This window comes from Pleurodeles waltl, chromosome 10 (genome assembly GCF_031143425.1).
Source record: "Pleurodeles waltl isolate 20211129_DDA chromosome 10, aPleWal1.hap1.20221129, whole genome shotgun sequence".
Classification (NCBI taxonomy): domain Eukaryota; kingdom Metazoa; phylum Chordata; class Amphibia; order Caudata; family Salamandridae; genus Pleurodeles; species Pleurodeles waltl.
The window spans coordinates 334793335-335946767 of record NC_090449.1 but is presented as its reverse complement, the minus strand read 5'-3'; the positions used below and the strand labels follow the sequence as shown (position 1 = coordinate 335946767).

General features: G+C 47.2%; 1 protein-coding gene across 2 annotated transcripts; it reads left to right on the top strand.

Annotated features, from left to right (window-relative positions):
* Nucleotides 1-427412: 427412 nt before the first annotated feature.
* On the top strand, nucleotides 427413-1045174 carry LOC138261519 (cell death-inducing p53-target protein 1 homolog). Of its 2 annotated transcripts, XM_069210529.1 has the most exons (10): nucleotides 427413-427562; nucleotides 539887-539960; nucleotides 608943-609011; nucleotides 646068-646136; nucleotides 665751-665813; nucleotides 804530-804592; nucleotides 829835-829897; nucleotides 879599-879652; nucleotides 1028224-1028440; nucleotides 1044730-1045174. In XM_069210529.1, the coding sequence occupies exons 2-10, from the start codon at nucleotides 539924-539926 to the stop codon at nucleotides 1044833-1044835; spliced, it is 741 nt and encodes a 246-aa protein (XP_069066630.1). In that variant the 5' UTR covers nucleotides 427413-427562; nucleotides 539887-539923; the 3' UTR covers nucleotides 1044836-1045174. The 2 variants fall into 2 exon arrangements, with proteins under 2 accessions (XP_069066630.1, XP_069066631.1); XM_069210530.1 differs by lacking the exon at nucleotides 608943-609011.
* The last annotated feature ends 108259 nt before the right edge of the window (nucleotides 1045175-1153433 follow it).

Here is a 1153433-nt window from a genome sequence, read left to right as displayed (position 1 = left end):
AGGATGTTGAGCTGACTGCAGGACGTGAACCTATTCCAACATCAGCAGCTCTGACCAAAACGCTACATCCATTTTTTTTCCTCTGGCAAAGGTGGCTTCACAGCGAGCCTAATGGAAGCACTCCTCACACCCTCCCAAACAGAGCCTGAAAAACACTGTGGCCGAGGTGACAAGATCTAGCCCTTAGGGAGGCCACTTCACTTACTCACCGTTCCTACTACAGCCTCAGGGGATGGCCTGGGAGGAGAGCGGTCAAGATCATGAAAAACACATAGCTTTTGCTTCTCAGGTGAGAATAACCCAAGGGCACAAAAAGCATCCCCGCTCTTCCCCAAACCCCACCATCTGCCCCAGCGAGGCCCCTGCATACTCACACGCTCCACACACCCATCGCGGCCTAAACATGATGGCCAAGTGGGCGGGTGGTTAGGGGGCACTATTTCTGGCAGGGGAGGCCACACGAACTGGTGTAGACTGGATTATGCAAGGAGGGCACCATCTGTGCCCTTCAAAGCATTTCCAGAGGCTCTGGGAGGATACCCCTCTCATGCCTGCAACATCTATTTCCAAAGGGAGAGGGTGTAACACCCCTCTCCCAAAGGAACTCCTTTGTTCTGCCTTCCTGGGCCTGAGATGCTCAAGCACCAGGAGGGCAGAAACCTGTCTGTGAGGTTTGCAGAAGCTGGGGCTGCCTAGAAAACCCAGAAGGCTGGTATGGCAGTGCTGGGGTCCATAGTGGAGCCCCCAGAGTGCATGGAATTGTGCAACCAATACTAAAATCAGTATTGGGGTACAATTCTAAGTTGTTAGGCACCTTACATGACCATATTCGGAGTTACCACTGTGAAGCTAGGTATAGGTATTGACCTATGACTAGTTCACGTGTAAAATGGCATCCCTGCACTCATGCAATCTTGGAAAATTGGCCTGGATGATGTGGGGGCACCTCTGCTAGTGCAGGGGTGCCATCACACACAGGTACTTTGCACTCAGCCTCCAGGGTCTGAAGGCCTGACATATAGTTGACTTATAAGTGACCTGGTGAAGTGAAAATGGCTGTGAAATAGTGCATGCTCTATTTCACACAGGCTGCAATGGCAGTCCTGTAGAAGCCTTTGCATGGGCTCCCTATGGGTGGCAAAAGAAATGCTGCAGCCCATGGTGATATCCTGTAAACCAAAAGCCCTGGGTACCTAGGTACCATATAGTAAGGACTTATAAGGGGGGTCCAGTATGCCAATTTGGAGTGAAATGCTGGGTTACGAGTATGTAAGGACAAATTTGGAACCAGAGAGAGCATAAGCACTGGAGTTCTGGTTAGCAGGACTCCAGTAACACACTTAAGCATACTGGCAAAAACAGTGAAACATACTTGCAAGTAGGCCACAAACCATAAGCACTGGGGTCCTGACTAGCAGGATCCCGGTGACACAGTCAAAACACACTGACAAACAGGCCAAAAATGGGGGTAACCATGCTAGAAAGAAGCTACTTTGCCACAAGTGGTACCGCACTTGTGTAGTGCCTAATGTCCGTAACATGAAATGGCCAAAAACGCAACATGAACATATCACATTTTTCCATCGAACACTGACCCTTTTTTCATTTTGGGTAACTCTAGATTTTCGGCCCTAGCTCAGCCGGCACCTATTCAAACACAACCAATATGTACATGTTTAAAAGTGAGACACCTAGGGGTATTCGGGGTGGGCTGACTTGCATCGATCTTACTGCCTTGTTTTACCCAGAATCATTTGCAAACCTCAAACTTTGACTAGAAAAACACATTTTCCTCAAAACATCTGTGATGAAAAGTTCTGGAATCTTCAAGCACCAAACACACTTTCTTCATCCCAGCATTCCCCCAAGTCTCTCAATAAAAATGGCACCTCATTTAAAGGGATAGACCCAGTGCTCTGGACAGGAAGCAGCTGAAAACACAACATGGACTCATCACATTTTTCCACCAAAAACTGACCTTTTTTCCCAATGTGAGTAGCTCTAGATTTTAGACCATAGCGCAGCCAGCACCTAGGGGAAACCTAGCCAACTTGTACATTTTGGAAATCTAGACACCTATGGGTATCCAAAGTGGGATGACTTGTATGTCTTTCACCAGGTTTTATTACCCGGAATCCCTTGCAAATCTCAAACTTTGACAAACAAAAAAAAAATTCCTCACATTTCTGTGATGGAAAGTTCTAGAATCTTCAGGAAGCCACACACTTTCTTCCACTCAGCATTCCCCAAGTCTTCTGATAAAAATGGTACCTCACTTGTGTGGCTGGGCCTGGTGCCTGTGACAGACCAAATCAAACCAAGGTCAATGATGGTCCCTCTGCGAGGACCCCCATTGATGTTAGTTTGCTAAGTATCTCTCTTGGGCACTATACCCAGCCACACAAGTGGGGCAGCATTTTTACTCGGACAAGTGGGGAAACTCTAAGTGGTAGGTATTGTGTGGTTTCCAGATTCTGGAAGATTATGTCATAGGAATGCAAGGAAAATGTGCGATTTTAGTCACATTTTGAGGTTTGCCGTTCATTGTGGATAAGACAACTTGATGGGATGCACAAGAGGCACACTAAACTGTACGGCTCTGGGTGTTTAGTTTTAAGAAAATATCTAGAATTGGTAGAGAAAGACAGAAAAGATAAGTATTTCTGCGCAACCATCTATTCCACAAGTTAACACACACATACTGGTTGGATTTGGCACCAGGGTGGGTGAAATATTCAAAAGGTAAATTTTATTAACAATAGATTTCACAAAAGTGAAATACATTGTTAATAATTAAAAGGTCAAAAAACAGAACCAATGACTCACAGCTTGTGAGCTGTAAAGCTGTGGCAAGGCACCAAATGCTTTTGAGGCCAATCACTCATCTTTCATGTGTGACACACACAAGACCATTCATACCGCCAGCCACGGGCCCAGCACATTTACAACACTCACATCAATAGACAGCGCCATCCAGGGGCCCATCAGTTTCATACACCCACATAACTGACACAGCAATCACACCGGCTGAAGGCTGATGAGGAGGGTGGACTGACGTTTGGCTAGCAGAGGTGGTTCCTTGGGGTGTCCTTGGGGTGTTGAGGTCGCAAGGGGTGGGGGACCCTTAGGGCACAGCAGGTTCTTCATTGCAGGGCACATGGCAGCGGGTGCAGAGCGAATCGCTGAGCCAGGAGCTGTGCGCAAGGATGCCCTATAGAGCTGGAGGTAAGTCATTTAAAGGGTCGTTTGCAGGACAACAGGGGCACTCTGGTGGGAAGTACAGGGTGATCCTAATGCCCCTCAATAGGGGCTTCTCCCTGGTCCTTTTTCAGCCCCAGGTCGGCTGGTTTTCCTGCTGTGCGATATTGGCTGACCAATACCGAGGGTATTGATGTGGTTTGACCCCTGGAGGGTGCAGTGCCACCAAACTTGGCACACTTGCAGTGTTTGTACTTGCAGTCATCAGTATGTTGTCAGGTCCAGCTGGAACGTCTGGTTCTGGAGTTAGCAACAGGTCAGTGAAAATACCCTCACTAGTTTGCTGGTTTCTTGTGGTTGCAGAGTGGTACCTCCAATCCGGAGGGAGTTCTAGGGCGATTATCAAAGCCTGGAGGTCTTCTGGGGTTCTTTAGAGTTCTTACAGTTGTTCAGCAGCTCCTCAGCGGCGATTGTAGGGTCCTTGGTGCAGCAGGCAGGGTTTGGCGAAACTTTGTTTGTTGCAGCTGGACACAGTTCTCGTGCATTGTATCTTCTTGGTGCTGCTGGTATTCTTTTGCCCATTGAATCTGAGTACCTGGTCTAGGGATGCCCACTAAATACTGAATATTGTTGATGTTTTAGGGGGAACCTGGACCTGGTAGTGACCAATGGGACACCTACCTTTGGGTGGCTACACACACTACAGTGACTACTTCCTGTGAGAAGGGTCACTTCCCTATCCCTGATTGGCTATTTTCTTTTCATCTAAGATGGAGGAAAATTAAATGGAGTGCCCACCTCACAGTCAACACCTTAGGGGTGGTGCATGTCAGGTGGGGCCACTCATCCTACTCTTTGTGTAATTTCCTGCCAAGAGTGGGGCTTTGCAAATGGGGTGACCATCTGCTGCTAGCAGCAAGCCTGGGGTGAGTCAAGTTTCAAAGGCGGTAAGCACTTTGAAGCTCACTGCCAGGGCAGTGCACATTCCTGAGGGAGGGGGTGTTAGCACCTCCACCCAGGAAGGGCATTGTTCCACAAACCAGAAAGATGGATCTCTCCCCCAAGGTTTCTAGATTGGGTGTCTGGAGGTGGTAGGCTGGGTAGAAACAGTGAGCAACCATGCCATGGTAGTTAGCTTTTGCAGGGGACACTTGTAAGGTGAGCCCTAGGTACATTTAGGGATAAATCAAATACTGGGATCAGTTTGGATTTATTATTCTGAATTGTTTGATACCAAACAACCAAGGGTTCAGAGTGGACATCATGTAGCTGGGAAACTCATGTTGACCAGTGTCCAGCACATATATTAGAATGGCTGCTCTGTTCACTCACTATGTCCCAGGTTTTCACAAGGAAACAGTAGGGGCAAATGGCTCATGCAGCTATGCCCTCACATGTAATATGGTGAACCCTGCTTTAGGGCTGGAAGAGCTGCCAGAGGGCTGTCTTATCCATAGTGTATGCAGTGTATGGTGGACAGGGCACACAGGCAGTGTGCCATGTCGAGTTTGTGTTTTAGGTTTGTACCAGGACACCCAGTGCTGAGTGCATCTGGATGCATGGCCCTAGAGGGTGCACGATTAGTGCTGCTGCTGTCAGGGGCCTACCCAAAGTACCCCATGCCCTGGGTACCTAAGTACCTTTTACTAGGGACTTGTAGTGGTAGCTAAAGGTGTATCCAATTGTGCCAATGCATCACAACAGTTTCTACAGAAAGAGCTCTGGCCATGGAACCTGGTTAGCAGGGGCCCTGGTGTGAGAAGATAGCCTCTTTCTAGTATTGTTACCCCCACTTTTGGCCTGTTTGTGAGTATATGTCAGTGTGTTTTTACCATCTGTAGGAAAGTACCATCTTGCCTGGCATGTTACCCTCATTTTTTACTTGTATGTAAGTTTGTTATTGCCTTTGTCACTGGGATCCTGCCAGCCAGCACCTCAGTGCTCATAAAGTGTGCCCTGTTTGTGTTCCCTGTGTGGTGCCTAACTGTATCACTGAGGCTCTGCTAACCAGAACCTCAGTGTTTATGCTCTCTCTGCTTTTAAAATTGTCACTCGAGGCTAGTGACTAATTTTACTAATTCTTATTGGCACACTGGAATACCCTTATAATTCCCTAGTATATGGTACATTGGTACCCATGGTATTGGGGTTCCAGGAGATGCCTATGGGCTGCACGATTTCTTTTGCCACCCATAGGGAGCTCAGACAATTCTTACACAGGACTGGCACTGCAGCCTGAATGAAATAACGTCGACGTTATTTCACAGCCATTTTACACTGCACTTAAGTAACTTCTAAGTCACCTATATGTCTAACCCTCACTTAGTGAAGGTTAGGTGCAAAGTTACTTAGTGTGAGGGTACCCTGGCACTAGTCAAGGTGCCCCCACATTGTCCAGGGCAAATTCCCCGGACTTTGTGAGTGCGGGGACACCATTACAGGCGTGAACTACATATAGGTCAAAACCTATATGTAGTGTCACCATGGTAACTCCGAACATGGCCATGTAACATGTCTAGGATCATGGAATTGTCACCCCAATACATTCTGGTTTTGGGGGGACAATTCCATGCATCCCTGGGGCTCCAGCATAGATCCCAGGTACTGCCAAACTAAATCTCTGGGGTTTTCTCTGCAGCTACCGCTGCAGCCATCCATCAGACAGGTTTCTGTCCCTTGAGGCCTGGACAGCCCAGTCCCAGGAAGGCAGAACAAAGGATTTCCTCTGAGAGAGAGTCTTACATCCGCTCCCTTTGGAAATAGGTGTTAGGGGCCGGAGAGGAGTAGCCTCTACTGGCCTCTGAAAATGCTTTGAAGGGCACAGATGGTGCCCTCCTTGCAAAAGCCAGTCTACACCGGTTCAGGGATCCCCCCAGCCCTGCTCTGGCACGAAACTGGACAAATGAAAGGCAAGTGATCACTCCCCTGACCAGCACCTCCCAAGGGGAGGTGCCCAGAGCTCCTCCAGTGTGTCCCAGACCTCTGCCATCTTGAATGCAGAGGTGTGAGGGCACAATGGAGACCTCTGAGTGGCCAGTGCCAACAGGTGACATCAGAGACCCCTCCTGATAGGTGCTTACCTCTCTCTGCAGCCAATCCTCCTCTGAGGGCTACTTAGGGTCTCTCCTGTGGGTTCCTCACCAGATAACAAATGCAAGAGCTCACCAGAGTTCCTCTGCACTTCTCTCTTTGACTTCTGCCAAGGATCGACCACTGACTGCCCCAGGACGCCTGCTAAACCGCAACAAAGTAGCAAGAAAATTACCAGCAACATTGTTGCGCCTCATCCTGCCGGCTTTCTCTGCTGTTTCCTGGTGGTGCATGCTCTGAGGGCTGTCTGCCTTCACCCTGCACTGGAAGCCAAGAAGAAATCTCCTGTAGGACGAGGGAATCTTCCTCCTGCCAACACAGGCACCAAACTTCTGCATCACCGGTCCTCTGGGTTCCCTCTTATCTTGACGAGCGTGGTCCCTGGAACACAGGAGCTGGACCCAAGTGTCCCCGACAGTCCAGCGGCCCTTCTGTCCAAATTTGCTGGAGGTAAGTCCTTGCCTCCCTACACTAAACAGTAATCCTGCGTACTGCATGAACTGCAGCTGCTAGGGCTTCTGTGCACTTTTGCAAGACTTCCTTTGTCCACAGCACATCCCACATCCCCAGCACTCCGTCCTGCATTGCCCAACTCGCTGAGTTGACCTCCTACTTCATGGGACTCCCTTTTGTTGTGCTGAGATGACTGCCGTGCTCAGATCTTCTGAATGCCTGTTCAGGTGCTTCTGTGAGTGCTGCCTGCTCCTGCATGGGCTCTCTGTGTTGATCAGCACCCCCTCTGTCTCCTCCTCCAAGGGGCGACATCCTGGTCCTTCCTGGGCCCTAGCAGCACCCAAAATCCTCAACTGCAGCTAGCAAGACTTGTTTGCGGTCTTTCTGTGTGGAAACAACTCTGCATCTCCAGCACGCCGTGTGACATCTTCCAAACAAAGGAGAAGTTCCTGGCACCTTCCGTCGTTGCAGAATCTTTGGCTTCTTCCACCCATAGGCAGCCCTTTTGCACCTTCATCCGGGGTTTAGTGGGCTCCTGCCCCCCTGGACACTTGCGTGACTCTTGGACTTGGTCCTCTTCCTTTGCAGGTCCTCAGGTTCAGGAATCCGTCTTCAGTGCTTTGCAGTCAGTTGTTGTCTTTGCAGAATCCCCTATCTCGACTTTACTGTCTTTCTGGGGTAGTAGGGTAACTTTACTCCTACTTTTCAGGGTCTTGGGGTGGGGTATCTTGGACACCCTTAATGTTTTCTTACATTCCCAGCGACCTTCTACACACTGCACTAGGCCTGGGGTCCATTCGTGGTTCGCATTCGACTTTTGGAGTATATAGTTTGTGTTGCCCCTAGGCCTATTTTCTTCTATTGCATTCTATTGTGTTCTACAGTGTTTGCACTACTTTTCTAAGTGTTTTACTTACCTGATTTTGGTTTGTGTCTATATTTTGTGTATATTACTTACCTCCTAAGGGAGTATATCCTCTGAGATACTTTTGGCAAATTGTCACTAAAATAAAGTACCTTTAATTTTAGTAACTCTGAGTATTGTGTTTTCTTGTGATATAGTACTATATGATATAAGTGGTATAGTAGCAGCTTTGCATGTCTCCTAGTTCAGCCTAAGCTGCTCTGCTATCGCTACCTCTATCAGCCTAAGCTGCTAGAACACTTCTAATCTACTAATAAGGGATAACTGGACCTGGCACAAGGTGTAAGTACCACAAGGTACCCACTTTAAGCCAGGCTAGCCTCCTACACTGTCTCACTGGGATCCTGCTAGCCAGGGCCCCATTGCTCATAGTGAAAACTCTATTTGTCAATGTGTTTCCCTGTCTCACTGGTATCCTGCTAGCCAGGACCCCAGTGCTCATAGTTTGTGGCCTAAATGTGTATGCTTATGTAGTGCCTAACTGTGTCACTGAGGCTTGGCTAATCAGAACCATGTTACAATAGGCTAGTGATCCTTTTTACAAATTCTAATTGGCACCCTGGAACACCCTTATAATTCCCTAGTATATGGTACCTAGGTACCCAGGGTATTGGTGTTCCAGGGTATCCATATGGGCTGCAGCATTTCTTTTGCCACTAATAGGGAGCTCAGACAAACCTTTACACAGGACTGTCATTGCAGCCTGAGTGAAATAACCCACTCGTTATTTCACAGCCATTTTCACTGTACTTAAGTAACTTATAAGTCACCTTCACTTGCTGAAGGTTAGGTGCAAAGTTACTAAGTGTGAGAGCCCCTTGCACCAGCAAAGGTGCCCCCACATAGTTCAGGGCAATTTCCCCGGACTTTGTGAGTGCGGGGACACCATTACACGTGTGCACTACATTTAGGTCAATACCTATATGTAGCTTCACAATGGTAACTCCGAATATGGCCATGTACCATGTCTAAGATCATGGAATTGTCACCCGATGCTAAATCTGGTATTGGGGTGCCAATTCAATGCATCCCGGGGCTCCACTATGGACCCCGGGTACTCCCAAACCACCTCTCTGGGGTTTTCTCTGCAGCTACTGCTGCTGCCACCCCACAGACAGGGTTCTGCCCTTCTGGGGTCTGGGCAGCCCAGTCCCAGGAAGGAATAACAAAGAATTTCCTCTGAGAGAGGGTGTTACACCCTCCCCCTTTGGGAATAGGTATTAGGGTCTGGGGAGGGGTAGCCTCTCCCACCCTCTGGAAATGCTTTGAAGGGCACAGATGGTGCTCTCCTTGCATAAGCCAGTCTACATCGGTTCAGGGAACCCCCATTCCCTGCTCTGGCGCGAAACTGGTCAAAGGAAAGGGGAGTGACCACTCCCCAGTCCATCACCAAACCAGGGGTGGTGCCCAGAGCTCCTCCAGTGTGTCCCAGAACTCTGCCAGCTTTAATCCAGAGGTGTGAGGGCACTCTGGAGGCATCTGAGTGGCTAGTGCCAGCAGGTGACGTCAAAGACCCCTCCTGATATGTGCGTACCTCACTAGGTGGCCAATCCTCCTCTGAGGGCTATTTAGGGTCTCTCCTGTGGACTTTTCCTCAGATAACGACTTCACCAGAATTCCTTTGCACCTCTCTCTTCGACTTCTGCCAAGGATCGACCGCTGACTGCTCCAGGACTCCTTCAAAACTGCAACAAAGTAGCAAGAAGAACACCAGTGACATTGTAGCGCCTAATCCTGCCGGTTTTCTCGACTGTTTCCTGGTGGTGCATGCTGTGGGGACTGTCTGCCTTCATCCTGCACTGGAAGCCACGAAGAAATCTCCTGTGGGTTGACAGAAACTTCCCCCTGCTCCAGCAGGCACCAAACTTCAGTGTCACTGGTACTCTGGGACCCCTCTCATCCTAATGAGCATGGCCCTGGAACACAGGTGGTGGACCCAAGTGACCCAGACTGTCCAGTGGTCCAACTGTCCACATTTGGAGGAGGTAAGTCCTTGCCTCCCCTCTCCAGACAGTAATCCTGTGCACCACATGAACTGCAGCTGCTAGGGCTTCTGGGCACATTTCCGAGGAATCTTTTGTGCACATCCAGGCCCAGGACCCCTCCACTCTTTCCTGCAGTGCTCAGCTCCCTGAGTTGATCTCCGGCTTCGTGGTTCCTCTTTTGCAGTGTTGAGATGACCACCATGTTGAGACATCTTGAACCCATGTTCAAGTATTTCTGTGGGTGCTACCTTCTTGTGCGTGAGCTCTCTACGTTGCTGAGGGCCCCCTTAGTCTCCTCTCCCAAGTGGCGACATCCTGGTCCTTCCTAGGGCCGGACAGCACCCTTTTTCTCTACTACAACTCTTGCACCTAGCAAGGCTTCTTTGTGGTCTTTTGCTAAAGATCCACCATCACTCCATGGGACATTGTCTGCACAAAGGAAAAGCTCCTAGCATCTTTCATTGTTGCAGAATCTTCAGCTTATTCGATCCGGAGGCAGCCATTTTGCACCTTCATCTGGGGTTTAGTGGGCTCCTGCCCCCTCGGGCACTTTCACGACTCTTGGACTTGGTCCCCTTCCTTTGCAGGTCCTCAGGTCCAGGAATCCGTCTTCAGTTCTTTGCAGTCTGTTGTGGTCTTCGCAAAAATCCCCTATCACAAGTTTAGTGTGTTTCTGGGGAAATAGTAGTACTTTACTCCTACTTTCCAGGGCCTTGGGGTGGGGTATCTTGGACACCCTTAGTGTTTTCTTACACTCCCAGCGACCCTCTACAAACTACACTAGCCTAGGGGTCCATTCGTGGTTCGCATTCCACATTCTTAGTATATGGTTTGTGTTGCCCCTAGGCCTAGCGCATCCTATTGTATTCTTCAGTGTTTGCACTACTTTCTGACTGTTTTGCTTACCTGATTTTGGTTTGTGTGTATATTTTGTATTTTTTACTTACCTCCTTAGGGGGTATATCCTCTGAGATATTTTGGCACATTGTAACCAAAATAAAGTAACGAGTATTTTCTTTCTTATGATATAGGGGGTCATTACGACCTCGGAGGTCTTTTTGCAAGACCGCCAAGGGACCGCCGTGCGGAAAACCGTCTGTGCAGGCGGTTTGCCACTTGGCATATTATGACTGTTGGCTGCTCTCCATCGTTATTTCGACGGAGAGCCGCCAACAGCCATAGTGACGGGCGGCGGGGAAGTGGAGGTTGCTCCACCTCCACCGCCACGTCAACAGAACACCGCCCACCGAATCACGTCCTGTGATTCGGCACGGCAGTGTTCTGTTGGCGGTGTGGTGTCGGCGGAGCTGCCTCCATGGCTCCCGTCACCTCCCGGAGGATCGACGGACTAGGTAAGTCGATCGTCCGTTAGGAGAGAGAGGTGGGGGGGTGTTGGGTGTTGTGTGTGTGCATGGGGGTGTGCATGTGTGTATGTAGAGGGGGGTGTGAGTGCGTGTATGCTTGCGGGGTTGTGTGTATGGAAATGAGTGCGTGTATGTCTGTGGGTATGTCTGTATGGATGTGTGCGTGTATGTTTGAATGTGGGTGTGCGTGTATGACTGCGTGTGTGGATGTAGGCATGTATGTCGGGGTGTGTGCGTGTATGTGTTGGTGGTGCCTGCATGCGTGTCGGGTGTGTGTGAGTAATGTTATGTTGGGGGTCAGGTGGGGAGGGGGGCCCTGCCACCTTTAGGGGGGGGGCAGGGGTGGTGGGAGGTGTAGGGGAGGGAGTCGGGGTGGGGATTGGGGGGTGGCGGAGACCCCTATCAGTGCCAGGGAAGGAATTCCCTGGCACTGATAGTGCTTACCGCCATGGATTTCATGGCGGTTGAAACCGCTGGAAATCCACGGCGGTAAGCCGGGTCCAAATACCGACGGCGGTATACTGATGGCCGCCGGACTGGAGACCAAGGTCTCCAGCCCGGAGGTCGTCTCCGCCCTGGCGGGCGGGACGGAAAACCGCAGATGACCATGGCGGTAACCGCCATGGTCATAATACACCAAGGTAAGACCGCCAGCCTGTTGGCGGTCTTACCGCCGGTTTTACGCCATCCGCCAGGGTTGTAATGACCCCCATAGTGTCTATATATATAAGTGGTATAGTAGGAGCTTTGCATGTCTTCTAGTTCAGCCTAAGCTGCTCTGCTATCGCTACCTCTATCAGCCTAAGCTGCTAGAACACTACTAATCTACTAATAAAGAATAACTGGATGTGGCACAAGGTGTAAGTACCATCAAGTACCCACTATAAGCCAGGCCAGTCTCCTACACCTGGGCACTGTAATGTCTCAGCTATATCATACATCAGGCAACAAGTGGGGGGCTAACTGTTAGACTTTTCATCCTTGGCGTGGTCTCCCTTAACTTTTTGCCTCTGTTTGATGTGTGCTGGACTCTGTTTTTGCTGTTCTTGTTACTCTGGGACCTTTACCACTGCTAACCAGTGCAAAAGCGCAAGTGCTCCTATACAAAATGTGTATGTAATTGGTTCATCCATGATTGGCATATTTGATTTACTAGTAAGTCCCTAGTACAGTGCACTAGAGGTGCCCAGGGCCTGTAAATCAAATGCCACTCATGGGCCTGCAGCACTGGTTGTGCCACCCACATTAGTAGCTCTGTAATCATGTCTCAGATCTGCCACTGCAGTGTCTGTGTGTGCAGTTTTAAACTGTAAATTTGACTTGGCAAGTGTACCCACTTGCCAGGCCTAAACCTTCCCTTTTCTTACATGTAAGACACCCCTATGATAGGCCCTAGGTAGCCCCAAGGGCAGGGTGCAGTGTATGGTTAAGGTAGGACATATAGTAATGTGTTTTATATGTTCTGACAGTGAAATACTGCTAAATTCGTTTTTCACTGTTGCAAGACCTGTCCCTCTCATAGGTTCACATGGGGGCTACCTTTAAATATGATTAAAGTGTAGATTCTCTTTGGGAGCAGATAGACATGTGGAGTTTGGGGTCTCTGAGATCACAATTTTAAAATACATCTTTTAGAAAGTGAGCATTTTCTTGCTTAAACCGTTTCTGTGACTCTGCCTGTTTGTGGATTCCCTGTCTGGATCAGTTTGACAGTAGGGCTGGTTGCACCTCTCACTAGACAGTGACACACAGGGAGCTGTGGTGTAGTCTGCATTTCCTGATGGGCCATCTTTGCTAGGAGGGAGGGGAGAAGTAGTCACTCACACCTGAATGGGCTGTGCCTGCTGTCACACAATGCAGTATCCAACTCCCTGGTGTGTGTCTGGGGCCTGGGCAAAGCAGGATTTCACAAACAGGAGAGACTTTCCTTTAAAGTAAGCCTACTTCAAAGGGCAAAATGGTTATAAGAAAGGCATCCAAAACCACAGACTTTAGAACACTTCTGGAAACCAAGAGGAACCTCTGCCTGGAGAAGAGCTGAAGAGTTGAAGAAGAGGAGCTGCCCTGCCTGTGACTGTGCTTTGTGGAGATATCCGGTAATTGCTGCTAGAGGACAAAAACTGGACTTTGTGTGCCTTCCATCTGGTGAAGAACTCTCCAAGGGATTGATTTAGAGCTTGCCTGATGTTGGAAGTCTCAGGGACAGCTAAGACTTCTCTCTGCCAGCTCCTGGAGCCTCTACTGAGACTCCTAGTCTGCCAAGTGGTGCCCATCCAGTTCCTGGGGCCCTGAAAGGAGAAGCTGGCAGGACAAAAGTGAGAAATCCACGCACAGACCGTCGTGCGGGGAAAAGATCGATGCAACTCCGAGACGCGGATGAAAAATAGACGCAATGCCGGCTTTGCTGCTGAAATCGACGCTCGCCTGTTGTGCGGATGGAAGATCGACTTACGCGGCTGGGGAAACGATGCGCAGCATCGTTGATGGAGGCTGGGGAGATCACAACCTGCGCTGCGTGGTTTTCAGATCATCGTGCAGCAAGATCTCTGATGCAAACACCTCTGGGTTGTAAAAATGATGCAATGCCTGCCCGGACCCAAGAGTGCTGACCGGATCGACTCATCGCTCTTCTGCGGAGAGAAGAAACAATGCACGCCGACCTGACTGAAGGAGAAACGACGCAAGGTCTTGCTCGTGAGTGATATTGACGCATCGCAAGCCCTTTTTGACGCACACTCGCCGGTGCGGGGTTATTTTTGACGCACCCAGGTACATTTTCACGCTAATAGCGTTAGCGTTGTGCTTAAAATGACATGAAGACACTTTTGGCATTTTTTATTGATAACTTGACTTGTGTATTGTGGATTTTTGTTGTTTTGGTCTTATTTTGTTTAGATGAATATTTCATATTTTTCTAAACCTGTGTTGTGTTATTTTGTGGTGTTTTAATTAAGTTACTGTGTGTGTTGGTACAAATACTTTACTCCTAGCACTCTGAAGTTAAGCCTGCCTGCTTGTGCCAAGCTACCAAGGGGATGAACGGGGGTTAGCTGAGGGTGATTCTCTTTTACTCTGACTAGAGTGAGGGTCCTTGCTTGGACAGGGAGCAACCTGACTGCCAACCAAAGACCCCATTTCTAACACTAACCATGTCAAAAAGAGGCTGTTTCTCACACCACCACCACCCCCCCCAACAAAAGAGGATGAGACTACCCTTTCCCTAGTGAGTCTTCATCTTCTAAGTGGTGAACCTGGAAAGGCCACCTGCAATGGCATGGGAAACCCAGGTCTGTGTTCCATTTTAAAGTCCATTCCCTGTAGGGAGATGGACCACCTAAGCAATTTGGGGTTTTCACTCTTCATCTGTTGAAGCCATCTGAGAGGTCTGTGGTCAGTCTTATCTATGAAGTGAGAGCCAAACAAGTATGGCCTCAGCATACACAGGAGAGGCTTCCCTCTCTATGGCACTCCGATTTTGTTCCCTAGGGAGTAGTTTCTTGTTTATAAAAGCAACTGGCTAGTCATGCCCATCATCATTTTTCTGGGAGAGGACGGCTCCTATCCCCATTTCAGAAGCATCTATTTGGACTATGAATTGCATGGAGTATTCTGGTGCTTGTAGGACTGGAACAGAGCACATAGCTTCCTTCAGAGTGTCAACAGCCTTTTGACAACTCAATGTCCAGTTAACCTTTGTGGGCATTTTCTTGTTGGTTAGTTCTGTGAGGGGGCACATATAGTTCCATACTCCTTCACAAATCTCCTCTAGTACCCAGTCAAACCAAGGAATGCCCGACTTCTGCCTGGGATGTGGGAGCTTCCCAAGCCAGAATGGTCTGAATCTTGGGTTGGAGGAGTTGTACTGGGCCTCTACCAACCAGGTGGCCCAAGTAAACAACTTCCCCCTGCCCTATCTGGCACTTAATGGCCTTGATAGTGAGACTCCTACTCTGCCAAGAGCCTCCAGGACCTTCCCTAGGTGGATTAGGAGATCCTTCTAGGTAGAACTATAGACAGCAATGTCATCCAGATAAGCTGCACTAAAAGTTTCCAGTCCAGCAAGGCCTTGGTTCCCCAACCTCAAGGTAGCTTGTGCATTCTTTAGTCGAAAGGGCATAACAGCAAACTGATAATGCCCACTAGAAGTAGAAAATACTGACCTCTCTTTTGCTCCTGGGGTCAAGCTGCTCTACCAATACCCATATGTTAAACCAACAGTACTCAGATATTTGGCTGCCCTTAGTCTGTGTATAAGCTCATCAGCTCTTGAAATTGGATGAGCATCAGTTTTTGTCACAGAATTGAGGCCCCTGTAGTCCAGACAAAACCTCATTTGCTTTTTCTCTCCTTTGGAAAGAGGTTTGGGGACTAAAATTACTGGGCTAGCCCAGGGACTCTCTGACATGGTCTGACTGCCTATAAATCTTTTTCTTGACAGGCAGGCTGTCACCAGTGTCCACATCATGGGTGTGCCAGTTTGTTTTCCAGGGGTGTGAGAAAGCAACCTCATTCTAGCATGGTTACCCCCATTTTTTATCTGTTTGTCAGTGAGTTTCACTGTTTCTGTCAGTATGCTTGACTGAGTCACTGGAGTCCTGCTAATCAGAACTCCAGTGCTTATGCTCTCTCTGATTCCAAATATGTTCTTACATACTGGTAGCCCAGTATTCCACTGCATATTGGCTTTCTGGACTCCCCTTATAAGTCACTAGTATATGGTACCGAAGTCGGTGCAACTCGCAATTTCCGAGTCGCAAAATCATATGCAGAATGGTGTCCATGACACCTTCTGCGAATCGCAAGGGGGTTGCAAAGACCCACCTCATTATTATTAATGAGGTGGGTCGCAATTTGCGACCCCCTTGCGATTCCCTGCACTCACAGGGATGGTGGCCTGCTGGAGACAGCAGACATCCATGTCTGTGACTGCTTTTTTAATAAAGCAGTTTTTTTTTTTTTGTATTGCAGCCCGTTTTCCTTAAAGGAAAACGAGTTGCAATACCAAAGAAAAAATGAAACCATTTGGTTTCATTTTTTCAGAGTAGGCAGTGGTCCATTGGACCACTGCCTGCTCTGAAAAAATATTTATGGTGTCATTCACAAAGGGGACCCCTTCTCTTTTGCGAATGAGTTAGCACCCACTTGACATGGGTGCTAACTGCGAATTGCTTTGCGACCGTGTTTGCGGTCACAAAGCAATTCTGCATCATAGTGTGAATCGTAAATAGGAAGGAAATACCCCTTCCAATATGCGAGTCGCATTCCCATTTTGCGAGTCGGTACCGACTCGCAAAATTGGAATGTGCATCGCGATGTGTGTTTTGCATGGCACAAACTGCAAATTTCGCAGTTTGCACAATGCAAAACGCTTCCTTCATCTGGCCCCAGGTCACTTATAAGTCACCTATATGTCTAACCTTCAGGCCCTGAAGGTTAGGTGCCTAGTACCTGTGTGTGAGGGCATGGCTGCACTAGCAGAGGTGCCCCCACATCATCCAGGGCCATTTTCCTGGACTTCGTGAGTGCGGGGATACCATTATGTCCAATACATATAGGTCAATACATATATGTAGCTTCACAATGGTAACTCCAAATATGGCCATGTGAAGTGTCTAACAACTGGGAATTGTACCCAAATACCGATTCTGGTATTGGGGAGCCAATTCCATGCACACTGGGGGCTCCACCATGGACCCCAGTACTGCCATACCAGCCTTCTGAGATTTTCACAGCAGATCTAGCTGCTGCCACCTCACAGACAGGTGTCTCAATCCCGGAAGGCAGAACAGTGCATTTCCTTTAGGAGAGGGGTGTTACACCCTCTCCCATTGGAAATAGGTGTTACAGGCATGGGAGGGGTATCCTCCCAGAGCGTCTGGAAATGCTTTGAAGGGCACAGATGGTGCCGTTCTAGCATAATCCAGGCTACACCAGTTCAGGGACCCCCAGTCCCTGCTCTGTCGTGACACTGGACAAAGGAAAGGGGAGTGACCATTCCCCTGTTCATCACTACCGCAGGGGTGGTGCTCTGAGCTTCTCCAGAGTATCCCTGGGTTCTGCCATCTTGATGTCGTTGTCAGGATGGTCAGGGAACTCTGGGAGCATCTGAGTGGCCAGTGCCTGCAGGTGACCCCCTCCTGGTGGGTTCTTACCTGCTTAGGTGACCAATACCCCTCTCAGGGCTATTTAGGGTCTCTCTTCTGGGTGTTTCCTCAGATTCAGATTACAAGACTCCAGCAGGACTCCTCTGCATCCTTCACTTAACCTTCTACCATTGGATCAGCCACAGAACTGCTCCAGGAACTCTACAACTTGCAACAAAGTGTCCACAACGACTACTGCAACTCTGTAACTCCAGCTACTGCCAGCAACTGCAACAGTTTCCAGGTCATGCACGCTCCAACGACTGCCTGTCTTCATCCTGCACCAGAAGGACCAAAGGAATCTAACGTGGAGTGACGGAGTCACTACCCTGCTTCAGCAGGCACCTCTCTGCAGCGACCAATGATACTCTGGGTCTGCTCTACTGACAAGGGGCATGGATCATGGAACACAGGTGATGGGCTAAAATGACCCTGACTACCCATAGGTCCAACTGTCCAAATTTGGTGGAGGTAAGAGCTTGCCTCCTCGTACCAGATAGTACCCCTGTGCATTGTGTGTTTTGCAGCTCCTAGGGCTTCTGTGCGCTTCTCCAAGAATTTCTTCATGCACAGTCTATCCCAGGTCCCCAGCACTCTATCCAGTAATGCTCAGCTCCCAGAGTTGTTCGCCAGTGGCGTAGGATCCCTTTCTGTAGTGCTACGACTACTGCCATTTGCAACTCATTTGTCCCCGTGTCCTGGGACTGCTGTGGGTGCTGCCTGGTCCTCTGAGGGCTCTCTGAACTGCTGAGAGCCCCATCTGCCTCCTCATCCTGAGTTGAGATCCCCAGGTCCCTCCTGGGCCCAGGTAAAGCCTTTTCCCATCAAACACGTCTCTTGCATGAGCCAAGGATTGTTTGGAGAATCCTATGACGAAAACCAGCCTGCATTCATCTACTCAATGTGGGACATCTTTCGCACCAAGGAGGAACCTGCAGCTGTCTTCTTTGGTGCATTTTCTGACTTTTTCTTCCAACCAGAGGTTTCACTTTTGCACCTTCATCCGGGTTAGCAGGGGCTCCTGTTCTTTCTGGACCTTTCTGCTGTTCTTGGACTCTCTCCGCAGGTCTTCAGGTCCAGGAATCCATTGTTGGTGTCCTGCAGTATTGATTGGTTTTTGCATTCTTCTTTATCACAACTGCTAGTGTGTCCTTAGGAAACTTGCTGTGCTTTACTCCTGCTTTCCTGGTCTCTGAGGTGGGGTGCTTTACTTACCTTTGGTGTTTTCTTACACTCCCAGCGCCCCTCTACACACTACTCTTGCCTAGGTGGGAATCCGACTTTCGCCTTCCACCATTTTATTTTATGGTTTGTGTTCCCCCTAGGCCCATTGTAACCTAAGGTGTTTTTCACTGTTTGCACTATTTTATGACTGTTTACTCACCTGATTTTGGTTACTAGTGTACATTTTATGTAAAATACTTACATCCTAAGGGAGTATAGCCTCTAAGATATATTTGGCATTATGTCACTAAAATAAAGTACCTTTATTTTTTGTTAACACTGAGTATTGTCATTCATGTGTGTGAGTACTGTGTGACTACAGTGGTATTGCAAGAGTGTTGCATGTCTCCTAGTTCAGCCTTGGCTGCTCCGCCTACAGATACCTCTAGACAGCCTGGCTTCTAGACACTGACTATATTTCACTAATAAGGGATAACTGGACCTGGTATAAGGTGTAAGTACCTGTGGTACCCTCTACAAACCAGGCCAGCCTCCTACATTGGTAGTCATGCAGTGGGATAAGTACTCGCAATTGCCTTATCACTCTGTCACCGGTGCTTTCCACAGGAAAGTGTACTCTCTACTTCGATCTATACATAAGTATACCTAGCAGCCCCACTTGCATTCTAAAAATTCAAAATATTTGAAAGTTAGACAAAGTAGGTCTGATTACTCTTTTCACTTTGCCCTAACTTTTCTATCACTATGTCTTCCTCTGAGGCCACCCCTAGGGTTGTCAAAACTACCTCTGAGAACCCTAACTTTAAAAGGTTGAGGGGGCTTTCCTTAGATAGAATCCTAGGGATTGGGGAGAATCCTAACAAAGAATGCCTTTTAAATCTCCTCCTGCAGGATGATCAGGGTCAATCTGATAACTAGGTAGAGCAGGTAGAGGAGGTAGAAGGGGATTCTGACCAGGTAGATTCAGGAGAGGGTACTGAAGATGCAGGGGAGGGTCCTTACAACAATCTTTCCACTAACAAACCACCTAGTGTAGCTAGTAGTGGGAAGGGGTCACACACAAGAAGGGCTCCCTTCAAACCTAGAAGCCAGGTCACTAGGGTTACACCAGTTAGGGAAAGATATGCCTCTGCTCATTCCCATGTCACTTCAGTCTCAGAAGTGTCCCACACATCCAACCCTGAGGACAACTCCATAGATAGGGAACTAAGAAAGCTGAGGTTGAAGGAGGCCAGAGTGAGGCTGCAACAGCAACAGTTGGCCTTAGATAGGGAAGCTCTAGCTGTGGAAAGGGAAAGACTTGGGTTGGGGTTAGTTCCCCATGGTGGCAACAGCATTAACAGTTTCAGAAGTTATGAGGTCAGGGAGGACAACATTAACTCCAGAAACTTACATAAGATTGTTCCCCCATACAAGGTGGGGGGTGACATTCAAAAGTGGTTTGCTGCACTTGAAAGGGCCAGTAAGGTTCATAGGGTCCCTTCCAAGCAGTGGGCTGCTATACTTCGGTTGTCCTTCTCTGACAAAGGGAGGGACAGACTCCTCACTGTTAGGGATGAGGACTCAGACAATTACTACATTCTTAAAAATGCACTCATTGATGGTTTTGGGCTCACCACAGAGCAATGCAAACTTAAGTTCAGGGAAACCAAGAAAGAATCTTCACAAGATTGGGTTGATTTTGTGGACTGTTCTGTCGTAGCTTTAGAAGGTTGGTTACATGGCAGTAAAGTGTCTGATTACCAGGGTCTGTATAATCTGATTTTTAGAGAGCATATATTGAATAGTTGTGTGGCTGATTTGTTACACCAGTATCTTGAACTGACCTCTCCCAAATTGGGAAAGAAGGTAGACAAATGGGTCAGAACAAGGGTGAGCAGAAAATCTCATGCAGGGGGTGACAAAGAAAAGAAGAAAGGTGGTGAAAAATCTCACGATGAGCATGGGGATAAGATCCTTCTTCAGGTCCACAACACTCCTCTGGGGGTGGGGATAAATCATCTTCCTCTTCTTCACACTCTACACACAATAAAAAGCCCTGGTGCTATGTGTGCAGAGGTAAAGGCCATAGGCCAGGGGATAAGTCCTGTACAGGTAAATCCCCTGAGCCTACCTCCACTAATACATCCACTTTAAACTCTAGTGCTCCTAGCAGTAGTAGTAATAGTGGTGGAACTGTGAGAAAGTAGCCTCTTTCTAGCATGGTTACCCCCATTTTTGCTTGTTTGTCAGTGTGTTTTTACCGTCTCTCTGGGATCCTGTAAGTCAGGACCCCAGTGCTCATAATCGTGGCCTATTTGTCAGTATGTGTTACTGTGTTGTCAGTATACTTGACTGTGTCACTGGAGTCCTTCTAACCAGAACTTCAGTGCTCATGCCATCTCTGTTGTCTAATTTGTCAATATAGTCTAGTGACTTCATATTCCAATCCAGATTGGCACATTGGACCCCCTTATATGGCACCTAGGTACCCAGGACATTGGGGTTCCAGGAGATCCTTATGTGCTGTAGCATATGTTTTACCACCCATAGGGAGCTCATACAAACATTCCTTCAGGAATGCCGCTGCATCCTGAGTGAAATAGTGCAAACACTATTTCACATCCATTTTCACTGCACCAGGCAACTTATAAGTCACCTATATGTCTAACATTTAGTTACTGAAGGCTAGGTGCAAAGTTACTGTGTGTGAGGGCACCCTTGCACTAGTAAAGGTGCCCCCACGTTGTCTAGGACCTATTTCCCAGACTTCGTGAGTGCGAGGACATCATTTTAAGCGTGCACTACATATATGTCAATACATATGTAGCTTCACAATGGTAACTCCGAATATGGCCATGTGAGGTGTCTAAGATTGGGAAATTGTACCTCCAATTCAATTCTGGTATTGGGGGCCAATTCCATGCATCCTGGGGGCTCCACCATGGACCCCCAGTACTGCCAAACCAGCTCTCTGAGGTTTCCACTGCAGCCCCAGCTGCTGCCACCTCACAGAGAGGTTTCTGCCCTCCTGGGGATTGAGCAGCTCAATCCCAGGAAGGCAGAACAATGCATTTCCTTTAGGAGAGGGGTGTTACACCCTTTCCCATTAGAAATAGGTGTTACAGGCATGGGAGGGGTATCCTCCCAGAGCCTCTGGAAATGCTTTGAAGGGCACAAATGGTGCCCTCCTTGCATAATCCATTCTACACTGGTTCAGGGACCCCCAGTCCCTGCTCTGGCACAAAACTGGACAAAGAAAAGAGGAGTGACCACTCCCCTGTCCATCACACCCCAGGGGTGGTGCCCAGAGCTCCTCCAGAGTGTCCCTGGCATTAGCCATCTTGGATTCCAAGGTGTGGGGACCCTCTGGGAGCATCTGAGTGGTTAGTGCCAGCAGGTGACGTCAGAGACCCCTCCTGATAGGTGCACACCTGGTTAGGTAAGCAATCCCTCTCTCAGGGCTATTTAGGGTCTCTCCTCTGGGTGTTTCATCAGATTCGGTTTGCAAGACTCCACCAGGATTCCTCTGTATCCTCTGCTTCAGCTTCTGACCGATGGATCAACCGCAGACTGCTCCAGGACCGCTGTAACTGCAACAAAGTATCCAGGAAGGCTAATGTGACCCTGCAACTTCAGCTCCAGCCTACAACTGCACCAGTTTCCAGGTTGTGCACGCTCTGAGGACTGTCTGTCTTCATTCTGCATCAGAAGGACCAAAGGAATCTCCCATGGAGTGACAGAGTCACTTCCGTGCTTCAGTGGGCACCTCTCTCCAATGACAAACGGTACTCTGGGACTCCCCTCCTGTCGACGAGCATGATCCCTGTGGTGGACCGAAGTGATCCTGACTGTGAAAGGTCCAGCTGTCCACATTTGGTGGAGGTAAGGGCTTGCCTCCCTGTGCCAGACAGTACCCCTGTGCACGGTGTGTTCTGCAGCTCCTGGGGCTTCTGTGCACTTCTTCCAAATGTCCTTCATGCACAGCGTAGCCCAGGTCCGCAGAACTCTGTCCTGTCTGCTCTGCTACAGCAACCCCTAGACAGCCTAGTTTGTGGCCTATATGTGTTGTCAGTATGCTTGACTGTGTCACTGGAGTTCTGCAAACCAGAACTCCAGGGCTTATGCTATCTCTACTTACCAAATTTGTCACTATAGTTTAGTGACTCCATATTCCAATTCAGATTAGCACACTGGATCCCCTTTATAAGTCCCTAGTATATGGTACCTAGGTACCCAGGGCATTGGAGTTCCAGGAGATCCTTCTGGGCTCCAACATTTCTTTTGCCACCCGTAAGGAGCTCATACAAACACACTTTCAGGACTGCCACTGAAGCCTGAGTGAAATAGTGCACACACTATTTCACAGCCATTGTCACTGCACCAGGTAACTCATAAGTCATCTATATGTCTAACCATCAGTTACTGAAGGCTAGGTGCAAAGTTACCGCGTGTGACGGCACCCTTGCGCTAGCAAAGGTGCCCCCACATTGTCCAGGAACAATTTCCCAGACTTCGTGAGAGCGGGGATACCATTATAAGCGTGCCCTACATATATGTCAATACATATATGTAGTTTCACAATGGTAACTCCAAATATGGCCATGTGAGGTATCTAAGATTGTGAAATTAAACCCCCAGCTCAAATCTGGTATTTGGGGGCCAATTCCATGCACCCTGGGGGCTCCACAATTGGCCCCCAGTAATGTCAAACCAGCTCTCTGAGGTTTTCACTGCAGCCCCAGTGGCTGCCACCTCACAGAGAGTCTTTTGCCCTCCTGGGGATTGAGCAGCTCAGTCCCAGGAAGGCAGAACAATGCCAATACAAACTTTGGAATCCACTTTACTGCCATGCAACCAACCCTCTAAAGCCTTCACGGAACAGTCCACAAAGTCTATCCAATCTTGTGAAGATTCTTTTCTGGTTTCTCTGAACTTAATCCTATATTGTTCAGTGGTTAAGCTAAATCTATCCAAGAGTACAGTATTCAGAACATTGTAGTTATCTGAGTCATTTTCTCTGACAGTAAGGAGTCTATCTCTCCCCTAGCCAGACAACCACAGAATAGCAGCCCGCTGTACCTGAGGAACCCTCTGAACTTTACAGGCCCTCTCAAGTGCAGCAAACCACTTGTAAATGTTATCCCCCTCCTTGTAAGGGGGGGGGGGGTCCTACACAGGTTCCTATAATCAAATGTATGCTCTTTAACATTGAAACTTCTAAAAGTGCTGTTGCTGTGGCCACCATGGGGAACTAACCCCAACCCCTGTCCTTCCCTTTCCACAGCTAGGGATTCATTACCTAAGGCCAACTGTTGCTGCTGTAGCCTCAGTATGGCCTCCTTCAAACTCAGCTTTCCCTATTTAGGGACTGCTCCTCAGGGTTTGAGGTGTGGGACACTTCTGACACAGAAGTGACATGGGAGTGAGCAAAGGTTGATCTTTCCCTAACTTGTGTAACACTAGTGACCTGGCCTCTAGGGGTCAAGGGTGCCCTACTTGTGTATGCCCCCTTCCCACTACCAGCTAAACTGGGTGGTTTGTTGAGAGAAAGATCTGTGGAAGAACCCTCCACTGCATCTTCAGGAAACTCTCCTGAATCTACCTGGTCAGAATCTCCCTCTACCCCCCCCCCCCCTTCTAGTTGTACATGACCATCAGGATGCTTCTGGTCATCTTGTAAGAGGAGATTCAAGAGGAAATCATTATTAGGGTTCTTCTCAATCCCTAAGCTTCTCTCTAAACATAGACCACTCAGTCTTTTGAAATTAAGATTTTCATAAGTGGTCTTAACAACCCTGGAGGTAGCCTCAATAGAAGACACAGTGATAGAAAAAGTTAGAGAAAAAAGTTAGAGAAAAGAGTAAGAAGTAAGCAAACTATTTCACCTAACTTTTTCGAGGAAAAGAAAAACTTTTCAGAACTTTGTAAAACTTTTAAAAAGTTTGGAAAATCTTTTTGGAAGTGAAAACATGACTGCTAGGTATAATTGTATATAGCTCTAAGTATTGGAGTACAATTTTCTTGTGAAAAGCACCAGTGACAAAGTGATAAGGCAATTGCTAATTATCCCACCACTGCATCACCAATGTAGGAGGCTGGCCTGGTTTGTAGTGGGTACCTAAGGTTCTTACACCTTATATTAGGTCCAGTTATCCCTTATTAGTGAAAAGTAGGTAGTGTCTAGCAGCTTAGTCTTCCTGGCGGTAGCTGCAGCAGAGCAGCTAAGGCTGAACTAGGAGACATGCAAAGTTCTTGCAGTACCACTATAGTCACACAGTACTTGTACACAATAAAAGACAATACTCAGTGTTACCAAAAATAAAGGTACTTTTATTTTGGTGACACAATGCCAAAAATATCTTAGAGGCAATACTCCTTCTGAAGGTATGTCTTATACACAATATATACACTAGTAACAAAAATCAGGTAAGTACACAGTCAGAAAATAGAGCAAACAGTGAAAAACAAAATAGTTTACAATGGGCCTAGGTGCAACAAAAAACATATACTAAAATTGTGGAATGCGAAAGTCGGATTCCCTCCTAGGCAAGTGTAGTGTGTAGGGGGGTGCTGGGAGAGAAGAAAACACCAAAGGTAAGCAAGTTTTCTCAGATCACACTAGAAGTCGTGATAGGAGATAATGCAAGAACACAGCAAGACTACAAGAAACCAACAATGGATTCCTGGACCTGAAGACCCGTGGAGAGAGGACCAAGTCCAGAAGACGAGGAAGAGTCCAGGAAGAAAAAGAGCCCCTGCCAACCTGGAAGAAGGTGCAAAAGTGGATTTTCCGGTTGGAAGAAAAGTACAGAAATGCACCAAAGAAGATACCTGTGGGTTCTTGCTTCGTGCAAGAAATGTCCCATGTCGAGTCGTTCGATGCAGGCAGTTTGCGTCGCTGGATTCTGCCAAGAAGCCTTGGTTCACGCAAATATGTGTTTTGCGTCAGAGAGATGTGGGGGTCTCAACTCGGACTGAGGAGACAGAGGGGCCTCTCAACACTTTAAAGAACCCTCAGAAGACCAGGCAGAGGAGTCCCAGGACATGGGGAAAAAGGAGTTGCAAATTGTGGTTGTTGCAGCACTACACAGAAGGGTCCCACACAGCCGGAGAACAACTCAGGGAGCTGAGTGTTACAGGATAGTGTACTGGGGACCTGAGCTGTGCTGTGCATGAAGAACGCTTGGAGGAAGTGCACAGAAGACCAAGGAGCTGCAGAAGACGCGACGCACAGGGGAACTGTGGTGGCATGGGGAAGCAAGATCTTACCTCCACCAAACTTGGACAGCTAGACCTTTGGACAGTCAGGATCACTTTGGTCCACCACCTGTGTTCCAAGGATCATGCTCGTCGACAGGAGAGGAGTCCCATAGTACCAGTCGTTATTGCAGAGAGGTGCCTGCTGAAGCAGGGAAGTGACTCTGTCACTCCATGGGAGATTCTTTCGGTTCTTCTGGTGCAGGATGAAGACAGGCAGTCCTCAGAGCGTGCACACCTTGGAAACTGTTGCAGTTGCTGGCTGGAGCTGAAGTTGCAGGTCACAGGAGCCTTCCTGGATACTTTGTTGCAGTTACAGCGGTTCCTGGAGCAGTCTACGATTAATCCGATGGTCAGAAGCTGAAGCAGAGGATGCAGAGGAGTTCTAGAGGAGTCTTGCAAAGGGAATCTGAGGAACAGCCAGAGGAGAGACCCTAAATAGCCCTGAAAGGGGGATTGGCTACCTACCCAGGTATGCACCTATCAGGAGGGGTCTCTGACGTCACCTGCTGGCACTGGCCACTCAGATGCTCTCAGAGGGTCCTCACACCTTGGAATCAAAGATGGCTACCATCAGGGACACTCTGGAGAAGCTGTGGGCACTTCCCCTGGGGTGGTGATGGACAGGGGAGTGGTCATTCCCCTTTCCTTTGTCCAGTTTCGCACCAGAGCAGGGACTGGGGGTCCCTGAACCGGTGTTGTAGGAAAGTACCATCTTGCCTGGCATGTTACCCCCATTTTTACTGTATGTATGTTTGTTTTTGCCTATGTGTCACTGGGATCCTGCTAGGCAGGACCCCAGTGCTCATAATGTATGCCCTGTATGTGTTCCCTGTGTGGTGCCTAACTGTATCACTGTGGCTAACCAGAACCTCAGTGTTTATGCTCTCTCTCTGCTTTAAAATTGTCACTGCAGGCTAGTGACTAATTTTACCAAGTCTCATTGGCACACTGGAACACCCTTATAATTCCCTTGTATGTGGTACCTAGGTACCCAGGGTATTGGGGTTCCAGGAGAACCCTATGGGCTACAGCATTTCTTTTGCCACTCATAGGGAGCTCAGACAATTCTTACACAGGACTGCCTCTGCAGCCTGAGTGAAATAACGTCCACATTATTTCACAGCCATTTTCACTGCACATAAGTAACTTATAAGTCAACTATATGTCTAACTCTCATTTGGTGAAGGTTGGGTGCCAAGTTTCTAGCCAAAGTGCCCCCACATTGTTCAGGGCAAATTCCCCGGACTTTGTGAGTGCGGGACACCATTACACGTGTGCACTACATATAGGTCAATACCTATATGTAGCGTCACCATGGTAACTCTGAACATGGCCATGTAACATGTCTAGGATCATGGAATTGTCCCCCCAATACTATTCTGGTATTGGGGGGACAATTCCATGCATCCCCGGGTCTCTAACACTGAACCCGGGTACTGCCAAACTTGCTTTCCGGGGTCCCCACTGCAGCTGCTGCCAACCCCTCAGACAGGTTTCTGTCCCCCTGGGGCCTGGGCAGCCTTGTCCCAGGAAGGCAGAACAGAGGATTTCCTCTGAGAAAGGGTGTTACACCCTCTCCATTTGGAAATAGGTGTGAAGGGCTGGGGAGGAGTAGCCTCCCCAGCTCTGGAAATGCTTTGATGGGCACAGATGGGGCCCATCTCTGCATAAGCCAGTCTACACCAGTTCAGGGATCCCCCAGCCCTGCTCTGGCACGGAACTAGACAAAGGAAAGGGGAGTGACCACTCCCCTGACCAGCACCTCCCAGGGGAGGTGCCCAGAGCTCCCCCAGTGTGTCCCACACCTCTGCCATCTTGGATTCAGAGGAGTTGGGGCACAATGGACAGCTCTGAGTGGCCAGTGCCAGCAAGTGACGTCAGAGAACCCTCCTGATAGGTGCTTACCTCTCTCAGTAGCCAAGCCTCCTTTTTCAGTAGCCAATCCTCCTTTTTTGGCTATTTAGGGTCTCTCTTCTGGGCTATTCGTCAGATAACGAATGCAAGAGCTCACCGGAGTTCCTCTGCACTTCCCTCTTCGACTTCTGCCAAGGATCGACTGCTGACTGCTCCAGGACGCCTGCAAAACCGCAACAAAGTAGCAAGATGACTAATAGCAACATTGTAGCGCCTCAATCTTCCGGCTTTTTCAAATGTTTCCCGGTGGTGCATGCTCTGAGGGCTGTCTGCCTTCACCCTGCACTGGAAGCCAAGAAGAAATCTCCTGTGGGTCGACGGAATCTTCCCCCTGCTAACGCAGGCACCAAACCTCTGTATCACTGGTCCTCTGGGTCCCCTCTCATCCTGACTATCATGGTCCCTGGAACACAGAAGCTGGGCCAAAATGTCTCCCACAGTCCAGTGGCCCTTCTGTCCAAATTTGGTGGAGGTAAGTCCTTGTCTCCTCACGCCAGACAGTAATCCTGTGTAATGCATGATCTGCAGCTGCTACGGCTTCTGTGCACTTTTCTAAGGATTCCTTTGTGCACAGCCCAGCCTGAGTCCCCAGCACTCCATCCTGCTTTGCCCAACTCGCTGAGTTGGGCTCCGACGTCGTGGGGCCCTCCTTTGTGACTGTGAGTCGACCGCTGTCCTCAGGTCTCCTAGGTGCTTGTTCCAATACTTCTGCAGGTGTTGCCTGCTTTTGTGGTGGCACTCTGAGTTGCTGAGTGCCCCCTCTGTCTCCTCCTCAAAGGGGCGACATCCTGGTCCTTCCTGGGCCCCAGCAGCACCCAAAATCCTTAATCGCAACTCTTGCAGCTAGCAAGGCTTGCTTTTGGTATTTCTGCATGGAAACATGCCTGCATCCTCCATCACGCCGTGGGACATCTTCTGACCAAAGGAGAAGTTCCTGGCACCTTCTGTTGTTGCTGAATCTTTGGCTTCTTCCACCCGGAGGCAGCCCTTTTACACCTTCATCCGGGGTTTAGTGGGCCCCTGCCCCCCCTGGACACTTGCGTGACTCTTGGACTTGGTTCCCTTCCTTTACCGGTCCTCAGGTCCAGGAATCCGTCTTCAGTGCTTTGGTGGCAGTTGTGGTTCTTGCAGAAGTTCCTAGTCGACTATACTGTCTTTCTAGGGTAGTAGGGTAACTTTACTCCTACTTTTCAGGGTCTTAGGGTGGGGTATTTTGGACACCCTTACTGTTTTCTCACAGTCCCAGTGGTCCTCTATAACCTACCATAGGCCTGGGGTCCATTTGTGATTCGCATTCCACTTTTGGAGTATATGGTTTGTGTTGCCCCTAGGCCTATTTCTACCTATTGCATCCTATTGTGATTCTACATTGTTTGCACTACTTTTCTTACTGTTACTTACCTGATTTTGGTTTGTGTAAATCTAATTTGTGCATATTACTTACCTCCTAAGTGCGTGTATCCTCTGAGATACCTTTGTCATATTGTCACTAAAATAAAGTACCTTTATTTTTAGTAACTCTGAGTATTGTGTTTTCTTGTGATATAGTGCTATATGATATAAGTGGTATAGTAGGAGCTTTGCATGTATCCTAGTTCAGTCTAAGCTGCTTTGCCATAGCTACCTCTATCAGCCTAAGCTGCTAGAAACACCTCTATTCTACTAATAAGGGATAACTGGGCCTGGCACAAGGTGTAAGTACCACAAAGTACCCAATATAAGCCAGGCCAGCCTCCTACAGTGCACAGAAGCCCTAGCAGCTGCAGTCCATGCAGTGCACAGGATTACTGTCTGGAGAGGGAAAGCAAGGACTTACCTCCTCCAAATTTGGACAGTTGGACCACTGGACAGTCTTGGTTACTTGGGTCCACCACATGTGTTCCAGGGGCCATGCTCGTCAGGATGAGAGGGGTCCCAGAGTACTGGTGATGCTGAAGTTTGGTGCCTGCTGGAGCAGGGTGACGATTCTGTCAACCCACAGGAGATTTCCTCATGGCTTCAAGTGCAGGATGAAGGCAGGCAGCCCCCAAAGCATCCATGTAAGGAAATGCCTCCTTGGCATGGTTACCCCCTGACTTTTTGCCTTTGCTGATGCTAAGTTTTGATTTGAAAGTGTTCTGAGGCCTGACCACTAGCTCTTGTGAAAGAAGGCTGGGAGAGACCTCTTCATGAGCCTAAGCAAGATATAGTGGACTATGTACTAGGCCTACGTTCAAGGATGGCGGAGTACATGGAAAAGGCAGGTAAAAACCTTGAGGCCAGCCAACAGCTCCAGAAGTTTTGGTATGACCAAAAGGCTGCAATGGTTGAATTTCAGCCAGGGCAGAAAGTCTGGGTTTTGGAGCCTGTGGCTCCCAGGGCACTTCAGGACAGATGGAGTGGCCCTTACCCAGTGCTAGAAAAGAAGATTCAGGTCACCTACCTGGTGGACCTAGGCACTAGCAGGACCCCCAAGAGGGTGATCCATGGGAACCTCCTCAAGCTCTTCCATGACAGGGCTGATGTGAATCTGTTAATGGTAACAGACGAGGACCAGGAAGCAGAGAGTGAACCTCTCCCTGATCTCCTCTCCACAGACCCTAAAGATGGCTCAGTTGATGGAGTGATCTATTCAGACACCCTCTCTGGCCAACAGCAATCTGACTGTAGGAAGGTCCTGCAACAGTTTGCTGAGCTCTTTTCCTTAACCCCTGGTCAGACACACCTGTGTACCCATGATGTGGGCACAGGAGACAGCATGCCGGTCAAAAACAAAATATTCAGACAGTCTGACCAAGTTAAGGAAAGGATCAAAGTGGAAGTCCACAAGATTCTGGAATTGGGAGTCATTGAGCACTCTGACAGCCCCTGGGCTAGCCCAGTGGTCTTAGTCCCCAAACCTCACACCAAAGATGGAAAGAGAGAGATGAGGTTTTGTATGGACTACAGAGGACTTAATTCTGTCACCAAGACAGATGCCCATCCCATTCCAAGAGCAGATGAACTCATTGACAAACTAGGTGCTGCCAAATTCTTAAGTACCTTTGACTCAACAGCAGCGTACTGGCAAATCAAAATGGCACCAGGAGCAAAAGAAAAGACAGCATTCTCCACACATGATGGGCATTATAAGTTTACTGTTATGCCCTTTGGTTTAAAGAATGCCCCTGCCACCTTCCAAAGGTTGGTGAATCAAGTCCTTGCTGGCTTGGAGTCCTTTAGAGCAGCTTATTTTGATGATATTGCTGTCTTTAGCTCCAGCTGGCAGGATTACCTGGTCCACCTGAAGAAGGTTTTGAAGGCTCTGCAATCAGCAGGCCTCTCTATCAAGGCATCCAAATGCCAGATAGGGCAGGGATCTGTGGTTTACTTGGGTCACCTTGTAGGTGGAGGCCAAGTTCAGCCACTCCAGCCTAAGATCCAGACTATTCTGGACTGGGCAGCTCCAAAAACCCAGACTCAAGTCAGGGCATTCCTTGGCTTGACTGGGTATTACAGGAGGTTTGTGAAGGGATATGGATCCATGGTGACAGCCTTCACAGAACATACCTCCAAGAAAATGCCCAAGAAAGTAAACTGGACTGTAGAATGCCAACAGGCCTTTGACACCCTGAAACAAGCAATGTGCACAGCACCAGTTCTTAAAGCTCCCAATTACTCCAAGCAGTTCATTGTGCAGACAGATGCCTCTGAACATGGGATAGGGGCAGTGTTGTCCCAAACAAATGATGATGGCCTTGACCAGCCTGTTGCTTTCATTAGCAGGAGGTTACTCCCCAGGGAGCAGCGTTGGAGTGCCATTGAGAGGGAGGCCTTTGCTGTGGTTTGGTCCCTGAAGAAGCTGAGACCATACCTCTTTGGTACTCACTTTGTAGTTCAAACTGACCACAGACCTCTCAGATGGCTGATACAAATGAAAGGTGAAGATCCAAAACTGTTGAGGTGGTCCATCCTTCTACAGGGAATGGACTTTATAGTGGAACACAGACCTGGGACTGCCCATGCCAATGCAGATGGCCTTTCCAGGTTCTTCCACTTAGAAAATGAAGACTCTCTTGGGAAAGGGTAGTCTCATCCTCTTTCGTTTGGGGGGTGGTTGTGGAAAGAAATGCCTCATTGGCATGGCTACCCCCTGACGTTTTGCCTTTGCTGATGCTAAGTTTTGATTTGAAAGTGTGCTGAGGCCTGCTAACCAGGCCCCAGCACCAGTGTTCTTTCCCTAACCTGTACTTTTGTTTCCACAATTGGCACACCCTGGCATCCAGGTAAGTCCATTGTAACTGGTACCCCTGGTACCAAGGGCCCTGATGCCAGAGAAGGTCTCTAAGGGCTGCAGCATGTCTTATGCCACCCTGGGGACCCCTCACTCAGCACAGAAACACTGCTTGCCAGCTTGTGTGTGCTAGTGAGGACAAAACGACTAAATCGACATGGCACTCCCCTCAGGGTACCATGCCAACCTCACACTGCCTATGAAGTATAGGTAAGTCACCCCTCTAGCAGGCCTTACAGCCCTAAGGCAGGGTGCACTATACCATAGGTGAGGGCACCAGTGCATGAGCACTGTGCCCCTACTGTGTCTAAGCAAAACCTTAGACGTTGTAAGTGCAGGGTAGCCATAAGAGTATATGGTCTGGGAGTCTGTCATGCACGAACTCCACAGCACCATAATGGCTACACTGAAAACTGTGAAGTTTGGTATCAAACTTCTCAGCACAGTAAATGCACACTGATGCTAGTGTACATTTTATTGTAACATACACCCCAGAGGGCACCTTAGAGGTGCCCCCTGAAACCTTAACCGACTACTCGTGTAGGCTGACTGGTTTTAACAGCCTGCCACACACCAGACATGTTGCTGGCCACATGGGGAGAGTGCCTTTGTCACTCTGTGGCTAGTAACAAAGCCTGTACTGGGTGGAGGTGCTTCTCACCTCCCCCTGCAGGAACTGTAACACCTGGCGGTGAGCCTCAAAGACTCACCCCCTTTGTTACAGCACCACAGGGCACTCCCGCTAGTGGAGTTGCCCGCCCCCTCCGGCCACAGCCCCACTTTTGGCGGCAAGGCCAGGGGAGATAATGAGAAAAACAAGGAGGAGTCACTGGCCAGTCAGGACAGTCCCTAAGGTGTACTGAGCTGAGGTGACTCTAACTTTTAGAAATCCTCCATCTTGCAGATGGAGGATTCCCCCAATAGGATTAGGGATGTGCCCCCCTCCCCTCAGGGAGGAGGCACAAAGAGGGTGTAGCCACCTTCAGGGCTAGTAGTCATTGGCTACTAACCCCCAGACCTAAACACACCCCTAAATTCAGTATTTAAGGGCTCCCCTGAACCTAGGAACTCAGATTCCTGCAACCTAAGAAGAAGAGGACTGCTGAACTGAAAAACCTGCAGAGAAGACGGAGACACCAACTGCTTTGGCCCCATCTCTACTGGCCTGTCTCCCCACTTCTAAAGATACTGCTCCAGCGACGCGTTCCCAGGGTCCAGCAACCTCTGAAGCCTCAGAGGACTACCCTGCATCTAGAAGGACCAAGAACTCCCGAGGACAGCGGCTCTGTTCCCCAAAGACTGCAACTTTGCAACAAAGAAGAAACTTTGAAACAACACACGTTTCCCGCCAGAAGCGTAAGACTTGACACTCTGCACCCGACGCCCCCGGCTCGACTTGTGGAGAACAATCACTTCAGGGAGGACTCCCCGGCGACTGCGAGACCGTGAGTAGCCAGAGTTGACCACCCTGAGCCCCCACAGCGACGCCTGCAGAGGGAATCCCGAGGCTCCCCCTGACCCCGACTGCCTGCTTCAAAGATCCGACGCCTGGTAAAGACTCTGCACCCGCAGCCCCCAGGGCCTGAAGGATCCGACCTCCAGTGCAGGAGCGACCCCCAGGTGGCCTGCTCCCTTGCCCAGGTGGTGGCTACCCCGAGGAGCCCCCCCCCTTGCCTGCCTGCATCGCTGAAGAGACCCCTTGGTCTCCCATTGATTCCTATTACGAACCCGACGCTTGTTTGCACACTGCACCCGGCCGCCCCCGTGCTGCTGAGGGTGTACTTTCTGTGTGGACTTGTGTCCCCCCCGGTGCCCTACAAAACCCCCCTGGTCTGCCCTCCAAAGACGTGGGTACTTACCTGCTGGCAGACTGGAACCGGGGCACCCCCTTCTCCATTGAAGCCTAAGCGTTTTGGGCACCACTTTGACCTCTGCACCTGACCGGCCCTGAGCTGCTGGTGTGGTAACTTTGGGGTTGCTCTGAACCCCCAACGGTGGGCTACCTTAGACCCAAACTTGAACCCCATAGGTGGTTTACTTACCTGCAAAAACTAACAAAAACTTACCTCCCCGAGGAACTGTTGGAAATTGCACTGTGTCTAGTTTTAAAATAGCTATGTGTCATTTATGTGAAAACTGTATATGCTATTTTGCTAATTCAAAGTTCCTAAAGTACCTACCTGTAATACCTTTCATTTGAAGTATTACATGTAAATCTTGAACCTGTGGTTCTTAAAATAAACTAAGAAAATATATTTTTCTATACAAAAACCTATTGGCTTGGGATTGTCTCTGAAGGGTGTGTTCCTCATTTATTGCCTGTGTGTGTACAACAAATGCTTAACACTACTCCTTTGATAAGCCTACTGCTCGACCACACTACCACAAAATAGAGCATTAGAATTATCTCTTTTTCCCACTATCTTACCTCTAAGGGGAACCCTTGGACTCTGTGCATACTATTCCTTAGTTTGAAATAGTGTATACAGAGCCAACTTCCTACATTGGTGGATCAACGGTGGGGTACAAGACTTTGCATTTGCTGGAATACTCAGCCAATACCTGATCACACAAATAAATTCCAAAAATTGTCATTAGAAACTGATTTTTGCAATTTGAGCTATTTTTCTAAATTTTTAAAAGTCCTGCTAGGGCCTTGTGTTAGTCCCTGTTAGCATTTCTTTTAGAGTTTAAAAAGTTTTGTGAAAGTTTGAATTAAGTTCTAGAGATAGTTTTAGATTCTTAAAAAGTATTCCAACTTTTAGAAACATAGGGGGTGATTATGACCTTGGCGGACGGCGGAGGCCGTCCGCCAAGGTACCGCCGCCAAATGACCGCACCGCGGTCAAAAGACCGCGGCGGCCATTCAGACATTTCCTCTGGGCCGGCGGGCGCTCTCCAAAAGAGCGCCCGCCGGCCCAGAGGAAATGCCCCTGCAACGAGGACACCGGCTCAGAATTGAGCCGGCGTAGTTGCAGGGGTGCGACGGGTGCAGTTTGCACCCGTCGCGTATTTCAGTGTCTGCATTGCAGACACTGAAATACACAGTGGGGCCCTCTTACGGGGGCCCCTGCAGTACCCATGCCATTGGCATGGGCACTGCAGGGGCCCCCAGGGGCCCCGCGGACCCCCTACCGCCATCCTGTTCCTGGCGGAGCAGGATGGCGGTAGGGGGTGTTAGAATCCCCATGGCGGCGGAGCGCCTTCCGCCGCCATGGAGGATTCCCCCGAGCAGCGGGAAGTCGGCAGGAGACCGCCGACTTTCCGCTTCTGACCGCGGCTGAACCGCCGCGGTCAGAATGCTCGTGGGAGCACCGCCAGCCTGTTGGCGGTGCTCCCGTGGTCGGTGGCCCTGGCGGCCACCGGCCGCCAGGGTCAGAATGACCCCCATAATGTCTACTGCAGAAGAGACAGTGATGGAACTCGACATCACCCCTTACCTCCATTTTAGGATGAGAGAGTTAAGGTCTCTCTGCAAACTAAAAAATATTAAAGCTGGTTTAAACCCTACCAAACTACAGATCCAGGAGTTGTTGGCAGAGTTTGCCAAAGCCAACCCCTCTGAGGATGACCTCCCAGAGGAGGAAGCTAGTGATGTGGAGAATTACCCCCCTCCATTCCTAGTTAGGGAAGTCAGGGATCCCCAAACCCTGACTCCAACTGTGATAGTCAGAGATGCTGCTTCCCTCAGAGGAGGGTCCAGCACCTCTGGAGTCACTGAGGATAGCCTCAGAGAAGATGACCTACTGCTAGCCAGGATGGCCAAAAGATTGGCTTTAAAGAGACAGCTCCTAGCCATAGAAAGGGAAAGACAAGAGATGGGTTTTTTGGTCCCATCCATGGTGGCAGCAACATAAATAGGGTCAGAGATTCTCCTGACATGTTGAAAATCCCAAAAGGGATTGTAACTAAATATGAAGATGGTGATGACATCACCAAATGGTTCACAGCTTTTGAGAGGGCTTGTGCAACCAGAAAAGTAAACAGATCTCACTGGGGTGCTCTCCTTTGGGAAATGTTCACCGGAAAGTGTAGGGATAGACTCTTCACACTCTCTGGAAAAGATGCAGAAATCTATGACCTCATGAAGGCTACCCTGGTTGAGGGCTTTGGATTCTCCACTGAAGAGTATAGAATTAGGTTCAGGGGGGCTCAAAAATTCTTGAGCCAGACCTGGGTTGATTTTGTTGACTACTCAGTGAAAACACTGGATGGTTGGATTCAAGGCAGTGGTGTAAATGATTATGATGGGCTGTACAATTTATTTGTGAAAGAACACCTATTAAGTAATTGTCCAAATGATAAACTGCATCAGCATCTGGTAGACCTAGGACCAATTTCTCCCCAAGAATTGGGAAAGAAGGCGGACCATTGGGTCAAGACTAGGGTGACCAAGACTTCCACAGGTGGTGACCAAAAGAAAGGGGTCACAAAGCCTCCCCAGGGGAAGAGTGTTGAGACATCCAAAGGGAAAAATAGTAAAGAGTCTTCTTCATGCCCCCAAAAACCTGCACAGGAGGGTAGGCCCAGAGCCTCTTCACAATCCAATTTTGGGTACAAGGGTAAAAACTTTGATCCCAAAAAGGCCTGGTGTCGTAGCTGTAATCAGCCTGGACACCAAACTGGAGACAAGGCCTGTCCCAAGAAAAATTCCACTTCTAACTCTACTCCAGCTAACACTGGAATGGCTAGTCTCCAAGTGGGATCAACATTGTGCCCAGAGCAAATCAGGTGTCACACTGAAGCTACATTAGTCTCTGAGGGTGGGGTGGATTTAGCCACACTGGCTGCCTGGCCCCCTAACATGCAAAAATACAGGCAGCAGCTCTTAATTAATGGCCTGAGGGATACAGGTGCCAGTGTCACCATGATGACAGAGAAACTGGTTTCCCCTGGTCAATACCTGGCTGGACAAACTTATCCAGTCACCAACGCTGACAATCAGACTAAAGTACATCCCATGGCTACGGTAACGTTAGAGTGGAGAGGGGTAAATGGCCAGAAACAGGTGGTGGTCTCCTCAAATATCCCTGTAGACTGTTTGCTTGGAAATGACCTGGAGTCCTCAGCATGGGCTGAAGTAGAACTGAAAACCCATGCAGCCATGCTGGGTATCCCTGAACTGGTGTGTGTCAAGACAAGGGGACAGTGCAAGGCTCAGGGTGAAAAAGTGGTGTTGGAGTCTGGAAAAAGGGCCCAACCTACCAAGAGAAAAGGAAAGACAACTGGGGAACCAGTTGTAACACAACAAGAAAAAGAGAACCCCTCTTCTCAGGAAGAAGTTCTGCCCTCTGAGGGAACTGAGCCTATGGAGTTAGGACATTATCAGGTTGAGCTCCTGGGCCCAGGGGGACCCTCAAGGGAACAGTTGTGTAAGGGGCAAGAAACATGTCCCTCTCTTGAAGGCCTTAGGCAGCAAGCTGCTGAAGAGTCCAATGGAAAGAAAACAGGAACACATAGGGTCTATTGGGAAGATGGACTCCTTTACACTGAGGCAAGAGATCCCAAACCTGGTGCCACTAGGAGAGTGGTAGTGCCTCAGGAGTTTAGGGAGTTCATTCTGACCTTAGCCCATGATATTCCTCTTGCTGGACATTTGGGACAGACCAAGATGTGGGAGAGACTAGTCAACCACTTCTATTGGCCCAACATGTCCCAGAAAGTCAAGGAGTTTTGTGTCTCCTGTACCACCTGTCAAACCAGTGGTAAGACAGGTGGACACCCAAAGGCCCCCCTCATTCCACTTCCAGTGGTGGGGGTCCCCTTTGAAATAGTGGGTGTGGACATAGTGGGTCCACTTGAACTTCCCACAGCCTCAGGGAACCTATACATACTAGTAGTAGTGGATCATGCTACTAGATACCCTGAAGCAATTCCCCTTATGTCGACTACTGCCCTTGCAGCAGCCAAGGCCCTCATTGGTATTTTCACCAGAGTGGGTTTTCCTAAGGAGGTGGTGTCTGACAGAGGTACCAACTTCATGTCAGCATACCTGAAACACATGTGGAATGAGAGTGGGGTGACTTGCGAATTCACAACACCATACCATCCACAAACCAATGGTCTTGTTGAGAGATTAAACAAAATATTGAAAGGCATGATCATGGGTCTCCCTGAAAAACTCAAAAGGAGATGGGATGTCCTCTTGCCATGTCTGCTTTTCGCTTACAGAGAGGTGCCTCGGAAGGGAGTAGGGTTTTCCCCCTTTGAACTTCTGTTTGGCCACCCTGTAAGGGGACAACTAGCTCTTGTGAAAGAAGGCTGGGAGAGACCTCTTCATGAGCCTAAGCAAGATATAGTGGACTATGTACTAGGCCTACGTTCAAGGATGGCGGAGTACATGGAAAAGGCAAGTAAAAACCTTGAGGCCAGCCAACAGCTCCAGAAGTTTTGGTATGACCAAAAGGCTGCAATGGTTGAATTTCAGCCAAGGGCAGAAAGTCTGGGTTTTGGAGCCTGTGGCTCCCAGGGCACTTCAGGACAGATGGAGCAGCCCTTCCCAGTGCTAGACAAGAAGAGTCAGGTCACCTACCTGGTGGACCTAGGCACTAGCAGGACCCCCAAGAGGGTGATCCATGTGAACCGACTCAAGCTCTTCCATGACAGGGCTGATGTGAATCTGTTAATGGTAACAGAAGAGGACCAGGAAGCTGAGAGTGAACCACTCCCTGATCTCCTCTCCACAGACCCTAAAGATGGCTCAGTTGATGGAGTGATCTATTCAGACACCCTCTCTTGCCAACAGCAATCTGACTGTAGGAAGGTCCTACAACAGTTTGCTGAGCTCTTTTCCTTAACCCCTGGTCAGACACACCTGTGTACCCATGATGTGGACACCGGAGACAGCATGCCTGTCAAAAACAAAATATTCAGACAGTCTGACCAAGTTAAGGAAAGGATCAAAGTGGAAGTCCACAAGATTCTGGAATTGGGAGTCATTGAGCACTCTGACAGCCCCTGGGCTAGCCCAGTGGTCTTAGTCCCCAAACCTCACACCAAAGATGGAAAGAGAGAGATGAGGTTTTGTATGGACTACAGAGGACTTAATTCAGTCACCAAGACAGATGCCCATCCCATTCCAAGAGCAGATGAACTCATTGACAAACTAGGTGCTGCCAAATTCTTAAGTACCTTTGACTCAACAGCAGGGTACTGGCAAATCAAAATGGCACCAGGAGCAAAAGAAAAGACAGCATTCTCCACACCTGATGGGCATTATCAGTTTACTGTTGTGCCATTTGGTTTAAAGAATGCCCCTGCCACCTTCCAAAGGTTGGTGAATCAAGTCCTTGCTGGCTTGGAGTCCTTTAGTGCAGCTTATCTTGACGATATTGCTGTCTTTAGCTCCAGCTGGCAGGATCACCTGGTCCACCTGAAGAAGGTTTTGAGGCTCTACAATCAGCAGGCCTCTCTATCAAGGCATCCAAAGGCCAGATAGGGCAGGGAACTGTGGTTTACTTGGGTCACCTTGTAGGTGGAGGTCAAGTTCAGCGACTCCAGCCTAAGATCCAGACTATTCTGGACTGGGCAGCTCCAAAAACCCAGACTCAAGTCAGGGCATTCCTTGGCTTGACTGGGTATTACAGGAGGTTTGTGAAGGGATATGGATCCATGGTGACAGCCCTCACAGAACATACCTCCAAGAAAATGCCCAAGAAAGTAAACTAGACTGTAGAATGCCAACAGGCCTTTGACACCCTGAAACAAGCAATATGCACAGCACCAGTTCTTAAATCTCCAAATTACTCCAAGCAGTTCATTGTGCAGACAGATGCCTCTGAACATGGGATAGGGGCAGTTTTGTCCCAAACAAATGATGATGGCCTTGACCAGCCTGTTGCTTTCATTAGCAGGAGGTTACTCCCCAGGGAGCAGCGTTGGAGTGCCATTGAGAGGGAGGCCTTTGCTGTGGTTTGGTCCCTGAAGAAGCTGAGACCATACCTCTTTGGTACTCACTTTGTAGTTCAAACTGACCACAGACCTCTCAGATGGCTGATGCAAATGAAAGGTGAAAATCCAAAAATGTTGAGGTGGTCCATCTCCCTACAGGGAATGGACTTTATAGTGGAAGACAGACCTGGGACTGCCCATGCCAATGCAGATGGCCTTTCCAGGTTCTTCCACTTAGAAAATGAAGACTCTCTTGGGAAAGGTTAGTCTCATCCTCTTTCGTTTTGGGGGTGGTTGTGTAAGGAAATGCCTCATTGGCATGGTTACCCCCTGACTTTTTGCCTTTGCTGATGCTAAGTTTTGATTTGAAAGTGTGCTGAGGCCTGCTAACCAGGCCCCAGCACCAGTGTTCTTTCCCTAACCTGTACTTTTGTCTCCACAATTGGCACACCCTGGCATCCAGGTAAGTCCCTTGTAACTGGTACCCCTGGTACCAAGGGCCCTGATGCCAGGGAAGGTCTCTAAGGGCTGCAGCATGTCTTATGCCACCCTGGGGACCCCTCACTCAGCACAGACACACTGCTTGCCAGCTTGTGTGTGCTAGTGAGGACAAAACTACTAAGTCGACATGGCACTCCCCTCAGGGTGCCATGCCAACCTCACACTGCCTATGAAGTATAGGTAAGTCACCCCTCTAGCAGGCCTTACAGCCCTAAGGCAGGGTGCACTATACCATAGGTGAGGGCACCAGTGCATGAGCACTGTGCCCCTACAGTGTCTAAGCAAAACCTTAGACATTGTAAGTGCAGGGTAGCCATAAGAGTATATGGTCTGGGAGTCTGTCATGCACGAACTCCACAGCACCATAATGGCTACACTGAAAACTGTGAAGTTTGGTATCAAACTTCTCAGCACAATAAATGCACACTGATGCCAGTGTACATTTTATTGTAACATACACCCCAGAGGGCACCTTAAAGGTGCCCCCTGAAACCTTAACCGACTACCCTTGTAGGCTGACTGGTTTTAACAGCCTGCCACACATCAGACATGTGTCTGGCCACATAGGGAGAGTGCCTTTGTCACTCTGTGGCTAGTAACAAAGCTTGTACTGGGTGGAGGTGCTTCTCACCTCCCCCTGCAGGAACTGTAAAACCTGGTGGTGAGCCTCAAAGACTCACCCCCTTTGTTACAGCACCACAGGGCACTCCAGCTAGTGGAGTTGCCGCCCCCTCCGGCCACGGCCCCACTTTTGGCGGCAAGGCCAGGGGAGATAATGAGAAAAACAAGGAGGAGTCACTGGCCAGTCAGGACAGCCCCTAAGGTGTCCTGAGCTGAGGTGACTCTAACTTTTAGAAATCCTCCATCTTGAAGATGGAGGATTTCCCCAATAGGATTAGGGATGTGCCCCCCTCCCCTCAGGCAGGAGGCACAAAGAGGGCGTAGCCACCCTCAGGGCTAGTAGCCATTGGCTACTAACCCCCCAGACCTAAATACACCCCTAAATTCAGTATTTAGGGGCTCCCCAGAACCTAGGAACTCATATTCCTGCAACCTAAGAAGAAGAGAACTGCTGAACTGAAAAACCTGCCGAGAAGATGGAGACACCAACTGCTTTGGCCCCAGCTCTACTGGCCTGTCTCCCCACTTCTAAAGATACTGCTCCAGCGACGCGTTCCCAGGGTCCAGCAACCTCTGAAGCCTCAGAGGACTACCCTGCATCTAGAAGGACCAAGAACTCCTGAGGACAGTGGCTCTGTTCCCCAAAGACTGCAACTTTGCAACAAAGAAGAAACTTTGAAACAACACACATTTCTCGGCGGAAGCGTGAGACTTGGCACTCTGCACCCGACGCCCCCGGCTCGACTTGTGGAGAACAATCACTTCAGGGAGGACTCCCCGGCGACTGCGAGACCGTGAGTAGCCAGAGTTGACCACCCTGAGCCCCCACAGCGACGTTTGCAGAGGGTATGCCGAGGCTCCCCTGACCGCGACTGCCTGCTTCAAAGATCCGACGCCTGGTAAAGACTCTGCACCCGCAGCCCCCAGGGCCTGAGGGATCCGACCTCCAGTGCAGGAGCGACCCCCAGGTGGCCCTCTCCATTGCCCAGGTGGTGGCTATCCCCGAGGAGCCCCCCCCCTTGCCTGCCTGCATCGCTGAAGAGACCCATTGGTCTCCCATTGATTCCTATTACGAACCCGACGCTTGTTTGCACACTGCACCCGGCCGCCCCCGTGTTGCTAAGGGTGTACTTTCTGTGTGGACTTGTGTCCCCCCCCGGTGCCCTACAAAACCCCCCTGGTCTGCCCTCCAAAGACGCGGGTACTTACCTGCTGGCAGACTGGAATCCGGGCACCCCCTTCTCCATTGAAGCCTATGCGTTTTGGGCACCACTTTGACCTCTGCACCTGACCGGCCCTGAGCTGCTGGTGTGGTAACTTTGGGGTTGCTCTGAACCCCCAACGGTGGGCTACCTTGGACCCAAACTTGAACCCCGTAGGTGGTTTACTTACCTGCAAAAACTAACAAACACTTACCTCCCCCAGGAACTGTTGAAAATTGCAGTGTCTAGTTTTAAAATAGCTATATGTCATTTATGTGAAAACTGTATATGCTATTTTGCTAATTCGAAGTTCCTAAAGTACCTACCTGCAATACCTTTCATTTGAAGTATTACATGTAAATCTTGAACCTGTGGTTCTTAAAATAAACTAAGAAAATATATTTTTCTATACAAAAACCTATTGGCTTGGGATTGTCTCTGAAGGGTGTGTTCCTCATTTATTGCCTGTGTGTGTACAACAAATGCTTAACACTACTCCTTTGATAAGCCTACTGCTCGACCACACTACCACAAAATAGAGCATTGGAATTATCTCTTTTTGCCACTATCTTACCTCTAAGGGGAACCCTTGGACTCTGTGCATACTATTCCTTACTTTGAAATAGTGCATACAGAGCCAACTTCCTACAATGCACCACCAGGAAACAGTCGAGAAAGCTGTAAGGTTAGGCACTACAATGTCGCTGGTAGTCTTCTTGCTACTTTGTTGCAGTTTTACAGGCGTCCTGGAGCAGTCAGCATTCGATCCTTGGCAGAAGTCGAAGAGAGAGGTGCAGAGGAACGCTGAAGAATTCTTGCAAGTCGTTATCTGAGACAAAGCCCACTGGAGAGACCCTAAATAACCCTCAGAGGAAGATTGGCCACTTAGTGAGGTAAGCACCTATCACGAGGGGTCTCTGACATCACCTGCTGGCACTGGCCACTCAGAGGCCGCCAGAGGGCCCTCACACCTCTGGATTCAAGATGGCAGAGGTCTGGGACACACTGGAGGAGCTCTGGGCACCACCCCTGGGGTGTTGATGGACAGGGGAGTGGTCACTCCCCTTTCCTTTGTCCAGTTTTGCACCAGAGCAGGGACTAGGGGTTCCCTAAACTGGTGTAGACTGGCTAATGCAAGGAGGCCACCATCTGTGCCCTTCAAGCATTTCAAGAGGCTTGGAGAGGCTACCCCTCCCCAGCCTTTAACACCTATTTACAACGGGAGAGGGTGTAACACCCTCTCTCAGAGGAAATCCTTTGTTCTGCCTTCCTGGGACTGGGCTGCCCAGACCCCAGGAGGGCAGAACCCTGTCTTTGGGGTGGCAGCAGCAGTAGCTGCAGAGAAAACCCCAGAGAACTGGTTTAGCCGTACCCAGGGTCCATGGTGGAGGTCCGGGGATGCATGGGATTGGCACCCCAATACCAGACTTGGCATGGGGGGACAATTCCATGATCTTAGACATGTTACATGGCCATGTATGGAGTTACCATTGTGAAGTTACATATTGCTATTGACCTAAATGTAGTGCTCATGTGTAATGGTGTCCCCGCAACTCACAAAGTCTGGGGAAATTACCCTGAGCTATGTGGGGCTCCTCTGCTAGTGCAAGGGTGCCCTCACACTTAGTAACTTTACACCTAACCTTCACCAAGTGAAGGTTAGACATATAGGTGACTTATAAGTTACTTAAGTGCAGTGTAAAATGGCTGTGAAATAATGTGTACGTTATTTCACTCAGGCTGCAGCAGCACTCCTAGGTAAGATTTGTCAGAGCTCCCTATGGCTGGCAAAAGAAATGCTGCAGCTCATAGGGGTCTACTGGAACCCCAATACCCTGGGTACCTAGGTACCATATACTAGTGAATCATAAGGGTTTTCCAGTGTGCTAATTAGAATTGGTAAAAATGGTCACTAGCCTATAGTGACAATTGTAAAGGCAGAGAGACCATAAGCCCTGAGGTTCTGGTTAGCAGAGCCTCAGTGACACAATTATTCACTACACAGATACACACATTCAGGCCACAAACTAGGAGCACTTGGGTCCTGGCTAGCAGGATCCTAGTGAGACAGGCAAAAACATACTTACATACATATAAAAATGGGGGTAACATGCCAGGCAAGATGGTACTTTCCTACACTCTGTTTCAGAGACTTCACATAATTCTAACCCTGAGGACCAGTCCCTAGATAAGGAACTCAGAAAGGTGTGGTTAGAGGAGGCCAGACTGAAGCTAATGCAGCAATAGTTGGCCTTAGACAGGGAATCCCTGGCTGCGAGGAAGAGTGGCAGGGTTTGGGGGTAGTTCCCCATGGTGGCAGCTGCAGTTTTAGAAATTCAAATGTTAGGGAACCTTCATTTGATTCTAGAAATCTGCACAAAGTTGTCCCTCCTTACAAGGATAGTGATGACATCTACAAGTGGTTTGCTGTACTTGAGAGGGACTGTAAAGTTCAGATGGTCCCTCATGTAGAGTGGGCTGCTATCCTTTGATTGACCTTCTCTGGCAAAGGGAGAGACAGACTTCTGATTGTCAGAGAGGATGATGCAGATAACTATCAAATTCTTAAAGGTGCACTCTTGGATGGTCTGGGCTTAACCACTGAGCAATACTGTCACAACTTACGTGCTGCTTTACCCTGGAGGCCGCGGAGCGAGTGGCGTGGATCCTGTTCTTGAATGTTCGGCCTTGGCCCAAGTAGGGGCGACTCTTTCTGGTAGCCACAGTGCTGCAGGCAATGGGTACGCCAAGAGCAGGCCGTGTCCCTCAGAAGTAGCGCCAAAGGAAAAAAAAACAGAAAAGGGGAAAAAACCTCCACAAAGATATGTTCCTAAAACAGGAACAAAAAGGAAGAGATATCAACAAGAGCAAATACAGGAAAAAGTATTCCGAACTGTCAAGAATCAGCACAAGAATACGAGGAAGCAGGAGCGAAGACACCATCCAAACAGAAAGTGTTGCAGCACAAGGAGAGAAAGAATCACAGCCCTTAAATACCAACAAACAGGAAACGACCAACAGGAAGTAAAAGGACACCATCTAGATAGGGAAAAGTACATAGAACAGAATGGACTAGGAACCATAGAGAATAGGGAACAAGGAATGCTGGGAAGAGAAAGGTAACATGGGAAGGGGGAAAAAACATAAAGGAAGGCACAACCAGATGTCCCAGAAAAGATGAACAGAAGAAAGAGAAGAAAAGAACAGGTGAGTGGGGGTCAGAAATGCCTGAAAACGCGGTGCACAACAGAAGAGTGAGGCCCCATGCCTAATTTGGGACCTCGGAAAGCACACAGTAGACTGGGGGTGCACCGCATCTGGAAAACGCGTATTGCGGCCCGAGCCGTGTTGTTTGGCTCATGCGGCGTGCAGCGGCGCGACAAATACAGGATAAGGTTCAGAGAGCCAGAAAGCAGTCATCACAGGACTGGACAGACTTTGTAGACTGTTCTGTGAAGGCCCTAGAAGGTTGGTTAAACTGCAGTTAAGTGACTGACTATGAAAACCTATGTAACCTGATTCTGGGAGAGCATATCTTGAATAATTGTGTGTCTGACTTGTTGCATCAGTATCTTGTGGACTCAGATCTGAAATCTCCCCAAGAATTGGGAAAGAAGACAGAAAAATGGGTCAGAACAAGGGTGAGCAGAAAAGCTCATACAGGGGGTGACAAGGATGGCAAGAAGAAGGATGGCCCTTTGAAAGAGTAGGTGTCGATATTGTTGGCCCGTTGACACTCCAACAGCTTCTGGCAATAGATTCCTCCTTGTGGTGGTGGACCACGCCACAAGGTATCCAGAAGCTATCCCCTTCAGGACCACTACATTACCTGCACTGGGAACGGCCCCCATGGGAAACTTTTCCAGGGTGGTTTTCCCTAAGGAAGTGGTGTCAGACAGAGGTAGTAAATTCCTGTCTGCATACCTAAAAGCCATGTGGAAGGAGTGTGTTGTTGTGGGAGGCTGGCTTGGTTTGTAGTGGGTACTTTGGGTACTTACACCTTACACCAGATCCAGTTATCACTTGTTAGTGAATGTAGTAGTGTTCTAGCAGCTTAGGTGTGGAGTGCCCCCACACCTTGCAAAGCAAGATGGCTGAAGTCTGGGACACACTGGAGTAGCTCTGGGTACCATCCCTGGGGTGGTGATGGACAGGGGAATGGTCACTCCCTTTTCCTTTGTCCAGTTTTCCACCACAGAAGGGGAGAAAGGGTCCCTGAACCGGTGTAGACTGGCTTATTCAAGGAGGGCACCATCTGTGCCCTTCAAAGCATTTCCAGAGGCTGGGGGAGGCTACCCCTCCCAGCCTGTAACACCTATTTCCAAAGGGAGAGGGTGTTACACCCGGCTCCCAGAGGAAATGCTTTGTTCTGCCTTCCTGGGACTGGGCTACCCAGACCCCAGGAGGGCAGAACCCTGTCTGTGAGGTGGCAGCAGCTGTAGCTGCAGTGCAAGCCTCAGAGAGCTGGTTTAGCAGTACTGGGGGTCCATGGTGGAGCCCCCAGGATACATGGAATTGGCTCCCCAATACCAGATTTGGAATGGGGGACAATTCCATGGTCTTAGACATGTTACATGGCCATATTTGGAATTACCATTGTGAAGCTAGTTATAGGCATTGACCTATATGTAGTGCAGGCGTGTAATGGGGTCCCCGCACTCACAAAGTCCGGGGAAATGGAGCTGAACTATGTGTTAATGTGGTGGTACATACCGCCACATTATGAGAATGGCGTGCTGACTGCAGCCAACCCACCACTTCTCCACTCATACCGCCATGGCAGTATCAGCCGCCGGGTCGGAGATGTCAATCTCAGGCCAGCGGCAGGTACACTACCGCCGGCGCAATTATGAGCTGCCTTCCACCATGGTTTTTGTGGCATTAGCAATGCCACAAAAACCATGGCGGTAGGCCCCACCGATGACAGGGAATTCCTTCCCTGTCACCAGTAGGCGGCTCTCCCACACCCAACACACACCAGATGCCCCCCAACCCCTCCAACCAAAGCCCCCACCACCCTCCAAACTTACACTAACCCCCACCCTGACATTCAAATACACCCCCCACCCCTGATTTTAACACACCCCCCCTCCACCTGATCCAAACAATCACACCCCACCCACTGAACCAAACACCCCCACCCCCTCCAATCCTCTCACTCACCCTCCACCCCCCATACACGCACACACCCACAGACACGCACCACTCATACACCCAATCACTCACACTGGCATACATGCATTCATACATGTATACTTTCAGACATGCTTGCACACATTCTTACACACAATCACACTGACATGCAGACACGCACTCACTTCACCATTCTTACATGCATTTACTCACATGCATACAACCACATAAACAACAGAACACACACAGACACATTCACACATGCACGCACACACTCAGACACCCACAACACCCCCCACCCTCCCAGCCCTCTCCCCTGTCAGAAGCACAACTTACTTTGGTCGAGGAGGTCTTCCGGGAAGGGACGGGAATGGGCTCTGCTACTGACAGCAACGCCCTACCAGTAGAACACAGCTAGACCGTATGAGTTGTCATGATACGGCTGGCGGTGTTCTACTGGCGTGGCGGTGCTGGTGGTAGCAGCGCAACCTTACCACCGTCTGCCACCATGAACACTGCCGGATTTCCACCTTACTGGTGGTGGAAGTCCGGTAGTGCTCATAATATGGCAGACAGATGGTAGCCGCCGTGGTGGTATTTTGTTGGCCGTCACCGCAATGACAAAAGAGCAATGTGGAAAGAGTGTGGTGGAACTTATAAATTCACCACACCTTACCATCCCCAGACAAATGGGTTGGTTGAGTGTTTTAATAAAACACTCAAAGACATGATTATGGGACTCTCTGAAAAACTCAGGAGGAGATGGGATGTCCTATTACCTTGCCTCCCTTTTGCTTACAGGGAGGTACCCCAAAAAGGAGTGGGCTACAGCCTATTTGAGCTCCTCTTTGGGCACCCTGCTAGGGGTCCACTGTGACTTGTCAAGGAGGGTTGAGAGCAACCTCTGAAGCCCTCTAAACAAGATGTGGTGGAATTATGTACATGGCTTAAGATCTAGAATGACTGAGTACATGAAAAAGGCCACTACGAACCTTCAGGCAAGCCAAGACTTGCAGATGTAATGGCATGACCAGAAGGGTGTCCTGACAGTGTACCAACCAGGGTAGAAAGTGTGGGTACTGGAGCCTGTGGCACCAAGGGCACTCCAAGACAAATGGAGTGGGCCACATTTCATAGTGGAAAAGAAGGGTGAGGTCACTTACTTAGTTGACCTTGGCACTCCTAGAAGTCCTCTTATGGTACTTCATGTGAACCGCCTAAAGCCCTACTATGACAGGGCTAACCTAACCCTGATCATGGCCACTGATGAGGGACAGGAGGAAGAGAGTGACCCTCTCCCTGACCTCCTCTCAAATACTGCAGCTGAGGGCTCAGTAGATGGAGTTGTCCTAGCAGACATATGGCAGGGTATTGGCCGATCAAATTATCAGAAGCTGCTAAACCTAAGACTGCTTTCTCAACCACTGGAGGGCATTCTCAGTTTACAGTTGTGCCCTTTGGTTTGAAGAATGCACCTTCCACTTTGCAGAGGTTAATGGATACAGTCCTCCAAGGTCTGGAAGCTTTTAGGGAAGCATATCTAGATGATATTGCTGTCTTTAGCTCCACCTGCCATGGCCACCTGGTCCACCTTTGGAAAGTTTTAGAGGCTCTGAAGAAGGCAGGCCTTACTATCAAGGCTTCAAAGTGCCAGCTAGGGCAGGGAAAGGTGATTTAAGTGGGACACCTGGTAGGTGGAGAACAGATTGAACCACTGCAGGGGAAGATCCAGGCTATATTAGACTGGACTCCCCCTACAACATAGACCCAGGTTAGAGTCTTACTTGGTCTCACTGGGTACCACAGGAGGTTCATTAAGAACTATGGCTCCATTGTTGCCCCTCTTAATGACCTCACCTCTCAGAAAATGCCTCAAAATGTATTATGGACAGCTAGTTGTCAGAAAGCTTTTGGAGAGCTAAAACAGGCCATGTGCTCTGCTCCTGACCTAAAAAGCCCAATCTACTCCAAGAAGTTCACAGTTTAGACTGATGCTTTAGAGGTAGGGGTTGGGGCAGTTTTATCACAGCTTAATACAGAGGGCCAGGTTCAACCAGTAGCTTTTATCAGCAGAAGGTTGACCCCTAGAGAAAACTGTTGGTCAGCTATAGAGCGGGAGGCCTTTGCTGCTGTCTGGGCCTTGAAGAAGTTAAGGCCCATTTTTTGCCTACAGGGTATGGACTTTACAGTGGAACATAGACCTGGGAGTAACCACTCCAATGCAGATGGACTCTCCAGAACAAAGAAGCAAAGACGACTTCTGCAACACTGTATCTTCACCTCCTGTCAGCAACTGCAACTGTTTCCCAGTCATGCATTCTCAGAGGACAGCCTGTACCAGAAGAGCGAAGGACTCTCCCTTGGGGTGAAGGAGTCACTCCCCTGCTTTAGCAGGCACCTACTGCAACGACGACCGGCTACGTGGATCCCCTCTCCTGACGAGCTGCGCGGATCCTGCATCACGGGTGATGGACTGAAGTGGTCCCAACGGTCCTGATGTCCTACTCTCAAACTTTGGTGGAGGTAAGAGCTTGCCTCCCCACGCAAGACAGTACAACCTTGCACCACATGTTTTGCAGTTGCCAAGGCTTGATGGCATCCTTCCACAAAGTTCTTCATACACCGTGCAGCTCCAGCCCCCAGCACTCTATCCTGCGATGCACATCTTCCTGAGTGGTTCTCCGTCGGCATGGGAGCCTTTGTCGTAGAGCTGCTTGGGCCTCCTTTTGCACCTTCTTTGTCCCCGTGCTGTGGGTCTCCTGTGCATGCTGCCTGGTCTTCTGTGGGCTCTCTGAGTTGGTGAGAGCCCCCCTCTGACTCACCCTCCATTTTCTGCTAACCTCGAGCTTTGTGTGTGCCAAGGCTTCTTGTTGGACTCCAGCAACGCAAACTAGACTGCAATCCTCCATCTGGCTTGGGACATCATCTTCACCAACCAGGCACCCGAATCCGTGTTGTTCTTCACCAGTGGTTCTTCTTTTGCACCTTCATCTGGGTTAGCAGGGGCATTTCTGCATACTAGTGTATATAATTTGTGTATTACTTACCTCCTAAGAGAGTATAGTCTCTATGGTATTTTTGGCATTTGTGTCACCAAAATAAAGCACCTTTATTTTTGGAACATTGAATGTTTTCTTTCATGTGTGTGAGTACTGTGTGACTACAGTGGTTTTGCATGAGCTTTGCATGTCTCCTAGATAAGCCTTGGCTGCTCAGCTACAGCTACCTCTAGAGACCCTGGCTTCTAGACACTGCCTACATTTCACTAATAAGGGAGAACTGGACCAGGTATAAGGTGTAAGTACCATAGATACCCACTACAAACCAGGCCAGCCTCCTACACTGGGAGATTATCTTTTTTGTGATTGGCCACCAGAGACATTTCTCCGCACTGGGGCTTTTTACAGCATGAATTTGGTACAGCCTGCAGAGTCTCCTTAATTGGTCATAGCTACATGCCTCATAATTTTCCAGGTTGAGCTCCTGGGTCTTGGTCTCTGCATCTGTCATTTTTATTTTACTCAAACTGGGACTTTTTTAAAGAATTTGGAATCCCCTTTTTAGATAGACCTACTAAAGTAAGGACTTTTAAAAATGTTTTGCAAAAGTTGTAGGGACCTAACTAGGGTCCTAACAATTATTTTTAAAGTGTGCAAAAATTGTGGTAAAAAAAAAATCAAAAATAATTAACGAAAGGCAATTTGGAGAGTTATCAGTATGCTCACAAAATTGACAAAGTGGTATCAGCAAATGTGAAGTCTATATCCCACTGCTGATCCACCAAATGAAGTAGCCTGGCCCTCTATGTAGTTTGCAAAGCTCGGCACACTGTGCAGTGGTCCAGGCAACCAGACGTTGTTTTACAGGTAGTGCTGTACAAGGGGCCCCTTCCAGAAGAATTGTGCAAGTCAGCCACCTTAGAGACTGTGACCTTGCTCTCCCCAGCAAAGAGAAATGGGCATTGAGCTCCCTCCAGAACCAGTGGGCATGTTCCCATATTCGTCTTAGGTGCCCCCCACCCCCATCCCCCTGAGGTGCCTGCCCTCTTGCAAACTTATGCCCCTGCAGAGTTCTATCTGGATGATGTCAGGATTCAAGTTGGGCCTTGGACTGTACCCTGCGGCCATGTGGGCCCTTAGTACTTTGGACTGGGCATTGACCCTTTGTGTACATTTGTACATATCTGTTTTTCATACAATTGGTTCATTTGGTAGCTGCTCACAATCAATACATTCTCATTACTGCATTCTTGTTGTCCTTGCATTATTCTGCCATGTGTTGTGTGCCATTGTTTTTCCTCTGCAGCTGGTTGTGTGTATGGTGTGTGTTGTACGTGTGTATGTCAGTCTTCTTTTCCTCCCTCCCTCGTGTGCTAGGCGGCTGTACTCACAGTCGTCGTCGGTATTGGTGTTCCAGGTGGAGCATGGCATAGATGAGCATGGGGAAGACTTGCAGTTCCAGTTCCATGGCGGCTTTGTCCTTCTCTGTGTCTCCGATGGTGAGTCTTTGGTCTTCTGTACTGTGTTTCCGCCAAGCTTTTGATGGCATTGGTACTGGCCCTGAAATCATGGTAATTTCCTGTGTCATGATATGGTAGGCGGTACTTTGTCTTCTGCCTGGCTGTAGGTGGCTACCACCTTGGTCGGTGGTGTTAACGCCCTGGCGGTTGGTGTGGTACATTGGCAGTCTATGGGAGTTATCTCCGCCATGGTCATGATTTGGCGGTAATTACCACCAGCCTGTTGGTGGTATTACTGCCACTTGATCACTCACCGGCAAAGTCATAATGAGGGCCTTTGTGTTTGCTGATAGCACTTTAACAATTGTGTTAGCACACGACTAATTCTCCAAATTGTCTTTTAGTTAATTGTTTTTGATTTTTCTAATTGACAAACTTTTTTTTACAAATTTCTAAAATATTTTGCAGGGCCCTGGTTAGGTCCCTACAACTTCAAAAATGTCTTAAAAGTCTTTGCTTTAGTGGTTATCGGAAAAGGGAAGTTCTAAATTCCAAAAAGGTCCCAATGTTAGTAAGATAAAAATGTCTGATTCAGAGTCCAGAAACCAGGATCTCAACCTGGAACCTTATGAAGCATATAGCTGTGACAAATTAAGGAAACTCTGCAGACTATACAAAATTAAAACTGAAAAAAGCCTCCAAACAGATAAACTTAGGTTTCTGGTGGCCCAGTATGAAAGAGATCATCCCCCAGTTGATGATGATGAGTCTGAGGTGGATGGTGAATGGGGATGAGGGGAGCTCCTCTTCTCACACAAGCTCTATAGCACCCACATATACAGACCTGGAACTTGCCAGGCTGACCAAAAGATTGGCTTTGGAAAGTCTGTGACGCCGCGGAGACCAGCACCACCCCACTTATGGCTGCAGTCAGGTCGGCGGTCCGCGTCTCAGATGTCGGTTCTTACATGGGCCTCTTTTTGGGCCATGACCTGTTTTTTGGACCGCAGCTTGATCTGGCAGTCTTCCTTTGGGCTCTGTTTCGTGCTGCGCCCGCTCTTTGCCCTCATAGTTTTGCTTACCTTTTTTTGCTGTTTTTCTTCTTTTCTTCTTTTTTCTTCCTTTTCTTTTTCCTCCTTGGCCATATCTTCTTCTTCCCAGGTGTCTATGTTTCCTTCCCTGCATGCCTTGCTCACTACTTTTATACTATGGCTATTTTCCCATTCACATTAATGTGGCTTTTCCCAATCCAAGATGTTGTCTTTAATACTTTCTGCATGTCACTTCCTGTTTGTCAGTATATAAGCACAGTTGGTCTTCTGTTCCTTGCGTTGTAAACACTTCCGTCCTGGTGGTGCTCCTTGCTCCCATATCTTGTGATTTTGGATATCTCCTGTTTTTTTTTTGTCTGCAGTTTTGTTGTTCCAGACTTTTCTTGCGCTTCACTTTTTTCTTTTATATCTTTTTCAGGAGTTCCTTGATCTGAGGTTTTTTCCAAGATTGGGTTTTTTCTCAGCAGCACCGTGGCTACTGGAAAGGGTCACCCTTAGCTTGGCCAATCCAGAACAAGCAAGAAACCAGGTGGTGCCCCAAGACGGATGGATTACAGAGGTAGGAAGTGTTCAGATCGTGACAGATTGCAACGCCAAAAGAGTCTGCATTGCTCTGGAACTATGGAAGGACCACCTGAAGATTTAGTGGATACTGCACAGTCTATGCTTCATACCATACAACAGGCACATGAATTACAACAATTGCATGCTGAAAATACGGCTCTGAGACAATCTCTGGTGTCTTGATCCATTGATGTACCTACTATCTCCGCTTCAATACCACATTGTTCTGGAGATCCAAACAAGTTAAAGGAATTTCTGGACTCTTTAACAGTATATTTTGCATTTGGACCCTCTCAGTTTACCCATGATAAGACCAAGGTTGGTTATTTGATAAGCGCCCTGTCTAGCCAGCCCTAGCCTGGGCAACCCACTTGGTAGCTGCCAATAACTTTTTATTATCCGATTATTCAGACTTTCTTCAAGCCTTTAAACAGATGGTCGAACGACCTGGACTACAAGCCGCTGCGGAAGAGGCTTTACGTAATTTACAACAAGGGAATCAGGATATCCTGACTTACATAACCTGTTTCAAATAACTAGAGGCTGAAACCACGTGTGTTGAACGCACCTTTGTGACACTCTTCTGTTGAGTGTTACAAGATGAAATAAAGGATGAACTGGTGCATTCCACACAGGTAGAGTCATTGAAAGAAATTATGGACCTGGCACTTAATATTGAGTACCGTTTACGAGAACATAAATTGGAGAAACGAAGGTCCAGGTCTCAGTCCCAGTCAGTAGCAATATGCCCTTCTGCACGTCGCCCTAAGGAAAATCGATCAGAGAACCCAACTTCTACAGAAGAAGAACCCTTACAAATAGATGTTGCTTGTGGACCATTTTCTGAAGCAGAGCAAGAAAACAGACGACGCAAAGGCTTGTGTCTTTATTTTGGCAGTGCAGGTCATTTAATTTGAATGTGTTCAATCAATCCCAACGCCAACTCCCAGCCCCTGTGAGAAGGAAGGGGACGGGAGGCATTGAGATATCTTCAATCTGCTCCTCCAGAGAAGATATCATAGCTCTTTTTATTTTCAATAAAGCCAGCGGAATGTTCCTAGATACAAAACGGGCTAAAGAAAAAGGAATACCTTGTGTTCCTAAAGAGATCCCAGAACATGTCCAAACAGTATATGGCTCTCCTTTAACTTCTGAACCAGTGGTTAATACCACTCCTACACTTTGCCTGCAATTCGAAAGACATACGGAATACGTAGATTTTGACTTGATATCTTCCCCTAACCATACTATGATTTTGGGTATTCGTTGGCTAACATGACATAATCCATATATAAATTGGGAGACATGGACTATATCACTTTCCTCCCACTTTTGCCAACTACATTGCTATTCGACAGACTCCTATTGGTCTCCGAAAGAGTCTGTTTTCTCTTCCAACGAAGCTAGCAGTACCATTAAAATTATTCAAGGAGTATCCAGATGTTACCAAGGATACTCTGATGTGTTCCAGAAACCTCAAAAACCCATTTTGCCTCCTTATCAGGAATATGACTGCACTATTCCTTTGATACCTGGGGAAGTGGTCCCATTTGGAAGAATGTATCATTATCAAAGCAGGAAAGGAAAGTACTTAAGGAATACATAGGTGAAAACATACAAAACAGATTGATTGTTCCCTCTTCATCACCTGCCCGGCCTCTTTTCTTTGTTCCAAAGAAGACTAAAGATCTCCGCCCCTGTATTGACTTTCGAGAGTTGAATAAGATTACCATCAAGGATAGGTATCCCCTACCCCTTATTAAGGATGCTTTGGAAGCAGTCCAAGGAGCCACAATATTCACTAAGCTAGATCTGCAGGGTGACTATCATCTTTTACGAATTAAGGAAGGTGATAAATGGAAGACCGCTTTTTGTACTCCGTTAGGCCATTTTGAATATTGCGTCCTGCCTTTTGGTCTGACCAATGCCACTTTCATATTCCAAAGATTTATGGATTCAGTTTTCTCTGATCTTTTGAACCAAAGTGTTGTAATCTGTCTAGATGACATTCTGGTATATTCTTGTTGTCCCGAACAACATACTAAGCATGTTCTTCAGGTTCTTGAAAGACTCCAACAAAACAATCTGTACTATAAGCCTGAAAAGTGTGAGTTCAACAAGACCAAGGTTCAATATCTTGGTTTCCATATCAATCAAGTTGGCATCGCCACAGACCCAGAAAAAGTACAAGCAATACTAGATGAGCCTTCTCCTGCTTCTGTTAAGGAGACACAGGGGGTCATTCTAACCCTGGCGGTCGGTGTGAAAGCGGCGGCTTACCCGCCAACAGGCTGGCGGTTAAAAAAATGGAATTCTGACCCTGGCGGAAACCGCCAACAGAGACCGCCACTTTAACACTCCGACCGCCACGGCGGGACAAACAAACAGCGCGGCGGACACCGCCAACAGACAGGCGGCAGACAATGTACCGCCCACCCTATCACAACCCACCAATCCGCCACCTTTTCCGGGGCGGTAGCCCCGCCGATAAAAACACGTCGGAAACAGCCATTTCAAACGGAAAACGCTCACCTCCATACACCCCACGAGGAACTGGACAGCATGGAACCGGAACTACACATCCTCCCAGCTATTGTATTCCTGCTCCTCTACCAGGAGCACGAACGCCGGCGCAGAAGACAACGGTGAGTACTACACCTACGACACAGGGGAGGGGGGAGGGAAAAATATTACGGGGACACACATACGCGACACCCCCACCCCCACCCTCACCCACTACAACACACACATCAATGCATAGCAATACATCACAGTTACACCCCCCAAACCCCCCAGAAGAATGCAAAGACAAAAGGAAATGATTATAAAATGTGAATAATATTGTAAGGCTGAGTATAAAATATATCACACATCTTTAACTATATACACATAAATTGTCCTGTCCGATATGTGTATCAGCCATTGTTCGTGGGCCACTGGGCCAAAACACATGGGCAAAGCCCACACAGGATACCTGCCTCCAACGGAGAGAACACTGCAGGGGCATCAGATAGGAAAACTACAGGCACCTCAGGGGGAAGGGAAGGGGGGGGCACCTCAGCCAGATGAGACCACGACGCCAGATCCACGAGGGGCCTCCATGGCCACTGTTCAATCCTGGGGAGTGCAAAGCCACAGTCTCTCAAGTCTCTACAGTGGGTGGTCTGCCCACTGTTCCATCCTCGGGAGTGCAAAGCCACAGTCTCTCAAGTCTCTACAGTGGGTGGGTTGCCCACTGTGCCATCCTGGGGAGTGCAAAGCCACAGTCTCACAAGTCTCTACAGTGGGTGGGTTGCCCACTGTGCCATCCTGGGGAGTGCCAAGCCACAGTCTCACAAGTGGATGACAGTCTCCACTGGTACTGGAGGGGGACTAGTGCCCAGAGTGCTTCGTGCAGCCCTGCCCAACACAGGTGCGGGCCTGCCCCTTCCGCCAATGGGCCAGCGGTTCATGAGATGAAGGGCCCAGTTCAGCGGTGCTTGAGACAGCGGTGCCCAGTGGAGTGGTGCTTGAGACGGCGGTGCCCAGTTCAGCGGTGCTTGAGACGGCGGTGCCCAGCGGAGCGGTGCTTGAGACGGCGGTGCCCAGTTCAGCGGTGCTTGACTTGAAGGGCCCAGTTCAGCGGTGCTTGACTTGAGGGGCCCAGTTCAGCTGTGCTTGACTTGAAGGGCCCAGTTCAGCGGTGCTTGAGACGGAGGTGCCCAGTTCAGCGGTGCTTGAGACGGCGATGCCCAGTTCAGCGGTGCTTGAGACGGCGGTGCCCAGTTCAGCAGTGCTTGACACGGCGGTGCCCAGTTCAGCGGTGCTTGAGACGGCGGTGCCCAGTTCAGCGGTGCTTGACTTGAAGGGCCCAGTTCAGCGGTGCTTGACTTGAGGGGCCCAGTTCAGCGGTGCTTGACTTGAGGGGCCCAGTTCAGCGGTGCTTGACTTGAAGAGCCCAGTTCAGCGGTGCTTGAGACGGCGGTGCCCTGTTCAGCGGTGCTTGAGACGGCGGTGCCCAGTTCAGCGGTGCTTGACTTGAGGGGCCCAGTTCAGCGGTGCTTGACTTGAAGGGCCCAGTTCAGCGGTGCTTGACTTGAGGGGCCCAGTTCAGCAGTGCTTGAGACGGCGGTGCCCTGTTCAGCGGTGCTTGAGACGGCGGTGCCCAGTTCAGCGGTGCTTGAGACGGCGGTGCCCAGTTCAGCGGTGCTTGACTTGAAGGGCCCAGTTCAGCGGTGCTTGACTTGAGGGGCCCAGTTCAGCGGTGCTTGAGACGGCGGTGCCCTGTTCAGCGGTGCTTGAGACGGCGGTGCCCTGTTCAGCGGTGCTTGAGACGGCGGTGCCCAGTTCAGCGGTGCTTGACTTGAAGGGCCCAGTTCAGCGGTGCTTGACTTGAAGGGCCCAGTTCAGCGGTGCTTGAGACGGCGGTGCCCAGTTCAGCGGTGCTTGAGACGGCGGTGCCCAGTTCAGCGGTGCTTGACTTGAGGGGCCCAGTTCAGCGGTGCTTGACTTGAAGGGCCCAATTCAGCGGTGCTTGAGACGGCGGGGCCCATTTCAGCGGTGCTTGAGACGGCGGTGCCCAGTTCAGCGGTGCTTGACTTGAGGGGCCCAGTTCAGCGGTGCTTGACTTGAAGGGCCCAGTTCAGCGGTGCTTGAGACGGCGGTGCCCAGTTCAGCGGTGCTTGAGACGGCGGTGCCCTGTTCAGCGGTGCTTGAGAGAAAGGGCCCAATGCAGCGGTGCTTGAGATGAGTGTCCAGGTCAGCAGTACCGGCCATGGCATGGATGTCACTCGCCACCTGACATGTGGCTGGCGGGGCCTTCCTGCCCATCTGTGGATTGGCTTGCGGGGCCCTCCTGGGCTGCAGTACCGGGCCTCTGGGTGTCCTCCTGCACACCTGGGATGGGGCTGGTGGGGCCCTCCTGGGCAGCTGGCCTGCTGCCGGACTTGTCGGGCCTGCTGCCCTTCCCACCCTTCCCTGCTCGTCTGTGGCCCTTTCCAAACTTTGGCGGTGTGCCAGGTGGCACCCCACTTCCTGACAGAGCCAGGGTAGGGCCTTTGGACCCTGCATTCTTTGGCCTCTCGCGCCGGGCACTGGCAATCCTTGCTTGCTTTTCCGGGGGTGGGCTGGCCGTGTCTTGGCTCCTAGAAGAACTAGCTGCCCTTGAGGCTGGGGTACTCCACAGTCCTTGGACAATTGTCTACATAGGTCCAGGTTTTGTGGTGGCTGAGGTGCTAATTGGAGTCCTATGAGATGGACGGGGTGGGGGAGTTGTTGGAAAGAGGTCAAGTTTGGAAAGGAAAAGCAATTTAGAAAGAGAGGGACTGGTAGGTGTAGTGGGTATGGGAGTGGAGGAAGAGGATGTGGTTGTAGGAGAGTGAAGTCTGATGTCTTTGGGTGCAGGTGCTTGGGCTGGAGGCTGTTGTGAGGTGGATGGCTGTTGGGTGGGTGGCTGCCTGCGTTTGTGTGGTTTGGAAGAGGGGGTGACAGACACACTGGGAGAGGACACAGGGGACGTGTAAATGGTAGTGGGGGTGGTGACTGCACGTGTGCGGAGTGTTCTGGTGAGTGTGCTGGTGATGGACGTAGTGGCTGAAGATGTTGTGCATGCAAGTGTGAGTGGAGACGTCACAGGGAAGGAGGAGGGAGACGAGGAGGAGGGGGACACAGAGGAGGCAGTGGATGTTGGTATGTCTGCATGTGGATGTTGCTTGTGTGAATGCTTGTGTGATGTGTGGTGCTTATGTCTGGATGAGCTTTCCTTGGGTGTTGAGGTGTGTGCAGGCTGGTCTGATGGTGTGGCTGGGATAGGCAGAGGTACAGGGGATTGGGTCTGGGTGGAGGAAGTTGGAGGGGGGAGACCAGAGACAGGGACAATGGCTGCCGTCAGTGCTGAGGCCAGAGCGTTGAACGATCGCTGATGGGCAGCCTGACCAGAATGAATGCCCTCCAGATATGCATTACTCCGGTGCACCTCTCTTTCTACACCCTGGATGGCATTCAAAAGGGTAGACTGCCCAACAATGATGGTCCTCAGGAGGTCAATGACCTCCTCACTGAGGGCAGCAGGGGTGACAGGGGCAGGGCCTGAGGTGCCTGGGGCGAAGGAGATGCCCACCTTCCTGGGTGAGCGGGCACGGGGTGAACGCTGAGGGGCTGCTGGGAGGGCGGTGCTGGTGCGCTGGGTGGCGGCTGTACCTGTTGTTGCGGGGGGCACGGATGTTGCCGCCACCACAAGGGAGCTCCCTTCTGAGGACGAGTCGCTGCCACTGACATCAGCACCAGTCCCCGCTGTGGAGCTCCTCTCGCCCTCCGTCCCACTGGTGTACTCTGAGTCCGTTGCATGGCCCTCCAGGGTCATGTGGGATGCAGCTCCCTCGTGCTCCGATGCCACTTCTCCTCCGCCTGATGATGCTAATGCACACATGAACAGGAAGACCACAAAAAAGGGGGGTGGGGAGAAGTAAAGACATGTTGAGTGCATGCATAGGCGACACCGTTGACGGAGAGGACAGACACAGAAGCCCCCTGCACTACGCCGCGCCCTTGGGGTCCACTACTCAATCCGTGGGACATGGCCTACAAGCCTATGGACGACAACTGCACACATAGATGACACAGGGCCATGGAAACCTGTACTTGGCACCCTACAGAGGTGGGGGGCGGGGGCACAGGGCCATGCCTTACGGAGGGGCCTAGCCTACAGAAATCGCCCTGGCCTAGGGATACCCACAGCCCTCCTCCCCCACCCAGACACCTCCACTGCTCGCAAAGTCAGCAGAATGAGAGTGTACTCACCCCCTTGTGTCTGCTGTGATGTCCTCACGCGCCCATCCAATTCGGGGTAGGCCACTGCCAAGATCCGGGACATCAGGGGGGTCAAAGTGTGACTGGCACCCCTCCTACGTTGGGAGGCCATCCCCAGCTGAGCCTCCGCCGTCTTCCTGCTCCAGCGGCGGATGTCCCCCCACCTCTTCCGGCAGTGGGTGCCCCGTCTGTTGTGGACCCCCAGGGTTCGGACGTCCTTGGCGATGGCACGCCAAATATCGACTTTCTGGTGGGCGCTGACCTATGTGACATGTACAGGGAGAGAAACATTGTCATCACCTTCTGCATACTCGATGTGAGTGGCCCCCCCATCCCCACCCTTGCCATGTGGCACATGCTCTCATCTGTCCTTTGATGCATGCCTCAATCGGTCCCCTCCCCCCCATCTTTCATCCACCCCACTCAACACAGGCATAGCCCATATAACATGCTCCCAGTGTACTTACCTGTTGGTCTGGAGGACCGTAGAGTAGCGCATACTGGGGGAGGACCCCATCCACAAGTTTCTCCAACACCTCCGTGCTGAAGGCAGGGGCCCTTTCCCCAGTTGCATGAGCCATTGTCGCTTCCAGACCGAGGTCACAGCAGCACTTGCAGTGTAGGTCCTCTCCTGTGGAAGGTCAGGTATCGAGTGATTAAGCAGATAGAAAATGGCGGTCACGCCCGCGGCGGTGCGTACCGCAGCAGTGCGTACCGCGACCGCCGTCGCACATCGTCATTGGCTCCTGAAACCCATAGGAATCAATGTTAACCAATGTGGCTTTGCGCCGCGGTCTTCGACCGCCTACCGCCACGGTGTGCCAGGCCAGCGTATTGACCTCACATCCCATTGTCGCACTTCACAGGTCAGGCAGCCGCCATTTCAAGGGCCCACATGGCTTATTTTCTACTGCGTCACACATACCTAGGCCTTGCATCGACACTCATACAAGCCATACAATGCATTGGGAATCGTGTTATGTACAAGCTGTGGGAACGTACCTGTGAGTTGATTGACTCTGTGGTCGTTGTTGTCCTTCATAGGCACCGTCCGCTGGGACATGCGAGGAGATGGAGGAATCTTCCCGTGTACAGACCGCTGGTGGACCTGTCGACAATGGAAGAAAGACATGTCATACTGACATACAGGCTTGACCGAGCCACTATACAGGAACTGTGTGCCCAGCTGGAGCCAGACCTGATGTCACCCATCCGCCAACCCACAGGGATCCCCCCTCTAGTGCAGGTTCTGTCAGTACTCCATTTTTTGGCAAGTGGGTCATTTCAAACAACAGTGGCCATTTCATCAGGGATGTCTCAGCCTATGTTTTCAAAGGTGTTGTCCAGAGTGTTGTCTGCCCTGCTGAAATACATGCAGAGCTACATAGTTTTCCCTGAGGTGGGGGATTTGGCTACCGTGAAGGGTGATTTCTATGCCCTTGGACATATTCCCAACATCATTGGTGCCATTGATGGGACCCATGTGGCTTTGGTCCCCCCCAGCACGAGTGAACAGGTGTACAGGAACAGAAAAAGTTATCATTCCATGAATGTCCAGATGGTCTGTTTGGCTGACCAGTACATCTCCCATGTAAATGCCAAGTTCCCTGGGTCAGTGCATGACGCGTACATCATGCGAAATAGCAGCATCCCTTACGTGATGGGTCAACTCCAGAGGCACCGTGTGTGGCTAATTGGTGACTCTGGTTACCCCAACCTGTCGTGGCTACTGTCCCCAGTGAGGAATCCCAGGACCAGGGCAGAGGAACGGTACAATGAGGCCCATGGGCGTACTAGGAGGGTGATCGAGCGGACCTTCGGCTTCCTGAAGGCCAGGTTTAGGTGCCTCCATATGACAGGTGGATCCCTAATGTACTCACCAAAGAAGGTGTGCCAGATCATCGTGGCCTGCTGTATGCTTCACAACCTGGCTTTGCGACGCCAGGTGCCTTTCCTGCAGGAGGATGATCCAGATGGTGGTATTGTAGCAGCTGTGGAGCCTGCGGAGAGTGAAGAGGAGGAAGACGAAGAGGACGACATAGACAACAGGAACACAGTAATACAGCAGTATTTTCAATGACACACAGGTAAGAATCAACACCGGCATTTTACATTTACTTAAAGACTACTGCCTCTCTACTGTCTGACCTTTTCCCCCAGTGTATGGTATCTGAGTTGTGACTTTCCCTTCCAATTTCAGAGATGTGGGCCCCACTGCGTGACCTCTGCTTTGTTTCCCCATGGACTACAGCTGTGTGACAGTGGTATGTTGTCATCACAATGTAACTGTACATTTTGGCACGGTTCTGTCTAATACATTTGTTCAAAATTACAGCCAGACTCCAGATTGTTTTGTGCAAAAAGTGTGTTTATTAAAGTGCTCAAATTTGGTAAGTGGTTGCAATTCGGTGAGGGGTGATGGTGGAGGAATGTCCATGGCAGAGTCCAGATTATCAGTCTCACAGGTGCATTGTCCATATGCCTGTGGAAAGTGGAGCAGGGGCAGTTTAAGGTTGGACAGGGTGACAATGTGGGACAGTGGGATGACAATCAGGGGGTATCCTTTCATGGCGGGGGTCTTGGCATCTTACTCTGTCTTCTTCCTAGATCTCAGGGCCCGCTTGCGGGGTGGTTCTCCTTCTGCAGGTGGTGGGGTTCTGGTGGCCTGTTGGTCTTGTGTCGGGGCCTCCTGTCCACTAGCGCCGGCGGAGGTAGTAGCCTGTTCTTAGTCCATGCTAGTGACAGGGGCCCTTTGTGGTGCCACATGGTCCCGCAATGTGGTGACTATCTGATTGAGAGCCACTACGATGGTGCCCATTGCGGAACTGATGTTTCTTAGTTCCTCCCTGAACCCCACAAACTGTTCCTCCTGCAGAACCTCGATCTCATGGAACCTGGCCAGGACCGTCGCCATCGTCTCCTGGGAGTGGTGGTATGCTCCCATGATGGAGGATAGGGCCTCGTGGGGAGTGGGTTCCCTGGGCCTGCCCCCCCCGTCACACAGCAGCCCTCTCAGTTCCCCTGTTTCCCTGGGCCTCTGTCCCCTGGACCGTGGGCCCACTACCACTGCCCCCAGGTCCCTGTTGTTGTTGGGGTGGTGGGTTAACCTGGGTGCCCTGTAGTGGTGGACACACCGCTGATTGACGTGTCCTGGGGACAGAGGTATGGGCCCGCTGGGTGGGTGCTGTGCTGGTGTTCCCAGAGGGGGGTAGGTCTGATGTGGCCTGTGGCTGTCTGAGGGGAACCGACTGTCCCGAGGTCCCCGATGGGCCGGGCTGGTCATCTGGGTCCAGGGAGACAGAGCTGCTGTCATCACTGTGGGCCTCTTCTGGGGGTGGAATGGACATTTCTGGACCCTCCTGGGCGGTGTCGTGGCGTTCGGGTCCTGCAGGGGTATAAGAGTATGGTTATTGCTTCTGTGTGTGCCATAGCGTGCAATGGGTGGGTGCCCGTGTACCCCAGTACTGGCATTCCCTTGTGGGGGCTGTTGTGACAGTGGTTTGGGGGTGGGATGGGTATGTGCATTGGGCATGCTTAGGAGATGGGTATCCATGGTTTGTGGTCGCATGCAGGGCTTGGTGTTGGGATGGGTGGGTTGTGATGGTGAGACATTAGCAAGGAGCATGTGTGATGGGGGTGGGGGTGAGGGTGGGGGTATGAGTTGGCATGCTGGTGGGGGGGGGTGATGAATTAGTTGAGATTTGACATACCAGAGTCCATTCCTCCGCCTACTCCTGCGAGGCCCTCAGGATGCAGGATTGCCAAGACCTGTTCCTCCCATGTTGTAAATTCTGGGGGTTGAGGTGGGGGTCCTCCGCCAGTCCGCTGCATTGCGATGTTGTGTCTCGATACCATGGAACGCCCCTTCCCCCGTAGGTCGTTCCACCGCTTCCTGATGTCGTCCCTATTTCTTGGATGCTGTCCCACAGCGTTGACCCTGTCCACTATTCTTTGCCATAGCTCCATCTTCCTGGCAATGGTGGTGTGCTGCACCTGTGTCCCGAAGAGCTGGGGCTCTACTCGAACTATTTCCTCCACCATGACCCTGAGTTCAGCGTCTGCAAACCTGGGGTGTCTTTGCGGTGCCATGGGGTGGTGTGGATGAGGTGTGGGGTGGTGTTTGTGGTGATGAGTGCGGTGAGTGTGGTGGTGTGCGGTGTTTTGTGCGTGGATGTTGTGTGGGTGATGGTGTTATGTGCCTGTGAATGCTTTTGTAGTAGCTGGTGGTGTCTCTCTCTGGCCTTCGTCAATAATTTTTGGTCGTAGGGGTTTGTGGGTGATGTGGGTGTGTGTTTTATATTGTATTGAGTGATGTGTGTATGTGTATCAGGTGTGTGTATTTCAAATTGTCCAATGTGGCTGTGTTTTGGAGCTGGGTGTGTATTTTGGCCGCGGCGGTGTGTACTGCCAATGGAATACCGCGGTTGAAAGACCGCCGTGTGGATTCGTGGGTCGGAATGGCATGGGCGTATTTCTGTTGCCGTGACGGTGGAGGTTTAGTCATCGCCAGTTTATCACTGGCCGTTGGTGTGGCGGACTTTTGTGGATGTCGGTTTTTTGGCGGTTTGACTGTTGCGGGTCAGAATGACCGTGGCGGTTTACCGCAGCGGTGTTCTGGCGGTCTTCTGACCTGCGCTAAGCGCCTTTTACCGCCGAGGTCAGAATGACCGCCACAGTGTTTTCTAGGGTTATCCAATTTCTATAGACAATTTATAAAGGACTTTGCCCAACTACAAGGTCATATAACCCAGACCATCTAAAAAGGAAGCCTAAAGAAGGGTTTCCTTTGGACAGAAGAAGTGGAAAGAGCTTTTCAGAATCTTAAACATGCCTTTACACAAGCCCTGACACTATGTCATCCTGACACTACACAGAAATTTATAGAGGTCACCAATGCATCAGATAGAGCCATTGGAGCCGTGTTGCTACAAAGACAAGACGATGATGTCCTAGAACATCCTGTCTTTTATCTATCCCATGTGTTGTCAGATGCAGAACAAAACTCTTCCGTGTTGGAGAGGGAATTACTAGCATTAAAAGCTGCCTGCAAGAAATGGAGGCATTTTCTAATGGGTTCACAGGGGACGTTTGAAGTTAGAACTGATCATCGCAATCTACAATGCCTCCGCAGCTTTCAATGCCGGAACAATCGTCAAGCCAGATGGGCTTTCTTTTTTAGTCAATACGATTTTGTAGTTACACACATACCTGGATCCCAAAATGTTGTGGCAGATGCTTTATCCCGCAGATATCTGGAGAGCACAATTACTACTTTTCCACACATCACAGAACCATGTAGAATCGTGGGAGTCGTTCAGTCCTTTCTCAACCATGTGAAGACAGAGTATCAGAATTTACCCATGGAAGAATGGAACGCTTTAAGTCCCCACTTACAGAAGCATCAGGAATATTACTATCATAAAAACACCTTATTTTTGCCTACTAAGAAAGTGCAAACAGAAGCCTTGCAAATGTGTCACAACTCCCCTATTGCTGGACATCTTGGAATTAGGAACACCCAGGAACTGCTCCTTTGACCCTTTTGGTGGCCGACGTTAAAATCTGATGTTTAAACATATGTTAGATCTTGCCCAATATGTGCTCAAATCAAGACACCTTGGACTAAGCCAGCATGTTTATTGATGGCCTTGCCTGTGCCATCAGTTCCATGGCATACGTTGACCACAGATTTTATATGTTCTTTGCCATCTTCTGCAGGTTATCAGGTCATAATGGTGACGTTGACTTCTTTACTAAGATGGCTCATTTCTCAGCCCTAAACAAATTACCCACCGCTAAGGAAATGAGTCAAGTCTTTCTACGAGATATATTTTGATTGCATGGCCTCGCTCAAGTAATCATTTCTGATCGAGAACCTGTGCCCTGTTTTTGGAGAGCTTTTTGTAAGTTTTTACATATTGATGTGGCTCTATCATCCGGATTCCATCCTCAGACCAAAGGTCAAACAGAACGCCTAAATCAAGGACTACAACAATATCTACGCTGTTTCTGTACTGCGACTCAAAATAATTGGTCTTCATATCTACCATTGGCTGAGTGTTCCTATAAAAATACAGTCCATAGTGCAACAAAGTCCACACCTTTTATATGTACTTATGGTTTCCATCCTACTGCTTTTCATAATGTCACTCATAAGGACTCCTCTGTTCCTGCAGTTACTTCCTTTGTTTGAAATCTCCGTCATGCAATCTCTTAGCTATAAAAATGTTATATGAACAAGGCAGCTGATACTAGGCATAGTCTTGCACCATCTTACCAGCCTGGGGACAAAGTATGGCTTTCCACTAAGTTTCTGCCTTTACGCTTATCCCAGAATAAGTTCAAACCCCATTACTATGGACCTTTTAGAGTTCTGCATGTGTTAAGTCCAGTGTCTGTTCGACTTCGTCTACCATCGGCTTGGAAAGTTCATCCTGTTTTTCATGTGTCTGACCTAAAACCTTTTGTTGCTGATTCCTACAAGAGAAATGCCCATTGTCCTCCTCCTCTTTTGGTTGATTGCCATCCTGAGTATGAAGTACAGGAGATATGCGATTCTTGCATTTTTCAGAATCGTCTCCAGTTCATGATTTACTGGAAGGGATATCCCATTGGTGATGGTTCGTGGGAGGATGCTTCCTCAGTCTATGCTCTTCACCTGGTCCGCACATTTTTTCAGCATTTTCAGGACAAACCTGGGGCTTCAGGGAGGGGACCTACTGTGACGCCATGGAGACCAGCAGCGCCCCACTTACAGGCCGCGGTCAGATCAGTGGTCCGTGTCTCGGATGGTCATTTCTGGCACGGGCCGCTTTTTGGGCTGTGGCGCAATCTGGCAGTCTTCCTTTGGGCTCTAGTTCACTCTTTGCCTTCATAGTTTTGCTTACCTGTTTTTTGCTGTTTTTCTTCTTTTTTCTTCATTTTCTTTTTCCTCCTTGGCCATATCTTCTTCTTCCCAGGTGTCTGTGTTTCCTTCCCTGCATGCCTTGTTCATACTTTTATACTATTGCTATTTTCCCATTCACATTAATGTGGCTTTTCCCAATCCAAGATGGTGTCTTTAATACTTTTTGCATGTCACTTCCTGTTTGTAAGTATATAAGCACAGTTGGTCTTCTGTTCCTTGCGTTGCAAACACTTCCATCCTGGTGGTGCTCCTCGCTCCAGTATCCTGTGATTTTGGACACCTCCTCTTTTGTCTTGCCTACAATTTTGTTGCTCCAGACTTCTCTTGTGTTTTTCTTTTTTCTTTTACACCTTTTTCAGGAGTTCCTTGATCTGAGGTTTATCCCAAGATTGGGTTTTTTCCTCTAGGACTCCTTCTGGAGGTTACGGCCTGCGTGGTGTTATACTATCAGCAGCACCATGGCTACTGGAAAGGGTCGCCCTTACCTTGGCCAATCCAGAACAAGTAAGAAACCAGGTGGTGCCCGAGACAGGCAGATTACAGCAGTAAGAAGCATTCAGATCGTGACAAAGTCAACATTTGGACATAGAACAAAAAGAAAAGAGTTGGGCTTGGCACCCATCTCTGGCGGCAGCATACGAGTGTTAAAAGAAAAGGCTTTTAACATCAAAATCCCAAAAGGAGTTGTTCTTCCCTTCACTGAAGGGGATGATATAGTGAAATGGTTTTATGCCTTTGAAAGAGCCTGTGTTGGGTGGAAAACTGAAAAGAAACACTGGGTACACTGATGTGGGAGTTATTCTCAGGAAAGTGCAGGGATAGGCTCCTGACACTGAATGAGGCAGATTCTAAATCATATGACGTCAAGAAGGGTACCCTAATTGAGTCCTTTGGATTTACAACTGAAAAGAACAAGATAAAGTTCAGGGAGGCTAGAAAATCCCAAAGACAAACCTGGGTTGACTTTGTGGACTATTCATGCTGGGTGGTTGGTTAGCTGGGAGCAACGTACAAGATTATGATGGGCTGTATAATTTATTTATGAAAGAGCATCTGTTGAGTAATTGTTCCAATGATAGACTACATCAAGAGTTGGGGAGCAATGCAGACCATTGGGTCAAAACAAGGGTTACCAAAACTACCACTGGTGGGGGAGACCAAAAGAAAGAGGCCAAAAAGCCCCCTCAAGGGAAAGATGGGAGCTAGGGTAAAAACAAAAAAGGCCCCCAAAAATCTTTACAGGAGGGTGGGCCCAGAGACTACTCACAGTCAAGGGGAGGGTACAAAAGGAAACACTTTGACCCCAGCAAGGCTTGTCGCCAAGACTGTAAGACAAAAGGGCACCAAACTGGAGACTCTGGCTGTAAAAACAAAAAGAATTCCTCTAGTGAACCTGCAGTAAATGCAGTTGCCAATATCCAGATGGGGTCAGAGGTGTGGCCTGACCATGTCAGTGTTCCCACGGAGGCAACATTATTCACTGAGGGTGGGGTAGATTTATCCTGTCCTGCCTGGCCAAGTAATATGACCAAATACTGGCAGCACCCTATGATTATTAGGAATAAATAGAAGCTCTGAGGGATACAGAGGCTGGCATCACTATAGTGTCTTAGCACCTGGTCCCCACAACTCAGTTCCTAGTAGGGAGGTCCTATCCTGTCAACAATGCTGACAATGAGACCAGGTTCCACCCCATGGCTATGGTAACCTTTGAATTGGGAGGAGTAGCAGGGCAGAAAGAAGTGGTTGTGTCCTCATCCATCAATGTAGATTGCCTACTTGGTAATGATCTGGAGCATTACCCCTGGGCCGAGGTATAGCTTAAGACCCATGTAGCAATGCTTGGAATCCCTGAGTAGGCTTGTGTCAAGACTAGGGCACAGAGCAAAGTTCAGAGAGAAAAAGGAGAGCTGGATCCTAAAATAATGGACCAGCCTCCCAAGAGAAAAGGCAAGAAGACTGGGGGACCAGCTTCAAACAGATCAAAAGAAAGGACCCCTCTCCTCAGGAGGAGTAGGAGTCACCCACCTTAGAGGGAACTGAGCCTGAGGAGCTTGGGCCTTACCACCCAGAGCTCCTGGGCCCAGGGGGCCGCTCTAGGGAAGATCTGTGCCAGGGACAAAGAGAGTGTCCCACTCTTGAAGGCCTGAGACAGCAAGCTGCTCAGGAGGAGCTAGGGAATGTCAGTGGTACCCACAGGGTCTATTGGGAGGAGGGGCTCCTGTTCACTGAGGCCAGAGACCTCAAGCCTAGTACAACTAGGAGGGTCGTAGTGCCCCAGAAGTTCAGAGACTTCCTTTTCACTTTAGCACATGACATCCCCTTAGCAGGGCATCTGAGCCAGAACAAGACATGGAGTAGGTTAGTTAAGCACTTGTACTGGCCAGGTATGTCTCAAAAAGTGGAGGACTTTGGCAGTCCTGTCCTTCCTGCCAAGCCATTGGCAAAGCAGGTGGGCACTTAAAGGTCCCTTTAATTCCATTGCCTGTAGTTGGGGTTCCCTTTGAGAGGGTAGGGGTTGACATTGTAGGCCGCCTTGACCCTCCAACAGCATCAGGACATAGATACATTCTAGTGGTGGTGGATCATGCCACTAGGTATCCTGAGGCTATTCCCCTTAGGACCATAACTGCACCTGCAGTGACCAAAGCCCTCTTGGATGTCTTTACCGGGGTGGGGTTCCCTAAGAAGTTAGTATCAGATAGGGGTGTCAAACTTCCTGTATGCATACTTAAAATATATGTAGCAGGAATGTGGAGTGACTGATAAATCCACTACACAACACCATTCACAGACCAATGGGCTGGTAGAAAGGGTCAACCAGACCCTAAAAGGCATGATTGGAGGACTCTCTGAAAAACTCAGATGGAGATGGGATATCCTACTTCCTTGCCTGTTATTTGCTTACAGAGAAGTGCCACAAAAGGGAGTAGGTTTTTCAACCTTTTAACTTTTGTTTGGGCATCCGGTTAGGGGACCGCTGAGGCTTGTAAGGGAAGGCTGGGCGAGACCTCTCAAAGAACCCAAACAGGACATTGTGGACTATGTGCTTGGCCTACATTCCAGAATGGCTGAGTACATGGAGAAAGCCAGCAAACATCTTCAGGCCAGCCAAGAGCTTCAAAAGCTTTGTTATGACCAAAAAGCTGCTATGATGGAGTTCCAACCATGGCAGAACGTTTGGGTGTTGGAGCCTGTTACTCCAAGGGCCTTCCAGGACAAATGGTCTGGGCCATATCCCATTCTTGAAAGAAAAGGGGAGGTCACTTATCTAGTGGACCTGGACAGTTGCAAACCCCCCAAAAGGACCATCCATGTCAACCACCTAAAACCCTTCTTTGATAGAGCTGAAGTGACCATGGTCACAGGTGAGAGGAAGGAAGACGAGAGTGAACCTCTCCCTGATCTCCTCTCCAGCAATCCCCAAGATGGTTCTGTGGGTAGAGTGATCGTGTCAGACATCCTGTCAGGACAAAAGCAGACTGATTGTAGGAAATTCCTCAACCAGTATGCTGTTTTATTTTCTCTGACCCCTGGGAAGACAAACTGGTGTACCTATGATGTGGACACTGGTGACAGCCTGCCTGTCAAAACAAAATTTACAGACAGTCTGACCATGTCAGAGAAAGCACAGAAGCTGAAGTCAAGAAAATGATGGATGTGGGTGTCATTGAACCCTCAGAGAGCCCCTGAGCTAACCCAGTGGTGTTAGTCCCCAAAACTCACTCCAAGGGAGACAAGAAAGAAATGAGGTTTTGTGTGGACTACAGGGGCCTCAACTCAGTAACCAAAACAGATGCATACCCAATTCCAAGAGCTGATGAGCTCATTCACATATTAGGGGCAGCCAAATATCTGAGTACTTTTGCTTTAACATCAGGGTACAGGCAGATTGGTCTGACCCTAGGAGCAAAAGAGAGGTCAGCATTTTCTACTCCTAATGGGCATTATCAGTTCACTGTTATGCCCTCTGGACTCATTAATGTACCTGCCACCTTCCAGAGGTTGGTGAACCAAGTCCTTGCTGGGCTGTAAGCTTTTAGTGCAGCATACTTAGGTGACATAGCTGTTAATGGCTCCACCTGGCAGGATCACCTGATCCACCTGGGAAAGGTCCTTTAGGTCCTGCAAAAGGCAGGCCTCACTATCAAGGCCAGTAAATGCCAGACAGGGCAGAGAAAAGTTGTGTACCTAGGCCACCTGGTTGGTGGTGGGCAAAGGCAACCTCTACAATCCAAGATTCAGACTATTCTGGCGTATGAAGCTCCTACAACCCAGACCTCTCAGTCCATTCCTTGGCTTGATTGGATATTACAGGAGATTTGTGAAGGATTATGGCACAATAGTTGCCCCCTTCACAGAGCTTACCTCCAAGAAGATGCCAAGAAAATCCACTGGACAGTGAGTTGTCAAGAGGCTTTTGACACTCTGAAGAAAGCAATGTGCTCTTCTCTAGTACTACAAGCAGCAGACTACTCTACGGAATTCATAGTCCAGACAGATGCTTCAGAGTTTAGTATAGGAGCAGTCCTCTCCCAAAGGAATGATGATGGACACGACCAGCCAGTTGCTTTTATTAGCAAAAAGCTACTCCCTAGGGAACAAAAATGGAGAGCCATAGAGAGAGAAGCCTTTGCTGTGGTTTGGGCCCTAAAAAAGTTGAGGCCATACTTGCTTGGCTCTCACTTTACTGTTCAGACTGACCACAGACCTCTCAGATGACTCCAACAAATGAAAGGTGAAAATCCCAAACTGCTTAGGTGGTCCATCTCCCTCCAGGGAATGGACTGTAAAGTGGAACATAGTCCTGGGACTGCCCATGACAATACAGATGGTCTCTCCAGGTTCTTCCACTTAGAAGATGAAGACTCAGTAGGGAAAGAGTAGTCCTATCCTCTTTCGTTCGGGGGAGTAGTGTGAGAGGAGTCCTCTTTTTGCATGGTTAGCCCCCACTTTTTGCCTGATGTTGATGTGTTCTAGAAGTTGGCAGTGCCCAGGGCTCCTGCTAATCAAGTTACCTGGGCCTGAGCTCTTTCCCAAAATCTGTTGTGATGCTTGGCACAATTGGATACACTTTTAAATACCCCTATAAGTCTCTAGTAAATGGGCAACCCAGTACCCAGTGCAAGAGATATTAAGAGTAGACCCCAGGGGGCAGCAGCACTGATTGTGCTACCCCCCAGGGCCCTGCACACAGATGCACCCAGCACTGCCATTGCAGACTGAGTGTACTGGGGCAAACCTAAAAAGTCAAATTCGACATGGCACACTCTCTGTGTGCCCTGTCCACCCTACACTCCACATATTATGGGTAAGTCACCCCTCTGGCAGGCCTTCCAGCCCTAAGACAGGGTGCACCATAGTATGGGTGAGGGCGTAGCTGCATGAGCAATATGCCCCCACTATTTTCTTGACAAACTCAAAACATAGTGAGCGAACAGAGCAGCCATTTTTCTTGCATGTACTGGGCACTGATCAAAAATGAGTTTCCCAGTTACAAGATGGCTACTCTGCACCCTGGGTTGTTTGGTATCAAACAACTCCGAATAATAAATCCAAACTGGTATCACAATTGGATTTATCCCTAAATGTACCCAGGGGTCACCGTAGAGGTGCCCCCTTCAAAAGCTAACCCTAACTGGCATAGTTGCTGACTGGTTCCATCCAGCCTGCCACTCCAGACCGGCAATATACAAACCTGGGGGAGAGCCATGGCTCTCTGGTTTGTAAGACAATGCCCTTCCTGGGTGGAGGAGCTAACTCCTCCTTCCTCAGAAATGTGCAACACCCTAGCGGTGAGCTTCAAAGGGCTACATGCCCTGAAACTTGAGCCCCCAGGCCTCCTGCTAGCAGCAGAGGGCTTCCCCCTTGCAAACCCTCACTTTGGGTGGGAGCAAAGGTGGGAAACCAGACAAAGGGTAAGAGGAGTGGCCTCACTGACCATGCACCACCCCTAAGGGTTGCATGCGAAGTGGACCCTCTATCTCATTTTTCTCCATCTTGGAATGGAGGAAAGTAGCCAACCAGGTTTAGGGAAGTGATCCTTCCCACAGGAAGTGGTCACTATAATGGGTGTAGCCACCCAAGAGTAAGTGCCCCATTGGACACTACCAGGTTCCCCCTAAAATGCCCACTAAATTCCGTATTTAGTGGGCTCCCCTAGACCAGGAATTTGGATTGAACAGAAAGAAAGAATGCAGCACCAAAGAATTCGCCAGGACAAGAACCGAGGACCTGCTGCACCAGAAGAGGCTAGAAGACCCCTGCCTGCTGCTCCAAAGTCCCAACACTCGCCGCTGTGGCGGAGCTGACCACTGGACCGATTTCAAAAGCCCCAGAGGACCTCCAGGCTTCACAAATAGCCTAAATCCTGCATCTGAGTGGAGGTACCACTCAAGACAAGCAAGAAACCTGCAAAGGACCAACAAACCAGTGAAAGTCACTTCACTGAATCACCAATATCTCAGTGAACGGAAGTCACAGCTAGACCCAATGACACCGACAACCACCTGGAAGTACCTCACATCTGTGCCAAGTTTGGTGGCACTGCGCCCCTATTGGTGGAGATACAGCAATACCCTGCGTACTGGTCAGCTGACATCGGACCAGCAGGAAACCAGCTCCCCCAGAGATGAAAAGGGATCAGGAGGAAGCTCCAGTCAAGGGACTTCAAGAGGACCCTGGACCTCTGACCAGAGTGCCCCCGTTGTTCTGAAAGCCGCCTTCAAAGAGACTCACCTCCAGCGGACTCCGTTGCGCACAGCATCCAAGACCTCCAAAACACCCAGCACCTGGCCCCCCTGGGCCTTGCATCACTGGATCTGCTGTGAGCCTTAGGTCCCCAATATCTTGCGAGCTCAATAGCCCAAGGGGACTCCAAGGCACCAACTTTAAATCTGTAAACCAGCCCCTTCTCCAAGTGGCCCCTTCAGGTGGCCCTGTGCCTGTGCAAAGAACCTCTCCAACGCTGCTCCTGCCTGCCCAAGACTCTCTAGCTGGCACAGTGTACCCACTGCCTACTGCTACCACCCTGCAAAAGAAGAGACTGGTAACTCAAACGTGCGATTTTTAATGCATTTTTAAAAGTGAGTGCCTATTGAATCCAATGCTGCGTAATTACACACAGAAAGACTAAGGGGGTTATTACAACTTTGGAGGAGGTGTTAATCTGTCCCAAAAGTGACGGTAAAGTAACGGGTATACCACCAGCCGTATTACGAGTCCATTATATCCTATGGAACTCGTAATACGGCTGGTGGTATATCCGTCACTTTACTGTCACTTTTGGGACGGATTAACACCTCCTCCAAAGTTGTAATAACCCCCTAACTTTGCTAAAACTTTAAAAAGTTCTAACAAGAAAAGTACTTAACGTATACTAAAGATTTTGGTCTTAAAAATATATAAAAGTCTGAAGTATTTTCATAAATTCTGGTCTCGAGTTATTCATTGAGTGTGTGTGGTGCATGATTGGATTTGTAAAGCAAATACTTAGCACATCTCCTGGATTAGCCTAATTGCTTGACCAGCTACCTCAAACATTAGAGCATCAGGTGGTCTGATTTTTACCCCTGGAAACCAAAGTGTGGTTGCCTGAACCCTCTACATAGTGTGCTTGGTTTTGCACACTCCATAGAGGGCCATCCTCCAACAGCCTTATCTGTAAATATTTGCATTTCCAATTTTGAGGTCGCTGTTCCCAATGTATTACAGTGGTTGGACCAAAGGTATGCTTCCTGGCATTCTTTCATTCTGGATTATGTTGGTGTGGGATTTCTCTGCAGATGGTTCTGGATGTGTGGTACGTGTGTATGATGTGTGTTGTGCGTGTGTGTGTTTGTCACTCTCCCCTCCCTCCCTTGTGTGCTAGGCGGCAGTACTCACCGTCGTCTTCATCGGCATTGGTGCTCCTGGACTGCTATGTCATAATATGGTGGGCAGGTCCATGTCTTCCACCTGCCTGGAGATTGCTACCGCCATGTTCAGTGGTCGTATCGCAATGGCGGTTCGGGTGGTACACTGGCTGTCTTTGGGAGGGATCAACGCCATGGTTATAATTTAGCGGTCATTACCACTGGCCTGGTGGCCGTACTACCGCCATCACCAGCGTGGCGGTCAGACGACCACTAATGTCATAATGACCACTAAAGTTCCTTGAAGTCGGTACCTCCACCTGGGGCTACCACGGCGTCGTGATCAACAAAACCAATAGTTCATGCCGGCTGTGGAGTCATGGGCCAACTACGGTGTTGGGAAGACCCGTAAACAATACCTTTGGATTTGCAGGGCATTGTGATCCTTGTGATGAGATCCAGAGAACAGCGCCGCTGGTGTCGGTTCCGGAGTCGGTGCAGCAGTTGTCGGGCCCTTGAAGTCACACGCGTCGCAGATCGAACTCCCGGCTGATGAAGTCAGAAGCGCTGGCGTGGATGGTGTCATCGCTTCTTTACGAAGCAGAACGATGCGACGTACGGTGACCACAGGTCACAGTACAGGCAGCGGAATGGTGACAGTGTCCAGCAGCGTCGGTGAGACAAGGGCCACAGTGTGAAGTGGGGCAGTGTGACGTGTGGTGTCACCACTTCACGGTGCAGGCAGCGGCATCATCGTTGCTGAAGCGCTGTTGTGTGTAGGCCCAAGCCGGTGTTACGGGACGGGACAGTGCTTCGTGACCCTCACGAGCGGTGCTCAGAGGCCACGGTGCAGGCAGGGATGCCTGGTGACAACACTGGAGTAGATGGTGCTGGCGTCGGTGGACCAGGGCTGCGCTGCTGGATGGGACGGTGCTTTGTGTACCCCACAAGGGGTGTCCACAGGCCAAGGTGCAGGCAGCGGCGCCAGTGTCAGCAGGAGCGGCATCGTTGGGGATGTCCAGGCTACGGTGTGAGCAGGTGATGCCGGAGTGCGGGGCCAACAAGTCGCGGTCCGAACAGAGGCTCGGTGAAGTCGTCCTGATGACAGCATCGGTGAGACCAGGGTTGTGGTGCAAAGCGGGGCATTGTGGCTCCGTGTGGTGTCAGCAGGTCATGGTGCAGGCCAGCGGGGTTGTTGGCGGTGTCGCAGTGGTTTCTCCTCTTGAATAGCACAAAACACACAGTTCCCAGTGCTGCAGGTGAAGGAAACTTTTTTTGGTGTCCCTGAGACTTCCAGCAGGAGGCAAGCTCTACTCCAAGCCCTTGGAGAACTTTCTCATGCAGGACACACAGCAAAGTTCACCCTTTGCACTCTTTTAAGGCAGAAGCAGCAACTGCAGGCCAATTCAGAAAAGCAACACAGCAAAGGGACAGTACTCCTCCTCCAGCTCTTCAGCTCTTCTCCTTTGCAGAGGTTCCTCTTGACCCCAGAAGGATTATAAACGTCTGGGGTTTTGGGTCCACTACTTATACCCAGTTCTGCCTTTGAAGTAGGCAAACTTCAAAGGAAAGTCTCAGTTGTTGACAAGATCCTGCCTTGCCCAGACCTGGACCCAGACACACTCCAGGGGGTGGAAGACTGCATTGTGTAGGGCAGGCACAGCCCTTTCAAGTGTAAATAACCACTCCTCCCTCCACTGTAGCCCAGATGGCTCATCAGGATATGCAGGCTACACCCCAGCACTCTTTGTATTACTGTCTAGAAAGAATGCACAAACAGCCCAACTGTCAAACTGACCCAGACAGGGAATCCATAAACAGGCAGAGTCACAGAATGGTTTAAGCAAGAAAATTCCTACTTTCTAAAAGTGGCATTTTCAAACACAATCTAAAAGCCAACTTCACTAGAAGATGTATTTTTAAATTGTGAGTTCAGAGACCCCAAACTCTATATTTCTATGTGCCCTCAAAGGCAATCTGTACTTTACAGGTATTTAAAGGCAGCCCCCAAGTGACCCTATGAGGGAGATAGACCTTGCAACAGTGAAACACAAATTTGGCAGTATTTCACTGTTAGGACCTGTAAAACACACCCGTACATGTCCTACCTTTTAAATACACTGCACCCTGCCCACGGGATTACCTAGTGCCTACCTTTGGGGTGCCTTAGATGTACCAAAAGGGAAGATTTGAGCCTGGCAAGTGGGTACACTTGCCAGGTCAAATTGGCAGTTTAAAACTGCACACACAGACACTGCAGTGGTAGGTTTGAGCCATGTTTATAGGGCTACTAATGTGGGTGGCACAGCCAGTGCTACAGGCCCACTAGTAGCATTTGATGTACAGGCCCTAGGCACCTCTAGTGCACTTTGCTTGGGACATACTAGTAAATCAAATATGCCAATCAGGAATAAACCTATCAACAATACAATTTACACAGAGAGCTTATGCACTTTAGCACTGGTTAGAAGTGGTAAAGTGCCCAGAGTCCTAAAGCCAACAAAAACTGTTCAGAAAAATTAGGAGGAAGAAGGCAAAAAGATTGGTGATGACCCTGCAAAAAGGTTCTGGTGCAACAGTGACCATCTGCTGCTAGCAGCAGGCCTGGGAGGTTGAAATTCAAAGGTGGTAAGCCGTTTGAAGCTCGCCGCCAGGGCAGTGCACATTCCTGAGGGAGAGGGTGTTAGCACCTCCACCCAGGAAGGGCATTGTTCCACAAACCAAAGAGACAGATCTCTCCCCCAAGGTTTATAGATTGGATGTCTGGAGGTGGTAGGCTGGATACAAAAAGTCAGCAACCATGCCAGGGTAGTTAGTGTTGGACCTGGCTTTTTGACAGGGACATCCCCAAACTTTTTGCCTCCTTCCTCCTATTTTTTCTGACCTGTTGTTGTTGGCTTTTGACCTCTGGGCACTTTACCACTGCTAACCAGTGCTAAAGTGCATATGCTCTCTGTGTAAATTGTACTACTGATTGGTTTATCCATGATTGACTATTTAATTTACTTGTAAGTCTCTGGTAGAGTGCACTACATGTGCCTAGGGCAGGTAGATTAAATGCTACTAGTGGGCCTGCAGCACTGGTTGTGCCACCCACCTCAGTAGCCCCTTAACCTTGTCTCAGGCCTGCCATTGCAAGGCCTGTGTGTGCAGTTTCACTGCCACTTCGACTTGGCATTTAAAGGTATTTGCCAAGCCTAGAACTCCCCTTTTTCTATACATAAGTCACCCCTAATGTGCGCCCTAGGTAACCCCTAGAGCAGGGTGCTGTGTGGGTAAAAGGCAGGACATGTACTTGTGTGGTTATATGTCCTGGTAGTGTAAAACCCCTAAATTAGTTTTCACACTACTGTGAGGCCTGCTCCCTTCATAGGCTAACATTGGGGCTGCTCTCATACATTGTTGAAGTGGCAGCTGCTGATCTGAAAGGAGCAGGAAGGTCATATTTAGTATGGCCAGAATGGTAATATAAAATCCTGCTGAATGGTGAAGTCGGATTTAATATTACTATTCTAGAAATGCCACTTTTAGAAAGTGAGCATTTCTTTGCACTAAAATCTTGTGCCCTTCAATCCACGTCTGGCTAGGTTTAGTTGACAGCTCCTTGTGCATTCACTCAGACACACCCCAAACACAGGGTACTCAGCCTCACTTGCATACATCTGCATTTTGAATGGGTCTTCCTGGGCTGGGAGGGTGGAGGGCCTGCCCTCACACAAAGGACTGCCACACCCCCTACTGGGACTCTGGCAGACAGGATTGAGCTGAAAGGGGGCTTGGTGCATTTCTTAGAGACTCTTTGAAGTCACCCCCACTTCAAAGGCACAGCTTAGTATAAAACAGGGCCTCTGCCCTACCTCATCAGACACTTGCTGGAGAAGAAACCTGAACCAGAAACTACATCCTGCCAAGAAGAACTGCCTGGCTGCTCAAAGGACTCACCTGTCTGCTTTCTACAAAGGACTGCTGCCTTGCTGTTGCCCTGCTGCCTTGCTGAACTCTTGTCTGGCTGTGAAAGTGCTCTCCAAGGGCTTGGATAGAGCTTGCCTCCTGTTCCTTGAAGTCTCAGGACCAAAAAGACTTCTCTCTTCCTCTTGGACGCTCCGTGCGCCGAACTTTTCGACGCACAGCTTGTTCCGCGGCAAGAAAAACACCGCACACCGACGCTGATCAACGCGACGTCTTCGGGACGACCGAAACTTTAACGCACGGCCTCGCAAGGACAACGCCGCCCGACTCCGCAGGAGAAATCGACGCGACGCCTGCCGTGAGATCGAAACTTTGACGCACGGCCTCGCAAGGACAACTGCGCCCGACTTTCCAGGAGAAATCGACGCGACGCCTGCCGTGAGATCAAAACTTTGAAGCACGGCCTCGCAAGGACAACGCCGCCCGACTCCGCCGGAGAAATCGACGCGACGCCTGCCGTGAGATCGAAACTTCGACGCGCAGCCCCGCAGAACGACGCACAGCCGAAAAACAAGCAGGAAAATCCACGCACAGACCCGGGACATCTGGTACTCCCCGCAAACCACAGTAAGAGACTGTCCGCGCGCCGGAAAACGACGCCCGACTCCCCGCGTGGAAAATAACGACGCAAGTCCGTGTGTGCTGAGGAGAAATCGACGCACACACCAGTTTTCCACGCACCTCTTCTCCTGTGGCCCTCTGAGGAGATTTTCCACCAGAAACCAGGTACTTTGTGTTTGAAAGAGACTTTGTTTACTTTCTAAAGACTTAAGACACTTTCTATCACTTTTCAGTGATATCTTTACAAATTCGTATTGCAACTTTGATCGTTTTGACCTGAAGATACCCAGATAAATATTATATATTTTTCTAAATACTGTGTGGTGTATTTTTGTGGTGTTATGCCATGGTGTTGTATGATTTATTGCACAAATCCTTTACACATCGCCTTCAAAGTTAAGCCTGACTGCTCGTGCCAAGCTACCGGAGGGTGAGCACAGGCTGATTTTGGATTGTGTGTGACTTACCCTGACTAGAGTGAGGGTTCTTGCTTGGACAGAGGGTAACCTGACTGCCAACCAAAAACCCCATTTCTAACATTGGTGATCAGCGGTGAGGATAGGACTTGTGTTTGTGCAGTGACATACAGTAGCTAAGTATTTCACTACCTACCCACAGTTGAAGGTCAACTTGATTTTTCATCTTTTTTGGCTTTTGGTTCTCTGATGTCCTCCTGGATATACTATTGATATTTTGGACTTTGGATTTTGGTTTTTGCTAGTAAGATCTTATCAGAATGGGATTGCTTACCTACTCATTCTTTGTTCGTACTGACCACCTCACTAAGGCTGACCTAAGGAAGCTTTGCAGACAATGGGGCCTTCCTGTAGCAAGGAGATCTACTAAAGCGTAGATGCTCCATCACTACATAGTCTGGGGGGAGGAAAGATGGGCAGAGAGAGAGGCAGCAAGAAACCAAATGACTAAGTACCCCTCAGATGGGGAGGAGGACTACGCACATGAGGAGGAAGACTACTCAGATGAGGAGGAAGACTACTCAGAGTTGGACAGTGACCCAGAAATAGATGAATGGCTCCGAAGTCAAAGGCGACAGGAGCAACAATTAGAGGAGTATCTTGCAGAGGTTGAGGCAAAAAGACTCTTAGCCCTGGAAGAAGAAAAGATTGCAGCTCAAGAGCTGAACTGTAAAGAGCTGAAACTGGAGGCCGGAAGGGCTGAGTCCAGTTCAGATGGTGGCAGCAAAAATCTTGCATCCAGTACTGCTGAAGAAGGGCACAAGCCCAGAGATGTGGTGCCCAACTTGAAGAAGGGAGTTGACACACCCCAGGCGGTTCAAGGGTATGAGGTAGTTCCCGTTATGCACAGGGTCCCTGAGAAGGATTGGGGAACTGGCACAGGGAGTCATATTCCTACTGGGGGGAGGGACACTTTACTGACTCTAGCAGAGAGTGACAGAGAAAAGGGTTCCCCCCTGGTGGACGTCCTGGATATAGAGTGTAGAGACATCCCAGAAGAGTATGGGTTGAGTGTCAGGGACAGACAGATACTGTCTCACCAGTCTCAGGAGGGTGAAGTAGAGTGCTTTTCCAAGGTTGAGTTACTGGGTGGTTGGGTGAAGGGTACTGTGGTTAATACATGTGAAGGGCAGAATGATGTAATTGCTGGAGAGCATATGTCTGGTCCTTATTTTCCAGAGCTACGCCAACACCAGGTGGAGTGTGAGTTCTCTGACCCCAGGGAACTTACAATGGAGGCAGACTTCTGGGTGAGTACCAGAGAGTCTGAAGAGGCATTTGGGGGTGCTCCTGAAGGGAGTGGTCTAGGTGGTTCCCAACCGAGTGTGGTGGGAAAGGATTGTAGTGTCCCAGGTAGGTCCCAGGTCCTAGAGGGTTCCATGAGGGAGCACCAGGAGGGACGCCTAGCCTGTACCGTAGGGCCGCCTCTTGAGGGAAGCCCCGCAGTGTCAGAAGAACTTGGGGGGTGACTGTAGCCAGCATCCCAACAGTTCTGGTGTCTGGCAGTACCCCTCCTAGTGAGGGGGTGCAGAAGTCCAGACATAGGGTTGAGAGGGGGTTGCAGACCCCAGTGGAGGACCTTGAGAGTCAGGGGACAGCTCTGAGAGCAGAGCCCCCCAGGAATGACCCAGGTGAAACCGTTTCTGGTTTGGGGGAAACCCAGACTCTGCCGGATGGGCAGAGGTCGGGAGACCTGCGCCAACCAGACTCTTGTGTGACCCTTGGGGACGGTATGTCCCTTGTGGGGGGTGAGAGTGCCCCCCAGGAAGTCCTGGCATGCCAGGCAAAGATTCAACCTCAGGGTGGTGACTCTAGGTTGGATACCCAGGTTCAGAAGTTAAACTCTGACCTGGTGGGAGGTAGATGTACCTCCCAAGAAGTCCTGCTGTGCCAGGCAATTGTCCAACCTCAGGGTGTTGACTCTGGGTTGGATGACCAGGTTCAGAGGTTAAACTCTGACCTGGTGGGGGGTAGGTGTGCCCCCCAGAAAGTCCTGGCGTGCCAGGCAATTGCCCAACCTCAGGGTGGTGACCCTGGGTTGGGGAACCAGGCTCAGAGGTTAAACTCTGACCTGGTGGGAGGTAGGTGTGCCTCCCTGGAAGTCCTGGCCTGCCAGGCAATGGTTCAACTCCAGGGTGGTGACTCTGGATTGGCTAACCAGGTTCAGGGGATAAACTCTGACCTGTTGGGGGGGTAGGTGTGCCCCCCAGAAAGTCCTGGTGTACCAGGCAGTGGTCCAACCTCAGAGTGCTGACTCTGGGTTGGATAACCAGGTTCAGAGGTTAAACTCTGACCTGGTGGGGGGTAGGTGTGCCCCCCAGAAAGTCCTGGCGTGCCAGGCAATTGTTCAACCTCAGGGTGGTGACCCTGGGTTGGAGAACCAGGTTCAGAGCTTAACCTCTGACCTGGTGGGAGGTAGGCGTGCCTCCCAGAAAGTCCTGGTGTGCCAGGCAGTTGGCCAACCTCAGGGTGGTGACTCTGGGTTGGATACCCAGGTTCAGAGGTTAAACTCTGACCTGTTGGGAGGTAGGTGTGCCTCCCAAGAAGTCCTGCTGTGCCAGGCAATTGTCCAACCTCAGGGTGTTGACTCTGGGTTGGATGACCAGGTTCAGAGGTTAAACTCTGACCCGGTGGGGGGTAGGTGTGCCCCCCAGAAAGTCCTGGCGTGCCAGGCAATTGCCCAACCTCAGGGTGGTGACCCTGGGTTGGGGCACCAGGTTCAGAGGTTAAACTCTGACCTGGTGGGAGGTAGGTGTGCCTCCCTGGAAGTCCTGGTGTACCAGTCAGTTGGCCAACCTCAGGGTGCTGACTCTGGGTTGGATAACCGGGTTCAGAGGTTAAACTCTGACCTGGTGGGGGGTAGGTGTGCCCTCCAGAAAGCCCTGGCGTGCCAGGAAGTTGCCCAACCTCAGGGTGGTGACCCTAGGTTGGAGAACCAGGTCCAAAGGTTAAACTCTGACCTGGTGGAGGGTCAGTGTGCCCTCCCGGAAGTCCTGGCGTGCCAGGCAATTGTTCAACTTCAGGGTGGTGACTCTGAGTTGAATGGTCAAGTTCAGAGGTTAAACTCTGACCTAGTGGGGAGTAGGTGTGCTCCCCAGGAAGTCCTGGTTTGCCAGGCAGTGATCCAGTCTGAGGGTACAGACCCTGGGCTGGAAGACCAGGTTCAGGGTGTCCCCCCGGACCTGGAGGGAGGGGCTACTGATAACAGTGCCCCTACCATGTTGTCTTCTGAGGAGGCCACTCCTAGTTGGAGGGTGCTGGACCCCAGAAGGGAGGGCAGGGGGAGGGAAGCCTCACCCCGGGCCCTAGTCCAACCTAAAGGTACAGGCCCCAGGTTGGAGGGCCAGTTGCAGGTTAACAGCCCTGCACTGGTGGAGGAATGGTACCGGGTGACTTCTGTAAGCACCCTGACCATGTTGGACTCTGGGGGTACCGCTCCAGGAGGGAGGGTACAGAGCCCCAGAGGGGAGGACCAGGTTCAGGCTGTCATCCCTGACCTGGTGGAAGGGAGAGTGGTGAAAGGGTGCCCAGCACCTGGGGCTACCGCCCCCCACTCTCCACAGCCACAGTGGTTGGAGAGCTTTGAGAGGCCTGGGGCCTGGCTCTCATCCCTGGCAGCTGTCAGTAATCACTGTGGCTTGCTGTCCGGGTGGACAGAGTTATCCCTGGGGAGGGGACAATTGTCACACCCCGGGGGTAGAGTGGGCAACACCACTGTGTTGGTCATGGTGGTACTATCCTGCTCCTGGGATACATCTGTGAGCAAAGTAAGGTTAGGTGCTGCACAGATGGGATCCGCAGGTAAGGAGAAAGGTTCCCCATGGGTTGGCTTAGTGGGCCCTGAGAGTATGGACAGAGTGATCCAATTGGAGTCAGGAAGGCGAAGAACTGGAGCATGCCCCTGCTGTTGTGGGCCTGGGTCCTTGTTCTGTCGCCTCAAACAGGGAAGTACATCAGGATAGTGATTGTTCTCCCCTGGCTTTAGGCTGGTAGGGGGTCATGTTGGACCTGGCTTTTTGACAGGAACATCCCCAAACTTTTTGCCTCCTTCCTCCTATTTTTTCTGACCTGTTGTTGTTGGCTTTTGACCTCTGGGCACTTTACCACTGCTAACCAGTGCTAAAGTGCATATGCTCTCTGTGTAAATTGTACTACTGATTGGTTTATCCATGATTGACTATTTAATTTACTTGTAAGTCTCTGGTAGAGTGCACTACATGTGCCTAGGGCAGGTAGATTAAATGCTACTAGTGGGCCTGCAGCACTGGTTGTGCCACCCACCTCAGTAGCCCCTTAACCTTGTCTCAGGCCTGCCATTGCAAGGCCTGTGTGTGCAGTTTCACTGCCACTTCGACTTGGCATTTAAAGGTATTTGCCAAGCCTAGAACTCCCCTTTTTCTATACATAAGTCACCCCTAATGTGCGCCCTAGGTAACCCCTAGAGCAGGGTGCTGTGTGGGTAAAAGGCAGGACATGTACTTGTGTGGTTATATGTCCTGGTAGTGTAAAACCCCTAAATTAGTTTTCACACTACTGTGAGGCCTGCTCCCTTCATAGGCTAACATTGGGGCTGCTCTCATACATTGTTGAAGTGGCAGCTGCTGATCTGAAAGGAGCAGGAAGGTCATATTTAGTATGGCCAGAATGGTAATATAAAATCCTGCTGAATGGTGAAGTCGGATTTAATATTACTATTCTAGAAATGCCACTTTTAGAAAGTGAGCATTTCTTTGCACTAAAATCTTGTGCCCTTCAATCCACGTCTGGCTAGGTTTAGTTGACAGCTCCTTGTGCATTCACTCAGACACACCCCAAACACAGGGTACTCAGCCTCACTTGCATACATCTGCATTTTGAATGGGTCTTCCTGGGCTGGGAGGGTGGAGGGCCTGCCCTCACACAAAGGACTGCCACACCCCCTACTGGGACTCTGGCAGACAGGATTGAGCTGAAAGGGGGCTTGGTGCATTTCTTAGAGACTCTTTGAAGTCACCCCCACTTCAAAGGCACAACTTAGTATAAAACAGGGCCTCTGCCCTACCTCATCAGACACTTGCTGGAGAAGAAACCTGAACCAGAAACTACATCCTGCCAAGAAGAACTGCCTGGCTGCTCAAAGGACTCACCTGTCTGCTTTCTACAAAGGACTGCTGCCTTGCTGTTGCCCTGCTGCCTTGCTGAACTCTTGTCTGGCTGTGAAAGTGCTCTCCAAGGGCTTGGATAGAGCTTGCCTCCTGTTCCTTGAAGTCTCAGGACCAAAATGACTTCTCTCTTCCTCTTGGACGCTTCGTGCGCCGAACTTTTCGACGCACAGCTTGTTCCGCGGCAAGAAAAACGCCGCACACCGACGCTGATCAACGCGACGTCTTCGGGACGACCGAAACTTTGACGCACGGCCTCGCAAGGACAACGCCGCCCGACTCCGCAGGAGAAATCGACGCGACGCCTGCCGTGAGATCGAAACTTTGACGCACGGCCTCGCAAGGACAACGCCGCCCGACTCCGCCGGAGAAATCGTCGCGACGCCTGCCGTGAGATCGAAACTTCGACGCGCAGCCCCGCAGAACGATGCGCAGCCGGAAAACAAGCAGGAAAATCCACGCACAGACTCGGGACATCTGGTACTCCCCGCAAACCACAGTAAGAGACTGTCCGCGCGCCAGAAAACGACGCCCGACTCCCAGCGTGGAAAATAACGACGCAAGTCCGTGTGTGCTGAGGAGAAATCGACGCACACACCAGTTTTCCACGCACCTCTTCTCCTGTGGCCCTCTGAGGAGATTTTCCACCAGAAACCAGGTACTTTGTGTTTGAAAGAGACTTTGTTTACTTTCTAAAGACTTAAGACACTTTCTATCACTTTTCAGTGATATCTTTACAAATTCGTATTGCAACTTTGATCGTTTTGACCTGAAGATACCCAGATAAATATTATATATTTTTCTAAATACTGTGCGGTGTATTTTTGTCGTGTTATGCTATGGTGTTGTATGATTTATTGCACAAATGCTTTACACATTGCCTTCTTAGTTAAGCCTGACTGCTCGTGCCAAGCTACCGGAGGGTGAGCACAGGCTGATTTTGGATTGTGTGTGACTTACCCTGACTAGAGTGAGGGTTCTTGCTTGGACAGAGGGTAACCTGACTGCCAACCAAAAACCCAATTTCTAACAGTTAGCATTTGCATGGGGAACCTCTAAGATGACTCCTGGGTACATTTAGGGATAAATCCAATCATGGCACCAATTTGGATGTATCATTCTGAATTGTTTGATACCAACCCAGGGTTCAGAGTGGCTATCACGTACCTGGGAAACTCGTGTTGACCAGTTTATAGCACATATATAAAATGGCTGCTCAGTTCACTCCCTAAGCCCCAGGTTTGACAAAGCCACAGTGGGGGCATATTGTTCTTGCAGCTATGCCCTCACATATAATATGATGCACCCTGCTTTAGGACTGGAAGGCCTGCCAGCGGGGTATGTTATCCATAGTGTATGCAGTGTATGGTGGACAGGGCACACAGGCAGTGTGCCATGTTGAGTTTGTGTGCTAGGTTTGCACCAGGACACCCAGCCTGCAATGGCAGTGCTGGGTGCATCTGGATGTATGGCCCTAGAGGGTGGCACAATCAGTGCTGCTGCCCTCAGGGGCTTCCCCTTTAGTACTCCAGGCCCTGGGTACCTAAGTACCTTTTGATAGGGTCTTGTAGTGGTAGCTAAAGGTGTATCCAATTGTGCCAATGCATCACAACAGTTTTAGGGAAATGTAGGAAAGTAACCTATTTCTAGCTTGGTTACTCCCACTTTTGGCCTGTTTGTCAGTGTGTTTGACTGTGTGTACTGGGATCCTGCTAATCATGACCCCTGTAGTTATGCTCTCTCTGTTAAATTATGGTTGTTGCATACTGTTAACTCAGTATTTCACCCATAATTGGCATACTGGTGCTCTCTTATAAGTCCCTAGTATGTGGTGCTGAGGTACCCAGGGCATTGGGTTTCAGGGGATCCCTATGGGCTGCAGCATATCTTTTGCCACCCATAGGGAGCCCATGCAAAAGCTGCTACAGGACTGCCATTGCAGTCTGTGTAAAAAGATGCGTGCACCCTTTCACTGCCATTTACACCTCACCAGGTCACTCACAAGTCACCTCTATTGCAGGCCCTCCAGCCCAGAGGGCAGGATGCAAAGTACCTGTGTGTGAGGGCACCCCTGTACCTGCAGAGGTGCCCCCATGACCTCCAGGACCATTTTCCCAGAATTCGTGAGTGCGGGGATGCCATTTTACGCAAGTACTGGTCATAGGTCACTACCTATGTCCAGCTACATAATGGTAACTCCGAACATAGGCATGTTTGATATCAAACATGTTGGAATCATACCCCAGGGGTTTTGCAAGCATTGGTTGTATGATTCCATGCATTCTGGGGGCTCCCTAGAGGACCCCCAATATTGTCATTCCAGCCTTCTGAGGTTTTCCAGGCAGCCCCAGCTGCTGCCATCTCTCAGACAGGTTTCTGCCCTCTTGTTGCTTGAGCAGCTCAAGCCCAGGAAGGCAGAACAAAGGATTTCCTTTCTGAAACAGGTGTTACAGGCTTGGGAGGGGTAGCCTGCCATACCCACTGGAAATGCTCTGGAGGGCACATTTGGTGCCCTCCTTGCATAATCCAGTCTACACTGGTTCAGGGACCCCCAGTCCCTGCTCTGGCATGAAACTGGACAAAGGAAAGAGGAGTGACCACTCGTCTGTCTATCACCACCACAGGGGTGGTACTCAGAGCTCCTCCAGAGGGTCCCTGGGTTTTGCCATCTTGGATTCCAAGTTGGCAGGGAACTCTGGGAGCATCTGAGTGGCCAGTGCCAGCAGGTGATGTCAGAGCCCTCCACTGATAGGTGCTTACCTGTTTAGGTGACCAATCCCCCTTTCAGGGTTATTTAGGGGCTCTCCTTTGGGTGGTTCTTCAAATTCGGATTGCAAGACTCCAGCAGGAATCCTCTGCACCCTTTACTTCACCTTCTCACTGAAGAAACTGCATCTGGACCCTCCAGGAACTCTACAAACTGCAATAAAGAAGCAAAGATAACTTCTGAACCATTGTATCTTCAGCTCCTGCCAGCAACTGCAACTGTTTCCTAGTCGTCCATCCTCAGAGGACAGCCTGTCTTCAGCCTGCCCCAGAAGAATGAACCAATGACCCTTGGAGTGAAGGAGTCACTCCCCTGCTTCAGCAGGCACCTCTCTGTATCGATGACCGGTGGCGTGGGTCCCCTCTCCTGACGACTTGCGTGGATCTTGCATCATAGGTGGTAGGCTGAAGTGGTCCTGATGGTCCTTGAGTCCTACAGCCCAACTTTGGTGGCGGTTAGAGCTTGTCTCCCCACGCAAGACAGTACACCTGTGCACCAAGTGTTTTGCAGTTGCTAAGACTTGTTGGCATCCTTACACAAAGTTCTTCGTGGACCATGCAGCTCCATCCGCCAGCACTCTATCCTATGACGCACATCTTCCTGAGTCGTTCTCTGGCGGCATGGGATCCTTTGTTGTAGTGCTGTGTGGGCCTCGTTTTTCACTTCCTTTGTCCCTGTGCTGTGGGACTCCTGGGCATGCTGCCTGGTCTTCTGTGGGTTCTCAGAGTTGCTGAGAGCCCCCTCTGACTCCCCCTTCTGGGTAGAGTCCACCATGTCCCTTTCTGGCCCAGGGTAGTGCCATTTTCTGCTAACTGCAAGCTTTGCGTGTGCCAAGGCTTGTTGGCGAAATCCAGCGATGCAAACCAGACTGCAATCTTCCATCCGGCGTGGGACATCATCTGCACCAACCAGGAACCCGCATCCGTCTTTTTGGGTGCAGTACTGACTGTTGTTCCTCACCGGTAGTTCTTCTTTTGCATCTTTATCCAGGTTAGTAGGGGCTCCTGATCTCCCTGGACTCTTCTGTGCTTCTTGGACTTGGTCCCCTTCTTCCACAGGTTTTCAGGTCCAGGAAGCATCTGTTGGTGTCTTGCAGTCTCTTCTGGTTCTTGCATAATCGTCTTTCTCATGTTCTTGTGTGTTCTAGAAAAGTCACTGTAATTTACTCCTGCTTTCCTGTGCTCTGGGGTGGGATCTATTACTTACATTTGGTGTTTTCTAATACTCTGAGTGCCCCTCTACACACTACACCTGCCTAGGTGGGAAACTACATTCACATTCCACTTTCTTAGTATATGGTTTGTGTTCCCCCAAGCCCATTTCTAACCATTGTGATTTTTCCTATTTGCACAGTTTTCTAACTGTTTTTACACCTGTTCTTGCATACCAGTGTATATAATTTGTTTACTACTTACCTTCTAAGGGAGTATAGTCTCTGTGGTATTTTTGACATTTATGTCACTAAATAAAGTACCTCTATTTTTGTAACACTGAGTATTTTCTTTCATGTATGTGAGTGCTGTGTGCCCACAGTGGTATTGCATGAGCTTTGCATGTCTCCTAGATAAGCCTTGGCTGCTCGGCTACAGCCACCCCTAGAAAGCCTGGCTTCTCAACACTGTCTACATTTCACTAATAAGGGATAACTGGACCTGGTATAAGGTGTAAGTGCCTACAAGCCAGGCCAGCCTCCTACAGGAAAGAGCTCTGGCCCAGGGAATCTGGTTAGTAGGTACCCTGGGTGTTACAATTTCTAGGCTACATCATACATCAGGCAAAAAGTGGGGGGCTAACCATGTCAAAAAGAGTCCTTTTCGCACACTACATTCCCCCAACCGAAAGAGAATGAGACTACCCTTACCCTAGTGAGTCTTCATCATCTAACTGGAAGAACCCGGAAAGGCCATCTGCATTGGCATGGGCAGTCCCAGGTCTGTATTCCACCTGAAAGTCTATTCCCTGTAGGGAGATGAACCACTTAAGGAGTTTGGGGTGTTCACCCATCATCTGTTGTAGCCATCTGAGAGGCCTCTGGACAGTCTTAACTATGAAGTGAGAGTCAAACAAGTATGGCCTCAGCTTCTTCAGGGCCCAAGTCACAGCAAAGGTTTCTCTCTCTATGGCAGTCCAATTTTGTTTCATAGGGAGTAGTTTCTTTCTTATAAAAGCAACTGGCTGGTCATGTCCATCATCATTTTTCTGGGAAAGGACCGCTCCTATCCCAAATTTAAGAAACATCTGTTAGGACTATGAGTTGCGTGGAGTAATCTGGTGCTTGTAGGACATGAGCAGAGTACATTGCTTCCTTCAGAAAGTCAAAGGCGGCTTTTTGACAACTCACTGTCCAGTTAATCTTTTTGGGAATTTTCTTGGAGGTTAGTTCTGTGAGGGGGGAACCTATAGTGCCTTAATCCTTCACAAAGCTCCTATAGTACCTATCCAAGCCAATGAATGCCCTGACTTGTGTCTGGGTCGTGGGAGCTTCCTAAGCCAGAATGGTCTGAAACTTGTGTTGGAGGGGTTGTACTTGGCTTCCACCAACCATGTGGCCCAAGTAAACAACTTTCCCCTGTCCTATCTGGCACTTACTAGCCTTGTTAGTGATGCCTGCCTTCTGTAGAGCCTCAAGGACCTTTTCTAGGCAGATCAGGTAATCCTGCCAAGTGGAACTATAGACAGCTGTGCCATCCAGATAAACTGCACTAAAAGTTTAAAATCTAGCAAGGACTTGGTTCACCAACCTCTGAATGGTGGCAGGTGCATTCTTTAGGCAAAAGGGCATAACAGTAAACTGATAATGCCCACTAGGAGTTGAAAATGCTGACCTCTCTTTTGCTCCCGGGGTCAGGCCGATCTGCCAGTACCCATATGTTTAATCAAAAGTACTCATATATTTGGCTGCCCCTAGTCCATCTATGAGCTCATCAGCTCTTGGAATTGGGTGAACATCAGTTTTCGTCACAGAAGTGAGGCCCCTGTAGTCCACACAAAACCTCATTTGTGTTTTCTCTATTTTGGAGTGAGGTTTGGGTACTAAAACTATTGGGCTAGCCAAGGGATTCTCTGAGGGTTCAATGACACCCAAATCCAATTTTCAACTTCTGCTTGAATACTCTTTCTGACATGGACTGACTGTCTATAAATCTTGTCTTTACAGGCAGGCTGTCACAAGTGTCCACATTATGGGTGTACCAGTTTGTTTTTCCAGGGGTCAGAGAGAATAAGCCAGCATGCTGATTGAGGACTTGCCTGCAGTCAGTTTGCTATTGTTCTGTGATTGTGTCTGACCACTCCATCCACAGAACCTTATTGGGGTTGCTAGAGAGGAGATCATGGAGAGGCTCACTCTCATCTTCCTGTCCCTCATTCGTAACCATGAGCATGTCACATCAACTCTCTCACAGGGTTTTACTGGCTTGATGTGTAAGATTCTTTTTGGCTTTCTGCAACTGCCTAGGTCAACTTGAAAATTGACCTTCGGTTTTCTTTCAAGTATGGGATAGGGCCCAGGCAATTTGTCTTGGTGGGCCCTTTGAGCAATAGGCACCAACACCCAAACTTTCTGCCCCTGGTTGGAACTCCACCACAGCAGCTTTCTGGTCGTACCAGAGCATTTGCAGCTCCTGGCTGGCCTGAAGATTTTTGATGGCTTTCTCCATGTACTCAGCAATTCTTGAACATAGACGAATCACATGGTCCACATTATCTTCCTTGTGCTCTTTGAGAGTCTTCTCCAAGACCTCCCTAACAGGACTTAGTGGTCCCCTAACAGGGTGCCCAGACAAAAGTTCAAATGGAGTGAAATCTTCTGCCTTTTGTGATGCTTCCCTGTAGGCAAACAGCAGGCAAGGAAACAGGACATCCTAACTCCTTCTGATCTTTTCAGGGAGTCCTCCAATCATGAAATGTTAGGGTCTGGTTAAATCTCTCAACTGGCCCATTTGTTTGAGGATGGTATGGAGAGGTGAACTCACAGGTCACCTCACATTCCTTCCACATGTGTTTTAGGTATGCAGAGATGAAGTTTGAACCTCTGCCTGATACTACCCCCTGAGGGAACTCTACCCTGGTGAAGATAACCAGGAGGGATTTGGCAACTGCAGATGCAGTAATGGTCCTAAGGGGTATAGCTTCAGGATACCTAGCGGCATGATCCACTACCACTAGTATGTATCTGTGTCCTGATGCTGTTTGAGGGTAAAGGGAGTCAACAATGTCGACCCCTACCCTTTCAAAGGGTACCCCAACCACAGGCAGTGTCATTAAGGGGGCCTTTAAGTGCCCACTTGCTTTGCCACTGGCCTGGCAGGTGGGGCAGGACTGACAAAATGCCCTTTCTTTTTGGGACATTTCTGACCAAAAAAAGTGGTTAACTAACCTACTCTAGGTATCATTTTGGCCCAGATGCCCAGCTAGGGGATTTCATGGGCTAGAGTGAGGAGAAATTATCTGAAATGCTGGGGCACTACCATCCTCCTGGTTGCACCAGATTTGAGGTCTCTGACCTCAGTGTATAGGAGACCCTCCTCCCAATAAACCCTGTGTGTACCACTGACCTTCCCTAACTCCTCCTGTGCAGCTTGCTAGAGGCATTCTTTTTTTTTTTTGCGACTAGAGTCTCCAGTATGGTGCCCTTTAGTTTTGCAAACGTGGCACCAAACCTTTCTTTGATCAAAGTGTTTACCTTTGTACCCAACCCCAGAGTGCGAGGCGTCTCTGGGGCCACCTGCCTGTGCAGATTTTAGGGAGTCTTGAGAAGTCTCTGTGTTATTTTTGCCTTGGCTCCCCCTTTCCCTTGGGAGAAGGGGGGCTTTTGTACCTCTTTTTCTTTTAGTCTCCCTCACCAGTGGTAGTTTTAGTCACCTTTGTCATGACCCAATGGTCTGCCTTCCTCCCCAGTTCTTGAGAGGAAAGTGGTCCCAGGTCTACCAGATGCTGATGTAGCCTATCAATGAAACAATTACTCAGCAGATGATCTTTCATGAACAGGTTAGACAGCCCATCATAATCTTGTACCTTGTTTCCAGCTAACCGACCAACCAGCATTTTTACTAAACAGTCCAGAAAGTCTACCCAGGTTTTGCTCTGTTTTTTTTAGCTTCTCTGAACTTTATTCTGTATTCTTCAGTTGTAAATCCAAAGCTCTCAATCAAGGTATGTAGGAGAATGGACTGGCTTATAGTGGGTACCTTGTGGTACTTACACCTTGTGCCAGGTCCAGTTATCCCTTATTAGTAGATTAGTAGTGTTCTAGCAGCTTCAGTTCGGGTAGCTATAGCAGAGAAGCTTAGGCTGAACTAGGAGACATGCAAAGCTCCTACTATACCACTTATATAACATAGCACTATATCATAAGAAACACAATACTCAGAGTTACTCAAAATAAAGGTACTTTATTTTAGTGACAATATGCCAAAAGTATCTCAGAGGATATACTCCCTTAGGAGGTAAGTAAAATACACAAAATATACACACAGACAAAATCAGGTAAGTAAACAGTTAGCAAAGTAGTGCAAATACTGTAAGACTCAATAGAATTCAATAGGAGACAATAGGCCTACGGGCAACACAAACCATATACTCCAAAAGTGGAATGCGAACCACGAATGGACCCCAGGCCTAGTGTAGTGTGTAGAGGGTCGCTGGGAGTGTAAGAAAACACTAAGGCCCAAATTTATACTTTTTTAGCTCCGAATTAGCATCGTTTTTTTATGCTAAATTGGTGCAAACTTTCAAAATACAATTGTATTTTGTAAGTTTGCGCTGTTTTTGCATCAAAAAACCTACGCAAATGTGGCGCTAAAAAAGTATACATATGGGCCTAAGGGTGTCCAAGATACCCACCCCAAGACCCTGAAAAGTAAGAGTAAAGTTACCCTACTACCACAGAAAGACAGTAAAGCCGAGATAGGGGATTCTGCAAAGACAACAACTGACTGCAAAGAACTGAAGACGGATTCCTAGAACTGAGGACCCGCAAAGGAAAAGGACCAAGTCCAAGAGTCATGCAAGTGTCCAGGGGGCGCAGGAGCCCACTAAACCCCGGATGAAGGTGCAAAATGGCTGCCTCCATGTGGAAGAATCCAAAGATTCTGCAACAACGGAAGGTGCCAGGAACTTCTCCTTTGGTCAGAAGAGGTCCCACGGCGTGCTGGAGGATGCAGAGTTGTTTCCATGCAGAAAGACCGCAAACAAGCCTTGCTAGCTGCAAAAGTCACGGTTGAAGGTTTGGGTGCTGCCAGGGCTCAGGAAGGACCAGGAGGTCGCCCCTTAGGGGAGGAGACAGAGGAGGCGGTCAGCAATACAGACAGCCCATGCAGAAGTAGGCAGCACCCGCAGAAGCATCTGAACAGGCATTCAGAAGATCTGAGTACGACGGTCGACTCAGCACAACAAAAGAGGGTCCCACGAAGTAGGAGTCCAACTCAGCGAGTTGGGCAATGCAGGACGGAGTGCTGGGGACCTGGGCTAGGCTGTGCACAGAGGAAGTCTTGCAAAAGTGCACAGAAGCTCTAGAAGCTGCAGTTCACGCAGTACACAGGATTACTGTTTGGCGTGGGGAGGCAAGGACTTACCTCCACCAAATTTGGACAGAAGGGCCACTGGACTGCCGTGGACACTAAGATCCAACTCTTGTGTTCCAGGGACCATGCTCGTCAAGATGAGAAGGGACCCAGAAGACCGGTGATGCAGAAGTTTGGTGCTTGCGTTGGCAGGGGGAAGATTCCTTTGACCCACCAGAGATTTCTTCTTGGCTTCCAGTGCAGGGTGAAGGCAGACAGCACTCAGAGCATGCACCACCAGAAAACAGTTGAGAAAGCCGGCAGGATGAGGTGCTACAATGTTTCTGGTAGTCTTCTTGCTACTTTGTTGCAGTTTTGCAGGCGTCCTGGAGCAGTCAGGGGTCTAGCCTTGGCAGAAGTCAAAAAGGGAAGTGCAGAGGAAATCTGGTGAGCTCTTGAATTCGTTATCTGATGAGAAACCCACAGAAGAGACCCTAAATAGCCCTCAGAGGAGGATTTGCTACAGAGAAAGGCAAGCACCTATCAAGAGGGGTCTCTGACGTCACCTGCTGGCACTGGCCATTCAGAGGTGTCCATTGTGCCCTCACACCTCTGCATCCAAGATGGCAGAGGTCTGGGACACACTGGAGGAGCTCTGGGCACCTCCCCTTGGGAGATGCTGGTCAGGGGAGTGGTCACTCCCCTTTCCTTTGTCCAGTTTCGTGCCAGAGCAGGGCTGGGGGGGATCCCTGAATTGGTGAAGACTGGCTTATGCCTGTGCCCTTCAAAGCATTTCCAGAGGCCAGGAGAGGCTACTCCTCTCAGGCCCTCAACACCTATATCCAAAGGGAGAAGGTGTAACACCCTCTATCAGAGGAAATCCTTTGTTCTGTCTTCCTGGGACTGGGCTGCCCAGGCCCCAGGGGGGCAGAAACCTGTCTGAGGGTTGGCAGCAGCGGTAGCTGCAGGGAAAACCCCAGAGAGTTAGTTTGGCAGTACCCGGGCTCTATGGTGGAGCCCCAGGGATGCATGGAACTGTTCCCCCAATGCCAGAATAGTATTGGGGTGACAGTTCCATGATCTTAGACATGTTACATGGCCATGTTCGGAGTTACCATTGTGATGCTACATATAGGTATTGACCTATATGTAGTGCACGCGTGTAATGGTGTCCCCGCACTCACAAGGTCCTGGGAATTTGCCCAGAACAATGTGGGGATACCTTGGCTAGTGCCAGGGTGCCCTCACACTAAGTAACTTTGCACCTAACCTTCACTAAGTGAAGGTTAGACATATAGGTGACTAATAAGTTACTTAAGTGCAGTGTAAAATGGCTGTGAAATACCATGAACGTTAATTCACTCAGACTGCAGTGGCAGTCCTGTGTAAGAATTGTCTGAGCTCCCCATGGGTGGCAAAGGAAATGCTGCAGCCCATAGGGATCTCCTGGAACCCCAAAACCTTGGGTTCCTAGGTACCATATACTGGGGAATTATAAGGGTGTTCCAGTGTGCCAATCAGAATTGGTAAAATTAGTCACTAGCCTGCAGTGACAATTTTAAAAGCAGAGAGAGCATAAACACCAAGGTTCTGGATAGCAGAGCATGAGTGAGGCAGTTAGGCACCACACAGGGAACACATAGAGGCCACATACTTATGAGAACTGGGGTCCTGGCTAGCAGGATCCCAGTGACACATATCAAACATAGTGACAATATAGGGTCTTCACTATGAGCACTGGGCCCTGGCTAGCAGGATCCCAGTGAGACAGTAAAAACACCCTGACATATACTCACAAACAGGACAAAAGTGGGGGGTCACAAGGCTAGATTTAGAATCTGCCTCATTCAGTGTCAGAGCCTATCTCTGCACTTTCCTGAGAATAGCTCCCACAACAGTGTGCCCCAATGTTTTCTCTCAATTTCGCACCCAATAAGGCTCTTTCAAAGGCAGATTTTTTTTTGACTATGTCATTCCCTTCAGTGATTGGAGGGACAATTCCTTTTGGGAGTTTAATGTTGAAAGATGTATCCCTCAACACTTGTATGCTGCCACCAGAGATAGGTCCTAAGCCCAACTCTTTTCTATGTTTCTCTATTTCCAAGAGCTGACCCTGTACAGCCACTCCCTTTGCCAGCCTGGCAATGTCCAGGTCTGTCTCAGTGGGCGCTCAAGAGCTTTGGTAGAAGAGGAACCACCCTTATCCCCATTATCTACAGGATCTTCTTCACCCACCACAGATGCATCCTCTCCTTCAACTGGTGGATTGTCTTTTTTCCTGCTGGGCCACCAGAAAAATAAGTTTCTCTGCACTGGGGCTTTTTCCAGTACGAATTTGGTACAGATTGCAGTGTCCCCCTCCTTATTTGGTCCCAGCTGTAAGCCTTCTAAGGTTCCAGGTCGAGCTCTTGGGTCTCGGTCTCTGCATCTGTCATGTTTATTTTACTAGAGGTGGGACCTTTTTAAGAATTTGGAATCTCCTTTTTGGATAGGCCAACTAAAGTAAGGACTTTTTAAAACCTTTTGCTGAAGTTGTAGGGATCTAACCAGGGCCCTAACAATTATTTTAAACATTTGCAAACATTTTTTAGTAAATTAAAAATCAAAAATAATGAACTAAAGGCCATTTGGAGAGTTATCCGTGTGCTCACAAAATTGACAAAGTGGCATCAACAAATGCAAAGTCTTTATCCCACTGCTTATCCACAAAATGTAGGAGTCTGGCCCCTCTATGTAGTGTCTAAAGCTAGGCACACTGTGTAGGGGTCCAGGCAACCATGCATTGGTTTGCAGGGGCAAAAACTAGATCACCTAATGCTTTAATTTTTAAGGTAGCTTTGTCGAGCAGTTAGGCCAATCTTGGAAAAGCGCAAAGCATTTGTTCTATTCACAGTATCAATCACGCCACTCTCCCACTCAAAGGAATAACTCAAGACTAATATATAAAAATACTTCAGATTTTTATGTAATTTTTAAGACCAAGATTATCAAATTTGGTTAAGTACTTTTTGAGATAGAATTTGTGAAGTTTTAATAAAAATAGTTTGACTGTGCGTAATTATGCACTATAGGAATCAATGGAAAGTCACCTTTAAAAATATATATTAAATCGTACAGTTGGTTTAACAAGTTTTTCTTTTGCAGGTTGGTTTAGGTAGTCAGTGGGCACACTGTGCTAGCTGGAGACTGACCATCTGCTGCTAGCAGCAGGCTTGGGAATCAAGTTTCAAAGGCAGTAAGCCCTTTGAAGCTTGCCAAAAGGGGAGTGTGCATTCCTGAGGGAGGGGGTGTTAGCACCTCCTCCCAGGAAGGGCATTGTTTCACAAACCAGAGAAACAGATCTCTCCCCCAACATTTGTCTGGAGGCGTCAGGCTGGATAGGACCAGCCATCAACCATACATTTGCAGGGGGCACCTCTAACGTGACACCTCGGTACATTTAGGGATACATCCAATACTGGTACCAGTTTGGATGTATCATCCTGAGTTGTTTGATACCAAACACCCAGGGTTCAGTGTGGCCATCATGTAGCTGGGAAACATGTGTTGACCAATGTCCAGCACATGTATTAAAATGGCTGCTGTGTTCACTCACTTTGTCCCAGGTTTGCAAGGACATAGTGGGGGCATATTACACATGCAGATATGCCCTCACATATAATATGGTGCACCCTGCCTTAGGGCTCGTAGGCCTGCCAGAGGGATGTCTTATCCATAGTGTATGCAGTGTATGGTGGACAGAGCACACAGGCAGAGTGCCATATCGAGTTTGTATTTTAGGTTTACAACAGGACACCCAACCTGCAATGGCAGTGCTGGGTGAATCTGGATGCATGGCCCTAGAGAGTGGGACAATCAGTGCTTCTGCCCCCAGGGGCCTACCCTTAGTACTCCATGCCATGAGTACCTAAGTACCTTTTACTAGTGATTTGTAGTGGTAGCAAAAGGTGTATCCAATTGTGCCAATGCATCACAGCAGTTTTAGGGAAAGACCTCTGACCCAGGGAACTTGGTTAGCAGGGCCCCTGGGCACAACAATTTCTAGGCTACATCATACATCAGGCAAAAAGTGTGGGGGGGGTGGGTAACTATGTCAAAAAGAGACCTTTTCTCACACCAGTCCACGCACCAAGCGCCATCCAGGCACACCACCATCACATTTTTTTTTAACAAAAAAAGAAAACACAAACCAATTAGAAGTAAACGAAAAACTACAAATGCAAACACAACAGATCTAACTAAATCAATCACTCTAATGCCAACAGTAAAATCTTTACAAGTAATATAAAACGATACAGACCAGTCAGTTCACTTTTATGCTCACGCCTGCCGCCAATAATTCTGTTGTGTGTGGTACAAATTAAAACATGCGGGCACACATAGGGGGTCATTCTGACCGCGAATGACGGAAGCACCGCCAACAGGCTGGCGGTGCTTCCAAGCCCATTCTGACCGCGGCGGTAAAGCCGCGGTCAGAAAACCGGGGCCGGCGGTTTACCGCCGTTTTTATCCCGGCTGGGCTAATCCGCCATGGCAGCGCTGCAAGCAGCGCTGCCATGGGGATTCTGACCCCCTTCACGCCAGCCTGTTTCTGGCGGTTTTCACCGCCAGGAAGAGGCTGGCCGGAACGGGTGTCCTGGGGCCCCTGGGGGCCCCTGCACTGCCCATGCCACTGGCATGGGTAGTGCAGGGGCCCCCTAACAGGGCCCCATTAAGCTTTTCACTGTCTGCTTAGCAGACAGTGAAAAGCGCGACGGATGCAACTGCACCCGTCGCACGCCCGCAACACCGCCGGCTCCATTTGGAGCCGGCTTCTGTGTTGCAGGCCTCCTTCCCGCTGGGCCGGCGGGCGCTAACATGGTTAGCGCCCGCCGGCCCAGCGGGAAGGTTGGAATGGCGGCAGCGGTCTTCTGACCGCGTAGGGTCCAAATGGCGGTTCCCGCCTGGCGGGCGGCGACCGCCGCCCGCCAGAGTAGGAATGACCGCCGTAGTCCAGCATCAGAAGCACACTGTGGGCAGTACATATGACTCTCCTTCTGCATGCCTCTTCGGACACACACGCTAAATCTCCTACAGGGAAAGTTTTTTTGGGGTGTGGGAACAATGTAATTAGGAATGTAGCAATCTTTCAATCTAGTCACTTTCTCCACCACTACAGCTCTAGGAACACTTGCCTGCTCCACTACAACAAGGCTGGCTATTACAGACTGTTGAAACTGAACAAAAGACATCTTTGAATCTGGAGAACAATCTTGAATACAAAAAAAGCATTGAAGGTTGCCAAATGAAAGAAATGGACAGACAACTTCATAGGTATGACTTATGAACAGCACTGTAAGGCTCAAGCCTCTAATTCTCTCTATCTACACCACTCATGTGCTTTTGTAGTCTAAAATGCACACAGGGTTGCATACTTCAGCAACCTGACCCCAAACAGTCACAAGTGAACTACTTTCATCATGAATGGTAGCCAACATGTAAACATCTCTCCTGTCTGAACATTTTACAGCTAGAATCTGATCCTTATGCAAGGCACTGCACTGCGCCCTCTCAAGTTTTTTGCAAACAAGCTCTTTAGGGTACCCTTTACGGTTAGAGCGGATTGTACCTCATGCAACAGTGTCCACTGTGAAAAATTCCTTCAAGAATTACACACCAATGTAGAAGTTATATCTGTATAAATGGTGCCCTTTGTTGATATGTCCTCTATCAAGTTCCTACATAATCTTCTCACTGACTCCAAAAGTGGATCGACAACCGGGGAGGTCAATAGTTTTATTACTACCAGTGTGCACCCTGAAATTATAGACATGTCCCATACTACACTCAGACACCATATACATCTTAATTCCATTAAATGCCCACTTGCTAGGAATGCACTCCCTGAAAACCGTGAGCAGAACCAAAGACTCATCTACAGCTATTTCTTTCCCTGGAACATGGATCTTTGCAAAGCGGTCTACAAAGTGATCAAGGACAGGCCGAATCTTGAAGAAATAGCCACAATCAAGGTAATCTCATGGCAATGCTGAATCATTTTCAACAATATGCAACACCGAAGCAGAAGCAAATACAGATCATGGCTCATGGTTGTAGGAAATATAGCCATTTGCCATCAAGGGACTAGTAGACCAATATGAAGAAAGAGGAGGCTTTCTTATCAAACCCATCAAATTAGTTAAACCCAAGAACTACTGCTTCTACCCATCTAGATTTGTAGGAGTCTATCTGATAGCTAGAGAGTGGGCTTATGTTTGGCACTGTTGCCCCTCAAATACTGTTCAGCATACGTATTAGTCTGTTTAACAATCTCATTTAAAAATACATTGTCCATAAAAAACTGACAGAAATTTGTAGGCAAAAGGTTTTCAGTATTTACTCTACACCCTGTATCACCACTAAAGGCAGGCATAATTGGCTGCATCATGTTTGGGGCAACCCAGAGTTCAGCACTTCCAATGGGAAGGCTTTCAGCCCCTGGCTGAAATCCAGATCCTGCACTATCGGTACAACAGTGTCCTCCTCTAAAAGAGCACTTTCTCTGCACTGAGAGTGGCTTCATCATCAGATGATTCCTCTTGGACAGAGAATTCACTTCCAGAATCTTGGAATTCCTTCTCTGTCCCAGATGCAGAGTCAGTCTCAGAACCATGGTCAGAGGAAGATTCAAAAAGGAAGATAACAACCTGCTGAGCAGTAATCCTACAGCAAGCCATAATCCTTACAAATAAAAGTAACTTGACGAATAAGTCAACAATAATCAGCACTGTGTAAAAAAAGTAATAAACAAAGTATGGCTTTCTCAAACAAAAAGTAAAACTACTAGTGTATAGTAATCTGGAAGGAAAAGTCAATTAATACAAAGCACACAAAGACCAAAGTACTCAAAAACAATACAACTCACTTGCCAGAGACAGCTCGACTCAGGATCACCTGCACCTACTCTGCACAGACACTGCAAGCACCAATGATATCCCACTAGGAAGAAAAAGCAAAAGAAAATTACACACAAAATAACACAATTAACAAGAAGCACAAATCCAAGAAGAATTTCACACCCAATAAAATGGAAGCTAAAAATGCTGCTATTATTACACCATTTACAAAAAACGCTTTAATGCAGGACAATGATACTCATTTGGAATAAACAGTACAAAAAATTGTTCTTACCAAACACATGCAACTACACAAACTGCAAATCTATCAGTGGCAAAACCACAAGCAGGAGTCACAGCAAAAGAAATTCAAAAGCTTTGCACTAAAATAAAACCGAGAAATAAAATATTGCGTTTGCAAATGCAAATGATGACAAGAAATAACACAGTGAAAATTATAAAACACTATGATGTCTTCTCATCACCAACCAAATGCCAGCCACATACATCGCCAACCAGAAGCCAGTTAACACATACCGCCAGCAAAATCCCCAGTTCAAACACACCATCAGCCGAACGTCAGTCCACAAACACCGCCGTCAAGTGCAAGTCCACATACACCGCCAGCCAAGTGCCAATACACACACACCACCAGCAAAAGCACCAGTGCACGTGCACCTCCAGCCAAGCACCAGTCGATGCACAATGCCAGCCGAGCACCTGTCCACATATACCATCAGCCAAGTGCCAGTCCAAACACACCGCCAGCCAAGCACCAGTCCACACATATTACCAGCCAAGTGCCAGTCCGCACACGCTGCCAGTCAAATGCCAGTCCCCAAATACTACCAGTCAAGTGTCTGTCCACACACACTGCCAGGCAAATGCCAGTCCACACACCACCAGCCGAGCACCAGTCTACACACACCGCCAGCCAAATGCCAGTACACACACAGCCAACCAAATGTCCGGACACACAGACTGTCAGCCGAACTCTAGTCTACAATTCACACACAAATTAAACAGAAATTGTCCCTGGTGTCTAGTGGTTTTCTGCCCCCTTCAGGTACCTGGGCCTACAATTATGGCCAATCTCCCAGCAGGGGGCACAGGAAAAGTGGCAAAATATTGTCCCCATTGTTGGGATTGACTGTTGCCCAAGAGGGTTCTCCCTGACATAAAAAAATATCCCTGATGTCTATTGGCTTTCTGCCCTCCTTGGGGGCAAATGAGCTTAAAAATATGGCTGATATTGGGTCTAAAAATATGCCCAATCTGCCCCGCAGGGGGGCAGAAAATGGTCTAAATATTGCCCACCTAATGGGAGCGACCCTTGTCCAAGGAGTCACTCCCCGACATATACAGAAATAAAAACCCTGGTGCCTAGTGGCTTTCTGCCCCCCTTGGGGGCAGGTGGGCCTAAAAATATGGCTGATCTGCCCCTGGGGGACAGAAAATGGCCAAATGTATGCTAAGAAATATGTCCCCACAATGGGAGCGACACTTACCCAAGGGGCCACTCTCCAACATATACTTAAATAAAATCCCTAGTGCCTAGTGGCTTTCTGCCCCCGATGGGTGCACATGGGCCTAAAGCTATGGCCAATCTCTCACCAGGAAGGCCGAAACAATGGCCAATGCATTTGGAGCGATCCTTGCCCAAGGGGCTGCTCCTCTAAAAAATAAATAGTTCTAGTAGACACATTCCTGCTGGACGATCATAACCCCACTCATAATTGTGCAGCAGAAATGCACTACAAAGAGACACAGAATGGAAGAGCACTTTCCTTGCTGGTCGGTAGTCTTTGTGGTCCCCCCACCTCTGACAGGAGAAAATCGTACTTACTTCCTACACCGGTGCTGGAAGCAAATGGCTTCCAGACCCTCCGGCCTGCTCGGATGATGCCAGCATGGTGCGTGCATGCTGATGTCATCAGATCTCTGAGGGAGGGGGCAAGGGTGGCAGCAGGAGTGATTCCGCTGCTGTCCCTAGGCAGGCCAAAGTGAGGGCTGGCCCACAGGGGGAGTGCCAGTGCTTCCCCTGTGGGTGGGTGCAATGGTTATTCAGAACCATCCTCCGTATCATGCCCACCAGGTGCGCAGATGGCTTCAAGCCGTCCAGTGCACAGAGGGGGTTATATGAATTAATTTTACACCCAGCATATAGCAAGTGCTCACTTCTATGTTGTGCCAGAAAACCCCTTCATGATATAACCCAAGGGGGCAGATTTTAAAACATGTCACTCAACACCAGTATCATTTTGTGGATTTTGTGGGGCCTCGGGCAAAATATATTTTGGAGGCCCAATGTACAGAATTTTGTTTTATTTCAGTACCCATTTGAAGCCCACATAATGTCAAACAATGCTAAATTAAATGTTAAAACTGGACAATTTGATCAAAAACATTTGAAATAGGTCTTGCCCAGGAGACCCCAAAATCCCCCTGGTTTTGAAAGAAAGAGTTAGCTGTAACAACCGGCAGAGAGGTTTGGAAAGACAAGTAAAATAAACAGTGGTTACATAGAGAGGTTCAGTGTCCCAGGGCGGCCTTGGAAAGTGGGGGCTCTGGGCAATTACCCTCTTTGCCCACACCTTAAATAGTCTCTGGAATACAGTGAAGTACTGCATTCTATGACAGGAGAGAGTTGGCAAGCGCCACATTTTCAAAGTTTAATACTTTTTCCACTTTGCATATGTGCTGCCATGTTCTATACACATTCACTGTTGGAAAAAATATGTGAAATATAAAAATTTCTCCTTTAAAACACCTTGTCTGCCCTTGGTAAATAGGGCTTTACATCAAAAACCATAGGTGGTTGTACGGGAATGTTAAGAATATTGGGGGTCATTACAACCCTGGCGGACGGTGTTAAAGCGGTGGTAATACCGCAAACAGGCCAGCGGAAAAAAAAGGGAATTATGACTGTGGCAGAAACCGCCAACATAGACAGCCACTTTAACACTCCGACCGCCACGGCGGTACAAACAAGCAGCGCGACGGTCACCGCCAACAGACAGGCGAAAGACAAAGTACCGCCCACAGTATTACAATAGGCCAATCTGCCACCTTTTCCGGGGTGGATACTCTGTGGATAAAAACACGGCGGAAACAGCTTTTGCAATGGGAAAACGCTCACCTTAACACACTCCACGAGGAAGGAGGGCAACATCAGCAACGGCGGCGCCGAAGACAACGGTGAGTACTGCACCTACGACATAGGGGAGGCAAAAGTCACGGACACACACACGCAACACCCCCACTCCCAACCCGACCCTCACCCACTACAACACACACACACCAATGCATTTCCAAACATCACAGTAACAACCCCCAACCCCCCCCGGAAGAATGCAAAGACAAAACGAAATGAGTACAACCATTGTAATGTATCAAAATACAGTAAGCTCATATATACATAAATATATACACATTCCAAATATATACATCACAATTAGTAGTGCAGGTATGCACATTTCAATGTCCGTGGACCACTGGGCCCAAAATGCATGGGTGAGACCCACACACGATACCTGTCCTGAAAAGCAGAGAACACTGCAGGGGCATCAGATAGAGATACAACAGGCACCTCAGGGGGAAGGGAAGGGGGGGCACCTCAGCCGGGTGACAGCACCACGCCAGATCCACAACAGGGCTCCATGCCCATTGATGTATCCTGGGGAGTGCAAAGCCACAGTCTCACAAGTCTTTGCAGTGGGTGGTTTGCCCACTGGACCACCCTGGGGAGTGCAAAGCCACAGTCTCACAAGTCTTTGCAGTAGGTGGTTTGCCCACTGTACCATCCTGGGGAGTGCAAAGCCACAGTCTCACAAGTCTTTGCAGTGGGTGGTTTGCCCACTGTACCATCCTGGGGAGTGCAAAGCCACAGTCTCCCAAGTGGATAACAGTCTCCACTGGTTCTGGAGGGGGACTGGTGCCCAGAGTGCATCACGCTCCCCGTGACGGTCCCAGTTCCGTCACTGCCCCTGCCGCTCATGGGCAAACGATGCTTGAGTTGGTGGTGCTTGCCCTGTTCAGCGGTGCTGTCCATGGCGGTCTTTGCCCTGTTCAGCGGTGCTTGCCCTGTTCAGCGCTGCTTGACTTTGCTGTCTCTGACCTGTGTAGCGGTGTGTGCCATGGCGGTCCCTCATTGCCCAGCGGGGCTGTGGCTGCCGGGATCCTCCTGGGCACAGACTCTGGCGGTGGTCTCCTGACCAGTGACGATAGTGCTGCCCTCCTGGGCACTGACTCCGGCGGTGGTCTCCTGACCAGTGACGATTGTGCTACCCTCCTGGGCACTGACTCTGGCGGTGGTCTCCTGACCAGTGACGATGGGGGTGGCGTCTTGGGCAGCGGGGAGGATGGCGGCCTTCTCCGCCGTGCTGCTCTTCCCAGACTTTGGAGACTTCTTCTGCCCCTTCACCACCTTGGGAGGAGTCACAGCTGACTCGACACACCCCCGGGACCCTTGTGGGCGGCTTTGCCGGCAGGTGTCTTCTCCCTCTCCCGTCGGGCACTGTTCAAATTCTGGTGCTTCACAGGGGGTGGACTGGCAGTGCTTTTGCTCCGTGTCACACTGGCTGCCCTGTTGCCCGGTGCACTCCACATACCTCTAACAGGGCCCACTGGTACCGAAATCTTTTTGGCCGAGGTGCTACTACGGGACCTATGAATTGGAGGGGGGGTGATGGGACAGAGGTCAAGGTTGCTCAGGAAAAGTTTCTGACGAACAATGGGACGGGTAGCTGGAGGGGGTCTGGGAGTGGAGGAAGAGGAGGTGGGTGTAGGAGGTGTAACTTTCTATGCTTTGGGTACAGGTGCATGTTCTGGAGGCTGTCGTGAGGTGGATGGATGTTGGGTGTGTGTGTGCCCGCGCTTGTGTACTTTGGAAGGGGGTGTCACAGACACACTGGGAGAGGACACAGGGGACGTGTAAATGGTAGTGGGGGTGGTGAGAGCGGGGTGTGGTGCTGGGTTTTCTGGTGCGAATCCTAGTGGCTGTAGTGGTAGTGCATGCAGGTGAGAGTGTAGACGACACTGGGAGGGAGGAGGGAGACTGCGAGGAGGGGGACATAGTGGAGGCAGTGGATGTTGCTGTGTCTGTATGGGGTGATGCTTGTGTGAGTGCCTGTGGGATGTGTAGTGCCTATGTTTGCCTGAGCTGCCCTTGTGTGTTGACGTGTGTGCAGGCTGGTCTGATGGTGTGCTTGGAATAGGCAGAGGTACAGGGGATTGGGCCTAGGTGGAGGAAGTAGGAGGGGGGAGGCTAGACACAGGGACAATGGCTGCCATCAGTGCTGAGGCCAGAGATTGCAGGGTTCGATGATGGGCAGCCTGACCAGAATGAATGCCCCCCAGGAATGCATTTGTGTGTTGCAACTCCCTCTCTACACCCTGGATGGCATTCACAATGGTAGACTGCCCAACAGTGAGTGACTTGAGGAGGTCAATGGCCTCCTCACTGAGGGCAGCAGGGGTGATAGGGGCAGGGGCTGAGGTGCCTGGGGCGAAGGTGATGCCCACCCTCCTGGATGAGCGGGCACGGGGCGAAGGCTGAGGGGCTGCTGGGAGGGCGGTGCTGGTGGGGGTGTCAGCTGTACCTGTAGAAGTAGGGGGCACAGATGGTGCCGCCACCACAAGGAAGCTCCCATCGGAGGACGAGTCCGTGTCGCTGTTTGCTGATCCGCTGACCGCCGTGAAGCTCCCCTCGCCCTCCGTCCCACTGGTGTATTCCGAGTCTGTGGTGTGGCCCTCCATGGCCATGTGGGACGCAGCCCCCTCGTGCTCTGGTGCCCCTGTACCTCCGCCTGATGATGCTGATGCACAAAAGAACAGGGAGAGCACAAAAAGGGGTGGGGCAACAGAAGAAAGACAGGTTGAGTGCATGGCTTACCGCTACCGTTGGCGGACAATACAGACACAGCAGCCCCCTGCACCACGCCATGCTCTTGGCCTCTACAGATGCAGTTCCTGGGATATGGCCTACATGGCTATGAGTGTCATCTGCCCACATAGATGACACAAGGGCATGCATACCTGTACTTGGCACTCTACAGAGGTGGGGTGGAGTGGCACATGGCCTGCATTACGGAGGGGCTTAGCCTACGGAACTCGCCCTGGCCTAAGGAAACCCACAGCCCTCCTCCTCCACCCAGACCCCTCCACTGCGTGCAAAGTCACGAGAATGTGAGTGTACTCAACCCCTTGTGTCTGCTGTGATGCCCTCATGCGCCCATCCAACTCAGGGTAGGCCACCGCCAGGATCCGGAACATCAGGGGGGTCATGGTGCGACGGGCACCCCTCCCACTTTGGGAGGCCATCCCCAGCTGAGCCTCCGCCGTCTTCTTACTCCAGCGGCGAATGTCCTCCCATCTTTTATGGCAGTGGGTGCTCCGTCTCTGGTGGACCCCCAGGGTCTGGATGTCCTTGGCGATGGCACGCCAAATATCCTTCTTCTGGTGGGCGCTGACCTACATGACATGTACAGGGGAAGAAGAGAAGTCATTACCAACTGCACCGTCGTAGTGAGTGGCCCACATCCCTGCCCTTGCCATGTGGCGCATGCATTCACACTCCTTAATGCTCGCATAACTCTGGCCCCTTCCTACTTACATCCAGCCCTCTCCACCCAGGCATAGCCCATACAACTTGCACCCTATGTACTCACCTGTTGGTCTGGAGGACCGTAGAGTAGCGTGTACTGGGGGAGGACCCCGTCCACAAGCTTCTCCAACTCCTGTGCAGTGAAGGCAGGGGCCCTTTCCCCAGACGCACGTGCCATTGTCTCTTCCAGACCGAGGTCACAGCAGCACTTGCAGTGTAGGTCCTCTCCTGTCGAAGATCAGGTATCGAGTGATTGAACTGAAAGAAAATGGCGGTCACGTCCGCGGCGGTGACGTCCGCGGCGGTGCGTATCATCACCGCCGGCGCACTTCGTCATTGGCTCCTGGGACCCATAGTGTCCAATGTTAACCAATGCAGCATTGCGCCGCGGTCTTCAACCGCCTACCGCGACGGTGTACAACGCCAGCGCAGTTACCTCACATCCCATTGTCCCACTTTAGAGGTCAGGCAGCCGCCATTTCAGGGGCCCACATGGCTTCATTTACAACTGCGTCACACATAGCTAGGCCTGGACTCAACACACTTACAGACAACTTTTTGGATTATGTTTCGTGTACTGTGTAGGTGTGGGTACATACCTCTGAGTTGCTTGACTCTGTATTCGCTGTTGTCCTTCCTAGGCACCGTCAGCTGGGACATGTAGGGAGATGGCGGAATCCTCCGGTGTACCGACCGTTGGTGGACCTGTTGACTATGGAGGAGCGACATTTAATCATCACCTACAGGTTTGACCGTGCCACAATCCAGGAACTGAGTACTCAGTTGGAGCCAGATCTGATATCACCAATCCGCCATCCCACAGGAATCCCCCCTCAAGTGCAGGTGCTGTCAGTACTTCATTTCCTTGCAAGTGGGTCATTTCAAACAACAGTGGCCATGGCATCAGGAATTCCCCCTCTAGTGCAGGTCCTGTCAGTGCTCCATTTCGTGGCCAGTGGTTCCTTTCAAACAACTGTGGCCATGGCATCAGGGATGTCAGAGCCAATGTTCTCTAACGTGTTGTCCAGAGTGTTGTCTGCCCTGCTGAAACACGTGAGGAGCTACATCGTTTTCCCTCAGATGGAGGATTTGGCTACAGTTAAAGGTGACTTCTATGCCCTGGGACATATCCCTAACATCATAGGTGCCATTGATGGGACCCATGTGGCTTTGGTCCACCCCCACAGGAGTGAATAGGTGTACAGGAACCGGAGAGTTATCATTTGATGAATGTACAGATGGTATGTTTGGCAGACCAGTACATCTCGCAGGTAAATGCTATGTTCCCTGGCTCAGTGCATGACGCCTACATCCTGTGAAATAGCAGCATCCCTTATGTGATGGGTCAACTCCAGAGGCAGCGTGTGTGGCTATTAGGGGACTCTGGTTACCCCAACCTGTCATGGCTATTGACCCCAGTGAGGAATCCCAGGACCAGGGCAGAGGAACACTACAATGAGGCCCATGGGCGGACTAGGAGGGTGATCGAATGCACCTTCGGCCTCCTGAAGGCCAGGTTCAGGTGCCTCCATATGACAGGAGGTTCCCTATTCTACTCACCAAAGAAGGTGTGCCAGATCATCATCGCCTGCTCAATGCTTCACAATCTTGCTTTGCGACGCCAGGTGCCTATTCTGCAGGAGGATGGTCCAGATGACGGTGTTGTGCCAGCGGTGGAGCCTGTGGACAGTGATGAGGAGGAAGCAGAGGAAGAAGACATTGATAACAGGGACTCTGTCATACAGCAATATTTCCAGTGACACACAGGTGAGATTTTTTTTTTTACTATTACATTTACTTTCACACTTCTACCTCTATCCTGTCTGTCAATTTGAAGCAGTATTTGCTAACTGAGTGGTATATTTCCATTACGGTTTCACAGGTGTGGTTACCAACGTGTGTCATCTGCTTGCATCCTTCATGGGCTTGTGATGTGTGACATAGGTATGTTGACATTACATTTTCAAACTGATTTTGTCATTGTCATAGATAATACACATTTATTTTCATAATCACAGACTGACTCCAGATTGTTTTGTGGTTCAAGGGTGTTTATTGAAGTGCTAATTATTGGAGGGGGTGGCAAAATGGTGATGGGTGATGGTGGAGGAATGTCTATGGCAGACTCCAGTCTATTAGTCTCACAGGTGCACTGCCCATATGGGCATAGGAAGTGGAGCTGGAACAGTTCCAATCTGGACAGGGTAACAAAGTAGGACAGTGGGATGACAATCAGGGTGGTCTCATTTCCTGGCAGGGATCTTGCCATCTTGCTCTGTCCTGTTCCTGGATCTCAGGGACCACTTGCGGGTGGTTCTCTGTCTGCAGGGGGTGGGGTGCTGGTGTGGTGGTCCTGTGGCGGGGCGTCCTGTCCACTAGCGCCGGCGGAGGTGGTGGACAGTTCATTGTCCAGGCTAGTGTCAGGGGCCCCTTGGAGATCCACGGTGTCCCTCATGGTCTTCTGTATGTCCTTCAGCACCCCTACGATGGTGCCCAGGGCAGAGTTGATGGTTCTGAGCTCCTCCCTGAACCCCAAATACAGTTCGTCCTGCATGCGCAGGGTCTCCTGAAACTTGGCCAGGAGCGTCGCCATCGTCTCCTGGGAGTGGTGGTATGCTCCCATGATGGAGGAGAGGGCCTCGTGGAGAGTGGGTTCCCTAGGCCTGTCCACCCCCTGTCGCACAGCAGCCCTCCCAGTTCCCCTGTGTTCCTGTGCCTCTGTCCCCTGGACCGTGTGCCCACTACCACTGCCCCCAGGTCCCTGTTGTTGTTGGGGTGGTGGGTTATCCTGGGTTCCCTGTAGTGGTGGACACACAGCTGATTGACATGTCCTGGGAACGGAGGTATGGGCCTGCTGGGTGGGTGCTGTGCTGGTGTTACCAGAGGGTGGAAGGTCAGTGTTGGGCTGTGCCTGTGCGAGGGGAACCGACTGTCCCGAGGCCCACGATGGTCTGGGCTGGTCATCTGGATCCAGTTGGCCAGAGCTGCTGTCATCACTGTGGGCCTCTTCTGTGGGTGGGGTAGAGATGTCTGGACCCTCCTGTCTGGTGACGTTAGGTAGTGGTCCTGCAGGGGTATAAAAGCATGATTATTGCATGTGTGTGTCTCATGGTGTGCAATGGGTGGGTGAGCGTGTACCCCAGTGCTAGCATACCTGTGTGGGGGCTTGTGTGATGATGGTTAGGGGGTGTTATGGGTATGTGCAGTGGGAATGCTTTAGTGATGGGTGTCCATGCTTTGTTATGTCATGCAGGGCTTGGTGTTGGGATGGGTGGTTTGTGTTATTAGTCCATTAGTGAGGAGTTGGAGTGATAGGGGAGGGGGTGAGGGTGGGGGTGTGATAGCATGCAGGTAGGGTGGGGGATCTGATAGTTAAGATTTGACTTACCAGTGTCCATTCCTCCACCGACTCCTCCGAGGCCCTCTGGATGCATAATGGTCAAGACCTGCTCCTCCCATGTTGTTAGTTGTGGGTGAGGAGGTGGGGGTCCGCCGCCAGTCCGCTGAACCGCCAGGTGGTGTCTTGAGACCACGGAACGCTCCTTCCCCCGTAGGTCGTTCCACCTCTTCCTGATGTCCTCCCGATTTCTTGGGTGCTGTCCCACTGCGTTGACCCTGTCGACGATTCTTTGCCATAGCTCCATCTTCTTAGCTGTAGAGGTGTGCTGTACCTGTGATCCAAATAGCTGCGGCTCTACCCGGAAGATTTCCTCCACCATAACCCTGAGCTCCTCCTCCGAAAACCTGGGTGTCTTTGGCGTGCCATGGGGTGGTGTAGGTGATGTGTGGGGTGGTGTATGTGGTGATGAGTGTGGTGATGTGTAGTGGTGTGTGGTGTTTTGTGCGTGGATGTTGTGTGGGTGATGGTGTTGTGTGCCTCTGTGTGGTGGGGTTGTCTATTGCTGTGCTCTCTCTGTCGCCTTTGTCTCTATTTTTTGGTCGTAGGGGTTTGTGGGTGATGTGGGTGTGTGTTTTATATTGTGTTGGGTGTGTGGGAGTAGTGTTTGTATGTGTATCAGGTGTGTGTATTTGGAATTGTCCAATGTGGCGGTGTTTTGGAGATGTGTGTGTATTTTGAGCGCGGCGGTGTGTTCCGCCAATGAAATACCGCGGTTGAAAGACCGCCGCGTGGATTCGTGGGTCGTAATAGCATGGGCGTGTTTCTGTTGGCGTGACGGTGGAGGATTTGTTATCGGCAGTTTATCACTGACCTTTGGTGTGGCGGACTTGTGTGGGTGTCTGAATTTCGGCGGATTCCGAGATATGGGTCATAATAGCTGTGGCGGAATTCCGCGGCCACAGTGGTGTATTGGCGGTCTTCTGCACGGCGGTAAGCGGCTTTTACCGCCAATGTTGTAATGACCCCCATTATGTTTTCTAGTATGAGAATCCCCCTGCTTGAGTTACATGTGCCGGTCTATCAATGAAATGTCAATATATGTGATTAGTAGAAAGCTGACTTAGTGAGTTAATGCAATGCTCATTTAGTTTATATTATTATATTCTGCCAGGTTGTAACCTAGCTTGCATGAATACATTTGCAGGATTTAATCTAAATGGTGACTTACTTATTTGTAAGTATTATGTAATTGAATTCTAAGTGTTTCTAAAAGGTTTACAACATTGTGCCTCATTTGTAACTGTTATTCAAAAGGAGCGAATGAAAATAAGTGAAAAGGCATCGGACCACTTTCTAATTATTGTGCATGCTATATGGCATGCTTTTTGACAACTTTCAAGCAAAAAACAAGATTTGCACCGCACCGGAAAAGTACATAATTTAGCAAGAGGTTGGGTTGTACTGGCTAGTGTCACTTTTGGTGACTTTCCACATGAAGCTTTGATAAACTTACCCACAGTTTTTCTTAACAGAAAGAGTTAGGGTGTGGGTTAATGAGCTGCTTGGAATTTAGTTCTAAAATTGTATGGCTAGATGATTAGTGTAACTGTAAGTCAGTTTCTTTCGATACACATATATATATATATATATATATATATATATATATATATATATATATATAGATAGATAGAATAAGTACTAGGCAGATTACTGTAGGAAATTGGGATCCTGGTTGAGGGTAGTGAAACTTTCTTCAAGTGGCAACCACAACTCCTGTCAGGGTGAAGTCACAAGCAAACCCCAAATTAACCTGTGCTTAATCCTTTTGTAGGCTGCTGGCACAAGCAGTCAGGAATAATGTAGGGGCAATGTGTAAAGTATGTATCATAAATCATAAAGCGAAAACACAACACAAGAAAAATCTCGCCCCAGTTTAGAAAATAGGGCATAATGTAAAAACATATTTGAGATCAAAACAACAAAAATCTATTCAGAGGAACTGATGATTTTAAAGATTTAAGTGAAAATAGTGCCTAGACGCACAAAGCACCAACTGTGCTAATCTGGTCACTTCAGACAGGAACAAAGTCACAAGTTCAGGTTGACTCTGATGGAGCCAGGATTGATACAGGGATCAAATTAGACCCACTCAACTGGCTGCAGAGTGGTATGCGACACCATGTCAAAGATGTATTGTGTAATGGCATTTCTGAGGAGCTGTGAGGAGGCAATGCAGAGTCCTGTGTCCTCGTCGAGAAGGTCATCAATGAAGGGTTTGCGATACAAAGTTCTGCATCGAAGTTGAGCCACGGACTGGTAGTTAGGAAGAAGCTGTGGGGCTGTGATAAGGAGCCCTACATCGTCATAGAGGATGCCGTGGATGAGGGGCCTGAGATGCAAAGGACTGCATCGAGGATGTGACATGCAGCATTGGTTCTGAGGAGACAGCAGACGTGATGCAAGGTTCAGTATCAGGATGCGTCGCACTGCGACAGTTCCAGAGCATGAATGTAGAGAGGTGCATTGCACTTTATCTATTCCGACCATAGGTGAGCTGACAGAGCACCTCCAGGCCCACTACACTTGGTGGGCAAGTAGGACTCACAGCAGGCTGGGCTCAAAGTGGTTGGAACCTTTTCTGTCCCTTCGGCTCTGATCAGGAGGCCAGCCAGCCAGCCCTTGTAGTCATTTTTGTTGGTTCTGGGATCAACATGTGGGTCCAGTCCTTTCACTCAGGCAGCAGGGCAGAAGGGCAGAAGAGTAGCAATCCTCCTTGCATCACGCCACAGCAGTCCTTCTGAGGCTTCTACAGGTTGAGAGGAGTACTGACGAGATGGGTCTTTTGGACCATTTGTTATACCTGGTACCCACTTCAGGGTAGGAGAGGGTTCTAGCGGTTGCCTCCCCCAGAGCTGCTTGGATTTTTTGTCTCCACGCATTGGTCCCAGGTTGTTTGGTGTCACAACAGAGTAGTGTCAAGCCCTTTTAAGTGTGCTTAGCCAGAGCGTTCGTGATGTGCAGGTTTCGTTGGTGACATCTCCTCCCTCTCATCAAGTGTAAGATCCTCCATCCTGTCAAAATCTAGTCTCCTTTGTCTCACTGTATGGAAGTCATAAACAAAGAACAATCATCAGCTACACCTAGTCACCCAGGGTGCAGGCTGCAGGCACCAAACGTTTGGGACTAGAAAATGCCAACTTTCGAAAAGGGCCATTATCAGAGAGTGACTTAAAATTGACTTTACTATTAAATTGGGTTTTAAATTACAATTCTTTACACACCAACATGAATTTCCTACTTGCTCCCTATAGAAAGTTAGCACTTATTATATATTTAAAGATAATCCAATGTTATCCTATGGGGAGGTAGGCCTTGCAGTGATGAAAAACGAATTGAAGATGTATTCACTTTTAGAACATCTAAACCTAAAAGTACATGTTTAACTTTATTAAATACAATACATCCTGCCCAATGGGCTATTTAAGACTACTCGAGGAGTGACATATACGTATTACAATGGAAGGTTAATGCCAGTCCCAAAGGACACTTTGCCCTATCACCAAGCCATGCCCGTGTCTCCCCCTCCCCACCCTCGCTGCTTCTAGGGATCGAGGCCCTCCTGACCCGATCCGCTAGAGTGTATCTTCTGGTCTGTGTCCTCTTGCTCTGACAGTCTCTTCTCTGCCTTTTTTCTGCATTCCTCTGCCGTTCTCGGCTTTCTACTCTATTGCCACTTTTTCTGCATTCTTCTGCCGCTCTTGGCTTTCTACTCTTTGCCACTCTTCTGCATTTCTCTGCCTTTCTCGCACTTTTGGGCCTTTTTTTGCCCTCTTTCACTTTTTTCACTTTTTACTTTTGCGCCGTTCCTGCTCCTTTTTTCCCCCTCCCTTCCCCCACGCACCCCCATTCGCCCACACCTCCGCCTCCCACCTGCTCCTCCCTCCCCCCTCCCTTCTTAATGGCGGTCGCTGCACGCTAAGGTGAGTGTCTCCTGACCTGATTTGGCCAGGTTAAACACTCCCCGCGCGCACAGCACCATCAAGCCGTGCCCGTGACTCCCCCACCCTCGCTGCTTCTAGGGATCGAGGCCATCCTGACCCCGATCCGCTAGAGTGTATCTTCTGGTCTGTGTCCTCTTGCTCTGACAGTCTCTTCTCTACTTTTGTTCTGCATTCCTCTGCCGTTCTCGGCTTTCCACTCTATTGCCACTCTTTCTGCATTCTTCTGCCGCTCTTGGCTTTCTACTCTTTGCCACTTTTCTGCATTTTTCTGCCTTTCCCGCACTTTTGGGCCTTTTTTGCCCTCTTTCACTTTATTCACTTTTTACTTTTGCGCCGTTCCCACCCCCGCGCCCCCATTCACCCACACCTCCCGTCTCCCATCTGCTCCTCCCTCCCCCTCCCTTCTTAATGGCGGTCGCTGCGCTGCCGTGCCACTGGCGCGCCGCTGGCGTGCCAGGGGCAAGCCCGTCCCCGCCTAGACTGCGCCCAGCGCCAGAACCCCTGGACCCCACAACAGCCACTTGTCCAGCCTCTGATACGACGCCAACACCCTCCGTGCACTCAACACCGGACGAGACTCCACCTGCTTCTTGGCGACTCCAAAGAGCACACACGGGCCTTTCACTTGCCACAACTGCAGCTTAACCTGCGTCAGAACCCACAAGCCGCCCTGGACTAAGGCCAACTACCTCCGCTGTATACTCCTCAACACCCGCTCCACACGCAAGCACGCCATCGAGCTCTAGGACCTGCTCGACTCCACTTCCCCAGACGTAGCCTTCCTAACCGAAACCTAGTGGAACGACTCCTCAGCACCTGACATCGCCATAGCCATTCCAGACGGGTACAAGATCTCCTGCAGAGACCGCTCCAACAGAACCGGAGGAGGCATAACTTTCATCCACAAGGCCACCCTCGAAGTAAAAACCCACATGGATGACTCCTTCAACTCCGCCGAACTCCTCCACTTTCTAATCCACACCGATCCCAACATCACCCTCAGAGGTTTGCTCATCTATAGACCTCCTGGACCCAGGGCACCATTCAGCAACGCCATCGCTGACCTTGCCAGTACCCACGCACTCGCCTCCGCGGACTACATCCTCCTTGGGGACCTGAACTATGACCTCAAAAACAACAACAACATCAACTCCACCACCCTGATCGACAACCTTGTCAACCTCGGCTTCAAACAGCTCGTCAACGCACCCACCCACCCACACAGCCGGTCACACCCTAGACCCCATCTTCTCCACAAACGACCATGTCGCCTTCAACCACACCACCGAACTCTACTGGACCGACCACCACTGCATCCATTTCACCTTCAAGAAACATACTCAACACCACCTCACTGAGCAAGCACCCAAGGACACTGGGGCAAAGTCACCGAAGACCAACTAATCAACGCCCTAGCCCAGAAACCACTGCCGTAAACTCAAGCAAAAAAGGCTCCTCGAACACACACCTAACAACCACACAGCCCTCAAGGACATCACAAGCTGCCATCACCAACTCATCAGACTAGCAAAAAGACCCTCCTTCAAAAGTCACCTAGAAGACAACGCTCACAACTGCAAAGAACTCTTCAAAATCGTAAAGGAGCTCTCAAACCCCAGCGCCGCTGCCAACGACATCACCCCCTCCCAAGAACTATGCGACGCCCTAGCTACCACCTTCCACCAAAAGATTGCCGACATTCACAACAGCTTCAACACCCCTCACACCGCGGACACACCAACCCCGCTCTCTACGAACCCCACCCGCTCCAACCGCCTGACCTCCTGGACCAGCATCAACAACGACGATACTCGCAAGACAATGAATTCCATCCACTCCGGATCACCATCAGACCCCTGCCCACACCACATTTTCAACAAAGCAGACGCAGCCATCGCACCGCACCTTCGAAAGGTCATCAACATCTCCTTCGAAACAGCAAGGTTCCCGGAAAGCTGGAAACACGCCGAAATCAACGCTCTGCTAAAAAAAACAAAGGCAGACCCCAAAGAACTGAAAAAATTCCGGCCCATCTCCCTGCTCCCTTTCCCAGCAAAGGTAATTGAAAAAATCTCCAACACACAACTCACCCGGTACCTCGAAGATAACAACGTTCTCGACCCCTCCCAGTCAGGCTTCAGACTAAACCACAGCACCGAGACCGCCCTCCTCACCACCACAGACGACATCAGAAGCCATCTTGATAATGGAGAAACATCAGCCCTCATCCTGCTAGACCTGCCAGCCGCTTTCGACACTGTCTGACACTGCACTCTGAAAACCCCCCTCCACGAAGCTGGGATCCAAGACCAGGCCCTCGACTGGATCACATCCTTCCTCTCCGGAAGAACCCAGTGAATCCGCCTCCCCGTTCCAGTATAAAGCCACCAACATCATCTGCGGTGTACCCCAGGGCTCATCCCTGAGCCCGACACTGTTCAATATCTACATGGCCCCCCTCGCACAAGTGGCCCGTCAACACAACCTCAACATCATCTCCTACGCTGATGACACCCAACTCATCCTCTCCCTCACTAAGGACCCACATACCGCCAAAACCAACCTCCACGAGGGCTTGAAAGCCTTCGCCAACTGGATGAGATGCAGCCGACTGAAACTGAACTCGGACAAAAGAGAGGTGCTCATCCTTGGGCCCACCCCCTCCGTCTGGGACGAGTCGAGGTGGCCAGCTTCGCTGGGCACCCCACTGACACCAACCGACCAAGTCCGAAATCTCGGCTTCATCCTCGACTCATCCCTCTCCATGTCAAAACAAGTCAACACCATCTCCTCTTCCTGTTACAACACTCTCTGCATGCTCCGCAGAATCTACAAATGGATCCCAACCGAAACAAGGAAAACGGTAACTCAGGCCCTCGTCAGCAGCAGGCTCGACTAAGGCAACGCACTCTACGCAGGCATCCCGTCCAAACATCTGCAACGCCTCCAGAACGCCTCCGCCCGACTCATCCTCAACATCCCTTGCCACAGCCACATCACCCCCCACCTAAGAGACCTACACTGGCTCCCCGTCAACAAGAGGATCACCTTTAAACTCCTCACCCACGCACACAAAGCACTTCACAACACCGGACCATCCTACCTGAACAACAGACTCAAATTCTACACACCCACCAGGCAACTCCGCTCCTCCAACCTCGCACTCGCCTCTACCCCCGCATCCAGCGCAAAACCTCTGGCGGAGATCTTTCTCCTACCTCCCCGCCAAGATCTGGAACACCCTTCCATCAAACCTAAGACAGACCCAGGACCTGCTCACCTTCAGAACCTGACTCTTCGAGCAATAGCAGCACCCCCTCCCCCCCAGCACCTTGAAACCCTCACAGGTGTATAGAGCGATTTATAAATATATTGATTGATTGATTGATTGATTGATTGAAAATGGCAGTTTAAAACTGCATACAAAGGCTGAAATGGCAGGACTGAGACATGTTTAAAAGGCCACATAGGTGGCTGGCACAATCAGTGCTGCAGACCTACTAACTAGTACCACTTAATTTTCAGGCTCTGGTTAGAGGTAGTACTACTTTACTAGGGACTTAGAATTAAATTACATGTGCCAGTTGGGTGTAAACCGATGTTACCATGCTTAAAGGAGAGAGCACAAGCATTTTAGGACTGATTAACAGGGTTAGAGTGTGCAGAGTTCTAAAGAGAGAAAAAAGGAAGACATCAAAAACAGGAGGATGGAAAGCAAACGGTTGAGGGAAAAGCATGCCAAGACTGGGCAGCACTACAGTCTGTGAAGTCTACACAGAACATACTTTGAGAGCAAGCAGAGGGCTGGACTCAGTGTGAACAAGGATTCACCAACAGAAGCAGTGGTGGTGTAGTCTGGAGATGGCAGGCAGCTCCACAAATGTTTGGCACTGGGGAGGTGAAGAGGTGGAGTGACAGCCAAGGTGGCAGGTGACTGGGATGAGGTGAAGCTGCTCTATATATTTGCATGCTGCATGGGTCCTGAAGAGAAGAGAGGCTGTTGGGTGTGACAGCCATGTTGCGTGTGACAGTCATGCTGTGTGTTGTGAGGTAGCTGGTACAGTGACACCAGGGCCCAGTGGGGCAAGGGGCCCCTTTTGCCCTGAACTGGTTACAATAATTTTTTGTCATTCACTCGCTTTGAGTTTTTTTAAGTGCTTGCCTGTGCCTCCCTTGTGCCCAGCTTGGTGTTTTACTCTTGGAGGTGAAGGTGGGACCAAAGGTGTAAATACACAATGATTACAGTGTAGCACTACATACTACTTGTTTGTGTGTTTCCACACACTTTTGTGTGTCAGGATTAACTGAGTCATCTGGTATGTGCGTGCTACTTATGCCTCAACCTGAGCTTTGATGACTGGTCTCTCCTGCAGAAGGTGCTTGCTTTTGGTGATGGCTAGAGGGCACTTTAGTTGACAACCAGAGGATCTGCCCAGGGATTTAATATTAGAAAGATCATTAAGAATTTAGAGGTGATTGTTGCTTTACTAATCATAATATGCAGATTGTGGAAATGAAACAGCAACACTTCATAATGTGAGTAAGAAAACCAGCTTTGACTGAAGACATCACAAATGATAGGCCTTTACACACAAGCCAGCTCTCTAGTGCCCCTAGTCATGCCTTGCAGCTTGGGAGCCCCCATTCGCAATGGCTGTGGCTGCTGGGAGACCCAGTGATGCAGAGCTTGCTATATGGCAGAGAGACAGACATATCTGGTTAGACTTTCCTTTGCGCTCTTGAGGGACCAGGCCAGCCTCTACATGTGACTCGGCTGTGGCGATGCCTTATTAGCATGGATAGCCCAGATTGTGGAGAGTAGTATTGGTGGGCAGCCTACCATTGGCCTGGGCTTGTGTGTGCCCCTTTTTCCCCTTAGCTCCTGAGCACCCCATGGGGAGGCTGAGGTCTGGACCCCCCTGCGGACCTTTTAGTTGACTGAGTGCACACACCAGAAATACGCAGAAGGTGGAACCAACATGTGAGGTTTTCTCTGGGTGACAGGAGAGGGGGTACCCTGACGGACCATCCCCCCATGGGGGCTCACTGAACGGCTGCATGCTGCGAAACCCCTAATGAGCCCAGGCGAGTGGAACGATGAAGTGCTCAGGGGTGCCTGAACAGCTGGCATGCTGGGATGTGGGCATACAACTGCATCCCTTTCTTGTCGGAGCATACAACTGGGAATGATGGGGCAAATCATGGTGCTCAACAAACCAAAATGGATCAGTTTACAGCCCTGGGCTGGTGCCACGGGGGGCCATCACAGACTGTGTGGGGGGGGGGGTACTCCAGGAGCCCTAGGGTCCCACTGGTGCTCAAATGCTTTCAGTCATTGAACGGTTGAGTGCGAATGTACAAGCCAAGATTGGGGCTGTTTCCCAGGATGTTGGGCTGCTGTGACTGGACCTTACCTTTGGAAGGTTGCAGAGAGATCCAAGGCCACTGAACAAACTGTTGCTAAGCTGTAAGAGAAAGTGGCTGCTCTTAAGACACAGATGACCGGTCTCTTGGCACGGACTGATGAACTGGAAACTCGAACGAGAGATGCAAGGGGCACTTGAGGCGATTCAATCTTTGATTTACTGGATTCCTGGAGGGGGCATAGGGCCAAATGCTGGAGCTCTTCTTGGAGAGAAGTGTTAAATAGACAATACTTACCACAAAGCTGTTGTAGTTCTTCAAGGTTCAGAGGGTACACAAGGCACTGACAGTGCCGCTGCCGGGAGTACCTCCCAGAACGGTGATCACAACAATTATCAAATACAGGAATAGAGATGTGATCCTGCACATGGTCAGGCAAATTAGTGATCACAAATTTTGAGAACCATGTGATCCGGATCTTCTATGACTACACACAGTAGGTGCTGTAACTGCTATAGACATTTGGGGGAGTTAGACTAAAATTGACGGCAATGGGATTGTGATACATGTTACTCTACCTGGCAAAGCTAAAAGTAATCCATGATGGCAGTACTCTGCTCTCCCCTACACCCAAGGCAGTGTGGGATTGGCTAGAAATACGGGTGGGACAGCCGAGTCCAACACCATTGCCTTGTGGATATGAGCACTGGACTCGAGGTCAGCACTCGTCTGGATCTTCTGAACGCCATCAGGGCCGTAGCAGCATGGTCTCCTGGTCTACATCCTAGGTGGTAGTATGTCAAGGTGGCACCAATGCCTTAGAGCACCCACAGACAGAGAGAACAGCTGCAAGAGCATTGGTGGACATGGTTGTAGGAAAGTACCATCTTGCCTGGCATGTTACCCCCATATTTCACTGTATATATGTTGTTTTAGTCTATGTGTCACTGGGACCCTGCCAGGCAGGGCCCCAGTGCTCATAAGTATGTGCCCTGTATGTGTTCCCTGTGTGATGCCTAACTGTCTCACTGAGGTAATGCTAACCAGAACCTCAGTGGTTATGCTCTCTCTGCTTTCCAAATTTTTCACTAATAGGCTAGTGACTAAATTTACCAATTCACATTGGCATACTGGTACACCCATATAATTCCCTAGTATATGGTACTGAAGTGCCCAGGGTATTGGGGTTCCAGAAGATCCCTATGGGCTGCACCATTTATTTTGCCACCCATAGGGAGCTCTGACAATTCTTACACAGGCCTGCCATTGCAGCCTGCGTGAAATAACGTCCACGTTATTTCACAGCCATTTACCACTGCACATAAGTAACTTATAAGTCACCTGTATATCTAACCTTCACCTGGTGAAGGTTCGGTGCAAAGTTACTTAGTGTGTGGGCACCCTGGCACTAGCCAAGGTGCCCCTACATCGTTCAGGGCAAATTCCCCGGACTTTGTGAGTGCGGGGACACCATTACACGCGTGCACTATACATAGGTCACTACCTATGTATAGCGTCACAATGGTAACTCCGAACATGGCCATGTAACATGTCTAAGATCATGGAATTGTCACCCCAATGCCATTCTGGCATTCTGGCATTGGGGTGACAATTCCATGATCCCCCTGGTCTCTAGCACAGAACCCGGGTATGCCAAACTGCCTTTTCGCGGTCTCAACTGCAGCTGCTGCTGCAGCCAACCCCTCAGGCAGGTTTCTGCCCTCCTGGGGTCCAGGCAGCCCTGGCCCAGGAAGGCAGAACAAAGGATTTCCTCTGAGAGAGGGTGTAACACCCTCTCCCTTTGGAAATAGATGTGAAGGGCTGGGGAGGAGTAGCCTCCCCCAGCCTCTGGAAATGCTTTGTCCGGGCACAGATGGTGCCCATCTCTGCATAAGCCAGTCTACACCGGTTTAGAGATCCCCCAGCCCTGCTCTGGCGCGAAACTGGACAAAGGAAAGGGGAGTGACCACTCCCCTGACCTGCACCTCCCAGTGGAGGTGTCCAGAGCTCCTCCAGTGTGTCCCACACCTCTGCCATCTTGGAAACAGAGGTGTTTGTGGCACACTGGACTGCTCGGAGTGGCCAGAGGCAGCAGGTGACGTCAGAGGCTCCTTCCTAATAGGCTCTTACCTCTCTTGGTAGCCAATCCTCCTTCCTAGGTAGCAAAACCTCCTTTTCTGGCTATTTAGGGTCTCTGCTTTGGGGATCTCACCAGATAACAAATGCAAGAGCTCATCAGAGTTTCTCTGCAGCTCCCTCTTCAACTTCTGCCAAAGGATCGACCGCTGACTGCTCAGGACGCCTGCAAAACCACAACAAAGTAGCAAGATGACTACTAGCAACCTTTTATCGCCTCATCCTGCCGGCTTTCTCAACTGTTTCCAGGTGGTGCATGCTCTGGGGATAGCCTGCCTCCTCCCTGCAACAGGAGCTCTGAAGAAATCTCCTGTGGGTCGAAGGAATCTTCCCCCTCCTAACGCAGGCACCAAAAGACTGCATCACTGGTCCGCTGGGTCCCCTCTCATCCCGACGAGCCTGGTCCCTGGAACTCAGCAACTCTGTCCAAGTGACTCCCACAGTCCAGTGACTCTTCAGTCCAAGTTTGGTGGAGGTAAGTCCATGCCCCCCCACGCTAGACTGCATTGCTGGGTACCGTGTGATTTGCAGCTGCTCCGGCTCCTGTGCACTCTTCCAGGATTTCCTTTGTGCACAGCCAAGCCTGGGTCCACGACACTCCTTCCTGCAGTGCACAACCTTCTGAGTTGTCCTCTGGCATCGTAGGACTCCCTTTTGTTACTTTGCATGGACTCCAGTTCATTCTTCTTCCAAGTGTCTGTTCAGGTACTTCTGTGGATGCTGTCTGCTTCTGTGAGAGCTCCCTCAGTTGCTGGGCGCCCCCTCTGTCTCCTCCTCCAAGTGGCGACATCCTGGTCCCTCCTGGGCCACAGCAGCACCCAAAAACCTTTACCACAATCCTTGCAGTTAGCAAGGCTTGTTTGCAGTCTTTCTGCGTGGGAACACCTCTACAAGCTTCATTGCGACGTGGGACATCCGTCTTCCAAAGGAGAAGTCCCTAGCTCTCTTCTTTCATGCAGAACTCCAAGCTTCTTCCATCCAGTGGCAGCTTCCTGCACCCTCAGCTGGCATTTCCTGGGCTCCTGCCCACTCTCGACACTGTTGTGACTATTGGACTTGGTCCCCTTGTCTTACAGGTACTCAGATGTGGAAATCCACTGTTGTTGTATTGTTGGTGTTTGTTCTTCCTACAGAAATCCCCTATCTCGACTTCTGTGCTCTCTGGGGGTAGTAGGTGCACTTTACACCTACCTTTCAGGGTCTTGGGGTGGGCTATTTTTCCAACCCTCACTGTTTTCTTACAGTCCCAGCAACCCTCTACAAGCTCACATAGGTTTGGTGTCCATTCGTGGTTCGCATTCCACTTTTGGAGTATATGGTTTGTGTGGCCCCTATACCTATGTGCTCCTATTGCAATCTACTGTAATTCTACACTGCTTGCATTACTTTTCTTGCTATTACTTACCTAATTTTGGTTTGTGTACATATATCTTGTGTATATATCTTATCCTCATACTGAGGGTACTCACTGATATACTTTTGGCATATTGTCATAAAAATAAAGTACCTTTATTTTTAGTAATTCTGTGTATTGTGTTTTCTTATGATATGGTGCATATGACACCAGTAGTATAGTAGGAGCATTACACGCCTCCTAGTTCAGCCTAAGCTGCTTTGCCAAAGCTACCTCTATCAGCCTAAGCTGCTAGAAACACCTCTTCTACACTAATAAGGGACAACTGGACCTGGCACAAGGTGTAATTACCTCTGGTACCCACTACAAGCCAGGCCAGCCTCCTACATTGGTTGTGCAGCGGTGGGATAACTACTTGTAACTACTTACCACTTTGCCATTGTGTACTTTTCATAAGAGAATAATATACAGAACAAGTTCAGTGTATGTACACCTAACCAAAAAGTTTTGCTTTTCTCCTCTTAAACTTTTTACAAAGTGTTGAAAAGTATTCTAAAGCTTCTATAAGTTTCTAAAAAGTTAGAAAAAGTTTTTTTTCTCTGTTCTTTAAAAGTTCTGAAACTTTTTCTTCCTTCTCACTATTTCTAAACCTTTTACTATCATGTCTACAGAAGGTTCTACTCTTAAAACGGGAAATACTACTTATGACAATTTGAATTATAAGAGCCTAAGGAGTCTCTTCTTAGATAGAGGTTTAGTAATAGGAAAGAACCCTACCAAAGAATTTCTATTTAACATGCTTATTGTGAATGATTAGTCCCAAGCAGGCACATCAAATGAGAGGTTAATAGAAGGTTCCCAATCTGACTCAGGGGATCTCCTTGAGGGAGGTAGGGAGGGTTCTGATCAGGATTTGCCCTCCAACAAGACACCCAGTAATGTTGGTAGTAATGGATGTGCCCATCACAGTAGGGAAGTCTTCATAGAGGCCAAGTTGCTAGGGTTCAGTCAGTTAAGGACAGATCCACCTCTGTTGTTTCCAATGTATCTTCTGTGTCCAAGCATCCCCAACCCACCCACCCTGAAGACAACATGTTAGAAAGGGAACTCGAAAAAGCTGAGGGTTGAAGAGACCAGACTGAAGCTTAAACAGCAACAGCTGGCCTTAGATAGGGAATCACTATACCTGGAGAAGGAGAGACAGAGATTGGGGTTTGGACCCCATGGTGGCAGCAACAGTATTATTGATAGTAATCCTGTTAGAGAGCATGATTCCAGGAATCTGCACAAGATAGTCCCCCCTTACAAGGAGGGGGATGACATCAACAAGTGGTTTGCTGCACTTGAGAGGGCCTGTATGGTACAGGGGGTCCCTCAAAGGCAGTGGGCTGCTATATTGTGGCTATCTTTCACTGGAAAGGGTAGGGATAGGCTCCTTACTGTTAGAGAAAGTGATGCTAACAATTTTGCAGTTTTGAAGGACGCACTCTTGGATGGATTTGGCTTAACCACTGAACAATACAGGATTAAGTTCAGAGACACCAGAAAAGAGTCCTCACAAGACTGGATAGACTTTGTTGACTGTTCAGTGAAGGCCTTGGAGGGGTTGTTACATGTCAGTAAAGTTTCTGACTATGAAAGCCTGTATAATCTTATTCTGAGAGAGCATATTCTGAATAACTGTGTGTCTGACTTGTTACACCAATATCTAGTGGACTCAGATCTGACCTCTCCCCAAGAATTGGGAAAGAAGGCAGACAAATGGGTCAGAACAAGAGTGAACAGAAACGTTCATACAGGGGGTGACAAGGATGGCAAGAAGAAGGATGGTAAGTCTTCTGACAAGGGTGGGGACAAAAGTAAAAATGAGTCTTCATCAGGCCCACAAAAATCCTCTGGTGGGGGTGGTGGGTCCAAATCATCTTCAAATCAACCTAAAAAGCCTTGGTGTTATTTGTGTAAAGTCAAAGGCCATTGGACAACTGATGCCAGTTGTCCAAAGAAAAACACCAAACATTCCACTACCGCAAACCCTACTGCAAATTCTAGTGCCCCTAGTAATAGCAGTGGTGGTGGGACCAAACCTACTAAAAGCCAATCCAAGGGAGTAGCTGGGCTCACTTTTGGTAACTTAGGGCCAGATGTAGCAAAGAACCAATTAGCGACTTGCAAACTGCGAGTCCCTGCGACTCGCAATTTGCAAGTCGCAAATTGGTATGCAGTACGGTCTCTCAGACACCGACTGCGACTCGCTATGGGGTCGCAATGACCCACCTCATTAATATTCATGAGGTGGGTCGCAAATTGCGGCCCCATAGCGAGTATAGGCACTCGCAAACATGGAGGCCTGCTGTCGTCAGCAGACCTCCATGTTCGTGACTGCTTTAAATAAAGCATTTTTTTTTTTTTTTTAAGTGTAGCCCGTTTTCCTTAAAGGAAAACGAGCTGCACTTAAAAAAAAAAGCGAAACCTTTAGTTTTGCGTTTTTTTCAGGGCAGGTATTGGTCCCTTGGACCACTACCTACCCTAAAAAAATATTTTTGGGTCCATTCACAAAGTGGAAGGGGTCCCATGGGGACCCCTTCCAATTTGCGAGTGGGTTACCATCCACTTGAAGTGGATGGTAACTGCGACACCATTTGCAAATGGTATTGCATACCACTCTGAATCGCAAATAGGAAGGGAACACCCCTTCCTATTTGCGATTCTGAAATGCATATTGCGAGTCGGTACCGACTCGCAATATGCATTTCTGCATTGGGAAACGCGTTTAGCGCGTCACAAACCGCAATTTTTGCCGTTTGCGACTCGCTAAACGTTTCCTGCATCTGGCCCTTAGTTGAGGTTGGTCTTGTTAGGGAGACCACAGAGGCTGTGTTAGTCTCTGAAGGTGCCATTGATTTGGCCACCTTGGTTGCTTGTCCCCTTAATATGGATAAGTACAAGCAACTTCCCCTAATAAATGGTGTTGAGGTTCAGGCCTACAGGGACACAAGTGCCAGTGTTATCATGGTGATAGAGAAACTGGTGCGCCCTGAACAACACCTACTTTGTCAGCAGTACCAAGTGACAGACGCTCATAACAACACTCTTAGCCACCCCATGGCTGTTGTGAATCTCAACTGGGGGGGGGGGTTACTGGTCCAAAGAAAGTAGTGGTTGCTTCAGATTTACCTGTAGACTGTCTACTAGGGAATGATTTAGAGACATCAGCTTGGGCAGAAGTGGAGTTGGAGGCTCATACAGCAATGCTGGGAATTCCTGGGCATATTTTTGCTTTGACAAGGGCTCAGGCCAAAAAGCAAAAAGGACAGGGTAACTTGGATCCTGGAACAATGGACCAAGTGCTCCCTAAAGCTAAGGGTAGCAAGGGTAAATCCCTCCCCACTATCTCTCCCTCTACAGATGATTCTCCTTCTGAGGAAGAAGAATTTCCTCCCTGTGCAGAACCTTCACCAGATGAGCTGGCAGCAGCCACTGCTGAGCTTTTGGGTGGAGGGGGGCGTGCCAGGGAAGAGCTGAGTGTGGCACAGCAAACCTATCCCACATTAGAGGGTCTCAGACAGTAAGCTGTCAAACAGCAAAATGGGGATGTCAGTGACTCACATAGAGTTTACTGGGAGGACAACCTCTTGTACACCGAGGCAAGGGACCCAATACCTGGAGCAGCCAGGAGATTGGTCATTCCCCTGCAGTATAGAGATTTCCTCCTAACTCTGGCACATAACATTCCTTTGGCTGGGCATTTGGGCCAGATCAAAACATGGGAAAGGCTTGTCCCCCTGTTTCACTGGCCTAGAATGTCAGAGGACACAAAAGACTTTTGCAGGTCTTGTGTGACCTGCAAAACCAGTGGAAAGACTGGTGGCACACCAAAGGCTCCCCTTATTCCACTACCTGTGGTTGGGGTCCCCTTTGAAAGGGTAGGGGTTGACATAGTTGGCCCCCTTGACCCTCCTACTGCTTCAAGCAATAGGTTTATCTTGGTGGTTGTGGACCATGCCACAAGATATCCTGAAGCAATTCCTCTAAGGACCACAACAGCTCCTGCAGTGGCAAAGGCCCTCCTGGGAATCTTTTCCAGAGTGGGTTTTCCTAAAGAGATCGTATCAGACAGGGGTAGCAACTTCATGTCTGCATACTTGAAAGCAATGTGGAAGGACTGTGGTGTAACCTACAAATTCACCACTCCTTATCATCCACAGACTAATGGACTCGTAGAGAGGTTTAATAAAACTCTCAAAGGTATGATAATGGGACTACCTGAAAAACTCAGGAGGAGATGGGATGTCCTGTTACCTTGCCTCTTTTTTGCTTACAGGGAGGTACCCCAGAAAGGAGTGGGCTTCAGCCACTTTGAACTCCTCTTTGGACACCCTGTAAGAGGTCCACTAACACTTGTGAAGGAGGGTTGGGAACAACCTTTAAAAGCTCCCAAACAGGACATAGTGGACTATGTACTTGGCCTAAGATCCAGAATGGCCGAGTACATGAAAAAGGCCAGTGAAAACGTTCAGGCCAGCCAAGAGCTCCAGAAGCAATGGCATGACCAGAAGGCTGTTCTGATCCAGTACCAACCAGGACAGAAGGTGTGGGTATTGGAGCCTGTGGCCCCAAGAGCACTCCAGGACAAATGGAGTGGACCCCATCTAATTGTTGAGAAAAAGGGTGAGGTTTGCTATCTGGTAGACCTGGGCACTGCCAGGAGCCCCCTTAGGGTGATTCATGTCAACCGCCTTATACCCTACTATGACAGGGCTTATCTCACACTGCTCATGGCAACAGATGAGGGACAGGAAGAAGAGAGTGACCCTCTCCCTGATCTCTTCTCCACCACTAAAAATGATGCTTTAGTGGAGGGAGTAGTCTTGGCAGATTGTCTGACAGAAATACAACTGCATAAATCTCCTTGGACAATTTTCTGAACTCTTTTCAACTGTGCCAGGCACCACATCCTGGTGTGAACAGACAATTGATACTGGAGGCAACTTGCCTGTCAAAAGCAAAATCTATAGGCAGCCTCACCATGTCTGTCAGGGACTGCATAAAACAAGAGGTTCAGAAAATGCTTTATCTAGGAGTGGTTGAACCTTCTGAAAGCCCATGGGCGAGTCCTGTGGTGCTTGTACCAAAGCCTCACTCAAAAGATGGAAAAAGGGAGATGAGGTTTTGTGTAGACTACAGAGGTCTCAATCAGGTAACAAAAACTGATACTCACCCATACCCACGGCAGATGAGCTCATAGATACACTTGCATCTGCCAAGTACCTAAGCACCTTTGATTTGACTGCAGGGTATTGGCAGATCAAATTGGCTGAGGATGTTAAACCTAAAACTGCATTTTCAACTATAGGAGGGCACGACCAATTTACAGTGATGGCCTTTGGTTTGGAAAATGCACCTGCCACTTTTCACAGGTTGGTGAACACAGCCCTGCAAGGGTTGGAGGCTTTTAGTGCAGCATATCTAGATGATATAGCTGTCTTTAGCTCCACCTGGGATGAGCACTTGGTCCACCTTTGGAAAGTTTTGGAGGCCCTGCAAAAGGCAGGCCTCACTATCAAGGCCTCAAAGTGCCAGATAGGGCAGGGAAAGGTGGTTTATCTGGGACACCTGGTAGGTGGAGAACAGATTGCACCACTTCAGGGGACAATCCAGACAATCATGGATTGGGTTCCCCCTACAACACAGACCCAGGTGAGAGCCTTCTTAGGCCTCACTGGGTATTACAAGAGATTCATTAAAAACTATGGCTCCATAACAGCCCCTCTTAATGATCTCACTAGTAAGAAGATGCCTAAAAAGGTATTGTGGACAGCTAGCTGTCAGAAAGCTTTTGAGGAGCTCAAACAGGCCATGTGCTCTGCACCTGTCCTAAAAAGCCCATGTTACTCCAAGAAATTAATTGTTCAAACTGATGCATCTGAATTAGGGGTAGGGGCAGTCTTATCACAACTGAATTCTGAGGGCCAGGGTCAACCAGTTGCTTTTATCAGCAGAAGGTTGACCCCAAGAGAAAAGTGTTGGTCTGCCATAGAGAGGGAGGCCTTTGCTGTGGTCTGGGTACTGAAATAGTTCAGGCCATACCAGTTTGGCACTCACTTTATTGTTCAGACAGACCACAAACCTCTACTTTGGCTAAAACAAATGAAAGGTGAAAATCCTAAATTGTTGAGGTGGTCCATATCTCTACAGGGAATGGACTATACAGTGGAACATAGACCCACTCCAATGCAGATGGACTCTCCAGATATTTCCACTTAGACAATGAAGACTCATCAGGTCATGGCCAGTCTTATTGCATATATGTTGTTTTGGTCTATGTGTCACTGGGACCCTGCCAGGCAGGATCCCAATGCTCATACGTATGTGCCCTGTATGTGTTCCCCGTGTGATGCCTAACTGTCTCACTGAGGCTCTGCTAACCAGAACCTCAGTGGTTATACTCTCTCTGCTTTCCAAATTTGTCACTAACAGGCTAGTGACTAAATTTACCAATTCACATTGGCATACCGGTACACCCATATAATTCCCTAGTATATGGTACTGAAGTGCCCAGGGTATTGGGGTTCCAGGAGATCCCTATGGGCTGCAGCATTTCTTCTGCCACCTATAGGGAGCTCTGACAATTCTTACACAGGCCTGCCATTGCAGCCTGCGTGAAATAACATCCACGTTATTTCACAGCCATTTACCACTGCACTTAAGTAACTTATAAGTCACCTATATGGCTAACCTTCACCTGGTGAAGGTTGGGTGCAAAGTTACTTAGTGTGTGGGCACCCTGGCACTAGCCAAGGTGCCCCCACATCGTTCAGGGCAAATTCCCCGGACTTTGTGAGTGCGGGGACACCATTACACGCGTGCACTATACATAGGTCACTACCTATGTAGCGCGTCACAATGGTAACTCCGAACATGGCCATGTAACATGTCTAAGATCATGGAATTGTCACCCCAATGCCATTCTGGCATTGGGGGAACAATTCCATAATCCCCCGGGTCTCTAGCACAGAACCCGAGTACTGCCAAACTGCCTTTCTGGGGTCTCCACTGCAGCTGCTGCCAACCCCTCAGACAGGGTTCTGCCCTCCTGGGGTCCGGGCAGCCCTGGCCCAGGAAGGCAGAAAAAAGGATTTGCTCTGAGAGAGGGTGTAACACCCTCTCCCTTTGGAAATAGGTGTCAGGGCTGGGGATGAGTAGCCTTCCCCAGCCTCTGGAAATGCTTTGATGGGCACAGATGGTGCCCATCTCGGCATAAGCCAGTCTACACCTGTTTAGGGATCCCCCAGCCCTGCTCTGGTGCAAAACTGGACAAAGGAAAGGGGAGTGACCACTCCCCTGACCTGCACCTCCCAGTGGAGGTGCCCTGAGCTCCTCCAGTTTGTCCCAGACATCTGCCATCTTGGAAACAGAGGTGTTTGTGGCATACTGGACTGCTCTGAGTGGCCAGTGCCAGCAGGTGACGTCAGAGGCTCCTTCTGATAGGCTCTTACCTCTCTTGGTAGCCAATCCTCCTTCCTAAGGTAGCCAAACCTCCTTTTCTGGCTATTTAGGGTCTCTGCTTTGGGGATCTCACCAGATAACGAATGCAAGAGATTATCAGAGTCCCTCTGCAACTCCCTCTTCACCTTCTGCCAAAGGATCGACCGCTGACTGCTCAGGACGCCTCCAAAACCGCAACAAAGTAGCTAGACGACTACTAGCAACCTTGTATCGCCTCATCCTGCCGGCTTTCTCAACTGTTTCCAGGTGGTGCATGCTCTGGGGGTAGCCTGCCTCCTCCCTGCACCAGGAGCTCTGAAGAAATCTCCCGTGGGTTGACGGAATCTTCCCCCTGCTAACGCAGGCACCAAAAGACTGCATCACTGGTCCTCTGGGTCCCCTCTCATCCCGACGAGCATGGTCCCTGAAACTCAGCAACTCTGTCCAAGTGACTCCCACAGTCCAGTGACTCTTCTGTCCAAGTTTGGTGGAGGTAAGTCATTGCCTCCCTACACTAGACTGCATTGCTGGGTACCGCGCGATTTGCAGCTGCTCCAGCTCCTGTGCACTCTTCCAGGATTTCCTTCATGCACACTCAAGCCTGGGTCCCCAACACTCCTTCCTGCAGTGCACAACCTTCTGAGTTGTCCTCCAGCGTCGTCGGACTCCCTTTTGTGACTTCATGTGGACTCTGGTTCACTCTTCTTCCAAGGGCCATTTCAGGTACTTCTGCGGGTGCTGCCTCCTTCTGTGAGGGCTCCCTGAGTTGCTGGGTGCCCCCTCTGTCTCCTCCTCCAAGTGACGACATCCTGGTCCCTCCTGGGCCACAGCAGCACCCACAAACCTCTACCGTGACCCTTGCAGCTAGAAAGGCTTCTTTGCAGTCTTTCTGTGTGGGAACACCTCTGCAAGCTTTGTCGCAACGTGGGACATCCGTCTTCCAAAGTAGAAGTCCCTAGCTCTCTTCTTTGTTGCAGAACTCCAAGCTTCTTCCATCGGTGGCAGCTTCCTTGTACCCTCAGCTGGCATTTCCTGGGCTCCTGCCCACTCTCGACACTGTCGCGACTATTAGACTTGGTCCCCTTGTCTTACAGGTACTCAGGTCTGGAAATCCACTGTTGTTGCATTGTTGGGGTTTGTTCTTCCTGCAGAAACCCCCTATCACAACCTCTGTGCTCTCTGGGGGTAGTAGGTGCACTTTACACCTGCCTTTCAGGGTCTTGGGATGGGCTATTTTTCTAACCCTCACTGTTTTCGTACAGTCTCAATGACCCTCTACAAGCTCACATATGTTTGGGGTCCATTCATGGTTCGCATTCCACTTTTGAAGTATATGGTTTGTGTTGTCCCTATACCTATGTGCTCCCATCGCAATCTACTGTAATTCCACACTGCTTGCATTACTTTTCTTGCTATTACTTCCCTAATTTTGGTTTGTGTACATATATCTTGTGTATATATCTTATCCTCATACTGAGGGTACTCACTGATATACTTTTGGCATATTGTCATAAAAATAAAGTACCTTTATTTTGAGTAATTCTGTGTAATGTGTTTTCTTATGATATTGTGCATATGACACCAGTGGTATAGTAGGAGCTTTACATGCCTCCTAGTTCAGCCTAAGCTGCTTTGCCATCGCTACCTTCTATCAGCCTAGCTGCTAGAAACACCTCTTCTACACTAATAAGGGATAACTGGACCTGGCACAAGGTGTAAGTACCTCTGGTACCCACTACAAGCCAGGCCAGCCTCCTACAATGGTGACTGGCAGTAACTCTGGAGAGAGTAGCCTGGAATTGGTGGACAAAGCTCCAGACCCGGGAGGGGTTTAATACAGATATATGTGTTGAAATTTATTTTTTGTTTCAGGTGCAGATGAACAGTGCATTCGCAAACTCTGTTTAATTGGCCCCTGGGCAGCAACTAAGGAAAACACAACTAATCCTTATGTGAGGTTCTCCCTCTGAATGTGTTGGAGCCTCGCTAATTGTGCTTTACAGGGTAAAATTACAGTTAAACTATTGGCAGTGTGGAGCGCACTGTATAGACGGGCCTTAGCTCCCAATTTGCTTTAATTTATTAGCTAGAGTTCGGGTATGTGAGATTGGGCATGATGCTTACTGTTTAGAGTCATGTGTGTATCGATAGTGTGAATAGTGTGCAGGCAGGGATAGGCTTGGGACAGGCTGAGTCCAGCAGCAGCTATGTTTGTGGTGGGCACATGGGGCCAGATGTACGTAGAAATGGTTTTGCGACTCGCAATTTGCGAGTCACAAAACCATATGCCGAATGGTGTCCCTAACACTATCTGCGAATCGCAAGGGGGTCGCAAAGACCCAACTCATTAATATTAATGAGGTGGGTCGCAATTTGCGACCCCCTTGCGATTCCCTGCACTCACAGGGATGGTGGCCTGCTAGAGACAGCAGACCACCATGTCTGTGACTGCTTTTTCAATAAAGCAGTTTTTTTTTTGTTTGGTATTGCAGCCCGTTTTCCTTAAAGGAAAACGAGTTGCAATACCCTCGGGAAAATGAAACCATTTGGTTTAATTTTTTCAGAGTAGGCAGTGGTCCATTGGACCACTGCCTGCTATGAAAAAATATTTTTGGCGACATTCACAAAGGGGAAGGGGTCCCATAGGGACCCCTTCCCTTTTGCGAATGAGTTAGCACCCACTTCACATGGGTGCTAACTTCGAATTGCTTTACGACCGCGTTCACAGTCACAAAGCAATTCTGCATCGCAGTGCGGATCGCAAATAGGAAGGGAACACCCCTTCTTATTTGCGAGTAGCATTCCCATTTTGCGAGTCGGTACCGACTCGCAATATAGGAATGTGCATCGCGATGCGCGTTTTGCATGGCACAAACTGCGAATTTCGCAGTTTGCGCCAATGAAAACGCATTTGTACATCTGGCCCTTGGTGAAGCTGTCCCCATGATACAATACAAGTTAATAGTTTGGGCCTGGGGACAGCTCTAGTACCTGCAGCTGACTGCAATTCTGCACATGTGGTGATACTAAGTTGAGGGGAGGGTTTTTTTCTCGGGGCAATGGTTAGGGTGGAACACCAGTTCATGTATGTGTTTACACCGTGGGTTGGTGGGTTATTTTATTAAGTTACAGTTCAAAGCAGTAGCGCAGTGGGGGGAGGTCTTCTACCCGGCTCTCATAATGGCAGACACGTAGCACATCAGCTCCGCATCAGCCCAAAATAAATCCTGCCTAAAGTACCTTCATTGGGCCCCATCCATCGCCTTTTTGAACTGCTGTAGAGTGCAGGGCATGGGAAGTGTTGGGCCTGGCCCATCAGCAGCATGGAGGACAGGGCTGGCCAAGTTTACATGCGGGGTCATCGGTGGAGCTGTGGTGCCGATAGAGAGGTCTTTTCCAGGTAGGCAGCAGGCAAACTGGGTGAATGGTGCAGGAAGGCACTGAGAGCCGGGGTACCTTGCGCGATAAGAGAACCTGCAGACCTCAGCATCAGAGGCATGACTACGGGCACAGCCCAGCGCCCCCCTGGGAGACGGAAAGGTCTGGCCAGAGGACAAGGCTGAAGTGGTGCCTTGGTGAAGTGCAAGTGACTTCCCACACCCTCATGAGACTGTGGTGAAGGACAGGTGGAGATGTGGGGTCCCTGTCCGGTAGCTGGTGCGGCCCGTGTGCAGCACTGGGGGCACTGCTGACCAAGTCTGCCCCGGCAGAGGCTGAGGGACTGTGGCAGCTTTGTTGCGGTCTTCGTGTGCTGAGGACTGGAGGAGACCCACGGATGCCGCCGACAGGCAGTGAGCCCCTCACGAGGAGGGACCCCTGACTAACTGCACAGCAGGGTTCGCATTATCGACACGGAGATGGAGGACTAGGTGTTGGACAATGGAGCAGCTGGGTGATGCCGAGGTCTCCTCAGCTGGGGGCATGTGGGCCTGGCAGGGGTGTACCCCCGTGGCAGTGACCCGAGTAAGTGTTGGTGCGCATCCCCCAACCAAACCATGAATAGAACAGGGGATCGTTGATCTGGAGCCCTGAACCCCCCCTCCATGGATCATATGGGGGAGTTGCAGTGGGCCGGCACTAGCTGAGACCAGAGGTGAGTCCCTGGGGAGAAGCGGGGATGTGTAGTGCCACCGCATTGCTGCCCTGGACCCAGTACGACTCGTTACTGGATCAGTCTGGTTGTCCACTCCTGAGACCCCAGCAGGGTCCTCTGACTTGGGAGCCTTAGCAGTAAGGAGGACAGAGCTAGCCGAGACCATGCCGGGCATCACTCGGCCCTGAGACTGGGCGGAGCTGCCTTTGACATGGCCTGTCTGCCCCTTACCTATGTATCAGTGGGGATCTAGTGCCCAGGGGCCCGCAAGTCTAAAGGTAGGGCAGCCAATATTGGTGGCAAGCAGCCGCCCCCCCCCTTGGTAGATGGGGTGGCAAACATTGGAGGCAAGAGGTCGCACCCCCTCCTGGCTAACTACTTACCTGCTCCTTACTGAGCACCGGACAATACGTACACTGGGCTTGGCACAGCATGCTGAAACCGTGACTGAAGAGGGTGGCTAATCCACCAAGACCTTATCCATTGAGTGCACCTGTTTTCCAGCTTGCCACCTCCCAGCAAGTGGCTCTTGGCAGAAGGGACGATCGTTGACCCCAGAGGAAGCCGGACTGGGGGACTTGCCGGGTGCTCCCCCTTACTTCACTGATGACTAATAAGGGTAAGCCAAGAACTAAAACCCAAGGATAGTGGCAGGTGAATGTGACAGACCAGCTCACCGTGATGGAGCAGGGACCCTGCTGAGGAGTTCCAGCAGATCTCCCTACAGAGTAACCAGGATAAGATCCTAGTGGCTATCGAAGACTCCAAAACTACACTCAAGCGCAAAATCAGCCAAGTATCCATCGAACTGGGCCTGCGGACCACCAGAAACTATCTGACAGGGTTCAGAACACCGAAAATGCTACAGTGACCTGAATTCCTCCCACCAAGCCATGAAAGCTCAGCTTACACAGCTAACTGAGTTCACCGATTGGAGAGCAGGGCAAAGAACGCAGAAGGATTTTGATATTGGGGGGGGCAATTCCATGCCCCCTGGGGGCTCCACCATGGTCCCCCAGTACTGCCAAACCAGCTCTCTGAGGTTTCCACTGCAGCCCCAGCTGTTGCCACCTCTCAGACAGGTGTCTGCCCTCCTGGGGCTTGAGCAGCTAAATCCCAGGTAGGAAGAACAATGCATTTCCTTTAGGAGAGGGGTGTTACACCCTCTCCCATTGGAAATGGGTGTTAAAGGTATGGGAGGGGTATCCTCCCAGAGCCTCTGGAAATGCTTTTAAGGGCACAAACGATGCTTTCCTTGCATAATCATGTCTACACCAGTTCAGGGACCCCCAGTCCCTGCTCTGACGTGAAACTAGACAAAGGAAAGGGGAGTGACCACTCCTCTGTCCATCACCCCCCAGCTGTTGTGCCCAGAGCTCCTCCAGGGGGTCCCTGACGTTAGCCATCTTGGATTCCAAGGTGTGGGGACCCTCTGAAGACCTCTGAGTGGCCAGTGCCAGGGCCAGCAGGTGACATCAGAGACCCCTGATAGGTGCATACCTGGGTAGGTAGGCAACCCCCCTCTCAGGACTATTTAGGGTCTGTCCTGTGGGTGTCTCTTCAGATTCAGCTTGCAAGATTCCTCCAGGACTCTTATGAATCCTCTGCTTCAGCTTCTGGCTGTCGGATCAACTGTAGACTGCTCCAGGAACCGCTGTAACTGCAACAAAGTATCCAGGAAGGCTCCTTTGACCTGCAACGTCAGCTCCAACCAGCAACTGCAACAGTTTCCAAGGTCCGCAGGTCTCTGCAGGAGAGCGATGCATTGATTCGAGCTGCACTCTCGGGTCCGGGCAGGCCTTGCGTAGTTTTTGCGCGCCCAGCGATGTTTGCATCGGAAATCCTGCTGCACGATGATCCGAAAACCACGCAGCACAGGTTACAATCTCACCAGCCTTCGTCAGCAATGCTGCGCATCGTTTCTCCAGCTGCGGGTGTCGATCTCCCTGTCGCGTTGCAGGCGAGCGTCGATTTTCAGCCACAAAGCCGGTGGTGCATCAATTTCTCAGCCGCAGATCGGAATCTCGTCGATCTTTTCCCCACACGGTGGTCGGTGCGTGGATTTCTCACTTTTGGGATGCCAGCTTCTCCTTTCAGGGTCCCAGGAACTGGAGTCTCAGCAGAGGCTCCAGGTGCTGGCAGAGAGAAGGCTTTGCTGTCCCTGAGACTTCAAACAACAGGAGACAAGCTCTAAGTCAAGCCCTTGGAGAGTTCTTCACAAGAAAGAAGGAGTCTTTGTCCTCTAGCACAGACAGAAGCAGCAACTGCAGGATAATTCCACAGAGCACAGTCACAGGCAGGGCAGCTCTTCTTCCTCAGCTCTTCTCCAGGCAGAGGTTCCTCTTGGTTTCCAGAAGTGTTCTAAAGTCTGTGGTTTTGGTTGCCCTTCTTATACCCGTTTGCCCTTTGAAGAAGGCTTACTTCAAAGAGAAGTCTCTCTTGTTTGTGAAATCCTGCCTTGACCAGGCCAGGCCCCAGACACACACCAGGGGGTTGGAGACTGCATTGTGTGAGGGCATGCACAGCCCTTTCCGGTGTAAGTGACCACTCCTCCCCTCCCTCCAAGCACAGATGGCTCATCAGGAAATGCAGGCTATACCCCAGCTCCCTTTGTTTGACTGTCTAGTGAGAGGTGCAACCATCCCAACTGTCAAACTGACCCAGACAGGGAATCCACAAACAGGCAGTCACAGAAATATTTTCAGCAAGAAAATGCTCACTTTCTAAAAGTGGCATTTTCAAACACTCTATCTTAAAATCAACTTTACTAAAAGATGTATTTTTAAATTGTGAGCTCAGAGATCCCAAACTCCACATGTCTACCCGCTCCCAAAGGGAATCTACACTTTAATCATATTTAAAGGTAGCCCAATATTAACCTATGAGAGGGACAGGCCTTGCAACTGTGAAAAACAAATTTAGCAGTATTTCACTGTCAGGACATATAAAACACCTTACTATGGCCCTCATTATAACCCTGGTGGTCAGTGGTAAAGCAGCGGTAATACCACCAACAGACCGGCGGTAAAAAAAATGGAATCAGGACCATGGTGGAAACCGGCAACACAGACAGCCACTTTAACACTCCGACCGGCACAACGGTAGAAACAAATACCGTGGCGGTAACCGCCAACAGACATGCGGAAGACAATGTACCACCCACATTATTACAAGGCACCAATCCACCAGAATTTATGGGTGGGTGCCAATGCTAACAAAAGCACGGTGGAAGCAGTCTGTGGAACGGAAACTACTCAACTCTCGACACCCAATGAGGAACCCGGACACCATGGAGCCCGAGTTACAGGTGTTACCAATGTTGGTTTACCTCCTCTTCTACCAGGAACATCAAAGACGGCGGCGACGACCTCGGTGAGTACTGCACCTAGCACACAGGGGAGGGGGGAGGAAAAAGAGAGTGACACACATATGCAACACCCCCCCACCCACAACAACAGACACACAAACACATTCAATCACATCACAGATACACCCCGCCACCCCCTGGAAGAACGCAAGGACCAAACGAAATGATTGTAACAAGTGTAATCATTGAAAATCCAGATAAGCCAAGATAACTGTAAAAGATCAGCATATACAAATACTTACAGCAAGTACACAAGTCCGTACACTGTTCCATTACATGTCTGTAAACCAGTGGTCCCAAAAAAGCATGGGCAAAGCCCACACATGACATCTGCCTCAAAACGGAGAGAACACAGCAGGGGCATCAGTTTGAAAAAACACACAGGCACCTCAGGGGGAAGGGGAGGGAGGGCACCTCAGCCAGATGACGGAATGACCCCACTGCTTGCTCCTGGGGAGTGCAAAGCCACAGTCTCTCAAGTCTCCAAGTGGGTGGGTTGCCCACTGCTTGGTCCTGGGGAGTATAAAGCCACAGTCTCTCAAGTCTCCAAGCGGGTGGTTTGCCCACTGCCTGGTCCTGGGGAGTGCAAAGCCACAGCCTCTCTAGTCTCTCAAGTGGGTGGTTTGCCCACTGCTTGGTCCTGGGGAGTACAAAGCCACAGTCTCTCTAGCTGATGCTTTTCTCCACTGGTTCTGGAGGGGGCTTTGTTCCCAGAGTGCTTCATCCTGCCAAGGACTGTGGTAGTGGATGATTTTCTCAACTGGCTCTAGAGGGGGCTTTGTGCCCAGAATATTTCTTCCTGCCAAGGACTGGGGTAGTGGATGCTGTTCTCACTGGTTCTGGAGGGGGCATTGTGCCCAGAGTGCTTCATCCTGCCAAGGACTGGGATAGTGGATGCTATTCTCCACTGGTTCTGGAGGGGGCTTTGTGCCCAGAGTGATGCATCCTGCCAAGGACTGAGGTAGTGGATGCTTTTCTCCACTGGTTCTGGAGGGGGCTTTGTGCCCTGTGATGCTGCACCTGGGGTGTGGCAGTTCCCATTCCCTCACCTGGGGGTCTGAGCCACGAGATTGTCAGGGAACAGGTAGCATGATACTCCATGGAGGCAGAGACACACTCCACCCTGCGGCGACTTCGCCTTCCAACTGCTGGTAGTGGCAGTGCTGGTTGTGGTGCCTCATGTAGTGTGTGCAGGGTCCAGGACGTCTCCTGCACTCTCAGAAGGGTGCCCACTGGGGATGATGCTGATGTCCGCTTTGGCAGCACTAGCTGGGCACGTCGCAGGGCAGGTGGCAGTGGCTGCGGCGGTGTCTGCGGCAGAGAGGCTGGAAGTGGTGCAGGTGTCAGCACCTGTGGAGGGAGACACCAGGCCGTCTCCTGCAGTCTCGGAAGGGTGCCCACTGGCGATGATGCTGGGGACTGTAGTAGAGGCAGCAGACGTGCAGATGGTGGTGCAGGTGGCGGTGCAGGAGGCGGTCATTTCGGCGGTGGCCACCGCCGTACAGGTTGCTGTTCTGTTTTGCAGAAGGGGTGACACCAGTCCCTCACACGGAGGCTCCGTGCCCTGAGCTGACTTCCCTTTGCACTTGTGGCCCTTACCCACCTTGTAAGTTGCTGCTGGGACCTTGGCACTGTCCTCTATGGTTCTGGAAGAGGCCTTGCTGGGTGGTTGGTGCGGCTTTTCCCTTCGGCATGTGGGTCCCTTCTTCACCTTGGCAGGTGGCGGAATAGGGTGGTCCTTGGCCTCACCAGGTGGCACACTGGCAGCCCTGATGGGTGCCACCTTCGCTTTTCCCGGACTTGCAGGGACCACAGTGCTCGAGGATTTTGTGGCTGAGGTGCTGGGCTGGGTTCTGGACATCCTGGCCCTAGGGGAAGGACGGGGGAGGTGTAGGGAAGAGGTCAATGGAAGCTAGAAAAAGTTTCTTAGACACACTGGGACAGGAAGATGGAGGGGGTTTGGAAGTGGAGGAAGAGGTAGTTGTTATAGGAGGTGTACGTCTGCTGAGTTTGGGTGAAGGTGCATGGGCTGGAGGCTGTTGTGAGATGGATGGCTGTTGAGTGGGTGTGTGCCTGCGTCTGTGTAAATTTGGGAGAAGGGCTCACAGACACACTTGGAGAGGACACAGGGGACGTGTGCATGGTAGTGGGGGTAGTGATTGCACGTGAGCGGTGTGTGGTGATGGGCATGCTGGTGATGGAGGTAGTGCCTGAGGATGTAATGCATGCAAGTGTGAGTGGAGACAAGACAGGGAGGGAGGTAGAGGACATAGAGGAGGGGGACACAGTGGAGGCAGAGGATGTTGGTTTGCCTGCATGGGTATGGTCCATGTGTGAGTGGGGCGAAGGGAGATGCCCACCCTCCTGGGTGAGCGGGCATGGGAAACATGCGGAGGGGCTGCAGGGAGGGCAGTGCTGGTAGGGGGGTGCAGCTGTACCTGTTGTTGCGGTTGGCACAGAGGTGCCCACCACTGCAAGGGAGGTCCCATCAGAGGAGGAGTTGCTGGTGTCTCCTCCTGTCCCAGTCGTGGAGCTCCACTCGTCCTCCGTCCCACGGGTGCCTTCAGACTCCGTATATTCACCCTCCTGGGCCATGTGGGTTGCAGCTCCCTCCTGCTCCGGTGCCACTGGTCCTCCGCCAGATGATGCTAATGCACACAAGGACAGGGTGAAAAAACAAAAAGGGGGGGAAGGACAGAGGAGACACATGGTCAATGCCAGCAACAACACTACCGTTGGCGGACACAACACACAGGGAGCAGCCCTATGCACTAGGCCAAGCACTAACAGTTCTTAGGAAAATCACATGCCCATGGGGGACTGTGGCTAAGCCCATTAGCTGCACACCTGTAACCCACAGGAGCCTGACTAGGTGTAGATGGCCACTACCACTATTGGGGTTGGAGTGCCACAGAACCTGCCTAACAAGGGACCTACCCTACTAAGTTCACCCTGGCCTAGGGGAATGCTGAGTCCACTTCCCCCACCCAGACACCTCGTAAAGGGTGCTGAGTCAGCTGAAGGACACTGTACTCATCCCCTTGTAGAAGCTGTGATGCCCTCAAGCGCCCATTCAACTCCGGATATGCCACCGCCAGGATCTGGTACATCAGGGGGGTCAGGGTGCGACGGGCACCCCTTCCACGTTGGGAGGCCAATCCCCAGCTGGGCCTCCGCCGTCTTCTTGCTCCAGCGGTGCAGATCCTCCCATCTTTTCGGCAGTGGGTGCTCCGTCTATGGTAGACCCCCAGGGTCCGCACTTTCTTGGCAATGGCACGCCAAATACCCTTCTTCTGGTGGGCGCTGACCTTGAGGAAAAGTAAAGTAAGAAGGGATTTTACACCTCCATCGGGTTATTCTTACTCATTGGCCACAACTTCCCAACCATGCCCTGAAACACATACACTGACCATCCTCACATGCTGGACACAGCCCCCCCACCCATGTATCTTCCATCCACGCCACTCCAACCATCCATGTCCCATCCATCATGCTCACAGTGTACCCACCTGTTTGTCTGGAGGACCCTAGAGTAGCGTTTACTGGGGGGGACCCAAGCCACCAGGTTGTCCAACTCTTTCGAGGTGAAGGCATTGGCCGTTTCCCCAGACACTGTAGCCATTGTCGTTCCAGACTCAGGTCACAGCAGCACTTGCAGTGTAGGTCCTCTCCTGTTGGTCAGTTATCAAGTGAGTGAACAGATAGAAAAGGGCGGTCACATCTGCGTGGTGCGTACCGTCACCACAGGCATACATCGTCATTGGCTCCTGGAACCCATAGGGCCCAATGATAACCAATGCTGAATTGCGCTCCGGTCTTCGTCCGCCTACCGCGACGCTGCACATCGCCAGCGCAGTTACCTTATTTCCCCTTGTCCCTCCTTACAGGTCAGGCAGCCGCCATTTTAGGGGGTCACATGGCAGGGCAACTAACTGCGTCACAGCACTTTTGGGCAGGAATATGGACAGACAGCGCCACACACCGATTACATCACAATAGTGCAAAACACCCTTGTGCAACCTATGTGGTATATGACCCTCTGCTCACCCTTCTCCTCCATAGGGCACATCCACTGGGGCAGATGATGAGATGGCATCATCCTCCGGTGTACAGACCCCTGGTGGACCTGGCGGCAATGGAAGACAGAAACATCATTATCACCTACAGACTTGATCGTGCCACAATCCATGAACTGTGTGCCCAGTTGGAGCCAGACCTGCTTTCAGCTATCTGCCATCCCACAGGAATCCCCCCTCTAGTGCAGGACCTGTCAGTGCTCCATTTCGTGGCCAGTGGTTCCTTTCAAACAACTGTGGCCATGGCATCAGGGATGTCAGAGCCAATGTTCTCTAACGTGTTGTCCAGAGTGTTGTCTGCCCTGCTGAAACACATACGCAGCTACATCGTTTTCCCCCATGTGGAGGATTTGCCCACAGTGAAAGGTAACTTCTATGTCCTGGGACATATCCCCAACATCATTGGTGCCATTGATGGTACACATGTGGCATTTGTCCCCCCCCACAGGAATGAACAGGTGTACAGAAACCGCAAAACCTACCATTCCATGAATGTGCAGATGATGTGTTTGGCAGACCAGTACATCTCCCATGTAAATGCCAAGTATCCTGGCTCAGTGCATGACGCTTACATTTTGAGGAATAGCGGCATCTCTTATGTGATGGGCCAACTGCAGAAGCACTGTGTGTGGCTAATAGGTGAGCCCAAGGTCCCAACACAGTTTGATTAGGTGTCTGGGTACGGGAGAGTCCCTAAGGGTTAGTGTGTGTCTAACAGTTGTCCCTCAATATTTGCAGGTGGCTCTGGTTACCCCAACATGTCATGGCTACTGACTCCAGTGAGGAATCCGAGGACAAGGGCAGAGGAACACTACAATGAGGCACATGGGCGAACTAGGAGGATTATAGAGTATACTTTCAACCTCCTGAAGGCCAGGTTCCGGTGCCTCCATCTGACAGGTGGCTCCCTATACTACTCACCGAAAATGGTGTGCCAGATGATTGTGGCATGCTGTATGTTGCACAACCTGGCTTTGCGATGCCAGGTGCCTTTTCTACAGGAGGATGGGCCTGATGTTGATCTTGTGGCTGCTGTGGAGCCTGTGGACAGTGAAGAAGAGGAGGCAGAAGAAGAAGATATAGACAACGAAACAACATCATCATGCAATACTTCCTGTGAGACACAGGTAAGAGACTGGCACTGCTCCTCCCATATCAGACTACTGTAAGACATTGCATGATTATGGGCCTGATTCTGACCCTGGCGGCCGGTGACCGCCAGGGTCACCGGCCACGGGAGCACCGCCGACAGGCTGGCGGTGCTCCGAAGGGCATTCTGACCGCGGCGGTTCAGCCGCGGTCAGAAAGGGTAAACCGGCGGTCACCCGCCGGTTTACCGCTGCCCTTCTGAATCCTCCATGGCGGCAGAGCGCGCTCCGCCGCCATGGGGATTCAGACACCCCCTACGGCCATCCTGTTCATGGCGGGAAACCCGCCATGAACAGGATGACGGTAGGGGGTGCCGAGGGGCCCCCGTAAGAGGGCCCCGCAAAGTATTTCAGTGTCTGCTATGCAGACACTGAAATACGCGACGGGTGCCATTGCACCCGTCGCACCTTCCCACTACGCCGGCTCAATTCTGAGCCGGCGTCCTCGTGGGAAGGTTGATTTGCCCTGGGCTGGCGGGCAGCCTTTTGGCAGCCGCCCGCCAGCCCAGGGCAAATCTCAGAATCACCGCAGCGGTCTTTCGACCGCGGTGCGGTGTTCTGACGGGGTTACTTTGGCGGGCGGCCTCCGCCGCCCGCCAAAGTAAGAATGACCCCCTATGTCTTTTTACCTCTGTGTATGGACCCTGACAGTTCACTTTGCCTTTCCTTTTCACAGATCTGAGTACCACATTCTGCCTTCTGCTATGTTTACTGCTGCCCAATAACTGTCATACATTGGTACGTGGAAATGAACATTAATATTTGTCAGAGAGGTTGCAACAACACACTTGTGAAAGTACAGACTTACTCCAGATCGTTTTGTGAATAAAGGGTGTTTATTTAAGTGCTATTCAGAGGAGGGGGGTGTGCAGTGGGCTGGGGTGATGGTAGAGGAATGTCCATGGTAGAGTCCAGTCTCTTTGTAGCACATCTGCATTGTCCAAGGAGGCATAGGAAGTGGAGTAATGGCAGTTCAAGGTGGTCAGGGTGACATAGTGGGACAGAAGGGTGACAATTAGGAGAGTCTTTTTTCCTGGCGGGGGTCTTGGCAGTGTTCTCTGTCTTGTGCCTGGATCGCAGGGACTGTTTGCGGGGTCATTCTCCTTCTGCTGGTGGCCTGTTGGTCCTGTGGCAGGACCTCCTGTCCACTAGTGGCGGCGGACGTGGAGGGCTGTTCATCATTCAGGCTAGTGTCAGGGGCCCATTGGTGTGCCACAGTCTCCCTCATGGTATTGGCCATGTCTGCCAGCACCCCTGCAATGGTGACCCTGATCCCTAGGTACTGTTCCTCCTGCAGCCGCTGGGTCTCCTGAACCTTGGCCAGTACCATGCCCATCGTCTCCTGGGAATGGTGGTATGCTCCCATGATGTTGGGGAGTGACTCATGGAGAGTGGGTTCCCTTGGCCTGTCCTCCCCCTGTCACACAGGTTCCCTGTTGTCCTGTGCCTCTGTCCCCTGAACCATGCACCCACTGCCACTGACCCCAGGCCCCTGATTGTCTTGGGTTAGTGGGTTTGCCTGGGGTCCCTGTAGTGGTAGACACACTGCTGATTAACGTGTCCTGGGGACAGTGGCATGGGCCCACTGGGTGGGTGCTGTGGTGGTGTTTCCTGAAGGGGGAGCTTCAGTGGTGGTTTGTGACTGTGGCATGGGAACCGACTGTCCAGAGGTCCCTGATGGGCCGGGCTGGTCATCTTGATCCAGGCGTGCAGAGTTGCTGTTGTCACTGTGGGCCTCTTCTGTGGGGGGGACTGGATATGGCTGGCACCTAATATCCGGTGACGTTGGGTAGGGGTCCTGTTGGGGTGTAAATGCATAGTTATTGTATCTGTGTGTGCCATCTTGTGCAAAGGGTGAGTTTCCCTCTACTCCTGTGCTTGCATTATTGCCTTGGCCCTTGTGTGATTGGTGATTTTGTGGCCTGGGTGAGTCTCTCTACTGGACATGCTTTGGTGATGGGTGTGCAGGCAGGTCTGCAATGGGTGTCCATGCATTGGTGTTACATGCAGGTCTTGGTTTTGGGATTTGTGGGTAGTGATAGTGGGGTATCTGCGAGGTGTTGGGGTGATGGGTGTGAGGGTAGGGGTAGGAGTTTGTGATGGCATGCAGGTAGGGTGGGGGGTATATAATAGTAAAGATTTGCCTTACCAGAGTCCAGTCCTCCTGCTGCTCCTGTGAGGCCCTCAGGATGCATGCTCGCCAAGACTTGCTCCTCCCATGTTGTTAGTTGTGGGGAGGAGGTGGGGGTCCACCGCCAGTCCTCTGTACGACTACCTGGTATCTGGATACCACGGAACGCACCTTCCCCCGTAGGTCTTTCCACCTCTTCCTGATGTCATCCCGTATTCTTGGGTGCTGTCCCACTGCGTTGACCCTGTCAACAATTCTCCGCTATAGCTCCATCTTCCTTGCAATGGATGTCTGCTGCACCTGTGATCCGAATGGCTGTGGCTCTACCCAGATGATTTCCTCCACCCTGACCCTGACCATGACCTTGAGCTCCTCCTCAGAAAACCTGGGGTGTCTTTGAGGTGCCATAATGTGGTGTGGGTGATGTGTGAGGTGATGTTTGTTGTGCTGTGTGAAGTTTTGTGTTGGTGTGCATTCTTTGGGGTGCGTGGATGTTGTATGAGTGATGGTGTTGTGTGCCTGTGGATGCTGGTGTTGTGTTTGCTATTCTCTCTCTCTGCGTATTCCAAAAAAGTAGTTGTAAGGGGTTGTGGGTAATGTGGGTGTGTGCTTTACAGTGATGTGAGTGTGTGGGCGTGGTGTGTGTATGTGTATCAGGTGTGTGTATTTTGAATTGTCCAATGTGGTTGTGTTTTGTAAATGTGTGTGTTTTTTGAGCGCAGCGTGTACCGTCAATGGATTACCACGGTTGAAAGACCGCTGCATTGATTCGTGGGTCGTGATACTGTGGGCGTATTCCTGTTGGTGTGACGATGTAGGTTTTGCTATCGCCAGTTTATCACTGACCTTTGGTGTGGCGGACTTGTGTGGGTGTCTGTATTGTGGCGGATTACGAGATGTGGGTCGTAATACCTGTAGCGGATTTCTGCCGCGGCCACGGTATCTTGGCGTCCGTCAGCACGGCGATAAGCGGGATTTACCGCTAGGGTTGTAATGAGGGCCTATATGTCCTACCTTAACCATACACTGCTCCCTGCCCTTAGGGGTGCCTTACATGTAAGAAAAGGGAAGGTGGGTACACTTGCCAAGTCGAATTTACAGTTTAAAACTGCACACACAGACACTGCAGTGGCAGGTCTGAGCCATGTTTACAGAGCTACTAATGTGGGGGGCACAACCAGTGCTGCATGCGTACTAGTAGCATTTGATTTACAGGCCCTGGGTACCTCTAGTGCACTCTTCTACGGACTTACCAGTAAATCAAATTTGCAACTCATGGATAAACCAATTACATAAATATTTTGTATAGGAGCACTTGCACTTTAGCACTGGTTAGCAGTGGTAAAGTGCCCGGAGTAATAAAAACAGCAAAAACTGAGTCCAGCACACACCAACAATCTGGGAAACAGAGGCAAAAAGTTAGGGGAAACCATGCAAAGGATGAAAAGTCTAACACAGCCCACTGCTTTTGAGGGGCCCTTTGAACTTTACAGGCCCTCTCAAGTGCAGCAAACCACTTTTGAATATCATCCCCCACCTTGTATAGGGGGAACAAGTTTGTGTAAGTTTCTGGAGCTAATGGTGTCCTCCCTGACCTCATAAGTCCTGAAACTTTCAATGCTGCTGCCACCATGGGGAACCAACCCCAACCCCTGTATTTCTCTTTCTACAGCTAAGGCTTCCATATCTAGGGCCAGCTGTTGCTGTCTCAGCCTCAGTCTAGCCTCCTCCAATCCCAGCTTTCTGAGTTCCCTATCTAGGGAGGTTTCCTCAGGATTGGATGTGTTAGACCCTTCAGAAACTTATGTGATGTGAGAATGAGCAGAAGTGGACCTTTCCCTAACTTGTGTAACCCTAGTGACCTGGACTCTATGTGTGAATGGGACCCTACTGGTGTATGACCCCCTCCCACTACCAGCTACACTAGGAGGTTTGTTAGTAGAACGATCTGTGGAAGAGTCCTCTCATGGATCTTCAGCACCCTCTCCTGAATCTACCTGGTTAGAATCTCCCTCCACCTCCCCTTCTACCTGGTGATCAGACTGTTCTTGGTCATCCTGGAGCAGGAGGTTCAAAAGGAAATCTTTGTTAGGGTTCTTCCCAATCCCTAGACTTCTCTCTCAGCAAAGCCCCCTCAAACATTAAAAGTTAAGGTTCTCATAGGTAGTTTGGACAACCCTAGGGGTGGCCTCAGAGGAAGACATAGTGATAGAAAAGTTAGGGTAAAGTTGGGAAAAAGAAAAAGAACTACTTTATCTAACTTTTTAGAAGTTTGAAAAACGTTTCAGAACTTTGTAAAAAACATTTTTAAAGTTTGAAAAATCTTTTTAGAAGTGAAAGTGTGACTGCTAGGTATACCTGTATAGAGCTCTGAGTATTGGAGTACACTTTTGTTGTGAAAAGCACCAGTAACAAAGTGGTAAAGCAATTGCAAGTACTTATCCCACCGCTGTACCACCAATGTACGAGGCTGGCCTGGTTTGTAGTGCATACCTAAGGTACTTACACCTTATACCAGGTTCAGTTATCCCTTATTAGTGAAATGTAGGCAGTGTTCTAGCAGCTTAGGCTCTCTAGATGTAGCTGTAGCAGAGCAGCTTAGGCTGAACTAGGAAACATGCAAAGCTCCTGCAAACCCACTATAGTTACACAGTACTTATACATAATAAAAGACAATACTCAGTATTACCAAAAGTAAAGGTACTTTATTTTAGTGACACAAGGCCAATACTCCTTGTGGAGGTAAGTATTATACACAATATATACACTAGAACCCCAAATCAGGTAAGTAAACAGTTAGAAAATAGTGCAAAACAGTGAAAAACTCAATAGATTGCAATGGGCCTAGGGAAAAACAAACCACATTCTAAAATATTGGAATGTGAAATTTGGTTTCCCACCTAGGCAAGTGTAGTGTGTAGAGGTTCGCTGGGAGTGTAAGAAACCCCCAAAGGTAAGTAAAATACCCCACCCCAGAGCCCAGGAAAGCAGGAGTAAAACACAGCAAGTTTCTTAAAACACACTAGACGTCGTGGTAGAAGACAATGCAAAACCCAGAAGAGACTGTAAGACACCAACAATGGATTCCCGGACCTGAAGACCTGTGGAAGAAGGGGATCAAGCCCAAGAAGCACAAAAGAGTCCAGGGAGAACAGGAACCCCTGCTAACCCAGATGAAGGTGCAAAAGGAGAACCACCAGTGAGAAGACAAAGTCAGTGTGGCACTAAAGAAGATAGATGTGGGTTCCTGGTTGGTTCAGAAGATATCCCATGCCGGATGGATGAATGCAGTCTGGTTTGCGTCGCTGGATTCCACCAACAAGCCATGGTAAATGCAAAATTTGCATTTCATAAAAAAACATTGCTGTCCAGGCCCAGAAAGGACCAAGTCCGCTCTACCCAGGATGGAGAGACAGAGGGGGCTTCAGCAACTCAAAGAGACCTCAAAAGACCAGGCAGCGTGTGCAGGAGTCCCACAGCATGGGGACAAAGGAGTTGCAAATGGCATTCATCGCAGCACTACACAAAGGAATCCCATGCCGCCAGAGAAAAATTCAGGGAGCTGAGCATCGCAGGATAGAGTGCTGGGGACTTGGCATAGGCTGTGCACAAAGGAATTCTTGGAAAAGTGCACAGAAGCCCTAGGAGCAGCAAAACACACAGGTGGTCATTACGACCCCGGTGGATTACTTCCGCCAGGGCCGCGGGACGCGGTGGCACCGCCGACAGGCCGGCGGTGCCCCGCGGGGCATTCTGACCGCGGCGGCTTAGCCGCGGTCAGAGAAGGGAAACCGGCGGTCTCCCGCCGGTTTCCCGCTGCCCCCAAGGAATCCTCCAAGCCGGTGCAGCTTGCTGCGCCGGCTTGGGGATTCCGACTCCCCCTCCCGCCATCCAGTTCCTGGCGGTTCTCCCGCCGGGAACCGGATGGCGGGAGGGGGAGTCGCGGGGCCCCAAAATGTATTTCACTGTCTGCCTTGCAGACAGTGAAATACGCGACGGGTGCAACAGCACCCGTCGCACCTTCCCACTCCGCCGGCTCTATTACGAGCCGGCATCCTCGTGGGAAGGGAGTTTTTCCCTGGGCTGGCGGGCGGTCTTTTGGAGACCGCCCGCCAGCCCAGGGAAAAACTCATAATACCCTCCGCGGTCTTCTGACCGCGGAGCGGTATTATGGAGGGCGGAATTGTAATCAGGCCCACAGTGCACAGGGTTACTGTCTGGCACGGGGATGCAAGCTCAGGGTCACTTTAGTTTATTCGATGTTCTGTGATATGTGCATCGGTGTAAACACGTTATTTTGCGTTATGTGTCACAGGGGTGTTTTCTTTTGATCCTTTGGGCTCAGTAGGACACACTCACTACATCACAGTGGAGAATTATTTGATGGCGTTTGTCAATATAAAGTATTACAAAGACACTTATGACAAAACAAGAGAGACCAATATCAGTGTGTTTTAACTTTTATTTTAATGTAGAGCGTTCTCTAGCTTGCTGACAGATTGGGATTTGAGGCCCTGATAAAGGTGGCATAAAGTATTGAACAATTTTGGAATCCACTGAAACGCCCGTTGGCATTTGAATTTGCGGCTGGACAGTTAAATTTGTGACTGACAAATACGGAACACCAAGGATGGGTGTCTGATGTGTACCTGATTATTTTAATGCATGTGTGAAAAAATTATTTGTTATTAGCCTGGATAAAAGAACAAGGCAGTTCAATTTTGTGGCTGGCAAATACTGAACACCAAGGATGGGTGTCTGATATGTACTTGACCATTGGCTATCGGTATTGTGGCTAGCACAAGGATCTTATGTACTACGATCAAGGCTGGTCATGAGAACAAAATGTATTGACATTTCAAATGTGATTTGATGTATTGTGAAAAAATTATTCGTTATCAGCTAGGACAAAACAACAAAGAGGAAACATATGTGATTTTGTCACACATTTGTTTAAAAGATTTTTGTGAAATGTGACATTCTTTAGTCATTGGTTGAATGTAAGTATGACTGAGTGAAGTTGTGTGTTTATTATTCATTGTTTGTCTCTGTGTCTTTATGCCAGTTCTATTATATTCTAGTTTTATATTTTATGAAAAAAACTTTTTTTCATGTACAATAAAAAATATTTATATATAACTGCAGTTCTGCAACGACATCACCGATGCCATCAGCTGCCAAGCCCTTGCCTCAACAGACTACATCCTCCTCGGTGAACTAAACTTCCACCTAGAAAATAACAACGATATCAACACCACCAACCTAATCGACAACCTCACCAACTTAGGCCTCAAGCAACTCGTCACTACACCCACCCAATCCGCAGGCCACACACTCGACCCCATCTTCTCAGCCAGCAACCATGTCTCTCTTTCAGCCACACCACCGAACTAAGCTGGACAGGCCACCGCTGCATCCACTTCTCCTACCAGAAACCAGTCACTCACCACCACCGCACACAACCCCCCCGACGCAACTGGAGCAAAATATCAAAGGATCAACTGATCTCCACTCTCGCCTGGGCCCCACCCCCTGGGACACCAGACCCCAACACAGCCACCACCAACCTGCATTGCTGGATAGAAGATTACGCCAACACCCTTGAACTGCTCAGAAAACCCCCAAACTCTTCCCACACAATCAAGGCCAGCTGGTTCACCCCAGAACTACAGGAATCCAAAAGGCTATGTCGCAGAATGGAAAAAAACTGGCACCTTGACCCGACCAACTCCAACCACATCGCTTACAAGGATGCCCTACGCAAACATCACCAACTGATCCACACCACCAAAAGGACCCACTTCAAAAACCGTATTGACACCAACGCTCACAACAGTAAAGAGCTCTTTGGCATCGTCAATGAGCTCTCCAACCCCAGGACCTGCTCCAATGAACCCCCGCCATCACAGGAGTTCTGCAAATCACTGGCAACCCACTTCCGTCGAAAGATAGAAGAAATCCACAATAGCTTCAAACCCCAGACCCACCAGCTGACTACAAACACCCAAGAACCCAACGCTCCAAGCAACACCCACCACCTCCACACCTGGACCCCCGTCAACATAGAGGACACCGCCACCACCATGGCCTCCATCCACTTCAGATTACCATCGGACCCCTGCCCACACCATGGCGGTCATTACAACATTAGCGGTAAAAGGCGCTTACCGCTGTGCAGAACACCGGCAACACACCACCGTGGCCGTGGAATTCCACCACAACTATTATGAACACATCTAGGAATCCGCCAAAAGTCAGACACCCACACAAATCCACCACACCAAAGGTCAGTGATTAACTGGCGAAAACGAAAACCTCCACCGTCACGCCAACAGAAATACGCCCACACTATCACGACACACGAATCCACGCGGCGGTCTTTCAACAGCGGTATTCCATTGGCGGTACACACACTCTTACAAAACACAGCCACATTGGACAATTCAAAATACACACACCTGATACACATATACACATCACTCCCACACACTCAATACAATATAAAACACACACCCACATCACCCACAAACCTCTACTACCAAAAATTCCGAAAGAAGGCCAGAGAGAGACACCACCAGCAAGAACAACAGCATCCACAGGCACACAACACCATCACCCACACAACTTCCACGCACCTCACACAATACACCACTACATATCACCACACTTATCACCACACAGTCCACCCCACACATCACCTACACCACCCCATGGCACGGCAAAGACACCCCAGGTTCTCGCAGGAGGAGCTCAGGGTCATGGTGGAGGAAATCGTCTGGGTAGAGCCACAGCTATTCGGAGCACAGGTGCAGCACACCTCCATAGCTAGGAAGATGGAGCTATGGCGCAGAATAGTGGACAGGGTCAACGCAGTGGGACAGCACCCAAGAAATCGGGAGGACATCAGGAAGAGGTGGAACGACATACGGGGGAAGGTGCATTCCATGGTCTCAAGACACCACCTGGCGGTTCAGGGGACTGGCGGTGGACCACCTCCTCACCCACAACTAACAACATGGGAGGAGCAGGTCATGGCGATTCTGCATCTTGAGGGCCTCGCAGGAGTAGGTGGAGGAATGGACTCTGGTAAGACAAAGCTTTACTATTACATCCCCCACCCTACCTGCATGCTATCACATACCCCCACCCTCACCCTCACCCCCAGCACCCCAACTCCTCACATATGTCCCAACATCACAACCCACACATCCCAACACCAATCCCTGCATGCAACAACAAAGCATGGACACCCATCACCAAAGCATGCCAACTGCACATACCCATACACCCCCCTAAACCATCATCACACAAGCTCCCACACAGCAACGCTAGCACTGGGGTACACGGTCACCCACCCATTGCACACCATTACACACACAGATTTAATAAACATCCTTTTATACCCCTGAAGGACTCCTACCCAACTTCACTGGACAGGAGGGTCCACACATGTCCACACCACCAACAGAAGAGGCCCAAAGTGATGATAGCACCTCTGTCCAACTGGATCTAGATGACCAGCCCGGACCATCGGATACCTCGGGACAGTCGGTTCCCCTCACACAGGCACAGGCCACCACAGACCTTCCACCCTCTGGAAACACCAGCACAGCACCCACCCAGCGGGCCCATACCTCCGTTCTCAGGACTCATCAATCAGCTGTGTGTCCACCACTACAGGGAACCCAGGATAACCCACCACCCCAACAACAACAGGGACCTGGAGTCAGTGGTAGTGGGCACACGGTCCAGGGGACGGAGGCCCAGGAACACAGGGGAACTGGGAGGGCTGCTGTGCGACAGGGGGCGGACAGGCCAAGGGAACCCACTCTCCATGAGGCCCTCTCCTCCATCATGGGAGCCTACCACCACTCCCAGGAGACCATGTCAACAGTACTGGCCAAGTTTCAGGAGACCCAGCGCATGCAGGAGGAACAGTAGTTGGGCTTCAGGGAGGAACTCAGAACCATCAGTTCCACCCTGGGCACCATCGTAGGGGTGCTGAAGGAAGTACTCAACACCAGGAGGGACACTGTGGCACTACAAGGGGCACCCAACACTAGCATGGACGATGAACTGCCCACCACCTCCGCCTGCGCTAGTGGACAGGACGCCCCGCCACAGGACCACCACACCAGCACCCCACCCCCGGCAGAGGGAGAACCACCTCGCAAACAGTCCCTGAGATCCAGGAACAAGACAGAGAACGATGCCAAGACCCCTGCCAAGAAATGAGACCATCCTGATTGTTATCCTACTGTCCCACTTTGTCACCCTGTCAATAATTAAACTGCCCCAGCTCCACTTCCTATGCCCATGTGGGCAATGCACCTCTGAGACTAATAGACTGGACTCTGCCATGGACACTCCTCTGCCATCACCCCTCACCATTTCACTACCCCCTCCAATATTGAGCATTTAAATAAACACACCTAAAGCACAAAATGATCAGGAGTCTGTCTGTGATTTCGAAATAGTGTATTAGCAATTACAGTGACAAAATGTTATTTAAATAGTAATGTCAACATACCTAAGTCACACAGCTTTAATCCATGAGGAATCTAAGCAGAAGTCACACAGTGGAACCCACATCTGTGAAATCGTAAGGGAAAGTGACAACTCAGTGACCATACACTGGATGAAAATGACAGACAGGAGAGAGGTAGTAGTGTCTAATTACATGTAGTAGGCAGGTTTGTATTCCTACCTGTGTCTCACTGGAAATATTGCAGGATCACTGAGTCCCTGTTGTGCATGTCTTCATCCCCTGCTTCTTCCTCATCACTGTCCACAGGCTCCACAGCTGCAACAACACCGCCATCTGGACCATCCTCCTGCAGAAAAGTCACCTGTCGTCGCAAAGCCAAGTTATGAAGCATACAGCAGGCCACGATGATCTGGCACACCTTCTTTGGTGAGTAGAATAGGGATCCACCTGTCATATGGAGGCACCTGAACCTGGCCTTCAGGAAGCCGAAGGTCCGCTCGATCACCCTCCTAGTTCGCCCATGGGCCTCATTGTAGCGTTCCTCTGCCCTTGTCCTGGGATTCCTCACTGGGGTCAGTAGCCATGACAGGTTGGCCTCCCAACTTGGGAGGGGTGCCCGTCGCACCATGACCCCCCTGATGTTCAGGATCCTGGCGGTGGCCTACCCTGAGTTGGATGGGCGCTTGAGGACATCACAGCAGACACAAGGGGGTGACTACACTCTTATTCTGCTGACTTTGCGCTCAGTGGAGGTGTCTGGGTGGGGGAGGAGTTCTGTGGTTTTCCCTAGGCCAGGGCGAGTTCCATTGGCAAGGGCCCTCCGTAAGGCAAGCCATGTGGCACCCCCACCTCACCTCTGTAGAGTGCCAAGTACAGCTATTCTTGCCCCTGTGTCATCTATGTGTGCAGATGTCGTCCATAGCTTTGTAGGCCATTTCCCAGGAATTGAACAGTGGAGCCCAAGAGCGCAGCGTAGTGCAGCGTAGTGCAGGGGGTTCTGTGTCTGTCGTGTCCGCCAACGGTAGCGGTAATCCATGCACTCAACATGTCTTTCTTCTGTCACCCCCCCCTTTTTGTGGTCTCCCTGTTCTTGTGTGCATTAGCATCATCAGGCGGAGGAGCAGTGGCACCGGAGCACGAGGGAGCTGCATCCCACATGGCCCTGGAGGGCGAGACTACGGACTCGGAATTCACCAGTGGGACGGAGGGCGAGGGGAGCTCCACGGTGGGGAAAGGAGCTGACACCAGCGACACGGACTCGTCCTCTGATGGGAGCTCCCTTGTGGTGGCGGCAACATCTGTGCCCCCGCATCTACAGGTACAGCCGCCACCCCCCCTACCAGCACCGCCCTCCCAGCAGCCCCTCAGCCTTCGCCCGTGCCCGCTCACCCAGGAGGGTGGGCATCACCTTCGCCCCAGGCACCTCAGGCCCTGCCCCAGTCACCCCTGCTGCCCTCAGTGAGGAGGCCTTTGACCTCCTCAGGTCCCTCACTGTTGGGCAGTCTACCATTTTGAATGCCATCCAGGGTGTAGAAAGGCAGTTGCAACAAACTAATGCATTCCTGGAGGGCATTCATTCTGGTCATGCGGCCCTTCACTGAGCTTTTGAAACTCTGGCCTCAGCACTGATGGCAACCATTGTCCCCATCTCTAGCCTCCCCCCTCCAACTTCCTCCACCCAGACCCAATCCCCTGTACCTCTGCCTATCCCAAGCACACCATCAGACCAGCCTGCACACACATCAACACACAACGGAAGCTCAGGTAAACATAAGCACCACACATCCCACAGGCACTCACGCAAGCAACACACACATGCAGACACACCAACATCCACTGCCTCCACTGTGTCCCCCTCGTCGTCTCCCTCCTCCCTCCCAGTCTCGTCTACACTCACACCTGCATGCAGTACTTCTACAGCCACTACGTCCCTCTCCACCACACCCTGCTCACGTGCAGTCACCGCCCCCACTACAATTCACATGTCCCCTCTGTCCTCTCCCAGTGTGTCTGTGACGCCCCCTCGCACGATACACAAACGCAGGCACACACCCACCCAACAACCATCCACCTCACAACAGCCTCCAGCGCATGCACCTTCACCCAAAGTCAGCAAACAAACACCTCCTACAACCACCACCTCTTCCTCCACTCCCAAACCCCCTCCAGCTACCCGTCCCAGTGTGTCCCAAAAACTTTTCCTGTCCACCCTTGACCTTTTTCCCACACCTCCCCCACCCCGTCCATCTCATAGGTCCTGAAGTAGCACCTCAGCCAAAACATCTCCGGGACCAGTGGTTCCTGTAGTCACAGGTATGTGGAGTGCACCGGCCACCTGGACAGCCAGTGTGGCACGGAGCCACAGCACAGACAGTCCCCCACCTGTGAAGAATCAGAAGTTGGCCAGTGCCCAGCAGGAGAGGGGGAAGACTCCAGCCACCATAGCCGCTCCCAGGGGTCCCGGTGGGAGTGTGGAGTCAGCTGTGACACCTTCCAAGGTGGGGAAGGGCCACAAGAAACCCGGCAAGTCTGGGAAGAGCTGCACGGCGGAGAAGACCGCCATCATCCCCGCTGCCCAGGAGGCCACCGCCAGCCCCAGCACAGATGCCCAGGAGGCCACCACCAGCCCCGGCACAGCTGGCCAGGAGGCCACCACCAGCCCAGCACAGCTGCCCAGGAGGCCACCGGCAGCCCCAGCACAGCTGCCCAGGAGGCCACCGCCAGCACCTGCCCCGCTGGGCCATGAAGGACCGCCAGCACCAGCCCCGCTGGGCCATGAAGGACTGCCAGCACCAGCCCCGCTGGGCCATGAAGGACAGCCAGCAAAAACCCCGCTAGGCAATGAAGGACCGCCAGCACCAGCCCCGCTGGGCCATGAAGGACCGCCAGCACCAGCCTCGCTGGGCCATGGAGGACCACCAGCACCAGCCCCGTTGGGCCATGAAGGACCGCCAGCACCAGCCCCGCTGGGCCATGGAGGACCGCCAGCAAAAGCCCCGCTGGGCCATGAAGGACCGCCAGCAAAAGCCCCGCTGGGCCATGAAGGACCGCCGTCTCAAACCCCGCTGAACAGGGCACCGCCAACTCAAGCCCCGCTGAACAGGGCACCGCCAACTCAAGCACCGCTGAACAGGGCACTGCCAACTCAAGCACCGCTGAACAGGGCACCGCCAACTCAAGCACCGCTAGCCCATGAGCGGCAGGGGCACTGACGCATCTGGGTCTGTCACAGGGTGAGTGATGCACTCTGGGCACAAGTCCCCCTCCAGAACCAGTGGAGACATCCATCCACTACCTCTGTCCTTCACATGATGAAGCACTCTGGGCACCATGCCCCCTCCAGAACCAGTGGAGACTGTTATCCACTTGAGAGACTGTGGCTTTGCACTCCCCAGGATTGAACAATGGGCAGCGCACCCACTGTAGAGACTTGGGAGACTGTGGTTTGCACTCCCCAGGATTGAACAGTGGGCAAGCCACCCACTGTAGAGACTTGAGAGACTGTGGCTTTGCACTCCCCAGGATATGGCAGTGGGCAACGCAATGTAGAGACTTGAGAGACTGTGGCTTTGCACTCCCCAGGATATGGCAGTAGGCAACGCACCCACTGTAGAGACTTGAGAGACTGTGGCTTTGCACTCCCCAGGATTGAACAGTGGGCAACCCACCCACTGTAGAAACTTGAGAGACTGTGGCTTTGCACTCCCCAGGATGGAACAGTGGGCATGTGGCCCCCTCGTGGATTTGGAGTCTTGCACTCAAGAGGCTGAGGTGCCCCCCCTTTCCCTAAGGTGCCTGTTTAGTTGCTATCTGATGCCCCTGCAGTGTTCTCTCCGTCATGGTCAGGGATCTTGTGTGGGCCTCGCCCATACCATGTGGTCCCAGTGTTCCACGGACTTTCTTTGTGCAGTACCTGTTCTACTATGCCTGGTATATATTTTGTACATGGTGTATATATATATATTTCTGCCTACTTGTTTGTAATATATTCCGATGGTTACACTCATTTTCTTTGGTCTTTGCATTCTTCCGGGGGGATTTGGGGGGTGTAACTGTGATGTATTGATATGCATTAGTGTGTGTGTGTTGTAGTAGGTGAGGGTGGGGGTGTTGCGTGTGTGTGTCCCTGTTTTTTGCCTCCCCCCTCCCCTGTGTCGTAGGTGCATTACTCACCGTGGTCTTCGCCTTCGGCGTTCGTGCTCCTGGTAGAGGAGCAGGAAGACTATCGCAGTTAGGATTTGGAGTTCCGCTTCCATGGTGTCCTCGTTCCTCGTGGAGTGTGTAGAGGTGAGCATTTTCCATTAGAAATTCCTGTTTCCACTGTGTTTTTTCCTCGGTGAATCCGCCCCGGAAAAGGTGGCGGATTGGCCTGTCATAATAGTGTGGGCGGTACTTTGTCCTCCGCCTGTCTGTTGGCGGTGTCCGCTGCGCTGTTTGTTTGTACCGCCGTGGCAGTCGGAGTGTTAAAGTGGCTGTCTTTGTTGGCGGTTTCCGCCACAGTCGTAATTGCAATTTTTTTACCGCCGGCCTGTTGGCGGTCTTACCGCCGCTTTAACACCGTCCGCCAGGGTTGTAATGACCACCCATATCTTCAATAAGGCAAACATCATCATCGCCCCCCACCTCTGCAAAGCCATCAATAGCTCCTTCGAGTCAGCCACCTTCCCAGAAAGATGGAAGCAACCAGAAATCAACGCCCTGCTGAAGAAACCAAAGGCAGACCCAGACGACCCCAAGAACTACCGGCCGATCTCCCTCCTCCCCCTTCCCAGCCAAGGTCATCGAAAAAATCGTAAACAGCCAACTATCCCGGTTCCTGGAAGACAGCAAGGTACTCAACACCTCCCAATCCGGATTCTGCAGAAACCACAGCACCGAGATTGTACTCATTGCTGCCACAGACGACATTAGGACCATGCTGGATGAAGGAGAAACAGCAGCACTCATCCTCCTGGACTTCACCGCAGCTTTCAACACGGTATGTCATCACACTCTCCGCACACGCCTCCACAAAGCTGGAATCCGCAACAAGGCACTTGACTGGATCTCGTCATTCCTCTCAGACAGAACCCAGAGAGTCCGCCTCCCACCGTTCCTGTCAGAAGCCTCCAGGATCATCTGTGGCGTTCCCCAAGGATCTTCGCTCAGCCCCACGCTCTTCAATGTTTACATGGCCCCCCTCTCCAACATCGCACAAACCTACCACATCAACATAGTTTCCTACGCAGACGACACTCAGCTCATCCTCTCCCTCACGAAAGACCCTAGAACTACAAAGAACAACCTCTACAACGGACTGCACGCCATCGCCAGCTGGATGGAATCAAGCCACCTCAAGTTAAACACAAACAAGACAGAAATCCTCATCTTTGCCACCAACCCCTTTACTTGGAATGACTCCTGTTGGCCCACCTCCCTAGGAACCGGGCACTCACCCACCACCCACGCACGCAACCTAGGCTTCATCTTGGACTCCACACTCAGCATGACTCAGCAGGTCAATGCCATCTCCTCTTCCTGCTACAACACTCTCCGCATGCTCCGCAAAATCTTCAAGTAGATTCCCGTCGAAACCAGGAAAACTGTCACCCACGCCATGGTCAGCAGCCGATTGGACTACTGAAATGCCCTACATGCAGGAATAACAACCAAACTCCTAACAAAGCTGTAAAGAATCCAGAACGCATCCACCCACCCTCATTCTGGACATCCCACGCCGTGACCACATTTCCCCCCACCTCAGAGACCTTCACTGTCTACCAGTATCTAAGAGGATCACCTTCAAACTCCTTATCCACGCACACAAGGCTCTCCACGACACAGGCCTAGCCTACCTCAACCACAGACTCACCTTCTACACCCCCACCCGCAATCTTCGCTCCGCCAGCCTCACCCTCGCCTCCATCCCCCGCATCCGCCGCACCACTGCCGGAGGAAGATCCTTCTCTCACCTAGCTGCCAAGACCTGGAACTCCCTACTGCTCCACCTTCGCCCGACCCAAGACCGTTTGACATTCAGGAAACACCTCAAGACATGACTACGACCAGTAGCTCCCCCCCAGCACCTTGAGACCCTAACGGGTGATTAGTGCGCTCTATAAATCCTTGATTGATTGATTGATTAATTAAGGAGCTCTGGGCACCACCCCTGGGTGGTGATGTACAGGGGAGTGGTCACTCCCCTTTCCTTTGACCAGTTTCGTGCGAGAAATGTCCCAGTGACCCTCTACACACTACACTAGGCCTGGGGTCCATTTGTGGTTCGCATTCCACGTTTGGAGTATATGGTTTGTGTTGACCCTAGGCCTATTGCATCCTATTGTATTCTACAGTGTTTGCACTACTTTTCTAACTGTTTACTTACCTGATTTTGGTTTGTGTATATATTTTGTGTATTTTACTTACCTCCTAAGGGAGCATATCCTCTGAGATATTTTTGGCACATTGTCACTAAACTAAAGTACCTTTATTTTTAGTATTTCTGAGTATTGTGTTTCTTATGATATAGTGCTATATGATATAAGTGGTATAGTAGGAGCTTTGCATGTCTCCTATTTCAGCCTAAGCTGCTCTGCTTTAGCTACCACTATCAGCCAAAGCTGCTAGAACACTACTAATCTACTAATAAAGGATAATTGGACCTGGCACAAGGTGTAAGTACCATCAGGTACCCACTATAAGCCAGGCCAGCCTCCTATGCTGAGTATTGTCTTTACTTGTGTATCAGTACTGTGTAACTATAAGTGTTATTGCATGCGCTTTGCATGTCTCCTAGTTCAGTCTAAGCTGCTCTGCTATAGCTACCTCTACCAGCCTAAGCTGCTAGAACACTACTACATTCACTAACAAGGGATAACTGGAGCTTGTGTAAGGTGTAAGTACCCAAGGTACCCATTACAAACCAGGCCAGCCTCCTACACACAGGACCCACGTCTAATTAAAACAAGGACCACATTGAGCTTTAACTGACACTGTTATTTGATGCAAACAGCCACCATATTGTCCATGCAAAAACAAAAGCATCCGTCGATAGTCAGAAAGGGCCAATGGCCAGTCCAAATTCCAAAAGGCCCACATGGCCACAGTCCAAGGCCGAACTTGACTCCTGACTATCCGGTCTCCACTGTGCAGGGGCATCATGTTGGAAATGGGCAGGCACCTCAGTGGGAAGGGAGGTGGGGCTGGAGGGCACCTCATCTGATGTGGGCAACATTCCCACTGGTTCTGGAGGTGGCTCCATGCCCAATTGTCCCTGGTGGGGAGTGCAAGGCCACAGTCTCTGAAGTGGGGAACATGCCCACTGGTTCCGGAGGGGGCTCCATGCCCAATCGGCCCTGGTGAGGAGTGCAAGACCACAGTCTCTGAAGTGGGGAACATACCCACTGGTTCTGGAGGGGGGTCCATGCCCAATTGTCCCCTGTGGTTCGCCTACATGCCCTCTGCTGGAGGTGAGGGCTCCTTGCTCACTGCTGGTGGACGTGTTACCCTGGCTGCCTCTGCTGGAGGTGAGGGCACCTTGCCCACTGGTGGTGGAGGGGGCTTCTTGCCTGTCTTTGCTGCTGGAGTGGGAACCTTCACTTTTTTGGGTTGTGGAGTGGTAACTTTCCCTTTCTTGCCTCCAGGACTAGGCCTGTCCCTTGGTTTTCACCACCCTAGTCCTCCCTTTGTGAGGAAGAGGTGTGCTCACAGTAGAAGTGGCAGCCATCACACTCTGGGGCCCCTTTGTGGGGGCAGCTGAGGATTTTATGGGAGCAGTGGCAGACTGTCTGGCAGAGGTGCTGTGCTGGGTTGTTGGGACCCTGCTCTTATGGACAGGACAGGGGGGTGAACGGGGAGGGAAGAGGTCAAGATGGACAAGGAAAAGCTTCTTAGGTATGTTGGGGCGGGATGTAGGAGGAAGGATGGGAGTGGAGTTTGAGGGAGTGGTATCGGAGGTGTACGCCTGCTGGACTTGGGTGCAGGTGCATGGACAGTGTGCGTGTGTGAGGTGGATGGCTTTTGGGAGTCTGAGTGCTTGCGTTTGTGTCTCTTAGGAGGGGGGCAGACAGGGTGATAGAGTACAAAGGTGACGCGTGGATGGATGTTGTGGAGGTGTCTGCAAGTGAGGTGTGTGTGCTGCATGATGTGGTGATGCGGGTGGCTGTTGATGCAATGAATGCAGGTGTGAGTGCAGATGTGACTGTGAGGGAGGAGGATTGTAGGAAAGTACAATCTTGCCTGATAACTGGACCTGGCGGGTGTAAGTACCATCAGGTACCCACAGCCTCCTACAGTACCTAGGTACCATATACTAGGGAATTATAAGGGTGTTCCAGTGTGCCAATAAAAACTGGTAAAAATAGTCACTAGCCTGCAGTGACAATTTTAAAAGCAGAGAGAGTATACGTTCTGGTTAGCAGAGCCTCAGTGACACAGTTAGGCACCACACAGGGAACACTTTTAGGCCACAAACTATGAGCACTGGGGTCCTGGCTAGCAGGATTCCAGTGAGACAGGCAAAAACAGACTGACACACAAGTAAAAATGGGGGTAACATGCCAGGCAAGATGATGCTTTCCTACACAAACCCTCCCAAACAAGGGACAATACGGCTAACCTTACCCAGATGAGTCTTCATTGTCTAAGTGGAAATATCTGGAGAGTCCATCTGCATTGGAATCAGTACTCCCAGGTCTATGTTCCACTGTATAGTCCATTCCCTGTAGGGAGATGGACCACCTCAACAATTTAGGGTTTTCGCCTTTCATTTGTTTTAGCCATAATAGAGGTTTGTGGTCTGTCTGAACAATAAAGTGAGCACAAAACAGGTATGGTCTCAACTCTTTTGGTGCCCAGACCACAGCAAAGGCCTCCCTCTCTATGGCAGACCAACGCTTTTCTCTAGGGGTCAACCTCCTGCTGATAAAAGCAACAAGTTGATCCTGGCCCTCAGTTTTAAGCTGTAATAGCACTGCCCCCACCCCTAATTCAGAAGCATCAGTCTGGACTATGAACTTCATGGACTAGCAAGGGCTTTTTAGGACAAGTGCAGAGCACATGGCCTGTTTGAGCTGATCAAAAGCCTTTTGACATCTAGCTGTCCACAATTCCTTTTTAAGCATCTTTGTACTAGTGAGGTCATTAGGAGGAGCTGCAATGGAGCCATAGTTCTTGATGAACCCCCTATGGTAATCTGTGAGGCCTAAGAAGGATCTCACCCGGGTTTGAGTTGTAGGGGGAGCCCATTCCATAATGGTCTGGATCTTCCCCTGCAGTGGTGCAATCTGTTCCCCACCTACTAGGTGCCCCAGATAAACCACTTTCCCCTGCCCTATCTGGCATTTTGAAGCCTTGATAGTGAGGCCTGCCTTTTGCAGAGCCTCCAAAACTTTCCAAAGGTGGACCAGCTGCTCATCCCAAGTGGAGCTAAAGACAGCTATATTATCTAGATATGCTACACTAAAAGATTCCAACCCTTGCAGGACTCTGTTCACCAAACTTTGAAAAGTGGCAGGTGCATTGTTCAGACCAAAGGGCATCACAGTGAACTGATAGTGCCCTCCAATGGTGGAAAATGACGTTTTAGGTTTTGCATCTTCTGCTAACTTAATCTGCCAATATCCTGCAGTTAAATCAAAAGTGCTTATATACTTGGCAGAAGCCAGTGTATATATTAGCTCATTTGCCCTGGGTGTACGGTGAGCATCAGTCTTGGTTACTTGATTGAGACCTCTATAGTCAACACAAAACCTCCTTTCTCTTTTACCATCTTTACTGTGAGGTTTTGGGACAAGCACCACTGGGCTAGCCCATGGGCTTTCTGAAGGCTCAATCACTCCTAAGTCCAGCATTTTTTGTACCTCTTGTTTTATGCAATCCCTGACATGGTCAGGCTGCCTATAAATCTTACTTTTGACAGGTAAACTGTCTCCAGTATTGATTGTGTGCTCACACCAAGTAGTGGTACCTGGTATCAGAGAGAAGAGTTCAGAAAATTGGCTTAGGAGATTTACACAGTTGTCCTTCTGCTCTGTAGTAAGGCAATCTGCAAGCACCACTCCCTCCACTAAGCCATCAGCTTCAGTGATGGAAAAGAGATCAGGGAGAGGGTCACTCTATTTTTCCTGTCCCTCATCAGTTGCTATGAGCAGGGTTAAATCAGCCCTGTCATGGTAGGGTTTTAGGCGATTGACATGGAGCACCCTAAGGGGACTCCTGGCAGTGCCTAGGTCTACCAAGTAGGTAACCTCACCCTTTTCTAAACAATGAGATGGGGTCCAATCCATTTGTCCTGGAGTGCTCTTGGGGCCACAGGCTCCAATACCCACACCTTCTGTCCTGGGTGGTACTGGGTCAGGACAGCCTTCTGGGCATGCCATTGCTTTTGCAGCTCTTGGTTTGCCTGAAGGTTTTTACTGGCCTTTTTCATGTATTCAGCCATTCTGGATCTTAGGCCAAGTACATAGTCCACAATGTCTTGTTTAGGAGCTTTTAAAGGTTGTTCCCAACCCTCCTTCACAAGTGCAAGGGGACCTCTCACAGGCTGCCCAAAGAGGAGTTCCAAGGGGCTAAAGCCCACTCCTTTCTAGAGTACCTCCCTGTAAGCAAAAAGGAGGCATGGCAACAGGAAATCCCACCTCCTTCTGAGTTTTTCAGGGAGTCCCATAATCATACATTTGAGAGTTTTTTTAAACCTCTCAACCAGACCATTTATTTGTGGATGATAAGGAGTAGTGAACTTGTAAGTTACACCACACTCCTTCCACATAGCTTTGAGGTATGCAGACGTGAAGTTACTACCTCTGTCTGATACCACTTCCTTAGGGAAACCCACCCTGGAAAAGATTCCCAGGAGGGCCTTTGCCACTGCAGGAGCTGTAGTGGTCCTTAAGGTAATTGCTTCAGGATACCTAGCGGCATGGTCCACTAGCACAAGGATAAACCTATTGCCTGAAGCTGTAGGAGGGTCAAGGGGGCCAACTATGTCAACCCCTACCCTTTCAAAGGACACCCCAACCACAGGAACTGAAATTAAGGGGGCCTCGGTGTGCCACCAGTCTTGCCACTGGCTTGGCAGGTCTTACAAGAGCAACCAAACTCTTCAGTTTCCTCTGACATGTGAGGCCAGTGAAACAATGGAACAAGTCTGTCCCAAGTTGTGCTCTGGCACAAATGCCCAGCCAAATGAACGTCATGTGCCAAGGTTAGAAGAAACTCCCTATACTGCAAAGGGATGACCAATCTCCTGGCAGCTCCAGGTTTAGTGTCCCTTGACTCAGTATATGGGAGGTTGTCTTCCCAATACACCTTATGGCTATCACTGACATCCCCATTCGGCTGTTTGACAGTTTGCTGTCTCAACCCGTCTAGTGTGGGACAGGTCTGCTGTGCCACACTCAGCTCTTCCCTAGCAAGCCCCCCTGCACTCAAAAGCTCAGCAGTGTCTGCTGCCAGCTCATCTGGTGTAGTTTCTGCACAGGGAGAGGATTTGTCTTCCTCAAAAGGGGAATCTTCTGGATAGGGAGTGATAGTGTGTAAGGATTTACCCTTACTACCCCTAGCTTTTGAGAGCACTTGGTCCATTGTTCCAGGATCCAAGTTTCCCTGTCCTTTTCACTTTTTGGCCTGAGCCCTTGTCAAAGCAAAAATATGCCCAGGAATGCCCAGCATTGTTGCATGAGCTCCAACTCCACTTCAGCCCAAGCTGATGTCTCCAAATCTTTGCCTAGTAAGCAATCTACAGGTAATTCAGTAGCTACCACAACTTTCTTTGGACCAGTACCCCCTTCCCCCCCCAGTTGAGATTCACACCAACCATGGGGTGGCTTAGTGTGTTATTGTGAGCATCAGTCACTTGGTACTGCTGACCAAGTAGGTGTTGATCAGGGTGAACCAGTTTCTCAATCAACATAGTGATACTGGCTCCTGTGTCCCTGTAGGCCTGAACCTCAACACCATTTATTAGGGGAAGTTGCTTGTATTTACCCATATTAAGGGGACAAGCAACCAAGGTGGCAAAGTCAATACCACCATCAGAGACTAAAACAGCCTCTGTGGTCTCTCTAACAAGACCAACCGCAACTACACTACCAAGGGTGAGCCAAGCTACACCCTTAGATTGACTATTTGTAGTAGACTTCCCACCAGCACTGCTATTACCAGGGGCACTAGAGGTTGGGGTTGTGCTAGTGGGAGCCTTGGTGCTTTTCTTTGGACAAGTGGGATCACTTGCCCAATGGCCTTTTACTTTACATAAATAACACCATGGCTTCCTTTGATTGTGAGAAGAGGATTTGGAGCCACCACCCCTAGAGAATTTTTGTGGGCCTGATGAAGACTCAGAATGTTTTAGCTTCAGCCTGGCCTCTTCAAGCATCAGCTTTCTGAGTTCCTTTCCCATAGTGTTATCCTCAGGGTGGGAGGCTTGGGAATTCTGAGACACAGAAGAAATGTGGGAATTGGCAAAGTGAGGCCTGTCCCTAACTGACTGGACTCTAGTAACCTGGCCTTTAGGAGTGAAAGGTGCCCTACTAGTGTGTGACCCCCTCCCACTACCAGTGTCACTAGATGGCCTTTTAGCTGGCAGGTCTATGGAAGAACCCTCCCCAGCATCCTCAGGGGACAACTCTGAGTCATGCTGGGTACCCACCTCCTCTGCCTCCTGATCCTGGGATGGGCCAGACTGGTTCTGGTCACTTTCTAGGAGAAGGCTAAGGAGAAGATCTTTGGTAGGATTCTTACCAATGCTTAAACCTCTTTCAATGCAGAGACCCCTCAAACGTTTAAAGTTTAAACTACCATATGTTGCCTGGACAACTGTCGGAGTAAGGTCTACTGCAGATATGATTGTTAGAAAGGGTTTAGGACAGAGAGAAAAAGTTTAAAAAGTTTTAAACAAAAGAGAAAAACTTTTTCAAACTTTTCAAAACTTTTGAAAACTTTTCAGAAACTTTTTAGAAAGTTTAAGGAAAGAAAAGTAAACTGTTTAGGTTAACTGTGTATATTCTGAAGTATTTGGTATATGTTTTTCTTATGAAAAGCACCAATGACAAAGTGGTAAAGCAATTACAAGTACTTATCCCACCGCTGCCACCATTGTAGGAGGCTGGCTTGGCTTATAGTGGGTACCTGACGGTACTTACACCTTGTGCCAGGTCCAGTTATCCCTTATTAGTAGATTAGTAGTATTCTAGCAGCTTAGGCTTATAGAGATAGCTACAGCAGAGCAGCTTAGGCTGAACTAGGAGACATGCAAAGTTCCTACCATACCACTTATATCATATAGCACTATATCATAAAAAACACAATACTCAGAGTTACTAAAAATAAAGGTTCTTTATTTTAGTGACAGTGTGCCAAAAATATCTCAGAGGATATACTCCCTTAGGAGGTAAGTAAATACACACAATATACACACAAACCAAAATCAGGTAAGTAAACAGTTAGAAAAATAGTGCAAACACTGTAGAATACAATAGGATGCAATAGGCCTAGGGGCAACACAAACCATATACTCCAAAAGTGGAATGCAAAACATGAATGGACCCCAGGCCTAGTATAGTGTGTAGAGGGTCACTGGGAGTGTAAGAAAGCACTAAGGGTGTCCCAGATACCCCACCCCAAGACCCTGAAAAGGAGGAGTAATGTTACCCTACTTCCCCAGAAACACACTAAAGTCATGATAGGGGATTCTGCAGAGGCAACAACTGACTGGAAAGCACTGAAGACGGATTCCTGGACCTGAGGACCTGTAAAGGTAGGGGACCAAGTCCAAGTGTAACCCAAGTGTCCAGGGGGATCAGGAGCCCACGAAACCCCGGATGAAGGTGCAAAACGGCTGCCTCTGAGTGGAAGAAGCTGAAGATTCTGCGAAGATGCAGGAACTTCTCCTTTGCACAGAAGATGTCCCATGGTGTGCTGGAGGATGCAGAGTTGTTTGCACACAGAAAGACTGCAAACAAGCCTTGCTAGCTGCAAAGGTCTTGGTTAAAGAAAATGGGTGCTGCTTGGGCCCAGGAAGAAGCAGGAGGTTGCTCCTTGGAGGAGGAGACAGAGGGGGCACTCAGCAGAACAGAGAGCCAACACAGAAGCAGGTAGCACCCGCAGAAGCACTTCAACAGGTGTTCAATAAATCTGAGCATGGCGGTCGTCTCAACACTACAAAAGAGGGTCCCATGAGGTCGGTGTTCAACTCAGCAAGTTGAGCAATGCAGGACGGAGTGCTGGGACCTGGGCTATGCTGTGCACAAAGGATTCCTTGCAAAAGTGCACAGAAGACCAACAGCTGCAGTTCACGCAGTACACAGGATTACTGTCTGACGTGGGAAGGCAAGGACTTACCTCCACCAAATTTGGACAGAAGGACCTCTGGACTGTCGGGGTCACTTGGATCCAGCTCCTGTGTTCCAGGGACCATGCTCGTCAAGATGAGAGGGGACCCAGAGGACCAGTGAAGCAGAAGTTTGGTGCCTGCGTTAGCAGGGGGAAGATTCCACTGACCCACGGGAGATTTCTTCTTGGCTTCCAGTGCAGGGTGAAGGCAGGCAGCACTCAGAACATGCCCCACCAGGAAACAGTTGAGAAAGCCAGGAGGATTAGGTGCTACAATGTTGCTGGTAGTCGTCTTGCTACTTTGTTGCGGTTTTGCAGGCGTCCTGGAGCATTCAGTGGTGGATCCTTGGCAGAAGTCTAAGAGAGAGATGCAGAGGAACTCTGGTGAGCTCTTGCATCCATTATCTAACGAGAAACCCGCAGGACAGACCCTAAATAGCCCTCAGAGGTGGATTGGCTACCTAACCAGGTAAGAACATATCAGGAGGGGTCTCTGACGTCACCTGCTGGCACTGGCCAATCAGAGGCCTCCATTGTACCCTCACACCTCTGCTTTCAAGATGGCAGAGGTCTGGGACACACCGGAGGAGCTCTGGGCACCACCCCTGTGGTGGTGATGGACAGGGGAGTGGTCACTCTACTTTCCTTTGTCCAGTTCCACGCCAGAGTAGGGGCTGGGGGATCCCTGAACTGGTGTAGACTGGTTTATGCAAGGAGGGCACCATCTGTGCCCTTCAAAGCATTCCTAGAGGCCAGGAGAGGCTACTCCTCTCAGGTCCTTCACTCCTTCACACCTATTTCCAAAGGGAGAGAGTGTAACACCCTTTCTCAGAGGAAATCCTTTGTTCTGCCTTCCTGGGACTGGGCTGCCCAGACCCCAGGAGGGCAAAAACCTGTCTGAGGGTTGGCAGCAGTGGTAGCTGCAGTGAAAACCCCAGAGAGCTAGTTTAGCAGTACCAGGGGTCCATGCTGGAGCCCCGGGGATGCATGGGATTGGCACCCCAATACCAGATTTGGCATGGGGGGACAATTCCATGATCTTAGACATGTTACATGGCCATATTCGAAGTTATCATTGTGAAGCTACATATAGGTATTGACCTATGTGTAGTGCACGCGTGTAATGGTGTCCCCTGCACTCACAAAGTCTGGGGAAATTGCCCTGAACAATGAGGGGGCACCTTGGCTAGTGCCAGGGTGCCCTCACACTTAGTAACTTTGCACCTAACCTTCAGCAAGTGAGGGTTAGACGTATAGGTGACTTATAAGTTACTTAAGTGCAGTGTAAAATGGCTATGAAATATCGGAGACGTTATTTCACTCAGGCTGCAGTGGCAGTCCTGTGTAAGAATTGTCTGAGCTTCCTATGGGTGGCAAAAGAAATGCTGCAGCCCATAGGGATCTCCTGGAACTCAGAGGTGCAGAGGTGTGAGGGCACAATGGAGGACTCTGAGTGGCCAGTGCCAGCAGGTGACGTCAGAGACCCCTCCTGATAGGTGCTTACCTGGCTAGGTGGCCAATCCTCCTCTGAGGGCTATTTAGGGTTTCTCCTGTGCGTTTCTCGTCAGATAACGAATGCAAGAGCTCACCAGAGTTCCTCTGCATCTCCCTCTTTGACTTCGACAGCTGACTGCTCCAGGATGCCTGAAAAACTGCAACAAAGTAGCAAGAAGACTACCAGCAACATTGTAGCACCTAATCCTGCCGGCTTTCTTGTCTGTTTCCTGGTGGTGCATGCTCTGAGGGCTGTCTGCCTTCACCCTGCACTGGAAGCGAAGAAGAAATCTCCTGTGGGTCAACGGAATCTTCCCCGTGCTAACGCAGGCACCAAACTTCTGCTTCACTGGTCCTCTGCGTCCCCTCTCATCTTGACAAGCGTGGACCCTGGAACACAAGAGCTGGACCCAAGTGACCCCGACAGTCCAGTGGTCCATCTGTCTAAATTTGGTGGAGGTAAGTCCTTGCCTCCCCACGCCAGACAGTAATCCTGTGTATTGCATGAACTGCAGCTGCTATGGCTTCTGTTCTCTTTTGCAAGGAATCCTTTGGGCACAGCATGGCCCAGGTCCCCAGCACTCCATCCTGCATTTCTCAACTCGCTGAGTTGACCACCAGCTTCGTGCGACTCTCCTTTGTAGTGTTGAGACAACCGCTATGCTCAGTTTTCTTGAACCCCAGTTCAAGTGCTTCTGCAGGTGCTGCCTGCTTCTGCGTGGGCTCTCTGTATTGCTGAGCGCCCCCTCTGTCTCCTCTTCCAAGGGGCGATCTCTTGGTCCTTTCTGGGCCCAGGCAGCACCCATTTTCTTCAACTATGACCTTTGCAGCTAGCAAGGCTTGTTTGCAGTCTTTCTGCATGGAAACAACTCTGCATCCGCCAGCACTCCGTGGGGCATCTTCTGTGCAAAGAAGAAGTTCCTGGCATCATCTGTTGTTGCAGAATCTTCAGCTTCTTCCACTCAGAGGCAGTCAGTTTGCACCTTCATCCGGGGTTTAGTGGGCTCCTGCCCCCCCCAGACTCTTTCGTGACTCTTGGACTTGGTTCCCTTCCTTTGCCGGTCCTCAGGTCCAGGAATCCATCTTCAGTGCTTTGCAGTCCATTGTGGTGTTTGCAGAATCTCCTATCACGACTTTAGTGTGTTTCTGGGGAAGTAGGGTAACTTTACTCTTACTTTTCAGGGTCTTAGGGTGGGGTATCTTGGACACCCTTAGTGTTTTCTTACACTCTCAGCGACCCTCTACACACTACACTAGGCCTGGGGTCCCTAAGTGGTTCACATTCCACTTTCTTAGTATACGGTTTATGTTGCCCCTAGGCCTATTGCTTCCTATTGTATTCTACAGTGTTTGCACTACTTTTCTAACTGTTTACTTACCTGATTTGTGGTTTGTATGTATTTTTTGTGTATTTTACTTACCAAGATATTTTTGGCACATTGTCACTAAAATAAAGTACCTTTATTTTTAGTAACTCTGAGTATAGTGATTCTTATGATATAATGCTATATGAAATAAGAAATATAGTAGAAGCTTTGCATGTCTCCTAGTTCAGCATAAGCTGCTCTTCTATAGCTACCTCTATCAGCCTAAGCTGCTAGAACACTACAAATCTACTATAAGGGATAACTGGACCTGGCACAAGGTGTAAGTACCATCAGGTACCCACTATAAGCCAGGCCAGCCTCCTACAAGGATGAGCAGGAGTAGCGGGAGTCAGTGGAGGCAGTGGATGTGGTTGTGTGTGCAACTGTCTTTTGTTTCTGTGAGTGCTTGTGACCTGAAGTGTGCTGCCTGTGTTTGACTGTGCTACTCTTGTCTGATGTTTTGTGTGCATGCTTGTCTCTATGTGTGCATGGGATGGGTTGGGGTTCAGGAGACTGGGACTGGGAAGTGGTAGTTGGAGGGGGGACGGTGGGAACAGGGACCCTGGATGTCATCATAGAGGAGGCCAGAGCCTGAAATGATCTCTGTAGGGCCATCAAGCCACCTAGTATGCCCTCCAGGAACACACTGCATTGCCACATCTGTGATGCCAGCCCCTGAATGGCATTCACTATGACTGAATGCCCTATAGAGATGGATCTCAGGAGGTCAAGAGCCTCCTCACTTAGGGCAGCAGGGCTGACTGGGGCAGGGCCTGAGGTGCCTGCGGTGAAGGAGATGCCCACCCTCCTGGGTGGGCGGGCATGGGCAACTCGGTGAGGGGCTACTGGGAGGGCAGTGCTGGTACGGTGGTGGCAATCTGTACCTGTAGCTGGGGTGGTTTCAGAATGTCCGCCTCCACTAGGGAGCTCCCATAGGAGGAGGTATCAGAGTTAGGGTTGTCCTGTCTCCTCTCTGATGCGTCGGTGGACTCTGCCTCCTGGGTCCTGGGGGATGCAGCTCCCTCAGTTGCCCGTGCCCCTGCTCCTACGCCAGATGATGCTAATGCACAAATGGACAGGATGACAGAAGAAAATATGATAGGGAGGGAGAAAGGGAGCACTGGGTCAATTACAGCACCAACACCACAGATGGCATACACGTTACCATCACACACAGGTACCACGATTGGGCACTATGCATCACACTGACATTCCATTGCTTAGGTACCACAGCAAGATGAGAGCCACCCACCCCCAACTGCATCCATCCTGGGATCCACTAAGCCCTGTCTGACCTCGAATGCCACCTAGCTGGAGTACAAGATTTTGCTATTCACCCATTTACCTTCTGCTGGACCATGCAGCAATGTCTGTGCTGGCATTAAGGGGCACCCATTTACTAAAACCTACAACCTGGATCCCATGCCAACCAAAAACAATGGTTGTCACGCTCACTGTACTCACCCCCTTGTGGCTGCTGTGCTGCCCTCAAGCGCCCATCCAGCTCTGGGTAGGCCACAGCCAGTATGCGGGCCATCAGGGGTGTCAGGTTTCGACGGGCACCCCACCCTCGTTTAGAGGCCATCCCCAGCTGGGCCTCCGCAGTCTTCCGGGCCCAGTGTCTCAGGTCCTCCCACCTTTTCCTGCAGTGGGTGCTCCGCCTGCTATACACCCCCAGGGTCCGCACGTCCTTGGTGATGGCATGCCACAATCCCTTCTGATGGGCTCTGACCTGCAGAGGTAATACAGACAGGAGGACACCACTAACTAGACAATCCAGCCTGTCACACTTATGGCCCACAAATTATATTTCCATCTCCATTGGCACACACATCACCCGGAGCCCTGCATGTAAACTACCAACAGACATACCCCACACCTTGTTGCATGCATCGTCCCCATGGTGTACTCACCTGTTGGTCTGGAGGCCCATACAGCTGTCCATACAGGGTTTTGACCCCATCCACCAGACGCACTAACTCCTCCGAAGTGAAGGCAGGGGCCCTTTTTCCAGTCACACGGGCCACAGTAGGATCCAGACACAGGTCACTGCAGTGTAGGTGTTGTCCTGTGGAAAGTCAGAAATCAAGTGAGGTTATAGATAGAAAATGGCGGTCAGGTCCACTGCGGTGTACACCGTCACCGCCGTCGGTGAACCTCATTGGATGCTGTACACCATAGAGCCCCATGTTAGCCAATGAGGAATAGCACAGCGGTGTAAGTCCATCTTCTGCCGTGATGCCGAACGCCGGCGGAGTTACATCACTTCCACCTGTCCATACTCACAGGACCGGCGGTCGCCATTTCATGGTGGTAGACAACAATCAGAAATTTGAAACTGCGTCATTGCTGTGAATTGTACACACATTGACATTCATATTGTTCAATTACATACATGCTCAGTTGCACTGGTGTGGTTGTTCCATTGTTCAGTTTGTGATACCCTTCACACTCTTGTGTCCCTGTGATATCTACCTCTGTGGAGGAATAGGAGGAGGAGGCAAGCCCCCGTGTACAGACCCCTTGTGGACTTGGCTACACTGGAGGAGAGGCATATAATACTGACCTATAGAATGGACAGGGCCACAATCACAGAGCTGTGTACTCAATAGGAGCATGATCTGATATCAGCTATCCGTCATCCCACTGGGATCCCCCCTCTTCTGCAAGTTCTATCTGTGCTCTATTTCCTGGCAACTGGTTCTTTACAAGTGACAGTAGGCTTGGCAGCAGGAATGTCACAGCCAATGTTATCAATAGTGCTGGTAAGGGTTTTGTCTGCCATGCTCAAACACATGTGCAGCTACATTACTTTCCCCCAAGTGGAAGATTTGGCCACTGTGAAGGCTGGATTCTATGCAATGGGAAATATTCCCAATATTATTGGGGCGTTTGATGGAACACATATTGCATTTGTCCCCCCTGCACAATGAACAGGTGTCCAAGAATCAGAAGAGTTTCCACTCACTCAATGTGCAAATGGTAGGCCTAGCTGACCAATACATCTCCCACGTCACTGCCAAGTATCCTGGGTCGGTGCATGATGCCTTCGTCCTGAGGAATAGCAGCATCCCAAATGTGATGGCACAATTACAGAGGCACCTGGTGTGGCTGATAGGTGAGTCTGAGTCCCCACCAAAGATATGTCAGTGTATGCCTTCTGGAGTAATCCCCCATTCCATTGCATAAGGCTAATGTTTGTCCCTCAATTCTTGCAGGTGACTGTGGCTACCCAAACCTGTTGTGGCTCCTGACCCCCGTGAGAAATGCCAGGACAGGGGCTGAGAATCGGTATAATAAAGCACATGGGCGAACCAGGCGAATCATAGAACGTACCATCGGCCTCCTGAAGGCCAGGTTCAGATGCCTCCATCTGACAGGTGAATCCCTGTGCTACTCCCCTGAGAAGGTCTTCCAATTACTTGTAGTATGCTGCATGTTGCACAACCTGGCCCTCAGACGACATGTGCCTTATCTGCAGTAGGAGGAGATTGGAAATGCCCCTGTGGCAGGTGTGGACCCTGAGGACAGTGAGGATGAGGAGGCAGAGAATGCAGATGTGGACAACAGAACATCAGTAATACAACAGTACTTCCAAAGACACACAGGTGACACAGTGGAAGTGACCATTCCTCTAATTATTTAAGTTTTCAGTGTGTCTGTAGCAGGATGGCAGTCACTTCCTTTGCATATCAACTGACTGTCATCTATGCCTTCTCAATTTGCAGATGTTGGTGTTATTACAACTGTGTACTGATGTGATGACTACAGACGGCTACAGATCATTATTTGTATGCTATCACAAAGTTCAAGTAAATTGCACAAGATGTAACTGTGAACATAATTACACATTTTCATCGCATGAACCACTATCACTTAAGTTGTGTTCAAGGGTGTTAATTGTAGTGAAATATATAGAAGGAATAGTGCAATGGAATGGGGTGATGGTAGAGGTAAGTCCAGGGTTTTGGTCGAGACTGTTTGTAGCACAGGTCCAGTGTCCAAGGGGCCATAGGAAGGGGAGCAATGGCAGTTCAAAGTGGACAAGGTGACACAGTGGAACTCAAGGGCGACATTCAGGAGGGTCTCATTTCCTGGCAGTGGTCTTGGTCTTGGCAACTGTCTCTGGCATCAGTCTGGGTCGCAGGGACTGTTTACGGGGTGGTTCACCTTCAGCAGGGGAGGGGTGCTGGTGGCCTCTGGGTCCTGTGGCAGGGCCTCCTGTCCACTAGCTGCAGCAGATGTGGTAGGCTGTTCAGTTGACTAGCTAGTGGAAGGTGCCCGCTAGTGTGCTGTATATTCCCTCATGATGTTGGCCATATCAGCCAGCGCCCCTGCTCTGGAGACCATAATGGTGTTGAAGGCCTGCAAATCTTTCATGATCTCCTGATGGTGTACCTCCTGCAGCCGCTGGTTATCCTGCATGTTGTTAAGAATCTGGCCCATCTTGTCCTGGGATTGTTGGTAAGCCTTTCTGGAGAGTCAGTTCCCTGGGCCTGTGTAGGAAAGTAGCCTTTTTCTAGCATGGTTACACCCACTTTTGGCCTGTTTGTGAGTGTGTGTCAGTGTGTTTTGCCTGTCTCACTGGGATCCTGCTAGCCAGGACTCCAGTGCTCATAGTTTGTGGCCTTATGTGTATGACTGTGTAGTGCCTAACTGTGTCGCTGAGGCTCTGCTAATCAGAACCTAAGTGCTTATGCTCTCTCTCCTTTTAAATTTGCCACTGTAGGCCAGTGACTACATTTACCAATTTCAATTGGCATACTGGACCCCCCTTATAAGTCCCTAGTATATGGTACCTAGGTACCCAGGGCATTGGGGTTCTGTAGGAGGCTGGACTGGCTTGTAGTGAGTACCAAGGGGTACTTACACCTTGCACCAGGCATCTCTTATTAGTGTAGAGGGGTGTCTAGCAGCTTAGGCTGATAGAAAAGGTAGCTTAGCAGAGCAGCTTAGGCTGAACTAGGAGACGAGTGAAGCTCCTACAGTACCACTAGTGTCACTTGCACAATATCATAAGAAAACACAATACACAGATATACTAAAAATAAAAGTACTTTATTTTTATGACAATATGCCAAAGTATCTCAGTGAGTACCCTCAGTATGAGGATAGCATATATACACAAGATATATGTACACAATACCAAAATATGCAGTAATAGCAATAGAAAACAGTGCAAACAATGTATAGTCACAATAGAATGCAATGGGGGCACATAGGGATAGGGGCAACACAAACCATATACTCTAGAAGTGGAATGCGAACCACGAATGGACCCCTAACCTATGTGACCTTGTAGAGGGTTGCTGGGACTGTAAGAAAACAGTGAGGGTTAGGAAAATAGCCCACCCTGAAAAGTGGGTGCAAAGTGCACCTTAGTTCCCCAAAGAGCACAGAAGTCGTGATAGGGGAATTCTGCAGGAAAGACCAACACCAGCAATGCAACAACGATGGATTTCCAGACAAAAGTACCTGTGGAACAAGGGGACCAAGACCAAAAGTCACAATCAAGTCGGGAGTGGGCAGATGCCCAGGAAATGCCAGCTGTGGGAGCAAAGAAGCTGCCACTGGGTGGTAGAAGCTATAGATTCTGCAAGAACGACAAGGGTTAGAAACTTCCCCTTTGGAGGATGGATGTCCCACATTGTGAAGAGTCGTGCAGAAGTGCTTTCCCGCGGAAAGACCGCAAACAAGCCTTGCTAGCTGCAAAACTTGCGGTTAGGGTTTTTGGATGCTGCTGTGGCCCAGGAGGAACTAGGATGTCACCAATTGCGTGAGGAGGCAGAGGGGGTGTCCAGCAAGACAAGGAGCCCACTCAAAAGCAAGCAGCACCCGCAGAAGTGCCGGAACAGGCACTACGAAGTGGAGTGAATCGGTGCTCACCCGAAGTTGCACAAGAGAGTCCCACGATGCCGGAGGACAACTCAGGAGGTGGTGCAATGCAGGTTAGAGTGCCGGGGACCCAGGCTTGGATGTGCACAAAGGAAATCCTGCAAGAATGCACAGGAGCCGGAGTAGCTGCAAAACACGTGGTTCCCAGCAATGCAGTCTAGCGTGGGGAGGCAAGGTCTTACCTCCACCAAACTTGAACTGAAGAGTCACTGGACTGTGGGAGTCACTTGGACAGAGTTGCTGAGTTCAAGGGACCTCGCTTGTTGTGCTGAGAGGAGACCCAGAGGACCGGTGATGCAGTTCTTTGGTGCCTGCGGTTGCAGGGGGAAGATTCCGTCGACCCACAGGAGATTTCTTCAGAGCTTCTAGTGCAGAGAGGAGGCAGACTACCCCCACAGCATGCACCACCAGGAAAACAGTCGAGAAGGCGGCAGGATCAGCGTTACAAGGTCGCAGTAGTCATCTTTGCTACTTTGTTGCAGTTTTGCAGGCTTCCAGCGCGGTCAGCAGTCGATTCCTTGGCAGAAGGTGAAGAGAGAGATGCAGAGGAACTCTGATGAGCTCTTGCATTCGTTATCTAAGGAATTCCCCAAAGCAGAGACCCTAAATAGCCAGAAAAGGAGGTTTGGCTACTTAGGAGAGAGGATAGGCTAGCAACACCTGAAGGAGCCTATCAGAAGGAGTCTCTGACGTCACCTGCTGGCACTGGCCACTCAGAGCAGTCCAGTGTGCCAGCAGCATCTCTGTTTCCAAGATGGCAGAGGTCTGGAGCACACTGGAGGAGCTCTGGGCACCTCCCAGGGGAGGTGCAGGTCAGGGGAGTGGTCACTCCCCTTTCCTTTGTCCAGTTTCGCACCAGAGCAGGACTGAGGGATCCCTGAACCGGTGCAGACTGGCTTATGCAGAAATGGGCACCATCTGTGCCCATCAAAGCATTTCCAGAGGCTGGGGGAGGCTACTCCTCCCAAGCCCTAACACCTTTTTCCAAAGGGAGAGGGTGTAACACCCTCTCTCTGAGGAAGTCCTTTATTCTGCCTTCCTGGGCCAAGCCTGGCTGGACCCCAGGAGGGCAGAAACCTGTCTGAGGGGTTGGCAGCAGCAGCAGCTGCAGTGAAACCCCGGGAAAGGTAGTTTGACAGTACCCGGGTCTGAGCTAGAGACTCAGGGGATCATGGAATTGTCTCCCCAGTGCCAGAATGGCATTGGGGTGACAATTCCATGATCTTAGACATGTTACATGGCCATGTTCGGAGTTACCATTGTGACGCTATACATATGTCGTGACATATGTATAGTGGACGCGTGTAATGGTGTCCCCGCACTCACAAAGTCCGGGGAATTTGCCCTGAACAATGTGGGAGCACCTTGGCTAGTGCCAGGGTACCCACACACTAAGTAAGTTAGCACCCAACCTTTACCAGGTAAAGGTTAGACATATAGGTGACTTATAAGTTACTTAAGTGCAGTGGTAAATGGCTGTGAAATAACGTGGACGTTATTTCACTCAGGCTGCACTGGCAGGCCTGTGTAAGAATTGTCAGATCTCCCTATGGGTGGCACAAGAAATGCTGCAGCCCATAGGGATCTCCTGGAACCCCAATACCCTGGGTACCTCAGTACCATATACTAGGGAATTATAAGGGTGTTCCAGTATGCTAATTTAAATTGGTGAAAATGGTCACTAGCCTGTTAGTGACAATTTGGAAAGAAATGAGAGAGCATAACCACTGAGGTTCTGGATAGCAGACCCTCAGTGAGACAGTTAGTCATAACACAGGTAACACATACAGGGCACACTTATGAGCACTGGGGCCCTGGCTGGCAGGGTCCCAGTGACACATACAACTAAAACAACATATATACAGTGAAATATGGGGGTAACATGCCAGGCAAGATGGTACTTTCCTACAGGTTCCAGGAGATCCATATGGGCTGCAGCATTTATTTTGCCACCCACAGGGAGCTCAGACAAACCCTTACACAGGCCAGCCTTTGCAGCCTACGTGAAATAGTGCACACACTATTTTCACTCCACTTAAGTAACTTATAAGTCACTTATATGTCTAACCTTCACTTGCTGAAGGTTAGGTGCAAAGTTACTAAGTGTGAGGGGACCATTGCACTAGCAAAGGTGCCCCTACATAGTTCAGGGCCATTTCTCCAGTCTTTGTGAGTGCGGGGACACCATTAAACGTGTGCCCTACATATAGGTCAATACCTATATGTAGCTTCACAATGGTAACTCCGAATATGGCCATTTAACATGTCTAAGGTCATGGAATTGTCCCCCATTCCAAATCTGGTATTGTGGAGCCAATTCCATACATCCTGGGGGCTCCACCATGGGCCCCCAGTACTGCCAAACCAGCTCTCTGAGGCTTGCACTGCTGCTACAGCTGCTGCCACCTCACAGACAGGGTTCTGCCCCCCTGGGGTCTGGGGAGGCCAGTCCCAGGAAGGCAGAACAAAGCATTTCCTCTGAGAGTACGGAGTAACACCCTCTCCCTTTGGAAATAGGTGTTACAGGCTGGGGAGGGGTTGCCTCCCCAGCCTCTGGAAATGCTTTGAAGGGCACAGATGGTGCCCTCCTTCTATAAACCAGTCTACAACGGTTCAGGAACCCCTTCTCCCCTGCTCTGGTGGGAAACTGGACAAAGGAAAGGGGAGTGACCACTCCCCTGCCCATCACCACCCCAGGGGTGGTGCCCAGAGCTCCTCCAGTGTGTCACAGACTTCAGCCATCTTGCTTTGCAAGGTGTGGGGCACTCTGGAGGGCTCTGAGTGGCCAGTGCCAGCAGATGATGTCAGAGACCCCTCTTGATAGGTCCATACCTGATAAGGTAGCCAATCCCCCTCCCAGGGCTACTTAGGGTCTCTCCTGTGGGTTCTCTTCAGATTCTGCTTGCAAGTTTCAGACTCCTCTGACCTCGAATCAACCGCAGCCTGCTCCAAGAAATGCTGTAACTGCAACAAAGTGTCTACAAGAGATACTTTTCTTCAGCAACCTCAGCTCCAAGTCAGCAACTGCAACAGTTTCCATTGTTTGCATGCTCTGGGGACTCCCTGTCTTCATCTTGCACCAGAAGGACCGGAGAAATCTCCAGTGGAGTGACGGAGTCATTCCCCTGCTCCAAGCAGGCACCTTCCAAGGCAATGACCGGTAACCTAGGACTCCTCTCATGGTGACGAGCATGCTCCTAAGGACACAGAGGGTGGACATCATTGACATAGACTGTCCTGAGGTCCTGCTAATGCAATTTGGAGGAGGTAAGACCTTGCCTTCCCCAAGAACGATGGTATCCCTGTGTATTGTGTCTGCTTCGCCTCCTGAGGCCTCTGTGCACTCTTTGCAAAATTCCTTCATGCACAGCCTGGCCCAGGTCCCCAGCTCTGCACCCTGCGATGCTCAACTCGCTGAGTTGTTCTCCAGCGGCGTGGGACCTTCTTTTGTTGTGCTGCATCAACTGCATTTTGCACCTCCTTTCAACCCGGATCCTGCAGCTTCTGGGGGTGCAGGGTGGCATCCTGAGGCCTCTCTAAAGTGCTGAGAGCCCCCTCTTCTTCCTCACACAGAGTTGAGGCCTCCAGGTCCCTCCTGGTTCCATCCTGTGGCATTTTGATGAAAAATGCACTTTTGCCGTGGCCAAGGCTTCTTGGTGCCTTCCATCACAAAATCTCATCTGCTACAATTTTCACACAGTGGGACATCTTTTGCATCATGCAGAAACCCGCTGGCATCTTCCTAGGCTAACTTCCTTGACTAACCAGGGACTCTTCTTTCGCATCCTCTTCTGGATTGGCAGGGGCTCCTGTCCTTCCTGGAACTTCTTTCAACTTCTGTACTTGGTCCCGTTCCTTTGCAGGTCTTCAGGTCCAATAATCCAGCAGTTGGTCTTTGCAGACTTGGTTGGCTGCTGCAAAATCCCAAACATGAGGTGTAGTGTGTCTTAAGGAAACTTGCAGTACTTTACTCCTGCTTTTCTGGGCTCTGGGGTGGAGTAATTCACTTACTTTTACTGTATTCTTACTCTCCCAGTTATTCTGCACACAGTACACTTGTCTAGGGGGGAATTTGTGATTCACATTCCACTTTTATTTATATGGTTTGTGTTGCCCCTAGACCTATTTTCTCGCATTGCATTCCATAGGATTTTCTACTGTTTGCATTGTTTTATGACTATTTACTAGTCTAATTTTGGTGTGTAGTGTATATATTGTGTATAATACTTACCTCCAGAAAGAGTATTGTCTCTAAGATATTTTTGGTACTGTGTCACCAAAATAAATACCTTTATTTTTGGTAACATTGAGTATTGTCTTTACTTGTGTATAAGTACTGTGTAACTATAAGGGGTGTTGCATGAGCTTTGCATGCTTCCTAGTTCAGCCTAAGCTGCTCTGCTATAGCTACCTCTATCGGCCTAAGCTGTTAGAACACTACTGCATTCACTAACAAGGGATACCTGGACCTGGTGTAAGGTGTAAGTACTCAAGGTACCCACTACAAACCAGGACAGCCTCCTACAGCCTGTTCTCCCCCTGGCGCACAGCTGTCCTTCGAGTGTCCCTGTCCCCTTGTGCCTGTGTCCCCTGAATGGTGTGCCCACTGCCACTGACCCCAGAACCGTGATTGTCTTGGCTGTGAGGTGTGGACTGGGGTCCCTGTACAGGTGGGCACACTGCTGATTGATGTGTCCTTGGGACAGAGGTGTGTGCTGTGGTGTTGGATACTGAGGGGGAGGCTCTGTGGTGGACTGGGAGTGGGCTGGGGTGGCCGACTGATCAGTGGTCCCTGATGGGCCAGGTAGGTCATCCAGATCCAAAAGTCCAGAGTTACTGTCATCACTGGGGGCATCTTCTGTTGGGGGACTGGGTACTCGTGGCACCTCCTCGAGCTGGTACCTTGCTGCCATGGAACGGACCTTCCCCCATAGGCCGTTCCACCTCTTCCTGATGTCGTCCCTTGTTCTTGGATTCTGTCCCATGGCATTCACCCTGTCCACGATTCTCCACCATAGCTCCATCTTCCTGGTAAAAACATCTTTTAAGTAACTGCTTCAATGACAGGTTACATCAATATCTGGTAGACCTAGGTCCAAATACTCCCCAAGAACTGGGAAAGAAGGCAAACATTGGGTCAATACTAGGATGGCCAAGACTTCCACTGGAGGTGACCGAAAGAAAGGGGTTACAAAGCATGCCCCAGGTGAAGCGTGGTGAGACACCTAATAAAAAAAAAACAAAGAGTCTTCACAAGGGCTCCAAAAACCTGCTCAGAAGGGTGGACCCGAACCTCTTCACAGTCCTCACATGGGTACAACAGTAAAAGCGTTGATCCCAAAAAAGTCAAGTGTCAAAACTGTAAACAGCATGGACACCAAACTGGAGACTTGGCCTGTCCCAAAAAGAATTCCCCTATCACTGCTCCTGTTAGTACTGGTATAGTCAGTCTCCATGGGGAATCAACAGTGTGCCCAGAGCAAATCAGGGTCCACACTGAAGCTATTTTAGTCTCTGAGGGTGGGGTAGATGTTGTCACACTTTCTTTCTGGCTCCCTAACATGAAAAAATACAGACAACACCTCTTGAATAATGAGACAAATATAGAAGCCCCGTGGGATATAGGTGCCGGTCTGACCATGGTGACAGAGAAACTGGTTTTCCCAGGAGAGTATTTGGTTGGACCAGTTGGTTACCAATTTGGTTACCAATGCTGACAATGTAACTAAGGTCCATCCCATGGCTATGGTAAACTTAGAATGGCCCCTCCTTCCAAGAGAAAGGGCAAGAAGACTGGGGGACCAGCTTCTGACAGCAAAAGAAACAAGACCTTCCTTCCCAGGAAGCAGTCTTATCCTCTGAGGGAACTCAGCCCATGGAGCTGGATCTTCATCAGTTAGAGCACTTGGGCCCAGGGGGCCCCTCAAGGGAAGAGCAGTGCCAAGGATAAAAGTCTTGTCCCACTCTTGAAGGCATGAGGCAGAAAGCATCTACACAGTAGAAAGGAGTTATCAGTGGCTCCAACAGGGTCTTTTGGAAGGAAGGACTCCTATGCACGGAGACCAGAGACCCCAAACCTGGTGCAACCAGGAGAGTGGTAGTGCCTCAGCAATTTAGGGAGTTTATCCTAACTTTGGCCCGTGACATCCCCATAGCTGGGCATCTGGGTCAGACAAAAACCTGGAATAGGCTTTTCAGCTATTTCTATTAGCCCAATATGTCCCAGAAGGTGAAGGAGTTGTGTAAACCCCCATAAGAGGAGGCCTCTTTTCGCATGGTTAGCCCCCAGTTCTTGCCTGATGTTGATGTGTTCTAGAAGTTGGTAGTGGCCAGGGCCCCTGCTAATCAGGTTCCCTGGGCCTGAGCTCTTTCCCAAAATCTGTTGTGATGCTTGGCACAATTGGATACACTCTTAAATACCCCTGTAAGTCCCTAGTAAATGGGTACCCCAGTACCCAGGGCAAGAGATATTAGGAGTAGACAACGGGAGGCAGCAGCACTGATTGTGCCATCCCCAAGGGCCCTGCACCCAGATACACCCAGCACTGCCATTACAGACTGAGTGTACTGGGGCAAACCTAAAAAGTCAAATTTGACATGGCACACTCTCTGTGTGCCCTGTCCACCCTATACTGCATATATTATTGGTAAGTCACCCCTCTGGCAGGCCTTCCAACCTTAAGGCAGGGTGCACCATAGTACGTGTGAGGGCATAGCTGCATGAGCAAAATGCCCCACTGTGTCCTTGACAAAAACAAGACATAGGGGGGCATTCCTACTTCGGCGGGCGGCGGAGGCTGCCCGCCAAAGATCCCCCGCCGAATGACCGCCCCGCGGTCAAAAGACCGCGGTGGCCATTCTAACTTTCCCGCTGGGCCGGCGGGAAAGACCCTGCAACAAGGAAGCCGGCTCCAGATGGAGCCGGCGGAGTTGCAGGGGTGCGACGGGTGCAGTGGCACCTGTCGCGATTTTCACTGTCTGCAAAGCAGACAGTAAAAATCTTAATGGGGCCCATGCCAGTGACATGGGCAGTGGAGGGGCCCCCAGGGGCCCCACGACACCCGTTCCCGCCATCCTGTTCCTGGCGGTAAAAACAGCCAGGAACAGGATGGCGGGAAGGGGGTCGGAATCCCCATAGAGGATTCCCTGGGCCAGGGGTAATCCGGCGGGAAACCGCCGGATCCCCTTTTCTGACCGCGGCTTTACCACCGCGGTCAGAATGGCCCTGGAAGCACCGCCAGCCTGTTGGCGGTGCTTCCGTCATTTTAGCCCTGGCGGTCGCCGACCGCCAGGGTTAGAATGACCCCCATAGTGAGTGAACAGAGCAGCCATTTTACATACATGTACTGGGCACTGGTCAAACACGAGTTTCCCAGTTACATGATGGCTACTCTGCACCCTGGGTTGTTTGGTACCAAACAACTCAGAATAATAAATCCAAAATAGTAACAGCGTTGGATTTAACCCTAAAAGTACCCAGGTGCCACATTAGAGGTGCCCCCTGCAAAAGCTAACCCTAAATGGCATAGTTGCTGACTGGTTCCATCCAGCCTGCCACTCCAGACAAACAATATATAAACCTGGGGGAGAGCCATGGCTCTCTGGTTTGTAAGACAATGCCCTTCCTGGGTGGAGGAGCTAACTCCCCCTCCCTCAGGAATGTGCAACACCCTGGCGGTGAGCTTCAAAGGGCTACAGCCCCTGAAACTCATGCCCCAGGCCTGCTTCTAGCAGGAGAGGGCTTCCCCCCTTGTACACCCTCACTTTGGGAGGGAGCAAAGGCGGGAAACCAGACAAAGGATAGGAGGAGTGGCCTCACTAAGCATGCACAAGCCCTAAGGGCTTGCATGCGAAGTGGACCCACTATCTCATTTTTCTCCATCTTGGAGTGGAGGAAAGTATCCAACCAGGTTTAGAGGAGTGACCCTTCCCACAGGAAGTGGTCACTTTAGTGGGTGTAGCCACCCAAGGGTAAGTGTCCCATTGGATACTACCAGGTCCCCCCTAAAATGCCCACTAAATTCAGTATTTAATGGGCTTCCCTAGACCATGAATTCAGATTGAACAGGAAGAAAGAAGACAGCACCAAAGAACCCGCCAGGACGAGAACCGAGGACCTGCTACACCAGAAGAGGCTCCAAGACCCCTACCTGCTGCTCCAGAGTCCCAACAATCACTGCTGTGGTGGAGCTGACCACTGGACCGACCTCAAAAGCCCCAGAGGACCAGGCTTTGCAAATAGCCTAAATCTCCCTTCTGAGTGGAGGCCCCACTCAAGACAAGCAAGAAACCTGCAAAGGACCAACAAACCAGTGAAAGTCACTTACCTGAATCACCAATATCTCCGCGACCGGAAGTCACAGCTAGACCCGACGACACACCAACAACCACCCGGAAGTACCCCACATCTGTGCCAAGTTTGGTGGCACTGCGCCCCCTAGTGGCCGAGATACAGCGATACCGTAGGTACTGGTCCGCTGACATCAGACCAGCAGAAACCTGCTCCCCCAGAGCTAAAAAAGGATCAGGAGGAAGCCCCAGTTGAGGGACTTCAGGAACACCCTGGACCTCTGACCAGAGTGCCTCCTTTGCCCTGCAAGCTGCCTTCAAAGAGACTCACCTCTGGCTCCAGCGGACTCTGTTGTGCTCTGCATCCAAGACCTCCAAAATGCCCTGCACCTGGCTGCCCTGGGCCTTGCATCGTGGGATCTGCTGTGTGCCCTGGGTCCCCAACCCCTTGCGACCTCATCAGCCCAAGAGAACCCCCCAGGCACCAACTTTAAATATGCAAACCAGTCCCTTTTCCAAGTGGCCCATCCAGGTGGCCCTGTGCCTGTGCGAAGAACCTCTCCAATGCTGCTCCCGCCGGACCCAGGAGCTGCCCGAGACCCACCAGCTGGCACAGTGTGCCCACCGACTGCTGCGACCACCCTGCAAAAGAAGAGAATGGTAACTCAAACGTGTGGTTTTTAATGCATGTTTAAAAGTGACTGCCTATTAATTCCGATGGTACTTAATTACGTACAGAAAGACTAACTTTGCTAAAACTTTAAAAGGTCATAATAAAAGTACTTAACGTATTCTAAATATTTGGCCTTAAAAATCATATAAAACTCTGAAGTATTTTTATAAATTCTGAGCTCGAGTTATTCATTGAGTGTGGGTGGTGCATGATTGGATTTGTGAGTACAGCAAATACTTAGCACATCTCCTGGATAAGCCTAACTGCTCGACCAACTACCTTAAAAATTAGAGCATTAGGTGGTCTGATTTTTACCTCTGGAAACCAACGTGTGGTTGCCTGAGCCCTCTGCATAGTGTGATTGGTTTTGCACACTGCATAGAGGGCCAACATCCAACATTTGGTGTATCAGCAGTGGGATAAAGGCTTTGGCCCTCATTGCTACCTTGGCGGTCGGTGATAAAGTGGCGGTAATACCGCCAACAGGCTGGCGGTAACTACAGCCAAATTATGACCATGGCGGAAAGATCTCTGAAATTCAGCCAATGTACCACACTGACTGCCAGGGCAGAAACAACAGGCACCACGGCGGTAGCCAGCTACAGCCAGGCGGAAGTCAAAGTTCTGCCCACCATATTATGACAAGACAATCCACCACCTTTTCCGGGGCAGTACCAACACCATCAAAAGCCTGGCAGAAACACTGAAAAGAAGTGAAAAGACTCACCATTGGAGATACAGGAAAGAATCATGGCGCCATGGAACCAGAACTGCAAGTGTTCCCGATGATATTCTACGTCCTACTCCACCACGAACACCAACGGCGGCGAAGACGACGACAGTGACTACATTGCCTAGCATACAAGGGAGTGGTGGAGGAAAACGAGAGTGACACACACACGCACCATACACACCCCAGACACACACACCATACACACAACCAGCTGCACAAGAAAGCAAGTTAATCCACGTAAATTGGCTGAATAATGCAAGAACAACAGGAATTGACTAAAGTGATAGTAATAAGATCAGCACAGTATAAATAATAATTTTGCTAATGTAACAGATATGTACAAAAAAGGGACACTGCCCAGTCCTCAGTTCGCGTGGGTCACATGGCCACAGGGCAAAGTCCAAGGCCCCACTTGTTACCTGCATCAATACAGAGAGAACACTGCAGGGGCATCAGTTGGCAAATAGGCAGGCACCTCAGGGGGAGGAGGTGGCACCTCAGCTGGTTGCGGAAACAAGACCTCTGGTTCTGGAGGTGGCAACATGCCCTGTGCTTTGTCCTGGAGAGTGCAAGGCCACAGTCTCTGGAGTAGGTGTCTTACCCACTGGTTCTGGAGGGGGCAACATGTCCTATGCTTCGTCCTGGGGAGTGATAGGCCACAGTCTCTGGAGTGGGTGTTTTCCCCACTGGTTCTGGAGGGGGCAACATGCCCTGTGCTTGGTCCTGGGGAGTAATAGGCCACAGTCTCTGGAGTGGGTGACTTCCCCACTGGTTCTGGAGGGGGCAATATGCCCCATGCTTTGTCCTGGGGAGTGATAGGCCACAGTCTCTGGAGTGGGTGTCTTCCCCACTGGTTCTGGAGGGAGGGGGAAACATGCCCTGTGCTCTGTCCTGGGGAGTGATAGACCACAGTCTCTAGAGTGGGTGTCTTACCCACTGGTTCTGGAGGGGACAGGCAGCACAGCAGCTCATGGAGGCAGGATCACATTGCGTCCACCGGCGGTGACGGCTGCACTGTGGTGGTAGTGGGATGCTCCTGCTCAGCCCCTGATTCCTCCAATGGCTGCACTGTGGTGGTGGTGGTGGTAGTGGGAGGCTCCTGCAAAGCCCCTGCACCCTCCAATGGCTGCACTGTAGTGGTGGTGGTGGTAGTGGGAGGTTCCTGCTCAGCCCCTGCATGCTGCGATGACTGCACAACCATGGTTGGTGGTGGGGTCTCTGTGACAGATGCTGGTGCAGGCTCCTTCCCCTTTCGGATGGCAGGTGCAGACTCCTTCCCCTTCTTGCTGGCAATTGCAGGCTCCTTCTCCTTCTTGCCTTCTGGTGCAAGCTCCTTCCCCTTTCGGATGGCAGGTGCAGGCTCCTTCCCCTTCTTACTGGCAGGTGCAGGATACTTCCCCTTTTTGCTTGCTGGTGCAGGCTCCTTCCCCTTTCAGATGGCTGGTGCAGGCTCCTTCCTCTTTTGGCTGACTGGTGCAGGCTCTTTCCCCTTCAGTATTTGTGGTCTGGAATCCTTTCCATCACGAGTAGGAGCAGATGGAACTGGGCCCGTGGACTGTGTGGCTGCGGTGCTTGGCTGGGTTCTTGATACCCTGGCCATATGTGCAGGACAGGGGGGTGGGGTAGGGTAGAGGTCAATGGTGGAAAGGAAAAGATTTTTAGGGACATTGGGATGGGAAGAGGGAGAAGTAATAGGAGTGGAGGATGAGGGAGTGGTTGTTGGAGGTGTCTGCTGAATTTGGGTACAGGTGCATGGGCTGTATGCTGTTGTGAGGTGGATGGCTGTTGGATGTCTGAGTGCTTGCGTTTGTGTATTTTAGGAGGGGGGACAGACACAGTGGAGGAGGACACAGGGGACATGTGCATGGATGTTGTGGAGGTGTCTGCCAGTGAGGTGTGTGTTCAGCTTGGTGTGGTAATGATGCAGGTAGTGGATGATGATGTAGTGCATGCAGGTGTGAGTGTGGACATAACTGGGTGGGATGTGTAGGAGGAGGAAGAGGGAGAGACAGTGGAAACAGTGGATGTTGTTGTGTCTGCAATTGGATGGTGTTTGTGTGAGTGCTTGTGTGATGAAGTGTGGTGCTTGTGCTTGCCTGTGACACTGTTGGGTATTGTCCTGTGTGCATGGCCGTCTGGCTGTGTGCTTGGGATGATTGGGATTGAGGAGAATGGGACTGGGAGGTGGAAGTTGGAGGGGGGACGGTAGAAAAAGGGACAATGGCTGCCATTTGAGAGGAGGCCAGAGCCTGGATTGATCTCTGTTGGGCCGCCAATCCACTGTGAATGCCGTCCAGGAATGCATTGGATTGTTGCATCTGGATGCCAGCCCCTGGATGGCATCCACAATGGTTGACTGCCCTGCAGAGATGGATCTCAGGAGGTCAATAGCCTCCTCACTCAGGGCAGCAGGGCTCACTGGGGCAGGGCATGAGGTGCCTGGGGTGAAGGAGATGCCCACCCTCCTGAGTGAGCGGGCACGGGCAACTCGCTGAGGGGCTGCTGGGAGGGCGGTGCTGGTATGGGGTGGCGGCTGTACCTGCAGCTGGGGTGGTCACAGAGGTGTCCGCCACTACCAGGGTGCTCCCATCGGAGGAGGTATCTGAGTCTGTATTGTCCCCTCCAGTATTCGCCGTCGTGCTCCCCTCGCCCTCCGTCCCACTGGTGCCCTCAGCGTCGGTGGTCTCTGCCTCCTGGGTCCTGTAGGATGCAGCTCCCTACGTCGCTGGTGCCTCTGCTGCTCCTCCAGATGTTGCTAATGCACATAAGGACAGGATGACAAAACAAGAAAGGGGGAGAGAGAGACAAAGGATACACTGGGTCAATGAGTGCAGCACCACCACCATTGGTATACACAGCACCCTCACACACAGGGAACAGGCCTATGCACTATGCATTGCACCATCACTGATATTGCTAGCCACCAACGCATGGGGAGGGGCACACACAGCCAACTGCAGCACACCTGGGACCCACACAGCCCTGGCCAGTTGTGGATGCTAAAAAGCTAGGTAGGCAGTATTATCCCTTCAGACCCCTAGCCACCAGAGGACCTACGCTGCTATATCTGGCCTGGCCTAGGGGCACACAAAGACACACAACCACCACTCGGATACCACCCCACCAGGCATAATTTGTAACGATAGCCACTGTACTCACCCCCTTGTGGCTGCTGTGATGCCCTCAAATGCCCATCCAGCTCTGGATAGGCCACCGCCAGTATGTGGGCCATCAGGGGGGTCAGAGTTCGACAGGCACCCCTTCCTTGTTGGGAGGCCACCCCCAGCTGGGCCTCCGCCGTCTTCCGTGCCCAGCGTCTCAGGTCCTCCCAACGTTTGCATCAGTGGGTGCTCCGCCTGCCATAGACCCCCAGAGTCCTCACCTCCTTATGATGGCATGCCATATACCCTTCCTTTGATAGGCGCTGACCTGCAGAGGCAATACACATAGGAAAACACCATTAGACAAATAGTCAAGCCATTTACACATATGGCCCACCATATCCGTTTATAGCACTATTGGAACACACATAGCCCAGCACTCAATGTGTACCCAGCCAGGAGGACATCTCTCCCCCCTTACACTGAGCCGTCACACACACCTCCATACATGCATGCCACATGCATCGTGCCCACAGTATGCTCACCTGTTGGTCTGGAGGCCCATACAGTAGTCCGTATTGGGGTAGGACCCCATCTACCAGTTTCTCCAACTCCTCCGAAGTGAAGGCTGGGGTCCTTTCCACGGTCACACAGGCCATGGTAGGTTCCAGACACAGGTCACAGCAGCACATGCAGTTTAGGTCCTCTCCTATGGAAGGTCAGGTAACAAGTGAGGAATCAGATAGAAAATGACGGTCACGGCAACGGAGGCGCATACCGTCACCACCGACGTAGATCACCATTGGCCACTGTACCCCATAGTGCCCAATATTAACCAATGAGGAATTGCACGGCGGTTCCTGACTGCCTCCCGCCACGGCGCACAGCGTCAGAAGACTTACCTCACTTTCACCTGTCCCTCCACACAGGACAGGTGGACGCCATTTCGGGGGGGGGGGCAGGCCTATGGAATAATGCTGTGTCACAGGAGAAATAGGCACATACTGGAGAAATCACACTGACCCATCACATGTTTACAGCAAGCAAACTACTGTTGTGGCTCCATTGTTCAGTTTGTGACAGGCCCCTCACTCTTTTGTCCCATAGATTCCTACTGCTGCAGATGAATAGGAGATGGAGACATACCCCTGTGTACAGACCCCTGGTGGACTTGGCTACACTGGAGGACAGGCACAATATCCTCACCTATAGACTTGAATGGGCCACAATCACAGAGCTGTGTGCCCAATTGGAACCTGCCTTGATATCTGCTATCCGTCAGCCCACTGGATCCCACCTCTTGTGCAAGTGCTATCTATACTCCATTTCCTGGCAACTGATTCTTTCCAAGTGACAGTGGGCTTGGCAGCAGGAATGTCACAGCCAATGTTCTCAATAGTGCTGCAAGAGTTTTGTCTGCCCTGATAAAACATATGTGCAGCTACATTGCTTTCCCCCAGGTTGAGGATTTGGCCACAGTGAAGGCCGAGTTTTATGCAATCGGACATATCCCCAATATAATTGAGACGATTGATGGAAAACATATTGCATTTGTACCCCCAGCCAGAATAAACAGGTGTTCAGGAATCGTAAGAGTTTCCACTCCATGAATGTGCAGATGGTGTGCTTGGCGGACCAGTACATCTCCCACATCAATGTAAAGTATCCTGGGTCGGTGCATGATGCATTTGTCCAAAGGAATAGCAGCATCACAAATGTAATGGCCCAACTACAGGGGCACAGGGTGTGGCTACTAGGTGAGCCCTGGTTCCCACCCATTATATGGTGTGTGGGTATGGTGTTGGCCATATAGGATGGTGTGTGGCTAAATGTTGTCCCTCAATATTTGCAGGTGACTCTGGTTACCCAAACCTATCATGGCTGCTGACCCCTGTGAGGAATGCCAGGACAAGAGCAGAAGGACGTTATAATGAGGCCTATGGGTGAACCAGAAGGACAATTAAGAGAACCTTTGGCCTCCTGAAGGCCAGGTTCCGGTGCCTCCATCTAACAGGTGGATCCCTGTGCTACTCATCCAAGAAGGTCTGCCAGATAGTAGTGGCATGTTGCATGTTGCACAACCTGGCCCTCAGACAACATGTACCTTTTCTGCAGGAGGAGGAGACTGGATATGCCCCTGTGGCAGATGTGGACCCTGTGGACAGTGAGGATAAGGAGGGAGAGGATAAGGATAAGGACAACAGAACATCTGTGATCCATCAATACTTCCAATGACACACAGGTAAGACAGTGTAACTTTACATTTCAATGACTTTGGTTGTAATCTGTGTGGCAATGGCATGCTGGTTTTTCCCACTTCTATGCTCACTTACTGTTCCCTCTGGCTATTCATTTTTCAGATGTTGATGTTACTACAGCCAGCTACAGGCCATTAATCTATGCTCATTCTATGTACACTTCATTTGCAATTGTTCTACCTGTTTCAAAAAAATACATATTTGATATACATGACATGCTCCAAATAGATTTTTTTCAAAGGGTGGAAAGTCCAGGATATTGTTCCAGTCTGTTTGTATCACAGGTGCATTGTCCAAGGGGACATAGGATGGGGAGCAATGGCAGTTCAAGGTGGACAGGGTGACTGAGTGGCACGCAAGGGGGACAATCAGGAGAGTCTCATTTCCTGGCGGGGTCTTGGCATGTGTCTCTGGCTTCTGTCTGGATTGCAAGGAACATTTGCAGGGTGGTTCATCTTCTGCAGGGGTGCTGGTGGCCTGTGAGTCCTGTGGTGGGGCCTCCTGGCCACTTGTGGCAGCAGACGAGAAAGGCTGTTCAGATGACTGCCTAATGGCAGGGGCCCGCTGGTGTGAGACTGCCTCCCTCATAATGTTGGCCATGTCTGCCAACACCTCTGCTAAGGAGATTAGGGTATTGTTGATGGCCTGCAAGTCCTCCCTGATCCCCTGGTACTGTCCTTCCTGCAGCCGCCTGTTCTCCTGCACGTTGTCCAGGATCTGGCCCATCATGTCCTGGGACTGTTGATAGGATCCCAGGATCTCGGAGAGTGCCTCCTGGAGAGTTGGTTTCACGGCCTGCCCTCCCCCTGGTGCACAGCAGTCCTCCCAGTGTCCCTGGTGGCCTGTGCCACTGTCCCCTGAACCGTGTGCTCACTGCCACTGACCCCAGATCCCTGATTGTCTTGGGGGCGAGGTGTGGCCTGGGGTCCCTGTAGAGGAGGACACACTGCTGATTGACATGTCCTGGGGACAGAGGTGTTGATACGCTGGGTGGGTGCTGTGGTGGTGTCTCCTGATGGGGGAGGCTCTGTGGTGATGTGTGACTGGGCTTGGGTAACCGGCTGTCCAGTGGTCCTTGATGGGCCAGGTAGATCGTCCAGATCCTGAAGACCAGAGTTACTGTCATCACTGTGGAAATCTTCTTTTGGGGGACTGTATAGTTCTGGCACGTCCTCTCCTGTAAGATTGGCTGGGGTACCTGTGGGAATGTAAATTATGTGTTATGGTTCATGTGTATGACATATTTTACATCCCGGTCTTCCCCTCTATGGTTTGTGTTGCCCTGCCAGCTCTTACTTGTGTATGTTGGTGTATGGTGGGATTGTTAGTTCTCTATGCTGTGCATGCTTTTGAGAAGGGTGTCCATGCAGGACTTTGAGGGGTGTCCATACATTGGAACAGCCTGCAGGGCTTGGCATTGGGATTAGTGAGATGTGATGGTAGAGTGTGTGGGATATAGTGGAGTGATGAGAGTGAGGGTGAGGGTACGTGATGGCATGCAGGTAGGGGAGGTGATAGTAGTAGAGAGTTGATTTACCAGAGTCCAGTCCTCCTCTGACTCCGGTCAGGCCCTCAGGATGCAGTATTGCCAAGACTTGCTCCTCCCATGCTGTGAGTTGTGAGAGAGGAGGTTGGGGTCCACAGCCAGTCCTCTGGATACCGAGTTGATGTCTTGCTGCAATGGAAAGTACCTTCCCCCATAGGTCGTTCCACCTCTTCCTGATGTAGTCCCTTGTTCTGGGGTGTTGTCCCACGGCGTTGACCCTGTCCACGATTCTCTGCCATAGCTCCATCTTCCTAGCTATTGATATTTGCTGCACCTGTGCTTCAAACAGCTGTGGCTCTACCCTGACAATTTCCTCCACCATGACCCTTAAATCCTCCTCTGTGTGAATGAGGGTGTCTTTGTGGTGCCATCGGTGTTATGTGAGGTGTGTTGGTGTGGGTGTGTTGTGTGATGTGGTGGTGTGTGTGATGTACAGTGCGTGAGTGATGTATGGGTGTGAGTGGTGTGTGGCTCTAGTTGGCTAGGTGATCTTGGTGTCGGTCTTGTGCCAATAATTTGTAATCGTAAAAGGGTTGTCGGTAATGTGGGTGTGTGTTTTATAGTGGTGTGGGTGTGGTGTGTGTGTATGGGTATCAGGTGTGTATTGTTTGAATTGTCCAATGTGGAGTTGTTTTGTCTATTGGTGTCCATTGTGGTGGGCGTTGTGCTGTTGGCACAACGGTGTGGGATTTGATAGTGCCAGTTTATCAATAACCTTTGGTCTGGTGGATTTGTGTCTGTGGCTGAATTCTGTCAGATTGGTGTGTGTGTCAGAATATCGTGAATGGATATCCACCACCACGGCGGTAAGTTGGCAGTCGTCAGCGTGGTGGTAATCGGGATATACCACAAATGTCATAATGAGGGCCTTTGTGTTTTCTGATACCACGTTTACAATTGTGTTAACACATGAATAGCTCTCCAAATTGTCTTTTAGTGAATTATTTTAGATTTTTCTAATTGACAAACATTTTTTACAAATTTCTAAAATATTTGTCAGGGCCCTGGTTAGGTCCTACAACTTAGAAAAAGTTCTTAAAATTCTTTGCTTTAGTTGGTTTTCCAAAAAGGGGAATTCTAAGTTGCAAAAATTTCCCAACTTTAGTAAGTTAAAAATGTCTGATTCAGAGTCCAGAAACTAGGAGCTCAACCTGGAACCTTATGAGGTATATAGCTATGACCAATTAAGGAAACTCTGCAGACTATACAAAATCCAAACAGGAAAAAGCCCCAAAACAGAGAAACCTAGGTTTCTGGTGGTCCAGTATGAAAGAGGCCACCCCACAGCTGATGATGATGAGTCTGAGGTGGATGAAGATCCTGTGGTGAATGGGGATTAGGGTAGCTTCCCTTCTCACACAAGCTCTATAGCACCCACAGATACAGACCTGGAACTTGCCAGGCTGACCAAAACACTGGCTTTAGAAAGTCAGCTTTTGGAGATAGAACAGAAAAGAAAAGAGTTAGGCTTGGCACCCATCTCTGGTGGCAACATACAAGTGTTAAAAGAAAAAGCTTTTAACGTCAAACTCCCAAAAGGAGTTGCCCCTCCCTTCACTGAAGGGGATAATATAGTGAAACGGGTTTCTGCCTTTGAAAGAGCCTGTATTGAGTGGGAAACTGAAAAGAAACACCGGGGCACACTGATGTAGGAGTTATTCTCAGGAAAGTGCAGGGATCGGCTCCTGACACTGAATGAGGCAGATTCTAAATGCTATGACCTCATGAAGGGTACCCTAATTGAGGACTTTGGATTTACAACTGAAGAGTACAGGATAAAGTTCAGGGAGGTGTGAAAATCCCAGAGCCAGACCTGGGTTGACTTTGTGGACTACTCAGTAAAAGGGTGGTTGGTTAGCTGGGTACAAGGTACAAGATTATGATGGGCTATATAATTTATTTATGAAAGAGCATCTGTTGAGTAATTGTTCCAATGATAGACTACATGAACATCTGGTAGACATGAGTCCACTTTCCCCCCAAGAGGTGGTGGAGGAAGGTAGACCATTGGGTCAAAACAAGGGTTACCAAAACTACCACTGGTGGGGAGACCAAAAGAAAGAGGCCAAAAAGCCCCCCAAGAGAAAGATGAGAGCCAGGGTAAAAACAACAAAGAGTCTTCTCAAGGCCCCCAACAATATTCACAGGAGGGTGGGCCTGAGACTACTCACAGTCCAGGGGAGGGTACAAAGGGAAACACTTTGACCCCAGCAAGGCTTGATGCCAAGACTGTAAGACAAAAGGGCACCAAACTGGAGACTCTGGCTGTAAAAACAAAAAGAATGCCTCTAGTGAACCTGCAGTAAATGCAGTTGCCAATATCCAGATGGGGTCAGAGGTGTGGTCTGACCATGTCAGTGTCCCAACAGAGGCAACATTAGTCTCTGAGGGTGGGGTAGATTTATCCTGTGCTGCCTGGCCAAGTAATATGACCAAATACAGGCAGCACCCTGTGATTAATGGGGAAAAAAATAGAAGCGCTGAGGGATACAGGGGCTAGCATCACTATGGTGTCTTCTCACCTGGTCCCACAACTCAGTTCCTAGTAGGGAGGTCTTATCCTGTCACCAATGCTGACAATGAGACCAAGTTCCTCCCCATGGCAATGGTAACCTTTGAATGGGGAGGAGGAGCAAAGCAGAAACAGGTGGTTGTGTCCTCTTCCCATCCCTGTAGATTGCGTACTTGGTAATGAGCTGGAGCATTCCCCCTAGGCTGAGGTAGAGATAAAGACCCATGCAGTAATGCTTGGAATCCCTGAGTGGGCTTTTGTCAAGACTAGGGCACAGAGCAAACTTCAGAGAGAAAAAGGAGAGCAGGATCCTGAAATAGTGGACCATACTTCCAAGAGGAAAGGCAAGAAGACTGGGGGACAAGCTTCACAACAGATCACAAGACAGGACCCCTTTCCTCAGGAGGAGGATGAGTCACCCACCTTAGAGGGAACTGATCCCTAGGAGCTTGGGCCTTACCGCCCAGAGCTCTTGGGCCCAGGGGGACCCTCTAGGGAAGATCTGTGCCAGCGACAAAGAGAATGTCCCACTCTTGAAGGCCTGAGACAGCAAGCTGCTCAGAAGGAGATAGGAAATGTCAGTGGTACCCACAGGGTCTACTGGGAGGAGGGGCTCCTGTTCACTGAGACCAGAGACCTCAAGCCTGGTGCAACAAGGAAGGTAGTAGTGCCCCAGAGGGTCAGAGACTTCCTTCTCACTTTAGCCCATGACATCCCCCTAGCAGGGCATCTGGGCCAGAACAAGACATGGGGATGGTTGGTTAACCACTGCTACTGGCCAGGTATGTCCCAAAAAGTGAAGGACTTTTGCCAGTCCTGTCCCTCCTGCCAAGCCAGTGGCAAAGCAGGTGGGCACTTAAAGGTCCCTTTAATTCCACTGCCTGTGCTTAGGTCTCCCTTTGAGATGGTAGGTGTTGACATTGTTGGCCCCCTTGACCCTCCAAAGCATCAGGACATAGATACATCTAGAGGTATCCTGGGTGTCTTTACTAGGGTGGGGTTCCGTAAGGAGGTAGTATCAGGGGGGGGGGGGTCAAACTTCATGTCAGCATGCTTAAAACATATGTGGCACGAATGTGGAGTGACTTATAAATTCAGTACCCCATACCATCCACAGACCAATGGGCTGGTAGAAAGGTTCAACCAGACCCTAAAAGGCATGATTGGAGGACTACCTGAAAAACTCTGAAGGAAATGGGATGTCCTAATTCCTTGCCTGCTGTTTGCCTACAGAGAAGTGCCACAAATGGGAGTAGGTTTCTAACCCTTTGAACTTTTGTTTGGGATCCTGTTAGGGGACCACTGAGTCTTGTGAGGGAAGGCTGGGAGATACCTCTTAAAGAGCCCAAACAGGACATTGTGGACTATGTGCTTGGCCTATGTTCCAGAACGGCTGAGTACATGGAGAAAGCCAACAAAAATCTTCACGCCAGTCAAGAGCTTCCAAAGCTTTGGTATGACCAAAAAGCTGCTATGATGGATTTCCAACCAGGGCAGAAAGTTTGGGTGTTGGAACCTGTTGCTTCAAGGGTACTCCAGGACAAATGGTCTGGGCCCTATCCCATTATTGAAAGAAAAGGGGAGGTCACATATCTAGTGGACCTGGGCAGTTGCAAGAACCCCAAAAGGATCATCCATTTTAACCGCCTAAAACCCTTCTTTGACAGAGCTGATGTGACCATACTCATGGTCACAGATGAGGGACAGGAAGATGACAGTGAACCTCTCCCTGATCTCCTCTCCAGCAATCCCCAAGATGGTCCTGTGGATGGACTGATCTTGACAGACACCCTCTCAGGACAACAGCAGACTGATTGCTGGGAAGTGCTCAACCAGTATGCTAGGCTTTTTCCTCTGACCCCTGGGAAGACAAACTGGTGTACCCATGATGTGGACACTGGTGACAGCCTGCCTGTCAAAAACAAAATTTACAGACAGCCTGACCATGTCAGAGAAAGCATAGAAGCTGAAGTCAAGAAAATGATGGATTTGGGTGTCATTGAACCCTCAAAGAGCCCCTGGGCCAGCCCAATAGTGTTAGACCCCAAACCTCACTCCAAGGAAGAGAAGAAATAAAAGAGGTTTTGTGTGGACTACAGGGGCCTCAACTCAGTAACCAAAACAGATGCGCACCCAATTCCAAGAGCTGGTGAGCTCATTGACAGATTAGGGGCAGCCAAATTTCTGACTACTTTTGATTTAACATCAGGATACTGGCAGATTGGTCTGACCCCAGGAGTGAAAGAGAGGTCAGCATTTTCTGCTCCTAGTGGGCACTATCAGCTCACTGTTATGTCCGTTGGACTCAAAAGTGCACCTGCCACCTTCCAAAGGTTAGTGAGCCAAGTCCTTGCTGGACTAGATACTTTTAGTGCAGCTTACTTAGATGACAGAGCTGTCTATAGTTCCACCTGGCAGGATCACCTGATCCACCAGGGAAAGGTCCTTGAGGCCCTGCAAAAGGCAGGGCTCACTATCAAGGCCAGTAAGTGCCAGATAGGGCAGTGGAAAGTTGTGTACCTGGGCCACCTGGTTGGTGGAGGCCAAGTACTACCTCTACAACCCAATATTCAGACTATTCTGGCTTGGGAGTGCCATGGAGAGGGAAGCCTTTGCTATAGTTTGGGCCCTGAAAATGTTGAGGCCACACTTGTTTGGCTCTCAGTTTACTGTTCGGACTGACCACAGACCTCTCAAATGGCTCCAACAAATGAAAGGTGAAAATCCCAAACTGCTTAGGTGGTTCATCTCCCTACAAGGAATGGACTTTAAAGTGGAACACAGACCTGGGACTGCCCATGCCAATGCAGATGGCCTCTCCACGTTCTTCCGCTTAGAAGATGAAGACTCACTAGGGAAAGGGTAGTCTCATCCTCTTTCATTTGGGGGGGTAGTGTGAGAGGAGGCATCTTTTTGCATTGTTAACCCCCACTTTTTGTCTGATGTTGATGTGTTCTAGAAGTTGGTAGTGCCCAGGGCCCCTGCTAATCAGGTTCCCTGGGCCAGAGCTCTTTCCCAAAATCTGTTGTGATGCTTGGTACAATTGGAAACACTCTTAAATACCCCAATAAGTCCCCAGTAAATAGGTACCCCAGTACCCAGGGCAAGAGACATTAAGAGTAGACCCCTGGGGGCAGCAGCACTGATTGTGCCACCCCCAAGTGCCCTGAACCCAGATGGACCCAGCACTGCCATTGCAGACTGAGTGTACTGGGGCAAACCTAAAAAGTCAAATTCGACATGGCACATTCTCTGTGTGCCCTGTCCACCCTACACTGCATATATTATGGGTAAGTCACCCCTCTAGCAGGCCTTCCAGCCCTATGGCAGGATGCACCATAGTATGTGTGAGACATAGCTGCATGAGCAATATGCCCCTACTGTGTCGTTGGCATGCCCAAGACATAGTGAGGGAACAGAGCAGCCATTTTACATGCATGTACTGGGCACTGGTCAAACATGAGTTTCCCAGTTACACAATGGTTACTCTGCACCCTGGGTTGTTTGGTATCAAACAACTCAGAATAATAAATCCAAACTGGTACCAGTGTTAGATTTAACCCTAATAGTACCCAGGGGCCACCTTAGAGGTGCCCCCTGCAAAAGCTAACCTTAACTGGCATAGTTGCTGACTGTTTCCATCCAGCCTGTCATTCCAGATGGCCACTATACTAACCTGGGGGACAGCCATAGCTCTCTGGTTTTTAAGACAATGCCCTTCCTGGGTGGAGGAGCTAACTCCCCCTCTCTCAGGAATGTGGAACACCCTAGTGGTGAGCTTCAAAGGGGTACAGCTACAGCCCCTGAAACTCGAGCCCCAGGCCTGCTGCTAGTAGCAGAGGGCTCCCCCCCCTTGCAAACCCCCACTTTGGGAGGGAGCAATGGCGGGAAACCAGACAAAGGATAGGAGGAGTGGCCTCACTGAGCATGCACCACCTCTAAGGGTTTGCATGTGAAGTGAACCCTCTATCTCATTTTTCTCCATCTTAGAATGGAAGAAAGTAGCCAACCAGGTTTAGGGAAGTGACCCTTCCCACAGGAAGTGGTCACTGTAGTGGGTGTTGCCACCCAATGGTAAGTGTCCCATTGGACACTACCAGGTTCCTCCTAAAACACCCACTAAATTCGGTATTTAGTGGGCTCCCCTAGACCAGGAATTCAGATTGAACAGGAAGAAAGAAGACAGCACCAAAGAATCCGCCAGGACGAGAACCGAGGACCTGCTGCACCAGAAGAGGCTCCAAGACCCCTGCCTGCTGCTCCAAAGTCCCAACAATCACTGCTGCAGAGGAGCTGACCACTGGACTGACCTTAAAAGCCCCAGATGACTTCCAGGCTTCGCAAATAGCCTAAATCTCCCTTATCTCCCTTCTGAGTGAAGGCACCACTCAAAGAAAGCAAGAAACCTGCAAAGGACCAACAAAGCAGTGACGGTCACTTCAGTAAGTCACCGATATCTCCGTGACCAGAAGTCACAGCTGGACCTGAACACACACCAACAACCACTAGGAATTACCCCACATCTATGCCAAGTTTGGTGGCACTGTGCCCCCTAGTGTCCGAGATACAGCAGTACCCTTGGTACTCGTCAGCTGATGTCGGAACAGCATAAAACCAGCTCTCCAAGAGCTGAAAAAGGATCAGGAGGAAGCCCCATTTGAGTGACTTCAGGAACACCCTGGACCTCTAACCAGAGTGCCCACGTTGTCCTTCAAGCTGCTTTCAAAGAGACTCACCTAAAGCTCCAGCGGACTCCATTGCGCACAGCATCCAAGACCTCCAAAACGCCCTGCACCTGGCAGGCCTGGGCCTTGCATCGTGGGATCTGCTGTGTGTCCTGAGTCCCCAACCCCTTGCAACCTCAACAGCCCACCAGTCCCTTCTCCAAGTGGCCCTTCCAGGTGGGCCTGTGCCAAGAACCTATCCAACGCTGCTCCTGCCGGAACCGGGAGCTGCCCAAGACCCTCCAGCTGGCACACTGTCCCCACCGAGTGCTGTGACCACCCTGCAAAAGAAGAAACTAGTAACTCAAACGTGCCACTTTTAATGCATTTTTAAAAGTGATTCCAATGCTGTGTTATTATGCACAGAAAGACTAACTTTGCTAAAACTTTAAAAAGTCATAACAAGGAAAGTACGTAACGTATTCTAAAGATTTTGACCTTAAAAATCATATAAAAGTCTGAAGTATTTTTATAAATTCTGGTCTCGAGTTATTCATTGAGTGTTTGTGGTGCATGATTGGATTTGTGAGTACAGCAAATACTTAGCACATCTCCTGGATAAGCCTAACTGCTCAAACAGCTACCTTAAAAATTAGAGCATTAGGTGGTCTGATTTTTACCTCTGGAAACCAACGTGTTGTTGCCTGAGCCCTCTGCATAGTGTGCTTGGTTTTGCACACTGCATGGAGAGCCATCCTCCAACAACCCCTGTGTCACCTGCCAAGCCAGTGGTAAGGCAAGTGGCCTACCAAAGGCCCCCCTCATTCCACTCGCTTCGGTGGGGGTTCTCTTTGAAAGGGTTGGTGTGGACATTGTGGGTCTACTTGAGCCACCACAACCTCAGGAAATCAGTACATACTTGTAGTAGTGGATCATGCTACCAGATATCCTGAAGCCATTCCCCTTAGATTTACTACACCTCCTGCAGTAGTTAAGGCCCTCATTGGTATCTTTATCAGAGCAGGATTTCCAAAGGAGGTGGTTTCTGACAGAGGTATAAACTTCATGTCAGCTTACCTAAAACACATGTGGAATGAGTGTGGGGTGACTTATAAGTTCACTACACCAGTGCTTAATTTGTGCTTGTTGTTTCCGGTGCTGAGCACCGGCACTTATTTCTGAGGGCCGGTGCTTAGTTTCCTGTCTCAAGCATTTACTGCGAGGAAAAGACACGTGGGAAAGACGGAGGAAGAGAAAAACGAAAAAAGCGTCAGAAAGGGGAAAAGCAGGAAGCTACAAGAGTGAGCTGAAGGGTCAGGGAGTGGCTATAAATGGATTGAAGAGGCCCGAGGTGGCTTCAGGATTACGCTGCCTCAGTATTATGTGCTCGCACTTTTAATTGCAGCAGCCGCCTGCTTAAGAGGAGAGCTTTGAGCACCAGCACCTTTTTATTTACAAATTAATCACTGCACTACACCATACCATCCACAAACCAACGGACTTGTTGAAAGATTCCACAAGACATTGAATGGCATGATCTTGGGGCTCCTGAAAAACACAAAAGAGATGGGATGTCCTCCTGCCATGCTTCCTTTTTGCCTACAGAGAGGTGCCTCAGAAGGGAGTAGGGTTTTCCCTCTTTGAACATCTGTTCCACCACCCTGTAAGGGGACCACTTGCACTTGTAAAAGAAGGCTTGGAGAGACCTCTCCATGAGCCTAAACAAGATGTGGTAGACTATGGGGGTCATTACGACCGCGGCAGGAGGTGATAATGTGGCATGCACAGCCCCATCGCGCATTCCACTGCCCGCAATGGAGCAGACGCACCTCAACATTACTGCCGGCTCCAGTACGATCCGGCTTCAATGTTGTGGTGACATTTCAGCTGGGCCAACGGGCAGAAACACAGCAGAAATGTCAAAATGTGGTGCCAAACATACTGACAGAACTAGCGGTACGTTGGCGCCCGTGGCATCAGCTTCCTTCGAAAACGACCGCTGATGTCATAAAGAGGGCCTATGTGCTTTGTCTTCGCTCAAGGATGGGTGAGAAGATTTAAAAGCATCCAAAAACCTTGAGGCCAGCCAACAGCGCCAGAAGCAGTGGTATGACCAAAGGGCTGCACTGGTAGAATTCAAACCAGGGCAGAAAGTATAGGTTCTGGAGCCTGTGGCTCCCACGGCACTCCAGGAGAGATGGAGTGGCCTTTACCCTACTATAGAGAAAAATAGTGAGGTCACCTACTTGGTAGATGTGCCAGCAGGACACCCAAGAGGGAGATCCATATAAGCCGCCTAAAACTCTATTGTGACAGTGCAGATGTGACCATGCTGATGGTTACTGATGACGAGCAGGAAGCAGAGAGTGAACCTCTCCCTGACCTCCTCTCAAATGACCCTAAAGATGACCGCAGGCAAGTCTTACAACAGTTTGCTGAGCTCTTCTCTTTGACCTCTGGACAGACCCACCTCTGTACCCATGATGTGGACACAAGAGACAGTTTACCTGTCAAAACAGAAATCTGTACACAGTCTGACCAAGTCAAAGAGAGCATCAAAGTGGAAGTACACAAGATGCTGGATTTAGGGGTTATTGAACCCTCTGACAGCCCCTGGGCTAGCCCAGTGGTTGTGGCCCCCAAACCTCATTCAAGAGATGGCAAGAGAGAGATAAGGTTTTGTGTGGACTACAGAGATCTCAACTCTGTCACAAAGACAGATGCTCACCTTATACCAAGAGCAGATGAACATAAAGACAAATTGGGTGCAGCTACATTCCTCAGTACCTTTGACTTAGCTGACAAATCAGAATGGCACCTGGAACAAAAGAAAAGACAGCATTCTCTACATCTGATGGGCATTATCATTTTACTGTTATGCCCTTTGGCTTCAAGAATGCCCCTGCCACCTTCCAAAGGTTGGTGAATCAAGTCCTTGCTGATTTGGAGTCCTTTAGTGCAGCATATCTGGATCATATTGCTGTCTTTAACTTCTCCTGGCAGGATCACCTGGTCCACCTGGAGAAGGTTTTGCAGGCTCTGCAGTCAGCAGGCCTCACTGTTAAGACATCAAAGTGCCAGATAGGGCAGGACACTGTTGCATACTTGGGCCACCTTGTATGTGGAGGCCAGTGCAACCTTTAAAGCCCAAGATGCAGACAACTCTGGACTGGGGAGCTCCACAAACCCAAACTCAAATCATGCCATTTCTTGGGATGACTGGTTTATATACGAGGTTTGTGAAGGTGTATGGATCCATTGTGACTTCCCTTCACAGAACTGACCTTAAAGAAAAACGCCCAGGGAATTAAACTGGACTCTTGACTGTAAAAAGGTCTTTGATGCCCTGAAGGAGGCAATGTGCTCAGCACCAGTTCTCAAAGCTCCAGATTATTCTAAGTAGTTCCTTGTGCAGACAGATGCCTCTGAAAATGGAATAGGAGCAGTCCTGTGTAGGAAAGTAGCATCTTTCTTGGCATGTTACACCCATATTTACCTGTATGTCAGTATGTTTTTGCCTGTTTCACTGGGATCCTGCTGGTCAGGACCCCAGTGCTCATAGTTTATGGCCTTATGTCTGTGATGTGTATAGTGGTTGACTGTGTCACTGAGGCTCTGCTAATCAGAACCTCAATGCTTATGCTCTCTCTGCTTTTAAATTTGTCACTGTAGGCTAGTGACTTCATTTACCAATTTCAATTGGAACACTGGACTCTGCTTATAAGTCCCTAGTATATGGTACCTAGGTACCCAGGGCATTGGGGTTCCAGGAGATCCTTATGGGCTGCAGCATTTCTTTTGCCACCACTAAGGAGCTCAGACAAACCCTTCCACATGCCTGCCATAGCAGCCTGCGTGAAATAGTGCACATACTATTTCACAGCCATTTTCACTGCACTTAAGTAACTTATAGGTCACCTAAATGTCTAACCTTCATTTACTGAAGGTTAAGTGCAAAGTTACTAAGTGTGATGGCACCCTTGCACTAGCAAATGTGCCCCACATTGTTCAGGGCCAATTCCCAGGACTTTGTGAGTGCGGGGACACCATTACACGTGTGCACTACATATAGGTCAATACCTATATGTAGCTTCACAGTGATAACTCCGAATATGGCCATGTAAGGTGTCTAAGATCATGGAATTGTCCCCCCATTCCAAAGCTGGTATTGGGGAGCCAATTCCATGCATTACATTCCAGTATGGACCCCAGTACTGCCAAACCAGCTCTCTGAGGCTTGCGATGTAGTACAGCTGTTGCCACCTCACAGACAGGGTTCTGTCCTCCTGGGGTCTGAGCAGCTCAGTTACAGGAAGGCAGAACAAAGCATTTCCTTTGGGAGCAGGGTGTTACACCCTCTCCCTTTGGAAATAGGTGTTACAGGCTGGAGAGGGGTAGCCTCCCCCAGCCTCTGGAAATGCTTTGAAGGGCACAGATGGTGCCCTCCTTGCATAAGCCAGTCTACACCGGTTCAGGGACCACCAGTCCCTGCTCTGGCGCAAAACTGGACAAAGGAAAGGGGAGTGACAACTCCCCTGTCCATCACCACCGCAGGGGTTGTGCCCCGAGCTCCTCCAGTGTGTTCCAAACTTCAACCATCTTGTTTTTCAAGGTGTGGGGACACTCTGGAGGCCTCTGAGTGGCCAGTGCCAGCAGGTGGCGTCAGAGACCCCTCCTGATAGGTCCATACCTGATACAGTAGCCAACCCCCTCTCAGGGCTATTGTCTCTCCTGTTGGTTCTCTTCAGATTCTACTTGGAAGTTTCCATCAGGAATCCTCTGCAACTACTAATTCATCCTCTGACCTCGGATCATCCGCAGACTGCTCCAGGAACCAGAAGGGCTACTTTCCCTCTGCAACTTTAGCTCCAGCCAGCAACTGCAACGGTTTCCACAGTGTACCCGCTCTGGGGACTCCCTGTCTTCACCCTGCACCAGAAGGACGAAGAAATCTCCTGTGAAGTGACCGAGTCACTTCCCTACTCACGCAGGCACCTTCTAAGTTGACGACCGGTTCTCTTGGACTCATCTCCTGGCGACGAGCATGCTCCTTGGAACACAGAGGGTGGACCCTATCGACACAGACTGTCCTGAGGTCCTGCAGTTCCAATTGGAGGAGGTAAGACCTTGCCTTCCCCGAGAACAACAGTACCTCTGTGCACTGCATCTTCTTCACCTTCTGAGGCCTCTGTACACTATTTGCAAAATTCCTTCATGCACAGCCAGGCCCAGGTCCCCAGCACTCTATCCTGTGATGCTCAACTCACTGAGTTGTTCTCCGGTTGTGAGGGATCTTCCTTTGTAGTGCTGCACCAACCACATTTTGCACCTCCTTTCTCCCCGTGTCCTGGGACTCCCGTGGGTGCTATCTGGTGTTCCTAGGGCTCTCTAAAGTGCTGAGAGACCCCTCTTTCTCCTCACACAGAGTTGAGGCCCCCAGGTCCCTCCTGGGTCTAGACAGCGCAGCTTTGACGCAAAACACGACTTTGCCAGAACCAAGGCTTGTTGAAGGAATCTAGCGCCAAAACTTGCCTGCCTCCAACTTCACTTCACGGGACATCCAGTGCATTATGCAGGAACCCACTGACATCTTCTTTGAGTGCATTTTGGCAGTCTTCGTCCAACCGGGGACTCTTCTTTTGCAGCCTCTTCTGGGTTAGCAGGGGCTCCTGTCCTGCTTGGAACTTCTTTCGACTTCTGGACTTGGTCCCCTTCCTTTGCACATCTTCCGGTCCAGGAATCCACCATTTGTTGTTAACAGTCTTGCTTGATTCTTGCAATAACTCTAATTACGACTTGTAATGTGTCCTAAGGAAACTTGCAGTACTTTACTCCTGCTTTTTTGGGATCTGGGGTGGGGTAATTTACTTATCGTTGCTGTATTCTTACTCTCCCATCGATTCTCTACACAATGCACTTGTCTAGGGGTGAATTAGTGATTAGCATTCCACTTTCTTAGTATATGGTTTGTGTTTCCCTAGACCTATTTTCTCTTATTGCATTTTATAGCATTTCCTATTGGTTGCACTATCCTATGTCTAATTGCTTACCTTATTTTGGTGTGTAGTGTATATATTGTGTATAATACTTACCTCTAGAAGGAGTACTGCCTTTAAGATATTTTTGGCCTTGTGTCACCCAATATAAACTTCCTTTGGTAACACTGAGTATTGTCTTTACTTGTGTATAAGTACTGTGTAACTATAAGCGGTACTGTAGGAGCTTTGCATGTCTCCTAGTTCAGCCTCAGCTGCTCTGCTATAGCTACCTCTATTAGCCTAAGCTGCTAGAACACTACTACATTTCACTAATAAGGGATAACGACCTGGTGTAAGTACCCCAAGGTACCCACTACAAACCAGGCCAGCCTCCTACATTGGTGGTGCAGCCGTAGGATAAGTACTTGCAATTGCTTTACCACTTTGTTATTAGTGCTTTTCACAAGAAAGGCTTGCTCCAATACTTAGAGCATACATAATATATGCATAGAAGTAATTTCAAACTTTCTGAAAAAGTTCTTTTAACTTTGCAAATGTTTTACAAAGTTTTTGAAAAGTTTTCTCCTTTTCTATAAAAAAAAGTTAGCTCTGTTAGTCTACTAACTTTTTACTCACTTTCCTAAACTTTTTCTCTTTCAATATGTCTTCTGTAGAAGCTACCCCTAGAGTTGTAAAAACTGCCTATGAGAATTTAAATTTTAAAAGTTTGAGGGGTCTCTGTATTGAAAGAAATTTAGGGATTGGGAATAACCCCAATAAGGAGTTGTTCTTAAATCTTCTCCTTCAAGATGAGCAGGGACTCAGCACTGGTCCAGATCAGACGGGGGGTAGAGGAACATTCCAACCAGGCAGGCTCAGAGGAGCACACTGATAATCCTGGGGAGGGTCCTCCCACTGATCTTTCTGTTAACAGGCCCCCTAGTATAACTGGGAGTGGGAAGGGTCCACACACTAGTAGGGCTCCCTTCACCCCTAGAGGTCAGGTCACTAGAGTGACTCCAGTTAGAGAAAGATAATCCTCTGCATGTTCCCATGTTACTTCTGTCCAGAAGTATCCCACAATTCTAACCCTGAGGACCAGTCCCTAGATAGGGAACTCAGAAAGCTGAGGTTAGCAGAGGCCAGACTGAGGCTACAGCATCAGCAGTTGGTCTTAAACAGGGAATCCCAGGCTGTGGAAAAGGAAAGGCAGGGTTTAGGGTTAGTTCCTCATGGTGGCAGCAGCAGTTTAAGGAATTCTAATGTTAGGGAACCCTCATTTGATTCCAGTAATCTGCATAATGTTGTCCCTCCCTACAAGGATGGAGATGACATATGCAAGTAGTTGCTGCACTTGAAAGGGCTTGTAACGTTCACAGGGACCCTCATGTTCAGTGGGCTGCTATCCTGTGGCTATCTTTCTCTGGCAAGGGGAGAGACAGACTCCTTATTGTCAGGGAAGATGATGCAGATAACTACCACATTCTTAAAAGTGCACTCTTAGATGGTCTGGGCTTAACCAGTGAACAATACATGATAAGGTCCAGAGAGACCAGAAAGGAGTCATCACAGGATTGGACAGATTTTGTAGACTGTTAAGTAAAGGCCCTAGAATGTTGGTTAAATGGCAGTAAGGTGACTGACTATGAAAGCCTATACAACTTTATTCTGAGAGAGCAAATGTTGAATAATTGTGTGTCCGATTTGTTGCATCAGTATCTTGTAGACTCAGATCTGACCTCTCCCCAAGAACTGGGAAAGAATGCAGAAAAATGGGTTCGAACAAGGGTGAGCAGAAAAGCTCATACAGGGGGTGAAAAGACAGCAAGAAGAAGGATGGTAAGTCTCATGACAAGGGTGGGGACAAAGAGAAAAAATCTTCAGAGTCTTCATCAGGTCCACAGAAATCCTCTGACGGTGGTGGGCACAAATCCTCTTCTCACAATAATAAAAAGCCATGGTGTTATCTGTGTAAAGCCAAAGGTCGCTAGGCAACTGATCCTCATTGTCCATAAAGAAACACCAAACCTCCCACCACCACAACCCCTACTGCTTCCACTAGTGCCCCTAGTAATAGCAGTGGTGGTGGGAAGAGCACTACTAATAGCCAGTCAAAGGGTATAGCTGGGCTCACCATTGGTAATGGAGAAGGGGTTGGTCTAGTTAGGGAGATCACTGAGGCTGTTTTAGTCTCTGATGGTGGCATTGACCTCGCCACCTTAGTTGCTTGTCCCATTAATATGGATAAGTACAAGCAACTACCCCTGATTAATGGTGTTCAGGGTGAGCCCTACAGGGACACAGGTGCCAGTGTCACAATGGTGTTGGGGAAACCAGTTGACCCTGAGCAGCACCTACTCGGTCATCAGTACCAAGTGACAGACGCCCATAACAACACTGTTAGCCACCCCATGGCTGTTGTGAATCTCAATTGGGGGGGGGGTTACTGGTCCAAAGAAAGTTGTGGTAGCCACTGACTTACCTGTAGAACGTCTGCTAAGCAATGATTTGGAGACTTCAGCTTGGTCTGAAGTGGAGCTGGAGGCCCATGCAACAATCCCGGGCATACCTGGGCATATCTTTGCTCTCACCAGGACTCAGGCCAAGAAGCAAAGAAGACAGGGAAACTTGGATCCTGGAACAATGGACCATGTTCTCCCAAAAACAAGGGGTAGGAAGGGCAAACCCTTGTCCTCTATCCTTCCCTCTTCAGATGGTTCCCCTTTTGAGGAAGAGGAATCCTCTCCCTGTGCAGAACCTACACCAGAGGAGCTGGAAGCTGATACAGCTGAGATTTTGGGTGCAGGGGGGCCAGCCAGGGAGGAACTGAGTGTGGCACAGCAGACCAGTCCCACAGTAGAGGGTCTCAGGCAGCAAGCTGGGAAAAGCAGAATGGGGATGTCAAGAACAGCCACAGAGTTTACCAGGAGAATAATCTCTTCTATACTGAAGCAAGGGACCCTAAACCTGGTGCCACCAGGATACTGGCCATCCCCCTTCAGTACAGGGAATGTCTCCTAACTCTAGCTCATGAAATTCCCTTGGCTGGGCATTTAGGCCAGAGTTAAACATGGAACAGACTTGTTCCACATTTTCACTGGCCCCATATGTCAGAAGACACAAAGGAGTTTTGTCGCTCCAGTGTCACCTCCCAAGCCAGTGGCAACACACGTGGTACCCCAATGGCCCCCTTAATCCCACTGCCAGTGGTTGGGGTGCCCTTTGAAAGGGTAGGGGTTGCTTTTGTTGGCCCTCTTGACCCTCCAACAGCTTCTGGCAATAGATTCATCCTTGCGGTGGTGGACCATGCCTCAAGGTATCCAGAAGCTATACCCTTAAGGACCACTACAGCACCTGTTGTGGCAAAAGCCCTCCGGGGAATGTTTTCCAGGTTGGGTTTCCCTAAGGAAGTGGTATCAGACAGAGGTAGTAACTGTGAGAAGGTAGCCTCTTTCTAGCCTTGTTACCCCCACTTTTGGCCTGTTTGTGAGTGTATGTCAGGGTTTTGTCACTGTTTTCACTGTCTCACTGGGATCCTGATAGCCAGGCCTCAGTGCTCATAGTGAAAACACTATGTTTTCAGTATGTTTGTTATGTGTCACTGGGATCCTGCTGGTCAGGACCCCAGTGCTCATAAGTTTGTGGCCTATATGTATGTGTCACTGGGACCCTGTCACACAGGGCCCCAGTGCTCATAGGTGTGCATGTATATGTTCCCTGTGTGGTGCCTAACTGTCTCACTGAGGCTCTGCTAACCAGAACCTCAGTGGTTATGCTCTCTCATTACTTCCAAATTGTCACTGACAGGCTAGTGACCATTTTTACCAATTTACATTGGCTTACTGGAACACCCTTATAATTCCCTAGTATATGGTACTGAGGTACCCAGGGTATTGGGGTTCCAGGAGATCCCTGTGGGCTGCAGCATTTCTTTTGCCACCCATAGGGAGCTCTGACAATTCTTACACAGGCCTGCCACTGCAGCCTGAGTGAAATAACGTCCACGTTATTTCACAGCCATTTTACACTGCACTTAAGTAACTTATAAGTCACCCATATGTCTAACCTTTACCTGGTAAAGGTTAGGTGCAAAGTTACTTAGTGTGAGGGCACCCTGGCACTAGCCAAGGTGCCCCCACAATGTTCAGAGCCAATTCCCTGAACTTTGTGAGTGTGGGGACACCATTACACGCGTGCACTACATATAGGTCACTACCTATATGTAGCTTCACCATGGTAACTCCGAATATGGCCATGTAACATGTCTATGATCATGGAATTGCCCCCTCTATGCCATCCTGGCATTGTTGGTACAATTCCATGATCCCAGTGGTCTGTAGCACAGACCCTGGTACTGCCAAACTGCCCTTCCTGGGGTTTCACTGCAGCTGCTGCTGCTGCCAACCCCTCAGACAGGCATCTGCCCTCCTGGGGTCCAGCCAGGCCTGGCCCAGGATGGCAGAACAAAGAACTTCCTCTGAGAGAGGGTGTGACACCCTCTCCCTTTGGAAAATGGTGTGAAGGCAGGGGAGGAGTAGCCTCCCCCAGCCTCTGGAAATGCTTTGTTGGGCACAGAGGTGCCCAATTCTGCATAAGCCAGTCTACACCGGTTCAGGGACCCCTTAGCCCCTGCTCTGGCGCGAAACTGGACAAAGGAAAGGGGAGTGACCACTCCCCTGACCTGCACCTCCCCTGGGAGGTGTCCAGAGCTCCTCCAGTGTGCTCCAGACCTCTGCCATCTTGGAAACAGAGGTGCTGCTGGCACACTGGACTGCTCTGAGTGGCCAGTGCCACCAGGTGACGTCAGAGACTCCTTGTGATAGGCTCCTTCAGGTGTTAGTAGCCTTTCCTCTCTCCTAGGTAGCCAAACCCTCTTTTCTGGCTATTTAGGGTCTCTGTCTCTGGGGAAACTTCAGATAACGAATGCATGAGCTCAGCCGAGTTCCTCTGCATCTCCCTCTTCACCTTCTGATAAGGAATCGACCGCGGACCGTGCTGGAAGCCTGCAAACCTGCAACATAGTAGCAAAGACGACTACTGCAACTCTGTAACGCTGATCCTGCCGCCTTCTCGACTGTTTTCCTGCTTGTGCATGCTGTGGGGGTAGTCTGCCTCCTCTCTGCACCAGAAGCTCCGAAGAAATCTCCCGTGGGTCGACGGAATCTTCCCCCTGCAACCGCAGGCACCAAAAAGCTGCATCTCCGGTCCCTTGGGTCTCCTCTCAGCACGACGAGCGAGGTCCCTCGAATCCAGCGACACCGTCCAAGTGACTCCCACAGTCCAGTGACTATTCAGCCCAAGTTTGGTGGAGGTAAGTCCTTGCCTCACCTCGCTGGGCTGCATTGCTGGGAACCGCGACTTTGCAAGCTACTCCGGCCCCTGTGCACTTCCGGCGGAAATCCTTCGTGCACATCCAAGCCTGGGTCCACGGCACTCTAACCTGCATTGCACGACTTTCTAAGTTGGTCTCCGGCGACGTGGGACTCCTTTGTGCAACTTCGGCGAGCACCGTTTCACGCATCCTCGTAGTGCCTGTTTCTGGCACTTCTCCGGGTGCTACCTGCTTCAGTGAGGGCTCTTTGTCTTGCTCGACGTCCCCTCTCTCTGCAGGTCCAATTTGCGACCTTCTGGTCCCTCCTGGGCCCCAGCAGCGTCCAAAAACGCCAAACGCACGATTTGCGTGTAGCAAGGCTTGTTGGCGTCCATCCGGCGGGAAAACACTTCTGCACGACTCTCCAAGGCGTGGGGAATCCATCCTCCAAAGGGGAAGTCTCTAGCCCTTGTCGTTCCTGCAGTATTCACAGTTCTTCAGCCTAGTAAGAGCTTCTTTGCACCAACCGCTGGCATTTCTTGGGCATCTGCCCATCTCCGAGTTGCTTGTGACTTTTGGACTTGGTCCCCTTGTTCCACAGGTACCCTCAGTCAGGAATCCATCGTTGTTGCATTGCTGATTTGTGTTTTCCTTGCATTTTCCCTCTAACACGACTATTTTGTCCTTAGGGGAACTTTAGTGCACTTTGCACTCACTTTTCAGGGTCTTGGGGAGGGTTATTTTTCTAACTCTCACTATTTTCTAATAGTCCCAGCGACCCTCTACAAGGTCACATAGGCTTGGGGTCCATTCGTGGTTCACATTCCACTTTTGGAGTATATGGTTTGTGTTGCCCCTATCCCTATGTTTCCCCATTGCATCCTATTGTAACTATACATTGTTTGCACTGTTTTCTAAGACTATACTGCATATTTTTGCTATTGTGTATATATATCTTGTGTATATTTCCTATCCTCTCACTGAGGGTACACTCTAAGATACTTTGGCATATTGTCATAAAAATAAAGTACCTTTATTTTTAGTATAACTGTGTATTGTGTTTTCTTATGATATTGTGCATATGACACTAAGTGGTACTGTAGTAGCTTCACACGTCTCCTAGTTCAGCCTAAGCTGCTCTGCTAAGCTACCATTATCTATCAGCCTAAGCTGCTAGACACCCTATACACTAATAAGGGATAACTGGGCCTGGTGCAAGGTGCAAGTACCCCTTGGTACTCACTACAAGCCAGTCCAGCCTCCTACATTGGTTGTGCAGCGGTGGGATAAGTGCTTGAGACTACTTATCACTCTTGTCATTGTACTTTTCATAAGAGAAAAATATACAAAACAAGGTCAGTGTATATACACATAGCCAAAAAGTTTTGCATTTCCTCTTTTCACTCTTTTCTAAGTGCTGAAAAGTACTTCTAAAACTTTCAAAAAGTTCTTAAAAGTTTAAAAAGTTTTTTCTGTCTTTCCAAAAAGTTCTGAAAACTTTTTTCTCTTTTTCTATCACTTTAACTCTCTCTAAAAAATGTCTGGCACAGGCCAAAATGTTGAACTGTCCAAACTTGCATATGATCACCTTAGCTGGAAAGGATCAAGGAGTCTCTGCATAGAGAGAGGTTTGAGTGTAGGGAAGAATCCTTCTTTAGAACTGTTAATTAATATGCTTAGAGTACAGGATAAGGCCATAAGTGCCCAATCTGTAGAAAAAGTAGCTAATGGTTCTCAATCTGATCCAGGGACTCCCCCAGGAAAAGGTTCAGGAAAGAAAATTCTCAGCCTGCCCATTACTAGACAGTCTAGCATAGTTGGTACAGAGGTTGAATCACCATACTAATGGTGTGCTCTCACATTATACTGGTAGCCAAGCTGTTAGGGTGCCCTCTGTAAGGGACAGGTCTCCTTCTGTTCATTCCCATCATACCTCTGTATCTAGAAATGTCCCTCCCACCCACCCTGATGACAGATTGTTAGAAAGGGAGCTCAATAGATTGAGAGTGGAACAAACCAGACTGAAGCTCAAGAAGCAACAGCTGGATTTGGATAGACAGTCTTTAGAATTAGAGAAGGAAAGACAGAAGTTGGGTTTAGATACCCATGGTGGCAGCAGCAGTATTCCCCATAGTCATCCTGCAAAAGAGCATGATTCCAGGAATCTGCACAAGATAGTTCCCCCTTATAAGGAGGGGGATGACATTAACAAGTGGTTTGCTGCACTTGAGAGGGCCTGTGCTGTACAGGATGTCCCTCAAAGGCAGTGGGCTGCTATCCTATGGCTATCATTTAGTGGAAAAGGTAGGGATAGGCTCCTTACAGTGAAAGAAAATGATGCCAATAATTTTACAGTTCTTAAGAATGCACTCCTGGATGGTTATGGCTTAACCACTGAACAATACAGGATAAAGTTCAGAGAGACCAAAAAGGAGTCTTCACAAGACTGGGTTGATTTCATTGACCATTCAGTGAAGGCCTTGGAGGGGTGGTTACATGGCAGTAAAGTTACTGATTATGAAAGCCTGTATAACACAATCCTGAGAGAGCATATACTTAATAATTGTGTGTCTGATTTGTTGCACCAGTACCTGGTAGACTCTGATCTGACCTCTCCCCAAGAATTGGGAAAGAAGGCAGACAAATGGGTCAGAACAAGGGTGAACAGAAAAGTTCATACAGGGGGTGACAAAGATGGCAATAAGAAGAAAGATGGTGAAAAATCTCAAGATAAGCATGGGGATAAGGGTAAAACCAAACATCCCACTTCAAATCTTAAACACTCTTCAGAGGGTGGGGATAAAACAAATTCTTCCTCTTCTTCCCAACCTGCACACATTAAAAAGCCTTGGTGCTTTGTGTGTAAAAATAGAGGCCATAGGCCAGGGGATAAGTCCTGTCCAGGTAAACCCCCTGAGCCTACCACCACTAATACATCAAGCTCTAGTGCCCCTAGCAGTAGTGGTACTAGTGGTGGGACTGCTGGCAACAGTCAAGCAAAGGGTGTAGTTGGGTTCACTTATGGGTCCATAGTGGAAACTGATGTCATCAGTCCCAAGACAGTTTCTGTCACACCTAGTGGCATTGGCCTTGCCACACTGGCTGCTTGTCCCCTTACAATGGATAAGTACAGGCAGACAGTTTCAATAAATGGTGTTGAGGCCTTGGCCTACAGGGACACAGGTGCCAGTTTCACTTTGGTGACTGAAAACCTAGTGCCTCCTGAACAACACATCATTGGACAACAGTATAAAATTATTGATGTCCATAACTCCACTAAGTTTCTTCCCTTAGCTATAATTCAGTTTAGTTGGGGTGGAGTTACTGGCCCTAAGCAGGTGGTGGTATCACCTAGCTTACCTGTAGACTGTCTCTTAGGTAATGACCTAGAGGCCTCAGGTTGGGCTGATGTAGAGTTTTATGCCCATGCAGCCATGCTGGGCATCCCTGAGGAATTGTTCCCTCTCATTTCAAGTGAAATGAAAAAGCAAAGGAGAGAAGGCCTGAAAACTCAGGATCCCTCTCCATCAACAGGTAAAAAGGGTATCACAGTATCCCCTAACCACCCTACCATTCAGGATACCATTCCTGTGGTGGGAGAAACCTCTCCTGGGGTGGCACCTGTTCCAAGGGAATCATCAGTTGGCAAAACTGTACTCCCTGAGGTGGAAGTACCTCTCTGTGGGATAACTAACATTGGTGAGAAAAAGAGCACCATTTTAGTTAACATGGAGCATCCCTCCAACCCTCCCAGAGAAACTTTAGTGCAGAAACCCTGTACTGCCTCACAACACTTAGGACAGCATCCCTGCCCTAGTGTGGAGCTCATAGGACAGCATCCCTGCCCTGCTCCAACTCAAGAGAAACAGCATCCCTGTTCTCTCTTCCAGCCAAATGGACAACGTTTTTGCCCAGCTATGGCTTTACTGAGACAGCATCCCTGTCTGGCATTTCCATCATTACAAATAGGTTCAGTGGATAATTCCCACTGCTCTCAACTAAAACTTACTGATAGAAACTCTGAAAATACATCTTCACATTGTTGCTTAGCTAAAAAACTTCAAACAGGGTGGTTTACATCCCCACAGGGAAGTAACCATATAGTGGATGATAAAGGGAGTAACCAGTCTATTGCAGAGCTACTCTCTACTTATCACCACTTAGACAATAAAGTCTCAACTGGCCAAGGTTAGCCTTATTGTCCTTCGTTTGGGGGGGGGTTGTGTGAGAAGGTAGCCTCTTTCTAGCCTTGTTACCCCCACTTTTGGCCTGTTTGTGAGTGTATGTCAGGGTTTTGTCACTGTTTTCACTGTCTCACTGGGATCCTGATAGCCAGGCCTCAGTGCTCATAGTGAAAACACTATGTTTTCAGTATGTTTGTTATGTGTCACTGGGATCCTGCTGGTCAGGACCCCAGTGCTCATAAGTTTGTGGCTTATATGTATGTGTCACTGGGACCCTGTCACACAGGGCCCCAGTGCTCATAGGTGTGCATGTATATGTTCCCTGTGTGGTGCCTAACTGTCTCACTGAGGCTCTGCTAACCAGAACCTCAGTGGTTATGCTCTCTCATTACTTCCAAATTGTCACTGACAGGCTAGTGACCATTTTTACCAATTTACATTGGCTTACTGGAACACCCTTATAATTCCCTAGTATATGGTACTGAGGTACCCAGGGTATTGGGGTTCCAGGAGATCCCTGTGGGCTGCAGCATTTCTTTTGCCACCCATAGGGAGCTCTGACAATTCTTACACAGGCCTGCCACTGCAGCCTGAGTGAAATAACGTCCACGTTATTTCACAGCCATTTTACACTGCACTTAAGTAACTTATAAGTCACCTATATGTCTAACCTTTACCTGGTAAAGGTTAGGTGCAAAGTTACTTAGTGTGAGGGCACCCTGGCACTAGCCAAGGTGCCCCCACATTGTTCAGAGCCAATTCCCTGAACTTTGTGAGTGTGGGGACACCATTACACGCGTGCACTACATATAGGTCACTACCTATATGTAGCTTCACCATGGTAACTCCGAATATGGCCATGTAACATGTCTATGATCATGGAATTGCCCCCTCTATGCCATCCTGGCATTGTTGGTACAATTCCATGATCCCAGTGGTCTGTAGCACAGACCCTGGTACTGCCAAACTGCCCTTCCTGGGGTTTCACTGCAGCTGCTGCTGCTGCCAACCCCTCAGACAGGCATCTGCCCTCCTGGGGTCCAGCCAGGCCTGGCCCAGGATGGCAGAACAAAGAACTTCCTCTGAGAGAGGGTGTGACACCCTCTCCCTTTGGAAAATGGTGTGAAGGCAGGGGAGGAGTAGCCTCCCCCAGCCTCTGGAAATGCTTTGTTGGGCACAGAGGTGCCCAATTCTGCATAAGCCAGTCTACACCGGTTCAGGGACCCCTTAGCCCCTGCTCTGGCACGAAACTGGACAAAGGAAAGGGGAGTGACCACTCCCCTGACCTGCACCTCCCCTGGGAGGTGTCCAGAGCTCCTCCAGTGTGCTCCAGACCTCTGCCATCTTGGAAACAGAGGTGCTGCTGGCACACTGGACTGCTCTGAGTGGCCAGTGCCACCAGGTGACGTCAGAGACTCCTTGTGATAGGCTCCTTCAGGTGTTAGTAGCCTTTCCTCTCTCCTAGGTAGCCAAACCCTCTTTTCTGGCTATTTAGGGTCTCTGTCTCTGGGGAAACTTCAGATAACGAATGCAGGAGCTCAGCCGAGTTCCTCTGCATCTCCCTCTTCACCTTCTGATAAGGAATCGACCGCGGACCGTGCTGGAAGCCTGCAAACCTGCAACATAGTAGCAAAGACGACTACTGCAACTCTGTAACGCTGATCCTGCCGCCTTCTCGACTGTTTTCCTGCTTGTGCATGCTGTGGGGGTAGTCTGCCTCCTCTCTGCACCAGAAGCTCCGAAGAAATCTCCCGTGGGTCGACGGAATCTTCCCCCTGCAACCGCAGGCACCAAAAAGCTGCATCTCCGGTCCCTTGGGTCTCCTCTCAGCACGACGAGCGAGGTCCCTCGAATCCAGCGACACCGTCCAAGTGACCCCCACAGTCCAGTGACTCTTCAGCCCAAGTTTGGTGGAGGTAAGTCCTTGCCTCACCTCGCTGGGCTGCATTGCTGGGAACCGCGACTTTGCAAGCTACTCCGGCCCCTGTGCACTTCCGGCGGAAATCCTTCGTGCACAGCCAAGCCTGGGTCCACGGCACTCTAACCTGCATTGCACGACTTTCTAAGTTGGTCTCTGGCGACGTGGGACTCCTTTGTGCAACTTCGGCGAGCACCGTTTCACGCATCCTCGTAGTGCCTGTTTCTGGCACTTCTCCGGGTGCTACCTGCTTCAGTGAGGGCTCTTTGTCTTGCTCGACGTCTCCTCTCTCTGCAGGTCCAATTTGCGACCTTCTGGTCCCTCCTGGGCCCCAGCAGCGTCCAAAAACGCCAAACGCATGATTTGCGTGTAGCAAGGCTTGTTGGCGTCCATCCGGCGGGAAAACACTTCTGCACGACTCTCCAAGGCGTGCGGAATCCATCCTCCAAAGGGGAAGTCTCTAGCCCTTGTCGTTCCTGCAGTATTCACAGTTCTTCAGCCTAGTAAGAGCTTCTTTGCACCAACCGCTGGCATTTCTTGGGCATCTGCCCATCTCCGAGTTGCTTGTGACTTTTGGACTTGGTCCCCTTGTTCCACAGGTACCCTCAGTCAGGAATCCATCGTTGTTGCATTGCTGATTTGTGTTTTCCTTGCATTTTCCCTCTAACACGACTATTTTGTCCTTAGGGGAACTTTAGTGCACTTTGCACTCACTTTTCAGGGTCTTGGGGAGGGTTATTTTTCTAACTCTCACTATTTTCTAATAGTCCCAGCGACCCTCTACAAGGTCACATAGGCTTGGGGTCCATTCGTGGTTCACATTCCACTTTTGGAGTATATGGTTTGTGTTGCCCCTATCCCTATGTTTCCCCATTGCATCCTATTGTAACTATACATTGTTTGCACTGTTTTCTAAGACTATACTGCATATTTTTGCTATTGTGTATATATATCTTGTGTATATTTCCTATCCTCTCACTGAGGGTACACTCTAAGATACTTTGGCATATTGTCATAAAAATAAAGTACCTTTATTTTTAGTATAACTGTGTATTGTGTTTTCTTATGATATTGTGCATATGACACTAAGTGGTACTGTAGTAGCTTCACACGTCTCCTAGTTCAGCCTAAGCTGCTCTGCTAAGCTACCATTATCTATCAGCCTAAGCTGCTAGACACCCTATACACTAATAAGGGATAACTGGGCCTGGTGCAAGGTGCAAGTACCCCTTGGTACTCACTACAAGCCAGTCCAGCCTCCTACAGTAACTTCATGTCTGCATACCTCAAGGCAGTGTGGAAGGAGTGTGGTGTTACCTACATGTTCACCACCCCTTATCATTCACAAACAAATGGATTGGTTGATATGTTTAATAAAACTATCAAAGGCATGATCATGGGACTCTCTGAGAAGCTCAGAAGAAGATGGGATGTCTTCTTGCCATGCCTCCTTTTCACCTACAGGGAGGTACCCCAAAAAGGAGTGGGTTACAGCCCCTTTGAGCTCCTATTTGGTCACCCTGTTAGTGGTCCCTTTGCTCTTATTAAGGTGAGTTGTGAACGACCTTTACAACCTCCAAAGCAAGACACTGTGGACTATGTACTTGGCCTAAGATCTAGAATGGCTGAGTACACGAAAAAAGCCACTAAAAACCTTCAGGCCTGCCAAGAGCTCCAAAAGCAATGGCATGACCAGAAGGCTGTCCTGACAGAGTACCACCCAGATCAGAAGGTATGGGTATTGGAGCCTGTGGCACCAAGAGCACTCCAGGACAATTAGAGTGGACCCCATCTCATTGTGGAAAAGAAAGGTGAGATCACCTATCTGGTAGACCTGGGCACTGCCATGAAGCCCCCTTAGGGTGCTTTATGTCAATTACCTGAAACCCTACTATGACAGGGCTGACTTAACCCTGCTCATGGCCACAGATGAGGGGCAGGAAGAAGAGAGTGACCCTCTCTCTGACCTCTTCTCCAACTCTGAAGCTGATGGCACAGTGGAAGGAGTGGTTTTGGCAGACTGACTTACTGCTGAGCAGAAGGAAGACTGTAAAAATCTCCTAGGACAGTTTTCTGATCTATTTTCTCTCATACCTGGTACAATTACCTAGAGACAGTTTACATGTTAAAAGTAAAATTTACAGGCAGCATGACAATGTCAGAGATTGCAGAAAAAGTGAGGTCCAGAAAATGTTAGATCTAGGATTAATGGAGGCTTGTCCCCAAACCGCATATCAATTAAGGAAAGAGAAAAATGTGGTTTTGTGTGGACTATAGGGGTCTTAATACAGTAACGAAAACTGATGCTCATCCTATAGCCAGGGAAGATGAGCTAATAGATACACTGACTTCTGCCAAGTATTTAAGCACCTTTGATTTGACTGCAGGGTATTGGCAGATCAAATTGTCAGAGGATGCTAAAGCAAAAACTGAATTTTCTACCATATGAGGGCATGATAATTTCACTGTTATGTCCTTTGGTTTGAAAAATGCACCTGCCACTTTTCAGAGGCTGGTGAATACAGTCCTCCTAGGTTTGGAAGCTTTTAGTTCAACATATTTGGATGATATTGCTGTATTTACCTCCACCTGGGATGACCACCTGGTCCACCTCTGGAACGTTTTGGAGGCCCTGCGAAAGGCAGGCCTAACTATCAAGACTTCAAAGTGCTAGATAGGGCAGGGGAAAGTGGTTTATCTGGGCCACCTGGTAGGTGGAGAACAGATTGAACCACTACCGGGGAAGATTCAGACCATTATGGACTGGGCTCCCCCTACTACCCAGACCCAGATCAGAGCCTTCTTAGGTCTCACTGGGTATTACAGGAGGTTCATTATGAACTATGGCTCCATTGTTACCCCTATTAATGACCTCATCAGTCAGAAGATGTCTAAAAATGTATTGGGGTCAGCTAGCTGTCAGAAAGACTTTGAGGAGCTTAAGCAGGCAATGTGCTCTGCACCTGTCTTGAAGAGCGCAAACTACTCCAAAAAATTAATTGTCCAACAGATGCTGCTGAATTAGGGGTAGGGGCGGTACTATCACAGCTTCACTCAGAGGACCAGGATCAACCTGTTGCTTTCATTGGCAGGCGGTTGACCCCTAGAGAAAAGCGTTGGTCTGCCATAGAGAGGGAGGCCTCTGATGTGGTCTGGGCCTTGAAGAAGCTGATACCCTACTTGTTTAGGACTCACTGCATTGTTCAAACAGACGACAAACCTCTATGATGGCTTAAACAAATGAAAGATGAAAACCCCAAATTGTTGAGGCAGTCCATTTCCCTAAAGGGTATGGACTTTACAGTGGAACACAGACCTGGGAGTACCCACTCCAATGCAGATGGACTCTCCAGATATTTCCACATAGACAATGAAGACTCATCTGGGCAAGGTTAGCCATATTGTCCCTCGTTTGGGAGCGGGTTGTTTAGGAAAGTACCATCTTTCTTGGCATGTTACCCCATTTTTACCTGTATGTCAGTATGTTTTTTGCCTGTCTCACTGGGATCCTGCTGGTCAGGACCGCAGTGCTCATAGTTTATGGCCTGATGTGTGTGTTGTGTAGTGTTTGACTGTGTCACTGAGGCTCTGCTAATCAGAACCTCAGTACTTATGCTCTCTCTGCTTTTAAATGTGTCACTATAGGCTAGTGACTTCATTTACTAATTTCAATTTGCACACTGGACCCCCCTTATAGGTCCCTGGTATATAGTACCTAGGTACCCAGGGCATTGGGGTTCCAGGAGATCCTTATGGGCTGCAGCATTTGTTTTGCCACCCATAATAAGCTCAGACAAACCCTTCCACAGGCCTGCCATTGCAGCCTGCGTGAAAAAGTGCACTTAAGTAACTGATGAGTCACCTATATGTCTTACCTTCACTTGCTGAAGGGTAGGTGCAAAGTTACTAAGTGTGAGGGCACCCTTGCACTAGCAAAGGTGCCCCCACATAGTTCAGGGCCATTTCCCGGGACTTTGTGAGTGTGGGAATGCCATTACACGTGTGCACCACATATAGGCCAATACCTATATGTAGCTTCACAATGGTAACTCTGAACATGGCCATGTAACATGTCTAAGATCATGGAATTGTCCCCCCAAGCCAAATCTGGTATTGGGGAGCCAATCCCATGCATCTCCGGGGCTCCAGCATCGACCCAGGGTACTGCCAAACTAGCTCTCTAGGGTTTTCTCTGCAGCTACCACTGCCGCCAACCCTCAGACAGGTTTCTGCCCTCCTGGGGTCTCGGTAGCGCAGTCCCAGGAAGGCAAAACAAAGGATTTCCTCTGAGAGAGGGTGTTACACCCTCTCCCTTTGGAAATAGGTGTTAAGGGCCTGAGAGGAGTAGCCTCTCCCGACCTCTGGGAATGCTTTGAAGGGCACAGATGGTGCCCTCCTTGCATAAACCAGTCTACACCGGTTCAGGGCCCCTGCTCTGGCACGAAACTGGACAAAGGAAAGGGGAGTGACCACTCCCCTGTCCATCACTACCCCAGGGGTGGTGCCCAGAGCTCCTCCAGTGTGTCCCAGACCTCTGCCATCTTGAATGCAGAGGTGTGAGGACACAATGGAGGCCTCTAAGTGGCCAGCGCCAGCAGGTGACATCAGAGACCCCTCCTGATAGTTGCTTACCTCACTAGGTGGCCAGTCTTCCTCTGAGGGTTATTTAGGGTCTCTCCTGTGGGTTCTCTTCAGATTCTACTAGCAAGTTTCCAGCAGGAATCCTCTGAAACTACTACTTCATCCTCTGACCTTGGATCAATCCCAGACTGCTCCAGGAACTGCTGCAACTGCAACAAAGTATCTAAGAAGGGCTACTTTTCCTCTGCAACTTCAGCTCCAGCCAGCAACTGCAACAGTTTCCAGAGTGGGCACGCTCAGGGGACTCCTTGTCTTCACCCTGACCCAGGACAGAAGAAATCTCCTGTGAAGTGACGGAGTCACTTCCCTGCTCACGCAGGCACCTTCTAAGTCGATGACCTGTTCTCTTGGACTCCTCTTCTGGTGATGAGTGTGCTACTTGGAACACAGAGGGTGGAACCCATCGACACAGACTGTCTCAGTCACAATTTGGAGGAGGTTAGAACCTTGCCTTCCCTGAGAACAACAGTACCCCTGTGCACTGTGTCTTCTTCACTTCCTGAGGCCTCTGTGCACTATTTGCAAACTTCCTTTGTGCACAGCCTGGCCAGGTCCCCAGGACTCCATCCTGCGACGCTCCACTCGCTGAGTTGTTCTACGGCGGCGTGGGACCTTCCTTTGAGTACTGCACCAACCGCATTTTACACCTCCTTTGTCCCCGTGTCCTGGGACTCCCATGGGTGCTATCTGGTGTCCTGAGGGCTCTCTGAAGTGCTGAGAGCCCCCTCTTCCTCCTCACACAGAGTTGAGGCCCCCAGGTCCCTCTTGTGTCCACCTAGTTCCAACTTGACGCAAAACGTGACATAGCCGGAACCAAGGCTTGTTGCAGGAATCCAGTGCCAAAGCTCACCTGCATCCAACTTCTGTTCGTGAGACATCCAGTGCATCATGCAGGAACCAGCTTCCTTGTGTGCATTTCTGCAGTCATCGTCCAACCGGGGTCTCTTCTTTTGCACCCTCTTCTGGTTTGGCAGGGGCTCCTGCCCTTCCTGGACCTTCTTTCGACTTCTGGACTTGGTCTCCTTCCTTTGCTGGTCTTCAGGTCCAGGAATCCAACATTTGTTGTTTGCAGTCTTGCTTGATTCTTGCAATAACTCTAATCACAACTTGTAGTGTGTTCTAAGGAAACTTGCAGTACTTTACTCCTGCTTTTCTGGGCTCTGGGGTGGGGTAATTTACTTACCTTTGCTGTATTCTTACTCTCCCAGCGATTCTGCACACACTACATTTGTCTAGTGGGGAATTCGTGATTCGCATTCTACTTTCTTAGTATATGGTTTGTGTTGCCCCTAGACCTATTTTCTCCGATTGCATTTATAGAATTTCCTATTGTTTGCACTATCCTATGTCTAATTACTTACCTTATTTTGGTGTCTAGTGTATATATTGTGTTTAATACTTACCTCCAGAAGGAGTATTGCGTGTAAGATATTTTTGGCCTTGTGTCAGCCAAATAAACTACCTTTATTGTTGGTAACACTGAGTATTGTCTTTACTTGTGTATAAGTGTTGTGTAACTATAAGTGGTATTGTAGGAGTTTTGCATGTCTCCTAGTTCAGCCTAAGCTGATCTGCTATAGCTACCTCTATCTGCCTAAGCTGCTAGAACACTACTACATTTCACCAATAAGGGATAAGTGGACCTGGTGCAAGGTGTAAGTACCCAAGGTACCCACTACAAACCAGGCCAGCCTCCTAAAGTCCACACTACCCTTAGAGAGCCTGGCTTCTAGGAACTGTCTACATTTCACTAATAAGGGATAACTGGACCTGGTATAAGGTGTAAGTCCCTAAGGTACCCATTACAAACCAGGCCAGCCTCCTACAGGTAGTTGGACAAACACATGACAACAGCAACCACACACAGGGAACCCAGCCCAACATGGATGGGGGCCACAACCACGTTAGGGAGGGATAACTGTTTGGGGAAGTAATGCCTTCACATAAATGCAGACGCCACATGTGCAGTAAGTTAAAACTCCCAATGTGAAGTATCCATTTCACTTACAGTTCGAAATTCTCTGTACCAAAACTCAAAAGAAAAACCAACAAGGCAATATTAGGGATTCAAGCCTTTACTTGCATTTGGGAAGCTCAGGGATGCTTTATGTGTTTTGTCGATCGGGTATACTCTCTAAAGACTGCCATTCAGGGTGCCTGTGGGAGCCTAGGCTCTACTCTGCTGCTAATACCCCAGGTTGGGGTTGGCTGGCTACACCCCAGCGGGGAGGGCAGTCTGGTAGGGGGGGCAGGGTGGCTCCCCAACCAGGGCCTAAAGCAGGCACCCAGGTTCTTGCACCCACAAGTCAATCAGGATGGGTTCCAATCACCAAGTCAAAAAGCCCCACTCTCGGACAGCCAGCCTGGAATCAAATTTCCTTTATAGCGTGTGGTCCCAACAGCAGCCCCAGAAAGCTAAGCAGCCTCCAGCCAAATGGAGGACCCCTTTTTAGTTCCAAAACTAAGCTGTCCACCAGTGTCGGAAGCCAGGCTGCCCATATGCTTGGGATAGTGAAGACCCCATAAGCTGCACAGCACAAGCACAAAATCTGACAGATTGTGACGCATCACATAGCACCAAGTCAGTTGAGGGGGTTCACCAGAACAACCAGCCGTCCAAGTCCATTACCATAATTTGGACAAATTTCAACGAGTTCTTATCCTTGCACCAGACTCTCAGTGTAGCGATATTTTGCCTCCTCCTTTCCCTCAAAGTTTTCCAAGTAACCTAAGCCTGCTTCCCGGGTCAAGCCCCTCAAAATAATGAAAGAAGCATGTTGCAGGTTAGAAGTTCCTGGCCACAGCCAGGAGCCGCAGGTCCAGATATCTTGGGAAAGATGTTATCTGAGGGAGAGGGGGTGCTGGGAAAAAAAGAGTCTGAAAGATCCATCACATCTCTGAGCAGAATAGAACGCAGAGATATGCTCACCCACATATCAGGCCTAGCAATAAGCCAACGCACAAAACCTCACAAACACTGTCTAGAGGAAGCAATAATTCCAAACTCAGACACAGCAATATCAGAGACACTTGGGGGTTGTGGAACAACTCTCCAACCCCCTCCGGTTCATGGCAGTTGAAGATAACAGATCATGCAAAATCTAGGGAAATGCCTGAAGTCCCAAAAAAGAAGCCCAAATCTACCCCCAAAAGTAGTCTTTAGAAAAAGGGTGTAGTCAAGACCCCTGGCGCCACCAGGGCGGGTCACATAGCACGCCACGTGCCAGGACTAGAAGGGCATACACGTGACCTCAGGGCACATTGCGATCACCAAACAACGTTTAGCTGCGATACACCTCCCCTTTATAAATTGCCCCTTGCACATGAAGGTCGAAAGACACTGCCCACACTGATGACACCCCCATGCACACACTAGAAGGGAAAGGATACTGGAGGGCAGGCGATTCCCACTGAGTGCAAGTTAATAACTGAAATCACCCACATGCTCATGAGTTTGCCCCATAAAAAATGGTTTACCACCATGCCGCAAGTCAGTCATGGAGAGAGGAGAGGCCCAGCATCCCATAAAATCCCAACAACCCATAAAAATGAATGTGTTCATGAACAATAACTGACTTTTTCAAAATAGATACCCTAAGCGGGGCCACCCTCCAGTGCCTCACTAAAATGTGCAAATGAAGTGTGGAAGAAAGACACCCCGAAAGAAAAGCACAGGATTCCCTGATAAATATTTGGCAATAACACATGAAAAGATGCAATGTTTTCTAAAATAACAAACCAAACGTAGCTCTTATCCAACTAGTCTGCAATCGAGACTCCAAGTGCACCACCTTTACTGCAGACCATCACTTTTTCAGCAGCTACATCAGTACTCCCAATAGGATCAAGAACTGCAAACTGCACCGTGAACTTTTTTGAACTGTCAAACTAAAAAAATCCATCACCAGAGGACTACAGACATCTCCCCTAGATTCATCTCAAGACATGCAATGTTAAATAAGTTATGTATTGGTCTACATTTGTATACCTTCTGTTTACTATGGGTGCTGCCGTGCACATTAGTTGGCAAAGAAGTGCCTAGTCAAATAGAGTCTATCCAGAAATTGTCACAGCGTTTACGTAGGGACCTCTCCCAGGTCACTCATAATTACATCAAAACCAACACCAGCATTCCATATGCGCTACGCAGCACCCTCCTATACTACACATGGTATCAGCACTTGACTGCCGTGGGGTTCAAGACATCAGCCAGGTCATGTTATGTCTGTTCACTGATACTGCATGCAGTAGGCGGAGACAGGCTTTACTTGTCTCTAGATAGCCCCCGAAAAAGCAAAATGCCTTCTCCACCTATACCTATGTCGGATTAGAGCAGATATACAAGCCAACAGAGGACAGCCCTATAGTGTAATAGTGAATCTGACCCAAGACAAGACCTATCTCACAGCACTGTACCTTTTCACCAAACCTAGGAATATTCAAACGAAACTGCATAGGATGCGCAGGAGGGGCACCATAGGGGAGGATACTGTTTGGCCCCAGGACTATCCAGAAAAGAGATTCTGAGAGGTAGCAAAACCACCAAACCAATACACAAACACATCCTCTCCCGTTTCCATCTGTGGTCCAAGGGTGGCCCTTAGCGTATCTGGGGCAGTTTTCTTTATTAACAAATGAACCCCAGACATGGAAGCTCCAGTGCAGGGCCATCAACTTTGATGGTAAAAAGGGAAATGAGCCTCGTAGGGGAGGGTTGAATACCAGCATAGATACCCCATGTCAGGAAATCTGGGATACTGTCAGGAGGTCCAAGTTCTCGGGATCTGCACAATGCTGATAATGGGCCCACTTCCAGGCAACACCAAGTCAGATGCCGTTATGGCGCTGAACTTTGGAGGGGCCCGGCTGGTGGAAGGGGTAATCGGAAAGGAACAGCCAGGAGGGCGATCTGAAAAGGAAGAGGTTAATGCAGAATATACAGTAAGTAACTATGGAACAATGAATCACTTCCTTGCAATGATCTTACTAATCTCAAATGCCAACAGAAGAACCAAAATCTCTCTAAAGAAATTGTGGAACAATGCTCTGCAGCACTCTTACACCAGAGATTCAAGAAATATTGCAGGACAACTTATCTCATATAACAGGAGCTCTATACTAAAATAAGTATCTCTCTAAATAGAACCTGCTTGGTTTAGAAACACCAAACATGAACTGAAACTAGTGTTCCTCAATAACACGCACTCAGGGCGAAACTATTATGTAGTCCTTTTTTCTTAATGAGCTCACTCAACACGAGTCCCAACAATGAAAGTATAAAACAAAAAGCACAATGTCACTTTCTCTTTGCCAAGAAATAACATGCAAACTATATTAACATTGTGGCTTAAAATAGCGCGTTCACAGCGCGAAGAAATAACACAGTTACTGAGCAAAGAAATATACAAACAATTATGTAGAAGGTTTCAATGGAAAAGACACGGAGAAATGGTTATTTTGTATCAAGGGAGAAAGACGGCCGAGAGAAAGATGTTGCTAAGCAACACACTCGGGGGGTCATTACAACCCTGGCGGACGGTGTTAAAGCAGTGGAAATACCGCAAACAGGCCGGCGGACAAAAAAAGGGAATTATGACCCTGGCGGATACCGCCAACAAAGACAGCCACTTTAACACTTCGCCCGCCACGGCGGTACAGACAAGCAGCGCGGCGGTCACCGCCAACAGACAGGCGGAAGACAATGTACCGCCCACAGTATTACAACCCGCCAATCCGCCACCTTTTCCGGGGCGGATTCACCGTGGATAAAAACAGAAACAGCTTTTGCTATTGGAAAATGCTCACCTGAACACATCCCACGAGGACCGAGGAATCCATGGAGCTGGAACTCCAAATACTCCATGCCCTTGTGTTTCTGCTCTTCTACGACCAACAGCTACGTAGGCGCTGCAGACAACGGTGAGTACTGCACCTACGACATGGAGGAGGGGGGAGGCAAAAGTTAGGGGGACACCCACAAAACACCCCCTCCCCCACCCTTGCATATTACAACATACACACCAATGCATTCACAAAAATCACAGTAAAAACCCAAAATCCCCCCGGAAGAATTGTAATTGTAATTGTAATTGTAATCGTATTTATATAGCGCTTACTACCCCTGACGAGGCGTCGAAGCGCTTTTCGATGAGTAGCACGCTACTCCGGTACCCAACAAGAATTAGTGATGGATTAGTATAATTTAATAAGGAGTACAGTTTTAGTATTATTATGAGTTAATTTGAGTTGCGGATATGAGAGTTTGTTAGTTAGATTGACTGGAGTAATGGAGGGGTGGAGGAGGAAAGAAATCCAGAAGTGTTAATTGGGAGTTTATCCTTCATTTACTCAATCCAAAGGCTTGAGATGAATAAAAGGGGAGCGGAGGGGAAAGAGGATGTGGAAGGGTTAGGGAGAGCATAGTAGCAGGGTGAGATGAATGCAGGAAAATTTAGTAGGGTTGTGTGGGAGGTCACAGAGGTAGAGTGAGGTTTGGTGAGTTAGATGTGGAGGTGGAGGGAAGAGCTTAGGCAGAGATATTTAGGAGATGAAAGTGGTCGAAGGGATTTGGGATGAGTCCGAGTGAGAATGGAGGATAGTTTGATAGAGACATGACATAAGAGTGATGAGTAGATAAGTGTGATAAAAAGAGAGCAGAAATTCATAGATATCTAGTATAACAACCCAAAAAAAAACCAGGAGCTATTCAATGATCCACAAACATGCCAGGCACAGAAACAACATATACACATACATACACATATATATATATATTTATACACACACACACATGAATACACACACATATGCACATACAATACATAATTAGAATCATGGGTAAAAAATACTTAGTCAGACAGGTTTAAAAGAGTGTGTGTGTATTTTATTGTTATTGGTTTAGTTTCTGTAAAATGAGCATTGTGGCATACCCAACCGGAGTATTTTCTACGAGTATGTCAGTAAGCGTTACCTAGCATGTTTTATACGCCCCGTTTATATTGTACACTAAGGGTACGTGATGGGCCACGGGGTAAACGTCTCCAGCAACCTTGTGTGCCTTCGGCAATGTGATTGTTACTAGTGTGTCTTTGTGGAGATGTCCTTGTGCTTCTGAGCATCAACAACGCACCACCGGAATCGGCGGTAAAAGCATTGGGGTCGTTTTGGAAAGCTGTCCATCATTCTGGTAAAAGGCGGGAATTCCTTTACCTACTTCGAGGGTGGACGGGGTGTGGCTCAGCGGGCGGAGCTTACAGGTGCTTTATAAAGGGAGAACCTTCTACTCTGTGTCTCCAGCAGAGGAAGATAGAACCCGCGCGTCTCAGTCAGATACAGATTACGCTCCAGTACATCATCAGTTCACCTCCAGGATGGATTCTAGATCTGTTTCTGCTATGGGATCTCTGAGCGCACAGCCTTGCTTTATCTTTGCCAAGCCCAAGAGTAAGGGTGGCTTGTACTTTCCAGAAGCTGAGCTTCAACTGCGGCACCTGCTACGATTATATTTGTATGTGCTTACTTTGAGGTTTACTTTCTGTAAAATGAGCATTGTGGTCTACCCAACCGGAGTATTTTCTACGAGTATGTCAGTAAGCGTAACCTAGCATGTTTTATACGCCCCGTTTATATTGTACACTAAGGGTACGTGATGGGCCACGGGGTAAAAACGTCTCCAGCAACCTTGTGTGCCTTTGGCAATGTGATTGTTACTAGTGCGTCTTTGTGGAGATGTCCTTGTGCTTCTGAGCATCAACAACGCACCACCGGAATCGGCGGTAAACGCATTGGGGTCGTTTTGGAAAGCTGTCCATCATCCTGGTAAAAGGCGGGAATTCCTTTACCTACTTCGAGGGTGGACGGGGCGTGTCTCAGCGGGCAGAGCTTACAGGTGCTTTATAAAGGGAGAACTTTCTACTCTGTGTCTCCAGCAGAGGAAAGATAGAACCCGCGCGTCACAGTCAGATGCAGATTACGCTCCAGTACATCATCAGTTCACCTCCAGGAAGGATTCTAGATCTTTTTCTGCTATGGGATCTCTAAGCGCACAGGCTTGCTTTATCTTTGCCAAGCCCAAGAGTTAGGGTGGCTTGTCCTTTCCAGAAGCTGAGCTTCAACTGCGGCACCTGCTACGTTTATATTTCTAAGTGCTTCCTTTGAGCTTTAGTTTCTGTAAAATGAGCATCGTGGTCTACCCAACCGGAGTATTTTCTACGAGTATGTCAGTAGGCGTTACTTAGCATGTTTTATACGCCCCGTTTATATTGTACACTAAGGGTACGTGATGGGCCACGGGGTAAACGTCTCCAGCAACCTTGTGTGCCTTTGGCAATGTGATTGTTACTAGTGCGTCTTTGTGGAGATGTCCTCGTGCTTCTGCGCATCAACAACGCACCACCGGAATCGGCGGTAAACGCAGTGGGGTCGTTTTGGAAAGCTGTCCATCATCGTGGTAAAAGGCGGGAATTCCTTTACCTACTTCGAGGGTGGACGGGGCGTGGCTCAGCGGGCGGAGCTTACAGGTGCTTTATAAAGGGAGAACCTTCTACTCTGTGTCTCCAGCAGAGGAAGATAGAACCCGCGCATCACAGTCAGATACAGATTACGCTCCAGTACATCATCAGTTCACCTCCAGGATGGATTCTAGATCTTTTTCTGCTATGGGATCTCTGAGCGCACAGCCTTGCTTTATCTTTGCCAAGCCCAAGAGTTAGGGTGGCTTGTCCTTTCCAGAAGCTGAGCTTCAACTGCGGCACCTGCTACGATTATATTTGTAAGTGCTTCCTTTGAGGTTTAGTTTCTGTAAAATGAGCATCGTGGCCTACCCAACTGAAGTATTTTCTACGAGTATGTCAGTAAGCGTAACCTAGTATGTTTTATACGCTCCGTTTATATTGTACACTAAGGGTACGTGATGGGCCACGGGGTAAACGTCTCCAGCAACCTTGTGTTCCTTTGGCAATATGATTGTTACTAGTGCGTCTTTGTGGAGATGTCCTCGTGCTTCTGAGCATCAACAACGCACCACCGGAATCGGCGGTAAACGCATTGGGGTCGTTTTGGAAAGCTGTCCATCATCCTGGTAAAAGGCGGGAATTCCTTTACCTACTTCGAGGGTGGACGGGGCGTGGCTCAGCGGGCGGAGCTTACAGGTGCTTTATAAAGGGAGAACCTTCTACTCTGTGTCTCCAGCAGAGGAAGATAGAACCCGAGCGTCACAGTCAGATACAGATTACGCTCCAGTACATCATCAGTTCACCTCCAGGAAGGATTCTAGATCTTTTTCTGCTATGGGATCTCTGAGTGCACAGCCTTGCTTTATCTTTGCCAAGCCCAAGAGTTAGGGTGGCTTGTCCTTTCCAGAAGCTGAGCTTCAACTGCGGCACCTGCTACGTTTATATTTCTAAGTGCTTTCTGTTGAGGTTTAGTTTCTGTAAAATGAGCATCGTGGTCTACCCAACCGGAGTATTTTCTACGAGTATGTCAGTAAGCGTTACCTATCATGTTTTATACGCCCTGTTTATATTGCATACTAGGGGTACGTGATGGGCCACGGGGTAAACGTCTCCAGCAACCTTGTGTGCCTTTGGCAATGTTATTGTTACTAGTGCGTCTTTGTGGAGATGTCCTCGTGCTTCTGCGCATCAACAACGCACCACGTGAATCGGCGGTAAACGCAGTGGGGTCGTTTTGGAAAGCTGTCCATCATCCTGGTAAAAGGCGGGAATTCCTTTACCTACTTCGAGGGTGGACGGGGCGTGGCTCAGCGGGCGGAGCTTACAGGTGCTTTATGAAGGGAGAACCTTCTACTCTGTGTCTCCAGGAGAGGAAGATAGAACCCGCGCGTCACAGTCAGATACAGATTACGCTCCAGTACATCATCAGTTCACCTCCAGGAAGGATTCTAGATCTTTTTCTGCTATGGGATCTCTGAGCGCACAGCCGTGCTTTATCTTTGCCAAGCCCAAGAGCTAGGGTGGCTTGTCCTTTCCAGAAGCTGAGCTTCAACTGCGGCACCTGCTACGTTTATATTTCTAAGTGCTTTCTGTTGAGGTTTAGTTTCTGTAAAATGAGCATCGTGGTCTACCCAACCGGAGTATTTTCTACGAGTATGTCAGTAGGCGTTACCTAGCATGTTTTATACGCCCCGTTTATATTGTACACTAAGGGTACGTGATGGGCCACGGGGTAAACGTCTCCAGCAACCTTGTGTGCCTTTGGCAATGTGATTGTTACTAGTGCGTCTTTGAGGAGATGTCCTCGTGCTTCTGCGCATCAACAACGCACCACCGGAATCGGCGGTAAACGCAGTGGGGTCATTTTGGAAAGCTGTCCATCATCGTGGTAAAAGGCGGGAATTCCTTTACCTACTTCGAGGGTGGACGGGGCGTGGCTCAGCGGGCGGAGCTTACAGGTGCTTTATAAAGGGAGAACCTTCTACTCTGTGTCTCCAGCAGAGGAAGATAGAACCCGCGCGTCACAGTCAGATACAGATTACGCTCCAGTACATCATCAGTTCACCTCCAGGATGGATTCTAGATCTTTTTCTGCTATGGGATCTCTGAGCGCACAGCCTTGCTTTATCTTTGCCAAGCCCAAGAGTTAGGGTGGCTTGTCCTTTCCAGAAGCTGAGCTTCAACTGCGGCACCTGCTACGATTATATTTGTAAGTGCTTCCTTTGAGGTTTAGTTTCTGTAAAATGAGCATCGTGGCCTACCCAACTGGAGTATTTTCTACGAGTATGTCAGTAAGCGTAACCTAGTATGTTTTATACGCTCCGTTTATATTGTACACTAAGGGTACGTGATGGGCCACGGGGTAAACGTCTCCAGCAACCTTGTGTTCCTTTGGCAATATGATTGTTACTAGTGCGTCTTTGTGGAGATGTCCTCGTGCTTCTGAGTATCAACAACGCACCACCGGAATCGGCGGTAAACGCATTGGGGTCGTTTTGGAAAGCTGTCCATCATCCTGGTAAACGGCGGGAATTCCTTTACCTACTTCAAGGGTGGACGGGGCGTGGCTCAGCGGGCGGAGCTTACAGGTGCTTTATAAAGGGAGAACCTTCTACTCTGTGTCTCCAGCAGAGGAAGATAGAACCCGAGCGTCACAGTCAGATACAGATTACGCTCCAGTACATCATCAGTTCACCTCCAGGAAGGATTCTAGATCTTTTTCTGCTATGGGATCTCTGAGCGCACAGCCTTGCTTTAGTTTCCAAAGAAACTAAAAATAAATAGAAATATACATATAATCTGAAAAAAATAATTATCCACATAGGCATATGCAGTTCATAGTTGTTTGAAAAAGGTGGTTATGAAGGAAAGAGCCAACTCTTGAGTAGTTTCCTGAAAACAAGAAAGTTATCTGTGGCTCTTATAGTTGGGGGTAATGAATTCCATAGTTTGGCTGCTTGGACGGAGAAGGATGTACCACCTACAGTCTTTTTCTTGTATGGTGGTGTTCTAAGGCGGGGTGCCAGTCTTGAGCGGAGGGTTCTTTGTTGGATGTATTTGGTAATTTTCTTTCTGATGAAAAGCGGTCCTGTTCCATGTATAGCTTTGTGGGTGATACAAAGCAGCTTGAAAGTGCATCTTCTGGCAACGGGTAACCAGTGTAGTGCTCTCAAGGCAGGGGAGATGTGGGCTTGCGGCTTTATATGTAATAGTAGCCTGGCTGCGGAATTCTGGATACGTTGTAGTTTTTTCATAACAGATAGAGATGATCCATGGTAGAGGCTATTGGCATAATCCAGTTTGGATAATACAAGTGAGATAGTAGCTTGCACCTTGTGTGGAAATCCGAGGTGAGGGAAAATGCGTCGTAAAGTCTTTAAGGTGATGAAGCTTGTGCGTGCTAATTTGTCTACTTGGGCATTCATAGTTAGTTTGGAATCCATGGTGATTCCTAGGTTTTTCATTTCCTTGGATAATTGAGGAGGTGGTCCGAGATCGTCAGGCCAGACGCACAGAGGGTCATAATGTTTCCAGTTTCCCCATATGAGTATTTCAGTTTTGGAGGTATTTAGTTTGAGATGGCTCCAGGTCATCCACTGATCAACAGCTCTGAGGCAACTGAAGATTTGAGAGTTTTCAATGTTTTTGGGGTCTTCTAATTGAAGTAGTATTTGTGTGTCATCTGCATAGTTGTAGCATGTGAGATGGAAATCATTGATCAGTTCTGGTAAAGATATCATGTAGATGTTAAAAAGCAAAGGTGAGATGATTGACCCTTGGGGGACCCCTGTTTTTGTGAGGTAGGGTTCGGATGAGAAGGGGGGTGAGTGGATGATATTTGCTCTTTTTTGGAGATAGGAAGTAATCCAGTCGAGCGCAATCCCTTGTATGCCGGCTTCGTGGAGTCTTTGAGTTAGGGTGTCATGGTCAACCGTATCAAAGGCAGCTGAGAGGTCCAAGAGAAGTAGTGCAGCAACTCCATTTCGGTCAACTGTGCTTTTTAAGATCGTCCCAGATTGCCATGAGTGCCGATTCAGTGCTTCTTCCTGGGCGGAATCCAGTTTGGAAGTCTGAAAGTATAGAATTGTCTTCAATGAATTGTGACATCTGGGCGAATGCTGCTCTTTCTATCAATTTGCCCAGGAAAGGTCCATTTGTGATAGGTCTGTAGTTGTTGGGGTCTTGCGGGTCTAGATTTGTTTTCTTTAATAATGGTCGTATGTATGCCTTTTTCAGGTCTGTAGGAAAAGTTCCTGAAGTTAAAGAGTTGTTGATGATTCTTCTTACAGGTGTGGCAGCGGAAGTAGATAGCAGGATGTTCTTGAAGATCTGTGGTGGGCAAGGGTCAGAAGGGCAACCAGAAGGTCTGCTTGCTTTGACCAAATCCATAAATTCATCCTGGGATATTTGTTTGAAGGACTGTAGAGGTTGGAATGGTTTATTCTTAAAGGGTATTTTAGTAAAGGGTTGGTGCTGATGGTTTTCTTCTGTTTTAAATAGGAGTCCAATGTGTCTGCCTTGGTTGTGTAGGGAGTTGCCAATTTGTTTGTGAAATCTTGAGTGGTGGGATGACTTCCTTCCATGCATGTGGGTTTTCAAAATTCATTGAGAATTTTTTAAAATTCCTTGGTTGTAGATTGAGCATTTAGAATTCTGTCTGAGTAGTATCTTTTTTTAGCTTTTTTGATTGATGATTTGTATATCCTGTTAAGTTTGTGTAGCTGCAGTTTGTCTTGACTGTTGTTTGTTTTGAGCCAGGTCCGCTGCAACTTTCTGATTTGTTTCTTTATCTTTTTAAGTTCTGTGTTTCTCCAAGGTGTTGGTTTTCTTTTTTCATGTTTAGTTTTTCTGAGTGGTATTAGGACATCAAAAGCTTCCTGTAGCCACTCATAAAGTTTAGGTACAGAATTGATTGTATCTAGATCTGTGTTTGCTGTTAGTTGTGTTTCTAAGTGATCCAAATTGAGTTTTCTCCATGGTCGATAGGTGTATGTATGTAAGTGGTTGTGGGGTGTGTTGATTTGTGGAGTTGTCTGTCGGAAAGTTTTCAGATGGTGGTCTGACCAGGTGGTTGGTGTGATGCTATGAATAGTAACAAGTTCAGGCTTAGCAAAAATTACATCTAGGATGTGACCAGCGATGTGTGTGGGATTGTGTACAATCTGATGTAGATTCAATGCGAGTAGGCCAGTGGTGATAGCTTTTGGATGGGGCATATTGGGTTTGTCAAACCAAATGTTTAGATCCCCAAGAATGCATAGATTGGAGTATAGTGTAATAAGGTTTGAGACTATGTCAAGAAAGGCGTCTGGGAAAGTGGAGTTGTTAGGTGGAGGTCTGTAAAGGAGGAGAAAGTTACAGGTGGAAGTTGGAGTAGGGTGGCATCTGGTAAGGAGGGCTTCACAACCTTGTATGGAGATGTTGTCTGTTTTACTGAGGTTTATTGCCTGTTTGAATATAATAGCTAGTCCACCTCCTCTCTTGCCTATACGGTTTTGTGTGATGGTTTGATAGCCTGGAGGAAGGGCTTCGTGCAATACTGGTGCCATGTCATCTCCCAACCAGGTTTCCGTAATGAATAGTAAGTCAGGTTGTGTGTCTGTGAGAAGGTCGTAGATGTGGTGCTTGTTTTTTGAGAGTGATCGAGCATTTATGAGCTGGCAGTTTAGATAGGGTGTGTTAGTGGTAGTGTTGTTTTGTTTAGTAGAAGGGTAAGTAGTATAATGTGAGCTTGAAGCAGGAGTGTTGCTAGTTGTGTTAACTGTTTGAGGCTCACAATAGTCTTGCTTTTCAACATAGTGTTCCTCTTCCAGCAGGTTAAGGAGGCATTTTGTTGGGTCTGTGTGTGTGGGTGGTGAACTTGGTGGCTGAGAGAGCCATGAGGAGTGTAGTGTTTTTTGTAGGGTAGTTTTATTATGAAACAAACAAGGGGATGCGAGGTTGCTATGAGTGGCATGTTTTTTATTTTGTTTGCGTTTGTTTAGTGTGGATGGAGTATGGGTTAGGGGTGGTGGAGGAGCATGTGGATCATGATGTAAGGCTCTAAATTGTGCAATGGAGGAGAGGCGACTGAATGAAGGTTGCTGGGATGGGGTGCTTGTGGTAGGTGTTTGTGAAGAGTGGGGGGGTAGGGGTGGAGATAGGGTGGAATTTGTACCCTTTGTGTAGTCTTGGGGGTGAGAGTGGGTATGATGATGAGTGTAATGTAAGTTTGTGTTGCTTTGATGTGCTGATGTTTGTGGTTGGTATTGTTTTTGTGGAATAATGAGAGGGGCTATTTGTGCAGTTGTTTTTGGTGAGGGACTTGTATGTGTTTAGTGCTGTTAAGTGGAATTTGAGTGTTAGATGGGGTGTTGATGTGTTTTGGAGATGAATGTATGAGGTGTATATGAGGTGATGGATGTGTGTCAGGGAGATAAGTATTAGTTGAGATGACTGGAAGAGGTAATATGTGTGGTGGAGTGAAATGTGGGGATTGTATGGTTGTGTGTAATTGGTGAGCAGAGGGGAAGAGTGTGTGTAGATGATGTTTATGAATACACAAAGCGACAATCGGTCAAACAATGTAATGTGCCAATATACATGTCATACAAAAATATACAGATATATATTTGAAAATCAGTCATAATTATATACAATACGAGAAGTAGTGCATTTATGTACACAACAATGTCCGTGCACCATCAGTCCAAAAATACATGGGCGAGGCCTACAAACGATACCTGACCACAATCGGAGAGAACACTGCAGGGGCATCAGATAGAAATACTACAGGCACCTCAGGGGGAAGGGAAGAGGGGGCACCTCAGCCGGATGACTGCAAAGCCAGATCCACGACGGGGCTCCATGCCCATTTATGCCCTCCTGGGGAGTGCAAAGCCACAGTCTCTCAAGTCTCTACAGTGGGTGGGTTGCCCACTGTGCCATCCTGGGGAGTGCAAAGCCACAGTGTCTCAAGTCTATACAGTGAGTGGGTTGCCCACTGTGCCATCCTGGGGAGTGCAAAGCCACAGTCTCTCAAGTCTATACAGTGGGTGGGTTGCCCACTGTGCCATCCTGGGGAGTGCAAAGCCACAGTCTCTCAAGTCTCTACAGTGGGTGGGTTGCCCACTGTGCCATCCTGGGGAGTGCAAAGCCACAGTCTCTCAAGTCTATACAGTGGGTGGGTTGCCCACTGTGCCATCCTGGGGAGTGCAAAGCCACAGTCTCTCAAGTCTCTACAGTGGGTGGTTTGCCCACTGTGCCATCCTGGAGAGTGCAAAGCCACAGTCTCTCAAGTTGATGCAGGTCTCTACTGGTACTGGGGGGGACTGGTGCCCAGACTGGATGAGTCTCCTCGTGAAAGGTTGTGTCCTGTCACTGTCCCAGCTGCACATGGTATAAGGATGCCTGATGTGGCGGGCCATTCATTCCTACCCAGTGCATTGCCCTTTTCAGCGGTGCTTAGACATGGCGGTTCAGGACTGTTCAGCGGTGCTTTGCCATGTCGGTCTCTGGACTGTTCAGCGGTGCTTTGCCATGGCGGTCTTTGCCCTGTTCAGCGGTGCTTTGACATGGCGGTCATTGCCTCGTTCAGCGGTGCTTTCACATGGCGGTTCAGGACTGTTCAGCGGTGCTTTGCCATTGCGGTCTCTGGACTGTTCAGCGGTGCTTTGCCATGGTGGTCTCTGGACTGTTCAGCGGTGCTTTGCCATGGCGGTTCAGGACTATTCAGCGGTGCTTTGCCATGGCGGTCTCTGGACTGTTCAGCGGTGCTTTGCCATGGCGGTCTTTGCCCTGTTCAGCGGTGCTTTGCCATGGTGGTCTCTGGACTGTTCAGCGGTGCTTTGCCATGGCGGTTCAGGACTGTTCAGCAGTGCTTTGCCATGCGGGTCTCTGGACTGTTCAGCGGTGCTTTGCCATGGCGGTCTTTGCCCTGTTCAGCGGTGCTTTGCCATGGCGGTCTTTGCCCTGTTCAGCGGTGCTTTGACATGGCGGTTCAGGACTGTTCAGCGGTGCTTTGCCATGGCGGTCTCTGGACTGTTCAGCGGTACTTTGCCATGGCGGTCTTTGCCCTGTTCAGCGGTGCTTTGACATGGCGGTTCAGGACTGTTCAGCAGTGCTTTGCCATGGTGGTCTTTGCCCTGTTCAGCGGTGCTTTGCCATGGCTGTCTTTGCCCTGTTCAGCTGTGCTTTGCCATGGCGGTCTTTGCCCTGTTCAGCGGTGCTTTGCCATGGCGGTCTTTGCCCTGTTCAGCGGTGCTTTGACATGGCAGTCTCTGGACTGTTCAGCGGTGCATTGCCCTGGTGGTTTCTGGACTGTTCAGCGGTGCTTTGACATGGCGGTTCTGATAAGGACATTGGTGTGTGGCATGACGTTCTATACACTGGACATTGGTGTGTGGCATGACGTCTTCTACACTGGACATTGGTGTGTGGCATGATGTTTCATCATTGCCCAGCAGGGCTGTGGCAGCCGGGGCCCTCCAGGGCACTGACTACGGCAGTGGTCTCCGGACCTGTGACGATACTTGGGCCCTCCTGGGCTGTGACTCTGGCGGTGGTCTCTGGACCAGTGACGATAGTGGGGCCCACCTGGGCACTGACTCCGGCGGTGGCGGTGGTCTCCTGACCAGTGACGATAGTGGGGCCCTCCTGGGCACTGACTCCGGCAGTGGCGGTGGTCTCCTGACCAGTGACGATACTCGGGCCCTCCTGGGCTGTGACTCTGGCGGTGGTCTCCTGACCAGTGACGATAGTGGGGCCCTCCTGGGCACTGACTCCGGCGGTGGTCTCCTGACCAGTGAGGATACTCGGGCCCTCCTGGGCTGTGACTCTGGCGGTGGTCTCCTGACCAGTGACGATAGTGGAGCCCTCCTGGGCACTGACTCCGGCGGTGGCGGTGGTCTCCTGACCAGTGACGATACTCGGGCCCTCCTGGGCTGTGACTCTGGCAGTGGTCTCCTGACCAGTGACGATACTTGGGTCCTCCTGGGCAATGACTCCGGCGGTGGTCTCCTGACCAGTGACGATAGTGGGGCCCTCCTGGGCTTCGTCTATGGTGGTGGTCTCTGGACCAGTAACAACAGTGCTGGCGGTTGTTTCTCGACCGCCGGAAATGATGGCGCACTTCTCCGCCGTGACACTCACAACAGGCTGGGCAGACTTTCTCTGGCCCTTCCCCACCTTTGGTGGAGTCACAGCTGACTCTCCAATCCCCTTGGAACCCATGTCAGTTGTTTTCCCACCAGGAGTCTTAACACGGTCCCGTCGTCCACTCTCCAATTTTGGAGCCTTTACAGGGGGTGGGCTGCCAGTGCCTTGGCTCCGGGTCCTACTGCCTGCCCTGGTGGCCGGTGCACTCCAAAAACCTTGAACAGGCACCACTGGTATTGGAGGCTTTTTGGCTGAGGCGCTACGACGGGGCTGATGAATTGGAGGGGGGACGGTGGGGGCAAAAAGGTCAACTTTACAGAGGGACAGTTTCTGACGAACACTGGGATGGGTAGTTGGAGGGGGTCTGGGAGTGGAGGAAGAGGAGGTGGTTGTCGGAGGTGTCACTTTAGGTGTTTTGGGTGCAGGTGCAGATACTGGAGGCTGTCGTGAGGTGGATGGATGTTGGGTGAGTGATTGGCGGCGTTTGTGTACTTTGGGAGGGGGCGTCACAGACACACTGGGAGAGGACACAGGGGACGTGTAAATGGCAGTGGAGGTGGTGAGTGCAGGTGAGCGGCTTGGGGTGCTGGGTGTCCTGGTGCGATTCATGGTGCCTGTAGATGTGGTGCATGCAGGTGTGTGTGTAGACGAGACTGGGAGGGAGGAGGGAGAAGAGGAGGAGGGGGACACAGTGGAGGCAGTGGATGTTGTTGTGTCTGTATGTGTCTGAGGCTTGCGTGAGTGCTTGTGGTGTGTGTGGTGCCTATGTTCGCTTGAGCTACTTGTGTGTGTTGACTTGTGTGCATGCTGGTCTGTAGGTGTGCTTGCGATGGGCTGGGGTACAGGAGATTGGGTCTGGGTGGAGGAAGTTGGAGGGGGGAGGCTAGACACAGGGACAATTGCTGCCATCAGTGCTGAGGCCAAAGATTGCAGGGTTCGCTGAAGGACAGCCTGACCAGAATGAATGCCCTCCAGTAATGCATTACTGTGTTGCAACTCTTGTTCTACACCCTGGATGGCATTCACAATGGTAGACTGCCCAATAGTGAGTGACCTGAGGAGGTCAATGGCCTCCTCACTGAGGGCAGCAGGGGTGACTGGGGCAGGGCCTGAGGTGCCTGGGGCGAAGGTGATGCCCACCCTCCTGGGTGAGCAGGCACAGGGCGAACGCTGAGGGGCTGCTGGGAGGGCGGTGCTGGTAGGGGAGGTGGCGGCTGTACCTGTAGAGGTGGGGGGCACAGATGGTGCCGCCACCACAAGGGAGCCCACATCGTCGAACAAATCTGTGTCGCTGCTTGGTGATCCGGTGGCCGACGTGAAGCTCCCCTCGCACTCCGTCCCTCTGGTGCATTCAGAGTCCGTGGTGTGGCCCTCCATGGCCATGTGGGATGCAGCTCCCTTGTGCTCCGGTGCCACTCTACCTCCGCCTGTTGATGCTGATGTACAAAAGGACAGGGAGAGCAGACAAAGGGGGGGAGACAGAAGAAAGAGGGTTTTAGTGCATGGCATACCGCTACCGTTGGCGGACAAGACAAACGCAGATGCCCCCTGCATTACGCCTTGCTCCTGCCCTCTGCACATGCAATTTCTGGGATATGGCCTATATGGCAATGGTGGACATCTGCGCACATTGATGCCACAGGGGCAACTATACCTCGACTTGGCACTCTGCTGAGGTGGGGTACAGTGCCACATGGCCCACATTACGGAGGGGCCTTGCCTACCTAACTCGCCCTGGCCTAGGGACACCCACAGCCCACCTCCACCACCCAGACACCTCCACTGCACGCAAAGTCTGCAGAATGAGGTTGTACTCACCCCCTTGTGTCTGCTGTGATGCCCTCAAGCGCCCATCCAACTCCGGGTAGGCCACCGCCAGGATCCGGAACATCAGGGGGGTCATGGTGCTACGGGCACCCCTCCCACGTTGGGAGGCCATCCCCAGCTGAGCATCCGCCGTCTTCTTCCTGCAGCGGCGAATGTCCTCCCATCTCTTACGGCAGTGGGTGCCCCGTCTCTAGTGGGCCCCCAGGGTCCGGACCTCCTTGGCGATGGCACACCAAATGTCCCTCTTCTGGTGGGCGCTGACCTACATGACATGCACAAGGAAAGAGGAACAGTCATTACCAACTGCACCGTCGTTGTGAGTGGCCCCCTCCCTACTCTGGCCATGTGGCACATTCATTCCCATGCATTAATGTTCTATGGACTCTGCCACCTTCCCTCTTCCACCCAGCACTCTCCACCCAGGCCTAGCCATCCAACGTGCTCCCTGTGTACTAACCTGTTGGTCTTGAGGACCGTAGAGTAGCGTGTACTGGGGGAGGACCCCATCTACCAGTTTCTCCAACTCCTGTGCAGTGAAGGCAGGGGCCCTTTCCCCAGACGCAGCAGCCATCGTCGCTTCCAGACCGAGGTCACAGCAGCACTTGCAGTGTAGGTCCTCTCCTGTCGAAGGTCAGGTATCTAGTGATTGAACAGATAGAAAATGGCGGTGACGTCTGCGCACCTGTTCATTGGCTCCTGGGACCCATAGGGTCCAATGTTAACCAATGCAGCATTGCGCCGCGGTCTACGACCGCCTACCGCGACGGTGTGTGACGCCTGCGCTGTTACCCCACAATCCCATTGTCCCACTTTAGAGGTCAGGCATCCGCCATTTCAGGGGCCCACATGGCTTCATTTACTACTGCGTCACACATAGCTAGGCCTACATTCAACACACATTAAGGAAGGGTTTTGTGAGTGGTGTAGTCTTGTGTGTGACTGTGGGTACATACCTGGATGAATAATGACTGGTTCTTCGCTGTTGTCCTTCGTAGGCACCGTCTGCTGGGACATATGAGAAGATGGCGGAATCCTCCGGTGTACCGACCGCTGGTGGACGTGTTGACAATGGAAGAGCGACATGTCATCGTAACCTACCGGTTTGACCGTGCCACAATCCAGGAACTATGTACCCAGTTGGAGCCAGACCTGATGTCACCAATCCGCCATCCGACTGGAATCCCCCCTGACGTGCAGGTGCTGTCAGTGCTCCATTTCCTTGCAAGTGGGTCTTTTCAGACAACTGTGGCCATGGCATCAGGGATGTCCCAGCCTATGTTTTCCAACATGTTGTCCAGAGTGTTGTCTGCCCTGCTGAAACACGTAAGGAGATACATCATTTTCCCTCAGGTGGAGGATTTGCCTTGAGTGAAAGGTGACTTCTATGCCCTTGGACATATCCCCAACGTCATAGGTGCTATTGATGGTACCCATGTAGCTCTGGTCCCCCCCCCCCCCACAGGAGTGAACAGGTGTACAGGAACAGGAAGAGTTATCATTCCATGAATGTCCAGATGGTCTGTTTGGCAGACCAGTACATCTTGCAGGTAAATGCTATGTTCCCTGGCTCAGTGCATGATGCCTACATCCTGCGGAATAGCAGCATCCCTGATATGATGGGTCAACTCCAGAGGCACCGTGTATGGCTATTAGGGGACTCTGGTTACCCCAACCTTTTGTGGCTATTGACCCCAGTGAGGAATCCCAGGACCAGGGCATAGGAACGCTACAATGAGGCCCATGGGTGGACTAGGAGGGTGATCGAATGCACCTTCGGCCTCCTGAAGGCCAGGTTCAGGTGCCTCCATATGACAGGTGGATCCCTATTCTACTCACCGAAGAAGGTGTGCGACATCGTCATCGCCTGCTCCATGCTCCATAATTTGGCTTTGCGACGCCAGGTGCCTTTTCTGCAGGAGGATGATCCAGATGCTGGTGTTGTAGCAGCTGTGGAGCCTGTGGACAGTGATGAGGATGAAGTTGATGAAGAAGACAACGACAACAGGGAGTCAGTCATCCGGCAATATTTCCAATGAGACACAGGTGAGAACATTTTCATTTTTAGCATTACATTAACTTTCACACGTCTACCTCTATCCTTTTTTTCGATTTGAGTCAACATTTGGTAACTGAGTTGTACCTTTCCATTACGGTTTCACAGGTGTGGTTACCTACGTGTCAACTGCTTGCATCCTTCAAGGGCTTGTGATGTGTGACATAGGTATGTTAGCTTTAGAATGGTACACCCATTATGACATTGTCATTGATAATACATTTTTACTAAATGACAGACTGACTCCAGATTGTTTTGTGTTTCAAGGGTGTTTATTGAAGTGCTCAGAAATGGGAGGGGGTTGTAAAATGAGGATGGGTGATGGTGGAGGAATTTCCATGGCAGAGTCCAGTCTATTAGTCTCACAGGTGCACTGCCCATCTGGGCATAGGAAGTGGAGCTGGGGCAGTTAAAGTATGGACAGGGTATCAAAGTGGGACGGTGGGGGGACAATCAGGGTGGTCTCATTTCCTGACGGGGGTCTTGCCATCTTGCTCTGTCCTGTTCCTGGATCTCAGGGATCGCTTGCGTGGTGGTTGTCCGTCTGCAGGGGGTGGGGTGCTGGTGTGTTGGTCCTGTAGCGGGGCGTCCTGTCCACTAGCGCCGGCGGAGGTGGTGGGCATTTCATCGTCCTGGCTAGTGTCAGGGGCCCCTTGGAGTGCCACGGTGTCCCTCAAGGTCGTCTGTATGTCCTTCAGCACCCCTACGATGGTGCCCAGGGCGGAGCTGATGGTCCTGAGCTCCTCCCTGAACCCCAAATACAGTTCGTCCTGCAGGCGCAGGCTCTCCTGCAACTTGTCCAGGACCATCGCCATCGTCTCCTGGGAGTGGTGGTATGCTCCCATGATGGAGGATAGGGCCGCGTGGAGAGTGGGTTCCCTTGGCCTGTCCGCCCCCTGTCGCACAGCAGCCCTCCCAGTTCCCCTGTGTTCCTGTGCCACCGTCCCCTGGACCGTGTGCCCACTACCACCGCCCCCAGGTCCCTTTTGTTGTTGGGGTGGTGGGTCACCCTGGGTGCCCTGTAGTGGTGGACAAACCGCTGATTGACCTGTCCTGGGTAGGGAGGTTTGGGCCCGCTGGGTGGGTGCTGTGCTGGTGTTACCAGAGGGTGGAAGGTCGGTGTTGGTCTGTGCCTGTGCAAGGGGAACCGACTGTCCCGAGGCCCACGATGGTCCGGGCTGGTCATCAGGATCCAGTAGGGCAGAGGTGCTCTCGTCACTGTGGGCCTCTTCTGGGGGTGGAGTGGTGTTGTCTGGACCCTCTGGTGTGGTGACGGTCCTTCGGGGTCCTGCAGGGGCATAAGAGCATGATTATTGCATGTGTGTGTGTAATGGTGTGCAATGGGTGGGTGTTTGTGTACCCCAGTGCAAGCATTCCGGTGTGTGGGTTTGTGTGGTGATGGTTGGGGGGGTGTACTGGGTATGTGCAGTGGGCATGCTTTAGTGAGGGGTGTCCATGCTTAGTTGTGTCATGCAGGGCTTGGTGTTGGGATAGGTGGTTTGTGTCATGGTTACATTAGTGAGGAGTTGTAGTGATAGGGGAGGGGGTGAAGGAGGGGGTGTGTCATAGCATGCAGGTAGGGTGGGGGATATGATAGTTAAGAAGTGACTTACCAGTGTCCCATCCTCCACTGACTCCTGCGAGGCCCTCAGGATGCAAGATGGTCAAGACTTGCTCCTCCCATGTTGTTAGTTGTGGGGGAGGAGGTGGGGGTCCGCCGCCAGTCCGCTGTACCGCGATGTTGTGCCTGGAGACCGTTGAACCCACCTTCCCCTGTAGGTCGTTCCACCTCTTCCTGATGTCCTCCCTATTTCTTGGGTGCTGTCCCACGGTGTTGACCCTGTCCACTATTCTGCGCCATAACTCCATCTTCCTGGCTATTGATGTGTGCTGTACCTGTGAGCCAAATAGCTGTGGCTCTACCCGGACGATTTCCTCCACCATGACCCTGAGCTCCTCCTCGGAGAAGCGGGGGTGTCTTTGGCATGACATGGGGTGGTGTGTGTGATGTGTGGGGTGGTGTATGTGGTAATGGTTGTGGTGAGTGTAGTAGTGTGTGGTGTTTTGTGCGTGGATGTTGTGTGGGTGATGGTGTTGTGTGCCTCTGTGTAGTGGGGTTGTCTATTCTGTGCTCTGTCGCCTTTGTGTCTAATTTTTGGTCGTAGGGGTTTGTGGGTGATGTGGGTGTGTGTTTTATATTGTATTGGGTGTGTGGGAGTGTTGTTCGTATGTGTATCAGGTGTGTGTATTTGTAATTGTCCAATGTGGCGGTGTTTGTAGATGTGTGTGTATTTTGAGCGCAGCGGTGTGTACTGCCAATGGAATACCGCGGTTGAAAGACCGCTGCATGGATTCGTGGGTCGTAATAGCATGGGCGTGTTTCTGTTGCCGTGGAGGTGGAGGATTTGTTTCCGCCAGTTTATCACTGACCTTTGGTGTGGCGGTGTTGTGTCGGTGTCTGAATTTCGGCGGATTCAAATATGTGGGTCATAATAGCTGTGGCGGAATGCCGCCGCGGCGGCGGTGTATTGGCGGTCTTCTGCACGGCGGTAAGCGCCTTTTACCGACAATGTTGTAATGACCCCCTCGGTCTGTTACAAACAAACAAAGACTCTGAACACGGAGTTCACTGCGAGGGCAGGAAGGCCCAGAAAGGAAATCTCTCACCATCGCGAGCCGGCCACGAGCAAAGGAAAAGGCAAATCAAAACAGGTCCAGACAGCAGCGGGGGATGACATCAGCTCCTCAAAGGTATTCTGAACAGGAAGCGTCGGTTAGAGGAGTGTGGCAGGTATTTATAGCCTCACCACACACAAAATGGCTGTCACCAGGAAAGCTGGGAAATGAAGTCCTCTCTCATTTCCTGATAGTTTACACTGGTGTTCTTGGTTAATGATGAGAGCAGTGAAGCCACCAATGGCCCAACCGTCTGGGCAGGTGACTTTTGCCACAAAGGGGTCGCAGCTTCACAGAAAGGGTAGCTGTTGCGCCCGTGCGCCACCGGGGTTCTGACAGAACACCCCCTCCCCGAACGCAGGCGAGGACCTGGTTTGTCGGGATAGCGTAGATGAAATTGTCGTATCAGCCATGGTGCATAGACTTGCGAAGCAGGTTCCCATGAATCCTCTTCAGAACTGTAGCCTTTCCAGGCTACCAAGTACCATAAGGAGTTGCCACGAAAGCGAGAATCTTGAATAAACCGTACCTCGTATTCCCATTGACCTTGAACAAGAGTTGGGGGTGGACGTACAATGACAGGCTTAAGTAACGAGGTGTGGAAAACAGGATGGATTTGCAAGGACGGGGGTAACTTCAATTTGTATGTTACTGGGTTGAGATGTCGGAGGATTTCATAGGGGCCTTTGAATTTGGGATGAAACGCATTCTTATCCTTAAATGTAAATTTTTTTGTGGACAGCCAGACCATGCCTTTCACTTTGTGTTCTGGGCTGGGTTGATGTTTCTTGTCATACTGTAGTTTGTATCTTGCTTTAGCCTGCTGGAGATTTTGTTGGAGTCATAAGTGGACCTCTTTTAAATGTGATAACATCCCCTGTACTGTGGGCATTTCTTGTGTGGAATTTGGTAAGACAACAGGCAAGACATGTGGGTGTTGACCATAAAGACCATAGAATGGGGCGGTTTTGGTCGAACAATGACAAGAATTATTGTATGCTAACTCGGCGAGCCAGAGGAGCGCTGGCCAAGAAGAGGGATCTTCAGCTGCGTAACAGCGTAGGTACGTTTTAAAGTCTGGTTCAATCTTTCGATCTGTCCATCAGTTTGCGGGTAGTAACTTGTAGACAGGTTAGAGTCAATGTGTAATGCTTGGCACCATTTCTGCCAAAAGTGCGCGGAGAACTGAGATCCTCTTTCGGACAGTATGACCTTTGGGAGACCATGGACACGCACAATATTTTGGAGAATGAGATTAACTAAGGCACTGGATGTAGGAAGTCCTTTGCAGGCGATAAAGTGAGCATACTTAGTGAGACTGTCTATGACTACTAACACTGTGTTTACATGATCGACCTCATGGAGACCCGAAATGAAGTCCATTGAGATTTGTTCCCATGGGTGATCAGGAGTCGGTAAAGGTATTAACAGCCCCTTTGGTTTAACGTGTGAGCTTTTACAATGGGCACAAATCTCGCATAATTCTGTCATTTGTTTAAAGTCCTTGGTAAAAGTGGGCCACCAAAAGTATCTTTTCATGAGTTCCAGGTTTTTTTTAGGTCCTGGGTGGCCTGCTACTGGTTGTGTGTGTGTCTAACCATTGGAATGCTGTGTGCATTAACTCTTTGGTGGGTAAGAAGATTTTAGAATTATAAAAAGGCAGTCCTTGTTGTATGGAATAACCAGTGCATTTTGAAGCCAAGTTGGCCGCTCCGTGACGTGGAAATGGGTACGAATTGAATCAAGAAATTTGTCAGTAGCTATTAAGCATATAACTTTGGAAGGGCTAATGATCGGCATTGGTTGGGGTTTCTCGTGCACTAAAGTGGAGTACTGCCTGGTTAAAGCATCAGCCTTTCTGTTATCACTGCCTGGTCTGAAGGTGACAACAAAGTCGAATTTGGCGAAGAATAGCATCCATCGCAACTGTCGGGGGTTAACACCCTGGCTGAACTCATGAACTGTAAGTTCCTGTGGTCAGAATAGACGGTGATTCTGTGGGCTGTTCCAGATAATTAATGTCTCCTTAAATGCTTCACGGATTGCCAACAGTTCTTTCTCTGCGATGGTGTAATTTTGTTCTGCCGTGTTGAGTTTTTTGGACATATAGGCAACAGGATGTAATTGTCCTGAATTAGGGTGTCGTTGCGAAAGAATGGCCCCGATTGCCACATCGGAGGCGTCCGCCTCTACAATGAAAGGGTCCGAGATCCGTGGATGAGCCAATACAGGGGCAATGGTAAAGGCCTGTTTTAACATCTGAAAGGTCTCCTCAGTTTGTGATGACCAATGAAAAGGGGTATTTTTGCATAGCAGTTTCATAATGGGGGCCACTTTTTGGGAAAAATGGTTGATGAAGCGCCAGTAGAAATTGGCGAAACCCAAGAAACACTGGACATCTCGAACGGACTTGGGTGTGGGCCAATCGATGATGGCTTGGATTTTACAGTCGGTCATTTGCATACCGTTAGGTGTTAAAGTGATGCCCAGAAACTCCACTTCTTCAGTATGAAACTCACACTTACTAAGTTTACAATACAAGTGGTGTTTTCGCAGAGTTAAGAGTACCTTCTTTACATGTTGTTCATGGAGCTCTTTCGTACTAGAATAAATAAGAATGTCATCAATATAGACAATGACGAATAGGTCTAGGTATTCTCTTAAAGCATCATTGAGGAAATACTGGAATACAGCGGGAGCGTTACAGAGACCAAAGGGCATTACTTGATACTTAAACAAGCCATAGTGGGTTTTGAAGGCTGTTTTCCCTGTTTACCATTCATCTCCTTCTCGTATACGGACCAAGTGAAACGCCCCTCGGAGGTCAAGTTTGGTATAAATGACAGCATCTTTAACTTGATCCAATAGTACGGGAATCAATGGCAAAGGGTATTTGTTTTTTATAGTGATTTTGTTCAGGGCTCTATAGTCAATGCAGAGTCTCAATTCACCATTGGACTTGGTGACGAAGAACAGGGGAAAGCTGCGGGAGAAAGTGATGGACTGATCAGTTTGTTTGCCAAACATTGATCAAGATATTCCCATAGATATTGATTTTCTTTTTCTGAAAGAGCATAAATTCTACAATTAGGGATCACTGATCCTGGCATCAAATCGATTAGATAATCGTAGGGCCGATGGGGCGGAAGCGCACTTGCTGCCTGCTCTCTGAATACATCTGCATATGTGGCATATTGAGAGGGTAATGTTATTGCTTTTTCTGCAGCCGTAGCTACCTGTTGAATAGGCTGGTTGGTGGAAAGACAAGTTTTAGAACAGTCAGATGATGAAAAGGTCAAAGTATTCTTTTTCCAATCTATGTGTGGATTATGTAATTTTAGCCAAGGCATACCCAAAATAAAACCGTATTGTGGGGCTCTTATTACATCAAACTGCAATTATTCTAAATGCCGATGGCCATCGGGATAGTGACATACCATTTGAATTGGTGAAGTGTTGGGGGTGATCGGACCCCCAGCAAATTCACTGCCATCCACAGCCTGTACGCTTTCGGGTATTGTCTTCTTTTGGCATGTGAGTTGTAATGGGTGCGCAGTTTGGGAATCTACAAAATTACCAGTGGCTCCTGAGTCTATTAGGGCAAAAGCCTCTTGCCACTTGTCCAAAATCAAAAGCTGTATTGGAATACGGAAATGTCTATTATGTTGATTTGAGCAGGAATGTACGGAAGGGATTGTAAGAACACCCAAGGGATTTCCTTTCCCATCTCTTGGGTTTGTTAGTTTTCCTCAAAACTTTCCAGAGAAGAGACCTGTCGTTTGGTGCTAGTGAAAGAATCTGTTTTGTTTTTGGGTTTGACTGAACAATCTCTCACGAAATGTCCCTTCTTCCCACAATATAACAACAGACCTTTGTGACGTCTTTGCTCTTTTTCTTCTTTGGTTAAAGGTTGACGAAGTGTACCAAATTCCATGGGTTTGCTAACGGTATCCGAAGAGGTGGAAGAAAGAGAGGGACAATATTTATCTTGGCGCCAAGTACCCCGATCTGGCCGTTTCTTATCTCCTTTTCTCTCAGTGAGTCTATGATCATGTCTTAAGGTTAGATTTATCAGCTCTGTACATGTTTTAGGTTGGGGGGGCGATTTGAGCCAGGACGTCCTTCAATTCCTCCCTCAGGCCTTGATAAATGAGTGAGGCTCTCTTCTCCTCAGGCCAAGCTGTTTCAACCACCAAGCGATTGGATTGCGAAAGATAGGAAATAAGGTCTTTGTTACCTTGCCGTAGTTCCAAAAGTTCTTTGTCGGCAGACATGGTAACAGCTCGTCGGTCAAAAACCTTCTCAAATTCGTCTACAAACTGATGTCAATTGTAGAGCAAAAGACTATCTTGTCATACCAGGGGAACTGCCCAATTTGTGGCATCACCAGATAGATAGGAGATCAGAAAGGCAATTCTGGACTGTGGGTCCAGGAATGCAGCCAGACGACAAGTGAAATGTAGCTCCACTTGGGTAAGGAATATCTGGACTTTGTTGGCATCTCCAGAAAACCTTTCAGGAGCGGCTAAAGGAATCTGCATAGGGACAGTGACAGAAACATTGGTAGGAGATGGAGGTAGACGTGGCAATGGTGTGCCTCCTGGACCATCTACCTTGGCTTGTAGTTGTGTGTCTTTTGTGACTAGAGCTGCAGTGTCATTCCTTGAATCCTGTAACTCCTTCTGTAATTGCGTCAATGCCTGCATCACTGTGTCTAGGGTAGTCATCTCGCCAGCTATCGTGCAGATCAAAAGAAGATAAAACTCGTGGGCTTCCTATTCTGTCAGGAGGTCCAAGTTCTCAGGATCTGCACAATGCTGATAATGGGCCCACTTCCAGGCAACACCAAGTCAGATGCCGTTATGGTGCTGAACTTTGGAGGGGCCCTGCTGGGGGAAGGGGTAATCGGAAAGGAACAGCCAGGAGGGAGATCTGAAAAGGAAGAGATTAATGCAGAATATTCAGTAATACAGTAAATAACTATGCAACAATTTATCACTTCCTTGCAATGATCTTACTAATCTCAAATGCCAACAGAAGAACCAAAATCCCTCTAAAGAAATTGTGGAACAATGCTCAGCAGCACTCCAGAGATTCAAGAAATGTCGCAGGACAACTTATCTCATATAACAGGAGCTCTATACTAAAATAAGGATCTCTCTAATAGAACCTGCTTAGTTTAGAAACACCAAACATGAACTGAAACTAGTGTTCCTCAATAACACGCACTCAGCGCGAAACTATTATGTAGTCCTTTTTTCTTAATGAGCTCACTCAACACGATTCCCAACAATGAAAGTATGAAACAAAAAGCACAATGTCACTTTCTCTTTGTCAAGAAATAACATGCAAACTATATTAACATTGTGGCTTAAAATAACGCGTTCACAGCTAGAAGAAATAACACAGTTACTGAGCAAAGAAATATACAAACAATTATGTAGAAGGTTTCAATGGAAATGACACGGAGAAATGGTTATTTTGTATCAGGGGAGAAAGACGTCCGAGAGAAAGATGTTGCTAAGCAACACACTCGGTCTGTTACAAACAAACAAAGACTCCAAACACGGAGTTCACCGCGAGGGCAGAAACGCCCAGAAAGGAAATCTCTCACCGCCGCGAGCCGGCCGCTCGCAAAGGAAAGGGCAAACCAAAACAGGTCCAGACAGCAGCGGGGGATGACATCAGCTCCTAGAAGGTATTGTGAATAGGAAGCGTCAGTTAGAGGGGTGTGGCAGGTATTTATAACCTGACCACACCCAAAATGGCTGTCACCAGGAAAGCTGGGAAATGAAGTCCTCGCTCATTTCCTGATAGATTACATTGGTGTCCTTGGTTAAAAATGAGAGCAGTGAAGCCACCAATGGCCCAACCGTCTGGGCAGGTGACTTTTGCCGCAAAGGGGTCGCGGCTTCACAGAATGGGTAGCTGTGGAAGCGAAAAGGGAGCGGTTGCGCCCGCGCGCCATCGGGGATCTGACAGATACTGAGGTGGCTGGATATATGTGGATAAAAGGGAAGTGGCAACCCCTAATTGTACAGAAACTTACAGTGTATTCCTTGTGTTTCAGAGGTAAAGGAACAATTCTGCTGGGAACAAATGAAAACTGTGGCATAATCGTGCACATCCAGGACATGCAATGGGACAACTCCACGCTGATGGATACTTAGTGGCAATGCAGCGAGTTTGCCTACAGTCAGCTCGTCCACAGATGGTGTGAACTTTGTTCCCTCTTCACCATACAAACCCTGACCCTGGTCATTCCCGGAGATCTGCCAGAGTTGCACCAACACCCACTATAGAAGAAGAGGACACTGTTGCATCAGACTTGAGAAAAAAGAACTGCCGATTATTTTGGCTGAGCTTAGTACAAAGACATTCCAGAAGAAATCTGACGCACAAATATCAGCGGGAGGGTCCATACCTTTCTTCACTGTGCAGACGAAAGCAAATGCCTGCTGGTTACAAATAACCAGATGGGAAATACTTATGATGATGAACAGCACTGTGCTTGCCCTTAACTTGATCAAGGAAGAGCTGAGAGCCCTCTGCCTCATGGTGATGCAACATCAATATGTGTTGGTCTTCATGACCGCATTACAGGGAGGGGTGTGCACCAAAATCAAAGCATCCTGCTGCTTGTTTAAACCAGGCGATGACATGGACAACTGGACTCTTACTGTTGCCATCCAAGCTTTACACCATTTACAAAGAGGCATGCGTAAGGAGGGAGGTGCCCCTGAGCAGGAGTGGTTCACGAACTGGCTTTCCCGGTGACTGACCATTCTGTGCATGTCATTGTTGCTCGGTTTCATACTATTATTGTTTTTGTGTGGTTACTGCAAGTAGGGGTTTCCTGCTATAAAAACTGAGTCTTCAAATTGGGTAGAATGTAAATAACTAGGGAAGTAGTAAATGTCAGTGTGCACAATTATACTTTCACATATAAAAATGAAATTGCATCACTGTTATCGGATTCACCTATCATGAACTCTCCATCAACCTCGACTTTGAAGTATCTGGTCAGGATCTGAGACCTAGGCCTGAGGTTACTGATTGACAGGTACAGATGGGGCAGCACATAGCCGGCAGACAAATGCGCAAACAGGAAACTCAGATCAATCTCACAGATCGGCACAGCGACACCACAATGGGCCCAGGGTATTGGCCCCATTAAAGCACACATGGCCATAGGGGTGCGCACATTCCCAAAACACCTTAAAGTCAAATGCCACATGAAGTTAGGTACACTCAGCCAATCAGAAGACAGCACTCACAGTAACATGCAGTGATCATGTGTCCTTCGTTCGGACATCTAGACATGTTACCCCCTGGCCTTCATTGTGCCCATGCAAGGTTGAGGCCCACCTATAATTGTTATCAGGGACAATATTTACGACTCCAAGACAACTGTTCACATTCTTTACCTAAAAAGGAATTCTGAAATTGTTTTATGGTGCCAAGATAAACGTATAAAACATTCCTCAGATCAACTGTCCTTTGAGACAGTCCTCAGACCCCCATTTCTGTAACTGTTCTCCCAGCCGTAATGATTAATTAAACCAACAATTCCTGTTTTGCCAAACATTTCTTGTCTTTTATTTTTTCAAGATAAATTCACATTCGAGCATCAAATCATATGCTAGTACGGTCACCCACAAATTTAGATATATTCAAATAACCACTGCTCCTAAATACCATATATTGTTGCTATATCAGAGATGCATAGGTTTCTTCAAAGAACAGAGGGTAAATGGGTTAATATTCAGATAAGACATGTATTTTAGTTTAAATCTTTAAGTTGCATCTATATATAGCTTACTATCCCTGATGAGGCATTGAAGTACTGTATGGCGATTAGCACGCTACCTCGGTGCCAAAAGTTAGTGGTTAGTCCATTAGTTATTGAGGTTATTGCTGCATGCTCATTCCATACACTCACTACAATTTCTTTGTGGTACATTATTGCCATAGATGTGATCATTAGATAGGGCCATGTGAGAAGCAATTGTTTGCAGGAATTAATAGATATTGTTATGGCTTTTCAAAAACAGCTTAAGACGGATAGGCATATTTAGAGAAGTTGGGCTTCTTTTTAAGAGATTGTGCTTGCTTAGTATTTCAAACCTGGCAACACAGTAGAGTCGACAAACAGCAGCAAGCAGGCAATGCAGATAGATAGGTGGTATTGGGGCCCCAGAAGGGAGGAACACGTACAGGAGACAGCACCTTGGGACAAGTAATGCATCGGGATAATTCACAGGTGGAGCTCACTCTGCAGCAGAAAGAATTTCAGGCCAAGATGCTTATTGTTCCCATGTCATGAGTGGCCTATTCAGCCACATTGGCATTTTCTTCAGATACACAATGCTTTCTGGGAATTATATTTTTGATTTTTAATATGTGAAGCAGTGTTTTAAGCGGGCAAGGGACTGTCTCTACTAAATCCTAGTTTCTGTCCCTGACAGTGTTGTCTCAGCAAAAGAAACATTTGAGTCAACATCAAAACTAAGTCACTGTACTGGAGGCTGCACCTGACTAATATGATTGTGGAGCAGATCTGAGGAATAAAGGAGTAGGGCCAGTAGGAGAAGGATGATGACAAGCAGGAGATAAGAATATTAACCAGCAGGAGGACCAGGAGGAGGGCTAGAACAACAAGAGCCATAAGGACCAGGATACACAAAACCAGGCCCAGAGAGACCTAATCTACAAGGACCAGTGTTACCAATGCTAGAGGGCACCATGACCATAAGTAACAGGACAAGGAAAAACAGAGTAGGTGTACAAGGACATCTACGTGAGAAGGATCACGAGGGCCAGGAAGATATGGAACAGGGGGATCTGAATCCAGTGGACAAGGATCAAAGGAACAGAAGCACCAGGAAAGAAGTAACTGAAGACCATCGACCATAATGATGAGGAAGGCTTGAGATCACTGAGCAGGGCCAGAGTAACAAAGATGACCATGATCAGAAGTAGCAAATCCATGTAGAAATACCAAAGAGGACCAGTACCAGGAGACCAATGGAGAGAAAGCCCAGAGACAGGAGGACCAAGACCACAGATATCAGATCAAGGAGGACCAAGGGGCCAGAATCAAATGGACCAGTACTAAATTAGAATGACTAGGGGTATTTAACGGACCAGGAAGTCTAGACCACAGTGGGACCAGGATCAGACATGAGGATCCTAAACCGGCATGATATGAACCAGGGTGACAGGCAGCATGGGAACTAGGAGGGCCAGTTCCAATGAGATGAGGAAGGCCAGCCCCAGGATGACTATTACTAGGAAGACCATAAAAGAGGAGACCTGATCAGATTGCCAAGTTCAAGGTGGAATAGGCAAATCAGGAGGACTACTAGGTCTATAATGGGGGGGATGGGGGACTAGAAGGACTGGGGAAACTAAGGTCAGTGGGATCAGCACTAGACGGCACAATGCATGAGGACCATATAAAGAAGTACCAGAACTACGACCAGGGCTACATGGACCAGAAGAACCATGGGCACAAGAGCAAATAACAGGCAAACCAGGGGGATAGAATAACCGAGGGAGCAAGATCAGAAGGACTGATGGATGAGAATTAGGGTAAGGGGGTAAAAGGGTTCTGGACTGGGAGCTCATAAAATAGGAGACCTAGGATATAAAGAACTAGGCAGGAGTACATGGAGATAGTAACCAAACAGACCAGGAATCAGTGGATCAGTAAGTTTTAAAGCTAGCATGCAGAACTATGAGGGCAAGGAGGAGGAGGACTATGGCCAGAAGGATCAGGTCCAGATTGAGGAGGTCTACAAAGATCAGGACCTGGCGGGCAAAGTCCAGTAGTAGTAGGAAACCAAGATAAGCAGGACAGGGACTAGGAAGTCCAAGGAAACCCATACCATAAGGATCCAGAAGACCAGAGCAAGGAGGAACTAAAAGAATCATGACCATGCCAGGGCTCAGAGGGCCAGGAAGTATATGCCGTAGTGGACTATAGTCCAGATTAGCAAAGGGAACAGAGCAAGAGGATTGGACAGGGGTGGCCAGGAGGACCAGGACCAAAATGACCCTTCTCAGGTTAACAGAAACAAGGAGAACGTGGATCAAGAGGTCCAAAATCAATGGCTGCAGTACCAGTTTGACTGAAAGGACAAAGGAAAAGATCCAAGAGGACCAAGACATTCCAAACCAGGAGGACAATGACTAAGAGGGCCAAAACACAAGATGCCAGATGGACATGGAACTGCAGTACCAGGGCTAGGAGGCTAAAGGTGATAAAAACCAGGACAGTGTGACGAGGGCCAAGAGGACCAGAAAGGAACAGAACCAGAAAGGCCAAGATTGGGGGGACCAAGAAGGACTACAATGGCCAAAAGGCAAGGTTTATGAGAACAAACACAAAAGGACAAGAAGGTCAAGGATGACAAGGACCAATGCTAGGATGGTTGGTGAACCATGTCTATCAGAACTAGGCTCAGGAGAAACCAAGCTATAAGGACCAGGACTAAGAGGATCAGGACCAGTTGGTACATCAGCTCGAGAAATTCAAGGACTCTGAAAACTAAGAATAGCACAACTATGGCCAAGGGTGCCAGGGTGGTGAGACCTGGGACACAGGTAATCAAAGCCAGAAAGGGCCAGAAGCAAATGTTGAAGCCAAGGTTTCTGCCGGTCAGCCCAGTGGAAAACATGCGGCGGCACTGAACTCAGCTCCACATGGAGCTGAGTCCAATGCTATCACACTGGGGGGGGGGCGACTAGCACCCTCGGAATGTGCACTGTCTGCTGTAATACTAAAGTTGCCCTAAGTGGGAAGGGTATGCCCAGACATGGGTCCTCTGCTCGCTCTACCACAGGATTCAAGCTAGCCTGGCTGATGAAGGGTGATACCCGAAAATGATCCCAGGATGCTTGATTCCAGTCTAGGGAGGACCTGGCCTGGCAGTTTGGGCTGGACTGTACCCATGGGGAACAGGGTCAAATCTGATTTGAATATGGCTGGGTCTAAACTGGGGTGGCATGGTGAGCAAAAGAACAATGGATGAAACCCAGATCTGTGACTGGGGTGGATATTTGAAAAGTTTCAGCACACCATCCTTCATTCTTTTGTGTTGCTAAAGTTGCCCTAGGTGTGAAGGGTATGTCTAGATGTGGGACCCATGTCCATTGTGCCACTGGATTCAAACTAGCTTGGCTGATGAAGGGTGCTATCCTGAAACTGGTACCAGGATGTTTGTTTCCAGTCCAGGGACGATCTGGCCTGGCAGTTCGGGCTGGACTGTTCCCATTGGGAACAGGGTCAAGACTGATTTGAATATAGCTGGATCTGGGGTGGGATGGTGAGCAAAAGAACTATGGATTAAACCCATATCATTGACTGGGGGTAAGTGTTTGAAATGTTTCAGCACTCCATCCATCATCCCTTTGTGTTGTTAAAGTTGCCCTAAGTGGGAAAGGTATGCCCAGTTGTGGGTCCCGTGCTCACGATGCCACTGGATTCAAGTTAGCCTGGCTGATGAAGGGTGAGACCATAAAACTAGTCCCAAGATGCTTGTTTCCGGCTCAGGAAGGACCTGACCTGGCAATTTGGGCTGGATTGTTCCCATGGGGAACAGGGTCAAGACTGATTTGCATATGACTTGGTTTAAATTAGGGGGGCATGGTGAGCAAAAGAACAATGGATTAAACTCAGATCTGTGACTGGGGGTGAGTGTTTGAAAAGTTTCAGCACTCCGTACATCATCCTTTTATGTTGCTACAGTTGAACTAAGTGGGAAGGGTATGCCCAGCCGTGGGTCCTGTGCTCACTGTGCCACTGGATTCAAGCTAGCCTGGCTGATGATGGGTGATACACTGAAAACCGTCCCAGGATGCTTGTTTCTGGTCCAGGGAGGACCTGGCCTGGCAGTTCGGGCTGAAGTGTTCCCATGGGGAACAGGGTCAAGATTGCTTGGCATATGGTTGGGTCTAAACTGGGGTGGCATGGTGAGTAAAAAAACATGGATTAAACCCAGATCTGTGACTGGGGGTGAGTGTTTGAATAGATTCAGCACTCGGTCCATCATCCTTTTGAGATGCTAGGGGAGGGAAGCCCCTGCACTGCCCACTGCCCACAATGTCATGGGCAGTGCAGGGCCCCCGTGGCCCCCAGCACTTGTTCTCCACCAGCCTTTTCATAGCAGTTCAACCGCCATGAAAAGGATGGCGGAGAACATGGTTGTAATCAGCAGGAAGGCACTGACTTCATTGCTGTCCTGACTGATCACAACCAAGACCACAGTCAGCCCATCGGGATAAGAGATCACAGCCACGGTGGTCCGACCGCAACCACGAGTCTGGCAGTCTTGAGAACACAAGACTCGTAATCAGGCCCATAGTAAGTGTACAGGGAAGCCATAGTAAGTGCATGTGCTGGTCACTGGTCACTATGAGTTCCCCAGCTACATGATGGACTCTCTGAACTCTGGGTTGTGTGATATCAAACAACTCAGCATAATAAATCCTCACTAGTGCCAGTGTTGGATTTATTATAAAATGTACATAGAAGGCACCTTAGGGTTCCCTCTGCAAAGGTAGCAGCGTTGGCATGGTTGCTGACTGGTCATAACCAGCCTGCCACCACCAGAGAGGATTCTGGACCCCTGGTGAGAGCCTATGCTCTCTGAGGCCAGAAGATAAAGCCTTTCCTGGGCAGAGGTGGCACACCTCCTCCCCCAGGCAGGCACCCTGCTCAGCGCAAATCTTCATAGGTATACCACCTTTGAAATGCAACCTCAGTCCCTGCTGCTACCAGCAGAAGGCAACCCCCCGGCTCAGCCCCCACTTTAGGCAGGGAAACAAGTGGGAAAACTGGAAAGAATAGGAGGAGTGGCCACTTTCAGCCAGCACCACCCATCAGGTGTGGGAGGCAAGGTGACCCCTCCATTTAATTTTCCTCTATCTTGGATGGAAGGAAAAATAGCCGATTAGGGTCAGGGTTGTGTCCCCCTCCCAAAAAAGATGGTCACATAGTGGGTGTAGCCACCCTAAGGTAGGTGCACATTGGCCACTACCAGGTACTCCCCCTAAAGCCCCCTAAATACAGTATTTAGGTGGCAAACTCTGGTCAGAACATCAGATTCCTGATGACCTAAGAAGAGATGGAGACAACAGAAATTGCACCAGCAGAAAAGACTGAAGACACCAACTGACTTGGCCCCAGACCTAGCAGACTGTCAGCAGCCCTTGAGGACCTACACCAAAGACACCTAGGGCCAGATGTAGCAAGGCTTTTGCGCCTCGCAAACGGCAAAAAACGCCGTTTGCGAGGCGCAAAAGCCCCCACGTGATGCAGAAACGCATTTCACGAGTCGGAACCGACTCGCAAAATGCGTTTCCGACTCGCAAATAGGAAGGGGTGTTCCCTTCCTATTTGCGACTCGCAACGCAATGTAAGTTTTGCGGTCGCAAATCAACTCGCAGTTACCATCCACTTGAAGTGGATGGTAACTCATTCGCAAACGGGAAGGGGTCCCCGTGGGACCCTTTCCCCTTTGTGAATGATCATAAAAATATTCTTTCAGAGCAGGTAGTGGTCCTATGGACCACTGCCTGCTCTGAAAAAAAACGAAACAAAAGGTTTCGGTATTTTTTTCCAAGCGCAGCTCGTTTTCCTTTAAGGAAAACGGGCTGCAGATGGGAAAAAAAACTGCTTTATTTAAAAGCAGTCACGGACATGGTGGTCTGCTGTCTCCAGCAGGCCACCATCCCCGTGAGTGCCCAGACTCACAATGGGGTCGCAAAACCCATTGTGAGTCGCAGAAGGTGTATCAGACACCTTTCTGCATAGCAAATTGCGACTTGCAATTTGCGAGTCGCTCGGATTTGCAAATTGCAAGTCGCAATTTGCAACGTACCTACATGTGGCCCCTAGTCCTTTCAGCCCAGCAAACCTCCAAAGCCCTGGGAGGACTGTCTGCCTTGGATAAAGAACAAGATCTCCCATGGACAGCAAACCTATTCCGAAGAAAACCGCTTCAAAGAAGAAGAAGTCTGCCTAAGGAACCACAAAACCACCCCTGGAACGACCTCTGCACCTGACTCCCACAGCCTGAGTCCAAGTGACCCACTGGTCCTGTGATGGTTCTCTAGCACTACTGAGCAAGAGTCCACCATGGGCTGACCCCTGCTGCACTCCACAGCAACGCCTGCAGTCTCAATGCGAAGCCTACCCCTGACTGCGACCTGCCTGGTAAGATGTTTCCAACGCCCAGAGACACCCCTGCACCCGAGCCCCTGGACCTTGGGGAGCTGGACTGTCGGTGACCCTATGACCCCTGGCATCCCTATTTACCTGGGCAGCTGTGGGTTGTCTTCACCTGGCATCCTGGCCAGAGCCTGCAGGATGTTTCTGAAACCGATATCCTCCGTTGGATAACATTGGGTGCCAACACTGTGTTGTCACTCTGCACCCAGCTGCCCTTGTGCCACTGAGGGTGTACGTTTGGTGCTGCCTTGTGGCCCCCCAATTATACTTACCTCAAGAGATGAACCCCTGACCCCACTCTGCTCACCTGGGAACAGCGCATCTTCGGTTACCCCATGTCTCCATTGGTTAACATTGGGCTCCTGATGCTGTATTGGCACTCTGCACACGGCCGCCCCTGTGCTGCTGAGGGTGTATGTTTGGTGCTGCCTTGTGGCCCCCCTGGTGCTTACCTCGACCCCTGGAGACCAACCTCTGAAGCCGCTTGTACACACCTGTGAGCAGTGCATCTTCGTGCACCCCCAGTCTCCATTGGTTAACAATGGGCATCTGACTATGAATACGACCTCTGCACCCAGACCCCTCTGCGCTGATGTGGGTGCACTCTTGGTGCTGATTTGAACCTCACCTGGTGTTGACCTAAAAATCCGAAGACTAGATCTGTAAGTCATTTACTTACCTGCAAAACTGCATTCTTGTTTTACTCCCGTAGGACAACATTGAAGATTCTAAAAATTGCAGTGTTGATTTTTTAAACTGAAAAGTATTTTTCATTTAAAAACGAATTACCTTGAAACAAAGTTCTTGGTCTTTAAAATCGTATGAAGATCTGTTAGACCTGACAGCATTAGAGTGGTCATCCCCCAACTTTATGCCTGCCTCCCTCCACTTTTCTGACACTGTTTGTGCTAGTTTTAGGACTCTGCACACTTTACCACTGCTAACCAGTGTTAAAGTGCATGTTCTCTCTCCATTAACCATGGTAAAATTGGTTCATCCCCAATTGGCATATTTGATTTACTTATGAGTCCCTAGTAAAATGCACTACATGTGCCCAGGGCCTGTAAATTAAATGCTACTAGTGGGTCTGCAGCACTGATTGTTCCACCCACATAAGTAGACCCTTAACCATGTCTCAGGCCTGCCATTGCAAGGCCTGTGTGTGCGGTTTCACTGCCACGTCAGCTTGGCATTTAAAAGTACTTGCCAAGCCTTAAACTCCCCTTTTTCTACATTTAGGTCACCCCTAAGGAAGGCCCTAGGTAACCCGAAGGGCAGGGTAGGTAAAAGGCAGGACATGTACATATGTGTTTTATATGTTCTGGTAGTGAAAAACTCCTAAACTAGTTTTCCACTACTGTGAGGCCTGTTCCTTTCATGAACTAGCATCAAGACTGCCTCATATACTTTTGGGTGGTAGATTCTGATCTAAAAGGGGTAATCAGGTCATATTTAGTATGGCCAGAATGGTAATAGAAAATCCTGCTTATTGGCGAGTCGGGTTTTATATTACTATTTTAGAAATGCCACTTTTAGAAAGTGAGCATTTCTCTGCATTCAAAGCCATCTGAGTTATACAGCCTGTCTCCAATCAACGTCTGGCTTGTGCTGGTTGACAGCTCCCTTGTGCATTTCACCCAGACAACTACAAGCACAGGACACTCAGTCACATCTGCATTCATCTGCATACTGAATGGGTCTTTCTGGGCTGGAAGAATGGAGGGCCTGACACATTTCCAAGGCCAGTGGCTTGCCCTCACACAAAGGACAAATAACCCCCTCAAGGGACCATGGCAGACAGGACTGGGCTGAAAGGGGAACTTGTGCACTTCAAAACCACTCTTTGAAGTCTCCCTACGTCAAAGGCATTTTTGGGTATATAAACTGGGTCTCTGACCCCACCAACTCAGACACTTCTGGACCTACACCTGCACCCTGTCAGAGGAGCTGCCTGGCTGCCCAAAGCACTCATCTGGACTGCTTTGCTGAGAAGGACTACTGCCCTTCTGTTGCCCTGTTACCCTGCTAGCCTTAGACTTTGCTGGAAGCACTCTGCCTTCCCCTGAAGTGCTCTCCAAGGGCTTGGATTGAGCTTGCCTTCTGTTTCTGAAGTCTCAGGGCCAACAAAGTCTTCACCTCTTTAAAAAACTCCCTGTGTGTGAAAAATGGACGCAACACCTGCAGAAATTGTCACAAAGCCTGCATTGCGGCTGAGAAATCATCGCACAGCCGACCGGAACAACACAGCTCCAACTTCCCGACTGGAAATGCAATGCAGCGCATACCTTGCGATTAAAAATTTGATCCATCGCCTACCGGATCGACTCAGCGCCTGATCCTTCCTCCAGCATGTCAAGGATTTTCAACTCATTGTCCATGGGCGTCAAAATATCCCAGCATCGCAGTGAGGAACCAAGACTGCATACCGAAAAATGACACAAACCCCTTGCAGTGTAGAAAGAAACGACGTATTGTCCGTGTTGCGGTGAAAAATCAGACGCAAAACCTTATTTTCCATGCATCTCCTCCTCTGCGGTCTCCATGCATCATTATTTTTGACAATTCTCAGGTACTCTGCGTAATAAGGAAACAACTGTTTATTTCTAAGAATTAAGACTTTTTTAAACCTTTTAAAAGTAATATTTTAACTTGTGCTTATTGGATCTTTGTTGTTTTGATCTTATTTATTCAAATAAATATTATCTATTTTTCTAAACCTGTGTAATGTATTTTTGTGGTGTTTTCATTGTGTTAATGTATGATTTATTGCACAAATACTTTACACATTGCCTTCTAAGTGAAGCCTGACTGCTCAGTGCCAAGGTACCAGAGGGTGGGCAGTTTGATTTGTTTTCTTTTTGCTACAATCTCCCTGCTTGAAATTCTTTAATCAATCCTATACATCATGTCTCTGGCTGGGTCCATATGTGGTGCTGGGGAGTTTGACCTAGCTTCGCTGGATGGATACACAGTTAACCAGCTGAAGGGCTTTTGCAAGAGGATGTGGGTACCAACCAGTGGAGCCTCCAAGAAGGAGGAGCACCAAAAGGCACTGAGGGCCTGGGCAGAAGCCTGCATCAAATGAGCATGTGAGGTGGAGGAGCAAGTGGATGGCTCTCCCGAGGAGCTGCCAACAGCAGTGGGGGATGACAACCTTGAATTTGTGGCTCCTGCAAAACAAGGGAGCAGTGTCTCAAGTCAGTCCTAACAGCAGAGGAAAGGAGGGAGGAGAGAGAAGTCCAGCTGCAGTTGGCAAGATTAAAAATAGAGCGAGAGGAGAGCTGAAAGGCAGGCTGAGGCTTAAACAGCCTTAGCTGATAAGAAACTTATCTTGGCTCATGAACTGAGTCTGAAAGAGCTGGAGCTTAAGTCTAGGCAGTCTGAGTCCAGCAGTGATGGTGGCAGCATACTTTCAAGACCTGCTGGAGACAAAAAGGTTTGTATTCCCAAGGATTTGGTGCCAAGTTATGTTGTGGGAGATGACACTGATAAGTGGTTTTCTGCTTATGAAGTTGCACTGAGGTCACATGGGGTTCCTGAAGAGCACTGTAGGGTGAGCTTGTGGAAACACGTGCCCATACTTGAGAGAGACACAACTCTTACACTAGAGGTTGGGGACCAGACCAAGTATGCCCCTACGAAAGCCATTTTGATTGCCAAATTTGGACTCACCCCTAAAAAGTATCGCAAAAGATTCAGGGACAGTAGCAAGCTCCCCAACTAAACCTGGGTAGACTTTATTGATTTTTCCAGTAAGGCACTGAATGGCTGGGTGTGGGTCACTAAAGTCAGTGATTATGTTGGGTTGTACAATTAAATCCTAAGAGAGCATATGCTCAGTATTTGCTAAACAGAGTTGCACCAGCACCTACTTGACAGTAAGCTGACTGATCCAAGGAAGCTTGCTGAGGAGGCGGGCCTCTGGGCTAGCACCAGAGTATCCAAAAAGGTATCTAGGGTGGGACACCCACAAACGTGGTCAGGGATCCCAACAGAAGAAAGAGGGGGGAGAAAAACTTACAAATAAGGCGTTCTCTAAAGGCCTCCGAAATTATTCCCAAAGGAATAGTGTGATTCTAAAAAGAAAGGGATCTTTGTCCATAAGTGTTGTCCTTGGCCCTTTTCGCAGTCATCCCCAATCTTTTTGCCTCCTTCCTCCTATTTTTTCTGACATGTTTTTGTTGGCTTTAGGACTCTGGGCACTTTACCACTGCTAACCAGTGCTAAAGTGCATATGCTCTCTGTTTAAACTGTATTGTTGATTGGTTTATTCCTGATTGGCATATTTGATTTACTGGCCACAGCAGTGTCTGCGTGTTCAGTTTTAAACTGCAAATTCAGCTTGGCAAATGTACCCCCTTGCCAGGCCTAAACCTTCCCTTTTCATACATGTAAGGCACACCTAAGGTAGGCCCTAGGTATCCCCATGGGCAGGGTGCAGTGTATGTTTAATGTAGGACATATACTAATGTGTTTTACATGTCCTAACAGTGAAATACTGCCAAATTCAGTTTTCGCTGTGCAAGGCCTATTTCTCTCGTAGGTTAATATGGAAGCTGCCTTTAAATATCATTAAAGCACAGATTCCCTTTGGGGGCAGATAGAAATATGGAGTTTAGGGTCACTGAACTCACAATTTAAAAATGCATCTTTTAGTGAAGTTGGTTTTTAGATTGAGTGTTTGAAAATGCCACTTTTAGAAAGTAGGCATTTTCTTGCCTAAACCATTCTGTGACTCTGCCCGTTTGTGGATTCCCTGTCTGGGTCAGTTTGACAGTTGGGCTGTTTGCACCTCTCCTCTAGACAGTGACACAAAGGGAACAGGTGTATCGCCTGCACATCCTGATGGGCCATCTGGGCTGGAAGGGAGGGGAGGAGTGGTCACTTACACCTGAAAGGGCTGTGCCTACCCTCACACATTGCAGTCTCCGACCCCCTAGTGTGTGTCTGGGGCCTGGCCTGTGCAAGGCAGGATCTTGAAAACAACAGAGACTTCTCTTTGAAGTAGGTCTACTTCATTGGCAGAAAGGGGTATAAGAAGAGGAGCGAAAACCACTGAAAATCAGATTACTTCTGGAACCAAGAGGAACCTCTGCCCGGGAGAAGAGCTGGAGGAAGAGTACTGCCCCTTTGCCTGTGACTGTGCTTTGCTGGGTTGGCATGGAGTAGCTGTTTCTACCTGAGAGAGAACAAAGACTGACTTTTGTGTGACTTCCCACAGGTTAAGAATCTCCAAAGGCTTGAACTGAGCTTGCCTCCTGTTTCTGAAGTCTCAGGGACAACAAAGACTCCTCTCTGCCAGCACCTTGGCTTTCTGCTGCCAGTCCTGCCTGCCAAGTGGTGCCATGGTCTGCCTCTGGGCCCTTGAAAGGTGAAGCTGGTGGAAAAGGACAGAAATCCACACAAAGACCGCTGTGCGGGGAAACTTTAGATGCACCATCCGCCCTGCAGCTGTTACATGACGCGCCGCCGGTCTCGTGGCTAAAGTCGACTATCCGCCTGCATCGCGACTGGGAGATGGAGGCAACGCGGCTATAGAAGCGATGTGCAACACCGTCAGTGGCGGTCCTCACTCAGCGCGGTTTCCTGACACCGTGGGACCAGATTTCAATGCAACATCGCTGGGTGCAGAAATCAACGCAAAGCCTGCCTGGACCTGAGGTGCCCAGCCGGGATCGACTTGTCGCTCTCTTGCGAGAAGAAATGATGCATGCCAACTCAACCGAAGGAGGAACGACGCATGGTCTCGCTTGCGAGTGAGAAATCGATGCATCACTGGCCTTTTTCAACACACACTCGCCCGTGCGGCTTTATTTTGACACTACCCAGACACTTTTGTGCAATAAATGTGTTCTCACTGTTTTCTAAGGATCTAAGACTCTTATTCTTTTTAAAATTCATATCTTGACTTGTGTATGTTGGATTTTTGTCATTTTGGTCTTGTTTTGTTTCGATAAATATTACCTATTTTTCGAAACCTGTGTTGTGTCATTTTGTAGTGTTTTCACTGGGCTACTGTGTGTGTTGGTACAAATACTTTACACATTGCTTCCGAGGTTAAGCCTGCCTGCTTGTGCCAAGCTACTAAGGGGGTGAGTGGGGGTTAACTGATGGTGATTCTCCTTTACACTGACTAGAGTTAGGTTCCTTGCTTGGACAGGAGGGTAACCTGACTGCCAACCAAAGACATCATTTCTAACAATAAGACAGGACCCCAATGTGCAGAGTGCTCTAAGTATGGTCACGCTAAAGGCAAATTCAAATATCCAAAGAGGGCACAGCCCCCCACTGGTGGGCAGACAACTGTGTTGGCCAGTGTAGCGCTCGGGTTCGAGGTAGTCCAAGTTAGTTTTGGGGAAAAGACAGAGGTGACCCTAGTGTCCCTGGGAGATGCGGGAATGGATAACCAAAAACCTACATGCCTGCCAATACTTCTAAGTATAGGCTGTGGGTCACTATTAATGGGCAATGGGTGTAGGCTCTGCATGACACAGTAGCCAGCATGACTACTGTCAGGGGGTCAGCTGGTGTCAGCAGAGCAGGCCCTACTGAACAGATTCCAACAAGTCATAGTCACCGATAATTGTGAGAGTCATCTACGGTGACATACCCCTGGCAGGACATTTAGGGCAAGACAAGACCTTTGCCAGGCTTGTCACCCAATTTTATTGGCATTGAATGCGGACAGCCTAGATACATTCTGAAGGTCCTGTCCCACCTGCCAGGCCTGAGTGGGTTTGCATGACCACATGGTCCATGGCTGGCAAGGAGGGAAGTCAAGGGCGTCTGGAGCCTGGAACAAAGGCCCAGATGTAGGAGGCTGGCCTGCTTTGTAGTGGGTACCTAAGGTACTTACACCTTATACCAGGTCCAGTTATCCCTTATTAGTGAAATGTAGGCAGTGTCTAGAAGCCAGGCTGTCTAGAGGTAGCTGTAGGCAGAGCAGCCAAGGCTCAACTAGGAGACATGCAAGGCTCTTGCAATACCACTGTAGTCACACAGTACTTACACAGAAGAAAGACAATACTCAGTGTTACCAAAAATAAAGGTACTTTATTTTGGTGACACAAGGCCAAATATATCTTAGAGGCTATACTCCCTTAGGAGGTAAGTACAACACATAAAATATACACTAGTAACCAAAATCAGGTAAGTACATAGTCACAAAATAGTGCAAATAGGGAAAATCACCATAGGCTAGAATGGGCCTATGGGCAACACAAACCATATACTAAAATAGTGGAATGCAAAAGTCGCTTCTCCACCTAGGCAAGAGTAGTGTATAGAGGGACATGGGGTGTAAGAAAACGCCAAAGGTAAGTAAAGTACCTGTAACACGGTTTCGCAACCCTTTTGTGACAGTGCAAACAGGGGGCCGACACCTCTGTACCCCGGGGGCACTTTTGCCAACTAAAGGGGCTGGGCTCTCCACGCGAACCCGGATATCTGGGAGGAGAGTGCAACGGAAGTGAACGCGGAGGGAGAAGAAAGGAGGAAGCAGACAGCAGAGGAGGACGACACAAGTGGGGAAACACCAAGGAGACCGAACGTCAGAGAAGGAGACAGACGCGACGGAGGAAGGCAGAGTGAACCGAACAGTACAACGGGAGAGACACCCAACGCGAGAGGAAACAAGAGAACCTGCCACATCCCTGGAAGGACATGGCTCCGGCAGGTACTTGCCTGCATACATAATCCTAGAAAATACTTGCAGAGGTGGGGAGGGAGAAGCATAAACCAAAGAAAAGGCAAGAAGTGTCCGCTTTTAAAAACATTGGGCACCATAATTTCAGGGCTCCACATTTTCACTGGCATAGATTGATAAATCGTCACTACTTAAATGAAAACAGTATCACCAGAGCTGAGTACTATCCTCATTATACAAGAAGAGACTTTACTTTTCTTTCTACACTGGTTTTTCTCTACCCTTTGGTTCTCTTTTTCCCTGGTCTTTCTTTTCCCCTTTTTCCCCAGTGAAGTGAAGTAGCAGTCGTCTTTTCAATGTGTGTTTGCACGTTAATAATGATTAACATTTTTTACCTAGCAACAGCATTGTTGAATAAAACTCAGCAGAATACTATACAAATAAATAAGAACGTATCCAGCTTCTCCGCAAAGAAGTGTAAAGAATTGCAGTTCAGTGATGTGCAGGGCAGCTTTTCAGGCCACCATCCCTTCACCAAGAGCACACATGTACCTGTGACTGCAGGCTGACGTAGAGGACCCATGTTATTCTCTGGTCTAACCTTGACATAAACGTAGTAGAAGCAGACATGTAACAATGATCTGTTTAGAATCTGAGACTTTTTGACTCTATTATGTCTGAAAACTTGACAAACTTCACTGCTTGAGGGCGCGCCGATGTCTTCAGCATATTCATGGTCATAGTTTGACTGTCATGAGCTGGCACAGGGCCAGAGAAACTCAAAGCAATACTGTACGTAACCATGGTCCAGGCCAGAGTCATTGCCATTTTGCAGATGGTACATAGTCTTCGTGAAATGAAATGATGATCCTAGCCCAGTTAACTCTTAGCCGAGAGTCAACTTTATTGTATCACTAATGATAGTAAATGGTGAAAGTGTTGTCAGTCCTTGTGGATAAACCTGGACTGAATGAGAATGGAACCTGACCTTTTTTGCCATGTACAGGTGGTCCCTGCTTCAGAAGAAAGGGTATGCGGGGAGGAGGGGCTTGGTTGAGCAGCATTTACTTCTGCAGCTCATACTGCATATTATCTCTACAGGTTCTCAATTGTCAGACAGGTTAGCCATACAGAAGGATTTCTTTAATGGTTTTAAGGGTTTTGGGCAAAAGGAGCTTCGTTTAGCCATGAGCCTATTTTCTGACTGTCGTGTACACTGTTCATAAGGTCAGGGAAATTTTCATAGTCCGTGCCTTTGCTAACTTCTTCAACTAAATGCCGTATCAATCCCATCATAAGTGATTCTTTTTGTCCTCCCCACTCAATGGTAATCTCTGCTATAGGGTATTTTCTCATATCTCCATGGATACAGCAGATGGAGACATTACTTTCTGTTAGTTCTTTTGGTACTAAGTTTGCCCGAATCACCGACTGACTACATCCCGAGTCAATCAATACTCAAGTGGGGTTCCCTACCTTTTCTTTTTAACCTGTTCTCTGTTCCCAAGACTCAGGCCTGTGGTGGCGGAAGTTACCTCTGAGGAGATCCCTGAGACGACATCTAGAAGGCAAAAAGACAAGGACAATATATGGAAAACCCAAAGACAAGAACAGAAAGAGCCAACAACAACAGAAAGTAACAAAGAAGGACAATTAAAAAAGAAACAGATTAATTAAAAGTGACCTTTGCATATAAAATTCAAATAAATAATAACATCCACATATCATAAACAGTGGCTGAGTCCCTTCTTTTATCCTTCCTGAGATAACAAGCTGGAACAACCCACTACAGTACCCCACCCCAAAGCCCAGGAAAACAGGAAAACAGGAATAAAGTACAGCAAGTTTCCTCAGAACACACTAAAAGTCGTGGTAAAGCATCATGCAAAAACCAAGCAAGACTGCAAGACACCAACGATGGATTCCTGGATCTGAAGACATGTGGAGAGAGGAGACCAAGTTCAAGAACAGATGAAGAGTCCAGGAAGAACAGGAACCACTGCTAAGCCGAATGAAGGTGCAAAAGTGGATTCTCCGGTTGGAAGAAAAAGTTAGAAATGCAACAAAGAAGACAGCTAAGGGTTCCTGCTTGGTGCAAAAGATGTTGCACGTCGAGTCGTTGGATGCAGGCTGTTTTTCATCATTGGATTCCGCCATCAAGCCTTGGCTCAAGCAAATGTCACAGTTGGCAGGAAAAGGCACTACCCAGGCACAGGAGGGACCTGAGGGTCTCAATTCAAACTGAGGATTTCAGAGAGCCATCAGAAGACCAGGCAGTGCCCATAGGAGTCCCAGGACATGGGGACAAAGGAGTTGCAGATCGTGGTCATCGCAGCACTACACAAAGGGATCCCACATCTCCAGACAACAACTCAAGGAGCTGAGAGTTGCAGTATAGAGTGCTGGGGACCTGGGCTATGCTGTGCATGAAAGATTTATGGAAGAAGTGCACAGAAGCCCTGGGAACTGCAAAACACACAGTACACAGGGGTACTGTCTCTCTCGGGGAGCCAAGCCGTTACCTACACCAAATTAGGACAGCTGGACGTTTGTACAGTCAGGATCACTTTGGTCCACCACCTGTGTTCCAGGGATCAGGCTCATTGACAGGCGAGGAGTTTCAGAGTACTAGTTGTTGCTGCAGAATGGAGCCTGCTGAAGCACAGAAGTGACTCTGTCACTCCACTGGAAATTCCTTCGGTCCTTCTTGTGCAGGATGAAGATATGCAGTCCTCAGAGCATGCATAACCTCAAAACTGTTGCAGTTGCTGGCAGGAGCTGAAGTTACAGAGTTGCAGTCGCCTTCTTGGATACTTTGTTGCAGTTGTAGAGTCCCTGGAGCAGTTCTGCGGTTGATCCGACGGTAGAAGGTGAAGCAGAGGTTGCAGAGGAGTCATGCTGGAATCTTGCAAAACCGAATCTGAGGAAACACCCAGAGGAGGGACCTAAATAGCCCTGAGAGGGGGATTGGTCACCTAACCAGGTAAGCACCTATCAGGAGGGGTCTCTGACGTCACCTGCTGGCCACTCAGATGCTCCCAGAGTTTCCTGACCATCCCGAAAACAAGATGGCAGAACCCAGGGACACTCTGAAGGAACTCTGGTCACCACCCCTGGGGTAGTGATGGACAGGGGACTAGTCACTCCCCTTTCCTTTGTCCAGTTGCACTCCAGAGCAGGGACTGGGGTCCCTGAATTGGTGGAGACTGGATTATGCCCTGTTTGTGCCCTTCGACACTGTTTGTGCCCTTCAAAGCATTCCCAGAGGCTCTGGGAGGATGCCCCTCCCATGCCTGTAACACCTATTTACAATGGAGAGGACTGAACGCGCCTCTCCTTGAGCTGCTCAATCCTCAGAATGGCAGAAACCTGTCTGTGAGGTGGCAGCAGCTGGGGCTGCAGTTGAAACTTCAGAGAGCTGGTTGGCAGTACTGGGGGTCCATGGTGAAGCCCCCAGGGTGCATGGAATTGGGCCCCCAATACCAGAATCAGATTGGGGGTTAAATTTCTTAATCTTTAAGCCCGAATTTATACTTTTTTAGCTCCGCGATTGCACTGCTTTTTGATGCAAAAACGGCACAAACTTACAAAATACAATTGTATTTTGCAAGTTTGCACCGTTTTTGCATCAAAAAATTACGCAAATGCGGCTTTAAAAAAGTATAAATATGGGCCTTAGACACCTCACATGGCCATATTCGGAGTTACCATTGTGAAGCTACATATACGTATTGACATATATGTAGTGCACACTTATAATGGTGTCCCCGCACTCACGAAGTCCTGGAAATTGGTCCTAGTGCAAGGTGCCCTTACACACAGTAACTTTGCACCTAGCCTTCAGGAACTAAAGGTTAGACATATAGGTGACTTATAAGTTACCTGGTGCAGTGAAAATGGCTGTGAAATAGTGTTTACACTATTTCACTCAGGCTGCAATGGCAGTCCTGATGGAGTGTTTGTATGAGCTCCTTATGGGTGGCAAAAGAAATGCTGCAGCCCGTAAGGATCTCCTGGAACCCCAATGCCCTGGGTACCTAGGTACCATATACTAGTGATTTATAAGGGGGTCCAGTGTGCCAATCTGGAGTGGAATATGGAGTCACTAGACTATAGTGACAAATTTGGAAACAGAGAGAGCATAAGCACTGGAGTTCTGGTTAACAGGACTCCAGTGACACAGTCAAGCATACTGGCAACACAGTAAAACGTACTGACATATAGGCCACAAACTATGAGCACTGGGGTCCTGAAGTAGAAGGCTGGCCTGGTTTGTAGTGGGTACCTGTAGGAGGCTGACCTGGCTTGTAGTGGGTAGCCGAGGTACTTACACCTTGTGCCAGGTCCAGTTATCCCTTATTAGTGTAGAAGAGGTGTTTCTAGCAGCTTAGGCTGATAGAAGGTAGCTATGGCAAAGCTGCTTAGGCTGAACTAGGAGACATGTAAAGCTCCTACTATACCACTTATATCATATGCACAATATCAAAAGAAAACACAATCCACAGAGTTACTAAAAAATAAAGGTACTTTATTTTTATGACAATATGGCAAAAGTATCTCAGTGAGTACCCTCAGTATGAGGATAAGTTATATACACAAGATATATGTACACAAACCCAAATTAAATAAGTAATAGCAAGAAAAGTAATGTAAACAGTGTAAAGTTACAGTAGATTGCAATAGGAGCACATAGGTATAGGGGCAACACAAACCATACACTCCAAAAGTGGAATGCGAACCACGAATGGACCCCAAACCTATGTGTGCTTGTAGAGGGTCGCTGGGACCGTAAGAAAACAGTGAGGGTTAGGAAAATAGCCAACCCCAACACCCTGAAAGGTAGGTGTAAAGTGCACCTACTACCCCCAGAGAGCACAGAAGTCGTGATGGGGGATTCTGCAGGAAGAACAAACTCCAGCAATGCAACAACAGTGGATTTCTGGACCTGAGTACCTGTAAGACAAGGGGACCAAGTCCAATAGTCGCAACAGTGTCGAGAGTGGGCAGGAGCCCAAGAAATGCCAGCTGAGGGTGCAAGGAAGCTGCCACCTGTTGGAAGAAGCTTGGAGTTCTGCAAAAAAGAAGAGGACTATGAACTTCCCCTTTGGAGGATGGATGTCCCACATCGCGATGAAGCTTGCAAAGGTGTTCCCACGCAGAAAGACCGCAAACAAGCCTTGCTAGCTGCAAGGGTTGCTGTTGGGGTTTTTGGGTGCTGCTGGGGCCCAGGAGGGACCAGGATGTTGCCACTTGGAGGAGGAGACAGGGGTGGGGGCGCCCAGCAACGTAGGGAGCCCTCACAGAAGCAGGCAGCACCCGCAGAAGTACCTGAACAGGCACTTAGAACAAAAGTGAACCGGAGTCCACCCGAAGTCACAAAAGGGAGTCCCACGACGCTGGAGGACAACTCAGAAGGTTGTGCACTGCAGGTTAGAGTGCACGAAGGAAATCATGGAAGAGTGCAAAGGAGCTGGAGCAGCTGCAAATCACGCGGTACTGTCGCGTGGGCTCTCATTATCCTAAATGAGACTACTGGATTTCTAGGCAGCAGGATCGATAACGGTGTGGGGGACTGAGTCTGACCCAGTCAGAACTCTGTCACCCTAAAATCCGGTTTTTGCTCTGGCTAACTAGCAGTGCCTCATTTCTCCCACGGGGAAGAGATGATTGGGCAGCCGAGCGCATGACATCTTTGGAACTTCTCAGGAAAATCGTGGTCACTCAGATCCAAACCAACTCTCTAATTTACAGTATGATCTCATATACAAATGACAAAGGCAGTATACATTTTATATAATGTTTTAATAAAACGACTGCGTTTTAGATAGTAAGGCGTGAGCGTCAATAACCAGAACCATACAACACAGTAGGATTGAAATAGTCACCAGGAGAGTAAAACATAAGAACAAAGCTATCATCGTGTCTAATAGTTTCTACTCTCCCTCTACTTGTTCATTTAGAGCACAGCATGTTAAGCTTCTAGCTTGCCTTTCTGAATCACTGGGGAGACATCAGCCCTCATACCTGAACAAAGGCCTGTGATCTTGGTTCAGCATCTGCAATGAGGCAGTCAGCGTCTAGTTGTGGTTCCCTGGTCGGAATCTCCCTCTTGCGTGTATTGGGACAAGGAAGTGATTTTATAACTAACATGTCAGCGTGATCACAAAATGTCCCTACACAGGAATGCCAAAGACTAAACCCCTACCACGTCTATCGGCAATGTACCAGACTGTATCCTTGACTGAAGCACAGAGTGAACAGGAATGTGTTATGGAGAACTCCAGTGCTGAAGTAGGCTAAACAGTGTGATATGAATAAAAAACAAGACCGTAGAACTGGCTATTTGAAAAATAACAGTACGAAGCCTAATAAAAAGCATTTAGAGCAAAGTGCACAGAGGCTCTAAGCTGCAAGCAAATGAATAAAATACATCCAGGGCAAAGTGCACAAAGGCCTAAAGCCTGAAGCTAATGTGCAAAGGATACGTAAAACTAACCACACTACACCCTCCCCTTGTCGGTAGCAAGTGGTTCCAATAATATAAAAGTATGCCCCAGATATAAACAATACATAAAACTATATATATATTTCGACAAGATCAGAAGACAACAAAGTCATAAATTTAGGAAACATGTGACGATAAAGCCAAATTCAATATAATGTCAATTTTGCAGGAGAGAAAAAAATCCAATTGTTAGACAGAAGCAATAGAAAGTAGGAGCTCCTCCACTTCGATATATGTCAATATCGGAAGATCCACGCCACAAAGTACCATGGAGCAGGTGTGTTCCAAAGCCCCAAAACCATTCAGTGCGGCACCCCGTGCAGGGCCTATGAATGAGACAATACCATCTTACTCCAGGAAGGGAATCTCATAAACTGCCTCACGAAGCAAAGGCAACCGTAGCGCACAAGTCTGGGAATGAGCCCTAATCGGGAACATCAACAGATCAGTTTCGACCACTGGAGGGCGCTGCAGTGAGAGACAGAAAGCCAGTGCATGTTCAAACGAGCACCAAAGGCACCGAAACACGGGTTGCACACAATCCAAAACCGGTCGGAATGACAGAGACCAGTCACACTCCAAATGTCCCAGGAGTGTTGCTCCAAAATGCTGCATCATCCGTTCACGACACAGCTGCGCTGACGGGAGCAGCAATATAGGATCTCGTTGTGGCGGGACAGCCATTGCGAAAAAATAGCAACAATAGCAAGACTCCAGCCAATAAAGCCAAAGTAATCGGGAAACCCTCAAAAATGCTTCCGAAAATAGAGTGTATAGCCGAAGGTATCAAACCGAATATGGAAGAGAAGGTGTGAGCAAAACCAACACCAACGACTTTGAAAAAATGTGCAATTCCAGCAGTGCTGGACGCATTAAATATACGTCCCACAAGTTCACCGAAGTGACTCGGAAAGTTAGTATTCAAAACGGACTGTATTTCCGCTGATGACCTCGCCACCTGTAGTGCATAGGTCTCGCTAGCAGATGTAAGGGCCACATGCTTTTGAAACAATAAAGCCTTTAGTCGACTCAACTTGTCGAAATTAACTGTGGAAGTAGCAATATTAGGCCAGATGTCTGCTACCTCCCTAATTTGAGTGGGGGGAAACAACACATTCCCGCAGCACGTAACGGCCTTGGTGACAACGACAACGTAAACTATTCCGGCACGCATGCCACAGCAGCGTTCGCTGTTAAGAACAATGTAACTGCCGTTAGAAAGCACCTGGAAAGTGTTTTTAATAACCAGGACTGGAACTCCCTTCAGATAACAAGCTAAGTTAGCAATCGAAGCGTTACACGCTCCGTGCAAGGACAGCTGTTTACAAACCATAGAATGGCTGACAGAAGTTTCGCATTCACTACCGCTAAGAAAAACCTCCCTCAAACCATTAAGACATCTGTATAGAAAGGGAAGCTCCCACACCTTGTGTATGTAACTGTCTCTCAACCGTTCATATCTACCCACCGGAATGTGCCTCAAACAAGAAGTAAATTGCAGAGTGGAGATAGGCAGATTAATTACCCCATGAATCAACCGCTCAGCTGACGGAATCTCAGTAACCGTGAAAGGCAGTTTCTCCAATTTTTCAATATTCAACATGACATACGTCGCTTCCTTTTTAGCCATCAGCTGTTGTTGACGAGTTAAATTAAAGGAGACAAAGATCTCTCTGGCACGAATGTGCTCCAACGGAACGCGACCTGCCTTCAAGGTCTGAAGAGTCCAACCCAGCTGCATGATGGACCGCGTCTGACTCTGGCCATGATATAAAGAAGACATATCTGATTTAATAATGTCTATAGCAGAGGAAACAATGCTGTCAATTGTGTAAAAACGGTCAGAAAGGGTATGCATGCCATTATCTACAACAGACAAAGCCTGCATCAGGTTTTCCTCATCAATTTGCCTCAACCGGGCCGCTGCCTCCTGCTGTGAAAGCTTCCAAATCTCATTATATACTTCGTATAAAAATCGTTTCTTCCGTGGTACCTTAGGTCCTGACAAAAAATCTTGTAAGTCAGTATCATTAGACAGTAACGTGAGATGTGATTTAACTGCATCCAGAGTGAACGACTTCAACCATAGCTGACAAAGCTTTCCCACGCTGTATGTAGTTATGATATCAGCATGTTCTGGTGAAATGTAATGAGGGTCCGCCCTACTAGTCCTGAACCCCCCTGAAGAGGTGACAAAACGCTGATGACACTTATTAGTGTCCACAGGCCATAATAACCACCCGCCCGGATGTACCAATGAAGTGATAAGAGTACCATTCTGGACCCAGTGTGTAAATTCACTAAACGTAGCATTAACATAGCGCTGCCAATTGTTCAATTTGGAAGGGACAGGTATACTAGGCAAATTTAACTCTCTAATCGTTGCCAAGCCCAAACAGCTAGTCTGTTGTACTGTGTCATTGAGGAAAATCATCTGCACAGGGATAATACATGCTCTACATAATGTGTCCCTGCCTTACATTTGCCAATTTTTTGTTCCCCAGACACTTTTCAAATCAACAGTCTTAAACCAATATTCATACCCCTCAACCGAAAGTTTAGACACAAACAAATTTGAATACAGTAATTTAGTATCGGTCAATAACATTTGCTTATTAGCATACGGAGTAACTTTAAAATAGTAAGACTTAGCATTTTGTTGATTATGCCCAGAAAAATATGCAAATTTATCATAATACGTTTTTTGAACTCCCTTGTGGAGGAGTTGGGCAATGTTCCCATTGCACATAATCAAATATGGACTTAGGGCTACTTGCTTTATGAATAAAGTGGTGTCCATAATAGTTGTAGCAAAACATGTCACCATGATTATCTCTAAATAGGTAAGCATCTTCATCGTCATAGATAGTATAATATTGTAAGTCTGTCAGCATAGAATCTACTGTCTTCACATCCCAATCATCAGAAACAATGCCTGGTATAACAATATCATTAATTGATAACTTGAGGACATACGGTATTTGAATCAATTCAGTGGGACCATATATATCAAACATTACTTTATTCCACACAATCCCATCCAGAATCGGTATTGCAGAAACGTTTACATTGGACAAGTCTCTTCGAACCATATGAGACGAAAAATGTGGTTTTAACACAGTCTCCACGTGCTCAATGTCAGATCATTCAGGAAGAAAATTACCATGTATTACTAGAAAAAAAGTAACCACAAATCCCAACCACAAAAAATAGTCATAACAGCCATAAAAAGCCACAAATAGTTCCAAGGAAAAACAAAATATGTGCGTTTAAGCCAACACAGCAGCTTACGTGGACCTCGGACTGAAGACAACGAGGACGAGGAGCCTGACACAGCATCATCAGTGTCGTTGAAGCAGCCAGAGGCAGTTCTTGCAAAAGGTGCAACTGTGAACAAAGAAGCAGATGGAGGCTCTCGCCTTGGCACACTATAAACCTCATGTTCAGAAACATCAGTAGAACGTACAGCAACTTGATCAAAAGATTCCAAATTAATTGTTGTCTGTGGAACAATCGCAAGATCATCTTCCACCCTCTCCAAGCTCGGAGAGGAAACAGCATCGGTGTAAATCACCTGCAGCGGGACTTCTTCCCCAGTAGTGAGAGGGATTCCGGAACTACTGGGTGTCCCTCTTGGTCTGCTGTGCAGAATTGGCCACATGCTGTAACTTGACATTATCAATGGAAACAAAGCGATTTCCTTTGGCCCCTTGCAGCGGCGGTAAAATCACAGTTCTCGTGCCGCTTACCCCTAACACAGGGACAGGTGCTCGATAAGAAGGACCAAATTCTTTCTTTACTGCGACCTTTTCACGCACTAGATCCCCAATCCTGGGTATCCAACCAGTAGGAGTTACTGGCTCATCCTTAATTCCTGAGGAGGCAGCACTTGCAGAAGAGTTATCTTCACGGAATTGTTGTAAATCCTGCAAAACAGTGACACGATCATTTATGTCAAAAGGCGTATCTGCCGCCACCACACCAGGAACAACTAGATCAGGAACATACATCCGTGTTCCGAACAGGCACTCATATGAAGTACGACCCCCCCCAGTGACCTTCTAGGCAAGTTATTAAGTGCACTCTGTACTCCATACAGGTGGGCTAGCCAACTTCGACCCGTACCTATAACTCTGGCCGTTAAGGATTGTTTTAAATCACGATTTAAACACTCCACGACAGAATTTCCCTCGGGATGAAATGGAGACGAGAATTGGAGTTGGACCCCCAACGAAGCCATGGTGTCCCTGAATGCCTTAGAGGGAAAAGCAGAGCCCTGGTCTGAATGAAAAGCCGCAACTGCAAATGTATCAACAAAGATGCGCAAATCTTTATTAACAGTCCGAGCGTCAGCCGAGCGTTGTGGCCAGACCCACACAAATCTGGAGCACGAATCTACAGCAACCAAAATATATTTGTATGCACTCTCTGGGGTCAGCGGACCACAATGATCCAAGTACACACACTGTAAAGGTTTATTTGAAATCAGAAGGGGCGTCTGCTGCGGGCATCTAGCCGACGAAGCTTTAATTTGTTGACAAACGTCACAACAAAGGACATATTGCTTCATCTCTTTATAGAGACCAGACCACCAGTAACGAGCCTGTAAAAGCGAAATAGTGGCAGCCACACCAGCATGTGCAGATGCCGCCCCCTCATGTGCTGCAGAAATTAATCTAGGTCTCTCAACTTTATTAGGCATTTCACGTACACCAATGCCTGGAATATTAACAACAGCATTTAGCGCACTACTCAAGCAGTAACTATATTTAGAAGGAAATCCTTTAGGAAATGGCGTGCCATCCGCCATAGCTTTTACGGCAGCCGAAATCTCTGTGTCTGGTTTGGAACTCAAATGAGTCACTGCGGCCACAGTGGCGACAGCCACTGCCAACTTCGCGGCTTCATCAGCCAAAGTATTCCCAGCAAAGTGTATCCCAATGCGCTGGTGTCCAAGTGTATGCACAACATGGACCTGAGGAAGCATTTCTTACAAATCCGCAACCTTACCCCCACAACAATTTGTGTTTAATGGTGTTGCCTTTAGAATCTCTGAACCCATTCAACTTCCAATAGTGTAAATATTCATTGAAAAACTGTACACAGTAGTAGGAGTCACAGACCAGCAAGGTTAAAATCGCTGGATCCACGTGTTCCAACGCTAACAATAGAGCTTTGAGCTCAGCCAGCTGTGCTGTGCAATATCCCAAGGTTTTAGTATAAGTATGTCGGGGGCAGAACACTTCCTCCTCCATAGTGCCGCTCACCACCGCACATGCAGCAGAATACTGTTGTTTAGTCCCAACCGCTGGTTGCGCAGAGCCATCGGTATACATGGCCACCTGATATTGGTCAATAGGCAATGTGCCAGCAGGAACTGGGTACTCCATTTCATATTGAAGAAATTCTTGAGTCTGCAGTTTAGGGTCAAATATGTAATCTACATCAGTGGCTGTCAAAGACGTAGCCCATTGAATCCATTGCGGGTGAAAAGCTTTCGAATTAGGAACACTCGCTTTTGTAACAGCCTCTAAGGCTGGTATCGGGGAAACGACAATGATGCGTTGGCCCTGGGCAAGAGGTCTTTCTTTAATCACAACCATCTGTACTGCAGTGAGTATTTTCTCAGTCTGTGCAAATCGTTGTTCTGCAGCAGAATACAAGTGGGACTTGTATGCAATCGGGACTGTCTCACCCTCATTAAAGGTGACATACGTAAACCCAACAGCCCCAGGTATCACCCTGATGACCAAATGTGTCTTATTGTCCTGTGTGTGTAAGTGTTTAACTGCTAAGAGATCAGTTTGCAAATCTCGTAGTATGTGTGTATGCTCAATCATCCAAAATCTACCCGAAAAATTCGGACGAATCAACTCGTATAAGGGTTTTATACGCGTAGCATATTCAGGAATGTAAGTTCTGCCAAAATTCAGAAACCCCAACAACGACTGGAGCTTCCGAACCGTATTAGGAGGCTGCAATTGAGCACATTTTTCCAAAAAATGTGGCGCTAAGCTCCTGCCCTCTCTCGACAACTCATATCCCAGGAAAATGACACTGAGGAAGGCAATCTTCGATTTCTTAAAATTAAATTTATAGCCAATTTCAGCAAACCCCACAACAATGCGTGATACACGCCTTAGATGTTGCAGAATCTCATCGTCTGTCAAATATATGTCATCAACATATGATAACGCTTCAGGGTCCAACTCGTGCAGAATTTCAGTTACACGAGCCGAAAATAGTCCTGGGCTATTCTTATACCCCTGAGGCAAACGACAAAACTTTTTCTGAGAGCCAAACGCACTGAAACTGGTATAGTCCCGACTTTCGGGCACTATATTCTGGCAGAAAAATCCATTCAAGATATCTAACGTTGTTTTGTATTTTTTACGCACTATATTATTCATAAGCGCTGCGTTATGTGAATTCTGTATTGCATATGTGCGTGTATGACCATTTAAATGTCTGTAATCCACCACTATCCTGTATGAATGGTCCGGTTTAGCAACCGGAAATAAGGGATTATTCATCGGCGAGACACAGGGCTCAATTACACCCTGGTACTCCAATTGTGCAAGAATAGTCCTAACCGATGCCCTTGCTTCAAATTTGATAGGATACTGCGGCTGCGGCTGAGGTTCGCCCTTTATTGGAATTACATGATAAGGTGATTGTCTATCCCACCCCACATTATTTCTATATAGAGCGGGGGCCTGTGCAAGAGCCCATAATTTACTATAGGACTCCGCTAGTTCTCTCGGAACAAGTGGTGAGAAGGAAGGTGTAATAACCTCTTCCCCCACTGGACAGTCGGGAACAAAGTCAGGCGGCCAATCTTGTGCGGCCAGCAGAACGTCATATGATTTTACCACATGGTCCCAAAAGATGGCATGTACAATGCGGTCAATGTCCCCTTCTAATTGCAGAGTCACTTTATATACTCTATCAGGATCAGAGACTCGCATATCCACCGTTTCGACTTGTATGAAGTCATCAGTTGCTTTCACCTCCAGATGCTCTAGAAGACTCCGGTGAACTATTGTGACCTCTGCCGCGCTGTCTAACAGTGCCAACGCCCATGTCTTGTTCGTCAAGAGAACTCTCTTCTTGAGCGGCATGTCTAACTGAGACTGCTGCCACTTTCTTCTTTTCAAATTGCTGTTTTTGTTGCAGTGGTTTCTCTTCTTGTTTAATAGAAACCTCCGTTGAGCGTTGTGAATCCTGTCTTGGTTTCACGTACTCTGTTCTCTGCTCTGACCGCCCACCTCTCTCACTTCTCTTCTCTGAGGAGTCCTGAAAGGAACGAGATTGGCGTGTATCAGTATATTGATATCTTTCAGGCGTCTTCAAATTATCCCTATTCCTGAGATTATACCTATTCTGCGGGGTCTCTGGTTGCGGAAACTGTCCCCCATCTTTCTTAGGTGTTTGCTGTTTCTTTTCCAGCGCTTTTTAGTACCCTCAGGTTGCTGTTGTTTAGCATTACCTTTATTATTTTTACCCTGTAATTGGGGTTTTTGCGGTCTAGCCCCTAGGCTATCGCAACCAATACTGGAATATGTCTCTGCTATTATTCTCGGAAGTTCCCGCTCCTGATTAATCTGGGGAAAGTCCCGAAGACGCATTCGCATTTCTAGTGCTACTGCCTCTCCCTTGAGATTACTCAAAATAATAGAAGAAACTGCGGCAAAATTGCCCATTAACTGCATGCCCAAATCTAAGGCAGGGGCAGCCCCATATTCATCTTGAATTTGTTTAAGCACTTCTGGTAAATTAGCTAATGTCGGTGTACCGTGTGCCGTAGTGTAGAGCGCTGCAAACACCGTGCCCCAGGTATTACAAAGGTCCACCGGAGGAACCATCCCATACGGCAAACACATCATCAATATTCTATGTTTATCCTGAGGTCCCGTATGGGGAAATACTGCTTCCAGCGTATTAATTTTGTGCGCCAGCCAAAATGGAGTCTCCTCACGTTTTGCCGGTACTTTACCCATAACTGAGTGCACAGTGGCCAGATTAATACCCGGAACCACTGCTTGTGGGTTCGCCGGAGCAGCACGCGCTGCGTTTGTATTTAGTGTCTGCATTACAAACTGAACTAATCGTCTATATGTAGCCGTTAAGTCTGTATATAAACGACGAACTTCAACCACTGTCAATTGAGCAGCCGCAGGATGAGGTGTATATGTAGCCAATAAAGGCCAGGTAGGACCATCATTACTTTGTGGACCTAACCTAACTTGTGCTACTGTGTGTGGGAGGGCGCCATCAAGCCAATTATGGTGTTCTTGATAAGATAAAGGTATCTCTAAATATGCATAAGCCCTGTATTGTCCAGGGACATTCGCAACAGTGTATTCGTGAAAAGAGTTTGTACCCCCATCAACCGCTGGAAATACGACCCAAGAATAAAAAAGTTCTGTTCTATAGGCTGCATGGGCGTCCACCACAAAAGTGACCGGACCCCCTTGGACTGTCAGTCCATGTGCTACCAGATGTCCTGTGAGCGGCTGTTGCATATTGATTGCTATATTCACTACATTAGGATTCGCCATTTGTAAAAAACAGCACTAGGTCAGAGAAGGCACACCAATATCGGGGTTTTCCTTTTAAAGTTCAAGCTTGAACAACCAACCCCTAAGCAATAGGATGTACCTATCCTGTGGTGGCGGAAATCCTCAGCCCCATGGACGTCTCCGCTTGCGGAACCGAGTAGTCAAAATATATATGAGACCGAGAGAGTCAGCCGGACCCAAATATTAGAGCCAGACCAATCGTTGGCGGCGCCATGTCGCATGGGCTCTCATTATCCTAAATGAGACTACTGGATTTCTAGGCAGCAGGATCGATAACGGTGTGGGGGACTGAGCCTGGCCCACGTTTAAAGAACTCTGTCACCCTAAAATCCAGTTTTTGCTCCGGCTAACTAGCAGTGCCTCATTTCTCCCACAGGGAAGAGATGATTGGGCAGCCAAGCGCATGACATCTTTGGAACTTCTCAGGGAAGTTGTGGTCACTCAGATCCAAACCAACTCTCTCATTTACAGTATGATCTCATATACAAATGACAAAGGCAGTATAAGTTTTATATAATGTTTTAATAAAACGACTGCATTTTAGATAATAAGGCGTGAGCCGCAATAACCAGAACCATACAACACAGTAGGATTGAAATAGTCACCAGGAGAGTAAAACATAAGAACAAAACTATCATTGTGTCTAATAGTTTCTACTCTCCCTCTGCTTGTTCTATTTAGAGCACAGCATGTTAAGCTTCTAGCTTGCCTTTCTGAATCACTGGGGAGACATCAGCCCTCATACCTGAGCAAAGGCCTGTGATCTTGGTTCAGCATCTGCAACGAGGCAGTCAGCGTCTAGTTGTGGTTCCCTGGTCGGAATCTCCCTCTTGTGTGTATTGGGACAAGGAAGTGATTTTATAACTAACATGTCAGCGTGATCACAAAATGTTCCTACGCAGGAATGCCAAAGACTAAACTCCTACCACGTCTATTGACAATGTACCAGACTGTATCCTTGACTGAAGCACAGAGTGAACAGGAATGTGTTATGGAGAACTCCAGTGCTGAAGCAGGCTAAACAGTGTGATATGAATAAAAAACAAGACCGTAGAACTGGCTATTTGAAAAATAACAGTACAAAGCCTAATAAAAAGCATTTAGAGCAAAGTGCACAGAGGCTCTAAGCTGCAAGCAAATGAATAAAATGCATCCAGGGCAAAGTGCACAAAGGCCTAAAGCCTGAAGCTAATGCGCAAAGGATACGTAAAACTAACCACACTACAGTACCCAGCAAAGCAGTCTAGCGTGGGGAAGCAAGGACTTACCTCCACCAAACTAGGAATGAAGAGTCACTGGACTGTGGGAGTCACTTGGACAGAGTTGCTGAGTTCCAGGGACCACGCTCGTTGTGCTGAGAGGGGACCCAGAGGACCGGTGATGCAGTCTTTTGTTGCCTGCGGTTGCAGGGGGAAGATTCCGTCGACCCACTGGAGATTTCTTCAGAGATCCTGGTGCAGAGAGGAGGCAGGCTACCCCCAGAGCAAGCACCACCTGGAAACAGTCGAGAAAGCCGGCAGGATGAAGCGATACAAGGTTGCTAGTAGTCATCTTGCTATTTTGTTGCGGATTTGCAGGCGTCCTGAGCAGTCAGCGGTCGATCCTTTGGCAGAAGGTAAAGAGGGAGATGCATTCATTATCTGGTGAGATCCCCAAAGCAGAGACTCTAAATAGCCAGAAAAGGAGGTTTGGCTACCTAGGAAGGAGGATTGGCTACCAAGAGAGATAAGAGCCTTTCAGAAGGAGACTCTGACTTCACCTGCTGGAACTGGCCACTCAGAGCAGTCCAGTGTGCCACAGACACCTCTGTTTCAAAGATGGCAGAGGTCTGGGACACACTGGAGGAGCTCTGGGCACCTCCCCTAGGAGGTGCAGGTCAGTGGAGTGGTCACTCCCCTTTCCTTTGTCCAGTTTCGTGCCAGAGCAGGGCTGGGGGGATCCCTAAACTGGTGTAGACTGGCTTATGCAGAGATGGGCACCATCTGTGCCCATCAAAGCATTTCCAGAGGCTGGGGGAGGCTACTCCTCCCCAGCCTTCACACCTATTTCCAAAGGGAGAAGGTGTTACACCCTCTCTCAGAGGAAATCCTTTGTTCTGCCTTCCTGGGCCAGGGCTGCCTGGACCCCAGGAGGGCAGAAACCTGTCTGAGGGGTTGGCAGCAGCAGCAGCTGCAGTGGAGAACCCGGAAAGGCAGTTTGGCAGTACCCAGGTTCTGTGCTAGAGACCGGGGGGATCATGGAATTGTCCCCCCAATGCCAGAATGGCATTGGGGTGACAATTCCATGATCTTAGACATGTTACATTGCCATGTTCGGAGTTACCATTGTGACGCTGTACATAGGTAGTGACTTATGTACAGTGCACGCGTGTAATGGTGTCCCCGCACTCACAAAGTCCGGGGAATTTGCCCCGAACAATGTGGGGGCACCTTGGCCAGTGCCAGGGTGCCCACACACTAAGTAATTTTGCACCCAACTTTCACCAGGTGAAGGTTAGACATATAGGTGACTTATAAGTTACTTAAGTGCAGTGATAAATGGCTGTGAAATAACGTGGACGTTATTTCACTCAGGCTGCACTGGCAGGCCTGTCTAAGAATTGTCAAAGCTCCCTATGGGTGGCAAAAGAAATGCTGCAGCCCATAGGGATCTCCTGGAACCCCAATACCCTGGGTACCTCAGTACCATATACTAGGGAATTATATGGGTGTACCAGTATGCCAATGTGAATTGGTAAATTTAGTCACTAGCCTGTTAGGGACACATTTGGAAAGCAGAGAGAGCATAACCACTGAGGTTCTGGTTAGCAGAGCCTCAGTGAGACAGTTAGGCATCACACAGGGAACACATACAGGGCACATACTTATGAGCCCAGTGACACATAGACTAAAACAACATATATACAGTGAAATATGGGGGTAACATGCCAGGCAAGATGGTACTTTCCTACAGTACCTTTGACACTTACACCTTACACCAGGTCCAGTTATCCCTTATTAGTGAAATGTAGTAGTGTTCTAGCAGCTTAGGCTGATAGAGTTAGCTATAGCAGAGCAGCTTAGGCTGAACTAGGAGACATGCAAAGCTCCTGCAACACCACTTATAGTTACACAGTACCTATACACAAGTAAAGACAATAGTCAGTGTTACCAAAAATAAAGGTAGTTTATTTGGGTGACCCAGTAACAAAAATATCTTAGAGGCAATACTCCTTCTGGGGGTAAGTATTATACACAATACATATGCTATACACCAAAATAAGATAATTAATTAGACAAAGGATAGTGCAAACAATAGGAAATACTATAGAATGCAATGGGAGAAAATAGGTCTAGGGGCAACACAAACCATATACTAAGAAAGTGGAATGGGAATCACAAATTCCCCCCTAGAAAAGTGTAGTGTGTGCAGAATTGCTGGGAGAGTAAGAATACAGTAAAGGTAAGTAAATTACCCCACCCCAGAGTCCAGAAAAGCAGGAGTAAAGTACTGCATGTTTCTTTAGGACACACTACACCTCGTGATTAGAGTTACTGCAAGAACCAACCAAGTCTGCAAAAAACAAATGGTGGATTCCTGGACCTGAATACCTGCAAAGGAAGGAGACCAGTCCAGAAGTCGGAAGAAGTTCCAGGAAGGACAGGAGCCCCTGCCAACCTAGAAAAGGGTGCAAAAGAAGAGTCCCCGGTTAGACGAAGACTGCAGAAATGCACCCCAGGAAGATGTCAGCGGATTCCTGCATGATGCAATGGATGTCCCACGTCATGAAGTTGGATGCAGGCGAGTTTTGATGCTGGATTCCTCCAACAAGCCATGGTTCCGGCAAAGTTGCGTTTTGCGTCAGATAGGTGCTATCTGGACCCAGAAGGGACCTGGGGGCCTCAACTCTATGAGAGGAGGAAGAGGGGGCTCTCAGCACTTCAGAGAGCCCTCAGAACACCAGGTAGCACCCACAGGAGTCCCAGGACACGGGCACAAAGGAGGAGCAAAATGCAGTTGGTGCAGCACTACAAAGGAAGGTCCCACACCGCTGGAGAACAACTCAGTGAGTTGAGCATCGCAGGATGGAGTGGTGGGGAAATGGGCCACGCTGTGCATGAAGGAAGTTTGCAAATAGTGCACAAAGGCCTCAGGAGGTGAAGAAAACGCGGTGCACATGGGTACTGCTGTTCTTGGGGAAGGCAAGGTCTTATCTCCTACAAATTGGGACAGCAGGACCTCAGAACGGTCTGTGTCGATAGGGTCCACCTTCTGTGTTCCAAGGAGCACGCTCGTCACCAGGAGAGGAGCCCAAGAGAATAGGTCGTCGACTTAGAAGGTGCCTGCATGAGCAGGGGAGTGACTCCGTCACCCCACCGAAGATTTCTTAGGTCCTTCTGGTGCAGGGTGAAGACAGGGAGTCCTCAGAGTGTGCACACCGTGGAAACTGTTGCAGTTGCTGGCTGAAGTTGCAGAGGAAAAGTATCCCTTCTGGATACTTTGTTGCTGTTACAGCGGTTCCAGGAGCAGACTGTGGTTGATCCGAGGTCAGAGGATGAAGTAGTAGTTGCAGAGGATTCCTGCTGGAAACTTGTAGAATCTGAAGAGAACCCACAGGAGAGACCATAAATAGCCCTAAGAGGGGGATTGGCTACCTTATCAGGTAAGGACCTATCAGGAGGGGTGTTTGATGTCACCTGCTGGCACTGGCTACTCAGAGTCCTCCAGAGTGCCCCCACACTTTGCAAAACAAGATGGCTGAAGTCTGGGACACACTGGAGGAGCTCTGGGCACCACCCCTAGGGTGGTGATGGACAGGGGATTGGTCACTCCCCTTTCCTTTGTCCAGTTTCACGCCAGAGCAGGGACTGGGGGTCCCTGAACTGGTGTAGACTGGCTTATGCAAGGAATGCACCATCTGTGCCCTTCAAAGCATTTCCAGAGGCTGGGGGAGGCTACCCCTCCCCAAGCCTGTTACACCAATTTCCAGAGGGAGAGGGTGTAACACCCTCTTCCCAAAGGAAATACTTTGTTCTGCCTTCCTGGAAATGAGTTGCTCAGACCCTAGGAGGGCAGAACCCTGTCTGTGAGGTGGCAGCAGCTGTAGCTGCAATGCAAGCCTCAGAGAGCTGTAGTGGCAGTACTGGGGGTCCATAGAGGAGCCCCCAGTATGCATGGTATTGACTCCCCAATACCAGATTTGGAATGGGGGGACAATTCCATGATCTTAGACACCTTACATGGCCATATTCGAGTTACCATTGTGAAGCTACATATAGGTATTGACCTATATGTAGTGCACGCATGTGATTGCGTCCCCACACTCACAAAGTCCCTGTAAATGACCGTGTACTATGTGGGGGCACCTTTGCTAGTGCAAGGGTGCCCTCAAACTTAGTACCTATGCACCTAACCTTCAGCAAGTGAAGGTTAGACATATAGGTGACTTAAAAGTTACTTAAGTGCAGTGAAAATCGCCGTGAAATAGTGTGTGCACTATTTCACTGTAGGAAGGTAGCCTCTTTCTAGCCTTGTTACCCCCACTTTTGGCCTGTTTGTGAGGATATGTCAGGGTGTTTTTACTGTCTCACTGAGATCCTGCTAGCCAGGACCCCAGTGCCCATAAGTTTGTGGCCTGTATGTGTTTCCTGTGTGGTGCCTAACTGCATCACTGAGGCTCTGCTAAGCAGAACCTCAGTGTTTATGCTCTCTCTTTGCTTTAAAATTGTCACTGCAGGCTAGTGACTAAATTTATCAATTCTGAGTGGCACACTGGAACACCCTTATAATTCCCTAGTATATGGTACCTAGGTACCCAGGGTATTGGGGTTCCAGGAGATCTCTATGGGCTGCAGCATTTCTTTTGCTACCCATAGGGAGCTCAGACAATTCTTAAACAGGACTGCCACTGCAGCCTGAGTGAAATAACGCCCATGTTATTTCACAGCCATTTTCACTGCACATAAGTAACTTATAAGTCACCTATATGTCTAACCCTCACTTGGTGAAGGTTAGGTGCCAAGTTACTTAGTGTGTGGGAACCCTGGCACTAGCCAAGGTGCCCCCACATTGTTCAGGGCAAATTCCCTGAAATTTGTGAGTGCGGAGACACCATTACACGCATGCACTACATATAGGTCACTACCTATATGTAGCGTCACAATGGTAACTCCAAACATAGTCATGTAACATGTCTAGGATCATGGAATTGTCTCCCCAATACCATTCTGGTATTGGGGGGACAATTCCATGCATCCCGAGTCTCTAGCACAGAACCCGGGTACTGCCAAACTGCCTTTCCGGGGTCTCCACTGCAGCTGCTGCCAACCCCTCAGACAGGTTTCTGCCCCTCTGGGGCCTGGGTAGCCCAGTCCAAGGAAGGCAGAATAAAGGATTTCCTCCAAGAGAGGGTGTTGCACCCTCTCCCTTTGGAAATAGGTGTGAAGGGCTGGGGAGGAGTAGCCTCCCCCAGCCTCTGGAAATGCTTTGATGGGTACAGATGGTGCCCATCTCTGCATAAGCCAGTCTACACCGGTTCAGGGATCCCCCAGCCCTGCTCTGGTGCGAAACTGGACAAAGGAAAGGGGAGTGACCACTCCCCTGACCAGTATCTCCCAGGTGAGGTACCCAGAGCTCCTCCAGTGTGTCCCAGACCTCTGCCATCTTGGATTCAGAGGTGTTGGGGCACGATGGACAGCTCTGAGTGGCCAGTGCCAGCAGGTGATGTCAGAGACCCCTCCTGATAGGTGCTTACCTCTTTCAGTAGCCAGGCCTTCTTTCTTAGTAGCCAAAACACCTTTTTTGGCTATTTAGGGTCTCTCCTCTGGGCTATTCCTCAGATAACGAATGCAAGAGCTCATCAGAGTTCCAATGCACTTCCCTCTTCGACTTCTGCCAAGGATCGACCGCTGACTTCTCCAGGACGCCTGCAAAACTGCAACAAAGTAGCAAGAAGAGTACCAGGAACATTGTAGCATCTCATCCTTCTGGCTTTCTCGACTGTTTCTTGGTGGTGCATGTTCTGAGGGCTGTCTGCCTTCACCCTGCACTGGAACCCAAGAAGAAATCTCCCGTGGGTTGACAAAATCTTCCCCCTGCCAACGCAGGCACCAAACTTCTGCATCACTGGTCCTTCTGGGTCCCCTCTCTACCTGACGAGAGTGGTACCTGGAACACAGGAGCTGGGTCCAAGTGTCTCCCACAGTCCAGTGGCCCTTCTGTCCAAAGTTGTTGGAGGTAAGTCCTTGCCTCCCCACGCCAGACAGCAAAACTGTGTACTGCATGATTTGCAGCTGCTCCGACTTCTGCGCACTTCTCCAAGGATTCCTTTGTGAGCACAGCCTAGCCTGGGTCCCCAGCACTCTGTCCTGCATTGCCCAACTCGCTGAGTTGGACTACGACGTCGTGGGACCCTCCTTTGTGACTCTGAGTCAACCGCTGTCCTCAGATCATCTAAGTGCCTGCTCTGGCACTGCTGCGGGTGCTGTCTGCTTCGACGGGGGCTCTCTGAGTTGCTGAGCACCCCCTCTGTCTCCTCCTTCAAGGGGCGATATCCTGGTCCTTCCTGGCCCTGTACTGCTATTTGATGGAGTTTGTTTTGACCAATGACTTTGTGTTTCACCACTGCGCATATTAGTTGCTCAATGTTCACCAGTAGCACATGGTATGTTTTGTTCAGTTGAGCCGCCTATGGGCTTTGACATGGCATTAGCCATTACATTTTGTATTCAGCTTAACTGCCTATTGGCTTTGACATGATATTATACATTGCATTTTGTATTCAGCTCAGCTGCCTATGGGCTTTGACATGATATTATACATTGCATTTTGTATTCAGCTTAGATGCCTATTGGCTTTGACATGACACTAGACATTGCATTTGATATTTAGGTTAGCTGCCTATTGCCTTTAACATGACATTGCATTTGATATTTAGGTTAGCTGCCCATTGCCTTTAACGTGGAGTTAGACATTGCAGTTGAGAATCCAAGCTGTATTTTTCCAAGCTGTGTTTTTGCACCAGAGAACCAAGATGTTTTTCTCACAGTAGACTAGACATGATAAGAGAGAGTACATGGGTGTTGTTTTCTTTGCTTGAGCTTGGGAACAGGAGTAGTCTTGGAGACCTGGCCAGTCTCCAAAAGGCTTGCTCAGTTTCCCAGGTCTGAGAGGAGGGGGCACACCTTTGTAACGAATGTAACAGGCTGCAGAGGGTCAGATTCGAATCTGCCGGACCTCGTGCTGGAGCTTGGCGCAGGCTGCCAGCAATCCCATGTGGGTAGATGAATCTCTCTTTCTCGCGGCTGACAGGGGTCATCAGCTTGCAGACCTTAGAAAGATGAAGCTGTGAATAGTTCCCACACGGTGAAGTATTTGTTTTGCTTTGCATTCAATATCTTATAAATATAACCTGCTGTGTATATTGCAAACTGATATATTTTGTTTGATTAACGCGGACTTGAAAGCTACTAATTCGTCATACATAAAATATTGTGGTTGGGGAAGAATTAACAACAATAAAAGTCTTCTTTGACCTCAGAAGTGCATTTCTGTTGTGTTATGTTAGTGCTTAGAAACTAGATAAGAGGAAAGCACTACAGGCCCCCAGCAGCACCCAAAAAACTCAACGGTGACTCTTGAAGCTAGCAAGGCTTGTTTCGGTATTTCGGCCTGGAAGCACTTCTGCAACCTCCAACACGCCGTGGGACATCTTCCATCCAAAGAAGAAGTTCCTAGCCCTTTTTGTTGTTGCAGATTCTTCGGCTTCTTCCACCAGGAGGCAGCCCTTTTGCACCTTCATCTGGGGTTTTGTGGGCTCCTGTCCCCCCTGAACACTTTCGTGACTCTTGGACTTGATTTCCTTCCTCTACAGGTACTCAGGCCCAGGAATCCATCTTCAGTGTTTTGCTGCTGTTTGTGGTTCTTGCAGAATCCCCTATCACGACTGTTCTGTTGTTCTGGGGTAGTAGGGTAACTTTACTCCTACTTTTCAGGGTCTTGGGTTGGGGTATTTTGGACACCCTTACTGTTTTCTCACAGTCCCAGCAACCCTCTACAACCTCCCATAGGCCTGGGGTCCATTCGTGATTCGCATTCCACTTTTGGAGTATATGGTTTGTGTTGCCCCTAGGCCTATGTCTACCTATTGCATCCTATTGTGATTCTACATTGTTTGCACTACTTTTATTACTGTTACTTACCTGTTTTGGGTTTGTGTATACATAATTTGTGTATATTACTTACCTCCTAAGTGAGGGTATCCTCTGTGATACTTTTGGCATATTGTCACTAAAATAAAGTGCCTTCGTTTTTAGTAACTCTGAGTATTGTGTTTTCTTATGATGTTGTGCCATATGTTATACATGGTATAGTAGGAGCTTTGCATGTCTCCTAGTTCAGCCTAAACTGCTTTGCCATAGCTACCTCTAACAGCCTAAGCTGCTAGAAACACCTCTATTCTACTAATAAGGGATAACTGGACCTGGCACAAGGTGTAAGTACCACAAGTTACCCACTAAAAGCCAGGCCAGCCTCCTACATTGGTATTGCAGCTGTGGGATAAGTACTTGTAACTGCTCTACCACTTTGTCATTTGGTGCTTTTCATAAGAAAATCATATACCAAATAGTTCAGTATGTGTACATTGAACCAAAACAGTTTACATTTCTGCTTTAAAACTTTCTACTAAGTTTCTGAAAAGTTCTGAAAACTTTTAAAAGTTTTCTAAAAGTTTGAAAAAGTGTTTTCTCTGTACTTTCAAAAATTCTAAAACTTTTTCTCTCACTATCCTTAAACCTTTTTCTATCATGTCTTTAGTAGAGGTCATTTCCAAAGTTGTTCAGGCAACTTATGAGAGTTTAAACTACAAAGGTTTGAGGGGTCTCTGCCTGGATAGAGGCTTAAGCATAGGTAAGAATCCAACAAAAGAGTTTCTCTTCATCCTGCTCTTACAGGATGACCAGAACTAGTCTGGCCCATCTCAGGAAAGAGAGGAAAATGGGGAGGCTTCCAAGTCTGACTCAGAGGAGGTCCCTGAAGATGCTGCGGAGGGTTCTTACAAAGTCCTGCCCTCTAGCAGGCCCCCTATTGACACTGGCAGTGTTAGAGGGTCACACATTAGTAGGGCATCTTTCACTCCTAAAGGCCAGGTTACTAGGGTCCAGCCAGTTAGGGACAGGTCTCTGCCAATTCCCAAATCTTCTCTGTATCCAAACATTCCCAAGCCTCCCATCCTGAGGATAACTTAATGGAAGGGGAACTCAGAAATCTGAGGTTGGACGAGACCAGACTGAAGCATAAACAGCAGCGGCAGGCCTTAGACAGGGAATCCCTAGATATAGAGAGGGAAAGACAGAGAATGGGGGTCGGTCCCCATGGTAGCAGCAGCAGTGTTTCAGATAGTAATCCTGTTAGAGAACAAGATTCCAGAAACCTACATAAGATAGTCCCCCCTTACAAGGAGGGGGATGACATTAATAAGTGGTTTGCTGCACTTGAGAGGGCCTGTATGGTACAGTTGGTCCCTCAAAGGCAGTGGGCTGCTATCTTGTGGCTATCTTTCACTGGAAAGGGTAGAGACAGGCTCCTTACTGTCAGAGAAAGTGATGCTAATAATTACAAAGTTTTGAAGGATGCACTCTTGGATGGATTTGGCTTAACCCCTGAACAATACAGGATTATGTTCAGAGACACCAGAAAAGAGTCCTCTCAAGACTGGACAGATTTTGTTGACTGTTCAGTGAAGGCCTTGGAGGGTTGGTTACATGGCAGTAAGGTGACTGACTATGAAAGCCTATCCAATCTGATCCTGAGAGAACATATTCTTAACAATTGTGTGTCTGATTTGTTGCACCAGTACTTGATAGACTCAGATCTGACATCTCAACAAGAATTGGGAAAGAAGGCGGACAAATGGGTCAGAACAAGAGTGAACAGAAAAGTTCATACAGGAGGTGACAAGGATGGCAAGAAGAAACATGGTGAGAAATCTCAGGATACGCATGGGAATAAGAGTAAAACTAAAGAGCCCTCTTCAAATTCTAAACACTCTTCAGGGGGTGGGGATAAATCATCTTATTCCTCTTCTTCACAACACACACACATTAAAAAGTCTTGGTGCTATGTGTGTAAAAATAAAGCCCTAGGCCAGGGGATAGGTCCTGCCCAGGAAAACCCCCTGAGCCTACCACTACTAATACATCAAACTGTAGTACCCTTAGCAGTAGTTGTAATAGTGGTGGGACTGCTGGCAACAGTCAAAATAAGGGTGTAGTTGGGTTCACTTATGGGTCCATCATAGAAACTGGGGTAGTCAGTCCCAAGACAGTTTCTGTCACACCTGGTTGCATTGGCCTTGCCACATTGGCTGCTTGTCCCCTTACAATGGATAAGTACAGGCAGACAGTTTCAATAAATGGTGTTGAGGCTCAGGCCTACAGGGACACAGGTGCCAGATTCACTTTGGTGACTGTAAACCTAGTGTCTCCTGCACAACACATCATTGGACAACAGTACAAGATTATTGATATCCATAACTCCACTAAGTTTCTTCCCTTAGCTATAATTCAGTTTAGTTGGGGTGGAGTTACTGGCCCTAAGCATGTGGTAGTATCACCTAACTTACCTGTAGACTGTCTCTTAGGTAATGACCTAGAGGCCTCAGTTTGGGCTGAGGTAGAGTTTAATACCCATGCAGCCATGCTGGGTATCCCTGAGGAATTGGTTCCTCTCATTTCAGCTGAAATGAAAAAGCAAAGGAGAGAAAAAGTCCTGAAAACTAAGGATCCTTCTCCATCAACAGGTAAAAAGGGCATCAAAGTATTCCCTACCCACCTTGCCATTCAGGATAGCATGTGGTAGTATCACCTAACTTACCTGTAGACTGTCTCTTAGGTAATGACCTAGAGGCCTCAGTTTGGGCTGAGGTAGAGTTTAATACCCATGCAGCCATGCTGGGTATCCCTGAGGAATTGGTTCCTCTCATTTCAGCTGAAATGAAAAAGCAAAGGAGAGAAAAAGTCCTGAAAACTAAGGATCCTTCTCCATCAACAGGTAAAAAGGGCATCAAAGTATTCCCTACCCACCTTGCCATTCAGGATAGCATGTGGTAGTATCACCTAACTTACCTGTAGACTGTCTCTTAGGTAATGACCTAGAGGCCTCAGTTTGGGCTGAGGTAGAGTTTAATACCCATGCAGCCATGCTGGGTATCCCTGAGGAATTGGTTCCTCTCATTTCAGCTGAAATGAAAAAGCAAAGGAGAGAAAAAGTCCTGAAAACTAAGGATCCTTCTCCATCAACAGGTAAAAAGGGCATCAAAGTATTCCCTACCCACCTTGCCATTCAGGATACCATTCCTGTGGTGGGAGAAACCTCTCCTGGGATGGCACCTGTACCAAGGGAACCATCAGCTAGCACAGCTGAACACCCTGAGGTAGAAGTACCTCTCTGTGGGATAACTAATATTGGTGAGAAAAAGTGCACCATTTTAGTTAACATGGAGCATCCCTCCACCTCTCCCAGAGAAACGTTAGTGCAGGGACCCTGCACTGCCTCACAACACTTAGGACAACAGCCCTGCCCTAGTGTGGAGCTCATAGGACAGCATCCCTGCCATGCTCCAACTCAAGAGAAACAGCATCCCTGTTCTCTCTTACAGCCATTTGGACAAAGTTTTTGCCCAGCTATGGTTTCACTGAGACAGCATTCCTGTCTGGCATTCTCATCACTTGAGATAGGTCGAGTGGACAATTCCCACTGCTCTAAACTTAAACATACTAATAGGAAGTCTGAGAATATAACTTCCAATTGTTGGCTAGGTAAAAAACTTCAAACAGGGTTGTTTACATCCCCACAGGGAAGTAACCATATAGTGGATGATAAAGGGAGTAACCAATCTATTGCAGAGCTACTCTCCACTTATCACCACTTAGACAATAAAGACTCAACTGGCCAAGATTAGCCTTATTGTCCTTCGTTGGGAGGGGGGGTTGTGTAGGAAGGTAGCCTCTTTCTAGCCTTGTTACCCCCACTTTTGGCCTGTTTGCGAGTATATGTCAGGGTGTTTTTACTGTCTCACTGGGATCCTGCTAGCCAGAGCCCCACTGCTCATAGTGAAAAACCCTATGTTGTCAGTGTGTTTGATATGTGTCACTGGGATCCTGCTAGCCAGGACCCCAGTACCCATACGTTTGTGGCCTATATGTGTTTCCTGTGTGGTGCCTAACTGTATCACTGAGGCTCTGCTAACCAGAACCTCAGTGTTTATGCTCTCTCTTTGCTTTAAAATTGTCACTGCAGGCTAGTGACTAAATTGATCAATTCTGAGTGCCACACTGGAACACCCTTATAATTCCCTAGTATATGGTACCTAGGTACCCAGGGTATTGGGGTTCCAGGAGATCTCTATGGGCTGCAGCATTTCTTTTGCCACCCATAGGGAGCTCAGACAATTCTTACACAGGACGGCCACTGCAGCCTGAGTGAAATAAAGTCCATGTTATTTCACAGCCATTTTCACTGCACATAAGTAACTTATAAGTCACCTATATGTCTAACCCTCACTTGGTGAAGGTTAGGTGCCAAGTTACTTAGTGTGTGGGCACCCTGGCACTAGCCAAGGTGCCCCCACATTGTTCAGGGCAAATTCCCCGGACTTTGTGAGTGCGGAGACACCATTACACGCATGCACTACATATAGGTCACTACCTATATGTAGCGTCACAATGGTGACTCCAAACATAGTCATGTAACATGTCTAGGATCATGGAATTGTCTCCCCAATACCATTCTGGTATTGGGGGGACAATTCCATGAATCCCCGGGTCTCTAGCACAGAACCCGGGTACTGCCAAACTGCCTTTCCGGGGTCTCCACTGCAGCTGCTGCTGCTGCCAACCCCTCCGACAGGTTTCTGCCCCTCTGGGACCTGGGTAGCCCAGTCCAAGGAAGGCAGAATAAAGGATTTCCTCCAAGAGAGGGTGTTGCACCCTCTCCCTTTGGAAATAGGTGTGAAGGGCTGGGGAGGAGTAGCCTCCCCCAGCCTCTGGAAATGCTTTGATGGGCACAGATGGTGCCCATCTCTGCATAAGCCTGTCTACACCGGTTCAGGGATCCCCCAGCCCTGCTCTGGTGCGAAACTGGACAAAGGAAAGGGGAGTGACCACTCCCCTGACCAGTATCTCCCAGGTGTGGTACCCAGAGCTCCTCCAGTGTGTCCCAGACCTCTGCCATCTTGGATTCAGAGGTGTTGGGGCACAATGGACAGCTCTGAGTGGCCAGTGCCAGCAGGTGATGTCAGAGACCCCTCCTGATAGGTGCTTACCTCTTTCAGTAGCCAAGCCTCCTTTCTTAGTAGCCAAAACACCTTTTTTGGCTATTTAGGGTCTCTCCTCTGGGTTATTCCTCAGATAACGAATGCAAGAGCTCATCAGAGTTCCACTGCACTTCCCTCTTCGACTTCTGCCAAGGATCGACCGCTGACTTCTCCAGGACGCCTGCAAAACTGCAACAAAGTAGCCAGAAGACTACCAGGAACATTGTAGCATCTCATCCTTCTGGCTTTCTCGACTGTTTCCTGGTGGTGCATGTTCTGAGGGCTGTCTGCCTTCACCCTGCACTGGAACCCAAGAAGAAATCTCCCGTGGGTTGACAAAATCTTCCCCCTGCCAACGCAGGCACCAAACTTCTGCATCACTGGTCCTTCTGGGTCCCCTCTCTACCTGACGAGAGTGGTACCTGGAACACAGGAGCTGGGTCCAAGTGTCTCCCACAGTCCAGTGGCCCTTCTGTCCAAAGTTGGTGGAGGTAAGTCCTTGCCTCCCCACGCCAGACAGCAAACCTGTGCACTGCATGATTTGCAGCTGCTCCGGCTTCTGTGCACTTCTCCAAGGATTCCTTTGTGAGCACAGCCTAGCCTGGGTCCCCAGCACTCTGTCCAGCATTGCCCAACTCGCTGAGTTGGACTACGACGTTGTGGGACCCTCCTTTGTGACTCTGAGTCAACCGCTGTCCTCAGATCTTCTAAGTGCCTGCTCTGGCACTTCTGCGGGTGCTGTCTGCTTCGATGGGGGATCTCTGAGTTGCTGAGCACCCCCTCTGTCTCCTCCTTCAAGGGGCGATATCCTGGTCCTTCCTGGCCCCCAGCAGCACCCAAAAAACTCAACCGTGACTCTTGAAGCTAGCAAGGCTTGTTTCGGTATTTCGGCCTGGAAGCACTTCTGCAACCTCCAGCACGCCGTGGGACATCTTCCATCCAAAGAAGAAGTTCCTAGCCCTTTTTGTTGTTGCAGATTCTTCGGCTTCTTCTACCAGGAGGAAGCACTTTTGCACCTTCATCTGGGGTTTAGTGGGCTCCTGTCCCCCCTGGACACTTTCGTGACTCTTGGACTTGATTTCCTTCCTCTACAGGTCCTCAGGTCCAGGAATCTATCTTCAGTGTTTTGCTGCTGTTTGTGGTTCTTACAGAAACCCCTATCACGACTGTTCTGTTGATCTGGGGTAGTAGGGTAACTTTACTCCTACTTTTCAGGGTCTTGGGTTGGGGTATTTTGGACACCCTTACTGTTTTCTCACAGTCCCAGCAACCCTCCACAACCTCCCATAGGCCTGGGGTCCATTTGTGATTCGCATTCCACTTTTGGAGTATATGGTTTGTGTTGCCCCTAGGCCTATGTTTACCTATTGCATCCTATTGCGATTCTACATTGTTTGCACTACTTTTCTTACTGTTACTTACCTGTTTTTGGTTTGTGTATACATAATTTGTGTATATTACTTACCTCCTAAGTGAGGGTATCCTCTGTGATACTTTTGGCATATTGTCACTAAAATAAAGTGCCTTCATTTTTAGTAACTGAGTATTGTGTTTTCTTATGATGTTGTGCCATATGTTATACATAGTATAGTAGGAGCTTTGCATGTGTCCTAGTTCAGCCTAAACTGCTTTGCCATAGCTACCTCTAACAGCCTAAGCTGCTAGAAACACCTCTATTCTACTTATAAGGGATAACTGGACCTGGCACAAGGTGTAAGTACCACAAGTTACCCACTAAAAGCCAGGCCAGCCTCCTACATTGGTATTGCAGCGGTGGGATAAGTACTTGTAACTGCTTTACCACTTTGTCATTTGGTGCTTTTCTTAAGAAAATCATATACCAAATTGTTCAGTATGTGTACATTGAACCAAAACAGTTTACTTTTCTGCTTTAAAACTTTCTACTAAGTTTCTGAAAAGTTCTGAAAACTTTTAAAAGTTTTCTAAAAGTTTGAAAAAGCGTTTTCTCTGTACTTTCAAAAATTCTAAAACTTTTTCTCTCACTATCCTTAAACCTTTTTCTATAATTTCTTTAGTAGAGGTCATTTCCAAAGTTGTTCAGGCAACTTATGAGAGTTTAAACTACAAAGGTTTGAGGGGTCTCTGCCTGGATAGAGGCTTAAGCATAGGTAAGAATCCAACAAAAGAGTTTCTCTTCAACCTGCTCTTACAGGATGACCAGAACTAGTCTGGCCCATCTCAGGAAAGAGAGGAAAATGGGGAGGCTTCCAAGTCTGACCCAGAGGAGGTCCCTGAAGATGCTGCAGAGGGTTCTTACAAAGTCCTGCCCTCTAGCAGGCCCCCTAGTGACACTGGCAGTGTTAGAGGGTCACACATTAGTAGGGCATCTTTCACTCCTAAAGGCCAGGTTAATAGGGTCCAGCCAGTTAGGGACAGGTCTCTGCCAATTCCCAAATCTTCTCTGTATCCAAACATTCCCAAGCCTCCCATCCTGAGGATAACTTAATAGAAAGGGAACTCAGAAAGCTGAGGTTGGACGAGACCAGACTGAAGCATAAACAGCAGCGGCAGGCCTTAGACAGGGAATCCCTAGATATAGAGAGGGAAAGACAGAGAATGGGGTTCGGTCCCCATGGTAGCAGCAGCAGTGTTTCAGATAGTAATCCTGTTAGAGAACAAGATTCCAGAAACCTACATAAGATAGTCCCCCCTTACAAGGAGGGGGATGACATTAATAAGTGGTTTGCTGCACTTGAGAGGGCCTGTATGGTACAGTTGGTCCCTCAAAGGCAGTGGGCTGCTATCTTGTGGCTATCTTTCACTGGAAAGGGTAGAGATAGGCTCCTTACTGTCAGAGAAAGTGATGCTAATAATTACAAAGTTTTGAAGGATGCACTCTTGGATGGATTTGGCTTAACCACTGAACAATACAGGATTATGTTCAGAGACACCAGAAAAGAGTCCTCTCAAGACTGGACAGATTTTGTTGACTGTTCAGTGAAGGCCTTGGAGGGTTGGTTACATGGCAGTAACGTGACTGACTATGAAAGCCTATCCAATCTGATCCTGAGAGAACATATTCTTAACAATTGTGTGTCTGATTTGTTGCACCAGTACTTGATAGACTCAGATCTGACATCTCAACAAGAATTGGGAAAGAAGGCGGACAAATGGGTCAGAACAAGAGTGAACAGAAAAGTTCATACAGGAGGTGACAAGGATGGCAAGAAGAAAGATGGTGAGAAATCTCAGGATACGCATGGGAATAAGAGTAAAACTAAAGAGCCCTCTTCAAATTCTGAACACTCTTCAGGGGGTGGGGATAAATCATCTTCTTCCTCTTCTTCACAACACACACACATTAAAAAGTCTTGGTGCTATGTGTGTAAAAATAAAGCCCTAGGCCAGGGGATAGGTCCTGCCCAGGAAAAAACCCTGAGCCTACCACCACTAATACATCAAACTGTAGTACCCTTAGCAGTAGTGGTAATAGTGGTGGGACTGCTTGCAACAGTCAAAATAAGGGTGTAGTTGGGTTCACTTATGGGTCCATCATAGAAACTGGGGTAGTCAGTCCCAAGACAGTTTCTGTCACACCTGGTGGCATTGGCCTTGCCACACTGGCTGCTTGTCCCCTTACAATGGATAAGTACAGGCAGACAGTTTCAATAAATGGTGTTGAGGCTCAGGCCTACAGGGACACAGGTGCCATATTCACTTTGGTGGCTGTAAACCTAGTGTCTCCTGCACAACACATCATTGGACAACAGTACAAGATTATTGATATCCATAACTCCACTAAGTTTCTTCCCTTAGCTATAATTCAGTTTAGTTGGGGTGGAGTTACTGGCCCTAAGCATGTGGTAGTATCACCTAACTTACCTGTAGACTGTCTCTTAGGTAATGACCTAGAGGCCTCAGTTTGGGCTGAGGTAGAGTTTAATACCCATGCAGCCATGCTGGGTATCCCTGAGGAATTGATTCCTCTCATTTCAGCTGAAATGAAAAAGCAAAGGAGAGAAAAAGTCCTGAAAACTAAGGATCCTTCTCCATCAACAGGTAAAAAGGGCATCAAAGTATTCCCTACCCACCCTGCCATTCAGGATACCATTCCTGTGGTGGGAGAAACCTCTCCTGGGGTGGCACCTGTACCAAGGGAACCATCAGCCAGCACAGCTGAACACCCTGAGGTAGAAGTACCTCTCTGTGGGATAACTAATATTGGTGAGAAAAAGTGCACCATTTTAGTTAACATGGAGCATCCCTCCACCTCTCCCAGAGAAACGTTAGTGCAGGAACCCTGCACTGCCTCACAACACTTAGGACAGCAGCCCTGCCCTAGTGTGGAGCTCATAGGACAGCATCCCTGCCCTGCTCCAACTCAAGAGAAACAGCATCCCTGTTCTCTCTTACAGCCATTTGGACAAAGTTTTTGCCCAGCTATGGTTTCACTGAGACAGCATTCCTGTCTGGCATTCTCATCACTTGAGATAGGTCGAGTGGACAATTCCCACTGCTCTAAACTTAAACATACTAATAGGAAGTCTGAGAATATAACTTCCAATTGTTGGCTAGGTAAAAAACTTCAAACAGGGTGGTTTACATCCCCACAGGGAAGTAACCATATAGTGGATAATAAAGGGAGTAACCAATCTATTGCAGAGCTACTCTCCACTTATCACCACTTAGACAATAAAGACTCAACTGGCCAAGATTAGCCTTATTGTCCTTCGTTGGGGGGGGGGTTGTGTAGGAAGGTAGCCTCTTTCTAGCCTTGTTACCCCCACTTTTGGCCTGTTTGCGAGTATATGTCAGGGTGTTTTTACTGTCTCACTGGGATCCTGCTAGCCAGGGCCCCACTGCTCATAGTGAAAACCCTATGTTGTCAGTGTGTTTGATATGTGTCACTGGGATCCTGCTAGCCAGGACCCCAGTACTCATAAGTTTGTGGCCTATATGTGTTCCCTGTGTGGTGCCTAACTATATCACTGAGGCTCTGCTAACCGGAACCTCAATGTTTATGCTCTCTCTTTGCTTTAAAATTGTCACTGCAGGCTAATGAGTAATTTTACCAATTCTGATTGGCACACTGGAACACCCTTATAATTCCCTAGTATATGGTACCTAGGTACCCAGGGTATTGGGGTTCCAGGAGATACCTATGGGCTGCAGCATTTCTTTTGCCACCCATAGGGAGCTCAGACAATTCTTACACAGGACTGCCACTGCAGCCTGAGTGAAATACCGTCCACGTTACTTCACAGCCATTTTCACTGCACATAAGTAATTATAAGTCACCTATATGTCTAACCCTCTCTTGGTGAAGGTTAAGTGCCAAGTTACTTAGTGTGTGGGCAACCTGGCACTAGCCAAGGTGCCCCCACATTGTTCAGGGCAAATTCCCTGGACTTTGTGAGTGCGGGGACACCATTACACGTGTGCACTACATATAGGTCACTACCTATATGTAGCATCACAATGGTGACTCCGAACATGGTCATGTAACAAATCTAGGATCATGGAATTGTCACCCCAAGACAATTCCATGCGTCCCCGGGTCTCTAGCACAAAACTCGGGTACTGCCGAACTGCCTTTCCAGGGCCTCCACTGCTGCTGCTGCCAACCCCTCAGACAGGTTTCTGCCCCCCTGGGGCCTAGGCAGCACAGTCCCAGGAAGGCAGAACAAAGGATTTCCTCTGAGAGAGGGTGTTACACCCTCTCCCTTTGGAAATAGATGTGAAGGGCTGGGAAGGAGTAGCCTCCCCCAGCCTCTGGAAATGCTTTGATGGGCACAGATGGTGCCCATCTCTGCATAAGCCAGTCTACACCGGTTCAGGGATCCCCCAGCCCAGCTCTGGCACGAAACTGGACAAAGGATAGGGGATTGACCACTCCCCTGACCAGTACCTCCCAGGGAAGGTAGCCAGAGCTCCTCCAGTGTGTCCCAGACCTCTGCCATCTTGGATTCAGAGGTGTTGGGGCACAATGGACAGCTCTGAGTGGCCAGTGCCAGCAGGTGACGTCAGAGACCCCTCCTGATAGGTGCTTACTTCTTTCAGTAGCCAAGCCTCCTTTCCTAGTAGCCAAACCTCCTTTTTTGGCTATTTAGGGTCTCTCCTCTGGGCTATTCCTCAGATAATGAATGCAAGAGCTCACCAGAGTTCCTCCTCACTTCCCTCTTTGACGTCTGCCAAGAATCGACCGCTGACTGCTCCAGGACGCCTGCAAAACTGCAACAAAGTAGCAAAAAGACTACCAGCAACATTGTAGCACCTCATCCTGCCGGCTTTCTCAACTATTTCCTGGTGGTGCATGCTCTGAGGGCTGTCTGCCTTCACCCTGCACTGGAACCCAAGAAGAAATCTCCAGTGGGTCGACGGAGTCTTTCCCCTGCCAACGCAGGCACCAAACTTCTGCATCACCGGTCCTTCTGGGTCCCCTCTCATCCTGACGAGTCTGGTCCCTGGAACACAGGAGCTGGGTCAAAGTGTCTCCCACAGTCCAGTGGCCCTTCTGTCCAAAGTTGATGGGGTTGAGTCCTTGCCTCCCCAACCCAGACAGCAAACCTGTGTACTGCATGATTTGCACCTGCTCCGGCTTCTGTGCACTTCTCCAAGGATTCCTTTGTGCACAGCCTAGCCTGGTTCTCCAGCACTCCATCCTGCATTGCCCAACTCGCTGAGTTGGACTCCAACGTCGTGGGACCATCCTTTGTGACTCTGAGTTGACTGCTGTCCTCAGATCTTCTAAGTGCCTGCTCCGGTACTTCTGCGGGTGCTGCCTGCTTCTGCGGGAGCTCTCTGAGTTGCTGAGCGCCCCCTCTGTCTCTTCCTCCAAGGGGCAACATCCTGGTCCTTCCTAGTCCCAAGCAGCACCCAAAAACCTCAACCATGACTCTTGCAGCTAGCAAGGCTTGTTTGCAGTATTTCTGCCTGGTAATACTTCTGCAACCTCCAGCGTGCCGTGGGACACCTTCCATCCAAAGGAGAAGTTCCTAGACCTTTTCGTTGTTGCAGAATCTTCGGCTTCTTCCACCCAGAGCCAGTCCTTTAGCACCTCCTGTCCCCCCTGGACACTTTTGGGACTCTTGGACTTGGTCCCCTTCCTTTACATGTCCTCAGGTCCAGCAATCCGTCTTCAGTGTTTTGCTGGTGCTTGTGGTTCTTGCAGAATCCCCTATCACGACTATTCTGTCTTTCTGGGGTAGTAGGGTAACTTTACTCATACTTTTCAGGGTCTTTGGGTGGGGTATTTTGGACACCCTTATTGTTTTCTCACAGTCCCAGCAGCCCTCTACAACCTCCCATAGGCCTGGGGTCCATTTGTGATTCGCATTCCACTTTTGGAGTATATGGTTTGTGTTGCCCCTAGGCCTATGTCTACCTATTGCATCCTATTGTGATTCTACATTTGTTTGCACTACTTTTCTTACTGTTCCTTACCTGTTTTGGGTTTGTGTACATATAATTTGTGTATATCACTTACCTCCTAAGTGAGGGTATCCTCTGAGATACTTTTGGCATATTCTCACTAAAATAAAGTACCTTTATTTTTAGTAACTCTGAGTATTGTGTTTTCTCATGATATTGTGCTATATGATATAGGTGGTATAGTAGGAGCTTTGCATGTCTCCTAGTTCAGCCTAAGCTGCTTTTCCATAGCTACCTCTAACAGCCTAAGCTGCTAGAAACACCTCTATTCTACTAATAAGGGATAACTGGACCTGGCACAAGGTGTAAGTACCACAAGGTACCCACTATAAGCCAGGCCAGCCTCCTACATTTACGCAGGCTGCAATGGCAGGCCTGTGGAAGGGTTTGTCTGAGCTCCTTATGGGTGGCAAAAGAAATGCTGCAGCCCATAAGGATCTCCTGGAATCCCAATGCCCTGGGTACCTAGGTACCATATACTAGGGACTTATAAGGGGAGCCCAGTGTGTCAATTGAAATTGGTAAATGAAGTCAATAGCCTATAGTGACAAATTTAAAAGCAGAGAGAGAATCAGCACTGAGGTTCTGATTAGCAGAGCCTCAGTGACATAGTCAAGCACTACTGACAACACACAGATTAAGCCACAAACTATGAGCACTGGGGTCCTGGCTAGTAGGATCCCAGTGAGACAGGCGAAACACACTGACATATAGGTTTTTATCTATCAGCACTGGGGTTCTGGCTAGCAGGATCCCAGTGACACAGTAAAAACACAGTGGAACACACTCACAAACAGGCCAAACGTGGGGGGAACCTTGAGAGAAAGAGGCTACTTTCTCACACTAACTAGCAGGATCCCTGTGAGACAGTAAAAACACACTGACAAACATGTAGAAATTGGGGGTAACATGCCAAGAAGGATGGTACTTTCCTACACAATTCCCCCCCCCAAACTAGGGACAATAAGGCTAACCTTGCCCAAATGAGTCTTCATTGTCTAAGTGGAAATATCTGGAGAGTTCATGTGCGTTGAAGTGGTTACTCCCAGGTCTATGTTCCACCGTAAAGTCCATCCCCTGTAGGGAAATGGACCACCTCAACAATTTAGGGTTTTCTCCTTTCATCTGTTTTAACCATACGAGAGGTTTGTGGTCTGTCTGAACTATGAAGTGAGTCCCAAATAAGTATAATCTCAGCTTCTTCAGGGCCAGACCACAGCAAAGGTCTCCCTCTCTATGTCTGACCAACGCTTTTCTCTAGAGGTCAACCTCCTACTGATAAAAGCAACAGGTTGATCCTGGCCCTCTGAGTTTAATTGTGAAAGCACTGCCCCAACCCCCAGTCCAGAAGCATCTGTCTGGACAATTAATTTTTTAGAGTAATTTGGGCTTTTTAGGACAGGTGCAGTACACATAGCCTGCTTAAGCTCCTCAAAAGTTTTTTGACATCTGGCTGTCCTAATATCTTTTTGGGCATTTTTGTAGAGGTGAGGTCATTAAGAGGGGCAACAATGAAACCGTAGTTCTTAATGAACCTCCTGTAATTACCTAGTGAGACCAAGAAAGGCTCTGACCTGGGTTTCAGTAGTAGGGAGAGCCCAGTCTAAAATAGTCTGGATCTTCCACTGTAGTAGTTCAATCTGTTCTCCACTAACTAGGTGTCCCAGATAAACCACTTTCCACTGCCCTATCTGGCATTTAGAAGCCTTGATAGTGAAGTCTGCATTTTGCAGGGCCTCCAAAACCTTCCACAGATGGACCAGGTAGTCATCCCAGGTGGAGGTAAATACAGCAATATCATATAGATATGCTGCACTGAATGCTTCCAGACCTTGGAGGACTGTGTTCACCAGCCTTTGGAAAGTGGCAGGTGCATTTGTCAGACCAAAGGGCCTAACTGTGAATTGATAATGCCCTCCAATGGTTGAAAATGCAGTTTTTGGTTTAGCATACTCTGATAGCTTAACCTGCCAATACCCTGCAGTCAAGTCAAATGTGCTCACATACTTGGCAGATGCCAGTGTATCTATCAGATCATCTGCCCTTGGTATAGGGTGAGCACCGGTTTTTGGTACTGTACTGAGCCCTCTGTAGTCAACACAAAACCTCATTCCCTTTTTCCATTTTGACTATGAGGTTTGGGGACAAGTACCACTGGACTGGCCTAGGGGCTGTCTGAGTGCCCAATGACACCTAGATCCAACATTTTCTGAACCTCTGATTTAATACAGTTTCTGACATGGGCAGGCTGCCTATAAATCTTACTTTTGACAGGCAAACAGTCATCAGTATCAATAGTATGTTCACACCAAGTAGTTGACCAGCTGTGAGTGACAAAAGTTCAGAAAATTGGCCTAGGAGGTTCCTGCAGTCTCCTTTTGCTCTGCTGTATGGCAGTCTGCAAGGGCAACCCCATCTACTGGGCCATCAGCTGCAGTGTTGGAGAAGAGGTCAGGGAGAGGGTCACTCTCTTCTTCCTGCCCCTCACCACCCCCAGAGGACTTTTGTGGGCCTGATGAAGACTCTGACTTTTTATCTTTGTCCCCACTCTTGTCATGCAACTTACCAACCTTTTCTTGTTGTCCTTGTCACCCCTTGTATGAGCTTTTCTGCTCACCCTTGTTCTGACCAATTTGTCTGCCTTCTTTCCCAGTTTTAGGGGAGAGGTCAGATCTGAGTCCACAAGATACTGGTGTACCAAATTAGACACACAATTGTCAAGAATATGCTCTCTCAAGATTAGATTATATAAGCTTTCACAATCAGACACCTTGCTGCCATGCAACCAACCTTCTAAGGCCTTCACTGAACAGTCCACAAAGTCTATCCAATCTTGTAAAGACTCTTTTCTGGTTCCTCTGAACTTAATCCTATATTGATCAGTGGTTAAGCCAAATCCATCCAAGAGTGCAGTCTTCAGAACATTGCAGTTATCTAAATCATCTTCTCTGACAGTAAGGAGCCTATCTCTCCCCTTGTCAGAGAAGTACACCCAGAGAATAGCAGCCCACTGTATCTGAGGGACCCTCTGAACCTTACAGGCCCTCTCAAGTGCAGCAAACCACTTGTCGATGTCATCCCTCCTCCCTGTAAGGGAAACAATTTTATGCAAGTTTCTAGAGTCAAATATGTTCTCTCTGACATTGAAACTTTTAAAACTGCTATTTCTGCTGCCACCATGGTGTACTAACCCCAACCCCTGCCTTTCCCTTTCCACAACTAGGGATTCCCTATCTAAGGCCAACTGTTGCTGTTTTAGCCCCAGTCTGGCCTCCTCCAACCTCAGCTTTCTGAGTTCCCTATCTAGGGTGTTGTCCTCAGGGTTTGATGTGTGGGACACCTCTGAGACAGAAGTGACATGGGGATCAGCAGAGGCTGATCTTTCCCTTACTTGGGTAACCCTAGTGACCTGGCCTTTAGGTGTGAAGGGTGCCCTACCTGTGTGTGACCCCTTCCCACGACCAGCTACACTAGGAGGTTGGGTAATGGAAAGATCTGTGGAAGAACCCTCCCCTGGATCTTCAGGACCCGCTCCTGAATTTACCTGGTTAGAATCCCCCTCAATCTGCCCCCTCTGGTTGTACATGACCATCAGAATGCTCCTGGTCATCTTGCAAGAGAAGATTTAAGAGGAAATCCTTATTGGGGTTCTTCCCAATCCCCAAGATTCTTTCTAAGCACATCCCCCTCAGACTTCTAAAGTCAAGGTTCTCAGAGGTTGTCTTGATGACCCTGGATGGCCTCAATAGAAGACATCGGCCCTCATTATGACATTGCCAGCAAATGCTGCTTACCGCCACAGCACCCATCCAGCCTCCCCACACCTCTGTCCCCTGGACACATCAATCAGCAGTGTGCCCACCTGTACAGGGACACCAGTCCACACCTCACACCCAAGACAATCAGGGACCTGGTGTCAGTGGGAACATCGTTCAGGGGACAGAGGCACAGGGCAACAGGGACACTGGGAGGACTGCTATGCACCAGGGGGAGGAAATGCCCAGGGAACCGACTCTCCAGAAGGCACTCACCAAGATCCTGGGTGCATACCAGCAACCCAGGACCTGATGGGCCAGATCCTTGACAACGTGCAGGAGAACAAGTGGCTGCAGGAGGAACACCATCAGGAGATCAGGGAGGACTTGCAGGCTCTCAACACCACCATGACCTCCATAGCAGGGGTGCTGGCAGACATGGCCAACATCATGAGGGAATCAACAGCACACCAGCGGGCCCCTACAACTAGCCAGTCTATTGACCAGCCCACCACCTCCGCTGCAGCTAGTGGGCAGGAGGCCCCACCACAGGACCCACAGGCCACCAGCACCACTCCCCCTGCAGAAGATGAACCACCCCACAAACGTTCCCTGCAACCCAGATAGAAGCCAGAGACACTTGCCAAGACCACCACCAGGAAATGAGACTCTCCCGATTGCCCCCTTGTGTTCCACTGTGTCACTTTGTCCACTTTGAACTGCATTTGCTTCCCTTCCTATGGCCCCTTGGACACTGCACCTCTGCTACAAACAGACTGGAACAATACACTGACTTTCTTCTACCATCACCCCATTCCATTGCGCTTTACACTAAGTTTTATAGCACTACAATAAACACCCTTGAAAACAAATTGACTGATAGTAATTTATGTGTTGGGAATGGGCATTCAGGGGACCAGTCACATCTGGTGCAAATGATATGAACACTGTGATACCATACAATTAATGACCTGTAACTGTGTGTAGTAATCACATCAGGTCACTTTTGTCATATCATCAACATCTGTAAAATGACAAGCTCTAGGTGACAGTAAGTTGAGATGCAAAGGAAGCGAATGCCACCATGCCACAGTCACACAGATGGAATCAATATTCAGAGCAAAGATCAGTTCCACTGTCTCACCTGTGTGTCATTGGAAGTACTGACATATAACTGATGTTCTGTTGCCACATTCTCATCCTTTGCCTCCTCATCCTCACTGTCCTCAGGGTCCACTGCTGCCACAGGTGCATCTCCAGTCTCCTTCTCCTGCAGAAAAGGCACATGTCGTCTGAGGGCCAGGTTGTGAAATATGCAGCATGCCACTACTATCTGGCAGACCTTCCCGGGTGAGCAGCACAGGGATCCACCTGTCAGATGGAGGCACCTTAACCTGGCCTTCAGGAGGACGAAGGTCTTTCCGATTGTTCTTCTGGTTCGCCCATGTGCCTCATGTTAACGGTTCTCAGCCCCTGTCCTGGCATTCATCACAGGGGTCAGAAGCCACGATAGGCTTGGGTAGCCAGAGTCACCTACAAGTATTGGGGGACAAACATTAGCCTAACACAATGCCATGGGGTAACACCTGAAGGCATACACTGACATACAGTGGGTGGGGACTCTGGCTCACCTATTAGCTACACCCTGTGCCTCTGTAGTTGGCCCATCACATTTGGGATGATGCTATTCCTCACGGCAAAGGCGTCATGCACCGACCCAGGATACTTGGCAGTGATTTGGGAGATGTAATGGTCCGCAAGCCACACCATTTGCACATTCAGTGAGTGGAAACTCTTACAATTCCCCTGCCAGCACGATTGAGAACATTGGTTGTGACATTCCTGCTGCCAAGCCCACCGTCTCTTGGAAAGAACCAGTTACCAGGAAATAGAGCACTGATAGCACTTGCACAAGAGGGGGGATCCCAGTGTGATGACGGATGGCTGATATTAGGTCAGGCTCCAATTGGGCACACTGCTCTGTGATTGTGGCCCTGTCCATTCTATAGGTGAGTATAATGTGCCTGTCCTCCAGCGTAGCCAAGTCCACAAGGGGTCTGTACACAGGGGTTTGTCTCCTCCTCCTAGTCATCTGCAGCGGTAGGTATCTAAGGGACCCAAGCGTGAGTAGGCTGTCACAATTTCAACAGTGGAACCACTACAGCTTCAATGTGGTGGGACAGTGGGAATGGCAATGTATGTGCAATTTTAGGCAATGACGCAGTTATGGTTTATCTGATCGTTGTCCACCACCTTGAAATGGCGACCGCCTGTCCTATATCTTGGGCAAGGTGGAAGTGAGGTAACTCCTCTGACGTTGGGCATTGTGATGGAAGGCGGTCTTGCACCGCCTTGCAATTCCTCATTGGCAAATAATGGGCTCTATGGAGTACAGTGGCCAATGGGGATCTGCGCCGGAGGTGACGGTGTACACCGCCGCGGACGTGACCCCCATTTTCTATCTAAATCCTCACTTGTTTCCTGACTTTCTACAGGACGACACCTACACTGCGTGTGCTACTGTGACCTGTGTCTGGAAACTACCATGACCTGTGTGACTGGGGAAAGGGCCCCTGCCTTCACTTCGGAGGAGTTGGAGCGACTGGTGGATGGGGCCCTAACCCAGTATAGACTTCTGTATTGGCCTCCAGACCAACAGGTGAGTACACCCTGGGCACGATGCATGTGGGAAGGATGCATGGAGATGTGTGTGCAAGCATAGTGTCAACGGGGGGAATGTCTGGTGGTAGTGTACATGGTGGGCGCCGGATGCTGTGTGTGCCAATGGTGATGGAAACGGGATTGGTGGGATATATGTGTGAAAGTCTGTATTGTATGTGTAATGGTGCCCTCCTGTCTGCATTCCCACTGCAGGTCAGCGCCCATCAAAAGAAGGGATTGTGAAGTGCCATTGCCAAGGACGTGCGGACCCTGGGGGTCTACAGCAGGTGGAACACCCACTGCAGGAGACGGTGGGAGGACCTGAGACGCTAGGCACTGAAGACCACAGAGGCCCAGCTGGGGATGGCCTTCCAACAAGGAAGGGGTGCCTGTTGGAACCTGACCCCCCTGATGGCTCGCATACTGGCGGTGTCCTACCAGAGCTGGATGGGCGCTCCAGGCATGACAGCTGCCACAAGGGGGTGAGTACAGTGGACGATACTACAATATTGGTAGGTGGCATGCGATCCGGGTGCTGCATGTGAGTCAGTGGGTGCCCCTTAATGCTAGGCCAGACATTGCAGCGTGATCCTGCTCAAGGGTAATGGGTGTATGGCAAATGAAGGTAACCTAGCTTATTTGCATTCCTGGTCTGCAGTTGGTGGTGTTTGGCCCTCATCTTGCTGTGGCATCTTGCCAAATCAATGCCAGTGCAGGGCATAGTGCTCAATCCTGCTCCCTGTGTGTGACAGTGCTGTGTATGCCAACTGTGGTGTTGGTGCAGTAATTTACCCAGTGTTCCCTTTCTCTCTCTCTCCCCCCTTTTTAGGGTTGAGCCTGCGTTGTATGCGCTCACGCATGCGTATCGCAGCGAGACGCTTTAGTTCTTAGAAAAGAGCTCGGAGCCCTGTCGACGTCACATCAGTGTGTTTCATTGGTTCGTGGTCTTGCCTAGTAAAATCTGCTTGCTTTCATTAGTGGAAGGCATGTACACGTCATGCCTTTTCCGGTGGTTAGCCCTCCTCGAGCGCAGCGACCAAGTACAGAAAGCACGTGAGGCTCGCTGTTTTCTGTTGGATCGTGGACTACTTTTTCTCTATTTTCCTAGCGAGATTTCGCTTGGCAGAAGTCGAGCGCTTTACACAATTAATTTCACTTTTTCGGTTTACGTACATAAAAGCACTTTTGCCGATAGATGAAAAGTCGGGTCAGGAGTTTACAACACGATCAGCTCTAACATGAGCAAACGCGGGACCCGTTGCATTGCAAATGCTTGATTCTTTTGTCATCCTGTCCATGTGTGCATTAACATCATCTGGTGAAGGAGCAGGGGCACCGGCGACAGAGGGAGCTACATCCCACAGGACCCAGGTCCACCGATGCCAAGGGAACCTGTGGGAGTTCGAGGGGAGCACCACGACGGAAACAGGAGGTGACAACACTGACTCAGACACCTCCGCTGATGAAAGCTACCTGGTGGTGGCGGACACCTCTGTGACCACCCCAGCTGCAGGTACAGCTACCACCCCGTACCAGCACTGCCTTCCCAGTAGCCCCTCAGCGAGTTGCCCATGCCCGCTCACCCAGGAGGGTGGACATCTCCTTCGCCCCAGGCACCTCAGGCCCTGCCCCAGTGAGCCCTGCTGCCCTGAGTGAGGAGGCCATTGACCTCCTGAGATCCTTCTCTGTAGGGCAGTCAACCATTGTGAATGCCATCCAGGAGCTGGCATCCCAGATGCAGCAATGCAATTCATTCCTGGAGGGATCCACGGTGGATTGGCGGCCCAACAGAGATCTATTCAGGCTCTGGCCTCCTCTCTGATGGCATCCATTGTCCCTGTTCCTACCGTCCCCCCTCCAACTACTACTTCCCAGTTCCAGTCTCCTCAACCCCAGCACATCCCATGCACACATACAGACAAGTATAGACACAAGACAAATCCCAAGAGTGGCACAGTCAAACACAGGCACCACACTTCATCCCACAAGCACTCACACAAACACCACACAGTTGCAAACACAACCACATCCACGGCCTCCACTGTCTCCCCCTCCTCCTCCTCATCCACCTCCCTCACAGTCACGTCTACACTCACACCTGCATGCACTGCTTCAACTGCCACCACCAGAATAACTACACCAAGCAGCACACACACGCGTCCCCTGTGTCCTCTCCCACCCTGTCTATCCCCACCCTTCCTAAATGACACAAACGCAAGCACTCAGACACTCAACAGCCACACACCTTAAATCAGCACACTACCCATGCACCTGCACCCAAGTCCAGCAGATGTACTCCTCCAACAACAACTCCCTCAACCTTCACTCACATCCCTCCTCCCTCATCCAGCCCCACCGTCCCTGCAAAGCTTTTCCTTTCCCACCTTGACCTCTTCCCTCCCTCCTGTCCTGCCTGTAAGAGCAGGGTCCCAACGACCCAGCCCAGCACCTCAGCAAACAGTCTACAGGGACGTGGAGGCACCGCCTAATCGTGGAGGCAAGACAGCAAAGGATCTTACTCCACCAGCCAGGAAGGGGAAGGATCCCACTCCACTAGCCGGGAAGGGTAAGGATCCCACTCCAACAGCCAGGAAGGGGAAGGGTCCCACTCCAACAGCCAAGAAGGGGAAGGATCTCACTTCAACAGCCAGGAAGGGGAAGGAACACTCACTTCCTGCCAGGAAAGGAAAGAGGCCCTCACCTCCTGCCATGAAAGGGAAGAAGTCCTCACCTCCAGCTGAGACACAGCAGCCCTCGCCTCCAACAGAGGCTGCCCAGGAGGTACCTTCCACAGCTGAGACAGAGCAGCCAGCCCTCACCTCCAACGGAGTCTGCCCAGGAGGCACCTTCCACAGCTGGGACACAGCAGCCCTCACCTCCAGCAGAGGCTGGCAGGGTACCAACACCACCACCACCAGTGGTCATGGAGCCCTCACCTCCAGCTGAGACGGTGCAGCCCTCACCTCCAGCAGGTAGGCCACCCTCCAGGGATTGCTGTACAAGGATCCCCCTCCAGAAGCAGTGGGCAAGTCCCCCACCTGAGAGACTGTGACCTTGCATTCTCCAGCATTGGGAAATGGGCATGAAGCCACCTACAGAAGCAGTGGGCAAGTTCCCCAACTGAGAGACTGTGACCTTGTACTCCCCAGCACTGGGAAATGGGCATGAAGCCCCCTCCAGAACCAGTGAGCAAGTTCCCCACCTGAGAAATTGTGACCTTGCAGTCCCCAGCATTGGGAAATGGGCATGGAGCCCCCTCCAGAAGCAGTGGGCAAGTTCCTGACTTTGGCTGAGGTGTCCCCCACGCCCTTTCCCCTGAGATAACTGCCCATTTCAATAATAATGCCCCTGCTCAGTTCTGTGAGGATCTTGCCAGGAAACGCGTTGGGCCTTGGACTTTGCCCTGTGGCCATGTGAGCCCTTAGTACTTTGGATTAGGCATTGGCCCTTTGTGGACAATTGTACATATCTCTTTGTTTTTAAAGTGGTTCATGTGGTGACTTTGGCCTTGCTAATACATTTTCAGTACTTCCGAACTTTAGTCCTTGTATTATTATGCCATGTGTTGTGTGCCATTGGTTTACATCTGCAGCTGGTTTTGTGTATGGTGTTTGTCTGTCTGGTGTGTGTCATGCGAGTGTGTGTCACTCTCCTTTTCCTCCCCCCCTCCCTTGTGTGCTAGGCAGCTGCTCTCACCGTCGTCTATGGCATTGGTGTTCCAGGTGGAGCATGGCATAGAAGAGCATGGGGAAGACTTGCAGCTCTGGTTCTATGGCGCCGTTGTTCTTCTCGTTGTCTCTGATGGTGAGTCTTCGGTCTTCTGTGCAATGTTTCCATTAGGCTTTTGATGGCGTTGGTTCCGCCCCGGAAATCGTGGCGGATTGCAGTGTCATGATATGGTGGGCGGTACTTTGTCTTCTGCCTGCCTGTTGATGGCTACCGCCGTGGTGAGTGGTGTTAACGCCCTGGCAGATGGTGTGGTACATTGGCTGGTTATGAGAGTTCTCACCGCCATGATCTTAATTTGGCAGTAATTACCGCAAGCCTGTTGGCAATATTTCCACCACTTTATCACTCACCGCCAATGTCATAAAAAAGAAAAACTTAGGTTAAAGTTGAGAAATATACCTATTTTTTATAACTTTTTAGAAGTTTTAGAGTGAAAGTGAGACTGCTAGGTATATATATGAATAGCTCTAAGTATTAGAGTACACTTTCTTGTGGAAAGCACTAGTGAGAGATTGATAAGGCAATTGCAAGTACTTATCCCACCTCTGCACCACCAATGTAGGAGGCTGGCCTGGTTTTATAGTGGGGACCTAAGGTACTTACACCTTATACCAGGTCCAGTTATCCCTTATTAGTGAAATGTAGGCAGTGTCTAGATGCCAGGCTGTCTAGAGGTAGCTGTAGGCAGAGCTGCCAAGGCTGAACTAGGAGACATGCAAAGCTCTTGCAATACCACTGTAGTCACACAGTACTTACATACAAGAAAGACAATACTCTGAGTTACCAAAAATAAACGTACTTTATTTTAGCGAACCAAGACCAAAAATATCGTAGAGGCTCTAATCCTGTAGGAGGTAAGTAAAACACATAAAATATACACTAGTAACCAAAATCAGGAAAGTACACTGTCACAAAATAGTGCAAATAGTGATAATCACCATAGGCTAGAACGGGCCTAAGGGCAACACAAACCATATACTAAAATAGTGGAATGAGAAAGTCGGTTCCTCACCTAGGCAAGAGTAGTGTGTAGAGAGGCACTGGGGGTGTAAGTAAAGTACCCCACCCAAAAGCCCAGGTAAACAGGAGTAAAGTACAGCTAGCTTCCTCAGAACACACTAGAAGTGGTGGTAAAGGATTATGCAAAAACCAAGTAAGACTGCATAAAAACAACAATGGATTCCTGGACCTGAAGACCTGTGGAGAGAGGAGACCAAGTACAGAAGTCGATGAAGTGTCCAGGAAGAACAGGAGCCACTGCCAACCTGGATGAAGGTGCAAAAGTGGATTCTGCGGTTGGAAGAAACATACAGAAATGCACCAAAGAAGATAGCTGGGGGTTCCTGCTTGGTGCAAGAGATGTCCCACATCGAGTCATTGGATGCAGGCTGTTTGTGTTGCTGGATTTCGCCAACAAGCCTTGGTTCATGCAAGAACGTGTTTTGCATCAAAGAGGAGCTGCCCGGACCCAGGAGGGACCTGGGGGTCTCAACTCAGACAGAGGAGACAGAGGGGGCTCTCAGCACTTCAGAGACCCCTCAGAAGACCAGGCAGCACCCACAGGAGTCCCAGGACACGGGGAAAAAGGAGTTGCAAAGTGTGGTCCTTGCAGCACTACACAAAGGGATTCCACGCCACCGGAGAACAACTCAGGGAGCTGAGAGTCGTAGGATGGAGTGCTGGGGACCTGAGCTACGCTGTGTATAAAGAACTTTTGGAAGAACACTACAGAGACCCAAGGAGCTGCTGAAGTCGCAATGCATGCAGGTAAACTCTGGCACGGGGAAGCAAGCCCTTACCTCCACCAAATTATGACAGCTGGACATTTGGACAGTCAGGATCACTTCAGTCCACCACCTGTGTTCCAGGGATCACGCTCATCGACAGGAGAGGAGTCCCAGAGTACCGGTCGTCATTGCAGAGAAGTTGCTGCTGAAGCAGGGAAGTGACTCTGTCACTGCACAGGAGATTCCTTTGGTCCTTCAGGTGCAGGGTGAAGACAGGCAGTCCTCAGAGCATGCACAGCCTGGAAGCTGTTGCAGTTGCTGGCTGGAGCTGAAATTGCAGTTCACAGTAGCCTTCCTGGATACTTTTTTGCAGTTACAGTGGTTCCTGGAGAAGTCTGTGGATGATCCAACGGTCAGAAGCTGAAAACAGAAGATGCAAAGGAGTCCTGGTGGAGTCTTGCAAACCTAATCTGAGGAAAGACCCAGAGGAGAGACCCTAAATAGCCCTGAGATGGGGATTGGCTATCTACCTAGGTATGCACCTATCAAGAGGGGTCTCTGACGTCACCTGCTGGCACTTGCCACTCAGATGCTCCCAGAGGGTCACCAAGATGGCTAACACCAGGGACACTCTGGAGGAGCTCTGGGCACCACCCCTGGGGTGGTGAAGGACATTGGAATGGTCATCCCCTGTTCCTTTGTCCAGTTTCAAGCCAGAGTCAGGACTGGGGGTCCCTGAACTGGTGTAGACTGGATTATGCAAGGAGGGCACCTTTTGTGCCCTTCCAAGCATTTCCAGAGGCTCTGGGAGGACACCCCTCCCATGCCTGTAACACCTACTTCCATTGGGAGAGGGTGTAACACCCCTCTCCTAAAGGAAATGCATTGAACAGCATTCCTGGGATTGAGCTGGTCAATCCTCAGGAGGGCAGAAAGCTGTCTGTGAGGTGGCAGCAGCTGGGGCTGCAGTGGAAACCTCAGAGAGCTAGATTGGCAGTACTGGGGGTCCATGGTTTAGCCTCCAGGGTGCATGGAATTGGCCCCCCAATACCAGATTTGGATTGGGGGTTCAATTTTACAATCTTAGACACCTCGCATGGCCATATTCGGAGTTACCATTGTGAAGCAACATATGTATTGACATATATGTAGTGCACGCTTATAATGGTATCCCCGCACTCACGAAGTTCGTGAAATTGGTCCTGGACAACGTGGGGGCACCTTTGCTAGTGCAAGGGTGCCCTCACACACAGTAACTTTGCACCTAGCCTTCAATAACTGAAGGTTAGACATATAGGTGACTTATAAGTTACCTGGTGCAACGAAAATGGCTGTGAAATAGTGTGTGCACTATTTTACTCAGGCTGCAGTGGCAGTCATGAAAGAGTGTTTTTATGAGCAAAAGAAATGCTGCAGCCCCTAAGAATCTCCTGGAACCCCAATGCCTTGGGTACTTAGGTACCATATACTAGGGACTTATAAGGGGGATCCAGTGTGCCCATCTGATTTGGAATATGGAGTCACTAAACTATAGTGACAAATGTGGCAAGTGGAGAGAATATAAGCACTGGAGTTCTGGTTAGCAGAACTCCAGTGACACAGTGAAGCATACTAACAAGACATATAGGCCACATGGGGTCCTGACTAGCAGGATCCCAGAGAGACAGTAAAAACACACTGACAAACAGGTAGAAATTGGGGGTAACATGCCAAGAAAGCTGGTACTTTCCTACAACTATAGAGAGAGCCAGCCTCCTACATCCAAAGTGGTAATCTCAAATGGTCCAAAGAGGGATTCTGATTTCCCTCTGGTCTTTGCGCTGACATTCCATGTGCGGGTATATGTAATTGGTATGTAGCTATTGCATATTAGTAAGGCTCCTTGTGTGCTGAAAATCTAAATGCATGGACCAGTGGGATGCATTTTGCATGCTGAAAGTCGATACAGCCTCGCTACACAGTGGTCATATAGTGACTGCAGCCCTGTGGATGGAGTGTGGAGACGAGAAGTGGGGGAAAGTACAGAAAAAGATTCTCAAATAAATTTTGTGGGGTTTCTTTTAGCAAAGGGCTGCTGTTTATTTCTTCCTGATTGACAACAAAGGGAAGACAGTAAGAGTACGGAGTGTGTCATAGGTTTCTCTTGTTAAATGTTTCAAAGTTTCTAAGCAGGGCTTCTGTTTTGTCTGCATGATGACTCCTTAGGAAGGCTAATGACAGGTGCTGAGATTTCATGCTTCACTGTGTCCTTATAATGGATACTTTTTCTTGGAACAAGCACTTTTGCTATTGCAGTGAGAGTGATCACCTAGCACAAAGGCTGCATCTGAGCTACAGAAAATGAAATTTGAAAGAGAATCTCAACAGTGGATCCACATCCCCTGTCTGGAAAATGAGTATTAAAGTGGAGCTATGAAATGAAGGATCCATAGGTCACGAGAATGGAGGTAAAAATATCTCTGTTTAGTCAGTATCTTATTTCTTAAAATATTTGTAATTAAGTCAATGAATTAAAATCCCTGAAAGTTTCTTTTCTTCTGTGGCTATATATCTTTCTCTGATTTACTGGGAAATTCATTCATATTTCAGTGACAATCAGTTCAATTAATTATAATCTTCTTCCTTTGCTTGTGACTCCTCAATGGAATACTTCCACCAAAGGCCCAACAGAGTAGGGGCCGTTGAAGGAAGGACTTTATACTAATCTACCCTATTTAGAGTAAAATCTCGCTGTATGGGAGAGGAAAAGAAATAATGACCCTGAGACCACAATTTTTTTTTATTATTCAAAAACAAACTCCTGCTGTGGGAGTTTGCTTTTGAAAAACAAATTTTTTTGAAGAGTTTGCTTGCTGGCCATCATGTCTGACAATACTGTCCTTCAAACGTTTCGTGGATAGAAAAGAACCACCATGACAGCTGTTCCTGTCAATGTAGAGAAGTGTCCATAAGGCCAGTGGATAACTCTAAATTTAGGGGCAGGGTTCCCATAGGATGGCAGAGGTATTGATAGCAAACTGAAGCATACTTCTGGAAGGTGTGAAACCCAAAATAAAGTATGGAAGACACCAGCAGTGTCTTCCACACTTTATTTTGGGTTTCACACCTTCCTCATTTCCTTCTTCACTTCCTTTGGTGCAGATACATTTCCAATACTGAGTGATGGCATCCAGAAGTATGCTTCAGTTTGCTATCAATACACTTAAGTACTAACAACATCATCTTGTGGTATCATGATGTATTCTATTATTGAGCTTTTTACAAATTTTAGGACACTCATATCGCCATTACTATGCCGATATATTGTGGGATACTGTCACGTTTAGATTATTATTGTTGTTATCAGCAGTTACATTAGGTACAAACAAATTATTATATATTTGTTTTTATCAGCCTTGATAAAGTCCCTTGCAGGACGAAACACGTGTCGGCTGAGTTTGGAAGAACTGGAGAATCCTTCTTTCCATCTGGATGAAAACAATCCTTTCTGCTTCCTAAATTTTCAGAGTGGATAGTTTCTACCCCTATAACCATCTTGATTTGGACTTTTGAATGATCAAAATAGGGAGCGAACCACTCTTATGTTGGTTTAATATATACTTTTGTTTGATGTCTGGCGAATGTTTGGTTATTTGTTATGTAGTAATTTTTTAGTTTTATTATTAACAAATTCCTTTGGGAATTAATTTTCTATTGTGATACATCCAATTCAATGTTTGTGACTTATCTATTAAAAATCATTTTGCTCTTTTAACTTTTCAATTATTGTATTTTGCATTGATACCACTTCAGTGGAAATTCATATCATGTTCTTCTTATATGTTTAAGTGTACAATGACTTTTTGAATACTGTCAATAGAGGGATATTATTATTTTTTGTGTGCTCCATTCTCACTTTTTTATAGATTTAAGTTGTCTTGGGAGGTGCCTGCTTGGAGCAGAAAATTTACTCCATCACTCCACGGGAGAGTTCTGCGGTCCTTCTGGTGCAGGATGAAGACGGGGAGTTCCCAGAGCGTGCACACTGTGGAAACTGTTGCAGTTGCTGACTTGGAGCTGAGGTTGCTGAAGAAAAGTGTCTGTTGTAGACACTTTGGTGCAGTTACAGCATTTCTTGGAGCAGGTTGTGGTTGATCCGAGGTCAGAAGAGTCTGAAGCTGTTGCAGAGGATTCCTGAATGAAACTTGCAAGCAGAATCTGAAGAAAACCCACAGGAGAGACTCTAAATAGCCCTTAGAGGGGGATTGGCTACCTTATCAGGTATGGTCCTATCAGGAGGGGTATCTGACATCACTTGCTGGCACTGGCCACTCAGAGCCCTCGAGAGTGCCCCCACACCTTGCAAAGCAAGATGGCTGAAGTCTGGGACACACTGGAGGATATCTGGGCACCACCTCTGGGGTGGTGATAGACAGGGGAGTGGTCACTTCCCTTTCCTTTGTCCAGTTTCCCCCCAGAGCAGGGGAGAAGGGGTCCCTGAACCAGTGTAGACTGGCTTATGCATGGAGGGCACCATCTGTGCCCTTCAAAGCATTTCCAGAGGCTGGGGGAGGCTACCCCTCCACAGCCTGTAACACCTATTTCAAAAGGGAGACGGTGTAAAACCCTTCTCTTGGAGTAAATGCTTTGTTCTGCCTTCCTGGGACGGGGCTGCCCAGACAACAGGAGGGCATAACCCTGTCTGTGAGGTGGCAGCAGCTGTAGCTACAGTGCAAGCCTCAGAGAGCTGGTTTGGCAGTACTGGGGGTCCACGGTAAAGCCCCCAGGATGCATGGAATTGGCTCAGAAATATCAGATTTGGAATGGCGTGACAATTCCATGATCTTAGACATGTTACATGGCCATATTCAGAGTTACCATTGTGAAGCTACATATATGTATTGACCTATATGTAGTGCATGCATGTAATGGTGTCCCTGCACTCACAAAGTCCGGGGAAATGGCCCTGAACTATGTGGGGGCACCTTTGCTAGTGCAAGGGTGCCCTCACACTTAGGTCCATATTTATACTATTTTAGCGCCACATTTTTGCCGCCATTTGATCCAAAAATTGAGCAAACGTACAAAATACAGCTCTAAAAAAGTATAAATATGGGCCATAGTAACTTTGCACCTAACCTTCAGCAAGTAAAGGTTAGACATATAGGTGACGTATAACTTACTTAAGTGCAGTGAAAATGGCTGTGTGATAGTGTGTGCACTATGTCACGCAGGCTGCAATGGAAGTCCTGTGTAAGGGTTTGTCTGAGCTCCCTATGAGTGGCAAAAGAAATGCTGCAGCCCATATGGATCTCCTGGAACCCCAATGCCCTGGGTATAATGGGGGTCCAGTGTGCCAAGTGAAATTGGTAAATGAAGTCACTAGCCTATAGTGACAAATTTAAAAGCAGAGAGAGCATAAGCACTGAGGTTCTGATTAGCAGATCCTCAGTGACACAGTCAAGCACTACTGACAACACATACATTAGACCACAAACTATGAGCACTGGGATCCTGGCTAGCAGGATCCCAATGAGACAAGCAAAACACACTGATATATAGGTTTTTATCTATGAGTACTGGGGTGCTGGCTAGCAGGAACCCAGTGACACAGTAAAAACACACTGATACACACTCACAAACAGGCCAAAAGTGGGGGTACCCAAGCTAGAAAGAGGTTACTTTCCTACACAACCTCCCCCAAACGAAGGACAATAAGGCTAACTTTGGCCAGTTGAGACTTGATTGTCTAGGTGGTGATAAGTGGAGAGTAGATCTGCAATAGAGTGGTTACTCCCTTTATCATCCACTATATGGTTAGTTCCCTGTGGAGATGTAAACCACCCTGTTTGGCGATTTTTACCTAACCTACAGTGTGAGTGTAAATTCTCAGAGTTCCTATTAGTATGTTTTAGAGTTGGGCGGTTGGATTTGTCCACTGGGCCTATGTCCAATGCAGGAAATGCTAAACAGGGATGCTGTCTCAATAAAGCCATAGCTAGGCACAACTTTTGGCCATATGGCTATAAGACAGAACACGGTTGCTGTTTCTCTTGAGTTGGAGCAGGGCAGGGCTGTTGTCCTATAAGCTCCACATTAGAAAAGGGCTGCTGTCCTAAGTGTTTAGAGGTAGTCAAGGGCTGCTGCACTAAAGTTTCTCTGGGAGGGTTGGAGGGATGCTTCATATTTACTAAAATGGTGCATTTTTGCACTTCTGGATTAGAAGTTCCACAGAGAGGTACTTTTACCTCCGGGAGTCCAGCTGTGGTAGCTGAGGGCTCCTTTGGTACAGGTTCCACCCCAAGAGAGGTTTCTCCCACCACAGGAATGGTACCCCTAGTGGCAGGGTGGGAAAGGGATACTTTGATACCCCTCTTACCTATTGGTGGGGAGGGATCCTGAGATTTCAGGCCTTTTTTTCTCCTTTTCATTTTCATTTCACCAGAAATGAGAGGAAACAATTCCTTAGGGATACCCAGCATGGATGCATGGGTATTAGACTCTACCTCAGCCCAACCTGAGGCCTCTAGGTTATTCCCTAAGAGACAATCTACAGGTAATCTAGGTGATACCACCACCTGCTTAGGGCCAGTAACTCCACCCCAACTAAACTACAGCTAAGGGGAGAGACTGAGTGGAGTTGTTGACATCAGTAACTTGGTACTTCTGTCCAAGGAGGTGTTGTGCAGGTGACACTAGGTTTTCCATCACCAAAGTGATACTGGCACCTGTGTCCCTGTAGACCTGGGCCTCAACACCATTTATTAAGATTGACTGCCTGTACTTATCCATGTTAATGCGACAAGCAGCCAAGGTGGCAAAGCCAATGCCACCAGGTGTGACAGAAAATGTCTTGGGATTGTCTACCCCAGTTTCTATTATGGTCCCATAAGTGAACACAACTACACCTTTAGTTTGACCACTGCCAGTAGTCCCACCACTATTACCACTACTGCTAGGGGCACTGGAGTCTGATGTCTTAGTGGTGGTATGGCCTTTATTTCTACACACATAGCACCAAGGCTGTTTCTGATTGTGTGAAGAGTTTGAAGAAGATGAAGAAGTTTTATCCCCACCCCCAGAGGAGTGTTTTGGACCTAAGGAAGGATCTTTGTGTTTACTTTTATCCCCATGCTTGTCCTGAGATTTTTTACCATCTTTATTTTTGTTTTCCCTGTCACCCCTTGTGTGAGCTTTACTGCTCACCCTTGTTCTGACCCATTTGTCTGCCTTCTTTCCCAATTCTTGGGGAGAGGTAATATCTGAGTCCACAAGATACTGATGTAACAAGTCAGACACACAATTATTCAAGATATGCTTTCTCAGAATCAGGTTATATAGGCTTTCACAATCAGTCACCTTACTGCCATTTAACCAACCTTCCAGGGCCTTAACAGAACAGTCCATAAAGTCTGTCCAGTCCTGTGATGACTCCTTTCTGGTCTCTCTGAACTTAAGTCCGTACTGTTCAGTAGTTAAGCCCAGACCATCTAAGAGTGCATTTTTAAGAATCTGGTAATTATCTTCATCATCCTTTCTGACAATAAGAAGTCTGTCTCTACCTTTGCCAGAGAAGGATAACCAAAGGATAGCAGACCACCGTACATGAGGGACTCTCTTAACTTTAAAGGCCCTCTCAAGTACAGCAAACCACTTGTTGCAGTCATCACCATCCTTTTAAGGAGGGACAAGTTTGTGCAGATTTTTAGAATCAAATGAGGGTTCCCTAACATTTGCAATTCTAAAACTGCTGCTGCCACCATGGGGAACTAACCCCAAGCCCTGCCTCTCTTTCTCCACAGCCAAGGATTCCCTGTCTAAGGCCAACTGCTGCTCCATTAGCTTCAGTCTGCCCTCCTCTAACCTAAGCTTTCTGTGTTACCTATCTAGGGACTGGTCCTCAGGGTTAGAATTATGTGAAGCCTTTGAAACAGAGGTAACATGAGAGTTTGCAGAGGCCGACCTATCTCTAACAGGGGCCACTCTAGTGACCTGGCCTCTAGGGGTGAAGGGAGCCCTACTTGTGTGTGAACCCTTCCCACTACCAGTTATACTAGGGGGTTTGTTGACAGATAAGTCTGTGGAAGGACCCTCCCCAGGATTGTCATCTTACTCCTCTGAGCTTTCCTGGTTGGAGTTATCCTCTACCTCTTCCTCAGTGCTGATTCCCTGGTCCTCCTGAAGGAAGAGATTTAAGAGGTACTCCTTATTGGGGTTCTTCCTAATCCCTAAACATCTTTCAATGCAAAGCCCCTTCAAGTTTTTATAGTTTAAATTGTCATAGGTAGTCTGGACAGCTCTAGGGGTGGCTTCTACAGAAGACTTATTGAAAGGAATATTTTTTAGGAAAGTGAGTAAAAAGTTAGTAGAATAACAGAGCTAACTTTTTAGAGAAAATAAGAAAACTGTTCAGACTTTATAAAAACTTTTGCAAAGTTTAAAGAACTCTTAAAAAGTTAGAAAATTGTTTCTATGTATATATAATATATGCTCCAGGTATTGGAGCAAGCTTCTCTTGTGAAAAGCACAGGTAACAAAGTGGTAAAGCAATTGCAAGTACTTACCCTACCGCTGCCACCAATGTAGGAGGCTGGCCTCGTTTGTAGTGGGTACTTACACCTTACACCTGGTCAAGTTATCCCTTATTAGTGAATGTAGTAGTGTTCTAGCAGCTTAGGCTGATAGAGGTAGCTATAGCAGAGCAGCTTAGGCTGAACTAGGAGACATGCAAAGCTCCTGCAATACCACTTATAATTACACAGTTCTTATACGCAAGTAAGGACAATACTCAGTGTTACCAAAAATAAAGGTATTTATTTGTGTGACACAGTACCAATAATATCTTAGAGACAATACTCCTTCTGGAGGTAAGTATTATTCACCATATATACACTAGACACCAAAATAGTAAATAGTCATAGAACAATGCAAACAGTAGGAAATCCTATAGAATGGAATGGGAGAAAATAGGTCTAGGGCAACACAAACCACATACTAAGATAGTGGAATGCGAACCACCAATTGCCCCTAGACAAGTGTAGTGTGTGAAGAATCGCTGGGAGAGTAAGAATACAGTAAAGGTAAGTAAATTACCCCATCCCAGAGCCCAGAAAAGCAGGAGTAAAGTACTGCAAGTTTCCTTAGGACACACTACACCTCGTGATTGGGATTTTGCAGCAACCAACCAAGTCTGCAAAGAACAACTGCTGGATTCTTGGACCTGAAGACGTGCAAAGGAAGGGGATCAAGTCCAGAAGTCCAAAGAAGTTCCAGGAAGGACAGGAGTCCCTGCCAACCCAGAAAAGGGTGCTAAAGAAGAGTCTCTGGTTAGTCAAAGACTGCAGGAATGCACCCTAGGAAGATGCCAATGAGTTCCTGCATGATGTAGAAGATGTCCCACGGTGTGAAGATCGTTGCAGTTGAGATTTCGTGTTGGAAGTCACCAACAAGCCTTGGCTACGACAAAAGTGCGTTTTTCATCAAAATGGCACTGGAGGGAATTGGGGGGCCTCAACTCTTTGTGAGGAGGAAGAGGGGGCTCTCAGCACTTTAGAGAGCCCTCAGGAGGCCAGCCAGCACCCCCAGGAGATGCAGGACTTGGGTACAAAGGAGATGCAAAATACAGTTGATGCAGCACAACAAAAGAAGGTCCCACGCCGCCAGAGAACAACTCAGCAAGTTGAGCATCGCAGGATGGAGTGCTGGGGACCTGGACCAGGCTGTGCATGAAGGAATTTTGCAAAGAGTGCACAGAGGCCTCAGGATGTGAAGAAGACCCAGTGCACAGGGGTACTGTAGTTCTTGGGTAGGGAAGGCAAGGTCTTACCTCCTCCAAATTGCATCAGCAGGACCTCAGGACAGTCTGTGTCGATGATGTCCACCCTCTGTGTCCTTAGGAGCATGCTCATTATAAACGGTGAAAACTGTTGCAGCTGCTGACTTGGACCTGAGGTTGCTGAAGAAAAGTGTCTCATGTAGACACTTTGTTGCAGATACAGCATTTCTTGGAGCAGGCTGCGGTTGATCTGAGATCAGAAGAGTCTGAAGTTGTTGCAGAGGATTCCTGAAGGAAACTTGCAAGCAGAATCTGAAGAGAACGCACAGGAGAGACCCTATCTAGCCCTGAGAGGGGGATTTACTACCTTATCAGGAACGGACCTATCAGGAGGGGTCTCCAACGTCACCTGCTGGCACAGGCCACTCAGAGCCCTCCAGGGTGCAAAGCAAGATGGCTGAAGTCTGGGATACACTGGAGGAGCTCTGGGCACCACCTCTAGGGGGGTGATGGATAGAGTAGTGGTCACTTCCCTTTCCTTTGTCCAGTTTCCCACCAGAGCAGGGGAGAAGAGGTTCCCGAACCGGTGTAGACTGGTTTATGCAAGGAGGGCACCATCTGTGCCCTTCAAAGCATTTCCAGAGGCTGGGGGAGGCTACCCCTCCCCAGCTTGTAACACCTATTTCCAAAGGGAGACGGTGTAACACCCTTCTCTCAGCGGAAATGCTTTGTTCTGCCTTCCTGGGACTGGGCTGCCCAGACTCCAGGAGGGCAGAACCCTGTCTGTGATGTGGCAGCAGCTGTAGCTGCAGCGCAAGCCTCAGAGATCTGGTTTGGCAGTATTGAGGGTTCATGGTGGGGCCCCCAGGATCCATGGAATTGGCTCCCCAATACCATATTTAGAATGAGGGGACAATTCCATGATCTTAGATATGTTACATGGCCATATTCGGAGTTACCATTGTGAAGCTACATATAGGTGTTGACCTATATGTAGTGAACGTGGTAATGGTGTCTCCGCACTCACAAAGTCCAGGGAAATGGCCCTGAACTATGTGGGGGCACCTTTGTTAGTGCAAGGGTGCCCTCACATTTAGTAACTTTGCACCTAACCTTCAGCAAGTGAAGGTTAGACATATAGGTGAGTTATAAGTTACTTAAGTGCAGTGAAAATGGCTGTGAAATAGTGTGTGCACTATTTCACACAGGCTGCAATGGCAGTCCTGTATAAGGGTTTGTCTGAGCTCCCTGTGGGTGGCAAAAGAAATGCTGCAGCTCATATGGATCTCCTGGAACCCCAATGCGTTGGTTAGCTAGGTACCATATACTAGGGACTTATAAGGGGGGTCCAGTGTGCCAATTGTAATTGGTAAATGAAGTCACTAGCCTACAGTGACAAACTTAAAGGCAGAGAGAGCATAAGCACTGAGGTTCTGATTAGCAGATCCTCAGTGACACAGTCAAGCACTACTGACAACACATACATTAGGCCACAAACTATGAGCACTGGGGTCCTGGCTAGCAGGATCCCAGTGAGACAGGAAAAACACACTGACATATAGGTTTTTATCTATGAGCGCTGGGGTCCTGGCTAGCAGGATCCCTGTGACACAGTAAAAACACACTGATACACACTCACAAACAGGCCAAAAGTGGGGGTAACCATGCTAGAAAGAGGCTACTTTCCTACAAGCTTTGAGGGCATTGAAACAAGATGGAACCATTGAAATTAAGCCTGCTGATAAGCATGGAAATATTATAATCCTAAATAAAAGTTATTACATCAAAGAAGCAAATCAACAATTGTCAGACAAAAAATGTTATGTGAAGCTTACATGTGATCCAATTGAACAAAATTAAAAGGAATTACAAGTTAAATTAAACCTATGGATGGAGTCAAACTTATTTGACTTGGATGAACAGAAATACATGACAGTGGTAAATCCCATAATACCAGCAATATATTCTTTGCCAAAAATCCATAGAGATCAGAAAAGGCAGACCAGTCATTTCAGCAAAGGGATCATTATTTAAAACAATTTCAAAATATATTGATCACTTCATAATTTCATTAGTGAAATATCGTAGCTACTATCTGAAATATACTTGTGACCAATTGCAACATAAGATTTATGGCATGTGAATACTTCTTAAAAAACATGAGTTTCTCTCAAAGTAATCAGATGCTACATGAGATTATTAAAATGTACTTCTCAAGTAACATCTTTGTGTTCAGGATGTGTGTAAGCAAATAAGAGGAACTGCCATGGGATTTTCTGCCTCTCCAAGATATGCAAACTTGACAATGGGGTAGTGGGAACAACATATTGCAAGGACACTAGAGCATGACGGATATGTGTTCAATATGATCATGTGGCAATGATTTATAGATCATTTGTTTATCATCTGGGATGAAAGTACAGAAGACTTTAAAAGGTACTACACCATCTTAAACAACAATGTGGTAAATCTTAAATTCACAGATAAGTGACTCAAAAGTAACATTTTTGGGTCCGGAAATCTGCATAAGTGATGAAATGATATACACATCATTACATAGAAAAGCCACAGCTACTAACACAGCCCTGCACACGGAAAGCTTTCACCAACCATGTCTGAAATGGAGTATACCCATTTGGGAATTCCTGCAATTAAAAATAAATAAATAATAACTTGCCAGCAAAGAAACAATTTCAAGCAAGAGGATACCCAAAACAAGTGATACATTCAAATCTGGCAAAAGCTAAATTAATCAACAGACTACAAATTTTGAAAAGCACAGAAAAGAAATCAGATACGGGTAAAATCAGAGTAATCACCACTTCTTCTGCAGAGTCAAATATTCTATGTAAAATTTTGAGAAAGCATTGGGGGCTATTGAAATTGGACAGAACAGTTTCTAACATAATTGGCAATCAGCCAGAAATAATGTTCAGAAGAGCTAGAAATTGGAAGGATAAACTGGTCCACAGTCAGTTTAGTCTGAAAAAAGAGAATTGGATGACTCACCCAGGGTTCTGGAAATGCAAACAATGCAAGGCATGCAAGATTGCAATTAACACATAGGATTTTCTTACAGCTATCAAACAGAAGTGGAAGATCAAAAAACACATTACATGTATGAGCAAGTATGTTGTCTGCGAACGAGTGTCTGTGTAAGCTGAAATATATCGGACGTACTATTTGTGAAATAAGAAAATGAATTCTGGAACATGTCAGGAAACAACAAACAGAAACAGAAGTAACGCAGTTGCCAAACTCATGGAACAGCATCACCATAGTGACTGGGAACAGTTGAAATTCTAAGCCATCAATTGAAAAAAGTAGCCTGAATGAGGTGGAGGCAGAGAATGGATCCTAAGACAGAAGGATGTTATATCCTGCTGTTATGCACGCTGGACCTTTTAGGGCTTAAACCAGGATGAAGAGTTGTATATCCACTTGTAGAAGGAAAGCATACCAATTATGGGAAAGCACAGTATCTGGAAAACTAGAAGAATAGAACTCGGGAAGCTGTGGTAGAATTATTGACATTAATACACAAGTGTGATACCTCACCAGAGAGGGGAGAACACAGTTAAGCAAATAGATTGTAACATGCAACAAATGGGAGTTGGAAGCATGAATCATGATTCAGACTGTAGGTGAATATACAAAAAAGGATTGTGTAAACAAGTAAATAACAGCAGGGGTAAAATATCATGGGTAAGTCCACCAAGGGACAGCAATCAAAGGTGTGAAATCATAATAAAAGTACATAACTGAGAATGCAAACAAACTAATTAAAGGTGTAATTTTCTCATTGAAACCAATGAGGCATGGATGTTAAAACCCACTAGAGAACCTCATGAAACATAATGTTCATGCAATTGTTGAGAAAATAGCTAATAGTTATTATAAAATATATTTAAACCAAACACCGTGCCTTACACACACGTCACTCACACACCAAACAACACCAACTGTAAACACGCCACCCACACACAAACTAATCACAAAAACACAGCCAACACAGACACCAGGCAGAAGATGGCATATCAGACACACATAAGGCACACAACCACAAGTGCCATCCACACATACACTGGTACCATACCATAACGCAATCGTCCATTCCACTCACTCGACCCATACAATGCACAACAACTGAACACACATCACAATCAATTACCCACACACATACAATCCACGCCAACTTCCAAACCCATTACCACACAAATACCATCACACACAAAAATACAGACAGAGGCAAAAGTGAAGAACAGAAGTGATGCTGCCACACAAACACAGTAAAAATGCACAGATGGAGACAATAATGCACATCCCTGTGCACATGAGACAACCATAGTCAAACGCAGGACAATTTGATCAAAGTGCATCAACGGTGCAGGTTGGCCATATATATTATTGTGAATAACAAAAGGGGAAACAGGAACTATGTACACAGAGGCCCATTGGGCAGTTCATAGGTACATGACCATGTGGCGAAACAGTACCAACAAGGGCCTAACTTGACTCATGGCAAAACCATGGGCTCCACAGGGCATGGCCATCAATAGGGCAGGCACCTCATGATGCAGGGGGAGGGGTTGGTGGTGGGGATCAGGTTAGGAAGGGGGGAGCTTGGGCTTCGTCTTAGGAGTGGGGGGTCTTGGCCTTAGCCTTGGAAGAAGGGGGAGTGGGTTTAGACTGGTGGATGGGAGCTGGATCAGGCCTCTTCACAGTTGTCTTCTTGGAGGGGGAAAGGCCATAGGAACCGGAAGGAAGGTCCAGGGAGGAATGTGAAGTGAAGGGACTGGGTTTGCGGAGGCCACGGGAACGTGCAGGGACAAGACGGGGAGGGCCAGGAGGTTCGAATAGGTCGATGCGGGAAACAAAACGTTTTTTAGGAGCATGTGGAGGGGCTGTGGAAACAGGATTGTGAGTGGAGGTAGAGAGAGTGGTTGTAGGACGTGTAGGTGTGCTGGATGTGGATGCAGGTGGGTGCTCAGTCTGCTTGTGTGTGGTGGATGACTGTTGGGTGCTTGAGTGGGGGCGTTTATGTCTTTTGGGAGGAGGGTGGGAAAAAGGGTGGGAGAGGACAAACTGATCATGTGGATGGATGTTGTAGTGGTGTCTGCAGGTCTGGTGTGTGTGCTGCAGGGGTCTGTTATGGTTGTTGTAGTGACTGCTGCTGTGGTAATTGTGTCATTGGGGGTAGGATCTGGGGGTGAGAATGCAGTGCTTGCGGTTGTGTGTGGTGAGATCACTGTAATGGAGGACGCGGTGGGGAAGACAGTGGAGGATGTGGCTGTTGTTGTATTTGCATCTGTCTGTTGAGTGTGCACATGGCTGTGGTGTGACTTGTGGTGCCTATGTGTGTCCTTCTTGTGTGCTTGGGATAGGTGAGGGGTTGGGGTGCTGGATGGGGCACCGGAGGTTGGAGGGGGGACAGGGGGACTAGGGACACTGGCTGCCACCAAAGAGGAGGCCAGAGCCTGAAACGATCTCTGGAGGCCAGACAAGGCACGTGAATCCCTTCCAGGTAGGCATTAGTTTGCTGCATTTTTTACATCCGGCCCCTGGATGGCATTCACAATGTTTGTCTGTCCTACAGAGATGGTTCACTGGAGGTCAATAGTGTCCTCATTGAGGGCAGCAGGATTGACTGGAGCAGGGGCTGAGGTGCCTGCGGTGAAGGAGCTGCCCACCCTCGGAGGAGGAATCCTAGTCTGATGTCACAGTTGTAGTGGACGCCCCCGTGGTGCTCCCCTCCCCCTCCAACTCACTGGTTCCCTAGGTGTTGGTGGACTGTGTCTCCTAGGTCCCGTGGGCTGCAGCATCCCCACTCGCTGGTGCCTCTGCCCCATCGCCTGATTATGCTGATGTACACAAGGACACAATGTAGGAAAGTAGCATCTTTTTTGGCATGTTACCCCCAATTTTTATCTGTATGTCAGTATGTTTTTGCCTGTCTCACTGGGATCCTGCTGGTCAGGACCCCAGTGCTCATAGTTTGTGGCCTAATGTGTGTGTTGTCAGTTGTGCTTAACTGTGTAACGGAGGCTCTGCTAACCAGAACATCAGGTCTTATGATCTCTCTACTTCCAAATTTGTCACTATAGGCTAGTGACTTCATTTACCAATTCCAATTGGCACACTGGACCCCCCTTATCTGTCCCAAGTATATGGTACCTGGGTACCCAGGACATGGGGGCCCAGGAGATCGTTATGGGCTGCCGTATTTCTTTTGTCACCCATAAGGAGTTCAGACAAACCCTTTCACAGGACTGACACTGAAGCCTGATGAAATAGTGCACACACTATTTCACAGCCATTTTCACTGCACGCAAGTAACATATAAGTCACCTATATGTCTAACCTTCATTTACTGAAGGCTAGGTGCAAAGTTGCACTAGCAAAGGTGCCCCCACACTGTCCTGGGCCAATTACTCAGACTTCGTGAGTGCGGGGATACCATTACATGTGTTCACTACATATAGGTCAATACCTATATATAGCTTCACAATAGTAACTCCAAATATGGCCATGTAAGGTGTCTAAGATTATGAAATTGTCCCCCCATTCCAAATCTGGTATTGGGGAGCTAATTCCATGCATCCTGGGGGCTCCACCATGGACCCCCAGTACTGCCAAACCAGCTCTTTTGAGGCTTGCACTGCAGCTACAGCTGCTGTCACCTCACAGACAGGGTTCTGCCCTCCTGGGGTCTGAGCAGCTCAGTCCCAGGAAGGCAGAACAAAGCATTTCCTTTGGGAGGAGGGTGTTACACCCTCTCCCTTTGGAAATAGGTGATACAGGCTTGGGAGGGGTAGCCTCCCAGAGCCTATGGACATGCTTTGAAGGGCACAGATGGTGCCCTCCTTGCATAAACCAGTCTACACCAGTTCAGGGAATCCCAGTCCCTGCTCTGGTGCGAAACTGGACAAAGGAAAGGGGAGTGACCACTCCCCTGTCCATCACCACCCCAGGGGTGGTGCCAGAGCTCCTCCAGTGTGTCCCAGACTTCAGCCATCTTGTTTTCCGAGGTGTGGGGACACTCTGGAGGTCTCTGAGTGGCCAGTGCCAGCAGGTGACGTCAGAGGCCCTTCCTGTTAGGTCCATACCTGGTTAGGTATCCAATCCTCCTCTCAGGGCTATTTAGGGTCTCTCCTGTGAGCTCTTCTTCAGATTCTGCTTGCAAGTTTCCATCAGGAATCCTCTGCAACCACTGCTTCATTCTCTGAACTCGGATCAACTGCAGACTGCTCCAGGAACCGCTGTAACTGCAACAAAGTATCTAGAAGGACTACTTTGACTCTGCAACTTCAGCTCCAGTCAGCAACTGCAACAGTTTCCACGGTGTGCAGGCTCTGAGGACTCCCTGTCTTCACTCTGCACGAAAAGGACCGAAGAAATCTCCTGTGGAGTGACAGAGTCACTTCCCTGCACCAGCAGGCACATTCTAAGACGACGACTGGTTCTCTTGGACTCCTCTCCAGGTGACAAGCTGCTCCTTGGAACACAGATGCTGGACCCCTTTGACACAGACTGTCCTAAGGTCCTGCTGTCCAAATTTGGAGGAGGTAAGAGCTTGCCTTCTCTGTTTACGACAGTAACCCTGTGCACCGCTTCATCTTTACCTCCTGAGGTCTCTGTGCACTGTTTGCAAGAATCCTTCATGCACAGCCTGGCCCAGGTCCCAGCACTCTATCCTGTGATGCTCAACTCGCCGAGTTGTTCTCCAGCAGCGTGGGACCTTCTTTTGTAGTGCTTTAGCAACTGTAATTTGCACTTTCTTTGTCCCCGTGTCCTGGGACCTCTGTGGGTGCTGCCAGGTCATCTGTGGGTTCCCTCCAGTGTTGGGAGCCCCCTTTGCCTCCTCAGTCCGATTTGAGGCCTCCAGGTCCCTCCTGGGTCCAGGCAGCGCTATTTTGATGCAATCCGCGACCTTGCTTGAACTAAGGCTTGTTGGACGAATCCAGCACTGCAACTCGCCTGTATCCAACATCTCCAAGTGGGACATCCTTTGCATCATGCAGGAACCTGCAGCCATCTTCCTTGGTGCTCTTCTGCAGTCTTCTTCCAACCGGAGACTCCTCTTTTGCACCATCTTCTAGGTTGGCAGGGGCTCCTGTCCTTCCTGGAATCTTCTACGACGTCTGGACTTGGTCCCCACTCTTCACAGGTCTTCAGGACCAGGAATCCACCATTTGTTGTTTGCATTCTTGCTTGGTTCTTGCAATAACTCTAATCACAACTTATTGTGTGTCCTAAGGAAACCTGCAGTACTTTCCTCCTACTTTCCTGGGCTCTGGGGTGGAGTATTGTTACTCAGCTTTGTGGTTTTCTTACTCTCCCAGCGATTCTCTACACACTACACTTGTCTAGGGGAGAATTCATGATTTGCATTCTACTTTCTTAGTATATGGTTTGTGTTGCCCCTAGACCTATTTCTTCCTAATGCATTCTATAGCATTTCCTATTGTTTGCACTATCCTATGACTATTTACTTACCTTATTTTGGTGTCTATTGTATATATTGTGTATAAAACTTACCTCCAGAAGGAGTATTGCCTCTCAGATATTGTTGGCCTTGTGTCACTAAAATAAAGCACCTTTATTTTTGGTAACACTGAGTATTGTCTTTTATTGCGAATAAGTACCGTGTAACTATAGTGGTATTGCAGGAACTTTGCATGTCTCCTAGTTCATCCTAAGCTGCTCTGCTACAGCTACCTCTGTGAGCCTAAGCTGCTAGCACACTACTACATTTCACTAATAAGGGATAACTGGACCTGGTATAAGGTGAAAGTACCCAAGGTACCCACTACAAACCAGGCCAGCCTCCTACATTGGTGATGCAGTGGTGGGATAAGTACTTGCAATTGCTTTACCACTTTGTTGCTAGTACTTTTCACAAGAAAAGCTTGCTCCAATACTTACAGCTCTACATAATTGTACCTAGAAGTCATTTCTAACTTTCTAAAAAGTTCTTTAAAACTTTGCAAACGTTTTTCAAAGTTTCTGAAAAGTTTTTTTCTTTTCTATAAAAAGTTAAGCCTACTCGTCTACTAACTTTTTACTCTCTTTCCTAAACTCTTTCTTTCAACATGTCTAGTGTAGAAGCTACCCCTAGAGTTGTGAAGACAACATATGAGAATCTTAACTTTAAAAGTTTGAGGGGTCTCTGCATTGAAAGGAGTTTAGGGATTGGGAAGAACCCCAATAAGGACTTCTTCTTAAATCTTCTCCCGAAGGATGACCAGGGACTTAGCAGTGGTCAGGCTCAGCCAGAGAGAGGGGTTGAGAAAGATTCCAACCAGGCAGGCTCAGAGGAGCATTCTCATAATCCTGGGGAGGGTCCTTCCACTGATCTTTCTGTCAACAAACCCCCTAGTGCAGCTGGGAGTTGGAAGGGAACACACACCAATAGGGCTCCCTTCAAACCTAGAGGCCAGGTCACTAGGGTGGCTCAAGTTAGGGAAAGATCTGCCTCTGCCCATTCCAATGTTACTTCTGTTTCAGAAGCATCCCACACTTCTAATGCTGAGGACCAGTCCCTAGACACCAAACCTCCCACTACCACAGCCCCCACTGCTTCTACTAGTGACCCTAGTAAAAGCAGAGGTAGTGGGAAAACACTACTAACAGACAGTCAAAGGGTGTAACTGGGCTCACTCTTGCTAATGTAGAGGGGGTTGGTCTAGAGACCACTGAAGGCTGTTTTAGTCTCTGATGGTGGCATTGACCTTGCCATCAGAGTTGCTTTTCCCCTTAATATGGATAAGTACAAGCAATTACCCCTAATAAATGGTGTTCAGTTTGAGGCCTACAGGGACACAGGTGCCAGTGTCATTATGGTGATGGAGAAACTGGTAGCCCCTGAGCAACACCTACTTAGTCATAAGTACCCAGTCACAGACACCCATAACAACACTGTTAGCCACCCCATGGCTGTTGTAAATCTCGACGGGAGGCGGTTACTGGTCCAAAGAAAGTTGTGGTATCCACTGACTTACCTATAGAGTGTCTCTTAGGAACTGATTTGGAGACTTCAGCTTGGGCTGAAGTGGAATTGGAGGCCCATGCAGCAATGCTGGGCATACGTGTGCTCCTACCAAGGCTCAGGGCAAGAAGCAAACAGGACAGGGAAACTTGGATCCTGAACAATGGGCCAAGTGCTCACAAAAACTAGGGGTAGGAAGGGCAAACCCTTGTCCACTATCCCTCCCGCTCCATATTATTCCCATTTTGATGAGAAGGAGTCTTCTCCCTGTGCAGAACCTACACCAAAGGAGCTTGAAGCTGACATAGCTAAGCGTTTGGGTGCAAGGGGGCCTGCCAGGGAGGAACTGATTGTGACACAGCAGACCTGTCCCACACTAGAGGGTCTCAGACAGCAACCTGTCAAACAGCAGAATGGGGATGTCAATGATGCCCATAGAGTTTACTGGGAGCATAATCTCCTCTTTACTGAAGCAAGGGACCCTAAACCTGGTGCCACCAGGAGACTGGTCATCCCCCTACAATATAGGGAATTCCTCCTAACTCTGGCACATGCCATTCCTTTGGCTGGACATTTAAGGCAAAGTAAAACATGGGACAGACGTTTTCCCCCTTTTCACTGGCCTCATATGTCAGAGGACACTAAGGAGTTTTGTCGCTCCTGTGTCACCTGCCAAGCCAGAGGCAAAACTGGTGACACCCAAAGGCCCCCTTAATCCCACTGCCAGTGTTTAGGGTGCCCTTTGAGAGGGTGTTTTTGCCTGTCTCACTGGGATCCTGATATTGTTGGCCTCCTTGACCCTCCAACAGCTTCTGGCAATAGATTCATCCTTGTGGTGGTGGACCATGCCACACGATTCCAGAAGCTATCCCCTTAAGGACTACTACAGCAACTGCAGTGGCAAAGCCCCTCCCGGAAATATTTTCCAGGGTGGGTTTCCCTAAGGAGGTTGTATCAGACAGAGGTAGTAACTTCATATCTACATACCTCAAACAATGTGGAAGGAGTGTGGTGTAACATACAAATTCACCACCCCTTATCATTCACAAACAAATGGGTTGGTTGAGAGATTTAATAAAACTCTCAAAGGCATGATCATGGGATTCTCTGAAAAACTCAGAAGGAGCTGGTATGTCCTCTTGCCATGCCTCCTTTTTGCCTACAGGGAGGTACCCCAGAAAGGGTTGGGCTACAGCCCCTTTGAACACCTCTTTGGTCACCCTCTTGCTCTTGAGAAGGAGGGTTGGGAGCAACCATTAAAGCCACCTAAACAAGACATTCTGGTCTATGTACTTGGCCTAAGATCCAGAATGGCTGAGTACATAAAAAAGGTCACTAAAAACCTTCAGGCCAGCCAAGAGCTCCAAAAGCAAAGGCATGACCAGAAGGCTGTCCTGACAGAGTACCATCCAGGACAGAAGGTGTGGGTATTGGAGCCTGTGGCCCCAAGAGCACTCCAGGATAAATGGAGTGGACCCCATCTCATTGTGGAGAAGAAAGGTGAGGTCACCTATCTGGTGGACCTGGGCACTGCCAGAAGTCCCCTTAGGGTGCTTATTGTCAATCGCCTCAAACCTTATTATGACAGGGCTGATTTAACCATGCTCATGGCCACAAATGAGGGGCGGGAAGAAGAGAGTGAACCTCTCCCTGACCTCTTCTCCAACACTGAAGCTGATGGCTTAGTGGAAGGAGTGGTGCTTGCAGACTGCCTCACTGCTGAGCAGAGGGAGGACTGCAAAAATCTCCTAGGACAGTTTTCTGACCTTTTTTCCCCTCATACCTGGTACAACTACCTGGTGTGAACATTCAATTGATACTGGAGATAGTTTACCTGTCAAGAGTAAAATTTACAGGCAGCCTGACTATGTCAGAGATTGCATCAAAACTGAGGTACAGAAAATGTTAGACCTGGGAGTTATTGAGCTCTCTGACAGCCCCTGGGCCAGCCCAGTGGTGCTTGTCCCCAAACCGCATAGCAAAGAAGGAAAGAGAGAAATCTGGTTTTGTGTGGACTATAGGGATCTTAATACTGTAACCAAAAATGATGCCCACCCTATACCCGGGGCAGATGAGCTCATTGATACACTGGCTTCTGCCAAGTATCTAAGTGCCTTTGATCTGACCTCAGTGTATTGGCAGATCAAGAGGATGCAAAAGCAAAAACTGCATTTTCTACAATAGGAGGGCACTACCAATTCATATTTGTGCCCTTTGGTTTGAAAAATGCACCTGCCACTTTCCAGAGGCTGGTGAATATAGTCCCCCATGGTTTCGAAGCTTTCAGTGCAGCATAGTTAGATAATATTGTTGTATTTAGCTCCACCTGGGAAGGCCGCCTGGTCCTCCTATGGAAAGTTTTGGAGGTCCTGCAAAAACAGGCCTAACTATCAATGCTTCAAAGTGCCAGATAGGGCAGGGGAAAGTGGTGTATCTGGGCCACCTGGTAGGTGGAGAACAGATTTAACAACTACAGGGGAAAACAGGGGAAAATCCAGACCATTATAGACTGGGCTCCCCCTACTCCTCAAACCCAGGTCAGAGCCTTCTTGGGTCTCACTGGGTATTACAGGAGGTGCATTAAGAACTATGGCTCCATTGTTGCATCTCTTAATGACCTCATTTTAAAGAAAATGCCTAAAAAGGCATTATGGACAGCCAGCTGTCAGAAAGCTTTTGAGGAGCTTCAGCAGTTAATGTGCACTGCACCTGTCTTGAAAAGCCCAAATTACTCCAAAAGCATCTTTGTCCAGACTGATGCTTCTGGGGGTTGGGGCAGTGTTATCACGACTTAACTCAGAGGGCCAGGATCAACCTGTTGCTTTTATCAGTAGGAGGTTGACCCCTAGAGAAAAGTGTTGGTCTACCATAGAGAGAGAGGCCTTTGCTGTGGTCAGGGCTATGAAAAAGTTGAAACCCTACTTGTTTGGGACTTCATTGTTCAAACAGACCACAGACCTCTATTAAGGCTTACACAAATGAAAGGTGAAAACCCTACATTGTTGAGGTGGTCCATTTCCCTACAGGGTATGGGCTTTACGGTGGAACATAGACCTTGGAGTACCCACTCCACTGCAGGTGGACTCTTCAGATATTTCCACTTAGAGAATGAAGACTCCTCTAGGCAAGGTTAGCCTTATTGTCCCTCGTTAGGGTGTGTGTGTGTAGGAAAGTACCATCTTTCTTGACATGCTACCCCCATTTTTACCTGTATGTCAGCATGTGTTTGCCTGTCTCACTGGGATGCTGCTGGTCAGGACCCCAGTGCTCATAGTTTGTGTCATAATGTGTGTGTTGTCAGTAGTGCTTAACTGTGTCACTGAGGCCTTGCTAACCAGAACCTCAGTGCTAATGCTCTCTCTGCTTCCAAATTTGTAACTATAGGCTAGTGACTTAATTTACCAATTCCAGTTGGCACACTGGACCCTCATTATAAGTCTCTAGTTTATGGTACCTACGTACCCAGGGCATTGGGGTTCCAGGAGATCCTTATGGGCTGTAGCAATTCTTTTGCCACCCATAAGGAGCTCAGACAAACCCTTTCACAGGACTGCCACTGCAGCCTGCGTGAAATAGTGCACACACTATTTCACAGCCATTTTCACTGCACTTAAGTAACTTATAAGTCACTTATATGTCTAACCTTCATTTACTGAGGGCTAGGTGCAAAGTTACTAGGCGTAAGGGAACCCTTTAAGTAGCAAAGATGCCCCCACACTGTCCACAGTCAATTCCCGGGACTTTGTGAGTGCGGGGATGCCATTACACACATGACTACATATAGGCTAAAACCTATATGTAGCTTCACAATTGTAACTCTGAATATGGCCATGTAAGGTGTCTAAGATCATGGAATTGTCCCCCCATTTCAAATCTGGTATTGGAGTGCCAATTACATGCATCCTGGGGCTACACCATGGACCCCCAGTACTGCCACACCAGCTCTCTGAGGCTTGCACAGCAGCTACAGCTGCTGCCACCTCACAGACAGGGTTCTGCCCTCCTGGGGTCTGAACAGCTTAGTCCCAAGAAGGTAGGACAAAGCATTTCCTTTAGGAGGATGGTGTTACACCCTCTCCCTTTGGAAATAGGTGTTCCAGGCTTGGGAGGGGTAGCCTCCCAAAGCCTCTGAAAATGCTTTGAAGGGCACAGATGGTGCCCTCCTTGCATAAACCAGTCTACACCGGTTCAGGGACCCCCAGTCCCTGCTCTGGAGTGAAACTGGACAAAGGAAAGGGGGAGTGACCACTCCCCTGTCCATCACCACCCTAAGGGTGGTGCCCAGAACTCCTCCAGTGTGTCCCAGACTTCAGCCATCTTGCTTTGCAAGGTGTGGGGGCACTCTGGAGGGCTCTGAGTGGCCAGTGCCATCAGGTGACGTCAGAGACCCCTCCTGATAGGTCCATACCTGGTCAGGGAGCCAATCCCCCTCTCAGGGTATTTAGGGTCTCTCCTGTAAACTTCGCACTTGTGTAGCGCACTACTCACCCGTTAGGGTCTCAAGGCACTGTATGCATACCACTGTGGAACCCCTCCTGGCTTTTTCCTATGAGGCACCCACTCCTGGACAGCCCCAGGGTGAAGCCAGGCATCCAAGCACTGTGAGGGCCGTTATGGAGATTAAGCAAGCTATTGCCCAGAGTTACAGAGTGGGACTCATTAATTAGATTAGGCACCAAGGCGAGAATTATCTGGTCCAAGGGAATTGAGCCCAAGATCCACTGAGGTGGGAATTGAACCCTGGTCCCGGGCCAGATCTCTGCATCAGGGTCTGCCACTCTAACCATTGTGCCACACTTCTCCACAGGATGGGTCCCTCTTCAGATTCTACTTGCAAGTTTCCAGTAGGAATCCTCTGCAACTACTACTTCATCCTCTGACCTCGGACCAACCGCAGCCTGCTCCAGTAACCTCTGTAACAGCAACAAAGTATCCACAAGAATACTTTTCTTCTGCAACTTCAGCTCCAGCCAGCAACTGCAACAGTTTACATGGTGTGCACGCTCTGAGGACTCCCAGTCTTCATCCTGCACCGGAAGGACCGAAGAAATCTCCAGTGGGGTGACAGAGTCACCCCCCTGTTCACGCAGGCAACTTCTAAGTCAATGACTGGTTCTCTTGGACTCCTCTCATCACGACGAGCATGCTCCTTGCAACACAGAGTGTGGACCCGATCGATACAGACTGTCCCGAGGTCCTGCTGTCCCAATTAGGAGGAGGTAAGAGTTTGCCTTCCCCCAGAACGACAGTACCCCTGTGCACCATGTCTTCTTCACCTCCTGAGGCCTCTGTGCACTATTTGCATAATTCCTTAGTGCACAGCCTGAACCAGGTCCCCAGCACTCCAACCTCTGATGCTCAACTCGCTGAGTTGTTCTGCTGCGGCGTTGGACCTTCCTTTGTTGTGCTGTACTAACACATTTTGCCCCTCCCTTGCCCCTGTGTCCTGGGACTCCTGTGGGTGCTATCTGGTCTTCTGAGGGCTCTCTGAAGTTCTGAGAGCCCCCTCTTCCTCCTCACACAGAGTTGATGCCCCCTGGTCTCCCCTGTGTCCAGATAGCGCCTAGTTGACGCAAAACGTGACTTTGCACAAACCAAGGCTTGTTGGTGGAATCCAGTGCCAAAACTCACTTGCATCCAAATTCACGTTGTGGGACATCCGTTGCATCATGCAGGAACCTGCTGACTTCTTCCTTGGGTGCATTTCTGTAGTCTTCGTCCAACATGGGCCTCTTCTTTTGCACTCTCTTCTGGGTTGGCAGGAGCTCTTGTCCTTCCTGGAACTTCTTTCGACTTCTGGACATGGTCTCCTTCCTTTTCAGGTCTTCAGGTCCAGGAATCCATCATTTGTTGCTTGCAGACTTGGTTGGTTCTTGCAAAAAACTCTAATCATGAGGTGTAGTGTGTCCTGAGGAAACTTGCAGTACTTTACTCCTGCTTTTCTGGGCTCTGGTGTGGGGTAATTTACTTACCTTAACTGTATTCTTACTCTCGTAGCGATTCTGCACACACTACACTTGTCTAGGGGGGAATTCATGATTCGCATTCCACTTTCTTAGTATATGGTTTGTTTTGCCCCAGACCTATTTTGTCCCATTGCATTCTATAGCATTTCCTATTGTTTGCACTATCTTATGCCTAATTACTTACCTTATTTTGGTGTCTAGTGTATATATTGTATATAATACTTACCTCCAGAAGGAATATTGCCTCTAAGATATTTTTGGCTTTGTGTCACCCAAATAAATGCCTTTATTTTTGGTAACACTGAGTATTGTCTTTACTTGTGTATAAGTACTGTGTAACTATAAGTGGTATTGCAGGAGCTTTGCAAGTCTCCTAGTTCAGCCTAAGCTGCTCTGCTATAGTTACCTCTATCAGCCTAAGCTGCTAGAACACTACTCCTTCACTAATAAGGGATAACTGGACCTGGTATAAGGTGTAAGTACCCAAGGTACCCACTACAAACCGAGCCAGCCTCCTACAAACACCTACTTGGTCATCAGTACCAAGTGCCGGAGGCCCATAACAACACTGTTAGCCACCCCATGGCTGTTGTTAATTTCAACTGCGCGTTTGGGGGGGTTACAGGTCCAAAGAAAGTTGTAGTAACCACGGACCTACCTGTCGAGTGTCTACTAGGCGATGACTTAGAGACTTCAGCTTGGGCTGAGGTAGAGTTGGAGGTCCATGCAGCAATGCTGGGCATTCCTGGGCATATCTTTACTTTGACAAGGGCTCAGGCCAAGAAGCAAAGAGAACAGGGAAACGTGGATCCTGGAACAGAGGACCAAGAGCTTCCTAAAATCAGGGGTAGAAAGGGTAAAAAGTTATCAACTATCTCTCCCTCCACTGAAGATTCCCCTTTTGAGGAGGAGGAGTCTACTCTCTGTGCAGCACCTACACCAGAGGAGCTTCAGGCTGACACAGCTGAATTCTTGAGTGCAGGGGGGCCTGCAAGGGAGGGGATTAGTGTGGCTCAGCAGACCTATCCCACACTTGAGGGTTTAAGACAGCAAGCTGACAAACAAGAGGCTGGGGACGTCAGTGACACCCATAGGGTGTATTGGGAAAATAATCTCCTACACACAGAGGCAAGGGACCCAAAACCTGTTGCCACCAGGGGACTGGTCATTCCCTAGCACAGTAGGGAGTTTCTTTTGACATTTGCTCATGACATTCCCCTTGCTGGGCATCTGGGGCAAAGCAAGACCTGGGAAAGACTGGACCCTCACTTTCACTGGCCTCGCATGGAGTTTTGTCGCTGCTGTGTCCCTTGCCAAGCCAGTGGTAAGACTGATGGTACCCCAAAGGCTCCCTTGATCCCACTGCCAGAGGTTCAGGTACCCTTTGAAAGGGTAGGGGTTGACATTGTTAGTCCCCTTGATCCTTCTACTACTTCTGGCAATAGGGTAATTTTAGTGGTAGTGGACCATGCCATTAGATCCCTAGAAGCAATAACTCAGAAGACCACTAAAGCTCCTGCAGTAGGAAAAGCCCTCCTGGGAATCTTTTCCATGGTGTGTTTTCCAAAAGAAGTGGTGTCAGACAGAGGTAGTAACTCCATGTCTGCATACCTAAAAGCAATGTGGAAAGAGTGTGGTGTAACCTACAAGTTCACCACACCTTATCATCCACAAACAAATGGGTTGGTTGAGAGGTTTAATAAAACCCTCAAAGGTATGAAAATGGCTGTGAAATAGTGTGTGCACTATTTCACTCAGGCTGCAGTGGCAGCCCTGAAGAAGTGTTTGATGAGCTCCTTATGGGTGGCAAAAGAAATGCTGCAGCCCATAAGGATCTCCTGGAACCCCAATGCCCTGGGTACCTAGGTACCAAATACTAGGGACTTATAAAGGGGGTCCAGTGTGCCAATCTGAATTGGAATATGGAGTCACTAGACTATAGTGATACATTTAGTAAACAGAGATGGCATAAGCACTGTAATTCTGGTTAGCAGAACTCCAGTGACACAGTCAAGCACACTGACAACACATGTAGGCCACAAACTATGAGCACTGGGGTCCTGACTAGCAGGATCCTAGTGAGGCAATAAAAACACACTGACAAACAGGCAGAAATTAGGGGTAACATGCCAAGCATCCTCCAAGAAGTCACTGCAGATGGCCGAAGATTGGAAGGAATGGACTCCAACATCTCTGCACTCGCAGCCAAGACCAAATCTATTTGTCTGGACATCGCAGTATTCCAGAACCATGTGTCGGGCCCTGAACAATGTGTCACAGCTGTAGAAGACCATCTCAATACCATGCCAGAGCGGGACCCAGACATCCTATTTCTCAGCAGCAAGATCACTGACCTGGAAGACAGGTGCCGCAGAGACAGAGTTTGCTTTTTCGTTTTCCCAGATCAGATGTCACGGCCTTTCTCCGACCAACTCTTCCCACAATGACTGGCCTCACCTTTGACCCCTTGTTGGAATTTCCATTGGCGCACTGCATGGGCCCGAAGAGGCAAGATGGCTCTTCATTACCCCACTGTAGGAGGCTGGCCTGGCTTATAGTGGGTACCTTGTGGTACTTACACCTTGTGCTAGGTCCAGTTATCCCTTATTAGTAGATTAGAAGTGTTCTAGCAGCTTAGGCTGATAGAGGTAGCTGTAGCAGAGCAGCTTAGGCTGAACTAGGAGACATGCAAAGCTCCTACTATACCACCTATATCACTTAGCACTATATCATAAGAAACATAATACTCAGAGTTACTAAAAATAAAGGTACTTTATTTTAGTGACAATATACCAAACGTATCTCAGAGGATATACTCCCTTAGGAGGTAAGTCAAAATACACAAAATATACACACTAACCAAAATCAGGTAAGTAAACAGTTGGAAAAGTAGTGCAAACACAAAAGAACACAATAGAATGCAATAGGAGACAATAGGCCTAGAAGCAACACAAACCATATACTCCAAAAGTGAAATGCGAATCACAAATGGACCCCAGGCCTAGTGTAGTGTGTAGAGGGTCACTGGGAGTGCAAGAAAACACTAAGGGTGCCCAAGATACCCCACCCCAAGACCCTGAAAAGTAGGAGTAAAGATACACTACTACCCCAGAAAGACAGTAAAGTCAAGACAGGGGATTCTGCAAAGACAACCACTGACTTCAAAGGGCTGAAGACGGATTCCTGGACCTGAGGATCTGTAAAGGAAGGGGACCAAGTTCAAGAGTCACGCAAGTGTCCGGGGGTGGCAGGAGCTCACTAAACCCCAGATGAAGGTGCAAAAGGGCTGCCTCCGGGGTGGAAGAAGCCAAAGATTCTGCAACAATGGAATGTGCCAGAAATTTCTCCTTTGGTCAGAAGATGTCCCACAGTGTGCTGGAGGATGAAGAGTTGTTTCCACGCAGAAAGACTGCAAACAAGCCTTGCTAGCTGCAAGAGTTGAGGTTAAAGGTTTTAGGTGCTGCCAGGGCCCAGGAAGGACCAGGAGGTCGCCCCTTGGAGCAGGAGACAGAGGGGGTGTTCAGCAACAAGGAAAGCCCATGCAGAAGCAGGCAGCACCCGCAGAAGCACCTGAACAGGCATTCAGAAGATCTGAGCACGATGGTCAACTCAGCACAACAAAAGGGGGTCCCATGAAGTCGGAGTGCAACTCAGTGAGTTGGGCAATGCAGGACGGAGTGCTGGGGACCTGGGCTAGGCTGTGCACAAAGGAAGTGTTGCAAAAGTGCACAGAAGCCCTAGCAGCTGCAGTTCACGCAGTATACAGGATTACTGTCTGGCGTGGGGAGGCAAGGACTTACCTCCACCAAATTTGGACAGAAGGGCCACTGGCCACTGGACTGTCAGGGACACTTGGACCCAGCTCCTGTGTTCCAGGGAGCAGGCTCGTCAGGATTAGAGGGGACACGGAGGACTGGTGATGCAGAAGTTTGGTGCCTGCGTTGGCAGAGGGAAGATTCTGTCGACCCACTGGAGATTTCTTCTTCTTGGCTTCCAGCGCAGGGTGAAGGCAGACAGCCCTCAGAGCATGCACCATCAGGAAACAGTTGAGAAAGCCGACAGGATGAGGCGCTACAATGTTGCTGGTAGTTTTTTTGCTACTTTGTTGTGGTTTTGCAGGCGTCCTGGAGAAGTCAGCGGTCGATCCTTGGCAGAAGTCAAAGAGGGAAGCACAGAGGAACTCTGGTGAGCTCTTGCATTCGTTATCTGGTGAGATACCCACAGGAGAGACCCTAAACGGCCCTCAGAGGAGGATTGGCTATGAAGAAAGGTAAGCACCTATCAGGAGGGGTCTCTGACGTCACCTGCTGGCACTGGCCACTCAGAGGTGTCCATTGTGTCCTCACACCTCTGCATCCAAGATGGCAGAGGTCTGGGACACACTGTAGGAGCTCTGGGCACCTCCTCTTGGGAGGTGCTGGTCGGGGGAGTGGTCACTCCCCTTTCCTTTGTCCAGTTTCACGCCAGAACAGGGCTGGGGGGATCCCTGAACCGGTGTAGACTGGCTTATGCAAGGAGGGCACCATCGGTGCCCTTCAAAGCATTTTCAGAGGCCAGGAGAGGCTACTTCTCCCATGCCCTTCACACCTATTTCCAAAGGGAGATACACTTTCTCAGAGGAACTCCTTTGTTCTGCCTTCCTGGGACTGGGCTGCCCAGGCCCCAGTGGGGGCAGAAACCTGTCTGAGGGTTGGCAGCAGCGGTAGCTTCAGAGAAAACCCCAGAAAGGTAGTTTGGCAGTACCAGGGCTCTATGCTGGAGCCCCGGGATTGCATGGAATTGTCCCCCCAATACCAGAATGTTATTGGGGGGACAATTCCATGATCCTAGACATGTTATGTGGCCATGTTGGGAGTTACCATGGTGACGCTACATATAGGTATTGACCTATATGTAGTGCACACGTGTAATGGTGTCCACGCACTCACAAAGTCCGGGGATTTTGCCCTGAACAATGTGGGGGCACCTTGGCTAGTGCCAGAGTGCCCTCACACTAAGTAACTTTGCACCTAACCTTCACTAAGTGAGGGTTAGACATATAGGTGACTTATAAGTTACTTAAGTGCAGTGTAAAATGACTGTGAAATAACGTGGACGTTATTTCACTCAGGCTGTAGTGGCAGTCCTGTGTAAGAATTGTCTGAGCTCCCTATGGGTGGCAAAAGAAATGCTGCAGCCCCTAGGGATCTCCTGGAACCCCAATACCCTGGGTACCTAGGTACCATATACTAGGGAATTATAAGGCTGTTCCAGTGTGCCAATCAGAGTTGATAAAATTAGTCACTTGCCTCCAGTGACAATTTTAAAAGTAGAGAGAGCATAAACACTGAGGTTCTGGTTCGAGAGCCTCAGTGATACAGTTAGGCACCACACAGTGAACACATATAGGCCACAAACCTATGAGCACTGGGGTCCTGGCTAGCAGGATCCCAGTGACACATATCAGACATACTGACAACATAGGGTTTTTACTATGAGCACTGGGCCCTGGCTAGCAGGATCCCAGTGAGACAGTAAAAACACCCTGACATATACTCACAAACAGGCAAAAAGTGGGGGTAACAAGGCTAGAAAGAGGCTACCTTCCTACACCCACCCATCATCGTCTGCTTCCTGCACCATGCACAGGTCCACCAGCTCCTTACTGCAGCCTGCTCACATGGCTCATATAGGACCGAGGGGCATGAGATCTGAATCACAGAAGACTTTTTGCAAAAATAGACCAATGAACACCACAAAGCATTCTTGTCCCTCCTTCCTTGACTCCACCACCTGGACATAAAATACAGCCTATTTTAACCGGCGTGAATGTGGATCACCAAAGACGGCAAATCAAATACTTTTATGACCCAGAGGACCTGCGCCTCTTTCTGAAGGGTTTCATGGCCCAGGCTATGGGCACAAACTCTTTGGGCCCGTCATCATTGCCGACCACACCCTCAAACCCTCGGCCGATGGCACAACAATAGTGGACCGTACCACAGGGGCAGAGCTCCTGACCTGAGAGAGACAACAGAGGCTCCAAGGCACAAGGGATCAGGCACTCCAAGCAGTGGCACTTAACACTCAGCCTCCAGACAGTGACAAGTCACGTTCCACTCTAAAACCTGCACCCACTCCAAGCTGAGACTTCTGTGGACTTATATGTACTGTCTGCTCCTATGCCCCGGGTTGGGGCCATGCGTCTCTCCCAGCAGAAGGCTGAGTAACTTGCTGCATGCTTACATATAATGTAGTCATACTGTGCTGCGGTATGCTTATGGTCATGCTGCCCTTGATGACCTCACCATTCCTTACTGGCATTGAACTGTTATGTTCTTGCAGCTCCCCTCCCACCCCTCACCCTCTGTCACTCAATTGGCATGCTTCTCAGAGTTCCATGAGATGTTGTAAGAAATTGTTATATCTTCAGATCCTGGCTAATAATCAAGTGTTTTCTAGGTTCAATTGTTTAGATTATTTGTACTGTCTCTGTAGATGACCTCTTCCAGTTATCTGACAAATTGGTCCCATCACCACTGCCCGCCTTGGCTCTCCTGACACTGGACTATATTCCTTCTCCCTGGTGTCGTCAAAGCTGGGCCTTCGACGAGCCCTGATCTGCCCCGACATGTCCAGACGTACACCAGGACTGTCCATTCTCAACAGTCCTCCCTTCTCTCCAGGGTCTTCCTCCTCTCCACCCCTCACACCACTGCCACCCTCAGATATAGCTCTCTGTGAGTGTTTTCTGTTCCACAGAGGGCTCCAGATGATGCCCGCCTCATCCGGTCGGCTACCTAATAAAAGATCCCTTGTAGGCCACCAAAATTCAGCATCTGTCCCCACCGGGCCTTCTCCTCTTCTTTTCTTGATCCCCCCATTACATTACCCCCAGTCTCACTTCCGTTCACCTAATACATGCATCCTGCCTCCTGAGGGACCCCCCGGCAGGCTGACTCCACAAGCTTGGACTCGTGGCCTACAGTCCTCAGCCCTTGGGGCACTGCTCCGGTCTAGAGCAGGACTTTCCATCACCTTTATTAATTTCCTGTCTCCCACCGCCTCTCTCCCTCCCCTCTTTCTTTCTTCCACCTCTTCATCTTCTCTCTCTCATCCCCCATCACCTCTATTTTACTTCATCTCCTTCCAGTTTCTTCCTGCGTGCACCTCATGACTTCCCTCTCTCCCCCGCCAGACTGAGTCTGAGGGAGCTCATTTTTCTTACCCCCCAATGCCTGCCCTACCCTTCCTCTTCCCTGTCCTTTCCCCCTGATAACTCGGTGTCAATGGTCTGACACACTATGTGATACACAAAACGGTACTCTTTTATCTCCAACCAAAACGAGCAGAAGTGGCCATGTTACAGGATGACCTTGAATTCAACAAACTGCACAGAGACTGGGACAGGAGAACGACCTATAGCAGTTGTCGGAAATCTGTCCATGCGGACATATACGTATTTGCCAAATTGAAGTTCATGGACAGCTCTGTGTCGGCTTGATCAACTGCCTCCTCATTGAAATTGGGGCCTCTCGATACCTCATGGGGGTGACTGGAATCTTGCCCAAGACACAGTGCTTGACAGGACAAGCCCCATAGACACCAGCAACAACCCAGATGGGCCTTATTGAGTGATTTGACCTCAGACCATGGACTGGTGGATCACTGGAGGATCACACACCCGTCAGACAAAGAATATACTTTTCTCTCATCAGGCTGGACTATTTCCTTGTATCGTAGAATACAGTGGCCCATGTCCGGGATACCTGAATCCTGGAATCTCCACTCTCCGACCATGCTCCAATCCTGATATCCGTAGACATGGGTGTTACCATCCCTGGCTGTAAACCCTGGTGCTTAGACATACACCGCTACCGTACACCTCAGGGTAAGCCCCTACTGAGCGCGCAAGTCTCTACCTATATGCAGGACAACAAAGGCTCAATTTCACCTCAGAGGACACTCAGGGTGGCAGCAAAAGCACTGTATGGGGGCAAATGATGCATTATGCAGCATTGGCTAATAAACAAAGATAGCTGTCCAAACCGAACTGGAAGACAATATCACCTCTCTCACCAGGTGGTACACAGCCCATCCCTCGCTACCCATGTGCCGCTGCCACTTGGAACAAACTTATGTGGCTCTAAAAGATCCATATACATTCAAGGCCAAATATGCGCTACAAAGCATGAAGGGTCGCCACCTTGAACAGGGGGACCAGGCTGGGCGACTTTGAGCAACCACACTCCATCAACAGGAAGCAGCACAAGACATTCCTGCTATTAGTTCCTTGGATGGTGGAACTTTTACCCAGCCGCAGGATATTGTTAATGAAGTCACAGCATTTAATCAAAAACTGTATATCCCAGAACTGGTGGCCAGCCCTAACCAAATAGAGCCCTTCCTGGAGAGCGTCCAAATACCCTGTTTGTCGAAGGACGGCCAAGCCCTCTTAAAATGGGAGATCTGTAAGACCGACATAACACTGGCCATATCTAAACTCCCACATCATAAGTCCCCTGGGGGAGATGGCTTCCGTGCTGAATTTTATAAGAGGGCCGGAGAGGAGGTCATTGACTCCTTATGCGCAGCATTCCAAGAGGCTAGCCAAGAAGGCTCCCTGAGCTCTATTTCAAACAGAGCAATGATATTGGTTCTCTCTAAACCCGCTACAGACCCCCTTCTTTGTGGTAGTTATCGACCCATCTCCCTCCTGAATGGGAATGTCAAAATTCTTGCCAGCATCCTAGCAATCCCCCTCCACAAAGTCATTCTGTCTTTAATACATCATAACCAGGTAGGATTTGTTCCAGGATGCACCTCCAGAAACCATCTATGCACCCTGTCCCACGCCCTTTGGGAAGCTAGAGATTTGCTGGATGAAGCTTTAGCTCTATCCATGACGCGGAAAAGGCGTTAGACCGCATTGAATGGGCTAACTGTTTGCAACCATACAGAAATTCGACCTGGGTGATCAATTAATCAGCAAGGTATGCCTGTTGTATGACTGCCCCAAGGCACAGGTTAATTGTGACGTTTTCTCTCTGACCGCTTCTTGATAAAGAGGGGTAAAAGACAAGGCTACCCACTTTAGCCACTCCTTTTTCTGTTAGTGATGGAACCACCAGCAGCTGTCATCCGTCAATCCCCCTTCCTCACTGGGATCCTTCTCCGTGGGGGAGTGTCCAAACTCTACTTATATGCGGACGATATCCTCCTTACCGTGGCAGACTCAAGCCGTTCCATCCCGGCCTTATTACAGATCATCAACGGCTTTGCAATCCTATCCAGTTACTGCGTGATCTGGGTCAAGAGTGAGGCGCAAGCAGCAATCTGCGGCTTCCCCTTTCAGTGGTCACAGTTCTGTCTTAAATATTTGGGAAGTTCAAGCAGTACGGATGGTCACGCTACTACAATTCACATATGTGCTAGGCATGCTTCCCCTCCTGGTGGCCCTATTGACCCTCCGACTCATAGATACAGAGATTCAAACCTTTGTGTGGGACTTCTCCTGTCACAATTGTCATCTGCCAAAGTCATGGCACGTATTTCATGTAGAACATTACAGTCTAGCCCTCCATCTCTTCTAAATGGCATACATGGTCCCACTGTAATGCATCACCATTGAACGGCTGTTGTTCTCCAGCCAGGGAGGTCTTAGTCCCTTGTATAGGGGCGGTTCCACCCACCGTCGCCCTGTCAACCCGATGCTGTAGGCAATGCATAAAGCTTGGTGCAAAGGGCTCCGCCTCCTCAGCGTCCACCCCCTTCTACACACATGGCACCCTCTCTTGGGTAACGAATGCCTTTGTGTCAGAGGAGAAGCCCTTAACTGGACGCATTGGTGCAAAGCTGATATCAACATTATAGACCAGGTCCTAGCAGATGGTGAACCTCAAAACATTTGAGTCTCTGCAAGAGGAATTGGCCCGCAATCCCAGCAGGCATGGTGATTCCTACAACTAAAGCACGGTCTGCGATGTTGCATGGGAGCTGGCCCCTGGGCCCTCCAGACCTTGCCCGTGTTGTTCATCTTAGAACATGGGGACGCTTTAAGGGTGTGATGATGGGTCTCTACGAAGTCCTAATAAGCCATCTTTTTTCGCAACCCTTACTCAACAATCTCCGAACTAAGTGGCTATCCTGTCTTCAACGTGAATTGAAAGAGGAGGACTGGAATAACATCATGGAGGCCCTGGATAAAAGCGAGCACAAGGGAAGCCCATCTGAAGTTCTGTCTATTTCAAATGATCCACGAATGGCGCTGGACACTGTAGTGAATCCTAGTTTGTTTTAATGGGATACAGGAGTTTAGCTTAGCCTTTGGCTTGCAGACTTGTGCCCCGTCACCTAGTGACTTTTACCCTACTTAGCTTGCTCTTTTTTAGCTAATTTATTTAATTAAATCTTTTAAGATGGCTGTCTTGTTTTAGTTAAGGGCTATGTTTTAGTTTCCTGTTATCAGTAACATTGCATTAAGGCGTTAATATCAAGCGACAAAGATAAGCAAACTGTAGGTGTTCACTTTAGGTACTTTCCCTCTTCACGCTTTTGAGGGAATTGTTTATGTCCCAAGTATGTCTTGTTATCTATTGTTTGGGATCAGACCTATGTCAGTGGTCCAAGCAGATCGGTATAAATACTCCTCACTTAAACAGATAGTCAGAGGGATTCCAACCAGATGCAATCGCTGCTATCGATGCTGCACGTCGCCTAGACGCTGGCCCAGACTTCGTGTCCCTATGGAGGCAGAGCTAGAGACCTCATTCCAAGGTAACGAGGGTTGGGGGCTCTTCTCATGGACATTGCATTGGCAGATTAGGTTTAACATACCTAGCTCCCTTTTAGGTTAGAGGTTAGGCTCATTATGCTAGGGTATTAGGACATATTTCACATCTCATGTCATTACATATTAATGCAAAATGGTGGGGATCTTTGTACTAATGACTCTTGTCTTTACCATTTTATTTCTTGCACTGTTCATTATCCTAATCATTGCAGCCCATGCAACTTATCGCAGATTGCAGTTTTGCTAAATAAAACCTATTGAAACCTTACTGCATCTTCTTCATTGCCTGTGTTTGATTGAGACATGTTGTTCATGTGAGAAAGTGGTAATCTCTGTTTAACCATGACACTCCCTGAGATGTCACACTCTTGAGTCCATGCATAAAAGCTGCCACAAATCACCTTTTACTGTTTGGGTTTTTTGTGAGGTGCTGCTTTGAGCCGGGAGGGTTGGGACGGCAGTCGCGACTTGTGATAGGATTGGCATAGTCCCCTACAAACATAAGTGCTGTCATCCTTAAAAAAAACAGCAGTCTTGCCTAGAGCAAGAGTCCAACTACGACAACACCAACAAAACTGCATTAAGTGGGACTCATCCAGCACGTGAGCTGCTGGCACCGCACATATACTTGGTGTGACCTCGCACATATCCTCTATGAATGTCCTTCGATCCAGCCCTTCTGGGAGGCAGTGGGTTCCACCCTTGGGGCCTCTATGACCCTTCAGACACCCCTCTCCTCCTCCTTAATCCTCCTTCATGATATGGAGGAATCACCGGTCCTTTCCCACCCACAATGCCGTCTGTTGCACACAGCCCTTGCGACCGCCAAGATCTGCATCCTTCGCACTGGAGATTGCCTACTCCAACCACATTGGAGGAGTGGACGGTGGAAATGATCCAAACCGCAGCCCCTGAACGTGTCATTTACCACTTACAGGATCAGTCAGCGGTATTCATGCAAACATGGGCATCCATCCTTACGGACAGCCCATGACGTGCATGTTGCCTCCCATAGCCATTACCGCAGCTGCTACAGTGCTGAGAGATACTGCTGCCGCCTTCGCTACCCCACCTGCCCCACTCCATCTCCCCTCATCCCCTCCCCTACCCTGCAGCCCTCCCTCTTTCTTCTTTACCCTTCCTCCTCACCCTCGCCTCCCTTCCTCTTGTCATTGTCTCCCCTGTCTCCTCTCCCCCGCTTCAGACCCATCCGGACACCGGGTGCCCTTACCCACCCTAGGCCTATAAATCTTCTCTGCCTCCATCTCCACCCCGTCCTAATTTGTAGCCCACACGCCCCTGCGTGCCCCACTCCCTTTCTTAGGTTGAGTGTAAGCATTCAACCTTGTGTATACTTTCAGTATACTTCTTATAGCTTAAAGCGGTTTCAAGTTTTGGTTGCAATGTCCTTTAAAAATCGCTAGTGGTCAGTTCTGCCTTTTTGACCCTCCTTTTTCTGTTTTAGAACAGTGACCAAGTAATGTATTATTCCACTTTGGTTTCTTTATCTGTTGCTGTGACTGGCTATTTTTGTTATTTCATTGGTGCTCTCCTTTCACTGTGGGTGTTTTAGGCTAGTAACTGCCTGCATTTTATTGCAGCATTCCTTTCCTCCCATCTCCTCCCATATTGCTGACATTTGGCTTTTTTCTAGTGCTGTCCTCGTTTACCTCTGGCTCCTAAAATAAGCTTATTTTTACAAAAGAAACAACCGGTTGTTTAGCTCACTGCTCATGAAAGCCACAATATGCCCTTTCTGGTAGAATGTAGCTAAACTTATAAGCAATAATATAAAACTTGCTTAGCCTCCCATCTCATCTCGAGTATCTCTCTCCAGGGCCCCTTCCTGCCAGCACTCAGGACATCGCAATCAGGGGATTGCTTATCTCCTTCATTCGGGCCATAAATCTTCTCAGGCTGCTCTGCTTGTTGAAATGCAAGGCAAGAATGCTTGCAAGACTTTTTATTCTGTTAAAATAAAAATAAAATATTTTTTTAGCCTTATTTTCCAATTTATGTACAGAAGTTTACACAACTCGACGTAGGGCAATCATCTTCTTGTCTCTCCTCAAGGATTTGTGATTTCTGATGTCAGTAGCCGCCGTGACCACCAAAACATGGCAGGAAAACACGAAATTATGAGACAGTGTTGAACATTTTGCCTAATGTTTTTACCTGTTTTTATGTTGCTTGTTGCAATGTTTTTTCTCCTTGTTGCCATTTTGTATGGTTAAAAATATCCAAAAAGTATAAATTAAAAAAAATCCAGGAAAAAAGGATATTTTCAGAACTGCCTTCTACAGTTTAACAAAAGATAAAATAATGCTGTGTGTGAATGAGTGGTTGTGGGAGAGGTGTATGGGTTAGTGAGTGAGTGAGTGTATGAGTGGTATATTGGAGACTAACTGAGTTCATCACTGCATGTATGTGTAAGTGACTAGATGTCTGAGTGGTGTTTGTGTAAACCATTGAGTGCATAAGTGTGTGTATATATAAGTGAGTGTATGACTGCATGTATGAGTGAATGAGTGAGTGTATGAGTGGTGCATGGGTGAGTAAGTAGGTTCATGAGTGCTGTATGGGGGACTGACTGAGTGTATGAGTGCATCTATGGGTGAGTGAATGAGTGCTGTCTAGGCGTTTGACTGAGTGCATGAGTGCTATATGGGTGACTGACTGAGTGCATGTATGTGTGAATGAGTGCATGAGTGATGTATGGGTGATTGAGTGTATGAGTACATATGGGTGAGTGAATGAGTGCAGGAGTGCTGAATGGGTGATTGACTGAGTGTATGAGTGCCTGTATGGGGGAGTGAATGAGTACATGAGTGCTGTATAAGTGATTGACTGAGTGCATGAGTGCATGTATGGATGAGTTAGTGCATGAATGGGTGAGTGAGTGAGTGAGTGTGTGAGCGATGCATGGGTGACTGAATTGGTGTATGAGTGCATGTATGGGTGAGTGAATGCATGTATGGGTGAGTAACTGAGTGTAAGAGTGAGTGTATGTGTGAGTGAGTGTATGAGTGGTTTATGGGTAATTGACTGACTGCATGAGTGCATGTATGGGTAATTAACTGAGTGTATGAGTGTCTGGATGTGTAAGTGTGTGCATGAGTGGTTTATGGGTGATTGACTGAGTGTATGAGTACATGTATGAGGGAATGAGTGCATGAGTGCTGTGTAGGTGATTTAGTGCATGAGTGCTGTATGGTTGATTGACTGATTGCATGAGTGCATGTATGGGTGATTGAGTACATGCGTGGGTGAGTGAGTGCATGAGCGCATGTATGGGTGAATGATTGAGTGTATGAATGCATGTATGGGTGAGTGACTGAGTGCTTGAGTGCAGGAATGTTAAGTGAGACAAGAGTCTGTGTATGTGTGAGTGAGTGTATGTGTGGTGTGTGGGTGAGTAAGGGAGTGCATGAGTGCATGTATGGGTGAGTGACTGAGTGCAAGAGTGTGTGTATATGTGAGTGAGTGTATGAATGGTGTATGGGTGATAGAGTGAGTGCATGAGTGTATGTATTGGAAATTGACTGAGTGTATGAGTGCAAGTATTTGTGAGTAAGTTAGTCCATGAGTGGTGTATGGGTGATTGACTAAGTTTATGAGTACATGTATGGGCTAGTGAATGAGTGCATGGGTGCTGTACAGGCGATTGACTGAGTGCATGTCTGGGCAAGTGAGTGAGTGCATCTATAGGTCAGTGAGTGCATGAGTGCATGTTTTCGCAGACAAACTGGCAAATCATTATACTACTAAGACAGACACATTAGACTCCTATTTCAAGCAAAGTAAAACCACCAGCACCAACTCATTTCCAAAAATTTCCTCCCAGAGTAAGCCAACCCAGCCTCTGCACTCCTTCAAACAAATATCACAAAGTGAATTAATGGATCTGTTCAAAGCAAGCAGGCCTTCTGGCTGCCGTTCTGACCCTTGTCCACCACACACCTTTAGGAATATTATTTTGTCTACCTCTGCTGTCACACCAGTAAGAAGAGTCATCAATATGTCTTTAAATACAGGAATCTTTCCTGCAGATCTTAAAAAGGCATACATATGCCCATTATTAAAGAAAACAAACTTGGATCTGCAGGTCTCCAACAACTACAGACCAATTGCAAATGGTCCTTCCCTGGGCAAACTGATAGAAAGAGCAGGTTTCAGCCAAATGTCACAATTCATTGAAGATAACTCCATACTTTCAGACTACCAAACTGGATTCTGCCAAGGAAGAGGCACTTAATCTGCCATCATCGCCATCTGAGATGATCTTAAAAACACAATAGCCCGTAATGGAGTTGCTGCACTGCTTCTCCTGGATCTCTCAGCTACCTTTGACACAGTTGACCATGACACTCTAATTCAAAGACTGTGAAACGGGCATAGAGGGGAATGCTCACGACTGGATCACATCCTACATTCAAAACAGAACTAATATAATCCGTACTCCCCTTTCTCACCCAAACGCTACTTCACAAAAGCAGGGGTTCCTCAAGGCTCAATCATCTCACCCATGCTTTTCAACATCTACATGATGTCATTACCAACAATGATCAATGAATTTCAACTCACAACCATGCAGATAACACACTTAAAGTGGAATGGCCCATAGACATGGCAAACTCACAAATCTTTAGTTGCCTCAGACTCATTGATTAGTGGATGACATTGAGCCATCTCAAACTGAATGCTTCCAAAAATGAAATATTCACATGTGGCAGTTGCAAAAATTATGGCCCACTCTGCACCTAGCCTGACAATCTGGGGCCACCTCCTAAACTATCTAAGGAAGTAGGAAACCTTGAATTTCCATAGGCTCCAAGTTAACACTGAATGCTTAAGTGGACAAGCTTCATCACCATGAAAATTCTGCAACGCATCTTCCCCCACCTCAGGTTTCTACACAAGGTGCAGTCTACTATCTCTCTTATCTCAACTCGATTACACCAGTGGTCTCTACCAGGAATCATCTCTATTTACTATGAAAAACTTACAATACATTCAGAACCCGGCTGCCAGACTACTCCTACATGTAAAGTCACTAGCCCACATCTCCCCTGCCTTGAGGGCCCTGCATTAATTACTGGTTGCAAGAAGAACCACCTTCAAGCTGATCTGTATGACCCACAAAGCAATGTATGGAACACGACCGATTTTCATCAGGAATAAAATCACCAAATACATTCAACAAAAATACCTTCACTTAAGATTGGCACCCAGACTCAAACACCACCATACTAGAAAAAGACAAAGGGGGTGCATCTTTCTATGTTCAAATGGACAAACTATGGAATTCATTACCCCCAAATATAAGATCCACGGATAACTATCTTATCTTCAGAAGACAGCTCAAGAGTTGGCTCTTTCCTACATAACCACCAAACTCAAACAGCAATGGCCTGCTTATTGCTATGTAGGTAAACATGTTATAATTTGATTATGTGCATACATCTACATGTGTGTATTTCTTCGTAAAAATATGTATAATGACTATTTTATCTTAAAATATATACATACTCTTTAGGTCTGTTTAACAAATGTATATTTTACTTCAATTAAATGTATATATGCATGTATGTGTATGTGTAGGTGTATGTGTGTGTATATATATTATGGGTAGATCTATGTTTCTATGTATATATCTATATGTATATATTATTTTATGCTTGACATGTTCACAAGTCATTGCATGGTTTCTATATAAGTTGCTTGATTAGATGCGTATGAGTCTTTGTTTTCATTTGATCTATCACAATAGTTAAAATATTATCTTAACTATTTACCTACAGGCATTTCACTATTGAAATATTGAGGAAAGATAAAATACTGTTATAAAAGTACACAAATGAAGTAGCTTCAAATAGTGTAACTTCTGAAAACCTGTGTTTATACAATACAACTTTAAATCTCAATATATTATATCCCTTACACATTTATTCCTTTGATTATGTAATGATTTGTCTATATATTTACTACAATAATCCTACTGTACAATAGAAAAAAAAACAAAAGAAAAAAAATATATATTTTACTCTCTCAAAAGCTTTAGTCTGTCTGACCATCACCCTATACAGCTATCAATCTATCATGTATCTCCACTCTTTGACTAATCCCAAACCCATTCTACCACTATGATCTCCAAAACAACCCTTCCCAGATTCTCCTCTACCTCTCCTGGCACACCCCAAAACTCAGTTTACGACTCCCAAACAACCCTACTAAATTCTCCTTATTTAACTCTCCTTTGACTCATCCCAAACCCCATTTAACTACTATGATCTCCCTAATACCTTTCTACAGACTCTTACATCCTCCACCTCTCCTTTACTCATCCCAAACCTCATCTTACTACTGTGTTCTCCCAATTAACACTTCTGGATTCTTCCCTCCTCTATTCCTCCATTATTCTATTCAAATAAACTAACAGACTCACATGTCCTCTGCTCAAATTAACTCATACCTCCCTTTACCAATACTAAAAAGGTACTCATATTTCCCAATACTAATCCATCACTAATCCTATTGGGTTCCAGAGTAGCATGTTACTTGCCGAAAAGCACTCCAATGCCCCATCATGGGTAGTAACGCTATATAAATACAATTAAAATCAGAATTTTAATGTATGGGAGATTGAGGTTCTGAGTGCATGTATCGGTGAGTAAGTGGGTGCATGAGTGTATGTATTGGTGAATGAGTGGGTGCATGAATGCCTCAATAGGTGAGTGAGTCCATGAGTAGCTGTATGAGTGACTGAGTGAATGTGTGTGACTGGTGAATGAGTGACTGAAAGAGATTTGAGTGCCTATATGAGTGAGTGACTGAGTGCAGGAGTGCATGTATGGTTGAGTATGTGAGTGCATGAGTGGTGTATGAGTGACTGGCTGAGTGCATGTATTGGTGAGTGAGTGCATAAGAGGTATATTGGTGAATAACTGAGTGCATGTATGGGTGTGTAACTGAGTGGATGAGTGCATCTGTGGGGAGTGAATTGGTGCATGAATGGCTCTATTGATGAGTTAGTGGACACATGAGTCCATGTATGGGTGACTTACTGAGTGCATGAGTGCATGTATGAGTGAGTGAATGAGTGCATGCGTGGATATATGGGTGAGCATGTGGGAGTATGAATGTTTGTCTGTGTTAGTGACTGTGTACATCAATTCATGTATAGGTGCATGAGTGAGTGCATGAATACATGTATGGGTGAGTGAGTGCAATATTACTTTATGGGTGATTGACTAAGTGCATGAGTGCATGTACAGGTGAGTGAGCAAGTGTATGAGTGCTGTATGGGTGATTGACTGAGTGCGTGAGTGCATGTATGGGTGTGTGGGTGAGTGCATTAGTGGTGTATTGGTGAATGACTAAGTGTTTGAGTGCATGTATGGGTGTTTAACTGAGTGGAGGAGTGCATTTATAGGTGACTGAATTGGTGCATGAAGGGCTCTATTGGTGAGTGAGTGGGAACATGAGTCCATGTATGGGTAAGTGACTAAGTGCATGAGTGATGTATGGGTGATTGAGTGAGTGCATCAGTGTGTGTATTGTATTTGAGTGAATTTATGAGTGGTGTATGGCTGAGTAAATGGTTGTGTGAGTGTGTCTTTGAGCAAATGCTTGAATGATTAATGAATGTGTAATGTGACTACCTGAAAATTGCTTGTATTACGCTGAAAGGTTAATAAGGAAATAAGAAAAAAAAAACTAATGGAAACATATAGCAAGAGAAATGTATATTTAAAAACACTCTTCATGGTATCTCTGTACAATATGTCTGTCCATCAAGAACTTTTATGAGACATCTGTTGTTCAACTTGTAAGAAAGTAGCCTCATTCTAGCTTGATAACCCCCACGTTTGGCCTGTTTTTCAGTGTGTTTGAATGTGTATTCTGGGATCCTGCTAATCAGAACCCCAGTAGTTATGCTCTTTCCTTTAAATTTGGTTGTCACATACTGTTAACACAGTATTCCATCCACAATTGGTTACTGGTGCCCCTTTATAAGTCCCTAGTATATGGAACCTAGGTACCAGGGGCATTGGATTTCCATGGGATCCCTATGGGCTGGAGCATATATTTTGCCACCCACAGGGAGCCCATGCAAAGTCTTCTGCAACACTGCCATTGCAGAAGGCGTAAAAAGGTGCATGCACCCTTTCACAAACATTTACACTGTACCAGGTCACTCAAAAGTCATCCCTATAGCAGGCCCTCCAGCCCTGAGGGCATGGTGCACAGTACGGGGACGCCATTTTACGTGTCTACTGGACAGAAGTCACTACCTATTTCCAGCTACATAATGGTAACTTCCAACATAGGCATGTTTGGTATCAAACATATTGGAATCATACCCCAAGACTTTTGCAAGCATTGGTTGTATGATTACATGCACTCTGGGGGCTCCTTAGAGGGCCACCAGTACTGCCATTACAGCCTTCTGAGGTTTTCCAGGCAGCCCCAGCTGCTGCCACCTCACAGACAGGTTTCTGACCTCCTGTTGCTTGAACAGCTCGAGCTCAGGAAGGCAGAACAAAGGATTTCCTTTGGGAGAGGGGTGTTACACCCCCTCCCTTTGGAAATAGGTGTTACGGACTTGGGAGGGGTAGCCTCTACAAGCCACTAGAAATGCTTTGAAGGGAACATTTGGTGCCCTCCTTGCATAAACCAGTCTACACCGGTTCAGGGACCCCCAGTCCCTGCTCTGGTGTGAAACTGGATAAAGAAAAGAGAGTGACCATGCCCTAGTCCATCACCACCCCAGGGGTGGTGCTCAGAGCTCCTCCAGAGGGTCCCTGGGTTTTGCCATCTTGGATTCAAGATTGGCTGGGAACTCTGGAAGCATCTGAGTGGCCAGTGCCAGCAGGTGACGTCAAAGCCCTCCCCGGATAGGTGCTTACCTGGTTAGGTGACCAATCCACATTTCAGGGCAATTTAGGGTCTCACATTTGGGTGGTTCTTCAGAATCAGATTTCAAGACTCCAGCAGGAATCCTCTGCATCCTCCACTTCAACTTCTCACTAAAGAAACTGCATCTGGACCCTACAGGAACTCTACAAACTGCAACAAAGAAGCAAGACGCCTTCTGCAACATTGTATCTTCAGCTCCTGCCAGCAACTGTTTCCCAGTAGTATTCCTATGAGGACAGCCCGTCTTCAACCTGTACCATAAGAGCAAAGGAATCTCCCTTGGAGTGAAGGAGTCTCTCCCCTGCTTCAGCAGGCGCCTACTGCAATGACGACCTGCAGCGTCAATCCTCTCTCCTGCTGAGCTGTGTGATCCTGTATCACAGGTGGTGGACTGAAGTGGTCCTGATGGTCCTGACATCCAAATGTCCAACTTTGGTAGAGGTAAGAGCTTGCCTCCCCACGCAAGACAGTAACCCCATGCACCGTATGTTTTGCAGTTGCCAAGACTTGTTGGCATTCTTCCACAAAACTCTCCATCTTGCAGCTCCAGCCCTCAGCACTTTATCCTGTGACACACCTCTTCCTGAGTGGTTCTCCAGCGGCATGGGAGCCTTTGTTGTAGTGCTGCATGGGTCTCTTCTTGCACCTCCTTTGTCCCCATGCTGTGGGACTCCTGTGCATGCTGCCTGGTCTTCTGTGGGATCCCAGAGTTGCTGAGAGCCACCTTTGACTCCTCCTCCTGAGGAGAGTCCACCAGGTCCCTCCTGGTCTCAGACAGCGCCATTTTCTGCTAACCACAAGCTTTGCATGAGCCAAGGCTTGTTGGTAAACTCCAGTGACGCAAACCAGACTGCAATCCTCTATCCTTTGTGGGATATCATCTGCAACAACCAGGAACCCGACTCCGTCTTCTTGGGTGCAGTACTGACTGTTCTTATTTACAGGTGGTTCTTTTGCACCTTCATCCGGGTTAGCAGGGGCTCCTGTTCTCCCTGGACTCTTCTGTGCTTCTTGGACTTGGTCCCCTTCTTCCACAGGTCATCTAGTCCAGGAATCCACTGTTGGTGTCTTGCAGTCTCTTCTGGTTCTTGCATAATCTTCTTTTCCGTTTCTGTGTGTGTTCTGAGAAAGTTACTGTGTTTTTCCCCTGCTTTCCTGAGCAATGGGGTGGGTTCTAGTACTTACCTTTGAGGCTTTCTAATACTCCCAGCACCCCTCTACACACTACACTTGCCTAGGTGAGAAATTGACATTTGCATTCTATTTTCTTAGTATTTGGTTTGTGTTACCCCTAGGCCCATTTCTAACTATTGTGATTTTCTCTAATTGCACTGTTTCTAACTGTTTGTATATCTATTTCTGCATACTAGTTTATATAATTTGTGTATTACTTACCTCCTAAGGGAGTATAGTCTCTATGGTATTTTTGGTATTTGTGTCACCAAAACAAAAAGTACCTTTATTTTTGTAACACTGAGGGCCTCATTATGACCCTGGCGGTAGAGAACCGCCAGGGCCAACGGGGGCAGGAGCACCGCCGACAGGCCGGCGGTGCTCCCTTGGGCATTCTGACCGCGGCGCTTTGGCCGCGGTCAGAACGGGAAAACCGGCGGTCTCCTGCCGGTTTTCCACTGCCCCTAAGAATCCTCCAAGGCGGCGCAGCTCGCTGCGCCGCCGAGGGGATTCTGACAATCCTTACCGCCATCCTGTTCCTGGCGGCTCGCCCGCCAGGAACAGGATGGCGGTAAGGATTGTCGTGGGGCCCCTGGGGGCCCCTGCAGTGCCCATGCCAATGGCATGGGCACTGCAGGGGCCCCCGTAAGAGGGCCCGCTAGTATTTCACTGTCTGCGTAGCAGACAGTGAAATACGCGACGGGTGCAGTAGCACCCGTCGCACCTTCCCACTCCGCCGGCTCGATTACGAGCCGGCATCCTCGTGGGAAGGGAGTTTTTCCCTGGGCTGGCGGGCGGTCTTTTGGAGACCGCCCGCCAGCCCACGGAAAAACTCATAATACCCTCCGCGGTCTTCTGACCGCGGAGCGGTATTATGGAGGGCGGCATCCTGGCGGGCGGCCTCCGCCGCCCGCCAGGGTCGTAATGAGGCCCTGAGTTTTTTCTTTCATGTGTGTGAGTACGCGGTGAGTACAGTGGTATTGCATGAACTTTACATGTCTCCTAGATAAGCCTTGGCTGCTCATCCACAGCTAGAGCCTGGATTCTAGACACTGCCTACATTTCACCAATAAGGGATAACTGGACCTGGTATAAGGTGTAAGTGCCATAGGTACCCACTACAAACCAGACCAGCCTTCTACACAACTGCAGCCACTATTGGAAAAAAATAAAGATATGTTAGTATTTAATGTTCATAGGAGCATAAATATAACAATAGCCATTCCTTATACTGTGAGAGTGTATTACAATGTAGTAAAAATATATATTTTTTTTTTTTACTGTTCTCAGCTTTTATGCTTCTTCAGTCGTAAACAATGGTCTGCATAAAGCATCATCTTTGATCAGTGGGGAAAAACAATCAATGGATTATAAAAATAAAACCAACCTGCACAGTAGATCACTACAAATTAGTGATACTATGCATTGCACTTACTACAATTCATTAATCAGTGGCTTTCTCTATAGTCACTATAGTAATCTAAACAAGCAGCTTATAAGACTTTTCTTGAATAATTGTATCTGGTATAATATCAGAAATAAATGTGAGGTGCTTTTCAATTTTAAAGATATTTCTGAAAAACATGATCCATGGTAGGTCAAATGATTTCTAAAGTGCTCATAACTCATTTATATAAAATCCACCACAGTAGATGTTTTTCTCTCAATTAGGATAAAATAGTTTGGTTTGGAGAAACAAAAGGTGACTTTTTTTTTATTTTTGAAGGCATTTTATTCTTTCAACTTTGGACTGCTGTAATTGGAATATGTTCTTCCGGTTTCAGACTTAATGAGTGTTGGATAAACTTGATATATTAACTCCTTTATGGAACATTACAAAGACTAGTGACATTTGAGCATCTTTTTCAAAGACATTACCCTTAATAGACCAAATAATGACTAAAAAACACATGAACCATGTAGAGGAAACACTGTATGCCACTTTTTTAACCATAACTTTTCCGTAGAACTTTGGTAGGAGAAAAAGAAGATATGAGCTTGGTGGTTTGAAGGGAAGTTTTGGTTTGTATTTAAGGTCATTGCGTTCTGGCCATCCAGTTTTGCTTTTTAAATATACAGCGTAGTGTCCAGAAGTTGTATTAACTCCTTTGTGAAAGATGATAGCCAATTTAGTAAACATTCTTCCTGAAATTGATATTTGCCCAGCTTTGAAGTTTTTAATTTGAGTTTCCATTTTGGAACCATCTGGTCTGCATCGTTGTATCATTACTATAAGGTATTTTCCTGTTCCTTGTAGCAACAATGTAGAGATAAGGTCAGATCTGCACTTTTATAGGTCATATTTTGATTACAATTTCTGTACAATTTGTCAAAAGGCACAGTTTTACAATCTGGTAACGTTAAGTAGAGAAATTGTTCAGAATTGTGTGCTAGATGTAAAAGAACAGTCTTAACAGTCATAGTTCCATTTGTAATTAAGTCCAAATAAGTCATCCATATTTACTTCTTCTTGTTCTAAGACTTCAAGGATGACCATGATAAATTCTTGTGCATCTTGTTGAGTGTTGAGAGTAAACATTATTGATCCTGTACATGTATCTAAAAGGTACTGGATCCATGAGGCAGAATATATTATTGTTCTGTCACTTATTAAACATTGTAGAAAATGATATATTCTCTTATCTGATCTTTGTTCAAGTTGGTTTACTACATGTGATAAATGGAACAGTACATCAAGAACAACATTTGCATAGCAGTTGACTCCTGAACTGTTTTCCAACTAGTATCCCACAATTCCACCATTTTTTCCCGGTTTTCTCTTCTTAGCTCTTTCTGTTCTTTTCTCCTTTCTTTTGTTGAGGGTCCGAAGACTGTTTTGTAATCTTCTGTTTTGGACAGAGTATCCATTTCTCATAAGCAGGGTACTGGCCTAGATAAGGAGCGTATAGACTTCTTAACTGATTGTGCTCTCTTGCACAGCTTACATTAGCACTAACTTTGTTCTCATCAAAGTCATTTAAAAATAAACCCAATAATGTTCTAAATCGCAAAAATGACACATATGACATTCCTTTTTTGAAGACAGAACTTCCAATATTAATTAAAGCTATATCTACTCCTAAACCGTGTGATATATGAATGGTTACAGCATATGCTAAAGATAGAGGAAATAGTTGCTGTCAGATATATGTCTTTCACAAACACAAAACGTACAATACATTGCCCAGTCTTCTTCACATCATCTATCTGATCAAATTTTATAGCCAAATATTCTACTTCAACTCTATTTGGAAATTTAATTAAATCAATAACTTTCCCCATTACACCATTTACTAAGCCTTCTTCAATATTTAAGTTACGCCGCAAAACAACTTCACAATTTTTGCAGAGATGTAAACACTTCTCTAATCCAGTTGTCTTGGATCCTGATTTCTCCAAAGAATCCAATGTTGCATGTGATTCATCTGTCAGTAGTACACGACTCCCTGATGTTCTATTTTATCTATTGCTGTAATTTACAAAACATTTTCTTTCTTTAGTTGTAGTAATTTTTCATTAAATTTTGAGCACTCTTGAAGTATTGGCATTAAACAAACTATAGATTTCTCTTCCTTAATGAAATTGAACATCATTTCTGGTGCGGCAGTGTTAGATGGGAATAGACTCTTTGTAAGCGAGTTTCCACAGTACGTTTCCCCTGTTTCATCAGGACTCCCACTCTAATGTCTTTTAGCATATCTCCATATTCCCTTTCTGGTGCTTGGTGCATGTTCTTCAATAATTCCTTATATTTAAAGTTTAACCAAATGTTCATGTTTCCAATACTTCCCAAGGAATTTTGTGTTTCTTCATGCAAAAGTGTTTTGAAAACAGGTTGTCTTTTTGCAGGAGGAAGTTGGAGGAGGTCACCAAGGACAATTAAATGCTTTCCTCCAAAGAGTATATCATAGTTAGATCTTAAAATCTGTTGCGACCTTAGGTGTATGAAGGCTATCATTCTGTTTGATACCATGCCCACTTCATCAATGATTAGTAGCTTCATTTTTTTCAATACTTTTGACACTTCATGGCAAGTGTCACCAGATAATTTATGATGTTCTAATTTATTGTCATGTTCAACAGGTAGCATTAGTAGTCGATGCAGAGTAATACCTTTAATTTTATGTGCAGGTAATCCTGTTCGTCCTGTGACTACACATGACAAATTCAAATCTGTTGTCTTCTGTAGATAACTGGTGAGAACTTTAATTAGGAAGCTTTTCCCAGTAGCAGCTTGTCCACTGCTGAATAGTAATATTTGTTTATAAGAATAACATTCACATATTTTCTCATCATGGATAAATCCAAGCTCTATTTCTCCTTTAACTTCATTATAAATGTCTCTTTGTTCATCGTTCAGTTGTTCTACTAACTGTTTCAAAATCCAGTTTCCTCTCTTGCCTGTTTCATTGCAATCTCCACCTCATTCACAGCTATCGCTGCTTCCTTTTGAATGATTGGTTCTCCAAGGGGATCTTGACATCCTGGTACAAAACTTTGCTGCTTTGTGAACTCTCCTTGGCTATCTTAGCAGAAATGGTTTCTTCCTGTTCAATCTCATCTTTTGACATCTGCAAGTATGTTGGAAACACAAAACATTGAATGAGTCTTCATAACAATCATACGGTCCAAGTATATCTGATTCAGTACGCCAAGACTTGAAGAGTTGCAAAAGTGCCAAATAGAAAAACTCTCTTCTCTTTGGAGTTTGACAAGTGAGATTTCTGTGCTTAATTAGATTTCCTTTGTTGTGTTTCACCAAACAAACATCATATCTAATGACCACAAACATTTCTTCTTCTATATATTCAGTTGCATTACTTCTATATGTATAATGTTGAAGTACTTCATAGAGACACATTTTAAGATGAGGACTCCTTGGGTAGTATGCATCCAGCATATTAGTGTTTAGAATGTCTGTATTCGCCGGACCAAATTTTGCAAGGTACTGTATTGCTGGGAAAGACTTCAATGCTCCATTACAACTGCTGCAAGGTCTAGGCTTACCCACATAATTCCTCTAGACTTGAAGAGCAAACCTGACAAGCTCAACCTATCCGCACATTCATAAGATCCATTTTCTCTGTGGGAAAGCATTTTCAAACTAAAACTGTACAATTTCTCGGTATGACTCTTTTCTGTGGAAATCTCATCCCAGACCTCTTTAATCTCTGTCTTCTCTGACTGTGTGATATAAGATGTCACATACCAAGAAACAGCAATTGAGTTATCTGCTACAAATTGTACATCCATATTTGCATTCCACATCTTCAGAATAACAGGATGTAGTTATTTATATATTTCAAAGCTTCTGTTCTTTTCAGATTGTAAGTTTTTTTGGTGATTTCCATATTAAAGTGTGCCTCACTGCTCTTTCGTCCAAGATGACAGGTTGTGGGAATCCAAAACAACATCTTGTGTAAATGTTTGCTTTAGATCCATATTTTCGACTACAGTATTTACCACACCTGTAATTTTGAAATCGTAGAATTTGCTCTCTCAATTCTTTACCAGCAGTTTCTGTAGGGATGGCACGTTTCATACTGTTCTATAAAACACAAGACAGACTCATCAGTGTCTGTTCCCAAATTCAAGGCTATAAGGATACTTTTTTTTGCAAGTGAAAGCCATCATTTTTTAAACGTGTGGTTAAAATATCTGCAAACATTTGCTGGATCCTATGAGCAGAGTTCTCCAGGTGTCTTTAGATTGATGTCTATTATATTTGAATTTGCTTCTCTTAAGAAATCAAGGAGGTACTCTCCTGCACATTCAGCACAACTGAGTGTCAGAAACCAGGTTGGTGTTCCTCGGCTTCTCAACCTGCATTTAAGCTCTCCATGACAACAATATTAATACTCATTGGTACCACGTTGACATGCCATCAAATGAATTAAGTTGTATTCCAGATTTTCATCTTTTCTATTAAGTTTTTCTACCAATGTCCTTGCAGACAGATTCTGCATATTCACCCCTGTTTTCAGAATATGATTAACTGCAAAAGATAAGCCAGATAAGTCACTCTCAAACAGCAGATGAAATATGTAGAGAATACACTGATGAAATCTTGGGTCTTCTAAGTAAAATATTGTTGATCTCTACTCTGAAGCTGATATTTGTATAGGTCACTCATCATATCTTCTAGCTACTCCAGTAGGAAACAGTTGTGGAAAACAGTGTGTTTCTAAGGTTTTTCCCACACACTTAAGCGAACACCTTTCTCTTTTTTCACCTAAAAGAGATCAATAGCATCTCCAATAATCTCTTTGGAATGTAGAGGATGAATACTGTAGTGTCCATACGTTTATTCAGATCTTGGTTGATCTATCTGTTCAATTTGCCCTCTTGATAAAACTGTGGCATCCTCCGTATGTGTAATAACTTGAAGATAATCTACATTTTTATAGTAAATATGATTTTGTACAAGACATAATGTTGCTTTCTTTAATTTACTAACATCTACTAACTCTTGCCATATCTTTTTGTGGTTGTATGATGGAACCCCGGATACATTTACCCTGCATGCCTTTACAACGCAGTCTCTAACACAACTACAACATTACCACGCATTATTTTACCATGCAAGTCATTACAAAAACTTGCCTTAAGGAGTACTGGACTTTGGAATAGTATAAACTACTATTCCAACTGCAGTCTATGCAACAGTAGGGAAGATGTTGGACTTAAAAATCCAACACCTATGCAGCAACATGCCCCCTAAGGCCAGTCATTGTAATGGCTTGAGTGGTAAAGTAATGTTTAGTAATGTTGCAGTTGTGGTAGCGACTGCGTTGTAAAGGTAAGTCATTGTTCAGACTGCGGGGTAAAGGCTGTGTCCACTTATTAAACTTAGTTGCTACACCATTGACTAAAATTACAAGTCCTTCTTCCAATTGATTCAGCATCCCTACAGTTTCATTATTCTGCTTGAAATTTAATGGTAAGTATACAACTCTACCTTTTAGACTTTTCTGGACCTCAGCTGGTGGTAACTTTCCTTTCTTTGGCACCATAGGGACTATAGCATGAAACAGATGTACATAATGCATAAGTACAGACTCATAAGCATTCGAATCATGAAGCTCCTGTGGAATTAAAACCAGTTCTAATTTGTTATACACTGCTCTAGCTGGCATTTTATTGTCCTTTAACTTATTATAACAATACTTACATATAGTTTGATGTGTGAAACAATCTAAGTGTTCTTCTACAAACAAATACGTTGCAAATTCTTGCCACTTATCTCTATTCTCTTCTTCAGTTTTTGAAGACAAAATAACATAACAAGTTTGACTTTTGTAGTGAGTGTGTCAACAGCATATATAAACACAATCTGTTTTTTTATGAACAAACTGTTTTTAACTTTCTAATCTCTTAAGTAAAGTTATCAACAGTAATACCTGTCTCTTGTTCTGCAACCCCTGCATATATTAAGTCTTAATTTTCTCTGCAATCCAGGACCAAAGAAATTAAATTGTACATCATCACACACATTTTCTACCTCTGCCACTCTACCATGCATAAGAGCTCCATCCATTTGTTCTCAACATAGTATAGGAGTCTTCACCTTCCAACTAATATTCGCTTTTGATAGTGATGTACTGCTAACATTCTAAAATGATGAAAGGGGCTTTGGCACACTTACTTTGATAGACATGCTAGTGAGTGTCCCTGTAGGTTTATATATTTCCTTACTTTGCATGGATCTAATTCTTGAAAAAAATTAGATTTTCTGCTTAAGACTTTTGTGGAAAGATGTATAGAAAACTCATCACAATGTAAATTGTTTGCTGTTGAACACTACAAATACTGCTACAGTTCCACTTATATACAGGGGCTTTTCTATGCCTTCCCTGTACCTCTTCAGCTATGACGTCCTCTACATTTCTAAGTACCAGTACCTCTTTTTCAATAGGAGAACCATATTTTACCTCATAACATCTTCCAGATTCATGAACTGCATGCACCAATGTGTTCTCTTGTAACTATCTCTCTTCACTAAAGAACGGCTCAGTACTAGAAGTATGCTTTCATTCACCACTGAAAACATTGCAAAAGTTAGTTGTATTGACTAATCTTTTCTTTTGACTTTTTCTCATCATACTCAACACTGTTTTATCTAGCGTTTTCATTCTGTTTCTAATCATAATTAACAGCTTCCTTTTCAGAGTAAGGGCCTTATCAACCAACCACACCCACAATACGTCCCTTTTGTGTGACAGTTTCTCTCCTTTTTTTATTCTTCTTCATATGTCTCATTAGGTTCTGAATTACTCTGCTACGAAACAATCTAACTTTAATTTCCTTGAACTGGCGCTGCCCTCTACTTAAACTCTGTGTTTCATTTTTGGATGTTTTACTTTTCTTATCATGTACTTTTACTCTTTTCTTAGTTGATGTCAAACTTTATTTCTTATCTACTTCAATTTTTAGTCTTTCAAGTTGACGACATTGTATTATAAGAAATGTCTTTGTTCTCTTACCAGCGGTTCTTTTTTCCTTCCCTGCTTTTTCTATATTTTTCCCCTTTTGTTTCTCAGTTGTGAGGAGATAGTATTGTTGTCTCTCTTTCTTTCTTTGCTCACTTTTAGACTGCAATGTAATTCTGTACAGTTAAATCGAAGTTTGAATCTGAAAAGTTACAAAAAAGGTAGATTTATGCTTTAAGTATTTAGGGCCAGATGTAGCAAATTAGCAATTTGCGACTTGCAATTTGCGAGTCCCTGCGACTCGCAATTTGCATGTCGCAAATTGCTATGCAGTACGGTGTCTCAGACATCGACTGCAACTCGTAATGGGGTTGCAATGACCCACCTCATGAATATTCATGAGGTGGGTCGCAAATTGCGGCCCCATTGCGAGTATAGGCACTCGCTAACATAGAGGCCTGCTGACGTCAGTAGGCCTCCATGTTAGCGACCTGCTTTTAAATAAAGCAGTTTTTTTTTTTGAAGTGTAGCCTGTTTCCCTAACAGGAAAACGAGCTGCACTTCAAAAAAAACGAAACCATTAGTTTCGGTTTTTTTTCAGGGCAGGGAGTGGTCCCTTGGACCACTCCCTGCCCTGAAAAAATATTTTTGGGCTCCAGTCACAAACTGGAAGGGGTCCCATGGGGACCCCTTCCAATTTGCGATTGGGTTACCATCCACTTGCAGTGGATGGTAACTGCGATGCCATTTGCGACCGCATATGCGGTCGCAAATGGTATTGCATCCCAATGCGACTCGCAAATAGGAAGGGAACACCCCTTCCTATTTGCGAGTCTGAAATGCATTTTGCGAGTCGGTAATGACTCTCAAAATGCATTTCTGCATTGGGATACGCGTTTAGCGAGTCGCAAACGGCAAATTTTGCCGTTTGCGACTCGCTAAACATTTGGTACATCTGGCCCTTAGTTTCACATTAAATATTTGAATTACTTAACTTGGTTTATAAATAGTTCTCACAGTTATTTTTACTAAAACATGGATTTACAAGTTGAGAAAGGGCTTTCACAGGCCAAATTGAGTGGGCAGTGATCGTAAACACACAGGCTCTGCAGCAGTAGGACTCACCTGCCATTAAAACAGTATTTGTCTGCACAGAACAAGATTATCACTACTTGCCTATATTTCTCACTAATTGTAGGAGTCAACCTATAGAAGCGCCATGAGATGTTATAGTATTTGTACCAGTATGTTACTCTCTCTTTTAGTACCTCTATAGGTTTCTAAATGGGTATGTAAGTAATTCAACAAACACCTCACTGCCTGTGTTAGAGAATACAGGGGGATGCGGCTGTTTCTCTAATTGCATTTGATACTGCTACATACACAAGTGTAGACCAACTTGAGTGGGCAGTGAGAGTGCACAAACAGCCTCTGCAGTAGTATGCCTCACCCATGATTAAAGCAACGTTTATCTGCATACATAGCAACATTATGTCACAATTTGCCTATGTTTCTCACTGAATGTAAGAGACCACCTATAGAAGTGCCATGAGATGTTCCAGTATATGTTGTGGCATGTGACTCTCTCTTTTAGCACCTCTATGGGTATCTAAATGGGTATATAAGTAGCTGAATGAATATCTCACTGCGTGAGTTAGAGGATACAGGGGTATGCAGCTGTTTCTCTAATAGCATTACATCCTGCAACATACACAAGTACTTTTTGACTATGCGAGTGAATGTAGAAGTGTCTGTGTCACTCTTTGAATGGGCAAGACAGAGGATGTATGCTCTGGAAACATGTATGTGAGTTCCTTTATAAGTGCTATACTCTATATAGTGCTTGCTCAACTGAAAAGGACATCTTTTAAGCAGAATCAACTGCACTTTATAATATACCTACACCACATCATATCTCAAAGATTAATAATATCTACTAAGAAATAGTTTGGGCATTTGAAGAACAACTTGTACATGCCATGAAAAGCTAGCAGTGTGAAAGCACTAACAGACCTGACCCAGGTTTAAACACTGCATGTTTAACTATGCCTAGCAGTCTCTTTATACCGATCTGACTCAGTATTAGTTTAAACAACATATCATATCCTCTAAGTACATAACAACATGCTGTATAATTTACCAGCACTTATCCTAAATAGTACCTAATGTACAACTGTTGACTTTCACAGATTCATGCTTCATATACTTCTAAAGTGCCTGTTTGTCCTTTTCAGTTCTAACACTTGTAGAATTTGTTTGAAAAATTGAATAAAGAGGACTACAAGCCACATAATTCAAAGAACACCATACTTTGTGAGCAGCACATCATGTATACACATGTAAAACCTTTACATCTTATAATGCATTGCTAAGTAGTAGAGCATGCAGTAATGCAGCACATGTACAATATGCAGTTCCATGGCAAATGTTTGCCAACCAACTTCTTACACACCTAGGGGGTCATTCCAACCCTGGCGGTCGGTGTTAAAGCGGCGGCCAACCCGCCAACAGGCAGGCGGTCAAAAAAATGGAATTCTGACCCTGGCGGGAACCGCCAACACTCCGACCGCCACGGCGGGACAAACAAACAGCGCAGCGGTCTCCGCCAACAGGCAGGCGGCAGACAATGTACCACCCACCCTATCACAACTCACCAATCCGCCACCTTTTCCGGGGCGGGAGCCCCGCCGATAAAAACATGGCGGAAACAGACTACAAACGGGAAAACGCTCACCTCTATACACTCCACGAGGAATCAGGACAGCATGGAACCCGAATTAAACATCCTACCAGCAATTGTCTACCTGCTCCTCAACCAGGAGCACAAACGCCGGTGCAGACGACAACGGTGAGTACTGCACCTACGACACAGGGGAGGGGGGAGGAGGAAAGGTTACAGGCACACACATACGCGATACACCCACCCCCCCACCCAAATACCTACACACCAATGCAGAGTAACAAGTCAGAGTGACACCCCCCAAACCCCACGGAATAATGCAAAGACAAAATAAAATGATCATTAAAATTGAAGTATATTATAGCAAATTTTAAGTAATGTGAAATATGAAATATATAAATAAAATAAATAACATCATTAACAATATATACATAGGGCAAAAGTCTGGCACATTTTGGCAACCTTCCATTGTTAGTGGGCCAATGTGCATAAACACATGGGCAAAGCCCACACACGAGACCTGATTCCATTGGAGAGAACACTGCTGGGGCATCAGATAGAAATACTACAGGCACCTCAGGGGGAAGGGAAGGGGGGGGCACCTCAGCCAAATGCGAAGCCAGATCCACGACGGGGCTCCATGCCCATTGATGTATCCTGGGGAGTGCAAAGCCACAGTCTCACAAGTCTCTACAGTGGGTGGATTGCCCACTGTACCATCCTGGGGAGTGCAAAGCCACAGTCTCTCAAGTCTAAACCGTGGGTGGGTTGCCCACTGCATGGTCCTGGGGAGTGCCAAGCCACAGTCTCTCAAGTCTAAACCGTGGGTGGGTTGCCCACTGTTACATCCTGGGAAGTGCAAAGCCACAGCCCATCAGGTGGATTACAGACTCCACTGGTCATGGAGGAGGCATGGTGGCCAGAGTGCTTCGTGAAGCCCTGCCCGACACAGATCCGGCCCTGCCAATGGGCCAGTGGTGCTTGACAGGAAGGGCCCAGCAGAGCGGTGCTTGAGATGAAGGGCCCAGCAGAGCAGTTCAGAGACGGCGGTGCCCAGCGGAGCGGTGCTTGAGATGAATGGCCCAGCGGAGCGGTGCTTGAGATAAAGGGCCCAGCGGAGAAGTGCTTGAGAGGAAGGGCCCAGCAGAGCGGTGCTTGAGATGAAGGGCCCAGCGGAGCGGTGCTTGAGAGGAAGGGCCCAGCGGAGCGGTGCTTGAGAGGAAGGGCCCAGCGGAGCGGTGCTTGACAGGAAGGGCCCAGCAGAGCAGTGCTTGAGATGAACGGCCCAGCGGAGCGGTGCTTGAGATGAAGGGCCCAGCGGAGCAGTGCTTGAGAGGAAGGGCCCAGCGGAGCGGTGCTTGAGAGGAAGGGCCCAGCAGAGCGGTGCTTGACAGGAAGGGCCCAGCAGAGCGGTGCTTGAGATGAAGGGCCCAGCGGAGCGGTGCTTGACAGGAAGGGCCCAGCGGAGCGGTGCTTGAGATGAAGGGCCCAGCGGAGCGGAGCTTGAGAGGAAGGGCCCAGCGGAGCGGTGCTTGAGATGAAGGGCCCAGCGGAGCGGTGCTTGAGAGGAAGGGCCCAGCGGAGCGGTGCTTGAGATGAAGGGCCCAGCGGAGCGGTGCTTGAGAGGAAGGGCCCAGCGGAGCGGTGCTTCTCACGGCGGGCCCTGTTCAGCGGTGCGTCTCATGGCGGGCCCTATTCAGCGGTGCTTGTCTTGGTGGGGCCCTGTTCAGCGGTGCTTCTCACGGCGGGCCCTATTCAGCGGTGCTTGTCTTGGCGGGGCCCTGTTCAGCGGTGCTTCTCACGGCGGGCCCTGTTCAGCGGTGCTTGTCTTGTGTTCCTAGGGAACCAGACCTGGCCAATATTGCCCGCTGAGTCGACATCCGACCTTTCGCTTGCGGGGCCCTCCTGTGCAGGAGTCCTGGGCCCGTGGGTGTCCTCCGTCACACCCGGAATGGGGCTGGTGGGGCCCTCCTGGTCAGCTCGCCTGCTGCCGGACTTGTCCGCCCTGCTGCCCTTGCCCTACTTCGCAGAATCTCTGGGGCCCTTGCCTCCCTTTGTGGATGTGCCAGGTGACGGGGCAAGGCTACTGTCCTTGGGGGCAGCCGTCTCAGGCCTGTCGCTCCGGCCCTTCACTTTTTTTGTCCTCTTCCCAGGGGGTGGGCTGGCAGTCCCCATGCTGCTGGCCGATGTTCCTGCCCTAGGAGGTGGTGGACTCCAATAGCCCTGAACTATGGTCCTAGTAGATGCAGGGCTGGTGGTGGCTGAGGTGCTCTTTGGACTCTTACGAGATGGAGGGGGTGGGTCAGTTGTTGGAAAGAGGTCAAGGTTGGAAAGGAAAATCAGTTTAGAAAGACAGGGACGGGTAGGTGTAGTGGGTATGAGAGTGGAGGAAGAGGATGTGGTTGTAGGAGAGTCAAGTATGCTGTCTTCGGGTGCAGGTGCTTGTGACGGAGGCTGTCGTGAGGTGGATGGCTGTTGGGTGGGTGGCTGCCTGCGTTTGTGTGGTTTGGAAGAGGGGGTGACAGACACACTGGGAGAGGACACAGGGGACGTGTAAATGGCAGTGGGGGTGGTGACTGCATGTGTGCGGACTGTTCTGGAGGGTGTGCTGGTGATGGACGTACTGGCAGATGGTGGTGTGCATGCAGGTGTGAGTGGAGACGTCACAGGGAGGGAGGAGGGAGACGAGGAGGAGGGGGACACAGAGGAGGCAGTGGCTGTTGGCTTGTCTGCATGTGGATGTGGCTTGGGTGAATGCTTGTGTGATCTGTGGTTCTTATGTCTGCATGAGCTGCCCATGGGTGTTGAGGTGTGTGCAGGCTGGTCTGTAGGTGTGGATGGGATAGGCAGAGGAACAGGGGAATGGGACTGGGTGAAGGGAGTTGGAGGAGGGAGGCTGGAGACAGGGACAATGGCTGCCGTCAGTGCTGAGGCCAGAGCATTGAACGATCGCTGATGGGCAGCCTGACCCGAATGAATGCCCTCCAGGTATGCATTGCTCCGATGCACCTCCCTTTCTACCCCCTGGATGGCATTCAAAAGGGTAGAATGCCCAACAATGATGGTCTGGAGGAGGTCAATGATCTCCGCACTGAGGGCAGCAGGGGTAACTGGGGCAGGGCCTGAGGTGCCTGGGGCGAAGGAGATGGCTGGCTTCCTGGCCGAGCGGGCACGGGCCGAACGCTGAGGGGCTGCTGGGAGGGCGGAGCTGGTGCGCTGGGTGGCGGCTGTACCTGTTGGAGCGGTGGGCACGGATGTTGCCTCCACCCCAAGGGAGCTCCCTTCCGAGGATGTGTCGGTGTCGCTGACGTCTCCACGGGTCCCCGTTGTGGAGCCCCCCTCGCCCTCCGTCTCACTGGTGAACTCGGAGTCGGTTGCATGGCCCTCTGGGGCCATGTGAGATGCAGCTCCCTTGTGCGCCGATGCCACTTCTCCTCCGCCTAATGATGCTAATGCACACATGAACAGGAAGACCAAAAAAATGGGGGGGAGAACAATAAAGACATGTTGAGTGCATGCATTGGCGACACCGTTGGCGGAGAGGACAGACACAGAAGGCCACTGCACTACGCTGCGCACTTGGGGTACACTACTCAATCACTGGGACATGGCCTACAAGCCTATGGACGACAACTGCCCACATAGATGACAAAGGGCCATGAATAGCTGTACTAGGCACCCTACAGAGGTGGGGGGCGGGGGCACAGGGCCATGCCTCACGGAGGGGCCTAGCCTACAGAAATCGCCCTGGCCTAGGGATACCCACAGCCCTCCTCCCCCACCCAGGCACCTCCACTGCGCGCAAAGATAGCAGAATGTGCTGGTACTCACCCCCTTGTGTCTGCTGCGATGTCCTCACGCGCCCATCCAAATCGGGGTAGGCCACCGCCAGGATCCGGGACATCAGGGGGGTCAAGGTACGACTGGCACCCCTCCTACGTTGGGAGGCCATCCCCAGCAGAGCCTCGGCGGTCTTTCTGCTCCCGCGGCGGATGTCCTCCCACCTCTTGCGGCAGTGGGTGCCCCGTCTGTTGTGGACCCCCAGGGCCCGGACGTCCTTGGCGATGGCACGCCAAATCTCGATCTTCTGATGGGCGCTGACCTATGTGACACGTACAGGGTGGGAAAAGAAACATCATCACTTTTCTGCATGGTCGATGTGAGTGGCCCCCCCCTCCCCAACCTTGCCATGTGGCAAATGCTCTCATCTGTCGTGCGATGCATTCCTCATTCGCTCCCCTACCCTCCATCGTTCATTGACCCCACTCAACCCAGGCATTGCCCACTAAGCATGGTCCCAGTGTACTCACCTGTTGGTCTGGAGGACCGTAGAGTAGCGCATACTGGGGGAGGACCCCATCCACGAGTGTCTCCAACTCTTCTGAAGCGAAGGCAGGGGCCCTTTCCCCAGTCGCAGCAGCCATTGTCACTTCCAGACCGAGGTCACAGCAGCACTTGCAGTATAGGTCCTCTCCTGTGGTTCAGGTCTCGAGTGATTAAGCAGATAGAAAATGGCGGTTACGGCCGCGGCGGTGCGTACCGCGACCGCCGGCGCACATCCTCATTGGCTCCTGAAACCCATAGGGTTCAATGTTAACCAATGCGGCTTTGCACCACGGTCTTCGGCCGCCTACCGCCATGGTGTGCCACGCCAGAGCAATGAGCTCACATCACATTGTCACACTTCACAGGTCAGGCAGCTGCCATTTCAAAGGCCCACATGGCTAAATTTCTACTGCGTCACACAGGCCTAGGCCTTGCATTGCCACTCATACATGCCATTCAATGCATAGGGAATCGTGTACAGTGCAAGCTGTGTGAACGTACCTGTGGGTTGATTGACTCTGTGCTCCATGTTGTCCTTCCTAGGCACCGTCCACAGGGACTTGTGAGGAGATGGAGGGCTGTTCCCGTGTACAGACCGCTGGTGGACCTGTTGACAATGGAAGAACGACATGTCATACTCACCTACAGACTTGACCGTGCCACTATACAGGAACTGTGTGCCCAGCTGGAGCCAGACCTGATGTCACCCATCCGCCAACCCACAGGGATTCCCCCTCTAGTGCAGGTTCTGTCAGTACTCCATTTTTTGGCTAGTGGATCATTCCAGACAACAGTGGCCATTTCATCTGGGATGTCTCAGCCTATGTTTTCTAAGGTTTTGTCTGCCCTGATTAAATATATGTGGATCTACATTGTTTTCCCTGAGGTGGAGGATTTGGCTACAGTGAAGGGTGATTTCTATACCCTTGGACATATTCCCAACGTCATTGGTGCCATTGATGGGACCCATGTGGCTTTGGCACCCCCCAGAGGAAGTGAACAGGTGTACAGGAACAGAAAAAGTTATCATTCGATGAATGTCCAGGTGGTCTGTTTGGCTGACCAGTACATCTCCCATGTAAATGCCAAGTTCCCTGGGTCAGTGCATGATGCGTATATCATGCGAAATAGCAGCATCCCTTATGTGATGGAACAGCTACAGAGACATCGTGTGTGGCTAATAGGTGACTCTGGTTACCCCAACCTGTCGTGGCTACTGACCCCAGTAAGGAATCCCAGGACAAGGGCAGAGGAACGGTACAATGAGGCCCATGGGCGGACTCGGAGGGTGATTGAGCGGACCTTCGGCCTCCTGAAGGCCAGGTTTAGGTGCCTGCATATGACAGGTGGATCCCTAATGTACTCACCAAAGAAGGTGTGTCATATCATCGGGGCCTGCTGTATGCTTCACAACCTGGCTTTGCGACGCCAGGTGCCTTTCCTGCAGGAGGATGGTCCAGATGGTGGTGTTGTGGCAGCGGTGGAACCTGTGGACAGTGAAGAGGAGGAAGACGACGGGGACGACACAGACAACAGGGACAGAGTGATACTACAGTATTTTCAATAACACACAGGTAAGAATCAACACCGGCATTTTACAATTACTTTCAGTCTCCTGCCTCTCTAGTGTCTGTCCTATTCCCCCAGTGTATGTTAACTGAGTTGTGACTTTACCTTCCTATTTCAGAGATGTGGCCCCCACTGCGTGACCTCTGCTTTGTTTCCCCATGGACTACAGATGTGTGACAGCGGTATGTTTTCATCACTGTGTAATTGGACATTTTGGCAGCAATACATTTGTTCAAAATACAGGCAGACTCCAGATTGTTTTTGTGCAATACGTGTTTTTATTAAAATTTATATTTAGGGACATGGTGGGAAATCGGTGATGGGTGATGGGGGAGGAATGGCCATGGCAGAGTCCAGCTTTTCAGTCTCACAGGTGCATTGTCCATATGTCTGTGGAAGGTGGAGCAGGGGCAGTTAAAGGTTGGACAGGGTGACAATGTGGGACAGTGGGATAACATCAGGGGGGATCCTTTGCTGGCGGGGGTCTTGACATCCTACTCTGTCTTCTTACGAGATCTCAGGCCCCGCTTGCGGGGTGGCTCTTCTTCTGCAGGAGGTGGGGTTCTGGTGGCCTGTTGTTGTGTGGGGGCCTCCTGTCCACTAGCGCCGGCGGAGGTGGTAGGCAGTTCTTGGTCCATGCTAGTGACAGGGGCCCTTTGTGGTGCCACATGGTCCCGCAATGTGGTGACAATCTGGTTGAGTGCCCCTACGATGGTGCCCATTGCGGAACTGATGGTTCTAAGTTCTTTCCTGAACCCCATGTACTGTTGCTCCTGCATGACCTGGATCTCCTGAAACCTGGCCAGTACCGTCGCCATCGTCTCCTGGGAGTGGTGGTATGCTCCCATGATGGAGGAGAGGGCCTCGTGGAGAGTGGGTTCCCTGGGCCTGTCCCCCCCCTGTCGCACAGCAGCCCTCCCAGTTCCCCTGTTTCCCTGGGCCTCTGTCCCCTGGACGGTGTGCCCACTACCACTGCCCCCAGGTCCCTGTTGTTGTTGGGGTGGTGGGTTACCCTGGGTGCCCTGTAGTGGTGGACACACCGCTGATTGACGTGTCCTGGAGACAGAGGCATGGGCTCGCTGGGTGGGAGCTGTGCTGGTGTTCCCAGAGGGGGTTGGGTCTGCTGTGGCCTGTGGCTGTGTGAGGGGAACCGACTGTCCAGAGGTCCCCGATGGGCCGGGCTGGTCATCGGGGTCCAGGGAGACAGAGCTGCTGTCATCACTGGTGGCCTCTTCTGGGGGTGGGATGGACATTTCAGGACCCTCCTGGGCGGTGTGGTGGCGTTCGGGTCCTGCAGGGGTATAGAGGTATGGTTATTGCTTCAGTGTGTGCCATATCGGTCAATGGGTGGGTGCCCGTGTACCCCAGGGCTGGCATTCCTGTGTGGGGGCTTTTGTGAGGGTGGGTTGTGGGGGAGATGTGTATGTGCAGTGGGCATGCTTTGGTGATGGGTGTCCATGCTTTGTGGACGCATGCAGGTCAAGGTGTTGGGATGGGTGGGTTGTGATGGTGAGCTATTTGCAGGGAGTAGGTGTGATGGGGGTGGGGGTATGATTTGGGATGCAGGTGGGGTGGGGGTGGGAAGAAGTAGTTAAGATTTGACTTACCAGAGTCCATTCCTCCAGATACTCCTGCGAGGCCGTCAGGATGCATGATGTTCAAGACTTCCTCCTCCCATGCTGTAAATTCTGGGGAGTAGGTGGGGGTCCGCCGCCAGTCTTCTGCACCGCGATGTTGTGCCTTGATAACATGGAACGCACCTTCCCCCGTAGGTCGTTCCAGCGCTTCCTGATGTCATCCCGATTTCGTGGATGCTGTCCCACAGCGTTGACCCTGTCAACTATTCTTTGCCATAGCTCCATCTTCCTGGCAATGCTGGTGTGCTGCACCTGTGTCCCGAAGAGCTGGGGCTCTACCCGAACTATTTCCTCCACCATGACCTGGAGTTCGGCGTCTGAGAACCGGGGGTGTCTTTGGGGTGCCATAGGGTGATGTGGATGAGGTGTGGGGTGGTGTATGTGTTGTAGAGTGTGGTGAGTGTGGTGATGTGTGGTGTTTTATGCGTGGATATTGTGTGGGTGATGGTGTGGTTTGCCTCTGAGTGATGGTGTTGTCTAAGCAGTGCTGTCTATCTCTGGCTTTTTGACGTTTTTTTTTTTCGAAGGGGTTTGTGGGGGATGTGGGTGTGTGTTTTATATTGTATTGGGTGTGTGGGAGTGTTGTTTGTATGTGTATCAGGTGTGTGTGTTTTAAATTGTCCAATGTGGCTGTGTTTTGTAAGGGTGTGTGTATTTTGACCGAGGCAGTGTGTACCGCCAATGGAATACCGCGGTTGAAAGACCGCCGCGTGGATTCGTGGGTCGTAAAGGCATGGGCGTTTTTCTGTTGGCGTGACGGTGGAGGTTTGGTCATCGCCAGTATTTCGCTGACCTTTGGTGTGGCGGACTTTTGTGGATGTCGGGTTTTTAGCGGTTTGCCAGTTGCGGGTCAGAATGACCGTGGCGGTTTACCGCGGCCGCGGCGGTGTTATGGCGGTCTTCTGACCGGCGGTAAGCGTCTTTTACCGCCGAGGTCAGAATGACCACCCTAGTCTGTATCTTAGACAAACTGCGCCTTAGTCATCTATTATTAATACACATATAAAAGAACTCACACTACCACTCATAGATCATCCCAGGTACTTTCAATACTTTTCTATATGTTTCATATCCTCTTTTAACAATCTCACATAGAAATATGCATTTTTTTCTTTTCTGTAGAATTAAAAGTAATTCACTTACCCGAGGATTGAGTTCATTGGTGAAAAAGCTTTGCTTTGCTCTTATCAGATAAATTAAAAATTCTTAAGAGTTGTGCAAACTACTGTAAGCATAAGAATGACACACCACTCTCATGCAAAGAAACCATGAATAGAAAACTTTTCAACTTTGCACTGTCTGATATTGAGGAAGTCAGCAAAGAAAAACGTATCTTTTGTATTTTACTTTTGTAAGTCAAATTCTGGATGTTAGTATATTAACCCTTTCAGTCACTTTTCTTAAGAATCCCAATATGGTGGACTTTTTCTTCATAACAGCGCCTTAATCGCGATGATCGTGAGGAATTCACGAAAAAAATGGGTGTGCAAAAACACATGTAGCTTTATATTTTTGTGATTTTATGAGTACAGTACACCTTATTAGCAATTACTCACTAGGAATGTAACACTTATTAAACAACAAACACTCTAAGCACATTTAATTTTTGAAAACAAAGACCTTCCTCTTTAACACCCTTTCCTAATACACTCTCAGCACAGTCTCCAGAGCAACCCACCACAGCCATTAGGTCACAAGTTCACAGGCCATTCTAAAAGGGACATACTAGTTACAAAATGAGATGCAGCAAGTGTGGTTTACTGTACAGATTGAGAAGCATATCCAAGACTGTATTGCAATATTTTAATTTTACGAGAACCAATCACAGGTCAACTTACTAAACCTTTCAAGACACTACCTAATGTTACTCACTACCACATTCACAGCATCCAATCAAATATGTTTTTTAACCTGAAGCACACCTCCATTTTAACTGCCTTCCATTTTTAAGAACTACCTCGTTCACTTCAGCCTCTTCCTCTCTGCTACTGCTGTTTCACTCAAAAATGCTAAGAGTGTGGGTTGTAGGCCAGTGCTATGTGTTTTGGGCTAGGCAAGCTGCTAGAAAGAGTGGTATTGACAGAGATTTGGGATTGCCTTATATTGACATTAATTGGGTTGGGCAGAGAGGGTTAACGTGGCAACAATTGCTCCCTTTGGTTAAAAGCATTATGGATTGCCAACCCCCTGTCCTCATGATCGTGCACTGTGGTGGAAATGATCTAGGCACACTGGCTGGGATAGAACTGCAAATCCTAATGGAGGATACCTTTGAACAACTGATTCCTTCCCACTGTCTTGGTGTACTCTAACATATGCCAAAGGCAATAATGGAAGTGGTCAAATCAGCTCTGCCCACAGATTGACAAACCAGGAAACATGCCAATAAAACTGTTACTTCATTCCGCAGAGACCATAACATACTACAACAACCTACACTATGGTATCTATAGAAGTGACGATGTGCACTTCACAGACAAAGGCAACAGGATGTCCCTTTCCAAACAGGTAGATATGCAACCAGTCTTACATGTAGCTGTCACATACTCACCATGAATACAAAGGCCTTCTGAGGGCCACCCTATTGCCCAAACTTTTTGTAAATTTTGTTCATTAAAGTTTTTTTTTTTCAATTTTTATAATATTTGCCATGCCGTCGCAACCTTTGCAAAATAGTCATGACTATGCAAAACAAAAACAGGCATTTAATAAACACCAGCACATTCAAAATTCATAACTATATATGTAAAGATTTATTTACATCACACTATGGAGAACACTTCGTAAATAACTCTATAAACACATATATGACTCTGTGAGTGTATCTGTGACTGAGTATATAAGGATTAGAGTGATTCTGAGAGTGGATGTATCAGTGTCTGTGTGGGACTGTGAGTGGGTATGATAGTGTCTGAGTAGGTCTGTCATTGGATGTCTGAGAGACTCTGTGGGTATGTGAGTGGTGTGTTAGTCTCTGAGTGGGTTTGTGAGTTGGTTCGATTGTGCCTGAGTGGTTCTGCATCACTCAATCAATCAATCAGGATTTTTAAAGCGCGGCTAATCACCCGATAGGGTTTCCACAAGCTTATACGTCCCAGAGGCTTATTCAAACAGCCAGGTCTTGAGGGCCATTCGGGATTCCGGAAGTGAGGTGATGGTCTGGAGGTGTGTGGGGAGCTGGTCCAGGATTTTGCTGAGACGTGAGAGAAGGAGCCCCCTCCAATTCTGCTTCGGTAGATGCGGGGAGTTTGGGCAAGTGAAAGGGAGGAAAAATGTAGTCTTCTTGATAGTTGGTGGAAGTTGGTGGAGGTGATTAAGGTACATGGGTCCTTGGTTGTGTTGAGCATTGTGTCTGTGGGTCAGCAGAGAGAGCCAGTGGAATTGCCTGAGGTAGGGTGTGATGTGGGTTGATCAGGGAAGGCTGGGATGAGTCTTGCTGTGGCGTTCTGTATGGTCTGAAGTCTGTGTAGCGGCGATTCCTACATAGAGGGCATTGCCGTAGTCCAGTCAGCTGGTGATGAGGGCGTGTGTTACGGTGCGTCTTGTGTGTAGAGGTAGCCACTTGAAGATCTTAAGTAGCATGCACAAAGTAGGGAAGCAGGCGGCGGAGACGGCATTGATCTGTGATTTCATGGTAAGCTTGTTGTCAATGATGATTCTGAGGTTTCTGGCATGGCTGGAGGGAGTGGGTGTGGGTCCTAGGTCTTATGGCCACCAGGAGTCGTTCCATGTGTTACTACTGTTGCCAACAATCAGTACTTCTGTCTTGTCTGTGTTCAGCTGCGGGCAGTTGTTCTTCATCCAATCAGCAATGATTGTCATGCATCTGTGGAAGCTGGTTCTGGTGGTGGAGGATTCGTCTGCGAGTGGGAGGATGAGTTGGGTGTCATCTGCATAGGATATTATGTTGAGACCGTGGGATCTGCCGATGTTGGCCAGCAGGGTCATATATGTGTTGAAGAGCGTGGGGCTGACGGATGAGCCCTGGGAACATCGCAGGCGATCTCCTTGGGTTCAGAGAGGAAAGATGGAAGGTAGATCTTCTGATTTCTTCCGGTGAGGAAGGTGGTGATCCATCTGAACTTGTTCTCTTGGATGCCTATGTGGTGGAGTCTTTCGATCGGCATGTGGTGGGATATTGTGTAGAAGGCTGCTGAGAGGTTAAGGAGGATCAAAGCTGCTGTTTGTCCTCGGTCGAGAAGGGTTTGGATGTTGTTGATGGCTGCGATCAGGGCAGTTTTGGTGCTGTTATTGCAGCAGAAGCCTGTTTGGGCTTGTAGGAGGCTGGACTGGCTTGTAGTGAGTACCAAGGGGTACTTGCACCTTGCACCAGGCCCAGTTATCCCTTATTAGTGTATAGGGTGTCTAGCAGCTTAGGCTGATAGATAATGGTAGCTTAGCAGAGCAGCTTAGGCTGAACTAGGAGACGTGTGAAGCTACTACAGTACCACTTAGTGTCATATGCACAATATCATAAGAAAACACAATACACAGTTATACTAAAAATAATGGTACTTTATTTTTATGACAATATGCCAAAGTATCTTAGAGTGTACCCTCAGTGAGAGGATAGGAAATATACACAAGATATATATACACAATAGCAAAAATATGCAGTATAGTCTTAGAAAACAGTGCAAACAATGTATAGTTACAATAGGATGCAATGGGGAAACATAGGGATAGGGGCAACACAAACCATATACTCCAAAAGTGGAATGCGAACCACGAATGGACCCCAAACCTATGTGACCTTGTAGAGGGTCGCTGGGACTATTAGAAAATAGTGAGAGTTAGAAAAATAACCCTCCCCAAGACCCTGAAAAGTGAGAGCAAAGTGCACTAAAGTTCCCCTAAGGACAAAGAAGTCGTGTTAGAGGAATAATGCAGGAAAGACACAAACCAGCAATGCAACAACTGTGGATTTCCAATCTAGGGTACCTGTGGAACAAGGGGACCAAGTCCAAAAGTCACAAGCAAGTCGGAGATGGGCAGATGCCCAGGAAATGCCAGCTGCGGGTGCAAAGAAGCTTCTACTGGACAGAAGAAGCTGAGGTTTCTGCAGGAACAAAAAGGGCTAGAGACTTTGGTGGACGGATCCCTCTCGCCTTGGAGAGTCGTGGAGAAGTGTTTTCCCGCCGAAAGGACGCCAACAAGCCTTGCTAGTTGCAAATCGTGCGTTTGGCGTTTTTGGACGCTGCTGGGGCCCAGGAGGGACCAGGAGGTCGCAAATTGGACCTGAAGAGAGAGGGGACGTCGAGCAAGACAAAGAGCCCTCACTGAAGCAGGTAGCACCCGGAGAAGTGCCAGAAACAGGCACTACGAGGATGCGTGAAACGGTGCTCGCCGAAGTTGCACAAAGGAGTCCCACGTCGCCGGAGACCAACTTAGAAAGTCGTGCAATGCAGGTTAGAGTGCCGTGGATCCAGGCTTGGCTGTGCACAAAGGATTTCTGCCGGAAGTGCACAGGGGCCGGAGTAGCTGCAAAGTCGCGGTTCCCAGCAATGCAGCCCAGCGAGGTGAGGCAAGGACTTAACTCCACCAAACTTGGACTGAAGAGTCACTAGATTGTGGGGGTCACTTGGACAGAGTCGCTGGATTCGAGGGACTTCGCTCGTCGTGCTGAGAGGAGACCCAAGGGACCGGTAATGCAGCTTTTTGGTGCCTGCGGTTGCAGGGGGAAGATTCCGTCAACCCACGGGAGATTTCTTCAGAGCTTCTGGTGCAGAGAGGAGGCAGACTACCCCCACAGCATGCACAAGCAGGAAAACAGTCGAGAAGGCGGCAGGATCAGCGTTACAGAGTTGCAGTAGTCGTCTTTGCTACTATGTTGCAGGTTTGCAGGCTTCCAGCGCGGTCAGCAGTCGATTCCTTATCAGAAGGTGAAGAGAGAGATGCAGAGGAACTCGGATGAGCTCTTGCATTCGTTATCTAAAGTTTCCCCAGAGACAGAGACTCTAAATAGCCAGAAAAGAGGGTTTGGCTACCTAGGAGAGAGGATAGGCTACTAACACCTGAAGGAGCCTATCAGCAGGAGTCTCTGACGTCACCTGGTGGCACTGGCCACTCAGAGCAGTCCAGTGTGCCAGCAGCACCTCTGTTTCCAAGATGGCAGAGGTCTGGAGCACACTGGAGGAGCTCTGGACACCTCCCAGGGGAGGTGCAGGTCAGGGGAGTGGTCACTCCCCTTTCCTTTGTCCAGTTTCGCGCCAGAGCAGGGGCTAAGGGGTCCCTGAACCGGTGTAGACTGGCTTATGCAGAATTGGACACATCTGTGCCCAAGAAAGCATTTCCAGAGGCTGGGGGAGGCTACTCCTCCCCTGCCTTCAAACCATTTTCCAAAGGGAGAGGGTGTCACACCCTCTCTCAGAGGAAGTGCTTTGTTCTGCCATCCTGGGCCAGGCCTGGCTGGACCCCAGGAGGGCAGATGCCTGTCTGAGGGGTTGGCAGCAGCAGCAGCTGCAGTGAAACCCCAGGAAGGGCAGTTTGGCAGTACCAGGGTCTGTGCTACAGACCACTGGGATCATGGGATTGTGCCAACTATGCCAGGATGGCATAGAGGGGGCAATTCCATGATCATAGACATGTTACATGGCCATATTCGGAGTTACCATTGTGAAGCTACATATAGGTAGTGACCTATATGTAGTGCACGCGTGTAATGGTGTCCCCGCACTCACAAAGTTCAGGGAATTGGCTCTGAACAATGTGGGGGCACCTTGGCTAGTGCCAGGGTGCCCTCACACAAAGTAACTTTGCACCTAACCTTTACCAGGTAAAGGTTAGACATATAGGTGACTTATAAGTTACTTAAGTGCAGTGTAAAATGGCTGTGAAATAACGTGGACGTTATTTCACTCAGGCTGCAGTGGCAGGCCTGTGTAAGAATTGTCAGAGCTCCCTATGGGTGGCAAAAGAAATGCTGCAGCCCATAGGGATCTCCTGGAACCCCAATACCCTGGGTACCTCAGTACCATATACTAGGGAATTATAAGGGTGTTCCAGTAAGCCAATGTAAATTGGTAAAAATGGTCACTAGCCTGTTAGTGACAATTTGGAAAGAAATGAGAGAGCATAACCACTGAGGTTCTGATTAGCAGAGCCTCAGTGAGACAGTTAGTCACTACACAGATAATACATTCAGGCACACTTATGAGCACTGGGGCCCTGGGTTACCAGGGTCCCAGTGACACATACAACTAAAACAACATATATACAGTGAAAAATGGGGGTAACATGCCAGGCAAGATGGTACTTTCCTACAGGGCTCTGCTTCAGGAATGGCATGATAGTACCTTCGCTGTCTGAGTAGGTCTGTAAGTGGGTGTGTCAGTGTCTGAGTGGGTCTGTGAGTTGTTCGATAGTGTCTGAGCGGGTCTGTTAATGGGTGTGTCAGTGTTTCTATGGGTCTGTGAGTGAGTTTAATGGTGTCTCAATGGGCCAGTCATTCGGTGAAAGAGGGTCTGAATGGGTCTGTGAGTGGATGTGTCAGTGTCTTTGTGGGTCTGTGACTGGGTGCATGAGGGTCTGACTGGGTCTGTGACTTGGCGTATTTGGATCTAAGTGGGTCTGTGAGTAGGTGTGTGAGTGTCTTGGTGGGTCTGTGACTGGGAACATGAGTTTCTGACTGGGTCTGTCACTTGGTATGTTAGGATCTGTGTAGGTGTATGAGTGTCTCAGTGGATCTGTGACTTGGCAGGTTAGGGTCTGTCAGTGGGTTTGATAGTGTCTGAGTGGGTCTGTGAGTGGACGTTTGAGTGACTGTGGGTCTGTGAGTGGATGTATCAGTATCTGAGTGGGTCTATGAGTGAGTGGTTCAGTGTCTGTGTGGGTCTGTGAGTGGGTTCAATAGTGTCTAACTGGGTCTGTAAATGGATGGGTCAGTGTCTCAATGAGTCTTTGAGTGGGTGCATGAGTTCCTGAGTTGGTCTGTAAGAGAGTACATGAGGGTCTGAGTGGGTGTGAGAGTGGGTGCGTTAAGGTCTGAGTGGGTCTGTGAGTAGATGCATGAATGTTTGAGTAGGTATGTGAGTGGGTACGTAAGTGTGTGAGTGAGTGAATGAATTTGTATGAATGACTGTCTGTTTTTTGTTGTCATTGATATTCACAAATTAGTCGCAACATTACTCGGGGTGGCACATTGAGCGCTGCAAAGTATCTGAAAATATTGCGCGGCATGAAAAAAAAATGTCAAGGTCATAATTTGAGTTTTAAAGACCCCTATATCACATCCCTGGGGACTGCGTACCTCCATACTGACCCGGTATACCACTTTTCCATTTTCTTTTGTAGCCCTGGGGACTGTGTCCCATTAACTAAAATGGCAGCCGCAACTTTCTGGCCATGTTGTGGCCAGACATTCATAGCATAGTTTGTGGCGCAATCATTCGCAAATATGTCACGATCCTCGCAAAAACGTATCATTGGATTTGCAGCCCTAGATATACAATTTTGTTTTCCCTACAACTTCTCAAAAACTACTGAACAGATTTACATCAAATATACAAAAGTGCAATCTGTGTACCGACACCTATCTTCTGCCAAATTTCTGTGTAATTCCATTCTGCGACTCGGGCTGTAGTCTTGTTCAAAACTCCTTTGGTAATTAACATGGGAAATGCATGTTTTTTGAACTCCCTTTTTCTCAGCTCCCAGTTGATGGATCACCCCAAAACTTCATGTGCGAAACAAGAATCACCAGCAAACATTTTCTGAAACATTTTGTGAAGATTTGTCACACAGAGCCAAAGATATAGCCAGTCAAAAACGATTTTTCTATGGAAACATAGTCCTAACTAGAACTACCTAGTGGTGAGCACCACTTTGTTTTATATATATATATATATATATATATATATATATATATATATATGTATATATATATATACTATATATATATATATATATATATATATATATATATATATATATATATGTATATATATACGTTTTGCCATTTCCACCAATGCCGCCGAACACTTTGAAGATGAGTGCCCTGTACATGAGGGTAGACTCACACTCCAATACCACAAAATTACTACAAAAAGCAGGACAGGCACTCAAGGGGGCATTGAGCGAATGTATTAACAAAGCAAGCAAACACATTTCGACTGGTGCCTTTATCTATGCCCACTACAAATTAAGACACTCCTCTGCCCCTTTCTTGGTCTATTTGTGCTGCTATTGGAGAATTGTATGTTGACAAAGAAGAAAGACTGGCCTTCTGCATTGGCTACTTCGTTCACTGCCACCAAATTAGCATATCCAATCTTTGTTATGCATCATTTGACAGTACTGGTGTTTAGTAAGCAACGTTTAGCAAATGCATGAAAATACATTAAATCATTCCATTGTTCATATGAAGATGTTACAGCACCAAAGTACTAATTCATTTCTCAATATTTTGTCGTCCTGAACTCTAGTTATCAGTCAGAGAGCAGTCCTGAGCTGTATGTAAAGGGCAGCTTGTAACTTCACATGCTACAAAGGAATGTCCTTAAAATCATTACATTACCCCTCGACTGCCACAGATGATGTTGTACGGGCATCCTCGGGCGTCTCACCGCAGGAGTTTAGCTCAATGACAACAACTCCCCAGATTTGAATAATCTCCGACATGTGTCAACGGTATAGGGGCCACACTTATATATATATATATAGTCGTGACCAACCACTGCCTCCTGCTTGCTTTACCAGACATCTGCTGTTGGGGTGCCTATGGAGGCCGGGCTGGTAAAAGCGGTGACATCAGTCCCTAATTGCCTATCATTAGCGGATCTTAACTGTGGGCAAGAGCATGACCTGTAAACATTTTGTTCTATAGATGGCATAACCTCCTAGATGGCAGTATGAAAAAGCATATGGAGGTTGGCTGAGGACCATATGTTAATATTAGCAGGCCCAATTGATGCATGATCACAATTATTATGAAGGAATTCAGTTATCTACCCTTTTGATCCCTTTGAGGCAGTTGTTTTAACCATTGATGTTCCACTTTGGTGCCTTCCTTTCACCCCCAGTTTCTAATCTACCTCATGAGTAAAGGGTAATGGGGAAGCTGAGGGGAATGGTGAGGTAGGTGGTGAGGGGAGGGCCAATGCTTGAGCTTTCTACGGGATTGAATTTTCCTTTTGGGCATTTTTGCCTTTTTTGCTTTGTCTGATGCAGAGCCACTTTCCTCTGCTTTTCCTCATAGGGCTGTAAGTTCTTTAATCGTCTGGTTTACTGCTTGACCCCAGGGCTGGGTGTAGTGTGGTGTCAGAATCACCAATTTTAGCCCCTTTTACTTACCCCTGCTCCTCTACCACCCTGCACCCTCCCTCTACTCACTTCATCTCTAATACTATTATCTCCTTGTGACTTCTCCTTGTGGCCCAATGGCTCCCAAGTGGTGAGAAGGCAGTAGAAAAGATAAATTGGGGAGGGTTAGCTCTAGAAAGGGATCCTGAGATACAGTGAAATATAATAAAGAAGGATGGTTACTTGTGGTCTTTACGTCTGCTGAGATCCAGTCTTCCAGTCTTTCAAGTGGCTGACAAGATTTAAATGGAAGCTACAAGGTGGAGGTGGAAATTTCAGCGAGAGCTCACTAGGTCATTCACAGGCTCACCCAAGCTTAGCTGAGCTGCCTCCGCGGTGTCCTGGCCTCACACTAACAGTGGTTGAGTACAACCACAAGCTCGCCCCCCCAAGTACACTGCCATCTTCCCCTTGCTCCCTTGCTCCCTTGCACCCTTGCTGCATTGCCTCCTTGTCTCCCAGTGCCTCTGGATCAGGGAGTGCTGCATAGTAGGGAGGCCCATCAATCAGTCTTTTGGCCCTAGGATCATGATTCTGGCAGCCCAAGGAGGTGCATGAGCAAGAAAAGATTTGGTTGGTAACAGCTGTAGAAACATTTGGGAAGCATCAGAAATGGGCAATGGCAGATGGGGCTTCTGTCCCCCAGAGGCAGAAGACAAACCTCTAAATTTCTGGCAGGTGGGCAGGCAGGTAGCTCCCTGCCAAATGCAGGAGGTTGTGGCGGGCCGGCCGTGCAGTATTAGGCCGAGCCGATCCGAGCTGGTAAGGCAGCCAGAAGCAGGACTGCAAGGCAAAGTCTGAGACACTCCTTTTAACACAGCTGTGGTCCCTGGCTACTTCAAAGGCTGGGCCATGGTTGCTCTCGTTTCTGTGGCCCCTGAGTACAGCCGCATTAGGCGATATTGGAGTCTGCCCCTGGGGAAACAAGGAATGGGTAGGGGGATGAAATCCCGGGCCATGGGACCAGCTATATCTCACTCGATCGGCTCACTCACTCTGCGGCTCCTCCTTTACATCTGCGTGTAGCATCTGTCTTTTACAAATATTGGGAAAAAGAATTTATTTTGTTAATTCATGTGTCCTGGACAGAAGAACAGAACGTTGGATGCATTTTGTACCCTAACATTACAAAATTGACAACTTGGGTGACCATGTACAATTTTTGCCCAAGTATTATCACCTAACGTAAGAAAACCATATTTAAATTTCATAAAACAGAGCTGAACCCACAGACATAGGTTTTCTCTTAAATAAAACTGCATTATTCCACATCTAGGGCAATTGTAATTCATTTGAAGTTATGTAATCTGCATATAAGTACCAATGACGAGCTGAAAGTAACATATAAATCAATTAACATTAATTAATATATATTTAAAAACGCTATCAACCCAAAACCCCAATAAACCCCACAACTCCCAATTAAAATATTTTAGATAATTTGACTGTTTATTGAACAATAAGATGAATAATTTACTATTAGAATATATAAAACAATTAGAACAGTAATGAATTAACGCTAAGTGAAACCTAATTAGAAAAGAAAACTAGCCAATAAATCCCCAATAAACCAGTAACACTAAATTACATTTCAATACATAATTTGAAAATGTATACAACATTTAAACAAGTACAATGAAAAGATTTAAGCATAATAATAATAATTATCATTAAAAACATAATTAGAAATCATTAGAAATTTTAAAAAACAAACATTGCCCACTCTAACCCTCCAATAACCTCAGCAACCTAAAAACATGTACCTTAAATAATATTTTTTTAAACGTCAGCAGTAATTTTTAAACTACAAAATAATCCAATAAAATAAAACATTATAACAAAAACATGTTTTAAAGTTTATATTGTAGTAAAACACTCAAAAATGATATACTTACCAACAACATTTTTTGGCCCATGATATTTTTTGTATTCACAATATTTTGACCATGATATTAAGGTTAAAATTGTATTAATTATTATAGTTGAAAAACCCTCTGCAGGCTAAGATGTAGGCAGAAGTTTGTCTGGAAAAACAAAGCACTTTAGGATTCTTGGAAAAACAAAGGCAATAATTCAACCTATTTCAAAATTTGAGGTACAGAGGAAGTATTAAGCAGTTTATGGACAGGTTGGATCCCGCACAAATCAGATTGGGGAAAATACTTCACTAACAATTATTTAGCTATAAGTACGTCTTTCAATATGTGTAGCAGTGATTATTGTGATGACCAGAATGATCCCTGTGTTTGTTCAGCAGAGCAGAAATTGCGGCATGTGAGAAAACAGGGCTGATTGCAGAGGCCTCCTACATTTTTGCCCCCATGTTTCACTTTTTGCTGCTGTTTTCATAACTCTGATGGTGCCCTGGGTATTGCTAACCAGTCTCAGGGCTTGTACTCTGTGTAAAATGAGTATGCAAATTAGGCTAGTTTTAAATGGCTATGTCAACCTACCTAAAAGTCCCCAGTATATCGTAGGGCATGTAGATTAAGGGAACTTAGCATAGGTAGTGCACACATAGGTGCATGGCTGAGATGCCCTTGGTCATTTTAATGGCACGCCTGCCTTGTTGGCTGCTTTTAAATTAAAGTTATATGCAAATGCGACTTTGGAATTAAAAGTACTTCCAAAGTCTTTGTTACTATTCTGCCGGCCCATCTTTAGGGCTGCTGTAAACGGACTATCTGTAGCCTGGGAATCATCATTAACACTCACCCAGAGTTCCTTTCTTAGTCCTGTTTGCTTCCCTTTTCGATATTGCATGCTATAGAAGAAATACATTTGCTCCCAATGACTTCAGGTTCCATAATGCACAGCCCGGTAGTCGGTAAGACCTGTAATCTGCTGTTTATTGCTTCCTATGGGAAAAGTCTGGTTGCTCCTTTTACTGGATTCTCTCCTCCAGGACTTGTGAGAGGCTGAAACTGCACACACCTGTGACCTCTCTTGTGCAGCCCAGCCATGTGACTCTGCCCTGGGCTTGCTGCTGCCTGGAACTGCTTATAAGCTGCCACTTCCTGAAGCTCCTCGTCGTGCATCGGAGATTGATTCCTTTGTGTTCCACACTCCTTGTTGGATTGTGTTCCAGTCCTGTTTCTGTTCTGCTTCAGCCTGAACCTGCTCTCTGTTTTCCCAGTCCTGTTCTTACTTGTTCCAACCAGAGTCTGCTCCCTGTTTCTTAGCCTTGTTCCTTTTTGTTTCAGCCAGAGTCTGCTCCCTGTTTCTTAGCCCTGTTCCTGCCTTGTTTCAGCCTGAACCTGCTCTCTGTTTCCCAGTCCTGTTCCTGCTTGTTCCAGCTCCCTGTATTCCAATGTTGCTCTTGCTTGTTCCAGCCAGAGCCAGCTCTGTTTCCCAGTCCTGTTCTTGCATGTTCCAGCCATAGCCTGCTCTTTGTTTCCCAGTCTTGTTCCTGTTTGTTCCCGCCAGAGCATGCTCCCTGTTTTTTCAGTCCTGTTGCTACTTTGCTTCAGCCTGAGCCTGTTCCCTGTGCCTTTGCCTCCTAGTTTGTTCCTTCTATTTCTGTTTCCTCTTAGATTATCGTGTCTGGTAAGTGTACTATCAGTCCTCACCCATGTATAAGTGTTTCTCTTTGTACTGGGGTTGGCTCCTGGTTTCAAGGAAGCAATTCCAGCCCCATCCTTTGTCCAGTGTTGTATGTCGTTTTTAGTGCCTAACAGTGACAGTGTGCTATTACTGTTTTCCAGGAAGTGTCACTGTGCTTCCAGCTGGACCCACAAAGCTTGTCTTGTGTATGTAAGTACCATCCTTGTTTGTGCCCAAAGGATCCAGAGACAGAAACACTTCTGCCGCCTCCTTTCTATGGGGCTTGCGGGGTGACTATCTGTAAGAGTAATCTGCACAGAGGCATTATTTTCCCTGTTGCAGTGGGAAGTTCTGAGGCTTACCTTGTGTACAACCTTAGTGGTAACCCCAGTGTGTTTGTCCATTACTGATCCGTTCCCTGTGTATTCAAACTAAGGTTGCTCTGCCTTCAGGTTTCTATTTTCAGTGCCTTACCATAGCTGTCCATTCCCCGTGTATGCCTTTAGCTGCTCTTCTGCTCTGGTACACTACCTCCTTGGGAGATATTCAGTGACCTCAAGGGGTGCCCCAACCAGAGTCCTAACAAGACCCGCTTGAAACCATGACAGAATGCATGACCCAAAAATGTCAAGCTCCCCAGGCAGTAAAGGCACACACAGACCTAAGATGTTTTCCTATCATGTTAAGACACCCCTTTGTAAACCTATACATTCTCTGAAGATCTCTAAAAAAAGCCTTAGATTAAAGGATAGACTTGTTAAGGAAAATCAAAGATTGCAAATTCAGTAATACATTGCATGGCTGGCTAATCCAGCAATGTTCAACTATTATCACATCTGGACCCCCAATCTCTGTCTGTAGAAGAATTACAAATAACTAATGATTTTTTGGAGATTCTATTACCTTAAACAGGGGAGAATGTTCGTAACATTGAAAGTGCTTTTGCTACCTCTGCACAAAACACTTACTCTCAAGAGAAACTGGGGAATTCCTTGCCTCATGCTAGTGCATCCCAAGTTCACTTCCAGGACTCTGCTATAACAAAGAACCCTGACTCTATCCAAAAAGCCACCCTAGGGATCCCTTTGTTTTCTGATGCGTGCTTTAGCCCGTCTAGGTCAGTTTCTCAGAATTCAACGTGCTGTGCTGACTCTTGTAAAGACCTACCAGGCCCTCAGAGATTTCAAGTCAGCAGGATAGACTCTATCTAAGGGATCAGTAAAGACTGTGGGATTCCTTAGTTCAACTCAAATGACTTGTGCTCTTCCCAAACTGGATGGTAATACACCAGTCTCAATCCCTAAAAGCTCTGCTAACCCCTTTTCTATTGTGAGTGGGTCTGATAACAGTATGGACATACACACACTAAAAGATCAGTTTTGTCAGATTAAAAGGCAAATATTGGACTTCTATGATGAATATGTTGTAACATACACTAGAAATCTTGCACATGGGCTCTTTTCATCGATGCATAGTTCACTGTTGTCTGAACCAGACATTCTGTCTATCTATAAGTTAGAAGAGGTGACAAAGCAGCTGATCGAAACTACTGCAAGGCAATTTGAAAACCTGAAAAAAAGAAAATGATCACCAGCTTTGGCTCAAAGAACATTATGCTACTTCATGTGCCTCTCCAAAGACTACTATAGAGCAGATTTTTCCGTCTATTAATGACAGTCAAAAGACAGCTCCAGTTATAAATATATCAGCCTCTTCTTCAGACTCTCTCTCAGCTAGTAGTTCTCCAGAGAATATCCTGCACAGTTGACTGAATCTCGGACATCTCTGAGGGATGTGACACTTCTTGATTTAAAGGATGAATCAGAGTCTTCAGAAGGAAGAGTCTCTGCCCCTCCACCAGAACAATTAAAGCCAAAGAGAGAAATGAGTTCTGATGCAGACTCAATTAGCTGCACCATAATAAACCAAGATATTACTTTACTGGAGATAGAGGGCAAGTTGTGCAACAGTGTTGAAGAATTTGAATCTAGTGATGACATCAGTTCATGCCCTGTGGTGAATAAACCTGCAGATAGTGCTGTTCAAATGATGCACACACCAGATTTTTCAGATTGTAGGGATACACCTGCCCTTTCAAACAATATCATAGAATTTTAAGTTAATGAAGGGATAGTTCCTGTTTCAAGTTAATTAATGGATTTTTCTGACCATGAAGAAATACCTACAGTTACTAAGAATGTGATGGACTTCTCATAAAGTCTAAAGATCTCTTCTGTGGCAAAGCAAACCATGGAGATTTCAGGCAAGGAAGAAAGCCAGCAATCTGAAACTGAACAGCATGTCATAAGAATTGATAGCCTTCTCCTAGAACTGGACACAGTTGCAGCCTCAGCCTCTGATCCTGGCTTGCTGTTCCCTGCCACTGTGTTTCCTGTCTCAAGCGCAACGGTTAGTGAAGAACAGATCTTTGATCTACCAGTGTCTGATCTTGATTTTAACCCGGCCACACCAATGCCACCTGCTATGTCCCTGAAATTAAAGACTCCTGAAAACCAGCAATCTGAAACAGAAGCTCAAGTACTGAAAGATGTAACGTTTCCCACTAAAACTAAAGACTTGAATTTGAGTCTTGTATTCGAAGATCTGATGTTAAGTATGGTACTCAGTGTTTTATTGCAAGAAACCATCATCAATTTAAAGGCTAGACTAACAAGTTTAGATAACAGTGCAAAGGCAACTTCTAAAGGGATTCCCGTTCCATTTTTTCCCAAAGAACAACCTTTCAGTGTTAACAGAGCTGAAGATCAACTGAAGAAACGCTTTACAAAGAAACCATTTCTGATACCATTAATACACCACAGAGCACTTGCAATGCAGAAATCTCAATCTTGTCTGAAGATCACCCTAAAGAGTTAGCTTGTTGGACTTCTACATTTTCAGCTGTTAATCCAGTTTTTCTAAAGACTTGAAAACTCTTGTTGATCCTGTAATTGATACTCCAAAGTCATCCAAAACTAAAGAGAATTCTGACCTTCTCATGTTTACCTTGAGAACACCAGTTAACCATATCTCCCAAGTCTCTATGCTTTGTAAGTCTCAGACCACAAATCAATGCAAATACTGCTGCAGAAACAGACATATTCTGCTTGTCTGAAGGTGTTTCAGACCTGGCTGTTAGTAATATGCCAATTGTTTTCTCCAAAGAAGAAAGTAGAGTACAGGAAACTAATGTCCTAAAGAGTACCGCCCATAATGCCATTCCTGATCTCCTTGCTCTTGAATCCACTTTACCTGAAACCAACTCCATGCACTCCTCCCATATCAATCGAACAATCAAGAAGAAAGACATCAGAGCCCATATGGGTATTAATACATGCTTTTTTAATTGGATGATTCACCTGTGGCAGGACTGTAAACTTATCAACCAAGGTTGGTGTTGGATTTTCTTGCTGTGGCTTTTTCTTTTCAACTTTCTTCAGCCAAAGGATTGCTTTCTCTTCTTGAGCAGAATGGTGGAGGGGCAGGGGGTAGGGGGTACACTGTTACTACTCTGCCGTCCCACATCTAGGGGGTGCTGTAAACTGACTATCTGTCGCCTGGGAATCATCATTAACACTCACCCAGAGTCCCTTTCTGAGTCCTGTTTGCTTCCCTTTTTGATATGGCATGCTATAGAAGAACTTCAATTGCTCCCATGGACTTCAGGTTCCATAATGCACTGCCTGGTAGTCGGTAAGACCTGTAATCTGCTGTCCATTGCTTCCTATGAGAAAAGTCTGGTTGCTGCTTTTTACTGGATTGTCTCCTCCATGACTTGTGAGAGGCTGAAACTGCACACACCTGTGACCTCTCTTGTGCAGCCCAGCCATGTGGCTCTGCCCTGGGCTTGCTGCTGCCTGGAACTGCTTATAAGCTGCCACTTCCTGAAGCTCCTCATCAGGCATTGGGGTTTGATTCCTTTGTGAACCAGACCCCTTGTTGGATTGTGTTCCAGTCCTATCCCTGTTCTGATTTAGCCTTAACCTGCTCTCTGTTTTCCCAGTACTGTTCCTGCTTGTTCCAACCAGAGTCTGCTACCTGTTTATTAGCCTTGTTCCTGTTTGTTTCAGCCAGAGCCTGGTCCCTGCTTCTTAGCCCTGTTCCTGCCTTGTTTCAGCCTGAACCTGCCCTCTGTTTCCCAGTCCTGTTCCTGCTTGTTCCGGCTCCCTTTATTCCAGTCTTGTTCTTGCTTGTTCCAGCCAGGGCCAGCTCTCTGTTTCCTAGTCCTGTTCTTGCGTGTTCCAGCCAGAGCCTGCTGTTTCCCAGTCCTGTTCCTGCTTGTTCCCGCCAGAGCCTGCTCCCTGTTTTTCCAGTCCTGTTTCTACTTTGCTTCAGCCTGAGTCTGTTCCCTGTTGCTGCCTTTGCCTCCTAGTTTGTTCCTTCTATTTGTGTTTCCTCTTGGGTTATCGTGCCTGGTAAGTGTACTATCAGTCCTCACCTGTGTATAAGTGTTTCCCTTTGTATTGGGGTTGGCTCCTGGTTTCCAGGAGGCAATTCCAGCCCCATCCTTTGTCTAGTGTTGTATGTAGTCTTTAGTAACTAACATTGACAGTGTGCTATTGCTGTTTTCCAGGAAATGCCACTGTGCTTCCAGCTTGACCCACAAAGCTTGTTTCGTGTACGTAAGTACCGTCCTTGTTTGTGCCCACAGGATCCAGAGACAGAAACACTTCTGCTGCCTCCTTTCTATGGGGCTTGCAGGGTGATTATCTGTAAGAGTAATCTGCACTGAGGCATTGATAGTCCCTGTTGCTGTGGGAAGTTCTGAGCCTTACCCTGTGTACAACCTTAGTGATAACCCCAGTGTGTTTGTCCATTACTAATCTGTTCCCTATTTATTCACTAAGGTTGCTCTGCCTTCACTTTCCTGTTTTCTGTGCCTTACCATAGCTGTCCTTTCCCCATGTATGTCTTTAGCTGCTCTTCCGCTCTGATACACTACCTCCTTGGGAGATATTCTGTGACCTCAAGGTGTGCCCCAACCAGAGTCCTGACAAGACCCGCCCGAAACTGTGACAGTCTTAACCTACCTTATTTTTATATATGTCACACCAAGGTGTGCCCTATTTACTCCTAGGGTTCAGTGCCATGTACCTATAAGCAGGGATCTTACAAAAATAGTTTTATAAGCCCTGATGAGGTAAGATAGCTAAATTCGTTTTACCCTTATTGTACTAAAGGCCTCTATAGGCTAAAATGGGGAGACTTTATTTTAATTAACAGAATCCCCATATGTGCCAGACATGGCATTGTTATAAATCCCACAACTTACAATTGTTGGATTTAATATAACTAGTTCAGGTAAAGAGTTTTAAAACTCTACCTGAAAGTTGCGAACTTCAGCTCTGTGGTGTCCTTCTCTGATTTGCCAGCCTCTGGCAGCCTGGACCGGCTGCCTTGATGAGGTATGAAGTGGCCTGGGCTGAATATAAAGGATGTACCTGGGGAAGAGATCTGCCTCAGCATATGGTGAAACAGGATGGGGGAGAGCAGACCAACTGGTCTTCAAAGCAGGGAAGGACATGTGGAGCAGCTCAGGACCTCACCCACTTCCTCCCCCAATCCCTGCATCCCCAATTAGGTGCACTCTAGATTAGATTAGGAGAGGGGTGTGTTTAGGATTTTTGGACACACCAGTGGACAGGCTCGGACAGATCTAACCTTCAAAAATCACTTTCAGCCATGTTGGATTTTTGAAGAATGTTGCTCCCTGGGATTGATCTTTGCCACTCTTCCCAGGAAGTGGTCATCAAAGGGGGGAGGAGCCTGCCTGTGATTGGACAACCAGGACCCTCCTGCTTTCCAACCAGAAGCAATGATAAATATGGCAGAGCTACACCCCCACCTCAGATCCCTACAAGGAACAAGACAAAGAAGAAGAAGGACTGCCCTGCCAGACCCCTGACCTGCACCAGGACACTGCACTCTGAAGGGCTGCACCAGCTGCACACTTGGGCTTCACCACTAAAAGGACTTTGCCTGTCTTCTACTGCTTCAAGAAGGGACTCGCTGTTTGCTACAGGTACAAAGGAGCTGTCTAGAGTCCCCTGTATCAAGTCCTGCAAGCAGAGCCCAGCTGACCAGTGTCCAGTAGCCATTTGAGGATTCTGACCAGGTGCATTCTGGGAATTGTAATCCCAACTCCCAAGGAGCAACTCAGAGCTACTGGAACCATGGATCAAGTTGTGGACCCTTCAAGGACTCAAAAAGGATCTTTGAAGAAGATTCAGAAGTTTTGAGACGTTTGGAACATCGCTATAAGTTGAAGAGTTGCATTGTGGGAGTTGTAGTCCCAGACCCCAAGAGACAAACCAAAGCCTCTGAATCCTTGGCTGGTGCTGGGGACCACTTTCCTGAATCAAGAAATACTTCTGAATGTAAGTGTAACAGTATTACCTCAGGGGTGGCTGGACTTTGTCCCTGTGCAGTGTGACCTTTTTTAACCCTTTGAGCGCTAGTTGCTTCTATGCACTAGAAAACATAAATTCTTTAAAAATTCATATATCCGCTTCCCCTTACCTGATTTTAATTATTTTGGTATCATTTGAAATATAACAATATACTCTATTTTTATAAATTGGTGTTGGATTTTTATTGTTTTGTGTTTTACTTATTAACTGTTTTGTGATTTATAAATGGTTTACACATTTGTCTCCTATTTTAAGCCTTTTCGCTTGTTGCCAAGCTACCAAGGGTTGAGCTGGGTTTAATTTGTTGAGACCTAATTAGACCTAAGTGGAGGTTAGTGGCATGTTGCTAAGTGTAGGTCCTTACCTGCCCTTACCAATAATTCACATTCCAACATGGCACATCTCAAGAGTCCATTTATGTACTATCAGGGGTGGTATCAGTTGAACTGGGGGATTTTAAGTTAGCAACCTTTAGGTCCATGCTGAGTGAGGAATAGTGTGCAGAAATCAGTATTACAAGCCTTATGTGTGCATTTTTTCCTAAATTCCAGGACATTTTCCAGACACTCATTCACCTACTTTAATCGGGTAGATCTGTGGCCTGGAATATACAAAACATGTCATTTCAATTTTGGCTGGAAAAGGCATTCTGGTCAACTTGTAATGAGGGTCATAAAACATAAGAAATTTGCTTCTACGTACTATCTGAGGGTTTGAGGTGGAACGTTAATATCATGAAATTGTGGTGGATTTGGACTCTCCAAAGTTGTTTATTAACAGACATTGGTCTCCATTGTGGGTTGGTATGCATTATAGATGTGTTGGTCCTTCACCAACCTGAAGACCTCATTCTATATTTCTGAGATGTTTTCTGAAGAAAAATGTAAATATGTATATATATGTATATATATGTTACCAAGTGGCGGCACCACTATGTAGTTATAGTTAGGACGTAGTTTCTATAGAAAAATCCATTTTTTATTTCCTTATATCATTTGCACCCCTTTACGAATCTTCACAAAAAGTTCTAAAAAGATTTTACAGTCTTGTGAGCTGCTGTCCGGAAAGTTTTGGGGTGATCCGTCAAGTGGTGGCTGAGCTAAGGGGGGGTGAAATTTAGAGTAATTCCAATGTTAATTCTCATAGGAAAAATTGAACAGTGATAGCCCCAAAACCTCTGGATGGAATTATACAAAATTTGGCAGAAAGGTAGCTCTTGGTACAAAAAGAGCACTTTTTGTGTTTTTGGTGTAAATCAGTTCAGTAGTATTTGAGAAATGAAAGAAAATCCAAATTTGTATATCTATAGGGACGTGAAGGATTCACAACCCCGCCTGATCTCGTGCTGACATCTGATTGCCTGTCAACACTTTAAAAAGGAAGTGTTGGCAGCCAGGTTGGGACTTGGCTTGAGCTGAGTCCCAGACAAAAATGTACAAAAAACGAAAAAGGGCCAGGGTACAGAGACCCACACCTCTTAGCTTTGGTTGTGGGATCCCAGATGGACCTCCTCAGAGCTAAAAAGCATTTTTTTTTAATTTACAGCAGGAGTTGCGACAGATCTGCTGATCTGCTGAAAATACAAAAAATAAAATGAAGAGCAGGCTCCTGCACTCCATCTTTTTTAAGCCCCAGGGTAAGCCAAGTCCTGGGGGCATTGTTTATTTGTAACAGGGGGCTGCCCACCCCCCAATACACCGTGGGCCTGCACCTCCCCAAAGCGATGAAGAAAATGTGTGTGGAGCTGCGCTGCCACTCCCTGCAATCTGGTGCCCACCACCTCTCCAGGGCTAAATGTTTTATTTGTGTGTGGAATGCCAGTCAGCCTCCCCATGGCCCTGGGGACCACCACCACCCGGGGCTTTAATTAACAACTATGTAGGGGGGCCACCTGGCCCCCGCAGCCCCAGGGACCACCACCTCCCCAGGGCTTCAAACAATTAAAACATGGGGGTACCAGGCCTGCCCCCTGCAGCCCTAGGGACCATCACCTCCATGGGCTATAATAAAAAAATGATGGAGGGTCTGTTTGGGACCCTCATAGCCCCGGGGACCACCACCTCCCCAGGGGATTGTTCATAGGTGTCAAGAACCCTCAGAGTTGCAATGTCCTGACTCCTGTAAGGCAGAAAAGAAAGTCAAAGTACCTACTAGTCAGGAAATATCCACAGTGGAGAAGGCGATGCCCTTATTGGCAGATTTTTCTTCGAATTGTATTGCAGACATTGCAAGGAAGGAATGGTGGGAGAAATCCAAGATGGCCGGCAGGTTGTTTAGCTATAAGGTTGCAAGTCTAGTGTTTTCACTTCAGAGACTGAGATGTAACTAAACGTGCGTGGCTCCAGTGCTGCGCTCTTCAACTGTGCTCTGACTGAAATTCAAAGGTGTCTGTAGGAGGCTGGCCTGGCTTGTAGTGGGTACCAAGGGGTACTTACACTCTGTGCCAGGTCCAGTTATCCCTTATTAGTGTAGAAGAGGTGTTTCTAGCAGCTTAGGCTGATGGGAGGTAGCTGTAGCAGAGCAGCTTAAGCTGCACTAGGAGACATGCAAAGCTCCTACTATACCACTGGTGTCATCTGCACAATATCATGAGAAAACACAATACACAGATATACTAAAAATAAAGGTACTTTATTTTTATGACAATATGCCAAAAGTATCTCAGTGAGTACCCTCAGTATGAGGATGCCAAATATACACAAGATATATGTACACAATACCAAAAATATGCAGTAATAGCAAAAGGAAGTAATGCAAGCAATGTAAAGTTACAGTAGATTGCAATAGGAGCACATAGGTATAGGGGCAACACAAACCATATACTCCAAAAGTGGAATGCGAACCACGAATGGACCCCAATTCTATGTGAGCTTGTAGAGGGTCGCTGGGACTGTAAGAAAACAGTGAGGGTTAGAAAAATAGCCCACCCCAAGACCCTGAAAAGTAGGTGTAAAGTGCACCTATATTCCCCAGAGAACACAGAAGTCGTGATAGGGGAATTCTGCAAGGAATACCAACACCAGCAATGCAACCAAAGTGGATTTCCGGACCTGAGTACCTGTGAAATAAGAGGACCAAGTCCAAGAGTCACGACAATGTTGAGAGAGGGCAGATGCCCAGGTAATGCCAGCTGAGGGTGCAAAGAAGCTGCCACCGGATGGTAGAAGCTGTGGATTCTGCAAGAACGAAGAGGACTAGGAACTTCCCCTTTGGAGGATGGATGTCCCACGTCGTGAAGAAGCTTGCAGAGGTATTCCCACACAGAAAGACCGCAAACAAGCCTTGCTAGCTGCAAGGGTCGCGGTTAGGGTTTTTGGATGCTGCTGTGGCCCAGGAGGGACCAGGATGTCGCCACTTGGATGAGGAGACAGAGGGGGCGCCCAGCAAGTCAGGGAGCCCTCACAGAAGCAGGCAGCACCCGCAGAAGTACCGGAATAGGCACTTGGAAGAGGAGTGAACCGGAGTCCACCCGAAGTCAGAAAAGGGAGTCCCACGACGCCGGAGGACAACTCAGAAGGTTGTGCACTGCAGGTTAGAGTGTCGGGGACCCAGGCTTGGCTGTGCATGAAGGAAATCCTCGAAGAGTGCACAGAAGCCGGAGCAGCTGCAAATCACACAGTACCCAGCAATGCAGTCTAGCGTGGGGAGGCAAGGACTTACCTCCACCAACCTTGGACTGAAGAGTCAATGGACTGTGGGAGTCACTTGGACAGAGTTGCTGAGTTCCAGGGACCACGCTCGTCGTGCTGAGAGGGGACCCAGAGGACCGGTGATGCAGTCTTTTGTTGCCTGCGGTTGCAGGGGGAGGATTCTGTCGTCCCACAGGAGATTTCTTCAGAGCTCATGGTGCAGAGAGGAGGCAGGCTACCCCCAGAGCATGCACCACCAGGAAACAGTCGAGAAGGCGGCAGGATAAGCGATACAAGGTTGCAGTAGTCGTCTTTGCTACTTTGTTGCGGTTTTGCAGGCGTCCTGAGCAGTCAGTGGTTGATCCTTTGGCAGAAGGTGAAGAGAAAAGTGCAGAGGAACTCTGGTGAGCTCGTGCATTCGGTATCTGAAGAATTCCCCAAAGCAGAGACCCTAAATAGCCAGGAAAGGAGGTTTGGCTACCTAGGAAGGAGGATAGGCTAGTAACACAGGTAAGAGCATATCAGAAAGAGTCTCGGACGTCACCTGCTGGCACTGACCACTCAGAGCAGTCCAGTGTGCCAGCACACCTCTGAATCCAAGATGGCAGAGGACTGGGGCACGCTGGAGGAGCTCTGGGCACCTCCCCTGGGAGGTGCAGGTCAGGGGAGTGGTCACTCCCCTTTCCTTTGTCCAGATTCGCGCTAGAGCAGGGCTGGGGGATCCCTGAACCAGTGTAGACTGGCTTATGGAGAGATGGGCAGCATCTGTGCCCATCAAAGCATTTCCAGAGGCTGGGGGAGGCTACTCCTCCCCAGCCCTGACACCTTTTTCCGAATGGAGAGGGTGTAACACCCTCTCTCTGAGGAAGTCCTTTGTTCTGCCTTCCTGGGCCAGGCCTGGCTGGACCCCAGGAGGGCAGAAACCTGTCTGAGGGGTTGGCAGCAGCTGCAGTGAAACCCCGGGAAAGGTAGTTTGGCAGTACCCAGGTCTGTGCTAGAGACTCGGGGGATCATGGAATTGTCCCCCCAATGCCAGAATGGCATTGGGGTGACAATTCCATGATCTTAGACATGTTACATGGCCATGTTCAGAGTTACCATTGTGACGCTATACATCGGTAGTGACCTATGTATAGTGCATGCGTGAAATGGTGTCCCCGCACTCACAAAGTCCGGGGGATTTGCCCTGAATGATGTGGGGGCACCTTGGCTAGTGCCAGGGTGCCCACACACTAAGTAACTTAGCACCCAACCTTCACCAGGTGAAGGTTAGACATATAGGTGACTTATACGTTACTTAAGTGCAGTGGTAAATGGCTGTGAAATAACGTGGACGTTATTTCACTCAGGCTGCAGTGGCACGCCTGTGTAGGAATTGTCAGAGCTCCCTATGGGTGGCAAAAGAAATGCTGCAGCCCATAGGGATCTCCTGGAACCCCAATACCCTGGGTACCTCAGTACCATATACTAAGGAATTATAAGGATGTTCCAGTATGCCAATGTGAATTGGTGAAATTGGTCACTAGCCTGTTAGTGACAATTTTGAAAGCAGAGAGAGCATGACCACTGAGGTTCTGGTTAGCAGAGCCTCAGTGAAACAGTTAGGCATCACACAGGGAACACATACATATAGGCCACAAACTTATGAGCACTGGGGTCCTGGCTAGCAGGATCCCAGTGATACATAACAACCACACTTACAACATAGGGTTTCCACTATGAGCACTGGGCCCTGGCTAGCAGGATCCCAGTGAGACAGTGAAAACACCCTGACATTTACCCACAAACAGGCCAAAAGTGGGGGTAACAAGGCTAGAAAGAGGCTACTTTCTCACAGTGTCTGAGAGAGCGCTTGTCCTGAGGTAAAGGTTTCAGAAAGGCTTCCCCTACACGGAAATTGCAAGGACATTTCAAGTAAGCCACAGGTTATAGTTGAAAGAGTTTAAAGATGATAAAGTTTCCAAGGTATCAGCAGAGTTTCTGACAAGTTCCCATAATGCAGAAATTGTGAGGGCTATTCAAATAAGCAGAAGATCATTTGAGAAACGTTTTACTACAATAAAAGTTTCAAGGTATCCGAAGTGATGTAGAGAGTTTTTTGGCAAGTTCCCTATAACGCAGAAATTGTACAGACTATTCCAGTCCGCCGGAAATAATATTTGTAACAGTCAAAGACGATAACAGTATTTGGAGGTATCTTTAACAACACTAATATAACAGATATAAGGAATTTGTCACCTGATAAAGAGCCCTGAAAAATCAGTGATAATCGCATCTTTATAATTCACATGGCAATATTAAATTCATATATATATCTATATATATATATATATATATATAGCAATAGTTCAACACAGAGGAAATGAAGGCAAAATAAACTGATTCTTATATTTGCAAAGAATCTGCAAATTCGACAAAAAATCAAATTGATAATAACTTAAAACTCAAATATCGTCCTCTATAAAATCTTATTTTAATATCAAAATTAACGATTACCATATAAGAGAGAGAGGCGAAATCCTCAGTAAATTCAGGTAAAGGGATTAGAGCAGAAGTAAACATAAGTAATAATTAGTTAAATGTTGTAGGATTGTATAAGAAAGTGTGTCCCTGGTAATTTTGGTTGTAATCTTTCAGGTGCAATTTCCAAAATAAATCGAGAAGAGTTTTGACAGACAGAGTTGAAGAAGAAGCAATCCCTGAGGCAGTCTCTCTTTTTCCCATTCCCCTTTCCCCCATCAGAGTGCTCGGAATGGAGTACTTCATCTGTTGCGGGTTACCTGGGTTGGGGTTGAGGACCTTTCTTCTGCTCCTGAGCAAATCGAGTTAAGGTACTGTGACAATAGGCAGGGAGCCATGCGGCCCTCTCGAGAAGCCACTGATGGCCCTGGGGACTGCCATCCCCAACGGTCGGCTCCTGCTATATCCCTGAGTGCCCACTCCCGGGACATAGCAGTTTGCTTTTTCTTGGTGGGGGCTGACTGCTCCCACCAAGAAAAAGCAAACATAACTCCGCTTCTGGTGGCGGGACCCGTCAAATAGGTCCCGCTGTCAGAAAGCAGAGTTTTCATCTGTCTTACCTGCACACTGAAAACATTTCTTCAGCAAGCAGGGAACTGCTATTAAAAGCTGTTCCTTGCTTGCCGGAGCAATACCGGCTCAAACAGGAGGCAGGAGCCGGCTGAGACCGTGGGGGAGGCCTCGAGGTTCTCCCTGCAGTCCCAGAGAGCCCCTAAAGGGCAAAAAAAAAAAAAAAAAAAACAATTGTCAGGGACCGTGAGGTCTTTTCAATTTGTCCAGCAATATCTCATTATAAGTATATCATCAATCAAAGCCTAAAAAACTCTATCTCTCTCCCTCCCTCTCACTCTTTCTCTCTCTCTCTCTCTCTTTCAATCTCTTTCTCCCACTCACAGACCCACTGAGATACTTATGCACCCACTCACAAACACACTCAGACACTCATGCACTCACTCACAGACCCACTGAGACACTCATGCACCCACTCACAGACCTGCGCAGACACTGATGCATCCAATAAGTCACTGATGCATGCACTCTCACACCCGTCATAGACTCTCACAGCCACTCTCCCTCTTACACCTATTCTTGCACCCAGAAAGATAGGCTGTGGCCAACTCTCACTGTGCACGGCCAAAGGGACGTGTGCAGAGTGATGTTGTATAGTTAGGGGGGGGTGGGCTGTAGGGACTGGCTGCAGGCCAGGCATTGCAGGCAACCCCTGTTGAGCATCTACGAAGACTGTGCATGGTACAAGTTTGGGTGCTTATAGGGGGTTGACCACAGGGTCTGGCTGGCCAACTACTGCTGTGCACGTTTGAAGGCCATACCGGGTGGTGACTGGATTAACTTATAGACATTCACTAGAAAAAAATACAAAGGTTACAGGGATAGTATAGTTAGGAAATAGAATTTTAAAAAACACAGAAATTCATTGAAAAAAACAAAGGTTACAGGGACCTTATTATTAAGCTCACATTTTAAACGTACACCACCATAGAAATTCACCTGTTATAGTTAGAATTATTTAAAGTAACAATAACTCATGCCCTAAGGTAACTGTAACTCACGCCCTCACTATGCATGCTAATTACCCCACAATTTATGGCACTCATGACATCTTTGATAGCATCATTGATAAAATCAATGTACTATGAGCAGTAACATTTTTGACAAAAAAACTGTGCATGGAAGCGGTGCTCGTTATAGTTACCCTAGGGCACAAGTTATAGTGCACTTTATGGCCTTCCATTTTATGCTACTCCCCTGTATGCCGCTCCACTGTAAACTATTCCATTCTACAGCACTCCACGGTTTGTTATTACCCTGTACATCACTATACTGTATACAACTGCAGAGAACGCCACTCCACTGTACGACACTGCACCCCATGACACTGTACTCTATGATAGTCCAATGTACGGCACTCAATTTTATGCTTTTCCACTCTATGTCATTCCACTAATCACCACTCCAATGTACATCACTCCACTGTATGCTATTTCACTGTACATTATTCCACTCCATGCAACTCCACTCTAAGCTACTCAGTTCTATATCACTCCATACTACCCAACTCGACTCCACGCTACTCCTCTGTGCTCTGCTCAGCAACGTTAAACTCCACTCAACAACAGTGTATGCACCTTCACTCACCACACTATACTCCACTATGTAGTACTACACTATACAACAATGTACTCCTATCAATCCTACTGCACAGCAGTCTACTTCAATCTGTAGCACTTTAAAACAATCTATTTCACTCCACTACACTACACTACTCTGCTGTACTCCACTACTGCACACTATGCCGTCCACTGTACTCTACTCTATGCCACTCAACTGTACGACACTTTATCCCACTCTACTCTGCTGTACCACACTCTAGTCTACTCCATGCCAGTCCATGGTACAGCACTTTAATGCACTCTGTGACACTCTACTCTACTCTATGACACTTTCTAACACCCTAAAACATACCAGTCCACCCTACTGTACCACACACCACTCCACTCTACAACACTTTAATCCATTATATACTACGTCACTCCACTCTGCTCTGCTCCACACCACTGTACTCTGGAACATGTTAGTCCACTCTATGCTATGCCATTTCACTGGACTCCACTCCACTGTACTACACTGCACAGCACTCTATACCACTGTATGGCACTGTATACACTCCACTCTTCACTGCCCCAGTCTAACATACTCTAACACATTCAGTTTTCTCTATGCATCTCCACTCTAGAAGACTCTACTACACTTGGTGCCACTATACAATGCTGCTCTCCAAACTATGCCCTTCCACTACACTGTACAGCTCTCTATTCCACTCTGTGTCCCTACAACCTTTTACTTCAATCTCTGACACTTTCCAACACTCTGCAACACATCACTCATCACTGTACAACAGAAGATGCCACTTTATAACACTTTGCTTGATTCTGTCATGGGTTCGTTTTACACTCTGCTTGAAAAAACATATTTTAGCTTAGCTTTTCACCTACATATGTGCTCTTATTTATTTTATTCAGTTTTATAAAAAATTTTTGTTAGTCTTTTTTTCAGCAGGGATGTTTTATTTTGTAATCATCTGATTTTGAGAATTCCCACATCAGGCTTTTTTCACAGAACAGAAATATGTTTGATACAAAAAACCCTGTACAGGCCAAGAGGTCATTATTACAGCCAGGATTCCATCCATGCTGCATGCCATGTCATTGCTGCCATCAGCCCTGTCTGTACAACAAGCCCAGGAGCCGGTGGGCAGACCCCTATCTTCATGGTAATGGTGGTGGGTGCTCCTCTCATGGACTAACTACGGACAGCTTGGGCTATCACCGTTATGCTCCCGCTTAGGAGTTAGGTATAATTCATACATTTTATTCCAATATGTTGGAACTGTTTAATTTCTTCTTGCTGGTCACCACCATCCTAATCCTGCTATGTCTTATTGTCCTAATAATTGCAGCTCTTATATTTTATTGTAGCTTGTAGTATTTTTAATAAATATATTAAAAACAATCCTGCATCTTTTCTTTGGCCTATGTGTGTATGAGGCCTTTTGCTAACGAGAGAAAGGGGTGAAATTTGTCAACCACAACTTCCTCTGAGAAGTCACAGAGTGTCATGTGTCAGGCTGCCACAAATCATTTTTTCTTTCCGGTTTGGGTGAGGTGCTACTAGATAGCCAAAAGGGTTGGGCCGACATCTGTCAAAACGGTATGACATTGACTCAGTCACCCACAAACGGCTGAGCTGCTACCCCGAATCCAGCAGTCTTGTTCCAATAACAGGAGTCCTATGACAATTCTACGCTATGCCTGTCCACTGTATTGTACTCCACGCCACTGTGTTATACAACATGCCACTTTACTAGATAACAAGTTACTCCACTGTGGGCTAAACCACTCCACTTTGCTCCATTTCACTCTTCTCTACTCCACTCCATTCTGTTCCATTCCACTCTTCACCACTCAACTGTACACCACTGCACTGTACACTACTCTACTCTACAACACTCCAATGTACACCACTCCACTGTACACCACACCACTGTATGCTATTCCACTGTATGCTGTGCTACTGTAGCACACTCATTTCTATTCCATTCAACTCAACTGTACTCTATGACAGTAGACTGTAAGACACTCTACTCAGCTGTACTGTATGACACTTTACAAAATGACACACCTCTTGATGACAGTAAACTCTACGATTTGGACCACAATTTTATTTTAAAAAAACTAAAAACATTGAAATGAAAAGAAAAAACAAACGTTGAACCTTTGTTATAGTTAGGAACATTTGACTCATTCTTTCTATACAAGCCAAATTAAAATACACAAATATAAAAAATTCTAAACTTATGGTTATAACTTAACCGTATAAATTACACACCACCTTTAAATTAATATAACCTAATTTATTATTTATCCATAAACCAAACTTAAACTACTCAACAGTTTATGATTGGAAACATATACCTTTAGTTTACAATTCACTCAACACTTTCAAATTATTATAACTCTTGCATCTCTATACACAATATAATTAACTCAGTACTCACACTACATCGATTTTTACAATATTAGTTATGACACAGCAAATGACATCTTTTGTGAGAACACAGTGCATGGGGAGAAAGGCAAGTTATAGGAAATTCAGTATGAGTATCGAGTTGAATACACTTTGTACCTAGGTGCGCAAGTTGTAATAATTTGAAGGTGTTGCGTTAATTATACATTGAAGGTATAAGTTTCCATTTTAAAATGTTTGATTTGAAATTTGGTTAAACTTAATTAAGTCCTGTAATGGCTGCCAGCAAAAAATGTCTGATGTTGCTGGCAGCCAATCAGAGAGCTCCTGGTAGCAAATTGGAAGAAAAGGAAAAAAGCTCCCTTGGCCACCCAGAACACTCACTCACGCGAGAGCCTCTCAACCTAACCGTCCAGATATACAAATATTTCTGACCCTTAATTTCTTTAAAAAAGTACTGAATGGTTTTTCACCAGATCACAAAAAGCACAATCCGGAGGCCAGAATCTAGCTTCCTGCAAAATTTGGTGTAATTCTGTTCAGCAGTTTTTGCTGTCGCCCTTCTTAAACAAGTCTATGGAAAATGCATTGGAATTTTGCATTTCGAGACAACCCTTTTTTCTCGGCCTCCACTTGACTGAGCAACCTGAAAATGTTCATACACAAACTAGTCAGATAGTGGAGTTGTGCAGATTCATCAAACAGGACCAAAGTTATTAGCATGAAAAGATTTCTTTCTAATTTTGCCACAGAGTTACAGAGGATCTGCCGACGCATTTTTCTAAAGAAATAAGTGCAGTCTCCCACGCTTCTTTTCTAAACCCCTTGAGCAGGGCCAGGGGTCGAGGGGACGATACTTATTATTTTTTGGAGGAGGGCTTACATGTGGACCACCTTCCCAGGCTGTTTTTGGTGATGGAGAACTCCATCTCCTGAGTCCTGGTGTATTTTGTAGTGGGGGGCATGCAGACACCCTCCCAGGCTGTTTTCAGTCGTGAGGATCCCATCTCCTGGGGCCCAACTTATAGCTGAGGGGGAGTGGGCTTATGGCCCCCCTCCTGAGGCCACATTCGGCATCAGTAACCACAAACCCGGGTCTCAATGTATTTTTTAAGGGTAGAGGGCCATTACTAAGCATCTAAAGAACTCAGGAACCCCAGCCGCTGTGGCCGCTAAACACTGTAAAGGGCAGGGGACCGTGCATTCCCCCTCCCTAAGCCTTCTATGGCCCTGGGGACCCCATCTCCTGTGTCCACCTCACTAACTATGTCCTGCGGAGCCCACTCCCGGGACATAGCAGTTTCCCTGTCACACTGGTGCAGGCAGGGAAACCTGAGTTTGCTCTTCCCTGAAGAGAGCATTTTTTAATCTCCTGCCAAGCGAGAGCAAACACAAAGGCCCTCATTACAACCCTGGTAGTCGGTGTTAAAGCAGCGGTAATACCGCCAACATGCCGGCAGTAAAAAAAATGGAATCACGACCATGGAGGAAACCGCCAACATAGACAGCCACTTTAACACTCCGACTGCCACGGCGGTAGAAACAAACACCGTAGGGGTAACCGTCAACAGACAGGCGGAACACAATGTACCACCCACTGTATTACAAGGCACCAATCCGCCACCTTTTTCGGGGCGGTACCAATGCCATCAAAAGCACAGCAGAAACAGTCTTTGGAATGGAAACCACTCACCTCTCGACACCCTACGAGGAACCAGGATGCCATGAGGCCCGAACTTCAGGTGCTACCAATGTTGGTTTACCTTCTCTTCTACCAGGAGCAGCAAAGATGGCGGCGACGACCAAGGTGAGTACTGCACCTAGCACACAGGGGAGGGGGGAGGAAAAAGAGAGTGACACACACACGCAACACCCCCACCCTCGCTCACAACAACCTAACACAAAAATACATGCCGCACCATTACATATACACCCCATAACCCTCAGGAAGAACGCAAGGACAAAATGAATTGATTGTAACAAGTGTAATCATCGAAAACTCTGATATGGAAACAGGTCTGTAATAGATCAGTATATACAAATATGTACAGCAACTACACAAGTCTGGATAGTTTTCGAATTATTGTTCGTGGACCAGTGGTCCCAAAATGCATGTGCGAAGCCCACACATGATACCTGACTGTAAACGGAGAGAACACTGCAGGGGCATCAGGTCGAAAATAAACAGGCCCCTCAGGGGGAAGGGGAGTGGGGGCACCTCAGCCGGATGAAGGGACAACGCCACTGCTCCACGAGGGGGCTCCATGCCCACAGGTGGCTTGCCCATTGCCTTATCCTGAGTAGTGCAAAGCCATAGTCTCTCAAGTCTCTCAAGTGGGTGGTTTGCCCACTGCTTTATCCTGGGTAGTGCAAAGCCACAGTCTCTCAAGTGGGTGGTTTGCCCATTGCCTCATCCTGGGGAGTGCAAAGCCACAGTCTCTCAAGTCTCTCAAGTGGGTGGGTTGCCCACTGCCTTATCCTGGGGAGTGCAAAGCCACAGTCTCTCAAGTGTGTGACATGTTCTACTGGTTCTGGAGGGGGCTGTGTGCCCAGAGTGCTTCATCCTGCCAAGGAGTGGGGTAGTGGATGCAGTTCCCCACTGGTTCTGCAGGGAGCATGGTGCCCAGAGTGCTTCATCCTGCCAAGGACTTGGGTAGTGGATGCTATTCTACACTGGTTCTGGAGGGGGCATAGTGCCCAGAGTGCTGCACATGTTGTGTGGCAGGTCCCATTCCCTCACCTGGGTGTGTATGCCTCGAGATTGCCTGGGAACAGGTAGCATGATACTCCATGGAGTCAGAGACACACTCCACCCTGCTGCGACTCTTCCTGCCAACTGCTGGTTGTGGTGCCTCACGTATGCTGTGCAGGGTCCAGGACATCTCCTGCAGCCTCGGACGGCTGTCCACTGGGAATATTGCCCATGTCGACTGTGGTGGCACTGTCTGTGCACGTCATGGGGCTGGTGGTGGTGGCAGCGGCGGTGTCTGTGGCAGGGATACTGCCGGTGGTGCATGTGTCAGCACCTGTGGAGGGAGACAGCAGGACGTCTCCTGCAGCCTCGGATGGCTGCCCACTGGGGATGATGGTGGGGCCTGTTGCTGAGGCAGCAGACATGCAGTTGGCGTTGCAGGTGGCGGTTTCCACCACCGTACAGGTTGCTGCTCTGTTTTCCAGAAGGGGTGACACCAGTCCCTCAGCCGGAGGCTCCGTGCCCTGTGCTGACTTCCCTTTTGCCTTGTGTCCCTTCCCCACCTTGGAAGTAGCTGCTGGGACCTTGGCACTGTCCCCTTTTGGCTTAGAGGAGGCCTTGCTGGGTGGTTGGTGCAGCTTTTCCCTGTGGCATGTGGGCACCGTCTTCACCTTGGCAGGTGGCGGAATGGGCTGATCTTTGGCCTCGCTAGGTGGCACACTGGCAGCCCTGATGGGTGCCGCCTTCGATGATCCCGGACTTGCAGGGACCACAGTGCTGGAGGATTTAGTGGCTGAGGTGCTGGGCTGGGATCTGGACATCCTGGCCCTAGGGGAAGGACGGAGGGGGGAGGTGTAGGGAAGAGGTCAATGTTAGCCAGGAAAAGTTTTTTAGACACACTGGGACGGGAAGATGGAGGGGGTTTGGGAGTGGAGGAAGAGGTAGTGGTTGTAGGAGGTGTACGTCTGCTGCATTTAGGTGAAGGTGCATGGGCTGGAGGCTATTGTGAGGTGGATGGCTGTTGAGTGGGTGTGTGCCTGCATTTGTGTAGTTTGGGAGGAGGGCTCACAGACACACTGGGAGAGGACACAGGGTACGTGTGCATGGTAGTGGGGGTGGTGATTGCATGTGAGTGGTGTGTGGTGAATGGCATGCTGGTGATGGAGGTAGTGACTGAGGATGTAGTGCATTGAGGTGTGAGTGGAGACGAGACTAGGAAGGAAGAGGAGGACGTGGAGAAAGGGGACACAGTGGGGGCAGTGGATGTTGGTGTGTCTGCATGGGAATGGTGCTTGTGTGATTGCCTGTGGGATGTGTGGTGCTTATGTTTGCCATGTTGACTCTTGTGTGTTGATGAGTGTGCATGCTGGTCTGATGGTGTGCTTGGGATAGGCTGAGGTACCGGGGATTGGGTCTGGGTAGTTGAAGTTGGAGGGGGGAGGCTGGACACAGGGACAATGGCTGCCATCAGTGCTGAGGTCAGAGCCTGAAATGCTCTCTGTTGGGCCGCCATGCCAGAATGAATGCCCTCCAGGCATGTATTTGTTTGTTGCAAATGCCTCTCGACACCCTGGATGGCATTCAAAATGGTTGATTGTCCAACAGTGAGGGATCTCAGGAGGTCAATAGCCTCCTCACTGAGGGCAGCAGGGCTGACTGGGGCAGAGCTTGAGGTGCCTGGGACGAAGGAGATGCCCATCCTCCTGGGTGAGGGGGCACGGGAAACACGCTGAGGGGCTGCTGGGAGGGTGGTGCTGGTAGGGGGGTGGTGGCTGTACCTATTGATGCAGTGGGCACAGAGGTGCCCGCCACCGCAAGGGAGCTCCCATCAGAGGAGGAGTCGCTGAGCTGGTGTCTCCTCCTGTCCCTGTCGTGGAGCTCCCCTCGCCCTCCGTCCCACTGGTGCCTTCAGACTCCGTTAATTCACCCTCCAGGGCCATGTGGGTTGCAGCTCCCTCCTGCTGCGGTGCCAATGCTCCTCCGCTAGATGATGCTAATGCACACAAGGACAGGTTGACAAAGTAAAAAGGGGGGGAAGGCAGAAGAGACACATGGTCAATGCCTGCAACACCACTACCGTTGGCGGACACAACACACAGGGAACATCCCTATGCACTAGCCCATGCACTAACAGTTCAGGGGAAAAGCACATGCCCATGGGGGACTCTGCATAGACCCATTTGATGCACAGCTGGAACCCACCGGAGCTTGACTAGGTGTAGAGTGCCACTACCACTTTTGGGGTTGGATTGGCACTGAGCCTGCAAAACAATGGATCTACCTTGGCGCGTCTGCCCACTTCGCCCACAGAGAAACCTCATTAAGCGTACAGAGTCAGCTGAATGAGACACTAATCACACCCTTGTGGCTGCTGTGATGCCCTCAAGCGCCCCTCCAACTCAGGATATGCCACCGCCAGGATCCGGTACATCAGGGGGGTCATGGTGCGACGGGCACCCCTTCCACGTTGGGAGGCCATCCCCAGCTGGGCCTCCGCCGTCTTCTTGCTCCAGCGGCGCAGGTCCTCCCATCTTTTGTGGCAGTGGGGGCTCCGTCTATGGTAGACCCCCAGGGTCCGCACTTCCTTGGCGATGGCACACCAAATCTCCTTCTTCTGGTGGACGCTGACCTAGAGGAATAGTGAAGTAAGAATGGATGCTACTCCCCTGTCCGGTTCTTCTTAATCATTGGCCACAAATCTCCCACCCGGGCCCAGAAAAACATACACTCACCATCCTCACATGCTGGCCTCTGCCCCCCGTCTCTTCCATCCACGACACTCCATACATTCATGTGCCATGCATCATGCTCACAGTGTACTCAACTGTTTGTCTAGAGGACCGTAGAGTAGCGTGTACTGGGGGAGGACCCCATCCACCAGTTTCTCCAACTCCTCCGCAGTGAATGCAGGGGCCCGTTCCCCAGACAGTGTAGCCATTGTCGCTTCCAGACTCAGGTCACAGCAGCACACTTGCAGTGTAGGTCCTCTCCTGTTGAAGGTCAGGTATCAATTGAGTGAACAGATAGAAAATGGTGGTCACATCTGCGGCGGTGCGTACCGTCACCACCGGCGTACATCGTCATTGGCTCCTGGAACCCATAGGGCCCAATGATAACCAATGCTGAATTGCGCTGCAGTCTTCGACTGCCTACCGCCACGCTGCACAACGCCAGCGCAGTTACCTTATTTCCCCTTGTCCCTCCTAACAGGTCAGGCAGCCGCCATTTCAGGGGGGCACATGGCAGGGCAACTAACTGCATCACAGCACTTTTGGCTAGGAATACGGACAGACAGCGCCACACACCGATTACATCACGATTGTTCTAAACAGCCTTGAGAAACCTATGTGGTCTATGACCCTCTGCTCACCCTTCTCCTCCATAGGACACTTCCACTGGGGCAGGTGATGAGACGGCGTCATCCTTCAGTATACAGACCCCTGGTGGACCTGTCGACAATGGAAGACATACACATCGTTATCACCTACAGACTTGATCGTGCCACTGTCGCATAGGCTCTAATTATTCTAATGAGACTACTGGAGTTTTAGCAGCAAGATCGTCCACTGTGTGGGAGACTGAGTCTGGCCCACTGTGGGTGACACCTGTCGCTCTAAATCCGGGTTTTGCACTGGCTAACTAGCAGTGCCTCATTTCTACCAGAGGATAGGGATGATTGGGCAGCTGAGCGCATGACATCTTAGGCTTCTCAGGGAAGTCGTGGTCACTCAGGTCGCATCCGGTTCTCTCATTCACACTTCGGTCTCATATATAAATGACAATAAGAAGCAGTATAAGTTTTAATAACTGGTTTAATAAAACGACTGCATTTTAGATTGCAAAGCGTGAGCTGCAATAACCAGGACAACACAACATGACAATATTAAAATGGTGACAAGGAGAGTGACGCATAAGAATAACGCTATCATATTGTCACCAGGAGTTGTGGACTATTTCCTATCTAAGTCATAATCTGAGCACAGCATGTTAAGCTCTAATTCTGCCTTTCGCCTTCCCCCGGGAGGATATCAACCCTCATACCTGAGGAAAGGCCTATAGTCTGCATTAGCATCTGCAGCGAAGCATTCAGCAATCAGCATACAATCGTGGTTCCCTGGCTGGAATCTCCCTCTTAACGTATAATGGGACAAGAAGTGTTTTTATAATAACACAGCTGATGTTCTAAGAAAATGTCCCTACGTAAGGATGTGAAGTTTCTACGAATTTTGGAGACTAAACTTCTACCACGTTTACCGGCAATGTACCAAACTGTAGCCTTGACTGAAGCACAAAGTGATCAAGAATGTCTTGTTTGAGAACACAAGTGCTGGGCTAAGCAAAACAGTTAGATAGATGAAAATAAAACAAGACCGTCAAACTGGTCATTGTAAGAATAACAATGCGAAGCCGAATAAAATATATCTAGGTCAAAGTGCGCAGTGGCCTAGTGTATTAAACCAACGTGCATGGAGCTATAACTAAAATGGCTACACAACACCACAATCCATGAACTGTGTGCCCAGTTGGAGCCAGACCTGATTTCAGCTATCCGCCATGCCACAGGAATCTCCCCTCGAGTGCAGGTCCTGTCAGTACTCCATTTCCTGGCCAGTGGGTCTTTTCAAACAACAGTGGCCATTGCATCAGGGATGCCACAGCTATTGTTCTCTAACGTGTTGTCCAGACTGTTGCCTGCCCTGCTGAAACACATGCGCAGCTACATCGTTTTCCTTCAGGTGGAGGATTTGCCCACAGTGAAAGGTGACTTCTATGCCCTGGGACACATCCCCAACATCATTGGTGCCATTGATGGTGCACATGTGGCATTTGTCCCCCCACGCAGGAATGAACCGGTGTACATAAACCGCAAAAGCTACCATTCTATGAATGTGCAGATGGTGTGTTTGGCAGACCAGTACATCTCCTATGTCAATGCCAAGTATCCTGGCTCAGTGCATGATGCTTACATTTTGAGGAATAGCAGCATCCCTTATGTGATGGGCAACTACAGAGGCACCGGGTGTGGCTAATAGGTGAGCCCAAGGTCCCAACACAGCTGACATAGGTGTCTGGGTATGGGAGAGTCCCTAAGGGTTGGAGGATGTCTAACAGTTGTCCCTCCATATACATTAAAAGTATTGATGAGAAAACTGTGCTTGGAAGGGGAGCAAGTTATAATTACTTTAGTGAATGAGTTACAGTGTGGTGAAATAACTACAGCTATAAAGTTATCTATATATATATATATATATATATATATATATATATATATATATATATATATTGCCTAGTGGCAGTCACCACTCGGTATAGTTAGGACCAAGTTTCTATAGAGAAAGTGTTTTTTGTTTTGCTAATAACTTTGGTGCCGTTTGAGGAATCTTCACATAGGTTTCCCAAAAAATAAGACGCTCACTTCAGCTGCTGTTTGGAAAGTTTTGGGTTGATCCATCTGGGGGGGAGGGGGCAAGAAAAAAGGGGGATACCAAAATGCGTTTCCTCATGCATTTTTCTGAAGGGATTTTGAACAGGAATAGTGTCCGAACCACTGGACAAAATTATACTAAATTTGCTAGAAATGTATCTCTTGGTCCACAAAGTGCCTCTTTGGGTATTTGGTGTATATCTATTAACTAGTTTTTTTTTTAAATTAAAGAAAAAAACTAATTTGTATATATAGGGTTGTGAAGGCTCCGCAAACCCTACTGATCTCATGGTGAGATCTGATTGGCTGACAACACTTCAACAAGGAAGCCACTCATGTTGGGACTAGGCATCAGCTGAGTCCCCAAAAAAAGATTACAAAAAAGAAAAGGGGCCAGGGTAGGCACACCCTGACCCCTTAGCTATGGTGCTGGGGTCCCAGAGGGGACCCCCCACCCCCAGTGCAAAAAGCACATTATCTTTCTTGAATTTTCAGCAGAAATCACATCAGATCTCTGGATCATTTGCAAATTTTAACAAAACAAGTAAGGCTCCCACACTTGTTTAAATGAAGTCTTTCTGCAGCCCCCGGGGACCTCCACGTCCCAGGGGCTAACATCTCATTAAATGCAGGAGGGGCCACCGGCCCCTCTGCAGTCCTGGGGACCACTACCTCCCTGGGGCTATCATGGAATTAAATGTGAATGGTGCTGCCTGTCCCCTCCACACAGCCATGGAAATCACCACCTCCCTGAGGAAGATTATAATGAAATGGGGAGGTCTGCCCAGCCCCACTGCAGTCCCAGGGACCACTACCTCCCTGGTGCTAATTGAAATGCTGCAGGGGGGCCATGCGGCCCCCCTCATGCAGCCAGTAATGGCCCTGAGGACGGCCATCTCCCAAAGCTGGATCCTGCTATGTCCTGAGGTGCCCACCTCCAGGACAATGCTGTCTACTCTGACTTGGCAGGAGCCTTGACAGCAGTCAAACATCTCCTGCTTACAAAAAGCAGAGTTTTCATCTGTTTTTCTGGATGCAAATATGCATGCAGGAAAACAGATTAAAATATTGCTCCCGCAAGCAGGGAGCTGCTATTTAAAGCAGCCCCATGATTGTAGGAGCAATTCCACCTCCCACAGGACGTAAGGAGCCAGCTAGGACTGTGGGGGCCTTGAGGCTCCTCCCACAGTCCCATCACTCTCTCTCTCTCCCTTCCATCCCATAATGGGGAAATTGGCCAGAGAGTGGGGAGACATGAATCAGCAACCAACTCCTGCTGCACATGGCCAAAGGGCATGGGCAGCGTGGGGTTGGTGGTTAGGGGAGTTGGCCTCAGGGTCTGACCTCAACCCAGGCCCTGCAGTCAACCCCACCACCTTTGGCGGTGGCTGTGTGTGGTGCAAGGTTGGGTGGGTATAGGGGGTTGGCCATAGAGTTATGTTTAGGTTAAAAAATGTCAAACACAAAATATAGAAATTCAACAGTTATAGTTACAGTTATCTCACGTAACTAGAGTTGTGCCGTAAGGTAACTATAACTCATGCCTTTGCCTTTGCCAGGCACTGCTAATTACCCCCTATATTACATCAGTCATGACATCTTCTATGACATGAAATTATTGATGAGAAAACTGTGCAAGGCCAGATCGCAAGTTATAGTTACCTTAGGCCACAAGTTATTTACTTAAGATAACTATAACTGTAACTGCTGAATTTCTATGATTTTGTGTCTGTAAATTTTGACCCTAAACATAACGTCCCTGTAGCCTTTGTTTTTTAGTGAATATATATATATATATATATATATATATATATATATATATATATTTATATACACAAAAAGAATTGCCCTCAAGTGAAGACGCACTCACGTTCAGGTAAATTCATGCCTTTTATTCCAGCACTCTCATCAAAACATTTTTAATGCATAACGCGTTTCGGACTGATTCGTCCTTGATCAGAGGCTGCAGAGCGGGCTCGCAATAATGCTCTCATGGAACACCATTTTACATGCTAATTTTATAATACTGCCCACCAGTGGGCCTCCCAAATGAGTTAGTCATTCCAGTGCATGCTGGGATCAATAGTTCCAATTGTGTAATAACTTCCCCGTCTAAAGGGTTACGATACCTCCAGTGGGTTTTTCAATGTTGCATACAGGAACCTATTTTCATGGCCCCTGATGTTCCTGTTGTTTGGCTGAAACAGTTGTGAGCCAAAATAGACCCACGTTCATTGTGGCGGTGCAGTCTTCTTTTTATATATATATATATATATTTATATGTATATACATATATATATATATATTTATATCTACACACACATACACACCCGCACGTACACACATACACACACACACACACACCCACGCACACTTTCTGCATTTAGAGTTGATGCCTCATTCCAAAAGGAATCCTCAAATCTCCACCCTCCTAAGGCCAAAACGCACCAGTCTTAGAGAAAAGAATGCATAGAACAATATCTTACAGCAAGATCAGCCAAATAGGTGCCAACACTCACTGTCAACATGTGATTTCCCATAGGAGAAGTACCTCCTCACATAAATTTCTAAACCACTCATCAGATGTTCCCCAAAATTGCATGACCATTCACTCTTACAGTCATTTGGTGCCTTTTCTTAGTAATATAAAAATGTGGTCAGCAGATGTTAATATAAAAGGCAAAATGTGAGTGTCCCCTGAGTATGTCAAAGCAGGTATATACCAAAATTCGAATGCCCCCACAGCAAGCAATATACACCAGTACCCCTACCATTATACAATCTAGCAACCACCATTGTACAATCACACATCCAGCATCATGCACCCAAACAACAACAATCATATATCAACACAGCCACAATCATGAACCCACAAAACCAGTATTTACCAGTCTCCTACCATCATAGACTCCTTTCACACTCAAGCCAACCTCTTTCAGACCTGAATCCATTCAGCATCATATGGCACACACAATCAGGGACATGATTGGCACTGTGGTCTGGAGGTCAAGTGGCAGACTAACCATCAGATCAAGTGTTTATGACTATGAAGCGAGCTACGGCTCTGTCATGAGATACCCTCTGGTTCACACATCTCTAAATGGGGATCAAGAGCAGTGAGGTTAGTGGTGTAAGAGCAACACCAGCTCATCAAGGCATTACTATCAGCTATTCTCTAAATGGGACCCTCTATTTCTAGGTTCAGATTTCAGATAGCTGTTACCGGCGTGCCCAAGCTACCTCAGAAAGCTAAGTCTAACCTTTGATAATGCCAGGTGGTAACTACAACTTCAGCAATCTGGTATAAATGCTAGACAGAGGCCAAGAGGACAAAAATGTATTGAAGGGGGCAAAAGTTAACTTAAGGAATCAGAGATGAACAGAGAAACGCGCAAACAGGTAGGTACATCATCATGGTTCAGGGTGGTTGAGAACAGGAACAAACTAAGGCCCTCATTATCTCTTTGGCGGTCTTCCATGAAGACCGCCAAAGCCACGGGTGCCAGAAGAGCGACAAATCACAGGTACTTCCGGATCCCTGCCACACTTTGGCCGGAAATCCGGCAGTAGTCATGCTGGTGGGAGGAGGTGCTCTGCCGGTTCCACCACCGGCCCCACCCCACCAGTAAGAAACCGCCCGCCATGTTATGGGCCATAATATGGCCTAGCGGTGTCCTGCTGGTAGGGCGCTGCCGGCGGTGGAAACGCCCCTTCCCATTCCCTGATGGACGACCATCTCCCTGGACCAGGCAAGGTGATCACCTGAAAGGGGAAGGGGGTGGAAGGGTGGGGGGTGTTGTGTGTGCATGTATGAGTGTGTGGTGTCTGCGTGTGTGCATGAATGTGGGTGTGTGTGGTTTTATGTGTGTCTGTACTGAAGTGAGAGCGTGTCTGCATGTCAGTGTTTATGCATGTTTGGATGGGTGTGGTATGCATGCATGAATGCGTGTATGAATGGAGTTGTGAATGCGTGTAAAAATGGAGTTGTGAGTGCATGTATGGTTGTTGTGAATGTGTGCATGGATGCGTGTGAGTGGATGCGTGTATGTAAGTGTAAGTGAATGGGTGTATGCGTGGTGCATGTGGGTGTCTTTGTGCATGTATGAGAGGAGGAGGGCAATGGGGCTGAACGGGGGAGGGAGTTGGGTGGGAGAAGGTGGGTCTAGTACTTGCTGTGGGGGGTGGGGTAGCCATCTACCGGTGACAGGGAAGGAATTCCCTGTCACCAGTAGCCCTTCCGCCATGGTTTTCGTGGCGGTGCTACTGCCGCGGAAACCATGTCAGAAGGCCAGCTCCTAATACCGCCGGCGGTCTTCTGTAGACCGCCGGGTCGGAGATAATCCTGAGTGGAGATGTGATGGGTTGGCAGAGGCCAACCTGCCACGCTTATAATGTGGCGGTCTGTACCTCCAGCCTGTTTGTGGTGGGACCTCCACATTTACCCTGGCGTTCAGAAGACCTCAAGGGTCAAAATGACCTCCTAAGAGAGGCAAAGTAGAACCATGATATACTCAGAGATAAGGATTAATGGGAACAACAAATACAGGAACAGCTGTAGACTGGGCCACAGATGAGCATGTGAAGACTGACTTAGGAACAGTAGAGCAGAGATACAAAAACAAGCTGGAGAGGCACCTGAAGTAAACGCGTCACTCCCTGGTATTGTGCAGCTGAAAAAAACCTCTCTGATGTAGGGTGCTATAGTTTTACAGGTCTGTCTACGTTGCTGTAACATTCCGCGCAGTTTTTTCAAATTCGCCTATTACATGCCCCGAAAATGAAGTTTTCAAGCCCTGAAAAGAAATAGTAGGAATGCGCCAGGCTTTGGAAAATTAGATTTGAATGCCCGGGGTGCATTTAAATCCGATTTTTTTCTCATGACTTAGTTATCCCTATGGGTTTTACCACAGCTCAGAAACAAGACCCATTTTTTCGCCGAGCTTCCTCTACCAGGGTATTTTCCCGTTGTTACGTGACAAGAACTCACCTAAGACCGGTTATGTGTGTCTTTTGCAAGCAGCTCGTCTCACGACACTCCCTCCAGCCTTTCTGATGTACCACGAGAAGTAGTTGTGGACTCTGCTCCTCGACTGACCTGCTCCCTCGGTTTAACTAACTCATTAAGGATCTTTCTGGAAATCAAAAGGTAGGAAAACATTTTATAATGTTAACGAAACAACTCTTAATTTTAAAAAGTGATTAACAAGTACCGAAAATGTGCACATTTCAGTGCTTTGTCATAGTGACTGGGATGTTATTCAATAGGATGAAATGTGAACAAATATGAAGGACAGTGTGGTGGTTTTCGGTTTGTAGAGATACCGATCTTTTCTGTAGTCGTATTGAAGTGAGTCATCGATTAAGTTGATTACATGCTTCTTTTACGCATTACAAAAAGCATGAGGATTTGTTTCCCAGAAATGCCTCAGTAAAACAACGTGGATTTTCATTTGCAGATAAACCAGAAGCCAGGGAGCGGAATTTGTCTTTAAGAATTGAAACTGAATCTTTTGGTTTGTAAGTTACAAGAATGAGGTCAACAATACCTACAACAATATAGACTCCTCAATGTCGACTACCACCATTTAGTCAAGGGACATACAGATAGGGAAGTATAGATTTAGGATTCTTACGCCACATCTAATTTGTGAGATGATATTGTGTAGTCAATATTGTGGATTAGCTATTGTGGAATGTCGATATTTCAACCATAATATTGTGCCTTCCCCTACCCTCACCGAGCTGGCCCCATTCAAAATCAATGATATTGTATTAACCACAAGAGGGCTACCTGGAAAGATCTATGGAATTTCAGGCACATGCTTGAAGCTAGTTTCAGTTTGGTGATGACGCCATTCACCCATTTTCAGGGAATGTTTTTAAAGTGTCAAACACATTAAAATGGAGACAGGACGCCATGAGTGTATCCAGCCTCAAGACAGAGTTGAGCAGCTTCATGATTTGAAATATACACAGAAAGCAAATTCATCGTGTGTCAGCAATGGTGTAGACACAGGTGCCTTGCATCCCCAAGTAAATATCATACTTTCTAACTTGGGACACTGGTATTTTATGTTGTCTTATGGTCTTATTTTATGTCACACTTACTTAAACTCTTGGGAGCCTAGTCACAAATGTAAATTTACACGTGCAGATTTACTCATGTGTAAACCTATACGGCACCAAGTAGTAACTTTACAATTTTTGCTCTTCATTATTGCTAACCAGGTTGGTGTGCCCTGTTTCTTTAGTTTGGACTCTATGCTTTAGCTTCTGAATTAGGTAATCTCTCTACAATTTTAGTACCTTATCCTCTGTAGCCCTAGTTTTTGGTTTTACCTCTCTCCCCACTCCCAAATTCCTTCCTAAGTTGCTCCTCCAAAATTGAAGGATTTGGGTTTCCTCAGGAATTTCTTGCTTTGGTTCCTTGTCGTTAGTAGTGACTTGTGGTGTCAGGAAGGGTTTCTTGTTGTCTAGCTGGAGCAACTTGGGTTTATCCCTGTTATGACTAACAGCCAACTCAAGAGCTTGTAGTCTATGAACAGTAAAGTTGGTCGCAAACTAGATGTGACAGAACCTTTTTAATGCCTACATAATTGTGAAGCATTTTATGTGTCTTTTGCACCCCTTGCTAATGCGCTATTTGTGATGTCACTTACTAGGCCATAGGTTGCATCACACCTTACATCCCTCTTTTCAAACAAGTATGTGTGCAGTCTGCACATCCCTGGTTTGTGAATGAAGATAACACATCAGCTCCCTAGTCTATAGTAGTTTGTGTTGGGATGTACAAAATGTTGGGCTGCAAAGAAGTCAATCTTGAAAACTTATGACTGCTTTGTGACCCACACCTTCATTTTGCACTGAATTGGATGTAAAAACCAGCTGCAGCGCAACATGTCAATTTGATAGGATTCACAGCATCCGGCCTCGATTTTTATAATGAGGCAAGATTTTGTTTGCAAATCATATAGAATGTCTAAGCCTACTGAACAGGGTGTGAATACAGAGTCTGAGTCCTGCTAGGGTCTGCCACCATCCATTCGTGTGTTAGCAGAGTTCTTTTTAAATTTTTGACTTGAACAACTGTCCCAAAAAGTTGCATTCTTTGAATAGCATTTTGGGTGTCACATATTTTCACTGAATGAATGAATAAAGTTTATTGTATAGAAATAATAAAATCATGATTATGATAATAAAACCTAAATGAAGGGGGACTGGGAGATTTTGGATGGTCCAGTGTACACTCTCCTACTGTAATATTAATAATAGACAACAAGTACACTGCTCCAAAGTTATAACTCCTCAAAACCAATTTGGAAAAGGGCAAGGGATCATCCAAAGCAATTGCTTCTGAGAAGCAATAGCCCTCATCTACCATTAGGTGGCATGTTTCATCATTGGGCTTTCTGCTTATCGGGCTGGCACTGCAATGCCTGACAGGCCCCGTGAGAGGGGTCTTTGCCTGAGATCTTTTTCCAAACGTCATAATTTTGGTGTTCCCATAGTTGATTTGAAGTTCATTTGCTTGAGTAAATTCTTGTAAGTTCAATAGTTCAACTTGCAGAACTGGACAGGACATAGGTGACAAAGAGTTTATTGCTTTTGTTTAATGTCACTTTCAGAAGAGAATTCACTTTAGAAGAACATTACTAGAAAATCTTACTCAATACAAATCCTGTCACTATTCAATATCCAATATCATATTACATCAAAAATAGAAAATGAATATTTCAACCAACATCAAATCATCAATCTATATTTCATTTCATTGTGTTTTACATCTCACTCCCCTGTATATTAGATAATAAATGTCAGGAGCAATAATGTATTAAGCTCTCTCCTTTGTCTATTAACCTATAGCCCACATCAACATCTATGATGCTATCATGTTACAAAATTGTTTGCGTGTACAAGGTCATGTTCAGCAAGTAAAATATCCTAAACAGTAAGTAAAAAAAATGTGTCCAGCCAAATTATTAAATTTAACAGTAGATTTGCTAAAATAGAAGGGACAAGGGACAGTAATGTGTAGACCAACAGAAAGGAGTAATATCCTCACTTATTAACAGCTCATACCTTCAGATTCAAATGACATTATATATTCCAATAAATACCCATCCTTTTCTATCTGAACGATGTTTGGATTTCGGGTCATAATACACATAAAGTTCCAAATATTAATGCACAAACATCTGCCCATCTTGGCATAGGCTAAAAGACCAAATACAAGGTAATATCTGCAGCAGCATCAAAGTATGGTTCTAAAATTGTGTATTACATGCCATCCTTCACCCTTCTGACAAGGTCAAATAATGCCCCCTCCTCCATAATGTTCATTCGGCCAAAACAGTTTATACAAAGAACTCCTATATACTCCACACAAACCTTTCATTAATATGGATAAAGTGTAATAACTGTAAGTGCCAACTATTTGTCATAATCAACTTGAAACAAACACTTTACAGATATCACACAGACCCCATTTACTTGAGTCCAGGACCATTTCATATTGACCAAAAAGGCTGCCGCTGACTGTGGTATTTCACATAAAAAGAGGTAAATTCACCTCTGCTCCATATCATAGCAACCAAAACGGCAGTTATTCAGTAAAGTATCAATTTCAATAATGTCTGGTAATAGTCATCAAAAGAGTGTGCATCGGACAACTCTATTAAGGTACAAACTACATGCATAAAATATACAAAGCAGTCATTATCCCTCGAAACAAAATATCTCAAACTAATTTACATCTCCAGAAAACAATGTAACTCATACTCAATGTTTAGTTCCTTCTCAACTGCTCCTAATTTACTAATTCATCTTGCTTCAAGTGCAGCTCTTAATCTCCAGGGTAAGGATTAGAAGGCATAATCTTAAAATTAGTGGGGTCTATGAAAAGTGATTCTACAGGGCATTTCAGATTGTTTGATTATACATGGATTGATGAGAAGGCTTAGATTTAGATCTTGGAGGGAAAGAGTATAATGTTGTGCTGCCATATTCCACAGTGATTGGTAAAGTTATGATAGTGTTTGATGTAAATAAATGAATTCCTCATGTAATATAGAAAAGTCAGTCTGTAAGGTTAATACATTTTAGGTGCAGCCCTTTATGAGTCAATATACAATCTGCGTTTGATTAATCCACAATTCCTTTCAGAGATTATCCTTCAAATCCCAAAACTGCACTGATAGTATTTTAGGCAGGGCATGATGCTGAGTATGAATGTCCTAACTCAACAGAAAAAATTACCTTCAAACGAAACACATTGGTCGGTTAATTGTTATGATTGTTTGTATTCTTTTGCATTGAACCATTTGTACATTCCTTCCCTGCTCCTTGATGGAGCTCCAACTGCACTTTATGAGTGGTCCAGTAAGTGGCTACATTGTTTATGGTACATGGTTGAAAGAGTATTGATTGAGGTGTGACTTGCAGGTGATATTGTGCGTACGACTCAAGGTGTGTTTCAAGTGTGTTATGGCTCTATGCAGTATTGTCTTATGCACCAACTGGTATGTGTAAACAGTGTGAAGGATAGTTTTGCAGGTTGCATGTGGAAACCAATATGCTTAATTACCTCACAGTTTATAAAATCTGAATTTATGAATGTCCAAAACTTTTTCTTTTCTGAAGTCTAAGTGACCTTTGATGATCTTAGGTATTGTGTGCCAGAGCTTCCAATTTTGTTGAGAAAAAACACCCACGAAAGCAGTTTAAAAAAAAAAAAAGGCAAATGCCCAGGATTGCAACCATTCTGGATTGAAGATTTCACTTTATGTAGTCATTTATACTGAGGTCCAGGAAATATCTGGTTGTGGCATTCTGGATTTCTTGTAGCTTGTTGATTAAGTGTTAAAAAAAACATGTAGTACTCATTGGCCTAATCAAGATGTGACAACCTCAGAGTTACTGATTCCTGCATCTTTTGGGAAAAGTCTAAGTAGAGGAAGATGCACCATAAAGTTGTCATTCCATGAAAAGTGTCTCTCGTCACTTTATTAACACTGAGCTTTTTCACTTCCGTTGATGTGGTGAGAGGTGGCTGTATCTGCTTAGGCCAAGAGGTTTTATGGTTGTAACTTTGTTATGATAGACAGGATATTATTTCTATGTAGGAGAAGTTTAGTTTACAATCATCAGACATTTGGGAAGACCAGAGGTTGTAACATCTGTAGGTTTTTACAGTTTTAAAATAATTTTGGTATCATCATATTTATAGTAAATACTTTTGAAGGAGCTTCTGATATTAGCAAGAGGGGACAGTATGCATTGAAGGGTGGAGAAACTGCTGAACCTAAAAAGATTGAAAACCGAGGATATATGGTAATTTAGATTCCGGCTATTAGGTAGGATTTTAACAAGGTAAGGACTTTGCTCTAAATTCCTGTCTTATTTGGAATTTGAGTTAGTAGTAAATGGTTATCAATGTGAAACACTGATGATAAATTGCATAGTTTTGTTCAGCAACGTCTTAACATTCAGCTGTATTCTTGAGGTCATCACACTTGGAGATTAGTGCTGATTCTGCACTATTTCCAGATATAATTCATGTTTGTCTCTTTGAGAGGAGTTTGTTTTGTTATGGAAATGTAGAAAATAAAGCTACCCTTTCACTTATTTTAATAAGGCATCAGGCACTGGATATTGGACTATAGTTCTCTTGTTCTGCCCAGCTCTGGCTTGTAAGGAGGTAGTGGACAGGAGCTGTAGGAGGATATTTTTAAATATTTTGTAGGCACAGGTAAGCTGACAAGCTTGAAGTGTTTATAAATTTGATTAGTTAATTGTTTATTGTTGTTAGCAAGTTAAAGGAGCATAGTTAACCCCTTCGCTGCCAGGCCTTTTCCCCCTCAGGTGCCAGGCCTTTTTTTGGCCATTTGGGGCAGTTCGCTCTTCGGCCCTCATAACTTTTTGTCCACATAAGCTACACATTCCAAATTTACGTTCTTTTTTTCCAACATCATAGGGATTCTAGAGGTACCCAGAGATTGTGGGTTCCCCAGAAAGAGACTAAGAAATTAGCCAAAAAATAGCAAAAAAATTTTTGTTTTGTTTTTAAAAAGGGAAAAAAGGGCTGCAGAAGAAGGCTTTTGTTTTTTTCCCTGAAAACGGCATCAACAAAGGGTTTGCAGTGCTAAAATCACCATCTTCCCAGCTTTCTGGAACAGACAGACTTGAATCAGAAAACCCAATTTTTCAACACAACTTTGGCATTTTACTGGGACATACCCCATTTTTACTATTTTTTGTGCTTTCAGCCTCCTTCCAGTTAGTGACAGAAATGGTTGTAAAAGCAATGCTGGATCCCGGAAAGCTAAACATTTCTGGAAAATAGACAAAATTCTAAATTCAGCAAGGGGTAATTTGTGTAGATCCCACAAGGGTTTCCTACAGAAAATAACAGCTGAAATGAAAAAATATTGAAATTGAGTAAAGAAAACAGCAATTTTTCTTCACGTTTTACTCTGTAACTTTTTCCTGAGATGTCAGATTTTGAAAGCAATATACTGCTATGTCTGCTGGACTCTTCTGGTTGCGGGAATATATAGGGATTGTTGGTTCATCAAGAACCCTAGGTACCCAGAGCCAATAAATGAGCTGCACCTTGCAATGGGTTTTCATTCTATTCCGGGTATACAGCAATTAATTTGCTGAAATATAAAGAGTGAAAAATAGGTATCAAGAAAACCTTTGTATTTCCGGAATGGGCACAAGATAAGGTGTTGAGAAGCAGTGGTTATTTGCACTTCTTTGAATTCCGGGGTGCCCATACTAGCATGTGAATTACAGGGCATTTCTCAAATAGACATCTTTTTTACACACTGCCTAACATTTGGAAGGAAAAAATGTAGAGAAAGACAAGGGGCAACAACACTTGTTTAGCTATTCTGTGCTCCCCCAAGTCTCCCGATAAAAATGCTTGTGACAGGGAATGCAACATGAACACATCACAATTCTACATTGAAATCTGGCGTGTTTTTTGCAAAGTGCCTAGCTGTAGATTTTGGCCTCTAGCTCAGCCAGCACCTAGGGAAACCTACCAAACCTGCACATTTTAAAAAACAAGACACCTAGGGTAATCCAAGATGGGGTGACTTGTGGGGCTCTCACCTGGTTCTGTTACCCAGAATCCTTTGCAAACCTCAAAATTTGGCCAAAAACACTTTTTCCTCCCATTTTGGTGACAGAAAGTTCTGAAATCTGAGAGGAGCCACAAATTTCCTTCCACACAGTGTTCCCCCAAGTCTCACGATAAAAATGGTACCTCACTTGTGTGGGTAGGCCTAGCACCCGCGACAGGAAATGCCCCAAAACACAACGTGGACACATCACATTTTCCCAAAGAAAACAGAGCTGTTTTTTGCAAAGTGCCTAGCTGTGGATTTTGGCCTCTAGCTCAGCCGGCCCCTAGGGAAACCTAGCAAACCTGCACATTTTTTAAAACTAGACACCTAGGGGAATCCAAGATGGGGTGACTTATGGAGCTCTCACCAGGTTCTATTACCCAGAATCCTTTGCAAACCTCAAACTTTGGCAAAAAAAACCTTTTTCCTCTCATTTCTGTGACAGAAAGTTCTAGAAGCTGAAAGGAGCCACAAATTTCCTTCCACCCAGCATTCCCCCAAGTCTCCCGATAAAAATGGTACCTCACTTGTGTGGGTAGGCCTAGTGCTGGCAACAGGAAATGCCCCAAAACACTATCTGGACACATCAAAATTATCAAAAACAAAACTACCTGTTTTTGCGGGGGGCACCTGCGTTTTTGGTCCTGGGCTCAGCAGCCATCTAGGGAAACCTACCAAACCCAGACATTTCTGAAAACTAGACACCCGATGGAGTCCAGGGAGGTGTGACTTGCGTGGATTACCCAATGTTTTCTTAACCAGAATCCTCAGCAAACCTTAAATTTAGCTAAAAAAAATCACATTTTTCCCACATTTCTGATTTGGATCACAACACCAGGACAAATTTTCTACCACCCAACGTTCCCCTCAGTCTCCCGGTAAAAATGATACCTCACTTGTGTAGGTGGGCCAAGTGCCTGTGACAGGTTGAAATTGAGGGGGAACCAAAGCGGGTCCAAAAGGGCAGTTTGAGAAAAACATTTTTAGGCTGACAAGTGCAGCTGAATATTTATCGGTATAGTTGGAGGTTTGCAGGGCATTGTGGGTAAGAAAATGGTGTGGGTGCATGTGAAGCACACCACCCTGGAATCAACCAGATGTTTAGTTTTCAGATGTGTCTAGGTCTTGTGGATTTTTCTACATGGCAGCGTCCCAAAGACAAAAAAGTGCAGCCCTCACCATTCCAAGTGGGACACTTTTGAGAGTTACCAAGCTCTCATGGCCCAAATGTAAAACCAAAACCCCAAAAAATCAAATGTCCTCTTGCTTTCCATGGTATAAGATGTTTAAGTGTGCGGGGGAGAGCTGAAAGACTGTTACCCCCTTCAGTTGGGGTGGGGGATAACCAGGCCCATGCTGGTTGGAAGCCACCACCCCAACAGTTAAAAAAAAATATATCCCTGGCATCTAATAGACTTTCTGCCCGCCCAGGGGGTGTGGATCGGGGGTAATTGCACAATCTGCCCACTGGTGGGCAGAACAACTTTGGCCCCATTTATTTGTCCCCTTATGCGTAAGTATGATGAAAAAAAATCCCTGGTGTCTAGTGGTTTCTGCTCCTCCGGGGCAGAAATGGCCTAAGAATATTTTGCCCCCCCGGGAGCAGCCCTTGCACAAGGGGCCGCTCCCTTTAAGCGTAAGTATAAAAACAATAAAAATTCTCCTGTGTCTAGTGGTTTTTTGCCCCCCCGGGGCAGATCGGCCTAATTATATTAGGCCGATCTGCCCCGGGGGGGGGGGGCAGAAATGGCCTAAAAATAATATGCCCGCCTAGGGAGCGACCCTTGCCCAAAGGGCCACTCCCTTTATTGAAATACATTTTTTAAAAAACCCTTGTGTCTAGTAGGCATTTCTGCTGCCCGATCAATGCTTCGAGAGACATGAAAGGAAAGGAAAGGTCTTTCCTTTCATGTTTCTCCTGCCCCACCTCCCAGTCGGAAGAAAAATGCTTATGCATTTCTCTTCCGGGAAGCGCGATCCGAGGTGACCTCTGATGAGGTCAGCGTGGGAAATGCGCGCTAACGTCATCAGATGTCACGGGGGTGGGGGTGGGGGTGGAAGGGGAAGCGATTCCCCTTCCATCCCCGACTGAGGGGGTGTAGGAGGGAGGTCCACAGTGTGGGGAGCACGAGCGCTCCTCCCTGTGGCGCGGGTGCAGGACGAGCGGATCTCGTCCCAGGCACACAGGAACCGTGTACCAGGATGAGACCAGCGAGCCCTCAGCACCCAGGAGGTTAATGGCAAAAAGGTGGAGGTACAATGATTTAGCTGGTACACAATATTATTCAGTGATAACTTGATTTAACCAAAGGTATTTTGAGGTGAAGTGTTCTGCCATGGAGAGTTCAGGGTACAGGGCTCATTTGATACCAGTAGATGAATAAACTCTAATTCAGATTCTGTTATAATCAGGTCTTTTTTTGAGCATTTAGTATTTGAAATCTGATGAGCTTGAGGTAAGTGTTGTATACCGTGTACTCTTGTTTTTAAATTGTTTTCGTAAGTCTTCTAGATTTTGATTTTAGTAGTGTTGAATTATCCCAATCTTAAAAAATGGGGTCAATAACATATTGATTCGGAGAGCCACCATGCTGAGAGCCTTCGTTATCCATTGGTGAAATTTATCTATGGGCCCATGGACAGTGAATTTTTTGGAAAGCGTTTAGGTTAAATTTCTTCTGTAGTGTTGTATCGATACTTATTTTAGGGCCAGTTGATGCTGGTGTTACCCAGATGAGGTGTAAGTTGAAATCCATAATGTGGGAAACCCTTCAGATAGTGTGATGAAGATTAGTCCTCATGTGGTGAAGTTACCATTGTGAGTGAGGCCTACAAAAGTTGTGACCGTTTGTCTCTGAGTCGAGTGCTTTCGGGTTACAGAGAAGGTATGATGTTTGACATAGTTATGGGTTAAAAAAACCAGGAACTAAAATCTCATCAAGCAAAGAGAATGAAGTTGCCAATTTCAATGTCCAATACTGAGTCGAGGAGTACATCAGGAAAATCTGGTTTGTAAGCGAGTGCTCAATAGACAAGAAGGCAAACATAGTCAAAGTTACTAGGCAACAAAAGAGTAAGGGTTTTGTTAAAAGACTGAGTATTATTAACTACTGGAGGTCAGTAAAATGTTTTTGTATGCCACAATTAGACTGCCACTGCTCTTCTTGCTCGATGTTTAGGTACCCGTCAGGTATTGCTTTGTACGTTCTCATGCATGTTCTCCTAGTCAGGCTCACATAATTCCTAATTCAAGTAAACATTATGATACGGATTACAAGTGGGTCAGTTAATTCCAACACATGCATAAACCTGATCATGCACAAGCCAGAATTATTAGTTTGAAGCTATTTATCACATCTGATAGTCTGTTTTTTAAAGCATTGAGTGTGTTACATAACTTATTCTACTTTACATTTTGGCAGGTTAAATTTAACAGGGAAAATTGTACAGTATTTACCATATCATGCAGATTTTGGTGGGTTAAACACCAAAATCTGCATATTATTCCCCACATACTCATAATAGGTATTTGTCACACATTATAAATAACGTGCTTTGTGGTATCGGTATTTATTTGTTGCAATAAATAACACCTAAACTCATAGGGCCCGATTCAGAAAGGTAAACTTAGACCAAAGTCTAACTTTACTTCTAGTGTAAACTTAGGCTTTTGGTCTAAGTTTAGCTTTGTGAACCAGGCCCTAAATTGACATTTCAATGTGTTGCTTTTGGTAAGAGAAGCCTTCATGCAAGGTGGGTTTTGCAATCACTAAATGGTCTGTGGTAGGTTCTGCTGCTCCTGAAAGCTATACATCTCATGCAATACAATTGAAACACACCTTAGGTGGTTAAAAGATACACCAAACCAAAAACAGCATGATAATGAGAGTGAAATATTCCCCTAAAGATGCTTCTTTGTTTTAAAGACTCTACACAAGGATGGCTTAGACTGACAGCTAAACATCTTTATATTCTGACCTAAAAGAGACAACTCACCACAAACTATGTTTGCCTCCTCCCCCTGTCCATTTCCCATCTCGTTCTAACTCTATTCCCTATACTTCATCTGTTACACCCCTGTGCCTGTTGAGCTATCTCTTTCTCTAGCCCTACCTCTTTTTCTGTTTTCCCTACATTATCTCTCTCTACCTTGTCTCTCTCTGCACATTTCTTTCTCTATTTCAACATACCATCTCTACCCCACCTCTTTATATACCTCTCTTTATGCATTTATCTGCATTCAGCTTTCTGTCTCTACCTCTCTCTCTCTCTACCTCACAACTGTCTCACCCTCTCTCAAGCTCTGTATAACCTCACCTTTATTTCGCCACATTGTCAATGTCCCAAAACAATTTTTCGCCATGCATTTTTCCATAGGGATTTTGAACAGGAATAGCACCCGAACCACTGGACGGAATTAACTCACATTTGGCAGAAAGGTAGTTATTGGTCCAGAAAGTGCCCTTTTTGTTATTTAGAGTAAATCCATTCGGTAGTTTTTGAGAAGTAGCAGTGGTTGGATTAACATATAGTAATGAAAAATACTTTATGTTAATAAAAATAGAAATTCACTTAAAAAACCAGGGTTACAGGGATGTTATAGTTAGGCTCACATTTCTAACTGACAAAACCATAGAAAATCACTTGTAGTTAGAGTTATCAATGTAATATTTGCAGTAAAAGTTTTGACAAAAATACTGCATGGTGTGGTCCCGGGGCCGATCTAAGCCCTGAAATGGCCTGGGGAGGGTGGCTGTTCCTCTAGCCTTTTTAGGTTCTCAAAGTGCGGGGGCATCACCTCAGGTGGCAGACACCCTTCTTTCACTCCTCCTTCTGTCACCTCAGGGATAAAACCCTGGGACTGAACAGTTGCTTGAGAATCCAGAACTTCTAAGGCTGACACACATTCTCCCTTTTGGACAGAGGGGGCCTCGCTAGTGGCATGTCTTGGGTCCTCTCCTACCTTAGTAGGTTGCCCCTGGCTCTCCTGATCTGAGTGGCATCTTTTTCCTGCCTTTTCCTTTTCTGTGGGCTTAGGGATAGTGCCTTCAGAATCCTTTGGACTGGTGACACCCTGGATGGCTACACCTTTCTGCCTCAAACTGACCTCTAAAAGGCCAAGGAGACAATCCAGGGGGAGGTCAGGATTGACCACCCCCATATGTACCGGAAGGGTGGCCGCCCACTCCAGCGACACTAGGGCCACAGGACAGTCAATGATCTCCCTTTGGACTACCTTCTCTCTTACTACTTCTCCTGGCCAGTATTGGTCTGGGGACAGCAACTAGTCCCTCACTATTGTGTGACAGGTACCAAATCAAATCAAATCAAATCATTAACATTTATAAAGTGCGCTACTCACCCGTGCGGGTCTCAAGGCGCTAGGGGAAAAAGGGGGGGTAATCGCTGCTCGAACAGCCAGGTCTTTAGGAGTCTCCGGAGAGCGGAGTGGTCCTGGGTGGTCCTGAGGCTGGTGGGGAGGGAGTTCCAGGTCTTGGCCGCCAGGAAGGAGAAAGATCTCCCACCCGCCGTGGAGCGGCGGATGCGAGGGACAGCAGCGAGTGCGAGGCCAGAGGAGCGGAGGAGGCGGGTGGGGACGTAGAAGCTGAGGCGTCTATTGAGGTATTCCGGTCCCTTGTCGTGGAGGGCTTTGTGTGCGTGGGTGAGAAGTCGGAAGGTGATCCTTTTGCTGACTGGGAGCCAATGCAGGTGTCTCAGGTGTGCGGAGATGTGGCTACTGCGGGGTATGTCGAGGATGAGGCGGGCCGAGGCGTTTTGAATGCGTTGCAGGCGATTTTGGAGTTTGGCTGTGGTCCCGGCGTAGAGGGTGTTGCCGTAGTCCAGGCGGCTCGTGACGAGGGCGTGGGTCACGGTTTTTCTGGTGTCGGCGGGATCCAGCGGAAGATCTTGCGGAGCATACGGAGGGTGAGGAAGCAGGCGGAGGACACGGCGTTGACTTGCTTGGTCATGGTGAGAAGAGGGTCCAAGATGAAGCCGAGGTTGCAGGCGTGGTCTGTGGGGGTCGGTGCGGTGCCGAGGGCCGTGGGCCACCAAGAGTCGTCCCAGGCGGACGGGGTGTTGCCGAGGATGAGGACTTCCGTTTTTTCAGAGTTCAGCTTTAGGCGGCTGAGCCTCATCCAATCTGCGACATCCTTCATACCCTCTTGTAGGTTGGTCTTGGCGCTGGGGGGGTCCTTGGTGAGGGAGAGTATAAGTTGGGTGTCGTCGGCGTAGGAGGTGATGATGATGTCGTGCTTGCGTACGATGTTGGCGAGGGGGCTCATGTAGACATTGAAGAGTGTCGGGCTGAGTGATGAGCCTTGGGGTACGCCGCAGATGATCTCGGTGGGTTCTGAGTGAAACGGAGGGAGGTAAACTCTTTGGGAACGGTTTGCGAGGAAGGAGGCGATCCAGTCCAGGGCCTGGCCTTGGATCCCGGTGGAGCGGAGGCGGGTGATTAGGGTGCGGTGACAGACGGTGTCAAAGGCAGCCGAGAGGTCGAGCAGAATGAGGGCGATTGTTTCACCGTTGTCCATCAGGGTTCTGATGTCGTCAGTGACTGAGATGAGGGCGGTTTCAGTGCTGTGGTTGGTTCGGAATCCGGTTTGTGAGGGGTCGAGCAGGTTGTTGTCTTCCAGGAAGGTGGTCAGCTGTTTGTTGACGGTCTTCTCTATTACTTTGGCTGGGAAAGGCAGAAGAGAGATGGGGCGGAAGTTTTTCAGGTCGCTCGGGTCAGCCGTAGGTTTCTTTAGTAGGGCGTTGACTTCGGCGTGTTTCCAGCATTCGGGGAAGGTAGCAGAAGAAAAAGAAGAGTTGATGACGGTCTGGAGGTGCGGGGCGATGATGTCGTCGGCTTTGTTAAAGATGAAGTGCTGGCAGGGGTCCGAAGGGGCGCCGGAGTGGATAGAGTTCATGATGGATTTGGTTTCTTCCGTGTTGATGTGGGTCCAGTTGTTGAGGGTGATGGCCGTGGATGCCGGTTCGGTGGTGTTTGGTTGGGTCTGGTGTCCGAAGCTGTCGTGGAGGTCGCTAATCTTGCGATGGAAGAAAGTGGCGAGGGATTCGCACAAATCCTGTGAGGGTGTGACGGCGTTGGCGTTGGCGCTGGGGTTGGAGAACTCCTTGACGATGCTGAAGAGTTCTCTGCTGTTGTGTCTGTTTTTGTCCAGTCTGTCGGTGAAAAAGTTCCTTTTGGCAGCGCGGATCAGGTGGTGGTGTTCGCGGGTAGCGTTCTTGAGGGCGGTCATGTTGTCAGCGGTGTGGTCCTTGCGCCAGGCTTTCTCAAGGGCGCGACAAGTTTTCTTTGATTCTTTGAGGGTGTCAGAGAACCAGAGAGGTTTTTTGGTGTTGGTCTGTCGATGCGTGCGTTTGAGGGGAGCAAGGATGTCTGCGCAGTTGGAGATCCAGTTTGTGAGGTTGAGGGCTGCGTCGTTGGGGTCGGTGGTGAGGGTGGGTTGGTTGGTGGCGAGTGCGGAGAAGAGTTGCTCTTCGGGGATCTTGTTCCACTGTCGACGAGGGATGGGTTGGGTGCGGAGGTGGCGGGTCTCGCGTCGGAATGTGAAGTGGACGCAGCTGTGGTCGGTCCAGTGTAGGGCAGAGGCGTGGCTGAAGAAGACGTGTTTGCTGGCGGAGAAGATGGGGTCGAGCGTGTGTCCGGCGATGTGCGTGGCGGTGTTCACCAGTTGTTTGAGGCCGAGGTTGGCGAGGTTGTCGAGCAGGGTGGTGGTGTTGGGGTCGTTGTTTTGTTCCAGATGGAAGTTGAGGTCGCCTAGGAGGATGTAGTCCGGAGAGGCGAGGGCGTGCGGGGAGATGAAGTCGGCGATGGTGTCGCTGAAAGGGGCGCGTGGCCCGGGAGGACGGTAGACGAGGGAACCTCTGAGGGTGGTCCTCGGGTCGGTGCGAATCTGAAAATGTAGGTGTTCCGCGGCGAGAGGGGTGTCCTCGGTGGAGGTGGTGACGCTGATGGAGTCTTTGAAGACGATGGCGATACCTCCTCCTGCTTGGTTGGTGCGGTCTTTCCTGGAGATCTTGTAGCCTTCGGGGATGGCGGTGGCGATGTCTGGAGCAGAGGAGGCGTTCATCCAGGTCTCTGTGATGAAGGCGACGTCCGGTGCTATGGAGTCCAGGAGGTCCCAGAGTTCAACGGCGTGTTTGTGGACGGAGCGAGCGTTGACTAGGATGCACTTGAGGTGGTTGATGGCGCGTGGGCTTGTGGTCGTGGTTGTTGCGTGGTGGAAGATGCGTTTGCAGGAGTTGCAGGCGAAGGGTCCATGGGTGCGTTTGGGGTGAGCTTGGAAGCAGGTGTTGGAGCGCACTGGGTTGAGGGCGTGGAGGGTGGTGGGGTCGTAGCGGATCAGCGGGGTTTGGGAGAGCTGGGGACCAGGGGTCGTGGCGCTGGGAGCGGGACAGGCGCGGACGGGCGCAGACGGGCTTGCCTCTGGCGCGCCAGCGGCGCGGTCGCGCAGCGGCCGCCATATGAGGTAGGAGGGGGGGGAGGGGTCAGCTGGGGGCGAATGGGAGCTGGGGGGCGGGGGCGTGCAGGAGGTCGTGGCGGGAAAGCGCGAGGGAGGGGGGGGACAGGTAGAGTGAGAAGAGCTGGGGGAGGGGGGTTTAAGGGTGGAGGGGGGTGAGTGTTAGGAGGTTTAGGAGATTAGGGAGAAAGATAGGAGTAGGGTTGTGAAGATAGGGGAGGGGGGGTTGTAGAGGTGGGTGAGGGTGAGAGGTAGAGTGAGAGGATAGGAAGATAGGTAATAGAGGGGGTGGTGGGAGGGGGGAGAGATAGAGAAATAGATAGAGAAAATAGATAGATAGGGAAATCGATAGATAGGGAAATAGATAGAGAGATAGGAAGATAGGAGGAGGTGGAGAGTGAGGGAGTTAGATAGTGGGATAGAGAGATAGAGAGATAGGTAGATAGGAGGAGTGAGGGAGGTAGATAGTGAACGGGTTAGATAGGGGAGATAGAGAGGGGGATGCGAGTGAGGGAGGGGGATGAGGCAGGAGCAGGAGGGCAGGCGCGGGGAGAAGAGGACGGAGGAGGCAGAAGAGCCGAAGGCAGAAGATAGAAGACAGAAGAACAGAAGACCGGAAGAACAGAAGAACAGAAGAACAGAAGAACAGAAGACCGGAAGACCGGAAGGAGAGAAGAAAGGAAGACCGGAAGGACAGAAGAACACAGAAGAACACAGAAGAACACAGAAGAAGATACAGAAAACGAAGAACAGAGGGCAGAAGACCACAGAAGAAGATGAGGAAGAAGAGAAGAAGAGTGAAGACGGGGAAAAGAAGAGTACAGAAGAAGATTACAGACGAGGGGCGAGGAGGAAGAACAGAAGAACAGAGAAGAAGAAAAGAAGAAAAGAAGCAGAAGCAGGAGAGAGGGTGAGTAGCGCGGGGCAGAGCGAGGGGCTGGGAGGTGGGGGGTACTTACTGTGAGGTGGGTCTCAGGAACTCAGGAACCTGGAGGGGCTGCAGCGGCAGGGGGAGCGACCTACCCTTGGGTCAAGGGTCGCTACCACTGTCGCGCAGCGGCCGCCATATGAGGTAGGAGGGGGGGGAGGGGTCAGCTGGGGGCGAATGGGAGCTGGGGGGCGGGGGCGTGCAGGAGGTCGCGGCGGGAAAGCGCGAGGGAGGAGGGGACAGGTAGAGTGAGAAGAGCTGGGGGAGGGGGGTTTAAGGGTGGAGGGGGGTGAGTGTTAGGAGGTTTAGGAGATTAGGGAGAAATATAGGAGTAGGGTTGTGAAGATAGGGGAGGGGGGGTTGTAGAGGTGGGTGAGGGTGAGAGGTAGAGTGAGAGGATAGGAAGGTAGGTAATAGAGGGGGTGGTGGGAGGGGGGGAGAGATAGAGAAATAGATAGAGAAAATAGATAGATAGGGAAATCGATAGATAGGGAAATAGATAGAGAGATAGGAAGATAGGAGGAGGTGGAGAGTGAGGGAGTTAGATAGTGGGATAGAGAGATAGAGAGATAGGTAGATAGGAGGAGTGAGGGAGGTAGATAGTGAACGGGTTGGATAGGGGAGATAGAGAGGGGGATGCGAGTGAGGGAGGGGGATGAGGCAGGAGCAGGAGGGCAGGCGCGGGGAGAAGAGGACGGAGGAGGCAGAAGAGCCGAAGGCAGAAGATAGAAGACAGAAGAACAGAAGACCGGAAGAACAGAAGAACAGAAGAACAGAAGAACAGAAGACCGGAAGACCGGAAGGAGAGAAGAAAGGAAGACCGGAAGGACAGAAGAACACAGAAGAACACAGAAGAACACAGAAGAACACAGAAGAAGATACAGAAAACGAAGAACAGAGGGCAGAAGACCACAGAAGAAGATGAGGAAGAAGAGAAGAAGAGTGAAGACGGGGAAAAGAAGAGTACAGAAGAAGATTACAGACGAGGGGTGAGGAGGAAGAACAGAAGAACAGAGAAGAAGAAAAGAAGAAAAGAAGCAGGAGCAGGAGAGAGGGTGAGTAGCGCGGGGCAGAGCGAGGGGCTGGGAGGTGGGGGGTACTTACTGTGAGGTGGGTCTCAGGAACTCAGGAACTCAGGAACCTGGAGGGGCTGCAGCGGCAGGGGGAGCGACCTACCCTTGGGTCAAGGGTCGCTACCACTGTCGCGCAGCGGCCGCCATATGAGGTAGGAGGGGGGGGGTCAGCTGGGGGCGAATGGGAGCTGGGGGGCGGGGGCGTGCAGGAGGTCGCGGCGGGAAAGCGCGAGGGAGGGGGGGACAGGTAGAGTGAGAAGAGCTGGGGGAGGGGGGTTTAAGGGTGGAGGGGGGTGAGTGTTAGGAGGTTTAGGAGATTAGGGAGAAAGATAGGAGTAGGGTTGTGAAGATAGGGGAGGGGGGGTTGTAGAGGTGGGTGAGGGTGAGAGGTAGAGTGAGAGGATAGGAAGATAGGTAATAGAGGGGGTGGTGGGAGGGGGAGAGATAGAGAAATAGATAGAGAAAATAGATAGATAGGGAAATCGATAGATAGGGAAATAGATAGAGAGATAGGAAGAAAGGAGGAGGTGGAGAGTGAGGGAGTTAGATAGTGGGATAGAGAGATAGAGAGATAGGTAGATAGGAGGAGTGAGGGAGGTAGATAGTGAACGGGTTAGATAGGGGAGATAGAGAGGGGGATGCGAGTGAGGGAGGGGGATGAGGCAGGAGGGCAGGCGCGGGGAGAAGAGGACGGAGGAGGCAGAAGAGCCGAAGGCAGAAGATAGAAGACAGAAGACCGGAAGAACAGAAGAACAGAAGAACAGAAGAACAGAAGACCGGAAGACCGGAAGGAGAGAAGAAAGGAAGACTGGAAGAACAGAAGAACACAGAAGAACACAGAAGAACACAGAAGAAGATACAGAAAACGAAGAATAGAGGGCAGAAGACCACAGAAGAAGATGAGGAAGAAGAGAAGAAGAGTGAAGACGGGGAAAAGAAGAGTACAGAAGAAGATTACAGACGAGGGGCGAGGAGGAAGAACAGAAGAACAGAGAAGAAGAAAAGAAGAAAAGAAGCAGGAGCAGGAGAGAGGGTGAGTAGCGCGGGGCAGAGCGAGGGGCTGGGAGGTGGGGGGTACTTACTGTGAGGTGGGTCTCAGGAACTCAGGAACTCAGGAACCTGGAGGGGCTGCAGCGGCAGGGGGAGCGACCTACCCTTGGGTCAAGGTTCGCTACCACTGTCGCGCAGTGGCCGCCATATGAGGTAGGAGGGGGGGGAGGGGTCAGCTGGGGGCGAATGGGAGCTGGGGGGCGGTGGCGTACCAGTGTCTCTCAGAGCACTGGTTTGGATCCCACTGACCTTGACATGTTGATGTGCCTGCTACTACACTCAGGGATCACCAGCTTACAAGTTGGACCCTTCTCTCATTCGAAAGCTACTAGGATCTCCTCATCTGAGGTCTCTTCACTGAGGTCTATGCTAGACAACCCATTGGTAACTTTTCTCTTGGGGCATTCTGTATCCTTTTTGTGGTGTCCTGACTGCTGGCGGTCAAAACACAGCCTCTTCTACATGAGGTTATTCAGCACTGGGCCCCCCATCACTCTGCTTGCCAGAGGTGGGTTGGATCTTGAACCCTTCTAAATGAATGTCTTTAATAGGCTTGCTACTCTCCTCATTTCTCTTCTGTGGGCCTATCCCTCCCCCTAGCCTGTTCTAACCTGTTCATCAACTATCTTACCAGATGGTTTGGAATCTACTAGATGCTGGTGCAACTTATCTGTAGGACAATTTCTGAGAATGTGGCCCTTAATCACCAAATTATAGAGCCCTTCATATGGGTCTATTTTGTTACCCTTTATCCAGCTATTCAGTGACTTTACTTTAGCATCCACAAAGTCCAGCTATGTCTGTGTTGCCCCCTTGTATGTATTTCTAAACTTTTGTTGATTGTCCTCTGGGGATCGACCAAATTGCTCCATGAGCACTATTTTCTTGTGAGTGTATGACTCTGTCACTTCATCTTCAAGTGTCAAGAGCCTGTTTCTACCCACCACTGGAACCAGTTTCTGAAATAAGGCCCCCAGTTCTGAGCACTCACCTTCTCATCCTGAGAGATCTCTCATAAGATACTAGCCACTTACCTATGTCATCCCCTTGACTTATGTAGGTGCAATACATACGCACAATTTAGGAACAAAGCCAACCCCAGCAGTTACTTCATTGTCTTTGTTGCCGCCACAATTCCCTTGAGACTTCAGACCCAGCTTGACCCTTCTTTCTTCAAGGGCCCAACTTTTCTCCTCCAAGGCTAATCTCCTTTAACCCAGTTCCAGAAGGCTTACTTGGGCCTCAAGCTCTCTTGCCCCTTTCTCTACATTGTGCTTTTCACCCTGCCAAATATTGAGGGGAGGCGTGGGTGGATGCTGGGGGTCAGGGTATTCAACACCCTCCTCATCCACTTGCAAAATTCTTTTGCTGTATGACTGAGTGTATTTTATTTCTTACAATACATTGTCACACTATTTTGCTTCCCCCAAAAAAGCCTAAATCCTAAGACTCTTGCTCCTTCATATCAAGTGTGCATAGTTGCAAATGTGTAGAATAAATGTAAGGAGAAACTAAAACACCTATATTTAAACCTTGGAATTTGTGGCAGACATATATGAAGTTTGACATACATTACTTTCTAAAACAGCTATTGTTCATAATGCGCGGTACAATGTAGAGAGATTCCGACTTTCATGTAATGTACTCTTACAGCTGTTGTGTGGCATCTCATTATCCTAATGAGGCTGCTGGGTTTGGGCGGCAGCATCACCAGACTTGTGGTCAACTGAGTCCAATCCCACACCATGTGACAACTGTCAGCCTAATCCATTTCTGGCCAACGAGCAGGGCCTCATCTCTGCCCAAGAGTAAGTGCCCAAGTGGCAACTGGGTACATGACATGCAATAATGAGAATGATGAAACATACTAGAAGCAAAATGATGACAAGAAAAGTGAAACACTTGAGAAGTCCCACCATACTGTCACTAGGCACAATATATGTGGTTCCTACTTAAGCTATGTAAGAGCACAGCAGGATGAGCCTTAATTCAACCTTCAGGATTCCCCCCTGCGAAGACATCAACCCCTATTCCTAAGTATAACCATAGTGATGAAGCCTGTTGTGTATAGAGACACCATCCCCATGTAGGCCAGGGAACCAGTGGTCTCTGCAAGCAGCTGTAACGAAGTCAGACAGCATGCGGTCATGGTCATCTCTACTAAAACCTCCCTCTAACGTGCATGGGACAGGTAAATGTTTTTATAATAAAACTGCTGATGTTCAGAGAAAATGTCCCTATGTAAGGATGTGTATTTTTGTGAATGTTAAAGACGCAGTGCACCACTTGTGCCACCAGTCCTATCTTGCTGCAGCCTTAAGGAAAGCACGGAATGAAAAGAATATTGTGCTAAGAAATGTAATGCTTTCCAAGGCGAAAGAACAACCAGATAAATAAAATAAAACACCACCCGAGTGTTGCCACTTCTAAAATATTAAAATGAAGTAGAATAAAATGTTACTAGGCTAAAGGGCACAAGCAGCATGCCTAGTTGCTAAAATAACGTGCCCAGAGACATCAGTGAAATGACTATACAACACACTCCTCTTGTCAGTTCAGAAGTGGTAAAGCAGCCTGGTTCCTAATTCAAAAGCAACTAAAAAGCAATACTTTAAAGTATATATACATAAATGTCAATTATGACAAGTTAGAATACATTCGAGCATGTGAAATATTGGAAGGGGTCAATTTAAAATGTTAGCAGTGGCGCCATGAAACCAAATTTAAAAGTCAATGCCATTTTTAAAGTCTCCAATTACAGCCAGGACAATTCAAGCAAGGAAATGTTCCACTTTAGCGGGTAGTAATGTGACCAAATCAGTGGCAAAGAGCAATCATGTTCCAAAGCCTGAGCTCCAGCTGAGGCAGCAGCATTCTGAGTTGTGCCCAATGTTGAGTCAAGAGCTGCATGATCCACGAAGGGCAACTTATAGACAGCTTCTCGTATCAAATGCACCCTCAACGCCCATATCCAGTAATGAGACCCCAGTAAGAACATCAACAGATCAGTGTCCAGTGAAAGTAAGCGCCGCGTAGAAAGACAAACTTTGAGTGCACATTCAAAAAAGGCACCAGAGGCATTGAAACACGGGCTGCACACAATCCAAAACCAGTCTGAATGACAGAGACCAGTTGCACTCCAGTTCTTCAGGGAGTGGTGCTCCAAAATACTGCAGCATGCGTTCACAACACAATTGAACTTCTGGAATCACTTTCAGTCCTCCTTGTTGTGATGGGACAGCCATTGCAAATAAAAACAACAACAGCAAGATGCCACCTATTATAGCCAAAGTAATTGGAAATCCCTCAAAAATGCTAGAAAATATTGAGTGTGTGGCTGAAGGTATTAAGGCAAACATAGAGAAGAAGGTGTTAACGAAACCAGAACCAACAGCCTTAAAGAAATGTACAATCCCAGTAGTACTGGATGTGTTAAACATTCGTCCCATGAGTACACCAAAGTGTCTTGGAAAGTGTTTATCGGAAAAATGCACTTTGGTGTGTATCAAGTCCAATTTGTGATTCAGTAACTTGTTACCGAATCTCAAATTGGAATTGCAACTACATACTGATTCGGTATTAGGAAGGGGCGTGTCAAGAGCATCCCTTCCTAATACCGAATCGCAGAGGTACCTATGAATGATTTGTGATGCAAATGCGGTTGCAAAATATTCACATTTTACCACCAATTAAAAGTAGGTAGTAACCCATTCGGACCCCTTCCCCTCTGTGAATGGATGCTAAACATTGATTAAGAGTAGGCAGTGGTCCCATGGACCACTGTGTACTCTTAAAAAATGAAAAGAAAACTTTTCATTTTTCTTTTTTAAACAAATCCAGTTTTCCTTTAAGGAAAACGGGCTGCATTTAAAAAAAAAGATTGCTTTATTTAAAAGCAATCACAGACATGGTGGTCTGCTGAGCCCAGCAGGCCACCATCCCTGTGATTGTAGCCATTCGCAATGGGTCACAAATTGAGACCTACATCATGAATATTAATGAGGTAGGTCCATTTGCGGGCCCTTGCGAATCACTATCTGAAACTCCTGGAGTTTCATACAATCCAACAGCGATTACTTAATTGCGATTCGTAATAAATTGCAATTTGTTCATCGTAGTTGGTAATCATGATACATCGGGCCTGTATTTCTGCAGATGACCTCACCACTTGGAGCGCATAGGTCTTGAGTGCAGATGTCTGCTCCACATGTTTTTGAAACAATAAAGCCCTCAGTCAGCTCAACTTGTCAAATTCACATTTGAAGTAGCAATGTAAGGCTACATATCTGCTACTTTCGTCTGTTGTGTAGGGGGAAAAAGAACGTTCCTGCAACAGGTGATAATTTGGGAGACTGAAACGACGTAAGCAATTCTGGCTCACACTCCACAACAGCGCTCACTGTTAAGAAGCACATAGCTTCCATTAGAGAGCACCTGGTACACAGGACTAATCAAGGGGACTGGAACTCCCTTCAGATAGCAAGCTAAATTCACTGCAGAAGTGTTACACACCCCGTGCAAGGATAGCTGCTTACAAACCATTGAATGGCTCACAGATGTCTCGCATTCACTGCCACGATGAAGGACCTCTTTCATGCCATTGAAACATTTGTGCAAAAAGAGAAGCTCCCACACCTCATGTATGTAACTATCTCCTAGCCTTTCCTATCTGCCTTCTGGAATATGTTTCAAGCAAAACGTGAATTGTCGAAATAGGCAGATTAATGACCCCGTTTATTAACCATTCAGCAGATGGAGCGACCTTTGACCCTGTCACCAGGCAGGTCGCTCCCCCCCATCTGCCACGCAGCCCCCTGTGGGTTAAACCTCCGTTGCCACTTTTGCCGCCTTACTACTCGCTCCCTTTTTTCTATTCCCCTGAGCTTGTGCTTCTGTGCCACTTGTTTTTTCCATTCTGTGCCCCTGTGTTTTGATTTCTGTAACCCTGTGCTCTGTTGTCCCTCTCCCGCCGTCTTTTCCTGCCGTTTTTTCCCCGGGTTTTCCCCTGGGTTTTTCCCCGGGTTTTTCCCTTGCGGCTGAGCCCCTGCTGCCCCGCCCCCTTCACTCCCATTGGCCGCCCCGCTCCCACCTCCCAGCTGCTCCTCCCTCCCTCTGCCCTCACATGGAGGCCGCGAAGCAGGCGCGCCGCTGGCGCGCCAAAGGCGCGCCTAAGGCAAGCCCGCCTGCGCCCGTCCGTGCCTGGACCGCACCCAGCACCAGAACCCCTGGAACCCGCACCCCCCGCAACGCCAGACTGCACTACGACGCAAGCACCCTCCACGCACTCAACACCAGACGAGACCACCCCTGCTACCGGGCCACCCCGAAACGCACCCAGGGGCATTTCACCTGCCGGAACTGCAGATTCACCAGCATCCAACCCTCCACACCACCAGCCAGAGAACCCAACCACCTCCGCTGCATCCTCCTCAACACCCGCTCCGCTCGCAAGCACGCCATCGAACTTTGGGACCTCCTAGACTCCACTGCCTCTAGTACCTCCTAGACTCCACTGCCCCTGATGTTGCCTTCCTGACGGAGACCTGGCTGAACGCCACCTCAGCACCAGACATTGCCATAGCCATCCCACAGGGCTACAAGATCTCCCGCAGAGACCGCACCAACGGAGTGGGAGAAGGAATCGCCATCATCCACAAAGACTCCATCAAAATCTCAACGAACACCGATGACACCCTCACCACTGCCGAGCACATGCACTTCCAGATCCACACCGACCCCAACACCACCCTCAGAGGAACTCTCATCTACAGACCTCCCGGACCCCGCCCACAGTTCAGTGACACCATCGCTGACCTCATCAGCACCCACGCCCTCGCTTCCACGGACTACATCCTCCTCGGGGACCTGAACTTCCACCTCGAGAACAACAACGACGCCAACTCCACCGCCCTGATCGACAACCTCGCCAACCTCGGACTCAAACAGCTAGTAACAACACCCACTCACGCCGCTGGACACACGCTTGACCCCATCTTCTCCGCAAGCCCCCACGTCTCCTTCAACCACACCACCGAACCACACTGGACCGACCACAGATGCGTCCACTTCACCTTCAGAAAACCCACCACGCACCACGCACCCAACAGCTACCACGCCGCTGCTGGGGCAAGGTCACCGGGGACCAACTGACTACCGCCCTCGCCCTGAGACCACCCACCGACCCCACCGACCCAGACACTGCCGCGACCAACCTCACACAGTGGATCAACGACTGCGCCAACACCCTCGCCCCTCTCAAGACCTTTACAACCAACCACACCAACAAGAAAGCCGCCTGGTTCATCGAGGACCTCCGGATCTCCAAGAACACCTGTCGGAAGCTGGAGAAGAAATGGCTCCACGACCGAACACCAGACAACCACACAGCCCTCAAGAGCGCCACCCGCAGACATCACCAACTCATCAGGACCGCCAAGAAGACCGCCTTCAAGGACCGCCTAGACAACAACGCACACAACACCAAAGAGCTCTTCAGCATCGTGAAAGAACTCTCCAACCCCAGCTCCATCACCAACGACATCCGCCATCTCAAGACCTGTGCGACTCCCTGGCCAGCTTCAACCCCGACCCCCCCTCACCCACCACCGAGCCCACCACCCCTGCGACTACCACTCGCACCAGTCGCCTGACCGTCTGGTCCAGCGTCAGCGACGAAGACACCATCAAAACCACGAACTCCATCCACTCCGGATCCCCATCGGACCCCTGCCCTCACCACGTCTTCAAGAAAGCCAGCGCAGCCATCGCGCCCCAACTCCGGAAAACAATCAACTGTTCCTTCGAGACAGCAACCTTCCCAGAAAGCTGGAAGCACGCTGAGATCAACGCCCTTCTGAAGAAGCCCAAGGCGGACCCCAAGGACCTCAAGAACTTCCGTCCCATCTCCCTGCTCCCTTTCCCGGCAAAAGTGACCGAGAAGATTGATAACAAACAGCTGACCCGCTACCTCGAAGTCAACAACATCCTGGACCCGTCCCAATCTGGTTTTCGCAGTAACCACAGCACCGAGACCGCCCTCATCGCCGCCACTGACGACATCCGGACCCCGATGGACAAAGGAGAAACAGCTGCCCTCATCCTCCTGCACCTATCAGCAGCCTTTGACACGGTCTGCCACCGCACCCTATCAGCACGCCTCCATGATGCCGGTATCCAAGAGAAGGCCCTGGCCTGGACCACATCCTTCCTCTCCGGCAGAACCCAGAGCGTCCGCCTCCCACCCTTCCGCTCCAAAACCACTGAGATCATCTGCGGCGTCCCACAGGGATCCTCCCTCAGCCCGACACTGTTCAATATCTACATGGCCCCCCTCACCCACGTCGCACGACAACACAACCTCAACATCATCTCCTACGCCGACGACACCCAGCTGATCATATCCCTCACCGAAGATCCCGACACCGCCAAAGCTAACCTCCACCGAGGAATGAAGGCCATAGCCGACTGGATGAAGGACAGCAGACTGAAGCTGAACTCAGACAAGACAGAGGTCCTCATTCTCGGACCCACCCCATCAGCCTGGGACGACTCTTGGTGGCCCACGTCACTAGGCACAGCCCCAGAACCCACGGACCATGCACGCAACCTGGGGGTCATCCTCGACTCCAATCTCTCCATGACCAGGCAAGTCAACGCCGTCTCTGCGTCCTGCTTCAACACCCTCCGTATGCTCCGCAGGATCTTCAAATGGATCCCCCGCGACACGAGAAAAACCATTACCCAGGCCCTCATCACCAACAGACTCGACTACGGGAACGCCCTCTACTCAGGAACTACAAACAAGCTCCTGAGACGACTCCAACGCATCCAGAACGCCTCGGCCCGACTCATCCTCAATGTCCCCCGCCGCAGCCACATCACACTCCACCTGAGAGGCCTGCACTGGCTCCCCATCAACAAAAGGATCACCTTCAAGCTCCTGATCCACGCACACAAAGCACTGCACAACACCGGACCCACCTACCTCAACAACCGACTCAGCTTCCACACCCCCACCCGAAGCCTCCGCTCAGCCAACCTCGCCCTCGCCACAGTCTCCCGCATCCGAAAAACCACCGCCGGCAGCAGATCCTTCTCCTACCTCGCCGCCAAGACCTGGAACACTCTCCCCACCATCCTCCGACAGACCCAGGACCTGCTGGCCTTCAGAAGACTCCTCAAGACCTGGCTCTTCGACCAGTAGCACCCCCCCTACCCAGCGCCTTGAGACCCTTGCGGGTATGTAGCGCGCTTTACAAATGCAGTGATTGATTGATTGATTGATGGTATTGCAGCCACAGTAAAAAGCAACTTTTCTAATTTCTCAATGTTTAGCATAACATAAGTTGCTTCCTGCTTAGCCATTATTTGTTGCTTTCACGTCAAATTAAGTGCAAAAAACTATCCTTCACGCTGACATGTTGCCAGGGAATGCCACCAGATTTCAGTGTCTGTAGTGTCCAACCCAATTGCATAATGGAATTAGCTGACTCTGCCCATGTTGTAAAAATGACATGACACTTTGCAGAATGTCTATTGCAGAAGAAACAATGTTGTTTAAAGTGTATATGCAGTCGCAGAAGGTATTAATCCCACTATCTACAACGTCTAATGCTTTCTGTAAATTTTCCTGATCTATTTGCCTTAACCGGGCAGCGGCTTCTTGTTGGGAAAGTTTCCAAATTTCATTGTAGACTGCATATAAGAAGCACTTTTTATGTTGTCTTCCGGGGCCAAATAGGAAATCCTGCAAATCTGTGTTGTGAGACAGGAGAATTAGGTGTTCTTTAACAGCACCTATTGAGGAACTTTTTAACCTTTGCTGGCACAGTTTCCCTATACTGTATGTTGTCACTATACCCTGAATGTTCTGATGACATATAGCAAGGGTCTGGTCTATTTGTACTAAAATCCCCCATGGTGTTTACAAAACACGCATGACAACCATTTGTCTTCAGTTGCATTATGTATTTTTGCCGTTTGTAAAATTTAGCAAGGGCAGGGATACTGGGCACATTCAAATCCTGAATCTTTGCCAAGCCTAAACAACTTGTCTGTTGTACAGTTTCATTTAAAAATATCATTTAAACAGGCATCAGTCATGCTCTAAATAAAGCTTCCTTTCCCCATATTTGCCAATTTTTAGCTCCCCAAACACGTTTTCAAATCAATAGATTTTAGCCAATTTTCAAAGCCTTTGGGATACAAAGGATCAGAATACGTCAATTTTGTATCAGTTAAGAAAATATGGTGCTTTTCTAAAATTGGGAATTTAAAATATTATGATTAAACATGTTGAACATTGTGCCCAGTTTTGGAACTCCCCATTGGTGGAGTTGGACAGTGTTCCCATTGTGCGTAATTAAAATTAGTCTTTGGGGGTACTTGCTCTGTGAATGTTATAATGTCCATAATAATTATAACAGAACATATCTCCATAATTTTCTTTTTATTGATAAACATCTTCACTTTCAAATACAGAAAAATATTCAAATTCCGATAACATAGAATCAACTGTTTTTACATCCCAATCATCAGAAACAACTCCAGGTGTTAAAATATCATTCTAGGAAAATTTAAATACATATGGAATTTGAATGACCTCCGTCGGGCCATACATATATAAAAAGGTACTTTATCCCAAACAATCCCATCGGGAATTGGTATAGCCGAAATTTTCAATTGGGACAAGTCTCTGCAAACCTTATGGGAGGAAAAATTTGCTTTTGGGACCTCATCCACCAGTTCAACTGTAGAGCATTCAGGAAGGTAATGACCATGTATTAATACAAAAAAGACAATGACAAACCCAATCCAAAGAAGGAAGAAAGTACAGTCAATAAAAGACACAGTTCCATGGAAGAATGAAATAGTTATTTTTGAGTCAATTTATCAGCTTACGTGCTCTTGACAGTCTTGTTGCAGAAGAGGCAGATGAGTCTGTAAAAATGTCATTGACGTCAGCAAACTATCCAGAAGCAGTTTGTGCACAAACTGTAGCTGTGTTTGGAAGAGGAGAACTGGCAGAAGTCTCCCTTGGTGGTTCAAAGTAGACTATTCCATCCGTTTGAGTTCAATTTGAGTAAAAGTGCTCAATATTGTTGACATTGCTTTTCACAGAGGAAGTTAGTGGTTCTAATGAAAGATCATTTTCCACCCTCCCCAAGATCGGAGAGGTGTCATCGTTGCTGCTTAAAACCTATAGAGGAACATCCTGGTCTGTAGTGAGAGGGAGTTAGGTACTACCCAGAATTCTTCTAGTTCTGCTGTGCAGGATCAGCCATGTGGTGTAGCATGACAGTCGATAGAGACAAAGTGATTTTCTTTAGAACCAGGCAGCAATGATAGAGTAACAGCTCTGATACCATGTATTCCCAGGAATGGAACTGGTGCACAATAAGAAGGACAAAACTCCTTTTCACAGCAATCTTTTCACGCACTAGATCCCCAACTTTTGGAATCCAGTCCATTGGTGTATTAAGTACATCCCCTAAACCTAAGGAGGCAACACTGGCAGATGCATTGTTGTCACAGAACTGTTGTAAGTCCTGCAAGACAGTGACACATTAATTTATGTTAAACGGTGTAGCTGCCGCCTCCGTGCCAGGACCATCAAGATCTGGAACATACATTTGTGTTCCAACTAGGAATTCATTTGGGGTATGCCCTCCCAGGGACTTTCTGGGCAGATTTTAAGTGCTCTCTGGACTCCATAAAGGTGATTAAGCAAACCACGACCCATGCCTAATACTCTAGCTGTTAAGGATTGCTCTAAATCCCCGTTTCTTTGCTCCACAACACAGTTTCCCTCAAGATGATATGGAAATGAATAATACAGTTGGACCCCTAACGAAGCCATGGTGTCCATGAATACCCTTGAGACAAATACAGGGCCCTGGTCTTAGTGAAATCCGCAACTGCATATGTGCTGATAAAGACTTGCAAATCTTTAATACAAGTTTAAGCGTCAGCTGAGCGTTATGGCCATACCCTTAGAAATCTAGAGCATGAGTCAACATCAACACCATCAGGTGTCAGGGGATCACAATGGTCCAGGCACACACATTGTAGAGGTTTGTTGGAAATTAGGAGGGGTGTCTGTGGTGGGCGTTTAACTGTGGACCCTTTTATTTGCTGACAGATGTCACAGCAAAGAACATACTGCTTGGTCTTTTTGTATAGACCTGGCCAGCAGTTGCATGCTTGCAACAGTGAAATAGTAGTCGCCACACCAGCATGGGTGCATCTCCCTCATGCGCCACTTTAATCAACTTAAGTCTTTGATTTTGGTTGGGGATCATACGATCACCCACCCCTGGTATTGTTACTAGGGCAGTATTGAGGCTAGATATGCAGTAGGAATATTTGGCAGGATATGCCTTTGGCATGGATTTGTCTTCTGACAAATCTTTCACAGCAGCCAGTGTTTCATCATCCAACCTCATCTGTGACAGAGTAATTGCAGCAACAGAAGCTGTAGCTAAAGATGACTTAGGCACTTCATCAGCCAAGGTATTTCCATGGACGTGTTTTCCAACACGTTGATGTCCCAATGTATGAAGTACGTGGACACTGGGTTTCATTTCTTTCAGATCCACTACTTTCCCCCACAGTAATTTGTGTTTATTGGTGTTACCTTTGGAATCTCTGAACCCATTCTGGTACTAGTAATGCAGATATTCATTGAAGGACTGGACACAGTAATATGAATCACAGACAATTAGTGTTAAATGTTCTGGATCCATGTGTCACAGTGCCATCAACAAAGCCTGGAGCTCAGCTAATTGTGCAATGCAGTCCCCTAAGGTCAGTGTGTAGATGTGTTGTGGATGGAATTCACAATTTTTCATGTTGCTACTCACGACCGCACGGATGGTGCAGTATTGATGTTTAGTGCCTACTGCAGGTTGGGCTGAGCCATTAGTGTACCTAATTGTTTGATATTGTTCAAAAGGCAATGTGTTTGCTGAAACAGGATATTCAAGTTCATATTGGAAAAAATTCTTGAGTTTGTAATTTCGGGTAAAAAACATAGTCAATATTGATGGCCGCCAGAGACGTTGCCCATTGAATCCAACGTAGATGTAGTGCCTTAGTGTTAGGAACGCTGGCTTTGGTGATAGCCTTGAGGGCTGGGATCGGAGATACAACAATAATGCATTTCCCCTGGGCCAAAGGTCTCTCTTTAATGACAGCCATCTGAACAGCAGTCAGAATTGTTTCTGTGGGAGCAAAGCATTGTTCAGCTGAGGAATACAAACGTGATTTGTATGCAGTAGGGATGGTATCACCCTCATTGAATGTTACATAGGTGAAACTAATGGCACCAGCAATTACTCTGATGAAAAAATGTGTTTTGTTGTTTCTTGTGTGTAAATGTTGAGCTGCAATGTTCCGAGAATCTTCGTGTTTCCACTGTCCGATATTTGCTTGAAAAGTTAGGATGTATTAAGTCATATAATGGTTTGATGCATTGTGCCAAATCTGGAATGTATGTTCTGCCAAAGTTTAAAAAGCCCAACAGTGACTGGAGCTTTTTAATAGTTTTTGGTGGTTGCAGTTATACAATTTCATTAAAAATTGGGGCACTAGGCTCTTGACTTAATCTGATAGTTCGTATCCCAAAAATAGGACACTAAGGAAGGCTATTTTTATTTTTTTTTTTAAAACAAATGTGTAGCCTAATTCAGCAAATCCCACAACAATGCGTCTCACCCATGTTAAATGTTGAACAAGATCATCATCCGTAAGCTAGATATCATCTACATAGGACAGTGCCTCAGGGTCAACGTCATGTAAAATTGAAGTAACACGAGCTGAAAACAATCCTGGACTGTTTTTATACCCTTGTGGGAGTCGGCAATTTTTTTTTGTGAGCCTAAAGCACTAAAACTTGTTAAGTCCCTACTTTCAGGTGCTATATTTTGGCAGAAAAAAACCATTGCAAATATCCAAGGTTGTTTTGTATTTTTTGCGCACTATATTGTTAATAAATGCTGGACTGTGTGCATTTTGAATAGCAAATATGAGTGTGTGAATACTTAAATATCTGTAGTCTAAGACTATTCTATATGAATGGTACGGTTTAGCTACTGGGAACAATAGGTTGTTCATTGGTGAGACACAGGGTTCAGTTACACCCTGGTACTCCAGCTGTGTGAGGATTTCCCTCATGGATGCTCTAGCTTCATGCTTTATTGGATATTGGGGTTGAGGTTGCCATCTAATTGGTATTATACGGTAGGGAGAGTCTTATCCCACCCTACATGACTGCGATGTAATGCGGGTGCCTGCGCTTCTGCCCAATCAATGGTACAAGCCTCCCTGAGCTCTCTTTGAGATAAGGGGCAAGAAAGAGGGGTCAATTACCTCTTCCCCGTATGGGAGATTATAGACAAATTCTGGTGGCCAATCATTTTCGGGCAATAAAATATCATAAATGCTAACAGTGCGATCCCAAAAGATAGCATCTATTGTGTGCTCAATGTCTAACCTACCTATTGGGTGTGGTAACGTGCATGTCCTCAGTCTTGACTTATAAAAAGTAGTCAGTTGTTTTTACCTCCAGATGCTCTTGAAGATTCTGGCAAACTATTGTGACCTCTACCGCGCTGTCTAGCAGGGCAAGTGCCCACTTACTGTTCTTAAGTAAAGCTTTCATCCTGAGTGGAATTGTGTATGGAAATCACTGCCACTTTTTTCTTTGTGAATTGAGGTTTTTGTTGGGGAACTTTCTCTTCTTTCTTAACAGAAACTTCTGACGAGCATTGTGACTCCTTTCTTTATTTCACGTTCTCAGTTTGCTGCTCTGACCTCCCACCTCTCTCACTGCGTTTATCCGGAGAGTCCTGAAAGGAATGAGATTGCCGTGTATCAGTATATTGATATCTATCAGGCATTTTTATATTATCTCTATTTCTAAGATGACAGCGGTTTTGAGGGGTCTCTGAATACGGAGATTCTCCCCTTTCTTTTTTAGGTGTTTGTTTTTGTTTATACCAGCGTTTTTTAGAGCCATCCGGTGCCACCTTCGTCAAATCCTTATTAGATTTACCCTGTAATTGTGGTTTAATAGGTCTGGCTCCCAGAATATCTCGAGTAGGTCTCAATGATATTCTTTGGCAGCTTGCGTTCTTGTTCCTGTACAGGAACGTCCCACAGCCGCGGGAGCCCTGCTACGCAACAGCTTCCTATTTCAGATTACTTAATAATATTGAAGATACAGTGGCAAAGCTGCCCATTAATTGCATCCCCATATCTAGGGTAATGACTGCATGTGGTTGCACTGGGGCAGCTCGTACTGGGTTAGTATTTAATGTTTGGATTACACACTGTACTAACAGTCTGTATATTGTTGTATGCTCAACATACAAGCGGTGAACCTCAACTACCGCTAAAGTGGCTGCATCAGTATGAGGTGTATATGTGGCCAATAAAGACCAGGTAGGACCATCATTGCTCAGAGGACCTAACCTTATGTGTAGTATTGCGTGTGGTAGGGTGCCATCAAGCCAGTTATTATGGTCTTAAAAAAGATAGAGGGATATCTATTTATGCATAAGCTCTGTATTGTGCAGGTATGTTAGCATGTGTGTAATGATGAAATGTATTAGCGCTCCCAACGCATGCGGGAAAGGTGACTCAAGAGTGGAATATTTCTGTTCTATAGGCTGGATGAGCCTTAAATACTAATGTTACAGGACCCCCCTGGGCTGTAAGGCCATTAGCTAGCAAATGAGAGGTATGGGGAGTTTGCATGTTTACCGCAATTGCTACCCTTTGTCGGTTCGCCATGATAAATATGGCTGTTCAGAGATAAGGACACAGAATTGGGGACTGATCCTTTTCAAGCTTGAACAACCTACAGCATTGGGTAGGTACTACCTATCTAGCTGAGGAGTAAATCCTCAATACCACGGACGTCTCCATATAGGTATTGAGGTGCTTCTAGCACATCGTGAGAGAGAGGTACTCAGGAGCATCTGAAAATCAGTGCCTGACCAAATGCTGAGCGCCCTGTCGTGTGGGCTCTCATTATCCTAATGAGGCTGCTGGATTTGGGTGGCAGAATCACCTGAATTGTGGGGAACTGAGTCCAATTCCACATCATGTGACAACTTTCGGCTTAATTTGTTTCTGGCCAACTAGCAGAGCCTCATGTCTCCCCAAGAGCAGGGATGATTTGGGGCAACTGGATGCATAACAAGATTTCTTCTCAGGGAAATTGTGGTGGATCAGATCTGTGAGCGCTGAAATTAACATTAATAATTATTTACATATTTTCTTGCTTTTGTTTTATATATAAGACGTATTAACGTTGTAATTAATGTGTGACACATAATGTGCCTACTTAATTGGCCACTATCACATACGGTGACTTTCACAAATAATATACTAATATTGCATTGAGAATTCTATTTGTTTTAAATGCAGTGCTCTGTTATATTAATGGCTGAATAATATGAGTTTTACTCATGCTAACACAAGGGCCTCAAGCAAGCAAGGCCACAGCTAAAATTGATTGTCTGCCAATGTGCTATAAGATGTAACTTGGGAAGTGATCTCATGTGCGCTGCATAACAAATTCTATTGTTTGAGTAGCATATCTGTCTAAAGTTTTTCTCTAACAAAATGTATTTCTGGTGAGGATCTGAAGTTTTATTGAAGGTTTTCTACAAAGTCTGTAACCACTGTCTCGCAGCATATTTGGAATGTGCAGAAACAAAAGGGCCTACCGATCGCAGACAGAAGGAAGCGCAGAATAATACATTTAGTATAGACTGGAGTTCCGCAAATGGAGAAGAACCAACCATTAAGCTGCTAATGTCTATTTGTATCTTTCTAATACACAGACGATATATAATATTTCTGTAATTGGACGTTCTTTTCTCGTCTGATGCTTCTGACCAATAGCAAATGTGGGATAGTTTTAACTTAATCACAGTGTTCTGAGAGTTTACTTGCATTTTCATGGTGACCTGTCACATTGACTCTTTGATCCTTGCCAGTCAGTCTATTGACGTTCTGGTACTTTATTATTTTCTGAGTTTAGCCCTGGCTGTTCTATGCTGGACTAATGATCTAATAGTTTAGTGATATTATAGTCCAAATTCTAAAACGGCTCCCCTTTCCCTGCTCCCCTGTCCTGATGCTGTTGCCGATGGCCTCCTGAAGAAGCTTAAGCTGTTTTGCTGATTCCTTAAGGATAGGTAATATGAATACACTGTGCATTGTTGTTTGACCTTTGTTTTTCAGGTACCGACTGCTGTTTTGATAGCGCCATAGCTAGATGTTTTTCTAAAATTGTGTTACTAAAACTTTGCATGAAGCCCAATATGATAATGCCAATCTCAAGTTAGTGAGGTGTTATCTTTTCACCTATGATCTGATGTCATTCTATTGCTGGACAATTGTACATTACGTCTTTTGCAGACATATTTGATCAGTTACATCATTTGCATACTACAGGTGACTAGTGTTGTTACACTCTAACTACGAAAAGAAAGATAGAGGCACACAGTTTTTTTAATTATTATTAGTAGTAGTAGTTGTGGTAGTAGAGGAAGAAGTAGTAACAGTAGCAAAAATGGTAGAAGTATTCTAGGCCTCCACATTTATATAATCCTCCAATTCCTTACCTCTGTAATTTGCATTTATAATCTCCACACTTTGTGCAGTAGGTTCTTCATCTGGTATGCTTCTGTCTAGCATTGATACTTGAATACTCGATTCTCAACTCAAAAGGAAGTTGCTGTGATGAACAGAGTGGTGTGGCATGCCATTTTGGGCGGTGATCTTCCAATAACGTGACAAGATTTGACAATCATTGTTTAGGTACTCTTTCTTGTCTCGTCTGTCTAATAAGACTTTATTCTCTCATAAATGGCAACCTTCATCTTGACTGAGCAGATCTTCACTAATTAATTTGTTCTTAAGAAGGCCAACCACACATTCTCTTGTTGAATTTATCTTGTACTCAATACAAACTATTGTAGTTTTCATTCACTTGTGTGAATGTTCTGATTGTTACTTTCTGCCATACCATCTCCTTCTTGGGACTTAATATGTTAAAAGCGATTAAATGGTATATTCAAATTACTGTCTTGCCTTCATTATGAGAAAATCATATGCAATGTTTTCACCTTCACAATACATTTTAATTGTAACTGAATCAAACATTTTTAAACCTCATTCTATGAATATAGTAAAAAGCAGTACCATATGTTTGGTTGTTTTATTGGGTTGCTATTTGTTGAATGGGAACTTGATTGATATGAATGATACAATTTTTCAGATATGGTTACACATCACTGATAAAATACCATGATGAACGTATAAATAAAAACCCATCCTTTGAAGGCACCATTACATGAGTCATCATCTTTAGGGCAGACACGTTGATGGGCCCCTTTGTCTTAAATTTGCTAAAAAAAGTCTCCATGACAGGTGAAATGCCTGAAAGAAGGAGAAAGTTGATGGCTATGACCGTCTCTTAAAAACTGGTATGAAGTAACCTGGACTGCTAGAGACCTATAAGAATGCTTTCTGTGGGCTCATTGATTATCACTGGGGGAGTTTTACTTACTCTATAGAACCTTGTGGATTAAAAGCAGCTGAAACATCCCTTGAATATTCAGAGTAAGCTATTTAGTAGTAAATCATGGGGCAACAATGCTAGACTTCAATGAGAATTAAGCTCTTGCAAATGGACAGTATCCATATGCAATATGGATGTTCTCTGAATTCTGCTCAGACATTTGCCTCTGTCACCAGAGAATTATTTTGTGCAACATTTTAAAGGATGGGATTTCTGCGATATCTGCTATACAGCAATTATTCCAGGAAAACATTGTGAATCTTAGATTGGGAACAAATGGGGATCTGGCTTAGGAATTTCACTTGAACAAGTGTGTACATTCAGGGTACTGTTTTGCTCCCTTATCGTGCTCCTTGTGTATGGCAGATAAGGAAAACATATTACCAAAGAGCACCATAAATCCTTCAAAGGTCTGGGGAAGGAAAATAACAATAACATAATAATCAAATGACATGATTCTTCTTGAAAAAGCAAAAGTAGAATTTAGGATGCACGGAATTTCAGCTCCAGAGTTATAATATATATATAAAGCAAAATAATGAGCTCTGCCCAGAGGTGAAGACTGATGAGGGAATAAGAAATGCCTGCAATCTCTGTAGAACAAAAGTGAGAACATTGGTATTTGGTCATTCTGTTGTTGGCTAACTAAATGTGATCTCAGAATGTAGAAGCAGCAAATCCACATGTTAAATCATAAAGGTAGTCCTTGACAAGGTTTAAGTATACATAACGAGAATCAATAGTCTATGAATCACTGCTGGTGCTTGATTCTAACGTTAGGTCTCATATGATGTGTTTGTTGAGGCCTAGAGGGTTACGTGGCAGATGTAGCTGTGTGAATTTAGAATAGTTTTTGAGATTATTGCCGAGGTACCAGAACTGATGCCAGATTTAATATCCAGATTGGAAACTACAAGAATATCAATGCTGCCTATTAAATAAAGATGCAACTGATCCACACAAGATACAGTGTGGAGGTATAACATTTAAAAAACATTGTAGATTAAAGATGAAGAAGTTGGAGAATAAAAGTCATTTAAATAATTGTAACAGATCGAGGCCTCTCTTGTGAGGCTGAATCTGATAGATTTAAAAACTTAATGGGATATATTTCCAAATGAAAGAACATGAATATATTATGGAGACAGACCTCTAGGAAAATATGCTATATAAAGACAAGGAGTTAATGGGTGAAATCAGGGTTTAAAAGTATATAACATATTTGTAAGCGAAAATGGCCCAGAAGCTTATTTGAAAGAGAGGCTTTCGCATATCAGAAGATGTTTCTCATACAACCCTGAATGCCACCCTCACCTCTAAGAATGACAGTACTTAATTTGTGATTTGTGCCAGTGTTTGCAGTTGGTGGGTAATCGTTGTTGGAGATTCAAACTTATTTTTCATCATTAAAGTTTGACTCACAACAAGAGGGAGGAAGGCAGAAAAAGAAGAATGGAAAGAAGGAAGAGGAGAAAGATAGGAAAATGTGACAAAGAGAGGAAGGAATATTGAAAGATAACCTGCGAGAGTGAGACAAGGAGCCAGAAAGAATACAGTGTGGCAGAAAGAGATATGTGGTGAAATTAAGGTGAGACAGTCTTAGTATTCATTTAGTAGTCCAGTATCAAGCTCCTAGGAAAAACTTTGAACAACATCACTTTTTTTTTTTTTTTTACAAAACATAAGCACTGGATAGAGAGATTACAAATTGTCTGGAGAGGGGTATAGATCTGTGAATTGAAATGCAACATGTTGATGAATGAGGACCTTGAGTATTACTTGTTCATTTATCCAGTCCCTGGGTAGGAAATATAGAAGTGGTTGAAAGATTCCCTTAGAAGAAGTGGATTGAAACATTAAGGAGGTGATAGTTATGTTCGCAGGTCAAAATGCTAGTTTAACTGTACATTAGCATTTTTTCATAAGCGAGTGGCATAAGGAGCAACGCCGCACACTTTGAGATATACTGCAATTCCTGTCCCTAATATTCGGATTCCCCTCGAGTATTGGTGTGGCCCGCAATACTTAAATGAAATGGTTAATAAATATTGTGTTTTTAAATTAAAGAAATGTAAAGCATTTGATTCGTACAGTAGAGAGGTTTGTAAACTGGAAGACAGCCTACAGTTGTTCTGTTGCATAATCTCTCCGTGCACAATCCCTCCATGAGATATTTGTTTTCTTATCACAAGCTGTATCTTATTAGCTATTGGACATATGAATGTGTATGAGGCTACATAACCATAATTGCCCTATTTATTTATTACTATTGCCTAGTTCTCAGCTACCAGGTACAGATACAACTAATAAGCACCTAAATATGCAACAATGAATAATAGTTATGAACATTCACTCAGAGAGGGGAACACAATTCTCTGTAAGAGATATAACAAGCAGATGAGTGACATATTATAAAAACTGTGAAAAGGAAAGTGAAGCATGATGTCTGAACGTATATACCAGAAATGTTAGAATCAAATCAAAAGTACTGGTATGGAAGGGCCTGGGATCATTCCTGAAGGGAGCCACTACTTGGCTCAAAAATGTAGAATTTTTAGAATGATTTTACTTATTTTTTTCCAGTTTTTATGAATGAGGTTTTTTATCTTCTTCTGTTTTTTTTATTTTTATATATATTTATATATATAATTATATGTACTTGTTTTTATGATGGGTGTTTTTATTATACATGGTTTTTATTGGTATTTTTACAATGTTTTGGTGATTATGCGTTGTAATGGATGAATTATTTCATACCGAATAAAGCTTCTTCTTCTAGAATCAAATCAAGTATCAACAGTGAGAAGAGGAGTCTGAAGGAGCCAATAGATAGAGTATGCAGGAAGGAAAAGGATGGAGAGAGAGGGGCTCAAGGACGCTTGAGAGATGAAGGAAAACATGTTCAGAACAGAAATAGTTTTCTGGTTGAGCATGAAATGTTTTAGGCTGTGATTGAAGCTGGAGAGGTTGTTGATCAGTCTGAAGTCCTTGCGGATGCTATTCCATAGCTTTGCTCTGGCTACCTTCAGTGATCCTCTTCCAAATGTAGAGCTGGTCATTTTAGAATGATCAGTTTCTAGTCAGCGGTGGATTGTACAGGAGCAGCAGGTTTGCAGAATTGGAAGCGGCTGGTTAGGTTGTTAGGAGCGTTTGTTTTGGTTGCATTCCAAATTAGACCGAGAAGTTTGAATTGTATCTGGTGTTCAATGGTTAACCAGGGATATGGGGATCTAACGTTTGATCTCAGTTCAAAGGTGTTGCAGACTGTTCTGCTTCGAACCTGGCGAACGGCCTTAATGGTGATCACTTCAATGCTGCTTCTACAACCTACTGCATTATTTGCAGAAATGGTTGGTAAATGGCTTCCAAAGACTTTAAATAATGCATGACACTATATTGAACTTTCAATCTAAAAACAAACTACACCCAAGCAGTCAACTTTTTTTAACACCACTCCTTTCTACTGGCCGAAGAATGTATTAGCCTGGCGTATTTGACATTTCAGTGTTATGCAAAAAGTAGTTTTAATTAGCCACATATCTATTGTATCACGCCCACATTTGACCTTCTCATTCTTTCATTGAAATATGACTTCGCTCCATCAAGGTCTGCCTTTGAAAAATGCATTCTGATGACAAGGCTGGATTCATAAACAGTAAAATGCAGTCCTCTATTTTTAGACTGCACTAGAAACGCGCAAATGATACCGATTGAAAATCATTGTATGTAAATTGTTTTTGGAATATTCTTTATGAATCCCGTAAATCAGATTATATTTCACTGTTCAGTAGAGCAACCCAGACATTGCCCAAAACAAAGCATCAGTGGTGTTTATGGGCATGCGTGACATCAAACAGCTGATTCATCGTCATCAAAGAGCGACGCACCTCAGGCAAGGGTAGGACTCACAGATGGCAGAATCCAGCAGCGCCAGGAGAGTAGCAGGTAGTCTTTAACATCCCTGAGACTGCAAGAGAACATAGGGAAAGCAAACAAGCTCTTGGAGAATCTTGGGTTCGCGGATTGAGAGAACTTGTTTAGTCCCTCTCACTCTAGGCCAGAAGCAGCTGGTAGCAGGCCAACAGAGCAAAGCAAGTAGCAAACTGGCAGTCCCTCCTACAGCAAAGCACACAGCAAGCAGTAGGTCAACACAGCAATGCAGTTACAGAGTGGCAGTTGCTCCTGGCAGCACAGCAGGTCTTCTTCCTGGCAGAATGTCTTTGGTTCCAGTAGAGTTCTGATTTGGTGGTGTTTGGGGTCCAGTATTGTGCCTTTGAAGTGGGGAAAACTACAAAGAGGCCTTTAAAGATCACAAGGTTCTTGCCTGGCTCCAGGCACTCTATAGTGGTTATGTAGCCCTTTGTGCGAGGAGAGGCACAGCCTCATTCAGCTGTGTCAGCTCCTCCTTCCCACCTAGGCCAGGAAGACCCATCAGCCTGGTGATGGGTCATCAGGATGCAAATGTCACACCCTTGCTCTCTTTGTGTGTGACTGTCTAGAGGGAAGGCACAAAATCTAGCTGTCATCCATAACAGACATGTATTCAGAGACAGGTAGAGGCACAGAATGGTTGAAGTAAGAGAATGCCAATTTTCTAAGAGTGGCATTTTAAGACTTACAATTTAAAATCCAACTTCACTATAAGTTGTGATTTTAAATTGTGAGTCCAGAGACACTGAACACCACATTTCTATTGTGTGCAAACTGCGAAATGACACTTAAAAGATATTTTAAGGCATTCACAATTTTAACCTATGGGAGAGATAGGTCTTTTTGTGGTGAAAAACAAACTGAAGAGTTTTTCACTACCTGAACATGTTAAAATTCAAAATACATGTCCATCCCTTTAAACACATTCTACCCCGCCCTTGGGGTTAACTAGGACCCACCTTAGGGGGGATTTACATGTAATAGAAAGGAGGGTTTGGGCCTGGCATGTGGGTACACTTGTCAGGTTGAACTGGCAGTTTAAAACTGCACACACAGGCTTTGCAGGTGAAGGCCTGAGACATATTTACAGAGCTAATGTAGTGGGTTGCACAGTTCGTGCTGCAGGCCCACTAGTCCAGTCCTTCTCACTCCAGGTCAGAAGCTAGTAGCATTTAATTTGCATGCCCTGTGCACATGTAGTGCCATTTACTAGGGACCTACACATAAATTAAATGTGCAAATTGTGGATAAGCCAATGTCACCATGTTTAGAATACAGAGGACCTGCACTTTAGCAATGGTCAGCAGTGGTAAAGTCCATAGAATCCTTAAGTCAGCAAAAATGAAGTCTGAAAAACAGGCGGTCAGAGGGTAAAAACGTAAGGAAAACCACACCAATGATGCCTGGTCTAACACAAGCCCCCACTTCTCAGCTGAAAGTGGAGAGAGCTACTCTTGCCCTTGGGCAATCTCTTCACAAAGATGTACAAACCTGGAGAGACAATTACCATTGGCGTGGTCTGTTCCAGGATGGTGTTCCACCGTAAAGTCCATTCCCTTTAGGGAGATGGACTACCTCAACAATTTGAAATTCTCACCCCTCATCTGAATTAGCCATCTGAGGGTCTTGTGGTCCGTCTGAATCTTGAAGGGAGTGCCAAACAGGTATGGCCTTAGCTTGTTCAGCGTCCAGACCACAGCAAAGGCTTCCTATTTTATTCGTGCTCCACCTCTTTTCCCTGGGAAGTAGCCACCTACTGATGAAGGCTACAGGGTGATCCAGGGCCTCCTTAATTAGCTGGGATAGGATGGCCACTATGCCATGCTCTGAGGCGACTGTCTGAACAACACATTTTTGGAAGAAATCAGGGGCCTTGAGAATGGGTGCCATGCACATGGCCTCCTTCAAGGTATCAAAAGCTTTATGGCAACCCTCTGTCCAAATCACCTGACGTGGCTGCTTCTTGGTAGTCAGCTCTTTCAAGGAGGCAACAATGGAGTCATATTTCTTGATTAATATTATGTAGTTCTCAGTGAGGTCTAGGAAGGCTCTCACATCCGTCTGGGTCCTGAGGAATTCCAAAGCCAGGACGGTGTGAATTTTGGGTTGCAAGGGCTGCACCTTGCCACCGCCTACTTGGTGTCCCAGGTAGACCACAGAACCCTGCCGTATCTGGCACTTACTGGCCTTGATAGTCAGGCCTTTCTCTGAAAACCCTGAAACTCCTCCATCAGGTGGCACAGTTGATCCTCCCAGCCAGAACTGAAGACTGCAATGTTGGCTAGATAGGCAGCCCTGAAGTTCTCCAGTCAAACTAGAACCTGATTTACCAACCTCTGGAAAGTGGCAGCGGCATTCTTTAACCCTAAAGGCATGCCCCAGCTGGAAGTGCCCCTCTGTGGTAGAGAATGCAGACCTCTCTTTTGCCCCCTCGGTCAAGGCAATCTGCCAGTACCCAGACATTAGGTGAAATGTTGTAGGAGGCTGGCCTGGTTTGTAGTGGGTACCGCAGGTACTTACACCTTATACCAGGTTGAGTTATACCCTGTTAATGAAATGTAATCAATGTCTAGAGGCGAGGCTGTCAAGAGGTAGCTATAGGCAGAGCAGCCGAGGCTGAACTAGGAGACATGCAAAGCTCTTGCAAAACCACTGTAGTCACAGAGTACTCACGCACATGAAAGACAATACTCAGTGTTACCAAAAATAAAGGTACTTTATTTTAGTGACACAAGGCCAAAAATACTTTGGAGACTATACTCCCTTAGGAGGTAAGTACATTACATAATATATACACTAGTAACCAAAAACAAGTAAGAGAACAGTCAGAGAATAGTGCAAACAGTGAAAATCACCATAGGGTGCAATGGGCCTAGGGGGAACACAAACCATATACTAAAATAGTGGAATGCGAAATTTGGTTTCCCACCTAGGCAAGAGTAGTGTGTAGAGGGGCGCTGGGAGTGTAAGAAATCACCAAAGGTAAGTTAAATACCCCACCCCAGAGCCAAGGAAAGCAGGAGTAAAACACAGCAAGTTTCCTAAAACACACTAGAATTCGTGGTAGAAGACAGTGCAAGAACCAGAAGAGACTGCAAGACAGCAACAATGGATTCCTGAACCTGAAGACCTGTGGAAGAAGGGTACAAAGTCCAAGAAGCACTGAAGAGTCCATGGAGAAGAGGAGCCCCTGCTAACCCGGATGAAGGTACAAAAGGAGAAACACCAGTGAGAAGAGAAAGTCATTATTGCATCAAAGAAGATAGATGCAGGTTCCTGGTTGGTGCAGAAGATGTCCCACGCTGGATGGATGAATACTGTCCGGTTTTTGTCACTGGAGTTCACCAACAAGCCTTGGTAAATGCAAAACTAGCATTTCACAAAAAATGGTGCTGCCGGGGCCCAGGAAGGACCAGGTCAACTATCCGGAAGGGGGAGGCAGAGGGGGGCTCTCAGCAACACAGAGAGCCCCCAGAAGATCATGCAGCATGCACAGGAGTCCCACAGCATGGGGACAAAGGAGTTGCAAATTATGGTCATTGCAGCACTACACAAAGGGATCCCACGCTGCCAGAGAACAACTCAGGCTGCTGAGCATCAAAGGATAGAGTTCTGGGGAACCGGGCTAGGCTGTGCACAAAGGAAGTTTTGGAAAAGTGCACAGAAGCCCTAGGAGCTGCAAAAAACGTGGTGCACATGAGTACTGTCTGACACTGGAAGGCAAGCTCTTACCTCCACCAAATTTGGACATCTGGACTTTTAGACAGACAGGGTCACTTTAGTCCACAACCTGTGTTCCAGGATCCTTGCTCGTTGTCAGGAGAGGGGACCCAGAGTACTAGTCATCGTTTCAGAGAGGTGCCTGCTGAAACAGGGAAGTGACTCCGTCACTCCACGGGAGATTCCTTCGGTTCTTCTGGTGCAAGATGAAGACAGGCAGTCCTCGGAGCGTGCACAACCTGGAAACTGTTGCAGTTGCTGGCATGAGCTGAAGTCACAAGGTCACAGAAGTTGTCTTTGCTTCTTTGTTGCAGTTTTGTAGAGTTCTTGGAGCAGTCAGCGGTTGATCTGTTGGTGGAAGATGAAGTAAAGGATGCAGAGGATTCCAGCTGGAATCTTGCAATCCGAATCTGTAGAAACACCCAAAGGAGAGACCCTAAACAGAACTAAGAGCGGGATTGGTTACCTAACCAGGTTTGGACCTATCAGGAGGGGTCTCTGATGTCACCTACTGGCACTGGCCACTCAGATGCTCTCAAAGTTCCCTGACCATCCTGAAAACAAGATGGCAGAACCCAGGGACTCTCTGGAGGATCTCTGGGAACCACCCCTGGGGTGGTGATGGACAGGGGAATGGTCACTCCCCTTTCCTTTGTACAGTTTCGTGCCTGAGTAGGGACTGGGGTCGCTGAACTGGTGTAAACTGGATTATGCTAGAAGAGCACCATCTGTACCCTTCAAAGCATTTCCAGAGGCTCTGGGAGGATACCCCTCCCATGCTTGTAACACCTCTTTCCAAAGGTGTAATATACCTCTCCTAAAGGTAAATGCATTGTTCTGCCTTTCTGGGATTGAGCTGCTCAAGCCCCAGGAGTGTAGACGCCTGTCTGTGAGATGACAGCAGCTGGGGCTGCAGTGAAAACCACAGAAGGATGGTACGGCAGGACTGGGGGGCCATGGTGGATCCCCAGAGTCCATGGGATTGTGCAACCAATACTGAAATCAGTATTGGGGTACAATTCCCAGTTGTTAGACACCTCACATGGCCATATTCAGAGTTACCACTGTGAGCTATTTATGTAGGTATTAACCTATATATAGTGCACTCTTATAACTGCACCCCCGCACTCACGAAGTCTGGGAAATTGGGCCTGGATGACGTGGGGGCCCCTCTGCTAGTGCAGGGGTGCCCTCACACACAGGTACTATGCACCTAGCCTTCAGGGTCTAAAGGTTAGAAATGTAGGTGACTTAGAAGTGACCTGGTGCAGTGAAATTGCAGTGAATTAGTGCTTCCTCTGTGTGCACTATTTCACGCAGGCCACAATGGCAGTCCTGAAGAAGTGTTTGTATGAGTTCCTTATGGGTGGCAAAAGAAATGCTGCAGCCCAAAAGAATCTCCTTGAACTCCAATCCCCTGCATAGCTAGGTACCATATACTAGGGATTTATAAGGGGGGTCCGGTATACCAATTTGGAGTGGAATACTGGGTTACCAGTATGTAAGTATAACTTTGGAATCAGAGAGAGCATAAGCACTGGAGTTCTGGTTAGCAGGACTCCAGTGACACAGTGAAGCATACTGACAAAAACAGTGAAACAGACTGACAAGTAGGCCACGACCTATGAGCACTGAAGTCCTGACTAGCAGGATCCCAGTGACACAGTAAAAACACAGTGACAAACAATGACAAACAGGCCAAAAATGGGGGTAACCATGCTAGAAACAGGCTACTTTCTCACATTACCCCCCCAAAGAAGGACAATAAGGCTAACCTTGGCCAGTTGAGACTTTATTGTCTATGTGGTGATAAGTGGAGAGTAGATATGCAACATAGTGGTTACTCCCTTTATCACCCACTGTATGGTTTCTTCCCTGTGGGGATGTAAACTACCCTGTTTGGAGATTTTTACCTAGAAAACAATTCAAGTGCATACTCTTAGATTCTCTATCTGAAAGGTTTAAGTGATTTAAAGTGGGACAGTGTGACTGTCCCTCTGATCCTCTGTCAAGACATGGCTGCTGTACTAAGGATTGGAATGCTAGACAGGGATGCTGTCTCAGCAAAGCCAGAGCTGGGCAAAAAGTGTGTCCATATGGCTCTAAGAGAGAACAGGGTTGCTGTTTCTCTTGGGTTGGAGCAGGACAGGGCTGCTATCCTAAGGTCTCCACAGAAGGACAGGGCTGCTGTCCTATGTGTTTAGAGGTAGTGCAGGGCTGCTGCACTAAAGGTTCTCTGGGAGGGCTGGGGGTTGCTTCAAATTAGCTAAAACTGTGCAATGTTGCTTATCTGTTTTAGTGTTGTCACAGAGAGCGACATTTACCTCTGAGACTTTAGCTGTGGCAGCTGTGGGCTCCCTTGGTACAGGTTCCACCCCAGGAGAGGTTTTTCCTACCACAGGAATGGTATCCTTAGTGGCAGGGTGGGGAAGGGATACTTTGATACCCTTTTTACCTGTTGGGCGAGGAGGATCCTGGGGCTTCATGGCTCCTTCTGTTATTTGCTTTTTCAATTAACTTGAAATGAGAGGAAGCAATTCCTCAGGGGTACCCAGAATGGATGCATGGGTCCTAAACTCTACCTCAGCCCAACCTGAGGCCTCTAGGTCATTACCTAAGAGACAGTCTACAGGTAAGCTGGTTAATACCACCACCTGCTTTGGGCCAATAATTCCACCCCAACTAAGTTTCACTACAGTTAAGGGGAGAGACTGAGTGGATTTGTCATCAGTAACCTGGTACTTCTGGCCAAGGAGATGTTGTGCAGGTGACACCAGATTGTCAGTCACCAAAGTGATACTGTCATGTGTGTCCCTGTAGGCCTGGGCCTCAAACCCATTTATTACAATTGACTGCTTGTACTTGTCCATGTTAAGGGGACAAGCAGCCAAGGTGGCAAGGCAAATGCATTGAGGTGTGACAGACACTGTCTTGGTGGTTTCTACATCTACCCCAGTTTCTATAATGGACCCAAAAGTGAACCCAACTACACCTTTTGTTTGACTATTGCCAGTGGTCCCACCACTATTATTACTATTGCTAGGGGCACTAAAGGTTGAAGTGGATGTATTAGTGGTGGTAGGCTCGGGGGCTTTACCTGGGCAGGACTTATCCCCTGGCCTATGGAACTTACCTCTGCATACTTAGCACCAAGGCTTTTTATTGTGTATAGAGTGGGAACAATGAGAGGTTTTATCCCCATTCCCAGAGGAGTGTTGTGGACCTGAAGAAGGATCTTTATGTTTATGTGTGTTCCCATGCTTGTCCTGAGATTTTTCACCATCTTTCTTCTTTTTTTTTGTCACCTCCTGAATGAGCTTTTCTGCTCACCCTTGTAATGACCCCTGTTAACGTGCCGGTTCTTAATAAGTAAACTTACAAGGGGACACATATAGGTTGATGAACCTTTTGACTTGCTTAGAATAATCTTGCCATAGCTCTTGCATAGTTCACAGTAATCAATACACAATAATCAATAATCATTAGTCAAATCAATAATCAAAAATCAATTAAAGTCAGTAATTGTCATACACCATGACTTCTCAGCCATGAATAACCAAACCATAGTAAAAGTTTAGTAATTTTTATTTCCCTTTTGCTTACAATACTAAGTCATGAGGACTAAACTCAAACTCAATTCAACATGTATATGAGGGGAGTATTAATTAATCAAAAGATACCAAAAACACAATCTAATTAAGACTTGTATCACAATACATTCTAGAGCATTATCGCAGATCATTAATAGAGTCAGTTTCAATATTTCAGCATGGTCCATAAAGTTGAGCAAAATAGTCCGTCAAACATTTGTCTTTGTAATTTTGTCAATCGTCAAGTAGAAAACCTCAGCTCACTCAGATTAGCATCAGCATGTGGGGCTTCATGCAAAACAATTTAGAACATGAATTTAGAAAACATCTAGCTAAGGAAAACTAACTAAGACAGCACAGTTGGTACCTAGAAAGAAAAGGCATTAAAATACATTTCAGTCATACTGTCATATCTACCTATCCACAGTATGGGTCAGCAAACAGAATCAGTCTTCGTCCTCAGGTCATCAATTGATCAGCATCACATCAGACTCTCAGTCAGAGAGTATGAGCCCAATGACAGAATCTCAAATCTCTTCTAAGTCTATTCTTCTTGACAGAGGTCTACCTAGAATCTATTCTGAATCTTTTCCCTCTGTCACGTTGTTATATCAAAGTCACCCAAACAATCCCCCAAATTTTCAATTGGTCAATTAATCGTACGTTATTACTCCATCCAATGAATTAACTGTTCCAAATCTATAAATTCTAATATGTCTTCTTTCTCACGTCATTGATTGGTTCGCCTTACGATGTTCTCATCATTCGGGTCCTCAGGTACTGAATTTGTTGCATCTTCATCTCCAGTCAGTGTCTCAATGTTCACGTCCTTTGAACGTACATCTAGCACATTACACACATTTGGATACATATCTAGAGACCTCATCTCCTGTCCGTCGGTTCTCATAGAAAGCTTTGGTTAAGTATTTTATAAAAACAATGAGCTTTTCACAGTTAGTTCACTCTGTCAGCATTTTCCATCAGACGTTAGGAAATACAGCTTCTGCATGAGGCCTGCCAAAACTAGGCCAAGACACTCGCTAAGTTAAGGCCTACAATTAATAAGCAATAACATATTTTATAACCTTAAATATGACATATTACTACATTAATATATTTTCAATATGTCATATGTGTTAATCATTCATTTAGTACATTTCGTGAACACTGATGGCCATTCTCCGAGGTCACAATTTCAAACGTACACATAATTTTTCACTACGTTATTGATTTTCTACTGATTTCATTATTTAAAATATATAAACATTCATTATTATTTTCTAATTAAGACATCTGCGTGAGCAATCCCTCCTCTCATGACTAAATATGGAATCACACCAAACTTACCACCCACTATTTTAAAGCTCGATTTCTTCAACATTTTGTCTTCTCCTTGACTTTTCTCTATAGATTCTTTCCCTTTGTCTCTCTTCCCTTCTCTGATTATTTTTAGACATTTTCAATGTTATTCTTTTACACAAATTACATAACCCCCGTATTCCTAATAGACAACCTATCACAATTAATATTCCCTGTATAATTTTCAATAGCACCCCATTCCAAATATTACTAAGCCAATTTCCCACTGAAGCAAACCCTTTGCCAACCTTTTCCCAAACACCTGTTTTTTTCAACTCCTTCAAATCACTACTTGCGTTAGTCAGATTAGTAAGTCTTTTATCTCTTTATTGTTATTAGCAATGTAAGAGCAGCAATGCCTAGAGTTAATCATTTTACAGACTCCGCCATCCTTCGCTAAAAGAATGTCTAAAGCAAGACAATTTTGAAGACTCATAGCTTTAACCGCAGCCAATTCAGTATCTATCAAGAGTATTGCCCCTGTAAAATTTGTCAGCATGTTATCCACAATAGTAGACAACTTTCGAATCTTGAGCAAGTTCAGGATGACTCCCAGCGAAGAAATCACCACACCAAAGATTTCTCCCACTATCGCAGAAGAGGATTCCCTCCTCTGTCTCTTATGATGTAATTCAGTCACTTTTGGAAACTTCTTCAAATCCTCTATCTGATAAATCTTTGGGAATACTATCCCCAAATAACATGTCTCATACCATCCTCTTGGAAGACGATAATAAGCATTCAGTCCCCAAATATAATATACCCCTGGAATCACAGGGTCCTGCCCATTCAACATACATGTCCATTTACTCTGAAACAAAAATACATGCCTACATTCACTTGTACCCACAAATAAAGTGTCAGCCGGCAACTTTGGCCTATATATACAAAGCTTCCCTACATGTAATTCATCAAAAGCTAATTTCCCTTGCGTATTAATTGCACTATAAGCATAATCATTCTTGTAAGTTATTTTCTTTAAGCCTTTATCTAATTTCTCCTTCAACGCCTTTCTCCTGTCGTCATTATGATCTAAGAAGCTCTTCTCTAAGGGTTTAAGCAAGCATGTGAGATTATTCTTGTGAGCATAAGCTGTCCCAAATGTTTGTATAGGCTCAAAGAATCCCCTAACCAGTACAATATCATTATCCTTAGCTACTCTACTCAAATACCTAATAATAGGAACAAACGAAAACAATACGGGGGTCATTCTGACCCCGGCGGTCTCAGACCGCCGGGGCCAGGGTCGGCGGGAGCACCGCCGACAGACCGGCGGTGCCCCGCAGGGCATTCTGTCCGCGGCGGTTAGGCCGCGGTCAGACTAGGAAAACCGGCGGTCTCCCGCTGGTTTTCCGCTGCCCTACAGAATCCTCCATGGCGGCGGAGCGTGCTCCGCCGCCATGGGGATTCTGACACCCCCTACCGCCATCCTGTTCCTGGCGGGTCTCCCGCCAGGAACAGGATGGCGGTAGGGGGTGCCGCGGGGCACCTGGGGGCCCCAAAAAGAATTTCAGTGTCTGCCTAGCAGACACTGAAATTCGCGACGGGTGCTACTGCACCCGTCGCACTCCAGCAACTCCGCTGGCTCCATTCGGAGCCGGCTTCATCGTTGCTGGGTCTTTCCCGCTGTGCTGGCGGGCGGCCTTTTGGCGGTCGCCCGCCAGCACAGCGGGAAAGCCAGAATGGCCGCCGCGGTCTTGTGACCGCGGTGCGGTCATTTGGCGGTAACCGCATGGCGGGCGGCGACCGCCGCCCGCCGCGGTTAGAATCACCGCCTACATCATGATAAGAATAAAAATACTGAATGTACTCCTGGTTATAAAACCTTATTAATAACAAACTACAACTTATTCTGTATGTTAGTGGAAGGCTATGATAAGTGAATCCTTCCTCGACTGATGAAGGAATCTGCATACACACAAGGCAATCCCTTGCACCCATTGTTTCAACAAACTCACGCAACAAGCAATAGAAAACATTAGAAGAAAGTTCTCCTTGAGCATTAGTTTAATCATGCAAATACTTCTCATCTAACTTCAACCTCTCTAGAGCCGGTAGTTTGGTAGTCTCAAAAGCAGAAGTCTGGTTGGCTCCATTCGCATAACGAACAGGCATACCCACAATCAACAGTATGAACAAAATCCCACACATAATTGCCAAACCAATACACATGTATTTACAGCGCCTAGCATCTCTAACCTGCTTATCAAAATCAGCCATGATCTGTAAAGAATCAGAAAGTAGAAGTAACTTAGGAAAAGTGCAGAAAAAAATAAAAATGGACAACTCTTCTCTCAGCAGTTCAGTTTCACTTCCAGGAACCCTTCTCTTTGTCAAATCGGTTAGCAGCTGGTCACATCAGGTTTTCAAAGAGTCAAATCAGGTTATCAATGTCTTTTTCCAGTTACTTTCAACAGTCTCTTTTTCAAAAATATTTCTCAGATTGTTTCAACAGTTCAGCTCCTTAATCTTCTTCAGGTCACCTCAAAATATTGACTCTGAACTTCCCTATCAAAACAAAAAGACATAGGCCCTCATTACAACATTGGTGGTAAAAGGTGCTTACCGCTGTGCAGAAGACCGCCAACACAGCACTGCGGCCAAGCAAATTCCGCCACAGCTATTACGACCCACTGCTCGGAATCCGCCAAAATTGAGACACCCACACAAGTCCGCCACACCAAAGGTCAGTGATAAACTGGCAAAAACAAAACCTCCACCGTCACACCAACAGAAATACGCCCACATTATCACGAATCTACGCGGCGGTCTTTCAACCGACGTATTCCATTGGTGGTACACACTGCAGCGCTCAAAATACACACACATTGACAAAACACTGTCACATTGGACAATTCCAAATACACACACCTGATACACATACACACACCACTCCCACACACCCAATACAATATAAAACTCACACCCACATCACCCACAAACCCCTACGACCAAAATACCGAAAGAAGGCCAGAAAGAGACACTACAAACTACTACCAAGCATCCACAGGCACACAATACTATCACCCACATAACTTCCACGCACCTCACACAACACACCACTAAATATCACTCCACTTATCACTACACACACCACCCCACACATCACCCACACCACTCCATGGCACAGCAAAGACATCCCAGGTTCTCTGAGGAGGAGCTCAGGGTCATGGTGGAGGAAATCGTCCGGGTAGAGCCACAGCTATTTGGATCACAGGTGCAGCACACCTCTATAGCTAGAAGATGGAGCTATGGCGAAGAATAGTGGACAGGGTTAATGCAGTGGGACAGCACCCAAGAAATAGGGATGACATCAGGAAGAGGTGGAACGACCCACGGGGGAAGGTGTGTTCCGTGGTCTCAAGACACCACCTTGCCGTTCAGCGGACTGGCGGCGGACCCTCACCTCCTCCCCCACAACTAACAACATGGGAGGAGCAAGTCTTGGCGATTGTGCATCCTGAGGGCCTTGCAGGAGTAGATGGAGTAATGGACTCTGGTAAGACAATGCGTTACTACTATATCCCCCACCTTACCTGCATGCCAACACATACCCCCACCCTCGCCCTCACCCCCATCACTCCAACTCCTCACAAATGTCCCAATATCACAAACCACACATCCCAACACCAAGCCCTGCATGCAACAACAAAGCATGGACACCCATCACCAATGCATGGCCACAGCACATACCCATACACCCTCCTAAACCACCGTCACACAAGGTCCCACACAAGAATGCAAGCACTGGGGTACACGGTCACCCACCCATTCCACACCATGGCAAACACAGATGCAATACATATCCCTTTATACCCCTGCAGGACCCCTACCCAACATCACCGGACAGGAGGGTCCACACCACACATGTCTACACCACCAACAGAAGAGGTCCACAGTGATGACAGCAGCTCTGTCCAACTGGATCTAGATGACCAGCCTGGCCCATCTGGGACCTCAGGACAGTCGGTTCCCCTCACACTGGCACAGGCCACCACAGAGCTTCCCCCCTCTGGAAACACCAGCACAGCACCCACCCAGCAGGCCCATACCTCTGTCCCCAGGACACGTCAATCAGCAGTGTGTCCACCACCACAGGGAACCCAGGCTAACCCACCACCCCAACAACAACAGGGACCTGGGGGCAGTGGCAGTGGGCACACGGTCCAGGGTACAGAGGCCCAGGAACACAGGGGAACTGGGAGGGCTGCTTGCAACAGGGGGAGGACAGGCCAAGGGAACCCACTCTCCACAAGGCCCTCTCCAACATCATGGGATCCTACCACCATTCCCAGGAGACAATGGCAACGGTACTGGCCAAGTTTCAGGAGACTCAGCGGCTGCAGGAGGAACAGTATTTGGGCTTCGGGGAGGAACTCAGATCCATCAATTCCACCTTGGGCACCATCGTAGGGGTGCTGAAGGAAGTCCTCAACACCAGGAGGGACACTGTCGCACAACAAGGGGCCCCTGACACTAGCCTGGATGATGAACTGCCCCCCACCTCCGCCGGCGCTAGTGGACAGGAGGCACCGCCACAGGACCACCACACCAGCACCCCACCCCCTGCAGAGGGAGAACCACCCTGCAAACGGTCCCTGAGATCCAGGACAAAGACAGAGAACGATGCCATGACCCCCACCAAGAAATGAGACCACCCTGATTGTCATCCTCTGTCCCACCTTGTCACCCTGTCCATCCTCAAACTGCCCCAGCTCCACCTCCTATGCCCATTTGGGCAATGCACCTGTGAGACTAATAGACTGGACTCTGCCATGGACATTCCTCCACCATCACCCCTTACCATTTTACAGCACCCTCCAATATTGAACACTTAAATAAACACCCTTAAAGCACAAAACAATCTGGAGTCTGTCTGTGATTTCGAAATAGTGTACTAGCAATTACAGTGTAAAAATGCTCTTTCAATTGTAATGTCAACATACCTATGTCACACAGCTCTAGTCCATGAGGAAACAAAGCAGATGTCACACAGTGGGACCCACATCTGTGAAATCGTAAGGGAAAGTGACAACTCAGTGACCATACACTGGGTGAAAACGACAGACAGTAGAGAGGTAGTAGTGTTAAAGTACATGTAGTTGGCAGGTTTGTATTCTTACCTATGTCTCACTGGAAGTATTGCAGGATCACCGATTTCCTGTTGTCGATGTCCTCTTCTTCTGCTTCCTCGTCTTCACTGTCCACGGGCTCCACAGCTGCCACAACACCTCCATCTGGACCATCCTCCTGCAGAGAAGGCACCTGTCGTCGCAAAGCTAAGTTGTGAAGCATACAGCAGGCCACGATGATCTGGCACACCTTCATTGGTGAGTAGAATATGGATCCACCTGTCATATGGAGGCACCTGAACTTAGCCTTCAGGAGGCCGAAGGTACGCTCTATAATCCTCCGAGTTCGCCCATGGGCCTCATTGTAGCGTTCCTCTGCCCTTGTCCTGGGATTCCTCACTGGGGTCAGTAGCCATGACAGGTTGGGGTAACCAGGGTCACCTGCAAATGGCGAGGGACAACTGTTTGACACACACTAAACTGTAGGGATAACCCCAGACCCAGACAACCATTCCCACTGACTTGCTTACAGGTGCTCACCTAATAGCCACACAAGGTGCCTCTGGAGTAGCTCCATCACATAAGGGATGCTGCTATTCCGCAGGATGTAAGCGTCATGCACTGAGCCAGGGAATTTGGCATTAACATGGGAGATGTACTGGTCGGCCAAACACACCATCTGCACATTCATCGAATGATAACTCTTCCGGTTTCTGTACACCTGTTCACTCCTGCGGGGCGGTACCAGAGCCACATGTGTCCCATCAATGGCATCTATGATGTTGGGGATATGTCCCAGGACATAGAAATCACCTTTCACTGTAGGCAAATCCTCCATCTGAGGGAAAACGATGTAGCTCCGCATGTGTTTCAGCAGGCAGACAACACTCTGGACAACACATTGGAAAACATAGGCTGGGACATCCCTGATGCTATGGCCACTGTTGTTTGAAATGACCCACTTGCAAGGAAATGGAGTACTGACAGCACCTGCACTAGAGGGGGGATTCATGTGGGATGGCGGATAGCTGACATCAGGTCTGGCTCCAACTGGAAAAACAGTTCCAGGATTGTGGCACGATCAAGCCTGTAGGTGATGATCACATGTCTTTCCTCCATTGTCGACAGGTCCACCAGCAGTCTGTACATCAGAGGATGCCGCCTTCTCCTAACATGTCCCATGGACGGTGCCTGTGAAGGACAACAGCGAGCACAGAGTCAACCAACTCAGAGGTACGTACCCACAGCTTACACAGAACACGATTCATAATCTGAAAATTGCATGTATGAGTGTTGAGGCAAGGCCTAGGTATGTGTGACGCAGTTAAAAATTTAGCAATGTGAGCCCCTGAAATGGCGGCTGCCTGACCTGTAAAGTGGGACAATGGGATGTGAGTTAACTGAACTGGCGTTGTACACCGTCGCGGTAGGCGGTCGAAGACTGCGGCGCAATTCTGCATTGGTTAACATTGGACCCTATGGCTCCCAGAAGCCAATGATGATGTACGCCGGCGGTGACAGTACGCACCGCCGCGGACGTGACCGCCATTTTCTATCTGTTCAATCACTTGATACCTGATCTTTGACAGGAGAGGACCTACACTGCAAGTGCTGTAGTGATCTCCGTCTGGAAGAGACAATGGCTCGTGCGTCTGGGGAAAGGGCCCCTGCCTTCACATCGGAGGAGTTGGAGAAACTCGTGGATGGGGTCCTCCCCCAGTACACGCTACTCTATGGTCCTCCAGACAAACATGTAAGTACACTGGGAGCATGCTGAAAGATTGGGGGGATTGAGGCATGCATGAAACGACGGTGAGTGCATGTGCCACATGGCAAGGGTAGGGATGGGGGCCAATGACTGTGACGGTGCAGTTGGTAATAACTTTCCTTTTTCCCCTATACAATTCCTGTAGGTCAGCGCCCACCAGAAGAAGGATGTTTGGCGTGCCATCGCCAAGGACGTCCGGATCCTACGGGTCTATCACAGACGGAGCACCCACTGCCGTAAGATATGGGAGGACATTCACTGCTGGAGCAAGAAGACGGCGGAGGCCCAGCTGGGGTGGCCTCCCACCGTTCAGGATCCTGGCGGTGGCATACCCGGAGTTGGATCGGTGCTTGAGGGCATCACAGCAGCCACAAGGGGGTGAGTACACTCTCATTCAGCTGATTCAGCGTGCAGTGGAGGTGTCTGGGTGGGGGAGGTGGGCTGTGGGTTTCCCTTGGCCAGGGCGAGTGTGCTAGTTAGGTCCCCTTCTTCTGGCAGACCCTGTGCCACCCCACCCCACCCCACCTGTGTACAGTGCCAACTACACCTAGTCAGGCTCCTGTGACATCCATGTGTGCAGATGTCGGCCATAGCCTTGTAGGCCATGTCCCAGAGATTGAACTGTGGACCCTAAGTGTGCAGCGTAGTGCAGGGGGCTTCTGTGTCTGTCATGTCCGCCAACGGTAGCGGTAATGCATACACTCAACATGTCTTTCTTATGTCGTTCCCCCCCTTTTTGTGGTCTCCCTGTTCTTGTTTGCATTAGCAGGCGGACGAGCAGTGGCACCGGAGCAGGAGGGAGCTGCATCCCACATGGCCCTGGAGGTCGAGACTACGGACTCGGAATTCACCAGTGGGACGGAGGGCGAGGGGAGCTCCACGGCGGGGACAGGAGCTGAGACCAGTGATACGGACTCGTCCTCTGATGGGAGCTCCCTTGTGATGGTGGCCACATCTGTACCCCCCACATCTACAGGTACAGCCGCCACCCCCCCCACCAGCACCGCCATCCCAGCAGCCCCTCTGCCTTTGCCCTGTGCCTGCTCACCCAGGAGGGTGGGCATCACCTTCTCCCCAGGCACCTCAGGCCCTGCCCCAGTCACCCCTGCTGCCCTCAGTGAGGAGGCCATTTACCTCCTCAGGTCCCTCACTGATGGGCGGTCTACCATTTTGAATGCCATCCACGGTGTAGAAAGGCAGTTGCAACAAACAAATGCATTCCTGGAGGGCATTCATTCTGGTCAGGCGGCCCTTCAGCGAGCTTTTCAGACTCTGACCTCAGCACTGATGACAGCCATTGTCCCTGACTCTAATCTCCTCCCTCCAACTTCCTCCACCCAGACCCACACCCCTGTACCTCAGCCTACCCCAAGCACACCATCAGACCAGCATGCACCCACGTCAACACAAAAGGGAAGCTCAGGCAAACATAAGCACCACACATCCCACAGGCACTCATGCAAGCATCACACACATGCAGACACACCAACATCCACTGCCTCCACTGTGTCCCCCTCCTCCTCATCTCCCTCCTCCCTCCCAGTCTTGTCTCCACTCACACCTGCATGCACTATATCTACAGCCACTACTTCCATCACCAGCACACACACCACCACACCCCGCTCACGTGCATTCACCACCCCCACTACCATTCACACGTCCCCTGTGTCCTCTCCCAGTGTGTCTGTGACGCTACCTCTCAAGATACACAAACACAGGCACACACCCACCCAACAGCCATCCACCTCACGACAGCCTCCAGCGCATGCACCTTCACCCAAAGTCACCAAACGAACACCTCCCACAACCACAACCTCTTCCTCCACTCCCAAACCCCCTTCAGCTACCCGTCCCAGTGTTCCCAAGAAACTTTTCCTGAAAAGGGGCGGATTGGTAGGTTGTGATACTGTGGGCGGTACATTGTCCTCTGCCTGTCTGTTGGCGGTGACCGCCATGCTGTTTGTTTGTACCGCCTTGGCAGTCGGAGTGTTAAAGTGGCTGTCTTTGTTGGCGGTTTCCGCCACGGTCGTGATTCCATTTTTTTGCACCGGCCTGTTGGCGGTCTTACCGCCGCTTTAACACAGTCCGCCAAGGTTGTAATGACCACCATAAACTCCTGTTTCCATTCGTTTCTAATTGCATACGCCTGCTCAGTAGCTTAGTATCTTCGACTTGCTATTCCCTTCCTCTTCAGCTTCCAATCACTATTCAACTCTCCTTCACTTAATTCTTCTTTTCTCGTAGTATCTACCTCTTCCTCTATCATTTGATCAACAGCCACTTCTTTCCTTTTCTCCATTTGCGATTCAGGACATTTGTCTCCTTTTCTTGAACTTTCTGTCAATATCCTGTTCAGGATTGAATTGAATCCTTTTCTTGCTCTATGGTGTTTTCTCTTGATAGACCTGCAAGAGGCTCAGGAGGAGTCGGATCACCTTGCCTTTGATCCTGCTCAACTCCTTCCCCTCCTGGGTCTGGCTCTTGCTCTGTTTGCCTCGCAAAATCGTCTACTTCTGGGAGAACCCTCTCTGTACTAGGTTTTCCTGCTGCATCAGTTGAGATTGGTTCCCCAGCACTCTCCTGGGAGTCTCCACTCTCATCCCTCACAGGAGTGATAGAGCCGTCCTCCACAAGCTCAGGTTCAGCTTCAGTTCCTCCTTGTTCCTTTTCTGGTTCCGGTGTTGTAATTTGTCTAACAGTTGTTGGTACTCAAAACAAAGCTTCTTCATGATCTAGTGGACATGCCACTTTCTTCGTGTGACTCGCATGAATCCAGTTCGGGATCCCAGCACACTTCACAGCTGTCGTAGTCATTAGAACCACTTGATGTGGACCCTTCCAACGAGGCTCCAAACACGTCTTGCACACACGTTTACAGACTACAACCCAGTCATCAGCTCTCCGGTTATGCCCCAGATCATGGATCGGTGGCAGTTTGGTGGCCTCCATCTGCTGAGAGAAAGAGCGGACTACATCAGCCAGACCCGTGCAGTAATCCAACACCATATGATCTTTTATGTTGACAAATGTATTGGTTGGAACTGCTGGCAACCTCTTTGCTCGACCCATGAGGATCTCATGGGGTGACAATCCTGTCTTCCTGTCACGTGTATTTCTCATTGACATCAATACCAAAGGCAATGCATTAGGCCATTTCGGATTTGTAGCTGCACACATTTTTGCAATCCTTGACTTCAAGGTACCATTCATCTTCTGCACTAGTCCTGAGGCTTCAGGGTGATAGCTACAATGCAACATCTGCTCAATGTTCAATGCTGCACACAATAGTTTAATCACCTCATTATTGAAGTGCGTTCCCCTAACTGGTTCTAAAGAGATCAGAAATCCGAAGCACGGTATAAGTTCCCTAAGCAACAGTTTTGCTACAGTAAGGCTATAATTTCTCCCTGTAGGGTACGCTTCAATCCAGTAACTAAAAATGCACACAATCACCAACACCCATCACAACCCTCCACATGCAAGCATCTCAATAAAATCCAATTGCATTCTGCTGAATGGACCTCCTGCTCTTCCAATGTGGCTCAAATTAACCACTATCCCTTTCCAACATTTAATTGCTGACAAATAACACAGCAATGGCATATTACTTCAGCTGCTCATCTATCCTTTGGTTTGAACCAATCAATTTTGAACAAACGAACCGTGGCATCCCTTCCAATGTGTGTCTGATCATGATAGTACCTCGCCATTTGAGACAACAGACTATTCAGCAGAACCATCTGACCCTCTTCAGATACCCACAATTCATCCTGTCTTTGAACACATTTTTTCTCCATGACCGTTTTTCTTCCTTGTCAACATTACTCTGCAGAGTTTTTAACTCTTCTTAGGTGTTGATCACTTTTAATGCAAAACTCGCACATGTAGTGTCTTCTTCGGATAACAATTCCCACTTGTCTTTGAACGATATACAGTTCAATGCGCAAAACCTTGTGACTTGATCCGCATATCCATTCCCCTGCGACTTTAGATGTGCACTGCATTTCACCACGGCAATTTCTTCAGGCAATTGTATCGCATATAGCAACTCCTCTATTCTCTCACCATTTCTCACTGGTGAACCAGTATAGGTCAGGAAACCTCTCTACGACCACAATTGACCAAAACCATGAACTATTCTGAATCCGTATTGGCTATCTGTATAGATAGTGCCTCTCAATCGAGAAGAAACATGGCACATTCTTGTAAGAGCAACTAATTCTGCTATGTGAGCAGAATACACACCTCGAAGCCAGGAAACTTCTAAGATACCTTTAATTGTGCACACATCATATCCTGCTCTTAGTGTCCCTGTGTTGTCTCTCAGACAAGAACCATCAACAACAAAATTTGGTCATTTTCTTCTAATCGGGTATTTCTAATATCAGGTCTCGGTTTTGTGCACAACTCAGTTACTTCAAGACAATCATGTTCAACATCTTTCTCAATTTCAGTATTATCACTTAGAAGTAAAGTTGCCGGGTTCAGCACTGTACATCTTTTCAGTGTCACATTTGGAGCACCCAAAATACTTGTCTCATACCTTGTCAACCTAGCACCAGTCAAGTATTGAGTTTTCGTCCTTGTCAGTAAAACCTCAATCGAGTAAGGGACAATTACAGTCAGGGGATACCCCATCACTACTCCTTCACATTGTGAAAGACTCTGACCAACTGCGGCAACTGCAAATAAACAAACCTGGTAAGGTGCTGCAACTGGGTCCAAAGTAGCTGAAAAATATGCTACTGGGCGATGAGCACCTCCATGGACCTGGGTCAAGACAGACAATGAACATGCATCACGCTCGTGACAAAACAATGTGAAAAGCTTCGTGTAGTCAGGCATATCCAACACTAGAGCCCTGCACAAACTCTCTCTCAACTCAGTGAATGCTTTAATCTGTTCCTGGTCTAACGCTATGGGATCGGTGACATCCTTATGTGTCAGCTTCTGCAAAGGCTTTGAAATCTCTACAAAATTCGGGATCCACTGTCAACAATAGCCCACCATACCCAGAAACATCCTGACATCTCTCTGTGAAGTTGGGGGACTTATCTGCAGTATCATTGTGATCCTTTCTCTGGATATTTTCCTTGACCCTTTCTCATTTTGGTTACTCAAGTACTTCAAAGCCTTCTGGCAGTATGGCAACTTCAGTGGTGACACCTTATGACCAAACTTTCCCAAATGATTCAACAGGGCAATCGAGTCATACTTACACTCGTCCCTCGTCTTGGATGCAATCAATAGGTCATCAATGTACTGCACCAGAGTTTATTGAAAAGGCAACTCTAATGACTCCAAATTCTTCTTCAAGATCTGGTTCAACAAGGAAGGTGACTTTGTATACCCTAGAGGAAGTCTGCACCAGCAGTAGACTCGATCTAAGAATTTGAAACTAAAGAGAAATTGACTATCCTCATGAAGAGGCACAGAAAAGAATGCTTGTGACAAGTCAACCACTGTGAAACATTCTGCATCACACGGAATCTGGAACATTATTACAGCTCGATTGGGCACTACAGGACAACCCTTGACCACAATGTAATTTATTTTTCTCAAATCTTGAACAATTAGAACCTTCCCACATAGTTTCTTCAAACCCATTATCGGTGAATTACATGGGCTGCTCAACACCTCTTTCAAAACTCCCTGCTTTACAAAATCTGCAATTATCTGAGACACTTTCATCAAAACATCTTGTGGCATGTTGTACTGTGGAAGCTGCTGAAACACTGTATTCAGCTTTAGGGTAAACTTAATCGGCTCCACTCCCTTGATCAAACCCACTTCTTTCCCTTGCATGGCCCATACGTTCTCTTGTACTGTTCCCTGCAAATTGAAATGAAGCTCTCTCACTGTAAACATCGGGAAAACTCAATCAAGGGGTACTCCTCATTTGTAGTTTCACACTCAGTTTCTGGGGCTGGACCTTCCACATCATCACTATTTGTCTGGATTTCAATTCCATCGTTTGAACAAGTAATCAAACACCTTGTTTTACACAAGTCCCTTCCCAGTAGAGATGCCAGACTCGAAACACAGACTACAAACTTATGAAGTCCCTGAAAATTGCGAATCTCCACTTGCACTGGATCTGTAATTGGATTTGTCAAGTACTGATTCACTACCCCTACAACCTGAACTATCCTTCCTGAAAGGGGCAAATTCGGGACTTCTTCACTACTTACTGTAGAGTGTGTAGCTACTGTGTCCACCAAAAATAAGACTCTGTGACCCATTGCATTTCCTCTGACAGAGGGTCCTCTCTCATCTACTTCTAAGGAAGTCGCAAGCACACATGGCTCCTCATCATAACTATCACTCATCCAGTCACCATTTATTTCATTCTCATTGTGTAATGGGAATTGGCGCACTGCGTTACTACTTCTGTCGTATCTCTGACCTGTGACCTGTTAAGAAAGCATCATTTGTTGCTGCTCCATCGGGGCTTGAGGTACCTGCATTTGCTGTCTAGGTACCATGGGAACCTGCTGCTGCATTGGCTGCAACTGTGATACTTGTGCACGGGGCATTTGCACCTGCTGCATGGGCTGAAAGTTCTGCATTTGATTCACAATATTCTGAAAATGTGGATTAGGACCACTTAATCTCGGTCCTCTCATATTTTGAAATGTATTGACATTGTTATTTTGCTGAACAACACCATCCTGCACCATCATCGGACACTCCCGCTTCCAATGTCCCACATCTCCACAAATGTGGCACGGCAACATATTCTTCATCCTCTGCACATCATTCTGAACCACAACCAAATTCAAATCCGAACCACAAGTTCAAATTGCCTCCATGACCTCTACCTCTCATCTGAGGCTGAAACATAACATTTACGTGCTGCTGCGGCATCTGTTTCACAAAAGGTCCCTGTGCTCCTGTTTGAGCTGCCTTAATCTTCATCACCATCGCCTTCTCTTTTAACTTTTTCTGCTTCAACTCAATCTTGTCACTACAGTATTTCACATACTGCAACACCTCATCAATCGGCTTCGCTTGCCAGCAAATCAAATGACTCCTAATCATCTGGCCTATTTCAGATCTCAGCCCCTCTACAAACCTGAACACAAAACGCAGCATGTCTTTCAGCTCAATTGCTTCTTTGCCACTGCATCCCCATGAACACGTTCAACAATCATTCATAGTACGCATGTATTGAGTCCTTTACTTCCTGCACTGTCCTGTCAATCCTCTTCCAATCAATATTCTTAGTCCTCAAGAACTCAATCACCTCATAGTAATGTTTCATTACTTTAGGAGAAGGTGCACCTGTACTATTATCTCTCTCTGGATCACTTGTCGGCCAATCTACAGCTCTCTTATACTCAACCAACAAATTAGCTGGAACCACTATTTCCAGTGAGTTATTCAAGTCTTCCCACAGACATTTTAAGAGCTTCACAAACCTACCTGTCTGCTGATACCACTCAACTGGCTTTTCCCTCAACTTCGGATAATCATTTGTGAATGACAGAATATCACTCCTGCTCCAAGGAACATGAACACAATTTCCCCCTGGGATCTCCCTCATTTGTAAAATCTTTACCGGATCCTTGACCTGTTGTACAACCTCAGTCACTTCTAGTGAATCCCGTTTCATTTTATCTCATTTCTTTACCCATCTGCCTTCCCATTTCTGCAAGGCTCCCCAAACCTGAGCTCTCTGCAATAGTTCTTTGAGGTGTGCCGTCATTCCAGCTGACCTCATGTGTAATCTTTTGCCTCAAAATCTAATCTGTAGCTTCTCTTCAGATGCTTTGTTTTCTTAATTTCTCTGCCATGTTTTTCAGCCAAATCTGCCAATCTCTGATGTAACTTGCCCACCTCTCTTGTAATTTTCGGGCATAAATATCTCAACTCTGCTTCTGCATAAGACTCTAATCTAATCACCCCCATTGTTCCCTCATCTAGTTCACCTGCTTCCATGCTCAATCTGACACAATTGATCTGCTCCTCACCCTTGGAAGCATTCTGTGGGGTATTCAACTTGTCTAACCATTCAGTCAACTGTTGAGCTGTCAATCAATGTGTTACTCGCATTCACCGGTGTTACCTGTTGTACCACTGCATTTGATGTCTGTGGCGTCAATAGCTTCAAGCTCTGTCCTGCACTTGGTCCATTCACAGCATCTGGAAGTGGAACAAGTCGACTGAGATCTAACAACGACCTTGATCCATCAAAGGTCTGACCCATGGAAGAGACTACTTGGACCTGTTCACTTATTCCCCTCCTCGTTAGACTCTGAGACATTGCTCCTTGCTCATTTGCAATTGGCTTCTTCTGTTCAAACAATGGTACCGCTGGGCCAACAGTAATTGGAGGCGATATCGCATCTGGGGCTACTCTGGCACCTGCACTCCATGGGAGAGTAACCCGCATACTCTGATTCATTACCGGAGTCAAGTCCCTGTTATTGGCGTAAATCTCGGCATCCCTTGCAGATGTGCCTGGGGCAACAAAATCGGAGTCGGCTCAGTCTTAACCAGCAGCGGTCTTGGAACCATTTGCTCCGTAGGCACCTTTAAGTTCGAAGTTGTCTCTAGAATTGGCACATCTGGATAGATTCTCTGTATCGGTGGCGGATGCATCTGTGCCTGAACTACTAGAGTAGTCAACGCATTGGGACTACCCTGCACCACACCCTGAATCTGACCATCATTAACCTGAACTGAACTCACTGTTACAATTGTCTGTGCCAGGGCTGTTGGATCGGTACTAGCACTCAGACCATCGTCATACACCGCATACGGTGGGGGTCGGTCTCTCAATATCTGCGTAACGAGACCCTCAGCATCTGATTCCTCCTCCACTAAGGAAGACCTTTTAGCTTCCTTAATCCCAGACGAACTCTTACTAGTTTTTCTAGTCGCCTTTTATCCTTCTGCCTCATCCTCCTGTGTAATAGCAGGAAACAATTTCACATCCTGCAATGTCACTGATCTCCATTTCTTCTGTTCCCAATCCCATCTCGCTTCTGCTAAAGACTTTTCTACCTTTCTTATCCTCCTTTCAAATTTCATTTGCTGCTGCTGCCTCGCTACCAGCTACCAAACTGCTAATACCTCAAACTGTGCTGGTCTCAAAAGGGGCTTCGATTCATATAGCGCCATCCGCAATTGCTCAGAAATTCTCAAATTAAACATCCCATTCTCAGGGAACGCTAAGCTCCCATTTTTCTCTGTCAACTTGTACCATTGCTTTAACCAAAGACATGGCAAGACACCTCCCTCCTCCATTATAACGTAAGCCGGTCTACCTTCCGGAGGTGTAGGCTCCCCTAGATTCGCTTTAATGTATGTATCTTCCTTTAGGGCACTCTTTAATGCCTTGAAAAACTTAATCTTTTCTACTTTTTATGTATTCAAAATCAAATCAGGAAATCCCTTTTACTCCCAATATTCCTTTTACCCACGTTCTCTACCAATTGCCTCTCACGGACGGCTGCCAATCTGTGCGGGACCCATCTCACTAACCAACCTATCCCAGCGTGGCTACAATGACGTCACATTCACTCGTACTGCGTCTGACAAAGTCTTGCGACTCATCCTCCTAAACTCAGAATCTCACAAAACTAATGCAAAATATTGCGAGCACTAATCAAAAAACAAAACCCCAAAACAAATCTGCTGGTTTACTACAGGAAAGGTAACATAATTGCTTCAGAAGTGCAGCTATTTCTCTTTCTTGGTCTCCCAGATTCGCAAGCAAAATTTCACTCGCAGATTTTACTCGCAAGTGATCAGTGGGTCTGTCCTGATGCACATAGGACTCGCCAAATCTCAGTCGAAATTTTCTCTTGCCCACTTTAACTCACACACTGACTTGTTGACCACACCTGATCAACCTACTAAACCAAACAGATTACAACATATAACCAAGTGTCTCATATACTTTTCAATATACTCCGGAGTCTTAGACCACACAGGGTCTGTACATCAACAACCATGTGGACAATTTTTGAGCCCAAAGCACCACACACATGTGAAGTTCACTGACTTCCCTACTCTCATGCTGCGTTGTACGCACACTCCTACTAAAACTTAATCTCGAGTATGCAGCCTCCCTAAATTCCCTCACATATGTCACAATTCACCTGTGATTTGAATAAGCTGTGCAAGCGCAACCTATCTCTCTTACTATAACTAGAACGCCAAGAACATACCCAACACCACTAGCTGGATCCAGGATCTGGGAAATCAATTTCTGGGCTTAAGGGAACATCATTTTCTCTAGAAATGTCATCTTGAAAAACAAAAAAATCCAAATCTCAATAATAGTGAATTCTTAACGGAACAATCTTAAACTATCACCATAAATACTTATCACCCTATAGCAAGCTTTTAAAGAGACTAACCCTCAATCTACCACCATAACTATTAAACATACTATACCAGTCACTTATGGCAAGCCTTCTAAGGATATTAACCACCAGTCTGTTACCAAAACTGATAATGCGCTGGTCCTTAATAAGTAAAGTAACAAGGGGACGCGTATAGATCGATTAACCTTTTGACTCGCTTAGAATAATCTTGCCATAGCTCTAGCATAGTACACAGTAATCAATACACAATAATCAATAATCATTAGTCAAATCAATAATCAATTAAAGTCAATCATTGTCACACACCATGACTTCTCAGCCATGAATAACCACACCTTAGTAAAAGTTTAGTAATTTTTATTTCCCTTTTGCTTACAATACTAAGTCATGAGGAATAAACTCAAACTCAATTCAAAATGTATATGAGGGCAGTATTAATTAATCAAAAGACACCCAAAACACAATCTGATTAAGGCTTGTATCACAATACATTCTAGAGCATTAGCACAGATCATTAATAAAGTCAGTTTCAATAGTTCAACACGGTTCATGAAGTTCAGCAAAATAGTCCGTCAAACATTTGTCTTTGTAATTTTGTCAATTGTCAAGTAGAAAACCTCATCTCACCCAGATTAGCATCAGCATGTGGGGCTTCATGCAAAACAATTTAGAACATGAATTTAGAAGACATCTAGCTAAGGAAAACTAACTAATACAGCGCAGTTAGTACCTAGAAAGAAAAGGCATTAAAATACATTTCAGTCATATTGTCATATCTACCTATCCACAGTATGGGTCAGCTAACAGAATCAGTCTTCGTCCTCAGTTCATCAATCGATCAGCATCACATCAGGCTCTCAGTCAGAGAGTATGAGCCCAATGACAGAATCTCAAATCTCTTCTAAGTCTCTTCTTTTTGACAGCGGTCTGCCTAGAATCTATTTTGAATCTTTTCCCTCTGCCATGTTGTTATATCAAAGTTACTCAAACTATCCCCTAAATTCCAATTGGTCAATTAATCGTACGTTATTACTCCATCCAATGAATTAACTGTCCCAAATCTATAAATTACAATATTTCTTCCTTTTCATGTTGTTGATTGGTTCGCCTTACTATGTTCTCATCATCCGGCTCATTGGTATCAAATTTGTTGCATCTTTGTCTCCAGTCAGTGTCTTCACTGTTCGCATCCTAGGAAAGTACATCTAGCACATTACACACATTTGGATACATTACTAGAGACCTCATGCCCTGTCTGTCGGTTCTCATAGAAAGCTTCGGTTAAGCATTTTATTTTAAACAATGAGCTTTTCACAGTTAATTCACTGTGTCAGCATTTTCCATTAGACGTTAAGAAATACAGCTTCTGCATGGGGCCTGGCAAAACTAGGGCAAGACACTCGCTACGTTAAGGCCTACAATTAATAAGCAATAAAATATGTTATAACCTTAAATATGACATATTACTACATTAATAAATTTTCAATATTTCATATGTGTTAATCATTCATTTTGTACATTTCATGAACACTGGTGGCCATTCTCCGAGGTCACAATTTCAAATGTGCACATTATTTTTCTAAATGTTCATTATTAAAATACATACACATTCATTAATATTTTCTAATTAAGACATCTGGGTTAGCAACCATGTGTCTGCCTTCTTTCCCAATTCTTGGGGAGAGGTCAGATATAAGTCCACATGATACTGGTGTAACAAATCAGACACACAACTATTCAATATATGCTCTCTCAAAATCAGATTATACACACCCTGGTAATCAGACACTTTACTGCCATGTAACCAACCTTCTAAAGCTTTGACAGAACAGTCCACAAAGTCAACACAATCTTGTGAAGATTCTTTCTTGCTTTCCCTGAACTTAATTCTGTATTGCTTTGTGGTGAGCCCAAAACCATCAATGAGTGCATTTTTGAGAATGTTGTAATTGTCTGAGTCATCCTCCATAACAGTGAGGAGTCCGTCCCTCCCTTTGTCAGAGAAAGAGAACCAAAGTTTAGTAGCCCACTGCTTCTGAGGGACCCTTTGAACCTTACAGACCCTCTCAAGTGCAGCAAACCACTTTTGAATATCATCACCCTCCTTGTTACAACTTTATATAAGATTCTGGAGTTAATGTTGTCCTCCCTGACCTCATAACTTCTGAAACTGTTAATGCTGCTTCCACCATGGGGAACTAACCCCAACCCCTGTCTTTCTCTTTCCCCAGCTAAAGTTTCCCTATCTAAGGCCAACTGTTGCTCTTTCAGCCTCAGTCTAGCCTCTTCCAATCTCAACTTTCTGAGTTCCCTATCTAGGGAGTTATCCTCAGGATTGGATGTGTGTGACCCTTCAGAGACTGAGGTGATATTGGAATGAGCAGAAGTGGATCTTTCCCTAACTTGTGTAACCCTAGTGACTAGGCCTCTAGGTGTGAAGGGAGCTCTAATTGTGTGAGCCCCCTCCCACTACCATCTACACTAGGTGGTTTGTTAATGGAAAGATAATTGGAAGGACCCTCCCCTGCATCTTCAGGACTCTAGCCTGAATCTACCTGGTCAGAATCCCCCTCTACCTCCTCTATCTGGTTATCAGACTTACCCTGATCATCCTGCAGGAGGAGATTGAAAAGCAAATCCTTGTTAGGGTTCTTCCCAATCCCTAAACCTCTCTCTATGCAAAGCCCCCTCAAACCTTTAAAGTTAAGGTCCTAATAGGTAGTTTTGATAACCCTAGGGGTGGCCTCAGAGGAAGACGTAGTGATGGAAAAGTTAGAGTAAAGTGAAAGGAAGAAAATACCTACTTTATCTAACTTTTAGATTTTCAGAATGCAAGTGAGCTTTTTGTATAGCTCCAAGTACAGAGTGCACTTTCCTTCGGAAAGCACCGGTGACAGAGTTGCAAGTACTTATCCAAACGCTGCACTTTAGGAGGCTGGCCTGGTTTGTAGTGGATACCACAGGTACTTACACCTTATACCAGGTCCACTTATTCCCTATTAGTGAAATGTAGTCAGTGTCTAGAAGCCAGGAGATAGCTGTAGGCACAGCAGCCAAGGCTGAACTAGGAGGCATGCAAAGCTCTTGCAATACCACTGTAGTCACACAGTACTCACACACATGAAAGACAAAAGTGCCATGGGCAGTGCAGGGGCCCCCTAACAGGGCCCCAGCATGATTTTCACTGTCTGCACCCGTCGCACCCCTGCAACACCGCCGGCTCCATTCGGAGCCGGCTTCAATGCTGCAGGGCCTTTCCCGCTGGGCCCAGCGGGAAAGTCAGAATGGCCTCCGCGGTCTTCTGACCGCGGAGCGGCCAATTGGCAGAGGAAGTTTGGCGGCCGGCAACCGCCGCCCGCCAAACTTGGAATGAGGGCCTATATGTATACAGTAGTAACCAAAAACAAAGTAAACAGTCAGAAAATAGTGCAAATAGTGAAAATCACCAAAGGTTGCAATGGGCCTAGGGGGAACACAAACCATATACTAAAATAGTGAAATGCAAAATTCTGTTTACCACCTAGGCAAGTGTAGTGTGTAGAGGGGCGCTGAGAGTGTACGAAAACACCAAAGGTAAGTAAACTACCCCACCCCATAGCCCAGGAAAGCAGGAGTAAAACACAGCACCTTTCTAAAAACACACTAGAATTGTGGTAGAAGACAGTGCAAGAACCATAAGAGACTGCAAGACAGCAACAATGGATTCCTTGACCTGAAGACCTGTGGAAGAAGCGGACCAAGTCCAAGAAGCACTGAAGAGTCCAGGGAGAACAGGAGCACCTGGTAACCCGGATGAAGGTGCAAAAGGAGAAACTCCGGTGAGAAGACAATGTCAGTATTGCACCAAAGAAGAGAGATGCAGGTTCATGGTTGGTGCAGAAGATGTCCCACGCCGGATGGATGAATGCAGTCTGATTTGTGTCACTGGATTCCACACACAAGCCTTTGTAAACGCAAAACTCACATTTTGCAAAAAATGGCGCTGCCTGGGACCAGGAAGAAACAAGACGACTCTACCCGGGAGGGAGAGGCAGAGGGGGCTCTCAGCAACTCAGAGAGCCCTCAGACCAGGCAGTATGCACAGGAGTCCCACAGCACGAGGACAAAGGAGTTGCAAATGGCAGTCATCGCAGCACTACAGAAACGGATTCCACGGCGCCAGAGAACAACTCAGGGAGCTGATCATCACTGGATCGAGTGCAGGGGACCTGGGCTAGGCTGTGTCCTAAGGAATTCTTGGAAAACGCACAGAAACACTACGGGCCAGATGTAGCAAAAATCGAATTTGCGAATCGGAAATTGCTAGTCGGTGTGACTCGCAATTTCCGATTCGCAAATCTGTATGCAGAATGGTGCCTCAGACACCTTCTCCGAATTGCAAGGGGGTCGCAAACACCCACCTCATTAATATTAATGAGGTGGGTCGCAATTTGCAACCCCCATGCAACTCCCGGCACTCACAGGGATGGTGGCCTGCTCTGAAAAAACATTTTGTGCGACATTCACAAAGGGGAAGGGGTCCCATGGGGACCCCTTCCCTTTTGCGAATGAGTTAGCACTCACTTCAAGTGGGTGCTAACTGCGAATTGCTTTGCGACCATTTTTGCGGTCACAAAGCAATTCTGCATCGCGGTGCGAATCGCAAATAGGAAGGGAACACCCCTCGCAAACTGGGAATGTGCATCACGATGGCCGTTTTGCATGGCGCAAACTGCGATTTTCGCAGTTTGCACCATACAAAACGGTTCGTACATCTGGCCTCTAGGAGCTGCAAAAAACGCAATGCAAAGGGGTACTGTCTGGAACGGGGAGGCAAGCTCTTACCTCCACCAAATTTGGACAGCTGGACCTTTAGACAGTCAGGGTCACTTTAGTCCACCATCTGTGTTCCAGTATCCACGCTCGTCACCTGGAAAGGGAACCCAGAGTACCGGTCATCGTTGAAGAGAGGTGCCTGCTGAAGCAAGGAAGTCACTCCCCACTCCGTGGGAGATTCCTTTGGTTCTTCTGACGCAGGATGAAGACAGGCAGTCCTCGGAGCATGCACAGCCTGGAAACTGCTGCAATTGCTGGCAGGGGCAGATGTTACAAGGTCGCAGAAGTCATCTTTGCTTCTTGAAACAGTCGGTGGTTGATCCGTCGGTAGAAGATGAAGTAAAGGATGCAGAGGATTCCTGCTGGAGTCTTGTAATTCAAATCTGAAGAAGCACCCACAGGAGAGACCCTAAATAGCCCTGAGAGGGGCATTGGCTACCTTATCAGGTATGGACCAATCAGGAGGGGTCTCTGACGTCACCTGCTGGCACTGGCCACTCAGATCCCTCCAGAGTGCCGCCACACCTTGCAAAGCAAGATGGCTGAAGTCTGGGACACACTAGAGGAGCTCTGGGCACCACCCCTGGGGTGGTGATGGACAGGGGAGTGGTCACTCCCCTTTCCTTTGTCCAGTTTCCCACCAGAGCAGGGGAGAAAGGGTCCCTGAACCGGTGTAGAGTGGTTTATGCAAGAGGGCACCGTCTGTGCCCTTCAAAGCATTTCCAGAGGCTGGTGGAGGCCACCCCTCCCCAGCCTGTAACACCTATTTCCAAAGGGAGACGGTGTAACACCCTGCTCTCAGAGGAAATGCTTTTTTTGCCTTACTGGTACTGGGATGCCCAGACCCCAGGAGGGCAGAACCCTGTCTGTGAGGTGGCAGCAGCTGTAGCTGCAGTGCAAGCCTCAGAGAGCTGGTTTGGCACTGCTTGGGGTCCATGGCGGAGCCCCCAGGATGCATGGAATTGGCTCCCCAATACCAGATTTGGAATGGGGGGACAATCCCATGATCTTAGGCATGTTACATGGCCATATAGGTATTGACCTATATGTAGTGCACACGTGTAATGGCGTCCCCGCACTCACAAAGTCTGGGGAAATGGCCTTGAACTATGTGTAGGCACCTTTGCTAGTGCAAGGGTGCCTCACACTTAGTACCTTTGTACCTAACCTTCAGCAAGTGAAGGATAGACATACAGTATAGGTGACTTATAAGTTGCTTAAGTGCAGTGAAAATGGCTGTGAAATAGTGTGTGCACTATTTCACGCAAGCTGCAGTGGCAGTCCTGTGTAAGGGTTTGTCTGAGTTCCCCATGGGTGGTAAAAGAAATGCTGCAGCCTATATGGATCCCCTGGAACCCCAGTGCCCTGGGTACCTAAGTACCATGTACAGGGGACTTATAAGGGGGGTCCAGTATGCCTATTCAAATTGGTAAATGCAGTCACTGACCTACAGTGACAAATTTAAAAGCAGAGAGAGCATAAGCACTGAGGTTCTGGTTAGCAGAGCCTCAGTGACACAGTTAGGCAGTACACTGGCATACACATTAGGCCACAAACTATGAGCACTGGGGTCCCGACCAGCAAGATCCCGGTGAGACAGTCAAAAACATACTGACATACATGTGAAAAATGGGGGTAACATGCCAAGGAAGATGGCACTTTCCTACATCCAGTGACAGAGTTGGGCATACTGACAAAAACAGTGAAACCGACTGACAAGCAGGTCACAACCTATGAGCACTGGAGTCCTGACTAGCAGGATCCCAGACACAATTAAAACACACTGGCAAACACTGGCAAACAGCCCAAAAATGGGGGTAACTATGCTATAAAGAGGCTACTTTCTCACAAATGTGCTGAGGAACTTAGCAGCTTCAAGCCGATCTATGAGCTTAACAGCTCTGGGGATGGGGTGTGCGTCCATCCAGGTGATGGCATCTAGCCCACGGTAGTCCACACAGAACCGGAGTTTGGGTGTGACACCTGGCGGGGCAGCCTTGGGGACCAGCACCACTGGGCTGGACTAAGGGCTGTTGGAGGGCTCAATAACCCCAAGTGTCAACTTCTTGGAGACCTCCTCCTTAATGTTAGCCCTCACTTTGCCAGACAACCTTTAAATTTTATTCTTCACAGGCGGACTGTCCCCAGTGTCAGTATCGCGGGTGCACCATATAGTGAGCCCTGGTATATGTGAGCATAGGGAGGTAAAGTGCCTTGACAACTGCCCGCAGTCTCTCAGTTGATCTAGGGTCAGTGTAGGGGAGAGGCTGACACCCTCCACTGACCCATCCTGCTCTATGAAAGATAGGAGGTCAGGGAGAAGTTTGCTCTCCTCTTCCATCCCATCATATTTTACCAAGAGCATAGTAATCTCAGACCTCTCAAAGTGGGGTTTGAGGCAATTTACATGTAGAACCCTGAAGCGGTTCCTAGGAGTTTTGAGGTCAACCAGGTAGGTGTGACATTCCTCTTACACTCCTTGACCTCATAGGGCCAGACCAGCAGTCTTGTAAAGGACAGGGCTCTACAGGCTCTGTGATCCATACTATTAGACCAGGCAGAAACTCCACCAAAGTGGCATTCTGTTTGCCCCAGACATCCATGTCCTCTTGGCTGGCTTTTAGTTTCTCTTGAGCATGCTTCCTGAAGCATGCTGGCCAGTTCCAGAGGGCCAGCATATAGCTGACCACATCCTGGGGGGGGCTCTCCCAGGTGTTTACTCCCAGCCCTCCTTCACCAGAGTGAGAGGCCCTCTCACAGTGTGCCCATACAGAGTTTCAAAGGGGCTGTTACCAACCACTTTGTCCAATGCCTTCCTGTAGGTGAACAACGAGCATGGCAAGTGGATGTCCCATGCTTGCCTAATGGTTTCAAGGAGCTCTAGAATCATGTCTTTGAAGGTTCAGTTGAATCTCTCAACCAACCCGTTGGTTTGGGTGGTAAAGAGTGGAGAACTTGTACGCTACCCCACATTCCTTCCACATGGCCTTCATGTAGTTGGACATGAAGTTGGTACTTCTATCAGATACCACCTCCTTGGGTAAAGACACACAGGGGGTCATTCTGAACCTGGCGGCCGGTGACCGCCAGGGTCACCGACCACTGGAGCACCGTCAACAGGCTGGCGGTGCTCCCAAGGGCATTCTGACCGCGGTGGTTCAGCCGCGGCCAGAAAGGGTAAACCGGCGGTCTCCCGCCGGTTTACCACTGCCCTACAGAATCCTCCATGGCGGCGGAGCGCACTCCGCCGCCATGGGGATTCTGACACCCCCTACTGCCATCCTGTTCCTGGCGGGTGCCGCGGGGCCCCTGGGGGCCCCACAAAGTATTTCAGTGTCTGCAATGCAGACACTGAAATACGCGACGGGTGCCACTGCACCCGTCGCACCCCTGCAACTCCGCCGGCTCCATTCGGAGCCGGCATCCTCGTTGCAGGGGCATTTCCGCTGGGCCGGCGGGCGCTCTTTTGGAGAGCGCCCGCCGGCCCAGCGGAAATGTAAGAATGGCCGCCGCGGTCTTTTGACCGCGGTGCGGTCATTTGTCGGCGGGACTTTGGCGGGCGGCCTCCGCCTCCCGCCAAAGTCGGAATCAGGCCCACAGTGCCCTGGCCACAGTAGGTGCAGGCACTGTCCTCAGAGAGATAGCTTCAGGGTACCAGGTGGCACAGTCCACCAAGACCACAACAAATCTGTTGCCCATGGCTGTCTTGGGATCCAGAGGCCCCACAGTGTTGATGTCAACCTGCTGAAAAGGGGTGCTAATGACAAGTAAAGGTTGTGGGGGGGGTTGCACTTCCCCCTTGACTTGGCACTTGCCTGCAGATACGACAGGACCTACAGTATGCAGCTGAGACCTGTCCATTTGAGGCCATAAAAGCGGGTGACAAGCCAGACAAAGGTCTTGTCTTGCCCCAAATGACCTGCCAGTGGCACATTATGAACCAGACCTTGTATGAAGGACCTGTAGCACTGGGGGGCCACCAACACTAGATTCCGAATCTATAGGCTTGCTATACAGATCATTCTTCCAGTAAATCAGGTACTTGGCAGGGGTATCACCAGCTGACTGGGCCTCAGTCTGTTGCGAAGACCCATAAGAGTATGTCACTCTATCTGTGCCTAACAGAATTCCTCCTTGGTGGGACCCCATTCCTGCTGCCAGTTGGACAGTTCAGGTAGGTCTCCCAGTTCAGCCATCTCTTCCTTTGTAGGTTCTGGGACATCTCCCACAGGTCCTAAGACATACAGAGAGTCATGGAGACAAATCGAACAGACTAGAAGGAATCAACCCATATTACTTCCTATCTATAGAACCAGTGACACAAAAGAGTATGGGGTTCACTTATAATTAGGAGCTGCACACAGGGGAAGGTTCCCTGGTGCTCCTTAAACTCATTTGATGAGTGGATGGTGTATGAGTGCTGTGCAGGGTCGTGAAGTGATACTGGGGGGTGTTTCCTTTACCGACTAGGTGATCTCACACACTATATAGTGTCATGCTTCATCATTTGACCACCTAGCCCCACCCAGGTAGGGCAATGCCACCTGGGCGGACTCAACCTCACTGTTAAAAGCACAGGAAGGAGTGCGTACATTTTTCACTTTCTGGAAATTATGGGATCCCGCTGAACTAGGGTAAATATAAAAACACCTAGACAGTCACCTATGTGAAAAGTACACTTTTAATAGTGGTGTCTGCTGGTGTGATTAAAAACAGGTATGGGACACCTCTGTGAGAGTAAGGACTCACTGGTTCACCTATCTAAAAATAATAAATGGTCAACATGTTTCTGCCCTCTATGATGAGCCAAGGAAGGTCTAGGGGCATTCTTCAGGGCCTAGGATCCCTTAAAGTCATGCAATACAAATAACACCTACTCCGTTCAATGGGAGTGTGGGTAGAACTCAAAGAGAACCAGAGCCACTGGGTAGTGGCTCTCACGGTTGTCGGCAGCAACAGCTTGGTGAAACATGTTAGGGACTTTCTGCTCTGAACACACCAGATAACACCTGACGGTTGTCATGCTAGCTCCTGTGCCTCCCAGAGCCTCCACCCTCTCCTCAGTGATGGACACCCACTGACTGTACTTCCTACTATTGTCAGGGATGTGGGTTCCCTGTACCACATCTCCATCACCAAGGGAGACTAGGGTTAACTGCACATTGTCCCAAGCATTTTCAAGGGCCATCTCCTCCCCAAGCGCTACGCTAGCCAACCCCAGTGACTGCCCACCGATAGAGGGGCTGTGCCTGCTGGGGACACTTACCATCTCCTTTGTAGTGCCCTTCCTGCTGGCACTCATAGCACTTCACAGGAGCCTTCCCTGCAGACTTGTTCTCAGGAAACCATATCTTCTTTCTCTTAGAGGGGAGAAGGGAACCCTGTCCCACAGAACTAGTTGGAGGCCTTAAGAGAACTCCTTACTCTTTCTGACCCCTCCTTTTCCTTGTCAAGATCCTGCCCACCCTTGGTGTGACCTCCCCCAGGTACCTTCTTGGGGACCCATGTATTATCCCAGCAGTCACCCTCCTTAGCACGCTCTCTGAGGTCAGTGAGCTTACTATCTACAAGGTGTTGGCACAGATCTGTGCAACAAAGACTTAGTAGGTATACCATTGCAAATAAATTGTACAACCCCTAGTAATCTTTTATTTCACTCCCCTTCACCCCACTACCCAGTACCTTGCAAAAAGAATACACACAATCCACCCACGTCTGTTGTGGAATCTTCTGATTATCCCTGAATTTCTATCGATATTTCGCAGGGGTAAACCCAGACTTTCTGTTTAGGGCCTTCTTCATTGGGTATACCTTATTCTGCCATTCCTTTCTAGGGCCAGTAAAGTGTCCCTCCCCTGCCTAGGGATATGTCTCCACAAACTAGCTCCCCACTCTGCCTCAGGGTCCTTGTGCATTTGCAAAGCAAATTTGTAGGCCTCAAACCATCTGTCTATGTTGTCTCCCACCATAAAATCAGGCACCAGACCCTTGGGTATGTGTACACCCCTGACAGAGGGCACAGAAAAACTGCTGCCACCATTACTGCTGGACTCCACCTATCTGACCTTGATGTGCAGCTCTCTCTCAAGCTCAGTTCCTGAGCCAACATAGGCCCTCATTACAACATTGGTGGTAAAAGCCACTTACCGCCGTGCAGAAGACCGCCAACACACCGCCGCAGCAGCGGAATTCCGCCACGGTCATTATGACCCACTGCTCGAAATCTGCCAAAATACAGACACCCACACAAGTCAGCCACACCAAAGGTCAGTGATAAACTGGCGAAAACAAAACCTCCACCGTCACGTCAACAGAAATACGCCCACACTATCACGACCCACGAATACACATTGACAAAACACCACCACATTGGACAATTCCAAATACACACACCTGATACACATATACATATCACTCCCACACACTCAATACAATATAAAACACACACCCACATCACCCACAAACCCTTACGTCAACAATTGCGACAGAATGCCAGAGAGAGACACTACAAACAACTACCAAGCATCCACAGGCACACAATACCATCACCCACATAACTTCCACGCACCTCACACAACACACCACTACATATCACCCCACTTATCACTGCACACACCACCCCACACCACACATCACCCTCACCACCCCATGGCACGGCAAAGACACCCCAGGTTCTCGGAGGAGGACCTCAGGGTCATGATGGAGGAAATCGTCCGGGTAGAGCCACAGCTATTCGGATCACAGGTGCAGCACACCACCATAGCTAGGAAGATGGAGCTATGGCGACGAATAGTGGGCAGGGTCAATGCAGTGGGACAGCACCTAAGAAATAGGGATGACATCAGTAAGAGGTGGAACGACCTACGGGGGAAGGTGCGTTCCGTGGTCTCCAGACACCACCTTGCGGTTCAGAGGACTGGCAGCGGACCCCCACCTCCTCCCCCACAACTAACAACATGGGAGGAGCAGGTCTTGGCTATACTGCATCCTGAGGGCCTCGCAGGAGTTGATGGAGGAGTGGACTCCGGTAAGGCAAATCTTAACTATTACATCCCCCACCCTACCTGCATGCTATCACATACCCTCACCCTCATCCCCACCCCATCACTCCAACTCCTCACAAATGTCCCACTATCACAACCCACCCATCCCAACACCAAGCCCTGCATGCAACTACAAAGCATGGACACCCATCACCAATGCATGGCCACTGCACATACCCACACACACCCCTACAAAATTATCACACAAGCTCCCACACAAGAATGCAAGCACTGGGGTACACGGTCACCCACCCATTGCACACCATGTCACACCCAGATGTAATAAACATCCTTTTATACCCCTGCAGGACCCCTACCCAACGTCACCGGACAGGAGGGTCCACACATGTTCACACCACCAACAGAAGAGGCCCACAGTGATGACAGCAGCTCTGTCCAACTGGATCTAGATGAACAGCCCGGCCCATCGGGGACCTCGGGACAGTCGGTTCCCCGCACACAGTCAAAGGCCACCACAGAGCTTCCCCCCTCTGGAAACACCAGCACAGCACCCACCCAGCGGGCCCATACCTCTGTCCCCAGGACACGTCAATCAGCAGTGTGTCCACCACTACAGGGAACCCAGGCTAACCCACCACCCCAACAACAACAGGGATCTGGGGGCAGTGGCAGTGGGCACACCGTCCAGGGGACGGAGGCCCAGGAACACAGGGGAACTGGGAGGGCTGCTCTGCGACAGGGGAAGGACAGGTCAAGGGAACCCACTCTCCACGAGGCCCTCTCCAACATCATGGGAGCCAACAACCATTCCCAGGAGACGATGGCAACGGTACTGGCCAAATTTCAGGAGACCCAGCGCCTGCAGGAGGAACAGTATTTGGGCTTCGGGGAGGAACTCAGATCCATCAATTCCACCCTGGGCACCATCGTAGGGGTGCTGAAGGAAGTCCTCAACACCAGGAGGGACACTGTCGCACAAAAAGGGGACCCTGACACTAGCCTGGACGATGAACCGCCCACCACCTCTGCCAGCGCTAGTGGACAGGAGGCACTGCCACAGGACCACCACACCAGCACCCCAACCCCTGCAGAGGGTGAACCACCTTGCAAATGGTCTCTGAGATCCAGGCCAAAGACAGAGAACGATGCCAAGACCCCCGCCAAGAAATGAGACCACCCTGAATGTCATCCTTCTGTCCCAGTTTGTTACCCTGTCCATCCTCAAACTGACCCAGCTCCACTTCCTATGCCCATTTGGGCAATAAACCTGTGAGACTAATAGAATGGACTCTGCAATGGACATTCCTCCACCATCACCCCTCACCATTTACATCCCCCTTCAATAATGAGCACTTAAATAAACACCCTTGAAGCACAAAATAATCTGGAGTCTGTCTTTGATTTTGAAATAGTGGATTAGCAATTACAGTGCCAAAATGCTCTTTCAAATGTAATGTCAACATACCTATGTCACACAGCTCTAGTCCATGAGGAAACAAAGCAGATGTCACACAGTGGGACCCACATCTTTGAAATCGTAAGGGAAAGTGACAACTCAGTGACCATACACTGGTTGAAAATGACAGACAGTAGAGAGGTAGTAGTGTTAAAGTACATGTAGTAAGCATTTTTGTATTCTTACCTGTGTCTCACTGGAAATATTGCAGGATCACCGATTTCCTGTTGTCCATGTCCTCTTCTTCTGCTTCCTCGTCTTCACTGTCCACAGGCTCCACAGCTGCAACAACACCGCCATCTGGACCATCCTCCTGTGGAAAAGGCACCTGTCGTCGCAAAGCTAAGTTGTGAAGCATACAGCAGGCCACGATGATCTGGCACACCTTCTTTGGTGAGTAGAATAGGGATCCACCTGTCATATGGAGGCAGCTGAACCTGGCCTTCAGGAGGCCGAAGGTCCGCTCTATAATCCTCTGAGTTCGCCCATGGGCCTCATTGTAGCATTCCTCTGCCCTAGTCCTGGGATTCCTCACTGGGGCCAGTAGCCATGACAGGTTGGGGTAACCAGAGTCACCTGCAAATGGTGAGGGACAACTGTTTGACACACACTAACATGTAGGGATATCCCCAGACAACCATTCCCACTGACTTGCTTCTAGGTGCTCACCTAATAGCTACACACAGTGCCTCTGGAGTTGCCCCGTCACATAAGGGATGCTGCTATTCCCCAGGATGTAAGTGTCATGCACTGATCCAGGGAATTTGGCATTCACATGGGAGATGTACTGGTCGGCCAAACACACCATCTGCACATTCATGGAATGATAACTCTTCCGGTTTCTGTACACCTGTTCACTCCTGCGGGGGGCACCAAGGCCACATGTGTCCCAACAATGGCACCTATGATGTTGGGGATATGTCCCAGGGCATAAAAGTCACCTTTCGCTGTAGGCAAATCCTCCACCTGAGGGAAAACGATGTAGCTCTGCATGTGTTTCAGCAGGGCAGACAACACTCTGGACAACATGTTGGAAAACATAGGCTGGGACATCCCTGATACTATGGCCACTGTTGTTTGAAATGATCCACTTGCAAGGAAATGGAGTACTGACAGCACCTGCACTCGAGGGGGATTCCTCTGGGATGGCGGATAGCTGACATCAGGTCTAGCTCCAGCTGGGCACACAGTTCCAGGATTGTGGCACGATCAAGCCTGTAGGTGATGATCACATGTCTTTCCTCCATTATCAACAGGTCCACCAGCGGTCTGTACACCGGAGGATGCTGCCATCTCCTCACATGTCCCAGCGGACGGTGCCTATGAAGGACAACAGCGAGCTCAGAGTCAACCAACTCAGAGGTACGTACCCACAGCTTACACAGAACACGAATCATAATCCGAAATTTGGCCTGTATGAGTGTTGAGGCAAGGCCTAGGTATGTGTGAAGCAGTTAGAAATTAAGCCATTGGGCCCCTGAAATGGCGGCTGTGTGACCTGTAAAGTGGGACAATGGGATGTGAGGTAACTGCGCTGGCGTTGTACACCTTTGCTGTAGGCGGTCGCAGAACGCAGCGCAATTCTGCATTGGTTAACATTGGACCCTATAGGTCCCAGGGGCCAATGAGAATGTACGCCGGCGGTGACGGTACGCACCGCCGCGGACGTGACCGCCATTTTCCATCTGTTCAATCACTCAATACCTGATCTTCGACAGGAAAGGACCTACACTGCAAGTGCTGCTGTGACCTCAGTCTGAAAGAGACAATGGCTCATGCGTGTGGGGAAAGGGACCCTGCCTTCACATTGGAGGAGTTGGAGAAACTCATGGATGGGGTCCTCCCCCAGTACACGCTACTCTACGGACCTCCAGACAAACAGGTAAGTACACTGGGAGCATGCTGTATGGGCTATGCCTGTGTGGAGTGGGGTGAATGAAAGTTGGTGGGGGGGAGATTGAGGCGTGCATGAAACGCCGGTGAGTGCATGTGCCACATGGTAAGGGTAGGGATGAGGGCCAATGACTATGACGGTGCAGTTGGTAATAACTTTTCCTTTCTCCCTGTACAATTCATGTAGGTCAGCGCCCACCAGAAAAAGGATATTTGGCGTGCCATCGCCAAGGACGTCTGGACCCTGGGGGTCTACCACAGACGGAGAACCCACTGCTGTAAGAGATGGGAGGACATTCGCCGCTGGAGCAAGAAGACGGCGGAGGCCCAGCTGGGGATGGCCTCCCAACGTGGGAGGGGTGCCCATCGCACCATGACCCCCCTGATGTTCAGGATCCTGGCGGTGGCGTACCCGGAGTTGGATGGGCGCTTGAGGGCATCACAGCAGCCACAAGGGGGTGAGTACACTCTCATTCTGCTGATTTTGCGCGCAGTGGAGGTGTCTGGGTGGGGGAGGGGTGCTGTGGCTTTCCCTAGGCCAGGGCGAGTGAGCTAGTTATGTCCCCTTCTTCTGGCCGACCCTGTGGCACCCCACCCCACCTGTGTACAGTGCCAAGTACACCTAGTCAGGCCCTGTGTCATCCATGTGTGCAGATGTCGGCCATAGCCTTGTAGGCCATGTCCCAGGGATTGAACAGTGGACTCCAAGGGCGCAGCGAAGTGCAGAGGGCTTCTGTGTCTGTTGTGTCCGCCAACGGTAGCGGTAATGCATGCACTCAACATGTCTTTCTTCTGTCGTCCCCCCCTTTTTGTGGTCTGTGCCCCTCTCATCTACAGGTACAGCCACCACCCCCTCTACCAGCACTGCCCTCGAAGCAGCCTTTGCCCCGTGCCCGCTCACCCAGGAGGATGGGCATCACCTTCGCCCCAGGGACATCAGGCCCTGCCCCAGTCACCCCTGCTGTCCTCAGTGAGGAGGCCATTGACCTCCTCAGGTCCCTCACTGTTGGGCAGTCTACCATTTTGAATGCCATCCAGGGTGTAGAGAGGCAGTTGCAACAAACAAATGCATCCCTGGAGGGCATTCATTCTGGTCAGGCGGCCCTTCAGCAAGCTTTTCAAACTCTGGCCTCAGCACTGATGGCAGCCATTGTCCCTCTGTCTAGCCTCCCCCCTCCAACTTCCGCCACCCAGACCCAATCCCATGTACCTCAGCCTATCCCAAGCACACCTTCAGACCAGCATGCACACACCTCAACACACAAGGGAAGCTCTGGCAAACATAAGCACCACACATCCCACAGGCACTCACGCAAGCATCACACACATGCAGACACACCAACATCCACTGCCTCCACTGTGTCCCCCTCCTCCTCGTCTCCCTCCTCCCTCCCAGTCTCGTCTACACTCACACCTGCATGTACTACATCTACAGCCCCTACTTCCATCACGAGCACATACACCACCACACCCCGCTCACGTGCAGTCACCACCCCCACTGCCATCCACACGTCCCCTATGACCTCTCCCAGTGTGTCTGTGACGCCACCTCCCAAGATACACAAACGCAGGCACACACCCACCCAACAGCCATCCACCTCACGACAGCCTCCAAGGCATGCACCTTCACCCAAAGTCACCAAAAGAACACCTCCTACAACCACTACCTCTCCCTCCACTCCCAAACCCCCTCCAGCTACCCCTCCCAGTGTCCCGAAAAAACTTTTCCTGTCCAACCTTGAACTCTTTCCCTCACCTCCCCCACCCCGTCAGTCTCCTAGGGCCTGACTCTCCAGGTCTCAACCTAGCACCTCAGCCACAACATCTCAGGGACCAGTGGTGCCTGGAGTCACCGGAAATCTGGAGTGCACCGGCCACCAGGGTAGCCAATGTGGCACGGAGCCACAGCACGGACAGTCCCCCATCTGTCAAATATCAGAAGTTGGCCAGTGCCCGGCAGGAGAGGGGGAAGACTCCAGCCACCAAAGCCACTCCCAGGGGTACAGGTGGGAGTGTGGAGTCAGCTGTGACACCTTCAGAGGTGGGGAAGGGCCACAAGAAAGTCTGTAAGTCTGGGAAGAGCAGCACGGCAGAGAAGACTGCCATCATCCCCGCTGCCCAGGAGGCCACCACCATCATTCCTGCTGCCCAGGAGGCCACCACCAGCACCAGCCCAGCTGCCCAGGAGGCCACCGCCAGCACCAGCCCAGCTGCCCAGGAGACCACCTCCAGCACCAGCCCAGCTGCCCAGGAGGCCACCGCCAGCACCAGCCCAGCTGCCCAGGAGGTCACCGCCAGCACCAGCACCAGCCCCGCTGCCCAGGAGGCCACCGCCAGTACCAGCCCAGCTGCCCAGGAGGCCACTGCCAGCACTAGCCCCGCTGGGACAGACAGGACTGCCAGCACCAGCCCAGCTGGGCCACACAGGACCGCCAGCACCAGCCCCGCTGGGCCAGACAGGACCGCCAGCACCAGCCCTGATGGGACAGACAGGACCGTCAGCACCAGCCACTCTGGGCCATGAAGGACTGCCAGCACCAGCCCCGCTGGGGCAGACAGGACCGCCAGCACCAGACCCCCTGGGCCATGAAGGACCGCCAGTAGCTGAGTCACTGGCAAGGACCCCACCGCCACAAGCACCGCTGAACAGGACCCCGCCGCCACAAGCACTGCTGAACAGGACACCGCCCCAACAAGCACCGCTGCCAAGAACACCGCCCCAACAAGCACCGCTGAACAGGACACCACCGCCACAAGCACCGCTGTCAAGGACACCACCACAACAAGCACGGCTGGCCCGTGAGTGCCAAGGGCACTGACGCTACTGAGTCCGTCACGAGCAGGATGAAGCACTCTGGGCACAAAGCCCCCTCCAGAACCAGTGGAGATTCACATCCACTACCCCTGTCCTTGGCAGGATGAAGCACTCAGGGCACAAAGCCCCCTCTAGAACCAGTGGAGATTTGCATCCACTACCTCTGCTCTTGGCAGATGAAGCACTCTGGGCACCAAGCCCCCTCCAGAACCAGTGGAGAGATACATCCACTACCTCTGTCCTTGGCAGGATGAAGCACTCTGGGCACAAAGCCCCCTCCAGAACCAGTGGAGAAAGGCATCCACCTGAGAGACTGTGGCTTTACACTCCCCAGGATTGAACAGTGGGCAACCCATCCACTGTAGAGACTTGAGAGACTGTGGCTTTGCACTCCCCAGGATATGGCAGTGGGCAAACCACCCACTGTAGAGACTTGAGAGACTGTGGCTTTGCACTCCCCAGGATTGAACAGTGGGCATGTGGCCCCCTCGTGGATTTGGCGTCGTGCACTCAACTGGCTGAGGTGCCCCCCTGTTCCCTTCCCCCTGAGGTGCCTGTTTTATTGCTATCTGATGCCCCTGCTGTGTTCTCTCCGTCATGGTCGGGGATTGAGTGTGGGCCTCGCCCATGCCGTGTGGGCCCAGTGTTCCACGGACTTCAATGGAGCACTATCTGGACTACTGTTCTTGGTGTAAATATTTGTTAATGGTGTATATATATTTTTGCGGCCTGGATTTTAATGGATTACATTGGTTACACTCATTTTCTTTTGTCTTTGCATTCTTCCGGGGGATTTGGGGGGTGTAACTATAATGTATCATGCTTTATTAGTGTGTGTGTTGTAGTGGGTGAGGGTGGGGGTGGGGGTGTTGCGTGTGTGTGTCCCTGTTTTTTCTCTCCCCCTTCCATTTGTCATAGATGCAGTACTCACCGTTGTCTTCGCCGCCGGCGTTCGTGCTCCTGGTAGAGGAGCAAGAAGATGAGGTCTGGCAGGATGTGGAGTTCGGGTTCCATGGCGTCCGGATTCCTCGTGGGGTGTGTAGAGGTGAGCGTTTTCCCTTCGGAGTCCTGTTTCCGCTGTGTTTTTGTCCGCGGTGAATCCGCCCCGGAAAAGGTGGCGGATTGGTAGGTTGTGATACTGTGGGCGGTACATTGTCCTCCGCCTGTCTGTTGGCGGTGACCGCCAAGCTGTTTGTTTGTACCGCCGTGGCGGTCGGGGTGTTAAAGTGGCTGTCTTTGTTGGCGGTTTCCGCCACGGTCGTAATTCCAATTTGTTTACCGCCGGCCTGTTGGCGGTAAGACCGCCGCTTTAACACCGTCCGCTAGGGTTGTAATGACCACCATAATCTTTTTTTCTTCAATGGCTAATTTTTTCCCTCCAAGGCCTTCTCCCTTTCCAATCTGAGCTTAGCCAGCTCCAATTTTAACTTTTTCTCCTCCTGCCTGTCCCCCAGCTTTTCCTGGGACAGGCCTTTGGATGACACGCTGCCCCCTGCCCTAAAAGGGGCCCTCATTCCTGGTAGTAAGTTGCTCTCCTCCCCCACAGACAGCAGCCCTAGGCCATCTCCCAGGCCCTGGTCCAAATCATCCTCCCCATCCAGCTCTTCCTCAGCTTCATTCTCCTCTGAGCTCTCATTTAATGAGAATAGGCTTCTGAATAGGCTCTCAGTGCCTCCTGCAGTGCCATCTTCTTGGTGCTGCTCTTTACAGGAAACTTAAAATCCTTTCGGAAAACCTTGAGCTGGACCACAGTGTAACCATCAATTTTTGGTCAGCTAAAACTCCATTCTTGCTGGTGCAGATGCAGACCATCCAACAAGAGACATTATTTAAAGTAAAAAAGCAAAAATGTCAATTAGGGAGAGTTACATTTTTTTAAATACCAATTGAAGAAGGTAGGAAACAAATACTGATGGCGATCAGAAATAATTGATTTAAATTGCTCTGGGTGTGAGTAGTAGTATAAACTAAATTACTGTAAGGTACTGCACAAACACAAGTCATATCCCACTGCTGCCACAAATGTTAGAAATGGGGTCTTTAGTTGGCAGAGGTATACATATTTGTCCAAGTAAGGACCACAATCCTAATCAGAGTAAGTCACAACACAATCCAAATTATCTCGTGCCCACACTCTGGTAGCTTTGCACTGAGCAGTCAGGCTTAACTTAGAAGGCAATTTGTAAAGTATTTGTGCAGAACGTTATTCAATAACACTGTGAAAACTCCACAAAAAGACACCACACAGGTTTAGAAAAATAGAGACTATTTATCTGAATAAAATACAATTGAAAGGATGAAAATCCAATGTGCGCAAGCAAAGTTATGAATTCCCAAAGATTAAATCCAACTAAAGCACCTTGAAACACAATAGCTCCAACTGGGGCTATCACAGCGTCATTGACAGAGTCGTTCCCAACAATCCGACACCACTAGTGCCGGTCACTGAGTCACACGGACCCCTAGGTACAGTACCTTTCGAAATTGAAGAATCAGGACGTCGCACAGAGTCAGAAGGAAGCATCGCTGGAGTCGGTGCAGCGTCGGTCCCTTACGAGATCTGTCAATATGCAGTGTCAGTTCCACGCTGCGAGGCAGGTGGAGGTGAGGCGGCAGTTCCATGCAGATGCAAGAGAAGCTGATGTGGTGTTGTTCGCAATGTGTCGATTCCTTGTGACCCGGCGGGGTCACTGGATCCAGTCTGTCAGGACATGAAATGTCAACTTCGCAGTGTTGCGATGACCCTGTGTGACATCAGCACGGCAACGTCGGACTTGCTTTGCAGGCCGCGGTCATTGCTGGCAGGGAGGTCCATGGAGCTGGCTGCGGTGTCACTCGCATCGCTGAAGCCGTTCCAGTGTCGCTGAAGTCAGAAACTAGCAAAAAGCCAGTAGATGTAGTCTTTGCTGTCCCTGAGACTTCAGAACAGGATGCAAGCTCAGTCCAAGCCCATGGAGAGCACGTTTGGTGAAGGCAGAGTCCTTCCAGCACAATCAGTGGCCAGCAGGCAGCAGGGCAACAGCAGGGCAGCAGTCCTTCTCAGCAAAGCAGTTGAGTGTTCTTTGGGCAGCCAGGCAGGACTTCTGCCAGTGTTCAGGTGCACGGCCAGAAGTGTCTAAGTTGGTGTGGTCAGAGACCCAGTTTACATACCCAAAAATGCCTTAAAAGTGAGGGAGACTTCAAAGAGTGGTAATGAAGTGCACAAGTTCCCATTTCAGCCCAGTCCTGTCTGTCAGGGTCACTGTGGGGTGTTATCAGTCCTTTGTGTGAGGGCAGGCCACTGGCCTTTGAAATGTGTCAGGCCCTCCACCCTTCCAGTCAGGAAGACCCATTCAGTATGCAGATGAATGTAGATGTGACTGAGTGTCCTGTGTTTGTGGTTGTCTGAAGGGAGCTGTCAACGAGCACAGACCAGATGTTGATTGGAACCAGGCTGTAAGGTACAGATGCTTTTAAGTGCAGAGAAATGCTTGCTTTCTAAAAGTGCTATTTCTAAAATAGTAATATAAAATCCAACCTCACCAATAAGCCGGATTTTCTTTTACCATTATGGCCTTACTAAATATGAACTGGTTACCCCTTTCAGATCAGAATCTACCACTCAAAAAGTATATGAGGGCAGTCCTAATGCTAGACTATGAAAGGAGCAGGCCTCACAGTAGTGGAAAACAAATGTAGGAATTTTTCACTACCAGGGCATATAAAACACATATGTACATGTCCTGCCTTTTACTTACATAGAACCCTACCCCATGGGTTACCTAGGGCCTACCTTAGTATTGACTTATATGAAGAAAAAAGGATTTAAGGCTTGGCAATACTTTCAAATGCCAAGTAGAAGTGGCAGTTAAACTGCACACAAAGGCCTTGCACTGGCAGGCCTGAGACATGGTTAAGGGGCTACTTATGTGGGTGGCACAATCAGTGCTGCAGGCCCAATAGTAGCATTTAATTTACATGCCCTGGGCACCTGTAGTACACTTTACTAGGGACTTATAAGTAAATCAAATAAGCCAATTGGCGATGAACTAATATTACCATGTTTAAGGAAGAGAACATATGCACTTTACCACTGGTTAGCAGTAGTGAAGTGTGCAGAGTCCTAAAACCAGCTAAAACAGTGTCAGAAAAGTGGAGGGGGGCCAGACAAAAAGTTGGGGGATGACCACCCTAAGTCTGTCAGGTCTAACACTAATTATAAGTGAACCTGAGAAGACATACCAAATGTAAAAATGAAAAAAGTATAAATGATAAAATAAAAATACTGACGGACAAGAACATAAAATAAATGCAAAATCTTCCTTAATTCACAAGTAGCTGGCAAGGTGCAGTTACGTCATAGGACTCGTCAGGGATGTCCTTTGTCCCCGGTCCTCTTCGCATTATTTATCGAACCATTGGCCTCAGCTTAGCAACAAGATGAATTTATTAAAGCTCCATTGGTAGGCGCACCCAAATCAAAACGTTTTGCAGATGATACAATCCTGTATCTTGCTACTGAAACCCAGAATATTGGGAGTGCTTTCAAAAAGATTCAAACCTTCTCTGATTTCGGGGGCTATCGGATTAACAAATCAAAATCCAAGGCATTACTCTTCAATGCCTATGAATCAATATTGCCATTCAAGATGCAAACCAACTACCAGGCTTCCCACTCAATTAGATATCTAGGTATCTATGTTTCCCAAAACATGTCAGACCTTTACTCGCTCAACTATCTCTCCACTCTTAAGAAAGCACAGGCTCTTCTGAGCAAGTGGCAGAAATCCCCATTAACAAGAATTGGTTGCATTGCTTTGGTCAAAATGATGATACTCCCTTTATTTTAATTCATCTTTTCAAATATAATGATTAAAGTACCTCAAAAGATTTTTAAGGATCTAATTTGAATGCTTTGTGAGTTTATCGTGGCAAGGAGAAACCCTTCTATTGAACTGGAAACACTCCAGCTGTCGAGGATGGAGGGCTAGCTTTACCTCATTTTAAGAAGTATTATGAGGCAGCATATATGGATTGGATTGTTAATTCTGTTTCTACGCTTCATGGCGATTCTAATTTTTACTTGAAACATGTTTTGCAAAAATAATATCCAACTATTTCATTTTCTCAAAATGCTATGGCTCCTGAAACGTACTACATGTAAGGTCCCAAACTTGCTTTACTTAACTCGCTTTCATCCCTCATTTTCCTTAAAGGAAGGTGGAGCATTTGGGCTCCTACTTTCCAGTAAAGTTATAGAGGACTGGGTTTCAAGATGTTATAGCAGGAGGCAATGTTAAAACATGGGTAAAACTCATGACTAATAATCCTTCAGTCCCAGATTTTTCTCATCTTTTCAGATCTCTCACTATATCCAGTTAATGGGTTTCACAGTTCATTACCCATCTGAATAATTCTCTTTCAAGATCACCCAAGCCTTGTGGGTTCAGAAACTAATAGGGGTCGAGAATTCGTACTGTATTCTTCATCAAGAGCTGTCAGCAAGAATTATTTATTCTTCTTTAAGTGGGATTACAACTACAAAGCCTGCGTGATAAGATTCTCAGCCCTGGAAGCAGTTGAATATCTTCTCCCATAAGGCTTTGAGAAGCGCCAATTTTAACAAAATTGCATTTTTTACAAAGTGGATGCTTTACTATACGCCTTTGCAGCTCAGCAAGATGTCTCTTTAAATCTCAAGCAAATGCTTTAGATGCCATTGCAGTACTGGCGACTGACTTCATTTCTCGTTCCTCAGTCCTGTTATCACCAATTTGTGGGCTAAAATATTTCAGTCGATCAATGAGCGACTTCAGGTACAGCTTGTACCAGACCCCATTGGGGCTCCGTTTGGCATATCTAGCCATCCCTAGTTGTCAATACAATCAAAACATCAAAACATTTTTTTTCATTGCATCTTTGGCTGCAAAATCTTTGATCTTGCCGCAGTGGAGAATACCCTTGCCTCCGTCATATGATCTTTGGGAATGTAAAATGAAATTGGTTCAATTTAGAGAAAGACTCTATGCGCAAAGAATCGGGGCCACTCAGAAATGTTATCATATATGGGATAATAATGTTCTAACCCCAGATTAAATAGGAACCAAAGAAGCTCTAGGGAATCGATGTTTACTTAAAGAGTAAAACAAAGTGGTAATTAACCGCAAGGCGTTATATTGTGCTTATGATTATTTGAAGGTTTGAATCTGTAATTTTGATGTATTCATATTTATACCTTTCAAGTATCTGCACTTTAAATTAAATAAATTAAAAAAATAGATAGTTCCGTCAAAAATCCATTTAAAACACCAAAGTTTACTTTTGTTTTGTTTTCAATGCTGCTTCAGTGTGATATGAATCACAGGTACCCAGTGGTACAACTGGAAAACATCTATTCCAAAACTTACAAATTGGAGGTCAAGCTGGGTGCGAGGAAGGGGGTGCCTCTTTAGAATCAGCATTATTATATAGTAAATCTAAGGAAAAATAAAGGAGAAAACAATACACTTTATAATAATGGACTCATCAACAGCCCCCACCTCTCTCCCACCCCTGTTTGTGAATTATGTCTATGTCGGCTTGCATCACAATACAATCTGCTTCTCCAAAGCAATACCATGTCTCCGTACTAAAGTGTACTTTAGGTTGAGTACACGTAAAATGGAGGTTTCTAAGATGTGGAGGCAGGTGAGCTCCCTAAATTCAGCAGATAATCGTTTAATACAAAGCTCCCATGTTTTCTTAAATTGGGCCTCTCAGCTTTCCAAGGACCCCCAGAGTTTTTCCATGCCCAACAATTCTCTGAGTTTATTGAGTAAGGCTCTGTACTATAGTGTTTGTTCTTTCCCTAACAATGCTGAAATGGCCTGTTTGGAAGCGCATGGCAGAATGGATTTTGCATTACCCCCTGTAGACTTCAAAATGATTTTAATTTAATTTAGGAGGGCCAACAAGACATAGGCAGGGAACTGAGGAATATCCGTATCAAATATAGGTTTGATGTTGGACAGCACTTCTTGCCAATAATGTTGCAGTTTTGGGCTTCTCCAAAATAACAAGCTTATGTATGCCGACTGAGGTTTACTTATACAGGGGCAAATATGAGGAAAAAGGTGTTTAGCCTTTGCATTTTTCCTCATAGTCGTACCATGTCTGCAGTGGTGAGAGCAGGGCGGTGAATTAGCCATTAAAATTAGGAGATTGATAGGAAAATGTGAGAAGAAACTGTGGTTCTTTACATCGCAGTTTCTCCACACATTTTCCATGTAAGGCAGAGACATCATTTATAACCTACGTGCTCTAAAGGAAACTGTGTGCATATTGTCATTAAGGTAAGTAGCTCCCTGTGAATCGAACCTGGGAGGGGAAAACAGGCTTTCAGCGAACTCATCTTGTTCAAACCGCTGAGCCATCTGTGCACCTTTAGCTTTAATATGTAATAATACTACTCTATTAACAAATTTACAGTCAATAATTAAAAGAGTACCAAAAGTGTAAAGAACAATCACTGGCAATTATAATTTCTCACATTTTCTGTATTATTTAAAAAAATATAAAGTATATGTGCGCCAGAGCTATCTGTATTACAGAAAGGGCCTCACAAGCATATGCGGCACCTTGCATAATACCATAATACCAAAGCAGTGAAAATGCCCATTGCCCCCCCCCCAGGGGCATTTTGTGTAATACACCCCCAGGTGTAAATCAGAGTTTAGTGTATGTGTGCCGACTTCCCGACATTTCCTCCAGCATTCTGGTGATGGATTCGACGACCATTGATGGATAAGTTCCAGCATATGATACTAGTTTGTTACTGTTCCAGGAATGCTTCTTTACCTGTGCTACTTATTGCAGACGTGCGTGAGATAGTGTAAATATCTTCCCACTTACTTATCCCAAGGGAGGGTGGTAATTCTACTTCCTATCCATTCTGATTTGACAACTTTTAGGATGGGATCGACATCTGTACGAATATGTAAATATTTGTAATGAAATGCTTATCATCCTGTTTCATAATGGGCCAATTGTCAAATTGTGGCAGGCATCTATTGGCATTAGTCTAAAGTAAGGGGTATGTGACCAAAAGACAAGTTTGGAGACATTGCATATATTCTTTCTCCATTAGTCCATAGTTATATTTCAGTTGTTAAAAGGACTAGATGCCTTCAATATTCTATAAGTCATCTACCCGTATACAATTAGCAGTCTACCTAGCTATATTTGTTGTCCCGTCCATAGCTGGTAAAAATGTAGTGTTGCCTAATATAGGATTTATCGGAGAGGGAATCTTCATCAGTCCCTTTGATATAGCTTCTCTATACCAAACCTCCATAGTGGCTATACGTACCAGGAAGGAGTATGCACCTCATAGTCTGCACTTCTTGGCCATTCATGGGTCCTTCCAAAAATGAATATCTGCAACTGCCTGGTCCCTAAAGCACTTATGTTTCTCTGATGACCAACAGTACCCAACAACTATATATTTGGTCTGTGTAGCACAGTGATAGTGTATTTGGTGTATATTCCACTTTTGTCCAGAGAAGGATATGCACTCTTAGCGATACGAGGCGTCTTACTGTTCCAAATGGAATATTGTATTTGTCTCTTTGTATTTCATCTATTATGCCTGGAGGAAGCTGCCAGGGTGTTAATTGCATCATATACAACACTCTAAGGAACAAGGTCATCTTGACTTCTTCAATACGACCTAACCAAGAAAGCTCCCACCCCCCACCCCACCATTTGCCAGCTTAGTAGGACTTTATGTGTTGTTTCCAGAAAGTCATGATAGTTCCAAGAGGCAGTTTTCTATATTGTGGGACAAATCTTTATACCAAGATAATGAATGTAATGTTGTGTCAAGACTAGAGGGAAGAGGTTTGGTAGTATGTTGCACATATCAAGTGGGGTGTTAATGTTAATGATTTGTGACTTTTGCATGTTCATCTTAAACCCAGAGTTTTAGACAAGTATATCTTTTGCTTGTAAAAGAGCCAGACGTGAGTGTAGTCGGTCAGAGGGTATAAAAAGTACATCGGCATATAAAGCTAGTTTATGTGTTTGACCCCCCCCTATTTGTATTCCGTTAATAAGGGTGTTTACTCGAATACTCGCCACTAGTGGCTCGAGTGATAGGGCAAAAAGTAGTAAAGACAATGGGCATCTCTGCCTTGTACCTTTGTGTAACACAAAGAGCCATGATAGCATCCATTGGTTCTGACTTTTGCCACATTGGACTAATCACTCTATACCCAACCTTTAAAATTAGCGCTGAGGCCACATTTATTCAGGACTTCTAACATGAAGGACCAAAGAACCCTGTCAAAGGCTTTCTCAATGTCAATAGAGAGTAAGAAAGTGGGTTTTCTGCCCAGCTTTATCAATTATGTGTATTATTTGTTTAGTGTTATCACTGCACCCTCATTCGAGGATGAAGCCTGTTTGGTCTAACCCTAGGTGTCTTGGTAGAATTCATAGAAAGATCTTTGTGTCCATGTTTACCAATGATATAGACCAATATGGTGCACTTTTTGTAGGGTTCCTGCCAGATTTATGGATCACAATTATTAGCACCTCACCCATAGCTGGTGAGAATGAGAAAGGTAAGGCTAATGAGCTATATAGGCATTTAGTGTTTATATTTATTTGTTGTGTTATCAACAACTATTGAAAGTTTGGGCATTTGAGAGAAACTACTTCTAATATTGTTAGAAATGGGGTCTTTGGGTGGCAGTCAGGTTGCCCTTGTCCAAGCAAGGACCCCTCACTCTAATCAGGGCAAAGGAGAAACACATCCTGTTAACCCCCGCTCACTCCCTTGGTAGCTTGGCACAAGCAGCAAGGCTTAACCCAGAGGCAATGTGTGAAGTATTTGTACCAACACACACAGTAATTCAGTGAAACATTACAAAATGGACACCACACAGCTTTAGAAAAGTAGTAATATTTATCTAAGTAAACAAGACCAAATACGGTACAAATCCACAGTTCAAAATATGACTTTAGCAATTAAAACCACAAAAAATAGCACCTAGAAGCACAAATGCTCTAATTTGAAATCAAGCGGCGTAGTGACGGAGTCGATTCCCACAATGCGACGCCACTGGCGCCTTTTATGGAGTCGTAAAATTGTAGAAAACAGACCGGTGCACGAAGCCGGAGAGCGAGGCGTCGCTGGATCTGAAGCGGCGTTGGTTCTTGTGCTGTGAGGCGAAGGAACGGAGGCTTCACGAAGAGGCACAGGGTCCTTGCAGCAGAGTGGTGGAGGTGAAGCAGTGTTGGATGCGAGAAGTCGGTCCCTGGGCAACTCCGGCAAAGTCGAATTCTGGCAAAGTCAGGATGCTGCGGGGCGACCTCACGGGGTCGCAGTCATGTCACAGGGTCACAGGCACTGGGACAGAGTCAGGTATCATGAACGTTGGTGCTACGACACACCGATCTTGCGAGTTCTTGCAACTTCAGTGGTGTCGGTGACGTGGGGCCTGCAATATTGGTGGGGTCGTCGCTCTTCTGCGAGGTCCACGGCTTCAGGTGCTGGTGGCATCATAGGTTCTGTGCAGCTTTGTGCTTACGAAGTCGCACAGCATCGTCCGGTGTCGTTTCACAGGATTATACCACACATTCACTCTACGGTGCCCAGGAACTGGAATGGCACCCTCTGAAAAGCTACAGTCCTAGCATACAGACTCAGAGACTGGTTGGTGAAGCCTTTGCTGTCCTGGAGGATTCAAAAACAGGAGGCAAGCTCAGTCCAAGCCCTTGGATATTCTTCTCAAGCAGGAATATACCACAAAGTCTTTGTCCCCTTTACAAGCAAAAGCAGCAACCGCAGGATAGCCCAACACAGCACAGTCACAGGCAGGGGCAGCACTTCTCCTCAGCTCTTCAGCTCTTCTCCTTGGCAGAGGTTCTTGGTTCCAGAAGCAAATCTTGAAGAAATCTAAAGTCTGGAGTTTTGGGTCCAATACTTATGCCCCTTTCTGCCTTTGATGCTGCCCAACTTCAAAGAAAAGTCTCTGTTGTTTATGGGATCTTGCCTTGCCCAGGTCAGGCCCCAGACACACACCAGGGGGGTTGGAGACTTCATTGTGTGGGCACAGACGCAGCCCAGTTAGGTGTAAGTGACCATTCCTCCCTCTACTCTAGCCCAGATGGCTCATCAGGACATTCAGGATATGCTCCCTTTGTGTCACTGTCCGGAGGAGGAGATTCACAAACAGCCCAACTGTCAGTCTGACCCAGATAGGGAATCCACATACAGGCAGAGTCACAGAATGGTTTAAGCAAGAAAATGCCTACTTTCTAAAAGTGGCATTTTCAAACTAACAATCTAAAAACAACTTCACTAACAGATGTATTTTTAAATTGTGAGTTCAGAGACCCAAAACTCCATATTTCTATCTGCTTTCCAAGGGAAACTGCTCTTTAAGGATATTTAAAGGCAGCCCCCATGTTAACCTTTGAGTGAGATAGGCCTTGCAACAGTGAAAACCGAATTTGTCAGTATTTTGCTGTTAGGACATGTAAAACACATCAGTACATGTCCCACCTTTGATATACACTGCACCCTGCCCATGGGGCTACCTAGGGCCTACCTTAGGGTTGCCTTACATGTATAAAGGTACACTTGCCAAGCCGAATTGTCAGTTTAAAACTGCACACACAGACACTGTAGTGGCAGGTCTGAGCCATGTTCACAGAGCTACCTATGTGGGTGGCACAATCAGTGCTGCAGGCCCGCTAGTAGCATTTGATTTACAGGCCCTGGGCACCTCTACTGCACTTTAACAAGGATTTACTAGTAAACCAACTATGCAACTTCTGGAAAAGCCAATTACATATACCATTTCATATAGGGGGGACTTGCACTTTAGCACTGGTCAGCAGTGGTAAAGTGCTGAGTAATAAAAACAGCATAAACAGAGTCCAGCACATAGCAGCAACCTGGGACTTGAGGCAAAAAGTTAGGGGAGACCATGCCAAGGATGCCTGGTCTAACAAATATCATATCAAATCATTACGAATCTGCAACCCTAATCATTCCCATGTAAAACAAATTTTTTAAATGCAAATATCTCAGCAATTGCCTGTAAAGACTAAACAGTATAAACATCCTTTTTTCAGAAAGGCAGGTTGACTTTAAAAATGTGCATTAGAACATTTCTATGAATACTTTGTGAAATTATATGTTGAAATAAAGAAAATGCATATGCATGTCTGTAAACAATTCTAAGAATGGTAGAACATGAATGCAAAAATACTTAGGGGCTTATTTATGGGAAACTGGCGTTGGGCACCACCACAAGTCTTCTTGCTGTGCTACCCTATGCCAGTGTTAAAGGGCAGGAATGCATCTTATTTATGCAACACGATGCATTCCGCCCCTTTCATCCTGCGCTGGCCCACAACTGGCTGCCTAGCGCAAATGTAGGCACCCTTGAACCATGGTGAAAGGGTGTCTGTGTTGCATGTAGGATTGTTTTTGTGCAGGAAGGGGCACCTTCCTGCACAATAACATTCCAGAGAGGTGTTTTCCTCTTTCTCAGTGTGCTGGAGAAAGAGGAAAAAACGAGAAGAAATAAAAACAATTCTTCTTCTTACGCCTCAGCTTGGGAGGTGTAAGGGTTTTGCGCTACCACAGGTTGACGTGATTAAGTCAATCTGGGACAGTGTCAAAACCCATGGGTATTGCATGGGAAGATCCACTGCAACGCTGATGGAATGCCTTCCGAGTACAGAGTAAGGCAACGGTGCAACTTGTGCTGCTTTGTATTACTCCATATCTATGAGGCCATTCAAAGGTGTGCAAAGTGGCCTTGCGTGGCCTCATAGATATGGTTGAGAGGTTTACGCTGCCGGAGCCTCAGAAAAAGTGTCGCTCCAGAGGAGCAAGCCTACTTCTCACTGGAATTCGAGATTTAAAGTAAAAAGAAACATCACCTCATTTAATGATGAATATTCCTAATGTTGCTGCCATCTACTTTAGCTGTTAAAACTATTCTGAGCTGCCACTTGGCATCACTGAAGTTACTGTGTGCTTCCAATTAGGAATATACACATCCACAGTGTGTACTTAAGCTTTCAATTGTGGGTAACATTTTTCCAGACAAATGTGGTACCGGACTGTGTGATGTTTAATGTAAATGGTGGTTGCCACTTCTATATAAAGATCTAGGGGCAGATTTACGAACAAGTCACATAACTTAATGCAATGCAGTGCAGCAAGACAACATGCCGCAAAGCGCTATTTGACAAGGGAGGGAAGGAATGTTCCATAGCTACTAAGATATGGAGCATTCTTGCTCTATCACTGCTCTGGCGCACTGATTGCAGCCTAGGGCCAAAGCAGGCACTCTTGCACCATGATGCAAGGGTGCCTGTGTCACAGCCAGGACTGATTTTGTGGCAATCTTCCTGCACCAAAAAAATCCCTGAAGTTTTTTGCACTTTCTATATGGGCAGCAGTTACACCTCACCTGGAAAGACGTAGCATTTTGACACATTCCCAGGTTTTTAAATTCTTAGTAAGTCTAAAAATGTACCAAAATCCATGGCTGGATGCGTGGAAACACCCAAGCTTCACACATAGAAGACATTCCCAGGGCAGAGTAATTCAAGTCAGTGACTTGTGCTGCCTTGCATTACTCCAGATTTACTAAGCTACGCTGAGTCATGCAAGGTGGCTTTTGCATGGCTTAGTAAATGTCACTGAGGTCCTTGAGTAGCCTTGTCCCACCTTGTGTGATGCAATGGCAATGCAAAGGCTTTGTAAATCTGGGCCTGACATTGACATTCTATTCTTTCTACTGTGTGCTCTAGTGGATTTTTCTCAGTCATTTGCTTACTTCTGCTATCCCTCAAACTGCTTGAAAGAAGTCAACCTAGGCATAAATGAGCTTTAGGGCTTGAAAATATGCATGCAAGTGCAACATTTAAATCATAGGAGTCATTACACACGTGTAGGGTTTATAATCTTTCTTTGCTCAAATAACAAGATATGTCATATTCTTCCACCAAATCTTTGGTTCTTACCTGTTTCTTCTTTAAAAATTGTGTCAATTTGAAATCAAACCTCAGGCGATGACAAGGAAAACACTCAAGAACTAACTAACTATAGAAGATATTAAAGATGGCTGTCTCTACCACTCCCGTCTGCAAGAACTGTAAACAAGAGGTACTTGGATGTTCGCTCCCACTCAGCTTATTGTTTGTTCATCAAATGCATCACAAGGACTGAGTGGTTTACTTCTATCATTTCTATATGTACATCTATGTCTGGTAGACGGTTAACATGAGGCATAAGGAGACAGCCCTTGGTGCATGGGCCACTTGATAATGTATTGTATTTTTGTTAAAACCTAGTTGCCTATGACATCCATGATAAATATGAGTTGAGATGTGAGTAACAATTGACACAGGTGTATCACTTTCTTTTTGACAGCACATAGAGTGGCTAGTTGCTATGGACTGTGATAATACGAAAATACATCTTTATGAAAATAAATACAAATTTGAGGTGATGACTAATGAGATGTTGAAAATTGTATTTTTGCTTTATTCAATTAATTAACCATTGTTTTTGAAGTGTAATATCACTTTCAGCTTAATAATAGCATCCCCTTTTAAATTCTGTTTGATTACTGAGATATAGACCATGTGAATTTGTCTTTGGTGTGCTTTTCTTTTATAAAATAATTCACCCTGGCATGGGGTTTGTTGTGACTTTGCATCAAATTCTAGATTTGTTTAGGTAATTTTTTAATTTCCTAGTTTTGCAGACAGTGAACATTGCGAGGGTGCTGGTGCATCCTGCGGGCTAAAGCATTGCTGCCGGCTTGATTACAAGCCGATCCTCTAGCCTGTTTCTCGCTAGGCTGGCAGGAGGAAACTGAGGTTTCCGCCCACCGACCTAGCAGGAACTTCATAATAACTCTGGCAGGGAGGTCGCCATGAAGGCAGCAGTTGGGTGGACGGGCTTTCCTGTCTGCCAAACTTGAAATGAGGCCCTAAACAATTGCATGGTTATTCATATGGATCACCAAGATGAAACTCAAGAAAGCAATATTCAAAGTCCCCTTGCAAAACCTCTCTCCAAGTCAAAGAATACATTTTATTAAACACGTATTTTACTTTATCTATTTTCTAATAGATGGTCAGCAAATTTGTAATGCTTTGCTTTGCTTTTTTTGCTGCCCAAAAAGTGGCTTCAAAAATAGGTCTATTAGATAATTGATATGCTGCTTGACATTTGTACAGGAGGAAATTCTTAAATCTTTTTAAAAATACAGCCATCAATCATTCATCTTACTGATGCCCCACCAAGCCTTTGAGAGCTAAGCAAAGCAATGCACGTAGCTCAGTTTGCCAATATAAATATATTGAGTTCTTGCAAAATGTAGGAAAGATAGTTACTTGCTGCCTCAATCAACAATGTTTAGAACAAAGGCCTTGATTTATACTTTTTGGTGCAAAACTGCACTAACACAGTTTTGCACCAAAAAGTTTAGCACCGGCTTGCACCATTTCTGCGCACCAGCCGGGCACCAAATTTATGGGATGGTGCAAGCCAGTGCAAAGGGTAGGCTAGAATTTTAAAAAATGACGTTAGTTGGGCGGGGCAGGCAGTATGGAAGAAGGGGGTTTTTGCACCAAACAATGACGTTAGGCAGGTTAGAATTGAAAACAATTACTCTAACCTGCCTAGAGTAATTTTCTGTTGTAAAACCATCCATACCACATGACTCCTGTTTTAGAAAGGAGTCATGCCCACCAACCCAGTGGCCAGCACAGACGACCGGGGTGCCCTGGGCATGGCCATTGCACCCAGTGCCATGTGGAGGGCCCATTTCAGGGCCCCCAATGGCACTTTAAAAAAAATAGAAATATATTTACCCATACTTACCTATGCTTACTTGGGATGGGGTCCCTCATCCTCAGCTCTCCTTCTGGTGTGGATGGGGGTGTCCCTGGGGCCTGGAAAGGGCACCTGTGGGCTTATTCCGTGGTGTTCTACCATGGAAATAGGCCCACAGGTCCCCTAATGCCTGCCCTGACCCAGGTGTCAAAAAATGGTGCAAATTTGACCCCTCCTTACCCCATGCGTGATGTTTGCACAGGAGGATAATATAAATAAGGCGCTAGGGCCTTAGAGTAATTTTTTGCCTGGGAACGCCTACCTTGCATTTCATTGACACAAGGTAGTTTTCCGCAGGCAATAAATGACTTTAACTCCAATATTTTGGTGCTTGACACGTCTATTACCAAAATATAAATATGGAGTTAAGTTTGCGCCGGAATTGCGTATAAAATAATGACGCAAATCTGGTGTAAACAGAGTATAACTATGCCCCAATATTACCTCCTTCGTTACACATTCATTTGTACTCCTCCATTTTTATCAACATTTGGTAAGTAAAACTTAGTTTACCTTGCAAAATAATTCTTTAAGAGTCAGGCGTCCTAACATCTGGTCACAAAAAAATTGGCCAGAAACTGGGACCAGTCTTTTTTGGGGCCAGTACAATTTTATAAAATTCATCCTATGCACTAAATAATCCAAATTGCAGTTGATCGGAATCTGACCACCTTATATATATTAATAATGTGGTAGGTACCATCACAGGGATGGTGACCTATTACGGTTAGCAGACCAAGGTGTCTGTGATTGCATTTCAATAAAGTAAACCTTTTTAAAAAATGCAGCCCATTTTTCGTAAAGGAAACTGGGCCGCATTTGAAAAGAAAAGTTCACATTTTTTATTTAGAATAATGGTTTGCCCTGGTCCCGTGGACCACTGCCTACACCAAACAGACTATTTTTTAACATTCAAAAGGAAAAGGGTTCTCCAAGTGACCACTGTCATTTTGTGAATGGGCCTCTACCCAATCAAGGAGGTTGGTAAGTTTACATAAGTTTATGGCAACTGTATTGGTCCTAAACCATTGATGAATATGGATAGGAATCACTATTTAGATACGTTCCTTAAAAATAACGATTCCTTATCCTTTTCGAAACCTATATTAGAAGGTGGCAAAATGTTACAACTAATAAAATGAGTTTAGCTCATTGCTTAAGCAGTTGTTCTGTAACCAACGCCAAATCAGAGCATTTTAAGAACTAAAAACTCCTTTGTACATCTGGCCTTAGTTCTCCAATATTGTTTCACAGACCTATAAATCCAGGGACCTTTACAAACTGATATATTTTTTAACTCTTTCTTCCATTGGGAATATAGAGCATCATTAACAGTTAAATTGTCAATTTTCATTATGAACTCACTTAAACCCAGTTTTGAAGGTTAAACACAACTGAGCATTATGAGCGTTAACCTTTACAATCAATGTTTGCCATCAATGGAATTTATGTCATCAGTGCAGAACTTTTCTAGTATGCCTAAATCAATCAATTATTTATTCACACTAGTTTCCATTTGAATATATCTGTCTCCACAGATCTATAGAGCATCTTCTCTGTTATACATTTTTGGCCATATAGATGCAAAGGCGAATTAATAAAGATAAATCTACTTGTGAAGATCTCCACGTCAGTAGATTTATGTCTAGGGTTGTGCATACATCTCCACCTACATGAAATTGAGCAACTCCAGGAGGAGAATTATGCCTAGTAGTAGGTGTGTGAGTCCCAGTGCTTTAAATGAGGAAGTGTGGTCACGTACAACTTAACATTTGACCGTATTGTAACTTCACGGGTACATTTTAAATAAAAATCCATTATATGTAATGCCACAGAGTGCAAGCCTACATTATTTAGCTCTAGGAATAGGTGTCAACTGAGGACAATAGAGCACATCGGACAAGCAGTACTACTTTAGAGCACAGAAAAAAACATACACTGGGTTCTGCTCTTTTCTCAATGTGCTGTAAGATGTGTGTGTATATGTGTGTGTATGCATGTGTGCATGTGTGTGTGTCTGTGTGCCTGTCTATGTGGGCACACATAAGCTTGTTTTATGATATGCAGTTTGTTAGAATGTATCTGAGCACGTGTAAAGTGATGTTAGAAGTGAGGCGTTATTTCTCATTCATTAACAACTTAAATATTTGAAATTGTCTAGGTATTTTTATCTGTTATGTTTACTATCTAAAAATGATTTGTACACATGTCTGCAAGATACACAGTGACTGGACATCTTTTATATTCACTTCACTTTTTTTAATTGATTAGTAATTAAAAAAATATTTTTATTCAGTTTTTTTTATTATGATAGGCATACCACATCAATCAGTCAACTTGTACGGCGCTACTTGTTTCCCATGAGGCTATCCAGGTGCATGCAAGGTCCAGGGTCTCAGTCGAAGAACCAGGTTTCAGCATCCTTGGGAACTCCTGTAGAGTAGGGCAGGTCCTGAGGTGCAGGGGGAGGCTGTTCCAGGTGTTTTTCCACGAGGTAGGAAAAGAAAGTCCTCCTGTTCTGATGCATTGTATGCAGGAACATGAACCAGCATGAGGGAGGAGGAGCGGAGGTGTCTGGCAGGTTTGTGGAATCTCTTGTGGTGGTTGATCTAGGCAGGCCCGGAGTCATGCAGGGCCTTGAACGCGTGGGTGAGGATCTTGAACTGATATCTTTTCTGAACCCGGAGACAGTGGAGCTTTTGAGGTGGGAGTGATGTGAGTGTGACTAGGGAGATCTAGCATGAGTCTTGCTGTGACCATCTGGATGGTCTTTGGTGTTTTCGTATTCTAGTCGACTGGTGACAAGGGCTTGGGTGATGGTACATCTCATGCTTTCGGGAAGCCCCTTGAAAAGTTTATGTAACTGGTCTCTGGTATGCTCAGCTGGGCTGGAGTGGGCCCTAGTTCTGTCGACCACCAGGAGGCATCGCAGGGGGAGTTTTAAGATCAAGACCTCCGTCTTGACTTTGTTGAACTTTATTTGAGGTGGTTATCACTCATCCAATTGGCCACGCGGGTCATGCATTGGTGGAAGTTGGTTCTATCAGTGTTGGAGTTTTTGGAGAGGGAAAGAATGAGTTGCATGTTGTCGGCATAGGACATAATATTGATCAACAAGACCAAAACAATTCAGAGGGTACAAGTACAATTTACATAGTCAGTTTCCAACCAGGGGGTATATGCATCCCAGGGACTTGGGTACAGGTTGATCCTCCCCACAATCTCTCTATTAATGATATGTCAAGGCTTTCAGACTTATCTCCCTCAAGGTGATCTGTTTGGTGTGGGAGGGTCAGAAATATTCACTACCATTTCCACTAATTTTACAAGATATTCCATCACTTTGTCATCTGTGAGGCTGATTTATATGTTCTTCATTGGACAAGGACCACTCCATCAAATCTTTTTTACAGCAGTCCTTCCTCGGGGGGTCCCAGAGTTACCCATGTGTATTGCAATCTGCCAATTTGCAAGGACTGTGTTTTTCTATGCAGAGTTATCACCACCTTATTCCAAAATTCTACTACTGTGGGGCACACCAACGTCATATGTAAGAAGTTAGCAGCAGTTGTACTATATACCCCACAGAAAGGTATCCTGGATTAAACAAGGCCAACTTGCAGGGTACCAAATAAGTTTTGTGCAAATAGTGAAATTGCATTAGTGCAGACACTTGGGCGATTATTTTGATCTGTTTAGATTACTTTCTACACTCAGACTGTGTCAAGTTCTCCAGGCAGTGTGCAGTCCTGGGGTCTCTCACTTCACCTGTATCTCCCCTTCATCTTATACCATCACAACATGGAGCACAGTAATAAATTTCAAACATTCTGCAATAATGTACGCTGTCACATGATCAGACGGGGCCACAGGAAATGTGTTCCAAATAGAGCAAACAGTATATGCTATTCTAGCATATTGTAAAAATTAGCCTCGTCCTAGCCCTAACTGCTTTTGTGCCTGCTTGAATGTGATAAACCTAGTATTTAAGAACAAGTCTCCAGTCCAGCCATGTTACACCTCACCATCTCACCAAGTACGTACATGTATATCTCTTGCCATGTTTAAAACATTTTTATGAATCTAAATGGGTATACCAGATGCAAAGGGGGTCTTTTCAAGACTTTGACCACCACCATATACCACAAATCCGCAGCCCAACCCACCAAGCCCAGATTTCTACCCAACACTCCCCAGACAATCATAAATAATTCTGGCAACATTCCTCCCACAGCATACTAGTAAAGAGCTGCTTCTCCCAGTTCGGCCCCCCCGAAGCCAATGCACCACATGCTGCAAATACAAAAGCATGTCCAGGAGGCTGTGGCCTCCATCTGACCCATGGAAGTTACAGTATTTCTAACTAGACTCAGCTATGTCTCCCAAACCATACCAAAGTATATAGCAGCCTATCTAATGTACACAATGTTTCCATGGAGATTGGCCACATTGAGCTCTGCAGCACATATAAACTGTGGGGGAGGAAGATCATTTTGCCACAGATATTCAGCCCATAATTGAAAAGGGAAATGTGTTCCAGAACTCTACTCTGTGTTTCAATCCAACTACCACTTCACCCATATTAGGTGTTTGTTGGGCTCACTGCCAGCATGGTACCCATGCTCCTAAGAACTTGAAGATGTCATATTTTGATTTCAGCCACATGCTTACTGTCAAATATCCTTTGGGTAACCCCAACCTACCCAAAGATTTACCACAGTCAGTACTTAGGACTGATACTGCTTCACATTCCTCCAATTCTTCAAATATGTGTGGGTCTGATCTATGTGGGTCAAATAAATGTACTAAGGCATCATCTGCACACAAAGAGAATTCCCCATGGATGAAGCCTTCTCCATAAACCACAGCCTAATTGCTCAATTGTCATTGCGAATAGTAATGGTGATATTGAGAATCCCCATCTGGTTGTCCATTCCAAGGCTCAGACATGATGTTTTCCATGGGTACTCTGACTCTAGGTTCCATATGGAGCAATTGAACTCACCCTGTATTGTTAGGGCCAAAGTGCATACCTTTCAATACGGCCCATAAAAGCTGACAATTCACTGTGTCAAAGGCATGTTTCAAATCTAGAGATGCTACCTCACATTTTACAACTGTGGTTTCCACCACTTGGATAACATTGTATTTTCTCTGTATATTGTATGTGGTATTCCTACCTGAAATGAACCCTGCATGGTCAGATGTAATTATTGAGCTTATCAGTCCGAAAAGTATTTTCGGTAGGATTTTACATAGCAATTTCACATCAGTTTTAAGCACCAACCATGTCCTGTAAGGTGAAGACAACGCCAGGTCTTTGCCCTCTTTAGGGATAAGCACTATTACCACCTTGCGCTGCAAGTGAAGGAGTTCTTCCTTCTTGTGTCTCTTATTGAATACTTCTAGCAACTTCTCCAGCAAAAGGGATGGCATCACCTGGGCGATCTCAGCTGGGAAGCAGTCTGTTCCCTGTACCTTTTAGCTTTCATCATACCCTCGAATGATTCTATTAAATTCCCCCATTCTAGGCGGAGCCTCCAGTGTTGGCCATTATTCCCCTGTCAACCGCGGGAGCCTGCATATAGTGCATGATGTCTTCTGGGGACATTCTGTCTTTGGGAGAAGGTATCCTTTAAGTATACTTTCCACTCCTCATTAATAAGGTCATTTGCTACTTAGCCAGTGCATATGCATTCCCCAACTTCAGTAACTGGGCATGTAGTTTTTCTCTCTTCAACAACCAGGCCAACATTCACACCACTAAAGTCTTGCCCATCAGCATGTCAGTAATGAGAAGCAGTGCATGATCAGAAAGAAGCCTATTTAAATAGACAGTTTTCAAATAATGCCATGTCCTCTCTGCAACCAACCACATAGTTACACCTGCTGTATCCTTCATGTACACTTGAGAAATAACAGTAGTTTTTTTCTAGCGAGTTATAGAATTTCCATTCAGTTAAAAATCGATGACATCCTCAGTTAGCATCTTCTCCATTCTTGGCTTCATCTCAGGTCTTGAAAGGCATTTATCCAATATCCATGTCAGACAACTATTAAAGGCCCCAGCCCAAATAACTTTACAGTCCATGTATTGGGTCATTATCCTCTGAATTTCAGTAAAGTATGTCTTATTGTCTACATCGGGGGCATAAACAGAACCAGACAGATGTTATAACCTGTTAACAAGCCCACTATCATCACATGCCTTCATGACAGGTCGATGACTAACATTCTGGCCCTAAAAGGGGTGCTTGCTGATAATCAGGGCTCCTCTACCATAGTTTGAGTATGTGCCAGTGAAAATATGTTCCCTCCGTTTTTTTCCCCAATTTGGCCACCTCTGTCCTCAAAACAATTGCCTATTGTTAAATCCACTTAAACAATGATAAGCAACAAAAAAATACAAGTAATACATCAACGAACCCACCATTGGTTTTCCAACTGAAAACCCGTCCACTGTCATGACGGTCCACCCACCATATTGAGATGTTGGTGGTCGCATAGACTTTAACCCGCCTGAGTCCTAACTACTCTGCCAAAGATTCCCATCCACTATGATGGCACCATAGGAAAGAGTGGCTGATGGCAGGACTCCAGCCACACTTACCGCCGAGCAGATTTGGATGTGCCATATGGCCAAGCAAAAAGTGGCAGTCTGACCTATACTTCAGACTTGGTGGATCATGGCAGTGGGGTAGGGGGTGAAAACTCACCTTTTCCCGATTCCACTTCTGTTTATAGCTGAACACAACTGGGCAGGACACTCCATCGCTGCTGCCACTGGACCCTGGAGAAAATACAACCCCCCCACCATTACTGGACATGAAGGTAGGGAACCTGCACTGGGTGTGTATGTTGGGGGGGCCACTGCTCATGGGCACGGGACCACTGCAGACATATACATGTCACAGTAATGTATTAAAATTACTGTGACATGCATATGTCAGAGACACAGGTTGGTCAGACATGGATGAGGACACACTGGTACACAACACATACCAAACACATAAACAACTGTCATTATGGTGTCAGTATTCATTGCCAAACGAATGCTGGCACCACAATGACAGTACATGCACACTTGTCAACTGTGTCGAAGTGTGCCCTATGCAAGGGGACCTGTACCTGTCATGTTGCGCTTCAAGTTCTGTGTGTGAGACAGTACGTCTATGGATGTGTGCAATGCAGTTGGCTGGGTGAGGTGGAGGGAGGTGTAGTGGGAGATGTGGTTGTCTCAGTATGTGTGCCACTTGCATATGGCATAGATGTTGTGAATGTTGTGTTGTGTGTTGTGTTGTTATGCAGAAGTCAGAAGCATGTTGTTGCGTGGCCTGCCTGACGGCTAGGAAGGGCGCTCCCTCATGGCGGTCTACGGCAAAGCTGCAATACATCTAAATACAGCGGGCAAGACACTGTTGACTTGACAATCTTCTTCGGTCCGCCGCCGATGCAGCTTGGCTTTAACACCAGCAAGATCTAAATCAGGTGCTAGGTGTCCATGTAATAATGTACAGGGAGGTACTTAAGGTTTAGGTAAGCCACTTCTTATTGCAATGTCAGTCCATTTTTCATTCACCCAAGCCACAGCAACAATAATTAAAGTAGTGTAAACATAATAGTGAACATTATTAATACAAACCGTATTGGAAATTTACCAACAGTCCTACTTCTATCTCTACCTATTATTTGGTCTTCTGTTCACTTGCAACTATGTATATTTTCATTGTGAATGAGACAATCTCTATTGTTCACCAGTGGCAGGAGTGTAACACGGGGTATAGCCCCTGCAATGTATTGGGCCCTCCAACACTTAAGTGGCCCCAACCCTTCAGGGGTTCCCCAGTTAGCCCAAGGCCAATGAATATTTGTGACAGCGGAGACTCAGTGGCCCCTCATCACTTTCTGCAGATGGCCCTATCATTTTCATTATAACACTAGCCAATGTGCACTGCTCATCATACTGCCCCATACCCTAATGATGACTAGTAGTATGCTGTGCACCCCTGCTTCCTTCTACATGTACCTGCCGTCTTCAGCTCATTAGGATGTAACTGCTATGGTTCTGTTTCTCCAGTATGCCTCAGGTGAAGGGGCTCAGGGACTTAGCCCATGACTACAAAGAGTCCAGTAAAGGGTAAGAGAGCCATGCCTTTAAAGAATGGTGAGAGATAGTGAAACTTGTTACACTGCATGTAAGTGAACATCTATCATAGGTTTAGACTCACTACTGCTTCTAATCTATAGTGTACCCATCATGACCTCTAGGTTGCCCAACCACCAACACTGCCTCTAACCATCTCTCACACAAAGGAGCAGATTTATGAAAAGTGGTGCTGCACCTAGTGCAGCGCCACTTTTCTTGTGCCCCTTAGCACCCCCCTAAGGCCACCATGTGTGCGGCGTATTTAAAATACGGCACACTGTGGCGGTAGTCAGGGGTAATAGGTCCATAATTTTTTACGCTAGTCTGACGCTTTGCAGGATTAGCATCAAAAAGTTTGATGCTAATCCTGCAAGGCACCCAGAGGCCCAATGAATACAATTGGAGCATCCCTTTAACACCTGCTCTTAGCAGGCGTTAAAAAAGCAGATTAAAAATGATGCAAAGAAATCTCTTACATTTCTTTGTGTCATTTTCTTGCCCCCCCCCTCCAGCGCTAGTGCAGGCATAATGTGGCACAAGGGGTTACAAAGTGGCGCAATGCAAGCACTGCACCACTTTGAAATACGGGACAGTGTTTTTGGCCTTCCAATGCCACATTTGCATCAAAAAAAGGATCCTAATGTGGCATTGGAATGGTGCTAGGCCCTCTTAAATCTGGGCCAGAGTTGCTTTGCTCCAACTTGTATAAACGGCAACATTATTGCAGGTTGTCATATGATCACCACCACTATAGAGGCCCTTAACCCCACATCTAACTCCTCTGCAAGAATATTGTAGCCAGGCAGCTTACCATTCCAACGTCTATTTATCAAACTTATTGCGCGTGTTCAGATGGCAGCAGAAGTTTCCATTAGCACTACAATACACGGTGCATGGTTTCTACCAAGCTCACCAACCCACCCATGCCCCACTCTGCCCTTGGTCCCACAATTTGTCCTTGCCTCCCTCACTCATTCCTTGATCCCACACACTGTACTTGTCCTTTCATTCATTCATGCACGTTCCAGTCCATTTAGTCTTACATCCGTGCATAAACTTCATGCATACAATCACTTACTATCTGACTCACCCATCAATGCACCCCTTCCATCTATCCACTTCAGCCTGTGGTCCTATGCCCTGAACTTCCTTGGGTGTGCAAGTAGCATTCTGGCCCTTTCCGTCATCCTCTCTTTTATTGTGTTTTTCTCTGCCAGTTTAAGAACCAGCTGAGCCCAAGTCTCAAATCCGCATTTTTGTTTCTCACCCTTTTCTATGTGCATTGATTGATCATCATTAGTTCAAGAGTACTGGAGTTGTAACATGAACTCCAATGGCCCAATATTTCTGTAGACAATATTTAGGACAGACTATTTATCCCAGAAGATATTTTGAAAATATTCTGGAACCACACAATACCTGACTCAACGTCTCCTTGTCCTATTGTGTGTTGATCACTACCAGTCTGAGGATTCACAGAAACTAAGGGCCAGATGTATCATCAAGGCCATTTGCGATTCGGAAATAGCGATTTTTAAGAAATTGCTATTTCCCACTCGCAAAGTGCCATGTATCACATTTGCGAATCGGTAATAGCGATTGCTTAAAAATCGCAAATGCTATTACCGAGTCGCAAATTGCGATACCGGCCCCATTCGCACCTATGGGCCTGTTGGCCCATATCTGTGAATTTTTTGCATTTCCAAAATTGCGATTTCTGAACCAGAAAAAAACCCAGGGTGCTGGGTGCCTAAGGCCCCCGCTGCTGCACCCCAAACATTTTTTTGTGGAACATGTAAAGTGCACACATGCCAAAAGTGTGCTTTACATGTACAATTTAAAAATGCATTTTAAATGCATTTTTTAATTTTGCACATGCTTACCACCAAGTTCAACTTGGTGGTAATTAGTGATTCCTAACTGCCAAAATCGCATTTAGGAATTGCTTCATACATGTGCTAAGGAATCGCAAATAAGGAATCCTTATTTGCGATTTCTAATTTAGAGACGCGCAATTTGCGACTCTCTAAACAGGGTCGCAATTTTAAAGAATCGCTATTTTAGAGATTCCTTAAAATTGCGTTCAGAATGTATTTCATACATTATGAAATGCCATTTTGCATTCGCAAACGGGCATTCGCACCGTCTGCGAATGCAAAATGCTTTCATACATCTGGCCCTAAGGGCCATATGTACAAACACTTTTTCCCATAGACACAGAATGGGTAAAAACCTTTGCTACATCTGGCCCTTAGGGTTAAGGTTTAAGATTACTAATCTGCATCAAAACGTTTTGCTTGGTGTCAAATCTATTTCTCGACTTTTTAGGTTGTGTCATAACGAAGTGGACACCTATTCCAGCCCCGCACCGTCAATTTCCCTAGAAATGTTTTCTATGTGCATTTTGAGAACCGTTTTCTAAAGCAAAAGCAAAATAACCACTCAATTAATCAGATTGCAGTGATTCTTGAACCAATATTTGTGTTTCTTGAAGTTTGCAATAGACGACCTCTAGTTTTGAATCTTGGCGAATCGGCTTTGGTTTTTCATTTGAATATGCGATTCTACAATTAACGTGTGACGTAGACTGTCAGGTATTTCTATAATATCTTCTCCTACGATTTTTAACTATATCACACAGATTCTTACCAAGTCACATGTGCAAATTACGATGGACCAAATCCTATCTTCCTGCCAAGTTTGTCCGGGACACTTCCGTAAATAAAAATCCAATGTAATTGTGAGTGGGAAACAGAACTTTTGCACCACACTTTCAGTAACCTTCATGAAACGTAACCAACAAAATCAGAGATGGACATAGGCGAACAATAGCAAACGTCATCCAAATTTGATAAATGGTGCCAAAATATTATCATTATCAAAAAGGTCTTACATGCGAAAATGAAGTAAACCATAATTACAGAATCGAAGTAACTTGTTTTTAATATCAGAGTATTGCACAACATTTAGGTTTGTGACATTCTCTTTCCTAAATGGGAATTAAAATTTGATACCATATTCATACAAGTTTTCTGAACCTCTGTATGGCAGCATTTACGAGAAACTTTGAGCTTGACACTCAAACCTTTGCTGGAACTTGCTTTGGTTTGTGACTTTCATGGCATTACAGGGATACCCAAGAACATGAAGCAATGGTTAGAATCAGCACTAGCAGCGACCAAACTATGGGGTAATTATGACTTTGACAGACAGAAAAGGCCGTCCACTGAAGTCCCAATGGGCAGGTCACCGCAAATGTGGCCGCCTCCCTGCGGCGGGCCCCATTACGAGTCTCCTGCAAGTAGAAATGGTGTTTCCGCCCACTGGCCCAGCGGGAAATGGCCTACAGCACTATGAGCCGGCAGCAATGCTGTGATGTGTAGGGTGCACCAGCAGGCTGGACAGAGGGACCCCTGCACTGCCCATACCAAGTGCATGGGCAGTGCAGGAGCCACCCTGGGGCCCCCTACACCCTGTCTCCACCTGCCGTTTTATGGCAGTGCTACTGCCAGGAAACCGCTGGCATAGAGGGGAGTCATAATCCGCAGGCCAGCACTGCTTGCAGTGCTGCCCTGGCGGATTCTGACCACCAGAAGCGCCAGTCCATCCTGTGGTGGAAAAGTGGAGGTGCTGGCAGTGCAACTTCAGAGCTACCGCCGCGGTCGTAATGTGGCTGTCAGACCGCCACATTGGTGGTGGACCAACCGCCACTATGACACCAGGGTCGTAATGAGGGCCCATGCCTCCTGCGCCTCTGGAAATTGAGACTGCCCCCTACAATAGAATAATAGGCAGGCCCTAGGATGAAAATGGCATCACACGAAAGAGACTGAATGATCAGATGCAAGTTTACATAGCAATTTGGAATAGTGTATTGCGTGGAGCAGCAAACAGTAGTCAGATGACTGACTTGGAGGCTGCACATAAATACCTCTTGATGTAACTGCATCGTGTTAAGAAGGGTTCAATGCGAAACCGGTCAGATCAGATCATGTTTCTGCATTTTTTACTTAGTAATAATGCACCTTGAAGATTGTATTGTTATAAGAACGTTGAGTATCAATGACATGTGAGAGTCTTGAACAAAGTTCTCCTAGAATTGAAATATCTTACATGAATACATGTTATTGTGTATTGCATGCGAAAATGCTATGAAATAAAATAATAAAAAAATATTAGTTTGAGATCAAACAAGCCCATCACTTGTGGTAAGAAATCCTTGGTAAGTGCAAAAGATATGATACAATTAAGTTGGACACAGAGCAGTCTGTTTAGCAACATTTGGTATATTGTCTGTAATATGAAGACATTTGAGGATTTAAATTCTGAATTTGAGCCATTTGATCAATTGAAAAAATATATTTTACTTTGAACAGCAAACTTGAAAATGCATTAAAATGTATTTCTAATATGTCCTGTTGTAGGACCAGTGAGCAGAATTAATAGTGTAACTCTACAGGAATGCAGCCACCAAAGCCTTACCCTCCTTATCCGACAGGTAAGTTGACATAATTGGAATAACTATTATTTATGTTGTACTATACTCTGGCAACACCATAGCTCTCAAGCTATTTATTTAGCATGTTTTTTGTTGTGGGTGGGCCAGGACAGGTGTTTGAGCACTGACACAACATATATACAAACAACAATTATCTATAACACTTAGATTTATGAATAAAACATATAGATGCAGCAATTTTAAGCCTGCTCTGAGCAGGCTGTAAAATTCTGAAGCAGCGAAGGCGCAAAATGATGCAGTTAAATGTTGTAAATTGCACTGCGTCAGTTCTACATGGCTTTTTACCTGGGAACGCCTACCCTGCATACTTTATACATGTTGCAGGTGTAATGTGAAGCAGGGCTTTGCATACTGACACATTGAGCCCAATACGTCAGTTTGTAACTGTGGAGCAGTGTAGGGCCTTGCTAGGTCCACCGCTAATTATGCATCAGTGGTGCAAATGGCTTGTAAATGAGGCCCTAGGTGTGCACAATATTTGCAGTTCTCTCAGTATTTACCAGTGTTTACACATTCTAACACTAACTTTCATTGACAAGGACAGTATTTACTGTGAGGGGCAATTGCATTTTTCTAGAATTTTTACTGATCTATTTTTTGCACTTTTTATCTAAAAAGAGCATACATTGTATCATAATAGAGGCACACTTAAACCCTGAATTCTGCCCTCATCCCACCCCTGAAAGAAAGCCTCAGACCTGATATTGTCCCATGCATCACACCTCAATCCGTTTTTGAGAGGTGTTACCACTGTCCCAATTAAAATATTACAGTCATGCAGAGAAATTATAGTACTCCCATTTAAAGTGTGGCAATCCTGCTGAGGTGTGCTATTAACATCTGCTTCAAGTCCCTGTTGATCACTTTTCATAATGTGGGACTTTGGAAGGGCAGGTGTAACAAAAGTTAGAATGGCTAGTAGCTCTTCCTTTTTGTTCCTTTTGATTTTCCAATACAACCCACTGTGGTTAGTAGACCCACTTTGGACTAATTGTGGACGCAAAGGCGTGCTGCCTTGGCACATGACCTCCATGAAATCTGTATATTTTTGGACTTTTTACCCCAGAACAACTATCTCGCAAAGTCACTCCAGACAATTCTTTTTAGGTCATGCCTACTGGATAGCACATGCTGTCTGTTGAAATACATATTGCAGGCTTACCAAGAATGTATAGGTGTTGATCCAGTCATTGCTTACCATTGGTTGCTTTTCCATCACTTTCATTTGTCTGCTTCTTATTGAAGTCCAAGTTTGTCAATCTTATGTTTGTCCCACCCATGACGGATAGCCTCTTCACAAGCTCTTTTGAATGACATACTTCAATGCTACCTCTTCTTAAGACCCAAGATTGAGAAAATTATTTCCTGAGGAACCTGTCCTCGAACACTCAAATAACAAAAAATTAAGAGACATCATCATAAAAACAGAACTATCAAGAGACACAAGAAAACTGACCTTAGCAAGACCTAAGAAATTAACTCATCCCTCTTAAAGCTTTGTGCACTGTGGAAACATCATTAACAGTCCACATTGCAGTCACCCTTACACTGGTTAAAATATTGCACTAAAATAATTTTTGATAAGAACTTCGACTACCATTTTAGCAAGATAACATTTCTAATTTTGGGACAGACAGATAAATAGGATATCTTCTGAAGTGACTGTTCATGCAGCTGGAGTAGACAGGTTGTTTTATGTGGCATTAACAGTTCCTTTGTAACAATGGCACGTTTTTCCAGAGTACTTCATTTAGCAACAGCAGGATTGATGTCAAATTTGTATTCTAAATGAGTTTCAGGTGCATTGTTGAGAATCAACAGGTCTGGGTTCAAGGAACTCTTCCGTAGGTCTGTCACTCTTGAGCCTAATTGGAACATTTTCCTCCTTTCCCCAACCAAACGGGCTGGGTCTCACAGCAGCTAAGCATTACTCTTATGGGATTCATTGAAGTCTGTTTACAAATGTAGGTAACATAGACCCATAACTCCAGGAAAGTAGCATATGGTCACAGAATTCCTGGGGATGGGCTGAGGGAGAATGCAGTCCTCCTCCAGAAGTAAGCTCTACATGGAATCTTGCCTAGGTAAAGTGGTATGCATGTGGGAGGGGACCATTTACATATTAAATTACCTAAGTGAGTGTCCTATAAATATTTAATATAACAAGAATCTGTAAGCATAATTAGGTGAAATTCAGACCCATTAATATCCTTCAGTTGAGCCATCCCCACTTTTAAAACACCTGACATTAATGGGATATCCACAGTAGAGAAACAAACAGTCCTCTTTGTCCTTACTGATTCACTAATGTCCTTACTGATTCACTAATGGTTAATCACAATAGGCTTTGTTGGATGTTGTTTGCTGGGGTTGCGAGATGTATTGTGACATCATTCATTAAATGGCCAATTTAAGAAAATTACTATGAAGTTTGATGCACTATAAGTCAAAATGTCAGATATAATTTCCTTCCCAATTATTATAATAAGTGGTAAAGCATTGTGGGTACTTCAACTGTTGCCTTTCCTTTCATCAGAACAAACTGATAGCAAACACATATGTTTAAATAAATAGGTGGGCCAGGTCTTCTACAAAGTGGGCTCTGTATGTTTGTTGTAATTTGCAACAATTTCTCTGTTATGTTATGTGTATTATAGAGTGTGCTGTCACCGGCAAGGGTAGCCTGGTGCTAAGTAGGCATTTGTGACTAGCCTCACCTGGTGGTGATTGGGGTGTATTTGAAAAGCCAGGTCCTCAGGGTCTAGTGAAAGTCAAGGAGAGAGGAGGAGGCTGTGATATATATTGAGAGGTTGTTTCACGTTTTAGGATAGCTGTATGCAAAGACCGAGCCTACAGACTTGTTTCTGTGTATTTATGGGATGTGTGTGCCTAGGAGTCAGGCAGAGCAGAAGTGTCTGGGTGGTTGATGAAAGGAGAGCCATGTTGTGAAGTGCCTTGAATGTGTGTGTGAGAAGTTTGAACTGAGCACATTTGTGTGTTGAGGTGAATCTCCCTTAGGTTTGGTGTGCGAGTGATGGTTTTTCTGTTGTTACTTGGGAGCCATTTGAAGATATTCCTCAACATCTACAGGGTGCAGAATCAAGATCCTGTGACAGCGTTGACTTGTGAGGTTATGTCCAGTTTATTGTCAATGATGGGCCAGAGATGCCTGCCATAGGTGCTGGGGGTGGGTGCAGCCCAAGGTCGGCCAGACACCAGGAGGCTCCAAGGGTGTGGTGTGTATTCCAAAGATCAATACATATCTCTTGTCAGTGTTGAGCTTTAGACAGTTGGACTTCATCCAGCTGGCGACATCCATAATGCAGGTGGTGGTGAATGTGTCCTATTTGTTACGGTTCTTGCTCAAGAGTGCAAGTTGCATGTCATCAGCAAAGGAGATGATTTTTATGTCATGTGCATGGTTGACAATGGCCAGAGGGGTTATGTTTCCATTGAAGAGGGCCGGGCTGAAGGATGAACTTTGGCACTCTCCGACAATGTGTATGCAGGCTACTGAAGAGTATGGTACCAGGCTGACAGCTTGTGCTCTGTCAATCATGAATGAGCAGATCCATTGGAGAGTGGGTCTATGGATGCTAATCTCGTGTAGGCATCTGATAAGGATAGAGTGAGAGACTGTAGTAAAAGATGTGAAAGGTCCAGTAGGATGAGTGCCCCTGTAATTTTTTGTCCAGGATCATGAGAATGTCATCTCTGCAGCAATGAGGGCTGTTTCTGTGCTGTGGGTGGGTGGGTCTGAAGCCGGACTCCATGGCGTAGAGGAGTTGGTGCTTGCTAAGGCTGTTGTGGAGGCATCTGTTGATGATCTTCCCTTAGTTGTTGGCTGGGTATGATAGAAGAGAGAACCGTCTATAGTTGGTGTTAGACCTGACAGGCTTAGGGTGGTCATCCTCCAACTTTTTGCCTGCCTCCCTCTACTTTTCTGACACTGTTTTTACTGGTTTTAGGACTCTGCTCACTTTACCACTGCTTACCAGTGCTAAAGTCCATATGCTCTCTCACTTAAAACATGGTAAGATTGGTTTATACTCAATTGGCATATTTGATTGACTTCTAAGTCCCTAGTAAAGTGCACAACATGTGCCCAGGGCCTTTGGATTAAATGCTACTAATGGGCCTGCAGCACTGGTTGTGCCACCCATATAAGTAGCCCCTTAACCATGTCTCTGGCCTGCCATTGCAAGGCCTGTGTGTGCAGTTTCACTGCGACTTCGACTTGGCATTTAAAAGTACTTGCCAAGCCTTAAACTACCTTTTTCTACATATAAGTTACCCATAAAGTAGGCCCTAGGTAACTCATAGGGCAGGGTGCTGTGTAGGATAAAGGCCACACATACAATGTGTTTTATATGTCCTTGAGGTGGAAAACTCCTAAATTTGTTTTCCACTACTGTGAGGCCTGCTTCCTTTATAGGCTAACATAAGGGCTACCCTCATGGACTGTTTTAGTGGTAGATTCTGATCAGAAAGAGGTTAAAAGGTCATGGTTAGTATGGCCAGAATGGTAGTGCAAAACATGCTTATTGGTGAGGTTGGATTTTATATTACTATTTTAGAAACACCAATATTAGAAAGTGAGCATTTCTCTGCACTTAAGATCCATCAGTGCCTTACAGCCTGTCTCCCATCCATGTCTGGGTTGGGCTGGTTGACACCTCCTTTGGGCATTTCACCCAGGCAACCACAAACACAGGATACTCAGTCACACCTGCACTCATCTGCATACTGAATGGGTCTTCCGGGGCTGGAAAGGTGGAGGGGCCTGACACTTACATTTCAAAGGCTAGTGGCCTGCCTTCACACAATGGACTGCCAAACCCCCAAATGGGACCCTGGCAGACAGACCTGAACTGAAAGGGGACCTTGTGCACTTCAAAATCACTCTTTGAATTCTCCCCCACTTGCTGCCTTGCTGTTACCTTGCTGCCTTGCTGGCCTCTGGCTCTGCTGAGAAGTGCTCTCCAAGGGCTTGGATTGAGGTTGCCTCCTGTTCCTGAAGTCTCAGGGCCAAAAAGACTTCTCCTCTTCAAGGAAACTCCTTGTGCGATGAAAATCTATTCACACCCTGCCAGAAGAGACACACCGCCTGCCCAGTGGTGAAAGAATCGCTGCATTGCCGAAACAGAACAACGCAGCCCGGCTCCCTGAGTGGAGATCGAAGCAGTGCCTATGTTGGGATCGGAACTTTGACGCACAGTCATACTGGATCGACGCATTGCCGAGCCGGAACAACGCAGCCTGACATCCTGTGTGAAGAATTAACACAGAGCCTGCCGTGCGACAGAAACTCCGATGCATCGCCGTACCGGATCAACACACCACCTGTGGCTTCATCCCACACGCCCAGGATTTCCACTCATCGTCCCTGGGTGTCAAAAAACTCTGCATCGCAGTGAGGACACAAGACTGCGTGCCGGAAATCGATGCAAATCCATTGCAGCTGGGAAAAATTGTCTGTGAGCATCAGGAAATCCAAAGCACACCTTCCTTTTTCCATGCATCTCCTTTTCTGTGGCCTTTGTACGTGTAATTTTGATGCATACCAGGTACTTTTGTTAATTTCTAAAGACTTAAGACTCTTCTTATCATTGCAAAAGTGATATTTCAAATTGTGATTAACAAATCTTGATCTTTGTGACCTTAATTTACTCAGATAAATATCTCACATTTTTTTAAACCTGTGTGGTGTATTTTTGTGGTGTTTTCACTGTGTTATTGCATGGTTTATTGCACAAATACTTTACACATTGCCTTATAAGTTAAGCTTGACCAGAGGGTGAGCACAGGGTAATTTGGACTGTGTGTGACTTACCCTGACTAGGATTGTGGTCCCTACTTGGACAAGGGTGTTTGCCGCTGCCAACTAGAGACGTAATTTCTAACAGTTGGCAAGCATGTATTGGCCTGCGGAGGACTTTGTCAGTAGGGAGATACCATGGCATCCTTTTAGGAATCTGGGAATGTGGCAGAGCCAATGGAGGCATTGAGGATGGGAGTAAGAGCTTCATTGACAGGTGTGAGTCTTATGGTGACGGCGTGGTGGAGGTAGCCCCCAGATGAGCCCCCAGAATAGATGGACTGCATGGTAGCAGAGGTCTCAATCATAGTGACAGCAGGTCATGAGGTCAAGGTTACTTCTTTATTCAGGATGAGGAGACAAGTGGCGAAAGCAAAAGGGTCCAGTTGCAGTATTTGGATGTAATCTTGTTGCAGAAGAATTCTGAGAGTTAGTTGCAGAGATCTTGTGAGGGGGTGATGTTGCTGCAGGAGGCTGCAGGTGTGGCTTGATCTTTGATGATGGTGAAGATTTTGTTGCTGTTGTTTGTGCCACCATAGATGTGTCTGGAAATGCTGTGTGTTTGATGTACGTCTTCGTTTGGTGGAAGCATCTCAGGGTAGATTTAAAGATGTTTTTGCCTGCAGTGCCTTGGCTCCTTCTGTAATTGAGGTCCAACGGCGTGCTGTGGCATTTTGTCAGCCTGAGTTTCTTTGTGTATCAGCTGGCTTTTGAATGGCTTTTGAATGGGATCTTGCCATTTTGCTGCACTTGAGTTTAGCCACACTGCCACTGCATGTGATGATCCAGCTGTTGGAGTTCTTGATGGCTTCCTACAAACCTGTGATGTGCATGGGTCAGTGTACTACAACAGTATGGGCTGGAGTCTTCCTCTAAGACATTTTCCAGATCTGGTGAGCAGGTCCTGTGGTTGTGGGTCTGTTGTGGTGCAGGAATGGGATGCTGAATCTGATGAGGGCATGGTCTGACCAGGTGATCAGCGCTGGCTTGTAGATTTCGATGTTGCTGAGGGAGGTGAAGATTGGCTCTAAGTGTCTGGGTCTGGTTATACGTTGGGTGAGGCCAACGCTTGCAAAGATGTACTAGAAGGGTGCTTGAGTTCAGGATGGTGCGGTCTTCCAGATAGAATTTCAAATCTTGAGGCAGATGAAGCTGCTAAAGTCAATGAAGAAGAGAGCAATGAAGCCTGTGATGTTGCTGGGCAAGTTGGTGTGGGGTCCTGAAGGTCTGCATATGAGGGTTCTGCACAAGGTGAAGTTGACTCTGATGTGTAGCTTGAACATGAGGTGCTCCATGTAACTGGTGCCATTGTCAGTGGAGATGATGCAGCAGATGGTATCCTTGAAAATGATGGCAGCACTCCTCCAGGCTAATGTTGTTGATCTTGCCTGGAGATTCTGTAGATGGAGGGGATGGCTGTAGCGATGTCAGTGCTGATGCTGAGTTGAGCCATGTTTATGTTAGGAATAGAAGTTACAGGACTTGATTGTATAGTAGGTCCCAGATTTTTGTGGCCCCAGCATGCTTGGTGAATGAGAGGGTGTTGAGAATTATGTGTGTGAGTGTGCACTGCTGTGTGTGAGGTAGCAAGGTCTGTGTGGATGTGAGAGAGAGGGGAATTGGGTGTTGCTGGTGTGTGGGTGGATAGAGGTGTATGAGTGTGAGTATGAGAATGTTAGGCGGTTCAACCCACGTTGCTTGGTAGCTGTTGTCCTAACTCCTGGCTACTTCGCAGTGCCTCACCCAAACCTTCAACAATTTGGGGGCAAAAGGTAATTATGGCAACCTACACATGACACTCTGACTCCTCAGGGAAGTTGTGGAAATAGATCATTCCCCTTTTGATAGGTAACTCACAAACAAAATGTGGACTGGATTTCAATATGTTTATTGAAGCAATTGCATTCTTGTATAAAAAAGCATGTGCTGTGATAATAAGGCAGAAGAAGCAAAGCAAAGTGCCCAACATTCTAATGAGTGTGAAGAGAATAAATAACCCTACCATGTTGTGTGGTTCTAGATGTGTCTTCATCTGAAAGCACAGTGGTTGTAATCCTCAGCCTGACCTGACCTAAGGGATTATCTCCCACCCCATAACTCAATCGAAAAGCATATAGCAGGGGTCTGACTGTCATGTGGATGGCAATCCTCCTGGAAGGATGAGAAGTTAGAACCAGCTGGGTCATCTGTCATGTAGTATGTGTCCCAGGATGAACATGACAGGAATTACCTTTACCCTCCTTGGGCCTATGTGTTATTTATATAATGACCCATACCTCATTCGGTCAATAGATCTGATGTAAAGTTGTGTCTGGGAGATAGGAGCTGGCTACTGGGCTGGCAACATGAGTTAGCACATCATGTACTGCATGTAACAGCCTTGGACAAGAAGTGCAGAATATACATGGTAAAACGGCTGATTAAATGTGTAGCATGAACCTTGCCTTCCTGAAATGTAGCAGCTGATATAATATGGAAAAGCAATCGCTAAACAGCAGATTAGCTAAAACATGAATAGAATGTGTATGCGTGTAAAAAGGGCACAAGCCATAAAACTGAGCTAAGACAGGGGTGCCCAAGCCAGGTACCAAACAGGGTTCTCACAAGAGCCTCACAACATGAATGTGCTGGAGGCACAGGTGAATGCTCCCTCTGTGTTGTGAGGTGTAGCACAGTGGCAGAGCAGCGAGAAGTGGCCAGAGTTGAGTGCATGGAGGGTTGCAGTGGGGTAGCAGTTCATGGGGGGAGGATCAGGGCTCTAGGTGCTGGGCACAGGCCGTGTGCAGTTGGACACAAACAGGCTTGCATTTGGTAGGCCTTCAGGGTGCCAGCAGCATATCTGCTCTGCAGCTGCCATTAAGTTGTTCTGGGGAGAAGAAAGGAGTGTAGACATAATGGGCAGGCCTGAGGGGTGCATGAGAGGCAGGAAGCTGGAGAGCAGAAGTAGGATGTCAAGAATAGGTGCTGGAGATGAGGAAAAGCAGGGAAATGAAGTGTGTTGCTATGAGATGGTACAACAGGGCATAAAAAGAAGCAAAATACAATAAAAAGAGTCACAAAACTGGCAACAAATAGACATAAATCAAAAGGCATGAAGATTTAGACTTGTGCATGCTAGCGGAAAAGACAATCTATGAAAGTAGAAGCTACCCAAAGAAATGGACCAAGATTTGGGAACCATTGCAAACTTATTGTGGATCGAATGTGTCAATGTGAAGCATATGACGAGTAACTTAGATACCCAAGTGGTAAACAATCTGGGACTCATTTGGTAAGTAATGAATGGGCCTGCCAAACACACTGTAATACGTATGAGATGGGAATCCTAATACTTTAAGTATGGCGGACAGTAACCAGTAGTTCTGTGTGTTGATATACCTAAATTAATATAAATAAATTCAAAAAATAAACCACAAGTCACAAAGGAGAAACAGAAGCCCTTATAGGCTCAAAACGGTTGAAGTCAAGAACAAAACAAGGCACGGAGGAGCAAGAGGAGTGAGAGTCCCTAACGTGTCAAAAAAAGGCTAAGCAGAGGAACAACGCACAGGCATAAAGGAGAAACAGGCACTTATGAAAGGAATTGGCTCTCCCATATACAAATTCTTCATTAAACTCTGGTCTTGGTTAGATAAAATACTTGGTTGAAGATCTTTCTTTGAAATGGCAAATGAGAACACAAGCTAGCTCATAAAACAAGCATACCACTAGAATGTACAAAAGAACTAACAGACTAGTTTAGCTCATCTCAACTCTTGGGACATCTTTTAGGAGTGGAAATTAGGCAGCTACCAAAAATTGGCCAGACTCCGAAAGAAGAGCTATTGCTGGCCTCATTTTTGGAACATTACTTGGGCAGACCCAAAATCTGTGAGAATAGCACGGATGCCCAATTTATGCTTCTGATGCCATTCTTACAGGCTTTTTTTCTTGTCAAAATCTGTCATACTTTGGCAGTACAGAAGAATACTTATGACTGAAGGTCCCCCAAAAACTCAGAATCTCTCTTCATCAGGGACATTAGTTTTTCTATTTTTTCTGCAGACAGACATCCTCCTTTGAACAACAGAAACGTTCTGGAAGATCCATCGTGCCACCGTAGCATGGCAGCCAAGATGTTACTTTATTTTAATTATTCTGTTTGGCAGAAATAGCTTCTGCTGCGGAAATTGGAGCTGTTGTAGGCAATGAAAGCCACTCGTACAGCTTACATCTCTAAATAAGAGCTGCTGCCATACTTAGTTTTCAAAATGTATAAGTTTAATTAAAAAAACAGTCTACCTGTCTTCCAATTTACACTTAGTGGATTCCTTATTACTTGTTGTTGACTGCTTTTAACACTAAATCCAAAAGGCTACATGTATATCGTGGGCCAAAGTCCTGCATGAATGCCTTGTTGGTGTGGTTTTATTACTGAATAGGAACCACCAAAATGTCTCAATACAAACATATCAAAGAAAAAATCTTGAGGTCAAAAATATCTACTGTATATATATACAACATACAGTAGCAGACTATTGAATACAAAAACTCTGCGGGTAAAATATCAACAATATACGCAAAGTATAGTTAACTGTAATTGACATTATTGTAAGTTTAAAAAGTTTATTTTTATTTTTAAAGGTAATACATTTTTGCAAATATATCATTACAAACATTGAAAAGGAGACCCAGCACATCGAAGTGTCCATTGATATCCACAAAATTATCACATTTCTTCAAAAATCACATAATTCAATAGAGCTCTTATGAAAACTTTTTGTTCTTTATTTATCCACAATGACACTATCTAATCCATCATAGCCAAAGCGTTTCGTCCAAACGGACTTCTTCAGGGCTATAAAAAATAAACAAATACATAAAATATCAAACAATATAATATTCTATATACATCCTCTACCCACATTAAACTAATGACTTAACTCATAGAAAAATATATTTAGAGGGAAAAAGGCTAAAATATATTTTTTTAATTTTAATTTTTTAATTAATTGTAATAATTTCCTACATTGTCAGTTTTTTATTTATTTCTTCATTTCCTTCACTTCCTCCAAAACTGCCTATGTCATCCTATTATGTATTTTATTTTATTTTAAACTCTTCGTTTTTATATTTTTTTATAAAAAAAATATATATATATATATATATCAAATGTTGTAAAAAAACTGTTTCTTAATATAGTAATTGCATATATGTTACTTCCTACCAATTGACAAGCTTTATCCTCCACATTTAACTTAATTTTGGTTATCATTTAGTTTTAATTACAAACAACTCCAAATTTCAAAGATTTATTTTGTATTCTTCTGATTCTCATCTTTCAATCTTTCCAACACTATTCCATTTCCATTAGAAGTAAGGCCACATATCAATTTTTTATTGTCAATTGATCATCTACTAGGACAAAATAAAGATGGTACACACCATTACAGACGAAACATCAACCCAAACCTCATAACTGCACTATGTAACGCGCTCCACGGCAGAACGTCATCCGATCTCCTGACAATGAAACCGATTGTGTTCTCACACATCGTTTTAATACTTGCACTAACCATTTCCACCTGAAGCAAACTGAAACACTTCCTTTTGAGATATGTAACGGTGGCAGCCATTTTGATATGGCACTTGGACCACACTTTTATATAAGCTTTGCACTGACGATTTCATATATATTATTATTTGGTCGCCCACTAAAACAAAATAGACTGTGCCTACAATAACATATGGCTAAAATTTAAATTTTTACACCAGAAACACTGATCCATACCTCGCACTTGCAGCATATAATACACTCAACATGCTAATAAAATCTCCTTTTTTAGCATGTGATGATGGCAGCCATTTTGAAGAGGCACCTTTCGCCATATATTTATGTGAACTCTACATAAACGGGTTAAATATATGTTGTTATTTTATCATCTTATTACAACAAAGTGTGCGTTTTTATACTTGTGCAATCACTAACATCTGGGGCAAACTAGAAACCCTTAGAAAACCTCATTTTTTAAACCATGTCAAAGTGGCGGTCATTTTGAAATGGCACCTTTTATGTATAATGCACTCGGCATGCCAGTAAAATCTCATTTGAAAACATATACTGGTGACGGCCATTTTAGAAAGGCACCTTTTATCTTATATTTGTACAGAATCTACGTAAGCGAATTTGAAGTAAGTTGTTATTTTCATCGTCTACTAAGACAAAATAGACGTTTTAATACTTGTGTGATCGCTTCCACCTTAAACAAGCAAAATGACCTCATTTTAAGACATATAACAATAACAACATTTTAAACCTCGTTTTAAAATATGTAACAGTGGTGGCCATTTTAGAATCACACTTTTTATTTTCCCCACATTTATATTGATCATGTACAAAGAGTTATAAAAGATATATAATATTGTTTTGTCTTCTACTAAAACAGGATAAAATATACCTGCTACAACATATAACAATAATGCAAATTATTAAAGTGGAAACATCAGTCCATACCTCACGGTTAATACCTATAACGTGCTCCAGTGCCAAAAGCCATCAGGCCACATATCACTAAGACGTTGATTGTATTTTTATACATCATTTTAATACTCATACTACACACTGCTACGTAACGCATTTATAGAAAACCTTACTTTAAATCATGTAACAGTGATAGCCATTGAAAAGTGGCACTTTTAACCCCACTTTTCATTAAGTTCCCAAAAAATAATGAAATTCGCTATTAATATTTAATCCTTCTTGCACTGTTCGTAATCTATTTATCCATTTTGCCTCAGCTTTTCTTAATGTCAATTCCCTGTCTCCTCCCCTTTCATCATGAGGTACATGTTCTAAACCATGAAACCAAATCTAAGTGTTGGTGGGATGGGAAGACTGTACATGTGTAGCCACAGGATATTTGATGTCTCTGTTTTTATCACTCTTGTCTTTAGGCTCCGTATACTACTGCCGATATACAATTTGCCACACAAACATCCCAAGACGTAAACCACAAATGTTGTGTTACAATTAATAAACGAATTGATGGTGTATTCCTTCGGGTATTGTATTTGAACTTTTTTATTTTGTTAACTCCTATTTTACATACAGAGCAACCCCCACACACATAAAAACCTTCTAGTTTCACATCCAACCATGTTCCTACCTCAGAATTATTGTGATTATCCTTTAAGTAACTGGGACATAGTATATTTTTTAGAGTATTACCTCTTCGATAGACCATTTTCGGTCTCTTAGATATGGTACCTTCGGGCAGAGTGACAGAATCTAATATATGCCAATTTTTTCTTAGTGCATTATAGACATGACTACTGTACAGATCATATTTGGTAACAAAACTGACTTCCCGTTTTTTATCCTTCACTTCAGTGTTTCCTTTTTCTTTACGATTTTCCCGTAATGTATCCTTCCTATTTACTTTTTTGATTTTAATTTTGCCTTTCTCTGGACATCCTCATTGTATCCTCTTTTACGAAAGTCACATTCTATTGCCAACAACCTTTTCTCAAAGTCTTTTTGTTGGCTGCAATTGCGTCTAACTCTCACCATCTCACCATATGGAATTGATTCAATGTTTTTATTCGGGTGACGCACTGGTGGCATGGAGTACGCTATTACAAGAAGTGGGTTTTTAAAAAATGTCACTATGTATGGCATTGTTATGTACATACAATTGCAGATCTAAAAAATCTATTCTAGTTTTAACATACTTAAGGGTCAATTTAACATTAAATCTATTTTTGTTCAAGAATGTATGATATTCCTCAAGATCTGTCAAATTCCCATTCCATATAACCATGATGTCATCTATATAGCGCCCATAAACAATGATGTTATTAATCCATTGATGTGCTTGACAGCCCCAGGCATGCTCCACCTCAAACAAGCCCATGAATAGGTTTTCATAAGATGGAGCAAATCTGGAGCCCATTGCCGTCCCTTGTTTCTGTAAGAACCAGGTTCCATTATAAAGAAATGCATTGTTGGTTAGGATTATCTTGGCCATTTCCAATAACATGAATGTGTGTTCTAGAAAACTAGCATTACGTTTAAAGAGAAAATGCTTTAATTCTTCCAAACCACAGTCAGTTTGTATACAAGTATATAGACTCTCTACATCCATAGTCACAAAGGTTCGATCTGTGTTATCCCAAATAAAATCTTCCAATTTATTCAGCAAGTCCTTACTATCCCTTAGATAGGAGGGTAAATTTTTCACAAAAGGCTGTAAAAAACCATCTACATATTCTGACATATGTTAAGTAGGGGATCCTATACTGGAAATAATAGGTCTTCCAGGTGCAAAATTACCTTGTTTATGGATTTTAGGTAAGATGTAAATTCATGGATATTTTGGATGAGATACCTTTAAATATTTAAACTCGTCAACTGTAAGTAAACCGGATTCATGCCATTCCACAAGTTGAGCATTAATCTGCTGCTGTATCCCGGCAGTTGGATTATTATCCAATCTTTCATAGCAATTTATTACAGATAATTGTCTCTCAATCTCTTTCAAATAGTCCACCTTGTTCATTAGAACAATATTCCCACCTTTGTCTGCTTCACGTATGACCAGATCTTGGTCTTTTTTCAATTTGTCAAGATGCCCTTTTCTTTGATGGTTAGATTGAACTTATGTGTACACATCCTATTCGTATGGTGTAGATCTTCCATTTTATGCAGATCTATAGTCATTTTACAATGAAATTCATCTGTCAGACTATCTTGTATACTAGGTGGTATGAATTTTGATGGTAACTTTAAGTGACTGTGTGTTCTTAAATGCTCTTGAAAATCTAAATCACTTGCCATATGTGCTAAATCTCCTATCTCCTCCGTATTGTCAATGGTCACAATCGTATGGATATCCCTCAAATAAGCAATACTCAAATTTGATGTGCTAGATAAATCTGTTGTGTTTACAATTCTCTTGGGATGTTCTGCAAAAAAACATTTTCAATTTAAGATTTCTCACAAATTTAAACAAATCCACATGTTAGCCCACAAAATCACATTTGGCAATTGGACAAAAACGAAGGGCCAGATGTAGCAAACACTTTGCGACTCGCAAACGGCGAAAATCGCAGTTTGCAAGTCGCATATGCGTGTTTGCTATGTACAACTGCATTTTGCGAGTCGGAACCGACTCGCAAAATGCATTTCCGAGTCGCAAATAGGAAGGGGTGTTCCCTTCCTATTTGCGAGTCGCAGTGGTATGCAAATGGACTCGCAGTTACCATCCACTTGAAGTGGATGGTAACCCACTCGCAAACGAGAAGGGGTCCCTATGGGACCCCTTCCCCTTTGTGACTGGACCCAAAAATAATTTTTCAGAGCAGGCAGTGGTCCAATGGACCACTACCTGCCCTGAAAAATACAGAAACAAAAGGTTTCGGTTTATTTTTCAAAGTGCAGCTCGTTTTCCTTTAAGGAAAACGGGTTGCACTTTGAAAAAAAAAAACTGCTTTATTTAAAAGCAGTCACGGACATGGTGTTCTGCTGTTCCCAGCAGGCCTCCATCCCCGTGAGTGCCCTGAGTCGCTATGGGGTCGCAAATTGCGACCCACCTCATTAATATTAATGAGGTGGGTCTTTGCGACCCCATAGCGACTCGCAGAAGGTGTCTGAGACACCTTTCTGCATCCCAAATTGCGACTTGCAATTTGCGAGTCACACGGACTCGCAAATTGCAAGTCGCAATTTGGGACTTTCCTACATCTGGCCCTTAATCCTTTATTTAGCACCTGTATTTCTTCCTGACTCAATACTCTTGAATGTAAATTAATAATCTTTAGATCACTTGAATTATCATTAGAACATTTCAACAGTTTTTCTTCATTATTATTTATAACCTCCGTATTTACATCTTCACCCCTTTTGAGCTTTTTGCCTGTAGTCTTTTTTGTACACCTGTTTTTATGTTTTTTTCCCCCTCTTCTGGTCCGATGTCTTTTGTCCTGATCGTTCTCTTTTTGTTGCCTAACCTGAATCTTTGTACTTTGCATAAAAAACTCGAATTCGTATTCGTATTGAAGGTGTTACTTGTGCCTTCTCCCGGATCACTATTACATGAAGAGAGAGATATGCTACATGAAGAAGTACTTGTGTTCCTATTGCGATCGTTTTGTTCAGAATCTTTATTGACGAATACATCATTATAACGTCTCGCAAAAGTAAAGATTTGTCCTCTGGCATAATCATTGTCATCTCAATGGATTTTCTTCTGTTTTTTGTCTTTCAAATATAATTGGTAACATGATAGTTCCTTCTTCAAAATCTCATAGTTTTTCTGTGTAGCCTCCATCAAGTTAAGTTCTTTAATTTCCTTCTCTAAACGATTGATCTCTTCTCTCAACTTCTTTACTTTCCTTTCTGAATTTGTTACCAGGATATTCATCCTTTTGTAGGATGCCTCATACAAACCTTCCTCCCATTCCTGTAGTAAATCTGCTTCCAAATCCTCAAAGTTCGGAAAAATCAAGATTCGCAACCCTCTTGGTATACGTTTATTCTCCATATATTTCTTAAGGGTGGCTCCATCCCACCACTTTGCCAACTCTTGCTTTTTCAATTTTTCCAAAGCCATGAATTTAACTTTTAGTCCATCCTTATTGGTCATATTTGTAGACTGCGTTTTGGATCTAGTTATATTCTTCGGAAAAAGGTCACCCAATAGTGCTTCACGATTGTCATCAAATTCCATTTTGTTCGCACTATCTTACAAAGGTCCTAAACAGAAGTGCGGTAAACACCCAACAATAAAATTCTTTAAAAAAATGGGGATCAAGGTGAATTGAAACCGCACCTTCTTCCTTTATTGTATATATGCAATTTAAGGCACTTTTCGGTGCACGGGTCCTGAGGGCCAACACCCTAAACCTCAAATAGCCATGGGCTCATAACATTGAAAAGGAGACCCAGCACATCGAAGTGTCCAGTGATATCCACAAAATTATCACATTTCTTCAAAAATCACATAATTCAATACAGTTCTTATGAAAACGTTTTGTTCTTTATATATCCACAATGACAATATCTAATCCATCATAACCAACGCGTTTCGTCCAAACGGACTTCTTCAGGGCTATAAAATATACAAATACATAAAATATCAATCAATATAATATTCTATATACATCCTCCACCCATATTAAATATAAAATGCTGTGAAAAAATTTAAATCATCAATAATCACCATCATGGTAATTTTTAATTTTATTAAAGAAATTAAACTAATGACTTAACTTATAGAAAAATATAAATAGAGGGAAAAAGGTTAAAATATTTTTTTTTAATTTTAATTTTTTAATTAATTGCAATAATTTCCAACATTGTCAGTTTTTTTATTTATTTCTTCATTTCCTTCACTTCCTCCAAAACTACCTATGTCATCTTATTATGTATTTTATTTTATTGTAAACTCTTCATTTTTATAATTTTTTATATTTTTTATTTAAAAATAAAATATATATATATATATATATATATATATATATCAAATGTTGTAAAAAAAATGTTTCTTAATATAGTAACTGCATATATGTTACTTCCTACCAAGTGACAAACTTTATCCTCCACATTTGACTTAATTTTTGTTATCAATTACTTTTCAGTACAAACAACTCCAAATTTCAAAGATTTATTTTGTATTCTTCTGATTCTCATCTTTCAATCTTTCCAACACTATTCCATTTCCATTACAAGTAAGGCTACATATCAATTTTTTATTGTCAATTGATCATCTACTAGGACAAAATAAAGATGGTACACACTATTACAGAAGAAACATCAACCCATACCTCATAATTGCACTATGTAACGCGTTCCACAGCAGAAAGCCATCCGATCTAGTGACAATGAAACCGATTGTGTTCTCACACATCATTTTTATACTTGCACTAACCATTTCCACCTGAAGCAAACTGAAACACTTCCTTTTGAGATATGTAACGGTGGCAGCCATTTTGATATGGCACTTGGACCACACTTTTATATAAGCTTTGCACTGACGATTTCATATATATTATTATTTGGTCGCCCACTAAAACAAAATAGACTGTGCCTACAATAACATATGGCTAAAATTTAAATTATTACACCAGAAACACTGATCCATACCTCGCACTTGCAGCATATAATACACACAACATGCTAATAAAATCTCATTTTTTAGCATGTGATGATGGCAGCCATTTTGAAGAGGCACCTTTTGCTATATATTTATATGAACTCTACATAAACGGGTTAAATATATGTTGTTATTTTATCATCTTATTACAACAAAGTGTGCGTTTTTATACTTGTGCAATCACTAACATCTGGGGCAAACTAAAAAACCTTAGAAAACCTAATTTTTTAAACCATGTCAAAGTGGCGGCCATTTTGAAATGGCACCTTTTATGTATAATGCACTCGGCATGCCAGTAAAATATCATTTGAAAACATATACTGGTGGCGGCTCTTTTAGAAAGGTACCTTTTACCTTACTGTATATTTGTACAGAATCTACATAAGCGAATTTGATGTAAGTATTTATTTTCATCGTCTACTAAGACAAAATAGACGTTTTAATACTTGTGTGATCGCTTCCACCTTAAACAAGCAAAATTACCTCATTTTAAGACATATAACAATAACGACATTTTAAACCTCGTTCTAAAATATGTAACAGTGGCGGCCATTTTAGAATCACACTTTTTATTTTCCCCACACTTATATTGATCATGTACAAAGAGTTATAAAAGATATATAATATTGTTTTGTCTTCTACTAAAACAGGATAAAATATACCTGCTACAACATATAACAAAAATGCAAATTATTAAAGTGGAAACATCAGTCCATACCTCACGGTTAATACCTATAACGTGCTCCACTGCCAAAAGCCATCAGGCTACATATCACTAAGACGTCGATTGTATTTTTATACATCATTTTAATACTCATACTAGACACTTCTACCTAACACATTTATAGAAAACCTCACTTTAAATCATGTAACAGTGATAGCCATTGAAAAGTGGCACTTTTAACCACACATTTCAATAAGTTCCCAAAAAATAATGATGGTTTTTTTTTTCAGGTGAGCACTGGTGGCATGGAGTACGCTATTACAAGAAGTGGGCTTTTTAAAAATGTCACTATGTATGGCATTGTTATGTACATACAATTGCAGATTTAAAAAATCAATTCTATTTTTATCATATTTAAGGGTCAATTTAACATTAAATCTATGTTTGTTCAAGAATGTATGATATTCTTCAAGATCTGTCAAATTCCCATTCCATATAACCAGGATGTCATCTATATAGCGCCCATAAAAAATTATGTTATTAATCCACTGATGCGCTTGACAGCCCCAGGCATGCTCCACCTCAAACAAGTCCATGAATAGGTTTGTGTAAGATGGAACAAATCTGGAGCCCATTGCCATCCCCTGTTTCTGTAAGAACCAGGTTCCATTATAAAGAAATGCATTGTTGGTTAGGATTATCTTGGCCATGTCCAATAACATGAATGTGTGTTCTAGAAAACTAGCATTATGTTTAAAGAGAAAATGCTTTAATGCTTCCAAACCACAGTCAGTTTGTATACAAGTATATAGACTCTCTACATCCATAGTCACAAAAGTTAGATCCGTGTTATCCCAAATGAAATCTTCCAATTTATTCAGCAAGTCCTTACTATCCCTTAGATAGGAGGGTACATTTTTCACAAAAGGCTGTAAAAAAACATCTATATATTCTGACATATGTTCAGTAGGGGATCCTATACTGGAAATAATAGGTCTTCCAGGTGGAAAATTACCTTGTTTATGGATTTTAGGTAAGATGTTATTTTGGATGATATACCTTTAAATATTTAAACTCGTCATCTGTAAGTAAACCGGATTCATGCCATTCCACAAGTTGAGCATTAATCTGCTGCTGTATCATGGCAATTGGATTATTATCCAATCTTTCCTAGCAATTTATTACAGATAATTGTCTCTCAATCTCTTTCAAAGAATCCACCTTGTTCACTAGAACAATATTCCCACCTTTGTCTGCTTCACATATGACCAGATCGTGGTCATTTTTTTAATTTGTCAAGATGCCCTTTTCTTTGATGGTTAGATTGAACTTATGTGTACACATCCTATTTGTATGGTGTAGATCTTCCATTTTATACAGATCTATAGTCATTTTACGATGAAATTCATCTATCAGAATGTCTTGTGTAATAGGTGGTATGAATTTCGATGGTAACTTTAAGTGACTGTGTGTTCTTAAATGCTCTTGAATATCTAAATCACTCGCCATATGTATTAAATCTCCTATCTCCTCCATATTGTCAATGGTCACAATCGTATGGTTATCCCTCAAATCAGCAATACTCAAATTTGATGTGCTAGATACACCTGTTGGGTTTACAATTCTCTTGGGATGTTCTCCAAAAAACGTTTTCAAGTTAAGATTTCTCACAAATGTAAACAAATCCACATGTAAGCCCACAAAATCACATTTGGCACTTGGACAAAAACGTAATCCTTTATTTAGCACCTGTATTTCTTCCTGACTCAATACTCTTGAAGATAAATTAATAATCTTTAGATCACTTGAATTATCATTAGAACATTTCAACAATTTTCCTTCCTTATTATTTATAACCTCCGTATTTACATCTTCACCTCTTTTGAGCTTGTTGCCTGTAGTCTTGTTTGTACACCTGTTTTTATGTTTTTTTCCCCCTTCTTTTGGTCCGATGTCTTTTGTCCTGATCATTCTCTTTTTGTTGCCTAACCTGAATCTTTGTAGTTTGCATAAAAAAACTCGAATTCGTATTCATATTGAAGGTGTTACTTGCGCCTTCTCCCGGATCACTATCACATGAAGAGAGAGATATGCTACATGAAGAAGTACTTGTGTTCCTATTGCGATCGTTTTGTTCAGAATCTTTATTGACGAATACATCATCATAATGTCTCGCAAAAGTAAAGATTCGTCCTCTGGCATAATCATTGTCATCTGGATTGATTTTCTTCTGTTTTTTTTGTCTTTCAAATATAATTGGTAACATGATAGTTCCTTCTTCAAAATCTCATAGTTTTTCTGTGTAGCCTCCATCAAGTTAAGTTCTTTAATTTCCTTCTCTAAACGATTGATCTCTTCTCTCAACTTCTTTACTTTCCTTTCTGAATTTGTTACCAGGATATTCATCATTTTGTAAGATGCCTCATGCAAACCTTCCTCCCATTCCTGTAGTAAATCTGCTTCCAAATCCTCAAAGTTCAGAAAAATCAAGATTTGCAACCCTCTTGGTATACGTTTATTCTCCATATATTTCTTAAGGGTGGCTCCATCCCACCACTTTGCCAACTCTTGCTTTTTCAATTTTTCCAAAGCCATGAATTTAACTTTTAGTCCATCCTTATTGGTCATATTTGTAGACTGCGTTTTGGATCTAGTTATATTCTTCAAAAAAAGGTCACCCAATAGTGCTTCACGATTGTCATCAAATTCCATTTTGTTCGCACTATCTTACAAAGGTCCTAAACAGAAGTGCGGTAAACACCCAACAATAAAATTCTTTTAAAAAAATGGGGATCAAGGTGAATTCAAACCGCACCTTCTTCCTTTATTGTATATATGCAATTTAAGGCACTTTTCGGTGCACGGGTCGTGAGGGCCAACCTCCTAAACCTCAAATAGCCATGGGCTCATAACATTGAAAAGGAGACCCAGCACATCGAAGTGTCCATTGATATCCACAAAATTATTACATTTCTTCAAAAATCACATAATTCAATAGAGTTCTTATGAAAACTTTTTGTTCTTTATTTATCCACAATGACAATATCTAATCCGTCATAACCAACGCGTTTCGTCCAAACGGACTTCTTCAGGGCTATAAAAAATATACAAATACATAAAATATCAATCAATATAATATACTATATACATCCTCCACCCATATTAAATATAAAATGCCGTGAAAAAAATCAAATCATCAATAATCACCATCATGGTAATTTTTAATTTTATTAAAGAAATTAAACTAATGACTTAACTTATAGAAAAATATAAATAGAGGGAAAAAGGTTAAAATATTTTCTTAAATTTAAATTTTTTAATTAATTGCAATAATTTCCAACATTGTCAGTTTTTTATGTATTTCTTCATTTCCTTCACTTCCTCCAAAACTACCTATGTCATCTTATTATGTATTTTATTTTATTTTAAACTCTTCATTTTTATATTTTTTTTATATTTTTTTATTAAACAAAAATACATATATATCAAATGTTGCAAAAAAAAATGTGTTTCTTAATATAGTAATTGCATATATGTTACTTCCTACCAAGTGACAAACTTTCTCCTCCACATTTAACTTCATTTTGGTTATCCATTAGTTTTAATTACAAACAAATCCAAATTTCAAAGATTTATTTTGTATTCTTCTGATTTTCATCTTTCAATCTTTCCAACACTATTCCATTTCCATTAGAAGTAAGGCTACATATCAATTTTATTATTGTCAGTTGATCATCTACTAGGACAAAATAAAGATGGTACACACTATTACAGAAGAAACATCAACCCATACCTCATAATTGCACTATGTAACGCGCTCGACGGCAGAACGCCATCCGATCTCCTGACAATGAAACCGATTATGTTCTCACAGATCGTTTTTATACTTGCACTAACCATTTCCACCTCAAGCAAACTGAAACTAATAAGTCTTCCAGGTGGAAAATTACCTTGTTTATGGAAGTCTTGGCAATACTGCATCCTGAGAGCCTTGCAGGAGTAGCAGGAGGACTGGACTCTGGTAAGTCAAATCTTTACTAATATATCCCCCCACCCTACCTGCATGCCATCACATACCCCCACTCTTACCCTCACTCCCATCACTCTATCATCTCACAGATGTCCCACTATCATAACCCACACATCTCAATACCAAGGCCCAGCATGCAACACCTATGCATGGACCACCGTCACCAGAGCATTTCCAGTACAGATACCCACACAGACCCCAAACCAACTATCACAAAAGGGCAAACACAATTATGCAAGCACAGGAGTGAAGGGTACCTCACCCAGTGCACAGGATGGCACACACAGATACTAAAACTATGCATTTACACCCCAACAGGACCCATACCCAATGTCACCGGACAAGAGGGGCCAGACATATCCAGTCCCCCCACAGAAGAGGCTCACAGTGATGACAGCAGCTCTGCACGCCTGGATCAAAATGACCAGCCAGGCCCATCAGGGACCTCGGGACAGTCAGTTACCCTGTCACAGTCCCAAACCACCACTGAACCTCCCCCCTCAGAAAATACTGCCACCGCACCCTCCCAGCGGGCCGATCCCTCTGTCCCCAGGACACGTCAATCAGCAGTGTGTCTACCACTACAGTTAACCCAGGCAAACACACCAACCCAAGAAAAGCAGGGACCTTGGGTCAGTGGCAGTAGGCACAGTGTTCAGGGGACAGAGGCACAGGATAACAGGGAAGCTGGGAGGACTGGTGTGCGACAGTGGGAGGACAGGCCCAGGGAACCGACCCTCCACGAGGCACTCTCCAACATCATGGGAGCTTCCCACCATTCCCAGGAGACCATGGGCACAGTACTGGCCAAGTTACAGCAGACCCAGCGGCTGCAGGGTCTCCTGATCCCGGGGATCAGGGAGTACTTGAAGTCCATTAACACCACCCTGGCCACCATTGCAGGGGTGCTGGCAGACCTTGTCAACACCATGATGGGCACAATGGCACAGCAACGGTCCCCTGACACTAGCCTGGTCGATGAACAGCCCTCCACCTCCGCCGGCGCTAGTGGACAGGAGGCACCGCCACAGGAACAACAGGCCACCAGCACCCCATCCCCTGCAGAAGGAGAATCACCCCGCAAAGGGTCTCTGAGATCCAGGAACAAGACAGAGAACATTACCAAGACCCCACCAGGAAATAAAACCCTCCTGAATGTCACCCTTCTGTCCCATTTTGTCCCACTGTCCACCTTAAACTGCCATAACTCTACTTCCAATGCCCCATTGGACAATGCACCTGTGAGACCAAGAGACTGGACTCTGCCATGGACATTCCTCCACCATCACACCAGCCCATTTCACACACTCCCTCCACTTATTTGCACAGAAATAAACACCCTTGAATCACCAAAAAATCTGGAGTCAGTCTGTGCTTTCACAAATGTGTAATTGCAAAATCTCTGGAATATAGCAATGTCAATGTACTTGTTTACATATCAATGTTACACAGCTGTAGGCCTGGAGTAAACATAGCAGAGGGCACAAATTGGGACCCAGATCTGTGAAATTGAAAGCCAAAATGACAAGTCAGGGTCCACACACAGAGGTAAAAAGGCAGACTTATGCTAGGTCCTACAATACTATGAGATGTGGGAAGCAGTTCCATCTTCTTACCTGTGTCTCACTGGAAGTATTGCATTATGATGTTGTTGCAGTTGTCTACATCTTCTTCTTCTGCCTTCTCTTCTTCACTGTCCACAGGCTCCACAGCTGCCACAAGACAACCATCAGCCCCATCCTCCTGCAGAAAAGGCACCTGGCATCGCAAAGCCAGGTTGTGCAACATACAGCAGGCCACGATGATCCGGCACACCTTCGGTGAGTAGTATAGGGAGCCACCTGTCAGATGGAGGCACCAGAATCTGGCCTTCAGGAGGCTGAAGGTGCGCTCGATTATCCTCCGAGTTCACCCATGTGCCACATTGCAGCGTTCCTCTGCCCTTGTCCTGGGATTCCTCACTGGGGTCAGTAGCCATGACAGGTTGAGGTAACCAGAGTCACCTCCAAATATCGAGGGACAACAGTTAGACATCCTCCAAACATTAGGGAATCTGCCATACCCAGACACCAAATTAAACTGTGTGGGGACTTTAGGCTCACCTATTAGCCACATACGGTGCCTCTGGAGTTGCCCCATCACATAAGGAATGCTGCTATTCCTCAAAATGTAAGCATCAGGTACTGAGCCAGGATACTTAGCATTCACATGGGAGATGTACTGGTCTGCCAAACACACCATCTGCACATTCATAGAATGGTAGCTCTTCCAGTTTCTGTACACCTGTTCATTCCTGCGGGAGGGGGACAAATGCCACATGTGTACCATCAATGGCACCAATGATGTTGGGGATATGTCCCAGGGCATAGAAGTCACCTTTCACTGTGGGCAAATCCTCCACTTGAGGGAAAACGATGTAGCTGCGCATGTGTTTCAGCAGGGCAGACATCACTCTGGACACCATTTTAGAGAACATTGGCTGGGACATCCCTGATGCCATGGCTACTGTGGTTTGAAAAGACCCACTGGCTTGGAAATGGAGTACTGACAGGACCTGCACTAGAGGGGGTATTCCTGTTGGATGGTGGATAGCTGACATCAGGTCAGGCTCCAGCTGGGCACACAGTTCCTGGATTGTTGCACAATCAAATTTGTAAGTGATAATAATGTGTCTGTCTTCCATTGTTGAAAGGTCCACCAGGGTTCTGTACACCGAAGGATGCCGCCATCTCATCAAGTGCCCCAGCGGACGTGCCCTATGGAGGAGAACAGTGAGCAGAGGGTCATACAACATTTAGGTATCACAAGGCTGTTTAGCAAAAACCTTACATTTTTCTCTATGTGCCTTTGTCTGTCCGTATTCCTGACGTAAATAGGTGTGACGCAGTTATTTGGCCTGCCATGTGGCCCCTTGAAATGGTGGCTGCCTGACCTGTAAGGTGGGACAATGGGAAATGAGGTAACTGCGCTGGCGTTATACACTGTTGCAGTAGGCGGTCGAAGACTGCGACGCAATTCAGCATTGGTTAACATTGGGTCCTATGGGTTCCAGGAGCCAATGACGATGTGCGCCGGCGGTGACGGTACACACCTCCGCGGACGTGACCGCCATTTTCTATCAATTCCCTCACTTGATACCTGACCTTCAACAGGAGAGGAACTACACTGCAAGTGCTGCTGTGACCTGTGTCTGGAAGCGACAATGGCTACAGTGACTCGGGAAAGGGCCCCTGCCTTCACTTTGGAGGAGTTAGAGAAACTAGTGGATAGGGTCCTCCCCCAGTACACGCAACTGTACGGTCCTCCAGACAAACAGGTGAGTACACTGTGAGCATGGTGGATGGCACATGATTGTATGGAGTGTCGTGGATGGAAGGGGGGGACAGGCCAGCCTGTGAGGATAGTGTGTGTATGTATGTCTGGGCCAGGGTGGGAGGTTTGTAGGCAATATGTGAGTAGGACTGTACGGGAGAGGAACATCCATTATAACTTCACTTCTCCTCTAGGTCAGCACCCACCAGATAAAGGGTATTTGGCGTGCCATCGCCAAGGGAGTGCGGACCCTGGAGGTCTACCGTAGACGGAGCACCCAGTGCGGGAAAAGATGGGAAGACCTGTGCCGCTGGAGCAAGAAGATGGCGGAGGCCCAGACGGGGTGCCTGTCGCACCATGACCCCCCTGATGTACCGGATCCTGGCGGTGGCATATCCGGAGTTGGATGGGCACTCGAGGACATCACAGCAGCCACAAGGGGGTGACTACACTCTCATTCAGCTGACTCTGCGTGCTTGACGAGGTGTCCGGGTGGGGGTGGTGGGCTGTGGGTTCCCCTAGGCCAGGGCAGACGTGCAAAGGTAGATCCATTGTTTTATAGCCTCATTCCCACTCGAACCCGAAAGGTGGTATTTGCCCTCTACACCTAGTCAGGCTCCCATGGGTTCCATCGGTGCATGAAATGGGTCTAGACAGAGTCCCCCTTGTGCATGTACTTTTCCCTTGCACTGTTAATGCATGGCTTAGTGCATAGGGCTGCTCCCTGTGTGTTGTGTCCGCCAACGGTAGTGGTGTTGCATGCATTAACCATGTGTCTCTTCTGACTTCCCCCCCCTTTTTGTTTTGTTACCCTGTTCTTGCGTACATTAGCATCATCTGGCAGAGGAGCAGTGGCACCGGAGACAGAGGGAGCTGCATCCCACATGGCCCTGGAGGGTGAAGTAACAGAGTCTGAAGGCACCAGTGGAACGGAGGGCGAGGGGAGCTCCACCACGGGGACAGGAGCATACACCAGCGTCAGCGACTTCTCCTCTGATAGGAGCTCCCTTGTGGTGGTGGGCACCTCTGTGCCCACCGCATCAACAGGTACAGCCGCCACCCCCCTACCAGCACCGCCCTCCCAGCATCCCCTCAGCGTGTTTCCCGTGCCCGCTCACCCAGGAGGGAGGGCATCTCCTTTGCCCCAGGCACCTCACCCCTGCCCCAGTCAGGCCTGCTGTCCTCAGTGAGGAGGCTATTGACCTCCTGAGATCCCTCACTGTTGGGCAATCTACCATTTTGAATGTCATCCAGGGTGTTGAGAGGCATCTGCAGCAAACAAATGCATACCTGGAGGGCATTCATTCTGGCCAGGCGGGCCAACAGAGAGCATTTCAGGCTCTGGGGTCAGCACCGATGGCAGCCATTGTCCCTGTGTCCAGCCTCCCCCTCCAACTTCCTCCACCCAGACCCATTCCCCTGTACCTCAGCCTATCCCAAGCACACCATCAGACCAGCATGCACCCTCATCAACACACAAGAGTGGACATGGCAAACATAAGCACCACACATCCCACAGGCACTCACAGGCACTCAGACAAGCAACATCCCCATGCAGACACAGCAACATCCACTGCCTCCACTGTGTCCCCCTCCTCCATGTCCTCCTGCTCCCTCCCTGTCTCATGTCCACTCACACCTGCATGCACTAAATCCTCAAACACTACCTCCATCACCAGCACGCCCATCACCACACACCGCTCACGTGCAATCACCACCCCCACTACCATTCACACATCCCCTGTGTCCTCTCCTAGTGTGTCTGTGAACCCTCCTCCCAAACTACACCAACACAGGCACACACCCACCCAACAGCCATCCACCTCATAACAGCGTCAGGCCCATGCACCTTCACCCAAATTCAGCAAACGTACACCTCCTGCAACCACTACCTCTTCCTCCACTTCCAAACCCCCTCCATCTTCCCATCCCAGTGTGTCTAAGAAACTTTCCCTGGCTAATATTGACCTCTTCCCTACACAACCCCGGTCCTTCCCCTAGGGCCAGGCTGTCCAGGTCCCAGCCCAGCACCTCAGCCACCAAATCCTCAAGCACAGTGTTCCCAGCAACTCCGGTCTCATCGCGGGAGCCACCATCAGGGCTGCCAGTGTGCCACCTAGCGAGGCCAAGGAGCAGGCCATTCTGCCACCTGCCAAGGTGAAGAAGGTGCCTACATGCCGGAGGGAGAAGCCGCACCTACCAGCATGCAAGGGCTCCTACAAACCAAAAGGGGACAGTGGCAAGGCACCAGCAGCAACATCAAAGGTGGGGAAGGGACACAAGCCGAAAAGCAGGTCAGTGCAGGGCACGGTGGCTCCGGCTGAGTCACCACTTCCGTCAACCACAACATCAACCTGTACGGCGGTGGACACCTCCACCTGCACCGCCACCTGCACTGCCACCAGCACCGCCACCTGCACGCCGTCCGAGGCTGCAGGAGACATCATGCTGTGTCCCTCAACAGGTGCAGACACATGCACCACCGCCAGCACCTCCGTCACAGACCCCGCCGCAACCACCGCCACCAGCCCTGCGACATGCTCAGACAGTGCCACCACAGCTGACATGGCAATCATCTCCAGTGGGCAGCTGTCCGAAGCTGCAGGAGACGTCCTGGACCCTGCCCAGCCTACATGAGGCATGACTCCCAGCACTGTTTGTACCTGCAGGTGGCAGGCGAAGTTGCAGCAGGGTGGAGTGTGTCTCTGCCTCCATGGCATATCATGTTAGCTGTTCCCAGGCAATCTCATGGCACACACACCCAGGTGAGGGAATGGGACCTGCCACACTGCATGTGAAGCACTCTGGGCACTAAGCCCCCTCCAGAACCAGTGGAGAATCACATCCACTACCTCGGTCCTTGGCAGGATGAAGCACTCTGGGCACAAAGCCCCCTCCAGAACCAGTGGAGAATCACATCCACTACCTCAGTCCTTGTCAGGATGAAGCACTCTGGGCACAAAGCCCCCTCCAGAACCAGTGGAGACTGTTATTCACTTGAGAGACTGTGGCTTTGCACCCCCCCAGGATACAGCAGTAGCAAACCACCCACTGGAAAGACTTGAGAGACTGTGGCTTTGCACTCCCCAGGATAAAGCAGTGGGCAAACCACCCACTGGAAAGACTTGAGAGACTGTGGCTTTGCACTCCCCAGGACCAATCAGTGGGCATGGAGCCCCCTCGTGGAGCAGTGGCGTCCCTTCATCCGGCTGAGGTGCCCCCCCTCCCCCTGAGGTGCATGTTTATTTTTCAATTGATGCCCCTGCAGTGTTCTCTCCGTTTCGAGTCAAGTATCTTGTGTGGGCTTCGCCCATACATTTTGGGACACTGATCCACGGACACTGATTTAATTTATATCCGGACTTGTGCAGTTGGTGTACATATTTGTATATACTAATTTTTTTATTTGGCCTATCTGATTTTTATTGATTACACTCGTTACAATCATTTCATTTTGTTCTTGCGTTCTTCCGGGGGTGACGGGGTGTATATGTAATGTTGTTGCATGTATTTGTGTATGGTGTTGTGGGTGAGCGTAAGGGTGTTGCGTGTCGCATGTGTGTGTCACTCTCTTTTTCCTCCCCGTCCCCTGTGTGCTAGGTGCAGTACTCACCGTGGTCGTCGACGGCGTCTTTCCTGCTCCTGATACAAGAGGAGGAAGACCAGCATGGGCAGGACCTTTAGTTCGGGCTCCATGGCGTCCTGGTTCCTCGTTGGGTGTTGAGAGATGAGTGGTTTCCGTTCCAAGGCCTGTTTCCACTGTGCTTTTGATAGCGTTGGTACAGCCCCGGAAAAGGTGGCGGATAGGCATGTTGTAATGCAGTGGGCGGAACCTTGTGTTCCGCCTGTCTGTTGGAGGTTACTGCTGCGGTGTTTGTTTCTACCGCCGTGGCGGGCGGAGTGTTAAAGTGGCTGTCCATGTTGGCAGTTTCCACCATGGTCGTGATTCCATTTTTTTTTCTGCTGGCCTGTTGGCTGTATTACTGCTACTTTAACACCGACAGTCAGGGTTGTAATGAGGGCCAAAATGTCAATGTATATCCACATAATAATTATTAACATAATACCGTCTTGTGGCATGTGGAAAACCCCTCTGTGAGAAATTGTGTTGTTGGTTGACTGAAGTGTGAGCCCTGGTCAAGCAACAGCCACAACCCCTTGAAGGCTGAAGCACAAACATTCACTAATTTAACCTGTGCTTAACCCGGGGTAGCTTGGCACAAAAAGCAGTCAGGCTAAACTTAGAGGCAGTGTGTTAAGTATTTATGCAGTACACTAACAGCATCAAAATAAAAATCCCAAACAAATTTAGAAAAATAGAGAACATTTTAATAAATCATTTGAGACCAACACCATCAAAATCCAAATAGCAGAACCGGAGTTATGCATTTTTAATTTTAAGTGTAAAATAGTGATTAGAAATGAAAAGCACCAACCATTGACATCTGGTCATGCTAGACGGGGCAAAGTCAAAAGGTACGGCCAACTGTGATCAAGCATGGGTCAGATACACGAAGTGGATTGGGTCCGGTCAACGCTTACCTTCGGACTTAAAAAATATTTGAAGAAAAAGTCTCTGAGAAGAGGGGGAAGGCTGGCAGAGGCGAGAGAGACATTGCCAGGTAGCTGTGGAATGAAGCTGCAGTGAAGACTTTTTCCTTCTGACATCGAGAGGGCAGTCAAAAACCTCCAGCAGAACGAAGCAGAAGGCTATAGCCGAAGAGAGTTCCACAGGGTCGGATACCACTTTCACAAGGAGCCGCTGAAGAGGTCTTGCTGCTGCAGAAAAGAAGGTAGTGGCCAGTGATGGACCTCAAGTGGATAGGCTAGCAGGTTGGTCTCAGCTCTTCTTGATTCTTCGATGAATTTTTTAGCAAAATTTTGTTCAAGTCCTCACTTTTTAAACATGGTCATCTGGGCACCTGTAACACCAAAACCAAGGGTCCAGGAGTGGATGCAGACCTCTTGGGGGCTCAGGACTCAATAGGCTGGGTTCAGGTGTAGGTTTAAGATGGTGGGAGTCTGTTATGTCCCCGTGGCTCAGAACAGGAGACCAACTGAAGTAGCCCTTGGAGTCACTTCTGAAGTCCTGGCTGCAGTTGGTGATGTAGGCCTCTACTGCAGGAATGGTCGTTGAAGGTCCCAAGCAGACTCCAGGCAGCACAGCAGGGAAGTTTAAGGCTTGGCAAGGGGTTTTAAATGCCAAACCAACTTGGCATTGGGACACTGCCTTCATGCAGCAATGGCAGGCCTGGTACATGTTTTAAAGTGCTACTTAAGTGGTGGCACAATAAGTGCTGCAGGGCCACTGGTAACATGGAATTTACAGGCCCTGGGTATATGGTATACCACTCTACAAGGGGCTTATAGGTAAATTAAATATGCCAGTCAGGTATATGGCAATTAAACCATGTTTTAGAGAGAAGGCACTTAAATATTGGTTATAAGTGGTAAAGTGCACAGAGCCCCAAGGCCAACAAGCAAAAATACAGCAAAAAGTAGGAGGAAGAAGGGAAAAATGTTTGGGAGTGACCCTGTAGAGAGACCCATTTCCAACACACTTCATGAAAAATTCCATAAAAATCATTATTTTCTCATTTTACAAATTTAAGTTCTATTTCACGTGTAGGTAGGCAGTTTATTGTTTTAGTCAATAAAAACCATAACAATATTTATGTCTAAGCAATAAAATAAAACAAGCATAATGACACCCGAGCTAAAAGGATGACAGAAAAATACATTGACTTAAAATGTATTTGCTAAGCTATATTAATTTCATATAATCTCAAATACATTTAAAAAATAAAATGCCTACTCCTCTTAATGTTATGCAAAATCAGGTATGTTAGAATTAGTATAAAATGCCTACTGTTCTTGTTTCCCAGTGTGCCTGGCATGAGGCACTCACTAAAGTGCTTTCTTCACATATTCCAAAAATAAAGTTTGACCCAAACATCTTTAACACTTTGAGTAAATCTAACAGGATAGCTTGCTGAGTAAAGTACTTTGTGCAAATTTTCCTATAGGAAAATATAGGATAACATTTATAGGATTATAGGGTGGCGTTGTAATCCAACATTAACCTGGTGGAATAGCGGCACTGTTGGTTTTACTAGTCATGTACCCACTAGCAGCAACACTGGTAAACAGTTACAATGCTGAATTTCCATTTGCCCTTCCTCTGGCAAGACTTACCAAGCTAAGTATGCCATACCCGCCCTGATGGCACAGTTCAGACCTTTTGGATACAGTAGTCAGTTGTCAAGTTTTTGTGCAATCTTGGACTCATGTGTGTTGGTGACTTGCGGAGGAAACAAGGTCCTAAGTTTGTCCACAAATGTCGCATATCAGAATAGAACTGATGGGCTAGCTTGAGAAAAGCAATGTGTGATGCTTTCAAACAGGTGTGGGCACCTTGGGCCCAAAAGATCGGCTTCAACAGTCTCCTCCTAGGTAAGCCTAACTTGGGGCAGCAACACAGGAGGTCCAGCCATGGTTCATGCTTGTAGCTGCATAACCAACAAGCCGTACCCCCACCAAGGTGAGCCTATCCTGGAATAAATTCTGTTAGTTGTACATATAATAATTTCATGTGCAAAATTGCTCTGCTGGCCCTTTTGTGATTGGTTCCAATAGATATGGTTGAGGTTTTCCCTTGAGGTAGGTGTTGTTCAGGAGGAGTAGGGTATCCACGTTCTTTAGTGAGATTAAATCCTGGGCCATTGAAGCTGTCTTCGAATGCTTGTTTATTGCCTTCTTCCAAGCTGAGTAGGGGAGTTCTCTAATATTTAATGAAGGTTGTTCAATTTCAAGGTACTTGATGGCATTTTGCAGATACTGGTGCCAGGGATCGCCTTTGGTCTCCAAATAACTTGTGGGTGAGCTTTTAGTGAGTTGCTGGGCACCTTCAGGACCCTGATGTAGTATTTCACTATGGTGGACTTACAAGCTAACACTTGATTCACCGAGCCAAATTCCAGTCTGAGTCTTAGAGTTTAGCTCTGGGGTATGCTTGGAATTTTCTGAGAACCAGACTCCCAGATAGTTATATTTTCTGCTAGTATCAATAATCTTACTCCCTGCATAGCAGGTGAGCTGTTTCTTATTCCTATTTCTTCCAAAGATTTCAAAGATGACAACCTTAGTCTTGTCTTGGTTTTCCCTAAGGTTATTTTTCTCGCTGTAAAAGTTTAAAGTCTTCAGGACCCTCTGGATACTTGCTTTAGTATGATCCATTTTCACAATGTCAACAGTCTATCAAATGATGTGAGGTTTGTTTGGGCCCACTTTGGGAGGGACAGTACTGCCACCCTCCATGACTTTTTCCAAGTCAGCTGTGTATAGATTGAACAAGAGAGGGCAAGAACACATTCCTGTTTTAGGCCCTGATACGTGTGAAGTTGGGAGGTGACAGTGTTAGGTCTAGTTTTTACTCAGACCCAGGTCTCTGTGTGCAATGAAGGTATTGCCCTCAATAACTGTGAGGGCACACTCCAGGCTTCCAGTTTTCTCCATAATGTAGATCAGTCCACATTGTCGAATGCTGCACTGTAGTCCATAAAGCCACAAAAGAGTGGCAGCGGGTATTTCAGTTTGCTCTGTGGATCAAATATCCAGCGCAGTGATGTTCACGACAATGAACACAGCAGCCTAAAAACCTGTCTAGAAAAAAGGCAGAACTTCATGTTCAATGGCCCAAGTCTCCAGTTGGTTTAGAACGGCTCAACCAAAGGCTTTTTCTTCCAAATCCAGGAGCGATATGAATCAGTAGTTTGATGGTTTGGTTCTGTCCGCTTTCTTTTAATATAGAGCACAGAATAGAACGCCTCCATGCATCCAGGACTCGGCTTCTAGAAATGCGCGGTTAAAGAGAGTTAGCAGCCTTGACCATGCTTCTGGGGCACATTTGGATACACTGGCTGGAAAGCAGTTAGGGCCAGATGCACCATCTTTTTTCATTAGTCCTATTGTTCTGTAAACTGTGGCATAAGAACTTAATTCTGGGAAGGGGCCCTATTTTGTGTCTGGAGCCTCCCCCCCAGTCCCCCCCCCAACATGTGTCTGCTTGTTGAGAGATGAGGGCTGATCTGTGTATAGCTCCTCCACATAATTTATCCAGGCTTCCTCCAAGACCCTGTTTTCCTCGAGCCTTTGGTGGATTTTAATTTGCTGATGTAGTCCCAGAAGCGGGCATGGTTTTTCCTTCAACATCTGGAATATCGTTACCCACTGTTTTTGGACCAGGGTGTTTGTTTGCTCCCATGTTGTTTTGTATGTATTTTACACCATTTTTTAACTTCTGCAGGTGTCATTGCAGTCGGGTTGCATTGGTGTGCACTCAGGGTGCTCCGTAAAGATCTTTGTATGGAGACATTTATTTTGTTATGTTGTAACTGTGACCTTCCTTGCTTGTTGTTCTTTGTTCTATTTTTCACAATGTGATGTCTCGCAGGGAGGCTCTTAAGTTTCTCCTATAAGGGAGCCCCAGGCTTGGAGTGTACTCACTTGGCAGTTGCATTCCTAGCCAGGTCATCATCTTTAAAGTATCTTTCGGAATCCGCTTAATTCTCCCTTATGAGTTTCGATAATTCTTCTCCTGTTTAAGAGCTCACTTTATTACATGTATCCACCTTAGGTGCTGTTAGCTCCAAAATGAGGCTTTTTTTGCTATGATCGCTTTCAGGTCTGTTAACATTCTTAAAGTTGGCAAGTCGGTGAAAATGTTATCAATTGTTGAAATTCCCCTCGAAATGACAATGTGGAGCTTGTGCTTCACATCATTGTTGACCCGAAGACAAATTTCGAGTTGTTAGAAATCCTTCTTTTCTCGTTCTTTTGAATAAGCTAAAGGTTCATTGAAGTTCCCTAACTCGCGGATGTTAAAGTTGCCTGCCAACAGGATTTTGTGGGTTGGGGATCCGTGAAGAGATTGTCCAAGCAGTCACAGGGGTCGTTCACTAAGAGCGCCTTCCTATTTTTTGGCCAATTCAGGTAGAAGTTGAAAAGCAATAGATGTTATTTTGTGCTTTATTTTTTCCCTATTTTTGGGACTGCTTGTAAGTCTGGGCAGCTGCATTTGATTAGAGTGACCTCTAACTTGCATGTTTGCTAATCAAAGATAGATGAACCCCTGAGGGATGCCCAGAGAGACTGAGACAGGAGGCCGAATTAAAGATTTTATAAAAACCTTGAATAATTGATAGAGTAAGGCCATCTTCCACAATGTAAAGGGAGGGTAAATGTAGGGTGTTAGTTTCCTTATCGGCCCAAACAGAGACTCAATGACTGTGATTGACATTATGCAGCAATCAAATGGGTTGATATTCCTATTCGTTGAAGGAATTGCGTTCTGTTCATTTATTTCATCCATTTGTGTGATGTTCTTTGTGTTATCCACTAAAATTGCTAATACTTCATATACAATATAAAATGTGTGTATTAAGGGTGAGCAGGGGCATGATCTGGTCTCCCCAGAGGCCCCCAGTAGCCTCTTACTTAAGCAAGTGGCACTATCTGATTGAACTCTAGTATATACAGAGGTTTGGGCTAGTGCTTCTTTGATTTGGGAACTAATTGTGAAAAGAAAGCCGTCCGAAAGATTTCACATTTCCAGGTTCGTTAAGCTTTCTATCATTGGCCCTCTAATTGGAGATGGCACATTTACTAAAGGGGGTATAACAAACTCATGCTCTTGTGACTGGCCCAGGGACCACTTTGCGCTTCCATGGACTTGAGCAACCACTGTCTGCTTGCTTTGCCCATACATCTGCTGTTGGGGGGCCTGTGAAGGCTGGGGTGGGCTGGTAGAAAGGGTCCGTAATTGCTTCTAATTAGCGGGTTTCAGCCCTGGGCAAGAGTATGACTTGCAAGCCTTTAATCCTGTAGTTGGTGTAGCCTCTTGGATAGAAGCATGAACGTTCTTATAGAGGTTGGCTGAGGACCGTGTGATGATAATAGCAGGCATAATTGATGCATGATCACAAGTTTTATGAAAGAATTCCCTAATTGACCCTTTTTATCCTTTTGAGGCAGGTGTATTAACTATAGCTATTCCACTTTGGTGCCTTCCATTCACTCTTAGGTCGTCGTCTACCTCAAGAGTAGAAGATATGAGGGAAGCTGAAGGGGGTGGTAAAGTAAGTGGTTAGAGGAGGGGCTCTGCTTCAGCTTTTTTTTGGTATAGAATTTTCATTTTAGGCATTCTTGCAAGTGGCCTTTTTGCTTTTTGAGCCACTTTCCTTTCCCTTGTGGGCCTGTGAGTTCTTCAACTGACTTTTTCACTGCTTGACCACAGGGCTGGATGAAGTGTAGTGTCGGAATCACTAATTTCCGCTTCTTTTACTTGCACCAGCTCCTATACTGCAACGTGCCCTCCCTTTCCTCATGTCGCCTCTTGTACCGTTGTCCCTTTGCAACTCCTCCTTGCGATCCACTGGCTCCCATGCATTGAGAGGGTAGTAGGAAAGGTAAGTTGGGTGGGTTAGACCTATACAGGGATCCTGAGATATAGTGAAATGTAATCAATAAGGATTGTTACTTGTTGTGGTCCTTATTTCTGCCGAGAAATAGCCTTCCGGTCTTCCAGACAGCTGACAAGGTTTAAATGGGAGCCACAAGGTGGAGGGGGGAATTTGAGTCACCAGGTCACCTACAAACCGCACACAGGCCTAGCGGGCATGTATTTACGGGTACCTGGTCTCACACTTACAGTGGTTGAGTACAACCACCAGTTCGCCCCACATACACTGCTCTCTGCCCCTTGCCACCTTGCTGCCTTGCTTCCCCATGCCTCTTGATTAGAGAGCGCTGCATAGTGGTGAGGCTCATTAATCAGTCCTCTGGCCCTCCGCTCCTGATTCAGGGAGCCCAAGGAGGCGCACAAGCAGGAAGAAATGTGCTTGGGAACAGCTGGAAAAAAGGTCGGAGGCTGCAGAAATGACCAATTGCAGACAGGGCTCCTGGCCCTCAGAGGCAGAAGACAAACCTCATAATTGCTGGCAGGCAGACATGCAGGTGGCCCACTGCCAGACGCGGAAGTCACAGTGCAGTTCAGGCCGATCCGAGCTGGGGTCGGACAGAATCAGGACTGTGAGACAAAGTATGAGCCACTCCAGTTAACATGACTGTGGCCCCCAGCTACTTCCAATCTGGGCCACCGTCGCTGCTGATATTGTGGCCCCTGGATACAGTGGAATTAGGCGATGTTGCAGTCCGGCTGGGGAAACAAATGAATAGGTAGAAGGACCAGTGGCATCTCACTCAGTCAGCACATTCACTCCACAGCTCCTCTGCCTGCGTCTTCGTGTAGCGTCAGTCCAGTTGCTTAGCCAGAACAGGCCTTTTACATGTATTTATTTTGTTCATTGACGTGTCCTGGACAGAACAGAACATTTGATGCGTTTTGCATCTGCGTGGGAGTCAATCATGGCAAGCAAGCTATGAGCTGTGTGGAGGTCCCTGTAAGGGTGAAGCATTGGGTTGAAGGGTTCCCCTAGGGACCCCCACTGACCCAAAATACTAAATTCTATGAAACCCCATTCAAGCTTGGGTGCTCGGAGCTCTCAGAGAACTTTGTAGGAATGGATGATAATTATTGACGTTGGTCAGCCGGTGGAGCTAATTCTCAGCACTTAATGGATATTACCCATCTAGTAAGCAGCAACTCTCAAAGTTAAACAACAGAAATACTCAGCATCCACCACCTTTAGTGGCCAGCTCTCAACCCCGCTCTCAACCCAGCAGTCAGCTAGATAATTACCTGCAGCACCGTTCACTAAGTCTAAACTCTGCTCTCAATGAGTCTCCTTTTCCTCCAAAGAGGCATCTTCCTGCACTGTTATCATCTTACCAGGGAGGAACCATGTACATGATAATGGTCCCTAGACTAGCTCGGGTCAACAAGAGTCAATGGAATCCCTAATCAACAAGGTGATGCACTGGAGCCGTTATAAACGCAAAAGTCTATTGCTTACTCGTTCAGGCAAAATCTTTTCTCAACACATGTCCAACAATATGTGCCCTTCTGACAACATCAAGTTGGCCATAAAAGACCAGGCCATAGTGGTCTAACTCCTGGCTGTAAAAGTCGGTCGTTCCCTCCCCAGGACTCACCTGTGCAATTTCAAATGGCCTGAGAGCTAACGAGTGGTGTTAGGACCGAAATTCCTAGTGATGCCAAAGGTCGTCTTCATATCCAAAGCTGCAAAGAGCCCTGCTGACCTGCAGAACCTGGAAGTGGTAATATCAGTGTTGCTTGGAGTAGTTTAAAAACTCCACACTGAGATTATAGCAACAGGACACTGTGCCCATCAGCATGCCCCAATGGAGAAGGAAGTCATGCTGCTCCTACTCTACCCAAATCTATCACTGTAGAGGGTCTTTTTCTATCCTAGCTTAAGAAAATCGACTGATTGTCTGGTAACCATCAGAACAATAAGGCCTCTACTATGTGGCATTGTGGTCATGTTCTATTGACATATGAAGCGCTCAGTCACGTACAACAAAGATCACCAAGTGACTAGCTCAAGCCTATTTCTGAGGTCCTCTACCAAAGACTTGTGGAGTTTCTTTTGTGGAACTTAGATAGTCTAATTAACACACAGTGGGAATTTTTTATGGATGACCACGAAGTTTGCGTTTTCCAAGAAAGGTGGTGTATAGAGCCTTGCCTTAGCTGTGGTTACTCAAACGTTTTCTGTCCAGCTTTGGCCCCAGTGTGTGGTCGTCCTGCTGGGGGTCTAATAATATGGATAAACAAATGCTGATTTGTAAAATCAAGAGGCTGCCCAGGTCTTCTCCCAACCTCCTCGACCTTCCACGGTGTAAAGAAAATAGTTGTGTCTACCTCTATAATGTTTCTAACAGACCTTCGGGTGTGAATAGTGAAACCCCCACTCTTGGGCTCCTAGATGATCAGCTGCATGTTCCACCTTCTGAAGATCTTACGCTAGTTGACAGTGATTTTAATGTGTCATTTGATCCGCCGGACAATGGAGATTCAAGTTTAACTAACAAAGAAGATGCATTATGGCACATTCCCTAAATTGGTATTTCTCTGTGAAGCCAACTTCGATCATAGCACTTCAGTTGTTGTGTATTACATTAAGGACAGGGCCAAGAGCTTGCAATGGTAGATCTCTGTCAGATCAAACAATGCCCCCACTTTTAAACGTCTTAATTACTTGAATAAAATTGCTTATATATTTCCATCCTCCTATATTTGGTCATCTATGAAAGACATGATTGTAATAGGAAGGGGGGACAGTAAGCACAAGACCCTGAAAGTAGAGCTGAGTTTGGGAAGACCTGATACATGCAGCCAAATCAAGTGCTTAATTTGTAAATAAAAATGAGTTGGTGCCCATAGATCTCATCTGAAACACACGGCTGCTGCAATTAAATGTGCGAGCACTCAATGCTGAGGCAGCGTAATACTAAAAGCATCTTGAGCCTCTTTAATCCATTTAAACCCCCCCCCCCCCTTTCCCTTCAGCTCACTCTTGCACCTTTCTGCTTTCTCCCTTTGTGACACTTTTTCATTTTCCTCTTCTTCCATATTTTCCATATTTGTCTTTTGATCACAGTAAATGCTTGAGGGAGGAAAATAAGTGCCAGCCCTGAAAAATAAGTTTTGGTGCCCAACACCGGAAACACCAACACAAATTAAGCACTGGCCAAATCAGGAGACTGTCGGGCATTCTGTCGTATTATAGCACATGGCAGCCACTCTTCAGCTTGCTCAGTAGCTTTTCACGAACAACCACGTAGCTGGGTAGATCATTTTGAGACACTGTAATCTACAACCAATGTCGGGGAAAGAGATAATGGTCCTGGCAGTCCTGGCTTACCAATATCTTAAATCAATAAGAATCTCTTGAGATAACCAGTTCAGACTCACTTGGAGCACTAAAATCAATTGCTGTCAAAAAGGCCCCGGACTCAGACTGTCTTCTAGCTGACCTCTTTGCTACAGAGCCCGATATCTGGGCAGTCTACCTAAACATTTTATCAACGGCAATCTGGAGAGGGGGCCCCATACCTGAGTCATGGCACAAAGCAAAGATCGTCGCAATTTATAAGAAAGTGCGGTGGGATGAACCCAGAAACTACAGACCAATAAGTTTAATTGATGGTCTCCAGAAGATATTTTGCCGGCAAGTTGACTGACTGGGCACAGACAATATATTTTCAGATCTGCTAGCAGGAATCGGACCAAGCACTAGTACCCTTGTTCAAATCCTGAGGTTTAATATAATATATTGAAAGACAGTAGTGCTCAGAAAAGGCCACCTGCAACCTGCTTTCGTAGACTTAAAATCAGCGTTTGATACAGTTCGTCGAAGTAAACTGTGGGAAGTTTTGGGAAGCTTTGGAGTACCTGCAAACATCTTAGATACCCTTACCAGAATCCATGGAAACAACCAAGCAAGTGTTGAATATGGGAAAAACGGGGAGCAGTCTGACTCATTCAGGATAGAGAGAGGAGTGCCATAAACCCTTGGTGGCCTTCAAGAAATTTTAAATCGCTTCTTGCTGTTCTGTGCAGACTGTATACTAGAGCTGCACATTAGTAAAACACAATAAATGGTGCTCAACCCCTATAGGTCTATTCAAACTAGAATACTGGTTCATATTACACCCCTAGAGCTGGTAAATGATTTTGCCTAACTGATGGTGACATTGTATAACAACTTTAGTTGGAAGACTGGGGTAAACAAGACTGCGCTTAAGCTGCAACAGGAGACTGGGGCAATTTTTAAGATTGCCAAAAAAATGAAATCCAATAATCTAATTCCAGCCTTAGACGGTTATAAAATAAAAGCAAAAGTGCTTCTCTCTATGGTGTGGATCTCTGGAGCCATTCGAGCACTCTTGAGTGGACTGTGGCAGAGAATAGATTCCTTAGGCACTTAACCAACCTCCCACAAAATATTCCCACTCTTCTCTTGTTACAAGCTATGAGCTTGTATCTGATCTCTTTTTCCATACAGCAGAGACCCGTTTTGTTCGGGCATAGGCTTTGGTCAACCCCAGGACTAGAATCTCATAGGCAGTCCCTGTAGGAGGCTGGCCTGGCTTGTATTGGGTACCAGAGGTACTTACAACTTGTGCCAGGTCCAGTTATCCATTATTAGTGTACAAGAGGTGTTTCTAGCAGCTTAGGCTGATAGAAGGTAGCTATGGCAAAGCAGCTTAGGCTGAGCTAGGAGACATGTAAAGCTCCTACTGTACCACTTATATTATATATATGCACATTATCATAAGAAAACACAATACAGAGTTACTAAAAATAAAGGTACTTTATTTTTATGACAATATGCCAAAAGTATCTCAGTGAGTACCCTCAGTATGAGGATAAGTTATATGCACAAGATATATGTACACAAACCCAAATTAGATAAATAATAGCAAGAAAAGTAATGCAAACAGTGTAGAATCACAATAGGTTGCAATAGGAGCACATAGGTATAGGGGCAACACAAACCATATACTCCAAAAGTGGAATGCGAATCACGAATGGACCCCAAACCTATGTGAGCTTGTAGAGGGTCGCTGGGACTGTAAGAAAACAGTGAGGGTTAGAAAAATAGCCCACCCCAAGGCCCTGAAAAGTAGGAGTAAATTACACCTACTACCCCCAGAGAGCACAGAAGTCGTGATATGGGGATTCTGCAGGAAGAACAAACACCAGCAATGCAACAATAGTGGATTTCTGGACCTGAGTACCTGTAACACAAGGGGACCAAGTCCAATAGTCGCGACAGTGTCGAGAGTGGGCAGGAGCCCAGGAAATGCCAGCTGAAGATGCAAGAAAGCTGCCACTGGTTGGAAGAAGCTTGGAGTTCTGCAAGAAAGAAGAAGACTAGGGACTTCTCCTTTGGAAGACTGATGTCCCACATCACGATGAAGCTTGCAAAGGTGTTGCCACGCAGAAAGACCACAAACAAGCCTTGCTACCTGCTGCGGCCCAGGAGGGACCAGGATGTCGCCACTTGGAGGTGGAGACAGACGAGGCACCCAGTAACTCAGGGAGCCCTCACAGAAGCAGGCAGCACCTGCAGAAGTACCTGAATAGGCACTTGGAAGGAAAGTGAACCGGAGTCCACGCGAAGTCACAAAAGGGAGTCCCACAACGCCGGAGGACAACTCAGAAGGTTGTGCACTGCAGGAAAGAGTGCCGGGGACCCAGGCTTGGCTGTGCACAAAGGAAATCCTGAAAGAGTGCACAGGAGCCGGAGCAGCTGCAAATCACGCGGTACCCAGCAATGCAGTCTAGCGTGGGGAGTCAAGGACTTACCTCCACCAAACTTGGACTGAAGAGTCACTAGACTGTGGGAGTTACTTGGACAGAGTTGCTGAGTTCCAGGGACGACGCTCGTCAGGATGAGAGGGGACCCAGAGGACCAGTGTTGCAGTCTTTTGGTGCCTGCATTAGCAGGGGGAAGATTCAGTCGACCCACAGGAGATTTCTTCGGAGCTTCTGGTGCAGGGTGAATGCAGGCTACCCCCAGAGCATGCACCACCAGGAAACAGTCGAGAAAGCCGGCAGGATTAGGCGCTACAATGTTGCTTGTAGTCGTCTTACTACTTAGTTGCGGTTTTGCAGGCGTCCTGGAGAAGTCAGCGTCGATCCTTGGTAGAAGGTGAAGAGGGAGATGCAGAGGAACTCTGGTGAGCTCTTGCATTCGTTATCTGAAGAATTCCCCAAAGCAGAGACCCTAAATAGCCAGAAAAGGAGGTTTGGCTACCTAGGAAGGAGGATTGGCTACTAACAGAGGTAAGAGCCTATCAGAAGGAGTCTCTGACATCACCTGCTGGCACTGGCCACTCAGAGCAGTCCAGTGTGCCCCCAACACCTCTCTTTCCAAGATGGCAGAGGTCTGGGACACACTGAAGGAGCTCTGGCACCTACCCTGGGAGGTGAGGTACTGGGTTTTTCAGAACCGGTACTGATCCGGTAACCCAGCGGTGCCAGGGTACACCCAAAGACCTCGGGTACTTTCCTGATTCAGACTACAGAAACTCAGAGTCTTCTAGGTGAAGTCAAAGATCGAATTTATTGGCTGCAACCAATTGACAAGTGTCCTAGAAGTACAACAGCATGATTTGTATGTTCTCAGGAGACTGTGTTTCAATGCAAAGTCAGGTTTCCTTATATACAGTTTTTTAAGCTTCAGGCAAACATTCTTGACATTTTGGTTGGTCATTCACATGTTTTCACTACAAAGGAAAAAACAGTGTCATGATGAAACCTCATATTTCATGTCATCCAACCCATAATAAATTACCCGGCAAGGCCTAGTATTTTACATCAGATAAGTGTGGACCCCCAATAAAAACGGGCACCTCCCCCTCGTAAAGTAAGAGGAAGAAAAGAGCAGGTGCAGGTGTGAGCAAGATTAGGTAGGGTGTGTGAGCGATAATAAGGGTTTTATGGCATGGTGTGCCTTGATGCTATCTGATTCGGCCACTGGGAGAGGGACTGACCAAACAGGTTTGGCCTGAGGCAATGGTTCCAGCTTGCCCAGGTCAGAGAAAAGTCAATCAAGGTGTACGTGTCCTTGGAATCAAATCTGACTGTATTATAAGCCTATGTGAGGGCAACTTTTAAAATGGCTGCCGTGTATAAAATGGGAGCCACGAGTGCAGGACGAAAATGCCGATTTCGAGGTGAAAACGCTGCTGGAATTGAGCGAAAATGCTCATGCTTAGTGTACTAGTCATTATCGGTCTTTTGATACTAAAATCGTACTGCTGTGGCAAAGTAAATTACATGGGTCCAGAATTTTTAGAACCACAAACCCTCCTTTTGCCCTTACATAGGCAATAAACCTATTCTCATGCTAATCTGAGTCCAGGTCTATGTTTATAAGGCCATGGAGATGTTGCTGGAGCAAAATTCTAGTACTTGGTAACTCTCTCTGGACAGGTCTCCTCGAACATGAAGTAGCACAAAAGGCCACATATGGCAGGACAAAATAAGGAATACCTCTATCTGCAGTAGGTGGCATAAGATCACACACCCAACAATTAGTGATGTTCACTACTAACTAGTGTTGATGCAGAAGCTGTACAAAAGAATTGCTTACAAATTCTGATCTTCTAACCTGCTCATGTTCAGGAAAAGGGTGAAAAGAGCGCAAAGAAACAATAGTAGGAAAAGACATAGGTTGGGAAGTGGGTGCAGAAGTCAATTGAGTAGAGAAAAACAATCCCACCCATAAATGACAACGTCATGTTTAAAAGACACTAGAAAACACGTTATTAAGAACATATAGACAACAGGAGAAAGTAGTGACCACTATTTACAAATGAAATAATAATTTTTCACAACCCTAACCAAAAAGCAAATCCTAAAATTATCTAGTAACATTTTTAGGGCTCCTCTGCATTTCAGAAATTTTTGTATGTTCAGGTGGAACAGTGGTGACTCTCATCAATGCTCTAAGGTGAAAAGGGGGTACTCTTTCCACAGAAAATGGACTTTATTCTGCTTTTACTAAACAGAATAGTACTTTAAAACAATGCCAGCAAAACAATCAGTCTCCTAACACCTAGTCTATACAATCACACGGAAACCTCTTGTGAAACCAACTATGCCCAGAGTCCGTTCAAAAAGCCTCTCTGGCAGGCTTCTATTGTCCATCAAATTTTCTTTTGTTGTTTTCTTTTGCATGGGCCTCTCAATTCAGGCCTCTTCGTGAGAAAATACTGCTTAGTTAGAGTGCCCTCCTGGCAAACACCCACAGCTCACTCGAAAGTCTCAATGTCTTAAAGCAATGCACCAGTGTCACTCCTCTGTGGCAGACACTACAAACAATGTGCTCTTCATTGATCAAGGGCACAAATCATCTCGTGCAGAGGCAAGCACCATTAATTGGGAAATAGCTCAAGCTCAGCAGCACTTTCAGACTCCAACACTCATTATTTAGTGTCAGAGGACGCTCAAACTGCTCTTTCATGGGCACCACAATATAGTGCCTTTTTCCAAACTTGAAATCTCCGGTGCACTGCCCTTCTTCCGTTGGAGCAAAGAAAAGGGGGTGTGTGGCCAAAACTCAGGCCAAGGGGCTCAAGGGATTGCACACTGTCAGAGGTTACCAGCACATGACAGGTAGAGAAATGAAACCTCAAAACAGCTCTGCCATCAACAACAGGAATCCTTCTCTTTAGCTCTTTTACACTGAAACTTTGGTTTTGTGATGTCCAACGCCGTCTGATGGAGCAAGTACGATACCATGCGCTGGCGATCGCTGTCCAGCTTTGCTACATTCTGGGTGCTGAGACTGTAGGGCCAAGACGTCCGTCTTTCATCTGTAGCTGTCACTGATGGGAATTAGGCTTAAATCAATGTCCTGCAGGTTATTATGACTTGATACCCGCAGAATCTAGTGATGTAGGAAATGTGCCACAGTTGTTAGTTTCCTTCAATTTAGTAAAAAAAAAACAGTTCATGGTTTTTAACAAGGGGACTGCAAGCAGGTGGTCTGCAATCTTCAAAGGAGTAGCCATACACCATGGGCATAAAATACAAAGACAAAGGCAGAAGGGCAAAACAGGGTCTCTAGCATCTTTAATTGGGTTCTCTCCATTATTCTCTGCCATCTATAGCTACATGAGAATTCTATCTGAATGGATTTCCTCACACAGTGGCATTGTCTAATGGGGTAAACACATATTTGCCTCAATGATTAAGTCTAGGTGTTCCTCCTTACCTTAGAACATCTCAATAGAGAAATCACATGATACCGATTATCAGGGACATGTAGAAACCTTCCTTTAAAAACTGTGCATCAGGTGCACTATGCAATACACAGGCTAATAGTCAAATGTGCAAACAAAAAGACAAGAACTAGAGGGTCCTGATATTTGCATGATTAGGACACATCTGATCCCACCAAAAATTAAAGTAGCAGGAACAGAAGGGAACCGAAAACCAAATTAAAATAGACATTGAAAATTCGTCATGTTCAAAAAGGTAAACATAAGATATCTCCTATTGAGATGGAAAACTTGTCTTACTATAATATTGAGTCAGTTAACCAGTCTATCGCTACCCTGACAGTCAGGCTGGAAAATATTGAAGCAGGCCTAAGGCAAATTCTTGAAAACCAGTCTGGTCATACCAAAGGGAATTATACATAACATGGGGGTCCCTGGTACATCACTGCAGTCTGGAAATGTGAACCTGAACAATACATCAATAATAATAAAAGGGCTGACTGGTGAAAGGAATTCGAAAAAGAGAAATGGGACTAGGACATAGCTAAAATCTCAATAACTAAGCATGATGCGACATTGGTCAGGGGAAGTAACAAAAGAAAAAATCTATAGGAAGAACAAAAAAAATTATTTGGGTGATAGTCAGGCATGTGACACAACACCGAGAGTACGGGTGATACACAAAGGCCAAAGTTACACAAATTTTAACTCTACCGTTGGCGACTACAAAATATACGGTACTCCTAGCTAATGTTTCAGTTCCTTCTTCAGGAAAAAATGAAAACCTGGTTTTCTTTTAAGGAACGAAAGCCATATGCTACTTAGGAAACACAACATCGTTAACTAATGTAATATAGAAATTAGGCCACCTTGAGTCACAGATCTATAATTTCATCCTTAGGTCCAATCAAGGATACATAAATGTAGGGCTGCCTGTTCCTTTAAGGGAAGGGGCAGTAACGTGACTAACTGCAGGTGACACACTTTGATCCTGTATATCTCTTTTTATTTTCCTTCAATACCATTATAGCCAAATAGACATTCACTGGTGAAGTGTTGTCTTTTATGTTCACAGCATGAAATATCATTATCTGTGGAATTTAGTAACCAGAACAAGTTCAACCAACTGTTGCGTAGCGATGGGCATCGTCATGACCATCCCCTCACAACACAGGGGAGCTTATAATAGTATCAAAAGCAGCAACAAACATGCAAAAAACAAATAAAAAATAATAAAAACGCACAAAACGTCAAGCCATCAGATATACTTGCTGTGTATCAAGCACAAAAAGCATAGACAAAACAATAGCATCTGTGAATAAGCGGTGACACACAACACCATGGCCCTCATTCTGACCTTGGCGGTCTTTTCGCAAGACCGCTGAGTTACCGCCGCGGTGAAGACCGCCGACCGCGGCGGTGTGCCGCTGTGCGCATTCTGACCGCTGGGAGCGTTCCGCCGGAAAACCGCGAGCAGCCACACTGGCGGTCGGCGGGAAAGTGGAGACTGGTCAACCTCCACCGCCACGCCAGCAGAACACCGCCCACAGAATTACGACCCACATTTCTGTGTGGCGGTCTTCTGTTGGCGGTCTTCTGTTGGCGGTCACGTCCCTATGGCTCCCGTCGCCTCCCGGAGGACCAACGCACAAGGTAAGTTGATCGTCCGTGAGGGGAGGGGGTGGGGGGGTGTTGTGTGATGTGTGCGTGCATGGGGGTGTGCGTGTGAGTGTGTAGAGGGGGTGTGTGAGTGCGTGTATGTGGGCGGGGGGTGCTGCTGTGTCTATGGGTAATGTGTGCTGTTCGGCAGGTGCGCATGTCGGCATGTATGTGTGCGGGTATGTGTCCCCGTTGTGTATGTGTGTGTAGGGGGTGTGTATATGTGCATGTTGGGGGTGTGTGCATGTCGGGGTACATGTATGTGCATGTCGGGGTGGGGGTGGGGAGGGGGTTCGTACCACCTCTGGGGGGTGGCAGGGGGGTGGAGGGTGTGGGGGGAGGACTCGGGTGGGTAGTGGGGGGTGGGGGAGACCCCTATCAGTGCCAGGGAAGGAATTCCCTGGCCCCGATAGTGCTTACCGCCATGGTTCGCACGGCGGTTCCCGCCCGCAAGAAACCGCGGCGGTAGGCAGGGTCATAATACCCTTGGCGGTCTTGGGACGACCGCCGGGCCGGAGTGCGCAAACTCCAGCCCCGCGGTCATGACCGCCGTGGCGGTTGGAGTGGAGAAGTAGCGGTCGGTCGCAGCGGGGACCGCCGCGGTCAGAATGCCATTTTTAATACCGCCGGTCTGTTCGCGGTCCGACCGCCGTCTCTCCGCCGACCGCCAGGGTCAGAATGAGGGCCCATGTCATGTACTTTATGCACTGTAAACCTGCAGCCCAAAACCCAATATTTGGGCCTGTTTAATTTGTCAGGTTTAAAATCCTTACCCTCCTTTTGACAGTAGATCACCAGGCAATGGAAATCTGCTGTCAAATATAACTTTACTGTTTCTCTTCTAACATACAGGACCAGCAAGAACAATTCATGATAGGACCAAATACATGAAAATAAATTTCCATTACTTAACTGTTACCCTCTTGTCAGTTACTTCGCAACATCAAGCCACCTTAGTTTTACCTTTCTAAAAGTAAAAATTGTTACACTGACACTCCATATTAATTTGGCACCTACAATTTCCACTGTGAAAAATAAGTCTTAATTAGCAAATCGTTCTCATTAAGGCATGTAGCCTTCAAAATTTGAGAAAAGGGCTGCATCTTATTTTCTGTCTAAGACTTAATGCAACACTTCGTTTTCTGTCAAATAAAAGCAACTAGCAGGCATCATTTTATTTTTTTAGAGCGGAGACACAAATGTATCAGTTCTGCAGAGCATTTAACATGATGTTGGGACTTTCGAAGAAACCCCTTTTTTTTATATTTTCCCTTTGGAATTAAGTTCTTTAATTGTATTGATGTTCTTCTGGAGAAACCAGAAATCCCACTTTTAGAGGCCTGTAGGGTCATTCTGCATTTTACAGAGACAAGGCCCTAATTTAAAAGGTCACAAGTGTCAACACGACAGCCTCCTCCATTGTTTATGGGAAAACTAAAGATAGCATCTCAGCAGCATGACTTGAGCCAGCCTCTGTAGCTCTCCTAGCTTCTGCCACTCTGAATCTGTCAAAGACAGTAGGCCTTTCTATTTTCCTTCTAACCTGCAATAATTCACTCTATTAAAAAAAATATTTTTTCCTTTTTAGGCGCTAAACAAAACTATCTCTATTTCCAGATTATTAAACTACATTTACTGTGAATAATTCACAAACCTTAATAACACACATACCAGTTGTTAGAATAAATGCTTGTTGCAATCCCATGCAATGGTACATATTTCATCAACCTCGAATGAATGAACGTCTCAGTAGGCCCAGCTGAAGTTAGAACCTTCAACCTTGATATTAAAACAAGCCTTTGTACTGGCACATTGACTCATTGAATCATAAGAAGGCACAACCTGCAAATATATATCAAACCTAAATGTATGCATATACTGAAGCCTGAGACACTTTAAAAAGTACTCTGAATGAAAGAAAATGCAGTTTAAACAGTGCTTTTGCCCAAAATCGACTTTGATATTTTAGGCATTAAAAAATCAATATCCTACAATTTTCTTGCATAATATGCATTACCAGAATGTCTATTACACAATCCATGAGTCAGCCATTGAAAATATTAACTTATACTTTATAGAAATGAGCTTGTTTGCTCCTGCGCCAAGGGAAAATTGCACATACAAATGTCATTTTAGTGGTGCAACATAACTTAAATTAAATTTTAATGTTAGGAGGTCATAGTATAGATATTAAGCTTTATAAATATTAAAAAACGATTTTGAAAGGCACTTATTTTTTTAAATAATTTTTCCATAATTAATAATTTTCTTTTAAAAAAAATAAAAACCCAATTATTCTTTTTTTTGTGATAATTCCACATATAAAAGCAAGCTGCATCCCTTGCCTATTATTTGGGATACATTAACTCACAAGCCTAAGCGCATAAGCCTAACTTGAAATGCGTCACATTTTTGCGCCACTTTCATTTAAAAGGAAGGTTATGCAAAATTCCACCCATGTTTAACTGGGAAAGTGCTGGCTGAATTGAAAATAGATAATTTCGTTTTTTTGGGGGGGGCCCTATTTATATCTATTGAATGTGTTTTCTAATTTATTAAGCATTTAACGGCAGTTTTGTATATGTGCACAATTGCTCATTCTATAAATTAAAGAGCAACATATAGCTATGTTAGCACATCACATGGTTCATTTCTGGATTTTTTCTAAGTTTCTACTTAATATTAATTAACCAACATTTGACTTAACAAACTGTAAACATCAAGAAGACCCACAAACACACATTGAGCTCATTTCAGATATAAACAGAAAACACTCAGTACACATAATACAGCGCGCTTTAGCCATTTTTCATAAATAGCGCCGTCGCAATTTACTTACAGAACCGTTTGCAGATCCTAGTTGTAAGTCATATTTACAAGAAAAAAAAATAAAACTTTTCTCAATTATTTCCAAGAATAGCGGACCCATACTTTATTAAACGTGATGGGGCCCACTCCGTGCTTCACATATAGTTCATAGGTTGGAGTTCCAATCGGAGGAACCGGACATGAGTCCTCCAACCGGGAGTCCCTTTTACAACCAAGACAAAACAAATTTCCAAGTCTGCTAAGACCAGGCATCTTCGCTCACTAGTCTAGCTTCAAACTTCAAAGGATTATCGTTTACGATAGTCTCGTGAATACACGAGTCCTTCGGCTTTGGTACTTGCAAGTTCCAATTCAAAGTGATCCCAAAGGGATACCAAACCAAATGTCCAACTAAGGACCAAACCAAGTGTCCAACTAAGGACCAAACCAAGTGTCCAACTAAGGACCAAACCAAGTGTCCAACTAAGGACTGGGAGACGCTCCACTTATACTTAACTGAAAATATCAATGACGTCACCAGAAGACTCGTCTTATCGTTTCGCTCTACCAAAAATCAAGGGTCCAAATCAGGGCGATAGCCAGGGCAGCAGTCCTTCATAGCCGTCGGGAAGCGGGGAACCTCGCAACAAAGACTTTCGGACCACGTCGACATGCAGGGGTCGATGAAGTGGCGGCCTTCCTCCAGAATTTTCACACGAAGCTCCCCACGGACCTCAGGCTTGGACCGGTACCGCTGGTATCGCCCCACGTTGGGCGCCAACTGAGGTACTGGGTTTTTCAGAACCGGTACTGATCCGGTAACCCAGCGGTGCCAGGGTACACCCAAAGACCTCGGGTACTTTCCTGATTCAGACTACAGAAACTCAGAGTCTTCTAGGTGAAGTGAAAGATCGAAGTTATTGGCTGCAACCAATTGACAAGTGTCCTAGAAGTACAACAGCACGATTTGTATGTTCTCAGGAGACTGTGTTTCAATGCAAAGTCAGGTTTCCTTATATACAGTTTTTTAAGCTTCAGGCAAACATTCTTGACATTTTGGTTGGTCATTCACATGTTTTCACTACAAAGGAAAAAACAGTGTCATGATGAAAACTCATATTTCATGTCATCCAACCCATAATAAATTACCCGGCAAGGCCTAGTATTTTACATCAGATAAGTGTGGACCCCCAATAAAAACGGGCACCTCCCCCTCGTAAAGTAAGAGGGTTTTATGGCATGGTGTGCCTTGATGCTATCTGATTCGGCCACTGGGAGAGGGACTGACCAAACAGGTTTGGCCTGAGGCAATGGTTCTAGCTTGCCCAGGTCAGAGAAAAGTCAATCAAGGTGTACGTGTCCTTGGAATCAAATCTGACTGTATTATAAGCCTATGTGAGGGCAACTTTTAAAATGGCTGCCGTGTATAAAATGGGAGCCACGAGTGCAGGACGAAAATGGCGATTTCGAGGTGAAAACGCTGCTGGAATTGAGCGAAAATGCTCATGCTTAGTGTACTAGTCATTATCGGTCTTTTGATACTAAAATCGTACTGCTGTGGCAAAGTAAATTACATGGGTCCAGAATTTTTAGAACCACAGAGGTACTGGTCAGGGGAGTGGTCACTCCCCTTTCTTTTGTCCAGTTTTGTACCAGAGCAGGGCTGGGGGATCCCTGAACCGGTGTAGACTGGCTTATTCAGAGATGGGAGGCATCTGTGCCCATCAAAGCATTTCCAGAGGCTGGGGAAGGCTACTTCTCCCCAGCTCTTCACACCTATTTCCAAAGGGAGAGGGTGTAACACCCTTTCTCAGAGGAAATCCTTTGTTCTGCCTTCCTGGGCCACGGCTGCCTGGACCCCAGGGGAGCAGAAACCTGTCTGAGGGGTTGGCAGCAGCTGCAGTGGAAACCCTGGAAAGGCAGTTTGGCAGCACCCGGGTTCTGTGCTAGAGACCCGGGGGATCATGGAATTGTCCCCCCAATACCAGAATGGTATTGGGGTGACAATTCCATGATCTTAGACATGTTACATGGCCATGTTCGGAGTTACCATTGTGACGCTATACATAGGTAGTGACTTATGTATAGTGCATACGTGTAATGATGTCCCCGCACTCACAAAGTCCGGGGAATTTGCCCTGAATGATGTGGGGGCACCTTGGCTAGTGCCAGGGTGCCCACACACTAAGTAACTTTGCACCCAACCTTCACCAGGTGAAGGTTAGACATATAGGCGACTTATAAGTTACTCATGTGCAGTGGTAAATGGCTGTGAAATAACGTGGACGTTATTTCACGCAGGCTGCAGTGGCAGGCCTGTGTAAGAATTGTCAGAGCTCCCTATGGGTGGCAAAAGAAATGCTGCAGCCCATAAGTATCTCCTGGAACCCCAATACCCTGGGTACGTAGGTACCATATACAAAGGAATTATATGGGTGTACCAGTATGCCAATGTGAATTGGTAAATTTAGTCACTAGCCTGTAGTGACAAATTTGGAAAGCAGAGAGAGCATAACCACTGAGGTTCTGGTAGGCAGAGCCTCAGTGAGACAGTTAGGCACCACACAGTGAACACATGTAGGCCACAAACTTATGAGCACTGAGGTCCTGGCTAGCAGGATCCCAGTGACACATAACAAACACACTTACAACATAGGGTTTTTACTATGAGCACTGGGCCCTGGCTAGCAGGATTCCAGTGAGACAGTGAAAACACCCTGACATATACACACAAACAGGCCAAAAGTGGGGGTAAAAAGGCTAGAAAGAGGCTACTTTCCTACAGTCCCTCAGGGAGCTTTTAAAAACACCTGGTAATTTATGAGCTCCTGAGCTGGCCTATGTAAAGAATATGTTTAATGCACTAGCTATTGAAACCCTCTGAGACACTTGACAAGGCCAACCAGGTACTGCAGCAACTGATAAAGGACCGGAGTAGGCACAATGTTTCGGGCAAAAAGATTAAAAATTGTAACTCAAGCAGCCTGTCAGATTTATTTATTGATCACTACATTATGCCATTTTATGTAGCTTCGCTAGATACCATTCAAGGTTCTTTGCCAAGGCAGCTCTATTTGAAGTTTAGGTATGGGACTCTCAAATATCTGAATTTAGTGGCAGATGGGAAGGCGCTAATAAGTCCTGCAAAGCTTGCCCAGCATGTAACCGTGTTACTGAATCCATATCCCACATTGTATTTTTTTTGTGCTGCTTATCAGTCGCCACATAAGAAGTGGATTATCCTATTGTGTCAAAATTTTAGGCCTAGGGACACTCGAGATAACCACGAGGATCCTGAAGCCTGACACAAGGTTAGTTATTGTGGTTGGCATGGCCAAATCCCTCCATGCCCCCTGCTTAATTTGCAGGCGTCTAGGAGAATCTCACATGTGACCTTTGCTCTAGACCTAGGAAGCATATTAAATAAGGCTAATTATACTACGTAAATTGGTTTTTGTTATCGCTTTTGTAGATGGGTTGCATTATCCCTTTGATTCCACTTTTGTGGTGTCCGCTAGAAACCTTTAAGAGCATTGCCCATCCTAATATAGCCCCGTCGAAAGGATGTTAATTTTAAAAAAATACTAGGACATAATAATACAAAATAATTAGACTTAAACAGAATGGAAAGCCTTTTAGTGAAATTGTTGCATTGGCTATCGCACAGTATGGTTGCAATATCAACTGATCCTATTTTAATTGTTTTAAATCGCTGGAATAATGTTCTTGTTATCACTGCTATGAGATGCTTATAGTATTTTATTGTATGTTTTGTGGATTTGTAATGCAAAATAAACTGGGTTCTTTAATTTTTTTATGCTTTTTGCACACTAAACTTACAAAATTGTCAGCTTGGGTGACCACGTACAATTCCATTTTTTCCCAAGTATTAGCACATAATGGAAGAAAACAATTCATAAAAATGTTCCAAACCCACGGTCATAGGATTGCTCTTTAATAAAACTGCATTATTCCACATCAGGGGGGGCTTAGAGTTTATTTGGAGTTTTGCTCAGCCATAAAAGCACATATTTAAAGTTAAATAACAATCATTAATTCAAACTTTTCACAAAGATCTAGCAATATTTCATCTTGAAAAAACAGAACTCATTTATACATCTATAATAGCAAAATCAGTATTTTTTTATAAAAGACAGCCTCTCGTTTCCGAAGAGTAGAAAACAATATTCCAACATTACAATGCATACATTTGTGTTATGTTAATAGCAGCAATAATATAAGGCTGCGGTGCATATATCAACAGAAGACATAGACTGCAAATAAATCAGCCATTTTTAGGAGCGAGCGCAAAGCACTCCGTCCCCTGTAGTAATCTCTCTTTGGGCTTCCAACCACACCCAGGTCACGTTAGTCGCTTTCATTGGTTCGTGGGCTTGCCTTTTAAATTCAGCTTGCTTTCATTTGTGAAAGGCATGCACGTGTCATGCCTTTTCCAGTGTTTAGTCCACCTACACAGCACAGGTAAACTACTAAAAACATACGAGGCTCGATATTTTCAGCATGGTTTCCGAACTACTTTATCTGTTTATTTTCCACGCAGCATGATCACGCTGGGGTTTACATAGCGTAATTGTGTTGCAGTTTTTTTTTCTTTTAATTTGTGTGGCAAGAAAAGTCCGGTTAGGAGTTTACAACGCTAATAACTCTAACTCGAGCAAATTTTGAGACCCGTTGCATTGAAAATGCTTGTTATGTGATGTAATTTATTTGTGCAACAAAATGGGGTGCAGAAATCTCAGCCTTGGAGAGGCATACGAAGTGCAAAATAGCATAACGTGCAAAGTGGATTGTTCAGTTGGCCCATCACATTGGGATGGAGGAAGAGATGTGTGCCAGGTATCAAAGACAGGAAAAGCCTCTAAGTAATGGACTATATTCAGCCTTAACATGCTTAAATAAAGAAATGTTTCTGGTTTCACTATCCATGACAAGTATGGCTCCATATTAGAAGTTGTGCAAATCTGCATACATCTCATAACTGTGGGCATAACTAAAACCCCCACCAGCCTGGATTCTTCTCTCGCTGAACCATACAGCTGTAGTAGCTTTGCTTTATGGATGGCCAAAGAAAAGTTGAAAGTAACATACATTTCGATTATCATTAATTAATATGTATTTTTAAAAAACATTATCTACTCAAAATCCCCAATAAACCATAGAACTCTAAATTAAAATCAATTACATAATTTTAATTTTTAATAAACAATAAAATGAATAATTAACAATTATATAAAATATATACAACAATTAAAACAATAATGAATTAATGCTAGGTGACACCTAATTAAAAAAAAAACTAGCCACCTAATCCTCAATAAGCCAGTAGCCCAAAATGAAATTTCAATATACAATTTGAAAATGTATCAAGCGTTTAAACAAGTAACAATTACAAGTTTAACAATAAAAAAAATAATACTTAACATAATCAGAAATCATTTTAAATTTTGAAAAAAAAAACACTTCCCACTCAAACGCTCCAATAAGCTTTGCAACCTGAAAAAGATATACATTTAAATAATACTTTTAAAAATGTTAGCAGTAAAGCAATAAAATGAAACAGAATAAAAAAAACATTTTTAAACTTTACTGTTATAGTAAAACACGTAAAAACTATATACCTACAATCAATATTTTGGCACATGATATTTTTTGTAGTCACTATAGCTTCCCCCGAACTCACTAATATCTGAAGAGCTCCCTGGAATATGGTTGAGCCCACCCTGACTTACAGGGATCAGGGCGAACCCGATGATGAAGCATGACACTACTAGAGTGGGTGAGGATTACATATATGAAAGGATCAATTTTATTTTTTCACACTTCTCAGAGAGGTGACATTTTATTGAGGAGAGCACCCTTTTTTTATAATTCATCGAAAACGTGTCCCCCATATCCATTTGTTCACATAGGAATCTCCCTTCCTTTCCAGTGGGTTGGTCTTTTGACCTTCCTCTCCTTAGTGTAAACAGGTCACAATATTTTGACCATAATGTTATGGTCAGATGACATATTTGATTCAATGTTATGGTAGAAAGACTCTCCTCATACCAGTGCAGGCTAAGATGTAGGCAGAGATTTGTCTTGTAAAACAAAGCACTATATGATTCTTGGAAAAACAAAGTCAATAATTTTACTGATGGCACAATTTGAGGTACAGAGGAAACATTTAGCAGTCAATAAACAGGTTGGATCCTGCACATATCAGATTAGGGAAAACATTTCACTACGAATCATTTAGCTGTAAGTGCATATTTCAGTATGTGTAGCAGTGATTATTGTGAGGCCAGAATGTTCCCTGTCTTTCTTCAGCAGGGCAGCAATTCTAGCTCATTTCAGTACTGAGTCCGTGCACTCATTACTGAGTTTACATGTAAGACAAAACACATAGGGCCCTAATTATGAGTTGGCCCTTAATTCTTGACTGTAATCTTGGCGCAGTTTATGTTGAATGAGGAATAGCATGCAGAAATCAGTTTTACAAGACTGATGTGTGCATTTTTCCCCAGGACCCTCTTCCCTGGACCAATTTGGGACCCAAGGACCCCATCACCCAGGGACCAGCTAATTTGTGAAAGAGGAGAGGGGCACAGGGACCCCATCACTCGGGGGCCCTGTCAAGCAGAGGGGGACATGTGGCCGTACTCCCTAGGCCAATTTTGGCTTGGGGGATCCCATCCCCCAGGGCCTGGCTAATTTGTAAAACGGGAGGAGAGCCACGTGGCCCACCTTTGGAGAATTTTGTCCCGAGGATACTATCCCTGAGGTTTGGGCAAATATTGAAAGGGGGAGGGGGCCACGTGCCCCCCTTCCATGCACCAGTTTTGCCATCGGAGACACTATCCCCTGGGACTTTGTCAATTATTTAGAGGGAGAAGGGTCCACACAGCCCTCCCTCCTCAGGCCGATTTTGGCCCTGGGGAATCCATCCCCCAAGCCCAGCCAATAAATAGAAGAGGAGGGAGGCCATGTGCCCTTTCTCCCCCCTGGGAACATTTTGTCCTAAAGGACCCCATACCCTGGGACCTGGCCAAATATTAAAAAGGAAAGGGGGGCCATGTGGCCTCCCTCCCTAGGCTGATTTTTGCTGCGGGTACCCCATTGCCTGGATCCCGCCCTCTTTTTCCTAGGTGCCTTGGCCCACCCCAATGTGCAGTCTTGAGGACTATAGGGGGACTATAGGGGGACTATATGGGGAGCCTCGATCCCCCCCAGTCCCTGCCAACTCCCCATCTCTAGCGGGAGCCTGCATTGCTCTCGCACACAGGGAGCAGCAAAAAATGCTGCTCCCTGTATGTGGGAGCAATTCTTTCATCTGTTTTTCTGCCGCTTCACAGCAGGCAAGAAAACAGATGAAAACTCCACTCCCAGTGGGTGGGAACAGTTTTCCTGCTCTTTCCCGTTGGGAGCGGACTAACAGTGTGCTGGAGCAGTCACAGCTCCTGCCAAACGACCGCAAACTGCTTTGTCCCGAGGGTAGGCAGCTCAAGACACAGGGAGCGAGCCTTGGGGGGTGGTGGTCCCCACGGCCATTAATGGCTTCAGGAGAAAGGGTGCATAGCCCCCTCTTTATATTTGAAGGGCCTGACCTGGAGAGGTGGTGGTCCCCGGGGCTGAAAACAGGCAAGAAGGGGGGCCTCATGCCTCCCATCCCCTTTCAAAAGTTGGCAATCCACTCCCCCTTTAGCATCAGTCGGCCAGGTCACAGGAAGATGGTGGTCCTCGGGATCCACAGGGCCCCCCACCCTTATGTTAAATTTATTGGCCATGCCCCCGGGAGGTGGCGGTCTCCGGGGCCGTAAATGGCCTAGGGAGCGCATGAGTCCCCCTCCTCAAAATATTATTTAATAAATGCCCCCGGGATCTGGCACACCCGGGGGCTATTCTGTAAACAAGCGCAGGAGAACGGACTTGTTTGATTTGTATTTTTCCCAGTTCGAAGATCCTCTGTGATTTACCTTGGAAAAATTGTAAGATATTTGCTTTTTAGCCCTGGTGGGGTCCCTCTGGAACCCCAACACCATGTCTAGGAGGTTAGGGTATTCCTACCCTGCTCTCTTCTCTTTTTTAACTTTTTTCGGAACTGAATCTGAGTCTCAAAATGGCTACCAACAATTCCTGGTTGAAGTGTTGGCTGCCAAGACCCTCAGAGTATCTGCATCCCTACATATGCATTTAGTTTTTTCTTCACTTGCTCAAAATCTACTGAATGGATTTACATCAAATCACAAAAAGGGTGCTTTCTGGAGCAAGAGCTAGCTTTCTGCCAAATTTGTTGTTATTCTGTCCAGTAGTCCGGGCTGTAGTTGTGTCTAAAATCCCTATCGGAAACTGCATGAGGAAAATGCATTTTGGAATTCCCCCCTTTTTCTCAGGCCTCACTTGACAAAACTCCCCAAAACATTTAACACAGCAGCGGAACTCAGGTGCATACTATTTTTAACTTTCTATGAAAACAAGGTCCTAAATATAGGTACCTACAGGGGACCGGGAGTAGGTAACGTATGTATCACTTAAAAAAATGAAGGTTACAGGGACGTTATAGTTAGGTTCACATTTTAAACGTATAAAACCATAGAAATTCACCTGTTATAGTTAGAGTTATCTTAAGTAACTATAACTCGTGCCCTAAGGTAACTAAAATTCATGCCCCCACTATGCAGAGGTTTTTCATCATAAACTTTACTGCAAATATTATATTGATATTAACAATAACGTTATCAAAGATGCCATGACTGCCGTAATTTGTGGGGTAATTAGCAATGCATGGCAGGGACACAAGTTTTAGTTACCTTTGTCCTGTGGGAGCCGGCATTGCTTTCCCAAGCAGGGATCTGCTTCAAATAGCAGCTCCCTGCTTGTGGGAGGAATGTTTTCATATGTCTTCCCTATATAACAAAAACAAGGTAGGGACAGCTTATGTCATTATTTACAAATACAGTGCTTAATACTGTCTTTGTTGCATTAATTACTTTCCAACCTTTATTACAATTCTTTTATGTACAAGGCAGAAAAAATCATTGGTGAAAATGAATACAAGCAACAAAGTATTGACATAACAAAACAGACTTACAATTAGTACCAACAAAAACAATTGAATTCGTATTTTCTTTTTTAATTCAATTGAAGCCAACATCTAGCTTCTGAAAGTCTGATGATTGACCATATTGTTACTAGAGGGTTGTGCCCAACAACCTTTCTTCATAGGAAATTGGTGGTTACATTCTCTGCATTCTGGTTGTAATCCACTTTGTACGATGATTGGAAATTCGCATATACGCAGTTAGCAAATACCGCTATATTTATTTAGGGTATTTTGCACAGCGTTTTTGCAGATTTTGATGAGGCTGACTCTAATTACAGAATCCAATCTTGCCACTTTTATGTGTCAACGTGTTTCAGCCCTTCCATTCGGGGCCTCATCAGGACTATCGATGGGCAACGTCACCTCTGTTATTAGCAATGTCCAGAATCTATTTCAGGACAGCCTGTGGAGATTACTAGCAGGAGAGTCTCCTCACATCTACATAGCCACTATGCAGAGGTTTTTCATCATAAACTTTACTGCAAATATTATATTGATATTAACAATAATGTTATCAAAGAAGTCATGAGTGCCGTAATTTGTCAAGTAATTAGCAGTGCATTGCGGGGACACTAGTTTTAGTTACCTTTGTCCTGTGGGAGCCGGCGTTGCTCCCCCAAGCAGGGATCTGCTTCAAATAGCAGCTCCATGCTTGTGGGAGGAATGTTTTCATCTGTCTTCCTAGCATGCATATTTGCCAATCACCCCACACCTCTCACATGCATGCCAAACTACCCCTCTCCCACCATCCCCATACACTACCCCCCATGCACAGATGATAATCACAAAGTGTAGAACCACAACTCCCACAATACATCAATCCTCACACAGCAAAAAAATCACCGTCCTACATGAAAGTGGCATAGCTGCCTGGGCAACCATACCACAGCCCACTCCTACTGGTTGCCACGACAACCTCCCAACATATGGCAATGGCAGCAGTGCCAACCACCATCCACAACCCACCATGGCACAGGTGACCATAGCACAATCCCTATATCCAAATCAATATCTGTTGTCAATGCAATCACTGGATAGCAAGTTGGGCCCCTGCATGCACCACACAATGTAAGTTACTACTACACATCCACATACAAACTCTCCACCTTTCCATCCACAGATGACCCTGCCACCCTGCAGAGGAGGCCGGGGTCAGACAGCCCTCACCAGGATGAAAGCCCAAGCGGATGTGTGGATGGGGTTGACTTGCCTGGGCCATATGGGGGGACTGGTCAGTCCACTCCCAGCAGCCCAACCACGGACATATCAGACAGCTCCTCCCATGTGCCTACAAGACCTCAGTCACCCCCGCTCCACAAGCCTGTGCCGCAGGGACCTCTCACTCAGAAGTGTGCACCACACTAGAGAGGCCAGTGTCTAGGGCACACACCCCAGAAAATGAATGGCCTAAGCCACTGGGAGTGGGTACACTGTTCCAGGGGCACAGGGAGCTAGGGATAGTGGGAGGAGGTGCTGAAGGAACTCGTCAGCATCCAGCATCAGTCCACCTCCCACCAGCAGGCCCCTTCCAATAGCCACAACTAATCTGAGCCTTCCACCTCAATGGGAGATAGTGGCATTGAGGCCCTGCCACAGGACCTGCAGGACACCAGCACCCCTCCACCTGTAGCTGAGGATCCCCACGCAACCAAGGATGTCCAATCAGACATCCAGCTGGAACTGATGCCAAGACCAAGACCACTGCCAGGAAGTGACCCTCTTCTGAACATTCTCTCCTGTGTGTCACTGAGATACCCTGTTGACTGTCCACTGTCATAACTCTGTTCTCCCAAGGCCACCATACTGCACGGCGACTACCCAGTGCTGGCCTATATACTCGGATGAACCCACCCGCCGTGACCCCACTATTCAACCCTTGCACTAGTATCTCCCAAATTAACACCATTGAGCACAGTTACTGTCTATGTCTGTATTTGTCATGCGTACAAAATATTCAGCAATCACATGTGCAATAGGCAAATCATTGTAATGCTAAAAGTTGTGAGAGTGACAGAAGGAGTAACAACATGCAGCAACAAATACATGGGAGCAGCCAGTGGCCGGAAACATATGTTAAGGGAGGCAACAGGTGAGGCAGGGACCAGAGCCCACCACAACAATGCCCCTTAAATGGAAGAAGACAGGGACACCAATCACTTAAGGAGTCACATATGCCTAGTCAGCATACATGCACTGTAAGTACAGGAAGCGAAGGCTGAGATGGTAACACAAATCCTCAAACATATGCTCATCACAAATCCACATACCTAAAGCATACCTCCCCAATGGTACCTTCCCCACACCAAACAGATTCAGATGTAAGGCAGTTCCCACTGGCATGCACAGTGATGTTCCACAGCCCCCCAATGTTGAACCCCAGGAGAGGATGTCATACAGAGGAATCCACCTAGTCAGCAAACGTGGAGCACTGGATCTGCAAGTACAGGCAACAATGGTCATGCACATAGATGTCACTGGTGCAGCAACACAACAGCAGGTACAGAATGGCACTGGCCTGTGCACATTAAGGTACCAACTCATGGGTACATGTAACCCACCACCCAAGCCACCCAGAGTCAGGGCTGTACCCAATCCATACAGTGATTACAGACACCAGGTGGCAGCATGGCACAAGGCAGACAGTTGCACAGGTCACATCCAAGACAATTGACAGATACCTGTATCTCAGTGGAAGTATTGTCGTATCGGCTCTTCTCCGGAGTCTCCTGCATCCTCATCATCATCCTCCTCATCACTCCCCATGTCCACATCATCAGTCACTGGCAGAGGTGCCACATCCTCTGCATCCAGCAATGGGATGTGACGTCTGAGGGTCAGATTGTGTAGCATGCAGCAGGCAACAATGATCTGGCACACCTTCTGTGATGTGTAGAGTAGGGTACCGCCGGAGATGTGGAGGCACCAAAATCTGGCCTTCTGCAGGCCGAAGGTCCTCTCAATGACCCGGCTTGTCCTACTGTGAGCCTCATTGAAATTGAAACTGTTTTCAGCAGCTGTAGTGAGATGCCTCATGGGTGTCAGTACCCATGGAAGGTTGGGATAACCATAGTCATCTGTGTTCAAGGAGGTATGAGTCATGTCAATTCAGGGAGTGTGATAGGGCAGGTCGTGAAGGGTGTTGAGAGCAGAGGGCACACATCTGAAAGGATGCATACCGATGAGGCTGGCTTGCTCCCTTTGATATGGTGCCATCTTGTGTGGGACGGTGCTGTTCTGCAAAATGTATGAGTCATGGACAGCACCAGGGAACTTTGCAGTCACTTGCGTGATGTATTGGTCAGTGAGACACACCACCTGTACATTGGTGGAATGGAAGTTTTTACGGTTCCTATACACTTGTTCACTCCTCATGGGTGGCACAGGTGCAATGTGGGTGCTATCAATGGCCCCTATCACATGAGGTACATGTGCCAATTTGTAAGATGCAGCTTTGACGGTGGCCAATTCAGCACAGTGGGGAAACCTGATGTAGCTGGGCAGATGTTTTAGCAGGGCACATAGTACATCCCTCAGTACGCTGCTGAACATGGGCTTTGACATCCCTGCTGCCAAGGCCACTGTAATCTGGAACGACCCTGAGGCAAGGAAGTGGATGACTGACAACACCTGTACTGTGGGAGGGATGGTATTGGGATGAAAATTGGTATCCAACAGATCTGGTTCCAACTGGCTCACCAGTTCCATGATGGTCTGACGGTTCAGACAATAGGTCTGAATGATGCGTTGCTCCTCCAGGGTGGCAAGGCCAACTAGGGGTCTGTACATCGGAGCATTTCTGATCCTCACCCTTTCACCATACCTGGGAATTGGAAGGAGTAGAAATCATGATATGCACCATTAACTGTGTGGACATAGCTGTGCTGTGCACAGCTCATGATATTAAACCATTTACACACCTAGAATACACTCGCAATGCGCATTGCACATGTAAAATGGAAGCCATCTGTCCTGCCTGCACAGGACAGATGTAAGTTAGCCCATTCCGCCGGTGTAGCACGTCATGACAATAGGCAGTCGCAACCGCCGTGCAAATCCTCATTGGTTAACAGTTTTGCCTATGGGATACAGGAGCCAAAGCTGATCAGCGTCTGCAATAACGGTGATGTCCGTTGCGGACATGACCACCATTTCATGTGCTCTGGCTCACTTGACTCCTGGCATTCATTCACAGAAGACCTCCTCTGCGTGTGTTGCTGTGTTCTGACTCTGGTTGCCAAGATGCCACATTCTGCAGGATAAAGGGGCCCAGCCTTCACCCAGGAGGAATTGGAGAAGCTTTTGGACGGGGTCCCATCCTTGTATGGACAGTTGTATGGGGCACTAGAGCAGCAGGTGAGTACAATGTCACTGTCCTGTCTGTGAGTGGTGCATATGGGGACAGGTGTCACGGGAAGAGGTAGTGTGACTGGAGCATGGACATGGGTGAGGAGTCAGAGGATATATGGATTGATGTAAGTTGCATAAAGGAAGTGAGATGTGTGCTGTCCACTGTAGTGCCTGTGTTGTGATGCTACATAATTTTGTCCTTCTGTCTGTGTCACACATGAAGGTCAGCGCCCATCAGAAGAAGTGGATATGGCGTGCCATTGCCAAGCAAGTGCGGACCCTGGGGTCCATGCACGGCGGAGCACCCACTACAGAAAGCGGTGGTAGGACCTGAGACGCTGGGCCTGGAAGACCACAGAGATCCAGCTGGTGATGTCCTCCCAATGAGGGAGTGGTGCCCTTTGAACCATGACCCCCCCATGCCCCGCATTTTGGCAGTGGCATACCCTGCAGCCACAAGGGGGTGAGTACACACTCTCACTTGCAATATGTGTTACCTTAGTGGCTAAGGATGTGCACTATTGGAAGGCTGTGGTGTTGGTGCTAGGTAGATACATGTCCATTATGGGTATTAGACATCCTGGAATTATATTTATCATGGATATGTGACCATGCCATGCAGTCAGTGAGTTGAGGGTCACTTATCCCCAATGTGGTATTTGTGTTGTCACCCACAACAGGATGAGCTTGGCAGCTAATGCAACCGGGTCATTGCATCTGGGATGTCAGGCCATTGTGATATGTTCTTGCCAACTACTGTGCCAGGGGTGAATGAAGATTCCTCCATGTGCAGGCAGGTAGGATTTGTGTAGTGAGGTGAAGTTGTTCAAGATGTCACAGTGCAATTTGTGTATGGGCTAGTTGGCACGCCAACTACCCATGCAGGATTCAAATGGTTCAGTAGTCCAGGAATTGTGTGTCTCAGAGGGTATGGGAAGTAGCCAGGTACTGTGCAGCTGTTGCAGGTATGGCTCCCATCATGTACACAATTGTATCTGTGTCATCATCAGCAGTACACATGTGCATTGCTGTGGTTGGGCCCATGGTGTTCCATTGATGTAGCATGTGTTAGTGAGGGCATGGCATGTCATGGCATGGCACTAGAGGATGTTGTAGTTACAGTTTGTGACTGTTGTGCTGGCATTGACTGATTGCACTCTGTCTCTCTCTGTCTCCCACCCTCCCTCTCCTCCTCTGTCTTTGTGTGCATCAGCATCATCTGGTGAAGGAGGAGGGGCACCGGCGAGTGGGGAAGCTGCAGGCCACGGGATCCAGGAGGCTGAATACAGCAGAGCCGAGAGACCAGTGAGACGGAGGGTAAGGGGAGTGCCATGGGGGAGATGGGATCAAACACAACATCTTCGGATTCCTCCTCCGATGGCCGCTCCCTGGCGGACCCATCTGAGCCCATACCTGCATCATCCTTGTCCGCCACCCCCTTATCAGCACCGCCCTCCCTGTAGCTCCCCACCGAGTTGCCCGTGCCCGCTCACCCAGGAAAGTGGGCATCTCCTTCACCACAGGAACCTCTGCCCCTACCCCAGTCAGCCCTGCTGCCCTCAATGAGGAGGCTATTGACCTCCTGAGGTCCATTTCTGTGGGGCAGACAACCATTGTGAATGCCATTCAGGGAAATCCCAGATGCAGCAGTCAAATGCCGTCCTGTAAGGCATTCAGGGTGCCCTGTCTGCCCTGCAGAGATCGTTTCATGCTTTGGCCTCCTCATTGATGGCAGGCAGTGTTCCTACTCCTTCTGTCCCCCTCCAACTCCCAGTTCCCACTCCCACATACGTCCCTCATCACCCATCCAAGGCACACCTTCATACCACCATTCGGCCACATCAACAGCCCCAGAACGCAAGGACAAACACAAGCACCACAGGAGACACCACCGCCATGCACACACATGCAGACACAACAACATCCACTCACTACATGGACTCCCCCACCACCTCCCCCCTCACTGTCACATTACCACTCACACCTGCAGTCACCACTTCATCAGTCCCAGATCCTGCAACATGTGATCTCACTGCCACCATCACCACAATATCACACCCCCACATATGCATCCCATACACCACATGCACACACACCACAACTGTCAACACAGCCACATGCAGCACATTCACCTTACCTGCAGACACCACCCCAACATTCACTCACACATCCCCCTGCCATCTCCCTGTGTCCCCTGCCCCCTCCTCCCAGTACACCTAAACACCCACACTCACCCACCTAACAGTCACCAAGCACACACATGTCATCCACCCAGGCACCTGCACCCAAGGCACCCCCACGTACACACCACTCAACCATTCCCTCTGCCTCCACTCCCGAACGCCTTTTCCATGACCTACCTTCTGCCCCTAAAAAATGTTTCCTTCAAGAGTTTTCCATGCTCCTCCCTCTGGCTCAGACCCTCTTCCACCCAAGCGCCCTGCTACCCTTTCCAGACCCCTGTCTTCCACCTCACAGTCCTCCTCTGGTTCTTGCAAGGCCCCTCCACCAACTGAGACCTCCACCCCCACAAAGTCAGCAGTTGCCTCACCCAAATTTAAGCCAAAACACACTCCCTCAACCTCGAAGGCTATACGATTGCCCACATCCCTCCAAGCTAAACCAGCACCTTCCAAGGGCAAGTCAAAGGAGCCCCCTCCAAATCCACCCGCAAAGACCCCCTATCCAAGCCCAACCCGCCCCTATGCCCCATCATCCTTGAGGTGCCTGCATGTTCCAGTGATGACTGGGCCCTTTGGAGGTCAGCACATTGCAGTCAGGAGTCAAGTTGGGGCGTCATTCTGTGCCCAGTGTTCTCACGGCACTGTGGGACATTTGGATTGGCCCTTTAGCCTATTGTACATAGTTTGTTTTTTTATACTTGTTTCGCTATTAAATCTGCACCACGGCAACATTGGTGGCAATGGTGACAACCGTCTCCTGGCTTTCTTTCTACATTTATGTGTGGTGGATGTGGGATTCTGTGTGTGTGTTGTGTGTGCACTTATGACCTTCCCTCCAGAGTGTGCTAGGCTGGTGTACTTACGGTTGGTGTCTTGGTCAGTGTGGCTGGTCTTGGAGGTCAATGGCCAGCAGGAGCATTGGGAAGACTTGCAATTTGCAAGCCATGGTGCCTACGGATGTGCCTGTGTCTGTGCCTGAGACCGCCCCAGAAATCCTGGCAGTGGGAAACCTCGTAATATGGTCATAGTGAACAGCCTGGCCGCCGGCCTGGAGACGCCTTCCGCAAGCCACAGCGGCCCATCCACTGTGGCAGTCCGAACAGAAACTTAGCTGTGTTCTGCAGGTCCCTTCACAGTACTCGTAATATGGCTGTCTTCGCTGCCGGGCCCGCAGCTGTGCAACCACCACCTTCACCGCATCGGTCCACTGACTGCCAACACTAAAATGTGTTTCTGTAATTACAACAATGTAGACATGATTTGGTGAAAGAGGGGGTTGGCTCAAGTAGGATACAGACCAGGGGTCATGGTCAACCCAGGGTCCAATGAGACTTATGACCTCTGTTTGGTGCTCTACTGACTGCCCTGTTGCCCAGCAAAGGCGTCTTCGGTTTTCTGGGCATGTCCTACTTACCACTTTGAGCACATGTGGAAGACAGAAGTATTGTGACTGGAAGGCAGCCCCCTAGCCCTGCTCTGTTCTTCCCCCTGATTGGGGAACCCATATGCAGATCTTCAAAACCAGCTGCTACTTTTCCAAACACAAGTTTGGGGAGTCCTCAGCATTCCCAAACACTTCGGTCTCTATGTGCTTGTCTACATGTGGGCTTGGCCTGAAGGGCACAGAATGCAATGTAATCCTGATAGCATGAGAAGATCCACCCACCCAAGGTGATTATGAAGGAAGAGGGGAGAAGCAGCAGGATCTGGCACAGTGATTGAGCTCTTATTTCTCAGGATACAGTCTTCCCCTACCTCTCTCATGTCATCTTCTTGCAGCACAGCCCTGCTGGCTGTGGAACCAGGCGGCTCTGATGTCAAATTTACAAACAGGAATTTCCAGCCAGTCTGGGCAGTTGATGTCTATGAACCCCATCGTAGGTGTTTGTATGAGCAGCTTTATGAAAGTCCCCCGACTGATTACAATACAGTAAAAAAAAAATCAAGAACATGTGAATGCCTTCTGTTTGATGTTAGTTTCATGAGCATATGCGGAAGCTTTATTAAAGTGTCACTTTAGATTGCAAAATATTTTTTTTCAGGCAAATTCATGAAAAGATCATTAATACTCAATGCACTTCTAGTGGGGAGACAAATCAAAGCGAGGAACTGCATGATAAAACAATCACCAGTATTCAGCTATTGGTGGTTGTTTCACACCTTAGGTGTGCATTGCAACTGAGTTTATCGAAATTCTAGTAAATCTTAGTTAAATGTATATTTGCTGAATCTTCCTATTCATGGTACAATCTTGGTAGTAATAATGACTCTGATACTTAACTTATATGTGAATTAATTTGCCTTATTATATCTTATACTTGTGTATGTGTGCCTAGTGAGTTACACCTAACTACTGAGTTTGCTTATATCCTGGAAAATGTGGGCTACATTTATTATTTCATCTGATATTTTTCCAGAATTGTTCTTTTAATGTCATAGAGAAGAAAGTGATCTAGACTCTTTATATGTACAAGATACAACATGACTTATTAAATGATTTTAGTACTCTTTAGAAAGAGTTAGAGCATCTGAGCGTCATCAGTTTAGTATTCATTTTTTGCCTGAGTTTGCAGAAGTCTGTCAATGTTTTTGCTAATACTTAAAATGTTTAAAATGTGTTTTCATGCAACAATGTGTATTATAATAAATCAAAACATGAATTTGCATCCAAAGGAAAAGAAAAATATTATTTTTGAAATGTGCTTTTCATTTGCAGTACATTGACACTACTGAGTAGATTTAACAATACAGATATGAAGGCAAAAAACAAACTGCAATGTGGGATAGTGCAAATTAGTTGACATGAATCTGTGTTTAACAACTTTTTTTCACACAATGGGGCTGAATCATTGGCAGATGCTTACATCAAGAATGGCCTGAAAAGGTCATTTTGTCTGATGTGCTGATTAATAGTCTAAGAGAAGTACTGTCATTGTGAAAGCATTTTATACAACACTAAAAGAAAGAACAAATGTTTTACTCAACTTTTGTATCTGCTGCTGAATTCAGGGCTATGACTTAATAATTTAAAGTAAGTCCTCTTCTGTGAAATGCAAGCTTTAAAACTACTGGCCTACATTGAATAAAAAATCATTATGTGTGTGTATACATATATGTGCTGTATGTGTCAATAATGCAAACATGCCTCTCATTCCTCTTAAAAATTTATTTATTTCTGCTGTAGGACATGCACCCCAGCCACAACCTCAACCACCTCCTCTATACTATCCTCCACAAGAACCACCACAACCAGGTACTAGTCAAATATGACTCTAGGATTCAACAGCTATTGTCAAATGTATTTGCCACCATGCATCACTGAGTGTCTTGGCAATGTAAATGCTAAGTTGTGGTTAAATGAAGAATCTGATGCCTAAAACTAAGCAAGAGTGGATTTATTTGTGGATTGATGATAAGAAAAGAAGCACAGCACATAGGCCAAGACTTCAATCATAATCCACCCTTCCAACTTCAACATGTTCTCTCCCTACTTCAGTCAACCCAACACTTCACCTTCCCAATACTCATTCCATATCCCACCCTATAATTCCACTAGTCACACTACCCAGACAACCTGCCACACCACAAGCATACAACAGCACACAAATACCTACTTACCCCCTAAATAAAGCTTTAAATTTCCCATGATGCTATGCCCCCAAACAAGATTTTTGTGGACCCACCACTGATCTAAACATCCCTCCTACAGCCATTACTCGGGAACCTCCACAGTTTTTTGCAAGTCAAGATCCAAAAACACCATTTCTATTCCTGCTCCCTGCATCAGTCTTCCTATATCCATCAGTAGCACCATAACAGAAGGAAGTCCTGCTCATATTCAATTATCATCCATCCTCAACGTTCACCGCCGGCTTCATTACTTCAATGACCTTTTGTGGATCAGGTCATTTGGCACAACCACATTGTACTTATCTGGTTTCTTATTTCAAACCAATTATTCCACCTCTATCATGTGACACTTCCCTGAACAGCACCACATCCCCTATCAATATAGACTTCCATTTTACCTTTAATACTTGCTGACAGTCCCCTCAGCCCCTTCTATTCTGTAAGCGCTCCATCAAATAATTAATTTATTGGCAGTCTTTCTTCCCCTCAACAATTATGAAGAAATCACCCCGTTACACAATTGCATGTAATGCTGTAAGTCAACAAAGTAACTTGTAGAGCCCTTTTCCAACACAATCTTTCATTGCTAATTGAATAGACACAAGTGTTACATTTTCAGTTACAAGAAAAAACAGACATCAAGGGGTAAAAAGGGTGAATTTATTTCTGTATTGAAGATAACGAAAGTAGCACAGGACACCAGGCAAGACTTTCCAGCAGAGGTCAACCTTCCAACACCCATATGTTATTTTCCTTCCTTACCCCCACTAAACATTTCACTTTCCAGACGCTCATTGTACAATCCACTAGACAGACCAATCAACCAATCACACCACAATAACACATTATCATTCACTTCTGTCTGTGATGGATCCTATAAATGTGCACTACTTACAAACAATTTTGCACTCCAGTTGTACTTCTTAAACACTTTAAAATAATTTATGAAGTGACCAGTGCAGAAATGAAATTGAAGCCAACCAACTGATGTTAAAAAATGCATTTTGGGTCAGATTACAAGTGACTAACCAGAATTTACCAGAAGCAGTAAATACTGACATTGATTGTTTGCCAGGTCAGGTAAATACCTGGTATTCCAAGTTTGCACTTGGAATTGAGGCATAACATATGAAATTGAGTGCCTACCACACTGAATTTTGCATGCTTTGTTGATTACTTGTAAAGTTCAGCAAGACTGAAACTGAAATCTACCAGGGAAAAACTGCAGGGGAGTGATATTTATGACAGCCACTAATTACACTATGCATAGAACTCTGCAGTTCTCAGCATACCGATCCCTGCACGAACATGATTTTGTGCAATGAGGAGCTGTCCCTGTTAGAAAAAGACCCATTTTTTAATGGTCACAATTGTTTTCAGAGTTTTTGTTGTATTTGTGACTCTGCACACTGGTACAGTGCTGATCAGTGCCCACTGTATGTGCTCTGAAACATGTCAAATTGGTATATACCTAATTGGCACATTTCCCTTCTGTATAAGCCCCTAGTGTCTAGTTCTAATTTTATTCAGGGCCTGAAAGCTAAATGGCATTAATGGACTGCTGCACATATTGTGCCACCAATAAAGTAGCAATTCAAAGCATGTCTGCCCCTGTAAACTGGATGGGCAGTTTTGATACTGTAAATTTTACCAGGCAAAATAAACCTTTTGCCAGGCTTAAAGCTTCCTTTTTAATATTTGTAAGTGACCTCCTAAGGTAGGCTCTAAATTCCCATAGGCCAGGGTGCAAGATATTTTAAAAGTAGGACATGAATACATTATGTTTAATATATCCTGGCAGTGAAAAACCTCCAAAGTCGTTTTTCACTGTAGCAAGGCTGTCTCCCTCATCTGAAAGCACTGGGTTATATTATAGCCACTTCCTGCCTAAGCCAACTATGCCTTTCTGCCATTGTTCCCTGTTAGACAGGAGTTGAATGGCTCCTTAATTAAACATGAAGTGTTTTCCCGGGCTGATACAAAAGGAGAAGGGTTGACCTTCCCCTGACAGGGTGGACACCTGTGTTGTGCCCAGGAACTTCCTTCATTTCAAAGGATGCCTACCCTGTCCCAGTCATATATACCTCACACCTTCACCTACCCCTTCTATTGTCCTGCTAGCCAGCCAGGCACCACTCCCAGTGGGAGAGAGGCTGCCTCCTTAACGTTTTTGAGTGACTACAAGGGTGGGTTTGCCCACTTTCATAGCCACAGCTCCTGATGGGCACCAGCAGCTCTGAACATGGGAAGAAATGTTCTGTCATCTTGGTTTAAGGTAGAGAAGAGGACTGTGGAATAGTTGATAGCGAAAACACACATGATGCACTGCAACGTTTAGTAGGGGTATCCCTGGCAACTTTGACTCCATTGGTTAGGAAGGGGCAAGGAATTTCCCCCACCCACAGGCTGCCAGTGGGCATACATATGGCACCCCAGGTACCTGTACTGCCATTTGATAAAGTTTGTTTTGACCAATGACTTTGTGTTTCACCACTGCGCATATTAGTTGCTCAATGTTCACCAGTAGCACATTGTATGTTTTATTCAGTTTAGCCGCCTATGGGCTTTGACATTGCATTAGTCATTACATTCTGTATTCTGCCTATTGACTTTGACATGCTATTAGATATTCTGCCTATTGGCTTTGACATGATATCATATATTACATTTTGTATTCAGCTCCGCTGCCTATTGGCTTTGACATGATATCATGTATTACATTTTGTATTCAGCTCAGCTGCCTATTGGCTTTGACATGATATATATTGCATTTTGTATTCAGCTCAGCTGCCTATTGGCTTTGACATGATATTATACATTGCATTTTGTATTCAACTTAGATGCTTATTGGCTTTGACATGACACTAGACATTGCATTTGATATTTAGGTTAGCTGCCTATTGCCTTTAACATGACATTGCATTTGATATCTAGGTTAGCTGCCTATTGCCTTTAACGTGGAGTTAGACATTGCAGTTGAGAATCCAAGCTGTATTTTTCCAAGCTGTGTTTTTGCACAAGAGAACCAAGATGTTTTTCTCACAGTAGACTAGACATGATAAGAGAGGGTACATGGTGTTGTTCTCTCTGCTTGAGCTTGGGAACAGGAGTAGTCTTGGAGACCTGGCCAGTCTCCAAAAGGCTTGCTCAGTTTCCCAGGTCTGAGAGGAGGGGGCACACCTTTGTAACGAATGTAACAGGCTGCAGAGGGTCAGATTCGAATCTGCCGGACCTCGTGCTGGAGCTTGGCGCCAGCTGCCAGCAATCCCGTGTGGGTAGATGAATCTCTTTCCCGCGGCTGACAGGGGTCATCAGCTTGCAGACCTTAGAAAGATGAAGCTGTAGATAGCTCCCACACGGTGAAGTATTTGTTTTGCTTTGCATTCAATATCTTATAAATATAACCTGCTGTGTATATTGCAAACTGATATATTTTGTTTGATTAACGCGGACTTGAAAGCTATTAATTCGTCATTCATAAATATTGTGGTTGGGGAAGAATTAACAACAATAAAAGTCTTCTTTGACCTCAGAAGTGCATTTCTGTTGTGTTATGTTAGTGCTTAGAAACTAGATAAGAGGAAAGCACTACAGTACCCTCATCAGAAAACTGCTGGACGTGTGGGAGACAGAAGAAGGATAGACCAGAGAGGAGAACCCTAGGGGCTAGAGGTGCTCCCGCTTCTACCCATGACTAGGAAGTGGATTCCAGGGGTCAGTTAGCTGTCTTCCTGTCATGCTCTAGTGATATAAAAGCTACACAAACCCACTTTCCTGAGAGAGCCCAGCTGACAAGTTACAACCGAACCTCTGCTGGACCCTGCTGGTAGATTCTGCTGGAGTGAGCCCTGAACTCTAAGTGGTGTCCCTAATTTCTAGGTGCCCTTAGATAGTGCCAGATTGTTCTCCTGCTGCTAAACCCTAAAACCTGGTACGTAGAAACTTTTTCAAAGAACGTTTCTCAGAGAACTGACAGAAGCCCAGGACAAACTTTCCAAGTCAATCCAATGATGGTGCATTGCTGCTGGCATAAGATTCAGGCTGCTCTCACTTGGGGCTTTATGGCAGTTGTAAATCAATTTATGCTGGACATTGTGGAGCAGGCATCCAGCATCATTGAGCCCTGTTTAGTTACAGCTTGCAGCTTTGTACCGCTGGAGGACTCCATGCTTCAATAAAGTCCAAAGGTAGAAATCTTCCTCATGCAAAGACGCCAAAGTACCCGGCGGACGAGAGACCTTCGTGGATGCGCATTTTAAATTTCTCCCATTCGAAGTTTTTCCTATAAAAGTCATTTGCTTCACCAGGACTTTGTGCAATAGCTATGTGGCCTCGTGGAACTCCTCTTGGCCACAGCCTGCTGCCTTGGTGAGAATTTTTTTCCAATGGGCCTTAAACCCTTTTCCCAGTCTAGGAAGATCATTTGCCCACAATTGGCAATTTGTACATTTTGCCACTATTTTTATCTAAATTTTTCGAAATTTATATCTCTTTTTCACCTTATTGAACTTTTGTCATTTTGGTGTCATTTGTTCATTAAAATATTCTTTATGTTTATAAATTACATTGGGATATTTATTCTGTTGTGTTTTTTACTTTTTAACTGTTTAGGTACTTCTAAATGCTTTACACAATTTCTTGAGTTAAGACTGTCTGATTTGTGCTATAGCGAGCAGGGTTTGAGCTAAGGCTTAAAGTACTGAAACCTTTTATTGACTTAACAACAAGAGTGACATTAATGCTTGTAGGGACTATCATCCACTCCAAATAATAACCCACTTTCTCACATGCAAGCAGGGGAATGCACCTTTTTTATATTGACCTGACACCGAAAACAATGCCTGTAAACTGGTAAATATGTGACCCTAACTTTTTCTTAATCAAATGCCAATGTTTATGCATTCACTGATCAACAACTTGAATGTACATAAGCAGTCATCATTGTAGGAAAGTACCATCTTGCCTGGCATGTTACTCTCATACTTCATTGTATGTATGTTGTTTTAGCCCTTGTGTCTCTGGGATCCTGCCAGGCAGGACCCCAGTGCTCATAGTATGTGCCCTGTATGTGTTCCCTGTGTGGTGCCTTACTGTATCACTGAGGCTCTCCTAACCAGAACCTCAGTGTTTACGCTCTCTCTGCTTTCTAAATGTGTCACTGCAGGCTAGAGATTAAATTTACCAATTCTCATTGGCACACTGGTACACCCATATAATTCCCTTGTATATGGTACTTAGGTACCCAGGGTATTGGGGTTGCAGGAGATCCCTATGGGCTGCAGCATTTCTTTTGCCACCCATAGGGAGATCAGACAATTCTTACACACGCCTGCCACTGCAGCCTGCGTAAAATAACGTCCACGTTATTTCACAGCCATTTTTCACTGCACATAAGTAACTTATAAATCACCTCTATGTCTAACCCTCACCTGGTGAAGGTTGGGTGCCAAGTTACTTAGTGTGTGGGCACCCTGGCACTAGCCAATGTGCCCCCACATCTTTCAGGGCGAATTCCCCGGACTTTGTGAGTGTGGGGACACCATTACACACGTGCACTATACATAGGTCACTACCTATGTATAGCGTCACAATGGTAACTCCGAGCATGGCTATGTAACATGTCTAAGATCATGGAATTGTCACCCCAAGACCATTCCGGTATTGGGGGGACAATTCCATGATCCCCCGGGTCTCTAGCACAGAACCTGCCTTTCCGGGGTTTCCACAGCAGCTGCTGCTGCTGCCAACACCTCAGACAGGTTTCTGCCCTCCTGGGGTCCAGGCACCCTGGCCCAGGAAGGCAGAACAAAGGATTTACTCTGAGAGAGGGTGTTACACCCTCTCCCTTTGGAAATAGGTGTGAAGGGCTGGGGAGGAGTAGCCTCCCCCAGCCTCTGGAAATGCTTTGATGGGCACAGATGGTGCCCATCTCTGCATAAGCCAGTCTACACCAGTTTAGGGATCCCCCAGCCCTGCTCTGGTGTGAAACTGGACAAAGGAAAGGGGAGTGACCACTCCCCTGACCAGTACCTCCCAGGGGAGGTGCCCAGAGTTCCTCCAGTGTGTCTCAGACCTCTGCCATCTTGGAAACAGAGGTGTTGGGGGCACACTGGACTGCTCTGAGTGGCCAGTGCCAGCATGTGACGTCAGAGACCCCCTCTGATAGGTTCTTACCTTTCTTGATAGCCAATCCTACTTTCTTGGTAGCCCAACCTCCTTTTCTGGCTATTTAGGGTCTCTGCTTTGGGGAATTCTTCAGATAACGAATGGAAGAGCTCACAAGAGTTCCTCTGCATCTCCCTCTTCGGCTTCTACCAGGGATCGACCGCTGACTGCTCCAGGACGCCTGCAAAACCGCAACAAAGTAGCAAGATGACTACCGACAACATAGCGCCTCATCCTGCAAGCTTTCTCAACTGTTTCCTGGTGGTGCATGCTCTGGGGGTCGCCTGCCTTCACACTGCACCAGAAGCCAAGAAGAAATCTCCTGTGGGTCGACGGAATCTTCCCCCTGCTAACGCAGGCACCAAAAGACTGCATCACCGGTCCTCTGGGTCCCCTCTCATCTTGACGAGCGTGGTCCCTGGAACACAGGAACTCTATACAAGTGACTCCCACAGTCCAGTGATCCTTCAGTCCAAGTTTGGTGGAGGTAAGTCCTTGCCTCCCCACGTTAGATTGCAAACCTGTGTACTGCATGATTTGCAGCTGCTCCAGCTTCTGTGCACTCTTCCAGGATTATCTTTGTGCACAGCCTATCCTTGGTCTCCAGCACTTTGTCCTGCAGTGCTCAACCGGCAGAGTTGGCTTCCAGCGTCATGGGACCCTCTTTTGTAACTCTGCATGGATTCCGGTTCACAAATCTTCCAAGTGCCTGTTCAGGTACTTCTGCCGGTGCTGCCTGCTTCTGTGAGGGCCAAGGGGCGACATCCTGGTCCTTCCTGGTCCTCAGCAGCACCCAAAAACCTCTACCACAACCCCTGCAGCCAGCAAGGCTTGTTTGCGGTATTTCTGCGTGGGCACACTTCTGCAACCTTCATCGCGACGTGGGACATCTTCTATCCAAAGGAGAAGTTCCTAGTCCTCTTCGTTCTTGCAGAATTCCAAGCTTCTTCCATCCGGAGGCAGCTTCCTTGCACCTTCATCCGGAGTTTCCTGGGCTCCTGCCCCCCCTCGGACACTGTCGCGACTATTGGACTTGGTCCCCTTGCTTTGCAGTTCCTCAGGTCCAGGAATCCGTTTTCAGTGCACTGCTGGTGTTTGTTGTTCTTGCAGAATCCCCCTGTCACGACTATTGTGCTTTTTTGGGGTAGTAGGTGTACTTTACTCCTACTTTTCAGGGTTTTGGGGTGGGGTATCTTGGACACCCTGACTGTTTTCTTACAGTCCCAGCGGCCCTCTACAAGCTCCTATAGGTCTGGGGTCCATTCGTGATTCGCATTCCACTTTTGGAGTATATGGTTTGTGTTGCCCCTAGACCTATGCTTGCCTATTGCAACCTATTGTAATTCTACACTGTTTGCATTACTTTTCTGACTCTTACCTATTTTTGGTTTGTGTACATATAACTTGTGTATATTGCTTACCTTCTTACTGAAGGTACTCACTGAGATACTTGTGGCATATTGTCATAAAAATAAAGTACCTTTATTTTTAGTAACTCTGGGTATTGTGTTTTCTTATGATATTGTGCATATGATATAAGTGGTATAGTAGGAGCTTTGCATGTCTCCTAGTTCAGCCTAAGCTGCTTTGCCATAGCTACCTTCTATCAGCCTAAGCTGCTAGAAACACCTCTATTCTACTAATAAGGGATAACTGGACCTGGCACAAGGTGTAAGTACCTTTGGTACCCACTACAAGCCAGGCCAGCCTCCTACATTGGTGGTGCAGCGGTGGGATAAGTACCTGTAACTGCTTTACCACTTTGTCATTTTGTACTTTTCATAAGAGAATCATATACCAAATAGTTCAGTGTATGTACACTTAACCCGAAAAGTTTGCTTTTCTATCCTAAAACGTTTTACAGAGTTCTGAAAAGTTTCTTAAAACTTCTAAAAGTTTTCTAAAAGTTAGAAAAAACATTTTCTCTGTGCTTTCAAAAACCTTTTCTCTCTTCTCACTATCCTTAAACCTTTTCTATCATGTCTGTTGTATATTCTACTCTCAAGACAGTGAATGCAACCTATGAGAGTTTAAGGGGTCTCTGCCTGGATAGAGGTTTATGTATAGGAAAGAACCCTACAAAAGGGTTTCTCTTTAATATGCTTGTTGTGGATGACCGGAACCAGTCTGGCCCATCAAATGAGAGATTAGAAAAGGGAGAGGCTTCCCAGTCTGATTCAGAGGATCCACCTGAAGAAGCTGGGGAGGGTTCCAATAAGGGTCTGCCCCCTAGCAAGGCACCTAGTGATGCTGGCAGTGAGAAAGGTTCCCATAACAGTAGGGTATCCTTTTCCCCTAGAGGCCAGGATACCAGCGTCCACACAGTTTGGGACAGGTCCCCCTCTGACGTTTCCAATTTGCCATCTGTGTCGAAGCATTCCCAACCCACCCATCCTGAGGATAACTTGTTAGAAAGGGAACTTACAAAGTTGAGGGTTGAAGAGACCAGACTGAAGCTTAAACAGCAGCAGCTGGCCTTAGATAAGGAATCCCTAGACATCGAGAAGGAAAGACAGAGGTTGGGGTTAGTTCCCCATGGTGGCAGCAGCAGAATTCCTGATAGCAATCCCGTTAGAGAGCAAGATTCCAGGAATCTGCACAAGATAGTCCCCCCTTACAAGGAGGGGGATGACATCAACAAGTGGTTTGCTGCACTTGAGAGGGCCTGTATGGTACAATCGATCCCTCAAAGGCAGTGGGCTGCTATTTTGTGGCTATCTTTCACTGGAAAAGGTAGGGATAGGCTCCTTACTGTTAGAGAAAGTGAAGCTAAAAACTACACAGTATTGAAAGATGTACTCTTGGATGGATTTGGCTTAACCACTGAACAATACAGGATTAAGTTCAGAGACACCAGAAAAGAGTTTTCTCAAGACTGGACAGATTTGATGGACTGTTCAGTGAAGGCCTTGGAGGGGTGGTTACATGGCAGTAAGGTATCTGACTATGAAAGACTGTATGATCTCATTCTGAGAGAGCATATTCTGAACAACTGTGTGTCTAACTTGTTGCACCAATACCTAGTGGACTCAGATCTGACCTCTCCCCAAGAATTGGGAAAGAAGGCAGACAAGTGGGTCAGAACAAGAGTGAACAGAAAAGTTCACACAGGGGGTGACAAGGATGGCAAGAAGAAGGATGGCAAGTCTTCAGACAAGGGTGAGGACAAAGTAAACATTCTGAGTCTTCATTAGGCCCACAAAAATCCTCTGGGGGTTGTGGCTCCAAATCCTCTTCCAATAATCAACCTAAAAAGCCTAGGTGTTATTTGTGTAAAGTCAAAGGCCATTGGGCAACTGATTCCAGTTGTCCAAAGAAAAACACCAAACCTCCCACCACCACAACCCCTGTTGCAAATGCTAGTGCCCCTAGTAATAGCAGTGGTGGTGGGAAATCTACTACTAATAGCAAATCCAAGGGTGTTGCTGGGCTCACTGTTGGCAATGTAGTTGGGGTTGGTCTTGTTAGGGAGACCACAGAGGCTATTTTAGTCTATGAAGGTGCCATTGATTTGGCCACCTTTGATGCTTGTCCCCTTCATATGGATAAGTACAAGCAACTTCCCCTAATAAATGGTGTTGAGGTTCAGGCCTACAGGGACACAGGAGCCAGTGTAACTATGGTGATAGAAAAACTGATCCACCCTGAACAACACCTACTTGGTCAGCAGTACCAAGTGACAGACGCTCATAACAAAACTCTTAGCCACCCCATGGCTGTTATGAATCTCAACTGGGGGGGCGGGTTTAAGGTCCAAAGAAAGTGGTGGTTGCCTCAGATTTACCTGTAGACTGTCTACTAGGAAATGATTTAGAGACATCAGTTTGGGCAGAAGTGGAGTTGGAGGCTCATGCAGCAATGCTGGGCATATTTTTGCTTTAACCAGGGCTCAGGTCAAAAAGCAAAAAGGACAGGGTAACTTGGATCCTGGAACAATAGACCAAGTGCTCCCTAAAGCTAGGGGTAGCAAGGGTAAATCCCTACCCACTATCCCTCCCTCTACAGATGATTCTTCTTCTGATGAAGAGGAATTTCCTCCTTGTGCAGAACCTATACCAGAGGAGCTGGCAGCAGACACTGCTGAGCTTTTGGGTGGTGAGGGGCCTGCCAGGGAAGAGCTGAGTGTGGCACAGCAAACCTGTCCCACATTAGAGGGTCTCAGACAGCAAGCTGTCAAACAGCAAAATGGGGATGTCAGTGACAGTCATAGAGTATACTGGGAAGATAACCTCTTGTACACAGAGGCAAGGGACCCAAAACCTGGAGCAGCAAGGAGAGTGGTCATTTCCCTGCAGTACAGAGAGTTTCTTCTCACTCTAGCACATGACATTCCTTTGGCTGGGCATGTGGGCCTGATAAAAACTTGGGAAAGACTTGTCCCCTTGTTTCACTGGCCTCTTATGTCAGAGGACACCAAAGATTTTTGCAAGTCTTGTGTGACCTGCCAAGCCAGTGGCAAGACTGGTGGCTCTCCAAAGGCCCCTCTAATTCCACTTCCAGCGGTTGGGGTGCCCTTTGAAAGGGTATGGGTTGACATAGTTGGCCCCCTTGACCCTCCTACTGCTTCAGGCAATAGATTTATTTTGGTGGTTGTGGACCATGCCACAAGATATCCTGAAGCCATGCCTTTAAGGACTTCTACAGCTCCTGCAGTGGCAAAGGCCCCTCTGGGAATCTTTTCCATGGTGGGTTTTCCTAAAGAGGTAGTATCAGACAGAGGTAGCAACTTCATGTCTGCATACTTGAAAGCAATGTGTAAGGAGTGTGGTGTTGCTGTCAGAGTCACCACATCCTCGGGGTCTGTGCACGTTCCCAACACTTCCACCACAAGACAGCTCCAATACTCTGATTAGATTTGTCACAGTGTCTAAGAGAGTCCAAGTGGGGAAAAGGGGATTAGGAAGGGAACAGCTGGGAAGGAGACCTGTAGGAAGCAAGAGGTTAAAGCACACAACATCAAAATTACATCTCATGATATCAGTACTAGGCTATGACTCTAAGCATTGTCATTCTGAAAACATGAACAACCTAAGAATAGACTTAAAATGACTAGGCTTCAAAAAGACTGGGTACCTGTGAGGGAATCAAGAGAGTTTAAATCAAACTTACAAATTCAAGTACTTTCTTTTGCATGAGAATCAGGAAAACAATCTGAATTAGTTCTGAACCATCATATGAATCCTTTTTGAGAATACATATTAGGAACACACAACATTACATTTAAAACTCTGGCCTTTTTGTTCTCTCTAAATGTTGGAACATGAATTGCGCACATTGCAGATTTTCACACAGGTAGTAAAACACCATAGAAGGATTGTGCACCATGAATAACACAACGTAGATTCAAGGAATAAATCATGCGACTTGGCAACTTGAATACTGCAAAGTAAGTGTCTTAGAATGGTAGCGCACAATGAATAACATGAATTAAGCACGAGGAGAGAATTGCGCATCTTGCCGATTTGAATGCCACCATGTAACTGCCAAGGAATGGTAGCTCACAATGAATAACATGAATTAAGCACAAGGAAAGAATCGCGCGTCTTGCCGATTCGAATGCCACCATGTAACTGCCAAGGAATGGTAGCGCACAATGAATAACGTGAAACAATCATGAGAAAAGAATCATGCGTGTTGCCGATTCGAATGCCACCATGTAACTGCCAAGGAATGGTAGCGCACAATGACTACCATGAATTAAGCACGAGGAAAGAATCATGTGTCTTGCCGATTCAAATTCCACCATGTAACTGCCAAGGAATGGTAGCGCACAATGAATAACATGAATTAAGCATGAGGAAAGAATCGCGCGTCTTGCCGATTTGAAGGCCACCATGTAACTGCCAAGGAATGGTAGCGTGCAATGAATACCAAGGCTTAAATCACTTGAAAACGAATCACGCGTCTTGCCGATTCGAAGGCCACTGTGTAACTGCCAAGGAATGGTAGCATACAATGAATATCAAGGGTTAAATCACAAGAAAATGAATTGCGCGTCTTGCCGATTCGAAGGCCACCATTTAACTGTCAAGAAATGGTAGGGCACAATGAATAACATGAATTAAACACGGAGAAAGAATTGCGCGTCTTGCTGATTCTAGTAAAAGCATGCAAATGCCACAAACGCCCAAGCGCACATTCACACGCGCAAGAATAATTTGTTTATCATGCAAGAATTAGGCCCAAGAATTCAAGCGTCCTCGATAACGGGGTCGGGGGCCCAGCCCAACCTCCGTCTTACCGCCCTAGTTAAGGATCACCAATGTAGTATGAAGGGCAGAGGCCTGGAAAATCAAAGTAGGCCACCGGAACATGAGCTCAGGAAGTTGCTGCTGCTCTGCACCAGGACCTCTGAATAGTGAGCACGTGGAGCTGGGCTGGCTCCCTTTTATAGAGTCTTGGCCCAGCCCACCACAACACCCAGGCATGCTGCAGGGAAAGCTTCTAGAAGGCCCTGGAAAGGGACCACACCCTGACACACTCTGAAAGCCTGCAGCAATACATTGCAAATGAACAGTATTTATAAGCACCTTAAAAATAAGTCTTCAGGATTGAACTCTGCAAGGCAAAAGGTTAAACAACAACATATCAGCACAATGCATAAATTACGTTATCTTGAGAGAGCTCAAGTTCACCACTCCTTACCATCCACAGACGAATGGACTGGTAGAGAGGTTTAATAAAACTCTCAAAGGTATGATAATGGGACTCCCTGAAAAACTCAGGAGGAGATGGGATGTCCTGTTACCTTGCCTCCTTTTTGCTTACAGGGAGGTACCCCAGAAAGGAGTGGGCTTCAGCCCCTTTGAACTCCTCTTTGGGCACCCTCTAAGAGGTCCACTCACTCTTGTGAAGGAGGGTTGGGAACAACCTTTAAAAGCTCCTAAACAGGACATAGTGGTTTATGTACTTGGCCTAAGATCCAGAATGGCTGAGTGCATGAAAAAGGCCAGTAAAAACCTTCAGGCCAGCCAAGAGCTGCAAAAGCAATGGCATGACCAGAAGGCTGTTCTGATCCAGTACCAACCAGGACAGAAGGTGTGGGTATTGGAGCCTGTGGCCCCAAGAGCACTCCAAGACAAATGGAGTGGACCCCATCTAATTGTTGAGAAAAATGGTGAGGTTATCTATTTGGTAGACATGGGCACTGCCAGGTTTCCCCTTAGGGTGATTCATGTCAACCGCCTGAAACCCTACTATGACAGGGCTGATCTCACCCTGCTCATGGCAACAGATGAGAGACAGGAAGAAGAGAGTGACCCTCTCCCTGATCTCTTCTCCACCACTGAAGCAGATGTCTTTGTGGAGGGAGTAGTGTTAGCAGATTGTCTGACTGCAGAACAGAAAGACAACTGCATCAATCTCCTAAGCCAATTTTCAGACCTCTTTTCACTTGTACAAGGTACAACATCCTGGTGTGAACACACAATTGATACTGGAGACAGCCTGCCTGTCAAAAGTACAATTTATAGGCAGCCTGACCATGTCAGAGACTGCATTAAACAAGAGGTGCAGAAAATGTTAGACTTGGGGGTGACTGAACCTTCTGAAAGCCCATGGGCTAGCCCAGTGGTGCTTGTACCAAAACCTCACACCAAAGATGGAAAGAGGGAGATGAGGTTTTGTGTAGATTACAGGGGGCTCAATCAGGTAACAAAAACTCATGTTCACCCTATACCCAGGGCAGAAGAGCTCATTGATACACTGGCTTCTGCCAAGTATCTTAGCACTTTCGATCTGACTGCAGGGTATTGGCAGATCAGATTGGCAGAAGGTGCTAAACCAAAGACTGCATTTTCAACTACAGGAGGGCACTACCAATTTACAGTGATGCCATTTGGTTTGAAAAATGCACCTGCTACTTTTCAGAGGTTGGAGAACACAGTCCTGCAAGGGTTGGAGGCTTTCAGTGCAGCATATCTTGATGATATTGCTGTCTTTAGCACAACCTGGGATGAGCACCTGATCCACCTTTGGAAAGTTTTGGAGGCCCTGCAAAAGGCAGGGCTCGCTATCAAGGCCTCAAAGTGCCAGATAGGGAAGGGGAAAGTGGTTTATCTGGGCCACCTGGTAGGTGGAGAACAGATTGCACCACTACAGGGGAACATCCAGACAATCATGGATTGGCTTCCCCCTATAACTCAGACCCAGGTGAGAGCCTTTTTAGGCCTAACAGGGTACTACAGGAGATTCATTAACAATTATGGCTCCATAGCAGCCCCTCTTAATGATCTCACAAGCAAGAAAATGCCTAAAAAGGTGTTATGGACAGCTAGCTGTCAGAAAGCTTTTGAGGAGCTCAAACAGGCCATGTGCTCTGCACCTGTCCTAAAAAGCCCATGTTACTCCAAGAAATTAATTGTTCAAACGTATGCATCTGAATTAGGGGTAGGAGCAGTCTTATCACAACTGAATTCTGAGGGGCAGGATCAACCAGTTGCTTTTATCAGCAGAAGGTTGACCCCTAGAGAAAAGCGTTGGTCTGCCATAGAGAGGGAGGCCTTTACTGTGGCCTGGGCACTGAAAAAGTTAAGGCCATACCTGTTTGGCACTCACTTTATTGTTCAGACAGACCACAAACCTCTACTTTGGCTAAAACAAATGAAAGGTGAAAACCCTAAATCGTTTAGGTAGTCCACATCTCTACAGGGAATGGACTATACAGTGGAACAAAGACCTGGGAGTACGCACTCCAATGCAGATGGACTCTCCAGATATTTCCACTTAGACAATGAAGACTCATCAGGTCATGGCTAGTCTTATTGTCCTTTGTTTGGTGGGGGGGGTTGTGTAGGAAAGTACTATCTTGCCTGTCATGTTAATCCCATATTTCACTGTATGTATGTTGTTTCAGCCCTTGTGTCACTGGGATCCTGCCAGGCAGGACCCCAGTGCTCATAGTATGTACCCTGTATGTGTTCCCTGTATGGTGCCTAACTGTATCACTGAGGCTCTGCTAGCCAGAAACTCAGTGTTTATGCTCTCTCTGCTTTCTAAATTTGTCACTGCAGGCTAGTGACTAAATTTACCAATTCTCATTGGCACACTGGTACACCCATATAATTCCCTTGTGTATGGTACTTAGGTACCCAGGGTATTGTGGTTCCAGGAGATCCCTATGGGCTGCAGCATTTCTTTTGCCACCCATAGGGAGCTCAAACAATTCTTACACAGGCCTGCCACTGCAGCCAGCGTGAAATAACGTCCACGTTATTTCACAGCCATTTTTCACTGCACATAAGTAACTTATAAGTAACCTATATGTCTAACCCTCATCTGGTGAAGGTTGGGTGCCAAGTTACTTAGGCCGTCATTATGACATTGGCAGTACAAGCTGCTTACCGCCGTGTAGAAGACCGCCACCACACCGCCGCGGCTGCGGAATTCCGCCACAGCTATTTTACCCACAGCTCGGAATCCGCCGAAATTCAATCACCCACACAAGTCCGCCACACCAAAGGTCAGTGATAAACTGGCGAAAACAAAATCTCCACCGTCACGCCAACAGAAATACGCCCACACTATCACGACCCACAAATCCATGTGGCGGTCTTTCAACGCGGTATTCCATTGGCGGTACACACCGCCACGCTCAAAATACACACACACTTACAAAACACTACCACATTGGACAATTCGAAATACACACACCTGATACACATACACACACCACTACCACACACCCAATACAATATAAAACACACACCTGCATCACCCACAGACCCCTACGACCAAAAATCACGAACGAAGGACAGAGAGAGACACCACCATCAACAATACAAGCATCCACAGGCACACAACACCATCACCCACATAACTTCCATGCACCTCACACAACACCCCACTACATATCAGCACATTTATCACCCCACACACCACCCCACACATCACCTACACCACCCCATGGCACGGCAAAGACACCCCAGGTTCTCGGAGGAGGAGCTCAGGGTCATGGTGGAGGAAATTGTCCGGGTAGAGCCACAGCTATTCGGATCACAGGTGCAGCACACCTCAATTGCAAGGAAGATGGAGCTATGGCGAAGAATAGTGGACAGGGCCAACGCAGTGAGACAGCACCCAAGAAATCGGGAGGACATCAGGAAGAGGTGGAACGACCTACGGGGGAAGGTGCGTTCCGTGGTCTCCAGACACCACCTGGCGGTTCAGGTGACTGGCGGCGGACCCCCACCTCCTCCCCCACAACTAACAACATGGGAGGAGCAGGTCTTGACGATTCTGCATCCTGAGGGCCTCGCAGGAGTAGGTGGAGGAATGGACTCTGGTAAGTCAAAGCTTTACTATTACATCCCCCACCCTACTTGCATGCTATCACATACCCCCACCCTCGCCCTCACCCCCATCACTCCTACTCCTCACAAATGTCCCAACATCACAAACCACACATCCCTACACCAAGCCCTGCATGCAACACCAAAGCATGGACACCCATCACTAAAGCATGCCCACTGCACATACCCATACACCCCCCTAAACCATCATCACACAAGGTCCCACACAGGAATGCTACCACTGGGGTACACGGTCACCCACCCATTGCACACCTTGACACAAACAGATGCAATAATCATGCCTTTATACCCCTGCAGGACCCCTACCCAACGTCACCGGACAGGAGGGTCCACACATGTCCACACCACCAACAGAAGAGGCCCACAGTGATGACAGCACCTCTGTCCAACTGGATCTAGCTGACCAGCCCGGCCCATCGGGGACCTCGGGACAGTCAGTTCCCCACACCCAGTCACAGGCCACTACGGAGCTTCCCCCCTCTGGAAACACCAGCACAGCACCCACCCAGCGGGCCCATACCTCCATCCTCAGGACACGTCAATCAGCAGTGTGTCCACCACTGCAGGGACCCCAGGCTAACCCACCACCCCAACAACAACAGGGACCTGGGGGCAGTGGTAGTGGGCACACGGTCCAGGGAACGGAGTCCCAGGAACACAGGGGAACTGGGAGGGCTGCTGTGCGACAGGGGGCGGACAGGCCTAGGGAACTCACTCTCCACGAGGCCCTCTCCTCCATCATAGGAGCTTACCACCACTCCCAGGAGACGATGGCAACGGTACTGGCCAAGTTTCAGGAGACCCAGTGCCTGCAGGAGGAACAGTATATGGGCTTCAGGGAGGAACTCAGAGCCATCAATTCATCCCTGGGCACCATCATAGGGGTGCTGAAGGAAGTACTCAACACCAGGAGGGACACTGTGGCACTACATGGGGCCCCTGACACTAGCCTGGAGGATGAACTGCCCACCACCTCTGCCGGCGCTAGTGGGCAGGAGGCACCGCCACAGGACCACCACACCAGCACCCCACCCCCTGCAGAGGGAGAACCACCTCGCAAACGGTCCTTGAGATCCAGGAACAAGACAGAGAATGATGCCAAGACTCCCGCCAAGAAATGAGACCAACCTGATTGTCATCCTACTATCCCACTTTGTCACCCTGTCCATCCTTAAACTGCCCCAGCTCCACTTCCTATGCCCATTTGGGCAATGCACCTGTGAGACTAATAGGCTGGACTCTGCCATGGACATTCCTCCGCCATCACCCCTCACCATTTTGCTATCCCCTCCAATTTTGAGCACTAAAATAAACACCCTTAAAGCACAAAACAATCTGGAGTCAGTCTGTGATTTCGGAAGACTGTAATAGTAATAACTGTGGCAAAAAGCTCTTTCATTTGTAATGTCAACATACCTATGTCACACAGCTCTAGTCCATGAAGAATCAAAGCAGATGTCACACTGTGGGACCCAGATCTGTGAAATCGTAAAGGAAAGTGACAAATCAGTGAACAGACACTGGGTGAAAAAGACAGACAGTAGAGAGGCAGCAGTGTTTAAGTACATGTAGCAGTCAGGTTTGTATCCTTACCTGTGTTTCACTGGAAATATTGCTGGATCACTGAGTCCCTGTTGTCCATGTCTTCTTCCTCTGCTTCCTCGTCTTCACTGTCCACAGGCTTCACAGCTACAACTACACCGCCATCTGGACCATCCTCCTGCAGAAAGGGCACCTGTCGTCGCAAAGCCAAGTTGTGAAGCATACAGCAGGCCACGATGATCTGGCACACCTTCTTTGGTGAGTAAAATAGGGATCAACCTGTCATATGGAGGCACCTGAACCCGGCCTTCAGGGAGCTGAAGGTCCGCTCGTTCACCCTCCTAGTTCGCCCATGGTCCTCATTGTAGCGTTCCTCTGCCCTTGTCCTGGGATTCCTCACTGGGGTCAGTTGCCATGACAGGTTGGGGTAACCAGAGTCACCTGCAAATGGCGAGGGACAACTGTTAGACACACACTAACCTGTAGGGATATCCCCAGATCTAGACAACCATTCCCACTGACTTGCTTCCAGGTGCTTACCTAATAGCCACACACGGTGCCTCTAGAGTTGACCCATCAAAGAAGGGATGCTGCTATTCTGCAGGATGTAAGCGTCATGCACTGAGCCAGGGAACATGGCATTCACATGGGAGATGTACTGGTCCGCCAAACATACCATCTGTACGTTCATCGAATGATAACTCTTCCGGATCCGGTACACTTGTTCACTCCTGTGGGGGGGACCAAAGCCACATGGGTCCCATCAATGGCACCTATGATGTTGGGGATATGTCCCAGGGCATAGAAATCACCTTTCACTGTAGGCAAATCCTCCACCTGAGGGAAAACGATGTAGCTCTGAATGTGTTTCAGCAGGGCAGACAACATTCTGGACAACACGTTGGAAAACATAGGCTGGGACATCCCTGATGCTATGGCCACTGTTGTTTGAAATGACCCACTTGCAAGGAAATGGAGCACTGACAGCACCTGCACTTGAGGGGGGATTCCTGTGGGATGGCGGATAGCTGACAGCAGGTCTGGCTCCAACTGGGTACACAGTTCCTGGATTGTGACACGGTCAAGCCTGTATGTGATTATAACATGTCTTTCCTCCATTGTCGACAGGTTCACCAATGGTCGGTACACCGGAGGATGCCACCATCTCCTCACATGTCCCAGCGGATGGTGCCTATGAAGGACAACAGCGAGCACAGAGTCAAACAACTCAGAGGTACGTACCCACAGCTTACACAGAACACCATTCATACTCAAAAAGTGGCCTGCATGTGTGTTGAGTCTAGGTATGTGTGACGCAGTTGAAAAAGAAGCCATGTGGGCCCCTGAAATGGAGGCTGGCTGAGACAATGGGATGTGAGGTAACTGCGCTGGCGTTGTACACCGTCACGGTAGGCGGTCGAAGACTGCGGCGCAATACTGCATTGGTTAACATTGGACCCTATGGGTCCCAGGAGCCAATGACGATGTATGCCGGCGGTGACGGTACGCACCGCCGCGGACGTGACCGCCATTTTCTATCTGTTCAATAACTCAATACCTGATCTTCGACAGGAGAGGACCTACACTGCAAGTGCTGCTGTGACCTCGGTCTGGAAGAGACATTGGCTCGAGTGTCTGGGGAAAGGGCCCCTGCCTTCACATCGGAGGAGTTGGAGAAACTCGTGGGCGGGGTCCTCCCCCAGTACACGCTACTCTACGGTCCTCCAGACAAACAGGTAAGTACACTGGGAGCATGATGTATGGGCTATGCCTGTGTGGAGAGGGGTGGATGCAAGAAGGAATGGAGGAGAGTGCGGCGTGCATGAAACGACGGGGAGTGCATGTGCCACATGGCATGGGTAGGGATGGGGGCCAATCACTTTGACGGTGCAGATGGTAATAACTTTCTCATTCCCCTGTACAAATCATGTAGGTCAGCACCCACCAGAAAAAACATATTTGGCGTGCCATCGCCAAGGACGTCCGGACCCTGGGGGTCTATCACAGATGGAGCACCCACTGCCGGAAAAGATGGGAGGACATTCGCCACTGGAGCAAGAAGAAGGCGGAGGCTCAGCTGGGGATGGCCTCCCAACGTGGGAGGGGTGCCTGTCGCACCATGACCCCCCTGATGTTCAGGATCCTGGCAATGGCGTACCCCAGTTGGATGGGCGCTTGAGGGCATCACAGCAGCCACAAGGGGGTGAGTACACTTGCATTCTGCTAACTTTGCGACCAGTGGAGGGGTCTGGGTGGGGGAGGTGGGCTGTGGGTTTCCCTAGGTTAGGGTGAGTTTAGTAGGCAAGGTCCCTCCGTAAGGCAGGCCATGTGGCACCCCACCCCACCTCTGTAGAGTGACAACTACACCTAGTCATGCCCCTGTGTCATCTATGTGTGCAGATGTCGTCCATAGCCTTGTAGGCCATTTTCCAGGAATTGAACAGTGGAGCCAAAGAGCGCGGCGTAGTGCAGGGGGCTTCTGTGTCTGTCGTGTCCGCCAACGGTCTCCCTGTTCTTGTGTGCATTAGCATCATCAGGTGGAGGAGCAGTAGCACCGGAGCACCAGGGGGCTGCATCCCACATGGCCATGGAGGGCCACACTACGGAATCGGATTTCACCAGTGGGACGGAAGGCGAGGGGAGCTCCACGGCGGGGACAGGAGCTGAGACCAGTGACACGGACTCGTCCTCTGATGGGAGCTCCCTTGTGGTGGCGGAAACATCTGTGCCCCCTCCATCTACAGTTACAGCCGCCACCCCCCCTTCCAGCACCGCCCTCCCATCAGCCCCTCAGCCTTCACCACGTGCCTGCTCATCCGGGATGGTGGGCATCACCTTCGCCCCAGGCACCTCAGCCCCTGCCCCCCCCTTATGCCCTCAGTGAGGAGGCCATTGACCTCCTCAGGTCCCTCACTGTTGGTCAGTCTACCATTTTGAATGCCATCCAGGGTGTAGAAAGGCAGTTGCAACAAACAAATGCATTCCTGGAGGGCATTCATTCTGGTCAGGTGGCCCTTCAGCGAACTTTTCAGACTCTGGCCTCAGCACTGATGGCAGCCATTGTCCCTGTCTCTAGCCTCCCCCCTCCAACTTCCTCCACCCCGACCCAATCCCCTCTACCTGAGCCTATCCCAAGCACACCTACAGACCAGCATGCACACACCTCAACACACAAGGGAAGCTCAGGCAAACATAAGCACCACACATCCCACAGGCACTCACGCAAGCATCACACATGCAGACATACCAACATCCACTGCCTCCACTGTGTCCCCCTCCTCCTTGTCTCCATCCTCCCTCCCAGTCTCGTCTAAACTCACACCTGCATGCACTACTTCTACAGCCACTACTACCATCACAGCACACCCACCACCACACCCCGCTCACGTGCAGTCATCACCCCCACTACCATTCACATGTCCCCTGTGTCCTCTCCCAGTGTGTCTGTGACGCCCCTTTCCAAGATACACAAATGCAGGCACACACCCACCCAACAGCCATCCACCTCACAACAGCCTCCAGCGCATGCACCTTCACCCAAAGTCAGCAAACGAACACCTCCTACAACCACAGCCTCTTCCTCCACTCCCAAACCCCCTCCAGCTACCCGTCCCAATGTGTCAAAAAAACTTTTCCTGTCCAACCTTGACCTCTTTCCCACACCTCCCCCACCCCGTCCGTCTCCTAGGTCCCGAACTAGCACCTCAGCCACAACATCTTCGGGACCAGTGGTGCTGTAGTCACCTGAATCTGGAGTGCACCGGCCACCAGGGCAGCCAGTGTGGCACAGAGCCACAGCACAGACAGTCTCCCACCTGTGAAGCTTCAGAAGTTGGCCAGTGCCCGGCTGGAGAGGGGGAAGACTCCAGCCACCAAAGCCACTCCCAGGGGTTCCAGTGGGAGTGTGGAGTCAGCTGTGACACCTTCCAAGGTGGGGAAGGGCCACAAGATACCCGGCAAGTCTGGGAAAAGCAGCATGGCGGAGAAGACCGCCATCTTCCCCGCTGCCCAGGAGGCCAGCACCAGCCCAGCTGCCCAGGAGGCCACCGCCAGCACCAGCCCAGCTGCCCAGGAGGCCACCGCCAGCACCCGCCCAGCTGCCCAGGAGGTCAGCACCAGCCCAGCTGCCTGGAGGCCACCGCCAGCACAAGCCAAGCTGCCCATTAGGCCACCGCCAGCACAAGCCCAGCTGCCTAGGAGGCCAGCACCAGCCCAGCTGGGCCATAAAGGACCGCCAGCCCCACTGGGCCATGAAGGACCACCAGCACTAGCCCCGCTGGGCCATAAAGGACCGCCAGCACCAGCCCCACTGGGCCATGAAGGACCACCAGCAAAAGCCAGTGGGGCCATGAAGAACCGCCAGCAAAAGCCCCGCTGGGCCATGAAGGACCGCCAGCAGCTGAGTCCCTGCAATGGAGACCGCCGGCTCAAGCACCGCTGAACAGGGCACCGCCATCTCAAGCACCGCTGAACAGGGCATCGCCATCTCAAGCACCGCTGAACAGGGCACCGCCGCCTCAAGCACCGCTGGCCCATGAGCGCCAAGGGCACTGACGCTACTGAGTCCATCACGGGGAGAATGAAGCACTCTGGGCACAAGGCCCCCTCCAGAACCAGTGGAGAGATACATCCACTGCCTACATCCACTACCTCTGTCCTTGGCAGGATGAAGCACTTAGGGCACAAGGCCCCCTCCAGAACCAGTGGAGAGATACATCCACTACCTCTGTCCTTAGCAGGATGAAGCACCCTGGGCACAAGGCCCCCTCCAGAACCGGTGGAGAGATACATCCACTACCTCTGTCCTTGGCAGGATGAAGCACTCTGGGCACAAGGCCCCCTCCAGAACAAGTGGAGAGATACATCCACTACCTCTGTCCTTGGCAGGATGAAGCACTCTGGGCACAAGGCCCCCTCCAGAACCAGTGGAGAGATACATCCACTACCTCTGTCCTTAGCAGGATGAAGCACTCTGGGCAAAAGGCCCCTCCAGAACCAGTGGAGAGATACATCCACTACCTCTGTCCTTGGCAGGATGAAGCACTCTGTGGGCACAAGGCCCACTCCAGAACCAGTGGAGACTGTTATACACTTGAGAGACTGTGGCTTTGCACTCCCCAGGATGGAACAGTGGGAAAGCCACAAATTGTAGAGACTTTAGAGACTGTGGCTTTGCACTCCCCAGGATGGAACAGTGGGCAAGCCACCCACTGTAGAGATTTGAGAGACTGTGGCTTTGCACTCCCCAGAATGGAACAGTGGGCAAGCCACCCACTGTAGAGGCTTGAGAGACTGTGGCTTTGCACTCCCCAGGATGGAACAGTGGGCAAGCAACCCACTGTAGAGACTTGAGAGACTGTGGCTTTGCACTCCCCAGGATGGAACAGTGGGCAAGCCACCCACTGTAGAGGCTTGAGAGACTGTGGCTTTGCACTCCCCAGGATGGAACAGTGGGCAAGCCACCCACTATAGAGACTTGAGAGACCGTGGCTTTGCACTCCCCAGGATGGAACAGTGGGCATGTGGCCCCCTTGTGGATTTGGCGTAGTGCACTCAACCTGCTGAGGTTCCCCCCTTTCCTTCCCCCTGAGGTGCCTGTTTAGTTGCTCTCTGATGCTCCTGCAGTGTTCTCTCCGTCATGGTTGGGGATCTTGTGTGGGCCTCGCCCATACCGTGTGGGCCCACTGTTCCACGGACTTAATTGGAGCACTACCTGGACTACTATGCTTGGTATATATTTTGTAAATGGTGTGTATATATATTTCTGCCTACTTGATTTTAATATATTACAATGGTTACACTCATTTTCTATTGTCTTTGCATTCTTCCGGGGGGTTTGGGGGGGGTGTAACTGTGGTGTATTAATATGCATTAGTGTGTGTGTTATAGTGGGTGAGCGTGGGGGTGTTGCGTGTGTGTGTCCCTGTTTTTTGCCTCCCCTTCCCCTATGTCGTAGGTGCAGTACTCACCGTGGTCTTCGCCGCCGGCGTTCGTGCTCCTGGTAGAGGAGCAGGAAGACTATCGCAGGTAGAATTTGGAGTTCTGTGTCCATGGTGTCCTCGTTTCCCGTGGGTGTGTAGAGGTGAGCGTTTTCCCTTCGGAATCCCTGTTTCCGCTGTGTTTTTATCTGTGGTGAATCCGCCCCGGAAAAGTTGGCGGATTGGCCTGTCATAATAGTGTGGGCGGTACATTGTCTCCCTTCTGTCTGTTGGCGGTGACCGTCGTGCTGTTTGTTTGTACCGCCGTGCGGGCTGAGTGTTAAAGTGGCTGTCTTTGTTGGCGGTTTCCGCCACAGTCGTAATTGCAAAATTTTTACCTCCGGCCTGTTGGGGGTCTTACCGCCGCTTTAACACCATCCGCCAGGGTTGTAATGACCACCTTAGTGTGTGGGCACCCTGCCACTAGCCAAGGTGCCCCCACATCGTTCAGGGCAAATTCCCCAGACTTTGTGAGTGTGGGGACACCATTACACGCGTACACTATCCATAGGTTACTACCTATGTATAGTCTCACAATGGTAACTCCTAACATGGCCATGTTACGTGTCTAAGATCATGGAATTGTCACCCCAATACCATTCTGGTATTGGGGATGACAATTCCATGATCCCCCGGGTCTCTAGCACAGAACCCGGGTACTGCCAAACTGCCTTTCCGGGGTTTCCACTGCAGCTGCTGCTGCTGCAAACCCCTCAGACAGGTTTCTGCCCTCCTGTGGTCCAGGCAGCCCTGGCCCAGAAAGGCAGAACAAAGGATTTCCTCTGATAGAGGGTGTTACTCCCTTTCCCTTTGGAAATAGGTGTGAAGGGCTGGGGAGGAGTAGCCTCCCCCAGCCCCTGGAAATGCTTTGATGAGCACAGATGGTGCCCATCTCTGCATAAGCCAGTCTACACCGGTTCAGGGATCCCCCAGTCCTGCTCTGGCTTGAAACTGGACAAAGGAAAAGGGAGCGACCACTCCCCTGACCAGTGCCTCCCAGGGGAGGTGTCCAGAGCTCCTCCAGTGTGTCCCAGACCTCTGCCATCTTGGAAACAGAGGTGTTGGGGGCACACTGGACTGCTCTGAGTGGCCAGTGCCAGCAGGTGACATCAGAGACCCCCTCTGATAGGCTCTTACCTTTCTTGGTAGCCAATCCTCCTTTCTTGGTAGCCCAACCTCCTTTTCTGGCTATTTAGGTTCTCTGCTTTGGGGAATTCTTCAGATAACGAATGCAAGAGCTCACCAGAGTTCCTCTGCATCTTCCTCTTCGACTTCTACCAAGGATCGACCGCTGACTGCTCCAGGACGTCTGCAAAACAGCAACAAAGTAGCAAGACGACTACCATCAACATTGTAGCGCCTCATCCTGCCGGCTTTCTCGACTGTTTCCTGGTGGTGCATGCTCTGGGGGTCGCCTGCCTTCACCCTGCACCAGAAGCCAAGAAGAAATCAGCCATGGGTCGATGGAATCTTCCCCCTGCTAACGCAGGCACCAAAAGACTGCATCACCGGTCCTCTAGGTCACCTCTCATCCTGACGAGCGTGGCCCCTGGAACATCGGAACTCTATCCAAGTGACTCCCACAGTCCAGTGATCCTTCAGTCTTGGTGGAGGTAAGTCCTTGCCTCCCCACGCTAGACTGCAAACCTGTGTACTGCGTGATTTGCAGCTGCTCCGGCTTCTGTGCACTCTTCTACGATTTCCTTCATGCACAGCCTATCCTGGGTCCCCATCACTCCGTCCTGCAGTGCTCAACCCGCTGAGTAGGCCTCCGATGTCGTGGGACCCTCTTTTGTAACTCTGTGTGGACTCTGGTTCACAAATCTTCCAAGTGCCTGTTAAGGAACTTCTGTGGGTGCTGCCTGCTTTTGTGAGGGCTCTCTGAGTTGCTGAGTGTCCCCTCTGTCTCCTCTTCCAAGGGGCGACATCCTGGTCCTTCCTTGTCCTCAGCAGCACCCTAAAACCTCTACTGGAACCCTTGCAGCTAGCAAGGCTTGTTTGTGGTATTTCTTGGTGGGAACACTTCTGCAACCTTCATCGCGACGTGGGACATCTTCAATACAAAGGAGAAGTTCCTAGACCTCTTTGTTCTTGCAGAATTCCGAGCTTCTTCCATCCAGAGGCAGCCTCCTTGCACCTTCATCCGGGTTTTCCTGGGCTCCTGCCCCCCCGGACACTGTCGCGACTATTGGACTTGGTCCCCTTGCTTTGCAGGTCCTCAGGTCCAGGAATCTGTTTTCAGTGCACTGGTGGTGTTTGTTGTTCTTGCAGAATCCCCCTATCACAACTATTTTGCTCTTTTGGGGTAGTAGGTGTACTTTACTCCTACTTTTCAGGGTCTTCGGGTGGGGTATCTTGGACACCCTGACTGTTTTCTTACAGTCCCATCGACCCTCTACAAGCTCCCATAGGTCTGGGGTCCATTCGTGATTCGCATTCCACTTTTGGAGTATATGGTTTGTGTTGCCCCTAGACCTATGCTTGCCTATTGCAACCTATTGTAATTCTACACTGTTTGCATTACTTTTCTGACTCTTACTTACCTATTTTTGGTTTGTGTACATATAACTTGTGTATATTACTTACCTTCTTACTGAGGGTACTCACTGAGATACTTGAGTCATATTGTCATAAAAATAAGGTACCTTTATTTTGAGTAACTCTGTGTATTGTATTTTTTTATGATATTGTGCATATGCTATAAGTGGTATAGTAGTACCAGAGGTGTATCTAGAATAGAGAGTGGATGGGAATGAAGACTGCTATGAGAAAAACTAAGACTTAGAATAATGAGCATTATCAGTAAGTAATCAAGGCATTGCCCCTTTATCCATATTCTTTGCCCAATCATTTCTGTGGTAAGAAAGATGAGGGTACGAAGACACTCAAAACCATCAACCAGCAGGAAAGCAAAACAAGCCAGAACATATTTGATGGCAAACAAGGGGATTAAAATATGGGACACGGACCAGCAGATTTGATCCAAGCGTAGCAAGCCCAGCAGAGACCAGCCATGCCAGTTCAACAAAGAAATAGACCACATGGACAGGCAAGCCAGAGCAGCAAATACTGAGTTGAGCTCATTCATTGTCTGGGACACGAAGCACTCAGAGAAGAAGTATGCCAGTTCCACTCATCCAAGTATGGACAAGCTCTCTATGTCACTCCTCCTGTAGGAGGAAGCCAACCCTTTAGATGCCAACTCCAAGACAAACACCCACCCCCATATCCTCCAAATCCTGCCACAAAGGCATAATGCAGAAAGACCCCGGGAGAAGCCCAGCAAGGTAGTAGGCATGGAGCACACTGAGCTAATTTAGGAAAGAAATGGGGAGAGCAGTAGATTTGAAGGACTGATGTCTGAAACAACTCCCACTTCTAATGCCAGAAAGCTGGATCCAAGATTGAGCTAGGAGTGCCACCTAATCACCAGAATTATCCTCAGAGATACCACAGTACTTTTGGGAGAGGAGAAAGAAAACAGTGTCAAAAGAAGCCTGGGTCAAAACACCAACCATGAGTAACAATGCAAGAGAAGAGTAATGTGAGAGTTGCAACACTCTCTGGGGATTGGTGCCACATTGGCAGCAGGTTCTGATATATGAGGTGTGGCGTGCTCACCACTGGGCTGATCCTCAGCTGCTTGCTGATCGCTGTACCGAGGCCACCACCACTCCACTGCCGTGGTCGCGGCTCAAACCCAAAATCTGAATCCAAATCAAATCCCGAACCCAGGCAGATCCTCAGCTGTTACTGACCATGCCGACCATGCTACAGAGATAGCTGTCACCCCACAGACACGCAAGTCAATCCAAACTGCACCCATGCCCAACCCCGTCATCGCCTTAAGGGGGGGAGTTGGTGGATTCATGTAAGCCTCTGTCAAGAATCCCAGCCAGGCCAGTGAGGCAGACACAGGGGATAGGCGGATCTTCCAAGCAGGTGAACGAGTACATCAGCGAAGAAGCAAGGTGGGAGAGGGAGGTGGGGTGGTGTAATGAAGCAAGATTTTAGGCAGCCCCCTTGAAGAGAGAGACAGTCTCCCAGTAGAAGTGGACGAGCTAGGACTTAGTGCGACTTGCGTGTGGTCCAGTGCTCTCCCCCCTACTAATTCCTTCTCACCGAAACCTTCATCAATAAGACAATGGCCATGACAACCCGAGCCAGGAGTTGCGAAGCAAGGAGGAGAACAAGGCAAACATTGACAGCTTCCCTGCTTGCAGGGGTGGAGGTTCTGGATATTTTCACAGCTGCGGCCAAGGGTGGCCATACAAGTACCCATACTGCACATTGCATCGACCAGCACAAGGCAATGAGATTAAACATAGCCCTTCATGCCCGCTACTTCACTGCCTGAGAGCATCTTGGCGTTGCATGGAACACCTGGAAATAACAATGTGGACAGCCCAGTGCATAACAAAACGGAGCAAGAATCCACTTGAAATATACAAGAAGAAATTAAGAGGAAAGGACAGATCCCAAACAAAAGGAAACAAAAAAGACAAATGAAAATGCGTAATAAATGTAAAGGAGCACAACAGAAAAGTATATGTCTTCTATTCACCCACAAGAAATAAGGAAATATCCACTCTGTTGCAATAAAGCAGGAAAACTTAGCCACAACCGACATTGTCCTCGACAAAAGCGAAAGAATTGACCTATCAAAAAAATCAGATGTGAGAGTGACAAAAGGGGTAACAACATGCAGCACCGAATACATGGGAGCAGCCAGTGGCCGGAGACATATGTCAAGGGAGGCACCATGTGAGGCAGGGACCAGAGCCCACCATAACAATGCCCTTTAAATGGAAGAAGACAGGGACACCATTCACTTAAGGAGTCACATATGCCTAGTCAGCATACATGCACTGTAAGTACAGGAAGCCAAGGCTGACATGGTAACACAAATCCTCAAACATATGCTCATCACAAATGCACATACCTAAAAGATACCTCCCCCACACCAAACAGATTCAGACGTAAGGCAGTTCCCACTGGCACGCACAGTGATGTTCCACAGCCCCCCCAATGTTGAACCCCAGGAGAGGATGTCATACAGAGGAATCCACCTAGTCAGCAAACGTGGAGCACTGGATCTGCAAGTACAGGCAACAATGGTCATGCACATAGATGTCACTGGTGCAGCAACACAACAGCAGGTACAGAATGGCACTGGCCTGTGCACATTAAGGTACCAACTCCTGGGTACATGTAACCCACCACCCACGCCACCCAGAGGCAGTGCTGTAACCAATCCATACAGTAATTCTAGACACCAGGTGGCAGCATGGCAGTCACATCCAAGACAATTGACACATACCTGTATCTCAGTGGAAGTATTGTCGTTTCAGCTCTTCTCCGGAGTCTGCTGCATCCTCATCATCATCCTCCTCATCACTCCCCATGTCCACTTCATCAGCCACTGGCAGAGGTGCCACATCCTCTGCATCCAGTAATGGGATGTGACGTCTGAGGGTCAGATTGTGTAGCATGCAGCAGGCAACAGTGATCTGGCACACCTTCTGTGATGTGTAGAGTAGGGCACTGCCGGAGATGTGGAGGCACCAAAATCTGGCCTTCTGCAGGCCGAAGGTCCTCTCAATGACCCGTCTTGTCCTACTGTGATCCTCATTGAAACTATTTTCAGCAGCTGTAGTCAGATGCCTCATGGGTGTCAGTACCCATGGAAGGTTGGGAAAACCATAGTCATGCTGTGCTGTGTTCAAAGAGGTATGAGTCATGTCAATTCCGGGAGTGTGATAGGGCAGGTCGTGAAGGGTGTTGAGAGCAGAGGGCACACATCTGAAAGGATGCATACCGATGAGGCTGGCACGCTCCCTCTGATATGGTGCCATCTCGTGTGGGACGGTGCTGTTCCGCAAAATGTATGAGTCATGGATAGCACCAGGGAACTTTGCAGTCACCTGTGTGATGTATTGGTCAGTGAGACACACTACCTGTACATTGGTGGAATGGAAGTTTTTACGGTTCCTTTACACATGTTCACTCCTCCTGGGAGGCACAGGTGCAATGTGGGTGCTATCAATGGCCCCTATCACATGAGGTACATGTGCCAATTCGTAAAATGCAGGTTTGACGGTGGCAAATTCAGCACAGTGGGGGAACCTGATGTAGCTGGACAGATGTTTTAGCAGGGCACATAGTATGTCCCTCAGTACACTGCTGAACATGGGCTTTGACATCCCTGCTGCCAAGGCCACTGTAATCTGGAACGACCCTGAGGCAAAGAAGTGGAGGACTGACAACACCTGTACTGTGGGAGGGATGGTATTGGGATGACAATTGGCATCTAACAGATCCGGTTCCAACTGGCTCACCAGCTCCATGATGGTCTGACGGTTCAGACAATAGGTCTGAATGATGGGTTGCTCCTCCAGGGTGGCAAGACCAACTAGGGGTCTGTACATCAGTGCATTTCTGATCCTCACCCTTTCACCATACCTGGGAATAGGAGGGAGTAGAAATCATGATATGCACCATTAACTGTGTGGACATAGCTGTGGTGTGCACAGCTCACAATATTAAACCATATACACACCTAGAATGCACTGTCAATTCACATTGCACATGTAAAATGGCAGCCGTCTGTCCTGCATGCACAGGACAGATGGAAGTTAGCCCTTTCCGCCGGCGTAACACGTCATGACAATAGGCAGTCGCAACCGCCGTGCAACTCCTCATTGTTTAACAGTTTGCCTATGGGAGACAGGAGCCAAAGCTGATCACCGTCTGCAATGACGGTGATGTCCGTTGCAGACATGACCACCATTTCATGTGCTCAGGCTCACTTGACTCCTGGCATTGATTCACAGAAGACCTCCACTGCGTGTGTTGCTGTGTTCTGACTCTGGTTGCCAAGATGCCACATATGTGCATTGGTGTGGTTGGGCCCATGGTATTCCATTGTTGTAGCATGTGCAAGTGAGGGCATAGCATGTCACGGCATGGCACTAGAGGATGTTGTAGTTACAGTTTGTGACTGTTGTGCTGGCATTGACCGATTGCACCCTGTCTCTCTCTCTCTGTCTCCCACCCTCCCTCTCCTCCTCTGTCTTTGTGTGCATCAGCATCATCTGGTGAAGGAGGAGGGGCACCGGCGAGTGGGGAAGCTGCAGGCTACGGGATCCAGGAGCCTGAATCCAGCAGAGCCGAGGGACCAGTGAGACGGAGGGTGAGGGGAGTGCCATGGGGGGAGATGGGATCAAACACAACATCTTCAGATTCCTCCTCCGATGGCCGCTCCCTGGCGGACCCATCTGAGCCCATACCTGCATCATCCTTGCCCGCCACCCCCTTATCAGCACCGCCCTCCCTGTAGCTCCCCACCCAGTGGCCCGTGCCCGCTCACCCAGGAGAGTGGGCATCTCCTTCACCACAGGAACCTCTGCCCCTACCCCAGTCAGCCATGCTGCCCTCAAGGAGGAGGCTATTGACCTCCTGAGGTCCATTTCTGTGGGACTGACAACCATTGTGAATGCCATTCAGGGAAATCCCAGATGCAGCAGTCAAATGCCGTCCTGTAAGGCATTCACGGTACCCTGTCTGCCCTGCAGAGATCGTTTCATGCTCTGGCCTCCTCATTGACGGCAGGCAGAGTTCCTACTCCTTCTGTCCCCCCTCCAACTCCCAGTTCCCACTCCCACATCCCTCCCTCATCACACATCCAAGGCACACCTTCATACCACCATTCAGCCACATCAACAGCCCCAGAATGCAAGGACAAACACAAGCACTACAGGAAACACCACTGCCATGCACACACACAACACACACATGCAGACACAACAACATCCACTCCCTACATGGACTCCCCCACCACCTCCCCCCTCACTGTCACATCACCACTCACACCTGCAGTCACCACCTCATCAGTCCCAGATCCTGCCACATGTGCTCTCACTGCCACCATCACCACAATATCACACCCCCACATATGCACCCCATACAACACATGCACACACACCACAACTGTCAACACAGCCACATGCAGTACATCCACCTTACCTGCAGACACCACCCCAACATTCACTCACACATCCCCCTGCCATCTCCCTGGGTCACCTACCCCCTCCTCCCAGTACACCTAAACACCCACACTCACCCACCTAACAGTCACCAAGCACACACATGTCATCCACCAAGGCACCTGCACCCAAGGCACCTCCACGTACACACCACTCAACCATTCCCTCTGCCTCCGCTCCCAAATGCCTTTTCCATGACCTACCTTCTGCCCCTAAGAAATGTTTCCTTCAAGAATTTTCCCTGTTCCCCCCACTGGCTCAGTCCCTCTTCCACCCAAGCGCCCTGCTACCCTTCCCAGACCCCTGCCTTCCACCTCACAGTCCTCCTCTGGTTCTTGCAAGGCCCCTCCACCAACTGAGACCTCCACCCCCACAAAGTTAGCAGTTGCCCCACCCAAATCGAAGCCAAAGCACACTCCCTCAACCTCTAAAAGCTATGCGATTGCCCACATCCCTCCCAGCTAAACCAGCGCCTTCCAAGGGCAAGTCAAAGGAGCCCCCCTCCAAATCCACCACCAAGGACCCCCCGTCCAAGTCCAGGATAAAGGACCCCCCATCCAAGCCCAACCCACCCCCATGCCCCCTCATCCTTGAGGTGCCTGCATGACCCATTGATGACCGGGCCCTATGGAGGTCAGCACATTGCAGTCAGGAGTCAAGTTGGGGCATCATTCTGTGCCCTGTGTTCTCACAGCACTGTGGGACATTTGGATTGCCCCTTTAGCCTATTGTACATAGTTTGTTTTTTGATACTTGTTCCGCTATTAAATCTGCACCACTGCAACATTGATGGCAATGGTGACAACCGTCTCCTGGCTTTCCTTCTACATGTATGTGTGGTTGATGTGGGATTCTGTCTGTGTGTTGTGTGTGCACTTATGTCCTTCCCTCCAGTGTGTGCTAGGCTGGAGTACTTACGGTTGGTGTCTTGGTCAGTGTGGCTGGTCTTGGAGGTCAATGGCCAGCAGGAGCATTGGGAAGACTTGCAATTCACAAGCCATGGTGCCTACGGATGTGCCTGTGTCTTTGCCTGATGCTGCCCTGGAAATCCTGGCAGTCTGAAACTTCATAATACGGTCGTAGGGAACAGCCTGGCCACCGACCTGGAGATGCCTTCCGCAAGCCGCAGCGGTCCATCCACTGTGTTCTGCAGGTGTCTTCACAGTGCTCGTAATATGGCTGTCTTTGCTGCCAGGTCAGCAGCTGTGCAATCACCACCTCCACCGCATCGGTCCACTGACTGCCAACACCAAAATGTGTTTCTGTTACGACTTTGCCGTCCTATTTCTAGGGGGCGCTGTAAGAGGACTGTCGGAAGCCTGGGAATCACCTTAAACACTTATCTAGAATCCCTTGCTGACTCCTGTTTGTTTCTCTTTTCTCCATGGTACACTTGTGTAGTACTACATTTGCTTCCTGGGACTGCAAATCCCATAATGCACAGCCTGGTAGTCAGGAAAGCCTGGATTCTGTTTCCCATTGTTTTCTATAGGAGAAGTCCAGTTGCTCCTTTTCACTGGATCCTCTCCTCCAGGACTTGCAAGTGTCTGAAACTACACACACCTGAGACCTTTCCTGTGCAGCCCAGCTTGGAACTGCTTGTAAGCAGCCATTTCCTCAAGATCCCCTTTGTGCATTGGACTTCTATTCCTTTGTGTTACAGACCCTTTGTCGGATGGGGTTCCAGTTTTGTTCCTGTTCTGTTCCAGCTTGATCCTGTTTCCTGTTTCTCTGCCCTGCTCCTGATTGTTCCAGCCAGAGTCTGCTCCCTATCTCTTAGCCTTGTACCTGTTTGTTTCTTCCAGAGCCTGCTCCCTGTTTCTCTGCCCTGCTCCTGCCTTGATCCAGCCTGAACCTTCTCTCTGTTTCCGAGTCCTGTTTACTACTCATTCCTACTCCCTGTATTCCAGTCCTGTCCTTGCATGTTCCAGCCAGAGCCTGCTCTCAGTTTCCCAGTCCTATCTCTGTTTGTTCCAGCCAGAAGTTTGCACCCTGTTTTCAAGTCCTAGTCCTGCCTTTACTTCAGCCTGAGCCTGTTCCCGGTTCTTGCCTCTGCCTCTTTGTTTGTTCCCTTCTGTTTCTGTTTCTTCTTGGTTCTTTGTGTCTGGTAAGTCTTCTATCAGTCTTCACCAGCGTATAAGTGTCCTCCTGGTTTCCAGAAGGCAATTTCAGCCCCCATCCTTGTCCAGTGTTATACGTTGTCTTTCGTGCCTAACAGTGACAGTGTGCTATTGCTGTTTTCTCAGGAATCGCCACTGTGTTTCCAGCTCAACCCACAAGAGCATGCCTTGTGTATGTAAGTACTTTCCTTGTCTGTGCTCTCGGGTCCAGAGACAGAATCACTTCTGCTGCCTCCTTTCTATGGGGCTGGCAGGGTGACTATCCGTAAGAGCAAACTGCACCGAGGCATTGACATTCCCTGTCACTGTGGAAGGTTCTGCGCCTTACTTTGTGTACAACCCCAGCGTGTTTGTCCATTAGTAATCTGTTTCCTGTTTGTTCACACAAGGGTTGCTCTGCTTTTACTTTCCTGTGCCTGTTCATAGCTGTCCTTTCTGTGTATGCCTTTAGCTGCTCTTCTTCCCCAGTATACTACCTCTTTAGGATATTCGGTGACCTCAAGGGGTGTCCCAACCATAGTCCTGATCAAACCCGCCCGTAACCGTGACAGTTTCTGTAATTACAAGAATGTAGACATGATTTGGTGAAAGAGGAGGTTGGCTCAAGTAGGATACAGACCTGGGGTCATGGTCAACCAATGGGCCAATGAGACTTATGACCTCTGTTTGGTGCTCTACTGACTGCCCTGTTGCCCAGCAAAGGCGTCTTGGGTTTTCTGGGCATGTCCTACTTATCACTTTGAGCACGTGTGGAAGACAGAAGTATTGTGACTGGAAGGCAGCCCCCTAGCCCTGCTCTGTTCTTTCCCCTGATTGGGGAACCCATTTGCAGATCTTCAAAACCAGCTGCTACTTTTCCAAACACACGTTTGGGGAGTCCTCAGCATTCCCAAACACTTCAGCCTCTATGTGCTTGTCTACGTGTGGGCTTGGCCTGAAGTGCACAGAGTGCCATGTAATCCTGATAGCATGAGAAGATCCACCCACCCATTGTGATTATGAAGGAAGAGGGGAGAAGCAGCTGGATCTGGCACAGTGATTGAGCTCTTATTTCTCAGGATACGGTCTCCCCCTACCTCTCTCATGTCATCTTCTTGCAGCCCAGCCCTGCTGACTGTGTAACCAGGCGGCTCAAATGTTGAATCTACAAACAGGAATTTCCAGCCAGTCTGGACAGTTGATGTCTATGAACCCCATCATACGTGTTTGTATGAACAGCTTTATGAAAGTCCCCTGACTGATTACAATACAGTAAAAAAAAATCAAGAACAAGTGAATGTTCCATGAGCATATGCGGAAGCTTTATTAAAGTGTCACTTTAGATTGCAAAATATTTTTTTTCAGGCAAATTCATGAAAAGATAATAAATACTCAATGCACTTCTAGTGGGAAGACAAATCAAAGCGAGGAACTGCATGATAAAACAATCACCAGTATTCAGCTATTGGTGGTTGTTTCACACCTTAGGTGTACATTGCAACTGAGTTTATCGAAATTCTAGTAAATCTTAGATAAATGTATATATTGCTGAATCTTCCTATTCATGGTACAGTCTTGGTAGTAATAATGACTCTATAATACTTAACTTATATGTGAATTAATTTGCCTTATTATATCTTATAATTTTGTATGTGTGCCTACTGAGTTACACCTCGCAACTGAGTTTGCTTATATCCTGGAAAATGGGGGCTACATTTATTATTTCAGCTGATATTTTCCAGAATTGTTCTTTTTATGTCACAGAGAAGAAAGTGATCTAGACTCTTTGGTGTTTATATGTACAAGATACTACATGACTTATTAAATGATTTTAGTACTCTTTAGAAAGAGTTAGAGCATCTGAGCGTCATCAGTTTAGTATTCATTTTTTGCCTGAGTTTGCAGAAGTCGCTCAATATTTTTGCTAATACTTAAAATGTTTAAAATGTGTTTTTATGCAACAATGTGTATTATAATAAAACAAAATATAAATGGTATGTGCATCGAAAGGAAAAGAAAAATATTATTTCTGAAATGTGCTTTTCATTTGCAGTACATTGACACTACTGAGTAGATTTAACAAGACATATATGAAGACAGAAAACAAAGTGCAATGTGGGATAGTGAAAATTAGATGACATGATTCTGGGTTTAACAACCCTTTTTCACACAGTGGGGCTGAATCATTGGCAGATGCTTACATCAAGAATGGCCTGAAAAGGTCATTTTTTCTGATGTGCGGATTAATAGTCTAAGAGCAGTAGTGTCATTGTGAAAGCATTTTATACAACACTAAAAGAAAGAGCAAATGTTTTACTCAACTTTTGTATCTGCTGCTGAATTCAGGGCTATAACTTCTGAGAAATAATTTAAAGTTAGTCCTCTTTTCTGTGAAATGCAAGCTTTAAAACTGCTGGCATACATTGAATAAAAAAATCAATATGTATGTATGTGTATGTATACATATATAATGTGCTGTATGAGTCAATAATGCAAACATGCCTCTCATCCCTCTTAAACTTTCTTTCTTTCTGCTGTAGGATATGCACCCCAGCCACAACCTCCACCACCTCCTCTATACTATCCTCCACAAGGACCACCACAACCAGGTACTAGCCAAATATGACTCTAGGATTCAACAGCTATTGTCAAATGTATTTGCCACCATGCGTCACTGAGTGTCTTTGCAATCTAAATACTAAGTTGTGGTTACAAAAAGAATCTGATGCCAAAAACTAAGCAAGAGTGGATTTATTTGCGGATTGATGATAAGAAAAGAAGCACAGTTCATAAGCCAAGAACTTCGACCATAATCCACCCTTCCAACTTCAACATGTTCGCTCCCTACTTCAGCCAACCGAACACTTCACCTTCCATACACTCATTCCATATCCCACCCTGTAATTCCACTAGTCACATTACCCAGACAACCTGCCACACCACAAGCATACAACAGCACACAAATACCTATTTACCCCCTAAATAAAGCCTTAAATTTCCCATGATACTATGGCCCCAAACAAGATTTATTTGGACTCACCACTGATCTAAACATCCCTCCTACAGCCAGTACTCGGGAGCCTCCAGGAACCTCCACAGTTATTAGCAAGTCAAGATCCAAACACACCATTTCTATTCCTGCTCCCTGCATCAGTCTTCCTATATCCATCAGTAGCACCATAACAGAAGGAAGACCTGCTCATATTCAATTATCATCCATCCTCAATGACCTTTTGTGGATCAGGTCATTTGGCACAACCACATTGTACTTATCTGGTTTCTTATTTCAAACCAATTATTCCACCTTGATCATGTGACACTTCCCTGAACCTCACCACATCCCCTATCACTATAGACTTCCATTTTACCTTTAATACTTGCTGACTGTGCCCTTAGACCCTTCTATTCTGTAAGCGCTCCATCAAAGAGTTAATTTATTGGCAGTCTTTCTTCCCCTCAACAATTATGAAGAAATCATTCCTTTACACAATTGTGTGTAATGCTGTAAGACAACAAAGTAACTTGTAGAGCCCTTTTCCAACACAATCTTTCAATGCTAATTGAATAGACACAAGTGTTACGTTTTCAGTTACAAGAAAAAACAGACATCAAGGGGTAAAAAGGGGTGAATTTATTTCTGTATTGAAGATGATGAAAGCAGCACAGGACACCAGGCAAGACTTTCCAGTAGAGGTCACCCTTCCAACGGCCATATGTTATTTTCCTTCCTTACCCCCACTAAACATTTCACTTTCCAGACACTCATTGTACAATCCACTAGACAGACCAATCAACCAATCACACCGCAATAACTCATTATCATTCACTTCTGTCTATGATGGTTCCTATAAATGTGCACTATTTACAAACAATTTTTCACTGCAGTTGTACTTCTTAAACACTTTAAAATAATGTATGAAGCGACCAGTGCAGAAATGAAATTGAAGCCAACCAACTGATTTTAAAAAATGCATTTTGGATCAGATTACAAGTGACTAACCAGAATTTACCAGAAGCAGTAAATACTGACATTGATTGTTTGTTAGGTCAGGAAAGTACCTAGTATTCCAAGTTTGCACTTGGAAATGAGGCATAACATATGAAATTCAGTGCCTACCACACTGAATTTTGCATGCTTCGTTGATTACTTGTAAAGTTCAGCAAGACTGCAACTGAAATCTACCAGGGAAAAACTGCAGGGGAGTGATATTTATGACAGCCACTAATTACACTATGCATAGAACTCTGCAGTTCTCAGCATACCGATCCCTGCACGAACATGATTTTGTGCAAGGAGAAGCTGGCCCTGTTAGAAAAAGACCCATTTTTTCATGGTCACAATTTTCTTCCGAGTTTTTGTTGTATTTGTGACTCTGCACACTGGTACATTGCTGATCAGTGCCCACTGTATGTGCCCTGAAACATGTCAAATTGGTATATACCTAATTCGCACATTTCCCTTCCGTATAAGTCCCTAGTGTCTGGTTCTAAGTTTACTCAGGGCCTGTAAGCTAAATGGCATTAATGGACTGCTACACATATTGTGCCACCAATAAAGTAGCAATTCAAAGCATGTCTGCCCCTGTAAACTGGATGGGCAGTTTTGATACTGTCAATTTTACCAGGCAAAATAAACCTTTTGCTAGGCTTAAAGCTTCCTTTTTAATATTTGTAAGTGACCTCCTAAGGTAGGCTCTAAATTCCCATAGGCCAGGGTGCAAGGTATTTTAAAAGTAGGACATGAATACATTATGTTTAATATATCCTGGCAGTGAAAAACCTCCAAAGTCGTTTTTCACTGTAGCAAGGCTGTCTCTCTCATCTGAAAGCACTGGGTTATATTATAGCCACTTCTAATGTTTAGCTTCAGTTTGAGAGTAGCTAGAACAAAGGTTCAAGACCTAATTGTAATAGTAATGTAAAATCCATCCTAATAGTCAAGTCGGATTTTATATTACTATTTTTAAATAACACTTTTTGAAAGTTGTTGTTTTCCTGCCTAAGCCAACTATGCCATTCTGCCATTGTTCCCTGTTAGACAGGAGTTGAATGGCTCCTTAATTGAACATGAAGTGTTTTCCCAGGCTGATACAAAAGGAGAAGGGTTGACCTTCCCCTGACAGGGTGGACACCTGTGTTGTGCCCAGGAACTTAATTAATTTCAAAGGATGCCTACCCTGTCCCAGTCATATATACCTCACACCTTCACCTGCTTCTTCTATTGTCCTGCTAGCCAGCCAGGCACCAATCCCAGTGGGAGAGAGGCTGCCTCCTGAATGTTTTTGAGTGACTACAAGGGTGGGTTTGCCCACTTTCATAGCCACACCTCCTGATGGGCACCGGCAGCTCTGAACATGGGAAGAAATGTTCTGCCATCTTGGTTTAAGGTAGAGAAGAGCACTGTGGAATAGTTGATAGCAAAACACACATGATGCACTGCAAAGTTTGGTAGGGGTACCCCTGGGATCTTTGACTCCATTGGTTAGGAAGGGGCAAGGAATTTCCCCCACCCACAGGCTGCCCAGGTATCCTCATCAGAAAACTGCTGGACGTGTGGGAGACAGAAGAAAGATAGACTAGAGAGGAGAACCCTAGGGGCTATAGTTGCTCCCGCTTGTACCCATGACTAGGAAGTGGATTCCAGGGGTCAGTTAGCTGTCTTCCTGTCATGCTCTAGTGATATAAAAGCTACACAAACCCACTTTCCTGAGAGAGCCCAGCTGACAAGTTACACCCGGACCTCCGCTGGACCCTGCTGGTAGATTCTGCTGGAGTGAGCCCTGAATTCTAAGTGGTGTCCCTAATTTCTAGGTGCCCCTAGATAGTTTCAGATTGTTCTCCTCCTGCAAAACCCTAAAATCTGGTATGTAGAAACTTTTTCAAAGAACGTTTCTCAGAGAACTGACAGAAGCCCAGGACAAACTTTCCAAGTCAATCCAATGATGGCGCATTGCTGCTGGCATAAGATTTACGCTGCTCTCACTTGGGGCTTTATGGCAGTTGTAAATCAATTTATGCTGGACATTGTGGAGCAGGTATCCAGCATCATTGAGCCCTGTTTAGTTACAGCTTGCAGCTTTGTACCGCTGGAGGACTCCATGTTCAAAAAAGTCCAAAGGTAGAAATCTTCCTCATGCAAAGAAGCCAAAGTATCTGGTGGACGAGAGACCTTCCTGGATGCGAATCTTGAATTTCTCCCATTCGAAGTTTTTCCGCCAAAAGTAATTGGCTTCACCAGGACTTCATGCAATAGCTATGGGGCCTCATGGAACTCCTCTTGGCCACAGCCTGCTGCCTTGGTGAGAATTTTTGACCAATCGGCCTTAAACCCATGTCCCAGTCTAGGAAGATCATTTGCCCACAATTGGCAATTTGTACATTTTGGCAGTATTTTGATCCAAAGTTTTCGAAATTCATATCTCTTTTTCACCTTATTGAACTTTTGTCATTTTGGTTTCATTTGTTCATTAAAATATTCTTTATGTTTATAACTTACATTGGGATATTTATTCTGTTGTGTTTTTACAATTTGACTGTTTAGGTACTTCTAAATGCTTCACACAATTTCTTGAGTTAAGCCTGTCTCATTTGTGCTATAGCTAGCAGGGTTTGAGCTAAGGCTTAAAGTACTGAAACTTTTTCTTGACTAAACAAGAAGAGTGACATTAATGCTTGAAGGGACTATCATCCACTCCAAATAATAACCCACTTTCTCACATGCAAGCAGAGGAAAGCACATTTTTTGTATTGACCTGACACCGGAAACAATGCCTGTAAACTGGTAAATATGTGTCCTAAAGTTTTCCTAATCAAATTTCAATGTTTATGCATTCATTGATCAACAACTTGAATGTACAGAAGCAGTCATCATCTTTCCAGATTTTTTATATTGAACAAATTTAATGATCACACTTGTCTGCAGCTTTTTGTGGGTGTGTATGTTTCTGTGTGTGTGTGTAATCATGCTTCCTCAAGTGTGCAATATCCATTCTTGCAGATGTGCGTATGTTCTTCTTGCATCTTGTTTCTGGTGTTTCAGTGTCTGTACTCTTGTCACAGACCTTGGTTGAAAGGGGTACAGCTGTTCATTGCAGTCCCTTTATCTACTAGTTGTTGCCCTGATTACTCATCAGTATTGAGGTACTCAAACTGAGAGAGAGATCTCTATGGTCATATTAGGAAGAAAACCTTTATCTTTTTTCAATACTGTGCACAAATGTCTTTTGTGTTATTTTACAGGAGTCCATTCCCCTTATCCATAGCATAGCCGCAAGCCCAAGACCCCACCAGCAGTTCCAAGCACTGTCCAAACAATAGCCCTGGGGAAAGTACCAGAGGTGTATCTAGAATAGAGTGTGGATGGGAATGAAGATTACTATGAGAAAAACTAAGACTTAGAATAATTAGCATTATCAGTAAGTAATCAAGGCATTGCCCCTTTATCCATATTCTTTGCCCAAGTCATTTCTGTGGTAAGAAAGATGAGGGTCAGAAGACACTCAAAACCATCAACCAGCAGGAAAGCAAAACAAGCCAGAACATATTTGATGGCAAACAAGGGGATTAAAATATGGGACACGGACCAGCAGATTTGATCCAAGCATAGCAAGCCCAGCAGAGACCAGCCATGCCAGTTCAACAAAGGAAGAGACCACATGGACAGGCAAGCCAGAGCAGCAACTACTGAGTTGAGCACATTCATTGTCTGGGACAGGAAGCACTCAGAGAAGAAGTATGCCAGTTCCACTCATCCAAGTATGGACAAGCTCTCTATGTCACTCCTCCTGTAGGAGGGAGCCAACCCTTTAGATGTCAACACCAAGACAAACACCCACCCCCATATCCTCCAAATCCTGCCACAAAGGCATAATGCAGAAAGACCCCGGGAGAAGCCCAGCAAGGTAGTAGGCATGGAGCACACTGAGCTAATTTAGGAAAAAAATGGGGAGAGCAGTAGATTTGAAGGACTGATGTCTGAAACAACTCCCACTTCTATTGCCAGAAAGCTGGACCCAATATTGAGGCAGGAGTGCCACCTAATCACCAAAATTATCCTCAGAAATACCACAGTACTTTTGGGCGAGGAGAAAGAAAACAGAGTCAAAAGAAGCCTGAGTTAAAACACCAACCATGAGTAACAATGCAAGAGAAGAGTAATGTGAGAGTTGCAACACTCTCCGGCGATTGGTGCCACATTGCCAGGAGGTTCTGATATATGTGGTGTGGCGTGCTCACCACTGGGCTGATCCTCAGCTGCTTGCTGATGCCTGTACCGAGGCCACCACCATTCCACTGCCATGGTCGCGGCTCAAACCTAAATCTGAATCCAAATCAAAACCAGAACCCAGGCAGATCCTCAGCTGTTACTGACCATGCCGACCATGCTAGAGATAGCTGTCACCCCACAAACACTCAAGTCAATCCAAACGGCACCTATGCCCAAACCCGTCATCGCCCTAAGGGGGGGAGTTGGTGGATTCATGTAAGCCTCTGTCAAGAATCCCAGGAACCTGGCCAGCCAGGCCAGTGAGGCAGACACAGGGGATAGGCGGATCTTCCAAGCAGGTGAACAAGTACATCAGCGAAGAAGCAAGGTAGGTGAGAGAGGTGGGGTGATGTAACGAAGAAAGATTTTAGGCCGCCCCCTTGAAGAGAGAGACAGTCCCCCTGTAGAAGTGGACCAGCTAGGACTTAGTGTGACTTGCGTGTGGTCCAGTGCTCTCCCTCCTACTAATTCCTTCTCACCGAAACCTTCATCAATAAGGCAATGGCCATGACAACCTGAGCCAGGAGTTGGGAAGCAAGGAGGAGAACAAGGCAAACATTGACAGCTGCCCTGCTTGTAGCAGTGGAGGTTCTGGATATTTTACAGCTACACCCAAGGGTGGCCATACAAGTACCCATCCTGCACATTGCATCGACCAGCACAAGGCAATGAGGTAAAACATAGCCCTCCAATGCCCGCTACTTCACTGCCTGATCAAACCGTGTCGGAGCATGCACCACATCTACCACAAAAAAGAGAATTGATGGAAAGATACAGGCAAAATCTCCACAACAGCAGTCAGATCTCCAGGCAACTCTATAGCCAATACTTAGGGTTGTAACATATTACAAAGAGAAGGTTACTCTTTTTACCAATAAAAAAATGCGGTCTGGAAGGAAGAAGGAAGACCCAGGGCAAGAATAAGCATTAAAGAGATCAAAACGTATTACTTAATCTCAGAAACATGCTCCAAGGGAAAAGGAAAAACAGAAATAATGGCAAAAAAAAAGAAATTTGAAAAGGAGCAGAACACAAGATAATAGACTACCTGATTCAGAAAAACCCTGAGCAAGCAGTTACTATGGACAATACAGCGTGCTCAGCAGGACTTCAACAGGGAAACACAATGGGGACTGACAGTCAACCCTTGAACAAGACAACAAGAAACGATCTCTCCAACTTAAGCACAAGCACACTAATAATACAAGCGCGAGTGCATAAAGTCGATGAATCATCATCGTTCTCAATATTGAACCTTTAGATCCTCAGTAACTGGGAACCATTCAGCCCGAAACTCGCCCCAGACAACAGCAAAGAGTGCCTTGACCTACAAGAGCGACCCTGATTGAATTGAAATTACATCAACTGCTCAAGGTGAGACGTTTTACGTCCAAAGTTGTAGTCCACACATAAATGAAACTTTTTCCTATGAGGCTAATCCTTCCTTAGGCCCAATCATGTTAATATCGGTTAATGTGGACCTAAAAGCCCGGGAACCAGGTAACAAGGACTACGATATGTGCAACAGAATCAACACAACCAAGTTAAAAGCTTTGAATAAAAAGTGACCAAATGGGTTCTAAGCAAGTAAACCCTCTGTAGATGGACGAGGTGAAACAGGCAAAGACATTACGACAGGACACAGTAGCCGGAAATGTAAACAGATAGGTAACGGCTGGCACCTAGGTCGCTCTCCTAAATACAATGGAGACAATTTCATCGGCCTCCTCAATACTCTGGCCATACGTATCAGCATAAGCAAGAAATTACAATCTCTGAACTAGTTGATCTTGAGAGCCCAAGATTATATAAGTACCCTGTCAATGTATAAGGCTAGTGGAATGATATCCTGCAGGAATTTAAAAAAAAAACAATCGAGCAGAACACAGGGAAAATTCTGGGCCTCAGAATATAATTTAATATAAACAAATTTTATCCTTGCCATGCAAGCAAATGCAGCCATTTGCCCTTTCTTTCCTTTACAAGCGTGCCGCGCAATACAAATGTAAAAGAAAAAGCAGCGAAAGCATCTTGGCGTCGCATGGAACACCTGGATATAACAATGTGAACAGCCTAGTGCATAACAAAACGGAGCAAGAATCCGCTTGAAATATACACGAAGAAATTAAGAGGAAAGGACAGATCCTAAACAAAAGGAAACTAAAAAGACAAATGAAAATGCGTAAAAAATGTAAAGGAGCACAACAGAAAAGTATATGTCTTCTATTCACCCACAAGAAATAAGGAGAAATCCACTGTGTTGCAATAAAGCAGGAAGACTTAGCCACAACCGACATTGTCCTCGACAAAAGCGAAGGAATTGACCTATCAAAAAATCCTACTCACATTCAGAAAAAACAAAGGACTCCAACACATGGCCACGATAGCGCACAGAGGACGGTGGGCTCACGGACACTAGTAGCAGTTAATGACAAAAATAGAGAAAATGGAAACAAAAAAATCAATGAACACAATGCTCACAAAAATTCATCTTTAGAACCGCTGATAATAGTGGGCAGCTAAATCATCATTCCCTAACACAGAAGAATAAATGTAGTCTGGAGAGAAGGCACGCTCAGCTACATCAAGACTTGGGCAGTGTGGATGCCCTGTTCCCGCCGTAGGTTAAGCCACTAATGTAACACTCTCTACAGCATGAGTCTCCCCAGGAACAAATCCAAGCTCGCACAGAATCTCAGGGGGACATGCCCCAGGGACTTTCACAACAGTAAAGATTTCCAAAAATAATGCTGATACCCAACTGTGGGCCTGACTTAGAACTCGCACACTGGTTACTTCCTCACAACCGTGATGGATATACCACCCGCTGAAATCTAAATCCCACAGAAGATAATGGGATTTAGATTTCAACGGACGGTAACCCATCACCATTGTGACGGAGTATCCCATCCGCTGAGTTCTAAATTAGGCCCTATCAGTGCTTAATTTGAGCTGTTGTTTTCCGGTGCTAGGCACTAGCACTTAATTGTAAGCACTGGCAACTATGGCAGTCTCCGACATGGCACTGCTTAGTTTACTCAGAGATGAGCACAACAACTGTTGTTTATAAATTCAGCATACATTGAAAATGACTAACTCCCCCCACCCAAGCCATTCTAATAGCTTTGGTAGCCTGGAAAAGACTCAAGTCTCCCACTTGCAAGAGTGTGGTGGTTAGCAGGGGTGTTTGTAATGTTATTGGCAGTGCTGGCAGGGGCCATGAGTGGGGCAAGCTGAAGTGGCCTCCTGACGAGAGCCCTGGGACTTTTTTTTTTTTTTTTTACAAATTAAGCACTGGGCCCTATATTTCAAAAGGAGCATTCAACACCTTAATCTGAGGGGCAATCAGGATCCAGTAAACAAGAGAGCCTTCCCTTTGAAGTTACCAACTTCAAAGGCAGAAAGGGGTATCAGTAGTAAACCCAAAACCCCTGACTTTAGATTACTTCAGGATCACTTCTGGAACCAAGAGGAACCTCTGAAAAGGAGAAGAGCTGAAGAGCTGAGGAGAAGTGCTGCCACTGCCTGTGACTGTGCTTTGTTGGGCTATCCAGTAGTTGCTGCTTCTGCCTGTGAAAGGGGACAAAGACTGGGCTTTGTGGTATATTCCTGCTTGTGAAGAATCTCCAAGGGTTGGAACTGAGCTTTGCTCCTGTTTTGAAGTCTCAGAGCCATCAGAGACTTCCTCTGCCCACATCTGGACTCCCTGCTGGGATTGCTGCCTTGCCAAATGGTGTCCTATCCAGTCCCTGGGCCCTTGAAAGGTGAAGTTGGCAAACAAGAGCTGAAAATCCACGCACAGAGCGCCATGCAGGGACATTTTCGATGGACCATCTGCAACGTGGCTGATGAACGACGTATCGCCGGCTTCGTGGCTAAAATCGGCACAACACCTGCACCCCCTTGTGGCTGTGATAACGACGCAAATCCCACACAGCACGGTTTTCTAATAATGTGGAATAGGGTTTTCCACAGTGGGAGTTAAAGTCAACCCGACTCTGCATGTATTCGAGGTGTCCCGTCCGGAAATCAACGCATAGCTCTTTTGCGAGGGAGAAAACAATGCATCGCCCACACGACCGGAGAAGAAACTACACATGGCCTCCCTCGCGAGGAAGGATTTGACGCATTGCTGCGTTTTCTGACACACGTTAACCTGTGCGGCTTTATTTTTTACGCTAACCAGGCACTTTGTGAAAAATCAACATTTCCATGGTTTTCTATCAAGTAAGACTCTTATTCTTTTGAAGATTCATATTTTAACTCGTGTATGTTAGATTTTTGTTTTTTTTGTCTTGTTTGAGTCAGATAAATATTGCCTATTTTTCTAACCTGCTGTGGTGTCCATTTTGTGTTTTTTTCACTATATTACTGTGTATGTTGGTACAAATACTTTACACATTGCTTCTGAGATAAGCCTGACTGTTTGTGCCAAACGAACAATGGGGTAAGCAGGGGGTTATCTAAGTGGGTTTCTCCATTGCCTTGACTAGAGTGAGGGTCCTAGCATGACGGGGTAACCTGACTGCCAACTGTAGGAAAGTAGCCTCTTTCTAGCATGGTTACCCCCACTTTTGGCCTGTTTGTGAATGTGTGTTTTTACTGTGTCGCTGGGATCCTGCTAGCCAGGACCCCAGTGCTCATAGATAAAAACCTATATGTCAGTGTGTTTTGCCTGTCTCACTTGGATCATGCTGGTCAGGACCCCAGTGCTCATAGTTTATGGCCTAATGTGTATGCCTGTGTAGTGCCTAACTGTGTCACTGAGGCTCTGCTAATCAGCACATCAGTGCTTATGCTCTCTATGCTTTTAAATTTGTCACTGTAGGCCAGTGACTACATTTACCAATTTCAATTGGCATACTGGACACCCCTTATAAGTCCCTAGTATTTGGTACCTAGGTACACAGGGCATTGGGGTTCCGGGAGATCCTTATGGGCTGCAGCATTTCTTTTGCCACCCATAAGGAGCTCAGACAAACCCTTACAGAGGACTGCCATTGCAGCCTGCGTGAAATAGTGCACACACTATTTCACAGCAATTTTCACTGCACTTAAGTAACTTATAAGTCACCTATGTGTCTAACCTTCACTTGCTGAAGGTTAGGTGCAAAGTTACTAAGTGTGAGGGCACCCTTGCACTAGCAAAGGTGCCCCCACATAGTTCAGGGACATTTCCCCATACTTTGTGAGTGCGGGGACACCATTACACATGTGCACTACATATAGGTCAATACCTATATGTAGCTTCACAATGGTAACTCCGAATATGGCCAGGTAACATGTCTAAGATCATGGAATTGTTCCCCCATTCCAAATCTGGTATTGGGGAGCCAATTACATGCATCCTGGGGGCTCCACTATAGACCCACAGTACTGCCAAACCAGCTCTCTGGGGTTTTCTCTGCAGCAACAGTTGCTGCCACCCCACAGACAGGGTTCTGCCCTCCTGGGGTCTGGGCAGGCTAGTCCCAGGAAGGCAGAACAATGCATTTCCTCTGAGATCAGGGTGTTACACTCTATCTCTTTGGAAATGGGTGTTAAAAGCTGGGGAGAGGTAGCCTCTCCCAACCTCTGGAAATGCTTTGAAGGGCGCAGATGGTGCCCTCCTTGCATAAGCAAGTCTACACCGGTTTAGGGAACCCCCAGTTCCTGCTCTGGCGCAAAACTGGACAAAGGAAAGGGAAGTGACCATTTCCCTGTCCATCACCACCCCCCCGGGGTGGCGCCCAGAGCTCCTCCAGTGTGTCTCAGACCTCTGGCATCTTGTTTTCAGAGGTGTGGGGGCACTCTGGAGGCCTCTGAGTGGCCAGTGCCAGCAGGTGACGTCAGAGACCCCTCCTGATAGGTGCATACCTGACTAGGTGGCGAAACCCCCTCTGAGGGCTATTTAGGGTCTCTCCAGTGGGCTTTTCCTCAGAGTACGACTTGCAAGAATTCATCAGGGTTCCTCTGCGCTTCTCTCTTCGACTTCTGCCAAGGATCGACCGCTGACCGCTCCAGGACACCTGCAAAACTGCAACAAAGTAGCCAGAAGACTACCAGCGACATTGTAGCACTTAAAACTGCCGGCTTTCTCAACACTTTCCTGGTGGTGCATGCTCTGGGGGCTGCCTGCCTTCACCCTGCACTGGAATCCATGAAAGCCACGAAGAAATCTCCTGTGGGTCGACGGAATCTTCCCCCTGCTCCAGCAGGCACCAAACTTCAGCATCACCAGTACTCTGGGTCCCCTCTTATCCTGATGAGCTTGGCCCCTGGAACACAGGTGGGGGACCCAAGTGACCCAGACTGTCCAGTGGTCCAACTGTCCAAATTTGCAGGAGGTAAGTCATTGCCTCCCCTCCCCAGACAGTAACCCTGTGCACCATGTGATCTGCAGCTACAAGGGCTTCTGTGCACATTTCCAAGAAATCCTGCATGCACAGCTGAGCCTAGGTCCCCAGCACTCCATCCTATCCTGCGATGCTCAGCTCCCTGAGTTGATCTCCGGTGTCGTGGGGCCTCTCTTTGCAGTTTTGAGATGACCGCCGTGTTCAGACTTCTTGAACACATGTTCAAGGACTTTTGTGGGCTCTTCCTTCTTGTCCATGGGCTCTCTACGTTGCTGAGGGCCCCCTCTGTCCCCTCTCCCAAGTTGTGACATCCTGGTCCTTCCTGGGCCCGGGCAGCACCCTTTTTCTCCAACTGCGACTCTTGCAGGTAGCAAGGCTTGTTTGTAGTATTTTGCCAAGAAAACAACTCTGCATCCTCCAGCCTTCCATTGAACATCTTCTACATGAAGAAGAACTTCCTACCTCCTTTCATTGTTGCAAATTCTGCAGCTTCTTCCAACTGGATCAGCCATTTTGCACCTTCATCCGGGGTATAGTTGGCTCCTGCCCCCCCAGACACTTTAGCAACTCTTGGACTTGGTCCCCTTCCTTTTCAGGGTTTCAGGTCCAGAAATCCATCTTCAGTGCTTTGCAGTCTGTTGTGGTCCTTGCAAAATCCCTTATCACAACTTTAGTGTGTTTTTGAAGAAATAGTAGTAGTTTACTCCTACTTTCCAGGGTCATGGGGTGGGGTCTCCTTTACCCCCTTCATGTCTTCTCACACTCCCAGCGACCCTCTACACACTACACTTGCCTAGGGGTCCATTCGTGGTTCGCATTCCACTTTTTTAGTATATGGTTTGTGTTGCCCCTAGGCCCATTGCATCCTATTGTGTTTTACAGTTTGCACTACTTTCTGACTGTTTTACTTACCTGATTTGGCTAGTTGTGTATATTTGGTGTATGTTACTTACCTCCTAAAGGAGTATATACTCTGAGATATTTTTGGCACATTGTCACTAAAATAAAGTACATTTATTTTTTAGTAACTATGAGTATTTTCTTTCTTATGATATAGTACCTATATGAGATAAGTGGTATTGCATGAGCTTTGCATGTCTCCTAGTTCAGCCTTGGCTGCTCTGCTATAGCTACCTCTATCAACCTAAGCTGCTAGAACACTACTACACTCTACTAATAAGGGATAACTGGACCTGGCATAAGGTGTAAGTACCATTGGTACCCACTACAAGCCAGGCCAGCCTCCTACACGTACTCATAGGATTGCATTTGGAAATGCCTTGCCTTATGTCTAGGGGTACTTTCTGATTTATGAGAGGTAGCGTAGGCATGTTTGGTATGGTTGTAATGGTAGTGAAAAATGCTGCTTACTGGTGTATGTGGATTTTTTATCATCACTATAGAAAAGCCACTTCTAGAAAGTAAGCATTTTTCTGTGCTTATGACTGGTGTTTTGCAGCTTGATTCCAATCCATGTCTGGAGCAGGCTGACAGCTGGAGTTTGTGCATACTTTTCAGACAACCTATACACAGAGAGGGTGGAGGTGTCACAGAGATGCATCTGCATACTGAATGGGCTTCCTGGGCTGAGCGAAGGGGAGGCAGGGCACACCTGCATTTGTAAAGGCTGTGCCCTGGCCTCACACAAAGGACTAATTTACCCCCAACTGCTATCTGGAGGCTGTCCTGGAGGAGAGAGGAGACACTCCTAGAACCAGTTGCAACTGGTTGGAACATCTTCTCCCCCTCTTTAAAATTGCTTTGCAAAACTGAGTATAAGTACAGGGGATTGTTCCCATGTAAAACACACAAGAAATATACTTGAAGAAATGGACATAGAATGCTGCTGGAGGGACTCACCAGGGACCGCCTTGGACTGCTGCTGTTGTGCTGACCTGTGACCTACTGGATCACTAGGATAAACTGCCTCTGACTGCATCCCCCTTGTGCTGGCCTGTTGCTGGGCCCTGCTTCACTTGTGTCTCCAGGGCCAGAGTGCTGTGGCCACTGCCCCCTGCAACTATTTGTTTCTTGCGCGAGAATAGCGCTGCACCTAAAGGCTCCTCTAATGGAGCAGAGTGCCTGGTGAGCGGTTTTCTACTATTTTCCTAGCGCCTTTAGAGAAACTTTCTTTTATTTACTAAGCGCCTTGAAAGAGATGTATTTTGTTTCATCTGTCAGAAAAAATCACCGCTGTGACCCAGGCAGCTCGTATTTTCCAAGCGCGTCCGAAGCATGCTGTGTTTGGTACCCCCGGGGCACAAGGAAACAAAGCCTAGACCGAGTGCGCACCTAGCGGTGCCCCCGGGGTAATGTGTGCAGAGAAGAGCACCCTTGTGGCACTGGCGGGTCCTTCCTTTTGTCTGAATTCACCAATGTGGCCTGGGAGGACTGCAGCGAGGCTCGTGCACCACGTCGGGTGCAGACGCTTTGCGAGCAGGGTGGAAGCCTCATCGGAGGCGCCGGCTCCACGAGGCCCCATCCAGTGGGTGTGCATTGCGGGTGGGTTGGAAGCCTCATCGGAGGCCACTCGCACTGCTGGGCCCCTTTATTGTTCACGGGGGCCCCTTTCCCATTGGGCCCCCACAGTGGCCCAGAGATCATGGGTGGGGCGGAAGCCCCCCATTCCACTTGGCCCCCAGTCTTGTTGCAAGGTTTGCAGGTGGCGGGAAACCTTGATGGAGGTCTCCAGTCCCGCCGTGCCCACCCCCACTAAAAGAAATGCATGGAGTGCCCATCGAGGTACTCGTGCCCTCGCAGGCGGGCAGGAGAACTCCTACCTGGCTAAGGGTCAGAGAAGCAAGGTGGCCCCTATATGAGGAGTGGAGTCACCCGTTCCCCCACATCACCACTTTCTGGGATTGTCCTCTATCGGAGCATGAGAGCTCCTGCGTTGGGATTACCTCCACGGGCAGAGTATAAAGGGAGATGCATTCATGACAATGGCTTGACATTTTGGTAACGTGTTTTACAATGATGTGTGCATTCATGCTGATGTTGTCACTGTATGCCATGAGCTTTTGTTACTATGTGATACTAGGCGTGGTCATGATAATGTCTTGGCAGTGCTGATCCTGCCTGTATGGTGATATGTTTTTGCTGACTTGCCATGTATTTTCTGATCTTCCTGTTATGGGCATTTATGGTATGTTTGCTAGGGCAAGTACATTTTGAGTAACGTGTTTCCTGTCACCTTATGCCTTGCTAGTAATATGTGCTTTTTCCCTGATATATGCATTTTTGGTAATGTTTACCTGACTACTGCGTATGTTGCAGGATAACCAGTAACCTATATGTTTTATGTGACTACTGCTGGCTTACACAGAGTAATAGTACTGTGTAATATTCTGACAACTGCTTGGATAGCAGGCTATTACTGACATGTTGTGTTTGGTCTAATGATGTTGTGTACAATACAGTTTATTTTTATATAACTTGGTTTTGTGTTTCCTTTGTGGTGGGGATAGTGCGTCACGTGTGTTGTGTGTGTTGTGCAATCGCTTTAGACATTGCCTCTGGGATAAGCCTGACTGCTCGTGCCACGCTACCAAGAGGGTAAGCAGGGGTTATCTTGGGTGTGTAACTCCCTCGCCCTGACTCGAATGGGTGGGTTCTGCCTGGCTTAGGTGCGTACCCTGGCCAACCAGAAACCCCATTTCTAACAGTGTCAATTATCAAGGGTGTCATCAGGGTTAGGGTGTATGAAATCGCTTTCTTTGATTCTGACTGAAGTCGAGGTCATAGGTCATTTGGTCACCTCCTGTGATGCCATTGAGTTCCAAGGATGTGTAATGTCACTTCTGCTACCCCTTGAATGTGGTGAATCAACGTCAGTGGAAACAATAAAAAAACAAAGATGCATTTCAATTTCACAAACCTAATCCCGAATCAAAATTCCAAGCAACACTGCAGAGCGGAGGTCAGGAAGGAACCTGCGAAGCAATACAGGACAATCTGCAGTGCAGGTCCACAGTCACACCCACCCTGCTCCAGTTATAGCTCCTGAGTGGGGTAGACCGTGACCCACGAAGCACTAAAACATCCACGTACACAGTAGACGACAAAAGGAAAACGTAACAAGAAGTCTAAATTAGACAAATGTAAATAAGGAAATACATTCTTACTTGAGCGTGGGTCATCGTCTCTGGATTGAGGCACAAAAAACAGATTGGCCCCTTAAAATTGCTGCCACATTATAGCTAATGAGGGGATTAGTAGAATAAAATGTACAATATTTAGACACCGTACAGGGAACGGGAAAGCAGCTTTCCTGTTTTAGAGTGATGATTCATCTCACACAGGTTGGGACTGGGAGGAAGACGGACGAGAGCATAATAGACTTCATCTGGCTGGCCGTCTGTCTGCGAACCATGCTTTGCTCCATTGCAGTTGTTTATTGTTAGTAAGCTTGTGTCCAGCTGTTGCACTGTGTGATTCAGATGGTAAACTGCGGTTTGTGTTCCTCTGCTCTATTTCTTCCTACAACTTCATCTTAATTCTGTTTTTAGTCAATTCATTTTTTTTTTCTTTGCTTCAGATGGGATTCATTCAGCTAGATTTCTATTTAGCCCTCCTACCCCCTCCTTATTGTTTTATAGTGCTTAAGTATAACCCGCTATCGAAGCTCTGCAAAAAAATATATATATATATTGACTCTTGATTTCAACTGAGTTCTATGTGCAGAGTTAATAAATGTTGCTCCCCGCTGCAACTCCTTGCTTGAAGCAGCCAAAGAAGTGACACTTCCTGCAACCACTGAATCGTTCATAATCCCTCCAAATGAATCACAAATCAGTCCGACAGCGTACACTGCATTGATGAATGAAAGTAGATATTTGGGATACAGGCAATGACTATGGCTCAGTGCTTAATTTATAGGAAAAAAGCCCAGTGGGCGAAAGATTTTCATAGGAGACCATTACCAAGATTGCCAAATATGGAACAGCCCCCGTTTTAATTCCACCTCGTGCCTTTTTCTTCTGCCACCCATAAGGTCATGTCCTTATCACACCCTTGCGGTTAATTTTGATCCCTGTTTTCTCCTTTTACCACTGCTTACTTATATTGCTTATCCTCCTATTTTGCCCCTTGCCTGCCTTTCTTTTTCTCGCTCTAGGTCAAAAGTCTAATGATGAAAAAGAAGTCCGAGGCCCCCAAAATAAGCGCTGCTGCCAGCCACATACAAGAACTGACATAAAATAAGCACTGACTGTGCCCCATTTTATCATGAAGGCTTGCTTATTCAGGACAGCATGCTGGATCAAAAGCTGTAGCATCCTTCCTGCCATTTTGTTTTACCTGTGTTTGTGGTTGTTGACTTTCAGCTCTTTTTTATAGATATTTCTGACAATGACATAAACATCTAATTTCTGTTGCATAGTATGACAGCTGAAAACATGACATTCATAATGTGTCATTGTCGTCTGCATTGTTTTAGGCATTTGCCTTGGGCGTGCAGTACTTGGAACTGTATTTTGTTGAGAAACTACCACTAGTCGGTGTTGCCTTTGAGCTTTCAAGCTAAAAAGTATCTAATTCTCCCATTAAAAAGCATCCCTAAAAAATCTTCTCTAGAATTAGGAAATGTAACTAAGGGATGATGTGCGGCACACATCTAAAGAAAAGACAGCTCCAGCATAGTAGAAAGATGGTCTTTGTTGCAGTCTGAAGTCCTGTCAGAGCCAATTCCTTTTTATTGTGAGTGCCAGAAGGGAAAGTCAGTGTTTCAGTAATACACATGGTCAAATTGCTTGTTTATGGTTCTGAAGTCGTTAATTAACATTGTTCCCCTACTTCTGTCCTGAATTTGAGTTCTGCGTGGCTGAAACCCCAGTTGGGATTCCCCGACAATCAATAATGAGTGGTGCAGTGTTCCTCCCACAACCGGGTTTCCTAGGTGAGCGAATACCTGACCTAATTTTACCAGCCAAAAATTCTGGCCGCTAAAATTGCTTCACGATAGAGGTGCAGTAATGTGTAGCCCCAGTCCATGTCCACAGCTCAAACATTTTCAAAGGTTTGGGTGGAGAATGTAACACACCGACTTGCCAGGCACCATCCTCGTCTTCCCTTTACCGCCCTCTCCACCCTCCCATACTGGCTTCATGCGCACATTTACCACCTCCTCAGAGCAGGTGTTAAACCCCATGGAATTCCAACTGGTAAACCGAGTCTGCACAGTTATTTCTAAATCCCAGCAGATTAACTCATCACTTGATGCTACTGGTGAAATGTTACCACAAAGTACCACTTTTTATAAGAGTGTCACCACTGCCAGTATCATGAAGCTCATAATGAGGGCCTTTATGTTTCTGCAGGTTTAGCATCTTTGGGCTCCCAGCGTGAACCTTTTATAGACAATGTTCCTTTCATGGCACTTGGCTGGGCCATATCTGGATACTTCTGTGCTTTATTTGGGGCACTCCTCTCTCGAGGCGCTGATACATGACTGTGGCAGTTCTTCTGACCAAGAAGAGGATGACAAATTCCTGACTGTGAGACCCGCATCCTATAGTAGAAACTTGCTTGAATGACATCATTCATTGCAGTGATGCCGCTGTCACCTATGCCTTTCTGCTGGCCTCCACTTCACGTCCCATGGATATTTGGCTTCTCCTCTGGTAGTATGTATTACAGAAAGATGTTATCCCTCCTCCTAGACAAAATGCCTGATTGACAGATGCATATTTGGTCTGGGCAAGCAGTGGTTACTCCTTCGCCTGCTTACAATGGTTACAGGGTTTTTCTTTGACCCTCGATTTGGAGTTCATTATAATACTGCACCCAACTAAATGCTCACCATGATGGCATCTCTTCTTCTAATACCTGTGATGGAATGGTTGTGAATGGCTCTGTCACCCGTGCTCTAGATGCATATGCACGCTCTCCTAACATGGCAGCAATTGTTTTCTTCGTATTTTGGAAAACCAATACAATTTAAAAAAAACTAATGGAACATTGATCCATTAAAATACCTGAAACTGTGAGATGATCTATGACATAGAAAATTCTCCCATTTCTGAAAAATGCTGGACAAAAATGGTCCAGTGAACTGTCACTATGGGGAGGAAGTTCTCTCACTGCAATCTCTACTAGATTTGGAATTTGCTCTAGAAACAGGAGGATATTACGTTGCCACACAGTTTGTACTCTCAAGTTTCATTGGTCAAATTTGTTATCCAGAATTCTTCAGAAAGCAATGGGTATGACGTCTGTTTATCTATGATCTTGTGTTAAAGGCAAATACCCTTTCCTGACTAGTACATTCAATTGCATCTAGCCAACATTCTTGGCTCAAGGTTTATGACACCTTGAAACTGTAACAGCACACTGCACGTAACTGACGTCCTGAATTACGATTATTCACTTGCTTGGCTAGTTCACTCGGTGTAGAAGTTTATCTAGGTTAAAAAAATACTACTCCATGTCTGCACGTCACAACATTTGAGTTTTGATTGAGTCATTTATGTGGTTTCGATTGCAATTTTTCAATGGTTTCAATTGTAATTAAGACAGAAAAATGTGTACGTAGTAATATTAGTATCAAAAGCTGAGCATAGGTTTATGACAAATGTCACTTAGTCCTCTCACATTGACTCTGTGTTTCATATTTTTGTCCTCAGGATTTTGTCCCGAACCACAACCTCCCTATTTACAGCCTCCTCCAACTGGACTCCCCTTACCAGGTACCAGTAAAGCGATTCCTCTAAATTTCAAGAAATTAAGTCATTTTTGGGTTGTCTTCGAAATAACGTGCAGCATTGAGTCCCTCATTTTACAAGAGTTGCGCGGTTCCCGATGCGGTAATACTGTAACCAGAAATCCTGACACCATGGGTGCTGTGTTTATTGCACCATTACAAGTTTGCTCCTTTGAAATGGGGAGTAACGTTGATAATCTCTGTTTTTGCACCAATTCCGACACATTTTTCTTTTCTCAATATCAGACTGTTTTTCCAAAGCAGATTTCCCATGTTCTTTGCTGGTAGAATGTGCATGTGGAAGATATTGGTAGTGCAGTGTTCCGGAACAGCGTGTTATCCCAATTTTGCCGGTAATTAACATTTCTAGCGCGAAGCAGGATTTTCCCAATTTCAACAATGAAGGCCTAAGTATCTTAGTAATGTGAATGTATCTTCCTAATAGAACCTTTTTGTCCAAATGTTTTCTAAATCAAATATCATTTTATGTATTGAGCAACAAGTTCTTTGTGTTGCACTTGTACCAGCAAGAAAATCCACCATTTGTCTTGGATGACATGCCAAAGATGCATATTTGATGTTATCTAACTAAATTGTGTTACAGCTTTACAGGCAATCATATTGATCCTGTTGCAATTATAAGGGGAGCCATAAGCAAACTATAGTTTCTTATAGAAAAGAACTAGTTCGTACTTGTACTAGCAATTAAGCTAAAAGGAGTCATATACTCCATTGAGATCCATCATCACCTTTCTCACTAGCACCACAAGCGTGAACTCCACCACTATCAACATCACCACCCTTAACACCATTACCATTAGGAGCATCATAACCACCATTACTGATATTACCACTATCACCACCATTACTCCCACTACCATTTCCACACGTCTGCAATCATTACCATCAACTAAATTACCACCACTCCCACTATCACTGTATAAATCACCATCAGCATTACCATTATCACCTCCCACCATTACCAACATCATTACCTCTACTATGAACACTGCTAACACGACCATTATCATTAGTGCCATAATTGACACAAAGAACTCACTGATCTTACTACCACTCTTACTACAACCACTGACATTCCATTCATACCCATCGCCACTATCCCCATTGCCACGACCACAATTATATCCCCACGATTACTGACACCAACATTGCCAGAGAGTTGTGCGATTACACATTGTCTGCCTTGGAGCCCATCATATTATGCACCTGCCTACCGTGCTAACGCCACCAATAGGTTATTGCAAATGCTTCATGCCTTTACAGCATTTACATCTGTATGTTTTACAATGTGTTCTGTATGTTTTATGTGAACAATTGTGTGCTTTTTCCTAATACACATACCTTAGGCTTAATTGTTTCACATATTAACGATTGTAGGTAATAATTTAGAGGAGTTTTTTCCTCCGCAATATCATTAATTACGTGTTAATTTTCTCATGCTAGCATTTGAAGCAATATCAATACGAGGTTTTAGCACTGTCGAGGAGAGAGGCACATCTTTGTCCCAAAGAGCTGGTGCATTTCTTCAATGTCGGACACTGGCTGTTGCATGTTTCTGGCATTCTGGCTCAAAACGTGTGCGATGTTCTGCAATCGTCTCAATAGTAGACTTTTGAGAGCTAGTTCTTTTTAGCAAACGTTCACAGGAAATGGAATACCATGTTGCCTGTCCTTATGTTATTTACTTTCTGTTCATTCTTTCACGCCACAAGGCTTGCGATAGTTGCTGCTATAATTTTGCAAACGTTTTGCGCTAGTTTGGCTTTTAATACAAGTCTAGCAAATACTACTCCATTTTCCTTTTGTGAGTTCACCTTTGAGAGAAAGAGTGAGGGGAACCCAGAGGAATTCCTCTGTCTCCGGCAGGTTATATCATTGATTCCTTCAGGTATGTTTGAAAGAGATTCCTGAGACACCACCTGTCCCTGCTCCAGGTGCTACACTGGTATAGCCAATCTCCAGAAGGACTATTGGAAATCTACCAGATGTGGCCATGGGTGGCTCTCGCAAGCAGCAAAACTATTATGACCAACAGCATCACCAGAACGACCACCAGCATCACCACCACCATTGCCATCACCACCACCGTTGCCATCACCATCACAATAACCACCATCATCATTACCTTCACCATTACCACCACCACCATAACCAGCATAATTGAAGCCATTATTACCACTATTACTAATGACCCCCTCTTCCATTACCATCACTACCACCATCTAAATTACCATGATTATTACCACTACCAGCATTATTTACAACACCGCCAGTACAACTGTTAGACCTGGCAGTTTTTGTTGTGGTTTCCCCTGTCTTTTTCCTTCCGACCTCCTGGTTTTGATCTTGTGCTGAATTTCATTTTTGCTAGTTTTAGGACTCTGGGCACTCTACCATTGCTGACCAGTGCTATATTGCAAATACTCCCAGTCTACATTGTATTGGTGATTGGTTAATCCATGATTGGCATATTTGATTTACTAGTAAGTCTTTAGTGTAGTGCAGCTGTTGTGCCCAGGGCCTATAAATCAAATGCTACTAGTGGGCCTGCAGCACTGATTGTGCCACCCACGAGTAGCCCTGCAAACATGCCTTAGGAATGTCATTGCAATGTCTGTGTTTGCAGGGTTAAACTGCAATGTCTACCTGGCAAGTGCACCCAATTCCCAGGCCCAAACCTTCCCTTTTATTACCTGTATGTCACCCCAAAGATAGGCCGAGGCAGCTCAATGGGCAGGGTGCTGTGTATTTAAATGGTAGGACATGGACTGGTGCGTTTTACATGTTCTGACAGTGAAATACTGCTAATTTAGTTTTTTACTATTGCAAGATCTGTCTTTCCAATAGGGTAATAAGGTGATTGCCTTGATATATCCTTTAAGTGTATTTTCCCATTGGCAGCAGATAGAGATATGGAGTTTGGGGTCTCTGAACTCCCAATTTAAAAAAACATCTTTTGGCGAAGTTGGTTTTATCATTGTACGTTTGAAAATGCCACTTTTAGAAAGTGGGAATTTTCTTGCTTAACCATTCTGTGCCTCTGCCTTTTTGCTGAATACACATCTGGGTCAGCATGCCAGTTGGTCTGTTTGTACATTCACTCTAGACAGTCACACAAAGGGAGCTCAGGTGTGCCTTGCATATCCTGATGGCCCATCACCAGGCTGATGGGTCTTCCTGAGCTAGAGTGGTGTGAGGAGCTGCCACTTGCACCTGATTAGGGCTCTCGCTGTCCTCACACAGAGCAGTCTCCTCCCCCCTGGAGTGTGCTAGGGCCAAGGCAGGGTATTGTGCACATTACACAAGGGAGAGCGGATGGGAGCAAGGGGAAAAAACCAACCGCACTCGGCTCCCACAAGAACACAATCACAAAAAAGGGGAGTGCGGGGTTGTATATAAAGTGTGGGGGTCAGTAGTGTACTAATTGTAACGCTAGACCACTCGTAGTCCTCAACTAGAGGTGAAAATTGGGTGGGCTGTGTAGTGATGTTCGGTCTGGGGGGAAGGAGAGGAGCTGGGGAAAAAAAACAAGGAAAGGAAAGTTTCCTTTACGGACTAGGTGGTCTCACACACTATATAGTGTCATGCTTCATCATATGACCACCTAGCCCCACCCAGGTAGGACAGTGCCACCTGGGCGGACTCAACCTCACTGTTAAAAGAACAGGAGGGAGTGCGTAAATTAATCTTATTCCTGGAAAGAGGGATCCAGCTATACTAGGGAAATAAAAACACCTACTCAGGTACCCGGGTAACTTTAATGAGGGTCCTGTGTGGTGTGGTTAAAAAGGATGGGGAACCAGCGTGAGAGCAATGACTCACAAGGTCACCTGTCTAAAATGGGGTAGCCGACATGTTTCTGCCCTTATGGTGGAGCTATGGAGAGTCTCAGGGCATTCATCAGGGCATTGGATCCCTGTAGTGATTCCTACTTAAACACTGCGAAAATAATCACAAATGGAAGGGAGGGCCTACCTTAACCAAGAAAATATCTGGGGAGGACCTAAAGAAAAAGGGATGAAAACAGACCAAAACAAAGTGAATAATAAAACACAGCACACCAATCCACATGTGTCAAAATTCATGCACGCCGCAGAAGTGCTGGTTGCAAAATTTTTAAATCGCAATAGCATCGAGGTAGGTGATGCACGGTACGTATTAGGATGGGAAGACAATTTCTTACCCTCACAGTTAAGGCTACTAGCCTCTGGTATCCTGGAGAGGGAGCGTCCCCTTATAGTAAGACTCTAAGGTTCCAGGGGAAAAGGGGAGAAGGAACAGGAGAGAAAACCGATAATCATAAAGGGAATTAAAGGAATGAAGGGGAGGGGAAGAGAAGAGGAGAATGAGGAGAAAGGAAAACAAGGGAAAAAAAGGGGGGGGAAGGAGTAAAAAGAGAGGGGATCCAAGGACAGAGGGAAAGAGGGAAAAAAGGAAATTAGAGGCAAAGATTATAGATCAAGATGGAGAGGAGGAGATAGAAAGGAAAAAGAAAAAGAAGAAAAAAGAAGAAAGAAGAAAAAAGAAAGAAGAACGAAGAAAAAGAAGAAAAGGAAAAAAGGAAGATAGGAAAAAGGCGGAGAGGAAGAAGGGAAGGGAAAGGGAAGTGGGAAGATCAGATAAGAAAAGTAAAATTAAAAAAATTATAATAGAAAAATAAAATAAATACAGGGGAACAGAGATGTCTTATCTGTGTCTCCCACGCTGTCTGACTCACTGCATCAAAGGTGGGCGCTCGCTGTGCGCCTATACCGACCTCTCATTCAGGACCGCTTGGATACAATGGTCTGGTGGAGAGGAGTAGATATAGTGGCCTTAATTAGGACAAGAGGCAGCTGATGTGAATCACCGTCGCGGCCCAAGGGGCGGGGCCGGAAGTCCGGAGTTATCTCTCCAAATATGGTCAAGCCCGAAGTGGCCTTTAATGGCTATTAGAGTTCCGGGGGCCGGAACCCATGAAAATCCCCTCGGACGGGCGCCGGGGGGAAAAAGGAAGCCTTGTCTCCGTAAGAGGAAAGGCCGGGATAAGGGCGCGTCAGCCCGAAATCCGCCGTCGGCGGCGACGCTCGCCCCGCGAGTGCTGTAGGGAAATGTAGTTTCCCAACAGCACACGCGGAATGCCAGCTGAGCAGGCCGCCGGAAAACGGAGCCCCGGGCGGCCTAGTGCGCTCAGAGAGCGCAAACTGAAAACGGGGGGGGGGAGAAAAAAGGGAAAAAAAGGGGGGAGGGGGAAAGAAGGGGGGAAGGGAAAAAAAGGGGAAAAAAGACAGAAATGAAAGAAAGGGGAAGTGGAAGGGAGGAAGGGGAGGGGGAATGAGGAGAGACCAAGGGCAGGGGGGGAAAAAAGAGGATGGAGCTGAAAAAAGGGAAAGGGGGAGATTAAAGATGGAAATAAAAATAAAAATAAAAATAAAAATAAAGGGATAAAAGGCAAATATATATATAAAAAAAAATTTCTATACATATAATAAAATAACATAACAAAGATGTGAATGAAAATAAGGAGGGGAGGGGGGGTGGGGAACAGAAGAAGAAAGGATGGGGGAGGGAGCAGAAAAAGGGGAGGAGAAAGGAACAACCAAGAGATGAGAAAGATAAAGAGAGAAAGAAGAGAGAAGAGAAGAGAGAGTCCGTGGGCAGAAAATTCTGGGCAGAAAAAGTTCTTCAAGTGGGTTCTAGGGTTGCAGAGAGAACCACGGTATCTCATCATTTAATCCAACCGTGTCTGTGTGCAACCTCCAGATCCAACGTTGCTCAGCCCTAAAAAGTTTTTCAGACATGTTGGTGGTCGAGGGGGAAAATTGTTCCAGGACTGTCCATGACATGTCGTCTGGGGAATGATTTTTTTGTAAGAAATGGCTGGTAAGTTTAGTAGCATCTCGTTTGCACCTGATCGTGCTCCTGTGCTCACAGATTCTGATGCTAACTTTTCTTGTGGTCATCCCCACGTACTGAAGTGGGCAAGGGCATTTGATTAAGTAGATTACGTTTTTACTGTTACAATTGGTAAATGATTTTTGCACCCAAGGGGTTCTAAGGTTGAGGTTGATGGTGGTGGATTTTTGGGTAAAGGGGCAAACACTGCAGTTGCCGCATGGGTAGTGACCTGCAGGGGGGGCCAATTGCCAGAGTGTGGTCTGTGCGGGTCGCCGTTTCTCCTTTGGTCTGGTATGGACCACCATATCACGTATATTACTTGCTCTCTTATACGCGTGTAGTGGTGGATCAAAGGGTAAGCCACCTGAAGTCAGGATTTTCCAATTGACTTTTATGATCTTTTGAATTTCATTAGATAAAGGATTAAATGTGGTCACACAAACGATCTTGTCCAAATTTGACTTCGGTGCGTGGGGCTGTAGCAGCTGGTCTCTATTGTTATTGCGCGCTCTTTTTAAAGCCCTGCTCACTAGGTGTGGGGGATAGTCTTTGGTGTGTAACTTCACAGTTAATTTGTCTGCATGTTTGCGATAGTCAATCACTGAAGAGCAGTTTCGTCTTAACCGTAGGAACTGCCAACCGGAAGGTTATCTCTTAGAGCTCGAGGGTGGAAGCTCTGATATTGTAACAGATTATTACAGTCCGTTGGTTTGTAGTATACCTCAGTGGCTAACCCTCCATCATTCTCATAGATAAGTAAATCCAGGAAAGGTAACTTGTTGTCGCCTATGTTCATTGTGAATGTGAGGAAAGGGTTTGCTCCGTTAAGCCAAACTGCAAACGCCTGGGCTTCTGCCCTACTTCCCGTCCATATTAGCAGTACATCGTCGATGTATCGCTTCCAGAGTTTTATCTGGTCACGGTAGGGGTTCTTCTCATTCAAAACAATTTGTCTTTCAAAATGGTCAACGTATAGACATGCTAGGCTGGGGGCGAATGTGCTGCCCATTGATGTACCCTGTGTCTGTAAAAAGAAACTATCCTCAAATTTAAAGTAGTTTCTGGTGAGAGCGAGATGTGCTAAGTCCAGGATAAAACCCGGGGGGGTTTGGGATTCATTCATGTGAGTTTCCAGCAGGTCATTTATCACTTCCAAGGTAGCCTCTTGCGGAATATTGGTGTATAGTGACTCCACGTCAAGGGTAATCAGGAGCTCCTTGGTTTTGTCAAAGGTTATAGAATCCAGTAAAAGGAGGACATGGGTGGTGTCCTTCAAATAGGTCGGGATTCTTTTAACTAGTGGTTGTAGGAAGAAATCCACGAATTTTGACAAAGGCTCTAGTGCTGAGCCTAGACCGGAAACTATGGGTCGTCCGGGGGGGGGAAACTTTTCTTTGTGTACTTTGGGTAAAATATAAAAGTACGGGATTTTCGGATTGGTCTGTATCAGGAAAGATGCCTCATGATCTGTAATCCAGTTGTTTTCTTTCCCTTTAGATACTAGGAAAGTGATTTCTTCTTGAACATCGGTAGTAGGATCGCGTGTCAACCGTTTATAGTGTCTGGTGTTCCCTAGTAGTCGCTCACACTCGTCTCTGTACATTTGTTGTGGGAGGATCACTGTAGCCCCACCCTTATCTGCTGGTTTTATAATGATGGTGGGGTCAGCTGTGAGGCTCTTCAGTGACTCTATTTCGATTTGGCTCATATTGTGGAATATTTTGTTGGGTGCTTTTGTGAGACCATTGATTCTTAGGGATACTGATTTTTCGAAGGCCAGTACCTCCGGGGGCATTTGCCCTGCCGGGGGACAGAAAGTAGATTTGGGACGTAGTCCCGTGTTCTGTGTGGGAGTGTCATATTCCTTCCCAAGGAAGAAGGTCTTTAGGCGGATCTTACGGAACAGGCCCGCTAGTTCTGTTCTAGTTCTGAATAAATCAACCTTCGGGGTAGGTACAAAGTTCAAACCTTTGTTTAATGCTAGAATTTCGGTTTGGCTCAAACTCCGGTTGCTTAGATTGATGATGTTGTTTGTCCTTTCGGGGGCCAGTTTCACTTTGTCTTGCTGGTCCCTGGGACGGGATCCCTGTGTAGTGGATTTTCCAAGGCATCCTCTTTTGGGCGCCACTGTACCTCTTTTCTCCTCCCCCTGTCCCTCCCGTGACCTCTGTCTAAAAAAGGCGGCGGGGGTTCGGGAAAGGACCATTGGGCTGGGTGTTGTAGGTAGGGTGCTTGATATTGTTGAGGAGGGCCATATTGATTTGGCCAACCCCATTGTTGGTTAAAGTAAGGCGGGTAAACGGGAGGAGCCGGTGGAAAATTCCATCCTCCTCGACGTTGCCCACGCCGCCCACGGCGATATCGTATGTTTCCTGAAGAGTTACTGTCACTGTCTGAGCTGATATTGCCCCCGGATGAGGTGTCAGAAGTGTTGGTGGAATTCTTTGCTACATAATCAGGTTTAGTGTAGGGATATATCCTTTCCAGGGAAAAACGATTCAGATCTTTTTGGAATTTGGCTATTTTTTGCTGAGTTAGGTATTCTTTATATTCATTCATGTTTTTGTTTACCTCCTCCAGTTTCTTTTTGAAGGAGAGAATACTCACACCTGACTTCAGGTTGTTCTCACTGGTTTTTATCTGGACCAGTAGGATTTCAGAAAGCCTAGTGGCTGTTTTTATAATTAGTATCAGCCAATCTCGAGTGCATTTCTATGCTATAAGTGACCAATCTTTACGAAACTCAAAGTCGTCAAGGAATATGCGGGGCTCATTAGTAACGAGTAGTCCGTTTGGTGCAGAGTTACTACGGAGGTATTCCGTGAGAACGGCTCCATGTAGTATAGTCTTAACTTGGGAGCGTTTTAATTCCACTAGGGTGTCCCAGTCCCCCAGTTGGGACAAACTCTTTGACAGAGCCGTGTCCCCAAGAAGTGAAGGGGCTGCGAGGATAGCTGATACTTCCTCTTCATTGAAGGAGAGACCATCTGCCATAGTGTGGGTGGGGGGAAAACAGAAAAGGAGGAGGGAAAAAAGGGGATCTGAATGTAGAAGACAGACGCGGGAACCGAAGTTTCTAAGGGACGCAGACGAGGTAGGGTGCTCACTGAGAGACAGCAAACTATGACTCTCACAATCGAGAGATAAAGAAGCTCTCGCAGCCGGGCGGCTGCTCTACTATCACATTACACAAGGGAGAGCGGATGGGAGCAAGGGGAAAAAACCAACCGCACTCGGCTCCCACAAGAACACAATCACAAAAAAGGGGAGTGCGGGGTTGTATATAAAGTGTGGGGGTCAGTAGTGTACTAATTGTAACGCTAGACCACTCGTAGTCCTCAACTAGAGGTGAAAATTGGGTGGGCTGTGTAGTGATGTTCGGTCTGGGGGGAAGGAGAGGAGCTGGGGAAAAAAACAAGGAAAGGAAAGTTTCCTTTACGGACTAGGTGGTCTCACACACTATATAGTGTCATGCTTCATCATATGACCACCTAGCCCCACCCAGGTAGGACAGTGCCACCTGGGCGGACTCAACCTCACTGTTAAAAGAACAGGAGGGAGTGCGTAAATTAATCTTATTCCTGGAAAGAGGGATCCAGCTATACTAGGGAAATAAAAACACCTACTCAGGTACCCGGGTAACTTTAATGAGGGTCCTGTGTGGTGTGGTTAAAAAGGATGGGGAACCAGCGTGAGAGCAATGACTCACAAGGTCACCTGTCTAAAATGAGGTAGCCGACATGTTTCTGCCCTTATGGTGGAGCTATGGAGAGTCTCAGGGCATTCATCAGGGCATTGGATCCCTGTAGTGATTCCTACTTAAACACTGCGAAAATAATCACAAATGGAAGGGAGGGCCTACCTTAACCAAGAAAATATCTGGGGAGGACCTAAAGAAAAAGGGATGAAAACAGACCAAAACAAAGTGAATAATAAAACACAGCACACCAATCCACACGTGTCAAAATTCATGCACGCCGCAGAAGTGCTGGTTGCAAAATTTTTAAATCGCAATAGCATCGAGGTAGGTGATGCACGGTACGTATTAGGATGGGAAGACAATTTCTTACCCTCACAGTTAAGGCTACTAGCCTCTGGTATCCTGGAGAGGGAGCGTCCCCTTATAGTAAGACTCTAAGGTTCCAGGGGAAAAGGGGAGAAGGAACAGGAGAGAAAACCGATAATCATAAAGGGAATTAAAGGAATGAAGGGGAGGGGAAGAGAAGAGGAGAATGAGGAGAAAGGAAAACAAGGGAAAAAAAGGGGGGGGAAGGAGTAAAAAGAGAGGGGATCCAAGGACAGAGGGAAAGAGGGAAAAAAGGAAATTAGAGGCAAAGATTATAGATCAAGATGGAGAGGAGGAGATAGAAAGGAAAAAGAAAAAGAAGAAAAAAGAAGAAAGAAGAAAAAAGAAAGAAGAACGAAGAAAAAGAAGAAAAGGAAAAAAGGAAGATAGGAAAAAGGCGGAGAGGAAGAAGGGAAGGGAAAGGGAAGTGGGAAGATCAGATAAGAAAAGTAAAATTAAAAAAATTATAATAGAAAAATAAAATAAATACAGGGGAACAGAGATGTCTTATCTGTGTCTCCCACGCTGTCTGACTCACTGCATCAAAGGTGGGCGCTCGCTGTGCGCCTATACCGACCTCTCATTCAGGACCGCTTGGATACAATGGTCTGGTGGAGAGGAGTAGATATAGTGGCCTTAATTAGGACAAGAGGCAGCTGATGTGAATCACCGTCGCGGCCCAAGGGGCGGGGCCGGAAGTCCGGAGTTATCTCTCCAAATATGGTCAAGCCCGAAGTGGCCTTTAATGGCTATTAGAGTTCCGGGGGCCGGAACCCCTGAAAATCCCCTCGGACGGGCGCCGGGGGGAAAAAGGAAGCCTTGTCTCCGTAAGAGGAAAGGCCGGGATAAGGGCGCGTCAGCCCGAAATCCGCCGTCGGCGGCGACGCTCGCCCCGCGAGTGCTGTAGGGAAATGTAGTTTCCCAACAGCACACGCGGAATGCCAGCTGAGCAGGCCGCCGGAAAACGGAGCCCCGGGCGGCCTAGTGCGCTCAGAGAGCGCAAACTGAAAACGGGGGGGGGGGGAGAAAAAAGGGAAAAAAAGGGGGGAGGGGGAAAAGAAGGGGGGAAGGGAAAAAAAGGGGAAAAAAGACAGAAATGAAAGAAAGGGGAAGTGGAAGGGAGGAAGGGGAGGGGGAATGAGGAGAGACCAAGGGCAGGGGGGGAAAAAAGAGGAAGGAGCTGAAAAAAGGGAAAGGGGGAGATTAAAGATGGAAATAAAAATAAAAATAAAAATAAAAATAAAGGGATAAAAGGCAAATATATATATAAATTTTTTTTTCTATACATATAATAAAATAACATAACAAAGATGTGAATGAAAATAAGGAGGGGAGGGGGGGTGGGGAACAGAAGAAGAAAGGATGGGGGAGGGAGCAGAAAAAGGGGAGGAGAAAGGAACAACCAAGAGATGAGAAAGATAAAGAGAGAAAGAAGAGAGAAGAGAAGAGAGAGTCCGTGGGCAGAAAATTCTGGGCAGAAAAAGTTCTTCAAGTGGGTTCTAGGGTTGCAGAGAGAACCACGGTATCTCATCATTTAATCCAACCGTGTCTGTGTGCAACCTCCAGATCCAACGTTGCTCAGCCCTAAAAAGTTTTTCAGACATGTTGGTGGTCGAGGGGGAAAATTGTTCCAGGACTGTCCATGACATGTCGTCTGGGGAATGATTTTTTTGTAAGAAATGGCTGGTAAGTTTAGTAGCATCTCGTTTGCACCTGATCGTGCTCCTGTGCTCACAGATTCTGATGCTAACTTTTCTTGTGGTCATCCCCACGTACTGAAGTGGGCAAGGGCATTTGATTAAGTAGATTACGTTTTTACTGTTACAATTGGTAAATGATTTTTGCACCCAAGGGGTTCTAAGGTTGAGGTTGATGGTGGTGGATTTTTGGGTAAAGGGGCAAACACTGCAGTTGCCGCATGGGTAGTGACCTGCAGGGGGGGCCAATTGCCAGAGTGTGGTCTGTGCGGGTCGCCGTTTCTCCTTTGGTCTGGTATGGATATTGTGCACTACAAAGACTTCTCATTTAAGTTTGCCTACTTCAAAGACAGAAATGGGTATATGTACTTGACCTCGACATTCCATAGTTAGAACACTTCTGGACTGAGGGCATTCTGCCTGGAAGAAGACCTGGATGTGTAGGAGAGGTACTGCCATTCTGCCTGTTGCTTTGCTGTGCCAGCTGTTAGACCTGGCAGCCTTAGGGTGGTCACCCCTAACTTTTTCCCTGCCTCCCTCCACTTTTTGTACACTGTTTTGCTGGTTTTAGGACTCTGCGCATCTTACCACTGTTAACCAGTGCTACAGTCCAAATGCTCTCTCCCTTAAAACATGGTGACATTGGTTCATACACAATTGGTCTATTCAATCTACTTGTAAGACCCCAGTAAAGTGCACTACATGTGCTCAGGGCCTGTAGATTAAATGCTACTAGTGGACCTGCAGCACTGATTGTGCCACCCACATAAGTAGCCTCTTAACCATGCCCCAGGCCTGCCATTGCATGGCCTGTGTGTGCAGTTCCACTGCCACTTCGACTTGACTATTAAAAGTACTTGCCAAGCCTTAAACTCCCCTTCTTTTCTACATATAAGTCACCCCTAAGGTAGGCCCTAGGTAACCCATAGGGCAGGGTGCTATGTAGATAAAGGCAGGACATGTACGTGTGCAGTTTATATGTCCTGGTAGTGTAAAACTCCTAAATGCGTTTTAACACTGCTGTGAGGCCTGCTCCTTACATAGGCTAACATTAGGGCTACCCTCATATACTGTTAGAGTGGTAGATTCTGATCTGAAAGGAGTAACAAGGTCATATCTAGTATGTCCAGAATGGTAATACAAAATCCTGATGACTGGTGAAGTTGGATTTAATATTACTATTTTAGAAATGCCACTTTAAGAAAGTGAGCATTTCTCTGCACATAAATGCTTCTGTGCCTTACAATCCACATCTGGCTAGGTTACTTGACAGCTTCCTTGTGCATTTCACCCAGACAACAACGCCAAACACAGGATGCTCAGTCACACCTGCACACATCTGCATACTGAATGGGTCTTCCTGGGCTGGGAAGGTGGAGGACCTGACACTTACATTTGAAAGGACAGTGGCCTGCCCTCACAAAATGGGCTACCAAAACCCCTACTGGGACCCTGGCAGACAGGATGGAACTGAAAGGGGATCCGGTGCACTTCTAAGCCACTCCTTGAAGTCTCCCCCACTTCAAAGGCACATTTGGGTATTTAAACAGGGCCTCTGACTCTACCAAATCAGACACTTCTGCACATGATATAACTGGAGAAGAAACCCTGAACCAGAACCTGCAACCTTCCAAGAGGAACTGCCTGGCTGCCCAAAGGACTCACCTGACTGCTTTTCAGCAAAGGACTGCTGCTCTGCTGTTGCCCTGCTGCCTAGCTGCCCACTGGTTCTTCTGAGAAGTGCTCTCCAAGGGCTTGGATAGAGCTGGCCTCCTCTTCCTTGAAGTCTCAAGACCAAAAAGACTTCATCTCTGCAACAGAACTCCTTGTGCGACGAAAATCGACTCACAGCCTGCAAGAAACAACACACAGCCTGCATAGCAGTGAGAAAATCACAGCCCGCCGAACCTCTCCCTGCAGAGGAGATCGACACAGCACCAGCGTTGCGACCGGAACTTCGATGCACAGCCCACTGGTTCGACGCAAGGCCGAGACTGAATGACGCAGCCCAACTTCCTGCAAGAAGAATCGATGCAGCGCCTGCCGTGTGTTGGAAATTTCCACGCATCACCCACCGGATTGATGCAGCCCCTGTGAATTTGTCCTGCACACCCAGGATTTCTCTCCATCGTCTCCGGGGCATCTGACAACACCGCAACCCGAAGAGGATCCCAGTCTACACACCAAAAATCGACTCAAAGCCTTCCCTGCGTGAAAACTCAACAACGCATCGTTTGTGTATGTCGGAAAAATCGACGTACACCTCCCCGTTTTCCACCCATCTCCTCCTCTGCGGCCCCTTGCGGAGAATTTGAATGCAAAGTAGGTACTTTGTACTTGCAAGAGACATTTGTTGCTTTTTAAAGACTAAAGACTTCTTTTATCATTTCCTAAAGTGATAATTGAAAGTGTACTTATCAAATCCTAATAGTTTTGACCTACATTTAACTAGATAAATATTATATATTTTTCTAAACACTGTGTGGTGTATTTCTGTGGTGTTATATTGTGTCATTGCATGATTTATTGCACAAATACTTTACACGTTGCCTTCTAAGTTAAGCCTGACTGCTTAGTGCCAAGCTACCAGAGGGTGGGCAAAGGGTAATTTGGATTGTGGGTGACTTACCCTAACTAGAGTGAGGGTCCTTGCTTGGACAGGGGGTAACCTGACTGCCAACCAAAGACCCCATTTCTAACACTGGCCTGGTGGTTGCTGCTTCTGTCCTGGGAGTGAAAGAACTGGACATTGCTTTCTACATCCTGCTCCCAAGATTCTCCAAGGGCTTGAGTTGAACGTGCCACTGTTAAGGCTCAGGCCCATCAAAGACTTCACCTGCGAGCACCTGCATTATCTTGCTGTGAGTCCTGACTTGCCCAGTAGTGCCAAATCCAGTCCATGGGCCCTTGGAAGTTAGTTCTGGCGAGCTTAAGGAAAGAATTCACCCATTGATTCCAAGTGCTACTGTAAATTGAGGCATTGCTGGAAGGATCCGACACACCACCTGCTTTTCCCCTGCAAACTAGAGGTTGTGCCTGCACCACTGTTGCAGGATTGCCGTAGCCCCTGTACCACCGCTGCAGAATTGATGCAACACCTGCTTCGCTGCTGTAGACCAACACAGGACCTATGGATTTTTGACGCATCATCCCTGGGTGCCAATTTCTTCATCAATACTGCACCTCAATAAGGAATCGAGGATGCGTGTCCAGAAACCGACACATCACCTCCACTGACAGCAACGAACTGAAGCATCACCTCCTTGCAACAGTAGGGAAACAATGCAAAAACAAAACTGGTATTGGGGAGCCAATTCCATGCATCCTGGGGGTTCCACTATGGACCCCAGTACTGCCAAACCAGCTCTCTGAGGCTTGCACAGCAGCTACACTGCTGCCACCTCACAGAGAGGATTCTGCCCTCCTGGGGTCTGAGCAGCTCAGTCCCAGAAAGGCAGAACAAAGCATTTCCTCTGAGAGCAGGGTGTTATGCCCTCTCCATTTGGAAATAGGTGTTACAGGCTGGGGAGGGGTAGCCTCCCCCAGCCTCTGGAAATGCTTTGAAGGGCACAGATGGTGCCCTCCTTGCATAAGCCAGTCTACACCGGTTCAGGGAAACCTTGTCCCCTGCTTTGGTGCAAAACTGGACAAAAGAAAGGGGAGTGACCACTCCCCTGTCCATCACCACCCTAGGGGTGGTGACCAGAGTTCCTCCAGTGTGTCCCAGACTTCAGCCATCTTGCTTTGCCAGTGCCAGCAGGTGACCTCCTGATAGGTCCTTACCTGATAAGGTAGCCAATCCCCCTCTCAGGGCTATTTAGGGTCTCTCTGTGGGTTCTCTGCAGATTCTACTTGCAAGTTTCCAGCAGGAATCCTCTGCAACTACTACTTCATCCTCTGATCTCAGATCAACCGCAGCCTGCTCTAGCAACTGCTGTAACAGCAACAAAGTATCCACAAGGGATACTTTTCTTTTTCATCTTCAGCTCCAGCCAGCAGCTGCAACAGTTTCCACAGTGTGCACGCTCTGGGGACTCCCTGTCTTTATCCTGCACCAGAAGGACCGAAGAAATCTCCTGTGGGGTGACGGATTCGCTCCCCTGCTCACGCAGGCACCTTCTAAATCGACGACCGGTTCTCTTGGACTCCTCTCACAGTGACGAGCGTGCTCCTTGGAACACAGGGGGTGGACCCCATTGACACAGATTGTCCTGAGGTCCTGCTGACGCAATTTGGAGGAGGTAAGACCTTGCCTTCCTTGAGAGGGACAGTACCTATGTGCACCTCGTCTTCTTCACCTCCTGAGGCCTCTGTGCACTATTTGCAAAATTCCTTTGGGAACAGCCTGGGCCAGGTCCCCAGCACTCTATCCTATGACATTCAACTCGCTGAGTTGACCTCTGGTGGGTGGGACCCTTCTTTGCATTGCTGCGCCAACCACATTTTGCACCTCCTTTGTCCCCGTGTCCTGGGACTCCTGTGGGTATTGTCTGGTGTCCTGAGGGATCTCTAAAGTGCTGAGAGGCCCCTCTTCCTCCTCGCACAGAGTTGAAGCCCCCAGGCCCCTCCTGGGTCCAGCCAGCACCATTTTGATGCAAAACGCAACTTTGTCGTAACCAAGGCTTGTTGGGGACTTCGAACCGAAATCACGTCTGCATCCATCTTCACGTCGTGGGCATCCATTGCATCATGCAGGAACCCGCTGGCATCTTCCTAGGGTGCATTTCTGCAGTCTTTGTCCAAATGGAGACTCTTCTTTTGCACCCTCTTTTGGGTTGACAGGGGCTCCTGTCCTTCCTGGAACTTCTTTTGACTTCTGGACTTGGTCCCCTTCTTTTGCAGGTCTTCAGGTCCAGGAATCCAGCAGTTGTTGTTTGCAGACTTGGTTGGTTATTGCAATAATTCCAATCACAATGTGTAGTGTGTCCGAAGGAAACTTGCAGTACTTTATTCCTGCTTTTCTAGGCTCTGGGGTGCGGTAATTTACTTACCTTTACTGTATTCTTACTCTCCCAGCAATTCTGCACACACTACACTTATCTAGGGCAGAATTTGTGATTCGCATTCCACTTCCTTAGTATATGGTTTGTGTTGCCCGTAAACCTATTTAATCCAATTGCATTCTGTAGCATTTCCTATTGTTTGCACATCCTATGTCTAATTACTCACCTTATGTTGGTGTCTAGTGTATATATTGTGAAATACTGTAATTAAAGTCATATAATAAATATGAGAAAAAAATAAAAATAATATCAACATTTCAAAAACCAAAAGAACAATATTAAGAATAAAATGAATTCACTTTGACCAACATTAGGGAAACTGTTCAGTGGGGTTTGAATTAATATCCCCACCCCAATGTGTGCAACAGTAGGTAAGGCATTAGACTTTGGAGGGGTTAGATTTACTCCAAATCAATCAACAGTAGGGCAAATGATGGACTTTGGAGTAGTTAAGTTTACCATTCCCACTCCAGTCTAAGCAAGAGTAGGGAAAGTATTGGACTTCTGAGAGGTTAGATATTACTTTTCACTCCCAGTTCTAAGCAACAATCGGAGAAACTGTTGGACATTGGAAAAGTTACATTTACTATTGCCACTCAAGTCCAAGCAACAGTAGACAAAGTGTTGGACTCAATTTACTTTTCCCAATCCAGCCTAAGCAACAATAGGGAATGAGCTGGATTTTGAAGGGGTTACATGTACTATTCCTACTCTAGTTTAAACACCATTATGGAAAATGCTGGATATCAGAAGAGTTAGATTTACGATCCTGAGTCCATTCTAAGCAGCAGTAGGAAATGTGTTGGTCATTGGAGGGGTTACATTTACTATTCCTAATCCACTCTATGCAACATTTGGGGAAGTGCTGGACTTCGAAAGAGTTAGATCTACTATTCCTATTCCAGTCTAACAAACAACAGATAAAATGTTTGACTTTGGAGGGGTTACATTTACTATTCCCACCCTAATGTAAGCAGAAATGGGGAAAGTGTAAGTCTTAGAAAGCGTTACATATACCATTCCATTCTACACTTAATCATTTCAACACACTATGGAAATACTCAACAAAACATACTTATTGAACTATTCAGTTATAATAAAATATGGATACTCTATATATAAATAATTACATTTAACTAAATAAATGTTTAATAATAGAAAATTAATTATAAAAAAAGAGATTAACATAAATACATTTCCCTGTCTATCCACATAAACACAAAACTCCAAAAAGTATTTAAAATAAGGTATAAATAAAACAGTTTAAAAATTATTATACTAATTAAATAGTACAAACACACATAAAACCAACAAAACATGTAAAATAAATTACACAAAGTGTACAATGTAATAAATAAACTTATCACCACATAAACACATAATTTAAATGCATCAAAAACACACATAAGCAATAAACTGTGTAATTAACTAATGTACATAATTGTTTACTAAATAAATACTTAGTTAACAGAAAGCCTAGAACAAAATTTTATAATTTAAATACGTTTTTGTCTTGTTCTCCTGCAAACACAACAAGGGCGCATACAAAAAAAAATATACATATACATTAATCATCCCAAAATTAATTTAAAAAAATGTTTTGAAAATGTACATAATTATTAACCAAACAAATGTTAAACCAACATAATAACTAAATGGAAAATAAAAAGCAATATTTTATAATTTAATAACATTCTACCCTATTCTCCTACAAAGACATCAACCCACTATTACATTGTAAATTAATGCATGTAAAACAAATGAAATTTCAAATTAACAATTACAACCTATGCTAAAAATATCCAAAACAATACTACAAACTAAAATGATTATAACTAATATATATTAAATTAATCACATAACAATATTTATTGCATCTGTATTAAAGTAAACAATGTTATAACAAATGATATTTTTAAAGCACAACATTATACACATAAAAAACAACATTGCTACCTTTGATGCTCCCCTCAACATTTTCCTTAAGGTGACTATATTTATTATGAAATAGTTAGATATTTTTGAATCAATATTTGTGTCATTCACCAATCATATTGCTAAATGCTTATGCAGCAATAGAAATTTGTGGCTATCACTCCATAATCTACAAATTGCAAAACAGTATGAGGGCCATCTTTTCTTGACTTTCTTTATTACTCTAGACTGTAATAGTTAAAATGAAACTACTGATCCAGTAAATATCCTTATTTCCAATGGATTATCTTATTTATCAGTGCATATGGTAAGGTAAACAGTATTATTTGTTTTAAAGTTTGTAGAGAAAGTAAGACCCCAAATGTGCTCTATATTGATTATATAACCAGTCATATTGCCATATTCTCATAAGTACTGTAAGTTGTTGCAGAGTCTAGCATGAACTATTCAAATTCACTGACTACCTAAGTAGAACAATTTGTAGCCGCAATGTTTTTGTGTGCATAGTATTAGATATTTTCTTACCTTCAAATCAATTTCGTCAATTATTACACACGATTGAAAATTTAAAAGCAGAGCTTTGTCTGTATAAATGTTCTGCAGATGTAGCTGGGGACTGGCCAGTTTTCTTAGGGATGCCTTGTGGTGACCCCTAAAGAAGATGGAATTAATCAACTTTCTTTCAGGTGGAATGCCTTGTGGTCCAATATTTTGATATTGACAACTACTTCCACAATAAAGACCCTAATTTCTTTTGGTAGGGTTAGAATGTGTGTAGTGACAGGCTCATATTTTCTCAAGCATGGCATCACTTAATCTTTCAATCATCCTATCACCCTCGCAATCAAATAAAGGTATCCCCTTTTTAAGGGCCCCTATGATTTTTAATCTTCATCTTTTGTGTGGATTCCTCTCCAACCTTTATCCTTATATGCTCTCAATTATTCCATTGGTGAAGCCAACCCGCCACTAGGCAATGCAGTGGTGTGGTTGAATGGCTAATGATGAAGGATGACACCGTGGGGGTGGGATTAGTGAGGCCATACCTTTCAATTTTATTTTTTTATTGTTTTTCAAGTGTTTTGGTTATGGTCCTACTTTGATCAATGAAAGATATTGCCAAGATCCATAGGGTCTCCCATAATTAGGGAATCTTCCAATTGTGACCTTTGTATGTCTCATTTTCTCAGTGATTTGTACTATGTGAGGGTGTATGCAACTGTAGACAGCACACTTTGTCCTCCTGATCCCCTGACCCCATTACTATCCGGTTTCATTTGCTGTGGGCGGGGGTCATATTTCCTAAAGTATGAATGCAGGCTTTGATTCTGCTAAATTTATTGCCTTCTCATAACTGGCAAGTAATAGAGGCAACTCTCTCTTATGCACTCTTGGTTTGTCTTTCCTCTTGTTTAACTTGGATATCAGTGAAATCAGAATGACGATATTTCAATGTTCATACTCTCTGGGCTTTTTGCATTGATCCAAAAATAGTTTTGCCAATGGACTAGAGTTGGATCCCCCTTGATGATGTTGAGATAAGAGTTTTTTCATTGTCATGTATTGTCAGTTCATAATCATAAAGCCCTTTAACAACACATGCATAAAAGTCATATTTATACATTTTAAAGAAGATTACAAAGCATTAAAACATGGGGTTAAAAACAACCATTAATAACCAGCTCTAATTGGCCATCCATATGCTTGTTACGATAAACATTATACAGTTTATCTAGTGACATATATTAGTTGTACAAATATTGGTGCAGAGGACGTAGATCGTTCAGTTTTCAGCAGTTTCATTCTCATATACTAGGCTGCTTGCAGAAATGTAGAAACAGCATACACAAAAATAAGGCCTAACTTCCAAGTTTAAACAGAGTGGTTTAATCCATTTTGATATAGGCTTCTTGATGCTAAGCAAAAGAATATTAGATGCATGTCCTTTTCATAGGTGATGTTACATGGAGGACACATGCAAGACCAGGAATCCAGAGCTGCCCTACTGCTCATAAAGGAAGCTAATGGGAGCGTGCCCATTCTGAATTGCATGCAAAAAAATTTAGAAATGGGGGATTTAAGATGGTCTAAAAATTATTTGAAATTGTAATCAATTTTTATACTTAAAAAAGAGTTTGTTAGGCTCCACAGAGTAGCTGAATTTGTTTGCTTTCCTGCAACAGTGCCAGAATCTCTCTTTTACAATAAGGAGAACATTAATTGGAATGAATGCTATAATTGACCAATAAACTCCCACCCTAAGGTAGACTAATGATGATTTGATATGCCTTATTCAGGGGACATTAGCTGCTTGTGGTCTACTAATCAGTTTTTCAAATAATAAATATTTTAACAAACGTTAATTTAAAGTTCCAGCACTTCTTGCTTTCCCTGCAGGATCGGTCCTCCTTGTACTCAGGATGATAAAACAAACCTAGCAATATACTCTTAATTAGTGATCCAATAACTAATTGGACTATTATTCCTTTGTTGTCCTGAAGGAAAGACTGGTAGATGAAATGTAACATAATATCAAGAGTAAAAAGGTGAAACATCCCAACAAACTCACATAAAATGGTCTAATTGGAGCTCTGAGAAATACTACACTTGGAACAAGGGGACCCCTTTACAAAAATGGCTGCCTATGGTATAAATTTGTTGTATGTGTTCCTATGGTGAGTTATTGTCCATTACTAGCATGGTCGTAATGTTTAGCCCAATCTTAGAGAGATAAGAAGTGTATTCCAGGTGTGTGTTCCTTGTAGACAAAACCCTTTAAAAAAACATCTGCCTCAAAAAACTATTGGCATCATTTTCTTTTCCCCTCTAACACTAGACCATTTTTTCCATCTCTTGCAGCTCCCCATCTGCTTTTTCCCAAGTCCCTTTGCACAGAATGTGTGTGCATGTATCACATTCCTAAAAACATGAAAAAATTGCCATACTTTAACTCCGGGCACTTTTAGGGTGCTCATCTTCCTACTTTTCAGGAACGCAGCAGGCCTGCGTAATCGTGCAGCACACATAAACTACAATATGTAAGGTAAATGCAATGTAGATGGCCACCAAGTAAGTAGTGATTTGTCTATAGCATTTGCCCAATGACCAGATAAATAGGAGAAATGATGTGCTATTCGGCTGGTGGCCAGGAAAATGGGAAAGAAAGTTAGTTGTACATGTTGTTGCACGCTAAATAGCAGACGTTTTGCACTATTTAGCTGACAGCTTGGCAAATACCAAAGAAACTCCACTATTTACCAATCACCTGGTTTAGTAGTAGACATTAAGTACAATCTGACTCGTGGTCAGGCAAATAGTAAAGAAACCAGTGGCAGCTCCTCCATAATGGCAGAGGAGCGTTGCCCCTTTGCACCAGCAGATGAAAAATAAAATTATAAAACAATTTTACTATCACTTTACTTTTCACTGGGTGAGCCAATCCTTATCTAGGGTGGGGGCAGGCAATCCCCAATTGACAGCTGAAGGAAATGGGAGGAGTGGTGAGCACTGTAAGTGCGCATGTCGGATTGGCCAGCTGTCTTAGGAAGGCCAAACCAACATGTGCGCACACAGCTGAGTGGAGATTGGGCACAGCCTCTCAGTCCCTTAGTGTGTTCCTAACCAGGCTGCTCAGACCAATCCTGGCACTGCTCTCATGCTGGGTCATAGCATGAGAGCAGCATCTAGATTGGTTGGAGAGTCTGGGAGCTTATGCTGGCCCATGGACTTACAGGGAGCAGAGGAGCATGGAGGTGGTTGGCAGTAGTAGTGGCAGGTAAGTCTTTTTTTAATTATTTACCCCCCCCCCCCTCTCTGACCCACCAGCTTGTATTGGCAGCAACCACTGCTGGAAGAAACATCACTATGTTTCTGGCTACTGGGTAGATAGCAGAATTTCTGTGCTATATGGATGAGTGCCAGGCAAATAGCAAATAAACTTCACTAGTTGTCAGGCCCCTGGCTCAACTGCAGCAATTATGTTTGATTTGGCCAGTGGTCATGCAAATAGCATTGAAACACAACTATTTACAAAGCCAGCAATGGTACTCACAGCAAAGACTTTTCATTTTTTACCTGGCAAAGACAGAAAGAGACACTACATTAAGCCTCACAGAGAGCCTGGAAGGTTTAATCGCCAACACTCCTCGATCAAGTGAAGTATTTAAATCAGATCTACCTAGCAAACCAGGGATCACCGAGTATAATAAGAACAATTGTCATTGGCTCAAGTTCATGCTATCACTCTGGCTAAATTAAAACAACCCTTCCTTTCAGAGCAAATCAAGCATTGTACCATCTTTCATGTTGATACTGTCTTCGTTAGTATGACTGTGATTGGACGGCACTCAAAGCCCCAGCCTTGGTGCACCAACAGTGGACCCAAAGTGGGACTAGGGGTGGGTAGTGTACCATAAACGAGAAGGCATGCTTGGGAGGGGGCATTCTGGTTAGAGAAACTGGTGGTGGTCCGCTCTTTCAGGAAGGGTTGCAAGGACGGTTGATGTTGGAGATGCATTGTATATGTGGGAGTTAGGTGTTAGGGGAAAAAGATAAATGGGAATGCATTTTTAAAACAATTTCTATACTATTCATAATGTTGGATTTCACTTGACTCTGCTTGTTTGTGTGAATAGTTCATGACAATTCAAGTCGATATTATCAATGTTAACGGACTAAAGATTACACCTAAGCATGCAAACATTTTCAGATGTTTTAAAAAACATGAAAGATCTGCATTGACAACACTTCCACAAAACCCACTTTGTTATTTTGTTACTAGAAATGAAAAGCAAATTAATGGGGTCATTGCGACTTCTGCAGACGGAAAAGCTGTCCACCAAAGTCCCAATAGGTAGTTTGCTGCAAGTGTGGCTGCCTTCTCGCCGGCCCAATTAAAAGTTTCCCACGGGGTCAGCGGGCGGAAACAGAGTTTCCGCCCACTGGCCCAGTGGGAAACGGCCTACAGCATTGTCTCCAGCTCATAAAAGAGTTGGCGGAAATTCTGTAGTGTGTAGGGTGCACCAGAACCCTCTGGGGTCTCTTGCACCACGTCTCCGCCAGCCTTTTCATCGTGGTGCTATCGGTAGGAACCGCTGGCAGAGAGGGGACTCGTAATCCCCTTGTGGATTAGGACCGGCAGCACCACCACACTGCCAAAAACTCCTAATCTGGAGGTGCTGGTGGTCCGACTGTGGCGCCACCACTGCAGTTGGAATGCGGCAGTCAGACCGACAGGGTCGCAGTGGTAGTGCGGCTGTGGCACTACCACTGCGACCCTGGCGGTCATTGGAATTCAAGGGTGGGAATAAGGCCCTAAATTTTCATATTTAGAACAAGCCTATTTTTCATCATCATCTGCTGTTAATGGAATATGTGTAAAAAAATACAAGGATAATCCAATCTACCCACGAGAACTAGAGTAAACCTAAAATAATTACACAGTTCTCTATTTATCAATACCCCTCATATGCGTTTAAGGTATATAATGTAATGAAATCATTCATTTCGTACCTAATACGGCCAAAAGTAAGTGCAGGACACATTTTCTCTTTTGTACACACAAATCCTTGATTTGCTTTACAGGAACAAAGTTATACTGAGGTTGAAAAATGATTTAAAACAGTTATAGGTATGTTAGTCAGGTGACAAAGGTCCTGATGAGACAGGAGTAGACACAGGTCGAATCGTCGAAACCCCCTCCCTTCGATTTCACTAACAGAAATTATATACAAACAAATGCTATCTCAGTCCACAACAGTTTTAAATCATTTTTCAACCTTGGGCTTTGTACAGTGTCTTGCTGCCTTTGTATATATGCTCACTGTCTGAGCACCTCATCGTCTACACTATTATTGAATTGTATACATTTTATTTTGTGTAAACAAAAGAAAAAGTGCCTGGCAATCACTTTTTGACAGTATAATGTACGAGATGAATGAGTTAATTGAAATTTATACCTCAAAAGCATATGGGCTGTCAACAGAATAGCCCTCCTAATTAATACAAGGATCAAACTTATTGTTTTAGGTATTTCATTGAGTGACACTCCGGGCCGACGAGTGATGTTCCCCTAACAATTTGTCTCCAATAGATAAGGGTAACCTAATTCGGGCATGTATTAGATTAGCATAATTAACTTGTTCTACATTCATCTGATCCAGGGAAAGGACAATCTAAGTATAGGACCAATAAAGCCCTTGATATTCTATTGTCTTGGTTCTTATTGATTCCTGGTGCAATGACCATCTCAAGGAACGGATTCACTAGTATTTATCTGCTGGGTTTAACACCCTGTAGGAAAGTACCATCTTACCTGGCATGTTACCCCCATTTTTACTGTATGTATGTTTGTTTTTGCCTATGTGTCACTGGGATCCTGCTAGTCAGGGCCCCAGTGCTCATAAAGTATGCCCTGTATGTGTTCCCTGTGTGGTGTCTAACTGTATCACCAGAACCCTGTCTAACCAGAACCTCAGTGTTAATGCTCTCTCTGCTTTTAAAATTGTCACTACAGGCTAGTGACTAATTTTACCAATTCTCATTGGCACACTAGAACACCCTTATAATTCCCTTGTATATGGTACCTAGGTAGCCAGTGTATTGGGGTTCCAGGAGATCCCTATGGGCTGCAGCATTTCTTTTGCCACTCATAGGGAGCTCAGACAATTCCTACACAGGACTGCCACTGCAGCCTGAGTAAAATAGCATCCACGTTATTCCACAGCCATTTTACACTGCACTTAAGTAACTTATAAGTCACTTATATGTCTAACCCTCACTTGTGAAGGTTAGGTGCAAAGTTACTTAGTGTGTGGGCACCCTGGCACTAGCCAAGGTGCCCTCAATTTGTTCAGGGTAAATTCTCCGGACTTTGTGAGTGCAGGGACACCATTACACAGGTGCACTACATATAGGTCACTACCTATATGTAGCGCCACAATGGTAACTCTGAACATGGCCATGTAACATGCCTAGGATCATGGAATTGTCACCTCAATACCATTCTGGTATTGGGGAGACAATTCCATGCATCCCCGGGTCTCCAGCATAGAGCGCGGGTACTACCAAACTAACTTTCCAGGGTCTCCACTGCAGCTACTGCTGCTGCCAACCCCTCAGACAGGTTTCTGCCCCTCTGGGGCTTGGGCAGCCTGGTCCCAGGAAGGCAGAACAAAGGATTTCCTCTGAGAGAGGGTGTTACACCCGCTCCCTTTGGAAATAGGTGTGAAGGGCCTGGGAAGAGTAGCTTCTTCTGGCCTCTGGAAATGCTTTGAAGGGCACAGATGGAGCCCTCCTTGCATTAGCCAGTCTACAACGGTTCAGGGATCCTCCCAGCCCTGCTCTGGCGTGAAACTAGACAAAGGAAAGGGGAGTGACCACTCCCCTGACCAGCACCTCCCAGGGGAGGTACCCAGAGCTCCTCCAGTGTGTCCCAGACCTCTGCCATCTTGGATGCAGAGGTGTGAGGGCACAATGGACAGCTCTGAGTGGCCAGCGCCAGCAGGTGCCGTCAGAGACCCCTCCTGATAGGTGCTTACCTTTCTCAGTAGCCAATCCTCCTCTGTGGGCTATTTAGGGTCTCTCCTGTGGGCATATCACCAGATAACGAATGCAAGAGCTCACCAGAGTTCCTCTGAACTTCCCTCTTCGACTTCTGCCAAGGATCGACCGCTGACTGCTCCAGGATGCCTGCATAACCGCAACAAAGTAGCAAGGAGACTACCAGCAACATTGTAGCGCCTCTTCCTGCCGGCTTTCTTGACTGTTTCCTTGTGGTGCATGCTCTGAGGGCTGTCTACCTTCACCCTGCACTGGAAGGCAAGAAGAAATCCCCCATGGGTCGACGGACTCTTCCCCCTGCCAACGCAGGCACCAAACTTCTGCATCACCGGTCCTCTGGGTCCCCTCTCATCCTGACGAGCGTGGGCCCTGGAACACAGGAACTGGGTCCAAGTGTCTTCAACAGTCCTCTGGTCCGTCTGTCCAAATTTGGTGGAGGTAAGTCCTTGCCTTCCCAAGCCAGACAGTAATCCTGTGTACTGTGTGAACTGCAGCTGCTCGGGCTTCTTTGCACTTTTGCAAGACTTCCTTTGTGCACAGCCTAGCCCAGGTCCCCAGCACCCCGTCCTGCATTGCCCAACTCACTGAGTTGGACTCTGACGTCGTGGGACCCTCCTTGTCGACTCTGAGTTGACCATTGTCCTCAGAACTTCTAATGCCTGTTCAGGTGCTTCTGCGGGTGCTGCCTGCTTCTGCATGGGCTCTCTGTGTTGCTGAGCGCCCCCTCTGTCTCCCCCTCCTCCAAGGGGCAACCTCCTGGTCCTTCCTAGGCCCGAGCAGCACCCAAAATCCTCTACCGCAACTCTTGCAGCTAGCAAGGCTTGTTTGTGGTCTTTCTGTGTGGAAACAACTCTGCATCCTTCAGCACGCCGTTGGACATCTTCTGACCAAAGGAGATGTTCCTGGCACCTTCCGTTGTTGCAAAATCATCAGCTTCTTCCACCTGGGGCAGCAATTTTCTACCTTTATACGGGGTTTAGTGGGCTCCTGCCCCCCCTCGACACTTGCGTGACTCTTGGACTTGGTTCCCTTCCTTTACAGGTCCTCAGGTCCAGGAATCCGTCTTCAGTGTTTTGCAGTCGTTGTTGTCCTTGCAGAATCCCCTATCACAACTTTACTGTCTTTCTGGGGTAGTAGGGTAATTTTACTCCTACTTTTCAGGGTCTTGGGGTGGGGTATCTTGGACACCCTTAGTGTTTTCTTATACTCCCAGCGACCCCCCACACACTACACTAGGCCTGGGGTCCATTTGTGGTTCGCATTCCACTTTTGGAGTATATGGTTTGTGTTGCCCCCAGGCCTATTTCTCCCTATTGCATTCTATTGTGTTCTACATTGTTTGCACTACTTTTCTAACTGTTACTTACCTGATTTTGGTTTGTGTGCATATATTTGGTGTATATTACTTACCTCCTAAGGATCCTCTGAGATACTTTTGGCATATTGTCACTAAAGTAAAGTACCTTTATTTTTGGTAACTCTGAGTATTGTGTTTTTTATGTTAAAGTGCTATATGATATAAGTGGTATGGTAGGAGCTTTGCATGTCTCCTAGTTCAGCCTAAGCTGCTCTGCTATAGCTACCTCTATCATCCTAAGCTGCTAGAACACCTCTAATCTACTAATAAGGAATAACTGGACCTGGCACAAGGTGTAAGTACCCCAAGGTACCCAGAATAAGCCAGGCCAGCCTCCTACATTGGTGGTGCAGCGGTGGGATAAGTACTTGTAACTGCTTTACCACTTTGTTATTGGTACTGTTCATGAGAAAAACATATACCAAATATTTCAATATATACACATTGAAATAAAACAGTTTACTGTTCTGCTCTAAAACATTCTACAAAGTTTCTGAAAAGTTCTGAAAACTTTTAAAAGTTTTCAAAAAGTTTGAAAAAGTTTTTTCTCTGTACTTTCAAAAGTTCTAAAACTTTTTCTCTCTCTGTCCTAAACTTTTTCTGTCATGTCTGCAGTAGAGCTCACTCCCAAAATTGTTCAGGCAACCTATGAGAGTTTAAACTTTAAGAGTTTGAGGGGCCTCTGCATAGAAAGAGGTTTAAGCATTGGCAAGAATCCTACCAAAGACTTTCTCTTTAACCTTCTCCTAGAAAGTGACCAGAACCAATCTGGCCCATCTCAGGAACAGGAGGTAGGAGGGGAGGGTGCCAAGTCAGAATCAGAGGAGTTCCCTGAGGAGACTGGGGAGGGTTCTTCCAAAGACCTGCTACCTAGCAGCCCACCTAGTGACACTGGTAGTGGGAGGGGTCACACATTAGTAGGGCACCTTTCACACCTAGAGGACAGGTTACTAGAGTCCAGCCAGTTAGGGACAGTTCTCTCTCTGCCAATTCCCAAATTTCCTCTGTGTCTCACCATTCCCAAGCCTCCCACCCTGAGGATAACTTAATGGAAAGGGAACTCAGAAGGCTGAGGTTGAAAGAGGCCAGGCTGAAGCTTAAATAGCAGTAACTGGCCTTAGATATGGAATCTCTGGATATAGAGAGGGAAAGGCAGAGATTGGGGTTAGTTCCCCATGGTGGCAGCAGCAGTGTTTTTGATAGCAATCCTGTTAGAGAGCAAGATTCCAGAAACCTGCATATGATAGTCCCCCCTTACAAGGAGGGGGATGACATTAACAAGTGTTTTTCTACACTTGAGATGGCCTCTTTGGTACAGTTGGTCCCTCAAAGGCAGTGGGCTGATATCTTGTGGCTATCTTTCACTGGTAAGGGTAGGGATAGTCTCCTTACTGTCAGAGAAAGTGATGCTAATAACTACAAAGTTTTGAAGGATGCACTCTTGGATGGATTTGGCTTAACCACTGAACAATACAGGATTAAGTTCAGAGACACCAGAAAAGAGTCCTCTCAAGACTGGACAGACTGACTATTAAAGCCTGTGTAATCTGATCCTGAGAGAGCATATTTTAAACAATTGTGTGTCTGATTTTTTGCACCAGTACTTGGTAGACTCAGATCTGTCCTCTCCCCAAGAATTGGGAAAGAAGACAGACAAATGGGTCAGAACAAAAGTGAACAGAAAAGTTCATAAAGGGGGTGACAAGGATGGCAAGAAGAAGGATGGCAAGTCTTCTGACAAGAGTGGGGACAAAGATAAAAAACATTCTGAGTCTTCATCAGGCCAACAAAAATCCTCTGGGGGTGTTGGGTCCAAATCCTCTTCTAACAATCAGAAAAAGCCTTGGTGTTATTTATGTAAAGTAAAAGGCCATTGGGCAAGTGATTCCACTTGCCCAAAGAAAAACACCAAACCTCCCACCACCACAACCCCAACTGCAACCTCTATTGCCCTTAGTATTAGCAGTGGTGGTGGGAAGTCCACTACAAATAGCCACTCCAAGGGTGTAACTAGGCTCACTATTGGCAGTGTAGTTGGGGTTGATCTTGTTAGGGAGACCACAGAGGCTGTTTTAGTCTCTGATGGTGGTATTGACTTTGCCACCTTGGTTGCTTCTCCCCTTAATATGGGTAAGTACAAGCAACTACCCCTAATTAACAGTGTTGAGGTTGAGGCCTACAGGGACACAGGAGCCAGTGTAACTATGGTTATAGAGAAACTGGTTCACCCTGATCAAAACCTACTTTGTCAGCAGTACCAAGTGACTGATGCTCATAATAACACACTTAGCCACCCCATGGCTGTTGTGAATCTCAACTGGGGGGGGGGTTACTGGTCCAAAGAAAGTTGTGGTAGCCACTGAATTACTTGTAAATTGCTTACTAGGCAATGATTTGGAGACATCAGCTTGGGCTGAAGTGGAGTTGGAGGCTCATGCAGTAATGCTGGGCATTCCTGGGCATATTTTTGCTTTGACAAGGGCTCAGGCCAAAAAGAAAAAAGGACAGGGAAACTTGGATCCTGAACAATGGACCAAGTGCTCCCAAAAGCTAGGGGTAGAAAGGGTAAATCCTTGCCCACTATCCCTCCCTCGCCAGAAGATTCCCCTTTTGAGGAAGAGGAATCCTCTCCCTGTGCAGAACCTACACCAGATGAGCTGGCAGCAGACACTGCTGAGCTTTTGGGTGCAGGAGGGCCTGCTAGGGAAGAGCTGAGTGTGGCACAGCAGATCTGTCCCACACTAGAGGGTTTAAGACAGCAAGCTGTCAAGCAGTAGAATGGGGATGTCAGTGATAGCCATAAGGTGTATTGGGAAGACAACCTCTTGTATACTAAATCAAGGGACCCTAAACCTGGAGCTGCCAGGAGATTGGTCATTCCCTTGCAATACAGAGAGTTTCGTCTTATCTTGGCACATGACATTCCTTTGGCTGGGCATTTGGGCCAAAGTAAGACTTGGGACAGACTTGTTCCCCTGTTTCACTTGCCTCATATGTCAGAGGACACTAAAGCGTTTTGTCGCTCTTGTGTGACCTGCCAAGCCAGTGGCAAGACTGTTGGCACTCCAAAGGCCCCCTTAATTCCACTTACAGTGGTTGGGGTGCCCTTTGAAAAGGTAGGGGTTGACATAGTTGGCACCCTTGACCCTCCAACAGCTTCAGGCAATAGAGTTATCCTGGTGGAAATGGACCATGCCACTAGGTACCCTGAAGCCATCCCCTTAAGGACCACTACAGCTCCTATAGTGGGAAAGCCCTCCTGGAAATCTTTTCCAGAATGGGTTTCCCTAAGGAAGTGGTGACAGACAGAGGTAGTAACTTCATGTCTGCATACCTCAAGGCAATGTGGAAGGAGTGTGGTGTAACTTACAAGTTTACTACCATTTACCATCCATAAACAAATGGTCTGGTTGAGAGGTTTAGTAAAACTCTCAAAGGTATGATAATGGGACTTCCTAAAAAACTCAGAAGGAGATGGGATGTCCTGTTACCTTGCCTCCTTTTTGCTTACAGGGAGGTACCACAAAAAGGAGTGGGCTTTAGCCCCTTTGAACTTCTCTTTGGGCACCCTGTGAGAGGTCCCCTTGCTCTTGTTAAGGAGGGTTGGGAACAACCTTTAAAAGCTCCTAAACAGGACATTGTAGACTCTGTACTTGGCCTAAGATCAAGAATGGCTGAGTATATGAAAAAATAAGTAAATCCTTCAGGCCAGCCAGGAGCTGCAAAAGCAGTGGCATGACCATTAGGCTGTCCTGACTCAGTACCACCCAGGACAGAAGGTGTGGGCATTGAAGCCTGTGGCCCCAAGAGCACTCCAGGAAAAATGGAGTGGGCCCCATCTAATTGTTGATTAAAAGGGTGAGGTTACCTATTTGGTAGACCTTGGCACTGCCAGGAGTCCCCTCAGGGTACTCCATGTAAACCGCTTGAAACCCTACTACAACAGGGCTGATCTCACCCTGCTCATGGCAACTGATGAGGGACAGGAAGCAGAGAGTGACCCTCTCCCTGAGCTCTTCTCCACCACTGAAGCTGATGGCTTAGTGGAGAGAGTAGTACGTGCAGATTGTCTTACTGCAGAGCAGAAAGATAACTGTAGAAATCTTTTAAGTCAGTTTTCTGAACTCTTCTCACTGATACCAGGAACCACTACTTGGTGTGAGCATACAATTGATACAGGAGACAGTTTACCAGTCAAACGTAAGATTTATAGTCAGCCTGACCATGTCAGGGACTGCATTAAACAAGAGGTGCAGAAAATGCTAGACTTAGGAGGGATTGAGCCATCAGAAAGCCCATGGGCTAGCGCAGTGGTGCTTGTCCCTAAACCTCACAGTAAAGATGGAAAAAGAGAGATGTAATGCCCTTTCATCTGAAAAATCCACCTGCCACTTTCAAAGGTTGGTGAACACAGTCCTGCAAGGGTTGGAAGCTTTTAGTGCAGCATATCTAGTTGATATAGCTGTCTTTAGCTTCACCTGGGATGATCACCTGGTCCACCTGTGGAAAGACTTGAGGGCCCTGCAAAAGGCAGGCCTCACTAGCAAGGCCTCAATGTGCCAGATAGGGCAGGGGAAAGTGGTTTATCTGGGCCACCTGGTAGGTGGGGAATAGATTGCACCACTGCAGGGGAAGATCCAGACCATTATGGAATGGACTCCCTCTACAACTCAAACCGTGGTGAGAGCCTTTTTAGGCCTTACAGGGTACTATAGGAAATTAATCAAGAATTATGGCTCCATAGCAGCTCCTCTTAATGATCTCACTAGCAAAAAGATGCCTAAAAAGGTATTGTGGACAGCTAGCTATCAAAAAGCTTGTGATGAGCTCAAACAGGCCACGTGCTCTGCACCTGTCCTAAAAAGCCCATGCTACTGCAAGCAATTCATACTCCAGACTGATGCTTCTGAATTAGGGGTTGGGGCAGTGCTATCACAGCTGAATACTGAGGGCCAGGATCAACCTGTTGCATTTATCAGCAGGAGGTTGACCCCTAGAGAAAAGCGTTGGTCTGCCATAGAGAGGGAGGCCTTTGCTGTGGTCTGGGCACTGAAAAAGTTGACACCATACCTGTTTGGTACTCACTTTATTGTTCAGACAGACCACAAACCTCTACTTTGGCTAAAACAAATGAAAGGTAAAAACCCTAAATTGTGGAGGTGGTCCATATCCCTACAGGGAATGGACTGTAGAGTGGAACATAGACTTGGGAGTACCCACTCCAATGCAGGTGGACTCTCCAGATATTTCCACTTAGACAATGAAGGCTCATCTGGGCAAGGTTAGCCTTATTGTCCCTCGTTTGGGAGGGAGGTTGTGTAGGAAACTACCATCTTGCCTGGCATGTTACCCCCATTTTTACTGTATGTATTTTTTTTTGCCCATGTGTCACTGGGATCTTGCTAGTCAGGACCCCAGTGCTCATAAAGTATGCCCTGTATGTATTCCCTGCGTGGTGCCTAACTGTATCACTGAGGCTCTGCTAACCAGAACCTCAGTGTTTATGCTCTCTCTGCTTTTAAAATTGTCACTGCAGGCTAGTGACTCATTTTACCAATTCTCATTGGCACACTAGAACACCCTTATACTTCCCTTGTATATGGTACCTAGGTACCCAGGGTATTGGGGTTCCAGGAGATCCCTATGGGCTGCAGCATTTCTTTTGCCACCCATAGGGATCTCAGACAATTCTTACACAGGACTGCCACTGCAGCCTGCGTGAAATAACGTTCATGTTATTTCACAGCCATTTTACACTGCACTTAAGTAACTTATGAGTCACCTATATGTCTAACCCTCACTTGGTGAAGGTTAGGTGCAAAGTTACTTAGTGTGCGGGCAACCTGGCACTAGCCCAGGTGCACTACCTATATGTAGCGTCACAATGGTACCTCCGAACATGGCCATGTAACATGTCTAGGATCATGGGATTGTCACCCCAATACCATTCTGGTATTGGGGGGACAATTTCATGCATCCTGGGTCTCCAGAATAGAGCCCAGGTACTGCCAAACTAACTTTCCGGGGTCTCCACTGCAGCTACTGCTGCTGCCAACCCCTCAGACAGTTTTCTGCCCCCCTGGGGCCTTGGCAGCCTGATCCCAGGAAGGCAGAACAAAGGATTTTGTCTCAGAGAGGGTGTTACACCCTCTCCCTATGGAAATAGGTGTGAAGGGCGTGGGAGGAGTAGCCTCTCTTGGCCTCTTGAAATGCCTTGAAGGGCCTTGCATAAGCCAGTCTACATCGGTTCAGGGATCACCCCAGCCCTGGCGTGAAACTGGACAAAGGAAAGGGGAGTGACCACTCCCCTGACCAGCACCTCCCAATGGAGGTGCCCAGAGCTCCTCCAGTGTGTCCCAGACCTCTGCCATCTTGGATGCAGAAGTGTGAGGGCACAATGGACAGCTCTGAGTGGCCAGTGCCAGCAGGTGACGTCAGAGACCCCTCCTGATAGGTGCTTACCTTTCTCAGTTGCCAATCCTCCTCTGTGGGCTATTTAGGGTCTCTCCTGCGGGCATCTCACCAGATAACAAATGCAAGAACTCACCAGAGTTCCTCTGTGCTTCCCTCTTTGACTTCTGCCAAGGATCAACTGCTGACTTCTTCTGGACGCCTGCATAACCGCAACAAAGTAGCAAGAAGACTACCAGCAACATTGTAGAGCATCATCCTGCCAGCTTTCTTGACTGTTTCCTTGTGGTGCATGCTCTGAAGGCTGTCTGCCTTCACCCTGCACTGAAAGCCAAGAACAAATCTCCTGTGGGTCGACGGAATCTTCCCCCTGCCAACGCAGGCATCAAACCTTTGCATCACCGGTCCTCTGGGTCCCCTCTCATCCTGACGAGCGTGGTCCCTGGAACACAGGAGCTGGGTCCAAGTATCTTTGACAGTCCAGTTGCCCTTCTGTCCAAATTTGGTGGAGGTAAGTCTTTGCCTCCCCACGCCAGACAGTAATCCTGTGTACTGAGTGAACTGCATCTGCTCGGGCTTTTGTGCACTTTTGCAAGACTTCCTTTGTGTACAGCCTAGCCCAGGTCCCCTGCACTCTGTCCTGCATTCCCCAACTCGCTGAGTTGGACTCTGACGTCGTGGGACCCTCCTTTGTGACTCTGAGTCGACCGCTGTCCTCAGATCTTCTAAGTGCCTGTTCAGGTGCTTCTGCGGGTGCTGCCTGCTCCTGCGTGGGCTCTCTCTGTTGCTGAGCGCCCTCTCTGTCTCCTCCTCCAAGGGGTGACCTCTTGGTCCTTCCTGGGCCTTGGCAGCACCCAAGATCCTCAGCTGCGACACTTGCAGCTAGCAAGGTTTGTTTGCAGTCTTTCTGTGTGGATTCAACTCTGCACCCTCCATCAGGCCATGAGACATCTTCTGACCAAATGGAGAATTTCCTGGCACCTTCCGTTGTTGCAGAATCTTCGGCTTCTTCTACCCGGAGGCAGCCCTTTTGCACCTTCATCCGGGGTTTAGTGGGTTCCTGCCCCCCCCTGGACACTTGTGTGACTCTTGGGCTTGGTCCCCTTCCTTTACAGGTCCTCAGGTCCAGGAATCCGTCTTCAGTGTTTTGCAGTCGGTTGTTGTCCTTGCAGAATCCCCTATCTCGACTTTACTGTCTTTCTGGGGTAGTAGGGTAACTTTACTCCTACTTTTCAGGGTCTTGGGGTGAGGTATCTTGGACACCCTTAGTGTTTTCTTACAGTCCCAGTGACCCCCTACACACTACACTAGGCCTGGGGTCCATTCGTGGTTCGCATTCCACTTTTGGAATGTATGGTTTGTGTTGCGCCTAGGCCTATTTCTCCCTATTGCATTCTATTGTGTTCTACATTGTTTGCACTACTTTTCTAACTGCTACTTACCTGATTTTGGTTTGTGTGTATATTTTGTGTATATTACTTACCTCCTAATGGAGTATATCATCTGAGCTACTTTTGGCATATTGTCACTAAAATAAAGTACCTTTATTTTTGGTAACTCTGAGTATTGTGTTTTCTTATGATATAGTGCTATATGATATAAGTGGTATGGTAGGAGCTTTGCATGTCTCCTAGTTCAGCCTAAGCTGCTCTGCTATAGCTACCTCTATCAGCCTATGCTGCCAGAACACCTCTATTCTACTAATAAGGGATAATTGGGCCTAGCACAAGGTGTAAGTACCACAAGGTACCCACTATAAGCCAGGCCAGCCTCCTACACAGCCCCACCCCATTGACTATTTTTTCGTTTCTGCCTTATTACCTAGTGTTAAAATGTGCCATGAATCTGCACCTATTTCTGATTATTCTTAGTTTTACTACTACTTGATGATTAACTAGAGGCTCCACAGTACTTTATTGCAGCAGCGGCTCCACCGCCAGCAGCAGCAGTGGCAAACGTGAAAAATAAAACAACAATAAACTATGTTTATTATTGTTTTATTTTACAAGGGGTGGCCATGGGGACGACAGGCACTGGGGGAATGGTAGGTGCACTCCCCTCGATGTGCTTATGTGTTTGGTTGGCCATCCCAGGGTGCCCAAACACACACGTACTGAGTTGTCTCCAACCCAGCACTGTGTTGCTGTGTTGGAGAGAGCAGGCACAGGCTCCCAGTCTGTCTGGGAGAGCAAATGGAGGGCTCTCAGGCCGATCCTCATGCTGCTTTCATGCTGCCAGCAGCATGAGAGCAGCGTTAGGATTGGCCGCTGGGCAGGCTGTCAGCCTGTGCCTTCATCGAGGGACCCAGATAGCAGCGAACTGGCACCGATGCAGCAGGCGGCAGGTATGTTTTTTTTGTGTCTTTTTTGTTTTGTATGCCCCTGACCCTTCCACTTTGCCCAAACTCCAGCCAATCACTGCTTTGTTTGAGAAAACCTTCATGTCAAAGATGTAAAAAAAGATTGTAGAATATTTTTAGGAATAATGCTACAGCCAATTCATCAGTTGTGCCTTCCAGGCAACTAAGCACCCATAGGTATCTCCCAAAATCAAACTTTGTAAAACAGAGGCCCATATTTTGCCTTAAAGTCAACAATAATTTGCTGTTTGAAAATCAATTTACTAAATATCCTTCAACTATTACCTTGAACAAATCAGGATCGTCTAATTTTACCCAAAAAGAGCAGTTTATGCAAAAGTTATTAATGAATAAACAGACATATAAGGCACAGGTTTATGAAGGAGAGAAGATGGGCAGATTGGTAGCTTGGCAAGCCAGAGAGAGAGAGAGAGAGAGAAAAAACATTTTATAATAGTGATTCATGCTCTTGATTTAAAAATGACAACTCATGATCAAGAAATCATCTCCTCTCGATTTGCAACCGAAATGCAGTCACAAAGCATTTGTGTTTTACCACCAACTTCAAGTGGGTAGTAACCCATTTGCAAATGGGAAAGGGTCCCCAAGGAACCCTTTTTCCCCTTTGAGAATGTGTGTAAAAATATTTTTTAAGAGCAGGCAGTGGTCCGTGGGACTCTTAAAATATGAAAAGAAACCTTTTTATTTTTATTTTTTAAAATGCATCCCTTTTTCCTTAGAGGAAAACGGGTTGCTTTAAAAACAAACAACAACATTGCTTTATTGAAAAGCAATTACAGACATGGTAGTCTGCTGACCCTAGGAGGCCACCATCCCTTTGATTTTTGCCATTCCCAATGTTTTGCAAGCCAAGACCTACCTCATGGTTATTACTGAGGTATGTCTATGTGCGACCCACAGGGAATTTCAAAAAGTGTGCAACACACTTTAGTACAATTGTGTTTGTGATTACCAAATAGTGAATTGCAACAATTTGCTGTTTGGGAATCACAATTCTTTCCCTACATACATCTGGCCCACAGTCACTGGAGGCTAACTTCCAACTTGCCTTGTTAATGGTGTTATTAAAAGTTTTCTAAAACCCCACTAGACCCTCTAGATGTCGGGTCCTATCACCCTATAAACAGCGTTTAATTTGTAAATGAAAATGTGCCGGTGCCCAAAACCCTCCTCTTAAACATGCGGCTGCTGCAATTAAACATGCAAGCACAGAATACCGAGGCAGCGTAATCCTGAAGCCACCCCGGGCCTCTTTAATCCATTTACAGCCACTCCATGCTCCTTAAGCTCACTCTTGCAGCTTTCTGTGTGACGCCTTTTCGTTTTTCTCTTCGTCTGTCTTTTGCTCGCAGAAAATGTTTGAGGCAGAAAAATAAGCACCAGCCCTCAAAAATAAGTGCCGGTGCTCCGCACCGGAAACAACAAGCACAAATTAAGCACTGCCTACAAGTCTCTTAAACACTGATTATCAAATTCTGAAGAGCAGAGTCATTTTTAATTGTTTGTTACAAGTAGCCCTGCATTTATAGATGTCAATCAATCTGGAAGTAATATCACCATTATAGGAAAATGCCCCTTTTTGCTTGGGTCACACCCCACTTTTTGCAAGAACCTATTGCTTGTTTTTAGATTTTAAACACCAGGACACTTCTATGCAGTGTCCATTACATGTGCTCCTACCCCTTAAACATTTAGAAATTCACTACACTCTTGATTAGCATATTTACCTTACTTTTACATTCATAGTAAATGGTACAAAAGTATACCTAGGAACTGTTAGTTAGTAGCCTGCCTCTGCACACTGAGTATTTATTTTTAACTGCCTATTCAACCATGCAAAATAAACCTTTTGCCTGGCTTAACCCTTCCTTTTTAATACTTATAGGTCACTCCTTAGGTAGTACCTAAATGCAGATAGGGCAGGCTGCATGCTATTTAAGAGGTATAATTCACATATCCTGGCAATGAAACACCTCCAAAGTATGTTATTCACTGTGGAAGAATGTCTCTCTCATAAGGAAGTACTGGGTTACCTTATAACACCTTATATTACTTAACTTTAGTTTGGGAGTAGCCATAAAAAAAATTCAAGGACTAGTTTTAATAGTAATTTAAAATGCAACTTAACGAGCATTTTACTAGTATGAAAATTACAATTTTAGATATTTGTCATTTTCCTGCTTGAACCAAATGTTCCATTCTTCCTGTGTTAAGTGCCACCCAGGAGCTGAATGGCCCCTTGATTAGGTGTGAAGTTGCTCCAGAGCTGAGGGAAGGGAGAGGGGTTGAACATTGCCTGATGGGATGGCCATCTTGTTTGTGTGCATGCACTTAATTAACTTCAACAGATGCCTTTCCTGTCACTAGTGGATGTAGCTCACACCTGTGCCTGCCTTCCTTTTGTCCTCATAAACAGTGTATCTGCCAACCCAGTGGGAAAAGGAACTATCCCAGAACTGATTAGAATGACCACAGGGGAGTGTTTGCCCATTATCAGAGCCACACATCTGAGTGGGCACAAGCAAGTCTTCACAGGGGAAGAAAGGTTTTATCATGTTGGATTTAAGTAGTGAGGGGCACTGTGGGCTAGTGTACAGCAGAACACACAGAAAGAGCTGCAAGGGTGAATAGAGTCACCCCTTGGAATTGTCACCCCATTGGTTAGGGAGTGACCAGGGGTTTTCCCCACCTTGTGGCTGGCACTGGGCAGAAATGTGGCATACCCATTACCGTTGTCAATGCACTGCTGGACCTATGGAGACAGAAGGAGTATTGTACCTGCTGTTGTGACCTGTGAGGAGACCCCTGAAGGCTGAATCTGCTCCCACTTATATTCAGGAGCAAGAAGTGGACTCCAAGGCTCAGTTGACGTATCTTCTGTTAAGCCCCCCGGACACAAAGTATCAAGAAGCACAATTTCCTGAAGAACCTAGGTTAACATTGCAATATTGTATTTGATTGTAAATATTGTTAGGAAAGGCCTAGAAATATAATTTCAGGACTTAAATGATTTCTTTCGATACATCCAGCAATTTGCTATTGGTGAATTCATCATAACTGATACAGATAAGAAGTTGTGATTCTTTTCTTTTTGTAAGCCAAAATCCAGCCTTCTGGAGGTCCCCCTGATTGGTCGGTGCTACAGGATTAGCAAGGCTGCTTTGATTAGGTGATAATTGGCTATCCATGGGGAAGGCTATCTTCTGAAGGGAGCTATGCAGCTACACAGGAATGCCAGAGCGTGGGGTGTAATAAACCATCCAGTCTCAAAGGAGAGCAGGACAGCCAGGGCATGTCAGGCAATCTACCCCCACAAGCTGTGCCCCTCAGCCAGATACCAGGCTAAAGAAAGGAATTTGCAGTTGTCATGAAGAGGAGAGCTATGGAAATGAGCCATGCTGGGAGTTGGTTTAGTTAGCTCTGACTGTTCTGCTGAAATTTCAGCCATCATAGATTTTGTATGACTGGTGCTTTCTGGGACAGGAACATGCCACACTTTGGAAGAAGTGGCCATGCACCTGGGTGTCACCCTGCATTCTATTGGTCAGTGGGGCCCCCCTCCCTGATGTCCAGGAGCTGTGAATAAATTTGTGAGAGGTGCATAGCCTCTCAGTTATGCTGCCTGAAACTGCAAGAGAAAGAGGGACTGTCCTGCTGGAATCTGGATCTGCACCGTTGGTCTGCACTTCTGAGTGAACTGCACCTGCTGCACAATCTGGTACTACAGCCCTGGGGACTGTGTTTTGCTTCAAGAAGGACTAAGTGTAGGAGGCTGGACTGGCTTGTAGTGAGTACCAAGGGGTACTTGCACCTTGCACCAGGCCCAGTTATCCCTTATTAGTGTATAGGGTGTCTAGCAGCTTAGGCTGATAGATAATGGTAGCTTAGCGGAGCAGCTTAGGCTGAACTAGGAGACGTGTGAAGCTACTACAGTACCACTTAGGGTCATATGCACAATATCATAAGAAAACACAATACACAGTTATACTAAAAATAAAGGTACTTTATTTTTATGACAATATGCCAAAGTATCTCAGAGTGTACCCTCAGTGAGAGGATAGGAAATATACACAAGATATATATACACAATAGCAAAAATATGCAGTATAGTCTTAGAAAACAGTGCAAACAATGTATAGTTACAATAGTATGCAATGGGGACACATAGGGATAGGGGCAACACAAACCATATACTCCAAAAGTGGAATGCGAACCACGAATGGACCCCAAACCTATGTGACCTTGTAGAGGGTCGCTGGGACTATTAGAAAATAGTGAGGGTTAGAAAAATAGCCCACCCCAAGACCCTGAAAAGTGAGTGCAAAGTGCACTAAAGTTCCCCTAAGGACAAAGAAGTTGTGTTAGAGGAATAATGCAGGGAAGACACAAACCAACAATGCAACAACGCTGGATTTCCAATCTGGGGTACCTGTGGAACAAGGGGACCAAGTCCAAAAGTCACAAGCAAGTCGGAGAGGGGCAGATGCCCAGGAAATGCCAGCTGCGGGTGCAAAGAAGCTTCGACTGGACTGAAGAAGCTGCGGTTTCTGCAGGAACGCAAAGGGCTAGAGACTTTCCCTTTGGAGGACGGATCCCCCTCGCCTTGTAGAGTCGTGCAGAAGTATTTTCCCGCCGAAAGAATGCCAACAAGCCTTGCTAGCTGCAAATCGTGCGGTAAGCGTTTTTGGATGCTGCTGTGGCCCAGGAGGGACCAGGAGATCGCAAATTGGACCAGGAGGTAGAAGGGACGTCGAGCAAGACAAGGAGCCCTCATATCAGCAGGTAGCACCCAGAGAAGTGCCAGAAACAGGCACTACAAGGATGCGTGAAATGGTGCTCACCCGAAGTCACACAAAGGAGTCCCACGACGCCGGAGACCAACTTAGAAAGTCGTGCAATGCAGGTTAAAGTGCCGTGGACCCAGGCTTGGCTGTGCACGAAGGATTTCCACCAGAAGTGCACAGGGGCCGGAGTAGCTGCAAAAGTCGCGGTTCCCAGCAATGCAGTCTAGCGAGGTGAGGCAAGGACTTACCTCCACCAAACTTGGACTGAAGAGTCACTGGACTGTGGGAGTCACTTGGACAGAGTTGCTGGATTCGAGGGACCTCGCTCGTTGTGCTGAGAGGAGACCCAAGGGACCGGTAATGCAGCTTTTTGGTGCCTGCGGTTGCAGGGGGAAGATTCCGTCGACCCACGGGAGATTTCTTCGGAGCTTCTAGTGCAGAGAGGAGGCAGACTACCCCCACAGCATGCACCACCAGGAAAACAGTCGAGAAGGCGGCAGGATCAGCGTTACAGAGTTGCAGTAGTCGTCTTTGCTACTATGTTGCAGGTTTGCAGGCTTCCAGCGCGGTCAGCAGTCGATTCCTTGGCAGAAGGTGAAGAGAGAGATGCAGAGGAACTCGGATGAGCTCTTGCATTCGTTATCTAAGGAATCCCAAGAGACAGAGACCCTAAATAGCCAGAAAAGAGGGTTTGGCTACCTAGGAGAGAGGATAGGCTTGCAACACCTGAAGGAGCCTATCACAAGGAGTCTCTGACGTCACCTGGTGGCACTGGCCACTCAGAGCAGTCCAGTGTGCCAGCAGCACCTCTGTTTCCAAGATGGCAGAGGTCTGGAGCACACTGGAGGAGCTCTGGGCACCTCCCAGGGGAGGTACAGGTCAGGGGAGTGGTCACTCCCCTTTCCTTTGTCCAGTTTCGCGCCAGAGCAGGGCTAAGGGGTCCCCTGAACCGGTGTAGACTGGCTTATGCAGAATTGGGCACATCTGTGCCCAAGAAAGCATTTCCAGAGGCTGGGGGAGGCTACTCCTCCCCTGCCTTCACACCATTTTCCAAAGGGAGAGGGTGTCACACCCTCTTTCAGAGGAAGTCATTTGTTCTGCCATCCTGGGCCAGGCCTGGCTGGACCCCAGGAGGGCAGCTGCCTGTCTGAGGGGCTGGCAGCAGCAGCAGCTGCAGTGAAACCCCAGGAAGGGCAGTTTGGCAGTACCAGGGTCTGTGCTACAGACCACTGGGATCATGGGATTGTGCCAACTGTGCCAGGATGGTATAGAGGGGGCAATTCCATGATCATAGACATGTTACATGGCCATATTCGGAGTTACCATTGTGAAGCTACATATAGGTAGTGACCTATATGTAGTGCACGCGTGTAATGGTGTCCCCGCACTCACAAAGTCCGGGGAATTAGCCCTGAACAATGTGGGGGCACTTTGGCTAGTGCCAGGGTGCCCTCACACTAAGTAACTTTGCACCTAACCTTTACCAGGTAAAGGTTAGACATATAGGTGACTTATAAGTTACTTAAGTGCAGTGAAAAATGGCTGTGAAATAACCTGTACGTTATTTCACTCAGGCTGCAGTGGCAGGCCTGTGTAAGAATTGTCAGAGCTCCCTATGGGTGGCAAAAGAAATGCTGCAGCCCATAGGGATCTCCTGGAACCCCAATACCCTGGGTACCTCAGTACCATATACTAGGGAATTATAAGGGTGTTCCAGTAAGCCAATGTAAATTGGTAAAATTGGTCACTAGCCTGTCAGTGACAATTTGAAAGAAATGAGAGAGCATAACCACTGAGGTTCTGATTAGCAGAGCCTCAGTGAGACAGTTAGTCACTACACAGGTAACACATTCAGGCACACTTATGAGCACTGGGGCCCTGGTGAACAGGGTCCCAGTGACACATACAACTAAAACAACATATATACAGTGAAAAATGGGGGTAACATGCCAGGCAAGATGGTACTTTCCTACACAACCCCCCCCCCAAACGAAGGACAATAAGACTAGCCATGACCTGATGAGTCTTCATTGTCTAAGTGGAAATATCTGGAGAGTCCATCTGCATTGGAGTGGCTACTCCCAGGTCTATGTTCCACTGTATAGTCCATTCCCTGTAGGGATATGGACCACCTCAACAATTTAGGATTTTCACCTTTCATTTGTTTTAGCCAAAGTAGAGGTTTGTGGTCTGTCTGAACAATGAAGTGAGTGCCAAACAGATATGGCCTCAACTTCTTCAGAGCCCAGACCACAGCAAAGGCCTCCCTCTCAATGGCAGACCAACGCTTTTCTCTAGGGGTCAACCTCCTACTAATAAAAGCAACAGGTTGATCCTGGCCCTCAGAATTAAGTTGTGATAGGACTGCCCCTACTCCTAATTCAGATGCATCAGTTTGGACATAGAATTTTTTAGAGTAACAAGGGCTTTTCAGGACAGGTGCAGAGCACATGGCCTGCTTCAGCTCCTCAAAAGCTTTCTGACAGTTTGCTGTCCATAATACCTTTTTAGGCATTTTCTTGGATGTGAGGTCATTAAGAGGGGCTGCAATGGAGCCATAGTTCTTAATGAACCTCCTGTAATACCCAGTGAGGCCTAGGAAGGCTCTCACCTGAGTCTGAGTGGTAGGGGGAATCCAATCAATAATTGTTTGGATTTTCCCCTGTAGTGGTGCAATCTGTTCCCCACCAACAAGGTGTCCCAGATAAACCACCTTCCCCTGCCCTATCTGGCACTTTAAAGCCTTGATAGTGAGGCCTGCCTTTTGCAGGGCCTCCAAAACTTTCCATAGGTGGACCAGGTGATCATCCCAGCTGGAGCTAAAGACAGCTATATCGTCCAAATATGCTGCACTGAAAGCTTCCAGCCCTTGCAGGACTGTGTTCACCAACCTTTGAAAAGTGGCAGGTGCATTTTTCAAACCAAAAGGCATTACTGTAAATTGGTAATGGCCTCCAATGGTTGAAAATGCAGTTTTAGGTTTAGCATCTTCTGACAATTTGATCTGCCAATACCCTGCAGTCAAATCAAAAGTGCTTAGATACTTGGCAGATGCCAGTGTATCTATGAGCTCATCTGCCCTGGGTATAGGGTGAGCATCAGTTTTGGTTACAAGGTTGAGACCTCTATAGTCTACACAAAACCGCATTTCCTTCTTTCCATCTTTGGAATGGGGTTTTGGTACAAGTACCACAGGAGAAGCCCATGGACTTTCAGAGTGCTCAACCACTCCCAGCTCTAACATTTTCTGCACCTCTTGCTTTATGCAGTCCCTGACATGGTCAGGCTGCCTATAGATCTTACTTTTGACAGGTAAACTGTCTCCAGTATCTATAGTGTGCTCACACCAAGAAGTGGTACCTGGCACAGTAGAGAAGAGTTCAGAGAATTGATCTAGGAGATTTATGCAATGGTCTTTCTGCTCAGCAGTAAGAGAATCTGCCAAAACTACACCTTCCACAAGAGCATCTTGTTCTGTGGAAGAGAAGAGGTCAGGTAGAGGATCACTGTCTTCTTCCTGTCCCTCATCAGTTGCCATGAGCAGGGTGAGATCAGCCCTGTCATAGTAGGGTTTCAGGTGATTGACATGGAGCACCCTAAGGGGACTCCTGGCAGTGCCTAAGTCAACTAAGTAGGTGACTTCACCCTTCTTTTCAACAATTATGTGGGGTCCACTCCATTTATCTTGGAGTGCTCTTGGGGCCACAGGCTCCAAGACCCACACTTTCTGCCCTGGTTGGTACTGAACCAAAACAGCCTTCTGATCATGCCATTGCTTCTGGAGCTCTTGGCTGGCCTGAAGGTTTTTACTGGCCTTTTTCATATACTCAGCCATCCTTGATCTGAGGCCAAGTACATAATCCACAATATCTTGCTTAGGAGCTTTTAAAGGTTTTTCCCAACCCTCCTTTACAAGTGTGAGTGGACCCCTAACAGGGTGTCCAAAAAGAAGTTCAAAGGGGCTGAAGCCCACTCCTTTCTGGGGTACCTCCCTGTAGGCAAAAAGGAGGCATGGTAACAGGATATCCCATCTCCTGCGGAGTTTTTCAGGGAGACTCATAATCATGCCTTTGAGAGTTTTATTAAATCTCTCCACCAGTCCATTTGTTTGTGGATGTTAGGGTGTAGTGAACCTGTAAGTCTCACCACACTCCTTCCACATGGCCTTTAAGTATGCAGACATGAAATTGCTTCCCCTGTCTGATACTACTTCCTTTGGGAAGCCCACCCTGGAAAATATTCCCAGGAGGGCCTTTGCCACTGCAGGAGCTGTAGTGGTCCTTAAAGGAATTGCTTCAGGATATCTTGTGGCATGGTCCACTACCACCAAGATAAACCTATTGCCTGAAGCAGTAGGAGGGTCAAGGGGGCCAACTATGTCAACCCCTACCCTTTCAAAGGGTACCCCAACCACAGGCAGTGGAATAAGGGGTGCCTTTGGAGTGCCACCTGTCTTGCCACTGGCTTGACAGGTTTCACAGGACTTACAAAAATCTTTTGTGTCCTCAGACATCCTAGGCCAATGAAACAATGGAACCAGTCTGTCCCAAGTTTTCATTTGTCCTAGGTGCCCAGCTAGGGGAATGTCGTGTGCAAGAGTTAGGAGGAACTTTCTGTACTTCTGAGGGATCACTAATCTCCTGGCAGTTCCAGGTTTAGGATCCCTTGCCTCAGTGTACAAGAGGTTGTCCTCCCAGTAAATTTTGTGAGAGTCACTGACATCCCCATTAGCCTGTTTGACAGCTTGCTGTCTGAGACCCTCTAATGTGGGACAGGTTTGCTGTGCCACACTCAGCTCCTCCCTGGCAGGCCCCCCTTCACCCAAAAGTTCAGCAGTGTCTGCTTGAAGCTCCTCTGGTGTAGGTTCTGCACAGGGAGGGAATTCTTCTTCCTCAGAAGTTGAATCCACTGTAGAGGGAGGGATAGTAGGAAGTGGTTTGCTTCTACTAGCCCTAGCTTTAGGGAGCACTTGGTCCATTGTTCCAGGATCCAAACTTCCCTGTCCTTTTTGCTTTTTGGCCTGAGCCCTTGTCAAAGCCAAAATATGCCCTGGGATGCCCAGCATTGCTGCATGGGCCTCCAACTCCACATCTGACCAAGCTGATGTCTCCAAATCATTCCCTAATAGACAGTCTACAGGTAAATCTGAAGCTACCACAACTTTCTTTGGGCCAGTAACACCCCCCCCCAGTTGAGATTTACAACAGCCATGGGGTGGCTAAGTGTGTTGTTGTGAGCATCGGTTACTTGGTACTGGTGACCAAGTAGGTGTTGTTCAGGGTGGACCAGTTTCTCTATGACCATAGTTACACTGGCTCCAGTGTCCCTGTAGGCCTGAACCGCAACACCATTTATTAGGGGTAGCTGCTTGTACTTATCCATATTAAGGGGACAAGCAACTAAGGTGGCTAAATCAATAGCCCCCTCAGAGACTAACACAGCCTCTGTGGCCTCCCTAACAAGGCCAACCCCAACTAAGTTACCAATAGTGAGCCCAGCTACTCCCTTGGATTGGCTATTAGTAGGTTTGCTCCCACCACCACTGCTATTAGTAGGGACACTAGGTGTAGCAGTAGGGGTTGTAGTGGTAGGAGGCTTGGTGCCTTTCTTTGGACAACTGGGATCTGTTGTCCAATGGCCTTTTATTTTACATAAATAGCACCATGGTTTCATTTCCTTGTTTTGATTAGAAGAGGATTTGGGCCCACCACCCCCACCAGAGTGTTTTTGTGGGCCTGATGAAGACTCATTTTTAGATTTGTCCCCACCATTGTCAGAAGACTTACCATCCTTCTTCTTGTTGCCATCTTTGTCACCCCCTGTATGAACTTTTCTGTTCACCCTTGTTCTGACCCATTTGTCTGCCTTCTTTCCCACTTCTTGGGGAGAGGTCAGATCAGAGTCCACCAAGTACTGGTGCAACAAATCAGACACACAATTATTAAGAATATGCTCTCTCAGGATCAAGTTATACAGGCTGTCATAATCAGTAACTTTACTGCCATGTAACCACCCCTCCAAGGCTTTCACTGAATGGTCAATGAAATCAACCCAGTCTTGTGAAGACTCCTTTTTGGTCTCTCTGAACTTTATCCTGTATTGTTCAGTGGTTAAGCCATAACCATCCAGGAGTGCATTCTTAAGAACTTTGTAATCATTAGCTTCATTTTTTTTTACAGTAAGGAGTCTATCCCTACCTTTCCCACTAAACGATAGCCATAGGATAGCAGCCCACTGCCTTTGAGGGACATCCTGTACAGCACAGGCCCTCTCAAGTGCAGCAAACCACTTGTTAATGTCATCCCCCTCCTTATAAGGGGGAACTATCTTGTGCAGATTCCTGGAATCATGCTCTTTTGCAGGATGACTATGGGGAATACTGCTGCTGCCACCATGGGTTTCTAAACCCAGTTTCTGTCTCTCCTTCTCTACTTCTAAAGTCTGTCTATCCAAATCCAGCTGTTGCTTCTTGAGCTTCAGTCTGGTTTGTTCCACTCTCAATCTATTGAGCTCCCTTTCTAACAATCTGTCATCAGGGTGGGTGGGAGGGACATGCCTTGAAACAGAAGTATGGTGAGAATGGACAGAAGGAGACCTGTCCCTTACAGAGGGCACCCTAACAGCTTGGCTAACAGAAACATCAGTACCACTGTGGTGAGAATAAATGCTTTTGCTATGATGTGAGCCAACACTATTTGTATGGTGTGACTCAACATCATTACCAACTATGCTAGACTGTCTAGTAATGGGCAGGCTAGGAAGTTTCTTTCCTGAATCTTTTCCTGGGGGAGTCCCTGGATCAGATTGGGAACCATTAGCTACTTTTTCAACACTTCTTGCCTTATCTTGTTCTCTAAGCATGTTAAGTAACAATTCCAAGGAAGGATTCTTCACTACACTCAAACCTCTCTCTATGCAGAGACTCCTTGCTCCTTTCCAGCTAAGGTGATCATATGCAAGTTTGGACAGATCAACATTTTGGCCTGTGCCAGACATTTTTAGAGAGAGTTAAAGTGATAGAAAAAGAGAAAAAAGTTTGTCAGAGCTTTTAGAAAGACAGAGAAAAAAAACTTTTAAAACTTTTTAGAACTTTTTAGAAAGTTAGAAGTACTTTTCAGCACTTAGAAAAGAGTGAAAAGAGGAAATGCAAAACTTTTTGGCACTGTGTATATACACTGAACTTGTTTTGTATATTTTTCTCTTATGAAAAGTACAATGACAAGAGTGGTAAGTAGTCTCAAAGCACCTATCCCACCGCTGCACAACCAATGTAGGAGGCTGGACTGGCTTGTAGTGAGTACCAAGGGGTACTTGCACCTTGCACCAGGCCCAGTTATCCCTTATTAGTGTATAGGGTGTCTAGCAGCTTAGGCTGATAGATAATGGTAGCTTAGCAGAGCAGCTTAGCTGAACTAGGAGACGTGTGAAGCTACTACAGTACCACTTAGTGTCATATGCACAATATCATAAGAAAACACAATACACAGTTATACTAAAAATAAAGGTACTTTATTTTTATGACAATATGCCAAAGTATCTCAGAGTGTACCCTCAGTGAGAGGATAGGAAATATACACAAGATATATATACACAATAGCAAAAATATGCAGTATAGTCTTAGAAAACAGTGCAAACAATGTATAGTTACAATAGGATGCAATGGGGACACATAGGGATAGGGGCAACACAAACCATATACTCCAAAAGTGGAATGCGAACCACGAATGGACCCCAAACCTATGTGACCTTGTAGAGGGTCGCTGGGACTATTAGAAAATAGTGAGGGTTAGAAAAATAGTCCACCCCAAGACCCTGAAAAGTGAGTGCAAAGTGCACTAAAGTTCCCCTAAGGACAAAGAAGTCGTGTTAGAGGAATAATGCAGGGAAGACACAAACCAACAATGCAACAATGCTGGATTTACAATCTGGGGTACCTGTGGAACAAGGGGACCAAGTCCAAAAGTCACAAGCAAGTCGGAGATGGGCAGATGCCCAGGAAATGCCAGCTGCGGGTGCAAAGATGCTTCGACTGGACTGAAGAAGCTGCGGTTTCTGCAAGAACGCAAAGGGCTAGAGACTTTCCCTTTGGAGGACGGATCCCGCTCGCCTTGTAGAGTTGTGCAGAAGTGTTTTCCCTCCGAAAGAACGCCAACAAGCCTTGCTAGCTGCAAATCGTGCGGTAAACGTTTTTGGATGCTGCTGTGGCCCAGGAGGGACCAGGAGGTCGCAAATTGAACCAGGAGGTAGAGGGGACGTCGAGCAAGACAAGGAGCCCTCTTATCAGCAGGTAGCACCTGGAGAAGTGCCAGAAACAGGCACTACAAAGATGCGTGAAACAGTGCTCACCCGAAGTCGCACAAAGGAGTCCCACGTCGCCGGAGACCAACTTAGAAAGTCGTGCAATGCAGGTTAGAGTGCCGTGGACCCAGGCTTGGCTGTGCACGAAGGATTTCCGCCGGAAGTGCACAGGGGCCGGAGTAGCTGCAAAAGTCGCGGTTCCCAGCAATGCAGTCTAGCGAGGTGAGGCAAGGACTTACCTCCACCAAACTTGGACTGAAGAGTCACTGGACTGTGCGAGTCACTTGGACAGAGTTGCTGGATTCGAGGGACCTCGCTCGTCGTGCTGAGAGGAGACCCAAGGGACCGGTAATGCAGCTTTTTGGTGCCTGCGGTTGCAGGGGGAAGATTCCGTCGACCCATGTAGGAGGCTGGACTGGCTTGTAGTGAGTACCAAGGGGTACTTGCACCTTGCACCAGGCCCAGTTATCCCTTATTAGTGTATAGGGTGTCTAGCAGCTTAGGCTGATAGATAATGGTAGCTTAGCAAAGCAGCTCAGGCTGAACTAGGAGACGTGTGAAGCTACTACAGTACCACTTAGTGTCATATGCACAATATCATAAGAAAACACAATACACAGTTATACTAAAAATAAAGGTACTTTATTTTTATGACAATATGCCAAAGTATCTTAGAGTGTACCCTCAGTGAGAGGATAGGAAATATACACAAGATATATATACACAATAGCAAAAATATGCAGTATAGTCTTAGAAAACAGTGCAAACAATGTATAGTTACAATAGGATGCAATGGGGAAACATAGGGATAGGGGCAACACAAACCATATACTCCAGAAGTGGAATGCGAACCACGAATGGACCCCAAACCTATGTGACCTTGTAGAGGGTCGCTGGGACTATTAGAAAATAGTGGGAGTTAGAAAAATAACCCTCCCCAAGACCCTGAAAAGTGAGTGCAAAGTGCACCAAAGTTCCCCTAAGGACAAAATAGTCGTGTTAGAGGGAGAATGCAAGGAAAACACAAATCAGCAATGCAACAACGATGGATTCCTGTCTGAAGGTACCTGTGGAACAAGGGGACCAAGTCCAAAAGTCACAAGCAGCTCGGAGATGGGCAGATGCCCAAGAAATGCCAGCGGTTGGTGCAAAGAAGCTCTTACTAGGCTGAAGAACTGTGAATACTGCAGGAACGACAAGGGCTAGAGACTTCCCCTTTGGAGGATGGATCCCCCACGCCTTGGAGAGTCGTGCAGAAGTGTTTTCCCGCCGGATGGACGCCAACAAGCCTTGCTACACGCAAATCGTGCGTTTGGCGTTTTTGGACGCTGCTGGGGCCCAGGAGGGACCAGGAGGTCGCAAATTGGACCTGCAGAGAGAGGGGACGTCGAGCAAGACAAAGAGCCCTCACTGAAGCAGGTAGCACCCGGAGAAGTGCCAGAAACAGGCACTACGAGGATGCGTGAAACGGTGCTCGCCGAAGTTGCACAAAGGAGTCCCACGTCGCCGGAGACCAACTTAGAAAGTCGTGCAATGCAGGTTAGAGTGCCGTGGACCCAGGCTTGGCTGTGCACACAGGATTTCCGCCGGAAGTGCACAGGGGCCGGAGAAGCTTGCAAAGTCGCGGTTCCCAGCAATGCAGCCCAGCGAGGTGAGGCAAGGACTTACCTCCACCAAACTCGGGCTGAAGAGTCACTGGACTGTGGGAGTCACTTGGACGGTGTCGCTGGATTCGAGGGACCTCGCTCGTCGTGCTGAGAGGAGACCCAAGGGACCGGTAATGCAGCTTTTTGGTGCCTGCGGTTGCAGGGGGAAGATTCCGTCGACCCACGGGAGATTTCTTCGGAGCTTCTGGTGCAGAGAGGAGGCAGACTACCCCCACAGCATGCACAAGCAGGAAAACAGTCGAGAAGGCGGCAGGATCAGCGTTACAGAGTTGCAGTAGTCGTCTTTGCTACTATGTTGCAGGTTTGCAGGCTTCCAGCGCGGTCAGCGGTCGATTCCTTATCAGAAGGTGAAGAGGGAGATGCAGAGGAACTCGGCTGAGCTCATGCATTCGTTATCTAAAGTTTCCCCAGAGACAGAGACCCTAAATAGCCAGAAAAGAGGGTTTGGCTACCTAGGAGAGAGGATAGGCTACTAACACCTGAAGGAGCCTATCAGCAGGAGTCTCTGACGTCACCTGGTGGCACTGGCCACTCAGAGCAGTCCAGTGTGCCAGCAGCACCTCTGTTTCCAAGATGGCAGAGGTCTGGAGCACACTGGAGGAGCTCTGGACACCTCCCAGGGGAGGTGCAGGTCAGGGGAGTGGTCACTCCCCTTTCCTTTGTCCAGTTTCGCGCCAGAGCAGGGGCTAAGGGGTCCCTGAACCGGTGTAGACTGGCTTATGCAGAATTGGGCACATCTGTGCCCAAGAAAGCATTTCCAGAGGCTGGGGGAGGCTACTCCTCCCCTGCCTTCACACCATTTTCCAAAGGGAGAGGGTGTCACACCCTCTCTCAGAGGAAGTTCTTTGTTCTGCCCTCCTGGGCCAGGCCTGGCTGGACCCCAGGAGGGCAGATGCCTGTCTGAGGGGTTGGCAGCAGCAGCAGCTGCAGTGAAACCCCAGGAAGGGCAGTTTGGCAGTACCAGGGTCTGTGCTACAGACCACTGGGATCATGGGATTGTGCCAACTATGCTAGGATGGCATAGAGGGGGCAATTCCATGATCATAGACATGTTACATGGCCATATTCGGAGTTACCATTGTGAAGCTACATATAGGTAGTGACCTATATGTAGTGCACGCGTGTAATGGTGTCCCCGCACTCACAAAGTTCAGGGAATTGGCTCTGAACAATGTGGGGGCACCTTGGCTAGTGCCAGGGTGCCCTCACACTAAGTAACTTTGCACCTAACCTTTACCAGGTAAAGGTTAGACATATAGGTGACTTATAAGTTACTTAAGTGCAGTGTAAAATGGCTGTGAAATAACGTGGACGTTATTTCACTCAGGCTGCAGTGGCAGGCCTGTGTAAGAATTGTCAGAGCTTCCTATGGGTGGCAAAAGAAATGCTGCAGCCCATAGGGATCTCCTGGAACCCCAATACCCTTGGTACCTCAGTACCATATACTATGGAATTATAAGGGTGTTCCAGTAAGCCAATGTAAATTGGTAAAAATGGTCACTAGCCTGTTAGTGACAATTTGAAAGTAATGAGAGAGCATAACCACTGAGGTTCTGGTTAGCAGAGCCTCAGTGAGACAGTTAGGCACCACACAGGGAACATATACATGCACACCTATGAGCACTGGGGCCCTGTGTGACAGGGTCCCAGTGACACATACATATAGGCCACAAACCTATGAGCACTGGGGTCCTGACCAGCAGGATCCCAGTGACACATAACAAACATACTGAAACCATAGTGTTTTCACTATGAGCACTGAGGTCTGGCTATCAGGATCCCAGTGAGACAGTGAAAACAGTGACAAACACCCTGACATACACTCACAAACAGGCCAAAAGTGGGGGTAACAAGGCTAGAAAGAGGCTACCTTCTCACACAACCCCCCCCCAAACGAAGGACAATAAGGCTAACCTTGGCCAGTTGAGACTTTATTGTCTAAGTGGTGATAAGTAGAGAGTAGCTCTGCAATAGACTGGTTACTCCCTTTATCATCCACTATATGGTTACTTCCCTGTGGGGATGTAAACCACCCTGTTTGAAGTTTTTTAGCTAGCCAACAATGTGAAGATGTATTTTCAGAGTTTCTATCAGTAAGTTTTAGTTTAGAGCAGTGGGAATTATCCACTGAACCTATTTGTAATGATGGAAATGCCAGACAGGGATGCTGTCTCAGTAAAGCCATAGCTGGGCAACAACTTTGTCCATTTGGCTGGAAGAGAGAACAGGGATGCTGTTTCTCTTGAGTTGGAGCAGGGCAGGGATGCTGTCCTATCAGCTCCACACTAGGGCAGGGATGCTGTCCTAAGTGTTGTGAGGCAGTGCAGAGTTTCTGCACTAAAGTTTCTCTGGGAGGGTTGGAGGGATGCTCCATGTTAACTAAAATGGTGCTCTTTTTCTCACCAATGTTAGTTATCCCACAGAGAGGTACTTCCACCTCAGGGAGTACAGTTTTGCCAACTGATGATTCCCTTGGAACAGGTGCCACCCCAGGAGAGGTTTCTCCCACCACAGGAATGGTATCCTGAATGGTAGGGTGGTTAGGGGATACTGTGATACCCTTTTTACCTGTTGATGGAGAGGGATCCTGAGTTTTCAGGCCTTCTCTCCTTTGCTTTTTCATTTCACTTGAAATGAGAGGGAACAATTCCTCAGGGATGCCCAGCATGGCTGCATGGGCATAAAACTCTACATCAGCCCAACCTGAGGCCTCTAGGTCATTACCTAAGAGACAGTCTACAGGTAAGCTAGGTGATACCACCACCTGCTTAGGGCCAGTAACTCCACCCCAACTAAACTGAATTATAGCTAAGGGAAGAAACTTAGTGGAGTTATGGACATCAATAATCTTATACTGTTGTCCAATGATGTGTTGATCAGGGTGCACTAGGTTGTCAGTCACCAAAGTGAAACTGGCACCTGTGTCCCTGTAGGCCAAGGCCTCAACACCATTTATTGAAACTGTCTGCCTGTACTTATCCATTGTAAGGGGACAAGCAGCCAGTGTGGCAAGGCCAATGCCACTAGGTGTGACAGAAACTGTCTTGGGACTGATGACATCAGTTTCCACTATGGACCCATAAGTGAACCCAACTACACCCTTTGCTTGACTGTTGCCAGCAGTCCCACCACTAGTACCACTACTGCTAGGGGCACTAGAGCTTAATGTATTAGTGGTGGTAGGCTCAGGGGGTTTACCTGGACAGGACTTATCCCCTGGCCTATGGCCTCTATTTTTACACACAAAGCACCAAGGCTTTTTAATGTGTGCAGGTTGGGAAGAAGAGGAAGAATTTGTTTTATCCCCACCCTCTGAAGAGTGTTTAAGATTTGAAGTGGGATCTTTGGTTTTACCCTTATCCCCATGCTTATCTTGAGATTTTTCACCATCTTTCTTCTTATTGCCATCTTTGTCACCCCCTGTATGAACTTTTCTGTTCACCCTTGTTCTGACCCATTTGTCTGCCTTCTTTCCCAATTCTTGGGGAGAGGTCAGATCAGAGTCTACCAGGTACTGGTGCAACAAATCAGACACACAATTATTAAGTATATGCTCTCTCAGGATTGTGTTATACAGGCTTTCATAATCAGTAACTTTACTGCCATGTAACCACCCCTCCAAGGCCTTCACTGCCTGGTCAATGAAATCAACCCAGTCTTGTGAAGACTCCTTTTTGGTATCTCTGAACTTTATCCTGTACTGTTCAGTGGTTAAGCCATAACCATCCAGGAGTGCATTCTTAAGAACTTGGAAATTGTTAGCATCATTTTCTTTTACAGTAAGGAGCCTATCCCTACCTTTTCCAGTGAATGATAGCCATAGGATAGCAGCCCACTGCTTTTGAGGGACATCCTGTACAGCACAGGCCCTCTCAAGTGCAGCAAACCACTTGTTAATGTCATCCCCCTCCTTGTAAGGGGGAACTATCTTATGCAGATTCCTGGAATCATGCTCTTTTGCAGGATGACTATGGGGAATACTGCTGCTGCCACCATGGGTTTCTAAACCCAACTTCTGTCTTTCCCTCTCTACTTCTAAAGACTGTCTATCCAAATCCAGCTGTTGCTTCTTGAGCTTCAGTCTGGTTTGCTCCACTCTCAATCTATTGAGCTCCCTTTCTAACAATCTGTCATCAGGGTGGGTGGGAGGGACATTTCTAGATACAGAGGTATGATGGGAATGAACAGAAGGAGACCTGTCCCTTACCAAGGGCACCCTAACAGCTTGGCTACCAGCATAATGTGAGAGCACATCATCAGTATGATGTGATTCAACCTCTGTACCAACTATGCTAGACTGTCTAGTAATGGGCAGGCTGAGAAGTTTCTTTCCTGAACCTTTTCCTGGGGGAGTCCCTGGATCAGATTGAGAACCATTAGCTACTTTTTCTACAGATTGGGCACTTCTGGCCTTATCCTGTACTCTAAGCATATTAATTAACAGTTCTAAGGAAGGATTCTTCCCTACACTCAAACCTCTCTCTATGCAGAGACTCCTTGCTCCTTTCCAGCTAAGGTGATCATATGCAAGTTTGGACAGTTCAACTTTTTGGCCTGTGCCAGACATTTTTTAGAGAGAGTTAAAGTGATAGACAAAGAGAAAAAAGTTTTCAGAACTTTTTGGAAAGACAGAAAAAACTTTTTAAACTTTTAAGAACTTTTTGAAAGTTTAGAAGTACTTTTCAGCACTTAGAAAAGAGTGAAAAGAGGAAATGCAAAACTTTTTGGCTATGTGTATATACACTGACCTTGTTTTGTATATTTTTCTCTTATGAAAAGTACAATGACAAGAGTGGTAAGTAGTCTCAAAGCACTTATCCCACCACTGCACAACCAATGTAGGAGGCTGGACTGGCTTGTAGTGAGTACCAAGGGGTACTTGCACCTTGCACCAGGCCCAGTTATCCCTTATTAGTGTATAGGGTGTCTAGCAGCTTAGGCTGATAGATAATGGTAGCTTAGCAAAGCAGCTCAGGCTGAACTAGGAGACGTGTGAAGCTACTACAGTACCACTTAGTGTCATATGCACAATATCATAAGAAAACACAATACACAGTTATACTAAAAATAAAGGTACTTTATTTTTATGACAATATGCCAAAGTATCTTAGAGTGTACCCTCAGTGAGAGGATAGGAAATATACACAAGATATATATACACAATAGCAAAAATATGCAGTATAGTCTTAGAAAACAGTGCAAACAATGTATAGTTACAATAGGATGCAATGGGGAAACATAGGGATAGGGGCAACACAAACCATATACTCCAGAAGTGGAATGCGAACCACGAATGGACCCCAAACCTATGTGACCTTGTAGAGGGTCGCTGGGACTATTAGAAAATAGTGGGAGTTAGAAAAATAACCCTCCCCAAGACCCTGAAAAGTGAGTGCAAAGTGCACCAAAGTTCCCCTAAGGACAAAATAGTCGTGTTAGAGGGAGAATGCAAGGAAAACACAAATCAGCAATGCAACAACGATGGATTCCTGTCTGAAGGTACCTGTGGAACAAGGGGACCAAGTCCAAAAGTCACAAGCAGCTCGGAGATGGGCAGATGCCCAAGAAATGCCAGCGGTTGGTGCAAAGAAGCTCTTACTAGGCTGAAGAACTGTGAATACTGCAGGAACGACAAGGGCTAGAGACTTCCCCTTTGGAGGATGGATCCCCCACGCCTTGGAGAGTCGTGCAGAAGTGTTTTCACGCCGGATGGACGCCAACAAGCCTTGCTACACGCAAATCGTGCGTTTGGCGTTTTTGGACGCTGCTGGGGCCCAGGAGGGACCAGGAGGTCGCAAATTGGACCTGCAGAGAGAGGGGACGTCGAGCAAGACAAAGAGCCCTCACTGAAGCAGGTAGCACCCGGAGAAGTGCCAGAAACAGGCACTACGAGGATGCGTGAAACGGTGCTCGCCGAAGTTGCACAAAGGAGTCCCACGTCGCCGGAGACCAACTTAGAAAGTCGTGCAATGCAGGTTAGAGTGCCGTGGACCCAGGCTTGGCTGTGCACACAGGATTTCCGCCGGAAGTGCACAGGGGCCGGAGAAGCTTGCAAAGTCGCGGTTCCCAGCAATGCAGCCCAGCGAGGTGAGGCAAGGACTTACCTCCACCAAACTCGGGCTGAAGAGTCACTGGACTGTGGGAGTCACTTGGACGGTGTCGCTGGATTCGAGGGACCTCGCTCGTCGTGCTGAGAGGAGACCCAAGGGACCGGTAATGCAGCTTTTTGGTGCCTGCGGTTGCAGGGGGAAGATTCCGTCGACCCACGGGAGATTTCTTCGAAGCTTCTGGTGCAGAGAGGAGGCAGACTACCCCCACAGCATGCACAAGCAGGAAAACAGTCGAGAAGGCGGCAGGATCAGCGTTACAGAGTTGCAGTAGTCGTCTTTGCTACTATGTTGCAGGTTTGCAGGCTTCCAGCGCGGTCAGCGGTCGATTCCTTATCAGAAGGTGAAGAGGGAGATGCAGAGGAACTCGGCTGAGCTCATGCATTCGTTATCTAAAGTTTCCCCAGAGACAGAGACCCTAAATAGCCAGAAAAGAGGGTTTGGCTACCTAGGAGAGAGGATAGGCTACTAACACCTGAAGGAGCCTATCAGCAGGAGTCTCTGACGTCACCTGGTGGCACTGGCCACTCAGAGCAGTCCAGTGTGCCAGCAGCACCTCTGTTTCCAAGATGGCAGAGGTCTGGAGCACACTGGAGGAGCTCTGGACACCTCCCAGGGGAGGTGCAGGTCAGGGGAGTGGTCACTCCCCTTTCCTTTGTCCAGTTTCGCGCCAGAGCAGGGGCTAAGGGGTCCCTGAACCGGTGTAGACTGGCTTATGCAGAATTGGGCACATCTGTGCCCAAGAAAGCATTTCCAGAGGCTGGGGGAGGCTACTCCTCCCCTGCCTTCACACCATTTTCCAAAGGGAGAGGGTGTCACACCCTCTCTCAGAGGAAGTTCTTTGTTCTGCCCTCCTGGGCCAGGCCTGGCTGGACCCCAGGAGGGCAGATGCCTGTCTGAGGGGTTGGCAGCAGCAGCAGCTGCAGTGAAACCCCAGGAAGGGCAGTTTGGCAGTACCAGGGTCTGTGCTACAGACCACTGGGATCATGGGATTGTGCCAACTATGCTAGGATGGCATAGAGGGGGCAATTCCATGATCATAGACATGTTACATGGCCATATTCGGAGTTACCATTGTGAAGCTACATATAGGTAGTGACCTATATGTAGTGCACGCGTGTAATGGTGTCCCCGCACTCACAAAGTTCAGGGAATTGGCTCTGAACAATGTGGGGGCACCTTGGCTAGTGCCAGGGTGCCCTCACACTAAGTAACTTTGCACCTAACCTTTACCAGGTAAAGGTTAGACATATAGGTGACTTATAAGTTACTTAAGTGCAGTGTAAAATGGCTGTGAAATAACGTGGACGTTATTTCACTCAGGCTGCAGTGGCAGGCCTGTGTAAGAATTGTCAGAGCTTCCTATGGGTGGCAAAAGAAATGCTGCAGCCCATAGGGATCTCCTGGAACCCCAATACCCTTGGTACCTCAGTACCATATACTATGGAATTATAAGGGTGTTCCAGTAAGCCAATGTAAATTGGTAAAAATGGTCACTAGCCTGTTAGTGACAATTTGAAAGTAATGAGAGAGCATAACCACTGAGGTTCTGGTTAGCAGAGCCTCAGTGAGACAGTTAGGCACCACACAGGGAACATATACATGCACACCTATGAGCACTGGGGCCCTGTGTGACAGGGTCCCAGTGACACATACATATAGGCCACAAACCTATGAGCACTGGGGTCCTGACCAGCAGGATCCCAGTGACACATAACAAACATACTGAAACCATAGTGTTTTCACTATGAGCACTGAGGTCTGGCTATCAGGATCCCAGTGAGACAGTGAAAACAGTGACAAACACCCTGACATACACTCACAAACAGGCCAAAAGTGGGGGTAACAAGGCTAGAAAGAGGCTACCTTCTCACAACCCACGGGAGATTTCTTCGGAGCTTCTAGTGCAGAGAGGAGGCAGACTACCCCCACAGCATGCACCACCAGGAAAACAGTCGAGAAGGCGGCAGGATCAGCGTTACAGAGTTGCAGTAGTCGTCTTTGCTACTATGTTGCAGGTTTGCAGGCTTCCAGCGCGGTCAGCAGTCGATTCCTTGGCAGAAGGTGAAGAGAGAGATGCAGAGGAACTCGGATGAGCTCTTGCATTCGTTATCTAAGGAATCCCAAGAGACAGAGACCCTAAATAGCCAGAAAAGAGGGTTTGGCTACCTAGGAGAGAGGATAGGCTAGCAACACCTGAAGGAGCCTATCACAAGGAGTCTCTGACGTCACCTGGTGGCACTGGCCACTCAGAGCAGTCCAGTGTGCCAGCAGCACCTCTGTTTCCAAGATGGCAGAGGTCTGGAGCACACTGGAGGAGCTCTGGGCACCTCCCAGGGGAGGTACAGGTCAGGGGAGTGGTCACTCCCCTTTCCTTTGTCCAGTTTCGCGCCAGAGCAGGGCTAAGGGGTCCCCTGAACCGGTGTAGACTGGCTTATGCAGAATTGGGCACATCTGTGCCCAAGAAAGCATTTCCAGAGGCTGGGGGAGGCTACTCCTCCCCTGCCTTCACACCATTTTCCAAAGGGAGAGGGTGTCACACCCTCTTTCAGAGGAAGTCCTTTGTTCTGCCATCCTGGGCCAGGCCTGGCTGGACCCCAGGAGGGCAGCTGCCTGTCTGAGGGGCTGGCAGCAGCAGCATCTGCAGTGAAACCCCAGGAAGGGCAGTTTGGCAGTACCAGGGTCTGTGCTACAGACCACTGGGATCATGGGATTGTGCCAACTATGCCAGGATGGTATAGAGGGGGCAATTCCATGATCATAGACATGTTACATGGCCATATTCGGAGTTACCATTGTGAAGCTACATATAGGGTAGTGACCTATATGTAGTGCACGCGTGTAATGGTGTCCCCGCACTCACAAAGTCCGGGGAATTAGCCCTGAACAATGTGGGGGCACTTTGGCTAGTGCCAGGGTGCCCTCACACTAAGTAACTTTGCACCTAACCTTTACCAGGTAAAGGTTAGACATATAGGTGACTTATAAGTTACTTAAGTGCAGTGAAAAATGGCTGTGAAATAACGTGTACGTTATTTCACTCAGGCTGCAGTGGCAGGCCTGTGTAAGAATTGTCAGAGCTCCCTGTGGGTGGCAAAAGAAATGCTGCAGCCCATAGGGATCTCCTGGAACCCCAATACCCTGGGTACCTCAGTACCATATACTAGGGAATTATAAGGGTGTTCCAGTAAGCCAATGTAAATTGGTAAAATTGGTCACTAGCCTGTCAGTGACAATTTGAAAGAAATGAGAGAGCATAACCACTGAGGTTCTGATTAGCAGAGCCTCAGTGAGACAGTTAGTCACTACACAGGTAACACATTCAGGCACACTTATGAGCACTGGGGCCCTGGTGAACAGGGTCCCAGTGACACATACAACTAAAACAACATATATACAGTGACAAATGGGGGGTAACATGCCAGGCAAGATGGTACTTTCCTACACAACCCCCCCCCCCCCCAAACGAAGGACAATAAGACTAGCCATGACCTGATGAGTCTTCATTGTCTAAGTGGAAATATCTGGAGAGTCCATCTGCATTGGAGTGGCTACTCCCAGGTCTATGTTCCACTGTATAGTCCATTCCCTGTAGGGATATGGACCACCTCAACAATTTAGGATTTTCACCTTTCATTTGTTTTAGCCAAAGTAGAGGTTTGTGGTCTGTCTGAACAATGAAGTGAGTGCCAAACAGATATGGCCTCAACTTCTTCAGAGCCCAGACCACAGCAGAGGCCTCCCTCTCAATGGCAGACCAACGCTTTTCTCTAGGGGTCAACCTCCTACTAATAAAAGCAACAGGTTAATCCTGGCCCTCAGAATTAAGTTGTGATAGGACTGCCCCTACTCCTAATTCAGATGCATCAGTTTGGACATAGAATTTTTTAGAGTAACAAGGGCTTTTCAGGACAGGTGCAGAGCACATGGCTTGCTTCAGCTCCTCAAAAGCTTTCTGACAGTTTGCTGTCCATAATACCTTTTTAGGCATTTTCTTGGATGTGAGGTCATTAAGAAGGGCTGCAATGGAGCCATAGTTCTTAATGAACCTCCTGTAATACCCAGTGAGGCCTAGGAAGGCTCTCACCTGAGTCTGAGTGGTAGGGGGAATCCAATCAATAATTGTTTGGATTTTCCCCTGTAGTGGTGCAATCTGTTCCGCACCAACAAGGTGTCCCAGATAAACCACCTTCCCCTGCCCTATCTGGCACTTTGAAGCCTTGATAGTGAGGCCTGCCTTTTGCAGGGCCTCCAAAACTTTCCATAGGTGGACCAGGTGATCATCCCAGCTGGAGCTAAAGACAGCTATATCGTCCAAATATGCTGCACTGAAAGCTTCCAGCCCTTGCAGGACTGTGTTCACCAACCTTTGAAAAGTGGCAGGTGCATTTTTCAAACCAAAAGGCATTACTGTAAATTGGTAATGGCCTCCAATGGTTGAAAATGCAGTTTTAGGTTTAGCATCTTCTGACAATTTGATCTGCCAATACCCTGCAGTCAAATCAAAAGTGCTTAGATACTTGGCAGATGCCAGTGTATCTATGAGCTCATCTGCCCTGGGTACAGGGTGAGCATCAGTTTTGGTTACAAGGTTGAGACCTCTATAGTCTACACAAAACCGCATTTCCTTCTTTCCATCTTTGGAATGGGGTTTTGGTACAAGTACCACAGGAGAAGCCCATGGACTTTCAGAGTGCTCAACCACTCCCAGCTCTAACATTTTCTGCACCTCTTGCTTTATGCAGTCCCTGATATGGTCACGCTGCCTATAGATCTTACTTTTGACAGGTAAACTGTCTCCAGTATCTATAGTGTGCTCACACCAAGAAGTGGTACCTGGCACAGTAGAGAAGAGTTCAGAGAATTGATCTAGGAGATTTATGCAATGGTCTTTCTGCTCAGCAGTAAGACAATCTGCCAAAACTACACCTTCCACAAGAGCATCTTGTTGTGTGGAAGAGAAGATATCAGGTAGAGGATCACTGTCTTCTTCCTGTCCCTCATCAGTTGCCATGAGCAGGGTGAGATCAGCCCTGTCATAGTAGGGTTTCAGGTGATTGACATGGAGCACCCTAAGGGGACTCCTGGCAGTGCCTAAGTCAACTAAGTAGGTGACTTCACCCTTCTTTTCAACAATTATGTGGGGTCCACTCCATTTATCTTGGAGTGCTCTTGGGGCCACAGGCTCCAAGACCCACACTTTCTGCCCTGGTTGGTACTGAACCAAAACAGCCTTCTGATCATGCCATTGCTTCTGGAGCTCTTGGCTGGCCTGAAGGTTTTTACTGGCCTTTTTCATATACTCAGCCATCCTTGATCTGAGGCCAAGTACATAATCCACAATATCTTGCTTAGGAGCTTTTAAAGGTTGTTCCCAACCCTCCTTTACAAGTGTGAGTGGACCCCTAACAGGGTGTCCAAAAAGAAGTTCAAAGGGGCTGAAGCCCACTCCTTTCTGGGGTACCTCCCTGTAGGCAAAAAGGAGGCATGGTAACAGGATATCCCATCTCCTGCGGAGTTTTTCAGGGAGACCCATAATCATGCCTTTGAGAGTTTTATTAAATCTCTCCACCAGTCCATTTGTTTGTGGATGATAGGGTGTAGTGAACTTGTAAGTCACACCACACTCCTTCCACATGGCCTATAAGTATGCAAACATGAAATTGCTTCCCCTGTCTGATACTACTTCCTTTTTGGAAGCCCACCCTGGAAAATATTCCCAGGAGGGCCTTTGCCACTGCAGGAGCTGTAGTGGTCCTTAAAGGAATTGCTTCAGGATATCTTGTGGCATGGTCCACTACCACCAAGATAAACCTATTGCCTGAAGCAGTAGGAGGGTCTAGGGGGCCAACTATGTCAACCCCTACCCTTTCAAAGGGTACCCCAACCACAGGCAGTGGAATAAGGGGTGCCTTTGGAGTGCCACCTGTCTTGCCACTGGCTTGACCGGTTTCACAGGACTTACAAAAATCTTTTGTGTCCTCAGACATCCTAGGCCAATGAAACAATGGAACCAGTCTGTCCCAAGTTTTCATTTGTCCTAGGTGCCCAGCTAGGGGAATGTCGTGTGCAAGAGTTAGGAGGAACTTTCTGTACTCCTGAGGGATCACTAATCTCCTGGCAGTTCCAGGTTTAGGATCCCTTGCCTCAGTATACAAGAGGTTGTCCTCCCAGTAAATTCTGTGAGAGTCACTGACATCCCCATTAGCCTGTTTGACAGCTTGCTGTCTGAGACCCTCTAATGTGGGACAGGTTTGCTGTGCCACACTCAGCTCCTCCCTGGCAGGCCCCCCTTCACCCAAAAGTTCAGCAGTGTCTGCTTGAAGCTCCTCTGGTGTAGGTTCTGCACAGGGAGGGAATTCTTCTTCCTCAGAAGTTGAATCCACTGTAGAGGGAGGGATAGTAGGAAGTGGTTTGCTTCTACTAGCCCTAGCTTTAGGGAGCACTTGGTCCATTGTTCCAGGATCCAAGCTTCCCTGTCCTTTTTGCTTTTTGGCCTGAGCCCTTGTCAATGCAAAAATATGCCCTGGGATGCCCAGCATTGCTGCATGGGCCTCCAACTCCACATCTGACCAAGCTGATGTCTCCAAATCATTCCCTAATAGACAGTCTACAGGTAAATCTGAAGCTACCACAACTTTCTTTGGGCCAGTAACCCCCCCCCCAGTTGAGATTTACAACAGCCATGGGGTGGCTAAGTGTGTTGTTGTGAGCATCGGTTACTTGGTACTGGTGACCAAGTAGGTGTTGTTCAGGGTGGACCAGTTTCTCTATGACCATAGTTACACTGGCTCCAGTGTCCCTGTAGGCCTGAACCTCAACACCATTTATTAGGGGTAGCTGCTTGTACTTATCCATATTAAGGGGACAAGCAACTAAGGTGGCTAAATCAATAGCCCCCTCAGAGACTAACACAGCCTCTGTGGCCTCCCTAACAAGGCCAACCCCAACTAAGTTACCAATAGTGAGCCCAGCTACTCCCTTGGATTGGCTATTAGTAGGTTTGCTCCCACCACCACTGCTATTAGTAGGGACACTAGGTGTAGCAGTAGAAGTTGTAGTGGTAGGAGGCTTGGTGCCTTTCTTTGGACAACTGGGATCTGTTGTCCAATGGCCTTTTATTTTACATAAATAGCACCATGGTTTATTTTCCTTGTTTTGATTAGAAGAGGATTTGGGCCCACCACCCCCACCAGAGTGTTTTTGTGGGCCTGATGAAGACTCATTTTTAGATTTGTCCCCACCCTTGTCAGAAGACTTACCATCCTTCTTCTTGTTGCCATCTTTGTCACCCCCTGTATGAACTTTTCTGTTCACCCTTGTTCTGACCCATTTGTCTGCCTTCTTTCCCAATTCTTGGGGAGAGGTCAGATCAGAGTCCACCAAGTACTGGTGCAACAAATCAGACACACAATTATTAAGAATATGCTCTCTCAGGATCAAGTTATACAGGCTGTCATAATCAGTAACTTTACTGCCATGTAACCACCCCTCCAAGGCCTTCACTGAATGGTCAATGAAATCAACCCAGTCTTGTGAAGACTCCTTTTTGGTCTCTCTGAACTTTATCCTGTATTGTTCAGTGGTTAAGCCATAACCATCCAGGAGTGCATTCTTAAGAACTTTGTAATCATTAGCTTCATTTTCTTTTACAGTAAGGAGCCTATCCCTACCTTTCCCACTAAATGATAGCCATAGGATAGCAGCCCACTGCCTTTGAGGGACATCCTGTACAGCACAGGCCCTCTCAAGTGCAGCAAACCACTTGTTAATGTCATCCCCATCCTTATAAGGGGGAACTATCTTGTGCAGATTCCTGGAATCATGCTCTTTTGCAGGATGACTATGGGGAATACTGCTGCTGCCACCATGGGTTTCTAAACCCAGTTTCTGTCTCTCCTTCTCTACTTCTAAAGTCTGTCTATCCAAATCCAGCTGTTGCTTCTTGAGCTTCAGTCTGGTTTGTTCCACTCTCAATCTATTGAGCTCCCTTTCTAACAATCTGTCATCAGGGTGGGTGGGAGGGACATGCCTTGAAACAGAAGTATGGTGAGAATGGACAGAAGGAGACCTGTCCCTTACAGAGGGCACCCTAACAGCTTGGCTAACAGAAACATCAGTACCACTGTGGTGAGAATAAATGCTTTTGCTATGATGTGAGCCAACACTATTTGTATGGTGTGACTCAACATCATTACCAACTATTCTAGACTGTCTAGTAATGGGCAGGCTAGGAAGTTTCTTTCCTGAATCTTTTCCTGGGGGAGTCCCTGGATCACATTGGGAACCATTAGCTACTTTTTCAACAGATGGGTCACTTCTTGCCTTATCTTGTTCTCTAAGCATGTTAAGTAACATTTCCATGGAAGGATTCTTCCCTACACTCAAACCTCTCTCTATGCAGAGACTCCTTGCTCCTTTCCAGCTACAGTGATCATATGCAAGTTTGGACAGATCAACATTTTGGCCTGTGCCAGACATTTTTAGAGAGAGTTAAAGTGATAGAAAAAGAGAAAAAAGTTTGTCAGAGCTTTTAGAAAGACAGAGAAAAAAACTTTTAAAACTTTTTAGAACTTTTTAGAAAGTTAGAAGTACTTTTCAGCACTTAGAAAAGAGTGAAAAGAGGAAATGCAAAACTTTTTGGCAATGTGTATATACACTGAACTTGTTTTGTATATTTTTCTCTTATGAAAAGTACAATGACAAGAGTGGTAAGTAGTCTCAAAGCACCTATCCCACCGCTGCACAACCAATATAGGAGGCTGGACTGGCTTGTAGTGAGTACCAAGGGGTACTTGCACCTTGCACCAGGCCCAGTTATCCCTTATTAGTGTATAGGGTGTCTAGCAGCTTAGGCTGATAGATAATGGTAGCTTAGCAGAGCAGCTTAGGCTGAACTATGAGACGTGTGAAGCTACTACAGTACCACTTAGTGTCATATGCACAATATCATAAGAAAACACAATACACAGTTATACAAAAAATAAAGGTACTTGATTTTTATGACAATATGCCAAAGTATCTCAGAGTGTACCCTCAGTGAGAGGATAGGAAATATACACAAGAAATATATACACAATAGCAAAAATATGCAGTATAGTCTTAGAAAACAGTGCAAACAATGTATAGTTACAATAGGATGCAATGGGGACACATAGGGATAGGGGCAACACAAACCATATACTCCAAAAGTGGAATGCGAACCACGAATGGACCCCAAACCTATGTGACCTTGTAGAGGGTCGCTGGGACTATTAGAAAATAGTGAGGGTTAGAAAAATAGTCCACCCCAAGACCCTGAAAAGTGAATGCAAAGTGCACTAAAGTTCCCCTAAGGACAAAGAAGTCGTGTTAGAGGAATAATGCAGGGAAGACACAAACCAACAATGCAACAACGCTGGATTTCCAATCTGGGGTACCTGTGGAACAAGGGGACCAAGTCCAAAAGTCACAAGCAAGTCGGAGATGGGCAGATGCCCAGGAAATGCCAGCTGCGGGTGCAAAGAAGCTTCGACTGGACTGAAGAAGCTGCGGTTTCTGCAAGAACGCAAAGGGCTAGAGACTTCCCCTTTGGAGGACTGATCCCTCTCGCCTTGTAGAGTTGTGCAGAAGTGTTTTCCTGCCGAAAAAGTGCCAACAAGCCTTGCTAGCTGCAAATCGTAAGGTAAACTTTTTAGATGCTGCTGTGGCCCAGGAGGGACCAGGAGGTCGCAAATTGGACCAGGAGGTAGAGGGGATGTCGAGCAAGACAAGGAGCCCTCTTATCAGCAGGTAGCACCCGGAGAAGTGCCAGAAACAGGCACTACAAGGATGCGTGAAATGGTGCTCACCCGAAGTCGCACAAAGGAGTCCCACGTCGCCGGTGACCAACTTAGAAAGTCGTGCAATGCAGGTTAGAGTGCCGTGGACCCAGGCTTGGCTGTGCACGAAGGATTTCCGCCGGAAGTGCACAGGGGCCGGAGTAGCTGCAAAAGTCGCGGTTCCCAGCAATGCAGTCTAGCGAGGTGAGGCAAGGACTTACCTCCACCAAACTTGGACTGAAGAGTCACTGGACTGTGGGAGTCACTTGGACAGAGTTGCTGGATTCGAGGGACCTTGCTCGTCGTGCTGAGAGGAGACCCAAGGGACCGGTAATGCAGCTTTTTGGTGCCTGCAGTTGCAGGGGGAAGATTCCGTCGACCCACGGGAGATTTCTTCGGAGCTTCTAGTGCAGAGAGGAGGCAGACTACCCCCACAGCATGCACCACCAGGAAAACAGTCGAGAAGGCGGCAGGATCAGCGTTACAGAGTTGCAGTAGTCGTCTTTGCTACTATGTTGCAGGTTTGCAGGCTTCCAGCGCGGTCAGCAGTCGATTCCTTATCAGAAGGTGAAGAGAGAGATGCAGAGGAACTCGGATGAGCTCTTGCATTCGTTATCTAAAGTTTCCCCAGAGACAGAGACCCTAAATAGCCAGAAAAGAGGGTTTGGCTACCTAGGAGAGAGGCTAGGCTAGCAACACCTGAAGGAGCCTATCACAAGGAGTCTCTGACGTCACCTGGTGGCACTGGCCACTCAGAGCAGTCCAGTGTGCCAGCAGCACCTCTGTTTCCAAGATGGCAGAGGTCTGGAGCACACTGGAGGAGCTCTGGGCACCTCCCAGGGGAGGTACAGGTCAGGGGAGTGGTCGCTCCCCTTTCCTTTGTCCAGTTTCGCGCCAGAACAGGGCTAAGGGGTCCCCTGAACCGGTGTAGACTGGCTTATGCAGAATTGGGCACATCTGTGCCCAAGAAAGCATTTCCAGAGGCTGGGGGAGGCTACTCCTCCCCTGCCTTCACACCATTTTCCAAAGGGAGAGGGTGTCACACCCTCTCTCAGAGGAAGTCCTTTGTTCTGCCATCCTGGGCCAGGCCTGGCTGGACCCCAGGAGGGCAGATGCCTGTCTGAGGGGCTGGCAGCAGCAGCAGCTGCAGTGAAACCCCAGGAAGGGCAGTTTGGCAGTACCAGGGTCTGTGCTACAGACCACTGGGATCATGGGATTGTGCCAACTATGCCAGGATGGTATAGAGGGGGCAATTCCATGATCATAGACATGTTACATGGCCATATTCGGAGTTACCATTGTGAAGCTACATATAGGTAGTGACCTATATGTAGTGCACGCGTGTAATGGTGCCCCGCACTCACAAAGTCCGGGGAATTAGCCCTGAACAATGTGGGGGCACTTTGGCTAGTGCCAGGGTGCCCTCACACTAAGTAACTTTGCACCTAACCTTTACCAGGTAAAGGTTAGACATATAGGTGACTTATAAGTTACTTAAGTGCAGTGAAAAATGGCTGTGAAATAACGTGTACGTTATTTCACTCAGGCTGCAGTGGCAGGCCTGTGTAAGAATTGTCAGAGCTCCCTATGGGTGGCAAAAGAAATGCTGCAGCCCATAGGGATCTCCTGGAACCCCAATACCCTGGGTACCTCAGTACCATATACTAGGGAATTATAAGGGTGTTCCAGTAAGCCAATGTAAATTGGTAAAATTGGTCACTAGCCTGTCAGTGACAATTTGAAAGAAATGAGAGAGCATAACCACTGAGGTTCTGATTAGCAGAGCCTCAGTGAGACAGTTAGTCACTACACAGGTAACACATTCAGGCACACTTATGAGCACTGGGGCCCTGGTGAACAGGGTCCCAGTGACACATACAACTAAAACAACATATATACAGTGAAAAATGGGGGTAACATGCCAGGCAAGATGGTACTTTCCTACACTAAGGAGTGGACCCCCTGCAGCTACAGGTTAATAGAGTTTCACCAATTTCATCTCCAGCAAGAGCCCCCAGCCTGGAGTGCATCCTGTGGACTTTTAAGGATTTGGCCAAGTGCATTGTGGGAATTGCGGTCCCAACCTTCCAGGTACCATCCAGGAGATTCCAGTCCTTTGGAGTTGTGTTTTGGACCCTTTGAACTTGCGAGGAGGACTTCAGAAAACATCTCCTGAAGTTTGAAGAAGTTTTGAGAGCTTTTGTGGAAAAACTCCAGGAGGTCACCGACTTGACCTGTGAAGTCACGTTGGTGAACCCTCACCATCTCCCGGCCTGAATTTCAAGTTTGCACTGCTGAAAAGCTCCTGGGATCTGACTTCCAGGATGTGTCTGTGAGCTCCCTGAAATTCAAGCTGGCAAACCCTCACCGAATCTGGTCTGGTCGAGAACAGCAAGGGCCCTCGGAAGAAAAAGCTCCAGAAAAGATTCTAAGTGTGAAAGTAAAATTTTGACTGAGGCCTCCCGCTTAGTGTATCCGACTAGTGCTCCATTGCAGTCGGCCTCAAACTTTGACTTTGTCCCAATCTACAGTGACCAGATGTCCCAATTTGGCGCTTTTTGTTTCTAAGCACCAGAAACTGTTTATTCTGTAAAAATGCACATCTCTGGTTCCCTACAATGGATTTTTGTTGTTTTGGTGTCCATTTACTCATAAAAAATATAACATATTTTTAGGTTGAGTGGAAGCATACGACCTCTTGTATACTTTATGTATACTTCTTCTGTGAGCTTCAAGCTATTTAATTTGTTAGTTTCAGTGTCATTTAAAAATCCTTCCTTGCTAGTGGTCATTCATGCCTCTTTGGCCCTCCATCTTCTGTGTAGGAGCTGGGACCAACTACTGTATAATCACGCTTTGTCGTGTTTATCGGACCTGTAGGGGACTTTTTTTACTTTGTTTCCTGCTCCTATCCAGGGAAGCTTCCCTTTTTATTTGCAGAGCACTTTTGCTCTGAGCCTAGCTGTAAACAAGGCTATAAATGTGACTGATATTTTATTTTTGTCATATTTGGTCTTTGTGGGATCTCTGCGCCTTCTCTCAGCTACCTGGCTACCACCCTTCCTTGGCTTGGATTTTATCAGTGCTGACAGCAAGGTCGGAGGATCGCTTGTAATTGTTTATGGCCTAGGCACCCAGCTCTACAAGGGCTCCACAATCCTTAGAGACATTGCTTACTTCTGCTCCATACTGGGATCCCACTCACAGCTCCATCTGTGCACCTCAGTTCACACACTGCAGGCTCTCAGCGGGCCAGTACCAGGAACCCCACACACGCTGTCTACAAGAGCATCTCAGTCTTTCCAGTCAGTACACTCTGCTGCTCCAGTACTGGGAACTGGGGCACAGCTCCATCAGTGCACCTCAGTTCACAAACTCCAAGCCCTCAGCCATGCCAGTGCCAGAAACCCCACACAAGCTGTCTGCCAGAGCACCTCAGTTCTTCCAGTCAGTACACTCTGCTGCTCCAGTACTCGGACCTGAGGCGCAGCTCCATCAGTGCACCTCAGTTCACACACTCCGAGCCCTCAGCCGTGCCAGTGCCAGGAACTGCACACACCCTGTCTGTCAGAGCACCTCAGTTCTTCCAGTCAGTACACTCTGCTGCTCCAGTATTAGGACCTGGGGAGCAGCTCCATCTGTTCACCTCCGTTCACACACTCCAAGCCCTTGCCAGTGCCCAGAACCCCACACAAGCTGTCTGCCAGAGCACCTCAATTCTTCCAATCAGTACACTGTGTTGTTCCAGTACAATGACCTGGGGCACAGCTCAATCGGTGCACTTCAGTTCACACACTCCAATCCCCCAGCTGTGCCAGTGCCAGAACCCCTCACATGCTGTCTGCCAAAGCACCTCAGTTCTTACAGTCAGTACACACTGCTGTTCCAGTACTGGGACCTTGGGCGCAGCTCCATCAGTGCCCCTCAGTTCACATTCTCCAAGTCACTCAGCCATGCCTGTGCCAGAACCCCACACGCCCTGTTTGCCAGAGCACCTCAGTTCTTACAGTCAGTAAACACTGTACTGGGACCTCAGGCACAGCTCCTTCAGTGCACCTCAGTTCTACTCCGGCGATGTCAGTTCCTTTCCTATACTGGGACCTACAATTCCATTATAGCAGCTCAATTCTAATATTCAGTCCCACTGCCAAACCAATATTGGACTCAAAAGAGCAAAATACAGCTCAGTCAGTGCACCTCAAGTCTAACATCTAACGCCACTGTTGATGGGAACCACCACAGCTCCGCCAGAATCCATCATTTCTAACATTCAGTGCACATTTTTTCTCAGTACTAAGGCTCACACACATGCCCTTCAGGACTCCTCGCTTCTGTGGTTCAGAGGCAATGCCACTCCATGCTGGGCCCCACTTGCAGCTTCACCAGTGCACCTCCAGGCTAACACTCGGGAACACGCCAATAAAAGGTTCCACACATAGCTCCATTACCATACCTCACTTCTGGCCTTGTGTTCCACTTTACTATTTCTCTACTGCAGCCCACATACAAATCTGTCAGTGCACCTCAACCCTAACCTGTAGTGCCCCATTTTTCCAATACCAGGAATTACACGGCGCTCCGTTTCTCATTCCTCAGCCGCTGCTTTTCTGTTATTCCAGCCCTGGGCCAGGACACAGCTCAGTCTATACCCCCAATCCTGATCTAAAGCACCCCAAAGTTGCTGTATTGAGGTTCGCATATGACTCTGCTAATGCACTTCCTGCTGTTCTGCGCTGTCCCCTGTTTTTCCACACTCTGACATCTGTTTGAGGGCGTGGGGGAGCCAACTAAATCTATTCTTAGCTTCTACCTTTATTTGGGAGGGTCTGTTTCACCTATCTCACTCCTTTCTTTCCTTTACTCTCAATGTTTTCCTTCTTCCCCACTTTTCTCTTTCCAGCTCTTAAAATCCACATGTTAACAGTTTTGCTCTGTCTTTCAACTCTTTATTTCTACTCCTGTCCCTTTTTGTATTTCCTTTTCCTCTAGGTGCCTCTTCTTTCAAACTCACAAAAACTTGGTTATTTCTTTTCTTGTTTCGTTCCTCTCTTTTTTCTTCATCAGGCGATCATTCTTTCACTATTTTTTCTCTTCCCTTCATTCTTTCTTTGTCTTTTTCATTTACTCTTTCCTTTGGCTTTCCTTTCCTTTCACTTTTTTTTCAGATCTTTCTTTCTTCCTTTCTCTGGTGGTTTTCTTATCTTTTTCCTTCAATTCACGCTTTACTATAAATCCCTCCTTTTCCCATATGTGTTTTGAAGCCACAAGTTACTTGTCGGGACCCGAAGTGTCAAAGTGGTTTTCCCAATTTGTGTCTGTAGGAAGGTGTCAGGCCATAAATGCCCTGGTTCATTCGCTGCTTGCTTCTCTCACCATCTCTCTTTTTTCTGTAATGTTAGTTTTTCTCTATCTTTTTAAACTTCTTTAATTATTTTTTTCTCTTTATCTTTTGTTTGGTAGCTTCCTTCCCTTTTTTTTGTCTCACACGTTTGCTCGTTTTCTTCTTTTAGTTGTGTTTTAATTTTCTCATTCTTTTATTTCTTCGTGACCCCTTCTCTTTCTTCCTGTTGTCTGTTGTATTCCATTTGCTTCTCTTTTTCTGCCCCATCCGCTTTCTCTCCTGAGATCTAGTTATCAGTGTAGTAAAAGGTGCAGTGGCACCGGGGTCCAGAGACCTACCGTCCTCACTCAACTCTAATTACTGCTGTATTTTCCTTTTTTACTCCAGGGTCCATTACACCGTTTCTGTGACACTTGTCCTCTCCATCTTTACTGCTGACTTCCATATTTGGGAATGTCAAGGGATCCCAGGAGGCAGGAGCAGGAAGATTAGAGTGGAAAGGTCTCATAAAGTATGGGCTAGGTGCATTACCTCCAATGTCCATGTATTAACATCTTTCAAAGTAAGCCAGAAATCCAACTGTGACCACGTTATGTGCCCCTGTGTAGCATGGCTTACACTGTCACCAGATGTCCGTCAAATTACCTGTGTGGTACTTGAGTTTACATGTACTCTAGCTAGGGGATGCAACATATCTAGTTGTGGGTCCAGTGTTGTGTGAAAGTCCCCACTCTATGTTATTGGACCGGCATTGTCAGGTCGAAAGGGTCCCCAGACTGTGTTATAGAAGTCTGAGTCATCTGCAGTGGGACCATATATTGGCCCTCATTACGACTTTAGTGGTCTTTTCCGAAGAAAGCCGGGGTGGCGGCTGCCAAAAGACCGCCATGTTGGTGGTAATCTGTCCACCGTATTAAAAGTCACACTCTGAACCCCACCAGAAAACAGCCACAAATCTGACATTGCCTGACAAGAGGGCGGGAAAGAGGCTGCTCCACTACCAGCACCGTCACGCCAACACAGTTCTGCCCACCAGAGTACGAGCCACAAATCACCACAGCTGTTCTTTCACAGCGGAAAACCATTGGTGTTGAGTACCACCACGCACAGAAACCACCACTGTCAGAACACACCACCACATTGGACAGTTTGAATACCCCACACCTGAGACACATACACAAACCAGACACACCTACCCACACCACTATATAACACCCCCACACAACTCTCAATCCTTTGCTCCTAAAACGCCATTCTGAGACACCAAGAGCAGGCAAATACACATATATAGCACCATTACACCATAGGCACAGATACAGATTTCACTCAGCACGCACCACACAACTGCACGAACAACACAATACACACATAAAGAGCACACACTAACACCATAAGCAGCCAACACACACAACGCACCACCCAAAAATCATCATTCACCCTACACTGCAGCCTTTGAAACACAACACCACCCCACTCTACACAACCACTACCATGTCCTCACAAAAGCACCCATGCTTCACAGACGATGAGTTGAGGGTCATGGTCGATGAAATTGTCAAGGTAGAGCCACAGCTGTTTGGAGCACAGGTACAACAAACCTCCATTGCCAGGAAAATTGAGTTATCGCAGAGAATAGTTGACAGGGTCAACTCACTTGGCAACCATCTATGCATAAGGAAGGACATAAGGAAGAGGTGGAAGAACCTTAGGGGGAAGGTGCGTTCTATGGCACCACGTCACCAGATCCCTGTTAACAACACTGGTGGTGGGCCCCCACCTCCTCCCACATAGTTCACATTTTGGGAGGAGGAGCTCTTGGACATTCTGCACCCAGAGGGCCTGACTGGAGTATCCGGAAGAATGGACTCGGGTAAGTTACTACCACTCCCATGGCTCACTATCGTCTTGTCCTGCATGCTTCCTCACCACCCAAATACTCCCCCGTTCACTGTATGTATCCACTACACCTCCACCCATTCACCTAATACACCTCTCCTGCATAGCATACCTCCACCCAGCCTAAATCCCAATACAGTCCACTGCAAAGGCACGGATAGCATTGCCAAATACCATCACTACATCTCCCACAATGCACTAGCCCATCTATGTCAAAGTCTGCTATGTGCACATCACATCTCTTGCATGTATGACTGTTGAATAGGCTACACCACCTGGGTGGTACGACTGAGGACCACTCCATGGCAATGACAGCAATGCAATGGCACACCACAATGGCAAACACCTCCAAACATACCAACTGCACAGTGACAAATCCACGTGACCACTGATCATGATCCACATTCCAGAGTTTCAGCCACCATGGCATGGAATGGAAGATGGCAGAATCCATGCACAACATGCACAGACAGGACAATCAATCTTGCATACACACATACCCCCTCCCACTGGGACAACATGCTGCAATGTACAGCCAATTCCACTCACATCTAGCAAGTCTGAAGTGCCACTATCTAACAGTGCAGACCTATCCTGTGAACCATCAGATAGTACCAGAACACAACCACCCACCCAAACTTACCAAACATGAATGACAACTACCTAAATGGAGTATGGTACACACCACGGAACACTATCCACAACCAATGTCTGCTGTGCTGCGTCTGTCATTGTCATTGTCATTGCTGGGAATCAGGTCAAGACACTGCATGCATCTGGTAAAGAGAAAACCAATCACACATACAATATTTTACTCCGACTCTCACTACATCCACAGGTACCCCTGCCACAGCCACAATGGAGAGGATATCAGAGGCTGCCAGCCTTCCTCAGGATGAAGGCCCCAGTGAGAACAACACGCTTGGATGTCTGGACACTGACGACCTACCTGGCCCATCTGAAACACCTGGTCAGTCTTCTGCTCCCAGCCTCACCCTGCCCAACTATCGTCCCCAACCCTCCGGGTTCTACATCATAGCGTTCCCTTCATCCCCAAACCTGTGTCCCAAGGACTGTTCAAACAATTGTGTGCTCCAAAGTACAGGGACCTGAGTTGACCCCTCACACCCCAGACAATGATGGCCCTGGTGACACTTGGAGTGGGCACACCATGCCAAGGGCAAAGGCACCTGGGAGCAAGGGGTATGGGAGGGAACCTGTGGGTCAGAGGATGGGACACCCAAGGAACACTACTGACCAGGAAACCATCTCCTAAGTCCTAGGAGCATACCAACAATCCCAGGACAGGATGGGCCAGGTCATCTCAATATTGGGGGAAAACCAAAGACTGCAGAGGGAGTACCACCAGGAGGTCATGCAGCAGTAGCAGGCCCACAATACCACCATGCCCTCCATTGCAGGAGTGCAGAGGGACATCAACACCACCAAGCGTGCTTCCTCCACCACCAGCAGGTCTCTTTCACTACAGCATTACACCTGAGCCATCTACATCTGTGGCAGCTAGTGGAATGGAGGCCCCGCCAGGGGAACCACAGGCCTCAGACACCCCTCCCTCTGTACCTCAAGGTCCCCACGCAAATGTGGACGTCCACCCAGACATCCGGCTGGAGCAGATACCAAAAACAAACCCACTGCCAGGAAGTGGCCCTCTCCTGATTTGTCTCCCTTGTGTGCCACTGAGACACCCTGTTGACTGTTCAATGTCATTACTCCATTTTCCAATGGTACAAGGACACTGGACCTGTGCAACCTACAGCTCTGCCACATATCCCGATGATTCCAACTATCATGACCTTACTCATCCTCTGTTTGTCAATGTATGCACCAGTATTTATTTGTTACAAAAGATTCATATGCACAAATAACACACATGGAACACAGCTAATGTATAAGTGTCTTCATTAAAACATAAACAAATGTAATGAATGCAAAATGTGATCTGTCTTGCCTCCCTACATCAAACAACCAGTGTAAAAGACGGCAGAGGGAGGCATCCTCAGCAGGAGGCACAGTACACTAGATATGTTCCAGGACTGATGTCAGACAGTCAAAAACCATGGGCCACTCAAGATTCAGTTCTCCAACCTGGAAAAAGACAATGACAGATAGTACCATTAGGATGGAAGGCATGGATCACCAAAAGCACATATGGAGCACATAGAAACCACGCCCAGTGTATAATATCTCCCAAGTAGGGACCCCAAGAGATTACCTATACATCCCCAGTCACAGGATCAGCCTCAAATATCCTTTTAGCTGCCATCTGTCATGTTCAACCCTCAGTTCACCAATCATTTGGCAATGGATTATGACTATGAATACCTCAAGACAGAGCTAGCAGAGGCACATATTTCAATAGCACAGTCAGTGCCTGGAAAGACAACAGAACAGAGGAATGAGGCAAACATAACTGAATAGTGGTCTGTACATTGTAGAAGTGAATGTAGGAAACAGCTGTGAGTACACCTGTAGGATTTGAGAAACAATTACTGTGCACCTTACATTCAATCAGTCTGCTCACCTAAAAGACACATAGGAATTGGACCAGATTACACCCCAGTTGATGAGTCAACTCAGGAGGACCATTGTCAGCACTTCATGTGGCAATACTAAACTTTAAATCACACACTCACCATACCTGTATGTTACTGGAAGTACTGATTGTTGAGCTCAGTCGTGGAGTCAGTTGCACCTTTCTCCTCTGCCTCTTCATCACTTGCCATGTCAGCATCATCAGCCACTCCTCTGGCTGCCTCAGCCTCATCAGCTAGCAATGGTATCTGACGTCTTAGGGCTAGATTGTGGAGTATGCAGCAGGCCACTATTATCTGGCATACCTTGTAGGGCAAGTTGAGGAGGGCACCTCCAGATAGGTCCAGGCATCTGAATCTGGCTTTCTGGAGGCCAAATGTCCTTTTTATTACACACCATGTCCTCCCGTGGACCTCACTGAAAATGGAGTTCCCCTTCCGTGGTAGGGTACCTCACTGGAGGCAACAGCTAGGGAAGGGTAGGGTAGCCAGAGCCACCTGAGTGTAAAAAGGTAAGACCAGTGAAATTGCAGTTCCAGCGACAGGGAAGATAGTGAAGAAAGGTGCTATACCAGTGAAACACCTCCCATTGCATACATACCAAGGAGCCAGGCCCTCTCTGTCTGTAGTCATGCAATCAGGGTTGGGACATTGCTGTTGCTCTAAATGTAGGAGTCATGCAGTGATCAGGGCTCGAAAAATCTACTCCACAACTCACTATGGTGAGTTTTATTTTATGAGGGCGAGCTATTTTTAGATTCCATTGGCCATGGACAAAGAACAGGCGTTCTGTTCAGTCAGAAACTGAATTAGCAGTTAAGATCCTCTTAAATGTTATCCTTGTCACATTTGCTCTGTGTTCAGAGATAGAGGTCAAAAGTCAGTTTGTCTTCTTGCAATGCAAGTACTTTTCCTTGTGACTGCAGAGTTCCAGGATTTTGTAAGGTGAACTGTCTGACCTATGTGAAATGAAAGGCTTTTGGTATCAGGTTTTTCCTAACACACAACATTTATATAACTAGGTCAACTTTACAAACATTTCAAACTATATTTCAGTGTGAAAGACAATGTTTTCTACTTCTGTGTGATGAAAAAAATATTTTAATAGAATGAAAAAAAGTCAGAACACTTTACATGGTGATGTGCAAATGATAAATGTTTTCTGAAACCCAATTTTCACTGATTATTGTTAATAAACTATTTAGTTTTATCAGTAAAGCTGCAAGTTAGTGGTAAGGATTTTGGACATTTCCTGAAAATGTACTTTCTGTAAATGACAGTGCGCTACCACATCAAACTTTAGTAATATATTTATTAAAAGTGAGTGTTTAACCCTTCAGGTGGCAGGCTTTTTTTGGGCTATTTGGGGCAGTTCGCGCTTAAGCCCTCATAACTTTTTGTCCACTTAAGCTACCCATGCCAAATTTGCGTCCTTTTTTCCCAACATCCTAGGGATTCTAGAAGTACCCAGAGTTTGTGAGTTCCCCTGAAGGAGGCCAAGAAATTAGCTAAAATACAGCAAAATTATTTTTTTTTTAAATGGGAAAAAAGGGCTGAAGAAGAATGCTTGTGTTTTTTTTCCCTGAAAATGCCATCAACAAAGAGTTTGCGGTGCTAAAATCACCATCTTCCCAGATTTCAGGTAAAGGCAGACTTGAATCAGAAAACCACATTTTTAAACACATTTGTGGCATTTTACTGGGACATATCCCATTTTTAATGTATTTTGTGCTTTTAGCCTCCTTCCAGTTAGTGACAGAAATGGATGTCAAACCAATGCTGGATCCCGGAAAGCTAAAATTTCTGAAAAGTAGACAAAATTCAGAATTCAGCAAGGGGTAATTTGTGTAGATCCCACAAGGTTTTCCTACAGGAAATAACAGCTGAAATGAAAAAATAATGAAATTGAGGTGAAAAACTCAGCAATTTTTCTCCACGTTCTACTCTGTAACTTTTTCCTGCCATGTCAGACTTTTTAAAGCAATAAACCGTTATGTCTGCTGAACTCTTCTGGTTGCGGGGATAGCAGTCAATAAATGAGCTGCACCTTGCAATGGGTTTTCATTGTATATCAGGTATGCAGCAATTCATTTGCTGAAATATACAGTGCAAAAATAGGAAACCTTTGTATTTCCAAAATGGGCACAAGATAAGGTGTTGAGATGCAGTGGTTATTTGCACATATCTGAATTATTAGCTTGTGACTTACAGTGCATTTCCCAAATAGAGGTCTTTTTTACACACTGTCTTACATTTGGAAGGAAAAAATGTAGAGAAAGACAATGGGCAATAACACGTATTCTTCTATTCTCTGTTCCCCCAAGTCACCTGATAAAAATGGTACCTCACTTATGTGGGTAGGCCTAGTGCCTGCAAACAAGAAACACAAAATGAACACATCCCATTTTTACATTGAAATCTGATGTGTTTTTTGCAAAGTGCCTAGCTCTGAATTTTGGCCTCTTGCTCAGCCGGTACCAAGGGAAACCTACCAAACCTCTACATTTTTAAACACTAGAAACATAGAGAGGCTATGATTGGGTGACTTGTGGGGCTCTTACCACGTTCTGTTACCCAGAATTCTTTGCAAACCTCACAATTTAGCCAAAAAACACTTTTTCCTCACATTTCGGTGACAGAAAGTTCTGGAATCTGAGAAGAGCCACACATTTCCTTTCGCTCAGCATTCCCCTAAGTCTCCCAATGATAATGGTACCTCACTTGTGTGGGTAGGCTTAGTGTCCGCAACTGGAAATGTCCCAAAATACAACGTGGACACATCACATTTTCCCAAAGAAAACAGAGCTGTTTTTTGCAAAGTGCCTAGCTGTGGATTTTGGCCTCAAGCTCAGCCGGCACCTAAGGAAACCTACCAATCCAGTGCATTTTTGAAAAGTAGACACCTAGGGGAATCCTGGATATAGTGACTTGTGAGGCTCTCATCAGGTTCTGTTACCCAGAATTCTTTGCAAACCTCACAAATTGGCCAAAAAAACACTTTTTCCTCATATTTCAGTGACAGAAAGTTCTGGAATCTGAGAGGAGCCACAAATTTCCTTTCACCCAGCATTCACCCTAGTCTCCAGATAAAAAAGGTACTTCACTTGTGTGGGTAGGCCTAGTGCCTGCGACATGAAATGCCCCAAAACACAACGTGGACACATCACATTTTCCCAAAGAAAACAGAGCTGTTTTTTGCAAAGTGCCTAGCTGTGGATTTTGGCCTCTAGCTTAGCCGGAACCGAAGGAAACCTATCAAACCTGTGCATTTTGTAAAACTATACACCTAGGGAAATCCAGGATGGGGTGACATGTGTGCTCTCACCGGGTTCTGTTACCCGGAATCCTTTGCAAACCTCAAAATTTGGCCAAAAAACACTTTTTCCTCACATTTCGGTGACAGAAGATTCTGGAATCTGAGAGGAGTATGCGAAAGTAGCCTCTTTCTATCATGGTTACCACCATTTTTGGCCTGCTTGTCAGTGTGTTTTTACTGTCTCCCTCGGATCCTGCTAGCCAGGACCCCAGTGCTCATAGTTTGAGACTTACTTGTCAGTGTGTTTTTACTGTCTAATGTGTGTGTGTATAGTGCTTGACTGTGTTATTGAGACTCTGCTAATCAGAACCTCAGTGCTTATGCTCTCTCTGCTTTTAAAAGTGTCACTATAAGCTAGTGACTTCATTTACCAATTTCACTTGCCACACTGGACACACCTTATATGTCCCTAGTATATGGATCCTAGGTACCCAGGGCATTGGGGTTCCAGTAGATCATTATGGGCTGCAGCATTTCTTTTGCTACCCATAAGGAGCTCAGACAAACCCTTCCACAGGCCTGCCACACTATTTCACAGCCATTTTCACTACACTTAAGTAACTTATAAGTCACCTATATGTCTAATCTTCACTTGCTGAAGGTTGGGTGCAAAGTCACTAAGTGTGAGGGCACCCTTGCACTAGCAAAGGTGCCCCCACATAGTTTAGGGTCAATACTCCAGACTTTGTGAGTGCGGGAACACCATACACGCGTGCACCACATATAGGTCAATACTTATATGTAGCTTCACAATGGTAACTCCGAATATGGCCATGCAAGGTGTCTAAGATCATGGAATTGTCCCCCCAATCCAAATCTGGTATTGGGGAGCCAATTCCATGCATCCTGGGGGCTCCACAATGGACCCCCAGTACTGCCAAACCAGCTCTCTGAGACTTGCAATGCAACTACAGATGCTGCCACCTCACAGACAGGGTTCTGCCCTCCTGGGGTCTGAGCAGCTCAATCTCAGGAAGGCAGAACATAGCATTTCCTTTAGGAGCAGGGTGTTACGCCCTCACCCTTTGGAAATAGGTGTGACAGGCTGGGGAGAGGTAGCCTCCCCCAGCCTCTGGAAATGCTTTGAAGGGCACAGATGGTTCCCTCCTTGCATAAGCCAGTATACACCGGTTCAGGTACCCCCAGACCCTGCTCTGGCGCAAAACTGGACAACTCCATCACCACCCCAGGGGTGGTGCGCAGAGCTCCTCCACTGTGTCCCAGACTTCAGCCATCTTGCTTTGCAAGGTGTGGGGACACTCTGAAGGCCTCTGAGTTGCCAGTGCCAGCAGGTGCCATCAGAGACCCCTCCTGATAGGTCCATACCTGATAAGGTTGCCAATCCCACTCTCTGGGCCATTTAGGGTCTCTCCTGTGGTTTTCTCTTCAGATTCTGCTTGCAAGATTCCATCAGGAATCCTCTGCAACTACCACTTCATCCTCTGACCTCGGATCAACCACAGACTGCTCCAGGAACTGCTGTAACAGCAACAAAGTATCCTGAAGGTCTACTTTTCCTTTGCAACTTCAGCTCCAGCCAGCAACTGCAACAGTTTCCAAGGTGTGCATGCTCTGGGGACTCCCTGTCTTCCCCCTGCACCAGAAGGATGGAAGAAATCTTCAGGGGAGTGACGGAGTCACTCCCCTGCTCACGAAAGCACCTTCTAAGTCGGTGACCGGTTCTCTTGGACTCCTCTCTTAGTGATGAGTGTGCTCCTTAGAACACAGATGGTGTACCCCATCAGCACTGACTGTCCTGAGGTCCTGCTGTCCCAATTTGTAGGACTAAGACTTTGCCTTCCCCGAGAACGACAGTACCCCGTGTACTGCGTCTTCTTCACCTCCTGAGGCCTCTGTGAACTGTTTACAAAGTTCCTTCGTGCACAGCCTGGCCCAGGTCCCCAGCACTCTATCCTGCGACGCTCAACTCGCTGAGTTGTTCTCCAGCACCGTGGGACCTTCCTTTGTAGTGCTGCACCAATTGCATTTTGCACCTTCTTTGTTCCCATGTCCTGGGACTCCTGTGGGTGCTATCTGGTGTTCTGATGGCTCTTTAAAGTGCTGAGAGCCCCCTCTTCCTCCCCACAGAGAGTTCAGGCCCCCAGGCCCCTCCTGGGTCCAGATAGCGCTACTTTGAAGAAAAATGCAACTTTGCCAGAACCAAGGCTTGTTGGAGGAATTCAGCGCCAAAACTCACCTACATCCAACTTGTATCTGTGGGACATTCAGTGCATCATGCAGAAACCCACTGACATCTTCCTTGTGGACATTTCTGCAGTCTTCATCCAACTGGGGACTCTTCTTTTGCACCATTTTCTTGGTTGGCAGAAGCACCTGTCCTTCCTGAAACTTCTTTCGACTTCTGGGCTTGGTCTCCTTCCTTTGCAGGTCTTCAGGTCCAGGAATCCACCAATTGCTGTTTGCAGCCTTGCTTGGTTCTTGCAATAACTCTAATCACGACTTGTAGTGTGTCCTAATGAAACTTGCAGTACTTTACTCCTGCTTTTCTGGTCTCTGGGATGGGGTGATTTACTTACCTTTACTGTATTCTTACTCTCCCGCCAATTCTCTGCACACTACACTTGTCTAGGGGGAAATTCGTGATTCGCATTTCACTTTCTTGGTATATGGTTTGTGTTGCCCCTAGACCTATTTTCTCCCTTTGCATTATATCACATTTCCTATTGTTTGCACTATCCTATGTCTAATTACTTACCTTATTTTGGCGTCTAGTGTATATATTGTGTATAATACTTACCTCCAGAAGGAGTATTGCCTCTCAGATATTTTTGGGAGCTGGGTGTGCAGGAAAACACCAAAGGTTAGTAAAGTACCCCACCCCAGAGCCCAGGTAAGCAGGAGTAAAGTACAGCATGTTTCCTCACAACACACTACAAGTCGTGATGAAGAATTATGCAAGAACCAATCAAGACTGCAATCAACCAATGACGGATTCCTGGACCTGAAGACCTGTGGAGAGAGAAGACCATGTCCAGAAGTAGATGAAGAGTCCTAAAAGAGCAGGAGCCTCTGCCCATCTGGAAGAAGTTGCAAAAGTGGATTCTCTGGTTTGAAGAAAAGTACAGAAATGCACCAAAGAAGATATCTGTGGGTTCCTGCTTGGTGAAAGAGATGTCCCACATCGAGTTGTTGGATACAGACTGTTTACGTCACTGGATTCCGTCAACAAGCCTTGATTCACACAAGTATGCGTTTTGCGTCAAAGAGTAGCTGCCCGGACCCAGGAGGGACCTGTGGGTCTCAACTCAAACTGAGGAAACAGAGGAGGCTCTCAGCACTTAAGAGAGCCCTCAGAAGAACAAGCAGCACCCACAGGAGTCACAGGACACGGGGACAAAGGAGTTTCAAAGTGTGGTCATTGCAGCACTACACAGGAGGATCCCACACCACCAGAGGACAACTCAGACAGTTGTGCATTGCAGGATGGAGTGTTGGGGGCCTGGGTATGCTGTGCACAAAGAACTTTTTGAAGAAATGCAGAGAAGCCCTAGGAGCTGCAGAAGGCACAGTGAACAAGGGTACTGTCGCTGCACGGGGAGGCAAGCTCTTACCGCCACCAAATTTGGACAGCTGGACCTTTGGACAGTCAGGGTCGCTTCAGTCCACCACCTGAGTTCCAGGGATCATGCTCGTCGACAGGAGAGGAGTCCCAGAGTACCAGTTGTCATCTCAGGAAGGTGCCTGAGCCCCAGAGTACCGGTTGTCGTCTCAGAAAGGTGCCTGCTGAGACAGGGAAGTGACTCTGTCACTCCATGGGAGATTCCTTCAGTTTTTCTGTTGCAGGGTGAAGACAGGCAGTCCTCAGGGCGTGCAGACCTTGGAAACTGTTGCAATTACTGGGGGGAGCTGAATTTGCAGGTCACATGAGTCTTCCTGGATACTTTGTTGCAGTTACAGCGGTTCCTGGAGCAGTCTGCGGTTGATCCAATGGTCAGAAGCTGAAGCAGAGGATTCAGAGGAGTCCTGGAGGAATCTTGAAAACCGAATCTGAGGAAACACCCAGAGTAGAGACCCCAAATAGCCCTGACAGTGGGATTGGCTACCTACCCAGGTATGCACCTATCAAGAGGGGTCTCTGATGTCACTTGCTGGCACTGGCCACTCAGAGGTCTCCAGAGGGTCCCCACACCTTGGAATCCAAGATGTCAAACACCAGGGACACTCTGGAGGAGCTCTGGGCACCACCCCTGATGTGGTGATGGAAAGCGGAGTGGTCACTCCCCTTTCCTTTGTCCAGTTTTGCACCAGAGCCGGGACTGTAGGTCCATGAACTGTTGTAGACTGGATTATGCAAGGAGGGCACTGTTTGTGCCCTTCAAAGCATTTCCAGAGGCTCTGGGATGAAACCCCTCCCATGCCTGAAACACCTATTTCCAATGGGAGAGGGTGAAAAAACCCTCTCCTAAAGGAAAAGCATTGTTATGCCTTCCTGGGATTGAGCTGCTCAATCCCCAGGAGGGCAGAAACCTGTCTGTGAGGTGACAGCAGCTGGGGCTGCAGTGGAAACCTCAGAGACCTGGTTTGGCAGTACTGGGTGTCAATGGTAGAGCACCCAGGGTGCATGGAATTGGCCCCCCAATACCAGATTTGGATTGGGGGTTCAATTTCACAATCTTACACACCTCACATGGCCATATTTGGAGTTACCATTGTGAAGCTACATATATGTATTGACATATATGTAGTGCATGCTCATAAGGGTGTCCCCGCACTCACTACGTCCGGGGAATTGGCCCTAGACAATGTGGGGGCACCTTTGCTAATGCAAGAGTGCCCTCACACACAGTAACTTTGCACCTAGCTTTTAGTAAATTAAGGTTAGACATATAGGTGACTTATAAGTTACCTGGTGCAGTGACAAATGGCTGTGAAATAGTGGGTGCACTATTTCACTCAGGCTGCAGTCCTGAAGAAAGATTTGCATGAGCTGCTTATGGGTGGCAATAGAAATGCTGCAGCTCATAAGGATCTCCTGGAACCCAATGCCCTGGGTACCTTGGTACCATATACTAGGGATTCATAAGGGGGACCCAGTGTGCCAATCAGAATTGGTATATGAAGTCACTAAACTATAGTGACAAACTTGGTACATAGAGAGAGCATGAGCACTGGAGTTCTGGTTAGCAGACTCCAGTGACACAGTCAAGCATACTGACAACACATGTAGGCCACAAACTATGGGAACTGGGGTCCTGACCAGCAGGATCCCAGTGAGACAGGCAAAAACATATTAACATACTGGCAAAAATGGGGGTAACATGCCAAGAAAGATGTCACTTTCCTACACAACCCCCGCCCCAAACGAGGGACAGTAAGTCGAACCTTGCCCACATGAGTCTTCATTGTCTAAGTGGAAATATCTGGAAAGTCCATCTGCATTGGAGTGGGTTCTCCTAAGTCTATGTCCACTGTAAAGTCCATACCCTGTAGGGAAATGGACCACCTCAACAATTTAGGGTTTTCACCTTTCATTTGTTTAAGCCGTAGTAGAGGTTTGTGGTCTATTTCAACAATGAAGTGAGTCGTAAACAAGTAGGGTCTCAGCTTCTTCAAGGCCGAGGCCACAGCAAAGGCCTCCCTCTCTATGGCAGACCAACGCTTTTCTCTAGGGGTCACCCTCCTGCCAATGAAAGCAACACGTTGATCCTGTCCCTCTGAGTTAAGTTGTGATCGTACCACCCCTACCCCTAATTCAGAAGCATCTGGTGGGACAATACATTTTTTGGAGTAGTTTGGGCTCTTCAAGACTGGTGCAGAGCACATTGCCTGCTTTAGTTCCTCAAAAGCTTTCTGACAGCTAGCTGTCCACAATAGCTTTTTAGGCATTTTCTTACTGGTGAGGTCATTAAGACGGGCAACCATGGAGCCATAGTTCTTAATGAACCTCCTGTAATACCCAGTGAGACCTAAGAAGGCTCTGACCTGGGTCTGTGTAGTAGGGGGAGCCCAGTCTACAATGGTCTGAAACTTACCCTATAGTGGTTCAATCTCTTCCCCACCTACCAGGTGGCCCAGATAAACCACTTTCCCCTGCCCTATCTGGCACTTTGAAGCCTTAATAGTTAGGCCTGCCATTTGCAGCGCCCCCAAAACTTTTCAGAGGTGGACCAGGTGATCATCCGAGGTGGAGCTAAATACAGCAATATTATCTAAGTATGTTTCACTTAAAGCTTCTAAACCTTGGAGGACTGTATTCACCAGCCTCTGAAAAGTGGCAGGTGCATATTTCAAACCAAGGGGCATAACAGTGAATTGATAATACCCTCCTATGATAGAAAATGCAGTTTTTGCTTTAGCATCCTCTGACTATTTGATCTGCCAATACCCTGCAGTCAAATCAAAGGTGCATAGATACTTGGCAGATGTCAGGGTATCTATTAGCTCATCTGCCCTGGGTATAGGGTGAGCATTAGTTTTGGTTACAGTATTAAGACCCCTATAGCCCCCCCAAAACCGCATTTCTCTCCTTCCTTCTTTGCTATGCGGTTTGGGGATAAGCTCCACTTTGCTGGCCCAGAGGCTATCAGAAGCCTCAATAACTCAGAGATTCTGGACCTCAGCTTTTATACAATCTCTGACATGGTCAGTGTAGAAAGTTGGCTCTGTATATACTATTTCAATGTAAGAAATAGTGTGCACAGAGTCCAAGGGTTCCCCTTAGAGGTAAGATAGGGGCAAAAGTAGATAATTGTAATGCTCTATTTTGTGGTAGTGTGGTCAAGCAGTAGACTTATCAGAGGGTAGTGTTAAGCATTTGTTGTACACACACAGGCAATAAATGAGGAACACACACTCAAAGATTTACTCCAGGCCAATAGGTTTTTATATTGAAAAATATATTTTCTTAGTTTATTTTAAGAACCACAGGTTCAAGATTTACAGTTAATACGTTAAATGTAAGTTACTTCACTTAGATACTTTAGGAACTTTGAATGAAAGCAATATCACATACAGTCTTTGTAAAAATAGTAATAAGCTAGTTTCAAAGTGGACACAGTGCAAACATCAACAGTTCCTAGGGGAGGTAAGTAAAGGTTTGTTTTGAAGGTAAGTAAAAACACTTACAAGTCTCAAGTTTGGGGCATAGGCAGCCCACCAATGGGGGTTCAAGGCAACCCCAAAGTTACCACACCAGCAGCTCAGGGCCGGTCAGGTGCAGAGGTCAAAGCGGTGCCCAAAACACATGGGTGCCTACGGGGAACAGGGGTGCTCCGGTTACAGTCTGCCAGCAGGTAAGTACTTGCGTCCTCGGGGGGAAGACCAGGGAGGTTTTGTAGAGCACCGGGGGGGGACACAAGAAGGCACCAAAAGTACACCAAAGTGCAAACAGGCGTCAGGTTTTAGATTGAAAACAATGAGGGACCGGGGGTCACTTCAACAATGCAGGCAGGTACGGGGGGCTCCTTGGGGCAGCCACCAACTGGGCTAGGCAGAGGGTCGCCTGGGGGTCGCTCCTGCACTGGAGTTTGGTTCCTACAGGTCCTGGGGGCTGCGGGTGCAGTGTTGGTTTCAGGCGTCGGGTCCCTTGTTACAGGCAGTCGCGGTCAAGGAAAGCCTCTGGATTCTCTCTGCAGGCGTCGCTGTGGGGACTCAGGGGGGTCGTCTCTGATTACTCACGGGCTCGCAGTCGCCGGGGAGTCCTCCCTGAGGTGTGGGTTTTCTGCAGGTCGAGCCAGGGTCGTCGAGTGTAGAGTGTAAAGTCTCACGCTTCCGGCGGGAAAAGTGAAGTCTTTAAAGTTGTTGAAAAGTTGCAAGTTTGTTGCAGGTTGTTGAGCAGAGCCGCTGTTCACGGGAGTTTCTTGGTCCTGGGGGGCAGGGCAGTCCTCTGAGGCTTCAGAGGTCGCTAGTCCCTGTTGGATGTGTCGCTGGAGCAGGTTTTCGAAGTTGGAAACAGGCCGGTAGGGCTGGGGCCAAATCAATTGTCGTCTTCCTCCTTCTCTGCAGGCCTGTAGGTCAGCAGTCCTTCTTCTTTCTTCAGGTTGCAGGAATCTGATTTCCTGGGATCTGGGGAGCCCCTAAATACTGAATTTAGGGGTGTGTTGAGGTCTGGGAGGGCAGTAGCCAATGGCTCCTCTCCTTTAGGGTGGCTACACCCTCTTTGTGCCTCCTCCCTGGGAGGAGGGGGGCACATCCCTATTCCTATTGGGGGAATCCTCCAAACTCAAGATGGAGGATTTCTCAAGGCAGGGGTCACCTCAGCTCAGGACACCTTAGGGGCTGTCCTGACTGGTGGGTGACTCCTCCTTGTTTTCCTCATTATCCTCTCCAGCCTTGCCGCCAAAAGTGGGGGGAAGTGTCCGGAGGGGCGGGCATCTCCAGTAGCTGGGATGCCCAGGGGCACTGTAACAAAGGGGGTGAGCCTTTGAGGCTCACTGCCAGGTGTTACAGTTCCTGCAGGGGGAGGTGAGAAGCACCTCCACCCAGTACAGGCTTTGTTCCATGCCACAGAGTGACAAAGGCACTCTCCCCATGTGGCCCGCAACATGTCTGGTGTGTGGCAGGCTGGCAGGAACTGGTCAGCCTACACTAGAAGTCGGGTATGTTTTCAGGGGGCATCCCTAAGATGCCCTCTGTGTGTATTTTACAATAAATTGCACACTGGCATCAGTGTGCATTTATTGTGCTGAGAAGTTTGATACCAAACTTCCCAGTTTTCAGTGTAGCCATTATGGAACTGTGGAGTTCATGTTTGACAAACTCCCAGACCATATACTCTCATAGCTACCCTGCACTTACAATGTTTAAGGTTTTGCTTAGACACTGTAGGGGCATAGTGCTCATGCACATATGCCCTCACCTGTGGTATAGTGCACCCTGCCTTAGGGCTGTAAGGCCTGCTAGAGGGGTGACTTACCTATGCCACAGGCAGTGTGAGGTTGGCATGGCACTCTGATGGGAGTGCCATGTCGACTTAGTCGTTTTCTCCCCACCAGCACACACAAGCTGTGAGGCAGTGTGCATGTGCTGAGTGAGGGGTCCCTAGGGTGGCATAATCCATGCTGCAGCCCTTAGAGACCTTCCCTGGCATCAGGGCCCTTGGTACCAGGAGTACCAGTTACAGGGGACTTACCTGAGTGCCAGGGCTGTGCCAATTTTGGAGACAAAGGTACAGGTTAGGGAAAGAACACTGGTGCTGGGGCCTGGTTACCAGGGTCCCAGCACACTTTCAATCATAACTTAGCATCAGCAAAGGCAAAACGTTAGGGGGTAACCATGCCAAGGAGGCATTTCCTTACACAACCCCCCCCCCCCAAACGGAAGAGGATGAGACTAACCCTTCCCAAGAGAGTCTTCATTTTCTAAGTGATAGAACCTGGAAAGGCCATCTGCATTGGCATGGGCAATCCCAGGTCTGTGTTCCACTATAAAGTCCATTCCCTGTAGGGATATGGACCACCTCAACAGTTTAGGGTTTTCTCCTTTCGTTTGCATGAGCCATCTGAGAGGTCTGTGGTCAGTTTGAACTATGAAGTGAGTACCAAAAATGTATGGTCTCAACTTCTTCAGGGACCAGACCACAGCAAAGGCCTCCCTCTCAATGGCCCTCCAACACTCCTTCCTGGGGAGTAACCTCTTGCTAATAAAATCAACAGGCTGGTCAAGGCCATCATCATTTGTTTGGGACAGGACTGCTCCTATCCCATGTTCAGAGGCATCTGTCTGCACTATGAACTGCTTAGAGTAATCTGGAGCTTTCAAAACTGGTGCTGTGCACAATGCTTACTTCAGGATGTCAAAGGCCTTTTGACAGTCCAAGGTCCAGTTAACTTTCTTGGGCATTTTCTTGGAGGTGAGTTCTGTGAGATGTGTCACTATTGATCCATGATCCTTCACAAACCTCCTATAGTACCCAGTCAAGCTAAGGAATGCCCTGACGTGAGTCTGGGTTTTTGGAGCTACCCAGTCCAGAATAGTCTGGATCTTGGGTTGGAGTGGCTGAACCTGGCCTCCACCTACAAGGTGTCCCAAGTAAACCACAGTACTCTGCCCTATCTGACATTTAGATGCCTTGATAGAGAGGCCTGCTGCTTGCAGGGCCTGCAAAACCTTCTTCAGGTGGACCATGTGATCCTGCCAGCTGGAGCTAAAGACAGCAATATCATCAAGATAAGCTGCACTAAAGGACTCCAAGCCAGCAAGGACTTGATTCACCAACCTTTGGAAGGTGGCAGGGGCATTCTTTAAGCCAAAGGGCATCACAGTAAACTGGTAGTGCCCATGTGACATTCTTATTTGCCAGTACCCTGCTGTCAAGGTAAAGGTACTCAGGAATTTGGCAGCACCCAATTTATCAATCAGCTCATCTGCCCTTTGAATGGGGTGAGCATCTCTCTTGGTGACAGAATTAAGCCCTCTGTAGTCCACACAGAACCTCATCTCTCTCTTGCCATCTTTGGTGTGAGGGTTGGGGCCCAAGACCACTGGGCTATCCCAGGGACTGTCAGAGTGTTCAATCACTCCCAACTCCAGCATCTTGTGGACTTCCACTTTGATGCTTTCCTTAACTTGGTCAGACTGTCTGAAGATTTTGTTTTTGACAGGCATGCTATCTCCTGTGTCCACATCATGGGTACACAGGTGTGTCTAACCAGGGGTTAGGGAAAAGAGCTCAGCAAACTGCTGGAGGACTTGCCTGCAGTCAGCTTGCTGTTGGCCAGAGAGGGTGTCTGAGTAGATCACTCCATCTACTGTGCCATCTTTAGGGCCAGTGGAGAGATCAGGGAGAGGTTCACTCTCTGCTTCCTGGTCCTCATCTGTAACCATCAACATGTTTACATCCGCCCTGTCATGGAAGAGTTTTAGGCAGTTAACATGGATCACCGTCTTGGGGGTCCGGCTAGTGCCTAGGTCCACCAGTAGGTGACCTCACTCTTTTTCCCTAGCACTGGGTAAGGGCCACTCCATTTGTCCTGGAGTGCCCTGGGAGCCACAGGCTCCAGAACCCAGACTTTCTGCCCTGGCTGAAACTCAACCATAGCAGCCTTTTGGTCATACCACATCTTCTGGAGTTGTTGGCTGGCCTCAAGGTTTTTACTTGCCTTTTCCATGTACTCTGCCATCCTGGAACGTAGGCCTAGTACATAGTCTACTATATCTTGCTTAGGCTCATGGAAAGTTCTCTCCCATCCTTCTTTCACAAGAGCTAGTGGTCCCCTAACAGGATGGCCAAACAGAAGTTCAAAGGGGGAAAACCCTACTCCCTTCTGAGGCACCTCTCTGTAGGCGAAAAGCAGGCATGGCAAGAGGACAATCCATCTCCTTTTGAGTTTTTCAGGGATCCCCATGATCATGCCCTTCAATGTCTTGTTAAATCTCTCAACAAGACCATTGGTTTGTAGATTGTATGGTGTGGTGAATTTGTAAATCACCCCACACTCATTCCACATGTGTTTTAGGTAAGCTGACATGAAATTGGTACCTCTGTCCGAAACCACCTCCTTAGGAAATCCCACTCTGGTAAAAATACCAATGAGTGCTTTGGCTACTGCAGGGGCAGTAGTGGAACTAAAGGGAATTGCTTCAGGGTACCTAGAAGCATGATCCACTTCTACTAGGATATATTAATTCCCTAAGGCTGTGGGAGGTTCAAGTGGACCCACTATATCCACTCCCACTCTTTCAAATGGGACCCCCATCAATGGAAGTGGAATGAGGGGGGCCTTTGGATGGCCACCTGTCTTACCACTGGCTTGACAGGAGGCACAAAATTCCTTCACTTTCTGGGACATATTGGGCCAATAGAAATCGTTGACTAACCTCTCCCATGTCTTGGTTTGTCCGAAATGCTCAGCAAGGGGAATGTCATGGGCTAAGGTCAGAAGGAACTCCCTAAACTACTGAGGCACTACCACTCTCCCAGTGGCACCAGGTTTGGGATCTCTTGCCTCTGCGTAAAGGAGTCCATCTTCCCAATAGACCCTGTGTGTTCCACTGACATTTCCTTTCTCTTGGTCAGCAGCTTGCTGCCTTAGGCCTTCAAGAGAGGGACAAGTTTCTTGCCCCTTGCACAGCTGTTCCCTTGAGGTTCCCCCTGGGCCCCATAGCTCAATCTGATAAGGTTCTAACTCTATAGGCTCAGTTCCCTCAGGAGATAGAACTTCTTCCTGAGAAGAGAGGTTCTGTTTCTTTTTCTGTGCTGAAGCAGGTTCCCCAGTCTTTTTTCCTTTTCTCTTGGAGGGTTGGGCCATTATTCCAGACTCCAACGCTTCTTTTTCACCCTGAGCTCTGCACTGTGTCCTAGTCTTAACAAGCACCAGTTCAGGGATACCCAGCATGGCTGCATGGGGTTTGAGTTCTACCTCAGCCCATGCTGAGGACTCCAGATCATTTCCAAGCAGACATTCAACTGGTATAGCAGAAGAGACTACCACCTGTTTCAGGGCAGTGACCCCTCCCCATTCTAAAGTTACATTGCCATGGGATGTACTTTAGTCTGATTGTCAGCATTGGTGATTGGATAAGTGTGTCCAGTCAGGTATTGTCCTGGGGAAACCAGTTTGTCTGTCACCATAGTGGCACTGGCACCTGTATCCCTCAGGGCCTCTATTCTAGTCCCATTAATAAAGAGATGCTGCCTGTATTTTTGCATGTTAGGCGGCCAGCCAGCTAGTGTGGCTAAGTCCACCCCACCCTCAGAGACTAATGTAGCTTCAGTGTGAACCCTGATTTGCTCTGGGCACACTGTTGATCCCACCTGGAGACTGGCTATTCCAGTGCGAACTGGAGTAGTAGTTGAAGTGGAAGCTTTCTTGGGACAGGCCTTGTCTCCAGTTTGATGTCCATGCTGACTACAGCTGCGACACCAGGCCTTTTTGGGATCAAAGATTTGACCCTTGTAGCCAAATGAGGATTGTGAAGAGGATTTGGACCCACCCTCCTGTGCAGGTTTTTGGGACCCTGTAGAAGACTCTTTACTTTTTCCCTTGGATGTCTCAACTCTCTTCCCCTGGGGAGGCTTTGTGACCCCTTTCTTTTGGTCACACCCTGTGGAAGTCTTGGTTACCCTTGTCTTGACCCAGTGGTCTGCCTCAATTCTTGGGGGGAAATTGGACCTAGGTCTACCAGATGCTGATGCAGTTTATCATTGAAACAATTACTTAGAAGGTGTTCCTTCTTAAACAAATTATACAGCCCTTCATAATCATTTACACCACTGCCATTAACCCAACCATCTAGTGTTTTAACTGAGAATTCAACAAAATCAATCCAGGTCTGGCTCGAGGATTTTTGAGCCCCCCTGAACCTAATCCTGTACACCTCAGTTGAGAATCCAAAGCCCTCAATCAGGGTAGCCTTCATGAGGTCATAGGATTCTGCATCTTTTCCAGAGAGTGTGAGGAGTCTATCCCTACACTTTCCAGTGAACATTTCCCAAAGGAGAGCACCCCAGTGAGATCTGTTTACTTTTCTGGTTGCACAAGCCCTCTCAAAAGCTGTGAACCATTTGGTGATGTCATCACCCTCTTCATATTTTGTTACAATCCCTTTGGGGATTTTTAGCATGCCAATATTCTCTCTGACCCTATTTAAGTTGCTGCCGCCATTGATGGGAGCTAAACCCATCTCTTGTATTTCCCTCTCTATTGCTAGGAGCTGTCTCTCCAAACCAATCTCTTTGCCATCCTGGCTAACAGGAGGTCATCTTCATTGAGGCTACCCTCAATTCTTCCAGAGTTGCTGGACTCCCCTGTGGGAGAAGCAGCATCTCTGACTATCACTTGTGGAGTCAGAGTGTGAGGAACCCTGGACTCCCTAACTATGACAGGAGGGAGGAAGTTATCCTCCAGGTCACTAGTTTCTCCCTCTGTAAGGTTGTCTTCAGAGGGGTGGTCTCTAGCAAACTCTGCCAAAAGCCCCTGGAGCTGTACTTTGGTAGGGTTTGAGCCAGTTTTTATATTTTTTATTTTACAGAGAATCCTTAACTCTGACATCCTAAGATGCAGGTAAGGGGTGAGGTTGAGTTCCACCACCATCTCTTCTGTGCTAGACATTATGGCCCTCATTCTGACCTTGGCGGGCGGCGGAGGCCGCCCGCCAAAGTCCCGCCGTCAGATTACCGTTCCGCGGTCGAAAGACCGCGGCGGTAATTCTGACTTTCCCGCTGGGCTGGCGGGCGGTCGCCTTCAGACCGCCCCCCAGCCCAGCCGCAAAGAGGCTTCCACGATGAAGCCGGCTCGGAATCGAGCCGGCGGAGTGGAAGCTGTGCGACGGGTGCAGTTGCACCCGTCGCGTATTTCACTGTCTGCGCAGCAGACAGTGAAATACATGTAGGGGCCCTCTTACGGGGGCCCCTGCAATGCCCATGCCAGTGGCATGGGCACTGCAGGGGCCCCCAGGGGCCCCGCGACCCCCCCCTACCGCCATCCGGATCCCAGCGGTCGGACCGCCGGGATCTGGATGGCGGTAGGGGGGGTCGGAATCCCCGCGGCGGTGCAGCAAGCTGCGCCGCCGTGGAGGATTCAATGGGGCGGCGGTACACTGGCGGGAGCCCGCCAGTGGTGCCGGTCCGACCGCGGCTTTACCGCCGCGGTCGGAATCCCCATTGGAGCACCGCCGGCCTGTCGGCGGTGCTCCCGCGGTCCTCCGCCCTGGCGGTCAAAGACCGCCAGGGTCAGAATGAGGGCCTATTTCTCTAAAAGTTGGGATACTTTTTAAGAATCTAAAACTATCTCTAGAACTTAATCCAAACATTTACAAAACGTTTAAACTCTAAAAGAAATGCTAACAGCGACTTACACAAGGCCCTAGCAGGACTTTTAAACATTTTGAAAAATATCTCAAATTGCAAAAATCAGTTTCTAATGACAATTTTTGGAATTTAGTTGTGTGATCAGGTATTGGCTGAGTAGTCCAGCAAATGCAAAGTCTTAGACCCCACCGCTGATACACCAATGTAGGAAGTTGGCTCTGTATATACTATTTCAAGGTAAGAGATAGTGTGCACAGAGTCCAAGGGTTCCCCTCAGATGAAGATAGTGGCAAAAGTAGATAATTCCAATGCTCTATTTTGTGGTAGTGTGGTCAAACAGTAGGCTTATCAGAGGGTAGTGTTAAGCATTTGTTGTACATACACATGCAATAAATGAGGAACACACATTCAAGGACTTACTCCAGACCAATAGTTTTTATATTGAAAAATATCTTTTCTTAGTTTATTTTAAGACCCACAGGTTCAAGATTTACAATTAATACTTTAAATGTAAGGTACTTCACTTAGATACTTTAGGAACTTTGAATAAAAGCAATATCACATACAGTCTTTGTAAAAATGGCAATAAGCTATTTTCAAACTGGACACAGTGCAAAAATCAACAGTTCCTTGGGGAGGTAAGTAAAGGTTAGTAAAACACTTACAAGTCTCAAGTTTGGGGCATAGGCAGCCCACCGTTGGGGGTTCAAGGCAACCCCAAAGTTACCACACCAGCAGCTCAGGGCCTGTCAGGTGCAGAGGTCAAAGAGTTGCCCAAAACACATAGGCACCTATGGGAAACATGGGTGCTCCGGTTCCAGTCTGCCAGCAGGTAAGTACTTGAGTCCTCGGGGCAGACCAGGGGGGTTTTGTAGAGCACCGGGGGGGGGACAAGAAGGCACAGAAAGTACACCCTCAGCGGCACAGGGGAGGCCGGGTGCAGTGTGCAAACAGGAGTCGGGTTTTAGATTGAAAACAATATAGGGACCCGGGGGTCACTTCAACGATGCAGGCAGGTACGGGGGGCTCCTTGGGGCAGCCACCACCTGAGTTAGGCAGAAGGTCGACTGGGGGTCGCTACTGCACTGGATTTCAGTTCCCTCAGGTCCTGGGGGCTGCGGGTGCAGCGTTGGTTCCGGATCCCTTGTTACAGGCAGTCGCTGTCAGGGGGAGCCCCTGGATTCTCTCTGCAGGCATCGCTGTGGGGGCTCAGGGGGGTCATCTCTGGTTACTCACGGGCTCGCAGTCACTGGGGAGTCCTCCCTGAGGTGTTGGTTTTCTGCAGGTCGAGCTGTGGGCGTTGAGTGCAGAGTGTAAAGTCTCACGCTTCCGGCAGGAAACATGAAGTGTTTGAAGTTGTTGAAAAGTTGCAAGTTTGTTGCAGGTTCTTGAGCAGAGCCGCTGCTCACGGGAGTTTCTTGGTCCTGGGGGTCAGGGCAGTCCTCTGAGGCTTCAGAGGTCGCTGGTCCCTGTCGGATGCGTCGCTGGAGCAGGTTTTCGCAATTGGAGACAGGCCGGTAGGGCTGGGGCCAAATCAGTTGTCGTCTTCCTCTTCTCTGCAGGCTTGTAGGCCAGCAGTCCTTCTTTCTTCAGGTTGCAGGAATCTGATTTCCTAGGATCTGGAGAGCCCCTAAATCCTGAATTTACGGGTGTGTTTAGGCCTGGGAGGGCAGTAGCCAATGGCTACTGTCCTTGAGGGTGGCTACACCCTCTTTGTGCCTCCTCCCTGTGGGGAGGGGGGCGCATCCCTAATCCTATTGGGGGAATCCTCCAAACTCAAGATGGAGGATTTCTCAAGGCAGGGGTCACCTCAGCTCAGGACACCTTAGGGGCTGTCCTGACTGGTGGGTGACTCCTCCTTGTTTTCCTCATTATCTTCTCCAGCATTGCAGCCAAAAGTGAGGGCAGTGGCCGGAGGGGCGGGCATCCCCACTAGCTGGGATGCCCTGGGGTGCTGTAACAAAGGGGGTGAGCCTTTGTGGCTCACTGCCAGGTGTTACAGTTCCTGAAGGGGGAGGTGAGAAGCACCTTCACCGAGTTCAGGCTTTGTTCCTAGCCACAGAGTGACAAATACACTCTCCCCATGTGGCCTGCAACATGTCTGGTGTGTGGCAGGCTGGCAGAAACTAGAAGTCGGGTATGTTTTCAGGGGGCATCTCTAAGATGCCATCTGGGTATATTTTACAATAAATTGCACACTGGCATCAGTGTGCATTTATTGTGCTGAGAAGTGTGATACCAAACTTCCCAGTTTTCAGTGTAGCCATTATGGAACTGCGGAGTTCTTGTTCTTGCTGTGGTCAGTTTGAACTATGAAGTGAGTACCAAAAATGTATGGTCTCAACTTCTTCAGTGACCAGACCACAGCAAAGGACTCCCTCTCAATGGCCCTCCAGCGCTCCTTCCTGGTGAGTAACCTCTTGCTAATAAAAGCAACAGGCTGGTCAAGGCCATCATCATTTGTTTGGGACAGGACTGGTTAGCAGGGTCTCAGAACACTTTAAATCATAACTTAGCATCAGCAAAGGCAAAAAGTTAGTGGGTAACCATGCCAAGGAGGAATTTCCTTAGAGTCAGGCTACCTGTAAATTTTACTTTTGACAGGTAAACTGTCTCCAGTGTCAATTGTATGTTCACACCTGGTAGTAGTACCACGTATGAGAGAAAAGAGGTCAGAAAACTGTCCTAGGAGATTTTTGCAGGCTTCCTTCTGCTCAGCAGTAAGGCAGTCTGCCAGAACCACTCCTTCCACTAAGCCATCAGCTTCAGTGTTGGAGAAGAGGTCAGGGCGAGGGTGCCTCTCTTCCTCCTGCCCCTCATCTGTGGCCATGAGCAGGGTTAAGTCAGCCCTGTCATAGTAAGGTTTTAGGCTACTGACATGAGGCACCATAAGGGGGTTTCTGGCAGTGCCCAGGTCCACCGGATAGATGACCTCACCTTTCTTTTCCACAATGAGATGGGGTTCACTGCATTTGTCCAGGAGTGTTCTTGGGGCCACATGCTCCAATGCCCACACCCTCTGTCCTGGGTGGTACTCTGTCAGGACATCCTTCTGGTCATGCCATTGCTTTTGTAGCTCTTGGCTGGCCTGAAGGTTTTTAGTGGCCTTTTTCATGTACTCAGCCATTCTAGCTCTTATGCCAAGTACATAGTCCACAGTGTCTTGCTTTGGAGGTTTTAAAGGTTGTTCCCAACCCTCCTTAACAAGAGCAAGGGGGCCCCTAACAGGGTGACCAAATAGGAGTTCAAAGGGGCTGTAGCCCACTCCTTTTTGTGGTACCTCCCTGGAGTAGGCAAAAAGGAGGCATGGCAAGAGGACATCCCATCTCCTTCTGAGTTTCTCAGAGAGTCCCATGATCATGCCTTTGAGAGTTTTATTAAACCTCTCAAACAATCAATTTGTTTTTGGATGATTAGGGGTGGTGAACTTGAAGGTAACACCACACTCCTTCCATATTGCCTTGAGGTATGCAGACATGAAGTTACTACGTCTGTCTGATACAACTTCCTTAGGGAAACCCACCCTGGAAAAGATTCCCAAGAGGGCTTTTTCCACTGCAGGTGCTGTAGTGGTCCTTAAGGAGATGGCTTCTGGATACCTTGTGGCATGGTCTACCACCACAAGGATGAATCTATTGCCAGAAGCTGTTGGAGAGTCAAGGGGGCCAACGATATCAACCCCTACACTTTCAAAGGACACCTCAACCACTGGAAGTGGGATTAAGTGGGCCTTTGGGGTGCCACCAGTCTTGCTACTGGCTTGGCAGGTGACACAGGAACGACAAAACTCCTTTGTGTCTTCTGACATATGGGGCGAGTGAAAATGTGGAACAAGTCCGTCCCATGTTTTACTCTGGCCTAAATGCCCAACCAAGGGAATGTCATGAGCTAGAGTTAGGAGGAATTCCTTGTACTGAACAGGGATGAACAGTGTCCTGGTGGCACCAGGTTTAGGGTCCCTTGCTTCAGTATAGAGGAGATTATTCTCCCAGTAAACTCTGTGGCTGTCACTGACATCCCCATTCTTATGTTTGACAGCTTGCTGTCTGAGACCTTCCAGTGTGGGACAGGTTTGCTGTGCCACATTCAGCTCTTCCCTGGCAGGCCCCCCTACACCCAAAAGCTCAGCTGTATCAGCTTCCAGCTCCTCTGGTGTAGGTTCTGCACAGGGAGAGGATTCCTCTTTCTCAAAAGGGGAATCATCTGTGGAGGGAGGGATGGTGGACAAGGGTTTGCCCTTCTTACCCCTAGTTTTTGGGAGCACTTGGTCCATTATTCCAGGATCTAAGGTTCCCTGTCCTCTTTGCTTCTTGGCCTGAGCCCTGGTAAGAGCAAAGATATGCCTAGGAGTGCCCAGCATTGCTGCATGGGCCTCCAACTCCACTTCAGTCCAAGCTGAAGTCTCCAAATCATTGCCTAGCAGACATTCTACAGGTAAGTCAGTGGCTACCACAACATTCTTTGGACCAGTAAACCCCACCAGTTGAGATTCACAAAGGCCATGGGGAGGCTAACCGTGTTGCTATTGGCGTCTGTCACTTGGTACTGATGACCAAGTAGGTGCTGCTCAGGGACAACCAGTTTCTCCATCACCATTGTGATACTGGCACCTGTGTCCCTCAACCTGAACACTATTAATCAGGGGTAGTTGCTTGTACTTATCCATATTAAGGGGACAAGCAACTAAGGTGGAGAGGTCAATGCCACCATCAGAGACTAAAACACCCTCAGTGATCTCCCTAACAAGACCGACCGCAACTACATTACCAATGGTGAGCCTAGCTACACCCTATGACTGGCTATTTAGTAGTGCTCTTTCCACCACCACTGCTATTACTAGGGGCACTAGTGGAAACAGTAGGGGTTTTGGTGGTGGGATGTTTGGTGTTTCTTTTTGGTTAATGAGGATCAGTTGCCCATTGACGTTTGGCTTTACACAGATAACACCACAGCTTTTTGTTATTGTGAGAAGAGGATTTGTGTCCACCACCCCCAGAGGATTTTTATGGCCCTGATGAAGACTCTGAAGGTATTTTATCTTTGTCCCCACCCTTGTCATGAGACTTACCATCCTTCTTCTTGCTGTCTTTGTCACCCCCTGTATGAACGTTTCTGTTCACCCTTGGTCTTACCCATTTGTCTGCCTTTGTTCCCAATTCTTGGGGAGAGGTCAGATCTGAGTCCACAAAATACTGATGCAACAAATCAGACACACAATTATTCAATATATGCTCTATCAGAATTAAGTTATATAGGCTTTCATAGTCAGTCCCTTACTGCCATTTAACCAACCTTATAGGGCCTTCACTGAACAGTCCACAAAATCTGTCCAATCCTGTGATGAATCCTTTCTGGTCTCTCTGAACTTTATCCTGTATTGGTCAGAGGTTAAGCCCAGACCATCTAAGAGTGCACTTTTAAGAATGTGGTAGTTATCTGCACCATTCTCTCTGACAATAAGGAGTCTGTCCATCCCCTTGCCAGAGAAAGATAGCCACAGGATAGCAGCCCTCTGAACTTTACAGGCCCTCTCAAGTGCAGCAAATCAATTGTATATGTCATCTCCATCCTTGTAAGGAGGGACAACTTTATGCAGATTTCAGGAATCAAATGAGGGTTCCCTAACATTAGAATTGGTGCTGCTGCCACCATGGGGAACTAACCCCAAACCCTTTTCGACAGCCAGGGATTCCCTGTCTAAGGCCAACTTCTACTGCTGTAGCCTCAGTCTAGACTCCTCTAACCTCAGCTTTCTGAGTTCCCTATCTGGGGACTGGTTCTCAGAGTTAGAATTGTGGGATACTTCTGAAACAGAAATAACATGGGAATGTGCAGAGGCTGATCTTTCCCTCACTGGAGTGATTCTAGTGACCTGGCCTCTAGGTGTGAAGGGAGCCGTACCAATGTGTGAACCCTTCCCACTCCCAGTTGTCCTAGGGGGCCTGTTAACAGAAAGATCAGTGGATGGACCCTCCCCAGGATTATAAGTGTGCTCCTCGGAGCCTGCCTGGTTGGAATCTTCCTCTACTCCCCCCTCTCGCTGATCTTGACCAGTGCTGAGTCCCTGGTCATCTCGCAGGAGAAGATTTAAGAGGAACTCCTTATTGGGGTTCTTCCCAATCCCTAAACTTCTTTCAATACAGAGACCCCTCGAACTCATAAAGTTAAAATTCTCATAGGTAGTTTTTACAACTCTAGGGGTAGCTTCTACAGAAGACATATTGAAAGAAAAAAAGTTTAGGAAAGTGAGTACAAAGTTGGTAGACTAACAGAGCTAACTTTTTAGAGAAAAGAAGAAAACTTTTCACAAACTTTGCAAAACTTTTGCAAAGTTAAAAGAACTTTTTTAGAAAGTTAGAAATGACTTCTAGGCATATATTATGTATGCTCTAAGTATTGGAGCAAGCGTTTCCAGTGAAAAGCACTAGTAACAAAGTGATAAAGCAATTGGAAGTACTTATCCCACCGCTGCACCACCAATGCAGGAGGCTGGTCTGGTTTATATTTGGTACCTTGGGTAGTTACACCTTACACCAGGTCCAGTTAGCCCTTCTTAGGGAAATGTAGTTGTGTTCTAGCAGCTTAAGCTGAGAGAGATAGCTATAGTAGAGCAGCTTAGGCTGAACTAGGAGACATGCAAAGCTCCTGCAATGCACTTATAGTTACACAGTACTTATACACAAGTAAAGACAATACTCGGTGTTACCAAAAATAAAGGTAGTTTATTTGGGCGACACAAGGCCAAAAATATCTTAGAGGCAATGCTCCTCCTGGAGGTAAGTATTATACACAATATATACACTAGACGCTAAAATAAGGTAAGTAATTAGACGTAGGGTAGTGCAAACAATCGGAATTGCTATAGAATGCAATGGGAGAAAATAAGTCTAGGGGCAAAACAACCATATACTAAGAAAGTGGAATGTGAATCACAAATTCCCCCCTAGACAAGTGTAGTGTGTAGAGAATCACTGGGAGCGTAAGAATACAGTAAAGGTGAGTAAATTACCCCATCCCAGAGCCCAGAAAAGCAGGAGTAAAGAACTGCAAGTTTCCTTAGGACACACTACAAGACGTGATTGGAGTTATTGCAAGAACCAAGCAAGACTGCAAACAACAAATGGTGGATTCCTGGACCTGAAGACCTGCAACGGAAGGAGACCCAGCCCAGAAGTCAAAAGAGGTTCCAGGAAGAACAGGACCCCCTGCCAACCCAGAAGAGGGTGCAAAAGAAAAGTCCCCGGTTGGATGAAGACTGCAGAAATGCACCCAAGGAAGATGTCAGCGGGTTCGTGCATGATGCACTGGATGTCCCACAGAGAGAAGTTGGATGCAGGCGTGTTTTGGCGCTGGATTCCTCCAACAAGCCGTGGTTCTGGCAAAGTCGCGTTTTGTGTCAAAGTGGTGCTATCTGGACCCAGGAGGGACCTGGGGCCCTCGATTCTGTGTGAGGAGGAAGCAGGTGCTCTCAGCTCTTTAGAGAGCCCTCAGAACACCAGATAGCACCCACGGGATTCTCAGGACACAGGGACAAAAGAGGTGTGAAATGTGGTTGGTGCAGCACTACAGAGGAAGTTCCCACGCCGCCGGAGAACAACTCAGCGAGTTGAGCATCTCAGGACAGAGTGCTGGGGACCTAGGCCAGGCTGTGCATGAAGGAACTTTACAAATACTGCACGGAGGACTCAGGAGGTGAAGAAGATGTGGTGCTCAAGGGTACTGTCATTCTCAGAGAAGGCAAGGTCTTACCTCCTCCAAATTGGGACAGCAGGACCTCAGGACACAGGACCTGTGTCGATGGGGTCCACCCTCTGTGTTCCAAGGAGCACGCTCGTCGCCAGGAGAGGAGTCCAAGAGAACCGGTCATCGACTTAGAAGGTGCCTGCATTAACAGGGGAGTGACTCTGTTACTCCACAGGAGATTTCTTCGGTCCTTGTGGTGCAAGGTGAAGACAGGGAGTCCCCAGAGTGTGCACACTGTGGACACTGTTACAGTTGCTGGCTGGAGATGAAGTTTCAGAGGAAAAGTAACCCTTCTGGATACCTTGTTGCTGTTACAGTGGTTCCTGGAGCAGTCTGCGGTTGATCCGAGGTCAGAGAATGAAGTAGTAGTTGCAAAGAATTCCTGATTGAAACTTGCAAGCAGAATATGAAGAGGAACCTACAGGAGATATCCTAAATAGCCCTTAGAGGGGGATTGGATACCTTATCAGGTATGGACCTATGAGGAGGGGTCTCTGATGTCACCTGCTCGCACTGGCCACTTAGAGGCCTCCAGAGTGTCCCCACACCTTGCAAAGCAAGATGGCTGAAGTCTGGGACACACTGGAGGAGTTCTGGGCACCACCGCTGGGGTGGTGATGGACAGGGGAGTGGTCACTCCCCTTTCCTTTGTCCAGTTTGACACCAGAGCAGGGACTGGGGGTCCCTCAACCGGTGACTGGCTTATGCAAGGGGGGCACCATTTGTGCCCTTCAAAGCATTTTCTAGGGCTGGGGGAGGCTACCCCTCCCCAGCCTGTAACACCTATTTCCAAAGGATGAGGGTGCAATACCCTCCTATAGGAAATGCTTTGTTCTGCCTTTCTTGGGACTGAGCTGCTCAGACCCCAGGAGGGCAGAACCCTGTCTGTGAGGTGGCAGCAGCAGTACTGCATTGCAAGCCTCAGAGAGCTGGTTTGGCAGTACTGGTGGTCCATGGTGGAGCACCCAGGATGTATGGAATTGGCTCCCAATACCAGATGTGGAATGTGGGGACAATTCCATGATCTTAGACACCTTACATGGCCATATTCTGAGGTATCATTGGGAAGCTGCAAATAGGTATTGACCTAGATGTAGTGCACACGTGTAATGGCGTCCCCTTTCTCACAAAGTCCAGAGAATTGGCCCTGAACTATGTGGGGGCACCTTTGCTAGTGCAAGGGTGCCCTCACACTTAGTAACTGTCCACCTAACCTTCAGCAAGTGAAGGTTAGACATATAGGTGACTTATAAGTTACTTAAATGCAGTGAAAATGGCTGTGATATAGTATGTGCACTATTTCACGGAGGCTGCAATGGTAGGCCCGTGGAAGGGTTTGTCTGAGCTCCTTATGGGTGGCAAAAGAAATGCTGCAGCCCCTAAGGATCTCCTGGAACCCTAATGTCCTGGGTTCTTAGGTACCATATACTCAGGACTTATAAGGGGGGTCCAGTGTGCCAATTGAAATTGGTAAATGAAGTCACTAGCCTATAGTGACAATTTTAAAAACAGAGAGAGCATAAGCACTGAGGTTCTGATTAGCAGTCTCAGTGACACAGTTAAGCACTGTACAGACACACACATTAGGCCATAAACTGTGAGCACTGGGGTCCTGACCAGCAGGATCCCAGTGAGACAGGCAAAAACATACTGACATACAGGCAAAAATGGGGGTAACATCCCAAGAAAGATGGTACTTTCCTACAGTATAGATGCAACAATGGTGAGTGGTAGGAATGTTGTGGATTCCTGCAGATTCCAGAAGGTTCGATGTAAAAAATGTGGGCAAAATGTGTGATTTCCAGCAACGTTGGAGGTTTGCAGGGCATTGTGGGGAAGAAAATGGTACAGGTTGCATGTGAAGCACACCTCCCTGGACTCACCCAGATGTTGAGTTTTCAGATGTGTCCAGGTCTTGTGGATTTTTCTACATGGCAGTGTTCCAAAGTCCAAAAAGTGCAGCCCTCTTCATTCCAAGTGGGATGAATTTGAGAGTTAGACAAGCTCTCATGGCCCAGATGTGAAACCAAAACCCAAAATAATCAAATGCCCTCTTTCTTGTTGTGGGATAAGATGTTTTAGTGTGCAGAAGAGAGCTGAAAAAAGTTTACCCCCTTCAGCTGGGGTGGGGGCATAACCATGACCATAGGGTTGGTAGCCACCACCCCACAATTTTTTTTTTAAATTCCCTGACATCTAGTAGGCTTTCTGCCCGCTGGGGAGTGAATTGGGGGTAATTGCCCCGTCTGCCCACCAGTGGGCAGAACAACTTTGGCCCCATTTATTTAGGGTGGGGGTATGGCCATAACCCCACCCTCTTTTTCTGAAAAAAAAATCTTCCCTTGTCTCTGGTGGGCTTTCTGCCCCCCCTTGGGGGCAGATGGACCTTCCAAAAATTGTCTGATATGGCCAACAGTAATGTGCCCCCAGGGGGAGCGACCGTTGCCCAATGTGCTGCCCCCCCAAACAAAACACACACATACACACACACCAATCCCTGGTGCCTAAGTAGTTTCTGCCCCCTGGGGGCATATCAGCCTAATAGAAATAGGCCTATCTGCCCCCAAGGGGAGCAGAAATGGCCTAAAACAAATGTGCTCCCTCACAGGAGCGACCTTGCCTAAGGGGTCTCTCCCATGGCATGAAATTGGCGCAAAAAAAATCCCTGGTGCCTAGTAGTTTCTGCCCTCCTTGGGGGCAGATCGGCCTAATAAAAATAGGCCGATCTTCCCCTAAGGGGGACAGAAATAGCCTAAAATAAATTTGCCCCCCATGGGGAACGACCCTTGCCTAAGGGGTCGCTCCCCTTGCGTGAAATTGATGCAAAGTAATAAAAATTCCTGGTATCTAGTGGTTTCAGCCCCCCTTGGGGCAGAGTGGCCTAATAAAAATAGGCCGATCTGCCTCCAAGGGGGGTAGAAATGGCCTAAAATAAAAAAAAATCCCTAGTGTCTAGTGGTTTTTGCACCCCTTGGGTTCAGATTGGCCTAATAAAAAGAGGCTGATTTTCCCCCAAGGGGGGCAGAAATGGCCTAAAAAGATTTTTCTGCACAGGGGAGCGACCCTTGCCTAAGGGGTCGCTCCCCACATCTAAAAAAATAAAACAAAATAAAAATGATCCCTGGTGCTGAGAGGTTTCTGTTACAATAGGCCGATCTGACCCCAAGGGTGGCAGAGATGGCCTAAAACAATCCTTCCCACTTAGGCAATCGCACGCTGACATCATCAGATGCCACGGGGGTCAGGGGGTCTGGGTGGAAGGGGAAGCGATTCCCCTTCCAGCCCTGTCCAGGAGAGGGGGGTGTCAGGCCCTCAGGGAAAGCGCTAGTGCTTCCCCCAAGTGCCGGTAGCAGGACGTAACGGTTACGTCCTGGGCACCAGAGTGGTGCTGCCCAGGATGTAACCATTACGTCCAAGGCACCCGAGGGGTTAAACATAAACTGAGAAACACTCCTGGCCTGATGGCAAAGCTATTAGTAAACTAAAAGGTAAGTCATGCATTGATATTGTGTACCCTATGTATTGGCTATATTTATTATATATGGATCAAACATTTAGTGCATTTAATCAAACAAAAGAGGATTTTTTTTACAGCAGAAATGCTGGACTCACATATTTGAAGGTGCACTTATATGTGGGAACGAAGAAAAAGGTGACTGTAAAATATAATATGTGCCTAGGATCACACAATTTGAGACCCCGTTCCTTGGTCAAGTACATTATAGTTTGGGCCAAGTATATTATTCAAGCCACTTGACCTGCAGGTCTAGTAACATTTTTATGATTTTTCAAAGCCCATTGATCCAGGAAACTTGGATGTGGTCTGTGAAATTTACTGGTCTGCCAGACACATCACTTGAACATTAACATCTTACTGTTCCTATACACCTGTGCATGGCACTGGGAGGGACCAGGGCTCTATAGGTGCCATCAGTGGACTCCATCACATGAGGGAAGTGTCCCATAACATAAAAGTCTTCCTTCACATAGGCAAAATCCCCACGTTGGGGAAACCAGATGTAGCTGTCCAGGTGTTTCAACAATGCACTCAGTACATCCTTCAACACAAGACTGAACATTTGCTGTGACATCCCTGCTGTCAAGCCCACAGTATTTTGAAATTAGCCTGTGGCAAGAAAGTGTAGGACTGACAGGACTTGCACTGTGGGAGGGATGGCATAGGATAGTGTATGGCTGGCAAGAGATCAGGCTCCAACTGTGTACATAGATCCATGATGGTGTGACAATTCAGGTGATAGGTTTGGATGATATGCCTGTCCTCCAGGTCTGCAAGGTCAATGTCCTCAAGGCAGGGTAGCTAGGCTAGAGAGGAGAGAATGTATAAAGCATTAAGCACTTCACACATGTAAGCAGAACATGTCATATTCGCACACACCTAACACTATAGGTCATGCATCCCACCTGTGACACATACTATTATGGGCACGCTGGAACGACTTGGACATCATCCTTGCAGCACATTGCTGAGCCTGTAAATCATTTGTGACACACATCACATGTGTAATGTACCTTATGTGGCACACTGACATGTCCTGCACTGATCATGAAAATAGTAATGCAATATACCTATATGGTGTCACCGCATGAGTGCCTTCGAGTATCTGGACATGCTTGTCATCTGACATTCTGCCATAACACGTCACCGTTTCATGCATGCCACATGCCTTTGCAATACCACGATGGCACAACATAGGCCTACTCCGCAATTTGGGCAAAAATATTTATGGCGCACTTATTTAGGTACAGCAAGGCCTGATATGTGCATAAAGTGTCAGCCTCCTGTCCTGCTGCACTGGACAGTTGGAAGAGACCTAAGTCCACTGGTGTATGTCTTCATGGTGGTAGGCGGTTGCAACCGCAGTGCAACTTCTCATTGGTTAACATTGCTGTCTAAGTGGGACTGGGTTCAATTGCGATCACCGCCAGCAGTGACGGTCCTGTACGCGGTGGCCGTGACCACCATTTTCTGCAGCCTTGCTCGCTTGACTTCTGACACAAGACCTCCAAGACCTGACCTGCTATGTACTGTGTCTGGGAGCCATCATGCCACGTCCTGCAGGTGATAGGCCCTGGCCTTCACCCCAGAAGAGCTGGAAAACCTTGTGGAAGGGGTCCTACCCCTGTATTGACAGCTGTATGGGGCACCAGAGGAGCAGGTGGGCCTAATGACATAGTCATGTGTGACAGAGGTGTGTGTGAGGGTAAATGGGGTAAGTGTACCGGTGAGGGAGTACATGCATGCAGGGAACATTTCAGTGAAGGTGTGTGGGTATGTGTGGGCACTTTATGAGTCAGATATGTACAGGCCATTGCTGTTGGTATGGTGCCAGTGTACATGACTTCTCTTTTTGTCTGTCACCCATGCAGGTAAACACCCATCAGAAGAAAGGTATTTGGCATGCCATCATCAAGCAAGTGCGGACCCTGGGAGTCCATAGCCGGCGGAGCACCCATTGTCGCAAGCAGTGGGTGGACCTGAGATGCTGGGCCCGAAATATCATGGAGGCCCAGCTGGAGATGTCTTCCCAACAAGGAGGGGTGCCTGTCAGTCCCTGACCACCCTAATTGCCCGCATTTTGGTGGTGGCTTACCCTGCGGTGGATGAGTGTTTGAGGGCAGCACAGCAGCCACAAGATGGGTGGAGTACCGACTGTATCCTGGTACTTGCCTGGGGTTACATGGGATTAGGTGCCACACTGCAACCAAGGTCACAATGCAGTCAATGCAACATGTTTGTCGACTAGTGGGAATGGGTAGTTGCCACCCTGGCTGAGCATAATTTGTAGATGTGTCCATGGTTTACTGTCAGTGGATGTACATGTCCCATATCAAGACCTCTTCATGTATAGAATGTGGAGATGGTCTAATGACATTTGCACCTGTGTGACCCCAGCCAGCCTATTCAATGGATGTGAGTTTCTGTATCACCCTAAGCATTGAGTATGACCAGCTCCATCCATGAGCATTTGTTGCTCTGAGGTGTCAGTCCAACCCATCTTTGTAGCATGCCTGTACATTGCCATTACAGTTCCACCACAGATATGGCCTTCATGGGACAGAAGTTTTTTCTTGATAGTTGTATACCCATATATTGGTGATCTGCTGACTGTAGGGTATGTGAGGGTAGCCAGATTGGGATATTGATACATGCTCAATGGATGAGGTCTATTTGCAAAAATCATGCATTTCTAGGTGCTAGAGTTGTGGGGATGTAACCTTTAAAACACTGGGATGGTACTAGAGGTGATAAGACCTCGTAATTGTCACCATGGTATGTATATGTCATGTATGCCAATGCCCTTGCACTTACAGTGCAACATAACTTATTTACTGACTACATTATGGCCCTCATTACAACCCTGGCCGTAAATGCCGCTGACCGCCGTGCTGACGGCCTCCAACATACTGTGACCGAGGCGGTATACCGTTACGGGTATTATGACCCACAAAGAGAAATCTGCCACTATACAGTCCGCCAGCCCAAAGGTCAGTGATAAAGTGGCGGTACTAAAACCCACACCTTACGCCACCAGAAATACGCCCACAGCATCATGACCCACGAATCACTGCGGCAGTCATTCAATTGCGGTAAACCATTGGCGATATATACACCGCCCGCTCAAAATACACACACACACTAACTAAACTACACCACATTGGACAATTCAAACTATACACACCTGACACACATAAACACACCACACACCCAATCCAATTTAAAACACACACCCACAATACCCACAACCCCTTACAACGAAAAAAAAATATTGCCAATTGAGAGAGAGACAAGCCAGGAGCACCCACTGAATCAGAGTCACATAATACCATCACCCATACACCCTCCTCGCACCTCACAGTACACACCCCAACACATCACCCCACACACCCTCACACATACCACTCACTCTACACCCATGGCACCACAAAGACACCCCAGGTTCTCTGAGGAGGCACTAAGGGTCATGGTGGAGGAAATAATCCGGGTAGAGCCACAGCTATTCGGGTCACAGGATCAGCAGACGCCCATTGCAAGGAAGATGGAGCTGTGGTGGAGAGTCGTGGACAAGGTCAATGCCGTGGGACAGCACCCCAGAACAAGGGATGACATCAGGAAGAGGTGGTACGACCTACGGGGGAAGGTGCGTTCTGTGGTAGCAAGACACCAGGTAGCTGTACAGAGGTGGTGACCCACACCTCCTCCACCACAACAAACAACATGGGAGGAGCAAGTCTTGGCGATCATGCATCCTGAAGGACTCACAGGAGTAGCAGGAGGACTGGGCTCTGGTAAGGCAAATCTTTAATACTATATCCCCCACCCTACCTGCATGCCATCACAAACGTCTACCCCTACCCTCACCCCATCGCTCCACCACCTCACATATACCCCACTATCACAACCCACCTATCCCAATACCAAGCCCTGCATGCAACACCAATGCATGGACACCCATCACAGACTTGCATGGACACCCATCACCACAGCATGCACACTAGTGACAATCACTTAGCCAAACCAATAACATCTCACACAACCCAAACGTGCCTTGCTAATAACAACCATAGAGGGAAACATATCCATGCACAAGATGGCACACGCAGATACAATAACACTGCATTTACATCCCCACAGGACCCCCACACATCGTCACTGGAGAGGAGGTGCCACCAACATCCAGTTCCCCCACAGGAGAGGCCCACAGTGATGACAGCAGCTCTACACGCCTGGATCACGATGACCAACCTGGCCCATCAGCGACCTCTGGACAGTCGGTTACCCTGCCACAGTCCCAACCCACCACAGAGCCTCCCCCCTCAGGAATCACCAGCACAGCACCCACCCAGCGGGCCCATCACTCTGTCCCCAGGGCACGTCAATCAGCAGTGTGTCCACCACTACAGGGACCCCAGGTAACCCCCCAAACCCAAGACAATCAGAGACTTGGGGTCAGTGGCAGTGGGCACACGGTTCAGGGGACAGAAGCACAGGACAACAGAAGCTGGGAGGACTGCTGTGCGACAGGGGGAGGACAGGCCCAGGAAACCCACTCTCCATGAGGCACTTGCATGGGTCCTAGGAGCATACCACCATTCCCAGGAGACCATGGGCCAGATACTGTACAAGTTGCAGGAGACCCAGCGGCTGCAGGAGGGACAGTACCTGGGGATCACGGAGGACCTGAAAAATATCCACACCACCCTAGTCACCATTGCAGGGGTGCTGGCAGACATGGCCAACACCATGAGGGAGGCAGTGGCACAACAACGGGCCCCTGACACTAACCACACCGAAGAACAGCCCTCCACCTCTGCCGGTGCTAGTGGACAGGAGGCCTCGCCAGAGGACCAACAGGCCACCAGCACCCCACCGCCTGCAGAAGGAGAACCACTCTGCAAACGGTCCCTGCGATCCAGGCAGAAGCCAGAGAACATTACCAAGAACCCCACCAGGAAGTAAGACTCTCCTGAATGTCACCCTTGTGTCCCACTCTGTCACCCCGTCTACCTTGAACTGGCATTGCTCCCCTTCCAATGCCCCCTTGTACAATGCACCTGTGATACAAATAGACTGGACTCTATCCTGGACATTCCTCCGCCATCACCCCAGCCCATTTCACCCCCCCCTCTACTTATTAGCATTTAAATAAAACACCCTTGGAACAAATACAAGTATGGAGTCTGTCAAATGATTGAAATATGTATTAGTTTAACAAGCTGGAAACTCTGCAATCCATATGTACAGTTGTATATACATAGGTATGACCTGTCGAGGGCAGTAGTAAACACACCAGTAGCCAGAGTGGGGCACAGAGATCTGAAAATAGAGATGCCAAAGGGTACAGTGTGTGGCCATAGACGTAGGGAAATCAGGCTGCCATGTCCAATGTCTAACACAAAACTGCAATGGAAAGTGAAGTTACAGTGTCTTACCTGTGTGTCACTGAAAGTACTGTTGAATGAGTAAACTTATGTTGTCCACATCTTCTTCCTCTGCCTCCTCTTTCTCACTGTCCACAGGCTCCATCGCTGCCACAAGACCAGTTCCAGGCTCATCCTCCTGCAGAAAAGGCACCTGGCGTCTCAAGGTCAGGTTGTGCAACATGCAACATGCAACGATGATCTGGCACACCTTCTTGGGTGAGTAGTACATGGGTCCACCTGTCAGATGGAGGCACCAGAATCTGGCCTTCAGGAGGCAAAAGGTTCTCTCAATTATCCTCCTTGTTTGCCCATGTGCCTCATTGTAACATTTCTCTGCCCTTATCCTGGCATTCCTCACTGGGGTCAGTAGCCATGAGAGGTTGGGGTAACCAGAGTCACCTACAAATATTGAGGGATACCTTTTAGACACACACACACCCTTAGGGACAACCCCACACCCATATACCTACATCAACTGGGTGGGGACCATGGGCTCACTTATTAGCCACACCTGGTGCCTCTGGAATTGAGACATCACATATGGAAGACAGCTATTCCTCAAGATAAAGGCATCATGCACAGAGCAAGGATACTTGGCATTCACATGGGAGATGTACTGGTCCGCCAAACACACCATCTGCACATTCAGAGAGTGAAAGATTTTGTATTCCTGAACACTTGTTCATTTCTCCGGGAAGGGGGGGGGGGGGGCGGACAAATGCTATATGTGTACCATCAATGGCACCAATGATGTTGTTGATATGTCCCAGGGGATAAAAGTCAGCCTTCACTGTGGCCAAATCCTCCACCTGGGGGAATATGATGTAGCTGTGCATGTGCTTCAGCAGGGCAGACAACACTCTGGTCAACATGTTGGAGAACATTGGCTAAGACATCCCTGATGCCATGGCCACTGTTGCTTGGAAGGAACCACTTGCCAGGAAATGGAGCACTGACAGGACCTGCACTAGAGGAGGGATACCTGTGGGCTGGCGGATAGCTGAAATCAGGTCTGGCTCCAACTGGGCACACAGTTCTTGGATTGTGGCCCTATCAAGTCTGTGCGTAAGGATAATGTGTCTGTCCTCCATTGTCGCCAGGTCCACCAGGGGTCTGTACACGGAGGGATGTCTCCATCTCCTATTCATCCTCAGCGGTTGAACTCTAGGGTGGAAAAATGTGAGCAGAGGGTCATATTCACACATATGTGAAATTAAAAATGCATTTTTCCCGCTGGCGTTGTGTGCCGTTGCGATCGTCAGTCAATGACCGCCGAGCAACTTCGCATTGGCCAATGGCGATGTACGCCGGTGGTGACGGTGCTCACCGCCACGGACGTGACCGCCATTTTCTATCTGTTCACTGACTTGCTACCTGACCCTCAACAGGAGAGGACCTACACTGCAAGTGCTGCTGTGACCTGTGTCTGGAAGCAACAATGGCTTGAGTGTCTGGGGAAAGGGCCCCCGCCTTAACTTCGGAGGAGTTGGAGAGACTGGTGGATGGGGTCCTACCCCATTACACTGTACTCTATGGTCCTCCAGACAAACAGGTGAGTACACTGTGAGCATAATGCGTGGGCCATGAATGTATGGATTGCTGTGTGTGCAAGCCTTATGTAGGGGGGGCTGAGGGGTCCTGGGCAGAGTGCTGCATGTCTGGTGGTCAATGTCTGTGTGTAAAGGGATGGGAGAGATATTGTGGACCATGAGTGTAGCAGTCCGGACGGTATGACTAATCCCTTTTTTCCATGCATATTTTCCTGCAGGTCAGCTCCCATCAGAAAAAGGGTATTTGGCGTGCCATCGCCAAGGAGGTGTGGACCCTGGGGGTCTTTGACAGGCGGAGCACCCACTGCCGCAAATGGTGGGAGGACCTGCGCTGCTGGGCGAGGAAGACGGCGGAGGCCCAGCTGGGGCTGGCCTACCAACGAGGAAGGGATGCCCGTCGTACCATGACCCCCCTGATGTTCCGCATCCTGGCGGTGGCCCATCCGGAGTTGGATAGGCGCTTGAAGGCATCACAGCAGCCACAAGGGGGTGAATACAGATTCAGAATCATGACTTTGCCCGTGTTAAGGTATTACCTGGGTGGGGGATGTGGGTTGTGGGTGCCCGTAGTCCAGGGCGAACTGGCAGGGTAGGTCCCTTGTTGGGCAGGCTCTGAAGCACTCCAACCTAATAGTGTTAGTGGGCATCTACTACTGGGCAGGGTCCTGTTGGTTTCAGGTGTGCAGCCAATGGTGTTGGGCAATGTACCCCATGGGCTGGTGACTAGCTTTGTAACTGGTAGTGCATGGCCTAGTGCATAGGGATGATACCTGCGTGTTGTGTACAACAACTGTAGTGTTGTTGCTGGCATTGACCAAGTGTATCCTCTATCTCTCCCCACTTCTTGTTTTGTCACCCTGTCCTTGTGTGCATTAGCATCATCTGGCAGAGGAACAGAAGCACCGGCAATGGAAGGAGCTGCATCCCACATGGCCCTGGAGGCCAAATCCACTGATGATGAGGGCACCAGTGGGACGGAGGGCGAGGGGAGCACCATGACGGAGACAGGAGGGGACACTACAGACAGCGACTCCTCCTCCGATGGAAGGTCCCTGGCTGTGGCGGACACCTCTGTGCCCACCCCAACAACAGGTACAGCTGCCACCCCCATACCAGCACTGCCCTCCCAGCAGTCTCTCAGTGTGTTTTGAGTGCCTGCTCACCCGGAGGGTGGGCATCTCCTTTACCCCAGGCACCTCAGGCGTTGCCCCAGTTAGCCTTGCTGCCCTCAGTGAGGAAGCTATGGACTTCCTGAGATCCCTCACTTTTGGGCAGGCAACCATATTGAGTGCCATCCAGGGTGTTCACTTCGGGGTGGCGGCCCAACAGAGAGCATTTCAGGCTCTGGTCTCCGCACTGATGGCAGCCATTGTCCCTGTCTCTAGCCACCCCCTCCAACTTCCTCTGCCCAGTCCCAATCCACTCAACCCCAACCTATCCCAAGCACACCTTCACACCAGCATTCACCCAAATCAACACACAGAAGTGGCTCAGGCAAACAGAAGCACCACACTTCATCTCACAGGCACTCACACAAGCACCATCCCCATGCAGACACACCAACATCCACTGCCTCCACTGCGTTTCCCTCCTCTTCCTCATCCACCACCCTCCCAGTAGCATCTCCACTCACACCTGCATGCACTTCATCCTCATCCACTACCTCCATCACCAGCACGCCTATCACTACATGCTCCTCACTGGCTGTCACAACCCCCACATCCATGCCCACGTACCCTGTGTCCTCTCCCACTGTGTCTTTGACTCCTCCTCCAAAAGTGCACAAACACGAGCACACACCCACCCAACAGCCATCCACCTCACAACAGCATCCAGCTCATGCACCTGGATACAAACACAGCAGACTGACACCTCCTACAAGCACTCCCTCTTCCTCCACTCCCAAACCTTCATCCTCTTCCCGCACCAATATCCCTAAGAAGCTTTTCCTAGCCAACATTGACCTCTTCCCTACCCCTCCCCTCCGTCCTTAACCTCGGGCCAGGGTGGCCAGAACCCAGACCAGCACCTCAGCCACCAAGTCCACATCCTCTGTGGTTTCTGCAGCTGTGAGAGGCTCGAAGGAGGCACCCGTCAGCCCAGCCACTGTGCCACCAACACCTGCCAAGGCGAAGAAGGTTCTGGCAAGGGCAAAAAGGAGACAGCATCCAACAAGGAGAAGGAGGCACAACCAGCCAGCAAGGCCAAGTCAAAGACTCCAGCTGGCAGTAGCAAGGAGGCACCACCATCTGCGAAGGGCAGGAAGGGGCACAGAACACCAGCCAGGGGACTTCAGACGTCCAAGGCTGCAGGTGAAGGCCTGGAGGCTACCACCACATCCACCATTACCGCTGCAAGCACCGTCACCTGCACCGCCGTAAGCACCGCCACCTGCACCGCCGCAAGCAGCACCACTGGCAGCAGCAGCAGCCCCAGTGGGCAGCCGTCCGAGGCTGCAGGGTAAGGGCTGGAGCCACACCCCACCACTGGCAGCACCGACACCAGCACCGGCACTGCCACCACTGTACAGCAGTCCCCGTCGGCAGATGGACTGTAGAACTGCCTCCATGGAGTGCCATGCATCCTGCCCACCGAAAATCGTGTGGTTCTGACACCTAGGTGAGTGACTGTGACCTTGCACTCCCCATGTGCTGCATCACAGGGCACAAAGCCCCTCCCAAACCAGTGGAAGAAGATATCTACTCAGCCCCTCCTTGCCAGGATGAAGAACACTGGGCACAAAGCCCCCTCCAGAACCAGTGGAAGAAGGCATCCACTCATTCCCTCCTTGCCAGGATGAAGAAGACTTGGCACAAAGCCCCTTCCAGAACCAGTGGAAGAAAGCATCCACTCAGCCCCTCCTTGCCAGGATCAAGCACACTGGGCACAAAGCCCCCTCCAGAACCAGTGGAAGAAGGCATCCACTCAGCCCCTCCTTGCCAGGATGAAGAACACTGGGCACAAAGCCCCCTCCAGAACCAGTGGTGAAGCCATCCACTTGGGAGACTGTGGCTTTGCACTCCCCAGGACCAAGCAGTGGGCAAACCACCCACTTGAGAGACTTGAGAGACTTTGGCTTTGCACTCCCTAGGACCAAGCAGTGGGCAAACCACCCACTTGAGAGACTGTGGCTTTGCACTCCCCGGGACCAAGCAGTGGGCATGGAGCACCCTCCAGGAGCAGTGGCGTTGTACCATCTTCTGGCTGAGGTGCCCCCCCTTACCAGTCCCTCTGAGGTGCCTGTGTGTTATCGACCTGATGCTCCTGCAGTGTTCTCTCCGTACTGAGGCAGGAGTCAAGTGTGGGCTTGGCCTATGTGTTTTGGCCCAGTGAGCCACGGACAATTTTTGAGTGGACATTGTCCCGCCTTTTGTATATATTGTATATAATGTAAATACTGTTTTTGATTTCTGAATGTATTTCTAAGTATTTCCAATATTACACTAATTTGACTCCATTCCTTTTGTCCTTGCGATATTCCTAAGGGTTACGGGGTGTATATGTAATGTTGTTGCATGTGTTTGTGTGTATAGTGTTGGGAGTGAGGGTGGGGTTGGGAGTGTTGCGTGTTGCGTGTGTATGTCACTCTCTTTTTCCTCCCACCCTCCCTTGTGTGCTAGGTGCAGTACTCACTGTGGTCGTCGTTGCCGGCATTGGCGCTCCTAGTGTATGAGCAGATACACCAGCATGGGGAAGACCTGCAGCTCGGGATCCATGGTGTCCTGGTTCTTTCTTGAGTGTCGAGAGGTGAGTCGTTTCCCTTCAGAACATTGTTTCCGCCGTGCTTTTGATGGCTTTGGTACCGACCTGGAAAAGGTGGCGGATAGGCCTCTTGTAATACAGTGGGCGGAACCTTGTCTTCCGCCTGGCTGTTGGCGGTTACTGCTGCGGTGTTTGTTGCTACCGCCGTGGCTGTCGGAGTGTTAAAGTGGCTGTATGTGTTGGCCGTTTCCGCCGTGGTCTTGATTCCATTTTTTTTACCACCGGCCTGTTGGCGGAGTTACCGCCGCTTTAACATCGACTGCCAGGGTTGTAATGAGGGCCTATGTCTCAATGGTTTATTGGGGGCACATCTGATAGACTTGGACAATGTCTGCTAGCCTTCGCCAAGCTGAAGTGACAGATGAGGACAGGATTGGGTATTGCATGACTCATGACATGCTGATGTGATTCAAATGTTGTATCTAATCCCCTCAGGATGCTGTATGTAGCAGTGGGATATGTTATTGGTGCAAAGGCAGTGGTGTTGCTCCATGTGTGCCTAATGCATTCGTATATTCACCATTTTAGATGTGTGTGGTCTAGACTCAGTTAAAAGTATTAACACATCTGCAATGGTGTGTGGGAGGGTGGAGTGAACATGTAGAGGAGTCCATCTGATGTACGTGCATGTGTGGTGGCATTGTATGTGGTCCATGATGTAATATATGTGTTCCTGGAGTACATCAGTTGTGACACTGCACTGAGTGATTGAGTATGGATGTGTTATATGTGCAATATGGGCCACTGCAGATGCACTTAGCTGTATGAATAGCTGTGATATATCTGTATTGTGTCTGCAGATCTACCTCTGTGCGTGGGTCAGATTAATCACATGGCTATACCCCTGAGTTATTTTGTACACATCAGATGTAACCTGTTTGGGTGTCTGACTTGTAGTGGATAAATTATTATTGATCTCTATATTGGGATTACTGTATACAGTGTTAGGTCAGCCATGCTATGTGATAGGTAGGTATTGTGTGGTCTGTGAGTGGAGTAGTTTTCACTGTAATAGATACTTTAGACAGAACATGGACTGATTAGCTGTTGTAAATGTAGAGGCCTGGTGTTTTTTGTTCAGTCAGCTGCAATTCCAGTGGGGATAGGGGTATGGAGAGGTATGATGTGAGTTCAGGGAGTCATTAGATACTGCATCCAGGGCGTGCTGTGCATGCTAACAAGGCTTTGGTTGCCATCATGTGGATGACTCCAGTAGTGCTGACCTACTGAGAGATTGATGTAGGTGTGATCGTTGGCATACAGGGGTGGGTAGTAGTGACATGTTGTGACATGATGTAGGAAATGTGTATTAGCACCTGATATGGCCTAGCCAGGATATGTATTGCCACAGATGTGCATGTTTACCAGTAAGTATGAGAGGTATATGTTAAACGATTTTCACCCTGTCTCTCTCCCTCCCTCTCTCTCTATTTGTGTTCATCAGCATAGACAGGCAAAGGAGAAGGGTCACAGGTGAGTGGGAATGCTTCAGGCCACACCACCCAGAATGCTGCTACCTGCGACAGCAAAGGACCCAGTGGCACGGAGGGCGAGGAGACTGCCACGAGGGAGCCTGAATCTACCACCTTATCTTTGGAATATACCTCCAGTGGACACTCCCTGGTGGTAGCGGACCCATCTGGGATCACCCCAGTAAAATCTTCCTCCACCACCCGCCTACTACCACTGCCCTCCCTGTAGCTCTCCACCCAGTTGCCTGTGCCTGCTCACCAAGTAAGGTGGGTGTCTCCTTCACCACAGGCATCTCTGCCCCTGCCCCAGTCAGCCCTGCTGCCCTTAGTGAGGAGGCTATTGACTACCTGAGGTCCATCTCTGAGGGCCAGTCAACCATCGTGAATGCCATCGAACAACTGGCAGCTCAAGTCCAACAGAACCATGCATTCCTGGAGGGCATGCACGGTGCGTTGGCTGGCATTCAGAGATCCTTTCAGGCTCTGGCCTTGATATTGACAGCAGCCAGTCACCGTTTGTCTCCTGTCCGCCCTCCACCTACCTCTTCCCAAACCAAGCCAAAGCTAACAGGCACCCAGGCATGCATCCACTTCAACAGACAAGGGTACCACTGACAAAAACAAGACCCACCAACGGCATGCACATAAACAACACCCACCTGCAGACACATCAACATCCACTACCTACACTGACTCCCCAACCACCCCCTTCATCGCAGACACCACACCAGACACACCTGCAGCCACCACACCAACATTCACGGATCCAGCCACAACACCTATCTTACCCACAGTCAGCACTGTAGCAGACCTTCAGACATCGACCCCAGTCACCACATCCGCAGCCACCACAATGACTGTCACCCCCACATGCAGCACATCTACCATACCTGGAGACACCACCCCAACAGACAGTCACCCATCCAGCATCGCATCTCCAAGCACCTCTTCCTTCCCTCCTCCCAAAACACATAAACATCTACACTCACCACCCAACATACACCCAGCACCCACAAACATTCATTGCATGCACTTGCACCGAAGACATCAACACCAACACCTCCTACAACCACTCCCTATACCTCCACTCCCAAACCCTTTTGCCATGACTGCCTCCGTGTGTCTAAAAAGGTGTTCCTCTCGGAGCTTTCCCTATTCCCTGCTCCTTTCCTAACCTGTGATACCCCCAGATGCTTTGTGTCCCTCCTCAAGCCAGCCCTTCCACCTACAAGTCCTCTCCTACCATCCTGCTAGTACCCATGTCCCTTCTTCTGCCAAGAAGTTGATCCCTCTCAAACCCAAGAGCAAGGACCACCCTTCCAAGTCCAAGCCCAAGTCCAAAGACCCCCCCTCTCAAACCCAGGCCCCAAAACCCCCTCCACCCCACAATCCCTGAGATGCCTGCCTACCATCTTGATGCCCCTGCCCTGTGGAGGTTATATTGCAGCCAGGAGTCAATTAGGGGACACTGAGCTGCCATTTGTGACTTTGGCACTTTGGAGTGGCCAATGGCCCTATCATTGTATATAGTTCTTTTCAATTTATCATATTCTGAATTATAATACATCTGGGCCAACTTGTTGTTGGATTAGATGGTTACATACTAGTCCTGCCTTCCTTTCCACATGACTGTTATGTAATTGGCGGCTTTGGTTTGTGTGTGTGACATGTGGGATATGTTTGTGCTTGTTACATGCATGTATGTATATAAATTGTGTATTGTTTGCGTTGACATGTGTAATGGTGGTGTGTGCCCTTGTGTGGTTGTTGTATGTGCATCTGACTGTGCAGTGATGGCTATGTCATATGCGTTGTGTGTGGTGTTAGCGTGGTGTGACACATGCTTCGTTGTATGGCAGTGTGATTGTGTTTATTGGTTGTGAGGTGTTGTTAAGTGATGTTGTATGTATGTGATTTGTGGAAGTGTGTAATGATGTTGCTTGGCAAAACCTTTGTGTAGTTGCGGTTGTGATTTCGTTGTGTGAATTGGTGGTGTTGTGTATGGTTGTGTTAGACAGTGCTGGTGCTGTGTGTCTGCGGGTTGGTGTGTGTATAGTACTGTGTGTTGGTTGTGGTGTGTGTGGTATAGGTGTGCATGTGTGTAGTATGGGTGTGAGTGTGTGTGTGCGTATGGGTATGCAGTAGCATGTGTGTGTCGCTGTTGCTAGCCATCGCGGATGTGTATGTTGTGTATGCATGTGTACTTTGGGTTTTCCCTACAGTGTGAGGTAGGTGTGTGTACTCACGATTGTTGTCTTCATCACTGGTTCCGGAGTCGTTGTGCGAGCAGGAGCAGTGGGAAGACTTCAAGTTCAGGTTCCATGTCGCTCCAGACAGGTATTTGTTCCTGAAGATGAGTGTTTTCTTTTATAGAGTGGTTTCCGCCATGGTATTAGGGGCGGTGCGACCGAGGCAGGAACCTTGACGGTGTGCAGCCTCATAATTTGCCCGGCAGGAACATGGTCCCCACCAGCCTGAAGGTGCCTACCATGGGAAGCCACAATTTTCCTGCCACTCAGCATTCCCCCAAGAATGCAGTTAAAATGATACTTCACTTGTGTGAGTAGAGCTGTTACCTGCAACAGGAAAGGTCTCAAAATGCACATTTTTCAACTGAAAACTAACCTTTTTTTGCAATGTGGCTAGCAGTGGATTTTGGGCACTACATTACCTGGTACCCAAAGAAACATAGCAAACCTGTACATTTTTTAAACCTAGACATACAGGGGAAATCCAGGGTGGGGTGACTTCTGCAGCTCTTTCAAAGTTTTCTTACTCAGAAGTTCTTGCAAATCCCAAACTTTGACTAGAACACAATTTTCTCACAATTCTGTGATGGAAAGTTCTGGGATCTGCAAGGGTGCTACACATTTCCTACCACTTACTGTTCCCCCAAGTTTCCTGATAAAAATGCTACCTCTCTTGTGTGGCTGGGCCTAGTGCACACAACAGGCAAGCATCAAACCAAGGTCAATGGGAGTCTTGTGGAGCGACTTTCATTAACCTGGTTTGATTTGTGCCTGTTGGGGGCACTAGGCCAAGTGCACCCATTCAGCATAGAAGTGAAGCCTAACTCTGCTACCCATATGTATAGACAAAATCCAAATTTCTCTTCTTGGCAAGAAAGGTGGGGATGCTTTAGTCCACATGGGTTCAGAAAGACTGCTGGGGTTCATATTAGAGGTGGAGGCAAGGCCTGATGGGCGGATGGGCAGGCCATGTCCACACTTTGGAGCAATACATAACCTCTCTGGTGTTTAATGGGCTTTCTGCCCCTCGCACCTGGGCAGATTGGAGAAAAAGTTCTCTTACCTGTCCCTGTGGCAGGGCAGAATGACTGTTGTGGATCATTTGAGGGGTAGGATTGGGCGCAATGCCTAGGTGGGCTGCCCCTTGTAGAAAAGTACCATCTTGCCTGGCATGTTTACTCCCATTTTTACTTATGTGTATGTTTGTTTTTGCCTGTGTCACTGGGATCCTGCTAGCCAGGACCCCAGTGCTCATAAAGTATGCCCTGTATGTGTTCCTTGTGTGGTACCTAACTGTATCACTGAGGCTCTGATAACCAGAACATCTGTGTTTATGCTCTCTCTGCTTTTAAAATTGTCACTGCCGGCTAGTAACTAATTTGACCAATTCTGATTGGCACACTGGAACACCCTTATAATTCCCTGGTATATGGTACTTAGGTAGCCAGGGTATTAGGGTTCCAGGAGATCCCTATGGGCTGCAGCATTTCTTTTGCCACCCATAGGGAGCTCAGACAATTCTTACACAGGACTGTCACTGCAGCCTGAGTGAAATAACGTCCACGTTATTTCACAGCAATTTTTCACTGCTCCTAAGTAACTTATAAGTCACCTATATGTCTAACCATCACTTAGTGAAGGTTAGGTGCAAAGTTACTTAGTGTGTGGGCACCCTGGCACTAGCCAAGGTGCCCCCACATTGTTCAAGGCAAATCCCCCGGACTTTGTGAGTGCGGGGACACCATTACACGCGTGCACTACATATAGGTCAATACCTATATATAGCGTCACAATGGTTACTCCTAACATGGCCATGTAACATGTGTAGGATCATGGAATTGGGGACAATTCCATGCATCCCCGGGTCTCCAGCAAAGAGCCCGGGTACTGCCAAACTAACTTTCCGGGGTTTTCGCTGCAGCTACCGCTGCTGCCAACCCTCAGACAGGTTTCTGCCCTCCTGGGGCCTGGGCAGCCAAGTCCCAGGAAGGCAGATCAAAGGATTTCCTCTGACAGATGGTGTTACACCCTCTCCCTTTGGAAATAGGTGTGAAGGGCCTGGGAGGGGTAGCCTCTCCTGGCCTCTGGAAATGCTTTGTAGGGCACAGATGGTGCCCTCCTTGCATAAGCCAGTCTACACCGGTTCAGGGATCCCCCCCAGCCCTGCTCTGGCGCGAAACTGTACAAAGGAAAGGGGAGTGACCACTCCTCTGACCAGCACCTCCCAGGGGAGGCGCCCAGAGCTCCTCCAGTGTGTCCCAGACGTCTGCCATCTTGGATGCAGAGGTGTGAGGGCACAATGGACAGCTCTGAGTGGCCAGTGCCAGCAGGTGATGTCAGAGACCACTCCTGATAGGTGCTTACCTTTCTCTGTAGCCAATCCTCCTCTGAGGGCTATTTAAGGTCTCTCCTGTGGGTATCTCACCAAGAAACGAATGCAAGAGCTCACCAGAGATCCTCTGCACTTCCCTCTTTGACTTCTGCCAAGGATCGACCGCTGACTGCTCCAGGACACCTGCATAACCGCAACAGAGTAGCAAGAAGACTACCAGCAACATTGTAGCGCCTCATCCTGACGGCTTTCTAGACTGTTTCCTGGTGGTGCATGCTCTGAATGCTGTCTGCCTTCACCCTGCACTGAAAGCCAAGAAGAAATCTCCCGTGGGTCGACAGAATCTTCCCCCTGCTAACGCAGGCACCAGACTTCTGCATCACCGGTCCTCTGGGTCCCCTCTCATCCTGACGTGGGTGGTACCTGGAACACAGGAGCTGGGTCCAAGTGTCCCCGACGGTCCAGTGGCCCTTCTGTCCAAATTTGGTGGAGGTAAGTCCTTGCCTCTCCACGCCAGACAGTAATCCTGTGTACTGCATGAACTGCAGCTGCTCGGGCTTCTGTGCACTTTTGCAAGACTTCCTTTGTGCACAGCCTAGCCCAGGTCCCCAGCACTCCGTCCTGCATTGCCAAACTCGCTGAGTTGGACTCCGACGTTGTGGGACCCTCTTTTGTTTTTCTGAGTCGACCGTCGTCCTCAGATCTTCTAAGTGCCTGTTCAGGTGATTCTGCGGGTGCTGCCTGCTTCTGCGTGGGCTCTCTGTGTTGCTGAGCGCCCCCTCTGTCTCCTCCTCGAAGGGGCAACGTCCTGGTCCTTCCTGGGCCCTGGCTTGGTCCCCTTCCTGTAGGAAAGTACCATCTTGCCTGGCATTTTACCCCCATTTTTCACTGTATATATGTTGTTTTAGTTGTATGTGTCACTGGGACCCTGTTCACCAGGGCCCCAGTGCTCATAAGTGTGCCTGAATGTGTTACCTGTGTAGTGACTAACTGTCTCACTGAGGCTCTGTTAATCAGAACCTCAGTGGTTATGCTCTCTCATTTCTTTCAAATTGTCACTGACAGGCTAGTGACCAATTTTACCAATTTACATTGGCTTACTGGAACACCCTTATAATTCCCTAGTATATGGTACTGAGGTACCCAGGGTATTGGGGTTCCAGGAGATCCCTATGGGCTGCAGCATTTCTTTTGCCACCCATAGGGAGCTCTGACAAATCTTACACAGGCCTGCCACTGCAGCCTGAGTGAAATAACGTCCACGTTATTTCACAGCCATTTTACACTGCACTTAAGTAACTTATAAGTCACCTATATGTCTAACCTTTACCTGGTAAAGGTTGGGTGCTAAGTTACTTAGTGTGAGGGCACCCTGGCACTAGCCAAGGTGCCCCCACATTGTTCAGGGCCAATTCCCCGGACTTTGTGAGTGCGGGGACACCATTACACGCGTGCACTACATATAGGTCACTACCTATATGTAGCTTCACAATGGTAACTCCGAATATGGCCATGTAATATGTCTATGATCATGGAATTGCCCCCTCTATGCCATCCTGGCATAGTTGGCACAATCCCATGATCCCAGTGGTCTGTAGCACAGACCCTGGTACTGCCATACTGCCTTTCCCAGGCCTGGCCCAGGATGGCAGAACAAAGGACTTCCTCTGAGAGAGGGTGTTACACCCTCTCCCTTTGGAAAATGGTGTGAAGGCAGGGGAGGAGTAGCCTCCCCCAGCCTCTGGAAATGCTTTCTTGGGCACAGATGTGCCCAATTCTGCATAAGCCAGTCTACACCGGTTCAGGGGACCCCTTAGCCCTGCTCTGGCGCAAAACTGGACAAAGGAAAGGGGAGTGACCACTTCCCTGACCTGCACCTCCCCTGGGAGGTGTCCAGAGCTCCTCCAGTGTGCTCCAGACCTCTGCCATCTTGGAAACAGAGGTGCTGCTGGCACACTGGACTGCTCTGAGTGGCCAGTGCCACCAGGTGACGTCAGAGACTCCTTGTGATAGGCTCCTTCAGGTGTTGCTAGTCTATCCTCTCTCCTAGGTAGCCAAACCCTCTTTTCTGGCTATTTAGGGTCTCTGTCTCTTGGGATTCCTTAGATAACGAATGCAAGAGCTCATCCGAGTTCCTCTGCATCTCTCTCTTCACCTTCTGCCAAGGAATCGACTACTGACCGCGCTGGAAGCCTGCAAACCTGCAACATAGTAGCAAAGACGACTACTGCAACTCTGTAATGCTGATCCTGCCGCCTTCTCGACTGTTTTCCTGGTGGTGCATGCTGTGGGGGTAGTCTGCCTCCTCTCTGCACTAGAAGCTCCAAAGAAATCTCCCGTGGGTCGACGGAATCGTCCCCCTGCAACCGCAGGCACCAAAAAGCTGCATTACCGGTCCCTTGGGTCTCCTCTCAGCACGACGAGCGAGGTCCCTCGAATCCAGCAACTCTGTCCAAGTGACTCCCACAGTCCAGTGACTCTTCAGTTCAAGTTTGGTGGATGTAAGTCCTTGCCTCACCTCGCTAGACTGCATTGCTGGGAACCGCGACTTTTGCAGCTACTCCGGCCCCTGTGCACTTCCAGCGGAAATCCTTAGTGCACAGCCAAGCCTGGGTCCACGGCACTCTAACCTGCATTGCATGACTTTCTAAGTTGGTCTCCGGCGACGTGGGACTCCTTTGTGCGACTTTGGGTGAGCACCGTTTCACGCATCCTTGTAGTGCCTATTTTTGGCACTTCTCTGGGTGCTACCTGCTGATAAGAGGGCTTCTTTTATTGCTCGACGTCCCCTCTACCTCCTGGTCCAATTTGCGACCTCCTGGTCCCTCCTGGGCCGCAGCAGCGTCCAAAAACGCTAACCGCACGATTTGCAGCTAGCAAGGTTTGTTGGCGTTTTTTCGGCCGGAAAACACTTCTGCACAACTTTACAAGGCGAGGGGGATGCGTCCTCCAAAGGGGAAGTCTCTAGCCCTTTGCGTTCCTGCAGAAACCGCAGCTTCTTCAGTCCAGTCGAAGCTTCTTTGCACCCGCAGCTGGCATTTCCTGGGCATCTGCCCATCTCCGACTTGCTTGTGACTTTTGGACTTGGTCCCCTTGTTCCACAGGTACCCCAGATTGGAAATACAGCGTTGTTGCATTGTTGGTTTGTGTCTTTCCTGCCTTATTCCCCTATCACGACTTCTTTGTCCTTTGGGGAACTTTAGTGCACTTTGCACTCACTTTTCAGGGTCTTGGGGAGGGCTATTTTTCTAACCCTCACTATTTTCTAATAGTCCCAGCGACCCTCTACAAGGTCACATAGGTTTGGGGTCCATTCGTGGTTCGCATTCCACTTTTGGAGTATATGGTTTGTGTTGCCCCTATCCCTATGTGTCCCCATTGCATCCTATTGTAACTATACATTGTTTGCACTGTTTTCTAAGACTATACTGCATATTTCTGGTATTGTGTATATATATCTTGTGTATATTTCCTATCCTCTCACTGAGGGTACACTCTGAGATACTTTGGCATATTGTCATAAAAATAAAGTACCTGTATTTTTAGTATAACTGTGTATTGTGTTTTCTTATGATATTGTGCATATGACACTAGGTGGTACTGTAGTAGCTTCACACGTCTCCTAGTTCAGCCTAAGCTGCTCTGCTAAGCTACCATTATCTATCAGCCTAAGCTGCTAGACACCCTATACACTAATAAGGGATAACTGGGCCTGGTGCAAGGTGCAAGTACCCCTTGGTACTCACTACAAGCCAGTCCAGCCTCCTACCTTGGTTGTGCAGCGGTGGGATAAGTGCTTTGAGACTACTTACCACTCTTGTCATTGTACTTTTCATAAGAGAAAAATATACAAAACAAGTTCAGTGTATATACACATTGCCAAAAAGTTTTGCATTTCCTCTTTTCACTCTTTTCTAAGTGCTGAAAAGTACTTCTAACTTTCTAAAAAGTTCTAAAAAGTTTTAAAAGTTTTTTTTCCAGTCTTTCTAAAAGCTCTGACAAACTTTTTTCTCTTTTTCTATCACTTTAACTCTCTCTAAAAATGTCTGGCACAGGCCAAAATGTTGATCTGTCCAGACTTGCATATGATCACCTTAGCTGGAAAGGAGCAAGGAGTCTAAGCATAGAGAGAGGTTTGAGTGTAGGGAAGAATCCTTCCTTGGAATTGTTACTTAACATGCTTAGAGAACAAGATAAGGCAAGAAGTGCCCCATCTGTTGAAAAAGTAGCTAATGGTTCCCAATCTGATCCAGGGACTCCCCCAGGAAAAGATTCAGGAAAGAAACTTCCTAGCCTGCCCATTACTAGACAGTCTAGCATAGTTGGTAATGATGTGGAGTCACACCATACAAATAGTGTTGTCTCATATCATAGCAAAAGCATTTATTCTCACCACAGTGGTACTGATGTTTCTGTTAGCCAAGCTGTTAGGGTGCCCTCTGTAAGGGACAGGTCTCCTTCTGTCCATTCTCACCATACTTCTGGTTCAAGGCATGTCCCTCCCACCCACCCTGATGACAGATTGTTAGAAAGGGAGCTCAATAGATTGAGAGTGGAACAAACCAGACTGAAGCTCAAGAAGCAACAGCTGGATTTGGATAGACAGACTTTAGAAGTAGAGAAGGAGTGACAGAAACTGGGTTTAGAAACCCATGGTGGCAGCAGCAGTATTCCCCATAGTCATCCTGCAAAAGAGCATGATTCCAGGAATCTGCATAAGATAGTTCCCCCTTATAAGGAGGGGGATGACATTAACAAGTGGTTTGCTGCACTTGAGAGGGCCTGTGCTGTACAGGATGTCCCTCAAAGGCAGTGGGCTGCTATCCTATGGCTATCATTTAGTGGAAAAGGTAGGGATAGGCTCCTTACTGTAAAAGAAAATGAAGCTAATGATTACAAAGTTCTTAAGAATGCACTCCTGGATGGTTATGGCTTAACCACTGAACAATACAGGATAAGGTTCAGAGAGACCAAAAAGGAGTCTTCACAAGACTGGGTTGATTTCATTGACCATTCAGTGAAGGCCTTGGAGGGGTGGTTACATGGCAGTAAAGTTACTGATTATGACAGCCTGTATAACTTGATCCTGAGAGAGCATATTCTTAATAATTGTGTGTCTGATTTGTTGCACCAGTACTTAGTGGACTCTGATCTGACCTCTCCCCAAGAATTGGGAAAGAAGGCAGACAAATGGGTCAGAACAAGGGTGAACAGAAAAGTTCATACAGGGGGTGACAAAGATGGCAACAAGAAGAAGGATGGTAAGTCTTCTGACAAGGGTGGGGACAAATCTAAAAATGAGTCTTCATCAGGCCCACAAAAACACTCTGGTGGGGGTGGTGGGCCCAAATCCTCTTCTAATCAAAACAAGGAAAAGAAACCATGGTGCTATTTATGTAAAATAAAAGGCCATTGGACAACAGATCCCAGTTGTCCAAAGAAAGGCACCAAGCCTCCTACCACTACAACCCTTACTGCTACACCTAGTGTCCCTACTAATAGCAGTGGTGGTGGGAGCAAACCTACTAATAGCCAATCCAAGGGAGTAGCTGGGCTCACTATTGGTAACTTAGTTGGGGTTGGTCTTGTTAGGGAGACCACAGAGGCTATACTAGTCTCTGAGGGGGCTATTGATTTAGCCACCTTAGTTGCTTGTCCCCTTAATATGGATAAGTACAAGCAGCTACCCCTAATAAATGGTGTTGAGGTTCAGGCCTACAGGGACACTGGAGCCAGTGTGACTATGGTCATAGAGAAACTGGTCCACCCTGAACAACACCTACTTGGTCACCAGTACCAAGTAACCAATGCTCACAACAACACACTTAGCCACCCCATGGCTGTTGTAAATCTCAACTGGGGGGGGGTTACTGGTCCAAAGAAAGTTGTGGTAGCTTCAGATTTACCTGTAGACTGTCTATTAGGGAATGATTTGGAGACATCAGCTTGGTCAGATGTGGAGTTGGAGGCCCATGCAGCAATGCTGGGCATCCCAGGGCATATTTTTGCTTGAACAAGGGCTCAGGCCAAAAAGCAAAAAGGACAGGGAAGCTTGGATCCTGGAACAATGGACCAAGTGCTCCCTAAAGCTAGGGCTAGTAGAAGCAAACCACTTCCTACTATCCCTCCCTCTACAGTAGATTCAACTTCTGAGGAAGAAGAATTCCCTCCCTGTGCAGAACCTACACCAGAGGAGCTTCAAGCAGACACTGCTGTACTTTTGGGTGAAGGGGGGCCTGCCAGGGAGGAGCTGAGTGTGGCACAGCAAACCTGTCCCACATTAGAGGGTCTCAGACAGCAAGCTGTCAAACAGGCTAATGGGGATGTCAGTGACTCTCACAGAGTTTACTGGGAGGACAACCTCTTGTACACTGAGGCAAGGGATCCTAAACCTGGAACTGCCAGGAGATTAGTGATTCCTCAGGAGTACAGAAAGTTCCTCCTAACTCTTGCACACGACATTCCCCTAGCTGGGCACCTGGGACAAATGAAAACTTGGGACAGACTGGTTCCATTGTTTCATTGGCCTAGGATGTCCGAGGACACAAAAGAGTTTTTTAAGTCCTGTGAAACCTGTCAAGCCAGTGGCAAGACAGGTGGCACTCCAAAGGCACCCCTTATTCCACTGCCTGTGGTTGGGGTACCCTTTGAAAGGGTAGGGATTGACATAGTTGGCCCCCTTGACCCTCCTACTGCTTCAGGCAATAGGTTTATCTTGGTGGTAGTGGTCCATGCCACAAGATATCCTGAAGCAATTCCTTTAAGGACCACTACAGCACCTGCAGTGGCAAAGGCCCTCCTAGGAATATTTTCTAGGGTGGGCTTCCCAAAGGAAGTAGTATCAGACAGGGGAAGCAATTTCATGTCTGCATACTTAAAGGCCATGTGGAAGGAGTGTGGTGTGACTTACAAGTTCACTACACCCTATCATCCACAAACAAATGGACTGGTGGAGAGATTTAACAAAACTCTCAAAGGCATGATTATGGGTCTCCCTGAAAAACTCAGCAGGAGATGGGATATCCTGTTACCATGCCTCCTTTTTGCCTACAGGGAGGTACCCCAGAAAGGAGTGGGCTTCAGCCCCTTTGAACTTCTTTTTGGACACCCTGTTAGGGGTCCACTCACACTTGTAAAGGAGGGTTGGGAACAACCTTTAAAAGCTCCTAAGCAAGATATTGTGGATTATGTACTTGGCCTCAGATCAAGGATGGCTGAGTACATGAAAAAGGCCAGTAAAAACCTTCAGGCCAGCCAAGAGCTCCAGAAGCAATGGCATGATCAGAAGGCTGTTTTGGTTCAGTACCAACCAGGGCAGAAAGTGTGGGTTTTGGAGCCTGTGGCCCCAAGAGCACTCCAAGATAAATGGAGTGGATCCCACATAATTGTTGAAAAGAAGGGTGAAGTCACCTACTTAGTTGACTTAGGCACTGCCAGGAGTCCCCTTAGGGTGCTCCATGTCAATCGCCTGAAACCCTACTATGACAGGGCTGATCTCACCCTGCTCATGGCAACTGATGAGGGACAGGAAGAAGACAGTGATCCTCTACCTGATCTCTTCTCTTCCACAGAACAAGATGCTCTTGTGGAAGGTGTAGTTTTGGCTGATTGTCTTACTGCTGAGCAGAAAGACCATTGCATAAACCTCCTAGATCAATTCTCTGAACTCTTCTCTACTGTGCCAGGTACCACTTCCTGGTGTGAGCACACTATAGATACTGGAGACAGTTTACCTGTCAAAAGTAAGATCTATAGGCAGCCTGACCATGTCAGGGACTGCATAAAGCAAGAGGTGCAGAAAATGTTAGAGCTGGGAGTGGTTGAGCACTCTGAAAGTCCATGGGCTTCTCCTGTGGTACTTGTACCAAAACCCCATTCCAAAGATGGAAAGAAGGAAATGCGGTTTTGTGTAGACTATAGAGGTCTCAACCTTGTAACCAAAACTGATGCTCACCCTATACCCAGGGGGCGGATGAGCTCATAGATACACTGGCATCTGCCAAGTATCTAAGCACTTTTGATGTGACTGCAGGGTATTGGCAGATCAAATTGTCAGAAGATGCTAAACCTAAAACTGCATTTTCAACCATTGGAGGCCATTACCAATTTACAGTAATGCCTTTTGGTTTGAGAAATGCACCTGCCACTTTTCAAAGGTTGGTGAACACAGTCCTGCAAGGGCTGGAAGCTTTCAGTGCAGCATATTTGGACGATATAGCTGTCTTTAGCTCCAGCTGGGATGATCACCTGGTCCACCTATGGAAAGTTTTGGAGGCCCTGCAAAAGTCAGGCCTCACTATCAAGGCTTCAAAGTGCCAGATAGGGCAGGGGAAGGTGGTTTATCTGGGACACCTTGTTGGTGGGGAACAGATTGCACCACTACAGGGGAAAATCCAAACTATTATAGATTGGGTTCCCCCTACCACTCAGACTCAGGTGAGATCCTTCCTAGGTCTCACTGGGTATTACAGGAGGTTCATTAAGAACTATGGCTCCATTGCAGCCCCTCTTAATGACCTCACATCCAAAAAGATGCCTAAAAAGGTATTGTGGACAGCTAGCTGTCAGAAAGCTTTTGAGGAGCTGAAGCAGGCCATGTGCTCTGCACCTGTCCTGAAAAGCCCTTGTTACTCTAAAAAATTCTATGTCCAAACTGATGCATCTGAATTAGGAGTAGGGGCAGTCCTATCACAACTTAATTCTGAGGGCCAGGATCAACCTGTTGCTTTTATTAGTAGGAGGTTGACCCCTAGAGAAAAGCGTTGGTCTGCCATTGAGAGGGAGGCCTTTGCTGTGGTCTGGGCTCTGAAGAAGTTGAGGCCATACCTGTTTGGCACTCACTTCATTGTTCAGACAGACCACAAACCTCTACTTTGGCTAAAACAAATGAAAGGTGAAAATCCTAAATTGTTGAGGTGGTCCATATCCCTACAGGGAATGGACTATACAGTGGAACATAGACCTGGGAGTAGCCACTCCAATGCAGATGGACTCTCCAGATATTTCCACTTAGACAATGAAGACTCATCAGGTCATGGCTAGTCTTATTGTCCTTCGTTTGGGGGGGGGGTTGTGTAGGAAAGTACCATCTTGCCTGGCATGTTACCCCCATTTTTCACTGTATATATGTTGTTTTAGTTGTATGTGTCACTGGGACCCTGTTCACCAGGGCCCCAGTGCTCATAAGTGTGCCTGAATGTGTTACCTGTGTAGTGACTAACTGTCTCACTGAGGCTCTGCTAATCAGAACCTCAGTGGTTATGCTCTCTCATTTCTTTCAAATTGTCACTGACAGGCTAGTGACCAATTTTACCAATTTACATTGGCTTACTGGAACACCCTTATAATTCCCTAGTATATGGTACTGAGGTACCCAGGGTATTGGGGTTCCAGGAGATCCCTATGGGCTGCAGCATTTCTTTTGCCACCCATAGGGAGCTCTGACAAATCTTACACAGGCCTGCCACTGCAGCCTGAGTGAAATAACGTCCACGTTATTTCACAGCCATTTTACACTGCTCTTAAGTAACTTATAAGTCACCTATATGTCTAACCTTTACCTGGTAAAGGTTGGGTGCTAAGTTACTTAGTGTGAGGGCACCCTGGCACTAGCCAAGGTGCCCCCACATTGTTCAGGGCCAATTCCCCGGACTTTGTGAGTGCGGGGACACCATTACACGCGTGCACTACATATAGGTCACTACCTATATGTAGCTTCACAATGGTAACTCCGAATATGGCAATGTAATATGTCTATGATCATGGAATTGCCCCCTCTATGCCATCGTGGCATAGGTGGCACAATCCCATGATCCCAGTGGTCTGTAGCACAGACCCTGGTACTGCCATACTGCCTTTCCTGGGGTTTCACTGCAGCTGCTGCTGCTGCCGACCCCTCAGACAGGCATCTGCCCTCCTGGGGTCCAGCCAGGCCTGACCCAGGATGGCAGAACAAAGGACTTCCTCTGAGAGAGGGTGTTACACCCTCTCCCTTTGGAAAATGGTGTGAAGGCAAGGGAGGAGTAGCCTCCCCCAGCCTCTGGAAATGCTTTCTTGGGCACAGATGTGCCCAATTCTGCATAAGCCAGTCTACACCGGTTCAGGGGACCCCTTAGCCCTGCTCTGGCGCGAAACTGGACAAAGGAAAGGGGAGTGACCACTCCCCTGCACCTCCCCTGGGAGGTGTCCAGAGCTCCTCCAGTATGCTCCAGACCTCTGCCATCTTGGAAACAGAGGTGCTGCTGGCACACTGGACTGCTCTGAGTGGCCAGTGCCACCAGGTGACGTCAGAGACTCCTTGTGATAGGCTCCTTCAGGTGTTGCTAGCCTATCCTCTCTCCTAGGTAGCCAAACCCTCTTTTCTGGCTATTTAGGGTCTCTGTCTCTTGGGATTCCTTAGATAACGAATGCAAGAGCTCATCCGAGTTCCTCTGCATCTCTCTCTTCACCTTCTGCCAAGGAATTGACTGCTGACCGCGCTGGAAGCCTGCAAACCTGCAACATAGTAGCAAAGACGACTACTGCAACTCTGTAACGCTGATCCTGCCGCCTTCTCAACTGTTTTCCTGGTGGTGCATGCTGTGGGGGTAGTCTGCCTCCTCTCTGCACTAGAAGCTCCGAAGAAATCTCCCGTGGGTCGACGGAATCGTCCCCCTGCAACCGCAGGCACCAAAAAGCTGCATTACCGGTCCCTTGGGTCTCCTCTCAGCACAACGAGCGAGGTCCCTCGAATCCAGCAACTCTGTCCAAGTGACTCCCACAGTCCAGTGACTCTTCAGTCCAAGTTTGGTGGAGGTAAGTCCTTGCCTCACCTCGCTAGACTGTATTGCTGGGAACCGCGACTTTTGCAGCTACTCCGGCCCCTGTGCACTTCCGGCGGAAATCCTTTGTGCACATCCAAGCCTGGGTCCACGGCACTCTAACCTGCATTGCACGACTTTCTAAGTTGGTCTCCGGCGACGTGGGACTCCTTTGTGCGACTTTGGGTGAGCACCATTTCACGCATCCTCGTAGTGCCTGTTTCTGGCACTTGTCCGGGTGCTACCTGCTGATAAGAGGGCTCCTTGTCTTGCTCGACGTCCCCTCGACCTCCCGGTCCAATTTGCGACCTCCTGGTCCCTCCTGGGCCACAGCAGCGTCCAAAAATGCTAACCGCACGATTTGCAGCTAGCAAGGCTTGTTGGCGTTCTTTTGGCGGGAAAATACTTCTGCACGACTCTACAAGGCGAGGGGGATCCGTCCTCCAAAGGGGAAGTCTCTAGCCCTTTGCGTACTTGCAGAAACCGCAGCTTCTTCAGTCCAGTCGAAGCTTCTTTGCACCCGCAGCTGGCATTTCCTGGGCATCTGCCCATCTCCGACTTGCTTGTGACTTTTGGACTTGGTCCCCTTGTTCCACAGGTACCCCAGATTGGAAATCCAGCGTTGTTGCATTGTTTGTTTGTGTCTTTCCTGCCTTATTCCCCTATCACGACTTCTTTGTCCTTTGGGGAACTTTAGTGCACTTTGCACTCACTTTTCAGGGTCTTGGGGAGGGCTATTTTTCTAACCCTCACTATTTTCTATTAGTCCCAGCGACCCTCTACAAGGTCACATAGGTTTGGGGTCCATTCGTGGTTCGCATTCCACTTTTGGAGTATATGGTTTGTGTTGCCCCTATCCCTATGTGTCCCCATTGCATCCTATTGTAACTATACATTGTTTGCACTGTTTTCTAAGACTATACTGCATATTTCTGGTATTGTGTATATATATCTTGTGTATATTTCCTATCCTCTCACTGAGGGTACACTCTGAGATACTTTGGCATATTGTCATAAAAATAAAGTACCTTTATTTTTAGTATAACTGTGTATTGTGTTTTCTTATGATATTGTGCATATGACACTAGGTGGTACTGTAGTAGCTTCACACGTCTCCTAGTTCAGCCTAAGCTGCTCTGCTAAGCTACCATTATCTATCAGCCTAAGCTGCTAGACACCCTATACACTAATAAGGGATAACTGGGCCTGGTGCAAGGTGCAAGTACCCCTTGGTACTCACTACAAGCCAGTCCAGCCTCCTACACTTCCTTTACAGGCCCTCAGGTCCAGGAATCCGTCTTCAGTGCTTTGCAGTCAGTTGTTGTCCTTGCAGAATGCCCTATCTCGACTTTACTGTATTTCTGGGGTAGTAGGGTAACTTTACTCCTACATTTCAGGGTCTTGGGGTGGGGTATCGCCCCTAGGGTTTCCTTGCACTCCCAGTGACCCTCTACACATTACACTAGGCTTGAGGTCCATTTGTGGTTCAAATTCCACTTTTGGAGTATAGGGTTTGTGTTGCACCTAGGTATAATTCTCCCTATTGCATTCTATTGTGTTCCACAGTGTTTGCACTACTTTTCTATCTGTTTACTTACCTGATTTGGTTTGTGTTTGTATATTTTGTGTATATTACTTACCTCCTAATAGAGTGTATCCTCTGAGATACTTTTGGCTTATTGTCACTAAAATAAAGTACCTTTATTTTTAGTAACTCTGAGTAATGGGTTTTCTTATGATATAGTACGAAGTGATATAAGTGGGTTAGTAGGAGCTTTGCATGTCTCCTAGTTCAGCCTAAGCTGCTCTGCTATAGCTACCCCTATCAACCTAAGCTGCTAGAACACCTCTAATCTACTAATAAGGGATAACTGGACCTGGCACATGGTGTAAGTACCACAAGGTACTCACTATAAGCCAGGCCAGCCTCTTACACCCCTCCCATTTCTTTACAAAATAATCATCTCTGGTGTCTAGCGGGCTTCCTGCCCTGCGAAGGACAGATTGGAGGTCACAGCTTTCAATATTACCTTGGGTGGGCAGAAAGACATTTGGGCCTGGAGGTAGGGGGAACATTAGTCCATTGCCTGGGGGATGCTCTCCCCTCCAAATATAGTCCCTGGTGGTTTAGTGGACTTTCTGTCTCCCGCCAAGGGCAGATTAGAGGAAAACACCTCCAATCTTGTCAACATGGGCAGAAGGACTGCTGGGGTTCTTTTAGAAGGGAGGTACTAGGCCCAATACCTGGGTGGGTAGCCCGAAAAATCTATGCCCCTTTTAATAATCCCTGGTGCCTAGTGTGCTTTCTGCCTCCGCTAAGGCAGATTGGAGATTCTTACCTCCAATCTGCCCCTCGGGTTCGGAAAGACTTTTGGTCCTGGTGGAGGAGCACTAGCCCATTGCAAGGGGCAGCTCCCTCCCTCAAAAAAATAGTTCCTGATTCTAGTGGAGTAGATCTCTGCTTGGGGATCTCCCTCCTGTGGTGATCATAAAGCAGGGATTCACTAGTGAAGGTACTGGTGCACGGGGCTGGGATTTGCCCCTGAGGACCAAAGAGGTGAAAGTGAAATGAGCTGATCAAGTAATTTCACTTTCAGTTTCTCTGAAATGACCTCTGCGTGCCACACACGATGATCATCATTTCAGAGAAAAAAATAAAATAGCCTAGAGAACAGGTGAAACTCTTCCCCAGCTCCAGAGAAACATAAATCAACGGAAATCTCTCTGGGACAAGCACCAGAGGGATTTCTTGCCTCGTGTGCTTGGATGGCCTAGAGCCATCATCAGTACACGAGCCCTGGTGCGGAAGACAGCTTGGAGCATTCCTTCATACCAAAGGGTTTAATCAGTTTCAGGACTTCATCCATTTTCAGTAGTTTCTCTTTTTCTGCTTGTTGTGTGCCTTCTACCATCGATATGTGATATTCTGCTTCAGTGACAGGGTCTTTGGGCTTTTCTGGCTTAGTGGCTATGATATCCATTCTGGTTCTCAGCGTGTCTATTTCCTTGTCTATTGAGACAAGGCTAGTCTGAAAATTATGTAAGATTTGCTTTACCTCCAATGACTCCGCTTCATTCTGTGAGCATTCATCTACAGCCGGGGAATGATCTCCATGTTCCACCTGCTTAGATGACTTGTGGTCCTCAAAGGGGAGCTTTGACTGTGTGGGTCAGTATGTTTCCCCACTGTGGCAGAAATGGCACCTGGTCTCACCACCTGTCAGGGCACTACCCAGCAGCAGCTCAGTTCTCGCTATTCCTAGATGTGCCTTAGGATTTCAGCTCCATCTCCAGAAAGTACAACTAAGCTTGCCACTTGCCACCCCCTCACACAGTTTCAAAGCTCCTTTCCCTTTAGGTATCTGGTCACACCCTTCTTGCTCGGGGATTTAAAATCGAGGTTGCGTCCCCAAAATAAGAATCCGGGAGCACCAAAAGTCACCCTGGCAACTATCTCCCAGGGAACCACAGCACTGCTAGATCGAATCGCAGCAGCTATGCATGGTCCACTCCATAGTCTCCGGCATCATAGCCTAGGGGCCCTCCAGCCCCAACATTCCTCTTCCAGCTGCACCAGTCTCACACACTGTGCGTGTCCACCAGTTACCTTATCTATGACAGCTGCCATTTTGCTTCATTTTCGAGCTGATCATTGCCTCATTTCTCAGCAGAGGATTACTGTCCAACTTATTTCTACTCGCCATGTCATGGGGGGCAACACACAGGAGACTCAGTGCAAGGATGTGACAGATTTTGTAGACCCCATGTTGAGGATAATGGAGAGCAGGGTCCCAGCTCCCGGAGATCTCCATCTCTGTGGCCATCTTGGATCCATGCAGGTCATGCCCCCTCACTGTATCTCAGGTTATATAGACATAAAACATGGTTAACCAACTTTATACGACCCTAGTAAATCTGAGAACTGGATATTTGTATAGGAAATTATCTGTAGATCCTTGTTCCGAAATTTCCCATATAAATACAAAATTGCTAAATTCATCCAGGATAACTTCAATAATACAGATTGATTTAAAATAATAATCCTATTTATATTTCACCACACAGTTGAAATTATCTTCGTGTGTCATTCGTTAGTAATTTTATGCTGCACTATACTCCTCCAAAATTTAACAAATGTTCTTCTCTGTTTTTCTCTTGCTTGCATGATGTAATCTTAATTTCACAGGGGATTGGGAGAGTGAGTCTTTGAAAGTCCTCACAAAATTTGGGGTGATAAATTTAGTTTTCTAAACTTAAAATGTTGAGTTCAGCTGGTGCCTTCTCCTAAAACAATATATTTGTTTACAAAGTATAGACAAATCATGTTTTCTTTGCTCTTCTTGTAAATCGCTCCGTTATAACCCTGTATTGAATGATGTCTGCTCCACCCACAATTGGACAATGGTGAGATAAATTGGCACAAAGCTATAGAGTGGACTGTGCTGTGAAATGCCTCAACCACTTGTAACCTTTATATGATAAAATACGGGGCGATTTTCAATTAGGATCCTAATTTGACAATGGCTATATTATGTTTTTTTGTAAATCTTTTTATTCAACAATTGCTCATCATACACAGTTGGCATCATCATAGAAGAATATATATTGATACATTGTGGAGAAGAATTCATCGGTCACATCTGGGAAAGCACAGACACGTACAATTAAGACCCAACCCCATTATGGCTATATTATTGTTTATGTTTTATAATACATTGTACTTACTTTTCTATTGATTGGATACATAATTTTCAATGTGTTTATATGATTTTGCCAGAATACAATTTCTGCTTGTTTTCTCCATTTCCTCAATAAAAAGATAAACAATGAATAATGCTAATCCAGTTGCGTGCTTCCTAAATTATAAATGTGGAATTAAATGTTAAAGTGACTTCAAGTGAGTTTTTTTTCAATGGTCCACGTTCCATTTAATCTAAAAGATTTTTTGTGCAAGAATGATATAATAGTATCATAAAACTTCACTTGTCTTAGCTCCTTATTATTGACAAATGACACTCATGCCTCCCAAATTGACTAGGTATTTCCTTCATTTATTTCCTTCACTGATCTGCAGGATATGCTCCCCAACCACATCCTCCCCCGCTCCAGCCTCCTCCATCGGGGCTACCACAACCAGGTAATCTAAAAAAATAATTACTTAAATTTTTAAGCTGTATACTATTTTGTGAATTTCCTTCCATCCAACAATTACAGGGAATTGTGGGTGCATGACTATTGAACGAGTCAGAGTTTTCACCATAGGAATGGGCAATGGTGCTTCATTACCCACACATCTGGCCCTCCACCTCACAGTGCTTACATTTGAGGTCGATCTGCTTCCTTTACAGTAATTACTAATACGCTCTGTTACACCATTTTCTATTGGATTGTGTTTAAGAACCTCTCCCACACCTTCCACTTACTGTTTCATTTACCGTCCTTCTGCGTTTGTTAAGGTAAGCGTCACTTGTTTATTTTTTTTAAAAGTTCTTACCGCGGTCTGCTTAGGCAATCCCAAAGGTAAAAGTGCAGCGGTGTATCTTTTGGTATCCTGCTCATGTGCTCACCTGGCATGAGTTACAAGAGAAACTTGGAACTTTGCCTAGGAGCTCTGTTAGTCGCTGCAGACCCGCTATTTGTATGTGTCTTCAGTTGGAGGCATGCACATTGATTTATTACATGGTATTGTCATTGTAACAAGATTTTCTGTTGCTTGGCAAAGTATATAAACCGAAAGTTGCAGCAATAGCAAAATAATTCTTGTTATATAGCCCAAGCCTAGCACTTTGAGACCACCCGAAAAGGAGGAAATTGTCTCTCTTTCATGGTTCCAGCTGCAGAGCATGATAGCTGAGGCTGTGAGCTCTGCATTAGCACAAGCGGTGGTGAAAAAGCAGAGGACTCTTGAAGAAATTATGAACCTGGTCACTTATTGTACTGATTATCTTCAAGATGAGAATGAGGAGAACGATTCTTCCAAAGGGAAAAATATACGAGGGATACAATATCTTAAAGTCCTCAAACATATCAGAGACACGCTGGGGTTCAAGGTTAAGAAACAACAAACATAATTTTTTTCTCCAATATCACATAGCTCCTGTGGATGATTGTAGGAGGCTGGACTGGCTTGTAGTGAGTACCAAGGGGTACTTGCACCTTGCACCAGGCCCAGTTATCCCTTATTAGTGTTTAGGGTGTCTAGCAGCTTAGACTGATAGATAATGGTAGCTTAGCAGAGCAGCTTAGGCTGAACTAGGAGACGTGTGAAGCTACTACAGTACCACCTAGTGTCATATGCACAATATCATAAGAAAACACAATACACAGTTATACTAAAAATAAAGGTACTTTATTTTTATGACAATATGCCAAAGTATCTTAGAGTGTACCCTCAGTGAGAGGATAGGAAATATACACAAGATATATATACACAATAGCAAAAATATGCAGTATAGTCTTAGAAAACAGTGCAAACAATGTATAGTTACAATAGGATGCAATGGGGAAACATAGGGATAGGGGCAACACAAACCATATACTCCAAAAGTGGAATGCGAACCACGAATGGACCCCAAACCTATGTGACCTTGTAGAGGGTCGCTGGGACTATTAGAAAATAGTGAGAGTTAGAAAAATAACCCTCCCCAAGACCCTGAAAAGTGAGTGCAAAGTGCACTAAAGTTCCCCTAAGGACAAAAGAGTCGTGTTAGAGGAATAATGCAGGAAAGACACAAACCAGCAATGCAACAACTGTGGATTTCCAATCTAGGGTACCTGTGGAACAAGGGGACCAAGTCCAAAAGTCACAAGCAAGTCGGAGATGGGCAGATGCCCAGGAAATGCCAGCTGCGGGTGCAAAGAAGCTTCGACTGGACAGAAGAAGCTGAGGTTTCTGCAGGAACGAAAAGGGCTAGAGACTTCCCCTTTGGTGGACGGATCCCTCTCGCCTTGGAGAGTCGTGCAGAAGTGTTTTCCCGCCGGAAGGATGCCAACAAGCCTTGCTACACGCAAATCGTGCATTTGGCGTTTTTGGACGCTGCTGGGGCCCAGGAGGGACCAGGAGGTCGCAAATTGGACCTGCAGAGAGAGGGGACGTCGAGCAAGACAAAGAGCCCTAACTGAAGTAGGTAGCACCCGGAGAAGTGCCAGAAACAGGCACTACGAGGATGCGTGAAACGGTGCTCGCCGAAGTTGCACAAAGGAGTCCCACATCGCCGGAGACCAACTTAGAAAGTCGTGCAATGCAGGTTAGAGTGCCGTGGACCCAGGCTTGGCTGTGCACAAAGGATTTCCGCCGGAAGTGCACAGGGGCCGGAGTAGCTGCAAAGTCGCGGTTCCCAGCAATGCAGCCCAGCGAGGTGAGGCAAGGACTTACCTCCACCAAACTTGGGCTGAAGAGTCACTGGACTGTGGGGGTCACTTGGACAGCGTCGCTGGATTCGAGGGACCTCGCTCGTCGTGCTGAGAGGAGACCCAAGGGACCGGTAATGCAGCTTTTTGGTGCCTGCGGTTGCAGGGGGAAGATTCCGTCGACCCACGGGAGATTTCTTCGGAGCTTCTGGTGCAGAGAGGAGGCAGGCTACCCCCACAGCATGCAGAAGCAGGAAAACAGTCGAGAAGGCGGCAGGATCAGCGTTACAGAGTTGCAGTAGTCGTCTTTGCTACTATGTTGCAGGTTTGCAGGCTTCCAGCGCGGTCAGCGGTCGTTTCCTTATCAGAAGGTGAAGAGGGAGATGCAGAGGAACTCGGCTGAGCTCGTGCATTCGTTATCTAAAGTTTCCCCAGAGACAGAGACCCTAAATAGCCAGAAAAGAGGGTTTGGCTACCTAGGAGAGAGGAAAGGCTACTAACACCTGAAGGAGCCTATCAGCAGGAGTCTCTGACGTCACCTGGTGGCACTGGCCACTCAGAGCAGTCCAGTGTGCCAGCAGCACCTCTGTTTCCAAGATGGCAGAGGTCTGGAGCACACTGGAGGAGCTCTGGACACCTCCCAGGGGAGGTGCAGGTCAGGGGAGTGGTCACTCCCCTTTCCTTTGTCCAGTTTCGCGCCAGAGCAGGGGCTAAGGGGTCCCTGAACCGGTGTAGACTGGCTTATGCAGAATTGGGCACATCTGTGCCCAACAAAGCATTTCCAGAGGCTGGGGGAGGCTACTCCTCCCCTGCCTTCACACCATTTTCCAAAGGGAGAGGGTGTCACACCCTCTCTCAGAGGAAGTTCTTTGTTCTGCCATCCTGGGCCAGGCCTGGCTGGACCCCAGGAGGGCAGCTGCCTGTCTGAGGGGTTGGCAGCAGCAGCAGCTGCAGTGAAACCCCAGGAAGGGCAGTTTGGCAGTACCAGGGTCTGTGCTACAGACCACTGGGATCATGGAATTGTACCAACAATGCCAGGATGGCATAGAGGGGGCAATTCCATGATCATAGACATGTTACATGGCCATATTCGGAGTTACCATGGTGAAGCTACATATAGGTAGTGACCTATATGTAGTGCACGCGTGTAATGGTGTCCCCGCACTCACAAAGTTCAGTGAATTGGCTCTGAACAATGTGGGGGCACCTTGGCTAGTGCCAGGGTGCCCACACACTAAGTAACTTTGCACCTAACCTTTACCAGGTAAAGGTTAGACATATAGGTGACTTATAAGTTACTTAAGTGCAGTGTAAAATGGCTGTGAAATAACGTGGACGTTATTTCACTCAGGCTGCAGTGGCAGGCCTGTGTAAGAATTGTCAGAGCTCCCTATGGGTGGCAAAAGAAATGCTGCAGCCCATAGGGATCTCCTGGAACCACAATACCCTGGGTACCTCAGTACCATATACTAGGGAATTATAAGGGTGTTCCAGTAAGCCAATGTAAATTGGTAAAATTGGTCACTAGCCTGTTAGTGACAATTTAAAAGTAATGAGAGAGCATAACCACTGAGGTTCTGGTTAGCAGAGCCTCAGTGAGACAGTTAGGCACCACACAGGGAACATATACATGCACACCTATGAGCACTGGGGCCCTGTGTGACAGGATCCCAGTGACACATACATATAGGCCACAAACCTATGAGCACTGGGGTCCTGACCAGCAGGATCCCAGTGACACATAACAACCATACTGAAAACATGGTGTTTTCACTATGAGCACTGAGGCCTGGCTATCAGGATCCCAGTGAGACAGTGAAAACAGTGACAAACACCCTGACATACACTCACAAACAGGCCAAAAGTGGGGGTAACAAGGCTAGAAAGAGGCTACCTTCTCACACAACCCCCCCCCCAAACGAAGGACAATAAGGCTAACCTTGGCCAGTTGAGACTTTATTGTCTAAGTGGTGATAAGTAGAGAGTAGCTCTGCAATAGACTGGTTACTCCCTTTATCATCCACTATATGGTTACTTCCCTGTGGGGATGTAAACCACCCTGTTTGAAGTTTTTTAGCTAAGCAACAATGTGAAGATGTATTTTCAGAGTTTCTATCAGTAAGTTTTAGTTTAGAGCAGTGGGAATTGTCCACTGAACCTATTTGTAGTGATGGAAATGCCAGACAGGGATGCTGTCTCAATAAAGCCATAGCTGGGCAAAAACTTTGTCCATTTGGCTGGAAGAGAGAACAGGGATGCTGTTTCTCTTGAGTTGGAGCAGGGCAGGGATGCTGTCCTATGAGCTCCACACTAGGGCAGGGATGCTGTCCTAAGTGTTGTGAGGCAGTGCAGGGTTTCTGCACTAAAGTTTCTCTGGAAGGGTTGGAGGGATGCTCCATGTTAACTAAAATGGTGCTCTTTTTGTCACCAATGTTAGTTATCCCACAGAGAGGTACTTCTACCTCAGGGAGTCCAGCTTTGCCAGCTGATGATTCCCTTGGAACAGGTGCCACCCCAGGAGAGGTTTCTCCCACCACAGGAATGGTATCCTGAATGGTAGGGTGGTTAGGGGATACTGTGATACCCTTTTTACCTGTTGATGGAGAGGGATCCTGAGTTTTCAGGCCTTCTCTCCTTTGCTTTTTCATTTCAGTAGAAATGAGAGGGAACAATTCCTCAGGGATGCCCAGCATGGCTGCATGGGCATAAAACTCTACATCAGCCCAACCTGAGGCCTCTAGGTCATTGCCTAAGAGACAGTCTACAGGTAAGCTAGGTGATACCACCACCTGCTTAGGGCCAGTAACTCCACCCCAACTAAACTGAATTATAGCTAAGGGAAGAAACTTAGTGGAGTTGTGGACATCAATAATCTTATACTGTTGTCCAATGATGTGTTGTTCAGGAGGCACTAGGTTTTCAGTCACCAAAGTGAAACTGGCACCTGTGTCCCTGTAGGCCAAGGCCTCAACACCATTTATTGAAACTGTCTACCTGTACTTATCCATTGTAAGGGGACAAGCAGCCAGTGTGGCAAGGCCAATGCCACTAGGTGTGACAGAAACTGTCTTGGGACTGATTACATCAGTTTCCACTATGGACCCATAAGTGAACCCAACTACACCCTTTGCTTGACTGTTGCCAGCAGTCCCACCACTAGTACCACTACTGCTAGGGGCCCTAGAGCTTGATGTATTAGTGGTGGTAGGCTCAGGGGGTTTACCTGGACAGGACTTATCCCCTGGCCTATGGCCTCTGTTTTTACACACAAAGCACCAAGGCTTTTTAATGTGTGCAGGTTGGGAAGAAGAGGAAGAATTTGTTTTATCCCCACCCTCTGAAGAGTGTTTAAGATTTGAAGTGGGATCTTTGGTTTTACCCTTATCCCCATGCTTATCTTGAGATTTTTCACCATCTTTCTTCTTATTGCCATCTTTGTCACCCCCTGTATGAACTTTTCTGTTCACCCTTGTTCTGACCCATTTGTCTGCCTTCTTTCCCAATTCTTGGGGAGAGGTCAGATCAGAGTCTACCAGGTACTGGTGCAACAAATCAGACACACAATTATTAAGTATATGCTCTCTCAGGATTGTGTTATACAGGCTTTCATAATCAGTAACTTTACTGCCATGTAACCACCCCTCCAAGGCCTTCACTGAATGGTCAATGAAATCAACCCAGTCTTGTGAAGACTCCTTTTTGGTCTCTCTGAACTTTATCCTGTACTGTTCAGTGGTTAAGCCATAACCATCCAGGAGTGCATTCTTAAGAACTGTAAAATTATTGGCATCACTTTCTTTCACAGTAAGGAGTCTATCCCTACCCTTTCCACTAAATGATAGCCATAGGATAGCAGCCCACTGCTTTTGAGGGACATCCTGTACAGCACAGGCCCTCTCAAGTGCAGCAAACCACTTGTTAATGTCATCCCCCTCCTTATAAGGGGGAACTATCTTGTGCAGATTCCTGGAATCATGCTCTTTTGCACGATGACTATGGGGAATACTGCTGCTGCCACCATGGGTATCTAAACCCAACTTCTGTCTTTCCTTCTCTAATTCTAAAGACTGTCTATCCAAATCCAGCTGTTGCTTCTTGAGCTTCAGTCTGGTTTGTTCCACTCTCAATCTATTGAGCTCCCTTTCTAACAATCTGTCATCAGGGTGGGTGGGAGGGACATTTCTAGATACAGAGGTATGATGGGAATGAACAGAAGGAGACCTGTCCCTTACAGAAGGCACCCTAACAGCTTGGCTAACAGTATAATGTGAGAGCACACCATCAGTATGGTGTGATTCAACCTCTGTACCAACTATGCTAGACTGTCTAGTAATGGGCAGGCTGAGAAGTTTCTTTCCTGAACCTTTTCCTGGGGGAGTCCCTGGATCAGATTGAGAACCATTAGCTACTTTTTCACCAGATTGGGCACTTATGGCCTTATCCTGTACTCTAAGCATATTAATTAACAGTTCTAAGGAGGGATTCTTCCCTACACTCAAACCTCTCTCTATGCAGAGACTCCTTGCTCCTTTCCAGCTAAGGTGATCATATGCAAGTTTGGACAGTTCAACATTTTTTCCTGTGCCAGACATTTTTTAGAGAGAGTTAAAGTGATAGAAAAAGAGAAAAAAGTTTTCAGAACTTTTTGGAAAGACAGAAAAAACTTTTTAAACTTTTAAGAACTTTTTGAAAGTTTAGAAGTACTTTTCAGCACTTAGAAAAGAGTGAAAAGAGGAAATGCAAAACTTTTTGGCTATGTGTATATACACTGACCTTGTTTTGTATATTTTTCTCTTATGAAAAGTACAATGACAAGAGTGGTAAGTAGTCTCAAGCACTTATCCCACCACTGCACAACCAATGTAGGAGGCTGGACTGGCTTGTAGTGAGTACCAAGGGGTACTTGCACCTTGCACCAGGCCCAGTTATCCCTTATTAGTGTATAGGGTGTCTAGCAGCTTAGGCTGATAGATAATGGTAGCTTAGCAGAGCAGCTTAGGCTGAACTAGGAGACGTGTGAAGCTACTACAGTACCACTTAGTGTCATATGCACAATATCATAAGAAAACACAATACACAGTTATACTAAAAATAAAGGTACTTTATTTTTATGACAATATGCCAAAGTATCTTAGAGTGTACCCTCAGTGAGAGGATAGGAAATATACACAAGATATATATACACAATAGCAAAAATATGCAGTATAGTCTTAGAAAACAGTGCAAACAATGTATAGTTACAATAGGATGCAATGGGGAAACATAGGGATAGGGGCAACACAAACCATATACTCCAAAAGTGGAATGCGAACCACGAATGGACCCCAAACCTATGTGACCTTGTAGAGGGTCGCTGGGACTATTAGAAAATAGTGAGAGTTAGAAAAATAACCCTTCCCAAGACCCTGAAAAGTGAGTGCAAAGTGCACTAAAGTTCCCCTAAGGACAAAAGAGTCGTGTTAGAGGAATAATGCAGGAAAGACACAAACCAGCAATGCAACAACTGTGGATTTCCAATCTAGGGTACCTGTGGAACAAGGGGACCAAGTCCAAAAGTCACAAGCAAGTCGGAGATGGGCAGATGCCCAGGAAATGCCAGCTGCGGGTGCAAAGAAGCTTCGACTGGACAGAAGAAGCTGAGGTTTCTGCAGGAACGAAAAGGGCTAGAGACTTCCCCTTTGGTGGACGGATCCCACTCGCCTTGGAGAGTCGTGCAGAAGTGTTTTCCCGCCGGACGGATGCCAACAAGCCTTGCTACACGCAAATCGTGCGTTTGGCGTTTTTGGACGCTGCTGGGGCCCAGGAGGGACCAGGAGGTCGCAAATTGGACCTGCAGAGAGAAGGGACGTCGAGCAAGACACAGAGCCCTCACTGAAGCAGTTAGCACCCGGAGAAGTGCCAGAAACAGGCACTACAAGGATGCGTGAAACGGTGCTCACCGAAGTTGCACAAAGGAGTCCCACGTCGCCGGAGACCAACTTAGAAAGTCGTGCAATGCAGGTTAGAGTGCCGTGGACCCAGGCTTGGCTGTGCACAAAGGATTTCCGCCGGAAGTGCACAGGGGCCGGAGTAGCTGCAAAGTCGCGGTTCCCAGCAATGCAGCCCAGCGAGGTGAGGCAAGGACTTACCTCCACCAAACTTGGGCTGAAGAGTCACTGGACTGTGCGGGTCACTTGGACAGTGTCGCTGGATTCGAGGGACCTCGCTCGTCGTGCTGAGAGGAGACCCAAGGGACCGGTAATGCAGGTTTTTGGTGCCTGCGGTTGCAGGGGGAAGATTCCGTCGACCCACGGGAGATTTCTTCGGAGCTTCTGGTGCAGAGAGGAGGCAGGCTACCCCCACAGCATGCAGAAGCAGGAAAACAGTCGAGAAGGCGGCAGGATCAGCGTTACAGAGTTGCAGTAGTCGTCTTTGCTACTATGTTGCAGGTTTGCAGGCTTCCAGCGCGGTCAGCGGTCGTTTCCTTATCAGAAGGTGAAGAGGGAGATGCAGAGGAACTCGGCTGAGCTCGTGCATTCGTTATCTAAAGTTTCCCCAGAGACAGAGACCCTAAATAGCCAGAAAAGAGGGTTTGGCTACCTAGGAGAGAGGAAAGGCTACTAACACCTGAAGGAGCCTATCAGCAGGAGTCTCTGACGTCACCTGGTGGCACTGGCCACTCAGAGCAGTCCAGTGTGCCAGCAGCACCTCTGTTTCCAAGATGGCAGAGGTCTGGAGCACACTGGAGGAGCTCTGGACACCTCCCAGGGGAGGTGCAGGTCAGGGGAGTGGTCACTCCCCTTTCCTTTGTCCAGTTTCGCGCCAGAGCAGGGGCTAAGGGGTCCCTGAACCGGTGTAGACTGGCTTATGCAGAATTGGGCACATCTGTGCCCAACAAAGCATTTCCAGAGGCTGGGGGAGGCTACTCCTCCCCTGCCTTCACACCATTTTCCAAAGGGAGAGGGTGTCACACCCTCTCTCAGAGGAAGTTCTTTGTTCTGCCATCCTGGGCCAGGCCTGGCTGGACCCCAGGAGGGCAGCTGCCTGTCTGAGGGGTTGGCAGCAGCAGCAGCTGCAGTGAAACCCCAGGAAGGGCAGTTTGGCAGTACCAGGGTCTGTGCTACAGACCACTGGGATCATGGAATTGTACCAACAATGCCAGGATGGCATAGAGGGGGCAATTCCATGATCATAGACATGTTACATGGCCATATTCGGAGTTACCATGGTGAAGCTACATATAGGTAGTGACCTATATGTAGTGCACGCGTGTAATGGTGTCCCCGCACTCACAAAGTTCAGTGAATTGGCACTGAACAATGTGGGGGCACCTTGGCTAGTGCCAGGGTGCCCACACACTAAGTAACTTTGCACCTAACCTTTACCAGGTAAAGGTTAGACATATAGGTGACTTATAAGTTACTTAAGTGCAGTGTAAAATGGCTGTGAAATAACATGGACGTTATTTCACTCAGGCTGCAGTGGCAGGCCTGTGTAAGAATTGTCAGAGCTCCCTATGGGTGGCAAAAGAAATGCTGCAGCCCATAGGGATCTCCTGGAACCCCAATACCCTGGGTACCTCAGTACCATATACTAGGGAATTATAAGGGTGTTCCAGTAAGCCAATGTAAATTGGTAAAATTGGTCACTAGCCTGTTAGTGACAATTTAAAAGTAATGAGAGAGCATAACCACTGAGGTTCTGGTTAGCAGAGCCTCAGTGAGACAGTTAGGCACCACACAGGGAACATATACATGCACACCTATGAGCACTGGGGCCCTGTGTGACAGGGTCCCAGTGACACATACATATAGGCCACAAACCTATGAGCACTGGGGTCCTGACCAGCAGGATCCCAGTGACACATAACAACCATACTGAAAACATGGTGTTTTCACTATGAGCACTGAGGCCTGGCTATCAGGATCCCAGTGAGACAGTGAAAACAGTGACAAACACCCTGACATACACTCACAAACAGGCCAAAAGTGGGGGTAACAAGGCTAGAAAGAGGCTACCTTCTCACAATGATTTGCTACTACATGATGTTATTAGCAGCATGTTGATAAAAGAATAGCAAGAGATTAATAAATCAGGCTTTCTGAGATTATGTTGCAAGATATATATTTTGGAAGATTGTGAGGAAAGTATCCGCAAACCCTAGGATAAATATTTTTCTGGCAAACATGTTATCTTCATCATTACTGGCATCAGAGGAAGCATCTGTTTCAGACTTCACATATAAGAAAGTCGAGGGAGCTATTAAGAGGACATTTGCCGCTACAAACCTTTCCTGGTGGGCATACACTTATGCGGCATACTGTAGGAGGCTGACCTGGTTTATAGTGGGTACCTTGGGTACTTACACCTTATACCAGGTCCAGTTAACCCTTATTAGTGAAGTAGTGTTCTAGCAGCTTACACTGATAGAGGTAGCTATAGCAGAGCAGCTTAGGCTGAACTGGGAGACATGCAAAGCTCATGCAAAACCAAGTATAGTTACACAGTACTTATACACAAGTAAAGACAATACTCAGTGTTATAAAAAATAAAGGTATTTATTTGGGTGACACAGCACCAAGAATATCTTAGAGGCAATACGCCTTTGGAGGTAAGTATTATACACAATATATACATTAGACACCAAGATAAGGTAAGTAATTAGGAATAGGACAGTGCAAACAATAGGAAATGCTGCAGAATGCAATGGAAGAAAATAGGTCTAGTGGCAAAACAAACCATATACTAAGAAAGTGGAATGCGAATCACGAATTCCCCGCTAGAAAAGTGTAGTGGGTGCAGAATCGCTGAGACAGTAAGAATACAATAAAGGTAAGTAAATTACCCCACCCCAGAGCCCAGAAAAGCAAAGTACTGCAAGTTTCATTAGGACACACTACACCTCATGATTGGTATTGCAGTAACCAACCAAGTCTGCAAACAACAACTGCTGGAATCGTGGGCCTGACGACCTGCAAAAGAAGGGGACCATGTCCAGAAGTCAAAAGAAGTTCCAGGAAGGACAGGAGCCCCTACCAACCGAGAAGAGGGTGCAAAGGAAGAGTCCCCGGTAGGACGAAGACTGCAGCAATTCACCACAGGAAGATGCCAGAGGGTTCCTGCATGATGCAGAAGATGTCCCACGACATGAAGATGGAAGCAGAAATGATTTTGTGTTAGAAGTCGCCAACAAGCCTTCGTTACGACAAATGTGCATTTTGCATGAAAATGGTGCTGGTTGGACCCAGGAGGGACCTTGGGGCCTCAACTCTGTGTGAGGAGGAAGAGGGGGCTATCAGCACTTTAGAGAGCCCTCAGGATACCAGTCAGCACCCACAGGAGTCCCAAGACACGGGTACAAAGTAGGTGCAAAATGCAGTTGGTGCAGCACAACAAGTGAAGCTCCCACGCCGCCGGAGAACAACTCAGAGAGTTGAGCGTCGCAGGACGGAGTGCTGGGGACGTGGGCCAGGCTATGCACAAAGGAATTTTGCAAATAGTGCACAGAGGCCTCAAAAGGTGTAGAAGATGCATTACACAGGGGTACCATCGCTCTCAGGGAAGGCAAGGTCTTACCTCCTCCAAATTGCATCAGCAGGACCTCAGGACAGTCTATATGGATGGAGTCCACCCTCTGTGTCCATAGGAGCATGCTCGTCACTGTGAGAGGAGTCCAAGGGTACCGGTCGTCATCTTGGAAGGTGCCTGCGTGAGCAGGGGAGTGACTCCATCTCCCCACTGGAGATTTCCTTGGTCCTTCTAGTTCAGGATGAAGACAGGGAGTCCTCAGAGCGTGCACACCATGGAAACTGTTGCAGTTGCTGGCTGGAGCTGAAGTTGCAGAGGAAAGTATCCTTTGTGGATACTTTGTTCCTGTTTCAGCGGTTCCTAGAGCAGGCTGCGGTTGATCTGAGGTCAGAGGATGAAGAAGCAGTTGCAGAGGATTCCTGCAGGAAACTTTCAAGCAGAATCTGAAGCGAACACACAGGAGAGACCCTAAATAGCCCAGAGAGGGGGATTGGCTAACTTATCAGGTAAGGACCTATCAGGAAGGGTCTCTGATGTCACCTGCTGGCACTGGCCACTCACAGCCCTCCAGAGTGTCCCTACACCTTGCAAAGCAAGATGGCTGGAGTCTGGGACACACTGGAGGAGCTCTGGGCACCACCCCTAGGGTGGTGATGGACAGGGGAGTGGCCCCTCCCCTTTCCTTTGTCCAGTTATGCACCAGGGCAGGGGAATAGGGATCCCTGAACCGGTGTAGACTGGCTTATGCAAGCAGGGCACCATCTGTGCCCTTCAAAGCATTTCCAGAGGCTGGGGGAGGCTACCCCTCCTCAGCCTGTATCACCCATTTCCAAAGGGAGAGGGTGTAACACTCTGCTCTCAGAGGAAATGCTTTGTTCTGCCTTCTTGGGACTGAGCTGCTCAGACCCCAGGAGGGCAGACCCCTGTCTGTGAAGTGGCAGCAGCTGAAGCTGCAGTGCAAGCCTCAGAGAGCTGGTTTGGCAGTACTGGGGGTCCATAGCAGACCCCAAGGATGCATGGAATTGGCTCCACGATAAAAGCTTTGGAACGGGGGACAATTCCATGATCTTAGACATATTACATGGTCATGTTTGGAGTTACCATAGTGAAGCTACATATAGGTAAACCAGAAAGTGAACACCCTGCCTCACACTCCAGCATGCAGTCAGACCCAGTGCATCATGGTAAATGCAGTACAAGTTTGTTTTTTTATCCATAAAGTAAACTAAAGTTTTTCACCTTAGTAGGTGCAGCAAGTGCTGTAAATCTCTGGACACGTGTTTCTGGGTAAGCCCTAAATCAGCAGAGAGCAGCTTTGTCTGTGGGGTTGCTGGAAATGCTGCCAAAAGTCCTCCCAGGTTTGTGTACCACTCACTGGCACGTTTTTGATTTCTGAACATATTTCTGAACTTGTTTCAAAGTATTTCTAATATTACACGCATTTGTCTCCATTCCTTTTGTCCTTGCGTTATTCCTGAGGGTTACGGGGTGTATATGTAATGTTGTTGCATGTGTTTGTATGTATGGGGTTGGGTGTGAGGGTGGGGGTCTCTTTTTCCTCCCCCCTCCCTTGTGTGCTAGGTGCAGTACTCACTATGGTCGTCGTCACCGGCGTTGCTGCTCCTGGTATATGAGCAGATACACCAGCATGGGGAAGACCTGCAGCTCGGGCTCCATAGCGTCCTGGTTCTTCCTTGAGTGTCAAGAGGTGAGTTGCGTGGCACGCAATCGTGTGGGTCTGACACCCAGGTGAGTGACTGTGACCTTGCATTCCCCATATGCTGCATCACAGGGCACAAAGCCCCCTCCAGAACCAGTGGAAGAAGGCATCCACTCAGCCCCTCGTTGCCAGGATGAAGAACACTGGGCACAAAGCCCCCTCCAGAACCAGTGAAAGAAGGCATCCACTCATCCCCTCCTTGTCAGGATGAAGAACACTGGGCACAAAGCCCCCTCCACAACCAGTGGAAGAAGGCATCCACTCAGCCCCTCCTTGCCAGGATCAAGCACACTGGGCACATAGCCCCCTCCAGAACCAACGGAAGAAGGCATCCACTCAGCCCCTCCTTGCCAGGATCAAGCACACTGGGCACAAAGCCCCCTCCAGAACCAATGGAAGAAGGGCATCCACTCAGCCCCTCCTTGCCAGGATGAAGAACACTGGGCACAAAGCCCCCTCCAGAACCAGTGGAGAAGCCACCCACTTGAGAGACTGTGGCTTTGCATTCCCCAGGATCAAGCAGGGTCGAACCACCCACTTGAGAGACTGTGGCTTTGCACTCCCCAGGACCAAGCAGTGGGCAAACCACCCACTTGAGAGACTTGAGAGACTGTGGCTTTGCACTCCCCAGGACCAATCAGTGGGCAAACCACCCACTTGAGAGACTGTGTCTTGGCACTCCCCAGGACCAAACAGTGGGCATGGAGCCCCCTCCAGGAGCAGTGGCATTGTACCATCTTCTGGCTGAGGTGCCCCCCCCTTACCCGTCCCACTGAGGTGCCTGTGTGTTATCGACCTGATGGCCCAGCATGAGTGTTCTCTCAGTATTGAGGCAGGAGTCAAGTGTGGGCTTTGCCTATGTGTTTTGGCCCAGTGGGCCATGGACAATTTTTGAGTGGGCATTGCCCCGCCTTTTGTATATATTGTAAATACTGTTTTTGATTTCGGAAGGTATTTCTATGTATTTTTAATATTACACTCATTTGACTCCATTCCTTTTGTCCTTGCGTTATTCCTGAGGGTTACGGGTGTATATGTAATGTTGTTGCATGTGTTTGTGTGTATGGTGTTGGGCGTGAGGGTGGGGGTGTTGCGTGTTGCATGTGTGTGTCACTCTCTTTTTCCTCCGCCCCTCCCTTGTGTGCTAGGTGCAGTACTCACTGTGGTCGGTGTCGCCGGCATTGGTGCTCCTGGTGTATGAGCAGATATACCAGCACGGGGAAGACCTGCAGCTCGGTCTCCATAGCGTCCTGGTTCTTCCTTGAGTGTCAAGAGTTGAGTCGTTTCCCTTCAGAACATTGTTTCCACCGTGCTTTTAATGGCAATGGTACCGCCCTGGAAAAGGTGGCAGATAGGCCTCTTGTAATACAGTGGGCAGAACCATTTTTTTTACCGCCGGCCTGTTGGCGGTGTTACTGCCGCTTTAACACTGACCACCAGGGCTGTAATGAGGGCCTATGTCTCAATGGTTATTTGGGAACACATTTGATAGACCGGGACAATGTCTGCTAGCCTTAGCCAAGCTGAAGGGACAGATGAGGACACGATTGGGTATTGCATGACTCATGGCATGTTGATGTGATTCAAATGTTGTATTTAATCCCCTCAGGATGCCAAATGTAGCGGTGGGATGTTGGTGTTGGTGCAAAGGCCGTGGTTTTACTCCATGTGTGCCTAATACATTTGTATATTTACAGTCTGAGATGTGTGTGGTCTGGACTAAGTTACAAGTATTGACATATCTGGAATGGTTTGGGGGAGGGTGGAGTAAACATGTAGAGGAGTCCATCTGATGTAACTGCATGTGTGGTGGCATTGTATGTGGGCCATGATGTAATATATGTATTCCTGGAGTACATCAGTTGTGACACTGCCCTGAGTGATTGAGTATGGATGTGTTTTATGTGCAATATGGGCCATTGCAGATGCACTTAGCTGTATGAATAGTTGTGATATATATGTACTGTGTCTGCATATCTAGCTCTGTGATTGGGTCAGATTAATTACATGGCTATACCCCTGACTTATTTTGTACACATCAGATGTAACCTGTTTGGGTGTCTGACTTGTAGTGGATAAATAATTATTGATCTCTATATTGGCATTACTGTATACAGTGTTAGGTCAGCCATGTGATGTGATAGGTAGGTATTGTGTGGTCTGTGAGTGGAGTAGTCTTCACTGTAATGGATACTTTAGACAGAACATGGACTGATCAGCTGTTGTAAATGTAGAGACCTGATGTGTTTTGTTCAGTCAGATACAATTCCAATGGTGATAGGGGTATGGAGAGGTATGATGTGAGTTCAGGGAGTCATTAGATAGTGCATCCAGGGCGTGCTGTGCATGCTAACATGGCTTTGGTTGCCATCATGTGGATGACTCCAGTAGTGCTGACCTACTGAGATATTGATGTAGGTGTGAGCGTTGGCATACAGGGGTGGGTAGTAGTGACATGTTGTGACATGATGTAGGAAATGTGTATTAGCACCTGAAATGGCCTAGCTAGGATATGTATTGCCACAGATGTGCATGTTTACCAGTGTGTATGAGAGGTATATGTTAACCAATTTCCACCCTGTCTCTCTCCCTCCCTCCCTCTCTATTTGTGTTCATCAGCATAGGCAGGCAAAGGAGAAGGGGCACAGGCAAGTGGGGATGCTTCAGGCCAAAGGACCCAGAATAGTGCTACCTGCAACAGCAAGGGACCCAGGGGCACGGAGGGCGAGGAGACTGCCACAGGGAACACTGGATCTACCACCTTATCTTTGGAATCCACCTCCAGTGGACACTCCCTGGTGGTAGCGGACCTGTCTGGGACCAGCCCTGCACCATCTTTCTCCACCACCCCCTTACTACCACCGCCCTCCCTGTAGCTCCCCACCCAGTTGCCTGCTCACCCATAAGGTAGGCGTCTCCTTGGCAACAGGCACCTCTGCCCCTGCCCCAGTAGGCCCTGCTGCCCTCAGGATGGGAGGCTATTGACTACCTGGGGTCCATCATTGTGGGCCAGTTAACCATTGTGAATGCCATCCAACAACTGGCAGCTCAAGTCCAACAGAACAATGCAGTCCTGGAGGGCATTCACGGTGTGTTGGCTGGCATTCAGAGATCCTTTCAGGCTCTGGCCTTCATATTGACAGCAGCCAGTCACTGTTTGTCTCCTGTCCGCCCTCAACCTATCTCTTACCAAACCAAGCCAAAGCACACAAGCATGCATCCACCTCAACAGACAAGGGTACCACTGACAAACACAAGCACAACAAGACCCACCAACGGCATACACATAAACAACACCCACTTGCAGACATATCAACATCCACTACCTACACTGACTCCCCAACCACCCCCTTCATCACAGACACCACACCAGCCACACCTGCAGCCACCACACCAACATTCATGGATCCAGCCACAACACCTATCTTACCCACAGTCAGCACTGTAGCAGACCTTCAGACATCGACCCCAGTCACCATATCCGCAGCCACCACAATGACTGTTAACCCCACATGCAGCACATCTACCATACCTGCAGGCACCACCCCAACAGACAGTCACCAATCCAGCATGGCATCTCCCAGCACCTCTTCCCCCACTTCTCACAAGACACATAAATACTCGCACTCACCCACCCAACATACACCCAGCATCCACAAACATTCATTGTACGCCTTTGCACCAAGACATCAACACCAACACCTCCTACAACCACTCCCAATACCTCCACTCCCAAACCCTTTTGCCAGCTGCCCCCGTGTGTCTAAAAAGGTGTTCCTCTCTGAGCTTTCCCTATTCCCTACTCCTCTCTTACCCTGTGATACCCCCAAATGCTCTGTGTCCCTCCCCAAGCCAGCCGTTCCACCTCCAAGTCCTCCCCTACATCCTGCTAGCACCCATGTCCCTCCTTCTGCCAAGAAGTCAATCTCTCCCAAACCCAAACCCAAGAACAAGGACCACCCTTCCAAGCCCAAGCCCTAACACCCCCTCTCAAACCCAGGCCCTAAAACCCCCTCCACTCCACAATCCCCGAGATGCCAGCCTACCCTCTTGATGCCCCTACCCTGTGGAGGTTATATTGCAGCCAGGAGTCAATTAGGGGACACTGAGGTGCCATTTGTGCCTTTGGCACTTTGGACTGGCCAATGGCCCTATCATTGTATATAGTTCTTTTTAATTTATCATATTCTGAATTATAATACATCTGGGCCAACTTGTTGTTGGATTAAATGGTTACATACTAGTCCTGCTTTCCTTTCCACATGACTGTTATGTAATTGGCGGCTTTGGTTTGTGTATGTGTGACATGTGGGATATGTTTGTGATTGTTACATGCATGTATGTATATAAATTGTGTATTGTTTGCGTTGACATGTGTAATGGCGGTGTGTGCCCGTGTGTGGTTGTTGCATGTGCATCTGTGTGTGCAGTGATGGCTATGTCATATGCGTTGTGTGTGGTGTTAGCGTGGTGTGACATATGCTTTGTTGTATGGCAGTGTGATTGTGTTTATTGGTTGTCAGGTGTTGTTACATGGTGTTGTATATATGTGATATTATGTGGATGTGTGTAATGATGTTGCTTGGCAAAACCTTTGTGTAGTTGCGGTTGTGATTTTGTTGTGTGAATCAGTGGTGTTGTGTATTGTTGTGTTAGTGCTGGTGCTGTGTGTCTGCGGGTTGGTGTGTGTATAGTACTGTGTGTTGGTTGTGGTGTGTGTGGTATAGGTGTGCATGTGTGTAGTATGGGTGTGAGTGTGTGTGTGCGTATGGGTATGCAGTAGCATGTGTGTGTCGCTGTTGCTAGCCATCCCGGATGTGTATGTTGTGTATGCATGTGTACTTTGGGTTTTCCCTACAGTGTGTGGTAGGTGTGTGTACTCACGATTGTTGTCTTCGTCACTGGTTCCGGAGTAGTTGTGCGAGCAGGAGCAGTGGGAAGTTCAGGTTCCATGTCGCTCCAGACAGGTATGTGTTCCAGAAGATGAGTGTTTTCTTTTATAGAGTGATTTCTGCCATGGTATTAGGGGCGGTGTGATCGAGACAGGAACCTTGGCGGTGTGTAGCCTCCTAATTTGCCCGGCAGGAACAAGGTCCCCACCAGCCTGAAGGTGCCTACCATGGGGAGCCACAATTTTCCTGCCACTCAGTATTCCCCCAAGAATGCAGTTAAAATGATACTTCACTTGTGTGAGTAGAGCTATTACCTGCAACAGGAAAGGTCTCAAACAGACATTTTTCAACTGAAAACTAACCTTTTTTTGCAATGTGGCTAGCAGTGGATTTTGGGCACTAGATTATCTGGTACCCAAAGAAACATAGCAAACCTGTACATTTTATAAACCTAGACATACAGGGGAAATCCAGGGTGGGGTGACTTGTGCAGCTCTTTCAAAGTTCTTTTACTCAGAAGTTCTTGCAAATCCCAAACTTTGACTAGAACACATTTTGCTCACAATTCTGTGATGGAAAGTTCTGGGATCTGCAGGGGTGCTACAAATTTCCTACCACTTACTGTTCCCACATGTTTCCTGATAAAAATGCTACCTCTCTTGTGTGGCTGGGCCTAGTGCACACAACAGGCAAGCATCAAACCAAGGTCAATGGGAGTCTTGTGGAGGGACTTTCATTAACCTGGTTTGATTTGTGCCTGTTGGGGGCACTAGGCCAAGTGCACCCATTCAGCATAGAAGTGAAGCATAACTCTGCTACCCATATGTATAGACAAAATCTAAATTTCTCTTCTTGGCAAGAAAGGTGGGGATTCTTTAGTCCACATGGGTGCAGAAAGACTGTTGGGGTTCATATTGGAGGTGGAGGCTAGGCCTGATGGGCGGATGGGCAGGCCATGCCCACACTTTGTAGAAATGCATAACCTGCCAGGTGTCTAATGGGCTTTCTGCCCCTCGCACCTGGGCAGATTGGAGAAAAAGTTATCTTACCTGTCCCTGGGGCAGGGCAGAATGACTGTTGTGGATCATTTGAGGGGTAGGATTGGGCGCAATGCCTAGGTGGGCTACCCCCTTGTAGAAAAGTACTGCCGGCTAGTGACTAACTTTACCAATTCTGATTGGCACACTGGAACACCCTTATAATTCCCTAGTATATGGTACCTAGGTGCCCGGGGTATTAGGGTTCCAGGAGATCCCTATGGGCTGCAGCATTTCTTTTGCCACCCATAGGGAGCTCAGACAATTCTTACACAGGACTGTCACTGCAGCCTGAGTGAAATAATGTCCACGTTATTTCACAGCCATTTTTCACTGCACCTAAGTAACTTATAAGTCACCTATATGTCTAACCCTCACTTAGTGAAGGTTAGGTGCAAAGTTACTTAGTGTTTGGGCACCCTGGCACTAGCCAAGGTACCCCCACATTGTTCAGGGCAAATCCCCCGGACTTTGTGAGTGCGGGGACACCATTACACGTGCGCACTACCTATTGGTCAATACCTATGTATAGCGTCACAATGGTAACTCCGAGTATGGCCATGTAACATGTGTAGGATCATGGAATTGGGGACAATTCCATGCATCCCCGGGTCTCCAGCAAAGAGCCCGGATACTGCCAAACTAACTTTCCGGGGTTTTCTCTGCAGCTACTGCTGCTGCCAACCCTCAGACAGGTTTCTGACCTCCTGGGGCCTGGGCAGCCCAGTCCCAGGAAGGCAGAACAAAGGATTTCCTCTGAGAGAGGGTGTTACACCCTCTCCCTTTGGAAATAGGTGTGAAGGGCCTGGGAGGGGTAGCCTCTCCTGGCCTCTGGAAATGCGTTGAAGGGCACAGATGGTACCCTAATTGCATAAGCCAGTCTACACCGGTTTAGAGATTCCCCCAGTCAAGCTCTGGCGTGAAACTGGACAAAGGAAAAGGGAGTGACCACTCCCCTGACCAGCACCTCCCAGGGGAGGTGCCCCGAGCTCCTCCAGTGTGTCCCAGACCTCTGCCATCTTGGATGCAGAGGTGTGAGGGCACAATGGACAGCTCTGAGTGGCCAGTGCCAGCAGGTGATGTCAGAGACCACTCCTGATAGGTGCTTACCTTTCTCTGTAGCCAATCCTCCTCTAAGGGCTATTTAGGGTCTCTCCTGTGGGTATCTCACCAAGAAACGAATGCAAGAGCTCACAAGAGTTCCTCTGCACTTCCCTCTTTGACTTCTGCCAAGGATCGACCGCTGACTCCTCCAGGACACCTGCATAACTGCAACAAAGTAGCAAGAAGACTACCAGCAACATTGTAGCGCCTCATCCTGACACCTTTCTAGACTGTTTCCTGGTGGTGCATGCTTTGAGGGCTGTCTGCCTTCACCCTGCACTGAAAGCCAAGAAGAAATCTCCTGTGGGTCGACGGAATCTTCCCCCTGCTAACGCAGGCACCAAACTTCTGCATCACCGGTCCTCTGGGTCCCCTCTCATCCTGACGTGCGTGGTCCCTGGAACACAGGAGCTGGGTCCAGGTGTCCCCGACGGTCCAGTGGCCCTTCTGTCCAAATTTGGTGGAGGTAAGTCCTTGCCTCCCCACGCCAGACAGTAATCCTGTGTACTGCGTGAACTGCAGCTGCTCGGGCTTCTGTGCACTTTTGCAAGACTTCCTTTGTGCACAGCCTAGCCCAGGTCCCCAGCACACTGTCCTGCATTGCCAAACTCGCTGAGTTGGACTCTGATGTCGTGGGACCCTCTTTTGTTGTTCTGAGTCGACCGTCGTCCTCAGATCTTCTAGGTGCCTGTTCAGGTGCTTCTGCTGCTGCTGCCTGCTTCTGCGTGGGCCCTCTGTGTTGCTGAGCAGCCTCTCTGTCTCCTCCTCGAAGGGGCAACCTCCTGGTCCTTCCTGGGCCCTGGCTTGGTCCCCTTCCTTTACAGGTCCTCAGGTCCAGGAATCTGTCTTCAGTGCTTTGCAGTCAGTTGTTGTCCTTGCAGAATCCCCTATCTTGACTTTACTGTATTTCTCGGGTAGTAGGGTAACTTTACTCCAACTTTTCAGGGTCTTGGGGTGGGGTATCTTGGACACCCTTAGGGTTTTCTTACACTCCCAGTGACCCTCTACACACTACACTAGGCCTGGGGTCCATTCATGGTTCAAATTCCACTTTTGGAGTATAGGGTTTGTGTTGCACCTAGGCATAATTCTCCCTATTGCATTCTATTGGGTTCCACAGTGTTTGCACTACTTTTCTAACTGTTTACTTACCTGATTTGGTTTGTGTGTGTATATTTTGTGTATATTACTTACCTCCTAATAGAGTATATCCTCTGAGATACTTTTGGCTTATTGTCACTAAAATAAAGTGCATTTATTTTTAGTAACTCTGAGTAATGTGTTTTCTTATGATATAGTATGAAGTGATATAAGTGGTATAGTAGGAGTTTTGCATGTCTCCTAGTTCAGCCTAAGCTGCTCTGCTATAGCAACCCCTATCAGCCTAAGCTGCTAGAACACCTCTAATCTACTAATAAGAGATAACTGGACCTGGCACATGGTGTAAGTACCACAAGGCTAGCCTCTTACACCCCTCCCATTTCTTTACAAAATAATCATCTCTGGTGTCTAGTGGACTTCCTGCCCTGCGAAGGACAGATTGGAGGTCACAGCTTTCAATATTACCTTGGGTGGGCAGAAAGACATTTGGGCCTGGAGGTAGGGGGAGCATTAGTCCATTGCCTGGGGGATGCTCTCCCCTCCAAATATAGTCCCTGGTGGTTTAGTGGACTTTCTGTCTCCCGCCAAGGGCAGATTAGAGGAAAACACCTCCAATCTTGCCAACATGGGCAGAAGGACTGCTGGGGTTATTTTAGAATGGAGGGGCTAGGCCCAATACCTGGGTGGGCCGCCCCCACCAATCTATGTCCCTTTTAATAATCCCTAGTGCCTAGTGTGCTTTCTGCCTCCGCCAAGGCAGATTGGAGATTTGTACCTCCAATCTGCCCCTCGGATTCGGAAAGACTTTTGGGCCTGGTGGGGGAGCACTAGCCCATTGCGAGGGGCAGCTCCCTCCCTCAAAAAAAGAGTCCCTGATGTCTAGTGAAGTAGATCTCTGCTTGGGGATCTCCCTCCTGTGGCGATCATAAAGCAGAGATCCACTAGTGAAGGTACTGGTGCACGGGGCTGGGATTTGCCCCTGAGGACCAAAGATGTGAAAGTGAAATGAGCTGATCAGGTAATTTCACTTTCAGTTTCTCTGAAATGACATCTCCGTGCCACACACGATGATCATCATTTCAGAGAAAAAAATAAAATAGCCTAGAGAACAGGTGAAACTCTTCCCCAGCTCCAGAGACAAACATAAATCAAAGGAAATCCCTCTGGGGCAAGCACCAGAGGGATTTCTTGCCTCGTGTGCTTGGATGGCCTAGAGCCATCATCAATACACGAGCCCTGGTGCGGAAGACAGCTTGGAGCATTCCTTCATACCAAAGGGTTTAATCAGTTTCAGGACTTCATCCATTTTCAGCAGTTTCTCTTTTTCTGCTTGTTGTGTGCCTTCTACCATCGATATGTGATATTCTGCTTCAGTGACAGGGTCTTTGGGCTTTTCTGGCTTAGTGGCTATGGTATCCATTCTGGTTCTCAGCGTGTCTATTTTCTTGTCTATTGAGACAAGGCTAGTCTGAAAATTATGTAAGATTTGATTTACCTCCAATGACTCCCCTTCATTCTGTGAGCATTCATCTGCAGCCGGGGAATGATCTTCATGTTCCACCTGCTTAGATGACTTGTGGCCCTCAAAGTGGAGCTTTGACTGTGTAGGTCAGTATGTTTCCCCACTGTGGCAGAAATGGCACCTGGTCTCACCACCTGTCAGGGCACTACCCAGCAGCAGCAGCTCAGTTCTCGCTATTTCTAGATGGGCCTTAGGATGTCAGCTCTATCTCCAGAAAGTACAACTAAGCTTGCCACTTGCCACCACCTCACACAGTTTCAAAGCGCCATTCCCTTTAGGTATCTGGTCACACCCTTCTTGCTTGGGGACTTAAAATTGAGGTTGCGTCCCCAGAATAAGAATCCGGGAGCACCAAAAGTCACCATGGCAACAATCTCCCAGGGAACCACAGCACTGCTAGATCGAATCGCAGCAGCTCTGCAGGGTCCACTCCATAGTCTCCGGCGTCATCGCCTAGGGGCCCTCCAGCCCCAACATTCCTCTTACAGCTGCACCAGCCTCTGCCCAGTAGACACACAGTCTCACACACTGTGCGTGGCCACCAGTTACCTTCTCTATGACAGCTGCCATTTTGCTTCATTTACGAGCTGATCATAGCCTCATTTCACAGCAGAGGATTACTGTCCAACTTATTTCTACTCGCCATGTCATGAGGGGCAACCCACAGGAGACTCAGTGCAAGGAGGTGACAGATTTTGTAGACCCCTTGTTGAGGATAATGGAGAGCAGGGTCCCAGCTCCCGGAGATCTCCATCTCTGTGGCTATCTTGGATCCATGCAGGTCATGCCCCCTCACTGTATCTCAGATTACATAAACATAAAGCATGGTTAACCCACTTAATACGACCCGACTAGTAAATCTGAGAAGTGGATATTTGTATAAGAAATTGTCTGTAGATCCTTGTTCCTAAATGTCCTATATAAATACAAAATTCCTAAATTCATCCAGGATAACTTCAATAATACAGATTGGTTTAAAATAATAATCCAATTTATATTTCACAACATAGTTGCAATTATCTTTGTGTGTCATTTGTTAGTAATTTTAGGCTGCACTATACTCCTCCAAAATGTAACAAATGTTCTTCTCTGTTTTTCTACTGCTTGCATGATGTAATCTTAATTTCACAGGGGATTGGGAGAATGAGTCTTTGAAAGTCCTCCCAAAATTTGGGGTGATGTATTTAGTTTTCTAAACTTAAAATTTTGAGTTCAGCTTGTGCCTTCTGCTAAAACAATATATTTGTTTACAAACTATAGACAAATCATGTTTTCTTTGCTCTCCGTTATAACCCTGTATTGAATGATGTCTGCTCCACCCACATTTGGACAATGGTTAGATAAATTGACAAAAATCAATAGAGTGGACTATGCTGTGACCTGCCACAACCATTGGCAACCTCTATATGATAAACTACGGGGCGATTTTCAATAAGGATCCTAATTTGACAATGGCTATATTATGTTTTTTTGTAAATCTTTGTATTCAACAATTGCTCATCATACAAGAATATATATTGATACATTGTGGAGAAGAAGACATCGGTCACAACTGAGAAAGCACAGACATGTGCAATTAAGACCCAACCTCATTATGGCTATATTATTGTTTATGTTTTATAATATATTGTACTTAATTTTCTTTTGATTGCATACATCATTTTCAATGTGTTTATCTGATTTTGCCAGAATACCTTTTCTGGTTGTTTTCTGCATTTCCCCAATAAAAAGATAAACAATGAATAATGCTAATCCAGTTCTGTGCTTCCTATATTGTAAATTTGGAATTAAGGCCCATATTTATACTTTTTTAGCGTCACATTTGCGTAGTTTTTTTACACAAAATCGGCGGAAACGTACAAAATACAATTGTATTTTGTAAGTTTGCCCCTTTTTTAGTGTAAAAAAACTACACAAATGCGGTGCTAAAAAAGTATAAATATGGGCCTAGATGTTAAAGTGACTTCAAGTGAGTTTTTTTTCAATGGCCCACGTTCCATTTAATCTAAAAGATTTTTTGTGCAAGAGTGATATAATAGTATCAAAAAACTTCACTTGTCTTAGCTCCTCATTATTGACAAATGACACTCATACCTCGTAAATTGACTCGGTATTTCCTTCATTTAATTCTTTCAATTATCTGCAGGATATTCTCCCCAACCACATCCTCCCCCGCTCCAGCCTCCTCCATCGGGGCTACCACAACCAGGTAATCTAAAAAAATAATTACTTTAAATTTTAAGGTATTTACTATTTTGTGAATTTCCTTTCAGCCAGCAATCACAGGGAATTGTTTGTGCATGACTATTGAACCAGTCAGAGTTTTCACCATAGGAATGGGCAATGGTGCTTCATTACCCACACATCTGGCCCTCCACCTCACAGTGCTTACATTTGAGGTCGTTCTGCTTCCTATAGTAATTACTAATACGCTCTTTGTTACACCATTTTCTATTGGATTGTGTTTAAGAACCTCTCCCACACCTTCCACTTACTGTTTCATTTACTGTCCTTCTATGTTTGTTGAGGTAATCATCACTTGTTTATTTTTTTTTTTAAGTTCTTATTGCGGTCTGCTTAAGCAATCCTAAAGGTAAAAGTGTAGCGGTGTATGATTTGCTATCCTGCTCATGTGCTCACCTGGCATGAGTTACAAGAGAAAAAGCATACTGTGCCATGAGACTTTGCCTAGGAGCTCTGTTCATCGCTGCAGACCCACTATTTGTATGTGACTTCAGTTGGAGGCATGCACATTGATTTATTACATGGTATTGTCATTGTAACAAGATTTTCTGTGGCTTGGCAAAGCTGCTGGCAGCTTTTTGGGTGACTGTATGCTGGTGTGAGCAGGGTGCTCCCTTTCTGGTTTTTCTGTTTAAGAAGGCTCCCTTGAGCCAACGAGCTGACGAGCTCTGGTTGAAGCACCTGCCTGCCAGTGAGTGGTACAGAAACCTGAGGGGACTTTTGGCAGCATTTCCAGCAACCCCACAGACAAAGCTGCTCTCTGCTGATGAAGGGCTTATCCAGAAACATGTGTCCAGAGATTTATAGCACTTGCAGCACCTACTAGGGTGAAAAACATTAATTTACTTTAAGGATAAAAAACAAACTTGTACTGCATTTACCATGATGCACTGGGGCTGACTGCATGCTGGAGTGTGAGCAGGGTGCTCCTTTTCTGTTTTTTCTGTTTAAGTTAAGAAGGCTTCCTTGAGCCAACGAGCTGACGAACTCTGGTTGGAGCACCTGCGTGCCAGTGAGTGGTATACAAACCTGAGAGGACTTTTGGTAGCATTTCCAGCAACCCCATAGACAAAGCTGCTCTCTGCTGACGAAGGGCTTACCCAGAAACACGTGTCCAGAGATTTACAGCACTTGCTGCACCTACTAAGGTGAAAAACTTTACTTTATGGATAGAAAACACAAACTTGTACTGCATTTACCATGATGCACTGGGGCTGACTGCATGCTGGAGTGTGAGCAGGGTGCTCCCTTTCTGTTTTTTCTGTTTAAGAAGGCTCCCTTGAGCCAACAAGCTGACGAGCTCTGTTTGAAGCACCTGCATGCCAGTGAGTGGTACAGAAACCTGAGGGGACTTTTGGCAGCATTTCCAGCATCCCCACAGACAAAGCTGCTCTCTGCTGATGAAGGGCTTACCCAGAAACACATGTCCAGAGATTTACAGCACTTGCTGCACCTACTAAGGTGAAAAACTTTATTTTACTTTATGGATACAAAATTAACTTGTACTGCAATTACCATGATGCACTGGGACTGACTGTCGCGCCGCGTGGTGCGGCGCGAGCCGAGAGCTCGACTTCGACCGGGCGTTCGGCTCGGGCCGCGCACCGCGTTATTAAGACGCGGCGCGCCCCCAGCCTCTCCTGCGCGTTTCGAGGCCCCAGATTTGCTTGGGGCCTCGTTCTTCCTTCTGCCTTTCACTGTCCCAGGGGTCTCTGAACCCTCTTACCTGTTTTTCTTCGTTTCTTTGTCCTTTCTTCTGTTTGCAGTCTGTTGTGTGCCTTTCTTTATGTCTTTTCCTCCTTCCCAGATTCCTGTGCTTTCCCAGCATTCCTTGTTCCCTATTCTCTATGGTTCCTCTACTATTCTGTTCTATATATTGTTTCCCTATCTAAGATGGTGTCCTTTTACTTCCTGTGGGTCACTTCCTGTTTGTTGGTATATAAGGGCTGTGTTTTTTCTCTTTCCTTGCGCTGCAACACTTTCTGCTCAGTTGGTGTCTTCGCTCCTGATTTCCTTGCCTTTTGGTTTTGGACTCAGCATTCTGTATTTTCTGATTTTTTGCTCCTTTTGGATTCCTGTTTGTTGTTCTTGTTTTTCTCCAGGACTTTTCCTGTTTGGAGGTTTTTCCCCTTGGAAGGGGTTTTTCCCTCTGGCGCTACTTTCTGAAGGGCACGGTCTGTTCTTGGTGTCTCCATTGCCTACAGCACCGTGGCTACCAGAAAGAGTCGCCCCTTTTTGGGCCAAAGCCGAACATTGAAGATTCACGCCACCAGATCTGCAAATTCCAGGCGCAAGCAGCACGTGAGTCGTGACAGATTGCAGCGCCTAACCATTCCGACGTCCTCAAACACCATGGATAATACAGTGGCGGCTGCTGCAGATCCGGAGCAATCTCTGTTAACCACGATTCAGCAACAAGCCCAGGAGTTGCAACAACTACGTAATGAAAATGCTGCGTTACGACAGGCTTTGGCCCTCCGCACCAGTGATGTTCCGACAATCTCCGCTTCTACCCCTTGTTTCTCTGGTGAACCAACCAAGCTTCGCGAGTTCTTGGATGCTTTAACGGTGTATTTCGCCTTCCGACCTACTCAATTCTCCCACGACAGGACCAAGGTGGGTTATCTTATCAGTGCCTTATCCGGCCCAGCCTTGGCCTGGGCAACCCCGATGGTGTCCTCCGACGACCCTGTATTGTCAGACTATTCCGCCTTTGTGAGTCGCTTCAAACAAATGTTTGGCCGTCCTGGATTGGAAGCCTCCGCTGAAGAAGCCTTGTGCGACATCCAACAAGGCTCCCAAGACGTCCTGCAATATATAACCCGTTTTCGTCAGCTGGCGGCAGAGACCACTTGGGTGGAACGTACTCTGGTAACATTATTTCGTAGAGGACTCAAAGAAGAAATAAAGGATGAACTAGTGCATTCTACCAGAGCGGAAGATCTTCGTGGCCTGATGGATCAAGCACTGTCCATCGAATATCGTCTTCAGGAACGGAGATCGGAAAAGAAAAGGAGTAGAGGGTTTACCCAACCAAGTAGCTCCCGTGCATACCTACAGCGTTCCGAGGAACCTCGCACTCCTGCTAGAGACATCGAAGGGGAACCCATGCAGGTGGATACTACCCGAGGTCCGCTCTCTGCTAGTGAACGAGAAGACAGACGCAAGAGAGGGTTGTGCCTGTATTGTGGTTCTGCTGGTCACATACTCCGTACCTGTCCAGTACGTCCGTCCAGACCTTCGGGAAACGCCACCTCCCGTCCCCTGTAAGAAGGGAGGGGACGGGATCTACAGCTATACCTTCCATCAGCTCCTTTAATGACAATACAACTGCCTTGTTCATCTTTCCTGTCCTGTTACAACTTCCTGACGGTCGTCAAGAAAAGACTATGGCATTACTAGACTGTGGTGCTAGTGGTATATATATGGACAAGACATGGGCTGCTGCTAACCTAGTTCCTACTCAAGCAAAAGAAGTACTCGAACAGGTACACACTGTGGATGGATCTTTGATATCCTCTGGTCCTGTAGACACCACTACCCTGATGTTAAGTCTACAGGTGGGAAACCATCAAGAACACATCTCCTTCGATCTTATTACGTCCCCTAACCATACCATCATTCTTGGGATTCCGTGGCTCATTAGACATAACCCATATATAAATTGGGTTACCCGGACAGTCTCTTTGTCTTCGCAATTTTGTCACGAGAACTGTTTTACTTCCGACAAGTATTGGTCTCCGAAAAGATCCTTAGCTACTGAAGGTGCCACTGGTATGTCCATTAATACGGTCCAAGGGGTCCCAGACCACTATTTGGAGTTTCAGGATATTTTCCAAAAACCGTCAAAACCTGTGCTACCTCCACATCGAGAATATGATTGTGCAATTCCATTAGAACCCGGCACAATTGTTCCTTTTGGGAGGATGTACTCCCTCACGGAACCCGAAAGGGAAGTTCTAAAGGAGTATCTGGACGAAAATATACAGAGTGGTCTTATTGTTCCATTGTCGTCTCCGGCTGGGGCCCCTCTCTTTTTTGTGCCCAAGAAGACTAAGGATCTTCGTCCGTGCCTGGATTTTCGAGGTCTGAATAAAATCACCATTAAAGATCGTTATCCTTTGCCTCTCATCAGGGACATACTGGAAGCAATCAGAGGGGCTCAACGTTTTACTAAATTGGATTTACGAGGAGCCTACCACCTTTTACGCATAAGAGAAGGCGACGAATGGAAGACAGCATTCAGGACCCCATTTGGCCATTTTGAATATAGGGTTATGCCGTTTGGTCTTACTAACGCCCCGGCAATCTTCCAGAGATTTATGGACTCAGTGTTTTCAGACCTACTTAATCAGACAGTCGTGATCTACCTAGATGACATTCTTATTTATTCTAGAAATCCTGAACTCCATACTTCCCATGTGAAACAAGTTCTTCAAAGACTTCGTGATCACCAACTATTTTGCAAACCAGAGAAATGTGAGTTCGACATAACGGAAGTCAAATATCTGGGCTATCATTTAAGTCCCACCGGCATAGCTATGGACCAAGAAAAGGTACAAGCTATCCTAGAGTGGCCTTCTCCTTCTACCATAAAAGAAACACAATGTTTCCTAGGTTTAGCAAACTTCTATCGACAATTCATTCTAGACTTTGCCAGTCAGACTAGCCACATAACTCACACCTTAAAGAAGGACAATTTAAAGAAGGGATTTGTCTGGACTGAGGCTGCTGAAGCAGCCTTTCAAAGCTTAAAGAGAGCCTTCACCCAAGCCCCCATCTTAAGACATCCAGATACCACCAAGCAATTTATAGTAGTAACTGATGCTTCTGAGAGAGCCATCGGAGCCGTCTTACTCCAACGACAAGAGGATGATGGCCTTGAACATCCTGTTTTCTATTTGTCTCATATCCTTTCCACAGCTGAACAACATTATTCCGTACTTGAAAGGGAATTATTGGCTCTGAAAACAGCCTGCCTTGAGTGGAGGCAGTTTCTGATGGGTTCCAAGGAACCATTTGAGGTGAGGACAGACCACCGTAATTTACAATGTTTAAGAAATTTTGTATGCCAGAATAGTCGTCAGGCCCGCTGGGCCTTTTTCTTCAGTCAGTACGATTTTTATATTACATATATTCCAGGATCCCAAAACATTCTGGCTGATGCTCTGTCTCGCCGATATCCAGAGTGTTCTCCTTCCTCATCCCAGTATCTTCTAGAACCCAGTAAGATCATTGGAGTGGCTCAGTCTTTCTTGGAAGAAGTACAACAAGAATACGCCAACCAATCGGACCATGACATAGAAGAACTAAGACCATTATTGTACAAGAAACAAGGATATTTTTATTACCAAGACCTGATATTCCTCCCTACAAACAAGGTGCAAAAGAAAGCATTACAAATGTGCCTTGATTCCCCTGTAGCTGGTCACAGAGGCATCAAAGCCACACAAGAATTACTTTCACGATTTTTTTGGTGGCCTACCTGGAAACTGGATGTGGAAAGATACGTTCAGGCCTGTCCCATATGTGCCCAAGTCAAAATACCTCACACCAGACCGGCAGGATTACTACAACCTTTGCCTGTTCCATCAGCCCCATGGCATACTATCTCTACTGATTTTATGTGTTCGCTCCCACCATCAGCCGGAAACCGGGTTATCATGGTCACAGTGGATTCTTTCACAAAGATGGCTCATTTCACTGGCCTAAAAAAGCTGCCTACTTCCCAAGAACTAGGTCAAATATTCATAGATCATGTCTTCCGTCTCCATGGACTTCCACATACCATAATCTCTGATAGAGAACCTCAGTACATCTCCCGATTTTGGAAGCATTTTTGTAAAACACTGAATATGAATAGAGCCCTGTCTTCAGGGTTCCATCCTCAGACCAACGGACAGACTGAGCGTCTGAACCAAGGACTAGAGCAATATCTTCGATGCTTTTGCAATTCTACCCAAAGTAACTGGAGCACTTACCTCTCTTTAGCTGAATTTTCCTACAATAACTCAGTCCATAGTGCCTCCAAGGTCACTCCCTTTTTCTGTTCCTATGGTTTTCATCCTACCTCTTTCCCTACTTCTCCACAATCCAACTCTCCTCTACCTGCTATTAACTATTTCTCCAAACGCCTTCTCCAACTCCATAAACTAATTCGATCTAATTTGTTACATACCAAGAGGTATATGAAGAAGGCTGCAGACAAGAGACGTACAACCAATCCAAATTATCATCTGCAAGATAAAGTCTGGCTCTCCTCCAAATTCTTGCCCTCACGTCTCTCTCAAAACAAGTTCACACCTCGTTACTATGGGCCTTTCCGTATTCTCCAGTTGGTCAATCCTGTCACTGTCCGTCTTCACTTACCCCATACATGGAAGATCCATCCGGTTTTTCATGTTTCTCAGCTTAAACCTTATGTGCCTGATCCTTACTCACGTCAGTTTCCTTGTCCACCTCCTGTCCTTGTGAATGATGCTCCTGAATATGAAGTGCAGGAAATCTGTGACTCTCGTCTTTTTCATAAACGACTTCAGTATCTGATTCATTGGAAGGGTTATCCTCTCAGTGAATGTTCATGGGAAGATGCCTCTTCCGTTCACGCTCCTCTCCTGACTCAACGCTTTCACTGTTTATTCCCTCTTAAACCTGGGCCTTCGGGAGGGGGACCTACTGTCGCGCCGCGCGGTGCGGCGCGAGCCGAGAGCTCGACTTCGACCGGGCGTTCGGCTCGGGCCGCGCACCGCGTTATTAAGACGCGGCGCGCCCCCAGCCTCTCCTGCGCGTTTCGAGGCCCCAGATTTGCTTGGGGCCTCGTTCTTCCTTCTGCCTTTCACTGTCCCAGGGGTCTCTGAACCCTCTTACCTGTTTTTCTTCGTTTCTTTGTCCTTTCTTCTGTTTGCAGTCTGTTGTGTGCCTTTCTTTATGTCTTTTCCTCCTTCCCAGATTCCTGTGCTTTCCCAGCATTCCTTGTTCCCTATTCTCTATGGTTCCTCTACTATTCTGTTCTATATATTGTTTCCCTATCTAAGATGGTGTCCTTTTACTTCCTGTGGGTCACTTCCTGTTTGTTGGTATATAAGGGCTGTGTTTTTTCTCTTTCCTTGCGCTGCAACACTTTCTGCTCAGTTGGTGTCTTCGCTCCTGATTTCCTTGCCTTTTGGTTTTGGACTCAGCATTCTGTATTTTCTGATTTTTTGCTCCTTTTGGATTCCTGTTTGTTGTTCTTGTTTTTCTCCAGGACTTTTCCTGTTTGGAGGTTTTTCCCCTTGGAAGGGGTTTTTCCCTCTGGCGCTACTTTCTGAAGGGCACGGTCTGTTCTTGGTGTCTCCATTGCCTACAGCACCGTGGCTACCAGAAAGAGTCGCCCCTTTTTGGGCCAAAGCCGAACATTGAAGATTCACGCCACCAGATCTGCAAATTCCAGGCGCAAGCAGCACGTGAGTCGTGACACTGACTGTATGCTGGAGTGTGAGCAGAGTGCCCCCTTTCTGTTTTTTCAAGCTACATATAGGTATTGACCAATATGTAATGAACCCGTGTAATGTCGTCCCTGCACTCACAAGGTCCGGGAAATGGCCCTGAACTATATGGGGGCAGCTTTGGTAGTGCAAGGGTGCCTTCACACTTAGTAACTTTGCACCTTACATTCAACAAGTGAAGGTTAGACATATAGGTGACTTATAAGTTACTTAAGTGCAGTGAAAATGGCTGTGAAATAGTGTGTGCACTATTTCACGCAGGCTGCAATGGCAGGCATGTGGAAGGGTTTGTCTGAGCTCCTTATGGATGTCAAAAGAAATGCTGCAGCCCATAAGGATCTCCTGGAACCCCAATGCCCTGGTTACCTAGGTACCATATACTAGGGACTTATAAGGGTGGGTCCAGTGTGCCAATTGAAATTGGTAAATGAAGTCACTGGCCTACAGTGACAAATGTAAAAGCAGAGAGAGCATAAGCTCTGAGGTTCTGATTAGCAGAGCCTCAGTGACACAGTTAAGCACTATACAGACATACACATTAGGCCATAAACTGTGAACACTGGGGTACTGACCAGCAGGATCCCAGTGAGACAGGCAAAAACATACTGACATACAGGTAAAAATGGGGGTAACATGCCAAGGAAGATGGTACTTTCCTACACAACCCCCCTTCAAATGAGGGACAATAAGGCTAACCTTGCCCAGATGAGTCTTCATTGTCTTAGTGGAAATATCTGGAGAGTCCATCTGCATTGGAGTGGGTACTCCCAGGTCTATGTTCCACTGTAAAGTCCATTCCCTGTAGGGAAATGGACCACCTCAACAATTGAAGCACCTGCGTGCCAGTGAGTGGTACACAAACCTGAGAGGACTTTTGGCAGCATTTCCAGAAACTCCACAGACAAAGCTGCTCTCTGCTGATGAAGGGCTTACCCAGAAACACGTGTCCAGAAATTTACAGTACTTGCTGCACCTACTAAGGAGAAAAATGTTAATTTACTTTAAGGATAAAAAACAAACTTGTACTGCATTTACCGTGGTGCACTGGGGCTGACTGCATGCTGGAGTGTGAGCAGGGTGCTCCCTTTCTGGTTTTTCTGTTTAAGAAGGCTCCCTTGAGCCAACGAACTGACGAGCTATGGTTGAAGCACCTGCGTGCCAGTGAGTGGTACACAAACATGAGAGGACTTTTGGCAGCATTTCCAGCAACCCCACAGACAAAGCTGCTCTCTGCTGATGAAGGGCTTACCCAGAAACAGGTGTCCAGAGATTTACAGCACTTGCTGCACCTACTAACGTGAAAAACTTTAGTTTACTTTATGAATAAAAACGAACTTTGTACTGCAGTTATCATGATGCACTGGGGCTGTTTGTATGCTGGAGTGTGAGCAGGGGGCACCCTTTCTGGTTTTTCCATTTAAGAAGGCTCCCTTGAGCCAACGAGCTGACGAACTCTGGTTGAAGCACCTGCATGCCAGTGAGTGGTACAGAAACCTGAGGGGATGTTTGGCAGCATTTCCAGCAACCCCACACACAAAGCTGCTCTCTGCTGATGAATGCTGACCCAGAAACACGTGTCCAGAAATTTACAGCACTTGCGGCACCTACTAAGGAGAAAAATGTTAATTTACTTTAAGGATAAAAAACAAACTTGTACTGCATTTACCATGATGCACTGGGGCTGACTGCATGCTGGAGTGTGAGCAGGGTGCTCCCTTTCTGGTTTTTCTGTTTAAGAAGGTTCCCTTGAGCCAACGAGCTGAAGAGCTATGGTTGAAGCACCTGCGTGCCAATGAGTGGTTCACAAACCTGAGAGGACTTTTTGCAGCATTTCCAGCAACCCCACAGACAAAGCTGCTCTCTGCTGATGAAGGGCTTACCCAGAAACACGTGTCCAGAGATTTACAACACTTGCTGCACCTACTAAGGTGAAAAACTTTACTTTATGGATAAATAAAAAAAACTTGTACTGCATTTACCATGATGCACTGGGGCCGACTGCATGCTGGAGTGTGAGCAGGGTGCTCCCTTTCTGGTTTTTCCGTTTAAGAAGGCTCCCTTGAGCCAACGAGCTGACGAGCTATGGTTGAAGCACCTGCGTGCCAGTGAGTGGTACACAAACATGAGAGTACTTTTGGCAGCATTTCCAGCATCCCCACAGACAAAGCTGCTCTCTGCTGATGAAGGGCTTACCCAGAAACACGTGTCCAGAGATTTACAGCCCTTGCTGCACCTACTAAGGTGAAAAACTTTATTTTACTTTATGGATAAAAAATGAACTTGTACTGAAATTACCATGATGCACTGGGGCTGACTGTATGCTGGAGTGTGAGCAGAGTGCCCCCTTTCTGTTTTTTCAAGCTACATATAGGTATTGACCAATAGGTAAAGCACCCGTGTAATGTCGTCCCTGCACTCACAAGGTCCGGGAAATGGCCCTGAACTATAGGGGGGCAGCTTTGGTAGTGCAAGGGTACCTTCACACTTAGTAACTTTGCACCTTACATTCAGAAAGTGAAGGTTAGACATGTATGTGACTTATAAGTTACTTAAGTGCAGTGAAAATGGCTGTGAAATAGTGTGTGCACTATTTCATGCAGGCTGCAATGGCATGCCTGTGGAAGGGTTTGTCTGAGCTTCTTATGGGTGTCAAAATAAATGTTGCAGCCCATAAGGATCTCCTGGAACCCCAATGCCCTGGGTACCTAGGTACCATATACTAGGGACTTATAAGGGGGGGTCCAGTGTGCCAATTGAAATTGGTAAATGAAGTCACTGTCCTACAGTGACAAATGTAAAAGCAGAGAGAGCATAAGCTCTGAGGTTCTGATTAGTAGAGCCTCAGTGACACAGTTAAGCACTATACAGACATACACATTAGGCCATAAACCGTGAGCACTGAGGTCCTGAACAGCAGGATCCCAGTGAGACAGGCAAAAACATACTGACATACAGGTAAAAATGGGGGTAACGTGCCAAAGAAGATGGTAATTTCCTACACAACCCCCCTTCAAATGAGGGACAATAAGGCTAACCTTGCCCAGATGAGTCTTCATTGTCTTAGTGGAAATATCTGGAGAGTCCATCTGCATTGGAGTGGGTACTCCCAGGTCTATGTTCCACTGTAAAGTCCATTCCCTGTAGGGAAATGGACCACCTCAACAATTTAGGGTTTTCACCTTTCATTTGTTTAAGCCATAATAGAGGGTTGGGGTCAGTCTGAACAATGAAGTGAGTCTCAAACAAGTAGGGTCTCAGCTTCTTCAGTGCCCAAACCACAGCAAAGACCTCTCTCTCTATGGCAGACCAATGCTTTTCTCTAGGGGTCAACCTCCTGCTAATGAAAGCAACAGGTTTATCCTGTCCTTCTGAATTCAGTTGTGAAAGTACAGCCCCTACCCGTAATTCAGACGTATCTGTTTGATCAATTAATTTTTTGGAGTAGTTTGGGCTCTTCAAGACAGGTGCAGAGCACATTGCCTGCTTAAGCTCCTCAAAAGCTTTCTGACAGCTAGCTGTCCACAATACCTTTTTAGGCATTTTCTTACTGGTGATGTCATTGAGAGGTAATGCAATGGAGCCATAGTTCTTAATGAACAACCTGTAATACCCACTGAGACATAAGAAGGCTCTGACCTAGGTCTGAGTAGTAGGGGGAGCCCAGTCCATAATGGTCTGAATCTTCCCCTGTAGTGGTGCAATCTGTTCTCCACCTACCAGGTGGCCCAGATAAACCACTTTCCCCTGCCCTATCTGACACTTTGAAGGCTTGACAGTTAGGCACGCCTTTTGCAGGGCCTCTAAAATGTTCCATAGATGGACCATGTGATCATCCCAGGTGGAGCTAAAGACAACAATATCATCCAAATATGTTGCACTAAAAGCTTCCAAACCTTGGAGGACAGTATTCACCAGCCTTTGAAAAGTGTCAGGTGCATTTTTCAAACCAAAGGGCATAACTGTGAATTTTTAATGGCCTCCTATGGTAGAAAATTTTGTTTTTGCTTTAGGATCTTCTGACATTTTTATCTGCCAGTACCCTGCAGTCAAGTCAAAAGTGCTTAGATACTTGGAAGATGCCAGTGTATCTATTAGCTCATCTGCCCTGGATATACGGTGAGCATATGTTTTGGTTACTGTATTGAGACCCCTATAGTCCACACAAAAACGTATTTCTCTCTTTTCTTCTTTGCTGTGCGGTTTGGGGACAAGCAGCACTGGGCTGGCCCCGGGGCTATCAGAAGCCTCAATAACTCCAAGATCTAACATTTTCTGAACTTCAGCTTTTATGCAATCTCTGACATAGTCAGGTTGCCTGTAAATTTTAATTTTGACAGGTAAACTGTCTCCAGTGTCAATTGTATGTTCACACCAATTAGTTGTACTGGGTCTGAGGGAGAAGAGTTCAGAAAACTGATCAAGGATAATTTTACATTCTTCCTTCTGCTCAGCAGTAAGGCAGTCTGCCAGAACCACTCCTTCTACTAAGCCATCAACTTCAGTGTTGGAGAAGAGATCAGGGAGAATGCCACTCTCTTCTTCCTGTCCCTCATCTGTAGCCATGAGCAGGGTTCAGCCAGCCTTGTCATAGTAAGGCTTTAGGCGATTGACATGAAGCTCCCTTAGGGGGCTTCTGGCAGTGCCCAGGTCTACCAAGTAGGGGACCTCACCTTTCTTCTCTACAATTAGATGGGGTCCACTCCATTTGTCCTGGAGTGCTTTTGGGGCCACAGGCTCCAATACCCACACCTTCTGTCCTGGGTGGTACTCTGTCCTGACAGCCTTCTGGTCAAACCATTGCCTTTGGAGCTCTTGACTGGCCTGAAGGTTTTTAGTGTCCTTTTTCATGTACTCAGCCATTCTACTTCTCAGGCCAAGTACATAGCCCAAAATGTCTTGTTTTGGAGCATTTAAAGGTTGTTCCCAACCCTCCTTAACAAGAGCAAGGGGTCCCCTAACAGGGTGACCAAATAGGAGTTGAAAGTGGCTGCAGACCACTCCGTTTTGGGGTACCTCCCTGTAGGCGAAAAGGAGGCATGGCAACAGGACATCTCATCTCCTTCTGAGTTTTCCCGAGAGTCCCATAATCATGCCTTTGAGAGTTTTATTAAACCTCTCAAGCAGTCCATTAATTTGTGGATGATAAGGGGTGGTGAACTTGTAGGTAACACCACACTCCTTCCACATTGCTTTTACGTATGCAGACATGAAGTTACTACCTCTACCTGACACCACTTCCTTAGGAAAGTCCATCCTGGAAAAGATTCCCAGGAGGGCCTTTGCCAGTGCAGGATCTGTAGTGGTACTTAAGGGGATAGCTTCTGGGTACCTTGTGGCATGGTCCACCACCACAAGAATAAATCTATTCCCAGAAGCTGTTGGAGGGTGAAGGGGGCCAACATTATCAACCCTCCCCTACTCTTTCAAAGGGCACCTCAACCACTGGCAGTGGGATCATGGGGGCCTTTTGGGGTGCCACCAGTCTTGCCACTGGCTTGGCAGGTGACACAGGAGCGACAAAACTCCTTTCTGTCTTTTGACATGTAGGGTCAGTGAAAAAGTGGATCAAGTCTGTCCCATGTTTCACTCTGGCCTAAATGCCCAGCTAAAGGACTGTCATCAGCCAGAGTTAGGAGGAATTCCCTTTACTGAAGGGGGATGACCAATCTCCTGGTGGCACCAGGTTTAGGGTCCCTTGCTTCAGTATAAAGGAGAATATTCTCCCAATAAACTCTGTGTGTGTCAGTAACATCACCGTTTTGCTGCTTGACAGCTTGTTGTCTGAGGCCCTCCAACGTGGGACAGGTTTAATGTGCCACACTCATCTCTCCCCTGGCAGGCCCCACTGCACCCAAAAGCTCAGCTGTATCAGCTTCCAGCTCCTCTGGAGTAGGTTCTGCACAGGGAGAGAATTCCTCTTTCTCAAAAGGGGAATCATCTGTGGAGGGAGGGATAGTGGACAAGGTTTTGCCCTTCTTACCAGTAGTTTTTGGGAGTACTTGGGCCATTATTCCAGGATCCAAGTTTCCCTGTCCTCTTTGCTTCTTGGCCTGAGCCCTGGTAAATGCAAAGATATGCCCAGGAATGCCCAGCATTGCTGTATGGGCCTCCAACTCCACTTCACCCCAAGCTGAAGTCTCCAAATCATTGCCTAGCAGACAGGTAAATCAGTGGCTATCACAACTTTCTTTGGACCAGTAACCCTACCCCCCCACATTCGAGATTCACAACAGCCATGGGGTGGCTTACAGTGTTGCTATGGGAGTCTGTCACTTGGTACTGGTGACCAAGTAGGTGCAGCTCAGGGGTAACCAGTTTTCCCATCACCATGGTGACACTGGCACCTGTGTCCCTGTAGGCCTCAACCTGAACACCATTAATCAGGGGTAGCTGCTTGTACGTATCCATATTAAGGAGACAAGCAACTAAAGTGACTAGGTCAATGCCACCATCAGAAAGTAAAACAGCCTCAATTATCTCCCTAACTAGACCAACCCCAACTACATCACCAATGGTCAGCCTAGCTACCCCCTTTGATTGGCTATTAGTAGTGCTTTTCCCACCACCACTGCTATTACTAGGGGCACTAGTGGTTGCAGTTGGGGTTCTGGTGGTGGGAGGTTTGGTGTTTCTTTTTGGATAGTGACTGTCAGTTGCCCAGTGGCCTTGGCTTTACACATATAACACCAAGGTTTCCTATCTTTGTGAGAAGAGGATTTGGACCCACCATCCCCAGAGTATTTTTGTGGGCATGATGAAGACTCTGATGAATTTTTATCTTTGTCCCACCCTTGTCATGTGACTTACCATCCTTCTTCTTCCCATCCTTGTCACCCCCTGTATGAACCTTTCTCTTCACCCTTGCTTTGACCCATTTGTCTGCCTTCTTTCCCAAGGAGAGGTCAGATCTGAGTCTACAAGATACTGATATAACAAGTCAAGTCAGACACACAATTATTAAAAATATGCCCTCTAAGAATCAAGTTATATAGGCTTTCATAGTCAGTCACCTTACTGCCATTTAACCAACCTTCTAGGGCCTTCACAGAAAAGTCTACAAAGTCTGTCCAGTCCTGTGATGACTCCTTTCTGGTCTCTCTGAAGTTAAGTCTGTACTGTTCAGTGGTTAAGTCCAGACCATCCAAGAGTGCATTTTTAAGAATTTTATACTTATCTGCATCATCCTTTCTGACAATAAGAAGTCTGTCTCTCCCTTTGCCAGAGAAGAATAACCAAAGGATAGCAGCCCACTGTACATGAGGGACCCTCTGAACTTCACAGGCCCTCTCAAGTGCAGCAAACCACTTGTAGATGGCATTACCATCCTTGTAAGGAGGGACAACTTTGTGCAGATTTCTAGAGTCAAATGAAGGTTCCCTAACATTTGAATTTCTAAAACTGCTGCTGCCACCATGGGAAATAACCCCAAACCCTGCCTCCCTTTCTCCACATACAGGGATTCCCTGTCTAAGGCCAACTGTTCCTGCATAAGCCTCAGTCTGGCCTCCTCTAACCTCAGCTTTCTGAGTTCTCTATCTAGGGACTGGTCCTCAGGGTTAGAAATGTGGGATGCCTCTGAAACAGAGGTAACATGAGAGTGTGCGGAGGTAGACCTATCTCTAACAGGGGCCACTCTAGTGACTTGGTCTGTAGGGGTGAAGGGAGCCCTACTTGTGTGTGGACCCTTCCTACTACCAGTTGCCCTAAGAGGCTTATTGACAGATAGATCTGTGGAAATACCCTCCCCAGGATTGTCAGTTTGCACCTCTGAGATTTCCTGGTTGGACTCATCCTCTACCTCTTCCCCTGTCTGATCTGGACCAGTGCTAAGTCCCTGGTCATCTTGGAGGAGAAGATTTAAGAGGAACTCCTTATTGGGGTTCTTCCCAATCCCTAAACCTCTTTCAATACAGAGACCCCTCAAACTTTTAAATTTAAGATTCTCATAGGTAGTCTTGACAACTCTAGGGGAAGCTTCTATAGAAGACATATTGAAAGAAAAAAAGTTTAGGAAAGTGAGTAAAAAGTTAGTAGAATAACAGAGCTAACTTTTTAGAGAAAAGAAGAAAACTTTTCAGAACTTTGTAAAAACTTTTGCAAAGTTTAAAGAACTTTTAAGAAAGTTAGAAATTTGTTTCTAGGTATATATTATGTATGCTTTAAGTATTGGAGCAAGCTTTTCTTGTGAAAAACACAGGTAACAAAGTGGTAAACCAATATCAAGTACTTATCCCACCGCTGCATCACCAACGTAGGAGGCTTTCCTGGTTTGTAGTGGGTACCTTGGGTACTTACACCTTATACCGGGTCCAGGTATCCCTTTTTAATGAAATAGTAGTGTTCTGGCAGCTTAGGCTGGTAGAGGTACCCATAGCAGAGCAGCTTATGCTGAACTAGGAGACATGCAAAGCTCTTGCAATACCACTTATAGGTACACAGTACTTATACACAAGCAAAGACAATACTCAATGTTACCAAAAATAAAGATATTTATTTGGGGGACACAGTACCAAAAATATCTTAGAGACAATACTCCTTTTGGAGGTAAGTAGTATACACAATATATACACTAGACACCAATATTGGACAAGTAAATACTCATAGAACAATGCAAACAGTAGGACATCCTATAGAATGCAATGGGAGAAAATAGGTCTAGGGGCAACACAAGCCATATACTGAAAAAAGTGGAATGTGAATCACAAATTCCTCCCTAGACAAGTGTAGTGTGTGCAGAATCGCTAGGAGAGTAAGAATACAGTAAAGGTAGGTGAATTACCCCACCCCAGAGCCCAGAAAAGCAGGAGTAAAGTACTGCAAGTTTACTTAGGACACGCTACACCTCGTTTTGGGGATTTTGCAGCAGCCAACCAAGTCTGCAAAGAACAACTGCTGGATTATTGGTCCTGAAGACCTGCAAAGGAAGGGGACCAAGCCCAGAAGTTGAAAGAAGTTCCAGGAAGGACAGGAGCCCCTGCCAATCCAGAAGAGGGTGCAAAAGAAGAGTCCCCAGTTAGTCGAAGACTGCAGAAATGCACCCTAGGAAGATGCCAGTGGGTTCCTGCATAATGCAAAAGATGTCCCACGGCGTGAAGATTGTTGCAAATGGGATTTCATGCTGGAAGGCACCAACAAGCCTTGGCTACGGCAAAAGTGTGTTTTTCATCAAAATGGCGCTGAATGGACAAGGGGGGACCTGGGGGCATCAACTATGTGTGAGGAGGAAGAGGGGGCTCTCATCACTTTAGAGAGCCCTCAGGATGCCAGCCAGCACCCCCAGAAACCACAGGATCCAGGTTCAAAGGAGGAGCAAAATGCGGTTAATGCAGCACAACAAAAGAAGATCCAACACCACCGGAGAAGAACTCAGCGAGTTGAGCGTCTCGGGGTAGAGTGTGGGGGGCCTGGGCCAGGCTGTCCACAAAGGAATTTTGCAAGGAGTGCACAGAGGCCTCAAGATGCGAAGAAGACACAATACACAGGGGTACCGTCGTTCTCATGGAAGGCAAGGTCTTACATCCTCCAAATTGCATCAGCAGGACCTCAGGACAATCTATGTTGATGATGTCTGCCCAGGGTACCGCTCGTCACCTTGGAAGGTGCCTGCTTGGAGCAGGGGTTTGACTTTGTCACTCCACAGGAGATTTATTTGGTCTTTCTGGTGTAGGATGAAGACAGGGAGTCCCCAGAGCATGCATACCATTGAAACTGTTGCAGTTTCTGACTTGGAGCTAAGGTTGCTGAAGAAAAGTGTCTCTTGTAGACACTTTGTTGCAGTTACAGCATTTTGTGGAGCAGGCAGCAGTTGATCCGAGGTCAGAAGAGTCTGAAGTTGTTGCAGAGGATTCCTGAAGGAAACTTGCAAGCAGAATCTGAAGAGAACCCACAGGAGAGACCCTAAATAGTCCTGAGAGGGGGATTGGCTACCTTATCAGGTATGCACCTATCAGGAGGGGTCTCTGATGTCACCTGCTGGCACTAGCCACTCAGAGCCTTCCAGAGTGCCCCCACACCTTGCAAAGCAAGATGGCTGAAATCTGGGACACACTGGAGGAGCTCTGGGCACCACCCCTGGGGTGGTGATGGACAGGGGAGTGGTCACTCCCCTTTCCTTTGCCCAGTTTCCCACCAGAGCAGGGGAGAAGGGGTCCCTGAGCCGGTGTAGAATGGTTCATGCAAGGAGGGCACCATCTGTGCCCTTCAACGCATTTCTAGAGGCTGGGGGAGGCTACCCCTCCCCAGCCTGTAACACCTGTTTCCAAAGGGAGAGGCTGTAACACCCTGCTCTCAGAGGAAATGATTTGGCTGCCCAGACCCCAGGAGGGCAGAACCCTGTCTATGAGGTGGCATCAGCTGTAGCTGCAGTGCAAGCCTCAGAGAGCTGGTTTGGCAGTACTGGGGGTCCATGGTGGAGCCCCAATACCAGATTTGGAATGGGGGACAATTCCATGATCTAAGACATGTTATATGGCCAAATTCGAGTTACCATTTTGAAGCTACATATAGATATTGACCTAAATGTAGTGCACTTGTGTAATGGTGTCCTCACTCTCACAGAGTCCGGGGAAATGGCCCTGAACTATGTGGGTATAGCTTTGCTAGTGCAAGGGTGCTCTCACACTTAGTAACTTTGCACCTAACCTTTAGCAAATGAAGGTTAGACATATAGGTGACTTATAAGTTACTTAAGTGCAGTGAAAATGGCTGTAAAATAGTGTGTGCACTATTCCACGCAGGCTGCAATGGCAGTCTTGTGTAAGGGTTTGTCTGAGCTCCCTATGGGTGGCAAAAGAAATGCTGCAGCCCATAAGGATCTCCTGGAACCCTAATGCCATGGGTACCTAGGCATAAGATACTAAGGACTTATAAGGGGGGTCCCGTATGCCAATTGAAATTGGTAAATGAAGACACTGGCCTACAGTGACAAATTTAAAAGCAGAGAGAGCATAAGCACTGAGGTTCTGGTTAGCAGAGCCTCAGTGACACAGTTAGGCACTATAAAGGCATACACATTAGGTCACAAACTATGAGCACTGGGGTCCTGGCTAGCAGGATCCCAGTGAGACAGGCAAACACACTGACATATAGGGGCATATTTATACTCTGTTTGCGGCGAATGTGCGGCAAATATTTTGAAGCACATTCGGTGCAAACCGTGCACCATATTTAAACTTTGACGCCCGAGCCCGCGGACGTCAAAATTCCTCCGTGTGCGTCATTTTTCGGATGCGGGAAACTGCCTTACGTTAATGACATGCAAGGTATGTGTTCCCACCCAAAAAATTACTTTAAGGCCTATGCGCCTTATTTATACTCCATCGTCATTTTGACGCACAGAAGGGGGCAGGCCTTAAAAAACAGCACACAGCCTGATGTGTTCCGTTTATTAACGCCTGGGTCAGGGCAGGTGTTAAGGGACCTGTGGGTTCACTTCCATGGTCTCTGACCATGGAAGGAGTCCAGAGGTGCCCTTCCCTGCCCCCAGGGACACCCCCTGCCACCCACTCCCACCCCTGGAGGATCAAATCAAATCATTAACATTTATAAAGTGCGCCACTCACCCGTGTGGGTCTCAAGGCGCTAGGGGGAAGGGGTTACTGCTGCTCGAAGAGCCAGGTCTTGAGGAGTCTCCGGAATGCGGAGTGGTCCTGGGTGGTCCTGAGGATGGTGGGGAGGGTGTTCTATGTCTTGGCCGCCAGGTAGGAGAAGGACCTCCCACCCGCCGTGGAGCGGCGGATGCGAGGGACGGCGGCGAGAGCGAGGCTGGTGGAGCGGAGAAGACGGGTGGGAGCGTAGAAGCTGAGGCGACGGTTGAGGTATTCTGGTTCCTTGTTGTGGAGGGCTTTGTGTGCGTGGGTGAGGAGACGGAAGGTGATCCTTTTGCTGATGGGAAGCCAGTGCAGGTGTCTCAGGTGGGCGGAGATGTGGCTGTTGCGGGGTATGTCGAGGATGAGGCGGGCGGAGGCGTTTTGAATTTGTAGCAGACGTTTCTGGAGTTTTGCGGTGGTCGCAGCGTAAAGGGTGTTGCCGTAGTCCAGGCGGCTCGTGACGAGGGTGTGGGTGACGGTCTTTCTGGTGTCGGCGGGGATCCAGCGGAAGATCTTCCGGAGCATGCGGAGGGTGAGGAAGCAGGAGGAGGAAACGGCGTTGACTTGTTTGGTCATGGTGAGAAGTGGGTCCAAGATGAAGCCGAAGTTGCGTGCGTGGTCTGAGGGGGTTGGTGCGGTGCCAAGGGCCGTGGGCCACCAGGAGTCGTCCCAGGCGGTCGGGGTGTTACCCAGGATGAGGTCTTCAGTTTTGTCTGAGTTCAGTTTCAGACGGCTGAGTTTCATCCAATCTGCGACGTCCTTCATTCCATCTTGCAGGTTGGTCTTTGCGCTGGTGGGGTCCTTGGTGAGGGAGAGTATCAGTTGAGTGTCGTCAGCTTAGGAGGTGATGATGATGCTGTGTTTGCGTACGATGTCGGCGAGGGGGCTCATGTAGACATTGAAGAGTGTTGGGCTGAGCGAGGAGCCTTGTGGGACGCCGCAAATGATCTTGGTGGGGTCTGAGCGAAAAGGTCGGAGGTAGACTCTTTGAGAGCGGTTGGAGAGGAAGGAGGTGATCCATTCCAGGGCCTGGCCTTGGATCCCGGTGGAGCGGAGGTGGGTTATTAGGGTGCGGTGACAGACGGTGTCAAAGGCAGCCGAGAGGTCGAGGAGGATGAGGGCGACTGTTTCACCGTTGTCCATCAGGGTTCTGATGTCGTCTGTGACTGAGATGAGGGCGGTTTCAGTGCTGTGGTTGGCTCGGAATCTGGATTGAGAGGAGTCGAGAAGGTTGTTGTCTTCAAGGAAGTTGGTAAGCTGCTTGTTGGCGGTCTTCTCTATGACTTTGGCAGGGAAGGGGAGGAGTGAGATGGGGCGGAAGTTCTTCAGGTCGCTTGGGTCAGCCGTAGGTTTCTTCAGTAGGGCGTTGACTTCAGCGTGTTTCCAGCTCTCGGGGAAGGGAGCAGAAGAAAACGAGGAGTTGATGATGGTCTGGAGGTGCGGGGCGATGATGTCGTCGGCTTTATTGAAGATGAAGTGTGGGCAGGGGTCCGAGGGGGCACCGGAGTGGATTGAGTTCATGGTGGTTTTGGTCTCTTCTGTGTTGATGTGGGTCCAGGCGTTGAGGGTGAGGGCTGGGGGTGTGGGTTCAGTGGTGGTCGGCTGGGTCTGGTGTCCGAAGCTGTCGTGTAGGTCAGTGATCTTACGATGGTAGAAGGTGGCGAGGGAGTTGCACAGGTCTTGTGAGGGCGTGATGGCGTTGGCATTGGCGTTGGGGTTGGAGAGCTCTTTTGCGATGTTGAAGAGTTCTCTGCTGTTGTGGCTGTTTTTGTCCAGTCTGTCTGTGAAGAAATTCCTTTTGGCTGCGCGGATCAGGTGGTGGTGTTCGCGGGTAGCGTTCTTGAGGGCAGTCATGTTGTCTGCGGTGTGGTCCTTACGCCAGGCTTTCTCGAGGGTGCGACAAGTTTTCTTTGATTCCTTAAGGGTGTCAGAGAACCAGAGAGGCTTTTTGGTGTTGGACTGTCTTGGAAGGCGTCTGAGGGGAGCGAGGTTGTCTGCGCAGTTGGTGATCCAGTTCGTGCGGCTGAGGGCTGCGTCGTTGGGGTCGGCGGAGAAGGTGGGTTGGTTGTTGATGAGCGTGGAGAAAAGCTGTTCTTCGGGTATTTTGTTCCACTGTCGACGAGGGATGGGTTGAGTGCGGAGATGGCTAGTCTCGCGTCGGAAGGTGAAGTGGACACAACTGTGGTCGGTCCAGTGTATAGCGGAGGCGTGGCTGAAGGAAACGTGTTTGCTGGCGGAGAAGATGGGGTCGAGCGTGTGTCCACCGATGTGGGTGGGGGTGTTCACCAGTTGCTTGAGGCCGAGGTTGGCGAGGTTGTCGAGCAGGGCGGTGGTGTTGGGGTCGTTGTTCTGTTCTAGATGGAAGTTGAGGTCATCGAGGAGGATGTAGTCTGGCGAGGCACCCATGGACCCATCCCAGGTAAGTACAGGTAAGTTGAGGTAAGTATTTTTTTTTATTTTTTTAAAGTGGCATAGGGGGGCCTAATTTGGGCACCCCTACATGCCACTGTGCCCAATGACCATGCCCAGGGGACAGAAGTCCCCTGGGCATGGCCATTGGGCAATGGGGCATGACTCCTGTCTTTGCTAAGACAGGAGTCATTTCAATGGGGGTTGTGCGTCAAAAAAATGGCGCAAGTCCGGTTTGAGGCATGATTTTTGCCTTAAACCTGACTTGCACCATTTTCTGACGCACAACCCCTATTTTCCCCTACGCCGGCGCTGCCTGGTTTGAGTCATTTTTTTTTACTCAGACCAGTCCGCATGGCGTGTGGGAATGGCATTAGCTGGCGGTAACATTTTTGACGCAAACCAGCACCAGCGCTGGTTTGTGTCAAAAAGTATAAATATGGGCCATAGGTTTTTATCTATGAGCACTGGGGTTCTGACTAGCAGGATCCCAGTGACACAGTAAAAACACACTGACACACACAAACAGGCCAAAAGTGGGGCTATCCATGCTAGAAAGAGGCTACTTTCCTACAGATACACACTCACAAACAGACTAAAAGTGGGGGTAACCATGCTAGAAAGAGGCTGCTTTCTTACATACTGTATGGTTCATCATGCAGGAATTGGGAGTAGACAAAACAATGGGAATGTTCCTTAGGCATTTTTACAACAGAGTTACAATAGGAGAATATTTAAGTTGAAATGGGAAATGCACTTTCCAATTTAGTATAAAGAGACGGGTGCATCAACCTGGTGTCATGGTGGCCTTTTGTTATTCTATATAATACGTAACTGGATATTTCTCTGATAGCAAATGGGAAGAGAATGGTACAGCTGGACAGATGCCCTATCCCTATTTTGCTGTATGGAGATGATGCAGTTCTTTTAGCCTGTTTTGCAACTGGACTTCAGAAGTTATTAGATAGTTTCAGCTTTTTAATGGAGAAGCTCATTTTGACTACTAACTTAACAAAATTGCTCAGAATGTCTTGTGGGCCAAAGACTATTAAAAGCAGTACCTACAATGTAGGCGAAGCTCCTGTTGAGAGTGTTTAGACTTTTAGGTATGTAAGGTTACCTTTTGATAAACCATTGAATTGAGAGCCTAAACTGTAAGATAGCATCCATTTTTCATGGCAATTGAGGTGTATTTAGATTTGCAGAGAAACTAGGGCACAAATCACTAAAGAAGATTCTCAAAATATAAGTCTAAATGGTAGATTTATGGAAAGTGGCGCTGCACCGAGTGCAGCGCCACTTTCCCTGAGCCCCTTAGCACCCCCTACCACCACCATGTGTGCATTGTATTTAAAATAGGTAATAGGTAGGGGATAATAGTGTAATTTCTTATGACGCTATTGATGTACTCTGCAGAACTATCGACAAAATATTGGCGCTACTCCTGCAGAGTACATAGGGCCCCATTCTAAAGAATGAAAGCCCCCTTTTAACGTCTCCTCTTGAGCAGACCTTAAAAGTGCCCTAAAAAGTGGTGCAAGGAAATCTCATAGATTTCCTTACACCATTTTTCCAGCTCCCCTTATGGGGGAACTCCCCCTTTGCATACATTATGCCTGGTGCAGGCATAATGTGGTGCAAAGGGTTACAGAGTAGTGCAATGCATGCATTGCGGCACCCTGTAAATAGGGTGCGGGGACTTCGTCCTTATTGGGCCACATTAACGTCAAAAATAATGATGTTAATGTGGCGCAAGGTGGCGCTAGGGCATTATAAATATGCCCATAAATGTATACCAGTTTTTGTATATGGTGCAGGCGTATGGGGATATACAGCAACAAGAATGCTACAGAAAGTAAAAACAAGCATTTGCACTGCAATGAGTCTTGTGTTTACTCGAGTTAAAGCTATTAGCATTGTATACTCCTAACCAGACTTTTCTTGCCACAGAAACTGAAAAGTAAAACAGTTTCACAGAAGCGAGCCGATCGCAGCCATGAGCACAAATCAAACACACAAAAGGAAACAGAAGTTCACTCGCAGTGAAGTATCAGCAAAAGTGCAATTATCATGGAACCGGAAAAAGTGCAATTATCCATGTAACAGAGTCGATGTCATGTAGGGCGCTTGACTACTGCCCAGCGAGATCGCGTTGCCTATGAAATAAAGAGAAAAAGCGCGCAAGTACTGCCCAGCGAGATCGCGCTGCCTACGAAATAAAGAGAAATGTAGCCCAAAAAACATACGGAAAACATGGAGCCTCGGATGTTTTCAGTAGTTGGCAGGTGTGCTCGAGGCAGGTTAAACACCAGAAATGGCATGACGTATGTATGTATGCCTTTCACTAATGAAATCAAGCTAATTTTAAAAGGCAAGCCCACAAACCAGCCAAACTGATGGGCAGGACATGGGCGTGGTTCCGTACAGAGATAACAACAGGGACGGAGCCCTTTGCGCTTGACCATTGTTAGAACGTCTGACCTTAATAGGTAAACTTACAAGGGGATGCAAATAGGTCGATGAACCTTTTAATTTACAATTAAGATTTTCTTACCATAGCTCCAGTACTTAATCAATAATCAATACACAATAATCTATACTCATTAGCATTATATAACATCAATATTCAATGGAGTCAGTAGTTGTCACGCACCATGACCTTTCAGTCATGAATAACTACACCTTTTAGTAAAAGTTAGAATATTTATTTCCGTATGTTAACAATGCTAAGGTCATATAGATTAATCTCAAAATCAAATGAAACACATACAGAAACAATACTGGCTGTCCAAAGCAGCGGAAGAAACGTAATCTAATCAAAGCTTGAAAAACAACACATTCTAAGGTTATGGAACAAATCAATAGCAAAGTCAACTGCGTCAATGTGATTACATACATTAAGTTTTGCAGAGAAATTCGTCAAGCATTAAACCCTGTTGTCATATTTTCATAAGTGAGGATCCTTAACTAACATCAGATTAGCATCAGCATGTTGGGCTTCATGCAAAACAATTTAGTAACACAAATTTGGAAACACATTTAACTATGGCTCTATCAAAACAGTGCAGTTGGCACCTAGAAAGAAAAAGCAAATCCATATCAATCAACAGTTTGGATCATAATACCTATCCTCAGGGTGGATCAGCAAAGCAGAGTCAGTCTTTGTCCTCAGGACATCAGTCGATCAGCAAAGCATCAGGATTCAGCATAAAAGTTCAGAAAACGCAAAGTCTCCAAGCATTAAAGTTAAGCATGTCTCTTGTCAAGGCGCACTATGGGCAAAATGTAAGGGCAGAATGTCTTGCTAAAAATGCATGCTTTCTTCTCAGTGTAATCCTGTTAAGTCAAAACTGCTGAAACTACCTCCCAAATCCCTACTGGGCAGCTAATCGTATGTTCACACTTTGTCTAATAAAACTAAACTCCAAATCCCTGAATTCTAATTTCACTCCGTTCACATGTCGTTGATTGGTTTGACTTGCAATGTCCTCATCATCAGGCTTGTCGGGTAACAATATTGTTGCAGCTTCCACTTGAGTCAGTATCTTCATTGTTCTTCTCCTGGGAAAGTCAGTCTCACACACATTACACACAAAATGTTACATTTAACAGGAGCTTCATCTTCTAGCAGTCGGTTCTCATGAGAAAGCTTCAGTTATGAGCCCATTTAAACAATACAAAAGAAATCACAGTTTAACTCTCTAGGACAGCCATTTTATTAAATGCTAAGAAATACAGCTTTTACATGAGGCCTGGTAAGTAGGCCAAGACACGTGCTAAGTTAAGGCCTACAATTAATAAAGCTAAAGATTACTGCTTAACCCTTAAATTGATATATTACTACATTAATCTAACAAATGCTCAATATTTCATATTATTATATCATTGATTAGACTATTTTGTTAACATTGTTGGCCATTCTTCGTGATCACATTTTCAAATGTGTGCATTATTTTTCTAGGTTATTTTATTTTCTACATAAACTTATCATTCAGAATACATGAACACTCATTAATAATTTTTCTTAAAACACCTGTGCTAGCACCATTAAAAACGCTTCCTGCTGTGAATCTTAGCAGTACTGCAGAGCTGCCCTATCCACGTTTGTCACAATGAATTAGGGGCCCTTATATTGATCCTACTGCTGTTATTTTGAGTTTTAATCTGGGCAAATGCAGTGGGTAGCCTCACCAGGTCCGTTCTTCCCAAATGCTTAGCCTTGGAGCTAGAGCGGTCTCTACTACATGGCTCTTTTATATTCAAAAAATTCTATGTGTGGTGTACGCCCTGTACTTATTTGTCAACCCTCATTTATTTAACCTCAAAACTAAGGAAGACATCAAAGAGAGGTTCTTCAGTTCTCATGAGAATGCAAGATAATTGCAGGAATTATGCCACCCCACTGTAAGTAACCACTATGTGATAGTGACCTTCATGGCATTAAAGACCTACCAGTCTTTTGTAACAAATCTGCAACACAGGTTTTTACTTAACGCGACTCAGATATAAAACTGTGCACTTTTTAGTTTAATTCTCCTTACATGGTAGTAGTTCCTAAGAACTCTTTTGCTGTCCCTGTGACAATCCTCACAGAGCATACTGTACTTTCATTTTTTTTGTAAATCTTACTTAGTTGACAGGAAACACAATCTAGCACCAATTCTGTTAAATGTGAATAGGTGCAGATTGGCTACGAGAGCATTACATAAGCTTAGTTTGAATTGCTATAAAACAATCAGTAAATGATACAGCAGCTGAGATGCAGTTTTATTTTGATGTGCGTACTATTTGAAATAATGTAAGTGTATGTTGTTTTCCCAAATATTTTTGGATTATGTATTAGTTTTAGAGAATGTCATGCGGAAGTGTTTTATACTGATGATTTGAACACTCATTTTCTTTTACGGCCTGATGAGCCAAGTAAACATTTTATTGACTGAAACTTCACTCTTTCAGCAGTGGCTTGGTATCAGACATTAAGTACAATTCAGCTGGTGGCCAGACAAAAAATCAGATAAACTTCTCTATTTTACTGACTACTGTGTAGACAGCAGAAAGTTTGCACAATATGGGTGAGCGCCAGACAAATGGAAATTACATTTCACTTTTTACTACTTTCTCAATGACAGAGTTTATGCCTGACATGGTTAAGAGCCTAAAAAATAACAAAAAGGCCTCTGTTTATCGAGGAGCCAGTCTAACAGGAGAGATTCTGTAGTATGTGTCTGGCAGCAGGACAAATAGCAAAGCAGCATCTTCGTTTATACAAAAGGCATCGAGAAAGCAAATATTATGTACCGTTGACCAGAAGTCAGGCAGATAAAACGATTTTACATGGGCTGAAAGCTATTCAGCTAGGCAACTGGAAACAGTGGTTTCTCTGCTATCTATCTGACTTCTTATTAAACAGAAGAGATTATGTGCTACTTGGCCTTAAGCAAATAGAAAAACTTTACTTTTATCCAAGACACTGTCTTACCACTCTGTTTTGTGAAAGCAAAGGTTCACTCTACTATCTGCCTTGCTGGTGGTCAAATAGGACAGATTCTTAGCTATTTAGGATGCCACACGAAAATAGTGACATTTCTCAGTTGTTTGTTCATCACAAGACACGCCAAACAGTGTGGAAAAGTGTAGTATTTCTGATACTTACATAGCTGGTCACTTCTGGCTTAATAGTATACAATATCTGCTATTTATCTGTTCATCACCTAAACATTAGAGAGACGTTAATTATTCTGTCCACTAGTTTAGGAGTGGCATTTCTATGTCACGTGTCTACCTGTTTCTCAGGTAATACAGGCTTTCCGTAGTGCATCTTCTCCTGACAAAACTTCTTTACAAATAACCTAACAGCTAGATAAATCATACAGGATCTCAACTTTTTATCTGGCTGTTGGCCTGTGGTCGTCTGCAGGCAAAAAAACAGACATTTTGCAAAAATCATTTAGAAGCATGTTAAATAGGGAAGATTCGGTGTCACTGAGACACCAGCAAGGTAAACAAGAGCTAGCCTGTATTGTATAGTCAACACTTATCTAAGCCCATCTGCTGCTTCAGTAAGTTCCTCATCATCTCATCATAGAGCCTCTTCTTAATCCAAGTGATCGGATTTCTGGTCTCTAAGGCACATATTTATGAAAAAGTGGCACATCGGAGCTGATTTGTCACTTTTTCTGCACCCCCCTCTACCGGTATTTAAAAAAAACATGGTTGTGCCATATTTATAATACAGCACACCATGGTGTTCATTAGCATAATAGTGTCAGAATTGTTGATGCTTTTGTGGTGCTGTGCTACACTAGCTTAAAAAATGTTGACACTAGTGTAGAAAAGTGGAAGGAGGCCCATAGGTTTCTGTAGGTGAGTCATTTTAATGCCTGCTCTGAGGAGGCATTGAAAATGACACCCAAAATGGTGCAGTGAAATCTGTTAAATTTCACTACGACTTTGTCACTAATGCTCCATACTGCAATAGCTACAGTCCCTAATTTTCAGTCCTCCGAGCCACTCCGTTTGCCTATCTGGCTGTTGGCCTGTAGTTGTCTGCAGGCAAAAAACAGATCTTTTGTACTATTCATCCAGGAACAGGAAAAATAGGGAAGATTATGTGCCACTGAGACACCAGCAAGGTAAATAAAAAATATATTGTATTATATAGTCAACACATATCTGAGCCTGTCTGCTGCTTCAGTGAGTTCCTCTTTCACTCATCCCTACCTTCCCAGACCCTCTGCAACGCTCTTGCCAACTACTTCCATGACAAAATTACAGCCATCTATAGCAACTTTCCTCTGCAACCCAGTATAATAGGTAACCTGTTGACTCCACCTGAGGAACACCCTCAGCCACCTCATCACAGACTGGATGCCACTATCCATACAGGAAACAGCTGCCCTCATGACCTCAACCCACTCCAGTGCACCCAATGACTTCTGCCCACACTACATTTTCAACCTGGGTCAGAAGGAGATCAGCAGCTTCCTCACTTACATCTGCAACCCCTCCATTGAGACTGCCGCCATCTGAGAGGCATGGAAACAAGCAGAGGTCAAACCGCTCCTGAAGAAACCTTCAACCGACCCCAGTGAGCTTAAAGATTACCATCCTATCTCTGCTCTTCTTCCCAGCCAAGGTCCTGGAAAAAGCCATCAACAATCAACTCTCTAAACACCTTGAAAGACACAACCTGCTAGACTCTTCCCAATGCAGCTTCTGCTCCAACAACAGCACAGAGACTGTCCTCAGCACTGCAACAGACGACATCAGGACCCGCCTGGGCCACAGAGAGAAAGCAGCCCTGATCCTCCTAGATCTCTCTGCTGCATTCAACACCATCTTCTACTTCACCCTCTTCTTCAGACACCACCACATCGGAATCCGAAGCAGCGCCCTCAAATGGATCCATGACTTTATCACAGGCCACACTAAGATGGTCTGTCTCCCACCCTTCACTTCAGAACTGAAGAACAACATTTGAGGCATCCCACAGGGATCCTCTCTCAGCCCCATCCTTTTTAAAGTCTACGTGATGCCCTTAGCTGAGCTTGTCCCCTCCCATAGACTCAACATTATCTACTGCGCCAACACACAACTAATACTCTCCCTCTCTGAAGACCACACCATCCCCAGTGTCAACTACAGCAACACCATGACACACGTAGTCGAATGGATGAGATTCAACTGCCTGAAACTGAACACCGATAAAATGGAGGTGATCATCTTGAGAAGGGGGCGCGTGGCCTGGATGGCCAAGATGGCGTACGTGTAAGAGCACGGCTCCGCTTTGTCCTTAGCATCCCTGACCCTACGGGAGCTGGAGGTGGCCTATGACAGTATGGAGCAGGTGACCGAGGCTGTTTTCGGGCTCTCTGGAGCTGGGCTGTGCGCAGTGCACGGCACAAGAGAAGCTTATGGGGCCGGGAGCGGATTGGCAGATGGCAGTGACACGCCGCTTCGAGCAGCGGATTGCAGGCGAGAAGGGGTCCCGGGGCCAAGTGAGAAGAGCGGCTGTGGCAGGAGCACCCTCGTCACTGAGGGGGTGTGGCGCCCCTTGAGGAGACATAATGTGCAGGACGCCGCGGGTGCGGGCCTGTGGAGGGATGTGCCTGGCAGTTGGGAAAGCCTTCATCGACTGCGACCTGTGGGCGAAACGCACTGGAGGCTGAGAGTGAGCCTCAAGTGAACCGACCCCAATAATGAGGTATGAATCGGCTATTTCCCCAGTGGCCGGGGGAGCGTGTAGCTGAGTGAGCGGGGAGCCCTTTCGGCAGCAGCATAGAGGAGAGAGCTGGCAGCAAGTTGAGGGGCCTGGTCGTGGAGATTGGTGCTGGCAGACTATGATGGAATAGAACGGGAGGCGCCCAAGGGACAGGGCCTACCTGGCAATAAGAGCCAGAGTGAACCAGACAGCAGCAGAGACGGCAACGGAGGTAGTGGCTTGGAGACGGGGTCCCAGTACGGACCAGAGACCACAGGACCTCTTTTTGGGAATCAGACAACAGGGACACATGAGCTACCTATACGAATGAAATGGAGAAAAAGGCAATGGGTCTCTGGGAGCCCAGGTGAGCGCTGTGGGTCAGAGGCCTGAATAGGTGGCCAACTGTGTTGATTTAGTGAGAAGAGAGGGACAGAGGGCACAGCCGAAAGGATAACTGGCTGAAAGGTGAGTCTAGAACATACCTGTAACAGCTGGGGGGTCGCTAGCCACCCCAACGTACCGGATGACCTCCAAGGGCAGGAAAAAAAGCCCTTAAGTGTGTGGGGGATCTGACTGGAGGAGCCATGGTTGATCCGGTGGCGCCGCACCTGCAGGCAACGCTGGACAAGATCCTGGGGGCAATAGAGGACACTACGGTGACTGTCAAGCGGGACATTGGCCAGGTCTCGGTGGAGGTGGGCTTGCTCAGGGCAGACCACCAGAAATTGTCAGACAGGGTCCATGAGGCTGAGACAGAACTCTCACTGGCACAGCAGGAGCTTGGGGCCACAGTTATCCAGCTCACGGAACATGTACAACGTCTGGAACGCAGAGCAGAAGATGCCGAAGGTCGCAATCGCAGAAACAATGTGCGAATCATAGGCTTACCGGAAGGTGCTGAGGGTGCGGACATGGTGGCTTTTTTGGAAGGATGGCTAAGGACTGATGTGGCTCCGGAGCGCCTTACCCTCTTTTTTGCATTGGAGCGTGTGCACCGAGTGCCAGCAAGGGTATTGGCACCGGGAAGACCCCCACGGGTGATTGTGGCCAAGTTACTGCATTACCGGGATCGAGACCTGCTGCTGCGGAGAGCGTGAGAGGCTGGACCCTTTCATGTTGCAAATGGTCAGTAACATTATTCCCGGATTTTACAGCAGAGGTACAAAACAAATGAGTCTCTTACATAGCAGTGAAGAGAGCACTCTGGGACGAGGAGATTCAATACTCCCTCCTGTTTCCAGCCAGGCTAAGGGTGGTCACTGAGGATCGCACCACCTTTTTTCAGACTCCAGATAAGGCATGGCAATGGTTGGAGCTGCATAAGGGTGGGGGGAGTACAACTGACAGAGCGGAGCGAGTAGGGAGCAGGGGCTGCAGGGGGCCAAGGAGAAAGCAAAGCAAGCCCTGATTGAGAGTGGGGGCAACTCAGGCTCAAAATAAATCATCCAAGAAGGCAGTGCTAGAGGCAGTGGCTTTGTTACAGTGCAGAGATTCTTCAATGGAGGCAAGTGGAAGGGATTCCGACCGAGCATCAGAATCATCGAAGGAGGTCTCTTATAGCCCTGATGGGGCTCCTAAACTGACCCCCCAAACTGCCAACGACTTGGGCTGAGTTTTTATAGGCTACCCCAGCCCCATGATGGGGGCTTTGGATTGAATTGGGGTCCTGTTGGCTGCAGAAAACCCCTCCTCCGGATTCTCAGCCACAGAGGTGTGAACGACGGGAATGCAGAATGACGTATTGTTTTAGTTGTGCATTTGCACCATTAACTGGGCAGCCTACTGTTGGAGCAGTGCCCTGGGGAAGGGGAGTTTGGGTTTGTAGTTACATGTTATGTTTTGAGCGCTGGAGACTGTGCAGTTTTGTCCTGAAGCAGATGCTAGTGACTGGGGAGGGGGGAGGTGGGAGCCTGTGGTAGTAGATGCATGGAGGGGTGGGAGGCCTCTCCTAACATAACCCATATAAAATGGGGGACTACAATCTATTAACTTGGAACATTAGGGGGAGGGGGACACCGACCAGAAGACATAGAGTTTTGACTTATTTGAAGAGGAGAGGAGTGCACATTGCATTATTGCAGGAGACCCATCCTAATTCCAGTGAAGTTGACAAATTGCACCGTAGATGGAGGGGACAGGTATTTGCCACTACGTACTCAACCTTTGCACGAGGCGCGCTAGTGTGGATAAGAGCAGGGATCCCGTTCGAGGCTACGTCGGTTGACATTGACCAAGAGGGCAGGTTTGTAATTGTTGAATGTAGATTACATGGTAAACAGGTGGTATTAAGCTGTATATATGCCCCTAATCAGGACCAGGTACCCTTCTTGCGGCGCCTCTCTGGCTGACTCTCCAGGAAGCTGGGGGGACAATTAGTGGTTGGAGGGGATTTTATTTGTGTCCTTGACACTGAGCTGGACCGGTCCCTTCCTCCATTATCCGGGGCACTAACATTTAAATTGGCTAGGGGGTTGAGGGACTAGATGACTCATTGGGTTCTGGAGGATGTGTGGCTAAATCAGCACCCAGGGGAGAGGCATTACTCCTACTACTCGGGATTGCATCAGGTGCATACCAGAATGGATAGAGTGGTGTGAACTGGGGATTTAGTACGCAAAATAATGCACTCTGAGTACCTGGGACGCACCCTCTCAGACCACAGCCCGCTACTTCTTACCTGGTGCTGCGTGGAGATTAGATCGCCTCTCCCGATGTGGAGACTTAGGCCGGGGGCTTTAGAGGATCCACCCTATAGGGAAGCACTGAGAGCTCATCTACTGGAGCAAATTTGTGTCAATAAAGGCTACCAGTTGTGTGGAATGGGAAGCCCTTAAATTAGTGACCCGGGGACATTGCATGGGACAAACAGTGGGGATCACACGGACACTGGAGCGTGAGCTTGTCAGTCTAGAAAGGATAATACACAAAGCGGAGAATTCAGAGGGCAGGGACCAGACAGCACGGAAGAGGCTCCTCAAGGCAAGAGCATTATAAAATTTAGCTGAAAATCAGTTGAGACATCACAGTTACCGGAGGTATCAGGCAGCCATGCATGCGGAGGAGGGCAGATCGGGCAGGATACTGGCATGGCTGGTGAGACCTCAGGGGGGAGGTGCGCCAATAACGAGTGTGTGTGACACAGCAGGGCTCCATGTACATGGACCGGCTAAAATTAATAAAGCATTTATGGATTACTATAAGACTCTGTACAGAAAACCAGGAGCGGGCGTGCCTGAGGTATTGGGAGCTCATTTGGACTTGTTGCCCCTGCGCACCCTGGCACTGGAGGATAGAGTTCCATTGGGGAGCCCGATGACACTAGAGGAAGTTAAGACAGCTATCACACAGTTGTCAGCGGGAAAGACGTTGGGCACGGACGGACTCCCTATGGAGTTTTACAAGACATACTCAGATATCCTGTCACCCAGGTTAGTCGAGCTCTACGCAGAGGCACTGCAGTTGGGTACGCTACCTGAGACAATGAGAGAGGCACTGGTAGTTCCCCTGCCCAAGACTGAGGTGTGTGAGGTGCCAGTGACTGCCTTTAGACCACTTTCGATACTGAATTGCGACTTTAAGATACTAAGTAAGATTCTGGCAAGTAAACTGGTGCAACATATCCCCTCCCAAGTCCATGAGGATCAAAATGGCTTTATACCGGCACGATCCACATCCCTCAATCTCGGGCGTTTGTTTGCCCTCCTGCATATTCCGAGCACCGGGAGCCTGCCCGGAGCAGCATGTCTCTCAGTGGACTTTGAGAAAGCGTTTGATTGTGTACGGTGGGATTACCTTAGAGCGGTGATGCTTCAGATGGGCCTGGGTGAGGGGTGGATGTGGTGGGTTGATCTACTGTACAGTGAACCAATGGCGCGGGTGCGGACTGGCCGAATGGTGTCGGCCGCCTGTCCTATATTCAGAGGCACCAGACAAGGATGTCCGTTGTCTCCTCTGCTGTTTGCACTGGCTGTCGAGCCCTTAGCAGCTCGGTTTCGGGCGGAGGGCGGGGGCAGAGGGGTGTTGTGGGGTCAAGTGCAGCATAACATTTCACTCTGTGCGGATGACATATTAATATACCTGAGGGAGGCTGAATCTGGGATCCCATGGGCGCTTGCGTTGCTAGAGGAGTTCAGCGGTCACTCGGGTCTTAGACTCAATAGAAATAAGACACACGTCGGGCAGGCGAGCCGCGGCCGCTATCCTGCCCGGAAGATATTGGATGGGCGCCCAGTACTTTTAAATATCTGGGGGTACAAGTGTTCTATGATTTAGGGGACCTCCGGGACAGTAACCTGGGTAGGACTCTGTTCTCCTTGAGGTCCTCAGTGGCGTTTGGCGCTCTCTCAAATTATCCACAATGGCGCGGATCTTCCTCTCAAAAATTATCATTTTACCCCGTCTGCTATACCATTTTTCCAATATCCCAATGAAGATCCCGGTGAGTTGGTTCAGGGAACTAAATACATTGCTTCGAGAGCTTATATGGGATGAGAGCCATACACGAACCGCCTTATCTGTCTTATGTCAACCTGTTCAAGAGGGCCGACTCAGGGTTCTAGACTTCGAGCTCTATTATTTATTATGCCAACTACAGTGGATGGCTAGATGGTTTATAGGGGAAGGACGACTGGACTGGGTAACTTCCGGAGGAGAGATTAGGGGGGACCTGATATTGGCGCGAATGCTTAATAACTGGGTATCGTTACCGGCGGGAAATGTTCTGTTGATGGTGGCCTCCACATGCTGGAGGAAGTGCCTGAGACGCATCAGAGCGAAAACAGCTTATTCACCCGCGCTACCTTTGGCGGTGCTGCCCCAGGACACCCCATGGAAGGTATTACCAAGAACTCAAGTTGGGGCCTGGGCACGGGCAGTAGTAGACACATTGGGAGACTTCTTTACTCTGGGTTGAATTACTGGAAACCTGAGAGGTGCTGATACTAGAGGGAGGAAATGGCTCAGAGAATAGAGAAGAAGCAGTAGATGCAGCCCACATGGGGCCCAGTACAGACAATATATAGGGCTGAAGTGGACTAGGGGGAAAAGAGAGGACGGTCACTATAAGAGAAGACTCTAAAAGAGAATAATGTGATACTAAGTAGAGAGTACCTTGAAACCTCTGTGTGACATTCGTGATAACTAGCTGTTGTATATTGTGAAGAAATCCCAGTGGAAACACCTGGGGGAGGGGCAGTGGTGGATGGGAGCCCACCCCTGGGTAAGGGCCCCGTTTACCCTTGACCATGAGGCAGCATCAGAACTGTCTTACCAGCGCAAAGTTAAATTTAATAGTTACAATGATATATCAAACATGTTGATACAGTGTTGCAGAGCTGGAAGACACATAGAGGGTGAAAATGATGAGAGCTGTTACAGCAGAGGACAGGAAAGTTACAAAGATGTGTAAATTACGTATACAAGCATATTAAAAGACGACCTGTGTTGCATATTTACTGTAGTGAATTTTGATATAATTTTACTGAGATCTGGATGCTCTGTAACAGACCTTGTTAATCCTAAAAAGACTTCTTTTACTAGAAATCTGTCAATAAATACAGTATATCTTTAAAAAAAATAATCTTTAGAAGCAACTCCTTCCCCTGAAATGACTCCTGGTGGCCATCCACACTCTGACAACCTCCATCCCTTAAGGACCATGCATGCAACCTGGGCATCGTCATTGACAGCAAACTCATCTTGAAATGGCAGACAAACACAGTGGCCTCCTATGTAAGATCTTCAAATGGGTCCCCAGCAAAACCAGAAAGACGGTCATCCAGGCCATCTTCACCAGCAGTCTAGACTACAGAATCGCCCTCTACGTCAGAATCCTCGCTCTGCTCCTCCACTGCCTCCTGGCCATTCAGAACACAGCTGCAAGACTCATCCTAGATTTCCCCAGAAGGGCCCACATCACCCCACACCCAAGACAGCTACACTAACTGCCGGTGCAAAAGAGGTGCAAATTCAAGGTTCTCACCATCGCATGCAAAGATCTCCACAAAATCAGACCCAAGCTTATCAACCACAGATTCACCTTCTACCTGCCAACTAGGGTGCTTCACTGTACAACCCCCAGCCTCGTGCCGGTCCCAAGAATCTGACACAGACACAGCAGAGATCCCTCCTCCTCTTACCTCACCGCAAAGTCCTGGAACAACCTCCCCCCCCCACCTACGGTGGACATGGCTGTTTGAGGAGTAGCCAGTGGCGTGCAACATACCTCCCGGAGCACCAAGATACCTCCAGGGTGATAAACTGTGCTTTGTAAATCCATTTATTGATTATTTGATCTGAGGACTTTCTGACATACCCTGTGTGCATCAATATGCTAGCCTTAAATGCATTAGAATATACAAATATGATATGCATATATCAATTAATGCTACGTTGTTCCAGACTGATGTCGCATTAGGTGTTCTTATCAATGTTATTTTCTGGATGGCTTGACATTCTCACAGGTTCTTAAGAAGATAATGGTAGACAGCACCTATGTCCAACACGGACATGCCAATGAATAGACAGAAAATGGCGTCTCAGCCTGCTCAAAATGGAGTCTGGCCTTATTAGCACTCTTAGTGCTCATAATGGTCCTTGTGTTCCTGGCCCTCCTGGTTCCCATATTCCTGGCCTTCACTTGCATCATGATTCTCCTCCTGCTTTTCCTAGCCCTTCTCATCATTGTGTCTCCCTTCTTCTGGTAAAGGGCCTCTTAACATTACTAGTTCTGGTCCTCCTTCCTCTGGTCCTGTGGTTCCTGCAGGGCCTGTTTGGTTCCTCATATTGCTCACAGTAGTCCTTGTGTTGCTGGCCCTCCTGGTGGTCCAGTCCGCTATCTTCCAGTCTGCCTGTCCTCCCCATCTGCCCACTTTCTTGTCAGCTTGCCTTCCTTTCCTCCAGTCTGTTTGTTCTTCTCCAAGTCTGTCAGCTTTCCTGTCAGCCTGACTGCTTTCTTTCAGTCTGTCCATTCTCTCCAAACCAACCTAGTTTACTTTCAGGTTCCGGTTACCTCTCAATCTGCATTGTCCTCTAGTTTGTCAATTCTCCCATGTCATCCCTCCTTCCACTCATCTTGCATTACTTCCTGCCCAACTCTGCCTCCTTTCCCCAGTGCCTGCCTGCTCTTTGTCAGAAACTACCTACTTTTCCCATAGGCTTTCCTTAGCCTGCCCTTTCTCCAGAACTTTCTGCCCTAATTCCTATAAACATGCCCTCTTTCACCAGTCTGTCTGTTTTCCCCTTGCGTGTGCCAAGTTTCCCCTCAACCTGCCTTCTTACCCTTAGCATGTCTATCTCACATAGAGCAACTGTCTTCCCATTTTCCCCCTGATCACCCTATTTTCCTGGATTCTTGTCAGTTGGCTCATTTTCCCACAGATCCAGCCCACTTTTGCCTCTACCTGCCAGCTTCCCACCACCTACATATTTTCCACTCTCCCTCTGTCCCCACTAACCCCTTCTTTTTGCTTTCTCCTGACCTCTTTGCTTCCTAGTCTCTTCTGTTCTCACAGTTCTCCTCTCTATCCCCATCCCTCAACTCTTCCCCATATTATCCCTCTCTCCTTTGCATTCTCTTCCCTGCCCCTTTTTTTAGCTCTCCCACCCAGCATTACTCCTATCCCCATCCAAGCCTATGCCCTTTTGACCTAGTCTCTCTGTCTTCACTAGTCTGTCGACTTTCACACCGGACTTCTCGTTCTCCACACCAGCCTTACCTCTTTCCCCCAGTCTGTCTGTTTTTCCTCTTGGTCTCTCCCGTCTCCCTGGTTATGTACTCTCTCCCCTGTCTCTTTCCTTTCTCCCCACTCTCTCCGTTCTCCCTCCCATTTTCACATTTATACATTTCCCACACCAATCTCTCCCTCTCCTTCTCAGTTGCCCACTCCTGCCCATGCCACCCTTTGCCAGTTTTCTTTTTCCTCAGCCTCTCTGCCCTTCGCCTTCCACCCTTATTCTGTCTCCTTTCGCCACTCCCATCGCAGTCTCCTCTCTTCCCTCTGCCTTATCCCTCAGACTCTTTCCTCTCCTCCCTGTTCTCTCCTTTGCAATCTTTCTGCTCACATGCTAGCTTCACACTCCACACCCTGTCACCACCAAACTATTCTTCATTCCCTTAGTCACTTCACTTTCTCTGGTAGTCTCTCCCCCCCAGCTGCCACATCCTATTTATTTTCTGTCCCGTCAGCCTGTCTCCTCTCCAGGCAGTCTCTCCACTGTTTCCCTGCCAAATCCACTCAGTTCTTCCTCTACTCAACCTGTTCACTCTGACTGGCAGGTTCTCTGCTCTCCCCCTGCCAACCTTGTTGTGTTCTATTTCTTCTTCTTCTCTCCCCTCATTCTTTCCCTTCAGTCTTAACTCTCTCACTCTCCTCTGCTCCCTGTCACCCCTGTTCTAATCTCTCTCTCCCTTCAGTCTCTCTCCTCAGCAGCTTCTCTCCTCACTTTGATACTTACCCTGCTGGTTTTCTTTCTCTCCTCATTACAGCATAAGTTCTTTCATCTTTTCACTTCAATTTTCCCACTTGCTCTTCCTGTCTCTGTGCTTTTCAGTTGCCCTTGTTTTTTTCTCTGTCTTCACTCTCAAGGTTCTACCTGCCAGTGCCTCTCCACTCTCCCTTACCACCTCCTGTCCTCAAACCTGCTGCTCTCCATGCCAGTCTCTTCTCTCCCTGGTACCCTGGTTTTATTTCTCTTTCCTCAACAGAGTATCTCTTCTCCTGAATGCCATCTCCTTGCCCATGGGAGAAGGAATACTCATACATGATATTACACTGTACTGGATCAATATTACAGACGTAAATCTTGGAGAAGGATTAATCATACATAATACTACACTGTGCTGGATCGATATTTCATACGAGTAAATTGGATGATCAGTGGAAATTCACTTTTTCAAAGGAAACATACAAGGACACGCCAATCCATTTGCATGTGTAAGTTCAATTCATATTCATAAACAGGTTTGCTTACACATAATATATTACCATGGTGGTGTAATATTTCATTTGAACACAATCAATTTACTCAATAGGTTGTGTTGTTAGGACTCCAGGGTAGACATGCATGTCTGAGTAGGTGAACACCATCAGGCTTGCAGATTTGTGGGTACTCACTCCATCTTGGATATGGTTGGAGAGTTACTCTTTTTAAAAGCAGGAGTAAACCTATATCCATGGTGGGATTGAAAAGCGAACACCAACACATTTTTCGAGGTGCACAATCCATTCACACTATACCCTTCCTTCATCACACACCAGGTGTATTGAATCTACACTGGAGGGCTAGGATATTGCTACTTTCTTGTTCAGTGCAATAAGTGCTGTCTAGCATCAAAGCAGGTGTTTTTATCCACACACTTTGAATTATGTTACCCCACTGTGCACTTTAACAGCAATAAAAGACATTACATATAAAACTGAATATGATGTTCATTTCCTGAAATGGAGATGTGGAATGAAATACAATGACATCATGAATAAGGACATGGCATAGCTAATGTTTCAACAGGCAACAGTATCATAATTGTCTGAATCGAGTCTTTGACTTCTAAGGTCTGACAATAGCAGAGAAACATCCAAGTGGAGGAAGTCATCAAAGTAAACATTGACAGCAATAATGCTGGTTCTCCAAATGGATACGACAGGCAAATCTGGCTATGTTAAAGACACTGAGCTAGCATTCTGCATACTTTTTAATTGTCACACTTCAGCAGCCTCAAAGTACAAGTAACAGAACTTTAAACAAGAAGAATTAGAATGTTCTTTCCAGCTAATAAAAGCCCTTCAAAGCTGCCTTTAGCCTCCTTAATCTACTCTGAGATATTGTATCTCCCCCCAAACACTGTGTATACCTTCATTTTTCTCTGCTCCTTCAGGCCTCATCTTCTGATACTCCTAATGCTCACTTTCAAAAGGCAAAATATCCAATAGCATCCATGAATAATGTTAATCATCTATTTGTAATTTAAACCTATAGTTAAATGTTTTTTTGTTTTCTCACCATTTAGCCATGAGGTACGTACATATGCCAGGAGATATTGGTACCCATCATGTCCTTAATAAAACTCAGATTCTCCTCTCATAAACATTTAGAAAATCTACATTTTATGACAAGAACAGAGACTATCCTTATATATTTTCAATCTTCATCAAAGCAGCACTAGTAACATAATTAACATATATTCAGCAGATAAATACAATGTTGCAATTAGTTTCACATTCAATCAATCAACTGCCTTCAAAATGTCTTCCAAGTGACCATGAGAGAGAAAAACATGTACTGGCTAGGCCCTTATAAAGTATAGATCCAAGACTTTCTTCATTATCTTTTTATTTGATTGCAAAACATATCGCCGTATATATGTAACAGTTTAACATAAGACTACATGAACTGTTCCACACTATCCAGATGATACTCCTGCATCCAGCCTTCATACTCTTACATACATCAATCAGCCAATAATCTTGGAAACTCCTTGAAACATGAATAACATATTGACTTACTTACAAATGTTGCCCTTTTTGTCTCCTCGACAAACTAACCTACCTAGATAGGTTACTTTTCAGAATGATATTAAACATAACAGTCTCCAGCTTTCAATACAGCTGTTGTAAAAATGTATTTGAATGTATAATGAAACTTAGAGGAAGAAGAATTAGAATGTTCTTGGCTTCATAATGACTTCAAAATGACCTCCAGAAGAAAAACATGTATTGGCCTGGGCTCTTATAAAGTAAAGGTCAATAAAACTGACATATCCACTCCTTTCTTCATCATCTTACTTTATTGCAAACCATATCACCTTATATACTTAACAGTTTAACATAAGACAAAATGAGCTGTTCCACTGTATCCAGATGAATCTCCTGCATCTGTACATCAATCAACACACCATCTTGGAAACTCCCTAAAACATGGATAACACACTGACTTACTTACTAATGTTGTCCTTTTTGTCCCCTTAAAAAAGTGACCTACCTACACAGGTTACTTTTCAGAATGAAACTAAACAGAACAGTCTCTAGCTTCCAACACAACAGTTGTAAAAATGTATTTGATTACCATGCTTCAAAGAGCATGAAAACCTTACTTGCATCATACATGGAATTTTTCCTTGCCTAAGTCGGACTATGAAACCTTATTCATTTTAAGTCTCTGCAGATGGAGCCTTTGCCTGGGCCAATAGCCATAAAACACATGCCTGGGGAAACAATCAAATGGTTGTCTTATTAACATATGCCTGCAGAGAACAACTTGGAAAAAAGTCACTATCATTACTACAGAAACCTCAAAGTGATCCAAATGTGTCTCAAAGCACCAGCATAACTTGGGGTTCCAAGCCTTTGTTTGCCTTGTTCTGGTGCCATTGAGGAGGGTTGAAGGTTCTTCAGAAGGCCTTTTTACTTTCCTGGATCTGTTCATATGGTCCAAACAAGAAGGTTCAGACCGCTGCTCTTCCTTAAAAGATGTTCCTCTTCCCCTTCTCCTAACAAACGGCCTTGAGATGTAGGTGTCAAAAAATATTACAACATAATCAGACCCATGCTTGAGCCACCCAAAATGGATTGACTAGAACTACCTGAAACTTCTGTCTCCTCACCACAAAGACCTCTGTGTCACAGTAAATGTAGAAAAAGCATGCCAGTTTTTCCTCTACAATCCTGTTAAATGTTTTCAAAGCCACAGAACAGTGATCCAGCCTCCAACTAAAGTTTTTCTTTAGCTGAGTTATCAACCTGAATGCCAAAAGATCCACCGCTAGAGACACTTAATAAGACTCTATTTTCATGAACACATCTGGATTTAACATCCACTCACTTGAATCTCTTAAATATCTGGCATTCTAGCTGGCCACAGCGTTTTCCTAACCCAGAATATTCTCTACTCTGAGAGAAACCTTGTGCTTTACCAGTATAACCACAGCTCCTTTGCCAGAATCCCCAACTGGTTTGATCTGCACCCCCAGTGCAGTTTATGTACCACGCAGCCCTTATTTTCAACACTCATAAAATAGAATACCTGGACACATCTTCAACCTGTCCTCAAAACTTGTCAATGCAAATCAACCAGCTTTAATTTCCTGACAGTTTACATTTCACTTTCTCCCTTATGGATCACCTTCAATCTGTCTTCAATCAATCTATCTGAGCATCTTAACCATGTATGTACGATCCCACTTCAGCACAAAAAACAGGCTTCTTCCAAACAGTGCACATTTATTCCAATCATCCAAAGTTTCCAACCATCAAACCAATTATTCCAGTCGTACCTTTGTCGTTCTTACTATATCCCCATACCAGCTTCCCTCTTTCAAATCTCTCACCTTCAAGTGCTGCATTGCACTATAATGTGGTGACCCTGGAAAAACTACTTGCACAGAAGAAGAAAATAGACCGATTAAATGTGATAAATCTCTTATTGTTTGCTTTTAGATGTTCAGCATCCATTATAACTGTGACATAACCATTACACTTTTTTGGCAGTCTTAAAACAGATTGTTCTGTTTTTCTCTAGAATCCTAAAAAATTTTGAATGCTGTTCTGTTTCATAATGGATTTCTCCTAATTGACCCTGAAAGATAGACTTTCCAGTTGATCCCTCACAAACCACAGTTGATGTTCTAATTCTGTACAATCCTGCAAACATAAACAAAATATCGTCCATATATAAAAAGCATTGAAGCATCTCAAAAGTCAAAATAGGATAAATAATCTTTGTGAAACACCAAGGGCTCAGTGAAAGTTTAAAAGGCAAACTCTCAAATTAAAATAATTGTGCATGCCTTCTGAACTACAGGAAACAATGATTCTCCTGTGCAATCTGCACTCTGTAATATGCATCTTCTAGATCAGTCAAACGATGGACCCACACCCCCATGTTGGTAAATGAGTCTAACTCACTTAAATGTATTACTGGTATTCTTCCTTCATCCTCTACTAAAATAAAGAGGTTAGATCAATCATATTCATTTGTAGCACCAGGAACTATTGGCCCCTTCGTGCACATTTATATCACCTCCAAATCTACCAACTATTTTTGTTACTCTGACAATACAATCTCCGTTGGATTTTTCACTTGCACCAGCATTGCCATAAATTATTTCTTGTAATCTGGCATTGTATTGAGAGCACAAGGTTCATTTGTTAACATTTTCCAAATCCTCCTAAACAGCTTATTTCCAATCAAAACATTCATGGGGAGTAAGAGAAGAAATGCTCATGGTTACTTTGTGTTTTATTCAGCAACCACACTTGCCTCTTTCTGAGCTATCTTTGACGCTTCTTCCTTTTGTTTGAAAGTACCTTAAAGCAGCTTTGAAACCCCAGAATTCTCCACTACCCTGAGCTTGGAATTGGGACCATGCAGCGCAGCAGGTGGGAACAATACCACTACTCCTGACCCATCTAAAAATATCACTACTCCTAATTGCTCTCCGCTTGGATTCCTGTGCTTTATCTAAAGCTGTGAATGTAGAAATGCTTTTTTGTATCCCTCTTTCTAACCAATATCCAAATAAAAGACCTTTTGCCTCAACAGAGGTCTTCTTGTTCACCATATCCTCCAACTTCAAATATATCTATAACTTTACACCTCTTGGCAATCAGTGCTGAATTTGCAAGACGCGTGTTTGATCAGAAAGGCATCCGCTGATCCAGGGGGCGAGACCAAGTCCCTCTTTAAAGTTGCACGGCGCGCCCGCTTCGCAGGACACGCGTTTGAACAGAAAGGCACCAGCTGATCCAGGGGGCGGGACCAAGCCCCTCTTTAAAGCTGCATGGCACGCCCGGTTCGTGGGACGCGCACAGGACTTGCTTGGGCAAAGCCGTCCTTCGTCCGTCAGCGTCCGGAAGAGGCTGGGCTGGGCCATTTGCCTTAATTTTACATTCTTCTGCTGCGTCCCCCAGTGGGGCTGAGTGAGCCTTTTACTACTTAGCATGGGAAAGCGCAAGGGGCGTTCCAGCCCAGACCTAGGTCTAGCTAAAACCAAAATTCCCAAATCTAGTAGAGTAACGCAAACCCACTCTAACTGTGACAATTTAATCGAGGAAGTGGAATCTATCCTCAAGGAAAAAGAGGGCAACGCTCACAAGAGGCTGAAACACAGAACTTTATTGCCATTTTTAACAACAGGAACCAACTCCTCTGCCGATGCTCAGCACCCGAAAATTTCAGTTCAAGCTCCTGTCTCTCCTAGCTTGCCCTGTACGACCAATTCTCCACCTTTGCCTGATCCTGTTTTTAATTCGGATGCCATTGCTTCTGACTATTCTTAATGGGATCCCCTGCGTAAACCGGTTTTCCATTTTGGATCATTCAGATCTGGCCGGTGCCAAACAGCCTTCGACTCCTGTGCTCTCTAATTCCAATTGTGATCTCCCTAGAGAAGATGTTTTAGCACTGGTTTCTAGTCTAAAACGTGAAGTAGAGGAGCTGAAGGGTCTATTGCTTGAGGTTCTTAAGCTCCTTAAAAAATCTGATCCAATCCCTCAGTGTGCTCCGATCCCAGTGCCAGTGCAATGTTCTTGCTCTTCGGTGTCTGTTGCGTTGCCAGTAGGTCCCCATTGCCCCGGGAGGTCAACAATGGCCCCAGTTACAGACCATATCATGGTAAATATTCGGCTCCATTTTCAGCGAATTTCATATCCTCTTCGTCCACCTCTGACCAGACTGTGGCCCATCCTATTCATATGTCTAACCAAAACTGCATCTATATGTGCAACGTCCCCCCTCCCACATCTTATATGAGGGAAGATACATCTTCTCTAACTAATAAGGTGTCGCACTGGATCCGCCATGTTAGGGGCTGTGGTTCTATCATTCAAGCTGATATTGTCTTTGCCTCACGTGTGCGTGGTTGTCCTGGTGGGCGGGATATTATTAAACTTAACCTTGCTAGCCCCGCTTTAGTTACGGGGCTCCTGCAGATGGAAGCTCGTAATCCATCAAGATTGGATTCTGACATATTTTTCAGAGAGAGTGTGCCCGTTCTGGGAAATAAGATCTCGCTCTCCTGTCCATCTAGGGTTAAGTTACCTCCTTCTAATGTACCTGTTCCTGTTGCCCCTCCAGGCTTGTCATCTTTCTCTGTTGCTGGGCTCGATTTGGCCCGTAATCTCAAATGTGTTAATAGCCAACACCCTGTTCCTCCAGGGGATACATCTGATGTGGACTGACTACGCTCCCCCAACTCTTGTAAATTTAGTGTTCCACATGATCCCCAGGCTTTGTTACTCCAAAGATCTTCACCAAGTCTTGGGGCCAACACTGTACGGGCCTCATCCTGCATTGCCAATGCGACCTCTAACCCAGTACCGGATGCTGACTCTTGTATAATTACTCACAGTACCATGCACGCCTCAGGGAAATTTCTGTCTTGGAATGTGGCAGGCATTAAGAGTAAATTATCTGATCCTGAGTGGGGGGCTTATGTTGAATCCTTCTGCATTTGTATGTTCCAGGAAACTTGGGCCACGGATTGCGTGTACAGGCAAGGTTACTGCTCCTTCACTAAAAAGGTGATCCAGTCTCCTAGGGGCAGGGCAATGGGGGGGATTATGCACCTGGGTTAAGTTGAATGAGGTGGGTAGGGTAAAGGAAATTGCTGTCGACTCTTGTGACATTCTAGTAATAGTAATACGGCCAAATTTAGGTACTCCCGTGCTATGTAATAATATCTATAACAGACCAGGCCCCTCCAATTACCAGTCTGCCACCATTTACCTCCTGCATAATCTCTTATCCGATTTTCACTCTAAATATTGTGTTATCATTGCAGGTGATTTAAATGTTCAAATTGAACTTGACTCAGCTTTTGCTGAGTCTACTCAGGTTAAAGGTGAAGTGTGGAACGTCCCCCCTTCCTCTACTCAACCAGTGTCATCTATTCCTTCCTGCAGGGTGTCGCAGATAATAGATCTTGCAGTAACTTATGGCCTTCGCTTTGGAAACGGCTGATTTCCAACTGACAATCCTGTTAGACCCACTTTTTTCAGGGGCCCTTATAGCAGTATTTTGGATTATGTCATCCTTGACCTACGGGTCTGGCATTCTATAATTAATGTAGAGGTGGGTCCATGGCTTACCAGCGACCATGCCCCTCTACAAATCGCATTCAACGCAACTCTCTTTGCAGGGCCCTTGTTGTTTTATGCTCCTAATGCTCACGATCTGCTGAAATTGTCCAGCAATAGGCACGCGGTGAGATGGCCTTGGTTTTTGAAGTCCAATCTGCTTAAGGATAAACTCTGCGCCTTAATTTCCAGTCATCAGCTTTTTGATGACTCTATTGTATTATCTCCCTTAGAAGTTATGGCTTCTCATGTGGCTTTTTTTGCGGATCTTAAGGAGCTTTTTATTAAACCTGCTATAATCCAAAGGAATCCCACCACCGTATCTAACTGTAAATGGTTTGATAAGGGGTGTCGGGAGGCCAAGAGCCTCCTGTCCAAAGCACTAAAGTCAAAGAGTCGGGAAGCCATCACATATGCGAGAAGAACTTATGTTTCCACCTGCAAGTCATCCAAACTCAAGTATGAGGAAAGCCTATGGGAGAGTCTGGCGGAGGCGGCCAGGGCTCATGATGCCAAACTCTTTTGGATTTTTGTTTCACGTAGAGACCCAGACCTTTCATTCATTCCAGAATGCCACATTGATGCTGAAACTTGGCTCTCCCACTTTGGGGATCTGTACGGCTCTTGGTCGGAATCTGCCGACAATAGCCTTGCCGATTCTCTATCGTGCTACCCTGTTGTGTCTCCCTTTACTCTAAAAGAAACAGAGCTGGCAATTTGTGCCCAAAGATCAGGGAAGGCTCCTGGACCAGACGGTATCCCCTCGGACCAGTACAAATCAGATTTGTCTACATGGACCCGGTGTATTAACAGGATATCGAATACTGCTTTGACAACCCGATCCTACCCGGATTCTTGGAAGGTGGCAACTATTGTCCCCATTCACAAAAAAGGAGAAAAGAGCTCTCCAGGAAATTATAGACCCTTTAGTTTATTAGACAACTTGCAAAAAATATTCTGGTTCCAGCTGCTATCCAGACTGAAACATTGGATAACGAAAAATCACGTTCTAAGCCATCTTCAGGCTGGATTTGTGGACAAGGTCAGTACCATCGACCAGGTCTTCCGCTTTACTACCATCAAGTGGAAGATCATAGACGCAGACCCAGGCCACCTATTTGTGGTCTTTGTTGATCTGAAATCTGCGTTCGACCTTGTCCCACGCACTAAGCTGTGGGAGGTTCTGAGCAATACTGGAGTCCCGGGTTCCATGATCAATATTATTAAAGACCTTTACTCCGACAACTGTGCCAGAGTTCGTTGGGGACCTGCAGGTGATTTGACTCCAGCATTTCCAACAGCCCGTGGTGTGAAGCAGGGCTGTGTTCTTGCGCCTACCATGTTTCTCCTGTTTATCAATGCATGTATCCCATACCTTCTAGATTGTCATGGCGATGCCCCTAGCATGGGAGGGCAGAAGCTCCCATGTCTTTTGTTTGACGATACCTTGTTACTCTCTCGAACAGCTATGGGTCTTTCCAGTTTGCTTTCTAAGTTTACGGAGTTTTGCAAGGATCATGGTTTGGAAATCAACTCAGCAAAAACAAAATACATGTTTTTTGGGGACAATAGGCATAAACTGAAGAGGCCTGTATATCTAGAAGGCGTTTCCCTGGAAAGAGTGGGCACTTTTGATTATCTAGGCATAAAATTATCGTGAGGCATCATGAGATTTGCTACCAGATCACCCAAATTTGCAATGACTCCTGCCCTCGACATATACAAATCTCAAGCTGGGGGGGTGCTCTGTATGGTGCAGAGCTTTGGGGCCACTGCAACTTGGTGAATCTGGCAAGGGTGGAAAATCAGTTTCTGAAGATGCTGCTAAAAGTTCCTTCTAGCACTCCATCCCTGCCCATTCGAATGGACTTAAATCTCTTTTCAATCATGCAGATTGCCACGTTAAGGCCCCTTTTGTTTTGGATTCGGCTTTGGTCATCAGACGCCCTCATTCCATTTAGATGCGGGCTTCTTAAATTGATGGGCCGCAACCCCACTACCAAAACTAAATGGTGCGCTTATGTCGAACGGTCCTTAACTCACCTTGGTTTAGGGTCCTATTGGCAGGATCCTTCTTCCATCCCCAAATATGCTGTGCAGTTGTTGAAGGATACTTTTTGGCATAATGTCCAGACTGTTCAATTTGCTAAGATTGTTCCGTTGTCTATGTCTGACAGTTACTTGTCAGTCAAATGCCATTACGAATTTGAGCCCTTTATGGACGTAGCACTTTCTCCATTCGCACGTGCCCTTTTTATTAGATTTAGAATAGGGTCCCTCCCTTTGTGTTTTCTAACCTACAAATGGCCCAGTTCCACTAATAGATCTATGCTCTGCCCGATGGGTTGTAAAAAATGAAGAGTCTGTTTCACATGTTCTTTTCCACTGTCGTGCATACAATAAACAAAGAGCTCTTTGGATCACCCCCCTATGCAAACATATAGGTGTCAGGACTTGTTCACATGCCGAGAGAATTTTAAAATCTGATTCATCTGTTTATATAGTTTTAACAGTGGCAAAATTCCTTGAATCAATCTGGCGCCTTAGATTAGCAATTTTAAAGAACAAGATTGGGTAGCTAATTTTTAGATTTATTTATGCATATTTATTGAATTTTTACGCATGATATTAGTTGATAATTTGTGGCATTATAGGTACTGTTTCTCCATACTTTTGATTATCAATGGATTTTGGGAATTGGTATCCTGCTGAGTGGAACTTTTTATTATTGGAGATATATATTTTATGTTTATCTTGCTATGATTTTAATCTCTTTCCAATTTTCTTAACTATTTCATTGCGCTTCTATTCTTTAGTGTTTTTTTTACAATCTGTAGTGTATCATACTTTTATGGTATGTTTTTACCTACCGAAATAAAGTAAATGAAAATGAATGAATGAATAGAAAATAAATTAAATTGGATCAAAATCCAGAATCACACACACTTTCTAATCTGCTACTGTTCTTGATCATTACACTGATCACACTCCTCGCATCGCTTTGAACTGGTTTCTTGTGGATCTGATCCTCCTCTCTCAATGTTTCATTGGAAACAAATCCACATTTATTTGGTGGTGAATTATATTAAGTCAAAACATGTCTTCACTCTTAGGATTTTAGAGTACACTCTTTACCTTCTGTTTTTGCCAATGCTCTTCAAAATAGTTCAGCTCCAAGTCTTCTACCTCAGTTTTATCCAAAACATACTAAATGAAATTCTAATCATCATCCATGTTACCAATATAATGTTCCATCTGTTCCTCAGTGCTCAGAAATTTCCAGTATTCAAATTCTAATACTTGAGTTTTCACTTGCCATTTCCACTTTAACTTTTCACAAAATGCACCAGTATTCTTCTGGATACCATTTTCATTTTGCCACAAAGGACACCTAATCTGTCTGTGGTGTCAACCCCACCTCACTCAAAAGGACTGTAAATGTGTCATCCTCCCTATCTATATGCTTAACTTTTCTTTCCCTTTTACCATCTCTCTTAATTCTTTTCTCCGCACGTTCCTTTTCATCCAACCAAAACTCTTCCTCTGGCATATCCCCCAATCTTTCTTAATTTTTCTAGAGTAGAACCGCATCCTTAACTGATGCCTTTATTTCTTGCTGAGTCATCACTTTAAAATCTCATGCTGCACCAACTCATAAAAAGCTATGATCTTAGCTTCTCCGAATCCGACCTTAAATTAAAATTTTAATACAAATTGCAGTTCTTTACAGCTGCACACCTCACCACCTGGCAGAATGGATATTAGGTCTCAAGGTCCCTCGTGTGTTGGGAATGTTTTGTTCATTGAAAAAAATGTTTTCATACACTTGTTTGTGTGTGTGTTTATGATTTCTACCCAATATTAAGAACAATCTAATACTTCATTTTTGTCTCTTCTATGCCTTTTCATCAGGTCCACCTATGGCACAACAGGGAGGCACTGCGCAAGGAGGACAGAATCAAACAGGCAAGTGTCAGAAGGTTCATCAAATATTCTTCTTTTGACGTTTTTAGAATACAATCAAAGGGTTGGTAAAATAAGAACATCAAAGAGGGGGGAACAAGATATATCCGGCATACATTCTGTCTTTTTTAGCAAATAGTACAAAGGTACACAAAGGCAAAGTGATTGGCTCCACATTTAATTCCACATAATTGCTATTTAGGGCTTTCCATTTGTATGGACGCTAGAACCTCACCTACAGGGGTGGCATGCTTCAGCATAAGGTCCCCTCTCACTCTGGGTATTACCCTCTATCTCAAGTGAGCTATGTAGGAGTCTAGAAGTTTTCTGTTGGTATAAGCCTAAAGTATTTTGTATACTGGGTAGCTGTGGGACCACATGGTACGGTTAAAAATGCCTAGTAGACTAACTCATTGTATTGAAGTCTGCATATGGTAAGAGTAAACAATATGTTGAATACTTGGGGTATCGAGTTTCTCATGTATTCATATACTAGTCAACGTATATCCTCCGAATTCAAAGCCCCCACATGGTAAAGGCTTTCTTCAGCACAGAGGTCCTGAGGACTGCAGGTCATATTATACACTTTATTTAGAAGCCCAAACTGTAAACTTTTTGGAGTGTGTGGTCTATTCTTTAAAAATTATCCATACTGTGGGATCTGTGATAACTAGAACATGTAAAGTGTCACTTGTATCTCCGAAGTCGTTGCTGAAGGACATAGTTACTTATTAAGTAATAAACGGGTGTTCAATAACGAAGAATAGTGTCCTGTGTGGTCCCTACACATGCACAAAGTCCCCTTCCCTTCAGGCACTCCGAGGAGAAGAGTACTTTGTATTTGTACATTACTAGGGCTCTTTGCACAAATTAAATAATAACATTCACAGAACCCCTTGTACACCCCCTTCTGCGGCTCTGTGACAGATCAGTTAGTGAGCTGACCAAAAGAACAAGCACCTGGCTACGATTTGATTTAAAAACGTTTATTGTTACACCCTTCTTAGGTAGCGCTACACATACAATAATCAGCAATAGTGGCCCCGCGTACACACAACTCAGAGCTGCATCCTTAAAAGGGAAGGTCCAGAAATACCACTTATGTAGCATTAATTCTGGAGACTATTACATGGATCTCGCATACCTTTGATGTTCATTTAGTGAAATAAGTGTCTTAGTAAACAGATGAATCAAATATGCACTGCAATGGCAGAATAGTCATCATGGTATGTTAGGAAATCGCTCTCCTTCTATAAAGGATTGCCCATGCCTACATAATAATACTATTCGGGTTCCAGCCGCACTTCAACAAGTATGAAATTTCTTCAAGAAAAACCTACGTAGTACTTGCTTGGTAATGCTATTGGGGCCCTTAAGTTGTTTCTTTTATGATAAACAATTCCAAAGTTTGAAGGGAATGTGTTGCTTGGCAATTAAAGTTTATATAAGTAATAAGGACTTGGATTTGGACATCACACAAGGCCACTGGAATTAACCAGTAACAGAGTATCAAATTACATGGCAGGACAGATGAAGATACTACTTCAAGCAAATACAAAATGCTGCATAATGCTGTGAACATTGTTGTAGTACTATTTCGCTATTTTGTCACTTTAACACACATTAACACTGTGTGGGCAAAATGTTCACTTTGTTAGTCCCTGCTTAACACCAGATACAGCAATTATCAACGGAAAGGTGGCAAGGTATCCTGCACAAAGGTCGTGCCAACTTGCATGCCACTTGTGGTGCCCTTTTTAGGTTGCGCATATCAGCGGGTGCTTTTCCGATGTGTTGGTATCTATTTGGGCTTTTAACCATGCCCACATTACGCCCATCACTATCGCTCGTTCATGGCTTGCCCTTCAAAAATCCTTTGTTATCATTGGCTTTACCTTTTCCCTCCTTGAGGTGGTTTAGTTACCGCCTTGAACATCGACCCTGTTACATAGCTAGTTACACTTTTGCCGATAGGTTTGACTGCGAGCGAACTTCTTTTTCCTTTTGTGTGTCTCTTTCACGCTCACTGCGTGGCGCTTTGAATCAGCTTGTTTATGTGAAGCTGTTTTGCTTTTCATTTTTAATTTATGTGGCATGAAAAGTCAGGTTAGGAGTTTATAACGCTAATAGCTCTAACTTGAGCAAATGGAGACCCATTGCATTGCGAATGCTTGTTCTATGCAAATTTTAAACTGTCTGAGGTAGCAGAAATATTTGTAATTGATATCTGCAGCTACTGCAGCAGATAGTGGATATGTGGTAAGTATAAGTGCAGTAAATCCATAATTATATGGAAAACACCACACTCACAGAATTGCACAATACCACTGGCCCTGACATCACCCTGTTTTATTCAGCCCAGGCAGGACAGACACTGACAGCAAAAGTTAGAGTTTGGTCGGCAGTGGCAGCGGGACAGCGCCCCCCTGAATGAGCTAGCAGATGAAAAATAAAACAATAGCTTGCTATCGTTTTATTTTTCATTTTTCATCTGCTCGCTCAGCCAGAAGGTGCAGGGCGGGGCTGGGCCACGGGGAAGCAGGAGAGTGCACTGGGGGCATATTTATACTCCATTTGTGCCAAATGTGCATTATTATTTTTTTTACACAAATTCGGCGCAAAACTAACTCCATATTTACATATTGACGTTAGACCCATCTAATGTCAAAATATTGTAGTTTGCACCATTTTTTAGATGCATGAACCTACCTTGCATCAATGTGATTCTAGATAGGCGTTTCCATCTAAAAATTGTGCTAACCCCATAGCCCCATATTTATTCCCCAGTGCTAACGTCATGCACGGGGGGCAGGAGGGGCTAAATAATGTTGCAAAGCTTGCTTTGCACCATTATTTAATGCCTGGGTCAGACTAGGCATTAGGGGACCTGTGGACCCATTTCCATGGTTGAACACCATGGAATGGGTCCACAGTTGCCCTCCTCAAGAACCAGGAACACCCCCACCCACACCAGAGGGACACCGGAGGATGGGGTACCCCATCCCAGGTAAGTAGGTTAAGTATAGGTAAGTTTTTTTTTGTTAAATTAAAGCGCCATCTGGGGCCCAACTTGGGGGCCCCCTGCATGGCACAGGGTGCAGTGGCCATGCCCAGTGGACCCTGGTCCCCTGTGCTGGCCATTGGGGTGGTGGGCATGACTCCTGTCTTTTAAAAGACACGAGTCATGTGGATTGGATGGTTTTGCATCAGAAAATGACGCTGGGCTGGTTAGAGGCATTTGTTTCCCTCAAATCAGTCTAACGTAATTTTTGGTGCAAAACTCCCTTCTCCCATACCACCGCCACCACCCGGTTAACGTCATTTTTTTTACGCTAGGCCACTCTTTGTGTCGGCTGTTTACGGCATTCCAAAAATTTGGCACCTGGCAGGCGCTCTGGAATGATGCAAGCCAGCGCTATACTTTTTGATGCAAAACTGCGCTTGCACAGTTTTGCGTCAAAAAGTATAAATATGGGCCTAAATGTGCAAGTGTGTTTGGCTGGCTGTTTCAGGCCCGCCACACACACATGCACAATTAGGTTTCTCCAGCCTGTCTGTATGCAGAGCCGGGCTGGAGAAACAGCACAGACCACAGGCTTGTATCTGAGCGTCAGTGACTGCCACTCAGACCAATCCTGACGCTGCTTACATGATAGGTTTATCATGTAAGCAGCACCAGGATTGCTGGGGAGTCTGGGCTGGTGTCCCAGCGAATGCTGAAACACCAGAAGAGGACTGAGTTGGCAGGAGATGGTGACGGGTGGCGCAAGGTAAGTGGTTTATTTTCTTTTTTAAAACAAAATGTTTCCCCCATCGTTTGTCCTAAACTCGCCAATCCCCATCCCCTCCTTGACATATGCGGCAGCCGGCACTGGTAGGAGCCCTACCGTATAATGGAGAAGCTCCCTCTCTGCCACTCGTATGGTTCCCCAGCCTGATTTAGAGGTGAGGAAGTCCTAGGAGCCCACAGCATAAATGTTTGGTATAAAAACACAAAGGCTCACTTTGAGAATGCGTTAATTGAAACTAAAAATACTCTTCAGAGCGGCTGCAACAATCAAGGAGCAACAATTCAGGAGGCCAGAGGAACTGCTGCACTGCTAACTCCACCGAAGTGCCAAAGATTGCCGCTAGACAGGCATGGATCTCTAAATTTACCAATCAGCAGTGGCGCAGAGTTCTTAGCCTCTAACGATCTGAAATCCACATGGATCTCAATGAGGCCATGGCACTTGATGAGTAGACCAATGTGCCTCTGCATAATTATAAGAGAAATGTCACGTTTTAATTTTACGTACTTTGTGGAAAGCATTCATAAGTTCAATCATCTCTGGGAGAGATCCCAGTGTTGATGAAAGCAGGAAAGCAGTTTACACAGGGTCGTAACACAGGCACCTACTGCCTATGCAGAGCAGGGGTGGCCTAACCCTTCAGGGGTCCAATAACCCTTCAGAGTCCCGGATTCAGACCAAAGCCAATGAATATATGTGAGATATGGGGGACTAAAGTTCCCTTTTTCGCATTATACAGGGGGGCCATAATTTTGTTACTGTTACGTCACTGAGTTTACATCCATGTGCCCCATGTGAAAAGGAATGGCTTCAAAGTATGGGAAAAAAGATTGTGCTTTTTTATGGCTCCCAGGCCTCATCAGGTTACCCGACCCAAAATGTTTTGGTCCATGGAGGCGTCTTCAATATTTCCAGTGTGCTATAAGCGTTTCCATGTGCAATTGAGAACCACTTGAACCTTCCTATAATTTCCACAAAGCGATGACTTTAACCCTCTGAGTCTTAGTTTTCACTCACTGTTACTTACAGAAAATCCTTTTACTTAGGGCTTGATTTAGATCTTGGCGGAGGGAATACTCTGTTATTGACGCGATGGATATACCTTCCACCTTATTACAATCTCTATAGGATATCATGTGACCGTAAGATAGCGGAGGGCATATCTGGCACATTTGCAATGGAGTATTCCCCTCCGCCAAGATCTAAATCAGACCCTAAGTTCTCTGTGGGTTACTCCAGCACACCAGTCTTCTAGTGATTGGACGACATTTACCATGAGCTTGAAAATTCACTCTTCTATTTCATAGCAGGCATTATTGCATTAATTATGGGGTATTAGAATTTTTGAATGCTGAGAGCTCCATTGAAAAAAAATAATCCTGGCCTGCCAGTAATGGCTGGTATGGACCTTCAACTGCACCATTCTAATGTTTATTATCCTGTTTCTTTCTGATTAATATAGAACATTCTCTCCTCAGTTAGTGGAATGTTATAGTAGGCTGTCTACGTGAGGCTATGCTGTCGTTAAATGCCCTCTCCCTCGTAGTATGCCCCCAGACAATGGACCTAGAGTAACAGCTATGTTTAAACCTTTAATAAACTGATACATTTATTAAGCACGGGAAACCGAGTGCACGTCTACAATTTAAACTACCATTCAAAGAATGTAAAGTGAAACATAATGTGTCATTTTTAATTTCATTCGCTACCTAATAGGAGCAAACTAATTTTTCGCATTGCTTGTACCTAATAGTTCAGATCATAGTCATATTGCCGAAATGAAATACTTTTACTGTCAACTTACTGGTACAGAGACCGGATTTTTGGGCACATACTTTCTTGTTTCAGTTATTGACTTGAATATTTTGTGTCCTATTTTACTTCACCCGTCCACTTTAATTCAGGAACATTCACCACAAGGAGGGATGATCTAGTGATTTGGTTAAATCTTGGGGCAAAAGTCAACACCAGACTCCATCTGGACAGTGACGTGGAAAGAGTTGTCTTTACCTTTACTTTCCATTTAAAAAACGAAAAAATACCGACCTTTTTAACACTGGAAAGGAGAACATGGCATTCTCGTTTTCTTAGGGACCAGAGACTTATTTTTCATCATTTGACTTTGATCCAGAGCAAGTGAAATTTGTTTTAAAAAGGGTTTCAGAAGGAGGAATTAAAGACAGGAAAACAGTGGAGTGAAAGCAGGGATAAAATAAAGAGACAGGAAGTTTATGGTGGCGGAAGAAGGAGGCAGAAGCGCACGAATTGAAGCAGGCTTCTCAGGAAATATTGGGCTCATGAACATTTTATTTTACAGAGAAAGCATTGTCTATGGGAGGCAATCACTCTCCCACTCAGTAGAACACACCAAAGCCTGCCTCAGCAGCTCCCCTCCCACTCCATATCTACCTGCCTACCTACCTAGCAGTGGCGGCCAGCAGCTTTAGGAGGGAGGGGGGCGGGCGGGACACACACACACACACACACACACACACACTCTCTCATTCTTTCACACACAGACACGCACGCACGCACACACATCAATTAACAACACTCATACCATTCAAACATGCATGCACGCACCAAACATTCATTTTAAAAGATCCCACACACTCATTCTTTCACACACACACACATGCACGCACATCCATTAACAACACTCATAACACTCAATCATGCACGTGCGCACCAAACATTCAATTTAAAACATCACACACATACACACACACACACACTTACCTTCAGCCTCCAGGTCCCAAGAGGGTTGGGACTGCTGCCTTCCCTATTGGCTGACCTCTGGTCTGTCAATAGGGAAGGCAGCAGTCCCAGCCTCGTCAGAGAGTGGGATGGGGTCAGTGAGACTGCTTCCCCACCCCACTCTGTAACAAAGTGTCACTGATTGACACTCGCCCAGGGCACTTCAGGACTTAAACTGAAGCGCCCAGGGAGAGTGTCAATTGGTGACGCTTTCCTTGTCACCCAGGGGAGGGCCTTGAGGCACCTTTGCTGAGCCGAGGAGGTCACACCCATAGGAGCTGGGACCTCCTCAGCCCAGCAAAGTTCAGCTCAGGCAGCCAGGAGGGAACGCAAATCGCCCATATCTGCTCCTGGCTGCCTGAGCTGAACACGAGAGTGTCTGTCAGGCTGACCTTTGTTCAGCCTGACAGATACTCTTCATGAGGAGCAAAAGGTGGGGGGGCGTGGCCCCTCTGCCCTAAAGGACGGGCCGCCACTGCTACCTAGAACCTGCCCTGCAACATGCTAAGAGGAAAGCAACATAACAGTCAGTTTTGAAGAGTTCCTTTATAATGGTTAAATATTGTTTATTGTTTTAGCATATGTGCCATAACAATTGTAGCAATTATAAAAACAATACATTAAGGACAAGTGGCAGCATTTCCAAAGGTTTAAAATCACTGCATTCCACTAGCTAATTTCACATTAGAAATCCTGGTCAGGGATAACATTTAAACTAAAAATGCATTTTCATTCATTTTTAAGAGCAGAGCATACCATATCAATAATATTAAACAAGAAGATTTAGGGGACTACAACCCCAGAGCGCCTTGCCTTGCAGGAGGAAGAGGAAGGAGTGCAGGGGCGGTACCCTCTTCAGCACAAAAAATGAAGATCGGTCTTCCCTCCGCTCGGGACATTTTAGAGGCTGATTTGGGGGGACTACTGCCCCCAGAGCTCATTGCCTTATGGAAGTAGGAGGAGGGAGTGGAGGAGGTGGGACCTTCTTCAGCACATAAAGCATGGATCATTCGTCTGCCACACAGGTTGTTCCTGGGCAAAGGCTGGGCCAAGTGCTGGCTCATCTTCTCCCGTCATCGACCAGAAGGGACCTAGCCCACCTCGTGGTTTCCTTCTCCTCTACCACCTCCTAGTCCTCATCTCCTACCAGGTAAGTCTCGTCTGGGATTTCTGGTCTGTTTTTTGTGTGCCCCTGAGCTTTTATATTTTCTGAAGCCACTGAGGGGATGGATAGCTTTGAGTGTGATTTTGATTGATTGGCTTTTATTTACTACCGGAGCTTGTGATATTAATATAATGGTCAAGAATCCGTTTGAGCTTTCTACCCCAAAAAAACAAAAATAACTCTCCTCGGTTTTATTGATGGGTCTGTGGGAACTACAGCCAAAGAGATATAGCTAGGAGGAAAGCGTCTTTCCTGTACAGTAGACTCCCTTCAACAGCTCTTGTGCTCTGGCCCAAGTGATATGCATGCTTTATCAGGAGGGGTTCAAAGTAATTGCTCAGACCATGTCCTCGCTGAGAGTTTAAACTCCTCTTTTCTAAATGGTAACTACCCTGCCTCCTGTTGCCTGATCACTCCCTGAAATTTGTAAAAAATCATGGGAAACAGACAAGAGTGGTGGAGGTTGCTACAGATCAATTTGTAATACAACCTGTTGATCCTCGCACAGTGTATAGTATTAGTAGTGAATCTCTTATTCGGATGTGTGAAAATCTTGACTTAAATCCATTTTGTCTGCCTGCTTCCAACTGGTGTCTGATTGGTTAGAGGCCATTGAAAGGAAACTGACAGAGGCTTTAGGACATGGTCCAGCGGCATGTTTCCAATATTATCACCTCCATCACTTCAATACCTTCCCATCAATTGCCAAAGATACAGCCCTGCAGACGTTTTCCAGCCTCAACCTTACTCAGTAACCCCTGTGCCATCATTCTGACCGTGCTCTCAGCCTTCCTAACCTGTTATTGACTGGTCGAATGTGTCGGCCTTTCACAGCCCTAAGGGCAATATCTCTGTGTGCCATCTACCGGCTGCTGGATGGCCTTATTTTCTCACCTTGGCCCATTTCCCCACACTCTCACCCGTGGTGACCGAGGGGCATATCTATACTCTGTTTGCGCCAGATTTGTGTTTCTTTTTTACGCAAGCCTGAGATTGAGGTACAAGGTAGGCGTTCCCGGGCAAAAATTTACTCAAAGGCCCTAGCGCCTTATTTATCCTCCTGTGCTAAAATCACTTACGGGAGAAGGATGGCCTTAAAAATTGGCGCTAAACCTGCTTAGTGCCCTTTTTTTTAACACATGGGTCAGGGCAGGCGTTAGGGGACCTGTGGGCCTTTTTCCATGGTCAGAGACAATTGAAACAGTTCACAGGCACCCTTCTCTGCCCCCAGGGATACCCCACCCACCCACACCCACACCTGGAGGACACCTAAGGATTGGGGAGACCCATCCCAGGTAAGTATTTTTTATTTATTTTTTCAAAGCGCCATGGGGGGGCTAACTTGGGCCCCCTACAAGGCACTGTGCCCAGTAGCCATGCCCTGGGGACTTAAGTCCCCTGGGCATGGCCATTGGGCTGGGGGGGCATGACTTCTATCTTTACTTAGACAGGAGTCACTCCAAGGGGGTTGTGCTTGGAAATAATGAAGCTAATCAGGTTAGAGTCATTTTTTTTACTCTAACCTGACTAGCACCATTCTTTCACGCACAACCTCAAGTTTCCCCTACGCCTCCCCCTCCTGGTTAGCATCAGTAATTTTGACGCTAACTGGCCCTTACCACCGGCTGGTGTCCTGGAATGGCGCTAGCCGCGGTATACTTTTTTAACGCAAGCATGCGCCAACGCAGGTTTGTGTCAAAAAGTATAAATCAGGGCCCAAGAGTACTGAGCCACTTACAAATAAGGTCATTGATTGGTTACACTCTAATATCCAGTGTCAAGCACAACTGTTTCCAAATATATTGTTTGCTCGTTGAGTGTGATGGGTAGATGGGGCCCATAAAAAGGAATATGTCGGGCTGTATTATTGTTCATTTTGATAACCAGTTTGGTGCAGGGGAACTGATTCAGTTATCCTACTAAGGCCTTGACTGTCAAAGTGGAGTTAAGGTACTACCAGTAGGCTACTTTTACAAGGACCTCAGGAACAGATCTGGGGGTTTCAATAGGGCTCTCCATTGCTGCAAAATGTTGTGGCCTCTCCTGTGCTCACCAGCAGTCGTTTTTGTACCATTTTGCTTGAGGTGTGCAGTAATTATTGATGAAAGGAGCTCCTTTCACCACAGCTGGTCTCCATCCGTCATAAGGTGGAATTGAGGCCATCTGACAAACGCAGTTGTGGAAGAAGATTGTTGTCCAGTTAAAGACCCCCCCTGCAATTTGCTGCCCTACCAAAATGGTTAAGTTACTGATTTGGAGCATTGCAGGGTTTGATGCTAAACTGTGAGCAGAGAATTGGGTAACATTCATTAGCTCTTGTGACACTGTTTTGTTACAAGTGACCTGGACCCCAACCAACAGATTTTGTGATGGCTGTATTTTCTTTTCTGCCTCTCCAATGCCCTCTGAAACTAGGAGGGCTCATGCAGGTTTAGCCATTTGGCTCAAAACTACTCTTGACTGTACAATATTGCCTGTTCCACTGAACAATGGACTAATTCAAGCATTTCGTGTGACTTGCTCTCAAGCCTTTAGTGTTTATTGATATATTTTTTATAATGACAACTTTTCTAACACAGAAAACCCTAACCTAGCAACTGTCTTCGATTTTATTGTTGAATTGGAGTATAGATCTGACAATAAAGGTACTGACGTATATTATTCTCTCAAAGGATTTTCACGCAAAACTTGGTAACTGAGAAGTATCACCTGATGATCATATATTTGAGGTTAATCCCCTGGTAGTTTCTGTCTGCCTTATTGATCACAAAGGCATGATGTCATATCCCTATCTGCTCAAGCTTGATCTCTGTAATGTTTTTAAAGCAGGTCGTGTTTAGATGCCTCTCAATGGCTACCTTTACCAGGGGAGCAGATGTATCAACAATTGAGTACGTATTTTCCTCTAGGAATTGTCTCAATTACAATTGTTGATAGGACTGTGCGTCCTAATTAGGTGTGGGCAGAGCTTGTGGAGTCCCACTATGTGGAATTCTGTGAAGTGGTTAAAAAAACTCCACAAGCTCTGTAGAATTCTGCCACCGGGCGGAGTTGCCCGGTTTATCCGTTTGAGCTATGTTTTCCATGTCCAAAAGCAAGATTCATGTTCTTGCATTGCAAATATCACACAAACGGCACCACTCAGCTCACATGGGTGAAGCCATATTGTTTTCTCTGTCTCCTTGTGCTTGGCATAACTTTTAATCCTCCCTAAATCTAAGTAATCTCACCCTTTTCTAAATTATCCACCCCTCATTTTCATTCATTGCATCAGTGTTTGTGTTTGTGTATTTTACATGTCTGTCATTTTTATGGTGTGTTTCTTTGTGACTTTTTGAATACTTAATTTTTTTATGCTGTCCCTTTACTTATTTATGTTTTTCTTCTTTCTTCCTTCCTTCTATTTCTTTCCCTGTCTTTTTTCCACCCAGCGCCATGGAAGAGCAGGGTGGTAGAGGGAGTGGTGGTGCAGCTGCAAGACTCTTACTTTGCGTATGTCTGTGCTGCCAAGGAGTTCAGCCCACACTATCTTTGGGAGAGGCAGCGGTTCAGCACCTGTCTTTTTGTGCAGCACCACCTCCCTTTCATGCTGGCAGAAGGCTGCAGGCCTGCAAATGGTTATGCCCTTTGGGAGCTTCGACTACTGTGGAGGATGATGCACTGGTTGGTGCATCGGTACACTGGGGTCCAGCGCACCCAGCATCTGTTGGCGCACCACTGGGTGAATCTACTGGACCGTGAACAGGACCTGCTTGACCTGCTAGCCTTCAAGGTGTTGGGGCTTGGTGAGTAATAGTTATTTATTTGTTGTGTGCATTCCACAATGCTAATTGTTTTCTAATAGCAGTGCTGACTCTCAGAGGTTAGTTAAGTTTGCGTTACTATGAATATTATGTGATCCAGTTTGAGTGAGCCAGGTACTCAGTCAGTGCTTCCTAATTGTACTTGTTGGCGCACTTGGGCTGAATACTTAAGAAGCCATACAAACTGAGACACCTCCTGCCACCAAGAATAAGATAGTGGTAGCACTAATAAGCAATATTGGTGAGTTAGCATACCCTTCTCTGTGCCTTTATTTATGACCTTACGCAGTCCCTCCCAATCGCAATCTCCCAGTGATGTGTAGTATGATATCATCATACTATGCATCTATGTATTGAAAACAATTAAGGCTCAGATGGTCCATCAAAGGTTGTTGAGAAGCAAAGAAAGACCATACCTTGCAACATGAATGCATTGTTAGTGGTATGTAGTCATAAATGTAGTTTAGGAAATTAGGAGTAGGGCTTAGGTGAAGGAATTAGGAAAGTAAAAGTGATAAGTCAACTTGAGTCGATTATAAACAACCTGATTTAGAAAAGTACAATGTTACTGTGTTTACTTCTGACTGTCAAAATATTTTTGGGGAGATTAACTGTACTACTAATCCTTTTTTTAAAATCTTCTTTATTTCTTACCTCAGCACTCAAGGGGAAGAAGAGGGCAACGTCTGAGGCAGGTCCGGTAGGAGACGAGGGTGCCCGTGCCACAACCATTGTGGAAGCTGGCAGATCTGCTGGCCCCAGAATGTCTTCCTGTTACATTACTATTATTTCCCTAACTTTCCCCTCTCCTCATTTTGAATACTTTTTCTTTTATATTTACTGTGCCTGTCCACCTTTTTTGTACTTATTTTTGTTCTGGCTAAGCTTTGTGAAATTCTTGTTATCCCTTGGGGATTAATGTATATCATATTGATAATGATCTCCTAGATGGTGATCATAGCAAAGCCTTGACTTCAGTGCAACATTGAATGGCTTTCTGGAGGAGGCTCCCCGTGTCTTCAGTGGGCCGAGTAGCTATAGCCAAAATTCTTATCCTCCTGCAGTACTTATACTTTTTTCAATGCTCCCAGTAGTGCCTGCCAGGGCCTTCTTCAGGGAATCCGGTTACAATCAGACCTAATCTGAGGGTCCGCGCGAAAGTGTGTGTCTTTTCAGTCTTTGCAGCCCAATTGCAATTGCCTATGCATTGGCTGGCGAAAGAAAATGTGGGTGAATTTAATATTGTAATTAATGAACTTGGGGGGAAATTTACTACATTGGTTACAGTTGGCGGGTAGCCCGGCCAAAGAGCACCTACGTTTCTGAGCGTGGCCATACTGTTGTGGAATAGCTATATGAAGCCCAAATGCTTGGCTCCCCCATATGCATCACAGCTTCCCCTCTGGTATCCACCTGCAGCTAGTTTACTCTTGGGATGCCTTGACCCTAATTCTTGGCAGAAGTTGGGACTACTTCAACTTTGTGATTTCTTTGAAGATAGCTCTTTTATAGTCATTTCAACAAATTCAGGACATCTTCAACCGGAGTTCAGGTTCTTTCCTCACTTATCATGCTCTGATACAGGTTATCAGGGGCGCATGGTTGATGGGGGACACAGAGCCACCCCTCCACCCGGGGTTGCACTATTTCCTTACACATGGGGTGGGGCATAAAGCTGTGTCATTTCTTTGTGCGGCCCTTCTGGGGCCACGTGTGCCCGATGTTCAAGGGCAGGACTAAATGGCAGATAGACATGGGCACCGTAATTATAGACAAACAATGGGCAATGGTGCTCAGCCACGTCAGACATGTGTCTCTAAATGTATGTCTTAAATTTCCTCCATCAAACCTATCTCACGTCACACCGCCTAAAAAGGATGTTCCCGGGGACTCCACCTGTCTGCCCCAGATGCTGACATGCTAATGCCACATTTCTGCATATGTTTTGGGATGCCCACCTTTGGTATGTACCTGGACCCAAGTACTGGAACATACCTCTGCAGTGACTGACATACAACTCTCCCCTAATCCACTATTATGCTTGTTGGGGATCACTAAAGGCTCAAAATGCTCTAAACATTACTTACTACTGGCTGATTTAGCATTAACACTGTTTAAACAGATGATAGCCATGTCTTGGAAAGCAACTCAGCCATCTGACCTTTCAGTATGGCGTTGAATAACGCATAAATGGGATATAGCGGAGACGGAGACTTTATCATATGCTTCGATCGGACGCAGTGGAGCAGTAGGCGTCACGCTTTGGAACATATATGTGCAAAAGCTTTTTGATAGATTACATCCTCCTTCCCCTTGATGAGTCATCCTGACGATCACTTCCATGACTGCAGACTACATGTATCACTCATAGGAGTCTCTTTTACCCCTCCCGATCAATAACATCTCAAATGTTGCAAGCACCCAGGCCCCCATACACCTCATTAGATACACTTCCCCATGCTCCACTGGACACCTTACCACAGTTGTTGTTCTTTGCTATGCCTCCTATGCTTCCTTTGTGCACCCTCCAGGTTATGGGAGAGTCTCCCTCCCCCTGCTTGCCAGCATCACAATTGTTACTGTTTGTTATGGTTGATCTCTCACTTATTACCATTCTGTAAGATGGATGAACACAAGGTGGCACATGAAACCCCATCCACCATAGACCTTTGAAGAATTCAATCCCTTACATGGTTGCTTAATTGAATCTATCCTGGGGTGATACAAACCATTGCTACTTACTATGTATATGTTTGTACCTTGAAAATCCCAATAAAGAGCTTCAAAAAAATGGGAGGTGGCAGTGCTACCTATGCCACATTCCTCGAAGCAGGTTGAATAGTAATGTTGGACTCCTCTGTGCCAACTTCCACAATGACTGGCTCATCGTCATCATCCTCCTCCACATCCCCTTACATGATTCTAAGGCTTTCAGAAACTTTTCTGTTCCCTTGCCTCTCCTTGCGCCTTCTGGACTCTATGTGGGGCCCCACCATGTCCGTATCATCGTCATCAGAAGTGGTGCTTGGAGAAGATAGTGGAGTAATACCCTTCCTTTTTTGTTGGAGATCTGGGAGCCATTGTTTCTAGAGGAGGTTCTTGCACAGCAGGAAGCTTGACCTCCTGCTCTGCGTCAACTTCAGGAGGATCTACTATTGCTAGCTGCAAGCTGCTGCCACTTTGCTCTGCTTCTCTGAAACGATTAGGTACTACTTTGCAAAATGGACAAATCCAGTTCCAATTCACTACTCATCGGTGTCACTATAATTGTAGTGGCTGCCTCACTGACACACATGGTCGTGGGCTTAGGTTGTGGTGGTGCTGTTGATGTGGGAATGCTGCTCCCAGGTTCCTCCACGGAGGCCGATGTGGCAGGCACACGTCTCCTGAAAAAGGTAGCGGTCGGCACACCACTGATGGAAAACTGCTTCTTCTCACTGATCACTTTCTCTGGAGCAACTTTCTTTGGTCCATCGTAAATCTCTCAGGTGGCTGTGGCACTAAGCTACACAAGCAGAAAAGATTGGAGGACTGAAATCACTGTACAGGCCTTCTCTTTGGCAGTACTGCAGGTGTTTTTTCTTCTTCTCTTGTATACCTAAAGGCACCAAGCAAGAAAAACATGTAGTTAGTGAAATGTGACATTGTAAAAGGTTGAAACTGAACAGATAAATACAATATTGGTGTGGTTGGTAAATGGAATAATCCTTCAAAAACCTATTGCGGCAAGGTGGTCCAGGGGAAATGGAATAATCATGAAAAAATGAATGATGCTGCTGATGTGTCTGCAGTGCATCTGAGCCAAGGTATCCAGGAGGAGATGGAATCATTCACCAAAAGAAACTGAATGCTGTAGCGTGGCTGTGTGCCTGTGGTGGTGGATGGATGGACTATTGGATTGATCGATCAATCGATCAAAGCAAAATGCAGAATTAAATAAATAATTGAAAGACACACATACACCACACATATACATTTATGTGCGATCATTGAGACAAAACACCTCCATCAAACCAGACAGCAATCACCACACACATTACATACACATTCAGCACATAAGTTCAACTAGGCCATGCACAATACTCTAAACACACAAAGCGACACACCACAACAAGATTGGTACAGCAATGAAGACAGCAGCAAGACCACACCAGGAAGGAGCCTGTACTATTACAGATGTAATTTACAATACTCCCCAAACAAATATATCCACATGTACTAGCCACATACACAACTCAGAAACAAGCATTACCAATAACAAAGGTACCCCACAGTCATACATATGGGTGAAGGGGAAGTACACAAAGCATACACCACTCCAGACACCATACAGTACACTAGACAGCCCTGAGGGACACACACCTAAACAGTCACATGTACACAAAGGCAAAGCAAAAAAGCACAACTTAACACACTCCATGTCTGCACTGACAATACTCCACAACACAAACCACATGTACAGAATAGCCACATCAGGGTACAAGGCATACACCAAACATGTCCACATTGCAAATAACCACATCAAACATATACTACCACAAACAACACAATACCATGACAACAACATTTATGATACACATACAAGCCTAAGACACTACACACACACTTCACTTGGGAGACCACAGCACTGCACACAAACCCACATACATCAAACCACCACACAAGGATCAGCAAGCAGCACACACACACAAATACTTACACTTAACCAATGTCAGCCAGGAACAACATGCACCTAGGGAATCAAATGCAGGACAAAGATGTAACCAAAAAAACATTAACTGGTTGGCTTTAATTTCATAGATATTTCAAATGTCATTGTCCAAGGCAATTGGCCAGTCCACAATAGTGCCATGAGCACAAAAGCTACTAAAAGGTGCCCCAACTTGACTCCTGACTGCCATCTAACCTCCACAGGTAGGGACATCAAGGGGGCAGACAGGCACCTCAGGGGACATTGGGGAGTGACGGGGCAGCTGGTTTGAGCTTGGGAGGAGTGGGTTTAGGCTTGGGTTTGGGTGGGGGGAACCTTCTTGGGAGGGGTGGACTTCTTGGGGGGGAGGGGTATGGGTGTTGGCGGGGGGTTTGGGAGGCTTTAGAGGTAGAAGCAATGAGCTTTGGGAGAGTGGCTGATCTTTTGGGGGTGTCACGGGGTAGAGTATGGAAAAGGTTAAGATCACATAGGAAGACTTTCTTAGACACATGGGGACGATCATCAGAAGGTGGTTTTGGTGTGGAGGGTGAGGGAGTGGTTGTATGATGTGTAGGTGTGGATGTTTTGGGTGCATGTTTGTGGGAGGTGGGCTTGTGTGGTGGGTGTCTTTTGGGTGGGTAAATGAGGGTGTTTATGTGTCTTGGGCTGAGGTTGGGTGGAGGTGCGGGGAGATGCCATGGTGGGTGTGTGGCTGTCTGTTGAGGTGGTGACTGAGGCCACTGGGTCCCTCGCTGTCTGTGGTGCCTTGACAGGAGGTCCTGTGGCCAGTAGCTTTCCCACTTGTCTGTGCCCCATCTCCTTCGCCTGCTGCTGCTAATGCTGAAAACAGATAGTGAAGTGGAGTCAGGACATACACATAAGAACACTTCCATCATGATGCAGATCTACAAAACATATCCCAAGGGCAACTGACTCCCCAGTAGGAAGTGCCTGAAAAATGCCACCATCGTGAAACAACACAAAACAATTCAATGTGTATCACATTCATTAAAGAAACACACCATCATATCTACCTATTTGAATATCACATTAGCACAGATTACCTATAACACCCCACTAACTAAACCATACCTAGGTGACCTATCTACCAATAATGGGTGTCATAAACTGCAATAAAAAAGCAGTAGACATCCAATGGATTGACGTTGCCAAGGTATCTGAAGATTGACAGAGACCCAATACCATCCTTCCCGTAGAATCATTCATCTGACCATTACATACATTTCCAAGTAAAGGCAGGAAACCCTGGTATAAGCAAGCCATACCTACATCAAGTAACATTGGATAATCCAAAATCACCATGAACAAATTCCATTAAATGGCATATCAATACCTTCCTAATGCGACGCGGCCATAGTATCCTCTGGTCTGCCTGTCAGTTTGTCAACAGCATTGTGCAGGAGGAGGCAGTCAGAGCCTACTACCACTTCATAGAATACACCTAATGTCAGCGTATTGAAAACCTACATCACTGCACACAAATTAGACATGGTAAGCATGGCATCCTTCAGTAAGGTTTACCCAGGCTCCCTACATCAGAAAGATAAACATGGTTGGAACACAATCCACGATGGGAAGCCACACCCAGTGGACACATCCTAAATTATACACAGTGTATTAGAACCAGTACAACAGCCCCAATGATGTCAACATTAAAAAATAACATGGTCAAAACAAATGACCTCAAGTTTTAAATCATTCATAGCCATAGCAGGGACTTATTACAAAATGCAATCAGTGAGGTGTGATCATTGAAGGCAGTATATGCATGATGTTGATACTTTGCTTAAGTACCATTCCTACTATTTGTGTCAGAAGGATACCATTGTCAGAAGTCTAATGAATGAGGACATCATCATGGCTGTTACATGCTTACATCTCATTCACAATACTGTGTCATAGTGGAAAAGCAGCTCAAGCACAAAGGCATTTGACAAGCATTAGGGCAATTGTGGTGTAACATTGCACTTGACTATGTGCATAACTCACCAAGGGAAATAAGCCTGCAACAGCTGAGAAGAGTTCATCTCTGCAAATCATGTAACATATATGATGCACACAAATGCATCACATAAACCTGTGACACATTGTAGTGTAGCCATTTTTAATATAGCATCATGCACGTTAGTTTAACATACTAGGCCACAGTGCACTTTGCCCTAGATACATTTTATTCAGCCTTGCACTGTTATTTTACAATAACCAGTTTTACGGTCTTGTTTTTATTTCCTTCTATCACACTGTTTCGCTTAGTTCAGCTATGTGTTCTCAAATAATGCATTCTTGATCGCCCTGTGCTTCAGTCAATGCTACAGTCTGGTACATTGCAGGTAAACGTGGTAGAAGTTTAGTCTCCAGTATTCGTAGAAAACACACATCTTTACGTAGGGACATTTTCTTAGAACATCTGCGTGTTAGTTATAAAAACACTTCCTAGTCCTAGTATAGGCAGAGGGAGATTCCGGCCAGGAACCTACAACTAGATGCTGACTGCCTCGTTGCAGATGGTGATGCAGATTACAGGCCTTTGCTCAGTAATGAGGGTTGATGTCCTCCTGGGGGAACCCGAAAGGCAGGCTTACAGCTTCACAGGCTGTGCTTGAAATATAACTTAGAGAGAACATAATCTAGTGGCACTATGATAGCTTTGTTCTTGTGCTTCACTCTCATCGTTACTATTTTAAGCCTACTGTGTTGTGTAGTTCTGGTTATTGCAGCTCACGCTTTGCTATCTAAAATGCAGTCATTTTATTAAACCAATCTTTAAAACTTAAACTGCCTCTGTCATTTATATATGAGACTGCACTGTGTATGAGAGAACCAGTTGTGACCTGAGTGACCACAACTTCCCTGGGAAGTGCTAAGATGTCATGCGCTTGGCTGCCCAGTTGTCTCCTCCACTTGGGAGAGATGAGGCACTGCAAGCTAGCCGGAGCAAACCCCGGATTTAGAATCACAAGGGTCCTTCATCGTGGGTTAGACTTAGTCCCCCACACTACGAACGATCTTGCCGCTCAAAATCCAGTAGTCTCATTAGGATAATGAGAGCCTATGCGACATGGCACCCAACGTTTGGTCAGGCTCTAATTTTCGGGTCCACCGGTATATCTCGGTCTCATTTAATATAATGACTCCTCGGTTCCGTATACGGAGACGTCCGTGGTACTGAGGATTTCCACCACCGCCGTATAGGTAACCCTATTTTACAGCTGTGGTTGTTCAAGCTTGAACCTTAAAAGGAAAAAACCCTGTCTTGGTGTGCCTTCTCTGAACCCTTACTGCTATAATGGCAAATCCCAAGGCTGTACAAATAGCTCTTAACATGAGTCAACCACTTACAACACATTTACTAGCACATGAACTTACAGCACAGGGAGGTCCAGTCACATTTGTGGTGGACGCTCACGCAGCCTATAGAACAGAGATGTTTTACTCTTGGGTCACATTTCCAGCAGTAGATGGGAATACAAATACATTTCATACATTACAGTGAGCAACATTCAATCAAGATGCCTTGCCCATTTCTGCATCACACACTCACATTGACATATCCTATGATACATAATAGTGGACTGTGTGCTACAATCCATTCACTTTCCTACAGTAACAATAGGGATGATCTACCTGTTTGTGTGAAGTTACACCCACCTAGGGAGCTACAGCTGATGAAACCAAGACAGTGCGATTTCAAATGTTAGTCATGCTGTAGTATAGGACTGAGGAGAATTCATGGTAAGCAACAGGTCCAGAGCCCAAATACATGACCCAAGTGCACCAATGTGGGCACAGAACAGCAGTGACACATGGCATTTCCCACACACTCAGATGTAGCATTCAGTCCCTCACTCATTCACCTGGAAGTGCCCAAACATGAGTTTGGATTGCTCTTACCCCCTGGTGACTGCTGTGCTGCCTTCAAATGCCCATCCAACTCAGGGTAGGCCAATATGTGGGCCATTAGGTGGTGTCATAGTCAGACGGACACCCAATCCTCATTGGGAGGGCAGCCCCAGTTGGGCTTCTGTGAACTTCCCGGCCCAGCGTCTCAGGTCCTCCCACCTCTTTTGACAATGGGTGCTCCACCGGCTGTGGTCCCCGAGGTCTGCACCTTCTTCACAATGGCACGCCAAATGCCCTTCTTCTGATGGCCATTGACCTTCAGGGAGGCAGAAGACAAGAAACGAGATCAGGTTAACAAGTCCCACAAAAGAGCAACCTGTTAAGAATACACTTTTCACTTTAAAGGTTCTTCAGAAACCTTTATTAGGTTTGTAGCATTTTTATCCAACCTCCTCAGGCAGCAAAGCAATTGTGACTGACCACATTCAAATCTCCCCGAGAAGCTTGATACTGCCTGGAATGCTGTGACCTCAAAGTAATTGTGACTCCATTCCAACCAAGTGATCTATTGCAAACCACAACACATCTCCCTCCTTTATAATATCATTTCAGAATACAGCAGTTAAAAATCAATATTAAAAAAATAAGCTTCTAATGAATCAATTTACATAATGGAAAGCATATGAGTACAAAAAGAAAATGAAACATATTAGATACATAATATAAACATATACATACATTCACTTTATGTATGACAGTAGAAAGTTCCCTTATTTAATAAAATTCTTCCATTCATGATTTAAGTCTGTAGTTTGTAACTTTCCTCATCACGTAGTCCTTGTGCCAAGTACTTTTATATCTCTCTCTTCTTAACAAAAACTCTTTATAATCATTCAAATCTTTCACGATATGGCTCTCTTTTAGCATAGCTCCTGAACCAACCACATTTTGTTAATCTAGATAAACTCCAGACATCCCCTGAGTCTAAAATTGCGGCATTCCTTTTAAGAGAAGTTATCACAAAAGGACCCATGAATTTTGAACACCCCTTTCTTATTATATGAGGTCTTTTCACTATAACTCTGTCACCGACCTGAAACTTTGATTCATATGCACAGTTCCTAGCATCATAGTGAGTTTTATATTTATCTTGATGTTCCCTCCAACGCAGATCAAGCTCATCACTTGGAAAGTCCACATTTTTTTCCCCAATTATTTTTAACCACACAGGATTGAGTTTACAATGTGGTTTCCTGCCTTCAAGTGAAACAAATGGAGATATAGATGTTACACTATTAGGAGTGACACAGGGTGCCCACCAGATTTCTCTCAACATCTCTTTCAGGGATGTCTTATTCAAGAGTGCACGCTGTGCACAATTTGTTATTATCTTATTCATACTCTCTGCTAAACCATTGGCTTGAGGTGAATAAAGGGCTGTCTTGAAATTAGTTATTGGCAATTTGTTAAGACACTTTTTCATTTTCTGTGATACACACTGTACCCCATTATCAGTTATGAGAGTTTTCAGAACACCATCCCTAGAAAATTCTTCTTTTAAGAAATTGATTGCTATTTTAGTGTTTACCGTAGCCACACACTTCATGACCACCCACTTGGATGCATAGTCTACCAGCAGCATAACATATTGTTCAACATTGTCCAGAAGATCATATGGCCCTGCTATATCTAGACCTAGCTTAGTCCATTGGAACCACAACAGGTGACAAATGAACTGTGTTAGTTTTCTTTGTTTTGTCATTATTTGCTCAATGCCAACAGTCCTTTATTACCACTTCAAACTCTTTATCCATTCTTGGCCACCAGTACCATTCACAAAAATGAACCTTTGTCAGATTTCTTCCTAAATGGCCTTCATGAGCCAAGCTATTGAACTTCTGTCTCAAAACATCAGGAGGTACCACCCATTCCCCCCCCTTAATACTTTCCCATCACTAGAGCAGAGTTCGTCTTTTACACAAAGAAATCCTTCCACATTAGTTGGTATAGCTTTCTTGTTTGGACAACCATTTACAATGAGTTCCTTTAATGTAGACAATTCTAAGTAATTTGAAATAGCATTATCCCACTCACTTTTCTCCAGGGCTGATTCACATACATAACCTACAGCTACGTCTTCACACACATCTATACTCTGGTTGATCGGCAGGCTAGAGAGACAATCTGCCATTGCATTCCCTGCTCCATGTATGTACTCAACTGTAAAATTATGACTGGTCAAGCGATCTGAACACCTCCTGATCCTAGTTGATACATTCTCCAATTCCTAACGTAAGAACATATGAATAAGTGGTCGATGATCCGATCTGACCGCAAATGGTATTCCCCATAAAAAACACTTAAAGTGGATAATTACCCATATACAGCTAATGCCTCTCATTCAGTAACTGAATAATGCTCTTCAGTACCTTTTAACAAGCGAGAAACAAAATCTATCACCTTGATTTCACCATTCAACATTTGGGCTAAAACTGCACCCAAACCCTTCAGTCTGGCATCAGTCAATAAAATTGTTTTCCTAAGAGCATCAAAATGTCCGAAAGTTGGTAATCTTCCAATGCTGTATTTAATACTGTCGAAAGACTGATCACACTCTTCAGTCCAGTTGATCTGGGCACCCTTCTTTAGCAGCAACCTCAATGGTTGAGAAACACTAGCAACATTTTGGATACATTTTGAACAAAATTCTGCCAAACCAAAAAAATTATCGTACTTGGTATTTGTTTTCTGGTTTGGGAGCTTCCACAATACTATTTGCCAAATCAACTTTTGGACTTATACCTTTACCTGAGATAGTGTGCCCCAGATAAATTAAAGTGGATACTCTGAACTTACACTTTTCTTTTTTTATCACCAAGCCTGCATTCTGTAAGCGCTCCAACACCTTCCACAATATTTCGTCATATTCACATTGGTTTTGCCCATAGACCAAAATATCATCCTGGAAAAACAAAACTTTGTCCAACCCTCCTAACACTTTCTTCATGACCCTCTGGAAACATGGTGCTGCAGAAGCCATCCCAAAAGGCATCCAGATGAATCTACTTGCTCCCAAAGAGGTTACAAATGATGTTAATGGCCTAGAATTAGGATGGAGCATAGCCTGGTGGTAACCAGAGGACAAATCCATCATACACTGAATACCTTAGCATCTTTGATTAAAGCCAGAGTTTCAGAAATATTTGTTATGGTTGACAACCAACCCAGATGCTTTTATTTAATCCTCTCAAGTCAACACACATATGAATCTCTTTACCCCCATCCTTTGGTGCTAGAACTGGGGGAGCCAGCCACTCAGAGCACTCAATTTCTTCAATTACTCTTCTTACCTTTATTTTTTTTAAATTCTTGTTCGAGTGGTGCTAACATCATATGAGACACTTTCCTTACTTTAGACACACGTGGTATTGTACCATTGTTGAGAACAATTCTATGTTCCAAATCCTTTAGTAACCCTAAATCATCTCCAAATACTTTAGGAAACCTAGGGCCAGATGTAGCAAACGTGGGTTTGCCATGCAGAAATGCATATTGCGAGTCGTTACCGACTCGCAATATGCATTTCCGACTCGCAAATAGGAAGGGGTGTTCCCTTCCTATTTCCGAGTCGCAGTGGGATGCAAATGGAATCGCAGTTACCATCCACTTCAAGCGGATGGTAACCCACTTGCAAGGGGTCCCATGGGACCCCTTCCAGTTTGTGACTGGACCCAAAAATATTTTTTCAGGGCAGGGAGTGGTCCAAGGGACCACTCCCTGCCCTGAAAAAATACCTAAACAAAAGGTTTTTTTTTTTTTTAAGTGCAGCTCGTTTTCCTGTAAGGAAAACGGGCTACACTTAAAAAAAAAAAACTGCTTTATTTAAAAGCAGGTCACGAACATGGAGGTCTGCTGACGTCAGCAGGCCTCCATGTTAGCGAGTGCCTATACTCGCTATGGGGCCGCAATTTGCGACCCACCTCATGAATGTTCATGAGGTGGGTCATTGCGACCCCATAGCGAGTCGCAGTCGGTGTCTGAGACACCGTACTGCATAGCAATTTGCGACTTGCAAATTGCGAGTCACAGGGACTCGCAATTTGCAAGTCGCAAATTGCCGATTTGCTACATCTGGCCCCTAGAAACTATCTTATCTGAGAATCCTTCATTTGCCATTATTAACAATTTCTATTTGGAATTTGGATTTAATATTATCCCCATGTCCCTCTGACGTCTCCAACCTAAAAGGTCATCATCCCTACATACACTTTCCCAGTTGTTTCATGCTCATCAAATTGAATTCTCATCACTGAATAACCCAAAACATCTATTTTCTTGCCTCCATACCCAACAGGATTTATATCTGGTGGTAGTAATTCAATTTCTCCATTCCCAAATATTGAGTCACGATTCTTGTCACCAATCATTGTGTATGGTGATCCCGTATCAGCAAGTACAACAACCTTTTTACCTCCCACCACAATTTCACATTCAGGTATTTCTTTTGGATCTATCTCCAAACATCCATCATCGTTTATACTGGAAATATTCTTTTTTTTCAAGTTTTTTTTTTTCCTTTAAAGCAACTCACCAGCTGATGTTTATTCCATCTACACACCCCAGCATAGTGTGCCCTTTCTTACCACATCTCTTGCAGACTGCTAACCTTTCAAAACATCCAGGACTATTGGAAAGACGTCCTTCGCTTCCACATCTAAAACATCCCACACCTCCAGTTTTTGTTGATATTGGAGTATCATTTTAAGAAAATGTCTTCTTCTCAAACTTTATTTCCCTCCTTGTTCTTCATTCTCTCATGTTTGTCTATTTCCTTCTCTGCATTTCTACCATCTCCTTTTTCTACATTCACAGACTCATCCACAAGCATGTTACCTTTTTCTTTTTCATCACACATTTCACACACTCTCATAATAGTATTCTCCATACCTTCAACTATAGCTATTCAAAGTGGTATTTTTTGCTAATAATTGTTCTTGTACTTTTAGATTGTTCATGCACCTGACAATCTGGTCTCTGACAAGAGAATCAGTCAGTTGTTTAAATTTAGATGTACGAGCTGATGTTTTCAAGGCTGCAACACACGTGCCAATTTTCTCCTGTTTCCCCTGCACTCTTGTGAAAAATGTGTACCTTTCCATTACCACATTAATCTGTGCACCACAATGGTTCTCCAGCATCATTACAGACATGTCAAAACATTGTCTGGTTCTCCTTCCCCATGACCAATGATGATTTCCTCCCAACTCTTATACGCATTCTCCCTTCTATTTCTAAATTATGTAATAATACATCTTGTTTGGGAACTGATGAAGCTTTTTCTCCCTCAATCAGAAGTAAATGTAAATCAATATCTGCTTCCATCTTTTCCATGGAAAAATAGGATCGCCCTTATCTGAAAGGAAATGAGGAGGTTCAGACATATTAGTGCCTGCCATAATGTCTGAATATTTGAGTTGTTAGTAACACTAGAAGTACTTTGGGCTAACAACCTACTTCTTAGTAATTTAAAAGGACTACGGTGTGCTGATCACTGAAACGAAGACCAGCAAATAATATATATATATATATATATATATATATATATATATATATATATATATATATATATAATGAAATTCTGCCTCATTTATTGTCAGCAAAAAATTAATTTAAAATCAATGGTGTATGAATCACTGAATAATCTCAACGGTGTGCAGATCACCCCTTGTTGCTGAGTGATCCATGTGTCAATAAATAATTAAATATCAATGGTGTGCGGACCATGATTAATATCATTGGTGTACAGATCACCGCTTGTTGCTGAGTGATCTATGTGTCAATGAATAATTAAATAATAATAGTGTGCAGATCATCGCTTGTTGCTGAGTGACCAGCGTAAGAAGGATTAATCAAAAATGGGTGTAGGCATTTACGATCAGGCTTTCCCTTGTGTGCAAGAAGAAAAGTGCTTGCTCTCCAGTACTCACATTCCCCAGGTTTACTCACTCACGCTGGACGGAACGTCACATGCTCACAACATCAATCTTTCTGGATGGAATGTCACATGCTCATGACATCATCATTTTTTTTTATTATTAATTAATCTTTATTTCGGCCATTTTGGCCATAAAAGATGTACACAAAAAACACACATATGAACATGTAAAACCATCAAGGAAAAGTAAACAGGAAACACATCAGATAAAAGACCATACAATTAAAATAGTAACTTAAAATTAGATAGGAGCCTGCTACTTTAAAATACGGGTACGAATATGCCAGACATTGGTAAGGAATTTGGCTAGTGCAAACACAATTGGACCTGAAACATCAGTTTTTAAAATTCTGTACACCGGGAGATACTCCCTAAAACCAAGGTTTCTAATAAGTGGTAGGAGCCAATATTTCCTGGCGGCCTTGTAAGTTGGACAAAACAAGACCACATGCAGATCGCTTTCCTCTGCTCCCACACATGTCGGACATAGCTTGGTAGATGGCAGTGTGGACCAGGAGCAGGTGTAAGATCGCAGAGGCAATGTACCATATCTCCATTGGAGAAATAGCTTCCTGGCCAGCACAGGAGACATAGCATCCAGAACCCTCTCCAGGCGGTATGAGTCCTTGCTTTGCGCGAATACAGATGTTAATGACCCCTCATTCTTGCAGACTAGGGCCATAGCTAATTTCTGCTCGTGGTAAGCACTGACCAAAGCTCTTCGTGGGATCCTTAGTGAGGCGTTAGCTGGATCCGACCACAGGTCAGGGAGGCCCAATCCCATACAGGACTTTTTTATATATTTTATCCACGGGATCTGTAGAGCTTTAGGGTGGGTTAAAAACTCCCTCAGTTCCGCCCTATAAGAAGAGAGTTCCTCGGTGCTCCATAGCCTTCGCCAGAAGACTATGGGTCTGAGACCTAATTCATCTGCTATTGGTCTCAGACCCAGATCCATCCTCAGGGGGAGGAGCGGAGTACTGGACGGGAGTGCTACTATCTGTCTAATGAAGTTGTTCTCAGTTATAGACAAACTGCAGGAAGCTGTATGACCCCACAGTTCCGCCCCGTACATCAAAGCTCCTCTAGCCTGTGCCTTGTATATCTGGATAAGCGGCCCCAGCGGTCGATATGTGGAGCTTCTCATCAACCGAGCAATGCCACCAGTGGTCTGCACTAATTTAAGATTAACCCTAGTCTGGTGAGTTCCCCAGGACATGGTTTCATTCAACGTTACACCTAGATATTCAAAGGTGGAGACTCTCTCTCGACGTGAAGCTCCCAGTAAGGGGTTCGGGCGTGATCTTGGGGTTGGGTTCGTAACCATAAACTTGGTTTTGTTAACATTGATTTCTAACCCCCTATCTGTGCAAAAAGCCACAAAAGAATCAAGGATCCTCTGTATCCCCATGGGGGTTTTGGACAGCAGCAGGGTGTCATCTGCAAACATGATTGCAGGTACCCTGGTGCCATTCAATTTTGGGGCATCAGTGTATTCAGTTTCATTGAGATGGGCGATTACCCCGTTGACGAAGAGGCAGAACAGGGTCGGTGCCAATACACAGCCCTGTCTAACCCCCCTGTCAACGTGGAATCTGTCCGTTAATTCCCCGTGTCTCCCGCACCTAACCCGGGCATAGTTATTATGGTGCAATCTCTTTAAAATTATCAGGATGTCTGGGGGGACCCCCATCTCAGCCAGAACACTCCAGAGTTTCCCTCTGGGCACGAGGTCGAACGCAGCCCTCAGGTCCACAAATATAGTGTATAAACTACCCCCTTCCAATATTGCTGCCCTCCAATAGATAACGTTCAAACGAAAAACCTGGTCCACTGTAGAAACTCCCTTTCTAAATCCCGCCTGATACGGACTAAGGGCACCCGTTTCTTCCACCCAGTCCTGAAGCCGATTCAGCAGTATCCTGCCAAACAGCTTCTGTGACACGTCAATTAGACTGATTGGTCTGTAGTTGGCTGGGAGCAGGGGCGAGCCCCTTTTAAATATAGGAACCACCTCTGCCCCCAGCCAAGTACTCGGAATTTCCATGCCACACAAAACTCCATTAAACACTGCAGCCAGATAGGGGGCCCAAACACCGGGCTCCTGCTTGAACAGGTCCCCGGGCAGGCCGTCCAATCCTGGCGCCTTTCCAGCTTTAAGTCCCATTAGTGCTACCTTCACCTCCCCCACTGTTATCAAATCCCCGCCATACTCTACCAGTCCAGTACCGAAATCAATCTTAGTTTCTCCCTGCTCGGAACTGTAGAGAGACTGGAAGTGTGCCTGCCACACCCCTGCTGCAATATTTGGTTCTATTGCCGAATGGAGGTTCCCCGACCCCCCGTTTACTATTCTCCAAAACATTCGGTGGTCTCTTGTTGCGAGGGAAGTGGTAAGCTCCTCCCACTGGTTCTCCTCCCATTCGGTTTTAGCATGGATGACCAGTTTTTTATAAGCCCATCTACTTTCTCGCAGCTTCTCTCTATCTGTTCCCTCCTTGATGCATCTGAGGAGTTCTCCCTTTGCCTTCCTGCAGACTGCATTGTACCATAGGGAGTTATGTTGTTGGATCCTCTTCTGATTCTGGACCCTAGTAAAAAGCTCAGAGGCCGCTCCCTTTATAAGGTCCTCATGAGCCTGATATAATTTCTCATGGTGGACTATATTGCCCACATCGTTGGCTAGCTCTCCCACTTTTTCCAAAATGGGGATTAAACCTGCGTAGAGCTTCGAAAGTTTCACTTGGCTCGTAGCTAGTTTATCCCACCTGATTCTTCTCCTGTTATTGTCTAATAGTAGTTGAGGTTTGGACTCCCCCATGGTTGTTATGGAGGCCTTTGGCCCAGGATGGCTAAGATCGAGTTCAAGGGCGTTATGGTCACTATCCAGTCTCTCCACCACCCTAAAGTCCAGGATAGAAGACCAGTTCACTATCTGTACAAGAGCATAGTCCAAGCGGGACTCTCTTCCCACTCTGTTGTACGTGGTTTTGCTTGGTACATCAGACTTAATACGTCCATTGCAGGCTCTAATTCCATGCTTTAGGGTGAGAGCAGTAATCTGCAAAGCCACAGGCGTCCATGCCTTTGGGGAAGGTGCTACAACAGAGGGTACTGACCACCTGAACTCTTCTTCCATGGGAAATCCCTCTACGAGACCGACCAACGGCTCGAAATGGGAATTTAAATCCCCTCCCACTATGTAAGGTATATCTCTTGGCATTTCCGCTAAATATACTGAAAGCTCCTCTATAGTGGGGGATTCACGCGAAGCTCCCACTGGCCTGGAGTAAATATTTATCAGGGCAAGTTTCGCTAGGTTCGGCCAGGCTAATAAAACCACTAGGATGTCATCTGATGGCACCGGTAGGCGTGAAGCCTGACATCCTAAGTGGGAAGCCACCCAAGTTGTGAGTCCACCAGAGGGGCGGCCCTTACCCTCCCACCTAGCCGAGATGGAAAATGACTCGTAACCTTGATGGTTGTAATCTTCCCTTGCCCAAGTCTCTTGGAACATGCAAACATCCCCGGACTCAATGTAAGTTATCCAATCTTGGATGCCCAGTTTGCTGGCTAAACCAGCCACATTCCACCAAATTAGTCTCATGTGCGCTGGAGAAGCCACAGAACAGATTGCAGGGATGGAGTGGGGGGAAGAGCCAGTACCAAAGCCAGAAACTACACCAATTACTCTAACAGGGTCATTTTCAGAAGTGGGTTCAGCCGGATCAGGCAGTTTACTGGGACCATTATCCAAGGTCACAGGATTTGAGTTCGGGTTTGGGGGCAGTCAGTCCACACCATCCAGACCATTCAGACAGTTAAAACGATTGTGGTCCAAAAAGGGAGTCTCCGAAGGTCGATAAACTGGACGTGGAGCATATCCCCTGTATCTAGATCTTCGTTCCACCCTTGTCCAGTTACCTTGTGACAAGTCATGGTGCAAGCGAATGGGAGGGAAAAAGAAAGAAACTGGCAAAGTCTGTATGGTAGAATCCAGTGATCTATTTGACCCAGCACAAATGTATAGTACTGTTCCAGGGTCTCGAAAAGACACAATGATACAGTCCCCTGCTATTGATTTCCCCGACTTCCCCAACCATGGTACCCTTCTTACCATAATGATCTCATTGTTGAGGTGAGCTGGAAGAGGTCTGTTCCAATTCAACCATTTAATGGTTTTCCTCTTGAGTGAGTGATAGTTCTCATTTTCACCCAATTCTAGAGAGGGAACACCAGCCAACACCACCATGAGGCTGTTAGCCTCTGGTGGTAAGTCGGGTCCTCGTGGTCTAGGGGCAGGCTTACCAGGGAGTATACGTTGGAGTGCTGGGCCATCTATTTCTGATGGTAGGATGTTAGAGTTAGTAGGTAAAATTGGAACTGGGATAGCCATAAGTGGCTGTAAAAGAGGGGCGGCAGTGGTGCCCAAGGGAGGCCCCGTGTGGATCGGTGGGTTTTGTATATTGGGGAAGGTTCCTATTGGTAGATTGGACTCAGTAGTTCTACTCTGTTTGTTGTCCAAAATTTTCAGGGTGGTTAAAGTTGCCTCCAGAGTGGTCAGCCTGAATTCTATTTTCTGCAAGCTCTCGCTAATGGGCAACAAGAGTGATCTAATTAAAGATTCAATGCTCCCCAAAGAGCTGCCGGGAAGTAATGTGTTAAGTGGGCTCTTCCCTTTGTCGCTAATGGAAGCAGTGGTAATAATATTAGTACCCTTGAGGGGAGTAGCCTTCTGCACATTAACTAAAGGCCTGTCCAACATAGGTACGGACTTGAGTGACTTTCCAAAATCAGAGTGGGGGATCTTTTTCTTCCCCTGACCACCCCTCATCTTCCTTCTGCGTTTATTTGGTGGTAGGTCATTCACCTCTGCCACCACAGTTTGCTTTAGCTTATTAATCTTGATTTTGGCTCTGGTGTGTGTTTGGGTGAATAAGTCAACTGCCGAACTACTGGCAACTAATAGTGGAGTGGTGTCCGTAGTTTGTTTAGGAGGTGGGCCAGAAATGGGAGAACTATCCCGGAGTAATAGGGGAACGTCTTCTTGGGATGAAAGATCCGGGCTGCCATTGAGGGAACCTTCCTCTTGGGAGATAGGATAGGGAGTTATGTCACTGAGGGGCCTATTTTTCATGTGTTCAATCGAGCGACGACGCTCTGTCCTACGCATCTCCAGAGAGGTTTCGATTCCCCCATCACCCTTTACCGATTTAAAGTAATTGTCCAGAGTCCCAGTGTTGGCTCCCCCCTCCTTCGCTGCTGCTCCACCTAGGGCTGATGATGGCATACCCAGAACCTTTTTCGCATACCAAGTAGGATCAAGGAAATGCAGGTGAAAGAGAGTGGGCCCAGCCCAGCCTCCTGCGTGCCCTGACGGCCACAGACGGTCCCGCCCTTGTCCCGGGCTTATCCCCGGGCGCAACGCGGAAGTAGCTGTTTGAAATTATAAGAAAAAAGTTAAGCTATGAGTGGGGCGGGGCTTGCAGGGAGAGCGGCCAGATGACAGGAGGCGCGGGTTAACAGGACTGCTGGGAGACGTAGTCCTGTCCCGACGCTCGCAGCCCTGCACTCGCCCAGTCCCTCACCGAAACCGTCCGTAGGTTTTGCACAAGCGGCTCTCCCGCCGCAGCGGGACCCGCGAAGCGGGTTCCGCAAGAAGTGGAGGAGAGTCCAGAGGCAAACCAGCAGCAAACAGCAAGTCCGACGGTATCCCAGGGGAGTGGAGCTCAGAGGTGGTTTTTTCAGGCTGTGAGTGGGGCGGGGCTTGCAGGGTGAGCGTTATTAAGGTCGGGTTTCGTTTGTCCCTATTTATTCTGTCCTTTTCTTCTGGTCATTCAGCCAGTATCCCTCTCTCTTTCTCAGGCTCCGTTCGGGTTCCCACTGTGTTCCGTCCTGATTGGAAGGGATTCCTGTCTGGTCTTGACTGGACGTAGCAGAGGGTCTCCCGAAAGTAAAGACAAATTAAAATATGTTAGTGTAGGGTAAATAGGTTTATAGCGGGTTAGTAGGAGTGAGGGTAGGTATATGTGGTTGGGGTTGAGGTATTTCACAATCACTCAGTGCGCATCACCTGCCCGTGTTGTATCTAGTGTTCTCTCTTTCCTAGAAGAGAGTGTTTCTTTCCTCTCTTTCTCTCTCTCTATTTCTTTTAGTAGTTTGTGAGGTTAGGGGGGGGGGCGGTTATCGGAGGGGTCCTCCTTTCAAAAGATCTCCCCTTCCTTGCAGGACCTGCCTTTATCCTTCCCTGCGGTCCGTATGCCCCGTAACCACTGGGGTAGAAATCCCCAAGCCAGGTACGAACGTACCTGTAGGGGCCACGCCCCTCCGGGGACGCGGCCGGCTCTCTCGCGGTCTCCCGACTTTGTTTCTGCAGGGTAGGGAGGCGCCCTGGGGTTTTCCTCCGTCCTTCGCGGGTCTCTACTCGGACCGGGCTTGAACTCCGTCTCTGTCCGCTCTCCCGTCGCTCCACTGATCTCACTTTTCTCAGGGGTTTCAACTTCCTGCGCAGCTGGGAGTGATCCTGTCCCGGGCAGACTGCTCGCCTCTCGGCGCCGCCTCCGGTGCTCTCCTTCTCTCTCGAGCCGCAGTGAAGCTGCGGGACCGACCCTCCCTGCACGCCGCAGGGGTGTGTGGACCGCTCGCAGGAGCCAGAAGCAGCACCTGTAACTCAGGGGGAACCCAGAAAAAAATGAGAAACAAGGGGCTGCTTGTATTTGTGAAATTTGCGAAGGTATAGCCGTCTGAATCCCTGTCAGTTGGTGATGATGTTTGAAGTCTCCCGGCCCTGGAAGTACAGCAGCGATGGTGAGCTGATATCCTAGAACTGTAGCGATCTAGGCGGTGGTAGGCTCGAGGAGTGGCGCCTCAGTGTCAGATGAAACCGGTATCATCATTTTGCTCGCAGACAGCAATGAGAGCATACCTCTCTCCCGACTCAGTGCCTTGAGCTGGTTGCACACGCACCAAGGTTCCACGCACACCTCGGGTAGGCAAAATCATACACAATGATTACACTCTCTCTTGGCGTCTCCCTTTTTATCTCAGTGTCCTTGTCGTCAGTGTGAAGAATATGCTTTTCACTTTAAAAGTTCTGTATAAACATTTATTAGGTTTGTAGCATGTATATCCAACCTCCTCAGGCAGCGAACCAATCATAACTGACCACATTCAAATCTCCCCAGAAGCCTGACACTGCCTGGAATGCTGTGACCTCAAAGTGATTGTCACTGCATTCCAGTCAAGTAATCTAGTGCAAACCACAACACAGCCAGTGTCATATACAACTATTGTCAGCAAGGGATTGAGAACCTGCCTAGAAAATCCTGACCACCTGTGGAACATAGTAGTCATTGCAAAGAGGGAAATCACTGCACACGCCCATCAAACACCTTAGCTACACATGTGTATCATTTCCATGGTGGGTCAGAGAACAGTCATTGTACACTTCACATGTTGTGTTTGGACTCCAAACCTGTCACCTCATGTAGTTACATGAACATTAACCCTCCCATGTATGCACACTGCTAGTATCTACAGGAATCACATGACACAATTGAACTTTTAAATCATACGCCGGTGCAAGACTAACTATTGTTGGAGCTGAGACTGTAACAGATCTGCACATGGTGCTCTTACCCGCTCTGCTGGTGCACCATAGAGCTGTCCATGCAGGGGACGGACCTCCTTTGCAAGCTTCTCCAGCTCTTCTTGTGTGAAGGCAGGGGTTCTTTCACCTGTACAAAGTGGCATGGTTGCTCCCAGAGGCAGTACACAACAGCTCAAGTCGTGGAGATCTTGCTGGCAGCAGTGTCAGTGAGAGATTCTGCAGGAGATGGCGGTCACTTCTGCCAGGTACCAAACCGTCACCCCCGGCAGACACTGCATTACCCAAGAAAGCCATAGGCAGCACTGTTATCCAAAGGTTATGTCCACCATGGTAACAGACACCTACAGCTATGACGACTTTCGCCGGCGTTCATTTCACATTGTCCAGTGAAGTAGGTCAGGCAGTCACCAATTTAATGTCTTTACATGGTGGTAAAATGTAATGTTTGATGCGTCACAATGTGTTAAACAGTACTATATCCTCCACATTTGTGTTGGCCTTGACTACCTACCTTTTAAAGCACCAGAAACCTACTAACACGTCCCACCAATCTTGATTTGATAATGCTTGTAGGGAAGCTAAAAACATGTAGTGCTATACCCAGGGATATTGAGACAGTATCATATGCAGTAGGGTTTACAAGCAGGCCAAAAGTAAGGGGTAAATCAGAGCTGAGGGATAAATCATGGATTGCACATACCTTAATACTTCACATACTTTAACACATACTTTAATACATCCAATAATCGTGTGTGTGCCGAAATCTCCCCAGGTGAATGTGTGGCCCATTTTCCTAAAATTTTCCACCCGCCTGATTTAGCCAATGGTGTTATGGAGTCTGTGGTACCAAAATTTCCCATTGGTGTTAACATTTTCTTTTGAAGAAGTGGCTGCAACCATTCAGACCAGTCCTGAGAACAAAGCTCCAGGGGCGCCTGTGGATCTATATAAACTGGAGGTTGATCTATGGGCTCCCTTAATCACTTACTGTGCCAGCTCAGCCTGTAAAAATGAAAAAGTACTTGGCTGAGTCCTGGCGCACAGCAGTAATCACCTACATATCCAAAAAAGGAAACTGCATGTCCTCTAGCTGCTATGGGCCAATCTCCCTCCGGGATTTCTCAAGGAAAGTAATTGTCAGAGTCATCCTTAAAAGAATATTGTAGGTGACTGAAAAATATATTATTTCTACTGCACAGTATGGATTTAGGGCTGGACTGGGCAGTGCCTTAATCAGCATCTCTTAAAAAGTAAATATATAGGCCCTCATTACAACATTGGCGGTAAAAGCCGCTTACCGCCGTGCAGAAGACCGCCAACACACCGCTGCGGCAGCAGAATTCCGCCACGGTCATTATGACCCACATTTCGGAATCCGACAAAATTGAGACACCCACACAAGTCCGCCACACCAAAGGTCAGTGATAAACTGGCGATAGCAAAACCTCCACCGTCACGCCAACAGGAATACGCTCACGACCCACGAATCCACGCGGCGGTCTTTCAACCGCGGTATTCCATTGGCGGTACACACCACCGCGCTCAAAATGCGCACACATTTACAAAACACTACCACATTGGACAATTCAAAATACACACACCTGATACACATACACACACCACTCCCACACACCCAATACAATATAAAACACACACCCACATCACCTACAAACCCCTACGACCACAATTGCGACAGAAGGGCAGAGAGAGACACTACAATCTACAACCAAGCATCCACAGGCACACAATATCATCACCCTCAGAACATCCAAGCACCTCACACAAAACACCACTAAATATCACCCCACACAACACAACACAACACACCCCACACATCACCCACACCACCCCATGGCACGGCAAAGACACCCCAGGTTCTCCGAGGAGGAGCTCAGTGTTATGGTGGAGGAAATCATCCGGGTAGAGCCACAGCTATTCGGATCACAGGTGCAGCACACCTCCATAGCTAGGAAGATGGAGCTATGGCGAAGAACAGTGGACAGTGTCAACGCAGTGGGACAGCACCCAAGAAATAGGGATGACATCAGGAAGAGGTGGAACGACCTACGGGGAAGGTGCGTTCCGTTTTCTCAAGACACCACCTTGCGGTTCAGAGGACTGGCGGCGGACCCCCACCTCCTCCCCCACAACTAACAACATGGAAGGAGCAAGTCTTGGCTATTCTGCATCATGAGGGCCTCGAAGGAGTAGCTGGAGGAATGAACTCTGGTAAGTCAAACCTTAGCTACTATATCCCCCACCCTACCTGCATGCCATCACATACCCCCACCCTCACCCTCACCCCCAGCACTCCTACTCCTCACAAATGCCCCAAGATCACAAACCACACATCCCAACACCAAGCCTTGCATACAACAACAAAGCATGGACACCCATCACCAATGCATGGCCACTGCACATACCCATACGCCCCCCTAATCCATCATCACACAAGGTCCCACACAGGAATGCAAGCACTGGGGTACACGGTCACCCACCCATTGCACACCATGGTACACCCAGATGCAATAATCATGCTTTTACACCACTGCAGGACCCCTACCCAACGTCACCCTACAGGAGGGTCCTCCCATGTCCACACCACTAATAGAAGAAGCCCACAGTGATGACAGCAGCTCTGTTCAACTGGATCTAGACGACCAGCCCGATCCATCTGGGACCTCGGGACAGTCAGTTCCCCTCACACTGGCACAGGCCACTACAGAGCTTGCCCCCTCTGGAAACACCAGCACAACACCCACCCAGCAGGCCCATACCTCTGTCCCCAGGACTCGTCAATCAGCAGTGTGCCCACCATCCCAACAACAACAGGGACCTGGGGGCAGTGGGAACACCGTGCAGGGGACAGAGGCCCAGGCAAACAGGGGAACTGGGATGGCTGCTGTGCGACAGGGGGAGGACAGGCCCAGGGAACCCACACTCAATGAGGCCCTCTCCAACATCATGGGAGCGTACCATCATTCCCAGGAGACAATGACAATGGTACTGGCCAAGTTTAAGGAGACACAGCGGCTGCAGGAGGAACAGTATTTGGGCTTCAGGGAGGAATTCAGATTCATCAATTCCACCCTGGGCACCTTCGTAGGGGTGCTGAAGGAAGTCCTCAACACCAGGAGGGACACTGTGGCACAACAAGGGGCCGCTGACACTAGCCTGGACGATGAACTGCCCACCACCTCCGCCGGCGCTAGTGGACAGGAGGCACCGACACAGGACCACCACACCAGTACCCCACTCTCCCTACAGAGGGAGAACCACCCCACAAATGGTCCCTGAGATCCAGGACAAAGACAGAGAACAATGCCAAGACCCCGCCAAGAAATGAGACCGCCCTGAATGTCATCCTTTTGTCCCACCTTGTCACCCTGTCCATCCTCAAACTGCCCCAGCTCCACTTCCTATGCCCCTTTTAGACAATGTACCTGTGACTGGACTCTGCCATGGAAATTCCTCCACCATCACCCCTCACCATTTTACAACCCCCTCCAATATTGAGCAGTCAAATAAACACTCTTAAAGCACAAAACAATCTGGAGTCTGTCTGTGATTTCAAAATAGTGTATTAGCAATTACAGTGACAAAATGATCTTTCAGTTGTAATGTCAAAATACCTATGTCACACAGCTCTAGTCCATGAGGAAACAAAGCAGATGTCACACAGTGGGCTCCAATCTGTGAAATCGTAAGGGAAAGTGACAACTCAGTGACCATACACTGGGTGAAAAGGACAGACAGTAGAGAGGTAGTTGTGTTAAAGTACATGTAGTAGGCAGGTTTGTCTTCTTACCTGTGTCTCACTGGAAGTATTGCAGGATCACAGAGTTCCTGTTGTCGGTGTCCTCTTCTTCTGCTTCCTCGTCTTCGCTGTCCACAGGCTCCACATCTGCCATAACACCTCCATCTGGACCATCCTCCTGCAGAAAGGCATCTGTCGTCGCAAAGCTAAGTTGTGAAGCATACAGCAGGCCACGATGATCTGGCACACCTTCTTTGGTGAGTAGAATAGGGAACTACCTGTCATATGGAGGCACCAGAACCTGGCCTTCAGGAGGCCGAAGGTCCGCTCTATAATCCTCCTAGTTCACCCATGTGCCTCATTGTAGCGTTTGTCTGCCCTTGTCGTGGGATTCCTCACTGGGGTCAGTAGCCATGAGAGGTTGGGGTAGCCAGAGTCACCTGCAAATGGCAAGGGACAACTGTTAGACACACGCTAACCTGTAGGGATATCCCCAGACCCAGACAACTATTCCCACTGATTTGGTTCCAGGTGCTCACCTAATAGCCACACACGGTGCCTCTGGAGTTGCCCCATCACATAAGGGATGCTGCTATTCCACAGGATGTAAGCATCATGCACTGAGCCAGGGAATTTGGCATTAACATGGGAGATGTACTGGTCTGCCAAACACACCATCTGCACATTCATCGAATGGTAACTCTTCCGGTTTCTGTACACCTGTTCACTCCTGCGGGGGGGACCGAGGCCACATGTGTCCCATCAATGGCACCTATGATGTTATGGATATGTCCCAGTGCATAGAAGTCATCTTTCACTGTAGGCAAATCCTCCACCTGAGGGAACACGATGTAGCTCCGCATGTGTTTCAGCAGGGCAGACAACACTCTGGACAACACGTTGGAAAACATAGGCTGGGACATCCCTGATGCTATGGCTACTGTAGTTTGAAAAGACCCACTTGCAAGGAAATGGAGTATTGACAGCACCTGCACTTGAGGGGGGATTCCTGTGGGATGGCGGATAGCTGACATCAGATCTGGCTCCAACTGGGCACAGAGTTCAAGGATTGTGGCACGGTCAAGCCTGTAGGTGATGATTACAAGTCTTTCCTCCATTGCCGATAGGTCCACCAGCGGTCTGTACACCAGAGGATGCCGCCATCTCCTCACATGTCCCAGCGGACGGTGCCTATGAAGGACAACAGCGAGCACAGAGTCAACCAATTTAGAGGTACGTAAACACAGCTTACTCAGAAAATCATTCATAACCCGAATTTTGCCTGTATGAGTGTTGACGCAAGGCCTAGGTATTTGTGACACGGTTAAAAAGAAAGCCATGTGAGCCCTAGAAATGGCGGCTGCCTGACCTGTAAAGTGGGACAGTGGGATGTGGGGTACTGCACTGGCGTTGTACACCGTCGCGGTAGGCGGTCGAAGACCGCAGCGCAATTCTGCGTTGGTTAACATTGGACCCTATGGGTCCCAGGAGCCAATGACGATGTACGCCAGCGGTGACGGTACGCATCGCCACGGACGTGACTGCCATTTTCTATCTGTTCAATCACTCGATACTTGATCTTCGACAGGAGAGGACCTACACTACAAGTGCTGCTGTGACCTCAGTCTGGAAGAGACAATGGCTCGTGCATCTGGGTAAAGGGCCTCTGCCTTCAGCATGGAGGAGTTGGAGAAACTCGTGGCTGGGGTCCGCTGACCGAGACAGGACCGCCAGCAGCAGCCTCGCTGGCCCAGACAGGACAGCCAGCATCAGCCCCGCTGCCCAGGAGGCAACTGCCAGCAGCTCCGCTGCCCCAGACAGGTAGCCAGCAGCAGCCCCGCTGCCCCAGACAGGACCGCCAGCAGCAGCCCCACTGCCCAGGAGGCGACCGCGAGCAGAAGCCCGGCTGCCCCAGACAGGACCGCCAGCAGCAGCCCCGCTGCCCAGGAGGCGACCGACAGCAGCCCCGCTGCCAAAGACAGGACCGCCAGCAGCTGAAGCACTGCCAAGGACACCGCCGCCACAATCACTGCTGCCAAGGACACCGCTGCCACAAGCACCGCTGCCAAAGACACTGCTGCCACAAGCACCGCTGCCAAAGACATCTCACAAACACCGCTGCCAAGGACACCGCCGCCACAAGCACCGCTGCCAAGGACACTGCCGCCACAAGCACCGCTGCCAAGGACACCGCCGCCACAAGCACCACTGCCAAAGACACCGCCGCCACAAGCACCGCTGCCAAGGACACCGCCGCCACAAGCACCGCAGGCCCATGAGCGCCAAAAGCACTGACGCTACTGAGGCCGGCACGAGCAGGATGAAGCACTCTGGGCACCAAGCCCCCTCCAGAACCAGTGGAGATTTACATCCACTACCTCTGTCCTTGGCAGGATGAAGCACTCTGGGCACCAAGCCCCCTCCAGAACCAGTGAAGACTGTTATCCACTTGAGAGACTGTGGCTTTGCACTCCCCAGGATATAGCAGTGGGCAATCCACCCACTGTAGAGACTTGTGAGACTGTGGCTTTGCACTCCCCAGGATTGAACAGTGGGCAACCCACCCACTGTAGAGGCTTGTGAGACTGTGGCTTTGCACTCCCCAGGATTGAACAGTGGGCAAACCACCCACTGTAGAGACTTGAGAGACTGTGGGTTTGCACTCCCCAGGATTGAACAGTGGGCAAACCACCCACTGAAGAGACTTAAGAGTCTGTGGCTTTGCACTCCCCAGGATATAGCAGTGGGAAACCCACCCACTGTCGAGACTTGTGAGACTGTGGCTTTAAACTCCCCAGGATTGAACAGTGGGCATGGGGCCCCCTCGTGGATTTGGCGTCGTGCACTCAACCGGCTGAGGTGCCCAACCTTTCCCTTCCCCCTGAGGTGCCTGTTTTATTTCTATCTGATGCCCCTGCAGTGTTCTCTCCGTCACGTTCGGGTATCTTGTGTGGGCCTCGCCCATGCAGTGTGGGCCCAGTGGTCCACGGACTTTAAGGGTGGAATACCTTGGACTAATATTCTTGGTGTATATATTTGTAAATAGTGTATGTATATTATTTGACTACTGAATTTTAATATATTACAATCGTTCACCTCATTTCCTTTTGTCTTTGCATTCTTCTGGGGGGTTTGGGGGTGTAACTGTAATGTATCATGCTGTATAAGGGTGTGTGTTGTCTTAGGTGAGGGAGGGGGTGAGGGTTGGGGTGTTGCGTGTGTGTGTCACTGTTTTTTCCCTCCCCTGTGTGGTAGGTGCAGTATTCACCATGGTCTTCGCCGCCGGCGTTCGTGCTCCTGGTAGAGGAGCAAGAAGATAAAGGCTGGTAAAATGTGGAGCTCTGGTTCCATGGCGTCCTGGTTCCTCGTGGGGTGTGCAGAGATGAGCGTTTTCACTTCGAAGTCCTGTTTCCGCCGTGTTTTTGTTTGCGGTGAATCCGCCCCGTAAAAGGTGGCGGATTGGTAGGTTGTGATACTGTGGGTGGTACATTGTCTCCCACCTGTCTGTTGGCGGTGACTGCTGCGCTGTTTGTTTGTACCGCCGTGGCTGTCGGAGTCTTAAAGAGGCTGTCTTTGTTGGCGGTTTCCGCCACGGTCGTAATTCCATTTTTTTTCCGCCGGCCTGTTGGCGGTCTTACCGCCGCTTTAACACTGACCACCAGGGTTGTAATGAGGGCCATAATAGCTTAAAGCAGCCCTATTTAATTAGCCTTAATGGAACTCTCATGTGCAGTTGACAGTGTAGTCAGATCTAAATTGTGGGCTATGCTAGAGTCTAGGGGGATTAAAAGTGGTTTTGTGACTTTTGTAAGAGCTCTCCATTCAGATCTTCACACATCTGTCAGATTTGGGCCTTTTGGGGACTACACAAAGTTGTTTTTAGTTTGGGGTGAGGAGTCCTTCAGGAATGTGTCTAGGCACTATTTTAATTTTTATGATATGTTATTAGGCTAGCCTCAGCCACAACTAGCAAGAACAGGGGTATGCCCTGCCGGTCCCTGTCCTGCTATATGTAGATGACCTTATTTTAATGTCTAGAACATCTAATGGCTCCAAATCCTTTTAGATGCCTTTGATTGTTTTATGTATGGTTTGGGCCAGGTCACTAATTTACCTACTTCCTTTGTTATGGCTTGTGGCCAAAAGAATCCTAAGTTGTGATGCATTACTCTGCAGGGCACCCTTATTGCAAGAACACTTAATTTCCATGTTTGCTAATCACTTTTGACTCCAGAATGTCCTCATCCCTTGCTTGGCCAAAAGAAGATGGGAGTTTTGTAATTTTGTTGGTTTTCTCTGAAGCTTGGCCTCTAAAATTGGGAAATACCAATTGTGCCACTCATTGGAATTAATAGAAGAAATTGCCTACCCATTGTAACCTATGGTTCTGGTGTGTAGGACTATAAGGCTGCCAAATGCCTGCAGGACAAGGAAAAGAGAGTACGCAGGCATATTCTTGGTGTTCCACTTAGTTCTCCAATGTATGCAGTGCATGAATAACTTTAGTCATCATATGTCGAGGATTGCATTAATTTGGTCAGTTAATACAGTGAGGTTCCATCTGGGGTATCCCAGAAGCTATTTTAACAAGGATATCATAAGGGACTGCCTTTCATGTGATAGGGGGTCATTATATGCTATGGCTAAGGTATATTAAGGATGTCTGTAATAAGTCAGAAAGACCTGCTATCTTTTCAAATCCTAACAGCCTATCTGTATCAGACAAACGCTATGATAAAACAAACTTTATGGAAGCCAGGAAAGTAGATGGAGAGTGGGCCGCATTATGGAATCCTGCTAAAAAAAGACAACCTATTGATCCTAACCACTCCGGGGTTGGAGCCACATCTCGACCTTGTTCCTAATACTTCAGACAACATGCTCCTGACTAGATTAAGGTCTGGATTAATGAGATGTTGTTAGACCTATCAGCCTTAGGATGGTCTTTCCAAAACATTTTGCCTTTGAATTCTACATTTTGCTGGAATTCGTTTGTGTTGGCCTTAGGAGTCTGTGCACTTTACTATGGCTAACCCGTGATAAAGTGCTTATCCACCCTTCCTCAAACATGGTATAATTGGCTTATACCTGATTGGCATATTTAAGTTACTTGTATTTTCCTTGTAGAGTGGCATGCTTTATACCTAAGGCCTGCAAATAAATCCTACTAGTGGGCCTACAGCGCAGATTGTGCCACTCACTTAAGTAGCCCTTTCAAATATGTCCCAGGGCTCCCAATGCAGCCTGACAGCAGTTTCTGCCAATTCGGTTTGGGAATATACCCCCATTGCCAAGCCTTAAAAACGTGTTTTATTTCATATAAATCACCCGTAAAGTAGGCCCTAGTTAGCCCATAGGACAGGGTGGATTTTAATCAAAAGGTTGAATATGTACTTTTAAGTTTTACATGTCCTGGTAATGAAAAGCTTGTTAATTCGTTTTTTATAACTGTGAGGCCTACCTCTCACATAGGATAGCATTGAGGTGCCTTACTACATTTAATAAGCGCTAACTTTTGTTTGGGAACGAGTATAGATTTCATGTTTGGTGTCTAAAAAATTCTAATTAAATATGTTTGTTAACAGTAAAATCAGATTTTAAGTTACAATTTTGGAAATGACACTTTTGGAAAGTTGGCATTTTCCTGCCCTAACCATTTGGTGGTGACTGCTGCCTGTTCCTGGATCACAGGACTGGGTGTAGTTGACAGTTGGACTTTGCTTATTCCTCCAAGGCAGGCACACATTAGAGGTATTTGGTTGGCCTGGATAGACCAGCAACTGGCAGAATGGGGGCAGGAGCTTAGCACAGCCCCACTTGCAACTGAATAGGATGTGCTTTGCCTTCACACAAAGGACTTGTCACCACTGTATTGTTCATGCAGCCAGTTTGGAGCCAGGGCAACGGAATCAGGAAATGTCAAACATTTCAAAGGGAATTCTCTGTAAACTTCTACTTCAGATGTGTCACCAGGTATAAAAATAGGTTCCTCTGACCCACTTTTCAGTTCACTTCGGTTCTCCTCCAGTCCTTGACCCTTCGTGGCAGTGTTAAAGGTGCCCAGATAGCAAACATGCAAAACTTGGGATGTAGGAGCTTTATAACTAATAACTGCTCTGAGGACCAAGAGACAACCAGGATCAACAAGCTTGTCTTTCTGCCCAAGGTACATTGCCGGGCAGCCTGACGTTGTGGCAGATCCCGCTACAACTTCTCCACAACAGCAAATCCTGTTCAGCGGTCATTCATCAAAGGGTTATCCCGCCTTGTGGAACTCTCAACAGCCACAGCCTCCAACTTCCCCTGGTGGAAATTTTTGACTTGCAAAAAATAGACTAAGGGTCTGATTTAGAATTCAGTGGATGGGTTACTCCATCACAACGACAGGTGCTCATCTGCCAAAATCTAAATCCCAATAAATCCTATGGGATTCAAATTTCGGGGACCAGATATCCACCAGTGGTGTGATAGACGAACCCGTCCACTAATTTCTAAATCAGGCCCTCGGTCCGAACGTAGAAATGTTCACCGTTACTTCATCCAGCAGCACTCCAACAGCGACACTTGCTCCTCGAAAAGCCAACTGCAGCCTTGCCCCACTGATCTTTATCTTCTTAGAACATTTTTCTCAGAATTTCTTCTAAGCCAGAAGGTAAGCGCCAATTGAGCCTAATCCACTTCTTGTCACCCTACCTGTACTCCTTTGCAGTCAGCCATATTTTTTTACTTTGACCTTATCTTGCATGACTGAATGTCTGTGGTTGGTGCTTTGATCTTTAGACGCTAGTTTTTACCTTAAAATATAAAAAGTCATAACTCCCAACTACTAATTTGATTTTTGTTGCTTTGGTGTCAAATAATGTATTAAAAATTGGTGTGGAATTTGACTTGTGTTGTGTTTTTAATTTATTGCTGTTGCTGTTTCTGTGCTACATAAATACTTTACACATCGTCTCTAAACATAGCGGCAGATTTAAGAACCCCTAGCTCCTCCTTGCTCCACATTTGCATAATTATTTTTACGTTAATGTGGCCCAGGGAGGCCAAAGTCACTGCAACAAATTTACAAAGTGGCATGCAATGTGCGACTTTGTAAACCTTTGCGCTACATTATGCCTGCGCCATGTATGCATAGGGGGTGTTCCCCCATTAGGAGGGGGGTGAAAAAATGGTGCAAAGAAATCTAACAGATTTCTTTGCATCATTTTTTTCAGCATTTTTAAAGCCTGCACAGAGCAGGTGTTAAAAGGAGGCACACCATTGGTTTCTTTGGGCTTTTCAAGATTAGCGTCATCATTTTTTACGCTAATTCTGCAAAGCTCCGAACTAGGGGCAATATTTTTGATGCTAGTTCCCCTTAATTACCGCCATGGTGCACCATATCTCAGATACGGCGCACAAATGGTGGCGTTAGGGGTGGCACTCAGAGGTGCCAAAAAAGTGCCCCATCGTGTCTAAGTTATCGTGTGTCATGTAAGACTCCTTCGGGCAGTCCTGGCTTTTTAGCAAGAAATAATTTCTATGTTGGGATTTTTAGAATGAGTGTATGGAATTTTAATTTCCACAGGTGGAACTGGAGTAATTTAGTAATTCAACGTTATTCATGCATCGTAGAATTGCTAATTGATTCGACTGCTCCTCCGGCAGAACTAAATCAGTATAACACAGCACTGATTTTTTTTTTAAATAGAGCTGGAAGATCTTCGACCCTGTTTAAAGTACCACTGCAGGGCAGTGCATACCACTTGGCGCCCTCACATTAGTATGTAATGTCTCGAGTGCTGTGCACCGGAGTGGATACCCCTTGTGCCCTTAAAAGCTTGTGTAAGGGCACCAGGGGGGTATGCATTGCACTACAGTGCATTGCATACCCCTCGTTGCCCTTACATAAGTATGTAAGGGCATTGAGCGGTATGCACTGCTCTGGAGGGCCCTGCATACACCTCAGTGCCCTTACATAAATAAGTGAGGGCACCGAGGGGTATGCACTAGAGTGGATACTCCTTGGTGCCCTCACGTACTTATAAAAGAGCAGCTGCACTACATGCATTTCATGTGCAGATGTTAGAATTCCAGTGACAATAAAAATCACAAACAATGCAAAGTAATGGAGTAAAAAGTTCACTGCATGTCACAATGAAAGCCCCAATAATATGGTGGGGAACCTACGCCATAACAAGGGCAGTTTCCACCGCTCCTAGGGTCATGCTATGTAGCAATACCAGCAACTGAGTCTGCTTGATTTGAGAAGACTAAAAGAGGCCTCACTACCGGTGCCTCTCTAAGCATTCCTAAGTACAGGCTTTGAAGCGCTATCATGAACCCCTCGGGTGAAAAAATACTTGAGCTTGAGCACCAGTGCCCCAGAGAAGTTTATATCCCTAATAATCAAAATATAGATACTTTATACTCTCTCAGCGCTCTGAAAGCCTGGCTCTTTAACTACCAAAGGAGAGGTTAAGGCAGACCACGGCCGGACTGGCCGGACTGGGCATCGGGCGTTTCCCCGGGAGGCTGGAATGGTGGGGGGGCGGTAATTTTAGAGGGAGCCAGTTTTGTAGCAGTGCAGCAGTTTTAAAAGCACTGCAGAGTTCTCTGTATATCCACCAGTTTTCAGGAAACAAAAAAATTGCCAAGATAACAGATGAATAATGTAGCTGCTGGAGAGAGATCAGGGTTTTGTCTAGTGACAGTTTTGACTCATCTAAGATAGTGCAAAGGGTTAATATGCCTGCTGCAAATAACATGTACTATGCAGCTCACAGAACTTCATTTTTGTGCATAGCTCAGTGGGATACTGCTTTTGTAACAGCTCCTTTTCCTACTGTACAGTTCATAAGTTACAATCATAATCTTGCACAGTAAACTGCTATCAATGAGCTGCCTGCAAACGGCATGGTACAGGTTAGAAAGTTGTGGTTTTTTTCAGTCTTTGATTATTCTAATTTTGATAAAAATGGTTTGTTTGGGTAGAAATACATTGTTAGTAAAGTCAACCCTGACCACTGTCTTACATTCTGAATCCTGAGTTTATGCTTCCCTACCCGAGGTACTAAAAAAAAAGTGCCTACCAGTATGGATGACATGTGAATCCTACACCTTGTAGTCCTCTTTGTCACCAGTTTTTATACACTGATTTACACACGTATGATTCATTGTCTCTGTATGTGTGTGTGATGTAAAGTACTCCAACACTCTGCGCTCTTAAGAGCGCTATAAAACAAATGAAATACATGGGACGAAGGAGCTATGGATAGCTGAGAGGCACTGTTAAAGGGTGCTGGAGAAGGAATCATTGAAGAACCCCAATAAAAATTGTCTCATCCTGTTGGACTGTAAGGTCATCATTTACTACGCTTTGAAAACTTGTACAATTGAATTTATATTAAAAGGTGCTTTTCCCCCAGTTTTAGGGTCGAGCGCGCAAAGCGCTCTGTCCCTGGTGTAATCTCTTTGTCCGCTTTTAACCTCGCCCATGTCACGCCCATCAGTTTTGTTGATTTGTGGGCTTGTCTTTTAAAATTAGCTTGATTTCATTAGTGACAGGCATGTATACCTCATGCCTTTTCCATTGTTTAGCCTTCCTCAAGTGCATGGGCCAACTACTGAAAACTTACGAGGCTCCATGTTTTCCTTATGGTTTCCAAACTACTTTTTCTCTTTATTACCTATACAGCGCAATCTTGCTGGGCAGTAATCGAGCGCTTTGCATGACATCGTCCCAGTTACATGGATAATTGCACTTTTGCTGGTTACATGAATCATTGCGCTTTTGCCAGTTACATGTATATTTGCACTTTTGCCGGTTATATGGATAATTGCACTTTTGCCGATAAGTTTCACTGTGAGCGAACTTCTGTTTCCTTTTGTGTGTCTGCTATGCGCTCATGGCGGCGGTTAGCTTGCTTAAGTGAAACTGATTTACTTTTCATTTTCAGTTTATGTGACAAGAAAAGTCGGGTATCGAGTTTAAAACGCTAATAGCTTTAACTCGAGAAAAAGCGAGACCCATTGCATTGCAAATGCTTGTTTAATGTTATGCAAAGTTTGTATATATTTGTCTGCGGTACATATTGTGTAATTGTAATTGTACTTATATTTGTATTCAGGGAATGTGGAGTACTCTAGATTTAATTATCGGTTGGCATTATAATATTTACCATTGATTGAGTAATGCGCTTGTGTGAGTCAGATTTGCAATAAGAATCAAGTGTCCCAATATATTGACTGTAGGCTGCATGTACCTAACCCCATCATATATCACTCTTTCATGTCATATGTTAAAGAACCGACCATAAATCTTGGCACAGTGCTGGGAGACCTTCTTACATTTGGTGGACTGACTGTGATCATAAAATGGTCTAAGTCAGTGAAATGTCCTTTGACATTGGCCACGCTCCAGTTCGCAATTGAATTTCCACTGAAGCGGACAGGACCTGGTTTCAAATACTTGGGGATTTTGTTCAGCGGAGACAATGATATGTTCTGGCGGGAGGACTAAAAGAAGACACTCGGGGTCATTACGTACATGGCGGTCTGGAACGCGATGCCGGCGGTGGCGGTAATTACCGCCAATGACATGGCGGTCCAGACTGCCATATAATGAACGTGGCAGAACCGCCACAGATGAAACACCGTCACCGCCAGGCTGCCACCACCAGGCAGCCTGACGGTGGCGGCGTTTCAGATCTGACAGGGCAGCGCTGCCCGAAGGATAATGAGTCTGATTCCACCAGCCTTTCCCTGGCGGATTACAGCGGAAAGGCTGGCGGAATGAGTGACTCGGACCCCCCTAGGGGTCCCTACACTGCCCATGCACTTTGCATGGGCAGTGGAGGGGCCCCCATGCACAGCCCATCGCGCATTTCACTGCCCAATTTACGGGCAGTGAAATGCACTACGGGTGCTGCGGCACCTACCGCACTGCCACATTGCTGCTGGCTCCATTTGGAGCCGTCCTCAATGTTCAGGGCCTGTTTCCAGCTGGGCTGGTGGGCAGAAACACTTTCCGCCCGCTGGCCCAGTTGGATGTTCATAATGTGGCCCGCGGGGGTTCTGCATGCTGGCAGTCTTCTATCGACTGTCAGAGCTGATCTCGGCAGGAAAACCTGCTGGGATCGTAATTAGGGCCATTGCTTGGCCGGACGACTGTGCCTATTTGTAGGCCAAACTTTTGCTGTCCTTTTCTGGGAGAATTTTGACCTTCAAAATGGCGAATTTGCTTAAATGTTTCTACCTTTTTGTAAACTTCCCCTTTCTGCTGACAAGGGGCTTTTTACCAATTAAATATTTACTGTTTGGACTAATGTTGACTGGAAAGCAGGTGAGAACGGCGTGGGAAGTGCTGACTCTGCCGTTGATTGGGCAAATGTGTGCCCCCTCTTCCAGTTATATTATTATTGTACGCAGGCCCAATTTGTCTATCATTGGTTTTACCCAATGCCATATATTTGCCAAATGTTGCAGTTGAGACTGACAAGATTAGCCATTTTCTGTTGGCCATTGTGATTTGTGTTCCCCGTCACACCCAAGAGGAGAGATAGATGCTGTGAAATGTGAAGTGTGGTGTGGTAATGGCTACGCCAAAGGATGAACCTGGCCTGACCATGCTCCTCATAGTGAAAACACAGGTATGTCACATGTTGAGATGCAGAAAGCTTAGGATGGATGGGAGATCTTTATCCCGAAGGGAATTTAATTGCATTGCAAGACATTCAGAATACTACAGAATTCGCACCACTTGATACGCTGCTGTTTACTAACGAATTGTGCAGCACCTTTAAGGAAGGGCACTGTAATTTCACACAAGAGATTCTGAGCCTCTACACAATAGATTATATTGAATTCTTCCCCTCCTTGAGAGCTGATTACACAGTTGTACTAAATTATTCAGGATAAAGCCCCTGTTACCACGTCTAGAACACACATTACAAATGAGCAGTGGATATATTGCTGTGCTCAGAAAGGTGTGCTGTCCCCTAATTACAGATGACGCTTGCTCCATGTCAAATTCTTGTATAAAATATACCTCGCTCACATCAAACTACTCAAGATGGCATAGGAGAGGTAGACTTTCTACATTTAGATTGCCGGTGTCCAGAAGTAGCCATGTTTTAGTCCTCAGTATATTGAAGAGGTGGCTAGAGCCACAGTGCTGAGAAAGCCAACTTGTGGCAATACGGGTTGTGTCAAGGAAGTCCTGGCCAGTATGTGCAAGCTCATTGCAGTGATGTTGCTTCTGGCAAAATGGTGTGTGACAATACACTGGGGGGTTTGTTCCCCCACGTTCAGTGAGGACTAAAAGATGTTGCTTAGTGGCAAGAACAACTGGTGTAATACTGGAAGTTTATGCTAGATCTTGACCTAGACATTATGGCCCTCATTCTGACCCTGGCGGTCGGTGATAAAGCGGCGACCAACCCGCCAACAGGCCGGCGGTCCAAAATATGCAATTCTGACCCTGGCGGGAACCGCCAACACAGCCCGCCGCATTAACACTCCGCCCGCCACGGCGGAACAAACAAACAGCGCGGCGGTCCCCGCCAACAGCCAGGCGGCAGACAATGTACCGCCCACCCTATCACGACCCACCAATCCGCCACCTTTTCCGGGGCTGGAGCACCGCCGATAAAAACACGGCGGAAACAGACTACGAACGGGAAAACGCTCACCTCCACATACACCACGCGAGATTCCGGCAGTATGGAACCTGAGTTGCAGGTCATCCCCGCACTCCTATACCTGCTCCTGTACCAGGAGCACGCCCGGCGGCGCAGAAGACATCGGTGAGTACTGCACCTACGACACAGGGGAGGGAAAAGATTACCGGCACACACCCACCCACCCACACCCACTACAACACACACATCAATGCATTCCCACAGATCACTGTCACAACCCACAAACCCCCCCCTTCCGAAATAATGCAAAGACCAAAAGAAGAGATCTCAAACGGGCAGATATATTGAAAAATGGACAGCAGTAATCCAAATAAATAAATAAACTATGTACAAAATATATACAGCTACTAAATGTAGTCCAACCACTGTCCGTGGACCACATGGGTCCTGAGCAAAGGGGCAAGGCCCAGTCCCACGACAAGAACTCCACGGAGAGAACACTGCAGGGGCATCAGAAAGAAAAAAGGACAGGCACCTCAGGGGGAAGGGAAGGGGGGGCACCTCAGCCACTTGAGTACACGACGCCAGATCCACGAGGGGACTCCATGACCACTGGCCCATCCTGGGGAGAGCAAAGCCACAGTCCAAACAGTCCATACAGTGGGTGGCCTGCCCACTGGGCCATCCTGGGGAGAGCCAAGCCACAGTCCAAACAGTCCATACAGTGGGTGGCCTGCCCACTGGGCCATCCTGGGGAGAGCCAAGCCACAGTCAAAACAGTCCATACAGTGGGTGGCCTGCCCACTGGGCCATCCTGGGGAGAGCAAAGCCACAGTCCAAACAGTCCATACAGTGGGTGGCCTGCCCACTGGGCCATCCTGGGGAGAGCAAAGCCACAGTCCAAACAGTCCATACAGTGGGTGGCCTGCCCACTGGGCCATCCTGGGGAGAGCAAAGCCACAGTCCATACAGTCCATACAGTGGGTGGCCTGCCCACTGGGCCATCCTGGGGAGAGCAAAGCCACAGTCCAAACAGTCCATACAGTGGGTGGCCTGCCCACTGGGCCATCCTGGGGAGAGCAAAGCCACAGTCCATACAGTCCATACAGTGGGTGGCCTGCCCACTGGGCCATCCTGGGGAGAGCAAAGCCACAGTCCAAACAGTCCATAACAGACTCCACTGCCACTGGAGGAGGCATGTTGGCCAGAGGACATCCTGCAGCCCTGCCCGAGACAGATCCTGCCCTGCCACGTCTGCCAAAGGGCCAGTGGTTCCTGCCTGGAAGGGCCCAGTTCAGCGGTTCTTGCCTTGAAGGGCCCAGTTCAGCGGTTCTTGCCTTGAAGGGCCCAGTTCAGCGGTTCTTGAGACGGCGGTCCCCAGCGGAGCGGTGCTGGAGACGGCGGGGCCCAGTTCAGCGGTTCTTGAGACGGCGGTCCCCAGCGGAGCGGTGCTGGAGACGGCGGGGCCGAGTTCAGCGGTTCTTGAGACGGCGGTCCCCAGCGGAGCGGTGCTGGAGACAGCGGGGCCCAGTTCAGCGGTTCTTGAGACGGCGGTCCCCAGCGGAGCGGTGCTGGAGACGGCGGCCATTCTATGGCCAACTGCTCATTGCCTGGTGGTGCCCTCCTGGGCAGCGGGGATGGTGCTCCTTCAATGCCCACCTGGGCTGTGGGTGGTGGGGCCCTCCTGGCCAGCTGGGCTGGGTCCTCCCTGGGCAGCGGCTATGGGGGTGGTGGGCTCTCCCGGGGCAGCTGTGCCGGTTCCTCCCGGGGCAGCGGCTATGGGGGTTGCGGGCTCCTCCTGGGCAGCTGTGACGGGTCCTCCATGGGCAGCAGGCCTGCTGCCTGACTTCTCCGCCTTGCTGCCCTTGCCCTCCTTAGTCGGGAGTCTGTGGCCCTTTCCTCCCTTTGGAGTTGTGGCTGTTGACAGTGGCTGGCTAGTGTCTTGGGGGGATATCGAATCCGGGCTCCGGCGGCGGCCCTTCCGCCTTCTGCTCCTCTTCCCAGGGGGTGGGCTGGCTGTCCCCTTGCTGCTGGGCGAAGATCCAGACCTGCGGGCTGGTGGGCTCCAATACCCCTGCACCCTTGTCAAGGGGGCTGCAGGGCTGGTGGTGGCTGAGGTGCTCTTTTTACCCCGACGAGAAGGAGGGGGGGCTCAGGGTCAGGAAAGAAGGTAGCAGTAGAGAGATAGATTTTCTTGGGACAATGGAGAGTGGTAGGTACAGTGGGTATGGGAGTGGAGGGAGAGGATGTGGTTGTAGGCGAGACAAGTTTGCTGTCTTTGGGTGCAGGTGCAGGAGCGGGAGGCTGTCGTGAGGTGGATGGCTGTTGGGTGGGTGGGTGATTGCGTTTGTGTGGTGTGGAAGAGGGGGTGACAGACACAGTGGGAGAGGACACAGGGGACGTGTAAATGGCAGTGGGGGTGGTGACTGCACGTGTGCGGACTGGAGTGGAGGGTATGCTGGTGATGGAAACACTGGCTGATGGTGAGGTGAATGAAGGTGTGAGTGTAGACGTCACAGGGAGGGAGGAGGGAGACGAGGAGGTGGGGGTCACAGAGGTGGTAGTGACTGTTGGCATGTCTGCATCGGAATGTTGCTTGTGTGAATGTCTGCGTGATCTGTGGTGCTTATGTTTGGATGAGCTGCTCTTGGGTGTTGAGGTGTGTGCAGGCTGGTCTGATGGTGTGGGTGGGACAGGCAGAGGAACAGGAGACTGGGAGGAGGGAGTTAGTAGAGGGAGGCAGGAGACAGGGACAATGGCTGCCGTCAGTGCTGAGGCCAGAGCCTGGAACGATCGCTGATGGGCAGCCTGACCCGAATGAATGCCCTCCAGGTACGCATTGCTGCGATGAACCTCCCTCTCCACCCCCTGGATGGCATTCAAAAGGGTAGTCTGCCCAACAATGAGCGTTCGGAGGAGGTCAATGACCTCCTCACTGAGGGCAGCGGGGGTAACAGGGGCAGGGCCTGAGGTGCCTGGGGCGAAGGAGATGCCCGGCTTCCTGGCAGAGCGGGCACGGGGCGAACGCTGAGGGGCTGCTGGGAGGGCGGAGATGGTGCGCTGGGTGGCGGCTGTACCTGTAATGGCGGGGGGCACGGATGGTGCCACCCCCGCAAGGGAGCTCCCTTCCGAGGACGTGTCCGTGTCGCTGCAGGGTCCAGTCGTCCCCGTTGTGGAGCTCCCCTCGCCCTCCGTCTCACTGGTCAAGTCAGACTCTGTGGCATGGCCCTCCTGGGCCATGTGAGATGCAGCTCCCTCCTGCCCCGATGCCACTTCTCCTCCGCCTGATGATGCTGATGCACACAAGCACAGAAAGACAAACAAAAAGGGGGGGGGGAGAGAGAAATAAAGAGATTTTGAGTACATGGATCACCGGTACAGTTAGCGGACATGACAGACACAGATGCCCCCTGCACTAAGTTGCGCACTTGGGGTCCGCTACGCATTCCGTGGAACATGCCCTACACGCCTAGAGTTGACAACTGCACCCATGGATGACACGGCCCAGGGATGGCTGTACTGACACACTACTGAGGGTGGTGGCTGGGGACACAGGGGCTTACGGGGGTGCCCAGCCTACAGATATCGCCCTGGCCTAGGGGGACCCACAGCCCTCCTCCCCCACCCAGACACCTCCACTGCGCGACAACAGAGTAGATTATGCTTGTACTCACCCCCTTGTGTCTGCTGTGCTGCCCTCACGCGCCCATCCAAATCAGGGTAGGCCACCGCCAGGATCCGGAACATCAGGGGGGTCAGTTGACGGCAGGCACCCCGCCTACGTTGGGAGGCCATCCCCAGCAGAGACTCGGCGGTCTTCTTGGTCCCGCGGCGGATGTCCTCCCACCTCTTGCGGCAGTGGGTGCCCCGTCGATGGTGGACCCCCAGGGTCCGGACTTCCTTGGCGATGGCACGCCAAATCCCGATCTTCTCATGGGCGCGGACCTATGTAACACGTACAGGGAGGGAGAAATACCACGTTCAAGTTTGTCTGCATTTTCGTTGCCAGTGGCCCAACGCCCCCCCATCCCCGCCAGGCCCCCCGCCAGCCCCAACATGCCCCCCATCCCCGCCAGGCCCCCCGCCAGGCCCAACATGCCCCCCATCCCCGCTAGGCCCCCCGCCAGGCCCCCAAGCCAGCCAGTGGCCCCAAATACATATTGAATTAAACTCACTTGTTGGTCTGGAGGACCGTAGAGTAGCGCATACTGGGGGAGGACCCCATCCACAAGTTTCTCCAACTCCTCTCCAGTGAAGGCAGGGGCCCTTTCCCCAGTCGCAGCAGCCATTGTCCCTTCCAGACCGAGGTCACAGCAACACTTGCAGTATAGGTCCTCTCCTGTGAAAGTTCAAGTCGCAAGTGGATAAGTAGATAGGAAATGGCGGTCACGTCTGCGGCGGTGCGTACCGCGGCGGGGCGTACCGCCACCGCCGGCGCCCTTCGCCATTGGCTCCTGAAACCCATAGGCTTCAATGTTAACCAATGCGGCTTCGCGCCGCGGTCTTCGCCCGCCGACCGCCGCGGTGTGCCACGCCAGCGCATTGACCTCACATCCCATTGTCACACTTCACAGGTCAGGCAGCCGCCATTTCGAGGGTCCACATGGCTCAATTTCAACTGCGTCACACAGGCCTAGGCCTTGCATAGCCACTCAGACACGCCATTCACTGCATAGAGAATCGTTTACTGTGCAAGCTGTGAGTACGTACCTGTGGGTTGCTTGACTCTGTGCTCCATGTTGTCCTTCCTAGGCACCGTCCGCTGGGTTTGGCGAGGAGACGGATGAATCCTCGCGTGTACCGACCGCTGGTGGACCTGTCGACAATGGAAGAACGCCACATTATCCTGACCTACCGGCTTGACCGTGCCACTATACATGAACTGTGTGCCCAGCTGGAGCCCGACCTGATGTCCCCCATCCGCCAACCCACAGGGATTCCCCCTCTGGTGCAGGTCCTGTCAGTACTCCATTTCGTGGCAAGTGGGTCATTTCAGACAACAGTGGGAATTGCTTCTGGGATGTCTCAGCCCATGTTTTCGAAGGTGTTATCCAGAGTGTTGTCTGCCCTGATGAAATACGTGAGGAGCTACATCATTTTCCCTGAGGTGGGCGAATTGGCTACAGTGAAGGGTGATTTCTACGCCCTTGGACATATTCCCAACGTCATTGGTGCCATTGATGGGACCCATGTGGCTTTGGTTCCCCCAAGAGACAGGGAGCAGGTGTACAGGAACAGAAAAAGTTACCATTCCATGAACATCCAGGTGGTGTGTTTGGCTGACCAGTACATCTCGCATGTAAATGCCAAGTTCCCTGGGTCAGTGCATGACGCCTACATCCTGAGGAATAGCAGCATCCCTTACGTGATGGAACAGCTAGAGAGACACCGTGTATGGCTATTGGGGGACTCTGGGTACCCCAACCTGTCGTGGCTACTGACCCCAGTAAGGAATCCCCGGACCAGGGCAGAGGAACGGTACAATGAGGCCCATGGGCGTACTAGGAGGGTGATCGAACGCACCTTTGGCCTCCTAAAGGCCAGGTTTAGGTGCCTGAATATGACAGGTGGATCCCTAATGTACTCACCTAAGAAGGTGTGTCACATCATCGTGGCCTGCTGCATGCTTCACAACCTGGCTTTTCGCCGCCAGGTGCCTTTCCTGCAGGAGGATGGTCGAGACGGTGGTGTAGTGGCAGCTGTGGAACCTGTGGAGAGTGACGAGGAGAAAGACGACGGGGCTGAAACAGACAACAGGGACAGAATCATTGAACAGTACTTCCAATAGGACACAGGTAACAATTCAAACATAATTTAGTGAATGTGAACTACTCTCCTGCATCTCTGCTGCCTGTCTATTTGCCCCAGTGTATGATGACTGAGGTGTGGCTTTTCCCTCCCTATTTCAGATCTGGGGTCCCCACTACGAGTCCTGTGCTTCGTTTCCCCATGGACTACAGCTTTGTGGCAGCTGTTTGTTGACTTCACTATGTACAAGGACATATTTGCACTGTCATGTCAATTACAATATTTTGAAATCACAGCCAGACTCCAGATGGTTTTGTGCAAAATAGGTGTTTATTTCAGTGCTCAAAATGGGATGGGTGGTTTCAAGTGGGTAGGGGCTATGGTGAAGGAATGTCCATGGCAGAGTCCAGAGTAACAGTCACACAGGTGCATTGTCCAGAGGCCTGTGGAGAGATGGAGCATGGGCAGTTCAAGGATAGACAGGGTGACAATGTGGGACAGTGGGATGACATCAGGTGGTATCCTTTGCTGGCGGGGGTCTTGACATCCTACTCTGTCTTCTTGCGAGATCTCAGGGCCCTCTTGCGGGGTGGTTCTTCTCCTGCAGGAGGTGGGGGTCTGGTGGGCTGCTGTTGTGCGGGGGCCTCCTGACCACTAGCGCCGGCGGAGGTGGTTGGCTGTTCTTGGTCCAGGCTAGTGGCAGGGGCCCTTTGTTGTTGTTGAGTGTCCGTCCTGGTGTTGATGAGGTCCTGCAGCAGCCCGACCATGGTAACCAGGGTGGAGGTGAGGGCTCTGATGTCCTCCCTGTACCCCCGATAGTGTTCCTCCTGCAGTACCTGGATCTCCTGGAACCGGGCCAGTACCGTCGCCATCGTCTCCTGGGAGCGGTTGTATGCTCCCATGATGGTGGTGAGGGCCTCGTGGAGAGTGGGTTCCCTGGGCCCGTCCCCCCCCTGTCGCACAGCTGCCCTCCGAGTTTCCCTGTCTCCCTGGGCCTCTGCCCCCTGGCCGGTGTGCCCACTACCACTGCCCCCAGGTCCCTGTTGTTGTTGGGGTGGTGGGTTATCCTGGGTGCCCTGTAGTGGTAGACACACCGCAGATTGACGCGCCCTGGAGACAGAGGCATAGGCCCGCTGGGTGGGAGCTGTGCTGGTGTTCCCAGAGGGGTTTGGGTCTGTAGTGGCCTGTGGCTGTCTGAGGGGAACCGACTGTCCAGAGGTCCCCGATGGTCCGGGCTGGTCATCGGTGTCCAGGTCGACAGAGCTGCTGTCATCGCTGACGGCCTCTTGGGTGGGGGGTGTGGAGAATTCTCGGCCCTCCGTGGCGGTGTGTTGGCGGTCGGGGCCTGCAGGGGTATAGAGGTATGGTTATAGTTTCAATGTGTGCCATATGGGTGTATCTGTGGGTTCCCGTGTCCCCAAGTGCTGGCATTCGTGTGTGGGGGCTTTGGTGACAGTGGCTTGTGGGGGGGATGTGTATATGCATTGGGCATGCTTTGGTGATGGGTGTCCATGCTCAGTGGACGCATGCAGGCCTAGGTTTTGGGATGTGTGGGTTGTGATGGTGAGACATTGGCAGGGAATAGGTGTGCTGGGGGTGGGGGTGAGGATGGTGGTGGGGGTGAGGATGGTGGTGGGGGTGAGGATGGGGGTGGGGGTGAGGGTGGGGTTCGAGGATGGGGGTGAGGGTTGGGGTATGATTTGACATGCAGGTGGGGGGGAAGCAGTAGTGAAGCTTCAACTTACCAGTGTCCATTCCTCCGCCGACTCCTGCGAGGCCGTCAGGATGCAGGATGTTCAAGACTTCCTCCTCCCATGTTGTAAATTGTGGGGGTTGAGGTGGGGGTCCTCCGCCAGTCTTCTGCACGGCGATGTTGTGCCTGGATACCATGGAACGCACCTTCCCCCGTAGGTCGTTCCATCGCTTCCTGATGTCTTCCCGATTTCTGGGGTGCTGTCCCACAGCGTTGACCCTGTCGACAATCCTCTGCCATAGCTCCGTCCTCCGGGCAATGCTGGTGTATTGGACCTGTGTGCCGAAGAGCTGGGGCTCTACCCGAACGATTTCCTCCACCATGACCCTGAGTTCTTCGTCTGAGAAGCGGGGCTGTCTTTGGGGTGCCATGGAGTGGTGTGTATGATGTGTGGGGTGGAGTATGTGTAGTTAAGTGTGTTGAGTGTGGTGGTGTGTGTTGTTTTGTGTGTGGATATTGTGTGGGTGATGGTGTAGTGTGCCTCTGTGTGATGGTATTCTGTGATCGCTGATGTGTCTCTCAGTGCTTCTTTCTGAATTTTTTGTCGTAGGGGTTTGTGGGTGATGTGGGTGTGTGTTTTATATTGTATTGTGTGTGTGGGGGTGGTGTGTGTATGTGTATCAGGTGTGTGGAATTCAAATCGGCCAATGTGGCTGAGTTTTGTTCGTTTGTGTGTATTCTGACCGCAGCGGTGTGTACCGCCAATGGAAAACCGCGTTTGAATGACCGCCGCGTGGATTCGTGGGTCGTAATGGCATGGGCGTATTTCTGTTGGCGTGACGGTGGAGGTTTGGTCACCTCCACTTTTCCGCCGACCGCTGGTCTGGCGGTCTGTTGTGGCTGTCGGATTTTCGGAGGTTTGGCTGCTGCGGGTCAGAATGACCGTGGCGGGTTACCGCGACCGCGGCGGAATTATGGAGGATTTCTGACCGGCGGTAGGCGCCTTTTACCGCCGAGGTCAGAATGACCACCTATGAGTCCATTCATTACGTATTTGGCTTCACAGGAGGAAATTAACTACAAAGAGGCATTATGTGACACAGTGGAAAAGGGGGCCGAGCAGAGTGCAGCACATGCATGTATAAAAGTAGTGGGACTCTGGAGAACTCGTACTGTAACAGCCTGATGTTGTAACTATGTAACCTCTCCCTATCCTCGAGCTGCCGAGACAACAAGATCAGCCTGACTCCCAGGCCATTCTGTGATGTGGATGTCACTGCTTCACTTGTGTCACAAGAAGGCGGTCAATTCAATAATGGTGTCATATTGACATGTATCTGTAATTTACTGGTGAGATTTTGATGATTGTCATTTGGGAAACATACTTTTTTTCTTGCATTGGAATACAATAAAAAAAAACTGAGCATCTAACCAGAGGTGGCTGACAGAATGGCCAGGGGCCTGGTGCCTAACAGAAGGCTAATCTCAAGGTCAGAGTGCTTATTTTAGTTTATGATGAAGCACCACAGGCTATAGAATGTTCCTTCACTTTCCAGCCCCTGGTCAACAGTGTGTCTTTTTGGTCTACCTTGACAATAATAGTGTCCAGTAATTCATGACAGGATCAGACAAAATACCTAGAACATGTGCTGGTGAGAATACGAGAAAATAAACTATCAAGCTACTATGTTACAAGTTGGCCTGTCCTTTGTATTGTGTCTTAAAAAGTTCTAGGTTAGTGACTGGAAGATTTAACTGCTTGGAGACCAAGTAGCAATCAATGCTGGTGTGTTAGGTATACACAATTCAGACACTAGTGCAAACCTTTTTAGGCCTAACTAGATGTTAGAGAAGTTTAGTGACCAACTATGGTCCAGTCCCTCAAGAAACTATTAGAAAAGGGACCTTTGGAATGTCAGAGGTCTTTAAGGATCTGACGTCCATGGTGTGCAATGCTCCTGACTACAGTCAGCCCTTTTTTCATGTAGACGTATGCTTCAGACGAAGGAATTGGCTCAGTTCTCCCTCACCTTGATGACAAGGAAATGGAGGCAGGATGGAGATACATTTATCAGTAGCAGACTACTTCCTAAAGAGAACATTTTGGCTGCTGTTGAAAAGGAACACCTTATGATAGTTGAACCTTCCACAGGTTGTGGTCTAAGTTGTTTGACACCAAGTTTGTTGTTCAGACAGATCACAGTCCACCCAGCTCAGTGATGGCAATTAAGGGTGAGAACCTTAAAATTGCTTTGTTGGGTAATCTCTTTACAGGGCTTAGACTTCACAGTGGAACACAAAAGCAACCCACAGCAAATTAATGCAGATGGGCTTTCCTGCCTCTTTTACCAATCTGATGACCGGACATCTCCAATGGTAGAGTAAGGATCTCAATAGTTATACCTGAGCTGTCAATCTGTCGGGAGTGGGTAGACCACTGTGTGATGTTGCGAGAATGCACTCCTACCTAGAGTTACCCAAATGGAAGTCTTTGCTAAATATTTGATTTTATGGCCTCAACACAGATGGCCATCATGCTTTCAAGCTGAGGACCACTTAAGCTTAATGGAGTAAGAGACCCAGATAAGGACTCTGTGGTATGTAGGGGTGCAGTGTGCACACTTTCATTAGCATGTGGAAGTACTATCCTCTTGCTTGCTGGTTAACATGGGCATAGTAGAGGTAAAAGTCTGTGGTTTTAAACCATAGGCACAGAGCAGGCCATTTTACTGTTCTCTGTACCTAGATAAGTGCCCTATAGGCCTTGCCCCTACAAACATCTGTCTAATATCATGTAGTGTGTTCACAAGCAACAGCCTGTGTGTCTGGATAGCTCAATTGCATAGCATGGTGTTGAGATGGAGAAACGGCCCATTCATGACTCCGGACATCGTGCAGCCCAGACTCAAGTTTATCATAGTAAGCTGACATTTGGTATCCCCTCCCCATATCAGCACAGAGACAATAGTGCAAACATGCAGGGACCATTTCTGTGGCTTGGATTGACCCCAAAAACAAGCTTTACAAAGGGATATATAATGAGCACCTTCCATTCCAGGTATTACTACTTTCAGATCACTGAGCTGTAGAAGACTGACAGTGGTGGCTGAGATACGGTTTGTAGTGGCAAGATGGCTTTGACTTCTTCCCTATGACGTAATATCCCCAAGGTCCAACTCCATTTTATGTAGGCCCTGACTCCACCTTAGATCATGGAGATCGCCATCTTCCCAATCTTAGACAATGGAAGTCACCATCTTTCCTGATTTCTGCAGAATCATTGCAAGTCAGCCGTTTGACGTAGATGTTGTCTGACCTTCTCTTTCTAAGAACTGTGAAAGTGTCAATTAGTTTGGCTAATGGCATAGATAAAAGACTGTGATGCGATATGGGACAAGTATCTACTTTTCACCATGTCAAGGTTAAATAAGAAAAAATACAGAAATATAGCTGCAATAATGTAGCCTAAACTGACATCCTTTTACCATGTATGCTCATGAGGAAATGTATAGAATGTACTCATTGATGCACATAATGTCAGACATTCCTAAACTTATGTCAGAAATTCCAACTTCTGATAAGATTTAGGGCCATATTTATGGCCTGGTTTGTGTCGCTCTTGCACCAGTCACTACCTTGCATGGCCCTGCGCAGCTTCATAAATCTTGAGTAATGCAATACATACAAATCGCTGCGTTATATTACTCTGTCCCAGGGAGACATTTCCATGGGTGTCTTGTGGGTGTTCCCACATAACATCCATGGATTTTGGTGCATTCCCTGACATACAAGAACTTGTAAAACTGATAATGCACCAAAGATATATCCCTCCCTAGGAGAGGCATAACAAGGAGAAATATGTTTAATTCTCCCCATTTTTCCTCTTTCTACGTGTGCTGTATTGTCCACCACACGTAGAATGAGGAATGAGCCTCTCAAGATTTGTATTGTGCAGGAAGGTGTCTCTTCCCAAAAAAGATCCTGAATGAAACACAGGCATCCTTGCACCATAGTATATAAGGACTGCCACTTGACCACTTGTCAGGAAAGGTCCTTCACCCAGATTATCTCCCGAGATTCTGCCAGTAGGTGAGAGATGTTCTCACCTACTGTCAGCAAACTTCACAAATGCGGCATCTTGCCTGAAGCCAATAAAGCTGAGTGCCGGAGGAAGGTTTTTACAGCAGCATGTGTGTGCCCTTTGCAGGGCACATTGTCTTTACACCTCCGCTGATAAAGACAGCTTTTGCTGTCAACAAGGCATGCATTGTGCCTCTTCTCCCTAGGAAACTCTACAATCCAGTTGCTCAGCCTTCCATGCTGTCCTAGTATAGTGCATAAAGATTGATATTAGGGAGTTCGGTTCTAGATGACATTTTAGCCATGTTAGACATGTTCATTGTATTCTTCTTATTTATAATGTGCCTTCTTGCTATTTTTCTATTATTCTGTTTAGTTGTTTTAGGCGTAGTGAGTTCACAGTTTGTTCCTGTAGTACTAAATACTTGTATTTAAAAGTGTCCATTCTTCTTAGTGCAGTGTGTGTGTGTGTGAGATATTGTGAACAAAACAGGTTTGTTACTGTAACTACGGTGCCCCTGATCCCTTTGTGGAAATTGTTAGTAACCCAAGAGCAATGCTTTCATTTCAATAATACATTGATTAGTGTTCTGTGGGACTGCAATGACTGTCTTTCACATTCTTTGTTGGTGCATAGAACCAAGTTCATCTGTGTCACTCATGGGTGGGAATGCAACCTTGTAGAACTACGCCAAAGTCATAGTTTAAGCAACATTTGGTGCGCCAATATGGTGCTCGTATCTTACAGTTACGCCTTGAGTAGTTTTGTCACTATTAACACACATATGAACCAATATTACATCATTATGGGAACGTCCGGAGCAATCATGGTTACCTCCTACTAGTGATAAGGGAGCATCTATTTCTATAGGTGTGCCAAGCTTGATTCATAAAAGGCTAATCCCCATTCTGGGGGGTTTCTAATTTTTCAATTTCACTTTTCTATGAAATTCATTCATGATGGCAGCTTCTATTGTGGTAGGGCCCAATAATAGGTAGGCAATTACTCATCATCTCAAAGTCTGGGGTGTCCCTGTTGAGGGCGGGCAGTTATTTTGTTAATACCTGCAAATGTTGCATATGTCTTTGAGATGTGTACCCATGGCTGGAGTTCGAGCCTACCAATGCTGCATCAGGGCAGTTCTGTGCCTCTACTGCAGTAGACCCCCTGGGACACTATAGGAGCCTTCAAAGATTTGGATCTTTATCTGGGGCTCCTGGGCAATGATGGAGCCTTGTGACCAGACTTGGCTGGAAACACTCCTGTTCCTCTCCCCGACAACTTAATAACCACTGAGGTGGTAGTGGTGTTAACGTACTCAGTCCCCTTATACAGGAGACTTGTACAGTTTTTACAACATACTTTAAGCTCCAGACCTGGTGTAGCAATGGGACATACCATTGCCACACAAGAAAAAACTATTAGTTCACATACTAATAATGCTATCATGAGAAAAGTGCAGACAAAGCATGATGAAATGGCTTTCTGGAAGACAGCAATACCTGTGGAAGCATCTTTGCATGCATTTGCACTAGCATACATGGCACACCTTCAGTGGCAGTTCACCCTGATGTACTATGACAGGTACAGAATGAACATGGAGGTGCACCAGTTCTTGACTTGGGAATAAAGTTAATGAGGAACCTCTCCATAGTGTCCTCTATGATCCTAAGCAATATTCGGGGAGAGGCTTCAGTTCTGGCTATACATCAAAGACTGGAAGCAGTTCCACTTCAAGGTCGTGAATGGCACTAAATAAACACAGAAGTTTATACCTCTATTGGTAAATAAATCCAGGATTTGTAAAGTGCAGCAAATCACCTGTGAGGGTCTCAAGGCACTGAATTGTAGGCACAGGGTGATTAAGTGATTTTCCCAGACTCACAGGATGTTGAGCCAACACCAAAGCTTGAACCTTGTTACCACCAGCTCGAAGTCGGCAGCTCTGACCCATATGGCACATCCTGGCCCTGAGTAGTCAGATATACCCATTAAAGAGAAATCTACCAAAGGAGGGAAGACGAAACAGGGAAAAAGAAAAGAGGCAGACTTGGTTACCTGCTTGTCACCAATATGGCAGTGGTGGATATAATTTAAAAGACTTTGAATAAATGAAAAAACTTGAAAGATATCAGTATTCTGATAGCTTTGCTTCATCTTCATTTCAGGACAGTGATGGTGTCAGTGCAAACTTATCCTGAAATCTACTCACTCGACACGCCAATGGCTAAGACTGCGAGTTGAGTATTCCCCATATGGACTTTGATGCTCCAAGACTGGAGCTGTCACTATTTCTATGAAACTTAGTTCAAAACAGGTGGTGAGACATTCTTGTAAGAATGACAGACAAGTGGTGTCCTTTCAAAGAGATATATAAAGAACTAATAGGCAGATTACATAGAACATGCCATAAATAAATTTAGCAGCATGAATCCATAGTTCTCATGCACCAATAAGAAGAGAGCAAGAAGAAACATTGTACTATGAAATACAATTGAAGATTATCTCATGGAAATCATACATTGGATTTTAGTCGCTGTCACAGTGTGCTCATTAAATTTAATGGATACATTGTATTACAATAGCCTTGGACGGTTGAAATGTCCTTGGCTATGTACAGAGAAAGAAAGGTCTCTGAGAATACTCTCTATTTATTAGTGTGAATCCTAGCAATGTTTTATTTAGAACTCAAAGACAGCAATAGTCATCACCTGATATTTTGCGAAACTGGTGCAAGATGGAGGACAGTATAAACATAATCCAAGTTAGTGTAAACTCAATTTATAATATGTTTAATATAAAAAAAAAACTCACAAAAGCCCTCTCTGACGATTACTTGAAGTAAATCATCACTTAATTGATTTATTACAAGATATCATTCATTAGCTTTGGGTTCCTCTTTTTGATATATTCTATGTTCTTTAAAATCTCATAGAGTTTATTTTGCATTTATTCAAACTTTGCATCAAAAAAAAAAAGTTACTTTTACTCATAATCCATACTATTCTGTGATAAAATCTTTGCAAAATGTTAAGAAAATAAGCAAAAATGCAATGCCAATGGATAAAAGTGAAAGAGAAGTTAGAAGCAATTTCAGAATTCTTCCACCTACACCTCCAAGCCATCTTCCCATCTTAGAAAATCCCTTTCCAATAGATCCGAATATTGACCTTAACCCTTTCCAGGCACCTGACTCTTATAGCTCAGTTAGCTCATGCATTATTTTTGTAATGTTAGTAATATAGCCATAAAGCAGCATATGTACGCATGGTATGTAAGCGCAACATTCCTGAGCTTGAATGACAAACTCCAAACTCCACCTTCCTTTGCGAGGAGTAAATCCAAAGTAAGGCTGGTTTGCATAATCATAGCTCTCATTGCAAGCAATTCCTTATTTAAAGCATCTGTAATGTTAGTAGCAAGCCAGTCAACTAAAGTGGATCATTTTCTGATTCTTACATCATATAATGCAATTCCTATAGACAGTATGAGTGCTCTGAAAATATTGCTAAGAATTTATTTGAAGCTGAGTTTACTTCACCCTATAAATCATCAAAGAGCAAAATCCAGCTCGTTGGTATGATAAATCTTAGGGAAAACAGAGTTGCATAACAACCACCTGTCTAGTTGTGTAGTAGCTGGAAATAAACTGACTTACCACTTACAAAATAGATCCCTCTAAATTTGAAAATGTTTTTCCCTTAACTAAATAGTTTTGCTCACCCTCACTCCATTCCAGTTTCTCAACAGTCTCATTTCCCTCTGGCTGCTGATTTATACATAAAGATCCCTTCTTGGTGGCATCAATACTTAGGGCCTGATTACGACCTTGGCGGATGGGATACTCCGTCACAAACAAGACTGATTTCTCACCTTCCGTATTTTAAGTCCCATTATATCCTATGGAGCTTGTAAAACGACAGGCCGATATCCGTCACATTTGTGACGGAGTATCCCATCCGCCAAGGTCATAGTCAGGCCCTTAATTTTGGGGTTGGTTCTGTTAAAATCACTTTGCTATTCAAAACACTTGTTTTCTTTTCTCCTCTTTCAGTTCATCTAAAAATACCCTTTCTTTCTGGTTATTTTTTCAGGTTACATCATGCCTGCTCTGATTATTAATGTCAAGTTAGTTACAGAAATAAAAAATGTCATAATTTACTCACTCTGATTCCTTGATTTAGACCCTTTGTAAAGGTGAGAGATATGTTTACTAGACGTTTAATACAGATTCTTCCCACTGACAATCAGAACATTCTCAAATGAATCATAAAAATCTGAATAGAATAATTTAATGGTGTAAGAAATTGGGTTGATAGTTAAGGGAAGGTGAAACCCTTCTCAAGCAGCAACCACAATTCTTCCCAGGGTGAAGTCACAAAGAAACCCTAACTGAACCCTTTTCTGAACTCTCTGACAGCCTGGCACAGAGCAATCAGGCTTAACTCAGAGGCAATGTGTGAAGTATTTGTGCAACACTTCAAACACTTCAAACAGAAACATAGTGAAAATACACCTCAAAAAGGAGTCTACAACAGAAAAAGGAAAACAGAACAATTTGTAATAAATAAAACAATACCAAAATTAGAAGCACCCAAAAAGACTAAAACAAGAAAAAACAAGAAAAGTCCAGTTAGTAGAAGTGGAGATATTAAATTTGAATGTTTTTTTTTTTAAATAGCGGCAAAAGATGCAAAGCGCCAACTGTGGATAACTGATTGTGCCAGGACAACATTCTCAGTTCTGGACAACTGCAATGAAATGCAAGTCAACTACAGGGACCCAGTTAGGCCCACTGAATAAAGTACCTTCAATCTCGGTTTGAGGAGTCTTACATGGATCCGTGTTGAAGATGCATTGTGCAACCCATGCGATATGTTAGTTCAGAGAACTTAGCGAGTCTGTGATGTGAGGGCCTGCGCCATTGTCGAGGATCCCATTGACAGGGTTTGTGTCCGATGTCAAGGATGTGATGCGCAGTCAGTGAGATGCATTGGTTTCGAAAAGCTGCTATGCGAAGTCTGCAGTCATTATTAATGCTGCCGTCAACAAGGGATGCGAAGGCCTGCGCCGAAGATGCATGCAGGTCTTTACGACAGGTCCAATCAATGCAGCTGTGGAGATTCAGGAGTTCTGCTTAGGGTTGTGCTGCACAGCAGAGGAGATGCGTAGGTTCAGCTAGATTTACAGACACTGGATAAGCACCTATAGTCCATTTACAAGGGTCCAGAACTGGGTAGGCCCCCACTTGACAGGGTGGACTCACAGATGGCAGAGTCCTGACGCAGATGCAAGGTTTTTGGAAGCCTGTTATGTTCCTGAGGGATACCAAACAACCCAAGGTTCAGAGTGCCATCATGTAGCTGGAACCTTGTACTGACCAGTGTCCAGCACATGTATTAAAATGGCTGCTCTGTTCACTCACAATGTCCCAGGTCTGGCAAGGACACAGTGCGGGCATATTGCTCATGCAGCTGTGCCCTCACATACAGTATGGTGCACCCTCCCTTAGGGCTGGAAAGCCTGCCAGAGGGGTGTCTTGCCCCTAGTTCATTCAGTGTATAGTAGACAGGACACACAGGCAGTGTGCCATGTCAAGTTTGTGTTTTTGGTTTGCACAAGAGCACTCAGCCTACCATGGTATGACTAAGTGTATCTGGAAGCCTGGCTCTATAGGGTGGCACAATCAGTGCTGCTGCCCTCAGGGGCCAACCCTTACTACCTCATGCCCTGGATGCCTAATTACCATTTACTAGGGGCTTATAGTGGCAGATGAAGATATTACCAACTGTGCCAATGCATCCCAACAGTTTTAGGGAAAGAGCTCTGGCCCAGGGAACCTGGTTAGCAGTGGCCCTTGGCACTACAACTTTTGGGCTACATCATACATCAGGCAAAAAGTGGGGACTAACCATGTCAAAAAGAGGACTGTCCTCACAATGTGTAAGTTCAAATGTGATGTAACATTTGACATCATTTTCAGTATGGTTCTCTAATGACTTTAAATGCATTAATACCTTTGAAAAAACTGTGATCTTTGATGAACTGGTTCATTTTTCTTTCTTGTATTGTAAGCCTTCCGGCACGTTTGTGTGCATTCTGGTTTGGAACATTAGCTTTTTTGCTAGTATTTCACATGAGTTCAGGCAGTATTTGTTCCAGAACTGCACATTGCTTGGACATTATTTGTAGGAAATTGAGAATTGTTATGTTAAGCTCCAAATTTTGAGTGCATGATATTTCTATACATACCAAAGTAGTTGATTCCTCCATGGCCTGTTGCTTGTATCGCATTGGTGACATCTGTTTTCATCAAGTGGCTGTCAACAATACTTGTCATTCTAGTGCTACTTAATGGACATTTTTCTCTGTAAAAACAATTGCATCACTGGTGGTTCGTGAACTACAGCCACACTCCTCATCCCGCAGAAGAAGTCTCTATGCTGCAAGCATATTGACTTATCCTGTGCCTGAGAGCATGGCATGGGAAAAAGTTCTATATTAGATTATGGGGTACACTGAAACATTGCAACTGTTGTATGTCATACAAGTTTCAATGAATGACCTTTGAAAACCTAGACTTATTAATGAACATTGGGCCATTGAGACTAATAAAGGAATTATGTATTTAGTTTTTAGGACAGGGCAGGGTAGGTTCTAGGGTTCAGGGCGGGGGGTCTGGATAGTTTTTAGGACAGGACATGGTTGGTTTTAGGGTTCAGGGCAGGGGTGAGACGGTAGGGTCGTTTTAAGGACAGGGCAGGGTAGGTTTTAGGGTTCAGGGTGGGGGCAGTTAGTTTTTAGGACAATACAGAGTATGTGTTAGACGTTTCATCCTTGGCGTGGTCTCCCTTAACTTTTTGCCTCTGTTTCCCAGGTTATTGATGTGTGCTGGACTCTGCTTTTGCTGTTTTTGTTACTCTGGGCACTTTACCACTGCTAACCAGTGCTAAAGTGCAAGTGCTCCTATACAAAATGTGTATGTAATTGGTTCGTCCATGATTGGCATATTTTATTTACTAGTAAGTCCCTAGTACAGTGCACTATAGGTGCCCAGAGCCTGTAAATCAAATGCTACCAGTGGGCCTGCAGCACTGGTTGTGCCACCAACATTAGTAGCTCTGTAAACATGGCTCAGACCTGCCACTGCAGTGTCTGTATGTGCAGCTTTAAATTGTAAATTCGACTTGCCAAGTGTACCCACTTGGAAGGCCTAAACCTTCCCTTTCTTACATGTAAGGCACCCCTAAGGTACCCCCTAGGTAGCCCCAAGGGCAGGGTTCAGTGTATGGTTAAGGTAGGACATACATGTCCTCATTATGACATTGGGGGTAAATACAACTTACCGCCATGCCGACAGCTGCCAACATACCGCTGCCGTGCCTGATATCCGCCAATCATATTATGACACACATATATCAATCGTTCACTATGCAGCAACACACACAAGTCTGCCAGCCCAAAGGTCAGTGATAAAGTGGCAGTATCAAATCCCACACCGTTACGCCAACAGAAATGCGCCCACAACACTATGACCCACGAATCACCACAGCGGACATTCAATGGCGGTAAACCATTGACGTTACATACCGCTGCCCTCAAAATACACACACCACATTGGACAATTCAAACAACACACACCTGACACACACACATCACACCCACACACCCACACCACTATAAAACACCCACATTAACCAGAACCCTTTACGAATACAAACCGCTGGCACAAGACAGACACCATGGCCAAAGACAAGACCAGTGACACACACCACCTACACCTATACACCACCCACGCACCCCACATCACTCACCCCAACACATAACCCTACAAACCCTCACCTGCACTACTCACACCACACTCATGGCACCACAACAACACCCCAGGTTCTCTGAGGAGGAGCTAAGGGTCATGGTGGAGGAAATCATTAGGGTAGAGCCACAGCTATTTGGATCACAGGTGCAGCAGATATCCATTGCTAGGAAGATGGAGCTATGGCGGAGAATCGTGGACAGGGTCAACGCGATGGGACAGCACCCCAGAACAAGGGATGACATCAGGAAGAGGTGGAACGACCTATGGGGGAAGGTGCGTTCCATAGCATCAAGACACCAACTCGCTGTACAGAGGACTGGCGGTGGACCCCCACCTCCTCCCCAACAACTAACAACATGGGAGGAGCAAGTCTTGGCAATCATGCATCCTGAGGGCCTGGCCAGAGTAGGAGGACTGAACTCTGATAAGTCAATTTTCAATTACTATCACCCCCCTACCTGCATGCCATCACATATCCCCACCATCACCCTCATTCCCATCACTCCACCACCTCCCACACAGCCCACCATCACATATCACTCATTCCAATGCCAAGCCCTGCATGTCATACCAATGCTTGGACACCACTCACAGACCTGCATGGACACCGATCACCACAGCAGGCACACTAGAGAGAATTACCTAGCCCACCAAATAACAACTCACACAAGGAAAACCTCCAGGGCAATACCAACCATAGAGGGCAACACACCCATGCACAATATGTCACTTGCAGAAACAATAACACTGCATTTACATCCCACAGGTAACCCAGCCAATGTCACCGGTGAAGAGGTGCCAGCATCATCCAGTCCAGTCCCAGAAGAGGCCCACAGTGATGACAGCAGCTCTGGTCGCCTGGATCTGGATGACCAATCTGGCCTATCAGGGACCTCTGGACAGTCGGTTACCCAGGCACACTCCCACACCACCACAGAGCCTCCCCATTCAGGAAACATCACTACAGCACCCACCCAGCGGACCCATACCTCTGTCCCCAGGACACGTCAATCAGCAGTGTGTCCACTACTACAGGGACCCCAGGCCACCCCACAAACCCAGGACAATCAGGGACCTGGGGTCAGTGGCAGTGGGCACACGGTTCAGCGGACAGAGGCACAGGACAACACGGAAGCTGGGAGGACTGCTGTGCGACAGGGTGAGGACAGGCCCAGGGAACTGACCTTCCAGGAGGCACTCACTGTGATCCTGGGAGCATACCAACATTCCCAGGATATTCTGGACTAGATCATGGACAAGATGCAGGAGAACATGCGGCTGCCAGAGGGACAGTACCTGGGGATCAGGGATGACTTGAAGGCCATTAACACCACCCTGGTCTCCATTGCAGGGGTGCTGGCAGACATGGCCAACAGTATGAGGGAGGCAGTGGCACACCAGCAGGCCTCTAACACTAGCCACACTACTGAACAGCCCTCTATCTCCGCTGCCGCTAGTCGACAGGAGGCCCCACCACAGGACCAGCAGACCACCAGCACCCCTCCCCCTGCAGAAGGAGAACCTCCCTGCAAACCTTCCCTGCGATCCAGGCAGAAGCCAAAGACTATTGCCAAGACCCCAGCCAGTAAATAAGACTCTCCTGATTGTCACCCTTGTGTCCCAATCTGTCACCCTGTCAACCTTAAAGTGCCATTGCTCCCCTTCCTATGTCCCCTTGGACACTGCACCTGTGATACAAATAGACTGGACTCTGCCCTGGACTTTTATCCATCATCACCTTAGCCCATTGCACTACCCGTCTTCTTCAGAGCACTGCAATAAACACACTTTGATAAAATACAAGTATGGTGTATGTCAAATGTTTTCAGAATATATTTGTTTAACCAGGTTCAAACATTGCAATTCAACTGTACATTAATGTGTACATAGGAAAGTCCTGTAGTTGGCTGCACTGAACACAGCAGGAGCAATAGTTGGGCACCAACTTCTGCAAAAAGAAATGGCAAAGGGCACAGTGAGTGGGCATAGAAGCAGGAATTCACAGCCTGCCAGTGACAATGTCACATATCAAACTGTCAATGAAATGTGAAATAATGTCTCACCTGTGTCTCATTGGAAATATTGACGAATAACTGCACTTCTGTTGTCCTCATCCTCATCCTCATCCTCTGCCTCCTCATCTTCATTGTCCACAGCATCCACAGCTGCCACACGGCCATCTCCAGCCTCCTCCTCCTGCAGGAAAGGTACATGGCGTCGCACAGCAAGGTTGTGCAACATACAGCATGCCACGATGATCCAGCAGACCTTATTGGGTGATTAGCACAGGGATCCACGTGTTAGATGGAGGCACAGAAACCTGGCCTTCAGGAGGCCGAAGGTCCTTTCTATAATCCTTTTGTTCACCCATGTGCCTCATTGTAACATTCCTCTGCCCTTGTCCTGGCATTCCTCACAGGGGTCAGTAGCCATGAGAGGTTGGGGTAACCAGAGTCACCTACAAATATTGAGGGACAACTGTTAGCCACACACTCACCCTTATGGCCCACAACATACCCATACACCAACATCCACTGGGTGCGAACCAGGGCTCACCTATTAGCCACACCCTGTGCCTCTGGAGTTGGGCCATCACATTTGGGATGCTGCCATTCCTCAGGACAAAAGGCATCATGCAAAGACCCAGGATACTTTGCATTGATGTGGGAGATGTACTGGTACGCTAGGCACACCATCTGGACATTCATGGATTGAAAACTCCTTTGATTTCTGAACACCTGTTCATTTCACCGGGAGGGGGACAAATGCAATATGTGTTCCATCTATTTCCCCAATGATGTTTAGGATATGTCCCATAGCTTAGAAGTCAGCTTTCACTGTGGCCAAATCCTCCACCTGGGGGAAAATGATGTAGCTGCACATGTGTTTAATCAGGGCAGACAACACTCTGGTCAGCACTATTGAGAACATTGGCTGTGACATTCCTGCTGCCAAGCCCACTGTCACTTCGAAAGAACCAGTTGCCAGGAAATGGAGAACTGATAGAACTTGCACAAGAGGGGGGTCCCTGTGGGCTGACGGATAGCAGATATTAGGTCAGGCTCCAGTTGGGCACACAGCTCAGTGATTGTGGCCCTGTCAAGTCTGTAGGTGACAATAATGTGCCTGTTCTCCAGTGTTGCCAAATCCACCACGGGTCTGTACATGGGGGATGTCTCCATCTCCTATTCATCCACAGCGGTTGCAATCTATGGGGCAAAAGAGTGAGCAGCATCATCTGTACATTCTAACCACTACAGTTCATTGCATATTGTGATTGTAACATGTTTATGGTGGGATATGTCCAAATTGTGAATTTGTGTACTGTGACGCAGTTAGGATCCATGGCATGCACCCCCCCACTGAAATGGCATCCATCTGTCCTGTATGGAGGGACAGGTGGAAATGAGGTAATTCCGCTGATGTTGTGGGCCGTTGCGGGAGGCGGACGAGATCCGCCGTGCAAATCCTCATTGTTTATCATTGGGCCCTATGGGGCCAGTGGCCAATGGTGATGTACGCCGGCAGTGAAGGTACACACCGCCGCAGACGTGGCTGCCATTTTCTATCTGTTCACTCACTTACTACCTGACCTTCAACAGGAGAGGACCTACACTGCATGTGCAGCTGTGACCTGTGTTTGGAACCTACAATGGCTCGTGTTACTGGGGAAAGGGCCCCTTCTTTCACCTCGGCAGAGTTGGAGCGACTGCTGGATGGGGTCCTACCCCAGTACCATCTGCTGTATGGGCCTCCAGACCAACAGGTGAGTACACAGTGAGTACGATGCATGGGGTGTGAATGAATGGAGTGCTGTTTGTGAAGGCCTCATGTGGGGGAGGTTGGTGGATGGGCCCTGGGCAGGGTGCAGCATGTATTATTCCCATCCCCATTATGTGCTAATGGGGATGGGAAGGGGCATGGTGGGCCATGAGTGTAACAGGCAGGACGGTCGGACTAATACCTTCCCCTGTGTCTATTTCCCTGCAGGTCAGTGCCCATCAAAAGAAGGGTATATGGTGTGCCATCACAAGGACGTGCGGACCCTTGGGGTCTACGGCAGACTGAGCACCACTGTCGGAAATGGTGGGAGGACCAGAGAAGCTGGGCACGGAAGACGGCGGAGGCCCAGCTGGGGATGGCCTCTCAACGAGGAAGGGGTGCCGGTCAAACCCTGACCCCCCTGATGGCCCACATACTGACAGTGGACTATTCAGAGCTAGATAGGTGCTTAGGGACATCACAGCAGCAACAAGGGGGTGAGTACAGTGCCTTCATTACTACTTACCCCTGGTAGGGTGCTATCCGGGAGTGGGGGTGGTCCTTGTGGGTGCCCCTAGGCCAGGACTGGCAATGCAGAGTAGGTCCCATGTTAGGCAGGGTTCTGGTGTGAAAGTCCTCCAACCAAGCTAGTAGGCATCCACTACTGGGCAGAGGTCTGTGGGTCTCAGGTATGCTGCAATTTGCATTAGGTGTCATTATCCATGTACTGGTGACTAGCATTGTGACTAGTAGTGTATTACCTAATGCATAGGGCTGTTCCCTGTCTGTGAGTGTGTTGTGTACGACAACGGTGGTGTTGGTGCCGCCATTGACCAAGTGTATCCTTTCTCTCTTCCCCACTTTTTTATTTTGTCCCCCAGTCCTTATGTGCATTAGCATCATCTGGCGGATGAGCAGAGGCACCAGCGGTGGAGGGAGCTGCATCCCACAGGACCCAGGATGCCGAATCCACCGACGGTGAGGGCACCAGTGAGACAGAGGATGAGGGGAGCACCAAGGCTGAGACTGGAGGGGACAGTTCGGACAAGGATACCTCCTCGGATGGAAGCTCACTGGTGGTGGCAGACACCTCTGTGCCCACCCCATCTACAGGTACAGCCGCCACCCCACGTACCAGCACCACCCTCCCAGCAGCCCCTCAACGAGTTTCTCATGCCCGCTCACCCAGGAGGATGGACATCTCCTTCACCCCAGGTACCTCCGGCCCTGCCCCAATTAGCCCTGCTGCCCTGAGTGAGGAGGCTATTGACCTCCTGCGATCCATCTTTGTTGGGCAGTCAACCATTGTGAATGCCATCCAGCAGGCACCCAGGACAACAAACAAGAGTGGACATGGCAAACACAAGCACCACACTTCATCCCACAGGCACTCACACAAAGACCATCCAGAAGCAGACAAACCAACATCTACTGCTTCCACTGCGGCCCCCTCCTCCTCCTCATCCACCTCCCTTCCTCCCAGTAGCATCTCCACTCACACCTACATGCACTACATCCTTATCCACTATCCCCATCACCAGCACACCTATCAGTACACACCCCTCACTGGCAGTCACCACCCCCACATCCATGCACACATCTCCTGTGTCCTCTCCCACTGTGTCCGTGCCCCCTCCTCCCAAAGTACACAAACGCAAGCACTCAGACACCCAACAGCCATCCACCTCACAACAGCATCCAACCAATGCACCTGCTCCCAACCACAGCAGACTGACACCTCCTACCACTACTCCCTCTTCCTCCACTCCTAAACCATCGCCCTCTTCCTGCCCAAATGTCCCTAAGAAGCTTTTCTTCGCCACCATTGACCTCATCCCTAGCCCTCCCCCCGTCCCTCACGGCAGGCCAGGGTGGTCTAAACCTAGCCAAGCCCCTCAGCCACCAAGTCCACGGGCACAGTAGTGTCACCAGCAACTCCAGGTGGGAAAGGATCCCGGCCACCAGCCAGCCAGACAGAAAGGGAGCCTGCCACAAGTGCTTCAAGGAAGGGCAAGGAGCCAGCCCCAGCTGCAGGAAGGTAAGGGTAAGGAGACAGCCCCAGCTGCAGGAAGGAAGGGCAAGGAGGCAGCCCCAGCTGCAGGAAGGAAGGGCAAGGAGGCAGCCCCAGCTGCAGGAGGGTAGGGCAAAGGGCCAGCCCCAGCTGCAGGATAGAAAGACAAGGACGCAGATCCAGCTACAGGAAGGAAGGGCAAGAGGCCATCCCCAGCTGCAGGATGGAAGGGCAAGGGGCTGCAGGGGATGAGCTGACACCTCCCCCACCACTACCAGCTTCACCAGCAGCACCGCCACCAGCACCGCAACCAGCAGCAGCAGCCCCAGTGGGCAGCCGTCCGAGGCTGCAGGGGATGGGCTGGAGCCTCCCCCCCACCATTACCAGCTCCAACAGCAGCACCACCACTGCCACCTCTGAGCAGCCATCACCACCGGCAAACAGTGTGTAGTCCTGCATTCATGGGCTGTTGTGCGGCCTGGCCCCTGTAAATCCTGTGGGTATGACACCCACCTGAGAGATCGTGACCTTGCACTCCCCAAGAACTGCATCACAGGGCATGAGGCCCCCTCCAGAACCAGTGGAGAAGTCATCTACTCACCCCATCCTCCCCAGGATGAAGCTCACTGGGCATGATGCCCCCTCCAGAATCAGTGGAGAATACACCCACTCACCCCATCCTCCCCAAGATGAAGCTCACTGGGCACGATGTTCCCTCCAGAACCAGTGGAGAAGTCACCCACTTGAGAGACGGTGGCCTTGCACTCCCCAGGACCAAGCACAGGGCATGTTGCCCCCTCCAGAGCATGTGGGTAAGTCACCCACTTGAGAGACTGTGGCCTTGCACTCTCCAGGACAGAGCACAAGGCATGTTGCCCCCTCCAGAGCATGTGGGCAAGTCACCCACTTGAGAGACTGTGGCCTTGCATTCCCTAGAACCAAGCACAGGGCATGTTGCCCCCTCCAGGACCAGTGGCACTGTACCCTCTTCCGGCTGAGGTGCCACCCCCATTCCTTGTCCCCTGAAGTGCCTGCCTATTTTCGACCTGATGTCCCTGCAGTGTTCTCTTCGTGTAGTTGCAGGAGTGAGGTGGGGCCTTGGACTTTGTGATGTGGCCCTATGGCCCACGAACATTGAGAACTGGGCAGTGTCCCTTGATTTGTAAATATGTATATACTTTTTGATTTGGATGCACGTATTACTACTACATTTTTCTTATTACACTCTTTTTACTCTATTGTAGTTGTCCTTGCATTATTCCTGAGGGGTACAGGGTAAATATGTTATGTTACTGCATCTGTGTGTATGGTGCTGAGGGTTGGGGGGGTGGTTTGAGTGTGTGTGTCACTCTCTTTTGCCTCCCCTGTGTGCTAGGCAGCTGCACTCACCGTGGTCGTCTTCGCCAGTCGTTGGTGTTCGTAGTGGAGCAGCACGTAGAAGAGCATGGGGAAGACATGCAACTCAGGCTCCATGGCGGCTTGGTTGTTCCCTGAGTCTCCAGAGGTGAGTCATTTTCCTTCTATGAAGTCCTTCTGCCAGGCTTTTGATGTTGTTGGTACCTCCCCAGAAAAGGTGGTGGTTTCCTGTCTCTTAATACAGTGGGCAGAACATTGTCTTCCACCTGGCTGTAGGCGGTTACCGCCGTGGTGACTGTTGATTCCGCCCTGGCGGTCGGTGTGTTAAGGTGGCTGTCTGTCTGAGCTGTTTCCGCCATGGTCATAATTTCAAAGTTATTACCGCCGGCCTGTTGGCGGTATTACCGCCACTTTATCACTGACTGCAGGGTTGTAATGAGGGCCATAGTAATGTGTTTTTTTATGTCCTGACAATGAAATACTGCTAAATTAGTTTTTCACTGTTGCAAGGCCTGCCTCTCTCATAGGTTAACATGGGGTTACCTTTAAATATGATTAAAGTGTAGATTCCCTTTGGGAGCGGATAGACATATGGAGTTTGGGGTCTCTGAGCTCACAATTTAAAAATATATCTTTTAGTAAAGTTGATTTTAAGATTGTGTGTTTGAAAATGCCACTTTTAGAAAGTGAGCATTTTCTTACTTAAACAATTTCTGTGACTCTACCTGTTTGTGGATTCCCTGTCTGGGTCAGTTTGACAGTTGGGCTGGTTCCACCTCTCACTAGACAGTGACACAAAGGGACCTGGGGTGTAGTCTGCATTTCCTGATGAGCCATCTGTGCTAGGAGGGAGGGGATGAGTGGTCACTTACACATGAAAATGCTGTGCCTGCCCTCACACAATGCAGTCTCTAACCCTCTGGTGTGTGTCTGGGGCCTGGCCTGGGCAAGGCAGGATTTCACAAAAAAGAGAGACTTTTCTTTGAAGTAAGTCTACTTCAAAGGGCAAAATGGGTATAAGAAGGGCACCATAAACCACAGACTTTAGAACACTTCTGGAAACCAAGAGGAACGTCTGCCTGGAGAAGAGCTGAAGAGCTGAGGAAGAAGAGCTGCCCTGCCTGTGACTGTGCTTTGCGGAGCTATCCCGCAGTTACTGCTTCACCCTGTGCTAGAGGACAAAGACTGGACTTTGTGGTGTCTTCCTTCTTGTGAAGAACTCTCCAAGGGCTTGATTTAGAGCTTGCCTCCTGTTGTTTAAAGTCTCAGGGACAGCAAAGACTTCTCTCTGCCAGCACCTGGAGCCTCTGCTGAGACTCATACTCTGCCAAAAGGTGCCCTTCCAGTTCCTGGGACCTTGAAAGGAGAAGCTGGCAGGCCATGAGTGAGAAATCCAGTCACCGACCGTCGTGCGGGGAAAAGGTCGACGCGACTCCAATCTGCAGCTGAAAAATCGATGTGCCGCCAGCTTCGCGCCTGAAAATTGACGCTGGCATGCAACGTGACCGGAAGATCGATGCCCACGGCTGGAGAAATGACGTGCAGCATCGCTGACGGAGACCAGTTAGATCACAACCCCGCGCTGCGTGGTTTTCGTTCAACGTGCAGCAGGATTTCTGACACAAACATAGCTGGGTGTGCAAAAACTACATAAGGCCTGCCCGGACCCAAGAGTGCGGTGCGAATCGACGCATAACTCTCCTGCGGAGAGAAGAAACAACGCACGCCGACTTGACTGAAGGAGAAATTACGCAAGGTCTGGCTTGTGAGTGATATTGACGCATTGCAAGGCCTTTTTGATGCACACTCGCCCGTGGGGAGTTATTTTGACACACCCAGGTACATTTTCATGCTAACAACGTTAGCGTTGTGTTTAAAATTACATGAAGACTATTTTTTGTTTTTAATTGATAACCTGACTTGTATATTTTGGATTTTTGTCTTTTTGGACTTGTTTTGTTTAGATAAATATTTGCTATTTTTCCAAACCGGTGTTGTGTCATTTTGTACTGTTTTCATTGAGTTACCATGTGTGATGGTACAAATACTTTACACCTAGCACTCTGAAATTAAGCCTGCCTGCTCATGCCAAGCTACCAAGGTGGTGAGCTAGGGTTGCCTGAGGGTGATTCTCTTTGACCATGGCTGGAGTGAGGGTCCTTGCTTGGACAGGGGGTAACCTGACTGCCAACCATGGACCCCATTTCTAAGAGTATGTTTTAGGGTTCAGGGTGGAACTGGGGTAAGGATAGTTTTTAGGACAGTGCAGGGTAGTTGTTAGGTTACAAGGTGGGGAGGAGAGGGTCAGGTAGTGTTTAGTACAGGGTGGGGTAGGTTTTATGGTTCAGGCCAAGGGCAAGGGGTCGGGGTAGTTTTTAGGACAGGGCGGGGAAGGTTTTAGGGTTTAAGGCAGGGGCAGAGGGTCAGGGTAGTTTTGAGGACAGTGTGGGGTAGGTTTTAGGGTACAGGGCGTGGAGGGGGCTCAAGTAATTTTTAGGACAGGGTGGGATAGGTTTTAGGGTAAAGGGCAGGGGAGGGGTGTTCGGGTAGTTTTTAGGATAGGGTGGGGTAGATTTTAGTAGGGTTCAGGGTGGGATAAGGGTAGTTTTTAGGACAGGACGGAGTAGGTTTTAAGGTTCAGTGTGGGGCTGGGGTGTTGGGTTAGTTTTCACAACAGGGCAGGGTAGGTTTTAGGTTTAGGGCGGGGACGGGGGTCGGGGTAGATTTAAGGCTCAGGGCAGGTGGTAAAAGGGGCGGTTTTAAGGGCTTGGTAGGGTTGGAGTATGAAATCAGGTGTAAGGGGGCAGGGCGGGGAGAATTTACCACGCATGTTCCTTTACCAAACATTCTTTTCCATCAAAATTTGTAAGGCATACATGGTAAAGACGCGGTCGTTTCTAAAGACCGCATTAAGGCATGGGTGATATTCACATGCGTTGTTCCATCATACATCCATAGATCGCACCCTTCAGTCTTTTATTTCATACAGAACCCACACCAGCTTCCACAAAATCTAATCACTACCTACAAGCTGGTTTACTCTACTGCGTTTATTCAAAACCTGGCTATTCAAGGATATGAGTATTGGAAATCAAATGTTGATTAAATAAGTATTCAAATAACCAAATTTGTGTAGATTCAAGGCAAAGAAGCCTTATTTCGGGCCTGTTTAATAACACAAGAAATTATCTTTCTAAACAACACTGTCCAACATACTACCTGTCTGGGATTTTGAACAATGTAGGACTTAAAAAGACCTTCTATACCAAGAATCAATTTGACTATATCCAATAATTGAATATGAATATGTCTGAATCAAACATAAATGATATGATGCAACATGGAACCTATTATTCAACTCAATTCATTATTGAAAGTTTGGCCTTATGGCCTTTTGATCCTGACACTTGTATGCAGAGTTTTCCTTCCAATACTCTTGGACCTAAAACTAATCATCCTAACCCATGTCATAATTAAAAAACACCTTTAATAGTTACCACATCTGGTGTAGATAAACTATGCCAATGATGGCTAGATTATTCTAGCTTTTCAGCAGTGAAGGAACACTTTTCCTTAATTGATGAAAATGAGGATTTTTTCTGACTTTCTTCTGGGACAACATCTTAAATGAAATAAAAGATTCCTTGCCACAAGAATATATGCTATTTATACTGAGTTAAACAAATATTCAGAGAAAGAAGCTGCAGGAATAATTAGACAATTAGATTAAGAAAACGTGCAAACAGTTTTTAAAGTTATTGATTTATGAATTCACATGCTCCCTAAAAGAGTGTACACATTAAACCACATTAGGTCCTCAGAATAAGACCTTTTAAAAAAAGAGACCTAGATTTGTTACACACGGGCAGGCTCAATTATGAGCAATTACTTAATTAAACTGGGCACTACAAACACTCTGATCAAGATTTGTGCCTTGGAAACTCATAATTGAAACAGCTATGTTTGAACCATATAATTTGACGTTCACTCAAAAGGCAATGGGCAAGAAAGAATCCACATATACGCTATTGAGAGCAAGTTGAAATGCATAATTTATGATTAGTGACATTTCATCTATTACCTGGCTAGTACACAGTATTATTTCCTTGCCCATTATAGCATTTCAATGTCATAACTGTGAAAAATATAAATCCATTGGCTGGTATGAAACTATAGTCTATTCACAATTGTTCCATTCATGGAAATTTGCCTTTTTCCCACATCTGTGTAAATGAAAATTAAGATGACCCTGTATAGATTAGCTCAGCAAATTGCACAAAATTCCCTTGGACACTGCCTTCTGTGTGATACATATCCTTACATAGGGTGTGTAGTGCTTTGATGCCAGGTTTATGTTGTGTTTTATTTTTTTCCCCCATTGTATCAAGTCTCACGCGTAATGGACTCCTGAATAATGGTTCTCATTTAACATTGGCCTAGTTGCTGAAGGTAATGTGTTCCATGTTCTTGGGACTGTGTGGAAGAAAAAGTGGTTGTATGTCTTTTTTTTAACTTCTGTAGTTTCAGCAGTGGGGAGTTAGAACTTCGTGAGGAACTTCTACCTCTAGATAGTTAAAGTTTTTTGGCCAGTGAGATAGGTGTGTTGTGGTGAAGGGCCTTGTGTGTCATGCAAGCTATTTTCACCTGGATTCTTCCTTCAAACGGGAGACATTTTAGGGAGTTGAGGATAGGTGTAATGTGGTTGAATCTCCTGGACCCTGTGATGAGCCTGACGGTGGCGTTAAATGTAGCGCTCAGTGGAGCCAGCTTTACTTTGGGAAAGCCAGCAAGAGTAGCGTCCCCATAGTCCAAACAAGGGATAACCAGGGATTAGACCTCTATTTGAAAGTTTGCTGAGGGCAAAAATGGTTTGATTTTCCATAATATGTTTAAATGATAGTTGACTCCCCTAGTAGTGGCACTCATATGATCTTCCTTGTTCAGATGTTTGTCCAATGTTATACCTAGTAATTTAGTGGAATCAATCACATGTGGGGCCTAGTTGAGAGCAGTAAGTTGCTTGAGCCATTCTTCTATAGGAGCAGAGTGATTGTGAGGGGTGATCAGAAGAAATTCAGTTTCGAGGGTGTTCAGCATGAGGTGATTGCGGGTCAGTCATTTTAGGTTTTCTATAGGGTGTAGTTGAGCAGTTTGATGACATTGAGGGAGGACATTTTTTAACACAATTGTGTATCCTTAGCATACATGTGGTGGTTAATGTTAGAGAGACTGAAAGATCAGTAAGAGGATCCATAAGTCATTTGAATAAGGTAGGTGAGAGCGTGGATCCTTGGGGAACTCCAATCATGACTGGAAAGTGTCATATAAGGGGCTTGATATGCCTTTATTTTTTGTGCTCTATTATGAAGGAAAAGAGGTACACAATTTTAAGACAGGACCAGATAGCCCCATCCTCTTCTCAAGAAAGTCAATCAGACTATCAATCAATCAATCAACACAAACTTTATTCGATCACATTTAACCATCAAAGCAAGAAAAATGACATCAAATAGAATACTAGCATACATAATATCATAAGAATAAGGAATAAAACAAAAATACATATATGGCATGTGTTAGCAAGGGACTAGCTAGCCGCCTAAATAAAAAACTCATCAACAACCTTAATACAGCTTAAAAATCTCATATTACTTTTAACATCAATCAGAAAAAAGTCACAGCAATCATAAAACCTTAGTATATAATAAATTAAAAAAAGCTTAAAAAACGATAATCAATTGAGGAGAAGTTAATTTATTATTTTTAAAAAATGAGTACGAATGTTACTTGCTGACCGCATAGATTAAAAGGGGAGAACTATCACTCATCAACATCCAATGTGCAACTTTACAGTGTCTCAAGCCCATGATCCTACACACTGGGCGAATCCACTTTCGCCGAGCAAGCCCATAAGCTGGGCAAATAAACATAAAATGTACTATAGTTCGGGGGTACAGTTGCAACTGGGGCATAGATCAGATGTCAAAACAGGTCGCCAGTTACCGGTAAGGGACTTCAATGGCAAACACCCATACCTAAAGCGGGCATACAAACTTTTACTTAATAAATCGGGGATTAAATCCAGGAAGGGTTCAAAATGGGGATACCATTTGAAATCAAGAAATTGTGATGTCAATCGACCATATGACATGCATAACACATAGTTGTTCCTAACGTAGGACCAGTAGACTGATTTCAAGTGTTGCTTCTGAGCACTCCCTAGGTTATAGGGATGGGTCCAGAAATCCCTAAGTCCCAGAATCTGGAACCACGTTGAAACATGCTTGAGCCAGAAAATAGAAAGTGCATTTGGTCTGCCTAAGGTGTCTTGTAAGGACTCCTTATATATAGGTAACTTGGGGTGGTCCAAATGCGCACCCAAAAGAGTAAAGGTCTCAGTCCTATTACATCGGAAATACAGGAAAACCCGAGGTCCAGAAAAACTGGAATCAGTGGTGTATTGCAAGGGCATGCAAGAAGAGCTCTTGAGAAGTTATTTTCTCCTACAGTTAGTTTACTAAAAATAGAGAATCCCCAAATCTCTGCACCATAGGACGCTGCACCCTGTGCCTTTGCTAAACAGATCTTAATAGCTGGAGAAACAGCTTTAACAATAGTAGAATTATAAAAACGAAGTATGGCCACAGATCTATGCTGGAGAATTGTGGTGCTCTCGTCAATCTGTGCCTCCCAATGCATTCTGCTTGTGATCCTTACTCCCAAATAGTCGATAGAACATACCTTTCTTAGTGGAGCCTCATTAAGTGAAATAGTGCATCTTCTGGTGGGGCCCTTACTAAAGATCATAAATTTAGTTTTGCTGGCATTGAGCTCCAATCCATTATCTGCACAAAATGCACTAAACCTGTCCACCAAGACCTGAAGACCCATAGGGGTTTTGGATATCAAAAGTGAGTCATCAGCAAATAGAAGAATCAGGATTTTTTGGTCATTCAAGGAGGGGGCATCGTTTTGGCAAGCAGACACAACTAGCACCACTTCATTAATAAACAAAGAAAAAAGAGTAGGGGCGAGAACACACCCCTGTCGGACCCCCCTCCTAATATCTATTCGGTCAGTAAGTTCACCCTGATTGCCCCATTCCACTTGCGCATAAGTGTTCTCATGCATCCTATATATGAGGTGAACTAAGTTCTCTGTGATGCCGATTTTGCGCAAAACTTTCTATAACTTCCCTCTGGGGACCAGGTCAAAGGCAGCTCTTCAGTCCACGAAAGCAACATTCAAGTTTTGTTTTGCTAAAATGACATATTTCCAATATAAAAGGGAAAGCCTGAAGGTCTGGTCCATCGTACTGATTTTTGGACAGAAACCAGCCTGGAGTGCGGATAATACCTGGTTGTCTTCAACCCATTCCAAGAGCCTATCTAGGATTTGCTTGGCAAAGATTTTTGGGAGGTTATCGATCAGAGTAATTGGTCTATCATTTGAAGGTAGGCACACATCGCCCTTTTTGTATATGGGAATTATTTCCACCCCATACAAGGTTTCCGGGCTATGACCACCTGCTGCTATAGCATTTGATAGTGTGTTTATATACCACTCCCAAATAGCAGGTTCTGATTTAAACAAATCCCCCAGTATCTTGTCGGGGCCGGGTCCCTTGGCCGATCTTAAAGAATTAATAGCGACTGTGATTTCAGCCATTGAAAAAACAATGTCCTCTACAGAACCATCATCAGATGATCTACAGTCACCAACCCCATGGCACAATCCAGCCTGAGATGAAGACATAGAGTCCTGTTGGGCGGGTAAGGCATAAAGCTCAGTAAAATGGTCCATCCATCTTTCGGGCTGGATGTGCATGCTGATAGTACCATTACCCCCTCCGCATCTACTAGCCAGCAGCTTCCAAAAGGACCCATTATCTTAGTTCTTAATTGCATACTGCATCCCCTGCCAGGTAGCATGTTCCCAATCTTTCTTGACTAGTTCCAGGGCCTTGTTGTACCTAAGCCTGGCATCTCTAATCATCCCCTGTGATTGCGTATTAAGGGCTGATTTTAAATTGAGCTTCGCATCAATGCAATCCTTATTAAACCATTCCCTAGACTGAATATTATCGGGGGGATGCCTAGAGATGGTTTCCTTGTAAAAGATGCCCTGTAAGGTTTTAGCCATTTCTGCATGGATACTCAGAACTGGGATATTGCTAGCCTCTTGCTCGTCAAAACTGGAAAGTAATTTAAAAAAAGATGAATACATTTTCTTAACCAAATATGGATTTCACATTACTTTTGGCCAGCTAACACAAGTTTGTTTATGGTTCAGGAGGGGGCTCGGAACATCAGTGGTCCCTGAGTTCTGGACTCTCCCAAACGCGTGACTAGTTAAGGTAAGACATAGAGGGTTATGGTCACTATCATGACGGGGTTCAACCTTCATGTTTAGAGTACTGGTCCATAGCCTAGTATCCACCAGGAAATAATTGATGGCACTGGAAAAGGGCCCTCGTTTGAAGGTGGGGGTAATCTCTCGATCAGATCTAGTGCAGCCATTACATGCACTTAGTCTGAATCTAGAACAAAGAGAAGTCAACTGCGAAGCAGCACATGATCTGGTGCAATGGACATTCTCATTAAGTTGGGGAATACCCCAGAATTCATCCTCCTCGATTGACAGGCTACTATTAAGGGGATTGGGTTCAAAAGTACAGTTCATATCTCCTGTGACCACTAAGAAGATTGATGGGTGCAGGTACTCCATGTATTCAGTTAACTGTGCTAGTACTTGGGACTCTGTTCCTCGAGAAACAGACTTTGCATACACGTTAATCAGAATTAATTTAAAGCCAGGTTGAAATGTCAGTTGTACACCCAATAGATCGTGTGAATTGAAACATAGTACTGAATGATGACATTTTAATTTCTTGTTCAACAAAATCATAAGACCCCCCTTAGACCTAACAAAGCCCCTGGCTGCAGGCTGGGCCTGAATAAAGTAAGTCTCAAACCCGTCTAAAGTGATCAGCTCTTCAGCCCAAGTTTCCTGGAATAAGCATATATCCTGCTTGTTGGTGAAACTGACCCACTCCGGGTCTCCCAACTTTTTGCTGATCCCTGCCACATTACAGGACATAATGGTAAGTTCTGAACACCGGGTTTCAGTCCTTGCTCTAGGGTGTGTGACATTCTCTATGTGACGGAGTCGCTCTTCACAACTAGCCTCGGAAGCTGCAGTGGAAATCCCTGCAGGAGAAGCAGTGTGTAGCCAATTCAGGTCAGATAAAGAGTGGGAGGGGTTCTCTGCCATGGTTGAAGGACAGTTCCGATGAAAATCCTGGGCCCCAGCTGAATGGACGTCGTGTGAGGTGAAACAGCTACTAACATTACCACAAGGTGGATAGGAGTGGAAACTAATACCAGTTCCTCTGCCAGCCCGCAAAGATCTAATCCGTATGTCAAAAGCAACAAGATTATCCACCAAAAGGTTATCCGCGAGGAGGACAGAATCAAACTATCATGTTTGATCACATCGAAAGCAGAAGAGAAATCAAGTAGAATAAGCAGACAGGGTTTGTTCTAGTCTAGCATTCTCAGGGCATCATCAACAGTGTGTGGTAGAACTGTTTCAGTGCTATGACCCATTCTGAGGCATGATTGATGACGTTCAAGGAGTTGAAATTGTTCAATGTAGCTGCAAAGTTGCAGGTGTACGTATTTCTCTAAAAGCTTCGGTACAGGATGCTGGTGCTAGGGCTGTAATTTTTTAGGTCAGACAGTTCTGCATTTGCATTTTTTTAGAATAGGGGTGACCTGTCCTATATTTAAGCAATTGTGACAAATGCCCTGAGGAAGAGATTAATTGACAATCTTGGTTGAGAGAGAGTATGGAATGGCTAAGCTGTTTGATGAGCTTGACAGGCAGGGGATCATAGAAGTGGTTGGAGGGTTTTATTGTTGTTAATATTGTGATTAAAGTGGCTTCATCCGGGATTTTGAAGGCACTCCAAGTAGCATTGGTTTTAGTAGTATAGCTAGAAGGAGGGGATTTAGGCTGGTGCTCTACAAGTAGGAGCCTGGGTTAGCAATAGCCTTGAAGCGCAAAGCAAATCTGATTCAATATTCTTTGTCTTTTCAATGAAATAGGCAGACATCTCCTCAATGCTTGGCAAGAATCCAGTGTCTACCGAGTGTTGGTTAGATTTGCATCTTGCTTGTTTGATGATTTCAAATAGTTTTTTGGGTCTGTTTTTGGCATTGTCTAATTGCTTCCTGAGATATTCTGCTTTGGAACTTAAGATGTGTTTGCTGTAGGAGCTTCTTGTCGACCTCAGGGGATTGAGGTGTGTGATGGAGAGGGAGCTTCTTTATGGTCTCTTAGCAAGACTCACCTTGCATCTTTCCTCATTAAGGCTACTGTTGAACCGGGGTTTGGAATGCCGGATCTGTATTCTTTTTATCTGTATGCCGTACCACCATATCAAATGTGCGACATGGATTGTCTAGTGTTCAGTAAGATCACCCACATTTGTCATGTTTGTGGGAGGCTGTGGGATGTTGTTGCTAGAAAAGGTTAAATCGGAGAGATAAATATTTCTCAAGTCTCTGGACCAATGTTTGGGTTTACGCAGTTCGGCCTTTCTAGTCGTCACCTCTCTAGGATGAGTAAGATGATAAGATAGTGGTCTGCTTAGTCACACAAGGTTATGGATTCAAATTGAATAGTGTTGATTTTCAAGATGATTAAATCAAAGGTGGAACCCTGTTATAAGTATGGCCAGTACAAGACTGGGTATGGTTGAAGTCCATGAGAGAGGCCCTGAAGGTGTTCAGTAAGGGGTCATTAGAGTAATTCCAATGTATGTTGAAGTCCAGAGGAAGACATGGCTGGTGTGCTGATCCGAGTTAGAGGAGATGGTCTCCATTATTTGTTCAATGAAAGGTAGGTGTTTTCCCAGAAGGTGGTGAATCATGTGGAGCATGTGTAACTGCACGTCAAGCCCCCCAGCTCTTCCAGTTCTGTCTGGTCTCATGATGTCATAGTTGGGTGGGACTAGAATGTCCAAGATTGGTGAAGAGGTCTCATTCAGCTCATTTCAGTTAGTAATATGAGGTCTAGGTCTTGATTGAGAATGAGATCTGCGATGTCAGCAGCATGTTTTACCACTGATATGCAATTGAAAAGCATAGATCTAAGATGTGATTTGGTTTCTGAAACTTCATGGAGTGTTATGGGGACTTGTAATAGGTTGTATTCATTCAAGGTTCTGTAGTTGAGACTAGGTTCTCTAAGAGAGTTTGATGAAAAAGTCTGGATAGTTAATGGAGCAGATAACAAATCACCATTAGTAATGGTATAAGATAGCTGAAGGGAGTAAATGTCAGCATCAGATAGGAGGTCTGTATCTCCCTTGGGTCTAGAGAAGAGATAGCAATGGGGCTGAGTTTTCAAGTTCTAGTTCAGAAAAATGCTGATGTATGATGTCCTATGCCAGGAGTAGTTCGCCATCCGAGTTGGGGAGAGTTATGTTGTTTGGTGTGTTGGGTTTTGTTAGCTCAGTGGGTCAGGTTGAGTTTCAAGATCTTCAAGAGCTTCAAGGTAGTATGAATAAGGTTCTGAAGATTGGTTTTGACTAACTGAAGATCTTGAAGAATATCAGCAAGTTTGTTCTCCAGGGAAGGGAGGTGGTCAGTGCCTATGGGAATGGCGTGTGGCCTAGGGACAGAAGACAGGGTGGAGAGAGAGGTAAGTAGACCAGCTGGATCAAGGAGGAAGGTGAGGAGTGAGATAGGGGGCATGATAGGAGGATAAAGGATGAGATAGGGTCAACTTGTGGTAGTGATTGGAAGAAGGGTCTAAAGAGTAACAACACCGGAGAGCACATGGTGTTGGGTAGTCATTAAACCCAAGTTGGAGGCTGGTGTGATTGAGTGGGCCACCCCTTAGGAAGCAGACGAGGTTGGGTAGGGTGAGGCATTGATCGAGGGAGGCAGCAAAGTATTTGTGAATATCTCCGGGCTAAGGCTGTGGTCTGTTCTTGCGTTACGGTACTGTTTCTTCCACCATGCTGAGGGTCAAGGCAGGTAAGATAGGTAGGTAAACAGGAAGCAAAAGAGTCCTCCCTTGGAGTGGGTGAATTGGAACTATTGGGAATGGTTTCACTGCGGGAACAGAGAGAGTGTTCCTTGGGGGTCATGGGTGATGTGTTAGAGGTGGGCCTGGAGGAAGTCTGTGTTGTCATTGAGTAATAAGAGGGGAGATGTAGACTTTTGGAGGCGATGAGGAGATCTCTTGACATCCCATTTTTGATCCTCATGAATATTTCATCAAAAAGCTCTAGATTATGCTCAAACCATTGAATAAGAAGGTTGGCATTGTTGTAAAGTGAGATTGTAGCTTTAGCCATGAAGATCCGTGAGGGTGATATTGAGATTCATTGGTGGTGTGGTGTTTTCCTAGATGTGTTAATATTGAGCACTGTGACAATGGCTCTCCTCCATTGTTCTCTTGTACTGGTGAAGAAAATTAAATCATTAAACACATATCCTTTATTGGCACAAAAACAGACATCAGAGATGAGCGTGTCAGGATTCCTTTTTTAGTAGTTTATGTTTGAGGTTTTTGGTTGTGTTTTTAGAAAAGTTAGGATGGTTGTAGGAGGCTGGCCTGGTTTGTAGGGGGTACCTTGGGTACTTACACCTTACACCAGATCAAGTTATCCCTTATTAGTGAAATGTAGTAGTGTTCTATCAGCTTAGGCTGATAGCGGTAGCTTTAGCAGAGCAGAGCAGCTTAGGCTGAACTAGGAGAAATGCAAAGCTCCTGCAATACCACTTATAGTTACACAGTACTTATACACAAGTAAAGACAATACTCACTGTTACCAAAAATAAAGGTAGTTTATTTGGGTGACAGTACCAAAAATGTCTTAGAGTCGATACTCCTTCTGGAAGTAAATATTATACATAATATATACACTAGACACCAAAAGAAAGTAGGATGGTGCAAACAATATGAAATGCTAAAGATTGCAATGGGAAAAAATAGGTCTGGGGCAACACAAACCATATAATAAGAAAGTGGAATGTGAATCACAAATTCCCCCCTAAACAAGTGTAGTGTGTGCAGTATCGCTGGGAGAGTAAGAATACAGTAAAGGTAAGTAAATTACTCCTTCCGGGGCCCAGAAAAGCAGGAGTAAAGAACTGCAAGTTTCCTTAGGACACACTACACCTCGTGATTGGAATTATTGCAAGAACCAAGCAAGACTGCAAACAACAAATGGTGGGTTCCTGGACCTGAAGACCTGCAAAGGAAGGAGACCAACTTCAGAAGTCGTAAGAAGTTCCAGGAAGGACAGGAGCCCCTGCCAAACCAGAAGAGGGTGCAAAAGAAGAGTCCCTGGTTGGATGAAGACTGCAGAAATGCACCCAAGGAAGATGTCAGCTGGTTCCTGCATGATGCACTGGATGTCACAAGAAGAGAAGTTGGATGCAGGTGAGTTTTGGTGCTGGATTCCTCCAACAAGCCTTGGTTCCGGCAAAGTCGCATTTTGTGTCAAGTTGGCGCTATCTGGACCTAGAAGTGACCAGAGGGCATCAACTCTGTGTGAGGAGGAAGAGGGGGCTCTCAGCACTTCAGAGAGCCCTCAGTACACCAGATAGCACCCATGGAAGTCCCAGGACATGGGCACAAAGGAGGTGAAAAATGCAGTTTGTGCAGCACTACAAAGGAAGGTCACACATCGCCGGAGAACAACTCATTGAGTTGAACCTCACAGGATGGAGTGATGGGGACCTGAGACAGGCTGTGCACGAAGGAATTTTGCAAATAGTGCACAGAGGCCTCAGGAGGTGAAGAAGACGGGGTGCACAAGGGTAAAGTCGTTCTCAGTGAAGGCAAGGTCTTACCTCCTCCAAAATGGTACAGCAGGACCTCAGGACAGTCTGTGTTGATGGGGTCCACCCTCTGTGCTCCAAGGAGCATGCTCGTAGCTAGGAGAGGAGTCCAAGCGAACCAGTCGTCGATTTAGAAGGTGCCTGCGTGAGCAGGGAAGTGACTCCATCACTTCACTGGAGATTTCTTCGGTCCTTCTGGTGCAGGGTGAAGACAGGGAATCGTTGCAGTTGCTGGCTGGAGCTGAAGTTGCAGAGGAAAAGTAGCCCTTCTGGATACTTTGTTAATGTTACAGCGGTTCCTGGAGCAGTCTGCAGTTGATCCAAGGTCAGAGGATGAAGTAGTAGTTGCAAAGGATTCCTGCTGGAAACTTGCAAGTAGAATCTGAAGAGAAACCCACAGGAGAGACCCGAAATAGCCCTGAGAGGGGGATTGGCCACCTTATCAAGTATGGATCTATCAGGATGAGTCTCTGACGTCACCTGCTGGCACTGGCCACTCAGAGACCTCCAAAGTGTCCCCACACCTTGGAAAACAAGATGGCTGAAGTCTGGGACACACTGGAGGAGCTCTGGGTACCACCCCTGGGGTAGTGATGGACGGGGGAGTGGTCACTCCCCTTTCCTTTGTCCAGTTCCATGCCAGAGCAGGGACTGAGGGTCGCTGAACCGGTGTAGACTGGCTTATGCAAGGAGGGAACCATCTGTGCCCTTCAAAGCATTCCCAGAGGCTGGGGGAGGCTACCCCTCCCCAGCCTGTAACACCTATTCCCAAAGGAAAGGCTTTGTTCTGCCTTCCTGTGACTGACCTGCTCAGACCCCAGGAGGGCAGAACCCTGTCTGTGAGGGGGCAGCAGCTGTAGCTGCATTGCAAGCATCAGAGAGCTGGTTTGGCAGTACTGGGGGTCCATGGTGGACCCCCCAGGATGCATGGAATTGGCTCCCCAATACCAGATTTGGAATGGGGGACAATTCCATTATCTTAGACACCTTACATGGCCATATTCGGAGTTACCATTGTGAAGCGACATATAGGTATTGACCTATATGTAGTGCATGCATCTAATGGCATCCCGCACTTACAAAGTCCCGGGAAATGGCCCTGAACTACGTGGGGGCACCTCTGCTAGTGCAAGGGTGCCTTCGCACTTAGTAACTTTGCACCTAACCTTCAGCAAGAGAAGGTTAGACTTATAGGTGACTTATAGGTCACGTAAGTGGAGTGAAAATGGCTGTGAAATAGTGTGTGCACTATTTCACGCAGGCTGCAATTGCAGGCCTGTGGAAGGGTTTCTCTGAGCTCCTTATGGGTGCCAAAAGAAATGTTGCAGCCCATAAGAATCTCCTTGAACCTCAGTGCCCTCAGTACCTTATACTAGGGACTTATAAGGGGTGTCCGGTGTGCCAATTGAAATTGGTGAATGAAGTCACTAGCCTATTGTGACAAATTTAAAAGCAGAGAGAGCAAAAGCACTGATGGTCTGATTAGCACAGCCTCAGTGACACAGTCAAGCACTATACAGACACACACATTAGGCCATAAAATATGAGCACTGGGGTCCTGACCAGCAGGATCCCAGTGAAACAGGCAAAACACACTGACATATTGGTTTTTATCTATGAACACTGGGGTCCTGGCTAGCAGGATCCTGGTGGCACAGTAAAAACACACTGACACACACTCACAAACAGGCCAAAAGTGGGGGTAACCAAGCTAGAAAGAGGATACTTTCTCACACTGACATAAATGTAAAATGGGGGTAACCTGCCAACAAAGATGGTACTTTCCTACACAACAAGCCCACCGAATGAGGGACAATAAGGCTAACCTTGCCCAGGTGAGTCTTCATTGTCTAAGTGGAAATATCTAGAGAGTTCATCTGCATTGGAGTGGGTACTCCCAGGTCTATGTTCCACTGTAAAGTCCATTCCCTGTAGGGAAATGGACCACCTCAACTATTTAGGGTTTTCACCTTTCATTTGTTTAAGCCATAATAGAGGTTCGTGGTCTGTTTGAACAATGAAGTGAGTCCCAAACAAGTAGGGTCTCAGCTTCTTCAAGACCCAAACCACAGCAAAGGCCTACCTCTCTATGGAAGACCAAAGTTTTTCTCTAGGGGTCAACCTCCTGCTAATGAAGGCAAAAGGTTGGTCCTGGCCCTCTGAGTTAAGTTGTTATAGTACAGCCCCTACCCCTAATTCAGAAGCATCTGTTTGGACAATGAATTTTTTGGAGTAGTTTGGGCTCTTTAAGAAAGATGCAGAGCACATTGCCTGCTTTAGCTCCTCAAAAGCTTTCTGACAGCTATCTGTCCACAGTAACTTTTAAGACATCTTTTGCTGGTGAGGTCATTAAGAGGGGCAACAGTGGAGCCATAATTCTTAATGAACCTCCTGTAATACCCTGTGACACCTAAGAAGGCTCTGACCTGGGTCTGTGTAGTAGGGGGAGCCCAGTCCGTAATGGTCTGAATATTCCCCTGTATTGGTTCAGTCTGTTCTCCACCTACCAGGTGGCCCAGATAAACCACTTTCCCTGCCCTATCTGGCACTTTGAAGCCTTGATAGTTAGGCCTGCCTTTTGCAGGGCCTCCAAAACTTTCCAGAGGTGGACCAGGTGGTCATCCCAGGTGGAGCTAAATACAGCAATATCATCTAAGTATGCTGCACTGAAAGCTTCCAAACCTTGGAGGACTGTATTCACAAGCCTCTAAAAAGTGGCAGGTGCATTTTTCAAACCAAAGGGCATAACAGTGAATTGATAATGACCTCCTATGGTAGAAAATGTTGTTTTTGCTTTAGCATCCTCTGACAATTTGATCTGCCAATACCCTGCAGTCAAATCAAAGGTGCTTAGATACTCGGCGGATGCCAGTGTATCTATTAGCTCATCTGCCCTGGGAATAGGGTGAGCATCAGTTTTGGTTACTGTATTAAGTCCTCTATAGGCCACACAAAACCGCATTTCTCTCTTTCCATCTTTGCTATGCGGTTTGGGGACAAGCACCACTGGGCTGGCCCAGGGGCTATCAGAAGCCTCAACAACTCCTAGATCCAACATTTTCTGAACCTCTGTTTTAATGCAATCTCTGACATGGTCAGGTTGCCTGTAAGTTTTAATTTTGACAGGTAAACTGTCTTCAGTGTCAATTGTATGTTCACACCAAGCAGTTGTACCAGGTGTGAGTGAGAATAGTTCAGAAAACTGTCCTAGGAGATTTTTACAGTCTTCCTTCTGCTCACCAGTAAGGCAGTCTGCAAGAACCACTCCTTCCACTAAGCCCTTAGCTTCAGTGTTGGAGAAGAGGTCAGGGGAGGGTCACTCTCTTCCTCCTGCTCCCCATCTGTGGCCATGAGCAGGGTTAAGTCAGCCCTGTCATAGTAAGGTTTCAGGTGATTGACATTAAGCACCCTGAGGGGGCTTCTTGCAGTGCCCAGTTCCACCAGATAGGTAATTTCACCTTTCTTTTCCACAATGAGATGGGGTTCACTCCATTTGTCCTGGAATACTCTTGGTGCCACAGGCTCTAATACCCACATCTTCTGTCCTGGGTGGTACTCTGTCAGGACAGTCTTCTGGTCATTCCATTGCTTTTGGAGCTCTTGGCTGGCCTGAATGTTTTTAGTGCCCGTTTTCATGTACTCTGCCATTCTAGATCTTAGGCCAAGCACATAGTCCACAATGTCTTGCTTTGAGGTTTTAAAGGTTGTTCCCAACCCTCCTTAACAAGAGGAAGGGGACCCCTAATAGGGTGACCAAATAGGAGTTCAAAGGAGCTGTAGCCCACTCCTTTTTGAGGTACCTCTGTGTAGACAAAAAGGAGGCATGGCAAGAGGACATCCCATCTCCTTCTGAGTTTTTTAGAGAGTCCTATGATCATGCCTTTGAGAGTTTTATTGAAACCTCTCAACCAATCCATTAGTTTGTGGATGATAAGGGGTGGTGAACTTGTAGGTAACACCACACTCCTTCCACATTGCCTTGAAGCATGCAGACATGAAGTTACTACCTCTCTCTGATTCAACGTCCTTGGGGAAACCCACCATGGAAAAGATTCCAGGAGGGTTTTTGCTACTGCAGGTGTTGTAGTAGTCCTTAAGGAGATAGCTTCTGGATACCTTGTGGCATGGTCCACTACCACAAGGGTGAATCTATTGCCAGAAGCTGTTGAAGGGTCAAGGGGGTCAACAATATCAACCCCTACCCTTTCAAAGGGCAGCCCAACCACTGGCAGTAGGATTAAGGTGGCCTTTTGGGTACCACCAGTCTTGTCATTGGCTTGGCAGGTGACACAGGAGCGACACAACTCCTTTGTGTCTTCTGACATATGGGGCCAGTGGAAATGTGGAACAATTCCGTCCCATGTTTTACTCTGGCCTAAATGCCCAGCCAAGGGAATTTCATGAGCAAGAGTTAGGAGGAATTCCCTGTACTGTAGGGGGGATGACCAGTCTCCTGGTGGCACCATGTTTAGGGTCCCTTGCTTCAGTATAGAGGAGATTATTCTCCCAGTAAATTCTATGGCTGTCATTGACATCACCATTCTGCTGCTTGACAGCTTGCTGTCTGAAACCTTCCAATGTGGGACAGGTTTGTTGTGCCACACTCAGCTGTTCCCTGGTAGGCCCCCCACTGCACCCAAAAGCTCAGCTGTATCAGCGTCCAGCTCCTCTGGTGTAGGGTCTGCACAGGGTGAGAATTCCTCTTCCTTAAAAGGGGAATCATCTGTGAAGGGAGGTATAGTGGACAAGGGCTTGCCCTTCTTACCTCTAGTTTTTGCAAGCACTTGTTCCCTTATTCCAGGATCCAAGTTTCCCTGTCCTCTTTCCTTCTTGGCCTGAGCCCTGATAAGAGCAAAGATATTCTCAGGAATGCCCAGCATTGCTGCATGGGCCTCTGACTCCACTTCAGCCCAAGCTGAAATCTCCAAATCATTACCTAGCAGACATTCTACAGGTAAATCAGTGGCTACCACAACTTTCTTTGGACCAGTACCCCCTCCCGACCCCTAGTTGAGATTCACAAAACCCACAGGGTGTCTAACAGTGTTGCTATGGGTGTCTGTCACTTGGTACTGGTGACCAAGTAGGTGCTGCTCAAGGGCAAACAGTTTTTCCATCACCATTGTGACACTGGCACCTGTGTCCCTGTAGGCCTCAACCTGAACACCATTAATCAGGGTTAGCTGCTAGAACTTATCCATATTAAGGGGACAAGCAACTAAAGTGGCAAGGTCAATGCCACCATCAGAGACTAAAACAGCCTCAGTGATCTCCCTAACTAGACCAACCCCAACTACATTACCAATGATGAGCCCGGCTACACCCTTTGATTGGCTATTAGTAGTGCTCTTTCCACCACCCTCACCATTACTAGGGGCACTAGTGGTTGCAGTAGGGGCTGTGGTGGTGGGAGGTTTGGTGTTTCTTTTTGGACAATGACGATCAGTTGCCCAATGACCTTTGGCTTTGCACAGATAACACCATTGTTTCTTATTATTGTGAGAAGAGGATTTGGACCCACCACCCCCAGAGGATTTTTGTGGGCCTGATGAAGACTCTGATGATTTTTTATCTTTGTCCAGACCCTCGTCATGTGACTTACCATCGTTCTTCTTGCTGTCCTTGTCACCCCCTGTATGAACGTTTCTGTTCACCAATGTTGTGACCAATTTGTCTGCCTTCTTTCCCAATTCTTGGGGAGAGGTCAGATCTGAGTCCACATAATACTGATGCAACAAGTCAATCACAATTATTTAATATATACTATCTCAGAATCAGGTTATATAGGCTTCCATAGTCAGTCACCTTACTGCCATTTAACCAACCTTCCAGGACCTTCACTGAACAGTCTACAAAGTATGCCCAATCCTGTGATGACTCCTTTCTGTACTCTCTGAATTTTATCCTCTATTGTTCAGTGGTTAAGCCCAGACCATCTAATAGTGCACCTTCAAGAATTTGGTAATTATCTGCATCATCCTCTCTGACAATAAGGAGTCTGTCTCTCCCCTTACCAGAGAAGAATGGCCAAAGGATAGCAGCCCACTAAACATGAGGGACCCTCTGAACATTACAGGCCCTCTCAAGTGCAGCAAACCACTTATATATGTCATCATCTTCCTTGTAAGGAAGGACAACTTTATGCAGATTCCTAGAGTCAAATGAAGGTTCCCTAACATTTGAATTACTGAAACTGCTGCTTCCACCATGGGGAACTAACCCCAAACCCTACCTTTCCTTCTGCACAGCCAGGGATTCCCTGTCTAATGACAACTGTTGTTGCAATAGCCTCAGTCTGGCCTCCTCTAACCTCAGCTTTCTGAGTTCCTAATCTAGGTGCTTGTCTTCAGGGTTAGTGTAGGAAAGTACCATCTTCCTTGGCATGTTATCCCCATTTGTACCAGTATGTCAGTATGTTTTTGTCTGTCTCACTGGGATTCTGCTGGTCAGGACCCCAGTATGGCCTAATGTGTGTGTCTGTATAGTGCTTGATTGTGTCACTGAGGCTCTGCTAATCAGAACCTTAGTGCTTATGCTCTCTCTGCTTTTAAATTTGTCACTATAGGCTACTGACTTTATTTACCAATTTCAATTGGCACACTGGACCCCCCTTATAAGTCCCTAGTATATGGTACCTAGGTACCCAGGGCATTGGGGTTCCAGGAGATCCTTATAGGCTGCAGCATTTCTTTTGCCACCCTTAAGGAGCTCAGACAAACCCCTCCACGGGCCTGCCTTGCAGCCTGCGTGAAATAGTGCACACACTATTTCACAGCCATTTTCACTGCACTTAAGTAACCTAGAAGTCACTTATATGTCTAAACTTCACTTGCTGAAGGTTAGGCGCAAAGTTACTAAGTGTGAGGGCACCCTTGCACTAGAAAAGGTGCCCCCACATAGTTCAGGGCCATTTCCCAGGACTTTGTGAGTGCCGGGGCGCCATTACACGCGTGCACTACTCATAGGTCAGTACCAATATGTAGCTTCACAGTGGTAACTCTGAATATGGCCATGTAGGATGTCTAAGATCATGGAATTGTCCCCCCATTCCAAATCTGATATTGTGGAGCCAATTCCATGCATCCTTGGGGCTCCACTATGGACCCCCAGTACTTCCAAACCAGCTCTCTGAGGCTTGCACCGCAGCTACAGCTGCTGCCACCTCACAGACAGGGTTCTGCCCTCCTGGGGTCTCAGCAGCTCAGTCCCAAGAAGGCAAAAAAAAAAATCCTCTGAGAGCAGGGTGTTACACCCTCTCCCTTGGAAAATAGGTGTTACAGCCTGGGGAGGAGTAGCCTCCCCAGCATCTGGAAATGATTTGAAGGGCACAGATGGTGCCATCCTTCCATAAGCCAGTCTACATCGGTTCGGGGATCCCTTGTCCCCTGCTCTGGCGCGAAACTGGACAAAGGAAAGGGGAGTGACCACTCCCCTGTCCATCACCACCCCAGGGGTGGTGCCCAGAGCTCCCCCAGTGTGTCCCAGACTTCAGCCATCTTGCTTTGCAAGGTGTGGAGGCACTCTGGAGGGCTCTGAGTGGCCAGAGCCAGCAGGTGATGTCAGAGACCCCTCCTGATAGGTCCTTACCTGATAAGGTAGCCAATCCCCCTCTCAGGGCTATTTAGGGTCTCTCCTGTGGGTTCTCTTCAGATTCTGCTTGCAAGTTTCCTTCAGGAATCCTCTCCTATTACTTCATCCTCTGATCTCAGATCAACCGTAGCCTGCTCCAGGGACCGCTGTAACAGCTACAAAGTATCCACAGGGGATACTTTTCTTCTGCAACTTCAGCTCCAGCCAGCAACTGCAACAGTTTCCACAGTGTGCACGCTCTGAGGACTCCCTGTCTTAATCCTGCACTAGAAGGACCGAAGAAATCTCTTGTGGGGTGACGGAGTCACTCCGCTGCTCACGCAGGCACCTTTCAAGTTGACGACCGGTACTCCTGGACTCCTCTCACAGCAACGAGCGTGCTCCTGGACTCACAGAGAGTGGACCCCATTGACACAGACTGTCCTGATGTCCTGCTGATGCAATTTAGAGGAGGTAAGACCTTGACTTCCCTGAGAGTGACAGTACCCCTGTGCACCACGTCTTCTTCACCTCCTGAGCCCTCTGTGCACTATTTGCAAAATTCCTTTATGCACATCCTGGCCCAGGTCCCCAGCACCCCATCCTGTGATGCTCAACTTGCTGAGTTGTTCTCCGGCAGCGTGGGACCTTCCATTGTTGTGCTGCACCATCTGCATTTTACACCTCCTTTGTCCTCGTGTCCTAGGACTCCCGGGGGGGCTGCCTGGCATCCTGTGGGCCCTCTAAAGTGTTGAGAGCCCCCTCTTCCTCCTCACACAGAGTTGAGGACTCCAGGTCCCTCCTGGGTAAAAGTCAGCGCCATTTTGACGCAAAACACATATTTGTCTTAACTAAGGCTGGTTGGCAACTTCCAACATGAAATCACATCTGCATCCATCTTCACGTTGTAGGACATCTTCTGCATCATGCAGGAACCCACTGGCATCTTCCTAGGATACATTCCTGCAGTCTTAGTCCAACCAGGACTCTTCTTTTGCACCCTCTTCTGGGTTGGTAGGGCCTCCTGTCCTTCCTGGAACTTCTTTCGACTTCTGGACATGATCCCCTTCTTTTGCAGGTCTTCAAGTCCAGTAATCCAGCACTTGTTGTTCGCAAACTTGGTTGGTGACTGTAATGATTCCTATCACAAGGTGTAGTGTGCCCTAAGGAAACTTGCAGTACTTTACTCCTGTATTTCCGGGCTCTGGGTGAGGTAAATTACTTACCTTTACTGTATTCTTAGTCTCCCAGCCATTCTGCACACACTACACTTGTCTAGGGGGGAATTTGTGATTCGCATTCCACTTCCTTAGTATATGCTTTGTGTTGCTCCTAGACCTATTTTCTCCCATTACATTCTATATCATTTGCTATTGTTTGCACTGTCTTATGTCTAATTACTTCCCTTATTTTGGTGTCTAGTTTATATATTGTGTATAATACTTACATCTAGAAGGAGTATTGCCTCTAAGATATTTTTGGTACTGTGCCACCCAAATAAACTACCTTTATTTTTGGTAACACTGAGTATTGTCTTCACTTGTGGATAAGTACTGTGTAACTATAAGTGGTATTGCATCAGTTTTGCATGTCTCCTAGTTCAGCCTAAGCTGCACTGCTATAGCTACCTCTATCAGCCTAAGCTGCTAGAACACTACTAATTCACTAATAAGGGATAAGTGGACCTGGTATAAGGTGTAAGTACCCAAGGTACCCACTACACACCAGGCCAGCCTCCTACATTGGTGGTGCATCAGTGGGAGAAGTACTTGCAATTGCTTTACCACTTTTGTTACTGGTGTTTTTCACAAGAAAAGCTTGCTCCAATACTTAGAGCATATATAAGATATACCTAGAAGTAATTTTCTAACTTTCTTAAAAGTTTCCTAAATCCACTAGAGTTGTGAATACAACATATGAGAATCTTAACTTTAAAGGTTTGAGGGGTCTCTGTATTGAAAGACGTTTGGGGATTGGGAAGAACCCCAATAAGGAGTTCCTCTTAAATCTTCTCCTTCAAGATGGCCAAGGACTCAGCACTGCTACAGATCAGACAGGGGAAGAGGTAGAGGATCACTCCAAACAGGAAGGCTCTGAGGAGCAAACTGGCACTCCTGGGAAGGGTACTTCCACAGATCTATCTTTCAATAAGCTACATAGTACAACCGGTAGTGGGAAGGGTTCACACACAAGTAGGGCTCCCTTCGCCCCTAGAGGCCAGGTCACTAGAGTGGCACCTGTTAGAGATAGATCTACCTCTTCTCATTCACATGTCACCTCTATTTCAGAGAAATCCTACATATCTAACCCTGAGGACCAGTCCTTAGATAGGGAACACAGAAAGCTGAGGTTAGAGGAGGCCAGACTGAGGCTAATGCAGCAACAGTTGGCCTTAGACAGGGAATCCCTGGCTGTGGAGAAAGACAGGCAGGGGTTGGGGTTAGTTTCCCATGGTGGCAGCAGCAGTTTTAGAAATTCAAATGTTAGGGAACCTTCATTTGACTCTAGAAATCTGCACAAAGTTGACCCTCCTTACAAGGATGGTGATGACATCTACAAGTGGTTTGCTGCACTTGAGAGGGCCTGTAAAGTTTAGAGGGCCCCTCATGTACAGTGGGCTGCTATCCTTTGGTTATCCTTCTCTGGCAAGGGGAGAGACAGACTTTCTATTGTCAGAGAGGATGATGCAGATAACTATCAAATTCTGAAAAATGCACTCTTGGATGGTCTGGGCTTAACCACTAAACAGTGCAGACTTAAGTTCAGATACACCGGAAAGGAGTCATCACAGGACTGCATAGACTTTGTAGACTGTTCTGTGAATGCCCTAGAAGGTTGGTTAAATGGCAGTAAGGTGACAGACTATGAAAGCCAATATAACTTGATTCTGAGAGAGCATATCTTGAATAATTGTGTGTCTGACTTCTTACATCAGTATCTCGTGGACTCAGATCTTACCTCTCCCCAAGAATTGGGAAAGAAGGCAGACAAATGGGTGAGAACAAGGGTGAACATAAAAGTTCATACATGCGGTGACAAGGATGCCAAGAAGAAGGATGGTAAGTCATATGACAAGGGTGGGACACAATTAAAAAATCATCAGAGTCTTCATCAGGCCCACAAAAATCCTCTGGGGGTGGTGGGTCCAAATCCTCTTCTCACAAAGAAAAGAAACCTTGGTGTTCTTTACGTAAAGCCAAAGGCCATTGGGCAATTGAGAGTCATGTCCAAAAAGAAACACCAAACCTCCCACCACCACAACCCCAACCATAACCACTAGTGTCCCTAGTAATAGCAGTGGTGGTGGGAAAGGCACTACTAATAGCCAATCAAAGGGTGCAGCTGGGCTCACCATTGGTAATGTAGTTGGGGTTAGTCTAGTTAGGGATATCACTGAGGCTGTTTTAGTCTCTGGTGGTGGCATTGACCTTCCAACTTTAGTTGCTTGTCCCCTTAATATGAATACGTACAAGTAGCTACCCTTGATTAATGGTGTTCACGTTGAGGCCTACAGGGACACAGGTACCATTGTCACTATGGTGATAGACAAACTGGTTACTCCTGAGCAGCACCTACTTGTTCACCAGTACCAAGTGACAGAGGCCCATAGCAGCACTGTAAGCCACCCCATGGCTGTTGTGAGTCTTAACTGGGGGGATTACTGGTCCAAAGAAAGTTGTGGTAACCACTGATTTACCTGTACAATGTCTGGTAGGCAATGATTTGAAGACTTCAGCTTGGGCTGAAGTAAAGTTGGAGGCCCATACAGCAATACTGGGCATTCCTGGGCATATCTTTGTTCTTACCAGAGCTCAGGGCAAGAAGCAAAGAGGACAGCAAAACATGGATCCTGGAATAATGGACCAAGTGCTCCTAAAAACCGGGGGTAAAAAGGGCAAACCCTTGGCCACTATCCCTCCCTCCACATTTGATTCGCCTTTTGAGGAAGAGGAGTTCTATCCCTGTGCAGAACCTACACCAGAGGAGCTGGAAGCTGATATAGCTGAGCTTTTGGGTACAGGGGGGCCTGCCAGGAAAGAGCTGAGTGTGGCATGGCAAACCTGTACCACATTGGAGGGCCTCAGACAGCAAGCTGTCACGCAGCAAAACGGTGATGTCACTGGCATACACAGAGTTTAATTGGGATAATAATCTCCTTTACACTGAAGCAAGGGAACCTAAACCTGGTGCCACCAGGAGATTGGTCATCCCCCGTCAGTACAGGGAATTCCTCCTAACTCTTGCTCATGACATCCCTTTAGCTGGGCATTTAGGCCAGAGTAAAACAAGGGACAGACTTGTTCCACATTTCCACTGGCCCCATGTAGGAAGGTAGCCTCTTTCTAGCCTTGTTTCCCCCACTTTTGGCCTGTTTGTAAGTATATGTCAGGGTGTTTTTACTGTCTCACTGGGACCCTGCTAGTCAGGGCCCCAGTGCTCATAGTGGAAACCCTATGTTGTCAGTGTGTTTGATGTGTGTCACTGGGATCCTGCTAGCCAGGACCCCAGTGCTCATAAGTTTGTGGCGTATATGTGTTCCCTGTGTGGTCCCTAACTGTATCACTGAGGCTCTGCTAACTATAACCTCAGTGTTTATGCTCTCTCTGCTTTTAAAATTGTCACCTCAGGCTAGTGACCATTTTCACCAATTGTGATTGGCACACTGGAACACCCTTATAATTCCCTAGTACATGGTACCTGGGTGCCCAGGGTATTGGGGTTCCAGGAGATCCCTATGGGCTGCAGCATTTCTTTTGCCACCCACAGGGATCTCAGACAATTCTTACACAGGACTGCCACTGCAGCCTGAGTGAAATAACGTCCACGTTATTTCACAGTCAATTTACCACTGCACATAAGTAACTTATAAGTCACCTATATGTCTAACCTTCACCTGGTGAAGGCTGGGTGCAAAGTTACTTAGTGTGTGGGCACCCTGGCACTAGCCAAGGTGACCCCACATTGTTCAGGGCAAATTCCCCAGACTTTGTGAGTGCGGGGACACCATTACACGTGTGAACTACATATAGGTCAATACCTATGTGTAGCTTCACAATGGTAACTCCCAACATGGCCATGTAACATGTCTAGGATCATGGAATTGTCACCCTAATACCATTCTGGCATTGGGGAGACAATTCCATGCTTCCCTGGGCTCCATCATAGACCTCAGGACTGCCAAACTAGCTCTGTGGGGTTTTCTCTGCAGCTACCGCTGCTGCCAACCCTCAGACAGGTGTCTGCCCTCCTGGGGTCTGGGCAGCCCAGTCCCAGGAAGGCAGAACAAAGGATTTCCTCTGAGAGAGGGTGTTACACCCTCTCCCTTTGGAAATAGGTGTTAAGGGCTGGGGAGGAGTAGCCTCCCCCAGCCTCTGGAAATGCTTTGAAGGGCACTGATGGTGCCCTCCTTTCATAAGCCAGTCTACACCGGTTCTGGGAGCCCCCAGCCCCTGCTCTGGCATGAAACTGGACAAAGGAAAGGAGAGTGACCCCTCCCCTGTCCATCACCACCCTAGGGATGGTGCCCAGAGCTCTTCCAGTGTGTCCCAGACCTCTGCCATCTTGAATGCAGAGGTGTGAGGGCACAATGGAGACCTCTGAGTTACCAGTGCCAGCAGGTGACATCAGAGACCCCTCCTGATAGGCTCTTACCTGGTTAGGTAGCCAATCCTCCTCTGAGGGCTATTTATGGTCTGTCCTGTGGGTTTCTCTTCAGATAACGAATGCAAGAGCTCACCAGAGTTCCTCTGCATTTCTCTCTTTGACTTCTGCCAAGGATCGACTGCTGACTGCTCCAGGACGCCTGCAAAACCACAACAAAGTAGCAAGAAGACTACCAGCAACATTGTAGCGCCTCATCCTGCTGGCTCTCTCCACTGTTTCCTGGTGGTGCATGCTCTCAGGGCTGTCTACCTTCACCCTGCACTGGAAGCCCAAAAGAAATCTCCTGTGGGTCGACGGAATCTTCCGCCTGCCAAGGCAGGCAACACATTTCTGCATCACCTGTCCTCTGGGTCCCCTCTCATCCTGACGAGCATGGTCCCTGGAACACAGGAGCTAGATCCAAGTGACCCAGACAGTCCAGTGGTCCTTCTGTCCAAATTTGGTGGAGGCAAGTCCTTGCCTCCCCGAGCCAGACAGTAATCCTGTGTACTGTGTGAACTGCAGCTGCTAGGGCTTCTGTGCACTTTTGCAAGACTTCCTCCTGCACAGCACAGCCCAGGTCCCCAGCACTCTGTCCTGCATTGCCCAACTCACTGAGTTGACCTCCGATTTCGTGGGACCCTCTTTTATTGTGCTGAGATGACCGCCGCGCTCAGATTTTCTGAATGCCTGTTCAGGTACTTCTGCGGGTGCTGCCTGCTTCTGCGTGGGCTCTCTCTGTTGCTGAGTGCCACATCTGTCTCCTTTTCCAAGGGGCGAGCTCCTGGTCCTTCCTGGGCCCTGGCAGCACCCAAAATCCTCAACTGCAACTCTTGCAGCTAGCAAGGCTTGTTTGCAGTCTTTCTGTGTGGAAATAACTCTGCATCCTCCAGCATGCCATGGGACATATTCTGACCAAAGGAGAAGTTCCTGGCGCCTTCCGTCGTTGCAGAATCTTCAGCTTATTCCACCCAGAGTCAGCCCTTTTGCACCTTCATCCGGGGTTTAGTGGGCTCCTGCCCTCCCTGGACACTTGCATGACTCTTGAACTTGGTCCTCTTCCTCTACAGGTCCTCAGTTCCAGGAATCCATCTTCAGTGCTTTGCAGGCAGTTGTTGTCCTTGCAGAATCCCCTATCTTGACTTTCCTGTCTTTCTGGGGTAGTGGGGTAACTTTACTCCTACTTTTCAGGGTCCTGGGGTGGGTATCTTAGACACCCTTAGTGGTTTCTTACACTCCCAGCAACTCTTTACACACTACACTAGGCCTGGGTTCCATTCGTGGTTCGCATTCCACTTTTGGAGTGTATGGTTTGTGTTGGCCCTAGGCCTATTTTCTCCAATTGCATTCTATTGTGTTCTACAGTGTTTGCACTACTTTTCCAAGTGTTTTACTTACCTGATTTTGGTTTGTGTGTATATTTTGTGTATATTACTTACCACCTAAGGGAGTATATCCTCTGAGATACTTTGGCATACTGTCACTAAAATAAAGTACCTTTATTTTTAGCAACTCTGAGTATTGTGTTTCTTACGATATAGTGCGATATGATATAAGTGGTACAGTAGGAGCTTTGCATGTCTTCTAGTTCAGCCTAAGCTGCTCTGCTATAGCTACCTCTATCAGCCTAAGCTGCTAGAACACTACTAATCTACTAATAAGAGATAACAGGACCTTGCACAAAGTGTAAGTACCACAAGGTACCCACTATAAGACAGGCCAGCCTCCTTCACCCCATATGTCAGAAGACACAAAGGAGTTTTGTCGCTCCTGTGTCACCTGCCAAACCATTGGCAAGACTGGTGGCACCCCAAAGGCCCCCTTGATCCCACTGCCAGTGGTTGGGGTACCCTTTGAAAGGGTAGGGATGGATATTGTTGCCCCCCCCTTTCACCCTCCAACAGCTTCTGGCAATTGATTCATCCTTGTGGTAGTATACACTGCCACAAGGTATCCAGAAGCTATACTATTATACTATATTAAGGACCACTACAGCTCCTGCAGGGGCAGAGGCCCTCCTGTGAATCTTTTCCAGGGTGGGCTTCCCTAAGGAAGTGGTGTCAGACAGAGGTAGTAACTTCATGTCTGCATACCTGAAAGCAAAGTGGAAGGAATGTGGTGTCATCTACAAGTTCACCACCCCTTATCATCCACAAACTAATGGATTGGTTGAGGGGTTTAATAAACCTCTCAAAGGCATAATTATGGGACTCTCTGAAAAGCTCAGAAGGAAATGGGATGTCATATTACAATGCCTCCTTGTCGCCTACAGGGAGGCACCCCAAAAAGGAGTGGGCTACAGCCCATTGAACTCCTATTTGGTCACCCTGTTAGGGGTCCCCTTTCTTTTGTTAAGGAGGGTTGGGAACAACCTTTAAAAGCTCCAAAACAAGTTATTGTTGGCTATGTACTTGGCCTGAGACGTAGAATGGCTGAGTACATGAAAAAGGCCACTAAAAACCTTCAGGCCAGCCAAGCGCTCCAAAACCATTGGTTTGACCAGAAGGCTGTCCTGACAGAGTACCACCCAGGATAGAAGGTGTGGGTATTGGAGTCTGTGGCCCCAAGAGCACTCCAGGACATATGGAGTAGAACCCATCTAATTGTAGAAAAGAAAGGTGAGGTCACCTACTTGGTGAACATGGGCACTGCCAGAAGCCCCCTGGGGGTGTTTCATGTCAACCTCCTAAAGCCTTACTATGACAGGGCTGACTTAATCCTGCTCATGGCTAGAGATGAGGGATATGAAGAAGAGAGTAACCCTCTCCCTGATGTCTTCTCCAAAACTAAAGCTGATGGCTTAGTGGAAGGAGTGGTTCTGACAGACTGCCTTACTGCTGAGCAGAAGGAAGACTGTAACAATCTGCTTGATCAGTTTTCTAACTCTTCTACCTCACACTTGGTACAACTACTTGGTGTGTACATATAGTTGACACTGGAGAGAGTTTACCTGTCAAAAGTAAAATTTACAGGCAACCTGACCATGTCAGAGATTGCTTAAAAGCTGAAGTTCAGAAAATGTTAGACCTTGGAGTTATTGAATCTTCTGATAGCCCCTGTGCCAGCCCAGTGGTGCTTGTCCTCAAGCCGCACAGCAAAGAAGGAAAGAGAGAAATTCAGTTTTGTGTGGACTATAGGGGTGTCAAAACAGTAACCAAAACAGATACTCACCCTATAGCCAGGGCAGATGAGCTAATAGATACACTGGCATCTGCCAAGTATCTAAGCACTTTTGATTTGACTGCAGGGTATTGGCAGATCAAAATACCAGAAGATGCTAAAGCAAAAACTGCATTTTCTACCATAGGAGGGCATTATCAATTCACAGTTATGCCCTTTGGTTTGAAAAATGCACCTGCCACTTTTCAGAAGCTGGTGAATACAGTCCTCCAAGGTTTGGAAGCTTTTAGTGCAACATATTTGGATGATATTGCTGTCTTTAGCTCCACCTGGGATGATCACCTGGTCCACCTCTGTAATGTTTTCGGAGGCCCTGCAAAAGGCAGGCCTAACTATCAAGGCTTCAAAGTTCCAGATGGGGCAGGGGAAAGTGGTTTATCTGGGCCACCTGATAGGTGGAGAACAGATTTCACCACTACAGTGGAAGATTCAGACCATTATAAACTGAGCTCCCCCTACTACTCAGACCCAGGTCAGAGCCTTCTTAGGTCTCACTGGGTATTACAGGAGGTTCCTTAAGAACTATGGCTCCATTGTTGCCCCACTTAATGACCTCACCAGTAAGAAAATGCCTAAAAAGGTGTTGTGGACAGCTAGCTGTCAGAAAGCTTTAGAGGAGCTAAAGCAGGATATGTGCTCTGCACCTGTCTTGACTACTCCAAATAATTCATTGTCCAAACAGATGCTTCTGAATTAGGGGTAGGGGCTGTACTATCACAACTTCACTCAGAGGGCCAGGACCAACCTGTTGCTTTCATTACCAGGAGGTTGACCCCTAGAGAAAAGTGTTGGTCTGTCATAGAGATGGAGGCCTTTGCTGTGGTCTGGGCACTGAAAAAGATGAGACCCTACTTGTTTGGGACTCACTTCATTGTTTAGACAGACCACAAACCTCTATTATGGCTTAAACAAATGAAAGGTGAAAAGCCTAAATTGTTGAGGTGGTCCATTTCCCTACAGGGGATGGACTATACAGTGGAACATAGACCTGGGAGTACCCACTCCAATGTAGATAGACTTTCCAGATATTTCCACTTAGATAATGAAGGCCCATCTGGGCAAGGTTAGCCTTATTGTCCCTCACTTTGTTTGGAGGGTGTAGGAAAGTACCATCTTCCTTGGCATCTTACCCCCATTTTTGCCTATATGTCAGTATGTTTTTGCCTGTCTAACTGAGATCCTGCTGATCAGGACCTCAGTGTTCATAGTTTATGGCATAATGTGTGTGTCTGTATAGTGCTTGACTGTGTCACTGAGGCTCTGCTAATGAGAACCTCAGTGCTTATTCTCTCTCTACTTTTAAATGTGACACTATAAGCTAGTGACTTCATTTACCAATTTCAATTGGCACGCTGGACCCCCCCCCCCTTATAAGTCCCTAGTATATGATACCTAGGTACCCTGGGCATTGGAGTTCCAGGAGATCCTTAAAGGCTGCAGCATTTCTTTTGCCTTCCATTGCAGCCTGCGTGAAATAGTGCACACACTATTTCACAGCCATTTTCACTGCTCTTAAGTAACTTAGAAGTCACCTATATGTCTATCCTTCACTTGCTAAAGGTTAGGTGCAAAGTTACTAAGTGTGAGGGCACCCTTGCACTAGCAAAGGTGCCCCCACCTAGTTCAGGGCCATTTCCGGGACCTTGTGAGTGCGGGGACACCATTACACACGTGCACTACATATAGGTTAATACCTATATGTAGCTTCACAATGGTAACTCCAAATATGGCCATGTAATATGTCTAAGATCAAGGCATTGTCCCCCCATGCCAAATATGGTACCAGGGAGACAATTCCATGCATACTGGGGGCTCCATTATGAACCCACAGTACTGCCAAACCAGCTCTCTGAGGCTTGCACTTCAGCTACAGCTGCTGTCACCTCACAGACAGGGTTCTGCCCTCCTGGGGTCTGAGCAGCTCAGTTCTAGGAAGGGAGAACAAAGCATTTCCTTTGGGAGGAGGGTGTTACACCCTCTCCCTTTGGAAATAGGTGTAACAGGCTGTGGAGGGGTAGCCTCCTCAGCCTCTGGAAATGCTTTGAAGAGCACAGATGGTACCCTCCTTGCATAAGCCAGTCTACACAGGTTCAGGGACCCCTTGTCCCTGCTTTGGCGCAAAACTGGACAAAGGAAAGGTGAGTGACCACTCCCCTGTCCATCACCACCCTAGGGTGGTGCCCAGAGCTCCTCCAGTGTGTCCCAGACTTCAGCCATCTTGCTTTGCAAAGAGTGGGGACACTCTGGAGGCCTATGAGTAGCCAGTACCATCAGGTAACATCAGAGACCCCTCCTGATAGCTCCTTACCTGATAAGATAGCCAATCCCCCTCTCAGGGCTATTTAGGGTCCCTCCAGTGTGTTCTCTTCAGATTCTACTTGCAAGTTTCCAGAAGGAATCCTCTGCAACTACTACTTCATCCTCAGACACACACATTAGGCCATGCAATATGAGCACTGAGGTCCTGACCAGCAGAATCCCAGTGAGACAGGAAAAAACATACTGACATACAGGTACAAATGGGGGTAACATGCAAAGAAAGATAGTACTTTCCTAGAGCCATCTTCCCTTGGTGCATTTCTGCAGTCTTCGTCCGACAGGGGACTCTTCTTTTGCACCCTCTTCTGGGTTGGTAGGGCCTCCTATCCTTCCTGGAATCCTCTGCGACTTCTGGACTTGGTCTCCTCTCTTCACAGGTCTTCAGGTCCAGGAAGCCACAATGTTTTGCTTCCAGTTTTGTTTGGTTGTTGCGATATCTCTAATCACGGCTTGTAGTGTGTCCTAAGGAAACTTGCAGTACTTTACTCCTACTTTCCTGGGCTCTGGGATGGGGTATTTTACTCACCTGTGTGGTTTTCTTACTCTCCCAGCGATTCTCTACACACAACACTTGTCTAAGAGGGGAATTTGTGATTCCCATTCCACTTAGTATATGGTTTGATTTGCCCCTAGACCTGTTTTCTCCTATTGCATTCTTTAGCATTTCCTATTGTTTGCACAATCCTAATTACTTACCTCCAGAAGGAGTATTGCCTCTAAGATATTTTTGGCCTTGTGTCACCCAAATAAACTTCCTTTATTTTTGGTAACACTGAGTATTGTCTCTACTTGTGTATAGGTACTGTGTAACTATAGTGGTATTGCAGGAGCTTTGCATGTCTCCTAGTTCAGCCTAAGCTGCCCTGCTACAGCTACCTCTATCAGCCTAAGCTGCTAGAACACTACTACATTTCATTAATAAGGGATAGCTGGACTTGGTACAAGGTGTAAGTACCCAAGGTACCCACTACAAACCAGGTCAGCCTCCTATAGTAACCTCGTTATTACATGCAATTACCTTTCTCCAGAAATCCGTCCATTGAGGTCAAAACCACACCATGTGAAACATTTCAGTTCCCTGCATACCGCATCTGGGGCAGGCTACCATTATGGTTTGGAAGAGATATATGAGGATTACCAGGAGTGAGGTATGCTCTATGCAAAAAACACAAATTAATAAATGTATATTTTGCGTTCCTAGGTACCGTGTATATGTTGTGAAGTATTGTGGCCCATTCTGCTTCGGTAACAGGAAGACCAATGTTCCCTTCCCATTTCTCCCCCAATTCCCCTAGGGACATAATAATGTCAGATCTCAAAGCCTGATACAAACAGGTCACCTCTTCAAAATGGCCATGCATTGTGCACAGGACCTGGCAATACCCGTGGGTCGGTGGCGTAGCAAAACCAGCTTGCCAGTAACTGCATATTGTCACTACTACCTTTCGATGTACGAACCATTGGCCTCTCAGCACCCAAAAGTGGTGGAGAGGTCTTTGAATGTCAGAAGTTCCCCCTCTGTAGAAATCTCCCACCCTTGTCCCCCAGTATTGGGACCACTCTGTCAGTCCCCCCAAAGCCCTACCTGGGGCTATTTTTTCCAACCTTCACAGTGGAGGGTCTGGGGAGTGGGGCATTCTAACCTGAGTGCACTGGAGGGAACACCTCCAACAATGAGGGGAGACCTGGAGGGCCATAAGTGCTTTCCTGAGGTGGTTGCCTGGGATTCAGGAGTGTTAGAAATGGGGTCCCTAGTTGGCAGAGGTATACACCCTTGTCCAAGTAGGGACCACAACCCTGGTCAGGTTAAGTCACAACACAATGCAAATTAGCCAGTGCCCACCCTCTGGTAGCTTGTCACTGATCAGTCAGGCTTAACTTAGAAGGCAATGTGCAAAGTATTTGTGAAGAACTTTATACAATAACACAATGAAAATAACATGAAAACACACCACACAGGTTTAGAAAAATAGAGAATATTTATCTGAATAAAATATTGTTGAAACAATGAAAATCCAATGCATACAGGCAAAGTCATAATATTTTTCAAGATTAAATTCAACTAAAGTGTCTAGAAAACACAATAGCTCCAACTGGGGCATCATTGACAGGGTTGTTCCCAACAATCCAACACCACCGGTGCTGGTCACGCATTCACATGGACCCCCAGGTACAGTACCTTTTGAAAACGAGGAACAGGGATATCGTACGGAGTCGGAAAGATGCGTTGCTGGAGTCTGTGCGGCATCAGTCCCTTATGGCTTCCGAGGAAAGAAGTGTCGGTTCCACGTTGCAAAGCAGGTGAAAGTGAGCCGTCGGTTCCGTCTGGATGCAGGCTGAGATGATGCAGCGTTTTCCGTGATGCTTCGATTCCTTGTGACCCAGTGGGGTCGCTGACTCGGGTCCGTCAGGATGTGATGTGTCGACTTCACAGTGTGGCAATGAACCTAAGTGACATCGGTAGACTCGCAGCAACGTCAGACTTGCGTTGCAGGCCGTGTCCATTGAGTTCAGCGAGGTCCACAGAACGGGAGCAAAATGCAGCGTTGCTGGCATCGCTGAAGTCGTTCTGGAGTCAGGTACTAGTAAAAAGCTAGCAGTTGAAGACTTTGCTACAGCAGCCAGGGTAATGACACCGTTTTAACTACTGCTATCCTCCTAGCTACCGATAGCAGTGTTTTCCAGAAGCAAGCACGAAGCCCTCTAATGTCTACACCAATATTGACCTCTAGGAGATCAAGTGGGTCATGGTAGACCTTGACTCCTATGTATTTCATGGAGGTCGGTTTCCAGGCAAGACCACACAGGTCCGGCGATTGAGGTGCAATGTGTAGGAAAGTAGCCTCTTTCTAGTTTGGTTACACCCACTTTTGGCCTGTTTGTCAGTGTGTTTGACTGTGTCTACTGGGATCCTGCAAATCAGGACCCCAGTAGTTATGCTCTCTCCCTTAAATTATGGTTATTGCTTACTGGTAATCCGGTATTTCACCCACAATTGACACACTGGTGCCTCCTCATAAGCCCCTATTATATGGTACTTAGGTACCCAGGGCATTGGGGTTCCAGGGGATCCCTATGGGCTACAGCAATTCATTTGCCACCCATAGAGAGCACATGCAAAGGCTTCTACAGGACTGCCATTGCATCCTGTGTGAAAAGGTGCATGCACACTTTCACTGCCATTTACACTGCAGCAGGTCACTTATAAGTCACCCCTATAGCAGGCCCTCCAGCCCTGAGGGCAGGGTGCAGAGTACCTGTGTGTGAGGGCACCCCTGCAGTAGCAGAGGTGTCCCCCACGACCTCCAGGACCATTTTCCCAGAGTTCGTGAATGCAGGGACGCCATTTTGCACGTGTACTGGACATAGGTGACTACCTATGACCAGCTACATAATGGTAACTCCGAACATAGGCATGTTTGGTATCAAACATGTTGGAATCATACCCCAATGTTTTTGCAAGTATTGGTTGTATTATTCCATGCACTCTGGGGTCTCCTTAGAGGACCCCCAGGATTGCCATTCCAGCCTTCTGAGGTTTTCCAGGCAGCCCCAGCTGCTGCCACCTCTCAGACAGGTTTCTGCCCTCCTGTTGCTCAAGCAGCTCAAGCCCAGGAAGGCAGAACACAGGATTTCCTTTTGGTGAGGGGTGTTACACCCTCTTCCTTTGAAAATAGGTGTTAAAGGCTTGGGAGGGGTAGCCTCCCCAAGCCACTGGAAATGCTTTGAAGGGCACTTTTGGTGCCCTCCTTGAATAATCCAGTCTACACCAGTTCAGGGACCACCCCCCCCCATTCCCTGCTCTGGCACGAAACTGGACAAAGGAAAGGGGAGTGACCACTCCCGTGTCCTTCACCACCCCAGGGGTGGTACTCAGAGCTCCACCAGAGGGTCCCTGGGTTTTGCCATCTTGGATTCCAGGTTGGCAGGGAACTGTGGGAGCATCTGAGTGGCCAGTGCCAGCAGGTGATGCCAGAGCCCTCCCCTGATAGGTGTTTACCTGTTTAGCTGACCAATCCCTCTTTCAGCACTATTTAAGTTCTCTCTCTTGGTGGTTCTTCAGATTTGGATTGCAAGACTTCAACAGGAATCCTCTGCATCCTTTACTTCAACTTCTCACCGAAGAAACTGCATCTGGACCCTCCTGGAACTCTACAAACTGCAGCAAAGAAGCAAAAATGACTTCTGCAACATTGCATCTCCAGCTCCTGCCAGCAACTGCAACTGTTTCCTGGTCCTGCACATCCTCAGAGGACAGCCTGACTTCAGCCTGCACCAGAAGAATGAAGAAATCTCCCTTGGAGTGAAGGAGTCACTCCCCTGCTTCAGCAAGCACCTCTTTGCAATGATGGCCGGCGGCATGGGCCCCCTCTTTTGATGATCTTGCCTCATGGGTGGTGGACTGAAGTGGTCCAGATGGTCCTGACATCCTACTGTCCAAATTTGGTGGAGGTAAGAGCTTGCCTCCCCCTGCAAGACAGTACCCTTGTGCACTGCAGTTGCCAAGGCTTGTTGGCATACTTCCACGAAGTTTGCTGTGCACTGTGCAGCTCGGGCCCCCAGCACTCCATCCTGCGACGCACAACTTCCTACATGGTTCTCCAGTAGTGTGGGACCCTTTGTTGTAGTGCTACGTGGGCCTCTTTTGCGCCTTCTTTTTCCCCCTGCTGTGCGACTCCTGTGCACGCTACCTGGTCTTCTGTGCGCTCTCTGAGTTGCTGAGAGCCCCCTCTGATTACCCCTCCTGGGTAGAGTCTACCAGACACCGCCTGGTCCCAGGAAGCACCATTTTCCACTAACTGCGATCTTTCCTGTATGCCAAGGATTGTTGGTGGAATCCAGCGACGCAATCTTCCATCTTGCGGAGGACATCATCTGCATCAACCAGGAACCCACATCTGTCTTCTTGGGTGCAGTACTGACTGTTGTTCTTCATCTGTGGTTCTTCTTTTGCACCTTCATCCGGATTAGCAGGAGCTCCCTGTACCCTTCTGTGCTTCTTGGGCTTGGTCCCCTTCTTCCACAGATTGTCAGGTCCAGGAATTCACTGTTGGTGTCTTGCAGTCTCTTCTGGTTTTTGCATTATCTTCTTTCTTGTGTTCTTGTGTGTTCTAGGAAAGTTACTGTGATTTACTCCTGCTTTCCTGGGCTCTGGGGTGGGTTCTATTGCTTACTTTTGGTGTTTTTTAATACTCCCACTGCCCCTGTACACACTACACTTGCCTAGGTGGGAAAACAACATTCACATTCCACTTTCTTAGTATATGGTTTGTGTTCCCCCATGCCCATTTCTAACTATTGCGATTTTCATTATTTGCACAGTTTTTATTCCTATTACTGCATACTAGTGTATATAATTTGTGTATTACTTACCTCCTAAGGGGGTATAGTCTCCATGGTATTTTTGGCATTTGTGTCACCAAAATAAAGTACCTTTATTTTGTAACACTGAGTATTTTCTGTCATGTGTGTGAGTACTGTGTGACTACATTGGTATTGCATGAGCTTTGCATGTCTCCTGGATAAGCCTTGGCTGCTCAGTCACAGCTATCCCTAGAAATCCTGGCTTCTAGACACTGCCTATATTTCACTAATAAGGGATGACTGGACCTGGCATAAGGTGTACGGACCATAGGTACCCACTACAAACCAGGCAAGCCTCCTACACAATGCTACCGAGTGGGAACAAGTGGGATTTCTACCAATTTGATGCAAAGATAGGAGCAGCTTCCAAAATGCTCCAGAAGTGCTATCGTTCCTAGTAAGTCCTCACCCATGTTGCACAGGAACAAGATCATGTTGTGTGCATAGAGGGCAGTGTAATGTAGCCTTCCTTTAACATCTAATCCCCAGAATGAGGTCTCTGGGGATCAACTGCATAGGCAAACAATAAAGGCAAAAGCAGGCATCCTTGCCTAGTGCCCCGTGCTACAGTATAGGAGTTGAAGATACATTTACCAGTTCAAACTCGGGCTGTAGGCGCCGAGTACAACAGCTTAGCCCATTGCACAAACCAATGTCCTAGGCCCATCTTTGTCATCACTTGATAATGGAAATCCCACCAGAGGCTATCGAATACTTTTTCGAAGTCAATTGCCAAAACCACCTTCCTCTGGTCATCATGCAACTATGCATCCAGGATTGAAAGGACCCTCCGGATATTGATTGCTGTATTAGGCCACAGGATAAATCCAACTTGATCTGCATTGATTAATCTGGGTAAAAGAGGCAGAAGGTGGGTAGCCAGTATACAGTTGAGAATAGTATAATCCTTGTTTAGCATGGATAGGGGACGGTACACTCTAACATTGTGGGGGGGGTGTAGGAAAGTACCATCTTGCCTGGCATGTTACCCCCATTTTTCACTGTATATATGTTGTTTTAGTTGTATGTGTCACTGGGACCCTGCCAGCCAGGGCCCCAGTGCTCATAAGTGTGCCTGAATGTGTTACCTGTGTAGTGACTGTCTCACTGAGGCTCTGCTCTCCAGAACCTCAGTGGTTATGCTCTCTCATTTCTTTCAAATTGTCACTAACAGGCTAGTGACCAATTTTACCAATTTACATTGGCTTACTGGAACACCCTTATAATTCCCTAGTATATGGTACTGAGGTACCCAGGGTATTGGGGTTCCAGGAGATCCCTATGGGCTGCAGCATTTCTTTTGCCACCCATAGGGAGCTCTGACAATTCTTACACAGGCCTGCCACTGCAGCCTGAGTGAAATAACGTCCACGTTATTTCACACCCATTTACCACTGCACTTAAGTAACTTATAAGTCACCTATATGTCTAACCTTTACCTGGTAAAGGTTAGGTGCAAAGTTACTTAGTGTGAGGGCACCCTGGCACTAGCCAAGGTGCCCCCACATTGTTCAGGGCAAATTCCCCGGACTTTGTGAGTGCGGGGACACCATTACACGCGTGCACTACACATAGGTCCCTACCTATGTGTAGCTTCACAATGGTAACTCCGAATATGGCCATGTAACATGTCTATGATCATGGAATTGCCCCATCTATGCCATCCTGGCATAGTTGGCACAATCCCATGATCCCAGTGGTCTGTAGCACAGACCCTGGTACTGCCAAACTGCCTTTTCAGGGGTTTCACTGCAGCTGCTGCTGCTGCCAACCCCTCCGACAGGCATCTGCCCTCCTGGGGTCCAGCCAGGCCTGGCCCAGGATGGCAGAACAAAGAACTTCCTCTGAGAGAGGGTGTGACACCCTCTCCCTTTGGAAAATGGTGTGAAGGCAGGGGAGGAGTAGCCTCCCCCAGCCTCTGGAAATGCTTTCATGGGCACAGATGGTGCCCATTTCTGCATAAGCCAGTCTACACCGGTTCAGGGACCCCTTAGCCCTGCTCTGGCGCGAAACTGGACAAAGGAAAGGGGAGTGACCACTCCCCTGACCTGCACCTCCCCTGGGAGGTGTCCAGAGCTCCTCCAGTGTGCTCCAGACCTCTGCCATCTTGGAAACAGAGGTGCTGCTGGCACACTGGACTGCTCTGAGTGGCCAGTGCCACCAGGTGACGTCAGAGACTCCTTGTGATAGGCTCCTTCAGGTGTTGCTAGCCTATCCTCTCTCCTAAGTAGCCAACCCCTCTTTTCTGGCTATATAGGGTCTCTGTCTCTGCGGAAACTTTAGATAATGAATGCACGAGCTCAGCCGAGTTCCTCTGCATCTCTCTCTTCACCTTCTGATAAGGAATCGACTGCTGACCGTGCTGGAAGCCTGCAAACCTGCAACATAGTAGCAAAGACGACTACTGCAACTCTGTAACGCTGATCCTGCCGCCTTCTCGACTGTTTTCCTGCTTGTGCATGCTGTGGGGGTAGTCTGCCTTCTCTCTGCACCAGAAGCTCCGAAGAAATCTCCCGTGGGTCGACGGAATCTTCCCCCTGCAACCGCAGGCACCAAAAAGCTGCATTACCGGTCCCTTGGGTCTCCTCTCAGCATGACGAGCGAGGTCCCTCGAATCCAGCGACTCTGTCCAAGTGACCCCACAGTCCAGTGACTCTTCAGTCCAAGTTTGGTGGAGGTAAGTCCTTGCCTCACCTCGCTGGGCTGCATTGCTGGGAACCGCGACTTTTGCAGCTACTCCGGCCCCTGTGCACTTCCGGCGGAAATCCTTTGTGCACAGCCAAGCCTGAGTCCACGGCACTCTAACCTGCATTGCACGACTTTCTAAGTTGGTCTCCGGCGACGTGGGACTCCTTTTTGCAACTTCGGCGAGCACCGTTTCACGCATCCTCGTAGTGCCTGTTTCTGGCATTTCTCCGGGTGCTACCGGCTTTGGAGAGGGCTCCTTGTCTTCAGGTCCAATTTGCGACCTCCTGGTCCCTCCAGGGCCTCAGCAGCGTCCAAAAACTGTAACCGCACGATTTGCAGCTAGCAAGGCTTGTTGGCGTTCTTTCGGCGGGAAAACACTTCTGCACGACTCTCCACGGCGAGAGGGATCCGTCCACCAAAGGGGAAGTCTCTAGCCCTTTTCGTTCCTGCAGAAACCTCAGCTTCTTCTGTCCAGTAGAAGCTTCTTTGCATCCACAGCTGGCATTTCCTGGGCATATGCCCATCTCCGACTTGCTTGTGACTTTTGGACTTGGTCCCCTTGTTCCACAGGTACCCTAGATTGGAAATCCACAGTTGTTGCATTGTTGGTTAGTGTCTTTCCTGCATTATTCCTCTATCACGACTTCTTTGTCTTTGGGGGAACTTTAGTGCACTTTGCACTCACTTTTCAGGGTCTTGGGGAGGGTTATTTTCCTAACTCTCACTATTTTCTAATAGTCCCAGCGACCCTCTACAAGGTCACATAGGTTTGGGGTCCATTTGTGGTTCGCATTCCACTTTTGGAGTATATGGTTTGTGTTGCCCCTATCCCTATGTTTCCCCATTGCATCCTATTGTAACTATACATTGTTTGCACTGTTTTCTAAGACTATACTGCATATTTTTGCTATTGTGTATATATATCTTGTGTATATTTCCTATCCTCTCACTGAGGGTACACTCTAAGATACTTTGGCATATTGTCATAAAAATAAAGTACCTTTATTTTTAGTATAACTGTGTATTGTGTTTTCTTATGATATTGTGCATATGACACTAAGTGGTATTGTAGTAGCTTCACACGTCTCCTAGTTCAGCCTAAGCTGCTCTGCTAAGCTACCATTATCTATCAGCCTAAGCTGCTAGACACCCTATACACTAATAAGGGATAACTGGGCCTGGTGCAAGGTGCAAGTACCCCTTGGTACTCACTACAAGCCAGTCCAGCCTCCTACAATCAGCTCATGCATTCCTGAGTAAAATGGATAATCTCTGACCCAGGAGTGCTGGCGTCTTCAGGAGTCTATCAACCCCCACCTCTGCTGCCAGGTCAAGAAGGTCCATGCTAATCAATGGACTGCGGAGTCTCCCAACAGTAGGTGAGATCTGTCAAAGATCGGGTCAGTAAAACATGTGTAATCTCCTCGTATCAGTATATTTTGTGTCACGCATAGGGTACTGTGAGAAAGTAGCCTCTTTCTACCTGGGTTACCCCCACTTTTGGCCTGTTTGTGAGTATGTGTCAGTGTGTTTTTACTGTCTCACTGGGATCCTGCTAGCCAGGACACCAGTGCTCATAGTTAAAACCCTATTTTCAGTGTGTTTTGCCCTCCCCTTTCCTTTGTCCAGTTTCATGCCAGAGCGGGGCTGGGGGGATCTCTGAACCGGTGTAGACTGGCTTAAGCAAGGAGGGCACCATCTGTGCCCTTCAAAGCATTTACAGAGGCCAGGAGAGGCTACTCCTCTCAGGCCCTTAACACCTATTTCCAAAGGGAGAGGGTGTAGCACCCTCTCTCAGAGGAAATCCTTTGTTCTGCCTTCCTGGGACTGGGCTGCCCAGACCCCAGGAGGGCAGAAACCTGTCTGAAGGTTGGCAGCAGCGGTAGCTGCAGAGAAAACCCTGGAAATTTAGTTTGGTAGTACCCGGGCTCTATGCTGGAGCCCAGGGGACGCATGGAATTTTCCCCCCAATACCAGAATGGTATTGGGGTGACAATTCCATGATCCTAGACATGTTACATGGCCATGTTTGGAGTTACCATTGTGACGCTACATATAGGTATTGACCTATATGTAGTGCACGCGTGTAATGGTGTCCCAGCAGTCACAAAGTCCGGGGAAATTGCCCTGAACTATGTGGGGGCACCTTGGCTAGTGCCAGGGTGCCCTCACACTTAGTATCTTTGCACCTAACTTTCACTAAGTGAGGGTTAGACATATAGGTGACTTATAAGTTACTTAAGTGCAGTGTAAAATGGCTGTGAAATAACTTGGACGTTATTTCACTCAGGCTGCATTGGCAGTCCTGTGTAAGAATTGTCTGAGCTCCCTATGGGTGGCAAAAGAAATGCTGCAGCCCATAGGGATCTCCTGGAACACCAATACCCTGGGTACCTAGGTACCATATGCTAGGGAATTATAAGGGTATTCCAGTGTGCCAATCAGAATTAGTAAAAAATAGTCATTAGCCTGCTTTTAAAAGCAGAGAGAGCATAAACACTGAGGTTCTGGTTAGCAGAGCCTCAGTGATACAGTTGGGCACCACACAGGGAACACATACAGGGCACACTTGATGAGCACTGGGGTCCTGGCTAGCAGGATCCTAGTGACACAGGCAAAAGCAAACATATATACAGTTAAAATGGGGGTAACATTCCAGGCAAGATAGTACTTTCCTACACAACCTCCCCCCCCAAATGAGGGACAGTAAGGCTAACCTTGCCTAGATGAGTCTTCATTGTCTAAGTGGAAATATCTGGAGAGCCCATCTGCATTGGAGTGGGTACTCCCAGGTCTATTTTCCACTGTATAGTCCATTCCCTGTCGGGAGATGGACCACCTCAACAATTTAGGGTTTTCACCTTTCATTTATTTTAGCCAAAGTAGAGGTTTGTGGTCTGAACGATAAAGTGAGTTCCAAACAGGTATGGTCTCAACTTTTTCAGTGCCCAGACCACAGCAAAGGCCTCCCTCTCTATGGCAGACCAACGCTTTTCTCTAGGGGTCAACCTTCTGCTGATAAAAGCAACAGGTTGATCCTGGCCCTCAGTATTAAGCTGCCATAGCACTGCCCAAACCCCCAATTCAGAAGCATCAGCCTGGACTATGATGTTTTTGGAGTAGCAAGGGCTTTTTCAGACAGGTGCAGAGGACATGGCCTGTTTGAGCTCATCAAAAGCTTTTTGACAGCTAGCTGCCCACAATACATTTTTAGGCATCTATTTACTAGTGAGGTCATTAAGAGGTGCTGCAATGGAGCCAAAATTCTTAATAAACCTCCTTTAGTACCCTGTGAGGCCTAAAAAGGCTCCCACCTGGGTTTGAGTTGTAGGGGAGCCCCTTCCATAATGGTCTGGATCTTCCCCTGCAGTGGTGCAATCTGCTCCCCACCTACCAGGTGCCCTAGATAAACCACGTTCCCCTGCCCTATCTGGCACTTTGAGGCCTTTATAGTGAGGCCTGCCTTTTGCAGGAACTCTAAAACGTTCCACAGGTGCACCAGGTGATCATCCCAGGTGGAGCCAAAGACAGCTATATCATCTAGATATGCTGCACTAAAAGCTTCCAACCTTTGCAGGACTGTGTTCACCAACCTTTTAAAAGTGTCAGGTGCATTCTTCAGACCAAAGGGCATCACAGTGAATTGATAGTGCCCTCCATTGGTTGAGAATGCAGTTTTAGGTTTTGCATCTTCTGATAACTTAATCTGCCAATACCCTGCAGTTAGGTCAAAAGTGCTCAGATACTTGGCAGAAGCCAGTGTATCAATCAGCTCATCTGCCATGGGTATAGGGTGAGCATCTGTCTTGGTTACTTGGTTGAGCCCTCTATAGTCAACACAAAACCTCATCTCACTTTTACCATCTTTACTGTCAGGTTTTGGAACCAGAACCACTGGGCTAGCCCATGGGCTTTCTGAAGTCTCAATCACTCCTAAGTCTAACATTTTCTGAACCTCTTGTTTAATGCAGTCTCTGACATGGTCAGGGTGCCTATAAATCTTACTTTTGACAGGTAAACTGTCACCAGTGTTGATTGTATGCTCACACCAAATACTGGTACCTGGTATCCATGAGAAGAGTTCAGAAAACTGACTTCCAAGATTTAGACAGTTATCTTTCTGCTCAGCAGTAAGACAGTATTCCAGTACTACTCCCTCCACTAAGCCATCAGATTCAGTTGTGGAGAAGAGATCAGGGAGAAGTCACTCTCTTCTTCCTGTCCCTCATCAGTTGCCATGAGCAGGGTGAGATCAGCCCTGTCATAGTAGGGTTTTAGGCGGTTGACATGGAGCACCCTAAGGGGATTCCTGGCAGTGCCCAGGTCTACCAAGTAGGTAACCTCACCCTTTTTCTCTACAATTAGAAAGGTGAAAGGTGAGCGCGCGCTACTGAGAGGAGCGCTGTTTTTGCATTTTTTAATAATCTTTGGGGAATCTTTGCTGAATCGCTCTTTGTGGTTTAGGGGAACTGTTTTGGGGACACTGCTTTTAATTTTCAAACTTCTTTTTACGAGTTAGGCACTGTGAATTTTTATTGCTAATTTTTATTAGGAAGTAGGGGTCTGTAAGAGCCCTTCTTCTGGTTTGCTAATAGACACTGACTGCAGAGTCAGCGGTCTAGTTGACGCGAGTCTTCTGACCAAGCATCATAAAATGACCGTTGCAGAGCGGCCGCGCAGCAAAAGGTGAGCACGCGCTACTCAGAGGAGCACTGTTTTTGCTTTTTTTAATAATCTTTGGGGAATCTTTGGGGAATCGCTCTTTGTGGTTTAGGGGAAATGTTTTGGGGACACTGCTTTTAATTTTCGAACTTCCTTTTACAAGTTAGGCACTGTGAATTTTTATTGCTAATTTTTATTAGGGAGTAACGGTCTGTAAGAGCCCTTCTTCCAGTGTGCTAATAGACACTGACTGCAGAGTCAGCGGTCTAGTTGACGCGGGTCTTCTGACCAAGCGTCATAAAATGACAGTTGCAGAGCGGGCGCGCCACTGGCACGCCGAGGGCTTGCCTAAGGCAAGCCCGTCAGCGCCTGTCTGTGCCCGAACGGGCCCAGGGGCCAGAGATTCTGCCCTTTTTTCTGATAACTCTCCTTCTCATGCATCTCTTTGTCGGGCGTTTGTTAAACCTTGCAAGCATAAGGTGCCAGTAGATTGTGGGTCAGACTGGACTTGTAAGGCATGCCATTGGAAAATACATGCTCCCTTAACCCTGAAGGAGGCTAGAGCTCAGCACAGTAGGATCTCAAAGTCAGGTAATATAGCCCACGGGAATAAGGAAGCCTATAATAAGCCGCTTTGTCATGCATTGATTAATGTTCGCTCACTCCCTAAACACAAATTAGAAATTACTGAGCTGATTGACTCTTGGCATATTGATTGTTTATTTATGACAGAAACCTGGGAGAAATTAGAATCCGACCCTGACTTTATTAAAGCAACTCCTCCAGGGTATATGTATTATAGATTAGATAGACCCCTGAGTCGGGAAGGAGGCCTGGCAATCATACTTAAGTCCACTTTTAAAATCTACAAAACAATGCGCTTTAAGGCTAAAACTAACTTCTACATTGCTAAAGTTAAGGAGGCTTTGAATGCCCCTAGAGAGCTTTTTAAAGTGATTAAGGCATTATCTACTCCTTCTAGGCCACCCGATTTGGAAAATTCCCAGGATTTTTGTGATAAAGTAGCTAGGCATTTTGAGAATAAAATTATTTGAATTCATGCTAATTTCACTCCTTTTGAGGCTCTCAGGGTACAATCTTCCACGGTTTCCTCTGACCCTATAGCTAGCTGTAAAACTTTGTCAGATTTCCAAATCCCGATTCAGGACAGCATTAGAAAACTGATTATTGATATTAAGTCTGGTTCCCTCTGGATCCCTGCCCCCCTTCCATTTTTCAAATGGCCCCAGATCTCATGGCTCGGGCACTAGTTCTGATTTTTCAGGAGGTCCTAATTTCCGGCCTTTATCCCGCTAGTTGGAAGGAGACTATAATTGTCCTCCTTTAAAAAGAAGCCAGATGGTGATAGCCAGGACCTAGATAATCTACGGCCAATTGCTCTTCTCCCTTTTCTGGCAAAGATTTTGGAAAAAATCAAGTAAAAGGAACTTGCAGATTTCCTAGCGGACGCGGGAGGCTTAGATTCCTCTCAGCATGGTTTCAGAAAGGCGCACAGCACAGAGAACGCTCTTATCTCATCCTCTGACTCCAGTCGAAGATTGGCAGATGAAGGGCATGTTTTTTTTTTAGTTCTACTGGAGCTATCAGCGGCATTTGATACCATCTCTCCACAAATTTTATTGACCCGTCTTCATCAAGCAGGCATTAGAGAACAGGCTTTGAAGCTCTTGGAATCTTTTTTGACTAACAGATGGACTACTGTGAGTTGTGGGAATTTCAACGCCACACCTTACGTATTACCCTGCGGACTCCACAAGGATCTTTACTAAGCCCCACCCTGTTTAATATATATGTGGCCCTGCTGGCTAATTTGATTAGATCCTTTGTATTTATCCCCACCTCCTATGCGAATGACACACAGCTAATTATCCCAGTTAATAAGAACTGGGAGGAGGTGGCGGATCATTTCAATAATTGTATGCAAGAAGTCAGTATTTTGATGAGGACTAACTGGCTCAAACTGAATGTTGCTAAAACTGAAATTCTTTGTTTTGGGCCGAGAACCAAACAATGGAATTTACGCTGGAAGCCGACCGATTGTGGTCTCCTCCCAATCCCCACCACTGTCAGTAAGAATTTGGGCATTATTTTTGATGATCATTTATCTCTCAAATGTCAGGTGAATCATACTGTAAAAACATGTTTTGGCTGATTAAAATGCTAAGGAAAGTTTTTCCCTATCTCCAACTGAATGGAGAGTCTTGGCCATTTTAGCTCTGCTCATGTCCGAAGTAGATTATTGCAACGCACTCTTTCTTAATTTAGACAAAACTTTGTTGAATAAGCTACAACTGGTCCAGAATTCGGCTGCTAGAGCTGTTCTTAATCTTTCTCGCTGGGTTTCAGTTAAAGGTAGCCTTAGACAGCTACACTGGCTTCCGGTTGCTCAGCGGATTGTTTTTAAATCACTCTGCCTGACCTATAAGGCAGCTCATGGCATTGGTCTTCAATACCTGACCACTAGGCTCTGTTGGTATGAACCCAAGAGACATCTCAGGTCATCTAAGGCCTATAGAATTCAGGTTCCTCATACCAACAGGGCCAAATGGGGTGATAAAGCTTTTACTGTGGTTGCAGCAAAATGTTGGAACTTGCTTCCTCTGAATATCAGGAAAGAACCCAGTTATTTAAGTTTTAGGAAACTGATTAAAACTTGGTTCTTTCCTCATTAGCCTCTTTATGGCGATCCCCCTGTTTCTTTTTTTCCTTTCCGGTGTTTCTCCTGATGGTCCTGGCGTTTTCCTCACCTTTATACTAGCGCTTCGATGCTCTTCGTGAGCCAGAATGAGCTTTATGAATCTAACATACATGCATACATACATACAATTAGATGGGGTCCACTCCATTTGTCCTGGAGTGCTCTTGGGGCCACAGGCTCCAATACCCACACCTTCTGTTCTGGGTGGTATTGGGTCAGGACAGCCGTCTGATCATGCTATTTCTTTTGCAGCTCCTGGCTGGCCTGAAGGTTTTTACTGGCATTTTTCATGTACTCAGCCATTCTTGATCTTAGGCCAAGTACATAATCCACAATGTCTTGTTTAGGAGCTTTTAAAGGTTGTTCTCAACCGTTCTTAACAAGTGCAAGTGGACCTCTCACAGTGTGCCCAAAGAGGAGTTCAAAGGAGCTAAAGCCCACTCCTTTTTGAGGTACCTCCTGTAGGCGAAAAGGCGGCAAGGTAAAAGGACATGCCATCTCCTTCTGAGTTTTTCATGGAGTCCCATTATCATACCTTTGAGAGTTTTCTTAAACCTCTCAACCAGACCATTTGTTTGTGGATGATAAGGAGTAGTGAACTTGTATGTTACACCACACCCCTTCTACATTGCTTTGAGGTATGCAGACATGAAGTTACTACCTCTGTCTGACACCACTTCCTTAGGGAAGCCCACCTTGGAAAAGATTCCTAGGAGGGCCTTTGTCACTGCAGGAGCTGTAGTGGTCCTTAAGGGGATGGCTTCAGGATATCTAGTGGCTTTGTCCACTACCACAAGGACAAACCTATTGCCTGAAGCTGTTGGAGGGTCAAGGGGGGCAACTATTGCTACCCCTACCCTTTCAAAGGGCACCCGAACCACTGGGAGTAGGATTAAGGGGGCTTTTGGAGTGCCACCAGTCTTGCACACTGGCTTGGCAGGTCACACAAGAGCGGCAAAACTCTTTAGTGTCCTCTGACATATGAGGCCAGTGAACCAGGGGAACAAGCCTGTCCCAAGTTTTACTTTGGCCAGCCAGGGTAAGAAGAAACTCTCTGTATTGCAAAGGGATGACCAATCTCCTGGCAGCTCCAGGTTTAAGGTCCCTTGACTCAGAATACAGGAGGTTGTGTCTTCCCAATACACCTTATGGCTATCACTGACATCCTCATTCTACTGATTGACAAACCCTCTAGTGTGGGACAGGTCTACTGTGCCACACTCAGCTCTTCCCTAGCAGCCTCCCCTGCACCCCAAAGCTCAGCAGTGTCTGCTGCCAGCTCATCTGGTGTAGGTTCTGCACAGGGAGAGGATTCCTCTTCCTCAAAATGGGAATCTTCTGGTGAGGGAGTGATAGTGGGCAAGGATTTACCCTTCCTCCCCCTAGCTTTTGGGAGCACTTGGTCCATTGTTCCAGGATCCAAGTTTCCCTGTCCTTTTTGCTTTTTGGCCTGAGCCATTGTCAAAGCAAAAATATGCCCGGGAATGCCCAGCATTGCTGCATGAGCCTCCAACTCCACTTCAGCCCAAACTGATGTCTCCAAATCATTGCCTAGTAAGCAATCTACAGGTAATTTAGTAGCTACCACAACTTTCTTTGGACCAGTAAAGTACCCCCCCCCCCCAAGTTGAGATTCACAACAGCCATGGGGTGACTAAGTGTGTTATTGTGAGCATCAGTCACTTGGTCCTGCTGACCAAGTAGGTGTTGATCAGGGTGAACCAGTTTCTCTATAACCATAGTTACACTGGCTGCTGTGTCCCTGTAGGCCTCAGCCTCAACACCGTTAATTTGGGGTAGTTGCTTGTACTTATCCATATTAAGGGGACAAACAACCAACGTGGCAAAGTCAATGCCACCATCAGGGACTAAAACAGTCCCTGTTGTCTCCCTAAGACCAACCCCAACTACACTGCCAATAGTGAGCCCAGCTACACCCTTGGATTGGCTATTAGTAGTAGATTTCCCACCACCACTGCTAATACTAGGGGCACTAGAGTTTTCAGTTGGGGTTGTGGTGGTGAGAGGTTTGGTGTTTTTCTTTGTACAAGTGGCATCACTTGCCCAATGGCCTTTTACTTTACATAAATAACACCAAGGCTTTTTCTGATTGTGAGAAGAGGATTTGGACCCACCACCCCCAGAGGATTTTTGTGGGCCTGATGAAGACTCAGACTGTTTTTTTATCTTTGTCCCCACTCTTGTCAGAAGTCTTATTATCCTTCTTCTTGCCATTCTTGTCACCCCCTGTATGAACTTTTCTGTTCACTCTTGTTCTGACCCATTTGTCTGCCTTCTTTCCAATTCTTGGGGAGAGGTCAGATCTGAGTCTACCAAGTACTGGTGAGACACATCAGACACACAATTGTTCAAAATATGCTCTCTCAGGATTAGATTATACAGGCTTTCGGAGTCAGTCACCTTACTGCCATGTGACCAACCCTCCAAGGCCTTCACTGAACAGTCTACAAAGTCTGTCCAGTCTTGAGAGGACTCTTTTCTGGTGTCTCTGAACTTAATCCTGTATTGTTCAGTGGTTAAGACAAATCCACCCAAGAGTGCATCTTTCAAAACTTTGTAGTTATTAGCATAACTTTCTCTGACAGTAAGGAGTCTACCCCTACCCTTACCAGTGAAAGATAGCCACAAGATAGCAGCCCACTGCCTTGGAGGGACCAACTGTACCGTACAGGCCCTCTCAAGTGCAGCAAACCACTTGTTAATGTCATCCCCCTCCTTGTAAGGGGGTACTATCTTATGCAGGTTTCTGGAATCTTGCTCTCTAACAGGATTTCTATCAAAAACACTGCTGCTGTCACCATGGGGAACTAATCCCAACCTCTGCCTTACCCTTTCCACATCCAGAGATTCCCTGTCTAAGGCCAGCTGTTTAAGCTTCAGCCTGGCCTCTTCCAACCTCAGCTGTTTGAGTTCTCTTTCCATTAAGTTATCCTCAGGCTGGGAGGCTTGGGAATTGTGAGACACAGAAGTTATGTGGGAATTGGCAGAGTTGGACCTAACCATAACTGACTGGACCCTAGTAACCTGGCCTTTAGGAGTGAACGGTGCCCGACTAATGTGTGACCCCCTCCCACTACCAGTGTCACTAGGTGGCCTGCTAGCTGACAGGTCCTTGGAAGAAAACTCCCCAGCAACCTCAGGGGGCTCCTCTGAGTCTGACTGGGTACGGCCCTCCTCTACCTCCTGATCCTGGGATGGGTCAGACTGGTTCTGGTCACTTTCTAGGAGAAGGAGAAGATCTTTTGTAGAATTCTTTCCAATTGCTAAACCTCTTTCAATGCAGAGACCCCTCAAACTTTTAAAGTTTAGTTTCCCATATGTTTCCTGGGCAACTGTGGGAGTAAGCTCTACTGCAGACATGACAGAACAGAGAAAAACTTTTGCAAACCAAATCAGGTAAGCAAACTGTTAGAAAAGTAGTGCAAACACTGTTGAACACAATAGAATGCAATAGGAGACAATAGGCCTAGGGGCAACACAAACCATATACTCCAAAAGTGGAATGCGAACCACAAATGGGCCCATGCAGAAGCAGGCAGCATCCGCAGAAGCACCTAAACAGGCATGCAGAAGATCTGAGCATGACGGTCGACTCAGCACAACAAAAGGGGGTCCCACGAAGTTGGAGTCCAACTCAGTGAGCACAAAGGAAGTCTAGCAAAAGTGCACAGAAGCCCTAGCAGCTGCATTTCACGCTGAACACGGGATTACTGTCTGGCATGGGGAGGCAAGGACTTACCTCCACCAAATTTGGACAGAAGGGCCACTGGACTGTCAGGGACACTTAAATCCAGCTCCTGTGTTTCAGGGACCACGCTCGTCAAGATGAGAGGGGACCCAGAAGACTGGTGATGCAGAAGTTTGGCGCCTGCGTTGGCAGGGGGAAGATTCCATTGACCCACTGGAGATTTCTTCTTGACTTGCAATGCAGAGTGAAGGCAGACAGCCCTAAGAGCATGCACCACCAGGAAACAGTCGAGAAAGCCGGCAGGATGAGACGCTACAATGTTGCTGGTAGTCTTCCTCCTACTTTGTTGCTGTTTTGCAGGCGTCCTGTAGCAGTCAGCAGTCGATCCTTGGCAGAAGTCAAAGAGGGAAGTGCAGAGGAACTCTGGTGAGCTCTTGCATTGGTTATCTGCTGAGATACCCACAGGAGAGACCCTAAATAACCCTCAGAGGAGGATTGGCTACAGAGAAAGGTGAGCACCTATCAGGAGGGGTCTCTGACGTCACCTGATGGCACTGGCTACTCAGAGGTGTCCATTGTGCCCTCACACCTCTGCATCCAAGATGGTAGAGGTCTGGGACACACTGGAGGAGCTCTGGGCACCTCCCCTTGGGAGGTGCTGGTCAGGGGAGTGGTCACTCCCCCTTCGTTTGTCCAGTTTCGCACCAGAGCAGGGCTGGGGGGATCCCTGAACCGGTGTAAACTGGCTAATGCAAGGAGGGCACCATCTGTGCCCTTCAAAGCATTTCCAGAGAGGCTACTCCTCTCAGGTCCTTAACACCTATTTCCAAAGGGAGAGGATGTAACACCCTATCTCAGAGGAAATTCTTTGTTCTGTCTTCCTGGGACTGGGCTTCCCAGGCCCCGGGGGGCAGAAACCTGTCTGAGGGTTGGCAGCAGCGGTAACTGCAGAGAAAACCCCGGAAAGTTAGTTTGGCAGTGTAGGAGGCTGGCCTGGATTGTAGTTGGTACCAGAGGTACTTACACCTTGTGCCAGGTCCAGTTATCCCTTATTAGTGTAGAAGAGGTGTTTCTAGCAGGTTAGGCTGATAGAAGGTAGCTATGGCAAAGCAGCTTAGGTTGAACTAGGAGACATGTAAAGCTCCTACTATACCACTGGTGTCATATAGAACTATAGCATAAGAAAACACAATACTCAGAGTTACTCAAAATAAAGGTACATTATTTTAGTGACAATATAAAAGTATCTCAGTGAGTACCCTCAGTATGAGGATAATATATATACACAAGATATTTGTACACAAACCAAAATCCTGCAGGTAATAGCAAAAGGAAGTAATGCAAGCAATGTAAAGTTACAGTAGATGCAATAGGAGCACATAGGTATAGGGGCAACACAAACCATATACTCCAAAAGTGGAATGCGACCCACGAATGGACCCCAAACCTATGTGAGCTTGTAGAGGGTCGCCTGGACTGTAAGAAAACAGTGAGGGTTAGAAAAATAGCCCACCCCAAGACCCTGAAAGGTATGTGTAAAGTGCACCTACTACCCCCAGAGAGTGTCCCACGTCATGAAGAAGCTTGCAGAGGTGTTCCCATGCAGAAAGACCACAAACAAGCCTTGCTAGCTGCAAGGGTCGCGGATAGGGTTTTTGGATGCTGCTGTGGCCCAGGAGGGACCAGGATGTTGCCAATTAGATGAGGAGACAGAGGGGGCACCCAGCAACGTAGGGAGCCCTCACAGAAGCAGACAGCACCCGCAGAAGTACCTGAACAGGCACTTAGAAGAAAAGTGAACTGGAGTCCACCCAAAGTCACAAAAGGGAGTCCCACGACGCCGGAGGACAACTCAGAAGGTTGTGCACTGCAGGTTAGAGTGTCGGGGGCCCAGGCTTGGCTGTGCACGAAGGAAATCCTGGAAAAGTGCACAGGAGCCAGAGCAGCTGCAAATTACGCGGTACCAGGCAATGCAGTCTAGCGTGGGGAGGCAAGGACTTACCTCCACAAAACTTGGACTGAAGAGTCACTGGACTGTGGGAATCACTTGGACAGAGTTGCTGAGTTCCAGGGACCACGCTCGTCGTGCTGAGAGGGGACCCAGAGGACCGGTGATGCAGTCTTTTGTTGTCTGCGGTTGCAGGGGGAAGATTCCGTTGACCCACGGGGGATTTATTCAGAGCTCCTGGTGCAGAAAGGAGGCAGGCTACCCCCAGGGCATGCACCAGCTGGAAACAGTCGAGAAAGCCGGCAGGATGAAGTGATACAAGGTTGCTAGAAGTCATCTTTGCTACTTTGTTGCGGTTTTGCAGGCGTCCTGAGCAGTCAGCGGTCGATCCTTTGGTAGAAGGTGAAGAGGGAAATGCAGAGGAACTCTGGTGAGCTCTTGCATTCGTTATCTGGTGAGATCCCCTAAGCAGAGACCCTAAATAGCCAGAAAAGGAGGTTTGGCTACCTAGTAAGGAGGATTGGCTACCAAGAGAGGTAAGAGCCTATCAGAAGGAGCCTCTGACGTAACCTGCTGGCACTGGCCACTCAGAGCAGTCCAGGGTGCCACAAACACCTCTGTTTCCAAGATGGCACAGGTCTGGGACACACTGGAGGAGCTCTGGGCACCTCCCCCGGGAGGTGCAGGTCAGGGGAGTGGTCACTCCCCTTTCCTTTGACATGTTTCGAGCCAGAGCAGGGCTGGGGGTTCCCTAAACCGGTGTAGACTGGCTTATGCAGAGATGAGCACCATCTGTGACCATCAAAGCATTTCCAGAGGCTGAGGGAGGCTACTCCTCCCCAGCCTTCACACCTATTTCCAAAGGTAGAGGGTGTTACACCCTCTCTCAGAGGAAATCCTTTGTTCTGCCTTCCTGGACCAGGGCTGCCTGGACCCCAGGAGGGCAGAAACCTGTCTGAGGGGGTTGGCAGCAGCAGCAGCTGCAGTGGAGACCCCGGAAAGGCAGTTTGGCAGTACCCAGGTTCTGTGCTAGAGACCCGGGGCATCATGGAATTGTCCCCTCAATGCCAGAATGGCATTGGGGTGACAATTCCATGATCCTAGACATGTTACATGGACATGTTCGGAGTTACTATTGTGACGCTACATATAGGTATTGACCTATATGTAGTGCACGCGTGTAATGGTGTCCCCGCACTCACAAAGTCCGGGGAATTTGCCCTGAACAATGTGGGGGTACCTTAGCTAGTGCCCACACACTAAGTAACTTGGCACCTAACCTTCACCAAGTGAGGGTTAGACATATAGGTGACTTATTAGATACTTAAGTGCACTGTAAAATGGCTGTGAAATAACGTGGACGTTATTTCACTCAGGCTGCAGTGGCAGTCCTGTGTAAGAATTGTCTGAGCTCCCTATGGGTGGCAAAAGAAATGCTGCAGCCCATAGGGATCTCCTGGACCAGCAATACCCTTGGTACCTAGGTACCATATACAAGGGAATTATAAGGGTGTTCCAGTGTGCCAATGAGAATTGGTAAAATTAGTAACCAGCCTGCAGTGACAATTTTAAAAGCAGAGAGAGCATAAACACTGAGGTTCTGGTTAGCAGAGCCTCAGTGATACAGTTAGGCACCACACAGGGAACACATATAGGCCACAAACTTATGAGCACTGGGGTCCTGGCTAGCAGGATCCCAGTGACACATATCAAACACACTGACAACATAGGGTTTTCACTATGAGCACTGGGCCCTGGCTAGCAGGATCCCAGTGAGACAGTAAAAACACCCTGGCATATACTCAAAAACAAGCCGAAAGTGGGGGTAACAAGGCTAGAAATAGGCTACCTTTCTACAATAGTCACTAGCCTGCAGTGACAATTTTAAAAGATTTTAAAAACAGAGAGAGCATAAACCCTGAGGTTCTGGTTAGCAGAGCCTCAGTGATACAGTTAGGCACCACACAGGGAACACATACAGGGCATACTTTATGAGCATTGGGGTCCTGGCTTGCAGGATCCCATTGACACAGGCAAAAACAAACATACATACAGTAAAAATGCTGGTAACATGCCAAGCAAGATGGTACTTTCCTACATGGATCCATAAGAGAAGCCCTCTAGCGAAGGCCGAACACCAGACTGCATACAGCTGACCTCACCATCTCATACGTAATGCCTCTTTCTCAGTGGCTGTCAGGGGGTTCTCTTCTAGGAGAGCTATCCGTGCCCCCTGCCCTTTAAATAAGTATGTACTTTGTGTATTTTGGCAATGTTGTTAAGACCCCTGACATTCCAGCTAATAAAGTTATCGATCTGGGTGGTCGCCATGAGAGGAGAGTACCATCATATTGTAGACTTCTGGGTAGGAGCATCAATTCTTTGAGATAGGTAGTGGCCCAAGACCATACTGGGAGAGAACTAGGTAGGCAAGCAATGGCATGCCACCCCGTAAACCCCTATGACTATCATTCAAGAACGCAAATTCCTGGCCCCAGGACAAGAAAAGAACAACTCCCATCCAAACTTCAAAACAAACATACAGCACACGTGCAGTCATCACACACCCATGTTACATAGGGGGGGTGTCAGCTATAATGCCTGCCAACTTCACATCACGCCATCCAGAAGGCCAATAGGGTAGTCATACCCACAAGTGACCCAGCAGCCAGGACATAAGACACGAGCAAGTAACAGGTACGATAGGTCGCACATCTGGTACTGTTCTATAACAACAGCTTTGGGACAATCAAATTATCTCATCAGAGGTGCCAGAGGTAACCATAGGCAATGAGACCCCTGAGCTATGTGTAGATATTGAAGCATGGTCAGAGTGAGTGTCCCTTGGGTCATCCTCTTCCATGACGGAAGAGGGGTTAGAGCTAACTCTGCTGATGGCTGCCTCCACCTTCACCACCTTTTGTTGTTTATGTAGCACCTGGGAGAAAGATGGGATATCTCCAGCTCCCCTCTTTGATTTCTTCCAGGGGGGTCTCCAAGGTGCCTTCCAATCTCCAGTAGGTGATCTCCCTCCTGTGCAAGGGACTCGGTCAAGTCAGTCCCACAGCTGCAGTGGAGAGATGAAATAATCCACTTCATCCTCATGAGTTACCTGCAGTCCAACAGGTAATAACATTGCAAAGGGGATTTCCAGAGGTCTGAGGCACTTCTTGGCATCCATGAATGAGGCGCATTGTTTTTAGACCTATGTGATGAGGTCGGGGGAAAGCATTACCCTTTGGTTTTTTACCATGGTACTTCCTTATAGCCGGGCCTGCCCCAGTATATGGGCTAGAGCCTTCTAATGCAAGAGTTTGGCCACCCTGGCAGTGGTGGTCATGCTAGAATGTGGTGTGTACATTCAAGTGATGGTCCCTCTGGGGCCACCTTGTCATGAAGTCAGTTCTCTGGGAAGTTGCCTGTGTTTCCATAATGACCTTGTATGTGCTCAGGCAGGCCTATAATCTGAAGGTTGTCTCTCTTGGGCCTATTTTCAGCTTCCTCAGCTCTGTTTTCTTGTGTCTTAACTTTGTTCTCCAATTGTGACATCCACACTCCTATGGTCATCATTTCAGGTGTAACCTCCTCCAGTGTGCGTTCTGTGGCAATGACTCTTTCAGTCAATCACTGGTGGTCATTTTTTAGAAGCCCAATATCTGCAGCCAATGTATCAGCTTTGAGCTCAAGTTCTTACCTTGAGGGGGCAAAAGCCTGCAGTATGATGTCTAAGATAGCCACTTGTTGGCCCCTGGGTGGAGGTGCTGCACTTGAGGCCATTTCTTCTGTATTAACAGGGTTCGGTTCTTGACAGGAACTGGGGCCTGGTGTGCCTTTCTTTTTAGATTATTTACCCATCCAGTGGCAACATGGGACACTACGGGCTAATTATGGCTGTCGATAGGCGGAGTGGCACAGGACGTCAGGAGCCCAGTAAGAGTGGGGAGTAGGGGACGCTCCCAAACAAAGTCCCATATCCCCATCATGGTCTTATAGAGTGTCACTGCTATACGTGGGGAGACCTTGGTTTACCCAGGACATCAGGGAGGGAGGGAGGGCGCGAAAGGCCAACACGATCTCTCTGGTGGTGCAATCAACTAGCTCCAGACCAGGCTCTGGTAATGGTGCTGTCCGTAGTGCCGCCGTCTGCAGGGGTATAGATGCTAGCTGAGATTAGCACGATGATCTAGTTTGAGTGTCCCCAGAGACTTCCAAAACCGGTGTGGCCCCAAAAGTTGCGATCAGCAAGGGATGGGGAAAATGGGGATTAAGACAATCAGGGCACAAGCTGTTGGGGTTAGACAATTCTGGCCGCTCTAAGGTCAACACACCCAGACCCCAAGTAGCCTCAGTGTGCGCACTGCCCAGTCTGGCCCAGCTCCCAGGTCATCACCGCCATGGTCCATGGTCCCCCTCCAACTTCATGGTCTTTAATGGTGCCCCAAGGTGTCACTGCGGGGCAGGCTTAATAGTGCCACTGGCGGGCGGGGGATCTGTCAGGTTCTGGCAGTACCAAGGATGAATGACACCACAGGACAACGAGCGTGCTCCCAGACGCACTGGAGGGTTTCAAAGACTCGCTAGTAGTCCCAGCCAGTGTGAGAAGTAGGGGAAGGAGTGAAAGTCAATGTTGCAGTCTGGCAGTCCTTCCAGTCTATTTTCCCCAGATGTCTCGGCTGAAGCAGTCCCAGATGTGTTGTGACTATGCCTGGGGTCCTGTTAAAGCCCCTGCACCATCTTACCTTAGGGCCCGACTCCGATCAACTTGTATTGTTCACTCTGCCGTCTACTGTGATCCACTAGGCCTGTGCTTCACCTGGCCTTTGCAGGGTTGCAGGCTGCTCTGTGCTTATCTCCGTCTCTCACGGCTGAAGCTGGTGTTGCACTGGAGAAGCTGCTGTCCCAGGGTTCGATGGGTCCGTGATGTTTGCCTCCGCACCAATTCACATCGCCCTCCGCAGCGGGTATAGGAAGCAGCATCTCACAGCACTGCCATAACTCCGGTGCCGTGGCCAGCATTTTGAGGGCTTGTCGCTCAGGCTTGCATATTAACCCCCTCCCACCAACAGGGTCCACCCCAACACCACAACAGGGTCCTTTATCCATCCATGTGGGGCGTAGCTGTGAAGTGTTTGCCTGTGCAGAGGGTGTGTGCAGATTGTGCACAGTAGCCACTCAGGAATTAATTTTGTATTTGTTACATCCAAGTTGTAGCAAAGAAGGTGGGTTAAAGATGAACAGAGAGGAGATTGCTGTACTGTCCTAAGACATTCTAGGGATAATATGTGGTGGGTCAGATAGTTAAATGTAATGGAGAGGAGACAAAAGGCCCTTTGAAACTATAGTTTTCTTCTACCCTTTCCTGGCTCAATGTACTCCAGCAGCGTTAACACTCACAGGCTAACAGGTAGTTCAGTGGGATAGCCTCTCTCACTTTTGAACCCCTGCTTTAGTTTATCCTGTTTGGAGACTACTAGTTCCACCCCACAATCCTGCTAGCACCTTCTGACAAAGACAGTGCTTAATTTGTAAATGTGTAAAAGAATCAGTGCCAGGGCCTGCATCAGGAGCCCACTACACCTTACGCCACCCATTGCCCCTGCCAGCGCTGGCTGTGAGGTTGAGGCTCAGGAATCTCAAAGTGGCTTGTAGTATGAGTGGAACTGTATAGCCCCATAGATAAAGAGTGTTGAGCAGTTGTGGCAAAATTATGCACTGGAATGCAGAAACATAGAAAACAACCAAAAGGGGAGTGGTTGTTGTTCTTGGCACTTGTGTTTTTGTTATTTTTTTAAATGTGGGAGTTCAGAATGGACAGGAGCTAAAATTCAGTGCTAAATTCTAGATTTGCATTTTGGGTAAATATATGTAGTTTTGCGTAACTTTTCAGAAATTTTGTGTAATTACATGAAAGCAAATCATGCAAAATTTGCACAACCCCTAAAAAAAACGAGACCCAGTTCTATAAAGCTCTTGCGCAATATTTACAAAGTGGCGCAATGCATGCATTGCGCCATTTTGCAACCCTTTGCGCCATATTATACATGGCCCATGCATAATGTATGCAAAGGGGGGCGTTCCCCCTTTAGGGGGACTGCTGAAATGGTGCAGTGGAAACTTAGAAATTCCACTTCGTCAGTTTTTGTGGCTACTTCTAATGCCTGGATGTAGGAGGCTGGACTGGCTTGTAGTGAGTACCAAGGGGTACTTGCACCTTGCACCAGGCCCAGTTATCCCTTATTAGTGTATAGGGTGTCTAGCAGCTTAGGCTGATAGATAATGGTAGCTTAGCAAAGCAGCTCAGGCTGAACTAGGAGACGTGTGAAGCTACTACAGTACCACTTAGTGTCATATGCACAATATCATAAGAAAACACAATACACAGTTATACTAAAAATAAAGGTACTTTATTTTTATGACAATATGCCAAAGTATCTTAGAGTGTACCCTCAGTAAGAGGATAGGAAATATACACAAGATATATATACACAATAGCAAAAATATGCAGTATAGTCTTAGAAAACAGTGCAAACAATGTATAATTACAATAGGATGCAATGGGGAAACATAGGGATAGGGGCAACACAAACCATATACTCCAAAAGTGGAATGTGAACCACGAATGGACCCCAAACCTATGTGACCTTGTAGAGGGTCGCTGGGACTATTAGAAAATAGTGAGAGTTAGAAAAATAACCCCCCCCAAGACCCTGAAAAGTGAGTGCAAAGTGCACCAAAGTTCCCCTAAGGACAAAATAGTCGTGTTAGAGGGAAAATGCAAGGAAAACACAAATCAGCAATGCAACAACGATGGATTCCTGTCTGAAGGTACCTGTGGAGCAAGGGGACCAAGTCCAAAAGTCACAAGCAGCTCGGAGATGGGCAGATGCCCAAGAAATGCCAGCGGTTGGTGCAAAGAAGCTCTTACTAGGCTGAAGAACTGTGAATACTGCAGGAACGACAAGGGCTAGAGACTTCCCCTTTGGAGGATGGATCCCCCACGCCTTGGAGAGTCGTGCAGAAGTGTTTTCCCGCCGGATGGACGCCAACAAGCCTTGCTACACGCAAATCGTGCGTTTGGCGTTTTTGGACGCTGCTGGGGCCCAGGAGGGACCAGGAGGTCGCAAATTGGACCTGCAGAGAGAGGGGACGTCGAGCAAGACAAGGAGCCCTCACTGAAGCAGGTAGCACCCGGAGAAGTGCCAGAAACAGGCACTACGAGGATGCGTGAAACGGTGCTCGCCGAAGTTGCACAAAGGAGTCCCACGTCGCCGGAGACCGACTTAGAAAGTCGTGCAATGCAGGTTAGAGTGCCGTGGACCCAGGCTTGGCTGTGCACGAAGGATTTCCGCCGGAAGTGCACAGGGGCCGGAGAAGCTTGCAAAGTCGCGGTTCCCAGCAATGCAGCCCAGCGAGGTGAGGCAAGGACTTACCTCCACCAAACTTGGGCTGAAGAGTCACTGGACTGTGGGGGTCACTTGGACGGTGTCGCTGGATTCGAGGGACCTCGCTCGTCGTGCTGAGAGGAGACCCAAGGGACCGGAGATGCAGCTTTTTGGTGCCTGCGGTTGCAGGGGGAAGATTCCGTCGACCCACGGGAGATTTCTTCGGATCTTCTGGTGCAGAGAGGAGGCAGACTACCCCCACAGCATGCACAAGCAGGAAAACAGTCGAGAAGGCGGCAGGATCAGCGTTACAGAGTTGCAGTAGTCGTCTTTGCTACTATGTTGCAGGTTTGCAGGCTTCCAGCGCGGTCAGCGGTCGATTCCTTATCAGAAGGTGAAGAGGGAGATGCAGAGGAACTCGGCTGAGCTCATGCATTCGTTATCTAAAGTTTCCCCAGAGACAGAGACCCTAAATAGCCAGAAAAGAGGGTTTGGCTACCTAGGAGAGAGGAAAGGCTACTAACACCTGAAGGAGCCTATCACAAGGAGTCTCTGACGTCACCTGGTGGCACTGGCCACTCAGAGCAGTCCAGTGTGCCAGCAGCACCTCTGTTTCCAAGATGGCAGAGGTCTGGAGCACACTGGAGGAGCTCTGGACACCTCCCAGGGGAGGTGCAGGTCAGGGGAGTGGTCACTCCCCTTTCCTTTGTCCAGTTTCGCGCCAGAGCAGGGGCTAAGGGGTCCCTGAACCGGTGTAGACTGGCTTATGCAGAATTGGGCACCTCTGTGCCCAACAAAGCATTTCCAGAGGCTGGGGGAGGCTACTCCTCCCCTGCCTTCACACCATTTTCCAAAGGGAGAGGGTGTTACACCCTCTCTCAGAGGAAGTTCTTTGTTCTGCCATCCTGGGCCAGGCCTGGCTGGACCCCAGGAGGGCAGATGCCTGTCTGAGGGGTTGGCAGCAGCAGCAGCTGCAGAGAAACCCCAGGAAGGGCAGTTTGGCAGTACCAGGGTCTGTGCTACAGACCACTGGGATCATGGAATTGTACCAACAATGCCAGGATGGCATAGAGGGGGCAATTCCATGATCATAGACATGTTACATGGCCATATTCGGAGTTACCATGGTGAAGCTACATATAGGTAGTGACCTATATGTAGTGCACGCGTGTAATGGTGTCCCCGCACTCACAAAGTTCAGTGAATTGGCTCTGAACAATGTGGGGGCACCTTGGCTAGTGCCAGGGTGCCCTCACACTAAGTAACTTTGCACCTAACCTTTACCAGGTAAAGGTTAGACATATAGGTGACTTATAAGTTACTTAAGTGCAGTGTAAAATGGCTGTGAAATAACGTGGACGTTATTTCACTCAGGCTGCAGTGGCAGGCCTGTGTAATAATTGTCAGAGCTCCCTATGGGTGGCAAAAGAAATGCTGCAGCCCATAGGGATCTCCTGGAACCCCAATACCCTGGGTACCTCAGTACCATATACTAGGAAATTATAAGGGTGTTCCAGTAAGCCAATGTAAATTGGTAAAAATGGTCACTAGCCTGTTAGTGACAATTTAAAAGTAATGAGAGAGCATAACCACTGAGGTTCTGGTTAGCAGAGCCTCAGTGAGACAGTTAGGCACCACACAGGGAACATATACATGCACACCTATGAGCACTGGGGCCCTGTGTGACAGGGTCCCAGTGACACATACATATAGGCCACAAACCTATGAGCACTGGGGTCCTGACTAGCAGGATCCCAGTGACACATAACAACCATACTGAAAACATGGTGTTTTCACTATGAGCACTGAGGCCTGGCTATCAGGATCCCAGTGAGACAGTGAAAACAGTGACAAACACCCTGACATACACTCACAAACAGGCCAAAAGTGGGGGTAACAAGGCTAGAAAGAGGCTACCTTCTCACACAACCCCCCCCCAAACGAAGGACAATAAGGCTAACCTTGGCCAGTTGAGACTTTATTGTCTAAGTGGTGATAAGTAGAGAGTAGCTCTGCAATAGACTGGTTACTCCCTTTATCATCCACTATATGGTTACTTCCCTGTGGAGATGTAAACCACCCTGTTTGAAGTTTTTTAGCTAAGCGACAATGTGAAGATGTATTTTCAGAGTTTCTATCAGTAAGTTTTAGTTTAGAGCAGTGGGAATTGTCCACTGAACCTATTTGTAGTGATGGAAATGCCAGACAGGGATGCTGTCTCAGAAAAGCCATAGCTGGGCAAAAACTTTGTCCATATGGCTGGAAGAGAGAACAGGGATGCTGTTTCTCTTGGGTTGGAGCAGGGCAGGGATGCTGTCCTATCAGCTCCACACTAGGGCAGGGATGCTGTCCTAAGTGTTGTGAGGCAGTGCAGAGTTTCTGCACTAAAGTTTCTCTGGGAGGGTTGGAGGGATGCTCCATGTTAACTAAAATGGTGCTCTTTTTCTCACCAATGTTAGTTATCCCACAGAGAGGTACTTCCACCTCAGGGAGTCCAGCTTTGCCAGCTGATGATTCCCTTGGAACAGGTGCCACCCCAGGAGAGGTTTCTCCCACCACAGGAATAGTATCCTGAATGGTAGGGTGGTTAGGGGATACTGTGATACCCTTTTTACCTGTTGATGGAGAGGGATCCTGAGTTTTCAGGCCTTCTCTCCTTTGCTTTTTCATTTCACTTGAAATGAGAGGGAACAATTCCTCAGGGATGCCCAGCATGGCTGCATGGGCATAAAACTCTACATCAGCCCAACCTGAGGCCTCTAGGTCATTACCTAAGAGACAGTCTACAGGTAAGCTAGGTGATACCACCACCTGCTTAGGGCCAGTAACTCCACCCCAACTAAACTGAATTATAGCTAAGGGAAGAAACTTAGTGGAGTTATGGACATCAATAATCTTATACTGTTGTCCAATGATGTGTTGATCAGGGTGCACTAGGTTTTCAGTCACCAAAGTGAAACTGGCACCTGTGTCCCTGTAGGCCAAGGCCTCAACACCATTTATTGAAACTGTCTGCCTGTACTTATCCATTGTAAGGGGACAAGCAGCCAGTGTGGCAAGGCCAATGCCACTAGGTGTGACAGAAACTGTCTTGGGACTGATTACATCAGTTTCCACTATGGACCCATAAGTGAACCCAACTACACCCTTTGCTTGACTGTTGCCAGCAGTCCCACCACTAGTACCACTACTGCTAGGGGCACTAGAGCTTGATGTATTAGTGGTGGTAGGCTCAGGGGGTTTACCTGGACAGGACTTATCCCCTGGCCTATGGCCTCTGTTTTTACACACAAAGCACCAGGGCTTTTTAATGTGTGCAGGTTGGGAAGAAGAGGAAGAATTTGTTTTATCCCCACCCTCTGAAGAGTGTTTAAGATTTGAAGTGGGATCTTTGGTTTTACCCTTATCCCCATGCTTATCTTGAGATTTTTCACCATCTTTCTTCTTATTGCCATCTTTGTCACCCCCTGTATGAACTTTTCTGTTCACCCTTGTTCTGACCCATTTGTCTGCCTTCTTTCCCAATTCTTGGGGAGAGGTCAGATCAGAGTCTACCAGGTACTGGTGCAACAAATCAGACACACAATTATTAAGTATATGCTCTCTCAGGATTGTGTTATACAGGCTTTCATAATCAGTAACTTTACTGCCATTTAACCACCCCTCCAAGGCCTTCACTGAATGGTCAATGAAATCAACCCAGTCTTGTGAAGACTCCTTTTTGGTCTGTCTGAACTTTATCCTGTACTGTTCAGTGGTTAAGCCATAACCATCCAGGAGTGCATTCTTAAGAACTGTAAAATTATTGGCATCATTTTCTTTCACTGTAAGGAGCCTATCCCTACCTTTTCCACTAAATGATAGCCATAGGATAGCAGCCCACTGCTTTTGAGGGACATCCTGTACAGCACAGGCCCTCTCAAGTGCAGCAAACCACTTGTTAATGTCATCCCCCTCCTTATAAGGGGGAACTATCTTGTGCAGATTCCTGGAATCATGCTCTTTTGCAGGATGACTATGGGGAATACTGCTGCTGCCACCATGGGTATCTAAACCCAACTTCTGTCTTTCCCTCTCTATTTCTAAAGACTGTCTATCCAAATCCAGCTGTTGCTTCTTGAGCTTCAGTCTGGTTTGTTCCACTCTCAATCTATTGAGCTCCCTTTCTAACAATCTGTCATCAGGGTGGGTGGGAGGGACATTTCTAGATACAGAGGTATGATGGGAATGAACAGAAGGAGACCTGTCCCTTACAGAGGGCACCCTAACCGCTTGGCTACCAGCATAATGTGAGAGCACACCATCAGTATGGTGTGATTCAACCTCTGTACCAACTATGCTAGACTGTCTAGTAATGGGCAGGCTGAGAAGTTTCTTTCCTGAACCTTTTCCTGGGGGAGTCCCTGGATCAGATTGAGAACCATTAGCTACTTTTTCTACAGATTGGGCACTTATGGCCTTATCCTGTACTCTAAGCATATTAATTAACAGTTCTAAGGAAGGATTCTTCCCTACACTCAAACCTCTCTCTATGCAGAGACTCCTTGCTCCTTTCCAGCTAAGGTGATCATATGCAAGTTTGGACAGTTCAACTTTTTGGCCTGTGCCAGACATTTTTAGAGAGAGTTAAAGTGATAGACAAAGAGAAAAAAGTTTTCAGAACTTTTTGGAAAGACAGAAAAAACTTTTTTAACTTTTAAGAACTTTTTGAAAGTTTAGAAGTACTTTTCAGCACTTAGAAAAGAGTGAAAAGAGGAAAATGCAAAACTTTTTGGCTATGTGTATATACACTGACCTTGTTTTGTATATTTTTCTCTTATGAAAAGTACAATGACAAGAGTGGTAAGTAGTCTCAAAGCACTTATCCCACCACTGCACAACCAATGTAGGAGGCTGGACTGGCTTGTAGTGAGTACCAAGGGGTACTTGCACCTTGCACCAGGCCCAGTTATCCCTTATTAGTGTATAGGGTGTCTAGCAGCTTAGGCTGATAGATAATGGTAGCTTAGCAAAGCAGCTCAGGCTGAACTAGGAGACGTGTGAAGCTACTACAGTACCACTTAGTGTCATATGCACAATATCATAAGAAAACACAATACACAGTTATACTAAAAATAAAGGTACTTTATTTTTATGACAATATGCCAAAGTATCTTAGAGTGTACCCTCAGTAAGAGGATAGGAAATATACACAAGATATATATACACAATAGCAAAAATATGCAGTATAGTCTTAGAAAACAGTGCAAACAATGTATAATTACAATAGGATGCAATGGGGAAACATAGGGATAGGGGCAACACAAACCATATACTCCAAAAGTGGAATGTGAACCACGAATGGACCCCAAACCTATGTGACCTTGTAGAGGGTCGCTGGGACTATTAGAAAATAGTGAGAGTTAGAAAAATAACCCCCCCCAAGACCCTGAAAAGTGAGTGCAAAGTGCACCAAAGTTCCCCTAAGGACAAAATAGTCGTGTTAGAGGGAAAATGCAAGGAAAACACAAATCAGCAATGCAACAACGATGGATTCCTGTCTGAAGGTACCTGTGGAGCAAGGGGACCAAGTCCAAAAGTCACAAGCAGCTCGGAGATGGGCAGATGCCCAAGAAATGCCAGCGGTTGGTGCAAAGAAGCTCTTACTAGGCTGAAGAACTGTGAATACTGCAGGAACGACAAGGGCTAGAGACTTCCCCTTTGGAGGATGGATCCCCCACGCCTTGGAGAGTCGTGCAGAAGTGTTTTCCCGCCGGATGGACGCCAACAAGCCTTGCTACACGCAAATCGTGCGTTTGGCGTTTTTGGACGCTGCTGGGGCCCAGGAGGGACCAGGAGGTCGCAAATTGGACCTGCAGAGAGAGGGGACGTCGAGCAAGACAAGGAGCCCTCACTGAAGCAGGTAGCACCCGGAGAAGTGCCAGAAACAGGCACTACGAGGATGCGTGAAACGGTGCTCGCCGAAGTTGCACAAAGGAGTCCCACGTCGCCGGAGACCGACTTAGAAAGTCGTGCAATGCAGGTTAGAGTGCCGTGGACCCAGGCTTGGCTGTGCACGAAGGATTTCCGCCGGAAGTGCACAGGGGCCGGAGAAGCTTGCAAAGTCGCGGTTCCCAGCAATGCAGCCCAGCGAGGTGAGGCAAGGACTTACCTCCACCAAACTTGGGCTGAAGAGTCACTGGACTGTGGGGGTCACTTGGACGGTGTCGCTGGATTCGAGGGACCTCGCTCGTCGTGCTGAGAGGAGACCCAAGGGACCGGAGATGCAGCTTTTTGGTGCCTGCGGTTGCAGGGGGAAGATTCCGTCGACCCACGGGAGATTTCTTCGGATCTTCTGGTGCAGAGAGGAGGCAGACTACCCCCACAGCATGCACAAGCAGGAAAACAGTCGAGAAGGCGGCAGGATCAGCGTTACAGAGTTGCAGTAGTCGTCTTTGCTACTATGTTGCAGGTTTGCAGGCTTCCAGCGCGGTCAGCGGTCGATTCCTTATCAGAAGGTGAAGAGGGAGATGCAGAGGAACTCGGCTGAGCTCATGCATTCGTTATCTAAAGTTTCCCCAGAGACAGAGACCCTAAATAGCCAGAAAAGAGGGTTTGGCTACCTAGGAGAGAGGAAAGGCTACTAACACCTGAAGGAGCCTATCACAAGGAGTCTCTGACGTCACCTGGTGGCACTGGCCACTCAGAGCAGTCCAGTGTGCCAGCAGCACCTCTGTTTCCAAGATGGCAGAGGTCTGGAGCACACTGGAGGAGCTCTGGACACCTCCCAGGGGAGGTGCAGGTCAGGGGAGTGGTCACTCCCCTTTCCTTTGTCCAGTTTCGCGCCAGAGCAGGGGCTAAGGGGTCCCTGAACCGGTGTAGACTGGCTTATGCAGAATTGGGCACCTCTGTGCCCAACAAAGCATTTCCAGAGGCTGGGGGAGGCTACTCCTCCCCTGCCTTCACACCATTTTCCAAAGGGAGAGGGTGTTACACCCTCTCTCAGAGGAAGTTCTTTGTTCTGCCATCCTGGGCCAGGCCTGGCTGGACCCCAGGAGGGCAGATGCCTGTCTGAGGGGTTGGCAGCAGCAGCAGCTGCAGAGAAACCCCAGGAAGGGCAGTTTGGCAGTACCAGGGTCTGTGCTACAGACCACTGGGATCATGGAATTGTACCAACAATGCCAGGATGGCATAGAGGGGGCAATTCCATGATCATAGACATGTTACATGGCCATATTCGGAGTTACCATGGTGAAGCTACATATAGGTAGTGACCTATATGTAGTGCACGCGTGTAATGGTGTCCCCGCACTCACAAAGTTCAGTGAATTGGCTCTGAACAATGTGGGGGCACCTTGGCTAGTGCCAGGGTGCCCTCACACTAAGTAACTTTGCACCTAACCTTTACCAGGTAAAGGTTAGACATATAGGTGACTTATAAGTTACTTAAGTGCAGTGTAAAATGGCTGTGAAATAACGTGGACGTTATTTCACTCAGGCTGCAGTGGCAGGCCTGTGTAATAATTGTCAGAGCTCCCTATGGGTGGCAAAAGAAATGCTGCAGCCCATAGGGATCTCCTGGAACCCCAATACCCTGGGTACCTCAGTACCATATACTAGGAAATTATAAGGGTGTTCCAGTAAGCCAATGTAAATTGGTAAAAATGGTCACTAGCCTGTTAGTGACAATTTAAAAGTAATGAGAGAGCATAACCACTGAGGTTCTGGTTAGCAGAGCCTCAGTGAGACAGTTAGGCACCACACAGGGAACATATACATGCACACCTATGAGCACTGGGGCCCTGTGTGACAGGGTCCCAGTGACACATACATATAGGCCACAAACCTATGAGCACTGGGGTCCTGACTAGCAGGATCCCAGTGACACATAACAACCATACTGAAAACATGGTGTTTTCACTATGAGCACTGAGGCCTGGCTATCAGGATCCCAGTGAGACAGTGAAAACAGTGACAAACACCCTGACATACACTCACAAACAGGCCAAAAGTGGGGGTAACAAGGCTAGAAAGAGGCTACCTTCTCACACTGGACAGAGCAGGCGCTAAAAGGGGGCACACCAAATGTTGATGCTAACCCTGAACAGCACATCAATAGCATCAAAAATGTTGCTGCTATTGCCACCTACCCTGCACCATGGTGAGCTGTATTTTATATATGGAGCACAAATGGTGGCAGTAGGGGGGGGTACTAAGGGTGCAACCAGTGCAGTGCCACTTTTCCTAAATCTGCCCCCAAGTGTGCCAGAGGCTCTTGCGGAAAACAATGTTTACCATCCCGGCTCTGTCCTCTGTGACAGACGGACACAGACTGTTCGCAGGCAGTCTAAATTGAGGGTCCGACTCCTCATAGCTTGTGCACTCTCTCTGCCAGGTCGTGCAGCTCTCCCCCTCAGGTAGTCTACCCTCTCCAGCAGGCCACACCTCACGTTCAGCCAGATGTTCGCCATCACTGCGTTGTAAGTATCTACTTAGAGGCCAATTAAGATATAGCCACCAGCTTGGAATCTCTGTTAATTCTTCAACATTTGTCATTGATCTCAAGATTCTGGCTGGTTTGAGTCTGCCCCTGCAACGATCCTGATAAATAACACAGCCCTTATAAAGTCCTTGTTGAAGGCCAAAATGCAGTGGCTGGGCTGGAAGCATGAGTTTGAAGAATAATAAAAAACTTTGGGATTCATAATATGGCTTTAGTAATAGACTGAATGAAGATTCATTAATCCTCATGGACTGCTTTGTACTATTCGGATATATGTTAGAATGATGTCCTGTTGTTTAAGTGATATTTTGAGGCACTCCCTCTATCAGCTAGGATTGGTTTATAAATGGTTAGGGTTCATGAGAAGTAGGACCCTTTGAGGTGATGTGTGAGCACTATAGATAGTTGAACTATTATTGCTTGTGTGGTATTGCTTGGCTATTACTGCTCTCCTTGGGGGTGTCTGTGCCAGAGACTCACATCGATGGGAGAAGCTTGCACTATGGCCTAAATACTCACAATAACAACCAAGGGTGGGCACCTAGCTTGGTGGATGGTCGGTTTTGTGTTCCTGAGGAGGAACCCAAAGCCATGGAGGTGCACACACAACATCGCCGAAGTCTCCTTAACTGGTGAAGCTGTTACTTCAGCCTACCTCACGTCCAAATACCATGGAGCAGGACTGGGGTCACATAAACTGCTTCTCTTGCTAACTGTGCTATGCTGTTAGAGTTGTGCTGCCATGCCAAAGATCGCAGGCACTCCTGCAATACCAATTAATTAAGTAGAACAGGCTACCAGCGCGCCATAGTCTGTCTTCCCTATATTGACTGCAGGGTATTACTACTAATAATCTGCTGTTTCTGAAATATTACTTGCAGTATTATGTTGTGCCTGTTTTGAGTTAAATAATTATTTTCCAAGAACAATTGTTGGATGAAAATTGAGCTACTGACATATTAGTTTCTTACATAGTTCTGAGTCTCACACACCACCTGTGAATAAGCCTTGGCCAGCTCAATTTCACTACTGTGGGAGTCAAGTGCTGAAGAGTGTAGTTGGTGCTCAGTTTTGGTTTCAATAGTACGAACAAGCAATAGGACAGCAGTGGAAAATTGTTCTGTTTGACACAATTTTAGCTGAGGACCCACGATTGTCCTCACACCACTGAACACCTTCACACAAATAGGTGTCTGGTAAGATGTGCCTAAACTGGGTAAACTGAAGGACTGCATGGATGGGAGTTTGGTGGCCTCCATTGTGGATACTACAGGTAAACGTAGCTCCTCACAAAAGGCGCCCCAGTATAGGGAAAGCGAGCAGCAGGGCACATTACAGAGCCCGGCCCCTGGATCCCCGACCTTGCAGAATGCCTCTTGCTTCACATACTGGGAGCAGCATCTGTTTAGATTTTCCCTGTAGCACACATTTTCATACGTCCTTGACAATAGTACATTAGCAGAATCCTTGCATTAGAGTTTCCGTTTCTTTGTGTAGTATTATGTAATATTAAAGTACTTTCTGATAGAAAGGCAAAAGCACTGCCTGAACGATGCAGTTATAGTGTGGTTTTGGGTACATTGTTGAATTTAAACCTCTTACCCCACCACCTTGAGTAAGCCTCGGAATGCTTACTTCTCTACCCTAAGAGTTAAGTGCAAAAAGGTTGTTCTTGGTACTCGGTTACCAACAGCCATAGTAGGCCAAGCCTCACAACATCAATGAACAATCAATCGATCACCTCAGGTCATACCTAGAAACCCCCTGTGCGCTCGAACCCCCGAACTGTGTCTTACATCCATCATTTCATCAGCCCATCACTATAGCAGTTGTTTCTGGTGTGCTACAAGTGACTCTCATTCTCACAGTAGTGCACCATCAAGGGTCCTTTGCAAATGGCTACTAATGTTAAAGCTGATAACTTGGTCAATATTTTAAAGTCGATGGAGCAGGAAAATTGCTTAAACAGAGAGTTCCCATGTTCTGTCAATTCTGTATTTCCTTCTTCCCTTCTAGAGGCGGGGCAACAACAGGGTTTCTGTCAGCAGAACCTCGGTCAGTTTTTCGACAGATCTAGTAAACTATCCAACACTAGGCCGCATGGTCATAGAGACGATTTTTCATCATTTTTAAGGTGGGACAACCATTACTTGATTTGCCTGCCTGGGACTGCAATGTAAATTATGGTAGCGCCTGGCAGGAAAACCATGCAAAAACTTCCTGCAAGTCATGGCCACTGATGTATAGTTTTTTAAGAACAAACTTCTGCTTTGGTTATTTATTCTTGGAAAAACAGAACAAGCTTGGAAAGTGATTGGCAGACACTTAACTTTTCAGAGCAATGGCATCAGGGTGTTGGTCTGAATGCTGTGAGATCTCTGCCAGGCAGTCTGATGATTTGTCCTGCACCAGAGAAACTGATGTCATAGGTTCTGCTGACTTAGAGGGCCTGCAGCCCTGTTGACGCCATCTAATATCTCAAAAGTGTTGTTTAGTAATGCCTTGTAACATCCTTTTTTTCTTCTCAAACAGTTATCATGCAACCACCAGTTATCAATCAAACTATAGTTATGGGGAACAATGAAAAAGAGACAAGAACCCCACAGGCACCTCCAATAATAATAGGACAAGCAGGAGACACACCGATGCGAACTACATGCCCTGCCTGCCAGCAACAAATTATGACCAACATCAGCCACGTCCCTGGTGGTATGGCCTGGATCATATGCGCTGTTCTTGCTGTTTTGGGGTAAGAGCTGTTCAACTGAGGTTTGCTTAAATACTTTGTATTATTGAAAGACCTTGCAAATGTTTAGTTCACCAAAAAATAATGTACGTATATACACTTAAATTCAAATGCAAGTCTGTCGCCCTGCCACCCAACACTGGTATGTTGGCACAGCCAATATAAGAGGCGATTTGTAGACAACTAGACCAACCATATTTTAGAAACTTGCGAAAACTGTCCAAATCTGAGAGAACGAAACTATTTATGTTCCAGCATAGAATATGCATATGAGCAAATCTTACTTCAGTCGCATATGCACACAAATTAAGGTTGGCAGTTAGATCTACAATTAAAGCATTTGCTGAGAGTGACTGACAGAATCCGGTACAGGCCATGTATAGCACAAGTGATGGTGTGAAAGGTAGTAAGTGTTGTGCACATTGATGCACTCATAATTAATGGTTTGCTAATGAAAATCTGGGCCAGTGATATACCGTTACTGCAAAACTCCGAATCCAGATGAGCCTGGTAACTCATCTAGAATTTGTGAAAGTTTTTACCCTTAATTTAAGAAAATTGAAAAGAACATGTTAAAAGTCCTTTATACAGACCAATTAAAAAAATATATTTGATCAAAAAGCCATTCTCCTGGGGATTTTCAGCTGCACTTCAACTCTGAGTATTTTTCCAAATTGGGCTGGAAAGATCTATTCATTTTTCATTTTCTATTGTTCAGATTTCAGATTCATTTTTAGTTGGATTTAATTGTGTTAGAGCTCTTGGTACACTGATGGGTGTAGGTCAAATATTCAGTTTCAGATCCTTACATATTTTATGATTAACTCAAGTGGTGAAGAGGCGGCAATTGGATGTCCCCTAAGCAATAGGTATTGTGGTGCCGCACGCTCTGCAATTCAGTTATCGAACATCTCTGAAGAGTGCCTAGCTTGGCCTTGCACACAGAGAGCTTAAGGATTTTAGTGCCCCTGGGCAAAACGTATTTGGGGGTCCCTACGCGCAACAGCTTTGAATTCATGATCCCGCTTCAGATCTTTCATGCTCTCATAGGCCAGGTCAAATTTTAAATGTATTTACATCTAATATTCGGAGATAGTGTGTATTTTCTATATTGCAACACAAAAGCAGCTCACTAATATTACTGCAAATAATCGCTGTGACACCCTCCCAGTCCTCAAATGTGAGGTCCTGTTTTGATGTAACATAAACTTTTTAAAGGAGAATGCATAAAATATAAACACAACATTTGTCTGCAAAATGTCACAATAACCCACATTATAAACAAATGAAAGGAAAGCGCTATTTAAAACAATCTGCATAAGAATTATTTCAGGTCATCAGGGCAAGACTCTATCCAGAACAGAGCTGGCTCTATCAGGGGTCATCCCGAAAGGCTGGGGCCCCGGGCCAGAGCCCACTTTGCCCGTGCCTTAAACCCCCCTCGGCTTGCACAAGCATCTCTGCGGTGTAGTGCACGAATAAGCGATTGCGCAGCAGTGGTGGCTAGTGATCTTTGAAAGAAGGGGGCATATAAATATCCTCCTCTACGTCCAGCGAGTTGTGTGGGCCACAGTTTCTTGTATTGCACACTTTTTGTAGATGTGTAGTAGGAGACACACTTGCCCTTGTTAACGTAAATGTCTTGATTAGAAATTATTAATGAATGTTTATGTATTCTGAATAATGAAAAATGTAGAAAATGATTAACGTAGAAAAATAATGAGCACGTTTGTAATTGTGACTTTGGAGAGTGGTTACCAAGATTCACGAATAATATTAAAAGAGCAACTAATATATGTGAAATGCTAAAAATGTATTAAAATAATGTAGTAGTATGTCTTATTGAGAGGTATAATTTATATTTTTGCATTATATTGTAGAGCTTAATTTAGCCAAAGTTGTGGCCTAGTTTTGTCAAACCTCGTGCAGAAGCTGAATATTAAAGTACAGTGTAAGACAATGACGGGGTGAACTAACCATGAACTGCTCATTGTTTTATAAAAACTGCTTCGCTGAAAACTTCTGTGTGAACCGACGGACAGGAAATGATGGAATAAAATTGTAGCAGAAAGTGTGAGCATACTGGATGTACTTTCCCAGGACACGAACAATAGAGACACTGACTGGAGAAGAAGATGCAACATTTGCGATACCTGACGAGCAAGATGATGAGGAAATCGTAAAGTGAACCAATCAACTACATGGGAACTGTGTAATACTAGAATTGATGGATTTGAAATACGAGGGCTATTGGATAAAGAAGAATCGTGTGATTAATTGACCAGTGAGGAATTGGGGGATAGTCTGGGTGACTTTAATATAACATGACAGAGGGAAAAGATTTCAGACCTTATTCCGAAATTTGATGCAATATTGGGAGAAGAGACACAAGATTCTGTTATTGGGCTCATACTTTCTAAGAGGAGAGCCTGATGCAATGCTGATCGATGGATGACCTGAAGACGAAGACTGACCTTGTTGCTGATCCATAGGATAGGTAACTATGACAATGTGACTGAATGCCTTTTGTGCCTTTTCTTCCTAGGTACCAATTGCACTCTCTAATAGTTTTCTCTTAGCTAGATGTTTTCTAAATTCATGTTCTAAAAGTGCTTTTGCATGAAGTCCCACATGCTAATGCTAATCTGGGTTAGATGAGGTTCCTCTTCTAAGACGTTGACATATACAGTGACAAATGATTGACAGACTAATTTGCTGAACTCTGCTACTCATGTTGACGCATTCACCATTGATTCATATGTTGACTTATGCTAATGCTTTAGAATGTATTCTGTCTCAAGTTTTGATTAGATTATATTATTGGTGGTTACTAATGAATTAATCTTGATCTGATGCGAATACATTTTGAAATAATCGCATGATTTAGTATTGTAACTAATAGGAAAATAAAATTGCTAAAACGTATCATGAGTTGTGGTTATTCATGACCAAAGGGTCATGGTGTGGTGTTTATTAACTGTTGATTAATGACTTGCTTAATGATATTGATTTTTGTGTATTGATTATTGAGAAACATTAGTCACACTGTAGCTAGGATACTCCATGCGGATCAAAAGGTTAATCGACCTACACACGTCCTCTTATAAGTTTACTTATTAAGGACCAGGCGCTATAGCACCCTCCTGAATCCCTTGCAAGTGATCGCTTTTTTTCCACATATTATTCGCCCATTTCCCATCCTTAACCTATGCGCATTTCACCGTGACATGCTGCTTCTAGTTCATTTCATTATGGTTAATGGGTCTCCTGATTGTGTGCCACTGGGGGTGATACCACATTGCGCAGCTTGCTGCAGGTGACCCATCCATGCAGGAGATGTCAATGCTCCCCGTGCTCATTTAGATGCATGTATTGAAATTATCTTCCATCGTCACAAAAACAATGTATTGCCTAATGACACTTGCTACAGGACACTCAAGGTTTTGCAATAGTGTGGGAAGTTTCCATCTTCCAGCCACTCACTCCCCTTAATTCTCATTCCCATACCCTTGTCTCCTGACAGAGACAACCACTTTGCCATTGGCGTGGAGATTCTCTTCCGGCCTCCTCACGCCGGGGACAGACAAGATAACGTTGCTTGTAATCTTCCAGGGCGTAGCTTCTTGGGGGTGGGTGGTGGGGGTGGTGGGGTGTTATGACATCCCCCAAATAAATGGCTTGATAGTTGGGTCTGTTGGCCATCAGTGAGAACTGCTATCTCTGTGTCGGTTTTCTTGTGGTGAGCCAAGAATGAAAGACCAAACTGTGAACTTTAATGTAGATGGGAGAAAGAGAGTGAGACAGAGATACCCATTTGGTGGCTGAATTTCAAAATATGAAACCAGATAACCTGGAAACAATGCCGGCTTCCCTGCTTCTCCAAATTTTGTGATACTAGGCACATACTTTATTTCACAGAGCCTCCTTTTTCTTTATTTCCCTTTTGTTTATGTTTAGTTATTTTTTTATTATGTTATATGTTATGTTTTATTTTATGTTTAATAATGTTTAGTTATGTTTAGTTATTGTGAGGTTTTGGGTGTACTCAATGATATGGCTGGGAGGCCTTATCATGCAATACACTTGCAAATGCCATTTTTGGTCCAGTCTGGTATACTACTTAACTTTAGGCTTAATGCTGCATAGCTGTGGTGGTGAGCAGTAAAGCTTAGCGAAGGAACAATGTGTAAGGCATTTAACAGCAGCAAACAACAGAATAGGAGTCACACGGCACGAATGAAAAAACAACACCAATTCAAAAAATAGATTTGATTTTTATGAATCTTTAGAGACGTTAAGCATCAAAATCCACCTTAGGGTTCAGGAGATACAGATTTTAGAAGTAATAAATAACGTTTATATTAACTGCAAACAAGCACTGGCCAACAAAAAGCTTGGAAACGTTTGTAAAGTTTGTAAAAGTTAATTCGACAAATCCAGCCTGAGTTGGGCGACCAAGTCCAGCAGGATAGAGGTATAGGGGGGCCAGAAAGAATACTTTGGACAGTTACCAGGCCACCAAAGTATTTTTAAGGCAAGACCCAAACTTTATAGGATAACTGCCACAGACATCAATAATGTGGCCCTCATGCTGAGTGATGCAGGCCAAAAGATGCTCAAGGATTTTCCAGTTGTAGTGTGGTCAATGGGGTGCCTTTTTGGTGATTCCTCGGTCCATGGGTGAAGAGGTGTGAACTTGGCCTAAGTGGACAGGGTCCTAAAAGTCTTCCACGTTGCAGTAGCTGGCCAGCTGGTGCTGGGGTCCTGGTCAGTCTGCACAGCAATTGGAGCAAAATCTGTTGGTGGTGGCTAGTGTCCCTTTGGTACGATAAACATGGTCATGGATAGCACTCCCAGGGTCAGCAGACACAGGTGCAGGTTTTGGTTATCTTGAATTTGTCCTCTTGGGTGCCCCGCGAATCGTAGAAGCAAAACATCTGCGGTAGCTACCAACTTTGCTACTTAGGAAACTTCCACTCTTGTGTCCCTGGAGCTGGTTCCAGGAGATCAGCAGACTGATCCCTGAAGTTTCCGCTGTTGTTGGATATCAGGAATCAAATTTCCATGAGCCAGGAGCCATAGGCACAGTCCAATCTATGCTAGCCAAAGTGAGGCAGGTGCAGTCCCTTCGGAGTGTGCAGCCTCTCTTTGGGTAGGTCCAAAGGCAGCTGGACAGTTCTTTGGTCCTTTCTCCGATTCCAGCGTGATCTGATAGTCAGGCTGTCAGTTTTGTGAAATTTAAAGATCAGCAAGGAAAAGAGTTCCTAAATATACATTATGTATTAAAATGACTCATTTCTGACTTGCAAGCCCTTTTTATAAATTTGGGGGGGCTAAAATAGCCTGAAATGTCTAACTTGAAGAAAGGTGATGGATTATAGTTGCGTAAGTGGCAGCACCAGCAGGGCAATGGGTGGTGCAAGCTGCAATGGCCTCCTGACGAGGGCCCTGGTACTTATATTTTGTTTTTTACAAATAAAGCACTGCCTGGGTACCAAATACTAGAGACTTATAAGAAAGTCAGGCCTTGCAAACTGGGGTGTATACAATTTGACATGTACTTTGTGTAGGAAAGTACCATCTTTCTTGGTATGTTACCCCCATTGTTACCTTTATGTCAGTATGTTTTTGCCTGTCTCACTGGGATCCTGCTGGTCAGGACCCCAGTGCTCATAGTCTGTGGCCTAATGTGTGTGTTGTCAGTAGTGCTGAACTGTGTCACTGAAGCTCTGCTTACCAGAACCTCAGTGCTTATGCTCTCTCTGCTTTTACATTTGCCACTATAGGCTAGTGACTTCATTTACCAATTTCAATTGGCACACTTGACCCCCCTTATGAGTCCCTAGTATATGGTACCTAGGTACCCAGGGCATTGGGGTTCCAGGAGATCCCTATGGGCTGCAGCATTTCTTTAGCCACCCATAAGGAGCCCAGACAAACCCTTTCACAGGACTGCCACTGCAGCCTGCATAAAATGGTGCACACACTATTTCACAGCCATTTCCACTGCACTTAAGTAACTTATAAGTCACCTATATATCTAACCTTCATTTACTGAAGGCCAGGTGCAAAGTTACTAAGTGTGTGGGCACCCTTGCACTAGCAAAGGTGCCCCCACACAGTCCAGGGCCAATTTCCCAGACTTTGTGAGTGCGGGGACGCCATTACACATGTGCACTACAAATAGGTCAGTACACATATAGGTCAATACCTATATGTAGCTTCACAATGATAACCCCGAATATGGCCATGTAAGGTGTCTAAGATCATGGAATTGTCCCCCCATTCCAAATCATCTGGTATAGGGGAGACAATTCCATGCATCCTGGGGGCTCCACCATGGACCCCCAGTACTGCCAAACCAGCTCTTTGAGGCTTGCACTGCAGCTACAGCTGCTGCCACCTCACAGGCAGGGTTCTGCCCTCCTGGGGTCTGAGCAGCTCAGTCCCAGGAAGGTAGAAAAAAGTATTTCCTTTGGAAATGCTTTGAAGGGCACAGATGGTGCCCTCCTTGCATACACCGGTCTACACCAGTTCAGGGACCTCAAGTCCCTGCTCTGGCATGAAACCGGACAAAGGAAAGGGGAGTGACCACTCCAATGTCCATCACCACCCAAGGGGTGGTGCCCAGAGCTCCTCCTGTGTGTCCCTGGCATTAGCCATCTTGTTTTCCAAGGTGTGGGGACACTCTGGAGGCCTCGGAGTGGCCAGTGCCAGCAGGTGACATCAGCGGCCCCTCCTGATAAGTCCATACCTGATAAGGTAACCAATCCCCCTCTCAGGCCTAGTTAGGGTCTCTCCTGTGGGTTTCTCTTGAGATTCTGCATGAAAATTTCCATCGGGGATCTTCTGCAACTACTACTTCATCCTCTGAGCCCGGATCGACCGCAGACTGCTCCAGGAACCGCTATAACAGCAACAAAGTATCTAGAAGGGCTACTTTTCCTCTGCAGCTTCAGCTCCAGCCAGCAACTGCAGCAGTTTCCACAGTGTGCATGCTCTGGTGACTCCCTGTCTTCAACCTGCACCAGAAGGACCGAAGAAATCTCCTGTGAAATGACGGAGTCACTTCCCTGCTCCAGCAGGCACCTTCTTAAGTGACGACTGGTTCTCTTGGACTTCTCTCCTGACGATGAGTGTGCTCCTTGGAACACAGGTGGTGGACCCCTTCGACACAGACTGTCCTAAGGTCCTGCTGTCCAAATTTGGAGGAGGTAAGAGCTTGCCTTCCCCGGTTGCAACAGTACCCCTGTGCACTGCTTCATGTTCACCTCCTGAGGCCTCTGTGCACTATTTACAAGAATCCTTTGTGCACAGCCTGGCCCAGGCTCCAGCACTCTATCCTGCGATGCTCAACTCTCTGAGTTGTCCTCCTGGGGCGTGGGACCTTCTTTTGTAGTGCTACAACAACTGCAATTTGCACCTTCTTTGTCCCCATGTCCTGGGACCTCGGTGGGTGCTGCCTGGTCACCTGTCGGTTCCCTCCAGTGTTGGGAGCCCCCTCTGCCTCCTCAGTCCAAGTTGAGGCCCCCAGGTCCTTCCTGGGTCCAGGCAGCGCCACTTTGACGCAAACCGCAACATTGCTTGAACCAAGGCTTGTTGGACGAATCCAGCGCCAAAACTCGCCTGCATCCAACATCTCTACATGGTACATCCATTGCATCATGCAGGAACCTGCAGCTATCTTCCCTTGGTGCATTTATGCAGTCTTCTTCCAACCGGAGACTCCTCTTTTTCACCTTCTTCTAGGCAGGCAGGGGCTCCTGTCCTTCCTGGAATCTTCTGCAACTTCTGGACTTGGTCTCCTCTCTTTACAGGTCTTCAGGGCCAGGAATCCACCATTTGTTGCTTGCAATCTTGCTTAGTTCTTGCAATAACTCTAATCACGACTTGTAGTGTGTCCTAAGGAAAGTTGCAGTACTTTACTCCTACTTACCTGGGCTCTGGGGTGTGGTATTGTACTCACCTTTGTGGTACCCTTACTCTCCCAGAGATTCTCTACACCCTACACTTGTCTAGGGGGGAATTCATGATTCCCATTCCTCTTTCTTAGTATATTGTTTGTGTTGCCCCCAGACCTATTTTCTCCTATTGCATTCTATAGCATTTGCAATTGTTTGCACTATCCTATGTCTAATTACTTACCTTATTTTGGTGTCTAATGTATATATTGTGTATAATACTTACCTCCAGAAGGAGTATTGCCTCTAAGACATTTTTGGCCTTGTGTCACTAAAATAAACTACCTTTATTTTTGGTAACACTGAGTATTGTCTTTACTTGTGTATACGTAATGTGTGACTATACTGATATTGCAGGAGCTTTGCATTTCTCCTAGTTCTGCCTAAGCTGCTCTGCTACAGCTACCTCTATCAGCCTAAGCTGCTAGAACACCACTACATTTCACTAACAGGGGATAACTGGACCTGGTATAAGGTGTAAGTACCCAAGGTACCCACTACAAACCAGGCCGCCTCCTACACTTTGTATGGAGTTAAAACTCTGCCCTGCGGTCTGGTTAACAGGCCTCAGTGCACTCTCAGTTACAAAAAACCAGGACCTAATAGTCCAAATGGGGGGCACAAAAAGTGTTGGAGGGAACCTGCAAAAAGCCTATTTCCTTACAGTTATGTTTAGTTATGTTGTATGTTATATTTAATTATGTTTTGTTACGTTATACGTTTTGATTGCCTATGTTTAGTTATGTTATATGGTATGTTTAGCTATGTTTTGCTATTTTATGTTTAGTTATGTTGTATGTTATGTTTAGTTACATTTTGCTATGTTTAGTTATGTTTTATTTTTAATTGTGTTTATGTTTTAAATTTAGCTGTGTTAGTTATGATTTATGTTATGATATATGTTGTGTTAATATATGTGATTTATGTTATTTTTTGTGTTACGGCAGACAAAAAGAGGGGGTCCCAAAACGTGTTTTCCCCATGCATTTGCCCATGGGGTCTTTAGACACAACTCCGAACCCCTGAACGGAATTACATCAAATTTGGCAGGAATGTAGAACTTGGTGTGCAGATCGCGCCTTTTGTAATTTGATGTAAATCCGTTTAGTAGTTTTAGAGACATTGAATGAAAATCCAATATGTATCTCTAGGGGTGCAGAGGCTCCATGGGTCCCAGAGATCTTATGCTGAGATCTGATTGGCTGCCAACGATTCAACCAGGAAGTGTTGGAAGCCATTTTGGGCCTCTGACGCAGCCGAGTCCCAAGAAAAATGTTAAAAAAGGGTGTAGGGTAGGAATGTCCTTAACCCCTAGCACAGGTGCTGGGGTCCCCCAGGAACTCCGCTAGGGCATAAAAGTATTTTTTAAACTATTTGAACAAAAAATCATGGAGGATCCGCGAATATGGTGAGAAATTTTAAAAAACAAGCACAGTCTCCCGTGCTTGTTCATTGTTTAGCACCAGGGTGGGCCAGGTCCTGGGGGGCATTCAGGAATAAAACAAAAGAAGGAGGGGCACAGGGTCCCCCTCCTGAGCCTCTTTTGAGCCACACGGAACACCACATCCCTGGGACTTTTTAAAATATCGGAGTGGGCTGCCTGGACGCCACTCCATGGGCTCTTTTGAGCCCCAGGGACCACCGCCTCCTCCCCAGAGCTTGAATTCTAACTCAGAGAGGGCGTTTGAACCCCCCTCCTGTGGCTCTTTAGAGCCCCAGGGGCCACCAACTCCCGGGGCTTAATTAAATAATTTGGAGTGAGGCCGCGTGGACCTCCCATACCATGGGGACCACTACCTCCTCGGCCGGCCTCACTGGGAGCATACTTTTCATCTGTTTTCCTCCCTGCTGTCAAGCGGGTAGGAAAACAGATTAAAGGAGTGCTCCTGCATGCAGGCAGCTGCATTTTTTGCAGCTCCCTGCGTACAGGAGCAATGCCGACTCCCGCAGGAGGCGTTGAGCCGGGAGGGACCTCGGGGGCCTTGAGGCCCCCCACGATCTCTGGTGCAACTTGAACCTCAAAAGAAAGCACTTCCAAATATAAACAGCAGATTTCCCTGTTGAAGGTCCGCTTCTGTAAAGATAAATCCTCCCAACTTCTTGAACTCATTCAACACACAGCAAGGGGGGTTTCCTGCTCTATTGGAGTGCAATCTCTTCTGTAGGGACTGTAACAAGTGGAATCTTTCTTCCGGTTCTCTCCTGGTGAGAGAAGAGTCCATCGTTCATCCTTTTCATCACTATGAGTATGCAAATGTGCATAACCACCTCGAAGGTCCACCTGTTTAGCCTCGTCCTGTATAGGTTAGAGAAATGCACCGGTCTTCCCACCTCTTTCCAGCTTGCTGGTCAGCTTACCAAAAGACCCCCAGGTGTTCAGGATGCAGAAAAATATAAGCACATCTTCACAAAACAAAGAAGTACTTACTTTATATAATTAAGAGGAAGTACCCTCATATTGGGAGATTCAACTCTTTGTAGTCTTCCAATCTTCGCTATAGAAGAATACATGTTGGCATGGAATTCAGTATGAAGACACTTGAGGCACGATCACCATGGAAATATCATGCCACATATGGTTGCTGGAGACATTACCTACTGGTCCTTTACGCAACAGTAGTGTAGAGTGTGCACTATACATTTACCCAACAAGGTAGCACTTGCAAATTAGTCAGGAGAAAGTACTCTAGTTTGGTAGAAATGTTGTGCCAAACTGTGGACTCTTTTTGGATAAATAAGCAGGTAACGATCCATTCTGGCATTGATGCTTATTTCACAGAAATTAAACCTCAACTGCAAGCATTTCTACTTAAAAACATAGCTGGTGCCTCATTTGAAGCTCCACATCTGTAAAGGACAAATTCTCCCATCTGCTAGTACTCATCCAATGCAAAGCAAGGGTGTTTTCTCTGTACACATGGTTAGATGCCTATGGGGGGTTAGCTGCAGGATCTGCATGTAGGCCAGGGACTGCGGGCAACCCCCTGTGTGGTGCCATGCCCTACGGCCAACTGCCAATGTATACGGCCAAAGGTTAGATGCCTACCAGGGGATGGTTGCAGGGTCTGCCTGCAGACTAGGTCCTGTAGCCAATCCTCTCTGCACACGGCCAAAGGCCACGCGTGGCACGGGGTTCAATGCCTAAATGAAGTTGGCTGCAGAGCCTGCAGTCAATCCCTCCAAGCACAGCCAAAGGCCATGCTTGGCTCAAGGTTGGATGCCTACCGGGGGCTGGCTGCAGGACCTGTGCATAACCCACGCTGTGCATGGCTGCTGCATTAAAAAAAAACTAGAAATTCACAGAAAAAACACAATATAGTTAGGTTCTGAATTTAAACACACAAAATCATAGAAATTCATCAGTTAAAGTTAGTTATTTCAAGTGCTCCAACGTAACTTTAACCTGTGCCCTTGAGTTGCACTGTTAATTGCCCCACATATTACATCAGTAATTTAATCTTTTATGACATCATTGATATTATCACTGTATCATTTGGAATAAAATTATTGATCTGATTATAATCCGCCACCATACCCTTCTTGCCTTTTTATCTCTTGCAGATTCTTTTTAATCTTTGTAGTCATGTTTCATGGTTTCTGGTTTTCTACTTTTCCTCTCCTCTTTCTCCATTATCTGCCTTTCCCTTGCTCTGGAACAAAATCTGATAATGCAAACAAGTACTGGCCCCCAAAAGTGAATATTGATGCCACTCACTTACAACTACCAACGCAAATAAAGCACCGATGGAATCATTGTCCATAAACACCATACCTCTTCCTACTTGAACACAGACAAGGGTGAAGAGATGCTGAATGTTATCACATACAGGTCAACCTAGAGTTAATTCACATAAGTTACTGCGCTTCTTGGACAGTTCACTTTGTTAAGGAACCCTCCTTGATAGCGTGGTTTAGACTCAGACTTTCATCATTTCCTACAAGGTAGCATGTCGTACAAAGCAGGTTAACAATGCTCTTACTATTTACAGACTTCTGAACAATAGCAAGGGCCTGACATACAGGGGAATCGTTATATTCCCTCACTCACCTGAGATACATATGCTATCGTCATTTTTGACAGATCATGGTGATATCATGGCCATGTGAAGAGTGCTACTGAAGCTACCAGGTGATATGGGAATAAAATGGAATTATCAATCTGTCTGTGCAAAAGAGATGTAGCTTTCCTACTAGGCTTACAACCTTTATTAGGAGTGACTCAGGCATGGACATCATTTAGGGGCTGCCAGGGATTGCAACCGTGGGCCCTGACATGTCCCTTACAATACCTTGAACTGCATTTGCAACTTTTGGCCTCAGAGGTGGCCAAGTCATTGCCAAACAATCTTGTGAGCTAAAATGTTTAATTTCTGCAGGAACTGTTGGGAGCCAGGGCATTACCCTTTCTTTTCTGTGAAATATAAAGCTTCATTGTTGCAAAGCACACTCATATAATTCATAAACAGATAAAGTAAAATAAAAACTTTTTAAACAACTTTTTGCTATTACAAATGCCGAGTAATGATTTTTCTTCTGACTTGACAATAACAAAAAAGGTTAAGCATGTAGCTATTAAGAATAACTCATAATCAATTTATGGGTCACACAAATAGTCTTTAGAAAAACTGTAGTTTTATTTTTAAACCTATGCCTGAGTTTAGTATTACTACAAGAGGAATGTACTCCTCCTTGAATATGTGTTTTTTTTATAACTTTTTTCACCTTCCATTCCTGGAAAAGGATTTATGCTAGCTGAAATCTGGAGTAACAATGAGACCCTTTCCAGACAGGAAAGGGGAATGGTAAGAGTTTGTGAATGCCCACAAATGAACTACCTTGCAGACATTCACAACCTTCCAAAGAAAACCACACCTTGAAGCACCCAGGACCAGCCTCCATTGCACCTAGTCAGTGAAATGTATGCCAGTGAAGAGCTCTGTTCTTGCGGCCGAGATCTCCTCACCTGGTTTACATCTGCCAGGACTCTAGGGATGGGTACAATGGTTCATACCACATGCAAAACTGGTGGAATTTTGGTCACTCCGCAGTATTCTTTAATGCGGTCTTCTGGTCAAATTCCATCCATCACAGTGTGGCAGAATTTCTCTCTTAAGGGGCTCCAGAAAGTGTGAGCTGGTGAGAAAGATTTTGTGTCCCCTAGTGTGATTTTCTAACGCGGGCGGTCGTGAACGGTCGTGGTCAGATGACTGCTGCTCAAGTAGATTTTCAGACACTCAAGTAGATTTTCTACTCAAGAAGCAGCAAAATCAACTCGAGTGACGACACGCTGTTTGTGCAATGCACAGTACCATTCACAATGATTTTTCAGCACTGCTCGCGCTATCAGCACTAAATTGCAGTGAAAGCTGCATATTTTCTTGCTGTTGGCAAAACTCTGCAGAATCTCACAGAGTTTATATGTAACTCTGCAGAGTTCCACAGAATGAAACTCCACAAGGTCCACCCACCCCTACAGCGATCCCTTTATGGATTCCATGCAATTGTGTGTAAGATAAATTCAATCGCAAATGTAAGTTTAAGCTATGGTCAATATCAATGTATTCTGCTGAACATAACTACTTTTACTTTTTTTTTTTTGTTCTTTGTTTTCCTTTCCTTTCTTTATGCATTATCAATACATCTCGTATTAAGGGATACAGTAGTAGAAGCTTTAATTCATGCCAACTTGAGGTACAACTATATTTAGGTGCCCAATGTCGTCCTGTGCATTTTGGAAGTAAATCTTCCTCTTCAAATGAACACATCATTTTTCATGCAAGACAAAAATAATTGAGTAATGCTCCCCTGGTTTATTATAATGGCAACCTAATTAAAATATAGTTGGTGTTTGACCTGACAGCCTAAGGATGGTCATCCCCCAACTTTTTGCCTGCCTGTCCCCCTCCACTTTTTTTACACTGTTTTGCTGGTTTTAGGACTCTGCACACTTTACAACTGCTAACCAGTGCTAAAGTGCCTATATTCTTTCCCCTAAACATGGTAACATTGGTTCATACCCAATTGGCATATTTAATTTACTTGTAAGTCCCTAGTAAAGTGTGCTACATGTGCCCAAGGCCTGTAATTGAAATGCTTCAGGTGGGCCCGCAGCACTGATTGTGCCACCCACATAAGTAGCCTCTTAACTATGTCTCAGTCTTGTCATTGCATGGCCTGTGTGTGCAGTTTCACCGCCACTTCGACTTGGCATTTAAAAGTACTTGCTGAACCTTAAACTCACTTTTTTCTATATATAAGTCACCGCTAAGGTAGGCCCTAGGTAACCCATAGGGCTGAGTGCTATGTAGGTAAAAGGCAGGGCATGTACATATGTGTTTTATATATCCGGGTAGTGAAAAACTCCTAAATTTGTTTTTCACTACTGTGAGGCCTGCTCCTTTAATAGACTAGCCCTCATATACTTTTTGAGTGGTAGATTCTGATCTGAAAGGGGTAACCAGGCCATATTTAGTATGGCCAGACTGGTGATAGAAAATCCAGCTTATTGGTGAGGTTGGGCTTTGTATTACGATTTTAGAAATGCCACTTTTAGAAAATGAACATTTCCCTGCACTTAAAAATCATCTGTGCCTTACAGCCTGTCTCCGATCAACATCTGGTCTGTGCTGAATGAAAGCTCTGTTGTGCATTTCACCCAGACAACAACAAAAACATGACACTCAGTCATAGCTGCAGTTATCTGCATACTAAATGGGTCTTCCTGGGCTGGAAGGGTGGATGGCTTGACACTTACATTTCAAAGGCCAGTGGCTTGCCCTCACACAAAGGACTCATAACCCCCCACAAGGACCTTGGAAGACAAGACTGGGCTGAAAGGGGAACTGGTGCACTTCAATACCACTCTCTGAAGTCTCCCCCACTTCAAAGGCAATTTTGAGTGTATAAACTGGGTCTCTGACCCCACCACATCAGACACTTCTGGATCTACACATGCACTCTGTCAGAGGAACTGCCTGGCTGCCCAAAGGACTCATCTGGACTGCTTTGCTGAGAAGGACTGCTGCCCTGCTTGTTGCCCTGCTGCCCTGCTGGCCCCTGATTCTGCTGGAAGGACTCTGCCATCCTCCTGAAGTGCTCTCAAAGGGCTTGGATTGAGCTTGCCTGAAGTCTCAGGGCCAACAAAGACTTCACCAGCTGGCTTTTAGCTAGTCTTCCGACTCCAGCAACTCTGGACCGACTTCAGCGACACCAGCTATGCCGCAACCTGCTCTCTGCCCTCAATGACTGCAGCCTGCAGCACAAGTCCGATGCTGCACCACTCTGCTGACGTCACCCAGCGTCATCACATCTCTGCGACACATCATGTCCTGACGGACCGGAACCAGCGACCCTCCCAGGTCACAAGGAATCATCGCATTGCAAACGACTCCGCATCAGCTCCCCCTGCATCCAAATGGAACCGACGCCTCTCCTCTACCTGCCTCAGAGTGTGGAACCGATGCCTCCTCTCCTGGGAAGCCATAAGGGACTGTCTCCGCGCCGACTCCAGCAAAGCCTCTTCCCATCTCCGTGAGACCTCCTAGTTCTTTGTTTTCAGAAGGTACCGTACCTGGGGTCCGTGTGAATCTGTGACAGGCACCGGTGCTGTTGGATTGTTGGAAACAACTCCATCGACTACGCCGTGATAGCCCCAGTTGAAGCTATTGTGTTTCTAGGCACTTTAGTTGGATTTAATCTCTAAAATTCATAACTTTGCTTGGGTACATTGGATTTTCATTGTTTCAACAGTATTTTATTCAGATAAATATTCTCTGTTTCTCGAACCTGTGTGGTCTATTTTTGTGATGTTTTCACTGTGTTACTGTATGATTTATTGCACAAATACTTTTCACATTGCCTTCTAAGTTAAGCCTTACTGCTCAGTGCCAATCTACCAGAGGGTGGGCACAGGATAATTTGGATTGTGTTGTGACTTGCTCTGACTAGGATTGTGGTCCCTATTTGGACAAAGGTGTATCACTCTGCCAACCAGAGACTCTATTTCTAACAGTTGGTATTGAAAGTAACTATTTACCTGTAGTAATTTTGAAAATCTAGTGCTGTAAATGTTGTTTCAAGTCATGTTATATCCCTTCCTGGAAAATTAAGAGTATGTGGTTAAATGATGACACTTCCTGTTATGTTATTCAAGTCAAAGGGTATGTGATGTAACTACTGCTACATTTTGGTAAATCAACATCCATGAGCTCAGAAAATGACTTGCAAATGATTGACTGGTGCTGTTCTGTATTGGTGCACACACACAACTTAAAACAATGGAATGATTTGTGTTTGTATGTTTTTTTCACATTTACTCTCTTTCTATTCCAGATTTTGGCTTTGCTGCTTCATACCTTTTTTGGTTCCATCCTGCCAAGATGTAAACCATTATTGTCCTTATTGCAGGCATCTGGTCGCCAAATACAATCGTCTGTAATTGGAAAATGAGCATTGTGCTTTCAGTGGAAATAGTACAATGGAATGTGGCATTAGGCTGGATGTTGAATATTATGCCACACTTCTGTTAAAATGATCCACTGCTTCCAAAACAGAGATTTTCTTGCTGCTGAATTCAAACGTGGAACAAAGCCCTGAAATACTTTTCAAATAACTTTCAATCATGGCAGATTCTCAAAGTGACCACGCCAGGAATCGGAATATGTGATAAAAGAACGAGTACTGACTTTCCTTACTTTTTATCTCTGAAAATATATTCACTTTCTGGGGCTTATTGATCTGTAAATGTATTTACATTAAATCTACTCCTGCACCTAGATGTAAGTCTACACTTTTGAGTTATTCATCATTTCCAGGTGTCGAATTAAATATAAGTGTAAATTTACATTCCTCCACCTCCACAGTTGAGTACTACTAGTAACTTTTTACATGAAGGGTCAGATCTCCATTATAAGGGTGGGGTTCTCTCTACCGGAAGGTATAGGACATTTTTTGAGTGTTTTATTCTTTAAAAACGTTATACATGTTTGAATATAAAATATAATTGAAAACACTTTTACATATGTGCTAATAACATAGAACTAATTAAACATTTCTAATGCACATTAATTGATTAAAATTAAATATGCATTATATAATAATTTGAATACATTTAATTAGTTTATCAATAATATCTATTAAATAATAAATAATGTAATACTTTATTTCGGCAGTGTGCCATAAAAGTAAATGCATGGAAACACACTATACATACATAGTCACTACACACAAAAAATAAAAATACAGTGAAATATCAATAAGATAATGATTAAAAACCCCTTTGGTAAAAATAATTAAAATCCTTTTAACTAAAAACATAAATTCGAAGCAATTAGCTGTACTCAAATCCCTCCTCCCAGATAGAACACTTCTAAGGGCGCAATTGCTAATATCAGATCTGCGAAGATATAAAAAATGGCCACTTACGACAGTTGGAGACATCTGTTTGCCTGACCCTCCACAGAGCCAGCAAAAAGCGGTATACAGCAAAGGCCAGGCATTGATGGGTATCCACTTTTTCCTACTCATTAAATATGCCAGATAAAAAAATAAAAAATGCTCTTCTGTCTCCCAGTCCGCCCTACAAATGTCACAGGAGTACTTAACAGAATTCTGCTTATTATCCCAGGTGTCAGTGAAGCCTACAATTGGTAATGAACAGTATTTGAACTGCAAATATAATTGTCTGGTTGGGAGGGGCTCAATTTCATCTAAAAGTGCTCCATATTGAAAACATCCTTAAACTGAAGGAAGGAATTAGTCAGAGTGCTATGGGAGAAGCGTGCCAGAATTTGACCTATTTTATACTGCCAGTAATTCTTTTTTTAGCAATGTTTTACCAATTACCGAAGCTGCTTCCGGTTCCAACCACAGATCACCATATCCCACTTCCATTAATGTTTCTTTTGCATACCTTAACCAAAGGGATGCTTCCTGAGCTGAGGATGCTTAACACTTCCTCGAGACCCTCGTGTTAAAAGCATAATTCAGGAGAAGCCCAGATTTGTCTCCAATAAAGAATGGGCCTAATCCCCTCCCACTCTGCGATTAGCTTGAGTCCCAGGTTGAGCATGAGTGGAAGTAAAGGGGTCCTGATAAGAAGGCCCACTAACTGACGAAGGAAACGATTCTCTGTAACTAATAATTTTGACAAATCCTCATACCCCTAGAGCTCAGCCCCATAAAGGGCAGCCCCCAAAGCCTGCAGTTTCTATAAATATGAATAGCTGGGGTAATTGGACCAAAATATGAACAATGTTGTGCTCCTGAATGCGCCCTCATACATTGCATCAGTTTCAACCTGCATTTTTCTACATGGCAGCTCAAGTCCAGGTTTTCAGTAAGGGTCAGCTCCAGATATTCAAAAAAATGCACACAATGTAAGGGGACACTTGTGAGCTTGGGGTTTGGTCCAATAGAGTGGCCTGGATTTTAAATCTTAAATTTTGTTGTATCTACATTTATTTCTGAACCCCTCAATGCACAAAACTTCTCAAAATGATATACAATTCTTTATAACCCCATATGCGATTTTGATATCAGAAGGGTGTCATCTGCAAACAGTAATGCAGGAATCTTGAGTTTAGCTAGCCAGGGAACATCCCCATCACAGTGATTCAAATATGCAACCAAATTGGTAACATATAGTGAAAGAAGGGTTGGCGCAAGGACACAGCCCTGCCTAATCCCACTATGCACAGGAAAGGGGTCCGTCAACTCATCGAGGGGTCCACAGTGCACTTGGGCATAATTGTGGCAATGAAGTCTAATTATAACAGCCAACAGGTCAGTAGGTACCCACATATTTTCAGAACCTGTCATAGCTTAGGATGAGGAACGAAATCAAATGTCAAGCGCATATCAACAAAGGCAATATATAAACAACCACCTCCCAAAAAAACAGCTTTCCAATAAATGAACTGAAATCTAAAGGCCTGGTCTATTATACTGATTCCCTCCCTGAATCCTGCTTGGAGATCAGTCAAGATTTCGTTCTCTTTCATCCCAGAGTGCAACTGATCAAGGAGTATAGAACTAATTAGCTTTTGGGAGCAATACATTAAGCTTATTGCCCTGTAGTTGCACGGTTCTTCTGGGAAACCCTTTTTATACAAAGAGATAATCCCAGCCCCTGCTTATGATGGAGGAGTTCGTGCTCTGGCTATGATGGTATTAAATATCACAATAAAATGGGGTCTCCTGACAGCCAAATCACTTAGATAAAGATTCCCAGGAACTTCGTCCAACCCGGGTTCTTTGTTAGGAGCTATTTTAGCAATTGCCGCTCTTACCCCTTCCACTGAGAGTGAGATGTTGTTCTTGCTATTACTGATAACAATCCTCCCCTTTCAAAGATTTATCATCCAGTTAAAATTGCTGTGGGAAGTTTACATCCCCGTTCAATGAATAGAGGGAGGTAAAATGAGTGACCCAATCCACTGCTGGAACTGAATGGCTGCCACCCTCCTTTCTACCCAATGAGGCCAAGTTCCAGAACCAACGCTGGTCCCTGTTCCTAGCTGCAAATAGCATATCCTCCCACCTTGAGGCTTCCCATTCTATTTTGGTTGCTATAATGGACTTTGTTTAAAAAGCCCTCTGTACTTAAATTTCTTCGCTATAAGTTCTTTAATTGCAGATAGTAGCACAGACCTCACATCCCTACATGCTCTATTGTACTAGGATTGCGGAACCCTTCTGCAAGGGGACCTACTAGTAGCCACAAAAAATATCCTTTAACCCAGTAAACAAATTGCTATGGATGGAACAAATCCTCTCCCAACCAACCTGTAGGAGGCTGGACTGGCTTGTAGTGAGTACCAAGGGGTACTTGCACCTTGCACCAGGCCCAGTTATCCCTTATTAGTGTATAGGGTGTCTAGCAGCTTAGGCTGATAGATAATGGTAGCTTAGCAGAGCAGCTTAGGCTGAACTAGGAGATGTGTGAAGCTACTACAGTACCACTTAGTGTCATATGCACAATATCATAAGAAAACACAATACACAGTTATACTAAAAATAAAGGTACTTTATTTTTATGACAATATGCCAAAGTATCTTAGAGTGTACCCTCAGTGAGAGGATAGGAAATATACACAAGATATATGTACACAATACCAAAAATATGCAGTATAGTCTTAGAAAACAGTGCAAACAATGTATAGTTACAATAGGATGCAATGGGGACACATAGGGATAGGGGCAACACAAACCATATACTCCAAAAGTGGAATGCGAACCACGAATGGACCCCAAACCTATGTGACCTTGTAGAGGGTCGCTGGGACTATTAGAAAATAGTCAGGGTTAGAAAAATAGCCCACCCCAAGACCCTGAAAAGTGAGTGCAAAGTGCACTAAAGTTCCCCCAAGGACAAAGAAGTTGTGATAGAGGAATAATGCAGGAAAGACACAAACCAACAATGCAACAACGATGGATTTCCAATCTAGGGTACCTGTGGAACAAGGGGACCAAGTCCAAAAGTCACAAGCAAGTCGGAGATGGGCATATGCCCAGGAAATGCCAGCTGTGGGTGCAAAGAAGCTTCTACTGGACAGAAGAAGCTGAGGTTTCTGCAGGAACGAAAAGGGATAGAGACTTCCCCTTTGGTGGACGGATCCCTCTCGCCGTGGAAAGTCGTGCAGAAGTATTTTCCCGCCGAAAGAATGCCAACAAGCCTTTCTAGCTGCAAATCGTGCAGTTAGCGTTTTTGGATGCTGCTGTGGCCCAGGAGGGACCAGGAGGTCGCAAATTGGACCAGGAGGTAGAGGGGATGTCAAGCAAGACAAGGAGCCCTCTTAGCAGCAGGTAGCACCCGGAAAAGTGCCAGAAACAGGCACTACAAGGATGTGTGAAACAGTGCTCACCCAAAGTCGCACAAAGAAGTCCCACGTCGCCGGAGAACAACTTAGGAGGTCGTGCAATGCACGTTAGAGTGCCGTGGACCCAGGCTGGACTGTGCACAAAGGATTTCCACCGGAAGTGCACGGAGGCCGGAGTAGCTGCAAAAGTCATGGTTCCCAGCAATGCAGTCTAGCAAGGTGAGGCAAGGACTTACCTCCACCAAACTTGGACTGAAGAGTCACTGGACTGTGGGAGTCACTTGGACAGAGTTGCTGGATTCGAGGGACCTCGCTCGTCGTGCTGAGAGGAGACCCAAGGGACCAGTAATGCAGCTTTTTGGTGCCTGCGGTTGCAGGGGGAAGATTCCGTCGACCCACGGGAGATTTCTTTGGAGATTCTAGTGCAGAGAGGAGGCAGACTACCCCCACAGCATGCACCACCAGGAAAACAGTCGAGAAGGCGGCAGGATCAGCGTTACAGAGTTGCAGTAGTCGTCTTAGCTACTATGTTGCAGTTTTGCAGGCTTCCAGCGCGGTCAGCAGTCGATTCCTTGGCAGAAGGTGAAGAGAGAGATGCAGAGGAACTCGGATGAGCTCTTGCATTTGTTATCTAAAGTTTCCCCAGAGACAGAGACCCTAAATAGCCAGAAAAGAGGGTTTGGCTACTTAGGAGAGAGGATAGGCTAGCAACACCTGAAGGAGCCTATCAGAAGGAGTCTCTGACGTCACCTGGTGGCACTGGCCACTCAGAGCAGTCCAGTGTGCCAGCAGCACCTCTGTTTCCAAGATGGCAGAGGTCTGGAGCACACTGGAGGAGCTCTGGGCACCTCCGAGGGGAGGAACAGGTCAGGGGAGTGGTCACTCCCCTTTCCTTTGTCCAGTTTCGCGCCAGAGCAGGGCTAAGGGGTCCCCTGAACCGGTGTAGACTGGCTTATGCAGAATTGGGCACATCTGTGCCCAAGAAAGCATTTCCAGAGGTTCGGGGAGGCTACTCCTCCCCTGCCTTCACACCATTTTCCAAAGGGAGAGGGTGTAACACCCTCTCTCAGAGGAAGTCCTTTGTTCTGCCATCCTGGGACAAGCCTGGCTTGACCCCAGGAGGGCAGAAACCTGTCTGAGGGGTTGGCAGCAGCAGCAGCTGCAGTGAAACCCCAGGAAAGGCAGTTTGGCAGTACCAGGGACTGTGCTACAGACCACTGGGATCATGGGATTGTGCCAACTATGCCAGGATGGCATAGAGGGGGCAATTCCATGATCATAGACATGTTACATGGCCATATTCGGAGTTACCATTGTGAAGCTACATATAGGTAGTGACCTATATGTAGTGCACGCATGTAATGGTGTCCCCGCACTCACAAAGTCTGGGGAATTGGCCCTGAACAATGTGGGGGCACCTTGGCTAGTGCCAGGGTGCCCTCACACTAAGTAACTTTGCACCTAACCTTTACCAGGTAAAGGTTAGACATATAGGTGACTTATAAGTTACTTAAGTGCAGTGTAAAAGGGCTGTGAAATAACGTGGACGTTTATTTCACTCAGGCTGCAGTGGCAGGCCTGTGTAAGAATTGTCAGAGCTCCCTATGGGTGGCAAAATAAATGCTGCAGCCCATAGGGATCTCCTGGAACCCCAATACCCTGGGTACCTCAGTACCATATACTAAGGAATTATAAAGGTGTTCCAGTAAGCCAATGTAAATTGGTAAAATTGGTCACTAGCCTGTTAGTGACAATTTGAAAGAAATGAGAGAGCATAACCACTGAGGTTCTGATTAGCAGAGCCTCAGTGAGACAGTTAGGCACCACACAGGGAACACATACATATAGGCCGCAAACTTATGAGCACTGGGGTCCTGACTAGCAGGGTCCCAGTGACACATAACAAACATACTGAAAACATAGGGTTTTCACTATGAGCACTGGGCCCTGGCTAGCAGGATCCCAGTGAGACAGTGAAAACACCCTGACATACACTCACAAACAGGCCAAAAGTAGGGGTAACAAGGCTAGAAAGAGGCTACTTTCTCACACAACCCCCCCCAAACGAAGGACAATAAGGCTAACCTTGGCCAGTTGAGACTTTATTGTCTAAGTGGTGATAAGTAGAGAGTAGCTCTGCAATAGACTGGTTACTCCCTTTATCATCCACTATATGGTTACTTCCCTGTGGGGATGTAAACCACCCTGTTTGAATTTTTGTTAGCTAAGCAACAATGTGAAGATGTATTTTCAGAGTTTCTATTAGTAAGTTTTAGTTTAGAGCAGTGGGAATTGTCCACTGAACCTGTTTGTAATGATGGAAATGCCAGACAGGGATGCTGTCTCAGAAAAGCCATAGCTGGGCAAAAACTTTGTCCATATGGCTGGAAGAGAGAACAGGGATGCTGTTTCTCTTGAGTTGGAGCAGGGCAGGGATGCTGACCTATGAGCTCCACACTAGGGCAGGGATGCTGTCCTAAGTGTTGTGAGGCAGTGCAGGGTTTCTGCACTAAAGTTTCTCTGGGAGGGTTGGAGGGATGCTCCATGTTAACTAAAATGGTGCTCTTTTTGCCACCAATGTTAGTTATCCCACAGAGAGGTACTTCTACCTCAGGGAGTCCAGCTTTGCCAGCTGATGATTCCCTTGGAACAGGTGCCACCCCAGGAGAGATTTCTCCCACCACAGGAATGGTATCCTGAATGGTAGGGTGGTTAGGGGATACTGTGATACCCTTTTTACCTGTTGCTGGAGAGGGATCCTGAGTTTTCAGGCCTTCTCTCCTTTGCTTTTTCATTTCAGTAGAAATGAGAGGGAACAATTCCTCAGGGATGCCCAGCATGGCTGCATGGGCATAAAACTCTACATCAGCCCAACCTGAGGCCTCTAGGTCATTACCTAAGAGACAGTCTACAGGTATGCTAGGTGATACCACCACCTGCTTAGGGCCAGTAACTCCACCCCAACTAAACTGAATTATAGCTAAGGGAAGAAACTTAGTGGAGTTATGGACATCAATAATCTTATACTGTTGTCCAATGATGTGTTGATCAGGGTGCACTAGGTTTTCAGTCACCAAAGTGATACTGGCACCTGTGTCCCTGTAGGCCAAGGCCTCAACACCATTTATTGAAACTGTCTGCCTGTACTTATCCATTGTAAGGGGACAAGCAGCCAGTGTGGCAAGGCCAATGCCACTAGGTGTGACAGAAACTGTCTTGGGACTGACTACCCCAGTTTCTACTATGGACCCATAAGTGAACCCAACTACACCCTTAACTTGACTGTTGCCAGCAGTCCCACCACTAGTACCACTACTGCTAGGGGCACTAGAGCTTGATGTATTATTGGTGGTAGGCTCAGGGGGTTTACCTGGACAGGACTTATCGCCTGGCCTATGGCCTCTATTTTTACACACAAAGCACCAAGGCTTTTTAAATTGTGTAGGTTGAGAAGAAGAGGAAGAATTAGTTTTATCCCCACCCCCTGAAGAGTGTTTAAGATCTGAAGTGGGATCTTTGGTTTTACCCTTATCCCCATGCTTATCCTGAGATTTTTCACCATCTTTCTTCTTGTTGTTCTCTTTGTCACCCCCTGTATGAACTTTTCTGTTCACCCTTGTTCTGACCCATTTGTCTGCCTTCTTTCCCAATTCTTGGGGAGAGGTCAGATCAGAGTCCACCAAGTACTGGTGCAACAAATCAGACACACAATTATTAAGAATATGCTCTCTCAGGATCAAGTTATACAGGCTGTCATAATCAGTCACTTTACTGCCATGTAACCACCCCTCCAAGGCCTTCACTGAATGGTCAATGAAATCAACCCAGTCTTGTGAAGACTCCTTTTTGGTCTCTCTGAACTTTATCCTGTATTGTTCAGTGGTTAAGCCATAACCATCCATGAGTGCATTCTTAAGAACTGTAAAATTATTGGCATCACTTTCTTTCACAGTAAGGAGCCTATCCCTACCTTTTCTACTAAATGATAGCCATAGGATAGCAGCTCACTGCCTTTGAGGGACATCCTGTACAACACAGGCCCTCTCAAGTGCAGCAAACCACTTGTTAATGTCATCCCCCTCCTTATAAGGGGGAACTATCTTATGCAGATTCCTGGAATCATGCTCTTTTGCAGGATGACTATGGGGAATACTGCTGCTGCCACCATGGGTTTCAAAACCCAACTTCTGTCTTTCCTTCTCTAGTTCTAAAGACTGTCTATCCAAATCCAGCTGTTGCTTTTTGAGCTTCAGTCTGGTTTGTTCCACCCTCAACTTATTGAGTTCCCTTTCTAACAATCTGTCATCAGGGCTGGTGGGAGGGACATTTCTAGATACAGAGGTATGATGGGAATGAACAGAAGGAAACCTGTCCCTTACAGAGGGCACCCTAACAGCTTGGCTGACAGTGTAATGTGAGAGCACATCATCTGTATGATGTGACTCCACCTCAGTACCAACTATGCTAGACTGTCTAGTAATGGGCAGGCTAAGAAGTTTCTTTCCTGAATCTTTTCCTGGGGGAGTCCCTGGATCAGATTGGGAACCATTAGCTACTTTTTCAACAGATGGGGCACTTTTAGCCTTATCTTGTTCTCTAAGCATGTTAAGTAACAATTCCAAGGAAGGATTCTTCCCTACACTCAAACCTCTCTCTACACAGAGACTCCTTGCTCCTTTCCAGCTAAGGTGGTCATATGCAAGTTTGGACAGATCAACATTTTGGCCTGTGCCAGACATTTTTAGAGAGAGTTAAAGTGATAGAAAAAGAGAAAAAAAAGTTTTCAGAACTTTTAGAAAGACAGAAAAAAACTTTTAAAACTTTTTAGAACTTTTTAGAAAGTTTAGAAGTACTTTTCAGCATTTAGAAAAGAGTGAAAAGAGGAAATGCAAAACTTTTTGGTTATGTGTATATACACTGAACTTGTTTTGTATATTTTTCTCTTATGAAAAGTACAATGACAAGAGTGGTAAGTAGTCTCAAAGCACTTATCCCACCGCTGCACAACCAATGTAGGAGGCTGGACTGGCTTGTAGTGAATACCAAGGGGTACTTGCACCTTGCACCAGGCCCAGTTATCCCTTATTAGTGTATAGGGTGTCTAGCAGCTTAGGCTGATAGATAATGGTAGCTTAGCAGAGCAGCTTAGGCTGAACTAGGAGACGTGTGAAGCTACTACAGTACCACTTAGTGTCATATGCACAATATCATAAGAAAACACAATACACAGTTATACTAAAAATAAAGGTACTTTATTTTTATGACAATATGCCAAAGTATCTTAGAGTGTACCCTCAGTGAGAGGATAGGAAATATACACAAGATATATGTACACAATACCAAAAATATGCAGTATAGTCTTAGAAAACAGTGCAAACAATGTATAGTTACAATAGGATGCAATGGGGACACATAGGGATAGGGGCAACACAAACCATATACTCCAAAAGTGGAATGCGAACCACGAATGGACCCCAAACCTATGTGACCTTGTAGAGGGTCGCTGGGACTATTAGAAAATAGTCAGGGTTAGAAAAATAGCCCACCCCAAGACCCTGAAAAGTGAGTGCAAAGTGCACTAAAGTTCCCCCAAGGACAAAGAAGTCGTGATAGAGGAATAATGCAGGAAAGACACAAACCAACAATGCAACAACGATGGATTTCCAATCTAGGGTACCTCTGGAACAAGGGGACCAAGTCCAGAAGTCACAAGCAAGTCGGAGATGGGCATATGCCCAGGAAATGCCAGCTGTGGGTGCAAAGAAGCTTCTACTGGACAGAAGAAGCTGAGGTTTCTGCAGGAACGAAAAGGGCTAGAGACTTCCCCTTTGGTGGACGGATCTCTCTCGCCGTGTAGAGTCGTGCAAAAGTGTTTTCTCGCCGAAAAAACGCCAACAAGCCTTTCTAGCTGCAAATCGTGTGGTTAGTGTTTTTGGATTCTGCTGTGGCCCAGGAGGGACCAGGAGGTCGCAAATTGGACCATGCGGTAGAGGGGACGTCGAGAAAGACAAGAAGCCCTCTTAGCAGCAGATAGCATCCGGAGAAGTGCCAAAAACAGGCACTACAAGGATGCGTGAAACAGTGCTCACCCGAAGTCGCACAAAGAAGTCCCACGTCGCCAGAGAACAACTTAGGAGGTCGTGCAATGCAGGTTAGAGTGCCGTGGACCCAGGCTGGACTGTGCACAAAGGATTTCCACCGGAAGTGCACGGAGGCCGGAGTAGCTGCAAAAGTCGCGGTTCCCAGCAATGCAGTCTAGCAAGGTGAGGCAAGGACTTACCTCCACCAAACTTGGACTGAAGAGTCACTGGACTGTGGGAGTCACTTGGACAGAGTTGCTGGATTCGAGGGACCTCGCTCGTCGTGCTGAGAGGAGACCCAAGGGACCAGTAATGCAGCTTTTTGGTGCCTGCGGTTGCAGGGGGAAGATTCCGTCGACCCACGGGAGATTTCTTCGGAGCTTCTAGTGCAGAGAGGAGGCAGACTACCCCCACAGCATGCACCACCAGGAAAACAGTCGAGAAGGCGGCAGGATCAGCGTTACAGAGTTGCAGTAGTCGTCTTAGCTACTATGTTGCAGTTTTGCAGGCTTCCAGCGCGGTCAGCAGTCGATTCCTTGGCAGAAGGTGAAGAGAGAGATGCAGAGGAACTTGGATGAGCTCTTGCATTCGTTATCTAAAGTTTCCCCAGAGACAGAGACCCTAAATAGCCAGAAAAGAGGGTTTGGCTACTTAGGAGAGAGGATAGGCTAGCAACACCTGAAGGAGCCTATCAGAAGGAGTCTCTGACGTCACCTGGTGGCACTGGCCACTCAGAGCAGTCCAGTGTGCCAGCAGCACCTCTGTTTCCAAGATGGCAGAGGTCTGGAGCACACTGGAGGAGCTCTGGGCACCTCCGAGGGGAGGTACAGGTCAGGGGAGTGGTCACTCCCCTTTCCTTTGTCCAGTTTCGCGCCAGAGCAGGGCTAAGGGGTCCCCTGAACCGGTGTAGACTGGCTTATGCAGAATTGGGCACATCTGTGCCCAAGAAAGCATTTCCAGAGGCTGGGGGAGGCTACTCCTCCCCTGCCTTCACACCATTTTCCAAAGGGAGAGGGTGTAACACCCTCTCTCAGAGGAAGTCCTTTGTTCTGCCATCCTGGGGCAAGCCTGGCTTGACCCCAGGAGGGTAGAAACCTGTCTGAGGGGTTGGCAGCAGCAGCAGCTGCAGTGAAACCCCAGGAAAGGCAGTTTGGCAGTACCAGGGTCTGTGCTACAGACCACTGGGATCATGGGATTGTGCCAACTATGCCAGGATGGCATAGAGGGGGCAATTCCATGATCATAGACATGTTACATGGCCATATTCGGAGTTACCATTGTGAAGCTACATATAGGTAGTGACCTATATGTAGTGCACGCGTTTAATGGTGTCCCCGCACTCACAAAGTCCGGGGAATTGGCCCTGAACAATGTGGGGGCACCTTGGCTAGTGCCAGGGTGCCCTCACACTAAGTAACTTTGCACCTAACCTTTTCCAGGTAAAGGTTAGACATATAGGTGACTTATAAGTTACTTAAGTGCAGTGTAAAATGGCTGTGAAATAACGTGGATGTTTATTTCACTCAGGCTGCAGTGGCAGGCCTGTGTAAGAATTGTCAGAGCTCCCTATGGGTGGCAAAAGAAATGCTGCAGCCCATAGGGATCTCCTGGAACCCCAATACCCTGGGTACCTCAGTACCATATACTAGGGAATTATAAGGGTGTTCCAGTAAGCCAATGTAAATTGGTAAAATTGGTCACTAGCCTGTTAGTGACAATTTGAAAGAAATGAGACAGCATAACCACTGAGGTTCTGATTAGCAGAGCCTCAGTGAGACAGTTAGGCACCACACAGGGAACACATACATATAGGCCACAAACTTATAAGCACTGGGGTCCTGACTAGCAGGGTCCCAGTGACACATAACAAACATACTGAAAACATAGGGTTTTCACTATGAGCACTGGGCCCTGGCTAGCAGGATCCCAGTGAGACAGTGAAAACACCCTGACATACACTCACTAACAGGCCAAAAGTGGGGGTAACAAGGCTAGAAAGAGGCTACTTTCTCACACAACCCCCTGACAGGATCCCCCCCATTTTTTGAGGACGTCCCCAATACTGTCCACGACCAAATAGTAAATTTCCCCCAATGTTTTCTGCAAGTCTACCAAGCTAGACCAAATTACCCTACGCATATTACTGGTTATTTGCAAACTGCAATCAAATGGGTCTCTCAAGTTGACCTCCCTACCCAGGGCGGGGAGATGCACTTCAAGGACAAAAGCATTATGATCACTCTCTTGGTGTGGCACAACAGTCATATCAACCAGTAGTGGCCAAATCCTTACGTCCACTAAGATATAGTGAATAATACTGGTACCAGGGTCACGGTTAAACGTGTGCTTCCCCTCATTATCCAGCCTCATTCTCCCATTCTCAGCTCGAAGAACCTGTTTCATTTTAAGGGCACTGATTCGCAAAGCCAGGGTAGACCGCTTTTTTTTACTGGTGTCATTGACAACTTGGGAATGTGCCCAACGTTGTCTTCTTCTAGAGTAATGTCATTTAAAGGTTCAAACTGACAATTAAAGTCACCGTCCACAACCTTCATAACGCCCCCTGGGGCTTCTGATATAAGTGTGTTCAACACCTCAATTACTGGGGGCTCCTGATTAGCTCCACCTGGCCTTAAATACATATTCTAAAAAAAAACTATTTGAGATGCGGTATTCAATGTAACACACAAAAAATCAGCAGGGGTAATTGGGATTTCTTTGACCATGCAGGTCAGCCCAGTGTAAAGCCACGTTGTCAATCTCCCTGAGGGACGGATCCTTCCAGTAAAGATAGAGATAAACAACTTAATATAATTTTAATTTTTATTTGATATGTATTAGGTTTTGTTAAAATTATGTGTTGAATTAATTAAAATAATTTTTTTAATAACATTTTTAAACTTTATAATTTAATTTTTAAATTAGTTTAATTAAGTTTATTACATTTTAGAATAATAAAATAATTACGTAATACTTATAATTTGTAACATTAAAGTATATATGTAATATATTTATATTACATCAGATATAAAATACATATGTTACATATATAATGTTTCTATATCTATATCCATATATATATGTATAAGTGTATATTTATATATGTGTGTGTGTTACATATATAATATGTATGTCTATATGTGTCAATATATGTATGTGAATATATATATATAAATATGTATAGATATATGTGTGTGTGTGTGTGTATATATATATATATATATATATATATATATGTAACAAAATACAGTTTGCATAGTAACCATGTCTATAATGTGTTGAAAAAGAATTGGTCTATTCGGAATTCCCTCACTTTGTCAAAAGGAGCTCTACCTAAAAAGCCTAGAATTGTTTATCTTAAGGGCAAGACATAAAGGGACATATTATGTCCAAGTTATGTAAAAGACAACCTAAAAAAATCAGAGGTGGAAACATGGTTACCAAGCAAACCTTTAGGTTTTTACACCTGTGGAGGATGTTCTATATGTAAAATAGGTGTCAACAAAATACAGAGATTTAAATACAGTACAACACCAAAATGGAATAGACAATCAACTCTTTTATGAATTGTAACACTACACATTCAATGTATGTGATAGGGTGTTCATGTGGAAAATTGTATATAGGTATTAGTATTCGAAGTCTTAAAATATGATTGTTAGAACATGTGAGAGCCATAAAAAATGGGAATATTAGATATCCGGTGGCCATCCATAAACAGCAGTGCAATCCCACTAACACTCAGATTTGGTTTGACGGTATTGAGCATGTGCCCCAATGTGAAAGAGGAGGTAATAGGGAACTTATACTCAGGCAGACGGAGGCTAGGTGGATTTGCCGTTAACGAACGGTCAATGAAGGATTGAATATCAATAATGAATTCCATTATTTTTTAGGAATTTAAAAACAGAATCTATTTGAAAATTCATATACTCTGTAGGTTTTAATATAATAGAGTGATGCTAATAGGATAACTTTAAAATTGATTTGCTTTATCCTTTTTATCTGTGTAAGATAATTTAATTTACCAGCAACAAATTAAACGCATCACATGTAGATAGCCATTGCGATTTGGATAAAGGCAGGTTATGAATAGGCAAGTATGAAGTATGAGTATGTAATATTGCAGGGTAGAAGAAAATTGTCTAAAATATTTACGTACATATGGGGTAACATTTAAGATGTAGTTTGTTATACACTGTAAGATGGCCGCTTAAATGAAGTCCATTGGTGCGCCCTTTACATATATTTTGCTATTGCGACGTGAAGAAAACTATATTATGAATGGTTAATTATGAGAAGATATGGGACTTGTTTTGGTAGCGCCAACATGAAGAACTGCTTTGTCCATTCTAATAAGGCAGAAAAACCTGCTGATGCAGTTTGCTATAAATTCAAAGATGTCTGCCCAAATTCGATCTGCCGACATTCATGAAAAGAATGAAGGGCAGCTATGTGCAGACTTATAACTGTTTTACAAGTTGGATATACATCTTATAAAAAATTAAATGTTTCCTCATTAATCAAGCAGATGGGTAGTTTTGCCTGTCTTGATGTTACTAATTATTTAGTTTTATTTTAAAAAAATGGTTTCCTGACAAGCGAGCTGTGTGAGCGATTTATACACTCCAAGATGTCTGCCAACTAGGAACGGGTTTCAACACTGATTTTTTGAAACTGTAACAGGTGATGGCTATGAAAAAAATTGCTCAAAAGCGGCGTTTTCGAACAAGGGAAGCTTTGCTTCTCTGTCGCCGCATCAGACACATATGGATGGAATGTTGGTTCTCTTGTTCTGCGGTAGTAATTTGATTCTTTACATATAGACACAACCTTTTTTAGTTTTTTGTTATATTGAATTTTAGATGATTTAAGTTAAGAATTTTTTAAAAATATTAGCATCACTCGTTTTAACACAATTGGAATTTATACAGTGTCAATCCACCAATGTCGTGTACAGATATCAGTCCTGAAAGTAAAGCGACTTAGAGTGATATTTAATACATATCATGCTAGAATCATGAGAGATAAAAAAACATATATAAATAGAATAAATAAGCAAGCTGATATTTATTTTATAAATAATTTTTAAAGATTCTCACGGTTTATTTATGAGGGTTTAATAGTATATTTTTTATGTGATTGAATTTTAACCATACTGTGAAAATAACAATATGCACAATTTGGGGAATTATAAGGTCGGCGACAGGTATTTGGTGAACAATATGGTAATTATAGGAAGATGGATAAAATCTATTTACATTTTTTTTAAATGTTCTTAAAAAAATGATTTGTGTCTATTCAGTAATTTTGTCTTAACAAATTAAGTTATGGGGACTTATGGTTATTTATCTGGTTATGTTTATAGTCCTGAAGAAGTCCTGAGGGACGAAACGTGTTGGCTATGGCAATGTTTTCTATCATGATTGGAACAATAAAATTACTCATAATTAACAAAGGATTTGATTGATGAAGTGATATATATTCAAGACATTATTCAAGGTTATAAAGCTGTCTAAGGAGATCTTCCACCATCTAATCTTTTGGACTAAGTTTGTGCTGAGCTTTGGTTCATTATTGTAGCACCTTTTGGTGATTGAGGATTAGGGGGCTGATCCTCTTGACTCGTGCACAACTTGGTCTAAAGTAAATATATCTCATCTTTATAGATGAATACAGGAAAAGGTGCGGCTCAATGTGCCTCGGCCCCAGTATTGTTTATATATATATATATATATATATATATATATATATATATATATATATAAATATATATATATATATATATATATTCACTGAGAAAACCAAAGGTTACAGTGATATTATAGTTAGGTTCTGAATTTACTCGTACAAAACCATTGAAAACCAACAGTTATAGTTAGAGTTCTTTCAAGTAACTATAACTTGTGCCCTAAGTAACTATAACTTGCACCTTTGCCATGCACAGTTTTCTTATAAAATTTTTTATTGCAAATGTTGCAGTGATGATATCAAAGATGCCATACAAGATCTCATCAATGAAATAATATGTGGAGTAATAAGCTGTGCATGGTGTAGGCGCAAGTTATATTTACCATGGGTCACAAATTATAGTTACTTGAAAATACTCTAACTATAACTGCTGAATTTATATGGATTTGTACGAGTAAATTCAGAACCTAACTATAAAGTCCCAGCCGTTCTAGCGCTTTGTATTGTTAACACTCAGCCTTAGGTTGCTGTGTTGGGATTTACTCTCACCTTACTTTAAAGTGAATTGTTGGCACCTCTGTGGCATTCAGAGCAGGTGCTTCAGGATGGAGACAACCCCCTCCTGACACAAGAGGAACAATCAGAGGGTGTGTCTGGGTGGTGGCCTGCTTTGGCACAATTATCCACTAATTACTGTAATTTCGCTGGGAAACGGTGAAAAGCAAGATTGCAGATCATCTTGACTTTTGTTAACTCCATATGGTTGCCATTGTAAATGTTCTTTGACCTTCACAAGCATCTAACCAACATTTGTATTTATTTGAATACATTTTAGCTGCAGACAACTAAAAGTGCAAGGCAGCTAGACGTCCTGTACAGCAACCAAGAACCCTTACTGTGAATGTGTGGTAAAAATAAAGGGCTGGTACTTTTGTGACTAAATCAGTCACTTTACTTATTAATTAGGTAAGCAAGTTTTAATGCCAAACCAAATATAACATTTACTAAAACCAAATAATATTAATGTTCAGTTTATGATGTAAAAAATAATTATTTTGTGCAGGGCTGATAGTTTGGGATATAGTTAGTTACTTCTGCCCACTGTTTAGGAACATTGGAATAATTTATTCTGGGAAACATAGAAGCTTGGTGCAGAATCCGTCAGTACTTTAGCTGCAGCTGTGAACAGACAAGCTCCCTTCCTGTTTGTTTTAGTATGGTTTGCTGACAGCTGCCTAAAAGGGCGATGCGGGTAACTGTACTGCTCACCATGGACCAATGTATCAGCTTGATAAATGAGAACCCCTTTCCTGAGTAAAGGACACATGCGCAAGAATTACCATTACCGGCAGGCCTGTAGTTTTGTTGTTTTAAGAGAAATATGTTTCATTGTTCCATGGGAAGCTGCATATTACAATTGGTTTCCTTTCCCTTTTAATAGTTGGCAGACAAACATTACTCAGTTAAGTACAAGTGGTGATTCCATTGTTAGAGCTGTGATTGGAATATTGACGGATTACGCAAAGAGAGTCTCTGATTCGCGAAAGTCATGGTCTCTGCTTCCCATCACAGCTAAGTCTCCCACAGTGGCAGCTGCCTCCCACCCCTGCTCTTTGAGTGTGCCCCTCTCTTCACCCACCGCCCCAGCGACACTCCCGATCCTGCAGGACCCCCACACTGCTCCTTGCAGAATAATCCCCTCTCCCGTCCTCCACATGCAGGAGCCTCCTTTCCTCTCCCTCCACTCCCGGAAGCAGCCCTCCCCGTCTGTACTCTCCGCATTAATTACTTTTACGCAAATATGTATCTCCTTTCTCATTTAAAACTCTCTCACACTAAAAATGTATTGCTTACTGTCTCACCCTCAAGAACATACACACACCATTTCTTACTTTTTTTCTCAATCATTATTAAAAACAAATAGGAAAAAGTTGCCCAGAACCACAATAACTTTATAAGTTAATACAATTTAATTAACAAAACCATACAGTCTCTCTCTCTCAAACTCTCTCACGCTCTCACACACTGTTCCGACCTCTCTCAAAAAATTAAAATCAAAACTTCAAACACACTTTCATTCCTATGAATTTTCCAACTTAACATCATACACACAGTATACTCCTCTTCTTACAGTTGCACGCACGCAAACACTATTACTTACCCTACCCTTTCTTTACTCTTTCACACCCACGTTCTACTGCTCCATCGTACAATCATTCACCAATTCATAAACAAACTATCACTATCTGTCTTCCTATCTATTCTCTTCAGATCTCACCCCATCTATCCACATTATACCATTACACAAATGAACCACACACAATTCCACAACTAACAATTCCAAAACAAAACACATAATTCCACTGCACAAAACAGACATCCACTGCACTCCAAACCAAAAACATAAATAAAAGACATTGTAATTTACAACACCAGTAGCTCTAATTCTCACAAATGCGAGACCTATTGGCATAGCTAATGCTTGTTGTAATTTAGTGGAATTTCATTCAGTAGTTTTAGAGATATTATGGAAAAAGAAATATACATATATAGGAATGCGGAAGCTCTGCGGATCATGAAGATCTCATGCTGAGTAGAAGAGGCTGCCACTTCAAACATTAAGTGTGGCAACCATTTAGGACTCGGTTTCAGGTTAGTCCCAAAAAAAACATAAAAAAAGAAAAGGTGCCAGGGTAGGAGTACCCTGCCCCTAACCTTGGCATCAGGGTAAAAAAGCATTTTTAAAAAAACATTTCAGTAAAATCCACAGAGGATCCACAAATATGCCGAAAATGTAAAAACAAACGAGCATGTTCTCCCATGCTTGATCAAAATACAGCCCCGAGTGGTGCAGGTCCAGCGGGCATGAGTGTTATAAAAAAAGGAGGAGGGTGCATAGGGCCTCTCTCCTATGGCTCTTTCATGGCCACCTCACCAGGGCTTTATTATAATATTTAAGGTGGGCCGAATGGACCCCACCCCATTGTGCTTGTATGAGCCCCGGGAAGCACCACCTCCCCAGAGATTTACAAAAACAGAGACGGGAGGCCACGTGGACCCCTCTACTGGGTCTTTTCCATGGACGGGGGACCACCACCTCATTGGTGCAACCATTTGAAAAAAATCGGGGGGGGCACGTGGATCCCCTAGGTCCCGGGGGCAACCACCTCCCCAGGGCCAAACACATATTTACAACTGGGGGGACCACCACCACCCGGACCAGTCTGTGCCAATTAAAGGAGAGGGCCCTCCTCCTGGAGCCATTAATTTACCTGGGGACTGCCACCGTCTATGGGCGTCTCCTGCTATCTCTTGAGAGGCCTACCCTCAGGAGATAGCTGTTTGCTTTTGCTCGGCGAGAGCTGTGACAGCTCCTGCCAAGCAAGAGCAAACTCTAACTCTGCCCCCGCAAGCGGGAGTGTGAAAACTGCTCCCGCTTGCTGGGAGAGGAGTTTTCATCTGTCTCATCCCAAACAGATGAAAGATTGCTCCCGCATGCAGGGAGCTGCATATTTAGCAGCTCCCTGCATGTGGGAGCAATGCCAGCTCCTTCAGGAGGCAGGGAGCTGGCTGGGACTGTGGGGACCTTAAGACTACCCCCACGGTCCACCGTTAGGGACCTAGAAACTTCCCGCATGGTCCCTAACATTGTGAACTGAGTGCCCTGGGTATGGCCAGGGCACCCAGATGGGCGTAGCCGGGTCCTGTGTGATGGAGTCCCTGAGGTCAACACCAGCCCAGGCAGGGGGGCCGTGTGGCCCCCTCCCAGATTAAAATATGCATTTAGCACCAGGGAGGCAGTGGTCCTTGGGGCATATTAATGCTCCAGGAGGAGGATTCGTGCTACCCCCCTGCTTTTTAAAAAAAGCCCTGAGGAGATGGCGGTCACTGGGGCTCTATGAGCCCAATGGAGGAGGGTCCGCGCAGCACTCCACTTCCTAATAAAACCCCGGGGAGGTTGCGGTCCCCGGTGCTAAATAAGATCCCTTGGAGTGAGTCCATCACCCCCTCCTTCATTGTGGCCAACTACTGCCATGCATGGTGAAAGGCTGTGCATAGCACAGGGTTGGAAAATAGTAGGAGGTAGGCCATAGGGCCTGGTTGTAAGCAAGGGCTTGTGGACAACCCCTTTCACACACAGCCAAAGGCTGTAAGTGGTGGTGGGGGTTGGGTGCTTATAGTGGGTTGGCCACTGGGCCTACCCGCTGGTGTGAGGTTGGGTGCATATAAGGTGTAGGCCGCAGAGCTGCGGCCAACCCCTGCCAAACACAGATGAACCCATGTGTGGCATGGGGTTGGGTGCATATAGGTGATAGGTCACTCTGGGACCAAAACTCACTGGCGGCCAATGGCTGTGCACCCCAGTGGTTGGATTAACGTAAAGTAATTAAAGTTACTTAACGTTTAAAAAAACATAGAAATTCACTTAAGAAAACAAAGGTTACATGGATGTTATAGTTAGGAAATAGAATTTTTTTTAAACATAGAAATTCACTTTAAAACCAAAGGTTACGTGGATGTTATAGTTAGGATAACATGTTGCTCGCAAAAAACTATAGAAATTTCAGCAGTTATAGTTATGGTTCTCTCAAGTAAAAATCACTCATGCTGTTAGGTAACTAAAGCTCACGCCCTCGCCTTGCACTGCTAATTACCCCACATATTACATCACTCATGACATCTTTGATAACAAAATTGATTATCTCAATGTAACATTTGAAGCAAATTTATTGAGGAGAAAACTGCACATGGGGTGGGCGTGAGTTAGAGTTACCTTGGGGTTTAAACTCTTTGTCAGAAAAACAGACATTTGAGGTGAGCAAATCTACAGTGTCGTTGGTGTTTCAGGGTGGTACTTACTGGAGCTGCTCTCCAACTAAACTTGGGAACTACCAAGAGTTCTCTTTTCTTTTTTACATATATGTTGCCCATTTCTTTGGTGCTGGTTGATGAATCTTCATGAAAGTTTCCAAAAACATTTGCCAGTCATGTCAGCTGCTGTCTTGAAAGTTTCAGGGTGATCCGGCAATCAGAGGCTGAGGAAAAAGGGGTTTCCAAAATGCTTTCCCCCCATAAATTGTTTCATGGGGGTCCCCAAATGCTTTTTCCCCATTCATCTTTCAATAAGGATTTTGAACAGCGATAGTAGAGGAACCTCTGGGCGGAATTACACCAAATTCGTTCAGTAGCTTTAGAGAAGTTAAAGAAAACCTAAATTTGAATATATAGGGATGTGAAGGATTCACAACCCCTTCCGATCTCGTGCTGAGATCTGATCGGCTGCCAACATTTCAACCAGGAAGTGTTGGCATCCATGTTGGGACTTGGCCTCGGGATGGGGTCCCCGGGGCTGAGATTGGCCTAGAGAGGGGGGTGCCGCATGGTCCCCATCCCCCAAAAAATAATTAGGGCAGGCCCTGGAGAATGGGGGCCCTGGGGCCAAGATCAGCCTAGGGAGTAGGGTTGCGCAGCACCCTTCCCCCCCAAAACAATTAGGCCAGGCCTCAGGGGATGGGGCCCCCGGGGCCAAGATCGTCGTGGGGGGTCCCTGGGGATGGGGTCCCTGGGGCCAAGATCGGCCTAGGTAGGGGAACCGCGCGGCTCCCAAACCTCCCAAAAAAATTAAATGTTTAGGCCAGTTCCTGAGGGACTGGATCCCCGGGGCTATGATCAGCCTGGGGAGGGAAGAATGCAGCCTCTCCAAAAAATGTAACAAAGCTACTAAAATAAAATAATAAAAATAAATATTTATGCTGCGCCCTAGAGGATGGGGCTCCTTGGGCCGATATCAGCCTGAGGAGGTGGGGCCATGCAGGGTTGTGTTGTTGTAATGGGTGGCTGCAGGGACTGACCACATGCCAGACCCTGCGGACAACGCCCACTTCGCACAGATGAAGGTCTTGGGCAGCGCGGGGTTGAGTGGCTATTGGGGCTCGGTAGAGGGATTGGCAGCAGGCCAGACCCTGCAGATAACACCCACTTCACACATCTGAAAGACGTGTGGAGCATGGTGTTGGATAGTTATAGGTGTTGGCCAGAGGGACTGGCCAAAGGCTGTGCGTGGCTGTGGTTGGATCAATGTGTAGTGATGGAAATTACTGCAGTTTAAAAGAACCATAGAAATTTACATGATAAGAACAAAGGTTTGAGGAAAGTTATAGTTAGTTTCCCATTTCAATCTCTAGCTATAACAGGTGAATTTCTAGATTTTAGTATGTTTAAAATGAGAGCCTAGCTATAACTGCCTTGTAACCTTTGTTTTTTAAGTGAATTTCTATGTTTTTTAAATTCTATTTCCTAACTATAATGTCCCTGTAACCTTTGTGTTTTTTGGTGAATTTATATATATATATATATATATATATATATATATATATATATATATATACATATATAAGCCGAGGCACCAATCCACAGTAAATTCAAGTGTTTTATTTACACTTCTGAGCAGCAGAAATTGTGAGTTCTCAACCCTGATGCATTTTGGCTAATGCCGGTAGCCCCATACGGAGCAATTTTGGAAATGGGATTGTTAAGTGAGGAGGCCCGACCCACTCTCCTTCATGTACAAAACGGCATTTATCAAAGATTTAGTGTGATGAAGGTGAGAAAGGGATCGGACAAAGTTATTGCACCTCTCTCCTCGCTTTCCACAGACTTTCAACGTGCACTATTATTTTTGGGAGCTGAGTTTTATGGAACAGCACGTGGATATGGAATGCACAATGCACAATGTAAAACATGTTTGGAACTGTGATGCAGTATTTGAACAATACAAAGATTAAGTACAGCTGAACAAAACAAGGAACATTAAGGTGAATTACAGGATCTGTATTTTAGAACCACATGAGGATGATTGAAAAACACTGTGAGGAAGTACATCTGTTTCAAATTACCTGTGATCAAGGCAGTAGCCGAAACTTATAGGAAATTGAGAACTCACAATTTCTGCTGCTCAGAAGTGTGAATAAAACACTTGAATTTACAGTGGATTGATGCCTCGGCCTTCTTTTGTTATTGAAACGGGATCCTTCGCTCTTTGCTGTGGCCGCCCTGGAGGGTCTGTGGCCCGTACGGAGCAATTTTGGAAATGTATATATATGTATATATATATATATTTATATATATAAAACACTATTGCTTCCAGTTAAACATAAACATGCACTGTAGGACTGTAGGAAGCTGGGTTCTGGTTGCAGTACCTCCCCACACACTTATTGCCTGGGTTGACATGACAGGAAATTCTGTCATCTTGTGTGTGGTAGAATGTAGGAATTCTGGACAGGGTGATTGTGAGAAAACTGGACTTGATTGCAGAAGCCCCCTAACTTTTTGCCCCCATTTTTTACTTTTTGCTGGTGTTTTCCTGACTCTGATAGTGCCCTGCATACTGCTAACTAGTCCCAGGGCCTATGGTCTGTGTAAAAAGAGTATGAAAATTAGGCTAATTATAACTGGCTATGTCAACCTACCTAGAAGTCCCTAGTATATCGTAGGACATGTAGGTTTAGGGACCCCAGCATAAATAGTGCCCCCATAGGTGCACTGCCAAGGTGCCCTGGGTCCTTTTAAAGGCAGGTCAGCCTTGCTTGCTGCTTTTAAATTAAAGTTACATGCAAATTCGAATTTCGAATTAAGCGTACTTCTAAAGCCTTAAAGTACCTTATTTTTACATATGTCATCCCTAAGGTGTGCCCTAGGTGTCCCCAGGTTTGGGTGCAGAGTAACTATAAGCAGGAACCTTATATAATATGTTTTATAAGCCCTGAATAGAAATAATAGCAACATTTGTTTTCCTCACATTATACTGAATAGGCACCGTAGGCTAAAATGGGGAGACTTTATTTTAAATAATAAAAGACCTCATTACAACCCTGGTGGTAAATCCCGCTTCCCGCCATGCTGACGGCCGCCAACATACCGTGCCCGCGACAGAAATCCTCTACAGGTATTATGACTCACATCTAGAAATCCGCCACAATGCAGACACCCACACAAGTCCGCCACACCAAAGGTCAGTGATAAACTGGTGATAGCAAAACCCACACCGTCACGCCAACAACAGTATCATGACCCACGAATCAACGCAGCGGTCTTTCGCGGTAAATCAATGGCGGTACACACCGCTGCGCTCAAAATACACACACATTTACAAAACACAACCACATTGGACAATTCAAAATACACACTCCTGACAAACATACACACACCACACCCACACATCCACACCACTATTAAACACACACCCACATTACCCACAACCCCTTACAATGGAAATTTTGGAAGAAGCAGAGAGAGAGAGAATAGAAAAGACAACACTAGCATCCAGAGGCACACAACACCATCACTCACACAACATCCACGCACCTCAAAGAACACATCCCAACACATCACAGCCCACATCACAACCAACATCACCTCACACATCACCCACATCATGGCACCTCAAAGTCACCCCAGGTTTTCTGAGGAGGAGCTCAGGGTCATGGTGGAGGAAATCATCCGGGTAGAGCCACAGCTATTCGGCTCACAGGTGCAGCAGACATCCTTAGCAAGGAAGATGGAGCTATGGCGGAGAATTGTCGACAGGGTCAATGCAGTGGGACAGCTCCCAAGAACAAGGGATGACATCAGGAAAAGGTGGGACGACCTACCGGGGGAAGGTGCGTTCTGTGGTATCCAGACACCAGGTTGCCATACAGAGGACTGGCGGTGGACCCCCACCTCCTCCCCCACAAGTAACAACTTGGGAGGAGCAAGTCTTGGCGATCATGCATCCTGAGGGCCTCGCAGGAGTAGGTGGAGGACTGGACTCTGGTAAGTCAAATCTTTACTATTATATCCCCCACCCTACCTGCATGCTATCACAAACACCTATCCCTACCCTCACACCCATCACCCCAACACCTCACAGTACCCCACTATCACAACCCACACATCCCAATACAAAGACCTGCATGTGATAACAATGCATGGACACCCATCACAGACCTGCATGGACACCCATCACCAAAGCATGTCCAGGAGAGAGACTCAGCCAGGGCACACAATGACCACTCACACAAGGGCCAAGGCAATAATGCAAGCACAGGAGTAGATGGAAACTCACCCACTACACAAGATGGCACACATAAATACAATAAATATGCATTTCCACCCCAACAGGACCCCTACCCAACGTCACCGGACAGGAGGTGTCAGCCATAGCCAGTCCTACACAGAAGAGGCCTACAGTGACAACAGCAGCTCTGCACGCCTGGATCAAGATGACCAGCCCGGCCCATTAGGGACCTCTGGACAGTCGGTTCCCCTGCCACAGTCACAAACCACCACTGAACCTCCCCCCTCAGGAAACACCACCACAGTACCCACCCAGCGGACCCATGCCACTGTCCCCAGGACACGTCAATCAGCAGTGTGTCCACCACTACAGGGACTCCAGGCAAACCCACTAACACAGGACGATCAGGGAACTGGGGTCAGTGGCAGTGGGCACACGGTTCAGGGGACAGAAGCACAGTACAACAGGGAAGCTGGGAGGACTGCTGCGTGACAGGGGGAGAACAGGCCAAGGGGACCCACTCTCCACGAGGCACTCTCCAACATCATGGGAGCATACCACCATTCACAGGAGACCATAGGCACGGTACTGGCCAAGTTTCAGGAGACCCAGTGGCTGCAGGAGCAACAGTACCTAGAGATCAGGGAGGACTTGAAATCCATTAACACCACCCTGGTCACCATTGCAGGGGTGCTGGCAGACATGGCCAACACCATGAGGGAGACAGTGGCACACCAACGGGCCCCTGACACTAGCCCAAATGATGAACAGCCCTCCACGTCCGCCAGCGCTAGTAGACAGGAGCTCCGGCCACAGGACCAAAAGGCCACCAGCACCCCCCCATGCAGAAGGAGAACCACCCCTCATGGGGTCCCTGCGATCCAGGCACAAGACAGAAAACATTGCCAAGATCCCCGCCAGGAAATAAGACTCTCCTGATTGTCACCCTTCTGTCCCACTATGTCACCCTGACCAACTTGAACTGCCATTGCTCCACTTCCTATGCCCCCTTGGACAATGCACCTGTGATACAAAGAGACTGGACTCTACCATGGATATTCCTTCACCATCAACCCAGCCCATTGCACATCCCCCTCCACTTATTAGCACTGAAATAAACACCCTTGAATCTCAAAACAATCTGGAGTCAGACTGTACTTTCACAAATGTGTTATTACTACCTTTCTGACAAATATCAATGTTAATGTTCATTTGCACATACCAAAGTATGACAGTTGTCGGCCATCAGTGAACATAGCAGAAGGCAGAATGTGGTACCCAGATCTGTGAAAAGGAAAGGCAAAGTGAACTGTCAGGGTCCATACACAGAGGTAAAAAGGCAGACTAATACAATGTCCTACAGTAGTCTGATATGAGAGGAGCAGTGCCAGTCTCTTACCTGTGTCTCACAGGAAGTATTGCATGATGATGTTGTTTCGGTTGTCAATATTGTTTTCTTCTACCTCCTCTTCTTCACTGTCCACAGGCTCCACAGCAGCCACAAGACCAACATCAGGCCTATCCTCCTGCAGAAAAGGCACCTGGCGTCGCAAAGCCAGGTTGTGCAACATACAGCATGCCACGATTATCTGGCACACCTTCTTCGGTGAGTAGTATAGTGAGCCACCTGTTAGATGGAGGCACCGGAATCTGGCTCCAGGAGGCCGAAAGTCCGCTCTATAAATGTTTTGCTTTCCTTTATCTTATGACCGAGCTGACAAAACTTCTCTGGAATGCACTTCTTAGTTTAAGAAGACATTTATTATTACTTCACCACGAGGTTCCTGTGAGACGAGATTAGTAGGTTGGAAGCACACGTTTAAAAGTAGTCACAGCAATGAAAGAAAAATATATCAAAGTACTTCTCAATTGCAAAGTACACAGCAAATATATGTGATTATATTATAGCATAACTTCAAAGCAAAGAATAAAAGTCAAAATTCATCACCGTAGGGCCTATCACTGCTTGTTATCTTTCTCATCCTGCAAGTTGATGACTCCTGTTCAACTGTGAGAAAGAGATTTTCCACCCAAACGGGAGGTCAGGCAGCTGACATCCGCTCCTGACTGAAGTCTTGGAAAATTCCCCCTCGTTGCTGCCCAGGGACACCCGTTATAGTGAAAAAGCCTGCTAACAGGCCCTTTCCTCTAATAGTCAAAACATGCTGGCTACTTTACATCAGAGTGGGAAAAGAACAAGCGTTGGAGAGTGGCCAAGTCTCCAAGCTCGCTTGTTCCCAGGGCTGAGCAGAGGGAAAAACACAAAATATACGCTCTCTTATCACGCTAGAGCTCGTTGTGAACACAATACGAAAACGAAAACACAGCTTGGTCAATGTCAAACTCTACGATAAAGCCAATAGGCAGCTAAACTGAATACAGACTGTAATGTCTAATGCCACGTTAAAGCCAATAGGCAGCTAACCTAAATACAAAATGTAATGTCTAATGCCACGTTAAAGCCAATAGGCAGCTAAACTGAATACAGAATGTAATGTCTAATGCCATGTTAAAGCCAATAGGCAGCTACACTGAATACAACATGTAGGGCCATATGTACGAACACTTTTTCCCATAGACACAGAATGGGTAAAAACCTTTGCTACATCTGGCCCGTAATGTGCCACTGGTGAACATTGAACAACTAATATGCGCAGTGGTGAAACACAAAGTCAGTGGTCAAACACAATTAATGGCATAACAATAATCCTCCTAGTTCGCCCATGTGCCTCATTGTAGTGTTCCTCTGCCCCTTTCCTGGAATTCCTCACTGGGGTCAGTAGCCATTACAGGTTGGGGTAACCAGAGTCACCTGCAAGTTTCGAGGAGTATCTGTTAGACATACACCAACCCTTAGGGACTCTCCCATACCCAGACACCTATTCATACTGTGTGGGGACCTTGGGCTCCCCTATTAGCCACACCCAGTGCCTCTGGAGTTGGCCCATCACATAAGGGATGCTGATATTCCTCAAAATGTAAGCATCATGCACAGAGCCAGGATACTTGGAATTCACATGAGAGATGTACTGGTCTGCCAAACACAGCATCTTCACATTCATTGAATGGTAGCTTTTACGATTTCTGTACACATGTTCTTTCCTGCAGGGGGGAAAATGACACATGTGTACCATCAATGGCATCAATGATGTTGGGGATATGTCCCAGGGCATAGAAGTCACCTTTCACTGTGGACAAATCCTCCACCTGTGGGAAACCGATGTAGCTGCGCATGTGTTTCAGCAGGGCAGACAACAATCTGGTCAACATGTTAGAGAACATTGGCAGTGACATCCCTGATCCCATGGCCACTGTTGTTTGAAAGGAACCACTGGCCAGGAAATGGAGCACTGACAGGACCTGCACTAGAGGGGGTATTCCTATGGGATGGCGGATAGCTGACATCAGGTCAGGCTTCAACTGGGCACACAGTTCATGGATTGTGGCATGATCAAGTCTGTAGGTGATAATAATGTGTCTGTCTTCCATTGTCAACAGGTCCACCATGGGTCTGTACACCGAAGGATGACGCCATTTCATCATCTGCCCCAGCGGATGTGCCCTATGAAGGAGAATGATGAGCAGAGGGTCATATACCACATACGTTGCACAAGGGTGTTTTGCACTATTGTGATTTAATCGGTGTGTGGCGCTGTCTGTCCTTATTCCTGCTCAAATGTGCTGTGACGCAGTTAGGTGCCCTGCCATGTGCCTCCCTGAAATGGTGGCTGCCTGACCTGTAAGGAGGGACAAGGGGAAATGAGGTAACTGCGCTGACATTGTGCAGCGTTGCAGTAAGCGGTCGAAGACCACCGCGCAAATCAGCATTGGTTATCATTGGGCCCTATGGGTTCCAGGAGCCAATGACGATGTACGCCGGTGGTGACGGTACGAACCGCCGTGGACGTGACTGCCATTTTCTATCTGTGCACTGACTTGATACCTGACCTTCAACAGGAGAGGACCTACACTGCAAGTGCTGCTGTGACCTCAGTCTGGAACTGAAAATGGCTACAGAGTCTGGGGAAAGGGCCCCTGCCTTCACTGCAGAGGAGTTGGACAAACTAGTGGATGGGGTCCTCCCCAGTACACGCTATTCTACGGTCCTCCAGACAAACAGGTGAGTACACTGTGAGCATGATGGATGGGACATGAATGTATGGAGTGGTCTGGATGGAAGATACATGTGGGGGGTGCTGTGGCCTGCATGTGAGGATGGTGAGTGTATGTGTTTCAGGGCTTGGGTGGGAAGTTGTGGCCAATGAGTAAGAAGACCCGAATGGGGGAGTAAGTTCCATTCTTCCTTTACCTTTCCTGTAGGTCAGCGCCCACCAGAAGAAGGGTATTTGGCATGCCATCACCAAGCAAGTGCGGACCCTGGGGGTCTATCATCGATGGAGCACCCACTGCCACAAGAGATGGGAGGACCTGTGCTGCTGGAGCAAGAAGACGACGGAGGCGCAGCTGGGGATGGCCTCCCAACATTGAAGGGGTGCCCGTCGCACCTTGATCCCCCTGATGTTCCGGATCCTGGCTGTGGCATATCCGGAGTTCGACTGGCACTTGAGGGCATCACAGCAGCCACAAGGGGGTGAGTACAGTCTCATGCAGCTGACTCTGCGTGCTTTACGAGGTGTCTGGGTGGGGAATGTGGGCTGTGGGTTCCCCTAGGCCAGGGCGAACTTGCTGGGTTAGGCCTGGCTCTGGGGCACTCCAACCCCAATAGTGGTAGTGGCTATCTACAACTAGTCAGGCTCCTGTGGGTTCCAGGTGTGCAGCAAATGGGGTTAGGCATAGTCCCACATGGGCAGGTTATTTTCCTAAGAACTGTTAGTACATGGGCTAGTGCATTGGGCTTCGCCCTGTGTGTTGTGTCTGGTAGTGGTGTTGTTGGCATTGACCATGTGTGTCCTCTGTCTTTCCCCCCCTTTTTGTTTTGTCACCCTGTCCTTGTGTGCATTAGCATCGTCTGGCGGAGGAGCAGTAGCACCGGAGAAGGAGGGAGCTGCAACCCACATGGCCCAGGAGGGTGAATGTATAGAGTCTGAAGGCACCAGTGGGACGGAGGGCGAAGGGAGCTCCACGATGGGGACAGGAGGGGACACCAGCAACAGCGACCCCTCCTCTGATGGGAGCTCCCTTGCAGTGGCGAGCACATCTATTCCCCCCACAACAACAGGTACAGCTGCCACCCCCCCTACCAACACCGCCCTCCCAGCAGCCCCTCAGAGTGTTTCCCGTGCCCACTCACCCAGGAGGGTGGGCATCTTCTTTGCCCCAGGCACCTCAGGCCCTGCCCCAGTCAGCCCTGCTGCCCTCAGTGAGGAGGCTATTCACCTCCTGAGATCCCTCACTGTTGGGCAGTCAACCATTTTGAATGCCACCCAGGGTGTCGAGAGGCATTTGCAGCAAACAAATGCATACCTGGAGGGCATTCATTCTGGTGTGGCGGCCCAACAGAGAGAATTTCAGGCTATGGCCTCAGCACTGATGGCAGCCATTGTCCCTGTGTCCAGCCTCCCCCCTCCAACCTCCACTACCCTGACCCAATCCCCTCTACTTCAGCCTATTCCAAGCACACCATCATACCAGCATGCACACACATCAACACACAAAAATTGCTCAGTCAAACATAAGCACCACATATCCCACAGGCATTCACACAAGCACCATACCCATGCGGACAGACCAACATCCACTGCCTCCACTGTGTCCCCCTCCTCTACGTCGTCCACCTCCCTCCCAGTCTCGTCTCCACTCACACCTGCATGCGCTACATCCTCAGCCACTACCTCCATCACCAGCATGCCCATCACCACACACCGCTCATGTGCAATCACCACCCCCACTACCATGCACACGTCCACTGTGTCCTCTCCCAGTGTGTCTGTGAGCCCTCCTCCCAAAGTACACAAACGCTGGCACACACCCACTCAACAGCCATCCACCTCACAATAGCCTCCAACCCATACACCTTCACCCAACCTCAGCAGACGTACACCTCCTACAACCACTACCTCTTCCTCCACTCCCAAACCCCCTCCATCTTCCCATCCCAGTGTGTCTAGTAAACTTTTCCTGGCTAGCTTTGACATCTTCCCTACACCTCCGCCCTGTCCTTCCCCTAGTGCCAGGTTATCTTGAGCCCTGACCAGCACCTCAGCCACCAAATCTTCGTCCAGTGTGGTCCCTGCAAGTCCGGGAACATCAAAGGGGTCACCCTATTAGGGCTGCCAGTGTGCCACCTAGTGCGGGCAAGGACCACGCTATTCCGCCACCTGCCATGGTAAAGAAGGGGCCAGCATGCAAAAGAGAAAAGACGCACCAACCACCCAGCAAGGCCTCTTCCAGAACCAAAGAGGACAGTGCCAAGGTCACAGCAGCGACTTCCAAGGTGGGGAAGGGACACAAGAGTAAGGGGAAGTCAGCTCAGGGCACAGAGCCTTCGGGTGAGGGACTGGTGTCACCCCTTTTGCAAGACAGCACAGCAACCCTTACGGTGGTGGGCAACGCCTCAACGCCCGCCACCTGCACTGCCATCTGCACCGCCACCTGCACGTCTGCTGCCTCCACTACAGTCACCAGCATCATCCCCAGTGGGCACCCTTCCAAGGCTACAGGAGACGGCCTGGTGTCTCCCTCCACAAGTGCAGACACCTGCACCACCGGCAGCATCTCCGCCACATAAACCACTGCAGCCACCGCCAACTGCCCCGTGACGTGCCAAGCCAGTCCCACTACAGCGGACATCATCAGCATCCCCAGTGGGAAGGCATCCGAGGCTGCAGGAGACATCCTGGACCCTGCACACACTACATGAGGCACTAGCACTACCAGCAGTTTGCAGCCTTAGTCGTCGCAAGGAGGAGTGTGGCTCTGCCTCCATGGAGTATCATGCTACCTATTACCGGTAAATCTGGTAGTTCAGACTCCCATGTGAGGGAATGGGAACTGCCGCACCACTGGTGCAGCATCACTAGGCACCATGCCTCCTCCAGAACCAGTGGAGAACAGCATCCACTACCCAGTCCTTGGCAGTATGAAGCACTCTGGGCACCATGCCCCCTCCAGAACCAGTGGAGAACAGAATCCACTACCCCAGTCCTTGGCAGTATGAAGCACTCTGGGCACCATGCCCCCTCCAGAACCAGTGGAGAACAGCATCCACTACCACAGTCCTTGGCAGGATGAAGCACTCTGGGCACCAGCCCCCCTCCAGAACCAGTGGAGAACAGCATCCACTACCCCAGTCCTTGGCAGGATGAATCACTCCTGGCACTAGACCCCCTCCAGAACCAGTGGAGAACAGCATCCGCTAGGTAGACTGTGGCTTTGCACTCCCCAGGACCAAGCAATGGGCAACCCGCCCACTTGAAAGACTGTGGCTTTGTACTCCCCAGGACCAAGCAGTGGGCAACCAACCCACCCACTTGAAATACTGTGGCTTTGTACTCCCCAGGACCGAGTAGTGGGCAAACCTCTCACTTGAGAGACATGAGAGACTGTGGCTTTGCACTCCCCAGGACCAAGCAGTGGGCAACCAACCCACCCACTTGAAAGACTGTGGCTTTGTACTCCCCAGGACCGAGTAGTGGGCAAACCACCCACTTGAGAGACTGTGGCTTTGCACTCCCCAGGACCAAACAGTGAGCAACCCACCCACTTGAAAGAATGTGGCTTTGTACTCCCCTAGACCAAGCAGTGGGCAGTGAACCCACTTGAGAGACTTGAGAGACTGTGGCTTTGCACTCCCCAGGACCAACCAGTGGGCAAACCACCCACTTGAGAGACTTGAGAGACTGTAGCTTTGCACTCCCCAGGACCAAGCAGTGGGCATGGAGCCCCCTCGAGGACAATGGTGTCGCCCGATCATCTGGCTGAGGTGCCCCTCTCCCCTTCCCACTGAGGTGCCTGTGTTTTTTTCGACCTGATGCCCATGCATTGCTCTCTGTTTTGAGGCAGGTGCCATATGTGGGCTTCACGCATGCTTTTTGGGACCACTTGTCCACAGACATTTAATGGGACAGTATACGGACTTGTGTACTTGCTGTAAATAATCATATATACTGATGATTTAAAGTTATCTTGGGCTATCTGAATGTTCGATTATTACACTCGTTAAACTCATTTCATTTGGTCTTTGCGTTCTTCCAGGGGGTGACGAGGTGTATCTGTGATGTTATTGGATGTGTGTGTGTGTAGGTTGTTGTGCGTGGGGGTGTTGCGTGTTGCATGTGTGTGTCACTCTCTTTCCCCCCTCCCCTTGGTGTTATGTGCGGTACTCACCGGCGTCGTCGCCGCCGTCTTTGATGTTCCTGGTAGATGAGGAGGTAAACCAACATGGGCAGGACCTGTAACTCGGGCTCCATGGTGTCTAGGTTCCTCGTTGGGTGTCGAGAGGTGAGTGGTTTCCGTTCCAAAGACTGTTTCTGCCATGCTTTTGATGGCGTTGCTACCGCCCCGGAAAAGCTGGCGAATGGTGCCTTGTAATAGTGTGGGTGGTACATTGTGTTCCGCCTGTCTGTTGGCGGTTACCGCCACGGTGTTTGTTTCTACCGCCGTGGCTGTCAGAGTGTTAAAGTGGCTGTCTGTGTTGGCGGTTTCCGCCATGGTCGTGATTCCATTTTTTTGACCGCTGGCCTGTTGGCAGTATTACTGCCACTTTATCACCGACCGCCAGGGTTGTAATGAAGGCCAAAGTCTCTAAAGGAGCTATACCTGTCAAGTTTGCTATCAAACTTAATGTTATAACAAATTTAAAAACTTGCCACTGTTGAATTTAATATAACTTTCACCTACAAAGAGTTTTAGAACTCTTCCTAAAACTTACCAGTTTCAGCTCTGTAGTGCCCTTCTCTGATGGGCTAGCCTCTGGCAGCCTGGCCTGGCTGTCTTGATGATTTATGAAGTGACCTGGGTTGAACACATAAGAAGTGCCTGGGGGAGGAGCGCTGCCTCAGCAGATGGTGAAACAGGATAGGGGAGAGCAGCCAAACTGGTCTTTAAAGGAGGGAAGAACATTTGGAGCAGCACAGGACCTCCCCCATTTCATACAAGCCCAGACAACCAGGTATCCTCTTGATTAGATTATGAGATGGCTGGAGATGGGTGTGTTAAGGATTTATAGCCAGACCAGTGGGTGGGCTCAGCCAGACATAACCTCCAAAATTCAGTTTCTGCCATTTTGGATTTTTAAGGAATGTTGCTCCCTGGGATTGATTTTTGCCACACTTCCCAGGAAAAGGTCATCCCAGAAGGTAGTGGCCTGCCTGTGATTAAACAGTTGCCTACCCTTGCTTTTCACCCCAGGGGCATGGATCGATTTGGAAGAGCTGCACCCACACCTCATATGCCTACAAGGAACAACATCAGAAGAAGTAGGACCGCCCTGCTGAACTCCTGACCCGCACCTGGACACTGCACACTGAAGGACTGCATCAGTTGCACACTTGGGCTTCACCACTAAAAGGACTATGTCTATCTTCAACTGGTTCATGAAGGGACTCCACGCTCGCTACATGTGAAAAATAGCTACACAGAGTCCCCTGCATCAAAAACTGAAGGAAATGACCAGATGACTAGTGGCAAGTGGTCATTTTTGGATTTAAACCAGGTGCATTCTGGGATTTGGAGTCCTAACCCTCAAGGAGCAACTCAGAGCTTCTGGAACCTTGGGGTGAGCTGTAGACCTCCGTCGGAAGTAAAAAGCTCCCAAAAAGTGACGAAGTCCACACGTACACAGTTGACCTTGACTTCCCATGTAGCGTATCTGAGGGGGGCTCCAGGGATGTCGGGTCAAGATTCAGCTTTGGCCTGGACGAAGATTTCTGTCCTGAAAAATCATCTAAGTCCGAACTTAGAATTCTTCACTGAGGTCTCCTGCGACGCATATCCGAAGAGGGCGCAAGGGAGGTCGGATAGGATTTGTGACTTCGTCCCACTGAAGAAAATCTTCAAGAAAAAGCCTAAGGGGCATATTTATACTTTAAATGCAAAACTGCACTAACGCAATTTTGCATCAAAAAGTTTAGCACCAGCTTGCGCCATTCCTGAGCGCCAGCCGGCCACCATATTTATGGAATGGTGCAAGCCTGTGCAAAGGGTGGGCTGAAGTTAAAAAAAAATTACGTTAGCCGGGTGGGGTTGGCAGTATGGTAGAAGGGGGTTTTGCACCAAAAAATGACATTAGGCTGTTTAGAGATAAAACCATCCATAGCACATGACTCGTGACAGGAGTCATGCCCACCACCCCAATGGTCAGCACAGGGGACCAGTGTCCCCTGGGCATGGCCATTGCACCCTGTGCCATGCAGGGGGCCCCAAATTGGGGCCCGATGGCACTTTAATAAAAAAAAAATACTTACCAATACTTACCCTACCTACCTGGGATGGGGTCTTCCATCCTCTGGTGTCCCTCTGGTGGGGCTTGGGACCCTCCACATTCCATGGTGTTTAACCATGGAAATGGTTCCACAGGTCCCCTAACGCCTTGTCTGACCCAGGCATTAGCAAGCTTTGCACCATTATTTAGCCCCTCCTCCCACCAGTACGTCATTTTAGCACGGGTGGATAAATATGGGGCTATGGGGTTAGCACCATTTTTTTGATGGGAACGCCTATCTTGCATCTCATTGACGCAAGATAGGTTCACACACCAAAAAAATGGTGCAAACTCAAATATTTTGACGTTAGACGTGTCTCACATCAAAATATAAATATGGAGTTAGTTTTGGGCCGAATTTGCATGAAATAAATGACACAAATTTGGCGCAAATGGAGAATAAATCTGCCCCCAAGTCCGAAGGTAAACTTTTGAATGAGGCATCCTGCTTGCTGTAGCTGAGCAGGGCTCTGTCACAGTCAGCCTTAAACTTTGACTTTGCCCCGGTCGAGGTGCGACCAGATATCCAGAGTGGCGCTTTTAGTTTCTATGTGCTAAAAAACCTTAATTCTTTAAAAATTCGTATCTCCGGTTCCCCCTATCTGATTTTATTTGTTTTGGTGTCAAATTAAAGATAAAAATATTTCCTATTTTTATACATTGTTTTTGGATTTTAAAACTGTTTCCTGTGTTTTATTTTATTACTGTTTTGTGATACTTGAACGCTTTACACACTTTGGCCCTCATTACGAGTTTGGCGGTCTTCTGGAAAGACCACCAGTGTTGGTGGTATCCCACCTGCCGTATTAAGTCCACAATGAAAACTGCCAAAAAACAGCCACAAATCTGACACTACCAAGACACTGGAGGGTGGGAATGAGGCGGTTACACCACCAGCACCGCCACACCGATAACTTTCCACCAACCAAATTATGATTCACAAATCACCACAGCGGTCCTTCCATGGTGGAAAAGCAATGGTGGTCTGAACTGCTGCGGTCAGAACTCCTGTCAGAGCACACCACCACATTGGACAGTTCGAATACCCCACACCTGACACACATGCACATACGCAGGAACACCTACTCACAGCACTATATAACACACCCCCACGCAACCCACAAACCTTTGCGATAAAAATTACATACAGAGACACCGACAAGCCACAATATCATGATTTGGCACTTGTACACCATAGGCACTCACACACTTCACACTCACCACACACCACACAACTACACATCACACTACATACAAACACCACAACCCAACACCACTCACAACTAAACACCCCGCCCCACCTAGCACCCTACACTGTTAACTCACACACACAACACTCATCCCCACCCACAACACTTACCCCCGCCCACAACACAGGCACCATGTCACGGCAGAAACACCCACGCTTCACTGACGAGGAGTTGCAGGTCACGGTGGACGAAATCCTCAGGGTAAAGCCACAGCTCTTTGGAACACAGGTTCAGCAGATATCTATAGCCAGGAAAATTGAGTTATGGCAGAGAATTTTCGACAGGGTCAACTCAGTGGGCAGCCATCCATGTACAAGGGAGGACATCAGGAAGAGGTAGAATGACCTCAGGGGGACAGTGTGTTCCATGGTGTCCAGGCACCAGCTGGCGGTGCTGAAAACTGGTGGTCCGCACACACGTACTCCCCCAGAGTTCACATCATGGGAGGAGATGGTTTTGGACATCCTGACTGAACTACCTGGAGGACTGCACTCTGGTGAGTAGCTAACACTCCCTTTCCACTGATTCCTCCTGTCCCCCATGCCGCCTCACCACAAAACCACTCCCCTGTTCACTCCATCTCCCACCACAACTCACATTTATTCACCTAATGTCTCCCTCCTGCATGCCACACCACCACCCACCCCGAATGCCCACACACTCCTTACCACTTGCACCAATAGCACTGCCAGTAACAAGCACTATGACTCCCATACTGCACTATCCCGGCCACCACAAAATCTGCATTGTGCACGTCACATCACACCTCTTGCATGAATGACTAATGCACTAGCTACAGCAACTGCATGATTCGACTGAGGACCACTACATGGCAACGACAGCAATGCTGTGTCACAACTCAATGACACACTAGACCACACACTGCCACAGCCCTGTCACCATTCCTATGGGCTACTAATTAAGGACCACTACCCTGAAATTGACTCATCCTGGCTTTGAAAGTACGGAGGAATACTCAATACACCACAGGCACACATAAGACATACAAACATTCACATACACATACCCACCTCCGATTTGGACACCATGCTGCAATGGACAGGCATTCCCACTCACATATACCAAGCCACAATGCCCACCAGCTTACAAGACAAATCTCTCATGTCAACCATCACAAAGGAACACAACCCACCCACCGACCGTAAGTGACCAAGCCCCATACAAACAACCTCAAGAATCATAGCACACATGTCACAAACCACTATCCACAGTGTTAGCAGTGCTGCACCTGTCAATGCTATTGCTGGGAATCAAGTTAAGCCACTAAATGCATCAGGCTAACAGACAACTATACACAACCACAGCATATAACTCTCTCTCTTACTCCATCCACAGGTACTGAGGCCGGCAACAGCAACAACAGAGAGATTGCCAGTCCTCCTCAAGATGAAGGCCTGAGTGAGGACAATACAGCTGGATATTTGGACAGAGACAACCTACTGGCCTATCTGGGACCCCTGGTCATTTTACTGCTCTCTGCCTGACGCTGCCCACATCTAGCCCCCACACCTCTCTGTGGCATCAACAGCTGAGCCAACCCTTTGTCCCCAAACCTGTGCCCCAAGGACTGTTCAATCAGTTGTGTGCCCCACATTACAGGGACTTGAGTCAACCCCTAACACCAAGACAATGAAGGTCCAGGTGAAACTGGGAGTGGGTACACCGTACCATGGGAATAGGCACATGGGGCCAGGGGACGTGGGAGGGGACCTGTGGGCCAGAAGGCGGCACAGCCAAGGGAGGCATCTGAGCAGGAAGCCATCTTCCAAGTCCTGGGAGCATACCAACAATCCTAAGACAGGATAGGCCAGACATATCCATCCTGGGGGAAAACCAGAGGGAATACCACCAGGATGTCATGCAGCAGTGGCAGGCCCACAATACCACCATGGCCTCCATAGCAGGGGCGCTGAGGGTACATTAATGCCACCCTGCGTGCTTCCTCCACCTACCAGCAGGCCCCTTTAACTAGCCAGGACGCATCTGAGCCCTCAACATCTGCTTATGCTAGTGAATGGAGGCCCTGCAAGAGGAGGCACAGGCCTCTGGCACCCCTCCTCTGTAGCTAAGGAACCACCAGCCAATTGTGGTTGTGCATCCAGACATCCGGCAGGAGCAGATGCCAAGACCAAACCCACTGCCAGGAAGTGGCTCTCACCTGATGACTCTCCCTTGTGTGCCTCTGAGACACCCTGTTGACTGTTCAAAGATATATCTCAATTTTCCTATGGCCCATTGGCACTGGACTTGTTCTACCTACAGCTGTGCCACTTCTTCTCTAGATTTCAACTACCATGACCCCACTCATCACCTGTTTGACACCTTGAGCACAATAAACAACATAGAGCACACCTACTGCATATGTGTCTTTATTTGTACAGCAACAAAGTTATGTGTAACAAAACTGTCAAAGTGTAATAGGCCACAATCCAACAGGCAGTGTAATAGACTGCAGAGGGAGGCATCCTCTGCAGCAGACACAATACAACTGATATGTGCCAGGGAGACAATAGTCTTGCCACACACCAGAGGAAATCCACACAAACAACCCGCAGTGAGACCATGTGAGAAAGTAGCCTCTTTCTAGCCTTGTTACCCCCACTTTTGGCCTGTTTGTGAGTGTATGTCAGGGTGTTTGTCACTGTTTTCACTGTCTCACTGGGATCCTGATAGCCAGGCCTCAGTGCTCATAGTGAAAACACTATGGGCCTGATTCTAACTTTGGAGGACGGTGTTAAACCGTCCCAAAAGTGGCAGATATACCACCTACCGTATTACGAGTTCCATAGGATATAATGGACTCGTAATACGGTAGGTGGTATATCCGCCACTTTTGGGACGGTTTAACACCGTCCTCCAAAGTTAGAATCAGGCCCTATGTTTTCAGTATGTTTGTTATGTGTCACTGGGATCCTGCTGGTCAGGACCCCAGTGCTCATAGGTTTGTGGCCTATATGTATGTGTCACTGGGACCCTGTCACACAGGGCCCCAGTGCTCATAGGTGTGCATGTATATGTTCCCTGTGTGGTGCCTAACTGTCTCACTGAGGCTCTGCTAACCAGAACCTCAGTGGTTATGCTCTCTCATTACTTTCAAATTGTCACTAACAGGCTAGTGACCAATTTTACCAATTTACATTGGCTTACTGGAACACCCTTATAATTCCCTAGTATATGGTACTGAGGTACCCAGGGTATTGGGGTTCCAGGAGATCCCTATGGGCTGCAGCATTTCTTTTGCCACCCATAGGGAGCTCTGACAATTCTTACACAGGCCTGCCACTGCAGCCTGAGTGAAATAACGTCCATGTTATTTCACAGCCATTTTACACTGCACTTAAGTAACTTATAAGTCACCTATATGTCTAACCTTTACCTGGTAAAGGTTAGGTGCAAAGTTACTTAGTGTGTGGGCACCCTGGCACTAGCCAAGGGGCCCCCACATTGTTCAGAGCCAATTCCCTGAACTTTGTGAGTGCGGGGACACCATTACACGCGTGCACTACATATAGGTCACTACCTATATGTAGCTTCACAATGGTAACTCCGAAAATGGCCATGTAACATGTTTATGATCATGGAATTGCCCCCTCTATGCCATCCTGGCATAGTTGGCACAATCCCATGGTCCCAGTGGTCTGTAGCACAGACCCTGGTACTGCCAAACTGCCCTTCCTGGGGTTTCACTGCAGCTGCTGCTGCTGCCAACCCCTCAGACAGGCATCTGCCCTCCTGGGGTCCAGCCAGGCCTGGCCCAGGATGGCAGAACAAAGAACTTCCTCTGAGAGAGGGTGTGACACCCTCTCCCTTTGGAAAATGGTGTGAAGGCAGGGGAGGAGTAGCCTCCCCCAGCCTCTGGAAATGCTTTCTTGGGCACAGATGTGCCCAATTCTGCATAAGCCAGTCTACACCGGTTCAGGGACCCCTTAGCCCCTGCTCTGGCGCGAAACTGGACAAAGGAAAGGGGAGTGACCACTCCCCTGACCTGCACCTCCCCTGGGAGGTGTCCAGAGCTCCTCCAGTGTGCTCCAGACCTCTGCCATCTTGGAAACAGAGGTGCTGCTGGCACACTGGACTGCTCTGAGTGGCCAGTGCCACCAGGTGACGTCAGAGACTCCTGCTGATAGGCTCCTTCAGGTGTTAGTAGCCTATCCTCTCTCCTAAGTAGCCAAACCCTCTTTTCTGGCTATTTAGGGTCTCTGTCTCTGGGGAAACTTTAGATAACGAATGCATGAGCTCAGCCGAGTTCCTCTGCATCTCTCTCTTCACCTTCTGATAAGGAAACGACTGCTGACCGCGCTGGAAGCCTGCAAACCTGCAACATAGTAGCAAAGACGACTACTGCAACTCTGTAACGCTGATCCTGCCGCCTTCTCGACTGTTTTCCTGCTTGTGCATGCTGTGGGGGTAGCCTGCCTCCTCTCTGCACCAGAAGCTCCGAAGAAATCTCCCGTGGGTCGACGGAATCTTCCCCCTGCAACCGCAGGCACCAAAAAGCTGCATTACCGGTCCCTTGGGTCTCCTCTCAGCACGACGAGCGAGGTCCCTCGAATCCAGCGACTCTGTCCAAGTGACCCCCACAGTCCAGTGACTCTTCAGTCCAAGTTTGGTGGAGGTAAGTCCTTGCCTCACCTCGCTGGGCTGCATTGCTGGGAACCGCGACTTTGCAAGCTACTCCGGCCCCTGTGCACTTCCGGCAGAAATCCTTCGTGCACAGCCAAGCCTGGGTCCACGGCACTCTAACCTGCATTGCACGACTTTCTAAGTTGGTCTCCGGCGACGTGGGACTCCTTTGTGCAACTTCGGCGAGCACCGTTTCACGCATCCTCGTAGTGCCTGTTTCTGGCACTTCTCCGGGTGCTACCTGCTTGAGTGAGGGCTCTTTGTCTTGCTCGATGTCCCCTCTCTCTGCAGGTCCAAATTGCGACCTCCTGGTCCCTCCTGGGCCCCAGCAGCGTCCAAAAATGCCAAACGCATGATTTGCGAGTAGCAAGGCTTGTTGGCGTCCATCCGGCGGGAAAACACTTCTGCACGACTCACCAAGGCGTGCGGGATCCATCTTCCAAAGGGAAAGTCTCTAGCCCTTGTCGTTCCTGCAGTATTCACAGTTCTTCAGCCTAGTAAGAGCTTCTTTGCACCAACCGCTGGCATTTCTTGGGCATCTGCCCATCTCCGAGTTGCTTTTGACTTTTGGACTTGGTCCCCTTGTTCCACAGGTACCCTCAGTCAGGAATCCATCGTTGTTGCATTGCTGATTTGTGTTTTCCTTGCATTTTCCCTCTAACACGACTATTTTGTCCTTAGGGGAACTTTAGTACACTTTGCACTCATTTTTCAGGGTCTTGGGGAGGGTTATTTTTCTAACTCTCACTATTTTCTAATAGTCCCAGCGACCCGCTACAAGGTCACATAGGTTTGGGGTCCATTCGTGGTTCGCATTCCACTTCTGGAGTATATGGTTTGTGTTGCCCCTATCCCTATGTTTCCCCATTGCATCCTATTGTAACTATACATTGTTTGCACTGTTTTCTAAGACTATACTGCATATTTTTGCTATTGTGTATATATATCTTGTGTATATTTCCTATCCTCTCACTGAGAGTACACTCTAAGATACTTTGGCATATTGTCATAAAAATAAAGTACCTTTATTTTTAGTATAACTGTGTATTGTGTTTTCTTATGATATTGTGCATATGACACTAAGTGGTACTGTAGTAGCTTCACACGTCTCCTAGTTCAGCCTAAGCTGCTCTGCTAAGCTACCATTATCTATCAGCCTAAGCTGCTAGACACCCTATACACTAATAAGGGATAACTGGGCCTGGTGCAAGGTGCAAGTACCCCTTGGTACTCACTACAAGCCAGTCCAGCCTCCTACATTGGTTGTGCAGTGGTGGGATAAGTGCTTGAGACTACTTACCACTCTTGCCATTGTACTTTTCATAAGAGAAAAATATACAAAACAAGGTCAGTGTGTATACACATAGCCAAAAAGTTTTGCATTTCCTCTTTTCACTCTTTTCTAAGTGCTGAAAAGTACTTCTAAACTTTCAAAAAGTTCTTAAAAGTTTAAAAAGTTTTTTTTCTGTCTTTCCAAAAAGTTCTGAAAACTTTTTTCTCTTTGTCTATCACTTTAACTCTCTCTAAAAATGTCTGGCACAGGCCAAAATGTTGAACTGTCCAAACTTGCATATGATCACCTTAGCTGGAAAGGAGCAAGGAGTCTCTGCATAGAGAGAGGTTTGAGTGTAGGGAAGAATCCTTCCTTAGAACTGTTAATTAACATGCTTAGAGTACAGGATAAGGCCATAAGTGCCCAATCTGGTGAAAAAGCAGCTAATGGTTCTCAATCTGATCCAGGGACTCCCCCAGGAAAAGGTTCAGGAAAGAAACTTCTCAGCCTGCCCATTACTAGACAGTCTAGCATAGTTGGTACAGAGGTTGAATCACACCATACTGATGGTGTGCTCTCACATTATACTGTTAGCCAAGCTGTTAGGGTGCCCTCTGTAAGAGACAGGTCTCCTTCTGTTCATTCCCATCATACCTCTGTTTCTAGAAATGTCCCTCCCACCCACCCTGATGACAGATTGTTAGAAAGGGAGCTCAATAGATTGAGAGTGGAACAAACCAGACTGAAGCTCAAGAAGCAACAGCTGGATTTGGATAGACAGTCTTTAGAATTAGAGAAGGAAAGACAGAAGTTGGGTTTAGATACCCATGGTGGCAGCAGCAGTATTCCCCATAGTCATCCTGCAAAAGAGCATGATTCCAGGAACCTGCACAAGATAGTTCCCCCTTATAAGGAGGGGGATGACATTAACAAGTGGTTTGCTGCACTTGAGAGGGCCTGTGCTGTACAGGATGTCCCTCAAAAGCAGTGGGCTGCTATCCTATGGCTATCATTTACTGGAAAAGGTAGGGATAGGCTCCTTACTGTAAAAGAAAATGATGCTAATAATTTCCGAGTTCTTAAGAATGCACTCCTGGATGGTTATGGCTTAACCACTGAACAATACAGGATAAAGTTCAGAGAGACCAAAAAGGAGTCTTCACAAGACTGGGTTGATTTCATTGACCATTCAGTGAAGGCCTTGGAGGGGTGGTTACATGGCAGTAAGGTTACTGATTATGACAGCCTGTATAACTTGATCCTGAGAGAGCATATTCTTAATAATTGTGTGTCTGATTTGTTGCACCAGTACCTGGTAGACTCTGATCTGACCTCTCCCCAAGAATTGGGAAAGAAGGCAGACAAATGGGTCAGAACAAGGGTGAACAGAAAAGTTCATACAGGGAGTGACAAAGATGGCAATAAGAAGAAAGATGGTGAAAAATCTCAAGATAAGCATGGGGATAAGGGTAAAACCAAAGATCCCACTTCAAATCTTAAACACTCTTCAGAGGGTGGGGATAAAACAAATTCTTTCTCTTCTTCCCAACCTGCACACATTAAAAAGCCTTGGTGCTTTGTGTGTAAAAACAGAGGCCATAGGCCAGGGGATAAGTCCTGTCCAGGTAAACCCCCTGAGCCTACCACCACTAATACATTAAGCTCTAGTGCCCCTAGCAGTAGTGGTACTAGTGGTGGGACTGCTGGCAACAGTCAAGCAAAGGGTGTAGTTGGGTTCACTTATGGGTCCATAGTGGAAACTGATGTAATCAGTCCCAAGACAGTTTCTGTCACACCTAGTGGCATTGGCCTTGCCACACTGGCTGCTTGTCCCCTTACAATGGATAAGTACAGGCAGACAGTTTCAATAAATGGTGTTGAGGCCTTGGCCTACAGGGACACAGGTGCCAGTTTCACTTTGGTGACTGAAAACCTAGTGCCTCCTGAACAACACATCATTTGACAACAGTATAAGATTATTGATGTCCATAACTCCACTAAGTTTCTTCCCTTAGCTATAATTCAGTTTAGTTGGGGTGGAGTTACTGGCCCTAAGCAGGTGGTGGTATCACCTAGCTTACCTGTAGACTGTCTCTTAGGTAATGACCTAGAGGCCTCAGGTTGGGCTGATGTAGAGTTTTATGCCCATGCAGCCATGCTGGGCATCCCTGAGGAATTGTTCCCTCTCATTTCAAGTGAAATGAAAAAGCAAAGGAGAGAAGGCCTGAAAACTCAGGATCCCTCTCCATCAACAGGTAAAAAGGGTATCACAGTATCCCCTAACCACCCTACCATTCAGGATACCATTCCTGTGGTGGGAGAAACCTCTCCTGGGGTGGCACCTGTTCCAAGGGAATCATCAGCTGGCATAGCTGGACTCCCTGAGGTAGAAGTACCTCTCTGTGGGATAACTAACATTGGTGACAAAAAGAGCACCATTTTAGTTAACATGGAGCATCCCTCCAACCCTCCCAGAGAAACTTTAGTGCAGAAACCTTGTACTGCCTCACAACACTTAGGACAGCATCCCTGCCCTAGTGTGGAGCTCATAGGACAGCATCCCTGCCCTGCTCCAACTCAAGAGAAACAGCATCCCTGTTCTCTCTTCCAGCCAAATGGACAAAGTTTTTGCCCAGCTATGGCTTTACTGAGACAGCATCCCTGTCTGGCATTTCCATCATTACAAATAGGTTCAGTGGATAATTCCCACTGCTCTAAACTAAAACTTACTGATAGAAACTCTGAAAATACATCTTCACATTGTTGGTTAGCTAAAAAACTTCAAACAGGGTGGTTTACATCCCCACAGGGAAGTAACCATATAGTGGATGATAAAGGGAGTAACCAGTCTATTGCAGAGCTACTCTCTACTTATCACCACTTAGACAATAAAGTCTCAACTGGCCAAGGTTAGCCTTATTGTCCTTCGTTTGGGGGGGGTTTGTGTGAGAAAGTAGCCTCTTTCTAGCCTTGTTACCCCCACTTTTGGCCTGTTTGTGAGTGTATGTCAGGGTGTTTGTCACTGTTTTCACTGTCTCACTGGGATCCTGATAGCCAGGCCTCAGTGCTCATAGTGAAAACACTATGTTTTCAGTATGTTTGTTATGTGTCACTGGGATCCTGCTGGTCAGGACCCCAGTGCTCATAGGTTTGTGGCCTATATGTATGTGTCACTGGGACCCTGTCACACAGGGCCCCAGTTCTCATAGGTGTGCATGTATATGTTCCCTGTGTGGTGCCTAACTGTCTCACTGAGGCTCTGCTAACCAGAACCTCAGTGGTTATGCTCTCTCATTACTTTCAAATTGTCACTAACAGGCTAGTGACCAATTTTACCAATTTACATTGGCTTACTGGAACACCCTTATAATTCCCTAGTATATGGTACTGAGGTACCCAGGGTATTGGGGTTCCAGGAGATCCCTATGGGCTGCAGCATTTCTTTTGCCACCCATAGGGAGCTCTGACAATTCTTACACAGGCCTGCCACTGCAGCCTGAGTGAAATAACGTCCACGTTATTTCACAGCCATTTTACACTGCACTTAAGTAACTTATAAGTCACCTATATGTCTAACCTTTACCTGGTAAAGGTTAGGTGCAAAGTTACTTAGTGTGTGGGCACCCTGGCACTAGCCAAGGGGCCCCCACATTGTTCAGAGCCAATTCCCTGAACTTTGTGAGTGCGGGGACACCATTACACGCGTGCACTACATATAGGTCACTACCTATATGTAGCTTCACAATGGTAACTCCGAAAATGGCCATGTAACATGTCTATGATCATGGAATTGCCCCCTCTATGCCATCCTGGCATAGTTGGCACAATCCCATGGTCCCAGTGGTCTGTAGCACAGACCCTGGTACTGCCAAACTGCCCTTCCTGGGGTTTCACTGCAGCTGCTGCTGCTGCCAACCCCTCAGACAGGCATCTGCCCTCCTGGGGTCCAGCCAGGCCTGGCCCAGGATGGCAGAACAAAGAACTTCCTCTGAGAGAGGGTGTGACACCCTCTCCCTTTGGAAAATGGTGTGAAGGCAGGGGAGGAGTAGCCTCCCCCAGCCTCTGGAAATGCTTTCTTGGGCACAGATGTGCCCAATTCTGCATAAGCCAGTCTACACCGGTTCAGGGACCCCTTAGCCCCTGCTCTGGCGCGAAACTGGACAAAGGAAAGGGGAGTGACCACTCCCCTGACCTGCACCTCCCCTGGGAGGTGTCCAGAGCTCCTCCAGTGTGCTCCAGACCTCTGCCATCTTGGAAACAGAGGTGCTGCTGGCACACTGGACTGCTCTGAGTGGCCAGTGCCACCAGGTGACGTCAGAGACTCCTGCTGATAGGCTCCTTCAGGTGTTAGTAGCCTATCCTCTCTCCTAAGTAGCCAAACCCTCTTTTCTGGCTATTTAGGGTCTCTGTCTCTGGGGAAACTTTAGATAACGAATGCATGAGCTCAGCCGAGTTCCTCTGCATCTCTCTCTTCACCTTCTGATAAGGAAACGACTGCTGACCGCGCTGGAAGCCTGCAAACCTGCAACATAGTAGCAAAGACGACTACTGCAACTCTGTAACGCTGATCCTGCCGCCTTCTCGACTGTTTTCCTGCTTGTGCATGCTGTGGGGGTAGCCTGCCTCCTCTCTGCACCAGAAGCTCCGAAGAAATCTCCCGTGGGTCGACGGAATCTTCCCCCTGCAACCGCAGGCACCAAAAAGCTGCATTACCGGTCCCTTGGGTCTCCTCTCAGCACGACGAGCGAGGTCCCTCGAATCCAGCGACTCTGTCCAAGTGACCCCCACAGTCCAGTGACTCTTCAGTCCAAGTTTGGTGGAGGTAAGTCCTTGCCTCACCTCGCTGGGCTGCATTGCTGGGAACCGCGACTTTGCAAGCTACTCCGGCCCCTGTGCACTTCCGGCGGAAATCCTTCGTGCACAGCCAAGCCTGGGTCCACGGCACTCTAACCTGCATTGCACGACTTTCTAAGTTGGTCTCCGGCGACGTGGGACTCCTTTGTGCAACTTCGGCAAGCACCGTTTCACGCATCCTCGTAGTGCCTGTTTCTGGCACTTCTCCGGGTGCTACCTGCTTGAGTGAGGGCTCTTTGTCTTGCTCGACGTCCCCTCTCTCTGCAGGTTCAATTTGCGACCTCCTGGTCCCTCCTGGGCCCCAGCAGCGTCCAAAAACGCCAAACGCTTGATTTGCGTGTAGCAAGGCTTGTTGGCGTCCATCCGGCGGGAAAACAATTCTGCACGACTCACCAAGGCGTGAGGGATCCATCTTCCAAAGGGGAAGTCTCTAGCCCTTGTCGTTCCTGCAGTATTCACAGTTCTTCAGCCTAGTAAGAGCTTCTTTGCACCAACCGCTGGCATTTCTTGGGCATCTGCCCATCTCCGAGTTGCTTGTGACTTTTGGACTTGGTCCCCTTGTTCCACAGGTACCCTCAGTCAGGAATCCATCGTTGTTGCATTGCTGATTTGTGTTTTCCTTGCATTTTCCCACTAACACGACTATTTTGTCCTTAGGGGAACTTTAGTGCACTTTGCACTCACTTTTCAGGGTCTTGGGGAGGGTTATTTTTCTAACTCTCACTATTTTCTAATAGTCCCAGCGACCCTCTACAAGGTCACATAGGTTTGGGGTCCATTCGTGGTTCGCATTCCACTTCTGGAGTATATGGTTTGTGTTGCCCCTATCCCTATGTTTCCCCATTGCATCCTATTGTAACTATACATTGTTTGCACTGTTTTCTAAGACTATACTGCATATTTTTGCTATTGTGTATATATATCTTGTGTATATTTCCTATCCTCTCACTGAGGGTACACTCTAAGATACTTTGGCATATTGTCATAAAAATAAAGTACCTTTATTTTTAGTATAACTGTGTATTGTGTTTTCTTATGATATTGTGCATATGACACTAAGTGGTACTGTAGTAGCTTCACACGTCTCCTAGTTCAGCCTAAGCGCTCTGCTAAGATACCATTATCTATCAGCCTAAGCTGCTAGACACCCTATACACTAATAAGGGATAACTGGGCCTGGTGCAAGGTGCAAGTACCCCTTGGTACTCACTACAAGCCAGTCCAGCCTCCTACAGACCATGGCAGAGATAACCAGCAGATGAGTAGGCATGGTGCCAGCCATAGCACATATGTAGCCCTTACTGGACGTGCTCATTGAGTTAGGCAAGTAAACAGGGCACAACACAATACACTTCTGCATCACCACTTGCAGGTAATACAGCGCAAAACAAAGTAGATTGCAACTCTCATGTGCCTAACTCTACCCTGTGCACAGCAACCAGAGGATAGTGTACATGAATGCCTCCAGCAATAGTTAAAAGAGACAAATATGATCAGTGCACAGTCACTAGCTGGTATGCCATCAGAACAGGAGAATGCAGGACACATAGCACAATACAGGGCTGTCCATAGGAGATGCAATTCTTGCAACCTCCATGGAGTGCACATGTTAGAGAGGAAACAGTTCAACTCTGCACCTTACATGTATTCAATCACCTCCTACAACACACACATAGGGAGAGGAACACATTATACTGCCTCTCATATTCCAAATCAGGAGGACCATTGATACAAAACTATCATGAAATACAAGACATGCAAATACACAGACAATGTACCTGTATGTCACTGGAAGTGCTCATTGATGAGCTCAGTCTTTGAGTCAGCTGCATTTTCATCATCTACCTCCTCATCACTTTCCATTTCTGCATCACCAGCAACTGCTCCGGCTGGCTCCTCCTCCTCAGCTAGTAAGGGTATCTGACATCTCAGGGCTAGATTGTGGAGCATGCAGCAGGCCACTATGATCTGGCATACAGTTTGTGGACTGTAGTAGAGGGCACCTCCAGAGACATTCAGGCACATGAATCTGTTGAAACACAAGAAGAGAGTGTTGGGAGTGACTCAACCCCACACATGCTCCTGTTTTAACTAGAAAACCATAAATACACAAAAGGTGTGGAATGGGAGGAAACTGGACTATTAGGCCCTGTTCACAAGGCGCTAGTTGGGCACATATTCTCCAGGTAGGGAATGGGTGTGGAAAGTGGCTGTGCCTTTGAGGGAGTTCCCTTTACGGACTAGGACTTGAACTGTGGGAGGGATGGCATACGGATTACATATGGCAGGCAATAGATCTGGCTCCAATTGGGTACATAGTTCCATGCCGATTCAGACGATACGTCTGAATGATGTGCCTCTCCTTCAGGGTTGCAAGGTTCAGTAGTGGGCGGTACACTGGTGCATGTCTCATTCACCTCAGAACAGGGTATCTAGGATGGAGATGAGAGAATGCACAATGTGATATGCACACCACTCATGTTAGCAGGTCACATCTGAATTGCAGACACTGAACACTGTCCACAAGGCGCACACGTCTGGCATTTACTATATTGGGCATGCTGAAGTGGCATGTGTCTCCCTAGATGCACATTGCTGCCCCTGATCAATAGTGTCTGACACACATCACATCTCTCATGTTCTATATCTGGTACAGTGACCTGTCCTGCTCTGAGCATATATGTAGCCATGCCATATACTGATACAGTCACACTGTCACTCCAGGTATGAATTTCAGAATATCAGCCACCCAGCCACATAGGGTCACTGTGGCTTGCATCTCACATGTATGTCCCAAAACATGATGGCACCACTTGGGCCTACCCCGCAATCTGTCATATGAGGTGTATGATGCACTTATTTTACATCAACATGCCATGAAATGTGCCTAAAATGGCAGACGTCTGACCTGCAGCACTGAACACGTGGTAATGACCTCATTCTGCCGGTGTAAGTCATCATGGCGGTAAGTAGTTGCAACCCCGTGCAACTTCTTATTGGGTAACATTGCTGCCTATGACAGACTGGGACCAATGGCAAGCACTGTCAGAGGTGACGGTCTTGTACGCGCCGGTCGTGACTGCCATTTTCTGCAGCCTAGCTTACTTGACTCCTGACACTCCAGCAAGCAAGACCTTCATGAGCTGAGCTGCTATATACTGCCTCTGGGAGCCATCATGCCACGCCCTGAGGGAGAAAAAAACCTGCCTTCACCCAAGAGGAATTGGAGAAGTTGGTTGAAAGGGTCCTACCCCTGTATGAACAGCTCTATGGGGCCCCATAGGAGCAGGGGAGCCCAATTCCATAGTCATGTGGGATTGGGGGGTGTGTGAGGGTGAATGGCATCAATGTGCTGGTCAGGGCAAACATACATGCAGGGAGCATGGAGTCTATTGTGTGAATCTGTGAGGATGGGTATGTGTGGGCATTTGATGGGTTGTAGTTTATATGTTATATAATTAGGAAGACCACGGAGGCCCAACTGGGGATGGCCTCCCAATGAGGGCGAGGTGCCCGTCGGACCCTGACCCTTCCTAATGGACCGCATTTTGGTGGTGGCCTACCCTGAGGTGGATGGGTGTTTGAGGGCAGCACAAGGGGGTAAGCACTGATTGTATCCTGGGAATTGACTGGCCTTAATTGGGATTGGGTGCTTAAGTGCTACCAAAGTGGCATTAAAGTTAATGCTACATGTGCTTCAACTTTTGGACATGGCCAATAGGCACCCTTGCAGAGTATTTTTGGTTGTTGTGTGCCTACGCTCTACTGTCAGTGGAATTGCAGCTCCCTGTTCTATGCCTCTCCAAGTCTGTCCTGTGTAGATGTCCAAATGACATGGGCACATGTGTGACTCCTTCCTGGCCCCACAATGGATGCGAGTGTCAGTAGTACCCTATGCATTGTGTATGACCAGCTCCACCCGTCTGGATCAGTGGCTCTGAGGTGTCAGTCAACTCCCATCTGTGTAGCCAAACTGTATATGCAACTGTGCGACTCACCTCCCATCCCTGGGACTATGTTGATCATGTACTGTAACTGGTATTGATATAGTGTGGTTCTGGCATTACAATTCCACCACTGCACTGCCCTTCATGGGACAGGAGAACAGGTCTGAGAGCTGGCTATAGCATATATAGGTGATCTGAAGTTTTGGAAAGTGGATTATCGGTAAGGGCAGGTAAGTACCTACACTTCGCAATATGCCACTAACCTCCACTTAGGTCTAGTTAGGTCTCAATAAATTAAACCCAGCTCAACCCTTGGTAGCTTGGCAACGAGCGACAAGGCTTAACTTAGGAAACAAGTGTGTAAAGCATTTAAAAATCACAAAATAGTAAGTAAGTAAAACACAAAACACAATAAAAATCCAACACCAATTTATAAAAAAGAGATTATATTTTTATCTTTAAAATTACACCAAAATTATTAAAATTGGATAAGGATATGAATGTATAAAGAATTTAAGTTTTTCAGCACATAGAAGCGACTAGCGCTCAAAAGGTTAAAAAAGATCACACTGGAAAGGGACAAAGTCCAGAGTTCAGGACACCCATGAGGCAACACTGTCACACTTACTTTTAGAAGTGTTTCATGATTCAGGAGGGTGGTCCACAGTATCAGCCAAGGGTTCTAAGGCTATGGTTTGCCTCTTGGGGTCTGGGACTATAACTCCCACAATGCACCTCTTCAACTCAATGCACCTCTTCTTCCAGCGGTCCTTTTTGGGTCCTTGAAGAGTCCACAATTTGACCCAAGGTTCCATAAGATCTGAGTTGCTCCTTGAGAGTTGGGACTACAATTCCCAGAATGCACCTGGTCAGAATTTTCAAATGGTCACTGGATGCTGGTCAGCTGGGCTCTGCTTGCAGGTCCTGATGCAGGAGACTCTGGACAGCTTCTTTGTACCTGTGGCAAACAGGGAGTCCCTTCTTGAAGCAGTAGAAGACAGGCAAAGTCCTTTTAGTGGTGAAACCCAAGTATGCACCTGGTGCAGTCCTTCAGAGTGCCGTGTTCAGGTGCAGGCCAGGGGTTCAGCAGGGCAGTCCTTCTTCTTCTTTGTCTTGTTCCTTGTCTGGATCTGGTAGGGATCTGAGGTGTGGGTGCAACTCTGCCATATTTATCCTTGCTCCTAGGTGAAAAACAGGGGGGGTCCTGGTTCTCCAGTCAGTTGTAGGGTCCTTCCCCCTGTGAATACCACTTCCTGGGAAGTGTGGCAAAAATCATTCTCAGGGAGCAACATTCTTCAAAAAGTCATCATGGCTGAAAATTATTTTGGGAGGTTAGATCTGGCTGAGCCCACCCACTGGTGTGGCTAATAATCCTAAACACATGCCTCTCCTGCCCTCTCCTAATCTATTTGAGAGGGCACCTAATTGTCTAGGGTTGCAGGATTTGAGGGAGGTGCTGGGTTGCTCCAAATGTCCTTCCCCGCCTTTGAAGACCAGTTTGGCAGGCCTCCCCCTTCCTGCTTCCCCATCTGCTGAGGCAGTTCTCCTCCCCAGGTACATCCTTTGTGTTCAGCCCAGGTCACTTCACACCTCACCACCTCAGCCTGGCCAGGCTGCCAGAGGCTGGCCAATCAGAGAAGGGCACTACAGGGCTGAAGTTGGCAACTTTTCAGGTATAGTTTAAAACTCTTTAGCTGAGCTAGTTATATTAAATCCAATAAATAATTGTAAGTTGTGGGATTTATCATAACAATTAATTTGATACCAAACTCAAGATATCTGACACTTAAGGGGACTTTGTTCATTAAAAGAAAGTCTCCCCATTTTAGCCTATGGAGGCCATTCACTACAGTGAGGGAAAACCAGTTTGTCTAGTTTACCTCACCAGGACTTATAAAACTATTTTTATAAGGTTCCTACTTATAGTTACATGGCACCCAACCCTAGGGGCACATAGGGCACACCTTTGGGGTGACTTATATATAAAAAATAAGGTAGTTGAAGACTTTGTAAGTACTTTTAATTCCAAAGTTGAATTTGCGGTTACTTTAATTTAAAATCAGCCAGCAAGGCAGGCCTGCCTTTAAAATGACCCTAGGCACCTCAGCAGTGCACATATGGGTGCACTGCCTATGCTGGGGTCCCTAAATCTACATACCATAAACTGGAGACTTATAGGTAGGTAGGTTGACATAGCCAATTATAATTAGCCTACTTTGCATACTCATTTTACACAGAGCACAGGCCCTTGGACTGGTTAGCAGTACCCAGGGCACCATCAGAGTCAGAAAAACACCAGCAAAAAGTGAAAAACGGGAACAAAAAGTTAGGGGACCTCTGCAATCAGCCCTGTTTTCTCACATGAACACTGTAGGATATGTGTAGGTAGGCAACCTGGGACACTGATACATGTATATTCGGTGATGTATGACTGCAGAGTATTTACATTCCTGGGAGCTATACTTGTGAGGATGTGTCCGTCCAATCTATGGGTTGGTACTGGTCATGGTAAGTGCCCTGGAAGATCCCAGAAGTGTCATAATGCTGTGCATATTGAATGTTTAACAAAGCCCTAGTTTGTCCTCTGCTGCATTACTGACTGACTGCCTACATCATGTCGACATATATAGTTGGGGGCACTTCTGTTGGCCTGTGACTCTTCCAGCTTGGGTTGGCTATTAGGTTGTGGCAGATTGTGAGTGGTTTGGTTATTGCATGACACATCTGATGAGAAGTGTTTGGGTATCTGACTGGTATTGTCCAATACTGGGTTGTCCTCCATGATGGACTCACTATACTGAGTGGGCAGCCATGTGTAAGAACAGGTAGGTGTTGTGTGCTCAGTGGTTGGAGTTGTCTTCACTGTAATGGGCATTAGACAGCGGACATGGACTAATCAGGTGTTGCCACTGTAGGGGACTGCAGTGTATTGTTGTGTCAGCTGCACATCCAATGAGAGATAAGGGGTATGGTGAGGTGAGATGTGTAATCAGGCATGGCATTGATAGTTCACCCATGCATGTTGTGCCATCTTCAGACGGCAAAGGTTGGCATTATGGGGATGAGTCCAGTAGTGCAGTCCTACATAGGTATCGCTGTTGATGTGAGGGTTGGCAGCCAGGTGTGGGTAGTAGTGACATGTCATGACATGATGTAGGCAATATTACTTTGCTAAAGAGATTGCCTAGGCATGATATGTGCTGTGACAGATGTACAGGTCTAGCTGTGTCAATGGGAGGTGTATGTTAACCAAATTGCCCCCTATCTCTCTTCCCCCCTCCCCCTCTCTCTCTCTCACACTCTCACTGTGTGCATCAGCATCATCTGGCAGAGGAAAAGGAGCACCGGCGAGTGGGGAAGCAGAAGCCCACGGGACCCAGGAAGGTGGCAGCAAAACCGAGGGACCAGTGGGACGGAGGGTGAGGGGAGTGCCACGGGGAGACCGGTTCCAACACATCATCTATGGAGTCCTGCTCCAGTGGAACTCCCTGGTGGTGGTGGACCCATCTGGGGCCACCTCAGCACCACCTTTGTCTGCCATCCCCCTTACTAGCACTGCCCTCCCTGTAGCTCCCCACCCAGTTGCCAGTGCTCGCTCACCCAGGAGGGATGGTGTCTCCTTTGAATCAGGCACTTCTGACCCTGCCCCAGTAAGCCCTGCTGCCCTCAGTGAGGAGGCTATTGACCTCCTGAGGTCCATCTCTGTTGGTCAGTCGGCCATTATGAATGCCATCCAGGGACTGGCAGCTCAAGTACAACAGAGCAATGTGTTCCTGGAAGGCATTCAAGGTGGCCTGGCTAACCTCCTGAGATCCTTTTAGGCTTTGGCCTCCTCACTGACAGCAGCCAGTAACTCTTTGTCTTCCGTCTCCCCTACACCTACTTCTTCCCAATCCCAAACACCTCTACCCACTCCCATCCAGAGCACATATTTACACAGGCATGCATCCACGTCACCAGACACTGTTGTCACTGACAAACCCAGGCACCACAAGACCCACCACTGGCATGCACACAGACAACACCCACCTGCAAATATAACAACATCCACTCCCTGCACAGACTCACCACCACCCCCTCCTTCACAGACACTACACCTGACACTCCTGCAGGCAGCACCTCATCATCAGCTGATCCAGACACCAGTCCCATCATACCCAGTATCACCACATTTTCAGACCCTCAGACATCCACCCCAGTCACCAAATTCGTACCCCCCCACCACTAAGGTGCCTGCATGCCCCCTTGATGCCCCTACCATATGGAGGTCATTTTGCTGCCAGGAGTCAAGTTGGGACACATTGAGGTGCCTATTGTGCCTTCAGCATGTCATACTATGGACTACCCAATGGGCTTCTCTTGTACATAGTTATGTTTGTATCCTTTTTAATTTATTAATACATCTGGGCCAACTGGATGTTAGCATCCATTGAAATCTACTTGTCCTACCTTTCTTCTCCATGTAGGATCTGTGTTTGTGATCCTCGGTTTGTGTGTGTGACGTGTGTGTGTTGGTTGTGTGTGCTGTTCTGCCTGGGCTACATGTGTGTGTTGGGGGCCCTGCCATCAGTCCGGGTGTGATGAGTGTGTATTGTGTGTGTGATATAATTGTGTAGTCACAGGCATGTGTGTAGCTGTATTGTGTATTGTTCATTATGGGATGTGTACTGTAGGTGTTGTGTGCCATTGTGTGGTTTTTGTATGTGCGTTGTGTGTGGTGTTGGCTATGTCTTATGCATTGCGTCTGGTGTGCGTGTAGTGTGACATATGCTTCGTTGGATGGCAGTGTGATTATGTTGATTGGTTCTATGGTGTTGTTACGTGTTGTTGTTAGTATGTGTTATGATGTGGATGTGTGCAGTGAGAGTGTTTGGCGAAGCGCATGTGTAGTTGCGGTTGTCATGTGGTTGTATGAGTCCGTGGTATTGTTTATGAATGTGTTTGATAGTGGCGGAGTTGTGTGTGGGTTGGTGTGTGTATGTCACGTGTTTGGTGGACGTGATGCGTGTTGTGTGTGTGTTTGTAGTCTGTGTGTGCATGTGTGTATGTGGAGGTGTGTGTATGTGTTCGTATGGGTGTGTGGGTACGTGTGTGCATCACTGTCGCAAGGCGTGCCGGCTGTCTGTGTTGTGTGTGGGTGTGTACTAATGCCTTTCCCTTCAGTGTGTGCTAGGTGTGTGCACTTGCAGGTTGTCTGCGGCGCTGGTTCTGGAGTTGTGGTAGGAGCAGAAACAGTGGGAGGAGTTCGAGTTCCGGTTCCATGGCGGCTCCGGGCAGCCATGTGTGCCTGAAAGTGAATGTTTCCTTTTAAAGCATTGGTTTCCGCCATGGTTTTGGTGGCAGTGCATCTGCGGCAGAAACCCTGGCGATATGCAACTTGATAATATGTGAGGCGGAATGATGGTACCCGCCGGTGTTTAGGTGCCTACTGCCATCCAAGGGGGTCAGACCGCACTGGTGGTGTATTGGCTGTAATCTGTTGGCAAGACCGCCATGGTCATAACATGGTGGTCTTCACCACCATTCCATTGGTGTTATAGCCACCAACATGGCGATCCTGAGACCGCCAAACTCGTAATGACGGCTGCTGTCTCCTAAGTTAAGCCTTGTTGCTCATTGTCAAACTACCAAGGGTTGAGCTGAAGTTAATTTATTGAGACCTAATTGAACATAGAGGGGGTTAGTAGCCTATTGCTAAGTGTAGGTACTTACCTGCCCCTACCAATAATCCACTTTTCAACAGTGATACCCCCTCCCCACAGGAAGTGGTCATCTAGTGGGTGTAGTGACCCCAAGGGTAACTAGCCTATTGATTACCACCCTTCATACCCCTTAAGACCCCTTAAATTGGCTATTTAGGGGACCCCCTGATACCAGGAATACAGATCTTCATTAAAAGCAATAGAAGAAGTGGACAAGAAGCTTGCTAAACCCAAGAACCGAGGGGCACAACTGATTTAGTGCCAACTCTGCCAACCTGCCTGCTGCACCTGACCCTCGAGGAGCAACTGATCTGCCCTACCACTGCAGACTCCAAGAAACTAGGCAAGCTGCCAGTGCTTCACAAATCACCAACAAGAACTCCCTTATAGTAGAGAAGCTGTTCCCCTGCATCCGCAGGCACCCATGAAAGAACTGTGAGGACCAGGACTGCCAAAAATCTGATGCCAGAAATCATCATTGCTCCCAAGCTGCCTTGTCTCTGCTGAAGTGGGTCAACAGTGTCAGCGTGGTCCCCAGGTCCTCCAGAGGTGAAGCCCACCTTGATTGCACCCACTGAGGACTTCACACCAGCATCTGCAGCCTGTTTCTGCAGATCTCCCCTGCAACCGCAAGTGACCAGGAGACAACCTGATGTCTCAGTAAACCTCTGCACCGGTCTGCCCCGGAACAAGGAGAAGAGAACCAAGGGTGTTCCCTCATCTCCCAGCCTCATGAGACCTAAGCCCAGTTGCTAGTTTGGTCAGACTGGACCCCCCAGTCCATGCTTGCTGAATGTTTCTGAAGGACCCCCTGCTACCTTGAGTAACTCCATCACCAAAACCAATGCCAGAAGACACCACTGCACCTGTAAGCCTCAGTCAGAGAAGGAGTGGACCAACGGTGTCCACATGTGCCTGAGGACCTCAAGGGTCGAGTCCCCCTGTGGGTTCCCCTCAACTTGCTCTCCAGTCCATACCTGCAGCAACTTTGTGACCAGACCGATCCCCATAGACTTACATGGGGCACCGGACACTGAACTGCACCACCGCATCCGGCCACCCCAGTACCAGTGAGGTGACCAGTGGGTGTACCTTTGGACCTTGTCTCATATTTAGCCTAAGTCATGGATGTTGGTCCTGTAAGTCACTCTACTCTACCTGTATGCAGTGTGCCTTCTTCCACCATAGGATAACATTACCGCATCTGAAAAATGCAGAGTATCAACTTTTAAAAACTCTAAAATTTCAGAAGTACTCACCTGACTCTGGTGTATCTAAATGTATTTAAAAGTATGTGTTATTTTTATAAATTGGTGTGGGATTTATTTTTTGAGCGTGTGTCTCACTTACTCTATGAGTATCTGCCTTACATGCTTAGCACTACCCTGATATGCCTAATTGTTTGACCACATTACCACAAAAGAGAGCATTTTGGGATCTCATTGGTGCCCCTATGATACCTCTGGGGTTTGTCTGGACTCTTTGCCCAGTGTACCTAATTCTGCTCCACTGTATAAAGATCCAGCTTCCTGCAAACACACTCAGGACTGTCAAAACACTTTGTTTATTTGAATGAATTATACCAACTCATGCAATGTGTTTTGGCCTTCTTGCTCATGCATACATGTTCCCCTGAAAACAGCCTCATTTAAAAAGTCTGCAATAGCAATAGAAAGAGGACTGAGAAGAAAATTCCATATGTAAGCCATCTTGGAGAAGGTATACTCTGCACACAAACATTAAGTACTCAGTATCTTGTATTTGAAACATATATTTTCCAGGAAAATTACATATGCAACTGATTTCTAGTATGCAAGATGCAATACCCCGAAATACAATAAAATAATCTGCCTCCCAACTCAGTAAAAATATGTTATTCAATGTGAATATCTCAATCAGGTTCATGATTCAAATATATTCACAGCTGCTAATCAATCTAAATTAACAAACAGATCTTCATCAGAATTAAGGTCATGGTGAGATATTGTATTGAAATCTATTATAAGCCATAATTCCCTTTTCCCTATTCTCACAAGTCTATTTCCCCCTCTTGTTTCTCAATGCCAAGAAAGCTCAAAAACCTGTGGTCATTAAAATGGAATTGTTCAAAATGCCTGCCCATGGAGTAATGTTGTTCACAGTTGGTAAGAGCATTCATGTGTTCTAACAAGCTTTTGCAGACTGGATAGACTGCACTGCCCACATACTTCAATCCACATGGACATTGTAAGATTCAGGTTATTCATATCCGGTTCATGAAAGAGTCTATAGAAAATTGTAAGTCCTCTTCCTTGAAGAGGTAAGCAATCATTGTGGGGATCAACAGTGGGCAAAAAATGATGAACAGAATTGGAGGTTGAATAATTATCAATTGCAACAAATAACTCAAATTTGTCTTCCATCACTTTATTTCCTTATACTATTTCAGCGTGTCTGGCTATAGAAACTGCAGACAATCAGTGAATGATCCAGCCAAAACTGTGGGATGATTGCTAGCTCTTCTACCTCAGTGGCCAACTCTATCAACATTGCAAGCATATGGCCAGTCATCTGCATATGTTCATTGATCGATTGGGTGAGATATGGAAGACAAAATATTTCAAAAAATGTTTCTGTTAATCATCGATCCATCTGATCAGATCTTTGTTTGGCATTCTGTTTTGAAAAACATCCAGAGAGTATGACAGCGTTACTGCCAAACCTCCTGTAACAGATTAAGGCCCTCATTACGAACATGGCGGTTCAGACCCGCATGCAGGCTGTGGTGGAAAATACTGCCACCGCCATGGCGGTCTGAACCGCCATATTCTGAACAAGGGACAGGCAGCCTGACGATGGCAGAATACTTTATCTGACACGGCAGCGCTGTAAGCAACCCTGCCCTGCTGATAAAGAACCCTTGTGCCTCCAGCCTTTCCCTGGTGGATTCCCCCGCGAGGGAAATGCTGGTGGGGGTGGTGCTCCGGAACCCCCCTGGACCCTACACTGCCCATGCACTGGGCATGGACAGTGCAGGGGCCCCCATGCAGTGCCCCATCACGCAAGTCACTGCCCAATTTACGGGCAGTGATCTGTGCGACGGGTGCTGCTGCACCTGCCGCATAGCGGCATTGACAATGGCTCCATGTGGAGCGGTCGGCAATGTCCTGGCCCTGCATTCTGCTGGGCCGGAGGGCGGAAACACTGTTTCCCCCACTGGCCCAGCAAAATGTCTATAATACGGCCGGTGGGTCTCAAGGGGGCTGGCAGTTTCTGGAAAGACCGCCAGCATGAACACAAGAACAATGGGACCGATGTATCATGAAAGTGATACTAAAAAGCAATCACGGATTGCACATCGACGTTTGCGATTACTATTGTATTTTGTGAACTGACTTATGTACTTATAAGTCGATTCACAAAATAAGAAATTGCAGCTCTATGGAAACCAGTATTTGCTGATTGCATGAACCGCCTGTTTTCTTTTCTTGTAAAAGCACATTGTGTGCTAGCTTTTTAAGGAGGTGCCTGGCTTCTGCTCGGGCGCCATACTTGAAAGGAAGTATTTCCTATTATAATCGTTTTATGGTTTTAATTTCTCCTGTTTTCTTTGTTTATTTTACCAGAATTACACCTTCACAGGGGAGCCCATGAGCAGAGTTCGGAGTTTCTGGACCCTGGCTCTGCACCTATTTGTTTAACCACGTGTTTTGTACACATGCACTGTGAATGCTGGGTGGTAGCCACACCACCCCTTTTGCATGGAGGGTTATTTAAGGCTACCTCGAGTGTCTCCGCTGCATGAACACACGTAGCGGGAGCACTGCTGGCGCTCCAAAGGCAAGCCCATCTGCGCCCGTCCACACCCATATCACATCCCGCACCCGTCACTCTGCTGGCACTGACCCTCCCATGAACAACTCCTGTTGCTAGTCCATTCCTGTTGCTTACAGCTAGTCCGGATAAGGAACAAGTCATTGGTAGTCAAGCTCTTTGCAATTTCGGTTGCAAGCTTTTTTCTTAACAAAGTGGAACAGATATACAATAAGTACGTAACATCCAGCGGAAATGGGGAACAGGAGGCTGGGCACGAGGTTCCTAATAATAAACCCACTCCCTTCTTGGAATTTAATCCATTAACAATGGAAGAAGTTCTGAGTCAAATTCAGGCAGCCAGATCTGGGTCTCCTTTAGACCCATGTCCACCATCAATGATCAGACTTGCTCCTGATATTATTGCAGGAAACCTAACTCCAATATTTAATCATATACTAAAATCTGGTCAATTCCCTAAAGCATGGAAAGTGGTGTCCATTCTACCCTTGATATAAAAAAAATCTAGTCTTAGTGCCAGCGAACCAAACAATTTTCGCCCTATTTCACGTCTTCCATTGGCAGCTAAACTTATAGAAAAAGCTATGAATGCCCAACTATCCAATTTTATTCAGGATATTCACCTTCTTGATTCAACCCAACATGGCTTTAGAAGGGGACACAGTACTGAGTAAAGCCTCAGAAAAAAATCAGAGCTGCTGTTGATACTGGAGGAAATGCTGCCTTGGTGCTGTTGGACATATCGGCTGCTTTTCGCATGGTCAGTCATAGTCTTTTGATTGACCGTTTGGCCAGAATTGAAGTTAATGGAACAGCTTGAGCCTTAATCCGTTCCTTTCTTTCTGAGCGCACTCAATCTGTTGACCTTGATTCCTTTGTATTGCAACTTTTTCCCTGCCTTGCGGAGCCCCACAGGGGTCTTTGCTGAGCCCTACATTGTTTAATCTTTACTTTGGCTCCAATGCTGCAGCAACACTATTAACTGGGATCACAAAGTTGAACTCCGCAACCACTACAGTAAGGAAGCTATGCTGGTTACCTGTCAGACAGGGTATCAAGTTCAAAGCACTTTCTACTGCTCTTAAAGCATTACATGATCAAGGCTCCTTTTATCTAAAATTTTAACTGGTACAAACTCAAAAGAAATCTCTGGTCTGCAGGGACCAAGACTTTGGTGATATCCAAATTCAACAGAGTTAACTGGGGCGGAAGAAGCTTTTTCATTTGAGCTGCTAACATTTGGAATCAATTACTTTTCCATATTAGATTCGCCACTAGTCTGTTATCTTTCAGGACTAGTTTAAGACATGGCTTTTCAGGAATTAGACGTCAACTCGGTTTAATTAAAGCTAGCGCCAGGACACCTTTGTGTAACCGTGCGTGCTATAAATATGTAAAACATAACAATACACGGGGCACACGTTCCTTAACTGAATTGGATTTTTATTCACCATGAATAGAAATTGATCAGCTTGCAGCTGCCTCACCTTTGCGTCCATGGTTGAGAGGCAAGGAAAGGTGTTCTTTTACTAAGGGGTGTCAATAGGAGAAAGTTTCAACTTAGGGTCCATAGAGGGGATCATTTCCAGAATTCTCTAAGACCAGATTTCTCTATGAACCATTCCTTTCGTCATGTATCCAGATGCTGTTTTCCTTTTTGACTTTTTCAATGCTTTAAATGCTTCTCTGTGCTGCTTCAACTAGGTTCATCTTGACAGAGGTTTTTAGTGTCTGAGCCTAAAATACATGCAGAATTGTAATAAAATGTTTTATAAAAAAAAGAAACTTTTAACTGGCAAGTGCTTGTCTGTGAGTCCAGCTCGGCCTTCATTACTACCTGCAGTTAATGGCTCCGTTATTGTCTATTACTGCCTGGTGGCCTAAGATACCATTGTTAGGAACTCTGTGCATTCCTCATTCTTTCAAGGCCATTGCTTCCACCACTGCTACATGGGACATGCCAAGATGCAGAGGAACTATCGTGTACATTTCAAGGCTCTGTTGTGCCAAGGCCATCAAGCATATGTGTCACAGTATCTTTACTGGAGCGACGCCTTGAGCCGAAAAGCTAAAACCATTGTCTTTCCTTCTTTGAGATTCACCACAATAGTGGAATTCTAACAGAACCACTTACATCACTTTCTTTGGCAAACTGATAGGAAGGTGTTTCAATATGTTGGTTAATTAGCTCCTCAAAAAATATTTGTATGATCATCAGTTGCAAGAGCTTTGCCAGGCTTCGTGGTGAAGTTATGCGGAGAGCCTAAAGTGTCAAAATGGTAAGGATGTAATTGTGTGGATAGACTGGGGTAAAATCATATTAGGGCACAGTGGACTGCAGAGTTAGGCAACGGGGGCGTTATACCATAATATTGAGAAAAGAATATCGACATGCAAAATGTTCATGGCCAAAATATCATCAAATAGAATACTGTGAAAGAACGTATACATTGGTAAGTAAAGGGTTATAATTCTTAACTTCGCTTATGTGTAACTTGAAGATCTGTATATGGTCACTGTGCATACTTACTTAGAGTTAACTATAGTGAAACTGTATTAACATTATGGCCCCCATTACAACCATGGCAGATGGCGGTATAATGGAGAAATGTACTGCCAACAGACTGGTGCTACTTTTCCCCATAATATGACATTGGCGGATTGGCTCAAGGCAAACCGCCAATGAACCACTCCGTCCGCCACGGTGGTAAACCATGACGGTAGGCCCTATCAGTGACAGGGAATTCCTTTCCTGTCACTGATAAGGGTCTTCCCGCCCCCCTTCCCAGGTGTCCCGCCCACCCCCCCACTCCAGACCTACCCTCCAACATACACGCACCTTCACGCACCATCGTATACACTCATACACACACTCATACCCACATGCACCCACACATGAAGCATCCATTCACAAACACATCCAAACACACTTACATACATACAAGCACACATGCATTCACATAACACAACATACACGCACTCACACATCTACACATGCACATACATACAACATGCAACACACACCCGCATTCACACACGCACATACACACACACACCCATACACACACACAACACCCCTCATCCCCCTCCCTTTTTGGAGCACCCAACTTACCTGATTTCAGGGGGTCCTCTGGCAGGAGACGGGGCGCTGCTGCCAGCAGCAGCGTCCGCCAGCAGAACACTGCCAGGCTGTATCATGTGTCATGATACGGTCTGCAGAGGTCTACTGGCGTGGAGCTGCTGTTGGCAGCAGCGCCACCTTACCGCCATCCACCATCATGGCTGCAGCCGGGATTTCCACCATTCTTCTGGCAGAATTCCAGCTACAGTCATAATATAGCAGAAGGCTGGTAGCCACTGCGATGGTATTTTGGCGGCCATCACCAAGGCGGTAGGCGTTTTTTTCCGCCAGTGTTAGAATGAGGGCCTATATTCTGTTAGTCTATATTCTAGTATTGAGATGCATGCAGGTTGAAATTTAAAACTTGATAATCTGGTATCATCCAGGTAAAGGGACCATTCTTGACTGAGTTAGCAATTCCATAATCAAGACAGTATGTATTCATTCCTCCGCACTACCCCCACGTTTTCTAGACCATAGTGGATTATGGTGGATCAAAAAGGAGTCGTGTTATGCCTTGAGAAGTTGCACCAAAATATATAGGGGGAAATTTTCAAGTCCCTAGTGCACCAGAGTGCCATTTTTTGTAATGCTCCTGTGGTGCTGTGCACTGCGCCATATTTGCAAGGCGACATTAAGCATTTTTGGGGCTTAACACCACCTTGTAAAAACAGCCCCTTAACACCCAGCACTTTGTGTGTAAGGGGTGTGCAAAGGGTGTTGCTGTGGGCATTCCACAGCAATACCCATTGCATTTTGATGCTGCCCCAGATTTACAAGATTTCGTAAACCTGAAGCAGTGACAGCGGGTCATTAGCATGGCGCAACAATGAGAAATGCTTTCATTCCTCCTCGTTCATTGCTCTTCCTATGTGTGCTGCATTCTGCAGCACACATAGAAGGAACAAATCACCATTAAAGATTGTTTTTGTGCAGGAAGGTGTCCCTTCCTGCAGAAAAACAATCTCTCCCATAACGCAGCCATCCTCGCACCTTTACGCAAGGGTGGCTGCGTTGGCACACAGCAGATAATTTAGCGCAGGGTGAAACACAGGGATGTTTTGTATTCTTTTAAATATAGTGCATTCCTGCATTTTAAAAATGACGTAACACAGCACTGCCAATTTTGGCGCAGCGGCCACGCTACGCCACTTCTAGTAAAAATGCCCCATATAGTTGCATCCATATAAATCAAACAAAGTATCCATTTTCATGTATAAGTAAGATGGAAGGGACATTGACAATAGAGGTAGTAGTAGAACACCTGCAGTACAAGCAGTTTTAAGCTCATATTTAAGAAGATCTGGTGCAACATAGATGATGCCCAACTTTTTCTCAGCCCTCTACGAGCACCTAATTACACTATGGTTGCGTCTATTTATAATACGGCGCACCATGGCAGTTATTAGTACAATAGCATAACATTTTTGATGCTTTTGTGGCGCTTTGCTACACTACAATCAAAAATGTGGACACTAGCGTAGCAAAGTGCAAAGAGGCCCATAGGTTTCTATGGGAGTGTCATTCTAACACCTGCTCTGAGCAGGCTTTAAAAATGATGCCAAAAAAGGTGAAGTGAAATCTTGTAAATTTCTCCTAGCACCAGTATTCCCCCCCCCTTTGCATACATTATGCCTGGCGCAGGCATAATGTGGCGCAAGGGATTACAGAGTGGCGCAATGCATGCATTGCGCTACTTTGTAAATATGGTGAGTGGAAAAAGTCATGTTAGTGCCGCCTTAGTGTCAGAAAAGTGACGCTTTGGCAGTGCTAAGATGGCGCTAGAGGCTCTTAAATATGTCCCTTAATGTTTCAGTTACCGCATTCTCTCCAGAAAATATTAATGAGCCCCACACCAAGGAAATAACCGTCATGGGTATGGGGGTTATTAGTTATTTGTTTTTCAATAACTGACTCCCAGTTTAAAAGTTTGTATTTAAAAAACAAGAGCTTTGTTTTAGTTTTGTGAATGGCCATCAGAACGTTTTTGCACCTTGAAAAGAACCCGTATGATGGCGATTCCTATCGAGGTACAGGGGCAGCAATTTTTAAAATTTGGCAGATCATAGTCCATCAGGGTGACATAGGATATAAGGTCCACAGTACCATCCACTAAACTCAAAAGGGCAGATTAAGGAACCCCTAGCGCCTCCTTGTGCCACATTAGTGTCATTTCTTTTGACTAATGTGGCCCAACGAGGCCTAAATCGCCCGCCAAATTTACAAAGTGGCACAATGCATGACTTGCACCACTTTGTAACACTTTGTGCTAAATTATGCCAGTTCAAAGCATAACGTATGCAAAGGGGGCGTTCCCCCATGGGGGGGGTGACAAAATGGTGCAAATAAATCTAAGAGATTTCTTTGCATCAGTTTTTTTTGGCACCGCCTTCTCAGGACAAGCGTTAAAAGGTGGCACACCATTGATTACAATGGACTTCAATGGGCTTTGGAGGATTAGTGTAAAGATTTTTGATGCTAATCTTGCAAAGCTCTCAACTTGCATCAAAAATGTTGATAGTTCTCTAACTACCACCATGGTGTGTCGTATATTAAATAAGGTGCACACATGGTGGCGTTAGGGAGGCGCTAAGGGCGCAAAAAAAGTGGCGCTGCACCAAGTGCAGCACCACTTTTCATTAATCTGCCCCTAAATTTGGAAATAAGTTAATTAGTATAAAATAAGTCCTCTGTACCCATGTGCAGACTACAAACAGGGGCTGTAAAAATATTTGAATTGCTCAGTGCATAACCAGAGGTATGTGCATAGCCTTATATATTTTCTGGCAGTCCAGAACTAGATGTTTCTTTATGGACCATGTACTGTAGTTTGAAAGGACACTTGCTAATACTTTAGCTTCAGAACACTCACTAAAATGTTCCTCCTAAATGTGTTCTTGTACTCTATCTTGTTCCACAGAATAATCTAACACGTGGAAAGTTGAAATGCTTGCTATTGGATTTAGGATAGCAGGAAAGGGGTTCTATGAAAATCTTGAGGTCCCGTTTAAGAAGGCCTAGCGCCTCATTGCACCACATTAGAGTACGTTTTTATTACGCTAATGTGGCTTAACGAGGCCAAATTCGCCACACCAGATTTACAAATTGGGACAATGCATGCATTGCACCACTTTGTAACCCCTTGTGCCACATTACGCCTGAGCAAGGCATAATGTATGCAAGGGGGTGGCATTCCCCCATTAAGGAGACTGCAAAAATGGTGCAGTGGAATCTATGAGATTCCACTGGAGCATTTTTAGCGGCTATTTTTAACACCTGCACAGAGCAGGCATTAAAAGGAGGCACACCTTTGTTTAATGGGCTTTTATGTAGTTTGCAGGATAAGCGCCAACATTTTTGGTGCTAATCCTGCAAAGTACAGCAATAGCATCATGACGCTGTTGTCCCTAACCTACACCACATGTAAAATACAATGCACACATGGTGGTGTTAGGTGGAGCCCTAAGGGGCGCAAGAAAAGTGACACTGCACATAATGCAGCACCACTTTTCTTAAATATGGGCCTGAGTATTTAACATCGACCTTCACTATATATCTACTCCACAATATTATCTACTCATATATTATCAAGGTAAACAAGAGTGGCGATAGTGGTCATAATTCTATAATTCCCATATACTTATCTTGATGATATATTAACAGCCAATGGGCCTGATTCCCCAAGGTATTTTACTGATAATATCTTTATGACTGGAGTCTGAGCATATAAAGAGAACAGTTCTACCTTTTTATGTGCAGAGACTCCACACTTGTAAAGATACTACTCATAAAATACCTTCCTGAATGGCAAACAACTGTAAAAAATTATAAGTTTACCTATGTGAATCAGGCCTTATATTTTTGAGGCAATATATTTGTAGCTGATAATATTGTCATTTGTGGTTGTGTATTATGCCTGTGCCATCTTTGAAAGCATCTAGGCCCATATTTAACAGAAAATGACGGAACGCGACACTGCGTCAAAATTGGCAGCACCAAGCTTTGTCATTTTCACAATGCAGGGATGCACCGTATTTAATTGAATATGGCGCACCCCTGTGTTGTGCCCTGCGCTGGCACTAAATTGAGCTGCCTAGCGGCAACGCAGGCTTCCTCGCACCATCGTGCAAGTATGTCTGCTTTGAGGGGTTTGACTGATAATGTGTGGGAAGGTGTCCCTTCCTGCACATTAACAATCATTAATGGCGATTTGGCACTTTTGTGTGTGCTACAGAAGTGTCAATGCGTCATTTTGAAATTATTGTTTATGTGCAGGAAGAAACACCTTCTTGCACATAAACAATCATGTCTGGCATTTTGCTCTTTCTATGCGTGCTGCAAAATGCACCACACATAGAAAAAGCAAAAAACAAGGAGGAAAAACGGAATTCCTCCTCCATACACCTTGATAACGCCACCCCTAGGGTGGCATTTTATTTTGCTGCTGCCTCAGGTTTACAAAAACTCGTAAATCTGAGGCAGCGTTAAAATGCAAAGGGTGTTGCTGTGGCACACCCACGTCATCACCCATTTCACGTCCCTTCCACGCAAAGGGCTGCGTGTAAAGGGGCCGTATTTACAAGGTAGTGTTAAGCCACAAAAAGTGGCTTAACACCTCATGTAAATACGGCGCAGTGCTTAGGGCCACATGAGTGTCACGAAAAGTGACGTTCTGGTGGCGCTAGGGGCTCATAAATCTGCCTCCTACTTGGTAAGTCAAATCGAGGTTGCAGTTTGAAACAGTCAAAAAAAACCGGAGACTCAGTCAATATACCGAATAGTGACAGAAAATATTGTGGATGAAAGAGAGAGCATGATACTCCAAACTCCTCTTATACTGAAGAGAAGTTCAATAAAATCATACCAGCTGATCGTTGGAGTGCTGCTGTAATGTTTGGTAGAAATGGGTTGCCAAATACCTTGTGAAAGACAGTTAGAATGCTGTCAGGTATGGGCAGTGCTTCATTTGCAAAAGAAAGAGTGCCAGTGCTGGAAGCACTGCTCAGAGGCCCGCAGCTGGTACATTCAAATGTTGGTGCGCTGAATTCCATCTCATGCCTCTTTAATCCACTATGAGACACTCCCTGTCTCTTTTTCTCACTCTTGCAAAACCCCGCTTACTCCCTAAGTGATGATTTCTCTGTCTTTCTCTTCCCCCATGTTTCGGATTTGTGTGTTTTTCCCTCTACTGCTCTTGGCAAATATATGATGCAGAAAAAATATTGCCAGTCCCCAACAAGAAGTGCCAGTGGGCCCCACTAGTAACCACCGGCTCAAATTAAGCACTGGGCTCAGGACATTTTTTGTAGACATAACAGTTTATCCAAATTTTTAAAAGTTAGGGTAAGATGTACTAAGATAGGAATCTCAAAAAGTGGTCACAATTTGCACACTGACTATTTGTGAATCCCAAGGTCTTTTGTGAACTGACCCATGTACTAATAGGTAGTTCTCAAAATACCAAATCGCAGTGGGTCACAGTTTGATCTACAGCAGAAATATTAATGAGGTAGGTTGCAAATTGAGACCTGCTACAATTCACTGCCATCGAAGGGCTGGTGACCTGCTGGATTCAGCACATCACCATGTTTGTGATTGCTTTTAAATGAAGCAATCTTTTTTACATACAACCCAATTTTCTTACAAGAAAACTGGATGTATTTAAAAAATACAAAATGTAAAACTATTTTGTAGGAGTAGGTAGTGGCCCCTTGGAACACTGCCTGCTAAAAACAATGTATTTTAGGCCATTCACAGGTAGGAAAGAGTACCCTACGGACCCCTCCTCTTTTGGGAATGGGTTACCAATACTGGTCAGTAGTTGGTGGAATATTATTGTTTTGCAACTGGATGTTGGATTTACTATTTGGAGGAGACACCCTAAACACACCTTTTCCAACCATAGATTCATAGCGGTTTTTAAACTGATTTAGCAGTTTGGTAACATATCACCAAATCTCTAAATTAATTTTATACATTAAAAAAACTCCTTATCTCAAACCCTGTGACTTACCAAATCACAAGAGTTTATATATCTGCCCCTAAACTCCTATACCAGTGGTTCCCAACCTGTGGGCCGGGGACCCCTGGGGGTCCGCGAAGCCTCCTCAGGGGGTCCGCAGCTGCCTAAAACATTTAATAATATTAGGTCCCAGCTATCAGTAATGACTCCCCGGGGGTCCCCGTGTTCCAATATTGATTCAGTGGGGGTCCCCGGGCTCCAGTATTGATAAAATGGGGGTCCACAGAAGTAAAAAGGTTGGGAACCACTGTCCTATACAATTATAAAAAACTGCCAACGATGAAATTGGCAGTTTAGCTTTTACATGAACACAGAAAACCCAGAACATTCTAACTGGAAACAATTTGTGCTGCAGGTAAATCTGTGACACCTCTTAGATGGAACCAGTGCTTCGTTTTAAGTTGAGCCCGAGGGTTGATCAAGTAATGCTGTTTTATTCTCACTGGTTGCATTCTTACTAAGAAACCCAGACTGATTATCTTGTACAGTGATTTTGTTTCTTTTGTTTCAGATTTTTATTTGTTTATTTTTAAAAAATTACACATAAAGTCCACATAAATGCACACCAATTAAATGATAAATTAGGCTCTGAGAATGGAAAATTGACAACTCCTAGCAGAAACACCCCCATGCAACCCAAATATAGTTACATAGTTAAGTACTGAACATAGTTATAATTTGTTTCAAAGTTTTTTTCAAGACCCCTAAAAATAGTTGGAATTGTATCCATGCCTGCATGCCTGTTACCTGCGGAGAGTAGGATGTGACACACTAAGTTAAGCACACAAGGAAATAGAGAGAAAGAGAGGGGAAAGAAAAAAGAAAAGCTAGGTGTCAGAGGCTGGCCCTCTTTGTAGTGTACAAAACTAGGCACACTATGCAGTGGGTCCAGGCAACCGCATGTTGGTTTCCAGAGGTAAAAATTAGACCACCCAATGCTCCAATGTTTACGGTAGCTGGTCGAGCAGTTAAGATAATCCAGGAGATGTGCTAAGTATTTGCTGTACTCACAAATCCAATCATGCGCCACACACACTTAATGACTAACTCAAGATCAAATTTTATAAAAGTGCTTCATGCTTTTATACAACTTTTAAGACCAAGATCTTTAGAATACGTTTAGTACTTTTCACGTTATGTCTTTTCAAAGTTTTGAAAAAGTTAGTCTTTTTGTGCGTAATTATGCACAATTGAAATCAATGCACATTCGCCTTTAAAAATGCATTAAAAATTGTACATTTGAGTTACCAGTCTCTTCTTTTGCAGGATGGTCGCAGCAGTCAGTGGGCACCTTATGCCAGCTGGAGAGCTTCAGGCAGCTGCCGGTTCTGGTGGGAGCAGCGTTGCACAGTCTTTTGGCACAGGCCCAGGGCCACCTGGAGAGGCCACTTGGAAAAGGAGCTGGTTTGCAGATTTAAAGATGGTGCCTTGGGGTCCCCTTGGGCTGTTGAGGTTGGGTACCCAGGGCACACAGCAGATCCAGCGATGCAAGGCTCAGGGCGGCCAGGTGCAGGGCGAGTTGGAGATCCAGGAGTTGTGCGCAACTGAGTCCTTTGGAGCTGGAGGGTAGTTTGAGGGCTGCTTACAGGACAATGGGGGCACTGAGGTTGGAGGTCTAGAGTGTTCCTGAAGTCCCTTGACTGGAGCTTCCTCCAGATCCTTTTTCAGCTCTGAGGGAGCTGTTTTTCTGGTTGTATGAGGTCAGCTGACCAGTACCCAGAATATTGGCATAACTCGGCCAGTGGAGGGCACAGTGCCAGGAAATGTAGTACACTTGTAGGTCACATCTGGAAAATTGTTGGTGTGTCATCCAGTCTGGCTGCAACTTCAGCTTGTGGAGATATCACCCAATCAGTGAAGTGTCCCTCACCAGTTTGTTGGTTCTTGCTTAGTTTTTGAGTGGTGCCTCCACCCAGAAGGGAAATTTAGGATGATTCTTGAAGCCTGAAGGTCCCCTGGGGTTCTTGGGGTCCAGCCAGTGTTCAGCTACTAAACAGTGGTGATTTTTCGGTCCTGGGTGCAGCAGGCAGGGTTTGGCGCCTTTTATTGTGCAGCAGATCCACAGTTCTCTGCATTTGGATCTTCTTTGGTTCTGGTCTTCTTTGTCCTTTCAAATATGATTTCTTGGTCTACGGGAGCCCACTAAATCGTGAATTTAATGGATGTTTTAGGGGGAGCCTGGTAGCGTCCAATGGGACACTTACCATTTGGGTGGCTACACCCACTACAGTGACCACTTTCTGTGGGAAGGATCACTTCCCTAAACCTTATTGGCTATTTTCCTGCCATGCAACATGGAGGAAAATGAAATGGAGGGTCCACTTCGCCTGGGAACCCCTAGGGGTGCTGCATGTTCAGTGAGGCCACTCCTCCTACACTTTGTGTGGTTTCCCGCCTTTTCTCCCTCCAAAAGTGGGGGCTTGCAAAGGGGGACACCATCTGCTGCTAGCAGCAGGCCTGGGGATCGAGTTTCAAGGGTGGTGGCCCTTTGAAGCTCACTGCCAGGGCAGTGCACATTCCTGAGAGAGGGGGAATTAGTGCCGCCACCCAGGAAGGGCATTGTTTTACAAACCAGAGAGACAGGGCTCCCCCCAAAGTTTGTATATTGGCTGTCTGGATGTGGCAGGCTTGCTGGCACCAGTCAGCAACCATTCCAGGGTAGCTAGTGTTTGCAGGGGGCACCTCTAAGGTGCCTCTGGGTACATTTTATAATAAATCCAGTACTGGTACCAGTTTGGATTTATCATTCTGAGTTGTTTGTTACCAAACAACCCAGGGTTCAGAGTAGCCATTATGTAGCTGGGAAACTTGTATTGACCAGTGTCCAGCACATATATTACAATGGCTGCTCTGTTCACTCACTATGGTGGTCATTACAACCCTGGCGGACGGTGTTAAAGCGGCGGTAAGACCACCAACAGGCCGGTGGAAAATAAAATGGAATTACGACCGTGGCGGAAACCGCCAACAAAGACAGCCGCTTTAACACTCTGACCACCACGACGGTACAAACAAACAGCATGGCGGTCACCGCCAACAGACAGGCGAAGGACAATGTACCGCCCACAGTATCAAAACCTACCAATCCGCCACCTTTTCTGGGGCGGATTCACCGCGAATAAAAACACGGCGGAAACAGGACTTCGAAGGGAAAACGCTCACCTCTACACACCCCACGCGGAACCAGGACGCCATGGAACCAGAGCTTCACATTTTCCCTGCCCTTATCTTCTTGCTCCTCTACCAGGAGCACGAACGCCGGTGGCGAAGACCAAGGTGAGTACTGCACCTACGACACAGGGGAGGGGGAGGGAAAAAACAGGGACACACACACGCAACACCCCCACCCCACCCACTACAACACACACACTAATACATGTTCATACATTACAGTTACACCCCCCAAACCCCCACGGAAAAATGCAGAGACAAAAGGAAATGAGTGTAACCATTGTAATATATTAAAATCCAGTACGCAAAAATATATATGCACTATAAACAAATATATACACCAAGAATAGTAGTCCAGGTATTGTTCCATTGAAGTCCGTGGAACACTGGGCCCACACAGCATGGGCGAGGCCCACATTCAATACCCGAACATGACGGAGAGAACACTGCAGGGGCATCAGATAGCAATAAAGCAGGCACCTCAGGGGGAGGGAAAGGGGGGGCACCTCAGCCGGTTGAGTGCATGCCGCCAAATCCACGAGAGGGCCCAATGCCCACTGTTCAATCCTGGGGAGTGCAAAGCCACAGTTTCTCAAGTCTCTACAGTGGGTGGTTTGCCCACTGTACAATCCTGGGGAGTGCAAAGCCACAGTCTCTCAAGTCTCTACAGTGGGTGGTTTGCCCACTGTTCAATCCTGGGGAGTGCAAAGCCACAGTCTCTCAAGTCTCTACAGTGGGTGGTTTGCCCACTGTTCGATCCTGGGGAGTTCAAAGCCACAGTCTCTCTAGTCTCTACAGGGGGTGGTCTGCCCACTGTTCAATCCTGGGGAGTGCAAAGCCACAGTCTCACAAGTGGATAACAGTCTCCACTGGTTCTGAAGGGGGTTTTGTGCCCAGAGTGCTTCATCCTGCCTAGAACAGAGGTAGTGGATGCCTTTCTCCACTGGTTCTGGAGGGGGCTTTGTTCCCAGAGTGCTTCATCCTGCCAAGGACTGTGTGAGTGGTTGTATCTCTCCACTGGTTCTGGAGGGGGCTTTGTGCCCAGAGTGCTTCATCCTGCCAAGGACAGAGGTAGTGGATGCCTTTCTCCACTGGTTCTGGAGGGGGCTTTGTGCCCAGAGTGCTTCATCCTGCCAAGGACTGTGTGAGTGGATGTATCTCTCCACTGGTTCTGGAGGGGGCTTTGTGCCCAGAATGCTTCATCCTGCCAAGGACAGAGGTAGTGGATGCCTTTCTCCACTGGTTCTGGAGGGAGCTTTGTGCCCAGAGTGCTTCATCCTGCCAAGGACAGAGGTAGTGGATGTATCTCTCCACTGGTTCTGGAGGGGGCTTTGTGCCCAGAGTGCTTCATCCTGCCAAGGACTGTGTGAGTGGATGTATCTCTCCACTGGTTCTGGAGGGGGCTTTGTTCCCAGAGTGCTTCATCCTGCAAAGGACTGTGTGAGTGGATGTATCTCTCCAATGGTTCTGGAGGGGGCTTTGTGCCCAGAGTGCTTCATCCTGCCAAGGACAGAGGTAGTGGATGCCTTTCTCCACTGGTTCTGTAGGGGGCTTTGTGCCCAGAGTGCTTCATCCTGCCAAGGCCTGAGTGATGGATGTATCTCTCCACTGGTTCTGGAGGGGGCTTTGTGTCCAGAGTGCTTCATCCTGCCAAGGACTGTGTGAGTGGATGTATCTCTCCACTGGTTCTGGAGGGGGCTTTGTGCCCAGAGTGCTTCATCCTGCCAAGGACAGAGGTACTGGATGCCTTTCTCCACTGGTTCTGGAGGGGGCTTTGTGCCCAGAGTGCTTCATCCTGCTCGTGGCGGACTCAGTAGTGTCAGTGCCCTTGGCACTCAAGGGCCAGCGGTGCTTGTGGCGGCGGTGTCCTTGGCAGCAGTGCTTGTGGCGGCGGTGCCCTGTTCAGCGGTACTTGTGGCGGGGGTGTCCTTGGCAGCGGTGCTTGTGGTGGTGGTGTCCTGTTCAGCGGTGCTTGTTGCGGCGGGGTCCTTGGCTGTGACTCAGTTGCTGGCGGTCCTGTCTGGGCCAGTGGGGCTGGTGCTGGCGGTGCTGTGGGGCCCAGCAGGGCTGGTGCTAGCGGTCCTGTGTGGCCCAGCGGGGCTGGTGCTGGCGGTCCTGTGTGGCCCATCGGGGCTGGTTCTGGCGGTCCTGTGTGGCCCAGCGGGCTGGTGCTGGCGGTCCTGTCTGGCCCAGCAGGACTGGCGGTCCTGTCTGGCCCAGCGGGGCTGATGACGGTGGCCTCCTGGGCAGCGGGGATGATGGCCTCCTGGGCAGCGGGGATGATGGCAGTCTTCTCTGCCTTGATGCTCTTCCCAGACTTGCCGGGTTTCATGTGCCCCTTCCCCACCTTGGAAGGTGTTGCAGCTGACTCCACACTCCCACCTGTACCCCTGGGATTGACTTTGGTGGCTGGAGTCTTCCCCCTCTCCTGCCGGACACTGGCCAACTTTTGATGCTTGACAGGTGGGGGACTGTCCGTGCTGTGGCTCCTTGCCACACTGGCTGTCCTGCTGCCCTGCTGCCTGGCGCACTCCAGAATCTGGGGTCTACTGGCACCACTGGTCCCAGAGATGTTGTGGCTGAGGTGCTAGGTTGGGACCTGGAGATTCGGGCCCTAGGAGACTGACGGGGTTGGGGAGGTGAGTGAAAGAGGTCAAGGGTGGACAGGAAAAGTTTCTTGGGAACACTGGGACGGGTAGCTGGAGGGGGTTTGGGACTGGAGGAAGAGGTTGTGGTTGTAGGAGGTGTACGTTTGGTGACTTTGGGTGAAGGTGCATGCGCTGGAGGCTGTCGTGAGGTGGATGGCTGTTGGGTGGGTGTGTGCCTGCGTTTGTGTATCTTGGGAGGTGGCGTCACAGACACACTGGGAGAGGACACAGGGGACGTGTGAATGGTAGTGGGGGTGGTAAATGCACGTGAGCGGGGTGTGGTGGTGTGTGTGTGCTGGTGATGGAAGTAGTGGCTGTAGATGTAGTGCATGCAGGTGTGAGTGGAGACGAGAATGGGAGGGAGGAGGGAGATGAGGAGGAGGGGGACACAGTGGAGGCAGTGGATTTTGGTGTGTCTGCATGTGTGTGATGCTTGCGTGAGTGCCTGTGGGATGTGTGATGCTTATGTTTGCCAGAGCTTCCCTTGTGTGTAGAGGTGTGTGCATGCTGGTCTGATGGTGTGCTTGACGTAGGCTGAGGTACAGGGGTGTGGGTCTGGGTGGAGGAAGTTGGAGGGGGGATAGAGACAGGGACAATAGCTGCCATCAGTGCTGAGTCCAGAGTCTGAAAAGCGCACTGAAGGGCTGCCTGACCAGAATGAATGCCCTCCAGGAATGCATTTGTTTGTTGCAACTGCCTCTCTACACCCTGGATGGCATTCAAAATGGTAGACTGCCCGAAAGTGAGGGACCTGAGGAGGTCAATGGCCTCCTCACTGAGGGCAGCAGGGGTGACTGGGGCAGGGCCTGAGGTGCCTAGGGCGAAGGTGATGCCCACCCTCCTGGGGCAAAGGCTGAGGGCCTGCTGGGAGGGCGGTGCTGGTAGGGGGGGTGGCGGGTGTACCTGTAGATGCGGGGGGCACAGATGTGGCTGCCACCAAAAGGGAGCTCCAATCAGAGGACGAGTCCGTATCACTGGTGTCAGCTCCTGTCCCCGCCGTGGAGCTCCCCTCGCCCTCTGTCCACTGGTGAATTCCTAGTCCATAGTTTCGCCCTCCAGCGCCATGTGGGATGCAGCTCCCTCCTGCTCCGGTGCCATTGCTCCTCTGCCTGATGATGCTAATGCACACAAGAACAGGGAGACCACAGAAAGGGGGGCGACAGAAGAAAGAAATGGTGAATGCATGCATTATCGCTACCATTGGCGGACACGACAGACACAGAAGCCCTCTGCACTACGACGCGCACTTGGGGTCCACTGTTCAATCCCTGGGACATGGCCTACAAGGCTATGGCTGACATCTGCACACATGGATGTCACAGGAGCCTGACTAGGTGTAGTTGGCACTGTACACAAGTGGGGTGGGGTGCCACAGGGTCTGCCAGAAGAAGGGGACCTAACTAGCACACTCGCCCTGGCCTAGGGAAACCCACAGCCCACCTCCCCCACCCAGACACCTCCACTGCACGCTGGATCAGCTGAATGAGAGTGTACTCACCCCCTTGTGGCTGCTGTGATGCCCTCAAGCGCCCATCCAACTCCGGGTACGCCACCGCCAGGATCCTGAACATCAGGGGGGTCAAGGTGCAACGGGCACCCCTCCCACGGTGGGAGGCCATCCCCAGCTGGGCCTCTGCCGTCTTCTTGCTCCAGTGGCGAATGTCCTCCCATCTCTTACGGCAGTGGGTGCTCTGTCTGTGACAGACCCCGAGGGTCCGGACGTTCTTGGCGATGGCACGCCAGATGTCCTTCTTCTGGTGGTCGCTGACCTGCATGAATTGTACAGGGGAAAAAGAAAAGTTATCACCAACTGCACTGTCACAGTCATTGGCCCCCATCCCTACCCTTGCCATGAGGCACATGCACTCACAGTCGTTTCATGCACGCCTCAATCTCCCCCATCTTTCATCCACCCCACTCCACACAGGCATAGCCCATACAGCATGCTCCCAGTGTACTTACCTGTTTGTCTGGAGGACCGTAGAGTACCGTGTACTGGGGGAGGACCCCATCCAATAGTTTGTCCAACTCCTCCAATGTGAAGGCAGAGGCCCTTTCCCCAGACGCACAAGCCATTGTCTCTTCCAGACTGAGGTCACAGCAGTACTTGCAGTGTAGGTCCTCTCCTGTCGAAGATCAGGTATCGAGTGATTGAACAGATAGAAAATGGCGGTCACGTCCGCTGTGATGCGTGCCGTCACCGCCGGCGTACATCGTCATTGGCTCCTGGGACCCATAGGGTCCAATGTTAACCAATGCAGAATTGTGCCGCGGTCTTCCACCGCCTACCGCGACGGTGTACAACGCCAGCGCAGTTACCTCACATCCCAATGTCCCACTTTACAGGTCAGGCAGCCGCCATTTCAGGGGCCCACATGGCTTAATTTTTAACTGCGTCACACATACCTAGGCCTTGCCTCAACACTCATACATGCAAATTTCGGATTATGAATCGTGTTCTGTGTAAGCTGTGGGTACGTACCTCTGAGTTGGTTGACTCTGTGCTCGCTGTTGTCCTTCATAGGCACCGTCCGCCGGGACTTGTGAGGAGATGGCAGCATCCTACGGTGTACACACCGCTGGTGGACCTGTCGACAATGGAGGAAAGACATGTGATTATCACCTACAGGCTTGATCGTGCCACAATCCTGGAACTGTGTGCCCAGTTGGAGCCAGACCTGATGTCAGCTATCCGCAATCCCACAGGAATCCCCCCTCTAGTACAGGTGCTGACAACAGTGGCCATAGCATCAAGGATGTCCCAGCCTATGTTTTCAAACGTGTTGTCCAGAGTAATGTCAGCCCTGCTGAAACACATGCGGAGCTACATCGTTTTCCCTCAGGTGGAGGATTTACCTATAGTGAAAGGTGATTTCTATTCCCTGGGACATATCCCCACCATCATAGGTGCCATTGATGGGACACATGTGGCTTTGGTACCCCCCCTCAGGAGTGAACAGGTGTACAGAAACCGTAAGAGTTATCATTCGATGAATGTGCAGATAGTGTGTTTGGCAGACCAGTACATCTTCCATGTGAATGCCAAATTCCCTGGCTCAGTGCATGACGCTTACATCCTGCGGAAAAGCAGCATCCCTTATGTGATGGGGCAACCCCAGAGGCACCGTTTGTGGCTATTAGGTGAGCACCTGGAAGCAAGTCAGTGGGAATGGTTGTCTGGGTCTGGGAAAATCCCTACAGGTTAGTGTGTGTCTAACAGTTGTCCCTCGCCATTTGCAGGTGACTCTGGTTACCCCAACCTGTCATGGCTACTGACCCCAGTGAGGAATCCCAGAACAAGGGCAGAGGAACGCTACAATGAGGCCCATGGGCGAACTCGGAGGATTATAGAGCGGACCTGCGGCCTCCTGAAGGCCAAGTTCAGGTGCCTCCATATGACAGGTGGATCCCTATTCTACTCACCATAGAATGTGTGCCAGATCATCGTGGCCTGCTGTATGCTTCACAACTTAGCTTTGCAACGACAGGTGCCTTTTCTGCAGGAGGATGGTCCAGATGGAGGTGTTGTGGCAGCTGTGGAGCCTGTGGACAGTGAAGACGAGGAAGCAGAAGAAGAGGACATCGACAACAGGAACTCGGTGATCCTGCAATACGTCCAGTGAGACACAGGTAAAAATACAAACCTGCCTACTACAACACTACCACCTCTCTACTGTCTGTCGTTTTCACCCAGTGTATGGTCACTGAGTTGTCACTTTCCCTTACGATTTCACAGATGTGGGTCCCACTGTGTGACATCTGCTTTGTTTCCTCATGGACTAGAGCTGTGTGACATAGGTATGTTGACATTACAATTGAAAGAGCATTTTGACATTGTAATTGCTAATATACTGTTTCAAAATCACAGACAGACTCCAGATTGTTTTGTGCTTTAAGGGTGTTTATTTAAGTGCTCAATATTGGAGGGTGCTGTAAAATGGTGAGAGGTGATGGTAGAGGAATGTCCATGGCAGAGTCCAGTCTATTAGTCTCACAGGTGCATTGTCCAAATGGGCCTAGGAAGTAGAGCTGGGGCAGTTTGAGGATGGACAGGGTGACAAGGTGAGACAGAAGGATGACAATCAGGGTGGTCTCATTTCTTGGCGGGGGTCTTGGCATCGTTCTCTGTCTTTGTCCTGGATCTCAGGGACCTTGTGCAGGGTGGTTCTCCCCCTGCAGGGGGTGGGGTGCTGGTGTGGTGGTCATGTTGCGGTGCCTCCTGCCCACTAGCACCGGCGGAGGTGGTGGGCAGTTCATCGTCCAGGCTAGTGTCAGGGCCTTGTTGTGCCACAGTGTCCCTCCTGGTGTTGAGGACTTCCTTCAGCACCCCTACGATGGTGCCCAGGGTGGAATTGATGGATCTGAGTTCCTCCCTGAAGCCCAAATACTGTTCCACCTGCAGCTGCTGGGTCTCCTGAAACTTGTCCAGTACCGTTGCCATCGTCTCCTGGGAATGGTGGTAGGCTCCCATGATGTTGGAGAGGGCCTTGTGGAGAGTGGGTTCCCTTGGCCTGTCCTCCCGCTGTCGCACAGCAGCCCTCCCAGTTCCCCTGTGTTCCTGGGCCTCTGTCCCCTGGACTGTGTGCCCACTGCCCCCAGGTCCCTGTTGTTGTTGTGGTGGTGGGTTAGCCTGGGTTCCCTGTAGTGGTGGACACACTGCTGATTGACGTGTCCTGAGGACAGAGGTATGGGCCCGCTGGGTGGGTGCTGTGCTGGTGTTTCCGGAGGGGGGAAGCTCTGTGGTGGCCTGTGACTGTGTCAGGGGAACAGACTGTCCCGAGGTCCCAGATGGGCCGGGCTGGTCATCTAGATCCAGTTGGACAGAGCTGCTGTCATCACTGTGGGCCTCTTCTGTTGGAGGTGTGGACATGTGTGGACCTTCCTGTCCGGTGACGTTGGGTAGGGGTCCTGCAGGGGTATAAAAGGATGTTTATTGCATCTGTGTGTGCCATGGTGTGCAATGGGTGGGCGACAGTGCACCCCAGTGCTTGCATTCCTGTGTGGGACCTTGTGTGATGGAGGTTTAGGGGGGTGTATGGGTATGTGCAGTGGCCATGCTTTGGTGATGGGTGTCCATGCTTTGTTGTTGCATGCAGGGCTTGGTGTTGGGATGTGTGGTTTGTGATATTGAGACATTTGTGAGGAGTTGGAGTGATGGGGGTGATTGGGAGGGTGGGGGTATGTGATGGCATGCAGGTAGGGTGGGGGATATAGTAGTAACGCATTGCCTTACCAGAGTCCATTCCTCCATGTACTCCTGCGAGGCCCTCAGGATGCAGAACCGCCAAGACTTGCTCCTCCCATGTTTTTAGTTGTGGGGGAGGAGGTGGGGGTCCGCCACCAGTTCGCTGAACCGCAAGGTGGTGTCTTGAGACCACGGAATGCACCTTCCCCCATAGGTCGTTCCACCTCTTCCTGATGTCATCCCTATTTCTTGAGTGCTGTCCCACTGCGTTAACCCTGTCCACTATTCTTTGCCATAGCTCCATCTTCCTAGCTATGGAGGTGTGCTGCACCTGTGATCCGAATAGCTGTGGCTCTACCCGGACAATTTCCTCCACCATGACTCTGAGCTCCTCCTTAGAGAACCTGGGGTGTCTTTGCCGTGCCACGGGGTGGGTGATGTGTGAGGCGATGTTTGTTGTGATGTGAGCTGTGATGTGTTGGGATATGTTCTTTGAGGTGCGTGGATGTTGTATGAGTGATGGTGTTGTGTGCCTCTGGATACTGGTGTTGTCTTTGCTATTCTCCCTCTCTCTGCTGCTTCCAAACTTTTTGTTGTAAGGGGTTGTGGGTAATGTGGGTGTGTGTTTTATAGTTGTGTGGGTGTGGTGTGTGTATGTTTGTCAGGAGTGTGTATTTTGAATTGTCCAATGTGGTTGTGTTTTGTAAATGTGTGTGTATTTTGAGCGCAGCGGTGTGTACCGCCAATGGTTTACCGCGGTTGAAAGACCTCTGCGTTGATTCGTGGGTCATGATACTGTGGGTGTATTCCTGTTGGCGTGACGGTGTGGGTTTTGCTATCACCAGTTTATCACTGACCTTTGGTGTGGCGGACTTGTAGTGATAAGTGGGGTGATATTTAGTGGTGTGTTGTGTGAGGTGCGTGGAAGTTATGTGGGTGATGGTATTGTGTGCCTGTGGATGCATGGTAGTCGTTTGTAGTGTCTCTCTCTGGCCTTCTATCGCAATTGTGGTCGTAAGTGTTTTGGGTGATGTGGGTGTGTGTTTTATATTGTATTGGGTGTGTGGGAGTGGTATGTGTATGTGTATCATGTGTGTGTATTTCGACTTGTCCAATGTGGCAGTGTTTTGTAAATGTGTGTTTTATTTTGAGCGCGGCAGTGTGTACCGCCAATGGAATACCGCGGTTGAAAGACCGCCACGTGGATTCGTGGGTCGTAAAAGTGTGGGTGTATTTCTGTTGGCGTGACGGTGGAGATTCTGTTTTCGCCAGTTTATCACTGACCTTTGGTGTGGCGGACTTGTGTGGGTGTCTCAATTTTGGCGGATTCCGAGCAGTGGGTCATAATGACCGTGGTGGAATTCCGTTGCCGCAGCAGTGTGTTGGCAGTCTTCTGCACGGTCGTAAGCAGCTTTTACCGCCAATGTTGTAATGAGGGCCTATGTCCCATGTTTGGCAAGGACACAGTGGGGACAAATTGCTCATGCAATTATGCCCTCGCATATAGTATGGTACACCCTGCCTTAGGGCTGGAAGGCCTGCTAGATGGGTGACCTACCCATGACATATGCAGTGAAGAGTGGACAGGGCACACAGGGAGTGTGCTATGTCGAGTTTGTATTTTAGGTTTGCGCAAGGTCACTAAGCCTGCTATGGCAGTGCTGGGTGCATCTCGGTGCATTGCCCTTGAGGGTGGCACAGTCAGTGCTTCTCCCCTCAAGAGCTTACCCATAGTACCCCATGCTCTGGGTACCTAAGTACCTTTTACTAGGGACTTATAGTGGTAGCTAAAGGTGTATCCAATTACTTTTACAATGTTTTAGGGAAAGAACACTGGCACTGGGAACCTGGTTAGCAGGATCCCAGTGAAGTCCAGTCCAAGTTGCATTCAGAAACCAGGCAAAAGTGGGGGGTACTACAACAAGGTGCCACTCTCTCACACTAGGTGAGTAAGGCCTTTTAATATTCATTCAAGAAGAGCATCTTGTACTGTGTTGTTACTCTACAGAAAATTCAAGAATACTTTGCCAAGTACTTTCAAACATGCAATCAGTACCTAACATTTTATTCAAGAGCTTCTCAGGTGATAGTTTGGAATATGTCTCACCCAGTGATCCAATAATATGTTCATCCACATTTGGGGGCTTTCCATACTTAAGATGATTCTTTTGGCTCTCATGAATGACTCACATAAACATTGTTTCTGAGGGTTTATGAGTGTGTCTAGTTCATCTTCAATGCCTAGGCTAAGACGATAGCTAGATCATCTTATCCAGTGAAATATTTAGGGGCATTTTTAGGAGCCCCAGGCGCCATCTAACAACACATTAGCATCAATTGTTTTTACGCAAATGTGGCGTTAGAAGGCCAAAAACGTAGGGCCATATTTACAAATTGGCAGACTGCATGCATTGCACCACTTTGTAACCCATTACGCAAACATTATGCTTGCGCTAGGCATAATGTATGCAAGGGGGGCATTCCCCCGTTAGGGGTCCCAAAAAATGGTGCAAAGAAGTCTAAAAGATTTATTTGAGGCATTTTTGGGGGGCATTTTTAATGCCTGCACAGAGTAGGCATTAAAAGGAGGCAGGCATTGTTTTCAATGGACCACTAGGTGCTTTGCAGGATTAGCGTAACGTGTTTTTATGCTAATCCTGCAAAGCGCCAATCTAGCATCAACATTTTTTAGGCAAGTTGCCTAACTACCGCCATGGTGCATGCATGTGAAATATGGCACACAATGGGGGTGTTAGGGAGGGGCTAAGAGGCGCAGGAAAAGTACAGCTGCCTATGATGCAGCGCCACTTTTCTTAAATATGCCCCTTAGTTACCTCTTTGCAGGACCTCTTCATAGCGATTCGTCAAAAGGGTCCCAAATGTACCCTGACTTCTTTGTTCTTGACCTCCTAATCTTTCATTTGAACCTCACTCTGATGATCTCATTTGTAAATTCTGTTTATAAGGTGATTGTCAGATAAGGCTAATTAACTCAGACTTTTACATGCAACTATCTGTAATTAATCCCTGCTTCTATTTGAGCGCCTTCAAAATAAGCTGCTCTGCACTTCTGAGGTGCTTCTTGGGCTATGATGGAATGTAGAGTCTCATGAGTCTCATCATCTTAAAAGGTGAGAATGAACTTCAAATTCGACAGGTTGGAAATAAAGTTTTAGTTCTGGCTGTAGATAAGCTTAACTGTCAAACACATCTTGTGTAAATAAACAGGAGATGAGATTTGGGTCAGCTCTAATCAGCCGTCTGTTGCTTTTGTTCAGCCGTATTCAGACACTGCTTGTTAGATGTGCCAGATACACTTTCAGTCATGGCGTATGGTATTCTGTAGATTCTATTCTTCAGTGTAGTAATTGGCTAAAGATACCTATCACTGGGATTGTATCTCCTACTTATAATGGTTCAATGAGGAGCTGGTGAACAGGAGTAATGTTGTGCTACTCTGGATATAATCCAGTTCAAAATAGCGATGACGTTTGCCATGTGCGCCATTTACAATGACAAGGCTCAGCTGGTGAACAGTATGGATACCCTCATGTAAGAAGGCCATGATGTCATGACATTGACACCGTGGCAATCTTAAATGATGATATTTCCCACACAATCCAGTGGGTTTCCACTGAAATGTGAAGGGAATTCCTCCATCTAAGATGTCATAACACTGATGCAAGGACCTTCTTAATTGAGGGGCTTCTCCATGCAATCTACTAAGGTTTGATGACATGGTCACACTAGTTTGTATAGTCCCAACATGGGCTTGGTAGCTGCCACTCATTTATAACAGCATGAGGCACATAGAGAAAAGCCACTTTCTCCCCCTTACAGTCCACCTCCTAACTTCTTACAAGCAATCCTCTGAGCCACCACCTCTCAAACAACCCCACCTGGGCTAAGAACCACTACCTCCACCAACCCTGTTTTTTTCACCTCATGGCGGACTTTGAATGCAAGGTCCACAAGGCCACAGCTATAGACTGATAAAGCGGTCCCCATACATTTTTTCTTCTCCCAAATACAAGGCTCAAGGATAACACTTCTCTCTCAGAGTGACAAAATCCAGGCGGCAAAAAGGATTGCGAACACTACAAGCAGAGAGAATTAGGTATTGACAAAGTTGTGGTGGAGAGGACCTTTCATTGATTGCAGAGTCCCTTGACGATGACAGTTGAGTATATTTACACTAATGCCATATTCATTGCTGCAGAAACACACATTGTGTTAGACTATGAACAGAAGTATTGCTTGAGAATATTTTGCCCTTTACAATGCTGCTTTCAGCTTCAGCTTTAGAGAAAGCTAAGCTCTTACACGAGGGCCGCTACGGAAAGCAGCATGAAGAAACACGCAAAATGCTTATCTGTTTCTAGCACTGTGGGATGCAAAACAGCGCAGAAATCCAAGTTGCCCCTGCATGAAATGGAGAGAACAGGACAGCACTTGATCTACTATGACATGGGCGGTACTGCTTTCTCAAGCATTGCCTCCCTATCTGACTGGCTAGCGCCAAGGACACACCTTCGCACTTTAGTGTGAATGTGCGTGGGTTAGTCAAGCATAGGTTCTGTATAAGAAGGGTACCCGTCAGGTACAGAACAGTACGGGGCATATTTATACTCTTTTTGCTATGAATTTGCGTCATTTTTTTTTTACACAAATTTGGCGCAAACCTAACTCCATATTTATATTTTGACGTTAGACACGCCTAACATCAACATATAGGAGTTTGCATCATTTTCTGCATTTTTTGGATGCGTGCACCTACCTTGCATCAATGAGATGCAAGGTAGGCATTCCCATCTAAAAAATGGTGCTATCCCCGTAGCCCCATATTTATCCCCCTTGCTACAATGACGCACTGGTGGGAGGAGGGCCTAAATAATGGTGCACCATTATTTAAAGCCTGGGTCATACCAGGCGTTAGGGGACCTGTGGACCCATTTCCATGGTTAAACACCATGGAATGGGTCCCCAGGTGTCCTCCCCAACACCCCGGTATACCTCTACCTACACCAGCGGGACACCAGAGGATGGGAGACCCTATTCCCAGTTGGTAGTGTAAGTATTGGTAAGTATTTGTAAACTTTTGTTTTTTAAGTGCCATTGGAGGCCCTAACTTGGGGCGCCCTGCATGACACAGGTTGCAATTGCCATGCCCTGGGAACACTTGTCCTCTGTGCTGGCCATTGAGGTGGTGGGCATGACTCCTGCCTTTCCTAAGACAGGAGTCATGTTTTTGGTGGTTTTGTGCCAGGAAATGGGACTAGTCTGGTTAGAGGGAATTTTTTGCCTCTAACCAGGCTAGTGACATTTTCAGATGCACAACCCCCTCCTTCCCTACCACCACCCTCACCCAACTAGCGTATTTTTTTAGGACGCTAGCCCAAGTTTAGCACCGGCTTGTGCCATTCCTTCAATACAGCACCTGGCTGGTGCTGTGGAATGGCGTAAGCTGGTGCCATAATTTTTGCTGCAAAACTGCATTTGTGCAATATTGAGGCAAATAGTATAAATCAGGCCCTACATTTAGGCTTACTTTTTAACTTTTTTCTCTTTGTACATGTGTTGTGCAGTGCACAATCAAAGTTGCAAAAGTTTGGAGAAAAAAAAACGTTTCTTCTTCATAGTGCTTAGCCGCAAAGCCACTTGTAAATGTTCATTAAAAGGCCTTTGCATCTAAAACCATGATTGGCTGCATGGAAACCCCCATTTACTATGCATGAGATGCCCCCTTTGATGTAAATTTAAGCAAAGCCAAGAAAAGTGATAATTTTTATTACTTTTGGACAACTTTCCAGCACTTACAACGTTTGCGCTGAAAAGTAAATAAGAAGTCAGGGGTATATTTATACTCTGTTTACGCCGGATTTGTGTCATTTTTTTTTACGCAAATCCGGCACAAACTTAACACCATATTTATATTTTGACGCCAGACCCATCTAGCGTCAAAATAATGGTGTTAACGTCATTTTTGGGATGCGTGAAACCTCCTTCGTCAATGAGATGCAGGGTAGACGTTCCCGTCCAAAAAAGACTCAAACACCTTAGCGCCATATTTATCCACCCAGGCAAAAAAGGCGCACAGGTGGGAGGCGGACCCAAAAAAATTACAATAACACCGATTTGCATCAAAATATAACACCTGGGTCAGGGCAGGCTTTAAAATGAGGCAAACACACCACTACTTAAGGAAAACACACAGAAGCAATATTACAACCCACAGAACAAGATGGAAGAGATACTGATACAGCTTGCTAGACGGTGCAGAGGACAGCAAAAACTCCAGCAATCACCACCACTACAACGCAGCCCACAAAGGCAACGCAGAAGGAAGGAGAGGCTCTTCAGAACCAGGACAACCCTCCTTGGCCTCAGGGACCTGGATATAATTCGGACTTATAGACTGAACCAGAAAGCCATAGTACACCTGCTGCACCACAAGTTGCAGCCGTCCTACAGACCCCACACAACATACCACCTATTACAAAGGTGCTCGCTGTCCTGAAAATGCTGGCAAGTGGCTCATTCCAAACAATGGGTGCACTGGTTGCTGGTGTCTCACAGCCATCGTTCTCTGCATTCCTGCCAAAGGTCTTAGACGCCATCATCTCTCTGACACCCCGCCACGTCACCCAGCAAAAGCAGCAGGAGATCAAACGGGGGTCCATGGTTTCCTGCATGTGCTCGGTGTAATGGACTGCACCCATGTATGGCCCGTACCAACTGCAGCAACAGAGCACTTATACCGGAATCACAAGCACACGCATTCCATTAATGTGCAGGCCATAGTGGACCACCGCAGAATATTCTTAAACATTTTGGTCAAGTATCCTGGGAGTGTCCATGATGCCTACATATTCCGGCACAGTACGAACAATGAACAGTTCCAGAATGGACAATTTGGAAATGACCTACTTGTGGGTAAGTCTACAAATCTAGTAATGTACATACAACACCCCAACCCTGTCGGACACACAAGACATACACCACTACAGTAACATATGGCCAGGGTTTCACGCAGGTGATTACACATATGCAACATGCTGCAGTACAGCACAATCAGTGCACAACACCAATACACACACCAACATGTATGCAACACACCCACAACTTGACAGGCACACCACAGGAGGGACAAGTGCAGACATGTACCCTTTGAAAACTGCAGAACTACACTGACCACTACAAGTGGCCTCAGGTTGCCCACTATGTACACATCGCACACACTACAGCAAACAAACAATGGCACAGACACATCAATGGCATACACCATGCCCATGTCATATAACTTCAAAATAGGCACAGATGTCTCAAGTCACATCGTGCTAATCACTGCCAGAACTAATATTAAACACCACAAAACTTGTGCCAGTACCTACTGCATCTCATCAACACATACCTCACTTACCTGTAGTGTGCAGAGACATCTGCCTGACGCAGTGGCTCACACACATAGGAATACAAGATCAATCACCCACACATACCATGTGCCAGATGTGTTAGAAGTGGAACCACAGTCACTGTAGTGCAACCTCACATGCAACACTCACTTACTCACAACACCATTGTGTCTGTATCAGATACAAGAAATGGCTTAACAGGGGGTAGAGACACAGTGAGACAGAGCAGATCATGGATGTCGTAGTGGGACCCAGTAGGAGACAACAGGACATCACTGACCTCACATGCACTGTGCCAAGGGACATATTTGCTAAGTAGCTGAGCTACATCCCCTAGCCTGCACTGTGCATGTGTCGACAGTAGAAATGCACAGTATTGGTTTGAAAGATAGGAGAGACACTGCTGCTTATGTTGTTCATCCATTGACAATGGGCTACACACCCTTGGACACCTCATGGCTGACACAAACATTAGCTGCCACCCTGGAACACCAAGGGAACAATGTAATAGCCCACAGTTCCATACTCATGGCCTGCACTGTATGTACATATTGGCAGATGACCACCTCTACATTACTTTAAACCACATTCTAAATTGCCCACCCTCCCATGCTGCACGTAGCGTGGAAGGGGTGTGCAATGTTTCTCACTGAAGGTCTGTCGCTACAAGATACATAGCATGAAGGTGCAGACTCACATGTTGCTGTCCCCTAATACATGAGGAAGTGCCAACAAAGAAATAGCACCCAGGGGTGCAGTATACAGTTTGCAAATAGGAGGTAGACTGTGCTATGAACTCAGATGAATGTGGCACAAATCCATGCTGCACATGGCTGCATACACAGAAACAGCCAATTGGCTATCAAAAAAGTATATTTCCAGGGCGGTGTACTGTACAGCACAGATAAATCTACCTCCACATGGCAGATAGCCAAGTACCCTGGTGTAACGTAGGTGGCGTTGGTGCATGGCTACACATGTGCAACTGGCGCAGGGGACAACAAAGGGTTGCCAAGTAACATGTCACACATGGGGCATCCTTGCATTGATTAAATGTTGCAGGACACAGCAGCCAATTTAGGAGGCATGTTGTGCATTCACACTAACCAATTTCATAGGCCCTAAGTGTCACACCTCATCTGCAATGACACATGTCAAAAGGGATGGGATGTCCAGGCACTGTAGTGCTACCATGTTGCCACCACATCTGACCCCAATGTGTTGTCAGGATGTGTCATGTACCCTCTACTGATAGCACACTGATACAAAAGTGCACTACAAAATACATGGTACATATGACTATCAGTGTGGAATTGAAATCAAGTGTTCTAGGACCTTGAACCATACACAATATTGTCAAGTCCAACAACCTAGTGATGAGGAAAGATAACACAAGGTTAGGAACTCACACCAAGACACAAATACTTATCAGCCACAACCAGATCCTAATATCAACTGCCATGCTATATGACTTACATCTGTCAAGCCCTCACAATGATTCACTCCTGTAATCTTTTGCAGCAGATATGGGTTATCACATACAGCCTTGGATAATGACCCCATTTCACAACCCAAGCACAGCAGCAGAGCATGCATATAACGAGGGACATCGGAGGACACAAACCATTGTGGAGAGCACATTTGGCATCCTGAAGTCTAGATTCAGGTGCCTGGACATCAAAGGAGGCAGCCTCCTACATGCCCCAGAAATGGTCTGCAAGATCATATTGACTTGTGCCATCCTGCACAACATATGTGTACAGATGAACGTAACATTATGTGAGCAGGTTGATGACCTGCCTGAGGAGGAAGAGAATGATGGTGGAGAAGTAAATAAGGGGGTAGGCCACAACACAGCTGCTGGTATACACTGCAAACAGCAAATTGTACAGAACTTCTTCATATAATCATCATGTAACTCACCTTGTAAATTTAGTCAATAAACATCTCACTCATTCACACAATCTAGCTTTGGTGTCTTCAATCTCTCCAACATATACTTTAGGATTATTAGTCTAACCTTAGGGAGCATGTCACAAATACAAATCTAAAGCGTACTGTAGCAACATCACATGTGAAACATAAGAGTGAACTGCTACCATCACACACATCACAATTAGCCTCATCAATGAATGTGACAACTGAAGGACACAGTTTATAGACCACAACATATAATTTACATCCACATTGCCAACTTGTATAACAATAGCATATCACACACAACAACAACATGTCTAGAAATGACCTAAATAAGGGGTCCACACATGAGGCAGTGGATGTAAAAATATAGTGAGACTGTACTGTTTGAACAGACCACTAACACAACTCAGTGTGAGATTTGCAATTGACAATTCCCAACATGATTAGCCCAGGTATGACAAGCAATGGGAGAAATGGAGCATGTGCAGTACATCCATGGAAATTACACCTTCCACTGACATGGTGCCCAATTCTATCACACGGTACACATGACCTCACACTTTGCACAGACATGTCTATGGAATGCACATCAGAATGGATAAGAATGTACGCAGCTATGGCTGCAGGTCCACCACAAAGTAATTGTAATTGAAAAGCAAAATGTTATGATTTTCAACTGGCTATTGTGTTCATTACATGAAATGGTAGGAAGTAGGCAGAGTGTGTCAATCACAGTATGTAGCTAAGATGTACACAGATCAGACATATGTGTAGTCCACACACAAGTCATCCATATACTCAAGATCAACATATGGAGACATTTTTCGCATAACATTTGCCAATTTGCAAGCATCAGCCATCCTCACCAATCCCTGAGCTGTGAATGTCGCATGAAATGTGATGCTCTGTAAGACAACTACACACAGCACATAAGTGAACACAAATCACAATCACATAACATGACGCTTGCATAGTACTGACTGCAATACATATATCGATACACTGTTGTCACACATACAGACATATGCATGACGTGTATACATTTGCATGCTGTCTATTCTGTAACACACATTGGTGTAACACAACAATCACACACAAATCACATTGTACAATGACTACCACATGTGGCCATGCACAAAATGCCATACTGCAGCCCAGTGTACACAATTATTAGGATGATACAGGATGCATACTGTAGGAAAGTACCATCTTGCCTGGCATGTTACCCCCATATTTCACTGTATATATGTTGTTTTAGTGTATGTGTCACTGGGACAATGCCAGCCAGGGCCCCAGTGCTCATAAGTGTGCCCTGTATGTGTTCCCTGTGTGATGACTAACTGTCTCACTGAGGCTCTGCTAACCAGAACCTCAGTGGTTATGCTCTCTCTGCTTTCCAAATTGTCACTAACAGGCTAGTGACCAATTTCACCAATTCACATTGGCATACTGGAACACCCTTATAATTCGCTAGTATATGGTACTGAGGTACCCAGGGTATTGGGGTTCCAGGAGATCCATATGGGCTGCAGCATTTCTTTTGTCACCCATAGGGAGCTCTGACAATTCTTACACAGGCCTGCCACTGCAGCCTGAGTGAAATAATGCCCACATTATTTCACAGCCATTTTACACTGCACTTCAGTAACTTATAAGTCATCTATATGTCTAACCTTCACCTGGTGAAGGTTCGGTGCTAAGTTACTTAGTGTGTGGGCACCCTGGCACTAGCCAAGGTGCCCCCACATCATTCAGGGCAAATTCCCCGGACTTTGTGAGTGCGGGGACACCATTACACGCGTGCACTATCCATAGGTCACTACCTATGTATAGCGTCACAATGGTAACGCCATGTAACATGTCTAAGATCATGGAATTGTCACCCCAATGCCATTCTGGCATTGGGGAGACAATTCCATGATCCCCCGAGTCTCTAGCACAGACCCGGGTACTGCCAAACTGCCTTTCCCGGGGTTTCACTGCAGCTGCTGCTGCTGCCAACCCCTCAGACAGGTTTCTGCCCTCCTGGGGTCCAGCCAGGCCTGGCCCAGGAAGGCAGAACAAAGGACTTCCTCAGAGAGAGGGTATTACACCCTCTCCCTTTGGAAAAAGGTGTCAGGGCTGGGGAGGAGTAGCCTCACCCAACCTCTGGAAATGCTTTGATGGGCACAGATGGTGCCCATCTCTGCATAAGCCAGTCTACACCGGTTCAGGGATCCCCCAGCCCTGCTCTGGCACGAAACTGGACAAAGGAAAGGGGAGTGACCACTCCCCTGACCTGAACCTCCCAGGGGAGGTGCCAAGAGCACCTCCAGTGTGCTCCAGACCTCTGCCATCTTGGAAACAGAGGTGCTGCTGGCACACTGGACTGCTCTGAGTGGCCAGGGCCAGCAGGTTACGTCAGAGACTCCTTCTGATAGGCTCTCACCTTTCTTACTAGCCTATCCTCCTTCCTAGGTAGCCAAACCTCCTTTTCTGGCTCTTTAGGGTCTCTACTTTGGGGAATTCTTCAGCTACTGAATGCAAGAGCTCACCAGAGTTCTTCTGCATCTCCCTCTTCACCTTCTGCCAAAGGATCGACTGCTGACTGCTCAGGACGCCTGCAAAACCGCAACAAAGTAGCCAGACGACTACTAGCAACCTTGTATCGCTTTATCCTGCCAGCTTTCTCGACTGTTTCCAGGTGGTACATGCTCTGGGGGTATCCTGCCTCCTTCTTGCACCAGGAGCTCTGAAGAAATCTACCGTGGGTCGATGGAATCTTCCCCCTGCAACCGCAGGCAACAAAAGACTGCATCACCAGTCCACTGGGTCCCCTCTCAGCACGACAAGCGTGGTCCCTGGAACTCAGCGACTCTGTCCAAGTGACTCCCACAGTCCAGTGACTCTTCAGTCCAGGTTTGGTGGAGGTAAGTCCTTGCCTCCCCACGCTAGACTGCATTGCTGGGTACTGCGTGATTTGCAGCTGCTCCGGCTCCTGTGCACTCTTCCAGGATTTTCTTTGTGCACAGCCAAGCCTGGGTCTCCGACACTCTAACCTGCAGTGCACAACCTTTTGAGTTGTCCTCCGGCGTCGTGGGACTCCCTTTTGTGACTTCGGGTGGACTCTGGTTCACTCCTCTTCCAAGTGCCTGTTCCGGTACTTCTGCAGGTGCTGCCTGCTTCTGTGAGGGCTCCCTGACTTGCTGGGTGCCCCCTCTGTCTCCTCATCCTAGTGGCGACATCCTGGTCCCTCCTGGGCCACAGCAGCATCCAAAAACCCTAACCGCGACCCTTGCAGCTAGCAAGGATTGTTTGCGGTCTTTCTGCGTGGGAACACCTCTGAAAGCTTCTTCACGACGTGGGACATCCATCCTCCAAAGGGGAAGTTTCTAGCCCTCTTCGTCTTGCAGAATCCACAGCTTCTACCATCCAGTGGCAGCTTCTTTGCACCCTCAGCTGGCATTTCCTGGGCATCTGCCCAATCTCGACTTTGTCGCGACTCTTGGACTTGGTCCCCTTGTTCCACAGGTACTCTCATCCAAAATCCACTGTTGTTGCATTGCTGGTGTTGGTCTTCCTTGCAGAATCCCCCTATCACGACTTCTGTGCTCTCTGTGGGTTGTAGGTGCACTTTACACCTACCTTACAGGGTCTTGGGGTGGGCTTTTTTTCTAACCCTCACTGTTTTCTTACAGTCCCAGCGACCCTCTACAAGCTCACATAGGTTTGGGGTCCATTCGTGGTTCGCATTCCACTTTTGGAGTATATGGTTTGTGTTGCCCCTATGTAGGAGGCTGGCCTGGCTTGTAGTGGGTACCAAGGGGTACTTACACTCACAAACAGGCCAAAAGTGGGGGTAACAAGGCTAGAAAGAGGCTACTTTCTCACACCCTATACCTATGTGCTCCTATTCCAATCTACTGTAACTTTACACTGCTTGCATTACTTCCATTTGCTATTACTGCATATTTTTGGTATTGTGTACATATATCTTGTGTATATTTAGTATCCTCATACTGAGGGTACTCACTGAGATACTTTCGGCATATTGTCATAAAAATAAAGTACCTTTATTTTTAGTATATCTGTGTATTGTGTTTTCTTATGATATTGTGCATATGACACCAGTGGTATAGTAGGAGCTTTGCATGTCTCCTAGTTCAGCCTAAGCTGCTCTGCTATAGCTACCTTCTATCAGCCTAAGCTGCTAGAAACACCTCTTCTACCCTAATAAGGGATAACTGGACCTGGTACAGAGTGTAAGTACCCCTTGGTACCCACTACAAGCCAGGCCAGCCTCCTACACATACATCAACAAATCTCTAAATCACGCAATCACGATTAGAGTAAAAAAAATTGACTCAAATGTGTCGAAAATATCTGCAAATGCAAACTACATGACCTATGGCCCCTTAGAGAATTTACCACCTTCGCACTCCTCGCAATGCTGATTCACTGTGAAATCGACATATAAGGGTAATACATCTATTTAAATTTACATACATAAGTAATGCTTGAGAAATACTTACACAAATATCAGATGCATAAAAAAATACCAGCATAACAGAAATTGTGTCGCAAGGGCACAGGAAGTGATGTAATAGGATATCCTGTTTACAGGCATGGTACACTGGGTGTACTTTCACTTTCTGTTTACAGTTTGTGATTTCTTTGACTGTGTGGTTGTGTTTTGGAGTTGGTGGTGTCTTCTTGCGATTTAGTCTATCATGTGCTGTCCCTCCTGTCGTGTTTACTGTTGTATATCATTGTCATTTGTCCCAGTGTCTGTGAATTTGTTGTGTTTATTGCATTTTACCTTGTACTTGTGCTGTTGGGTGTCTGTATGGGTTAGTACTATAGGTGAGTTAGTTGGGTTATTGAATTTTTGGGTGTTGAGTTTCCTTTCATTATTTCTGCTTCTATAGCGTACTCTACAACATTTTTTTCTACCTGTACCCCAATGCAATGTTTGGCAGGGGGAGGCTGCCCAGAATGGGGGAGGAAGAGCTTGGAGGCTTTATTTGGCTGGTAGCCCACTACCTCCCATTGATGCTAGAGATGGGTGGCCGTGTGATCCAGGACTACCGTACGGAGGCAAGGCGGCTGCTTTGGGGAAAGGTGCTTCACCACCTGAAGAAGGTGTTCCACACAAGTCGCAATGATCATCAGCTGAAGCATCTCTGGGCTGACCTTGTGGGCAGGGAGCAGGATCTTCTGGTCCATCTTGTTGTGGTGATTGGTGGGCCAGTTGGTGAGTACCCCATTGGCTAACTAATTACTGTTCACTGCACTTGAATGCTAGTAGCAGATGTGTTGGCATGCTGCATGCTATGCTTGTGGACAGGTTGTAGGCAATCAGAATGAAGTGTCACTGTGCCAGTATAGACATGGGCTTCACAGATCCTAACATTTAACCAATGCAAGTCAGAATTTTGGATAGTCATGTACATCAGTCACTAAGTCACACATTTCATGGGCCATGGCAACATCTGTGCCCCAGCATTGTGTCATGTATGATAAGGTTCAACACTGCCAGCGTATAATTTGTGAGTGGATTGTGATAACTAAGTATGATAATCCATGTATGGTGCAATAATGTCAGAGTTTCACATACATCAGCCCTGCCATTATGTTTACAAAGGGGGAATACCCGCCTTAGGGGGCACTGCCAATGGGCCATTTGATGCCATCAGCCAACTGTGACACATCAGTCATGGATTACTCAATGCATGTGAATTGCAGACTAACTATTTAGACGCTTGTCCTCTGTGCGCCTTGCAGGACAAGCCAGAATACCTGAATCAGTTGTCTTGCAGAGCACAAGGGTCGTGTCATTTATCTGTCACCCAACTCCCCCTCATACCATGGAGTTCCATCTTCTACAGATTGACCACACACAGTTGTTGCAGGGTGTAGCAATACAGGAGTCTCAGGCCCAGTGTAAGAGTGCAGATGTATGGCTCTCATACACCAGAGTGACAGTCTCATTGTGAGTATGCAGTGGTGTGTCTATTGCACTGTCCATAACTTGGATGAATATCTCACTCTTCTGAAATAGTACATACTGCCATATGTTGTCCACTAGAAATGACAGTGATGTGATACTAACCATGGTTTTCCATTCATATATTTCAGGTGGACCTGCTCCCTACACCATAGGTTAAGTGGCAAGATCTGATGACCCAGATGTATCCAGTAAGTGTGATTTTGTCTGTCCTGTGTAGTGTTGAAGTATTTAGTGTGAGTGAGTCATGGGTTCAGCACCCAATGCTAGGAGTGATGAGCTGTAAAATTATCAGAAAGCAGAGTAGGATGGATGGTGACAATGTGTCACATTTGAGTGGTTCCCCATGCACATATCTTGTGAGGCTTCTGGCGCTCAATGGCCAGCATTGTGTAAACAAGGTGATGACAAGCCACATGCAGCTCCTTATGTGACTTAGATGTGCATTGTTGTGTATGTAATGGCCCCTGGACACACCGTCATTCACACAACACAGTGATGCACCATTTTCTTGACAAATTGGGGCATCCCTGTAATGTGTTGTAAATGTAGGAATGTGTGGCATTTTTCCACCATCACGGTGCCAATAATCTTGTAGTCCACATACGTGACAACTAAGTGGGATGTGATAGGCGTGCATGCAGGTCAAGTACAATTGTGTGCTGGCATGGTTATGGGTGTGTGAGGAATGGTATAAGCTGATCAGGTATTGCTGGGTGTCTACACCTGAACATATGAATGTAGAAGTGAGAGACCTCTGGATACCAGCTTCATATTTTGTCATCACCAAAATTATGGTCCACCCCCTGACTCCATGTATGCGTGGGCACGCATTGGTGGATGACCGTGACAGTTGAGATGTTGATCTGCATGGCCATACCCCCTGGGGCAAAGGAGGTGGGATCAACAAATGTGTAGGTAGCCACTAGGGTACAGGGGTGAGATCAACAAATGTGTAGGTAGATGTGATGCTCACTGTGTAGGTGACAGACCTTTTGATCAGATTTGCATGTGTACCTATTTACACTGAACCCTTATGGTAAACAATATCATCCCTTACAATAACAGCATCAAGTTTCAGGTGATGTACGTTTGAAAATTTGACACTTAAGAAAAGGAATAGTGGCCCTAATCAATGTGAATTTGACGCTGCCTTAGCATTGTCTCCCATGGTGCAAAGTCTAAGCACCTCTGAATTTGTTTGTTACCTAATCTTGTTGTGGATGGCTATGGTGTAAGGGAAATGGTGCTAAGGCAGCGTTGTCGTTTCATCCATCAGGGCAATTGTATCATCTGGATTTTGAGTAGGAGTGCATGTGCTATTTGATGTTGATAGTAAGCTGTAAGTTTACTGTACATACTCCACACGTTGCTCACACTGATGGTTGCCTGTCTCATTTTTACAGGTGCCAACATGAACAATGGCCTACTCCTGCATTTCAGAAGAGGGCAGTGCACTATAGGCACATTTTGGCAGTGGAATCTGAGTCCAGGAGGATGGCACGCCGCTATCGCCCAGAGCGATCTACTTGTGAGTGGCGGGCATTCAGCCAAGGGGGACCCACACTGCCCACATAGGCCGGACCAAGCATAACTGCTGTGCAGGGGCCCAGAGCTGCCAGCATTACCATTGCTCCAGCTGCTACACCCACAAGTACCAGGACACAGCCAACCACATCAGCTGCCATCGACATGAGTGCCATAAAAGATCTTCAGTGGGATGTACAACTGGTTCTCCAAAAGGTGGACTCCATTGTTCAGGAGGTGGCCAAGAATATCAAGGCCCTCAAGAATATTAAAAAATGACTCAAAAGGGACAACCACTGAATGACATTATGTTACTCCTCCTAACTTGACACCCCTCCTTCCTCTTTTTATACTTTTTTCGTGGGTATTAGAGGGTTAGTTGTAGGTTAGAATAGGTTAGTGGGTTAGTTAGGATAAGTAGGTTTGGGGGTGGGTTTACTACTTTTTATATTTTACTATGTGGGTGGGTGGAGGGTGATGTTAGGGCTTTTATATGTTTATTAAAAAAATACAAATATATATATATATTTGTTTAGTCATAGTTAGTAAATGTGAACTTTAGTGTATGTTGTCCTGCATGTGTCCTGTGATATAACGAGAGTCTAGTCAAATGTTTAGAGTTTGTAGTTAAATGTGTAAGTTAAGTGTAGCATAGGGTAGTTAGGGTCTGTTGTGGGTTATGTATAGTTAGGATAGGTTAGATTAGGATAGGTATTAATTGCCATTGTTTCATTGATTTCTTCATCATATTAAATGTTATTGGGTACTCCCTTACTTCATGTGTCATATGCTTGGTCCCAGGGTCTACCCATGGGTGTACAATGCAAATTGTGTGTTGTCCTAGGGACTCCGTCCTGCATCCAAATCCCTCTCTTGACATTGTCAACACCTCCTTATGAGTGAGTTGTCATATTGGCAGCTGCAACACATCTACTTACCTGTGCACCTGCCATCCAGTGTTCCCAGCACTCAAGCTGACTATGTTGACCATGTGTAGGACAGGATAGGTGTGGGAATTCAGCTAACATTGTATGTGTTTTGTTTTGGGATGTTGGGCACTGTGGGACATGTTACAACTGTCTACATATCATTCCTGCAGTGCTAAACTGACCAGAGGCAATAATGGATGTGTTTGGGTCCCTCTGTTTCACACCAATGTGTTCTAGTGGTACTCTCAGCTGACGAAATTGCCTGATTACTGTTTCACACCCATTCTTGCAGTATGTAGTGGGTGTAGCATACATGTTTTCAAAATATATCACGTATTCAGTGATTTGATTGTAGGGGATGAGGCCAACATCAACACACAACATGTAGGGACCATGTGCATAGATATGTGCCCAGATATCCATGCACTCTTGTACTGACACTCTGTGACTTGAGACATGTTACCATAGTTGAAGTGTCACAACACACATAAACATGCTGGTTGTGTAGATGGTGTTTATTTACAAGTGTAACAGCTCAAAGTATATACAATGTCCAGGTCTGTGACCCCATTTGTGGAATGCATCCAACTGGGACAGAACACAAGTCCAGGGTTGAGGGACATGTCATGGGACATGTTTGGGTAAAGTGTCTTTCAGTGCAGGAGTACATAGATTGCCAAATGGAAAGTTAAGGACAATTGCAGTCTATACCAGAGAGGTATAAATTGTGTTGAGGAGAAGTGCATATCTGTCAAAGCACCAACACTGGCATGATGTCAAGCACAGGACGAAGGAAAACACTGCCCAATTGGCATGGGGTGGTACTACTGGGAACTCCTATGGGTGAAGATGATCTGTTCCACATCTTCATCCTCCAGTGTGTGTGGTGTCTTCTCTGCCCTTGATGGTGGTAGTGGGGAGGTAGAAGGAGCCACACACACCTCACTGGTTGTAGATGTTGACTCCCAATTCCCGGTACCTGCCATCTGGGGAACTACATATGGCATTACTGCAGCAAGGAGGAGCTGCTGTTTTTAAGTATAGATGCAACATCCCTGAGGAAAGCTGCCATGTCTTCCCTGAGGGAGACCAGTTCCCGGTGCATGGAGTCCTTATTATCCTCAGGCACACTGCTGCCAGTTCGGGGGGGCAATTGTTGTGGCCTCTCCCTCATGGCAGCAGCTATGTCCCCCAGACACTCCTGGACTCCAGCCATTGGGGAGTGTGTGCGTCGGTTGGCTGGAGTCTGTTCTGCTGGCGTGACCATGCACGTCTGCATCCCCTCAAGGCTGGCTGCCATTGTTTATATCCCCACCCCATCTCCTTGGCCAGCTCCCACTGGATTCCCACCACTGTCCTCTCAAAGCTGGTACCTGTGTCTTCAGAGTCCTCTGCTGTGTCGTTGCTGGCAGGTCGTACTCTTGGGGTGCTAAGTGGGGCCTGTGGGATGTCTGCTAATTCAATACTCCTCCTTGCGTCTGGAGGTGGTGTCTGCATGTTCACAAGGACTTCTTGGAAGGTCTCTTGGCTGATAGTTGCCAGCTGGTCATCCCGGTCATCAGGGTACTCCAGGACAGGCAGATCCACAGGAGAGCCATCACCCTCTGCAATGAGATGGTGTAAAATCAGTCTATCTGTGTTATGGCAGTTGACAAGTCACGTCACTGACTTGATATTTGAGGCTCATTGTCATAATAGGCCCATGTTGATGTAGAAGTGGTGCAGCATGGTGCTGTGCAATAATAATCTGCGCTGCACTGCTTCACTTTGGTGACACAAGATTGCACCGTATGCAAGTGATTATGGGCACCCCTCTGTTGTCCCTCATACTGGTGCAAGATTCAGCTGCCAGCGTAATTAGGCATCCTTGCACCATCGTGCAAAGATATATGCATTGAGGGGTGTGACTGTTAATGTGTGTGAAAGTGTCCTTTTATTGACATTAACAATCCCCAATGGCACTTTGGCACTTCTGTGTGAGCTGTAGAATGCAGCACAATCGGAAGAGCCAAATCATCATTTACATATGATTCTTTATGTGCATGCAGTTACACCTTCACGATCTTAAATTATCATTTCTGGCATTTTGCTCTTCCTGTGCATGCTGCAGATTGCAGCAGATATAGGAATTCAGAAATGAAAGAGGTACAAATGTATTCCTCATCGTTGCACCCAGCTAATGCCACCCCTGGGGGTGGTGTAATAGGTTTGGCCTTACCTCAAGTTTACAATATTCCATTTATCTAAGGCAGCATTGAAATATATTCTGTTGCTGTGGCACGTCCACAGCAACACCCATTGCACCACCTTCCAAGCACTGTCATAATCAGGTGCCTACGTATTTACAAGGTGACATAATGCCATAAAAAGTGTCTTAACTCTACCTTGCCAATACAGCACAGTGCTTAGCGCCACTGGAGCATCACTGAAAGTGACGCTCCAGTGGTGCTATGGGCCTATGATGCACCCATTAGTTCCAATGGATTGTTACAGTATATCATAGCTGCATTCTACAGCCTATGCCCAACCTGCATGTCACATGAATGGAAGCCTAGTTGCCACAATTGTCTGCATCATATCTTCTAAGTATGTTGTCTATCCTTATTGTGTCTTGCCAGCCTCTTAACTTGTTCTGCCCTCCATTTGCATCCCTTTGCATGGTATTGCCGTGCAATGTGTGTTGCTGTGCTCATGGCACAGCACCACACATGGCAATTTTCACCTGTACCAGTCTTACATGTTTCACATACACCCATGCTGTGCGGAGACCTTGCAACACCCCAGTGATGGCATGGTCGCCACACTGTGCTCTTGTTGCCATTGATGTCTCTTCATGTTGTGATTTGTGTTTGTGTGCTACTTTGCATAGCACTCATGGACCTGGCAGAGTACTGTTTCTACTCCTGTCAGAGTAGGTTGTTTACCTTACTGAACACCTATGTCCTCCCCCTCAATGCAACCCTCCTTGTACTATGATACATGAGTGCAGCATGGTGACAGTACAGCGTATGTGACAAAAGCACAGGCTTGAACCCAGGGATGGCCAATATAGGGATTTAGGCCCATATTTATACTTTTTTAGTGTCGCATTTGCGTAATTTTTTGAGACAAAAGCGGCGCAAACTTGCAAAATACAATTGCATTTTGTAAGTTTGCGCCATTTTTGCATAAAAAAACGGAGCAAATGCGGCGCTAAAAAAGTATAAATATGGGCCTTACTTTCGGCTGTGTACATCATTCTGTTTGTGACAGTGCCTAATGGTAAATGTGTCTATGGACATTGCCAATTCTGAGGAGTTGTACTCAGGTTAGGGCCTGAGGTAGGTTCATATTTCATGTTAACAGTCCAAGGGGGACCTGACTGCCACTGTGTAATTGTTCCCCCCCCCTACAGCACAGGTGGTGGTGGTGGAAACTGTTGTCAATGTGTAATGCCCCATGGGCCAATGGCCTGGACATGGAAGGTTACCAGCAGCTGAGAGACTGGCTATGGCGTCAGTCCTGTGACACCAGACCACTGATACGTTCAACACTATCCACCAGGTTTATTTCCAAATTTCCTCCAGCCTATGCATTGTATTGTGTAACCCCCTTGAAATGGTTGTTGGTGCAGTGGTGTGGTGTGCCCCTGGGTGGCTCTGCACAGCCCATTTACTTGGCATGGGCAATGCAGGGTGTCTCATACCTTGGCCTTTTGCCCTTTCCACTGCCTGATTTGCAGGGCTGGGTGCAGCATGTCCTGTTACACCCATTGCTGGCCACAACTGGCACTAACCCTATCAACACAAAAGGATGATGGACGGAGTGCTGAATAATGCACACACTCACCCCCAGTCATAGATCTGGGTTTAATCCATTGTTCTTTTGCTCACTATGTCAATCCAGTTTGGACCCAGCCAAATGCAAATCAGTCTTGACCCTGTTCCTCAGGGGAAAAGTCCACCCCGAACTGCCAAGCCAGGTCCTCTCTGGACAGGAAACAAGCATCCTAGGACCAGTTTCAGGGTATCACCCTTCATCAGCCAGGCTAGCTTGATTCCAGTGGCACAGTGAGCAAGGGACCCACGTCTGGGTATTCCCTTCCCACTTAGGGAAATTTCAGCAACACAAAAGGCTGATGGACGGAGTGCTGAACAATGAAAACACTCACCCCGAGTCATAGATTTGGGTTTAATCCATCGTTCTTTTGCTCACTATGTCACCCCAGTTTGGACCCAGCCACATGCAAATCAGTCTTGACCCTGTTCCTCATGGGAACAGTCGAGCGCAAACTGCCAAGCCAGGTCTTCTTTGGACCGGAAACAAGCATCCTAGGACTGGTCTCAGGGTATCACCCTTCATCAGCCAGGCTAGCTTGAATCCAGTGGCACAGTGAGCAAGGGACCCACCTCTGGCCATTCCCTGCCCACTTAGGGCAACTTTAGCAACACAAAAGGATGATGGACGGAGTGCTGAACAATGCACACACTAACCCCCAGTCATAGACCTGATGAGTGTGATTATTTCCCAATTCTCATGTGTCTGACATGGTGTTGTCCAAATAGTTGTGGGCTCACCCTGTGACTGTTGTGACCTTCTGTTTGCTATATGTGGTACAAAATTTGGTTATTGGCACATTTCAGTTCATCATCAATATGTGTGGTTGAACACAACATCTGTTTAGTTGGTCTGGGTAGTGGCATGTACCAGTGATTCCAGTCTAGCCTGCTATTCCACCAGCACCTGTTGAGTTAATTGTTCCATGCACCCATGGGGCACCCTGAGTGCGAGATGTAGGGATGGCTGCCTCATGTGGATGTGTTGCCTAAGTGTGGTGGTGCTACCAGCACATGTCTGGGGACTGTTGGGACAGTTGCAATGACTAGTGTGCTGTGCAATGCAGCACCCATGTGTTTGGGCAATGAGGCAAGGCTGTTAGAAAATGTTACAGCAAGGGAAGCCACTATGTAGTTGCCCCAGGAATGGTGTTGACTGACTACCTCGTCTCTGATGTCTTGGTCATGTTAGTGGTGTTGATGTGACTACATGCAATGGATTTAGTAATATCACAACTGGTGGCACAATGATTATACATGCCATCTATCCCATGTGCTGCATTTGTACATGTGGGTATTTAGGCCTGGTGTTCTTAATATGTCCAGGTTGTGTATGTTTCAATGGTGCATGGCACTCCCAAGGCACAGGTACATGGGTAAGCTTATGTTGGCATGGTGCAAGTTGCTAAATGTGCCTTGTATCCCTCTGCGCTCCTTTGACATACATTGTGTGAGTCCTATGTGCCTCCCCCTTCTCGCACTTGACATTTAAGCATATATATGTCCCCCATACAATGTACCCTGCATTTGTGGTGTTTCCTGGTATTCTGCACAGTCCCGTCCTTGTATCCATGTGACGATTTATTCCGGGATGACTGCAGCAACCATCTCCTCCATCTCATCCATGTCCTCTTGCGGTGCTGGACTCCCACCTCCTGTTTGCAGCGCTGCCTTCCTGTTCCGTGGCATTTTTTCCTTGGTCCTTCTCTGGCAGTCATGCCAGTGTTTCTTGCACTCAGTCACTGTTCTTCTAACCTCTGCCACACTGTTGACCTTCTCTACAATCTTCTGCCAGAATGCCTCTCTCCTTCCAATTGGCAATTTGGAGGTGATGAAGAGATGATTTTGATGCTCTGTCACCTCTCTCACCAGTATTTCGTGCTCCTCTGCGCTAAAACGACACTTCCTCTTTTTCTTCTCCCTCCTCTGGCCCTTGTCTGTGTCCTGCTGGTTGGTTCCTGGTTGACTGGGGTCTCCCTGGGGTCTCTCCTGGCTTCTGGGATCCATTTTGGGGCTTCTTTGCACTGTTTGCTCCGTTAGCGTCTGTTTTTGACGCTATTGCGGACAAAACTGGTGCATTTCCGCTTTGCGACGTGTTTCCATGTCGTAAACCGGATTTGTCAGTTTTTCTCCATTAATGTAATTTTGCCTTATGACAAGGTGCAATTGTTAACACAGGAAAAATTACTCTAAAAAATGTTTAGCGCCACCCAGCGTCAAAGTATAAATTTGACGCCTGAGTGGCATTAAAAAGTGGTGTTAGTCAGCGCTAACCTTTTTTACTCAAGACTGCGGGTTGCACCCTTGACATTATTGGCTTTACCAATGTATTTTTTTAACCAGATGGCTGCTGTGCCATAATGTAACAGCACCGGCTACCTTGCTGTTAGATAAGACATAGACTATTTTTTGTTCATTTTTTGTGACATGCTCAAACCAAGTGAGAATTTCAAAGCTCCAGCGGATTCCTCCATTCATTCATCTTCTTTCGTCACCCTTGAAGAACATTTCAGATTTTCTCTAAGAGAGTGATTTGTTCCACACACAAACAAGGATCTAGCAATCCAGTGCGGAAAGAACAGAGGGCCAGATTTGCAAGGCCCTAGCTCCTCCTTGTGCTAAATAAGCATATATATTTTTTTACGGTCATGTGGCAATTTTCGCTGCACCGTATTTACAAAGTAGGGCAATGCATGCATTGTGCCACTTTGTGACCCGTTGCGCCACATTATGCCTGCAGCAGGCATATTGTATGCAAGGGGGACGTTCCGGCATAAGGAGACCCACAAAAATGGTGCAGTGTAACCTACATCATTTTTAAAGACTGCTCAGATCAGGCATTAAAATGACACATCCTTTGAAAACAATGGGCCTTCCTGCACTCTGCTACACTAGCGTCAACATTTTTGACACTAGGATTGCAAAGCGCCACAATGGCATAAAACATTTTGACGATATTCAACCAACCACCATGGTGCACAGTATTATAAATATGGCAACACAAAAGGATGATAGAGGGAGTTTTGAGCAATGCAAATACTCTGCCACAGGGACTGGTTTTAGGATATCATCCTTCATTAGACAGGCTATTTTGAATCCAGTAGCACAGTGTGCATGAGGCCCACATCTGAGCATATCCTTCCCACTTAGGGCAATTTGAGCAACACAAAAGGATGATGGACTGAGTGCTGACCAATACAAACACTCAACCCTAGTCATAGATCTGTGTTTAATCCATTGCTGTTTTGCTCACTATGCCAACCCAGGTTGGACCCAGCCAAATGCAAATCAGTCTTGATCCTGTTCTTCATGGGAACAGCCCAGCCCAAACTGCCAAGCCAGGTCTTCCCTGAACCGAAAATAAGTATCCTAGGACTGGTTTCACGATATCACCCTTCATCAGCCAGGCTAGATTCAATCCAGTGGCACAGTGAGCACGGGACCCACATCTGAGCATACCCATCCCACTTAGGGCAACTTTAGCAACACAGCAGGATGCTGGACGGAGCGCTGAACAATGCAAACACTCCCAGTCACAAATCTGGGTTTAATCCATTATTCTTTAGCTTACTATACCACTCCAGCTTGTGCCCAGCCGTATACAAATCAGTCTTGACCCTGTTCCTTATGGGAATAGTCCAGCCCAAACTACAAAGCCAGGTCCTCCCTGGACCAAACACAATCATCCTGGGACCACTTTCGGGGTATCAGCCAGGCTAGCTTGAATCCAGAGGCACTGTGAGCATGGGACACATGTCTGAGCGTACCCCAACTTTAGCAACACTAAAGGATGATGGACGGAGTGCTGAACAATTCAAACACTCTCCCCCTGTCATAAATCTGGGTTTAATCCATTTTTCTTTTGCTCTCTGTGCCACCCCAGTTTGGACCCCGCCATATGCAAATCAGTCTTGACCCTATTCCTCATGGGAACAGTCCAGCTATGCCACCAGATTCAAGCTAGCCTGGCTGATGAAGGGTGATACCCTGAAACTGGTCCCAGGATGTTTGTTTCTAGTTTAGGGAAGACCTATACTGACAGTTTGGGCTGGACTGTTCCCATGGTGAAAAGGGTCAAGACTGATTTGCATACGGATGGGTCCAAACTGGAATGGTGTGGCAAGCAAAAAAAACTGATGGATCAAACCCAGATCTATAACTGGGGGTGATGTTTTGATTTGTTCTGCATTCTGTCCATCATCTGTTGTTTGTATATAATACATTTAATTTGCTACCAATGGTGTCATTAGGTGGGGCAAGGGAGATGCAAGAAAAGTTGCTAATCAGTAATGCGCCAAAGAGGGTCACATATACAAATCATTGTTGTGGTCGGAAGCAGCTTGATTTGCAGAGTTGGGACGTTTCCGACCTCAAAAATGCTTTTACATATGTACAAATCACAAACTGTGATTCTGTAACGCATTGCTTCTTAAGGCTGTCCCTTCCAAATACAGAAGTGGTATCTATAAATGGTTTGCAACCCAATTATGGTCCCAAAGCATTCATTTTTCACCAACACCTCAAAGGAGTTGGGAACCATTCTCAAACGGGAAGGGTCCGCAAGGGCACCTTGCCCTTTGTGAAAGTTGAAACAAATGTTTTTTGAGAGCAGGCTGTGGTACGATGGACCAGTGGCTATACTTAAAAAATGTAACTTAATAGTTTAATTTTTTTTTTTTTTAAACACATCCCATTTTCCATTAACGAAAACAAGCTGCATTAAATAAAAGATTGCTTTATTAAAAAGCAATCACAGACATGGTTGTCTGCTGACCTCAGCAGGTCACCATCCCGGTGGTAGCCATGATTCCTAATAGGTTGCAAATTGTGACCTACCTCATTAATATCCGTGAGGTAGGTCTATTTGAGAACCCATTAGGAATCGCTATTTTGGAAATATGTGTTTAATGTTTTAGAAATTGCAATTTGGTAAAAAGTGTAATCAGAAAATCACAATTCCTATTTTTTGTACATATGGCCATAATCTGTTATTAAAAGGCAATCGCTGTCTGCCAACGGCATGCAGCCTAAATAATATCGAGCTCAGAAGAGACCTGGGGCTCCATAGAACAGGTTGCCTGCCTTTCAGTCAGCAAGCACTTTTACAGCGTAAGGATGGATGAGGTTCCCCCATGAAAGCTGAGGAGCATCGCTCCCCCCCTGCACTACTGTGCAGAAAGCGTAAAAAATAAAATGATAATAAAGTGATTTTATTAACATTTTATTTTTGACGCTTTCTACTAGCAAACAAAGTGCGAGGGCGTGGCCAGTGCGTCCCTGCTGCCAATGACAGACAGCAGTGAGGAGTGGCCACTTCAGTTTGAAGTGCGCATGTAGGTTTGGCCAGCTACCTTGCTACTGCCAAACCGACATGCGCAATTCAAACCTCTCCAACCCGGCTGTCTTAGAGAGCTTGGTTGGAAAGCAGGCAAAAGCATACAGTGCCTTTTGGAGCATGGAGCAGGCCCACTCCAGCCAATCAAGATGCGTTTTTCATGCTGATTAACAGCCTGAAAACAGCGCCTTGATTGGATGAGGGAGTTAGATGTAGGCTTCGCGTTTGGAGGCCATGCTGCAGAAGAAGGAGCACGTGCTGTAGAACATCCAGTAAGGTAACGTTTTTTTATATTTATATTGGTGTGAATGCTATGTGTGGAGTTGTTAGTGTGTGTGTTTTTGCGCCCCTCCAATTTAATTTGCTACCAACCATCACTGGAAACATAACTGGTTTTGCAGATTAACCTAAATCCTCACAACCTTGGCCAGCAACAGCCAACCTAGGAGG

Bases quoted from the DNA above. Each gene is read 5' to 3' on its own strand.
- LOC138261519 (XM_069210529.1), top strand. From the start codon at position 539,924: ATGCAGCCACCAAAGCCTTACCCTCCTTATCCGACAG. The intron at 539,961-608,942 runs GTAAGTTGACAT...TTTCTGCTGTAG, and splicing joins TTACCCTCCTTATCCGACAG to GACATGCACCCCAGCCACAA. The intron at 1,028,441-1,044,729 runs GTAAGAGCTGTT...TTTCTATTCCAG, and splicing joins GCTGTTCTTGCTGTTTTGGG to ATTTTGGCTTTGCTGCTTCA.